This window comes from Bacillus rossius, chromosome 10, assembly GCF_032445375.1.
Source record: "Bacillus rossius redtenbacheri isolate Brsri chromosome 10, Brsri_v3, whole genome shotgun sequence".
NCBI classification, from domain to species: domain Eukaryota; kingdom Metazoa; phylum Arthropoda; class Insecta; order Phasmatodea; family Bacillidae; genus Bacillus; species Bacillus rossius.
This window is the reverse complement of record NC_086337.1, coordinates 13,782,153-14,935,585: the sequence shown is the minus strand read 5'-3', so window position 1 is coordinate 14,935,585 and position 1,153,433 is coordinate 13,782,153. Positions and strand designations below refer to the sequence as shown.

At 41.0% G+C, this 1,153,433-nt stretch overlaps 4 protein-coding genes across 8 annotated transcripts in view; 3 read left to right on the top strand and 1 right to left on the bottom strand.

Annotated features, from left to right (window-relative positions):
• LOC134536299 (guanine nucleotide-binding protein G(s) subunit alpha isoforms XLas-like) overlaps positions 1-370,587 on the bottom strand; it is a 375,501-nt gene extending 4,914 nt beyond the window's left edge. Inside the window, exon 1 of the mRNA XM_063376050.1 lies at positions 369,974-370,587. Within this exon, the coding sequence (XP_063232120.1) occupies positions 369,974-370,502 (529 nt within the window). The 5' untranslated portion in view covers positions 370,503-370,587. The remainder of the gene's footprint in view (positions 1-369,973) is intronic.
• Positions 370,588-461,251: 90,664 nt separating this feature from the next.
• LOC134535794 (mitochondrial intermembrane space import and assembly protein 40) lies at positions 461,252-497,267 on the top strand. 4 transcript variants are annotated; one of them, XM_063375074.1, is made up of 3 exons: positions 461,252-461,492; positions 475,698-475,782; positions 496,445-497,267. In XM_063375074.1, exon 3 carries the CDS (start codon positions 496,678-496,680, stop codon positions 497,089-497,091), a length of 414 nt encoding a protein of 137 aa, XP_063231144.1. In that variant the 5' UTR covers positions 461,252-461,492; positions 475,698-475,782; positions 496,445-496,677; the 3' UTR covers positions 497,092-497,267. The 4 variants fall into 4 exon arrangements, with proteins under 4 accessions (XP_063231144.1, XP_063231141.1, XP_063231143.1 ...); XM_063375071.1 differs by having other exon boundaries at positions 461,252-461,560; XM_063375073.1 differs by having other exon boundaries at positions 461,466-461,560; positions 475,698-475,799.
• Positions 497,268-545,815: 48,548 nt separating this feature from the next.
• Positions 545,816-1,100,247, top strand: LOC134535793 (hypoxia-inducible factor 1-alpha). 2 transcript variants are annotated; one of them, XM_063375069.1, is made up of 13 exons: positions 545,816-546,065; positions 761,302-761,489; positions 801,457-801,632; positions 802,907-803,089; positions 805,876-806,138; positions 825,872-825,978; positions 932,732-932,879; positions 1,056,740-1,057,023; positions 1,061,219-1,061,517; positions 1,062,174-1,062,430; positions 1,065,454-1,065,617; positions 1,070,600-1,070,886; positions 1,097,807-1,100,247. In XM_063375069.1, the coding sequence occupies exons 1-13, from the start codon at positions 546,028-546,030 to the stop codon at positions 1,098,071-1,098,073; spliced, it is 2,661 nt and encodes an 886-aa protein (XP_063231139.1). In that variant the 5' UTR covers positions 545,816-546,027; the 3' UTR covers positions 1,098,074-1,100,247. The 2 variants fall into 2 exon arrangements, with proteins under 2 accessions (XP_063231139.1, XP_063231140.1); XM_063375070.1 differs by having other exon boundaries at positions 545,825-546,065; positions 1,070,621-1,070,886.
• On the top strand, positions 554,416-568,072 carry LOC134535792 (uncharacterized). Its single transcript, XM_063375068.1, has 2 exons — positions 554,416-555,619; positions 555,946-568,072. The coding sequence occupies exons 1-2, from the start codon at positions 555,457-555,459 to the stop codon at positions 557,304-557,306; spliced, it is 1,524 nt and encodes a 507-aa protein (XP_063231138.1). The 5' UTR covers positions 554,416-555,456; the 3' UTR covers positions 557,307-568,072.
• Positions 1,100,248-1,153,433: the final 53,186 nt, after the last annotated feature.

The window sequence follows — 1,153,433 nt, the reverse complement described above, 5'->3', positions numbered from 1 at the left end:
CAAATTGGTTACGTGTCCGTAACTTGACACAAATTAATGCACTAGAACGATAAAAGCAAATATGCAATAATTCCCTTGCAGGAACACAAAACACGACATAGTGTATAATTAGAGATACGGAAGTTTCGCGCATTCATTTAGTAGCAAGTTAGAATGCAAACCTTCACTCTCTCGCACTGTGTTCCTGATTGGACCGCAGTTATTTGGACACGCCCAACTACGACTCAGCTAGGAGAGAAGTAAGTGAATCAAGTAGTACCAATTAACAAGGATACACCTGTTCTCGCTAGTAAATCAACCAATGGGAAAGCAAACATGGGTTGAGCACGCCTATGACTTGGAAAACTACCCTGAGGCCAGACGAATTCGCGAAATTTCCGGGTCACTATGTATAAAGCCTGAGTTCTTGTCACCGCGTCTCCAGCGGGCTGTGTCCACGAGCAGCAGCACTGCAGGAGTGGGGCGCTAGATGTTCCCGCGCCCTCCAAGCTATGGAGAAGTTTCACTCGGAAAGTCCAGCGTGGAAGCGCGCGTGCTCACGAGGCGGGCGAGTGGGGCGGCAACATTCCTCCGCGTTGCTGGGAGCACGAAGGAATTCGGGAGTGTGAAGTCACGAACCAGGCGGGGGGAGTTTCGATCGAGTGTAACCAATCCTTTAGGCGGCGAGCGATAAGCAACAACAAGCGCCTCGGCACGTTTGGCGCGTTCACGCGCGCCACCAACACACTGGACACCACCTCTGACGCTATTGCCTACACTGGCCACCCATGCTCAGAACTCGGACGGTTTAGTGAGGAACGTCCTACGTTGAACTCTATCCAACACCACCCCACATACCGAGTGCTTCCACATCAGTGGTACACGCGTTATGCTCGGAGCTCAACTCGTAAGTACCGTTTTTCAGTGACACGGAAACGGAGATGGATCAGCTAGAGACATGCAAAATTCGCGGTTTCGATGGCCTTCAGGATAGACTGCACATACCCCCGTACACTCGGGCAAATAACGCAGGTTCATTGGCTGCCGACTTGTAAGTCGTCTCAGCTGGTTTGTCTGTGATTCGATCCTTCTTTGGTTGAGGGTTTATAACTGGTTGAGATTCGTCCAGATGAACAGTAAGCCAATAGCAAAATTACCTAAGAGGTATATGTGTTTGAATTCTAGGCTATCACCGAATGAATCCGCGAATTTTGCAGGTCTCTATGGATCACGTAAACGGAGACGGATCTTCCGGAACAGATTTTATACATCAGCACGCAGGCGGAGACGAACCCGTACGTATTAGCTCGGAAATGCTGAGCTCTTGCGTATACTTTGCTCCGTGTAACAAACAGAAGCCGAGTACTTTGCTGCGGCGGTAGCCATGTTTGTTTATGTTATAAACGCGTTAAAAAAGTTGAATCGCGTACAAGAATATCTAGTGTTCTATTATTACTTTGCCGTTTATTTTTATTATATATTTAAATTCAACCCGTGCTATGATCTCGAAGCATAACCTTTAATTGCAATATAATTGGTTGCCATTTGTTACGTTTCCGTGCGTTGTGGAAGCAGGAGACGCGATAATTAAATGTTCCGAGAGTTACCGTCTCCGTTTACATGTCATTGTATAACGGGTCTAACTATCTGCTGACATTTTGACCGCCTCTATTGGAAAGTGTTGTAAAGGCACTGTAACACTATGAAAATTTCGCTTCCAACACCTTCCAATATGTTGTATCGAGAAGCCTAAGATGTCCATCAAGTTCTGTCCCTGCCCGAACACGCCCGAATATTCACCTTCGGCCAACCTCGGGATTTGTTTTATTTTTGCGCTGGAAAAATGAATTCAAATATTAAAAGTGGTCGGTTAGGTTAGCTACATTAAAACACTTTAAAACACTATGGACGGTTAGTTAGGTTAGTATAGCTACATTAAAATAAACAGAGAAATATAAATATATATATATAAATAAACCCGAGGTTGGCCGAAGGTAAATATTCGGGCGTGTTCGGGCAGGGACAAAACTTGATGTACATCTTAGGCTTCCCTGTTGTATCATATAACGTTGAAGGGTTATGACGTCATCTCAAACGTCACTATCGCAGCCATGTTTGTTTGACAAGTCGGATGACTTGTTTTTCAACCAAATTTTTTGCATATAGGAAGGGTTCTAAAATATGTTGGATGCAATAGGCCAATAAAAAAAAGCGTAGCTAAAACGGAAATGATATCCGTTTCCGTCACAACGAATTTTTTGAATGATGTAGAACACACAGATAATCTAACTAAATACACTCTTGAAAAACGAATCCACTCAACATAAATTTTTTTATATATCAATAAGGCGAAGGGCTACGCCGGGTTTTGCTGCCAAAAGTAAATAGACCTTTTATAGCAAACAAGCTGTGGGCAATTGTTCGTGGAATGTGTGTTCTAATAGTGGCCACTTCTACTCAACATACTTGCAGTGATGTTTTCAGGGCGATTCAAGAGCTTTTTTTTCCTTCAAAGAAAATAGGTCTGAAATCATCTGGTTTTCGCACGAGTCCATGAATTTAACCACGTATTTGGTTACGAAAGGAATTTTATTGAATAGGCCAAACAATCTCTTCTCCGGAAAAAAAAGGTTTTTTGGAGTAACGTGATCTTCAACCAATAAACAAATTCTGCAAAACCATTTATGCAATCTAGCGCACACATTCCGGCCACCATAGCTATATTGCAAAAAAAATGTTTTGTGGTTTAGATAAACAACACAAACAATGAGGGAATTTGCCGTTTCGTTCAAGATTGCTCTTTGTAAACACTCGCTCTAGAACAGACCTCGAAAGATCTAAAGAATGTTAGCTACACAAATTTCAACTGAACACGCTAGTGAATCACTGAAGACGTGTCAACATTCTCTGCCTTTTGGGCAATCCCCAACACTTTATAAGGGATCTTACTTCCCGACGACTTCGTGTTTTACGTTTGAATTAGCAAATTAAAATATCTTAGCCTTCTTAAAAACATAATTAATTATTTACAACAGACCGATGCGCAGTGTCCTTTTCGTTACACGACTTGGCAACGCTGCACCGCCGCCTGTACCGAATGGCCGACCATTCAACTCAAATATGCCCCAACCTAGCTTTTAATCACCTAAAACACCCTTCATTATTATTACAATCTCAACGACATTAATCAGGAAGAGGAGGTGGGAGAGAGAAGGAGAAACTAAGGCGACGGAAGTAGCAATTTGAGCGCAACCTTCCTTACCCTTGCACGTAATCCCGGCAATTTGCCAGGAAGAAGGCGAAGTATAATTACACGACAATTTATCGCGCGCCGCGCTACTCGGGTAGGGTGTGCAGGGTTAGGGTGGTGGTATGGAAAGGGGTAGTGCGGGCGAGGGGTAGTAGTTAAGGTGGCTAACACGCAGCGGCGAGCAGGCGACCAGCTGCGCGCGCACGAAGGCCAGACGGCCACCGAGAGGCATCGCTCGGGGTGGTGCAGGGTACATGGTACAGGGTACAGGGTACAGGGTACAGGGTACATGGTACAGGGTACAGGGTACATGGTACAGGGTACATGGTACAGGGTACATGGTACAGGGTACAGGGTACATGGTACAGGGTACAGGGTACAGGGTACAGGGTACATGGTACAGGGTACAGGGTACATGGTACAGGGTACAGGGTACATGGTACAGGGTACAGGGTACATGGTACAGGGTACATGGTACAGGGTACAGGGTACATGGTACAGGGTACAGGGTACAGGGTACAGGGTACAGGGTACATGGTACAGGGTACATGGTACAGGGTACAGGGTACAGGGTACAGGGTACAGGGTACATGGTACAGGGTACATGGTACAGGGTACAGGGTACAGGGTACATGGTACAGGGTACAGGGTACATGGTACAGGGTACATGGTACATGGTACAGGGTACATGGTACAGGGTACAGGGTACAGGGTACATGGTACAGGGTACAGGGTACAGGGTACAGGGTACAGGGTACAGGGTACATGGTACAGGGTACAGGGTACATGGTACAGGGTACATGGTACAGGGTACAGGGTACAGGGTACAGGGTACAGGGTACAGGGTACATGGTACAGGGTACAGGGTACAGGGTACAGGGTACATGGTACAGGGTACAGGGTACAGGGTACAGGGTACATGGTACATGGTACAGGGTACAGGGTACAGGGTACATGGTACATGGTACAGGGTACAGGGTACAGGGTACAGGGTACAGGGTACAGGGTACATGGTACAGGGTACAGGGTACAGGGTACAGGGTACAGGGTACAGGGTACAGGGTACATGGTACAGGGTACAGGGTACAGGGTACAGGGTACAGGGTACAGGGTACAGGGTACAGGGTACAGGGTACAGGGTACATGGTACAGGGTACAGGGTACAGGGTACAAGGTACAAGGGTACAGGATACGAGGTACAGGGTACAGGGTACGAGGTACATGGTACAGGGCAATGTGGCGGCGTCACATATCCCGAGACCTACTGAGCCGCGAGTACACAGTCACTGTTGCTGCGCTGGCAACCCTGCAGCCACTCGCAGCAGCAGGCGCAGCGTGGCGTCACGAACCTCAGAATCATCCAAGCAACATATGTAATATACATATAGATAGTCCACGAAATAAAGACCAAATGAGGCACAAAACTCCAAAAGATTTATCCAAAGCTGAGACGAGACCGAGAGTTTGGACAGAGACGACGCGAAGGCACGGGCTAGGCCATGGCTGATGTACGTGCCATTATCTCGGTGCCATTGCAATGCCATTATTTTGGCACCTACACCATTATCTCGGTACACGTACCATTATTTCGGTACTTCTAGACTTCGTGTACCATTATCTCGGTTATTATACCATAATCTTGGCAATTCCATCATTATATCGCACTTGTACCATTATGTTGATACTAGTACTATTATCAAACAAAAAATATTGCATTACATAGTTAAAATATATTAATTTCCCATCAGTTTCAAGGGAAAGCACCATAGCCTTTCGCAATTAGGTAGATTTCGAAGACAAGACTTCTGTACTTGTATTTTATGTCAGTGATGAATAGTTCACTATAAAATATATTATTTGAATTTATAAATTTATGTATTATGCAATTGTGGTATTTCTATTTTAGTACCTAATCAAAATTGTAACACATTCAGGATCAAGATAAAGTAACTACAAAAATGAAACTGTAAAATTTTACTGACAGAATAAAAAAAATTATAAACAAAGTTAAGAACATTTAAATACTTCATTTAAATTGTATTTTAATTCATGTAGCTCTTGTTAACTACAATGTGTACTTTAAGAAACCGTTTGGAGTTTCATCACTATAAAATGAACAATATTTATAATGTACTGAATAACTTGGCGGATTATTGGATTAACATATTGACCTGTTGGGTTAAGTGCACACTAAAGACTTTGAAGCTATAGTAATACTACTTGCATAGCTAAGTGTTTAATAAGTAAAATTTAAACAGTAATTTTATGTGAATTTAATGAGTTTTGTTCAATATGCGTATTCGCTTTTGCAGATATCAGACATTTTAAAGACAAAGCTTGTTTATAAAACAAGCAGAGTATAAAACAAATTTCGGCACAGCCTATATGTGCAGATAGATTTCAAAATACCGATTTCTTCTGGAACGTTGTGGATACTTCTGAAACTTTCTAGAAACTTCTGAAACGTTTTGAGAGATTAATGTAAATGAAAGTATGTATGTTTTCCATAATTCTAATATAAATGTTCTTATATGCAGCAAAAATGTTTTGAATGTTTATTGAATGCGTTCAGCATTGAATATCATAGAATTTCATACTAAGGTAGTTATGAAATTTTTAACCTACAAACGCTATATTTTATACCTTGCACTAATAAGTGGTGATAAGAAAATGGTTTTTGACCAACGTTTAAGATAATATTTATGAAGTTTAGAATAATTTCCAAATTATAATTGTTAGTGTAGATACTTATTAAGAAAGTTATGAATTTTTTTGTCCTTTAACCCCTCTTCTTAACTCTTTGCAGCAATGGATGGCTGTATCAAAATTGTTTTATATTAAATGTTTTAGATAATATATAAGGTTTAGAAACAATTTGAACGGATTTGCAGGTGTCCCTTACTAAGGGAGTTTTCAATTGTAAATCCTCTAACCCTGTTTTTTTTTTTCACTCCTTGCAGTCATGTTTAATAATAAAACATTTATCTGGGCCAAAGTTACTCGTATTATTCTCAAAAATACGTTAATTTCATAGGGATGCGATATTTGTCATATTAGGATGTTATAGCGATGCATCTGTTTTTTTTTTAAACCTTCCACATTTCTACCCCTTTGGTTTAATTATAGTTTGGAAGTGCTTAAGTTACGGCAGTTATTGTGTCTATTTTATGGAGTATGGACCATGAAACGAATAACAATTTTCCTGAAGTCGCACCATGATAATGGTTATAAATTAATTTAACACTTACTCTATATGTATCGTCAAGTATACATCCAAACGTGTTATTTAAAACGTTATTGTTATTAGCTAATTTAATATATAGCCCATATTTGTATATTTTAACCCTGGCCTGTAGTACAATTAGGTTTTTATTAACATTTCTGTAAAATAATACAAACTGAAGTAATTTTGAAAAATGACGGGACACGAATGTATAATTACATACTGAAAGTTTGTATCTTTAATGTTACGGAATTTTTTACCGTAGATGTAGCACGTAACGTCTTCATAGTAACATTGAGACGCATAAAATTTCTTGAAAACATGTTATATACGGTGGTTTAATAACTGAATGAATGTTAGATGATTTTACGTTAATTTTGTTAAACATTTTTCTTCTCCAAACAAGCACTTCTTCAAAAATGCTCGAGTAACTGACAGGCCACTAGGCTAAACACAAAGCCATTAGCTGTTACTGTCTATACTCTTTTTTCACCCAAACATTGGAGAAAATATTTATATTAATTCAATAAATACATTTTAAACATACATTTTGTGACTCGTAATATTCAACTACTTTCTGCCGGGTCCCACATCCTATTTTTTATTTAGGCAATTGACTGAGATCCATGTATTCGCGATAAAATTTGACTGTGTGCTAAACTTCGACACATTAAGTATTAAAATTGTATTCACAATTTACATAATTCTTTTTGAACATTATGCACCATAGTAGGGATACTACGTGTAAAATATCTTCCATTACGCCTAGTATCAAAATTCTAATTTTTGCATCGAGACTTGCCATCGTTAACTTCTAGTACAGAGTACAAAATATTTTTTTCCCTCATAATCGATTATAAGTTAGGTATTCGAATATCTGAACGAATTTTTACTAATTTCATGTTAATTTTGCTAAACAATTTTTACTGCTCCGACAATGCATTTCTTCTTTCTGGTTCGAGTGTGGACACACGCCGCTAAGTCAAACAAAAACTGTTTCCTGTCGCGACGACTGCCCAGCGTTCTTGGAAAGAGAAGGCAGGAGGAGTGCGTGCACGGCGTCTGGCGTGGGCGTGGCTGGCGTGACGGCAGGGGCGTCTCTGATTGGCCGACGCGTCACGATCTCTCGCTCCGCGCGCACGCGTGGTGGTCCCGCGCACCGATGTTTTTTTTTTTTTCCTAACCTAAGTTAAAACTATGTGTGTAAGGGAGGGGTCTAGGTAGGGAAGACTCTAAGTGCGTCTCAGGGCTAGCCCTATACGCTCTAAGCATGCGGGTTTTTAACCATGCTGAGAAGGTCACGTGCATCATGTGCTAGGAGGGGATTGGCCAGCCATGGCAGACGTTTTCGCCATGACTAACTCCCCTCACTCTTAATTCTAGACTAAAACTAGATAAGTTGGGCCCAGGTAAAACCTCCATAGACAGAGGGAAAACCCTGGGCACATACATGCGGGATGCAAAGGTCATGCATTATTACAAGCAGGTGGATTACAGGAATAGAAGGATGGTCCTGGAAGAAGAGTGGGGCGTGGTAGAAGTTCTACTATGCAAGGGTGGGGCACTTGGACTTTTAGTCCGCATTGGTTTGGTCAGGTCTGGTTTTTTTGGGGGCGGCTTATGCCGTTTCCCGTCGTGCTGCCAGTTAGCACTCATTGTGGCTGTGTAATATGATCGTGTAAGTGGGGCGGTCGCGAACTGTGGCATCGGACTAGACTCCAGAGTGGTGACATAGCTTCAGGTCGACCTGTCGCCAGCAAAAGGCAGTCGGTCAGTTAGAGAAATTGCCACCTTCTGTCATTGAAAGACTCTAGCCTAGCATCTACGCTGTTAATCTTCGAAGGATAATTTACTTATTCCATTAGAGCCCCGCTGGGCCAAAGCACGACTATTTGATTCGCCTGATAGTTTGTGTTGTGCAGTGTGTAGTGGGATGATGTGTGCTTATATATAATTGGGGCCTAATATTAACTTAACTTAATATTAACTTAATGTACGTGAGCTGCCAGCTTGTGTGCGTACGCTCCGCGCGCGTGTTCTCGCGCACGGAGCAGGGGGAGGGGGCGCGCTGATTGGTCCGCGGGCTGCCGGCCAATCAGAGAGCAGTCCCGCCGCGTCCGCGTCTACGGCGGGCGGTGTGACAGGATAGATTTTGGGCGTTTATATTTCTCATTAATGTCTGGATCATAATTTCATAATGTAGAAATATGTGGATTTAAACTATTTGCGCATTTATCGTAAAAAGTTTGTGTAGTTCTGATGTAGAAGTCTTGTAAGGTTTCCGACTTCGTTTCACGATGCAAGGCTGCTACAGCACAATACACTGGGGCGTCTGTAACTGCCCGAATACATTTGTTTTGTACTCGTTGTAGCTTTATTAAGTGCGATTTCGCAGCAGTTGCCCATACTGGGGCTGCGCACCGATGCCTGGAGCCGGGGTCGCGGAACGGCCTAGAGTGCCGGAGTGTTGCGTGGGGTGGTGAGTGGGGGTGGGGTGGGGTGGGGTGGGGTGGGGTGGGGTGGGGCGGGGTGGGGTGGAGTGAGGTGGGTGGGGTGAAGGGCGGAGGGAGGCGGCGCGGAGCTAGCAGTTCCAGGCCACAATAAGGGCCGCCGACTCCCCAGACAACAAGGGCCGCCCTGCCGAGCCAGCTGCGAGGGCCGCGCGAAACAACCCGACTATCTGCACTTTACACTTCATGAACCTACTCTAAATAGTGGTCACGCCGATGATTTGCTTCTTGTGACAGGTGTTTAAGGGCCCGTCCCACCCGGGCACACATACGATTAACAGAGCTTCAGAAAAACTACGCGATTTGAAAACAACTCAAAATATCCGGGTGAAGTCTGTCCACGAAAAGCATTTAATAGTTCACTGAGGGCGATAAGTAGTTTGGTTTCCAGATTATGTTATGAAACTGTACACTTAAAATGGCTGAAAGGCGTGTTTTCAGAGTAATTTTTAGGTATAAAACAACCGGTGCAGATTCTTTAAAAGCACTTAAGGGACTTGCAGTGCACCTTTATCTTCATTTCTCCGCAATATCATGTTACGGTCATCACTCAAATTTCACAGTTGTTCTCTGGACGACTAGAAGACTACAGAGCCTTGCGCTTAGAGGCGATACCGCACTAGAAGCACCAGCGAACGTCGCTCTTGTCATCTCGCCTCACTAACACACATGCGGGTGGGCCCCTTAATGCCATGCTCACAGGTATACTTTCGCGGTATAGGATGCTAGATAACCAGAAAATTATAATTGAGTTAGTTTCGAGAATCGAAGATTGGCCGGAAAAAAATTTAGATGGGTAGGAGTTAAAAACATAGCCGAGTTGAGGGCGAGTTTAACACGAATATATTAGCAATCGGCATTAGTATGCAGAACATAAACACTGCTACAAATTAAAAATTATTATTCTTTTTTTACACCTTGTTTGTTCCCTGTCCCCCAAATAAAGATATTTCGTCATCACATAAGTGAGTCTGTCTCTACTTGCTCTGTGGGTAAGCCATCATTAATCAGTAGTCACACCACCATGTATTCAAATGCTCATCAAAACCCATGAGAGCCACAATCGCTCACTAGCCCACAACCTGTTCATTAATGTATGTTTTAATTGCGTGTTCCTGTGCGTCTCAAGTTATCAAGTTGTCACCCCCCCCCCCCCCCTTTCCACCTCGGGCGCACGAAGTCCGTAATTAAGACAACGATAATTTCACTAAATCCGTGCCAGTAAAACAAACTCCAGCCCAAGTTTTAATTAAGCTATCCAGTGAGTTTTTCGTTCCTAATCAAGACATCAGCAATCACGAACTGAAGGTGCCCAAGGAGACGCCAGCACGCAATTTAAACAATCTATAAAAATAATTACTTCAATAAGCTGAAAAACATTTCTAAAAGCTCGCTCTAGTACGCAAAAAAAAAAAATCCTCCAGAAACCAAAACAGAAAGCCTCAGTATACGTGGAAGTATTACCAACTTGTCTACTTACTTAATAAGCCATTATAAATATCGACAAATTTCAATAAAATGCTAAATTCTTAATTCGTCAAACTGAACTACAACTCAGCCAAATAAGCACTGAATAATTATCCCGTGCTCCACGGAAAAAGTAGTTTGTTGTTTGTCTATAGCCACACAAAGTACTTTACTCGCGGGTTGAGCAGCACTCGAAGAGAAAAAACTAGCTGCCTTGAAAGTACAAAATCTAAGAAAATGTAGTAAAAAAAACATCAACGAAAGCAAAAACCACCAACGTGATGGAAAACTCTTTTTGCAGGCAAGACTAAAAGTTATTTCTCTAAAAGAGAAAGCTAAGGAAAACGTGTTGGGCAGACAGAAAGAAAGAGAGAGAGAGAGAGAGAGAAACTGCAGCTAATCCCTCGCAGGCGAAACCAAGTCTACAACAGAACCACGAAAAAAAAAAAAAAAAAAAAAAAATTGTATTTGAAAAGTAACCAGGTGACGGTAACTTTTTCACTTTACGTACTCGTGTAAACAATTTCCACTGAACACGCAGATTAGCACCGTTTCTGTTTCTAAAGGCATGAACTGAGCATCTAGGCTTCTACTTACATCAACCTTTTAAGAAAACATAGAAGTGGCGCCCTAAGTGCGAGGAGTGCAATCACGAATATGTCTGTGTGCCTCGGCGGTACACGCACAAAGTTACAAATGTCATACCTACAAAAAATTAGTGTTTTTGCTTGAGAAAAAAAAAAGATCCATCAGGAATCAGCTTGAAGACAGATAAACACTTTCGCAGTACATAATCACTGAATTGCATAAGATTAGCAGAGTTTAATATTTTATGGTTTTACTTAGTGATGGGTCGAATCCCAATTCTCTCAAAACCAAATCTCGAATTCAAAACCCAAAGAGTACCTCGAATATATCTTGCTAATCTGAATCTTAGTCTCAAGGGTCAATAATAAAATAATTTCCAAGAAATTAAAGATATTAACTAAGGTGCTGAAACATTCAACCCTTTAAATGTTTGTTTCACCAACTAAGTTACAAAAAATCAATACATACATCAATTATGTTTATATATATTACATGTTAAAAGTACAATATCTTGGGGAATGTTAACAGATAGAAGTGAAGGAAAAATGAATAAGTAAACTTTAGACGTTATCCGTGTTGAATTTTTTAATTTACTTTATTTCTTGTGATATTTTTCTTAGAATCTTTCGAGTACTAAGGATTTGATGGTATCTGAGGATTCGAGAATTTTATTGGTTCATCCCTAGTTTTAATTTTTATGAAATGACTCTAACAAATATTTGGTAGAATAAAAATGGCATATGTAACAGTCTAAAAATGTACGTAAAAAATCTGTTCAAACAAATGTTTGGAGTTTTCCTCTTGCAAAATCAAAACTAATCAAAAGACACAATTTCATGTAAGAATGTTATTATTTATAAACAATAATTTAAGTAGGTGAGTAGCGTGGGAAGAGAAAGCGCAGGTGTTTAATGTGCACGATAGGACACGGCCTTGCCGATCTGTCGCCCAAATCCCGCGCATGCGCAGACTTGTGAGCAGTCTCAACTGGGTTGGCTGCAAATGGATACTTGTTAGGTCGAGTGTTTCTCATTGGACCAGAGGCCCCCTTTCCCCCCCCCCCCCTTTCAGGTAAACAGTGAGCCAATAGCGAAAGCAGCTAAAGGTATATGTATTTGAATACTAGCCTATCGTGAAATGAATCCGCGATTTCTTCCAATCCTAAACTACAGTACAATCTTCATCATGAAAGAGACCTAAACGTGCTGCAAGTAAACTACACTGTTTGAAATTACAGTAAATTTATGGACTTTTTAACAAAGAAGTCATCGAAATAAACGAACAGTTCTTCGGAATTTCTTCAAATACGTACCTGAATCTTCGTAGAAACTAAGTCGTCATTCGACTTCAGAGCTGTGTGTTTCGTCCTAAACGAAGGAAACTCACACCTAGGCAAAAGAAGACCGTTCTTGCTGTACACTTAACCGGTTTTTGGAATATTTTGTTAATATATCGAGATAATGATTTAGGATTCGTGTTCTAGATAAGCGAGCTCGGGTCCGCGAACTGACCGAAGATACCCGGATGAATTGTAGCCGGCGGTGTACGTAAACTGAAGGCGAACACTTTGAAGAGTGTGCGCTGGGTCGTGTAATGAGCGCCGGGTGGAACGAGCTGTGACGAGGTTTCTGCGGGGCAACTGCGGCGGCGACAACCTCGCGCCGTCCCGTCCTCCAGGAGAGGAGCAACTCCTGCGCCACCACCCGCGGGGCGACTGAATTGTTGCCCCTTGGAAGGGCAGCCCTTCAGGAGGTTTCTGCGGGGCAACTGCGGCGGCGACAACCTCGCGCCGTCCCGTCCTCCAGGAGAGGAGCAACTCCTGCGCCACCACCCGCGGGGCGACTGAATTGTTGCCCCTTGGAAGGGCAGCCCTTCAGGAGGTTTCTGCGGGGCAACTGCGGCGGCGACAACCTCGCGCCGTCCCGTCCTCCAGGAGAGGAGCAACTCCTGCGCCACCACCCGCGGGGCGACTGAATTGTTGCCCCTTGGAAGGGCAGCCCTTCAGGAGGTTTCTGCGGGGCAACTGCGGCGGCGACAACCTCGCGCCGTCCCGTCCTCCAGGAGAGGAGCAACTCCTGCGCCACCACCCGCGGGGCGACTGAATTGTTGCCCCTTGGAAGGGCAGCCCTTCAGGAGGTTTCTGCGGGGCAACTGCGGCGGCGACAACCTCGCGCCGTCCCGTCCTCCAGAAGAGGAGCAACTCCTGCGCCACCACCCGCGGGGCGACTGAATTGTTGCCCCTTGGAAGGGCAGCCCTTCAGGAGGTTTCTGCGGGGCAACTGCGGCGGCGACAACCTCGCGCCGTCCCGTCCTCCAGGAGAGGAGCAACTCCTGCGCCACCACCCGCGGGGCGACTGAATTGTTGCCCCTTGGAAGGGCAGCCCTTCAGGAGGTTTCTGCGGGGCAACTGCGGCGGCGACAACCTCGCGCCGTCCCGTCCTCCAGGAGAGGAGCAACTCCTGCGCCACCACCCGCGGGGCGACTGAATTGTTGCCCCTTGGAAGGGCAGCCCTTCAGGAGGTTTCTGCGGGGCAACTGCGGCGGCGACAACCTCGCGCCGTCCCGTCCTCCAGGAGAGGAGCAACTCCTGCGCCACCACCCGCGGGGCGACTGAATTGTTGCCCCTTGGAAGGGCAGCCCTTCAGGAGGTTTCTGCGGGGCAACTGCGGCGGCGACAACCTCGCGCCGTCCCGTCCTCCAGGAGAGGAGCAACTCCTGCGCCACCACCCGCGGGGCGACTGAATTGTTGCCCCTTGGAAGGGCAGCCCTTCAGGATTTTTCTGACAGTGGTAAGTTTGTAAAGTGACCTAACCTAACCTAACCTAATCTAACCTATCCTAACCTAAACTAACCACTGTCAGAAAAATCATGAAGGGCTGCCCATCCAAGGGGCAAAAATTCAGACAATCTTTCAAAAACACTACTGTCAGAAAAAATCCTGATGGGCTGCCCTTCCAAGGGGCAAGTTTTCAGGAATATTTAAACACTTAAAGAAACATGTTTTCAGAAATTGGATGGGCTGCCCTTCCAGTCGGTGTACGAACAAACCATTGCCAGAAAAATCCTGAAGGGCTGCCCTTCCAAGGGGCAACAATTCAGCTCCCCCCCCCACACCCAACCCTGCCGGATGGTGCTTCACCGCGCGAAGTCACGATGCTTAATGAGCAAGATTAATAATCTCCGTCGTCATACACAGTCACTTCCACACAGTGTTTCGGGCCTCCTGCAGGCCTGTGCCTGCCACACACGGCTGCGTGTGCCCTACGACGAGGTGCTGCTGTAGGGTTGCAACAGCAGTGCTCAAGATATCCGAGTACTGATGTCTGCTCAGCTAAAAACATTTGAGAGTGCGATCAAGGACGGATGAGTATAGTACACTCCCGATTATCCGCGAAATTAAGTGGTAGGGCCACCGCGGATAGTGAAAATTGCGGATAATCCGCAAAAGAGCCGAAAATGGGAAACAAAAAAGGAAACAATTTCAACTCAAAAATATAGACCTTTATGTACAATAAAAGTTACAATTAACAGCAAAAAATTTTAAATGATGCTAACATTTTAGTATTGGAATTGAATAAGAATAAGTATCATACAATACATTTCAGTAATGTAGCATAAAAGTGCTCAACCATAAGAGACTTGAAACAAAGTGCGACAGAGACAAAAATAGCAACGCATGCCAGCCTATACTGCGTGAGTTCCGAGAAGGCCTGTGGCGTTTTACTGTATACTGCACACGATACACTCGACAATAGAGTTCAAATTTGCTCACTTGTAATAAAATACAGATTTACATATGTGCTGTATTTTTTCGTAGCATGCGCGGATGATAGGGAGTTTACTGTAGTTCCGTTTCCGTATTTAGTTTTTTGACTGTATTTGATAAGCGTGAAAAAATGAATTAAAATGCGTGTTTTTATAATAGTTTTCAGGCATGAAACATCGGGTACAGCTTCTTGAAAGCCCTCGAGGGACTCGCACTGCGCCTTATCTTCATTTCCCCGCAGTACGGTGTTATGGTTGCCACTCGAAGCTCAGCCCCTGAGGCACGCCAAATGCACGAGTGAGGACCGACCCGGCCTCGGGCTGTTCCCTGAATCGCCTCGCGCCGCGCGTGCGGTGTCACGTCACGTCGGCCAGTGCTGGGGTCGAAGCTGCATTTCGGCTCAAATACTGACACAGAAGAACCACAGAACTAAGATCGAAGTAATGACCCTGTTTCATTTGCTAGAATGTTGGCGTAACAATACCGCCAAACCTACCAATCCCAAATAAAGACGTTCCAGACGACAAGCGAAACCAAGACAAAGAAAAAGCCCAATTACAATGACCAGCTACTAGTCCACTAAGACAAAAAAACCGCACATATATTCGCCAAAATATATTTTTACAGATATGCATTTTGAATTTACAACAGCGCGACAGAAGCGATGCGATAGCAAAATATTGCGTAATTGTAATATGCATGCAGTTTTTTACCCGTGCGACCTTACATATGCCCCATATAAACGACAGCCATCAATGTTTAGCTTTATTTTTTAATCCTCGTGTTTTTGAGAGGAACGGGTTTAATCCAAATGTAACGATTATTCAATAACACCCGTGTGCGTGAACACATTCCAATGTTGATACAGATAAATTTAGAAAACAAAACTATTACATGTATACGAAACATAATAGTATTACTATCTCACCAGTCTAACCAACAGTTGAAAACTTAATGTTGCGACGGATATCTTTCTAATAGGGAATCTCGCCCGTTCATCGGCATCAGTGACCAACTCGCGTACATTCGTTTGGCAAAACTTGAGGGAAAAACCTAGCCATTGATCAGACAAACCTGTTTGTTGCCCATCTTTCTGGTAGGTTTATTTTCTCTGTTCTGAGAACCCGCCCGTCTGTCAGCTACACTGCGACGACCTTGTTTACTGCCTGTATTCCTGAGAACAATGTGCATGGCCACAAAGGCGCTGCCGCATTTCTTAGAAGAACCACGTCAAAGAAAACTACGTGAAAAGACTACCACGACTGTACTGTAAATTATAAATGGAAAGGAGACGGAGAAGAAACGAGTCTTTGAATTCCCCAAAGGCCATGCGGACTGCAATAAAATGAACAGCGCGTTTGCCTCGGTAATTCACACAATTGAATCCAACATTTATCCACCATGAAAAAAAATTATAACTAAAAAAATTGCGTATTCATATTACACGAAGATATTTCACAGGTATATTTCCTGGAATGAAGAGTAATAACGAAGTAAACGGAAAGTAAAGGCTCTATTCAATGGTAGCTAATCTACTTCTGGTATGACACAAACGTTCACTTAACACTTCGTACTCCTGCTAAATTATCTCTGAGTAATAATGTTTGCAGGTTTTCACAGCCATTGTCTGAAGTAGCTTGGCTTCTGGGTTTTAGCCGTGTCCTTGGCCGACATTTCGGTCGACATTGCAGTCGCCATCATCAGGGAGCAGTTACCTACTCAATTACTACTTTAACTCTTATAAATACTTATCTTTGAGTACCTTACTGCGAAAAAGCTCAATTGAAACTACGAAAACTCTTTATTTTCTCAACGAAGTAGTTTGCAGCGAAACATGTATAATTATCTAATAAAAATGTTTGACAGAATTCAACGATTGAATACACATAAATTACAGAATAATTATTAAATTAAATGATTACAAAATATGAATAGTATTATAATTATAAATTGGAAAACCCTACTTGCTAATTATTTTTCGAGTTAAGCTTCACACACTGTGTGTGTGTGTGTGTGTGTGTAGGTGTGTGTGAGAGAGAGACAGAGAGACAGAGAGAGAGTCTGAATTCGACCGACAAACTTTGGCTGTACGTTCATCACGACCAAATAAGTTGAAAACATTTTTACGACTTATGTACTACAATGGTTCCCAAGGCTCTAGGTCCTTGAAGTTAAAGCTGAACAACATTTCATTAAATAACAGAGAAAGTACCAATTAAAGATGGAACACAGGACGTTCAAATTATGTTAATTTAATGAAGCTCTACAACCACCGCAAAGTTTGTCGTTTTAGGAAAAACATTTCATTGAAATAACTTGAGGTAGTAACACGCCACAAATATATGTGAGAAACAGATGTATTACGACCTACTATTTCCATGAATTAATTTTTCTACAGCTATAAAATTCGCGGTGGTTGTAGAACTGCAGTCAATTAAAATAATGCAGACTATCAGTGCTCCATCTTAAATACTTTTATTTACATTGAATATGTTGTTCAGCCCTAACTTCAAAGACGTATACGTTGATCTTTAGACCGTAGGGTATATCTGGTTTCAATTAATTTTGCCTCGATGAGCCTGCAGCCTAACTTTGTCCGTCCAATTCAGACTCACGCAGTATATACGCACAAAAAGTTCAATGTGAATACTCTCATAGCGCCTTTCTAAAGTTATAGCTACGTATTCCTATGACACACCGTAGAAACACGGTGTTTAAGATACGTGCAAGCCTGCACAGACATATACAGAGTCCGTAACGTTGAGTGTCAAGTATGTTCTTCGATGTGTGTGTAGCCATATTACACTCCCTAGATCCCCACTGTCACTTTAGCCTATACCGCGGATCTAAGACTGACGGCTATGTGCAAATCTACTGACGGATGCTGTTGGCAATGTCTCCTGTGACAAATGAACAAAGTGTCAAACTGTCGAGCTTTTTTTTTATAACGGCTCTGACTGCAACAGGCCGCGAGGTCACGCACGTCATGCCAACTGAACAGTAAAAAACAAATTACCAGAAAGGATTTTTTTGTTCTAAACCAAGGGCATTTTACTTTTTTCGACTCAGCTGCAACATGAAATTGACGATTTTGGAGCGCTGCAGCATTTTTAACGCGTTTAACACTTTTTTACTGTCAGGATTTACTTATAATACACGAATTGAAATAATATAAACTGAGGACAGGCCATTATAAATCCTCTGTTATGTGGTTATTGATCGATGAAAACAAGGAGAAGTGTCCGCGGTACACAGAAGTGCGAACGCCGCTCAAATAAGACAAATATCACAACTGTCCCTAATCTCTTTGCTACGAAAACAGGAGGGCTTTGACCCCCTACCCCTCCTTCGAAAGGGTCAGACGTTGCCCAAAAGCCGCGGGCATAAGTCAAATTCAATGTACAGACATTTTTTCGTAGCCTCAAACTTCGGAGAACGACGCACAAAAAAATGCTAAAAATATTCAAAATCCGTATACACCAGCTGCAAAAATTATTCAAAGTACAGTTTTTACATTTGGCGGAGGGGTTATCCCCCCCACCCACCCTCACCCCCAATTGCAGTGGGCTTCCACATAGCTATAATACAATATAGTATTTAGTAGCTTTAATACAATATAGTCCATTAGTACTTTACATTGAGGGGGGGGGGGGGAGGTTTCCCCCTCCCATTTCCTGGGACCATTTCGAACTACGATCGAAACTTTCGTTACTGAATGAGTATGATCCACGCGTCTCCGCGCCAAAGCGACTGTAAGTGAACTGAGGTTCGGTCCCAAATGCGAGTTGATAATGTATTTAACTGTTTGCCATTGCAATCAAATAAAGGATTTTTCTGTAAATTTATTCCGATAACTATCTTGTATACGTTTCTTAATCATTATTATTCTCACCAGATATCAACTAAAAGATGTTTTGGAGCTGTAAAAGGTCACGAAAATAATGAAAGCTATGAGCCACAATTACATAATTAATTAGAGGAACGGAAATTTCGCGCATGCATTCATTCATTTAGTCGCAAGTTAGAACGCAGACCTTCACACTCTCGCACTGTGTACATGATTGGACCGCAGTTATTTGGACACGCCCCTCTACGACCGTGAACCAACGATGTCCAGCTAGGAGAGAAGTAAGCTAATCAGGTAGTGCCAATTAACAAGGCTAAAAATGTTCTCACTAAGAAATCAACCAATGGTAAAGCAAACATAAGTTTGAGCACACGTGAGATCTACTCTGAGGCCAGACGAATCAGCGAAATTTCTGGTCTCTATCCAAATTATTAGTAAATACATAAGGAGAAAATTGAGACGACACGTATAATGCAAGAGAGCTATCGAGATGTATTTACAGGAAAAAAAACCTTGATTTGAGCGATAACACGAAAATGAGATAAGCAATATGTAGACTCAGGAAAAATTCGCGGATTCATTTCTCATGTTTAACTTCATGCTGCTGCGGTGATTTGACCATAGCTTATCAGGAGGAATCTGAGCCAAGTGTCAAATCACAGGCATCCCCTGTTTAACAGAGCTAAGTAAACAGTGTCCAATGAGCAGGTGGCATTTGCCAGGGCACGTAGATCCCGGAGGTCAATGCAAGATGGCGGAAGCGCGCCGGTTGACAAGAGAAATGACGCGGGAGGAACGTGCTCCCCCCCACCACACCGCCTCACCTTCAAGCAATCAGCTGGGCCATCGCAAGGCCACTTGACGTCACGCCATCAGCTGGCGGCGGCGAGGATAAAAAAACAACACACACTCACTCCCGGAGGTGGGGCGAGACAGACAGAGAGAGAGAGAGAGAGAGAGATAAAAACGGAACGCGGCGCCTCGCCAGTGTGCCAGTGGGGTAGTGGGGGTAGTGGGGGAAGTGGGGGAAGTTCAAATAAAAGAGGCGGCTTCGGCGAGACGGAATTAACGCGAGTGGAGCGAGCAGTGTTGCCAACTCGCCGCTACCCGCGGTGATCCCATACATTACAGCGATGCCTACGCTTTGTTCACGACTAGCCACGACAGGAGGGGAGAACAGCGAGGTTTATCTCTGGTGCGTGGGCAGATGAATGCAGTTTATGGCGCAAGAAGTGGTTTATCGGCCCCCCTCTACAGGCGACGCAATAAATGAAGAAGAAGAAAGGCCGATATCACTAACTTGCGACAATGTCGCATACATTTTCAAGCTTTTATCGAGAAGAACATTTCCACACCAGCAAGATTAAAACTTTGTACAGTGCAGCTTATTCTTGCGTACCGAATGCTTCATCTAAACAACAGCTGGATAAAGAGGCGTGGTTTGTCAGCTTGCGTTATTACATACGACATTCTTCCACGACGTGGGGAAGAATAGTGACAAGGCAACATTAAAAAAAAATCACACAATTCCCCGCTACATCTCATAAGTCACAAAAATTGTGGAAGGTTGTTTCTGCTAAGTTTTCCCATTTTTAGTACGTTGTCACTCAATGGGAAGTTGAAATGCTAAGTTATTATTCAATTCGTTCAGGATTTCTTTAGACTTCTGAAAAAATAAAGCCTGATGTTAATATTTTAATTACATTTTAATGGCTTACAGAGAATGGCCAAAATTTAAAACTTCATAAGGCAACGCATTTCATATAGTAAACATAGTTCGCAGAAGTGAATATAGAGAAGTATAAAAAAAAATAGGGAAAATATTATGTGAAACTATGTTTTTTCCCCAATTAATACATTTCTAAAAAAAAAAAAGTTCATAATGAACCAATTACTGACCAATAAACGCCATACTGGTTTAAACAGTTTTATACTATATCTACTATTATGCATCGTTTAATTTTGAAATAATGCCTTCGTTGAAGAAATAACACAATGCGAGATCTTCAAATGCCATAGCATAAAATCTTTTGACTGCATTATTACAATTGTAGTCATTCTCAAGACTGAGTTCAATACTAAACGCAAATGACTTCACGGGGGAAGACATATTATGCTTTAACGATGCCATATTTAAAATATTAAACTACCGAAAAAGTTATGGCCTTAAAACTAGTCAAGCATCAAGATAACCAGTACTTTCTGAACTTTCACAACGAGAGAAGTTATACGGCACAGACACACTCGAATACTCAACGCTGACTATTTAACAGCAGAGAAGCTCAGAGAACATTCGGATGTAAATAACGCTATTAAATGCCAGAGACAGCGGCATTTGTACCAAAGACCTCTGAATCAAGTCAGGCAGTAATGTACAATCTCATAAATAACTCCCTCTCCCCTTGAAAGCCGGGTGCGTGAAATGATTCGCAAGTATGCCAGTAGGAAGTTAAATTTTATCCAAAAGGGGAAGGCAGTAACGGACGAAAAAGCGATGTCATTCCCAGGTTGAATAATTCATGAAATAATATCCATTTCCCTCGTTTATGCGGCGCAGGGCGCACAGCCGCGGGAGCGGGGAGTAAACACAGTGAATAAGGAAAAGCGGGCGGAAATGGAATATCCGGGCAGTGACCAGACCCGTGTGAAGATGGCGAGCGAGGATATCGCTACATCGTTAATAAATGAATATGTTCGCGCAACGAACACTACTGCTTCAACTTTCTCTCAAGTTAAAAGAAAGGCGAGTGTACATAACTTACGTTACGCGCGTTAGAAGTTATACTCACTTGGCGTTATAAACAACTAACTGCAATTTTGCATGCAAATAATTAACAGAAATAAAATAATAATAAAGACTGGAGTAATAGCATATCATTGTTAAAATTAATTATTTTATTTATTAAAATAATTGAGATGAATTAATTCATAATAATAATAAATTTTTATGCCGAATGTTTATTTTAATTATTACACAATACAATAAATTATAAATGAAAAGAAATTATAACATTACTTACATAAATACATTTGAAAATGTTAATAATCACAATTTGTGTCATTAATATTCACATTAAATAAATGTTTTGGGTATATGGACCAGTATTCAATACCAATCACTAAAGTATATACTTTAAAAACACATATATAATATTTATTTGTATGTAGCCTTCTTTTCATCCTGTTAAAACTTCGTTGAGTAGTGCGCGTGCATCGCAAAAATTCACTAGCCTATCATTTTTTTCATAACGTGCCTAAATAAGTATAACTTAAAAAAAAACACTGGCCTGTGTATTTTACGACGTCGCGCATGTACGTATTTACGTAAATCTTCACAGTGCACTGTTTGAACAAGCCGAAAGATAAACATAACTAGTCAAATTTGTTTCAAACAAATTACAACTGCGGTTCGTTTGGGTGTAAATACCACTAACACGTCAGCTCACGGGCAAGGGTTGTGAGTTTGCTTCCAGCTCCATGACATGACTCAGTTATGAGCACTGACTCAGTGTTATGAGCGCCGAGTCAGAATTCCCGAGAGCATACTGACAACAGGATTCATCCTTCAACAAGAACCAGTACTAGTCCAGGTTAGTACTTCCCGCTCAGCCATGAAGAACCAGGCATTTTCAAAATAAATATTTGTAAAGAAAGACGGGAAGGGGGGGGGGGGCGTTCCGTTGGGCTCCTGACCACTCCCTTCCAGGATTAAAAAAACAACACAATATACCACAGCATAATAAAATTAATTATAGCAAATTAGCTAGATAAAGTAACATATATATAATTTTCTTTTGTAATCCTTAGTAGTGAGCTTATGTATTTCCACCCCATTATAGCCCGACGTTTTCATACCAAGTAGTCCATATTTTAATGCCTGTTTTAACACATGTTACTGTAAGTATGTCTTTCATATAAACTTGACATGTGTTTTATGTATTCGATAACATTTATATATATACATATATATATTACTTGTTTTAACGAGATCAAACAAATGACTTCAAAAACAAATATAAACCCAAAATATAACATGTAATGCATGTGTAAATGTTAGGTTTTTAGGAGTCTATTATTCCGTGTAAAATAAAATAAAAAATAAATTCACTCCTCATGAAGATGATATAAAGATTATACTGGACCCTACAGCTCTGAGAAAGCGTTTTGTACAGTTGTAATAATACAGTCAATAGACACTGGCGTGGCATTTGAAAGTCAAACAAGATGTTATTTCTTTCAACGAAGGCAAAATTTCAAAAAATAAATAATGCAAAAAATATATATGTATATTTATGGCATACGGACCGGGCGTTTATCGGGTCTCATCTCTGTACGGATATCTCGCTGTACGCCGCTGCTCCCGTGACGTCTAGCGAACACGAGCTGGCGCGAGGCTGCGGACGTGACCTACATACCGCGCGTTACGTCAACTGCACCCTCCTCCCCCCTCCCACTATACCCCTCCACTCCCCCGCACAGGGGCAGGGGAAACCCGGTATTTTTTAATGAGAACCCCGCCTTCCAGCGGCGACTGGCGGCGAGTCAAGTTCAAGGCGCGGGTCTCCCGGCGAACCGGTCTGCCCCCCCCCCCCCTTCCCCGCACAGGGTGGCCGTCAACTGGCGCGCCACTGCCGACTCCTCTGCACTCTTCGCCCAGCAGTTATCACCTCACATTTGCGAAGAACGCTCGTAACTAACTATCCAGGGATCTTCCTAGATCTATTGCATTCGTCGTATACTTACGGGTACTAAGTACATTGAAATAAAAGAATCCAAAAGAATGTTCCTCGTATACAAAGGAAAAAAAATTCAAAACCTGATTAAGACTACTAAAAAAACCACAATTATTTATTCTACGTGTTTTCTCCGTTTATATATACAAAAAAAGAACTCGCAAGTCGAAACACGGCGTTGTTCCTACGAATATCCAGTTACCTGAAATTACGAATTTCGTTTACTTCGCGTGGCTTCTTGGTTGAAATGTCTGAAAATCTATTGTCATCTCTAACAGTGTGCGCACTCGCTCTCTGGCAGTCGTCCAGCGCAGTATTAATACTTGATGCGCATGATGCACTCGGTGGGATACGCCTATTGCACTATAGCAAGCAGCTAAGAAGAAACAACGAAGGAAGGTAATGAAAGCTCCGCAGAAAACAAAATATTAAGATACAAGGGACCGTTATGAAATCAAAAAGAATTAATTAAAAAACCAAATTTAACCCTTAGCATACATTAAATTGGAAATGGATCTAAACGGTGAAGATTGAAAGAAAAAATAATAAAAATAATGCTTTTACTATATTGGAAACTTCGGTTCTCGATAGTAAAACAATACACATAATACTGATTAAATTGCTAAAAATCTTGGAATTAATTTAATCATTTGAATTATTAAGTATGCAGTGGACATTTAAATTACATATTTTGGCTTACAGAAAATTATCGAAAATAAAAAATGTAATAAGCCTACAACTTTTAGATCCTTCTGTCATAAATTACGTAAAATATATCAAACACCGTTAAAATGTCAAAAAATTAAATAAAGCCTATTGAATAAACCGCTCTGCCAGCAGTTAATTAAGGATTCAAAATTAAAATATGCGAGTTGGAATACAATGAACCTATTGGCATTTTATCTTTTTTTTTTACGTTTGACATCGTGACAACACATTTTAACGTAGTAAGAAACTATAATGATGGCAGCTTGTGCACGAAAATACACGAATCAGATAAACTCTGTTGTTATCATCGAAGGAAAGTGAAACGAGTCTATAAGGAACTCAGTAAATACGTTCATTATTTAGAACCTTGGAGTCTTGGTAAATACCAATGCTTGTGACAAATTTAATCTCAGAAATGCAGTTGTCGTACGCATAATACAGCTCACGATTAACTACATAAAATGGTTTCAAAAAAGGCAAAAGTAATACATTCATATGTTTTACACAATTAAAAATTTACAGTATGGACAAAGACAAAGTAAAGAGAGAATAACGAATCTCGCACCTTTAACATTTAGGCCCTCCTGGTCACATCTGCCGGTTCTGCCAAGCGAATGAGATGGTACAAACAGCAGCGGAGCTTTCGGATGCCAACAGCAGTAGTTGCAGCACTGGTCGATGTTTCAGCATGTCAAATAACATTTGACTCCAGTTCGTCTCAACGGGTGACCTCTTTTATGAGCCGTCTGTACTCTCGTCATTCCCTGAACGTCATACGTCGTTTACATCACTTCATGTCTACCTAGAGTTTCATATTATAATTCTGGTCATTAATCGTTTGCTTTTTTAGGTTTACTATTTATTTTATGACTTGCAGTGGGTTCTTATAACATGTTGACATCTGAAAGCAGAAAACGTGAATGCTTTTAAAGTTCTGAAAACAAAAGCGGAGAATAAAACTTTGTTAATTTGCTTTAACACTGATTCAACAAGGGTTATGTCGGATAAATTAATTGAGTATTCTTTGATCAGTGAATATGGCTCAAATAAATTAAAAAAAAAAAAAACGAAAACCGGGTGTTGAACAATGAACGCCTGAATCGTCCGAAATCAACTACACGCCGTCGCATTAAACACAGCTGTCACAAGGCGCAATATGCAACAAGCAATGTACCTCGACACGCACTTTCAACGACAAATGATTTATGCGCCCATATTTCAACATATAATATAAATAATTACAACGAGCATCTGAAATGAACAATTTAAACCGCTAAAAAAATATATGTATGACTCCAACCCACTTTGTTACCTATAGATTATCACATATTTAATTCTTCTGGTAACGCAACCAAAACGTTACACGTTAAGCTTATCCAAAATATATTACTCAAGAAACTGTATTCTCCAGGTTTTGCCTCTTCTCATTTCGAAATGTAATTAAAAATGAAAAAATAACTTGTCAACGGTCATTCCTCCCTTGAGAAGTTGCTAATTTTTTTTTAAAGCTACGTCAACATTGCGGTTTTTATGATAACGGACGAATATATGCACAACACTATAAGTTTGTCCACTAAATTCGAAGCAAAATGAATAATAATAGAATGTGATCCGACGTATATTAAAAGTATCGCGCTCTATTACTCGTGGAGCGTGCGGTGACTCATTTCCGAGCCACCGTGCGGCGCTACTGTCTGCTCCCCTTTCTTTCCGACCAGTCAGCTGTTTCCCCTCCCTCCCTCACTATTCCCCCCTCACTCCCACCCACAAGCAGGGGCTGTTACATCACAATGCCGCCCACACGCGAGTGGGCGGCGGCGAAAGAGAAGAAGGGAAGAGAAGGGGAATGGGAGTCGGGGAAGTGGGGGAGGGAGATAGATTAGCGGAACAAGAGGCAAAGCCGACATTTCCGTCCCCCGCGCTGGCAGACGCGATAGCTAAGAACACCCCCTTCCCCCTTCCCATCCTTCAAATAACTTTCCTTCATGTTCAGGGCAGACGAACCCAGCACCCAAACACATCCCTGCTGTTCGTTCATCATCGAGGTCGCACTTTGCTCACCAAGTAGTACTCCGACGGCCTACAAACACGAATGGCAATACATTAATTTTTATTATTACTGTATTAATTTCATCAACTACATCACAGCCTGTCAGGAAAATAAATTTAAAAAAGGTAGGGTTGAGGGAGGCGGCACTCTTAAACTTAAACCAGTGTCTACAGTTCAACCGAGTTTCGAGCTCGTAATCTCTTTTTAATCCGAGTCTAGGTGCGAAATATATTGAAATGCGCGCGACTAAATTCACAGCTTATAATTTCTGAAACAAAAATTATTATAAAATATTCAATTACACGCCACTGAATTTGCCTGTTATTTTACGTTCGTCGTCAACATTCTTTGAAATACGCAAAATAATTTAGGTTGGCGAATGTTTAGAATGCACGTTTCATAGTAAATTATTTTTAAAAATAAAAATAAAAAAATTCCGCGAGTCTTTCATTGCTCGCTAGTGAGGTGATTCATGTCTTCTCGTGTTTGTGTATAAACTTTGAATACGAAACTCGGACACGAAATTTAACGAAGCATTCTTGAAAATAATTCTGAGCGTCATAAATATACGCATATTGTGTATTCAACTACAATTCCGGACGCGTATCACACGTAGTTCCGCACTCGCCACTAGAATTCGTTGTCTGAGCAACTACGTCAACAAACGGATCATTCGATTTGCGAAAGGTTAAACTATATAATTAATAAAAAGGCTCCGATGTAAGCGGAAGAAAAAAACTTGAAAAAATACCAAACCCGGGCTTTGGGCCTGATTTTCGACAAAGAATGTTATCGAAATACTCATCTTGTTAAAATCCCCATAACAGTTAATACTACAACGTTTTATTTTTTAATACCTATGAAAATTCATGAACATTCATTTCCTAATAAACTTAATTAATTGTATTTTAAGTAAAATAATGCATATAGGTCTATTTAGTGTGAAATAATCAATCCAATGGACTGAACTATGCATAAATAATATTATAGCAATACGCTATTCAATAAAATGTATTCATATATAATTGTTTAAAGCACAGTTTGTATAATCTATTAATATGTTATTTAAAATATTTAAAAATAAGGTGTTCCCAGTGACGAGGTTTGAAGAACCAGTGTCAAAAATTGCGCCTTGATCTTACCAACCGCGCGTTCTATCATTGCGCTATCGGGACGATTGGAAGAAGACTATTTATTACAAACATTGTAACTTAGGATTACTTTTTACTGCGACCTTTTTGGTTTAACAAATATATTCCAGGTTAGTTTTACTATCAAAAAATTTTAATTTGGCACGCCAATACGTTTTGCATGTACCCTAAATTTACGACAGTGACTACATACGGATTTGTGGATTTAATAATATGTCTGCCATCTTTGTGTCACATTTCCGTTCATCGGCCTCCGTTTCATTTTCACAAAGTTACTCCTAAAAAAATACAGTATTCCAAGAGCTGAGATTTAAAATAAAAAAAAATAAAAACATGTGACTTACGATTTCCGTCAAACGCAAAGCCTGTAAAAACTTACGATACCACGCACTCCCTTCTGGGAATAAATGATAAATTACCGCGGCAACCGGAATGGAAATGTCCCCGTGTAGCAAAGGTCAGAAGGCAACTTCGAGGAAGCACGCGAGGCAAGTGACGCCAGCCTTCCCAGAACTCATAAATGAGTCTCGGGTTGTTTCCATGTTTCTGGCCGCAGTCACAAGGTGTTCCCCGTGTCGGGAGCACATACAGTTGTGTGCTGCCAAGTCAGCATACTTACTCTCGGCTCTGCAATCCCGAGTTTTCAAGTTCCGCTTGGCTGTGGCTGCGTTCCGGGTCAACTTGTGCGGGGACTTGATTCAAAACTAAGACAGCACATAAATAGTAGGTACCTGCTTGACGGTAGCGACACGGACTTCCAAGTTCAAATGCGAATGAATGAGCAGAGTTGAACGTCTCGGCAGAGACGGCAAGAGGAGAGGAGCTACTAGCTACAAGCTACTAGTCGGTAATAGCGCTACTCCGCGGCGCCACAGGGGTGGGTGTGGGTTCCATAGCGGCCAGTGTTGCCAGACGTACCCTAAATACTGTGTCTGTACCCGGTATACCGGAGAAGATCCGCTCGGGTATGCGAATGTAAACTAAATCAGGAAAATTAAAAAATATATAAGGTAAAAATCATTGAACAATATTCACTTGGAATGGAAAACCAATTAGGGCGTAAAAAGGTATTTACCCTGGCCGTAAAGCACTGACATTAACCATCCCTGCCCTTTTGAAAAAAAATGACGTCTGGAAAACAACAGGATCAAGTTGCAGCTAGTATCAAGTAAACAGTATGGCGATGACAACAGGATATGTATCTCACTGAAAAAAAAAGTTTCGGCTACAATGTTAAAGCACAACACGAATTTACGTCGCAGTATTTATATTACAGGTAATATTTACAATAATTTTAAACCAAGCTTTAACCTGAAAATAGCATTTTTCACATGCACCAGGACTAGTGGTATTCAACGATTACATAATTCCCCCCCCCCCCCAACCAACCCTTTCCTCCCTCTCAAAGACGCATTTTAAAATCCTGCGCACGTTCAATATATCACTTAAACTACAAAATTTATGTTGTCAAATTATTATGAAATTTAACTGAACTGTGTATACGATATTTGTATTAAAGAAGACAGCAATATTCTGTTTTCATACTTTTTTTGTGTATGTCCTATCTGAATGACAATCAAACCGTGAACTTGCACCCGACAGTCCCCGAATGTAAACGCGAAATGTGTATGCTACGGCTGGCAACACTGTGTAGGCTTCCCAATGGCAAGATGGCGTGGCTGCTGTAGAGCGTCTATGGAGCCACTTCCACTCTGAGGAGCACAACTGTGAAGTGACGTCAGCGGCGCCAGCACTGCCTCCCGTCCATCTCACTCTTACACCGCTTACACTGTTGCCACATTCACACCCAGCTCCACAACATTGACACAGGAAAAACTGAAACTTTTGGCGAAACAGACAAAAATAGAATACACGAAACAACACAAAATTTTATTGACCGTAATTGAACCATTACAATTTGCATTTTAAGGAACAACAATACGAACTATCAATTATGACAATGGAAATTACGTCATGCAGATGGAGTCTTTGTCTACGTATACGTTATTCTAATCTATTGTTCAAGTTCGCCATTAATAGCTGCTACATCTCAGCTGGGATGCCACGAATTTCGTCTTCAATTTATTCTTTGTTTCCATTCATCCAGTGATCTTGGGGAGTCGTGTGGACCCGAATCTTGAGGCAGCCCAACAAGAAAAAAAATCACAAACCGGTAAATCAAATTAATAATTTGGATTGCTGTTCCTTAAAGGGCAAGTTGTAATGGTTCAATTAATGTCAGTCCAATTTTGGTTTCGTTCAATGTATTCTATTTACTTCATCGCATTCACAACTAACAAGTAATAGTATTATCACAAAATCCATCAAGAAAATTACAATGTTAAATAGATAATACAATAAAATAATGTCATTTGTTAGTTAAAATCTTACACACAAGCCACAATTGTCCATGATTATTTCTGGACTACATATCTATACCAAACATTTTGGCTGAAATGTTTAGTCCTAAAATTTAAATTGATCACTAATTTCATTTACTTTATAAGTTCAAGGTAAGACAGTAAAACACATAATTTAGTTTGAAGGTAAGATTTTAATTATTTAAAACGTTTATTATATAAAAAATATAATCATGTGGCCCAAAAATTTGGCATTTGTACCGCACATACGCAAAGTATTGTTTGCTGACAAGTCGGAAACAAAATAACATTGAAACACCTGCATTTATTCATTACTTGCACACTATAAGTATTTATTAAGGAGTTTTTAATGATACGTAGTAAGACAATTCAATACTTAACTGACTTTAAGTGAAGACGCAAATTAAGCATGCATTTCCACAGTATCGCGCTCTGACTGCTCTAGAAACGCTGGTAATGGTTTTAAAGCTTCCCGCCACTTGAAAGGTTTATGACTCTCCGCCTTCGACGCGAAAACACACATAGTTTGTTCTTACACGAGATTCTGTGTACTAACTGAAAACATGGTTGTTAAGGCTGCAATCCGTCGACTAGTTTCACAAGCTCAGCTGTGCCACTGCAATCGTGTATAGTAAAAACTTTCTTGTTGGTTGCGACAAAAAAAGGTTTCAAGTAATCAGGACACGTTTTTAGTTGGCTAGTCTTGAACTGTACTGATGTAACATTTTGGTTGAAATCCTGTCAATAATCAACAGGTGCTAAGTAGTCTGTGTCATATCTGGAGGAAAGCGTCTTGAATTTGGCAACCCTGGTCGCGGTGTAACGAGGTGCAGATGCTACAGCCAATCACGCGCCTTGATCCCCCCTCCCCCCTAAATGAGTGTGTGCTGACGTCATCCTGCAGCACTCCCTGGCGCATGGAGAGGCATTCATTTAGGCGTAGTAGATGTTGTGCTTCATTTGGCTGCATTTCATGGTTTATTTTAGTCTAGTAAATATATACTATGACAATAGACACGCGCATTTAAATACCATTACTGGTATATAACCTACACAAGATTCATATATATATATATATGTATGTGTGTGTGTGTATATATATATATATGTGTGTGTGTGTGTGTGTGATACAGGACTTGGATTCCCCCCCTCCCTTAGCCTTATAGTGGACTCACCCATATCGGGAGAAAAGGGCGTATTCTTTTGTTACCACGCCACTCACATTTCAATTCAAATGTTGCCTTACCTAACTCGAAATCAATGTTCATGAATCTTCCTGCAACGTCACAGAAATGAACCATCTAGCACAACAAGTTGGCCAACAAACCCCAGCAACAGAATTCTCTCACTTCTCCTGACTTTGAGTATCTTTTGCAATATTTCACTGAGCAAAAACATTTACTATTTCCATCTTAAACAACCAACATAAATTATTGCGTTACATGTTAGCTAGCACATTACGAACTACGACTTGTTTAATGCCGTAACAAAAATTATATTAACTACGCAAAGAGTGATTTTTAACATCACACTCCCAGGCACTAGGGTATGCAGCCTTAAGTGCAGAAAAAAATTTCTTGCTCAAAAACTACTTGGCAAACCAGTTTTAACAAACAAGACTGAACCCAAAAACAACATGCGTTACACAGTTATAATGGATCAACGACACAGGATGGGCCTTAGTCTTACCATACCGTTTCAATTCCCTGGCGTAACATGTATTTTTCTGACCACTCCCCGAAGTACAAAGTTGCCTGACAACCCCGCGTGTCCGCCGTTCAGCTCGATGCACAGCACCATCGGACCGGCCTGCTCGCCATAACCCGCGTGCAGATAAGGGCGGTTATTCGGTAAGCCTACGATTCACGCCGAGTATTCTGCACGCCCGAACATTACCGAATACTTGCCTTCGGGTGTCTTCGGAATACTTTTTTTTTAATGTGAAAAAAAACGTCTGTTTTAAATGCCGGAAATGTCAATGCTAACTTCTCCAATGCTACCAATGAGAAAATCTAGTCAATGTGAGTGTTACATATACTGGAAAGTTAGGTATGAATGTAAAAAGAAATAAAACACCATTTATGTTTGTTCTTCTGAAATAATAAATTTGTAATTTTAAGGTGAGTAATTTTTATAAAAGGGAAATAAATAATAATAATAAAAACAACTACTTTTTGACAAGCTTTTTCTGACATTGTGATATAATAGTTCACCATTTTAACAAGTAATTAGGTTAGGTTTATGTATTACAAATCTGTGATATAGAGAATGAAAATGGTCAGTTGGGTTAGGTTGCGTGGACAGTGAGTTATGATAGGTTAGGTCCATTTAATATTCTTTAAAATTAGGATGATTGGTTAGGATGGGTTAGCTACATAGCTAAACAAAAGAATTCCGAAGTCACCCGAAGGCAGGTATTCGGTAATGTTCGGGCATGTCGAATACTCGGCGTGAATCGCAGGCTTCCCCGGATATTCACACAGGGGCTTCATGCAATGGGACCTTCAAGATTTATTGGCCTACAAACCACTTGGGACCGAATCGGTGGTCGTCATGAATTTCAGTTACGACATGGATTTCGACTCAAACCGTGATACGCAGGACCGTTAACATTTTTACAATTCTAATTTTTTTAAGGAATGTAAATGGAAATAAATTATAGAATTTTAAGTTGTGCATCAGTAAATATACGTTATCACGCAAATAGTCTTGAAATTACTAAATATTTATGCATTGTAACATTTCAGCCTTATTTCCTTACGACATCAACGTGGATGTTAATGAGCATGGAAAAATGAAAAAGCAACCCACTTTTCATTAATTAGCTGGCACGAAAAAATTAATAATTGCTGGTAAAGACCGCGCGTCAGCCTCAAGCTAAATGCCACGTCATTATCAAGAAAGATATTCTTAAATACACGCAACTCCCTTATCAGTAATATCAAGCCATAAAAAGCTTTGTTTGTAGTTAAGCCAGACCCTCCCAGCCGCGCACTAATTACCCTCTCTCGCATCGAACTCACGTACATCCTTAAAAGAGCGCGGCGAAAGAGGAGTGATGCGTCTCCTAATTATGAAGAGACAGTCCTAATAACAGGTAGAGGCAGGAACGACCGCCGCTCGGCGGAATTAATTGAGGCAGTCTCTACGCCTGCAATTACAAAGCTTCCAGCCGAAGACAAGAGGACGACGGATGGTATAACAAATAGTGCGGCGTTTAATTGCAAGCAAGCACTATTACAGCGGCACAGCAGGGAAGAACAGCGATGGTGGGGTGTAACAAGACATACTGTGCTCTCAACTCGTGTCACGGAATGAAACTGTACAGGGCCTAAATGGTCTCGGAACCAATATCCATCACGGAGCAGCAGGTTTCCACTTGTGGTTCGTTGCAGTCACACCATATACAGCGATGCTCGTTACAAGCTAGGACAACGGAGACCAGCCCGTTCAGCGTCAACAAACTCAACGCAGGGAAAACAGGCAAAGAATCGTCAACTCTGACATTCTCCTAGAGTGGATCATGGGAGCGATTCTAACCCGTGTCCTGCTGAATCAGTTACCCTTTTCTCACTTATGTTGAATTAAAAACATGAATGAAACGTTGAGTACTCTTTGTTGAAAATTTATTTTAACGAAATCAGGCCACAAAACGGCAAACACCAACCGCATTGAAACTGGGGCATATGAGACGATATGGCATACCCTGAAAAATTTGCCGACATATTTACAGCCGGTAGGTTAAGTCCCGGCGATGACGTCATCGGGGTGTAACGAAAGTGTGTGACACTAAAAAAAAAAGGGGAAAAAAAAGGGGGGGGTGTGTGTGTGTGTGCTCGCTGTCGTAGAGAGTTTCACTTCTAACGGGCGTGGCGGCTACAGAGATTAGGGAAATATACAGATGGAGCATAAGTTCCGATTCTAGGCATGGGGGGGGGGAGAGAGGTGAAGCCAAAAGGGGTGGGGATTTCAGTGTACTCACGTACCAATATGGCGGCCATTTTTGTTTACAAATGTATCAGCTGTGCCTGTATTGGAGGTTATATTAGAGAAAAATGTTAACTCATATCACTACATTTGTATTATGAAAATTCGTTTTGGATTTTTAAAAAATATATAAACATATTAAAAAGTAACATTTTGATATAATTTTCGTCCGAACAACTTATATACAGTCGTTAATAAAAGCAGGCTGTAACAGCTGATACAAATATAAACTAACGTCCCCCATATTATTAGGTGAAAATCACAACAACAAAAAGGGTGGAGGAATGGCTTCACGTTTGACGGCTATGCACACATGTGATTTTTTTTTTTCGTAGTGAAATTTCTTTGGGCGTGATGAGAGTAAAGTTTCAAGGCCAAATTTTAATGCAAAGTTTTTGTGAAGCATTGTTGTGAAACGTTTCTGACGCGGAAAAGGACAAAGAATAGAATAGGTACTTGGCCAAAGAGTACTTGGCCAAAGAGATATAAAGATAGCACTATGTTATATACGTTGCTGTTTTTTTTTCTTTCGTTCTGCTCTTTGTGCAACGATTTGTCCCCAGCAAAAAAAAACAAACGAAAGAGACAGATGAACAAATGAATAAGACAGAGATTGTCCACATGCGTTTGTTTCAGAAAATAGCCCTAGGTATCCTATAGAGTCACCTTTGAGAGCCTTGAATTTAATATTTTCTTCTCGCGCGCTCGCGTTCGTCCTTGTTTAACTAGCAGCGTAGAGAGCGCTGTTAAGAAAGTCCCTGCATTTAGCTGTTATGAATTCCACATTTCGTTCAGACATTTGGCGTGTTCCAAGTGGCAGAACTGTTTGAAGAAACAGTAACACGCACTGTTTTTCTTGAATGTACGAGTATTTCAACAGTGAATAATATTTATTTAGAAAGTCGTCTTATCTCTATCTATCTATCTATCTCTGCCGTTTTACCACATTATGATATAGTTACGAGTCGAGCTTAATTTCTATCGCGTGTAAAGAGTTACACGCAGTTCTACTGGCAGACCAACAACTCAGCTTCCATGACACCACCAGCCCGTGTCGCCGGCAGGACACAGGAGACGAGCAGCAGAGAGACAGTCGCTGAGCGGAATAACGCCGTGTTCCGTCCACCATTAAGCCCAGCGCGGCGTGCAAGCAGGCTGCCAACTCTCGAGCACTACAGGCAGCAGGAGTAGGGGGAGGGGGGGGGGCGTGAGAGACGAGCAGGTGGCGCGGCTTTGCGCGGCGGCGCAGGCGTGCCAACCCACGGCACACTCCACCAGGGAGGCTTAGCACGACAGTCACTCTTATTAGCTGCAGAGCCCACTCGTGGACACCGACGGGCCCGCGAGAATGTTAGTCGTGGGCTACTGACGTGCAAACATCTAACCTCGATAACGAGCAAATTCATGTTGCAAATACATTTGTAATGCGAAAATTGGACACGAAATGTAACATAGTTTTTTTTTAGAAGCTGGAAAGTGACTTTTTTACTATTGATTTAACTGCAACAGACGAATGAATATTCTTAATTTACATTAATATGTAAATATGTTTCTGCTTGCATATTTTCAACATTTAATTTTTTATATATTTCACCGGCACTTTATAATTACCTATTTTATTGTCAACTCTATGTGTGTTGTGTTAATTTATTTCAGTTGACTTACAAACGTGGTTGTGCGAGAGAAGGCGTGCCACCTGCAGACGTAAAGCAAAAGCCCGTGCATGTCGGCTGGATGCGCACAAGCCGTCGAGGCGCAGAGGCGCTGTTCCTGCCGAAAGCTGTCGGAGCGCATGCGCCTGGAAGCGCGGCCATAAAGATACGTGTAAACCGGGCCGTAAACCTGCGCGCGAGGTGAAACAATGCGCGGCTGTGAGTTGCTGCGGGATCGACCCCCTCCCACCCTCCCTCACCACCCCACCACGCGACCAGGAAGCGGCCCTCAGTTCTCTTCTCTTCTTCCGCCCCCCGTTTTATCGTCGTCTCCTTGCCTCGCCCATCTCCCGGCATGCTTTACGGCGCCCGCACGCAACGTAACTGACGCACGCGTTGTGCCGGCGCTGTTACGTCCCTCGTACCCCGTGCCGTGCCGTGACGTGTGGGGATTACGAGTTTTATCGACGCGACGCCGCGCGCAAAGGGCCATCAGGGAGAGGTTACGTAATTCTTGCCTTCGACTGAACTTCATACAATTTTTATAAATGTTTTATCACTTTAAAGTTTTTAAGAACCGCAAAGGCCAATTTATATTTCAATACTATGGCGTGTCTCAGCAGATGCATTTTAATGGATATTTATTCTCTCTCTCTTTCCAATGCACGATACATGTTAGTAGCACTGTTCTTGTTTCAGTGCGCCAGATACACCCAAAGAATACAAAAGTTTTAAATACGACTTTATAATGTAATAAATTTTTTTTAAATAAACTCATTTTTGAAACGAAATTTTGGAATGCGAACTGAGAAAATGTATTTTCTTTGTTTCAATCGTTTATGCCAAATATGATATAATTTAATATTAAAAGCGTTTGTTCTGTTCGACCATAGTGCATACGTAATGAAATACTTTGTCGTTAGTAAAGTGACTGATGCTACAAACAGTTTCTTCTGTGAGTTTGTTCACACAGAATTCTAATGAAATAATACTATACTAGTTTATAGAATTAGAAAACCCAGTAAACTTGAAAATTAAAGTATTAGAAAACCCAGCCAATAGTTAACTTGAAAAAAAAAATTAACAAGCCGGGTAGCATCATGTGACAACAGTGGACGTATTTGGCCCTGTACTGTAATCTAGTGTGAGACAGGCCATACCTAGGGCCATGCAGATTTCGCGAAAAGATTTCGAGACTAGATGAAAGTTAAAACACTGTAGCACCGTCTGTGTTTCGTGATTGGGTGAGTTTCTCCCAGGTACATATCGATTGTAACAACACCAATCACAGTAATTCAGTGCGGAATTAAACGCGTTCTGAGTGGCTCGGTCAAATAAGGCCGCCAATCACAAGGAAGAAACCACAGGTGCGGGTGTACCTTGTTGCAGTCTAATAAGTACAGATCTTTTCGCGAAAAATGCCTGCCCCTAGCCATACCTTGAAGTGCTACACAGTTTCTGATGAACCCGCACGAGGCCTCTGTCGCAAGGAGACGCCGCGAGACAGCTCCTGTTGAGACGCCGCGAGACGTCATAACCACGTCTCACGTCTGGCCAGACGACCGCGACGAGGAAAGAGGAAAGAAGCCGGCGCGATGGTTCACGGCGCAAGTAGGACCGGCACGCGATCGCCGAGACAACAAAAAATGGCCGCCCCAGTTTCCGGCTCGCCGCGTTTACTCCATTAGTGTCGGGCGGCGAGGTCGCGCTGATGTAATGAATCAATTTATTAAAAAAATAAATAAATAAAAAGAGCGACCGATGTCGACCCCTTACAAAGAAATTCCGTTAAACATACCGACGGCAGGTAAACGAAAAAAAAAAAAAAAAAAAAACATTCCTCCGCTCAACAATTTTGAAATCCGCTGATTGTGACATGTGACATCAGCCAGCTGCGCTGAAACAGGTTGGGTGCGGATTGTACGAGCCACGGAACACAGAACCAACTAACTGACAAGAGGCGAAATGGCCAGGGCGGATCGTAAGAAGCGAACCCGGTCCTTGATTGGCTGCGAGATACTGCGTCTGACTGGCCACGCTACATTCTATAATTACACTAGCAAATTGTAATTAACCAGCAAACCAGTGATTTTCACACCATGAATCGGTGCTTAAAGAAGTAGAATTCACTAAATAACGATTATATTTAATTACTAGAGAACTGCAAAATTCGCGGATTCATTCTGTGATAGGCTAGAATTCAAACACATATACCTCTTAGATAATTTTGCTATTGGCTTACTGTTCATCAGGACGAATCTCAACCAGTTATAAACCCTCAACCAAAGAAGGATCGAATCACAGACAAACCAGCTGAGACGACTTACAAGTCGGCAGCCAATTAACTTGCGTTATTTTCCCGAGTGTACAGGGGTATGTGCAGTCTATCCTGAAGGCCATCGAAACCGCGAATTTTGCAGGTCACTATTAATTACTGAAATAAACTAATAAGAAAGCACGGATTCAAGTAGACTTTTAAAAACTTTGGAATTATATTTGACTGTTATTGAGCGATTTGAAAATGACGTCGCACGCTGCGGAAATTCTGCCGTCAGTTGTTGATGGCACGTGGCCAGTTACGCCCCAGGCGTGGCGTGTATCCGGTAGCATCGCCGCTGGGACGGGACGCCACCTGCCGTCAGCGCGTGTGCAGTGATGTGGCCCTCTCTTCTGGGATGTAGAGAATAACACATGCGAAAACAGAATTAGGAAATAACAGCGATTCAGATACATAAGGTTTACAAAGATATCCGTTTGGAAACATTATCGTTATCCTTAGTGGGCAACATTAGTGTATTTACTCCATATTTACAGCCCTCATACACAGAAACAGCAGGAGTTGTTTCCAAAGTACAGTCTACATTTCATACCAGTTTGCACATGCGTATGTCTTTCATGCAAACTTCACATGTGTGTTTCATGTATTTATTAACATTAATATATAATGTATTTATTACTTGTTTTAACGTAATCAAACAATTGACTTAAAATCGTTACTAAAAAATTCTGTTTACTTTGGAGTACTAAAAGTCTACTATTCCCTTTAAAAATGCAAAAAAATCCGTTATAAAAAATATATACTCGTAAAAACTGATATATATGGGAATTCATATTTCGCGAAAAGATTCCGCGACTAGCTGAAAGTTAAAACACTGTATCATTATCTGAGTTTCGTGGTTTGGTGAGTTTATTTCAGTTTCACGTCGATTGTTACAACACCAATAATAGTTGTTCAGTGCGGAAGCAAATGCGTTCTGAGTGGCTCGGTGAAATAAGGCAAAGCCTTCTTCCGCAGACAGCCGCCAATCACAAGGCTGAAACCGCTGGTGCGGGTATACATTGGTGCAGTCTAACAGTTGTTCAGATTTATTCGCGAAAAATGCCTGCCCCTACTGATATACTGATATCACGGAATCCTGGCTACGGTCCTGTGTTCCTGGTTGCGGAGTGGCCACATCAGACGCCCGTGCTGCGTAGCCAATTAGCCACCGGGCGAGGTTATCTGCTCTGTGGTTCCGGAGTGCACTTCAAACCAAATACAGCACACACGCTATACATGTAATCTAGAACTGGAATACTGCGGCCCATGTGGACTGGTGTGTATCTCAGGGTTGCCCAGAAGAGCGTGCGGAAGTAGAGGCGGGTTCCAGCTGGTCGGGAGAAGTCGTCATCAATCAGGTGGGGGCTCCCCTCCCTCCAACCCTCCCACCCCTCCCGTGAAGGTAGCGGGGGAGGGGGGGGAGGGGAGGGCGCGACTGAGCATGTCACAAGCCCAGCTGGGTAGAACTCCTCCCTCCTCAACACTCTTCGCGATGGAACACAGGATGGTTCACAATTTACCCGACTGACTACTTTCACACCAGCCGACTTATCGCTTCTAGCATTTATTCTGTTGTTATTTTTGTAACTCCTCCGTTTCCAACCCTTCTCGCTTTATTTATTCTGCCAGGGTTTGAGCCACCGCCAATTTTCTGGTGTTACACTTTCTTCCCTGGTGTGTTTCACTCCGCGGAATTCAAGAGGCGAGCTACGCACGATCACCTTCCAATCCTACGCTGGGGTCTTTCGCGGCGTTGTACACAGCACCAGCCGGCCTTCGTCGTCAAAGATTACAGAAAAGTTCGCAGGGATTGCGTAACTGGACTCCGCCAACTGGTGGTGCGTCTCCAGCCACACGCCAGGAGTTGGCTTCGAACCCACGACCCCGTCACTCACGTCTCAGCGATCATGGCGACGCACAACCATCGAGTGGAAAAAATTTTTTTTGCAGTATTTAACGTATCTTACACTTAGCAAATCTCATTTAAAGGGACCCACCAGTGGTGTACTTTTGTGAGTGAGGCGGAATCATAAGTGCGAAGCTCGCTGATGCTTCTAGCGTGGTATCGTCTCTAAGTGCAAGTCTCTGAACCGGCGCGCAGTCTTCTCGTCGTGTAGTGAGCGACTATGAGATTTGAGCGGTAACTACGACATATTGCATGGATATAAACATAAAGATGTATTGCGAGTCCATTGATTGCATTCGAGAATATGTACCGGGTGTTTCATGACTAAACATTATTCTGAAAACATACTTCTAGCCATTTTCACTCGTCTTAAAAAAAAAATGAAAATACGGAAACAGAACTACTATTCTGCCCTCGGCATTTTATTTAATACTTTCGTACACCACTCGGATATCTTCAGCAGTTTTTTATATCACGTGGTTTGTTCTGAAGCCCAGGAAGTCAGGACTTTTAACTACGTACCATTACATTAGCTACGCAAAATACTGGAAAACAAACATAAGCACTAGTTACTCTAAATCATGTTCCGATATGCACTTGTAATTAAATACGGGGAAAATTCACACGTTGCCAATTTAAGAGGGGGAATAAAGGAAATGCAGTAGGTAAGCCGCGAAGTGATAATGGTAAGTACGTATTCAGCCTGGTGGTTGTGGGACTGCTCATGACCGTCGGTATTTGTTCCCCACGATGACCCAGTGATCTCTCCCAGGGCATCGTCACGTTGAGCGAGCACTCTAGACGCCAGGGGTCACGTGGCAGAGGTCAGCCTATCAGCGGCCGGACATGCCAGGACGAGGCGGCGCCTACTCGGCGACATTTTGCGCTGAGGTCAACAGAGGTCATCCATCTGCCTCATGCCGCAGTCGCTGGTGCGCAGTTAGTGCCGACAAACTACACATGAACTCGACCGACAAGGTTCTTCACGAAAAAAATAAGTAGAAGACGTTTATACGGCTTGCGTTCAAAAGTGCTTCCCAAGTTCTGAGGTGGTGGTTGTGACGATCATGTGGTGATCGCCACATTTGTTTCGTGTCGCGAGGCAGTGGGTGGATCTGTTTTCGGAACACGCCTGGTCTCGTGCAGGCCTGGTAGTTGAGCTGACTTCTTCTGGTAGTATTCCTGTCGGTCGCTGGGGCCCCTGATGTGCTTTGACGCGGCCAGCAGCGCGGGGAGCCTTCGAATGAGCTTCGGTGGAAGCTTTAGCGCAGATGGCTACGACTCGCCGAGTGTGGATGTGTCCGCTCAAAATAACGGAAAGCCTTCTTTTCGCTGACGAGATAGCCAAAACCCGAAGTTCCCCGAAGTTCATGTTTTTTTTTCCGTATCTTTAATGTAGCTATCCTAACCAAATCAACCGTCCACATTGTTTTAAAGTATTTATAATGTACAGCTAACCTAACCTAATTGACCATTAGTATCCTTTTATCAACACCACCATATTTATTTACAATGAACAAAAAAAAACCGAAGATGCACGATCGAGCGTTTGGCTCTCTCGTCTGTGAAAAGAAGGCTTCCCGAAAAAAACAGCGTGATATTGCAATTTTACTAGAAGTTGTGCGTGAAAGCTGTGGACGCTTGTGAAGCTGTACAAAGGCGTGTCGTGTGGTAAAACATGTAAGTTGGGCGTGGGACCGATATTCGTGATTCAACAATAATGGTGACAGAATGGGCTGTATTAATATCGTCCACCAATTATTTGTCGCTGTGATTTTACATCGACATCTTGGAGTTTTTGTCAAAAGGGAATGTTGCGTTGTGGTATGCGACAGCTGGCCATGTTGGTGCTGGAACAAAATGGCATGATATGATGCAGTGTCCACCATTTTATGTTCATTAGCGACAGCTGATGAATAATTATGCGGGTAAGACTTTATTTCATGCGACATTTTTCGTCCAGCGATTAAAACTGTTAGTTTCCCACCCCAAGTGTTTATGTGGGTTTCGCAAAACTGTTTTGGTGGTTAGTACCTACTTAAAGTTTTACAATCAAAAGAAACCATGGCATTTTGTTTGCAAAAATCTGTCTGCCATGGCTGTCAAACAAAGCCAAATGCCTCCTGTCACTAATATTTAAATCTGCGTTATCACGGAAAGTTTGGTTATAAAATAAAAGATAATGAGAAGGTTCTTGTAAACAGTTCAAAAGTGAAGTCGTAGTAAAGAATACATTTTCTGAGTGGAAATTATCCAGTATTAGGTGCTCACAAGCAAGAATTTAGGCTTTTAAATTATTTGTTTGAAAGACATTAAAGTGATAATTTCTAATTTATTGAGGCCATTAATATTTATTGTAATAAAATATTAATTTGTTTGAAAGACAGTATTATGAGAACGTCTTATATTTTGGGCTCTAATATTTCTTAAGATGACATTATACTGAAGTTTTGTTATATCATGAGCTCATTAACATTTATGATAATATACAAAAAAAGGCTAAGAGAGAATTATGTTGTGTGTTATTTATTTTAATATTCTTTTTAAGTCCATTTTTAAATGTATTTATATTTATACATGAGATTATTTATATTTACATTATTTTATATGGTTAACGCATGAATTGGCCAAGTAATAGCGTTTCATTCAGAGTGTATAATTATTTTATATTCTCTTTAATCTGTGCTAATGATTGGCTTGCTGCTTCGAGTAAATTTTGTCAGCATATATAAATTACTTGCAAGTTATGGTTAGTGAGGGGTTTTATTAAACTTTGCACAGTATTATGTGTGTTGCACAGTGACGCAAATTAATTACCTTTGTAGGTACGTCAGCGCTTTTAGAGTTCCCCATTTTAATGATAAACTATCTGAGATATTTAATAGCACATTTGAATTTTTGAGAGTACAGCTTTTGCTTGAAAGTAAATATTAATTATTCCATGAAGTGCTTTCATTTTTTTGAGTTAAGAGATTGTAAGATTTTGAGAAAAACCCCAATAAAGCTAACTGATCTTTACACTAACTTTTGTATTTGGTATTACTATTTTACCCACTATCTATGTTTGAAATTATGAGAAAGTCGAAAGCAAGGTAGTGCACTTTGTAGAACTTTGTTCAATTAAACATAAATCAGACGCTCAATGTTCCACGTTAAATACTTTCTCTGTTATTTGCAATACACTAGTTGTTCAACACCAACTTCACAGATGTATACAATTCTTGGGAAACATACAAGACTATAAGTCAGTCCTATATAATATATGTTTCAGAATAATGGTTAGTAATGAATCTGCGGCTGAAGGTTGTCGGCAGAATTCTGACTCGCACTGTAGAAACTTAAATAAGCAATGTCATGGAGAGGAACAGTGCTATACCGTGGATATGTTCGACTCTTTGCTGCTAGAAAACTTACTGGCTCAGTTATACGAAAGAGACTTGAGTGGCCAATTAGAACGAGCTACTTCATACATAACGTTTCCTTGATTCTTCTGAACATTACTAAGTCTTCTCAAAAATATTTGTTGCAAACCTATATGAAAGGAAGGAATCGCGGTTTTTTTTACTATAGTTCCCCAGAACCTTTTCACAATAAATCATTTCATTTTTAATTTATATTGTTAGTTTATTAATTAATTCAAACATTAAAGTGTGGTGACATTAACGTCTTGAGTCTGGTCGAGTAGCGTGGTACATCCGACAGACTAACTAATGCTAATTGGTGATTCCACAGCAAATCAGGTATGCCCACGCCAAGAACCGAGCCAATAAAATAACTAGAGTTTCTAAAAATTTCACAATTTTTAAAGTGAACATACGAAGACGTGCACCATTTAAATGAGAGTAAATAAGTTTAATCTTCCCCGCCTTACTCATGTGCTGTTGGTGAAGTGCTTAAAGCTATGCGCCAGCCTACCAGAACGCAGGGGCCCATGCTGTATTTTGGCTTGAGGTAAGCATGCCAAGTTACTTGGATTAAACTTTCTAAGCACGCCTACAGTGTCTGGCTTGTTTCAAGCTTAGATTTGAAATTCATGACACATACCTACATGCAATGCCTTGATGAGATCAACTATTTTAAGTTTTCAATGCAACCGTAATTCTCGCCTTGTGCCAGCTCGTCATAGCATCTTGAAGCACGCCAGACGCGCGGGTGCTTGGAAGCTTGATTCAAGCGCACTGCAAGCTTGATATTCTATCGGAGACACCGGCCGAAACAAGAGGGGGGAGGAGGGGGGACGCGCTTGTAATCTCGGGTTCTCATTGGGCGAGGTCCTCTCCCCCTAGCCCCTACCCCACAAAGTTACGGCTCCGCTCGTAACGGATATTTTCCTGCCTCCAAATTGCAGCCCTCGGGGCGGAGAAAAAACAATTTGGTGAGATTTTGCGGCGAGGCGAGCAGGCACGCGGCGCGGAATTAGATAACTCTCCGGCAGATCGTGTTTCCAGCCTGGTCCGCGGTCACGTGTCTCGCCGATCGCACCAATCACGGTCCCTCTGAGCATCACCGCCAGGCAGACACCGGCTCGCAGATACAATACAACTGTGAGCCGAGTCTTCCAGTACTCGACAGGGATTTGTAACATCTAACTTCGGTAACGAGCACATTCGTGTGTTCTCGTGTTGCAAATACGACATGAATTTCACGTAAAAAAATCTTTTAAAAAAATGCCGATCGTGATAAGTAAATGCAAACTGTGTTTCCATCTGCATTTATAGACGCGACTCAGACAGTTCCCGCAGACGCCGCTAGAATTCTATGTTCTATGTTGAATCATTTGATTAGCAGACAGAAATTTTAAACTATATACCTAATGAAACGGCCACAATAAAAGCGAAACAGATTTGAAAAAAATACTAAGCATCGACTTTGAACCTAATTTCCGACAAGGAATTTTATTGAAATACTGCCACTCTTGTTAAAATTCACTAAACAGTTAATACTGTGATGTTTCCCTTTGGCTTTGTGAACTTTGGTTTGCGCCAACCGCCACAGTTCGCAGCAACGTGGTTACACATTTCCGTTCCATGCGACTTCCGTTCAATTCACGAAATCATTCCAACCAAATGCCATACACCGCGAGATATGATGTTACACATCAAAAACTAATTAATCAGTGTGCATTCGTTAGGGTTTTTAAAATTAACCTTCTGTTAATTTTTTTAAAAAATATTTTTTGCGTTGGTTATAAGTAGCCGTGATGGCTGAGACACTACGATGATGACTGACTTAAAAAAAAGAGAACAGTTCATTACAACTCCCCGGCACTACTGGTATTAAGGTACGAACACCACGACAGTAGACTGCAGGCTCACTGCAATATTACACTCTAAAAATCAAACTTAAATCTACAGTAGATCAGTTAAATTTTGCGGACTTGCAGAAGTGTTAACACTTCCATACTTGGATTGTAAGTCCCGTCGGATAAGCTTGTCTCTATACTGAAGGGAAAAAAAGCGTCGAGGATACCACAAATTAAAATGAGAGTATTCACTTTATCGCATTATTTGGGGTCAAAGAAAAAAAAAATTAGTAGAAAGAAACATTACCACTGGTCCAATATATTAACAGAAAGTGTAGTAACAACTGCAAATTACAAGTGATAATGAAACTATATGTGAATACTACTTAAGACTATCCATACTCATTTATATCTATATATTTAACTACATATATGATACAAAACTGTACTAAGGTCTCAATAAACTTAAGTTTAAATATGAAAATTACACTAGGAATGATTAAATAATTCCAAAATTACCACACTACCACACAGTTTAATTATGCTTTCTCATTTAGGTACACTTCGACTCGGACGAAAGCATACATAAGACAATGTTGATAACTGCTAATGTCCCGCCTTAATGAATGCCTTGCTGGCTAATGAAAGGTAGGCGTGAAACCCTTGGATAATTACTAACTTACAAAATAATTGAGCGAGTCTAGAAGTCAGGTTTTGGGTTCCCTTTTCCCTTCCTCGCGTGGAGCGTGGCAGGTACAGTGCGTCCCAGCTATCTTTGGCTTTCCAGGTGTGTTTTTTCTCAGCACCTGCGGGCTGATTATGCACACACATTTTGCGATGCAAGACACGGTAACATCTAAGGTCGCGGAGATTACCGCAGGAAGAAGCTGCGTGATTACAAACAAAACATTTTCCTTAAACTCCGACCATTCATGACGTTCTGACGGTAGCTATATACTTTGAGCATGAACACACATTTCGGACGGTATTTGTAGCATTGGAGCTGCGTTATATACCACGTGTTTAACAGTTGGTTCTGTAAAACGAAGAGGTTAGCGATGTAATTTTACTATAATAAGTATTAAATTATGTGAAAATTTAGTGCCACCATTTTCTTTTTGTCGGGGACTGTTACGGTAGTAATTTTATCTATGGTTTAAAATTTGCTATGGCAATGTACAGGTATTGCAATATTGACGACACAATTTATTTTACTCCATCTTTAAAATAAATAATTATTATACCTATCACCCATAGTTTAAATGCCCGAAATAAAAATAAAAAAACTAAACAAAGAAGTATATTTAAATCATCAGTGAAACAAATATTCCATATTTAACTGACACAACAGTTTATTTAACGCACACGTTAATTGTTCAGTTGTTGCTTGCCTTTGACGTCACTGATTTACACCTTAGCTCACAAGTCTCGCGGATCATAAAGAAACACACAGACCGCTGTAGGTGATTACGAACCAACATACGATGTGTTTCGACAGAGCATGGAGTAACTTCCAGTCTCCGCGAGTTGATATTGTGCAGCTTATTGTGATGCGTGGTCAGCCGGCACACTTGTACGACAGGCTAAGTGTTGAGCAACTGTTGACGGCACAGGTGATAGGAAGCCAGACTAGGTGGAACGCGCTATAGAGTGCCACGCAGACTAGGTGGAACCCGCTATAGAGTGCCACGCAGACTAGGTGGAACGCGCTATAGAGTGCCGGACAGACTAGGTGGAACGCGCTATAGAGTGCCAGGCAGACTAGGTGGAACGCGCTATAGAGTGCCGGACAGACTAGGTGGAACGAGCTATAGAGTGCCACGCAGACTAGGTGGAACGCGCTATAGAGTGCCGGACAGACTAGGTGGAACGCGCTATAGAGTGCCAGGCAGACGAGGTGGAACGCGCTATAGAGTGCCGGGCAGACGAGGTGGAACGCGCTATAGAGTGCCAGGCAGACTAGGTAGAACGCGCTATAGAGTGCCAGGCAGACTAGGTAGAACGCGCTATGGAATGCCACGCAGACTAGATGTAACGCGCTATAGAGTGCCAGGCAGACGAGGTGGAAAGCGCTATAGAGTGCCGGGAAGACGAGGTGGAAAGCGCTATAGAGTGCCGGGCAGACGAGGTGGAACGCGCTATAGAGTGCCAGGCAGACGAGGTGGAACGCGCTATAGAGTGCCGGGCAAACTAGGTGGAACGCGCTATAGAGTGCCGGGCAGACTAGGTGGAACGCGCTATAGAGTGCCACGCAGACTAGATGTAACGCGCTATGGAGTGCCGGGCAGACTAGCTGGAACGCGCTATAGAGTGCCGGGCAGACGAGGTGGAACGCGCTATGGAGTGCTTCCCACGGACGCCGTGGCGGCGATGTTGCTCGGTCAGCAATCGTCCCGCGCGACGGAGGGATAAATTCTGCGAGCGTATCCGACCGTTGCGGACGGCCTGGGACATAAATGGCCGCCAAGCTGCGGTCCGTTGTTCCGAATGCCCTTGCAGAGCAGAACACCGTTACAGCCTCGCTGGACGCTGCGCGCGGTCCGAAATGCTTTTAACGATCGCCGACGGCCGACATTACAGCAGGCGCTAAACTCTTTCCGTCCCAAGTTTTGTTAAATGTAGAAACGAGCTCAGGTTTACTATTAGAGTTATCTACTTTGCACTATTTATCCCAACTTGGGGCACAATTGATATTTAAAAAAAAAAGCGTCTCACCTTTCCGAAATTGTTACTGTTGATGTATATTACTGTACCTCAGATTCAAGCAAGTACGAATTTTATGATTATTGTTTTATTGAAGATTATTACTCATAAGTTCGTATCATATGGAACTACACTTTTTATGACATTAAGCGAGAGTTTTGTGGCCTTAAATCTAAATTACGCATCTGCGGCTGTTGTATAAAGTCCCTCATTTGGAAGAAATTAATCATAAATTCCATTTCGCAGGCCACACGTACCCTATATGGAGGTTCGAGAAAAAGTATAATTGAAAGGACAGTTTTTTTTAAACTCTTCTGTTAATTTGCCCAATAGTGACTTGGGTTCGTTTAGCACTGTGGTACAGATTAGTGGACAGTTCGTTTGTTTGAGATGCAGATAAGTGAACAGTTGGTTTGGTTCTGAGAAAGAAATGAGTGAACAATTCGATTGGCTCTGAGGAACAGATCAGAGGCCGGCGGGGAGAAAGGCAACCACTTCATTCCTCGGCGCTGCAGATATTCACTCTCAGGCCGCGACCAAGAGATGGCGCTGTATCGAGCTGGAATGTCCCCAGGAACATTACCCTGACACGATACGTAGCTGTCTATATATTGTTACGAACTAGAGCAAGGCCGGGACACTTGCAGGTGCAGAGCTGGCTGGCGACTGCCGCAACATGATATGCGCCGCGCGTGTCTGGAAGATAACAAGGATTGTCGCTTTCCCCCCTCCTTCCCACCACTCCCCGCGCGGCGCCCTGCCATTGACACGTAACTGAAACCGGACAGTTGTGGAGTTACGCGAGCCGCCGACACGTGTTTTCGAGAGATTTCTGCCGTCGTGTCGGTGCGAAATGACGCGACTGGCCCCGGCCGCTCTCGTGAGTTCTGGAATTGCGCCGGGGCCTATATATATGCCCGAGGACGTCAGGGCAGGGAGTCAGTGGAGTTCAGAAAGTTCAAGCGGCAGCCTTCCGGCGGCGGAGCTTCCGGGGCGATAGTGCCGCGGGTGCGGCAGAGTGGCGAAGTCCTTGGACGAAGGTTCCAGGACAGGGAGCGAGTGAGTGAGTGGAGTCGGGAGTTTTCCCGCGGCGACGTTTCTAGGCGATAGTGCCGCGGGTGCGGCGGAGTCCCGAGCGAGGCGTCGAGTGGGATCTCGGCGAACGGGAAGTGCGACGGCGGCGACGGAGTCCCGCGGCGGAGGAGCACGAGGGGTGCTGCGGCGAGAGTTGCGCCAGAGGTGCGGCCCAGCGAGGCGTGTGGATTGTAAGAAACGAGAGACTGGAGAAGCAACATTTTTAAGTTTAATTGATTATTTGCCATTTTAGATTATTTGTAAGTGACATAAGTAGTGGCAATAAATAAAACTGTGTGTGTGATAAAAATCTTTATTTGGGCTATCCTTTACGAACCCGCGGTAAATCGTATATACACACACACACATACATACCAGTGGAAAAATCTTTCCGAATAAACGACCGTCTTACATGACTGATTTCGAAATAAAATAAAAACATCCTAGATGCTGGACATTAACTCCCTTTCAACCCCATGTCTCTGTGCTTGGTTTAGTTCTGAATGAATATTTACTTATTCAACACAGATATATTATAATCAAAAGCACTGTCAAGAAGAGGGGGAAAAAATATATAACACAATTTGACGCCACACCACAGGATAAAGTTTTAAAATTATAGTAACATAAAATATTTAAACTATTATTTCACGTGTATGCGAACAGAACTAAAATGACTCGTGTACACTGATGAGTAAAGATATTGAAAAAACTCGTTATTCTAATTAACAATCCAAACCAAGAACTTGTCTCTAGAAACGACACTCCAACAGACGTTGCTGCCTGGCCTGGCTGAATGTGGCAGCGCTATGCAGTGAGGCCAGGAACATCCGAGATGTTCCAAGCAATGGTAATCCCGCAGCAAAACGAAATCAATCTTTAGCGTGCGCCCAGTCCGGCCTGTCGCGACCCGCCCGCGCACATCCATCCAGCCACCGAACAAACACCGGAGCCCCGCACTCGGAAACAAGCGGAACATTTCTTACGGGAACCGGCCTGTCACGTGGGCGACGCATCGATCAATCTCGCGCTCCGGGAGTCGACGCGACAAAAAACACACACCACCCCTCCCCCGCGCGAGATACCCCTGCAGATGGCAAACAGAACATGATAAATTACGGAATAAGGCGGCTAATGAACGACCCGTCTGGACGGCTTGCCCCGCCTGCTCCGGAGACGCGCACACAGAAGAGGAATTAAAAATGTGAGGAACGACGGGTGGGAAATGCCCTTTGATCAACTCGTTTATGAACACCTGGGAGCTGAGACAGACGGCGCTAGGAGGCTCTCTATCACGGGGACACACCACAACGCCGAAATACCACAACGCCGAACGTACAATAACGCCGAAAACCATAACTCCGAATGCCAAATTGACTACAACGCCGACAGCTGAGTACCACTACGCCGAATTACCACAACGCCGAAATACATTAACGCCGAAAAATGTAATTGCAGGACTGCCACAAGGGTTAGGTTAGGTAAGGTTAGCACACAAATTCATTCAGTTGTTTTTCATTTTGCTCCTGTGGCCCCCCCTCCCCGCAGCAACATTTTTCGGCGTTACTGAATTTCGGCGTTGTGGTACACAGCAGTTTTCTAGCTGTCAGCGTTGCGGTCAATTTGGCATTTGGCGTTATGGTATTCGGCATTATTGTACGTTCGGCGTTGCGGTATTTCGGCGTTGTGGTAACGATCCCTCTAGCACTGATGGAACTCACAGTCAACTGACGGACCTTTCAGCTGAGAACGCTCCCTAAGATAATATAAGAGTTCTTCGCAGTTACAGATAGTTTCTCTGAACACTTGCAGAATTCCGACTCACGCGTTTTGTGTTCAGTTGTGAACAGGATGGCCAAGACACACACGTGGAGGACAAATAAAATAGTGCTTTTGCTTTAGACGTATAACTTTTTTGAATATATTTTTAAATAAAGACAATACTAATCTCACTGGATTCAAGTTAAAAGTAAATTAAACTAAGAGCCCGTAGATTTACGAAGATCCACGGGTAATTAATTATTAACTAGAATTACAGGTACATTTTTAAAAGTGAGAGAAACAAGGGTACAGTAGGCCGGGGGAATATAAAGCAATGAAATCGCACAAAACTGTTGGAAAAAAAAAAAAACAATTAATTGAACAGCCAATTCTCGAGTAAGGTGGATCGATTACTTCACAACATTAAATAGAATCACACTTTTGTGCAACATACGTAGTTTAAGTAATGCTAACGGATTTCTCATATATACATACATTTATACAGAAAAGATTTTATGATTATTTTAATGGAATTCATTTATTATTTATTCTGCTGGAAGGGTAACGGTAATGTAATAAATTACTAAGTTAAATTGCCGTAGTAAATGAACTGCGGTATAAACTAAAACTAACACACTGACAGACTGCGGTCAATATTTCCACTCCTCGTTTCCAAACTTTTAATGCAGACAGCGGAATGGTAAGCATTCTGTGCTATTCCAGGACTCCAGAGCCCTCTTACGGCCAGTTCACGAACTAAACCCACACCAATAATGTTCTTAGGCTTTCACGGCCATTGTCTGAAGTAGCTTGGCTTCTAGGTTGTAGCCGCGTCCTTGGCGAATAATTCACCGACGTTTCGGTCGAAATTGCAGTCGCCATCATCAGGGAGCAGTTACCTACTTAGGTACTTACTGCTCCCTGATGATTGCGACTGCAATGTCGACCTAAGCGCCGGTAAAATATTCGCAAAGGAACACGGCTACAACCCAGAAGCCAAGCTACTTCAAACCCACACCAGCTGTCATTAACAGTTGCTGACGCCGGTCAAATCGCAGCGCTCCTAGCAGTCGGTGGCGGCCACGCGAATCACAGGACCTCACCTCAGGAGATATTATATATATATATATATATATATATATATATATAACACGTTTTCTCTTTCCGTGATGTACAAATGTCAGGGTAATGTCCAGATGTATACGTTTTTAAAAACCTGGAGTTATATTTAAGGACCGAAAAAAAAAGTTTTATTACAGGGGAAGGTATGAAAAAAGAGAGGTACGTGAACTGTCGCGTGTAGTTACTATTTATGGCGTCACGGGAAATGAAACAGGAATCACGCCCGCAGTTTTACACAAAGCTTTAAACGAGCAGGAAAGAAAAAAAACAGTGAAATGGAACAATGATTTGTTACACGGCGACACGTCACTGGCAAACGAATATTGCTTAATTCTTTAGCAAGAGTGAGTGATGACAATAAAACGTACACAAGTCATAGTTTTAGAGACAATGCTCCTTTAATGAATGATGAAGGTAATGGAACGTATAAACAATACCACTAAAATAAATAACCGACAGTGCAATTGAAATTTTATTTTTCAAAGGGGTGTGGAAACCACCACTTTAGAAAATAATTGCATTAATCTCCCCATATTGCCAGAAGAAAAAATTCAATTTCCCCCCCAAAAAAAAAATGTTGCACAATGTTACACAAAAAAAAATTCAAATTCTAGTATTAGTTTTAATTTGAAACAGTTTTATTTTGGCTACAATAAAATATGGTTTTCAGGACGTAATAAAAAATAACCTGTTATGAAGTAAGATTTGAATACAGAACAGTCGAACCGTGTTCATGAAACACGTCTACTAGAAACAAGCATGGCAGCCCGCACCTACATCCCTGGTCTCTTTCGGGGCCTGTGAGATTTTTTTTTTCGGGCCCCCTCCCTACTGCTTAATGTACATTTTTTCAAACCCCAAAAAAACTGAAAGAAAAAAATTGTCATACTAAACGTTAGCGTACCATAACTGAAACGTGATATGTATCACATAACTTGTAAGGTTTCCAATTGATATGTATGTTCCACCGTCAGAGTAAATATAGTTTTAAAGCAATTCTGTGTGGTAGAGGCCAGACGCCCCGGGCAGTGCTTGTATCGGACCTGACGACCCACTGAGAGCCCGAGGTCAACTGTTTCCTAACCTAAATAACAACTAAGTGTATTTGAGATGGGTCTGGTTTAGGGATATACTTTAAGTGCGTCTCAGGCCGAAGCCTATACGCTCTAAACATGCAGGGTTTAAGCCATGCGGGAGAGGGAGCATGCATCATGTGCTGGGAGGGGGATTGGCCAGCCATGGCAGCGATTGGCGCCATGACTAACTCCCCTCGCTGACTATTCTAGACTATAAACTAGATGAGTTAGGCCCAGGTAAAACCTGCATAGACACAGGGAAAAACCCTGGGCACTTACATGCGGGATGCAAAAATGTCCATGCATTAATAACAAGCAGGTTGGTTACAGGAAACAGAAGGATGGTTCCGGAAGAAGAGTTGGACAGAGTAGAAATAAACTACTACGAAAAGGGCGGGAAGTTGGACATTGCTGTCCGCATGTCATTGGGTGGCACTGGTTGTTTCGGGGGCGACCAGGCTGCCAGCCAGCCTATGGCGGGTTCGCGTGGCTTGGAGGCGGAGCGAGGGAACAGCAGCGCCACGGACATGACGTGCGCGGGAAGAGCAACACACGAGCACGCAGGAGCGAGTAGTGGCTCCAGTTCGCCGACCCCGGCGCGGCCGAGCTGGCCGGCAACACTTAACAGCTCGCGTGTCAACTCGCCAGGCAGCAGGTGGATCTGTCAGGTAGACGACGAACACACGGCATAGCAATGTGATGATCAAACTGAGATATTTTCTGTGTTTCGTGATTGAGTGTCTTGCAGGCACACGTCACTGTCGGCACACACGTCACAACAGCCTGTGCGTCCTGAACGGCTCCGCCAAATAAGACGGCCGCCAACGACAAGGAAGAAACCACTACCACGGGCATAAATTAGTGTAATTATAATGAGCGTTCACATGTTTTTCGTCAATACAGTATGCCCATAAAAGAATGTCCCCGTTATACATTTTAATAGTATCAACTGTAAGCGTTGTAGTGTGTTAGTTGAAGGTCACAATTACAGAGTAACACAAGGAGTTTTAGATAAGCGCATGTACGAATACTGCTTTGTTGTTTTCTCGCTTGCAGCGCCACCTATGTTGAAAGAATGGATCTTTCCCCAATTAGTAGAGGGTGAACCTGTAAACTTTATCTGGCAACAGGATGTATCCCCTCCCCAAGGAATCTCTTTGCACGAGAGTAGTTGAACGTCCAAGTCTCTGACCGTTGGATTGGTCGTAATGGTCGAGACGACATATCTTTTTTTCGCTGGCTTCAACGTTCACCTGACATTTTTCTTTGGGGCTTTATAAAAGATCGTGTCTACGTTCCGCCGTTACCTAATGATTTGCCACAGTTGAGAAACAGAATTGAAAAGGCTATTGCTTCCATTACTCCGTCGTGTTAACAAATGTGGGAAGAATTGGACTTTAAGGTTGGATGTGTCCTATAAGTAAAGTCCACATATTGGACATTTGTAAATTAATCCACGTTAGTTTATCTTCTATTTGATGTATGATTTGTTGTAAATGGTATAAAACTCTTATAATACACCATTTCAATGGGGACAATCTTTTACGTAAAACCTCTACTTGAACTTAAAATATTACATAATTCCGTCACACCATTTTTTTAAATTTTCTTTCCGAACGTGTATTTGATTGACTTTCTTCCAAGTAACACAAAATACTTGAATATTACTGTAGTAATAGCATGGATAAAGAAAACATGAACATAGTACAGTAAAGCCCTCCTCATTAACGCACTGTGGAGTCCAGCGCGGCCTCACACACGCGTCCTTCAACGACTCGGCCGCGAGCCATTTGTAAGGGGCCCTTCCCCGCCGAGTGGAGGAGAGGACAAAGGGACGCGGGAAGTATCGATTATTATCGAACAGTCGCAGTCTCCCAGCGCCCCGCAACTACACTGGAACTAATTAAGTCTCTCTGCGAGGCGCCTTTTCTTCCCGCAGCGCTCTTGTAATTACGTCACCGGGAGGGCCCCGGGGGAAATGAAAAGGTACGGAATAGAATCTTAAATCCCTGAGAACTCTTACGGGCGCCAATGGACGGGAAGATAGTGGTGTACAAGGTGGGAGCGAAGAGAGGGGGGGGGGGGGGGGGGGGGTTGGAGAATGGAGCTCCGGCGAGCAGTAAAAGGGAAGCGGACGAAAAGAATGGAACAGACCAGCAAACCTTTTCTTCGCTGCCTCTACTTCTTCCTTTATATAATTTTTTTTCCTTCCTCGCGCGGAAAGGGAGCACGCCGGTGGAAGATGCAGTTGCGAGAGAGGCGGACCCGCCGGGAATGCGAGGGGCTGGGAGAGATGGAGAGTGGGGGGTGGGGGTGGGGTTTCTGCCGGATGCTACTGGCCGCGTGTCACGCCCCGCCCACGACCCGGCCTCCGGGTCTGACTCCGTACCAACAGCGTCCACGACAAGGAGACGGCACACTCGCTGGCCCACCATCGTCCACGACAAGGAGACGGCATACTCGCTGGCCCACCATCGTCCACGACAAGGAGACGGCACACTCGCTGGCCCACCATCGTCCACGACAAGGAGACGGCACACTCGCTGGCCCACCATCGTCCACGACAAGGAGACGGCACACTCGCTGGCCCACCATCGTCCACGACAAGGAGACGGCACACTCGCTGGCCCACCATCGTCCACGACAAGGAGACGGCATACTCGCTGGCCCACCATCGTCCACGACAAGGAGACGGCACACTCGCTGGCCCACCATCGTCCACGACAAGGAGAAGGCACACTCGCTGGCCCGCCATCGTCCACGACAAGGAGACGGCACACTCGCTGGCCCACCATCGTCCACGACAAGGAGACGGCACACTCGCTGGCCCACCATCGTCCACGGCAAGGAGACGGCACACTCGCTGGCCCACCATCGTCCACGACAAGGAGACGGCACACTCGCTGGCCCACCATGGTCCACGACAAGGAGACGGCACACTCGCTGGCCCACCATCGTCCACGACAAGGAGACGGCACACTCGCTGGCCCACCATCGTCCACGGCAAGGAGACGGCACACTCACTGGCCCACCATCACACCCAGAGCACTGCTTCACCACGACTGATTGGTAGAGACCGGAAAAATTCGCGGATTAATTTCGTGTCATGCTACAATTCAAATAATTATACCTTAGTGCTGCTTCTGCCATTGGTTCACTGTTAATCTGGAGTAATGAGTGCAAATACATTAGAGACCCTCACTCGTGGAAGTGTCGAATAACAGGCTGCCCAGTCGAGACGATTCACAAGTGTCAACAGTCAATGAACAGTTGGTATTTGCCCGAGTGTGTAGAGGATAGTGGAGTCTATCCTGGAGGTCATTGAACGCAGTCTCTACTGATTGGTTCATGAGTAGGGACCGGGGAATTTTGCGGATTCATTCCGCGATAGGATATAATTCAAATTTGAATGCCTCTAAGATAATTCTCCGCTACTGACCCGTAGTTTAAGGGCAGTAGGTAGGTACTCCCAGCCAATAAGAAATCAAAGAACTGCCGCAACACAGACTACCAACTTGAGACTTCTCACCCGTCGGCAGCTAATGAGCAGGTGATATTTGCCCCGAGTATACACAACAGGACTGTGGAATATATCCTACAGGTATTTGAAAACGCGAATTTTTCCTGTTCGATCGATTAATGACAAAAAATTAAAATTCCCGTCGTCATACTATAGTCACTTCCATATAACACGGTCAATAAAAAAAACATTCCACGATGCGTCCTGCAGACGGCTCGCACCACCAGATAGACAGAAAACTGCGCAGTACACACGTAGTACTGCGTGCATGGCCGCCCCGAATTCACGAGTTGGTACCGAGTTTGTCACGACTGCTTCGGAGGACACTATAACTAGGGACCGGAAAAATTCGCGGTTTCGATGGCCTTCAGGATAAACTGCACATTCCCCTGTACACTCGGGCAAATAACGCAAGTTCAAAGGCTGCTGACTTGTAAGTCGTCTCAGCTGGTTTGTCCGTGATTCGTTCCTTCTTTGGTTGAGGGTTTATAACTGGTTGAGATTCGTCCAGATGAACAGTGAACCAATAGCAAAATCATTATAAAGGTATATGTATTTGAATTTGAGCCTATCGCCGAATGAATCCGTGAATTTTTCCGGTCTCTAACTATAACATTTTAAGATTTCGGCGTCTTAACACTTTGCCCTAGCAAAAGTCAGACAATGCACCGAAAAAGGAAGAAAAAATGTTTGTAGGAAACAAATATCGAAACCCACATCCGTTTAGTTTATATATTGATATAATAAGATCTTAATATAATATAGATAATTATTTAAATATATTATTACAGATTAGGTAAATATATTATACTAATATATAATTAATAATAGCCACTTTAATAATAACATAGTAATTTACATTATAATAATATCTTAATATATTATGGAATAATTACATATAATATACCAAGACAAGTTGTATAGCAGAAACAAATTGAAGCCCGAATATGAACAGCTTATTTGTGAATACAGCAGTCCAAAAATGCTTAGGCCTCGGTGCGCGACGGACGAGCCAGCCGAGCCAGCCGAGCCAGCCGAGCCAGCCGAGCCAGCCGAGCCAGCCGAGCCAGCCGAGCCAGCCGAGCCAGCCGAGCCAGCCGAGCCAGCCGAGCCAGCCGAGCCAGCCGAGCCAGCCGAGCCAGCCGAGCCAGCCGAGCCAGCCGAGCCAGCCGAGCCAGCCGAGCCAGCCGAGCCAGCCGAGCCAGCCGAGCCAGCCGAGCCAGCCGAGCCAGCCGAGCCAGCCGAGCCAGCCGAGCCAGCCGAGCCAGCCGAGCCAGCCGAGCCAGCCGAGCCAGCCGAGCCAGCCGAGCCAGCCGAGCCAGCCGAGCCAGCCGAGCCAGCCGAGCCAGCCGAGCCAGCCGAGCCAGCCGAGCCAGCCGAGCCAGCCGAGCCAGCCGAGCCAGCCGAGCCAGCCGAGCCAGCCGAGCCAGCCGAGCCAGCCGAGCCAGCCGAGCCAGCCGAGCCAGCCGAGCCAGCCGAGCCAGCCGAGCCAGCCGAGCCAGCCGAGCCAGCCGAGCCAGCCGAGCCAGCCGAGCCAGCCGAGCCAGCCGAGCCAGCCGAGCCAGCCGAGCCAGCCGAGCCAGCCGAGCCAGCCGAGCCAGCCGAGCCAGCCGAGCCAGCCGAGCCAGCCGAGCCAGCCGAGCCAGCCGAGCCGGTGGGTGGGGCTTCAGGCCGGCGCGTGCTCGCGGCTCACGTGACGTCACATGCCACCTTCCTCACCCCACCAAGCAAGTCATACTCTCACAAACTTGCACTGCCATCAATAATGTTAAAGGCGAAGATAGTTACTACTGTCCTAAAGTAATGTTCGTGTTACGAGCCAAATAAAAAACATTATTAATGTCACAATTAACAAAATATATAAGTACATCTAAGAACAATTATTTGTAGGCACAAAAATATTATTTGAACGTTGTATTAATTAAAACACGAGCGACCGGTAACGACGGGACTAACAGCCTCCCATGTACTCGGGAACACAAAGCAATGAAGATGAAGAGTGGCAACTCAATACTATAACTAATTCACTTATTGTCTTTGGAAATCCAGGAACTCTGACAACCTAACAACCTAAAAAAAGTTAACTTTTCAAAACTAAATGTTGGCAACTATGATTTTTTGTGGTCGATCGTTGATGGGAATATTAACTATACTAGCTATGATACCCGGCTTCGCTCGGGAGTTGATATGAGATTACGTGGTAGTTGAAATAAAAAAATAAACTATGACGTAAAAAGTAAAAAAAAAATTATTGAAAACATTTTCTCATTATTTACACTACCTGTTTATAAACAACATTTTTCATTTATTGTCCGGGGCATATATATATATAAATTTTTCGAATTTCCTACTCTTGAGCAAGCTACATATAGCTGACCGTGAGAGAAGCAGGATTCTTTGAGGTTGATGCCACAATATTTTAAAGTTTGCCCTTGCGCTTTGTTAATTGTAAAACTAAAGGCTAATTTAATTGGAAACTGCAATCTTTTAAATTGAAATGGCAATTCACGAAGAGATCAGTGGTATTCTAGGTATAAATACTGTGTGTCCTTTGTTATTTCCAGAAATAAGTTCAGCTTCAATTATATTATTCGATAGCTGTTTTACAATCATCCTCGTTCCATTACATAGTTTTGGGGAGTTGAGATTTCTGAGTAGTATGATTGGAGATCCAATTTTCAGACGAAGGCAGTGTAATGGCATTCCTGGTACTTGTAAAGAGTTTAGAAATTCAGTAGGGAAGTTGACACTTTCTTCAATGGATACCATCGTGTCGATCGATTTATATATTTTCTCTTCACCAGGTATTTTCTTTAGAATATTAAAATTGATATCGTCAACAATATTATTTTTAGTGGCCAAAATTGCTCTTTGAAATAACCACTCTACGTTGGTATAGTTCTGAATAATATTTGGATAAATTTTGTCGATTAGTTCGTTTTCAGTAGTGACTATGTTACAGAAATCACTATTGAGTTCAATGTGGCCGGTCGTTTGGTCAGTCGCAGCGCCTTTCGAAATGCAACCCAAATAATCGTTCTGAATGAAGTTCAAATACTCGACAACAGATGGCGCCACTACACTTAATTTCCACGTTGAAGGGTTGGAAAAGCCCTTATATCTTTAGGTTAAAACGGGAACTTTCTTGTTCGAGGGGGGATAAAGGGCTATCACACTATATAAGTACCTTTATCGTGCCGGGACTCCTTTTTAAGTTTTATCGACACGCACATTTTATCAACTTAGTTTTATTATATATAATGATTATTCTTAAGATAATTTATTTTGTAATACGAGACAACAGAAACACTATACTATCTATCCCTTGTTTCAAAAAAATTTAAAAAAAGGTCAGAAAATTAGTTTCTATTGCAAAAAAATAGAAAAGTGCAAACGTATGTTAACCTTACATTTTACACAGAATAAATATTTATAGTATGAAAAAAATATTCAAATACAAAAAAATTGGAAATGTATTAATTTCATTTAAAGCATCATTTAACAGTTTTCGTGTCTAACAAACATATAAGCGATTTTGTTTTATCAGCCATGCTTATTTAATTACTACCAAAAACAATTCAATATCGACAATAATTAATCCAAATCATATAATATTTTGACAGTGTACTTAATACGCCAATCCGTTAATACAATAATTCCATAAATTTTGGACCAATGATGTTTTATTTAGGGGACGCACCACAACGCCGAAATACATTAACGCCGAAAAATGTCATTGCAGGACTGCCACAAAGGTTAGGTTAGGTAAGGTTAGGTTAGGTTAGGCCAGCCTAGGTTAGGTTGTGGTACATTTTTTCGGCGTTACTGTATTTCGGCGTTGTGGTACACAGCAGTTTTCTAGCTGTCGGCGTTGCGGTCAATTTGGCATTCGGCGTTATTGTACATTCGGCGTTGTATTTCGGCGTTGTGGTAACGACCCTTTTATTTATCGTATTACATTTAACAAATGTTTATAAATTGTATTGAATTTAAAAATTAATTTCTGATGTTGGCATTACTCAACCGCGCAGTTTGTTAGCTGAACATCGGGCTCTAAGCTTCTGCCGCCTGAGCGACCACGTGACCCTGCAGTGACCCCCGACTGCCGAGGCGAGGGCCAGGCCTGCTGCCTTGTTGTCGCGCGCACAGCGCTATCAGGTCGCCAGCAGACGCCGCCACCCGCCCTGCCCCCAGCCACTCCCCTGCTCGCCCGCGCACAATGCAGCCAACTGCCCCCGCACGCAACCACCATCTAGCCCGGGTGCCCCGCCCTCTAATGGACCAATTTAAATGTATTATTTATTGTCCCGACAAACATCCAAGTCCATTTGCGCTATCCCCCGCGAACGCGGCGCGCTCTATATTTACATTTTCCAATTATCACCGCGCGGCGGCACAACCGCGCAAGTCCCATCCAACACGGCTTCACTCCAGCTAGGCCCTTCCCCGCGTGCAATCGCCCGCCATGTTCTCCAAACACCTACTTATTAAAGGTGCGACCGGCGACCGGCGACTGCGACCAGACTGCTCCAGGAGCAGCGTGGTTGGTCGCAGGTCGCAGGTCGCAGGTCGCAGTCACCGCCGCTGCGCCAGAAGCCAACGAGGGACCCGACACCACGCACTAAGCCCGAGGACGCCGGGGATTGTGCGGCTTGAGGCTTCCAGCGCTAACAGGATGGCAGTCCTCGCTGGCCTCGACCCCACACACACCATCAGTTCGCAACCCTGGGCTGGTCACTAGGAGCTGATGGACTGTGAGCTCGAGGGCCCTCAGTCCGAACTGCCGTGTGTGGGAACAGTCTCGTCAGTCCATCAGCTGAGTGCCGTGGCAGACACCTTTGTTGATCCTCTTTGGTTACTTGCTATCCCTCCCCCCCCCCTTTTTTTTAAACTAAAAGTGAAACATACAAAGTTTCTTCCATAATCTAAGCTGAAACGATGCATCCAACAGCAACAGCAAGCACAAGACCTATCATGCGTGGGAAAGGTATCAGTCGGTTCGGGCTGAGCGAGGAATGAGCTCACTGGTATTGATTCCACATTCCTACCTCGTGCGTGTTTGCCCTGTTCAGGACACAACTGAGCACAACTTGGAGGTCATCATCCGCCGTAGTTTATACGAACATCCAGCTGTCTGGAAATACGAGGTCATGCTTCGGTGAAACCACCCCCCTCCCTCCTCGCACAAAGGTATATTTGATGCAATTTCTAACAATGACAGTCGCGAAGCTAGCGGCTGTAATTTCGGACTAAAAATAAAACATTCTTACATTTGGATCATCTTTATTTTTTACAAGCTCTGCTTTGAATCTACTTTCACTATCCCTCCACCAACTGGCTGTCACATGAGTCGATCACGTGACCTGTCAAATGACACAAAAATGAATCATTTAAGTTAATTTCAAACTAAGTTTATAATTTTAAATTAATTGCGTTACAAATATTGTAGATATCCGTTTTAAAAGTTGCTAGTATTTATGTATTAATTTAACTTGTATTATTTTCAGTTTTTGACGTGACAATGTCGAATAAATCGCTGAACGCCGGCTGCACGCACGAAAAAGTGTCCCGTTACGCTTTGTCCCGTTACGCTCATTGTACGCTTGCGCCGCATCTATCTCTCTTCCACTTGATTGGAATAACAATCGATTTGACTTTTTTTGTGTTTATTTTCTCGCTTCTGATACTCCCGTATTAATAAGACAGTAACTCGGTGGTCGGCTCCCAGTCGTGTATCGGCCGGAGCTGAGACGCAGCGCCTGCACCAGGCCGGCGGTCGCCGTGACGTCAGCAGCCGACGAGGGTTTCATTACGCGGCGACAGCGACACGGGCCACTCATCGCGTGATCCGGCGGCGCAGTGCTGTGTCCCAGTCGGGGCAGTGAGCGCTAGGAACTTAACATGGCAAGTTTTTATAAGTAGATTCCAACTGGCCGCTAGATGATAATACCCTAGGTATGTTCGACGCTATCCAAGCTATAAAACATCTTTCTCAACTAATAAATATCAAATTCGACATGAAGAAAACCAAATTGCAAAACATGTGTTCGCTGGTTTCGCAAAAAAAAATCACTAGTAGTTGCAGTTATTAGTTACAACATTGAAAATAAATTCAAGCATATGTTTGATTAGTTAGATAAATTAACTTACATTCGTTTAAAATAGAACATCTCTTGCATTTGTACACAACTAAATGAAACGCGCATGCGCATTGGAATTCATCGCGTTAACTTTCCATAGCACGGCGTGCGAGCATTTAGTCGCATACTAAAATTTTCACCCTCAACGCAGCAAAATAAGTATAACTTCTAAAACGTGCGATTTTATGGCGCGCCATTAACCCTGGGCGTAGAGATCTGCAGCAACATTCGCATGGACCCGATACAACCCCCATCCCCTGTTCTCACAAACAGTGACACGTGCACAAAGGACATGTGCCTATCTGTGAGTCGTAGACACTATTACTCTATCTGTGTTAGTGAGGCGGGGCGATTGAGAGTTACGCTCTTCGGTGCTAGCATTGAATATATATAATGTATAGAAGTCGCGAGGCCAGGTTAAATTTTCTGTCCGGTTTCTTAGAAGAATTGTTGTAGTTCCAAGCTCCGCCGCTGCGATCGCTTTCATCGCTGTGTATCGGCCGTATACGCCCCTGGCGGTATTTGGCAGAACTAGGTTAACCAGCCCAGTCGTGACATCATCCTTCACCCCCCCCCCCCCCCCTCGAAAATCCCAGACCAACGATTCAAATTACCCGGCAGGTCTTATCAGCATCGTTAGGCGACCTTGAAGAGGAGCTTCCCTTACCGTCGTTTGAGAATGATGAAATCCCAAAAGAAGCTAGCCACGGAAATCACTGAATGATGGGATTCTGTACCCGAGTGAAGTGAAAATTAGCTATTAAAACGTTGTATTGGGCCAATAGTCAGTGTTACGTTCAAAATATGGTTTTATTTTAAAAGTAAAATACTTATTTAAACTATTTTTCGCGTTTGTAAAAATTTACTTTTAGATATTGGCAAGGAAAATCAACATACTTTAAACAATCTTTTCTTATTCAACGTTATCTATTAAGTAGTAAAAGGGGTAGATATTATTTTTAAAAATAAAAAAAAATGTAACCCACTAAATCAGTATTGGCAAGATATATATATATATATATATATATATAAATTCAATATTAAAATACGCACATTAAAATTTTTTATTAACTTTTTTCGGTAATAAAAATTCAGGATGATTTTAGTTTAATTGGTTTACGTATATTGCTATATTTTCTAAATCACATAGAAAAGGGAAAACAGTGCATCAGTGAAAATTCAAAAATTTAGTTTAAGTAATACTAGCCATACCAAAAGATCAATATGCGAGATAAGAAATTTGGTAACTGCTCTACATTTCAAATAAAAATGCATTGGTTTCATGAATACTGAAATGTATGCGTAATAAGGCATATTATGTTATTATACTAAGCATGACTATAACTAAAAAAATTAAAGTAATTTAAAACGATGGCAGTCTTAACATACAATAAGTGCGTGGGGGTCTTAGTTTATTTTTTAATTGGCTTCTTCGTCGGATGGAAAAGAGTTAAGATTTCATTAAGGAAAAATATATTCTCAAAGTCACTAAACCGGGAGATAGAAAATAAGGTAGGTACTTAATTTTAAATAAAAGTTAAAATAGACTTACGCTAAACCAATTAAAAATAAGTCGTAAAAATATTTTTATTTATTAAATATGTTCTATACTTGACAGTTCTTTGTGTATAATTCTTCAAAAATCTTTGAAATTTAATACATATTTTCTTAAAATGGTAGAATATCAGCAATACCCGGAAATTACGTGAGCAAAGCCACGGGTTATTAGATACACTTTTATTATAAAATAAAAACAATTATGCATTTTTAGTTCACGAATGTGATATTTTGTTTATTGCTTCACAACATTCATTTACCAGTTTCAAATTTCATCGTACCACTTGTCAGAAATGTCACCAAAAATGAGAGATAGTTTTTTTTGACGAATTTCAATTACGAGGAAACCTTTCGCAAGACTTTTTTCTTCGCAGTAGTCACTGGGACACCATTAATTTAAATCCACTAAGATAATAAAATTGTATGTATAATGATTTGTATTTGTATATTTATATAACTTCCCAACCAATTTTTAATGATTTTCATGTGAATAAAAACTTGTAAAGCAATTTAATTAACTGTGTCATAATACTTCTGATTAGATGGAAATACAAACTTTTCATCAGTAATATACGATGATAAAAATATTTATTATTGCAAAATAATATTCACTGTTCAAATGCAAATTTAAATAGATTATTCATACATGTTTCCTGCTAATTAATGGTTTAAAATAATAATTTTTTAGTATAAAATCATTTTTCTCTTGTGTTAAAATGGGTTGCTAAAATGAGGAATTATAAATATGTCACTTACTAAGTCCGTGCACAGATTTACACAAAACAGCAATGTAAATAATCTTTTTTGGTAGTTTCTAATTTTGTGCCCTGGATAACATGAATTTGGTTTAATTCATACCAAAGTGAATTTTTTGAACAATTTAAATTGATGTCATAAATAAATATTTATTTTATATTAAAAATCCACAAACAGTTTTTAAAATTTAATATTTATCACGCCAGATGGAATAATAAACAAAAAATAGCTCTTATATGTTGTCTGTGTTTAAAGAATTGTATTATATTTCATGGAAATAATATTTACCTTTCGGTTATTAAAAGAAAATATATTTGTATTCAAAATACTTGCGCATCGTTTTTACGAGCATAAAGGCCGGGATACATTCGCAATAGCACGCAAACAGCACACAGATAGCACACACGCACAGAGATAGCAGAGAGCTTGATGCTACATTCACGCACAACACAACACAAAATAATACCGGAAGCATTCAAAAAAGTTTTTTAAATATAAAACTCCCGTTCACAATTTTGGTCACTGAAGTTGGCATACGTGACGTTTGTTTAGATTCGTGTGTTGTTATTGTGGTACGGTTTTCGTTAAAGCCAGAAATATTTTAAATATTTCAAAGTTTACGTACAAAACACAATGAGCATTCAAAAATATATATCACTGTTTATTTCAAATCCGGCTTCCTTAACACATTCAGACACAGACTTCCAAGCATTTAATTTAGCTTCTTCATTTTTGTATCCTGCGGATCCCCTGTCATACAAAATATTTTTACTTTCTATTACAGCTATCAAAAAGCTATCAAATGTGCCTTCCATTTTTATGTTATCGCGTGTTTGAAAACAATAACAAACTACTCAAGTCAAGAGCACCAATACTTTCGTGACAATTGTTCTTTTATAAGCCCACTCGAGTAGTACTTAAAACTGTTTGCTGATTGGCTACCACCATGGTCGCGCACAGAAAATAACCTAAAAGTTAAAAGTTAATGAACTTTCTGTGCGCCGATCCTGTGCTATTTTTCTGTGCGCGTGCTATTTGCCAATGTGGCAGCTCATATCTAATAGTTAGAGACAGGAAAAATTCGCGGATTCATTTCGTGATAGGCTGAAATTCAAACGCGTATAATTCTGCTGGTTCTGCTATTGGCTCGCGGTTTAACTGGAGCTCTCTGGGCCAATGAGGGACTATCGACCAAAGAAGCGTCGAATCACAAGCTACCCAGTGGAGACGACTCACAATTTAGTAACCAATGAACACGCGTGTTTACTTGAGAAGTGCAGAGGATAATGGAGGCTATCCTAGAGGTCATTGAATTCGCGAATTTTTCCTGTCCCTACTAATAGTGTATGTTGAACTTCTGTGCGTCTGTGCTGTTTGCTTGCTATTGCGAATGTAGCCCGGGCTTAACTTGTGCATCTAACCTCAAAGCAAGGAATGTAAAGAGTGGGAACTCAATGCTATAACAAACACTTATTTTCTTTGGAGATCCGGGAAATGTGCGTTATTTATAAGCAACTTAACATAGTAAATCGTTAACTTTTCAGATCTATGTTGGCAAAATTGATTTTTTTTTGTGGTCATTCGCTACTGGGAATATTCACCATATAACGTTTAAGATTATTTATTTTGAATTACGAAACAACCAAAACATTATGTAAAAATGCTTCATTTTATGTTAAAAAAATTATAAACTGCATAGCCACAAAGTATGACATCATACCATTAGTTTCAGTTACTAATAACAACACGTGCACGCGTTTGAACAGTCATCGCAGCCATAGTTGTTTCATAGCTACCAAAATCATTCAACGTTGTCAAGAATTATTCCAAATTATGTTTTGCCATTTTACTCAATGCGCCACTCCGTTAACACAACATTTTATAAATTCTGAACTACGAATGTCAGTGGGAATGTACACTATACTGTACATTCCAATCTAATACGCTTTAAGAAATTTCTGTAGTTTTCTTATTATTAAAACTTAATTTTTGATGTTGGCATCTTTTAACCGCACTTTTTTTTTTTTTTTTCGGTGGCCGTACTCCTCCAATACAGTTGCGCCCGCCGGTATCTAAGCGCTCGGATTTCAACAAAAGGCACCGCCTCTCGATAGAGTGAAACAGAGAATTACGCGCACGACCTTGAAAAAAGCGACGCTACAGCGCTCTGGCGTGGAAGCTGGTAACTACGAGTACCCTCTTGTGGAAAGAAGAGCTGTCTAGCGGCGGAGCTAACAACTACCTCAGTTTTGGATCCGAAAATTGGAATAATAAATCCTATCCCCTCGCGACTTCTATAAGTTATATATATTCAATGGTGCTAGCGAGGTGTCGCCTCCAGCGCTCTGGACTGGCACGCAGACTTCTCGTCATGCATAGGAAAACTATGAAATCTGAGAGGTTACTTTAACGTTATATGGCGAAGAAATCAAGATAATGTGTAATGAAATCTGTACCGGATGTTTCATGTAAAAAAATATATATATATTCTGAATACACGCGTTTTAGCCATTTTCACTCTCATAAAAAAATACGTTTTCAAAACTAATAATACAGCCTCAGCGTATTCTTAAATGATTTTCGTAAACTGGCCCTACTGGGATATATTACGTAGTATTCAAATCGGGTGGATACCTCCTGAAGTCCCATGAGTGCCCGGGTAGGCGGAGGCATTGCAGGTTTAAGATTAGGAACGACAAGTTCTAGTGCGTGCAAAACGTTCATGTGAGCTGTCAGTGGGAGACAGGCGTCACGGAAGAGGCAGCGGGTAAAGGGAATACGTAGTGAGGCGAGGCCACGGAGGTAGAGAAGTATCTGGGCGCGGCATTTTTCTTAGTGCTACACCAGTTCCAAATACGTTAAGGCCTATCCGGACACACATACGGTGCGCAGAGCTTCAGGAAAAACAACGCCATTTCAAAACTACTCAAGATATCCGAGTGGGTTCTGTTTACGAAAAGCAATTAAGAGTTCGCTGAGGGCCTTAAAGTACTTTCGATTTCGGATTAAGTTTTTAAAGTGTATATTTAGAAGGGTTAAAATAGCTAAAAGGTATGTTTTCAGAGTAATTTTAGGCGTAAAACAACCAGTATACATTCTTGAAAGCACTTCAGGGACTTGCATTACACCTTTATCTTCATTTCTCAGCAATATAATATTTCGGTCACCGCTCAAATTTCACAGTTATCATGTGACGACGAGAAGACTGCGCGCCAGTTCAGAGCCTTGTGCTTAGAGGCGACACCGCGCTAGAAGCACCATCAAAAGTCGCGCTTATAATCTCGTCTCACTAACATAGATACACCCCTGACGAGGCGGGCCCCTTAACCCTGCGGTGAATAACGAGCAAAGTGCAGATACACGCATCAGCATGATTACGATGATTGATGTTTTGTAACATTTGATGTGTAGTCAGCACTATTCTTTCCGCGGGGTTCGCCCACTAATGTTTTCATACTACGGACAATTATCGCGACATCATCCGAACGCTTACTACACTGCAGCAAAGTATGCCTGCGACAGCAATTTCTTCCTTGTAATTGGCGGCCGTCGGCATGAGAAGCCACTTCCTTATTTGGCCGGGCCATTCAGGACGCGTTTGCTTCTGCACTGAATGATTGTGGTTGGTGTGCCGACGAAAAGACAAGTGTTTTAGAGACACACAACCAATCACGAAACACAGACGATGCTACAGTGTTTTATCACGCAGCTACTCTAGTACACGTCTGGGCACTACACTGTAATCATTTTTTTTAATTGGAACAGAAAGAAACATGCATCTGTAAATTTGTACATTTACATGAAAACAACTGCATCACTACAAAATAGTGTTCGCCGTAATACTGGATTCGGATTCTTACCCGAGAATTTATGCTTTGATTTGTCCCAGTACCTCCAATAGTTAAAAGTTATTTGTAAACCGTTCCCTGAATAGCATTTCAGTTCTTTGTGCGGACATTATAAATATGTATACGAAAATTAATTCAAACGATATAATACTCAATTATGTTTTCCACGGGTTCAAAAAAAAATACTTGAATGAAACATTACCTAATAAATCTCAGTATTATCACATAGCGATGTGTTGCACAAAGTTCTGTAAGGATAGAAGACTGTGGTTGTGCGCGCTCAGAGGCCCGCGCCGAGTGGCCAGGAGGCCGCCGTCATGGCCCGGGGGTCAGGGGTCGCCGGCCAAGACTCGGCCTGCTCCTCCAGCAGTGCCAGGGTCGCTCCGCGGCTCGTGTTCCGTCCCACACTCCCACACGCTTGTGAGTCAGCTGTTTCCACCCGGCGCGGGTACTGAGGGGGCCCGCTTGCAATGTCGTGACTGCGATACGGGGTGGACAAACGTACACGTCAAAGCTAAGTTTCATGGAACACTTGCTTTATATTTTAAAGCTTTCTGCTTAATGCATGCATGTATGCCAACATATCAGAGCACTAGATTAGAGCCAAGATTTTATGGTTTTATATTCTGTCCAATTAGTTATTTTTTTTTTGTATGAACGTTGAACATTAGGCTAATATCATTCTCAAATATATGTAAAATTACATTAAATTTGACACTTATATCACATTTAATGTATTAAAACATTTAATCAGTGGCCCAGTGGGGAAAATCATTAGAATAAAATAAGCTTTGATTGTGTGGCTTTAATTTCTTTCTAATCCTGCAAAATATTAAAATTTGAATTTTACCATTGACTGCATTTTATACCACATTACCATTAATAGGAATTTAAAAAAATTGTATGCCATTTTGGAAATCGTATTCCTTCCAGTTTAAATAAAAAAAATTTAATTAATACATCTTAAATATACTTAACAAAACATACAACCGAAACTAAATAAATTTTTGTACACACTATATAATTCTTTAAATATTCTATAAATAATTCCTACATCAAAGGTTTACTGATATAATTTATTTTTATAGACAAAATTAGGTCATTCAGGCGAATTTACTTGCAATTAATGTTTTTCCTTGCATTTAGGTGCTACCCAGTGCATTAGCTTGAGATTCGGTGTTTTTGATATTCGTTGCTATTCGCCATGTAACCTTGCCTCGTCTTATGATTAGAGACCAGTAAAATTCGCGATTTCAAATCCCTAAAGGATAGACTCCATGATCCTCTACGCACTGGTGCAAATTACATCTGCTGATTGGTTACCGACTCGTAACACCTGTTGACTGGAATGATCGTGATTCGCTAATTCTTCTGTTAAAGATTTTTCATTGGCACAGAGTCCTTCAGATAAACTGTGGCCCAATCACTAAAGCAAAATAATGTCAAAAGTATTTGGACTCTATCCTATCGCGAAATGAATCCGCGAATTTTACAGGTCTCTACTTATGATTAATTGCAGGTGCTTCCTAGATGGGTAATTCCGAGTCATTAAAAAAACTGAAACTGGTGATCTGTGTGTTAGCTAATGTTTACTGAATACTGACTGCCGGCGGAGCAACCCCCACCCCTGGCCCCGGGGCGACCACGTGGTCGCAGTCCCGAGACAAGCAAGCGGGGTCGCAGTCCTAAATACTGCACCCCGACAAACAGAATAAACTAGTGCCGGCGGCAAAGTGGAGCGGCGATCAAATATTAACCTCGACTTCCCCTTTGATACGCCCGCACGCCCAGAATACTCGCCGCACGAATAAGGGATTAATTCCACGACTCGTCCTGAGCACCGAACAAGCAACACGCCATCGACTGGGCACCAAAACTTTCCGATCCATGGCAAATATGGCCGTCGATTTGCCAAGGCAGTGACTGATAGAAACTTAGACTTGGTTTGTGAACTCTAATGACTCTTGTCATTCAATCACGAATCATTAGAGACCGGAAAAATTCGCGGATTCATTTCGCGGTAGGCTACACTCCAAACTCGTTCACCTTCAATCTGAGTCAGTGATTGGACCACCGTTTACTTGAAGGACTCTAAGCCAGTGAAAAACCTTCAACAAAAGAAGTATCAAATCACAAGCATCTCACGTAACACGTGTCACGAGTCATTATCCAATGAGCAGGCGCAATTTGTCCTAGTACATAGAACCCGCGAATTTTTCCGGTCTCTACGAATTATTATTAGGGGAATGTATTTTTCGCGGAAAGAATTTCAGACCAGCCGTGGGCTAAAACTTTATAGCATTGTCTATGTTTGGTGGTTGGCCGGGTTTATTTCAGGCACATGTCTACTGTTGGCACACCAATCACAGCCATCCAGTGCGGAAGCAAACACGTCCTGACTGGCCCGGCCAAACAGGGCAATGACTTCTCTCGCAGACGGTCGCCAATCACAAGGGAACATTCGCTAGCACGGGTATACTTCATTGCAGTATAATGAGCGAACTGATTTTTTTACTCGTGAAAATACACGCCCCTGGATATTCGACACGTCCTGAAGGACTGGAATTCAATGACAAAACACCTTTGTAAAACAAAAAACCAAAACCTGACCGAAATGCGGCAACGGATAATGTACACTTAACATGGACTTTATTATGCACATATTTGTGAAGTCTAACCCGAAGACATAAAATAACGAAAATGTTTCAGATTTTTAGTAATTTAGCATTCTTGTGAAAACGACTTTCGGAACACGGTCATTCTATATTACTAAGTTCGAATAGGATCTTAAAGGAAACCTTTCATTATCTAATAATAATCAAACGTATATGTTTAACAATGCCGATTTAGGTATATATGAAGAAAGTTTATACAATATGTAGGTATAGGTATACGTTATCTCATATCAATAAAGTTCACCTAACAAAAGCTTCAACTGCTGATAATTATTTTAATAACAAAATGTACACTACTGCATGAACATATTCCATAACTATAGTCAAATGTTTGGAATATTAGTAGCGTATTAAAGTGTTTCATTTATTGAGAAATTTATAATTTCGGTTATGCGTCACACACAAAAACTAAGACATATTGTGTGTTTTATGGGTTTGATTAGTATAATTAAAACACAGTAGGCCTGCGATTATTCCACCTTTTTTGGTGAAAATATTTCGAAACTAAGTTTTGAGTGAAAACACTGCAGTTATCGTCTGTGCTCCATGAGTGGCCGAGTTTCATTTCATTTACATGTCTACTTTTGGCACACAAATCGCAGCAATTCCGCGCAGGAGCAAATGCGTTCCGAATGGCCGTTCACTCTCGCACAATGCCGCCAATAACAAGAAAGAAACCGCTGGGGCCGGCATATACCTGGTTGTAATCTAATAAGCGTTAAGATTTTGTAGCGTGTACATGTTTGTGGATCCTAACAGGCGTGTATTTACGAGTGGGGGCTGGAAAAATTCGCAAATTCAATTACTTCAAGAATAGACTCCACGATCCTCTGCATAGTCGGGAAAACGTCGCATGTTCATTGGCTGCTGACTTGTGAGGCGTCTCAACTGGGTGACGTGTGATTGCATACTTATTTCACCGAGGATCTGTAACAGACCAAGAGTCCTTCAGATTTAACGGTGAACATATAAAAGAAGCAGCACGAAGGTATAATTATTTGAATCTGAGCTTATGACGAAATAGAGTACGCGATTAGTAGGGACAAGAAAAATTCGCGGGTTCAATAACCTCTAGGATGAACTCCATAGTTCTACGTACACTCGGTTAAATGCCACCCACTCATTGGCTGCTTTCTTGTGAGACGTCCCAACGTAGCAGCCTGTGATTCGATAAAGCTTTGGTCGGGTGTTTCTCATTGGCCCAGAGTCATCCATGTGAGTTGTGAGCCAATGGCAGAGGCAGCACTGAGGTATAACTATTTGTATTTTAGCCTATCGCGGAATGAATTCGCAAATTTTTCACGGTCTCTAGCGATTAGTTAGGAGACATGCAACTGTGTCTGCCGCCGACAGCGAGGTGCCCGTAAGGCAAGAGGTGGAGCTCCCACAGACGACAGCCCAGCGGCTACTGACGCACGCTACTGGCTGAGGTCGGGCGAGGTCGACCCACGGCCCGACGATGCAGACGCCGAGCAGTAAACAACTCGTGGCCCCAGCTTCGACCGAGAGTCCATCAACACGTGACACGCCGCGGAGGACATCACAACCCGTATCATTCCGCACGTCTCAGTTCCAAAACTGGTGCTCCGCATTTCATGACTAGCGCGATAAAACATATCTTGCGATTTGCGTGGGATAATTCTCATCGAAACAGTGCGTATATATTGGAATTCCGTTTTGTAAACAAAGCGCACACACTGCACTGTGTACATCAGCGAGTGACGGAGTCGCGAACTACGGGGCCGACCAAGCTGCAGACTTGCGCGCGGCATCACGCAGTTACTGCGCCGTGGATGGCGGCGGTATCTGCAGCGCGCACCTACTGCCGCCGCCGGTTGGCCTGCGCCCTGCGCGACGTGACCGAACTACCTTCCAGCCCGGACACGACGACAACACGTACCGACAGGTTGTCCACGCCCGTGCCTCAAGTCATTCCGCAACCACACACATCGTGCGAATTGCGAGAAATTGGTTGTATCAATCTTAATGAAGTGTAGTATAATAAAGTTATTCAAACGCAAGACGCTTTGAGAAAAAAAACAATTAGCCGGCCACGTCACATGGACCACAAAACCATTCTGCTTTTCTTCACCTAACATAACCCCATCGCCACTACAACAGTGGTTAAATGATTGCTGTATGCCACTGGATACGTCACACCTATGAAGAGAATTAATGTATAAGTGTAACGTCAAAGTAGGCATTACTTAGCAAGATATAACACGAGCATGAACGATAAATAGGACCAAATGTTTCATAGAAATTAATGTCCACATGTATAATCCCACCCCCATCACGTCCTTTTGTGTAATTGCGACTCCCCAACGAAATAAATTCGTAAAATTCCATTAAATCAAATTATTAAAGTCTTTGAGGACCAATATATTTTTATTTAAATACAAGTTTTACATTTAAACTCAACAAAAATATCAATTAAGACAATAAAAAAAACCATGCTCCATTTTTTTTAAGATTTATATTTTTACCGATAACTAACAAGAATACTGAACAGTATCAATTTGAAAAAATCGTAGAAAATAACCGTGTCACAAAGTGACGGTATGACCAGGCTATGGTAGTCCAAGGAAAGCGCACGCCTGCAGTACAGGACCTCTGCTTCGTGCCTAGTGCCATCGCATGGCCCCAGCTCCAGAGCGCCGAGAGCACTGGAAGCTCGGTCAGGGGTGACCAGGCTATGGTAGTCCAAGGAGAGCGCACGCCTGCAGTACAGGACCTCTGCTTCGTGCCTAGTGCCATCGCATGGCCCCAGCTCCAGGGCGCCGAGAGCACTGGAAGCTCAGTGAGGGGTGACCAGGCTATGGTAGTCCAAGGAGAGCGCACGCCTGCAGTACAGGACCTCTGCTTCGTGCCTAGTGCCATCGCATGGCCCCAGCTCCAGAGCGCCGAGAGCACTGGAAGCTCGGTCAGGGGTGACCAGGCTATGGTAGTCCAAGGAGAGCGCACGCCTGCAGTACAGGACCTCTGCTTCGTGCCTAGTGCCATCGCATGGCCCCAGCTCCAGAGCGCCGAAAGCACTGGAAGCTCGGTGAGGGGTGACCAGGCTATGGTAGTCCAAGGAGAGCGCACGCCTGCAGTACAGGACCTCTGCTTCGTGCCTAGTGCCATCGCATGGCCCCAGCTCCAGAGCGCCGAGAGCACTGGAAGCTCGGTGAGGGGTGACCAGGCTATGGTAGTCCAAGGAGAGCGCACGCCTGCAGTACAGGACCTCTGCTTCGTGCCTAGTGCCATCGCATGGCCCCAGCTCCAGAGCGCCGAGAGCACTGGAAGCTCGGTGAGGGGTGACCAGGCTATGGTAGTCCAAGGAGAGCGCACGCCTGCAGTACAGGACCTCTGCTTCGTGCCTAGTGCCATCGCATGGCCCCAGCTCCAGAGCGCCGAGAGCACTGGAAGCTCAGTGAGGGGTGACCAGGCTATGGTAGTCCAAGGAGAGCGCACGCCTGCAGTACAGGACCTCTGCTTCGTGCCTAGTGCCATCGCATGGCCCCAGCTCCAGGGCGCCGAGAGCACTGGAAGCTCAGTGAGGGGTGACCAGGCTATGGTAGTCCAAGGAGAGCGCACGCCTGCAGTACAGGACCTCTGCTTCGTGCCTAGTGCCATCGCATGGCCCCAGCTCCAGAGCGCCGAGAGCACTGGAAGCTCGGTGAGGGGTGACCAGGCTAAGGTAGTCCAAGGAGAGCGCACGCCTGCAGTACAGGACCTCTGCTTCGTGCCTAGTGCCATCGCATGGCCCCAGCTCCAGAGCGCCGAGAGCACTGGAAGCTCGGTGAGGGGTGACCAGGCTATGGTAGTCCAAGGAGAGCGCACGCCTGCAGTACAGGACCTCTGCTTCGTGCCTAGTGCCATCGCATGGCCCCAGCTCCAGAGCGCCGAGAGCACTGGAAGCTCGGTGAGGGGTGACCAGGCTAAAGTAGTCCAAGGAGAGCGCACGCCTGCAGTACAGGACCTCTGCTTCGTGCCTAGTGCCATCGCATGGCCCCAGCTCCAGAGCGCCGAGAGCACTGGAAGCTCGGTGAGGGGTGACCAGGCTATGGTAGTCCAAGGAGAGCGCACGCCTGCAGTACAGGACCTCTGCTTCGTGCCTAGTGCCATCGCATGGCCCCAGCTCCAGAGCGCCGAGAGCACTGGAAGCTCGGTGAGGGGTGACCAGGCTAAGGTAGTCCAAGGAGAGCGCACGCCTGCAGTACAGGACCTCTGCTTCGTGCCTAGTGCCATCGCATGGCCCCAGCTCCAGGGCGCCGAGAGCACTGGAAGCTCGGTGAGGGGTGACCAGGCTATGGTAGTCCAAGGAGAGCGCACGCCTGCAGTACAGGACCTCTGCTTCGTGCCTAGTGCCATCGCATGGCCCCAGCTCCAGAGCGCCGAGAGCACTGGAAGCTCGGTGAGGGGTGACCAGGCTATGGTAGTCCAAGGAGAGCGCACGCCTGCAGTACAGGACCTCTGCTTCGTGCCTAGTGCCATCGCATGGCCCCAGCTCCAGGGCGCCGAGAGCACTGGAAGCTCAGTGAGGGGTGACCAGGCTATGGTAGTCCAAGGAGAGCGCACGCCTGCAGTACAGGACCTCTGCTTCGTGCCTAGTGCCATCGCATGGCCCCAGCTCCAGAGCGCCGAGAGCACTGGAAGCTCGGTGAGGGGTGACCAGGCTAAGGTAGTCCAAGGAGAGCGCACGCCTGCAGTACAGGACCTCTGCTTCGTGCCTAGTGCCATCGCATGGCCCCAGCTCCAGAGCGCCGAGAGCACTGGAAGCTCGGTGAGGGGTGACCAGGCTATGGTAGTCCAAGGAGAGCGCACGCCTGCAGTACAGGACCTCTGCTTCGTGCCTAGTGCCATCGCATGGCCCCAGCTCCAGAGCGCCGAGAGCACTGGAAGCTCGGTGAGGGGTGACCAGGCTAAGGTAGTCCAAGGAGAGCGCACGCCTGCAGTACAGGACCTCTGCTTCGTGCCTAGTGCCATCGCATGGCCCCAGCTCCAGAGCGCCGAGAGCACTGGAAGCTCGGTGAGGGGTGACCAGGCTATGGTAGTCCAAGGAGAGCGCACGCCTGCAGTACAGGACCTCTGCTTCGTGCCTAGTGCCATCGCATGGCCCCAGCTCCAGGGCGCCGAGAGCACTGGAAGCTCAGTGAGGGATGACCAGGCTATGGTAGTCCAAGGAGAGCGCACGCCTGCAGTACAGGACCTCTGCTTCGTGCCTAGTGCCATCGCATGGCCCCAGCTCCAGGGCGCCGAGAGCACTGGAAGCTCGGTGAGGGGTGACCAGGCTATGGTAGTCCAAGGAGAGCGCACGCCTGCAGTACAGGACCTCTGCTTCGTGCCTAGTGCCATCGCATGGCCCCAGCTCCAGGGCGCCGAGAGCACTGGAAGCTCGGTGAGGGGTGACCAGGCTATGGTAGTCCAAGGAGAGCGCACGCCTGCAGTACAGGACCTCTGCTTCGTGCCTAGTGCCATCGCATGGCCCCAGCTCCAGAGCGCCGAGAGCACTGGAAGCTCGGTGAGGGGTGACCAGGCTAAGGTAGTCCAAGGAGAGCGCACGCCTGCAGTACAGGACCTCTGCTTCGTGCCTAGTGCCATCGCATGGCCCCAGCTCCAGGGCGCCGAGAGCACTGGAAGCTCGGTGAGGGGTGACCAGGCTATGGTAGTCCAAGGAGAGCGCACGCCTGCAGTACAGGACCTCTGCTTCGTGCCTAGTGCCATCGCATGGCCCCAGCTCCAGAGCGCCGAGAGCACTGGAAGCTCGGTGAGGGGTGACCAGGCTAAGGTAGTCCAAGGAGAGCGCACGCCTGCAGTACAGGACCTCTGCTTCGTGCCTAGTGCCATCGCATGGCCCCAGCTCCAGGGCGCCGAGAGCACTGGAAGCTCGGTGAGGGGTGACCAGGCTATGGTAGTCCAAGGAGAGCGCACGCCTGCAGTACAGGACCTCTGCTTCGTGCCTAGTGCCATCGCATGGCCCCAGCTCCAGGGCGCCGAGAGCACTGGAAGCTCGGTGAGGGGTGACCAGGCTATGGTAGTCCAAGGAGAGCGCACGCCTGCAGTACAGGACCTCTGCTTCGTGCCTAGTGCCATCGCATGGCCCCAGCTCCAGAGCGCCGAGAGCACTGGAAGCTCGGTGAGGGGTGACCAGGCTAAGGTAGTCCAAGGAGAGCGCACGCCTGCAGTACAGGACCTCTGCTTCGTGCCTAGTGCCATCGCATGGCCCCAGCTCCAGGGCGCCGAGAGCACTGGAAGCTCGGTGAGGGGTGACCAGGCTATGGTAGTCCAAGGAGAGCGCACGCCTGCAGTACAGGACCTCTGCTTCGTGCCTAGTGCCATCGCATGGCCCCAGCTCCAGAGCGCCGAGAGCACTGGAAGCTCGGTGAGGGGTGACCAGGCTATGGTAGTCCAAGGAGAGCGCACGCCTGCAGTACAGGACCTCTGCTTCGTGCCTAGTGCCATCGCATGGCCCCAGCTCCAGGGCGCCGAGAGCACTGGAAGCTCGGTGAGGGGTGACCAGGCTATGGTAGTCCAAGGAGAGCGCACGCCTGCAGTACAGGACCTCTGCTTCGTGCCTAGTGCCATCGCATGGCCCCAGCTCCAGAGCGCCGAGAGCACTGGAAGCTCGGTGAGGGGTGACCAGGCTAAGGTAGTCCAAGGAGAGCGCACGCCTGCAGTACAGGACCTCTGCTTCGTGCCTAGTGCCATCGCATGGCCCCAGCTCCAGGGCGCCGAGAGCACTGGAAGCTCGGTGAGGGGTGACCAGGCTAAGGTAGTCCAAGGAGAGCGCACGCCTGCAGTACAGGACCTCTGCTTCGTGCCTAGTGCCATCGCATGGCCCCAGCTCCAGGGCGCCGAGAGCACTGGAAGCTCGGTGAGGGGTGACCAGGCTATGGTAGTCCAAGGAGAGCGCACGCCTGCAGTACAGGACCTCTGCTTCGTGCCTAGTGCCATCGCATGGCCCCAGATCCAGGGCGCCGAGAGCACTGGAAGCTCGGTGAGGAGTGGCTAGGAGGTTGAAGCAGGGCCCCGAACAATGCTCACACATACTGCAGCTATTTATGGCGCATGTTAGAGCCCCAGCCCTCGCCTCTGACGTCAGCGAGTGCCCGTGAATACGTGTTTGTCGAGTACCTCCCACTCTCCGCTCCACCACTTGCCTCCCTTCTTCCCCTCCCCTCACTCGCTCGGGGCCGTGAAGCCCTCGCCCGCTAGGGCTAAACTACCCTGTCGCGGGGTGAGAGGCAACACTGAAGAAACGGGAGTGACGCACATTTTCCTTCTTTGAAAACACCGCGCCTCGCTCGTGAAAGAACGCAGCGACGCCTGGACTCAGTTCGTGTCCCTTCGTGCTTGTCTCGGTTTCGAGTACGAGCGTAGATATTCCACAGAAACTTTATCTCGATTTGGGCTGTCTCTCGGAGTACTGTACTGGTCACGTGCTATGGAATTGGTGTCACAGGGAAAAATAATTACGTAATAATTATTTATTTCAGCCACATCTCTAGCTGCAGCATGGTTTTGCGTGTGTTAAGTGTGTGTGTCACACACACATACACGGTAGTACACATTTATAGATTGAATGAAAATATAAAATCTAGACAAGTAATTAATTTGAAACCAAAACTTTGGGTGTAAATATTTAAAAAATATATATATATATACATTTGATAAACAAATATATGTTCTGTCTTTAAGTACACAATTAATTTTACAGATGAGTTTAAGAACCTCGTTAACTTTATTATATTAGCTAAATGCTTGAGAAGCGATTTACGCTTAAAGGTCATGCATTTTAGTACGGTCAGAAGGTCGAGTAAGCAACTGTTATATAACTGCAGTTATGGCACAGAATTAACATATTTTAAGAAGCTATTCAATACTTTTTTTACTGACAACACTCATTCTAAATGATATATAAATTGAGCAGTTTTTTTTTATTCACACACTAAAAGTATTACAAACAAAATTTTGTTTGCGAAGAAACTAATTCTCTGACAGTTGAAAGACTGATGGCGATGAATTACGATCGCACATAAATCCTAGCAACGGGCGATGCATAAGGGGAACTGAAACCATTCAAATGTAAACAAAATCTTAACTGCGAGGGTGTTCCCAAACAGACAGTTAGGGAAGATTAAACAAAAGAAAATCATCAGATGTAAACCATGTCCCTGCCAGAATTTATGTGCACAACATTAAAAAAATAAAATAAGTAACGGGTTGAAGTCAAAACAACTTTTAACGACTCGTTTTGTGTGTTTACCGGCGTTGTGAGGACGTAGACACTCCGCGGGCTGAAATACGCGTCCTGCACTACGCCACCTCTCTCGGGCACTGCTTCTGTATCAAGAGCAACCAGACACGAAGTGTAAAGTAGACGGCGGAGAAATCCAATAATGCTACGCTGAGGCAGAAGGGGAAAAAAAATGTGGGCGGTTCAGGCAAAGAGCAACAGGAAGCTTTCCTGTACTTTACCCTCGATCATAGCGTCGCTCACGAGTCGGTCGCCAGTGGAGAGTTCGCGAGTTCAACTGGGCGTGAACCGCCAACATGTTTACCTGAGGGCAGTAATTATACCACTTCAGCCACGCCAAACACTCAACGACTAATGAGAGGTGTTAGCGAAACAAATGGCGTTACGGTCGTGGACGCGCTACGCTAATGTACACCTTCTTGTCGATTCCAACTTCAAAACGTACTTATTTTAAGTCTTAAAATGGAACGCCAATTTCACACCAACTGAAATCTACCGAAATATAGATCAGGGATAAATTTCGAACCATTCCAAATTGTTTCATGAAGCTGTCTGCTTTTGGTTCAGCTCCGGAGATAGCGTTATATCTCAACAGCGGCTGTGCACTCTGCGATTTGCTTCTCCTCTAGCATTATGGTTTTACTCTAGGTGGTGCTTATGAGATAATGACTTCTGCAAGGTCTCTTTAGACGATAGTAATACCGCTAATTTGTTATAGTAGAGCCAGTAAACTCGGCGGGCCATAGCTCTTCCTTGCACCGGGAATGAGGGCGCAGGGCATCTTCAAGCATGTATGTGTACTAATAAGGGACAAAATTTTAAGATTTATTTTTAATCCAATTTGGTTTTCAAAAAGACGATTTTGGTGTTATTTTTCTTGATTTATATATTGTTTTGCAATACTTGTTTCACCAAAATTGTGTAAAGTTGAGATACCGCATTTTTACAATAAAATTAATCGTAAGAATTTTTTTCTAAAATAGATACATTAAGAACAAGAAAAATTAAATGGTGGGTGAATTTTTGTAGTTTTTATACAAATTCAATATAGAAACTATAACATTCCTTGAATTTTAAATTTAATGATTAAGTTTTTGTAATTTGAATTAATTTTCGGTTAAATGCTGCTTAATGTCACGATTTAGTTTGAATTATGGCGTGATATGGTTTATTTACTTGCTTTTCTGTGTCATTTAGGCTTTATCGCAACTCGGCATAGAATCATGTCCCTAGGAATTAAGCGAGCAAGTATGCAAGTGCGCAATCAATAAAGTGTGCATAACGCAAACATGTCCCCGAGCGCTCCAATCACGATCGTGGCACATTTGTCCTCTAAGCGTTACGAATTCGTTTCACTCTGATTACGTCACCGCCTTGACCTACCCTGCCAGCTGTAAAGAAGTTTCACTTTGATAAAAAAAATTGTCTCAAACCGAGATCGAAGGAAAATATCAAAAAGAACACGGAGAGAACCTCAAGATCATCGACGTTGTGAGAAGCGACCGGCTGGAGTGAGCCGCTCGTGAGGCAACTATTCCCCAGGCACGCCGGCGAAAGCAGTGATGAATGGAGAACCAATAAAAACTTGCCATCCTTCACCCCCACCGCCTCTTGGAGAAAGTGTAGGACGACACTCGAGGACGAGGGTCAGAACCAATCACCGTGCAGCGGGAACCGCAGGGAAATGGCTCGAACTAGGAGCATGGTCGATCTCGGGGCAGACACCCCCCGACTACCCCCTCCACAAGGCTGTCAGAAGTACGAGTGATGGATGCTGGTTTGAATAAAGGCCACCCCCTCGCTGCGGCGCTCATTAGGCACTCCCGTCGCGCCGGGGTCCACACGGCCAAGGGAGGAGATATCTTCTTCATCTCCTCTCGCTATCCGCCGTCACGTGTTAGCGCGGGGTATCTCTGGCCGCAAGGAAGAATGAAGAAACCCAACTCACGCTGCCACAAAAAAAAACCTCCGACGGTCATCAGTTAATTTCCAAATGAACCGCGCAAGAAAATCTTCCTTGACAAATGGGAGACTTTCTGCGGTATTTCAAAACGTTAAGCCAAAAATTATTTACAGACGATGGTGGTCGTCGTCACAATACATGTCCATAAATCTCACGAATTGATGCTTTAAATATTTGCTCGAAATAATTACAATCACCCATGTAAGATCTTAAGTAATCGCAGCTATTAGAAAACAAGCTACAGGCAAATAATGTTCGCAGGCTTTCACGGCCATTGTCTGAAGAAGCCAAGATACTTCAAGCTACAGGTAAATTGCTGTAAGGTTTTTATATAAAGTTAAATTAATTTAAAACGTTGCCTTAATAAACGCCAATGATTTCATCTTAAATATGATCGATTTCTCGAAAACTCTCCAAGATACCGGTTATGTTGAAAGTTTCGATGCACAGAAACTAGTTGAATTGTTTCCCCGGTAACATCCTGAGCTGCGTAGAAAACAACACCGTCCCAAGAGTCGTCTCAGAACGTCACGGCAAGTGTGCACGTGAAAGCTGCCACAGGTGAAACCAGTGGAGGCTTGCTTGGCAAGAACAAGCGCGCGGACGGCCAAGTCGCAAGCAAGCAACGAGGCAAGTCGGCAACACCGCCAGACGCGTGCTTGCAAACACAGCTCGCAAGACAAACAACATCCCAGCCCGCCAGTCCACAAGGGGGCACGTGTAAGAGTAGAACAACTTCCTTCGCGCGATACGCGAGCAGGCGCCAACTGCGCAGGTGTACATTTCACAAGACGTGTGCGCAGTTTGCATGGCACTTGTGTGCTGCGCGATGCCTTTCACACCTTGTTCCCCGCTGTGAGACGTGGAGGTGAGGCAGCGAGTAAGCACTGCCGTGTCGGGACACAACTCGCTCACAACGTGTCCACACCGAAGCCCAGTAGGCAGCAGTTTCAATAAACAGTGCCCTGTGCGAGGCTATACGTTTCGTATCCACTGATACAATTTGCACGACTTAAATCCTGGATATCAGCACCACTGCACAAAAATGGAACAACAAAAAAACACAAATCATACACTGCAGTGGGCTACATGATGATGCGGTTGGTTACCGTTGCTTTAGAATATTAAAAAATTCAAAACGATTAAAATAAAAATAACATTACATTAAATACACACTATAAGTACTTGAAAATAAGAATTTTTTTTATCCTGCTGTAAAATTACTGAAATGTTGATAGGGCGGTATTGTAAGCTCAGAGACGATACGTATTAGAAGTTATTAAAGCATTACTCAAACAAATAATATTTAATTTATTTACACGAATTATGGTGTTCATAATACAATTATATATCTTATAATAAGTTTAAAAAAGGTTCCATCTGTTCACGTACAGCATACCTACTCAACACCTACGCCCTTATTTTTGTGTCTTGTAATACCAGCCTGAGTCTCGAACAGTGCTCGAGAACGCGACAAAGATCGCAAGAAAACAAGAGATTAATGAACATGCGAAGAACGTGTGGGACAATGTGCGCAATGAAATGTTCAAGTGCTGGAACTAGGGGAGGATAAGGATCGCAAGATATTGTCTGAAGTGACTGACCGCTACCCTGAAGATGGCGACCACGAGGTCGACCGAAGTGTCGGTGAAGTCTTCGCCTTCGACACGGCTAGAACCCAGGAGCCAAGCAACTTCGATCAACGAAAATAAGTTAATTTTTTCCGCAATGCAATGCAGATAGCGAATTCTCTTTGTGAAATGCAAAAAAAAAAAAAAATTCAAAAAATTATATCTTTCTACTGCCACTGGTTCACTGTTAATCTGGAGCATGTGGGCAATTAGAGACCCTCCATCATAGACGTAGCGAACCATTGGCTCACACATTCGAAACGACTCACGAGTCAGTAAGTTTTATTTATTTGTCCGAATGTCGAAACTATCCTGGGGGTCACTGAGCCTGGGTTTTTTTTTTCCGGTCGCTCAAATAATTCGTTGACGTGTACGAGTAATATAATAATAATAATTATTATTTATTTCCCCTTTTTTACACTTTGTTAACAATGTTTACTTAATTAACCAGGAAATTTAGCACTCACGAGAGCAAGCTTGTATGTGAGTGCATCTAGTCACTTCAAATTACATGCGGTATTTTGACGTTCGTGAACATTTGTAAATGTATAATAACTGAGAAATAAATATATTAAATATAACCTAAGAAACCTGACATTTTGTTTTATAAAGATGAAAGTTAAAAAGAGCAATTTATCAAAATTCAATATAAAGAATAAACAAAAAGACGAAGTTGGAAGTCCTCGCGCGGAAACCGAAAGGGAAAGCGGGCTGAGAAGACACGCGGGACAGAGAGGGAAGGAGACAGCGGCAACCCCGCGAGGGACACGTCTGGCTCGAGTGTTGGTTCCAGGGGGGCAGGGGGGCATGGGGGGCTCACAGCTCGCGCCACTCGGGGCCTGGCCTGGCGGGTGTGTAATTTCAGCCGGGACCCTCCCTCCTCTAGCCATCCAATACAGCCGGCTCCCCTGCGCTGCGGTTTGGCGTCGAGAGCCCTCTGCCGCCACAGCGTTGCCACGTCTACTCGCCACGCTGGCTAGGTACACTGCACGCTTTCAAACTACATACTGTACATCATTACATACATTACATTATAATAATATTATTATATATTATATTAATTATTATATTATTATATATTAATATTATATTTATAATATTATAATATCATACATTACAAAATAACGCTCGTTTCAATTAGTTTCTCCAAGGCTAAACATAAAAACAAATATTAATCTGGATAGACGTGTAGAGATTGTATAATTATTTTATTTTAAACTAAACACATACGAACAAAAGATATAAAAAAATCCTAATTACTTCAAAAAAATGAACTCAGTTGTTTAATCGAAATGAAGTACGTTATGTTTTGCAACACACGCGCAGGCAAACTGGGTCGAAGTACGGTCCGGCAGACCTGGCAACACTGTCTCAGAGTCTGATCGATCGGTCCTCGGACGTCATAACCGCGCTCCTCATTCGTCGCGGTGTGAACACAGAGCCGAGCCTCGTGTTAAGTCCTCATGACGCGTTTCATAACGAGACGACCAGGGAGACGCAATATGGCCACTAAATAAACTGTGCGGTTGAGAAATGCCAACATTAAAAATTAAGTATTAAACATGAGGAACACTAGAAATTTGATAAACATACTTAACATAAATAAAAAATAATATTTACGGACATTCTTAGTGCAGAATTTATGGAATGGTGTATTAACGAGGTGGATTTTCGATTATAATGGCAAAATTTAATATCATACTTTAGAATAATTTTTGTCAGTGTTAAATTATTTTGGTATCAATGAAATAAACATGGCTGAAAAACAAAACAGAGAGTGTTCTTTAAATGTGCTCGTGCTTTTTTTAAAAAAAATAGAAACCGAGGTTATAATTTTCAGCACTCAAACTTTGCGGTTTGCAGATTTTAATTTTCGAAACAAAACAAAAAGCATTTTAACATAGTGTTGAACATTAAATAATCTTAAACGTGATGCGGTTAATATTCCCAGTAAAAAAAAATTCAAGGTAGCCAACATTTTCGATAAATTGCATCCACGGAGTGACGAGACGGTAACATGGGGAGGTCAGGGCAGCAGTATCTGGGAGGGGGTAACGTCCGCTGCGTTTCCCACTTGCGGTAAATCCTGGCTCGTCCCCGGCGGGAATCGAACCCGGGTCGTATTGGCGCCAGGCGGACGATCCCACAAGCCAACCACAGAGCCGCTCTGTAGCGTCTCTCGCCTTAGCAGCAGTGCGCGGCTCAAGACGTTTTTTTTTTTTTTCCCCTAACCTAACTTAAAGCTATGAATGTTCGGGAGAGGTCTGGGTAGGGAAGACTAAGTGCGTTTCAGGCCGAAGCATATACGCTCTAATCATGCAGGGTTTAAACCATGCAGGAGAGGTAGCATGCATCATGTGCTAGGAGGGGATTGGCCAGCCATGGCAGCGATTGGGCCATGACTAACTCCCCTCACTGACTATCCTACAGTACAGGTCGTATAGTACATTAATGACGCGGATATAAACAAACAATGAAACAATCTGAACGCGGGTCCGCCGTCGGGACGAAACACGAAGTGAGCTCATCTGGAACTCGTGAGATCAACTGCGGAGCAAGCAGTCCATCTGCTAGCAGCCAGCCCGAGTTGATAACCAATAAATAAAGGCATAGTTCCACACAGCTGCCAGTTGAACCCCGGCGCCGAGCACGCGACTGCAGCTAGGCCACAGCTGAGGCCACGAGCAGCTCGCAGCTAAGACTGGCGCGTGGCGGGAAGGGCATAGCGAGAAAATGAAACACTCAGCTATACCAAGGACTACAAATAGCAATAATACATACACACAAAAATAAAGGGGTTGTCTGTAAAGCCGGTTTACTGATGATAATTTTACGTGATAACGTCATATCAAAATTTTTTAAATTACTGCTTTCAAAAAGCCCGCCTTAACCTGTTTGATATTATAGAAGATTTTTTCGCACGGTGGTTGGCCTGTTCTTGCACGCTCGGCTCAGGCGGAACGTGACAATGAGTCATATTTTTTCGTGCAAGCAGCCGGCTTTCATCGATTTATAAGACGTTATCACGTCAAAAAGAATGTTTTCAAGTTTTAAGGGCAATGCCATAACTATTTTCCATCGTTTAATATACATAATGTGTCTTCGTTAAAGCACAGTATATAATTTAGTGGAATTCCTAAATCATTAGTAACTGGCTTCTACAATTAATTTCCCCTGCGAAGTGATTGGCGTTTAGAATAGCATTCAATTTTGGGAATGACTACAACCGTAATAACATTGTCAACAGACACAAATTCAAACGATACAACATTGTTATGATGTAAAAAACTTGAAACCAATATGGAGTTTTTCCGGTTCCAGTCTCTACCCTTCAAGACTCTGCCTCGCACATCAGACGTACACACGAGCCCACGCCCGCACTTCGCCTCACGCTACAGCGAGCAGACGGCAATCATTAACAGTGCGTGTATGTGTGTATATAGGTATATATGTGTGTGTATATATATATATAAACAAACAGAGAGCGAGCAAACGGCAATCATTAACAGTGCGTGTATGTGTGTATATAGGTATATATGTGTGTGTATATATATATATAAACAGAGAGCGAGCAAACGGCAATCATTAACAGTGCGTGTATGTGTGTATATAGGTATATATGTGTGTGTATATATATATATAAACAAACAGAGAGCGAGCAGACGGCAATCATTAACAGTGCGTGTATGTGTGTATATAGGTATATATATGTGTGTGTATATATATATATAAACAAACAGAGAGCGAGCAAACGGCAATCATTAACAGTGCGTGTATGTGTGTATATAGGTATATATGTGTGTGTATATATATATAAACAGAGAGCGAGCAAACGGCAATCATTAACAGTGCGTGTATGTGTGTATATAGGTATATATGTGTGTGTATATATATATATAAACAAACAGAGAGCGAGCAGACGGCAATCATTAACAGTGCGTGTATGTGTGTATATAGGTATATATGTGTGTGTATATATATATATAAACAAACAGAGAGCGAGCAAACGGCAATCATTAACAGTGCGTGTATGTGTGTATATAGGTATATATGTGTGTGTATATATATATATAAACAGAGAGCGAGCAAACGGCAATCATTAACAGTGCGTGTATGTGTGTATATAGGTATATATGTGTGTGTATATATATATATATATATTAAACAAACAGAGAGCGAGCAGACGGCAATCATTAACAGTGCGTGTATGTGTGTATATAGGTATATATATGTGTGTGTATATATATATATATAAACAAACAGAGAGCGAGCAAACGGCAATCATTAACAGTGCGTGTATGTGTGTATATAGGTATATATGTGTGTGTATATATATATAAACAGAGAGCGAGCAAACGGCAATCATTAACAGTGCGTGTATGTGTGTATATAGGTATATATGTGTGTGTATATATATATATAAACAAACAGAGAGCGAGCAGACGGCAATCATTAACAGTGCGTGTATGTGTGTATATAGGTATATATGTGTGTGTATATATATATAAACAGAGAGCGAGCAAACGGCAATCATTAACAGTGCGTGTATGTGTGTATATAGGTATATATGTGTGTGTATATATATATATAAACAAACAGAGAGCGAGCATACGGCAATCATTAACAGTGCGTGTATGTGTGTATATAGGTATATATGTGTGTGTATATATATATAAACAGAGAGCGAGCAAACGGCAATCATTAACAGTGCGTGTATGTGTGTATATAGGTATATATGTGTGTGTATATATATATATATAAACAAACAGAGAGCGAGCAGACGGCAATCATTAACAGTGCGTGTATGTGTGTATATAGGTATATATGTGTGTGTATATATATATATATAAACAGAGAGCGAGCAAACGGCAATCATTAACAGTGCGTGTATGTGTGTATATAGGTATATATGTGTGTGTATATATATATATAAACAAACAGAGAGCGAGCAGACGGCAATCATTAACAGTGCGTGTATGTGTGTATATAGGTATATATGTGTGTGTATATATATATAAACAGAGAGCGAGCAAACGGCAATCATTAACAGTGCGTGTATGTGTGTATATAGGTATATATGTGTGTGTATATATATATATAAACAAACAGAGAGCGAGCATACGGCAATCATTAACAGTGCGTGTATGTGTGTATATAGGTATATATGTGTGTGTATATATATATAAACAGAGAGCGAGCAAACGGCAATCATTAACAGTGCGTGTATGTGTGTATATAGGTATATATGTGTGTGTATATATATATATATAAACAAACAGAGAGCGAGCAGACGGCAATCATTAACAGTGCGTGTATGTGTGTATATAGGTATATATGTGTGTGTATATATATATATAAACAGAGAGCGAGCAAACGGCAATCATTAACAGTGCGTGTATGTGTGTATATAGGTATATATGTGTGTGTATATATATATATAAACAAACAGAGAGCGAGCAGACGGCAATCATTAACAGTGCGTGTATGTGTGTATATAGGTATATATGTGTGTGTATATATATATAAACAGAGAGCGAGCAAACGGCAATCATTAACAGTGCGTGTATGTGTGTATATAGGTATATATGTGTGTGTATATATATATAAAAACAAACAGAGAGCGAGCAGACGGCAATCATTAACAGTGCGTGTATGTGTGTATATAGGTATATATGTGTGTGTATATATATATATAAACAAACAGAGAGCGAGCAGACGGCAATCATTAACAGTGCGTGTATGTGTGTATATAGGTATATATGTGTGTATATATATATATAAACAGAGAGCGAGCAAACGGCAATCATTAACAGTGCGTGTATGTGTGTATATAGGTATATATGTGTGTGTATATATATATATAAACAAACAGAGAGCGAGCAGACGGCAATCATTAACAGTGCGTGTATGTGTGTATATAGGTATATATGTGTGTGTATATATATATAAACAGAGAGCGAGCAAACGGCAATCATTAACAGTGCGTGTATGTGTGTATATAGGTACATATGTGTGTGTATATATATATATAAACAAACAGAGAGCGAGCAGACGGCAATCATTAACAGTGCGTGTATGTGTGTATATAGGTATATATGTGTGTATATATATATATATAAACAAACAGAGAGCGAGCAAACGGCAATCATTAACAGTGCGTGTATGTGTGTATATAGGTATATATGTGTGTGTATATATATATATATATAAACAGAGAGCGAGCAAACGGCAATCATTAACAGTGCGTGTATGTGTGTATATAGGTATATATGTGTGTGTATATATATATAAACAAACAGAGAGCGAGCAGACGGCAATCATTAACAGTGCGTGTATGTGTGTATATAGGTATATATGTGTGTGTATATATATATAAACAGAGAGCGAGCAAACGGCAATCATTAACAGTGCGTGTATGTGTGTATATAGGTATATATGTGTGTGTATATATATATATATAAACAAACAGAGAGCGAGCAAACGGCAATCATTAACAGTGCGTGTATGTGTGTATATAGGTATATATGTGTGTGTATATATATATAAACAGAGAGCGAGCAAACGGCAATCATTAACAGTGCGTGTATGTGTGTATATAGGTATATATGTGTGTGTATATATATATAAACAGAGAGCGAGCAAACGGCAATCATTAACAGTGCGTGTATGTGTGTATATAGGTATATATGTGTGTGTATATATATATATAAACAAACAGAGAGCGAGCAGACGGCAATCATTAACAGTGCGTGTATGTGTGTATATAGGTATATATGTGTGTGTATATATATATAAACAGAGAGCGAGCAAACGGCAATCATTAACAGTGCGTGTATGTGTGTATATAGGTATATATGTGTGTGTATATATATATATAAACAAACAGAGAGCGAGCATACGGCAATCATTAACAGTGCGTGTATGTGTGTATATAGGTATATATGTGTGTGTATATATATATAAACAGAGAGCGAGCAAACGGCAATCATTAACAGTGCGTGTATGTGTGTATATAGGTATATATGTGTGTGTATATATATATATATATAAACAAACAGAGAGCGAGCAGACGGCAATCATTAACAGTGCGTGTATGTGTGTATATAGGTATATATGTGTGTATATATATATATATAAACAGAGAGCGAGCAAACGGCAATCATTAACAGTGCGTGTATGTGTGTATATAGGTATATATGTGTGTGTATATATATATATAAACAAACAGAGAGCGAGCAGACGGCAATCATTAACAGTGCGTGTATGTGTGTATATAGGTATATATGTGTGTGTATATATATATAAACAGAGAGCGAGCAAACGGCAATCATTAACAGTGCGTGTATGTGTGTATATAGGTATATATGTGTGTGTATATATATATAAAAACAAACAGAGAGCGAGCAGACGGCAATCATTAACAGTGCGTGTATGTGTGTATATAGGTATATATGTGTGTGTATATATATATATAAACAAACAGAGAGCGAGCAGACGGCAATCATTAACAGTGCGTGTATGTGTGTATATAGGTATATATGTGTGTATATATATATATAAACAGAGAGCGAGCAAACGGCAATCATTAACAGTGCGTGTATGTGTGTATATAGGTATATATGTGTGTGTATATATATATATAAACAAACAGAGAGCGAGCAGACGGCAATCATTAACAGTGCGTGTATGTGTGTATATAGGTATATATGTGTGTGTATATATATATAAACAGAGAGCGAGCAAACAGCAATCATTAACAGTGCGTGTATGTGTGTATATAGGTACATATGTGTGTGTATATATATATAAACAAACAGAGAGCGAGCAGACGGCAATCATTAACAGTGCGTGTATGTGTGTATATAGGTATATATGTGTGTATATATATATATATAAACAAACAGAGAGCGAGCAAACGGCAATCATTAACAGTGCGTGTATGTGTGTATATAGGTATATATGTGTGTGTATATATATATATATATAAACAGAGAGCGAGCAAACGGCAATCATTAACAGTGCGTGTATGTGTGTATATAGGTATATATGTGTGTGTATATATATATAAACAAACAGAGAGCGAGCAGACGGCAATCATTAACAGTGCGTGTATGTGTGTATATAGGTATATATGTGTGTGTATATATATATAAACAGAGAGCGAGCAAACGGCAATCATTAACAGTGCGTGTATGTGTGTATATAGGTATATATGTGTGTGTATATATATATAAACAAACAGAGAGCGAGCAGACGGCAATCATTAACAGTGCGTGTATGTGTGTATATAGGTATATATGTGTGTGTATATATATATATATAAACAAACAGAGAGCGAGCAGACGGCAATCATTAACAGTGCGTGTATGTGTGTATATAGGTATATATGTGTGTGTATATATATATAAACAGAGAGCGAGCAAACGGCAATCATTAACAGTGCGTGTATGTGTGTATATAGGTATATATGTGTGTGTATATATATATATAAACAAACAGAGAGCGAGCAGACGGCAATCATTAACAGTGCGTGTATGTGTGTATATAGGTATATATGTGTGTGTATATATATAAACAGAGAGCGAGCAAACGGCAATCATTAACAGTGCGTGTATGTGTGTATATAGGTATATATGTGTGTGTATATATATATAAACAAACAGAGAGCGAGCAGACGGCAATCATTAACAGTGCGTGTATGTGTGTATATAGGTATATATGTGTGTGTATATATATATATAAACAAACAGAGAGCGAGCAGACGGCAATCATTAACAGTGCGTGTATGTGTGTATATAGGTATATATGTGTGTGTATATATATATATAAACAGAGAGCGAGCAAACGGCAATCATTAACAGTGCGTGTATGTGTGTATATAGGTATGTGTGTGTGTATATATATATATATATATATATATATATATATATATATATATATATATATATAAACAGAGAGACAGATAGACACGAACGAAATTCAGCATTAGGCTGGTTTACAATTTGTTCGTGTTTTTTTTACATATATTACCAAAAGTATAATATCATGTTAACACTAAATATTAAACCACACTATATAAAACCATTAAATAAACTTAATAACTAACGTAGTAAAAAAACTAATGCAAGTCCTTCCATAAATACCATCAATCAGTTCACATTCGTAAAAAAAACCCTACTTAAGTGTTTATTTCTATATATTATACCGCATCTTATGAGTAGTGTTTGGTAATATTGATTGGGTGGGGTCCTATCCTCTACTTGGACGGACATTTGTGGCTTGTCTTCGTGATTCACTTGGCCCGGCCACAAGACGTCTTGCTGACGTCACACTCTCATGTCGCCAGTCATTGCGGTTCGGCTTCACCCTCCATGTTATTACTCTTGTTTTTTGCTCATTGCAGATTTTCGTAACGAAACGGATAAACAATTAGATTATAGAAGCTTTTAAGTGCGTGTTAACGTGTTATGGAAACTCAGAAAAGGAACTCCTAGATTTGTTACAAAAAAAAAATTTAAACGTTTGTTTGATTTTTTAACAAACATCAGATCAGATAACAAGTAGTTCTTACATGGGGGAAACATTCGATGCGCGACACAAGATGTGGAACATCTGGAGGATGAAGGATGAAGGCGAGCGTCGCGCCATGCGCACACGGAATCCACTCCACAGAGAGGACGGGAGAAGAAGGGGGGAAGAGAGAAGAGAGAAGAGAGAGAGGCGAGGAGAGGAGCGAGTAGGCGCAGCCGGAAATCCGCTCCACGAGGCGGCACGTCGCAGTTTCAAAGAAGGAAAACAAGAAATGAAAGAACAGGCTGTGGAGCGGACGCTACCATACAGCCACCAATTACAGCCTCGCAACTCCAAAGATATACGTTCAATGACGTTTCCGTCTCAACCACAAAAACATGCTCTTTCCGTCGGAAATGCTAACATTTTTAATAGCCACCGGTTGTTTCGAATGAAAACAAAAGAAATTAACATTTGCCAGCGGCCCTGTGAATAGCACAGACAGTTCAAAAAAATGTACGCGTTTTCTAATAAATGTTTAGTTAACTTGGTATTCAACGGTTCAAAACATTTTAAATAAACTATGGCCCATTTAAACCCCACAATAACGTATGTTTAGAGATCCTAAGCGTAACTTCAATAGCGTTTCTGAGTCATTTTAGAGCGTAGTCACCCGGTAGGGTTAACATAGTGCCAGGACAAAATGCATAACTATTTTGGATTGTGCATCTCCGCGTTTTGCGCACACAGCTCAAATATTCACGCTGTGGCGTGCTGTACGATTGAACGACCGCCAATAGCAAATATTTCATTTAATCTTCTCATTATCAGCTGTTTAATGTTAGCATTAATCAGTGATGTAGAAATTATTGGCAAATAGTAATCTACAAATCCTCCTGCTGACATGAACGAGATATATAATTATTTTTATGCACACGCAACACAATACTGAAATACGTTTTTTTAAACAGATATGCTGCATATGCTTGAATTACTAAATTAATAGTTATATATTGTGAGAAATAAAATCTTAAAATTTAAAACAGTAGCAGTTGGTATCAAACCCGGCGGATTGCCAATCAATTCAATTCAATAGGTTCTAATTCATATATTTACATTTGGTGCACATTAATCTGGTAATTTTATATTACAGTACTCGGTGCTCTTTTGTCGTGACACATATTTCAATATGTATAGTATTTACAGAAGCAAATTAAAAAAAAAAATCTTTAGCAATATATTTTTTTCTTTTTTTTCGGAACTTGGCTCACTGTCTTTTCAGCGATGTACACTTTAAAAATGTAAAGTTTTACTTAATAATGTTACATTTATAATATTTGTTTTACATAATATACTATTTGTCAGCATGTCGCTCTCAGCTGTTGACGCTGACCTCAAAGGCCCAGACGAAATCGGATCTATGGTATCGTGTTGTGTTAATATTGACGAGACAGAAGCAACCACCACACTCGCCACAGCAAAGAGGGCCATGAAAGGGAGAAAATAAATAAGGAAACTTCCGCAGAAGCATATAACGCAGTTGGAGAAGCATGGTTTCATATATGTCGTGGCCTCGGTTAAGTTCATCGATGTCTGTGAACCTTGAACCGTCTCGCTCATGTGGCAGGGTCGGTAGTTCGATGCCCACTCTATGCATGGATCAAATAATGGTCAACTGGCCGTTAACCAAGTGGTGCTGATCCAGCCATCATTTCTGTACAAGGCCGTGTGACGTAAATCCTTTCATCCGCCTTTCATAATCGACTTACACCTCACGTATTCCTCGGACTGGCCTTCGCAAAACATCCCACCGCTGTCACAAATCTTATTGTCCTAATTTGCTGGAATAACGCCTCGCTCTTATACCAAAAAGACAAAATTAATATACTAATACAATTAAACAAGCCTAGTTGTAATTCGAACCCAGACCCCTCGCTACACCAAATCAATTACACCTCAAAGGTCGGCTTTTGTTAATGAAATCTATAAGTACTTCAAACCAAAGGAGCTTAAGCCATAACTCTGAAAATTTACAGGATAATAAAAAAACAGCTATTTCAATGATACTGCGTCACATTCAGTATGCGTGTGGCCTGAAGGAAATGAAGAGTTTTCCAAAAGTCACAGGTAGGCCTACATTATACGTTTGTTAGCCTCAAATAAATATTTAGACTACCTCTCATCAGTAGCTCTAAATTCTTTAGAAAAACATTTGATTCAGTTACGATGTTTTTATTCGGTAGAAGACTAACATATATGATGTGAAATTTTCAATGAAACAAAAATAGCCAAATTTGGACTTATTTATTGTGCACACCGAGGCACTGGCACTGACAGCGATGCCGCGGCTAGCAGGCGAGGAGGAAGGAAATCAATGTCTCCCCGCGGCTGTGACGTCAGCAGCGCCGACTCGTAAAACTGGAGCGGCAATAAAACGCGCGCGCCGCGCCGGGGGGAACAAGAGAGGAGCCTAATGATGGCACTTAGGGGCGAGAGCGCCGTCTGCTCTGCCGGCGCCGCCGCCCTTACGAGCGCTGCTACGGCCGTCACGCGCGTGTCCACGTCTGGAGCCTGACACACCCGCAGCTGTGCGCCTTATAGGGGCGTGACTGCGTCACTGCGTGACTGTGTAGCTGCTGGTGCTTTGGCGCGCAGTCTTCCAGATGTGAGCGATATTCATAACTTATATAGTGGAAAATTAAAATAAAGATGAAATTATTTTCCTTGAGTGCTGAAAACTTATTCAATTTAAATCTCGGATACCTTGCTTAAGAATGTCATGGCATTCTTGGTAGAAATGAAGAGTAATCAGGAGAAAATGGAGAATAGGCTGGACGAGATTAAGAATAGCCAGGAAGAAATTAAGAAAGAAATGAAGATGGAAATGAAGAGTGGGCAGGAAGAAACGAAGAATAAAATGCGCAGTTAAAAAATTGATTTTTTTTTTTCGTAGCTCTGATGTGTACCGGAGCGCCGGCCGGTCTAAATGTCTACATCATCAGATACGGAGCAGCATTTTCATAAGATTTAACCTACACGCTTATGCGCCACTAAATAACGTACACATTTATTTGATATTGCTTCTAATAACGTATTATCGAGTGAACTTATATTAGTTACTCGTTATTTGCGCAGTACCGAACTCTAGGTAGTGCCTACAGTTTCTCGATATGAAAGAACAGATTCAAGACAACGCGTTCATGGCAATGTGAGAGATAAATGCACGATGGGGTTTATGATGTTAGGTGATCAGCTATTCGCCCATGCTTTCAGCGGCGCTTTCATTGGACGAGTTTACTCGCGGCCCTTGGAAAGACACGTGGCAGTGGGAATGTGGTCACTAGCTCGGCGAGTTTAATGTACTCGCTAGCAAAACAGTCTTATTGTGCGTGGTTTACAATTGATTGTCGTTGGCGAGAGTACGTGACGTGTGGTATGTTTGACAAGTTAGCGCACGGGCGCAAGAGGCGGACAGCGCGGCGGAGTGGCTGCTAACGTGGGCGGAGGTCAGAGCTGTTAGGCCGGCCTAACGGCCCAGCGCCGGTGCGCGGCGCTAACCGCGGTCCGAGGCCGGCGCGCCGCGTCCATTAGCGAGCCTCCAGTCGGCCCTGCACGCCTCTCCTAGGCGCTGGCTCGCAAGCAAGCAAGCGCCTGCTCCGGCACCGCGAGTGTCGCAGGTCTGTGTGCTTGGGTTCAGCATCTGTGCAGGGTCAGCGGGGAGAGAGTCGAACCGACACGTCATCTCTAGGTAATACGGTGCAAGCATGTTGTATTCTGCCCACATGTTGGCCTGCATGCATGCAATAAGCAGAAAACTTTAAAAAATATACAGACAGTTTCCCACGACACGTAGTTCTGACATCAACTCTGTTTCACAGTCTCGCTATTGCCAAGTGCAGGCAGTGAGTAGTTCCAACCCCCCCGGGCTGAAGTCGGGCCGCTAGTGCGGAGGGAGGGAGGTATCGACCGCAGGAGAGAGGGCGAGATATGCAGGAAGGCATGCCTGCCTCGCCGGGCATCAACAAGGCATTAGCGGCGGCTGGCAACAAGAAAATGCGGGGTCGGCTCGCGCTGTGGGCGGAGCCAGGAGTGGTTTACTGCCCTGGGGAGCAACATGGCGGCAGGCAGGGCTTAGCGCGGGCTCAAGGCGGGACTTGCGCGGCTACGCCAACCCCCCTAGCCCTGGGGCTCAAGTCGCTGACGAGTCAAGTCACACACCCCTCTTGTTCGCGCCCGGAGACCTGTGCTGTCCCCACGGCTTATTCGCAATTAACTGTTTGTATCAACTGGTCACTCCAACATAACATGATGGCAAACAGAATAAGAAATTTGTTTGGTCAAAAGTCCAATTTATTTTACTTAAATTTTGAAAAAATAAATGATTTTGAGGTAACTGGTTGTAAAACCGACCATACATAAAATTTATATGTGATTGCTAGAAATGTGCATTTTATGACGTTATTTAAGTGGATTTAAATTTATACAAAAACGTACTTTTAATTTAAATTAGAATAATGAAAATGCTAGTCAAGTTACAGCATCATGGCTGAAAAAAACCAAGACTGAGATTTAAGTTAGATTATGTACAGGTTATTCAATATTAACGTTAATAATCGTGTGTTATTATTATATTACTTTGTCACGTCATTAATACATAAGATATACTGTTTTATAAATAATATAATCCTCGCAAAAGCTAGCTTTCATGTATGTCTATGTTCTGTACTTTTTACGATTACAGGAAATATTATTTCAATGTTATAAGGCCATGCCTAAAATATTATTTACATGTAATCTAACCATCATACAAAAAATACAAAAAAAAATATTACTTTAAAAGCTACATTATACGAAAAACTTGCAAAAAGTTATTGACTATTTTAAATACTATATGTATGAAAAACGCAATGAAGTAATACACATTTTAAAAATTTATGAATATTTAAAATGATGATTAAAATCAATAAATCTACATAAGCTGACAGAGGAAAATCCAACATCGCAGTTAATTATCCAGACATATACTGATAGATTTTTATTTTAAATTGTTTTTAGTTTTGAGTTATTACTTTTTACCAGGGAGAATAGCTACAATTTTTGGAAGAAAATTTATTAAAGTCTCTATGAAATAGTTTTGTGCATTAAAGGGATTGGTAATTTTATATATAATTTATTCTGACTATAGTAAAATATAGGCCGACTATTATAAATATAATTTTTATTTCTATACATAATAGTAGGCTACATACTATAGTAACTGAAATTTACTTCTATACATACTGGTTACTGTAGCTTGCAATAAACTGCTAATGCTATCTTCGTCGTTCTTCTGTTATCTTCGCCTTCGTGCGGTTTTTTTCCAGTTCAGAGTCTTCCTTCCCCTCTCCCCTTCCCATCCTTTTCCTTGTCCCACTGCTGTTCGCTCTTTCCCTTTGTCCCGATTTGCGCATGCGTCCCTCTCCCATTCCTAGGTACTAATTTTTGTATGCGGAGGTATACCCCTCCGTGTTTGTGTAATCCCTGGTTTGTTATAAATTCCTTCTTACGCCCTTATTCTCTTCGAGCACACACACGAAAATGTGTAGCGGAGCCGCGGATACGGTCATGTTTAGACCTGCTTTTGTAGATTTAATATAGTGACACTTACAGTAACGTAAGAAGTATCTCTCTCATCTTAACTCTTTTAAGGCCTGCCACACACTAAATTATATTTGCTTTTAACATTTGTTCATGTAAGTGTGCGTTTGTAAAATACCGCCCATGATCAGATCCAATTCCGACAAGTTCTTAAATGCTTTTGTTAAAGTCTTCAACCTTAATATAAATGTGCGTGTATCGACGTAGTTTTTGCATTTGATCATAAACCATTCTTACGTTGCGTTACTCATGATCCTTATGAATTTACGCGATGTAATATATTCGTGTTCTAGTAATCAATATTTGTATTGAACACATTAGACTAACGTTTGTAATTGCTTTCATCTTAATGGTTCACATATAACGCGCTTTTTGCGTAATATACTTAACCAAGAGCAATTCCTTTGAAATAACGTTATTGTAAATGATTATAATCATCTATAATTTGTTATTATGTTTTTTGTCATTCCTATAAATGTTTGTTATCAGACTCACTACTTGCCCTTGATGCGTATTCTTACGGTTACGTGCTATCTGTTAAATCACATTTGTATAACTAAATGTTTCTAGTCTTTTGTCCTTTCGAAAAAGGTTTATATTCATGTTTACATAATTTTCTGGTTATTGTACCAGTTTGAATACATAATTTTATAATAAACATTAATTGTAAAGCACTTGCACTTAAAAAAAAAAAAAACAGGAATTAATAACTGACAAGTGTTCATACTATAAAGGGAAAAACATCCGCTCTTGAATAAATTATCTTATATATATTTAAATACTATTTATCTCCGCAGCGGGTTGAAGCCTCCCCTGACGGAGATATGTTCACTACATGCTTAGAACTATAATGTAAAGTATATTAATTTAGTACAACTTTAATTGCAAGAGGGAGTTTTAAAAAGTTTTAGTTGTACATTAGCTATTTTTTATTGCCATTAACTGGTTAGATTAACGTTTTTCTCAATCATCATGCTTGGTAAAATACCGTTCTAAATGTTGCAGATAGTAACGAACATGTGCGCCGCCAGTAGCCGCGCGTGTCGCAGGCCGGCGCGTGCCGCCAGTAGCCGCGCGTGTCGCAGGCCGGCGCGTGCCGCCAGTAGCCGCGCGTGTGGCAGGCCGGCGCGCGCCGCCAGTAGCCGCGCGTGTCGCAGGCCGGCGCGCGCCGCCAGTAGCCGCGCGTGTCGCAGGCCGGCGCGCGCCGCCAGTAGCCGCGCGTGTCGCAGGCCGGCGCGCGCCGCCAGTAGCCGCGCGTGTGGCAGGCCGGCGCGCGCCGCCAGTAGCCGCGCGTGTCGCAGCCCCGGGTGGCGGCGCGCGCCGGCAGGTAACGGTGGCCCGCGACGGGAAGTGGGCGGGGCCCGAGTCTTCGTGACCGCACGCCGGCGTTTCCGCCATGCTTTATGGCGACCAGACAATCGGATATCGTAAATGCGCCAGCACGCCCACGCCAACCCCACACGAGGATGTGCCTGCATGCCTCGCGCGCTACACGGCTGCCAACAGAATACCTCCCAGTGCGACCGGCGCGGAAACACACCACCAAACATGGAGCTCCCTCCAGGTGTTCGAGTTCGAGCGGGTTTCCTACTCACAAATTTTGGCAGAAATGGAAGAAACATATCGCGAATTTATCTGCCAACAAGTCGAACTCCAAAGTTTTTACTTTGTTCGCCACTGGACCAGAGTTTACAAGCCCATGTGGACAGTTTACACGAAAGATCAAATCGCATCAAACAGTCAAAACTTGGCCACGACTCCGCATCTAACGAACATATACTCGTGAAATTTTGCAGCCCCAGTTCATTATTGACAAGTTTTACATGTCTTGCTAGATCTAATTAATTATATTGAATATGCCAACCAATAAAGAGGCCTGCTAGGTCGAGTAGTGAGAAGTCTAACATAATGGTGACAAGAAACGCGCAATTGCAGGTTCTAACTATAGCGTAACCACATATGGCTATTGATGTCTCTATTTGAACGCTTGTCTATAAGCCAGTGGCACACAGCATATGTCTGTTTACAACTCTCATAAGTGAAATTCCTTAGAAGAATGTCCAGGTGCGTGCAAATTTGGCGCCTTCTGGCGACACGCTAGATTTCAAACATTTGTCCTAACATTTGTCATTGGCTAACGATAATCCGACATGCGCTGGAGAGATTTCGGTCTGTTAAATACAATAGACAAATATTATACACAGAATCACAAGAAACTTAAAAACCAGGGGCAGTAGCCGGTACAGTATCGTGGATTCTAGCATGACATTCTGAAACTAAAGAGGCTTGTAGGGCCTATTCATAAGAATGGATTCTTTGTTTCGATTGGCAATTTATATAGAGTGCCTTCTGTCCGGGTAGTTCATTGGTTTACAGTTTTTCCACGCAAGACAAATTATTAATGATATAATTATAATTAAAACGTTCAAGGGGTTGCAATCTAGCTTGTAGTGAAAAAATAACGCTAGTTTTGCAAGCCAGTACTGACAACAATTATTTGAATCAAGATAATTAACGGCGGAAGAAAACACAGTCACGGAAGACAATCAAGCGCGGAGAAAGTATAATAAAAAAAGAAAAGTTGGAATAAACTCCTGCCCACCTTGAATCACGCGAATGAATAAAACCCGGCCCGATGTCGACGGCTGGAGCGCGGCTTGGAAGGAGTTCAAAGACAGCATCCTTTCCCCACCTTCCTCTTCCTCGCGACATCCAACCCCTCCCCTCTAACCGCTCGCGATCTGCGGGAAAACTTCCAACCAATTTCGCCGGCCGGGAGGAGCCCTCAAAGCGCCGGCTAAGGAAGTTCTAATTTTAACTGAAGTGTTATCTCCGACTACAGCCTGCCTGCGGAACTGTGGCCCCGCCCCTCGTCCCTGCTCCGCCAACCACGACACCCCGCGACGCGACGAGTGCCGCTACTCGCGCTGCAGGGAGGGGAGGCAGATGTCCCCGCTGCATTTCCCTGCGTCGCCAATCCCTCATCAGCACTCCGCCTGGTACTCCACGGTAACACCTGTCAAACTCAGAGGCGTCAAGGCAGCATTTGTGTTGCCCACAGCCTGCATTGTTATAACATCCCTCTTTTGAATCGAAGTGTGATAGGACTAATGAAAGACGAATTGAAAAGTTATTTTATGAGCACATTTTATAGATTAGGAGCAAAGATATTTCCTTACAAATACAAAGATGGAAAAAAAAAGTGTGAATAAAGCTAAAGGAGTGCATGCTTCCGCACTAAATGCTTTCACAGTAGGTATATGATAAACGCAAATTTTAACTAGAGAAAAAAAATTAATTGGGTACCCGGTACCACATAAGATCGGAAATGCAAAATAAAAATAAATAAATACACACATTTATGCCAGTCATGAGGGTCCGTAAAATTTAATTTAGATTGTTGGAAAAAAAGGGGGGGAGGAAGATTTCTTTGCTTGTTGCTTGTTTTCCAATTATTTCCTTTTGTCGGTGGGAATAACAGATTTCTTAGGGTATTGAGAAGGGGAGGGGAGGTGATATATCGTCTTCCCCATCTCCTCCTCTGCGTATACGCCCCTGAGAAATGCTGCAAATCACGTAAAACCAAACTAATCCGTTTAACTGAAACAGATAATTTATATTGCAACGCACTCGTCATTAGAAATGTGTTGTGTTATAATAATAATAATAATAATAAGTTCCTCTGTCAGTGGCTCAAATTAAGTTATTGATGTAGGGCTGTCAACATGCATTTCACAAAAAATGTTACTGTTCAATAACATTTAGTACACAGAAACGTTAAGATATTAGAAACAAAAAAAAAATAGGCTTACACATACATTTTTGGTTGTGTATTACGGTACTGTCAAGCCATTTCGCAAAGCAACAAAAAAAATATGCTGAAATGTGTGCAGCTGCATTACGAAATGCATGTTTGCATGCGTCATCAAAACACTGCAGCTATAATGCTTAGCTTTTCTTTTGAATCAAGAAAACATAGGGTTTAGTTCATCCAAAATGAGTTCCCCTTATGTTGCCACCAAAAATGACTTGGAAAAAAATTATAACTGTATTTTTTTTTTTTTGTAATTTCCCTGCAATCATTATTTGAACAAGCAATTACTGTGGGAAACAAACTATATATTCAAATAAATATTTGTAATTAATTTTTAAAGATTTTTCTCTATTTGCGCATATTTTGTTATACAGTATTTCTATAAATAAGGTCCCAGTTATATCAACTATACGCGTTGTAGAGTTTTGGTTCGTCACAATTAAAGAGTAACTCATTACTCGCTTGCGGCGCCACCTATGCAAAATGGCGATTAGTAGAGGGCGAACCTGTAAACATTATTTGGCAAACAGGATAGAGCCCCTCCCCATTGGAATCTCTTCGTACGAGAGTGGTTGCACGACAAAGTCCCTGACAGTTGGATTGGCCGTAATGGTCGAGACGACAGAGCTCTTTTTCGCTGGCCTCCACGTTCATCTGATATAACGTCATGCGATTATTTTCTTTTTGGGGTTTTATAAAAGTTCGTGTCTACGTTCCGACGCTACCTAATGATTTGCCAGAGTTGAGACACAGATTTGAAGAGGCTATTGCTTCCATTACTCCGGAATTGGACTTTAGGTTGGATGCTTGCCGTCTAATTAAATATATATATTTAACCTTTGTAAAAAAAAACAGGTTAGTTTACCTTCAATGTGATGTATTATATGTTGACAATAGTCTAAATTAAACTGTTGTAACATACCATTGTAACTGGGACATTCACTTATGGACAGCCTGTACTCCAATAATTCCACTGCCAGTTCTGCAGTTCGGAGAACCCACGTGCCCACGGGGCAGGACCAGCCCGGAGGAGGGGCCAGTACAGCCATGACGTCATTGACTACCAACGATGTTTCTTCATAACCGAATCTTACATATCGTCACACTAAAATCTCGGGGAATTGTAAATTTTTAGAACTCCAAGGTTTACCCTCAGAAATATAAGTAAGAAATTTTTTTTCAGGAAAATAAAACTGAAAATAAAATATTTTCGTTTTAATTATTATTTTTTAAAATAATTTGTTATTAAGTTAATTGTTAGACGATTTCATTAAAGCCAGTAATATATACATATTGACGTCATTAAATATACGAATTACGCATGTGAAGTTAGCACGAAAGATATGCTTACTGCAACACCTATGCAAACCAGCATTAATTATAGACTACTTGAAAATACAATTCTTGCCGCGTGTCGGCTACAATGGGGAGGAAATGCATCATAGTATCGACTATGGATTACAATAATCCTAAAATAATCTCTGCAACCTTAAGTAGCTACGTTGCTGTAATTTTCTGTGTTTACTCATCAGTTTTTAAATCCTTGAAAAAAACGAGGGAGGGGTTGTCTGCACCCCACGGGCCTTCCCCTGGCCACGTCCCCGCCGTGGGACAAGGCTACCACGGGAGCACGCTAGCAGCCGTGGGACAAGGTTACCGCGGGAGCACGCTAGCAGCCGTGGGACAAGGCTACCACGGGAGCACGCTAGCTGTCGCCGTGGGACAAGGCTACCGAGGGAGCACGCTAGGAGCCGTGGGACAAGGCTACCGCGGGAGCACGCTAGGAGCCGTGGGACAAGGCTACCACGGGAGCACGCTAGGAGCCGTGGGAAAAGGCTACCACGGGAGCACGCTAGGAGCCGTGGGACAAGGCTACCGAGGGAGCACGCTAGGAGCCGTGGGACAAGGCTACCGCGGGAGCAAGCTAGGAGCCGTGGGACAAGGCTACCACGGGAGCACGCTAGGAGCCGTGGGACAAGGCTACCGAGGGAGCACGCTAGGAGCCGTGGGACAAGGCTACCACGGGAGCACGCTAGGAGCCGTGGGACAAGGCTACCGAGGGAGCACGCTAGGAGCCGTGGGACAAGGCTACCGCGGGAGCACGCTAGCAGCCGTGGGACAAGGCTACCACGGGAGCACGCTAGGAGCCGTGGGACAAGGCTACCGCGGGAGCACGCTAGCAGCCGTGGGACAAGGCTACCACGGGAGCACGCTAGCTGTCGCCGTGGGACAAGGCTACCGAGGGAGCACGCTAGGAGCCGTGGGACAAGGCTACCACGGGAGCACGCTAGCAGCCGTGGGACAAGGCTACCACGGGAGCACGCTAGCAGCCGTGGGACAAGGCTACCACGGGAGCACGCTAGGAGCCGTGGGACAAGGCTACCGCGGGAGCACGCTAGCAGCCGTGGGACAAGGCTACCACGGGAGCACGCTAGCTGTCGCCGTGGGACAAGGCTACCGAGGGAGCACGCTAGGAGCCGTGGGACAAGGCTACCACGGGAGCACGCTAGCAGCCGTGGGACAAGGCTACCACGGGAGCACGCTAGCAGCCGTGGGACAAGGCTACCGCGGGAGCACGCTAGCAGCCGTGGGACAAGGCTACCACGGGAGCACGCTAGCAGCCGTGGGACAAGGCTACCGCGGGAGCACGCTAGCAGCCGTGGGACAAGGCTACCACGGGAGCACGCTAGGAGCCGTGGGACAAGGCTACCGCGGGAGCACGCTAGCAGCCGTGGGACAAGGCTACCGAGGGAGCACGCTAGGAGCCGTGGGACAAGGCTACCACGGGAGCACGCTAGCTGTCGCCGTGGGACAAGGCTACCGAGAGAGCACGCTAGCAGCCGTGGGACAAGGCTACCGCGGGAGCACGCTAGGAGCCGTGGGACAAGGCTACCGCGGGAGCACGCTAGCTGTCGCCGTGGGACAAGGCTACCGAGGGAGCACGCTAGCAGCCGTGGGACAAGGCTACCGCGGGAGCAAGCTAGGAGCCGTGGGACAAGGCTACCACGGGAGCACGCTAGGAGCCGTGGGACAAGGCTACCGAGGGAGCACGCTAGGAGCCGTGGGACAAGGCTACCACGGGAGCACGCTAGGAGCCGTGGGACAAGGCTACCGAGGGAGCACGCTAGGAGCCGTGGGACAAGGCTACCGCGGGAGCACGCTAGCAGCCGTGGGACAAGGCTACCACGGGAGCACGCTAGGAGCCGTGGGACAAGGCTACCGCGGGAGCACGCTAGCAGCCGTGGGACAAGGCTACCACGGGAGCACGCTAGCTGTCGCCGTGGGACAAGGCTACCGAGGGAGCACGCTAGGAGCCGTGGGACAAGGCTACCACGGGAGCACGCTAGCAGCCGTGGGACAAGGCTACCACGGGAGCACGCTAGCAGCCGTGGGACAAGGCTACCACGGGAGCACGCTAGGAGCCGTGGGACAAGGCTACCGCGGGAGCACGCTAGCAGCCGTGGGACAAGGCTACCGCGGGAGCACGCTAGCTGTCGCCGTGGGACAAGGCTACCGCGGGAGCACGCTAGGAGCCGTGGGACAAGGCTACCGCGGGAGCACGCTAGCTGTCGCCGTGGGACAAGGCTACCGAGGGAGCACGCTAGCAGCCGTGGGACAAGGCTACCGCGGGAGCACGCTAGCAGCCGTGGGACAAGGCTACCGTGGGAGCACGCTAGCAGCCGTGGGACAAGGCTACCACGGGAGCACGCTAGGAGCCGTGGGACAAGGCTACCACGGGAGCACGCTAGGAGCCGTGGGACAAGGCTATCGAGGGAGCACGCTAGGAGCCGTGGGACAAGGCTACCGCGGGAGCACGCTAGCAGCCGTGGGACAAGGCTACCACGGGAGCACGCTAGCAGCCGTGGGACAAGGCTACCGCGGGAGCACGCTAGGAGCCGTGGGACAAGGCTACCACGGGAGCACGCTAGCGGCCGTGGGACAAGGCTACCGAGGGAGCACGCTAGGAGCCGTGGGACAAGGCTACCGCGGGAGCACGCTAGGAGCCGTGGGACAAGGCTACCACGGGAGCACGCTAGCGGCCGTGGGACAAGGCTACCACGGGAGCACGCTAGCAGCCGTGGGACAAGGCTACCGAGGGAGCACGCTAGGAGCCGTGGGACAAGGCTACCACGGGAGCACGCTAGCGGCCGTGGGACAAGGCTACCACGGGAGCACGCTAGGAGCCGTGGGACAAGGCTACCACGGGAGCACGCTAGCGGCCGTGGGACAAGGCTACCACGGGAGCACGCTAGGAGCCGTGGGACAAGGCTACCACGGGAGCACGCTAGCGGCCGTGGGACAAGGCTACCACGGGAGCACGCTAGCAGCCGTGGGACAAGGCTACCGCGGGAGCACGCTAGGAGCCGTGGGACAAGGCTACCGAGGGAGCACGCTAGGAGCCGTGGGACAAGGCTACCACGGGAGCACGCTAGGAGCCGTGGGACAAGGCTACCACGGGAGCACGCTAGCGGCCGTGGGACAAGGCTACCACGGGAGCACGCTAGCAGCCGTGGGACAAGGCTACCGCGGGAGCACGCTAGGAGCCGTGGGACAAGGCTACCACGGGAGCACGCTAGCGGCCGTGGGACAAGGCTACCGAGGGAGCACGCTAGGAGCCGTGGGACAAGGCTACCACGGGAGCACGCTAGGAGCCGTGGGACAAGGCTACCGCGGGAGCACGCTAGGAGCCGTGGGACAAGGCTACCACGGGAGCACGCTAGCGGCCGTGGGACAAGGCTACCGAGGGAGCACGCTAGGAGCCGTGGGACAAGGCTACCACGGGAGCACGCTAGCAGCCGTGGGACAAGGCTACCACGGGAGCACGCTAGCAGCCGTGGGACAAGGCTACCGCGGGAGCACGCTAGCAGCCGTGGGACAAGGCTACCACGGGAGCACGCTAGGAGCCGTGGGACAAGGCTACCGCGGGAGCACGCTAGCGGCCGTGGGACAAGGCTACCACGGGAGCACGCTAGCAGCATCACCAAACAGCCCAGCGACGCAGGCGGCGTGACGGCTGCAGCTCTGCGATTGCCCCGGGCGTGTAGTTCCTGCCGGACCTTATCTGCAGCGGCACAGCCGCGCTGCACGGAGGGGTCTGGTCCCCACGTGACGCACTCCCTGGCATCGCCAGCGCTCCAGTCGGTGGCGAACAAGCTGCGGCCCTGAGCCACGTTCATGCTCCTTCAAGCTGTCTCGCTATTGGCTCTGGGCTAGTGAGAAACCCTCAAACCAAACAAGTAACCCCGTTCAGACTGCTCACAAGTCAGACCAACGAACTGGCGTCACTTGCCCGACTATACAGAGGACTGTGCAGTCTACCCTGAAGGTCATTGAATCCAATATTTCCATTCCCTAAGCATTACTTGTTTACCCCTTTTAATTTATCTAGAACATAAATCCTTACGTGCACACTGATCTTTGAAACGTTTTGTCTTTTTAAAAACAAATGAATCAACATAAGTATGATTTCATCCTGATTCTTTGTTAAAGCTAGTCCGGCCTTTTTTATTTGTTGGTTTTGTCTGTGAGTGTTTCCAGTCATTTTTCCCCGCCAGTAAAGTTTGCTTCCCAGGGCGCCGGCCAGTCGAAATCGGAATATGGCCGTAATGTACTGTTTTCTTGTTTTCCAACAACCCTAGTTCCTTTTTCATAACAAACGACCGGCAGTTGCTTCCATAAGGTTGAAAATTTGTCCTCATCGTATGTCGTGGAAAACAGTGACGTCTCTCCCTCGCGCACAAAAGAAATGTGGAGAGTTGGAATGTCCAAGGGCGAAATGTCCATCACTCTGGACCCCCGTGGGACACGAAACAGCAGCAGCCCGGACGCCATGCCGCGTCCGCCCGCGGTGCAAGAACCAGGACGGTGTGTCCACAACCACGCCGCGCCGCTCGAAAGGGAATCCCACGCAGACCAAATGACAAGGAAGAAACCGTAAAAAAAAAAAAAAGAAACCGAATAAAAAAAGGTCGAGCTCTCAAAGCGACGAGTGAAATCTCCGAATCGTGACAGCGCACAGCGTGTCGGGAGGGGATTAGTTGCAGAGAGGCGGCCTGGAAAACGGCCAACCCAATTAGCACACTGCTAGGCGCGGTTCAAATTAAAAGAACGAAAGTTTTTGCCAGCAATTCTGCCGACTGGAGAGCGGGAAAAAAAAGAAACACAGTTATTTCACAAAATAAATTCTCTCGACCATCAAAAAGAAATAAATGAGACTTTATCTGAAACTGTTTCAATAAACGTAACTATCGTAGGTAAAAATATACAATGTATTTTCGTTTGTACTTTTACAAGGATAGTTCTTATAAACTCAATGGCCAACGATATCACTGGAAAATTGCAAGGAAGACTTGTACATTTGCAATTTTACTATCTGATTTTCCAAGAATTTTCCTTGCACAAGTGCAAAAATGTTTACAGTGAACAAACACACATACAATGGATCCTCAGCATAAACACAGTTCCTCTGTTGCACGCAAAAAAAAAAAGTCTTCTACATACACTTTGGCAAATTCCCCTTAGAAACGGATTTTCACAATTCAGTACAAACCGAACATGACTCGCTGGTTCTTGTATCAAGGGCCACGCTGTTACATGCAGTCGTGTGTGAATGCAAGACAAGCTGCAAGGAGAATAAAAAAAGGAGAAGAGCCAGATAAAAAAAAGAGGTTGCGGAGGGAAAGGAAAAGTACAGGGGAGCTTTGGAACCGGGAAGGCAAAAGAAATAGGAAATGTTGAAAAGAATAGCAAACGAACTGCCAATTCAGTTGTCTCTCTCTCCACGCTCCGCACTAGAGAAGACTTCCTTCGCAGATTCCCGTAGGCCGTGGAGCACTGTAGCGGTCAGAAACAACCCTCCCGGCTCCCGTGACGTCATTATGACGTACGAGCTGTCTGGGGGAAAGAGGAAACTGGAGATTCAAGAGCCGGAATGGCAGAACACTTCAAGCAGGGGCAGCATGATAAACGAGCTCTACATCTCCATTAAAAAAAAAAAAAACACAGTTCTCAACTCTCGACTTCCCACTTCGCACGGAGAAAATATCCGTGATTTGCATCTACAGTTTCCAACACAAGAGCAAGAGAACTTACTCATTACAAGTCGACGAACATTAATTCCCGGTATTTATTCCCAGTACGCAAAAAATTAAAACATGATTGGGACACTCCGAAGAACTTGCTGAACCACGTCGCTATCAACATACATGAGTCATAACTCTGCATGCCGGCCGAGTCAAGGTGAACTGCCATACCATCTGTGATGCATACGAGAGAGAAGTTAACACTTTTCAATGTGTAACATCTTAGCACTCGGTTTACGGCATTTTGGTAAGAGTAAATTCGTGAATGGGAAGAACATCGTATGGAACGGAAATGTGTAACCGCGGTGCTGCAATCTGTGGCGGATGGCGCCAACCAATGTTCACAAAGACAAACATTGTGGAATTAAATTGTTTAATGAATTTTAAAAAGATGAGCAGTACTTTAATTAAAAACCTTGTCGAAAGTTAGGTCCAAAGTCGAGTTTTTTTTTTTTTTGCTTTTATCGGAGCAGTTGCATTATATAGTTTAACATTACCTTCCGCAAATCGAATGATTCGATAGTCGACGTAGTTGCTACGGCAAAATAATTCTAGCGGCGGGTGCGGAAACTACGTTTGTTTCGTGTCCAGAAATTTAGTTGGAAAAAAAAATTGTATTTTTATCACGCTCGGCATTATCCGATTTTTCGTATTATAAGTGTATTTGCAACATGAGAACACATCTAATATGAAAGAACATCTAACCTCGTTACCGAGATTAGATGTTACCCATCTCTGACGAGTGCTGAAAGACTCACCCAATTTTTTTTTTTTTGTGGAAGATGTTATTTTTTAAATTGTAAATAAAATTTACATACAAGTTGAAAAAAAAATCAAAACTTTCTTGCTCCAGCCTCCAACTCGACATGTTTATGAACGCCCGCCGAAAGCTTGGCAGTAAAGACACCTGGCCTCGTGGCCGGCATGCTTGTACAGTCGTCTCACACGACACAACCACAAGCGCATTAAAACCGGAAGTTGTCTTGTTTCACATAACGAAAGTTTTTTTTTTTTCCACCACCAAACCAATTTCACAAGAGCTGAGCGCGGAACGGCGCGCCAAGGAGGCGGACAGTTTCACGGCAGGGTAAGGCGCTTACTGGCGAGTTTCGAAACAGAACCAGTTGCTGCGACATTACAAACACGTCGACTCCTTGACAAGATACTCCGGAGTATCAGCCCGCGTCGGAGCAGGTTATAGTTGAAATAATTTTCCGGGTGAGAGGAAACAGGAAATATTAATTCAAGGCGAGGCCTGCGCCAAAGTGTGTAATAGGGGAATGAGAAAGAGGGAAGGGGTTATAATTAGAGACCGGAAAAATTCACGGGTTCAGTGACCTCTAGGATAAACTCCACGATCATCTTTGTACTAGGACACATTGCCTGCTAATTGGATAATGACTCGTGACACGTGTTACGTGAGATGCTTGTGATTTGATACTTCTTTTTTTGAAGGTTTTTCACTGGCTTAGAGTCCTTCAAGTAAACGGTGGTCCAATCACTGACTCAGAATGCAGGTGAACGAGTTTGGAGTGTAGCCTACCGCGAAATGAAGCCGCGAATTTTTCCGGTCTCTAGTTATAATGAACGAGTCCAATAATAAACCGTTATTTTTCCATCAGATTAATGGGGTTTACATAATTGTTGTATGTGTATATGTGTGTATGTGTGTGTGTGTTTTAAAGACGAGATCAGCTCGCTGTTTCGTGCCTCCGGGTTACTGATTTCACCGGTCGTCCAGTCATGTGGAAACTAGTCTCGGTTCAACAGACGCGATTCACTGCCACGGCTGAACGTGAACATTCACCTGAAGGTCAACTCACCGCATGAGCACCACAGCATTCGCCTGCCTTCAAAATGTTAGAACAGCGATCCTGAAACGTAATATTCGTTCTTAATTTATTTACTTTACTTCGATAGCGAGGCAACAACGCTTTGCGACTCTTGACAGAAGCCTGTGATACCGAGTTCACCCGACAACTCCTTAAGACTAGCCGGGAACTTTCCTTCACAGACGCGCGGTCACATTCACGCCTCTTGTAAAGGAAACGTTATTCTGCGTCATGTGAAAGGAGAATTTACGACACTGTAACGTTAAGTCCACACACGTGACAGTGAAATACAGCGAACACGTACACTCTGTTCAAGATAAGGTGACACTTTTAGGACAGGAGCTCCGGCGAACATTCAGATATTATATTGAAAAAGAAAGAAAGATAGCATACTGGCGTCTTAGGCAAGACGATCAATAACAGCATTTCACACGGTTTTATGAACTTATATTCCGTCGATAAATAAGTAAACGGCCTTTGGAAATGAAGATATGGTGGATTAGTTTTCCATTTACATTCAGTATTTTTACATTTAAATGAAAGAACTATTCCCTCACACATTACATACTGAATATCCAGCTTGTAATGTTGCCACGTAAATGTTTTAAAAATTTGTACTTTAATAACCCCTACCAATACGTATGACATGCTTCCCTTTTATAAGTACGGTAATTTTAAGTCTTAATGTTATTACAATGTACCACGATAAAATACTTTAGCAAACTTACTGCAACGGTACTGCTCATGGTGAAAACATCGACCGAACAACTGCAACTCACCTGAAAAGAAAAGAAAGAGGAAAAAAAATTAATTACAGTGATCAAGAATTTTTATAGCATTTTATAATATATAATGTAAAACATGTGTAATATATATATATTATATAACTCTACTTATTTGCTCGCACTGCACACACTGCCTTATTACGATTATATGAAATATCACATTAATCTGAAAATTTATATTATTTTTATGCAATATATAAAGGTGAGACATTATAAAAAAAACACAGTTTTAATAAAACAAAAATTAATATTCGCCAATATGCGAGACAAAGGAATGTAACAAATATATGAGAATTGCCATCGCACGATGCGGACGATTTTTTACAAAAACTTCAAAAAAAATTGTACTACAAATTTGAAAAGCAGTACACAATAACACTTGCATAACCTTCACGAAACCATTATAACTGCCTTAAAAAGATAATTAGCCATTTTGTAAAAAAATAAATATTGACATCGGTAGGCAACTCCACCCTACGAGGAAATCAGATTTTACCTAGCCATTCAGAATTTTAAAATTCGCGTGTATCTCTATAACTAAGTATAAACAAATATATATAAATATAATTTATTATATATAAATTACTGGAGAATCTAAAAGCATAGCCTTTAAATCCTTTATTCGGTTTTGTTTTCCAAGTAAATCTCATTATCTGTGCATCCCAGAAACTATAATAATGTAACTTTTACAACTAATAATAAAAATATGTATGGAATAGATATGTAATATGTATCTCATTCTCAAAACGTCTACAAGTTTAACAGTGCTTAAGTGAATATAAAATGAGAACATGAAACAGGACGCAATCTTAAATTCATAAATATTCTACCGGCGTGCTACTGGCGAGCTGACAGCTGGGTCCATTAGTTAGAGATAACTTACACCGCGTTCAAAATAGGACTTTCTTGAAATATAGTTACAGCTGCGTTAATTAAAATGCATAAAGGCCAGTATACTTTTTTTTTTACTTTGAAAGCATTCCATACATATGTTAGTACTTTTACTCAAGTTATAAAGAGTTATGTGGATATAAACACTGTAGTAATGTTATTCGACCATGAGAATGGTAGGGGAACGTTGCTCAAGATGGGACAAACACAGCTGCAGCCAAAATAAATCTTCATTTGTGTTTGTTTTTTTTTTTGCTAGCCACAGTTTCGCTTTGTCATTTGTTACGTGTTTTTAACGTCCATCATCATACCTGCGACTGGCAATCTTTTATTTTTAGACAGACATTGTTTCCTAAGTTGGACGCAGATGTCCCATCTTACATCACGGAGTATTTCAAATAAGTATTATTTTTAATGCACCATTCTTATTCTTCTTTGTAACAGCTTACGTCAGGTTTGAAAAGATTTTTCAGAAATTCATGAACAATAATATATATTGCAGCTGACAAATCGTCTGAAACCTACAATATTAGGTCAGACGTAGTTTCCGTGCAGATGGATGTTTCAACTTCTACAGACATCACCGACACTACAATGTCCACTTCCTGTTGCCATGGCTGCAAGACAAGGAACAAGAAAATCTTTGGAAACGACAGTAAGTTACCGAGTTAACAGAACAATTGGCAACATAAGAGAAACTAAAACGAACTGTAAAATGCAAGATCAAGCAACCTTCTCGTCGGTTTTCCGTGCCCCTCGCAGCATGGGTTGGTAGTATCAAAAGATTTTATCAGACAAAAGTTTCAGATAATAGTCTAATTTTAACAATATACTGAAAGAATTTGACATTCTGCTTGATAAGGATATTATTTTTTTTGTTATTTTAAACCCCTATTATTTTCCCACTTTCTTGCAGTAATGGTCGGTCGTATATGCATACTTTCGATGTGTTAACATCATAGTTCTCGGTATATGGCATTTGTTAGGAGTTAATCTCGTGAATGGAACGGAAATGAATAACACACGGTGGTGTGGCGGATGGCGCAGAACAAAGTTGGCAAAGCCAAAGAGGAAACTTCAATAGTAAGTATTAACTGTTTGATGAATTTCAAAGATGGGGCAGTGCGTCGACCAGGAATCAGGTCCCGAGGAGGCCGGCTCAAGGTCGTGCCTTGCTGCAAGGAGGGGAGCTCATTAGCATAAACCATGCAGCACGTGAACCTAGTGGAGTGGGGGAGGGGGACGATCCTCCTCCCCCCCCCCTCCCCGCGCACGGAGACGGGGGAGTAAACAAGCAGCCTTGTTCGCAACACACCTCCAGGAGTCCGCCCGCTCCCAGCTCCCGACATACACGCCTTACTGGAGCGTCACGAGCTTTAGTAAGGGGGTAGGGGGGGGGGGGGAATAATCAAGGCGTTCATGTAGGGGACGCACCACAACGCCGAAATACCACAACGCCGACAGCTAGAAAACTGCTGTGTACCACAACGCCGAAATACACTAACGCCGAAAACTGTCATTGCTGGACTGCCACAACGGTTAGGTTAGGTTAGGTTAGGTTAGACTAGGTTAGACTAGGTTAGGTTAGGCTAGGCTAGTATAGGCTAGGTTAAGTTAGGTTAGGTTATATTACGCTAGGTTAGGTTAGGTAAGGTTAGGTTTGATTGTGGTATTTCGGCGTTAAGGTACATTTAAGAAACACACACAAATTCATTCAGTTGTTATTTCGGCATTCTGGTGCACAGCAGTTTTCTAGCTGTCGGCGTTATGGTATTTCGGCGTTGTGGTAACGACCCGTTCATGTTCTGTACTCTTAGAATAGATTTCTTTCGAAACCAGATTCCAAGAACGATACTGTGACTTTGTTCAACACATGGCATATATTGTGATAATACTGAGTAGTTTTTAACGAAAATTTACGCACAATTGTATTTTTAATTCCTTATTCATCTGAGCATAAGTTTTTTTTTTTAACCACGGAGAAGATAATAGAACAATTTGACTTTATTTTGTTTTATCATGTTTATTGTATGCGCAGCTGTTACCGGAGAAGCTATTCAGGGAATTGTTTACAAATAAATTTAACTATTGGAGGTACTGGGACAACTCAAAGCATATATGCCTGGGTAAGAATCCGAACCCAGTATTACTGCGAACGCTATTTTGTAGTGATATAGTTGTTTTCATGCAAATGAACAAACTTACAAATATCTGTAATTTTACATTGACATTTCAGTTCCATTAAAGTGCAATGACAACTGTGACAAAGTGTTTTATATATATATATATATATATATATATATATATATATTGCATCTCTCAGGCTCACAGATACGATACGGCACGCAGATTAAACTGTTATTTGCGAATAGCGCACGCAGGTAGTACACAATTGAGGTTATCAAGTTTTTGAAAGATATCAAGTCGTACACTAAAAGCCGTGTGTTGCGTTTGATCGCAGCTTAATGTTTAGTATGTAATTTTAACACAAACAATGTTTTAATACAAAATGCAAGACACACGAGTCATTATGTACATCGGTTGATTTTGACCGTTCTATCAGCAATGACATTGTCATTCGCACTATACGAAAATCAATCTACTCCATCTTTAAAGTCTGCCAGTGACGTGAATGTACAAAGTGTCGAGTTCACCGAACTTCTTCCTGGCAGTAACGAAACTGCTGCGCTGGAAAAGGAAGGACAGTAAAATGCCTCGTTCCTAGGAATAATGTCGTCTTCTCTGGGGATTATCAGAATGGTGCCCGTTCTCCTGTCGTTTGGAAACTAGAAAAAAAAAGCCACATTTGTTAAAATTAAGTCCTTAAAACTTTTCAGCCATGCGCCTTCCCGCGGTTTTTTTTCTTTTTATCTCCACCATTCGCCCCTCTTCTTTACGTCCTCCACTTGTTCCGGTCCGGCGGAGAGCGGGAGAGACGCCAAACGCAAACAACTCTGGGGAAGGTCCTCGATCAAAATCGTTATCCAAGCTTAATGAAGTTCAGAAGTATTTAGGAGGGCCGTCTCGAGGCGGAGCAAAGAAATGGGGGGAGTCATGATGGGGGAGAGGGGGTGGCGAGAGACGTCCGGAGTCGTCAGAGTAGACGTCGTTCTGAAGAACCCGCCTTAACGGAGACTGGAGAGGACGCACAAGGTCCATCGAGAGCAGAAAAACAAGAGCAGGAAACTCGGTCCTTCCACGACCTCGCCGCTTGGAAACACGCCCCGATAAGGAGCTCGGCCTTACAAGCTGTTGTTTGACGAGTCCTGCCCGGCGGTCCTGAGGCAAACTCTCGAGGTGAGGGTCCTGGGTTCGAGCCAGGATACAGCGATGATACATGAAGGGGTAGGCCTGAAGGCCGGGAGACAAACAGCCAGTGAGTGGCACGCCTCTGAACTGGGGACTGGCAGGTGACTGTCATCCTCCGAAGAGCGACCACGAATGAGGCCTAACGAAGGAGAAACTACGGAGTCATGAGTACGCGAGGGAAGAAAAAGCACAACACTAAAAAATATAAACCTAAGCAACGATCACCACGTTTCTCACGGTACATACACTTGTATCGGTGGCGGACTGTACATGCAGTCATTGTTATTTCAGAAGTTTTAAACAGTTCAATGTATGATGAAGGATGTGTACCCAGTGGATCAAAGGCTGTGGTTTGGATTTCCGGTCAGGTGGAGTATTTCCCACCGCAGGAAAATGTTATCCGGCCAAGGATTAGCAATTTTTTTTTTCAGTTTATTATGGTCTGCGTCATGTTGGCTTAAGTTAGTTTTTTTACATTGTGGAAACAGTTTTAAATTACTGTATTCCATGGAAGAAATTGTTTAACAACGGAGATTCTAATTCATATTTACTAACCATCGTCAGATGTAGTCAAGCACCATTTCCACAATGTTTTGGGCGTGACAATATGGCGATGGCGAAGTAAAAATGTTAATTCAACTATGTTACAGCATTTAGTCTCTATGAGTTTAATATTTTGAACTGTATTTGTAATATATTTACATTCTAGTTTTCCATGCACAAAATTTTTTTTTCTGTATTTTTACAAAACATTCATTTGGAAACCAGTAGCCAAGATATAGTTTGTAATACTAAAATAAATATATTGTAACTTTGTAACACACATAGCTATGGTAATTTTATCCATGAGTATATATAAAATGTTTTTCGAGATAAGTTAGTATTTCTTACAAAAATTGGCACATATATTTTTATTTTTATTGATTTTCACCCACGAAATTTTTTTCCGTCCAAAAAATAATCTAATATAAAAAGTTTTACTTTATTTGGTTTTACTGTTCTTATTGATATTCGCAGGTAATACTGAAAAGCTATTCAAATAACAAATAACTTCAACTATTGACGGTACTAAGGCAACATAAGTCATAAATGGTCGGGTAATAATTCCAACCCATTACTACTGCGAACACTATTTTGCAGTGGTAACATAGTTTTCATGTAAATTCACAATTTTACCCATGTTTAGTTTTACATGAATATTTACAAAAAATCATTGAAGCGTGTACTTAAGTACGCGCGTTAGAAGTTATACTTACTGGGCGTCAAGAAACCTAAGTTTAACTATGAATGAAAATAATAAATGTAAATAAAATAAAAGGACTGGAGTGATATTATAAATATAGTTGGTAAAGAATAAATTCAATCAATTAAAAAGAAATACATAATGTTCAATATTAATACAAACACATTATTTAATTTAGTAAAATAATTGTGGTGAACTAAAAAATAAAAATAACCCATAAATATGCCAAAAATTTATTATAATTTATTATTTAAATTATTTATTGAATAATAATAAAATAATATTTATGTAAATAAATTATACATACGGGAAAATAACCTACAAACACTCCATTGAATCGGCCACGAAATAATCGGGGCTCTATCAATGAAGCATCTCATGCTGTAAATGAGGTAAAACGATAACATGATTTCTAATCGCATGTCGGTGGGAGCCTTGATTTCAAGATCCCATTAAGAATTGTACATTATAACTATTTTTAATCTGCAAAGCCAATCCTTGTTTTTAAATTACCATATAATTTATATTTTACAGTTGCACAGCAAAGGTTTAAGGTAGGTTAAGAGATAAGTATACGATAACACTAGATCTTGAAACCTACCCTTATTACGCCATTAATAGGGGCGAGAAAAATTCGCGGGTTCTATGGCCTACAGGATCGACTGCATTCTCGGTCTAACTTCACCTGTTCATTGGCTGCTGACTTGTGTCTCATGTCACCTGGGTTACTTGTGATTGGTCTAATTGTTCCACCGTCCTCCTGATTAAGCGAGAACTAATAGCAAATGCAGCAAAAATGTATAATTATTGATCTTAGCATATTACGAAATGAATCTGCGATTTTTTTTCCGGTCTCTAGCCATTACTGTTTTTAACAGACTTTCTGTCGGAGTTCTGTGGATCGGCAGATAACGTCGGCTTTATATGCACGACGTAAAAAAAGAACGAATACCCACCACCAATTACAGATGCTGGACGCGACACGACGCAGCACTCTAGCGCGGGTTTATTTCCCTCGAGCGGCGCGCAGGGAAAGCCACGGCTCTCGGGTTGCCACACCTGACGCTCGCCGCGCAGATAGGACACGACTGTGGTCGTCCTGTTTCGCGTAAGAAGCAGTGGAACCGCGGTCGGGCGAAGAGGAGGGTAGTGGGGGGCAGAAAGAGGTCGGGGCACGGAAGATAAATTCTCCTTTACGGCCACTTCGGATGGCAGATAAGGAGAGAGGAGCACACCGCGTGGAGGAAGACCTGCTGTGATGCACGCCTATCTCATGCGAGAGGCAGTTGGATACACGACTAAAGGCTACAAAGAGCGACTGTGGGAGCGCGTTTGCGAAACTGGGGGAAAAGTCACTTCCGCAGCAAGACGCGCCAACCAGCACTACGAGTGCAAGTCTTTTAAGTTTCGGCAACTGACAATAAAAACCATCTTGAAAACTGTTATATTTGACATTCAGAATGAGTCAGAATTCGACGGAAATATTTCGACTGCAGGTTCGTGACCAAATAATAAGCTGAAATACGAGTGTCAGGTACCCCCAATAATTTCAAATGAAAACGGCGACAAGTTTTGCTGTGCCTGTATAACGTTAACTAGACACTATTCAGACTCTCAATGTTCCATCTTTTTCAACTTTTTTTTTTTCGTAGGCCTAATGAACCTGAAGCCATAGTTTGTCTGTCGAATCATGACTTAATCTGTTTATATTACTTGCAATAAATATGAACAAACAAACACACACACACACATAGAGAGAGAGAGAGAGAGAGAGAGAGAGAGAGAGAGAGAAATACAGAAAACTATTGTTGGTAGCCTGTAGAGGGTTTCTCATTGGCCAGGAGTATTCCCTGTAAACTACGTGCCAATAGCGGAATTAGCTTACATGTATACATGCATGTTTGAATGTTATCCTATCGCGAAATAAATCCGCGATGGATGTAAACAGTAAAGAATCGCGTATTCATTAAGCGATAGGATAAACTCCAAATACCTATACCCTTGTGCTAGTTCTGCTATTGGCTCACTGTTTGTCTGGAGAACTCTGGATCAACGAGCAGCGCTCAACCAAAGAAGTGTCGAATAACAGGCTACCCTGTTGAGCCGTCTCACTAGTCTGCAGCCAATGAAGAGGTACCTTTTTTTCAGTAAGCAGGCAACTGTGGAATCCATCCCAGAGGTCAACCAAACCGTGAATTTTCCCGGTGCCTAACTATGACTTTTATTTGACACGTGATGCATGAAATTAGTCTAATGGCCTGTTGCACTATTAGAGTTCGAGATCTACGGTCATAAGCCGGTTTAATCGTTGTTCGACAACCGTTTCTGTTGCACCGTTGTGTTTTGAAAGCTGAAACAAAATCATCGGGAACTTCTATATGAATCGACACACGTGGTTCATGGACAATGAATGATCTCGGGATCATCGACACTGCATGAACAGACATGTACGGAATTTTTACTGACTATGCCGGTTAATTTAATCATACATTCATATTAAAGCGGTTTTTTATTTTACAAAATTTCAGATAATTCATACGACAGGTATCATAACTGCTTCTTATTCTAATGTTAATGTTCTCACGTGAAATACCCTATTTTAAGTTCTTAAAATACTTGCTATGTTATCTAAAGTTTTTATAATGCTTTTCATTTCCGTCATTATTATAATATTAAAAAGAGCTTATGAATAATTCAGGCTACTTTGCTTTATATTGACTTTTGAACACCAGTACGTGTTTTCCGTCATTAGAATTGAGTCAGCGGCCGCATCTGCTGCTGCTATCTCGTGTGAACATCATTAATAACTGGCTAGTCACGTCACAATCGATTGTAGCGACTCCATGTCGTTGCAGCCCGCCAACAGGAACGCACCCAACATTGCCTGTTGCCGCAGGTTCGCGGCGTGTAGTCTCGGCACGTGCTGGCACCGGCCACGAGCGAGTGTTGCTGGGGCGGGCACGGGGAGCGCGCGTGCGGCGATAAGGGCCAGCCAGGGGGAGCTCCCCTATCTGGCGGCAGGAGAGCGCCGCCATTGTGGAAGGTCGTTCACACGGACGAGATAGCGAGGAGCAGGTCGTCGCCGGGCGAGGCAGCCGCTTTGACGACCCGCCCAGTGCAGTCGCTCCGCTCGCTTTGTCCTGGTCCCCCCCTCCTCCTCGGCCGAGCACCGGAGTACTCTGTGGTCGCTTCCTTGTTTTATAGCCGTTCTTAGAGCTTTATAAACTCTCATATTTACTACATATGTTTACTGTTTAATACCTTATGTATATTCATATGTTATGAAATCAAGGCGCTGATCGCCTTAACTTACACTTTAACACAGAAAAGTACTTTAAATGACTTGCACACGTACTAATAAAATCAAGCCTTATATATAAAAACAAAATTAGTAAAATGTTTTTCAAAAATTATAAGAAAAGATGTCTGAGTAAATAAAAAGTGTGTGTGTACATGCGCACCATTCACCGGCTTACTCATCACGAATTCTCCTGAACCATAAAACCTAAAGACTTTAAATTTGGCACGTATATTTATTTTACTACATAGGCATCAGCTATAAACGTAGATTACGAAAAATCAGCACCCAATTGAGGTTGCAGGGGCGTAAAAACATAGTTATTTCACGTTTTTCAACAAAACGTTCCATAAAAATTTATGTTTATGCTATCTTCTTCTCCATGGCAACTGCTATTGCATCGACGTATTTGTAAATGTTTTCTTGACTAAAATAATCCCCTTCACTATGTGTTTAGCCCGAGAAACGCGCCCGGTCCTTCAACTAGTGTTTTGTAATAAGAACACTGGTCCTGATTGGCCAGACCCTCCTCCAATCATGACCACCCACAGGAAAAAAATCTCATCTTCCTGTGGTTGGCCCTATACACACACTGGGCTACGACACAGGGGTCTTCAATTGTTGATCGCTCCTGAAGATGCCTGCAACTTGGTCCGCCGAAACGTCGGGAAATCCATCATCTCAACCCAAAATTCAGTATTTATTTGTTAGTTAAGTACTAGTATATTAAAAAAGTATTACCGGGGTCTCTCGTACACTTGAACGGTCGGTCCACGGTCCAGACGCAGACCAGAGTACCAGAGTACCAGGGTTTCAGGGTACCAGGGTAGCTGGAGCACGCAGCGGACTGCGAGAGTGCCTGCACGTGGTGTGTCGCCCTGCGCACGGGCAGACAGCCGTAACTCGAGACGACGGCCATCCACGAGGGCTCGGCAAACAAGGCGCGCCTGCCAGGGGTGTCCCGACCGCCGGGGTACAGTCTGTGCACTGTGCACTGTGCACTGTGCACTGTGCAGTGTGCTGCCACTGCCCGCCCCGCCAGGTGGTGGGTTCGTCGGTCTCCAACGACCCCGACTGCGACGAGTTCACTCCGAGCAGCCAACTAACTTCTTGGCGCGGCGGGGACTCGACCTGTAGTTGTCTGCTCGTTGGTGAAGCGGAAAGGAGATATAAAAATGTCGGTCAAGATCAACCCAAACACTGTTAGCAAGCAGGGCAATATTTTCTAGACAGACATGATTGTTTGTGCGAAAACTGAGCTACGTACTGAGTGGCCGGATGGCTTTTGTAAAGGTTGTCGCAGCAGAAGTGTTGGTGCGTCGAGGCGAGTGCTGGCCAGCGCCTGAAGGAGCGGCGCGGCAGAGGTGAGTCGCCCCAGGTCCTGCGAGACGCGATCAGCGCCGAGACAACCCGCGGCGAGAAGTCGCGACCCGGCGCGACAATGGCGCCGCCTGCTTTCTCATGCAAATCGCACCGGCGGATAATGCGCGGCTCGGGAGCTGAAACTTTAATCTGTTCGCGCGGCGCTGAAAAGCGGAGTGGCCGAGAAAAGAAACGGCGCGGAGGAGGGGAGAGAGAGAGAGAGAGAGAGAGAGAGAGGAGAAATGGCATCCTTTCAGAACGTCATAAATATTCAGGGGCCGGGCGCGTAGCTTCAGCTGGCGACTGGGAAGCCGGGTCTCGAGGAACCGAGTTGGAACAACCTCTCTCTGTGTCGCCCGCAGTCGAGGCCCCGGGCGTTCCACGTTCCACGTGGCTGCGACACCGGGGGCTGGGTTTCCACAACAAGCACCGCAGAGTATTAACAAACCCTTGGCGAAAATCACTTCATCCCTCCACGTCTGCTCATCTGAGTCCAAAGGAACACAAATACGGAAAGTCGGGAACCAGGACAGTTCGAGCGAAGAACCCTCAAGCCGGAATCACAGTAGCCCGTCGCGCCTGTCCGTTCAGCCGCCGAGCGATTTACAAAACTCCGGTCTTCCGTCATGAGGGTGGCCCGTCAAGACAACACACCTGCGTCTCTCCGCAACTTAACATTGGATGTCCTGCAGGAAATCAGCGTGTGTTGTTAGAAGTACCAGGATGTCCTGACCCACATAAACAATCTTGGAAATGAAACAAGTACCGTAAAGAGACTGACTGGATCATTTTACACGCAGACTATGAAATCTAGCACTTCTTTCAGCTAACAAGCTGAACGAGTGTACAAAACAGAAATTGACAAATATTTACGACAAGCTCCGTCCCTCACCCCAAGTTGAGAAACAAGTCGTGTTTGACGGCGCCTAAAACAACAACAAAAACAACAACGACAAAAAATTATGTCCCTGCCCGCGGTATCCATCATAATATTTTTCCTTACACGTGCTGCCAAATGTTGAGAAAACTAAAATGTTGGAGAAAATTTATCTTGTATATTTATATACGTTTGAAAATTATGTAAACTACGACTTATAACAACTCATTAAAGTCAATAATTTTTTTTTTAACTCTGGTAGGTATATTTCAACGGTTTCAGTGTTTCCATGCGTAATTATTTACACGTCTGTGAATCAGGCGATTTTTGTTTCAAAAAACAAACGCAATTTAAAAAAAATATTATGCAAGCATATAAAAAATTCAACTTCTGAGACTTGTAATATAATAAAATTTGACAAGCAAAACGCTTGCAACCATTCGGAGGTTACGTTTTCCATCCGTTCATCAAAAGTTATGAAGTTGCCAAGCTTTTTGACAGACGGAGGACGGATGGAATTTTTCGGGCCATTTCATTGGCTGCAGGTCATGTGATCGAGGGACGGACGGAAGCGATGGAACTATTGCGATTCCGGCTCAAGTTTATTCGAGGTTATCAGTTTTCGTTTTAAAAGTCCCGTCAAATGACCGCTGCACGTGACAGCAAAGCAAGGCAGCGGGCTGCTCGACAACCATGACAGCTGTGCAGTCCTGCCCCCTCCACCCCGCAGGCCACCGTCCCTCTGCGTCACAGTCCCGTGCCACTTGACCCCCCCCCCCCAACTCCTCAGAGAGCTGACCTCGTTCCCAAGATGGCCGCCCGGCGCGACGGGCCGAACAATTCGTCTCAATTCGTGACGTCAGCGAGCCCGACGGCCCGTCGCCTCGACTCAGCCCGGGCCGGCCCCCGGGGAACCAGCGAGGACCTCCGAGGCCTCAGTCCCCGTCGTCACAGGACGACTGTGGAACCGCGTGGCACGGTGTTACGCCAGTCCCTCACGTGCTTTCAATAATCTGCACCGGTTGTTCTATGCAAAAAGGGGGTTGTCTGTAAAGTCGGTTTGCGGACGATAATTTTACGTGATAACGTCATAAGAAAACATTGATGAAAAATTGCATACTTTTTTTAATTTTCAAATATTATGTACAGTTTTTGCAAATATATTTTAAATAATTTGTTTAAATATAATCACGAACAATTAGTTTAAAAGCCTGCCTTAACCTGTTTGATATTATAGAAGATTTTCTCTCACGGTGGTTGGCCGGTTCTTGCACGCTTGGCTCAGGCGGAACGTGACAATTTTTCGTGCGTGCAGCCGGCGTTCGTCGATTTATAAGACGTTTATCACGTCAAAAAAAAAAAGGTACTATGAAACACGCATTTTTTTACCATTTTAACTCTTTAGACATTTAATCCGAAACAAAACTAGTTTTCCGCTCTCAGCGAACTCTTAAATGCTTTTCGTAAACGGACCATACTCGAATATCTTGAATAGCTTTGCAATCGCGTTGTGTTTCCTGAAGCTCTGCGCACCGTATGTGCCTGGGCAGGGCTTGAGCACACGTCACCGCCAGCAAAGCAACATTTATAAGCACATATGAGACGGAATTTTTAAAATAACAAAAAGATTGTTACGTTCACCGATACAAATGCACGAATATTACATAAATGATTAAAAAAATATATGCTATAATAATTAAAATTTCAGAATTATAATTGAAATATTAAAAATAAAAAATCTTGATGGTAAGGATTCGTGATTCTTGCGCACCGTTGATTCAAAGTAACTTATGTAAAAGTATAATTTAAAAATGTATTATTATAAATGTATTATTTAGTACTTATTCAAAGTAACTTATTTCACAGCAGTCCATATTAGTACACGAAATTGTGTCTCCGAAGGGAACGATCGTTTTCTAATGGTACAATGCAACTCATTGCCCTATCATTACTCATGGAACTTCTGCTAACAAAGTCATTCAGGAATTGCTGCTTGTAATTTCACTGTTCTTTTTATACGTCAAGGTTGACCAGTCGAGAAACGCTCGGTCATAAAGTTGAAGAGTGATGAATGACTTACAAACAACCTTCAGAAGTAGTATACCAAAAAAAAAATTATTTTATTAATCTTTCGTGAACATATGAGTTCTGTGAATTTATAACTGATACCTTTAATTAGGTATAGCTCCTACTACGAATAACGATTGTGAAACAATATATATTAACTTATACTGACGTCAAGAACCAAATACGCAGAAAAAAAAAGTGTGTTACCTTGTCTGTAAGATTAATCACCTTGTTTTTGAGTCGTGAAAAATTACTTGCAGCTTACGTTAATCATTATTTCGGTACGATAAGAAGAGGATGGTGTGGATAAAACATTTTTTTTTTTTTGTTTTAATTGAATGCCAACATGTTTACGACGATAATTCTAAGACCTATTTAAAAACGTGACAACAATGTAAAACGAATTTTACAAAATAATAAAACTTTGAAAGCTATAAAATCATACAATAAAAGTTTCTTATATTGTAAGTCTTCTGTGAATTGCATTGTCATTCACTTTCAGTAAGTAATTGAATATTTTTAATCAAAAGATAGTGAATATTAATTACTATCCAGTTTTGGTTGCTAACTGTTCCGCGCGGTCGCACTGACGCTCGTTTGTTGGAAGAAACACAGCGACGAAACTTCTGAACAATCACAACAGAGCATCGAGGCCGTAGCATTATGCCATGGGAAAGATTTTAACCACAGGAATGAAAACTAATCACAAGAACGATTATTTCAAATTTATAAGTCGCTTCGTTTGGTATCATTAGAATATATAAAGACATCTGTAAAATATTAACTGTCTGATAGTTATTTCACAGCAGTTGGTAACTGACAATTATTTAGTGGGAGGCATTAAGGGCACAAATCAACAAAGTTTCCTGTTATACCGCCCACTGTACAATTATTTTAAATATGAAGGGGGGAAAAAAAGATGCAAACCCTGCCTGCGCAGAAAACCCTTTTACCGTCACGTAACTTAAATTTTAAAAAATTAATTGCATCCTCGAAATGAAATTCATCGTCTAGTTTCTTAAATCAATACATGGGTATACAGTTGGTTAGTTTAAGTTGTTTCTTGTTCGTAAGAGTGAAAGAGTTGTGTTGATCGGGGGGGGGGGGGGGGGAAGGGGAGGAGGGGAAGGGGTTCGAGCAACAGGACACAGGAGCAGCACACAGCAGGCCCCGCCGGGCCGCGAGCAGATGTGGTCGGCACAGCCGCGGCACGCAGCCCTTCCCGACCTCCACCCGGGCTCATTAATAATCTATTTATCCGGCCCCAACCTTTCCGTTCCAATTCCCCTTGAAGCGGAGGGCGCCCGTACTTCCCTGGAATATCGGCGGCGGCGAACGTGAATCACGAGGCAGGACCTATCTCCAGTTTTAATGATCGGTCGCCCTGCCTTGCTCAGGGAGGAGGGGGGAAGGGGGGAGGCACGACCTCGCAACGCCCTCGCTTGGCACGACTTTCTGCCCCCCCCCCCCCCCCCCACCACCATTTACCAGCCGCCCAAGCTTATCCGCGCAGTTATTGGAGAAGTTGGCTCGAACGCCGCGCAGGCTACACTGCGAACTGCGCTCTCTGTCTCTCTCGCTCTCGCACGCAAGATTGGGCGCGAGTCCCTGAGGCTTATTCGCGCCATGTAATTACGACAACAACGTGCCATTTCCCACTTCTCGCCCCCTCCCCCCACCACTTCCTCACCGTTCAACGGGCGTGCCAGGCGAGGCAGAAACTGTCACCGCGCCAACGCGTCGCAGTAAAACATTTTTTACCTTCAGCTTACCAATCCATAAGACCAACACAGATAACGTGTTACATTTACAAGCACCGGTGGTTACTTTCATCCAAACGAGAGCTCAAAATAATATTGGAGGGCTAACCAAAACTTCAAAATTACTTCATTTCCACCCTCAGATGACTTCTTCCATGATTTGAATACTGAACTTCCCGAAGATTTGCGACTAACGTTGGAAACAGTAGTTCTTAAAGACAAACGATACTGCCCAGACACACATGGAAAGAAGTGTGTTGCTCTCGCGCATGCAGTAATAGCAGCAGTGAGGCCTTAGTCATTCGTTTCCTCATCATTGCACGGAGTCAGCGTTTATATTAATCACACTTGTCGATGAAAACATCTGATTTGATGTCCATCCTTGGAATTGCAGCGTCCTACTTTAATACCTCAATTCCCGAAACCAAAACCGTCCTGCGTCGAGACAAAACTCTGCTTGGAGCCACCGTCCTTCCTGAAATTTGCATGCGATAATGCCGATTCTAATTTTAAAAAAAACACACACACATTGGTTGGGTTCGTAGCGTTCCACACACTGGGAGGTTTGACGGCTGTGCAGTCGCTGCGAGGAGCCTCGTGTGACGTTACTGCGTTCGCATCTCAGGCGACCTGACACACGAGGACGAACTACATGAAGAATTGTCATCTCAGAAGACGTCTTGGACCTCCCAGGTCCATCAAAGAGGGCAAAATTCCATTGAAATGAACACATATGGCAAATTATTTAATATGTTAGATTTTCAGATATTAAAAAAAAATAGATTTTCAAATATTATCCATCAGCGTATTTCACTTTAATATCTCTTTTTATATAATTATAATGACAATTCCAAGAATTAAAATATTTCGTAAGTAATTGTCAGTGCTTCTATTTTTTGACATTCCCACACCTGTAAATAAAAATACAAATATATAATTTTTTTGTTCAAGTGGCTAGGGGTTGGGGTCACTTTGGGGTCTACCGAGAACCCAGCATAATCCATTGAGAGGGTGGGAGGGGGTTTCCGAACAATAAACTAGGCCTTCAGAAACATAGATCTACTGAAAATGATGAAATTTTAATACAAATCATGTAACCCGAAAAATAGGCCAAACTTTGAAAAGCTGTATCTCCGAAACTATTGGTCTTATTATAATAGTTCTGCTCTCAAATTTGTGCCAATTTAATCTACTTCAAAAGAAAATAGAACAGTTGTTGCCGAAAAACCAGTTCTTCCAGGCCAAAATTTACAAAAACTGAAAAAAGTCGAACATTTCGAGGTTTTCTTGATTTTTTTATAATGACGCGGTCGTTTGACGAGGTCAAAAACTTGGATTTAACATTCCCTTTGCCTCATAAACAACTATCAAAAAAATAAAAAATACCTGATTTTATGCACCATTTGATGTCTAATCTGATTGTACTGTCAACTCGCAGGCCCGTTTCGCCTCGCTTCGGTTCCGGGGAAAGCGAAATGGCATTCGTCCCTCGATACGCACAAACGCCTGCGAGGTGGGAAGTAGAGCGCGCCCGGCCGATCCAACACAGGCGCACAATCTGAACACTAATTCAATCCGGCCATTATCACCGGCGACGTCTTTCAACGAGTGAAACAGAACTAAAACCAGAAATATATTATATATTACCATCTTCTTTTACATTACAACAACATCGCTGCCAACTTTCACGCACACACATTAAGTATTCAAATTCATGGATACAATAAAACTCGCGGTAGAGTAGTGCTATTAAGTTTATGCCCAAAACTAGACTACACAATAATTAACACTTACTCATGTACAGTAATAAACTTATTCACCCATACGATAATTTTAAAATAACACAGTTATTCGAACAGGTTTATTTTGGGAAAGCTGAAATAAATTTCGCGAATTATAATCATACGAAGTCTCTACAAAATTTTTACCTTATAATAATATGAGCTAGCGATACTTGTAGTACGTAAGGCTGATAACATATTTGCGTTTATGTTTCTCTGTTTACGTAATAAATAAAACCACTCCGTAGTTCCGTAACGGACGGAATATCATTATTATGGGCATGTGAAATTCACTTTTATGTTTTGGAGAGATGCTGGGATGCGCTTGAACTGTGTTATCATTGGACAACAGGTAGTTATGACACGCCCTGAGTTACAAGATAGCACCAACACCATTACACAATTCAAATGACCCGATCACATGCAATCCTGGCGGGAGGTAAGTGTGGAAGCAGACAACAGACAACAGACATCGACTTATCCTTGTGTGTGGAGTACACTACTACAGGAGGAAAAAAAGGACTAACTTGGATTCGCGGTCGAGTACCAACAATCAGGAAACAAACATACACATATGTGGAATGCCTCGTAGTTCGGGTGATGACCAAACAGAGGCAAGAGAAGCTGAGGTCCTGCGGACAGGACTCTCTCGCAGACTGTGTTTTATCTCCTCGTCACTGGGACCGGTCTCCGCCTTTATGCTCGTCACGTCCGTCTCAACCCCTGCTGTGCTATCTCTCTCTCTCTCTCTCTCTCTCTCTCTTCACGCCAGACCAGACCAGACCAGACCAGACCAGACCAGACCAGGACACCGCCACAGTGCACCAGCTCCAACCTCGCAGTCCGACAGCACCCTGGCGCACGAGCAGTAGCGATAGTCCTCCACGGAGAACCTTAGGGACACGGAATATTCCTCACAAAAAATAAATGTTGGGGCACCTTCCCGGAGAATTTGAAACATTAACTCGTGATAAAAAACGTTATAAAACCAACTTGGAACTTTAAATTTCGTCATTTTGTTTTGCTAGTCAATTGTAAGAAATTGTTTATGTTATTAACATTCGAATAAACCACTTTCACTTTATAAAATGAACTAGCCGATGTGGTCGTGCTTCGCAACGGACGTCTACAGACAGAAAAGTCTCGTACTGCTCAATATGTTCACATTGTGGCCTACGATATGTCAGATAATCAAAACTTAAAAATTTTATTTAAACATTACTGATATTACTTGAACAACGATTGTACAGGCTGTTTTGCAAGGAATATTGTGGTAGCGAAAAGAATCTAGATCTTTGATTCAAGCGTGGCCAGAAGGAAATGCTTCCCAGCATCAGGCACTGCACTCGGCTCAGCTTTGGGGTCGTTGAGTGAGTGGGCTGGTTGGCCTACACTATGACTATAGCCGAGTAACAAACACTTCAGTCACTGGTGCTAGTCGGTAGGCGGAGTGGACTGCGCACAGCAAGGAACAAACAGTTGCAACTCAAGGCTATAACCAACGCTCTCATTCTCTTTGGAAATCAGCTAACTGTGCGGTATTTATAAGCAACCTAACAACTTTAAAGTCGTTAAATTTTCGAAAGTAAATGCAACCTTGATTTTTTTTGTGGTCGTTCGTTGCTGAGAATATTCACCATATAAGTTTGCGATTACATATCTATTTTGGAATATGGAACCACCAAAACACTATGTTAAAAAGCTTTATCTTTTGATTCAACAATTAAAAAAACTGCATAGCCGCAAAGTAATTTTAATATTGAAAATCACAAACTCAGTTTTAACTGCAAAAAAAAAACACACGTGCACACACGTACTCAAGGCAGCCATGCTTATTTAATTGCTACCAAGATAATTCATCACTGTAGAAAATTATTCCAAATTAAATATTTTGCAATTATACTCAATACGCCTCTTCTTTAATGCAGCATTTCATAGTATCTCAATTAAATGTGTTTATAAAAACGATATTTTATTTAAATTAGGTTTTAGGAAATTATATATTTCCTTTATATTTATAAATTAACTTTTGAAGTTGGCTTTTCTTAACCACGCTTCCTTTTTAGTGGCCATATCGACAATTCAGTTGCGCCCGCCTGGGACTGCGCTGTTGCGCGGGTCGTGCCTAGAGAAGCCTGCTGCTAGGCCCCTGCTGCTAGGCCCCTCCCAGGGGCCTGCTGCTAGGCCCCGCCTCTCCTGCCACCTTCTCCACCCTTACCTGGCTTCCTGCTGACAAGTACGAGGTGCCTTCACTCACAAGCCACGTGTGGAGGCGTGGCCTTGCCGCTGGCTCGTGATTGGCCGTTACGAGTCCGGTGCCACGAGCTAGCTCGCCGCCCTTCGCTGGCCGCCGCGGTTTGCAACGTGTGACCTTCGGGAGGAACTACTTCGTCCATTCATCTGGGAAGGAAATGCTGATGAAGGCGATTGTTAAACCAGCGACGCAAACATCCGGTATTCAGAAAGAGCCAGTGAATCGTTGAAATACGAAAAAAGCAATTCACGCATTAATTCACTGTATTTTTTTTTGTAAATGGAACAAAAATATTTATGTTAAAATACATGTATTTGTAAAGTTGTGCATTTGCATTAAAACAACTGAATCACTGCCAAAAAGAAGTGTTGGCTCCGATTCTTAACAGGGCTTTTTGCTTTGTGTTTCCCAATGCCTCTAATAGTTCAAATCATTTGTAAACTGTTCTGTGAACAGCTATCCAGTATTAACTGCGAGCATTAATAAGCACAATAAAACTAAATAAAGTCTAATTATTGAATATTCAATTTTATTTTCCATGGCTTAAAAAAAATATACGTGCTTAACGAAACATCAATTAAAATAGAAAACTATCCGAAATTTTTATAAGAAATACTCAGTATTATCTCGGGAAAAAAAAGTAATTCATGTATGCAAAATAACCATAACTATGTGTTGTACAAAGTTTCAATATAATTCTTGTAGTACTACAATCTATTTCTTGGCAACTGGTTTCCAATGCAATATTTCGTAAAAGAGCATGTAATGTGTGTGTATGTGTGCATGTGTGCGTATGTGCGTTTGTGTGTGCGTACGTGTGTGTGCGTATGTGTATGTGTGTGTGCGTGTGTGCATATGTGTATGTGTGTGCGTATGTGTATGTGTGTACGCGTGTGTGCGTGTATAGGTGAGTGTATGTGTGTGTAGGCCCGGGATGACCCAGGTGGTCCGGGATTCAGGGGCCGCGAGTGCTGGATGGACGGGCTCACATCTGCGCCGCAGCTGCGCTCGGCGTCTCGCGCGACAAGCTGCCGTCGCGACGACCAGGCGACGCCTGCTGTTGCCCGCTCAGTGGCGGACCCACAGGGGAGGGCTCTAGCCTCCTCTCTCACCTCCGGACCGCAGCTCGCACGGGACTAAACGACTTCTTCTGGGGGGGGGGGGGGGGGAAACTTTAGTTGGACGTTTTCCAAACTTCCTGAACCGCCACTGTCCCTGATGCTCGGCCGCGGAACGAAATGTCACGTGCAAACTCTTCGAGAACTCACCGCCACCGTTCAAAACACCGCTATAATACAGCGTGTGTGTGGAACTCAGGTTCCTCAGTGGAACAACACGTCCATCCACCAGCCGGGTTCCGTGTCCGGTGGCTGGGAGCTCGCCACACTCGACAAGTAATAGGAATACTTTGTTACATAACATAATTATACAAGTAGGTGGTTATGACAGATAAAAAAAAAACACATTTTAGAGACTGCTAATGTGAGAAGGTAAGATATAAACTATATGCTCAAATATAAGATAAGACAGGAAGAAGAAAGTACGTGAAAAGGAATATTAAAACAATTTAAGACAAATACGATGTATATCAACGATGAAAAATAATTAAAATTGAAGAGACGGCTTAGAATAGAATGAATAAAATTTAAAAAAAACACTGAAGCCAATAAAGTTGATTCATTATGACCTCAGCTGTGGCCCTGGAAAAAACGAAAATATATCAAAAAAAGAATATAGGAGAAAATGAAAATAAATACATAAAATTTACATAAGTTGGAAAAAAAACAGTATGCCATCACCAGGGTTCAGACCAAGGAGCAGATATGAGGTGAATGCCTACTGTTAAAGTTGGATTAATAGCAATGTTGCAGGGCGCGACGTATTCAATCTCTCTGCACACCCGTGTGACGTTGCAGCCTACCTTCATCTTTGAGCTGTAAACCGCGTCATGAGTGTGTTACAAAAAGACATCCGCAACTGCCTTTGAAAAGATGAGCTTGTTCGTAGCCACCATTTGGCAGCAAATTTCGATCATTTTCTAGCAGTTTGCTGTTTGGAACGGTTTTTGAAAATCTTAAGTTTGCAAACTAGATTGAGGGTTCAATATTCTGGAACGCCTCCAGCATCTCTGGCCGGGATACCCCTGGTCCGCGGGCTGCACTCCCTAACAGCGGCGGTCGAGCCTCGAGGGGAGTATAAGGGGGGGGGGCTGTAGCATCTCGACCCCCCCCCCCCCCCCTCGTGGCTGTAGAGACCACGTCACGAGCCCGGTGCGCGCGACGCCCGAAGATGGATCCCTGCGAATTATCCCCGAGCCCGCCCGCACCTTGTAATTGCAAATTCTCGTCGCGACGCCGACATGAATAATTGCAGAGCGCGTGTCGGCGGAAGGGTCGGGGTGGTGGTTGGGGAAGGACGGGGGAAGGGGGGGAGACAGGACACCAGCGCGCATGCGCGGGCCTGCTCGCTCTGCCTCCAGGAGGCACGTGGTAGCCCCAGCAGAGGCCTGGCGCTGGGACCAGTGTGGCGGGCAACGTACACAGCAAGAGCTGAACAATACAGCACATACTTAGTCAAATTGGAAATATGTATTTTAGCAACATTTCACCTGCAATCTGTTTCTTCAAAACATCTGCTTCGCTTTATGCTGCAGAGCGAGATTCATAATAACAAAAAATGTAAACAAAATTAGTTTAAATTAATTTCCATTTTTACTATATTCTCGCTTTTAAAACCCTAAGTAATGCAACTATAATTCTTCACAAGTACTTGCTTCTAATGCACTCTTATTAAACACCACATCCACAGAATAGTCTCACAAAATGAAATGGCCATCGAGAACAAACTCTTTAAAAACCTTGTTATCTTCTTAAGAAGAAACATCGCAGATTTTTACATCTTAGTAATTTATCATTTATTATTTTTTCTAACGCTTTAATTAAATAAATATTTTTTCTTCCCTAGTGACTTAAAATGACGTTTAAACGCCAAAACTTCCAAGACCACGACTATATGTATTATCATCCATAGAAATTACCGAAGACTCATATCTACTATATTAGGAACGCATACATCGTGAGCAATTATTGTACACATATAAACACTGTACAGAGCTCGCGTCTTAGGTGAACATGAAGCTGGACGCAAATAAAAAGGATTATGGGATGTTCCTGGTGTCTAAGAGTTATAACTATTGGGCACTCTACACAGTCTTCTGCAAACTGACGTTAAGTGTCACCTGTTCATTGACTGCCTACATATGAGACATCACAGCTGGATAGCCTGCGAGTCGATACTTCTTAGATATATGGGTTTCTCTTTGTCCCAGAGACCTAGAGTTAAAACGTGAATCATTAGCTGAAGCAGCACAAATTAAACATATTTCAATTTAAACCCATTGAGAAATGAAAACACGAATTTTTCTGGTCTCCACTTATAAACTCGGTATAAACTATTGATGATTTCTGTTTACTCACTAACGTACACCTACCGAGTTTCAAAATTTCTCCAAAACAAAAATTCTGTGTACAAATGTTCTGCGAAGCATTAATGCACTCTAGGTGTTTTATTCTCTCTTCGGCCAACGAAAAGTTCATCAAAAAGCTTTGTTTAAAGACAGCGAAGTATTATTGCATAATATGCTGGTTCATTAGCGAAACTATTTATATAAGTTTTTTTTAAATTATTTTCTCCCGTAGCATCATTCGATCGTAGTAAAGAAAACCCATGGTTCGCAGATGTTTGATCTCACAGGAATGAACGCAGTGTCTAATGAAATGGTTTAATGGCAACTAATCTGACTCGACTCGCTCCCGCCCGCACACTCAGACATGCCCCAATGCCCGGGTGCAGAAGGGGGGGGGGGGGGGTGTCGTGAAGCAAGAGAGGGCAGCAGGAGAGAGTGAAACACCCCCCCCCCCCCCTCCCCGGCTGTTAGAAGAACCAGTCCCTGGCGATGGCACCGTATCCGCCGCTCGCAGTGCGATTAATAACAGCGCGTCCCTCGCAGATACCGCCGCGGACAAATCAACACCACTTTGTTTTTGCGGCGGCATTGTTAATTGGCGCACTGCAGGCGGGCAGAGTGGGGGTGGACACAATGGCGCAACGAGGGGAGACGCTCAGGCCTCGCGCCGTACACTAATCATCTCATTGTTCCGGCGGCGGTCCCGCAGACAAATCAGAGGATCTAAATATCGTTATTTCAATGATCCATTGTGGCCGAGCGCGGGGAACAATCCTGCAGTGCCCCCCCCCCCCCCAGGCGGGGGAACGCAGAGAAGGGGGTGGAAGAAGGGGATGAGGGGAAAGAGAGAAAAAAATACCACGTGACTGATGCGGTTGCAACGTAAGCGGATCTCCCGAAACACGATTGCTCGCCTGCGCGCGATGTTTCTTTGTTGCCGGCGACGTGATGAATGGAAGCGAGCGGTTCAAGGTTTTCTTCCCCTCCGGCCATGCTTTTGTCGATGGTCACCGATTTCCTAGATGGCTAGTGCAATAACAGTGCTACTATTTAGTTGATTTTTATGGTCCATCGGTTTTCAAAATAGGAAAAAGCTGGCTACGAAGCAAAACCTAACTTGTAATGAAAAGATTTCACCGAGCAAAGCCATTCCTCTGATGCCCTTTAAAAACGGAGAAAGAAATAGCACTTTTATATCGGCAAAGAGGACGTAGCAGGGAGAGGGGACAAGGGTGAATTTCAGTCGATACCAAACCAGTCTGGCGCGAAGCCTGGCCCATGTTATTCTGAAATAACCAATCCCGTTTTTCCCGAACACGCTTTCGTACCCAAGAGGCGATAAATTTTACTTTCCGCTTGATGTTTTTAACACGGGAGATATACAGCTGCCAATTAAATTATCCTCGCTAGTTCGCCACGCCGCCCGACAGATGACAGCACAGCTATAAATACAGCCCGGCCTCTCGAGACCGTGTTTGCATTCAGATTTGGCACATCGCGCTCTGCCGAAGCGCGATGCAGTCACATCACAGAGCAGAGCTGATTACACACGGGACCCCACTGATGCCTGCCGCTGAAGCGCGATGCAGTCACATCACAGAGCAGAGCTGATTACACACGGGACCCCACTGATGCCTGCCGCTGAAGCGCTCAACACTATTCCCTGTCGCATCTGCAGCGACAGTGAAACACACTGTCCGTTCTCTGTTTTCGTCACGTGTTAAACTGATTACACACAGAAAACCATTTCCTGTTCATGTACAAAAGATTCCTTTGAAAACTAGTATCCAATAAAAAAAGTTTGTAATACCACAAGACATACTGTAACTTTATACGACACATTGCTATAGTTGTTTTTTTAGCATATATGAAATACGTTTTTTCGAGATAATACTGAGTATGTCTTACGAAATTTGGCGCATAATTGTATATTTTAATTGATGATTTGTTGAAACATAATTATCTTAAACCACGGAAGGTAGCCTAATAATTAACAATCTAACTTTATTTTAGTTGTACAGTGTTTATTACGTGCGCAGTTAATACTGGAAAGCTCTTCAGGGAAACGGTTTACAAATAACTAACTAGGCTATTGGAGGTACTGGGATAACACAAAGCATAAAGAGCTCGAGCCCAGTATTACTGCGAACACTATACAGTCGCTGATACAGGTACAAAGATGTAAAATGCCTGTCATGTTCCATGGACACGGCTAGCAAAGAGCACAGAGGCGCTACGCTGGCGCGAGGCACTAGGCGAGGCGCCACACGACACCACGGCATGTTGTCCGCCAGCAGCTGACCTCCGTGCGGCTATGAACAAGCACTGCACACAGCGGCGCCACAGACTGCCACAGACTGCCTGATGGCCGCAGTGCTGTGCTCACGCGCGGGCCAACAAAGGCATGCTGTAGTGTGTGTGTTTACAACCGTTTATCACTGTTACATTGATTTGAGTAAATATTTCCTTGTAAAGTATTTTAAATGATTTTTTTCCACAGTATGGAGCTGCATGCATATCTATTAGTATATGTTTAGTGAAGGAAATACATATTTTATATAATCCATCTTTGAAGGAGTATCTCGACAGCAATGTGATTACAAGAATTCGGGAAGAAATGCCGTAGCGGAAATATGGCGTTAAGCTGTCTCGCCGTGTCGCGTCATGTCTGGTTCTGTACGCGCCCAGGCTAAAACCGAATTCATTGACATTTCCCATTCCTGATCCCTGCAACTTTGGAATGAATCCAGGTATATTTTACTTATCAACATATATGGTAAGACTGTTTTTTTTTTTAAATAAAAATCTGAAACCATACGACACTTCCCCGGTCTGTCGCAAATGAAATGCGAGCCTAAATATCGCCATCACAAATCGCTTTTGAAAGTTGTTCTGTCAGGCCGTGCGTCTGCGCTCATCAGCCATAAGGGCGAAGATGGGCTCAGTTGAAGGGAGCATGTCGACCTTACAGTCACTCTCGCCGGTAGACGGTCAAGTGGGACTCTCACAAGCGAGCACTTGTGATCCCGTGTAATGCTAGAGATGCGCCTAGCACGAGCCACTAAACCTGATCACATGGAGTAACTACAATTCTAGTGATTTTTTTTTTTAGCCAGGTAATGTTCACTTTGACAGTAGGTATCAGTAACATCTACTCACCCCTGATCGAAAGTTAATCCCAGTTTAAGTCAGTAGCATTCCACTCACCTTCTCATTCACGGATATGAGAATAAAAAAGCAGTAATGAGGCCGTCAAAAATAATTCGTTAATGACCTACAAAATTGTTATTAATGACTATACCGAATTGTAATATCACACTCAGTTTTGAGGGACACTACTCTGATATACTGCAGTCACTATTAAAACCTCAGAATTCTCCTAAAATACTTAGTGTCGGCTGGTACAGATACGTGCGATATGGGCATATCCAGAACGTCTACGTAAGTACATAGAAATGTATTAATTATTTGACGGATTAAGAGTGGATTTTGCGCAAGAAAACGGTTTTCGCGGATGTTTATCTTTGAACAGCAAGCCAGAGGAGCGACGTAGCGCCGGGGTGGGGGGGGGGGGGGGAAGAATGGGGAACCGCCTATCTCCATCTGGAGCACGAGCGGTAGAAAGTCCGAGCCTTGTACTCCATTGTGTGAGCCGCTACGAGAGTTTTCCCCCGACACAGCGTCGCGCCGACTATCAAGATCAGTTTCCACGAGCCAGCCCGCAGGAACACTCGACATGGACAACGGCGATGAACCACCCATTACGTAAAAGATTATGTCACGTGGGGAAAAAATATATATCACGCAACCGAGAACCTTGCTTGCGATATCACAGCGGTGCCAACATTTCAAACTAAACTCGCCCAGAGTAATGAGATAAGTAATGGAAATTCTAAAAAATACCAATTGTATCAACAGGGAAGCGAATACTTATACAGCAAGCAACACCTGGGACAATATAAACAGACTCATACCCCAATGACGGCCATAAACGACCAACCGGGATTACTGGACCTGTATTAATTAATAAGTTCGAGCTTTTTGAAGCTCCAATTCATGGAAGGAAAAAACATCACTAACTTACCCACAAAAAGAAACACACATTCAATACATACCCGTACTTGCCCAGGGTTTATTATTCCAAGAAGTCAATTCCTCTAGCAACGACAGATATGTTACTTCACGGATGTGATAAGAAATTCATTACTCGCTATTTTTAAGATTTCTCTAGCTGATATCGCCAATGTAAAACCTGATATATTTTCCAAACTCGAAAACTGCAAACGTGCCATCATGATATTGTTCAATAGGAATCTTATTCTCGCGATTTTTGTTTGTCAGTACGATTCACCCTGTAACGGATGTTTTATGAATCATTTTAATTGCCGGCATAGTAGATAGTAAATGTTTCCGGGTGCTACTGGAAACCGATGCGCCACTTGACGTGCGAAATATGCGCGCCAAGAAGAACACAGTCTGACGCAATACTTTCTGACGGGTTCCTGACGGATTGTCCAATCAGCGAGAGGCGAAAGCTGCACGTTCCGGAAGCCATTTCGAATCCGTTACCACGCAGACGCCAGGACGAGTTAAATCCGCCGGATTTATACCTTCGCGGGGACAATGAAGGAAATTTATCTCAGAATTAAAACGTGCTCCGACTTTTATGGCTAAGCATTTATCACCTTGGGATTTATTAAAAACAAAGCTATCCATCACAGGTTTAACTGGTTTACGTCGCACAAACAACGCAGATTATTATGACACGCTTTATATTGTGTAATGGATTTTTTACCCACGTAGTTAACTTTCTAGCTAACTCTCACGATACTTAATTATTAGTCATGGCTGGAGAAGGTTATTTTTTGCAAAAATGTTTACCGCCAAAGAATTATGCAATTCACTGTGGCTTTATGTGATTTTTATGGTTCGAAGAAATATTTTATTGCATAGCGATGTTGACTTAGAACATGCCATGAATGTTTTGTATTGCAGTACGTGTTTCCACATTAACCAGGCAAAGTGCCAACAGGAAAAGAAGCTTGACTCGGTCCTTGAGGAAACTACGCACTGCAATACAGTGCCACTAATTCACGGCTTCTGGCTTAGTCCCCAAATGAACGAGTACGCTGGACTTCATCCAACTACATGTTTCATCATCTGCGTGAGTTAAGAACGTCAATAGTTTTCACGGCCCGCGCGACTGGGAGGCAACACTGAGCAGCTACGCACACCACGAGGGAGCTGGTGAACAAGCCTGGTGGTGACATCGATGACAGGCAGTCACTACCACAGGCTACGATGACAGGCAGTCACTACCACAGGCTACGATGACCGACTGTCACTGCCACAGGCTACGATGACAATCACTACCACAGGCTACGATGACAGGCAGTCACTACCACAGGCTACGATAACAGGCTATCACTACCACAGGCTACGATGACAGGCAGTCACTACCACAGGCTACGATAACAGGCTATCACTACCACAGGCTACGATGACCGACTGTCACTGCCACAGGCTACGATGACAGGCAATCACTACCACAGGCTATGATGACAGGCTATCACTACCACAGGCTACGATGACAGGCAGTCACTACCACAGGCTACGATAACAGGCTATCACTACCACAGGCTACGATGACCGACTGTCACTGCCACAGGCTACGATGACAGGCAATCACTACCACAGGCTATGATGACAGGCTATCACTACCACAGGCTACGATGACAGGCAGTCACTACCACAGGCTACGATAACAGGCTATCACTACCACAGGCTACGATGACAGGCAGTCACTACCACAGGCTACGATGACAGGCTATGACTACCACAGGCTACGATGACAGGCAGTCACTACCACAGGCTACGATAACAGGCTATCACTACCACAGGCTACAGCGGCATACAGTTAAAAATTTTCACCTTAAATTTTCGAGGAACACTGCTGGTTACAAATCATCGAGGGATCTTCGTAAATTAAAAAAAAAAAAAACATGTTAAGTCTACACTCTTATTTTGGCAACGTGTGTGTTTATCTTTGTTTAGAACGAAACGTACATCTCGGGGATCGAAATGCGTCACATTTTCTACAAAGATTCACTTATTTGAAATTACGAATAACTATTCGTTTATATGATTTAGATTTTTTCGTTGAAACATCCGTACGTTTACTGTAACTTGTATGAGAGCAGGGCGAGAGGGGAAGCCTTCTTTTCACAGACGAGAGAGCCAAACGGACGATTATGCATCTGAGTTTTTTTGTTCATTGTAAATAAATATGGCGGTGTTGAGAAAAGGATACTAATGGTCAATTACGTTAGGTTAGCTACATTATAAATACTTTAAAAAATTGTGGGCGGTTGATTTGGTTAGGATAGCTACATTAAAGATACGGAAAAAAACCTGAAAACTTCCGGGAACTTCGGGTTTTGGCTCTCTCGTCTGTGAAAAGAAGGCTTCCTGGGCGAGAGCCTCGGGCCAATGCTGGCATGGCGGCCCCCGGCAGCATGCATGCCCAGCTGGGCGGCCCAAGGCGGCGCTCGGGAAATGTTTCATTTGGCAGGAAACCAAGGGGAAAACTGGCCGTGGGAGGATGTGCCATGGCGGGGTTGCAATAATTCCCCAGTCGGGGCGAGGAGACACGCCGCGCTCTCCCGGAGGGGGGGGGGGGTATAAAAGTTTGATCGCGGCGGCTAATTTCCGGCGAAGGCCGCGGATTACCGGGCCGACACGCCCCGGGGGAGGGGGGGGGAGGGGGTGTTTGCCCAGCGCCGCCATGCAATATCCACCCGGCCCCGCCCTCCGCGAGGCCGCGCCAATATTTGCCACGTGCTCGTCGCGCGGATTGCCGCCCTGGTCAGGAGGGGGGGGGGGGGCCACCCCAGGGTAGTTCGGGACAATCAGTGTACGTAACTGTACGTGATTGTTCGCAAACTTACCACGTAATAAGGAAAAAATCATTGGCAATGTTATGTCCCATAAATGCAAAGTAACAAATTAGTACAAAAATCACAAAATTTAAAAAAAAAACACATACCGTAATTGTATTGTTAAATTCATTAACAATCTGTGCCGGTAGCAGGTCGGAAGACGGATGTTTCCAAATAGCGCGCCGAGACATTGAGATTGGAGAGATCGAGGTGTGTGCTTCCTCTCCTGCAGTGAGACCTCCATGGAGCAGGGTTCTGTTTCTTAGACGTGTCGGCGCATGCGCGGACTGGCCAGTGCGGCCCCGAGCTGGGTCGTACTGCGCGCCCGGGCAGGTCCACAGCTGCTGGTGTGGGTCGCGACCGGCTTGTTTGGCCCCGCTCTTGAAACTGTGCGTGGCTATTGGGATTCGCGCGCCTTTGAGAAGCTGCCTCACGCAGTTTGGGCTCGTAGACCCGGTGGGACACGGCTTTAGGCAAGATCTTAGCTTCTGAGTGAAACGTTTTGCATCTTGGCATAACGCCTTGCGAGGCGGAACGTTATTGAAGTTGGCATTGCTTCTGTGTATACTCGCGAAAACTGTTGTTCCGTACTTTGGACCTTTCTGTACCGAGACGAGGGCAGCGACATGCTTAATGCTAAACATTGACATGTCGAGAACAGTTCTCACGCTTTCCTGTGCTTCAAGCTTAGAGGACGGTTGATACTCTGTGTAAGGAACAGTAGGTAGCGGGGGGCGGGCGCCTTCACCTCCTTCGTTAGGGTTCAGTACACTCCATTTCAGGTTCAGGGTCCAATGGTCAGCGATACTAGCGGTTGAGCCAGTATCTGGTAGTCCATGGTCCTACCCTCACCCCAGGACTCCAGCACGCAAATACACAAAACAGGAAATCCTCACTTCCGGCATGACACTTGTGTGTCTGTGAACGCCAGAACTACAAGTCGGTGACTGTGTTGTTCGTAGCGGAAGTTGTTGATTCAGTGAGCAGCTCTTGGTGATTAATCGCGGACAAGCGAGCGACGGAAGCGAAGAAAATAAGCCAAAAACTGTAAATACGCTCTCTCCGGGGTGGTGTATTAACTACGGTAACACGAGTCTTCCCTGGGAGGGGTGTCATAAGGGCGAGCCCGCTGAAGCAGCGCCCTCTGGACACGCCTCTCCGGCCCGGCGGGCCGCTAATGGACGAGGCGCGCGCAAACAACCTCACTCCATCGATCCCGGCCGCCGAGGGCGCGGGTGTTTGCGAGGCGGCGTGATGAGGACTCGACCCTTCCTGCCTCCCCCCCCCCCAGGCCGCAGCCCCGCCAAACACGCTGCGTGGGACAGCCTGAAGGCGCTGCCCTAACCTGGTGCTAGGCTGCAGCTGGGCCGACCCAGCTCTCGAACTGTGATTCATCCACGTCGTATCATATATACGTACAAAGGGACTAGTTTAACTGGCTTCGTTTTAAAGTGCTACCAACAGATAAATATGTTTTTTCAAGTCATCTTCTGGCGTGAGACAGGTATGATTTGTGTTAGTCACAAACACATATGTAATAGTCAATGTAGTATGATAAAAAAAATGTTCGCAGGCTTTCACGGCCATTGTCTGAAGTAGCTTGGCTTCTGGGTTGTAGCCGCGTCCTTGGCAAATAATTCACCGACGTTTCAGTCGACATTGCAGTCGCCATCATCAGGGAGCCAAGTACACGACTACAACCCAGAAGCCAAGCTACTGTAGTATGATAAAAACAACGGAACTAATTTCACTAGCTGCACATGCTATAACTTAACATGTTTGGGTAACTAATCCGCTATTTTGTTTTCTTAGGTCACATAGTTAAAGAATTATTTTTTTTGGAAACGCAGCAATATCTCTCATAGTTGACCGACACTAAATGGGTATAAACTACGGCCGCGAACTTCGACCATCACTATCTTCAGCAGGCCGGACCACCGCCCGGCACAAAAGAGTCCACCGAGTAGAAGTCGCACCCAGGCTCCAGGGGCCTCGCCTCAGGCCCACGTGCTGGGAGGAGGGGGGGGGGGGGGAGACTCGAGGTAAAAGCGGATCAGGAAAGGGAACTCCACGGAATGAACCTCCCCTGCGCCGCACGAGAACTACAAAGCGCAGTTTCGCTGAATTATTACGGACGGTTTTCGTGACCCCGCCATTTAATAAAAGAAGAAGGGAGGAGATTAAAAGAAGGCCGGGCCGAGACGCTCCCTCCTGCAGGCACGGGGGATGGCCTCCGCGGCCATCAGGCATGATCGATGGCGCCGCCTCTCCAACGGCGCAGATAGCGGCGGGGAACACGACCAGGCATTGCGCCGACCCTCCCAGATCAGGGATGATGAGCGGGGCAGGACTTGCCGAGTCCTGGAACAGCGCGGACCCACACCCTCGCCCATGCTGCGCGCTACCGGTACACTTCCACCGGTCAGGCACGGGAATACTCACACACTCCGCGGGAGCGAGGGAGCGACTACACTAGCCCGCGCGTCAAGCTGCACATCGCCTCTATCAGGACGTAGCTAAGAATAACAATTATAGCAACCGAGCTACAGAGATATTATAATGGATATTTTTTTTTCATATTCTGAGTAGGCTACAATAATTTATATATTCTCCATTACAGCCCGACATACCTCATACACAGATGCGGCAGAAAATGTGCTTCCAAACAGTCTGTATTTAATTCCGATTTGCACGGGTGTTGTCGTAAGCATTTCTTTCAAACAAACTTGTCATGAGCGTTTCATATTTTTATAATATGTTTATGATTTCTTTTAACTAACTATTCACTAAATAATGTACTTAAGAACAAAGTAGTAAAACCATTATATCCAAAATATAAAATGTTCAACTTTCTTTTCTGAAGACAAATAATTGCTTAAATTCCTGTGTGTAAAGGTTGCAGTTCTAACAGTCCGCTACTCACCGAGAGTTTATCGTTTTTAAAATTCAATTAAAAAGAAAATTTACTCATAAATAACGATGCAATGGTAATACCGGACTCCCCTCCACAGACACCTGGCTACGGCCCTACCTCTATGCGCATGCGCTCAACTGGCGTCGACACTAAGTAGGAAACCCTCAACCATAATTACAGACACTCCAAGCTGGCAACCCAAGACATCGTTCGAAACAACAATCCACCTATGACAAGGTGACATTTTCCCGCGTGTTTACAGCATCAATAATGTTCGCAGGCTTTCACGGCCATTGTCTGAAGTAGCTTGGCTTCTGGGTTGTAGCCGCGTCCTCAGCGAATAATTCACCGACGTTTCGGTCGACATTGCAGTCGCCATCGTCAGGGAGCAGCTACCTACCGAAACGTCGGTGAACTATTCGACAGGGACGCGGCTAAAACCTGGAAGCCAAGCTACTTTGCAGCACTGTTAGGTATCAAACCTGAGAGGTTTTTCCAGCCCCAGCCGTCGAGCAGAACCTTACTAACGGACGCGCATAAGTAGGAGCAGGCATTTTTCGCGAATAAAACTGAACGCCTATTAGAACGCAACAAGGCATACCCACACCGGCGTTGTCTTCCTTGTGATTGGCGGCCGTTTGCAAGAGAAGTCGTTGCCATTTTTTGACTGAGCCACTCAGGACGCGTTTGCTTTCGCACTGAATTACTCTGATTGGTTTTGTAACAATCGACATGTACCTGAAAAAAATTCACCCAATCACGAAACACAGACGGTGCCACAGTGTTTTAACTTATAACTAGTCTCAGAATCTTTTCGCGAAATATGCATGGCCCTACGTGTAAGTCACCGGCAGTACAGAGGCCCCGCGCAGCCGCTTCTGTGTGGTTGCCTGCTCTGTGCTGGAAGTCACGCCGCTCTGACGTCACTGCGATGGGGTCGCCGGGGGCAAATGGGAAACTCCTGTTCCACGACGCGACCGATAACACTACTCGCTCGCTTATCCCCCCCCCCCCCTCCATATCCCTGCATGGCTCCAAGGTCGCAGTTCAGCTGGAGGATCGATACCGCCATCTTGCCACATCAGCTACTCGACAAGGCGCAAGTCTTCTTCAGAGGTGACAGTTTCAACAACTTATAACAAATAGTTTCCGACTTTCAGGCGTCCAAAATAAACTATTCACTAGCCTACAGTACTAGGGCAATCTCCCAGCTTCAAGATCGAGGTCACATTACATGGTCACTAATTGCATTTCATTGACATTGGTTTTAAGTCTGGTGGCAATTCTTACGGATGACTCACTATAGGAGCATCGCATATTTTATTTTGTTACGAATTTGCGTGTGCGATCAAACCACCTGAGTATTAATGAATTCTATATTCAAAGAAGAAGAAAAATATCTCTGCCCGTGAGATTCAAAAAAAAATGCAAAAAAAAAAAAATCAACAATTTAAAAAAAAACTTAACGATTGAAGTTACTGTCGTTATAAATTATAAGTGCCCTCACATAAGCTATAAACCATTCCCTTTACAAGCAAGGGCTACGGGTTTGTTCAGCAGCACATGAAGTGAAGGGACGGGAGAGGCATGAAGGTACGAAGGGAAAGGCTCGGAGTTATGGAGGGTGCGGCCGGCACCGCAGAATATAACCCAGCGTTTCCGATAAACGGCCCGTAATTTCCAGTGGCTAATGGCGAAGGGGTTAGGGGCCCGCCGTATTTCTAACGAGGCGGGCAGGCCGGGGCGCGTCGCACCCCTTCCACCCCTTCCACCCCTTCCACCCCTTCCAACCCTTCCAACCCCCTGGCCGCGCGGTCCGTCATGCGCCGCCGGTCGTCCGATTTATTGCATGGCTGACGCCCGACTTTCCAGCTGCCAGAGGCATTTTCCAATTTCCATACTTTCCTTCCTTCCGCCTCGCGCACTCCTCTTTTATTATTTTTTTGTTTAGGCATTTTCTTCCTTCGTGCGGCGGCAAAGCAGCCAGGCAGAGAAGAGAACAGAGAAGGAGGGGAACCGCCTGGGGAAATAACCATTACTGGGTCACGTGATGCGCGTCCGAGTCCGCGGAACAGCCATTTATAATCCCGCGAAGGGAAAAAAATTACGACATCGACACGCCCCTTCCATAAAATAAAAAAAAAACGAAACGTGCTGAGCTTTCCCGATTGCCGCAATCCAAGCACTGGGTACCAACCAGCCCAGGGAAACCAGCTTTCTTCCACAGCTGAAGTAACTGATATTTTGAAAGCTCGTGTTAGAAATGTACAAATACTTATTTCTTATCTGATACTCTATTTACTCTGGGGAAGTGTAAATACCGCGCGTTCTAACATATTTTGTAACAATGTGTCAGATCTGCTGCATAAGTCAGTGCAAAAAAAAAATTTCTACTGAATTAATTGATTATAATCGCTGCTCCAAATTAGACATATGAAGTTGAACTTCTAAAAAACAGTTCTTTGAATGCAAGAGGTTCTGAGTGTGACAATAGCCTGAGCTGCGGTTAGCTCGCCAGCATTACCACAAGCGTACTGGCCCCTTCCTTATGCCTTTCATTTGCCAGTTTTTGTAATATTTTTAAAAAAATTATATGCATACTAAACCTATAGTTTTCAGCAGACATGATTACATTATCATTTCAAAGAGACTTGGTTTTTTTTTTGTTGTTTATTATTATTGCTTACATACCGAATCCGTGTTGTTAAATCAAAACACGGCTTATGACAACCAAAGACATTAGAGATAAGAAGTTTTTTAGTTTCATTTAAAAAAAATGCTACCATAAAATTTATAAATTAAGGGATAAGGTTTCACTGCGTAACTTTCAAAAAGCGTGTTCAAAATAAACTTATTTAAAATTTCTGAAAACTGATTCCCTCAAATGAGAATAAAATTACTGATGTAGAGTTTAATAAATTTAAGAAGTTTAAAAATAAATAGAAAATATTACATAGTTTGCCAACACCTCGACGTCACAAACAAGAGACCGCGCGACAACGACGACAAAGAGCTTCGCAACTGGCGCAGGAAACCAGAAACTAGAAAGTTGCAGAGGAACGCCGCCAACTCACGGGCTCGATGCTGGGAAGCAGTTGACTCTCGGCACTCGGTGGATGCCAGCTCGTCGCGCCGGTGAGCGAGCGAACACCGCGCAAAGAAAGAAAGCGTGTCTCCAGCTTCGCGGAGCGCGCTAATTAAACCAGCAAGCCCGGGGGGAGGGGGGTACTAGCATGTCTCCAGATTCTCGCCAGTGCAACATCTAACCTCGGTAACGAGCAAGATCTTGTGCTCTTGTGTTGCAAATACACTTAGAATGCGAAACTCGGACACGACATTTAATGTGGAATTCTTTAAAATAATACCAAGCGTAATTAATATACGAATAATGTTTTTTTTTTCAACTACATTTTCGACGCGAATCTCACGTAGTTTCCGCACTCGCCACTAGAATTCGTTGCCGGAGTAGCTAAGTCGACTATAGAATCATTCCATTTGCAGAGCAAAAGGTTAAAATATATAAAGTAAAGGTTCTGATAAAAGCGAAAAATACATGAAAAAAATACTAACCCCGGCTTGAACCTGATTTTCGACAAGGAAATTTTTTATTTAAAATGCTGCCCATCTTGTTAAAATTCAATAAACAGTTAAACATTATAAAGTTTCCCTTTGAATTTGTGTGCTTTGGTTCGTGCCATCCGCCACAGATGCCAGCGCCGTGGTTACACACTTCCGTTCCAAGCGACTTCCGCCGCATTCACCGCGAGCTGAGATGTGACACGCGAGAGGTTGGCAGTGCTGGACAGGCGCTCGCTGACACCTGAGGCACTCCGCGCTGCTCGAGGATGCCACATAACCACGAGCTGTGCTAACCAAACTTGTGATCACGCACACAACAATTCTCGAATGCAAGAAAAAGTTAGGTCCACGATTATAAAATATGTGTATACTTTTCCTGAAAGGCCATGCAACTTGGATAACTTTTCAATGCATGAACCACATAAATTTCTTGTCAATACAATTTGTTAATGAATAAAAGCTCTTCAAATTGGTTTGCTGTGCATAACAATTTTCAAACGATAACACTTTCTATTTTCGGCGGGAACGTCAATTTTATACGTGACGGAAAAATATGCGGATGCATTACGTATTTTGATTCGTGACCATCTGAAGATCGTCGTTGTCAATAAATGTTTATCGTAGGTTTTATTTGGATCTAACTCGCTGCTGTTTGGGTGGATGAAAATACATATCTTTCGGCCGAAACAAAAGATTGTTTCTAAAGACAAACAACTGTGTAAAAGAGAATCTAGAGTGTAACAGACAGTATATGCCTACACATTATAAAACTAAACTAAACCGTGAACATTAACGCTCTAAAGATGATATGCGAAGTCACTTTCCTATGGGTGATATTCTAGGGCAAAAAAAGTGAATCGATAGGTAGCAATCCTTTGGGTTACTTCAATAGTGCCATTTAAACTGGGACATATCCAGAGACACAGCTGAAAGGGAAGTATGTATATTACTCCGATTCCTTTTTATTTTTTCACCAGTAAAAGAAACATCCAAGCATCACAATTGGACAAAAATTCATGGATTGCCTTCCTTCTCGAGGAGACTGCGACTGCTAGAACACTACCTCTCACTGATCACAGCCCCGATGTTCAGGAGCAGGTAGTGACAGCCAGGTCTCAACCAGGTGCTCGGCAGCGACTGCTAGAACACTACCTCTCACTGATCACAGCCCCGATGTTCAGGAGCAGGTAGTGACAGCCAGGTCTCGGCAGCGACTGCTAGAACACTACCTCTCACTGATCACAGCCCCGATGTTCAGGAGCAGGTAGTGACAGCCAGGTCTCAACCAGGTGCTCGGCAGCGACTGCTAGAACACTACCTCTCACTGATCACAGCCCCGATGTTCAGGAGCAGGTAGTGACAGCCAGGTCTCGGCAGCGACTGCTGGTTCCCGAACTCGTCACAACTGCAGCGACGCTGAGGCGCGGGGCGCGCGCCAATTAACAACGAGGTTGGAGGCGGACAGCTGCGTCAGTTTCTGGGTTAACGAGCATCGGTATTTGCGAGGTGGTTGCAGGGCGAGGCAGGGGATGACAGGGCGAGGCAGGGCGAGGCAGGGCGAGGCAGGGCGAGGCAGGGCGAGGCCGTTAGGGGTTGGAAACTCCTTCCGCGAGGGTCGTGCGGAGAACGTCATAAAAATTACCGGCACGCTGAGAAGGGGTGGGGGGAGGGGGGAGGAGGCGATAAAACACGGAACGAGAAAATGGTCCAGACGGAGCTTGGCGCAGGGGTAAGGGGGGAGAATAACGCGGTGAGATTTATTCGCCCTTTACGGCCGCTGGGCCGCCATGCCTCCGGCGCTCAGCCTCAGAACAGCCAGGCGCCAGAAGCGAAGCTGGGCCTCTCTCAGCGTGCCACAGTTTCATTTCGCCTCTGTCGAGTTGTTTACTCTGCGTCCTGGCATCACTCGAAACACGCATTTACCTTGCAGCTTTTTGAAGAGTGTAATTTTTCAGCTGCGGGCTTCGTTGAACTTCTTCGAATCTCTAAACGAACGAGTGCTACATCAGAAACAACTTTCTTGTAACACTCTGTAAGTCTCGGCTACATTGATATTTTTCAAATGTTTTACGTTGCCTTCGTTGCCCAATTCAATTTATTACGTAGCATTTTTGTAAAGGCAGCTCAAATGAATAATTTTATGTTGAAAAATGCATGTTGGATTTGGTGAGAAAGGTAATTTATTTAATTGTTGCAAAGATATAATGGGTAACGAGGATTTGTATACTGAGTTTTAGACAGATTTTCCAGTGTGCAATCAAATTATTGTCATATTTATAGCAATCGTGATAGAATCGGCACATGCTTAAAGGGCCTTAGTCCAAGCAACCCAGTTTTGAGAAAAACTAATAATCTGTCGCTAAGCAACCCTTTTAGCGTACGTTAATAATTTCCCTAGCTAATATTAGCTAACCCGCGCGTGCGACTCAATCCATTTTAGCATATAGGCCTATAGTTGAAGATATCCTAAAACATGCGATTTTCATGCTTAACTTACTTTGCCATTTTTTTATGACTGAGGCCCTTTTTGCATGTGCCGATTCAATTTAAAATTCAACTTTGCTAAAGTAATAAGTTTTTGGTTTGACATTTGTTTGAAAACTTTACAGATTCTTTGGAAACGATCTCGTGCGCGGCGCGGTGATTGGTAGGAATTTTACGAATACCATTTTACATATTTAATATTTTTTTTTTGTATTTTGCAATTGTGTGTCCTCCAGGTGGTTGGTATTTCTCCCAGGCTGGGGGGATATCGCAGCTATTATTGCCCAACACTGTCCAGTGATGGTCGGGCAGCACTGGGCTCTGGCGCTCCAGACGCGGGGGTCCTCGTCGACTGGCCGTCTCTCTGGTCGCTCGGCCAGGTCTCGGCGAGTGCACACTCACCAGCATCTGGGGCGCTCCAGACGCGGGGGTCCTCGCCGACTGGCCGTCTCTCTGGGTCGCTCGGCCGCCAGGTCTCGGCGAGTGCACACTCACCAGCATCTGGGGCGCTCCAGACGCGGGGGTCCTCGCCGACTGGCCGTCTCTCTGGGTAGCTCGGCCGCCAGGTCTCGGCGAGTGCACACTCACCAGCATCTGGGGCGCTCCAGACGCGGGGGTCCTCGCCGACTGGCCGTCTCTCTGGGTCGCTCGGCCGCCAGGTCTCGGCGAGTGCACACTCACCAGCATCTGGGGCGCTCCAGACGCGGGGGTCCTCGCCGACTGGCCGTCTCTCTGGGTAGCTCGGCCGCCAGGTCTCGGCGAGTGCACACTCACCAGCATCTGGGGCGCTCCAGACGCGGGGGTCCTCGCCGACTGGCCGTCTCTCTGGTCGCTCGGCCAGGTCTCGGCGAGTGCACACTCACCAGCATCTGGGGCGCTCCAGACGCGGGGGTCCTCGCCGACTGGCCGTCTCTCTGGGTAGCTCGGCCGCCAGGTCTCGGCGAGTGCACACTCACCAGCATCTGGGGCGCTCCAGACGCGGGGGTCCTCGCCGACTGGCCGTCTCTCTGGTCGCTCGGCCAGGTCTCGGCGAGTGCACACTCACCAGCATCTGGGGCGCTCCAGACGCGGGGGTCCTCGCCGACTGGCCGTCTCTCTGGGTCGCTCGGCCGCCAGGTCTCGGCGAGTGCACACTCACCAGCATCTGGGGCGCTCCAGACGCGGGGGTCCTCGCCGACTGGCCGTCTCTCTGGTCGCTCGGCCAGGTCTCGGCGAGTGCACACTCACCAGCATCTGGGGCGCTCCAGACGCGGGGGTCCTCGCCGACTGGCCGTCTCTCTGGTCGCTCGGCCAGGTCTCGGCGAGTGCACACTCACCAGCATCTGGGGCGCTCCAGACGCGGGGGTCCTCGCCGACTGGCCGTCTCTCTGGTCGCTCGGCCAGGTCTCGGCGAGTGCACACTCACCAGCATCTGGGGCGCTCCAGACGCGGGGGTCCTCGCCGACTGGCCGTCTCTCTGGTCGCTCGGCCGCCAGGTCTCGGCGAGTGCGCACTCACCAGCATCTGGGGCGCTCCAGACGCGGGGGTCCTCGCCGACTGGCCGTCTCTCTGGTCGCTCGGCCGCCAGGTCTCGGCGAGTGCGCACTCACCAGCATCTGGGGCGCTCCAGACGCGGGGGTCCTCGCCGACTGGCCGTCTCTCTGGTCGCTCGGCCAGGTCTCGGCGAGTGCACACTCACCAGCATCTGGGGCGCTCCAGACGCGGGGGTCCTCGCCGACTGGCCGTCTCTCTGGTCGCTCGGCCAGGTCTCGGCGAGTGCGCACTCACCAGCATCTGGGGCGCTCCAGACGCGGGGGTCCTCGCCGACTGGCCGTCTCTCTGGTCGCTCGGCCGCCAGGTCTCGGCGAGTGCACACTCACCAGCATCTGGGGCGCTCCAGACGCGGGGGTCCTCGCCGACTGGCCGTCTCTCTGGTCGCTCGGCCGCCAGGTCTCGGCGAGTGCACACTCACCAGCATCTGGGGCGCTCCAGACGCGGGGGTCCTCGCCGACTGGCCGTCTCTCTGGTCGCTCGGCCAGGTCTCGGCGAGTGCGCACTCACCAGCATCTGGGGCGCTCCAGACGCGGGGGTCCTCGCCGACTGGCCGTCTCTCTGGTCGCTCGGCCGCCAGGTCTCGGCGAGTGCACACTCACCAGCATCTGGGGCGCTCCAGACGCGGGGGTCCTCGCCGACTGGCCGTCTCTCTGGTCGCTCGGCCAGGTCTCGGCGAGTGCACACTCACCAGCATCTGGGGCGCTCCAGACGCGGGGGTCCTCGCCGACTGGCCGTCTCTCTGGTCGCTCGGCCAGGTCTCGGCGAGTGCACACTCACCAGCATCTGGGGCGCTCCAGACGCGGGGGTCCTCGCCGACTGGCCGTCTCTCTGGTCGCTCGGCCAGGTCTCGGCGAGTGCACACTCACCAGCATCTGGGGCGCTCCAGACGCGGGGGTCCTCGCTGACTGGCCGTCTCTCTGGTCGCTCGGCCGCCAGGTCTCGGCGAGTGCACACTCACCAGCATCTGGGGCGCTCCAGACGCGGGGGTCCTCGCCGACTGGCCGTCTCTCTGGTCGCTCGGCCGCCAGGTCTCGGCGAGTGCACACTCACCAGCATCTGGGGCGCTCCAGACGCGGGGGTCCTCGCCGACTGGCCGTCTCTCTGGTCGCTCGGCCAGGTCTCGGCGAGTGCACACTCACCAGCATCTGGGGCGCTCCAGACGCGGGGGTCCTCGCCGACTGGCCGTCTCTCTGGTCGCTCGGCCAGGTCTCGGCGAGTGCACACTCACCAGCATCTGGGGCGCTCCAGACGCGGGGGTCCTCGCCGACTGGCCGTCTCTCTGGTCGCTCGGCCAGGTCTCGGCGAGTGCACACTCACCAGCATCTGGGGCGCTCCAGACGCGGGGGTCCTCGCCGACTGGCCGTCTCTCTGGTCGCTCGGCCAGGTCTCGGCGAGTGCACACTCACCAGCATCTGGGGCGCTCCAGACGCGGGGGTCCTCGCCGACTGGCCGTCTCTCTGGTCGCTCGGCCAGGTCTCGGCGAGTGCACACTCACCAGCATCTGGGGCGCTCCAGACGCGGGGGTCCTCGCCGACTGGCCGTCTCTCTGGTCGCTCGGCCGCCAGGTCTCGGCGAGTGCACACTCACCAGCATCTGGGGCGCTCCAGACGCGGGGGTCCTCGCCGACTGGCCGTCTCTCTGGTCGCTCGGCCAGGTCTCGGCGAGTGCACACTCACCAGCATCTGGGGCGCTCCAGACGCGGGGGTCCTCGCCGACTGGCCGTCTCTCTGGTCGCTCGGCCGCCAGGTCTCGGCGAGTGCACACTCACCAGCATCTGGGGCGCTCCAGACGCGGGGGTCCTCGCCGACTGGCCGTCTCTCTGGTCGCTCGGCCGCCAGGTCTCGGCGAGTGCACACTCACCAGCATCTGGGGCGCTCCAGACGCGGGGGTCCTCGCCGACTGGCCGTCTCTCTGGTCGCTCGGCCAGGTCTCGGCGAGTGCGCACTCACCAGCATCTGGGGCGCTCCAGACGCGGGGGTCCTCGCCGACTGGCCGTCTCTCTGGTCGCTCGGCCGCCAGGTCTCGGCGAGTGCACACTCACCAGCATCTGGGGCGCTCCAGACGCGGGGGTCCTCGCCGACTGGCCGTCTCTCTGGTCGCTCGGCCGCCAGGTCTCGGCGAGTGCACACTCACCAGCATCTGGGGCGCTCCAGACGCGGGGGTCCTCGCCGACTGGCCGTCTCTCTGGTCGCTCGGCCAGGTCTCGGCGAGTGCACACTCACCAGCATCTGGGGCGCTCCAGACGCGGGGGTCCTCGCCGACTGGCCGTCTCTCTGGTCGCTCGGCCAGGTCTCGGCGAGTGCACACTCACCAGCATCTGGGGCGCTCCAGACGCGGGGGTCCTCGCCGACTGGCCGTCTCTCTGGTCGCTCGGCCGCCAGGTCTCGGCGAGTGCACACTCACCAGCATCTGGGGCGCTCCAGACGCGGGGGTCCTCGCCGACTGGCCGTCTCTCTGGTCGCTCGGCCGCCAGGTCTCGGCGAGTGCACACTCACCAGCATCTGGGGCGCTCCAGACGCGGGGGTCCTCGCCGACTGGCCGTCTCTCTGGTCGCTCGGCCAGGTCTCGGCGAGTGCGCACTCACCAGCATCTGGGGCGCTCCAGACGCGGGGGTCCTCGCCGACTGGCCGTCTCTCTGGTCGCTCGGCCGCCAGGTCTCGGCGAGTGCACACTCACCAGCATCTGGGGCGCTCCAGACGCGGGGGTCCTCGCCGACTGGCCGTCTCTCTGGTCGCTCGGCCAGGTCTCGGCGAGTGCACACTCACCAGCATCTGGGGCACTCCAGACGCGGGGGTCCTCGCCGACTGGCCGTCTCTCTGGTCGCTCGGCCAGGTCTCGGCGAGTGCGCACTCACCAGCATCTGGGGCGCTCCAGACGCGGGGGTCCTCGCCGACTGGCCGTCTCTCTGGTCGCTCGGCCAGGTCTCGGCGAGTGCGCACTCACCAGCATCTGGGGCGCTCCAGACGCGGGGGTCCTCGCCGACTGGCCGTCTCTCTGGTCGCTCGGCCGCCAGGTCTCGGCGAGTGCACACTCACCAGCATCTGGGGCGCTCCAGACGCGGGGGTCCTCGCCGACTGGCCGTCTCTCTGGTCGCTCGGCCAGGTCTCGGCGAGTGCACACTCACCAGCATCTGGGGCGCTCCAGACGCGGGGGTCCTCGCCGACTGGCCGTCTCTCTGGTCGCTCGGCCGCCAGGTCTCGGCGAGTGCACACTCACCAGCATCTGGGGCGCTCCAGACGCGGGGGTCCTCGCCGACTGGCCGTCTCTCTGGGTAGCTCGGCCGCCAGGTCTCGGCGAGTGCGCACTCACCAGCATCTGGGGCGCTCCAGACGCGGGGGTCCTCGCCGACTGGCCGTCTCTCTGGTCGCTCGGCCGCCAGGTCTCGGCGAGTGCACACTCACCAGCATCTGGGGCGCTCCAGACGCGGGGGTCCTCGCCGACTGGCCGTCTCTCTGGTCGCTCGGCCAGGTCTCGGCGAGTGCACACTCACCAGCATCTGGGGCGCTCCAGACGCGGGGGTCCTCGCCGACTGGCCGTCTCTCTGGTCGCTCGGCCAGGTCTCGGCGAGTGCACACTCACCAGCATCTGGGGCGCTCCAGACGCGGGGGTCCTCGCCGACTGGCCGTCTCTCTGGTCGCTCGGCCAGGTCTCGGCGAGTGCACACTCACCAGCATCTGGGGCGCTCCAGACGCGGGGGTCCTCGCCGACTGGCCGTCTCTCTGGTCGCTCGGCCAGGTCTCGGCGAGTGCACACTCACCAGCATCTGGGGCGCTCCAGACGCGGGGGTCCTCGCCGACTGGCCGTCTCTCTGGTCGCTCGGCCAGGTCTCGGCGAGTGCACACTCACCAGCATCTGGGGCGCTCCAGACGCGGGGGTCCTCGCCGACTGGCCGTCTCTCTGGGTAGCTCGGCCGCCAGGTCTCGGCGAGTGCACACTCACCAGCATCTGGGGCGCTCCAGACGCGGGGGTCCTCGCCGACTGGCCGTCTCTCTGGTTGCTCGGCCAGGTCTCGGCGAGTGCACACTCACCAGCATCTGGGGCGCTCCAGACGCGGGGGTCCTCGCCGACTGGCCGTCTCTCTGGTCGCTCGGCCGCCAGGTCTCGGCGAGTGCACACTCACCAGCATCTGGGGCGCTCCAGACGCGGGGGTCCTCGCCGACTGGCCGTCTCTCTGGTCGCTCGGCCGCCAGGTCTCGGCGAGTGCACACTCACCAGCATCTGGGGCGCTCCAGACGCGGGGGTCCTCGCCGACTGGCCGTCTCTCTGGTCGCTCGGCCAGGTCTCGGCGAGTGCACACTCACCAGCATCTGGGGCGCTCCAGACGCGGGGGTCCTCGCCGACTGGCCGTCTCTCTGGTCGCTCGGCCAGGTCTCGGCGAGTGCACACTCACCAGCATCTGGGGCGCTCCAGACGCGGGGGTCCTCGCCGACTGGCCGTCTCTCTGGTCGCTCGGCCAGGTCTCGGCGAGTGCACACTCACCAGCATCTGGGGCGCTCCAGACGCGGGGGTCCTCGCCGACTGGCCGTCTCTCTGGTCGCTCGGCCAGGTCTCGGCGAGTGCACACTCACCAGCATCTGGGGCGCTCCAGACGCGGGGGTCCTCGCCGACTGGCCGTCTCTCTGGTCGCTCGGCCAGGTCTCGGCGAGTGCACACTCACCAGCATCTGGGGCGCTCCAGACGCGGGGGTCCTCGCCGACTGGCCGTCTCTCTGGTCGCTCGGCCGCCAGGTCTCGGCGAGTGCACACTCACCAGCATCTGGGGCGCTCCAGACGCGGGGGTCCTCGCCGACTGGCCGTCTCTCTGGTCGCTCGGCCGCCAGGTCTCGGCGAGTGCACACTCACCAGCATCTGGGGCGCTCCAGACGCGGGGGTCCTCGCCGACTGGCCGTCTCTCTGGTCGCTCGGCCAGGTCTCGGCGAGTGCACACTCACCAGCATCTGGGGCGCTCCAGACGCGGGGGTCCTCGCCGACTGGCCGTCTCTCTGGTCGCTCGGCCGCCAGGTCTCGGCGAGTGCACACTCACCAGCATCTGGGGCGCTCCAGACGCGGGGGTCCTCGCCGACTGGCCGTCTCTCTGGTCGCTCGGCCGCCAGGTCTCGGCGAGTGCACACTCACCAGCATCTGGGGCGCTCCAGACGCGGGGGTCCTCGCCGACTGGCCGTCTCTCTGGTCGCTCGGCCAGGTCTCGGCGAGTGCACACTCACCAGCATCTGGGGCGCTCCAGACGCGGGGGTCCTCGCCGACTGGCCGTCTCTCTGGTCGCTCGGCCGCCAGGTCTCGGCGAGTGCACACTCACCAGCATCTGGGGCGCTCCAGACGCGGGGGTCCTCGCCGACTGGCCGTCTCTCTGGTCGCTCGGCCAGGTCTCGGCGAGTGCACACTCACCAGCATCTGGGGCGCTCCAGACGCGGGGGTCCTCGCCGACTGGCCGTCTCTCTGGTCGCTCGGCCGCCAGGTCTCGGCGAGTGCACACTCACCAGCATCTGGGGCGCTCCAGACGCGGGGGTCCTCGCCGACTGGCCGTCTCTCTGGTCGCTCGGCCAGGTCTCGGCGAGTGCACACTCACCAGCATCTGGGGCGCTCCAGACGCGGGGGTCCTCGCCGACTGGCCGTCTCTCTGGTCGCTCGGCCGCCAGGTCTCGGCGAGTGCACACTCACCAGCATCTGGGGCGCTCCAGACGCGGGGGTCCTCGCCGACTGGCCGTCTCTCTGGTCGCTCGGCCAGGTCTCGGCGAGTGCACACTCACCAGCATCTGGGGCGCTCCAGACGCGGGGGTCCTCGCCGACTGGCCGTCTCTCTGGTCGCTCGGCCAGGTCTCGGCGAGTGCACACTCACCAGCATCTGGGGCGCTCCAGACGCGGGGGTCCTCGCCGACTGGCCGTCTCTCTGGTCGCTCGGCCGCCAGGTCTCGGCGAGTGCACACTCACCAGCATCTGGGGCGCTCCAGACGCGGGGGTCCTCGCCGACTGGCCGTCTCTCTGGTCGCTCGGCCGCCAGGTCTCGGCGAGTGCACACTCACCAGCATCTGGGGCGCTCCAGACGCGGGGGTCCTCGCCGACTGGCCGTCTCTCTGGTCGCTCGGCCGCCAGGTCTCGGCGAGTGCACACTCACCAGCATCTGGCCGCGGTTTTCGAACAGTGCAGGCAGCCTGACCTCCCGAATGTGACCCAGACATGCCAGTGCACTGTAAGGTAAGTACCTCCCATAAAACAATGAATAGGCAAATGCAAACATCTACAACGCGTAAAAAAAACTAATCGGAAAAATTACGGGACATACTTGCACGTAAAAAAAAATAACATGCTGCGTAATGTTAAGGTATTTCACGTTAGCATACAAATATAAACAAACTGCTTCTAAAAAATATGTATTAGATGTTATATCGTATGATCAATCAATAAACATGACTGAAGACCAACTGAAAAAAAAACATGTTCGTGATCGCCACTTATATTTTGAGGTGAATGCAAAATAATTTAAGAGCCTCAAAATGAATTTCTATATGACAAGGACGTTTTGATGTAGGTGTTAAGCCACAACACGCAGGTTGGCAGGCCTGCAGCCCGCGGCACGTGCACGTGCTAGCACACGTGCCACTAACCCGGGTAACGACGCGGCAGTCGTAAAGGCGCGCGGGCCAGCGCGGAGCGAGGGTGATAACACGGCTCCCTCCCTCCCTCCTGCCTCGCAGTGCCCGCCTTATCCCAGCCTTCACACCAGCCAAAACACGTACCGATGCTGCTTCACAATATTACAGGAATGAATTCTCCAGATCGTTCAACTTATGTAAATGAAACACTGTGGTTTCAATTACGTACGTGTAGCTTCAACGTAGTTAAAGCCAATCATAGAACTAGGTATTTTGTAGGCAGCCTTGCATTAACGTTTCACATAGATTTGTATTGTAAGCAGGAACCCGAACCTCAAATAGCGTATTTCAATTAATAAAGAACATTTTAAACATAAGCTCATACCCAAACGCGTGCCATCTACATTCAATACTTCAAAATACGTTCCGAAAAAAAAATGTTATGTACCGTAATTAGGGTTAATATATTATTAAGAAACACATACATCACATATCTGGGTTTCCACACTCGTACATCTACACGTTTTCTTTATTTCATTGTCCACCCAAAACAAAAATGCTGTTTCAATCAACCTTGCAACACGTATCAACCATGCATGACATGTCCAATCGACTAGAAAATGTTTGCTGAAACGTAAAAAAGATAATTATTTGATTGTGACCAGACGAATGACTATCGACGTATCAACGGACTTTAAAATCATTAAACCGGTACACATTTGGTTGGTTGATTTGATTCTGTCATACTTAATGAATGAAGAAAACAAATGGGTAACGGGTTTTCAACTAGGCACGAAGTAGTGATTAAAATACAGACTCGTTTAAAGGCACAAGTGACCACAATGTTATTAAATGTACTAATTCAGTTCGGTATCTATCATACTGTTACTTTCCAAGTTTTTAAGATACATATTCACTCCCGTGAGTATTCCCTGTTTTTTTTTTGGAACTCTGGATATTTATACTCTGGTACTTTGACACTAAATACCCAATCAGTCGAGGCAAGATTAGATGGTGAATAGCGATGATACCGAAATAACAACGAGATTAAGTCAATACACCGCCAACACGGAAATGCAAGTCAATAACTCCATACAACACGTAAATACAGTGAAATTCACCTCACTTACCTCATTATAGCTATTAAAATATACTATTCATTTTATAATTCTTAATTTAGGTTTTTATTTAAAAACTTAAAATGTTATGTACGAAGTAAAAAAGAAACATTATTTAGTTTCTATATATAGGTTTTTCAAAGTAAAGTGATTAAAAGCGGTCTATAGCGGATACCATACATATCACAAGATAACGATTTTGGGCTTTAACATCGCATTTTTATTATTATTCATGTTTTAGTTGCTGATTTTGTTTCAACATACTTTCATCAATATATGTAGTACTATTGTTTAATGTACACATTTGAAGTTTCTTACCAAGAATTGTTGAAGTTGTTTATCAATGTAATTGTTCTTTACATGTACTTATTATTACATGTGTTGTAATTTTTAATGACGATGTATACGTAATTTCTTTTATATAACACGATAAAATCTTGGCTCTACCGATCACCAAACTGCCAGGCTCTGGCGTGCACACGGCCCAAACACCGACTGCCTCAAAGCAGGAGGTGAGGTCGCTCCCTGTGAAGCAAGGCGAAAGGCTCGCTTCACTGCACGGGCGCGTTGCGTGTGGCCGAAGTGTCAGGCGCACGATAGCTTTATCACCCAACTAGGGATGGGCGAGTTAACCTTTTTTTATATCTCCTAGTTCTCACTCCACCGAGCTTCGTGCCTCGGGCCAATCAATTACTTCCGCCTCGCCCTCTCTCTTTCAACCCAGCGTCCTTCCCCCCCCCCCTTCAGTAATCCAGGGCGGAGCGATTTGCATCAGTCTTCCGGCTCCGCTGCACTCCGCCAGACTGCACTCCGCACACAGTTTAATATTCCGGAGATCCACTCGGCGCCGGCTGATAGCTGTGCGAGCGCAGGGATTGCGGGGTTCTCCTGAAGCGTACGTCTTCCGCGATCGCAATGATCTTTTATTCGAGGGGGGGAAAATCTCTCTTCCATTACTTTGAACTAGAAGGACCAAGTCACAAGTGAAGAGGGAAAGAGAAGATAAAAAAAATCCGCACTAGAATAAAAGAGCTATTTCCTGGTCACGGAAATAACGGACTCGCGGGAAGAAAGGAGCAAGGGGAAAGAACATGGAAAGAAAATACTACAATAAAGTAATTACAAGAGAGAGAGAAAAAAAATGTTAATAAAGAGAGAGCACCTCGCCGCATATCTTCAAACAATGAGATAGAAAAAAGATTACTTTGGAAACGTTTAACTTAAATCTATATAACTTAATTTATGTGCACGTTTAACGATATCCGGCAACAGGAACGTTTAATGTGAAATTAATAGTGCAGCACTTTTTCACGTTCGAAGTTTTATTTTGTATGAATCAATTATATTTTAGTTCACATACCACGACGAGTTACTCAAACGAAAGAAAGCCAAATAGTCTTAAGTTTTATATATATATATATATATATATATATATATATATATATATATATATATATATATATTTTAAGCAAGTTTTTTTTATGAGTGAAATCAATAGCGAAATGCCATTTCGACTTAAGTGTATATTTGTTTTATTATTCTGTTGGTTTGCAAACTCTTTTTAATAATTTTTTTTCAATCTTAAATGAAATAATTATATTAAATGATCCTTTTTAATCTGTACGCATAGTAGTATGTTTGTGGAATTTCATTCCGCAAAGTCTGTGACAGAACCATTTCCTGGAAATGGCGTACTGAAATTGAGGCAGTACCAGAAAAGTAATAGCATTCGTAATAGGGTATTCGGAACCGTAAAAGATTTTCAGAACCGGGAATTTGTTACTAGTCTGCAATGGAACCGAGAACTTCCGGTACTTTCGGCACTAGGTAGTTCTTTTTATAAATGTGCAGCAGTTGGTAATAGCTTTGAACGATAAAACAAATTTTGGTGACAAAAGGTAGCTAAAACGATAAACATTTGTGTCACAATTTTTTTTATTGCAAAAACTATCTACTAAAGTGAATAAATAACTTAATTATCAGTTTAACTCTCATTCTTTAACTTAGCAAGAAAATTTAAACATATACTCGTTTTAACGCATGAAAACCACAGAATTATCAACTTGAAATAACATTTCTCATATTCATAACAAACTTGAAAGATAAATACATAGTTACACGAGGAACACTGGCGCGACAGCCACAGGCACTGCACTCACTCCCCTCACTCCCCTCACCCTGCAGGGTCGCCGCCAGAGAGCAGCTCATGCAAGCTGCCTTAGCGCGCAGCAAAAACTAAATATTATGCTGTCGATGTATAGTCCTGAAAGTACCGAAATCGATATTAAATTCCTGGTTCTTTTACTACCGCGAAATCCCAGTACTTTCGGGACCGTGATTTTTCCTGTTATGAACCATAATTCGTGATATATGTAACACGCAGATGAATTATAGTACATCTAGTTAAGAGATACACTCACGGCCATCTCCCGCCGCGCATCAATCTCCCATGCGGCGTGACGCAGCCGCGAACATTCGCATCAAAACGTTTTGTCGGTCCCGTCTCCGCCAGGTGCTGCGCCCGGTGGCAAGACTAATGGTCGCCTCGCAGTCACAGGTAAAAACCTGGCGCTGCGGGCGGCGACTACACCACAGTTACTTGAATAATAAATATGCATGGCTTATTTCTCAAGGATATTTCGCTCAGTCCGGCACGATGCACGCATTGCAAATAAGGGTAAACCAAGGTTTGGTTTCTTTCTCACAAGCAATTGCTTCATCAAATAATGACAATCTGCAGATTCTTTTGTTGTTATATTAAATTCATGAACTCATTCCTTTTTATGTCTACATACTGCGCGAGAGCTAGCAAAATATTATCATCGTCGGAATCATCACTCGAATCCCACGGCATGCGTCTCCGACTTCGCGAACTAGACTTCACTGTCCAGCCGCCTGGCGCAGCGAATATAGCGAACATCGCGATGCTTTCTGTGTGGCCTCGGCTTTACGCCGGTTGTCTAAAGCGGGGGAAAGTGAAGGTGCATTAAGGCCTGATCTACACCTGATATTACATTTAGAAACAACACTCACAATTCTTACACTAAGTTCGAATCCAGTACCCCTCGCTCCTAAATGGTGCTACAAACTATGTCACGTAGGTCCGTGTCATGTTCAGCTGCCGCAACATCATGGCATTAAATCTGTTCTGAGACTTTTTTTTTTACCTATTCACCATTGTGTTCACCATTATGTGTTTTATATTTAGTTATATCGCCTCATACATATGTTAAACATTACCTGCTATTCATAAAAAGGCAAGCCAGTATTTAAAACTAAACCTTTGGTTTAATTCATTGCGCCCTCATTACTCACTTGAAGTTAATTTCTGTGTGTTCATAGCTAGGTAATCATTCAAATTTATTTATATAGTCCCATTACGAATTATTTCTTAGCAAAAAAAACTGCAATTAGCAATAAAGCGAAAATTCAACTAGGCGGCGAAGCCTTGGTTCTGTTGTAACAGAAACGTCAGCTATCCAAAGCCAGCAGTTCGTGTAACAAAGCTGTCTTGACTACCGCACACGGTACATGTTCCCGGGTTTAAAAGCTGACTTATCAGCGCATCAGTTCGCCATCAGCTCGCAAGTGCGAGTCTCAGACCAGAAACTACATTCAGGGACGGCCAATCCTAGAACAACAGGCCACGCCTAGACCAGCGAGAGATTCTCCCGTGCCAGTTGTGAACTCGCATCGCATTAAATAAAACTTTCCAAGAACTTTTCGACATCTCTCACACCTGAAAAAACTTTTCCCTCTCACCTCGGGATCCGCAGGGAAGGGAAAATGAAAAATACTCCTGCAAGGAGTTTTGCTAGGAGCAGGCTGATGCTTTAAGGAAGACGGAGCACTGCTCCCAAGATTCATGTTGATACAAAGAATACGCCGACTTATCCGTGTGCAGAAGCAACATGCGTGCAGGACCGATATTGCTTTGTTTGCAGAAACTATACATGCGCGTAATCCAGCAGACAGCGCGAATTGTAGGGTCTTGGATATTCAAACGAACGAATAATTTTCAAGTTATTCGTTAGATACTTTCGCCAAGATCTTTCCAAAAAAATAACAAAAACCCACACACCGAAAGAACCATTGTGTTATTTTTTAGACATGTACGTGAAAAACCAGTCGGGTAAGCTACCAACGTTGTCAATGTCTCCACACTGGACATCACATCCCACGATAACTACCACAACGAAGTACTGGGCAACACTTACGGCAGAAGTAGAGCTCCGGGTGAAAACATTGATCAACCAACTGCAACTCACCTGAAAAGAAAGAGAAAAAGTTCATGTTAGTTTTTGTTACTAAAACAACCGACGATTAACTGAGAACAACATTTGTGTAAATCTCTACCCCTGTTAAATTTAATGAATATTTAGATTTAAAATTCTGGCATGTCTTTAAAGTGTATATATATCTGTGTATCAAAAAATATTAACATTGTAACTGCAACAAGAAACTTTTTCAAAAAAATTTTAATAAGAAACAATTGTGTCAATATCACAAGTCTCGCATAATAATGCCACTGGTCACAAGCGTTAAAATTTACTTACAAAACTGTGAATGTTAGACAGTATATTTGAAGGTACAACTATAACAAATAATATTCTGCATAAACTATAAATTTACAAGCAAATTAAAATACACTTAACAATACTATAAACTAATTAGAATACTCGGATAACATGAACAACTTTGTTTGTGACTAAGATCAATATCTCAGCAAAATTTTCATGCTAGCAATCCTTATGTTTGTGTTTCATACCTGGACGTAAGTGCCTATTCAAAATTAGGCTTGTGTTCAGGTTGCAAATTTGACGGAAAAAGAGCATCACTAACAAACATTTTTACATTATGCTTTATAAATTTAGCAGGCTTTTTTTTTACAAACACCAATTCCAACATCTCAGTATACGGTACAGACAAAGGATCTGTTAAAAAATTTTAAGTGACGGAAGTTGCAATACAGATAAGCATATTAAAAACGCATATTCCATGTAGAATAAATAAATTTCCACATATTTTTTCGAAAAAACGTTAAACAAGAGGCAGGTGGGCCAACATTTTTGAAATGCCGAGAAGATTGAAAGCATGTAGGTGCGTGCTGGAAACGCGGTTTAATTAATTCGCTGCAAATAAGAGCTGGAGAGGAGATGGGTAGAGGGGAGGGGAGGGAAACACGGAAGAGGCGCCGTGATGTGTACCCTCCCTCCGCGCAATGCTGCGGCCTGGCGCGGGATCCAGCCAATCAGAGCGGGGCTCTCTGCCGGCACCCGCTCATTCACTGCAGCTCTTGGGCACGAGTTCTTTCGCGCCAGATTCATAACCGCATACACAGTCTGTCCATTAAGGAATGTCCCAGTTTCAATGGTATACCAAGTGGCGCTTCCGCCACAGTACTTGCCCTAATTACGTGTTTAAGACGTCCATTTTTTAAATTGATTTATTTAGTTACAGACTATTTTACGGTATTTTTTATTTATTTTTATTAATTTTAGTTTAGTGATTTCTTGCCGTTTTTATTTCCCGTTGGCCAAAAGGCTCTGGCCGAAGGCCACCGCTTCAAGGTTTTCGCTGTCCCTAGTAATTGAGTCAAGTGTAAGGCTTTTGATATATAAAATGTTGGCAATAATTATTAAGTTTTTTTTGGTAACGTTTTAGTTGTATATATTGTGCCACGTATTTATATGGACCTAAAACGTATGGACTGTTGCGAGTAAAAAATTGGAGAACAGAACTCTGAGTTGAGCGATGGTCGTTAGAGGGCCGTGCCGTTAGCGGCGGTTGACCGCGGAAGCAGCGAGAGAGATGGCTGGGCGTGTTTCGGGCACCGGGTTTCAAACAGTGGTGCATAAACTAAAATACTTTTTACGCGGTGTGCTGCGTGATAAATAATCCCGTGAACTAACGAGTGAAACTTTTGCGCGGGTATCTGCGCACAATACTGCGGACAGCCTTACGACCGAGCACGTAAGATGCAGCCATGTTGGCGAGGTGCTCAGGTAAGAGGCAGAGCCGAGGACAAGTCCGTGGAAATTTTTTAACGGTTCTTTGGATCCCGGGGCCGCTTGTACTGTGATAAAACACACACTGGATAAGTTGCGGTGCTATAAATGCGTGTCTGGACGTTGTCTAAGCCTCGCAGTCGAAGCTAGTAAACATATTTTAAAGACGTAGAAGACTTGGCACCAGAGTTTTGCGTGCATTGGGAACGCGGCGGTAAGGTTGCGGAGTTACTGACATCACGGCCCTTTCAAACTGGTCGGCGGTGCGCACGACGAACGATATCTGCTCGGGCGCACGACTGTTAACGGGCAGGTTTTTTTAGAGAGTAATTTTTGTAATTTTTTTAGTGTTATAAATTACGTAAGTATCAAGACGTCTTGTGGTAATCGATAAGGAAGCCCCCAAATTTTTGTTAAATGGTCATCAGTAGAGACCGGAAAAATTAGCGGATTCATTCGGCGATAGGCTAGAAGTCAAATACATATACATTTTAAATGATTTTGCTATTGGCTTACTGTTCATCTGTACGAAACTCAACCAATCATAAACTCTCAACCAAAGACGGGGCGAATCACAGACAAACCAGCTGAGAAGACTCACAAGTCAGCAGCCAATGAACTGACGTTATTTGCACAAGTGTACAGGGTAATGTGGAGTCTATCCTGAAGGCTATTGAAAAGGCGAATTTTTCCGGTCCCTAGTCATCAGTATTGTTTTTCATGCATATTTATAAATATGTATTATTGTATTTTAACGTAATATTTTAATATGAAATGGAAGCGTGGCCAGGCAGTTGTGATAGAAATCAAGTGAAAATAGGCGATAATAATTAATAATACGGAGAGCCTTTGTAATTATAGCCGTATTTTTATATACATCTCATAATTTTTATTACTGATTATTTACATATATAGTTTTGTCGGAACCTATCTCACGGTCTGTTTGACTGCATTTGAAAATAATTTTAAATGAGTTTGAAGTTTGTGAAAAAGAAAAATATCAGCCCAAAAATAAAGTTGCAAAAAAAGTTAGTTAATAGTTTTGAATTTCTGCTTAAAAAAACCTACATTGCATATTTATACAGTGCTTGGATGGTACTAATCACATACTTCTGCTTGTTTATTACTGGCTGGCTGAATATCGTCCAGAGCGAGCGAACGGCCAATCACAAGAGCGAGAAGAGTGTGCTTGAAGTAGGTATGACACGGAATGAGTTAGAGCATCAGAGCGTGACGTTGCCGACGACCGAAACCAAGAGAGCGTGTTTCAGTAACATGACCCGGCACGACATCTAACAGTGGACGAGTACAAGTGTGGTTAGTACGGTGGTTGGGTGCGTCACCGAGACACGTACAAACCAATCGACACAGCATTCCCGCGCCTACATCTTCAGGTCGGTCTGCCCGGACAGCCAAGGAATGTTCACGGGCAGCATCTACTGACGCCGTCTTGAGTCTTGCGACGGGCTTGTCCGGCATTAGACAGCTCTAGGCTGCAGTGGTGCAGAGCCGAGGGAACCGTTTAACGAATAAACACAACATTCGGACAAAAAAATATATTTAAATAAAAAAAAATTTTATACAGTCAAACAATCAGGTATAGATAGAAGCTGGATGGTATCACTTGATTAACGATTCGAGCTGATGTTTTTTCGTTAGCTACTGACAGACGAATTTTTATTGGATTGGCAGTAGTCTGGAAGCCAGCAAGAGAGTGTTTTGCAAAAGAGGTAAATCAGAGGACTCACACCAGGTATGGTATAGGTCAGACCAGAAATCGTTAGTATTGATTTTCCAAGTTTTTATTTTTTTTTTTTGCGAATAACTGTGGGAAAATTTAGTGAACCAAAAAATAAAATGCTTGAAAAACAATGTTTTCAGATTTTTTTATTTTATTTACAGCTTAACGTCCCTCCGCAAGAGAGGTGATTAACGGATGAACCGTGACCACAGTTTAAGAAACTGGGGAAGGCATCAGCCATTGCCTACTGTCAGGGAGACTCTGGAATACGGGACTACGTGATCCAGGGGGACTCTGGAATACAGGACTAAGTGATCCAGGAGAGACTATGGAATACAAGGGGAATATGGAATACAGGACTAAGAGATCTAGGAAGAGTATACGGAACACAGGACTAAATGATTCAGGAAGACTACGGAAATAGAACAGAGTGATTTAAGAGTGACTATGGAACACATGACTGAGTGACACAGGAAGACTCTGGAACACAGGACTAAGGATGGCTGAGCCGGGATACCAGCAGGGGTTCTCGCCTCCTCGCCGCAGACCGGTGACGTACCGCTGGCTGAGTCAGGCGGGTGAATGAATCGCTACAAACCAGATAAGTACCATCGTGATTTCACTGTTTCAGTTCTCCACCACTCCTCGTGAACTCGAGAACCTAGATATCCAGCCATAACACTAATACACTCCCACCTGCTGAGTGTGTTTCCAACTCATTTCGAAAAAAAAACAACATTGCCGCGGTGACAACGATCGGCCAGTCCATGCACAACTGTACGATTTTCATCTCACTTCCGACTTTGATGGGCTTAAAATAAAAACTAACGAACTTCAGCCGTCACTGTTTCAGTTCCAATCATAGCACCTACAACCGAACGAGACTCATAATTGCTCTACGGCCGAGCACGTGACAATACGTGTGTCACTGAATGTCTGGATTATATTCGTCGTGCAGTATGTGCAAGGTACCTAACAGCCCAAGGGTTTATTCGCGAATTCAATACTTACGAAGTCTCAGAGGAACGGATAAAGAAAGGGAAATTTTTTGCAGTTGGCAGAAGTGCAGAGGCCGGCCTCCAATCACGGCGCGAGTGGGCGGTTGAGGACCGGGACCCCCGCCCTGCAGGTATCCGGTGACGCGGGTCGCGCCCTAGGGCACTAATGAACTGCGCTGTGCCGGGCAGACCCCCCCCCCCCCTCCCCACCAGGGGGTTGCAGGGGGCAGACGCCCCTCCCCCTGGAGCAGCGATCGATCTTGACGGCCCCGCCCACCGGCGCGTCCTGACGAGGGCTCTCTTCTCTTCTCTTCTCTTCTCTTCTCTTCTCTTCTCTTCCGCATGTTAACCAAGTGAATGCCTCCTTCATAGCGGCTGACAGGCCGACACGGCGGCCCAGACTCCGCCCAGATGGAGCCGCGGATAGCGCATCTCCGCCTGGAACCTCGTCCCGCGTTCTTCATTTGTCTTTCCTTTCATCTCGGATTGTGGCCATTACCGCCCCTGCCCCCGCGCCGGCAGGCTCCTGCAGCCTGGACTCGGAAACAACCCTCGTCCTAGCATTACAGTTCAAGCATAGTCTGTTGCACCACAGCGCGAGCAGTCGTTACAACCGCTTGACACGTGTGAGTGTTCCAAGTGCTCGTTGTTCAAGTTAAATGCTCTAATAAGGCTTTTTATTTCATCGTCATTACTGACCATAATAAAAAAAGGTTTATTTTATAAAAACCTCATGATATTTCATACTTAATCATATTTGCAATATATATTTAAAATACCATGTGTATTTTCAAGTCGTTACTGAAAATCAACAGAGTCGAGGCAGCGATCGCATGAGCTGCTATCTTGCGGCAGCCGCTTCAACCATTAGCGAATATAACCACAAAGGAAAAAAAAAAACAGAAAAATGATATCGGGTCAAGTTATTCTAGCCAATAGAAATGAGCCTAAATTTTCGTCAACACTGTTGCCGCATTTTCCCCCCTTTGCACTAAAACATCTGTGCATAGGGAATCAAGGACACTAGATCGCTGACGTTACCCAAACTTGAGGTAACGCCCGAGTCCGGGCGACTGAGAGTATTCACTAATTCGATTTCACTTTGAAAAATGAATCCCGAGAACACTTGGCATGCCGGCGCTGCGTGCGCTGCCATCTGCCATCGTTTGTTACCCGAGCACAAGGGGGGGGGAGTGGGGGGGAGTGGGGTGGAGCGGGCGGGGGCGGGTAGCGTCTCCCCGCATGGAAAGTGAAAAGCACGGCAAATTGAAAATGCTGGACGTCATGTATTATTAATGACCGTCAGTTTAGGTTCTAAATTAACTTGCAAGTCACGGAGCACGACGTAAGACTTTTTTCTCTCCCCCCGGCCCGCGAAGAAGGTAAACAACGCCCCGACGTCCTTCAGACACCAAACATTCCCACATTCATGTTCATGTACAAGACCTGGCTTCATCCACCATGTTGGATTGTTGCGTTTTCGTGTTACCACTTTTTTTATGCGCGACAATATCTACGGATGTGCCAATATACGATACACCGATATTCGATGAGTTGCAGTAAGCAACATGTTATATGCAGCGCAACGTATCTGAACCTCTAATCCACCAAATATGTTTTTGAGTACACCAAAACCATTTTGTCGAGCCAACATGACTAAAGTCTATTTATTGATCTTTATTTTGCCAGATGGGTTTAAGTTGTAGTTGCAGCAAACCAGCCCTTGTATCGGTGTGCGATGTGAAACCTAGGCCATTAAGTCTCCAAACAAATTGTGAAATCAGTGGTTCGTACGAATGGTATATCTATACTAATATTATAAAGCTTCTATACTAATATTATAAAGCTGAAGAGTTTGTTTGTTTGTTTGTTTGAACTCGCTAATCTCAGGAAACACTGGTCCGATTTGAAAAAATTTTTCAGTGTTGGATATAGCATTTATCTAGGAAGGCTATAGGCTATATTATATTATCAATAACATTAGGGATCCTTACTAAAAGTCCAATTTAGAATCAAATGCGTTGGAGGGGGTTAGATACAACATGCAGTACACGTACGAAGTGTGTGTTGACAATGCCGCAGGCGCTAGAAGGCACTAGATGACTTATCATTCTTAATTTTCCCATACAAGTAAAAAACACCCGTGAGATATTAACAACGAAGCAATCAGTACCCTCATAAGAGTTCAATTAGTATTTAAATACTTATTATCTCTTTAAATCGCAAACCTAAACTATTGTTTTTTTTCCTCTCTCTGTGTTTAATTTGTTTTTTATTGCCCTTTTTTTCAAGTATATATATATTTTACAGACTTGAAACTTCACAGTAATGTTCCTTATGTTACGCAGGATGACATTTTCCGAAAATTAGATCCCATGGGTGGTTAAAACCAGGCAACAGTGGGTACTTTGTCTGCATGAGAACAGGATTTTGCATTGTTCATGCCTTCTGCGTCTCCATGGCAACGGGCATCGCGTGGCAGTGGCGTACCCACAAGGAGGGGCATGTATAATGAGCGGCGCAAGAGTGATCTGCCTGTAGACTGCCGTAGCGAAGTACGGGTATATCAGTTGTACGTTGCGTGCACGAGTCGGGAAACCATCGGTGCTATTCATTTTCTCTCCGGTACATTATACAGCATTGTAATAAATTTTCACTGAATTTTTTTTATTTACCATTACTGTAAATGGAAGATGTGGCTTAATTTTTTTCCCATTAGTATAGCCGTGCGAAGCCGGGTCAGGCAGCTAGTTACAAGATGCTACAGTTAGAGGGAGTGTTCCACAAGTATCCCTTTCATGTCGACACCCAGGGGTCGAAAGACTTTCAAGTATGAAATAATTAAATAATGGTCTGAGCTGTGTATTTAATATTATAATTTAATTTTAAATGTATTAATAAATAGAATCTTAACGTACAATATGTATAACATAATTTTATTTTGATAAAAGTAAAAAAAAAGTATTTTCAGAAGTGACGAGGTTTTGAACCACATCAGAAATTACCCCTAAAACCCCCTCAACCGCGCGCGATACCACAACACTACCGCAACTTACAGAAGTGAAGGTGCATTTCCATTACGTATTTTAAAACTTGCTATAAATTATTTCTACGATTATTTTAGTTGACCAAATATATTCCAGGGTAGTTTTACTATCATAAAGTTTCATTTGGAATACCATTGCGTTTGTTACGTCCTCTGAGGTTTATAAAAAGAACTATATAATGGTATATATTGCTACACGTGGGTCCGCCAACTTGACTTCCGCTCGTGGGTACAGCAGAAAAATATAACACGTTCTATTGTCAGCTAAAACTTCGGGTATAATAAATTTTATACCCTTCGAAGAGTGCTGCATTAAGGGCTCCGCCTACCCGGGCACACACGCGGTGCGCAGAGCTTCAGGAAAAACAACGCGATTTGAAAACTACACAAGATATCCGAGTGGGGTCTGATTGCGAAAAGCATTTAAGAGTTCGCCGAGGATCGAAAAGTACTTTTGATTTCGGATTAAGTTTTTAAACCGTATTTTTAGAAGAGTGAAAATGGCTAAAACGCATGTTTTCAGAGTAGTTTATAGACGTAAAAACAACCGGTACAGATTCTTAAAAGCACTTAAGGGACTTGCATTACACCTTTATCTTCATTACTCGGCCATATAATTTAACGGTCACCGCTCAAATTGCACAGTTCTCCTGTGACGACGAGAAGACTGCGCGCCAGTCCAGAGGCGACACCGCGCTAGTAGCACCAGCATCCCGCCTCACTGACACACACACCCCTGCAGACGGGCCCCGAACTGCACGAAGACAGAGGACTGGAGGACTGACCTCGGCTCCCCTGGGTCACCTGGTGCCGCAGTGCCTGCTCGACGCCGGCTCTGGCAGGGCGGGCCCTCGTTCCTCGCCGCCAACACCTAGGCCCGTGCAACGTGTTCTTCATTCGTCCAGTGTAAAACCACACTTCTTTTCACCCCGCCTACGAACTAAACGTGCGATTATTTTGCGCCGCTGCGTCTTGGAATCCCGATCTGTCCTCACACAGACTCGCGAGATCGCTAGAGATAGCGCTGTGATTGTTCCTCGCCTCAAGCCGTGGCTCTTCTGTTCGTCAAGGTCGTCGTATGTCCGCCCCTGGTAACTCGCTGCAGATGGGGTGGCAAGCTCATTGCTAGTTTGGGGGGGGGGGGGGGAGAGAGACTGTCGCTGCTCGCCATCCGCCAATGTTATATCGCTTGATGCCCGGCAACCGAGCGACTTGCAGTCTTACGAACATACCTAGGTTACAAGTACGCCAGTCTCTGCAACCCTACCTCAATTTTTTAGTCAATAATTATTTGTTGTCTGTAAAGTCGGTTTACGGCCGATAATTTTACGTGATAACGTCATATCAATTTTTTTTTTAAAAATTGCTGCTTTTAAAAAGCCCGCTTATACCTGTTTGATATCATAGAAGATTTTCTCGCACGATGGTTGGCCGGTTCTTGCACACTCGGCTCAGGCGGAACGTGACAATGAGTCATGCTTTTCCGTGCGTGCAGCCGGCGTTCATCGATTTATAAGACGTTATCAGTTCAAAAATTAGTTGGGCGGTGTTGCAGGCGAATGTTGACGATAGCAGAACGCAATGAAACGTGACGTGGCTGCCAGCAGAAATGGGGAGAGCGGGGAAGCGGGCAGAGGACAGGAAGTTGACGGTGACATGTGGCGGGGCGGCCAGATGTTGCCAGTGTTGGCACACCTGCGACTGTCGCAGTGTCGATAAACTGCACTGGCGTCACGCCGCACACCTGCCGCCTCCCGGGGCACGCAAGCTGCGCAGCAACCAGCGAGCACACGTCTCGCCAACACTGCAGACTAACACCCCACAGCTCTATGCTAACTACACAGGCTAACATAGCAGTAATATATCGTTCAATTATACACATTTTCTTGTGTTTATCCCCCACCTAATAAATATGTATAATTTTTAAGCAATAAGAAAGTTATTTTCGTTGTCATAATGTTGGTACCATGTGCATCAAACAGCTACATTGTTCATACAGTGCATACCGTCTGTCATGTATCGGACTGTGACGTGAAAACAACGCCAGGTTTTAACCATGGTTTTAACTCAAAAATCTTGGAGCTGTATTCGGTCTCGCTGCGCTCGTAGTTGGCACCTCATTCCTGTTACACTCTTGGTTTACATACCTACTTCACGACTAGCATACGCAGGTCAACAAGAACCCGTGTCATTGTTTACACAGCTGACGTCAGCAGTTCGTAAGCCAACACACCACTTGCAGGAGACAAGAATATCTCCGAAGAGACATCCCTCTGCCACGCTCATCAGCGAGATGGACCCGCGTGAGAAGCGGAGGGCAGCTGCCTTCACGAGGGGCGCGCACAGCGACCCCGGCACTTGTGGAGGGGGAGGCAACTTGGTCCGCGCCCAACACAACCAGTCGCTCGCATTGTACTTACCTGCAGTCCGCCCGCAACGAGTGACAAGGAATACATTAAGCACGACAGAGAGAATGCAGCTGGTATTAAGTAGCCTACGGAAGCGTTCAAACAAGTTTTAAATTTTATTTTATTTTATTTTTGAATTTTAAAAACAATAGCATTGAGAAACAGCAATATTAGTTTTCATATTCTCATTTAAATATTGTAAAATTTCGAACATTTAAGTTACATAAAGCTGTTTTAATTTTATAATGCAGTACATATACACATTCGCGTGTTAAAAGTTTTTTTAAGTTGTTAAGCAAGCGTCGCCTACGAGGCGATTGCAGACGGCACACACGCCTCAATAAGGAATACCGGGGAACGACACAGTAAAGTGGCGACCAGCATGTGGTGACTGGGGGAAACAAAACACATGGGAAACAGAAATCAGGTTGTCTGAACCGAAGTTAAAATACCAAGTTTTCCGAAAGGCGAATGCAGTGTTGAGTTAATGCTTTAGGTCCCGCCACCTTGGAATTTTTTCATCTTTTGGTTATAATCCTAATTTTTAACTATTTATCCCAATTTGTTTGCGTGTAAGCGTGGCTCTACAGTTATATGTGTAAGCATGAATATTTCGCGAAACGATTGAGAGACCAGTTGTTTGTTAAAACACTGTATAATCGTCTGTGTTTCGTGAAGGTTCTAATCCACTGTTGGTACACGAATCACAGCAACGGCCCAACCAAATTAAGGCAATCGATTCTCTTGCATATGGTCGCCACTTACAGCGATGAAATCGCTGGCGCGCATATAACGTATTGCAGTGTTAAGGTCTGTTCGCGGAAATACACGCTCCTAGTTGTAAGTGACGAGCTCAGTAAATGCAGAATGCGGCTCGGCGGAAGGCGAAACCGGATCACACGACGCGCTATTCGTCTGCCGATCGCTAGGAGTGGCCATCTTGACGACGGTTTTTACGAACTCGGGATTTCGGCGGCGATGAACTGCGGGGCTCATAACGCCGGAAAGAGTCGTCTTGTGTCGACCATCCACTCTCCTCCTTTCTTTCTTCCGTCTGACCTCCCTCCCCCTCCCCCGCCCACATCCCGACGCGCGGTCTATCGATCTCGCGCGAGCGACAATTGGCACGTAATTTGCGCACGTCTGGCGTCTCGAGGCCCCCCCGGGGGGCGACAGGCACCGGATTGGTCGGTCGCTGCCTCGCCCCGCCCACCCACGCCGGTTCCCTTTCCCCCCGCCTGCTCCGCAGTCGGCACACAATCACCATCAGGTGTTGGCAGCCGTGGAAGGGTCGCCCAGCCCGCAGACTGCTGCCAGCTAATGCCAACCCAATGTCCACAAAAAAAACCTCTCACTGACCAACGTCAGGTAAAATATCACACATGTGACTTTTTCCCAGAGTTGTTACAGTGAGCAGCATAGATAGATGGAAAAGGCATTGTGATATCTCACAGCCCTATTAAGTATTCGGAAATGTGTAGGATTCGCCGGGGGGAGGGGGTTCTAACCGACAGTGGCAAGCGGGCCCCCTCAGTGGTAGAGCAGCACCAGTGCCTGCTGGGAGCGCAAGGAGACACCAGGCGGACGGGAGGACCACTCTGCGGGATTAAGCCCCGGGTCCCGGGCACTAAAGGTCACACAGCGCCACGAGGATGAGGCACAAGGGCTGTTGCACAGAGGGGGGGAGGGGGACATTAAAGAATTGCCACCTGAGCCATCACATCAGACCCATAAACACGGCGCGGCGGGAGAGGCGCGCTTTGATACGAGCCCGCCGCCTTTCACCGCCCCAGCAAGAAACATGAGCGCCGAGAGGGCAGCCCCGCCTGCCTCCCTTCCCGCCGATGCGCCATCTTACACAGGGCCTGCTCGTGGCCGCAATCCGAGCAAGCACGTCCATGCATCGATTTCTGCTCTGTGACAAACGCGTCGATTCTCTAGAGAGAGAGAAAAAAAGGTGAGCTATTCTATCAAAACTTGCTCGATAACGAGCTAATTTATTTGTTCTCATTCGCAATTTAAAGCAGACTTCTTTAAAAATATTGCCGAGCCGTGACAAATATATACGCAAATTGCGTCTTAACCTACATTTCTTGACGTAAATAGCACTTATTTTTCGCACCCGCCGGTATAATTCGCTGCCGGAGCAGCTACGTCTATTATCGAATCATTCGAATTGCAGAGATAAATTTTAAACTACAGCTATAATTAAAGCTATAATAAGCGTAAAAGACTTGAAAAATTACTAAAAACCCGTATTTGGATGATTATACTACAAAATTACCCGTTGGCTTTGTGAACTTCGGTTCGCACCATAGATGGCAGCACCATGATTACCCATTCGCGAAATTACTTCTAGCAAATGCCGTACACCGAGAGCTTATATGTTACACAAAAAAAAAATTCTCAGTTGCCTTTCTCTCGCTTCTATTCTCAGTATCCCAATCACAACATATTTTTAGTCTTTGCTGTTCCACACAGTTTTGCATAGTGTACTTGTTTCTCGAATACACAGCGGTGAATAAAGAAATCCCAATTCCCAGATGTTCACACCGTCATACGATTTCTTTCCTGGGAATCGAATACAACCCATTATGTCATTTTATTTTTTCCCATCGCTATACAATAGGAAATGCAATTTTAAAACTTGCCAAAATATTTTCTTTCAGTTAATAACACTAAATATAAAAGTCTTGTTTTACCCAAAACCTTTAAGAACAGGAGTTTTTCAGCGATAATGGAAAACTAAATTTTCTTTGATTCAAAAATGAAGTGGTAATGAAAATCCGTATACCACTCGAATCGTGCTCTTAGACAAAAATATAAATCTCTCTGTGAGGGTCTAGCAGTGCAACACGCCAGAGCCAAAATCGTCTGTGGCAGGATTCGTAGTGTTCAAGGCGAACCTGTACGTCATGGATCACCAGCAAATCCGCGGGAAATCTTTGGCTCGGAGTGACTCACGCACTAATTCGAGTCGCTGTTAATCTGTTTTTGTAAAAGGAAATGCGTTATCTGTCGACCTTCACTGCGCAGATAACTCTCCAGCCAGCAGCAAGGGGATTTCTGGCAGAAAGCTATTTTCAGAAAGGTTTAAGGATGATATGATTAAAGTCAGCCGAAAAAAAAACAGTCGCTTCAATTGAGAAATGAAAACGTAGCTGCACGAACATTTCATCATACTATAATTAATTAAGCACGACAGAGAGAACGCAGCTGGTATTAGGTAGCCTACGGAAGCGTTCAAACAAGTTTTAATTTTAATTTTATTTTTGAAATTTAAAAACAATAGCATTGAGAAAGAGCAATATTAATGTTCATATTCTCATTTAAATATTGTAAAATTTCAACCATTTAAGTTACATAAAGTTTTTTTTTAATTTTATATTGTAGTACATATACACATTCGCGTGATAAGATTTTTTTAAGTTGGTTAGCAAGCGTCGCCTATAACAAGGCGATTGCAGACGGCACACACGCTTCAATAAGGAATATGGGGGAACGATACAGTAAAGTACCTACTAACCAGCACGTGGTGACTGGGGCAAACAAAACATATGGGAAACAGAAATCAGGATTTCAGAACCGGAGTTACAATGCCAAGTTTTCCGAAAGGCGAATGCAGTGTTGAGTTAATGCTTTAGGTCCCGCCACCTTGGATTTTTCCATCTTTTGGTTATAATCCTATTATAAGTCTTATTAGAGGCATATGTAGCGAAGATACATTTAGCCTCGCCCCATTGTACGTTATTGCATTTTCGTAGCATTATTTAATTTGTTTTAGAGAAATTTAAATGATGTTTCACTAATAAATTATAGCCAATAATGTTTTTCTGAAGTTTTTTCGGCCAGTAAGCTGATTAGTTAAAATCTGCACATCACTGGACTTATCGTGTCTTGGTCACTTAATAGAAGAGTGTCTGATGCGTTTTTACAGCTGGATAATGCTTCGAGTACAATTTGACGTACACAAGTAGTCACGAATTCTGGTCCACCCCACCCCCTTCTCTTCGATAGTCCCTCCGGGTTACTATTAGTTTCCCTCCTTCCTTCTGTTAGTTTCCTTGGATATATTTCTGATGTTGGGCTAGAACTAGTCCTAGTGCCTCTTAAATTATAGTGCAAATGATTTTCCTCTTGTCAGCACTCATGAAGCTCATCATTGCAGGCGAGGTCGAGGTGTTCCAAGAGCTGTTGACTGCCTTCACTCCAGCGCAGAACAGACCGCCTGGCTTGCATGTCAAGTTTACAACCCTGGGAACAATTACTCGTTCAGTTCCTTAAATACATTTCCATAAACAAATTAAATAAAACATACCTACTGAAAAAATAATTGACACTGAAAATTATCTAATGAGCTAATATCGTCAATCAAAGAAACTACCAGTGCAGTTTCGTGAAACTTGTTTGTACGCCCATAAAGGAATGTTTAAAAAAAAATTACGAAATTATCAAGCAACGTGCGTTCTGGAACAAATGCACTGCGTCCTTTTCTTATCAAACCTAAATAAGTTTACAATACGTGACTGAAAACAATTTAGTAATTAATTAATTATCATAACTAAACCACTTATGCTAACGTACTTTTGTGTTGTTCTTGCGCGATATTTAGATATGAATAACTTGATATTTTCATTTAAGTGCAAGATAAACTGAAATTTAATATTTTTATGGCGCAACAAATTCTTTATCCAAGCCATAAGTACTGTCAATACAGCTCATTCATACAGTGAAACGACTGCAGATATTCTTTGCCATGAATGTAAATGAACATGGACACGTAGTTTCCCGCCTGAGACAGGTCTACATGGGTGGAATGAGACTAAGAAATGAGCCTGTCGTTCCGGCGTGTGATGAGAGGGGTGGGGGTGGAGCAGCTACGGAATGTATGTGTGAAAGAAAACCGCACAGACTACGGAAACATCCGCCACGTTTACCCACTTACGACCTCGCCGAGAATCAATGGCCACTACTTCGCCACGAGTAATAAGTTCAATTTATCACACCGTTTGGAGTTTTCGCTACAAGCACCGATTTACATATTTTTCAAATAATGTCCGTGATGAAATACGTATAGCTGTGATTCTGAAGAAAAAAAAAGTACCAGCAAAACTTTAATCAGCACTTCATAACACCCAGGCCCTGTGCAAAAAAAAATTAAAACGATTCTTGAGTTACTTAAAAAAAACACAGCGTGTTCAAAATACAATGAACCATTGTTCCGGTGCCAAGAATGCTTATAATGTCTTATGGATTCCAGTTACAGTGCCTTCTTTGTCAGTTGCTGAGTGAACAGAATTACTGAGCACCTGAATTTTTTTTAAAAAATTGTACATAATAGATAGGACACCCAGGTTTTGAAGACTTTATCATGTAAAGTTTTAAGCAATACTAAGTAACATATTTAACGACTTGAAAAACGTTCTGTTGTCTAAAATCCCTATATTAATGATGTAATAACGAATTATTCTGCACGATAGTTACGACATGACCAAATCAAATTAATGTCATTTCCATCTTATTAGTATAAATTTTCAATAATATATATTACAATTTTATTCCCAATTAAAAATGTAGCCAGGACAAATTACACAGAATATGATATAAACTATTACCCTTCGCTACTACTGAATCATAAATTGCTTTTTTCTCATTTGTTTTAAATTATTATACATATAATTATCAGCTTCTACTTTGAAATCACCTGAGGAAACAACTTATTACTCTACGCTATTGATTATAAAAATTATAGTGTTTACGCCTGTCTTCGAAAGTTGAAGTCAATAATAATGTAAAAATATGTATCATTCCCTCCGATTTGTCAATCTCAAAAATGTGACGAAATAATGCTGCAGTTTGTTAGAATACATAAAAAATATCAAATATCAAGGATCACGAAGCCACATCTGTGAGTCACATACGCACAACCCCCGCTGTATATGAAGAGCGGTAGGTGAGTTTACTAGCTATATTATGCAGCTTCGGGAAACGAAATTTTCAGGTTTCCACCTAAACAATAAGCTTTTTTTAATTTCCAGGTTCAGTTTAGTCAAAATCTAGGTACATTACGACAGAGAATACGAATAGCATTCATTATTTAATTACTCATGTGAAATAATAAAGATTTATCTATGTGAGTAACGGTAAGTAGAGAATATCCATAAAATAATGTTCCAGTTTCAATTATATATTATAACGGTTAAATTAAGACTATTTAAAACCAATCATACATTAAATTGAAGGCAAACTTAGATTTTCTTTTTCAAAAAATTTCAATATGTGCACCTTTAGTCATACTGCACACATCCAACCTAAAGCCCAATTCTCCCCATACTTTGGTTAACTTGTCCGGAGTAATAGAAGCAATTATGTCTTAACTCTGGCAAAACATTAGGTAGGGGCGGAACGTAGACACGATATTTTATAAAGCCTCAAAAAAAATCGCATGGCGTCATGTCAGGTGAACATGAAGGCCAGCGGAAAAAAGATGTCGTCTCGACCATTACGACCAATCCAACGGTAAGGGACTTGGACTTTCAACCACTCTCGTACAAAGAGATTCCAATAGGGAGGGGCTCTATCCTGTGAGGCAAATAAAGTTTAAAGGTTCGCCCTCTACTAATTGGGGAAAGATCCATTCATTCAATATAGGTGGCGCTGCAAGCGAGATAACAACAAAGCAGTACTCGTGCATGCGCTACTTTAAAACTGTTTGAGTTAGTCTTTGTGACCACGAACCAGCACTCGAAAAAGCTTACAGTTGATACCATTAAATTGTATAACTGGGTCATTAGTTTATGGGCATTCTGTATTTTATGTATATCGTGTCATATATTTGATTAAATTAAAGACAAATTCAATGACTTTTTTTAAAAATAATTTAGTCGCGGGGGTGTTTAAAAACAAACCCGGGCGCCCAATGGCGCGGCGATTGGGGCCGGTCGCCGCCGGCGAGGGCAGGCCGCATCTGGCGCGCGGCGGACAATGCCGGGAACACGTCAGCCCGCCATTAGGCGCGGCGGCCGGGCAGGGCAGCCGAGATCACGTGGCGAGATACAGCGGCCTCCGCTGATCCCCGGGAGAATTGATAGTCCCGCCCGGCCGTGAGGACGCGGTATGAATGCCGCGGCTCGTCGGGGAATTGGAAACTCTCCAGCGCCAGACAATATCCGAGGCCCGCCCGCCCCCCGGGGGGTTGTTCCAGGGAGGGACCCGGTCACGCGGGAAAAAGACGCTCCGCTGGGCGGCTGGATATTGCATCGGCCCTGTGAGGGCGCGCAGCTAGCGTGCAGCCACCCGGGGCGTCACAGCAGCGGCCAATAGGGATCTCGCGCGTCTCCACGCACGGCTGGTAAGTGTCCACACAAGACTGGTACGTCTCCACGCACGGCTGGCACGGCGTCATTCGCGCGGTGATCACGTCTCTCGTTTCAAGTTTTACAATATTCACTTCGAGATAACACACTCAATAAGAGTCATCGAAATTCAAGAAGGTAGCCCAACACAAGACTGCCACACTGGTTTTCATGTAAACTTCTTGTACTTCTAATGTATGTATATATATATAACGTATATAAGAAGGAACTGTCCATGAGACAAACAAGTATAACATTAAAACTCGTCTGTGCTATTATTATTTTTATCGTAACTAAATTCTTCCCACGGAATTCTTGTGCTGTCTGATATTTAGCTTGAATGTGTTCGCCTGTACTGTCGTTCGCTGTGATGTCCATTATATCATTTTAGGTTCATCGTTGGATTCATTTGTTTGACATCAGCTGGTTAAGGATTGATCTCTGTGGGTTTATGTTTTCATTTTTGATTCTTGTTTTGCATTCCATGAATTTTTCCCCATGACAAAGTGTGCAAAACTGCAATGGTGTTAGTAAAAATATTTGTATTAAATCAAAATTGCCCCATGCACGAATCATTTAAACAACGTACTGAATGGGCGTCTCAAAATAACTGAGGTCCATTCATTCCCCAATGGAAAAGTATGTCAATTTTCTAGAGACTAGCTTGCGAACAAACAAAACTACAACATTTCAAAGTCTACAAATGTTAATTAACAATACATAACCATATAAAATAAGAATATAGAAACGTAACATATTTCCACACAAAAACCAATTCACTAAAATATGAGTTCATGAAATGAACAATGGTTAGAACAACCAAAAATTAAATGTATCCGGAGCTAATACATATCTACTTGTCTTATATACCTATGTTCTACCTACAGACTATATCGGAAGTGAGCAGTTGAGCAAAGTAGCCTAAGGATTCTGAAACGAAAATCAGTAAAAAAATTAGTATTTATTTCAGCAAAAAAATTAAAAAATACACTTGCCAGAAACAAAAAAAGTGTACATATAAAAATATATGTAAAAAGAATAAATGTGTGCATATAAAAATATATGTGAAAATTGTAAAACTAATGTCATATCTGGACCTAGAATAAGTGTTCAGATTAAAAATAAACATAATAGATACAGAAGTAGTTTCGAACCTTACACAGCAGCGTGTTGTAAAATTTACCTGCAGTAGCCGTTTTACAAATATGTTTAGTAACTGGTTTAAAATAATGTTGAAGTAGAACTTACAAACGGGTTTACTGCGTGTCCTAAATGTGCAGTTAGCAGCAGGCTAAAGGCTTCAGCCAGAAACAATGTTTGCATTAATTATCGCGGAGTTAAAGGCGATAAAGGCGACCAGACCAGCACAAAATACCGCAGCATATCTCAAAGCAATTACTGGCAGAGAACTGGTAACCTCACATGCAACATTGTTACGATATGGCCTTAATTAGTTCACAGCAGTCATTTATTTACATTATTATCAGCTGAATAACCGCCACTCATTTATTTTTTGAAATATAATGATAAAATAATAAACAAAAATTCAATTCAAGGCTGGAGATGTTGAAATAGTTATTTTTTTTTATGTTACCGTCTTCAATGCATTCAGTCACACACTAATCCTATTCTTAATAGGCGTTTATTTAAACTTTTATCTTCTTGATATAAACCCCGAGGGGTAGGTATGCAAGAAGGAATTTATTTTCTAATTTTGATTCTGTATAAAGAGTATAACATTATTAGCCACTACATTCTCTTAATAATTTTATTTTATTTTGGTTTAAGGGCATAATTCCTTTATATATATATTTTATAATTATTTATATAGATTACATTATTATATACGATTAAATGCGATTATATATATGTATATATATACATTTTAGCAACATATATTTGCTTATATAATGCATTCCATCAATGCTCCATGCGCACATAACCACCTCTATAAACGTATCTAATGGCCTAGAAGTCCAAAAGACATTATCCCCTTGTTCATAATCATAGCCATGCACGTCATCATCCTCGCACGTGACAATGTGTAAATCGAGAGAAATGCAGAGCTCGCCGCACAACTCTGGGGTCACAACCCCGCCTGGAACCGAATCAAGATGTCCGCGGTGGGACTTCCACCACTAAACCACCGCGGCACTCCCTCAGCCAATGAAAGACCGAGCGTGTTGTGCTGTTCTGCGAGAGTGGCTGCTCTGTGCGGAGCGGCGAAGGGCGCCCCGTCTGGCGTGGCTATTGGCCGGGACCCACAGAGGGGGCGGGGACATGGGGGACGTCAGCCACTGCCTCTTGAAGTGCTGGCCTCCAGGGCTTAACGACCCCTCCAGGGGTCGTGCCGCTGGAGCGACTGACTACCCGATATGCAAAGTGACGCAGTGACGCAGCGACGTAGCCTCGGTAGAGGTGACTGCACAGCTTGCTTTGCCACAGTGTTGGCTCGTGGTTAGCCGGGCACTGTCGAAGCTCTGAGAGTTTCTTTTCTTCGCGGAAAGGCAAGGTTTCTCACGCCATTTCATTTCATTTTCTTGCTATTAATATTATGGCAGAGCTTTATGGATAGTCAACACGAAAGCTCTGTATTTTATATTTTTTTTCTAAACTATTTTTAATATATATCTATTTTTTATCTAATAGCGATAAAAATTCACTGAAGTATTCATAGTTATCATCACTTGCGTTACCTATTACATCTAAAAAAAATAACGCTTAGTAAACATCTGGTAATAAAATATGAGACTCAACAACTTACGCAAGGTAGCTCTCGCAATAAATTTACAGGAAAGTAAAGTCCTTTAGTTAAAAGTAATGACTAGAAAAAAAACAACAGTGTATTTCACATGAATTAAATATAACTACTCGGTTAACTTAACAACAAATTTTAGATATTAAAATGCTGAATCATTACTCCTAATAAGTTCGCCGCCAGAGTCTATTTGCAATTAAGGACAGTGTATTTTTTTTTACAAAACTAATCTCAAAACGTTTCTATGTTTTTTTTAACAAAGTGAATGTGTCTTTCTCATTAAGAGAAAGTAGTAGTTTAGTATGCAAAATGCTTGTTTAAATACTTAGTACCAACCATGTGCTAAGAAAAACAAACTTAACTAAATTCAACAAAATAAAATTTTATGTAAAATAATGACATGAGCTGATCAAACATTTTTTGATGAAAAAAACTTTTGATTAAAGAAAAATTTTGTCTCGCCAATCTATGATTTGATTGGTAATTTAAACAGATTGTTACAGAGACTCCGCGCCTCAGTATGGTTGTCATGTGCCGTGCGCCTGAGCGCGCGGAGAACGCAACCCGCCCTGCGGAGAGCGAGTGGCCGCTAGGGAAAGCCTCGGCTATGTTCGGAGCCGCCCGGGCAGCCTCGGGTTTGGCGGGGAATTGAGGGGGAACTCCGCCCCGCTGTGCCGGTGCCACGAGCCTAGGGAAGCTTCAGTGTAATATTACAAACTCCGTGTAAGAATATGTAATATTTTATGTTTAAAATAGCATAATAGTTTTAAATATTAAGGAACAAGCGTGTATTTCCTGCATTCCAGTCTATCATGAATTACTAGCATTAGAGAGCTCACTGTTGTGATACCGTTCTCCTGATTTACACGATGTGATTTACTGCCCTTTCAATTAAACCTCAACCCTCAATTCCCAATACGTTGAATGAAATTATTGTCACGCAATTGGCTGTGTGCGGTGGAGGGGGGGGGGGACACTTTGAGCATTAGTACGAGCGCGGCTACGACGGTGAGTCTATTTAGATCTAGACCAGGAGTTCCAATAACGCGCTCCTTCAAGCAAAACTAATTCAAAGAGCACCTTAAAACGACAAAAATGAGAGGTACCAAACAGTTTGTATACGCTGGCCAATTAAGAACGTGGCAGTTTCAATTCGGGCCAGAAACAAAATGCTGCAAGGCCAGCGGAACGTTTCGAAAGAGAGGAAAATAATAACAATTCGGCCGCGTCGCTCCCAACAAGAACTGGCGGATAAAGAGAGGAGAGTTGCGAAGTCACCCTCGCCGCGATAACAATGCATTACGGCAGTGTTTTGTTTGCACGCACGCAGGTCGTAGCGCGGCGTTTCTGGCGCGACACAGCGTTGCCAATTACGAAAACTGTGTCCCCTCTCCTTTCCCCGGGGCTTACACCGAAGTTTGCTTACTCGGTACCGCGGGCTAAAAAAAAAATAGTCCCTCCCGCGCGGAACAATGCGATAGGGGAGACAATGGCCGCGCCCCCACCCCCCGCGAGGCGTAAGTCGTTTGGCAAACATTCCCGGCGCGTCCTTTTACGTTAAACCGTTCCGTTGGATTCGCGCCGGCCGTTCTCATTGTCACAGAGGCCGCGCCGTCAGCTCCGTCAGCTCCGTCAGCTCTGTCAGCTCCGTCAGCTCTGAAGCCGCGGACAACGGCGCGGCGGTCTCGCCGCACAGACGTAAAAACTTCTGTATGTTTACAAAATATTACTTTGAAAACCTGTTGCCATGAAATAGGCTGCAATACTACAAGAAAGATATTTCGACTTTTTACTACACATGGCTATGGTTATTTCTGCATATATGAATACGCTTTTTTTTTTCTTCAGATAATACTATTTCTTACGAAAAAAAATGGCGCATAATTTTTATATTTTAATTGATGTTTCATTCGAGCATATATATATTTTTTTCAAACTATGGAAAAGATAATCGAATATTCAACAACTGGGTGAAACACAACCAATCACGAAACACAGGCAACGCAGTAATGTTTGACCACACAGTTTGTCCTTGTTTTTCCCGAAAAAATGCATGCCCCTAATTATACATTAACTACACATTAGCTGTACTCTAGTTACACACTAGCTGTACACTATAGTGCACGACACTACTGGAGAAATTCACGTAACAAATTTCTACAGACCAGCCATCAATCAAAAAGGGAATAAAATATTATCTAGGAATGCATTCCGCACTTTTTAAATTGCAATTGCAGCCAAACATAAGTATCGAAAGGCATATCTGCACGAAAATGCAAATGACTCAATCAAGCGGCGATAATTTCTAACATGAGTATAAAAATTGTTTGACGATGAATGTCTAGGTATTTAAACGCGTTTTATAAATAATTACAATTAAAACAGAATACCTCAATCCAACAGAAAAACATCACAACTCTCTGCCGAGCGCCGTAAATCGGCAGCGATTCACTGCCTGAGAAAATGATTATTAATAAGCATGGGAACTGTGGTCAGTTCTATACACCAAACAAATGTAATTCTCCAGAGCTAATCTCAAAACAGAAACCATGGTAAATAAAATGTCATGTAAAAAAATTGGTTGTCTGTAAAGACGGTTTACGGACGATAGTTTAACGTGACAACGTCATAACAAAACATTGATGAAATGATTGCATACTTTTATAAATAAAATTGAATCACTTTTATTTTAATAATAAAAGAATAAAAACTTGAAATTAACTTTTCACTTCACTTTACAAACAGTCGACGAAACAGTTCACGTAGATGACTTGTAATTAATTTTAAAAACTGGCGTTTAGATATAAAGTTTAAATATAATTATGAACAAGTTTTCATATAAATAAACTGTAATCAAATATATATCATCAATTATATGAACACCATAATTTTTTAGTCAATTGTAACTTAACCTATTATTACTGCACTCGCCGACAGATGCTACTTTTTTTTTAATAATAAAGAATAAATACTTGAAATTATACTAGTAATCATATTCATTTTCTTACGTACATTTGACGTAGAAATTATTTCATATTACACATTTATAAACAAAGTTTTAAGTTTTCACTTCTGTCGGTGCGGCTCAAGCGTACAATGAACGTAACGGAACAATGTGCGTAACGGGACACTTTTTAGTGCGTGAAGCCGGCGTTCATCAATTTATTAGACGTTGTCACGTCAAAAAGCAAGTGGTATTTCGTTCGTAGAGACAGTAGCGCCTGTAAGCTATGAAAAGGTAAAGTCATGCAGTGGCGCCTCAGTGAACACGGCTACACACAGAAGACCCTAGAGGTCGGAGGTCAGACTGCCGCCAGGAGGTGGGAGGTCATCCTAGCCACTGTGTGTGGCCGCAACAAACTCGTGAAGCCAGCGACATTACGGATGGCAGGTGTTGCAACGAGCGCAGGGCAGCTCGTACGTGCGTGCGCGCCGCCATTGCGCGGTTACGCCCCTGAGCCCGGGTTTCCGGGCCGCGCCGCGGGATCATGGGAAAAAACACAGCGCGCGCTCCGAATCTGTTATGACGATCGCCATTCGCGCTATCTGCTTCCACCGGGGCGAGGGGGAGAACAAAGGAGGAAACAGAAGGGGGGGGGGGAGAGAGAGGCGGGGGCGGCCATTTCATGACCGGGACAATCGTATCCCCGGGCACGCTTCGACCGCCCGCCCACGCACTCCCCACACATGCCACACAACCACCGGCCAAACCACTCTGGCTTGGCTCTGCTGTGCGAGAAAAACACTTGATGCTGTTTTTTTAATAAAAAAAGAGGCATATTCTATATACTAAATGATTAGGAGACGCAAACTTTCTGGTATGCCACACCACAAAATATGTGCCTACCGAAATAAAGTGAACTAATTTTCAATGGCCTGTTTGCCACTTCTTACACACAATCAACGTAGGTGTGATTAAAATATAATGTATTATTAAAGCTACTATCTAGCGGGTGGACCCGCAAATACTTCAAAAACCTAGGTCTCAGATTTTCTCCCTCGGGATTTGCACGCCATACATAGAGCATTCTTCACGAACCCGGCGTTTCCAATCATACTTTTAATCGACGGCTGCTCTTAAAGTGCACCGGAGACGAAGGAAAACCAAAAACAGGCTTGCCTGGCAATTCCTGTAATTCTGGTCCTTTCCGAGTGCGCTCTCAGCGTGTTACCACTGCAACACCAAGCTCAGCGCCCAGACTGGCGCTCATATTGCCGCCCAACTGAACTGCGTACTTCATAATAATTATTGTTTAGTATTTTTATTTCAGTCGTGAAGGCGTGCTAATAGGAACAGATGCAAATATAACCTGGATGCACTATACATACAAGTGATTAGCTAGAGACCTGTAAAATTCGCGATATCAAATCCCTAAAGGATAGACTCCATGATCCTCTATGCACTCGTGCAAATTACATCTGCAGATTGGTTACCGACTGGTAACACCTGTTGACTGGAATGATCGTGATTCGCTAATTCTTCTGTTAAAGATTTTTCATTGGCCCAGAGTCCTTCAGATAAACTGTGGCCCCTGAAGCAAAATAATGTCAAAAGTATTTGGACTCTATCCTATCACGAAATGAATCCGCGAATTTCACAGGTCTCTAGTGATTACACTACGGAGCAGTAGTAGTTTTTAAACCACCTCAAACAACACGAAGTGCATTTAGCTGCCTGCGATCGCAAGACAGGACTCATTGGACTAATGACATCCGCGTCCTGCCTTGCGCTGAAAGGTACCGGAAGACATAATGCTGGAATCACAACGGCGCGACGCAGGACACCACCGACTGTTTCCTTTATACCAGCTGCAACTTGATCCTGTGGTTCTCCAGAAATCCTTAGGAATGTAGGATAGCGGAGGCCGTCTTCAAAAAGGCAGTGCGAAGCGGCCAGGGCAAAGACTTTCTTCCAACCTAAGTGGTTTTCCTTTCCATATTGTTAATATTTTTTGACTTTTTTTTTTCCTAAATTCGGATGAATTTGTGTACCCGAGCTGATCTTGTCGGGTACCGGGTTGAGACATAATCTTGGTCCACGGTACCAGAATTCGGATACGTCTGGCGACAAGGTCGCGACTATTCCCATCAACAGCTGGTTGAACACCCGGAGGCACACGGCCTCGTTGTGTTGCTCGGGTATGGAGTACGACTGCGCGATGTATTCACATATCGGTTCCGATACATGTTTATTTTTTTTTAACATTACAAATTCGATACGTGTTTCACATCAAGATATTTTCGGACACAAGTATTTGCGATACCAAACCTGCTATTTTAATATCGCGATAGGGTTTATCTCCGATTAATCAAAATCGATGTGTGTTATCTTCGATATCGACAAGGCTTGTGCGTATCGGCGCTCGAGGGAACATCTGGGGGGATGGGGAGGGGGGAGGGGGGGAGGTCTGGGGCTGACGTCACGCCTACCCGACTGCTGCTGGCCTGCGCCAGTCTCACAGTCTCGCAGTCTCGCAGTCTCGCAGTCTGGCAGTCTCGCAGTCTCGCAGTCTCACGGTCTCACGGTCTCGCAGTCTCACAGTCTCACATACTCTCTCAGGACACTTGGGGCCTGACCCCTCCCTTCCGGGATAAAGAAAAATCATAATTTACCTACATAGTTACATAAATATTTGTTCTGGAAGGATTATTGTAAACCATAGTGGGCTACAATAAAGTAAGTAGTACCTTCTCATTACACATAGAAGCATGCGTGATGCTGTGAGAATGTATTTCATACAAACTTGATGTGTGTTATCCAAGCATTTTTAACAATAACATTAAAAACTGAACGAAGAAAGAAGTATTAAAACAACGATATAAAAGAAGAAAACAAAATCTTTTTTTTTAATTGCTATGTGTAAATGTTGGAGTTTTAAAAGTCTACTGTTCCATGAGAGTTTAAAGTGACACACAAATTTATTTTAAAATTTTATTATAAATTTACTCAAAAAAAGTGTGTGTGTGTGTGTGGAGTACATGAGCGAAAGAAGTGAAACTTCTTGCTTATTAGGTATAGACAAAAATTAGTAATTTTTTACTGAACAAAAGATAATAATTGAAAATAGTAAGGATGCGGGTAGGTCTCAAATTTAAAAAAAAAAAAAATCTATTTCCGCGTCCTGAACTCTTGCATCCGTTCACTTGAAATTTTTTTTCCGCCTCTTTTTGGAAGTTTACTTCCATCTTGCCTTTGATAACACATCTTATGTGCTTCTGCCTTTTTATTATTTTTAGGCATCATGATAACTCACGATCTTCAGCTGAATAAAGTAAAAGAACAAAAAAACACTCCAACTGTACATAATTTACATTTATAAATTCTATCTCAAAGTCTAAAAGTCCTTTTGACATTTCCAAACACAGTGTTCACATACCAAAAATTAATTAACTTACTAAGCAAACCTCTTAAGTCTATAAGTCTTTTTTACATTTTTAAATCATACTATTCACAAAAAAATTGCAAGAGACTTATAAAGTTAATTGCACAAATCAACAACTAGTTTCTACACGAATAAAAAAAATTGTAGTTACTTTAAATTAAATAAAAGAAATATAGTAGCGTCAATCGTTAGCAGTGATGAAAACTGATGAGAAGACAAACACAATCAGCGTTACGAGAATTCCGTAGCATCACTGCTGCGTCATGTCTACCACTCCCCTGGCGACTCCCCTTCCGCCCGCAACAACTAGCATACAGCATGCTACGCTACGTACCTATCTCCTCCCCCCTCCCACCCCGGGCAGGCATCTTACCTTTCTACCACTATACCACTAGCGCATGCGTTTGAGCGTCGTCGCCGCTGACGGACTCCCCTCCTCTACCGCTTCCCTCTCCACTTATATAACTGTTCCCCTCATGCGATCCGAATTTTCACAACGCCCGAAAATTGTAGCCCTTTCAAAAAAAGAAGTTTCACTTCACAAATTATATAATTGCCATAGTAGAACCGCTCATTCACACAACCATGGCTCCAGGTCTGGAACACTGCCAGCGGTCCGAAGCAGAGACTCGTGCGTCAGTCAGCACGAGGAAAGCTGGCCGACTGCAGTATCGAGAGAGGCGTGCTGCACGTCACAGCGGGCCGGACCGAGTAGCTCGTGTGCCTCGACACTCGCGCTACCCCGCGGGCCGACTGCAGTGTCGGGAGAGGCGTGCTGCACGTCACAGCGGGCCGGACCGAGTAGCTCGTATGCCTCGACGCTCGCGCTACCCCGCGGGCCGACTGCAGTGTCGGGAGAGGCGTGCTGCACGTCACAGCGGGCCGGACCGAGTAGCTCGTGTGCCTCGACGCTCGCGCTACCCCGCGGGCCGACTGCAGTGTCGAGAGAGGCGTGCTGCACGTCTCAGCGGGCCGGACCGAGTAGCTCGTGTGCCTCGACACTCGCGCTACCCCGCGGGCCGACTGCAGTGTCGGGAGAGGCGTGCTGCACGTCACAGCGGGCCGGACCGAGTAGCTCGTGTGCCTCGACGCTCGCGCTACCCCGCGGGCCGACTGCAGTGTCGGGAGAGGCGTGCTGCACGTCACAGCGGGCCGGACCGAGTAGCTCGTGTGCCTCGACGCTCGCGCTACCCCGCGGGCCGACTGCAGTGTCGGGAGAGGCGTGCTGCACGTCACAGCGGGCCGGACCGAGTAGCTCGTGTGCCTCGACGCTCGCGCTACCCCGCGGGCCGACTGCAGTGTCGAGAGAGGCGTGCTGCACGTCACAGCGGGCCGGACCGAGTAGCTCGTATGCCTCGACGCTCGCGCTACCCCGCGGGCCGACTGCAGTGTCGGGAGAGGCGTGCTGCACGTCGCAGCAGGCCGGACCGAGTAGCTCGTGTGCCTCGACGCTCGCGCTACCCCGCGGGCCGACTGCAGTGTCGGGAGAGGCGTGCTGCACGTCACAGCGGGCCGGACCGAGTAGCTCGTGTGCCTCGACGCTCGCGCTACCCCGCGGGCCGACTGCAGTGTCGGGAGAGGCGTGCTGCACGTCACAGCGGGCCAGACCGAGTAGCTCGTGTGCCTCGACACTCGCGCTACCCCGCTGGCCGACTGCAGTGTCGGGAGAGGCGTGCTGCACGTCACAGCGGGCCGGACCGAGTAGCTCGTGTGCCTCGACACTCGCGCTACCCCGCGGGCCGACTGCAGTGTCGAGAGAGGCGTGCTGCACGTCACAGCGGGCCGGACCGAGTAGCTCGTGTGCCTCGACACTCGCGCTACCCCGCGGGCCGACTGCAGTGTCGGGAGAGGCGTGCTGCACGTCGCAGCAGGCCGGACCGAGTAGCTCGTGTGCCTCGACGCTCGCGCTACCCCGCGGGCCGACTGCAGTGTCGGGAGAGGCGTGCTGCACGTCACAGCGGGCCGGACCGAGTAGCTCGTGTGCCTCGACACTCGCGCTACCCCGCGGGCCGACTGCAGTGTCGGGAGAGGCGTGCTGCACGTCACAGCGGGCCGGACCGAGTAGCTCGTGTGCCTCGACACTCGCGCTACCCCGCGGGCCGACTGCAGTGTCGAGAGAGGCGTGCTGCACGTCACAGCGGGCCGGACCGAGTAGCTCGTGTGCCTCGACACTCGCGCTACCCCGCGGGCCGACTGCAGTGTCGGGAGAGGCGTGCTGCACGTCACAGCGGGCCGGACCGAGTAGCTCGTGTGCCTCGACACTCGCGCTACCCCGCGGGCCGACTGCAGTGTCGAGAGAGGCGTGCTGCACGTCACAGCAGGCCGGACCGAGTAGCTCGTGTGCCTCGACGCTCACGCTACCCCGCGGGCTGACTGCAGTGTCGAGAGAGGCGTGCTGCACGTCACAGCGGGCCGGACCGAGTAGCTCGTGTGCCTCGACACTCGCGCTACCCCGCGGGCGGGCGCTTGGACGGTTCTGCCGCCCCACCGCGCGCAATTAGAATACCAAAACTTCCCGCCGCCCCGCAACAGGAAAACAATTTAACGCCGCTATGACCTCTGCCGGTGCCGCGCGCGGGCCTCCGCCGCGGAGGGGGTAAAAAATTAATTTATCCCGACGTCTCGCGGTGGAAGCGGCGACTCTGCAGGGCTGCCAAGCTGCCGGAAACAAAAAGAAAAACACGATATGCAATTACGTCTTTTTCCCCATTTTCCGCGGTTTTAAATCCCGACAGTGCTGCGCCGCACATTACAAAACACATTTATTCTAATTTTACTGTGGCTTGCGGACTGAGTTCGTGCGACGAGGAAATACGTCCATGCAAGAATAATCTAGAAATATTTTAGTCTGCGACTCCCGAGACGGCATGACGGTTCTCAAGTTGGCAACACTTTTTATAAAGGCATTATGACAGTACAAACTCAATGCAGGTCTCATCCATAGACGAACACCTATAATATACATATTTTATTTTATTCAACTTCTGATTTACATTTATGAAAAAAAAAAACTTTTATATAACAGCTGTAATTGAATAAGGTTAGCTTAAAATTACAGTCACAGAATTACATTTTTACGATTAAAAATGTACTTCCCTAGCAATTGCCAATCCTGCTACAAGCAATAAGCCCGCTTTAATAAACCAGCTCATTTATCGCATCATTGTTTTAGCGTCATAATGTATAAAATATTTAATTCTACCCGAAACCATATGTAGCTTATTCACACACGTGAAAACACTACTCGTAGCAAACACAAGCAGAAATACACCCTCTGATATATATAAGTATATATAAGTACCATAATGATTTGAATGCACTGAGTGTACCAGCGAACCCAGCTACGTAGTGGTCATCACACGTGTCGGAAAAGATGAGTACGTCACCGAGAAAGGACACAACAAACCAGAAGGTAATTCAACGAGAAACCTAAGATGTATATCAAGTTCTGTCCCTGCCCGAACACGCCAGAATATTCACCTTCGGCTAACCTCGAAATTTATTTTATTTTTGCGCAGGAAAAATGTATTCAGATATTAAAATGGTCGGTTAGGTTAGCTACATTAAAACACTTTAAAACACTATGGACGGTTAGTTAGGTTAGTATATAGCTACATTAAAATAAACAGAGAAATATAAATATATATAAATAAACCCGAGGTTGTCCGAAGGTGAATATTCGGTCGTGTTCGGGCAGGGACAGAACGTGATGTACATCTTAGGCTTCCCGTAATTCAACACTCGCGAAGAAGCTCACACGGAATGTGATGCGCTGCCACTGGCAGGGTCGCCACCACAGCGGCAGCACGAAGCAGAGCAAGTCTTGCTGCTCTCGTCCACAGCACGGACTGTAAAGTACTTGCCCTGAGCGAGGTACTGAAAAAAGTATTTCTCTGCTCGGCAAGGGGAAATGTTCAAAATGACACGAGACGGAACATCCCTCGCCACTGCGGGCGGATGCGGTACAAAGCATCGACGGCCGTGCATCTGAAGAACTGGAAACTGAACGTTTGTTTTTTCTGTACCCGCATACAATCAGACTACACTGCCATCTTTGAATATACAAATGAAGTAACGTGATCGAAAGTGCTTGAAGATACACTGTATTTAAAAAATCGATTAATTTTTTTTTAACTCTAACGGAGGAACTAGGTAAATGTAAGTCTCACAAAGAAGAGTAATAATAATAACAATAATAATAAACGCCTCAAGACTTGTATAATGCCCGGATGCTCGATACAATTTCAGAACGCTTATATTCTTTTTTTTCGTTATAAAACACTATGGACCATGTTATACTTGCCAGTTTCATTTTCTTCTTTTATCATAGAAGCAATCAGGTGGTAACCCATTAACGTAAAAAAAAACACCTTCAAAAAACAATAATATTCTATAAGTATTTTTGTTTTTACTAAAATTTATTATTTCCTACATAACTGCGTCATAAACATTTCAAAACAATATTCAATAATAAGTACAGGCACACTATGAAGTTACTATCGGGCTATTGGCCGAGCACGACTGGACTCGAACCAGGGGAGACACGAGCACCAGTCACGGGCTCCGGGGAGACACGGTCACGGTCGTGCGTGCAGGGGGAGAGGAGGGGCAGTAATGAGCGGGCAAAGGCACGTGACGCCGGCTCGTGATTGGCGGAGAGGCGCTACGTGCCCAGACCGGCGCGCCTCTGGCGACAGGCCGCAGCAACTCCCCACACTCATGTTCACCATGCAACACTTCACAATTAGTGCGCTCGAGTGATTGAGCGGGACTTCTCAAAATATGTATCTTCTAACATAATACGGCAATTACTAGAGACCGGAAAAATTAGCGGATTCATTCCGCGTTAGGCTACACTCCAAATTCGTTCACCTTCATTCTGAATCAGTGATTGGACCACCGTTTACTTGAAGGACTCTAAGCCAGTGAAAAACCTTCAAACAAAAGAAGCATCAAATCACAAGCATCTCACGTATCACGTGTCACGAGTCATTATCCAATGAGCAGGCGCAATTTGTCCTAGTACATAGAGGATCGTGGAGTTTATCCTAGAGGTCACTGAAACCGCAAATTTTTCCAGTCTATAGCAATTATATTCCATCGATACTTTTTTTTTTGTAATATTTCTTAACTTACTTAAAATATAAGCCGTATATTAAATCCATTCTCGAAATGGCACAAATAACTGTCTAATATGTTGTTTTTTTTTCCTGAAAATGGTTCAGATTATGTGGTCAAGGGTTTGTTTTGACTACGCTCACGTGTGCGTCAAATGACTAGTTTTTAAACACGTAGCTCGCAGAGAGTTATTCTTGGTTTTGGCGGGTCGCGCCCACAGCTGGTGCCCGGGCGTCAGTCACTGTCTGGCTGTCTCTCTGCTCGTGGCAGGCTGGTGCGGCTGAGCTACGACGAGGAACAACTTGCTAAGGGACGACGATGTTGGCTATGACGAAGGATCATAGATATGAAGATAGAGATGACAACGTTGTATTAGATTTAGTTGGAAATTTGTATTATATATTTCCATGATTATTACGCTTATAATATAGTTTGTAATCGTGCGTGTATAGCTATGATTACCTCATATTTGTATAATTTATAATATAAGAAGATAATATTGTAATACAACCAAACTACCTCGCACCCCCAAGCCCTAGTATATTGCCAACGTTATTATTCATAACTAAATGGCAGCATGGGGCAGAAGAATAATAAGAAAATACACAACTCCTCGTATGCCCCTACAAAGGATACAATATAGGAGACAAGAGAGCTAAGCCGATATGCTGTGGCGAGCATGGAGCGCAATAGTCACCACGAACCACAAATACTCGGCAACTCATCCCTGCAAAGACGGGCATTGAGGACAGCGCAGCTGGGATCCGAGCACACATGCCCACATCTCGTCCACCTGTCTCCTCTCAGCATAGCGCGGGTTCAAGTCTGTCAGTTGGCTCAACTGAGCACTCAGCTCCACTGTCAGCCCGCGACTACCGCACCTCATACACACCTCGAGGCCTGCGGTTCGATGCCTAATGCGCTAGAGACCTGCAAATTTCGCGGATTCATTCGGTGATAGGCTAGAATTCAAACACATATACCTCTTAGATGATTTTGCTATTGGCTTACTGTTCATCTGGACGAATCTCAACCAGTTATAAACCCTCAACCAAAGAAGGATCGAATCACAGACAAACCAGCTGAGACGACTTACAAGCCGGCAGCCAATGAACTTGCGTTATTTGCCCGAGCGTACAGGGGTATGTGCAGTCTATCCTGAAAACCATCGAAACCGCGAATTTTGCAGGTCTCTAAATGCCTGGTTCGGTCCGATGCCACTATGATGACTATACCGTTTGCGGCATATCCTGCTGCGGTGTTGACTGGATAAGCATCTGGTCTAAGTAAAGATGGAGTATAATTAACATTTTGCCAAACAGACAGTCACTTGAGCACACGCCTACGTATTTTCAAAACTTCACACTTCCTTCGTTACACAAAAAAAAAATTCTGTTACTTTTTACAAAAGATTCATTTGGAAACCAGTTGCCAAGAAATAGTTTGTAATACAACAAGAAAGATATTGTAACTTTGTACTTCACATGACTTATCATTTTAGCATTTGTATGAAATACATTTTTTTTCGACTTAATACTGAGTATTACGTATGAAAATTGGCTCATGCTTGTATATTTTAATTGATTTTTTGCAGCATATTTTTTTTAAACCTTAGCAAAAAGTATAATCGGAAATTCAATGATCTGACATTTTGTTTTATTATGCTTATTAATGTGCGCAGTTAATACCGGAAAGCTATTCAGGCAACAGTTCACTAATAACTTTTAACTATTGGAGGTACTGGGCCAACACAAAGCATAAATCCTCGGGTAAGAATCCAAACCCAGTATTACTGCGAACACTATTTTGTAGTGATACAGTTGTTAAACATGTAAATGTACAAATTTATACGAATATATCTGTTCCATTTATATAAAAAAAAATTACATTGTAGACTGAGACGATGTACAGGCTTATCGTTTTGTTTGTTTGTTTGTTTGTTTGTTTGGGAGGCTATGCAGAGCGCGTGAATCTACGTCACGGCGGTAAGTTGGAATCGAACCAGCGACCCTAGCCCAGCTAGTGCAGTGCTGACGTCACAGCTGCGCTCCCATTAGAGTTGGGGGGGCCGCCAACCCCCTTCCCTTTCAGCAGATACCGCGTTCGCAAACAACCCCCTCCCCCTTTTACCAGCTTCTTTTAATTCCAGTTATTGATCACCGTCCCCGGACTAAAGCTGTTGCCGCCGGCTCTAAACAACTGTGAATAATGACGTTTGTTCGTGCGCGCACACAACTTTAGTCGTCAACAGGAACACGATTCTGCGATATTGGGGGGTGGGGGGAGGGGGGAATCTGAAGCGTGGAACGAGGGAGAAGAGAGTTGGGAGAGGACTGAGGTGGGAAAACACCCGACACAAAGGCACGCCGCGCGACAATGATGGAAAAAAGAGGAAGAAGAGGAAAAGAGGAGACATGGAGGCAGGCTCTTTGTGGCGATAAAAAAAGATATAAAAAAATAATGATAACCCGTTTGGATGCTTTTCCTCTCTGTGATGAATTGCAAAACAAATATTCCCTGTTAAACACGTCGTGTTCAACCGTACTTCCGGCCGGCGATATATATATATATATATATATATATATATATATATATATATATATGCAGCTGCGTAAATAAAACACGTATCTCGCCAAACAAATGTAATCGCGTTAATCACATTCCCTGACACTGCGATATTTTACAATTCCAGCTACCTTTTTAGATAATATTTTCAAATTATCATTAGTTATGATATATTTATCATGAAATAATTTTAATTATTTGATTTTTTGAGCGCTGGGCTTTTAAGCACTAACCTCTAATTCTATTTATCTATCAAACGTTATTGTTGAAGACTTATCGCGTATGATATGCACAGTTAACGGCTAATTGTATTGCGTCAAAACGTAATTTGTGTGTGTGTGTGTGTGTGTGTATTGTAGCCACGGTCAGTCCCTACCAGAGATCTAGCTGGGTTTGATTCCCAGCAGAGATAGAACGCCGACTTTTTACAATTAATAGCGACCTGCAAAATTCGAGGTTTCGATGGCCTTCAGGATAGACTGCACATACCCCTGTACACTCGGGCAAATAACGCAAGTTCATTGGCTGCCGACTTCTAAGTCGTCTCAGATGGTTTGTCTGTGATTCAATCCTTCTTTGGTTGAGGGTTTATAACTGGTTGAGATTCGTCCAGATGAACAGTAAGCCAATAGCAAAATCATCTAAGAGGTATATGTGTTTGAATTCTAGCCTATCACCGAATGAATCCGCGAAATTTGCAGGTCTCTAGCATTTAAAAAGCGTGGCGTCGTTGCTGTAAGCAGGTGGGTTTCCTCGTGGTACTTCAGTTTGCCCCACCCGTTCATTCCAACAACGCTCCATCAGCTTTTTATCTTTTCTAGTCCAAGAGACAGTGAAACACAGTTTATTTATTTATTCACTATATTACGTATATATAACATGCGGGAAAACCCGTTGTGTTGCACATAGCTTGACTTTAATACAAACAGGTCACTCCGCATAAATTATGAATGTCACCACACACAAGAAGAAGCTAAATAAAACTCCCGAACAGAGAATTTCAATTCGAAAACAAACAACCTGCCACTATCGCCTGTGTGGTTTTTTGCTGTGTTGTTTGCGCGTGGCCATGCCTTTGTTTCGCACAGCGCTGTTTGCATATTTCTGTGTAAACTGTCCTTGCTCCTCCATTTGTTTTCGCGTACTTTTGTTCTTGTCTTATTTTTTTTAAAGTTTTGACTTAATTTTTCCCTCTGTAGAGTTTTGTTATGTGTTATGAACACGAATCAATGACAACCGTTATCTTCGCTGGTTTCCTGTGTTTGTGCGATTTTATAAAAAATAAACCTTACATTTTCACCATCTTACCGAATACTCCCACGGTATTTATTGTAGCTTTTAAATTTTGATTTCTTCACTTGCCCTTTACCCCCATTACAAGAAAAAGGTTCTAATAACCATGATTTCCTGATTTTCCTGTTAACAACTGCTGGCTCTTTATGTCCCTTCGTTACTGATTCAATTTTATCAATTTATTTTTGTATGTTCTTCACAATAACCTTTACACATAAAACATGGAACAATAAAGTATCTGAGAATGAAAATGGTCATGGATTGTAACTTTCTCCAACTGAATGTTTAAAACGACAAGTGTTTACGTATGTTGGCCACGTAAAACTTTTGCACTGGTGTTGGCATAAACACATTCGTTTTCTTGCGAATCCTATTCGTGAATCTCATTTTAAAAAAAACCTATTTCTACCCGCCCTATCATTAAATTTGAAAAGAATACGTAAGGCTTATTTCTGTTAACTCACCGGTGAACATTTCACCGGCCCGACAGGAAACGAACCCACGCTCACTGCTTCTACCACACGCCTTGCGCTCAGAGCACCAGCACAGCACGGCTAGGCAAGTGGTTGGTTAGCAGATCCCTAGCTCACTGCCCAGTCCTTGCAGACTGCGGTAAGGGCGACTTTCTGTCGCAGCGACTGAGCGTCACTTCTGTCGCAGTATCAGAACGGACTTCAGTTGTTCCGAGCACACGTGCAAAAAAAAATTAAACAAACGAAGACAGCAATAGGTGCATCCGCTAATATGTCTGCAACATATAAAATCTTTTGCTAATTGTTTCTTTTATGCCTTTCTCTTTCTTTTCTTCTACACCCAGGTCATTCCAGTTTATGAAAACAATCATGCATATATCTGCCCAAAACTATACGTTTTCAAATTTTCGATCACTAATTTTCAATGCAGAATAATAGAGTTCATGTCGTTTTTCTGCCTCTGAAATTGTAAGTTCTGATTCTACATTCATTTTTGAATGCCGTGTCGATGCACCACGAGCCACGAGGCTCTAGTGTCGGCTCGCGACAGTCGCTGCTACAGCCGTGTCGCCCGTGCGAAGAGACAGGTCTAACAACGCGTGTTTCATTGTCCTCGGCTGTCGCTCGGCGACTGTGTGGACGCGGCGACTCGCGACACAAATGGGACCAATCGCTCGTATGCATGGATCCAATTACAAAGCATTGGTTCCATCGAGAGCGACTTGTAAGTCGCAGCGACAGAGCGACAAGGGCCTAGCCCGAGCGCTCGACACTTGAGCGACCAGCGAGCACGTCTCAACAACCACACCGCCAGGGCTGCCACCCCTACACAATGACTCGACTGTCACGTCTAGTGTCCCAGCGATGCTCAAGTATCCCATGTGCTGACGAGCGATAGAGACTAATGGCTGACAAGACAACCGTCTTGTAGGACTCGCGCGTGTAACGTGAAAAGGAAGAATAGTGGCAGCTGCGCTTATCGCGACACAGCCCTGAAGCAATACCAACAGCCTGTTTCCCAACACCTGAACAAACCACGAACATATATTCCACGTCACGTCGAGCCCACAAGGGACGAATGGAAACGTCGAGATAGCGCAGCGACGGGTTGGTTGGCCAAGGGCGCGGAAACACCGGGTTGGTGCCCGTGGTTTTCGGAGGCGAGCGCTCTTACCGCAGTGCACAATGTGCCACGTCTCAAGGACTGGCGCGTATTGAGGTTAAACAAACACGTGGTGCTACTTAGGCCTACACTGATGTGCGTTACACAACCGAAACAAAAGCCTTTCTTCCCCCCCCCCCCAACCTGATTTTACCAGTCGTATTGGCAGATCTTTAGTCAATGGGGACCATGGAGGTAAGAAATTGGGGGGTTGCATGTGCTATCTTTATCATGTAAATAATATAAGTCAAATGATATCGGCCACCAACTCCTCTTTCCTTTCTGAAAAAAAAATGATTATAATGGAGTTTAATGATATTCGTAGCTAGTTCCTTTCTATAGATAGTTTCAATCTTAGATTGCAGTTTGGAAGTTTATTTCCCTCTCTAATATACGCCGACTGCCATAAGCTTTGTCCTTGGTTCGGGGCGCGTTATTACCAAATATAATAAGTATTTAAAATATAAGGAAATGCATATTGTTTATTTAGTTATCAATTGAACATTACAATTTCCTTACGAATTCGCATCAATGAGTGCGTGTGAAGCGTTTATTGTTTGAAGTTAAAATCAGATGATTCTTTACAGATTTATGAGCGCGATAGTAGGTATAGCCTAAAAAAATTATTTTAAAAAATTGATTTTTAAAATGCTTCCCATGCATTCATGATTCCAAAGGAGTACAGTCTCCTGAGATTCTTCGTGACGATTTAGAGATCTGGCAACAGCGCGCCACGAGCCGTGGGGACGATAGAATTGTATCCCCTTGGAAAGGGTACGTACTGGTCATTACCACAACGCCGAAATACCATAACGCCGAATTTCAAAATTGACCACAACGCCGACAGCTAGAAAACTGCTTTGTACCAATACGTCGAAATAACAACTAAATGAATTTGTGTGTGTTTCTTAAATGTACCTTAACGCCGAAATACCACAATCATACCTAACCTTACCTAACCTTACCTAACCTAACCTAACGTAACCTAGCGTAATATAACCTAACCTAACTTAACCTAGCCTAACATAACCTTTGTGGCAGTCCTGCAATGACATTTTTCGGCGTTAGTGTATTTCGGCGTTGTGGTGCGTCCCCGTGACGTGACGAGAGAGGGAGGCGCTGAGTTTCGACAGGAGCGCCGTGCACGCAGCCACAAACAACAGCATCATCTGCCGGGCGAGAAGCTGCGACACTCCTCTCTCGGCGCAGCAACTTGCTCGCCCGTGCAGCATGACGGCAACCACTGCTGACTGCCGCGAGCGACCATCTTGCCCAACCGCGCCAAATAAACACGGCCTTCCGTTCTTCTCCACTCTACAGCCGGAGATATGAGAGAATTTTATGAAATACTATGTTGATATTATCTAAAAAAAATATTCATAAAAATACACATGCATATGTTATTTTATATCTAAATAGTTTATATGATAGAGAGTAAATAATATCATCTTAGGATTTTTTTACGTTGCAACAATCTGATATTATTAGCATTCATCATATTCAAACGCGGGCGACTGCAAATGTCGTGGTAGACATTGACTGTACTGTCGGCTCAACACCCCCATGCAAAGGCCAGCATGCATCGGCATGCCCGAGGCAAACAGGTATTTACGCGTTTCAAACAAATTCGTCCATTAGCTGTATAAACAACTTTAATAAAATAGAGGAGTTAGGTTGCTGTTGAGCTTAAAAATAAATTTAAGTTAGTTTTTTTCACACCACGTTAAAACTTTTCATTAAAAATCCCAATAATAAGCTGTTTGACCTTAACATTAGAACGGCAGTTTAAAAATTGCTGTCAAATCATGGTAAATAAGCCTCACGTGAAACACAAAATTATGTGAATTTAACTGTTGTTGCATTTGAAGGCATGGGTTACTCATTACTGAACTATTGTATCAAAAGCGTCTGCTGAATACTCTTGTGATATATTACAATCGCCTGTTTTTTGACGTTGACCTCAATACGCAGTGCTGGTCACTGTAAGAACCACGCCAAGGCAATCAACCGTGAAATCAGACACGTAATTGCAGGGGAGACCTAAGATGCACATAAAGTTCTGCCATTCCCGATTACAACCGAACAATTCACCTTCGGCCATCTTCGGGATTTGTTTTATTTTTGCGCAGGAAAAATGAATTCAAATATTAAAAGTGGTCGGTTAGGTTAGCTACTTTAAAACACTTTAAAACACTATGGACGGTTAGTTAGGTTAGTATAGTTACATTTAAATAAACAGAGAAATATAAATATATATAAATAAACCCGAGGTTGGCCGAAGGTGAATTGTTCGGGTGTAATCGGGAATGGCAGAACTTTATGTGCATCTTGGCCTTCCCTAATTGCAGTGTTTATCCACGAAAAGGGCACACACTTGGCTCGACACAAGAACGTTACAACACGCTACAACACGCTACTACACGCTACAACACGCTACTGCACGCTACTACACGCTACTACACGCTACTACGCGCTAATGGGACGGCTGCGGGGCTAGGACAGGCGGCTGACTTGTTCACGGGCACTCACCTCGCCGACTGTTACGACTCTTGCACGGTGTCGCGAACACAGTGCGCCAGTTCGGTGGTATGCGCTTATGGGCGAGACCTCGTTAGCGGCGCGTGTGACCATCGCCTTGTGCGTTACACCCAACTTCCGTTTTCATTCCGAACATCTTCAAACCGGCGAGTGAAAACAAGGCGCGCTCTACGGTCAGGGTGTAACCGAGGACGGATGTTACTGATTAAAAAAAAAATGTGTGAGAATCTTTCAACACTCGCCAGTGACACGTAAACATCGGTAACAAGCAAATTCATGTCCTCGTGTTGTAAATTTACGAAACTCGGACACGAAATTTAACGTAGAATCATTTCAAATAATGTCATCGTGAAAAATATACGCTTAACGTATTTCCAAGTACATTAAACGTAGTTTCCTCGCCCACTGATTGAATTCGCTGCCGGAGCAGCTACGTAGGCTAGCGAATCATTCGATTTGCAGAGAGAATTTTTAAACTGTGTGAAAACGTCTCCGATAAAAGTGAAAAAATACTTGAGAAAATACTATCCCGGCTTTGGACCTGATTTTCAAGGAATTTAATTAAAATTCTACCCATTTTTTTTAATCCATCAAACAGTTAGTACCATAAAGTTTACATATGTTTTTGAAAACTTTGATTCGCGCCATCCGTCACAGATGGCAGCACCGTGGTTAACACATTTCCGTTCCATGCCTACTTTCGTTCCATTCACGAAATTACTCCTACTATATTATGTTGTATACCGAGATTTATAAATATAAATGCAATTAAAAAGTGTTTAACGGCTGTATAGCACAGAGCACGGCGCTCTCTTCAGCGAGCAGTTGAACTCTGGGTAATACTGACTGCGATCTCGCACTGGAGAGTTCCCGGCGCGGCAACTGCAGTTGCCATGTCTCGGCAACTCGAGGGCTCCAACAGTGTGCTGCAGTGCTGGCCGCCACCAGGAGGGGGTAAACAAGTGGGGGTAGGAAGAGTGTGTCCAGGGGGGTGGGAGAGAGTGTGTCAGGGGGGTGGGAAGAGTGTGTCAGGGGGTGGGAAGAGAGTGTCAGGGGGTGGGAAGAGAGTGTCAGGGGGTGGGAAGAGAGTGTCAGGGGGGTGGGAAGAGGGTGTCAGGGGGGTGGGAAGAGTGTGTCAGGGGGTGGGAAGAGAGTGTCAGGGGGGTGGGAAGAGGGTGTCAGGGGGGTGGGAAGAGTGTGTCAGGGGGTGGAGGAAGCAGAGGACGCGGACGTCTCGGGCACGTCCCCGCAGGAAGCGATAATTAATCTCCCGCGCCGCCAGCAGCTCTCCAAACAACGCGGGCGCAGCGGCCATGCCGTGACGTCACTGGCCGTGGCCACGCCCACCGTGCCCTCACCAACCCGGACAACATGCTGCAATACCGGCGTGATGTCATTACTTTTTATCGTTTCGTATTGAAATTTTTCCATCGTCAGAGTATCGATCAGACATTAAGAGATATACAAAGACCACATTATGGTGTATACTAATAGTATTATTGCAGTTATCAAGGACGCAAATCTGTACGATTAGCCAGGAGAGGGAGGGAGGAGACTTTAGCAGGTGCGGTTAACCGACACGACAGCCCTGGATACGGTGCTTGCAAGTTGTACACTGTCCATATGTTGCCCTACATGCATGCAATAGTCGGAAAACTTTCAATTATACAGAACGTTTTCCACAAGACACAGTTTTCAGACCTGTTTCACAGTCACGCTTTTGCAATTGCAGGCAGCCCCCCCCCCCCCCTTCAGTGAGGGGCTTCTTAATTTCAGGAGGGAAGGGGGTGGCATTTTCACCTCGGGATCTACGCCCATGCATTCCCAAAAATATGTTGAATACTAAACACAAATGACTTTACAGGGTTAACTATCTGACGTAGCCAGTCATGATAAACTTCAGTAATTCCAGTCAAATTTGAACCATGCGTTATCGAAGCCAAATTAATACATTCAAACGATTGTTATTTGTTATGGTCTAACAACTGCTGAAACTAAGAAGCAGAAAAGAAATTAATTACTTAGGGTGTTCAGACAAGATGAGAATGGAGTACACGTACAAAATATATTGAAGGGGGGGGGGGGGGAGAGTGTACGAATAAAAAACCCATCAGCACGCGACAACGTCCGCTGCGTTTCCCCACTTGCGAGAAACCCGGGATCGACTCAGGTGTGAAATGAATGAAAATATAACGTCCGGCAAAGTAATATAGAGACGATATAATATTCCCATGATTGTAATGGGTTAGTTAATAAGATACACGCCCTAAAACATTTTGCCATTTTCTAATATTAATGTTCACCTCACTTAGTGATTGAACTTTTTATTGTAGTAAGAGGGCTAGCAGGATGCTAAAACGCTGACTTAAAGTCCCATAATTTTTTTTTGTAAGCTACTAACTGAGACATTGCGAACGAAACATTGTGTGTGCTAATAGTGAAAGCAGTGTTAAAAAATCATACGCGACCAACATACAAGCCTCTGACTGTTAGGCCCTGTCATACTGTCAAACTTTCGGTTTCATTGCCTGGTTTATGAAGACACCCAAAACACCACTAGCGCATCCAATTTGTATCACAAGTTGGATTATTTGAGTTTTCTTCCCATATTTCTTTATGAGAGGGGTTCTAAAATTTGTTAAATGGTTGACGGAACCAATCGATCAGAATTGTGCCCAGCGAAAAAAATTAATGGCGTATGTTTCCGTCGCAACTAATCTTTAAAATGGCAAAGGAAACATGAATAATTAATATGCGCCATGAATGCCGTGTGTAAAGTACTTTATCTGCAAAAAAACGGATAATTTGTTTTTACCTGTTTAAGAATGGAGAACATTAATTTTATTATGAAAAATTATCAATAATACGTTTAAATTAACATTTACTAAATGCAAATTATCAATCTAAGTTCAAAGTTGACCATTCAGCAGTGCGATTCATTAATTTAATTTCAAAATTCGGTTTCAAAAACGTTGAGCTAGCTCAGTCCAAGGAAAAACATTGTAAACTTTGATAGCGTTGCAAGATAAAAAAAAGTTTTAGGTTATCTGTCCAACTTAATTCGTTGCAGTTAATTGGACGCCATATTCAGGAGCGTACGTAGAATTTCATTTTGGTTAGGGGGTGAAAAGGGGACGAGGGAAACCACTTTGACCGCTGTTTGCTTTCAATTTTTTTCCATTGATTGGTTTCGGGGGAGGGAAGAAATACCCCCCCCCCCTTTTCCACTAAGACCTCCGTCCATATTTCGTACATTATCTCACAAACTTTGTAGTCAAATTTAGTTGTGTGTGTGTGTGTGCGTGTGTGTGTGTATGTATATATATATATATATATATATATATATTATATATATATGTATGTGTATATATATATATAAAACATTAATGCTATAAATGCGAAAGTTTTTGTTTGTTAATAACGCCCGAACCGCTGAACGGATTATTTGGATGAGATTTGGCATACAGCTACACCATAAACTGGATTAACACACAGGCCACTTATTACTATGAAATTCCATCCCTAATTGAGTGAAAAAAAAAGGTAAATTCATTTTTATAACAAAAAATCATAGGTCACAGATAGACAATTAGCGAGTTTGTGTCATTTCTCTATGTCCGACACACGATCATTATAGGCAGAGACCGAAAAAATTCGCGAGTTTAAGGACCTCCAGGAAAGACTCCACGATCCTCTACACACTCGGGCAAATGCCAACTGTTCATTGGCTGCTGACTTGTGAGAGGTCTCGACTGGGTTGCCTTTGACTCGACACTTCTATGAGTGATGGATCTCTAATTGGCCCTCAGTCCTCCAGATTAACACTGAACCAATGGCAGAAGCAGCACTAAGGTATAATTATTTGAATTTTAGCATAACACGAAATGAATCCGCGAATTTGTCAGGTCCCTAATTATAGGTAAATGAATAAATGAACACGGGCAGGACAAAGCCAGCCGGATGACTGGCCGACAAGGGCTGCTGCGAGTACCGCGGCGGGTGAAAGCGCGGCCCTAGAGGTTCCTCCCCCTCCACCGCCCCTCCCCCCCCCCCTCAGAAGCCCCGTGGGAACAGCTCCGATCAACGGAAATGCACGAGCGCCCCGCGGAGAAACACGATTTCCGCCAGCACACCTCCGCGCGTTCCATATCCTTCCGCCAGACGCCCAGACAGCACGGTCACGAGCCTAGTGACTTGTAGGCTTGCGTCCAGCCAGTGTTTAACACGCTTCATTATTTTTTATAGCTATCTAAGAACGATCTCTAAATCAAACACGTAACTGCATACAAACAAATTACAGCAATTACTGATTTCTCTAACATAAACCATATTTGGTCATAATGGAAAATAAACATTTTGAAGCCATATATTTCAAACATTAAAACTTTTCATGAAACTTTAAGTCGTGAAACTACCTGTATTGACATGCTGCCAACTGAATAAATTGTTTCTGAAGCAGTTTTTGGCCCATCCGCTAGATAGTAGTTTTCATAATTTATTATTAGCATAGTTACATTGATTGTGAGAATCTATTACTGCGCAAACAAACCAGAGAAAATAAATTCACTTGATTTTGGGAGCTACATATTTTGCGGTGTGACATACCAACAATCCTGCATCTCCTACTCATTTATATATAGAAAATTTATAACAAAACAGTATTAAATTATTTTTTGCACAGACACTCACCCCCTACAGGAGAGGCACAAACCTCGAAAAAAAAATTGGTTCTCTGTAAAGTCGGTTTACGGATGATAGTTTAACGTGACAGCGTCATAATAAAACATTGATGAAATGATTGCATACTTTTATGAATAAAATTGAATCATTTTTATTGAATTATCACTATTTTGTATGGATACAAAGAAGGAGTGAAATTAAATCTACAATTTAATCGATAAATTTACTTTTATTTGCACTCATTAATTCAAATATGTTTATTACTTTAACGAACAGATTAATTTAACTACAACTTTTATACATGTTTGCTATTTAACTTCTTCCAATCTGTGTTATTCTGTTAAGGATAGGACGATGATAGGAAAAGTAGGAAACGAATGGGAGTGTTTCAAGTTTAATGTGCCTCGAAAAAGTAAAATCGATGGTTGTTCCAATCCAGTGGAAGAGAGATAGATGCAGGGCATGCGTACAATGAGCGTAACGGGACACAATGTGCGTAACGGGAAACTTTTCCGTGCGTGCAGCCGGCGTTCATCGATTTATTAGACGTTTTCACGTCAAAAATCTGTCTAAAGCTGTATTTTTGTACAGTGTTAGAGTCGACTATACTAAATAACATCCCCCCAAAAGTTTTCCACCGTACGTACACCTTGTGCGTCACACCGAAAACATGCAATGAAGTACTTTATGACAGCGTCTTACAGTCATTCGTTAAAATGTTTCCCATAATCCAAGTTTATACTGTAGACTCTCGATAAGGCCATCAAAATAATATAGGAACGTTAATCTACAGAACCGTGTAAAAAATATTTTCAATGCCGAATACTCAAGATGAAATAAAAATTGATGGTTATTAATGATTATTTTAATAGGTTCTTGAAATAAAATTATTTTTACATACAAATTATAAAGGCCCAAGCTTGAAGGCGGTATAATTTGAAAGAGTCTAGCACAGTTAGTTGACTCGCTGGAGCAGCCAAGGCGCCGGGGAGTGTAGTCCCGTGGCGGTGCTCCAGCCATTGATAATGGGTAGGGGCATGCGTTCTTCGCGAAATGATCTGAACGCTTAATAGAACGCAACAAGGTATACCCGAACCTGTGGTTTATTCCTCGCGATTGGCGGCCGTCTGCGAGAGAAGTCGTTGCCGTATTTAATCGAGCCATTCAGGACGCGTTTGATTCCGCACTGAATCACTGTGATTGGTGTTGTTACAATCGATATGTATCTGGGAGAAACTCACCCAATCACGAAACACAGACGATGCTAAAGTGTTTTAACTTTTATCTAGTCTCGAAATCTTTTCGCGAAATCTGCCTGCCCCTAATAACGGGCTGAGGCGGGACGGTGCGATGGGTGAGGAAGGAGGGGGGGGGGGGGGGGAAGAATATCGAGCAGCCTTTGCAATCCGGCCAGGCACGCGTGGCATGCCTTACGTCAGTGGGCGTGCAGTACCGCCAGCCAGCTCGAGGCTGCCAAAAGTCCCGCGCTACACTACCGACCATAAGTTTGTGGATTCGATATTTCGCTTAGCCACTCAGATTGTTAGAAGTGTTTACTTAAACATCGCTCTGAAGTACGCATTGTTCATTACCAGCTTATATACGCACACATACACACATACATATATATATATATATATATATATATATATATATATATATATATATAACACACACACACACACATACACACACACCAAGTACAAATTAACATTTTTGCAGAGTGCATACGCCGTGTAGTTGGCAACACAGACAGATTCCAATTGTTGGGCCGTCGACGACACTGTACGGCAGAGCTCTGTAAAATTTGTATTATTTTCTAGCTACAGGTTAGACTCCAGACGTCAGAGCCGTCTGTTCATTGACTACTGCCTTCATTTTGCCGTCTATCAGAGTTGCATATGATTTGGTAGGCCTGTTTTTAGGAGGTTTTTTTCCCTTCAATGGATTCTAGTCCTTCAGGGCGTGGCAAATAATAATAACACATGATTTAATTTATGTCATTAAGGCATAAAGACCTATGTCGCCAAATAATGTAAATTTTCAATGTGCCAAGTAATGAATGATTTCAGACTAGGCAGTGCCGACCACGTGCTCGCAAATGGAACCTTGAGACGGTAAACACCACGGGGATGGTGTTGGAGCTGTGGAAGTATCTGAGAGACCGCGACTCCTCGCAGGCGCGGGCGAGCCGACGGAAATGACTCAGGGCGAGAGCCGGCCCGACTTGGCGGCGCACTCACCCGGGGACCGCGAAGAAGGACTATTTTCGCGAACTGGACAGCGCAGCTGCGTGGAGCTGCCGTCAGCGCGGCGTCTCCCCCCTCCCTCGCAGATCGCCCGTTCCACGTCGTCATTTCACACTGCTCGCATCATCAGCTGGCAAAGATGAACTTAACATTTTTGAGCAGTATGGATAAGCGTAACCAAATGAAATAAATGTAATCTAAAGGCAATGCTGGTGGCAGCTACTGCGTGATACGGTTTAAAATTCCTTTTAGAAAAAAAATCATTTAGCCTTTTAAAATTAAAAAAATTCTGATCAATTTAAACATTTTTTTTTCCTGATACTTGGTGTTCCTCGAAGCTGGAACGGAACATCAGCTTGACAAAGGTGGCTTCACGTATTGCGCATGTGATGATGCCAGTAGTGTGTGATGCCTCGCTCATAGAGGTGCCGCGGCACTTGAGGCGCGGACACAAGTAACCCTTGTCATTCCCTCGTTTCCTCGGCTCTCAGCGCTGCATTAATTCCGGTAAATTGACAGATTACTTCAAGAAAGACAAGAAAGATGTTATCAATTTGTACAACACATGACTATAGTTATTTGTGCATATAGTATTGTTACGATTTTCCGCGAGGGTTCGTAAAGGATAGCCCAATTAATAGATTTTATTTCACACACACAGTTTTATTTACTACCACTACTTGACACTTACAAATAATCTTCTAAATTAGCAAATAATTAATTACACTTAAAGAAATGTCAATTCCCCAGTCACTCGTTTCACACACCTCACTGGGCCGCACTTCCGGCGCAACTCTCGTCGCAGCACCCCTCGTGGGTCTCCGCCGCGGGACTCGTCGCCGCACTCCGCCGCCGCCGTCACACCCTTCGCCGAGATCCCACTCGACGCCTCGCTCGCCTCTTCACTCGGGACTCCACCGCGCCCGCGACTCTATCGCCCGGAAACTCCCGACTCCACTGAACTCACTCACTCCCTGCCCTGGAACCTTCGTCCAAGGACTTCGCCACTCTGCCGCACCTGCGGCACTATCGCCCGGAAACTCCGCCGCGGGAGAACTCACTCAGTCACCGACTGACTGACTCGAAGGTCGGCCCAACCTCCTTAAATAGCCCTTGGGTTCCCATCCAGAACAATCGGGCATGTCTCCGAGATATCTCGCGACCTTCGCCGTCGAAATGCCCAGAAACGCGTCGTGAGTCCTCGAAGGACGCGGTGGCTGCTCTAAGAACGCCGATAAAGGCGTCTGAGTCATTTTATTCCGCAGTGCGGCCTCTTTTAAGTAACCCGATCTGAGGCAGGTGCGCGCTGCGACGGTCAGGATGTAGCGAGATAGTACGACACGAGATACCAGGGAGAGGATGCAGGTGGAAGGGGGCGCAGACAGGCCGAACGAGCGCGGCGACGCCAGCACTGCAGCCAAGCGCGATCGTAACATTGCCCCCTCCTTAAACCTGTTCGTCCCGAACAGGTAATGCATCTCCTCCTGGAGGTCCCCATGCTACTCGAAGTTTAGGCCTCCTGCCTTTTCTCCATCGCGGGCTGTACAGTCTCACCAGGTAACCCTCTCTCGCAGTAGATGTTGCTTCTCTCGTCACCCAGTGACACTTCTGCGTTGCTGATGACCAATGTCGTTCAGTCAGCTGCCCGAGACGGGCCGACCGTTGCCTTGGACGGACCCGATTCTCTTGAGAGCATTGCTCGTTGCCTCCCAATGGTTCGCTTGTTTCTTCCCTTTTTCTCTCTGTTTGTTCTCTCGTAGCTACTTGTTCACAAAGCATTTCTTCCCAGCTCTTCTTCGTCTCTTCTTGGTTCCTCATTCCCTCTTTGTTCTTATGAATATCGTCTGGACTGCTTTCAGTTACTCCTTACACCATCTTCTTCACACTTTGTGTTCTCATTTTCTCTTCTCGGTCTTTATTCCCCTGTTCTTGGTCCTTCTTCACCTCTTCTTGGTCTTCCTGTGTTTCTTCTTGGTCTTCCTTCGTTTCTTCTTTGCACTTCTCTATCTCTTCTTGACTCATGTACATCTCTTCTCGGCTTTTCTTCAGCTCTTTTGTGAATTTTTCCCTCTCTCTTTGGTTTATCTTCATTTCTTCTTGTTCAATATTCTTTACTTTGTAACTCATCTTCACTACTTCTATGCTATTCTTCAGCTCTTCTTTCATCTTCATGTCCTGGCTGTTCTCCTCTCCTTGGCTAATGTCCTCTTCGCAGTGTTCTTCGCTGTTCTCTTCACTGTTCTCTTGACTGGTCTCCTCTTGGCAGGTCTCCTCTTCGCTGGTCTTCTCTTCGCTAGTCTTCTCTTCGCTAGTCTTCTCTTTGTGGTTCTTCTCATTGTTGTTCTTCTCTTCGCTGTTATTCTCCTGGCCGGTCTTCTGTTCGCTGTTCTTCTCTTCTATGCTTATCTTCAATTCGGTCTTCATTTCATTATTTACTTCTTCCTGGCCATTCTTCATTTCATCCTGACCCTTTATTTCCTCCTGTCCCTTCTTCATTTCCTCTAGGCTATTATTTGACCCGCTCTTCTTTTCTTCATGGTGGTTCTTACTCTCCTTCCTTCCACTCTCCATTTCTTCCGTAGAGTTCTTCATACTGGTTATCCATGCCCTCATGTCATTCACCATTTCTTCCACGATAACCCTTATCTTCCTGATATCTTCTACATTTAACTCTTCAGCAGCCATCTCTTTCTAAAGCATTTACTAATTAATCAACCTAAATAATTTTTTTCTAATACTGTTCTTAATTTTAAATGACTTAGACGAACCTTCTAATTAAAATAACAATAACTCTATTACATTCAAGACTATCACTGACTACAGTAAACTCAAACTAGCTCTAGAAAATTACAAATTCACTGAAGTTCTAAATGCTAACTTTACTCTCAAATAACTAAATCCTATTTCTTAACTTTATTCTAATAAAACTGAATCCTAAATCTATTAATTAGGGCTATCCCACTTCTGACACCAAAATGTTACGATTTTCCGCGAGGGTTCGTAAAGGATAGCCCAATTAATAGATTTTATTTCACACACACAGTTTTATTTACTACCACTACTTGACACTTACAAATAATCTTCTAAATTAGCAAATAATTAATTACACTTAAAGAAATGTCAATTCCCCAGTCACTCGTTCCACACACCTCGCTGGGCCGCACCTCTGGCGCAACTCTCGTCGCAGCACCCCTCGTGGGTCTCCGCCGCGGGACTCCGTCGCCGCACTCCGCCGCCGCCGTCACACCCTTCGCCGAGATCCCACACGACGCCTCACTCGCAACTTCACTCGGGACTCCGCCGCGCCCGCGACTCTATCGCCCGGAAACTCCCGACTCCACTGAACTCACTCACTCCCTGCCCTGGAACCTTCGTCCAAGGACTTCGCCCGGAAACTCCCGACTCCACTGATCTCACTCACTCCCTGCCCTGGAACCTTCGTCCAAGGACTTCGCCCGGAAACTCCCGACTCCACTGATCTCACTCACTCCCTGCCCTGGAACCTTCGTCCAAGGACTTCGCCACTCTGCCGCACCTGCGGCACTATCGCCCGGAAACTCCGCCGCGGGAGAACTCACTCAGTCACCGACTGACTGACTCGAAGGTCGGCCCAACCTCCTTAAATAGCCCTTGGGTTCCCATCCAGAACAATCGGGCATGTCTCCGAGATATCTCGCGACCTTCGCCGTCGAAATGCCCAGAAACGCGTCGTGAGTCCTCGAAGGACGCGGTGGCTGCTCTAAGAACGCCGATAAAGGCGTCTGAGTCATTTTATTCCGCAGTGCGGCCTCTTTTAAGTAACCCGATCTGAGGCAGGTGCGCGCTGCGACGGTCAGGATGTAGCGAGATAGTACGACACGAGATACCAGGGAGAGGATGCAGGTGGAAGGGGGCGCAGACAGGCCGAACGAGCGCGGCGACGCCAGCACTGCAGCCAAGCGCGATCGTAACAGTATGAAATACGTAATTTTTTTTTTTTTTTTTTTTTTTTTTAGAAAATACTGAGTATTTCTTAACCATGGAAAAGATAATAGAATATACAACAATTTGTGCTTGCTTGTTTTATTACGTTTATTAATGTGCGCACTTAATGATAAAAAGCTATTTAGGGAACTAATGTGGGTACTGGAACATCACAAAGCATAAATGCAAAGGTGAGAATCCATTCCAATGGCTATTTTCATTTAAATGTTCAAATTTACAAATATCTGAAAGTTTAGATTAGATTTATATTTCTGTCCAGGGGTGGAGTGTTTAGTACCACGTCGGGCATGGGTGTAGAGGTAATAGTAATAGTAACAATATGTAGTTACTCACTAATATATCTTGTGAATAGTGTTTAAACCTTCTAAGTATATTTTATATAAAATAGTTTCAAAGTAGTAACTATAAATATTCACATCATGAAATTACGGTGTATGGAAGAAAAAAAAACTGTTGTAATACCTGCAGGATACAGTCCACAGTACTATAAATTGGCCTTATGCGGATAAATGTTACAATGTTCATTGCTCGCTTGAGATATGTCTGAGAGTTTCTGACTGGCTAAGGGTTCTCTGCGTGAACTGCGGACCAAGCAGAAACAGCACGAGAAGTGAGCGGACCAAGCAGAAACATCACGAGAAGTGAAAGAGTTTGGAACAGGGTGTCCACAAGGAAAAAATATTTCGTACCAACTTAGGCGAGAAAAAAGTACTAGATTTGAAAAAAAAAAGTACTAAATATAATTTATTATGGTTTTTAACAATTTAGGAAGTTATTATGACATTTCAATGCTTGAACTTAAATATCACACCACAGACACATACATTTCATAGTTTTTAATAATAATTACGCTTAATAATAAAACATATTGGAGTTACTATAATATTATTATATTATAGAAAAAAGTACTAGATCTGAGCGTAAATGTACTAGACCACTAAAAATACCTAACCTACCAGTGGCGGCATATATAGACTACATACACACGTTACGAATGTATGTAACATAATCATTGTGCCCTGGGAGACTTGGGAGACTTACAGACTAAGTCCATAAACACTCATTCCGACTGGGTCAGGATAAATAAATAATAACTATTAGCATGTGCGTGCAATCCGTCCTCACCTTTACGAACACGCATTTCAGACCGTATTTATTTCACCGATGCTACGTTTTATACCGCGTGTGTATCAGATGGTGGTGTGAAACGAATAATATGTTAGCGATGTGATTTAACCATGATAAATAGGTATTGATAATGTGAAATTTTAGTGGCATAAACTATATATTTTTTTTAAATAGCTGGAACCATTAAGGAGCCAAACCAATTTACAATGAAGTTTAACATAAAAATTCTTTAAGATTAGGAACTGTTAAGGTAGTATTTTGAACTATGGTTTATATTCGCTATGGCAATATAAAGATATAGCAAAATAGACGACACAATTTTTTTTTTACTGCAGTGTTAAATAAAATAACTATCAAACAAACAATTTAACAACAGTTCAAATGCCTGGGATCAAAAATAAAATCTAAGAAAGTATATTTAATTATTCAGTGGAACGACATGTTTGATAAATGGCCGACACAATGGTATTGAGTGTTCAGTGGTCTGTGCAGCGGCAGAGCGGGTGTCTGGTCAGCGTGCGGCCACTGGCTTGACCACTAGCGCTCGTGGGAGAGTGTGGAGTCGTGCAGCCCGCTTACCGACTCGCCCACTGACAAATGTAGGTCGCAACTAATAGTGGAACAGACACGCACCTTCAGAAATGGCGCTCACGTGGCTTTACCACCCCCATTAACCTTCATTCCTCCAGATTAATGCTGCTCGTATATCATTCTATCTAATGGCGAACATGCAATGCTGTGAAGGTATAAAGCTTTCAAGCTTAACTTTTCAGACACGAAATGTACCTCGATCACTCTTGTCATTGCCAGCGAACACATTTTTATCGCACTAGATAACAAATTAAGTTGCACAATGCTTTTAAAACTCCTGTAAGTAGGACGTAATACACATGGACAGTATTTTTTTAAGTACTTAAAGCAATGTGGAACAACCGCATACATTATTACAAACCGCAGCTGACTTACCATGATAATAGCCATCTCTCTTTTTTTATATTTGAAGTACATTTGAGTACAGCAGGAAGGTATGCATTATTAACCTCGTAATTTTTCAAATTTCTATTCAATTCTAAATAATTCACTCTAACCTAATATACGATACACGATACTTCCAACTATGTTTAAATACACAATGAAGAAAAGGCTTCGTTATGATTCACAGTATAATTGCAGGCAAAATGTCATGCGCAAGTTGAAAGCAATAAAGTCTATAGCATTTACGTAGTCAATTGTGTTTTCCATTCGTTTGTAATTTCAGTTGACATGTTGGCAACGGAAGTCCATTAGGTTATGCAGCAGTAAAACATAACTGCAGAAACTTCAAAGATTAAAACAAAGCAATTCATTCAAACATTATTATTTTTGAACATACTTTTAGAGAAATTTTTCGATACAGTGCAGTAAAAAGTCACTGCAAACTCTTTAATTATTTCAGTTAATATTTTCTTGTTTCCCGCTGTGGCAAATATAAGAAGTTACAGTTGACACGTTTGAAGACGTAGCTGTAGCTAGTTAAAATTGTACGTGTATAATTAACAAAACATGACGCCAGTTTAAAAACAATGAAAACGTAATGCTTCACCGACCACTCGGACAGCAGTACGTGCCTAAGTAGCGCATGACGTCAGGCGTAACACACAAAGCACCCAGGGAGATACAGATAGGTGGGAACGACACAATGACAACGAGGCGTGCTCCACAAAGTGCGAGATAGGCGCTTTGTGCACGCGGCGAGTCCGTCCCGAGCCATCCACGTTGCATAGAATTCAATTTCAATTTATTTGCGCCGCTTTAATAAACGATTCAGACGACGCAGGGAGGGGTCTGCCTCCCTAATTACCGCCCCCCCCCCCCCCCTCCGCAAGCGACAGGCAGTCACTGGCTGAATTATTCCCGGCCAGCCAGCCGCGACGCCATTCTGTATTAATACACACGCGAATGGCCGAATGGCCGAATGGTCGAATGGGGAGAAAACACGACCGAATGCATTTCCGGCGAGATTAGTTTGAAACACGGCAATAACGCAGCCGCGATAAAAATGGTGATGCATGTGCCGCGGTAACGACATCAATAACTGCGTCCGCGAGGGGACTGTGTTGCTGACGCACTTGGCGCTATAACTTAGCACTGCGCTCGCTCGAGTGCTTGATGGCCCGTCCTGCCCGACTGTACTGCGTCCACGCTTATCTCGATACTACTGACATCGAATTGCGAGCTTATCAACAAACAGTCCAATGACTTGGCGTTTCACGAACGTGTCATTTACTTTAAATAAGCGGCCACTCAGAACCGAACTTTTTTTTAGATTTTTTTGCATTATATCAAACTCTAATTGGCGAAAATAAAATGCACTGGGTCCAAGACAAGCGGAAGTAGCAGCGAAGAAATTACTAGTAAAGTGTTGACGTTATTTTATTAATATACTAGCCGAGTATCGGATGGTGAAATATTTGATACTTATTTTTTAAGAATTACCACCAAAAAAAGCTGAAACAAATTAATTTTATTTAAAAACGAAGCCTGAACATCAATTTCCATATTTCTAACATAAAAAATTAGAAACTTCCATACAAACTTTCATCCTCTATAACTGAATTTCCAAAATTCCTTTTTTGGTGCTCATATACGTTATGTAAGGAAAACCTATGCCAAATTTCATGCTTCTAAACCCACCAGTTTAAGCTGTGCGTAATCTTGTCAGTCAGTGTTCAGAATTTGAGTAGATTTTAGTAATATTTCCAGTTTTGTGTAGTTTCTAAACATGACATGTGTTACTTGACATATAATCGTGAGACTGCTACCCTGACTGCAATGTCGACTGAAACGTCGCTGAGGTCCTCGAACGCGGCCAAAAGCCAGATGCCACTAGGCAAGTCACCTCAGACAACGGCGAAGGCCTGCGATCCTGACTAGAGATGTTATCAATGCGCAGGCCGAGACATGCGGGTTCATTACGAACACACACTTTGCGGTATAAGGTGCGGTAAACAACGAAGGTTGTGGAGGATACCGCAGGAAGAAGCAACGCGATTCCGAACACACCATGTTTCGTTAAAAAGCAAATGTTGATGACGTTGTGACAGTATATATCGCAACAAATGAGTTCGAGCACACTATCGCACCGGACCTACGTTATATTCAACGAGTACCTATATCAGTTCGTGGTACGAAGCGAATTTAAGGTAAGTGATCAAATTATCCTTCAAAACAGTACTCTGTAACTACCTATCTGAAAACGAAATTATAGTGGCAACATTTTGTTTTCAAACACCGAGTATGATACAAAGCTAAACCTAAACATTTGAGGTTAGTGTAACCGTTTTATTAGTTTTTAACACATAAATATTATTCTTGAAATCCGCAGTCATTTAAAATTAATATTATGTGGTCTTAATACCGTCAAAATAAGAAAAAATAGATATGTTCGTTCTAAATAAGTATACACATGCTTTTCGTTTGATTTTTATGTTGACATGGCAACACAGTAGCTACAACGACGACGCGAAATACTGAACTGCATTTTTAATTCATGGCATTATAAAAAACAAGGCAGCCAAAACACCTTTAAAGGCTTTATTTAAGAATGTAGTGTATCACAAATTATAATTTAGTTTACAGTGGTTAAAATAGTCATGTTACACTGTCTAGATTAGTCAATTTAACACATTAATCGTTCAATTGTAGCTTGCTCCCTGGCGTACAGCAGTTTAGCGATAACACGGGAAATAACGAAATGCATACCTCAAGGTGGTTCGTACTCATCGAATGCAGTGCGTGTTTCAGAAGGGAAGCCTAAGATGTACATCAAGTTCTGTCCCTGCCCGAACACGCCCGAATATTCACCTTCGGCCAATCTCGGGTTTATTTATGTATATTTATATTTCTCTGTTTATTTTATTGTAGCTATACTAACCTAACTAACCGTCCATAGTGTTTTAAAGTGTTTTTAACGTAGCTGACCTAACCGACCATTTTTAATATTTGAATTCATTTTGCCTGCGCAAAAATAAAACACATCCCGAGGTTGGCCGAAGGTGAATATTCGGGCGTGTTCGGGCAGGGACAGAACTTGATGTAAATCTTAGGCTTCTCGTTTCAGAAGCACTGGCAACACGGCGCGAGCGTGGCGGACCGCAAGCCCTGACGTCTGCTCCTGCTGCGCCGTGGAGATGTGACAGCCCCATCGCAGACTACCTGCCGGCGCTTCTGCTGCTTCCAAAATAAATTAATAAATAAATGACGAGTCGAAGGATTCTTTTGAAGGAAAAAAAAAATCTACTGCGATTCTCTCTCAGACGTTCTTCTCTCGTTTTTGACGTGATAACGTCTTATAAATCGATGAACTCCGGCCGCACGCACGAAAAAGCATGACTCATTGTGACGTTCCACCTGAGCCGAGAGTGCAAGAACCGGCCAACCACCGTGCGAGAAAATCTATAATATCAAACAGGTAAAGGCGGGCTTTTTAAAAGCAGCAATTTAAAAAATTTGATTTATTTGTCTAATTTCGTAATTTCAAATTAACACTTTATTGACATTGATTTGATTTCAGTTTATTTCTATAACTAATTGTTCGTGATTATATTTAAACAAATTATTTAAATTAAATTTACAAAAAAACTGTAAATAATATTTTAAAATTAAAAAGTATGCAATTTTTCATCAATGTTTTCTTATGACGTTATCACGTTAAATTATCGTCCGTAAACCGACTTTACAGACAACCCCCTTTTTTTTTCTTCTTTCCCTGGTGATAAAAAAAATGGTTGAAGAGCGCTGCAGGATGTGTCGCCACTGCAAACAAATCGCGGTCAGCAGCCGTGAGAGGCAGCCCCATCTCTGGGCAAGGAGGGGAGAGGGGGAGTGAAGATAAACTGGCGACCGCCTTATCAACAAGCCGCGGGCGAGGGCTCCCCTAGAAGGGCCACGCGCAGGGATCAACACGAGTTATCTAGGGCCGCGTCGGAGCAGAGCACCCAGGTACTCCTGGCACAGGTCGCGCGGTACCGCAGCACGCACCGATACTCTGGGTTTCACATTAACTGTAGTCATGATAGCACGCTCGTAAAAACTTAATTGCTAAACTGCCCTGGTTTATACCAACGGTCTGACGATAATTTATACGTTTGCCATTCTCGTTCAACGGCAATGGAGATTTATAATATCAAACAGATGTTCTCCATCACCAAACACGAATAAAAATAATAAAAGGCAATAGAGGCTGATTTTTTTTGTGTGCTAGTTGGCAATGTTAACCATCTATACATCGAACAATCCTAAGAGAATTGGAATATCAAGGACAGTAATTTCCCAGTCGTTATCAGCTTATCGTACCAATTTTCACATGCAGAACTGTACGGGTTTTGTGAACTATTTAAGATATCCGAGTGACGCCTGTTTACGAAAATCATTTAAGAATTCTCAGAGGGCGGGTGAGTATTTCTGTTTCCGTAATTCGTTTTTAAACTGTATTTTTATGAGTAAAGATGGTTAAAACGCGTATTTTCAGAAAACAATTTTGGCTTTCAACACCGGTACCAATTTTTGATAGGGACTTACACATCTATCTTTCTCATTTCTCCGCTATATAATGCTATGGTCACCGTTCAAATCTCATAGTTGATCTATGCACGATGAGAAGTGCGCCCAAGTGGTAAGAGATACCGCGCTGAGTTCCCGCCAAACATAAATACACCCTGACTAGGCGGGTCCATTTGACAATACAATGGTGCTATGCCAAGTAACTGATCTGAAATTTTTATCCACGTAAAAATTCTTACAACCATGCATGCACAGATGTACTTGAACTTACGTCAAGTTCTATCTAAGCGTCCCATATATAAAGTTCCTTTCGTCTTTTACTCGACTCGCGGCCCTGAACTAGTCCATCTGCAATTCACTCAAATCAAAAATGGATCTACCGTCTCGCATCTTCTTGTTCCGTAAACGATACTTCATTACATTTTCATTCCTGAGTTGCATGCGGCTCTGCTTCCGCTACCGTCACTCGGCTACCGTCAGAATCTGACATCGTGTTAGTAACTAGTGTCATCAGTTTCCTTCTAGCTGGTGCCTCGCGACTTTGTGCAATCATATTCCAGTTCCCCAATGGACCGATAGACACAGATCTGTAATCTGTTATCCTCTATGGAACAGAAATATTCACGTGAACTTACAGGTACCTATTTGTAATTTGTGTATTTACATAAAAACGACTGCATCACTAAAAAAAAATAGTGTTCGCAGTAATACTACATTCGGATGCTTGTGTTGTTCCAGTATCGTCAGTAGTTAAAGTATTTGCAAACCGTTCCCCGAATAGCTTTCCAATATTAACTGCGCAAATTAAGAAGCATCATAATGTATAATAAATTCCAAATACATAGTTTAATATAACATATATTAAATGAAAAAAGCCAAATATACAGTATTATCTCGAAAAACGTATTTCATGATATATGCAAAAATAACCATAGCCATGTGTTGTACAAAGTTACATTTCTTTCAGTATTTCTTGACAACTGGTTTCCAAAGGAAATTTTTGTAAAAGTAAAAATGTTCTCTTGTATGGTGCTAATAAACAGTTTGCAAGAAACAACATATGACAGACGCAAGAAACCACAGATGACCGGACACAAGAAACAACACATGACCGGACACGAGAAACGTAAGTTTTTCCAAGCACCTACGGTTACGTTCGCGTGCTTTTTTTATGTAAATCATGCTCTCTGTGACGTATCCGAGTGGGATGCACACAGGGAATTTTGCGAGACGTAACATTTTCTTTTACAATGTTAGCAGCGCGAGTGGGGAAGAGTAGATCGAGCTGACACGTGTGAGAATGGGAACGCCAGATGTTGGAGTCCGCGAGGTCCTGTGGTTACTTTGACGGCGATGAAGCACCGGGACACGGCTGACAGACGGCGGCAGGTTACGATCAGATCACACAGTTCTGGTCGCGTCAAAACAACCCAAGGCGTGCGACTGCTGAGGACGAGATCAGGACTCTTCGCCCGGGAGTTATCATGTCCGAGGCCAGTAACATTTGCGTTCAAGCCGCGCCGGTCGTAACCTGTAACGACGCACGACAGAAGGAACCCACGCACCGCGCGGGAGGAAATGCGAGGATTGCGTGCTGCGAAAGCAGGCCATGCCGAGGGGTCGCTCCGGCTGAAGGGCGGAGTCTGTGGCTGGGAGGGCCTCCTCCCTTCACGTGCGGTCGACTGCGTGGGTACGAGCGACGTCCGCGCGCAACAACGACCCTTCTGCTGCCGGCGGGGACCCACCGCACAGCTGCCACACGGCTGAACGTTCAAATACCTAAGGTTCTGAGAATTAGCGGCACACCTTGGTAGAAAACTCTCAAATGTTTCTATTACGTTCACCTTATCGTTTCCGTATTTGATTTTCAATTTTAAACTTTTATTAAATCTATTACATTACCTCCCGCGGCTTATCTCGCGCAAATTTCAGGATGGTGCTAGTATTTCAACATTGTGAAATAAGTATGTGAACAACTTTAAACATCCTAATCTAAAGCAACACCCTCTATCTTGTATGCATGAAAGTTCATTCATAACAAAACCATTCAATGCAGGAATGCAGAAAAATTTTATTATAAATATAAGCTTATTTATTTATAGTGTCGATTACGTGTGAGAGGTGCTAGACGCCAATTAAGTTATAAAATGCATATGAATACTTCACACACTTTCGCCGGAGGGTTCACATCACGGCTTTAAATAAGCATCCTTACAGTATACAGTCACGCCCATGATTTTTGGGACAATACACATTTACAATGCAAACTTTCGACTACAGTCCGTACAAAGATAGTTCTCAGGCCAGCTTGAATCTAGCGGCTCATATTACTTACATGTGTATCACGATAGCCAAAATTACGATTACTTAAAATATAAAAGGCTATAATATAGATATAGCTTTAAATATATGTAGTTATTTTTTGTACCGATACGACCATTCGTTGAGGAAAGTCCACGCAACACAAAAACACCCTCGCTCGATTTCTTCCCGCCCATTTGCAACGCCAGATGTGCGTCCGCAATAAATAACAGTTCTCTCGCCCAGCTGCCTACACTTCATTTCTCTGTGGCCTCGGCGGCGCTGTGTCGAAGCCTGTGAGCGCAGCTCGATACGTATTCACGTTCCCGTAACACACCCGTGGTGCTGCGTGGTGCTGCGGGGTGCTGCGCGGTGCTGCGTGGTGCTGCGTGGTGCTGCGCGGTGCTGCGTGGTGCTGCGTGGTGATGCGTGGTGCTGCGTGGTGCTGCGCGGTGCTGCGCAGTGCTGCAGGGCCACTACGACACTGTCGTGCTCGCAAACAAAACGCGTACCTTCACGACATTTCATAGCAACCACCTAGTTCACTAAATGATCCAAACAGTAGGCCTAATGCAACTAGTGATGTCAAATCTTAATTAAACTAGTTCAGTAATGAATGTGTTACTATGTTCTAGATTGCTAAATTAAATTGTTTCCAGTTAATTAAAAAAAACACTAACATTAGGAGTTTTACAAACGTGGCAAATACATAAAATAAATTATTATAAAACTTAACTTAAAAATTAAACCGAACATTTATCGACGCGAATCACTTATTAGCAGACATAATAAATGTTTAACTTCACAATGAACCAGCTCCGATAAAAGCAAAAAACACTTTAAAAAATTACTAAACACCGGCTTTGGGCCTGTTTGCGACAAAGAGTTTTAATAAAATAGCTTTAAAATTCATTAAACTTTGTGTTTGTGAACTTTGCTTCGCGAAACCCGTCACAGATGGCAGCAACGTGGTTGTTACATAGTTCCGTTCCTTGATTTCCGTCGCATTCACGAACTTACTCTCGCAAAATATCCGTATACCGAAAGCTAACATGTTACACATTTAAAAAAAAAAAGTGTTCGTGTTGTCCACGCGCAGCAGAATTGAAACTACTTGGTCATTAGGTATGGATAGAGCTACATTATTGGTATTTTACTTGGATAAGAGATAATAATTGAGAATAGTGATGATGCGAGTATGATCTCAAATTAAATATATTGAGGAGTAGACGAACACAAGCAGCGTTACGAGAATACCGTAACATCACTGTTGCATTATTTATTTCTACATCTCCCCTGCCGTCTCCCCTTCCGACTGTAACAACTAGCATACAGCATGCTACGCTACGTACCTATCTCCTCCCCCTTTTTTATGTGCCATATTCCCATTCTATCACTGGTGCATGCGTTGGAGTGGCTTCGTCGCTTTCCCCACCACGTATCTGACTACTCCCCCTCATGCGATCGGAATTTCCGTAACGCTCGAAAACTGTAGCCCCATCAGCAAAGAAGTTCCACTTCAAAATCTTAATACTGAGTTCCTGCGGCCACGACTGCAAAAGTGGTATAGCTTGTAAGTTTGTGGCAGGGGTCGCTACGGTCCTGCATGCCCGAGTGCAGATCTCGCAGTCGCCCGGCGCCGGGCTGCTGCGGTGTTCAGGCCAGGCCTCGTCGTGGAAGTACTGACCCCCAGTCTCCCAGGACACGGCAGACCGCAGTTCTTACCCTCCTCCCTGACTCGTGACCGACCACCATTCTCTACGGCGAGCACGGAGGACGGAGAGAATGGAGTCGGGGCAAAAAGCCTCCCGACTGGCCGTGTTTCTTCCCCGCCGGCGGTTGCTGGCGCTGGGGGCTAATTCACGCCGCTCATCGGCGGCAGGACGCGACGCCCGAACAACGAAATTTAAATCGTGGCGTTCTTTCACGGCAGGAAAGGAAAAAAAATCACCGCTCACGAGGGACGAAAGGGGTAGACATTCCGTTTCATGCACCGGCGGGCATCGGCGGCGGCAGCTGCCGGGGGGCGGAGCGTGTCGAGCCAGTGCTGCCAACCATTTCGCGCGCTGACGAACCCCGAGTTTCCCCCCAGCCAGCGGGGAGCGGGAACCGCGCCTGGGCTGCGCGAGCGGCGCTGGAAAACATCACGAGCCGGGTGCGCGCGAACAAAGACGCCCTGTCCCCTTGTGAACCCGCGCCTGATTGGCGTAATGGGTCTAAACAATATACCTTTCGCTAACTTGCTAATCCGCACTCCCTTCGGAAAACCTACAAAGTCCCTGCCCCATAGCTGCGCCTGGCTCATCTCGGTCACTGTCTAAACACATTATTAATGAGGAACGTCGAAATTAACGGCATCTGACTGCAGTTAGTATTTTCGAAGTTTGTTCACTACCACTGGAACTGGTGTCAAAATAAAACTAAAAATCTACAGCTTCGTATTCGAACGAAAGCTCTATAAATGTCGATAATTTTTTGAAGTGTATTTCAATGTAACTTCATTTTAGACCATCATAAATGTAAATTTTGAACATTTGTAACCTTAATCAATATAGCTTATAATATACTGGTTTCGCACCAGAAATAATGTATGTCACTCAATGACATAAAACATGCAAAAGGATTCCATCTGTATTGAAAAAAAAATTGATTTTTAATACATTTTTATATTTTTAAAAGTACTTACGAAAGAGTACGAAAATATCCATAACGGAGAGTTACGGCTCCCAGTTTGTTTGGAATAAACAAATGAGGTGTCGGACCTCCCACCGCTCGGGAGAGGTAATGAATGGAGGGTGAGCAGTAATGAGCGGCGGACATAACAGAGATGGATGGCGCCACTAGCGCCGCGCGGCCGAGGGCGGAACCTCGAGTCTCTCTTCTCCCCCGCCGTGTGTGTGTGTGGGGGGAGCCGGCAGCTGCCGAGGACCTGAAAGGAAACTGGCCGGCAAGCAGCCGGTGGCTGTTTGTGACGCGCTTTGTGGCCGCGGATACTTGAGTCATGGCGACACTGCGTCACGCAACGAATAGCTGCGCCATCCGCGTCTTTCCTCTACCACCTCATCCTTGCCCGCTCTCTTTACCCTCCCACAACGTTTACTCGCTGAATGATTCCTGGAGCGAATAGCCTAAGCAGGTGACTTTCTCGATCTGAATGCTTACTTCATTTGAAGGGGGAAAAAAAGGACATTTGAGTCATATTTCGAATGGCATCAATACCAACTAACCAAACTGTTAAAAAAAAAAAAAAAAAAAATGATTTCATGTAATTGTCGAACAAAATTTTTGCCAACAGCGAGTGCTTCAAACATCGAAATCTTTGCCCGCTGCTGTGGCTCATAGGGGCGGGAAGCCTTCTTTTCACAGACGAGAGAGCCACACCCGAAGTTCCCCGAAGTTCATGCTCGCTTTTTTTCCCCCGTTCTATCTCATTGTATAAACCGGGGTGGCATTAAATTTTGCATTCGATTAGGATAGGTTAGCTACATTAAAAATACTGTAAAATCATTTTATGGTTGCTTAGCAAATAACTTTTTAATATGTAGCTATCCAGGGCTAGGAAACCGTTTACATGATTTCACAGTATCTTTAATGTAGCTATCCTAACCAAATCAACCGTCCACAATGTTTTAAAGTATATATAATGTAGCTAACCTAACCTAATTGACCATTAGTTATCATGAGTTACAATGAACAAAAAAAAACCGAAGATGCACGATCGTGCGTTTGGCTCTCTCGTCTGTTAAAGAAGGCTTCCCCATAGGGGCTCGTCCCGGCACGCCTGTGCTGTATTGTCGGTGAATGAACAACTGCGCGCGTCTCTGCTGGCGCCTGGTACACAGCACGTCTCGCTACAACCGGGCGCATCAATCTCAGCCTTGTCTCTACGCGCTGTGTAATCTCCGGACGAAGAAATAATTTAGCGGGACAGGATTTCGTTTACCATGGAGAGGGGGAAAAAAACATTTCTTAAGCGTTATTCCGGTCTTTTTATCCGAAAGAGCGAGCCCGTCCGGAGATACCATCAACAAATTAAAAAACGAGCCGGAATTAACGAAGATTACCGTTGTCACGGCGGATCAGTTACCGCGCGCGATGTAATCTACGGCGATGATACGAGGGAACCCGCCGTGGTCCTTAATTTTCCCGTTTTTTTTTTTAATACGGTTTCATAAACCCGTCGTGCAAGCTGCGCGCATTTCTTCTGCTCCGAGACGTGCAATTACGGTGCTACACTCCGCGAGGAAAATAATTTTCTTGGCAAATGATGATTTCGCACGCGCAGCTCCGAGAATACCAAGTCACGGAGCTTAGAAACTGAGGGTCTAAACCAGTCGTGCCAAATTGAGCTGCCGAGGAGAGTTCGCTCAGCGCGATTGTCGTCGTGATCCATCCACGCGTGAAGAGCAACACAGAACTGGTGTCCGACGGCAGTGACGTCACTCACATACCAGAGCCAGCCCGCATGAACAAATACCAGCTCCCCCGCATGTAGTCCCGCTGGACTGAACAAGTGACCGTCACCACGAAACAAACACCCGTCTGGCATTCTCGCTCATGTGACAAGGCGCAGGTTCGACGCCATCGCCTGTCCTTATGAGCACCCAGTTGATATCAGAGTTGGAAGTACCATCGTCTTGGGGCTACCATGCATGCTACAAAATCAAACATTATGATTAGACTGTTTTTTTGACGTGATAACGTCTAATAAATCGATGAACGCCGGCTGCACGCGCGAAAAAGTGTCCCGTTACGCACATTGTTCCGTTACGCTGTGCCCCGTTACGCACATTGTTCCGTTACGCTGTGTCCCGTTACGCTCATTGTTCCGTTACGCTGTGTCCCGTTACGCTCATTGTACGCTTGCGTCGCATCTATCTCTCTTCCACTCGACTGTTTATAAGGTGAAGTGAAAAGTTAATGTGGTTTTCATTACTTATTACAAAAATTTCGGCAATAAAGGTTAATTATTCTTGCATTTTAAAAATCTGATTACTAGTATAATTTCAAGTATTTATTATTTTATTGTTAAAATAAAAATGATTTAATTTTATTCATAAAGTATGCAATCATTTCATCAATGTTTTGTTACGACGTCACGTTAAACAATCGTCCGTAAATCGACTTTACAGACAACCAATTTTTTTTAAATTACGAAATGTACGATGAAACATATTTATTGAAAACTGGCGAGAAATTGGGGAATTATTTTATTTTCCCCGTGTGACGAGGAGAGTACCTTTAATGAAAAGTGCTCCGTGCCTAGACGGAGCGGTAGACCAGGCCAGCACAAGGGGCGCTACACACGCGAGTATCGTTGAAAAGTTCCGCGAGACGCGAGACGCGAGACGGGCCGGAAGCGAGCGCCGGGAACACGGGCGCGGCAAGACGGCGCTAATTCAGCTCGTCTGCGGCGCAATTAGCGCGGCGCTGCTCGCCGACACACGCAGCGTGGGAGCTGGGACTGCCGCGTCTGGGCCGACATGGCGGCTGATCATTACACTTACTTCTTTACATTATACAGAACAACAAACTTTTATATTTATTATTACTACTATCACTAATGTCGAGAAGGAACATGTGCTATTGTGTTAATAATAATTAAATCAAGAAAGTAAGACAGGATACGGTATGGATTTTCTATCATTTAGAAGAAATGTAAGCCCCAGAAAACTACATTTTAAGTCAAGCAGGCCCAAGAACTTACAGTTAATAAGATATAACAAGAAGCTGATACTAATGTTCGCAGGCTTTCGCGGCCATTGTCTGAAGTAGCTTGGCTTCTGGGTTGTAGCAGTGTCCTTGGCGAATCATTCACCGACGTTTCGGTCGACATTGCAGTCAGTAGGTAACTGCTCCCTGATGATGGTGACTGCAATGTCGATCGAAACGTCGGTGAATTATTCGCCAAGGACACAGCTACAACCCAAAAGCCAAGCTACTTCAAGAAGCTAATACCCCTAAGCATAACCTATATTGGTTGTATCTAGGTGGTTGAAAGAAATATGAATGCTCCGGCACCACCTGCTGGGATGTACTCTGCCGTCCAGAGATGAGGCACCAGAGTGGTACAGAAGGCCTCCAACGAGCCGCGCCCTAGGCCCGGTTTACAAACTACGCAGTAACGCAACACGCAAAATGTTCAGCAAACGCAATTTTTTTTCTAACCTAACTAAATCTAAGTGTATTTGGGAGGGGTCCGGGTTAGGGGAGGAGTCCGAAGCCTATACGCCTAGTCCTGGTGGGATTTACCACGCAGGCAGAGGGTCGCATGCATCGTGTGCTAGGAGGGGATTGGCCAGCCATGGCAGCGATTGATGCCATGACTAACTCCCCTCTCTCATAAATCTAGACTAAGTATAACTAGAGATAGGTTGGGCCCAGGTGAAACCTGCACAGTCACAGGGAAAACCCTGGGCATTGTCATGTGGGGTGCAAATTTGCATGCATTAAGTGTAGGAGAATACAGGAGACAGAGGATGGTCTGGATGAAGCGATCGCATTGCAGAGCACCGGTTTATAAACAACGCAAGGTGCAGTAACGCAATGCAAGTATTGTTCTACTTCCAACTTTCTTGCGTTTTGCCTTTTTTTCTTTTCGACGGCAATATTTACCAGAAGACAAGTGTTCCGAAAACTGTTAAAAACGCAGACGTTATGTGCACAGTAGTCCACAATGTTCTTTTTATTATATACCACGTGTTTATACTTGTGAACCTTTCTCTAGTGAAAGAAAATAATACTTTTAAATCCAATTACTTAACAATAAGTTGTATCATGTTAAATATGAATTATCACAAAAGAGGCCTGGGGGAAGAAATTTTGTTTTCGTCTGTTCTACAATTTCATGTTGTGGGGTTGGTGATGTTTGGCGACTTCCGTGCATTGGCTGCGTCCCTTGAGTAGTTAATAAACCTGGCCTTACATCTCGCTCTGACCTCGACCACGTTCACACTCACGTTCCATAGCTGGATCGAAGTAAATAACGGTGTGCATCGACGTGTTAGGGTCTCTATCACAAGCACATCTATCCCTTAGTCGATCCCCACACACACTTCTCTGCTACGTTAGATGCAATTATCTAAAAGACCTTCACGCCGGTAAAGTAGGAATCAGCAATGCGGTAGTGATTACACAACTAGTAGCATTATTTTATCATCCGTATTCAAATAAATTCAACACACTGGCATACGTGAGCAGTTGGTTATTACAGTGGTTCGCCGCGTCGACGAATCAAGTCCCAGACTCAAGAATATGCCAGAAGTGTTCCCGACCTGGCACTATGATGACGTCACAGTTCCGTGACACCAGACACTCGTCGTGGTCACAAGGACATGACCAAGCGGTAGGCAGCATACGGCCGTCGCATACACCGCAGACTGCCTACCTGGCAGGCGTGAGTGGACTGTACGATAGTGACCTGTTTCCTCAAGAATCGAGTCTCCCAGCAAAAACTGTTTCTCATGACACGACGTAAAATGGCTTTATGTTTGGCTCTTTGGTTCGGCAGCATCCGGTGTGGGTAGCGCGCTGAGGACCCTCACTCAGTAGCTATTTTACGACTAATTTAACTTCGCATACTCACATGTGACACAGAAGTAGACTATAATGTTTGAAGATGACTAAACAAAATGTACGTCTTTTAATTAGTGTCAATGGAAAACCAATTTTATTTTTTATAAGTAGGTAAAGATTTTAGACTTATTTATTTACTCTACATAAATGATACCTCAGTAGATACTCAGGTAAAATCTAGGATCGTGTAAGTAGGCTACTTACCAAACATACACCCCCCCCCCCCTTTTTTTTTCTCACCTTTTCGAGTGGTTAGAAATCGCTCTGTACTTATTCAACTCTGAAGAATTGTCAGAGCTAATTTTACTTTTTTGTATGTATCACAACACGATTGGCTGATTTGAACCACGGTTTAAACCATCGTTTGGGCCAAGTGGTTTTTTCCAAATAACCAAATGGTTTTTTTGATAATGTATTTTTAAATAGAATATTTTAATAATTTTTAATGAAAGGTCTAATTCCACTCTAATAACAATATGTTTCTCAATAATGTTTTTTGTGATTTACACGAACAAAAAATTATATAGTAATCAAGACATTAAAATTTAAATTATCTGACTAAGTTGTAAATTTTGACCAGCCAAATACACTTCTAAAATTAAATCCATTAGTGAATTGTGGCCAAAGTGTAAAAAAAGAGGAAATAAATCAATATTAATTTAAAAAATTCTTATTTTGTGGGAAATCCCCCGACTGTATTGTAAATTCCCATTCTGTGGGAAACGCCCATTAAATGGAGAATCCTCTTTTGTGAGGAAATATCCTTTCTGTGATTAAATCCCAGTCAGATTTGCAGATTTTCTGAACTTCAGTTCTTTGCTATTATAACTCGTTTGTTTCAACAAGAGTGGCAGAAATAGGGATGTTGTATGTCTTCCGTTTAATCATGCTGAGAACTAAACTAACTAAAGTAATAAAAAAAGCTGGTTTAAATAAAACAATCAGATTGTTTTGTTATTATTTTAAAAAAAAATACTTTTCTCAATCCTGTATCACAGACTTTATTATATAATGCGCAATGGTGATCAAAACTGTCTCGTGTATAATTTCTCATGTTTGACAATATTCTAGAAAGTAGTACCACTGGTCTACGTATTGTCGAAGTGTTCATAAACAACTTCATGTGGTGCTTGCAGGTGACATTTGGGAAGTGAGGTGCCACTGACACTATTGAGCAGTAGCTACTGTGTGAGGGACCACTGTACCCTCCCCCTCCCCCCGCTTCAACCCTTCATTAACAGAAAAAAAATGTACGGATAGCTAAAAATGACTTACTCCAGTCCAAACATGACTTTCTGAAGTTAAATTGTTTTCTGAAAAAATTAATTGTTTTAAATTTGTGCATATCCGAATATGTAGGTATGTGATTTTTATTAAACTTAGTTTCAATAACGACTTTTCAATACGTCAGAAATGCGTAAAATTGCCATTTAAAGCACTGTTATTATTTTAAAATTTCGAGCTCCCCTAAACAAGGAAGTATTCCATACCGCATTAAACCGATCGGTCATTCGCCCCTGGCTGGGTCCGCTACTACTTCTGAGATTTAAGGCAAGTTATGTGACACAAGCTATAAGTGGGACTATAAATACAGTAATTTTCAGTTTCAGTCTCTTCATTATTTTTGCGTTTGGCACACAGGGAGAGTATTGGGATATTAAAATACGAATAATCGCGGAAGCATCACACCGACTGGGAATGCCGTTGCAGTTTCGACTAACATCGATCACGGCGCCCGCGACGCGCAGCCGGAAATTTACTTCGATTTTGTGTCCGTCAGTGCTGCCAACTCTCCCTCCTTGCCGCCCCGCCGGCCGTCGCTTCGAAGCGAGACGGGAGACGCACCCTTTCACGCAGATTCTTTGTGAGCGCTTCAACAGAGGAGGGGTGGGGAACACGGCTGCTTGAAAGCACAGACGGCGCTGTTTGCGTCTTCTCTCTCCCCCCCCCCCCCCCCTTCCCCAACCCGCCCCTCTCTCCCCCTTTCCACCGCCAAAGACATTAAACATTCGTGAATGGAGGGTATTAGAGCGGGTATACATCCGCTTTAAATATACAGCGCGGTGGTTGCAATGCCCAGACTGCGCGAGAGTAGAAAAAAAGAAAACCTTCAGCAGCGGGATTACGACCTTCTATCGACGTAAACCTAACGAAGGGAGCGGCTTCCACACTCCAGCAAGGCAGAGCTGATAACACTTCTTGGCTCCAACTATTCCACACATAACTAGTCACGTCTAACGGGTCAACCAAGCCTGCCGGCCGAATTCCTTCTCCTGGGAGGAATCCATTAATTCCTGTTTCAACGCGATCTCTCTTTTTTTTCCCTTCCCCAGACCAGCGGAAAACCGCAGCGTGGAGGAAAAAAAATAGAGAAAGAGAAAGAAATTCAGGAAATGGTGATGTTATAGATCCTGCATTTAGATCGGCCGGGAGGGGGGTAAAAAAAGGGGCAGGATCGTAAAAATTCTAACCACGAGAGTGGAGATAAAAACGAGAGCGTGAGTAAAAGCCGTCGGGAGGTCGTGCAGAGCGCCTCGGGGTAAGAGGGTCTGACGAAGCGCGCGTGGGTCGCTCAGCCCGCCATTAGTTCTCCAGACGTGATGGCAATAGCAGCACTCGCCCGGGAAGGGGACCCGCCTGGTTGTTTCATCCTCCGTGGCGGGCCGCAGTTTGGCCGCACTCGAGCCTCCGAGCAACCACTCCCGCCCCGAGACCTCCTTGGTCACCAGCCTTCTTCTTCGATTCTTGCAGTGGCCGCCAACTTGACACAATTACTGCTTCGTGAGTTTCCAAAAGGGAGGTTTGCATCAAACAACATGATATGAACAGCAAACTTTGATGGCACTTTGTCAAATACATAATTTTTCTTCAAAACGACTAAAACAATACTTCACTTACCTTTACAGGAAATAACTTTAATTTATAGTTAATTTTATATTAAAATGTTGCCACTGATTGAGTATAGTATGCCTGAAATTAATTATGACAAGCTGCGACAAATAGTTTATTGTTAAATACTTGGAAGTTAGTATTGAAATAATCATATGTAATTACTACGCCCAGAAAGCGCACTCTAGCGGTGGATACGCAATATTCTGAAAAGTCATCCGAGGGAAATTGTAACTGTCGCGAAAAGGCCAGTTGCAGCGACTATTATCACGGGAAGTTTCAGTTCCGCCACCCGTTCCCATAATGTGTGAAACGTCAGTTTTTACAGCTAATTATTCAAGAAACTTATTTGTTGAAGTGAAACGTCTTAACAGAGTAGAAAACTTAGGGGCGATACATCGCCGGCGCGTCATAACAGTCTTAACGCACAGAGGACGGCGAGAAAGGCAAATATCAGGAGTGGGGCTTTCGATGGCGTGTTAGCATTAGTTGCATATTTGCAGACTTGCATTCTTCTGCAACGGAAGGAATCAAGACTTACCAAAATCACGTTTCGTACCATAATTTATCGCTCATGTATCTCTTCTAATAAGGAGTAATTTGTAAAATTGAACCCTGACAATAATAATTATTTTTTTTTAATTGTTATGTGGGTGGCAAATCTGGTTGAATTTTTAAATGACTTAATGGATGGATATTCTGGTTAAAGTATATGAGCAGTGTTAATTATTCTGTAGAGTTTAGTATCGCAGCGATTGCAGACCGGTGGTTGGACTGCATGTGTGACAGGTGCTGGACGCTGAGTGGGCGTGGAGGGTTGGAGGGTTGGAGGGTTGGAGGATGGAGAGTAGGAGGGTGGAGGGGAGGAAGAGAGGCGCCCGACGACGCCCCGCACGGACGCGGCCGGCGGCGTCGCGACGCCCCCTGCCACTGGTTTATTCACTCGCCGGCCGCGCATGCCTCCGTGCGGGCTGGCGGCCATGTTTAATTCACAGCCGCTCCGCCCTGCGAGGTCACGCCGGCCGAGGGCAACGTCCGCCACGTTCCCCCGCGGAACCCGAGCGACTGCACTTCTGGACAGCTGCTACAACCCGAGGCCTTGTTCTACTTAGGTTGAGCTGCGCGTCTCACTCGTGTACGGTGCACACAACTCCAGATGAAACCACGAGATATGAAGACTGAGAACACTCTGTTTACGAAAAGCATTCAAGAATACGCTCTAAGGGCGTACGAGTAGTTCCTTTTTCCTATTTCGTTTTCAAACTGCATTTTTAGAAGAGTAATAACGGCTTAAAACACGCGTGTTTTCAGAGTAATTTTTAGACATGAAAAGCCCAGGTACAGATACTCGAAATCACTCAAGGGCCTTGCATTAACCTTTATCTTCATTCCTCCGCCATATCGTGTTATGGTTACGTCACGAATTTCATAGCTGCCCTATGCTTACAGCCTCGCGCTTAGAGGCGATACCGCGCTAGAAGCACCAGCGAGCGCCGACATTATAATCCCGCCTCACTAACACATATTTACCCATAACTAGCAGGGCCACTTAATACTTATTCTTAACACATTACAACAATTTTTAATGGCTACTAACTCTAAAACAATGACACTTTAAAAACTATAGATGTGAATGTCTTAAACGTTACAAGATTATGCACATACTGAGCTAAAAAAAGTAATTAATTTTAGAATTATAATAGGCTGGAAAATACACAGTTACTGTTAGCGAGGCTTGCAGATCGAGTAGTTACGAGTTATGCCACGGTTCTAAGTTAAGCCGAAGACCTCTTACTTCACCACGCAGTTAATGTGTGTACATAAATATTTATCGTGACATCGAGAGTGATACAGCAATATGTATGTATAATGGCCGGCCGAGCGACACGGCGCGGCATGCAGATGTGCCCAGGGGCGTAGCCAGGGGGGGGGGGTGTTTAGGGGTTCAACCCCCCCCCCCCTTAGCACCAAATCTTTAATTAATTTCTTATTCATCACTCAAACAAATTTCATATTAAAATTAATAAAATTTTTAGCATTACAATGTTTAAATTTAAGAACCGAAAACTGCTAAAATAGCACTATTTTTACACCTTAAAATCCAAATTTTCCCGGGGGAGGACCCCCGGACCACCCGCTTTAATACGGGGGGGGGGGGGAGCCATGCACCCCCCATACACAAATCCTGGCTACGCCACTGGATGTGCCCCGAGCAGGCGGCGCGAAGGACACACAGGCGCTCAGTTCTTGGTTTTTTTTGTTTTTTTTAAATGAAACTGCAGGCGGCGGTTGACGGGGGAAGAGTCTACAGGGGCGCTGCTCCTAATTGGTCGGCGCGCGGGGTGGCGGCAGGGCGGAGGCAGCATCTAATTGGCGAGGAGGAGTCGCACAGCCAATAGGAACCAGCAGCGACTGCCGCGCCGGTCGTGAAGGCGAGGTCTTTGTCCGCAGGCCGCGGCTCCGCGTGACGGCAGCTCCGCCGGGACGCGACTCTGGGCCTAACGAGCAGCCAGCGGCCGCGCACAAAGGGCCTTGATGGCGCGGCGTGGGTGACAACACGTGTTGATGAGAGGACGAGGAGCACTCGTGCGCTGCGCCGACGACCGCCTCCGCCGGTACTCTCTCTCTCTCTCTCTCTCTCTCTCTCGCCCTCTCTCGCTCTCTCCGGGATGCTATGGTTATTTCTTGCCCCAGCCGCTGGTCATTGCCGAAGCTCCAATACCCTCCCGATCAACAAAACTGAGCGGTCCCTAACAGTTCTGTTTTTTTTTTTTTTAAAGCTCTGGAATGTATATTAAAAGCGAACTGAAATGTTACTCCCACCCTACCCTATTAGGGCGCACATGTGGGAGGGGAACGTGAGAATGCCGGCCGTAAGGTCGGAATAATCTATTGTTTATTTCTGTGTTCGTTACACATTTAAATTAAGAAGTTATTTAGAAACTGTGAGTTCGGTTACGGGTGTATCCCAACAGGACAATTGCTCATTCGCTGGCTTACCCGAACGTCTTGCAATACCACCCTTAGTCATTCCCAAAATTGAATCCAATACTAAATGACAATGACTTCACAGGGAAAATAAATTGTCGCATCCAGGTATTCCACTAAAATGTATAATATTCTTCAATGATAAGACATTGTTGGAACCAAGATGGCGTCCCACCCCCTCCTCCAAGGGGGGAGGGGGGAGGGAGTGAAGCAGAGAGAAGAGGAACAAGGGCTGTGGAGGGGCGTGCCACTCTCATACGCACACGCACTGGCTTCCCAGCGCTACATTCACGTGCGTGCGGCCATCTTGACTCATCCCCTTTCCGAGCCCTTCTCTGTCTCTTACACAAACACACGACACAACATGCATGCTCGCAAATTTCGTCACCAAGCATAAAGGAGGGCATTACTCATGATTAGAGACCTGTAAAATTCGCGATTCCAAATCCCTAAAGGATAGACTCCATGATCCTCTACGCACTCGTGCAAATTACATCTGCTGATTGGTTACCGACTCGTAACACCTGTTGACTGGAATTATAGTGATTCGCGAATTCTTCTGGTAAAGATTTTTCATTGGCCCAGAGTCCTTCAGATAAACTGTGGCCCAATCACTGAAGCAAAATAATGTCAAAATTATTTGGACTCTATCCTATCGCGAAATGAATCCGCGAATTTTACTGGTCTCTACTCATGATCAAATATAAAGTTGCCGTAGTACAAATGTTTTGTTTTATTGTAAAGTAACTGAACCGGGGCCTTAAAAAATCAGACGAATTTTAACCTTTCTGAAATCCAGTGCTACCCTAGTAATTTTTTCCAATTTCAAGAACACAAACGTATACCTAATGTTCTAATGTTGCAACATCCTGTGTTTTAAACACACACGCTTGTTTTAGATGTACCATCGACACCAAAGATATTCTATCGAGAATACTAGCACGTCACAAAGGGTTCCGTCAGTCATAAGAGTCGAGACATCAATTGAATGACTATCACCATACTTGTGTTTAATTCAAAGTATTTTATGTATTGGTGGAATAACTTCTTCCCCCCTTCCCTTAATCATTAATTCAATAATCATTCACAATTCCGTAATGCAGCAAGATTCCTTCTCATATATGTACTTAATTGAGAAACACAAATGAAATAATAATAGGATATGTATAGCATTAAAACACGTTAAAATAAAGCGATATATCTGCTAGATCTCACACGCGGAGTTGATTATTTAATGTTTTAGTCATTAGCATTACTATTATTTAGTAGATTTTCTTGTAAATTGATGCCGATAGCTCTGTTGCAGTTTCAGTTAGCAAATTTGCCAAACTTACGGTTTAACAACCGTCCCCAGATTTAGTTCAAACCTACAACTTACATTTCATGTCGTGGTCGTAAACAACTTGTTAACTCTCCTGGAACTGTGAGCTTTGCTGAGTTCCCGGTGTCGATGAAGAGGAGAAGCCTAAGATGTCCATCTAGTTCTGTCCCTGCCCGAACACGCCCGAATATTCACCTTCGGCCAACCTAGGGATTTGTTTTATTTTTACGCAGGAAGAATGAATTCAAATATTAAAAGTGGTCGGTTAGGTTAGCTACATTAAAACACTTTAAAACACTATGGACGGTTAGTTAGGTTAGTATAGCTACATTAAAATAAACAGAGAAATATAAATATATATATAAATAAACCCGAGGTTTGCCGAAGGTGAATATTCGGGAGTGTTCGGGCAGGGACAGAACGTGATGTACATCTCAGGCTTCCCCGATGAAGAGAGCGCTTCTCTCCGGCTCGGCTCAGCTCCGCCCTTGTCCGCGGTCACGTGGCCGCACCTCGCTATGGCGTGCCGTCTAATCCTCCAGGAGCATTCTGACACACACGCGTGTTTAAAAACAAGTCCCAGGGCGGCCATATTGGCGGGCGAGCTAATGACCGCGGGCCCTGGAGGGAACAGTGTGTGGCCTGACGGACGAACACGGCCGTGCTGGGCGGCGGGTAAACACGCTGTGCACACGTCCAGAGCGGGGGTACCTGGTACAGTCGCGTCGACGTAAAGTGGCTCCTGCCTCAGGGCACACCGCGCTGTCTACCGGTTATTCGTTCGCACGTCGTGAAAGCTTACCTCAGGATTCTGTAATCCTTTTGGAAATGGAACAGAAATATAAAATGTAATTTTACATATATTTGTAAATGTGTACATCAACTATCATTACAAAATAGTATTCGCAGTAGTACTGGGTTTGGATTCTTACCCGGCCATTTATGCTTTGTGTTGTCCCAGTAACTCCAATAGTTTTAAGTTTCCTGAACAGCTTTTCATTACGAACTGCGCACATTAACATAAAACGAAATAATGTCAAATTATTTAATATTATATTATCTTTCCCGTGGTTTAAAAAATAGTATGCTTGAATGAAACATCAATTAAAATATAAAATTATGCGCCAATTTTCATAGAAATTATCAGCATTATCTCGAAAAATATGTTTCATATATGCACAAATAACCATAGTCATATAGTGCACAAAGTTACAATATATTTCTTGTAGTATTAAAAACTATTTTTTTAACAAACTGGTTTAAAGAGGAAATATTTGTAAAAGCAGAGATTTTTTTTCTTCTATGTTTCTATGAACTTCAAAGCAATTGTGGTTGTTTCATTTGCTGTGAATTTTATCACTACAGCTCTGTTGCTTTTTAAGTTTACCTATAAAAATTTGTCCCCTAAAATTTACAAGTGCTAGCTAATGTCAGCAAAAAAAGTTTCTCAAGGGACCGTAATTATGCATGACAATTACCAGCTCGCAAATAACGTTGCAGTAGGTAAATAACCAGCCGAATATTGCTCAGAAGGGCTTGGCAATAGACTCGTATGGATAACACTAACCTAACCGCGGAATAACTCGGTTAAATAACAAGTGCGGACCAGGACACTATGCGGCATGAGGGAGACTTGTAACTGTTTCCTGTGAGCGAGCGGTCAAATGCTCCCGCCAAGGAACAAAATGGCAGCACATTGGCGCGTACCTTCACAGGGGCGGATACGGGAGGTTATGTTCAAAAAATAATATTCTTCCCAAAAAAACGTAGTTTTGTCCAATGTGGCTTACTATCAGAAGTAGGGGGAACCTGCGTGCTTAGTCATAACTAGGGACCGGAAAAATTCGAGGGTTCAATGACCTGCAGGATGAACTCCATAGTTCTACGAACACTCGGTCAAATGCCACCCACTCATTGGCTGCTATCTTGTGAGACGTGATTCGATAAAGCTTTGGTTGGGCGTTTCTCATTGGCCCAGGATCATCCAGGTGAGTTGTGAGCCAATGGCAGAGGCAGCACTGAGGTGTAACTATTTGTAATTTAGCCTATCGCGAAATGAATTCGCGAATTTTTCCGGTCTCTAGTCATAACCAATTATTAAAAATACCGATAAACATAACTTTAACGTGGATGCCTTAATTACGACGGGATGTTACGTGTAACACGTGACCTTGAACCAGCCAGGCGCACTACATAGAGACATCGGTCAAGGCGGTCAGCACCACCGACCATCGCAGCACGTACCACAACCTGACGGCCGCATGAAGCCTCCTACAAAACATGTCTCATTTACACTCAAAACCGCGCTTGGGACTAACTATACATATTTTCATGCAAAAACAGGGACGTTAATTACATAAACCCCGCTAACTAAAGAAGAAATTCATTAATTGACGCTAAATCTAAAATAAATAAAAAGTTCAATTAAAATGCATTTAATTTTTTTTATCGAGAACTCCTTACGGAGAACGAATGATTTACCAACTGTGACTAAAGCTACTATGTACTGTTGCAAGGCGAAGAAACTTTATCATCCAGCCCAACTCAATTAAAACTTTCTAACAGTAATTAACAGCAAGGAAAAGTACCCAACTTCCTGCGATCGTGCTACTTCTATTAATTTAAGGAAAGGACTAGCAAATGTCGGCGTTTTCATGGTAATTAATTTTATTTTATTTTATTTTATAACACGTACATAAGCAAAAAAAATGCTGCTGCTGGTAGGAACGTAGGCTATGCTTGAGCGAGATTAAAAAAATAGTCTCGACTTGTATCAAAAGAAAACCAGGCATGACTCGCTCTGTACGATAAAACATGTAGAAATTTTAACTACTTGTGATTAGAGCAACGGCAGTAAAATTGTATCTCTACAATTTGCTAACTCAAAATAACTCTTTAACTTTCAACTTATCTTTATTACCCCGAGTACGTAGTTAATATATATATACTTCCGGGCAGGTTGAACTGAGGTTAAGGATATATTTGGAACAGCAACAATAATTCATACAGGTTAAACTTTTAATCTCGTTCGAAATTTGTAAGAACAAAGGATGCACACAAATAAGATAGAGCTTAAATTTACTAATAGTAAATTTAGGTTTATTGGCATCTTGAATATTTCCAAAAAGCTTTTGCAAAGCAACTATGTAATAAGATTGAATAGAAATATAACCAACAAATTTTTAATGATATGTCGGCCCTATGTCAGTAATACTCAATGCGTACTTTATAAAGGAAATCGCCGTATAAAATAGGAATACCTAACATTGCGCGATTTCCTAGGCAAAATTTTTTTTCTCCATAAATTCAGATTAAAAAATAGGAGAACAATGACGACATGAACAACATGATACACGTTCACGCAACATGCATAGATAGGCCAGCCAGCCCGGCCGTGCTGATTCCTGTTTTCCCTGGTTCACGAACTGCGGGCCTGTTTCTCCTTGAGTGTCCCAGATGTGTGGTGAGTGAGAGACCATGATGTGTGGTGAGTGAGTGTCCCTGATGTGTGGTGAGTGAGAGACCATGATGTGTGGTGAGTGTCCCTGATGTGTGGTGAGTGAAAGACCATGATGTGTGGTGAGTGAGTGGCCCTGATGTGTGGTGAGTGAGTGAGTGGCCCTGATGTGTGGTGAGTGAGTGTCCCTGATGTGTGGTGAGTGAGTGTCCCTGATGTGTGGTGAGTGAGTGTCCCTGATGTGTGGTGAGTGAGTAAGTGGCCCTTATGTGTGGTGAGTGAGTGTCCCTGATGTGTGGTGAGTGAGTGAGTGGCCCTGATGTGTGGTGAGTGAGTGTCCCTGATGTGTGGTGAGTGAGTGTCCCTGATGTGTGGTGAGTGAGTGAGTGTCCCTGATGTGTGGTGAGTGAGTAAGTGGCCCTTATGTGTGGTGAGTGAGTGTCCCTGATGTGTGGTGAGTGAGTGAGTGTCCCTGATGTGTGGTGAGTGAGTGAGTGGCCCTGATGTGTGGTGAGTGAGTGTCCCTGATGTGTGGTGAGTGAGTGTCCCTGATGTGTGGTGAGTGAGTGAGTGGCCCTGATGTGTGGTGAGTGAGTGTCCCTGATGTGTGGTGAGTGAGTGTCCCTGATGTGTGGTGAGTGAGTGTCCCTGATGTGTGGTGAGTGAGTGAGTGGCCCTGATGTGTGGTGAGTGAGTGTCCCTGATGTGTGGTGAGTGAGTGTCCCTGATGTGTGGTGAGTGAGTAAGTGGCCCTTATGTGTGGTGAGTGAGTGTCCCTGGTGTGTGGTGAGTGAGTGTCCCTGATGTGTGGTGAGTGAGTGAGTGGCCCTGATGTGTGGTGAGTGAGTGTCCCTGATGTGTGGTGAGTGAGTGTCCCTGATGTGTGGTGAGTGAGTGGCCCTGATGTGTGGTGAGTGAGTGTCCCTGATGTGTGGTGAGTGAGTGTCCCTGATGTGTGGTGAGTGAGTGTCCCTGATGTGTGGTGAGTGAGTAAGTGGCCCTTATGTGTGGTGAGTGAGTGTCCCTGATGTGTGGTGAGTGAGTGTCCCTGATGTGTGGTGAGTGAGTGAGTGGCCCTGATGTGTGGTGAGTGAGTGTCCCTGATGTGTGGTGAGTGAGTGTCCCTGATGTGTGGTGAGTGAGTGGCCCTGATGTGTGGTGAGTAAGTGGCCCTTATGTGTGGTGAGTGAGTGTCCCTGATGTGTGGTGAGTGAAAGACCATGATGTGTGGTGAGTGAGTAGCCCTGATGTGTGGTGAGTGAGTATCACCGATGTGTGGTGAGTGAGTATCCCCGATGTGTGGTGAGTGAGTATCCCCGATGTGTGGTGAGTGAGTATCCCCGATGTGTGGTGAGTGAGTGAGTGAGTGGCCCTGATGTGTGGTGAGTGAGAGACCATGATGTGTAGTGAGTGAGTGGCCCTGATGCGTGGTGAGTGAGTATCCCTGATGTGTGGTGAGTGAGCGACCATGATGTGTGGTGAGTGAGTATCCCTGATGTGTGGTGAGTGAGCGACCATGATGTGTGGTGAGTGAGTGAGTGACCCTGGTGTGTGGTGAGTGAGTATCCCCGATGTGTGGCGAGTGAGAGACCAGAGAGAACATGATGTGTAGTGAGTGAGTGGCTCTGATGTGTGGTGAGTATCCCTGATGTGTGGTGAGTGAGAGACCATGATGTGTGGTGAGTGAGAGACCATGATGTGTAGTGAGTGAGTGAGTGCCTAATGTGTGACGAGCTGCCCCAGCGACATAGCTGTCGACGAGAAGCGAGACGCAATGTGCGCAGTCGTGGTTGCTTCTAGGCCGGGTTGATGACAAACTTACGCAAGGACGACGTAACACGCAACTAACGAAAGTAAACTTCGGTCGTTCTTACAGCTCGACAGTCGCAATACGTCCCCAACACTACCACTTGAGATTGTAAAACCGTAGAAAACCAATTTCAACTCTGGGATTCATTTCATAACCTTTTTTTATCATGAAAACGTGTGAAATTATCAATAATATGATATGAAAGTGTTTTTTGCTTTTACTGTGCGAAATATTAACACGCGAAAACGTAACGCTATGGACAATATATGGTGGATTACGATAATCTGAAATAGGACAGAAAAAGCATGTCAATACAAAACGGAACACATTACACAGCAATGCAAGTTAATAAACCAAAAATCACAAAAATCAATAAATTAAGCAGTATTTAACAAATATAAAAACTATATATTAATCAATTTAACCAATTTATTATCTTTGAAAGATTTGTGCAATGGGAGTGCATGACTTGATTTAGGCTTTTGGACATACGCCATTGTTAGTACATGTATGTCTGTAGAAGAAAACTACAAAAAAAACACACATGACAAAAAACACAAATTAAGCAAAAAATTGCTGTAGTCAGGAATATTTTGCTTAATTTGTGTTTTTTGTCATTTGTGTTTTTTTGTAGTTTTCGTCTACAGACATACATGTGCTAAGCAATGGCGTATCTCTAAAAGCCTGCATCAAGTTAACCAATTTAATATCCTTTAATGTTTAAGATTCAAGGAATGAGTTTATTTTTGTACAAAGTTTGTACCAAAGCGCTTAGGACATAATAATTGTTTTTGCATGTATTATAATAATTATTGAATCCTTTATAAACTACAAATGTCCGCCGATTTTTGGTCTAAATGATTCTGTTTTAGACAAACTTAATACAAATTATGGTATCGAAAACAATGCAGCATATCAGGATTATACTATTTCGACGGAATAAGTAATAAAAAAATAGAATATACATATAGAATATAAAAAACTTATTTTTCAAAAACGAAAAATTAACTAAAAATAACACAAAAAATATTGCCTCTACGTAATGCATATAATGAAGTTAGATCGTTAGCCATGTTCACACATCGGCCGCGTCTGTAAAGGTTTTCAAACATGGAAGGTGGGATGGCCTCCCCGGGTGGAATGCTGGCTCCATGGTCCAGGGGACCGCCGCAGAGCGCATTGTGGACGGCTGTAAATTACGTCAGCACAATGACGCGGGGGAAAACATCCCTCGGCCGTGATTTATGTCGCCCGGTACCTGCGCCCGGCGGCGGTCTTCAATCACACACCCGCGTCGCTGCCCGCTGTCCGACAGGCCGCGCCTCGCTGACGTTTGGCTCTGCGCTGCAGCACGCATCTTCAGGGATCAGCCGGTACAACTGTCGTGACCGGCAACCTGAACACTAACTACACTGCCTTCCCAACTCCCGAGTCACCGAGTTTTTTTTTTTCCCCAACATGCAACAATGTCGAGCGAAACGTCCGTACCAACCTCGAAAACACAAGTTGTAATATTTAAAAATATATGTATATATAGTTAAATAGCGTTTCGAAAGTAAAAAAATAAATTATTAAAATTGCAGCGAAACTATAAAGCTTTGTCCCAGCTATCTTTGCTTGTTCACAGGAACGACAAACATCAAACATCTGTATAATAAAGCGGCGATTGCGATTTACTATATGTCAGGTTTACATTTAATAAATTCTGAAACCATACTTGAGTTATAATACTTTATGTATGCGATATAATATGTAAGTAAATGCCAGTTATTTTATTTGTTTTCTAAATCCTGCTGATATGTAAGCGGTATAACATAGAGAGTTGGCAGCAGTGCTTAGGACGGCGGATGTGCAGCGCGGAGCGTGGCCTGGCGCGGCGGCCGGATGCGCAGACACAGAGCCGCGCAGCAGGCAGGCGCGACTGTATCTCCTCTCCCCGCCGACACGGCCACATAATTGCAGCGCTGTGCGCCCGCGGGCGCAGATAGTACGTGACAAATGTGCCGCGATGTTGGCTCGCCTGCAACGCGCGCGTCGGTGCCAACTTGCCGGGGCAAATCCCCCCCCCCCCCCCCATCCCACCACAACCACTCGCCATTTAAAAAAAAAAGTCCATCTGTAGTTCCGAAACACGCTCCTGGCAAACCACTACAAAATGGAAAAAATAATAATAATACTAACCCCTCTAAAGAACTTGAGCTCCTAAAAATGCCGGGAAAATAAATTCCGAGCCAGCCAAGTGTAAAATGTTGATGAGCAACCATCGAGATATAAAACTATAACATTAGGAATCACTTCCCCTCAAGCGTCGGCAGGCCGATAGAAGCTTATTTTACGGAGATATTGTCTATTGAGTTTTGTTCGAAACAAAACACTCGGATAAAGAAAAGGCTTCTTCGTTAATGGTTGCGTCCGCCCCATCGACCAGACTGTCTACTAGTGTTTTCCATTTTAAATCCATTGGTAAAAGGCAGCATCCACAGACTTTTTTTATATCAGTTTGCACGTTTCTCGATTTCACGAATAAATATTTTCTACGTCAAAAATAGCAGTGAGAATATGTACGAAACTCGTAACTCGTAAACCGCTAGTATATTGTACCTAGTTGCAGGTAGGGATGGCAAAACATTTCAACACATCGATAGCTCGGTATTCCGATATATCGCTTGGATTATATCGATACCGATAAAATATCACCAATGAAATATCGATGTTTTCGATATACGGTCTATTATAATACGCAAACCTTGACTCATGTTTTACTTATTTTAAAATTAATATTTAAGTATAGGTTGTATTGAGTTTTTGATGCATATAGGCTAATAAAAAGTAATTATCAAACACTTTACAACACTGAAAAGACTGAATACGAATATAAAAACAGTTTCTAAACATACTACACGATTCTGCTTAAGCGTCACCGATCACTGACCTTGACCAAACAGTCAACATGTCACTGCACTGCAATACTTCAACTTATGTACCAACCTAAAAGATTCTGTTCTGCCTACTCCAATATTTCCCCTTTTTTTCCTTTCTTTTATACAATAATTTGCTCTCCCGGAAGCCTACGGTCCACCATTTTATTATATTTTTTCTGTCAAATTTATTTAAAGATTACTTTAAAAAAATAGTTTTTTTTTACTTTAAAAGTATTATTTTATTTAAATTCGTTCCCATCGGAACAAAATATCGATATAAAAAAATATTGGCACTAGTACCAATATATTGATACCAAAATATCGATATTTTGAACCTTAAATATCGATATTCCCGATATACAGATCACATCGTTGCCATCTCTAGCTGCAAGTTGTGACGCGCGAGTTCCCCCCTGACTGCGCTGGCCTCGCACCCACGACCATCACCACACGAAACAGAGAGCCTCAATTCACGGGGATGATAGCCACAACCCGAACAGTTCCGAAGTTTACCGAAGTAAAATGTTAGTTTAAGTTAGGTTCGGTCAGTGTAATAAATATATATATTTTTTTAATTTTCTTCTATCTATTGTAGTTACAGGTAGGGATGGCAAAACATTTCAAAACATCGATAAATCGGCATTTCGATATGTCACTTGAAATACATCGATATCGATAAAATATCGGTATGAAACTATCGATATTTTCGATATATGTTTAGAAAGTTATCTTAACTGAAATGAAAGTTGATTTGGTTAGGTTAGCGTTATTAAAAATAGGCTACGACCGTCAAATATATAAATCCTTGCAATATGTTTTTTTTCCTCCACGAGCGATCGGCAAACTTCGGAACTGTTCGGGCGTGGCTTCCCACACGAAGGGGCGAGTATTGCCGCACCAGCTCTCAGGAGCGGTGATGACACGCCCTGGCTGACGCTGCCAGCGCACGCAATGTAAACTGCCGCGAACAATCGTGCCGGAGGAGTCAGGGGCGGGCGGGCCACGCCTGATAGCGCCGTAAAGGCTGTGGGGCGCCCGCATGCCTGCATCTCCCGGCACACTGCACACACGCTGCACACTGCTGCGGTCTGGCATCGACCTGAGGCCCGGAGGCACGGCGAGCAGCCATGTTCCGAGGTGCGTGGCGTCGGGATACCCACATAGCTTAGATAACCCACTTAAGTTACAACTAAGAAACTACCGCGACTTAGAAACACCGCGACTTAGAAACACCGCAACTTAGAAACACCGCAACTTAGAAACACCGCAACAGAAACACCGCAACTTAGAAACACCGCAACTTATAAACACCACAACTTAGAAACACCACAACTTAGATCCCCCACGACTTATAACCACCACAACTTAGAAAGTCATAACTTTGAAAGTTATATCTTATGAGTCTAAGTTGTGTGTTTTTCAGTCGAAGGACAGTTGTTCCCCGACGTTTCGGTCAACACCGCAGTCAATGTATTCTGGCTACCCTTCAAATACATTTGTTCTGAGAGCGCTACTATATACTGGGCGAGTTTGGATCGGCAACAACAGTCAAGGACGTATGAAGGTGTTGTAACTAGGTACGTGAGTGTCAATTACTCAAGGTAATTAAAGTGTGCTTATTTACACACAGTATGTTCCTGTTCCCTTGAGGTTACGTCTTTGTTATTCAATCGCGTTGTTTTCTATTACAATTTAAATTTTGTTTATTGATGTGAAACATCTTTTATTGCGGTACGCGGCATTTGGTGGGAGTAATTTAGTAAATGCGACGGAAACGTGTAACAGGAAGTAGAGAGAAGCACGCGCGGCTTCAATTGGCGCTCGTCAGCGAGCGCAAACATTCCCGTGGCGTTTGAAAGAGAGAGAGAGAGAGAGAGAGAGAGAAAGGAAAATAAGTCAGAGCTGAACGACAGAGCTGTTTACCGTTCGTTTCGCCAACATTAGTATTGAACAACGAGACTAATTGCCATTTGGCTTTTCAAATACGTTATAAATACTTTGCGAAATAATAATGTATAATACAGCTTCAGTAATTTTAAAAGTGTTGTATTCAAGTACGTGTTTTGTAGATACATAGTTTGTGATACGAATTTATTCCTGAAAGTTATTTGTATAAAGAGAGTATTAATAAATAATTTATGTGATTGATATTAAGTAGTTTTAAAATTTGAGGTTCGTTACTTTAAGTGCGTGTTGATTAATAATTTTAAAATTGGATAGATAAGAAATTAACAAATTAATTACTAAACAAATAATATCCTTAGTAATTTCCCGAATTTATAAGAATTGGTTTATTTTCTCATTTTCAGGGATGGGTAAATCAACATGCGAGAATACCGGCAGCGTATGTGAGTAAAAATAGCAAACTGGCGAAGTAGGGACAAAGACTCGTAACTTTACTCTACGTAACCGGGATTTGTACGTTACCGAGGTTTGATGCTACACTTCAATGACGAGTACTGAAATACACTTTCACTTTTTTTTTAAATCTATTTCGTCAAACTATTTTACCATCTACTATGACAACTAACAAACATATAACAGTTGCAACTGAGTAGCGAATAGAGTAGAGCAGTAAAGTTTAGCTTTGCTCGTGGAGCAAAGCGAATGACAAATATAGCTAACTAATCGACTTGATTACATTGGGTTTCACACCAACGAATGCATTTCAAGGCGAAAAGCTAACCAACTGGCTCCTGTGAACATGCTACATATACCGTTATCATAAAACATTACATTTTTTCTGAAATATATGTTTAAGAGAAAAAAACGTATTGGAATTCAAGATAGAACATTATAAACAATACATATAATCGATAACATGGTACCTAGGTTGCAGAAAATATTCTTGAAAATTACTTGTTTATTAGATATGTCCAGTAGAATTTTAACTAAAATTATATCTTTGACGAATTGTTATACTGTAAAAAAACTGTTTTGGATCAATCCACCATAAATAAATCTTTACAATTCGTTGTTCCCGGCGCCTGAGGGTGTTATCTGTCGGGATCTCTATCGTCATCTACCGATAGACCAGCCGAGGTTAAGGTCTACCGCTATGCGTGACACCGGCTTCATGACATATGCCGTCTGTCTTGCCAAGTCTTTAGAGGGCAGTGAAACAGCACGCATCCTTTTGACGAATAATGACCCGTCTTTAGAGTCGGTTTGATAGGCACTGTGGAATAGCATTTTAATGCCATCGATTTGTTCCTTTATCGTGTACGACGGATAAAGGCAGCTGTTGCCGGTCATTATTAAATAGCGAATGGTATATAATACATGGATGACAAATGGCTTTACGGTCGCATTATATCCAGAGCCAAAGAAAGCACTCACCGAAATAACCGTGTTGCTAAATATGGAAGAAGGAACGCCGCCATTCAGATGCCTCATTACTACAGGAAGTAATCAGAAACATAACGGCAGGTCGCCACCCTGGCGTCGCTGTGTTATGCTGATTAGTCGCGGGTGAATGCAACGAGAATGTTAAGACTGAGCGATGGAGACCCGGAAATTTCGCGAATTCGTTTGGCGTCAGACTAAAATTCAAAAGCCTTGTGCTTGCTCTACCAAAGTTTGCTTTTTTATTGTCTGACTTCTAAATGAGGACCTTTTTACTCTCATCAATCAGCACCAAGGGTATATTCAGAATGAGGGTAAGAGAGGGCCAAATTAAATTTTCTAATACAATTCTAGTACACTTAGAATTGAAACATTTAGTACATTTTGTTTGTGGTTCAAAAACGTACCGTTTGCAGCAAAATAATACTTAAGTAAGATTGGTAAACTATGATAAGGAATTAGGAGAAAATTTAAAAATTATTCACGGCTCAGGGGGGATGGGCATGGCGTTATGACATCCCCCCCCCCCTCACGGTTCCGCCAGTGATCAGCAATACCAGATTCTTTTACTTCTCTCCTAGCAGGACATCGCTGGCTCACGGTCGTCCACATCACTGAGGGCCAATCACGAACACAGTGCACGAGTATGAAGGATTGTATTCCAACAGCACCTCTACTGATCGTGCTGCATGTTCGACCGCAGTTACGTCACGGCGCTTGTCCACTGATGCGAGCAGACTTCCCGTGCCTCTAGGGAAAAAAAAGGGAAATATTGGAGTTGGCAGTACGGAATCTCTTAGGTTGGTACATAAGTTGAAGTAATGCAGTGACATGTTGACTGTTTGGTCAAGGTCAGTGATCGGTGACGCTTAAGCAGAATCGTGCAGTATGTTTAGAAACTGTTTTTATATTCGTATTCAGTCTTTTCAGTGTTGTAAAGTGTTAGGTAATTACTTTTTATTAGCCGTTTGGAAGCCGCGCTCGCGCGTTATTCTGTGCGTACTTTCCACGCATTTTTCACGAGACTTTCCAGACCAGCTCCCTGTTAAGGTGTGTGTGTGTTAGTGAGGCGGGATTATAAGCGCGACACTAGCTGGTGCTTCGAGCTCTGAACTGACGCGCAGTCTTTTCGTCGTCCATAGAACTGTGACATTTGAGCGGTAACCGTAACATAGATGACATGGATATGAAGGTAAAGGTGTAATGCAAGTAAACACGTATTTTTAGCCATTTTAATTAACTTGTCCAAAAAATACAGTTTAAAAAACTTAATCCGAAATCAAAGTACTTTTCGGCCCCCAGATAATTCTTAAATGCTTTTAGTAAACAGGCCCCACTCGGATATCTTGAGTTATTTTTAAAATCGCGTTGTTTTTCTTGAAGCTCTTGTCTGCCTGAGCAGTCGGCGCCATAAAACTTTGTAGTATTGTGTTTCTTGGTTGGCTGTGTTTAGTTCAGGCACATGTCTACTGTTGGCACACCAATCACAGCCATCCAGTGCGGAAGCAAACACGTCCTGACTGGCCCGACCAAACAGGGCAATGACTTCTCTCGCAGACGGTCGCCAATCACAAGGGAACATTCGCTAGCACGGGTATACTTCAGTGCAGTCTAATGAGCGAACTGAATTGTTTGCACGAATAATAATTGCCTTAGCCCCTAGGTATATACTTTTTTCATTTGCTGGTCCTGGAGTCATCGTTTGGGAATGGAAATTGTCAGTGTGTTCAATGGACTTCAAGATAGACTCCACGATCATGTGCATACTCGGGCAAAATTCACCAGTTCATTGGTTGCTGGCTTGTGAGACATCTCAACTTCTCTTTGGTTGAGGGTCTTTAATTGGCTCACAGTTCTCTACCTTAACAGTGAACCAATAGCAATATAATTATTTTAATCTGCAAATTTTTCCGGTCCCCAGTCATCGAGCCTGGCAGCCATGAAGGCTAAAACAACTCAGTAGACCGAGGGTTCTGCACGGTGGACATGCGCCCTAAGCCACGACACTCTCATACGTAGAGAGCGGAAAAATTCGCAGATTCATTTCGCGATAGTCTGAAATTCATACACATATACCTTTAAGCTGCTTTTTGCAATTGGCTCACTGTTCGTCTGGGCGACTCTGGGCCAATGAGAAACCCTCAACCAAAGAAGTAACGAATCACGGCCAAACCAGTTGAGACTGCTCACAAGTCACACCAACGAACTGGCGTTATTTGCCCGAGTATACAGAGGACTGTGCAGACTATCCTGGAGGTCATCGAAACCGCGAATTTTTCAGGTCTCTACTCATACGTACAGCCTACATTAGACTTCGCGATAGTCGCATCTGTACGGTTTTCTAAAGCCAACACAAGACATTTCTGAAAATATAACATCCAAATTTCAAATAAAAGTAAACATATTTCACTTTTCCCGCCAGTAAAATGACAATGACAATTGCGACGGTCTGACGCAGCGCGGCGGAAAGACGGCAAGCCAGGCCTGCGAAGTCCTTGAGACACTTGGTGAGTGTGTCGGCGTCAGCCTCGCCGCCGCCTGGCCCATCACCAGCAGTCGGGATCTCTCTCCAAGAACGTGATTCTGGGGCTTCGTGGCAAAAGTCCCAACCTCCTGTTTCCGACAGTCGCCATCCTGCCCCTCAGTCCCGCGCTGCGTCTCCGGGTATCCACACTCAGTTGGAGACATTCCACGTGCCGTTCGATATATTTAATGAAACTGAAAAGTAAATGACAAAAAAAAAGGCGAAAAAAAACAGCAAACATAGTAGGCTGCAATATACTTGAGAACTCACTGCCCAAATTGAATTATTAATAGGTGTTTATAATCTGTTTTAAATACTGAAAGCCAATTAATATTCATAAGAAAAGACGTATGAGTTTTAAGTCGATATTACACAATTAATTTATATAGATGAGAAACAATGTTGGGCATTATATAAGATCTGGCGGAAAACCTGTAATACTGTTGCATGCGCAAACAAACAACAGTAGTCACTCGCTTAGCGTCCAGTTGAGTAGTTGAGATGGCTGGAAAATTGATTTAGTTTCACTTGCGTGAATTATAATACGAATTCGTGATATTTTAATGTTTAAAAGACTGTTTGTTCGCATGCCCACGGCACTGTTGTTTGGGCGCGTGGTGCCAGCACGCCGGGACAGGGGCTTAAAGCAGGGCTTCCGGCCCCGCGCATTTCGGAACGTACCCCGCGAGAACACGCAGCACCGCAGCCGCAACAAGCCGGTGCTTTGTGGGACTACCCCCCGCCCCACCCACCACCACCCGAGCAACGACTGCCTAATCCAATCTCCCCCGCATTTCATTTTTAATGCGATTACAGTCATTTTTGTTTCCCTTTTTTTGCGCGGGCTGCGCGCAGGGGGAAGTGGAGGAGACTTGGGGTCTGGCCACTTCCCTTTCTGTCCTGCGCTCGCGGCGCAGTCCTTGCGACTGCCTCTGAGACCCCCGTGCGCCGGGCCTTGTAGACTCTGCAGTCCGTCGGGCTTCTCAGTGACAACAGGCAGGGTAAGTCATTATGACTTAATTGAAATTTAAACATATATATTTAGTACGAAATGGAGGCCTCCATTGCTACAGGCCGCTAAAAAAAACCTTCCGTCAACCAAAATAAAAAGTTCAGATCCCTGTTAAAAAGACCTCTGATTAACAGGATATAACGTGCAGAGTTTGTGTGTCACGTCTCGACAGACGGGTTTGAAGCCGGCCACGGCCCACGGGGTCGCGTCTCGACCGACGGGCTGTACCTACCCACGCCTCACACCAGCAGTCCTCCCCGGGGGTTCGCGCCGCGCCCTGTTATCGAGTTCCCGTCGCTCTCCCGTCGATAAAAATGAAAACCTGCAGCGAGCGGCCTTTGCGCGGGCTGACAGCCACCCTTTCTCCAACTCTGACGTGTACTTACGAAACGTAACGCTTACCTACGTCATCAGAGATCTTCGTAAGATTACGGTCTCATAAATTTTCTTTGCGTATTAACAAAACCTTATGTCCAAATCAAAATTAACTTCTTCGTTTCATGTGCTTCTTATCCTGATTACAACGCAACACATAACACAGAAGTCGGAATACGGTGCAGTTTATGCAAATAACTTTAATTGCGGAGCGTTTTTCCTTGTAAAATCCGTAAATTTACTGCAATTTCTATTTCTATGCACTCTCTTCCACGATCACTACAAAAAGCATTAAAACTAAATATTTTGTAGTTGCTTTATGCTTGAACTAACAAAAATTAAGCACTTTTTTCGGACGGCAATTCTTGTGATGCACTTCAAACTAACATTGCTGTTGGACACTTCAGTTATCGTAGCCACTGCAGTGATTACAATGGAAACACAAAAACTGGTCTTAAAGGTATTTATGTCATTATAGCAAGAGCTCTCTTTACTCGATTACAAAGTTATATGAAACTTTCAACACCTCAGTCTTTCACACTGTGTTAAGTGTCGGCTTGCACATTTTATCGAAATAGCCCTTTACGCGTATTTCTTACCTACTTTGAATTGGTAAGCAAACGCGAAAGGGTAGTTTAGACGAAATGACAATTTTGAGATATTGTTTGGTGTTTGTGAAAATTGTTTTTAAATATGTAATGCAATCAAATGTGTTTCAGCACTGTTTCTCCGCACAGATTCGTCTGATCCATTTTCAACACTTAATTGTAATTTCTAACCTGTAAACACTTAACATTTATTTAATCAGATCAACAGTGAGATGATGTACTTATCTTTTGTCTCATGTTGCAAGGAAGTCACGTGCATACATTTATTGTAGTTTCAGCTTACCTGCAAAGAAAAGAGGACAAGATATTAGCACAGTAACAGTCGATTAGTTATAGACACAGGTATTTGCAGGTACATAGAAACAATTTTTCTGTAATTTTACAAAATATTACGTTGCATAGCAGTTGCCACAAAATAGTATGTAATACTACGAAAAAACTGTAGCTTTGTGCAACACATTGCTGTGGTTATTTTTGCATATATGAAATACGTTGTTCGAGATTATGAGTATTTCTTACGAACATTGGCGCATAATTTTATATTTTAATTAGTGTTTCATTCAAGCACATATTTTTTTTAAACCATGGAAGAGACAATTTTTATTATGCTTATTATTGTGCGCAGTTAATACTTGAAAGCTAATCAGAGAACGGTATACAAATAACTGTAACTATTGGAGGTACTGGGACAACACAAAGCATAAATGCCCAGTACTACTGCGAATACTATTTTGTAGTGATACAGTTGTTTTCATGTAAATGTACAAATTAACACATATTTGTTTTTACATAAATAATTTTTTTTTCATCTGTAAAAAAATTAGTGTACTAAATGTTTCTACGCAACTGCTATAGTATACAGAAACAAAGTTTGATTTTAAGGATGTTTATCACAGATGCACATGCCAAAGTGAAATAAACTACGCAACTTCTCGGAACTAATAAGTTAACGCATGCAACATCAAAATACAAGTAGGCCTAAACCTAGTGTCATCAATGACAGTTGGTCTACAATATTTTTCAAAACAGTTTATTTCAATTGTGGGTCCATGGAATGCGCTGAACACATACACAAATGCACACACACACTAAGTACATGGTCCTGTCTATCCTGACACACACACAGCATGGAGAGCTTCAGAAGAAACCACACTATTTGAAAACTTCACAAGATATCCGAGTGCTGTCTGTTTGCGAAAAGCATTTAAGAATGTGCTGAGGGTGGATAGGTAGATCTGTTTTCGTATTTCATTTTTAATTTTGTTTAGGACAGTGAATAGAACTAAAACGCGTATTTTCAAAGTATTTTTTAGACATGAAACACTCGGCACAGATTCTTGAAAGCACCCAAGGGCTTTTGCATACACCTTTATCTTCATTTCTCCGCCATATGATGCTATGGTTACCGCTCAAATGTCATAGTTCTCCTCTGCACGACGAGAAGACTGCGCGTCAGTTTAGAGCTAGAGGCGACACCTCGCTGGAAGCACCAGCGAGCGTCGCACTTATCGACCCGCCTCACTGACGCAGATGCACCGCTGACTAGGCTTGTACAATTTCTGCACGCAAGATGTGCAAGACGCACTAGATAGTGGCACTGAAGTTGAAGTTACGGGAAACCCACGGGCTGGAAACAAGGACTCGTATCAAATGGGCATGAAAGGGGAAGATATAACTCAAGTCCTATATCCTGCAGAATTCTAGATAACGGCTATGCAAACTGTAGTCCAGACGAGTAGGAAACAGATGAACACGCACAGACATGTGGTATTTGTTTAGATAAGATAAACAGCATAACGTAACCATTACACTGCAAATATTCGTCGAACATCGTTTCAGGGAGGCAAAGGCAGATTTAAACCAACAAAAATGAAGAAATGGAGAAACAAATATCCATTAGCTGAACCAAAATACATTCTTGGCTAAAACAATATTTACTATAAAATACATTGCAGTCGCCATCATCAGTAGGCAGAGATGCCCCCCCCCCCCCAACACTATGACTCACCCCACCCCCCCTAACCTTATGATGCGCCCCCCCCCCCCCCCCCGAAATTTTATATGCCATTTTCTCAATGATTTACTCAATTATTTTATAATATTATACTTTTTTAGTATTATATTTTATCACATTTTGCATGAATTAAAACTGATTTTCTAATAATAATTTTGGTCATATCAGGTAATATTCCATCCTGAACCGACAGATGCCAAACTGCTTGTGTTGAGGAAAGTGCGGGGTTGCCAATTTGATTTACAAGATCCCTTTCAATTATCAAAGCACCAGAAACGTATTTTCACATTAGAAGCTATAATTATGTAAATAATATATATATTTTTCTCGTCGTTTAACCACCCCCCCCCCCCCTGAAATTTTAATAACGCAGTTTGCGTCGTTACCCACCTTGTGGGCACCCCTGCAGTAGGTAACTGCTCCCTGATGATGTCGACCGAAACGTAGGTGAATGTATCGCCAAGGAACACGGCTACAACCCAGAAGCCAAGCTACTTCAGTAAATGAGCTCGCCGAAGCGAGACGGCCAGGCGCTGAGCGGCGAGTGTCCCGGTCCAGCCCACCTCCGCGACTCCAGGCACTCGGTGCTCCGGGCAGCCTACAGGCCAGCGTCCCCGTTTACAGCGCACACGTCCACGATTACACTGTTTGTGTGTTAGTGCTGATAAAGTCTTAGGGCTCAGGACACAGCCAACTGTCTGGTCAGCTGAGCGAGGCGGCGACTATGCTGGGTTGGTGGCCCCAGCCGCTGGTCATTGCCGAAGCTCTCATTCCCTCCCGATCAACAATCAGGGAGCGATCCCTAACAGGTCTGTTTTTTAAAAAGCTCTGGAATGTTTATGAAAAGTGAACTGGAATGCTACTCCCACCCGACGCTATTAGGGCGCACATGTGGGAGGGGAACGCGAGAATGCCGGCCGTAAGGTCGGAATAATCTGTTTTGTGTGTTAGCCGCGTCGCACATTCGTCCGTCCAGCTGCAGCGAGTCGGCCAAGGACGCACTCGTCCGAGGTCTAATAACCTCCAATAGGCAAGCTTTACTTCAGAGGGCCCGCATAAAGATGTTACGGCGAAATCTACTTATTATAAGACACCGGAAAATTTCACGGATCCATTTAGCGATAGGACGAAAATTCAAATTTGTGCACCTCTAAGCTAATCCCGCTATTGGCACGTAGTTTACAGGGAATACTCCTGGCCAATGAGAAACCCTCTACAGGCTAACAACTTGAGACCTCTCACCAGTCGGCAGTCAACTAACAGCTGATATTTGCCTGAGTGTATTTAGGATTGTGTAATATATCCTAGAGGTATTTAAATACACGAATTTTTCCGGTCCCTACTTATAATGAATCGGTGGAGCGTTGATTGCAAAACCACGCTGGCCCTATTCCGTCACTGCAGTCCCCATTGCGAGTATTTCTACACAACAAAATTATTATATTTATTTACTTTTATATTTTCCCATTAGTTAAGAACGGCTGAGCCAATATTAAATCGAACGCGAATGCGGTTACTGAATCAAAATATACCGGCAAGTGGATTTAAAAGCGGTTTAATTTTTTTAACTTGGTCCACACAGCTCGGTGAGGCACTCCGCACTCGGCGCGTGCCAACAGTGCCTCAACAGGGCGTATGTGAGTCAGCCGGACCGCGCGTGCAGAGCAGCCGCGGCTGAAGTGAGCGTCCGTCTTCCTCCGGCGCGCCAACACTGCACGTGGTGTGGTCCTCACAAGGCCGCCGAACACTGTCTTACAAGCTGAACCACCGCGAACAAAATGTTTCTACAACAGTCAAGTATGTGGACTATATCCAATCTAGGTTTTATCTCAACAAGCAGTTATCTTTAAAAGATTTGTGCAATGGGAGTGCATGACTTGATGTAGGTTTTTGGACATACGCCATTGCTAAGAACTTTTTCTGTTGAAGAAAAACTAATAAATAAAATAAATAAATAAAAATAAAAATAAAAATACTCAAAAAAAGATACAAAAAACACACAAAATTAAGCAAACAATTGCTGTTGTCAACAAGGATATGAACACCACAAAATATTCCGAAACAGGAATATGGTCAGCAAACAAAGAAAAAACAAAGAAAAATGTACTAAGAGAACGAAAAAATCCCCACAAATGATGACAACACAAAAATATTGAAACCCAAAATAATTCAGCACAACAGTTGAAGCGAGACAAAAAACATGACAAAACGAAAAAACAAACAAATACAATAGTTTTACCTAAACAGAAACAAGCGGCGTTTCGGGAACTGCTATCTGCTCCCGTCCTCAGGCAGAGACGCACATGGTACGGAAACACAGGTGCGACCATATTCCTGTTTCGGAATATTTTGTGGTGTTCATATCCTTGTTGACAACAGCAATTGTTTGCTTAATTTTGTGTGTTTTTTGTATCTTTTTTTGAGTATTTTTATTTTTATTTTTATTTATTTATTTTATTTATTAGTTTTTCTTCAACAGAAAAAGTTCTTAGCAATGGCGTATGTCCAAAAACCTACATCAACTCAACAAGCAGGTTCTGTAGAGTATAGGTTTCATATAATCATGGAACTTCAGCAACTTTTAAAATGCGCAAGCTTCTTAGCAATATCTTTACAGTCGAATATTTCAGAAGTCATTTCCCAAGTCATGTTAATTTATAACGATGACAAACAAAACGTCAGCTATGATTTACATGGCATAGCCATGTCCCCCTGAGAGAAAAAAAATCAAAACATCTACGAAAAACTAACAACTTCTATGGCGTTACCAAAAAGATAAATAAGCTATTACAAGCCACAATACGTCCCAAAAAAATTCCCTTACAAACAATTGCAAAAAAAAAAAAAACCAATCTAATCTGGCAAGTTTGAGGTGATGTTTGTCAGATGATGAATATATATCAAAAGCGTGAGTGCAAACTAGGCTCGCCGTTGAACACAAACTTCCTATATCCATTTAAAAGAAACTATAACTTGGTATCTTGATGTCCGTCATCGCGAAATGAAACAATGTACCTTCCGGCGTGCAAAACGACTCTGAAAAATATACTGGCAGCAGTATACTGGCAGCAGGCTGCCACCTGAAGACTGCCAGCATGTGATGCTGCTCGCTGGGGCTGCTGCAAGGTGAGTGCCTACTCGACACAGCGGCCGCTGCTGAATCATTTGCTATCACGGGGGCCTCACGGTGTGTGTGTGTGTGTGTGTGTGTGTATGTTTTACCTCCCAGGCCCTCCCTCAGAAAATTTAAAAATAAACTCATCGAAAACAATTTTTTTTCCAAGCTAGGCTGGAACTTAAATTTTCAATGATTCTTTCGGTCATTAAACATGAGACATTTTTGTATTCTTTCCTGATATATTGTTCTCGGTTTGGCAAAAAAATTCCGGTGAAATCGCGCTAGAATGTGAAGCAATAAATGCTGAGAAATATTTTCTCGTACGAAATCATGAACTGGGAAATGAATTGGCCAGCACTTTGAAGAGCGTGGAGCCGCCGGAGTGATCGCCCGGTGCGCACGGAGCGCGTAACGGAATGGCCTCGGCTCTCGGACATGGTTACAGGGAAGCCTAAGATGTACATTAGTTTTCTGTCCCTGCCCGAACACGCCCGAATATTCACCTTCGGCCAACCTCAGGTTTTATTTATATATATTTATATTTCTCTGTTTATTTTAATGTAGCTAGACTAACCTAACTAACCGTCCATAGTGTTTTAAAGTGTTTTGATTTAGCTAACCTAACTGACCAAATTTAATATTTGAATTCATCTTTCCTGCGCCAAAATAAAACAAACCCGAGGTTGGCCGAAGGTGAATATCCGGGCGTGTTCGGGCAGGGACAGGACTTGATGGACATGGTATACAGGGGGGAAGGAGAGGAGAGGAGAGGAGAGGGTAACAATGCAGCAGTTGTCCGCCGGCGCCCAGGGAGCTCCGCGGGGCTCGAAGGAAGCAGCGCCGCCACAAAGGCCGACGCTGAGCCGGGGGGAGCAAGCAGAGACGCGGGCGGACAAGGCGCGACTGCCCCGCGGGAAGAATAGCGTCCTGTAATTTACAACCGGGACCCAGGGATCAAGCTCCGTCCCTTCCAGGAACCTTCCCCTTCAGCGGCACAACACTGCATCGCGACAAGGAATGTCCATTTGAGCGTGAGGGCCGCTCCGACAAACTAACGGTTTCATTTGTTGGTCTTCGAGGCTTTTGTCACCATGAAATATAATTCTCGGCAGTCTTACAGCCAACAGGGGAGAAAGTAGGTTCATCTGAATTGTCGATTTTCTCAAACCATCGATAACTAAAGCAAAGATTTATTCCGTCGATCCATATCACTCGACTTGTTCATACATAATCAAGTTTTTTTTTTGCACTGCTCATTGGTCGATAACAAAGTCGTATCCTCATGCCGGGTGATGACACGTGATGGGGTCCACACTACTTCTCGTTGTTTAAAACTTAAGCATGTTAAGTGCATATAGTCCAATCATCAATACATGCTCCAAGCCTACATTGCTACCCAAAACGACGCGTGTTCAGATAACGGCGCTATTCATACAAACCTTATCGTATTTTCGAGCAATTTAATGAAGGTAAATTGCTGGCAATGTAAGTTTTTATGTTGCACAGTTGTGCACTGAATGTTCAAAACGTAACACTTGATCGCGAGAATGCGCTGGGCCCTTCGTTCACAGGACAGCTTGTTTCGCGGGGGGGGGGGGGGGGGGAGGAGGAGGAGGGGGGGGTAACATACTTGCGCAACCAAGCCAAGCTGATTACTAATGGCTCAGGTCAGAGAGCCCATAGTTCTCTTATCGGTGTACTTTGGCTTTCTGCGACGAAAATAATAAAAGCCTGAATTGAATTAAGACACGATTACGTGGGTACACAGTCGGGTTATCTTAGGCTCATGTCGAGTTTTAAAACTTTGTGCAGACGAAACATTAATGCTGGCGAGAGGCGTATAATCCAAAAAGCCTCATTTCAAAGCTGTTTTGTTTCGTTTATTAAGTACCACCTAACGTTTACAAATCTGTTCGCGTTTACAACAGCACCGCGAAAACCAATATTTCTAAATTGTGCAGGTACTAACAACTGTCATAAAATTATAGAGCACTAGCGCGTGTCCCCGTGCAAATAATTGCAAAGTGATTTTTTTCTTTAAATATTGCATCATGTAATAAAAAGGTTATCATCAATCGAGTAATAGTTATTGATTGTGATAGAATAAATAAATTAGACTATGTATCTGGTACATAGTAGTATTGGTAGAAGAATTTGCTGGTAGAATTGGAAGCTCACCTTATACTGGTTGCACTTTGTTGTTGTTATGTCTCCGCAGCGAGATAAAATATTACATTTTTTTTTTTCAATTCTGATCATAAGATTTTAAACACAAAAAAAGGTTTCGTCAAAATCGGCCCGGTAGTTTCTTTGCGCGATACTCGAACAAACAGACCAATATTCAATAATAATGTAGAAATTCAATAAAAAAAATAATTCAATAGCAGACTATTTTTAAATCAATAATAAAAATTATCTATGTGATAGCAAATTTAAATGGATTGACTTAGTGGTTTTTCTCTGGAAGGGATATATATATATATATATATATATATATATATATATATATGCGTTGTAATTGTATTAATATCCTATGTATGTATGTATTTATTGACACTGCCCTGAGACAGATACCGTGCCACCGCCGCGCCAATTACCCGTCGCTACCTTAAACAAGCCATCTCGTCGAGCTGCCGCAGCTGTATGCAAATTATTCAATCTGCAGAAGTGTCTCCCAGCCCGGTTCAGAGTGAGTGGGCGGTCCGCGACACGCCAGTAACTCGCAAAACTGACGGAATAATTCCGTAAGGGGCCGCGGCGAACCCGCTTCCAAAGCAGCGGATCATAGCGTCCACTCCGCCATCTTCGCGAACAACGCGTCTGATGAAAAATACGTACTCCCGCGCGTCTGGGATGTCTGGCGATAAACACTATTTCTCAAGACAGAAAACTAACTGAACAACAGCACACCAATCAAGTTAAGGAAAGCCCAGCCTTCTCCTGATTCGTGTGCGTATCCACCTCGTTTGGAGATGCACAGCGCAATTGACGATGGATATCGGAGACCACCCCCGTTTACGCCGTTCGATGGAAAGCGCCCCTGGCGCTTCACCGGTTTAGCTCCAAGCATAAGTTGGATGATGAACTGAATTCGTCTACTAATTATGTTTTATAACTAGGGACTGGGAAAATACGCGGTTTCGATTACCTTCAGGACAGACTACACAGTTATCTGTACACTCGGGTAAATAAACGCCTGTTCGTTGGCTGCTGCTTTTGCGAGCAGTCTCAACTGGTTTGCCTGTAGTTCGATACTTCTTTGGTTGAGGGGTTTTTCATTGGCCCAGAGTTGTCCAGAAGAACAGTCAAGCCAACAGCAAAAACTGTGTGTATTCAAATGTTTGCCCATCGCAAAATGAATTCGCGAATTTTACGTAAAGAATTATGATACAGCCACACATGCGTTATTCAATACGAAAATACTTTTCTTGTAGTTTAATGTAGTATCATAATATAATGGAAAATAAACATAAATAACAATGCAACGTTACGCAAGAGAAACAGGGAAACAGAACTACTTCCCTGACACACGAACTGCTGTGACATTCCAGCCGCGGCAACACGGGTCGTGCGTGGCAGGCGATAGTGAGCGCGCTTCTGCGCATGCGCGGTGATGGCACGCCGCGCTGGCACGCACAGCTGTGCAGCAGGCCGGAGGGGAAGGGGGAAGGGGCGAATAACTGGGCAATGGAACACTTGTACCCGCCCTCTGACGTAGTAGCAGTGTCACGTGACACACGAGGAGAGGGGAGGAACGGCGAAGACACAAAGCACCAGAGCAGCCTGCTGCCTAACTCTGCATATAGGGATGGCAAGGCTTTTCAACACATCGATGTATCAGTCTTTCGAGATATCCCCTGAAGAATATCGATACAGATTGGCCTGAAAATATCGATATTTTCGATGTATCAGTCTATTATAATATACAAATATTATTACATTTGCTTCGTATTATAACATTATTAATTAAGTATATGTTATATTGAGCTTGATATATCTAAGCTAATATAAATTAATTACTTCATGTAAGTTTTTGGACATACGCCATTGCTAATAACTTTTTTTGTTGAAGAAAAACTAATAAATAAAATTAATAAATAAAAATAAAAAACCCAAAAAAGACAAAAAACATACAAAATTAAGCAAACAATTGCTGTTGTCAACACGGATATGAACACTACAAAATATTCCGAAACAGGAATATGGTCAACAAACAAAGAAAAACAAAGAAAGATGTACTAAGAGAACGAAAAAAAAATAAAACACAAATGATGACAACACAAAAATATTGAACCCAAAATAATTCAGCACAACAGTTGAAACGAGACAAAAAAACACGACAAAACGAAAAGGCAAACAAATACAATAGTTTTACCAAAACAGAAACAAGCTACGTTTCGGGAACTGCTATCTGCTCCCGTCCTCAGGCAGAGACGCACATGGTACGGAAACACAGGTGTTTCGGAATATTTTGTGGTGTTCATATCCGTGTTGACAACAGCAATTGTTTGCTTAATTTTGTGTGTTTTTTGTCTTTTTTGGGTTTTTTATTTTTATTTATTTATTTTATTTATTAGTTTTTCTTCAACAAAAAAAGTTATTAGCAATGGCGTATGTCCAAAAACTTACATCAAGTCATGCACTCCCATTGCACAAATCTTTTAAAGATAACATAAAGTAATTACCTAATATAAGTATAACTCTTTCTAGCAAAGGTAAATACAACTAATTTTTATTCTTTTTATTGTTTAATATCGTCTCTATATGTTTCCATAGTTTTTTCAACAACAATTATTTAAATTTCAAGTAATTTTTTATGTATTGTTATTTTATAGACTTCTGAAATGTTAAGCTAACAAACATGCTGTAACATTTACACACAAGACGTAAGCCATGCTTTAACATTTACACACAAGACGTAAGCCATGCTTTAACGCATAGTATGCGTGAGGGATTCCAAAACCATTAGGGTTTTCCTCTCCACGAAAATAATTAAAGATAACATTTTCGATTTATTTACTACGGAGAGCAATAGGCTTTCACAAACACTTCCTTACCACGTGTCGCTATCCAAAGCCTCTTGTTACGAACGTCCGTAACAAACTTGGAATAAATCCAAAGTAATATTTTTTTTTTCTTTTATGTCCGACAACTGTTTCAAACATAGCTTGTATCATTAAAAGTCACTGTATACACTCTGTAACCCAAAGTTGACAGTGGCGCTTCGAGCGGCCGTTACTTGAACTGTTTGCCTCCACCCCCTTTCCAGCCGTCCATTACTCCGTGTGGGAGCGCGGAAACGTTTTCTGGGTCAAAAGCTGAGCTGCTCGTGGAAAAAGGGAGGGGGGGGACAGTAAGAGTGGAACAGGGTGAGAACATGCGAGGGGAGTGGAAGTTGCAAATACAGCAAAGGGGGAGGGGGAAGGCTAGGAGTGCGAGAAGCGACCTTCTTGTCCGTCCGGCCCTCTCGTATCGCCCAGCGCCGCGCCTGACTCAGTGCTGCCAGAAGTACCCAAACCCGGGTACACATACACACATTACTATATCCGTATTCGGTACCCGAGAACATCAGCTCGGGTTTACAAATGCACCCGCATTTAAGGGAATAAAATAATAATAAAAAAACATTGAACAATATTCACTTGTAATGGACAACCAATTAGGGTGGAAAGCCGTCTTCGCCCTGACCATAACGCAGCCCTGCCTCGGAGACGCTAGCTATATTCCTAAGGAACCCTGGATAACCACAGCATCAAGTTGCAGCTAGTATCAAGTAAGCAGTAGAGCGGAGACGACAATATGGGCAATCTCGTTGAAAAGCAAGTCTCGCAGCACTAATAAAACACGAAACAAATTTTTTAAGTCACCATACTTATATTTACAATAATTTTACACCAAACCCTTCGCATAATCGCATAATCCGTTGCAATGGATACGCATAAGGCATCGACAACGCAAAAGGCCTTTGCCATGGTGACGAAGAAAGCTTCGACAATGCAATTGGCGAAATTTCTATACGAATAATTAAATTCTTTAATGGGTGGTTTTCGTCGAAATCTCACCTGCAGAGTGACCTTCCTCGCGTTTCGAAGGTGAAGTGTGCGAAATTTCATCGAGATCAGAGCAGAATGTAGATTTGATAAGACAAACGGAAACTTTTAAATAAATTTTTTATGAACTGCAACAGCAAGTACGTCTAAATCACATGATAAATTAATTGAGAAAAACTATGTCATTTTTTGACGTTACAACGTCTAACAAATCAATGAACGCCGGCTGCACGCACGAAAAAGGATGACTCATTGTCCCGTTACGCTCATTGTACGCTTACGCCGCATCTATCTCTCTTCCACTCGACTGGAACAACCATCGATTTGACTTTTTCGAGGCACATTAAACTTGAAACACTCCCATTCGTTTCCTACTTTTCCTATCATCGTCCTATCCTTAACAGAATAACACAGATTGGAAGAAGTTAAATAGCAAACATGTATAAAAGTTATAGTTAAAATAATCTCTTCGTTAAAGTAATAAACATATTTGAATTAATGAGTGCAAACAAAAGTAAATTTATCAATTAAATTGTAGATTTCATTTCACTCCTTTGTATCCATACAAAATAGTGATAATTCAATAAAAATGATTCAATTTTATTCATAAAAGTATGCAATAATTTCATCAATGTTTTGTTATGACGTTGTCACGTTAAACTATCGTCCGTAAACCGACTTTACAGACAAACAATAAACTTGAATCTTTGCCGCTAAAACATTTGTTTGCGTTGCACGCGGAAACGGTGCGTCCTAGACAGTTTACAAAAAGAGGGGTGTTTGTGTTCGTTATTTTAAAGATCAATAAAACAGCAACAAATATCCATAATGCAATCAGTGTGTGCCACCACCTATATTTTAGGTGAAATTTATTATTTAAGAGAAGAATTCTGTAGCATTAAACTATATTATCAGAATAGAAGTTAAATCAAAAAATCTTTCAATGAAATGAAAATACCTGTTTGGCATTTTTGCGCTAGGCTGTTAAGACGCTTCTAACATGTGAATTATTTTTCTGTTTGGCGTTTATCTTTGAACATTTAGTTAGCATTCAAGTTTGTTTTATATCGTGTTACCTACTTTTCATTAAATCTATATTTGTTATGGATTTTTTTTAATATGTAATGTAATAGTAGAGAATCTTTCAATGTGATTAAGTGTCAGGAAATTAGTATCGCCTTAATTTCGCCACCAATATAGACGAATATAAAGCTAGGTACAGCCCTAGACCAGGCTGTGGACGGTGACCTCCGAGTGGGCGAACAGGCGCTACACAGTAAGCGCTGTCGCCGCGCCACAATAACAATAAACAAGTCCGCGCCATTCTCGTGGCGAGGCGGCACTCCCGCGCTAAGCCAAAACACGCGCGTCCCTGGCCCACTTCCACGGCGTGCGGCCGCGACACGGCTTCAACCAGTGCACGTTTGGCGCAAAACAAGGATTATTGTTAGGGGCAGGCATTTCTCGCGAAAAAAATATGAACACCTTTTAGACTGCAACAAGGTATACCCACACCAGCGGTTTCTTCCTCCTGATTGGCGGCCGTTGTTTGCGAGAGAAGTCGTTGCCTTATTTGACCGAGCCACTCAGCACGCGTTTGCTTCCGCGCTGAATTACTGTGGTTGGTGTTGTAACAATCGACATGTACTTGAAAGAAACCCACCCAATCACGAAACACGGACGATGCTACAGTTTTTTTTTCACTTTCAGCTAGTCCCGGAATCTTTTCGCGAAATGTGCATGCCCCTGATTATTGTCAACAGATCTGGCGGCTCAAAAAACATTAAATTTGGACATTTCTATTAGCATGGATATTGTATTGCATTTTGTGGTACAACTTGTACCAGCAAGAGGTTGTGTATACGTAGGAGCGTCTATATTCCGTGAAAATATTTCGACACAAGCATTGTGTTGGAACATTGTAGCATCGTCCTTCGCTTCGTGATTGGCCGAGTTTCTCTCAGGCACACGTCTAATGTCGACACGCGATTCGCAGCATTTTTTTTTTTTTTTTTTTTTTGCGGAAGCGTCCCCGAGTGTCTCGGTTAAATAAAGCAATCGCTTCTCTCGCAAACGGCCGCCAATCACAACGTAAGAAACTCGTGGCGCGGGTGTATTTCACTGCCGTATAACGATCGCTCAGATTGTTTCGCGAAAAGAACATGCCCCTACGCATAGGCTGTGGCAGGCATTTTTACAGGGAAAAAAAATTCTGGAACGTCCACTAGACTGCAACAAGTCATACCCAGCCAGCGTTTTCTTTCTTGTAATGGCGGCCGTCTGCGAGAGAAACAATTGCCTTGTTTGAGCGCTGAGTAACTGTGATTGGTAGAGACCGGAAACATTCGCGGATTCATTTCGCGGTAGGCTACACTCCAAACTCGTTCCCCTTCATTCTGAGTCAGTGATTGGACCACCGTTTACTTGAAGGACTCTAAGCCAGTGAAAAAAACCTTCAACAAAAGAAGTATCAAATCACAAGCATCCCACGTAACACGTGTCACGAATCATTATCCAATGAGCAGGCGCAATTTGTCCTAGTACATAGAGGATCGTGGAGTTTATCCTAGAGATCACCGAACCCGCGAATTTTTCCGGTCTCTAACAATTGCTATTACATTATATCGAACAACGACGCGCACCGCTTGTCCAAACTACAACGCAGATAACGTCACGGAACGGCACTTCGCGCGGGTCCGCGTGTTTACGCGTCGATGCGGAGAACGGAGCACGGCCGCGACTGTGTCTGCTTGGCGGATGGGGACACGTCCGGGTCGTGGTTCGGCGATTGGCACGCCGCTGACGCCTGGGTGTGCACACGGACCTGCGTTTACCGAAGTCGCTCAAACACCCAAGTGTGTAATGTTAGCCTTCAAACAAAACGAGCGGAACGTGACACCGGCCACGAGGCGTGCAACTGTGCCAAAGCAAATATCCGCGCAAACATGTATACACGCCATCTTCTCGTAGAGTAGACCTTTATTCTCTCTCCCGAAGTTTATACTACTGTTTACAGCGACTGGTTACCACCAGCTTTACTTTAACGTTATTCTGATGGCTCTACAGTATGTCGCTAATACCTGCGGCTTTGACTTCAACTACGTGATAGCATCCCAGCGCGTCAATAATTTACAAGCAGATGAAAATTGCATGACTAATGGTATCGATAAGAAAGTCACACGAAATACGTGCACACTTTCTGTTCTTGGGGGGGGAGGGGGGTCCCCTTGCTTGTCAAGTGTCCTGCTAAGCATGGACATAATAACAAAGGGAGAATTAAGATTTTATTAGCACGTGATCTAAAGTTATGGTCAAAACGAATTTCAATTCATTGTATTAAAAAAACTTGGAAAGTGTTTATTGCCACGTGTAATTACACCATAATTTGATTGTAAGCAATTATAAAACTGAGCCGAGGATAATTTATAAGGAAATAAAAATTTCTAAAGTTAAATTGGCAAAACCATGGTCGAAATTTAAGTCTGGCTTAAAATTTTACTTGAAAGTGTTTAATTTTCATATTTTTTTGTGAGTGGGTCTCCATAAAAGTAAACAGCCCAATGCTTTTTTTTTAGCAAATTAAAGTTGAAGATACGAACATAGTTTCACACATTCGAAACAGATAACAAAAGGTACCCCAATTAAAAATAAATTAAAAAATAAAAACTGGGCAGCCATAGCAATCGACGCTGGGACTTAAGTTTGAAACGGTCTGTACACACGTAGCCAGGCCTGGTGCTCGAGTAGCTAAATGTTCACTACTGCTTGGAATTATTTTTTTTCCCCCCCGTCCAGGACGCAAGCTTGCTAAGTAGGGATACGGTCTGCACACCGCAGCATTCCCGGACTCGGCTTAGGCGCGCGCACCGCGGGGAACAAAACCACGGAGGAGTTGGAGTACTATGGGGGGGGGGGGGAGCTCTTAGCGCAGGGATTAGCCAAACGTGCGAACCGAGCGAGGGAAGCGGCGGGAACTGTAACGGCGGAACAACCGGTTTGTGCGCGGAGTCAGCGGCGGTCTGCAGACACACAGTCGCTTCTTTTTGTGTGAGTGGAACTGGAATACTAATGTAAACCAACCAAGTATAATTTTCCATAGTTTGCTAAAATAATCCTTGCATCGAACATCAATTAAAATACAAAATTATGCAGTAATTATCGTAATGAATACTCAAAGCAAAAAAAGTATTTTATACATGCAAAAATAACCATAGCCATGCAAGGGTGTCGCCAGCCGATGGCCTGGGGGGAGGGGGCAAGTTGTGGGAAAAGTATGTATTTTTTTTGCATTTAGCTACACTTTTTTTTAATCTCTAGGGCTCTAAGGGGGTGGGGGGCAACTTACCCCCTACCCCACCCCCCTGGCGACGCCCTTGTAGCCATGCGATGCACAAAGTTACAATATATTTCTTGTAATATTACAAACTATTTCTTGGATACAAGTTTTCAAAGGAATCTTTTTTTGTAAAAGTCATAGCTTAAAACACGAAACTCAGAATCATAATTTAGAAACCTGCAAGTTTGGAACCATCACAAGCTAGGACCACAACTTAGAAACTATCTTATGATGTTCTAAGTCGCGGGTATGGAAGTGGGGTGCTTCTAGGTCGAGACAGCAGCCACCAGACCCTGCAGCCGTGGTGGTCGAGCAATAAGTGTTGCTGGGCCGGAACTAATGGCAAAATGGCGACGCGCCAACACGCTTCATAAAGGCCTCCTTCTCGCAAAGTAACGATAAATAAACGCCTTTCTTCAGTTTATACAAAAAAAACTGCTGGTTTTGTGTGCGCGTGGTACTCCAGAAATGCTGGTTGTAAGTAATACGTGCTAAGTGGCGATATCTATTTTAAGTAATACGGTAATTCAAAGATAAATAAAATTTAAAAGAAAAATTAATTTGATTAGTTTGAAGAAATATACAAAATATATATTTAAAACCCAGAGAAATATTTCCATTAGCTAATTTTTTAAAATAATAATGGCAACAGTTTTTGACTTAATCATGCTAAAGATATCTTAAATTCCCTAATCAAGTAGAGCAACACGTAACATGAATATATCAGGCGGAAGTAGCGTCTGGTTCACGAGACAATGGTATCAGGCGGCTCATAAAAACTAATGCAAATAGCTACAAAAACTTAATTCATAAATAAGTAGACGAGCGTGGCAGTAACAGTGCGAACTTTGGTGTTGTGTCTCTACGATTCACGCCGCTACGATCCGTCTTTCAAACAACGTACACACGCCACACAGATCATTCGAACAAACAGCCACGTGACATCACGAGGGTCGATCACGTGACTGCGCGGAACACAGCAAACAACTGCTAGGTATTTGATATCGTTTCTCCGATCTCGCGATTGCGTCAACGCCGAACAAACGTGCCACTCGACGTAAAAAAAATATCGGTATTTGTCAAAGCCGATTTTTGTTTTGACACATCAGTAGGATTATAATGATTGATAAGATACGCCATCATTGAGTAGCTATTTATAACTTTTAAATAAAGTAAATCTATATTTTTCAGGCACAGAGAGAAAAAAACACAAACTAACCAAGTAAACAGCTGCCAAAGAAGAAAACTGTAAATGTACTCAGGCGCCCGCGTGTGGGTACTAACCGACTCACGTCATCTCTGGACGCGGTGCTTTTATGCATGATGCACACTGCCCACATTCTGGCCTACATGCATGCAATAAGCAGAAAACTTTAAAATATACAGAAAAATTTCCATTAAGCACAGTTTGACATTCACGTTTATCAACCACGTTTCACAGTCACCATTTTGCATATATATAAATTTCACAGACCTGTGTATACTCGGGAACATGGCACCTGTTCATTGGCTGCTGATTGGTGAACCGTCTCCGCCTATGTTGCGGTAGTTCTTCAATTTGTGGGGTTTATCATTGGCCAGAAGTAATCCCTGTTAACTACGTGCCAATAGCGTAATTAGCTCAGATGCACACTTATTTGAATACATGGCGGAATCTGAACCTAAGTACGACGTTTAGAAAAAAAAAGTTTAAGTCTTAGTCTGTCACCAACAAACAATAACGCGAAGATAGCGCCGCCCTAAATATCCCCGGCCATGACCGATCTCTTGCCCGAAAGCTATTATCTGTGATGTTTGATGTTTGTGTGTGTCTATGGTGACCCCGCCGGCGGCGAGACGTTGGGTTTTGTATTCGAAAATGAAAGGAACCCGCGGCCTGGCGTCACGGCGCCGAAGGCTGCGAGGAGCGTGGGAGGGAGGGAGGACCGGGAAGCGGGCCGCGCGCCCAACTGGGTCGCCGCCGAGAGCGGAGATGAACGGCGCGCCGCGGGAGCTTCTGTTGGCCCGAGAGGCAGCCACCCCCCTCCCTCCTCCTTTTTGACGGGATAACGTCTTATAAATCGATGAACGCCGGCTGCACGCACGAAAAATTGTCACGTTCCGCCTGAGCCGAGCGTGCAAGAACCGGCCAACGACCGTGCGAGAAAATCTTCCCTGATATCAAACAGGTTAAGGCGGGCTTTTTAACTAATTGTTCGTGATTATATTTAAACAAATAATTTAATTTAAATTTGCAAAAAAAACTGTAAATAATATTTGAAAATTAAAAAGTATGCAATTTTTCATCAATGTTTTCTTATGACGTTTATCACGTAAAATTATCGTTCGTAAACCGACTTTCCAGACAACCCCCATTTTTTCTCAATCATTACCGACCAAATTCTCTACCACGCGGCCGTCCGAATTGTAATTGCAATGTTCGCAGCGAACTTTCCTATCTCGGGTCCATTCAGCAACAGTGCGTTGTCAGGACGATTAGTTACTATCGCTTCACAGAATGGATTTTTTTTTTTTTTCGTCTTCAGAACTAGACCCTTCAAAAAAAAAAACTTAAACGTAGCCTGGCCCACAGGTAGTAATTCAGACGAACACTTTGACTTGGTGGCTGGGAGAAACACCAAGGAAGGATTCTGAAGTGCACTCAGCTAGCTACACTTTCTAGCGGCTCCAGAAGCATTCATTGACCGAGTGTTCACTGCATGCATGAGTGGATGTGTAGCGACAAAGGACCAAAATACTACTATCCCACGTTCAACTCCACCACAGGGGGAGCTAGGCTAAATATATTTAATTGCTCATTCTCGCTATTATAGTGGAAACGAACTCCACTAAATATTAATAATGACCACTTTTACTGAAATTTCTTTGAAATATACTATGCATAGGAATTTTTTTAAATATGCAAGGATGAAATAAATGCTCATTTACGAGTTTTTTTTTTGTTTGTCTCGCAAATGCGTGTACCTTAGACAACTGCCCATTAACATCCAGGTTTTGGAAAACTGGACAGGGGAAAACATGTCCTCAGCTGATTACGAGCAAGTAATTGTCTCGTTTCACAATTAATATCAGTGGCCCGGTAAACACTCCGCCAGGCCAGCTGATAGTGCAGATAGTCAAATGATAAAAAAAATATTAGGGGTATAACAATGGGATGGAAGCGAGACAATAATAAAACAGAGAGAGTGACGTGAGTTGCCGGGCAGGCGACGCCACAGACGTGAAGCAACCCGTGATTACTGTCATTACTGCGCGGAGCGGCATTCTGTACACTGCGCTACACTCCCGCCCGCCAGAACTCCCGTCAGGTCGCCTCCACGATGGTGTTGGTGATAATCATCGAGTTGATGGTGACGACTGATAGCTGCGATTCAGTTACGATGATGATGGATCTGATGATCGTTCACCATGATGGTAGCAACTGCGCCGACTATCATGATTTAAATGGTAGTAATGAAGGTGACTGTAACGATTGTAAGCTAATATTGTGGTGATGGCTATAGTTGTGAGGGTGATGATTGTGATGGTAACAGTCATAGAGTTGATGGTGGTGATTGTGATGGTAACAGTCATAGAGTTGATGGTGGTGATTGTGAGGGAGTGTATCGGATGAGATGTCCACGAGAACCCCCAAGTCACTGCCGCTGCAAGATGACTGGTGGAGTATCAGCATAATGATCCTAGCTAGGCATGTGTTTGTGCGGTGGTTTGCAATTGCTGTACACGTTTATAGCCTTGCGCCGCAGTTTTTGATTGGTCAGACCACTTGCCTGTCCCAAGGCGATCCATGATCCGGACGATGTCCCAAAAAAACGAGCTCTAACCCCCTCCCACACATCCGTCAACATCGCCCACACCCGTCTCTATTCAGCAACGATGTTGACGAGACACCAGGCCCTAACTCAACCATTCAAACACAACACCCAGTCTTAAAAGGGACGTTTGGCTACTCCACAAACGAACAATCCTCAAAACGGTCGATAATCGAGCCCCAAACCTTTTACTCTAGTCATTAGTCCTACAAATTACTGAACCTACCTGAAGGACGCCTCTAGCATTCAGAACCCTATTGCTGTATACGGTAAGAGGAGGAATTTTATCAGGGAAGGAGTAAGAGGGAATGCACATAATTATAATAGAAAGGAATATTTTTTATGTGTAACATATTAGCCCTCGGTATACGGCATTTGGTGGAAGTAATTTAGTGAATTCGACGGATGGCGCGAACCAAAGTTCAAAAACTCAAAGGGAAACTTTACAATAGTAATAATTTAATTATTTTAACGATATGGTCAGTATTTTAATAAAATTCCTTGCCTAAAATCAGGTCCAAAGCCGGGGTTAATTTTTTTTTCAAGTCCTTTTCGCTTTTATCCGAACAGTTTCATTATATAGTTTAAATATTTGTTCTGCAAATTGAATGATTCGATAGTCGACGTGGCTGCTACGGCAACGAATATCGAGACGGGTCCGGAAACTACGTGAGATTCGCATCCACAAATGTAGCTGAAAGCACAAATTGCGTATATTTATCACGCTCGGCATTATTTTGAACAATTGTACATTACACTTCGAGTCCGAGTTTCGCATTATAAGTGTATTTGAAACATGAGGACACATGAATTTGCTCGGAACCGATGTTAGATGTCACACATCAGTGGCGAGTATTGGAAGACTAGCACACATTTTTTTATTCATGCTTAAAGAACAAATACCTTTATTTGTTGCATGCAAAATAAGTTATAAGATTTTTTAAATTTATATGATGTATTAACTATAAAATTGAACTTTTTATAACATCTTTACAACCCAAAATTTCGATGCTACACAAGAAGAGACCACGATGCGTGTCACTTCTTTATTTAATATACCAACCCACGCGTTTGCCTGTGGCTATATTTTTTGCATGCTTTTGCAATCCCGTATCAGCGCAAATTATGGTAAGTTATGCATCACAGTCAGAAACCTCGCTTCATATCTCACAGCTTTTGAATGCCTGGTGGCTAAACACTTTACTGGCAAAATTTATTCGGGCGTTAACGCCGCAGTAAAAATTAGCATTACTGAATACACGGGCGGTTGCTATTCACGCTTAGAACTCATTATGCACCATGAAAAACAGAAATAAGCTTGCATAATGTTCGAAGTTCCCGTACCCTGGAGCTAAGTATTATTTTTATAAAAAAATATATATAATTACGTATAACTATTTTGTACGAGAAGTGATGGTGCAAATAGAGGTCCTGCATAATGGCAATGATGATTATTGGCCTTATCATAGTTTTGAAACGAAGAAGTGTTCTTATGTAACACAAGCTAATGCCCGACATGCGTTGCAATGCCAATTTCATTTTTTTTGTAGTTTGTTTGAAGTAGGTACACATATAGATACAAAGCATCTATCTCTCTACAGTTTCCTAACTCTATATCTGTGTATGTCTACCTATCTATAATTTTTATAACTCTTTACATATATACCCACCTCTCTATCTCTCTTTACCTCTCTATATCTCTCTATTCAAGTATCTATATCTCCTTCTTATCACTGTTATCTCTATACCTATATTTATATCATATATCTATATATCCCTATATTTGTCTATACATATATAAAACACGCGCGTATTCGAATGCAACGTTGTGTCAAAAAATTTACATTTTTTTTTTTATTTATATAGATAGTGAAAGTTTCATTCAAGTTAAAACATACCAATAGACCCAAACATATAACTCTGAAATAGTAACTCTCACCCACAACATTTGATTGCTATACAGCAACATATTATTTAATTTTTAACTTTCCGTGTGTGACGGTTCATTTCGAAGGCAGGCAGGCAGCGCCGCATAGCAGCGGACGGCGGAACTAGGCTAGCCAGGCAGAAGCCTGGGGAACAGTTGTAGTCATGTAAATATTAGTAATTAATAAAACTTAATTGGGCTATTCCCTACGAACCCAGTTCCCCCACGTTATACTCGTAACAATACACACACACACACACACACACACACACACACACACACCTGTTTATCCATTATGTTTAGAGACCGGAAAAATTTGCGGGTTCAAAGACCTCCAGGATAGACTCCAATATCCTCTACACACTCGGGAAAATGCCAACTGTTCATTGGCTGCTAACTTGTGAGTCGTCTCGACTGGGTGGCCTATGATTCGACACTTCTATGAGTGAGGGTCTCTGAATGACCGTCAGTCATCCAGATTAACAGTGAACCAATGACAGAAGCAGCACTAAGGTATAATTATTTGAATTTTAGCATAACACGAAATGAACCCGCGAATTTTTCAGGTCTCTAATTATGTTGCAGTCTGTAAAATATTACACGAACTTGTGCCAGGAATATTCTCCATCTTGCGTTTTCCGCAAAGGACTGTCTATAATCTCCACACTCAACAGCCAATCAGAGGCTTGTGCAGGAAGAGATGTCGTTCTGCAATTCTTTGCCAACCTGATTGGGTTAAATGAGAAATGATCTCGAACGAAGCATGTCCAGACTGTGCGTATCCGTACGCAAAAGTTGAACATGTTTACCTGAAATAGTAGTTCAGAGTCCACTGCGCCCTTAGTTTCTGTCGCAGCTACTCGCTGTTCTGGAGGGCACATCATATCAATCATTTTGGTTCTTGGTGACATCGTCCAATACCCGATGAATCTTCTTTTTTAAATCACCTGACATTTTTACGTAACTATTAATTAATCGGCATTGCCATTCCATTATAATTTACCAAAAATTTAAAGTAATTCTTTCTATTTTTTAGTATTTAAATTAAAAAATAATAATTTCACACAGATAATGAACGAATCAACACAACCGCTTACTTTAGCGAGCGTTATATTGCCTATACCAAAAAAAGTTTTAGTAGGATAATGAATCTAAAAGGATAAATAAAAAAAGGGGGTTGTCTGTAAAATCGGTTTACGGACGATAATTTTACGTGATAAGGTCATAAGAAAACATTGATGAAAAATGGCATACTTTTTAATTTTCAAATATTATTTACAGGTTTTGCAAATTTAATTTAGTTAACTTGTTTAAATATAATCACGAACAATTAGTTAAAAAAAGCCCGCCTTAACCTGTTTGATGTTATAGAAGATTTTCTCGCATGATCGTTGGCCGGTTCTTGCACGCACGACTCGGGCGGAACGTGACACTTTTTCGTGCGTGCAGCCGGCGTTCATCGATTTATAAAACGTTATCACGTCAAAAAGAAAATTACGTGTGAGACGTACGCGGGTCTCGGCACAGTTCTGACAACCCGGCCAGCACGCCACAGGAACGAGCTCAGCCCGTCAACTTCTTACTGCTGCCTGTCGCTCGCTCGTGGCTGACCAGTCCATAAACCAACTCCAATACCGAGACAGCGTCAGATTAGCATCAGGGTCCTTGAATGCATGAACTCAGTGGCAGATATACACTCACCCCCCCCCCCCCCCAAACCCAGTGTTATGAAAAAATTTTGCAAAGTAGTGAAGACAGTCAGTCGCCCGAAGTTTCAACTGACTGAGACGCCACGTCGTCTGCAGTTACTGTAGGTTGATGTCAGTATACTAGTGTCAAATTATTATTTTTTTTCTGAGCTTCTCCTTTGAAAAACCTCCTGTGTCCGCCCCTGCATGAAATAACGAGCCGGGGTCCAGCAACTAACTAGAGTCGTTGGTTGCAGACGGATGAAAGGTCGGAGGTGATGTAAGTGAGTGTTTGGGGGGGGGGGGGGAACCCCACAAGCGACAGTAACGTCCACCACGTTTCCCACGCGTGGAACAGCCAGGTTCGTCCGCCCTGGTGGGAAGTGAGTGTTGTGAGGCCCCTGAGGACGAGGAAGCAAGGGAGAGAATCGCCCAGCTGGGCGCCGGTGGTTGGAGACCAATGTTCTAACGAGGTCCCGTCACGGGGTTCCGGCTCGAGACCCACACAATGCCCGGCGGAGAGACAAAGGAACAGCGTTCGAGCGTCGCATGTCGCCGGACGACAGACGTCCTTATCCCCTCTCCCCTCCCGGTCCCGCCGCTCCGCGCATGCGCGCACGCATCCCAGCTGCGGCCGAGCCGCCCCGCGTCCTGACGTGACGTCACCAGCTCGGGCGAGAGAGCAGGCTCTGAATAAAACATTCGCCGCATTTTGAACTTAATGAATAGCCTGGAAATTCAAATTAAGTTCTCGGGCAAAGACGGCAGGAGTGGCGGGATTGGACGGGGGATTCCGCATGCATGAGTTGGGAGCAGGAAGGGGAAGAAATGAGATTGGCTCAAAACAGAGGGGGGGAAAGAATTCCGTTGGTAAGACAGGCCGTCCGTGGGTGATGGGGGGGAGGGGGGTGGCTGACAATTTCCGAACAGCGGGGCAGGGCCCGGCTGGATTGAGGCTGCAGTATTCATGCGTGGTCGCGCCGGACTCGAGCAGGCGACCAGCGAGCGTGCACTATGAATGCAGTTGGTGCTGTGGCTCCACCGCCAGCCAAGGAGCAGCGGCGAGGCTGGGCTGCGGGAACAGCGCAGTGGTTTCCCGTCGCCTCCCTCCCGCCGTGTACCTCCTGTGCCACGACACCGGTACCCAGCCATCTCCACAGTCGTACCCCAGCAAGCTCAACATCCTCTGTTGCAAGATAACCCCCTTCCAAAAACTAAACCCTCAAGGTTATAATTCCTTACTTTTCATGACTGAGAATCGGATTATTCCTGACTGAGGGCAGAATAAGTAATTATTAGAGACCGGAAAAATTCGCGGGTTCAATGACCTCCAGGATAGACTCCAATATCCTCTACACACTCGGACAAATGCCAACTGTTCATTGGCTGTTGACTTGTGAGTCGTCTCGACTGGGTTGCCTTTGACTCGACACTTCTATGAGTGATGGTCTCTAATTGGCCCTCATTACTCCAGATTAACAGTGAACCAATGGCAGAAGCAGCACTAAGGTATAATTATTTGCATTTTAGCAAAACACGAAATGAACCCGCGAATTTTTAAGGTCTCTAGTAATTATCTATTTAAAAGCAACTGGGTTGTGAGAGCACCGTGTTTCTCAAATTTTTATTTTACACACAAAAACATTTTAAAGTTGCATTCAGACACTTATCGACCACTGTCGAAGTACTTGACAATGGAAACCCTGCAATAAAAAATAAACCCAATAACTAGAGACCGGAAAAATTCGCGGGTTCAATGACCTCCAGGATAGACTCCAATATCCTCTACACATTCGGGCAAATGCCAACTGTTCATTGGCTGCTGACTTGTGAGTTGTCTCGACCGGGTGGCCTGTGATTCGACACTTCTATGAGTGATGGGTAGAGACCTGCAAAATTCGCGGATTCATTGACATCTAGGATAGACTCCACAGTCCTTTAAATACTCGCGGAAATGACACCTGTTCATTGGCTACTGACGCGCGAAACGTCTCAACTAGGCTGTCCGTAATTCGACACTTTCTTGGTTTAGTGTTTCCCATTGGCTCACAGTTCCCCGGATAAAATGTGGGCCAATCGCAGAAGCGGTACGAAGGTATAGTTGTTTTCATGCTAACCTATCGCGAAATGAATCCGCGAATTTTGCATGTCTCTAGTGATGGGTCTCTAATTGCCCCTCAGTCCTCCAGATTAACAGTGAACCAATGGCAGAAGCAGCACTAAGGTATAATAATTTTAATTTTATCATAACACGAAATGAACTCGCGAATTTTTCAGGTCTCTACCAATAACATTCGTCGATTATTCAAGCAACCCATCTCTTGAGTTACTCAGGGTTAAATGGCCGGGCACATTCAACCAATCAGTCGTGATTTCCGCCGTCAGCTCCGTGAATGCTTCTTCTGTCGTCGCCTGCCTTATCACCGCCACTTCACAACAGCCGTCGGTGAATGCCGTAGGCGAACTGAGCTATACTGACTACTGCCTTGTCGCCGTCACTCACAACTGCCGTCGGTGAAGTGAGCTATACTACTGCCTTATCGCCGCCACTTCACAACAGCCGTCGGCGAATGCCGTTGGCGAATGCCGTAGGCGAACTGAGCTATACTGACTACTGCCTTGTCGCCGCCACTTCACAAATGCCGTCGGCAAAGTGAGCTATACTGACAGCCTTACCGCCGTCACTCACATCTGCCGTTAACATTTTATGTTAACTACTACACAAGCCTTGATATTACATTGTTTCAATATTTGTGATTTGTTCAAGTGTTCACCGTTGTGCAATCATAAGGTCCGCACTATTACTCCCGCCAATTTCCCCGAGTTTTCCTGGTTATTCCTGTCTTACCTCAAAATTTCCCCCTGTTCCGCCGGCCTACATATCTATGTATTACAATACACTGTTCAACAAGTTTGCATAACATTCAGAATTGACAATACATTGTTATTTTCCACAATTCTCAGTTTGCACTGTTATCATTTCCATCAAAACTATGTAAACAACACTGCAAGGCTGAAAATGAATATGTTTGTTTGATAGAACTTTGAAACGATACAATATTCTATGTATGTGTACAGGACAAAGAATTAACAGTTGTTTGCATCCTTCACACTCAATTAATGTTAGTTAAAATAAAATAAGAACTTTTAACGATGTACGAATTTATGATTAAAATTAATTCAAATATTTAGAAACTATGATTAGCATGAAAAATTACTGAAACTGCTTTGCACCTAAGATATTGTAAATTCCCTTTGGTGTTAAAAAGTTTTAAGAACTTTTTTTTTCAACTTCATGTGATTTCTTTGTCTGAATGTACCTGTGTTCTGTTGCACTTCTTTTACTTTGGTTTACACATGTCTGGTAACCACTACAAATTTTCTCCAACGAAGCGACTACAAACCTCAGTAACTTGGTGCTCTGCACGTAGCGCAGGACTGGAACAAAGTAACCAACAAGCTGTTCCGGACTAAATGGCGAACAAACGAGCGAGCGAAGATGTGCACCTTAACGCGGGTAATGGCCACCCTTATCCGCGCTCCCAACTCCCTCGCCGCACGAGCGCGCTGCAGTCTCGCAGCCGGCCATTAGGGCCGGAGGCGTCTCCAGTCGCGGCCGGCAGATAAACGCTGGCAACCTTTTCGGGCACTTTCCGCGGCGCGTCATTACCGTAACAGCCAACCACCGCAGAGATCGGCCCGCGGCCAGGCGGCGAGCAGGCCTGGGAGTGGTGGACGAGCAGGGAGTCGCGACCACGGGGCTTCGGGCACTACGTTCAGGCCTGCTTCGTACCAGACAGGCTCCGACCTGCTAGCCGATCCGCCGTGGCAGCAGGTGTGGAAGAAACTATTGTCTGGCGTAGGCCTACTTTGGGCGAATGGTTTCGTTACGACAGTTATAAAGTAGCTTGGCTTCTGGGTATTAGCCGTGTCCTTGGCGAATAATTCACCGACGTTTCGGTCGACATTACAGTCGCCATCATCAGGGAGCAGTTACCTACTGATGATGGCGACTGCAATGTCGACCGAAACGTTTGTGAATTATTCACCCAAGGACACGGCTACAACCCAGAAGCCAAGCTACTTGAGACAATGGCCGTGCAAGCCTGCGAAGATTATGATAGTTACAGTTTTTTTTTTTGTATATTGTATAAACATTGATGTTTCTCAGAATTGTCGCATAATGCTGCTGTAACTGCTTCACCAACCCACAAGTTCACCGCGTTTCCAATCAGAAATCAAGGAAACTTCAATCTCTTCAAAATAAGTTACCATTAAGACTAGGTGCACACACACTACCACTTCATTCTGATTGGATCATTTTTTTTTTTTTTTACCTTTTAAGAAACCTTCCAAAGAAATTCATACACGAAACTTCCGTGAAAACAGCCAGCGCTTTACTTATTCTTGCACAGAAGCATCGAAACAGGTTTGCCATGAACGAACGACCTTCCGAGGAAACTTTAATCGTGTGAAACCGTCTTAAAGCAAGGAACACGACGACGTAACAGCGCAACACGCATCCGACGCAAGAAAATCCCAGTCCTTTGTAGAGCACGCAAGGCGCAAGACGTTACTAGCTCTGTAACATAAAATTGTGACACGGAAGACAATTTTCAATCCCGGGCTAGCTCTATGCATAATTAAAACAAAAAAAGTATTATTTTCTTTCACTGTGTAAAAGTTTAAGGAGTGTAAACATGATGTTTGGGTATGTAAAAAAAAAGAAAATCGTGGGCTTATATGCACTTAAAGTCTGCGTCTTTAAATGTTTTCGAAATACTTTACTTCAAATACGGGCGTCAAAAACGCAACCTGAAACGGAAATAAGTTGGAAGATGAATAATTCTTGCGTAGTTACTAACACGTGGTTGCAGAACATTTTACATATTGCGTTCTTGCGTAATTTATCAGCCAGGCCTTGGCCTACGAACTCGGTAACGGCGTTTTCAAATACCCGTTCACAAATTACGCAAGACGAAAAAGTTCAAACCAAGTACTGTCACTTTTTCTTATTTACTGAGTTTCAGCTTGCATTTCCTCCTATATTTGCAGTGATGTTCACAAAAACTTAAAAAAAATACATACATAATGTTTATAATATATTTTTTTTCATCAAACACATCACGTTTTAACTATGGCACACTAAAACCAAACGAGCCCTTACAAAAAAAATTACTAGGGCCGGTATTCCAAGACACAAAATAAGGGTTTTGGTGTTGAATATGCTACATCTGCACCCTAGCCGTATTCATAGTGCGCAATATGACACGGCCAGTCCCTTATTTTTAGGGAACAGAATTTAGTGTCCTATCCGTTGCCGATTTGTCGCCCAAATTCCGCGCATGCGCAGATAGTAGTACGTAAATGTATGTCCAGGTGCTGGGTCCCGGGTGTGGTGCTTGGTGCGGGTCAACGACCGATTGCTCTGACGTAACGGCGGCCATTTTGGACTCAAAAATTACTTAAAACTCCTGAAACTTTCCCATTTTCGCGGGAAAAATTCCCGTTTTGAGGGAAATTTCCCGTTTCAGTCCTCAAAAATGCCATCGGCCAGAAATTCCTTTTAAAAAAAGGGCTTAAATTCCACATCTTCAAGCCTCAACGACATTTGGATTATGACGTCATCGTAGCAATTTTCGTTACGCCCACCATCTGGCCGGCCACCTGGGACGCAATGTTCCAAGTCGCGATGGGTCCTCGGTAATTGACGTGTTCCAACGTGCGGACGGGAGGGCAGTGGACGCCCCGGGCCAGGACGGCAAGAGGCGGCGTTGCTCCGGAGATAGAGCCGCTGCTCTGGAGATATAACCGCCGCTCTGGAGATAGAGCCGCGTCGCGCGGCGCGCTCGCTGCCTTCCGCGGCGACGAGGCGACACTACGGGGCCAAAGAAAACCCCCAACCAGGGCCTTAGGCTTAGGGAGCCTAGGGCCACTTACTTTTGAGATACCCTAGCATCTTTCCAAGGGGTGCGTTACCTGAACCTGTGAAAGGGGAAGGAATAGCCCTCAGAAAAAGGGCGTTCGAAAGCTCCAGGGAAAAATCCAAAAATATACTCTTTGAAGCAACATTTGTAAGCCAAGCTGGAACTTTAATTTCGATTGTTGGTTTGCTTATTTTTCTTAACAAATTTAAAAATGCTTTCCTGATAAATTATACTCGGGTAACTATTTTTTTTTTAATGCTAACGTTCAAACTCTGTCGAAATCGCGTCATTACATGAGACAATAAAAGCCTTTTGAAAGTTTTTTTTTCTAGTACGCAATCATGAAAACCCAGTAATTGACCTGCACTTTGTACACACAAGATTCTAATGAACCCCGCCAAGAGAGAGTCGTACTGAAAAAGGCCTAGCGCAGTCGGCAGGATCACACGGCTTCGAAGGCACTGGCCAGCGAGGAACACATTCCATTGTGTTTTCAAACAAACTTTTTAACCAATAAAAAAAATAGTGCGCGGATTCCCTTCGTAATGTGGAAATGAAAATAGGAAGGGGTAGAAATCGATTTTTAGTGAAATCATATTGTATCAAATCAAACTAAAAAAAAATAAATCATGAAATCATTCAACGATAAAAGCTGTTTATTTAAATAAACGGACGGGTTCGCCCCAAGGAGAAAATTGACGCGGCGAGACCTCGTGGACATAGAGAAATGACACACACTCATTATTTATGTGTATAATTATGAAACGATTTTTTCCTGCAATTTAAATTGTAATATACAAAAAGTGTATTGAAAATTGAAACAAATATGGCGACACTACAAACTGTCAGGATCTTTATTTTTTTCTTACTCTCTACTTAGTTCGTTTCAATAGCAAAACTTAATGGCTACCCCCTGAATGGTAGCGTTAAACGTTTAACGCAACCTTGTTGGAAGTCGATTAGAAGTTTCACTTCAAAAAGACTTTCTTCTGTAAGTTACGCATGTCTCACGTGTTACTGGTGCTGAGAGAAAAGGGGTATTTGGACGCTCAGGAAGCACACGTGAACAGTGGAAAGCTGATGAAATGAACGCGAGCAGACTGCAGACCCGAGCGGCGAAGTGAGGACGGGAGAGCAGCGACACGTGACAGGGTTCCACTCGCGGGCGCCCATAATGCATCAGCGCCCCGACCAGCGCTGGGAAGTTGCAACCCCCCAACCCCCTTTTCCTTTTTCCTGGCATAAATTCCGCATGAGCGAGTCGGGTAGAGCGAGGGGCTGGAACTTTTCCTTCCCAACCGCCGTATAATGGAGGTGCAGGCAATTTTCGTCGCCTTCCACGTCTAACCTCGCCCCTCTCCAGGGGAAGGGGGGGGGGGGGGCGAAGACAAATCGCCGAAATCAGGGCAATTCCCCCGGCGTGCCTTGCGGCCGCTCCCACCCGCTCGACCCATCGATATATTCCACTTCCTGCCGACCTGCGACCCCCCTTCCACCCGCCGCGCTTCCGGCGGAAGAGTGTTCCGTGGCCGCGACCCTGGTCGGCGCTGATAGCGTCATCTCCCCTGGAGCCTGGCTCCGGCCTGCACTCGCTGTACATCTGTACATCTGTACAGAACTGTTCGCAGTAATACTGTGTTCGGATTCCTGCCCGGGCATTTGTGCTGTGTGTCGTCCCAGGGAAGTTATTTCGTAAACCGTTCCCTGAATAGCCTTCCATTATGAACTGCGCATAGTAACAACTTTGAATATATATACTGTATAGAAGTCGCGAGTGGACAGGATTTACTCTACGTCTTTCACAAGCGTATGATGAGCAGCTTGGGAACTTCACCGCTGCAGTGCGCTGCCGTAACGCCCTGTATCGTCTTAGTTGTTATTTACACGTTAGAGCGCAGCGCTGTCGCCCGCTGTCATTCCCCGCACCCCTCATCCATCATTCACTGCAGCTCAAGGTCGTTCCACAGGAGGGGGAAGGGGTTTTTGAAGAGTTCGAAACTTGTCCGCTAGGGACCACCACAAGTCGATGCCCTAGAGATGGTGGCGATTGCGGCGGTGAATTAACCAACTACCTCAAAACCGTATTAGAAATTTTAACCTGGGCTGGCGACTTCTATACAGTATATATATTCAAAGGTAACAAGCACGTTAGAACAAAACAAAGTCAAGCTGTTGAATATTCGATTAAAATTATGCCCGAATGAAGCACCCATTAAAATATAAAATAATGCATCAATTTTCGTAAGAAATACACTGTGTTATCTCAAAAAAACGTATTTATTTTTATACACGCAAAAATAACTATAGCCATGTGCCGTACAAAACTACAATATTTATTGGCAACTGGTTTCCAAAGGAAATTTTTGTTAAAATACAGAAAAACATTTTCTGTGTAGTATCATTCTCGGCGTTTTCTTATTTTTTTCCACCCGAAGTTTTCGCCTAGTTTTTACTAATCGGAACAGTGAATCACTGGAATAAACCTATCTTACCGTGAGAATTATTTTCTGGCAGATAAAACTGTAACGTCTCCACCTTGAAAATGGAGGCCATTCGTGGCGCCGAGTCATAAGGCCGATTGTGCGCGCTGCAGCAACGGCCGCGTGGCCCTAGCGAGGCACTCGCAAGCCAGACGATTCATGCAATCGGAAATATTTCTCATGAATACACATGACCGATGCTAAAATACCAGTATTCATGTGCGTGTATCCCGGTGAGGAGGGGGTGGAAGCCCCTGGAACCAAGAAACCCCTCTCACGGAGGGGGCCCGCTTGCGCTTGCAACATCGTGAATGTGAAACGGATTTTATATCAAAACTATGCCTTACGAAAAAAAAAATGTATATTTTAAAGTTTCCTTCTTATTATGTAGGCCAAATATGGACAGTATACAACATACAATCGTCCTATCGAGACGACTTGTGTCGGTTAAAAACAACGCACTAAACTCTCGCAACACCCCCCCCCCCCCCTCAACCAGTAAATTTCCGCGTGCCACCCCTACGAATCATACAGATTTGCGCCACTGCCATTAGTCAAGCCAATTATAACGATATTTCTATTACTTTCATGGGGAAAGATACAAAGCGTTTCGGCGGAAGGCGTTTGAAAATCAGAGCTTTCGAAAAGTAAGTGTTCATTTCACCGTGAACCGAGGTGCGAACATAAGAGTTGCAAGTGCAGGGTAAATTATTGGGAAAGGGGGGGGGGGGGGGGTCCGGTCCAGTAGGTAACTGTAAGGCCGGCTCTAAACTCCATCTGAGACAACCCGTTACGTTCGTAATGTACTGAAATGGTTAGCTATTAATTCTATACTTCGGACAATCCATGGACAGAACAGAAAAGCAAATATTCATACAAGCGTATTACCTTCAGATGAACTAGCCGCATCGTTATGATTAATAATCAAATACCAGATATTGGGAATATGCCTTGTAACTAACCCAGCACCAGTGTAATTAGAATCAAAAAGAAACGCATTTATTATTTTCAATTAATTACTTTGCTCTTTTGAAGATGAATACTACACCTGGCTTTTTTGTTGGCCTGTTATAATGAGTAGGTAAAGAAGGCGAGAAATGTATTAGAAAAAAAAAACAGGAATATTGTTGGTTCAGGCGTTAGCTCAGGAGAGAGTAGTAAAAGTACAGCTAATTTAATGTACGAAACCTTCTTTCAAAATTTTCGTGGGCACTTAACCGTGAAATCAACTAATTAACGTGGAACAAGTGAGGTTGAGGAAACACCATCTTTGCAATTTTAAGCCTTCAGTTTTAATTCGCAGTTGAGTAATAAAATGTTAAATTTACGACACGTAGTTTTACAGATACGAAACGGCCTCATAACTAGAGACCGGAAAAATTCGCGGATTCATTTCACAATATGATAGAATCCAAGCAACTGTTCCTTTATGTTGATTCTCTGATTGGCTCACAGTTTATCTGAAGGACTTTGAGCCAATGAGAAACCTCCAACCAAAAAAAGTATCGAATCGCAAGCGTCCCAGTCGACAGGTGCCACGAGTCAGTAGCCAATGAGCAGGTGGCGTTTACCCGAGTGTGTAGGGGGTGGTGGAGTCTATCCTAGAGGTCATCCAAAGCGCGAATTTTTCCAGTCTCTACTCATAACTCATAGTTGTACCTACACGCCACTCTTTATCACAAGAGCAAACAAAGCAGACATACATTTTTAATGGAAGATTTTTGGCGTTCGTCATTTATATTTATTCTACGGGCACGAATTCGCAGCTATAAGTCACAAAAACAGTCATGATAAAAGATGGCAACGGACTTGTGAAGAGTCCTCTTGCTGGAATCATTTCTTTAAAGGATTCATGCAATTGGGAAATTAGATTTAATACAATTTCTTGGACATCCGCGACTGCAGAATCGCATTGTTTGTCATGTAAAAAATACAAGATCGCACATTAAGAAATTATTGAAAACATAAACACACAGAGAAAAATCCTAAATTAGCTTATGCCACAGATAAAACCAATGATGAACTTAAACAGGTATTATAGACAACACAATGACAACACAGACGAACACATTCAAACATAAATATCAGACAGCAGAAGAATTCCGTGGGAGGAATTTAGTTCCCGAAACGTCGCAACTATAGTTTTTTTTTTCATATGAAACCTACTGTGTTTTTGGTGTTGTCCATAACACCTGTTTATCTTCATCGTTTTGTTCTAATATTTCCTTTGTTGACCAGATTTTGTTATCTGCCTGCATTTACTGTTATTACTGAAACAGTCTCCTCGTTGTTAGCGCACTGCGTTCATCTGTGCTGTTATTATTCTTTTATGACTAAATTCCTCCCACGGAATTCTTGTGCTGTCTTATATTTATGTTTGAATGTGTTGGTCGGTGCTGTCGTCCTTCATAACACCTGTTGAGGTTCATCGTTAGGTTTATCTGTTTTATGTGGCTGATTTTGACTTGTTCTCTTGTGAGTTTATTTTCAATTTTCATTTCGTATTTTGCGTTCTTGAAATTTTTCCGTGACGAACAGTGCAGATCTGCAATGGCGCATGTGCGAGAAACGGAACACGGGACGCACCCGAGCCTGCCGTGGTTAACCACTGACTTCCGCAGCAAGGAGGTGAGCGACAACACCCGACACGGCACGGAGTCGAAGCTGGGAGCGTGGACGCAGCGACGACTAGGCCAGCGTCGAGCAAACTAGTAGTTGTCAGAATTATATTTTATAAATAGCTCATCCCTAGCTGTATTCCCAGCAATTAAGGGGCCCGCCTCGACAGGGGTGTATCTGTGCTAGTGAGGCGGGGTGATAAGCGCGACGCTCGCTGGTGCTTCTAGCGCGGTGTCTCCTCTGGACTGGCGCGCAGTCTTCTCGTCGTCACGGAATAACTGCGAGATCTGAGCGGTGACCGTAACATTATATTGCGGGGAAATTAAGATAATGGTGTAATGCAAGTCCCTTAAGTGCTTTCAATATTCTGTACCGGTGGTTCTTCATCTAAAAATTACTCTGAAAACATGCGTTTTAGCCATTTTAACTCTTATAAAACTACAGTTTAAAAACTTTATCCAAAATCAAAAGTTCTTTTCGGCACTCAGCGAACTCTTAAATCCCTTTTGTAAGCAGACCCCACTCGGATATCTTGAGTAGTTTTGAAAACGCATCTTTCCTGGAGCTCTGAACACCGTATGTGTGCCCGTATAGGCGGAGCACTTAATGCATATCTGCAATCGATTAATGTTGTTCGACCACCCGTCAAAGTAAACCCTGACATAGCAACTTGTTATACCCAACACTTGGATAGCGACTAACTGTCGGGCAATTCAATAATTTGGTATGCCACTAGCAAAATGCCCTCATTTTGTACAAATAAATCAAGCATATTCAAGCGGCTGAGACGCTGAAATACTTCCCTGCCTTATATTTTAAGTTGATTGTGTGCAGTTATTCCAGACAATTTTCAAGTAAAATTTTAAAAAAAAATTGTTCCATACGATTGTTTCTTTTTTTATTTCTGTAAAAGCAAACATCAGAGGTGCTGACGTGATCTAGTCATTCAAATTAAATTTTTCTCTATCGCGCAATCTTTTTTTCTCTTCCCCGTGTGTCAACAGTAATGACGGCCCAATACAATTACCCGGCGCGGTCGCGTACAAGGGACAGGCGAGTCGCTGGCAACCACGGGAGAATGACGTCACTCCGCGCGATCGACTGATACGGACAACCCTTGATAAGGGGGGGAGGGGCAAGAAACACGCCGCCGGCGCCCCTGTTGCCAATTTTAATTACGTGCCTCCCTCCCCCTGCCACAATCACCACCCCGCCGATGATCGCGAACCAACCAGCCTTCCCTTTTAATAACTTCGGTCCCTCCGCATCATTTCCGACTGAAGCGCCCGCGTCACGGCCCGAACTGGCTCTAGTTGCCGCGCGCGCCGCCGGGGGCAGTGCTGTAGGCGTGGCTAGCCGGGCCCTCAGTGTGCACCGCGTCACGAGAACACCACGCTATTGTAGGGACCTTCAGGATAGTCTACACATTCATCTGTACACTCGGGAAAATAACGCCAATTCGTTGGCTGCTGACTTGTGACTCGTCTCAACTGGTTTGCCTGTGATTTGTTACTTCTTTGGTTGAGGATTTCTAATTGGCCCAGAGTCGCCCAGATGAACAGTGAGCCAATAGTAAGAGCAGCTTAAAGGTATATGTGTATGAATTTCAGACTATCGCGAAATGAATCTGCGAATTTTCCCGGTCTCTAACTATTGGGAAACTGCTCCCGCTACCAGAGTAAGAATAGTTTTTAAGAAAGAGCTGATGGCTGATGAGTAGTTTCCGTATTTATTTATTAAACTGTATTTTAAGGACAGTAAAAATGGCGAACATGCGTGTTTCTCTGAATAAACCCCCGGTACAGATTCTTGAAATCACCCAACGGCCTTGCATTACACCTTTAGCTACATTTCCACGCCATATAATGTTAATGGTCACCGCCCTATGTACGACTAGAAAACTGCGCGCTAGTTCACAGCCTTGCTATTGAAGGCGATAGATACCACGCTAGAAGCAGCCTAACCCTAGTGCACCCATGAATAGGCAGGTCCCTTAACGACAAGTACTACGAGGTTCACGCCTTTACAACCTCGCGACATTGTGGGTCCGTGTGTTCTGACGTGTTGGAGGAATGCTTCGAATAGAACATGCAACTATAGTGCTTCAACTGTACACATAGCTCATGTGTGAAAAATACAGAGAACTATCGCGGGACCTTGGCAGCTAAGATAGTCTAATTGCGAACAAGTCCCGGCCATTTGGAGTTTTCTTGTGAAGCCGTAAATTAGAATGTATAATACTGTATTATGTGTGTTGCTATAACGGCATTTATTCTTCTGGATAGGTTTTATTTACAGCGCCTTCGTGGGTAGCGAAGTAAAAGACAACGCGCATTTTACACTGACCAATTTTTCAGATTTGGTAGGCCTACCGGAAAGTTCGTTCAAAATAGAGTTGTCATAAATATTTGAAAAACAAATGTGATGGTTAGTTAAAAATAAACTATTTTTTTAATGTTTGACGGTTAGGCGTGATGTATGTTCAGGTACGGCAAGGCAGAGTCGACGCCAGAGTGAGAACTCCGTTATCGACGTATAAGAACAGCGCCGTAAAGCAGCCAACATTTCCGAGGTTGGCAACAGCGGGGAGCCAGCAGTTCCGAACTCTTCCCACGACACGACTTCAGCCAATAACACCCGCCACAAATCACGCCGCCCTCCCCCGCCAATGACGAGGGGTTATAGGGGCGGGAGAGGGATAGTCGGTTACTCTCTTTTAATTACACCCCCCGCTGTTCCCGGGCTGGGCCACAGACCCTCGGCGCCCCGGCACCGCGCAGAGTTGCCAACATTTGCAATCGACTTGCGACAAGTCATTCCCGTCCACTGCCCACATAACCTCACTTTACACATTCCAAACGACAACACATTAGGACAAGTCGTTTCATAATAGAAACCCATTCTCCAAAACTTCTGGCATAGTAGATACAATTGTAAGTATTTTGTAAGCGAAAATGAAACATTCTAGGTGCTATTTAAACGATGCAAAGAATTGTTTAATACTATTAGAAAATATTATGGTGGACTTCCAACAACTCTAAAACCTACACAATGGCGCATCAATTAATGAGCAAGGCCACCGTATTTTGCCTCGCCACGTGAGGTCGCGCGACCCTGACTCTAGAGCTCATCACCGAAGTGATTATGAACACACATTGTGCTGCACGAGACACGGTAAGCATCAAAGGTCGTGGAGATTACCCCAGAACGACGCTGCGTGATTACGAACACATTTTTCGTTAAACTCCAGCCCTTAATAACGTTCTGACGGTATTTACCACAATCTTTTGGGCATGAACACAAATTTCGGATGGTATTTATCGCATAGGTGCTGCGTTACATACCACGTGTGTAGCAGTTGGTGGTGTGAAACGAATAAGAGGTTAGCAATTTCATTTTAATATAATAATTGAATATTACTTAAATAATTTTAAATTTTAGTGACACGATTTTCTTTTCATCATAGCTAGGACTGTCGAGGAGACAAATATATTTACAATGAAGTTTAACGTAAACCATATTAGAGGTTAGCAACAGTTACGGTAGAATTTTATACATGGTTTTATGTTCGCTATGAAAATGCACAGGTAATGCGACATTGACGACAAAATTTTTCATTACTTCCATCTTTTAAATTAAATCATTATCAAACTCGGATAATGTTAACTGCCTGAAATAAAAACCAAAATCTTCAATAAGTATAGTTAATTTATCAGTGGAACAAAATGGTCATATTTCACTGGCAAAATAATAGTTGAACGCGCAGTGGTTGCTTGCCTCTGACGTCACGCGGATCGCAACGACACACACGCCGCATGTTGGTTCGTGATCCTGTGCAGCGAGCGGTCCGTGTTGCGCAAGTCTCGGCGAGTGTTCGCAATCAGCCCGCTGGCGACAGCTGAAGGCACTCTGGCGTTACTCCGCCTGGCGGCGAGTAGAGGAACAAGCAGCGTGCGAGAGGGGTGAGACGGTAAAGGAGGAGGGAAGAGGAAGGGCGAGAGCCATGAAGAGGGAGGAAACTTCAGAGTCAACCGCCATCTCTACTCACGATCGCTTTCCAACTGCACGCATGGGTAACCAAACAAACACAAATACACATTGTGCGTTTTTCAACGCGAGTATTAAGTAGTTTAGTTTAGCTCTGGTCTTAATTTTATTACGAATATTTTTATTTTATTTTACCGGTAGCACTGTTGCATTCTATATATTTTGATGCAATTTGCGACACTATATAAGCTTTAATATACTGTGAAAAAAATAATAAACGAGCCTTAAAAAAAATGTAATGTGAGGTTAGATTACGTCACAGCCATATTATGAAAGTTAGCTTTCTATATTTCGACAGTAAAGTTAGTAACGGCTTGAAAAAATCTCTTTGTATAAATCACTTAAATAAAAATATATCCAAAATGGAGTGTTACACGGAGTGTTAGGACGATTTAGTTTATGTTATAAAATTGTTACGTTTCATCTCTTTGATTATTTGACGAACAACAAGCCAGAGGACGAGGTGGCACGGCGGTAAGACACAGAACTCGGGTTCGAATCCCGGCCTCCACATGGTTTCCTAACGAGTACTGGGACGGTTGGTTCCTTGCTGAAGACCATGAAGACTTTCCCAATATTCTTGTTCGGTGAAGTATGTTTCTGTCTCTAATGGCCACGCTGGCAACAAGCTTTAATCTCTTACTCAAACATAACTAAGAATATATCAGCAAGCAAAAAAGAAAATGAATCTTTCATTACTCGCCAGAGTTGTGTAACATCTAACCTCGGTAACGAGCAAATTCGCGTGTTCTCGTGTTGCAAACACACTTACAATACGAAACTCTTGACAATAACGTGATAAATATAAGCAAATTATGTTTTCAACTACACTTCATGACGCAAATCACACATAGCAGTTTCCGTACCCGCCGCTAGAATTCGCTGCCTTAGAAGCTACGTCGAATATCGAATCATTCCAATTGTAGACAGAAATTTTAAACTATATAAAGAAACGACTTCGATAAACGCGAAAAAGTATTGAAAACAATACTAAACCCCAGCTTTGAACTTGATATCCGACAAGGAATTGTATTAAAATACTACCTACCTTGTTAAAATTAATTAAGCAGTCAATACTATAAAGTTTCCCTTTGGCTTTGTGAACATCGGTTCGTGCTATCCGCCACAGATGGCAGCACCGTGTTTACACATTTCCGTTCCAGTCACTAAATGACTCGCACCAAATGCCGTATACATCAGCCGAGTTGCGCAGCGCCGGGCTACGAAGCCAGGTCAGGACACAGCGGAAGACGGGGGAGGGGAGAGCGACCCCGCCCTTGCCGAGTCGTGGAGGTCTGCCAGGGGGAGGGGCCGCGCAGCGGGGCGTATCTGTCGGGCGCGGCGGAATCAGGGCGGCAGCCTGCCCATTATCCATTATCCAGGGCCCCATGGGCGCTCGCCCCGCTCCGCCATTTGCAATTCAAGCGAGGACGAGGTCCGGGCGCGCCCGCTGGCCGCGCTCGGCTTCCCACGGCCGCCGCCAGAATGCGCCTGCGAGGAGCGCCGCATCTCCGCAGACACCACAGACCGGCCAGCTTCATCTCTGGTAGTTCTATGGTCCCAACCTGAGGGACAATGTCATCACTTTTCTTCGCACAGGGAAAACCTAGTGTTTTTATAACTATAGTTTAATTTTTTTAATTACAGATATACTTAATCTTGAAATCAGCTTCCTACAAATCGGAACCTCGGAAAAGTTTTTAATAACACTATAAAACTCTCGTATCGAATGTGGCCATCTTAACATTTGCTCCAAGTTTTTTTTTCTCTTCTAGCCTTTCTATGAATTATGTTTTTTCGAATTATACCAAGGTGAAACTATATCATGACCCATACTTACACCCTATAGAACGCACAGACCTTTTAACACTTTGTTTTACCATATTTTGATTATAATTTTTTATATGTGGAACGTCACACAGAAAAATTTCAAATCAGTTTCAAAAAGTTAAAATAAATATTATGAGGAAGATTACTCTTAAAACGACCGAAAAGTTTCCACTAATTTGCAAAATAACATTTATGTGAGTTAATGCAATAGGCAAGACTTTAAAGCATCTGGAAGGACTTAACACCGCGCCAGTTGCGATCGCACTCGTGATTTGCTAGAGCAAGTCACGTAGGTCGATAACACTGAAACTGTCCTTGTCCTTCAAAAACAAGAACAGTAACGTCCCCGACACTCTGTGGACGGTCTTAAAACCATTGCCAAAAATTAGACAAATATTTACTTCCAACAAAACACTGGCAAACGGCCTGAGCAATTTATTGGATAGAGATAGGCTACTTTATATACAAAATTATGCCACACATTAAAAATACTATAAAGAATAAAATATAATTTTTTTTCACAAACCAATATGCATAAATAACCTTAACATACTATTATAAAAATTATTGGCCATACTGAAATTCACTCACTACTGCAGTCTATAAAGTTTGTATTGGCATGCGAACTTATTATTTCAACAATACTACAGTTCCAAAAAAAAAAGTCATCCGTTTATTCGTAGAAAGCATCTACGCAGATATTTGTTCGAACGAGTGTTTGCAGCACAAACAATGACGCGCAAAATGACACACTTAAATGGGAACGGTTGCTCGTACGCCTCGGCGTAACGTTTTTTGCCACGTCTTCAAGTAGAAACTTGTTAAACAAACCATGTTCTCCAGCTCCATTATGGAACATGCCTTCTATGGATGGCATCTATACATATATGAATAAAAGAAATCGCCGACATGACGAATCGAAAAATGGGCCTGATGTAGGCATTTAAGTTTATCACTGATTGTATTCTGGGAAATGTCGCAATTCAGTATTGGGTCTTACTGGCCAAAGTTCCTCCGATGTTTTCTTTGCCTTTGCCTTTGCTTTGTTCGCGAGTCGCCGGCCCAAACTTTGCAATGCGTCCGTCAGTTTCTCTCTCTCTCTCTTTCTTTTTCTCTCTCTCTCTCGTGTCACGTCTCGCTCAGTCCGCACCCCAACCGACCACTAGCAGCAGTTTCACCAAACAACGAACTCGCAAACGTTAAATATAAAACATAAAAGTAAACTTACAGTAAACCAAAATATAAAATAATTATTTTAAATAAACTTTCAGAAAACAAATATATTACAAAAAAGTGCATTAAAGAACAAACTAACGGCAAATAAACTTGTGTAAGTTAACAGCCACAAATAAATTGCACCAAAAATGGCCGCATTGCCACAACACGTGGCATCCAAACACGTGTGGCGCCGATTGAAAAAAAAAATATCGCGAACCCGTGAATTTAAAGCGATGGCCTACATCCTAAATCAACATTTGCAATATATTTACAATTGAAATGAAAATTGCTGAAATTTTCAGCGCGTTTAAGGACTGGGAGGAAAATAGAAACAACACTCTGCATACACATATTTTGGTTTGCATTAACATTACGTGATTCTAGAATGCGGCGTGTATTTAATTTTAACTTTGCAAAGTTCCAAATACCGTTTTCATTGTAGGCAATGCATTTATTTTTTTTTCTGTTCAACTGAAGCTGTCGTCGATCGATAGAAACGAAGTACAGTTGGCCTACACAAAAATAGTTATGCATAGAGACCTGCAAAATTCGCGGATTCATTTCGTGATATGCTACAATTCAAATAATTATAATTATACTGGTTCTGCAATTAGTTCACTGTTAATCTGGAGTAATGAGGGCCAATTAGAGACCCTCGCTCAAAGAAGTGTCGAATCACAGACACTCTGTCGAGACGACTCACAAGTTATGCTTAACCGTACGACGTAATACACTACACGACGTCCGCGCACAGACAGCTCGCGCAGTGACTGGCCAGAGGTCGCGAAGAGAATCGTCCGCGCAGGTAACGGCACAGGCAGCCGAGCGAGAAGGCACTTGGCAGCAGGCGCGCGGCAGATTCCTGCAGGTGTGTGGTACGACTACTGCTGGCCTGGGGGACTCACAATGCTTGTTCTAATCCGACCTGTCACCTCCTCGCCGTGTCCAGACGCCAGGTGTTTCCGGGAAGTGCCTCCAAGGCGGGCTGTGCAGGTAGGAGAGACCAGCGCCGGGCCTAACGGGACGTGCGGTCTGACGTCAGTGAACGACAGGCGACTGTCTCGTCCGTCAGGTCGCGGGCTGCTCGCGAAACAGAAACAACGGCACGACGTGGACGGACAAAATTTAAATTTAAAGTATTTTTATTGTACACGATAACACTTTACAACTTAGAGTGGTTACATTGACACTCCAGCAATTTTTGCTCTTTTTTTTCAATTACACAATCGGTTACATTATTAGAATTACACATCAGAATATACATTACACTAGCATAAAAGGAAAGTTTAAAAAACACAAACGGAATGTCACACGCAGCCTTCTTATTACATGCCTAGTTCTCCAAGGTGCACACCATGACCGTTGAAATGAATAAAAAGATTTCAAGAGGCAACGTTCATCAACGGGTTATCATCTTCATGGCTGAGAATACGTGGTCCTGTGGCCTAGTTGCATATTCTGACTGTGATACTCCAGTTGGGGCGATATTCCGCTTATCTGAGAGAAATCTGCAGGGCTTTATTTTTGAAAAAAAAAAAATTAATACGGTTCAAACATCTACTTGATATTCTACCTACGGATAGCCTTCCGATCAGTTTTTATGGACAACTAGTTTCTACGGGATACACTGTTAAAAATATCCACCCAAAATTTACGAAGAGCGAAGGTTGCAAATGATCCAGGCATCTTCCTTAATTTATTGTTAACTACGACATGTAGTGAGTTTACCTACTTTAAAAATGAAACCACAAGAACGAAACTAACAAAACACTCAAAAACTTGTTTAGCAAAAAAAAATTCTCTTCTTTCTCCCATTTGTGTGTTTACCTTGTTTACAATGACACACATAATTCGGCAGCATTGATCGTAGTTTCTACGAAGATCCAGTACCCGAATTTATGAAAAATTCTTACAGTGTACTTCTCTCCAGCGTTAGAATTTGTATAATCATCTTTGTCGCAATAAACTCTTAGTAAATAATTGTTTGGCTGTGTTTACATGGACACCAGCATGTTAGCAGAAAACACAATCAACGTTACATGCTGTTGACTCGGCGAGTGGAACACGTGACGACCCAAGACGCCCTGCGCCGCCGCGGGCTGCCTGCGCGCCAGCCGGGAGCTCCCAGCGAGGCGGTCGCTTTCACGCCGCATTCTGACGTGAAACCTCTTCACAGCCGGTACGCGAGTCAGGGCGACGACCCGTCAGAGCGAGGGGACGGGCAACATCTAGCGCCCCACTCCCTGCTTCCCGCCACTCCTCGAGGACACAGCCGTGCCAGCTGCTATTTCAACACACACTGTGGTGTTTAGTGTGTACTTCATTGTGTACTTTATTTATGTTCAAGCATCTTAGCTCTCGGTATTCGGCATTCGTGAACGGAACGGAAGTCAAACGAACGCAAGCGTGTAACCACGGGGATTCTATTTGTGTCTCAAAAATCTCGAAAAGAAGGCCGTCTTGCGTGATCCATCCGTATATATTTGTTTTCGCAAACATCGCTAAATTTACACAACGCGTAGGTATTACAAAAATTATGATAGGACAACTATCCTTTAATACTTAATTATGACATATAGCCCTAAAAATAAATATTAACAACGTTCTGTTTTGGTAGTTATTACAACTCTTGATTAACATTTAAATGAAGAGATGGCGCAGCGTTCATCATACTTTAGGGAAGCTATGAAAAACAAAAGAATCTCGTGATGAAATTATTATTGTTAAATCTTAAATTTTAATTAGCTCAAGAAGGTTAAGGTTTCTTTGTAGGAAGTATTTAAGACTTATTTCTGTCATTTACGCTATGTGTGTGTGTGTTTCATGTTAATATTTTAGTAATGCCATAAAAGTATAACTTCTAACGAGTGTACCTAAATACGCACTCCCTTCTTTGTTTGGTTGCATTGTTCAAGTGTGAAGTTGCGGCCATTTTTAAAATCTTCCTCCCGCGTTCACCGCGCGGAGTACAGAAGACTCTCGCCGCCCTAGAGGACCTGGAGCACCTGGAGACATCGGCGAGGCGCGACCTGGCAGCTTGTCTCGGGGCAGAGAGGAGCAGCCAGCCGTGAGAGTGAATCACCTCGTCTGGAACTGCGCGCGGCTGCCCGAGCCGGCAAGGCACAGCGCGGCCCTCCCACGGCGCTTGTGAGCGGCAGGGCGATATTCTCATGGGAGAGAGTGACACAGCCGCTCCCCCCTCCCAATTACCCCGTAGTCCATCCTCTTTAGAACACAAATAAGCAAGGGCGTCGCCAGCCGATGGCCCGGGGGGGGGGGGGGGGAACTGTGGGAAAAGTATGTATTTTTTTTGCATTTGGCTACATTATTTTATATCTCTAAGGCTCTAGTGGAGGAGGGGGGGGCAACTGCCCCCCCTACCCCCTCAATTATAAATATTGTAACGGCTACAAATCAGGGAATTTGTGTCCGAAAAGCTGTAAGAAATGCTCCTGTTGAATCTGTGAATAATTACAGATTATTACAGTAGCCGATTTTCTGTGATTATCGGTGATTTCTAATTTTTTTTTTTTGCCAGTGAGTTAATTTCACGTATCGACCAGTTCGTACCACAATACCTTCCCAGAATCACCAGGTACCACAATATCAGTGATTCACACAGTGTGTGCTCAGAGACGGCGGATAGCCAGTCAGCTCATCAGATGCAATCGAATCTGTCACAACCTAAATAACACGGCAGTGATCAGAGCAAGACAGGAGGCGAGGCGCAAATGTTCCTCGGTTGTGCTCTGATGCCGTTGCCGTCGACCAACACGACCGGAGGCCCGCTATCGGCGACACGACAGCCATTTGGAGCGTGCGCGCTATCGCGGCTTTTACCGCGCCGCAGATAACCGCTAACGACACTCCCTCCGTGCTCTGTCGCTCCCCGGGAAGGAGGGGGGGGGGGGGGGGTTGCAGTGCCGCGCAGTGTACACTCGCCCTCCGACCTCCCACTCGTGTTCTGCGTCAACATCCGCGAGCCCCCTCCCCCCTCCCATCAAGCACCCCGCCTCCTCGGAAACACCAGCGCTGCCAGAGACAAGCAGTCCTCGTTCAGAAACACAACACAGGTTCACAGATTCATCTATTTCGAAACTGGTGTCCGAACTACCTTGACTCTGAGACTACACGACCCTCATGATAAAACCAAGAGCTGCATGTCTGCGCTCACGAGTCATGATGGCCTCAGTGAGAGCGACAGATATCCTCGCCGGGTGCTAGGTCAGTCCGGCATCTAGAAGAACAGCTTATTTCTATTAACGTGGTGTTTCTACTGTTGGGTGTTTCATGATGATGTTCACGGGTGTCCGAAAAAACCGAAGTTAAGTAACGAAATAATAAATAAACCAGCACGTACAAGATCAGGAAATAGGTACACGTGTAAGTAATAACTGAAACAAAAAAAAAGGCAAATGGTCCCAATTGTAGTTTTTGCATTTGTTTAAATTCAATAATTATTTTATGCATTACAGCAGCGTTGTGTTTGAACGTTTTATCCGATAAATTTTTTAGAAGGGACAGGATGTTGATAATCCATATATTTGAAAGATAAACCCCTGTCACATGGGCTTGTTTTATAAACGTGTAGGAAGAATGAAACTCAAAGCGTCTCACACAACATGACTACTTACAACATTCCGTTTCTAGTGTTGTTGCCACGCGATAGGCGAGTCAAATTGGATAACTTTGAATCAGAGGCTATGATGACAGAACACGTTAAAGAAAAACCATTTTAAAAAATTGGGTAAATTAGATGTAACCCAAATACATATTAATTTATCTGTGACGTCCCTCGAATAAAAAAAATATGATAAGAATCAAAACATGCTTAAACGAAGCCGTAACTGTGCGTTATACCTATAAGGGTATATTAGTCTATGAGTTGGCCTACCAGTAATGATATATTTTGACACATAGGTATAACATGAGAAACTTTAAAGGCTAACAGTGAAATTAAATTTGGAGAAAATGTCGATTAAGGGGGCCTTTTCCGATGCGAGAGTTCGGAAGAGACATTAAAAAGTGCGAATATCCGGGAAGAAAAGGACTTTGGTAACGGCAAATTTGGACCCTGCGGAGGTGTTTCGCCCAGCAGAAGAAGGACTCATGTCACAACCCAGTCTCCCACCATACAGCAGCTGCCATATAGGATCGGAAGTATAGAACCGGCGCAATAAGAGTGCACTCGAACCATGTCCCGAAAATAACCAGCATTACGACAGCTCGCACTTTCTCTCGCAGTCTCCCTATAACCCAGTGCACGCTCTACGCGCACAATAAATAATAAAGCCACACTACAACATGAGTCTTTAATAATTAAATTTTCTACGAGCAAAAACGCTATATATATATATATATATATATATATATATGCAAAGACTAAATATTAACCGTTTATTTTATTTTTTATTCAACGTCTGCATAAAGCCACACTCGTTAAGCTGGGTGTACAAGATTTGACAGCCATGTTTTCAAACCTACTGATTCACAACAGCGCATAAGCGTGCGTATAGAAGGGCAATGGATATATTTTATTTCTGTTACGGACGCATGGCGCAACAACCAATGAGAGTAGAGTAGGAAGCCATTTTGGCGGGACTACAGAACTGTTTATATTTATCACAATCACATTGTGGCAAGAAATTGTTGAGATATTTAAAAAATAATTAAAACTAATACTTAAAAGTCACTGGCAAAAATTGTAAATAAATTAAATAAATGTGCCGTGGTTAAAATGGTTTAACTACAAATTTTATGTGACACTTATTTGTATGTTGAAAAGGTATGCTCACAAATCGCTGGTCAGATGTCACGGGATAATAATTTGGTAGTTAATCTACTTACTTACTAACACCGCCAACAGATGTCGGATACTACATCGCGACATTTCATTGGTTGAAATGAACATATGTCAATTGTGAGCCGATGGCCTGCTACTGGGAACCCAGCCTCCCTCTCCTCGTGTCGCATGGACCACTGGGCGCGAGCGAGCAGGAAGCAGATATCGCGGCGCCATCTTTCAACCGAGCCCGCGGTGCAAATGTTCGTCCCCCGACGAACCAACCGAGTGGAATTTCCATTCCGCCATCCGTTTGCGCATTTTTTTGTTGTTTATCGGGAATGCGCTATCTACTGGAAATGAAATTATTCGCATGTCCCCTCCCTTTTTTTTTTATTCTGCGGCAGTGACCGCGATAGCCGGTGTGTCGACCGGGCTCAGGGTCGATAGTCGAACGCGCAGGTCGAGCGAGAGCGACTGATCCATCAGGCTGGTTATCGGCGCCCGGCCACGTCTGGGAACACGGGTGGAGGGGGGATGTTATCGGCCCGCCCCTCGTGCCGTCGCGATACGCCCCGCCGCCCGCCCACGACAGGGGCCTAACTGCAGCCCGACAGCCGCTGCGCCGTCACTACCCCCGCGCTTCGGGCACAGTACCTAATGTGCACTTTCTCAAATTCCACAGTATCATCCCGTGAACGTTACCGCCGCCACATTTTAAATGTGACCTGCTCGCATTACTTAAAATATGACGTTTCCGATTAATTCCATTGACAACACACTTGTAATTTTGTCCAACTATCTGGTTAAACTCATGCGCACAGACAATTTCTTGGTGAATCAGAGGGGGAACCACACATAACTTAGAAACACACAACTTAGAACTGTCGTAACATAGAAACACGTAACTTAGAAACACACAACTCAGAACCACACAACTTAGAAACGTCGTAAAGTAGAAAGTCACAACTTAGAACATGCATAACTTAGAAGATTCTATCTTGTGTCTTTCTAAATTATGTGTTTCTAAGTTGTGTGTTTCTAAGTTGTGACAGCACCCCAATCAGAGGGAACGGGAGACGAGACAGGCTCGACATGTCTCGTGGAGACCCGGCGCTCGTCCAGGTTCTGCTCGGCCAGGTGCTTGATGGAGGGGGGGGGACCCCCCTTGAGTGATGACGTCATTTCCGGGAAGTGCGCGCACGAATTGTGTTTCAGAAGACAGTCAAGTCCAAGTACCCGAGAGCTTCGTTCTTTTGTTGGGTTCACTTTCTTTCAACAGAGCTGCTCATTTTGAAGTTGTTCACTTGTGGCCAGTCGCTCTTCGATCCGCGACCCAATGATCTCAGCCCAAGAACAATCAAAGGATCATTCCTCCAAACATCGCGCCAACACGTACTGGGACTACACGATCTTAGTTCGAACATTTCCAATCTGCGACAACAGGCAGCAGCAGTGTCGAAGAAATGTTAGGTGCATTCATGTTGGTGGGCTGGAACGATGTGAAGTCGCTACAATAATCGATTGTGACACGGCGAGCAAATGATTGATGCGATTGCCACAAGATAGCAGCACGTACAGTCGCTGCCTTATCTTTTGAAACACATACTGGTATTTAGAAGTTATTACAGAACGATGCGGTAGGAAATATGAATAGGTCTTAACTAAATAAAACGCTTCTATTTAGTATGAAAAGTAGTTATGACAAAATAAAATATTAAAAACTTAAAATAAAATAATAAGTATTTCAAACATTTAAAATATGAATATTTCGCGTGAGAGGAGGTTGTGACACTAAAATGAGTAAAGGTTTTGATACGTTTATTATATATTACCTGAAATTTCGTAAATAAATCACCAATATTTGAATTTAACTTTAATTTAGTAAAATTTAATTTACATTTAAATCACCAAAATTTTAATTGATTTAATAAACATGCATATAGTCCGTGAAAATGCCGGGCATGTCTGCTGGGGCATTGTCGATCCGAGAACATTGCTATGAACCGGCAAGAGTCGGTTCACATCAAAGATACCGATCACGCCTGACTTCCCATGATGCAACCAACTGCACACACGGAGCAGGAATCATCAGGAGATGGCGTGCCTGTGACGTAGTTGCAACACCCAACACATTTTGAAGATGGTGCCTGACCACGTCTGATGATTAGGGACCAGAAAAATTCGTGGGTTCAATGACCTGCAGGATGAACTCCATAGTTCTACGTACACTCTGTCAAATGCCACCCACTCATTGACTGCTGTCTTGTGAGACGTTCCAGCGTAGCAGCCTGTGATTCGATAAAGCTTTGGTTGGGTGTTTCTCATTGGCCCAGAGTCATCCAGATGAGTTGTGAACCAATAGCAGAGGCAGCACTGAGGTATAACGATTTGTATTTTAGCCTATCGCGAAATGAATTCGCGAATTTTTCCGGTCTCTACTGATGATTGTTAATGTGTAGGGGGCATGTATTTTTCGCGAAAATATCGGAACTTTCATTGGGCTGCAAGAATGTATGCTTGCGTCAGTTTACGAGAGAAGCCATCGCCTTATTTGGCAGGTCATATAGGACGCGTCTGAATGGCTGTGATTCGTGTGCCTGCAGTATGCATGCACCTGGGTGAAACACAACCAATCACGAAACACAGGCATTGCAAAAATATTTTTGACCACACAGTCCGTCTTTAAATTTTTTTTCGCGAAAAAAAAAGAATAACCCCATTAATGAGTCAGAATTTACGTTGTTCACTCAAAACAATTTCTGTACTTTTACAAATAGACCGTTGAAAACCTATTGCCAAGAAATAGATAGTTAATACTACAAGAATAATAGTGAACTTTGCACAACAAATGGCTATGGTTATTTTTGCATATATGAAATAAGTGTTTCGAGATAATACTGAGTATTTCTTACAACAATTTACGCATAATTTTTAATTTTAATTAATGTTTCATTCAAGCATAAAAATTGCAAACAATGGAAAAGATGATGGAATATTTAATAATTCGACTGATTTTTATAATGCTTATTGCTAGAGACCCGGAAATTTCGCGAATTCGTCTGGCCTCAGGGTAGAATTCAAAGTCATAGGTGTATTAAACCGATGTTTGCTTATCCATTGGTTGATTTCTTAGTGAGAACAGTTTTATACTTGTTAATTGGCACTAGCTGATTCGCTTACTTCTCTCCTAGCTGGGCCTCGTGTGCTCACGGTCGTAGAGGGGCGTGTCCAAACAACTGCTGGCCAATCATGGACACAGTGCAAGAGTGTGAAGGTTTGCATTCGAACTTGCGACTAAATGAATGAGCGAAATTTCCGTATCTCTAATTGCTGTGCGCAATTAACACTAGAAAGCTATCCAGGGTATGGTTTACAAATAACTGTAACTCTTGGAGATGCTGGGACAACACACAGCACAAATTCCCGGGTAAGAAAACCAAATCCAATTCCTATTACTGCGAAAACTATTTTGTAGTGATAAAATTGTCTTCATGTAAATGTACAAATTTCTGTCATTTAACTTGAATATTACTGTTTCATTCAGAAAAAAATTACTTCCATAAACACACAGGTGTTTAAAAAAAAAATTGAAAAACTTCCGCGCCAATGTTTCGGGTGTTTCGCAAACACTGCGCAGCCATTAGGAGCCGCAGGCATTTTTCGCGAAAAAAAAAAACTTAATACCTATAAGACTGCAACAATGTGTATCCAAATCAGGTGTTTCTTCCTTGTGATTGGCGGTCGTCTGCGAGAGAAGTCGTTGCCTTATTTGACCGAGCCACTCAGGACGCGTTTACTTCCTCACTGAATCACTGTGATTGGTGTTTTTACAGTCGATTTGTACCTCGGAGAAACTCCACCCAGTCACGAAACACAGACAATGCTACAGTGTTTTAACTTTCAGCTAGTCTCGGAATCTTTTCGCGAAATATGCATGCCCCTGGCCATCAGCTATCAACACAGTGTCCACGCGTGATCACCGCCTGGTCATACACGCGTGACGCGCGGTGTATTATGTAACCGCTGCGTGGAACACGTTATGAAGCTAATGTCTACTGTGGTAAGTGTAAGAGTGTTGCCGGCGGGAAGCCATTACCGGGACATCGGCGAGGGCCGCTGCTGGCCTCGGGCCGCGATCAGCCTGCGAGGCGGCGCACGGCAAGTAATCAAATACCCATTATCCCCGGCGAGCGTTCCTCCCTTCCTCCAGCATCGAGCTATCGGCGGCCATGACACTGCGGTGGAGCTCCCCGCAATACGACCCGCACTGCCCGGCCAAAACGAGCGCACCGCAATCAAGTCACGCTTGGGAAAACAACCACATCATCTTGACACCGCCTCGCGCAAACAACGCCAAGAAGGTCTCGCAGTGTAAACACTATGGCCTGATTCAAAGACACAAAAATATTAATGCTACGCCTGTTCCCTAATCGTATTCCTGGTGCACGATAGGACACGGCCAGTCCCGGATTTCGGGGTCCTGTCCGTTGCCGATTTGCTGCTCAAATTCCGCGCGTGCACAGAGCTCACTTCTTCGTTGATTTCGCCAAGATGGCGGACCCGGGTCGTACAGAGTCACACTTGTGATCATCCAGGCCGTGTCGGGGCTGGAGCCGAGGCTCTGGTACTGCCATGCTGCCACGGCGGGCTCTCCGCGTGACAGCCGGCTGTCACGCACGCCGACAGTCGCTCCGGAGGATCGCGGGCAGCTTCCCTCAGCTTCACAGCCTCCCATTCACAATACCACACAGTTATCTACATCAGCTAGCCCATGTGATATTGTCAATTGGTTTTAATTATACACAAATAAGAGTCACAATAATATTTATACTATAATCCCAAGTAGGAGTAGCACTGTAATTGCAGAGCAACAGCTATAAACACACACACGCCTACGTCAATACTAACTTCTTGGATTTTTTAAAATTATATTTCTTTATCTCAAAGATAAATTACCATTTGCATTTACAGTATTAAATTAGACCATAATATTTCATACCCACAACTAAGCCTTTAGAAACGTTAGATTTTCAACAGTTTCATATATAACACGTTTAGTTTTAAGAATATTATTTTTAAAAATACATGTTTACTATCAATAAATATATTCATTCTATTTTATTTTTTTACTTTGAAAGTCAAAGTTAAATGTACGACATACCTAAGTTTATTTTTACTACAGGCGTGACAGGAAACCGCTTTAAAGTATAATTTCGTGGCATTCTTAAAAGCAACTAAGTTGGGACTGTGATTCTTGGGTAAAAAAACAGATTTAAAAAAAAGAAATGATAACACGTGGAAAAACGATTTGTTGTTAAGTAATTTAATTAAAAGAAGTTGGCATAGTGTACGTTATTAAATGGTCACGTAACTGCGGGTTATTAGACTATAATCTGGATCGATGTCTGTCTGGAAGCACACTGTCTTCCCGGAAGCCCGGGTATTGCGAGGCGGCTGAGAGTTCACAACAGGTCGAGCCGAGCTCGATCACCAGCGGGGTCATGCCTGGATGTGTTTGGCGGGTGCGTCGCTGCTCCACCTAACCCCTCGCCGGGAGGGCTGCATTGTATCCTCTTGGAAATGGTAACTTTTTATACTTTTGGTGGCGGTAGTGTAGCTGGGTAGAAACTGGAAAGGTACCCTTTCCGATTTCTTAAAATGAATATTATTTTCTGCTTTAATATCCTGAAAGTTATCCCCTTGGAAAGCTAACCTTTCCAGTTGCGACATGGTTAGGTTAGGTTAGGTACCTTTCCAGTTTATTTTATGCTGTGTCATTGTACAGAAAATCCTAAAAGGTGACCTTTCCGAGGGGATACAATTCTATCGTCCCCCCCTCGCCGTGTCGACTCGACCTTCAAGGGGGGCAGGGGTAGCAACAGAAAGACGCCATATTGGTTTCAATTGTTTATGCTTACAAACAGTGTGCAGAACTTCAGAATAAGCAACGCGATTGGAAAACTGCTCCAGACATCCGAGTCTGTTTACGATAGGCATTTGAGGATACGCTCAGTCGGATGAGTAGTTCTGTTTTTTTACTTCGTTGTAAAACAGTAATTTTAGAAGAGAGAAACTGACCAAAAACGCATTTTTTTTCAGAGTAATATTTTCAGCATAAAACAACCTGGTACAGATTCTTGAAAGAACCCAAGGAACTTTCATTACACCTTTATCTTCATTTCTCCGCCATATAATGTTATAGTTTTCACTAAAATCTCATAGCACGACGAGAAATCTGCGCGCCAGTCAAACAGACTTAGGTTTGGAGGGGATACCGAGCTAGAATCATCAGCGAGAGCCACACTTATTAATTCCGACTCACCAACACAAATATACCCCTAACCAGACAGACCTTCGTTTAGGCATAGATTATACACTACAAGATCTTCCAAGATCTTTATAGATCTTTTTCAAAGATCTTTATAGCCTACGATCTGATGGATTATATACTATGAGATTTTCAAAAATCACTGCATAATGCTTGGCAGTATTATTACAGTTGTATATCCCCAAAAATGAATTCAATACCAAACACCAGTGACTTCACAGAGTAAACTATCTATAGCAGCCAGTTCAGTCATATCACTGAATTATATATTATGCCTTAAAGAAGCCGAATAAAAACAAATTAAACGATAGTTGATTGGAAGGTGTCATGCAAAAGTGAGTTAACCAACAAAAGTCATACAAATGAGTTACTGACGTAGCTGTGTAGGTAAAATGCCAGTACATTAAGCAAAAATTATTCAAACGATGTTCAACCAACTGCCAAAAAACTTTGAGCTCAATTTACTAATTTCTAAATATTTTTAACACAGCATCGTTCAATTGTTATAGCCTGAGAACTGTCGGAACACGGTGACTCCTGTCCTGTGTGTCCGCCGCACTCGGAGAGATGCGGAGATGCGGAGATGCGGGCGCGGGGCGAGGCAGTGCGTGTCGCGAGGGCACGCCCTTCATCACGCAGCTACGCCCTCCCGCCCGCCGCTATCTCGCGATAATAAAACAGGACGGGCGACTGTTCGCCGCCCAGCCTGCGGGACACACTGGTGCTACACAACACCCCCACTACCAGCCCGGGGCCACGGCGCATGCGCAGCTCGGCACCTCTGCCACACCAGCACTGGACACCCGGATCACCACCACACTGTACCACAGCAGTCGCGACTGCAGGTTATCAATCTGTACATGACGTCTGTACGAAACACAGTTCCATCGTTGTTTTAAGCTACCATCAGCGGCGCAGTCTCCGGATTACTGAGCTAAACTGTCTTACAACCACTTGATGCTTTACGTGTGTTTACTGGGCGCCGCTAGATATTAATGAAAATAACAAAAAAAAAAAATGCACGCAAAGAATTCAAAAAACACTATTCTGTTAAGACAACTGACACAATATGGCTTCAACTACGGGAACATTTTCTTTAATTTTAATATTTGCCAACTTCACCGCAATGACGCTCACCGGAAAATTATTCTACACCATTAAGTAATTTCCGTTATATATATTTCCAAATGGACGAATAGTTTCCGCGAGTGAAAGGAAAGTGTCTGCGCCTGCCCAGACACGGGCTGGTTGCCATGGCGATCAGATCTCGACTGGCGCATGTGTTAACGTCCGGCAGCTGTCACTCGCGGCAAGGCCGACTCGCCAGGGCACCAGCCAGGCGCGGCAACGACATATCGATACACAGCAAATATCGATTTGTAGTGTTCAAAACACCGATATTTTAGTGCCGATTTGTTTGGTTTCAATGACACCGAATCTCAATAAAATAGACTAATATGTTTCAAGCAAAGAAAATATTAAGATTATCTGTAAAACATTTTGATAGAAAAAAAATAATAAATTGGTAGACCGAAGGCTTCATAAAGAACTAATTATTATTTAAAAGGAGGGAAGAAAGGGAAATATCGGAGTACACAATAGGGAATTTTTTTTTAGGTTAGTTGAAGCATGGCAGTGCAGTGAAAGGTCGACTGTTGGTAGAGGGCAGTAGCCGGTGACGTAGAAGTAGAAGTACTGTAGATAAGTGGACGTATGTATAGTAATTGATTTAATATTCTAGGCAATTCCTCTATATTAGCCTGGATGTATGAAGAAACTCAATACAACCTATACTTAAATAATAATTCAATATAAAGTAAAGATTGGTTAAAAGTTTTATCGGTGTCGATTTAATTCAAGCGATATATCTAAAGACCGAAATATGGATGTGTTGAAAAGTTTTGCCATCGCGAGTTCACCCGCTGGGCCAAGTCTGTCGAACTGCAAACTCTGCAGAGGCATGTCAAAAAATTTTGTTGGATGAGATTTTCAATATCAATGGTTTAATGTTTTCGCGGCAACAGTTCCCGAAAAAAAAACCTAATAATGAGGAATAAAAGAAAATATTAACCTATAATAAATAAGTATAACACATATGTCTGCAATGGCAGTAATAACGTTCTAATGCAAATCATAAATAAAAAATCTTCTCAGAGAAAATTAATGTTAATTTAATATCACGTACTATTTGAATCAGTCCAAGCAGTAGAAGTGTGTGAAATGCATTTAAAAAAAAAACCTTTCAATTTCCATTGAATCGAATCTTTGAACAGTGTTCACAGGTGCCAATAGATTGACGTGAATAAATATCTGATCGTCAAACATAATTGTCTAACGGTTACTTTTCTGTCACAAGCACAGATTGATAGCAAGCCATACGTTCTCGTGTAAAATAAACCGATGGTTAATAAATGATGCTGAATAAGAAGGCGACGTGGGTTCGACTCCCGGCGGGGAGGAAGCTCGGGTGTACTCGCCAGAGGGGAACGTGGCGGACGTCGCCATGAGCTACTCGCGTGTGATGGTCTCGACGACCTCCGAGAGAACAGTAGCGATTTTTTTTACCTAACCTAAATTAAAAATAAGTGTGTTTGGGAAGGGTCTGGGTTAGGGGAAGACTTTAAGTGCGTCTCAGGCCGAAGCCTATACGCTCTAACCATGCAGGGTTTAAGCCATACGGGAGAGGGAGCATGCATCATGTGCTAGGAGGGGGATTGGCCAGCCATGGCAGCGATTGGCGCCATGACTAAATCCCCTCGGTGACTATTCTAGACTATAAACTAACTAGATAGGTTGGGCCCAGGTAAAACCTGCATAGACACAGGGAAAACCCTGGGCACTTACATGCGGGATGCCAAATTTCATGCATTATTTACATTACGGGTTGGCTACGGGAATAGAAGGATGTCTCAGAAAGAAGAGTTGGGAGAGTAGAAAATATCTACTAAGCAAGGGCGGGCACTTGGACATGTTGGGCATGACTGGTTCGCGGTGTCGCCCAGACAACTGCACGGGCGGTCGTCTCCAGCACTGCAGCGCTGTCTGCCGCGGCGTATGACCGCGTCCCGGCTCGGAGCGCGGGGAGTTAATGGAAAAACAGCACGGGGGGTGGGGGGGACGGGAACCAATCTGGAATGACGTAACTGCAGGGGAAGGGGGAGGTGAGGCCACCGCGGCGGGGCTGATGAGGAAGAGGATGAGTGGATGAGAGAGGAGGGGGAGACTAGAGGACCAGAAACTGATCGCTCAGCATCCCCCCCGCCGGGGTGGGACATACAATATCCCGTGTCTGCCCCCCCCCCCTCCTAGAGGGGCATCCTGCCCCACGGCAGAGCGCGCATGGCTGCACCGAGGCACACAGCCCCGTGTTCCGAAACTGAACTGCAGGTTTGGGCGATATAGCTGTCAGACCCACCCAGCAACAAACCCACTTCGTCTGCGCGAATGCGGGCGGTATTGTTCCCCTAACAGGTGATAGCACTTTGAACTTACACTGCCAAAAATACGAAAATGTAAACTGAAACACACAAATGTATTGGAATTAGTTTCTAGGAAAACAAAGGGCTCGTAAGAATTTAAAAAAAAAGTACAAAATGCGCAGCGCTAGTGATCCAAAGAATCCGGAAATCAGTCTACCTCAAACATAGAGTATGGCTTACGTTGAGCTTGGCGCGACAAGAAGTCGCGTGCTCCACGTCATTTGGCACTTTTAAAAAAGACCAACAACCCCCGAAATTCTTCAAGACGTTAGTCTAACTGTACAGTCTGTGTCTGAATTGACCGACAAACTTCATTACAACAAAATAAGTTGAAAACCTATTTACGACTCAAGATGTAAATTGCATCCCAATGTTGATAATACACAAGAGACACAGAAATTTCGCGGATTCGTCTGACCTGCAGGGTAGAATTCAAACTCATGGGTGTCTCAACCCCTGTTTACTTTTCAATTGGTTGATTTCTTAGCGAACACATTTTCATCCTTGTTGAATGACACTACCTGATTCGCTTATTTCTCTCCTAGCTGGGCATCGTTGGCTCAAGGTAGTATCCAATAATGCAGTGTAATTAGAGACCGGACTAATTCAAGAGTTCATTTCGCGATAGGCTAAAATACAAATAGTTATACCTCAATGCAGCCTCAGTTATTGGCTCACAACTCACCTAGATGACTCTGGGCCAATGAGAAACACCCAACCAAAGCTGTATCGAATCACAGGCTGCTACGTTGGGACGTCTCACAAGACAGCAGCCAATGAGTGGGTCACATCTGACCGAGTGTGCGTAGAACTATGAAGTTCATCCAACAGGTCATTGAAGCCGCGAATTTTTCCGGTCCCTAAGTATAATCGTGAACACAGTGTGAGAGTGTGAAGGTTTGCATTCTAACTTCCGACTAAATGAATGCGTGAAATAATAACAGAGAGCACTGAGTGTGTGGATGAAGTGAATTCTGTGAATACAGCCACCAACGCGACATCCCCGGGTGCTGGACGCCAGGCGGACGAGCGACGCCCAGTCACGTGTCGCAGGCGTCGCGTCGTGAGCGCCCCATTGTCGCGACCGAGCACACGCCCGCACAATGGCCGCCCCCAGCACCTGTCGCCGTGTGCTCCGCGGCAGTCGCCACGCGGGGGAGGGGCCTCCGCCATCTTGCCTCCCGCTGGCGACAACTGTTCCCAGGCCACGCCCACTACCTGCTTCACTCGTGACCACGTGTGTGTGGCACGTGGTGACGTGAAACTCCACAGGTAAGAGGAGCAGGACATTTTTTTAGGGTACTCTAATATTTGCAACACGCGTAATCCTGCCTTGAAAATACACCTTCATTTACTGGTGTCTGGTACCATGTCGTCAATAGAATCTAAGAATGAATTAATTGGTTTATGATAGTTAAAATATGATACATAACCATATTGGGAATGGCTACATAAATTTTTTTTACAATTATAAAGCTAACACTTGAAGAGTATCCAACCTGAAGAGTCCAGAGTTGCGAATTACGAGTTGCAAAAGTAGGCACAAGTATGGCAAATTTTAAGAACGTATGAGAAAATGTGTAAACGCGTACGAAAGTACTGGAAAGTATACGAAATCATGCCATGTAGCTGTCATCTTTACAAACGTTTCAATTTCTTTTTAAACCTGTGCCATCGAGCAATATTCGTTATTTACGGTACATAAGTTACACACGTTAACTCCGTTACCTACTCACTTCCATCACCCTGTGATTCTGATATTACTCTACCGACTTAAAAAAAGTTTAACTTAAAAAATAAGACTTTAAACATTGGTATTTACAAATAATAAGAATATCTAAAAATTATCATGAAATAAAATTTTTGAATATAACTTTGCTGAAAGATTGTTCAGGTGCACCGCTCTGGCTAGTGCGTCTGTAAGTGATATCATTAATCGTCCGTCTCAAGTAACTTATAGTTGTTTCTCGGAGGTAGAAAGCCGCTGTTATCAAATAATATTAAACTACCAAATTCATAATTAGTAGCAAACCTGTTACCTTAAAATGTTTAGTTAACAATGCAAAACAAACAATAACAACAGCGAAGTCAAGACCCATTTAGGATGAAATGATTAGGAACATTTATTAAGAGCAAGTTTGGGAATGTTGCGACTTAAGAGCAGCGCCTATACTTCTCGTCACTTTAGGAACATTCCCTGGAATTTATAAGAGAGGTAAACAACACTATTCTAAAGCCGACGCAGAAAGAAAATCAACGCGAGGATTAAGTCATAACCTTTAAGTGCAAGTTTAGCTGTATTTCCCATTCGAATGTATTCGCGTAATGGTGAACAGCACGGACAACCGTAACTTGGTCGGGAGGTTGTAGTCACACATGGGCACATGTTCAAAATGCGCAAAAGGGACAAAGTTGCTCGTTTACGCGGCAAATGTTAGACAACAACTTCTCGTTAACTACAGCGCAGCGCTCCGAGTTGCTCGCGCGAACGACTTCCGAGCTCATAAATCACGGACTCGCGCCAGTTGTTGGGAGTGAGCCGTCACGAGAGAGAGAGAGCCTTCGATACTTCTGGCGACGCGCGCTCATAAGGGCCAGTTTCCTCAACACAAGTTGCTTTAGCTAGATGAGTCTCAAATCAACTTGACAATCTGACCTAATTCACCACGAAAATCTCGAATTTCTGAGGCTATCGAGTGAAAATGTTCAAACCCTGCCACGTTGTCGAATAAAGTATTAATTTAAAACATTTTACGGACTTATACCATTAATGGTTTTCACTGTACGTCGTAGAGAAACCACAAGCATGAATAAGAAAAAGATGAATACACACAATACACATAAATCAAGCTCAAATTAGTTGATGTCCGACTACATTCTTCCACTTATTTCTATGTGGTGACTATGTGTTTAACATTTGGAATCAGCTGGTTTTGACTTGCTATGTTATTACTAGAGACCGGAAAAATTCGTGGATTCATTTCGCGATAGGCTGAAATTCAAACATGTGAACAATTCTGCTGGTTCTGCTATTAGCTCGCAGTTTAACTGGAGCTCTCTTGGGCCAATGACAGACTATTGACCAAAGAAGTTTCTAATCACAAGCTACCCAGTGGAGCTGCCTCACAAGTTGGCACCCAATGAACACGCGTGTTTGCTTGAGAAATGCAGAGGATAATGGAAGCTATACTAGAGGTCATTGAATCCGCGAATTTCTCAGGTCTCCAGTTATTACTATCGTTTCTCTATGACGTACAGTGAGCACCAGCAATGGAGCGTCCCCACTAAAAGACTGATCCAAAGACAGTATTATCTATCGAGGCAGTGACGCCACACGTGAAGTAACGACGGGGAAAGGTTGGGAACGGTATAGCTGTAGAGGACGGGGGGGGGGGGGGGGGTCAATGCCGCCGTCTCCCCCCCCCCCCCCTCAGGACCAAGGGGGTCGATGCTAATGCCGCGGCCCAGGTGCTTGACACGGCGCGCCGGACACGCCAAAGTCAACGAATGTGCGAAACAAAAGAGCGCGGCTCCGAGGTCACGACGCATGTCAGGCGCGGGACAATGACGAATAGCGCAGACCGAGCAGCCCGACTCTCGCGGCCAGTTGCGATACCGAGTCGCGGGCTGATTTCATCATGGTTCGACCACTCTTTCTGTTGCACCATTGAGCTGCGACCATTGGGAACCGAGTTCAACCAACACAGCAATGATCACTGCGCGAGCAGACACAGCCGCCATTCTCACGGACTTTATTCAGGTTTACGTAAAAATATTACAGTATAATTTACAACACCAGATCATATGCAATACACGTATCGAAACTTATTTATATCAATTTATACTCTTCTTAAACGAAATACCCATAAGTTAAATGTTTGAAATGATTTTTTTTTATTTTTGTTTAATGTTCTAAAATATTATTCCGTCACGATTGCTATCCATATTTCCGACTGCTTCGTTCTGCAATAACTTCTAAATATCAGTATGTGTTTCAAAAGATGAGGCAGCGACTGTATGTGCTGCTATCTTGTGGCAATCGCATCAACCATTTGCTCGCCGTGTCACAATAGATTATTGTAGCGACTTCACATCTTACGAGCACACCAACAGGAATGCACCTAACATTTCTTCCGACAATGCTGCTGCCTGTTGTCGCAGATTGGAAATGTACGAACTATATTCCACGCGAACTAAGATCGTGTAGTCAACAGTTCTTGTTGGTGCAACATTTAGAGGAATTATCCTTGTGTATAAAACATTCTTTTTTTTTTTATGCTTATTAGTGAACTTGATACTTTTTGTGAATTTTGAATTACGTTATTTTGAAGAGAAAAAACGTTTATTTACCAATTTTTAGTGATGGGTATACCTTGTAAAGACACGTATCGAATGAGAAAACGACGGCTAGTTAAAACTGAAGATGAAAGACGGAAAAACTCAGAAAAAATAGAAACAGTAATATTAAAAATATATAATAAAAGTACACAGGAGCGAGAAAATAGATCGTCTGGTGTGAGAGTTTATGTTTTAAAATAAATTAAGAAACTAAAGTCAAGAAGATCGAGACCATCGCTTTACCATGAAACGTGATGATTTAACAAATGCAGATGTTGAACACCGTGCTCATCGACTTAGTTTAATTCGCAGGCGACTGGCCAGCGAAACAGAGGAAACGTGTGCTTATCGGCTTAATTAAACTTCAATGGTCCCCTACGATCATTTGAGAATCATCAATTTCGTCTACAGGAATTTCAAAATAACGAGAAATTATTTGGCGGAGATAACATCGTATTCTTTGGTGAAACTATGGAACTACCTCCTATCAAATGTCACTGGTGTTTTTACAACCTTATTGTTTTGCAACAGAAATTATTAATTTCTGGCATTAGTTTTCATTTTCTGAGCTCACAATAAATATGCGTCAACGAAACGATAGTGAATTCATCGATATGTTAATTAATTTGCGAGTTGGTTAATTAACTAGCAATCAGATGCCACTGCTATGTGAACGTCGCAGAATATATTTATCAAGGGAGTTTTCTTACGGAGTTGCAGTTCGAATCTATCCCATCCAAGTAAAAACTTACAACGATACCATGACAGCAGCAAATGCAAAAACACGTATAGTTTACACCATGAACGCTGTAGACGAGTCTCGTGAAATAGCCACTTATGGAAAGACGCCACCAAACATTGTAGTTCCAAAATATGTCAATAACTGCGGAGGTTTATTATGAAAGGTGAATTTAGCTGAAGAATTTCAGGTCATGCTAGGGCGAAATATATAGGTCTCAGACCGGCTTGTAAATGTAGGAATAGGGATTGTCAAGTAATTAGTGTCATGCTCTTCGGAGAGAACAAATGGAAGGCGAATTACCTGAATGTGCATTAATAAAATTTTAGGATGATACGATTGGAACCACAATTAAAGATGAAGATGGCTTGGTTGCGATAATTCATGATATTGCAACATTTAAGGCGACTAAAGGATACAGCGACGTCGAGCGCCGAATGTAACCTTTGAGTCTAAGCTGGGCAGTCACGTGCACAAGTTACAGAGCACTACACTTGATAAAACTGTAAAACGGTTATAGACCTAGGAAACAAAGATTTCGCTAAAGGCCAGGTGTATGTAGCTCTCAGTCGCGTGAAAACATTAGAAGAAATAGCATTGTCTGTTTTAGAATCAAATAAATTATTGAGCAGGACACACGACGAAAGAGCATTGTCAGAAATGATACGATTGCGAAGTCTAACTTCATCCTTTAATTGGCATTATAAAATAACAAATTATCCTTTTTAACTGTAACAAATATTAAATTGCAAAATTCACACCCAATCCAAATTCACCGTATTTATGGTGTTATTTTTTTTCTATAGAGTTCCGATGTGGTTCTGCTTAGTTTTATAGTAAGGTAGGTACCTAGCTACAGTACTAACGTAATATCCATAATAACTCAATATACAGATGTGTGCTGTTTGTCGTTAACCATCCTAGTCCAAGTCCAGTAAACTCCAGCACTATTGTTACGTACCCACCTTGTTTTGGGATTGTCACAAGCCTAGAAAACCTCAATCACTATACATTTCAACTTTGATTTTGAGAAATTCCCTGGTGTATCTTCGAAGTACAAGGTTACAATAACAATTAAATTAAAATGGGACCACCTTGGAGCTATATTGAACCCAACGCAAAAATGAATTTTATTGTAGGTTCATAAACAAATAAGTTATGCTCGGACATACATAAATAAAACATATACAGACGAATTGAGAACCTCCTCCTTTTTTTCTTTTATTTGGTTAATAATAATTGGAAAATGTCCTTGCACTAAGAGCCGCTCATTGTTTCGTACACTTGTGTGCGCTGTGTCACAAAGACTCATTATGGGCTGCTGTGGAGCTACGTATGTCCCTCCCCCCTCACACACACGAATGCACACATGTGAAGTGGGGGGGGAGAGAGAGAGAGAGAGAGAGAGAGAGAGAGAGAGAGAGAGAGAGAGAGCAGATAATATAGCGTTCTCAAGCACCATCTGGCAGACAACTAACTCACGACAACAATCCACGGCAAATATTACTTTCAAATGTTATCAGCGCGATGCATCGCGAGAGAGACAGCCGATTGCTATCAGTGTTTAATGCCCCCGCGCCCCAAAATCATTCCATTATTTGATCAGCACAGCAAGGCACTCCTTCGCGCACGTAAACGCCTTATCTGATTGAATGTTCCTCGTAAAAAAAAAAAAAAAAACAAGGAATGTAATTTTTTTCAACCGAATTTAGAAGGCGTGACATCAAGCGAAGGACGAAAGGAAGTCAAAACTGTTATGAAACAAGGAATTACAAATTCAGATTGAGTGTAGTTGGTAATATTCTAATGTCACTGTTTGGATCGCAAACGAATGAATTATGTAGTTACGTCAGATAATGTGCAATAAAAGCAACGTGCCATAATAGAACCTTCAGCAGTACGCCTTGAAAAATCCTACTATCATTTGTTAATATCATTGAATTGTTTCGATATAGCTAATTCAAATAAAGAATAGTGTAGATACCGTTATCGTTTCACTTCGAAAATTCCAAAGAAATGCCATTTCTATAACCACTACGCAATTGAAGCTGATGATTATATTTAGAAAAGGTTGTGTAATACCTTGAAACTTTTTTGCGACAGTGGCATCTTGCAAGTTACCGTATGGTAGCCAAATACAATTCACAATGTTGGTGGGGAAAAGGTTATGTTCCTACAAGCTTGGTAATGAAGAACTTGATTGTGATCCTCCTGTAGTTCAGTTTAGGAACTACGTTTGGTCACTGGCCTACCTCGGTGTCTGGGAGCTGCGGACTGCCAACCCTGGATCGTGGATTCCAATCCTGCCACCGGCAAGGGTCTTTTATATGGTTATTCAGGTACCTTTCATTTATAACTAGTTATCAAACAGTCGCAATGCGGATACACTAATATACCTGTATGCATCAACATATATAAACTTTAAAAAAGGTTTATACACATAATTTATATCACTAATATTCACAATAAATTAATGTTTTCAATTATAAGTTAGGTATTCAATGTCAATTAATAAAGTATAAGATTTACAAGAACGTATATAATTTTTATTTATATGTATGTAGTCGTTTTTCATCCTGTTCAATTTTTGTTGGATTCTGCGCGCGCATTGTAAAAAAATCATTCTCTTTTTTTTTTCACAACGCGTCTAAAGAAGTATAACCTAACCTCAATTACACTTGAAAAAGTTTATAAACACAATTCCTATCACTAATATCACAATAAACAAAAATGTTTTTGGTGGTATGGACCAGTATTCAATATAATGCACTAAAGTATACGATTTAAAAGCACATACATAATTTTTATTTGAATGTAGCCTTTTTTCATCTTGTAAAAATTTCGTTGCATGGTGCGCGCGCATCGTAAAAATTCACTCTCCTCACGTTTTCATAACGCGCCTGAGTTATAATATGGTGACTGCCAAGCGGCGTGAATGGTGCTAAAAGAAAATGTTCGGTGAAGTTCCGTTCTGACCAACTTATCGCCGCTAACAACAGCCCCCCCCCCCCCCCCTTCTTTTTCAAGAGTCCTGATCCAAGGTGAAAGCTGCCCTCTCTCCCCTCTACAGCAGTCTGGCGCGGTGCATTCTCCGCGGACGAAAAAGAGGCTGGCGAAACCCGTCATTCGAGAAGCCTCGCTCAAAAACTGCCACTTCTCCGATACTCCCACTGCCGGGGAGAGCAAGAAGGTAGAGAGAGTACTGTTACTTTGAGATTTTTTTTTTAAATAATATATTTAATGGATGACTAAACTACTCTGCTGTAAACATGTACTTAAGACTGCAATTATCCTGGCAAAACTGGACTGTACAAAAAAAAACACAACTAGGGAGTACGGTTGGAATGCAGTCTGAAAAAAAAATCAACTCATTTTCCAGATGTGCGCTAAAACATGGTGTGCTTTCGAGTTGCTGCAGTAAAGTAGTTGTAATTAACTAACGTTGGACGGACGGAAGGCGCCGCAGTTTGGAGAGGAGTGGTCTGAACAGAAGACAGCGGCCAGGCGGGAAGGGGCAGGAGGGGGGGGGGGGGTTGCCTCCTGCCTTATCGCGCCCTCCCATCGACGAATAAAACAACCCCCGACCCGACCGCGTAACCGACGCACGTGAGCGAACCCTGGCGCAGCTCGCTTTATTTACCGCGCAGATAAGCCGGCCCGCACGGGGGCGGGAGAGGCAGGCCGCCATCCAGTGTTGCCAGACGTACCCGCATTACCATGTCTGCACCTGGCAACCGAGAAAATCTGCTCGGGTACGCAAATGTACTCAAATTGAGAAAAACGGAAAAAAAATATATGTATATATATCGAACAATATTCACTTGGAATGGAAAACTAATTAGGGTGGAAAACTGTCTTTGTCCTGGCTGTAACACACTGACAAACATCCCTGCCTTTTTAAAAGCACCCTCGGACACGCTGATTTCCTAATGATCTCTGGGGAACCACATGATCAAGTTGCAGTCAGTATCAAGGTAACAGCAGGGCGGTGACATTAGGATCAGGGATATCGCCTTACGCTATTAAAACACAGAACAAATTAAAGTTGCTATGTTCATATTACCATTTTCCACATGTGGCTGCAATTGTAGTATTCGACGTTTAAATTTTCCCGCACCCAACGTCGCATTTTAAAATCCTACGCAAGGGCCTTAGCAGTAGGGCCAATATAGCATTTGAATTATAAAATGTTATGTTGTGCTATTATAAGATTTAAAAAAAACTTTCGGAGTAGTATATGATAGCCGGTCCGGAAACAGGATTCAGGTTGTGGTGTGTGTGTCCTATCCGCCATCTTGGATTGTGACGTCACGGCGGCCATCTTGGACGAGCATAACGTGACACTTTTTCGTGCGTGCAGCCGTCGTAACGGGACACAGCGTAACGGGACACAGCGTAACGGGACACAGCGTAACGGGACACAGCGTAACGGGACAAGTAGATCACGGCGGCCATCTTGGATCCTCCATTTTGGGTGACGTCATTTTGTTTTCTAGAAAATTCCGACATTGTGTTGTCCGCCATTTTGAATTATGACTTCATCGTTGCAATTTTCGTTATGGTCGCCATCTTGAAATTTAGACGCCATCTTGAAAATCTGCAATTTTTATGTTAGAAAATCGTGAAAAATTTTAAAAATCATTAAAAAATTTAAATAATCGAATTAAATAAAAATCTTAAAAACCACTGTTGCAGTTATCGTTATGGTCGCCATCTTGGTTTATATAAATGTTGCATATTTCGTTACACCCGCCATCTTGGTTGAGTACTATACCATTCTTACACTTTACGTTACGACCACCATATTGGATCCTATTAATGTTGCAATTATCGTTATGGTCGCCATCTTGAAATTTAGTCACCATCTTGAAATTTAGACGCCATCTTGGAAATCCGTAATTTTTATGTTAGAAAATCGGGATAAATTCCAAAATTCATCAAGAAATTAACTTAATAGAATTCCGATTGATTATATCGATTACCGTCCTCGGTTCGAACCCGGTGAGGGCAAAAAATAAAAAAATCAGATCCTTCCACCACAGAAGCCACCTACAGATTGACCTACCTCCACCAATAACAAGGTATTTACCATCAGCTGGTATGACATCATGTCCGCCATCTTGTCTTCGTCCGCTGGAGTCCACCATCTTGTTTTCGTCTGCTAGAGTGTGCTGACATCATGTTAATATATTGTTCTGTTCTCCATACCTTTAACCTTGTATATTAACATTAAACTTTGACATTGACATTGAACTTTGACCTTGACCTTGAACTTTGACCTTGACCTTTGACCTTGACCTTGAACTTTGACCTTGAACTTTGACCTTGACCTTTGACCTTGAAATTTGACCTTTACCTTGAAATTTGACTTTGTCCCTGAAATTTGACTTTGTCCTTGTCGGCCATCATGGATCCGACATTTTATGTTCATTACATGATACCAGGAGCCACCACCTGCCGGAGTACGCCATCTTGTGTGTGTACTTGTATTATAGAGGACATTCCCATCTGGATAGTTTTATTCTAACCCGCTACAGTGCAGTAATCATTTATTATGGAGGTGCTCCCCGCCATCTTGAAATTTGACCACCATCTTGAAATCATGTAATAATGTAGCTAGAAAAGCGGGAAAAAAATCCAAAATTAATTAAATAAATTTGTAATCCATATAATGATTGATTGGATCGACTAAGGTCCTTGGTTCGAACCCTGACCGATACAAAACATCTTTAATTTAAAAAAAATACTAAAAAAGTGTTGGTTTAAGAAAATAAAAACACCGCAAGTTCTTTTTAAAAAAATGTTATTACATAAATTCAATAGGAAACGAAACGTATACACACATTACACACAGGAAACGGAACGTACACACAGTACACACAGGAAACGAAACGTACACACAGTACACACAGGAAACGGAACGTACACACAGTACACACAGGAAACGGAACGTACTCACAGTACACACAGGAAACGGAACGTACACACAGGAAACGAAACGTATACACACAGTACACACAGGAAACGGAACGGACACACAGTACACACAGGAAACGGAACGTACACACAGTACACACAGGAAACGAAACGTATACACACATTACACACAGGAAACGGAACGTACACACAGTACACACAGGAAACGGAACGTACACACAGTACACACAGGAAACGAAATGTATACACACATTACACACAGGAAACGGAACGTACACACAGTACACACAGGAAACGGAACGTACACACAGTACACACAGGAAACGGAACGTACACACAGGAAACGGAACGTACACACAGTACACACAGGAAACGGAACGTACACACAGTACACACAGGAAACGGAACGTACACACAGTACACACAGGAAACGGAACGTACACACAGGAAACGAAACGTATACACACAGTACACACAGGAAACGGAACGTACACACAGTACACACAGGAAACGGAACGTACACACAGTACACACAGGAAACGAAACGTACACACAGTACACACAGGAAACGAAATGTATACACACATTACACACAGGAAACGGAACGTACACACAGTACACACAGGAAACGAAACGTATACACACATTACACACAGGAAACGGAACGTACACACAGTACACACAGGAAACGAAACGTATACACGCAGTACACACAGGAAACGGAATGATCACACATACAGTAGCGGAAACACACACGCTTAGTTGGAAATCAGAATACAAGAAATAAAACATACTTTAAAATATATAATAATTTATTTATTTTTAAATAGTACACACATGAAAGTTAAACAATTTATTAGTCCATCATTTTTACAAAGTATTGTGGATCTACTGAATATCGGCTTGGTTGTATTCTCACTTTTCACGGTGTTGTTACTTCCATTAGTTTCAGTCTTCACGAAGCCATCAGCATCATTCAATTTATGTTCTTCAACATGATCGATCGATCTAATACCATCTCGCTCAGGTCAAGGAAAAATTATTGTTGTATTCTTTAGTCTAGTGGATCCATCGATGTGATCTATGACGTAAGTAGGCTTGGCTTTACATGTTCTACCATGTCTTTTTAATCCCTCAATTCGTGTTAACAACCTGATACACCGATTACAGCTTAACATTTTACGTAGTGGGTTTTTAACACAATCATTCTTCTCATACCGTTCAGCATTCTTTATCAAGGTAAACACCTTGCTACAGTATCTGCAGTGATGTTGTTTTGATACAGCTGCATACATCGAAGGCTCCAAAAGGCTCCAATTGCTCCAACAGCTTTTTGTTTCATCAGAGCCAATGATATTTGGCTAGAATGCTACGAGTCTAAGAGACTATGAGGTCTCAAGGCTACGAGTTAAAAATGATCTAGCTGGTTATGACTTATACATGGCTGCGGCGAGTCTGCATGGCTAAAATACCGCGTGGCTACGTAAAAACATGACTATGAAGCTACAAGGATACAAGTCTACTCGGCTCCAAATAAATGCAAGACGACATGGCTACAAGAAAACTTGGATACAAAGCTTCAATTCTACGAGTCTACAAGACTCCACCAACTACCTTCGAGTGTTTAAAGCTCCAACTGCTCCATCAGCATTATGTTATAAGATTACAAGGCTACTTGCTTACGTAGATACACAGTGGCGGATTTACCAGTAGGCTGAGTAGGCTTGAGCCTAGGGCGGCAGATTTTTGGGGCGGCAAATTTGGGGACCGATTTTTTTTTTTGCTACCTCATAGAAATCAAAAATATTTCTGCATGACGGTTTTCTGTTTTCTGATGTTTTACAAATAGAAGTCTGCAACAAATTTTGCCGATGACTTTCCCCTCTCCCTTGTCATTGTACGTTCCGTGAATCCGTGTAGCAAACTTCCATATTCCAGAGTAAAACAGCTAGTTCGCTAGTCAGTAAATGCGAATTTTAATGGACAAGGCCTCGGTTGGCACTACACGCCCAAGACAACTATGGTCCCGGGAAAAATGTGACTACCCAAGGTCAGAAGGGCCCCTCCGCCCTCCCTCCACCCCTATCCCTTCCGCCAGACTGTCCCCTCCCTTCTCCTAGTCCGCCTCAAGGGTCGAACCGCGTCATGTCGCGGATGGGGCGGCAATTAGAGCTGTTACCTCGGGAGTCGGGACCACAGTTGTCTTACGCGTGTATTGCATAACGAATTGATATTTCTACGTAGGTGTGTCGTGTGGACTGTTATTTTTCGAAGTGTTTCGTGAATTGTATCATTGTATGAATATTTTCACAGCACCGGTAAGTAAAAACTTTTTATAATCATAATACATTATAATAAAGCATCTGTAACGATAACGAATAAATTTATTGAAAAAGCCCTGCAATAATATTTTTCATTTTGAAGCTTGGAACATGGTCACGTTAAATTTAGAACATTTTCATATTAACTATAAATAGTATTCTAAAAGATTGCTCATGGTTATCTTGTCATTTTGTCTTTTTCAGTGAAGCAAACATCAAAAAAATAGAAATAATAATTCACAATAAACAATTCATCGGAAACCATGCAAAGAAATTTTAATTTTTTCGTGATAGCATTAAAAAAATACGTTTTTACGTTAACTATTTATTATGTGAATTCTGAATGAAGGATAGGGGTGAGCAGGGTAACGTGGCCATCCTAAGATAAAACGATACATAAATTGTATATTGTAATTAAAATCAAAATATAAAATAACCCTTCAATAATATAGTTTTCGTACAATCAAAACACCATTAAAATGTAAATATTGGAGCGACTCATGTTTGTTTTTTGTTTGCCCGTCGCACTAATCGGGTAAATGATATGACAATTTTTTTTTTTCATTTTTCTTTTATCTTAAGGAAACTAAATCACGGGATACCATTTCCGGCCACCTGCACTTGTTTGTGAAATATGAGCCGTCCTTGAGATACTGCCACCTTATCTGCCAAGCCTCTCCTGCTGGCAAATTTTTGTGTAAGGTCGTTCCCCACACGAAAACAACACACACATTGCAAAACACGTTAGAAATTTACAGTGTAGATTAAAAAAAAATGTAAAATGTTCAATAGTTTGTTTTATTATTTAGTAATACATAAATAGAGCTAAGTATATACAGTTCGGGCAAAGTGAACATGCGGTGGTGGCTGGCCACTTTGCCCTCTGAGACGCCATTACAAAAAAACTAGCAAAAAAAAAAAGACATCTTCTACAGTTATTAATATGTGGTATTAAAGTTTAAAACATGCTAATTTGGATAGGCTATATTAAATAATTATGGCATTACTGTGTATTTAATAATGATCAACAGTAATTATTACTTACCTTACATGTTACATCAGAAATAGTAAAACCAGTAAAACCTTAATAAAACAAATAACTTTCACTGCAAACAGACCGGGTGCTCTCAGAACACTAATGGCGTCTCTTACAAATGTTTCACATCCTCGCTACCAAACTTCATCACTCTCCAGCTGAGTAACAGCCAATGGCTACTTTGCTCGCTCTGGCTACGTTACCCTGCCCTCCCCTATCGCTGCTTGTGTACGAAAAATAAACTTGTTAATTTAATCCTTTCCATTTCAGTTCCTGAAGAAAAAATTGTGAAAATGAGTGATGGGAGAAAGCGACTTAGTGGAGCGGAGTACAAAAAGAAGGCCAAAATAAAAAAAGAAGAACAAGAGCAAATTATACGAAAAACCACAAAAATTGACAGTTTTTTTTAAAAATGAAAATTGGGTCGAAAAAACGGGAACTTCAACAATGCAATCTGGAAAGGATGAAACGGACTTTAATTCTGCTGCCCAACTGTCATCTGTTGAACTATCGACTAAAGAAAAAACTGATGATTATGTTCTTGACGACGAGTGCTCCAAAATTGAAGATGCCTCTCAGACCGAATCGTTAAATGATGACCAAAAGCAAACAACTGTAGATCAAAACAAAGATCCAGCTTTATGGGAAATTAACGATACTTTAAGGGAAATTATTGCAAGATGCGGCTTTTATCAAAACAAGTCTTCTGACTTCTCTAAAAGTGGAAAACTATATGCTGATCAACGTCGTTTCTTGCCAGTGAGTATCTTTCAAAGAAAAATGAAAAACAATGAAGTGAAGGACCGAAATTGGCTGGTTTACTCTGAAAGTAAGAGTTCCGTATATTGCGGACCATGTTTAGCATTCGGTCCATTGGAGAATAAAACTCAGTTCGAGAACGAAGGATTTAATGACTGGAAAAATGCAGAACACCGAGTAGCTCAGCATGAAAACTCTGCGCGTCATAAATCCAGTATCCTTAGTCTGAAAGCTAGAAGTGCGATTGATGGTCGAATCGACAATTTACTGCATTTGCAAATTGATGAAGAAATTACTTATTGGAGAAATGTTCTGAAAAGGGTTGTTGCTGTAGTGAAGCGGCTGTGTTCAAGAGGTCTCGCTTTTAGAGGAAAAAGTGAAAAGTTCGGTGATCCACACAACGGAAATTATTTTATGATTCTGGAACTGTTAGCTGAGTTTGATCCTTTCTTAGCCAGTCATATTGAACGATTTGGGAATCAAGGATCCGGAAGTACCAGTTACTTATCGAAGACCGTTTGTGATGAATTTATACTTTTGATGTGCCATTAAGTCTTGAAGCAAATTGGAGACGAGATAAGAAGGGAGAAATATTTTTCCTTAATCATCGATTCAACACCGGATATAGCACATGTGGACCAGCTCACCTTCGTGATTCGGTATGTTTTAGAAACAGGAGAACCCTGTGAAAGATTCCTCAAGTTTTTGCCCTCAGTGGGACATAAAGCTGAAGAAATGTTTGCTGCCATTAGGTACTTCGGAACTAAAAACCTTGGGTTTGAACATTGAAGACTGCCGTGGACAATCGTATGACAATGCCGCAAATATGTCTGGCATATACAATGGCTTACAGGCTAAAATTCAAAGTCAAGCACCGTTTGCTTTTTTCGTTCCTTGCTCTGCCCATTCTTTAAATTTAGTGGCAACTGCGACTGCTGAATCTTGCACAGAAGCTTGTCGATTCTTCATGTTGCTCCAAGAAATATACGTTTTTTTTTCAAGTTCAACACAACGCTGGAAGATATTGATGACTGAAGTCGGAGAAGGCAAAACAGTCAAGAGAGTAAACCTCACACGTTGGTCAGCTAGAGAGGATGCATGCAGAAGTTTGAGAGATTCGTGGCACGAAGTCATTAAAGCTTTGGAAACAATCAGGAATGACTGCACCGAAAAGCCTGTCACAAGAAATGAAGCAAAAGACAACTGAAAAGAAAAAAATTTGCTGATGAAACACCCGATGAAGAAATGAGTATGACAGCGAGTGATACTAGCGATACTTTCAGGGTTAATACTGTTACGATTTACCTGCGGGGGTTCGTAAAGGATAGCCCAATTGATAGATTTTTATTACACACACACAGTTTTATTTATTACCACTACTTGTCACTTACAAATAATCTTCTAAATTGGTAGATAATTAATTACACGTAAAAAAGGTCAATTCCCCAGTCACTCGTTTCACACACCTCGCTGGACCGCACTTCCGGCGCAACTCACGCCGCAGCACCCCTCGTGGGTCTCCGCCGCGGGACTCCGTCGCCGCACTCCGACGCCGCCGTCACACCCTTCGCCGAGATCCCACTCGACGCCTCGCTCGCCTCTTCACTCGGGACTCCGCCGCGCCCGCGACTCTATCGCCCGGAAACTCCCGACTCCACTGAACTCACTCACTCCCTGCCCTGGAACCTTCGTCCAAGGACTTCGCCACTCTGCCGCACCCGCGGCACTATCGCCCGGATACTCCGCCGCGGGAGAACTCACTCAGTCACCGACTGACTGCCCTGGAACCCTCGTCCAAGGACTTCGCCACTCTGCCGCACCTGCGGCACTATCGCCCGGAAACTCCGCCGCGGGAGAACTCCCCACTGAACTCCTTACTGACTCGAAGGTCGGCCCAACCTCCTTAAATATCCCTTGGGTTCTCGTCCAGAACAATCGGGCATGTCTCCGAGATATCGCGCGACCTTCGTCGTCGAAATGCCCAGAAACGCGTCGTGAGTCCTCGAAGGACGCGGCGGCTGCTCAAAGAACGCCGATAAACTCAACAAGCATCGGGTTCCCACAAAACACACCGATAAACATGTCTGAATCCCTCCATTCCGCAGTGCGGCCTCCCTTAAGTAACTCGATCTGAGGCAGGTGCGCGCCGCGACAGTCAGGATGTCGCGAGATAGTATGGCACGAGATACCAGGGAGAGGATGCAGGTGGAAGGGGGCGCAGACAGGCCGAACGAGCGCGGCGACGCCAAGCACTGCAGCCAAGCGCGATCGTAACATTGCCCCCTCCTTAAACCTGTTCGTCCCGAACAGGTAATGCATCTCCTCCTGGAGGTCCCCATGCTACTCGAAGTTTAGGCCTCCTGCCTTTTCTCCATCGCGGGCTGTACAGTCTCACCAGGTAACCCTCTCTCGCAGTAGATGTTGCTTCTCTCGTCACCCAGTGACACTTCTGCGTTGCTGATGACCAATGTCGTTCAGTCAGCTGCCCGAGACGGGCCGACCGTTGCCTTGGACGGACCCGATTCTCTTGAGAGCATTGCTCGTTGCCTCCCAATGGTTTGCTTGTTTCTTCCCTTTTTCTCTCTGTTTGTTCTCTCGTAGCTACTTGTTCACAAAGCATTTCTTCCCAGCTCTTCTTCGTCTCTTCTTGGTTCCTCATTCCCTCTTTGTTCTTATGAATATCGTCTGGACTGCTTTCAGTTACTCCTTGCACCATCTTCTTCACTCTTTGTGTTCTCATTTTCTCTTCTCGGTCTTTATTCCCCTGTTCTTGGTCCTTCTTCACCTCTTCTTGGTCTTCCTGTGTTTCTTCTTGGTCTTCCTTCGTTTCTTCTTTGCACTTCTCTATCTCTTCTTGACTCATGTACATCTCTTCTCGGCTTTTCTTCAGCTCTTTTGTGAATTTTTCCCTCTCTCTTTGGTTTATCTTCATTTCTTCTTGTTCAATATTCTTTACTTTGTAACTCATCTTCACTACTTCTATGCTTTTCTTCAGCTCTTCTTTCATCTTCATGTCCTGGCTGTTCTCCTCTCCTTGGCTAATGTCCTCTTCGCAGTGTTCTTCGCTGTTCTCTTCGCTGTTCTCTTCACTGTTCTCTTGGCAGGTCTCCTCTTCGCTGGTCTTCTCTTCGCTAGTCTTCTCTTCGCTAGTCTTCTCTTTGTGGTTCTTCTCTTCACTGTTATTCTCTTCACTGTTCTCTTCTTGGCTGGTCTTCATTTCTCTGTTCTTCTCTTCGCCGTGTTTCTCCTGACCGGTCTTCTGTTCGCCGTTCTTCTCTTCGCTGTTTTTCTCTTGGCTGTTCTTCCCTTCTATGCTTAACTTCACTTCGGTCTTCATTTCATTCCTCATTTCTTCTTGGCCATGCTTCAGTTCTTCCTGACCCTTCTTCATTTCCTCTAGGCTATTATTTGACCCGCTCTTCTTTTCTTCATGGTGGTTCTTACTCTCCTTCCTTCCACTCTTCATTTCTTCCGTAAATTTCTTTATACTGGTTACCATTTCTTCCTTAAAGTTCTTTGTACTAGATACCATTTCTTCCTTAAAGTTCTTCATACTAGCTAACATTTCTTCCTGACCCTTATTTATACTGGCTAACATTTCTTCCTGACCCTTCTTCATACTGGCTAACATTTCTTCCTGACCCTTCTTCATCTCGTCCAGCCTATTCTCCATTTTCTCCTGGCTACTCTTCATCTCGTCCAGCCTATTCTCCATTTTCTCCTGGCCATTCTTCATTTCTTCCCTGTTACTCTTCATTTCATTCTTCATTTCTTCCCTGTTACTCTTCATTTCATTCTTCATTTCTTCCTGGCCACTCTTCAGTTCGGCCAAGAATGCCAGGACATTCTTAAGCTCATCGGCAGCCATCTTTCTTGTCTACAAGCCTAAATATTTTTTTTTTCTAATACTGTTATTAATTTTAAATGACCTAGCCGAACCTTCTAATTTAACTAACAATAACTCTATTACATTCAAAACTAACACTGACTACAGTATACTCAAACTAACTGTAGAAAATTTCAAATTCACTGAAGTTCTAAACACTAACTATATTCTCGTAAACTAAATTCTATCCTTAACTTTTAATCTAATACTGTAACTGAATCCTAAATCTATTAATTAGGGCTATCCCACTTCTGACACCAAAATGTTACGATTTACCTGCGGGGGTTCGTAAAGGATAGCCCAATTGATAGATTTTTATTACACACACACAGTTTTATTTATTACCACTACTTGTCACTTACAAATAATCTTCTAAATTGGTAGATAATTAATTACACGTAAAAAAGGTCAATTCCCCAGTCACTCGTTTCACACACCTCGCTGGACCGCACTTCCGGCGCAACTCACGCCGCAGCACCCCTCGTGGGTCTCCGCCGCGGGACTCCGTCGCCGCACTCCGACGCCGCCGTCACACCCTTCGCCGAGATCCCACTCGACGCCTCGCTCGCCTCTTCACTCGGGACTCCGCCGCGCCCGCGACTCTATCGCCCGGAAACTCCCGACTCCACTGAACTCACTCACTCCCTGCCCTGGAACCTTCGTCCAAGGACTTCGCCACTCTGCCGCACCCGCGGCACTATCGCCCGGATACTCCGCCGCGGGAGAACTCACTCAGTCACCGACTGACTGCCCTGGAACCCTCGTCCAAGGACTTCGCCACTCTGCCGCACCCGCGGCACTATCGCCCGGATACTCCGCCGCGGGAGAACTCACTCAGTCACCGACTGACTGCCCTGGAACCCTCGTCCAAGGACTTCGCCACTCTGCCGCACCTGCGGCACTATCGCCCGGAAACTCCGCCGCGGGAGAACTCCCCACTGAACTCCTTACTGACTCGAAGGTCGGCCCAACCTCCTTAAATATCCCTTGGGTTCCCGTCCAGAACAATCGGGCATGTCTCCGAGATATCGCGCGACCTTCGTCGTCGAAATGCCCAGAAACGCGTCGTGAGTCCTCGAAGGACGCGGCGGCTGCTCAAAGAACGCCGATAAACTCAACAAGCATCGGGTTCCCACAAAACACACCGATAAACATGTCTGAGTCCCTCCATTCCGCAGTGCGGCCTCCCTTAAGTAACTCGATCTGAGGCAGGTGCGCGCCGCGACAGTCAGGATGTCGCGAGATAGTATGGCACGAGATACCAGGGAGAGGATGCAGGTGGAAGGGGGCGCAGACAGGCCGAACGAGCGCGGCGACGCCAAGCACTGCAGCCAAGCGCGATCGTAACAATACATTTCTCGTCATCATTGATAGACTCGTATCCGAATTAGAAAAAAGGAAGAAGGCATACGACAATTTCAATGAAAAATTTTCATTTCTGACCAAAATGAGCGAGTTATCATTATCAACCCTTACGAAAAAGGCTCTGTCCTTAGAAAAAATGTATCCTAATGATTTAGAGACTGAGTTGGTTCAAGAATGCATACATTTTCAAAGCCACATATCTTCGCAAAGCATTCTGGTAAAACCAGATTTTACATCATTACAGAGTCTATCTTCGTTTCTGCGAAAACAAAGTTTGCAGAACGTTTATCCGAACTTGGACATAGCCCTTCGTATGGCCTTATGTACACCAGCGACAAATTGTTCGGGTGAGAGAAGTTTTTCTTGTCTAAAAAGGGTAAAAAATTATCTGAGATCGACCTTGAGCCAAGAAAAATTAAACGCTTTAGCACTTTTGTGCATAGAGTCGGAATTAATGAACAATATTACTTACGACGATATAATCGATGATTTTGCCAACAAAAAATCGCGCAAAAAGGGATTGTAACGAACTTAATCTAGGACATGAAAATTGTAGAGGCAAGGGCGGCAAAAACTTTGCAGCCTATACCTGGAAAATTTGTAAATCCGCCACTGTAGCTACAATTCTATGAGGTCCCAAGACATCATGACTACACGACTACGAGCCATGAGGTTACGAGACTACACGCCTACGAATCTTAAAGTTTACGAGACTGCAAGGCTACAGAGCTACGAAGCTTCTAGAACACAAGTTTATGTGACTGCGAGGATACAGGACTTCAAGTCTGCATGAGTTCTTGACTACGAAGCTACTCGTCTACAAGGCTCCAATTACCGTATCTTTCTTCGACGGAATTTTCTCTTTTGCTCCAACTGCACCATCAGCTTTATGTTATAAGATTACAAGGCTACTTGCTTACGTAGCTTCAAGTCTACGAGGCTCCAATGCATCTTGACTGCGAGACTACGAGACTATACGATTGAAAATCCTCAAGGTTACGTGATCTCGAGGCTATAGGTCTATGAAGCTTACAGAACGCATGGTTACGAGACTGCCTGACTAATTGGCCATGGCTACGAAACTTCATGTCTCTAACTGACTAAAATAGCACCATTCAGTGGTGAGAGTTAATTTATCTCATGCAAAGGTACTTGTTGCAAGTAGTTCCGCTTTTCAACAACAGATATCGCCACATGTTGCTTACAGATAAATAAAATTTATTTCTTTTATGTAGGATGCAGGATGCTCACTAACGCCCGCAAAAGAAGCACGGCTTCGGAAGTCACCAAGGAGAAGGAAATTCGTCTTGTACGTTAGTGCTTCACAGATGTCTCATGGTATATTACTAGACTGAGTAATAATTTTTTTTTTATTTCCACCTCATTAAAAAATATTGCAAGTGACGATTTAGTAGCCGAAAATCACTAATTAAATGTAACTTTGAATAAAATGACATGTCTCATTAAGAGTAAAACTCCTTCATGGAGAGATCGGTTTCTCAGAAATAACCAGAAGCACTTGGAGAAACCACAAGAATAATCAGGAGCACACGGAGAAAAACCATCATAATATTGACAAGAATTATCGGTAGCACACGGAGAAAAACAATCATAATATTGACAAGAATTATCGGGAGCACACGGAGAAAAACCATCATTATTTTGATAAGAATAATCAGGAGCACACGGAGAAAAACCATCATTATTTTGATAAGAATAATCAGGAGCACACGGAGAAAAACCATCATAATATTGACAAGTATAATTAGGAGCACACGGAGAAAACCGACATAATATTGACAAGAATTATCGGGCGCACACGGAGAAAACCACCACACATTTTCTTTGATATCATAAAATTAAAAATAAATTAATAAAAAATTTAAAACAAAAAAAAATCTACAAAAAAATACATAAAATTCTGGCTTGTACTAAAACTCTATCTTTGCTCAACAATGATAAGTTTACTAGCTAGCAGAATCTATTTATGTATTTTTTTGTAGATTTTTTTTTTGTATTAAATTTTTTATTAATTTATTTTTATTTTTAATTTATTTTTAATTTTATGATATCAAAGAAAATGTGTGGTGGTTTTCTCCGTGTGCGCCCGATAATTCTTGTCAATATTATGTCGGTTTTCTCCGTGTGCTCCTAATTATACTTGTCAATATTATGATGGTTTTTCTCCGTGTGCTCCTGATTATTCTTATCAAAATAATGATGGTTTTTCTCCGTGTGCTCCTGATTATTCTTATCAAAATAATGATGGTTTTTCTCCGTGTGCTCCCGATAATTCTTGTCAATATTATGATTGTTTTTCTCCGTGTGCTACCGATAATTCTTGTCAATATTATGATGGTTTTTCTCCGTGTGCTCCTGATTATTCTTGTCAATATTATGAAGGTTTTCTCCGTGTGCTCCTGATTATTCTTGTGGTTTCTCCAAGTGCTTCTGGTTATTTCTGAGAAACCGATCTCTCCATGAAGGAGTTTTACTCTTAATGAGACATGTCATTTTATTCAAAGTTACATTTAATTAGTGATTTTCGGCTACTAAATCGTCACTTGCAATATTTTTTAATGAGGTGGAAATAAAAAAAAAATTATTACTCAGTCTAGTAATATACCATGAGACATCTGTGAAGCACTAACGTACAAGACGAATTTCCTTCTCCTTGGTGACTTCCGAAGCCGTGCTTCTTTTGCGGGCGTTAGTGAGCATCCTGCATCCTACATAAAAGAAATAAATTTTATTTATCTGTAAGCAACATGTGGCGATATCTGTTGTTGAAAAGCGGAACTACTTGCAACAAGTACCTTTGCATGAGATAAATTAACTCTCACCACTGAATGGTGCTATTTTAGTCAGTTAGAGACATGAAGTTTCGTAGCCATGGCCAATTAGTCAGGCAGTCTCGTAACCATGCGTTCTGTAAGCTTCATAGACCTATAGCCTCGAGATCACGTAACCTTGAGGATTTGCAATCGTATAGTCTCGTAGTCTCGCAGTCAAGATGCATTGGAGCCTCGTAGACTTGAAGCTACGTAAGCAAGTAGCCTTGTAATCTTATAACATAAAGCTGATGGTGCAGTTGGAGCAAAAGAGAAAATTCCGTCGAAGAAAGATACGGTAGTTGGAGCCTTGTAGACGAGTAGCTTCGTAGTCAAGAACTCATGCAGACTTGAAGTCCTGTATCCTCGCAGTCACATAAACTTGTGTTCTAGAAGCTTCGTAGCTCTGTAGCCTTGCAGTCTCGTAAACTTTAAGATTCGTAGGCGTGTAGTCTCGTAACCTCATGGCTCGTAGTCGTGTAGTCATGATGTCTTGGGACCTCATAGAATTGTAGCTACGTAAGCAAGTAGCCTTGTAATCTTATAACATAATGCTGATGGAGCAGTTGGAGCTTTAAACACTCGAAGGTAGTTGGTGGAGTCTTGTAGATTCGTAGAATTGAAGCTTTGTATCCAAGTTTTCTTGTAGCCATGTCGTCTTGCATTTATTTGGAGCCGAGTAGACTTGTATCCTTGTAGCTTCATAGTCATGTTTTTACGTAGCCACGCGGTATTTTAGCCATGCAGACTCGCCGCAGCCATGTATAAGTCATAACCAGCTAGATCATTTTAGACTCGTAGCCTTGAGACCTCATAGTCTCTTAGACTCGTAGCATTCTAGCCAAATATCATTGGCGCTGATGAAACAAAAAGCTGTTGGAGCAATTGGAGCCTTTTGGAGCCTTCGATGTATGTAGCTGTATCAAAACAACATCACTGCAGATACTGTAGCAAGGTGTTTACCTTGATAAAGAATGCTGAACGGTATGAGAAGAATGATTGTGTTAAAAACCCACTACGTAAAATGTTAAGCTGTAATCGGTGTATCAGGTTGTTAACACGAATTGAGGGATTAAAAAGACATGGTAGAACATGTAAAGCCAAGCCTACTTACGTCATAGATCACATCGATGGATCCACTAGACTAAAGAATACAACAATAATTTTTCCTTGACCTGAGCGAGATGGTATTAGATCGATCGATCATGTTGAAGAACATAAATTGAATGATGCTGATGGCTTCGTGAAGACTGAAACTAATGGAAGTAACAACACCGTGAAAAGTGAGAATACAACCAAGCCGATATTCAGTAGATCCACAATACTTTGTAAAAATGATGGACTAATAAATTGTTTAACTTTCATGTGTGTACTATTTAAAAATAAATAAATTATTATATATTTTAAAGTATGTTTTATTTCTTGTATTCTGATTTCCAACTAAGCGTGTGTGTTTCCGCTACTGTATGTGTGATCATTCCGTTTCCTGTGTGTACTGCGTGTATACGTTTCGTTTCCTGTGTGTACTGTGTGTACGTTCCGTTTCCTGTGTGTAATGTGTGTATACGTTTCGTTTCCTGTGTGTACTGTGTGTACGTTCCGTTTCCTGTGTGTAATGTGTGTATACATTTCGTTTCCTGTGTGTACTGTGTGTACGTTTCGTTTCCTGTGTGTACTGTGTGTACGTTCCGTTTCCTGTGTGTACTGTGTGTACGTTCCGTTTCCTGTGTGTACTGTGTGTATACGTTTCGTTTCCTGTGTGTACGTTCCGTTTCCTGTGTGTACGTTCCGTTTCCTGTGTGTACTGTGTGTACGTTCCGTTTCCTGTGTGTACTGTGTGTACGTTCCGTTTCCTGTGTGTACTGTGTGTACGTTCCGTTTCCTGTGTGTACTGTGTGTACGTTCCGTTTCCTGTGTGTACTGTGTGTACGTTCCGTTTCCTGTGTGTACTGTGTGTACGTTCCGTTTCCTGTGTGTAATGTGTGTATACATTTCGTTTCCTGTGTGTACTGTGTGTACGTTCCGTTTTTCTGTGTGTACTGCGTGTACGTTCCGTTTCCTGTGTGTAATGTGTGTATACGTTTCGTTTCCTGTGTGTACTGTGTGTACGTTCCGTTTCCTGTGTGTACTGTGTGTCCGTTCCGTTTCCTGTGTGTACTGTGTGTATACGTTTCGTTTCCTGTGTGTATGTTCCGTTTCCTGTGTGTACTGTGTGTACGTTCCGTTTCCTGTGTGTACTGTGTGTACATTCCGTTTCCTGTGTGTACTGTGTGTACGTTTCGTTTCCTGTGTGTACTGTGTGTACGTTCCGTTTCCTGTGTGTAATGTGTGTATACGTTTCGTTTCCTATTGAATTTATGTAATAACATTTTTTTAAAAAGAACTTGTGGTGTTTTTATTTTCTTAAACCAACACTTTTTTAGTATTTTTTTTTAAATTAAAGATGTTTTGTATCGGTCAGGGTTCGAACCAAGGACCTTAGTCGATCCAATCAATCATTATATGGATTACAAATTTATTTAATTAATTTTGGATTTTTTTCCCGCTTTTCTAGCTACATTATTACATGATTTCAAGATGGTGGTCAAATTTCAAGATGGCGGGGAGCACCTCCATAATAAATGATTACTGCACTGTAGCGGGTTAGAATAAAACTATCCAGATGGGAATGTCCTCTATAATACAAGTACACACACAAGATGGCGTACTCCGGCAGGTGGTGGCTCCTGGTATCATGTAATGAACATAAAATGTCGGATCCATGATGGCCGACAAGGACAAAGTCAAATTTCAGGGACAAAGTCAAATTTCAAGGTCAAGGTCAAATTTCAAGGTCAAGGTAAAGGTCAAGGTCAAAGGTCAAGGTCAAAGTTCATGGTCAAAGTTCAAGGTCAAGGTCAAAGTTCAAGGTCAAGGTGTAAGTTTAATGTTAATATACAAGGTTAAAGGTATGGAGAACAGAACAATATATTAACATGATGTCAGCACACTCTAGCAGATGAAAACAAGATGGTGGACTCCAGCGGACGAAGACAAGATGGCGGACATGATGTCATACCAGCTGATGGTAAATACCTTGTTATTGGTGGAGGTAGGTCAATCTGTAGGTGGCTTCTGTGGTGGAAGGATCTGATTTTTTTATTTTTTGCCCTCACCGGGTTCGAACCGAGGACGGTAATCGATATAATCAATCGGAATTCTATTAAGTTAATTTCTTGATGAATTTTGGAATTTATCCCGATTTTCTAACATAAAAATTACGGATTTCCAAGATGGCGTCTAAATTTCAAGATGGTGACTAAATTTCAAGATGGCGACCATAACGATAATTGCAACATTAATAGGATCCAATATGGTGGTCGTAACGTAAAGTGTAAGAATGGTATAGTACTCAACCAAGATGGCGGGTGTAACGAAATATGCAACATTTATATAAACCAAGATGGCGACCATAACGATAACTGCAACAGTGGTTTTTAAGATTTTTATTTAATTCGATTATTTAAATTTTTTAATGATTTTTAAAATTTTTCACGATTTTCTAACATAAAAATTGCAGATTTTCAAGATGGCGTCTAAATTTCAAGATGGCAACCATAACGAAAATTGCAACGATGACGTCATAATTCAAAATGGCGGACAACACAATGTCGGAATTTTCTAGAAAACAAAATGACGTCATCCAAAATGGAGGATCCAAGATGGCCGCCGTGATCTACTTGTCCCGTTACGCTGTGTCCCGTTACGCTGTGTCCCGTTACGACGGCTGCACGCACGAAAAAGTGTCACGTTATGCTCGTCCAAGATGGCCGCCGTGACGTCACAATCCAAGATGGCGGATAGGACACACACACCACAACCTGAATCCTGTTTCCGGACCGGCTATCATATACTTTTCGGCAAAGCCTAAATGCTTAGGTATTTCGAAGTACATATTTCTTCTGGAAATATTTTGACAACATCCATAAACTTCTGGAACATTTTAATAACTTGGTGTAGTCTACATAACATCCCATATGTTCGCCAATATTCATAAAAGATCAAATCAACATTTTCTCATATTACATGTAGCGAAAATATTTTGAATTGGTAGTCTTAACGAATTTCATATTACGCCTACTAAGGTAGTTATGCAATTATTTTTGACCTCCAAAAACTATTTTTCTTTCATCCCTTGCACTAAAACGAGATTGTAAAAAAATTTTTGGATCAAAGTTTAAGGTAATATTAAGATGATTATTAATAAATTCCGACAAATATATGAAGACATTTTTAATTTTTTAATTTTCAAACTGGTTTTACGGTAATAAATTGTTCGTTTCAACAAAAAATGTTTCCGCTAAATGTTTCAAGTTTAGGACTTAAATAATAAATTCTAATGGATATGATAGTATATCTATTAAAAAAAGTAATGAATTTTTGTCATTCTGCCCTTATTTCCATCCCTTGCAGTAATGATTTGAGATATGAAATTTACTTTAGACAAAACTTTTCAACAATATTTAAAGAGTTAAACAAAACAAAATTAATTCGCTAAAGTACATGGTAGGGAAGTTTTATTTATTTTTTTATTTCAAACCAACGTTTTTTCAAACCCCTGCAGTAATAATTTGTACTATTAAAAATTTTTCAGACAAACGTTTTATGTAAAAATTATAAGATTTATAAACAATCCGAACGAATTTGATGGTGTGCTTACGAAGGGAATTATGATTTTATTTTTCCACCGACCATTGTTTTTTCAACCCCTTGCAGTTATGGTTGGTCATATTAACAACTTATTCAAACAAAAGATCTTGATATTTCTTCTACGAGTTCTAACGTATGTGAGATTTTCCATATTATGGGAGTTACAGCGTTTTATCTGTTTTTCAATAAAACCTTCCCCATTTCTACCTCTTTGGTCGGATATTGTCCACTAACGAACTCGACCCAGATTTTTCACTACTAGATTTTATATCTGCTTGGAAGTGATTTGCTAAAAATTGCGGAAGTTATCGTGTCCACTATAAATTTGGGGTTGGCGATAGTTTTGGGGTCTATGGACGATGAAACTAAAAACAATACAACAATTTTCCGGAAATAGCACCATGGTAATGGATACAATAGGTAGTATTTCTTTGAAATCTACCTAATAACAGAACAGTGCATATCATATTTGTATCAAAGAATTATTATAGCAATGTTTTGGTTTCATGCTTTGTGTGTGTACCTGAATGTCAGCCGTGTTGAGAACTTATAGTAGCCTGAAGTACCCGAATGTAGAGGCGAGTGTACCCAAAGTGTGTGTGCTAAGGCTGGCAACACTGCGCCATACGGCCAGTGCCCAGCCAGCTGCGGGCCTGATGTGTAGGTCCCTTGTCGCAGTCATAGCGCGGGAGGTTCCTGCCTGCCTACACCTACACCACAGCGCACATATAGCACATGTCGTATGGATATCATTACATAATTTTGCACGAATTACTTTCACCGACACATGAAACAGCTGGAATTACTGAAAAAAAATTCATGAAACCAAGGGCGCAAATTTGTTGGATTGATGGAGGGGGGGGGGGGGCAGAGAGAGTTGCGCGTAGGTTTTAACCGACACACGTCATCTATGGATAGGATGCTTGTATTTTGTATACTACCAATATTTTTACCTATATATATATATATATAATATGCAGAAAACTTACTTTGCAACCCCACCCCCCCTCATTGAGAGGTTTCTTAAGTTCAGCCCCTCCCCCCCCCCCTCCCAAGGATTTACGCCCATGCCTGAAAATACATAAATATTAAAACTTTTCCACTCGTTTCAGGTTATTTTATTATACTTCCTAAGCGGACAACCAAGAGCATTAAAAAAAAGTTTTTGATACAACCAACTATTGGCTCGAGAAGTGATAAAATTATAGATTGAGGACAAAGAACTTTAACTCCCTCAGAAGACAGTATAACATCCGTTCCCCCAGTTATTGTAAACTCACAAAATATTATACAAAAGATTTATGTGAAATAATTTTTAATACGACCATCCCTTACCTCAAAAGTTATCAAAATGAGGACACAGAAAAATAAAAACTCCCTTAGTTGACACACTATCGAGCCCGTTCTAAATTATGGTAAATCTTCTAAATATTACGGCTGAATGAATGTGCGAAAATGTCAGATCGATAATTTTGTGCACTAAGTTTGCACAACGTTCTAGAAGGGACCAGAATGTTATACACGGCCACATAAAGCTGCATTTTAGCGGGCTTCTCTTCAGAACAGAAAGAAATACGCTACTTGCGCATGCGGGCCGAACCGAAAGGGATTTTTCATTTTGCCATGTTTATTCCTGCGGCAAACGCAGGACCACCGTTCCACGGAAAGACGCCGCGGTAAACCACATTATTGATTTTTAAAAACGTAATCGATCGACCTTCTGTCCCAGCACAATTGAACAAACGCCGTTAAAGTACGGGTAACGTGATAAGTTACGCCGGGTGACCACGGGAACTGATGGGAAGTATGGCACAGGACTCGCAACAGGCGGGTGAGTGGGGGTCTGAGGAGGGGGCGAAGGGCAGAAGACGCCCGAAGGAACAGCAGGCCAGGACGGCGGTATTGATTCACCGCGCCCGGCCTCTACGTCCGCACTTGACATTCCGGGGGCGTCATGGCCGCCGCCTGGGTCCGAGCCGCACACACACCTCCGCGAGCTGCCTCAGCCGCCGCGGTCGACGAGTAGAGACAGGATGAACTCGCGGATTCATTTCGCGGTAGGCTACACTCCAAACTCGTTCACCTTCATTCTGAGTCAGCGATTGGACCACCGTTTACTTGAAAAGCCAGTGAAAAACCTTCAACAAAAGAAGTTATCAAATCGCAAGCATCTCACGTAACACGTGTCAAGAGTCATTATCCAATGAGCAGGCGCAATTTGTCCTAGTACATAGAGGATCGTGGAGTTTATCCTAGAGGTCACTGAACCCGCGAATTTTTCCGGTCTATCGACGAGCCGACACGCTGCACTTGGTGGGAAAACTTGACTGCTGATCCTGGACACACTGGCGCTAACTGCTTCATCATTGGCTGATGTCCGCGGGAGGCGCTCCTTCGCACTTAACCGGGCCAATGGGAACTAAAAAAGCTTGTTTGTAATATTAGCTGAGTAACTCTGTAGGTAACTGCTCCCTGATGATAACGACTGCAAATTCGACCGAAACGTGGATGAATTATTCGCCAAGGACACGGCTACAACCCAGAAGCCGAGCTACTTCAGACAATGGCCGTGAAAGCCTGCGGACATTACCAGTGGGAACTACTTCGCCCGAAAGTAGCTACGCCAGCCGTAACTGTGCGAAAAGCTGCAATGTTTTGAAATATCTTCATGAGACAAATCTTCGCGAAATACAGGTGTGTCTAACGACCTTTCCATTTACGTTGTTCGCAAATAGTTTTCAAAGACATGCGCTCTTCTTGATAAATTAGTTAAACGTATAGTTTGATTTCAATTATAAATTTATTTTTCATGTAATAGTTAATAATTTAAAACACTTGCTGCGTTGCATTGTAAACACACAAAGTGCTGCGGGCTTTCAAAACTTCAAATACGTAAATGTATCATTCCGGTTTAATGTCTAGCCGACATGGGAATTGTTAAAGCTTGGTGCTGTTCAGACGAATGAATGGTAACACGGTGACATGAGCAATGGCGCAACGCAATGCGCAAATAGAAACATCTGCTCACGGCAAAGCACTTCGGAATACGCACTGGCCTTCACCCTACCGGGAATCGAACCCGAATGGCTTGTGTAGAGAGAGCGTGCTCTTTATCTCAGAATCTACCGTGGCCCCGTACATACGAATACGGATTATCTTATTTAATTTATAGTAATGCGCGCCATTTTGTATGCAAGTGCCTACATTCTTCTTAAATTATGTTTACGTATGTACCAGAAAGTTGTTTCCGTGATAACAACACATTACCTTCACGATGTAGTCCAACGGACGAGGGGAAAGGCGGTGCAGTGGACTCGCATTCCAGAGGGCGCTGGTTCGTCCATCTTTGGTGCTGTTTACACGGCTTTCCTGGATCGCTACATGCCATGGCCCATTCCTTCCCCGGCTTCCTAAAACTGTGTTGGTGGACTTATACACCTCTAATGACCTCGCTATAGCCCAAAACCGCTAAGGTCGAAAACGAACTATCACAAAGAAGTGCATTTTGTATTTGAGTACATACCTAAGATGGGCGCATGAGCCCTGAAAGCTCCGGGGCGCTAAGGGTGACACTGGCTCGCGCATCATACGCAGCACAGCCTCTACGCACCAGGCACAGAACTACTGGCGTGCAGTCTCCGAGTCGGTAACGCGCATCTACATTCGGGTGTTTTCGGGTAGCCGTGACCCTATCACATTATGATGGAATATTCACGTCCCTATATCACTTACAGCACTGTGTGTTGAATTTTTCATACCTAAAAATGTCCGTGGACACAGAGGAGCTCCGGGTGGGGAATTTTTGCACGGGGGAGGGGGGAGGGAGAGAGACATACGATTCACAAATCCTTTCGTACAAGCTCTTTTATGGTATATTTCCAGTATGGTACTTTTACCCGCCCCTTACACATCACACTGACCTAACATAACCTCTCACCTCGGTAAACTTCGGAACTGTTCGGGCTGTAATTGTGGCGTTCATCCCTGTGAAGTGAAAGGCTACGGCGATAGGCCCGCCCCTGGCCTATGAACCCCACAAGCACAGCCAGGCCCCGGCCAGGCTTGGTGTGTGCTTGCGCCAGTGAGGCGTAGCGACAAGGGCGTCGCTCGCAGGCGCATCTAATGCAGTGTCGCCACTATGCGCGAGGATATGAACCGGCGCACGGTCTACCCACGGCACAGAAGTGTAACCATGGAATTAGGAGTGCTCACTCTATCATTTAAGTGCAGACACCTAGCCTAGTTTAGTTTTTCACGTAACAGGCTAATATGTTAAAAAAAATGGACTGAAGGGGGGAAAACTCTTTTTATCAATTTAAAGACTTATCATCTAGTATTGTGGGAGTGAAGTACAGGAACAGATCGCAAATACGTGTGGGCGCGGAACGAGCGGAACGACAGACTACGGTCGACAAACCACCTCGTCCTGCAGCGCAGCGGGGTCACGACCAGTACTCGGGGTGCGAGAACAGTAAATACTCAAGTATTCCAATAATAAAATTCTAGTGAAATACGTGATCGACGAACGAACAAAATCTACAAATATAAAAACTAAACTCTTACTTCCTGGACCAGCAGATTATTCCGACCTTACGGCCGGCGTTCTCACGTTCCCCTCCCACATATGCGCCCTAATAGGGCAGGGAGTAATACTCCAGTTCTCTTTGAAAAACATTCCAGAGCTTTTAAGAAAACAGAACTGTTAGGGACCACTCCCTGTTGTTGATCGGGAGGGTATTAGAGCTTCGGCACCGACCAGCGGCTGGGACCACCAACCCAGCAGTCGCCGCCTTGGCCCCTTCACCGCACTCAGCTGGACTAGCAATGAAAAAAATATATATAAAGTAAGTACTTGGGCCCTCCAGTCTAACTTCTTAGCTACGCCACTGACTCTGGCAATGCTGCGGTCCCGCCGAGAAACTGCAGAACAGGAACTACAATTCTACATTTCTAATGAACTGTTTTGCAGCTACAAGCAAGCAGTTCTAAAACTCGGCCTTGGACGTGTTGAGGCGAAGGGAAGTTTATTATTTCAACCACTCTACTTCCTGCTCCACCACGAGCCGGGTGGCTGCGTGTTTATGGCCCGACCGGACTTGTTCTGGGACTCGGAGAGCAGGTCGGCTCTGGCTGGCGGGCTTATCCCCGAGAGCCATCACAGGCAGCGGCCTGATTCCAGGATTCATTTCGCGATGGGATCGAATCCAAATAATTATGTCTCTAAGCTGATTACGATTTTGACGCGCAGTTTATAGGGGGATGAGAAACCCTCCCATAAAGAATTACCGCAACACAGACCACCAACTTGACACGTCTCACCAATGAACAGATGAAATTAGCCCGAGTATAGGACTGCGGAGTCTACCGCAGAGGCGATTGAAAACGCGAACTTTTCCGATCCCGACCAATCACTATTCCCGTCCGAGGACCACTTCAGTCTTCCTGTGTTCATCCCCGCGTGCGTGACGAAAAAAAAAACTATGCAACATCTGCATGCATAGAGAATCTCGCGAAGTGTGTAATAAATTAAGTATCTACCCTTGTTGGAGCATGTTACACGAACTGCTAACATCGCTGTTATTTATGAGCTATCATACCACATATCACTAAACGCAAAGTAAACAGTGATCAAAGTTGCACACGAATGAACGCAATTTTTTTTTCTACTTGCCAATATAAATTGTACAGAGGACTGACGGCTCCACTTCAGCACCAAGTGTCTCATCGTACCTGCTACCTTATTTCTAAATTTTAGCAAAATACTTTTAACAGTTTTTTTGTAATAAATTTAACATTTGAGACATTAAATTTTAAAAATCTATACATCTTATCACCGAAATCACAATTATTTCGTAAATATATATTTAATGTACAAACACGACTCCGTTACAGATTAAAAATTATAATTATAGATTATATGACTAATTTTATATCTTAATTGTAACAGATTTTGGACGTTTTTTTTTTCCGACGCTCGGCAGTCTGTCCAGCGATCTGGACAAACATGTCCGCACGTGGACCCAGTCAGTTTCTAAAACAAGCACTTGGGTGTCGAGAACACGCCACTGAGGAGTTTTATACGAACTGGCTGTGCTTTCCCGAGGTTTCGTCTAGCCGGGAGAAACTCTGGACTCGACCGGATCTTTCAAGCGTTGTTCTCAACCACGGTAGCTGTCAAAGCCCCCTGGAAGTTTTTCTTCTCTTCCAGACGCGAAGCGGAACAAAACGCAAGTTTTTTTTTACCGAATGTACTGTGGGCTTGTAACGAAGGGTGGCGGCTGAGAAAAGAGGAATTTTTCCATGCCCGACAAGGTTGCGGTCAGATAACAAACCGCCTCACCGCTCTTCCTGTTAGGGAAACAAAATGGCGCCGCCCTGAAAGGAAGTCGAGTAGTTCAGTTCCTGTGGACTCTGTATACTTCAAAACACAGCCACTCCCTCAGGGCCTATAAGGCCCAAATCAATAGGGCTGCACCGCCAGAAACAGGTATATGTATGTATGTATGAGAACATTCTCGAAAACTGAAGCATATGCAGTAATCGCACATCATTGTAGCGTCAGCGTCACGGTCTAACTATAGCTCCAATACTGCCACTAAGTGGCGCATTTAAGGGGATCATGGCTCGCCATGTTGTCATTTGCCTTCCTTTTTGCCGTCATATTTTGAACTAATTGTTCCAATTTTTGGCATATCAAAGCTATCTCATACCCCCCAAAACTTACGTAGCTACCTTGTTGCAACTACATACTAACAGCGAGATAATATATTACTAATTAAAGCGAGCGACTATAAATGTGATGATGATCACACCAGTTCACAAGTGCTGACTTCTACACGTAGCCGAAGTTAAGTCCTTTGCCATGACAAACCATAATATTTTAGCACGGAAGCTTTCTTGCAAGCGGAATCGAAATATTTGAAATTGCAAAATGGAGAGGCCTAATCCCCCTTAAGACCGTTATTATCAATCAGTAGATAGAAACTGGTGACACTAACGACACTTACGTCGTTACACGCTTTTCTGATAAAAAAGAAATGAAACACTCTATGATGTTAAACTGTGCCTAATGAATTCCAAAAACAATTTGCATCAACACCCATGAATTTTGTATTCGCTCTCAGTAAAAATATATATAAATGGTACGTAATGATTTATATTACCTTCAGATGCACAAAATGGACAGATAAGCATGGCGTTATGATGGCCTGTCAAATGTCAAAGATCTCGGGCTTGACGGGATGACGAGTAACTATTTCTTTTTTTTCATTTTGTAATAGTCGAGGCCAAGCGAGGACATAACTTCAAGTCAACGGCCAGCATTTTGAGTGACTTGAATTGTGTCCCGTGTCCCGGACACAAATGAGTGAGGAATCGCAAATGTACTCCGGTTTTTTTTAAGGGGATACAACAGCCGATGCACGATATTTTAAATCCGATATTGTCTTCTAGCCGTGACCGATAAGTATCTATCGTTTATTATTTTAATTTTAATTCTGTTCAGGCATCGCACACAATTTAGATGAATGTGATGAGTTAAATAATTGAAATAAATAAGTGTCCCTGTAAAAAATCACCGAGGTTCGACTGTAAGAGTGTGGTCTATGCCCTAACGAATGTCGAATTTGAAATGATGGTGGTGATACAATTAGCTTGCTACTCTATTGAACAGTGGGTTGGAAGCTGAATAATAATATTTTTATAGTTCTTATTTAGTCGTGTGTATTAGATTTCTGGTTCACAAACGTCCTATTATATATATATATATATATATATATATATATATATATAGCACTGCAGTAAAATAATACTGTAGTAATTTTGGAAAAACTATGATTAGGAAAATCATAAATTATTCAGTGCTCAGGGGGGAGGTGGGGGCATGCCGCTATGCCCCCCCCCCCTTCTTGCACAGATGTAATCAATGGCCGACCTCGTCTCGTCGCAGGGCGGGTTCCGGCGCGAAAATAACCGCCACCCCCTCACCCCTGGCCAGGGTGACGGCCGGCGTGCGTCAACATCGTTATCAGCCGCGGCGACGGCGGGGCGCGATAAACAAGCCCTTCACCGCCGTGTGGGGCATCGGGGGCGGGCGACCTTCCAGCTGGAGGCCGGAGGCCCCGTGCACTGTCCCTACCCCTATATGTATATATATAATCGCATTTAATCATACATAATCATATAATATATATAAATAGTTACAAAAATATATATATAAAGGAATTATGGCCTTAAACCATAATAAAATAATTAAAGAGAATGTAGTGGCTAATAATGTCATACTCTTATACAGAATAAAATCTGGAAAAGAAAATTCCTTCCCTCATACCCCTCGGGGTTTATATCAAGAGGATAAAAGTTTAAATAAATGCCTATTAAGAATAGGATTTGTGTGTGTGTGTGTGTGTCCCTACCCGTCAGTAACACTGGACGATAGAGTTGGGAGGGGTAGTACTAGACGCCAAAAACAAAAAACAAAAATCAAATTTTTCTTCATCAAATAGTACCTCTAATTTTTTATGAACAACGTGAAGGCCTTAGATTTAAATTCAGTTAAATTTTTAATCATATAAGTTTTTTCTTTAATCTGAGTGACCTAGCGGAGGATCGAAACCACAACCGATTAATTAATTATTAGTCAAGCACCTTAACCTTTCAACCATAGTGCATAATAACAATCAATAAGAAATTGTAACACGACTTTCGTAACCTGATGTAAATGTAATCGACTTTTGTCAGCATGAACAGTGAAATAAATTGTATTCTCATAGTTCATTGGCCGTTAATTTACGTAAGACACATTTTATGAACTTTTACAACGCTATATGTCACAACTACAGTATACTGACAAAACATTATTATTTTTTGTATCTGTAATTTCACATATACATCCAAATGTGTTATTTAAACATACGTTATTGAGATAAAAATATTTACTTTTGTGTAATTTTACCGAAGCCTGTAGCACATTTTAGTTGTATAGAAACAGTTGTGTACAATTTTACAAACTGTACTTGTTTTTAAAAAATTACGCTAAAAAAACTGTCAAATTACTTAACATTTAAATGTGTATTTTTACAAAATATTTTTACTATGTGGGTAAAAACTTTCAAAAGAATCGTTAATTTACACACAAACTGTGTCTTTACACCAATTTTGAGATTTTGGGATACCAACCGACATTTGGTGTGAAATTACACGAGGTTGTGGTATTTTTACACAGAGAATGTTGCCTGATGGGTACACATGGTTAAAAGTGAGTAAATTTTCACTTGCTAACAGTGTTTTAAAATGCACACTGTTTGTATTACACACATCCTGTAGATATTATCACCACATAACGTGTTATTTTACTCTATGTTAATGAAATTTTATTAGAAGATTGTGGGTGTACAACTATCAGAATAATATTTAATCATACTATTTAGTAGTAATTTTACACAAGTAATATGTAAAAATACACATAATGTATGTGTCCTTCCGAATTACACTACAACAAGGTAAAAATACACATACACCGAAAGTATAAATTTACAAAATATTTTTTACCGTGTTCACGATACTGCAGATAAAACTAAAGGAAGATATTACACGTTTATGTTGTTAAAACGAAATGTTTATTAACATGAAAATATACAAAATATTGCAATTTAGTGATCCAGCAATGTAAAAAAAAAATATCAAAATTGTGAAAACCTTATTCAGCCAAATAGTAAAACGAGACCTTGTACATGATTTTCAACGAAAAGCCGTCTCAGCTGTCATGTTATCTTACCCGCCCTCATGAAAAGCCGCTGTGGTAACTTCTGCGAGAGCGTAAGAAACTCGTCCGTCCAGGCGTCATATGTGATGTGATGCTTACCTCTCCCATCCCCTGCTAATTCTTCAAGAGCCACAAGCCATTTAAAAACACCCCCCTCCCCCCTTTCCAACTAACATTTCAACACATTCTCTCCCTTATTTCAACCTTCTGCGTGAGAAACTGCCAGCATCCTCCTCCCCTCCCACACCGCATGCGGCAAAAGCCAGGTTGTATAGTCCATTCTCGGTAAAATAAATATTTTTATGGGCTTATACGAATCTCCTTCGCCGTTAATAAGTGGTTTTTTTTTTTTACGCTGTGAAGGGTCGTGGAAAAGATAATTCGTGTATTTCTGAACGACAATCGCAAAGACGTCACGAATCAGTTTAATCGAAAACATGTAGATCGAGACAAAACCAACGTTGAGTTTTACTTCAGCTTTCACGCCCCATTTTTTTCCCCTAAGATTTCCATCAATTAAATCGTTTTCCTCCTCTCGGCCGAGAACCAGGGGAACGAATTAGCCGGAGAAAACTGCTCGAGTGACTGGGCTGGCCACGAAGCACTCCGGAGACAGCCGGAAGCGCCCGAACCGCCTCGCCCGCCATCTTGGGGCGTTGCGCTCACGTGCTGACTGAGGGATATTGCCATAAATATGAATGGATATTGAAATTAGGAGCTAAGCTCTACGATTAACCACGTCTGAAAGAAAGGAAAAAAAAACCTTGGGCAAGAGACGGAAAATTACAACAAACCCCATTAAAGGAAACTGAAGGAATAAACAAATCGGCCACGGCATTCTCCACTGCGGTGCCTTGGAGGAGCAGGTTGGCAAGACCGGGACTCGCTGATGTTTTTGTTTTTGCGACGGTGCGGAAACAGAGACGGATCACGTAAACCGAGATGATCTCCCGGAACATTTCACTATTGCGTCTGCCGATATGGCACCCAACAAGATTTAATTTCACGGTTAAGAAAAATTTAACTAATATATATATATATATATATATATATATATATATATATATATATATATATATATATATTCTTCGAGATCAAAACATGGGCAGGATTTACATTTAAAATAACAAAACAAACCATTAATTAATAATAGAACACTATATATTCTTTACATGAAACACTTGTTAACGTATTCAGAACATACTGCCGCAGCTTCTACTGGTCACACTGAGAGCTCAGCACCGCCGAGCTACTCCGCACGCGAGGCGCTGATGTGCGGGCGGAAGTGATTGCACTGGTCCGCGCATCTGCCTCGGCCCCCACGCCACCAGCACTTCCTGCCTCCCCCCCCCCCCCTCCATGACTCTCAGGAAGAACCGGTTCGCAGCGCCAGCACGTACACACATACGTACTCCCTCCCTCCCTCCCTCAGAGACTGCTCGCGTACCTTCTTCTCTCGCCCTTTCCCCGGCTCGGCAACACACTCGCCACCCGCTGACGCGTTCCCCCTCCTCCCCCCTCGCGGGCCCGACAAGCGGGCGAAATTAATTACCGCGTCACCCTGACCTGACTTCCTCGCCGTCGTACCCACCGCGCGTCACTTCCTGCTAGCACGGCTGCCAACACACGTGACCCCAGTACGCACCGTCGGGAGAGGCCATGCCGTCACTACTACACGTATGGGTGGCAACATTTGAATGGAAAAAATATAACCCAGTATTCGTTTCGGGGAATTATTATTTTTTTTCCATTACTAACTTACACGTACACAATACAAAAATCTATTTTCTGCAGATTTGGTACATACTGTTTACCCAACAATGTTTTGTAGAAGGTATAATGGATCCTTCCCAACTCTCAAATGTTAAGCGAGCCATTACTTGGTAAAGAAAGACAAAATTTATGTATTATTTGGATCTGTTTGTGTATAAATATTGATTATACTTTTTCGCGTGATTCTGTGAAAAGTATGACTAGTTGGAAAATTTTCCTGTTCTGCAGGAAAAATATCATGTGCTCTAGCTGTAGTCACTTCACTTTGGTTTTACATTAATGTGATTGTGAAACGCGGTAAAATGGAAGGACGTTTTAAACTAACGTCTCTCGTGAAACAAAGAACTCGCTGGCGTGCCTCGAGACTGTCTCCCAACGGTCCGGGAGCGTCACAGCGTCAGCAGTATACCACGAGCAGACACGAGAAAGGCCGCAGGCTGACGTGACGCACGATTCATAAAAAAGAACTCGGTCCCTCTCCGCTTGCGAACAACTGCTCGCTACACCATGGAAGGTCAGCAGTGCGTGACACAGGACGCCCTGCAAGGATACGAGGGGGCTGCAAGAACCACTTTCGTGACGAAACCGCGGCACTCACTTTTGTAGTAATTTTGAAAAAATAAAAAAAGGAGGGGGGCCGCGAAAGAGGGGAGCTCGCGGAGGGGGAGATAATTGCCGCGCGCGAAGGGAAGGAGCGACTAGGGGCCGCAAGGCGCTCGTTACAACTGGATGCGCGGCGGTCCTGGGAGACCCGCCACTTCCCCTCTGCAGCACAGTCGACTCCAGCCCGGCGCAAACTGACGAGATGCCTAAGATGTACATCAAGTTCTGTCCCTGCCCGAACACGCCCGAATATTCACCTTCGGCCAACCTCGGGATTTGTTTTATTTTTGCGCAGGCAAAATGAATTCAAATATTAAGTGGTCGGTTAGGTTAGCTACATTAAAACACTTTAAAACACTATGGACGGTTAGTTAGGTTAGTATAGCTACAATAAAATAAACAGAGAAATATAAATATATATATAAATAAACCCGAGGTTGGCCGAAGGTGAATATTCGGGCGTGTTCGGGCAGGGACAGAACTTGATGTGTACATCTTAGGTTCCCCCAAACTGACAGTCACGTCGCCGGGTTACAGGGAAGATACAGGCACAAGTGTTTTACTGTTGACAACGACTCAATATTTTATTTGCCAACTTTTTTTTTCAAGTTCTGAAGCATCGATAGTAAATAAAAAATTGAAAATTGAAATTTTTAAAAAATTATGACATGTACAGGGTGCAAAATGGTAGTGCCAACGGCACGTGGTGTTCCCACGCGGTCATACATATAAGTATTAACCACGCTCGACTAAGCTTAACTTCGATGATCGGACGAGAACCGGTGTATTCATTAATATGTTTTGCGCTGGACTTACCAGCGTTGTCCCAAAAAACCAAACGATATTTATAACAAGCAGTTGGTAAAACAGATTACTTATAACTTGCACAAAAATAAAAACTTTAAAAATCCTACACAACGTTCATTTCTCAAAAAAAAAAAAAAGTCTGAAATAAAAAACAGAAATAAATTGTAACAAATTGTAAAAAAACACACCGCCGTCACCGCACGCCGGTCCTTGGGGATAGGGGGTCTATGTATGTTCCCATCTCCTGCTGAGATGGCTGTAAGGGCGAGAGTTGTGCACGCATCAACTACCCAGTCGCACTTACGAGCAACGAACTGCCACAAGAAGGTTTACCGTCACTTTACAAACTACCCAGGAGGAGAGGAGATCTATATCCTGGACATGAACTCACAGGAAAGTTCCTGGCGTGTTGGCAAAACTGTTCCAATCCGTGTGCGTGTTTATTATATTCTGTTTGCAACGGAACACACAACTCGGAAGTCGCGTAGTTTCTAGCAGATCCAGTTACCTGGAACTATGAACAACTATCCGCTGTTCTTCGTACACAAGTCCGTAAAACTGCAGCTCCGGGTACTCTCAGCGGTAAAGCACGGCACTAACGCCACCTCCGAAAAAGGTTTGGCCAACGTGATTCAAACGACGTGAAGTTTTCAAGTTAACGGCCTGATTTATAATCTCTGCACATGCAATCATTAAACCACAACAAAACTATCATCTTCTCATTCCACTGTAAATATAATTTTGCAACTGACATTTTTTTCTCCCAATTTAAGCGCCTTCTATGTTAGCGAGCGAAATGAGTTAGTCATCACACTAAATAGACCATTTGTTCAATAATTGATACAAATATGTCTGGGCAAAAAGCGAAAGCAATGAACTCGGCAGCTGCCTGTGCGACGGACCTGACAGGCGACTCGGCGACGACAAGACGACTCTGCGACGGACAGTCGACTATGCGACGGACAGTCGACTCTGCGACGGACAGACGACTCTGCGACGGACAGTCGACTCTGCGACGGACAGTCGACTATGCGACGGACAGACGACTCTGCGACGGACAGACGACTCTGCGACGGACAGTCGACTCTGCGACGTACAGTCGACTCTGCGACGGACAGACGCCTCGGCGACGGACAGACGACTCTGCGACGGACAGACGACTCTGCGACGGACAGTCGACTCTGCGACGTACAGACGACTCTGCGACGGACAGTCGACTCTGCGACGTACAGACGACTCGGCGACGGACAGACGACTCTGCAACGGACAGTCGACTCTGCGACGGACAGTCGACTCTGCGACGGACAGACGACTCTGCGACGGACAGACGACTCTGCGACGGACAGACGACTCTGCGACGGACAGTCGACGCCGCTCCGAGCCACCTCGCGCAGTCGGCGACGTGACGCACGAGGCAACCTCAACACTGGAACATGCAGACACTCGACGACGACTTCCGGCGCGCCATTGTCTCTGTCTGCTGTGTTCACTCGCGATCACACTTCACGCCCTGCGGTGAACCTCACGCCGAAAATCAAATAACCAACAATTCTTCAGTTTCCATTTTGAACGTAATTGGAATTATGACGGGAAAACTACCGGTGACACCACCAACATGTGAAAACTAATCTTTTTTTTTAAATTTTGTTTATGCCAACGCATTAAGCAGATGACGACATGGGCTTAAACTAACCGTAGCCTACATCATCATGTGTCCTTTGCTTACACTATAACTCACGTTATAGCCAAAATTAGCAAAGCAGTTTGGGCCCAAAGTCTGGTTGTTTGGGGGTATTCTGGAGAGACCAATACCGCCTCACCGTCCTTCCTGATCGTTACATTTTTCCGTACTTCAAAAACAAGGACATGATAATGCCCGCAAGGCCGGTCTGAAGACTGATGACTGATGAGATGCGGCAGCCGCTAGTTGCGAGACTCGGCGCAAGAGCGCGCCACCTGCGGCACTCCAGCGGGGGAGGGGAAGCCACGAGCTGTAATTAACAGCCGGTGTCACCCCCTCCTTACCACCACCAACACCCCCCCTCCCCCGCCATCGTCCGTGCCGTCAAACACACCCGCGCGCCCCTCGCTTAGGCTGACGTCAGGGCCGGCGTACAAGTTCCCTGTCAAATCACGTCCTTTACGGTTCATTTTCATTGATTTATTGTCTATCAGACAATATACACGTCTCTCTACGACATACAGATTATTAAACAAATCCCTTTCGACACAACCTAAAAGCGCATTTAGATTTCAATGTTTCTGTTTCTTCTGGAACATTCTGAAAACCAAAACATCCTGTGTGTTCTACAAAATAACAAAAGGATGTAAGAAACATTTTCACATATTCCGTGCGGCGAAAATGTTTCGAATCTTTCTAGTCGATGCTTCCAGCACGTCCGTAGAACTTCAGCAATGCTCTTGATAAGAATAAGATGACATGGCCATGAGATTTAGAATGGCCAGGTGCGTGTAAGAATGTTCTGTACTCTGTTGCGTCACGATACACACTCATCCAGTTCCCATACGCTAAGCACTAAACAAACTTATTCGCCCCTTGCGTTAAGGTTCAAAAGTATCACAATCTTTACAGACAAAATATTATGGTAATATTTTGAAGATATTATTTTGAACGGATTTGATACTGTGCCTACTAAAGAAGTTGAAAACATTTTTGTCCTTCAACCCTTGTTTTTACCACCACTTTCAGGATGGCTAATCATATCAAAAGTTTTTGGCATACTAGTGGTATAATAACTTCGTACGGATGCAAATATTTTTTCACATATAAGGATATAGCTGATATACCTGCCCACTTCTAGCATAACAAGAAATAATAGCAACTTTAAAAATACTTGAGAAAATTAGGAAAACTGTTCTATTTCTGCGCAATAGTATTTTTGCGAGTAACAATCGAATCGATGGTTGCGAATCGTCCGTTAGAATGCGTTGAAACCAGTTCCTAGCCTCGAGCAGGGCTACCGTTTATCAAAACGGGTTGCCGATCTCTTCCCAAAACTGGGATTCGGTTTGGACACGTTTTGGGATACGGTTTGCGAGTTAGGTCACAGTCGTGTCCCAACAAGGCAGTGCTTATTCGCTAGCTCACCCTAACGTCTTGGAACACCGCCGACAAGGACTCGCTTTGCTTCTGGAGTAGACGAGCTGGCCACCTGGCGAGGCTGTCTCCCACCCCCCCCATCCACCCCAAACAGGTCGCGTCCCACTGACGTTGAGAATTATTCGTTCTGCCCCCCCCCCCCCCCCCCGGCCAGGTCCAGAGAGAGATAATGCGAGCGTGGTGGATCCAGGTGGCAGCAGACACTCTACACTCCACAGGGCTGACTGGCCAAATTTTCACCAGTTACTGGCCGCTAATCATCACCATGGAGTAAAAATAATACACATGTAAAACACTGTAATTTAAGTCTATTTTGGAATCTATGTCCTACTTATGTGCATTTTTATTGACTTTAAATATTCTTTAGAAAAATATAATAATTTTAATTATTTTCATATGTTAACAACGCCATTGCAAGTACTGATTCATGGAAAATACTAGCCTACATACCGCGATGGTGATTGAAATTTTGCTTACTCCGAAGCGATGTTTTGTTATTAATGTGAAATAACTGTGTTTCCCCGCAAAAAAAAAAAAAGTTTTAATTTCCCTCTATTGCACAGCTACACAGAATGCGTGAATTTATACATATTTTTTTAGCAATAATAAACCACAGGTCGTATATAAATAGTTGTACACCTTCACTTTGTTAATATATAGGTGCAGACAGTTTAATTTCAATATAATTAGATATTGCCTTTGATGATCTAATCATTGTGATAACAGCTGTTTGCAGGTGTGTGCTGGAGGTGTAGAAATAAAACAAATTACTTTTATGAACACAAAATGTACTGCAAAACTTTTAATGGAAAAAATGCCTAAAAGCCCCTCGTACCTGGGCACTATAAACGGTGTGGAGACCTTCACTAGAAACCACACGATTTGAAAACTGCAAGATATCCGAGTGGTGTCTGTTGACCCCTGAGGGCGGATCTGTTTCTGTATTTGTTTTAACTGTACTTTTAGAACAACTAAACTGGCTAAAACGCGAGTTTTCAGAATTTTTTGTCATGAAACATCCGGCATGGATTCTTGAAAAGCACTCATGGGCCACACATTACACCTTTATTTCATTTCTCCACCACATATTGGCCTACTTGACACACATTAAAGGTTTGAATTCTCATAACAAAATTGGGTTCCGTTTCTCAAAGCAAGTAGTTTGAAGTAGTAGGGCTACATTTAAATATGTATTGCATAAAATTACAACTTATAAGTCATAAGCTACCTGAATGCCGAATGTAAACAGGCAAGTGTGTCATTATTTATTTTTAGTCACACTGACAGAACGCAAGAAATTGAATTTGGTATTATATCACTAGCATGTCGGTGACGCGAATCCATACGTTTTGCCCCTACCAATAATAACTTTAAAACTAGAAGAAATGGAGTTTTTTCATTGAAAGAATAAAAAAGTATTAACTTAAATCTACAAATAATCAACATTATCGCTAATAAATCAATAACCTGACATTTAAAGAAATTCACACCGTAAATGAATAAACAAAAGAAAAAACATAACCTCAACTTAACTACCTACTAAAAAATATCCAATACTCGCAATATGTACCACACAATAACGTTAAAATTTCCTTGGAAAATAAAGATAAAATTAAAAACTTGTATCTTTAAAAATAGAATAAATTAAGTTTTATCCTTGAAATATAAAAAAATTAACACGTCACGTGACCATTTACTCCCTATTAAAACCTTCATATAGACGTTTTCACTTCAAAAAAGTAGAATGATAACGAGTAAATATGTTATACTAATGTAGAGGAGCCGGGGAGTGAGAGTGGCGACTCCGGACTGCCTGCAGTGTAAGCAGTGCACGCCCGGCCTGGGTCGCAGAGCCGTGCAGTGTTGTAACCGAGTCCTTTATCCGCGCGCGGGACGAACCGGGGGATGAATGCCTCGACACCCGAGGAAACCCGGCACAAAGAGCTGCGGGCCGGGGGGAACCCGTCTGCCCGAGTCGGCAGTAATTTGTTACTCCCAGCGCATGCGCAGTCAATGCTCGGTGCGGGGCCTTCCCCCTTCCTCCTCAGCCATTGAGCGGGATCACGAGTTGTAACGGCCGGCAGTTTCTCACGGCGCGGCACAATGCCAGGACTGGCAACCTGGCGGCACCTCCAGCTGCCTGCCCGAGTCAGCCTGGGCTCCCGGGCCGTTGGGAGTGGCAGTGCATCCAGTCAGGGGCGTAGCCAGGGGGGGGGGGGTTTAGGGGTTAACCCCCCCCCCCCCTTAGCACCAAATATTTACTTAATTTCCTATTCATCACTTAACAAATTTCATATTAAAATTAATAAAATTTTTACCATTACAAGTTTTAAATTTAAGAACCGAAAACTGCTAAAATAGCACTATTTTACACCTTAAAATCCAAATTTTTCCGGGGGAGGATCCCCGGACCCCCCACTTTAATACAGGGGGAGGGGGGGGGGGTGGCATGCTTCTTAACACCCCCCCATACACAAATCCTGTCTACGCCACTGCATCCAGTACATGTTCCAATACGTGGGCCCTGCGCCTTATCTAGACGCTCGTGAGTTTTAGTTTTTGTCTGTTCATGCTCTTCTCTCCACAGCCCTGGGGCAGATAATTTTATCGAGCCCCATATTCATTACTTGGTGTAATGAAAAAAACCTTACGACTTTTACACTTTACAGTGATCATAGCTGTAAAATGTGACCTGAGCGTATTCAATGAATCGTGTTAGCAGAAGACTTGTAATGTCGGGGACTCGGGGGAACAGCTCCGGCGGCGTCACGCAGTGTCCCGGGGGATGTAATCAGGGATCCGCGCGCACGTCCCGCGCCGAGGCGAGACGGCCAATCACGGCGCCGGCGGCGGAAGGGAAGACCCTCCATTTCGCCCGCCCCCCGCCTCCACCGCGGCGGACAATGGCGGCGGCGGACAATAAAGCCGGCCAGGGAAGAGGCCTCGTCGGCGGGAGGCACGTCGCGCAGTGCACCTCCGGGCTGCAGACTACAAGGGCGCCCGCGCCATGCCTCGGGGCATGTAGGACTGTGCCGCTGCACGCGTGTTGTGCATATCCACTGTTTTCAACAACGCAGTTATAAATAACCCTTATACTTTTTTTTTTATAGAGTATGAGTAGAGACCACAAAATTCGCGAATTCATTTCGCGATAGGCTAAAATACAAATAGTTATACCTCGGTGCTGCCTCTGCTATTGGCTCGCAACTCACCTGGATGACTCTGGGCCAATTAGAAACACCAAACCAAAGCTTTATCGAATCTCAGGCTGCTACGTTGGGACGTCTCACAAGACAGCAGCCAATGAGTGGGTGACATTTGACCGAGTGTACGTATAACTATGTAGTTCATCCTACAGGGCATTGAACCCGCGAATTTTTCCGGTCCCTAAGTATGAGTATCGTGGCCTAGTATGTTAATAAAAGGGCAAACTTTTTAACAGGGTTTAAACTAGAACTTTTTTTTATGGCTACTTACAAGTCGCCATAGGTCTTCCAGGTCTAGCCCTCCCCACTCCCCCCAACAAACTATCATATGGGCGCCATTGTCTGATTATGAACTTTGCGTTACAAGACATGGTGAACATCGAACGTTTCTGTTTACAAATAAAAAATTGCAGCGCAGTCATGTATACTGGTCAAGCGCCACCAGGCGGGCCTACCGCGCTACCAGATGCACGGCAAATGTATTGCTGAACAAAGTATGAGGTGTCCATTTTTGTAAACTAAAGCATGGCAGTCTTTCTGTTACACGTGCGCATTGGGTAAACTCTCCGCCAGTTTTCGTGTTATTGTCGTGCTGCAGTGAAGGAAACACGGGTCTTGTTTGTCTTACAACGAAGCACATTTCAGAATGCATCATCGCAATGCGAATGTGACACTTCACTGTATTGGTATGAAATAGTAACCACGCGGTAGTGCGCAACCAACATGAACTTGCTAATTTTTCCTATGCCCCAAAGTTGTAATTCAAAGTATTTGTCAAGACAGCTATCGTGATAAAACTTACAGTGTTGGCCTTCAAGTAAAAAAAAGAATGTTACAAAAATGAAATAACGAACATGGCGAGCGAGACTGGATCTTAGAGAACAAGAGCAATTTCTACTTGTTATAAAACACTGCAACTGAAGTGTTAAGATTGTATTCACCCATTAATACAACTCATGTTCATTCAATTGCAATGAAAATCCACATATTAAAAAGTATATGGTCTATCAAATTAGTTAAATACAAACCAATTTTACGGGAAAAATTTCTCACAAGTTTGTTTTGTTCTGCTGCTGTGTTAATTGCGAATTAACTCAAAGAGCTGCTTTATTTTTAAAATGTTAAAACTATTACTCTTGTTTCTAGGAGGTGACTACAGTCTAATCAAAGCGGATTAACAGAAGAATTTTTTTTAAACTCCTGGAATTAGACCTAAGACTCATCGTTAAAATAAAGATCGAGAGTAAAAAAAAAAGTAACCTGCAAAGACAATGTCTTACATAGTTTATTCTAATCTATAGAGAAAAAAATAAATGTTTAACAGCGAGAAAGGCAAGATCTATTTCAAATAACTTTAGTTCCAAAACTAAAACACTTTTTGTTTCAATAAATGAGGTTGTTGGACGTGAAGAACAAACGCTTATAAAACAGCCTCGGGCCGGAATCGAAGCTCAGACTGATACTACACAAGGTCTTGGTTCACATATGATGTACCTGAGCGGTCTAGAAGTTACTCCACCCCCACTCCCCTTGTTTCGTCACGTGATATAGGTCACATGATAATGCCATAGACCTGGAAGCAGCCTACAAATCACTAATATCCCCGAATAAGGTCTTCTATTCAAAAACTTGTACACTGAAATTTGCGTAAATTACTACGATCTGGCAGAACCAATTTACATACCGACTTAACACGAGGATGCCCTGAAACAGCCAGCCACGTCCTGTATTTTGAAAACCAGTTAACGGATTCTTTATGGCTAAGAGAGGCCGTTTACGCTTCTTTTAGACTTCGTCATATGCAGTTTGACTAAGTAGGTGTGAGCACTAAGAACATCAATGCGAATTATTTTTTTAACTGCCGTAAAACGGGGTTAATGAGATAAAAGTCTGTAACATTATATTTTGAAACATAACATAGCAAAAAAATATTATGCATAGAACTATGTATTAGAACTATAAGTACAATGTGGAATTCCCTATCACTAACTCTCTCATACAGACACGCACACTAGCCAACCGGTATTAAGCGAGGACAAGAACAATCCAATAAAGAGAGAAACACCAAATATTGCGCTAATCGACTTAACGTAAGAACGTAAATTCTACAGATCCTCGTCATTTGGATTCAGTAATTTCCTTGTTTAATTTTATTTTTTTGGATAATGAAATCAAAATTCTAAGGTTTATTTAAATAAATGTCTGATAAGTCGTAACAACTGGAAGGAACAACGACTGTCAGCGTCTCAAAGCTGATAATAGTCGTACAAGTTAAACCAGGTCAGCAATGCTACAACCAAATAAACTAAAATCTTGAGAGTTAATCTAGCCTTTAAAAAAGTAGTCGTATAACACTACGATAAAAATAAATTAAATCATGCACAATTCAATTTAACGAAACAATTAAAGTGTAGCGACTATTATCTCTATAACCCAAACACGATAAAAGGGTTTGTCACATGTTCGACAATACTATGTGTATTAAACAGTTACACCACAGATAATCAGACTGGAAAATTGTGTGCTATCATTAGAAATGGATGATTATGAGCGACGCTGGAACTTTTATATAAAAAAAACATGTAATACGGACATCTTTAGGCTTTTAAAATCACAAGTGGCGCTGACCAACAAACTGAACGAATACTTCCACGATGTTTTCCAATACGCCCGCTTTAAAATCTATCATCTTTAAAGATACTAATCATGGAATAGCGATTACAAAGAACCATTTTTAAATTATAAGAGATTATTACATGAAACTAGCATCTGTATTCACCATGAACTTCTTACTATACATGTACTATGACTAGCTGATGTGCTCGTGCTTTGCTACGGAAAACTACAGGCAGAACACTGACCATTACTAGAGACCTGCAAAATTCGAGGATTCATTCGGCGATAGGCAAGAATTCAAACACATACCTCTTAGATAATTTTGCTATTGGCTTAATGTTAATCTGGACGAATCTTAACCAGTTATAAACCCTTAACCAAAGAAGGATCGAATCACAGACAAACCAGCTGAAACGACTTACAAGTCGGCAGCCAATGAACTTGCGTTATTTGCCCGAGTGTACAGGGGTATGTGCAGTATATCCTGAAGGCCATCGAAACCGCGAATTTTGCAGGTCTCTAACCATTACATATGTTATATACGATTAAAATGTATATAATTCTTAAAATCCACTACCCCACCCCCCGTTCGCCCCTTTGGGAGAGGATTTCAACAAAATCCGTTCTTAGTGGGTGTTCATGTAACATACTTGCTGGATTTAGAGTTGGTAGGTCTTACAGTTCCGGATAATTCGTGGTGAGTGAGTCAAAGAGAGGTATTTCGCTTTCGTCTACAGATTTATATTATTATAAAATATTAAGATTCTAGTATTGTAATACTATGTGACTGATATGAAATTTGTCTTGCAGAAACAGCGTTAGAAACGTCCACAACTAGCACGTTGTTTACACTGCAGCAACTGCAGTTGTTCACACACAAGCCTATAGATATTTCTTCTTCTGCACTTTTTGTTCCCCACGTAAGAACACGAGAGCGACGTCAGCGAACAGCTATTGTCCGCGTCGCTTGCGGAAGGGAAAATTACGGAGTTGTGTTTACAGCACTGCATTGTCGTGAGGGGCGGAGCGCCAGTCGTTCGCAACACAACATTTGCTTGCGGTTTACCTGCGTGTGGCGGCTGGGGTTTACAAACGCGACGTACAAGCGACGCTCGATCCTTAGCGAGCAGAAAGAACAAGCAGCCATCCAAGACCGCAACTGTCTTTTGTGGCACGACCGCAAAGTCTGTGGCCACACGAGCGACTCCAATCCAAGGACAGAGCAGGGATATTATCCGTATTTCTTTTATTCCATTCGAGTATCTGATAACTGGTAAGATCACGGCGCAATCATTTCCATTTACATGCGAAAAGGACCTGAGAAAAACGCATCTAAAGAGTTTGTTTGTAGCCGTGACATCACAGGACTTGTTTACACTTAGGTATAGCTAGTTGTTTGGCCAGTGTAAGTGGTACGAATGGTGTACTGTAGTGGAAAATTGTTTTAAAAATATAATTTGTTGTATACTTAACAAGTTATTAATTTTTTTTTACTTTTGTTAACTCACCTTGGAAGCCGATTAACTCGGTACCCGGAAATATACGAAGATAACGGTAATTTCCAAAGATCTTGAAATGATCTGTAACCAGTTTAAGGAGATTTTGTAACAATAAAAGAGATGCCGATTTTGTGTAAGCCAATTTGCAATATTTATTGAAATAAATGATGGAGCGGAAGATAGCGGGGCATTTGGCTACACAGGTCCGCAGTACCGCCAACCGGCCAGACGTGCGTCAGCGAGCACTGCATCGCAATATGGCCGACACGAAACACGCTGAGCATGCAATGTATGCCTGAACAGACCACTCATAGTTATCTATCATGTGGCGGGCTGAACTTACAAGGGTTATTTGATGTCTGATAATTAAAGCCATGCTATGCATATTTCGCGAAAAGATACCGGGACAAGCTGAAATTTAAAACACTGTAGCGTCGTCTGTGTTTCGTGATTGGATGAGTTTCTTTCAGGTACATGACGATTATTAAAACAGTAATTCATTGCTAGGGGCATGCAGATTTCGCGAAAAGATTTCGAAACTAGATGAAAGTTAAAACACTGTAGAACCATCTGTGTTTTGTGATTGGGTGAGATTCTCCCAGGTACATATCGATTGTAACAACACCAATCACAGTGATTCGGTGCGGAAGCAAACGCGGCCTGAGTGGCTCGGTCAAATAAGGCAACGACTTCTCCCGCAGAAGTCCGCCAATAACAATGAAGAAACCGCTGGTGCGCGTACCTATACCTTGTTGCAGTCTAATAGGCGTTCAGTTTTATTCGCGAAAAATGCCTGCCCCTACTGATAATTAACCTAAATAAATACATGTTTCTCATCCCTACTAACGTTAAGAATCATTAAGCTACGATTTTAATTTTAATACTGATGTCAGAAAATTGTTATTACTGAAATAACGAAGCCTAGTTTCATCAAGGATGCATTCGGCGTTCAATTGTTTTGAAATTCCTTCAGTTAATACTCAAATAATAACCATAATTTCATAGGAAGGCTATTTAAGAACGAAAATGTGTTAACTACGGGTTATTTGTATAGAATACGTTTCCGAAATGCCCCACAACTAAAGGCCTAAAAAATCTTTCAAAACATAATTTATTTAATTGTAAATAATTTAAAATATCAGCTTTCATTTAATTTATTTTGCAAAAAGTTTTAATTTTTTAGTTGCGAAACCAGTACCTAAAATAGTCGTACGCATATGCGTAGCAAGACGAATTCATAATTTTGTGCGTTTCGTTCCAAATATGAACAACGGATTTACGAAATGCACCATTTCGTTAGCAAAATCCGGTAACGTAAGCATTTTGCCAACAAAACCTGGCAACTCGAACTGGTGTGGAAAATTTTCAACAAAAGCGTGTGACTGTCGGCGCACCAATATTAAACAAAAGGTAGTGCATTGCTTTGATTTCGGTCCTGTTGTTGGCAAGTAGTACGTGCGCAGGAGACAAGAATGCGTCTGCATAGTGGTTAGTCTATGGTCGGAACACGTCCTGGCCTGGCTGGCGACATAGTTTCACCGGCGTCCGCGCAGATAGCGACACGCGCGCTTTCACCGCGCCCGAACACAGGACCTGCGCGGCGGGAATGCCAACTGCGAGCCGCTTTCTGTCCCTCGCCTCTGCGTGCTCAGGGGCGGTGGTGGATCTACCACAGTCCACGACTCTATGACCGTGCGCTCCCAAACACACCTCAACCTTTGAATATATATACTGTATAGAAGTCGCCAGCCCAGGTTAAAATTTCTAATACGGTTTTGAGGTAGTTGGTTAATTCACCGCCGCAATCGCCACCATCTCTAGGGCATCGACTTGTGGTGGTCCCTAGCGGACAAGTGTCGAACTCTTCAAACACCCCTTCCCCCTCCCGTTGAACGAACTTGAGCTGCAGTGAATTATAGATGGGGGGTGCGGGGAATGACAGCGGGCGACAGGGCTGCGCTCTAACGTGTAAATAACAACTAAGACGATACAGGGCGTTACGGCAGCGCACTGCAGCGGTGAAGTTCCCAAGCTGCTCATCATACGCTTCTGAAAAACGTAGAGTAAATCCTATCCACTCGCGACTTCTATACAGTATATATATTCAAAGCCTCAACTCACAACTGGCATGTTGCCTGGCTTGTAAATCCTCCAACTTACACGTAGTTCCATGTGACAAACTCATCAACCTCAAAAAAATTTTCAACTAGTTCACTTCAGCTAGCTACAACGTCACATATTAACCGCATATTTAATTAATAAAATATGGATAGATTTGTTTCCAAATCCTTGTGATAACAACCGTTTTAGCCTATAACTGTTATAAAACATTACAATAAACATATGACGATGACTAGGGACCGGAAAAATTCACGGGTTCAATGACCGCTAGAATGAACTCCACAGCTCTATGTATACTCGGGAAAATGTCACCCACTCATTGGCTGCTGTCGTGTGAGATGTCCCAACGTAGTAGCCTGTGATTCATTACAGATTTGGTTATGTGTTTCTTATTGGCCCAGAGTCCTGAAGATGAGTTGTGAGCCAATGGCAGAAGCAGCATTGGTGTATAACTATTTCAATTTTAGGATATCGCGAATTGAATCCGCGATTTTTTCGGGTCTCTAACGATGACACTAGGTTGTTAGGTGTAAAAGTGATTAAGGGGCACAAAATATGTGTTATCTTGTTAGTTACACCTAATTCTATTATTTCACAAAAGGAAACGTAAATAACAAGTTCCCCCGCACGTGTTTTCATAAAACAAAAAAAAATTATTCTTAATAGCACACAAGATTTCAAATGCAAATTGCACCGCACAGCTTCCGCAAAGTTCTGCCATTCACACTTGGCCCTTCTGGAAATTACAATCGGCAGGCCTACATTTAGGCAAAAACGGGAACCTCATTGCAAATACGGTGTCAGAGACCTCAAAACACTGTCACTACTTTTCACAGGTAGCATCATTTACAACAAGGCGTAAGTTCTTTTTTTTTTCCTTCGGGCTACCACAGGAATGCTCTCACTGTCCAGTTAGTAAAAAAGGAACTTTGTAAACATTAACACAGTGTGTGTTCAAGGCCAACAGATAGTCAAAGTGTTCCGCGAATTGAAAGGTCCGCACAGACTAACATTTCTGAAGGTGAAAATCCTAAACGAAACAGGTTCAAAATGTAAACATTGATATTTGAATCGAACTTTAGATACAACTATGAGGATAAGAAGCGCTTAAGCATTTTGCGTGGAAATATCACGTGGGACGTATTCAATATATAATTGATGCACGGATAGTTCATGTAAGTCACAATTTTATTACACTACAAATGATATGAACTCTTGTGTGAGTTTTCTCAACGAAAGCTACGCCCTAAACTCCTTAGTAAGTATTATCTATTACATGCGCCTCACGTTTTCCCTTTTAAATCTTACAAGTTTTTTTATACGTATTAAAAATTCACAATCACAAATTTTCAGGACAATCTGTATGGGGCTAGCAAGAAATTATTTTATAATTTTTAGTCAGTTTTAAAAGTGTAGTCTATTTTTTTTTATTTTAATAATTGTTTTCTGCGTTCTTAGTCTTGTGTGTGCCTGGTCATCCAGTTCTGAGCTGTGTTTAAATTTTCAAGTCTATAGCTCATCGGGAAGTTAGTTCAAAATCGATTGCAAAATTGGTACCGAACAGACAAAAAAAAGAGAGAGGAAAGCGAGTTAATAATAAAAAAAGATGTAAAATGCAGTTTACAGAGAGAATAACGGTGTTGCTGGTATTGCTAATCGAAACTTAATAATGGGTAATAATAGATTTCACATTCTTTCCATCAAGTGTAAACTGCGAGCTATACATAATTAATATATGACCACGGGCATTTTTTAGTGTAGTCATTGTACACAACTTGATTTAATTATTTTGTTTTAATGATTATTTGGCAAATACTTCGTAGAAGGAACTATGACCCTATACTACACTACTTCCGGGGCGAAACTATTTCACGGAATCACGTACACACGCGGGCATGAACAAGAGGACTGTAAATTAGTTATAACAAAGTTACGAGGGGGAAAGGGGGAGGAAAATGGAAGGGGGGGGAAAATGGAAGGGGAAGGAAAATGGAAGGGGGAAGGACACTCGCAGCACGAGGAAACACGACTCCCAGTTATACATAAAACAAGGCGCGCTCCTAACGAATAGGTGGCTCGCTACAATGAACGGAAAAGAGAACCATTGTTGCGACCGGAGGGGCATTGTTGCGGCGGGCAGGGCGACCCGACCGAGGCATTTACAAACAATGAAACAGTTTTTGGGCGACGGCGCCCAGAGCCGGGGTCGTACGCTCGGGCGCAAGTAGGCGCGCGGGCTCCGCTGTCTGTTCCATCAAACTGCCATTCAGCCCCGTCACGCCGCTCGAGTGTACATGTTCCCTTTCATTTCCTTATGCTGCACCTTTCCGAACGAAACCCACTATATTAAGATATTTGCCTTGATGGTTTTAATATTACAATAAAAAGTGTATTACTGATTCTCTTTTTTAATGTTAGTTTCAAATATTGTAGGGATGGAAATATTGTGAATTGCAGTTTCTTGGTTTGAAATTTCCATTAAAACTATTAGCTGCGAAATAAAGTAATTTGTTAGATATAGGTATATAACTCTAAAATATTTTAAAGTTTATTATCTAAAAATAAAACAAGCATTTTAAAACTTTGAAACGGTTTAAATATATCTGGAAACATTTTATATTAATCAAACCGGTGTGTTATGAGTGTAAACCAAATTAATGCAGAACGATTCTGAATTTAAACCTTAAAAAATATAAGATTAGGTGTCTATTAGTTAGTTAAACCACGAATTATTGAAAATTTAAAATGTATCACGTGCAAACTTTCCCGCGGTTTACCAAAAAGGGTTAAAAAAATCCTTAAATTATAAACTGTATAATAATAGCTCATATCATTCGCTTGGCTAATATTAATAACCTACATTAATATCTAAATCATAAATATATATCTAAAAACGGATTAAATTAGTTTACCTTAATACATAAAACATTAGGTTGTAAATATGAATGGAAAGTTGGAAAGTTGCGCTGCGAATCAACCTATTAAATTACTTATAATATAACGACGCAAAAAAAAAAGGTTCATTAAATTGTTTTGCAAAACGCTGACGTTGAAATTGCTATATTACCAATTCAAACTTTCCTAAAGAGAAATAGGCTAATCCCGTGCTGCGTAAAACTCGTTAATTATTGTTTAACGCGCCGCAAACGAGGACAGTCACTGCATGGAAAGAGACCGTAGCTGCGCTCCTGGGGTTGAGTCGCTATCACTCTAGAGTGATCGCGTCCCTTCCCGTAGCGTCTCTCATTCTTCGATTGCAGTGTGCCAGTGTGCATTTACCCTGTCTTTCCAATGCACGATACCTGCTATTAGCGCTGTCATTGCCCCGGCGTGCTCTGTTGCCAGATGTACGAAAAGAGCACAAAACTTTTGGGGCACAACTTAAAAATTTATTGAAAAATTTTTAAAAATGTACTTAAAAATTATATTCTTAAGAGGAAATTTGGAATGAGAATTTTGGAAATACATGTTCTAGTAATTCATCAGAAGCATCTATCTTCTAAGGAAACGTAACATTTATACGTCATCTTGGTTTCAACCATTTTTGTCGTAATTTTTTTTCATATCTTTTAATATTAACAATTTTGGCTCTGTTTGATCATAGTAAATTATTATTGGAATGTATTTGTTAATAAGTGACCGACGTTTTGTAAATATGTAGTTCCTTTTGTAACAAAAATAATTTGTGTTTACCTATACACCTGTAACCAAACTATTAAAAGACGCTATTTTATTGTCTTAGAAAAATTAACTCTCGTAGGTAAACTTAAAAACATACTGAAACTTATTAGAACCACGACAGTAAACGGAATAAGAGTTTAAATGTTATGAAGCCGGGTAGTAAAGACCTGGCCACAGGGGTGCCATCTGCCCTGCACTGCAGTCTAGCGTGGCTGGAAGTCGCTTTGCCCCGGGGGTGTCCGCCCCTACCACGAGTCGTCGGCACCATTCACCACCCGCACAAAAAATAAACAACTCGGGTCAACACAAACAAAAAAAAGAACGTATTTCCGCAGTAACGGTGCGCGCCCGACGATCATTCCTGCCGAACGCAATTTCTCGTGTAAACACTGTAGCAGGGAAGAAAAAACACCGCGTAATGACGTAGGCCTATTGAAATAAAAAAAGCAGTTGTTACGACATACACCAACGCCGCAATCAAATTGCCAACTTCACATTTCACATATGTCTTATTGCGAAAAAAAAAAAAAATGCTGCAGTTAACTCTCTCACACTTGTAGAATGCTGTTTTGGCAGTGTTTATAAAATATTTATCTACATAATGTATATCCTTGAACGTGGGAGTAGTAATGAACAAGTATTATTCAAAATTGTATGTATGTGCATTACAGAAGATTTTTTTAATGGTGGAAATAAAATAAGCAAAATGTATCAGTATGACGTCATTAAATTGATAAATGATAAACTAGAATGGAGAAACGAACTGGTAACATTAAAAGACTGAATAAGGTCGCGTTGATAGTGTGTTTTTCAGCGAAAAAACGAGCAGGAGTGAAGTAATAAATGGAAAGATATAATATTGATGATAGGAAAGTGATTAAAATAAGTATACAATAAGTATTAAGTAGGTAGTACGAAACATTTTGTAGTGGTACTAAGTGCAGTAATCACCAGAGAAATGAAAGGTGTTTATAGAGAATAAATTTAATGGTGCGGAGTGGAGGATGAACGTGTGGATATGTTTGTAGCAGTGACGAAAGAAGTGACAATTCGTGTTTCGCGATATTGACTGTATTTAAATGAGAAATTGCTAATTTTTTGGCGTAAATTTTTTGTACACAAGAGATACATTGACAGAAAATGATAACTGCCATAAAGCTAGAAAAGATAAATGGCTTTTTTTTATGTTTTTTTTAAATAGTGGTTTATGTGCGTGTGATATGATGTTAGGTGACATGTGTTGTGTTGGTTTCATTTGCGATAGGTGAAAAATTAGCTTTCTTTTGTTAGGTGAATCACGAACATTTATTATGTTAGTATTATTGCACTCGTTGAAGAAATAACAAAGCGAAGGGTTTGGCGAGGTTCGTTCTGCTACATTAAAAACGGTTTTATAAGTTTGCATCGCCACATGGTAGCGATATTGATGAAGTCATCAACATGACGGTGCTGAAGTAATTAGACGAGTATGTTTTTACGGTAACAGGACATTTTGGACGGCAATGTTTCAAATACTTAGTTTGCAGATTATTTGTTTGAGGAAATTATATTATAATACACAAAATAATATACCCTCTGAATCGTGTCTATAACTAGAATAGGTACGGCTGTAGTATATAATGAAATAGGCCTACCCAAACAATTAAAATAATAAAAACTATTTTGCGCAAAAAATCATATAAATGGTAATGACGCGAGCTTCGTCAGGTTACTGACGTCATTAATAGTTATAGTATCGCTATCGCTATAGTATCGTTATAGTATTATAGTATATATACTCGCAATTTCAATCACGTTCAATGACTACTCCCAATTTCGTAATTTGAATTACGTTCAATCACGACATTATGGGTGTTCGAAGATTAAATTTATACCATTCAGTTACTGCTAAATTCTGGTCGTTTCTAAACTATTCAGGCACAAAAAATCCAAATTACAAAATAAATCTTAACTGCCGCACACGAAATGACATTTCATGACATGTAACGAAGTGCATAAGACAAGACTGCGCTAAACCAAACAAATTTTGTATCTAAGCTCGAAATACAGTCATTGTCAATTCTTCTATCAAGTATAAAAATACTAATCGCCACGGGGTTAATTAAAGTTCATTGCGTCGATGCAGTAAAACTATAAAATCGCTGCAAACACTAATTTTAACACGATAATGAATTTATTTTTTAAATAACACCCATCTCTTGCCTAGTTTTTTTGATACTATTTGCTGTATGTTTAATCACTTTCCTTTTTATGTATGTCTATGCTTAATTTTTAATTACTTTAAATTATTTATGGTTGAATCTTTTGTAATAGTAAATATTTGAACATTAAGTTAAAATTTTAATTTGTTCTCTTAATATTTAGTCAACATCTGCTTATATCATGCTTAATTTTTAATATTCCACTATTTGATGTAATTGCAGAAAAGTGGTTAAGTGTAAGAAAAGGCGTACCACCTTAACTTCGCCACCAATAAAGACGATAAATAAATAAATAAATAAATAAATAGAGCATGAGCAAGGCACTACATGAAACATGAGGCAACTACACGCGTGAGCAGGAGGTAATTTTTTTTTTCCCACCAAAGGTTCCATATGAAAATTGGTTATGATATTAAATTTTTGTGCCATGTCATTGTTGCATTTAACGTCAAGTCGGCAAAGGAAAACAAACCACACGAGTGAACTTGTAAAGGATGAGAGTGACAGCGACGGTGTACCTGACAGCACGGCCTTGTCGTCCACGGGGCTGGCCACGCCGCTGTCGGGCCCGCGCGCCGGCGGGGCGGCGGGGGCGGCGGGGGCGGCGGGGGCCGCGGGGGCGGCGGGGCTGCGCTCCGAGTCGGTCCACTGGCCGGCGCTCACGCCGCTGTCCGAGCCCGAGCTGAAGTCCGCGCCGCAGAGCAGCGGGTCGCGCTGCTGGGCCCAGGCGGCGGGCGGCAGCTGCCGGGCGTGGGGGTCCACGTAGCGCACGGCGTGCAGCTGGTACTGCGGCAGCTGCACCGCGCGCCGCGAGCTCGCCGACGGCAGGTTGTTGATGAAGGGGCTGCGGCGCTGGCTCTCGGCGCGCCGGTAGTAGCACGGGTGGATCATGAGCAGCGGCTCGCTGCGCGCGCCCTCTGGCGGCTTGGCCTGGTTCGGCAGCTCGTACTCCACGCTGCAGTCCACGTGCAGCGGCCGGCTGTAGTCCTTGTGGCGCGCCGCGGGGGCCAGCTCGAAGCCCGGGTAGCACGACGCCATCGCCGCCATCGCACACACGCACGCACAAACACACGCACCTGCTCGTGCACCGCGCTCGTCCCAACCTCACGGCAAGGCCGACTCGCCTCGACTGAGCGGCCCGTCGCGCCCCCCACTCCTCGCGAGCACCGCGCCGCCATCTCTCGGCGCGCGGCCGAACTACGGCACGGCGCGATCGATGTGGCCGTCCGGCGCGCCGCTATCAGCTGTCTTTGTTTACCTCGGCCCGTGGTTAATGACATGACGTGACTGCCGCCGGAAACGGCCCGTCCTCCGGCCAAATGAGTTTCCCGAAGTATCGCTTTCATGCGCAAACGACCGGAATAACTTTTTAAAAAGTATAGTGAGCACGTAGCGACCGGACAGATAAAAGCTATAATTTGTACACGTCTGACATCTGATATATAACTACGCTATTTTATAAATATTACTTTAAACTTTGTCCGAATGGACACTAGCAAACATGGGCAATGTGTAATTATTGTTTTCACTCAACGTAGCCTTTTTAGTTAGCGATTCGCGTATGTAAGAATTTAAAAGCCAGTAATTCCTTTATTCTGAGAACTTAAAAATATTTTACTAAAAACTTAAAAATCATAGTCATTATTTTTGTGAACCTGATTGATTTGTTTGTTTCCTTTATAAATACAGCCAATGACTCCAGTAACCAATAAAATATCATTGTTGGTCCATTACAAATGTCAGCGGGGTAAATATATATATATATATATATATATATATATATATATATATATATATAAAGTTTTACCAAAAGGTCTCCTAACTGAAATGCTGAGATATTTTTTAAATAAGTTTAGTTTATTTTATGCGTGTGCATTTTCTCCATGAACGTAAATGCGTATACATAAATTATGTTTAAAAATATACTGATCAACACAGTCGAATCAAATTCGTAACTTCTCAAATGCGAGTCATGTATGCTCAATCAGTAGAGACAGTGACTTTTCACGAAGCAAAGCGAACGCTTACTAGATTTTTGCGTCAGTAATTTCCGCTTTGTGATTGGCGGCCGTTTTCAAGAGAAGCCATTGCTTTATTTATCCAGGCTATTCAGAACGCGTTTGCTTCTGCACTGAACTGCTGTGATTCGTGTGTCAACAGTCGGCATGCACCGGTAAAAACCCAACCAATCAAGAAACACGTGGGATGCTTCAGTATTTTAAAACACAGCTCGTCTCGAAATATTTTCGCAGAAATTCACTGGCCCTATTAATCAGTAACCAAACAATCTCAAAAGTTTGTAAAATATTATGGAAAGTTATAAATTTTTTTTTTTAATGTCTAAACTGCTAATAAAAATGTTCGAGGAAAAATACTGTCCATTGGATCAAAACATAAAAAAATACTGGAAACGATACAAACATTATTTGAAACTAAAAATTATAATTTTTTTGGCTTATGCTACTTGTCGGTTAGTCTGTTCCGACATCAAACAAAAAGTACTTAAATGGTTTTGATTATTTTTTTTTAATTGTAAAGTATTTTGCTAACTTAAACAGTAAGCTATAAACAGATTGTCCCATAACTCAACGTCAAACCGAGAACAGTTAATATGCCAGTAAATTACGGTTCTGAATCAAAAAACCAAAATTAAAAAAAAAAAAAAGTGTTGATTTTCTAGTTTTTGGCAATTGTTCAAATGTTTTTAAATCTTTACCCTGAACCAAACTATTAGATACCGTGACAATTATTTTATCTACGAATTCATAAATAACCCTACGATTGATAACAACTCCAAATAAAATCAAACATTTAAGGAAAAATTATTTGGAAGATTTCAGCTGAAAAAAAATATATATTAATCGGTTAAATTTGACTAATCATACAATAAAAAATATTATTTTGCTAACTTAGTAAGTTATTTGAAAAGAGGGCTTTAAAAAGCAAATAATTAAAAAATAAGTTAATTGGTTGTTTCAGAAATTATAACAACAAATTACTTTTCAACCGTAGTATGAACTAGGAGTATATTTTTGTTTAATACATAATTTTAAATCAATTTTTTGGAGTTTTTTAAATATCATGTATAGCCAAATATTGTTTTAATGGTTTTATTAAAAAAATATTTATGGTGGGTTTTTAGAAAACTATGAAAATTCCATTTTTCAGGCATTCATGAACGTAGCCATTGCTAACCATTGGAATGGAAGATAAAAAAAAGTTAAAGTTAAGTGGGAAACATTTTAGAATTTGCTAAAAAAATATATATATATTAAAAAAGAGTGCGTGTAACTCAGTACTGGTGATAGAAATGACTTTCTTTGGAAATTCAAAACTCGATTAGTAATCATATCGTAAGCGTTAAACGGTAAAGAGAGAGAGAGAGAAAGAGAGAGAGAAAGAGAGAGAGGAAATACAATTTTTTTAAAAATAACACAGCGCGGGATTTATTGGCTTTCATTTGATTTTTAAGTATTTAAGAATCCTTTTTTATATTTATTAAAATTTTTATTAAAATAAAAATAATTTAATAAACATGAACTCAAAAATAACTTTTCAATAAATAATAACTATTAATAAATCAATAATGATTAATTAACAATTAATATTACTAACTGATGAAATAATCACACCATAAAATGTTATATTATGATTTTTAGGACCCCCAACTATAGCACGAAACCATTCTAACTACAATTTCTACACATTTAAATAAATAACTCAACTTCGACAAATATTATTCTCAATAAGATTACACAGCGCGGGAATTCTGGCTTTCATTTCTTTTTCAAGTATTTGAGAATCCTAACTCTTTTGTGATTATTATTAATTTGTTTCAAATGTTAATGCATAAAAAAGAACATGAATAACAAAATTATACTCACTTCAAAATAACAGGTCGGGATATCAATAATAATTAATCAATCAATATTGATTAATAAACAATACTCAAACCACCAAGAAATTCTTTTAGTAAATATCAAAGCTAGGATTGATTATAATAAATTAATTTTTAATTTATTTCTATATTATGTTTAGGTTAGATGTGATTAAGTATTCTAATAGACTGATTTTGTAGTTATGCAAATACTAGCTTCAGTACCCGGCGTTGCCCGGGCTGAACACAGGGTGAGGGGGACATTTTTCGAAATCAGATTTAGTTAGTAATTGTCTTCTTAATTTGAATGTCAAGTGTTCAAAATAATTTATTCCACTTTCATATCCCGACAGACGTTGTTCTGCCAGTGTATAGTTATTTACCTGTATATATCTAAAAATTGTTGGTCTGTATGTAATCTAGACTCTATAAAGCACTATAAAAAAAAGGCTTGAAAATAAGAGATTACTAATATTGAAAAGATTCCATTATCTAGCTAATGCTCGGCATGCATTGCAATGCCTAATTCAGTTTTGTTTTGTAATATGTTTGAAGTACCTAGTTACAAATATACAAATCATCTATCCATATCTCTAAATATATATATATATATATATATATATATATCTACATCTATATATACATATATATCTATATATCTCTCTATCTCTATTTATCTCTTTATCTACATATATACATATATACCTCTTCTATATATAAATCTCTATATAGCTCTATACATATATATCTCTTTATCTAACCCATTTCATTCTCTATACCTCGCTCTATATCAACTTATCTCTCTATCTCACTATATATATATATATATATATATACATATATATATATATATATATCTGTCTCTCTTTTATATTTAAATAGATTTTGTCATGTGTGCGCACTTATACAACAAAAACAGACGAAGTGCCGCTATACAATATGAAATAAACATATTTTTTGAAACAATTCGTGCTCCAACTATTGCAAAATAGTTATACCATCTCAGAAACCTTCACGGGCATGCGCATAACAACTCACCAAAATTTCATCGCAATCGCATACGGCACAACAAACGAAAATTAAAGACATGACAAACGCATCAAAAGATGTTACGTTTAAAATTCAAGGCAACTCTATCTATTGACGAAGTTAAGAATAAAACTGTTATTAGCGCCTTTATTTTGCTAGCCGCTGCGAGCTCCACTTAGTGGGCTGGTCTCACCAAGGAGAAAAATATGAATTTGCCAGACCTTACTATGTGTATGATCGTGTGGCAGACATAGAGAAATGACACTCACTACTGTTTGTATGTCTATGACCTATGATTTTTTCTGTTATAAAATGAAATTATCACTTTTTCACTCCCTTAGGGATGGAATTTCATATGAATATGTGGTCTATGTGTGAATCCAGGTTATGAGCTCGCTGTAGGCCAAATTTCATCCAGATCCGTTCAGCCGTTCTGGCGTGATTGAGTAACAAACATTCATCCATCCATTCAAACTTTCACATTTATAATATTAGTGGGATCACCTTATTATTGAGTTATAGTGCCACAAATTTTGCCATTAGGCTATACAGACATACTGCAATGTATTCATAGGCATATCTATATATATAAAAATTTAGCTTCCGTATGTATTTGGCCGCAAAACTCGGAAAGTATACGATGGTTTGGATTGAAATTTTTACAGAACATTGCATCTTAACAGAAGAGTGTTTATATGAAATAAAAGTGTGGGAAAATCCACCGGAAAAGTCGGAAAAAAAAGTTTCTATAACTAAATATCATGGTCACCCATCTTAGTTGTGACCACGCTCGACGATGCTGTACCATATTGTCGAAGTTCAATTTCAATTCAATTCAATTCAAAAGATTTTTATTTTGCATTGACACAATTTTTACATTTTCATGATTGTGTGGCATGCCAGCACCAGGTGCTCCTTTGCCAAAAAAATATACATTTATTATTTACGGTTAGACTTTACAAACACAAACACAACAATATTTACAGAAAAATTACATATGTTTTGCAGCGGTTATTTAAAGGAAAGTTTAAAAACCTTTGTCTTTTTTCTGGGGCTATCAGCCCTATTTTCGTGGCGAGTTTTTGCACACAACATAAACACTTTAGTATCATATTGATATTTACAAAGAATGTCATTTGATGGGGTGGGGACATTACATAAATTTAGGACAACTCACATAATATACATTATATACACATTACAATTCAGCCAATGGCACTGTGGTGGGCGTCCATTGGTTTTTCACGTCGCACTGGCACTGTGGGGGGGTGTCCGGTGCACTACACTGGGATTCATGGCTTTGGGTGGTATGTTTTTACATGCCACCCTTTCAGGGTGGTCTGCCGGGATGGTAATCGGTGATGAGTGTGTGTGGGTATGGTCTGTTGATGTCGTGTTTTCCAATGTTTCGGACAAGTGTAGACGGGTGTTGTGCTGCTTTCTTGAAGAATTTGTCTGCGTATTGTATAACAAGTGATCTGGGCGATTGTGTGTCTGCGAGGGCATGTAGCTGTATATTAGTGACGTATTTGTATTTGCCGAGTGTTGCTCTGAGTAGTTTATTGAAACATGTTTTTAGTTGGTGGAAGCGGATGTCGGGTACATGTGCAAATATTACTGAGGAGTAAAGCAAAATAGGTACAATGTACGCCTTGAAGAGGCGCACTCTGTCCATGTCTGGTAAGGGGCTGTGGGGGCGGAGAATGGAGGACAACGAGTTATATGCACGGTAGGCCTGAGCAGTGGCAGATGAGAAGTGCGGTGAGAAGCGCAGGGAGCGATCCAGTGTCACACCAAGGTATTTCACTGTATCGCTCCACTTGATGACTGCGCCTCCCACATACAGTGCTGGGGGAAGACGGGGGCGTCGAAGTTCAAGCACATCAGGCTACTCGACCATTGTGCCTTGACAACTATAATTTACACAAATATGTATATATATATATATATATATATATATATATATATATATCAAGAAAGAATAAAAAACTTTATTTAATTTGAAAGTATATTCTTTCGACTCTATTGATAAAAATACGTTTAAATTAAAAAATACATTTCGTACAATACATTTGAAAATTAAATAATTCTTATCTTATAGCTTATATCTTATATATTGCTATTATAATTTGTTATAATCACGTACGTTGTTATGATAATTGTTGATATATCAAACCGGTTGTCATATCAACCCTGTTGTCATAGCAAAATGTGTTTGTTGATTTTTCCAACAATAATCTTTTAACACTTTTGTTTTGTTTTCTAATAAGCCAAATATTGATTAAGCACAAAATGTGTCACTGTGACCAGTTTATGTGTATGGTATCAATACTAATATTATAAATGCGAAAGTAACTCTGTCTGTCTGTCTGTCTGTCTGTTTGTTACCTTTTCCCGGCTGAACGGCTGAACGGATCGTAATGAAATTTGGCAAGGAGCTAGATTATATCCTGGGGATGGACATAGGCTATCTTTTGTCTAAAAAAATAATCTTTAAACGGGTTAAAAAAATATATCTTAATTTTATGTAATGTGTGTCATAGATATACAAACTGTTAGTGTCATTTCTCTATGCCTGCCGAGCAATAGCTTTCAAGCCATTACATTACGTTTTTCTATTGTAAGCAACTAAGTAGAGAGTAAGAAAAAATAAAGATCTTGACAGTTTGTAGTGTCGCCATATTTGTTTCAATTTTCAATACTGTTTTTGTATATTACAATTTAAATTGCAGAAAAAAATCATTATTCATATGTAGGTAATAATTTTTTCTATTTGTCAATATTGTTATTATGGTAGATAGGAGTACAGTAAATGCCTACATTCTTATTTCCTTTATATCTCTTTCGATTTGGAGTGTTTCCATGCCATTCGCCTCCCCCCCCCCCCCCCCCCCCCCCCCAGGTGGTTAAAGCCCCAAAATTTCGAAAGTTTAAAAAATTTTAAAAATATTTCTCTTTCGATTTAAAGTGTTTTCGAGCCATTCAGGGTCCTCGAACCTCCCGCCCCCCTCTGGGAAAAAGCCCCAAAATCTCGAAAATTTCAGGAATTTCAAATATCATTTCTTTCGAGATGGAGAGTTCCAAACCATTCGAGGTCCTGAACATCCACTTTCCGCAAAAGTGAAAGCCCCAAAATTTCGAAATATAAGAATATATATAAATGGATGTTGGCATGTATGACGTCGATAAACTCTTACACCGTTTGACCGATCGCCATGAAAGTTGGCACATCGAAGTGTTTTTATCATGAAGAAGGTTTTTATGCTATCCATTTTTTTTTGTAACTCGCCGCTAGATGGCGCTGTAGCGCATCAACTTCTAAACCTTTCAACCGATCGCCATGGGTAAACAGAAAATCATAGGTCACAGATACACAAACACTAATTATGTGTCATTTCTTAATGTCCAACACACTGGACATATCGCGATCCATTTTGCTGTAACTCGCGGACAATATATCACCTGGTGTTCAGCCCGGGCAAAGCCGGGTACTGCAGCTAGTAGGTATATAAAAGAGGCTCCGAGCAATGGGTGGTGGGTGTGGATGTGGATGGGGTCAATGTCCGACCGACCCTGACTTCAAGGCGGCCATCTTGCTAGACCTTGAATTTGACCTTTACCTTCGACCTTGACCTTGTACTTGACACTTAACCTCAGTAGCTATCTTGGATTCCGCCATATTGTCATCGAATTTCCCAATCCCTAAATGTTGCAATTTTTGTTTAGGTCACCATATTGAATTCTAATAACATGTCCGCCATCTTGGATCTAATGTTTAAGCCACTTTTTAGATTCTGAAGTTATGTATGCCATCTTGTTTTCGTCTGCTGGAGGCCATCATCGTGGATGATGTCATGACCACAATTTTTTTTTTTCTGTTCTGCTGGAGGCCGCTAGCTTGAATTCCATCATATTTGTTTCTGCTGTTTGTTCCTAGAGAGCGCCAGTATCGCTCGGTTTCATGCACATAAGGTCGATGTTCCATTACCTGCCAATATTGTTGTGGTCCTTATCGGCACAAAAATTAATTTTTTTTTAAAAACAACACATTGGAAACGCTGTGATTCAAACCATGACAGCTCAGACACGTGGGAAGGAAAACATACACCTTTGACCGCATGGTATACAAAAAAAATTACACACATATTCGGGCTTGTATTTGTTTTCGTTATAAGGAATAATATCATCACCTGCTAAAGGACGTTGAAACCATCTTTATTTTCAATACATGTTACCAAGAGTGCTAGTTAACACACTTTACCTGCTAGATACCAGGAGTGACTGCATACACAAAGTATTCCAGAGCGCGCTCCCGCCATATTAGTTAATTTTTACCGGCTAGAGTATATGAATATATCATTAACAGACAGTCAACTGTCACGGTATCCATCTTGATATTTGGGTGCAATATTGGAAATTTGTAATTATTAAGCTATAAATTTAAAAAAAATCTAAAAAAAAAATTAAAAATAACTTGTAAAATTGATTATTATTTCTATCGATTCCTGCCCTTTGTTCGATTCCTCGATGCAAAACGGGTAATTTTAGGGGGAAAAAACTTTTAATCGATAAAATATGGCGAAAAATCCTAAAAGCAGTTTAATTTCCTAATCTACCAGCCTCCAGTCAGCCGATACGGCCACTATCTTGAAAATTCGTATTTATTGAACTAGTAATATGGAAAACACTCAAAAATCAGTAAAAAGAAGTAGTAAATGAATGTATGAACGAGGACAGGCTTTTAGCTGAAGAGCTGAACGACTTCTTGAATTGTGACATCACGGCGGCCATCTTGGACTCAGAAATTACTCAAAAGTGACTCAAAATAACTCAAAATTTCTAAAAATGTCCCTATTTCAAGGGAAAAAATTCTTTTCTTGATGAAAAATTTCCCGTTTTATTCCTCAAAAATTCAAAAATTAGGAATTCGAAAACCATCAAAACACTTTTGCCTTAGAAAGAACAAAAAATCCCTAGAGAGGCTTCAATTCCCCAACGACAATCCGCTCTAAGCCTCTGACGCCCATATTTGATGACATTGACCATAAAATACTAATTCTTTAATTTTTGACCAAAAAATAAAAAAAATAACAAATTGCTTACTTCAAATGTTTAGTTACTTAATCGATATCCGTCCTTGATTCGATACCCGACGAGAATAAAAATGTATTTACTAACAAAAAAAAACTAAAAAAATTTCTTAATAAAAATTCATATAAATTTATCACGTCACAACTGACATTTGGAATTAATACGTAACCGCTGCAATTTTCGTTACTGCCACCATCTTGAAAATCCGTATTTTTTATGCTAGAAAATCGGGAAAAATGTTAAAATTTATTTAAAAAAATTAATTACCTACTCAAATTTTAATAAAATATGTTTTAAAAAATCACTTACGTTATGGAGTTCTCTGTTCGAACCCTGTGAGGACCAAAAAAAATTGTGACCGATCCTTCCTCCACAGAAGCCGACGGCAGACTGACCTCCCACCACCAATGTCAAGGTATATATATCAACAGCTAGTATGACGTCATTTCCACCATCTTGTTTTCGTCTGCTGAAATACTCCATCTTATTTTCGTTTGCTAGAGTGCACTGTCGCCATTTTAGTTTAATTTTTACCCGCTAGAGTGCAGTAATAATTTATTATTACTGTGGCACCCACCATCTTGTCATTTTGGCACCATCTTTAAATTCGTAAATATTTAGCTAGGAATTCGGGAAAAATTCCAAATTAATTAAATTTAAATTTAAATGAATATACTGATTGATTCGATTAATTCCTGCCATTGGTTCGAGCCCTAGGCGATGCAAGAATTTCTAATTTTATGTAAAAATACTCTTATTCAATAAACCATGTTCAAAATCTTAAAAGGGGCTTACGTTCCACATATACCAGCCTCCTAAAAGCCGTTGTGACCACCATCTTGTAAATTTGTATTTATTTACGTAGAAATTCGGAAAAAAAATTTCTTACGTTATTTATTCCCACATTTTTGAAATTAAATTATTGTCATGTTACTCCTTAAAATATAGATTATATAAAATAGCTCTTTCCTGTACTTAATATACTTATCCATCTGCACAGATGTCTGCATTGCGGAAAATTAAATTAAATACTTCCTAGTGAATATATTCTCATATAAAATTAACAATGTTAAACAATCTGTATCTAGTCAGCGATAAACACACACTACGGCATGCCTTTGTTGTCAAAATTTTAAGTGAAAACTTCTATAGGAAGGTTTGGATAGGGAGATGTAAGTCGTCATGAACATAGTCACGTGACGTGATTTTTTTATATTTAAAGGATGAAACTTAATTTATTATATTTTTAAAGATACAAGTTTTTAATTTTATCTTTATTTTCCAAGGAAATTTTAACGTTATAGTATTGGATATTTTTAGCAGGTATTTAAGTTGAGGTTATGTTTTTTTTTCCTTTTGTTTATTTATTTACGATGTGAATTTCTTCAAATGTCAGGTTATTGATTTATTAGAGATAATGTTGATTATTTGTAGATGTAAGTTAATAATTTTTTATTCTTTCAATGAAAAAACTTCATTTCTTTTAGTTTTAAAGTTATTATTGGTAGGGGCCAAACTTATGGATTCGCGTCACCGACATGCTAGTGATATAATTCCAAAATCAATTTCTTGCGTACATTTGACGTAGAAATGATTTCATCTTACACATTTAAAAACAAAAAATTTAAGTTTTCACTTCTGTCGACAGTCCCCATGACTCTTACTTCTTTATATATATATATATATATATATATATATATATATATATATATACACGCGCATGCGCAGAACACTGCAACCCTCAGGCAGTTTGCTCGCAACAAGTTTGAGCAGTCAGTGGCATCGCCTCGAGTCTGTTAGCTGCAGTTTGGTTGCACCGCGTCGTACCGCGACTGACATTATGTGCATTGCTCGTATATAAACTACATATAAGTTACATGTTGATTCCTCAGCAGTTGTTAATCAGATCAAGTTGTTCTGCGCTTGCGCGAGGGGAGAATGGTCGCTAGGCAACTCGAGGAGGGGAAAGTACACAAACAACCAAGGGAAGGGGAAAGTCTCGAATCGGGTGTGACGTCATGGCCCGGCGGACTATCCAAAAGTTCGATAGGCTCCCAGTACCGCCAGCTCATCAGATATGAACGAAATATTATATATAGGTATCTGATATTTTATTGTGTCCATTTCTAAAGTAAAATCGTTTAAATTATTCACACATTTTTCTAACAATGGTAGAATATCAGCAATAATCAGATCCAGACAATTGCACGCGGAAAGACGCCGGTTATTAGCTAGTACCACCAAGTACTGTAGAACTCAGGTTACTATGGGTTCAAGGAAAAAAATATTTTTTTATTTATTTAATGAATGATATAAAACATTTTGAAACGATGGCTACATACGAATGCCTTATTCAAAACTGTATATCACATGATTTCATGCTCTCAGTAGATGCTAGGACTGACATAAAATTTTGCCTTTAAGTTCATCAAACACCCATTAAATAAATAAACAATTCAAATTTGTTAAATTATGAATTGATTTAAAATCATATTCAAAATCATGACAGAAAAAAATAATTAAGGATATTACTGCCTAAAGCATAATTCACACATACATCTGTCTCGGCGAGCAAGCAGTTCCTAAAGGACCGAATAAGCAATGTCATGTTGGCCAAAGCCGGGACCAACTCGTGGTTCACATTCCAGTAAGAGTCCAACTGAAACCCCAGCAAGGTGACAGATTGGCAGCGGTTATTGTAAACGTTGCGTTGTGCGAGGCTAAATGCAGATGCACATCGCGAAACGATAACGGCCCTCGGTGCACTAATGACGGTGAATAATAGCCCTCCACCTGCGCAGCATTTGCTTGTTTACATTTACATCAGAATAACAGGAAGCTATAAATAGCAGCGTGTTTTGTTTACACACTACCAAAAGTTAACTATTGGCATACGGCATTTGGTAGGAGTAATTTCTTGAATGGAACGGAAGTAGAATGGAACGGAAATGTGTTAATACGGTGCTACCATCTGTGTAAGTCTCTGAAATATCTAAAAAAAAAAAAATGGCGGGCCCAAATGATTCATCCGTATATATGGCTTTCGCAAACATCGCAGAATTTACACCGCTTGTAGGTATTAAAAATTAAACATTTGAATATTACAACTATATTTTAATACTTTATGTTAAAATTTATAGTCATAAAATTAAATAATGACAACTTAACAAATACGTTAACATGCTGGCATTACAATTGTGACAATCCTTAGTTAAAATTGAAATATAGAGCTAGCTCAACTTTTATCATAATGTAGAGACACAACTAATTGTTAGCCTTCATGTATTCGATATATGTATTTTTAATAAAATAATTTTCTGATTGAATTTTTTCTGTTTAATTTTAAATGTTGAATCAGCTAATAATGTTAATGTTTGTTTGATGGAAATTTTTACAGACTGATTTCTGTTGTTTAAGCAAAAAAACATTTATACATACATACGTATATTTAGAGCTATGATACGTGTTTAAAATGATTGGGTTGATATTGTTTTGATGCATTTATTGGACTGTAACTTTTAGTTTGAAAAATTCTAAAAAGATAGTGCCGCGATCATAATACTTATAAAACCAACAAAAAGTCAAAATATGTTTGTTTCAAAAGAATTTTTCCTGGTTAATAAATTGTAAGTATTATAGGCATTAATTTAAAGAATTCTACGTTAAATTCCGTGCCCGAGTTTCGTATTATAAGTTTATTTGCTACATGAGAACACACGAATTTGCTCATTATCGAGGTTATATGTTTACCTATCACTGGCGGGAGCCGAAAGACTAGCTCAAATTTTTTTCATTATGAAGTTGACCGTTAGTAAATATAACTGAATACAAAAAGACCGACGCTGTTTCAAATTGCACTTACATACGTTCCTCGGGTGGAAATCTTTAAATTTTTATTCATACTAGCGAGACACATGATTCAGCAAACGTGCATACATACAGCTTAAGCAGAAACGAAAACTGATATGTGCCAATCATTCATTGTCACATTAAATAAATAAACAATTTTTTATTGTGAGGGGTATTTAAATTATTAAATTCATAAGTAAAATTTATTTTTGGAACAAAATCATAATGACTACTGCTGCGTGGTTGTGTTTTGTGCCGCTTAAATCATAGTATTGTGTTTAGCCCAAGTTTACAAGTAATAACATTCAATTTGCTCCAGAAATCACATTCTTTTGACGTGATAACGTCTAATAAATCGATGAACGTCGGCTGCACGCACGAAAACGTGTCCCGTTACGCACATTGTCCCGTTACGTGGTGTACCGTTACGCTGTGTCCCGTTACGTGGTGTACCGTTACGCTGTGTCCCGTTACGCTCATTGTACGCTTGCGCCGCATCTATCTCTCTTACACTGGATTGGAACAACCATCGATTTTACTTTTCCGAGGCACATTAAACTTGAAACACTCCCATTCGTTTCCTACTTTTCCTATCATCGTCCTATCCTTAACAGAATAACACAGATTGGAAGAAGTTAAATAGCAAACATGTATAAAAGTTATAGTTAAAATAATCTCTTCGTTAAAGTAATAAACATATTTGAATTAATGAGTGCAAATAAAAGTAAATTTATCAATTAAATTGTAAGTTTCATTTCACTCCTTCTTTGTATCCATACAAAATAGTGATGATTCAATAAAAATGATTCAATTTTATTAATAAAATTATGCAATAATTTCATCAGTGTTTTGCTATGACGTTTTCACGTTAAACTATCGCCCGTAAACCGACTTTACAGACAACCAATTTTTTTACAAATAATCATAGATCGAAGTGAAAACATTAGATTAAAAATAAACTTAACTCATTCATTTGAGAAAAAAATTATTTTTAATAATAAATTGAGCTGTATCACAAAATTTACCTACCAAGTAGGCAGTCATTAATATGAAGAATTATTAAGTTTACTTATTTTATAATAATTTATGTTTCGCATTGACAGATGCGAGCGAGTCTTCTACAGTTTCTTAGTAGAGTTATAGAGTACTGAACTGTGATTTTTTTTTTGTAAATGGAACAATTTTTTCATGTGAAATTACATATATTTGTAAATTTGCACATTAACATGAAAACAACTGTATCACTATAAAATAGTGTTCACAGTAATACTGGGTTCAGATGCTTTGTGTTGTCCAGTTGCCTCCAATAGTTAAAGTTATTTGTAAACCGTTCCCTGAAGAGCTTACCAGCATTAACTGCGCACATTATAAGCATCATCATATATAATAAATTTCAAATATCGAATATTTGAATAACTTTGACGTGGTTTAGAAAAACTATGCTTGAATGAAATATCAGTTAAAATATAAAATTAGGCGCCAATTTTCTTAACAAATACTTATTATAAGTTCGAAAAAAATGTATTTCATAACCACAGGCATGTTTTGTACAAAGTTACAATATATTTATTGTAATATCACAAACTATTTCTTGGGCAACTGGATGTCGTTGTAATATCTTGTAAAAGCATACAGAAAGTTGTGTTCTGTGCGCCGCTCAGAGCCTCCGACACGTTGCTGGCTGACCGCTCTGCGCAGACACCCTGCTTGCGCCCCGCGGGACCAGCCAGAGAGAGAGAAAGAGAGAGATCGAGAGAGAAAGAGAGAGATCGAGAGAGAAAGAAAAATAAAGCGATAGAAAGAAAGAGAAAGAGAGAGAAAGAAAGAGAGAAAGAGAGAGAAAGTAAAAGAGAAAGAAAGAGAGAGAGGAAGAGAGAGATCGAGAGAGAAAGAAAGAGAAAGAGAGAAAGAGAGAGAAAGAAAAAGAGAAAGAAAGAGAGAAAGAGAGAGAGAAGAGAGAGATACTTGTCCGAGGGAACGAGCGGGCCTTGCGAACCGCGACGGACCGCCTGGCAGCCACGAGCGGGGCTCTGAAGGGCACAGCGCTGTGGTCGATGGGAGTTTGCGATGAGGAGGGGAGGGGGAGAGACGTGGCACAAGGTAGGGTCCGCACTGCAAGGCATTATGGGAGCGCAGGATTAATGTCAAGTAGCTGGGTCCTGGCCAGAAGCCGACAAACAGGGGTGTCCAAAGCGCGCGCCGCTTCCGAATGGCGTTATCATTAACACGCGAAGTAGCCAGTTAGTTTCATGTTTTGTGTTCTATTCGAACACCCGTTTGAAATTTTGGCAAGGCAGCCAAATTATTAAATTTTCATTGATTTCATGTTTAGGGCTGTTGTTCGTTATTTACGTATCACGGACTGATTTAATAAAGCTTCCTTCAGATGTTGCATTATCTTATTAATTATTAAGTTTATATCCTTTCTTCTTAAAAGAATATATGATTAAATATTTATTACAAACACCAGAACCAGATTAAAATGACATATTTCGCACAAAAATATCCAAAAGGTTTTTTTTGTTGCTTTTTTTGCATATTTAAAATTATTTTTATCTTCTATTTGAGTTAAGAATAACTTATTATATTCAAAATATTATATTGGCAATATTTGCACAAATAATTGTTCAAAACGTAGGCCTGCATTTAATCGTTTCCATACCTGTTTGGTACATAGTAGTTTTTTATAAATTGCATAAATGAAAATTTTTTGGCAATCTGTGATAAACAGTGTGAATTGACATAAAGAAAAATATCACGTTATTCGCAAAATTTTTGTAAAAAATTATTAATTATAAATTAGTTTTACGTAATATATTTTTAGATACTCTACAACAATACCTTAAAACATTGATCTAGGGCTTGAAACATTTACTCTATTTTGGTACACTTGATTTAAAATTTTAATATTCCAAAATCAAATAATTTTTTAAAGTAAATTTGAAATATTTTCTTAATAAATAAAATGTTATGAATACAGGTTGTTAACATTGAATGTACAAGCTATAGGCTTTTATGAAGTGAGATGTGAAATAAATTCCATCCGCTGAATTTATTAAATAATTTAAATAGACCAGTGAAGAAAAATAATCTAATTGGATATATGATGTTGATCTCTTGTTGCTGTTCTCCAGCGCGGAGTCTAATTATTAAACAAGACTGATGCGACACAAACTACATTAATGTTATAACTGACAAATGTGTCACTATGTCTTTATAGGTTCAATGCTCCATAAACAAGTTCCCCATACACGACGCCAAATATGGTAAGTTTTCAGATTCAGAATAACCGTTTCATAAAAGCGATGATTTATTTCAACGATTTAACAACAATATTTATTAAATTTTAGATGGCTCTGAAGTGTACATTCAAGCAATGTAATGCTCCAACTTGCATTAATGACCGCAAAGAACCTGCTTGCACACCAGGTCGAAGCAGACTCCTTACCCGTGATGCTCAAGAAATTAACTGCATGAAAGTAATGTGTCACTTGTGCAGAAGACATGAATGCTCATTCTATTAAAAGCACAGAGCGGTTTATGAGTGTTAGCAAAAAACAAACCAAACAGTGTAGCAAGGGTGCTATGCATTTAATCTATCCAAGGGAAAAGTTATTACTTTTAAGTATGATCAACAATAATCTTAGTTTTACTCCCAACAAATTTAACATACATTTTTTCTAGCACCATCAATATAAATTTGTATTTAGAGGCATTTAATAATTCTCAAAACGCGAAAATACAAACGTTCGCCAGTAGTGTAGCTTGGCCGGTCCGGAAACTGGGTCCTAGGTCCTGATGGTGTGATGGGGTTAAAGACCATTGTTTCACGTCACAGCGGGCAACTTGAATTACCTAAGCATGACTTCACAGTGCACATTTTTCGTTACACTGACAAGACGACCTTAAATCCACGCCCTACATAATGAACTCTGATGTCAACTCACTATTATGAATTGTGATGTCACGATGGCCATATTGTATGACCTTGACCTTTGACAACATCAGTCGCCATCTCGTAATATGCCATATAGAATTTACTCATAAGAACATCGAATGCCCCACTCCCAGAATGTTGCAAATTTTCGTTATGGTAGAATCATCCACCATTTTGATTCCACCATTATGACATCACATTGGTCATCTTGGATCTGACATCACAGACACGTTTTAAGAATATGACATGTCTGCAATATTGTTTTCGTCTGATGAAGGTCACCATATTGGATTACGTCATCGCCACCATCTTGTTTATTGTTCTTCTGGAGTCACCATTTTGGATACCGCCATCTTTGTTTCTGCTGTTTGTTCCTAGAGACTACCAGCATCGCCCTGTCTTATTTACATAAAGTCGATGTTCCATTACTTACCAATATTGTTATGACCCTTATCGACATAAAAAATTAAATTTTATTAATTATTATATGTTATTAAAAATACATCGGAAACATGGTGATTATAACCAACACAGCTTAGACCTTTGGATTGGAAAAAATACGCCTTTGACACACGGCCATCGAGATATTCACCAGACCGAGAATTAAATAAGGTAAATAAAAATAACACATATTCGGAATTGTATGTTTTTAATTCAACGGAATAATAGTATCACCTGTTTGAGGCTGAACAACCATTATTTTTTTTCAATACTCGACACAAGAAGCTCTAGTGAACACATCGTCTGCTAGAGGGAGCTGTTGCAATCTGGTTTTCAATATTCAGAACCAGTATCGTTAGTGTTACGTAGTGCACACATAATCTGCTAGAGAGCGCTGCACTATGCAACTGATAGAGTGCATAAATACTTATTACTATGGCATCCACCATCTTCTCGACCATCTTGGCGCCATCTTGAAAATCTGTAACTTTAACATAGAAATTCGGTAAAAATGTCTAAAATTATCAAAAAATATTATTAAATTAGTGATTGATTCGTACGATCTTAGTCCTTGGTTCGATCCTTGATCGACAAAAATATTATTTTTAGGTAAAAAAAAACTTAAATTTACAATAAAAGTGAATGGTTCCTAGAATTAAAAAAATTACACAAGGCATTTCAAAATTTCTACAAGTATAAATTAAATAGATTACTAACGTTTCTCGATTTATACATTCTCTTTAGAGTATGAAGCGGGTCCTTTGCATGCCTTGGCATGTGTTTTCTGGGCAGTTCCACATAATAGTCGATTAATCAGGCACGTCCAGTCAGTGGCTTTCAAAGCCAAATTTTGGCCTCGCATGTCCAGTGGGTGGCCAGGCATGTCCAGTAAATGGCCAGGCATGTAATCGGTGGCCAAACCCATTCCATTTTTGGTGAGGCATGTCCAAATGTTAACTAGTCATGTTCAGTCGGCTGGCCAGGTCCAACCAGTCGATTGGCCAGGCAAATTCAGTCGGTTGGTCAGGCAAACTTGAACATAACAGTTGGTGGCAAGGCACGCCCAATCTGCCGCCAAGTACTGCTATTCAGTGGTCAGGCAAGTAATCGGTGGCCAGGCCCATTCAGTTTGCTGCCAGGCATGTCCAGTCAGAGGCCAGGCACACCCAGGCTTTGGCAAGGCAATAGGTTGGCCAGACACAGCTAGCAGGTTGGCCAGGCACAACTAGTAGACTGGCTAAGTATGTCCATTTGGTGGTCAGGCACATACACCCAGTAGCCAAGCGACCTTATTTTCGATACTTCGCGGACATTTTGAACAGGTTATATACAATGTCAGACGTGTAAGCTAAGCATCTCCTAACCAAGAGGTCTAATTTGTCAATACTTCAGGATAACTTTCAATAAAGTTACGTAGAACGTCAGGCATGTAGGACAAACGACTTCGAACCAAGAGACCTTCTTCGTCAATACTCGGCGTACGTTTCAACAAGAACATGTACAATGTCAGGTGTATAAACCAACCATCTCCCAACCACAAGGCCATCTTTCTTTGAAAATTGTTATTTATTTCAATAATATGTCATATTTTAAACAGACAAGACACGAGTCTTCGACCTGTCGGACCTACATTATCAACAGATTCTATTACAAAAAAATATAGCAAATAACTAAGTTTTTTACGCCTATTATAACCAAGAATCCCTGAAAAATGCTTTACGCTTACAACAGTACCAAGAGATGCTGAACCATTAAGTCATCAGTCTGAAGTACAAACTTGTTGATGCACAAGAAATATAAAGGACACACAATGGACACAAAATCATCGATAAGGACACACGCTGGTCACACTTCGACAGAAAGGACACTCATTCGACATAAAAGACACACACTGGACACATATTCGACAAAAAGGACACAAGTTAGACAAAAATAACTCACACTGGACACACATTCGAGATAAAGGACACACATTTGGACATACATTCGTCAAAGTGGCACACAACGGACGCAAATCACACAGCACAACAGATCACATAATTAGAGTGCGGTACAGTACGAAAAACGAAGGATGTAATAAATTCGAGCCAAGCACTAAAATGATTACCAAATTTAAATCAGAATATGTATATAATAATTATAATAGTGTCAATTTCATGTCGCTTCTGTCATGATAAATATAGTTGTATTGATTTTATTGTTGTTTTATTCCAGTTAACAGTGTTGGTATTAGTACAATGATTCTAGTAAACGTCACATAATTTTATTTTAACTTATGGGCCAGGTCATGTACAATGCCAGGCGTATAGATCAAGTCTATACGAAACAAGATGACTTATTTTTTCGATACTTGGCATCCCTCAAAAAAAGTAATGACCTATTTCAAGCAGACACGAATCTTCGAGCTGTCATACCCCTTTGTATGGATATAATATAATGCAAGACCAAGAGGTTTTGATTAATTAAATATTCAGTCCTACGTGCATTTAACGGAAAGGATGCAGCTTCAGACGAAAATTCAACTCTGTACGATACGATCTTATCAGATGGATAAGATCTTATTACAGGAATATGGCACAAGGATACGGCACACGGATAAGATCTCATCACAGGGATTCGATCTTGCCACAGGGATACGACTGGTAGGATACTATAGGATACTACGAGAACTCAGTCTTAGTAAGAAATCAGATTAAAAGAAATAAAAAATATATATTTTTCAATTTTATACATAGGCAGGTAAAAAAGGTCATTATTGTATGTAGTCTGCATTTCTTAGTGCTTTGAATATGGTAACTACTTCGTTGAGGTGAAAATAATTTCCTTCACTAATCAAATCAAATAGAAGTTTTAACCTTACGACTAATATGTTAGAATCATCCCTTGTCTTGTAATCAATCTCTTCTGCTGCTTTCATCTTCCTTGTATGTTTATTATTAATATTTTTAAGATCCCAGAAGTCTTCCGTTTTACCACAATCCTCAAAGTCACTGTCGTCATCGTCCCAGTGACCATCATAAGTTTGAACTGCGAACTGCTAGCAAACACGTATACACGGGAACTGCTAGCAAGCATATAGACACGCGAACTGCTAGAAAGCACGTAGACAAGCGAACATGGACATCTGTGACGCTAGAATATTCGTTGAACTTCTTTTTTTCTCTGTCGTTTTGTTCTGTGGTTTTATTCATGTGTAGAGTATGTTTTGTTTGTTGTCTCAAGCTTGTCGATAAGAAAACTTTTCTCTAACTTGACATTGTGACTGTATTATTGACACACAAAGTGGGCTGGAGACACAGAGTACCAAGACGTAGACATGCAGTGCAGTTATATGTTAGCCGAGCGAGGAGTGCATCGACTCGCCACCTGGAGGACAAGGTTCTTATGTCGGTTCAACCGTGTCGAGTCTTTTTGGGTTACCAGTGTCTGGGGTATTCAGAATCGTAAACGATTTTCAGAACCGGTAATTTTGGCACTAGTCTTCAACGGAACCGAGAATTCCCGGTACTTTCGGAAATAGGTGGTTTATTTTTATTAATGGTGCAGCAATCGGTGATTGAAGTAGTAATACTCATAGTTAGTTTTGAACGATTGCACAATTTTTAGTGACCAAAAGTAGATATACATCTGTGCTGTAATTTTTTATTGCAAAATGTATCTACTAACGTGAACAAATCACTTTATTCTCAGCCTTACTCTCAATCTTTAACATTGTAAGAAAAACTTTTAAACAAATAATAGTTTAACGTATGCAAAACCACAGAATTACTGACTTGATGTAAGTTTTTGGACATACGCCATTGCTAAGAACTTTTTCTGTTGAAGAAAAACTAATAAATAAAATAAATAAATAAAAATAAAATAAAAATACTCAAAAAAAGATACAAAAAACACACAAAATTAAGCAAACAATTGCTGTTGTCAACAAGGATATGAACACCACAAAATATTCCGAAACAGGAATATTTTGTGGTGTTCATATCCTTGTTGACAACAGCAATTGTTTGCTTAATTTTGTGTGTTTTTTGTATCTTTTTTTGAGTATTTTTATTTTATTTTTATTTATTTATTTTATTTATTAGTTTTTCTTCAACAGAAAAAGTTCTTAGCAATGGCGTATGTCCAAAAACTTACATCAAGTCATGCACTCCCATTGCACAAATCTTTTAAACACAGAATTACTGACTTAAATAACATTTCTTCTCTTCATAACAAACTTAAAAGAAAGTGATCGTTACACCAGGAACACTGGGTGACAGCCACAGGCACATCACTCACTCCCCTCACTCCCCTCACCAGCATGGTCGCCGCCAGAGGAGAGCAGCTCATGCAAGTAGCGAAAACTAAATATTATGCTGTCGATGGCGAGCCAAAAGTACCGAAAAAACAAGGAATCTATTCTGAATTCCTGGTTCTTTTACTATATAAAAAGTACCGGGATTTCCCTTTACTTTCGGGACCGGGATTTCTTGGTTATGAACATTGGAACTCCACCGACTTATTGCCACATATTCATTGAACTGTCGTGGATATAAGGTAGCTAATGACTGGATTGGCGTGGTTAGCTGATTAAAGTCTACAGATTTCACACACGATTTCCCTTGTCACTCTGGAAAAACGAGTAATTGTCACGTCTCGGAGGACTCGAAGCCAGTGACAAACAACTGAAGTGCAGCTGACCAACTCCTGACTGACCCGGAGAGGTGAAGTTTTCGTACAATGAACTTTCAAATATCGTCTGATAACTTCTACGACTAATTTTTATAATTTTGATTTAATATCAGAATAACACTAAATCACTATAAAATCTTTTTTGAGCCATTTACTTATGTATATACAGGATGTATCAAAATTCATGTTACAACGCTTGTGGGTAGAAAGCTCTTATTATTTGCAACCATTTTTGTCAATAAACATGTTGCAGGAAACGCGTAGCCCCTGTAGCCCCAGAAAGAGTCAGCGTAGGCAACCCGTTAGGCTTTGTGCGAGACAGACGATGTTGTGGTGAATTACGTGTTTACGATGCCGGGCAGCACTCGAGAGGACTGTAAGATGTCGAATGCTGACCCCCGCCCCTTTTTACTTCCGTTGGTGGCGCCCTCACCTCTTTTCTTCCGTTCGTGCCGTGCCATAGCACTGCGCAGCGTGACATCGCAGTGTCGCAGTGTGTTTTGATATCACTGGTGGTCTGTCGTTGACTGTTCTGTCGTACAAGCAAACTCGTGGTGTCGTTTCTTTCGCTGTGGTTCTGAAAAGGGCGACGTTTTAGTGGAGCTCAATGGAGTACACGTTTAGTGAGTACACGGACATGCTGCTTGTTTACGGGGAAGCTAGACAAAATGGACGAGCCGCCCGTCGTCTGTACGAAGAACGATATCCGTGTCGAAGGATTCCAGCTCACACCATGTTTGCAAGACTTACTCAGCGAATGCGTGATACTGGTACATGTGCCGTCACAAGACCAAATGCTGGTGCTCCACGCAGGGTTCGTACTCCCAGTTTTGAAGAAGACTACTCAATATATATGTATAATCAATCATAAAATGTTTTGGTAATATTTTATTGACAAACCCAAACATTTAGTTTAAGAATTAATTTATAACATTTGAAATATGCATGAAATATTTATTGACTCAAAAAATTTGAATATAAAATACTTTTAGATTTTACGTAGTCGTTAAAAAAACCTAATTAACTTACCAATCTATTGAAAAATTTGGTATAAATTGATAATAATTGAAACTTAGCCTTTAAACTTAACCAATTAAATTAAATTAATCCTCAGTAACTTTTATTTTGTTTTCATTGAAAAATAATTTCATTGAAGCAAATATGACTAGTACTTGCACTTTAGTTTAAATATAAATTTCATAATTATCAACATTCCAAAAAATAAGCGTAGCATAAAAAATACATAGAAAAAAGAAACTAAAAGGTCTTAAACATTAAAAACTTTTTTTGGTTTCAAAACAAGAACACTTGGCTGATTTTAGTTTGATTTTATATTGTATTTTTCAAATATTCTTTTTGATATAAAACGTTTTTTCTGAATGTTTGCTGAGCTGTAGTATTTGTGTTTATAGTGAGCGAATCATTGCTCATATAAGTGTATTTAGGGGCCAAGTTGTATTTTAATAAAAAACTAAACCTGTTGACGAAAAACATATATTTAAGAAATTATATATATAACACACCTTTGAAATCGTAACTACAAAATTCTAGTCAGAGAAAAATAAGTGATGTAATTTAATCACAGTTTGGTCCAACGGAGCTGTAAGAACCAATCTAAATAAACCAAAAAGTGGCTCTACAGTCCCCAAGTGCATCGCACCACTAAAATACTGCAACACCTATACCATAACGCCGGATCACTCAATTTTTGTCTTAATGCCGAAGCCAGAAATTACCACAACGCCGAATCCTGAGTTGAAAAATGAACGTAATATAAAACAGATGGAGGGCTTGTGGCTTATCCAGTCAGTTTTAAAACGCTGTTAGTGATACAGTCAAAGATATTCAAATGTGGCAATTACATTTGAAAAGAAAGTCAAGAAGATATAATGTGCTTAGCCAAGATTTGTAGAAAACTGAGTGGGTTGGGGATAATATAAGATACTTTGAAACACCAATTTTTAGACTATCTGATGACCCTTAAATGCTTTACCGGAACCTTAAGAACATTGTCACTATGGAAGGTTGATCCCTGCCCCGCTACTGCTCACGATAATGTCCTAACACGTGTTTAAAGGTAAGGCCGCTATCAATTTTTGGAATTCAGCGGCAAAAATTTGAGTCATGGATTAGTCATTTGAAGTTAGTCAAGGAGGAGAATACAGGAATCCAGCCCGCCACGCTGATCACTGGAACGCAGGCCCACTAGTCATGCAAGGACCACGGCGCGGTCTCTGAAGACGGGACTGCACAGCCCTGGAGGTCTGCTCTCTGCACTGTGCACCCCTCGTGACGTCGGAGCTCTATTCATGCCGCACGAGAAGTGAAACTGTTACGTGACGGGCCTCGGCCATCATCTCCCAACGGGCTCCGGAGACGTCGGTATAAAGAGGCCCCTAATTTAGTCGGTCACTCCCCGCAGCGCAGCTGTGGCCCCCTCCCCCATCAGGCCCGCGGGGCTTGATTGAACACACTTGTGAAGGCTCCGCCGTGCTTGGACAAGAGATCAAGGTCTCGGGGGTGGGGTCTCCCTGCTCGACGCCCCCACCCCCCTCCCCCCGCGAGGCCCCGCCAATTAGAAATACTTTCAGGGCGAGCACTACTGTGGCTTTATCTCTTATTGAGTTTTAAATAGAGCCGGGAAGCGCTACAACGCCACACGCCCCTTTCCACGATAATTAAAAGAGGGTGGAGTAACATTTCCCCGAAGAAGAAAAGGGAAACTTGCTAGAGTTTTTGGCTCTGAGAAACATAGAGCGTGATCTGCCTTCAACTCCAGGAAAAGTTGGAGAACTTCTTGATTTATTTTCTTTTCACGGATGTTAACTTTTATATTTCGTACAGTTATTTTTTAATTGATAATTCTCTGCAGCCGGTAGGGCAAGTCAAAGTGACGACTTCATCGGAGCATAACAAAACTGTGGTGTTCAGAAAGCAACGGAAAGTGCACCAATCATAAGTGGGCACTCAATAAAGTGTTTGCATTTTATAAAACTTGCATACTTGCGCACTTGCACTCTTGCAACCTTGCATACTTGCGCACTTGTATACTTGGGCAACTTTATACTTTAGCAGTTATATACTTGTGTAATTTCTCACTCGCATAATTGTACACATTATTATACTTTTTTCTTTTAACCGAGTATTCTATCTTTTGTTTTGACAAGTGTCAGTGCAGCCAAGTACAGTAGTATAGACAAGGGGCTCCGGGCGACGGTTCCATGTCGAGGAGTCAACCGACTTCACACGTCACGGCCTCCATATTGGATTGTGATGTCACGGCGGCCATATTGTATGACCTTGACCCAAACCTGAACTACGGCGGCCATTTTGGATCCTCTATATTGGATATTCCCATTTTGTTTTCCACCACTTTATTTTTAGAAAAAATAATACATGCAGAGATTGTTTTCTCAGAAATAATCAGGAGCACACGAAGAACACCAACAGCATTCTTGTCAGTTGTAATCAGGAACACACGGAGAAAACCAAAATAAGTCTTGAAAGTCCAGCCCAGTGAATGAATTTTGACGATTAATATATACAGTATGCCTTGCATAATAATATGCTTAGCATATATCTGTTAAAATATGCATATGCATAAAATGTATATACCTATTCTAGGAATATTATTATATCAAATATGTAAGCATCATTTGGACGAAGTTATTTCATGAATTAACATAGTAAGATCTGTACAACTAAGCCGACTAAGGAAGCCATGGACGGGTGTACAACACCAAGAAAGTAGAATGACACCAAATTTTAGACGACGACTATAATGATCACGATGAATGTGAAAACCTAATGCAAACAATACTATCCCAGCGCTCGCAAATGATTAAAAATTGAAAATTAGCGAAGAAAGTAGCATCTTCATGGGAAATGAAAATATATTTACACCAAATTCTAGTCGCCTCCATGAAATCGTGAACAATAGTAAAAGACCTGAAGATGACAAGATCGAAGTCTGCGATGAAGCGCTGAGACCGGAACGAAGGAAACGGCGTGTTAAAATAAATTATTCTGATCATGCTTGTAATGGTCACTGAACAATTACGATAGTGACTTTGAGGCTGGTGTTAAAACGGAAGATATCAGAGATCTTAACACTATTTATAATAAGCACGCAATGAAGATGGCAGCAGCAGAAGAGATTGATTACAAGACATGGGAGATTCTAAAATATTATTAGTCGACAGGTTAATACTACTAATTGCTTTGCTTAGTGGAGAAAACTATTCGAACCTCAACAAAGTAGTCACCATACTCAAAGAACTGAGGGAATTGCTTGTTTTACTTGCATGTTTATAAAAATTTAGTGATACATTATATTTTGGATTTAAAAGTGATTGTTTATTTCTGAAATATGATTTATAACTAAGACTGAGATCTCGTAATACAATTTCTAGCTTAAAGCTGTAAAAATCGCGGTCAATGACTAACAACATGGAGAATAATAATAAAGTAATTCGACCACTCGGGGTAAGTTCGAGCAAATTGTGATTGAAATAAGTGGGAGCTAATAAAATGTACTTGATGCACTTGGAGCAGTTGGAGCTGTTGGAGAATTGGAGCACTTGGAGCAATTGAAGCATTGGAGCACTTACAGAAATTGGAACCGTTGGAGCTGTTAGAGCTTTGGAGCAGTTGGAGCACTTGGGAATTTGGAGCATTTGGATAAATTTAAACATTGGATGAACATAGGAACTCTTTATTTATATGGTTCTAATAGATATAATGCATAAATTTTCATTCACATGTTACAGTATACATTTATCCAGTGAACATGATTTGAACTACCTGCTGACCGCTTCTTTAGAATAGCCACATTTGTGTACGAGTACATGATAAGTTGCGAATAAAAACGTTCTGTTGACTTAATCAGTCACCGTGCAATAGTTTATTACCTATCCCAGTGGTAACGCACAGAGATTAAGATCCTCTGCCTTTTAGTTACCAGTAGAATATACATGTTCCTCCGAGTGTAGGGTTTAGGGTGTGGTGTCGGTGGTGTCGGCCGCCATCTTGGATTGTAACGAAACAGTGGCCATCTTGTATGACGACCTAGGACCATGACCTTCAAAATTCCTCAAAATTGGCCAAACATTCGCCAAAATCCACCAAAATATCTTGTTTAAAAAACATCTAAAAAATCAGAAAATCAAAGGTAACCCTATTTCAAGGGAAAAATTCCATGTATGAGGTAAAATTTCCCGTTTAGTCCCCAAAAATGCCAGTGGCATTAAATGTCCTAAAAAGGCTTAAAAATAACTATATTAGACACAAAAACCTTTAATGTAGGTATGTAAGAATGTTATTAAATAAAAGTCATAATTATTTATCTCAAATTGTTTAAGTTTTAACATACATATATACACATACATCAGCTCAAAAGAAATGAATGTTTTAATTTTATGATTCCTGCTTTTCTCAAGACTTTAAGTATGGAGGATATCTGATCTGCGCTAGTGTAACCTTTAAGCCTTCACTACAAATGTAACATTGTAGCCAGGCTAAATTTTTAACCAAGCTACATTTGTAGCCCGATTGCAAGACTAAATTGGTAGCCAGAATGCAAGGCTAAATTTGTAACCAGGCTATAAGGCTACGTTTATAGTCAGGCTACAAGACTACATTTGTAGCCAGATGGAGCGATACATTTGTAGGTACATTTGTAGACAAGCTACAAGGCTACATTGTAGCCAGATGAAGCAATTGGCTACATTTGTAGCCAGGTTATACTTGAAGCAAGATTATAAGGTTAAAAGGCTACATTTGTAGCTAATTTACAAGGCTACATTTGTAGCCAGGTTATACTTGCAGCAAGATTATAAGGTTAAAAGGCTAAATTTTTAGCTAAGTTACAAGGCTATATTTGTAGTCAAGTCTACAAAGCTATGTTTGTAGCCAGGGTCTCGATTCTGGAATGCACACTGCCGGGATTCCCACCTGTGAAGCGTGTCGTGGTATTAACAAATACGAAAGCCACAGGCGCTCAGTACAAGCAAAGCTTCATTTTACAAGCTTGCCAGTTGCGAGGCTATGTCCATTTGTAGCCTCTCGTGTTAAACACTAAACACTCGAGGGGAACAAGGAGTAGGAATGGAACAGAGTGCGGCGAAGTGTCATCAAATAGTATTACAACTCTATGGTAACAACACATTTATTATCGCTTATACATTAAATTATTCATTACAACTTCATTAATGAGAAAAATGTAAACAGTTGATATTTGCGGCGTGGCTCTGATGCAAAAGTCTGCGAACAGAAACGTTTAGGAATTATTGCAACGTGAGACACGTGAATGCAGCTTAGCAAATTGACTTCACAATTGCCCGTGCTCTCATACTTGGCACCGCGCTTGGCGCTGGGAACACCGTCAAAACAAAAGCTAAGTTACAAGCAATTAACGTACATAAATTTCCAGAGTGCTAATGAAAGTATATAACAAGACCCCTCGACTTATCGAATATTATGTGACACACATCTGTCAATGTGCAAGTTAGCAAACATCACCATAATCATTAATATCATTTAACTAAAATGCTATTTATACACAACATGACTAATACAAAAAGGACCACTATACATGTTTACACGAGGGTACGCAGACCTCTAATTATTAATATAACAGGTCGTCAACTTAGATTACTCTTGTCGACGCGTATTTCTGCGGGCAAGTTCTTATTCGTCGATGCAGGGGTTACCATTGACTATCTCCCCAAACTATCGTAGCGGGAGAAATGCTCGTCGATGTGGGGACTGGCATTATTATTCACGTGTCGCTGACGGGATTCGCACCTAAGTGTTGTGTGTCCAGTCAGGTGTAAAGTCTTTCATCGGGACTCACAAGCTCACACCGCCGTCTCCAAGCCTTGCTTCCGTCACCACTGCCCCTCTTCTCACTCTAAGTTTTCTACCCACTCGGTCTATAGGTGTCTACGACGAAACAGTACTTTACCAAGTGGTAGCTTCTTCCGACGGGCAGCGTGACGGCAGACCGGCGAGACGTGTTGACAGTGTTGCTTCCTTCGGCAGGGAAGGCCAGCAGGGCCTCCGGCTGGTGTCGCTGGTGGTCGCGACGAGTCTCCTCTCTCAGCGGAAAATGGGACGCCTTTTATACTCTGTGAACTGCTAGTATCGAACATGGCAGATTGTTCTCGGTCGGGGCAACCGGAACCGGCGCCTGCGGCGATGTCCGGTTGGCAGCCCGCCAAAACGAGCCTCACGAGGACTCCCGAGCGGCTCCGAACGTCATGCGCGCAGCGCGCGAACACTTGTCTTGTGCTGGTTGTATCGCCGCGCGGTTAGGCGCCGCGCGACACATCTTGATGTGCGTATGCGGAGCACACGCAACACATTAATTACAGTGCCATTGACCAGTTCATTCATGTGGCCAGTGATTGTAGCCTCGTGCACAGGAGCTTGGAAATTGACGATATGTTGTTATGAGCAAAGAGGTGCGATAAAACTCCCGCTTGCGGCTTTTAGTGAGTATTCGAGGACACCACAATGAGGCCCAAGGGCGGTAGAACCCGTCATCGCCACCGCCGAACCGAAGCCGTCAACATGGCGGACCCAAGTGTTGCATCGTAAACTTGGGGAAACACACCAATCGTATTGGTTTGTCATATAAAAATTTTGAGTATCTAAATTGTTCTCGAATACAACTTGTAAACTTGAAAAGTCATAAAAAGGAGTGATCAAAATTTTTAAAATACGTTAGAAATCTGACATTATTTTATGAATTACCAATTTCTTCCAATGTTACATAGTGCTTTCATAGTACAGTGAGGAAGTGTGGGCCTTCTACATAATGAAAGTAATTTTTGAATAGATTCAAATCCTATCACCGGAAGAAAAAAAATTTATATAAAGGAATATTACAGTATACAATTTCTATATTAAGCAAATGTGATTTATTAATTGTTTTTCTCGATACAACTTCTGCAATAACTTTTCATACATAGCTCAGACTCTTAGCATAGTTATTTCATACTACGAAGCCTTTACTTTTTACTTATAGTAAAAATAAATAATATAAGCACAACAACCTTGAACTCTAGACATGAACTCCATAATTGAAAACATCTAAGTTTGTAAGTAAATAAGTTTCTATATTGTCACGACCTGTAACGTGGGGAGAACTGGGTTCGTAAGGGATAGCCCAATTAAGTTTTCCAATTACAGTTTTATCGATTACTAATATTTACATTAATAATAAATAATTGTACTTAAAAATGTCCGATCACAACTCACTGACACTTAAAAATATGTATTCCCAAGTCACTCAATGTCTGAAAACGTTCCACAGTTCGCACTCCTCACTGGAGCTAGGCTCAACAGTGGTTCGCACCTTACCTCGCGGCTGTCCGCACACACAGTCTCGCGCCAACTCATTAGCCGCACTCTCTCGATACAGTCGTACTCCGCGTCGCGCCACTCTCAGGGGGAGTCTCTCACCCTCTTCGCCGATGTTGCACTTCCCTTCACTCTCGGAACTCTTGGAACTGTCGTGGGACTCGCTCGGAACTCACCGGTCCTCGCCGTCGCAGGACTCCCTCGCCGAACCCACGCGAATTCCGTCGCTGAACTCGTCGCAGAACTCAGCACTCGCGCGGCACTCGCGGCCTACCGTGGAGGCCGGCGTCGTGGCGTAAATACTCAGGGGCGCCCTTCTCGAATCTACGAGAGTGGCTGTGACGAGTCGCGTCATCCCGCCCGAACAGTCGAGAAGGGCGTCGCTTGCTCACGTCACTTCAAGCAGCGGCCTGTGGAATTCCCAAGGCCGCTCAGCGATAGATAACGGCACCGGGAACCACACATAACTTAGAAAGTCACAACTTAGAACTGTCATAACTTAGAAAACTAGGAAAAATCCAAGTAACTTAGAAACACACAACTTAGAAAGATCATAACTTAGAAACACGCAACTTAGAAACACGCAACGCAGAACCACACAACTTAGAAACGTCATAACGTAGAAAGTCACAACTTAGAACTATCACAACTTAGAAACACACAACTTAGAACTGTCATAACTTAGAAACATATAACTTAGAAACACGCAACGCAGAACCACACAACTTAGAAACGTCGTAACGTAGAAAGTCACAACTTAGAACTATCACAACTTAGAAACACACAACTTAGAACGATCATAACTTAGAAACACGTAACTTAGAAACACGCAACGCAGAACCACACAACTTAGAAACGTCGTAACGTAGAAAGTCACAACTTAGAACTATCACAACTTAGAAACACACAACTTAGAACTGTCATAGCTTAGAAACACGTAACTTAGAAACACGCAACGCAGAACCACATAACTTAGAAACGTCATAACGTAGAAAGTCACAACTTAGAACTATCACAACTTAGAAACACACAACTTAGAACTGTCATAACGTAGAAACACGTAACTTAGAAACACGCAACGCAGAATCACACAACTTAGAAACGTCGTAACGTAGAAAGTCACAACTTAGAACTATCACAACTTAGAAACACACAACTTAGAACTATCATAACTTAGAAACACATAACTTAGAAACACGCAACACAGAACCACACAACTTAGAAACGTCGTAACGTAGAAAATCACAACTTAGAACTATCACAAGTTAGAAACACACAACTTAGAACGATCATAACTTAGAAAAACGTAACTTAGAAACACATAACGCCGAATCACGTTACTTAGAATTTGAATGAGAAGGCGTAAATATTTTGAAAGGACTGTAGTGAGAAATATTTTTGTTTGCACTCCCCGCATTCAGAGCTGCACTCTTGTGGCTAAATAGTTACTTTCGGGTTCAGTTTGGTTCTCTCTGTATAGATGGTGCTGTTAGTTCCACACATAGCTATATTGACTTCAGCTAATGGTTTGCTCGCCACATCTGAACGACACGTTTATTTTATTCCTGTTTTCAATGATTAAGATTTAATTTGTGTTAGAAAAACAGTTTGTTTTGTTTGTATAGCTATAATAAATTCGCTGTTGGACATTTAAAACGAAATAAAAAAAATAAAATATATATATATATATATATTAAACTTGTATTATTCATTTACTTTCGTTGTAGCGTCATTAGGTATTCTTCTCTCGAAGGTTACATTAGTGTCATTTATTTAATATAAATTTTTTACAATTTTTTAAATGTAGTGATAAACATAATCTTGAGAATATAAATACAGAATGTATGTAAAATAATCGTTAAAACTTTAATAAGTGAGAAATCACGTAATGTAGAGAAAGCAGAAACATTAATGTTCAGACGCAGGGTAGTTATTAAATCTTTTTTAAACATTTTTAGATAAAAAGCGTTGAAAATTTTATATATGAGGAACATAAAAATTTAATTTGTCCATTTCATAAAATTTATACCAAGGTACTATTTTCCTGTTGATTTCCGGGTCAATACTGCACAAGCAATGTTTACTGGGGATGCAGAAAACGTTTGGCCAGACAGCTAGTTCCAACATGACGGCAAGGTCATAGGAGAGGTGTTAAATAATAAAGATTCATGAAATGACTTCGAACCTGAGCTTTCGAGTTTGCGCTACCTCGTTGTATTATACGTAGTGCATTTCCGAGTAACTCTCATTACTTGATGTGAGATAATGAAGTATTTTTACAGGAATTAGGTTTTAAATTTAAATGTATATATTTTTTTACAATTTTGTTCTTTGTTACTTTAATTAATTTATTGTTTGCGTAACCTATTTTCATAGTTCTAAAATAAAAATCGTTAACTATTTTCCTTTAATATACCTATTCATATTTTTGAATGAGTTACCCGTAGTTAATTATAACTATTTTTGACTAATATTATAAAAAAATTTCAAGGGTTTTTTCCGTTTATATATTTATCATTACTTTGAATTAGTAACAGTTTAGGAAAAATTGCTGTTTCTTTTCATCGGCTCGTAGGAGTTTCAATCGAGTTCATATTTCAGCGTGACTCATGTAGCTGAAAATGCGGGTCGATCTGCTCGGTGTGACCTGCGTTATGCCCTACGTCTAAATCAGAAATTTTACTATCTCTCGCGGTCTTTCTCTTCCATCACGTAAGATTGCAGAGTATTTTGTCTACAGACTTTTAAGTTTCCAATGTCTTAGTAAATAAGTTGAAATGTATGTACTATGGCAGCTCCCCCCCCCCCCCCCCCCCCCATTTTTTATGGTAAAGTGTTAACAATATAAGTACGGTTTTTCATCAATTAATGATTACATTATTTTTGATTTCGTATTTCGCACAATAAACTTAAAAATTTAATGTTATGTATTTTAATGGTTCTATGGGAAAAAAATTCCCTTTTATTATTTACTTTACTCTAAAAGTAAGAACTGTGTAAGGTGATTTGGACGAAAATTTTAAGCTCTATTGCTTGCAACAAGATAACTATTTACTGTACTCGACTTTGAATTAACACTTTCACTAATTCATTGCCATGTGCGAGTAGGTGAGTGGAGAGGCATTATTCACAAATGAGTTAACTAATTTGTTTTCTTGAGAAAAATGCTGTGACACAATTACTTAATTGAATGTCTGTGGTTGGTTATGTTATGTGTAGACCTACATTATATTAGTCTGTGGCTTTTTGCCTCATAGTGCTACACTCCATTAACTAGTAATTTGAACATATTCACTTGTGTTGTTTTGTCATATTTTGACTCTTTTTTTTCCAGCTGAAATTAACAGCAGGTCCTTTCCCTTGAAACACACAAAACTCCTTTTGATATATTTTTAAAGAATTCTTAACAAAAAAGTATTTATAATTATTAAGAAGTTCACGCCAGTATGCATTCAAAATAAACTTTTTTTCTAACATTCCGTATGAGAAGTGTATAAATGTATGTCCGGAAACTGAAGTCGGTGCGTGGTGTGTTTGGAGTCCGCCATCTTGGATTGTGACATTACGGTGGCCATATTGAATGACCTGGACTATGATCTCGCCGCCATATTGGAATCCGCCATTTTGTTTCTGAAACTTTCCACCATCTTAAAATCGAATGCCCCAATTCGTTACGGCCGCAATCTGGTTTTTCCATCATCTTGTTTTTATCTGCCGGAAGTTGTCATCTTGCTTTTCTTTCTTCTACTGGAGGTCACCATCTTGGATTATGTAATGTCTACCATTTTTGTTTCTGCTATTTTTTCCTAGTGTGTGTCAGCTACTCTCTGTCTCATGTACATAAGTTCGATGTTCCATTACCTACTAATGAGGTTATGACCCTTATCGACATATTAAATTTAATTTTTTATACTGTATACATTGGCAGTTAGGTGATTCGAACCATGGCAGTTCGGAACTCTGGATTAGAAACATACGCCTTTTACCACATGACCATCGAGACATTTAACAGACTGAGAATTATATAAGGTATATATAAAAAATGTCGCAAATTCGGACTTGTAATCTTTTTCAATATGATGAAATAAAAATATCAGAATTTGTTAGAGGGAACTGCCGCCATACTTGTTTTCAATTCACAATAATAGGAGCGCGAGTGTCACGTAGTACACCAACCATATGCTAGAGGGCGCTGCCACCATCTTTGTTTTCAGTTCTTGCTACCAGGCATGTTAGTGTCCAGCCGTATGCTATAGAGCGCTACCGCTATGTTGGCAAGAGTGCAGGAGTATTTATTGCAAGAATGTTGTCACTTCCGCCATATTTTCGGACATCATAGCCATCATATTGTAATTCTGTAATTATTAACCTATATATCCGGAAATGATTCCAAAAATTATGAAAAAATCGTTCAATAATGTAATGATTGACCCGATTGATTTAAGTCTTTGGTTCAATCCTTGACCAATACAAATAAAGTTTATGTTTAAAATTTAATTTAATTAAATTCATTTAAAAATACAAAAAATATATATATTTACTTTCCTAATCGATCAGCTCCTAGTGAGCCGCATATGTAGGTTTGATCGCCTTCTTGAAATTCTGTACTTATTAAATTAATAATAGAGAAAAAATCGACAAAATATTAGGAAATTAGCCAAATAATATAGCGATTGAATCAATTGATTTCAGTCCTCGGTTCGATCCTTGGTCGATGCAAAAAAAGGGGATTTTAGACTAAAAAAATATATTTTTTATTTCTCTCTTTACCTTCTGACAATTGGATAGTTGGCCTTACAACAAAACGTCACTCTAGACAGGCCGTATGACAAGCGTCTCCACACCAAGAGGTTTGGAAACCCCTTCAGCTTACTCATGTACCATTTCAGGTATAGACAATGTATCCCGAACCAAAAGATCTAATTCATCGGTTCTCAGCATACTGTTCGAACAGATCATTTACAATGTCAGCCTTGTAGGCCAAGCATATCCGAACCACGATGTATTCATTTTCGATACTTGTTATGTTTTTACTGCTGATAAAGACACTGCACACGTTAAAGTCTCCTCTAGTATGTAAACGACGATGGTAGACCTTCCACAATGATCTCTACTGACGATAGTCAGCATTACTGTTGTTATAGGTGATAGGTCAGACTGAACTGAAGAACCTTCAATTGCTGATGGTACATACCTCATCAAGGTCTTCGTCTTTGTTGCGACTGCTACTGTCCAGTCCGAGTAAAGATTAAAATCAACAACTCCAAATTGCTCTGGCTTCCACAGCTCCAACTGGCTACGACGGCTACAATCGCTACATCAGCTCCAACTGGCTACAACGGCTACAATGTCTCCAACTCTCTACAACAGCTACAACTGAATTTAGCTCCTATTGGTTTCAGTAATATTTAGCCCGAAATTGTCTCGATTGCTGAGAAGGCGTTTTTGTTACTTATTATTTTGTTTGGTGATGATTTTTGTATATTTTAGTTAGAAATTGTAGTGTGAGAAAAATATCTTAGGCGATAAATTAAAATACAAGAAATAAAACATTTTTTTCCAAAATACAAAATATAATTTATTTTTCAATAAAACACAGTTGCAGGTAAAACAAGGCATTATTGTACTATCCCGTACATCTTAGTGCATGAAGTATAGTACCTTTTTCTTTAGTAATGGATATATTTTTAACATTTTGAGAAGCAAGTAGAAGTCTTAACCTATCGACCAATATTTTAGGATCTTCTCATGTTGTGTAATCAATCCCTTCTGCTGCTGCCTCCATCTTCTTTACGCTTTTACTGCCAATTTTCTGGGAAACTCGATAGTCTTCTGTTTTAAAACCAGCCTCATAGTTATTATAATCATAATCGTCCCATTGATCATCACGGAAATGATCAGAATTGATAATTTTAACATGTCGCTTCCATCGTTTAGGTCTCAGTGCTTCATCACAATTGTCGATCTTGTAAGATTCAGGTGCTACAGCTTGGTCTTCGATATTGAAAGGTTCAAGTGCGTCATCACGTTATTCGAACTTGTCAACTTCAGATGCTTTTATATTGTTTTCATTTATGCAAAGATGACTTGAATTTGGTATTGATAATTTTTTTTTTTTCATTTCCATTAAAGATGCTACTTTCTACGTTAGCATTTAATTTCAAATCATTAACGAAATCTAGGATAGTGTTGTCTTTATTTCACTTTCTGGATGTTGAAGCACCGTTCATTTATCATCAGTTAGCTTGGTTGTACAGATCTTGTGATGTTTATTCAAGATATTTCGTCAACTCAATTACGATGAGTGCAACTAAATCATTTTTGGTAATGACCCAAAATACACTCGCTTCTCTCATGACGTTTAACATTTATTGCAAGGCAAATTTCTTGCTGCAATAACTACACTTGTGTCCGTTCGATAACGGCTACAGACATCGCTACGGAATCCATACTAGCTTCTGTGAATGTGGTCAGAAGCATACTGAGTGTTCCAAACTAAAACAGACATTCAATTAGGAATATCAGTAAACCATCAGCTAGAGTTAATTTTACATTTGTTGAAAAATTAATCTACATGTAGATCTGCTTTTCACCAAAAGATGTCTCCTCATGTAATTGCTCACAGTGTTCTTGCTTTAAACAATATATCTGAATCCATATAGTACAATTTACCTTGTATAATAATGCAAGTATAAAACATTCGTTATTTGTTATGTTGTAAAAGCGGTCACTGATTTAGGCGAGATGCGGGATGCTCACTCACGATCGGAATACAAGGAAAGCTTTGCTAGACCTCAAGCAGAAGGAGAATAGTCTTGCATGCTGTGGTTCTCAGCTGTTTTAATACATAGAAATCGACTCAGTGATAAATCTAATTTATGTATGAGTTTCACCTGATTTAATTTGTAGTTGTAATTTGGTAACAGGAATTCACTAACTAAACGTAAAACTTAATACAATTGCATTTCTCATATCGAAAGTAATTTGGTAACAGTAATTCACTAAATAAACGCAAAACTGAATACATTTGCATGTCTCATATCGAAAAAATGCTTGAAATGATTACCTACTTTCTAATGATTAACCAGAAGTACAATAAGAAATTCAACAAAAGTTTTGACAAGAATAACCAGGAGCACAGGGAGAACACCAACAAAATGTTGTCAGGAATATCAAGCAGCCGAGGTCAAAGTCAAGGACATGCAAAGTGGCCGCCGTGAAGTCACAATCCAAGATGATGGACCTCAACCACACATAATTTACTGGCACCAGATGCTGGACATACATTTATTTATTACTCGTATGCCACATCAGAAAGTTTTAGGGGAAAATTACAGAGTAGCGGCTCCTGGAAAACAAGTTGAATAGTAACTACAGTTAAAGGTTAGTTAGGTTGCCTTTATTAATTACGTATAAAGTTTTACTTACGTACCAAATTAATATTACTACTTCTGAATTTACGCAACGAATCTTCCACTTCACGGTTTTGTATTAGCCTTATTTACAAGAAGCTGCTATTTTATAAAATTACCATATTAAGAACATATCCTAATTTTTTGTGTTACAATATAGATTTTATACTCCTTATATACGAATTCTAACCAAATGAAGTGCCCACAGCGTCATATAAGAATAATTAGTTCTTGAGTTTGGCTATGTTAATTTTAGTTCTCAGTATATGTTCTTTAGTACTAAGTGGGTTGAGTGTTGGAAAAACAAGTATGTTTTAACTGTGCGTAGCCTTGCATTTGTGAATAAACGATTGTTTTGCAAACAGCCTTTCCGTTTTATTTATACAAAACATTTATTTTAAGAGATTTTCGTATGTAAGCTTTCACTTGATTCGTTGTGAGGATGATTTTGACTTTACACCAGAATCTATAGAATTGGTTGTAGGGAAAGTGGAAAATAAGTACATATCATCGTAAACAATTTAAGTAATTCGGTTGCTCTTGTATTATGTACTAGCCAGGCCCCGATTTCAGGAGCCAGCGCTCTGGGAAGATAATTTTTAGCCGCCCCCCTTTCTTTCCAGTTCCCCGCAAAAGTAATTAAACTTCTCAAAGTCAAGCTCATTTATAATAAGTTTTAAAACAGCATATTATGCAACTAAATACTAAGGTTTTTCAAAGACAAAGGCTGTGTGTATTTTTTTTATTTCATAAATGCTTGTAGCATTTTTATACGGCTGTTACAGGTACCGTAATAAAATATGAGTTACAATATACTGTTAAACGAATTTTAAATCTTTTTCTAAATTATTTTGTTTAGTAATTTATATTTTTAGGCATTATTTCTCGTTCCTCAAACCTTTTTGTCCCATTTTTTTCGTACCTCGAATTCTTTCGCCGCTCAAAAACTGGAAATCTGGGCGAATGCCCGGTTGATCCATATTTAAATTGGGCCTAGTACTAGTACATTTTGTGGATCTACAGTGACGAAATTACTAGGATATGAAGCGTAATACGAATTTAGGTCATGAGATGTAAACATATTAATGCCTGATTATTAACTATTAATGTATACTTGGTTTATAAACACTTATCATTTTTTCCTATTATCATCGAGTTCTAAGGTAAAGCTGCCATGAAGTGAACAATTTTGATAAGAAATTGGAGTTTATTTTTTTATTTTCATTATCACTGATAGAATAATATCTTTGAAAATATTATTTTTTTTTACATCCGGTCATTCATATATGCTAATCCTGTATGTAACCTTTGGGTTGTTTCTACACTGATTTTTTTTGCAAGTTCTCGTAAAGGAAATGCAGTTGTGAATCATGGTAGTTGAAAGTGTAGACGTCCAATAGCGCTGGATTTCAGTAATTAATAAACAGAGTACTATGGGGTTGTTTTCAACGAGTTCATTTGAGAACTTTTAATATGCAGTTCGCTATTATAAGATATTATTTTCAATTTTCCTCCAGAATCATTACTTTGTTTTTTAATTATATTTAATTATATAATTATGTTTATATACATGTGTGCGTGCGTGTAGGCATGTGTGTGTAAATCATGACCGTGGTTTTTTATCGTAACTCAAAAAAATTTCAGTTAATTTATTTTTTTCATTACCTTGAAATTCAATCACTTCATTACCATTTGTTAAGTTTTTACACACTGTGGAAGCAGCGAACGCATATTGAAACCTAAATTTCTTGAAGTTCCATTACTAGAGACAGGAAAAATTCGCGGGTTCAATGACCTCCAGGATAGACTCCAATATCCTCTACACACTCGGGCATATGCCAAATGTTCACTGGCTGCTGACTTGTGAGTCGTCTCGACTGGGTGGCCTGTGATTCGACACTTGTATGAGTGAGGGTCTCTAATTGGCCCTCAGTCCTCCAGATTAACAGTGAACCAATGGCAGAAGCAGCACTAAGGTATAATTATTTGAATTTTAGCATAACACGAAATGAACCCGCGAATTTTTCAGGTCTCTATCCATTACACATGTGGGGCGGGCTTGAGCGGTAGAGACGTGGCACTTTTCACGTGAAAGAAGTGTGAAATACATGACAATTTAACAGTTGGATGTAACTGTAGTAAATTATGTTTAAGAAGTGACCACGGGCGTCTGAAATTAAATAAAATCAACAAGTAGGTATAATTTTGCTACACCTTAAGGTGTTCACTAGTTGGCTACTAGGATAATGTTATAAACTTCGCAAGAAAAGCAAACGCACAGGACGCTACATGAAACAAGTGCAATAAAACTGCGGCAATTTATAGGTAAAATACGCCCGACGCTACACATCGCCGACCCTGCAACTTGAAACAAACAAATGTCGAAACAATTTACATTTGGCTTATTTCTATAAGTAATGTTAATTTTTATGTCAAAGTAAGCAGTTCTCTATAATTTCATTAAAAAATCTCATGTGCTTTCACTGTTTGGTAGTTTCATAAGTGAAAACGTGAAACGTGTAATAAAAATAAAGTCGTTGGCTTCCATACAAAATAACTTCAGTGTTTTCGGAACACGTTACATTAAATATGGAGGACAGAATTGCAAGATGTTTTGTGTGATTTTTAAAGGTTATTTGAAAACATTGTTATTTACCTTTACTTGAGTTTCTTGTCTGAAACTGATAAGACTCTTGTCTCATTGGGGGCCATCCCTAAATAACGCCACGCGTTAAGGGGAGGGGAGGTGGTCGACGAAGTGTGACATTGTGTGACAAGGGGTAGGAGGCGTCATAAGCTTCGTGATGTCACATGTCCAAATATAAAATATTTAAATGCGAAACTTTAAATGTAAGCAAAAAACTTAGAAATATTACCAACATATCAATACACCTATACGATTTAAGGTAATCAACTCATGAATGCGAAATTCAAAGAAGTTTTCGAGATTTGAAATTAGAGCGAATTATAGTATCAGCTGTGTAATATTTTAAAGATTTTGACTTGGATGCTATTTACATTGCCACAAATGCTCCGGGAAGAAGTGCTTTCAACAGAGTTGAACGATAAATGGCCTCTGTGTTCCTGACATTAACAACCAAAATGAGAACGAAATGCCTGCTATGCCAGTGATAAGTAATATAGAGGAGGGGGTTCAGAGTCCATGGACACAAGATGATTGAGTTTTGTATCTTTCATTTTGATATAATTATTAGTTTATCATTCTTTAAGTAGTTTCTTGTTTTGTCAATTTTAAAAAATGTTTGATTTAATGTTATTTTGTTTTAAACATATTTTTAATGAGAGTAAAAATAATTTTAAAACTGCTGTTTTAATACAATTAGTTCAATATATAAAGTTGTCCCTTGTAAGTGTACACGTGCGTCTCTCAAAGGTCGTTGTTGTACTATCTGAACGGGTGAAAAAATTTTATGTGTTAGAATACGATTGTAAAAAGTGAAAAACTGCAAAATTTGATAACATTATTTAATGTGAAGATTTAATTTTGGAAGTAACTTGGAACACTTAAACAAAACAAAAATTTATTTCCCCATATAACTCAAGGAGACTGTATTGCGTTTTTTTTTTAAATATTTTGTGTTTGTGAATACTCGAACTATATTTTATACAAACCAGCACGAAAATCTGCTTAAGTTTCATTCTGTCCTTTGTCTTGAGAATCCGTTTGCCCGTAAATTGTTCCCCCACCACGTGGCAACTTCTCTCTCCTTCCCCAGTGACGCACGGGTTTCCTGCCACTCCCCACCCCAGCACATTTCAGGTATTCTTCACCAAAGGCCCTACGACCTTGAGTCCGGGATCTCAGGCGCCCCGCTGAGGGATCACAATGACAAGCCATACAGTACAACCTGCAAACATTTCCGTCGACAACAAGCAGTCGCTGTGCTCGTATAAACAAGCATAAATATTCGTTCAACCTATTCATAAACAAAACTAAATTAACATTTTTTATTTTAGTATCTGATTTCGGGAGGCACATATCTAATTTCATTGAAAGGAATGTCAATGACTTAGCAAATATAGGTACACGACTATGAAAAATAAACACCGGCCTGTTCCGTTCAATTAGCACTTTTATTCATTCATCCTACTAATATTATAAATGCGAATTGATTGTTTGTTTGTTACGCTTTCACGCCTTAACTACTCAACCGTTCATCATTAAATTTTGCATACACGTTGTCAGGGGTACAGAAAGGACATAGGATATATTTCATCAAAAAATAAATTATAGTTTAATAAACTAAAAGAAAACTTTAACAGCAAATCTAACTAATATATCGCTGGGTGTAGTTATTTTTCGTTGCTATGAGCAATCCGTTAGCACGGAGAAATGTTTCCATAACATAAATTGTATGTATATTTTTTTACTGGCAAAAAATCTTATCAAATTTAAAATCTAAAAAAAAAAAAAAAATGGTGAAAGGGTCTAAGGAATTCAAAAAATGAATAACCTAGAACCACCTACATGCTATCCCGCTTCGAATGGTGATGGTCCCATACCGGTACGTTTAGTCGTGTTTACGTGATTGCACCTCAAAGCAGAAGAAATTTCATCATTTATATATATACTAGCTGCCCGACCCGGCTTCACACGGCTATACTACAGGAAAAAGAAGACCAAATATCCCATTTACAGTAATAATAAATTAAATACCATTGCAATTAATTTATTACAATGTTTTTTTTAATGTATCGGAAAGAAAACGAATAGCACCGATGGTTTCCCGACTCTCGAGCACGCAACGTACAACTGGTGTACCCGTACTTCGCTTCGGCAGTCTGCAGGCTGAATACTATTGCGCCGTTCATTTTATATGCCACTCTTTGTGGGTATACCACTGCAGCGTCTCGAATGGAAAAAGAAATCAAAGCGATGCCCGTTGCCATGGAGACGAAGTAACCACTGTTGCACGGACTTAACCACCCTTGGGAGCTGATTTTCGGAAAACGTCATCCTGCGTAACATAAGGAACATTACTATCAAATTTCAAGTCTGTAGGATATATACTTGAAAAAAAAAGAGCATTTTTTTATATTTTAATTCCCCGAAAAATTTCAACGGTGATGAGGACTGCACTAACAATGAAATAGGCTAGTCTTTGCCATAGATACGAATTAAGCATCAACAATGCTACAGCCGTTGCCATGGTGATTTTCTACCAATTCATCCCAACATACACCTCTAAACCTCTAAAATTGTCAATGTTTCTCTACTATATTGTGCATGTTTTATACATATAAACCTTTCTCTTCAATCAATCTATCCATTAAAAAAAACCGCATCAAAATCCGTTGCGTAGTTTTAAAGATCTAAGCATACATAATGACAGTCAGACAGCGGGAAGCGACTTTGTTTTATACTATGTAAGATATAGATTACAAGAAGAGTTAATAAGGGATGTTAATTAACTGCAGGTAAAATTTAATATGGAGTGGGATCTTAAATTCGCGACAAGTCCGAACCTATTACTCTACTAACACAAACTCCGCTATTACTTTTCTTCTCCAACACTTAACCCTGATTTACATTGTGTAGTTTTTTTTATTTTATAAATATTTAACCTCTACACGTATTGAACAACAACCTGAATTAAATGAGTTAATTATGTTATTAATTAATTGAATTTAATAGTTTTTCTTCCTGTGTCGACCGACAACCTGAATTGAATGACAAAATCTACTTAAACGCGAGCGAAGCCGTGGGATAAGACTAGGAAGTAATAAATGTGATGGATATTATTATATTTGGAATATTATATATGGAATGTATTATATTTTAAGAAATGAATGTATTATGCATCATTTATTCATTTCTTGTTCTACAAACTGCTGAAAATGTTTTATATACACACAAACACACATATTAGGTGTGTGTATATGTTTGTATATATATGTATATATACTTTCCTTGCGCGCTTGAAGTTGTTAGGCTAATATTATACTATGCTTTTCTGACGCTGCGGCTAAAACTTACACTGAATATATATTACTTTTGACACGAGTAACTAAGAAATTTACTTTATCTTAAGTGAAGTATAAACATACTGACTACTTGTAAAACATTTATTTTATAAAATTATTTGTATAATTCTTTATTTTTTTAATTTTTAGACCAGATTTTTCTAATGAAAAAGGTGTGGGACTAAGTAAGTTGTATGGTTGGTTTATATTTAGCATGTTTTCTTTAAAGATGCAGTACAAATAACTAGACACCGGAAAAATTCGCCGATTCTTTCAGCGATAGGCTAAAATAAAAATAAACATACCTTTGAGATGATTTTGCTATTGGCTTATTGTTCATCTGGACAAATCTCAACCAATTATAAACCCTCAACCAAAGAAGGATCGAATCACAGACAAACCAGCTGAGACGACTTACAAGTCAGCAGCCAATGAACTTGCGTTATTTGCCCGAGCGTACAAGGGAATGTGCAGTCTATCCTAAAGGCCATTGAAACAGCGAATTTTTCCGGTCCCTACAAATAACTGATATCAAAATGAATGTAAAATTCGAACAATTTCTTATATTTAGTTTTTAAATTCAAATTTATTTAATTATAGCTGTAGAAATGTGGTAATAGACAGAATTGATAAAAAAAAATGCATAGCGAAACATGGTTTAAAATATATGCATTGCTCTTAAAAGTAGAGAAACTTAAAAATATATTTATTGTAAAGATAGATGGTTTGATTAGTTAGCAAAACGTAGTTAGGTACACACTGATGGCTAGCGTCTCCCTTCTGAGCTCCGTGTGCGTGGCTGACAGCAAATAAAGACGAGACTACAATCGCATTACTTAATAAGGTACATATAAATGAAAGACTGTAACGCTATAGGCGTATAAGCTTGACAGGAGCAAGGCACTGAGACTAGGGATTGCAATACAGCTAAGTGGAATCCCGCAATTCCGCGGGATGCAGCATCATCTGAAGGCCTGGGGGATCGCGCACTGGCTTGTGGATCCACATCGTGAATTTGTTGACAAATCGCGTAAAATTCAGTCAAATTTGCCGCTCTTTGAATCGCCTAGCACGACGTTGCCACTCCGTCGCTCTGCATCTCGTTAAAAAATGAAGATATTGAAGAAGAAATACCCAAAAAGAAAAGTAATACATCGGACGGATATTTGGTAAAATAATATTCGATGTGGCTTCTTACTACAATATTAAAACATAAACACAATTTTTCATACAAATGTTTTCTGAACAAAACATTACCGCAAACCGTTATTTTCAAAGCCTTGTTTTCACCAAACGAAAACTAAGCACAGAGTGTCTCACAACATTTAAAGTAATTTTCCCGCGAAGTAAATCAAATCGGAGGCTTCCAACGATAAAGTTAAAATCACGTCTAGTGAAAGAGGAATTAATTTCTTACATATGTAAGGTTTAATTCAATACAATAAAAGAATAACTAAGCCTATTTGTATTTGTATTTGTAAACATTAAGTGGTGCTCACCCGTCATGACGAATAAAACAAGTGTGAAATGGACGGCGTATGCATTTTACGCCTTTAAATCTAATAAAATGCACGCACTTTTGTATGTTGTAAGTGAATCCAATTAAATGTACAAATATGGCGTTTATAAATTATTGATTTGTATAAACAAAAAATTGTGTCTTCTTGGTTAGAACGTTTGCAATTTATTTTAATGATGTTACATTACATGATACTTGTGTTGCCTTCTTTAAGCAACAACTAAATCTGATTTCTTTTTGGTAAATGTATATTTCTGTATTCACTTAAATATACGACAAGAAAACAATGACGTTAAATTTTTTTTGCTACCTTCAAATATTTAAAATTACTCATTATGTATATACCATAAGTTGCCAAAAATTTCTAAAAATAATTATTTGCATTAAAAGTTATGATATAATTTCATCATATGAGATTAATTGTCATTAATTGTTTTTAATTGTATCAAGTTTTACATACCAGAATTCTGTATATTTTTATGACATGATCAGTGAGATTGAAAAGTTAAAGAATAGAAATAGTAAAGTATATTGCTTGCTGCGGAGGAGATCAGTCACCTAATAGGCTTGGAAGTGTAATGACAGCGGTGGATTTTTTGTTGTCTTTCCGAGGTTCAAACACCGTAATTGAATTAATTGACACTAATATTTTTTTCCCCATGTGACTGGTTTCAAATACGTCTTAATATAAGTTATATTTATAAATAGTTGTCTGAATGAAAGAGAATTAAAAAAGAATTCATAATTTTTGTAATTTATTTCAATTTTTTTATTTGAATCTTTCAGTTTCTAGGTAAAATTGGAATCTAGTATTCAAATTTCACTCTAAGCATCATATTCTACCTGAGTTATGAAACTTTATTAGATCTTTTATTTTTCTGTAAAAGTAATACGTCAAAGTCGGGTAGAACCCAACTTTAACAACAATAACAACTCTAAATTATGTTTTCGATCGCCAGACCTTACTACTTGCAAGAATTCAGAAATTTGTTAGTCCATGAAAATTTTATGTAATTTTGTTCTCTTTTAATGTTAAAATATTCAAGTTAACCAACATGAAAATATTTGTTAAAATGCTACTTTCCTTATTCATTTAATTTTAAAGGAATTTTGTAACTGGTAACAATAACGACACAATGTTGTGACTGCAGAAGTTACACTAATTATTTTGGCAACCAAAGCCAAGTACACTTAAAAAATACAGCAGTAGGAATCATTCCACCGAGAAATATATTCAGGCAATATTTTGTATGGTTACGAAAAAAAATTACTTAAATTTGTTTTCAGGCTAATTTTCTCATATAAAATTTAAAACAAAGTTTTTAATTTTTGATGAGGCTAGAGAAATCGTTTAAAAATAAAATTCTGAAGTAGGGGTCTATTAAGCGTTAACACAAATAAATTATGGATAGTAAAAGTAAACTCAGGAACAGTATAATTAATGTACGGTTATAAAATTAGTTCTTAAAATAACGAATCTCTTAAACAATGAACGTTATTGAGTTAAAATAAGATAGGATGGCTGGTCGCTACAGCAGTATCGAATATAATTTCGAAACACAACTCATAAACTTTGTACGTGTTTTTGGCATTGTTTTCTTGATAATCCAATACACGATCAAACTCTATTCGACAATCCGTTTGAAGGGTATAAAACTATGTCGCTAAGATTTTTTCTTTCTCATTTCCATTGGCATACATCACAAACTCTAGATGATTTACTTACAAATAACAAATGGTTGAAGTAATATCTTGTAACGTGTAATGAAACCATTGAACTATCAAGTATATATTATAAATTTGCATGATTATAAAGCCCTGTATGTAGTACCTAAATAATAAATTTACATATACAAAAAAAACATATGAAATATGTAGATTTCAAACTTTTGTCAAAAGATAGACCCGTAAGTCTGCTAAGTATGTATTTATTCGACCAATTTTTAAACTAAAATAATATTATTTAACTGTGAATTGCACATATATATGAAAACTTAAAAAAATGTCTCACTGTAAATTTATTGGCTAACTTTCTGTGTTGTATGGGATGATTATGCATTTTATATAAGACGTCGACTAGCTGTAATCATTAATGCATTTTATTACACGTAATATTTCAGCAAACAAACATTATTATTGAACATTAGACTGTGAATTAATTTTTCCGTTTCTCAAATGACCAATAAAGCGGAGCTTTATCAAGAAAACGAAATAACATATAAATTTAAAATATTTGTTTAAATTACGCAGTTTAAAAACACGAAGAGTTATTTGGTGTTCAATATTACAAAGAATAAACCAATCGTATTGTTCCCAGTTTTAAAACCATGCAATCAAAACTACCCATCGAGTTTTAGGTATTACTAGCTAATTTAAATGGCCGTTATTTCCATCATATTGGTAATTCGATGTTAACTTTATTTTTTAATTCAGTTGAAGTAATTTTTTGTTAGATTGCGCTTCAAATAATTTAGGATATTTTTTTACATCATAGTTCAACTTTGTGTTTCAATTGGAGATAAGCTAATTTTTTTACTATTCTACAATTAATAATACATAATATTTATTTCTCACAAATCTTCTTTGTTAAATGTAAGTACTGTGTAAAAATGCCATATTTAATAAAAAAAAACGTTTATAAAAATGTAGTACTTAAAGTAACCAATAGAAAGCACTCGTGGTAAAGATGGTTAGGTATTCATCTCCATCTAGCGGGCAAAGTGACTGTGTAGGGACTGCATGAAAGACCGTATGAAAACCTTCGCCACAAACACACAACCGAATGTTAACAATTCAAGATCCACACAACTTAGAAACGTCATAACGTAGAAAATCATAACTTAGAACTATCACAACTTAGAAACACACAACTTAGAACTGTCATAACTTAGAAACACGCAACGCAGAACCACACAACTTAGAAACGTCGTAACGTAGAAAGTCACAACTTAGAACTATAACAACTTATAAACACACAACTTAGAACGATCATAACTTAGAAACACGTAACTTAGAAACACGCAACGCAAAACCACACAACTTAGAAACGTCGTAACGTAGAAAGTCACAACTTAGAACTATCACAACTTAGAAACACACAACTTAGAACGATCATAACTTAGAAACACGTAACTTAGAAACACGCAACGCAGAACCACACAACTTAGACACGTCATAACGTAGAAAGTCACAACTTAGAACTATCACAACTTAGAAACACACAACTTAGAACGGTCATAACTTAGAAACATATAACTTAGAAACACGCAACGCAGAACCACACAACTTAGAAACGTCGTAACGTAGAAAGTCACAACTTAGAACTATCACAACTTAGAAACACACAACTTAGAACTGGCATAACTTAGAAACACGCAACTTAGAAACACGCAACGCAGAACCACACTACTTAGAAACGTCGTAACGTAGAAAGTTACAACTTAGAACTATCACAAGTTAGAAACACACAACTTAGAACGATAATAACTTAGAAACACGTAACTTAGAAACACGCAACGCAGAACCACACAACTTAGACACGTCGTAACGTAGAAAGTCATAACTTAGAACTGTCATAACTTATTCTAAGTTATGTGTTTCTAAGTTGTGTGTTTCTAAGTTGTGTGTTTCTAAGTTATGACAGCACCCCAACGGCACCGAGGCAGAACAACGCTTGGGGAGCGAAGGGGGGAAGGGGGGTAGTGATGACTCTTGTAATCCGGCCAGGCACGCGTGGCATGCCTTACGTCAGTGGACAGCGCGTGACGTCAGTGGCCGTGCGGGGCCGCCAGCCAGCTCCGAACCTGGCGCGCGTCGCGGTCCTGTCTGCGTTCGTAACAATATATTATTCATGAATGAACGAATTATTTATAGGAACTGCACCCCTGTTAAATAGAAAAGCGAGTTAGTTTTATTTCCCTAAGTATTTAAGAATGAGGGGCATTAATGCTACGTTAAAATGTGGTTGTTTCTTTGTCTCAGTTGGTTATATATATATATATATATATATATATATATATATATATATATATATAACAATTTCGCAAACTAGTTTAAGTAAGTAAATAGGATAGTCAAAATTTAAAAAGAATAATTTGGTAGCATTTTGAACTCATAATGTTAAATGAGCGCAAATATTGCTGTGAATTATCTCCATGAAGTGACTAATTTCATGTAATGTTATAGTTATGTAATAAAAAACCTACATTAAATCAGACCCCATGACCATATTCGTCTTTACATAATATTACTGGATTTTCTCAATAGCATAACAGGAAATTTCTTAGTCATTAGGTCGAAAATTGCTCAGAATATTTTTTATTTACTTTGTAGCATTTTTTAGGCAAGTGAGGTAATAGAAGAAATAATAAATATCCATTACCCAGGTTAAATAATTTTAAATTCCACTGCTGAAATGTTTGTGTCCTTTCAGTATTTGGTTGAATAACAGCAATAAGTTCATTTCTACTAATATGTAAGGAGGTTACGAACAAAAAGCGTTTAGTCACATGTGCCTATAGCAATTTTCGGTATTAAAAGAAAAACTGCCACGCAATAATCTGAAATATTTGAACTGTTATTTCATTTTATACAGTTGTATTAAACGTTGTTAGTTATGAAAACGTTCACTTACGTACACTTTCCTCAGAAATAAGTTTAAATTACTGGAGTAAACACTTTTCAATGATTATTTATGGATTAAATTTTTTTATTGAACTTTGTATTATTAAACATTTTTTGAATGTTCATTTTCAGGAATAAATATCTTTTGTTTGAACATTTTAATACTGACAACACTAGACAAGAATATACAGTCAGATAAGCAGATTCCTTAGGCCTTTGTCAACGTTTGTTGTCTGGGTTTTTTAAAAATGTTTTCATACATGAAATCCACAGTTTTCATCCATACAGTTGCACATAACTTCTTGATCATCAACTTCAAGACCTTCGTTATTTGCAGTAGGTAAATTGTAAATTATATCTAAATCCCACTTCAGCTTTAATTCGTTTCTCGAATCTTCTCCAAACTTCAGCTCCAAAAGATTTTTCACATCCTTTTTTCTTAGCTTCTTTGATATTGTGCATCAAAGGTAGCATGGCTAGCTCGAAGCTTTTGCATCTTGTAACATTCCAATTTTTCTTTCTAAGAGTTTCCCAAAATTTTTACCTCAGATTCAAACTGGAAGTATTTTAGGACTTTTACTTTAAGAAAATGTACTATTCTTCCTTTAAACTCTTTGTTGCCCTCATTGATTAAGATTCTTTTCATTTCTGATATTCCTTCCATGCGCTTGAAGCAACCATCTTTGGAGGAAAATGCTTTTGTGTCATATAAGAACCAGCCTACTTCTAAAATGTTTACAAATCCAACATACTTGTAGTTATCGATGTAATCGTCTTTTCCAACAATAACAGGTTTCTTCATAAGTAACATTTCAACACGGCCAAAAACTCTGTCCGCTGGAAGGAAGCTGTGTTCTCGCACCAGGTATGTGTTCTGGATTGCTTCTAAACCAGATTCGGATTTCAGTGAGTAATGTATTAAAGTGTGCAAAATATAGTTGTTTGGGTTTTGAGACTCACACCCATCACAAAACAGCTTCATCGTTTTCGTATTTTCATGTAGCTGCAAGTTCTGAAAGTGATGGAACAATGCTGAACTTACTTCCACAGCGTATTTTCCTTCCTGTTATTCTGACCACACATAAAAAGTTGGTTTTGATTCAGGTATTTCACCAACACCCAAGGCGTAAAACCCAAACTGACGGGAGTACTATGTACGATAACATTGGTTTTCGTTTAGATTTTGTTTATTTATTATTGTCAAATTAATTATTAGAGTTTAATATTTTATTATTGTATTGTAAGATTTATTTTATATTGTTAAATAAGTGTCTACGAGCTACAGCCACGAACAATATAAACTCTTATTTATATTTCATCAACAATAGACATTACGGCACTTATATCATATAAGTTTCCAATCTATCCTGAACTGGATTTATTTTAAATTGTTTTATGTTATTTTGTTATTTAACTGTAATTTATTGTTAGTTTATTTATTATTATCACTTACCTGTATCTTGCTGCGTACATGTGTACGAAGGCCTCCTGTTATGTTTTTACAGCAGCCAATCAGCAATCTGATTTTAAGCTTACAATAAGACTTTTGTTCAACAGAGAGGAATTAAGAGAATAGAAAAAAAGAAATGTCTGAGGCGTACATCGTAAGGCTTATCCCGACGCGACGCCGTCGTGTAGAATTTTTGATATTATTTAACATATTTATTACATGTGGTGATAATAAATAGTGCATCAGAATCTACACGATACCAAGGCGTGCCGTGAGTAAATGTGACAGGAAATAACTACGTTGTACTTAATTATTTCCATATTTAAAGGGAAGCCTAAGCCATCGACATTAAAGCCACGCTTATATTAGTAATGCCACATAACAATCCTGTAACTTCGTGGAAATTTTGTTTTGGATTACTAGCTGTGCTACATATCGAAGATAATTGTAATTAATTCCATTATAGCACTTCGTAATTAACATTTTCGAGGACATAGTAAGTTGGAATAATATACCAGAGGTCTGTTTGTCAAGTTATCGTTGATCTCCCTGAACTATCTAGCCATGGTACATTTTCATAATTCATTGTGATACAGCTGCATAAAACTAAAGTAATAAACATTTAAAGCTGAGTTAATCGTTTTCAGACCTATTTTAATTTGAATGCAAGTAAAGAACTTTTGAATGATCTATCACATCCTATATCCCGTAAGTTTGATCCAGTTATACCTCACCAGGTCTGCCTTAATCATACTAAACAACAACCATAGTTTTTATTTTAACTCTTTCAATCCAACGCCAATTACATCAATGAGTGTGTTCTTTTGTATACTTTAGTTATTAGTTCATTGTAAGGGTATATGTATGTGTAATTGCAGTGTTAGTATTATATTAAATGTGTTTTGTGTCCTGTGCCCCAAACCATTAATATATTTTACTACCGTTTTTACATATTTACCTTATACATTTCTACAACCTTCACACATTTTACAATATTCTCAGCTAATCTCAGTTTTATTTGTGTTTATTTGAAATTTATGTCAGTTTCATCCATCTTCTGGATGTTATCTCCTGGTTATATTAATACTATCACAATACGAAACCATAAGTAACTCTGTACTGATAGGAAAGAAGAAAAGGCGCCCAACTATAGTAATAACAGTAATATCGTTTCCAGTGAGAATAACAGTACAGAAGAAAAGTGATGCAGCAACGTGTGGTGCTGTACACACAAGCTGTGTATCTCTACAACTATGACTCTTGAATAGGCGATTTTGGCAGAAACTGGAATTGCTGAATATCAAAACAAAGTTTTTCTCCATCATGCACATCTACTTTCATGATTTTATAAAAAGCATCAGCATGAAGTTTGTGAATTCTTTTTTGTCATATATTCAACCTTGGTTTGTGCATCCTGGACAGTTTTTATTAGATGTTATAACTTTTGACAATAACTGCAGACATCAGACGCAGGTGACCAAAATCCAATGTTGAATTTTGAAACTCTCTTTGAGACACTTCGGGTGTCTCATGTGATTATGTTTAGTGTTTATTATGTTTAATTATAATTTTAACGTAATTTTTTTTAAGTAATGTTTTCATATTTATTTTTATATAAGTCTTTACTAGTTTTAGTTAATATTTAATCAAGTACTGTGGTTTACCGTGCGGCCATTGACCCCTGCTGAATGGACTTGTCCATGCATGAGAGAGGGGGAAATTAGCGGTGGGAGGTGGATGACGTCACGGGAGTGTGACGTATGCGGCAAGCGGACAGTTTGGACTGTGGGCAGTCTAGTCGAGAGAAGCTTGCGGGCGTTGACCCACGGCGGGTCAGTTGTGAATATGGTTTCCCAGGGTAACCCTCAGTGGCGAGGCGTGAGGTTTATATGAGGGGAAGCAACAACTCCGTTCACATCAAAACATGGTGGGGGGGGGGGGCCGGGGGCCCTCCCCCGGGAAAATATGATTTCAAGGTACAAAATGGTGCTATTTAAGTAGTTTTCTTAACTGAACATTGACTATTCCACAGGTAGAAAAATTGACATTTTTTTTAAATAAATTATTTTTAAAAAATAATGTTTGACTTACATTTTCTGATAGTAAAATACCTACTCTACATTACTTATATACTAAGTGGGAGTGTAGTATCATCGTTATCTGGTACAAAATATATAAACAGACAACACATGGCAAAGTAAGTACTTAAAATAAAGAGAAGAACCTCATAAAAATGTACTAGAATAGTAAAAATTAAATCTTGGTATTTTTCGTACCAACACAAAAGAAATTATCTTCATACGTGATCAGAAACTCTGTTAACTGGTACGTGTACCAAGAAACTGGCACGTCAATCATTCCTGAAACGCCACGATTTTTTTCCTAGCCTAAATTATTCTAAGTGTGCAAGGGGAGGGTCCAGGTTAGGGGAGGACCTAAGTGTGTCTCAGGCCGAAGCCTATACACACTACCATGCGGGTTTTTAACCATGCGGGACAAGGGCGCGTGCATCGTGTGCTATTGGGGTTTACTGGCCAGCCATGGCTGCGATTGGCGCCATGACTGACGCCCCATTGGTCGCCTAGCTTAAAAGCTAGCTAATGCGACCCAGGTAAAACCTGCATAGACACAGGGAAAACCCTGGGCCGGGTCATGCGGGGATCAATTAACATGCATTAAGCAAGCAGGTAACTACTGGACAAGAGGGAAGAAGGGTCCAGGTAAGAAGAGTTGGAGGGGCTGAAAAATCAACCATGCTGGAGTTGGGTGATTGGGCCTTGCGGCCCGCATTTAAATGTTGGGTACTCCTGGGTTATTATTAACCAGGGGCGCATGCGCCCCCAGGGGCGGGCGACTTCACTCGTCAGCCCAGCCCAGCTGCCCAGGCAGCCACAGTTAAACCATATGTGGGCAGACTAGCCAGTAAACCGGCTCGAACTGCGGGCGTACGGGGCGAAAGGCAGCCTGAAATTGCGCCATCTTCATCTTCCTTCTTCCAGTCAACAGCCAACAACCTTTCAAGCCAGGGTGGGGGTAAGTCGTTCAGGCGAATTAAGTATCTTGCGAGTCGGACCCTCTTGTCCTCCAAAATCCTGGGATGGTTGAAGGTCGCGCCGCCCAGGCTACCACTGGCTCCAACAGGGCCCCAACTTAAAGGCTCCGCCATCTCTTCCTTCAGAGTTACGACGCTGTTCAGTTCTGTTGCGCGCGCGGCAGTTCACAGCTCCGCAATTTCCAGCCCGCAGTTCGTATACATTTCGCATCTAGGGCACATCGAGCTCCCCTGCGGTGCCTTCACCGACGGAACTGCTTTCTGCCACGCGCCGAGCTGCATTCAGGCTACCTTTCACCCCGATAGCCGTAATAACGACTCCACAGGCCGGCCATTGGTCCGCGGACTGCTATTGGTTATTCACAGTCACCCCAGCGAGATTGCAACTCTCGAGCTGGGCTCCCGTATCCGCCACCCGCGGGACGCGGTCGGTATCAGTTGGCACTGCTAGGCCGCCTCCCGTACGCCCACAAATCCCCCACGCACTGCCAGCCAACAGCCCGCGAGAGAGATGCGCGCGCCCCGAGAGACGACCGCCGACTGAAACGCGACCTCGCCACCTGCCCTGCCGAACTGTGGCGGACATAGCCGAAGCAGTCGGCGGAAGAATTCCACCGTCTGCTTCGGCCATGTTCGCTTCAGTTCGGCAAGAAAGCGCTACCTTCGTAGCTTCTACCACGTGTTTTTACAGCCAATCCCCTCCCTGAACCTTTGTACCATGCCACCCCCCCTTCCGAAAGGAAACTACTGCGGCAGCGTTCCTGCTGAAAGCGGTCCTACCAGCGCTTCTAAACCTAGCAACGCTTCTAAAACAGCATGTTTTGTGTGTCAACGAGTTCATTTCTTATAGCGCACAGCGCACAGTACTAGGTCCCAAGAAGATAGTGTAAAAAATACATACACCTAACGTCACGAGCCAAAGTAAAACACTATTCTGAATAAAATATTTATTTAAAAAATACAATGTCTGGAAACTGCCTGGGCAAGCACTGCTTGCCTTGCTTGCCCTGACGAGACGCCACTGGTAACCCTGTGCGTGGGAGTTGGGACTCGACCCACTTTTCGGTATGAACGGTTAACCATGGACACTGCTACGCCGAGTTATCGTTGCTGCGGCCCGCATCAGCTGCATTATATTTTTGATAATTTGGAATGTACGGCAACGTATTTCGCACCAACGATTTTAAACTTTTTCGCAAGTCGCGAGTGTTAATCAACCACGCCCCGAAGTGCGTCGACCGGGGCCATTTGACTGTGCAACAGGTGTCGTCTACGCCCAGTCTACAGCCCGGGTACCAGAGGCGCTACAGTTTGGTAAATTTCTACTGCACGGCGAGCACCAATGTAAGTAAAACTTTAATTTATTAATGGTGGAAGAAGAGGTTGTTTTGGGACGATAGCCAAGATTTCGTGTGGATTCTCCCCCCCCCCCTCCCTCGCGAGGCGATGAAGGACAGACTTAGACTTATGCAATGGCAAGGTTTTTGTGCCGCAGGTAACGTGTTCGCTACGGCCGGGCGTCACGTATAGCATTTGTAAATTTTATGTCTTTTTTTATGTATTTTATTCTACTTGTCTGTAGTTCATGTATTCTTATTTATCCGGAATAAATTTAAATGTTTGTATATAAAGTAATTGGTCTGAACGCTGCAATAACCTACTGCATACACAATCAAACTTGTAATTTAGTTTTGCGTCTCTACTGCGTTTACGCATCTAGCCTTGGCGAAGTCAAGGTTAGCGGGGTTGAAAAACAATGATTGTAACTGGCAGTGCAGGTAGAGATGGACGTGGGCTGTTTGCCCCCGCACGGGGTGATTTTTTACACCCCTCAAGTGCGCCACTCTGCTTTTAGAATTGCATTGGTTATTGCAGTTGCAGTAGTTTTACATTTGTCTTTGATTCGCTCCACCTCAGACATGGTGGTTAGTTGGTTGTATAAGTTGAATAAGAAAGATTTAATGTCTAATATTCATGCGGCGGATTTGAGCTGTACAGAGGAACAAGACATAGACGAGTTGCGAAAAATATTTTCCACTCATTTGAAAAATAAGTTGGGCTTAGAATTGAGTGAGTGCCGGGAGTCAGCGGGTGTTAGTGACACGAGTATGAGGAAGCGTGGTGTTGGGTGGATGGATAAAATCGAGGAAAATCAGCTAGTTGAGTATGTTCAAAACATTCCGAAAATCTTGAAGGGGGACGTTGAAGAGCTGATACATTTTTGTGTTGAAGTAGATAAGGTAAAAGAATTGGGGATTTTTGAACAAGACAAGGATTTGTTGAGGTGTTTGATAGGTAAAGGTAGTGGTGTTGCCCGACAAGTAATGGTTAGATGTCAGGAAAATGGTTTAGATTGGGAAGCCACCAAGACGCGTCTATGGGAAAATTTGATCCCGCGACGGTTGAAGGAAAGGGTGATGAAAGAAAGGGTCTTTCGTTTTCAAGATGAATTTGAAAATACAGGGAGTTTTGTAGAGAGCATTTTGTCTATGAATAAGGTATTAAGGGCCCGTTTGAATGAGCAAGAATTAATTGATGTAATTTTGGAAAAAATGTGGGCGGCTAAAAGAAGGGAGTGCTCTTTTGTTCAGAGGCCAGCTAGGTTGTCAGAGGTGTTTGTTTGGGCAATGGAAGTGGAAAATGTGTGGCAAGCCAGGCGTGATGTTCTAATGTCAGATCCGGGTAGCAAAGAAGCCGTAGTGGGTAGGAAGAATAGTCATGTGGAAAACAAGGTCGTTTGTTTTAAATGTGGGCAGGAGGGCCATTACAAAGTCAATTGTACAAAATTGAATAAAAATACATACAAGTGTGAGTTTTGTGGAAAATATGGGCACCTGAAAAAGTTTTGTTTTAAGGCCAAAGCCAATCAGGATAGAGGAGGATCGGTGGAGGTATAATGTTCTATGCTTATAGTTTAGGTTTTACGTTGTTATAATTAAAAGACTTGAGGACTGTGTTTCAAAGAAGTTGTTGGCGGAGAAAAATATTAGCTTTTTTCACCCGAAAATGGTTTCTAATTGATATAAAAGAGTTGTGATGTAAATTAGTGAGAAAATTTATATAGCCTACATTCATATCTATATTTATATTTAAATTATGATTGTAATAATATATTTCGTGATTTTTGAAAGTGTTTTAGCGAGTCTTTTATATTTACATATTGTAATGTTTGCCGTAATTTTGGCAGGTAGCTGGATTTTTGGACTATAATAAATTTAGTATGTATTAGACGTTTATCTAAGTTACCTATAGCCATTTGTGGAAAATTTGTTTTGGAAAGAAAGTTTCATGGCCGTTGTACTTTTTTTAAATGGTTAAATTTACATCCAGGATTAAAATATTTTAGTTTAGTTTAATTTTTTTTTGTAAAACCTTTGGAGAGTATAGCTATGGGTCGCGATTTACAGTTAGTGTTTGGTGCTATTTCGAGTTTGCTATCTGTGTCTTAGTTTTGTGTTTTTCTCTTTCGCGGCTCTTTTGAGTCTTTCTTACTTCGTCTTCTACGTGTTGCTTTTAGTGTTACTTACTTTACGCGGACCTAATAGTTAGATAAATCAAAGGGGTATTATATTTTTATTTTTATTTTTTTTTGTCGGGGAGGTTGAGACACTTCGGGTGTCTCATGTGATTATGTTTAGTGTTTATTATGTTTAATTATAATTTTAACGTAATTTTTTTTAAGTAATGTTTTCATATTTATTTTTATATAAGTCTTTACTAGTTTTAGTTAATATTTAATCAAGTACTGTGGTTTACCGTGTGGCCATTGACCCCTGCTGAATGGACTTGTCCATGCATGAGAGAGGGGGAAATTAGCGGTGGGAGGTGGATGACGTCACGGGAGTATGACGTATGCGGCGAGCGGACAGTTTGGACTTATCTCGACTGTTTCCTTGGTGATTCCGCACTGCGTCGCGGACCACACAATTTACGGCACTGCCCGACTCCAGCCAACTCGTTTTCGTTAAGATCGTCACGCATACGCCTGCTGGCTACAACCTCACATAAGTGTAGAATAGAATTTATGATCATGCTCATTAAGCCCTCCTAAGACAAATAACTTTCGTTGCTGGCCGTCTTCGGCGAACTAGTAATAACGTCCCCGCGAGACTGCTGTGGCAAATTCACAGTCTTATGTTAGTGTCGTGTATTGATTTGTAATCAGCGTGTGTTAGTGTAATTGTACAACGGCCCAGACGCCGCATAGCGCATTATCATAGGTTTTGTAGCGGTTCTGCCACCGCGTAGTGTATGTGTAGGGAGTACAGCGTACCCATGCGTACCACTGGAGAAGTCCGTGGATTAAAGTGAGCCGTTATTTACTTTTGGTTCGGTTTACCAAACCTCACCAAGGTAAATCGCGACGGAAGACTCCAGGACCTTAGGCTCAATGGCACGGCACTTTGTTGTATTAAATAAATAAAAACGAGTAGAGAGGAAATATGCCGACTGGGAAAACTACCGAACAAAAGTTGATAACCTGTTAAGAATTTATATAGATAAGAAATTAAATAAAAAGGTTAGGTAATTGCAACATAAAATACACAGATATCGGGTCAGCCATAACAAAACATATTTATTTAAAACACAATAAAGAGTATTAATTGAGTATTCGTACAGTCAAAACAAAAATGGGGCCCCAAAAAAAATTATTATTACTTAGTTACATCTTCACAATAATTATTACTTAGTTACATTTTCAAAATAATTAACGTAAATTTAAGATACAGAAAGAATTAAAATATTGCTCAGGAATTAAATGTTGATTACGATGCCAAAGGGGTAGTTTGATGAAATAGTCGATGAAATTGCAAGAAGATACGCGTGGCCGAAACAGGTTAACTACCCATGCTGCATGCTTAGGATTTAGTCGTCGAAAACTTTCCTGGGATTTTTGTTGGCGGCTCCCATCGCCGTAGAACCACGGGACAAGCCCTGGGGTGCCCAGATGTTATGGGCGAAGCTTATGGATCACGCCTCAGGCATGGGGCAGCGAGAGGTCGCCAACACCCGGACCGCTAAACAAGTTTTAACAACAAAAAAATAAAACTATCCCATAAATAATTATAAAACAATGATTCCCGGAGAAAAGGCGGTAAAACTCACCTAATGCGGTAGTAAATACACAACTTTCGACATGGATGTCGATGGATACGTAACGAGCACAAAAATTTTGAAGTCTGCATTATGGCTGACAAAAACAGAAAGGAAGGTATTACCTTTTCCTTTTCAATATGAAGATGACCATAGATATGACAATACGTAGAGATGAGAAACTTAAAACGTTACACTTTCCTGCACTTAAGTGCAATAATTCAATAATTAATCTTAACCACAATATTAATATAAACAAAAGGAAAAATTAATTTATGATGTTTAATGTCTTTTGAAGTCCATATGTTTTTCTTTTAAATACACAAAGCTTAACAAAGACATAAATATATTTTAACAAAAAAAAAAGATTTTTATACAAAAACAATTATTTCTTACAAATTGATACTTAAGATAATAATAATTTCATTATGCTTCAAATAAACAAAAAGTTTAAAAAAACAATTAGGTATTGCAAAAAGATATAATAAAAAGTAGCCTCCCAGTTTGCATTTAATTAAACAACATATATAAGCAATAATGGGCGCATGCCCACACAACAAGTGCACAACGGCACACACTCCCCCCCTCAAAGCACACCACAGCTGGCAGATGGCAATAGTGCACTAACTAAAACTATAATACCCATGACAAAGGTAACACCCAAAAATAAAGCAAAATTAACATTATACAAGATACAATTACTCCACGGTGGAGGATGATGCTAAGGGAATCAAGATAGTACCTGCAGGTATAGGAGAGGAAGAGACAGGAGGGTTGGTCGTTTGAGACCGAAACTTGAACCAAAGAGTAAGACTGAGAATAAAAATGGGAAAGCCAACTAGAGCAGATAAGGATACAGCAACAATGTTAAGGTAGGAACTGGATTCGACTTGCTGGTGAGGTCGTAGAAGAATAATCACATCATGAAAGGAGGCACCACTGGGTTGCGATATTAAAAGATTACTGATATCTTTAACAATGGAGTTATTTAAGGTTAAATTAGGGAATGGTGCAAAAGTCAACTTACTTACATTAAAATATACTTTAGGAATATGTATAGTAGGCAATGTTAAATTGAAAGTCAAGGATGAATTAACAGAACCAAAAGTTCTAAAAAAAGGGCTTACAATATCACAATGTGAGGCGTTACTGATAAAACCACTACCGATTATTGGTATGGTAAACGGTGAAAGAGATTTGGTGGTCGTTCGACATAAAAAGGTAACATCAATGGATGTGTTGCTTGCAAAAATCCACAAAGAATTTGTCTTCAGGAAGAAAGGTAGTTGCAGGGAAACAATAGATTTATCACAAAATTCAAAGAAAGGTTTGCCAAGAAAAAGGTTAAATTCACAACTATTGACATGGGAATCAAAAAAAGGAAAAACAGAGGGACATAAAGTTATGCCATGTTTTTTACAACCAGACAGAACATTAGTGTCCACAGTAGCAAAAAGTTTTCTGTCAGGACTAACTAACAGGATATCGTGAACCTTAAGAAACCGGTAATGGTTAAGTTTGTGAAAGAAAAATGGAAAAGCAAAAACATGGTATGACTCAAAACTGCTGTCCTTATTGGCAAGAGGTATGTTAATAACAACATTCAATGAACCATTAAAAATTACTGCTTGGACTGAACTAAGACCATAAAACATATATAGATTATCAAAAGAAACTGGAGCAAATATGTGTAAGGGTAAAGAGATTAAATGTTGAACCTTTTCTAGAATGTTGATAAAAACCTTTGGTTGCAACAAAACAGAGCTTAATTTGCCATGTACACTACTTTCAATGGCTTGCCTCAAATCAGAAAGTTCAACACGTGCAGTGGATAGGGCTTCACTAATTCTAAATAAAAGGGTATCCAAATCAACTCGCCAATTCACCAACATGATTTTATCCCAAATCTCATGAATTGTATTATTAAAAAGTTTAAAAAATGCATTGTGGCTATCAAGATAATGTTCAGCTAGATTTCTCACAAGTCTCGTGTTATTAATCACTCTTTCTTCTAAATGTTGCACAACAAACATATGGTTCACAACACTGGCCGAAATTTCATCCTGACTAAGTGATAATTCCTTGAGACGTTCTTCCAAACTAATTAAGTCATCATTGTCAAGAGTTCCAAAGACAGTTTTCAAAATTTTTCCTCCGAAATTAAGCAAACCGCGTTTAGTGCGCAAATGTTTTCGAGGCAACAAAGAAGTCATTGCACTGGTCTCTGATTTATATGCATTAAAATTATCTTCAAGTTGGTAGATCACAAAAGCAAAGTTTTCATTCCATGAATCGTTTTCCATAAGGTGCACATTGTTTACTTTAATTATGTCATTTAACGCCACCTCCAATTGATTACTTTAATTTTCCAATTGTATCAAGTCAAAATTCAACACGACGGAATAGAAATTGTTTGAGAACAACAGTGGATCTTCCTTTTCAAAAATAATACCAGAGTTGAGAGGGTTTACCGTAACATCGCTGAGAACCAAATAGAAGAGACACGAAAGAAGACTCCCCGCCCCGAACATGGCGAAGGTGCCCAACATCCCGGAGCAGACGGAAAAAATACACTAAAACACATAACCAAAAAAATATGTGGTCACAAACATATCCACCCGAGATCCCACATAACAACTGGAAAATATTAACCCAAGAAACAAACAAACAAAAAATTTACCCTTACTCTTACATGTAAATACAATAACACACTACATTATGCACCCAAACTTGTTCCCACGAAATGACATTAAAAAGAGAATATAAAAAAAAATGTTGCAACAACTTAAAAAACTAGTACCATGGTTTTTTATTTACTTATTTTTATGACTCGAGTACAAAAGTTACAAGGGACTCAAAGACTAGGACACGTGGGTGATCAGTCCACGATCAACTGAGTCAAAGACACAAATAACAAAACAATGCCAACAGTTGGACACAAAGTTAGGCTGCAACTCCTATACAATGCACACTTAAACTGAAGGCTGGGAATAATACCTTTTTAAATGGGAAATGTGAGCTCTCGTCACATAAACTCCCGTTTCAGGATTTACTAGACTAGCTGTAACAGGGGTAAGAAAGCGCTGGATCTGGTATGGACCTGACCAACGAAAAGACAATTTAGCCATTCTCTTATCAACTGCTTTGATGGTAGGGTGTGCTTTGCACAAAACCAGATCACTTGGCCGAAAGGGATTTGCAATACGATTCTTGTTATACTTAATAAGACTTTTATCATGAGACCGCTTCAAATTCTTGAGGGCAGCTGCCCAAACTTCTTTAACACCTTGTGGATCCTGTGGTAACAAATCATTTAGGCACCAAAGATTTGACAAAGGGTTATTTGGAGCAAAAGTAAACATTAAATTAAAGGGTGTAGATTTATGAGATTCATGGCGGGCATAATTGAAAGCCATTTGTAGCCAAACTAAATTCTTGTCCCAACTAGACTGGTCTTTCGCATGGAAAGCAATTAATGCTGAACGGAGATTACGATTGAATCTTTCCGCATGCGAAGGCGGAGGATAGTATGGAGACAATGTAATGCGGCGTATGCCGTGGGTGAAACACATATTCTTAAATAATTTTGATGTAAACTGAGATCCGTTGTCAGAAACAATAGTAGATGGAATACCAAAATTTTGAAAAATCTGAGTTTGAAGAGCTTTGATAGTGGAAGGTGCATCAGCTTTTCGAAGTGGAATAAGCCAAACAAATTTGGAAAAGGCGTCAACACAAACTAACAACATATTATGCCCTTGCTTACTCCTTGGCAAAGGGCCAACAAAATCTATGAATAATTTCTGCATTGGCCGTTCAGCGACCTCTGATGCCAATAAACCCAAATGGGTATTTTGAGCAGGTTTGCTAAAAGCACACAAGTAACATTTCTTAACTTGTTCTGAAATTTCACTGTGCATACCTTTCCACACAAAATGTTTCCTTATAGCCTATATAGTTTTATAAATGCCAAGGTGTCCGCCAATAGGTGAGGAATGAAAATATTCAAATACAACTGGTTTCAGAATTTTAGGTAGCACGATACGTTTCTGGTTATTTCGAATTCTTGAATACAAGATACCTTTAGATAAAAAATATGGGCCCTGGGAAATGCCGGATCTTAAACTCGTTACAATTTTCTGCAGCTCTTCATCCTCTTCCTGATGAGCCTGAATATTTTTGAAAGCTAAGGGAAAATCGGTTAAGAGTACTTTACAAGCAGCTTCATCTAGAGGTTTATCAACCTGAGTATCATTAAACATGCGTGAAAGGGTATCCGCAACTACATTATGTGTTCCACGGATATGTTGAACTCAGGGGTTAATTTCAGTGGGAACGCAAGGGAACGGCGTTCCCTTACCTCCCAAGAGTGCCGGAACGCAAGGGAACGCACTTAAAACTAAAAGTTTAAAAAACAATTACGTTGGATCAATATTATGCTTTGTTTGCGAGTCCCGATCATTAAAAAAGTAATATTGGTAAGCTTCATTGCTTCAAACAAAATGGTCAGTGAAAGTAGTCAACAAGATGTTAATGGAGCAAAGGGTGAACTCAATTTAAATTCATGTTTTTATTTTCTTACATCATAATCAAGCACTTTAAAAAGTAATCACCATTAAAATATCAATTTTTTATAAAAATAATTGTAGTATTATGTCTGGATGGCCTAAAAACGCGGGTTTACAGTTATAATTTTCAAAACTTTTTCCCGGGGGAGGGCCCCCGGACCCTCCTCCTTCCTGGGGGGTATTCCAGACCCCCCGGTCTGAGCATCCCGCTTTAGAGTTCCCACACCTAAAACTTTAGAAATTAAGCACTGGTTGAACTTTAAACTTTAATGAAGAAATTCTCATAACCCAACGACCAATTTTGCCTAGTTGACGTGGGTGAGCCAAAAGCCACGATAATGCTTGGTTATCGGTTTCCAACAAAAATTCTGCATGCTCTAAATAAGGTCTGAATTTATCGATACCAAAAACAACAGCCAAACATTCTAATTCATAAATTGATGATTTCATCTCCTGAAAAGTGAGTGTTCTGGATGCAAATGCAATAGGGTGTCTAACACCATCGAACTCTTGTGCCAAAACTGCGCCTATGGCTGAACTAGAAGCATCAGTTTGTAAAATAAAGGGTTTTGAAAAATCCGCCATGCGGAGAACAGGTGGACTCATAATATACTGTTTCAAAGTTTCAAATGCCTTTTGTTGTTCCTCTCTCCATTCAAATTTCACATTCTTTTTTCGTAAGTGATTTAAAGGGACTGCCTTTTCCGCTAAATTAGGGATAAATTTTCCAAAGAACTGAATCATACCGATGAATCTGACTATACCCTTGACATCACGGGGTGGTGGAAAATCTCTAATTGCTTTGGTACGTTCAGGGTCGATGGAAATGCCTTGAGAAGAAATTTTGTGACCTAGAAATGAAATTTCCTGAACTGCAAATTTAACCTTTTGGGGATTAACTGTTAAACCTGCCTTTTCCAAACGAGACAGTACTTCTTTCAGGTGTTGGTAATGTTCCTCGAAACTTTCGGAATATACCACCAGATCATCCAAATAGTTGTAAACAAACTTAAATTTGATGTCATGAAAAATCTGATCCAATAATCGTGTGAGAACCTGTGCGCCTGTCGCAAGACCGAAAGGAACACGAGTAAATTGGTATAAATTCCATGGTACGCAAAAACTAGTAATTGGTTTTGACTCCTGTTTCAACGGAATTTGATGGTATGCTGAATTTAGATCAATGGTGGTAAAATATTTTGCTTTAGAAAACCAATGAAATGCCGAATGCAAATCAGGCAAAGGGACAGACTCAATTTCAATTTTTTGGTTAAGCTTACGAAAATCTACAACCATACGTTGTTTGCCATTAGGTTTAGGGACCAAAAATGCGGGACTCGCATACTGTGAAGTAGATTGTTCAATGACCCCTTTATCCAATAATTGTTGTACTTGCTGTCTCCAAAGATTCATTTGGGGAGGTGCAAGACGGTAAGGTTGACTTTTGACATAACTTTTATCATTAAGTTTGATTTCGTATTCCAACAGTTTGGTAAGCCCTAATTCTGAGGTTAGAACCTTAGGAAATTGTTCACACAAATTTTTTATAGCGATACGCTGTTGATGAGGTAAATGATCCAATGGGTCATGTTCTTTATTACTGTAGCTCTCTGTACTAATTTCTGGAAGGTTATCATGTTGCTGCTTGGTGCCCACAAAACTAATTTTAAGGTTAGGTTGAAACTTAAAAAAAACACTCTTTTCTTGCATATCTAGAACAAGTCCAGATTTGGACATAAAATCCGCTCCTAGAATAAAATCTAAAATCACCTCTTTAGAAACCAAACATGGAAACATCCAAGTAAAATGTGCAATTTTCAACTTGATAGTCGCACGACAAAATATGGGTAACACATCATTAGATGCAGAGTAACACTTGAAATCACCTTTCTCCACAAACTTGACTAGGTTAGCTGCTTTTAACTTAGAAAACAAATCATATGAAATAATGGAACGTGTGGATCCTGAATCTACAAGAGCTTCTTCCTCAAAATTATTGAAACTTACTGGTATACGAGGAACAGGTGCAGGACTTAAACCCACAAAATTAGGAAGACCAAGACTATCAATATGATCTGGGTTTCGCTTATAAGGAATTTGGATTCCAAAGTTTCTTTGAAAATGCCGGGCAGATTTGATTTGACGAAATAGGTGAGCATTGTATTGAGAATTATTGGCTTGTTTAGTTTTGCAGTGGAAGCCGCTCACTTTACTTCCCTGCTTTAAGCATTTTTTTGTTTTAGTTCCCTACACTCTTTTATTTCATGCCCAGGCTTCTTACAAAAATGGCAGATAGGCCCATGATAAGTTTGATTCTGATTTCTTGGTGTATTATTCTGAAATCGTGAGTTTGAGGTCCTAAATACTGTATTATGGCTGGGATACATTTCAGTACGCGGGCTAGAATAATACTTGAATTGTTTATTTCCAGGATACTGAGAAAACGACCCGTTTCTTTGATGATCCGCAAAGCGGACATTTTGGGAGTGAATGCATATCCTATCCAATTCAGAAAATGTACAAGGCTTAGATAGAAAAACTAATCTGGACCGTTCATCAGGTGTGAGCCCATCTAGAATGGTGTTAATCACCTCCTGTTCACTAACTTGCAAACGAAAAATAGCAGCCGCCTCTTTTACCTCATTAACATAGGCTGCAAGATGTTCACCTGGCTTTTGTAATCTGTTGTAATTATTCAACTGTAGTTGGGTCAGTAGCCTAGATGGGATGAAGAAACTAAGTATGTCTTCATGATACTGATCGAACGAAAACATTTGTGTAATGGCCAACTGTATCCTTTCAGCCAACGGACCAAGCATAAAAGGATATATAACCTCTAAAATCTGAGTTTCATGTATACTATTACTTTGTTTCAGTTTGACGATAAGCTTAAGAAAATTCAAAAAGGTAGGAATATGCAGACCATCAGTGGTCGGAAAATCCTTTAACATTTTTTCTAGCGGGTGAGTCAATTTACCAAAAACATTGGGCAATGAAGTGTTATGTGTTGTCACTGGGTGTGGTACACATGATGCGTTACTAAACGTGACACAAGAATTTGAACTCGTGGGCGGTGTCACCGTGGTGTAGATTAGGTTAGGTAGATCAACCACAGGAGGATCGGAATTCACATGAGAAGGACCTGGAATAGGTGGAGTAGTCGGATGCTGCTTAGAGGCAGAGGGCAATGCTAGCCCAGCAAGACGGTCACAGACTTGTGTCATAGATGACACAGGATTCAGGTCTCTTAAAAGGGAAAAATCTAATTCTGATTTACTGACAAGTTCAAGTAGTTTCTTAACTTTGCAAAAACATTTTTTAATGAGGCAACCTGGACCTCAGACAAAACAAGAGAATGTAACTCTAACAGGGATTGAACGCGTCGTTCCAAATGTCTCAACCTATTTCTCACTCTAGGCAAAGTAAGCGCAAAATTCTCATCATCAACAAGATTTGTCACTAACTCTTGTAACACAAGGATTTTACTTGAGACCAAATTAAATTCCTCATTAGGGTCAATGTCCTTTAAATTATCACTAACAACAGGCACATTATTCTGAAGGGCAGTGCGCAGAGATTTACGCAAAACGGCAGTTGTGGTGTTTTCACATGGTAGACCACGTGAAAGACACTCAAAAGTAAGTTTATCTTTTAACAAGAACTCAGGCACAATAGTAGACGTCATGATAAACAAATAACTTACAAAACTTATACCAAGACCAAATTAACAAAACAAACTATTGCCATCCCCAAGCCATGCAAAACTCTGAGGCAGGGACACATGCAAGGAAAATAAAATATCCTACACATGCACAAGAAACACAACAAAGCAACATGCCAGAACCATGCTCTGCTACCATCTTTTTGAGCCGTTATTTACTCTTGGTTCGGTTTACCAAACCTCACCAAGGTAAATCGCGACGGAAGACTCCAGGACCTTAGGCTCAATGGCACGGCACTTTGTTGTATTAAATAAATAAAAACGAGTAGAGAGGAAATATGCCGACTGGGAAAACTACCGAACAAAAGTTGATAACCTGTTAAGAATTTATATAGATAAGAAATTAAATAAAAAGGTTAGGTAATTGCAACATAAAATACACAGATATCGGGTCAGCCATAACAAAACATATTTATTTAAAACACAATAAAGAGTATTAATTGAGTATTCGTACAGTCAAAACAAAAATGGGGCCCCAAAAAAAATTATTATTACTTAGTTACATCTTCACAATAATTATTACTTAGTTACATTTTCAAAATAATTAACGTAAATTTAAGATACAGAAAGAATTAAAATATTGCTCAGGAATTAAATGTTGATTACGATGCCAAAGGGGTAGTTTGATGAAATAGTCGATGAAATTGCAAGAAGATACGCGTGGCCGAAACAGGTTAACTACCCATGCTGCATGCTTAGGATTTAGTCGTCGAAAACTTTCCTGGGATTTTTGTTGGCGGTTCCCATCGCCGTAGAACCACGGGACAAGCCCTGGGGTGCCCAGATGTTATGGGCGAAGCTTATGGATCACGCCTCAGGCATGGGGCAGCGAGAGGTCGCCAACACCCGGACCGCTAAACAAGTTTTAACAACAAAAAAATAAAACTATCCCATAAATAATTATAAAACAATGATTCCCGGGGAAAAGGCGGTAAAACTCACCTAATGCGGTAGTAAATACACAACTTTCGACATGGATGTCGATGGATACGTAACGAGCACAAAAATTTTGAAGTCTGCATTATGGCTGACAAAAACAGAAAGGAAGGTATTACCTTTTCCTTTTCAATATGAAGATGACCATAGATATGACAATACGTAGAGATGAGAAACTTAAAACATTACACTTTCCTGCACTTAAGTGCAATAACTCAATAATTAATCTTAACCACAATATTAATATAAACAAAAGGAAAAATTAATTTATGATGTTTAATGTCTTTTGAAGTCCATATGTTTTTCTTTTAAATACACAAAGCTTAACAAAGACATAAATATATTTTAACAAAAAAAAAAGATTTTTATACAAAAACAATTATTTCTTACAAATTGATACTTAAGATAATAATAATTTCATTATGCTTCAAATAAACAAAAAGTTTAAAAAAACAATTAGGTATTGCAAAAAGATATAATAAAAAGTAGCCTCCCAGTTTGCATTTAATTAAACAACATATATAAGCAATAATGGGCGCATGCCCACACAACAAGTGCACAACGGCACACACTCCCCCCCTCAAAGCACACCACAGCTGGCAAATGGCAATAGTGCACTAACTAAAACTATAATACCCATGACAAAGGTAACACCCAAAAATAAAGCAAAATTAACATTATACAAGATACAATTACTCCACGGTGGAGGATGATGCTAAGGGTGACGTCGTCTGGCCGACGACCACCCCAGAGCCCGACCTGCACCCGCCAGTATACGCTCCCGCTAACGGAACACACCCCTGGCCATGGCCCACCCGAGTCAGGCGACCCGAACAGCAATTAAAGACAAAGCCGCGGAAACCTGAGTAGACAAGAGAAGAACCGTACCCATTCCTCCTGAAACATTAAATTAGTATTTTAGCGACAATAAAATCTCTTCCAGACACACCCGTTTGGAGTCTAGCGTAATGAGGTCACGCCTGGCGCGAGAGAGGCCGAGACTCCCTCGGACGCCATGCCAGTTCGGCAGTTCAACGCAGCTCACGGGCCGGGGCGGACCTATGTCCCACGGAGAGGCAACATCCTTTGTCTACATTGAAAGTAACGTCCGGTAAATATAGTCACTAATTAACAAAACCCCTTTTATTACTTAACCTCTCCGTGAGTACCCGGTCCCCTTTTTCGGTCCAGGACCTAATCCGGCCGCATCAACTTAAGGACACCCCGCACCACACTTGGTCAACGGGGCTGCTCTTCAGCATACGGCACGGGCCGTCTCCCGCAACGTACAGAACTTTATTTAAGGTCACGCGCACGGCGCTGACCACAAACCCGCAAGGGAACTTGGACAAACTTAATTGCGGTGCGTGTTTCACCACAGTGGGCACAACACCCGCGCCGAGACATTTGCATACGGTATTGGCCGTCCCCAATCGCCCGCCCCCTTACTTCAGTGTATTTTGTATCCCGTATTTTGTACTGCTAACTTACGTTACCCGAGTAACGAGTGCCACGTAACGTGTGCGCGCCCCCTTAATCCAGTGTATTTTTGTATCCTGTGTTTTGTATTGCTAACTTACATTACCCGAGTAGCGAGTGCCACGTAACTTGTGCGCACCCCCTTAATTCAGTGTATTTTTGTATCCCGTATTTTGTATTGCTAACTTACGTTACCCGAGTAACGAGTGCCACGTAACTTGTGCGCACCCCCTTAATTCAGTGTATTTTGTGTCCCGCCTTTGTGTTACGAAATTACGTTACCTGCGTACCGAGTGAGACGTCTGAAACATAACAGCATCCGAGGCCACGTAACGCGGAACACAAACAATACGGCGCCACGGAATAACAATTTAAAACCCCCCGGGGACCTCTGTAGAGTGTTGTACTGTGTACGACTCGCTCCTCTGAATAAAAGGTACGACACCGCCACCTTAACTCCACGTCTCTTATTTAAAATCATCTCACGCAACACCGCCGCCGGCCCTAGTGGGCCACGCAGGGGAACATACATCCACGACCCCAAATTCACGACTAGAAACGAGCTAGTCTGGCGCCCACCCGGACAACACAGATCAAGAACCGCCTTTTCCCACTAGGAGCCACACCGGGACTCGAGCCCGAGACCCCGGACGACGGCAAGGGAATCAAGATAGTACCTGCAGGTATAGGAGAGGAAGAGACAGGAGGGTTGGTCGTTTGAGACCGAAACTTGAACCAAAGAGTAAGACTGAGAATAAAAATGGGAAAGCCAACTAGAGCAGATAAGGATACAGCAACAATGTTAAGGTAGGAACTGGATTCGACTTGCTGGTGAGGTCGTAGAAGAATAATCACAACATGAAAGGAGGCACCACTGGGTTGCGATATTAAAAGATTACTGATATCTTTAACAATGGAGTTATTTAAGGTTAAATTAGGGAATGGTGCAAAAGTCAACTTACTTACATTAAAATATACTTTAGGAATATGTATAGTAGGCAATGTTAAATTGAAAGTCAAGGATGAATTAACAGAACCAAAAGTTCTAAAAAAAGGGCTTACAATATCACAATGTGAGGCGTTACTGATAAAACCACTACCGATTATTGGTATGGTAAACGGTGAAAGAGATTTGGTGGTCGTTCGACATAAAAAGGTAACATCAATGGATGTGTTGCTTGCAAAAATCCACAAAGAATTTGTCTTCAGGAAGAAAGGTAGTTGCAGGGAAACAATAGATTTATCACAAAACAATTAGGTATTGCAAAAAGATATAATAAAAAGTAGCCTCCCAGTTTGCATTTAATTAAACAACATATATAAGCAATAATGGGCGCATGCCCACACAACAAGTGCACAACGTCACAAAAGCCAATTATTTATAAACAGTGTCGTCTACGATTATTCCGCACCATTCCATTCTCCACATGGCCGAGTGGCCTCACAGCCAAGTCAGGAGTTTCAGAGTAGATTTCCAGCCGCGTACCTGGTGGGGCATGCGGGGGCAGAGTACCCGCGACCCATCACCAACAGCCTAGTGTGCCACTAGCCTGGCGCCCCTTCCCCCGGACAACAGCAGCACTGTGACGCCCGTAGCGCCTTTCACGTACTTTCCGGGCCCTCTGAAGAGGCCGGGTGATGGCAAACGGTTTTCTTCTCATTCAATTTAAGTACAGTATCATCGCATCTAATATTCACTCAGTTTGCACACAACCTCGCATAGGCATAGTGCCGTAGTAGATGTCTGTAGATTGGTAGCATGGCGATTTGGAGTACAATGCATGTGGCTGAGCTGGCGCCGGGGTCGCCAAGGGAAGACATCAATGGCGTGCCGAAAATGCTTTAGAAATATGCTTCGACTGAGATGTTTCCCCTCCTTATTTCCTTACCTTGTTTCCCCTCCTTGTTCCCCCTTCCCCTGGTGTAGTATAGATGCAAAATAAGACTTTCTGGGGGGTTCGACTGCTGAGCCCTGGTGGTGAGGCCCAAAAAGGCCAGTCTCCGTCGAGAGACATTGCCTAATGGATTGGCTCTGTCTGCCACTGTGGACTAGGATCATAACCAGGCCATGCGGCTGTAAATTCGCCTAGCACATGGATCGGTGGAAAAACCCATGAGGGGGGTTCCCCCATTCCCTAGAATTCCCTCATGAGGTTATCCCATGTTTCTAGTCCATACTGGTTAGTCGTTGGTGCTCAGTTGCAACCGGGCTGAAATGCTGTAAATCTCCAGAGGTCATAGGGAGATCGGTGGAGAGACCGAGGTGTGCGCTCCCTGAGGTCCTCCCATAGCTGATCATCACGTAAGACAGCATCACCGAAATTGGTGGTAGTACGGGGTGGTCCCTTTTATTGGTAAGGACCCCGTTGAGGTTTCCTTTTCGGCCCTGGACCACGAATGGTGTCTGAGACAGGTCGTGGCAGGGAGATGCAAAATGGCTCCGGTGGTAAGCTGGTGAGTTACCAGAGGTTGGGTAGGCCTCGACCGGACCGCGAGTATTCTGGGTGTTTTGAGGGGTCCCAGAATGAGGCGGGAGGTTGGTATGACGTGCCAATAGCACTGAGCTTTAGGGCTTTGGGGCTCAGTCAACTGTTTGGTGAGCTGATTACTGACTGCGTGTGCAGCGTGATCCGCACCCAAGCCCATGGGGGCCCCGGGGCTTGAGTGACACGGCACTCAGGCGCCGGGTCAACAAAGAAAAAATCCCGTTAATTATTATTTGAAACTCATATTAACAAGTAACATTAAATAAAAAAAGACATGAAACATCCCAGGGGGCCACCGCTATGAGGGGTAAAGGATTCACTTCTTTCTTTCTTCTATCTTTCCCCCTGGTGTAGTGTTTTGGTTGCGTGGCAACATTTCCCCTCCACTCCTGCACTGTTAGTTCGCCGAGCTGTGAACGTGAAGCTTGAGAGGTATAGGGGGCTTCTTGAGAAAGAGGGGAATGGACAAACATGTGGAGGTAGCAGCAGTGGCGTAGCGTGGGTGGGGAGGAGGGGGCGGCCCGCCCCGGGCGGCAGCCTGCGGGGGCGGGTTGCCGGTGAAGCGGGTTGAGATCTGATCTATGATTCATTCATTACATGTGTCAGACACACTATAATGTTCCATTTTTATCTAAAATTTTGCGCACCAACTATTTTTTAATATTTATTTAAAAGAAAAACTGCGAAATCACTGACAGTTCTTTATAACGTTTGTTTGTTTACATACGAATGGCAACATCGCATCACGCCGCGCCGCCCGGCGCGCGCGAGCCGAGTTGAGCGGCACTCCTTATTATGTTAATTACTCATACAAAATCTTTTGTTTCACGCGTCGGCCCGTGTCGATGCCTCTCTTTCGCACTCATTGAATTTAGTACTACGCATTGTACAGTAAAGTTTGACCTTAACCCAGGGCAAACCAAACAACTTCCGCAAACCGGGACACAGTAAAACTCCTATATTGCCCCGTACCGCGAGCGCAGGTAAACCCAAAAAAATATTAAAACCCAAACTAAGAGCAGGCCTTAAAAATATACTAATAAGGTTGCGAACAGTGAGAGGAGGCAGCAAGTTAAAAGGACGCAAAATTTATATGACAACATTTAATAAATATATATATATATATATCATAAAATCGTTTCATCACAAATTGGCGCATCCATCATAAAATACATACCCTATTACTACTTATAAAAAATAGGTATATAATAATACTAAAAAAATACTTTAACGATTCCCCCAAAAAATTATAATTTGATCATATACTTCGGAGCTCCGAAAATTAAATATAATTACCAAAAAGGCATTAAAAATATATAAGAACATACTAATACAAATACAAATACAAATATAGATACGCACCGGGCGTATCACCGCTGTAAATACCAATTAACATAGGCGAAATCTAGCAAAAAATTGACACACCTTAACATGCAAATAAATATACCAAAAATTTAGCAAATTACAAATTATGGGTTTACAAGCCCTTCTCAGTTAAGTCATTTTCTAACGGTCGACGCCTTTTTTCTTCTAGGTTCTGGCAGGGATTGGGTGAAACATGCTGAACGTAAAATCCCAGTTTCAGTTTTATTAGTCCGTTAATTTAAATCCCAAAAATCCACAAATTATAGTTTCGCACCAGGGGTCAAAGGGGTCAACGGGGCAGTGGCACGGCTGGCACTTACTTGCTTTTTGGCGTCGTGATGTCCGGTCACCAAATACACTCGTTTGCTCACGAGTGTTTTTAATGGCAAACCCTTGCCATTATACGTTACCGCAGCTGCAGGTAATTGTACGGATATGACGAATCCTTCGCCATACCGTCTTGGAGTTTATTTCGGCGCACATAATTCATCCTTGGAAAATCCTCGCGTTCATCGTACCAAAGCGTTCTAAATTATATAAATGAACCCCGTTCATATTCAAAAAGGAACACTCGTATACAGTTACTTCGATGTGGAACCATCACCATGGCCAACCCGCGTTTTACTTCACGTGCGCGCCCGCCTGGGCCTACCAGGTGACTCCGCTCGCCCGTCTCACCTGACGTCACACAATCAGCTGTTCTGCTCGCGCGCCGTCTAGCGCAGCGATTACCAACATATTCGGTAGTGTCCTCGAACTTTCCAGACCAATTTAATAACTTAAAATCTTAAACTTAAAAATAATAAGACTAAGCAAGAATTACAAATTTCTTTTTTTAAAACAAAATATAACAAACTTAAATCCAAAATAACTCGTATTACCAGGGTATCCGAAAGATTAATAAAATACGTTAACCATTTCTGCCAACATAAACATTATCAAAGGTAGCAGCTGTAGCACACATGCTACAGTACTGATCTTTGTTTGTTTTAGTGCATCGTGAAGTACCGTTATGCAATCACGCTTTACTCATATGTTTGTTTCGCGAGAGTTTCGGATACGGAACGAAAGTCATTTTGATTGTGTTTTAAATACTGTTGAATCTTCTAAAACTAAACATTTAGAACTTTACCCAATTTTTGAACTAGTTTATGAAAATGAAAAGAGTCAAAGAAAGGGGTGCGGAGTTCCGCAAAAAAAAAAGGCTAAGAAAGAAGCAGATGCGAAGAAGTCTCAAGGTGCATTACTGAAATATTTTAGTTCCAGTTCTGGTTCGAAAGCCACGTTAACGTCTGCGGTGGCATCCTGCAGCAGCGGAAGTGATTCCAGTGTAAGTAGGTATATGATTCCTCCATCTAGAATCATGCATGGCCTAGAATTACTCCAGGTATTTATTATTATTATTTATTTATTGTTTACAAAAGTTACAATATTTCTTACATTAATCTCGCAAAACCTATTCACCTAGGTTTGTCTGCGAGTACGGAGTCACACTCGTTCATTAAATCTTATTTTATAATACACTTAAAATTGCTCTAATAGCTGTTTGATTATTGATTATTGTTTAAAAAGTATGGAGTATATTAACATAAATTACATTGAGTTAAGGTACATCTTTTTAAGTTTACGACTGAATTTTGTCCTGCTACTTGAATTTAAAACTTCAATAGGGGATGTTTTGTAAATCTAGTAGTAGTCTAGGAATATTTTTGTTTTTTTTGTTTTTGGATAACTTGATTATTTATGGTACCTGTCATACAAAGAAAACATAATTTTTCATTTAGCTCAAAAATGGCGCCAACGATTTTTCTCAAATTTCTCGTCATTTTATCTTTTAATAACATCTATAACATGGCTTACTTAGTCAGTTTTTACCGGGAAACTCTCAAAAAGGTAGCTCCCATACAAAATCAATTTTGTTTGTAAATTTTCCTATAAGCGCGGCAAACCGCGTCACCAAAACCACTTTTGTTTTGTGATAGATAAAATACTTATTTGAAATTCGAACGTGTCCTCCGGCCAATATTCATGGGAATAAATAACTTATTTTACAGGTACAAGAAAAAGACGTACCTACCGTCGCAGTTGGAAGTATTTCTGGTCCCACCACAGAGCAGGGTCAAGACGAAGTCGACTCATCAAAAGTACCTCAAGCATCTAGTTATAAGCCTGCAGAAAAAGTGTATATAGCCAAAGAAGACATAATTGAAATCGTGCCTTCTGCTCCTGCCGAAATCAAAGATGTGAATCTCGACGATGTAGGTTGCTGGCCTTCTCCTATGACCGACGAAGTAAGAACGCTTCTAGTACGTCGCGGATCTGACTCAGTACAGCACATCGATTCCAAATTTGCCGATGTTGTTCGCTCAGGGACTTCAACGAAAGGCGGTACCCGAAAACTAACCAAAGAGTGGTTCTACAAACCATTATCTAACGGCGAAAAGGTTCTCTGAACATGGATGGTGTACTCGCCTTTGAAGCAATCCTTGTATTGTTTTTCTTGCAAGCTGTTTGGCAATTCCGGCTCTAACTTAGCATCTGAAGAAGGATTCAACAAATGGTGGAAGCTAAATCCAAGAATAGGAGACCATGAAAATAGCCTGGGCCATGAACAGAGCTTCTTGAAATGGAAGGAGTTGGAAGTTCGCCTGAACTGTAAAGCAACCATCGATCAGAAACAACAAGAAGTTTTCGAAAGTGAGGAGAAGAAGTGGAGGGATGTACTGTACAGGTTGCTGAATATTATCCAGTTCTTAGCCAAACAGAATCTGGCCTTCAGAGGACATCGAGAAGACATTCGAGGAGATGATAGTGGCAATCGCGGGAACTTTCTGGAGTTAGTGCACCTCCTAGCTAAATACGACCCTCTTCTAATGGAACACCTGACAAAGATAAAGCTGGGAGCAAGAGTCTCAGTTTCGTATCTATCTCCAGAAACCCAGAATGAATTTATAAACTTACTGGGACAGCAAGTTCGATCCACCATCATCCGTCGTATTCAAGAAGCTAAATATTATTGCGTAATCTTCGACAGTACACCAGACATCTCCCACAATGAACAAATGAGCCAAGTTCTGCGATACGTACATATCGAAGGAGAAAAAGTCGCCGTGGTAGAATCTTTCATTGACTTCTTCGAACCAAAAGAAAAAAAAATGCAGAAGATCTCAACAACGATATAATCGCGAAGATAACATCAGACGGACTGGACATACAGAATCTGAGAGGACAGGCTTATGACAATGCTGCCACAATGTAAGGGATCCACAATGGAGTTCAAGCCCGGATGAAAGCACTGAATCCGAAAGCTATATTCGTTGCATGCAAAAACCACTCACTAAACTTGGCTGGGGTACACGTTGCTTCTGAATCAGTGGATTCCGTGATGTTTTTTGGAACTCTGGAGAAGCTGTTTGCCTTCTTTTCCGCATCAACTGTTCGATGGAACGCTTTGGTTGCCGTCACAGGTCAAGCAGTAAAACGAGTCACTGAAACACGCTGGAGCGCTAGAAATGTAGCTGTCAAGATGCTTAAAAATAAGTTTGAGGTAGTTATTGAGGTACTGGAACAATTAACAGATTCATCTCAAACTTCCGAAACAAGATCGGGAGTCAGTCTTCTTCTGACAGCCATGCAGTCATTTAACTTCCTAACTTTTCTTGGCTTTTCGGCTGCAGTGCTACCTGAATTAGATGACGCACAGATTTACCTGCAGCAACGAGGACTAAGTGTGGATAAGTGTGCTCAGAAACTCTGCGCTTTGAAAACCCTCTTAGTGGAAAGTAGAGACCGTTTCGTGCAAGAAGCAATTAACTTTGCTAAGACTCTCTGCGAAAAACTCGGAATCGAACTCAAAACGAGAAGAATTCGCAGGAAAAAATGCATGGCGATGAATCTTCTGAAGATGCAGCTTTGTCTCACGAACTGGAAATCCGTCGAGAGATTATCGCATCATTCGACAAGATCATTCAAGAAATGACGACTCGATTCCAGTAAATTCAAGAAATATCGGACAAGTTCGGATTTTTGATGCCAGCGAAACTTTTGGACAGCAAGTTCGAGTGTGATATTTCCCATGTATTAGAAGACATCGACAAGGACGAGTTTCAGATGGAGCGGAAGCGTCTTCAGCAGTTTGTTGTTGTTGCCTGTTCTGAATCAGAGGAAGATATAAGTGGTAAAGGACCACTGGAGCTCCTCCAGTTCATTCAAAAACTGAATCTCGGAATTTCGGTTCCAAATATAGTCATCTTGATTCGTCAATATTTGACTTTGGCGATTAATGTTGCAAGTTGTGAAAGAAGTTTTTCGAAGTTGAAGATAATAATAAATTACCTTAGATCTACTATGAGCTCCGCTAGACTATCAAACTTGGCTATATTGTCGATTGAACAAGAATTGGCTGCTAATATTGATTTTGACGAAGTTATTTCTGACTTCGCTGCTCATAAGGCCCGTAGAATTCGCTTGTAAAACCGCTAATCCTATTTTAACTTCAATAAAAGGTACCTCATTGCATGTGAAATTTAATTTTAATTAAGCACCTATAGAATGGGGGCGGCAAAATGGGTCTCCCGCCCCAGGCGCCGAGATGGCACGCTACGCCACTGGGTAGCAGCAGGGGATCCCTTTTGGACTGTGGTCACGAGGACGGTGTGCCATGTAAGTTGACTTAATAGACTGCGGGATTATTCCAAATTTTCGTCATACTAAATTCCATTTCCATATTCTTGTTTCGTGAAATCACTGTCATACTAAATTCCATTTCAAATTAATGTCTGTCTGGGCCATGTTTCTTCAGTTTTCGGTTAGTCATGCAAAAACCTACACCTGCTCAGTTGTCCGTTGGCGGAAAGGCTAGCTTTCATTTTGACTTAGTTGCTGCGAGATCTTAGAGGCCTGTCACTTTAAATTGTTCGGTGGGAATCGACATGGGTTATTTTGTCTGCTTAGGTCTCTTCTTGTAAGAGCCCGCGCTGTCTAAAGGGGACCTGTAAATTATCTGTGTGGGTCATTGACGCTAGGCGCGGGCTTAGCGTGAATCATTAATGTTTGTATTATTTTTATTCTATATTTATGATTTGTATTACCTGTAATTAATGAGACCTCATGGTTTAGTAATCATTACTGTAATTTTTGAAACTAATGATTTTTGCTTATTAATCATTTGTAATGTCTGCAGCTTTTAATATTGTTTATTAGTCACATTCGTAATATCCAGGACTAAGATTTGAATTGTTCATACGATTTGCGTTGTGTCTGCTGTGCAGATGTGCTCTATGTGCTGCAGCATGTGTTATGACCTGTTATTAGAAAATATAAAGCTATTTGCATGGAACCCTCTTTGTTTCTTTACAAGCAACTATAAAACTATCTTGAGTCCTTTGAGGCTCTTTACTATGATTGTATGTGAATCATGAAGGACGTAAGACTGTGTTTATTCTTGTTTTGTCCATTAATCCCTTCGCTGGTTCATGGCAGTGTTCATACTGGTGTCTTCACAGTGCCTGACCTGTAGAGTGCTCGGTGTTGCTCGGCTAAGTTCGGAACGAATCGGGCGCTACTATTTTCGTTTCGTCTGTTTTTAAGGTCAGTGTAGTTCGGGCAGTCACGTAGTCAATGTAAAGTCACCTCTGCGGCTGTGTGTCTGATTTATGTTTCTATAGGTTTACTTTTTTGTTAGTGTTTTTTGGACATTTTTGATCGTTACAATGGCAAGTGAATAACATAAAGTTGATTCAGATGTCATGTTTTTTAAAAGATAAACCTGTGTGTCTCATTTGCAATGAAGTTGTAGCCATATTAAAGGAATTCAACCTCTCACGACACTTTGTCGACGTTAGGGCCGTTCCCATGGTTCGGATTCGCTGCCCAGCTGCTCCGGCAGAGAAGGTTCGTGCCACGTGGCAACGGAACTAGCCTAACTCGGGTGAAATAAAAGAGTTTATGACGTTAAGTTGTGTTTACTGCACACATCACACACTGTACATGGGCTGTCACGGCTCCCATCTGTGACAGTCCATCAGGGCGAGGCCCGGCTCCACGCACTTTGAGCGCGACACGACACTACCAGTGACCTGACTGGCAGTGACACAACAGTGACGCGACAGACAGTGATGTGAATGATGGTGATGTGACTGGCAGTGACATGAATGATGATGACACGAAAGACTGTGACTTAACTGCCGACGCGAACGACGGTGATGTGACTGACAGTGACGTGACTGACAACGTGAATGATGGTGATGTGACCGACGAAGACGCGAATGACGTGGACATTACAACGGTGACACAACTGACAGTGTCCGTTTGACTCTCACTCACAACTTCGCAACCGCACTCTCTCATCCCACTCAGGCGACTAACTCGAACCACGCTCCGCGACGTCTCAGCGGCCTCCCCCCTTGCCGCGCACACATGAATCCCCCCTCTTCCTTTCGTGTGCGAGTGCGTGGAGCCCACATGGTCACAGGCGGGGAGACGCGACTCAGTCACCCGGGAAACACATCTACAGGTACACAACAACACAAATAGATATTTACACACTCACATAATTACATAAACAAAACCCTTATGAAAAGACAAATCACTGTTATGGTGGCGCCTCTGCAGGGCGTTCCCCTCTCAGCCAAGGCCGTTTGTTACACTTTCGCGCACAGGCGCCGGCGCACATGCAAGCCTGAAGCAGCAACGGGCAATAATGGCCTCAGCGAGCCGGAGGAGCACTTGGGACGACGTCAAATGCCTCCCCTCCCCGAGGCTATTTTGCCCGTTGATGCTACGATCACACGTACTTCACCATTAACACTCGGGCACTCGGGCGTTCATATTGGTGTCCCATGGGCGAAGTAGGAGTAACCCACTGGGTGGGTACCCATGGCCAATAGTCTAGCAGGTAGGAGGGAGGCCTGCGGTGACGAGTGGAACTGCGGGCTATTTCCGGAATCCGGAAATTCGGGGTGATGTCTGGGTGCATAGGTGGGGATCTGTCCCCTTCCTTCACATATTCAAGGAGTTCAATGATGACCCCTTCCTCGGGGTCACAGGGCCAATCAGGGGGTTAACCTATGTGGTTGTGGCACCCATCCCCGTTTAAGCCTTCCATTACTTCCTCGGGGAGTACGATTTTAGGGATGGTGTCAATGGTTGGTAACTCAGGATCCTCTCCGTTAGGGATTGGGGTAAGGGATGAGTTAACGACGGAGTTTTGGGCATCCCTAGAGTCCAGCCTGTCAGCGAGCTCGTCCAGGTGGTCTATGGTGAAACCGTTGGGCTCGTACCCATATGCTTGTTGGGTGGGCGTAACTTCTCGGGAAAATACTGGAGTTTTGGGGTTTAAAGAAACCTCGCAACCCGCTGGGTTGGTTTTGCCAGTGACCATTTCGTCGCCTAAGTTCGTCGGCACCTGAAGTGAGTCTGATCTCTTTCCTTCCCTACTGCAGTGGTCAGAATTGGCACAACGGCCTCTCCGCGGTGTCTCTGGTTGGTCACTGGGGCTGTCCTGGTCTGTAAAACCATCCGCGGCTCCTGCGGTTGACGGCTGCTGCAACATCTGGACCGTGGCTAGCCGCAAGGCATCATGGTGTATTCTAGCCGTTCGGCCATTCGTCTGCCGCACCAGGTAAGTGGTCATCCCCAAGTGAGCCACCACCTCCCTGGGCTCGGACCACTTGGGCGCGAGACCCGCGTAAAACCCACGGCCCCTGGAACTGGCCTGGAATGATCTGCAGGTGTGGATTTAAGGACTGGAGCATTCGACGATCCAGAAATTGGCCTGATGCCTGCGTGCCCCAGCCTGTAGCTCCTCTACCAGGAAAGGTTCTTCTGTGTGAATGATGCCCAGTTTGGCTGGCAATGCCAAGTTGTGACCGTGGAGCAGCTCAGCTGGAGAATATCCCATGACCTCGTTCGTGCGCCGGCAGAGGCAGTACAAGAGGGTGGGGAGGTGATTGTCGCACTTAGTGTGGTACTCATCAAGGCGGATATGGAGCTGGATCTTAATGTCTTGGTTTCGGCGTTCAGTGGGATTTGATCTGGGATGATAGGTACGGGTGGTGTGATGATGGACCCCCCACCGCCCACATGCCTTCCACCAGCTGTGACCTGTAAACTGGACTCCATTATCCGTGAGCAGCACTCGTGGATACCCATACCGTGGGAACACCTCTCGGTCCAGTAGGGCGATGATTGATCCGCCTTGACATTGGCGACAGCAAACACCTCGGTCCATCGCGTGAACACATCAGTGACTACAATGATGAACCGCTTTCCCCGGGAGGTGTGTGGGTAGGGGCCCATAATATCAAGGGCCACCTCATGGAATGGGTGGTCAGGGCATCGGGGAACCTGCTGCTCCACACCATCAGGTCTATGTGCATTACACTGTTGGTGGCGTTGGCACTCACGCACGAACCGCTTGACATCGGCAGTGACCTCCGGCCAGTGGAATGTCCTGCGGATTTCTCGCAGGGCCTGTTCAGCCCCAGGGTGCCCCTCCAGCTCATGACTGTGGAAGAACAGTAGGATGGCTGGCCGTATAGCAGGGGGTGCATGAATGCTCCAGCAGCTTCCTCTGCGAACACCACGGGTCTGAAGCATGCCATCGAGACTATGCAAATGGGGAAATGCTTGGTCGCCACACTCAGCCAGTCAGACTCGCGTTTGTGGGTCGTCCTGCTGGGTGTCACACACGTGAGCCACCATCTCTGCCATGGTGGCAAATGGGGTGGCCGGCTCCGGTGTGCTTGGCCCAGGCAGCGTGTACAGTAGGACCTCATCGGGGGCCGGGTCCGAATAGTTGGTAATCGGAACCTGGGGCAGGAGGTCCCACCCCTGGTCATCGTAGACTATTGTTCTGGGGTCCGGGTGCCGGGAAAGCTCGTCAGCGAGCTCATTTTCCTGGCCGGGAACATGTTCCACTGTGAAGTGGAAGCTCTGGAGGAGAAGGGCCCACAGGGTGAACTTGGACTTGCCCTCCTGCACGGAATCCAGCCATTTGAGGCACTGGCTGTGCGGAGAATGAAGGGGCGCCCCTCGAGGTACTGTGGGTATCTTTTTAGTGCCCACACCACAGTGAGGCACTCTTGCTCATTGATATGCTATTGTCTTTCCGCTGGGCCAATCTTGGCACTCGCTTACTCGACGATATGTCTCTGGCCTTGGACGTCCAGCTGGTACAGCACCACCCCCATGCTTTCCTGGCTGGCATCGGTCTGCACAAACAGTGGTTCATCCGGCACCTGCCGCGACAGGGTGTGGCAGTTGCGGAGCTGTTGTTTTACCATGACCAGGGCCTGGTCAGTGGCCTGAGTCCACCCGAATTTGTGATTTGGTGAAAGCAGGTCAGTCATGGGCGCGGTTATCGAGGCGAAGTGGGGAACAAATGACCTCAACCAATTCAACAGCCCCATGAGTTTCTGGAGCTGCTTCCGTGTCTTGGGTGCCTGCTTGCCCTCAATAATGGACAGCTGTTTGGGCAAAGGGTGGCAACCATTCACGTCTACAATATGGTCCAGAAACTCGATCTTCTCCACCCCAATGTGGCACTTCCTCGGGGCGCATGTGAGCCCGTGTCTGGCGAGCTGCTCAAACACCAAGGCCAGATGGTGTGCGTGTTCCCCCCACGAACATGACCAGATGATCACATCATCCAGGTATGCTTGGGCAAACTTGCCGATGTAGCCATCCAGGACACGGACCATCATGGTCTGGAAGGTCGCAGGAGCATCCATCGGGCCGAACTGCATCGCGCAGAACTGGAAGCGCCTGCCATCTGGGGCAGTAAATGCCATTTTGGGGCGGTTGGCGGGGCATACTGGCACTTCCCAGTTCCCCGACTTGAGGTCAAGCTTTGAAAATATGGTGGCATTCCCCAAGCCAGCAAGGGCATCCGTGATGTTGATTAATGGTGGTGGTGCCAGAATGGTGACTTGATTTATTGCTTTGAAATTTACGCAAAATCTTAGCATTCCATATTTCATGGTGGCCATTATGATACGACTATTATAAGGTGAATTACTAGGTTCTATGATGCTTCTCGCCAGCATGTCCTCTATTTGCGCCTGTATGGCATCCTGTTCATGGGGTCCGAACCCGAACACTTTCTGGAACGGAGGGGTATGGGGGACCAGGGGTATGCAATGCACTGTAATTATAGTCCTCTGTAACTGGTCCGCAGCTGCAAAAACTTGCGAATGAGCCCTTATCACCTCATCGATGTCGACGTGGTGATTGGTGGGACTTCGTGGTACAGCTCATGCAAACCAACAACTGTGCTAGGTGGGGATGGAATAGGCCGGTGGATACCGCAGACAGTCCACCGGCCGTGGGTACCAAGGTGCAAGCGCCCGGCACTGACTTCGATTATAGCATCGACCTGTGCCAGCCAGGGGGCTCCCAGGATCAGCTCCTCTCGTAGCTCATGCAGCACTATGGCATCCGTTTGGCTAACATGGTCCTTTATGTGGATTTTTACCTGGGCGTGCCTAGAAGTGGGTGTGCAAGCTCCCCTGGTGGACCGCAGGACTGTCCTTGCCTCAGCCATCACATCAGCACCAGCGACGAGGTGGGAGGCAATATAGCTGTGGCTGGCGGCTGTGTCCACCAAAGACTCCAGTTCCCGGCCGTCCACCCGGACTGGTATGCGCAGCAGACTGCCTTCCTCGGGACAGCATATCCTCTAGCCCCGCATATACTGTTGAGGCTCCCAGCGATGTAGGGCGAGCGGCAGAGTTCGCCGAAGACTCGGGGCAGGACCCGTCGGGCCGGCGCAAACTGCCCCGTCGACGTCAGGTGGGCGGGGCGGTAGATCACTGACGCCCGCAGCTGCTGGCAGGGAAGCCGACGACATGGGGCGAGCAGCAGAGCTCGTCGGAGACTCGGTGCACGGCCCATCGGGCCAGCGCCAACCGCTCCTCCCGACGTTAGGTAGGCGGGGCGGCGGGGCTGGTTGGAGTTTTGGAAAGCGGGGCCCAGCTGTCTCATCGCCCTCACCTAGGCATTTCCGGATGGTGTTTGGTCATCTCTGTTTCCCCTTGCTCCAGGGGCCTTGAAGGGGCATTCGCGGTGGGTGCCAGTGGTACATTTCTGTTGGACAGTACCTGCAGAGAGGAGGCCGCTCTTCATGGGCTGTCGGGCCTCCGCGTCGCTCCCCTCGGTCTGCCTGCTGCCAGGTCAGCCGTGATTGGCTCTGTGGCTCAAGGTTGTGTTCCCGCGACCCCGACGACTGGGCGGATCTGTCCGGAGGTGCTGGCTGGCCAGTGTACCGCACCACTGCTCCAGCATCTTCTGGTAACAGCACCGCCTGGGTGGGGTTGGGCCTCCACTGCATCATGGTCTTCGTTGCACTCTGTATGGCCTGGATGTTTCTCTCTGTTTCTCTCGCCACGGCTAGGAAATCGTCCACACTTCTCCCCACGGCGTTACGCATGAAAGGTCGTAATTCCGGTGACAGTAGCTCCACAATCACTGGCAGTATCTCGGCGACTGAGCCACTTGTCATCAGACGTCGGTGGAGGCGTAGCTTATGATAAATAAAGCCTTCCACGCTTTCCCCGGCCCGCTGTGTTTGACAGTACAGCTGGTACTGACAGCTGGCACGGGAATGCGCGTCATTAAAATGGGATTCGAATCGGATATCGAATTCGGTCCAAGAGATCCGGTATTCGCCTGCCATCGCCCACCAGGCTTGGGCACTGTTCCGGAGCTGTCCATTAACTCTCTCCGTGAACTCGTCCTCGGGCACCGCGTGTCTTGATAGTCTGTCCCAGCATGGTGGCAGAAATGCATGCGGATCTTCATGTTATCGCCCCGTGAATACAGGCGGTGACACCGTCATGCTTGCATTTCGCGGTACCAGTTCCGGTTGTGCCTCCCCATAGCGTCGCAGACCGTCGTTACAGGCTGCGCATAGAAATAGTCCGTCCCTGAAATTACCTAATTCGCGTGCAGTCGTGCGAATCCGGTGTCTGACAGTGCCGCACAATAGCACCGCGCCGTCTCGCCTGGTCACCCGGGACAGCCTACCATCGTGTACGTCACGTGCTCCCTTATCATGGCCCACTCTGTGTCATGGTTATATATTTCCTTTTTTACAGTTTATTCCTTAGGGGTACTTGAGCACCATAGCGTAGTGCCCTACACTCGCAAGCTGCCCGCCCCATGTGGCTTTGACACACCAGGCAGACCCCGTCCATATTCACGCGCACAGGTGTGTAACTTTCTACGTCCTGGGCAGCTGACTGGCCCGATGGCAGACCGGGGTGTCAAGTGGCAGGGAACAGACAGGCAGGGGGGCCCGCCTCCCCCCTCCACGGCCGAAGGTCCCGTTTCCGCTTGTTCTTCGTCCCGCGGAAGTTGACCCGGCGGCGCGGTGATCTTGAATGGTCCGACTCGGCTGTACTCGTCGTCGCTCGGCTGGGCTCGGCTCCCACTCGACCCGAAGGGCGCAATTTGCCTGCGCTCATCCAGCACGATCCCTTGAAGGGGAATAGGGGGAAGAGCGAACTCACTCGCGCGGCCGAATGAAACGCGATACCTGTGTGACGCGCTCTTATCGCTTGACGGTGCAATCTCACACCATTTTGGCACATCGGCTTCCGCTCCCGCGCACTCTTGTCCCTGCTCGAATCCCTGCAGCATCCTCGCAGCTCCCGAAAGTCTTGAAAATCCGCACTTTTTATGTCCATTTATATGTAATAGCTCATGGTCAGCCACACTAGTTGGGCGCCATTTTGACGACATTAGGGCCGTTCCCGTGGTTCGGATTCACTGCCCAGCTGCTCCAGCAGAGAAGGTTCGTGCCACGTGGCAAGGGAACTAGCCTAACTCGGGTGAAATAAAAGAGTTTATGACATTAAGTTGTGTTTACTGCACACGTCACACACTGTACATGGGTCTGTAACAGTCCATCAGGGCGAGGCCTGGCTCCACGCACTTTGAGCGCGACACGACACTACCAGTGACCTGACTGGCAGTGACACGACAGTGATGCGACAGACAGATGGTTCGATGCTCGCGAAACCTGTAGCTGCGAGGCGGGTCGAACACTGGGTCATCAGTCAGGGTGGGGATGCAATGTTCGGTGACGGTGGTCCGCCTCAAGGTTACATCCACGGCAAACACTTCGGGTCGGGTGGCGAGGACCTTGTTAACCTCAGCCTGGTAGGAGGGAGGACATCGTTGTGCTAGTCCACCAGGGTCAGCACCGTGTGCTGACGGGGGGGAGTCTGTCCTAGGGCGTACACCATGTACCTCTCGGCTCTTCCCAGGTTGGGGCGGGGGGGGGGGGGGGGGGGGGTCCTAGCTCCAAGACAGTATCTGTCTGGACTAACCAGGGGAGTCCTAGCACCACCTCCTCACACAAATCTTGCACTACTACTGCGGACACACTACTATTTAATTCTTGTGTACTCACCATGATCTCAGCATGCCCCAGCATCCGCCCGGTGTCCGTGGTGGTAGCCAGGCGTAGCTCGCCACTGCCTGGATGCAATGCGCCTGCGGGCATGAACGAGGGGCGTACGAACATGTAGCTCTCTCCCTAGTCGACGAGCACGGGAGCTGGCCGTCCGTTGACCTCCACGGGGATGCGGAACAGGTTGTTTCGCGGGCGGCCCAGCTGTCCCAAGGTCGGGAGGGCGCGCACTCACCTGGCGCAGGTTTGATGGTCTGTGCGGTCGGGGGGAGCCTTAATCCCAGTCCCCCTGGGGGGCGTTTCCCGACTGGGCCGGAATCCCCGCGGGCACTCATTGTGCCAGTAGTAATTGCCACGCTGGCATCCCAAGCGACACAGGGGGACTTGTTCTCGTGCTCCGGCATCCCGCGGTGGTCGCTCCGCTCGCCAAGCCGGCGGCGCCTCGATGGCTCGTAGTCCTCTGTGTTGTTGTGAGGGTGAGTCCCGTAGTGCGGTGTTCTGCCGGGCTTCTGGTGGGCTGTCACTCCCTCGGGTGCTCGTGGTCGGGCCGCGCTGTCAGGCTCGCTGGAAGTTGTGTTCCGTCTCGCGTGCTTCCTGCATGTATTCCGCTACACCGCCGGTGTAAAGTAAAGTAAAAAAACTGTCAGATCAGCAACTTATTTTTAATAACCAATGCTGTTCTCAAAAGCTGGCTACACATGCCACTTACATTGTATCATATAATATAAGTTGTGTGTAATGTAAAAATCAAAAATAAAGTTTATCACTTATAAAAATGTGTTTTGTTCAATTTTTTTCGGCCTGCCTAGATATTATTTTATTTTAACCTCCCCTTAAAATGTTTGCCCATGTCTGTTCTAGACTAAAGACCAGGGAGACTTTAATCATCTACCGTGAAATCCAGCCATACTTACGACCACTTGAGCATCAAGCATGTCGCATCGAGTCCCGGCTCTAACAGATTTATCGACGGCCATGTCAGCAGTAGTGCAGTGTGTGTGGGTACTGTGCCAATTAAGACAACCTTAACAGTGCATCAGGGCTCTTATTAAGTTACTAGTTAGTCAATGGGCTGTAACAGCCAGAGTATTTCTGTTGCAAACTTTTCCTGGCGTTCGCCAGCCACGTGGCTATTTAACGCCTAGAACCAGCATTCTTATCCACATGTGCAGGCTCCGCATAAATTGCTAATCGGCGCCTACAGCAATATATATCAGATTTACCAAAGACGGATGGTCAAAAGACGTCAATATAAACAGTTCTCTAGTCTCGCCAAATTGGCTTCCTACTCCACTCCCATTGGTGTAGTGTGCGGCTGGACAAGCAAACCACAAAAGAATTTGTAACTTCTGCATGCCCGCAGCACACCGCCCCTCCCCCGTGTCCCAATTGCTTGGTTATGCTAACTGCGCCAGACGTGAACAGAGAAGCTAGCGCAGGGCCCTATCTGTAAAGTCTCAAATTTGATTTAAAAAACCCTGAGAAAATTCTGCCACCCGACAATATAATTGCGGCAAACTTAGAAGTTATAACTGTTCATTAACACCTACAAAGTTCTCAAATAAATTAAAAATCTTAAGCTTTACCCGACTTTTAAAACGAAACAGAGTTTTAATAAATATGCTTTTTTTCTTATTAAAAACTATCATTAAACCTTGATGTCGTCCAACTGAAGGCCACCCTAAAGCCCGACCAGCAACGGCCAGTATCCGACCCCTCTAACGGAACGCGCCCCTAGCCATGGCCCACCCGAGTCAGGCGAGCGCCGCGGAGCTAAGGTAGAATCAACACCCATGACTTAATCGACCAGACAACCCGAATCCTGTACATCGTAAATTCAACACACATTAATGATCACATCACTTTTAATTAACAACGCCGTGCAAGGGAAGTGCGACGTAGGAGTGCCCGGGTCACTCACGTGAGGTTTTTTAGTAATACAGTTGTGAGTGCTGCCCTTGCGGCCTCCAGCCTAATTTCAATAACGTAGTGTGTAACTTAATTAAAACTGCCCCAAATTTCCGTTTATCATTCGCCACTGGAGCAGTCATCAAGCGACAAACAGTCTCCAGTGTAACTCAGATTATTCATACTTATTTCATATAAATTGTTAAATCTAATTTCCAAAACATATATATGTATTAGGTTAATTGTTAATTTTTAATGTGTGAATTTAGAGCCGCTTACATTTTCTTTTTAATATAATATTTTACGAATAACGGAACTTAAGAAACCTTGGCGCGAGAGGATGCTCACCCCTCCCCTCGCGCCAGGGCCAGACGCCAGTACCGAGCGACTCGCGGACCGGGACGGACGCGCGTCCCACGGGGAACCATCAACCATAGTCGACACTGAATTCACTCTGGTAAATATAGTCACGCACCAAAACATTTTTTTAATCAACTCCCCGTGTGCGCCCGGTCCTTTTATGGTGTAGTGCCTATCCCAGCCGCGTAAACATAACACTCCCCGCACAACGCATTACGCGGGGCAGTGTAATATACGGCACGGGCCGACTCCCGCAATAACAGATTTTCAGTTAACTGCCGAAGTGCACAGGCTTTGGCCACATCAAATTGAGAACTTTAATTAATTTCATAGCGAGCCGCGGTCCACATAGGTGGGCTCGCTCATCACCGTTCGCAAATTACGGTATTGGCCGACTTCAATCAAACTCTCCCCCTCAACCTCGACTGGCGTGAGGGCTTAATTTTAGTGATGGCACGTCAGAGCGCCCAGTGTAATCATAGTGTACTTTGTGTAGGGAAATAGTGTGACTTCAACTGCAAGTGTAATTGACAACGTTAATTAAACGTCCACTCCGCACACTCTGTGCGCGATTTGTATATGACAGTGCAAAACAGACTCGTGTACGTTATTTGTGGAACCTCCCCAATCCAGTTAGGGATCAGCGTGCTATGCTGTGTAGGGCCAGTAGTTCATCATTAATTAGGGGTCCCTAACATCACGACCACTGCCGCCGTTCCTAGTGGACCATGCAGGGGCATTCGTACCCAACGACCCACCTCGTGGTTAACCACCGAGTTAGCCTGGCGCCCTCCCGGACACGTTTCACGTACCTAATAAAACAGCCTTTCCGCTAGGAACCCCGCCGGATCTCGAACACGAGAACCCGGGAGATGGCAACCTAATATTAAGACTGGTTTTCATTACTACTAGCACAATTAGTACTCAGGCCGCCGCCGAAGTTAATAAATGTGAGATAAATTGCATATTTTCATTAGCTAAAATTATCATTCAAGAATTTAAAATATAAACTGTATTAGTACGTCTGCTTAGATCGTGTACGAAACCTTATATGAATTTACTTGTTATTTAATTTATATATTTTTTTAATTCGAACTAAGTTTAACTATAAATTTTAGTTAAATGATTTAGTTTTATACCTCATCTTTAACATGATCAAATCATCAGTTAGACAAAAAGTGATGCGACATAATATACAAACTGTTGATATAAACATGGTCACTTCCAGGCCCTTTTTGTAAATCGGTTTTAAAATTATCGTTTTATGGACTTTGAGTTACGTATCTTATACGTCTTTTTTATTTTGTTTTCTTTAATTCATCATTTAAATTACTTAAAGTAGAGAAATTTGTCAATCATTAGTTGGCATTTTTTAAACTTTTTGCATCTTTTAGTTGAGCATGGAGGTAGAGAACAGTTAAATCATTTATCATAACCTAACTCTGCTTACGATTTTTTGTGTTTTTATGGTGTGGTATGTGAGTTAGTGATTTAATTAATGTAATAACTTCGTTGTTTTTGTGTGAATATTTTACATAATTATGACCGAGTTTTACTACTTAGACGTTTCATTGTTAGTAGATTACGTAACATTTTGAGAATAATTATAATAATTTTAGTTTCATTAGATGTAAATTTGGTTAACCGTCGAGTGTTTTAATACGTTTGGATTATTGATTATGGTGTGTCAATTTTCCAGATTTTGTTCTGTTGTAATTGGACCAGTTTTTATACATATCTGTCATTTGCCGGTTCATGAATCTTTTTTTTTTTTTTTTTGCTAGAATAGTTGCATTTATGAAAATATGAAGATTATTAAAATTGTAATTTTTTTGGTAAATATGTAGTTATGCGGTATTTGCGGAAAAAAAATGTTAAAAATCCGAAAATACATTTATTATATGCTCTTCAACTTCCTCTTTTCATTAAAAGCGGCGGAGATAAGAAATTCTAAATACTTTAGGAGATATCGAATTTTTTAATTTTGCAATACAAGACCTGTGGAACCATTCGAGCGTCGCCATTTTTGTTATTTTGCAGTGTGTTCATGAATTGTGAATGCGTAATTAATAAAATGGGGTAAATATGTATTGTACGGATTAGCGCCAAAAAAAATCGTACAAATATGAAATAACTTTCATTATATGCTATCTTACGTCCTCTTTTCAGAACCGCCTGCGGAGATAAAAAATTCCAATTACTTTTGGAGATATCAAATTTTTTAATATTCATTTTTTGGCGATTTTTTTAAAAAAATTTTTTAAAAATCCGAAAATACCTTTATTCTGTGCTCTTTAACTTCCTCTTTTCATTGAACCCGGCGGAGATCAGAAATTCCAAATACTTTAGGAGATATGGAATTTTTTAATTTTCATGTTGTGCACTGATGCGGCGTTCAGCGGGAAGCCTACGATTCTTTCTGGACATACCCGAATACTCACGTTGGCAAGCCTTCTTTTCTTAAAATTAGCAAGAAGTAATTAAAAATACTTTAAAACATTGTAGATGGTAGGTTATATTAGGTAAGTATAGCTACATTATAAAAACTGTAAAATCATTTTATGGTTGCTTAGCAAATAACATTTTAATATGTAGCTATCCAGCGCTAGGAAACCGTTAACATGATTTCACAGTATTTTTAATGTAGCTATCCTAACCAAATCAACCATCCACAATGTTTTGAAGTATTTATAATGTAGCTAACATAACCTAATTGACCATTAGTTTTCATGAGTTGCATATTTATTTACAATAAACAAAAAAAAACCGAAGATAAACGATCGGGCGTTTGCCTCTCGTCTGTTGAAAGAAGGCTTGCCAACGTGAGTATTCGGGTATGTCCAGAAGGATGAGTGAATCGTAGGCTTCCCGCGTTCACCATTGTTGCTTGTTTACAAGTATTATTATTTATTTTTTTCGCGAAGTAGTTGAACGACTACATCACGTAAAAAGAAAATTACGTGAGTTCCTACTGTTCATCCTTTTTCCCGGTTTGTTAGGTCAGGTCAGCTACATTATAAATACTTTAAAACTAAACAACCATTAAAATTAATTTTTATTACTTTAATGTCCTTTCAGTTTCAAAGTATTTATACTGCAGCTGACCTGACCTAATCTACCTTTGTCCCGTTTTGTTAGGTCAGGTCAGTTACATTATAAATACTTAAAACTATACAAGTAAAATTAATTGATATTATTTTTAATTTCCGTTTATTTTGAAGTATTTATCATGTAACTAACCTTACCTAATGGAAAATTTCTGTTATTTAGGCATTCACGCGCACACGGCAAAATATAAAATGGCGTCTGTTGAATGATTACATAGGTCTTGTATTGCAAAATAAGAACGGCGATATCTCCAAAAGTAATAGGAATTTTTAATCTCCGCAGGCGGTTTTGAAAAGAGGACGTAAAAGAGCATATAATGAAAGTTATTTCATATTTGTACAATTTTTTTTGGCGCTAATCCGTACAATACATATTTACCTAAAATGGTTGATTAGGTCAGGTCAGTTACATTATTATTACTTTCAAACTAAGGTGATATTAAAAATAATGTGAATTAATTTTAATTATTCTTTAGTTTTAAATTATTTATAATGTAACTGACCTTACCTAACAAACCCGTAACAAAGGATGCACAGTAACAACTCACGTAAATTTTTTTGTTACTTATTACTTGCGCAACAATATCAAAATAACAAATAAGACTTTAAAATTATAAACGTTAAAAACTCACCTAAGTTGGAGGCGGTGACTGTTTTACACAATAATTGAACTAAATAATCACGTATTAGTTCATTTGAATTCTGGCCTATCACGAACAATCACGTGACATCATTATCCAATAAAAAAATAGATACTCGTACGTAAACAAGAAACAATGATGCACGCACGCCACAGGAATGCGCTGGTATTGTGCTGAAATTTAAAAATTCTATATCTCCTAAAGTTTTTGGAATTTCAAATCTCCGCAGCTTTTAATGAAAAGAGGACGTTGAAGAGCATATAATAAAGGTATTTTCGGATTTTTAACATTTTTTTTTGCAAATACCGCTCAACTACATTGAAGAAATTTAAAAATTCGATATCTCCTTACCTCTGCCACTTTTAATGAAAAGAGGAAGTTGAAGAGCATATAATAAAGGTATTTTCGGATTTTTAAAAATTTTTTTTCGCAAATACCGCCCAACTACATATTTACCATTTTTTTTACTTCTTGTCTTGAATAACTCAGTACAGTATTTTAAATATCACTAACCAAAAGTTTACATCATTTACTGTTTTGTTAATTGTAGCTAACCCAACCTGACCAGCCGTTAACACGAATTAAGGCCCGTCTACAATAGTCCGAACCTGTGCGTGGTCCGTGTCCTTATCCGAATGTGAGTGACGTCACATTGTCTCACCGAAAACTGCCCTGTCCACAATTGCGATGTCCGATGTCCGAATGTATTGATTTCTAAAGTAGCTACCAGAGCGCAGAAAATGTGCCAACCAAATTGTTTTTGTTTATTGTTTTGATGCTTTGTAGTTTGAAATTGAACTTTTAAAAGTTGTGGGAGTTCAATTTTATATATTTATTTAGTAAGGCAAAGTGGCAAATGTAAATGCTAAAAAATGAAGTCATATCACAGTAATCGAACAGCACTAATTTAAATGTCGTCTTGCTCTTCTTGAATTACAACACCTTCCATTTCCTTCAATAACAAAAACAAACACCACGTTTTCAAACGGGAACTGGAAATTCAAATATTGTGAGTGTTCTGTTCTTTTTCTGTGTCCGAAGCACACAGGTTGGGACAAAAAGTTCAAATTGACGAATGTCATTGACCAGGTAGGTTCGGACCTTCGCCCACTTGACGCATGACATCAGAGTGTCACATGGACCAATCAGCAATGAGTGTCCTTCGACACAGTTTAGGACATTGCTATTGTAGACGGGCCTTTAATAGCATTTTAAATGTAGGTAACATAACCTAATGAACTATTGAAAATATTTTACAGTATTTTTAATGTAGCTAATCAAACTAACTGTTTAAAATGGTATACTGCTTGAAATATGGCAATGCTGTTCAACAGAATCTTTAAAGTGAACCAGATGATTACAAAAAAAAATATTTCTATAAAAGCACGTACTTAAAAAAACTACTGCTAGCACCATCTCTTGACGATTGGTCATACTAATGTGCACATAGGCAATTTGAGTTGTGAATTCTACAAATATTCAGCAAAATGTAAATAACAATGTCCAATTTAAAAAAAAAATTAGTGCAGTGTTTTTAAATGTTAGTGATCAAAATACAATGTTTATTATGAATGTCAAATAATTAAAAATACTTAAAATGAACATTAAATACATCTATAATTTTTAAGTTCACCTTTCGATAATTTTTATTAACATTTTCATTTGTCCGTATTTCAGTTATCACTTACGCTTGTAACATCGTAAACATATGTTGCCAAAAAACTTAACTAATATTATATACAAACAAAATAAAACACGATTCCGGAGCTAATGAATGTAGGGACGCGTTAGTGGATGTGAGTGTCACATCCCTAGAAATCTTGATTTAGTGGACAGATGAAGGGACAAATGGGCATCCCTTGTGAGAATTCGGAAACAATGCAAAAATGGCCGTATCCACTACAATGCACATTTAGTGGATCCCTTAGCTAAGGGATCCTTTAGGCTAATATTCGGATACAGCTTATGTCTAGTCCGGTATACATCTACATTTGCCAATGTGAGAAGAGGGTGCAGGGGAAAACAAATAAATAAATTGAAAAATTATAAGAAAATAAACCATTAATTGTAGACTACTAATGACAGAATTTTAAGTTGAGAAAATAAAATGTAGTTCACCAACTTGGTGCCACTGATGACATTACCACTCCTTCATTCTTACAGGAGAGTGGGAATATGGGGGTTTTGGGCAGGGAACATCCACATTCTTCGTTTGCATAAAATACATTTCTTTATGAAACTTATGTTCGGGTATAGTATTATATACAGGGTGCGGCGCAGAAACTTTCTGATTTTGTATTTCGCGTCAAGAGGTGAGATGGGGTGGGTCTCGTTCGAAAGGGCAGTCCATGACGTGTTGTCACCCGCCTAGTCAGTTGCTGCCATGCGTTGGACCAACGAGCAGCGCACGTTTGCCATCGAGGCTTACTTTTCTAATTGCCGTTCCATTATCGCCACTCAACGAGCGTTCCGTATTCGGTTCAATATTCGTCTTGCATGTCCAGTTCCTGGTCGGCAATCAAATGTTACGTGGGTGGACACATTTAGGACGGGTGGAAGTGTGATGAAAAGTGGGACAGGAGGTCCGCGGACTGTCACTACCGCCAAAAACATTGAGAGAGTGAGGCAGTCATTTTTGCGCTCTCCACGGCGTTCCGCACGTAAACACGCCGCTGCTCTGGGGATTTCGGACCGCAGTGTGAGATAAATTCTTCATAATGAACTGAACTTTCATCCGTAGGCCTACAAAATGGTTGTGACACAAGTGCTTAGTGAACGCGATTTTATTGCTCGCCGAAATGCATGTGAAGTGCTTCGTGAAAACTTGGCACATGACGCACTCGTGTTCTTCAGTGATGAGGCTTACTTTCACATTTCGGGCAGTGAAAACAAGCAAAACATGCGTTATTGGAGTGATAAAAATCCGCCTGAACTTCATCAGCGGCCACTTCACTGTGAACGAGTAACTGTGTGGTGTGCAGTGTCAAGAGTGGGAATAATTGGTCGTTATTTTTTTGAGGAAAATGAATTTGCAGTCACGGTGACTGCGGCTTGTTACACAAATGATTGAAGGATTTTGTCTGCCTTCACTCGCAGAAATGAATGTTGGGGATTCTGGTTTCAACAGGATGGAGCCACGGCACACACCGCGCGATGTTCAATGGATGTTTTGAATCAACATTTCGCAGAGTGCCTTATCTCAACAAGAGGAGACCTTGTTTGGCCCGCCCGTTCCCCTGATTTGGCTCCGTGTGACTTATTTTTATGGGGTTATCTGAAATAAGTTGTATACAATGACCGTCCAAGGACCATACCTCATCTGAAAAACAACATACGCCAGGCTATTGCCAACATGCCCTTCGATATGCTTGAAAGAGTTGCACAGAACTTCAGAAATTGGGATGCATTGACTATGGGGGCCATCATTTGATGGATGTCATCTTTAAAACTATATAATGGAAAAATTTCAGGTGATATATATTGCAAGAAAAATTAAATTATAATGATATCTTTACTACTTTAATTTTTATTGGCCTTTCAAATTAGCAAGTTTCCGCGCCGCACCCTGTATTACAGCCCTATGTATTATAGTATAAAACAAGATTCTATTCATATAATATCTATGGTATTATATTCTATACTACAATCCCACCCAGTCTAGTATATTTTGCGATTCCACGTGGATAATTTAAATTTTTGTTTATTGTGTTTTACTATTGTTTAAACTTCTCAGGTATCATTAAGTAAACCTACTTTAGTCTGTATCAAGATAGCAAAAATATATTCAGTACGCTAATGTAAGTACCTCAAGAAATGTATTTTGTGCTAAACAGGCATGAATATTCCCTGTCAAAAAATAACTCTTCCCGCGCTTGTAACATAAGAACTTACAGGTTGTAATGACTTCAGCAACGCCTTGTTGGCAACTTCATCAATACTGCAACCTCTCCAAACATTTCGCTTTGTTTATATTCTTCAACGAGTTCAAAACCAACCTCCACTACAAAAACATAATGTTTTTATTTTATCTAATCAATTATGTTATTCACCTAACATAATAAAATAAATATTTAACATAACATCCTAATTAAACACACATAATCCCCGTCTCACCTAACACAGCATACAAAATGCACACAAAACCCTATTACTGAAACATTTAAACCTTTAAAAACCATAAGAATACTCAGGCTGGTATTGAAGACCCAAAAAAAGGGTTTGAGTGTTGAATATGCTACATCTGTAACCTAGGCCTATACGTATTTCTGGTAACTTTACCACTTCCAAAAACTTAGATACGTCACCAGTGCCTTAATTGTAGGGAATGGGTTTTGGTGTCCTACCCGTGACCTATCTGTAGCCCAAACTTTTGCGTATGCACAGAGGTCACTATTTCAGTGGTTTCATCCAGATGGCGGGCTACGTCTGGCCCCATGAACTCCTATACATTCACTTTCGTGAACATTGTGAGACATACCAACCAATTTGGTGTACCAAATGAAACTTTATGATAGCGAAACTCTTCTGAAATACATTTTGTACACTTTAATAACAAAAATTAATTGCATTGCAACTTAAAAAGACTTGAGAAAATTAGAATAACATTTTTTGAATATCTGTAGTGTCTTCTCCATTTCTGTTCTCTCTCTGTAGCAGAGGAGGGTGAGACTATGAATAGTAGCAAGTCCAAAACCAGTCTGCGGGGAGTAATTTTCATCTTTTTATAAAAGTATTTTTACATAATGAACACAATAATTCATGTCAAATATATTAAATAATATTTATTTAAGTAATTGCTATAATAATTTATAATACGTAGCTCAGTCCTTTGGTTTTATTTTATGTAGCGTAGCTCTAAGGCCCTTAGTTGTTATTTTATATAAAAATAAAACATAATAACACATTAGAAGTGATTGGTATGTGTGCATATATATAATTATTTTTCTATCCTCTATGCAGTGAAAAAATCTTTGGTACAAAAATTGTTGCCAAATATTTATAAAAATTAAAGGACTATTCATCAGGTGGAAACCATACATGCTGATTTTTGTTGTCTTCAATTATTCTCAAGTATACTTTAACAAATAATTGATGTGTAGAGACAAATCATGTAGTGTGTTGTTCTGCGCTGTGCAACTGTTTCTAGTCTCGCGCAGGACACCATTTGTTAAAACGGCTGCTTATCTGTTCCCTTACTGGTATTCGGTTTAGGCACACTCAAGTTAGGTTACCTTTATTTCCCAACACTGCACTGCTTATTCGTTACCTTACCCAAATGTCTTGGAATACAACCCTTATGTTTCCTAGCTATGGTTATGATCACTTAAGTACTTACTAAGAATAATACTCTTACATGTATTTTATTCATGCCAAAAATATTTGTCTTTTCACCATTAATTCATACAATATCGCAAAATACAAACTTATCATTTTCCTCATTAATACACAATAACAACCACACATTCTATCTTTAGATCCTGACATTAAATTATTTCAGCATAATGAAACACAAACTTTTATTTTTTCATGGATACTACATTAATTACTAAACATGTTCTGTATTTCCTACTTTTGTAACATTATGGGTTCTCAAAAACCTTTTTTTAACCATTCACTTGAACAAAGTATGACTATCATCTCTCAATTAACTACCAATGTTAATAACAAACAAACATTGTTATTCTGAATTCCATTGATAGCAATGTACCTAACTTTACGTTACTTCCATGGTTTCACTTTTCATTGGCTTTATTTACCTATTTATTATTATTTTTTTTTCACTTTATAATAAACATTTGTGATATCTGGTATTAAAGATGTAAACTTTATCCATCTGTTCTACATCAAATGCTTATTTACTGACTACTTACGTAAAACATATAAGAAAATTATTAAAAAATATTATGTTGTGCATTCATGCAAAACAAGTGTCAACAAGACACGATTAGGTAAATAGGAATACTTTATAAATAATTACAATTTAAAATGTGTTGCCGCACCTCAGATACTATTCTGAACAAGTTCATTAATTAATTTACTATCAGTATTCATCATAACAAACAGGCTAGAGTAACCACCTTATGCTGCCATGACCAAGTTTGGAACAAGTCACACTTACACTACACATGCTTGTTTACTTATCATGAAATTTTATGTTTCAATAATTAACATAGACAAAATTGTCATGAAATGTTGATAAATGTTGAAAGTCTTGGTTTATTTGAAATAAGCGGGATAAATTAACGAAATAACTTTGTACGTTTCAATAATTTTCATAGTTACAAAATTGTTATGCAATTTTGGTAAATGTTGAAAGTTATAGCTTATTTGAAATAAGTGAAATAAATTAATGAAATAAATTTTTACGTTTCGATAATTAACATAGACACAATATTTTGGTAAATGTTCTTATTTGAAATAATTGGGATAAATTAGTGAACTAAATTTTATTGGCATGTAGTTGTTTTTACATTGATGTTTCACTTGTGGTTTTGTACTCAGGAAGGTTGTAGAGTAGCAGCTTCCTGGAAATAAGTTTAACAATAACACAATAAGTCTTGGTAAAATGGTTATTTACATGTTGTTAACGTAGCTGAGCTCACCTAAACAACCTTCATTTTCCTCAAGTTGTGACTGCAACTGTTACAAGTAAAAGACCACTTACTATATATTAATACAGGGTTGCTACGGTCAGGGAAAACATGGAAAAGTCAGGGAATTTCATGTATCCTGAAAAGTCAGGGAAATCAGAAAGACTTTGGAATTTACTATGCATACTGTGAACTAACACACTTTCCCCCACATTGTTAAAATGTAAGTTTTTTACATTTTTTAAAAAAAACATATTTTTGTCTCCTTTAATTTTTAATTCTGTCACGTCGCAAACACGACAGACAAGACGGCATTTAACAAACCACTCCAGAACTTATTGTACACATTTATAAAAAAAAAAATGTTCTCTGTATGAGGCTAAGATGATTTATTGAGAAATTGAGGTTTGTACTGTTTTATATTTTAAAAATAATCATCATGATTAAAATTATTAATATTATTCTATTTTGTATATGTAACCAGATCAACAAAACAACTTTCAAACTTAAAATTTATGGGTTTAAGAAAATGCATTACCAGGTTTTTTTAATTGCCTTTATTTTACACATATTTGTAATGGTTCCATATATATTACTCTCTTTATCATCTTACTTTTTTTTTATCAATTTTTCAAAACCACCTATGCTATGAAAAAAAAACTTCTCAAAAGCCTAATCACAAGTTTTTTTTTAATGTTGTGTGGGTTAATGTGAATAGACTTATCAGCATTTTGAAATGTTAGTAATATTCTACATTCTACGAACATTTTATATATTCAACCGTCATTTTAAATTTGCAAAATAGCAGCTTTACCATTACCTCTGGGAAATTTGTAAATACTTTTTAATTTTAATCTTTTTAAAATTGTGTGTTAGTTCATTTGTGAGACTACAAATTTGGATATTAAAAATTCATGTTTTGGTACATTTTTGACAATTCTTGAAGTATAATTGTACATAGTACTGCTCATTAAAGACAGTTCTTAAACCAAGTTAAACTGCTCGTTAAAGACAGTTCTTTAACCAACTAATACTAAGAGATGAACTTTCAGAAAGAACATTTCTTATACCAATTACACAGGTCTGTGATGAAAAAGTTGTTAAAAAAATTTATCACAAACATGTAGATGTTGGTCTGTATATAGCAAATATAAACTTTGTTCTAACGTATCACGTAACATTCTTTTTGCATATAGATAAATATATAATAGTTTGTTAGATCGGTAAGTTTTTTTTTTTTTTTTACAATAACGATTCCATGATCTATATTTCTTTTATATACTCTATGACAGACCATTCTATAGTCTATTGTTACTAACCTGCCTTTCCCCTGTGAGAAAAAGTATCAAAAAAAAGTTTTATGTAGTCTATGATTAATCATATTGGTTTAAACTGCAAAAAAAAATTTGTAATAAAAGATTGTTTTATTAAATCTGTAACTATGGCTCCTTGGAGTTGCAAAAACAATCCAAATGTATTTTGCTATATTTGCGGACAATATACAATAGTTAAGCAAAGATTAAAAATAACAGACTTTGTAAAAAATGCTTATTATGCTTACTTCGGAATGAGGTTATGTTACCAAGAGAAACAGTGGGTTCCGCATACAGTATACCGGCTATGTGTTGATGTGTTAAGACAGTGGACTTACGGTAAATCAAAATCAGTCATTCGGTATTCCTATGTTGTGGCGGGAACAAAAAAATAATACAGATGATTGTTATTTTTGTTTGACCATTGTAACAGGATATAATTCTAAAAACTGCGCCAAAATTGTGTATCCTGATGTTTCGTCTGTAACAAAGCCAGTTCCACATGGACCCGAATTACCCATACCAGTTCCTACTAACACTAACAGCTTCGAAACGCCTTTATCACAAAACTCAGAACAAGTGGTGAAATTTTTCACCCTACAAATGACCCTCGACCTTTAAAACAGCAAGAACTGAATGATTTGGTACGGGATCTTGGATTACCTAAGGACGCTGCAGAACTTCTCGGTTCTCGACTAAAAGAAAACAATTTTTTAGATGCTGCAACTACATTTTACTGGTATCGAAGCAGAGAACAAGAATTTGTGGAGTATTTTCAGAAAGAGGATAAGTATTTTGCTGTGATATTGGCGGTTTAATACAAAAATTCAATATCGAATACAATACACAAGAATGGTGACTCTTTATAGATTCTTCAAAAAGAAGCTTAAAGGCTGTCCTTTTGCATATCGGCAATAAATTTTCATCGATACCTGTAGCTCATTCAGTTTATCTTAAAGAAATTTACGAAAACTTGAAAAATGTTTTGGAGAAAATAAAATACACCGAACACAAATGGTTAGTTTGCGGTGACTTAAAAATCATATGCATGCTTCTTGGTCAACAGCAAGGCTACACAAAATTCCCCTGTTATATTTGTGAATGGGACAGTAGAGCAAGAAATTTACATTGGAAAAAAACTGATTGGAAAATTAGAATGGAAATGAAAGTTGGAGTAAAAAATGTCATCAATCCGAGCTTGATGGATCCCGAAAAAAATATTGCTTCCACCACTTCACATCAAACTTGGTTTGATCAAACAGTTCGTAAAGGCATTACCGCAAGATGGAAATACTTTCAAGTATCTTTGTTCATGTTTCCCTAGCTTATCTGATGCGAAGTTGAAAGAGGGAATATTTGCGGGACCTGATATCAGGAAACTGATTAGGGATACAGAATTTGAAAAAGTGATGACAACCTTGGAACGAAATGCCTGTCATGGCTTTAAAAATGTTGTATCAGAGTTTCTAGGCAACACAAATGATCCTGCTTATAAAAATATTGTCCAGGAAATGTTAAACGCCTATAAAAATTTAGGCTATAATATAAATCAGAAAATTCATTTTTTGAAGTCTCACATTGATTGTTTCCCAAAAAAATCTAGGCGACTACAGTGAAGAACAAGGTGAACGGTTAAATCAGGACATAAAAGAGATGGAAAGAAGATATCAAGGCCGTTGGGACGTTAATATGATGGCGGACTATTGTTGTATGATACACAGAGATGAAATAAAAAAATCATAAACGAAAACCAACAAAACACAGCTTTTTTTCAAAAAGAAAATATTATTGTTTTCTTCATGTATACCTTAATGTTGTATTTTAATAGCTATAGCCTCAATAAAACTTTATAAAATATTCTAAAATGATTCTCATTCATTTTATTAATTTTTTTTTTCGTATTCAAATACTTTATCATCTGAATCTGATAAATGTGACGTGGTATATATCATATGAAAACCGTTTTCTATTACTTTAAAGACAATTAAAACAAATATTAACCATTTAACAAAAAAAATTTAAAAAATTTTTTTTGCAGACCTGTGTTATTATATGGTCGTGCTGCTAATTGGCTGGATAAAAATTGTAGTTTACGAACTTTCCAAAATAAGGTGCCAAGTACGACAACGATCATATGTAATGGTCTGGAAAATTTTCTATATGGACTAGAAAACCTGGAAAATTCAGGGAAATCATATTCAAAAAATATGTAGCAACCATGTTATACCTTCTTCAACAAAAAAAAATTATGTTAAGCCTGAATACCAATAAAATTTATTTAAATAATTATTTTGGACATACACCTTTGCTAGTTTGTGCTGTTTATCATAGAGAAAACTCAAAGAACGAAAAAAAAGAAAATATGAATACACAAGCACACTGAAAACATGCCAAAATAAGCCAGTGATAAAAGTACAGAGAATTCTGAAGAAGAATTAGTCAAAACATCACAGCACAGATGAACATGGTGGGCTGACAATGACAAAACAGTTTCAACAAAAACAGTAAGTACAGATAAATCACTAATTCGGACCACACAGCAACAGAGGACCCCAAAGATGATACTAAACAGATAATCTGGACCACACACGGACAATAAGTGATGCACATTCGTACTCAGCGATGAATATAAACAGGTATTCTAAAAACTCAATGACGACAGTACTGATACACACGGCAGTCTTCCCAAGACAGAAAAGTAGCAACGTACACTAGAAAACAGGTGGTTTACATACCTTCGAACCACACTTCCAGTGCTGATATTTTAAATTCACAAAACTAATACACAAAAGTTTACATAAACTTAAAACATTTACACAGTAGGAGGCCAAAAAAGGATAATTATAATTAAACATTTACATATTATCACGTACTATGATTCACTTGCACAACAGACAGTGTACTTACAAATCTTAGCCATGGCTTCCTCTTAGACCATTGTTTTTTGTTGTTTTTTTTTTTTCACCTATAGTTATATGGTTGGTTGTACAAAAAATTACTTCAAACGAAAGGTGTGAATAATATTTTAAAGTTTTGCAATTTTAAAAAAATGAACGGATTTGATAGTGTTCTTGGTACGGAAATTAAAATTTTTATCCCTTTTTTTTTTCATTCACTTGATGCAGTGGTACGTTTTATCAAAAATAGTTTAAGATAAAAATTATTCTATTTACAAACAATTTGAACAGAGTCATTAATGTGACTACTAATGGAGCTATAAAATTTTTTGTCCTTCAATCCTTGTTTTTTCAACCCCATGCAGTTATTGCTGGTTGTATAAAAAATATATTTAGACTAAAGTTTTTGGTATTACTCCTACGAGTTCTAGTACGTTCAAACGGATGTGATATTTGTCATATAATAGGAATTACAGCAATTTTTCTGTTTTTCGAAAACCATTCCTATTTCTACCCCTTTGATGGAATTTTGCCCATTTACTAACTCGACCGAGATTTTCAGTTATTTAATTTTATATATCAGTTTGGAAGTGATTTGTGCAAAATTACAATGAGATGTGTGTGTGTGTGTGTGTGTGTGTATATATACATTAAACAGTAACTGGTACAATAGGTAGTCTTTCTTCGAAATCTACCTAAAAAGAATATACTAGTTACAGTGTTAAACTGCTGCAGGTATTTGGGCATATTGTTCTGTGACTTTTCATTTGCAAATGTAGGTGACTGTTCAGAAGTACCTCGCCTAACATTTTAGACTAGCAATTATGCAGGGTTAAAAGTGGCAAACACTTCTCACTATTTAAAAATAATAATTTCTTAGTTAATTTATTTACATTCTTATATACTACATAGTACAATTGCTTGAAATTTGTTATTTTTAGTTGTATAGGTATTACTAAATACATGTCAGAACAGCTGGCAATGTTATGCAATGTAAGCAAATGTATTTAAGACACTATGGCTGTCATGGATACTGTATTTATATTTGGATTTTGTGTTTCAGAGTATTTCAACGTGACCCTGGTGTTATTACTAAATATTACTTCAAGAATCATGTTATACAGGCATTGAGGACTTTATTTGGTGAGGTATGTGGAGTAAAAAGGTATAATAATATAAATGTAAATATATATGTATAAATAAGTCTGTCTACAAGCATAATTCTTGTATTGAGGGCTATGGCTAATTTTAAAAAATGGGTGTGTGTACTTATGTATGCATGTTAGAAGTTATACTTACTCGGTGTAATGAATTAATTATTTATGGAAATAATAATAGAAATAGAACATAAAAGGACTGGAGTAATATCATAAATATAATTGGTAAAGTATAAATTCAATCAAATTAAATATTTAAATAATACTCAGTATTCAATATTAATATTAACATATCCCTATGTAAAATAAAATATTTAATTTAGTAAAATAATAAAAATAAATTTTGATAATGATGATCTATAAATATGCTGAATGTTTCTTTTTTATTCATATCAATTATTTATTAAATAATGTATTTATTTATAATTAAAATAAATTATACATTCGGGAACATAACCTCACTTATATAAATACAGTTGAAAGTTTATAAATACAATTTTTGTCACTAATATTCACACTAAAATATTTTTAATGATATGGACCAGTATTAAACATAATATTCAGTATAAGATTTAAAGGCACCTACATAATATTTATTTTTATGTAGTTTTTTTTTTTTTTTTTTTCGTCCTGTGGAAATTTCATTGCATGGTGCGCATGCATCGTCAAAATTCACTATAATTTTTTTTTCATAATGCATTGTCAAACAATTTTACACTTGTAAAGATTATGATTCAAAAGTATTTAATCACTTTAATCAGTTGACAGCAGGATTCAGGCCAGAACAACATCAAGTTAATTGACTTAAGGGTTCTGCTTAGCAGGGGGGGGGGGGGGGGGGGGGGGGGGGGTTGTGCTGGTGATGCAGAATATTAAATTTAACTGGTTTTTATAGTGTGATAACATCTGAGTGCTAGGCAGCAGTGAACTAGCTCTCAATCTTTACATCATGAGTATGGTAACCATAACATTTTTTTGACGTGATAACGTCTTATAAATCGATGAACGCCGGCTGAAAGCTCGAAAAAGCATGACTCATTGTCACGTTCCGCCTGAGCAGAGCATGCAAGAACCGGCCAACCACCGTGCGAGGAAATCTTCTATAATATCGAACAGGTTAAGGCGGGCTTTTTAAAAGCAGCAATTGAAAAATTTTTGTTTATTTGTCCAATTTCATCATTTCAAATTAACACTTTATTGACATTGATTTGATTTCAGTTTATTTCTATAACTAATTGTTCATGATTATATTTAAACAAATTATTTAAATTATATTTGCAAAAACTGTAAATAATATTTGAAAATTAAAAAGTATGCAATTTTTCTTCAATTTTTTCTTATGACGTTATCACGTAAAATTATCGTCTGTAAACCGACTTTACAGACAACCCCCCTTTTTAATTGAATATATAAAATAAGGACCATTTGCATTGAATTGATTTGACAATATTTTTTTTCCAAGTCCCTTAGTGCTTTCAAGAATCTTTATCCAGAGTTTTATACCTAAATGTTGTTCTGAGGAACTCTTATTTATACATCTTCACTCTCCAGAAAATACATTTTGAAAACAAAATATGGAAACAGTAGTGTCATTCTGATATCAAACTATTCTTATGTGCTTATTGTCACCAGACACCATTTATAGGTCTTGATCAGTTGTTTAATGACTTAGGTTCTTCTGAAGCTGTGCACACCGGCTGGGCAGGACCGTTAACAACATGTGTGCACTGCCATATTGATTGCAAAAAGTTCTTAAAATTCTTACATTACCGTGTTTTATCGCATAATGGTCGCACACACGTAATCGTCGCAACCATATTTTAGGCTGTCAAAATTGGGATAAAAAAACTTCTCGCGTAAACGTCGCATGATGTTTTTGGTCCCGCTAGTAGATGCCGAGCGCTTTGTGTAGGTATCTTTTCCGTATAAAACTATGTATTTTAAAGTAGAAATCTAATATTTATTCGGTCATTATCACTTCCTACTAATATTATAAACGCAAAAGTTTGTAAGGATGGATGGATGTTTGTTACTCTTTCACGTAAAAACTACTAAATGGATTTGAATGAAATTTGGCCTACAGCTAGCTTATAACCTGGATTAATACATAGACCCCATATTAATATGAAATTCCATCCCTAGGGGAGTGAAAAAGTGATAAATTCATTTTATAATAGAAAAAATCATAGGTCATAGACATACAAATAGTGAGTGAGTGTCATTTCTCTATGTCTGACACACGATCATACACATAGTAAGGTCGGGCAAATTAATATTTTTCTCCTTGGTGAGACCAGTCCGCTTAGTGGAGCTTGCAGCGGCTAGCAAAATAAAGGTGCTAATAACAGTTTTGTTCTTAACTTCGTCAATAGATAGAGTTGCCTTGAATTTTAAATGCACCATAGTTTTATGCGTTTGTCATGTCTTTAATTTTCGTTTGTTTGTGCCGTATGCGTTCCTATACCATTCATCCGATTTCGATGAAATTTTGGTGATTTGTTATGCGCATGCCCATGAAGGTTGCTGAGCTGATATAACTATGTTTCAATAGTTGGAGCACGAATCATGTCAAAAAATGTGTTTATTTCATTTTATATAGCGGCACTTAGTCCGTTTTTGTTGTATAAGTGTGCACGCATGACACAATTTATTTAAATATAAAAGAGAGACACAGATAGTTATATATATATATATATATAGAGTGAGATAGAGACAGAGGGATAAGTTGAGATAGAGCGAGGTATAGAGAATGAAATGGGTTAGATAAAAAGATATACCTATAGATGTAGGCTATAGATCTATATAGAGACTTATATATTGAAGATATAGAGATAGTGGGAAGTATATATGTAGATATAAAGAGATAAATAGAGATAGAGAGATACATAGATGTATATAGATGTAGATAGAGCTAAATATATATAGAGAGATGGATAGATGATTTGTATATGTGGAACTACTTCAAACATATTACAAAACAAAACTGAATGATGCATTGCAATGCAGGCCGAGCATTAGCTAGATAATGGTATCTTTTCAATATTAGTAATCTCTTATTTTTCAGCTTTTTTCTATATTGCTTTATAAAGTCTAAATTACATACAGACCAGGTAAATAACTATAAACGGGCAGAACGTCTGTCGGGATCTGAAAGTGATATAAATTAATTTTCACACTTGACATTCAAATTAAAAAGACAATTACTAACTACACCCTGTGTTCAGCCCGGGCAACCCCGGGTATTGCAGCTAGTAGTTGAATCAACACACCCATTTTACATGACCACTTTGGAATCTCCTCAAATTTTGTATAGTGGTAGTAGGTACTAAAAATAAGAAAAATATTTAATTTTAATTTTTTATCTCTAACGGTTTCCAAAATACAGCTATGTAAAGTTTTCAAAAAAGCGCCCAAAAACGCTGGACGAGCGTTTTTCAAGTTGCTCTAGAACCTGTTCTAATTAAGCTAGAAAGGTGGGAGTGGTGTCATTTTACTCCATTTTTTATGGGCTTTCTTTTGACATATAACACACCATAGGTTGTAATAAAGTTTTTTTTTTCTAAACTCAAAATCAAAATTTTGATTTTGAATATATCAAAAAGTGCATCCCAAAAAATTTTGAAAAAATTCCTACAAGTAGGCTATATTAATGGTAAGCATAAGTTAAAATTTAAAAATGGGCAGATTATGGCTTCATGGTTAAATATTATCTGCAAAAAGGTGAGATTTTGGGAATTTTAATTTGGTAAAGATATTTTACTATGTTCTATTTTACCAACATCAGTAATGCTAATAATTTTACTATCTATAATAAATCTACACAAACATAGGTGTTGGTAGTTATGGCTATGGTTATGGTCATAAAACGTTTCAGAAGTTTTCTTTCACTTCGCACAGTTTGCAGAGTCTCTTCTTGAAAAATAACTACATGAAAACTGTAAACTGGAAACTAGAATTAGTTTAAAAATTAATAAACTTTGTTTACGCGGAAATGTAGCGATAATCGAGGGTCGCCATGATGGAATGGTCCAGTATGGTCGTATTTATCCCGCCAACAACATCGTGTACCTTCGGGAAAGTTCGTATTGATATTAATTTATTATTGAGGTGACTGTTTATTAGTTAATTTTGGATGGATTTTTAATGGATTTTAAAATATGTAGGTATCATTCAAGTAATTTTTAAAAAACAGTAAAGAATAAGCTAGAAAGTTTTAAGACTAACATTCAGACTGTAATCAATCTGCTCCAGCAGGCAGGAAGGAGAGGGCCTGAGGGGGGAGGGGGCAAGCTTTGCTGACAAGTTGAGACCTGCACCTCACAAGAATAGCTCACATAGCAGTTCGTCTGAGTCTGGTGCTCTTGTCAGTAGAATCAGTAGTTATGCTGAGAACAGTGATGTGATAAAGTATTAGTGAGTGTAACTACTAGTAATGTGTGACAGTAGTGAGTACTAATGATAATACAGTTATGTAATGTACATTATACATGTCAATATTTTTATTCAATTAATTATTATTTAAAGACAATTTTTTGTTGAAACTTGTAAATTGCAAAACGGTTTTAATCAATTTTAAATTTTAGACTTTAAAAAATGGAGAAAAAAGTTGTGTTTATTAGATTACAATGTTTTAATCCCTTAAAATAAGAAAATCATACAGTCAGGGATAAAAAGACATTAAGAAATGTCACATCATGGATGTGCAGTTTATATCCTGAAATTCCAAAGGAAGCTAAAATTTGCAATAAATGTAGGAAATAAATTACAGCTTTGAAGACAAACTTAAATGCCAATCAACCTGGCCCTTCAGCTAAGCCTTGCTTAGTGGCATTGAATGATGAAATGTCCAGTTTGGATTCAGACAGGGACCCTAACTTTTCTATTTCGAAAATAACAGTAGATCAAATGAATACTTCTCTTTTGGAGCTAGAAGAGTCTCCTATTGACAAAAGGAAAATCCAATCCAAGCAGTATGCAACAACCAAAGCAAGAAAAATTCACTCTGCAATGAAACGAAAACTTTTTGTAGCAGCAGATCCATCATCGTCCAGTCAAGAGGACGATCTTGACCAATCAGTTTTACAAAACCTCAAAGATCAATTTTCCGTTTCAAACAATCGTGTTAAGAAATTAATGATACTTACTTGCCTCCCAGAGGGTTGGGGGATAAGGAAGATTATGAGGGAATTTAATGCGCCAAACTATATGGTAAGACAAGCAAAAAAAATTTTAAAAGAGAAAGGTATATTAGAGACTCCCAATCCCAAGCCTGGTAAGACGCTCTCAGAAGATGTTGTAAATACTATTCATTCCTTTTATCTAAATGATGAAATCAGCAGAGCAATGCCCGGCATAAAAGATTGTGTATCAGTTGTTGAGGCAAATGGAAATAAAACCAAAATATCAAAACGTCTTATCTTGTGTAATCTGAAGGAAGCTTATACTCTGTTCAAGGAGAAATCCCCCCACATTAAAGTAGGATTCTCTAAATTTGCTGAACTAAGACCAAAACAATGTATTTTAGCAGGCAAAAGTGGCACGCCTGCAGTGTGCGTATGTACTATCCACCAAAATGTGAAGTTAATTATAGAAAATGCCCGATTAGGAACTCTAACTAATGGTGAATTGAAGTCGTACAAGCAGTGTATGGTCAAAATGCAATGCAATCCACCAGCAATAACATGTGTCATGGGTGAATGTGCTGATTGTCCTGGGGTTACACCTATACAAACAATTCTTGAAGATGCCTTTGAAGAAAATTTGATAGAAAATGTCACCTTTCGTCAATGGGTGTCTGTAGATCGTTGCACTCTTGAGACTTTAAACAAATCTTCAGAAGACTTTATCACTTTCTTTTTGGAAAAACTTTCACCTCTAATAAAACATGATTTTATTGCTAAAATGCAGGCTGCTTTCATCAATGATAAAAAAGAAAATTTAAATGAATCAGAGTTTGTGATAAACCTAGACTTTTCCGAAAACTACACAATTGTGGTACAAGACGAGGCTCAGAGCTACCACTGGGCTAATGAACATGTAACTCTTCACCCTTTTGTAATTTATTACAAAAGTGAAGACAAACTCAAACATGTCAGTTTTGTTGTGGTATCAGATTGCTTGGAGCACAATACCGTGTCTGTTTATACGTTTCAAAAGAAACTTATTGAATTCTTGACAAAACATTTCCAGGCATTACCGAAGAAGATTTTCTATTACTCTGACGGGTGTGCTGGGCAATATAAAAACAAAAAAAACTTCATAAACTTGTGCTACCATAAAGAGGATTTTGATGTTGAAGCTGAATGGCATTTCTCAGCTACGGCTCATGGAAAGGGCCCTTGTGATGGGATTGGTGGCACGGTCAAGAGACTAGCCGCTAAAGCTAGTCCACAGCGGCCATATGACAGTCAAATCCTGACAGCCATTCAACTTTATGAATGGGCAAAACAAAATATCAATGGAATACATTTTACTTTTTCAACCCAAGAAGATCATATTGAATCTGAAAAGTTTCTCGAGGAGCGTTTCAACCAGGCTTTTACTATTAAGGGTACTCAAAAATTCCACTGTTTTATACCTGAACCATTGAGTCTCTCAAAACTAAGAGTTAAAGTTTTTTCGGAAAGTCAAACTGAAGACACTGTAGCTGTTCAAAAATCACCAGATAAATTGCAAATAAGTGATGTAAATGGCTACATAACGGCAGTGTATGATGAAAAGTGGTGGGTTGCTTATGTTTTGGAGAAGAAGGAAGAAGATGATGAATTAAAAGTACACTAGGGTCTCGATAATCCGAGCTCCGATAATCCGAGTTCCCAATAATCCGAGTCAGTTTCGGGGGTTATGAGAAAGAAAAAAATATGAATTTTGCAAACACACATACACGTAGGGACGGCCAGGGCTACGTTGAGGAGGAAGGCCTGATGGGGTGAGTTGGGTAAGTGACTGTACATAGCAGGTAGCCGCCCACCCCTGCAGAAGTCGCAAGCATCTATTTTTAGAACATTGGGGGAAACCCCTTTTCTCCGTCGGCCTAGATCCTCCGCCCCCTCGTCACTTCCCCGCGTTCCCTCCAATTTTTAGTTCCCATAAGTTCTTCGCCGTGAGCACATCTATGTAGTTACGTCCCAGTTCTATTACGAACCAGTATGAGTAAAAGAAAACATACTGAAATATCATTAAGTGATAAATTAGAAGCGCTGACGCGGGTTGATAAAGGTGAGCCGCTAAAAACAATTGCGCGTGATTTAGGAGTGAGTGCTGTTACTGTGGGTGACTGGAGGCGCAACAGACAGAAATTGGAGTTATGGCAAACTCAAAAAAATCTTTCTCAGGCTACAACATCCAGATCTCGTATGAAAAAAAGTGAGTACGAAAAAACAAGTGAAGCTTTGTTTTCATGGTTTTTAGCACAGCGGCAAAAAGGTGTCCCTCTTTCTGGGCCTATATTACAAGAAAAAGCGCAGTATTTTCGTAATAAATTACAAGAAGGTGAAAGCAATTTTAATGCCAGTAAAGGATGGCTGGATAAATGGAAAAAAAGATACGGTGTGCGGCAATTGCATATCACAGGAGAAAAGCTTTCAGCTGATGCTGCTGGTGCTGAAAACTATGTTCAAAAATTTCAAAGCATGATCGAAGAAGGGGGCTACACACATGATCAATTATATAACTGTGACGAGAATGGGTTAAATTTTAAAATGCTACCTGACAAGAGTCTAGCATCCAAAGACGAGATTTCCGCTCCTGGGCATAAAAAGAGCAAGGAACGAATTACTGTTATGCCATGTTCCAATGCCTCTGGGACACATAAGCTTCGTCCCTTGGTGATAGGAAAATCAAAAAAACCTAGAGCTTTTAAAAATGTAAATATGAACGCACTACCCGTCGCATACAAAAATCAAAAGAACTCGTGGATGAATACGACCATTTTTAAAAATTGGTTCTTCGAGGAATTTGTTCCTTCAGTAGAAACTTTTTTAAAAGAACGACAATTACCGAGAAAAGCACTGTTGGTTATTGACAACGCTCCATACCATCCAAACGTAGAAGAGCTTTCAAGTGATGAAATTAAAACTGTTTTCCTGCCCCCAAATGTGACTAGCCTCATTCAACCTATGGACCAAGGCGTCATTGCGACAATAAAGAAAAAGTACAGACGCATGCTTCTGACATATATTTTGCAAGAAGAAGAAATTTCATTAGTAGATATGCTAAAAACAGTTAATATAAAAGACGTTATGTATTGGTTAGTTGATGCGTGGTCAGAAATTAAACAGGAAACTATACAGAAATCCTGGTCAAAACTTATAAAACCGAGAGTTTCACAAAGTGAAGAAGAAGAAACAGTTGAAGATGACTGTGATAATATGACTCTATTGAATTTAATGGTGGCAATCCCTGGCTGCGAAATGGAATCCAGTGCTGAAGAGGTTAAGAAGTGGTTAGACAGTGATGAAATTGAAGAATTGACAGATGAGAAAATTATTGAAATGGTCAACAACCGGGATGAGGACACCGAAAAAGACGAACAAGGGGAAGAAGAAACCAACAAAAAAATTAGCCATGCAGATGGGTTTCTACGTTTAGAAAAGGCACTCGAATACGTGGAGCAGCAAGATGACGTCACGCCAAATGACGTAATGTTTTTTAAGAAGTGGAGCACACGAGCAGCTGAGAAGCGAGGAGCATTAAAAAAACAAAAAACAATAATATATTATTTTAAAAAATAATAATTATGTATATATTTCTAATCTGCCTTTCAATATGTTTGTATTTTATTTTTATTAAAACATCGACATATGTATTAGAAATTGATTTTGCGTGTTTTTATTCGTATTTCCAATAATCCGAGGTTCTGATAATCCGAGTTGGCCCCGGTCCCATCCAGCTCGGATTATCGAGGTTCTAGTGTAACATTTTTACACCCTCCTGGACCGGCAGCTTCATTTTCATATCCAAGGAAGCCTGATGTGTTGTGGATATCAGTAACGGACGTCCTCTGCAAAGTTGATCCTACAACTCCTACTGGAAGGATTTATACACTTACAGCTGAAGAGACACTAAAAATAACTCAGGCAATGTCAAGTAACAAGTGAATTTGTACTCAGTAAGTAAATGGAATGCCTATTTGTTCATGTACAAACAATTAATACTACCATACACTACATAAACCGTACTGATTTTAGAAATCAACTCTCATTTCAAATATTTTTTACCTATTGAACCCATTGCATGCCCATTTTGAAATTTTGACACATGCTTCCCATAAGTACAACCTACTTTTAAGAATTTTTTCAAAATTTTTTGGGACGCACTTTTTGTTTTATTCAAAATCAAAATTTTTATTTTAAGTTTAGAAAAAAATTTTTTATGACAACCTATGGTGTGTTATATTTCATAAGAAAACCCATTAAAAATGGAGTAAAATGACACCACTCCCACCTTTCTAGCTTAATTAGAACAGCTTCTAGAGCAATTTCAAAAACGCTCGTCCAGCGTTTTTGAGCGCTTTTTTGAAAACTTTACATAGCTGTATTTTGGAAACCGTTAGAGATAAAAAATTAAAATTTAATATTTTTCTTATTCTTAGTACATACTACCACTATACAAAATTTGAAGAAGTTCTAAAATGGTGAGGTAAAATTTTAATTCAAAGTGTGTTGATCTGACATGGAATGTCCCCCTTTTCTGATTGCGTTACCGCTTATAAAAATGTAGCCAGCGCATCATTCATGTTTGGTTTTTTTGCTTCCCGTATAGAGCGCACGCACGTAGTCGAATATCGATATCTTGCCGATTGGATACAACGCGCACACTCTGTCAGGTGCCGAGTTAACTACATTTGATAGCCCGCATTCTTTCGTGGCAAGTGTGTACTACAACATGTTAGTTTACGTCAGATTCAAGTGGCTTGCATTCGCATTAGAGTTTTGGTTTTTCTATTTAAAGTTGAAGAAAAGTTTTTGTTTAGTGAATTATTAATATAGATTATTTGGCATGCTATTGTATACTCCACCTTTTTTTAAATAAACGTACTTTCCATGAACTGGTTTGGTTTTTATGAATAACTTTACCTAACAAAATTTTTTTTCCCTATAATCGTTGCACCCCTACTTTTCAAACTTGATTTTAGAATAAAATGTGCGACAATTATACGAGAAAACACGGTATATTTACGAGAAACTCTAATTTTATACAACACATGAAAAATATATGTATTCAGACATTCATTGGATTACATATTAAGAATATTTTATATTTTAAGATACACAGTTGTGAACTTACAACCCAGGAAATCATTTAAAAACTTTGCATACGCCTCTTGTGATAACAGAATTTTTAATCAGGGTCTAGACATAAAATTATCTAAAGTTTGATAAAATTAGTTTTAAAACAAAAAAAAAGATTGGTTTTAAATTAAAAAAAATTATTACAAACCACTTGTTGAAAGGAATTGCAATTCCAAAAATTGGGAAGGGGGGGGGGGGGGGGAAGAAATAACTGAATCAAAAAAACAGTGCTGGAACCAATCAAATAATTAATCAAACAAGGAAAAATTAGTTTTAAAGCCTATCAGTAATTTTTATGAAGATTTAAGTAAACTTTTTATTTCTTAAAGTAAGTACATATTATTCTGTTGCATTTTTTTTATATAGTTTACCAAGCATAAGGGTAAGTAATTGATAAACTAAAATATACATTTGCAGCAGAATAATATATACTTTATTTTAGAAATAACAAGTTTATTTAGATCTTCATCATCAATATTATTGAAGGCTTTAAACTTTTTTTTTTATAGTCATTTTCAAGCATTGTTTTTAATGCCATGCTTCTTCTCAGCTCTTATTTGCTTGATTGACGTGTTCTTTGGATTTAGCTATTTATTTCTCCTTCTCTTCCCCCATCCACCCCAACCCAAAATTGGGATTTAAATTCCTGTTCACCAAAATGGTTTATAATAATTTTTGATATGTAAACTGTAAATATTACAATGATTCCATGAGCATAGGACTTGTTCCATAGCCTTATGGTACCTCCCATAATCAAAGGCTCATTGGAATAAATTAATAAACTTTATCAATAAAACAAGTTTTTGTTTAGTCAGAAGGACCAAAGAGAAAACACAAGTATGTTGGATAGGGGAAGCAATGAAATTGGTAATTGATTCACCCTGCAATGCTTTGTGGCAATCTTGATGAGTCTGGTGGCACTTGTTCAGTGCTAAATATTAAAACATACTTATAATCTTACCTCAATTGTTTTGATATATTCTTGAGTTGAGGTTGTTTTTACCCATTGACCTACCCAACGGCCAATAATTAAATTAATACCTGTATCCGAATACATAGAGATTCATCCATAGCACACACATCCTTATATACCTTAGTAAATGCAGCCAAAATATAAAGTACACATTTCTAAGGGATGGATTATATCTGAATACTTTTACTGCTACCACCACCTGTTATCAGTTGTTTGTAATAATGTGACGTCGTCCGGGCCTGCGGCCCCTTTGAGCCCGATACGACACCGCCCAACCACCATCTATATTCAAACCTCCCGCTCGTGCGTGCGTGTGTGCGTGTGTGTCTAGCCCGGCAAGAGGGCGCTTAGCTGCAGTGCGCCGCACCCCTAATTTGCTACGTTTTAATATTATTTGTAAACCCTTTTTGTTTTCATCCATCTTCGCCCCAGTGCTGTGTAGTTTACTTGTGTTTCTTTAATTTAAATAAGTTACCTTAAATAACTATAGACGTTGCCCGGGCGGACCCGAACAGGCACGGACTTGGACGAGGATAGGAATGCTTTTATATGAATTATCATTAAATAAGTAAATAGTAACAAACTTTCCATTGTCAGTAATTTTTATATATTTTTAATGTTTATCTGTAATTTACTCAACTTTCGCCGGGGCACGGAGTCGTAGAATACAGTAACGGTAATTGTGTTGGCGCGAAGGGCGCCATGTTGCCACCTGCGAGCGATGAGCTCAGCCCAGTCGATCTTCATCACTGACCGAGAGCAGACGCGCCAGCACCCCGGGGACTTCAACCTTTGTTCTGCACTGACCAAGTAATTCTGTCTCGTTAAGTATTTCTGAATCTCTTTCGCTCGTCATCCTCGGGGCAGCTCTCGGCCAGCGGGCTGTTTAATTAATTAATTGTCTCAGTCGAGTTTTTTCATCACCGTGTAATAAGTATACTTTGCAGCATGGCCACGTGTGTGGACCATGCCTTCACCTAAACCGATTCGTGCCTCAGGCTTTTTAACCGTGTAATGTGTAACGTGTAACGGGCGTGTAGAGAGACGTGTTAGTGAAATTAAATCTGGAGAATAAATATAAAGTGAGTACTTATTTAATCACGTGGTGAGTGAGTCTAGGAGTGTGGCGTGCCCGACGCCTAGAGCGGGCCAGGTCTGGGTAGCTAGGATAGAAAGGGCTGGTAACTCGTCCCCACTTGGGCTACGTCACGCCCTGAGTGAGAGACTCCGCCGGGTCCACGTGCCCTTCCACGTGGTGGCGCCCATAGTTAACATCTCGAAATCACCGGCAATGCGCGATCAGCCCTCAAATGGCGCCCAAGAGCGTGGGGCGAGTTACATCTTCCGCGAAAACCAGACCTGTACGAGCGTGTGAGATAGGCGGTTGTTACGCGGAGCGCGCGGAACTAAAGTTCGCGCTGGAACTATTGTTCGCGCGGAGCGCATAGCGGGACTCTGGCGCGCCAGCCACGTGATCAGCCAAGCGCACGCTTCCAGGAATCCGCGCACAAACAACGGACTCCGAGCGCAGTAAGTAACACAGTGCTGATGTGTTCGTGAGGACTGTTCGTGTGCAGAGTACCACGTGCGTAGACATGTATCCGTATCCGGACGAGTGTATCGGGTGTTACTTTCCCCGCCCGAGTTGGGACTTGCATGGCAGGACCGCCGCCGGATACGAGTGTGGCTACTGTACGGAGTACCGCATACACGGCGTGACGAAATGTGGAGCTAGGTCGTGTCCCGGAGGTAGTAGCGAGGGATACCGCTGCCAGGAATGTGCCGGCCTGTGGCATCGTGGCTGTATCGGCGAACGTGAATGGACCGTACTGCGCAAGTTTTTTACCTTCACGTGCGCACGGTGCACTGCCTACCTAGCCACCCAGGCGCAGTACGAGGCAGAGACGCTGGAAAATCCTCCACGACACGCCTCGACGCTTCCCGAAACGCCGACGCCGCTCACGCCGACACCGACTCCGATCACGCCGACACCACTCACGCCGAAAAAGACGCCGCTCACGCCGACGCCAACCACGCCGAAAACGACTCCGCTCACGCCGACGCCAACCACGCCGGAAAAGACGCTGCTCGACTCGCCGACGCAGCCCGTGCCAAGGACGCCGCCCGTTGCCGGAACGTCACCGCCGCACCAAGCCGACTCCTCACGCACGACGCCGACCCCAGCACCACGAAGGTACGTCCTGACGTCACCCGCACCGCCACGTGTTACGTTACCGACGCCTACCGCTCTGACAAAGACGCCCGTCGTCCTGACGCCCACGCCCGTCGTCCCGACGCCGACGGCCGCCGTCCCGACGCCCGCCGTGCCGACGCTCATCGACTTGACGTCTCCCGACACAAGTCCGATCCCGCCGCCGCCTGCCACACTGCGTTTCGTCGACCCGACGCCACTTATCCCGACGCCGACGCTCGCCGTCCCGACGCCGACAATTCCGCTTCCGCCACCTCCTGTCCTGGAGCCGCCAACCTCGGCACCTCTCGTCGACCTGACGTCTCCCGACGCTGGTCCAAACGCATCATCGCCAGCAAGACCTCGTTTCGCCGACCTGACGCCACTCATCCCGACTATGATGACGCTTGACTCGCCGAAGCCAACCGAGCGACGCCCGACAACGACCGTCCCACCGCAGTCTGCCACGCCGTCCAGCACCCGCCTCGTGTCGGAGACACCTCCCGACGCCGGAATGACCTCGCCACCGCACCGAACCGCCGTCCCGACGCCACCAAGGTCATTTCCGGCGAAACCCGCATCGTCTCCGCCACACGACTCGCCACGGACGCCACCAGACTCGACGCCGACGCTTCGTGTCACCTTGTCGCCACCACCTGGCTTCGACGTCATCCGGCCGTCGTCACCGCTACCAAAGTGCGCAGTCGCAAACAGGACGCTTTGCGACACGATGTCCAGGGCCATGACGCCGAGACGCCTGAGCGCCGCCCCGCCGCCTGGATTTGCTCCTCTGTGCCCGCCTGGCTTCGAGGCACAGACGGATGAACCGGACCGAAAGAGACGGACGCGCGCGACGCCGACGCTGACGCCGCCTACATGCCCACCTGACACGACGCCAGAATCGACCGAGGCGCCACGACGCCCGATTCCGACGCCGATCGCCGCAGTACCGGAACACCGGTCAAGTGCCCTGCCGCACGAGACGCCACCCAAATGTCGCAAGTTGGCAACATTGGGACGCCGCACCGTGAAGAGTCGCCTGAGCTCCCTACATCCGCCTGTCGCGATGCAGGTCGACGCCACGACGCCGGGACGCCCGACCGTCCCACCGCCGAACGTGACCGTCACCCGGACTTCGACACCTGTCACCCGTCTGTCACGACGGGCCGCGAAGCGCCCGCCTGTCGGCGAGGCTGAGCCGGGTCGTGCCGAGCGCCGCCCGCGCTTGCTGCCCGCCTGCCACGAGCCGCCTGACCTTGGCCGCCGCCGCCCCTGCCGGCCGGCGCCCTGGCCACCGCCACGCTATCACACGCAGCAGCCGCCGCAGCCGCAGCTGACGCAGATTTGGGGCTCGGGACAACTGGTGGGTCACCACCCACAAGGTTAGTCAGCCAGCGCCCATTCTGTCCGTGTGTATCGTCCTCCATAGTGTAAATATTGCTCAACTGTCATTTTGTAAACATTGCTCGCCGCCATCATGTAAACATTGCTCGCCCTTCCATCGTGTAAACATTGCTTGTCCGTCCGTCATGTCAACATTGCCACCTGCCCGCACAAACATAAACATCAACATTGCCACGTGGGAGTGCGCGACGTAAACACCACAGGCAACGCCCCCCAACCATCTGTCAAACGGCGCTGTCATATCGGCCTACTTTCGGAGGGGGCAATTGACGTCGTCCGGGCCTGCGGCCCCTTTGAGCCCGATACGACACCGCCCAACCACCATCTATATTCAAACCTCCCGCTCGTGCGTGCGTGTGTGCGTGTGTGTCTAGCCCGGCAAGAGGGCGCTTAGCTGCAGTGCGCCGCACCCCTAATTTGCTACGTTTTAATATTATTTGTAAACCCTTTTTGTTTTCATCCATCTTCGCCCCAGTGCTGTGTAGTTTACTTGTGTTTCTTTAATTTAAATAAGTTACCTTAAATAACTATAGACGTTGCCCGGGCGGACCCGAACAGGCACGGACTTGGACGAGGATAGGAATGCTTTTATATGAATTATCATTAAATAAGTAAATAGTAACAAACTTTCCATTGTCAGTAATTTTTATATATTTTTAATGTTTATCTGTAATTTACTCAACTTTCGCCGGGGCACGGAGTCGTAGAATACAGTAACGGTAATTGTGTTGGCGCGAAGGGCGCCATGTTGCCACCTGCGAGCGATGAGCTCAGCCCAGTCGATCTTCATCACTGACCGAGAGCAGACGCGCCAGCACCCCGGGGACTTCAACCTTTGTTCTGCACTGACCAAGTAATTCTGTCTCGTTAAGTATTTCTGAATCTCTTTCGCTCGTCATCCTCGGGGCAGCTCTCGGCCAGCGGGCTGTTTAATTAATTAATTGTCTCAGTCGAGTTTTTTCATCACCGTGTAATAAGTATACTTTGCAGCATGGCCACGTGTGTGGACCATGCCTTCACCTAAACCGATTCGTGCCTCAGGCTTTTTAACCGTGTAATGTGTAACGTGTAACGGGCGTGTAGAGAGACGTGTTAGTGAAATTAAATCTGGAGAATAAATATAAAGTGAGTACTTATTTAATCACGTGGTGAGTGAGTCTAGGAGTGTGGCGTGCCCGACGCCTAGAGCGGGCCAGGTCTGGGTAGCTAGGATAGAAAGGGCTGGTAACTCGTCCCCACTTGGGCTACGTCACGCCCTGAGTGAGAGACTCCGCCGGGTCCACGTGCCCTTCCACGTGGTGGCGCCCATAGTTAACATCTCGAAATCACCGGCAATGCGCGATCAGCCCTCAAATGTATATGTAGCCATTTGGAGTCGTGATATCGACTATTCAGCAAAACGTAAATAAAAACCAATTAAAAATATAATGTAGTGATAATGTTATAAATGTTAGCGATTAAAATAAAAACCTTGTTATGAATTTAAAAAATTTTGTAATACTTAAAATGAGCATTAACTACCACTGTTAAGTATTTTGCCTTCCTGTAATTTTTATCAATGTTTTTATTTGTATCATTTTAAACAAATCTTATTACAAAAAAATTAAGTAATATTATATTCAAACAAAAAAAACAGTTCCAGAGCTAACTTATATGGGGCGCATCTGAGGTTGCGAGTTTTGCCTTCCTAGTAACCTCGATTTTAATGGACGCATATAGGGATGCATTGGCATCCCTTGTGAGAATTCGGAAGCAGTGCAAAGATGGCCGTGTCCACTATGATGCACTTCTAGTGGTTCCCTTAGCTAAGGGATCCTTTAGGCTAGTGTTCGGATGCAATTAATATGAAAATTTTATTGTAACCTTATTCAAACTTTATAGGTATATTTCAAAGAAATACTACCTATTGTAGCTGTTACCATGTTGCAACTTTCAGAAAATTTTTATCTGGTTTTTTGTTTTATGGTCCGTAGACCCTAAACCCTTCGTCAACGTAAACGTGTGTCTCTATATATACACACACACACACACACACACACAAATATATCACAATTTTGTTGACACGATAACTGTCACAAGTTTTCACAAATCACTTCCAAACTGATACATATAATCTAGTAATGGAAAATCTCGGTCGAGTTCGTTAATGGGTAATATCGGGTATAAATGGTGAAAATTTTTTGAAAAATAGAAAAATCGCAGTAACTGACATAATATGGAAAATATCACATCCCTTTGAATGTATTAAAACTCATAGGAGTATACAAAAATCTTTTGTCTGAATTAGTTTTAGATATGACCTACCGTAATTACAAGGAGTTGAAAATTCAAGGGTTGGAGGACAAAAAAAATCATAACTCCCTTCGTAGGCACAACATCAAATTCATACAAATTATGTATTAATCTTATAATTTTTACATAAAACTTTTGTCTGAAACAATTTTTGATTCAACAAACTATTGCTGCAAAGGTTTGTAAAACTAATGGGTAGAATTTTAAAAAATCATATCTCCCTTATTAGGCACACTATCAAATCCATTCAAATTGTTTGTAAATCTTATGATTTTTATCTAAAACTTCTGTCGGAAAAAAATTTCGATAAGACAAATCATTGTCAGGAGGTTGAAAAAATAAAGGGGTAGAATTTTCAAAAATTCATAATCTCTGAACCATGTGCACTATTAAATCCGTTCCATTTTTTTTTTGTAAATACTGAAATTATTTTCTATAACATTCTTCTTAAAAAAATAACTTCTTATATGACCAACCATTACCCAAGGAATGGAATAAACTGGGGTTGAATAACAAAACAATTCATAACTCCCTTTGTAGGCACACCATCAAATTTGTTTAGATTTTTTTTAAATATAATTTTAAATAAAACTTATGTCTAATACAATTTTTGATTAGACGAACAAATTAGAATTTTAAAAAATCCATACCTCCCTTATTTGGTACACTATCAAATCCATTCAAATTCTTCGTAAAAAATAATATTTATCGAAATCTTTTTTCTGAAACAATTTCTGATATTAAAACCATTATTGTAAGCGGTTGAAAAAACCTGGGCTTGTACCTACCATGTACTCTATTAAATTAATGTTTATTTTTGTTTAACTTTTTAAATATTGTTGAAAACTTTTATCGGAAGTAAATAATATGAAACAAATCATTACTGCAAGGGGTGGAAATAACAAGGGTAGAAAGACAAAATGTTTTAAGGTTTTTAATAGATATAGTATCAAATCCATTATAATTTATTGTAAAACTCCTAAACGTTATCTAAAACCTTCGGCTGAAAAGATTTTTGTTGAAACAAACAATTACCATAAAACCAGGGGTTGAAATTAAAAAAAATTACAACTTTCTTAGTATCATATTCGTCAAAATTTATTAGTAACCATCTTAATTTTACCTTAAACCTTTGACCAAAACTTTTTTTTTATGATCAAGTATTAGTGCAAGGATAAAAAAAAATAGTGTTTGGAGGTCAAAAATAATTGCATAACTAAACTACCTTGGTTGGCATAATATGAAATTTGTTAAGACATTCAATGCTGGATGCATTAAGTTAAAAGCATTCAAAATATTTTTGTTTCATGGAATACAAGAAAATGTTAAATATATCTTGTTTTGAATACTGGTGAACATATAGGTTGTTATGTACATTAAGTTCTTAAAATGTTTCAGGAGTTCATAAAAGTTTCCAAAACATTTCCAGAAGAAAAATATGTACTTTAAAATCTACCTACGCTTGTAGGCTGTGCCAAAAGGGATTTTTTTTACTCCAGATAGTTGTATATATGAATATGATTATTAATGTGAATATCTGGACTGTAATCTGTGTAGTATTTGCAGCAATGTGTAAAACAATTTTTTTTAATTTATGGTGAAATTTTTGCAGCTTTAATATATAATTTTTTTTCATGTACTTTTTATTCACTCTGAATAATATTGCAAAATTATTTGATGACATCTCTACAGGACTGCCTTGATACTGTGGACAGCTATTTTGTATATCGTCAGTCACCACTCTCACTCTTTTCAGTCTGATTTCCTCTATCAGTTGGGGGTCAGTGGGCATTCTCAGAGAATGGCATTGACAAGGATGGGTTTTCTTGTAATTTTAGTTCAGTTTCTAGAGCATGTAAAGTTTTGTTTGATGTTTGTTTAGAAGTTGAGACAAGGATTGGTAAAGCAGTCTGTTTGAAAACAATGGTGTGTGTTTCATGGAAATAGATGCATTGAGAATGAAGTGAATCAATTAACAGTCGTGAGTGACTTCCTGGCTGAAGGTATTGTGTGTGTTCAAGGTCTAAAAGCTAAGAGATGGATTTGGCAATACAGGTTCATGCATAAAATGCTTCTAAGCTTTCTTTTAATTGGTTGTATTTTCTATTCACCTTAAACGTGGTCTGCCTTTTCATAGCAAAGTAATGAAATTGATATTACACTTAATTCTTTTATAGTACTTCTAAAATTGATGTTGCTAAAAATGTAACATGGAACAACATAGAACCAAAATTTAATTGTAGATCTCATTAGATATATCATGATGTAATCCATGTACATCCACCCCTCGAAGTAACGCCCTAATTGGTTCCACAAAAACAGAGTGCTAATCAAATACATTTTTTTCCTTAAGAGTGTATATTAATCAAAATGTTTTGTCTTCCAATCAGGTAAGTGTGCTAGCTGACAGACATTTTAATCAACACACTACTGCTGTTAAAATCAATTTACAGTTCTTACGTGTGTCTAAATACATTCAAAGTACATTTAAATAAATGTTGAGTAACATTTTGAGATTAAACAACCTAAAATTAAATTCAAAAAATTCACGGACTGCATTGTTGACATGATAGGGCTTGGGAAAAACATTTCTGAGAAGCTCTAACAAAATTTCTGAGTTACAAAATAATGTGAGTAATATAGGAGCTATATTTAAGTTCTAATAAGATGTAAAGGCTGCTGTTACTTATGGCATGGTGTAATATAAACGTTGGCTAAACACTTTGGCCACCGTCTAAGATAAATACAAAATGAAGGATTCGAATAAATAGCTGATAAGGAAAGAACCAAATATTGTTTGTTGATTCATCACATTATTTTGTAGTTTTGCATTTAATGCTGTTGTCATTGTGCATGCGTGGAAATAAAAGTTCACGTAAAAAAAATATTTCGAATCTATTACAATGGTCCTTAAAATCATGTCGTAATTTTATGGTGTTGTTACTTCAAAGCAGCACAAATTAAACAGCGTCACTTCAAGGGCGGATGTATATGTATTACTGCTCAGCCACAGTGTACCTCTGAAGAAAGGTCTGCAACAGCTTTCTAGGTGCATCAGATTTTTTTTTTTTTTTTGGTGTTAAAGATATTAACTTTTGAAATTGTTCCATCGGTAACTGTTTTTCATTTATTAGCTGGCCCAATTGAAAGCTTCTAGCTCATTTGAAAAGTGGGTAAGAATTTTATGGATCTGTGAGTGAGTGAGTTGTACATGGTGTATATATTTTTAGAAACAATGTAAACAGCATTAACTGGTTTTCAGACCACTGTGACTTTTGTGCCTTGTTTCTGTAAGTCCTGTGTATAAATCATCTGTAAACCTTGGAAACCTAAATTAAATGTCACTGACAGTAATTCTGCAATTTTACATGGAAACATATTTTTTTCAGGAGCCAATTTTTGATTTAATATATTTTTTTTCAATTTACTGTTTTAATTATATTTAAATAAGTACTAATAAATAAACAAAACCTTTTTATATTTTGGTTTTTTTGATTTCAGATAGGAGCTACTCCTGACATAGATGTCATCAAGTACGATGAAAAGACCTGTAGAGCCATTATAAGGTGTCCAGCATCTTCTTACATAAAGCTGCGCTCTTCTCTCGCGCTTTGTGGGACGTATTCCGGCGTGGATTGCGCATACAGGGTCCACAACGCATCTGCATGTCTTCTGTCACTGACCGGGAATAGTAGAACCTACTCTCACCACTGTTGAATCGCGGCTGCTCCAGCATGTCGTATTGTCGAAAAGAAGGCAAGGACACGATCATCTTCGCCACGGCGGAAGACCACAAGATCCCGAGCTCCGTGTCGTTGCCCGAGCCCGAGCCGCAGCCGGGGCTGATCCTGCCGAGCGGGGAGATAAACTGGGGCTGCCCGTGCCTGGGGGGGATGGCCACGGGGCCGTGCGGGGTGCAGTTCCGGGAAGCCTTCTCCTGCTTCCACTACAGCGAGGCGGAGCCCAAGGGCAGCGACTGCTACGAGGTGTTCAAGACGATGCAGGAGTGCATGTCCAAGTATCCCTCGCTCTACAACAAGGACGACGACGGTGACCTGCCCGGCGAGGGGAAGGGGGACAGTGCCGCGGGGGAGGAGACTTCGGTGCCCGCCCTGGGGAAGAGCGAGACGGACCTCAAACCAATGTAGAAGTGCTAGTGGTAACAACTGACTTCGATGCAACTAGTCATAATAAGAGGTAGTTAGTAACTTATAAGAACAGTACATCTGCTGTTTGTATTGAGCTGCAATACAAAATTTTAATGGCTCCAGGCATTCGCTTTGTGTACTAATGATTTATTAAAAAGCAATTGATATTTTCTTTATGAATTTTTTTTTTGCATAAATATCAGTCATTGCCATTTTTCCTTACAGTACTTAACTTCACGTGCAAATAGGGAAATGATTGAAAATATGGAAAAGCAAGGACATTTCAAAATTACAGGAGAAACATGGAATTATCAGGAAAATGTTGATATGATTTTATACTGAATGGAACATTGTGATAGCTAATGCCAACATACGTACTGGAGACTATTGTTGTACAATTTTGAACCACCTACACCAGTGTTGCTTAGATCAAGACCTACATAGTCTCATTGGTTTGCTTATAGACCTGTACGAATATTTTTTTTTTTATGCAAAGCGAATATTCAATGAAATGTTTAAGTGTATGCGAAGTTGAATTGCATATATATTTTCTCAGACTATATTAATTTTTTTTTTATAAAACACTGAATTTAAGTAAAAACAAAATATTTTAATGGTTGTAAAGTTTGAACTGATTAAGTCATTAAACAGTTGGCCTCTATATTTTACACAATTCAATAAAAATTATTAAATAACAGTGTATAATATTAATATTGAGCATTCATAAAAGCAGACCTGTGTGCCACCCTTGTTAACTAACTAACTTTATTCATGCAAAACATTTGTAACATATTATATCATAAAAAACTAAATATACCATAAAAAAAATTTTACCCCAAAACTGTATCATGTTATGATTTTTTGTGACTTTTTGAAATGTCATGTCAAGTACTTAAATATATAATAAAATCAGTTATGAAATTTATATTAACATTTGTATTTTTAAAAAGTGATCCCATTTTTAAATTTATAGAAATACAACGGTTAATTATTTTCTTATTGTTAGATACAGCACAATAAACATTATCACGTTGACCCCATACATTGATAACTGGTTTTCAAAATTTAATTGCTGTGTTACAAATGTATCTAAAAATGTTGATTGACTTCAAATGTTTGGAAACATAAATGTTTTCTCTGAAGTGTAGTTTAGGGAATGTTTAGGATTGATTTAAATTTAAAATAAATTGTACCTTAAAAATAACTACATAATTTGCTGGAAAAGTTAAAAATCAGTAATGTTAATAGGTTTCTTTGCAATCTATCTCTTGACTTTGGTTATGATCTCTGCACTTGTGAAATTTTGTAGCACAATTTGAAAATTGGAAAAACTGAGGAGCTGAGAATCTTAGGCTTCCAATTTTTTAAAGCTTCGCAACAAACGCAAAGCTTCAAATCAGACTTAAAGCTTTGCATAATATTCAAAGCTTCAAATAAAATTAATAGCAAACTTCCTGGCATAACCAAATTAAATACAGTAGAGTCTCGCTAATTCGGACCCCGCTAGTCCGGACATCCGGTTAATCCGGACGGATATAAAAAATACGTAAATGATGAATAAGAATATTGTGACAAAGGGAAATAAGAAAATATATTTGTAAGAGAGGGTCCTCTTACCCTCAGTAGCCGGGAGTATTACCGCTAGTTTTCCGCTCATCGTCTTTTCCAAGAAGTGACTCACTCTATCTATACCTGCGAGTTGTTTTGTTTTGTTCCCTTCAGTCGATGGTTACTCGTGCTGGTGACAAGTGTTTGTGACAGTTTAATTTTATTCAGTGCGAGCATTGTATTGTGTACACTTATTAAGAGCAACGTAATGGCTACTAAACGTAAGAAAGTGACTGTAACTATGGAGCAAAAACTCCAAGCCTTATTTCGTATTGATGCGGGTGAATCATTAACTAGAATCGCGCAAGATCTAGGAGTGGGAAAACAAACTGTTTCTGATTGGAAAAAAAATCGGAAAGAAATTGAAGATTTTTGTGCTAAAATGGTGAGTAAGGACAGTCTGGGTAACAGAAGCACGTTAAAAAAACCAAAAAATGAAACTTTAGACGAGGCTTTGTACATTTGGTTTTGCCAACAACGTGAACAAGGCGTTCCGCTGTCGGGCGTAACATTACAAGCGTTCGCGCTCAAACTCAATGAAAAATTAAAAGGTGACCCTGCTTTTACTGCCAGTGTGGGATGGTTATCTCGTTGGAAAGATCAACACGGTATTCGTGAACTTAGTGTAAGTGGTGAAATGTTGTCAGGTGACAATAGTGCAAGTGAAGACTTTAAAGTAAAATTTGAAAAGTTTGTTAAAGATGAAAACTTAGAGCCTTGCCAAGTGTTTAACGCTGATGAAACGGGATTAAATTACAAAATGCTTCCAAAAAAAACATTAGCATCAAAATTGGATTCTGTAGCCAAAGGTCATAAGGTAAAAAAAGAAAGAGTAACTTTGCTTCTTTGTAGTAATGCTTCTGGCAACTTGAAAATTCCACTATTGGTTATAGGCAAATCGGCTAAGCCTAGGGCCCTTAAAAATCTTAATAGAAATGCTCTTCCAGCCCAGTACACTTCACAAAAATCAGCATGGATGGACAGCAAAATTTTTAAAGCTTGGTTTTTTTAAACATTTGTTCCTAAAACAAAAAAGTTTTTGAGAGACGAAAACCGCCCAGAAAAAGCTGTGTTGTTAATTGATAATGCACCATGCCACTCGAGTGAAGAAGAATTGCGAGACGGTGAAATTTTCGTAAAATTTCTGCCACCAAACGTGACTGCTTTGATACAACCAATGGATCAAGGGGTGATTGAAGCAATAAAACGGCGATATAGGAAAAAAATGATCATGTTTCTTTTAGAGCAACAAGAAGCAGACCCGTCAGCTAACTTAATGGATCATATTAAGAAAGTGACAATGAAGACTGTCATTTACTTGGTCGCAGAAGCATGGGAAGAAATTAAGCCGTCAACTCTTCAAAAAAGCTGGAAAAATTTGTGGCCAAGCTTTTCACAGGAAAAACAGGGACAAGACGAAACTCAACCAACTTCAACTAGCTTTGATTTTGTACATGTTTTTCAACAGTTGGAGGGTTGTGCCAACATAGAGGAGAATGACATATCAGAATGGATTAACGATGACAACGGTATTGGTCATCAAATGTTAAGTGAAGATGAAATCGTGGAGGCATGCATTGCAAACACAGCAATTGAAATAGACAGTTCGGAAGATGACGATGGAGGTACGGAGGAATCAGCTGGCCCAACTCATGGCGAAGCGACTACAATGCTGGAGGGGTTGCTGAGTTACTTTGAGAAGCAAAGCGACACGTCTGCTGAGCTACTGACATTGAGGCGCCTACGAGATTGCACGGCAAAACGACGGCAATCTTCTTTAAAACAAAAGAATATTACAGACTTTTTCGAGTAAATTAATTGTTTTTAAACTTTAATTGTTTTATACTTTTTAATTACATGTAGGTATGTACAATACATATTATTGTTTTATATATGTTACATACATATGTATATAGTTTCTTAAGTACCTTATAATAAAACGCAGTTGATTTTTAAGCATAAAGATTTTTTATTTAGCCTATAAAACTTGTTTTTGATACATTTTAAAGTTGATTACGGATTATCCGGACTTTCGGTGATCCGGACAGGGTCCGGTCCGGACAAGTCCGGATTAGTGAGACTCTACTGTATTATAAAGAGCTTTGATTGATTTGCTTAGTCAAATCTTCGCACAGGCCTAGTTTGACATAGGTTTGACTAACAGTATTACAAAGACTGTGCAATTGCCTGACACAAGCGCAAACAACTGACCAAATTTACAATTGGTTATTATTAAATTTTTACTTATTGCAGTTTCCTGTTTACAAGTACATTGTCTTGAAAATAGTTAATGGTACATTGCCTGTTATTTTATTTTTGAATACAAATTGAGACAAATCTTGCATATGTAAGGGATACTATAATTAAGAGATTCAACTTACACTTGTACAAACTGTTTGCCACTTACTAGAGCTAAAACTTATTTTTGTAACCATAAGGTACTTTTTCATGGGAATGCAACATTGGACAGTTTTCTTTTGGCTAGTTGCACCATTCTGTTCTTCAATCCATGGTCCATTGATCTTCGCTCAAAAATGATCTATCTATCATTCCGCTGTACGTTGTGCCAACATATTCTGGGACTAAACAAACTGCACCTGTAAACTGAAGTTCATGTGTTTTCAATTTGCGGCAACAGGCGGCAGCAGTGTCAAAGGCATGCCAGGTGCATTTCTATTGGTGAGTTAGAATAATTAAGAATTTGATACAGGATTTTTGTGTAACTTTATTATATATGATCTGAAATTTTGTAATTATTCTCTAATTTTTATGGCTGATCAAAAAATAACCTTCATAAAGTCCGTACAAATTCTAGATATGTCTGTGTCAATCTGAGATCATTTTCCATGAAACAACCTGACAGTTAGTTAAAACTCGAAGTTCCCAATGATCTTTTCTCTATGCTCAAAACACAATGGTGCAACAGAAAATGTGGTTGAACCATGAAAAAACCAGTTATTGAAACGAGCTCACGCCTAAACTTTAATGGTGCAACTGGCCATTAGTCAAGCAAGTGGGAGATCAACATGCATGTGTTTTTGTTTTGTCATACTGCTTGTTAATTTTTTTTTACATCTTTCTCTCACATTTTGATATAAATTTTTCTTGGTTGATGTTCCTGAATTTAAGTGTTTGTTGAAACAGAGTGATTCTGATTTTGTGAGAACATCACAAATTTTGTGGTTGATGTAAATTAAAAAAAAAAAATGACATGAGAAAATCTTAAAATTGTCTGAAAAACATCAAAGGGACAGGTAATTTTATTATTTAAAAATTTTAATTATGTAGCAACCAATTATTACCAATCTTGAAGCTCACTAATTTTGGATTTTTAAAACCATTATTATTTGATTCTGGCCTTTTTATTACTAAATATAGTGTCAATATAATGGTTAGTCATTAGTGAAAACATAGCAAAATAAATATATTCAAAATTAGTGTTGTTTACTATTTTATTGAGGTTTTAACAGAGATATTAAATGCATTTGTCAAAAGAATAACTAAAACTTTGTTATTCTAGTGCTTTTGTTTGTACAGCTCCTTTGTTTGAGCAACCTCTGATAACTAAAATAAAGAGGGCTATCCAGAAAGTAACTTACGGTTTGGAATAAAAACAAAGTGAGTGTCAGAAAACATAATTCACATTTGATAGCCTAACTATTAAGCTACATTTTAACCTAATCCTGTTCAAATTGCACTTATCGTGCAATTATCATAGCGGTGCACGTGTTGATGCCATCGTCATAGAATTCTGCTGCCTGAGACTTGAACCACCCATTGTTGCCTTCCTACAGTTTCACATCGTCGTCGCAGCGCTGTGTTGCTAGCCAGGTTTTTGTATGCGAAAACAAGTGGTAGTGGCTTGGTGCCAGATTGGGACTATACAGATGATTGTTGAACACTTCCCAACCAAAACATCCCTGAGTTTGATTGTCTGAGTGCAGGTGTGCATAACCTTTGAACTCGGAATTCCCCGATGCTTGTGTAACCTTTCATGTTAAACACGAGGGACACAAGAGGTGAAATGTAATACAGAGGTGTGCAATGTGTTACACTTTTATTCATCACAAACACATACTCTTAATGACATACAATTATTCAACATAGGACAATATATCGAGGTACATTCGTTTTCAGAGGCTTAGCTCTTAACAGAATTGGACAGTAACTGCAAACAGACAAAACAAATTATTAGCACAATCCTTTGGTTTAGTGACACCGCCTTAACAAAAAGCACTGGGCTTGCGGCTCGCCAACTGCCGCGTTACCTCGACGAGCATGTGTCGAGTTACACTGTCAAATCAAAAATAAATTGTACTGAACTGCTCCAAGCAGCACTTTTAAATTAGGTACATTAATCTTTAATACATTATACTGCAAAGATATTAGCTGTAATTCTATTACACAAAAGAATATTACATATGTTATCTGTTTTGAAATTTGGTTAAGACTCACACATATGAACTTTACGTTAATCAATTTACTCTTAACAACTTGATTATTACATATTAATCAACACCTAAACTAGTGATTTGTACATTAACAGTTATGCCCTCAATTGGCAAAACTTTCGTTTACGTTTCAAGTTCAAGTTACATCCTAACACGTAATTCAAAACACGTAGTCACATGCTGTAGTACCGTGACTATTGCTGTTAAGTCTTTGTTAGTGTGTCTATAAATCTTGGTTTGATTACAGGAACGGCTTAAACAGTTTATTGACAATATTGGACTTCATATGTTTCTTCAAAATGCTGTCTGGATTTACTGTAGAATCAATATAAAAAAAGAAGTCTCTTGTCGGTGGGTTTTTTGCTCAAACACCGTCAGCTACAAACCTGCCCCCATCACCGCTAGCCCCTCTTCTTTACGTTTTACTCTGACTGGTAAAGCTTCCTTAACTGTGTCGTTCCCTCGGCAAACAGTTTTATGAAGTGTCTTACCAAGCTGGTCGGAGTTTCTTCGGGCAGCGTGACGGCAGGCAGGTGAGGTTCTGACGGTGTAGCTTCGGGCGGCAGCGACTCCCCGCCTCAGTGGTCGACTCGGAGCTGTCTCTAATCCCCTCGACAAATTGAGGACCTTATATACGCTGAAACTTGAGGAATAAACCATAGGTGACTGTTCTGGGCCTACATGACCGGAAACGCCGCACAGGCGATGTCCGGTTCAAAGCCCGCCACACGAAGTCCGCCGAGCACTTCCGAGCGGCTCCGATGTTCGATGCACAGCGCGCGGCAATCCCTGTTCAGCGTATAGCATCGGGCGCGCGCTTAGGCGCCGCGTAGACGTCATCATGTACGTAGTGCGGGAGCACACGTAACACTTGTTTTGGATTGCTCTACTCAATTTTTTTAATGGGTTCACAATACATTTCAGAGTTTATATGTTGAGCCACGTTCAAGGAAATCAACAAGAAGCACACCTTTCCTGTCCCAAAAAATGGTTGCCATTGATTTTTCATGATTACAATCTCTGGAAACACTTCCTTGGTTTTCTGGGGGAACTTGTGTCTCCACTCCGTTGACCGTTTTTTTTTTTTTTTTGCTCTAAAAATGTCAACGATGCCACCATGCATTGTTTTTTACAGTCTTTTGACAGTAATTTTGGTACCAATATGGTACGGAATTTATGGTAGCCTAATTTGTCTTTAATGACTACATGCAAAAAAACTTTGTTAAATTTTGAGGAAACTTTATGTAAAAATTGCTCTGAAATCATAGAGCGGCGGTTTTCAAAAAAAATTTCACTTCACTTTCGACACCAGTTTATCAGTCATATTGCTTAGTCAGCAGCTTTGCTCTTAATTGTGAACATTGGTGTGGTCATTTTTAAACATAATGCAACACTGTCTCACTCCACCTTCACTCATTACGTTGTTTCCATACACTTTTCAAAGTTTCTGATGAATTTCAGTTGGCTTGTTATTTTACACTAACAAAAACCTGATAATATATTGTACTTCACAGCTGGAGATTGCAGCACACACACAGAAACACACAGTTCACTAATCAGAAGCAACACAAACCTCACGCCACCACAGCGGGATACACTCTGAGAGAACGTCCAAACATCAATATGGCAGCGGTCGTTGAAACGTAAGTTACGTAGTTCCTGGATAGCCTGCGTAATACAAGGAATTTTTGATATAGGCTGAAATATGTGCATGAGCTACATCATGGCATTGTTATATTGGCATATTATCAGTGTAATATATATATATATATATTTTTTCGTAATACCTAATCAGTGTTAAGTCAACTAATGGTAGCAATTTAATTTACATGTTATCAAAGAAGTAATTCCTACAATTCAAAAATTTGTAATTTTTACTTGTAAGCTACTTATAAAGTTCAATAATTAATAGTTACAGTTTGGTAATTTTTACAGTTTTCTTTGTCATTAGTTTTGCAATATGTCTATAACTGATGTGAGAGAGTATATATTGTCATGTTTTTGTAACAATATGTGCAAATCCCCATAAATCTATGATATATTTATGTAAATTCTATGATTATTCTTGTATTGTTTCAAGTGCAAATTTTCAGGTCTCGTTCATCTTGCTCAGTATACATTAAATTGGATAAAAACATGGTGGGGGTGACCATAGAAAAGAAAAGAAAGAGTGTATTTAATATGGTGCTACGTTATTGAAAGAATTATTGTTTCCATTTATGTACTTAACTAATGCCATGCATTGCACCAGGGAATCCAGTGACCAAAACATGACAGTGAAATAAATGAATGCCTGTTTGCACGACAGTAATCGAGATACTGGTTGGTGTGTCTTCAACCACTTAATTTCCCAATTCTCAAAAAGTAATTGTCAAATCCAACTCTGTTAAGTATTATTTAGTGCTGGAAAAGTACATACCTCTTTTTGTTAAAAAAAAAAGGTTTCCTAAGTGACAAAGCTTTAAACGTCACAGCTATTTTGGAAATAAATGAAATTTTGTTTTGAAGTATCTCTGTACATATAGATTATAAAAATGAGGCAAATATCTTTACAATAACCATGAAGAAACTCAGATATACAATGTATTGTTTGATAAAATGAGATAAAGGTAGCATTAAATGAAGTGGAGTATAATATATGAAACCAATACCTATATTTGTATGGATATTTTGAGAACACAAGTGCTAAACATATTAACAAAAAATATTTAATTTTCAATCTGATAATATATTGAAAGCTTATAATTATGACTGATTAATTGTAATCTACTTGTGATTATAATCAGTTAATTACAAAACTTAGCCCAGTTACAATTTATCTGTACTTTTCTCAACATTGATAACAATTCAGACATTTTTTAAATGTATGTTCTAGAAAACCTTAAAGCATTTTAATTAAATGGAACCTAAAATGTTCAAAGCAATATAAATTGTTGTATTAATATTCACTATTTTCTTATATTGTTCCACTTGTGACAACAGAGGCAACCTTTTAGCGATACATTACAGTCCCTTTAACTATTAATTTATGTAGTTTGATAACTGGGTGCACACTATTTCACTCTGGCATGGGATCTCGTCACTGCTCTTGTCGTGAGAACTGAGCATAAATTTTGTATAGAATTTATTATTAGCCTGTTATACACATGATGCTTACAAGTAATTACGGAACTTGAGAAGTACATTAAATTTATACTATTGTCAATTTGAATTATTGTTTGCACAGGACTTTCATTGTTAGTAGTTTGTAACATTGGCTTAATACTGAGATTCAGGTGCTTGTTAATTGACACTGGTGATAAACAAAAACCACATGAATATTTAAATTATGCTAAACTACATTAATAATTTTAATGTGTTTCATTTACGGAGTCGCTAGCAGGCTTTCTTTCAGACATTTTCCCCCGGGGGGGCAGTTAAAAGTTTCGGGGGGGGGGGGGGGGGAGATGGGAAGGAATGAGAAGAAAAATTTTGTCTGTTAGGTCAAGCAATTATTATTAGACCTTTAAACTTCAATTTCATGTAAAAAAATTACCATATTACAAAATAATGAACATTAATAAACAAACTAAATATTTAAATGCTAAAGCCTACTTTGATTGTTTTTTTACAGAAATCGTATCCGACGACCTTTTTTCCTTGCATACAAATCAACTGTTTTTTTCAAGAAACTCCTCAGTCGGAATCTCAGGAGCCTCGATACTTATCATCATGCAATGAAATAGGGTTCCCGGTAGCATTCTAGATCTTGTCTTATTCAAAATTCTGTTCATTGTACTGAAAGATCTTTCCACCGAAGCTGTAGTCACAGGAATGGTAAGAATAATTTCGCAAAGTTTTTGTAACTCGCAGTAGCCTACATCAGCCTCAAGGAGTTTTATCACTGGACTCTCGTCCAATTTGAATTGCCCGCTATGAATCATGGATCGTATAAAAAATTGGAAGGATTTCAAGTCTGCAAGTACACCTTCGACATCGAGCATAGGAAAGTGTGCGCAAAACTTACTTGCATCATTGTCTTTTAATTCTAATAATGATTTAAATGTGTCAAAGTGGCTTGAAAATACCAGGATATCTATCGATTTGTCGTTGAACCTGTCTTCAATTTCTTGGGGGACACTTTCACTGTATTCTTTCATACCCTTGAATGTTTTTTTTGAATCTTCATCAGCAACTAGGCACACCTCAGATCCAAACTTCTCTGTTATTTCGCTTCGGACATTTTTTTGCAAGTCGCTGTTGATGTCTCCACACTGGTCTGCAATATCTCATAAGTGAAGTTTTGTTGTAGTAATTAGAGGAATGACTTTGGTCAAACTCAAATCCTTTCTCTGCAAAGCATTACTCAGGTAAGAGAGTGCACTGAGGAGTTCATTCATCACATGACAAGTTATGAGAAAACTCTCATTTCTGATTTCCAGCAAAATTCCCCCAGCTAATGACGCGAGGTCTGCTCCTTCTTTATGAATGTGCTCACAAGCCATCAAAATAGACTTCAAGCATCTTAAGACAGTATTCACTACCTTGTAGTGGGACAACCATCTCACTTCAATACATTCTGGAATCTTGAGAACTGGATCATTTACTACTGCTTGAATTTCATGCAAAATGTTTTCTTTTTTTGGTGACTTACTAAACAGCTTATAAATGTCTTTCAAAACATGGAAAAACCTTTTGACTTTCTGATTTTTATTCCTGCAGGAAGCTGCTGCCAGGGACAAGATGTGTGCTCTACAGTGTATGTAAATAACTTCCTTGTTCGCTTTCTCTGAAAGCTTCCTTCTTACACCTCCAATGTTTCCAGCCATATTAGAAGCACCATCAAATCCAAAGGCAATAATATTTTCATAATTTAAATCAAGAGCAGCAAGTTCCTTGTCAATTGCATCTGCAATAGTTTCTGCCTTTCCATTTGGGATTTTGACTATTGCTAAGAACTTTTCCACTGGTACTTTATCTTCCACAACTCTAAACATAATGCTGAGCTCCATTTCATTTCGTAGTGAAGTACTTTCATCAGCTAGAACAAAGAATTTCTTGTGTTTTAATGTTGCCTTTAATTCTTCTCTCAAAATTTCGCCCATACAGACCAAAAGCTCGCAGGCGGTGTCAGTGGCGTAGCGTGGGTGGGGCGGAGGGGGCGGCAGCCCGCGGGGGCGGGTCGCCGGTGAAGCGGGTTGAGATCTCATCTATGATTCATTCATTACATGTGTCAGACACACTATAATGTTCAATTTTTATCTAAAATTTTGCGCACCAACTATTTTTTGATATTTATTTAAAAGAAAAACTGCGAAATCACTGACAGCTCTTTATAACATTTGTTTGTTTACATACGAACGGCAACATCGTATCACGCCGCGCCGCCCGGCGCGCGCGAGCCGAGTTGAGCGGCACTCATTATGTTAATTACTCATACAAAATCTTTTGTTTCACGCGTCGGCCCGTGTCGATGCCTCTCTTTCGCACTCATTGAATTTAGTACTACGCATTGTACTGTAAAGTTTGACCTTAACCCAGGGCAAACCAAACAACTTCCGCAAACCGGGACACAGTAAAACTCCTATATTGCCCCGTACCGCGAGCGCAGGTAAACCCAAAAAAATATTAAAACCCAAACTAATAGCAGGCTTAAAAAATACTAATAAGGTTGCGAACAGTGAGAGGAGGCAGCAAGTTAAAAAGACGCAAAATTTATATGACAACATTTAATAAATATATATATATATATATATATATATATATATATATATATATATATCATAAAATCGTTTCATCACAAATCGACGCATTTATCATAAAATACATACCCTATTACTACTTATAAAAATATAGCTATATAATAATACTAAAAAAATACTTTAACAATTCCCCCAAAAAATTATAATTTGATCATATATTTCGGAGCTCCGAAAATTAAATATAATTACCAAAAAGGCATTAAAAATATATAAGAACATATTAATACAAATACAAATATAGATACGCACCGGGCGTATCACCGCTGTAAATATCAATTAACATAGGCGAAACCTAGCAAAAAATTGACACACCTTAACATGCAAATAAACATACCAAAAATTTACCAAATTACAAATTATGAGTTTACAAGCCTTCTCAGTTAAGTCATTTTCTAACGGTCGACGCCTTTTTTCTTCTAGGTCTGGCAGGGATTGGGTGAAACACGCTGAACGTAAAATCCCAGTTTCAGTTTTATTAGTTGTTCGCTCAGGGACTTCAACGAAAGGCGGTACCCGAAAACTAACCAAAGAGTGGTTCTACAAACCATTATCTAACGGCGAAAAGGTTCTCCGAACATGGATGGTGTACTCGCCTTTGAAGCAATCCTTGTATTGTTTTTCTTGCAAGCTGTTTGGCAATTCCGGCTCTAACTTAGCATCTGAAGAAGGATTCAACAAATGGTGGAAGCTAAATCCAAGAATAGGAGACCATGAAAATAGCCTGGGCCATGAACAGAGCTTCTTGAAATGGAAGGAGTTGGAAGTTCGCCTGAACTGTAAAGCAACCATCGATCAGAAACAACAAGAAGTTTTCGAAAGTGAGGAGAAGAAGTGGAGGGATGTACTGTACAGGTTGCTGAATATTATCCAGTTCTTAGCCAAACAGAATCTGGCCTTCAGAGGACATCGAGAAGACATTCGAGGAGATGATAGTGTCAATCGTGGGAACTTTCTGGAGTTAGTGCACCTCCTAGCTAAATACGACCCTCTTCTAATGGAACACCTGACAAAGATAAAGCTGGGAGCAAGAGTCTCAGTTTCGTATCTATCTCCAGAAACCCAGAATGAATTTATAAACTTACTGGGACAGCAAGATCGATCCACCATCATCCGTCGTATTCAAGAAGCTAAATATTATTGCGTAATCTTCGACAGTACACCAGACATCTCCCACAATGACCAAATGAGCCAAGTTCTGCGATACGTACATATCGAAGGAGAAAAAGTCGCCGTGGTAGAATCTTTCATTGAATTCTTCGAACCAAAAGGAAAAAATGCAGAAGATCTCAGCAACGCTATAATCGCGAAGATAACATCAGACGGACTGGACATACAGAATCTGAGAGGACAGGCTTATGACAATGCTGCCACAATGTCAGGGATCCACAATGGAGTTCAAGCCCGGATTAAAGCACTGAATCCGAAAGCTATATTCGTTGCATGCACAAACCACTCACTAAACTTGGCTGGGGTACACGCTGCTTCTGAATCAGTGGATTCCGTGACGTTTTTTGGAACTCTGGAGAAGCTGTTTGCCTTCTTTTCCGCATCAACTGTTCGATGGAACGCTTTGGTTGCCGTCACAGGTCAAGCAGTAAAACGAGTCACTGAAACGCGCTGGAGCGCTAGACATGTAGCTGTCAAGATGCTTAAAAATAAGTTTGAGGTAGTTCTTGAGGTACTGAAACAATTAACAGATTCATCTCAAACTTCCGAAACAAGATTGGGAGCCAGTCTTCTCCTAACAGCCATGCAGTCATTTAACTTCCTAACTTTTCTTGGCTTTTGGGCTGCAGTGCTACCTGAAGTAGATGACGCACAGATTTACCTGCAGCAACGAGGACTAAGTGCGGATAAGTGTGCTCAGAAACTCTGCGCTTGAAAACCCTCTTAGTGCAAAGTAGAGACCGTTTCGTGCAAGAAGCAATTGACTTTGCTAAGGCTCTCTGCGAAAAACTCGGAATCGAACTCAAAACGAGAAGAATTCGCAGGAAAAAACGCATGCATGGCGATGAATCTTCTGAAGATGCAGCTTTGTCTCACTAACAGGAAATCCGTCGAGAGATTATCGCATCATTCGACAAGATCATTCAAGAAATGACGACTCGATTCCAGCAAATTCAAGAAATATCGGACAGTTCGGATTTTTGATGCCAGCGAAACTTTTGGACAACAAGTTCGAGTGTGATCTTTCCCATGTATTAGAAGACATCGACAAGGACGAGTTTCAGATGGAGCGGAAGCGTCTTCAGTAGTTTGTTGTTGTTGCCTGTTCTGAATCAGAGGAAGATATAAGTGGTAAAGGACCACTGGTGCTCCTCCAGTTCATTCAAAAACTGAATCTCGGAATTTCGGTTCCAAATATAGTCATCTTGATTCGTATATATTTGACTTTGGCGATTAGTGTTGCAAGTTGTGAGAGAAGATTTTCGAAGTTGAAGCTAATAAAAATCACCTCAGATCTACTATGAGCTCCGCTAGACTATCAAACTTGGCTATATTGTCGATTGAACAAGAATTGGCTGCTAATATTGATTTTGACAAAGTTATTTCTGACTTCGCTGCTCATAAGGCCCGTAGAATCCGCTTGTAAAACCGCTCATCCTATTTTAACTTCAATAAAAGGTACCTCATTGCATGTGAAATTTAATTTTAATTAAGCACCTATAGAATGGGGGCGGCAAAATGGGTCTCCCGCCCCAGGCGCCAAGATGGCACGCTACGCCACTGGGCGGTGTCCTTGCTGCTATAATTCGATCTGTCACTTAGAGAATTTCTCCATTTACTAAAATCTTCATTCAGTTTGTCGAGAAGACCTTCAATCAAGCTGTTATATGTAGTAGTGTGAGCTATTTCTTTCTTTACTAAAAAGTACAAGCCGCGCAAGAGAGTTTTTAAGCCTTTTCTATTTATGTCTCTTTCATTTTCACTCTGTTGAATCATTTGAGTATGAATAGGTTTCCTCGTAGCATGTCTTCTGAGGTTCTCCATTTCTACACTTATTGAGTGAGCTGCAGAATGTTCATGCTTCTCTAATTTTCCATTCTTTCCTAAAGCTTTTCTGAAAGATGTAAATGGAGTAGTAATAAACACTCCACCTGTTTTTTGCAGAACCTTTGCATCATTTTTCATGAAGTTTTCACATAGTTTACAAAATGCACCTCCTTTTTCTTCATTGTAGATCAGCCAACTGTATTTCTGTTCCCAATTTTTGTTGTAGTGACGTTCTACTTTTTCGGATGATTTCGCTGGATACGGACTGGATAATTCTGCACTTTCATTTTCAAAGAATTTCTGTTCAGTCAGCTGGACTGATGGTGATGGGCCTGCTTCAGTTCGCGGTTTTTGACTGGGCCCTGCTGCGACATTAAAATAGGAGTCTATTGTTCTTTTCATGTCGAAGTCACTAAAACAAAAGAGGTAACTCTTAATGGAGATAGTCTGGTACTGACTGGCAGTATAAACTATTAATTAAAACAGCATTATGTGAAGAATATCAATCTAACACGCACAGCATCCACACACATTTTGACTGATTTTTACTTTTCAGAAAGAAGTGGATAAATGAGCAGGGTGGCAAAATTTTGGGGGTGACAAAACTTAAGAAGTAGCTAAAAGAGAGAAAACACTTTTCTACAAAAAAAAATAAAACACTCTTTTAGGCTGTCAAAATATCACCATGTACTACCTAAAAACACTAAATATGAACAGCACATATAAAAAACATAATTCATAGTATCACTATCTATTGTTAAACGATTTGGTTGTAATCAGGGGCATTAATAGTCATCATTTTAATTCCGGCAATTTATAATTGCGCGAAACACTTTTGTTTGACCAAGCCCAAGTTGGTAGTACTTGTGCAATGCCAAACTGAATGTTTTAAAATTCTAAACTCCTAACAATACATTTGTTTCACTGTGCCAAATGTTATTTTATAAATGCGTAACCTGGGCTTAGTCCATCGTAACCGTGAACCACCTACTGACCTACTTCTAGATTTCTTGGCATCAGAATTCATTAAGTACTTTACATACAGTTTACTAACATGCATTATAAAGAAATTACTTGATAATGTTAAGATGATACTCAAAACGTTAAAGCGATGATTTATAACAGAATAATTTAATTAGTATCCAAAAGTTTTTGTTGCGGCCATATTTTTACATTGGATTGGTTAATTATTGTGTTTATATACTTACATGTTTACAGAAAAGTACGCAGAAAGCCATATGCACTACACACTTGTAAACGAAAACTACACTAGCACGCCAACAATGAGTAGCCTACACGTCGAGGTCTGCCGTTACCAACAGCCGTCTGACGCACCACCAGCTCAACGCACACGCACGACGCACAGGGAGGAAATGACCCGCGTCTACTGGAAAAAGAATGTTAAGAACTTGTGAAAGAATATATCCCTCTTCTGGCCCCCGTGGAAAATCGAAAGATAAAGAAATGCTTATGCATCCACATCTCTGTACATTGTTACCTTCGGAACGAGTTTCTCCAAAAGATAACCAGGTCCGATGCCGAAACGATTTTTTTCCCCGTATGATAGCAGAATGCCGAGACAAGTCGAGCCGACCCGATAAAGCGCGCAGCCTTTCATTTGATAACATGGGTTCATATTACTGCCGTCTGGTCCGGGCCGAGCCGATCCGAATGATAAGCGGTGGAAACGTAATAAGGTGATTCACAAGAAAGAAAGAAATAACTATTAAAGTAATATAAAGCTGTGATCAAGAAGCATGCGAAAATGCCTTTCGATTCCATTTCACAAAGCAAAGGAATTTAAAAAAATTGCTATTCGAATAGGTTATCCCAAACTTTCTGCACATCTTCTGTAGTCATGAGTAATGTGACAATTAATGCATGGCTAAAACGCGGATGTGTAGAGTTCGATGAAAAAAATATTGAAATGTCTGGTGACGGAACTAGTTCACAGTACTTAAAAAAATTTACATGTCATTGTATTCCCACCATACATGTGTGAGTTAAAGGGCAAAGATAAAGAGGTGCGTTCGGGAACATAATACCGTGGGGGCGAGTACTTGAGACACACATGCTGGACTCTGCTAACTGCATCTATAACAAAGGATGCCTGGCAAACCTATTGCAATCATTTATAAAAACTTAACATACTGAAAGAGGGACTGCATAATAGACATGGCCATGAACCAGTTTTTAATCAATTTACATGAAGATTGTGACTGTAACGAATTTCTTTCCTTAACAAGTAACATTAAAATGGATTCCAATTTTATTTTTTGAATATTCCCCGGGGGGGGGGGGCTCTGGGAAAACTCCGGGGGGGCAAAGCCCCCCCGGAGAAGTGCCTGAAAGAAACACTGGTCGCTAGGCTTTCTGTTGTGTGATACTTCAGTCTTTTTTCTTTGCCTGAATGAAAAGATTGTATTGAATAAAAGTGTTCATAAATCTTTTTAGTTTCTCTTTGGTAAATTTTTTTCATTGAGTGTACAAAACCAGTAGAACAATACCACCAAGATTTAGTGATCACCTTTCAAATAATTTCAGTTGATTGATTAAATCCTATTCAGGTGTGAAACGAAACACATTGTGTTTTACCAAGCATTTCTTTAATGAATTCATATTTTATTATCAGTCAACGCTACCTGATATCTCGTTCATTTTGGCCTGGCTAAACATGACATTACTTGATTACAATAAAATTCCCATACATATGAGCACTGCAGCAGGAGAAAATCATTCCAAATTTTGTGGTTAGGTTCTTCATTTGAATTTTAGTTGGAAGTATTGATGCAAGAAAATAGTTTAAAATTAGTAGAAAATTATTCTTCCATAAAAGCAATTGCAAGAATACATTCCAATACACTGTTGCCCAAACTAATAAATTACAGAAGAAAATTTGGTGGGAATGATTTTAGGTAAAAACTTCCACAGTTATTTAATAACTGGATACCACCAGGTATTGCCAGTCCCTGCGAGCCATTGCCATAAGCAGAAAACACTTATGCCTGTGGTAAAAATATTTATAGTTATATAAAAAGCTGCAAGAGGTTAACACTGCAGTCTGGCCTGCATAAAAAATTATTCACATTGCATAAGCTGGGTTACATCTACATGTGACCTTCCTAATTAGCAGCTGAGTGATGACTAAATCTCAAAATAGGTATCATAAAAATTGAGAGGAAAAAATAAGTACTATTACCGTTCCAGAATATTAATATCAAATGAAAATAATATAAGTGTTAAAATAAGATCAACATTTCAAGAAAGAAAGAGTAAAATAGGTTGATTGTACATATGTAGCAGTGTTAGAAGTTACACTTCTTTGCCATGATTAAATAGATCATAATGTTCATATTACTATTAGTTTTGAGATAAATATAATATTTAAAATATTAAAGATGTTTTAAAATCACATTTTGTTAATGAGCCAGGAAAAAAAAATTAGGGGGGGGGGGGAGAGAAATTCCAAAACACAATTTTTATGATTGAAAATAATCTACAACTCTGCAAAGATACAGTAGGTGCAAATCGTAGTGTGCTCATTTGAAATTTGCATACGAAAGAGTATCTTGGAATGTGGATATCTCACTGTGTGTAGAATTTGTTAAACCTTAGCCTCGTTTTGATCCTAAGGGCGGTGTTCAAGACATTTGGGTAAGGTAGCGAATAAGCACCTTTTTGTTGGGATACGACCATAACCTAACTCTCAAACCATATTCCAATCCTAGGTAGGTAACGAAAAAACAAGCATTTCAATAAACTTGATGCTAGAAACTAATTTCAATGTATTCTAGAGGTGGGTCGAAAAGTATCAACCTGATACTTTGTCACTGATACGCGCCCGTATCAGGAACGGCAAACGAGTACACTTGAAAAGTAACAGAGACTTTAGTATAAGTTCAGAATTCACCTGGAACAACACCACGGCCAATGAGCGCAGTACCCGATCGCAGATGACGATCACTTGGGCGGAGCTTGTGGAAGGGGAGGGAGCAGGAACGACGAATAAGGGATAAAGAAGGGAAAGAATGTAGGGAGGAAGCGCAGGGGAAGGCGTCGAAGCCTTGAAGGAGAGGCGCAAAGCGATATTGTTACAAGCAGGGCTGCCACTCTTGGGTTTTTCCACCCAGATCTGGGTTTTTCCAATGGTGTTTGGGTTTCTGGGTTTTTAAATAATGAATTCCAACAATTTTAGATTTTTTATAATTTTAATTATTTTTATACCTAAAACAATTGACGCCGTTCCCGTTGCCTGATCTGATTCTACGTGAATTTTAACTGTTTGGTTAATTTTCGAATCTCAAGGGTGGGGTTCCTGGCCTCGTGGCTGCAGGCAGGGACGTGGCGACAAAGGGCTCCCCGAGCTGTTATGGCCTCCCAGGACGCCTTATTAATGAAACACACACGTACTTGTAGCTGATTTATTGCGTAGCACAGTCTACACGTCACACGTTCACGTAACTGGCCGCTTCATCGTCGACCTAAGCTCCGCGCACGATGAACCTGTTCTGGCTTATGCGAGAGTACTCGGACGCGACGTGAAGTGTGTGGGCGATCGGTCCCGCAAATTACTTATGAAAACACATTACACTATAAGGACGGCAGGTCCCGCGAATTTACTTATGAAAACACATTACACTATAAGGACGGCAGGTCCCGCGAATTTACTTATGAAAACACATTACACTAAATCACTGTGATAAGTCCCGCACAGGAGGATATGCACAGGCGGCTAGTCCGCGTGGTGGCGAGGGCCACGTTAAGCTGGGCACAGACACGGTGGAATCTGGTATGATATCGCACACGTGGCCGTGGCACGTCCCAGTTGATGACTCGTCCGAATGTTTGTGGTCGCGTTTGGCGCAGTGCCGACCTGCGTGGGCAAAGAACTATGTCCCGAGGTGGGGCGTTATAGCGTGAGGCGCAGGTGCCACGAAGGATCACCTAATTGATTACGTAAGATATAAAAATCCCTGGATGGGATACACATTTTATTAATAGACAGCGCGAGGTTGCTAACGGCCGATTGGGCCGGCCGGGGAGCTGATATAAAACGGTTTGGCTAAAATTACCTATTGCAGTTACAGGATGTTGGCGCGAAAGTTGAAGGCTCCCCGTGCGTGGGCTGCCGGCCCGGGCGAGTGCTGGATGGCGACTGACTGACCTCCCTGGCCGCCGGGGCCAGGGAGGGGGGAAATTCCGCGGGAAAACTGCGGAGCGCGGGAAGATGACTTCGGCCAGTTTTGTGAATTATAACCCTTTATAAGATGATTATTGCATTAACATTGATTATTGATGGTTTTAGATTTATTAGTTTCTGTTTATATTATCAAATGCATGAATAAACAATACCCTTGCGCAGTGCCACACCCGGCCGGGCGCTTTGCACACGTAGGAGGCCGTGACTGACGTCACGCCGTTCGGGGCACTGCACTACGTTGCGCGCACGGGCGCGTTCGGGGCGCGGCACTTATCAGGTGTTGAGGACACATAACGGCCTGTGCTCTCAGAGGGAGCACTGACGGCGGCGTCAAATGCCCCCCCCTCGACAAGGCCGCTATGTGCCTCAACACCTTTACACACGGCGGGTCGCAGCACTCTGACGTTGCACTGGTTCGCACACGGGTCTGGCTAAGCTATGAGTATGACACTGGGGCAAGGTGTGATCCCTCCAGATGAATAGGGGCCCCCCCCTGTGGAGGCTGGGTGTCCCTGGCTGTGTGCCCCCGGTGAGTGCTGACATTGTCCCCAGGAAGTAGTCCCGGAGGTGGGTAGGGGCATGGCGAATGCGGCCTAGGCGGCCACGGGGGCCCGGGGGCTCAGTTTCGGGCCGGTGGGTGCGAGTGGGGGCCCCGGCCCCCCCGGTTGCTATTTGCCTCCCTGTCGGCCTGGTCGCCGGTGACGTAGTCACCTAGGTGGAAAGGGGCCCGTCGGTCCCTCTGGGGCCGGGCCGTCCCTGTGTCGGCCTGTCCGTCTAGGTCCCTCGTGTCTCTGTCTGCCCTAGCTTGCGGGCCAGCTGCCCCGTCTCCTTCTCCCCCTGACGGCGGCTCTCCTGTACAGCACGTGGGCCGCACCAGACGCCGCCTCCGGCGTGGATACCTCCTCTCCACTATCTCCTTGTCCCCTGCCTCGGCCGCCGGTTCCTCAATCACTACTCGGAATGTCGACGTGCTCAGGTTTAGGTCTAGCGGCCACCACGGCTCGTCCTCGTCCGTTTCCGGTATGTAGGCCTCGTCGTCCGGGTGACTCACGACGGGTGCGGTCTCGCCCGTGTCGGTGGGGTCAGTAGCGGGGTGGTTACGGTAGTACGTCGTCGCCCCTGCCCCGTCCGGTTGGACGTCAGTGGGTACGGCGACTGGACTCGTCGGGAGGTTGACGTCAGTGGGTACGGCGACTGGACTCGTCGGGATGTTAATGTCAGTGGGTACGGCGACTGGACTCGTCGGGATGTTGACGTCCGTGGGTGCGGTGACTGGGATCGTCGGGAGGTTGACGTCAGTGGGTACGGCGACTGGACTCGTCGGGATGTTGACGTCAGTGGGTACGGTGACTGGACTCGTCGGGATGTTGACGTCTGTGGGTGCGGTGACTGGGATCGTCGGGAGGTTGACGTCAGTGGGTACGGCGACTGGACTCGTCGGGATGTTGACGTCAGTGGGTACGGCGACTGGACTCGTCGGGATGTTGACGTCCGTTGGTGCGGTGGAATCGGGGCCCCCCGTGTGTCGCCTCCTTGCCCCGTCGGTCGGTGTGTCGGGGAGGGTGGTCACTAGTCTTAAATCGTCCCGATGTACCTTGGCCGGACGTCCGCTCGGGGTGCGCACGGCGTAGGTGGACGGCCCCGTCTTCCACAGCACCTGCCGCGGCGGGGACCACTTCGGGGCCAGCCCGGCGCAGAAGTTTTTTGCCCCCGCCGAAAGGTGTGTTGGCGAACGTAGACCCACTGTCCGGGTGTGAGGGGGACAGGGGCGTGCGTGGTGGCTGGTGTTTTGCGGGCGAGGAACTGGGCCTGTCTCTCCCGCGCCTGCTCTCGCATGGCCTCGATCTGGGGCCGCAGCACCTCTCCCCACCAGTCCTCGGTGGCTGTGTTGGCTACTCGGCACTCTCCCGGGAGTGCCAGGTTTTGCCCCTGTACGAGCTCCGCGGGAGAGTGGCCGGTAACGGCGTTGACGCGCCGCCTCAGGCAATACAAGATCTTCGGCAAGTGAACGTCCCATTTAGTGTGGTCATCCCCCAGGCGTAGCCGGAGCTGGGCCTTGATGTCCTGATTTCTCCTCTCCGTAGGGTTGGCGCGGGGATGGTACGTGGGGGTAGTATGGTGGGTGATGCCCCAACGGCGACAGTCCGCCCGCCGTTGCTTGCCCATGAACTGGCTGCCGTTGTCCGTCAGGAGGACCTTCGGGAAGCCGTACCGGGAGTAGACCTCTCCCTCCAACAGGTTGGTGATCGTCCAAGCCCGGACGTTAGACGCCGGAAACGCCTCCACCCATCGCGTGAAGAGGTCGGTGACCACCACGAGGAAGCGTTTCCCCCTGGGTGTCCTTGGGTACGGGCCCATGACGTCCAACGCCAGTGTGTGGAAGGGTGCCTGTGGCCGGCGGGGCTGTTGTTGTTCTACCCCGTCGGCCCTCCGGGCCTTGCGTTGTTGGCATGGCTGACAGCCCCTGACGTACTCCCGTACATCCCGCGCTACGCCGGGCCAGTGAAAAGTATGCCGCAGCGCCTCCTGGGTCTGTTCCGCCCCGGGATGCCCCGCCAAGTCATGATCGTGATAGAAGTGCATTACCGCTGGACGGGCGGCGGCGGGCACGTACGTGCGCCAGCTCTCCATGTCGCCGGGGGCGCGTGTCTGTAGCTCGCCGTCCAGACACCGCTGGAAGGAGCGGTGCCCGGCCGCGCACGCGGCCACATCGGTGCGCGCCGTCGCGTCCGTCAGCCGTGCGTGACGCACGACCTGAACGAGGCTGGCCAGATTGTCGGGCCAGGGGGCTTCCGGTGTAGCGGTGTTGTGGGTGGCGTACAGGGTGGCTGTCTCCCCCCCCTCGGGCTGGTCATGGGAAGTTCCAGGTGGCGGCAACAACTCATCCCACGTCCCCTCGTCCTCGAACTCTGTGCCCGGGTCGGGGTGGCGTGACAACTCGTCGGCCAGTTGATTCTCCCGACCCGGCACGTGCTCTACATGGAAGTCGAAAGTCTGTAAGGTGAGTGCCCACCGGGTGAACTTGGATTTCCGTCCCTGCACCGAATCCAGCCACTTCAGGCACTGGCTGTCAGTCCGGAGAGTAAAAGGTCGCCCCTCGAGGTGGTGCCGGTAGCGTCCCACGGCCCACACGACCGCCAGACACTCCTGCTCGTTTACATGGTAGCGGCACGCCGCTGGCCCAAATTTGGAACTGGCGTATTCCACGACGCGCTGCTCCCCGTCGGGACCCAGCTGATACAGGACCGCGCCCATGCCTTCCTGGCTGGCGTCGGTCTGCAGGTATATGTGCTCCGCTGGTTGTAGGCGAGCAAGGGTGTGACATTCCCGAAACAGGCGTTTGACGGCGTTCAGGGCGTGGTCGGCCTCCGGGGTTCACCGGAACCGGTACTTTGGCGACAGAAGGTCGGTCAGGGGGGCGGTGACGACGGCGAAGTCGGGTATGAAGCTCCTGAGTCAGTTGAGCAGCCCCACCAGCTCTTGCAACTGCTTCCGGGTACGTGGGGGAGACTTGGACTCGATCAGATCGAGCTGGGCTGGCAGAGGCCGGCTCCCGTCCGCGCTCACCATGTGCCCCAGGTAGGCTAGCTCTACCGCGCCGACATGGCACTTGCGGGGCGCGCAGGTCAGGCCATGGCAGGCCAGCCGTTCGAGGATAATGGCGAGGTGGTGCGCATGGTCCTCCCACGTCCGCGACCAGATGATGACGTCATCCAGGTAGGCCGCGGCAAACTTGCCCACGAACCCGTCCAGGACGCGCACCATCATGGTCTGAAAAGTCGCGGGGGCGTCCATCAGCCCGAACGGCATGGCGCAGAACTGGAACCTGCGGCCGTCGGGCGCGGTAAAGGCTATCTTCGGCCGGTCCTCGGGGCGGACGGGTACCTGCCAGTACCCTGACTTGAGGTCCAGTGAGGTGAATATGCCTGCTTCCCCCAGTCCTGCTAGTGCGTCAGTGATGTTGATGATCGGTGGAGGGGCGGGGATGGTGACTGCGTTAATGGGCTTGAAGTTTACGCAGAACCGGAGTGAGCCGTCCTTCTTCTTGGCCATCACCACCAAGCAATTGTACGGCGACTCACTCGGTTTGATTATCCCGTCCCGCAACATCTCCGCGATCTGGGTCTGAATCGCCTCTTGCTCCCTGGGTCCGAACCCGAAGGGCTTGACAAAGCGGGGTTCGTGTGGTCGTGTCGGGATGGCGTGTTGGGTGACTGTGGTCCGCCGCAGCATGTCCGCGGCGGCGAACACCTGCGCCTGTTGGGCCAGTACCTCGTTGAACATGTCCCTGTACTCTGGGGGCACCTCATTCTGCAGGTCCGCTAGGGTGACGACGGGGGTTGGCGGGGCTGTCCCCCTCTGGTTGACACTGTACAGCATCCTCCTCCCCTGATGCCCGACGTGAATCCTACCCTCACCTACATCGATGGCGGCGTCCTCCTGCACGAGCCACGGTAGTCCCAGGATCAGGTCGTCCCTCAGCTCTGGCACCACCAGGGCTGTTGTCCGACTGCACATGTCCCTGATGTCGATCCTTACCTGGGCGCGCCCCGTCGTGAGCGCGCTAGCTCCCCAGGTGGCCAGCTGGACGCCTCCCTCCTGCTGCTCCAGGTCCGCCTCGGACACCAGGTGGGCCGCGACGTAGGTGTGGCTCACCGCGGTGTCCACCAGGGCGTGGACGGGCTGGCCATTCAGCAGGACGGGCACCCGCATCAGCTTGTCCGTGGTGTTCCCCGCTCGCCCCAGCCGCGGCGATGGTGCCCGGTCAGGTCCCGCAGGCAGTGCTGGGTGCGTCGGGGGCGCCAGTGACGCGGCGCCGCTCGCCAACGACCCGGGGCGGGACGTCGACGGGTGCTGGGGCACACCGCCGCCTGGTCTGGCGGGCGGCGATGGTGCCCGGTCAGGTCCCGCAGGTGGTGCCGGGTGCGTCGGGGGCGCCCGTGACACGGCGCCGCTCGCCGACGACCCGGGGCGGGACGTTGACGGGTGCTGGGGCACACCACCGCCTGGTCTGACGGGCGGCGATGGTGCCCGGTCAGGTCCCGCAGGCGGTGCTGGGTGCGTCGGGGGCGCCAGTGACGCGGCGGCGCTCGCCGATGACCCGGGGCGGGACGTTGACGGGTGCTGGGGCACACCACCGCCTGGTCTGACGGGCGGCGATGGTGCCTTGTCAGGTCCCGCAGGTGGTGCCGGGTGTGTCGGGGGCGCCCGTGACACGGCGCCGCTCGCCGACGGCCCGGGGCGGGACGTTTACGGGTGCTGGGGCACCCCACCGCCTGGTCTGACGGGCGGCGATGGTGCTTGGTCAGGTCCCGCAGGTGGCGCCGGGTGTGTCGGGGGCGCCTGTGGCACGGCGCCGCTCGCCGAGGACCCGGGATTGGAACTTGGACGGGTGCTGGGGCACACCACCGCCTGGTCTGACGGGCGGCGATGTTGTTATGCGGACTGGCCTCGTGGTTGGTGCGTTGGCCGTGATCCAGGAACAGTAGCCCGCCGGTATCCTGTTCCCTAGCGGGCGTTTCCCGACTGCGTTGCGCCGGGCCGGCGATCCTGCCATAGCGTGGCCTGTGTGGGGCACACCTCGTGCCAGTGGTAGGCCTCCTCCCTGCAGTAGCGGCACCGTGGGGGCCGGTCTCGCTGTCCCTCGGCCCGCGGGTTAGCGCGCCAGGCCCGTGGCGTGGTGGTGTTGGCCGCGGGCGCGGCGGGTTGCGTCGTGGTCCCTCTCTCCCTCACCTCGCCCCCCCGACGGGTGGCGCCGGAAGGGGGAGGGGTGTTCACGTACGGTACTACCGCCCACTCGTCCTCCGGGGCCGTTGTGGGTGACGGGGACGCCCCTCGGCGGCGAGCTGCTGTGTCCCGCGGGCGCGGTGACAGGCGTAGGTCCCGCTCTATTTCCTTCGCCAGCTGGACGAAGTCCTCGAGCTCCCTGTCCACGGCCCCCCGCAGGTGCGGGCGCAGCTCCCTCTTCATCAGCTCTACCGTCACGTCGAGCGCCGCGTTGACTGGCCCGCCGGCGCCCAGACGTCGGTGTAGTCTCATCTTTGACCGGATAAAGGTTTCCACATCCTCGTCCGCCCTTTGCGGTTCGCAGAACAGGGCGCGCTGGCACTGGGCGCGTGCGCGGGCGGCATTGAATCGGGCCTCCAGGCGTGGCGCGAAGTCCTCCCATTCCACGCCGTATTCGCCCGTCATGGACCACCAGTCCGTCGCTGGCCCCCTAAGCTGCTCCGTGACGCGTTCCATCCACTCCTCTTTCTGTACGCCGTACCTGGCCAGGCGGTCCTGGCACGCCCGTGTGAATTTCTCCGGGTCTTCGTAAGGGTGTCCGGAGAATTCGGGCAGCTTGACCCGGATGTTGTCCCGTCGGGTTTCGCTTATGACGGTCACGGGTGCGGGCGAGTTAACTTTGCTCTCGCAAGCCGCGCACATGAATAGGCCGTCGCGAAAGTTTAGGAATTCCCTAGCCTCCGTGCACGTGCGGCAGTATGCTATTTCTTCGAGCTGGCGGTAGCACTCCGCGGCGTGGCAGCGTCGCGCCGACGCGACCCTGACCTCCCTCTTGACCTGGGCCATCGCTTCCCGCGCGCCGCCTTCCCGTGTGGTCTGCGTTTCTGTCCTCATGGTTCTTTCCGCCCCGCCTGTCAAGAAGTCCGTATTCCACCACTCCCCCATGTCGATCGTGACGTCGGTCTGCATCGCGCCGCGGCAGGACGGCCCGGGCGGCGGGTTGTGACGTCGCTGTCCCGACTCCATGGTGGCGCGGCCGTGTGACGTCACCCCTCACAGCTGGTCTGGGGTGGAGCGTGGTGTGGAGGGGTGGTGAGCGGAGCGATGCGCGGGCTGAGGGTTGGTATCGGGCGTAGGAGGGAAGGGGTGGTGAGTGGAGTGATGTGCGGGCTGTGGGGTGGTCTCGGGCGGAGGAGGGGAGGGGTACTGAGCGGGCAGGAATGCGGGGGCGAGGTTGTCCGGCTGGCGCGGCACCGCTCCGTCGCGCGGTGTTGCCACGCTGCGCGCTGTTGCACTGTCCCTACTCGAGCCCTTTGTCCACTAAATTCTCCCGTTTCGTTTTCTTGGCTTGATTGTCGAAAGAGTTTGGTGATGTTCTAGCCACACTAGTTGGGCGCCATTTTGACGCCGTCCCCATTGCCTGATCTGATTCTACGTGAATTTTAACTGTTTGATTAATTTTCGGATCTCAAGGGTGGGGTTCCTGGCCTCGTGGCTGCAGGCAGGGACGTGGCGACAAAGGGCTCCCCGAGCTGTTATGGCCTCCCAGGACGCCTTATTAATGAAACACACACGTACTTGTAGCTGATTTATTGCGTAGCACAGTCTACACGTCACACGTTCACGTAACTGGCCGCTTCATCGTCGACCTAAGTTCCGCGCACGATGAACCTGTTCTGGCTTATGCGAGAGTACTCGGACGCGACGTGAAGTGTGTGGGCGATCGGTCCCGCAAATTACTTATGAAAACACATTACACTATAAGGACGGCAGGTCCCGCGAATTTACTTATGAAAACACATTACACTATAAGGACGGCAGGTCCCGCGAATTTACTTATGAAAACACATTACACTAAATCACTGTGATAAGTCCCGCACAGGAGGATATGCACAGGCGGCTAGTCCGCGTGGTGGCGAGGGCCACGTTAAGCTGGGCACAGACACGGTGGAATCTGGTATGATATCGCACACGTGGCCGTGGCACGTCCCAGTTGATGACTCGTCCGAATGTTTGTGGTCGCGTTTGGCGCAGTGCCGCCCTGCGTGGGCAAAGAACTATGTCCCGAGGTGGGGCGTTATAGCGTGAGGCGCAGGTGCCACGAAGGATCACCTAATTGATTACGTAAGATATAAAAATCCCTGGATGGGATACACATTTTATTAATAGACAGCGCGAGGTTGCTAACGGCCGATTGGGCCGGCCGGGGAGCTGATATAAAACGGTTTGGCTATAATTACCTATTGCAGTTACAGGATGTTGGCGCGAAAGTTGAAGGCTCCCCGTGCGTGGGCTGCCGGCCCAGGCGAGTGCTGGATGGCGACTGACTGACCTCCCTGGCCGCCGGGGCCAGGGAGGGGGGAAATTCCGCGGGAAAACTGCGGAGCGCGGGAAGATGACTTCGGCCAGTTTTGTGAATTATAACCCTTTATAAGATGATTATTGCATTAACATTGATTATTGATGGTTTTAGATTTATTAGTTTCTGTTTATATTATCAAATGCATGAATAAACAATACCCTTGCGCAGTGCCACACCCGGCCGGGCGCTTTGCAAAACGTAGGAGGCCGTGACTGACGTCACGCCGTTCGGGGCACTGCACTACGTTGCGCGCACGGGCGCGTTCGGGGCGCGGCACTTATCAGGTGTTGAGGACACATAACGGCCTGTGCTCTCAGAGGGAGCACTGACGGCGGCGTCAAATGCCCCCCCCTCGACGAGGCCGCTATGTGCCTCAACACCCTTACACACGGCGGGTCGCAGCACTCTGACGTTGCACTGGTTCGCACACGGGTCTGGCTAAGCTATGAGTATGACACTGGGGCAAGGTGTGATCCCTCCAGATGAATAGGGGCCCCCCCCTGTGGAGGCTGGGTGTCCCTGGCTGTGTGCCCCCGGTGAGTGCTGACATTGTCCCCAGGAAGTAGTCCCGGAGGTGGGTAGGGGCATGGCGAGTGCGGCCTAGGCGGCCACGGGGGCCCGGGGGCTCAGTTTCGGGCCGGTGGGTGCGAGTGGGGGCCCTGGCCCCCCGGTTGCTATTTGCCTCCCTGTCGGCCTGGTCGCCGGTGACGTAGTCACCTAGGTGGGAAGGGGCCCGTCGGTCCCTCTGGGGCCGGGCCGTCCCTGTGTCGGCCTGTCCGTCTAGGTCCCTCGTGTCTCTGTCTGCCCTAGCTTGCGGGCCAGCTGCCCCGTCTCCTTCTCCCCCTGCCGGCGGTTCTCCTGTACAGCACGTGGGCCGCACCAGACGCCGCCTCCGGCGTGGATACCTCCTCTCCACTGTCTCCTTGTCCCCTGCCTCGGCCGCCGGTTCCTCAATCACTACTCGGAATGTCGACGTGCTCAGGTTTAGGTCTAGCGGCCACCACGGCTCGTCCTCGTCCGTTTCCGGTATGTAGGCCTCGTCGTCCGGGTGACTCACGACGGGTGCGGTCTCGCCCGTGTCGGTGGGGTCAGTAGCGGGGTGGTTACGGTAGTACGTCGTCGCCCCTGCCCCGTCCGGTTGGACGTCCGTGGGTACGGCGTCTGGACTCGTCGGGATGTTGACGTCCGTGGGTGCGGTGACTGGGATCGTCGGGAGGTTGACGTCAGTGGGTACGGCGACTGGACTCGTCGGGATGTTGACGTCCGTTGGTGCGGTGGAATCGGGGCCCCCCGTGTGTCGCCTCCTTGCCCCGTCGGTCGGTGTGTCGAGGGTGGTCACTAGTCTTAAATCGTCCCGATGTACCTTGGCCGGACGTCCGCTCGGGGTGCGCACGGCGTAGGTGGACGGCCCCGTCTTCCACAGCACCTGCCGCGGCGGGGACCACTTCGGGGCCAGCCCGGCGCAGAAGTTTTTTGCCCCCGCCGAAAGGTGGTGTTGGTGAACGTAGACCCACTGTCCGGGTGTGAGGGGGACAGGGGCGTGCGTGGTGGCTGGTGTTTTGCGGGCGAGGAACTGGGCCTGTCTCTCCCGCGCCTGCTCTCGCATGGCCTCGATCTGGGGCCGCAGCTCCTCTCCCCACCAGTCCTCGGTGGCTGTGTTGGCTACTCGGCACTCTCCCGGGAGTGCCAGGTTTTGCCCCTGTACGAGCTCCGCGGGAGAGTGGCCGGTAACGGCGTTGACGCGCCGCCTCAGGCAATACAAGATCTTCGGCAAGTGAACGTCCCATTTAGTGTGGTCATCCCCCAGGCGTAGCCGGAGCTGGGCCTTGATGTCCTGATTTCTCCTCTCCGTAGGGTTGGCGCGGGGATGGTACGTGGGGGTAGTATGGTGGGTGATGCCCCAACGGCGACAGTCCGCCCGCCGTTGCTTGCCCATGAACTGGCTGCCGTTGTCCGTCAGGAGGACCTTCGGGAAGCCGTACCGGGAGTAGACCTCTCCCTCCAACAGGTTGGTGATCGTCCGAGCCCGGACGTTAGACGCCGGAAACGCCTCCACCCATCGCGTGAAGAGGTCGGTGACCACCACGAGGAAGCGTTTCCCCCTGGGTGTCCTTGGGTACGGGCCCATGACGTCCAACGCCAGTGTGTGGAAGGGTGCCTGTGGCCGGCGGGGCTGTTGTTGTTCTACCCCGTCGGCCCTCCGGGCCTTGCGTTGTTGGCATGGCTGACAGCCCCTGACGTACTCCCGTACATCCCGCGCTACTCCGGGCCAGTGAAAAGTATGCCGCAGCGCCTCCTGGGTCTGTTCCGCCCCGGGATGCCCCGCCAAGTCATGATCGTGATAGAAGTGCATTACCGCTGGACGGGCGGCGGCGGGCACGTACGTGCGCCAGCTCTCCATGTCGCCGGGGGCGCGTGTCTGTAGCTCGCCGTCCAGACACCGCTGGAAGGAGCGGTGCCTGGCCGCGCACGCGGCCACATCGGCGCGCGCCGTCGCGTCCGTCAGCCGTGCGTGACGCACGACCTGAACGAGGCTGGCCAGATTGTCGGGCCAGGGGGCTTCCGGTGTAGCGGTGTTGTGGGTGGCGTACAGGGTGGCTGTCTCCCCCCCCTCGGGCTGGTCATGGGAAGTTCCAGGTGGCGGCAACAACTCATCCCACGTCCCCTCGTCCTCGAACTTTGTGCCCGGGTCGGGGTGGCGTGACAACTCGTCGGCCAGTTGATTCTCCCGACCCGGCACGTGCTCTACATGGAAATCGAAAGTCTGTAAGGTACGCTCAGTGCGCAGTGCATGCACCGTCTCGTTCAATAATAAAACTAATGAAATTTTAATATTAAAAAGTACATTAATACAAGATATAATATTTATATTTGTGCACCTAACAGCTATGAAAATGCAAATAAATTCTCAGTTGACACTAATAACAGATGTAATCAACATATGGACTTTCTTTTTTCGAAAACAATTAGTAACTAGTGTTTTTATACATTAAAAATTCACGATTTTATCAAAAATAAAAAATAAAAAAACAGATAGGTATATTAGTGAGCATACTATATCAATGTTTACGTTTCAAATGTTTCTTCAGATTAGTCGATGATTTATAACTCAGTTTTTGTTTACACAAATTACAATTAGCAAACTCATTATTTTCCGTGAAAAAATTCCACACAAATGAAGTTTTTTCGTGCACTTATCAATTCCTTATTTCAATATAATGATACTAACTACAAAGCATGACAGCCCGCAACATGGTGATACACGGCCAGGACAAACTGCAGAGAATGTTTAACTGATTGATACTGGCTGTATCAGGCGGGCATGAGAGTATCAGAGGTAGAGAATTACCAGGCGTGATAAATAATGTATCAGATTCTCCTTCCGGTCGCACGGTCTGCGTACGCGGAACTTTGTTGTCTCCTGGGACCGTCTGATACAGAAATATCAGAGACTTGTAACATGGTACAATGCGGTATCAGTATCAGGTTGGAACAGATACCGAAAATTGCTGTAACAACCCACCTCTAATGTATTCTAGCGGCCTTTTTTTTGGCAACCATCGATTACATTTGTTATGCCAAAAATCGTACAGATAGCAGCACTGCAGTATACTGTGACCAATAAAAGCAACATAGAACAATCTCCATCATAGAGGGTGCTGAGGAGATAATAAGTTACGATCATGAATATGTTTTTAAAAAAAAGTGCCAAAGAACATTTTGCATCTACATTAAGGTAGGAGACTCCTGCAATTGGTTAGTTCCTGTGTGAAAGGAGATAAGATAAACAAGAAATTTAAATATTTATTCAAGTAGAAACAAATAATTAATTCATAGGTTACCTAAACATGCAACAAGATGCACCTATTAACTAGAATGTGAACAAGGCAATGTGCCATACGTTGGTTCTCAAAACCATGGGCGTCGCAAGGATATATATTTTTTTTTGTGGGGGGGGGGGGTTTCAATTGTTTTAGTTGTTGAGGAATATGAATATCCATCCCCTGGAATAAAAGTGGGGGATCCGGGGGTTCTCCCCCGGGAAAATTTGGGGTTTGAAGGTGCAAAGAGGTGGTTTTTAGACATTTTTCTTTCCTAAATATTCTAATTATAGTTGGTTGCAATATTTAATTTATTTTTTATAAAAAATATTTTCAGAGAACAAATTTGTATAAACACTGTTAACATATCTGATGGTGCTATATCCACACAAAATCATTAATTTAAACATCAGGAGAAACCTGAATGTTACACTTAAATGCCGCAACAGTATTAAGAATATTTTGCACATGTACACAAACATAAGTAATAAAGTGATTATATTCACTATTATTATAGTATCTCTCCTGATTTATTTTACACGAAGATATAATTAAAAAGTGCTCACATTATTACGATTGGACTAAATGCACCAAGCGCAACATATGGGTTATATCACAGAAATCATATTTTTAATATAACTACGGGAGGGGACGAAATTGATGACTTTTATTATTGGGGGGGACATGTCCCCCCATTCCCCCCTGGTTGCGACGCCAATGTTCAAAACCAAATTTAAGCAAATATGGACAATGATACATTAAACATTGAGGTAGACACGTATACGTTAAGTATAACATAAGGTATTTAAGAATGTGCCGCGGTGGAACTGATAATAGGTTGAGTAGCGACGTAGCAAAGAAAGAAGTAAACTAATTTTTGAGCATAGCTGACCAAACGGGATTTAAATATGGAGAGTTATGAAACACATTACATACTAAGCTACTTAAGAAAGACAACAAACATACAACTCCAAAGAAATATACTTACACGCCCATGACCGATTCTGACACCGTCACAAAGTATCTGCTCAAGAGATCTAAACGAACAAAAAAGATTTTAAAGCTGACACGACCTTATATTAAATAGAATATGTATACATCCACGAAAGTAGATCTATAGATAAAGGGAAGCCTACAATGTACAAAAGTTGAGGAACATCCCGATGAAGCCCGAAGGGTTAACCTTCGGCCATCTTAGGAAGTTGGTTTTCTTTTGAAAAACGCGCGGCAATGTTAAATAGATTGTAAATATTGCGCACGATCACAATGAAATAGAGAATTTGTTTAAAGAATGTGTAAGAAATGTGTCTCAGCAGGTAACGACGGCGAGGTCAAGAGCCGAGAATTTTTTTAATTTTTTTATTTTTTTGACCAGTTATTCCCAACAAACTTTAATGTAATGGCATTGCATTGTTGGTGCCTTCTTTATCTACTGGCAACAACTGTTACATTGCCGGTACTTTCTTTATGTTTGTATCTTAATCCAGTCTTTCTTAATTTATTACATTTGCTGTCATATTGACAAATTATTGTCGACTTAAAAATTAGTTTGAAGGCCCTTAAAAACTATTGACTGCAAGACATTGGTTAATATTACATTAAATCACAGCACTCAATCAATCAATCAATCAATCAATCAATCCATTTCTTCCCGTTTATTGCTGTTATATTTATTTCTGGAAGTTGATTTTAAAACATCTAATTTTTTTTTCCCCGCTCGATATGCGACAGTGGGGTTCACACTAGGAGGGGATTGTGAAATGAGCAGTGCGAGAGTGTTCTGCTTGTAGACTGCCACAGGTGCATTTAATAATTAATTTAATACAATGATATTTCTCTTTGTGTCTATAGCATGTTACCTTAATGTTTCATTTTCCTGTGGTGGCAAATACAAAATCAGCTACATGCATTTACACCTGCTGTCACCAGGTCCTCTGTGGAAGGCCCGGGGAACACCTGACGGGCGGTACGGGTGTTGTAATGATGATGATGATGATGTCCGGAGGGCGCCAGGATAGCTTGGAAAGCTAGGCCGTTGTTGGTCGTGGGTCCATTGCCCCAGCGTGCCCCGTCTAAATCTTAATTGTAACATTTTAAACTTTCTATGTAATCAATATGGGATTTATAATGTTTGTAGGCCTATCAATTCCTAACTCAATGAAAAATGTATGTACATACTTATAAAATTGTGATATAATAATTTGGTTAGCATTTTTAATTAATTTTTATGTATTTACTGGTTATAATAAAAAACTTTAAAATGTTCTCCTGTAAACTTAGATAAATGGACATAGTACCCTTTCCCTATGGGGTACAGAATTGTTTAAATTGAAGAAAGTTATTTTAGCCCAATTTTAAAGTTAAAACTAATAACTTTGAATTGTATTTGTGTGTGTACATATTCTAATGTTTAATGGCTGATTCATGTATGTTACGCAGGAACTGTTTTGTTTGTTATTGAGTATATGTACTTACTGTCATTATTCTGAGCATTTTCCTGCTTAAGTTTTGTTCGAGGAATAACTAATAGAATATTACCAGATTACATTTACAGGAATCAAGTACATTTAAAGAGAATAGGAGTTACTAGCCATATAGCATTTAAAGCAGAAAATTTTAATGTATCAGCTGATATTTGGGTTGCTGGGAAAGAATTGGATACATGTATGCATGTTATTGCATCTAACAGTTTATTTCAGAGATACCAGAACGTACTATACTTCAACTAACTATGTTTAACATCTAGGCACACTGAAGTTATATAACTTGTGATAACACAAATTCTGTTGGTCAAAATAACAAATAATTATTTTATTTAATTTTTTTTGCACAAATTACAAGATTCTGTTTCTCACCATAAAAGTAATTTTTCACATAGATGGATACTGAGGTTCAACACAATTGTGTGCTTTAGTGTATGTTGACTTGCAGTGTCATCTGGTCGTAGAATGTAAAGAGGAAATATTACTCTGTAATCTCTGTTTTGGTAATGCTCAGTACAGAAATAATACATTTATTTATGTGAAAGAGTTAGAGACCACAGTTTCATCACAAATATATTAATGGAAATAAACATAAATATTGAGTAATTTTTAAAGTTGTCGTATTTTTTTATTCATAACAGCCCTGCTCAAAAGAACCCTATCCATGTCCATTTCTTTCAGCCTATACCGGTACCTCATAAAAGTTACATTAAAATATATATGTGCAGTTCATATAGAAATTTTTTTATGTACTGTGCATGAATAGAATAATGAAATATTGAATATTTTAAGCCCAGGGGCGTAACCGGGGGGGGGTTAAGGGTCCCCCCCCCCCTTAGCACCAAATCTTTAATTAATTTCTTATTCATCACTCAAACAAATTTCATATTAAAATTAATAAAATTTTTACCACTAAAATATTTAAATTTAAGAACCGAAAACTGCTAAAATAGCACTATTTTACACCTTAAAATCCAAATTTTTCCGGGGGAGGACCCCCAGACACCCACTTTAATACAGGGGGGCCATGCTTCTTAACACCCCCCCATACACAAATCCTGGCTACGGCACTGGTTAAGCCTAAATCTTTTTTTATGATTCAAATATTACACTTTCTTTCTTGTAACTTACCTACCAATAACTATCAATGTGTTTGAAAATATACCTATCATGTTATTATTATTATTATTATTATTATTATTATTTCTGCAAGTGGGCACAGAAGTACCCAGTGGCAAGCATTCACTCTACTTTCCCCGCACTCTTCTTCTGAACTGGTCCACACTCTTCCTCCAGCCTATTCCATTCCCCTACCGTCCTCACTGTACAATCATTTATTATGAATATGTGGCAAAAAAATCTTAATATTATTTTTCTCTCCATCCAAATTTCATAAGTTTTTTTCATTGAAATATAAGGTTGTAAAAACATACTCTTTGATTTTTAAATAATACCTACAACCAGTTTTATTTCAACTTTCTAAGTTACTATCCTTAAGTGGCAATGAAATAACATTCTAAATCCAGTAAAAAAGGCACAGTTATGAGGATTGATAAAAATGATTCCTAATTTTCATGTGGTGTCCAAGGAATCGCATGTATAAGCAGATGTTCTAATTTTTTCTCATGCCTGCAACAAACGGAAAATAATTCTTCATTTCCATGGCGCGTCCAAGGAATTTAACGTTTAAGCTAATATTGTAGTTTCTTCACATGCTTGCAACAAACAGAAGCAATTTACAAGTAGGTACTGAGGATGTAGTGAATTGCTCAATTAAAGGGCACTCTGGAGACCAAGTGTTAAAGAGAAACTGAATAAAAAAGATATTATTTACAGCAACATAATACACCCAATGGTCAACATATTTCACACGTTAAAAATTTGTATTCTTTGATAATCTCGATAATTTTGGTATCTTATATAAATATACATTTATCTTTTATCTATTCACACATTTCATTATGAAGTCATCAACACAGCAGCGTTCAAGTATTTACGACTACATTCTTAGTTAGGTCGAAAATATGGTCTCAGGGCGGGTTCTACCACGTGGCTGCAGGCAGGAGTGCGTAGTTAATTTAACTTACCTGGGCTGTTCAGGCCACCCAGGACGCCTTGTATGAATTATGAATTAATTTGTACTCTTGCAATTGGGCTTCCACCCGGTGGCAAGGATAACTCCCTTTCAACTTAAACTTCTAAACTCCCTGAGCCTCCTCCTTAAGTTCCTCCCTCCCTTCCCCTTTAATACTCACTCCTCAAGCTCACTCCTCTCTTCCCGTTCTCACCAGCAATGAAAAGGAAACAAACTGAGTAAAAACTATGGCACTTTATTGACGTATCATACACACGCTTGTCCAACCAATGGCCGAGTCTGTTGTCGAACCGTCGTTTCACGTTAAGTCTATCACTCTGACGTTATGCACAGACAGGCTAGAGATAAATTCATCTTCACCTGCTGAGGCACCTAGTATGAATAACCTAACTGTTGCAATCCATTCGTGAATGTTTCACAGACAACTTCCATCTCCACATACCCAACGATGTTTTCCATTTTATTTTCTATACATTCCTTAAATTAATTCTCTATCTTACTGTTCTTATATGCCATGTTTACAATCTATTTCTAAATACCACGCGTTTTGCCAAAATAAAAACAAACTTCCGAAGATGGCCGAAGGTTAACTCTTCGGGCTTCATCGGGATGTTCCTCAACTTTTGTACATTATAGGCTTCCCATAGATAAAGGACAGCCTAAGTTTCACCCCCATAGATCGACATGCCCTTCGGGCTGGTTCGTACATGTTCGGTTTTTTTTTTGTTTTTTTTTATCTGTACGTTCAAAACAAACATTGCAATATTGATAAAAAAATTGTTGACTAATGTTATTTTATATTTTTTTAAGAGTAAAACACATGTACACAAATATTTCCTTGTTACTAATTATGAGATTTTCAGGTAAGTTATTGAGCTATTTCTGTTTGATTTGTTAGGAGATTAGTTTTGTCCGTTTACAAGTTAACATTGCTTGTGTTATTCTTGGCAAGTAATCATTTCTTATATAAATTTTTGTACACTATAGGCTTATATTTTTAAATTTTAGGTAGCGTGTGGAGATTTCATCTTATGTTCATGAGTGCACAACGTATAAAATCATAAGAAATGTTTTCCGGTGGTGTGTAGCAGTTAAACGCATTTAAGTAAAAATATTTTAAAATAATTGTTACCAGAGCTGAATTACATTGAGGTGAGTGCACTTAATATAATTTGGGGTATTGCAGGAAAAATTATAAATTCCTAAAGTGTTTTTTACTTCCTGACATGTTTAAAATTATTATTCTCTATGAGGGTTGTTTGATACCGCAAGTAGTTTATCATGTTTAACATGTGGATAGGTTAGGATTATTTATTACAAATCTGTAATATTGAGATACTGCCCTTGGGTTAGCTGGATTAAAAATACAGTGAAATTTGTTAGGTTAGTAACATTATACGTACAGTGATTCTAAGTACAGTGGAATTTACATTTGGTTAGCTTGGGATAGCACCAATTAAAAATTCTGTAAAATCAATTGAACGGTTGGATGTTACTAACCTAATCTAACCAACCAATATACATTTTACAGTGATTTTTTAGGTTATTATCTCACGTTGCTGCTTTTTGTATGCAAAATAAACTTTGGACACTTTTTTTTTAACTTTAAATATGTACCTGTATTTACTCTGAAAAAAGTTTTTTCTAAATTCAGACTGGTTTTTGAGAAATCACTTTTAATAGGTTACATTACATTACCTGTGCAGTAAAGGGCCTGTCACCATGTTGTTCTTTAATTGAGTTGCAGATCTTGTTGTTTTTCATACACAAATTGTCTATTTTTTATTTGGATATTGCAATGCAGTAACGTAAATTAACACATTAAAAAAGTTATGTGACTCCTTATTGTGCATTCCAAACCCAAAGCATCAGTCCTTGAGAGCAATATTTTTTAGCAGTTTATAGGTGCAAAATTCTGATTTTTTACGTGAGACAACACATAACCTGACATATAAAATAAATTTTCATTTTGTAACAAATGATTCCTTTTATACGTCAGGTTACGTGCTATTGCAGGTAACAAATCTGCGCTTTGCGCCTCCATACTGCTATAAAAAATCCCTGTCAAGGGTTGGCGTTTTGGTTTGGATACACATTAGAGACTCGTAACTTTTTTAAAACTATTATTTACGTTTCATTAGGTTATAATATTCAAATAAAAAATATATACATTCTTATATATATGGAAAACCACAGGATCTGCTATGCAATTAGAGGGGAAAATGGTAACAGCTGCTTCACTGCATAAGCTATCTAGCGTGACCTGCAAAATGTGATTTCTTGAAAACCAGTAGGAATTAAGAAAAGCTGTTTACAGTTTTAATAGAGGAAGGTTTTTAGTGTCTGAAACGGTATTTTCAAAATTTTATAATTTAATTTATGGATAAGCAGCAACAAAAGAAAATTACTTTTTTTAAGTTTAGCTAACCAACCATTCACATGATTTTACAAATTTTGTATTGTTTATACTTACCTACTTTAACATTAAACTACTGTTAAACAATTTATTTCAATTTTTTAAAAATATATTTGGGAATTAGCGCAGTATAATCGAAGACGTTTACTGTATTGATGATTGATTTACTTTATTGATGCACAACGAAGTTGTATAATTGTTGGATTGGTTAAGCAAATTCAAGCATCAAGGGTACTGATCAATGGTTTTTAACATTATATTTTCTTAATGAATCCATTGGTAAAACGTTAAAACACTGGAATGGCTAAATTTCCATCGACTGCTTATGTTTTTTTCCGCATGCTCACTTGAAAACAATTACAGGGTTATACTGTAGTTCACAGTTGCAATACTTGGTTAGGTTAGTTACATAAGTGCTGTTAAATCATGAAAATGGTTAGGGAAAGGTAACTTCTTCATAACTACTGTAAAATGGTGTAAGCAATTATTCTTTAGGTAAGTTTACCTAGACTTTAAAAATAATTTATTTGGCGAAGTACATAGTACTAAGAATTACTATTTATCAAATTTGGTTTGTGTGGAAAAGTTGTTACTCTAGGAAATTTCTGAATCCATCTTTGTAGGAATATAAACTAATATTATTAGAAACAAAAAAAGAACAATGTGTGGTATATTTTAATTTTCTAACACCCTCTGAACTCTGCAGTTATGCGATTACCGATAATAATTGTAAATCATTGCAATATACATCCGACACATTTTGTAGTGATTTCACAACTGTACTATGAAGTAATGCCATCGACTGCTGCAAAATAACATGCTGACATCTATTCTTGTGTAGGCATTTTGTTGATACGACTAAAATATGAACATATAGGATATATATAGAATCTTACAAATTTTGGTAACCTACTCTCCCCGAAGACTTTGGTTAGATACTTAAAAAAAAAAAAAAAAAAATTAACTGCTTATGTGACATGCATTACGTGAAATTAATTCAACTTGTAAACATTTTGCTTGAGTCAAAGCCTAGATTTGCTTAAGCTAATAACAAGCAATTACATCACTTGAGGCCCTGAGAAACAAACTTCTAAAATTTTGTAGTTACTTGGATTGTTAAATACCTAGTTTTTCTGCAATAATGGGCACAAGAGCAATAGAATTATGTTTTTCATATATTTTTTTTTCACATAAATGAGTTTTTGTCAAAAAGTATTTGGAAAAAATATCTATTTGAAAGGACAAAGAAAAATGTTAATTGTAGTACATAAATGAGAATTTACCAAAATATTTAATGTATCAAATTTCTAACTAAAATGGTTTTGAAATTAATTTATCATTCTGGTATGCATAACTTTTTTCTTTGATACATTTATTTATCAGTTTCATTTCTCTTTAGTACAATATAAATCATTTAACTTTGATTTCTTTTTTGTTTCAGGCTTGTGGAGAACAGCTTTTTTTTATCTACTCTTTGGCTGGCCAATGTAAATAAGCAATGATTTCGTGAATGCAGCGAGAGAGTTTATTTATGTATTTTAAAATCACTGATAATATTTATTGATGTATTTTAAAATCACTGATAATATTTTTTTTGTGGCTGGAAGATGGTAACCATGGTGACTTGTGAATTTTTATGAAGATTAATAAAAAGCAGTAAAAATTATTAATGGTTGTCAGAAGGAATTTTTTTTTCAATAATCAATCAAACATCTACACTCTACAGTAACAATTTTCCTTAACTCAAATAATATTTCAATACATATCTTATAAAGTATTCATATATGTACAATACAGACCAATTTTGAGCTAGTCTGATATCAGTATATTAGTTATTATGAACATATACTATCAGAACTACCATTTGCATATAGTGCACATACATACATAACACTAGCCAACAACCATTAAAAAAAAAACACTACTATATACACTTACATAAAAAACAAACAAATCATAGACAAGTACAGATTACGTTCTAGAGCCAATTCCAATAAGTGTATTATCAATAAAAGAAAATAATTTTTTTTAAATAACAATATTTCAATATGAAGGAAAATCTGTATTCTGAAGTTCTTGTATATGTTTGGTATCAATCAGTGTAAATTAATCAATCTTTGATAAAAAAAAAATCCGAAAATGATTAATAAATTAAAAAAATTATTGCCTACCAGCTCTGGGTTTTGCATGAAGGTTCAACTTCTCTGACTTCTGAGATTACAGACAAGATTTTAATTAATAATACTATTGGCTTCATTACTAGATTATCTTTCAACCTATAATTTTTTATTTGAATCAGTTCATTGAACTGAAATATTTGCAGCAATTTCTTTAAATGTTTATGAACTTGGATTATTTAAAATACAAATGTAGGTAGGCTTACTAGACCTTTAATGCCATGAGATTGTAATCACATAGGCCTAATTTCACATTTACAACTTAAGTCTTGGAGCTGATTTACATTAATATTTGTGCTAGACTTTGTAATTCTTAAAATTTTATTTTCTGCAATGTTCCAAAGAGCATTGCTCTATTTTGGAACAAAACAATTTAATCTGACAGTTTGTTACAACACTATTCTTCATAAAACAATGCACGTTAGCCTGTATAATATGAATTAGATCTAACATAAGAACTACAAACTGCACATTTGCACTTCAAATATTCATCAAACAGTTAGGGAAAGAGATTAAACATAACATTTAACTCTTAAATCGTCATACTTCATTTTAGTTATCACACTTATGCCTGTATGTGAACGGGATCAGAAATTAGCACTACAAATGCACTTTTAACACTAATAATTAATTATATCATGACGTCGTCCGACCGACGACCATCCCTAAGCCCGACCTGCACCCGCCAGTATACTCTCCCGCTAACGGAACGCACCCCTGGCCGTGGCCCACCCGAGTCGAGCGAGCCACCGAGCCGAACGGTCAAACCAGACATTATTATTATAAAGCACACTAAATCCGAGTGGACTAGAGACGAACCACACCCATTCCCCCTCAAACAATTAATTACGAATTTTGCGACCTTAAAGTCTCTTCCAGACGCAGTCATTTAGTTTTTAACGTAATGAGGTCAAGCTTGGCGCGGCAGGGGCCGACGCACCACCGGACGCCATGCCAGTTCCGCAGTTCTACTCGACTCGCGGACCGGGACGGACCTACGTCCCACGGAGAGACCACAACCATTGTCTTCATCGCAAGTAACGTCCGGTAAATATAGTCATTTAGCATAAACCAAACCTTTATCTATTCACCTCTCCGTGCGTGCCCGGTCCGTTTTTTACGGTTCAGGACCTAATCCGACCGCGTAAACGTAAAGACGCCCCGCACCACACCTGGTGCGCAGGGTCGTTCTTCAGCATACGGCACGGGCCGTCTCCCGCAAACCACAGAACTTTCTTAAGGCCACGCGCCTTCGCGCGGACCACAAACCCGCAAGGGAAACTTCGCCAAGTTTAGTGGCGGTGCGTGTACCACCCAGTGGGCACGGCACCCGCGTAGAAACAATCGCTTACGGGACTGGCCGACTCCAGTCACCCACAAACTCTGTGTGCCACGTCAATTGTGCGCGCCTAATTTTCATTAAGGGTACTTTGTTAACGTAATTTTGCGCCACGTCATTTGTGCGCGCTTAATTTTCATTAAGTGTACTTTGTTAACGTAACTTTGCGCCACGTCATTTGTGCGCGCCTAATTTTCATTAAGTTTACTTTGTTAACGTAACTTTGCGCCACGTCATTTGTGCGCGCCTAATTTTCATTAAGTGTACTTTGTTAACGTAACTTTGCGCCACGTCATTTGTGCGCGCCTAATTTTCATTAAGTGTACTTTGTTAATGTAACTTTGCGCCACGTCATCTGTGCGCGCCTCTCTTGCATCAAGTGTACTTGGCCTGCATACTGTTACCCGAGAAACCAGTGCCACGAAACATTGAACATATACCGGCCTGCACCCCGCAACGGACAAGTAGCCCTCAGGGGCATATCTGTGCTCAGTAATTGTATGGTGTGACGTCAACCCCTTGAATAAAGGCACGTCGCTACTACGGCAATCCCACGCATTCTTCTTTAACGTAAATTCCCAAGCAATACCGCCGACGGTTCTAGCGGACCACGCTGGGGCAACGAACCACGAACCCCCATTGGTTAGACACCGAGCTAGCCTGGCGCCCTCCCGGAACATAAAACGTTAACCAGACCAGCCACCCCGCTAGAACTCGCGCCCGGACTCGAACACGAGACCGCGGCTGACGGCAATCAAACACAAATGATATCAGTAACATCATACTTCATTTTTGGTGTTACAGTAAGCTTCCATAAATGTTTCTTTTTCTCAGAACATACATCAGAAAACTTTTTTTGAATTTAAAAATTACAATAAATTTTTAAATACCTAATGATTTGTTAGATAGCAAACCTTCAAAATATGATTTACTTTCAATTTTTGGATTAACGGCATTGAAGTTTTGTATTGTTTGCCATGGAAAACAATGGAAATAAATAAACAAATAAATAATTAAAAATATAAAGACACAACTGAATCAGCTGTAGTTGAACATACAGAACCAGCGAGGAGAATAAAAATATAATAAAATATAATATGTTATTATGTTCACTAAAGGTATGCAATGGATGGAGGATGCCCTACATTAATAATAATTAGTAACAGAGAACAAAGGAAATTTGTAGAGAAGAGACTTTTAACAGTAGTAGAATAATAAAATTCCGAAAAGGGCTGTTTCAAAAATTGCAAACATTCCTACACATAAGAAGCCCTTAATCTCAAAGACTTCATTCAGTACACTGGTCATTACCTGCTGCTCACGATCTGTAAAGGTAAGGTAATTAAATTAATGGTGGAAAAGGTAATAAGCATTAGGTTTGTGGTCTTATAAATGTGGTCATTAGAGGCAAACATTAGGTCTCTGTGTTTAAGTGCTCTGGGTTTGATTCTCAGCAGGGTCATTAATGGATCTTTTGATAGTGGGGAACATAGCAAACATTGCAGTGGTTAGTTGGTTTTCTCAGAGTTCTTACGTTACTTCACCCACCCATTTTGTCATATCATTAGCATTTTATAGCCCTTCATTTTTTTGTAATGATCTAGAGGTCACCAAGCTGAAAGCTAAATTAATTTCCTTCATTGACAGATATAAGGGTTGAGGATTTGAAGCAAGCAAGATAAACATTTTAATGTTGCTTGCTTCGTCTTCTACAGAAAATTGAATCTAATATTTTGAATTGCTCCTGTGCTGCACTACTTCTGACTGAGAACGAGTAACCTGCACTTTTTAAGGCATCAAAGAAATTGTTATAACCGATTTCACTGTCTACATATCCCGGAATAGTGTTATCTTTATCACTTTTGGTACAATTTTGCAATTTATCTCTTGCTAGATCAAAAAACGATATCATTGTTCACGTTCAAAAGCTGTAGCTATAACCCGCGCTTTTCTACTACCGAAGTTACCCGATCGAGCGACGTACTTCGGAACTGTTCGTGCATGTCGATCTATGGGGGTGAAACTTAGGCTGTCCATAGATAAAGGAATGGGGGAAAGATACTACCAAGAGAAAGAAGGGGAGTGGGTCTGCAAGGGGAAGGGAGACACAATGGTGGAAGTGGGAGGGGAGATGACACTCAGAACTAAATGACAGAAAATTGGAGATAGCAGAAGCATGGAAAATATGTAACAAATGCAGTTCACTGCAACTCCCCCCTCATTTAAGAAAACTAAACCCCCCAAAAAATGTATAGAATAATCAAGAGTGGCAATCTTCAGCGCTGATGAGTAGAAGGCAGGAGCATTTTCTTCTGAACTTGAGGGAAGCGAGTAGTGTTCCAGGAGGAATAGAAATTTCAGATCCCTAGGCAGATGAGTCAGCAGCAGACACATAAACATCTCAGGTGCCACCAGGCAGGTCGAGGCACCGTGTCTGTGCCACCGGAACAGCGCGGCAGGAGCGCCACCAAGCAGGTTGAGGCACCGCATCAATGACGCCAGGGGCGCCACCCAGCAGGGCGTGAACACCTGAGGTGAAGAGTGACAGCAGGTGTTGACGCCGTCCCCACTACCTCCATTCAGGGGCGTAGCCAGGGGGGGGTTTTAGGGGTTCAAACCCCCCCCTTAGCACCAAATCTTTAATTAATTTCTTATTCATCACTCAAACAAATTTCATATTAAAATTAATAAAATTTTTACCATTACAATATTTAAATTTAAGTACCGAAAACTGCTAAAATAGCACTATTTTACACCTTAAAATCCAAATTTTCCCGGGGGGGGGCCCCCGGACCCCCCGCTCTAATACGGGGGGGGGGGGGGGGCCGCATGCTTCTTAACACCCCCCATACACAAATCCTGGCTACGCCACTGCCTCCATTGAATTTTACGTGATTTTAATGTTGTTCGGGATCTCAGGGTAGGTTCGGCCTTGTGGCTAGAGGTAGCGGTTCAACGCAGTAGGGCCCCCCGAGCTGTTATGGCCACTCGGGACGCCTGAAAGAGCACACTAAAATACTGATAGATGTCTGATGAATTTACTACGGCACAGCCCTATACATAGTGCTGCCCATCCTGGCCGTAACGGTTGTCCCGAATTAAATAGTCACACGTGCGACCACTTTCTCAGAGGTGGCTCACGATTTTATTCCCCGGTAAGGTCAGGCCCGGTGCAAGGTAAATTGGCGCCCTAGGCTAAAAACCTTAATGCCTACCCCCCCTTCCCCAAGCCGGACACCCCAAAAAAATTTTCCTTGCCTCAAAATACATCATGTAAGCCTAAGATTTTGTCAACAATCAAATGTAAGCAGGCTTGTGTTTTTTTTTTACTTTTTACTTATTACAAATTATAAACAGGTCACCATGGACTTTAAATAATTACTTATATCAATATAAATATTCTAAACTGTTACAAAAATCCATTTTCATCTAGTTTCAATAATCGTTAAACATATTATATCAGCTGTTACCTATGTGTCGTGCTGCGCCGCCCCCAGCTACTTGGCACCCTAGGCGGTTGCCTAGTTCGCCTATATGGACGCGCCGGCCCTGGGTAAGGTCATACACTTGAACACAATGCGGTGATTATCAAACAAACCCTAACACGAGATATTAAAACCTGACAAATAAAACACTTCACCATTACACCTTACGTATTACGTAGGCCCGTAACTCCGGCGACTCTACCTGACTCTTAGACTTGTCCCAGACATTGACTCGTTAGTAAGTTTGAGTGCACGTGTGGCCTACTGGCTGCCCCGTGCGGGCTGAAACTAGTAGTCGGTTGGCTAAGTTATCGCGTGAAGCGCCGACGTAACGTCTCGTAGATCACCCACAGTACTTTAAGTCGCTGTGGCCGGTGCCTGTGCACTTCGGCGATTAACCAAACGTCTGTGATTGCGGGAGTCGGCCCGCGCCGTATGCTGCACTTCCGCGTAATGCGTTGTGCGGGGAGTTTACGTTTAAGCGGCTGGGATAGGCCCTACACTGTAAAAGGACCGGGCGCATACGGGGAGTTAATTACAAAAAGGTTTTGGAGAGTGACTATAATTACCAGGAATGAAATCTGTGAAGACAATGGTTGAAGGCTCCCCGTGGGACGCACGTCCGTCCCGGTCCGCGAGTCGCTCGGTACTGGCGTCTGGCCCTTACGCGAGGGGAGGGTTCAGCATCCTCTCGCGCCAAAGTTTCTAAAGTTACGTTATTCGGAAATTATTATATTAATAAGAGATTGAAAGTGGCTCTAAATTCACACATTAAATAATAAACATTAACCTAATACATAGATACGTTTTGGAAATTGAATTTAACAAGTTTACATTAATTAAATTTGAATAATGTGAGTCACATTGGAGACTGTTCGTCACTTGTTGACTGCTCCAGTGGCGAATGATACACAAAAATTGGGCGGTTATAATTAAGTCACACACTACTTTATTTAATTTAGGTGAACGCCGCAAGGAGAGCACTCACAAATGTATTAATAAAAATCCACACGTGAGTGACCCGGGCACTCCTACGTTGCACTTCCTTTGCACGTTTTTTTTAAAAATAAAAGTGATGTTATCATTAATTTACGTTGAATTTATAATGTACAGGAATCGTGGTGTCTGGTTGATTAGGGTATGCTTCGCGGTGCTCGCCTGACTTGGGTGGGCCATGGCTAGGGGTGCGTTCCGTTAGCGGGGTCGGATACTGGCGGTTGCAGGTCGGACTTTAGGGTGGCCTTTGGTCGGACGACGTCAACCTTTATCTTCATAAATCAATTGTAATTTAGTGAAATCCATATATAACTGGACTTATTTCGAGTGCATTTCAGTTCCGGAATAGTTGTAGTATTTTGTACGAATAAATTAATAATTGTTCATATCGTAGATAAGCTTATTACCAGTCTATTTCTGATCCGATTAAAATATAACACTTTTTTTTTAAATATTTAACGTTAAAAAACTATTTATGTTCTTCGGAAACTATTTAGTAGTACTTATCAATAAATGCAACAAAAACATATCAAATTTCTACACGCAAAAATTTCCACATTTTTCAAGTCTGTAGGTAAAATTTAAAGTAATGAAAATTACAAATATAACTTTCGATAATATTTATGATACTTTAGACATTCCCAATCCCGGAAATCAATTTAATATACTTAGACATTAAATTACAATTACAAGCTATTTGTCACGAACATACGAAATTTAAAGGTTGAAATGGTACTCGTGATGTAATTTTTAAATGTTGTAATTGTACATATTTTTAAAGACATCACATATGAGTCTATATAAATGATGTTTTTGTTTCGTTTAGGATTAAATTCAATTTTATTAAAATAACCGACGACTTGGTGATATGCCTACGTACAGTATCACCCGGTGTATATTTTCTGAAAATACATCACATAGGTACCTAATATTAACAAGGTGAATAAGTTATTCCTGGTTTATTTTGTATTTAATGTAATATAACTAGTCATCCGAAATAATTTACATAATTTAAACGTATCTAACCTAACTTAACTAATCATCACACGATTTTAATGTATTTCAGAACCACAACAGCCTTCATTTTCTACAAACCAAAATTCCGAATAACAGAAAACTCAAAACTCCCACTAGTAAAGTAGGCGACAAAATAATTCCGTCAGTTTGTGACGTAAATCCAACACATAATTCCGCTATTGAGTGTTTAAGAATAGGTTTTAGCAAATTTATATCGGATTTCAGTCATGCTTAATGGTAAGTATTCTCAAGAATAGGTTCCCTGCCAAATTTATTTGTTGGAGAAAATTGTGAGCTATTTTCCATCTAATACTGCCCCTCCAACTCTATGTCAAATATGACAAATATTTGAATGTGTTACAGGGTCTTTAGAAATTGTCAGGAGATGGTATGCTGTGACATAGTAAAAGCGAATTTTTAACTTCGTTATCGCTATATTATTAAGCCCCAAATATTGATAACGTCATATTATTGTTAGAAAGAATGTACTGGTATCTCCTGCGTCAAAAAAAGTTGACAAAAACAGTCTATTTCATGAAGAAATATCATTTAAATCTGATTCAACAAAAAACTTCACTTCAGCCAAAGTTTTGGGCGTCCTACCAATATGGCGTATCAATAAGGTCAAGAAAAACTGCTGTACACACTTACTACATAATCATATATATGTGGCCATCCCTTTGATTTATTTAACGTTAAGTTTATTTGTGTAATAATCGCTTGGCAATACCCAAAATAAGTAAATTGTTTTTTCGAAATAATATTGGTCGCCATGATACCTTGTGAGTTGTTTACTATCCTGACTATAGAGTGCATTGAAGTCGTCGACGTCTCAGCACCCTTCACTTGTCGTGAGTTATCGTGCGAGATTTGTGATTGGAAGTGTTTTTATTAGCGAGGAGGAAGTTTTGATTTGTAATAATAATATTATTTGTGATGGTGAAAAATTTCTTCAGACGTGTGTGACTACAGATGCTTATTTTATATTTCGTGTTAGTGAATTAAAGTGTCTGCGTTAAATAACATGGATACAAAAACAAAACCAGTGAAGGAGAAACGGAGGTGAGTAAAACTACCCTACATGTGCCCGACAAGTGTTTATTCTGTTTTAGAATTAGGTCATGCCAGTTTATTGAACTTCCTGCGTGGAGATCCTGTACATTAAATACGCGTTACTTAATTTTTGTATTTAATTATTGCACTATACGTAATTGACCTACATAATACGTTTTACGAGCATTACACATATTTGGATAGCTGTAGGCTTTTGAATTTAACAAAAAAAAAAAAAATTGTTATGTTTAAACGGATATTCACTTTTAATGTTTACGAGATATATTTGTCGAAACCGCAGTGTAAAACGAATACGAAACACTAGTAATTCAAGGTTTCCTTTCGTTTGTGCAATCTAGAATAATTTTTAAATCTCTTTCAATGTTTCGCGCACGATTCATGATGTAATCGGAAAATGTATTAATATTTTTAATTAATTTGGTAGCCTACGTCAAATGGCGTGTCTTCTTTATAATTGCAGTATGTGTTCAGGAAATTTAACACGCACTATAACAAGCTTGTGTGTGTTACCAGTTACCTGTTTATATATGCTGCATGCGGTATTTTTTACTTTATAAATCATATTATGGTAAATAAAGAGTAAGTAAAAAGGATTTTCAAAAAGTTAAATACTATTATCTATTTTCAACAGTTCTAATGATCTGAAGTTAATTACGTTTCCCCCCTTCTTTTAGTAATTTATACAAACCATTTTAAAACCCGCTAAAACTCACATTTTTCTGAGTTGATGGAAATTATTTCCATCCCTAGGAAGACATACGTGTAGTTATCAAACTATTTTAATTATATTAGGTGGTATGATTATTTTATTGGTGGTTGTATATTGAGATTAATGTTTCCTTTTGTTTATTTAATTTTGATACCTTTATCTTTTAAAATAATGGTTCTTATTAGTTTATATATAGGTATGTTACTAGATTTATTAATGTTAATACTTAAACTACTACATACCTAATATAATTAATACTAGAGGAATGCAGGAATCAAAATCACGAGGCTACACTTTTTTTCCCCTCAAAATAAGCATGTATCAACGGTCCTGAATGGCACAATATGGATGTTTTCAGGAATAGTTTGCTGTCGACGAAGGCTGTGTTCAAGTAGTACATATTCACAGTCGCACACCCGCACTTCGAAGCGGTTCCATATGATGGAGCGCGTGTGCTTATTTCTAGAATATTTTTTTTTTTTTACATTATATGTAGCCTCCAGCTTGACGCTAAACGGCCAAAGGGTCAATTAGTTTCAGTGTAATTATCAATTTCAATTCGTAGGTAATCAAATATCGGCATTTAATTTTACAGCCATGGTTTACTCGGGACTTGAACCCAGGACCCCTCGCACCGTAAGCCGGTGTGCATCCGACTACGCTACGGAGGTCGGCATCTAGAAGAATGTATGCTTATTTCTAGAGGAATGTATGCTAGTGTTATTCATTGCGGACCCACCTTCGAATTTCAGGGAGGGCGCATGCCCGGAGGATTTCGGATGGGGTTAAGTGGGGAGTTAGCAGTTTAAAAAGAGAGAGAATTTTACACATTATCGACGTCTTGAAAAATTGGTTTTATCTTTTTTTTAGATTGTACTTTTTTTTAAAATACATAGTACAGTAGCACTAATAATTTAAAACAGTATACATTTACAAAAAAACTTGAACCGATTAGGGGTGGTTCGCCCCCATAACCCTTGCCATAGGACTGCTACTGGTGTTATTGTTTATTTTCATCTGTCCTATTCAGAACTTACAGAAAGAAACCAAGTGATTAAACTATTATATACACTGTAAGTAATATTTAAAATAATAACTTTTGCAAAAAATAATTAGAACTACTTGAAAAATGTTTTTTTAGGACTTTATTTTGTACCTCAATAACCGCAGTGCAGCCAGTAGGTGAGTTACATACCCCTAGAGTGCGTGGAATTGTGGTACATAGTCTCAGTACCAAAGCCTTCCGAAAAATTAAGTAATGAAGTTATGTGCAAACTTAATTTTTATTTTATTTTAAAGAAGATGGTACTATAAGAGAGAACTCAGAAGCAGATTTTTGAAATTAGTTAAAACGAAAGTAAGTTATTTTTGTAACAAACTAGTATGCAAGCTAACAAATAACGCTCAAAATAATTATTCGCACTGGTTAATGTATATCTAGAAGAGTTAAAACATATGCGAAATATGTAGGGACCGGTAAAATTCGCGGGTTCAATGACCTCCAGGATGAACTCCATAGTTCTACGTACACTCGGTCAAATGTCACCCACTCATTGGCTGGCTGTCTTGTGAGGCGTCCCAACGTAGCAGCCTGTGATTCGATAAAGCTTTGGTCGGGCGTTTCTCATTGGCCCAGAGTCATCCAGGTGAGTTGTGAGCCAATAGCAGAGGCAGGACTGAGTTATAACTATTTATAATTTAGCTTATCGCGAAATGAATTCGCAAATTTTTCCGGTCTCTAGAAATATGTCATCAAATACGAATATTAATTTAAAAATTTAATAAATTGTTTCCAACTTCTTCGTCATGTCAAATGAAAACTTGATAACATAGCTGATACTAACACTAAAAAATTGGTTGTCTGTAAAGTCGGTTTAAGGACGATAGTTTAACGTGACGTAATAACAAAACATTGATGAAATGATTGGTCCAGAAGAAAATGAAATATCTTATTCGGCCTGAGACTGAGCCGTAATAGGTTTTTGCAACCAAACCATTGAGGTATTAAAAATATTATATTCTTTGAGGAATAATTTTTTTTTAATTTTTCTATTTTTTGTATGATAAAATCTACCTCTGCATACTTTTATGAATAAAATTGAATCATTTTTTATTGAATTATCACTACTTTGTATGGATACAAAGGAGTGAAATGAAATCTACTTTTTAATTGAAAAATTTACTTTTATTTGCATTCATTAATTCAAATATATTTATTACTTTTGTAGTATCGCGCGCGCCGTATATTACAATTTTTAAATGTAGTACTTAAAATAATTCATAAGTTTTGGCTGTATTTACTTTAACAGCAGTTTAAACGAGAATGGAAATTTGATCAAGTTCCATTGAGCCAAGTGTTGTCATTGGAATTACCGCGGTTTTTTGGTCTAGTACTCACGTCACACGCATTTATCCATTGAAGGTATGAAACGATTGGTATATATCATATGGATGTAGCCTTGTGGTGTACAAGAGCAATACGAACATGGGAAAATGAAGCGGCTTTGTTTTTGAATATTCTACTGATGCTTCTGGATAATTATATATATTTTTTAAATTTTAAATTTTGATTGGGTTTTGGAAATCTCGGCAGTGTTGAGGACAACGACGTTCGGTGAAATTAAATAAAAAAAATCCTTTTAATTGATAATTAAAAAAAAATATTAAAATTAAATGAAAGCGATGGCTTGGTTATTTTCCTTCAATATTTATTAAGTTTTACAAATAACTAAAATTGTATTATACTTATGTTATCTAGAGGTGCGGAACCCAACTATACCGGGAAAAATATTAAGAACACAATTTTTAAATTTAAATATTTTACGATTGATAATTTGGGGAGAACTGGGTTCATAAGGGATAGCCGAATTAATTTTTTTCACAGTTTTATTAATTACTAATATTTACGTTAATAATAAATAACTGTACTTAAAAATGTCCGATCACAAATCACTGGATTTAAAAATGTTTATTCTCAAGTCACTCAATGTCTGTCAAGTTCCACAGTTCGCACTCCTCTCTGGAACTAGGCTCAACAGTGGTTCGCCCCTCACCTCGCGCCTGTCCACACACACAGCCTCGCGCCACTCAGTCGCACTCACGATCCCGTCGCTCCGCGTCGCGCTACTCTCGCGGAACTCTCGGAACTCCAGAACTGTCGTGGAACTGTCGCTGAACTCGTCGCGGGACTCACGCGGCGCCCGTCGCGGAACTCTGTCGCCATAAACTGTCGCAGAGGACGGCGTCGCTGCGTAAGTACCTGAGCGCCTTTCTCGAACCGACGAGTGCGACTGTGACGAGTCGGGTCATCCCGGGCCGACCCGACGCCCGAACAGTCGAGAAGGGTGGTGCTCATTCACTCCACTCCGCGCGGCGGCCCGCGGAATTCCCAAGGCCGCTCAGCGATAGATAACGGCGCCGAGGCAGGACGATGCGCGGGGAGCTTATTTACTTATTGAGCTGATTCAAAATTTAAGATTTATCAGTAAATTCTAATAAAGAAATTTATTTATTCAGTATGGCGTCGAATATAAGTATTATTTCAATTTGTTGTGATTATGCAATATGACGAACTCTACATTTCAATGGTAACTAAGGATTGTTAAAATTGTAATGATTTGTTTTTTTAAGTTGTCATTTATTCTTTTAACGACTCTGAATTATGACATGAAGTGTCTAAGGTTAGTTGTATTAGAAGTAATTTTGTGAATGGATCGGAAATCTATCGAAACGGAAATGTCTAATACTTGGTGCTGCCATCTATGGAAGTCTCAGAAATCTTGAAAGTATGGATGATCCGCGTGATTCATCCGTATAAACTGCTTTCGTGAACCACGCAGAATTTACACCACGCATTGGTATTAAACAACAGAACTTTATAATAAAAAACAATTCTTTAGTACTTTCTTATAATTTAAAGTAATTAAAAGAAATAATAAAAACTTTAAAAAAATATGCATTACAATTTTAACAACCCTTAGTTAAAACTGAAATGTAGAGATAATGTAGCGTTCGTCATACTGTAGACACACAAGAAATTGTTAGCCTGCAATCATTAAACGCCACGTTGAATAAAATAATTTTGTGATAAAATTTAGCTCTGTTAAAATTAAATGTTGAATCAGCTCAGCAAGGTTAGTTTTTTTTGTAGGAAGTATTTAAGTCTGATTTATGTCGTTTAAACAAAAACATACACTAAGTGTTATAATATGTGGTATAAAATGTTTAATGTTAATTTTTTAATGAATCTATTGGACTGTAACTTTTAGTTTAAATAATACTTCAAATATAGCGTCACGTTTGTATTGCTATAGAAAACAAAAAAATCTTAAATATTTTTGACGCCATGTTTGTTCCAACACAATTTTCCTTTCAAGATTATAAAATGTATTCTAGGATGGTTTCACTACCATTAAGTTTACTAAAACACACATACAAGCTTAGTACATCCCCCGGTGTTCGCAAAAGTCAATATATACGAATGCATGTTGCTACACTTGGGTCCGACATTAACGACTGCAGCCCTTTGCTGTAGCAGTTTCTGCGTGTATTTTCAACTTGTTAAATTTCCGCTGTGTAATGCGCGCTTATTTCGTTGCATTTCTGGTGCATACTAATATTTCACCCTCAACGAATCTAAGAAGTACAACCTCAAAAACGCAGGTGATGATAATTCCGCTCTATTCAACGTTGATGCATTTACATGCAACGCGTTCGGTACCTCTGTTGTTCAGCTTGCCGTGAGAAATTAATAAAAACATCTTATTTAACAGAATTATAGTTAGGTTTTAAAAGGGGGAAAAGGTTTAAATTTTTTTTCTTAAAACGAATTATTTGCGTACATTTATCACGCTCGGCATTATTCTAAATAACTCTACGTTAAATTTCGTGTCCGAGTATCGTATAATCAGTTCATTTGCAACATGAGAACACATGCATTGGCTCGTTACAGATATTAGATGTTTACACATCACTGGCGAGTACTGATATACTCGTTCAGATTTCCCCTCTTCCCAATTGTTTTAGCCTATGTCGAACGTAGGGCAAGATAATGAGTTCACAATTTATTTATAGAAGTGAAACTTAATTACAGGCGGTAAGGCAAGTCGAGGAGAGGATTCATCAGAGCATAACGGAAAGCGGTAACTATTACGGGCAGGAGGGAGGCGTGCCCTGTGTTGCGGTAGCGGGAATAAAGAATAGTGTCTCAGACAACTGTAAGACTCTTTACAGGTTTCTCGTCGCTATGTTTGTTACAATTGTGAACAGAATTGTGAACCTCCAGTGTGTTCTGTATTGAAGGCATTTCATTAATGATGTTTAATCTATCAAATTACTTGCCGTAAATCAGATTGCAGAAACTGAACGTGATAACATGTTTGCATTGTATATCATTTGAGCACTTGCGCACTAGCTTACCCGCTCACAGTCATACTTCCCCTCTCGGATACTGGCATATTCGCTCGTATTCTCGCATACATGTTCACTCGCCTGTACGCTTGTATACTGCACATTTGCACATGTCTATAGTATATAGGGACTATGCATATTTCAAGTTTTCCACCCCCCTACCCCCTGTGAAGTTTCACTTCTAACGCACGTGTTGGCCTCGCAACCATAAAAAAAATAATAATTCGTGGAATTCTGTGAAGAAGAAGAAAGCCTACTTGCAGCAGACAACTTACGAGGATATTATAAAGGGTCCGGTTACATGGGACTGAACTACTTCCTGTGAACAGGTTTAAGTAAACATGTTTACAAACGCGAAAGTGTACGGTTATACGGCAGTTGGTATAAGCTTTGAATATATATACTGTATAGAAGTCGCCAGCCCAGGTTAAAATTTCTAATACGGTTTTGAGGTAGTTGGTTAATTCACCGCTGCAATCGCCACCATCGCTAGGGCATCGACTTGTGGTGGTCCCTAGCGGTCAAGTTTCGAACTCTTCAAACACCCCTTCCCCCTCCTGTTGAACGACGTTGAGCTGCAGTGAATGCTGGATGAGGGGTGCGGGGAATGACAGCGGGCGACAGCGCTGCGCTCTAACGTGTAAATAACAACTAAGACGATACAGGGCGTTACGGCAGCGCACTGCAGCGGTGAAGTTCCCAAGCTGCTCATCATACGCTTTTGAAAAACGTAGAGTAAATCCTATCCACTCGCGACTTCTATACAGTATATATATTCAAAGGTATAAGGTGTGTTCAACTCCAAAACAGATTACTATCATCGAATGAATGTGTCGTGGATTCTATTTATTTGAGCATATGTACTTCTGCTAGAGAATTACCGTCAGAATCACTTTAAAAATAATACAATATTTACGTGTTGATCTTTTTTGTTGTAATCGGCAAACTATTACACGAACTTGTACCAGTAACATTCTCCATCTATCGCTTTTTGCAAAGGACTGTTTATACTCTCAACACTCAACAGCCAATCAGAGGCTTGTGTTGAAGATATGTCGTTCGGAACTACTTTGCCAACCTGTTTGTTTAAATGAGAGATGGCCTCGTACGAAACATGTTCAGACTGCGTGTAAGGGCATGCAAAAGTTGATCATGTTTACCTGAACTATTTCAGAGTTCCGTGTGTGTTAGTGAGGCGTGATGATAAGCGCGACGCTCGCTGGTGCTTCTAGCGCGGTATCGCCTCTAAGCGCAAGGCTCTGAACTATCGCGCAGTCTTCTCGTTGTCACATGATAACTGTGAAATTCGAGTGGTGACCGTAACATTATATTGCGGAGAAATGAAGATAAAGGTGTAATGAAAGTCCCGTAAGTGCTTTCAAGAATCTGTACCGTTTGTTTTACGCCTAACAATTACTCTGAAAACATGCGTTTTAGCCATTTTAACTCTTCTAAAATTACAGTTTATAAACTTAATCCAAAATCAAAAGAATTTTTCGGCCCTCAGCGAACTTTTAAATGCTTTTCGTAAGCCGACCCCACTCGGATATATTGAGTAGTTTTGAAATCGCGTTCTTTTTCCTGAAGTTAACCCTTAAGGCGATTGGTGCATGGAAAATATTACGACAAAACTAATTTAACTGTACATATTTATTTTTGATGCTTCTTTTTAAGACATAATATACCTAGGATATTTTTAATAAACTTTTTTTTACTGAGTTATGTCATTTTAAATGCATTAATTTTTATTCCAAGCCAGAATTATTTAGAAAACACATAATTATGTTAAACTTAAGTATAGTTCAAGAAATGAGTGTACGAATAGGTTTCTGCACATATAAAAGAAAGAAGAAAAAATTTTCATAGTCAAAATTACAGTTTAATATTAACAATTTCCATTGATCACTGCTAGACTACTTCAGGAGCGATTTAAAGAATAAATTTAAATGTAAATGAAAACATAATTGGCAGAACACTATTGAGTTATGTATATATTTTCATATCCTTTTGTTTTTGATACGATCCGACTCAAAACACGCCCTCTGGAGTGACAGTTCTAGTGCTTCGTGTAAAACTCTCGCCGCCGGTAAGAATGTCCCCGCGACGTGGCGCTGAGGGCAGCGCTTGTCGCAACCAGGTAGTCCGGCGGAGCTCCGGCCGGCTGGCCGCAGCCTGCGGGTGGGGAGGGGGACGAATGGGGTGTAGAGGGATGACGAGAGAGGAGGCCGAAGAAACGAAGGGTCTGTCAAGGTCGCGCTCATGGAGCTAATATACAGTAATACATCTGGAGAGGACAAGGGAAGGCCAGCAGAGGATGCGAGGTGAAGTCCGGGTATCGGCTTCCTACGCTGGAAGAAAATGAAAAAGAGCCAAACTCGGCTCGCGCGGCCGAAAAATCCTCCAAAATAAACTCGCAACAGCTCCGAAACTATCAAAACAATCAAACAGAAAATTTTACTGGAGTATCTGTAAACATTTTTCCCCACATCGCTTTAATATTTTTTTTCGAAACATGAATACTTTCATTTTTAAAAATTAAATACTTATTTACTGCCAAAAATTTTTGTCAATACGCAGAGTAAATTACAACATCGAGGAAAAATTTTTGTTTGCAATTGAGGCGCTGGGTGCAATAACAGCTTAAACCAACTTAAGTCGTTTTTCCGGCCAATGCATATTTGCAATCCTAGATATGTCCTTTATGTGGCACATAAATATTAGTTCGCTCCAGAATATACAGATGGCAGGAGAATGAAGAATGTAGCGCTGCGCGCTAAGTCGTTCTTCCGGCGAATGGCTAACACACCCGAGAAAACAACATGTGTCTCGACCCATTTTGTCGAACGCAGGCTCGTTATTGGTATAGGCCTAATACCTTTATTGTAATACTGCTACGTATGAGTTAAGGGTATATTTGTTTTGAAAATTGGACGTTATTAACATGGAGACAAGTGAAAGTGAGAGTGAAAATATGGAAGTAAGTGTAAAAATAAGAAACAAAGGAAAGAAGAGATTGCTTCAAAGAGACTCTTGGCGACGTGTGGAAAATAAAGTCAAACGAAACAGTGGAGCTACAAGGGTTGTTCTGGTAAGACAGTTCCTAAAAATTTTTTCAAATTTATCAATGAATGCTGTAGGAAAAAGTGTTTTTCGTTATTCCCAGATGAACAGCAAGAATGGTTGTTTAGTTCGTTTTGGAAACTAGGAGACAAAATAGTTCAAGATACTTATCTTTATGGTTGCATTGAGAAAAAAGAAATAATGTTAAAGAAGAGTAATCCCATTGGAAAGAACAGAGGGTATTCATGGCGGTATCACCTACAAAATGGCATTGATAGGAAAGATGTCTGCAAAGCTTTTGTTCTTAAAGTGCTACAGGTGTCCGAATCACGAATGAAAACTGTTCTACGTGCTTGTTCTTCAGGTAGGTGGTTGTGTTTTTAATCCTTGTGCATTTTAAATTATTTTTTATATGTTTAGTTATTGTGCGATATGGAAGATTGCCGCAAAGAGTAAATAATTTGCTTAGTGACATAGCTAATATTGTTATTTTTTTGGAAATATTATTCAAAAATTATTAGTATTTTAGGTGAGTGTTTACATCATTTCACATTAAAAATTTTGGACAGTATTGTTCTAGTTTCTTAAAATATAATGAAAACAAAATATTTATATAGCAGTTTCCTTTTGAATGAAGTGTGCATTGGCTGATGTGCAATGTCAACAAAATCTGTGCTTTATTTTCAACAGGGAATCCGGTATTTAAGGAAAATAGAGGAAAGCATACTGAACATCCAAACAAATTATCTCGTGATGTGTGGACTAAAGTAGAAGAACATTGGGCCAAATTTCCAAGCAAGCAATCACATTATAGCAGGGGCCACACAGAACGCAAGTATTTTGAGAATCCTGATTTAAATGTGAAGAAAATGTTCATTGCCTTCCAGCAATACTATTTTGATAGTACAGGTAAGACACTTACTATGAAATACTCCACATATCACAGATACTTCAGAGAAAATAGTCCATATTGTTTTAAACAGCCAAGGACCGACGTGTGTGACTTTTGTACTGAATCTAAAACTCTGTTGGATATTAATCCGAATGATCCGCGTAAAACCACATATAGGTTACATTTAGCCAAGGTTGAAAAATACAAAACCTTAAAACAAGAGTACTTAGCAAAAGTAAAAGGCAATACAATGCAAGATGACACATTAGTAATAGAGTTTGACTATGGACAAAATCTACCAATCCCTAAACTTAATGTTGCATCCCAATTCTACAAAAGGTTATTGTGGTTGAATGTGTTCAACGTTCACTGCCATAATGATTCAGCCAGTACCTTTTATTGTTTTCCAGAGTGTGACGCAAAGAAAAATGCCAACTCAGTTTGTAGCTTTGTCTACCACTTCAACTGTGAAAAAATGAAATCTTACAAAAATATTAAGAATATAATATTTTTATCGGATGCTGCAGGAGGCCAGAATAAAAATATTACTGTTTTGAGATTTTGTTCTTGGTTGTCCCAAATAACCAAAGTGAAAGTAACTCACATGTTTCCTGTACGCGGACACTCGTATTGCCAGTGCGATCGGAATTTTGGACTTTATGGCACACTTTTAAAGAGACTGGAAAGTATTGAAACAGTAGAGGATTATCTAACGATCATAAAGTCTGCTCGAAATAGCCCGTCACCTTTTCAGGTTCTCATGGCTGCTCATCTTGTTGAAGACTGGTCGACAGCGTTAGAGCCTTTGTTTCACAAAGTTCCGAAATCAAAACGTAGCAAATTTTCAATACAGAAATATGTGATCCTTACCTTTCCTACTGCAGGGGCACTGGCAGTATCGGCTTCCTACAATGCTATTTTTGAGCCGTTCATTTTCTCAGTCGGTTTTGGTATGAAGTCAAAAGAAGAGCTTTACCTCAAAAAACCGGCCCGCCCTGGTTTGAAGGAGTCCAAGAAAAATGATGTTCTTTCTCTCTTGAAATTCTTGAAACCAGAAAATGCTGAAAGCCTCAAAGGTCTACTAGAGTACACGACTGTGCCGGAAGAAGACATAGGAAGTGAAAGTGAAAAAAGTGGTGAAAGTGAGAATGATGTTTGACATTCATCACTAATATATAAGAACAGCTAGTTTATATGTTATTTAGCTACGATATATTTAATCAGTGCAAAAACCCAATCTCAAAATTTTTTTTTGTTTTTAATTCTAAAACCCATATATTATATCATTTGTATGTTATGGATTTATTACATAAAATATTTATGTAGATGTTACAACTACGTTTATGACCATTTAAATATTAAATGTTCTTATTTTAATTAATTATTAGCAAAATGACACACACATAATGCAAGTATTTAGTGTTATATGCAATAAAGACTTAACTTACCTGTCTTTTATTTAATTATATTAAATTATTACTTAAATTAAAAACTGCAATTATGCTGGAGGGAGATAAGATATAATACCTGGAATGCCCACAAGAATTTGGATGGTTGTAATGTTTGTTTGTTTCATTCTACAATGTTTCAAATCTTTGAGCCTATTTTACTCAAAACTATTATTTCTGACTTAAGCTGTTACTGCACCCAGCGCCTCAATTATAAGTGGGGGACACCAGCGTATGAAATAAGGAAGAAGCCTCAAATTTTATTTATATACCCCTTTTGACGCATTCAACCCCATACTTTTATTTTTACAGAGAGTTGAAGTGGGAATAATGTTTCAGTGGGTAACACTACCGACATATGTCTTCGGAACGCACTTCTTTTTGTTATTATACATCTCAAAATTTATAATTTCATACACAACGTTTATAAAAACGAATTCTTACTTACCTCATTTAATCTATTACAAACCTCTTGTAATATACGTGTATTAGTAGAAGAACCAACGTAACATGCAAACCTTAGGTAAACACTGGTAGAGAATTGTTTGGAATAACTGTAATGCTATGCATATACTTACAATGTACGAAACTTCCAATTTTATTAATTGTTTGCATAAGAACTAATAATTTTAAAAAAATCATAGAATAGGCCTTTATAGACTGAAAACCTTTCACGTAGTTTCAAGTCGCGTACATAAAAGTTTTTTAATATATATAATTACCAAATATTGTTGAATATATTTAACATTTTTATACATGTTACAACACACATATAATAACAAAGCTATATCTATATATATAAAAATTTAGCTTCCGTATGTATTTGGCCGCAAAACTCGGAAAGTATACGATGGTTTGGATTGAAATTTTTACAGAACATTGCATCTTAACAGAAGAGTGTTTATATGAAATAAAAGTTTGGGAAAATCCACCGGAAAAGTCGGAAAAAAAAGTTTCTATAACTAAATATCACGGTCACCCAACTTAGTTGTGACCACGCTCGACGATGCTGTACCATATTGTCGAAGTTCAAGCACATCAGGCTACTCGACCATTGTGCCTTGACGACTGTAATTTACACAAATATGTATATATATATATTTCAAGAAAGAATAAAAAACTTTATTTAATTTGAAAGTATATTCTTTCGACTCTATTGATAAAAATACGTTTAAATTAAAAAATATTCTAATTTTTGGAGCACAGTAAAAAAAATGCATTTAACCACGAATATGCGAGTTAAACTTCAGAACGATCCAACAGCAGTCATATTTTCAAGACAATTAATTGAAGTTGGTAACGGCACTGTACCTACAAATCCAGAAACAGGAAAAATCAGCTTATCATCTGATTTATGCAACATCGTAGATTCAAAAGAGGAATTAGTAGACAAGGTATTCCAAAACATCGAAACAAAATTCAAAAATCATGCATGGTTGAGCGAAAGAGCCATTCTAGCGGCTAAAAATGTTGACGTACACGATATGAACAATAGTATTATAAACAGAATCGAAGGTGAAACAATGACATACAAATCTATTGATTCAGTAGTGCACCAAAATGAAGCAGTGAACTTTCCAACGGAATTTCTCAATTCACTCGATGTTCCAGGATTACCACCACATATTTTGAATTTGAAAATTGGTGTGCCAATTATATTGCTTCGAAATATCTGTCAGCCTAAATTATGTAATGGTACACGATTAGTAGTTAAAAAATTAATGGATAATCTTATTGAAGCAACAATTTTGATTGGACTTCATAAAGGTGATGACGTATTACTTCCACGAATGCCACTTATTCCGACAGATATGGCGTTCGAGTTCAAACGACTTCAATTTCCAATACGCCTTGCGTTCGCAATGACCATCAATAAAGCACAAGGACAATCTTTGCAAGTGTGCGGTTTGAATTTAGAAAATGAATGCTTCTCTCATGGACAGTTATATGTCGGGTGCTCCAGAGTCGGTAAACCATCTGATCTATATGTTTATGCAAAAAATGGGAAAACAAGGAATGTAGTCCTTCCATTAGCTTTACAATAAAAATATTTAAGCTAAACACATTTTTATTTCTTCTATTACATTCCACAGCCGTGCACAGTAAAATATTAAATTAAACAATGAATTAATATTAAACTGTGCCACAGCAAAGCGTGGCCGGGTTTAGCTAGTAGTATATAAAAAGACAAACGCCAAATTTTAGCATTTTGTATTTCTTTTCTCTGTGTGAATAAAATAACAGTTCTTAACGTAGTTGCTAATACTGTACTATATTTCTAAAAAAAAATTACGAAAACCCCTGACATCGTCACCATAACAATGATAAATTTGCAAAATAGTTAAGGCACATTTTTTAATGCTACGAAGCACACTCTTAAGAGAAATGTTTTAAACTTATGTTGGGATGTAACTAATATCTTAAAAGCATTCTGAAACCGTTACTTTGAGGGAAACCTTAATATACCGAACACCATACCATCCTTTAATCGAGTACGATTTTCGCTTCTTAAGACCCATTTGTCTTCAAAATGCACTGTACTGTGTAAGTAATAAATCAGTCTTAAAATCAGTTAATTATTTTATCTTCCTATTTCGTATTCTAATTGAAATAAATATCAGATAAGCATGTGTTACTTGTATCACGACATCAAGGTATTATTTATCAGTAATTAATATTTCATTTTATTTTTTTGTTAACTAATGTGCATAGGGCAGTGCACTAGACATCACTACCTGTGTGTAGTGTTGCTTTACACTTTTTAACGCATTAGAGTTTACATAAAATGATAAATCCAAAATTTCGTTTAAAAGTATAAATATCAGCGATCAATTTAATTAATGTCCAGTATAACTCAGTCAGTAAAACATTCGGAAATATGTATAGGACCTGTTAACCTAAATATTTGTTAACAGTTAAACTGAACTAAGATGTGTTAGAGTGGTTTTTTCTCTGTCCGTATATTAGAGGTATGGAACATCAAAATACGCATCTGTCGCCCATTTACTTTAAATACAGGAATTTAAACTACATATTGTGAAAACATTCTGCAGCAGTTTTTGCTGAACGGAAAAACACGGATGAGAAGACAGACGAAATGTGTTTGGTAAGTGATTTTTCGTCAAATGAAATGGAACAGGACAGTGCTTATCAGAATGAAACTACAGAACTACTTTTGTGCAAGGAAATGTATTTTACAAAGACATTTCAAGAGAAATCACCTTTAAATGAAATAGATCTTGCTGACATGGAAGAAATAGACTTAGATTTAGAGGCCAGGCCCCTTTCAAGTGACGAAATTTCTCTTGAAGGGCTGAAATATGTTTCTGGCTATATAGCTCACCGTTTCAGAAATAAATATCCTGACCTTGGCACTACGGATTTCAATTCGGAGGACGATAGCTGGATACATGTACAATCAAAGGGTAACTTAAAATGTCCCACTAATGAATTTTTGGAATTAATAAAGATCGCTGAAATGTGTTTTGATAATGTTCATGGCAACAATTTGTGCAAAAAAGAGCGGATTTTTGAATCACTGACTAAAATTATTTGCGGAACTACTGAAAATAAATATCCAGAAGAAGTTATATACTGTTTTGTCAGGACAAGAACGTATATGCGTATTAAGTATTTGAACATGAAATATTTTAACGAACAAGACCAAAAATGCAAAGAAAGAAATAAGATGAGGAAAACTACCCTCTAAGATTTTTAGTGTGATAGTGTCCACTTTCCTTCACCATAATATGTATGTTCATAATTTATTTACGATGTTTTTTAATTACTATATTTAAGAAAAGCATTTATTGTGAATATCGCAGCAATTATGTAGGGCTTAAGGTATTTATTGTATTCCAAATATTGAGTATGTCATTTTTATTGCCTTTATTAAAAATCTTATATATAAAATTCTCGTGTCACAGTTTTCGTTGCCATACTCCTCCGAAACGGCTTGACCGATTTTGATGAAATTTTTTGTGCTTATCCGGTATCTATGAGAATCGGCCAACATCTATTTTTCATCCCCCTAAATGTTAGGGGTAGTCCACCCCTAATTTTTATTTTTTATTTTTTAGACAAAATTTTTAATTTCTATTTTTTTATGATACAACATACAAAAATACATACAATCCTAAATTTTCACCCTTATATCACCAACCCATAATTTTTAATATAATTTTATATTTTTCAACCCCGGTCGATAGCTGATCAATTAACACTTGATCAACCTTCCCCGCCTACAGCGAGCTCATTACCTGGATTAACACATAGACCACATATTTATATGAAATTCCACCCCTTAGGGAGTGAAAAAGTGATAATTTCATTTTATAACAGAAAAAATTATAGGTCATAGACATACAAATAGTGAGTGAGTGTCAGTTCTTTATGTCTGCCACACGATCATACACATAGAAAGGTCTGGAAAATTCATATTTTTCTCCTTGGTGAGACCAGCCCGCTTAGTGGAGCTAGCAGCGGCTAGCAAAATAAAGGCGCTCATAACAGTTTTGTTCTTAACTTCGTCAATAAATAGAGTTAGTTGCCTTGAATTTTAAACGCACCATCGTTTGATGCGTTTGTCATGTCTTTAATTTTCGTTTGTTTGTGCCGTATGTGTTCATATACCATTCATCCGATTGCGATGAAATTTTGGTGAGTTATTACGCGCATGCCCGTGAAGGTTTCTGAGACGGTATAACTATTTTGCAATAGTTGGAGCACATATCGTTTCAAAAAATGTGTTTTTTTTTTTCATATTATTAGCAGCACTTCGTCTGTTTTTGTTGTATAAGTGCGCACGCATGACACAATTTATTTAAATATAAAAGAGAGACAGAGATATAGTGATATATATATAGAGTGAGATAGAGACGGAGAGATAAGTTGAGATAGAGCGAGGTAAAGAGAATGAAATGGGTTAGATAAAGAGATATATAGATGAGCTATATAGAGTTTTATATATAGAAGATATAGTGGGAGGTATATATGTATATATGTAGATATAAAGAGATAAATATAGATAGAGAGATACATTGATATATATATATATATATATGTAGATAGAGATAAATATATTTATTTATAGAGATGGATAGATGATTTGTATATGTGTAACTACTTCAAACATATTACAAAGCAAAACTGAATGAGGCATTGCAATGCATGCCGAGCATTAGCTAGATAATGGAATCTTTTCAATATTAGTAATCTCTTATTTTCAAGCTTTTTTTCTATAGTGCTTTATAGAGTCTAGACTACATACAGACTACCAATTTTTAGATATATATGGGTAAATAACTATACACTGGCAGAACGTCTGTCGGGATCTAAAAGTGATATAAATTATTTTGCACAGTTGACATTCAAATTAAGAAGACAATTACTAACTACATCTTATTTCGAAAAAGGTACCCTTCACCCTGTGTTCAGCCCAGGCAACGCCGGGTACAGCAGCTAGAAATTCCCTAAAAATAATTTATATGGCAAAACAACGTTTGCCGGGTCAGCTAGTAACATATATATATAAACAATGTAACAAAATTGCGATATTTTTGTATTGCTATTGCAATTTCGTTTCTTGTAAACATTATTGTAGACTTTTTCATATTGAAATTAAATTTGCTATAGGGTTGTTTGTATTTTAATTTTACAGTTATAAGATTTTTTATATGTTGTTTACTGTTTACAAACATTTGAAAAATATTTCCTTAACCATATTTCCATTTCCATGGCAATAGTCTTGTTAGCTTTTCGGGTAACTCTTCTACATGGATGATAAGATGGTGCGACTTCTAAAACATATCACACCACCTTTACATAACTATAAAACTAAGAGGTGTTTTCTTTACATAATATTAAAGCACAATGTTTCCTTGTGGCGTAGGTGATTTAGAATTTCCATTTATCTAGAAAAATGGGCTTTCAGAATTTTTTTTAACACACAGTGTTTGGGAAGGTTTTTGAAGAAAAAAATTGACTACGTGTTTTATTTTTTTGCAGCTGAATTCGGGCACTTGCATGAAATTTAATTAATCCGTAGGAAGCGCAATGGTTTAAAGTATTGATGTTGAAGATTTGAAAAGATTTATTGAAATAGTGTGAGAGAATGAGCGAGTTGAGTGAGAAGAGTGCGGGAGTGGCCACATGACGTCTGCGCAGTTGCGGACAAAAAATAATCCATTCCGCCTCCCCATGGCGAAGGATGAGTGAAAGAGAAACCTGATAAACCTTCCCCTCCTCCGGGCACGATAGAACCTTATCGGCTGTGTGTTAGAGGGAGAGCGAGATACAACCTTCGAGGTTTTGTTAGTTCCTGCTAGATGGCAGGCCGCAGAGCGACCACCAGCGACACCCTTCCCGTATGAAGGCCATCTCGCCACTGACGAGCTGGAACTAAGCTCCTGACCTCCCTACATAGTAACGGTCACCCACATAGGCATCTAGACTCTTTAGTGGTCATATGATACAAAATTCATTGTTTTCGGGCCTGTGACCGTTTTTTACCGTGCACCAATCGCCTTAAGTACAGCTTTGTATGGTATCATGAGATTACTGTCACGAGAGCGTGATAGTAACTACCGCGTGGCCTAATGAGAGACCAGTGTGAAGTAGCTGTTGTGTGGTAGCAACTGTCGAGAGAGTCTCTCGTCTGAAAGAGGCTAGATACAAGGTGTCTAGGCTGTGACAAGTTGATACATTGCAGACGCTAAACTTGTGTCGCTGATAAGATTTGCCAGGCACTCGAGATACTGTCTTGTCCGCCTGGACGGGGTCGGATAACTGTGTGAAATGCATCGTTGCACTTTGCAGCAGTTTCGGTCGTTATCGCTATCTCACCTATTCATTTCCCTTCCTGTTCTCGACGTTTACATGGAACATAGAGATGGAAAATCTCGGCGAAATCGGACCATGTGGTGTTGAATAACTGATAAAGCAATATAACAACATTAATATGAAAAAAAAATATTTAATCCGTTTTGGTTTAAAGTTATCATACTCCTAAACATGGGAAAACATCTGTAGGATTCCCAGGTAGAGCCTGCTTGATAACATTTATCATTCCCATTTCACAGTTACGATCTGCAAGCTCAAGTGGACCCTCTGAGACTTTTTGATTAGGGAGAGGGGGGTTGCTACCCCCACAGGTTCTACGCCCATAACTCTAAACATTAGTCTAAAAACTTTTATTAGAAAAGTTTCTTTGATAACACCTGTTATTAACTCAACATATTAGCTGCGAAATTATTAATTTGTGCTGTAAAAACTGAAGGAGCCAGTGCTGCAAACTCATTATCAGTAGTAAGTACCTTATCTGGTATGTAATGTCATTGAATGAGTATGATAGAGTCTTCGCTTATATAATGAGCTTATTTTTAACACGATTTTATTAGCTTCACTATGCATTAACATTAAAATTAAGCTTATACTTAAATTAAAAGATTATTTTTTACTTTTTAGTTCATACAGCATGAAAAACCTATTTTTTTTTTTATATTTTGAAACATATAATTTTATTTACTAACAGTGGTTTTAAATACTCTGGTAAAGCCAAATACAGTGAAAAAATAGTAAATGTCTTTGTTAAACTTATGGAAGTAATTTAAAACATACATTAGAGACGTGATTTAAACATCTCTTTCGTAAATAACATATTTATATTTGACGAGTTGTTTATACATAACCTGAAATTTGAAATTTATTGAAATTATGTTATTTTGCTGTACATTTCGGAGGCATTTAAAAGCTTCATAACTTCACATGGCTAAATGATTTTGGAGCATTTTACGTGAAAGTCACGTGACATGTTACGCATACATTTTCGTAAATTTATGCAGAGTAGTTTTTTTTATAGAGTTTATGAACTCGTAGGTTTGAATTACGGACAGTTATTGGCAATTAATTGGAAAAGTGGGAACATTTAGAGGAATAACGTCTCAACGTGGTGTGAAATCGAATCATACTCATCTCCCCAGACAGCGCAGTGTGTCTTATTACCTCTTCACCAAGCAGTCGTGGAATCACGATTGAGGATAGTGGTTGGTTACTGCCGTGCCATAACTGCCCTAACAAATTGCGGTCTTCCTGCACCATATAAGGATTTTTTTCTCGTTATCTCTCTCCCGTTTTCCACAGCATTTTTCACACTTTCATGTGATTTATTTAATTAGTAGTTTGTATTCAATCTTATGAATTTGGAAATGCCATTGTCATACGGGGACGATTGTTGCTTGAATTATAAATCGTGATGTGCAGTACCTTTAGGCACTCGTACAGAGCTAAAATTGTGCAGGTTAATAAATGGACAAGTACTTTACTTAGTTTCAAGTCACGACTGTTGAAGTCGGTCTTAGGACGGTATTCCAAGACGTTCGGGGAAGGTAGAGATTAAGCACAGTTTCCCTCTGCTGTGTTTTGAACTTAGTACTACCCATACTCTTGCTTTTGCACCATGCATTTTTTATTCTGCTACGGAGCCACAGCTAACAATGAAAGGAAACTATGTGAATTCAATGGTGTTACCCTAATTTTCTCAAGTAATTTTTAATTTGCGATTATTTATTGTTATAGCATTAAAGTGATACATATGTATTCCAGGATAGTTTAGCTATCATAAAGTTTAATTTGGCACACCAATACGCTAGGTACCTGATGTTAACGAAAATGAATATATACTAGTTAATTCCAGACGCAAGTCCGCCATTTGGACTAAATCACCGAAGAAGTGAGCTCTGCACATGCGCGGAAGTTTGGGCAACAGATAGGTCACGGATAGTAGGGGCAGGCATTTTTCGTTAAATGATACTGCAACAAGGTATACCCGCACCAGCGGTTTCTTCCTTGTGATTGGCGGCCGTCTGCGAGAGAAGTCGTTCCTTATTTGACCGAGCCACTCAGAAAGCATTTACTTCCGCACTGAATCACTGTGATTGGTGTTGTTACAATCGAAATGTACCTGGGAGAAACTCACCCAATCACGAAACACAGACGATGCTATAGTGTTTTAACTTTCATCTATTCTCGAAATCTTTTCGCGAAATCTGCATGCCCCTACGGATAGGGCACCGAAATCCGTTCCTTAAAAATAAGGGACTGGCCGTGTCCAATCTAAGGGTGTGGGAGCGGTTTTGTGCACTTGTAATACGGTTATGGTACAGGTGTAGCTTAGTGAACACCTAAACCCTTATTTTTGTGTCGTGGAATACCGGCCTTAGTGGGTGACACCTCGGGGTTTTGTGCAGAAGCAGGCAGACGATAAGCAGCGTTCGTGACGCTGCGTCATCAGAGATTGTGCTCACGTCCTTGCCTCGGACGTTGTACCTCCCAGCCCTCGAACTTGGCGTTATCTAGCCTGAGCGGGCGATAACGGTTAGCCGTATCGCAACCATCAGCTCGCCAGGTGCGAGCTCTGGTCGGGAGGCGAGAAGCTACTACCGGAGGGTGGTCATGCGCGCATTCCTGCCTGGACGCTACGCTTGCGGGACACCCAAAACAGTGGGCGAAGACCGGTATTCCGAGGATTTAGGTGTTAGGATGTTTAGTACTTCGCTACAATGGACGAATTTCCAAAGCTGTTGCACGTACCCGTTCGAACACAGAAGCGGCAGATTTCACTGGCCCGCTATGGCCCGTTCTACAATGGCACGGAAACTGAGACGGATCACGTAAACGGGGACGGATCATACGGAACATTTCACTATCGCGTCTGCTCCACAATGCACGGAAACGTAACAAAAAAACGACCAATGAGATTGCATTTTAAGATTACGAAATATTAATTTATTAAATTATGCTTCGAGATCATAGCACGGGCAGATTTTACGTAGCCTATATAACAAAAATAAACGACAAATTAATAACAGGCACTAGATATTCTTGTACTTAAAGCAATTTTCAGCTTAATTAGAACCTAGACTTACATGGCTACCACCGCAGCTAACGTAAACGTAAGAGCTCAGCATTGCCGAGCTAATGCGTACGGGTTCGTCTCCGCCTGCGTGCTGTTGTAGAATCTCTGTTCCGGGAGATCCGTCTCTGTTTACGTGCCGTTGTAGAAGGCCTAAGTTAAACATTGCAGTTGTCAGGAGACTACGACCGCCACACCGAGCGAAGAGAAGTTGTGGAGCAGCGATTTAACATTGAGCTGGCCTTCGGTACGATCCTGGTTGGAATCCTGACTTCCATTACTGGAAACCACTCCATGGCCGAGTACTTACCTCGCTCCCTTTGCGCTGTTGCGGGTCGTCCAGACTGTCAGAATAATTGCGTCGTTGAATATTGTCGCCAACTTCACTGGGCGAATACTATACGTTGTTCAATTGATTTATGACAGTGATTAAAAAAATATATATTAGTTATACTGAGGATGGAGGGATGGAGGGGCGAGAGGAAGACGCATCCGGTACAGTCGTGGCCGTCTGCGAGGTCCATTGTTGACGTGTGCGTGGCGGTCTGCGAATGTGAAGCGCTCTGCTGATAACCTCTGCAGCGGCCCTGTCTAGCAGCAGGCTACACAATGCGCTTTCGTTGTTGCTGGTGCACCGATACATCTTTGGATGTCTTTGGAGGCAGGGCTGCCACTCCTTATGTTTTAAATTTTTTATATATATATACGTATGCTCTTGGAATTTTACTGGTCAACCATGTCATAGTAATATGTGTCATAACTGCGCAATATTCGCGGTTTACCTACTGTGTGAATATGCGAGTGAATGGTATTAATGTAATATATATTTATCTCATTTTATATTTGAAAGTAAAGCTTAATTTCGAGTTACATATGATATAGTTTTATGTTTTTTTTTATATTTTTTCTTAGAACATTTAGTTATCATTTAAGCATTTATATCATAGTTAATACTTTATCAAGTGTTTTCGTGATGCTAAATTGCTTCCTTTTTTCCTTCCTTAACATGCAGTGTCTTTCAATGCGGTTAGTGTAAGAAAATATGTATTGCCGTAACTTTGCACCAATAAACAATTAAAAGAGCGTGATTATTATTTTGTCATTCACAACACTCAGAACGAGAAAACCCTTCACTTAAGTTCGTAAAAGAGCGAGGAAGTCTTTTCTTGTCTTGGGAGCTTAATTTAAGTGAAGAGAGCGCTGCCTTCCGCCGTGGAGCTCAGTTTGTCGTGTAACCGGTACCGACTAGATGCAGGGGCTGTCTCATTGTGAAAAAAAAGGGGGGGGGGGGAGGTCTAGGAGGGATATTTGCCCCGTGATCTCGGTGAAGCAGGGACTTAGCCAGAGGGAAGTCCTTTCGGAATTTAAAAGAAAAAAAATGGTGAAAACAGAATTAGAAAATAAAAATTCAGCTGTATAAGGTTACAAAGATTATCATTTTGGAAAAAATATTGTAATCCTTAGTGGGCAACATTAGTGTATTTCCTCCATATTACATCCCTCATACACAGAAACTGCTGGAATTTCCCTTTTCAAGTACAGTCTTTTCATGCCAGTTTGCACATGTTTGAGTATGTCGTTCATACAAACTAAACATGTGTGTTTCATGCATTTATTAACATTAATATGTAATGTAATTATGAATTGTCCAAACGAAATGTAACAATTGACTTAAAATCATTACTTTAAAATTATCTGTGTAAACATTGGAGTATGTACTAAGGTTCTACTTTTCCATGAGATTTCAGTGTGCCAAACAATTTTCATTTTAAAATTAAAAATATTCAATTATAAAGAATAAAGTATAAAACATATTTTATGATTATACTGGGTCCCAGCCATCTCAAAATCCTTGCTATGGCTTTGGGTGAAGGCAATTTGTTATTTTTAATGAGTCAAGGTGAGCTGATGTAACACCTGGAATCACAAACCACAAGGGTAGTGATACATCTGCATGTCGAAAATGACAATTTAACTGTACAAATCTCTTGATATATATATATATATATATATATATATTTATAAAAGTTCTCTCCCGAAATAAATTTGTAACACTGACTTAAAGCTCATACAATGAGCGATGCAGGAACTCGGTGACTTCCAAGTGGACACACATGACGCATGCGTGTAGGTCCGGTGATGAGGGGGGGGGGGTGAGTGGGGCAGGGCGTAAATACCATTCCAGCCATTCGGATTTTCGTTTCCCATGGTTTCCGGAAATAGCTACAGGCGAAAGCTTGTGGTTCCAATTGCCTAGCGCTGTGTTACGGGTAGTTCTTCTTTAAAGCCCACCCCACACGATGCCCGTTTTCTGCTATGACTTCTGTTATACCCATGCGTAAACAAATTTGCATACTATTTTGTATAGCAGATGAGAAGAAAGAATTCTTAACTCCACACACATGATCCTAGAATGTTAATAGAAAACCAGCCAACGCAGTTGCCGACCGAAGCAAGCATATCGGGGAAGGATAAACATGTTGTCAATTTAACAAAATACTGAAAGGAAAAATAAAGATAATTGCAGCTGTTTATATTTATAATGATGTAACTGGTGAAAGATTGAACAATTTTTTAATTTAAAAAATATTACAAAGTTGGTTTAATAGTTAAAAACACATAAAGAGAAATTAACGAGATTGTATTTTTTATTGATATGTTAGTTTTAAAATCTAGTAATATATAATTTAAAGTATACAATGAAAATTGGGTTTGCCTTACTGTATAATATTTCATTAATGAGTTCATATAGCTAATTCACAGTATAAATTGTGTTAATTACATTACAATAGTACATAAAAATTTCACATATTTTGTATACGTCACTTAATTACTAATTTATTTTAATACTTTGAGAAATTGTAACCAACAGTTTTTGTAACGCAGTTAGACAAAGAAACTCGCATAGTTTGCGTAATAGACTTAAGAGGCCACTCCAGTGTTTCAGGGGCACTACGCAACCCGCGTTAACATCATAAGATTCAATGATATTTTCATTTTGCTTATAACTTATAAACTAATATAGATTTCGAAATGATGCTTGCATGATATGTAAGACAACGATGCTCTTATCAATGCCCCTTTCTTCAAAAATGTGCAAAAAATTATGGTTCAAACCTAGACAATACACTTATGCATATTCGTAAAGATTAGTATAAAACCATAACACATATTTTTTTAAAGTACAATATGTACTTATATTGCAATAATCTGTTATTTAAAAAAGGTAATTTTTTTTTGCATTGACTAGGCTTTCAACCACCACAGAAGACTATCACTACAGCACCACAACCGCGCGCCATATCACTATGATACCGAGTCTCACATATTTTGGGGTGGAAACTATGGGTTATTAATAAGACTGTAATATATTTTTACTAAATTTTTTTAATCTTGCTATTATTTCTTTCTACGATTGTTTGGGTTTACCAAATATACTGCACGATAGTTTTACTATCATCATGTTTCATTTGGCATACCATTACGTTTGTTATGTCCCCTAATGTTTACAAAAGGGACTATATAAGGGTTTATATTACTACACGTGGGTCCGCCATCTTGATTACTTCGGCTCGTGGGTATAGCAGAAAAATAGACCACGTTATATCACGGGTTTAGCTAAGACTTCGGGTATGGAAACATTTATACCCAGAGCCAGACCCCTTGGAAGGGTGCTGAAATGTTACCTAAACGAAACAGGCGCGCTAATAGAAAATAGGTACGGAAACTGCTAAGGAAATGGGCGTCGCGTGGGACTGGCTTAAGGACCTTTCTTCGACGAGAAGTAGCCCCTGAATTAAATATCTAGTATTCACCACAAACGGTCTCTCGTGAGTAGAACACGACATTTCATTCGGCATTTCTTTTAACCGTTGGGAATTGCGTCCTCTCCTTACTCAGCTCTCAGAGCTGAGGCCAAGGAGCTTACACAGTTCTCAACCTCGAGTAGGAATTTGCTTTTCTTTCTCTCTCGTTTTGCGGTTCCCACTCTCGCAACTTCCAGCAGCAGGGAACTCCTCGGTGGGTTCTCCAATGTCGCGGTTACGTAAGGACTCGGATTGCGGAAACATGATTCACGTTTCGCAGTCCGTCTGCTTGTTTCACAACGCACGGAAATGTATTCAATGGCGACCAGTGAGAACATTTGAAATTTTTTAATGAACGAAACCGTAAACCGTAGAGGAGTGTGTTGGCGTAAAATTTTATTTACTACCGTAGTAATGCATTGTAAGATGACATAACATACATTAAAGTCCTTGTTTATCTATCTATATATATATATATAATTATATATATATATATTATTGACCACGTAATTTTAATATACACATTAGAAATATTTTGATGGACGACAAAATAAGAGACAGAATATACACAGGATAAGTTATGAAATCAAACCACAACATTTTCCGAATCAAAATTTTTACGTAATCTCTGAATAGTATAAAACAAAATCGCTATTCGTGTCTGTCTGTCCGCTTACTTCTAAACTACACAATGTATTTTGGTGCGGTTTTCACAGTCATTTAGATAATTTCTCACGGAACTTTTACGTGCTTAATACATTCGTATTAAATTGAAAGCTATGTTTTGTAATCAAGTCGTAAAAATACGCTTTTAGAGAGTTTACATTACTTATGCCGACTTATGCATGACTAATACATCAATTTAATGTACTATTTTAGGTCTTAAAAAGGTTTACAGAAGAGTTTGCGATATCATATGTCTATCTTCTAAGGATGACCCACAGTAACCATGAATATATTTGAGCTTTGAGTGCTTTTTACATGGACAGCTGTATGTAGCACTTTCGCTTGTGACTACTAAACAAATTATGTTTGTGTTGTTTAAAGAAAAGAAAAATATGTCTACATTATTTACAAAGAAATTCTTTATTTATGGGCCATACGTATTAGTAGGTATATGATTACTGAACACACAAGGCACTTACGGGAATTTGATACAAGTACTTACTGAACAAATATAAATGACGTCACATTAGTAGATCGAATCCGTGCAAAGCCGGGGCGGTTCTCTTGTAAAAATTTAAACAAACAAACAAACAAACAAACATGGCTACTACTGCGGCCAAGTACTGATCCTCTATTACACACACGGACTCACGTACACACGATAAAGCTAAAAGCTATCTTCGTTGTGTTCCATTGTCGCATTGTGTTACAATTTGATTTACATTGTTACGATTTTCCTATTTGTTACTAATTTTTATTTGTATTCAATGCTAGTAGCAACTTCGGCCACGGAGTTCACTTTACCAAGATTGCTTAGCTCAAAGATTGTTGTAATAGTTATGGTTTGTTTACTTCACTGCACTATCCGACGGTGTACTCGTGAAGGCGCGATCACGGGAGACGACGGAGGATGACGAGACGAGACTGGAGCATTGGAGGATTGCGGGTGCCATCGGCTAACGGCAACGTCCGCCACGCTTTGCGTCGACTGCGGGCATCGAACCCGGACGGCCTGGTTGATCACCGGGCGAACTGTAGCCATCATTGCCTCAGTGGTTTTCCTGCAGTCTCTGATTGGTGAGGAGGACGGATTGTGGTGGTGCTTGTATTTATTTTAACCTCTCTCTTGGTCTGCGGTTCCCGTCCCGGTGTTCCCCCTTCTTTGTGCCCGTCGTCCGGGCTTCGTCAGACCTCTTGCTCTGTCCGCGGTTTGTTTGTTCTGTGCGGCAGTGATTCCTCCCCGCTTCGTCGAACCTCTCGTCTTCCTCCGAGACGTCCCGGCCTTCCTCCCGTCACTAACCAACCGTCTGATTTCTGATTTCACACCGAGCTCTTCCCATCTCGTTACACTGGTCTTCGGGATGCCCGATCATCAACACGTCTTAAAACTTTTAACATATAACTCAATAATGTGTCTTTGACAACCACATTAGCAGAGACTGGAAACATTCGCGATTTCGTTGACCTCTAGGATAGACTCCACAATCCCCCACACACTCCGGCAAATGCCACCTGCTCACTGGCTATTGACTCGTGACACCTGTCAACTGGGACGCTTGCGATTCGATATTGTTTTGGTTGAATTTTTTTCATTGTCTCAAAGACTTTCAGATAAACTGTGAGTCAATCACAAAGGCAATATAAAGATACAGTTGTTTGGATTATAGCATATCATGAAATGAACCCGCGAATTTTTCCTGTCTCTACACATTAGTTAGGGGGATAAAATTTTCGAAAATAATCTGATCGCTCATTAGACTCCAATTAAGTTATGGCCGTGCCAGCGATTGTTCCCTTTTGATTGGCGGCCGTCTGCGAGAGAAGTCATTGCCCTGTTCGACCGGGCCAGTCAGGACGCGTTTGCTTCCTCACTGGATGGCTGTGATTGGTGCGCTGTCTGTAGACATGTGCCTGAACTAAACCCGGCCGTTCACGAAACACAGACAATGCTACAGTTAGTCTGTAAATCTTTTTACCGAAAAGTACACGACCCTATATAATCTTAACAGTTTGAAATTGAAATGGGTCTGTAACTCTGTTTATCTTTTATTGTTCATCCTTTTCACCTGCGTAATTGTAAATTTCTGCCGATAGTATTGAGGATCTAATTCAAAGGGAAGGAGGATAATATTTCAGACCATCGTTCAACTTCATAACGCAACGCCACGCACAAGCAAATCTTCATGTTAGTGAAAGAAGTCTTTAACTAGGATAAAATACTCTAAAAGTCTATAAAGCTCTGCATTGAAAGTTAATTCAGTGGCACATACATAACATGGGCACATCAATCCAGTGCTACAGCGATGGTCAGATGAACTCAAAAGCCCAGTCGTTAAAAAAAAAAAACTCTATAAAAGAAGTTTTATAACCTAAACATTTCGTAAATTTCCGGATAATTTCATGGAAATTTAAAGTAATTTTACGGGAATCTTTACCGTAATCCCTAAAAACGGATCTGCTCTCACGGAACTCTCCGTTAGGTACACAGCGAGCCAGCCGTGGGTCGAGGGGACTTGACCCCTCCGCCGGTCTAGCCCCTACTCCCGCTAGAGGGAGGGGGTCAGCGGCCCACGGTCTTGGGTACCTCGCCTGACACACAACACCTAGCTAAACACATAAAATTAGTCCAGCCTTTGCCCACACGCAAAATAATTTCAAAACACCAAAGCAAATGCTAGTAAATAATATCACCAAGATTACCTGAGCAGCTAAGGCCAGCTGCTCAGCTAAAGCTAAACTCCCCCCCCCCTACTTTTTATTTGAAGGGAGGGCTGGACAAAACTACGATCTTAAAGTAAAGATAAATTCATCCCACGAAATTAAACTTAATTTTATTGGCCATTTACAATCCCCATTGTTTCACAGCAATATCTTCGGAAACACTGTAAACAAAAACGCCAAAACGCAACACTTTCAGAAACCAAATCAGGAGGTTAGGGGTATGGTACTCCTACATGGGCCTCGGGGTTCGATGCCAAGTCGCGGCACTCGGCCCCTAGGCCCGCACTGGCGATGATGATATCCCTGTTAGTAGGACGAGAGTCTGGAGGGGGGGGGGGGGGCTGCTTCGTTAAGCAATAATTTTGAGCCCCCACGGAACTCTCCGTAATTCCTATAGCTTCGGTGATCGAAGATAAACATTGCCGAAGGTACACGAAACGTTCGTATGCCGGCGAAGCCTCAAAATGTCCCTAATGCAGTCTAGACACTCACTATATTTATCTATATATAGATATTAAAAATGTTGCACAAACCACCAGAAATAAATGCATGCACTTAAACAGTCATCATAGATAATAACAGAAGCCTGCTACTGTTAGGATTTACAGTTATATAAGTGCTGAGATTTCACACTTTGTGTAAGCTATGCGGGAGACATATGGTAAGAGTGACTCACTAGTAATATTTTTGTTCAAGTTCACATTCAAATGACTTGAAAAAAAATTTACTTATTTTCATACACGCCACTTGCCTGACACGAAAACAAGATTTATTTTCAAAATTCTATTTCCTAACTTACAAAAACCACGAAACAGTAGTGAAACATCCATCGGAAAGCTCCGTAAATATTCCGTTAACCTACAGAATTAATGCCACATTTTAAAATTAAGTGTTCATGATTTTATGAGGAATCCAAAAGATTTTTTACCAATACCGTTTCCGTTTTATTTTCTACAAAATTTCTTTTATTAATGAAATAGATTACATATGGCGATGAAGCCAAGAAATACAACATTATGTACATATCAAAACCATTTACACACAGTTGCTGCAATTCCAGACGGTCATTGTCTCTTCCTGCAGTTCATGACACGAATAAAATACAAAGTGATAATATAGCATACATGACAAACAATACATGACAAAAATATACATAGTGGTATACCGTCTCCGTGATACCACATAAATGTCCCCGGCATGTGTGCGCGGGGTGTTGGCTCGCTGCTACGGGGCTGCGATCAGTCAGGGGCTCCACTGCTGGTAGTTCGTGCTAGATCTAGTACATTCTAGTGCGTTTACCCTAGATATAGTATTTTTTAAAATTAAAAATGCTGTAGGAGAGAAATGTTTCCCCTTTTAACAACCTTTTTAAAAGCTGTTCTGTATTTTTTTTTTCAATAGTAGCAACTAGAAGAACATTTTCAGCTATGACATTAAATAAAAGTAAATTAAGAAACACATTAAAAACTACTTTAGTTAAATTGATTACTTATAATATTGAAATATTTGTCAGCTACAGATTCTAATATTTCAGATGAACACATTTATTTAGCAAGCTGTGATGGAAAATGTATTAAACTTTGTGTTTTTTTCCTCATGAGTTAGAACCCTGTGAGTGAGAATACAATTTATATAATTAACAGTTAAATGTAAAATTATTTTAACTTCAATTAAAACATTATTTTTAATACATATGCACTAACTAAATGTGTAAAGTGAAACACAATTCTGATATTTCTTGTCTTAGAGACTATAAGCAGAGAACTAAAAATCATAGACGTTTACAACACCTAAGTAGAGTTTGCTTTTTTTCTTTTAATATTTGTTGTTTGTTTAGTGACTTTACATTTTGAGTTCATTTATAAGAGCGCATTACAATCGCATGACTGTCTAAATAAGTGTAAAAAAAACAGTCTAGTACCTTTTCTTCAGAGCTTGTACCTTCTTCCTGCCAGTTGGTAGGACGTATGTTTACATGGGGAGACCTTGTTTAGACCCACAAATCACGGTACATAAAGAATCGCAACTCAGTGCTATAACAAACTCTCTTTTTTCATTTGGAAATCAACGAAATGTGCGGTATTTATAAGCAACCTAACAACCTTAAAGTCGTTAAGTTTTCGAAAGTAAATGTGGGCAACCTTGATATTTTGTGGTCGTTCGTTGCTGGGAACACTCACCATAAATGTTTAAGATAATCTGTTTTGCGATCCGGAACTAATACACTATGTTAAAATGCTTTATATTTTGTTTCAACAATTTGAATAGCTGCGAAGTATGAATATTGAAAAATCATAACTTCAATTTTATTTTTTTAAATACACCCGTGCACACTATAGTATATACGTGCATACGTCTGCATATGTGCACATGGCGGCCATGCTTATTTCATTGCTACCAAGATAATTCAAAATTGGCAAGTATTATTCCAAAGTATATTTTGCAACTATACTCAATACGCAACACTGTAAAAACACTATTCCATAAATACTGAAGTAAGAATGTTTGTAAAATTTTTTTTTACAAGTTATAATGTTAAAGAAATTTCCATGTTTTCTTTATATTTGAAAATTAATTTTTGATGTTGGCATTTCTCAACCGCACAGCTTTTTCAGTGACTATATTCCGCCTGTTCATTTGCGCCCCCTGGAGCCATATTCCTCACTCTGTCGGAATAATTCTGCTAGTTTCATTCCGACAGACAGCTAACTGTCTGTTCTTGAAACTGCTGTAGCGGCTATCGGAATCAACATTGTCGGGTTGACGAAAAGTTTCAATGGAAGTGTGACAACGTTGCTTTTAGTGTTGACGTCACTGGTGGAAGGCCAATCACAATGCGGAAAGCAGCGTTTCTCATGAAAGTGTGTTATTTTTGTTTTCTATTCATCTCTGTAATTTCTTTTACTGTTTACAACACAATTTTCTCGGTTATTCATTTCTCTCTCTTTTTGATGGCTTTGGAAGTAATTTGTATGAATATATAAGTAATAATTAAAAATGAGTTGTAACATTACGCCCGAGAAACGGAAAATTCTATGACTTATATGAAAAAAAAATGTTTTAAGCAGGAAAAAATATTGTGTAATGCAAATGTCAACTTTATTTCTTGTGGACCAAAGTACTACAACACAAACATTTACGAAAATATTTACATATTCACGTGTTTTTTTAGTAGTTAAAAAATATCTAACACTTAAAAAAACACATCTTTTAGTTTATAGTTTCTGCTAATTTGGCTCCACCTCGTATCATATTTTTGTTTATACTTTGAGGTGAAAATAAATTTTAGGTAGTGTTTGTTGGTTCAGAAAATCAATTATGAATGTGTACATGAAAATTTTTATCATCACTGCAAGTCATTACAAAATATAATCTTTCATGGACAATTCCTTTGCACTTTTTTGGAGAAAATTTTTGTAATTGTTTGGAGTAGAAACGTCTTAGAAACAATCTATGTAATTATCAGAAAATTTGTCAGCAACTATATTTTTGTAATTTTTTATTTAATAATACTTGTGTGGGTTTTTATTGGTGTATGTTTTCAACGATATTTTCTGCATGTGTACCTGCACAGTAGGCATGTTGGCTAGGTTTGCAAAATAGGGAGGGGTAAAAAGGATAACCATTATTTTCACAAACAATTGTAACTGAGCGAAATTAATATATAAATGGACTCATTGCTAGTGCTTTTCGATTCCGGAATATATGTACTTTTTTACGAATACAGTGAGCATAGCCTATATAAGGGTACCAGTTCTGGTCCAATCAAAACATGACAAATTCATGTAATATTTAGTGTGAATAACGAATTACGTTATACGGAAAATATGTAATATTACTTATCACAAAACAAATACGTATCAAATCTTTACGCAGTGAAAATTTTCATATTTGTCATCTACATTAGGTAAAAGGTTAAGTAACGAACAGTTATAAATATAACTTTCGATGATATTTATGACACTGATATTGCCAATCAAAGATACGAATGTAATATTCGTGAACTTTAAATTGTAGTTCAATTACAAGCTATTTCTCAGAACACACGCATTTTAAAAGTTGGAATGGCACTCGTGTTGCAATTTTTAATTGCAGTAAATTGTACATGTTCTTAAAGACATCGCACATGAGTCATATAAAGAATGTTTTTGTTTCCTTTAGGAATAAATTAAATTTCAATCAAATAACCTACGACTCGGTGAGAGGCCTCCCTACAGTATCATGTCACGTATTTTTACATCACATAATATAACGGAGTGAATAAGTTATTCTTGGTTTTAAATGTAGCTAACCTAATATAACTAACCATACGAACTATTTTACAAAATTTAAACGTAGATAATCTTAACTCAACCAACCGTCCACGCGATTTTAAAGTATTTCAGAACCACAACAGAGATTTCCATTTTGAACAAATCTAAGTTCCAAAGAACAAAAAACTGTCAAATCTGTATCGGAATTGTGATTCCACCAGCGGGGAGGTGGCGGAATAGTAGCGCCAGCGAGTGTTCAGGAACAGGGTTTGGCAAGTCTCTGTGCGTGCGTCGCTACTGGGCTGACCCGGCGAGCAGACGGGGAGAAAGCGGCGAGGCGTCACCTCGCGACAGCCGGCGGCCATGACAGTCTGGGGCGTCGGGGCGGTGCGAGGCTTGTCTGACATACATGTATCAGGGCGGTATATTCCAAGACGTTCGGGTAAGGTAGCGAATAAGCACTGCCTTGTTGGGATACAACCGTAAACTAACTAGCGGACCTTTGTTCCAGAACGTGTCCAAACAGAATCCCAGTAAGGAATCAAATCGGCAACCGTTTTAATAAACTGTGCCCTGCGCGAGGCTAGAAATTAGTTTGAACGCATTCTAGCGGACGTTTCGCAACCATCGATACAATTGTTACGCAAAAAAAAAATAGTGATAGCAGCACCGTCGAACGAATTAAATGGTGTTATTTTTATGTTCTGAAGTACATTCTAAGTTGCGAGTATTTCTTGGATGACCATTTAAGTGTACAAGATGTATTCCAGGAAAGTTTCGCTACCATAAAGTTTCACTTGGCACACCAACACGCTTGGTATGTCCCCCGATATTCACGAAGCTGAATTTATACGAGAGAATGGCGCCAGACGCGGGTCCGCCATCTGGATAGACCAACGAAGAAGTGAGCGCTGCGCCTGCGCGGAATTTGGGCAACAAATAAGAGACTGGCCGTGTCCTATCGTGCACTAGGAATATGGTTAAGGTACGGGAGTAGCATATTCAACACCTGAACCCTTATTTTAGTGTGTGGAATCCCGGCTTTAAACGCAGAAGTTGAAGCGCATCATACGTCCACAGACTGGTTTAATAACGCTTTCCGTGCTCTTGTATATTTTTACTACACGCCCTTCTTCAAGCGCGGGACGTTGGCCAATCCGCAGTTCTCTCCTCACAGTTCAACCGTTTGAATTATCTGATATCAAAGTCAGTTATTCCCCTGGATGTCGCTAAACTAATACTTAGGGGCATGCAGATTTCGCAAAATGATTTCGAGACTAGATGAAAGTTAAATTACTATAGCACCGTCTGTGTTTCGTGATTGGGTGAGTTCTCCCCAGGTACATAGCGATTGTAACAACACCAATCACAGTGATTCAGTGCGGAAGTAAACGCGTCCTGAGTGGCTTGGTCAAATAAGGCAACGACTTCTCTCGCAGACGGCCGCCAATCACAAGGAAGAAACCACAGGTGCGGGTATACCTTGTTGCAGTCTATAGCCCGTCCCACTCTTAGATTGCAGTACACGGCTTATGGCGCGCGCTGTTGCCAAATCTTTAACACATTACGAATTTCAGGAGATGTGTGTCATTGTAATTCGGATCGAACAAGAAGCATTTTAAGAAATCATATCGTAATTTATAATATCTTATACTATTACACATATAAATGTGTAATAATGCTACTTTTATGTAAATTTCAAATAAAAACTACCTATTGTAGACGAAAATTTCTTATAGTTTTCTTTTATGTTCTAAAAATCCCATATATATATATATATATATATATATAATCATATTTTCATGGGCCCGATAAATGCCTTATTTTTGGACAAGTCATATCCAAAATGATAAATAAAATACGGTAATGGAAATTCACGGTCGAGTAGTTATGGGAAAAATCCGAACAATTGGGTAGAAATGGGGAAGATTTTTTGAAAAACAGAAAAATCGCAACAACTCCCATAATATGAATAATATCGCTTCCGTTTTAACGTATGATAACTCGGAGTACCTAATGCCAAAAAATGTTTTCTAAATAAATTTTTGATACGACCAGCCATAATTGCATGGGTTCGAAAAATATTTTCACCGGACAAAAAAAATCGTAACTGCCTTAGTAGACACGTTATCAAATCAGTTTAAATTGTTTGTAAATATCATTATTATTTTCCAAAACTTTGTCAAAAACAATGTTTGATAAGATGCCTGGTGTTGAGAAGGATAGAAAAATAATTGAAAATTTTGTACCATCATGGCTATTAAATTCCTTCGAATTTATTTGATACATTTTACATATTATGTTCAAGATTCGATTAAAATATATTTTGTATCAACCATTACTTCAAGGGGAAGAAAAAAATATGGGTTTAAGGATATAAAAATCCCTTTTTGTTCTAATGTAAAGAAATATAATCATCAAAATCTTCCTGCGCCATTAGGCTGTGCCGATAAGGAATTTTTTTAAACTTTAACTTACAACAATAATCTGTTCACACACATTTCATTCATAGGAATTTATACGATAAATGTAACGTTAACTTGATTAAGAAATTAATAACATCGCATACCTTTTAATCACTATCGCTACCGCTGACCAATGTTGATACCCCTTCCATAAGAGTAGCACAGAGCTGACCAGAAGAATGGTAAGCTTCCTTAATTGCATTGCACACACTCATATTTTTTTGAAAAATACTCAAATACATTCAACACAATCTTGCGCTCCCTCCCGCGTAGCCTACCGATATAATTTCTTTTCGGTGTTCTAACTTCCATATTTTATATGTACGTAATAAAAATAAATGTAGAAAATAAAATCACGTATGTTAATATATAATTTGTTTGTCAAAATTATAACTGTAACGAGTCACCGGACACAACGCGTTGCTTCGTCGCGAGACGCGATACTAACTGGCAGGCTGTTTTTCAGAAATGCGTGTCTAAGGAAATACATGGTTGACTAAGGAAGCCATGTATTTGAAATTGCTTGCAGGACAGAACCCCACATATCTAAACACACGACCCTGTTTCCTCTTACAACGGCAGCTTGTGAGAGAAACCTCTATTGCAGCGCGCTCTTGTACTGATAAGACACATCTTTAAGAGCTATTTCCACGGAAACTATAGAAGCAATTGAGATGGAGCTGCTTTTAAAAACTAACTCAATTCATTGTGAACATTTTTCACGCTTTCGTCCCCCATCTATCTTTAATAGAAAAAAAGTTTTCCGCTGGTCAACTTTTTGATGTGTCAGTTTGTGAGAAAATGCATTTCAATATATTAAAAAAAAATATTTAAGTGAAACCTGTATAGTTTTTGTCTTAACATTTGTTGGGTGGCGTCCTAAGGCATTAATTTATTAATAAAAAAAATCTGAATGAAATACACATGTAGGTTATTTTTTTTGATGTGAAACATATCGGAATACTTCAAAATAGTTCGCAGTGAATAAGTTATGTTTTTTAATTTTTTTCAGACACTTAAAATATTGTTAAGTATTCAAAATAAGCATTGACTGATGCGTATTTCGATGCTATACAATATGAAAAAAAGCTTGGTCCAAAAATTAAAATAATTAATTTCGTTTGATATTTGGCAACAACGCACGAAGAAACAAGGACAGTGCTAACGGCAATCGGCGTGTGTTAGAGAGAGAGAGAGAGAGAGAGAGAGAGAGAGAGAGAATGCACCCATTTACTTCCACACTGCAATCTAAGAGTGGGATACTCTATAGTAGACGTTCAGATCTTTTCGCGAAAAATGCCTGCCCCTACTAATACTCTTTTCATATGCTTTTAGCTTATATTCGTACTACTCGTGTTAGCTGTTAGTCTATGTCGTACTATAGCCTGTATCTTATAACTCGTGTTAGCTTATAGCCTATATCGTATAACGTGTGTCAGCTTTTAGCTGATATCATATATTCAGATAATGACGAAATTGCTAAACGCGTGTTTTCGTTCACTTTATTCGTCAACTTTCTGCACCTAATCTGCAGATACGAGGTCACCGACTTCGTTCCTCATCATGATCATTCGTGCGGCTATTTTTTAAAAGTTCTAACCCAAGTATTCCTGACCTTTCCAGTAGTCATAACGTTTTCTTCGTACACTTAACTGATCTGAAGATGAATTTCAGCCGCTGACACGTCTTTAGCACTAATGAAAACGAATCACAGCGCGCATATCACTGTCGGCGGGATTTTATATCGGCGAGGGCATTTTTAAATACTCACAAACAAACGTAAATACAGTCAAATGTTTCCATAATGGCATCCGTGGCTTGCCAACAAATGTTGGTTACACGGCCCGCATGCGCATAAGGACGACCGCAGCGCTGCAGCGGCCTGATTTCAAAACTGAACATACTTAAAAAACACACTTCGTACGTACCGTAACCGTGCGATGCCAAGTACGTCCTGGAAGGTTGTCAAGTCCCGAGACGAACCATTCACATAGTGAACCAAATACTCAGGCTGCCGTTGTCCGACAGGTGCTGGTATCACCGCTAGAGCCGCGGCTATTTCTTGTATTTGTTCGATGGCATAGGGTGTACGTTAAGCTCTTGGATATACATCCGTTTTGCTTTTGTGTGTTGGCAAGTAGTTCCTTACTCATGTTTCGACCACCTGCGTTGTAAACCTAAAGAAAGTTCTTATTAACAGTCAAATTTAACGACTTATCTGTGAAAATGGTACCCTGAATCAGTGAAAATACTTTGATTACTTTAGGGGATAAATTCACTTACTCAAATAAATAATTTTTAATTTTTTAACTTACCGATTCCGATAGTACGGACATATTTGATTAATTTAAAATTACTGAAGGATCAGTAATATTACTAAAATATATTTCAGAGTGTTTTACTAGTCCGGAGGTACCATAATATTTAAAAATAATTTTGAAGTGTTTTTCCTTTACTTAACGAGGATTTGAGCTTGATAACAATTATTTAAAGAATGCCACCAGCACCTACCAACTGAGCTAACCAGCCATAGTCTTGACCGAACAAACTTTCAGAATTATCATAATAAACGCCGCATTTTTTAAATTTTTAAGTCCCCATATAAAATGTTTTAGCCATGTTACAAATAAAACTCTCACAAAATTTATATAAATCGTATCAAATGCACTTATGCTGTTCCAAACGTTAATTGTTCGTTTGCGAGATAATAACACCGTAGATCAAAAACACACTACGCTTTAAGAATTTGGTAAATGTTGACATTCTAAAATACTTAATACTTATCACATTGATTTTAATGGATTTCCTATTTCTTTATCGGTACATGCATTTAAATTTTTTATTTTATTTTATCGCGGTTTTCGTAAAAAATGTTTTAGAGAATCATTAATCAAGATAAAATCATTGAATAAATGAAATATGTTAATTTAGTGACATATATTAAGGTCATTGGTTTTTTCAGTAATTTTTATGTTATAGCTATTTTTTCAACATAAATATTTAAAAATTTCCTTCTTTATTCCAGAGATTACAAGAGATTTTCAAAGAACTTAACATAGAGTCTATTGAAAGTATATTACAGTTGTAGTAGTTCCAGTAATTCTCATAAATGAATTCAGTATTTAACGCCAATCACTTTTCAGGGGAAACTACGTCTTTTAACAACAATTCACTGTTATCTTCAAGCATTCCATTAATAATATACTAAGCTTAAACAAAACGAAGATTGAAAAATTAAACTATAGGAAATCCTTATGGCCTAAAAATTGTTACGACGAAAATAGTCTTTTGATTCCTATCTTTTACTCGCAATGATACAATAATTAAAAGAAAACGGTCATATTTTCACTTATTCGTCGAATAATGTGTGCGAGTAGACATCGAAATTACACGCAGTTTATCTGAAAGCGATTTGCGTAGTTGCGTTCTACTACTTGGTTGTCCCTAACTGCGTTTTGCTTAAGTATGCTCCTAAAATGCAGTTTTTCTGAGTTAGACCAAGAAAACTGCGTTTTATCTCATTTCGTGTTGCCTAGCTGCAATTTGTTACGCACTGTACGTATCAAAACAATCGATATCTCACTAGAACTCTGACCACTTCGTAACTGAGATTCCTTGTAGCGAACACATGAAAACTTGTTAATGAACTTATATTGTTCATAGTGGAAATAATATATACACGTAGGAAAAAAAAAACAGAAAAAAAGTGAGTGCACAAGTATGTTAAGTGTGCGCGTGTGTTGCGTCATTTCTACCTCTCCCCTGCCGTCTCCAATACCGGTTCCCGCACCACGTACCTAACAATACTACTAATGCGATCGGAATTTTCTTAACATTCTAAAATAATAGCCTGCTCAGCAGAGAAGATTCACTTCAATAGAGCCACATTTTTGTTTCCGAGGTGAGATAAAAACAACTCAGGAAACTGGGCTGCTCTCTCTCTCTCTCTCTCTCTCTCTCTCTCTCCATCTCTCCCTCTCTCTCTCTCTCTCTCCCTCCCTCCCCCTCCCTCCCTCCCCCTCTTTTACGCCTCAAAGTAACCCCCCGCCAATACCACCATCTCAGACTACAGCACGTTAGGCAGGGCTATAAATCCCACTAAGAGTTAAACTCGGCATTCTGAAGCCTTGTGTGTAATGCGATTAGGGGCGCGGACAAGGGAAGCGTAGAGGCGGCTGGAAGGCTGGCTAGCGCTCAGCTGCGGGTTGGGTTACTGCCTCGTGGCCACTTTCTCCGGCGAGCTTCAGTCGTCTCTAGTCTAGTGTCGAGTGTCGAGTGTCTAGTGTCTGTTCTAGAGTCCCCGCGCTCCTCCTGGTATGCCAACTAGGATCCCCAGTTCCACGCAGCTAAGCCAGTTAGTTGCACCAATAGAGTTCAAGCGTTATCTCGTTCCACGCGTTTTTTCAGTTATTAGAAATCAACAAAAGACGAGATAATAAGCGCATGCTTGCCAGCTCACAATCGATCCCAGCCCAAATCGTTTCAGCCCACCAATAGAAATGCACCTAACGTGTATTCGATACTGTGAGCTCAGATCGTGTTATTAGCCCCAGAACGTGTTGGTGCGACGTTTAGCGGGTTGATCCGTGTATCATTGTTGAGTGAGATGAGTGTATAATGCACCGAAGAGCGGAGCCATCACTCCTCAACACGTAGCTGTCCTGGTTCGAGTCCCGGCGGCTGAGATTGCCCGGCTTTTCATGTTGTACACCATCCTTATTTATTATAAGTTTTATTATTTTTAAATTTACTACTTATTTTTCTAGACCACCACTGTCATTTCACAGTATTATTACTGTTAAAGTCATTCTGATGAAAAAATTAATTCAATGCTAAACACCAACTATTATTTAACAGGTGAAACTATTTGTAAGAGTCGGTCACTATTATTAACAAGGCATTCCAGTAAATTATTTGCTACTCTCAAACGAGCAAAAATGTTTAATCATATAAGATTTGAAAGAAAAAAATTGTTGACAAAAACAGTTGAAATTTTGATGCGCTTGATGAACTAGAACAGGGAAATGTATTTATCAAATTATCGTTCCAAATTTACTTTACACATCTGTTTCATATATGTACATTACAAAGTAGTGTCTAAAACGTTTGTACTCTATGGTCTATATCTGGCTGGTAACAGAGCACACAGAAACAAGGGCAGTGCTAACGGCAGAAATCCTGTATTGGCAAGAGATAGTAAACGAACTTGAGAACCCTCTGTAGGGGAGTGACGGGGCGGACGTTGCCGAGATACGGCGGGTTGTATTAAGGCACTTTCGTTTTCCCACCCAACTTATTCTGTCATTTTCAATTCCCTGCATCGTCTTTAATGACCCCTATTTCGAAGTCACATTAAGCCTGAATATGTTAATTAATTCACGCTTCACTGTTGAAGTTAAATAAGTACTTTTTGGATATCGTGGCATTGCTTCCGTATGATATAGTCCTCAACAAATAAAACTTTTGCTCGATCAAACAGAATATTTTTGCTTCGAACTTAACAATTTCTCGGGCGATGCTAGAATATGAAACGCTGCTTCACACGGTAGGATTGGGGGGGGGGGGGGGGGGGGGGGGAGGAAAGTGGTAAAAAAAAGTGACTATCAGAGTTACTAGATACTCCATGTGATTTCACTCATTGCTGCCAAACTAGCCCAACGTAAGCACGAGCACTGTATAATGCGCAGCCATCTTTCCTCCAACGAGTGAAGATGAATAACTGGCTTCGCTTGTCTGTCATTGATGTTACAGGATAGTACCTATGAAACATCGTAATTTTTTTTTCCAAGTAATATGGACAATTAAAACAGTGCGATGTAATAATAAACGCACAGCCTATACCGTGAACCTGTACTGAGCGACTAGGCGAGTGTTGCAGGCTCTGCTGAGCTAGCTGTGTCTGACTTCCGTGACGAGTTAGCCTGCTATTCCGTCTCTACGCGTCACAAGTCAGCGCAGCAGGCACCTCTGTGGCTCAGTGCAGACTAGCTTGTAACCGCCCGCCACACACATTACTCCTAGTGAGTGCTGCTCATTCCTTACACTGCTGGCAACACTTCCATGTTCTCACCATGACGTAGGCGTAAATTTGAGCTGCGGGTTGAATATAGCGTATTGTTTATTGTTCTAGGTCCATACTTAAATTAATGACGAATATGTTATGTGTATTTGTGCATAAGTATATTATGGTTTTTATAAGACTTAATTAAATAAGTGATACATTATCCTCGTTTCTTAAGTATATTTTTCTTTTACACGAGACGCAGATAATTTCAGTTTTAAAAACACCACGTGTTTATAGTTTCGCATAGCATTGCGACCCCTCTTCAATATCGTGACTGTGATTTGGGAATGAAAACCGTCATTACCCCCTCCCCCTCCGGGGAATCCTACAGATTTGCGTCCATGTCCTTGATAATGAGGTTAAAAATTCAATCAGTTTCGCTGTTTTCGAGACGGACCGTGGGTTGTGTACAAATCTAGAACAACTCATGAGACTCATCAAAGACGTTTCAATGGGCAGATGATAAATGCCATTCTAAACTTAATAAATTTAATAAGTTAATTCGTAGTGTGACTGTGCACTGTCGATACTAAAATTATTTGTCTAATCAAAACTTATATCACCAGATGTTAAAGTCACAAAAAATTACATTTTTGAAGTTATACTTCTTTAGGTGCGTTATGAAAAAAAATGATAAGAGTGAATTTTTACGATGCGCGCATACCATGCAACGAAATTTCCACGGGATTAAAAAAAGGCCACATACAAAAAAATAGGTACTTACAAATAAATTTTTTATATGTTTTATATCTTATACTTCATTGATTGATATTTGACTACTGGTCCATATCATTAACATTTATTTATTGTCAATATAGGTGAGAGGAATAGTGTTAATAAACTTTTTCAAGTGTTTTTATATAAGTGAGGTTATGTGCCCCTAATGTATAATTCATTGGCATTATAAACTTTTACATCATTTAATAAATATTATCGATTTTAATTATTAATTAAAATTTATCTCGATTAGTTTACTAAATTAAATTAATTTTACCCACGTGTTAATTTTAATATTGAATACTGAGTATTTATAAAAAAATTATTTGATTGAATAAATGTTATTTTTTAATATCGCATTTATAAATTATTTGCATTAAAATTAAAGTTAGTTTTTTTTTATTTCGCCAAGTAAGTACAACTTCTAACGTGCGTACAAAAGTACACGCATCCTTTTTTTTTTAAAGACTCGGTCTCTCACGCCGCGAAGAAGAGGAAACACGTCGTGTGACGCCGAGCCTTAAATGTGAGGAACGTGTTGCCTTGAAGCGATCTTGATTGGACCGCCTGCCCGGTCTCTCATCGGCATTCCCGTCGCCGGGCGGGCAGCCTCGGTGGAGCCTCGGTGGAGCCTCGGTGGAGCCTCGGTGGAGCCTCGGTGGAGCCAGGCCCGCGCTTGGTATTCACCGGGCGGGCGGCGAAGTCCGTGCCTGTTGCTTCTCCCCCCCTACCCCTCGCCATTCGACCACCGCGGCTCGCCCCACGATCTATTGCGAGCCCGGTCTCCATTGCCTCGAGTTCCGTTGTAAACGCGCCGTGTGTTTCATGTTGCCGCCTGGAAGAAGTTTCCAGATAGCCCAGGAAAAGAAGATTTTATGTCGGGAAAAATTAGAGACAAGCTGATATTTTCGCAAGTGTTAGGACCTTACTAGAGGTTTATTTTCCCAAAAGTCCCCTCCCCTCCCCTCTGTGCTTCCCCCCTACCCAACCTTAAACATCCGATTTGCAAGCATTTGGATTACCCTTCGTATCTCCGTTGTTATTTATTGCAGTCAAATTTTCTATATATCGTTTTATTCCTTATATTGTTGTCTACAATATAGTTAAATATAGTTTTGTTCTAAGATTAGCAGTTAATTAGATATTAGCTGAGGAATGTCAAGTTTTACAATTTTATGTTAAGTTTGTTAAGAATATTTAAGTTTAAAATTTTAATTTGGGCAATTTCACGAAATACTTCAGATAAAAAGTGTAGAATGATTCTTTAGCTTTCCAACGGTATTAATTTTACATAGTTTGGATGACGATAACATGTGTATAACACTTGATTATGCGAGGAAGGCGCTGCATTTTGTTCTTCCCTTGGTGCGTGCTGCAGTGGGTGGCCTCAGGAGGCTAAACAACAGGCTTACTATCAAGAGCATTGAATATATATAACGTATATATATATATATATATTCAATGTCAAGAGCGAGGGAGCTGGTGTGTTGAGTCATGGAAATGTCCCTAACCACCCCCGACCATAAATTTCTTAAGACATGTTTACTGGCTTGAGTAGCCCGTCTTCCAGAGACTAGTTCTTGGAGTGGTTTTGAAGCGTGCGGTAACGTTCTAGCGTGTATGTGCGTGATTTTCTAAAACTTCCGCTTACTCTACGTCACATAATAACGTGAAGTACTAGAAAGTATGGTGTTAATTTTTGATAACTGAAGAAATTTTGCAACAGCTTCTCGCAAATCTAAGAATGTTTTCAATAATAAAAGCTAAGTATTATTGTAATAATAAAAAAACACTTCTTCCCTCTCGGCTGTTGCTATTCAGTGGTTATATTGCTGTTCTCCTACCAAGACGATTTGGGTTTGGTTCCCGGATAGGACCACTCCTTTTTTTTCTTTTTTTTTTTCATTTGTACCACTGCATGGTCGGCTGTCGATTATTTTTCCTTTTTCGGAGCCTTGTGCTATCCCCCACCCTAGCACTCCGGCCCTGCTTCATTCGCATATTAGCATCGATTGTAGATGCTTCACGTCTTAAGATCCACCAGGACATCGTATAAAATATTTTTACACAGAAGACTATATGTCGGCTTTATTGCAGTTATCTTACTTTTTAAATTTGTTTCACGTAAATGTGATTTCTATTGCAACACAAATATCAAACACCTTTAGGCATATTTATGTGTGTGTCAATACACTGTTTTTGAAGTTCAGGAAATTAATAGATCATATAACTTAGATATTTTTACATATTTGTGTGAGATTTGTAGTAAAATCTTTTTAAAAATGTAATTATAAACTGATTCAATTCAACATCGTAATGTTTTTATGGTTCTTCAGAATACCAAACTTTCATTTTAAGTACCTAAGTATACTATTGTTACGATCGCGCTTGGCTGCAGTGCATGGCATCGCCGCACTCGTTCGGCCTGTCTGCGCCCCCTTCCACCCGCATCCTCTCCCTGGTATCTCGTGTCATACTATCTCGCTACATTCTGACCGTCGCAGCGCGCACCTGCCTCAGATCGGGTTACTTAAAAGAGGCCGCACTGCGGAATAAAATGACTCAGACGCCTTTATCGGCGTTCTTAGAGCAGCCACCGCGTCCTTCGAGGACTCACGATGCGTTTCTGGGCATTTCGACGGCGAAGGTCGCGCGATATCTCGGAGACATGCCCGATTGTTCTGGATGGGAACCCAAGGGCTATTTAAGGAGGTTGGGCCGACCTTCGAGTCAGAGTCAGAGAGAGAGTCTGAGTGGGGAGTTCTCCCGCGGCGGAGTTTCCGGGCGATAGTGCCGCAGGTGCGGCAGAGTGGCGAAGTCCTTGGACGAAGGTTCCAGGGCAGGGAGTGAGTGAGATCAGTGGAGTCGGGAGTTTCCGGGCGAAGTCCTTGGACGAAGGTTCCAGGGCAGGGAGTGAGTGAGTTCAGTGGAGTCGGGAGTTTCCGGGCGATAGAGTCGCGGGCGCGGCGGAGTCCCGAGTGAAGTGGCGAGCGAGTCGTCGAGTGGGATCTCGGCGAAGGGTGTGACGGCGGCGGCGGAGTGCGGCGGCGGAGTGCGGCGACGGAGTCCCGCGGCGGAGACCCACGAGGGGTGCTGCGACGAGAGTTGCGCCGGAAGTGCGGCCCAGCGAGGTGTGTGAAACGAGTGACTGGGGAATTGACATTTCTTTAAGTGTAATTAATTATTTGCTAATTTAGAAGATTATTTGTAAGTGTCAAGTAGTGGTAGTAAATAAAACTGTGTGTGTGAAATAAAATCTATTAATTGGGCTATCCTTACGAACCCGCAGGTAAATCGTAACATTTTGGTGTCAGAAGTGGGATAGCCCTATTTATTAGATTTAGGATTAGATTTAAGAAATTTAAAATTAAAATAATAATAGAATTACCTTTTTCTAGAATAAAGTTAGTATTAGGAATTGTAGGTAGTTAAGCACATAGGTGATAAATAGTGTAGTGATAGAACAATAGTGACAGCGAAAGACTAATAGTGTATGTTGACAAGAAAGATGGCTGGTGACAAGTTGGAAAACATAGTGGCTTTCTTGGCCGAAATGAATAATAAAATTGATAAAGGTCAGGAAGAACTGAAGAATGAAATGAAGAGTAACAGGGAAGAAATGAAGAATGGCCAGGAGAAAATGGAGAATAGGCTGGACGAGATGAAGAGTAGCCAGGAAGAAATGAAGAATGAAATGAAGAGTAACAGGGAAGAAATAAAGAATGGCCAGGAGAAAATGGAGAATAGGCTGGACGAGATGAAGAGTAGCCAGGAAGAAATGAAGAATGAAATGAAGAATAGCCAGGAGAAAATGGAGAATAGGCTGGACGAGATGAAGAGTAGCCAGGAAGAAATTAAGAATGAAATGAAGAGTGGCCAGGAAGAAATGAAGAATAAAATTGATAATTGCCAAGAAGAGATGAAAAAGAAGATCGATGAAACCAGCAACCAGTTGGAAGGCAAAGTACAGTGTTTAGAGCAACATGTGGCAGAACATGAAGAACTAGTAGCACAACAGCTGGCCCAACTCGAGCACACCACAGAACAGCGAATATCAGCGGTAACCGAAGAATGGCGTCGGATGCTAAAGGATGCTACATGTGCTACGAAACGAAGCAGTTATTCTGGAGATGTGAAGGTGGAAGCCGCAACCTGTCATTCAAAGTTCAAGCCACCCACCTTCGATGGCCAAACCTCGTGGGCTGTCTACAGAAGACAGTTTGAAGCAGCTTCTGAGGTAAATGGCTGGGACGAGGAGGAGAAGGCTACAGCACTCATCCTGGCCCTGCGAGGACCTCCACTCGAGCTGCTTCAGACCATACCAGTACCAGAGCAGAAGAACTATGCGGTACTGGTGGAAGCTCTCGAGCTAAGGTATGGCGACCGACACATGGGCGAGGTATACAGAACAGCCCTGAAGACACGTCAGCAGCGGCCCTCAGAAACATTCCAGGAATTCGAGGCAGACATCGAGCGTCTTGTGTACCTCGCTTACCCAGATGCACCAACAGAATTTCGACAACAGCTGGCAACCAGTGCATTTATAGACGGGATCAGAGATGCAGAAGTACAGCAGACTCTTTGTTTGGCCCGGCACAAGAAGAGCTGCGATGCCTTGGTCCATGCCTTAGAAATTGAAGCGGCACGCAGTGCTTCAAGAAACACCAGCATTAGGACAAGGAGAACTGGACTGGAGCCATATACTGAAGGAAATGCCAGAAACAACACTAATGAAGGAGATATCATCAGGGCATTGAAGAAGTTGCTAAATGATTCTCCGGGTACCCAGGCCCGAAGAGTAGGACGCCCACGGTGCTTTGTCTGCCAAGAATTAGGACACATCCAGCGGGAATGCCCGACACACAAGAAGACATCACAGAAAGAAGACAAGCGAGAAGAACAGGGAAACGGGCAGTAGCTGGTGTGAGGGGGCACACGCCAGCTCTACGGGAAATGGTAGCCCCTAGGGTTTTCCCAGTATCCTTACTTCGCAGAGGTCAGGACAGTTTGTTGCTTAATGGATGGATCAATGGTAGACAGTTTTTACTCACTGTTGACACAGGGGCATCAGTGTCTATCATCCGCTCAGACCTTGTGAGTAGGGACAAACTGAAGAGAACACCCATTCCATACAGGCTTAAAACAGCCACTGGGGACACTGCACCAGTGCATGGATGGTTGGAATCGGAAGTAAGGATTGGGACTTGGACATTACCACAGAAATTTCTTGTTGCCGATATCACTGATGAAGTAATTCTAGGAGTGGACATAATGAATCAGTATGGATTTGTTATTGACATGGAGGGACAGGTACTGCGTATAAAAGGGGAAGAGGTGGCTTTGTTTACCCCTGATCAATTGGAAGTTCCTGTAATGCAGGTAGTAGTTAGCGAATCTGTGTCAATTCCAGCAAACCATGAGCAGATTGTAGCTGCTAGAATAATGGGAGACCCTAGGGGCAACATGAGCTACCTGATTGAGCCGGATATGACTTTAGGATTGGAGAAGCTCCTGATTGCTCGAAGCATTGCTAAGGTCGGCGAGGTTGTACCAGTCAGGGTAGCCAACCTTGATTCGCGAACGAGGGTTCTGAAACAGGGAGACCCAATAGCTAGCTGTGAACCAGTCTCTTGGGTAGGCCTGAGTGAGTCTTCTTCACCTAGCATACATACCGAGCAGAGACTTAATCCTAATTTAGAACAGTTATTGGAGCGAAGCCAAGATAATCTGACAAGTGAAGAGATGGAAGAAGTTACTTCTTTCCTGTTGAGAAATCAAGATGTTTTTTTCCTTAGGGGACACTGACCTTGGAAGAACCAGCATCGTGTATCACCGCATTAACACTGGCGATACCGAACCAATCCGACAAGCACCACGGCGACTTCCTCAAGCGAAACAGGAAGAGGCAGAGAAGATGATTGCAAGTATGATGGAGGGTGGTGTCATAGAGCCTTCTGCAAGTCCTTGGGCTTCCCCAGTCGTTCTGGTAGCGAAGAAGGATGGCCAACTGAGGTTCTGTGTGGATTACCGGAAGCTGAATGATGTCACCAAAAAGGACAGCTACCCCCTCCCACGTATCGATGACACACTTGACACACTCTCTGGCACCAGATGGTTCTCTACGCTGGACCTAAAGAGTGGTTACTGGCAAGTGGAGCTGCACCCCGAGGATAAAGAGAAGACTGCTTTCTCAACAGGAAGTGGGCTGTTTCAGTTTACTGTGTTACCATTCGGATTATGTAATGCACCCGCAACCTTTGAGAGATTGATGGAACTTGTGCTGCATGGCTTGACTTGGAAAACATGTCTAGTGTACCTGGACGACATTATTGTGGTGGGAAATACTGTAAAGGAGCATTTAAAGAACCTCCAGGACGTATTTGACAAGCTTCTCCATGCACAGCTCAAGTTAAGTCCTAAGAAGTGCTTCTTGTTTCAACATGAGGTAACATTCCTCGGACATATTGTATCACAGGTTGGGGTCCGAACAGACCCTGAGAAGATCCGGTCTGTAAAGGAGTGGCCACGGCCTGAAAACAAGCATGATGTAAGGAGCTTCTTGGGTCTCTGTACCTACTATAGGAGGTTTGTACCTGGGTTCGCAGCCATTGCAAAGCCTCTGCATGAGCTGACCGAGGAAAGGAGGCAATTTCTGTGGATGCCAACATGCGAGACTTCCTTTCAAGACCTCAAGAAAGCCCTGTGTACAAGCCCTATTCTCGCCTATCCCCGTCAACATGGAGACTATATCCTTGACACAGATGCAAGTGGAAGGGGGTTGGGAGCTGTACTTTCCCAAGTCCAGGATGGGAATGAAAGAGTCATAGCATACTACAGTAAAGTTTTGTCTAAGCCTGAAAGTAACTATTGTGTCACAAGAAGAGAACTTCTGACTGTAGTAAAATCCTTCCGACATTTCCACAAATATCTGTATGGTAGGAGATTCCTTTTACGAACTGACCATGCTGCACTTAAGTGGCTGTTACAGTTCAAGAATCCAGAGGGACAACTTGCTAGGTGGATTGAACAGATACAGCAATATGATTGTAAGATTGAACACAGGAAGGGCCGAATTCATAGCAATGCCGATGCTCTTTCTCGAAGACCTTGCAAGGTAGACTGCAACCACTGCAAAAGAGCAGAGGAAAATGAGGGAATCGAAGATATTCGGCGAACTACTATAACCAACGGTGAAGACAAATGGGACAATGCCAGCTTGAAATCGGCTCAGCATCAAGACCCTGACCTGGGACCCATTATAAGCTGGATGGAAAAGGGTACTGGACGTCCATCATGGCAGGAGGTATCTAGTGACCGAAAGGAAGTGAAGGCTTATTGGGCACAATGGGATTCTTTAAGGCTTGTGGATGGGCTGCTGATGAGGGCATGGGAAAGTCCAAATGGAAAAGTAGTTAAGATGCAACTATTACTTCCAAAGAGTCTAGTAGCAGAGGTGTTGAAAGAAATCCACGATGGTACTTCTGGCGGACACCTAGGAATTAACAAAACTCTGGGTAAGACCCGCCTACGCTACTATTGGTTGAAATGTCGCCAGGACGTGGAGGCATGGTGTAGAAAATGCGAAACATGCTCGGCTAGGAAAAGTCCACAACATTGTAGTCGCGGAAAAATGCAAGCCTATAATGTGGGAGCTCCATTTGAAAGGATAGCAATCGACATCGCTGGGCCATTCCCCAAGACTAAAGATGGTAACCGGTATATTCTGGTAGTGATGGATTACTTCAGTAAGTGGCCAGAGGCGTATGCACTTCCCAACCAGGAGGCTACCACCATTGCAGATACACTAGTCAACAACTTCATTTGTAGATTTGGGGTACCAATGGAGCTTCACTCAGACCAAGGCCGCAACTTTGAGTCCACAGTGTTTCAGGAGGTGTGCCGGTTACTAGGCATAAATAAAACCAGGACTACAGCCCTACATCCTCAGTCGGATGGCATGGTGGAAAGGTTCAACCGAACTCTAGAGGAACACCTTGCCAAGGTCGTGGCCGAACATCAGCAAGATTGGGATCAACATATTCAGTTATTCCTAATGGCTTATAGGGCTGCCATTCATGACTCGACAGGGCAGACTCCTGCAAGTATTGTATTTGGACAGGAGTTGAGGCTACCCTGTGACATCAAGTTCGGTCATCCTCACCAAGAGTCGACCAGCACTACCGACTATGTCAATCGCTTGGAGGAACGAATGACATTTATACATGACGAAGCCCGTAGGAACCTCCGAATAGCGACAAACCGAATGAAGACAAGGTACGACATGAAGGCTAACTCGGCAGGATATCACGAAGGCGATTTAGTGTGGCTGTATAACCCTCAGCGAAGGAAGGGCAGGTGTCCTAAGCTTCAGAAAGCATGGGAAGGCCCGTATGAAGTATTGAAACGGCTAAATGATGTGGTGTACCGTATCCAGAGGGGGAAAAGAGGACGAATGAAAGTGGTGCATCTAGACCGATTGAAGGGATATGCGGGAAGAAATGAATTACCTGTTCGGGACGAACAGGTTTAAGGAGGGGGCAATGTTACGATCGCGCTTGGCTGCAGTGCATGGCATCGCCGCACTCGTTCGGCCTGTCTGCGCCCCCTTCCACCCGCATCCTCTCCCTGGTATCTCGTGTCATACTATCTCGCTACATTCTGACCGTCGCAGCGCGCACCTGCCTCAGATCGGGTTACTTAAAAGAGGCCGCACCGCGGAATAAAATGACTCAGACGCCTTTATCGGCGTTCTTAGAGCAGCCACCGCGTCCTTCGAGGACTCACGATGCATTTCTGGGCATTTCGACGGCGAAGGTCGCGCGATATCTCGGAGACATGCCCGATTGTTCTGGATGGGAACCCAAGGGCTATTTAAGGAGGTTGGGCCGACCTTCGAGTCAGAGTCAGAGAGAGAGTCTGAGTGGGGAGTTCTCCCGCGGCGGAGTTTCCGGGCGATAGTGCCGCAGGTGCGGCAGAGTGGCGAAGTCCTTGGACGAAGGTTCCAGGGCAGGGAGTGAGTGAGTTCAGTGGAGTCGGGAGTTTCCGGGCGATAGAGTCGCGGGCGCGGCGGAGTCCCGAGTGAAGTGGCGAGCGAGTCGTCGAGTGGGATCTCGGCGAAGGGTGTGACGGCGGCGGCGGAGTGCGGCGGCGGAGTGCGGCGACGGAGTCCCGCGGCGGAGACCCACGAGGGGTGCTGCGACGAGAGTTGCGCCGGAAGTGCGGCCCAGCGAGGTGTGTGAAACGAGTGACTGGGGAATTGACATTTCTTTAAGTGTAATTAATTATTTGCTAATTTAGAAGATTATTTGTAAGTGTCAAGTAGTGGTAGTAAATAAAACTGTGTGTGTGAAATAAAATCTATTAATTGGGCTATCCTTACGAACCCGCAGGTAAATCGTAACACTATTAAAATGCGCATTTAACAGTCTATGGTAACTTTTTTACTATTCGACAATTGCAAATCAACAACTTTCTACATTTTTTGTGGGGAAGAGGCAATTGTCGATTCTAAGATTGCTTTGTATCGTAGGAAAAAAGTTCGTATGGTAGCAACATTAGAAATTAAAGATAGTTTGTTGCAGAGATGTGAAGATCGGAGCGATGAATGGGGAGATCAAGTGAAAGCACGCATTTTAAATGTAAGTGACCTTGTAGCCCTAGAAGCACGATACCATAAAAACTGTCATGACACTTTTTCAAAGACAAACCCAAGTGAAGGATTTGTAGGCAGACCGATGACGGATAAAGAATCTTTTTTTAATGTTGTGCAGTTACATTGAACAAAGCGATGACTGCCAATATTCAATTCAAGAGTTGCAAGATATAATGGCATGCATTTCAGGGAAAAAATATACATATTCCGACAAACACCTGAAAAATCTTCTTCTAGAACACTTTAAAGAACGCATTATGGTATATAATGTTTCAGGTACAAAGAACATTGTGTGTTTGTCTGATACTGTCCATAAAATTATTGAGACGTGGTACAAAGAAAGAGATAGGAACCTAGAAACGGAAAAACTTAGGTTGTATTGGCTGCAGCTGACATCATTAAAGAAGATATTCAAAAGAAGGCATATGATTATGAAACATATCCAGGTACCAATGATGTGGAAGAGAACATTAAATACAAAATACATTAGCAGCTTTCACACAAAGAGTTACGAAAAAGGAAAACGTTTCAGAGTTTGAAATGGTAGATAGAAAATGTGTAGTCATAAACCATGCTATTATATCAGCTGTAAGACCCAGATCATTTTTGTCACCACTTCACATTAGCTTAGCTCTGACACTACATCGTTTATATGGATCTAATCATCTTATCAAAATGCTATCTTCTATGGGTATTTGTGCATCCTATTACGAAGCTTCCGTGTACATTAATGCTCTCATAAATTCAGAATCACCAAATGTCAATGAAGATGCTTTCATACAGCATGATTTGGATAATGCTGATGTCAATGTTCGAACACTGGATGGCGTGAACACGTTTCATGCAATGGGCGGGGTCCAAATTAACTACAACACCTTACATTATAAAAATTGTATTTTAAAATAAATTTGCTTGAAACACAACAGTTACTTTTGCTGACTTTACAGTGTTGAAACTCAAGTAAAGGTTGCAAGGAAATCTTCTGGAACATTTAATCCAGAATGCATTAGGATACGATCTTACCCGAAGAAAAAAGCCCACAACGGACTTAGTAGCATTACTGTGAAAGAGTACAACGAATTAAAAGCTGAGCTGAAAAATTCAGACTTCACAGTAGCAACCATGTTTCCTCTAAACTTTATTCGGCTTTCTGGAATGAATGTCCAACCAGGATGGAATGGTTTCATGAACCTCATTAACAGCAGAAGGGGAAAATGTGACTCAACATATGTCATGGCTCTTCCATTTATTAATTTGGATAAGTGTGTAAGAGAAGCTGGAGGCGAGAGAAACGTACTTAAGCCAATTACCACATCTAAGCCTTTTGCACCAAACGATATGTTGCACTTAGTGTCATGTTCATGTAAATCTGCATGTGGGAACTATTGTGGATGTCGAAAGACAGATTTACATTGCTCAGCTATGTGTGAACACTGCAATGGTCTTTCGTGTAACAATGCAGCAGCCATATATGAAGATGAAGATGCAATTGATGATGAATAATTATGTATGTAGGCGTTGAGTCGAAAACGTTATGAATAGATCTGTTTGTAAAATACATTGAAGTACTTTTGTTGTAAATAGAAATAGTCTATACAAATTAAATAGCATGATGTGTAAATAATAGCAAAGTTTGTAAATGAAAAATGCACATAAAGAAGGAAATAATTCAGTAAATGTCACAACAGCTTGAAGTTGGTGGGTGGGTGGTCCGTGATGCTGTGGATGATACTGATTGCTCTTTATCACATACTGTGAATAAGCAGTCATGTATTTTAGTTCACAGCTGCCGGTTGTTGCCAGTCCGGGACACGGCGGGTCCATAGGTGGTGGATAATTGAACGATCCTATGTGGGTTAGGGTTGAAGGCCCCCCCCCCCCCCCCAAACCAAAACTGGCAAAAATAATATAAAAATTAAACCAACTTTGTTTTTGTATTCTGAACTAAAATTGTATATATAATTTATTTAGAATAATTAGGAAGATTTACAAGTAACGTTTAAGGCCAGCGGAGCGAGCTTGAATAGGATGCAGCAGATTGCTTTGAAGTCCGGGTTGCGAGAGGTGAGTTCTTAGTTTACTTACGGCCCTCTACTTCATGTTATCGTCATCCAAACTATGAAAAATTAATACCGTTGGAAAGCTAAAGAATCATTCTACACTTTTTATCTTAAGTATTTCGTGAAATTGTCCCAAATTAAAATTTTAAACTTAAATATTCTTAACAAACTTAACATAAAATTGTAAAAATTGACATTCCTCAGCTAATATCTAGTTAACTGCTAATCTTATAACAAAACTATAAATAACTTTATTGTAGATAATAATATAAGGAATAAAACGATATATAGAAAATTTGACTGCGATAAATAACAACGGAGATATGAAGGGTAATCCAAATGCTTGCAAATCGGATGTTTAAAGAAGGGGTGGTTAGGGGGGGAAGCACAGAGGGGAGGGGTGGGGACTTTTAGGAAAATAAACCTCTAGTTAGGTCCTAACACTTTCGAAAATATCAGCTTGTCTCTAATTTTTCCCGACATAAAACCTTCTTTTCCTGGGCTACATTGCGAGCCCGGTCTCCATTGCCTCGAGTTCCGTTGTAAACGCGCCGCGTGTTTGATGTTGCCGCCTGGAAGAAGTTTCCAGAGACGTCCAGTCCGCGCGGCGCCGGCAGTCTTTTGACATTCAGGCCGGTATTTCAGACACACCAATAAGGGTTCAGGCTTTGAATATGCTACGCCTGTACCCTAACCGTATTCCTAGTGCACGATAGGACAGTCCCTTATTTGTGGGGAACGGATTTCGGTGTCCTGTCCGGTACCGATGGGTTGTCCGAATTACGCGCATGCGCAGAGCTCACGTTTTCGTTGATCTCGTCCAGGTGGCGGACCCGCGCCTGGCGCCATCAACTCGTGTATAGTTCATTTTCCTCGTGGGAGGGCCCGCCCAACAAGCCAGTGCTTGGAATGCCGCCCCAGTAGCCTCAGCGACACCTCCCTCCAGAGTGTGACTGCGCAGAGGCCCGTGTCCCGCCCTGGCATCCCGCTGTCCAGACTCGAGAGCGCTCGTCCGGCAGCTTCCACGAGGACCACAGTCGGGGAGATTCGAGCTCCTTTCTTAGCTTCTCCTGCAGATTACATACTGGAGCTCCGTCATTGTTCTGTAGCGCTACACAAAATGGTCTGAACCCTTTGTGATTTATGGTATAAGTTCTGCCAACGGTTCGTGCCGAAACGAGGAAACTGCAAATGACAGAGTTCGTATATTGATAACTGCAACGAAATGCCTTAATAATGCTTTATTTTGGATCCAATCCATATTATTAATAAACCTGTTCAAGGCAAAAAGTCCGTACATTGGATGAAAAGACTATTTACATTATTGAGGATTAAAAAAATATATTTTTTAAATTTTTTTGCATGTTTGTCTGCTCGAGCATCGATCGAAATCTACTTGACGGTTTTTTATGAATTTTTTTTATTAGAAAGGTCTTTAGCTAACTTAGAACTAGGCTATAAATAATTACAGAATTCCACCTCTAAGAGGGTAAAAAAGTGGCAAATATGGTTTTAAGATAATGAATCATATCTCTGAAATTAATCAAGCTAATGAAAATATATTCGGTACCAATAATTAACATACAAAACCTCCCAACCAAAAAAAAATATTTTGTAATAAACAACCCCTAAGGGATGAAAAGGGGTAAGAACTTTTTAAAGATATTTAATAATATTTTCGAATTTAATTAAGCGTAATAAATGATATTGAGTACCAATATTAAACATACGACTATAAACAACTGAAAATTTTTATTTTGTGAAATTCAACCCCTAAGGGGTCATAAAGGGGTAGAAATGTTTATAAGATTAATGATTACATCACCAAATATCATTAAGTTGAATAAATATTGCTTACCAATAAAATGTTTTTGAAATTCAACACCTAAGGAGTGAAAAATAGGTAAATATGGATCGAAGATAATTAATTATATCTCCTAAGCTAACCATGCATATCAAAAACACAAGGGACCAATAATAAACGGACGAAATCTACCAACCATAATTTTGCCATTTTGCGAAATGCAACCCCTAGTTGGGTAAGTATGATTTTAAGAATAATAATTATATTTCTGAAATAAAATAAGCATAATAATTTTTTTTGAATACCAATAATACAAATACGAAAATTACCAACCACAATTTTATCAGTTTACAAAATTCAAACACTAAGGTTGGTAAAAGTGGTAGGTGTGTTTGTCAAAAACAAAAACCAACACTTCTAATTCATTTAGAATAAGAAATTATAAACTTAAAAAACTTACATCTAGAGTTTGTATTGCTTATTTTTTGCATTTGTTAAAATTCTGCTTTTAATGGGTGTGAAATTATATTATAAATAATTTGTCTCCAAAACTAATTACGTAAGCCGTAAATTAATGGTAAAAGTAATAAACTGTTAAATTATTATTGAACTTATTTGCAAGATTCCGCCCCAATAGGTGTAAATATGTTAATTTTGGTTTAAAGAAGAAAATGCAACTTCCTAAAATAATAATTATAAAGGTTGGAAATTAAGAATGAACATTAAGCGTATGGATTTAAAAATTTTTTTTTTATTAGTTTTCCGGATTTGTTCTTTTAAGGCTGTGAAAAGTAAATAAGTTATGTTTTATCATAAAAAATTTATACATCCATATAAAACAAAGCTTGATGTAAGAACATTAGCCTAAATAATGTAAATAATTAATTACGTAGAGTAGTTTTATCATTTTTCGATATTTAACACAAAAGCAGTGAAACGTGGGCACGTTAGTTAGTATAGTAATAAATCATTTATTCAAGCAAATTAAGTTGATGGTAAGAAACTTAGCAAGAATAACATACAAAATTATGATTAACTATCTTTTACCCGCGGCTTCGCTCGCGTTGATGTCCTTAAATAAGTATCAAAGATATTTGCAAAAAAATTAAATAATGTGGTATTTGTTTTTTTATTGCGTGACTGGGATCTTCAGTATTTAAAAATTCTAACATACAATTTAGCTCAAAATCGAAAACTTGTTTTATTGAAATATGTTTCACTATTACAAAAACAAATAATTTTAAATACTAACATTTTAAAAAGTTCAAAGTATTAACGTATAATTAATTAATTATTCTTTAAAAGAGCTTAAATCAGAGTATTCTAGGATGCTTCTGTATACTATGTTATATGTTTAGATTTCGGGCATTGGACACACGCGAACAGGCTACATATAGTTGGCCATGGGAAAAGCATGGCTTTTCCAAATGCACCCCTGCTACCTGCAATGTTTGCCCTTGTGCTTTGTTGATGGTAACAGCAAAACTAAGCCTAACGGGAAAGTGAACTCTTGAGTTCTGTATATCAGTGGGGATAATTGGAATACGAGGTATGATAACACTTTTCCTGTTACCGACACTTGTTAAAATAGTGGCACCAAGTATATTCTGCCCCAATTTTGTGATCCGAAGCCTCGTTGCATTACATAGTCGAAAATCATCTAGATTTCGCAGAATCATAACTTGTACATTTAGGTTTATTTGAAGTTTATGTGAGGGTACACCCGAAATTTCAAGTGAATTAAAAAAACTCCGCAGGATATGAAGAGCTTTGTTTTGTATCCATAACTGTATCTATTGACAAATACTCCTTCATTTCCCCTTGCACCTCTTTTAAAATATAAGTGTTGATTTTATTTTATTATTATATTATTTTTGGCGCCAATATTGCTATTGCGCACAACCACGAATCACAATTCAAATAGTGTTGCAAGTCCGGGAAAACTTGTGTAATAAAATGCACATCATTTTCTACTAAATTACACAAGATAGTTTTATAAACATGCAAAATCTACCAACTTTTTTTTATAATTTGCTGAAGTTCTACTTTTTAGAAGGTAAAATATTGTAAATGTACTTTAAACATTAAAAATAATATCTTATCAAATTCGAACTTAATTTAAGATATTGAAAATGATAAACATACTTTCAGCGAGCTTCTCTTATTCAACCTTCTCCGAAATATCACCTCTTATTTAACAGGTTTTAAAATTTTATTTTTAAAAAATAAGTCATGTAATATATTTAATCAGTGTTGTCAATAAGTATTTAAACTTATTATGAATATAAATTTATTATAATTGTTTTGGGATTCAATCTGCTGTAAAAAAGGGGTAAGTTTGGTTTTTGTTTGGTTAAGTGATATTGCCATATTTATTTAGTTTTTAAATTTAACATGGTCATTCGTGTGGGAAAAGAGGAGAGGGGTAAAAAAATTAGTATTTTATTTAAGTAATACTGAGAAAACTAAGAATCAACTAATACGGTGAATAATAAATTTGAAATCGTACTCTTTATTTCAAATAAAGATGCGATTGTATCAAATAACCTTAAATAATGGGAGGTATTTGTAATAGGTGAAATTATTAAATAATTTTAAGCATAGGTTTAACAATAGTAAATAAAATTTAGTGTAAACTATGGCATACACACAGTTAAAATGAAATAGATGAGGGATTAACAGTTTTTTTTTAAATTGTCTACCTCGTGATATAAAAAGGAGTGTGATTTCATCAAGGTAAAAAATATACTCACTCGAACGCTCTAAAACAAAAGTTTTAAAATCAGATACTTGATCTATACTAAAAATGAAAAAGACCTACGAATACCCACTTTAAAAAATATCATTCAAACGGTTTTGTTATAAATTAAATCTTTTTTGCATCTGACAAATTTATTTTGTCTGTTTATTGAGTAAACATGTTTGTAATTAATCACATAGGTACTTTACTTCCAGTGGTAAGATTGTAGAACTACTCTGAAATAGCGCGAGCGAAGTCGCGGGTGGTGAGCTAGTCGGCTGTATAACAATTTTTTAATATGCATTACTGCATGTTACACTCAAGACACCAAGGCTTTACATGCACGTTTAGATTTTTGGCTTTTCGCTAATTGCAGATATCTATGAAGAAATATTCAGAAACTGAGATTATACAATCACTTATGCATGTGTTACTCAGGTGTGGAAACCCAGAAATGAAATAGTTTTGAGTGACCAAGGTGCAATTAGGCAAAAAAAGTATAATTATGAACATTATGTTTTGGAACATTAGACTAAATTGCCATGAATAAGTATAGTGGCATGAAAATGCAATAATCCAAGATGGCAGGTGGAGTCTTAATATTCTCAGTCGATGAAAACCACATTTTTTTCACTAATTGCAGATTGCAATCAGTATTTATCTGCTATCCGACCTAATGATCAAACATGTTCAGCAGCAGTAAGGTCTGGTAGAGAGCCAAGTTTGCGTATGTAATTTTGTGGCGTAATAAACCTAATGACTCAGTTTAACTCGGTCCCCTTTCAAGTAGACTTCGAAGAAAGAGTACATATTTAAGTCGTTGCCATGCCATTGTGCGACTTTATAATATTTCTACGTATTTTGTAGTTTGATGGTTCCTTTTTAGAAATTACCCGTAACTGGGTTGTTCTCTGTTCATGAGAATGGTAAGATATCAATGATTTTAAATATTATTTCATGACTTAGTTTTGTGTTATCAAAAATTGTTTCAGAGAAAAGTTTTAGGTAAAAGTTATAAAATTTACAAACAATTTGAACGGATTTGATAGTGAACCTACAAAGTGAGTTAAGAATTTTTTTTTAAATTCTACCCCTCATTTTTTCAACACCTTGCAACAATAGTTCGTCTATTAAAAAATTGTTTCAGACAAAAGTTTTAGATAAGAATTATAAGATTAATCCACAATTATTTGTTTGATTTCGATGTTGTGCCTTCGAAGAGTGTTATGTTTTTTTTTTTGAATTCTACCCTTTATTTTTTCATCCCCCTGCAAAAATTGTTTGTCTTATCAAAATTTGTTTCAGACAAAAGTTTTAGGTAAAAATTATTAGATTTACAAACAATCTGAATGGATTTGATAGTGTAGCTACTAATGGAGTTATTATTATTTTTTAATTTTAAACCCTTATTTTTTCAACCCGTTGCAGCAATGGTTCGTCTTATCTGAATTGTTTCAGACAAAAGTTTTAGATAAAAATTATAAGATTAATACGTAATTTGTACAATCTAGATTTTTGCCTATGAACAGAGTTATGATTTTTTTTGTCCGTTAACCCTTGTTTTTTTCCCAACCCCTTGCAGTTATGGTTGGTCGTATCAAAAACTTATTCAGACAAAAGATTTTGGGATTACACCTACGATTTATAAAACGTTCCAACGGAAGTGATATTTTCTATATTATGGGAGTTACAACGGTTTTTCTGTTTTGCTTTAAAAAACCCCTATTCATACCCCTTTGGTTGGATATTGCCCATTAACGAACTCGACCGAAATTTTCCACTACTAGTTTTCATGTAACAGTTTTGGAAGTGATTGTAGAAAAATTGCGACGGTTTATGTGTCCACACAGTTGTGATATATTTATGTATATATAAATATATAAATATCTATCAACTTTCAAGTTGACGATGGGTTTGGGGTCTATGGACCATGAAACAAAAAAACAGATAAAATTTTTTCTGAAAGTCGCAACATGGTAACGGCTACAATGGGTAGTATTTCTTTGAAACCTGAAACCTACCTAAATGTGTGCCTAGAGTCACGCGCGATAGGAGTGAAACTTCTTTCTTATTATATTATTAGCTATTAGGTATAGGAAACATAATTCTCTTTGGCTGAGGTCGCAGATAAAAAAGTATGCAAGTGTGAAAGTATGCCAGTGTGAAAGTGTGCAGCGTCATTTCTACCTTTCCCCTGCCGTCTCCTCTCTCGGTCCTCCCACTACGTACCTAACTAACCATTTCCCTCGTGCGATCGGCATTTTCTAACGCTCGAAAACTGTAGCCCCCTCAGCAAAGAAGATTCACTTCAATATTGAAACTGTGGTTATGATTTTCAATACTCATACTGTGCGGCCATGCAGTATTTTTAGTTTTGAAAAAAAAAAAGAAGATAAAACACTTTAAAATAGTTTTTTTGGTTGTTCGTATTGGAAAATTGTAAACTGGACAATTTGTGGTGATTATTCTCAACAACTGTTACGCAGTTTCGCGCTGCGTAACTGTACAACTACCAGACAGCGCCCCTGGCTATCTGATGGATACCACCCGCAGCACAGGGGCGCGCAATGTTCGATTTCTGCGCGCCGGACGGCACTACATCGGGGCCGCTCGGGCCGCTTCGACTCCGCCCGGCTTCGCGGGCTTCGTCCAGAACAACCAGGTTCGCTTCGAGCCTTGGCCGAGGACGGACGCGTCAAGCGGAGCTGCGAGATTCCAGGAACAGCCTGTTTACTCGCGCACAGGCCAGGTGGTATTCCCAGGTTTTTCTAAGAAGTGTAAGCGTGCAAAACAACCCGGGTTGTAGCTAACCCTACAGCCTAGCCACAACCCGGCTTAATACCGGGTGCGTGGTCAGTGGGTGTTAGTACGTTGTAGGGTGTAACTAGCGACATGACTGAACAGTTAAGCGACGAGCAGGTGATGCAGGAGTGCAACGATGTGCCCCTGCCGAGCGACGACGAAACTGAAATGTCTAGCGACGACGGCTTTACAACAGTCGTCTCAAAAAAAACAAAAAACGGGAGGAAAGGACGAAAGACTGCGCCCCCCACTGACGAACCCCGCGATCGCCAGGCAGCAGGCCGAGCGACTTCGCAAGCAGCCCGTCAGAAGGGCAAACAACTCGGCCAGTCAAACGGCCGCCAACACGTCCGCAGGTTCGAGCCCTGCCCCGCCAAACCCTGCCCCTCGGGCAAAGAAAATGCAGGTGAAACCCCTGTACGTATTCGTAGATTCTGGCCACAGCTACCCGGCCATTAAAACAGTGCTGGATGCAGCACTGCAGGAGCGCTGGTCGTGCGTCAGTCGCGGCCATGACCAGCTCATGATTCACACTGCCACTGTGGAGGAGTACCACAGGGCAGTGCGTGCACTGGAGCAGGCCGGAGTGCAACACTCTGTGCTGCTGCAACGGGACGAGATCCCGAACAAGTTTGTGTTTTGTCGAGTGCATAGCAGCACCGACAAACAATTCATTCAGGCCGAGTTCACCGCAATGGGGCTTCCAGTGCAGAACTTCTGGTTTCTGTACAACAGGCAGACCAGGCAGCCTATAAATAAGTTAGTCGTAGAGCTCCCGAAGGCCGTAAATCCAGAAAGGATTTACGACCTGAAGTCATTCGGAGGCCTCAGCATTCGTGTTGAGGACTATCGACACCCCAAAGGCCCCCTCCAATGTGGCAACTGTCAGAGGTTTGGCCACCCCGCAAAAGGCTGCAGAGCCTCCCCTGTGTGCCGATGGTGCAGCCAAGGGCACAAAACCGAGGTTTGCCCCCAGGGAGGTGACAGGACGAAGGCAAAGTGCGCGCGATGTGAAGGCCCGCATTGCGCCAATTACAGAGGCTGCATGGCCTACAAGAGGGAGAACTGGCGTCACCTCCCGCAACAGGAGCGGAAAGACAGAGAGCTGCAGTCCAAACGCGCAGTGCGTGAAAACAAGCGAGCAGCTGCCGCAGCTCAAGTCCGCCCGCCCCCACAACAAGCCGGCCCCTCAGGCTACTGCCCCCAGCCCCCAAGGCAGCCGTGGCTAGCCCCGAGCTTCCCCGCCCCCCCACAATGGCAGAGCCCTAACCAATATTCAGTGTTGAGCGATAGACATGAACTGGAGTATCCTGTCTTGGCAAACCTACCCAGGCCTAGAGGCCAGCCCCTGCCCCAGAGGCCCCCGAAGAAACACCATTCGGGGCACAAAAACGGTAAAGGCCGGGTGCAAGGTCAGGTGACGGATCAGCTTAGTACTAAGGCGCCACCCAACTCCACCCCTCCCCCCAGTGATTCCAAGAAAGTCGCGCCTGGGAAACAAGCCAGCCCGGTGCAGACTGACTCACCAACAGAATTGCCAACTGCTTCACCGCAGCTAAAACCCTTGGAGAATCCAGCGATGGGCGCGAGTGACTTTCTGAAGCTCGTAGGCCAATCGGATGCCATTGCACAGGACCCTAACCTTGCACACGTCCTGGAACCAATGTGCATTTTAATGGCTATTTGGTGTAATCCGTCCAAGTCAATAGAGGACAAAATAAAAGCCACCACGGGCTTCGTGACAGCATTAGCGGCCAGCTTTAATGCCGCACACCCTTAATTTAGGTTCTGCCATTAATACTACCCCCGTAGACAGTAGATTAAGTACCATCCTTTACTGGAATGCACGAGGAATTAGAAATAAAATAATCGAATTTACCGATCATTTAATTAAACATAATATTAGAATCGCGGCGATAAACGAAACACACTTAATTCCAACAGATCGTCTAACTATCTTAAATTACACTATTTATAGGCGCGACCGCGATACCAGAAGTGGAGGGGTTGCCCTACTAATCCACAGAAGTATACAACATAGTGAATTTCATTTACCTGAATTTAATAAATTAGAAGCTGTTGCAATTACTTTTAAAGTCAATAAACAACAAATAGTTCTTATTTCGATGTATGCACCACCGGGCAGGTCACTAACTGAAAACGAGCTGGACATCTTATATGGCTCAGCTCCCACATTCCTAGCAGTCGGCGATATTAATGCCAAGCATAAAGACTGGAACTGTCGGAGCAATACAGCCAATGGCCTACTGCTGCAAAGGCACGAGTCTAACAAAAATTATCAAGTGCATGCTCCCTCAGAGCCCACTCACGATAGCGGAGTACTAAGGCACAACCCCGATATTTTAGATATTGCATTAAATAAAAGAGTTCAAACGGGATTCGAATTCAGAGTCTTTCACGAAATGTCGTCTGACCACTTTCCAGTACATATACTATTCGATGACGTGGACACTGACATCAGTCCTCCGAGAAAAATTAAAGACTACAAGAAAGCCGACTGGAGAGGCTTTCAGACGTATTTAGTCGATAATTTGCCTGCAGCCGATGCTGCCAACTTCGAAACGAAAGATAACATCGAATCAGCAGTCACTGAACTTACAGTTAAAATTCAAACTGCAATTAACTCGTGCATCCCAGAAAAGGTGGTTAGATTTAAGCAAGATGAACTGCCGGTGTATATTAGGGATTTAATTTCTCAGAAAAATAGATTAAGGCGCGAATATACTCGACGTAGGCAGCGCGACATTAAAGCGAGAATTAATGAATTACAGAAAATAATTTCCGATGAAATAACTCTTTGGAGGAACAGCCAATGGGAGACGAAAGTCTCTCAGCTACAGGTGCAAGATGGTAGCACCTGGAGTATGACAAAGCGATTCCTTCATAAGATAGATAAAATACCTCCGCTACAAACTCGCACTGGGTTCGCTTTTACACCGACAGACAAGGCACAAGCCTTCGCGAATACCCTTGAATTAGCCTTTCAACCTAATATCGAACCCTGTGACCCACAATTTAATGCCGGAATATACAGAGACCTTACAATTAAACTTAATCAGCCTTTAACTTCAAAACCTTACTTAACTCAATCTCAGGAAGTTAAACAGGCTATCAGGCGTATGAAACCACGTAAGGCACCGGGAAACGATGGCATTCAGGCAGTAGTCCTTAAGAAACTGCCCGACGAAATTTTGGAATACCTAGCTCAATTAATAAATGGAATACTTAAACTACAGTATTTTCCATTGCAGTGGAAAGAAGCGAATGTGATAGTCTTTCACAAATCCGGAAAAGATAAGACACTGCCCCAAAATTATAGGCCCATTAGTCTGCTGAGTACATTGTCAAAAGTAGCCGAATGCATAATTCTGCAGCGACTAAATGCTCACATTAAAGAAAATAACGTACTGCCGGACGAACAATTTGGTTTTCGCAGCGCGCATTCAACAACGCATCAACTGGTCCGTATGACAGAACATATAATAACTGCGTTCAATCAGAATAGCTATAATCTCGCAGCGTTTTTGGACATAGAAAAAGCCTTTGATAGAGTACTTCATGAAGGCTTAATTTATAAATTATATAAAACTGGCTTCCCCGATTGTTATATTAAATTACTGGCCTCGTATTTAGAAAATCGATCGTTTAGAGTCACGACAGAAGGAGCACAGTCCGATTTAAAAATAATTAAAGCAGGAGTCCCACAAGGCAGCATTTTGGGGCCGGTTTTATTCAATATTTATATCCATGATATGCCTAAGCCCGCACACCGATCAGTTCAGTTTGGCTGCTACGCGGACGATACGGTGTTGTTTAGCAGATCTAGTATTCTAGAACTCGCAGCAGACAGATTGCAAACCGCGTTAAATTCAATAGAACAGTGGTGCACAAAATGGCGAATTAAGGTAAACCCTACTAAATCAGAAGCTATAGTTTTTACGCGTAAACATCTCCCGCCACTCGAAGATAGACCACGACTAACACTTTTCAATGAGCAAATTCCCCACAAAAATGTTGTTAAATATTTAGGCGTGCACATGGATAGGAAACTACTATGGCGCGATCACATAGAGGCGAAAAGAAAAACAGCTTTCACTAGGCTCATGGCCCTCTACCCCGTCATGAGCAGACGTTTAGGTAGCTCTGTTAAAAACGGAATAATAATTTATAACGCACTAATAAAACCAATAATCACGTATGCAGCGCCGGTGTGGGCAACAGCAGCGGAATCTCACCTAATCAAGCTGCAGAGAATTCAGAATAAGAGTATTCGTATTGCGACAGATGCGCCTGTGTATTGCCCCGTAAGGGCTATGCACAGAGAGCTCAAACTCGAACTTTTAAAACATTATTATTTCCGAACTGCGCAAAAATTCTATGATAAATGTGCCATAAGCAGAAACCCATATATTTCATCACTGGGCGAACAAGATCCAGAGTTGCATGGAAAATATAAAATGCCAAATTCAATCTTGGCTCACAGACCTCCGTAGTGTGCTGTGGCTGGCTGAGCGACCGGCCAATCAGTCTCCCGCGAGTTGAAACTTTAATTATAGACATTAATGAAATAATTAGCTAATTCAAAATGGTCCGAAGCACGCAGGTGTAGGTTTGACTCCCTGGAGTTCACTGCCTGTGCTGTTAGGGCTGACTCCCTATGTCCGATGGGCATGGCCCGCCTGGCAGGCTTCACCTCCAGTGCCGGTTGTGTTTCTGAAAGGCATGGGATTTTGAATTGCAAGCTTCTAACAAATACCAAAATGCGAATAGGTCTTGACTTAATTCACCTGTAACTTTATACACCGACAGTTCCTCTATATTTAACTAGTAGTATAGTAGTAGATATTAGAGATTTGTAAATTAGTAATAAGTCCTAGATACTAAGTAATAGTCATAAAAAATATATATTTCGAAATTAATAATTTAAAAAAATAAAAAAAAATTAAAAAAAATAAAATTAAAATAATAAAAAATAATACTTATAGTTATTATTGTAGTTTTATCTTAAGCACTGCAATTCCATCCATGAGTTGGGTGTTTGCATATTTCGTAACGAAATGCCTAGTTTGTAAGTCATTTATCTGTTTTCTGTCTTAGTTTCTTAGTTTTTTAGGTGCTGACTGGCGGCGGAGTGAGTGGTCAGTGCAACCACTCACCACCAGGGGCGCTTGCGTCCCTGGTCACTAAATCCAGTGCTGGAAAATTAGTAAAGCGGACCACGAGTCCAAGTGCCCAACCCCCGCATGGTAGACTCTTTTCTACTCTGTCCAACACTTCATCCTGACCATCCTCTGTCTCCTGTAAATTCCTACACGTAATGCATGCCAATTTGCATCCCGCATGAATGTGCCCAGGGTTTTCCCTGTGTCTATGCAGGTTTTACCTGGGCCCAACCTATCTCTAGTTATAGTCTAGATTTAAGAGTGAGGGGAGTTAGTCATGGCGCCAATCGCTGCCATGGCTGGCCAATCCCCTCCTAGCACATGATGCATGCGACCCTCTCCCTGCATGGCTAATCCCAGCATGACTAGGCGTATAGGCTTCGGCCTGAGACGCACCTAGGTCCCTCCCTAACCCGGACCCCTCCAAAATACACTTAGTTTTAGTTAGGTTAGGCAAAAAAAAAAAAAAAAAAAAAAAATCAGAACAACCAACGATGACGTACTTCCGCCGGCGGGTATCCAGACTGTTCCTCGGTCGGGCCCCGGCGGACTATATAAACCGGCCCAGCCAACGCTTCTACAGGACCGTGAGCCACCTTTAATCTTAAAATCGCACACTCCGCGCCCCGCCGTCGTTTCCAATGATTCGAACAAAGTGACGGGGTCGCAATATTTATATTGGCAACCACATAGCGAGTTATGGGAACGTAAGAGTTCCTGGTATCGCTGTCACACGCTCCCGGCCGGGCATATGAGGAAACGGCGGCGGCGGCTTCTGCAGGCAGTCTCCGACTGGCCCAGCAGCATGAACCTGCAGTGACTACGATCTACACCACCGGCCTCCTCCGTCACGCTGCCCGACGACGTGGCGACCGCTTCAGCAAGAAAACGGTAAGAGCCGTCGTCAGAATCTAAGTCCGTAAGGGACTCTGAAGATTTTTCAACCCAGTAGAAATATTACAAGTCCACGAGGGACTTAGAGTAAATTCAAGTCGCAGTTGTTTGGACTTAGAATTTTCACAGAGTGAGGAAATAGAAATTTGCCTCGTCTGTAGAATGAAGGGAACTGTCTCGTAAAGGTTACGGGATAAGTAAAGTAAATGTTTAACTGGTGTTGAAAGTAGAACGGCAGTGGGGCAGCGTGGCAAGAGACGGAGGAGAGGTCGAATACCGTAAAATGTACCAACTTGCAATACGTTGAAGCATTACCGTAACGTAACCAACGTAGTTTTACGTAACGGATTCGACTGAACTGTAATAGTTCCCGGACTACACGATCAACATAACGAGAACTCCTGATAGAACTTCAAAATGCAGCAACTTCGTTGAACGGCTGACGAGCCGAGTAATGATAAAGACTGTTCGCCGCTATATTGGTTGGGCGTCATGGGATACCGCTGTCAGTTACCAGGAGACTTTTTGAAAACGACTCGCTGAGTGTAAGAACGTGTGTGAAGAACGTGCACATTTTAAGTATCATCAGTTAGGCATTGATACTTACACCAGAAACACAGTTGAACTTTAAAGAACCAGACCACGATAAATGAGAATGTAAACTAGTTACGTATATATAACTGTATTATAAGAGAATTCATGTCAGTTATTTTCTTTCATATTTTCTAATTCTCTAATTGTATTTGATTTGTTTGGCAACGTTAAATTCATGTTAGTTAGTTAACGTAATATTGAATGTGCCCAAAAGCCAATTGATTTAATGTTCATATTTTTCTGCTAATATAATTTGCTGTTTGCCTAATAATGTGGCGTTAACTTAATGTGTGTGACATATATTTGTGATCCGATATTGTTAATTATATTTTTCTGTTCACAGACATCTTGGGCACTTGCTGTAATCTTCAAAATAAGAAATCAGAAGGTTATCATATATGAAAATGCGTGTATTGAAGGATGTGATGTTGTCATTACAAGTTTTGTTAATAAAAGCACTTTTGTTTCTGGAACTTTAGAACCTCTTTCTGAGATTTCACCCCTTGTCCTCCCGTCCTCCCGGACTGGAGGTAACACAACTAACGACAAAAAAAAATCTAGGTAGCTATCATTCTCTTTCCAAATGTTAACGACTTTTAGGTTGTTGGTTGTCGACAAATACTGCACGGTTCGCTTATTTCCGAAAAAAAAAGAGTGTTTTTTATTTGTATATTCAGTTGCGACTCTTCATCTTTATTGCTATGTTAGTCCAGTCAAATTAGCTATCAACCTCGGAATGAGAAATAATAAGCTGAATTTTCGTATATACCTTCATTTTGGCGTTATAAAAGTTGTCTTAAAAGTCTCATAAAATCTCGTGTCTGTGTCGTAAGTTATTCAAGGTCAAAGATAAAACAAACAAGTTTTTCGCGATTATCTCGGTTTCGCTCCAATGATAACATTTATTATAAAAATTGTAGAGCATAAAATTTGCGACAAATGTTATTTGAAACATTTTTTCATGTGTTCAACCGTTTTTGCGATAGAGGGCGGTGAGCACGCAGCGCTCTACCATAAAAGTAGACTACTATAATGCAAGGTCAACTGTGAATATCTGTGAGTATTACCTTGAATTTTGAATTATTTATATTATTTATCAGTTAATACATTGTGTTTAATAACATTTATATATTGTAAATATATTCATTTAATAATACGTACCTACTTTGTATAATTAAAAACTCATTAAATGAAATACTTATTGTATATCTTGAAAGTAGATTTTAAGTAGAAAAATAATTAAGTAGTTTATCTTTAAAATGTGTAAGTTTTTAAATACTTATTTTTCTATCATGATTATAACTGGGAAGACGGAACCCTGTAATACGACCTTTTTCTATGACTTTTTACCTGAAATGAGAATTCAGACCCCTATATAATACGACATTCTTCATTCATTATATAGTTAGTTCTTGAGATAGATGTTCCGTTGTTAAAACTGTTTTTTTTTTTCGGAGTGGCCGCTTTATATTTTTACTGCAATTAAATTTAAATATTAAGATGTACAGATGCTGAATATAGATAAAATTAAATTATATTAACTAATTTTACTTCTACTTAACATTTACTGTGAATAAATTAATATAACTTTAAGATATATATAATATAATAAGTATAATATTTTTTTTTTTACCTTTGACCTTGAATAACTTACGACGCAGACACGAAATTTTATGAGACTTTTGAGACAACGTTTAGACCGTCAAAATAAAGGTATATACGAAAATTAAGCTTATTATATCTCATTCCGAGGTTGGTCGTAACTTAAAAAAAAAATCCCGTATGCTATAATGAAAATATAAATTGTAATAAAACTTGGTCATTATGAAATAAATTATAACAGGCACTGTGTTGAATTAAAAAAAATTCTTGTATATGACTAAAATGTCATATCTCTTGCATCATAAACAGTGTACTGTAGGCCACCATTGTAATGACAAAATTACATAATTTAAAAGTTCATTACGTATATATACTTTTAGCTGGAAAAAATACTGTTATTTTGCGTACCAGGAGGAAAAGGTAGCGACACCTCTTAACAGGGGTAATTTCTGGCACCGCACCATATATCTGGTACGTGAAACCACGTGTGGTAGCCGCCAGGGGCGCCGCGGGAATAGCGGTGAAGGTTGTAGGCCTCTCGCGGCCTTGGCGAGGGATCGCTCCTGCCGCGGAAACTGGCGGAGAGGTCGTCGACCCGGCGTCACGAGTCGCGGTCCGCTCGTCCCCCGAGACGAGCACGGGTCGTCCCCCGAGACGAGCACGGGTCGTCCCCCTAGACGAGCACGGGTCGTCCCCCTAGACGAGCACGGGTCGTCCCCCGAGACGAGCACGGGTCGTCCCCCGAGACGAGCACGGGTCGTCCCCCTAGACGAGCACGGGTCGTCCCCCGAGACGAGCACGGGTCGTCCCCCTAGACGAGCACGGGTCGTCCCCCTAGACGAGCAGGGGTCGTCCCCCGAGACGAGCACGGGTCGTCCCCCGAGACGAACACGGGTCGTCCCCCGAGACGAGCACGGGTCGTCCCCCGAGACGAGCACGGGTCGTCCCCCGAGACGAGTACGGGTCGTCCCCCGAGACGAGCACGGGTCGTCCCCCGAGACGAGCACGGGTCGTCCCCCTAGACGAGCACGGGTCGTCCCCCGAGACGAGCACGGGTCGTCCCCCTAGACGAGCACGGGTCGTCCCCCTAGACGAGCACGGGTCGTCCCCCGAGACGAGCACGGGTCGTCCCCCGAGACGAGCACGGGTCGTCCCCCGAGACGAGCACGGGTCGTCCCCCGAGACGAGCACGGGTCGTCCCCCGAGACGAGCACGGGTCGTCCCCCGAGACGAGCACGGGTCGTCCCCCTAGACGAGCACGGGTCGTCCCCCTAGACGAGCACGGGTCGTCCCCCTAGACGAGCACGGGTCGTCCCCCGAGACGAGCACGGGTCGTCCCTCGAGACGAGCACGGGTCGTCCCCCGAGACGAGCACGGGTCGTCCCCCTAGACGAGCACGGGTCGTCCCCCTAGACGAGCACAGGTCGTCCCCCGAGACGAGCACGGGTCGTCCCCCGAGACGAGCACGGGTCGTCCCCCGAGACGAGCACGGATCGTCCCCCTAGACGAGCACGGGTCGTCCCCCGAGACGAGCACGGGTCGTCCCCCTAGACGAGCACGGGTCGTCCCCCTAGACGAGCACGGGTCGTCCCCCGAGACGAGCACGGGTCGTCCCCCGAGACGAGCACGGGTCGTCCCCCGAGACGAGCACGGATCGTCCCCCGAGACGAGCACGGGTCGTCCCCCGAGACGAGCACGGGTCGTCCCCCTAGACGAGCACGGGTCGTCCCCCGAGACGAGCACGGGTCGTCCCCCGAGACGAGCACGGGTCGTCCCCCTAGACGAGCACGGGTCGCCCCCGAGACGAGCACGGGTCGTCCCCCGAGACGAGCACGGGTCGTCCCCCTAGACGAGCACGGGTCGTCCCCCGAGACGAGCACGGGTCGTCCCCCGAGACGAGCACGGGTCGTCCCCCTAGACGAGCACGGGTCGTCCCCCGAGACGAGCACGGGTCGTCCCCCTAGACGAGCACGGGTCGTCCCCCGAGACGAGCACGGGTCGTCCCCCGAGACGAGCACGGGTCGTCCCCCTAGACGAGCACGGGTCGTCCCCCGAGACGAGCACGGGTCGTCCCCCTAGACGAGCACGGGTCGTCCCCCTAGACGAGCACGGGTCGTCCCCCGAGACGAGCACGGGTCGTCCCCCTAGACGAGCACGGGTCGTCCCCCGAGACGAGCACGGGTCGTCCCCCTAGACGAGCACGGGTCGTCCCCCGAGACGAGCACGGGTCGTCCCCCTAGACGAGCACGGGTCGTCCCCCGAGACGAGCACGGGTCGTCCCCCGAGACGAGCACGGGTCGTCCCCCGAGACGAGCACGGGTCGTCCCCCTAGACGAGCACGGGTCGTCCCCCGAGACGAGCACGGGTCGTCCCCCGAGACGAGCACGGGTCGTCCCCCGAGACGAGCACGGGTCGTCCCCCGAGACGAGCACGGGTCGTCCCCCTAGACGAGCACGGGTCGTCCCCCGAGACGAGCACGGGTCGTCCCCCGAGACGAGCACGGGTCGTCCCCCGAGACGAGCACGGGTCGTCCCCCTAGACGAGCACGGGTCGTCCCCCTAGACGAGCACGGGTCGTCCCACGAGACGAGCACGGGTCGTCCCCCTAGACGAGCACGGGTCGTCCCCCGAGACGAGTACGGGTCGTCCCCCGAGACGAGCACGGGTCGTCCCCCTAGACGAGCACGGGTCGTCCCCCTAGACGAGCACGGGTCGTCCCCCGAGACGAGCACGGGTCGTCCCCCTAGACGAGCACGGGTCGTCCCCCTAGACGAGCACGGGTCGTCCCCCGAGACGAGCACGGGTCGTCCCCCGAGACGAGCACGGGTCGTCCCCCGAGACGAGCACGGGTCGTCCCCCGAGACGAGCACGGGTCGTCCCCCGAGACGAGCACGGGTCGTCCCCCGAGACGAGCACGGGTCGTCCCCCTAGACGAGCACGGGTCGTCCCACGAGACGAGCACGGGTCGTCCCCCTAGACGAGCACGGGTCGTCCCCCGAGACGAGCACGGGTCGTCCCCCTAGACGAGCACGGGTCGTCCCCCGAGACGAGCACGGGTCGTCCCACGAGACGAGCGCGGGTCGTCCCCCGAGACGAGCACGGGTCGTCCCCCGAGACGAGCCCGAGTCTGCTGTATAAACGTCAGTCTTGTCGCCTAGTTCGGCCTGACTAGCGGCCGGTCAAGAGCTTTCGGTTTGCCGCGACGAAAAATTGTTAGTCACCAGGCACGCGATTCCCAATTGTGCTCCGCGAGTAGGCTGTAGGCGTGGGTGTTGTCGGGCTACCCGCCTGCAGAGCGTTTCTTCGTATCTTCTAATACTAGCGACAATCCGCGGGCGCTCTCCAGTTGCGAGGCTATGCCGATTAGTGACAGTGCCTGCGCTTTGACCAGTTCATTCAAGTGGCCAGTGACTGTAGCCTCGAGCACGGGATCTTGGAAATTGACGATATGTGTCATGAGCGACGAGCTGCTTGCATTTCGCTAACAAACTGTATACCGTGTTTTTAACACAAACATGTCTCAATAAGATTTATATATTTTATAAATTTTATAGTAAAATGACAGTGTTATTAATTCATAATGAGATACACATTTATAAACTTTGAACTGCAAAAATTAACTGAATAGCTCAGTAATAACGTAATTTTGACGTGACTACGTCTAATAAATCGATGAACTCCGGCTGGCTACACGCACGAAAAAGTGTCCCGTAACGCACATTGTCCCACTACGATGTGTCCCGTTACGCTCATTGTACGCTTGCGCCGCATCTATCTCTCTTCCGCTCGATTGGAACAACCATCGATTTGACTTTTCAATCATGTTTTCGCCGTTTGAATTATTAATATTATGTAATTTTACGATCGTCCACCGATTTTCAGCACAATCGGCACGGTTATTTAAAAGTAATGTTGTATTTTCAAATACGTTTTTGTACGAACAATGGTGTTTTACAGTTACACATAATAATTCAAATTACACCCGGGATCTTTTGCACAATGTTTTAAAAAATATTGTAACACATTATAAATAAGTTTGGTGTATTTGGGATGCGTATTTGTTATAAAATCTTATTACAAAAACGAAATAATATTATTCCCTTACGGTGCTGTCATCTACGGTGACAGACGCGAACCGAACGAATCGCGCTATCTATCTGCTTCTGCGGCAACCAGGCACTCGTTAATACATATTTTCCTTTGTTTATCGCGAGGGGCGTTATTATTAATGCATTAAAAATTTCGTGCCCGGGGCCACAATTGCATATCATTATGAGCACTGGAAGACATAAAAACGTAAAATATTCTCGACGAATTTTAATCTCGGCCCCAGCGCACCACGAGCGTCTGGGTTGGAGATTAAAGCCGAAATTCTTTCTTAAACTTACTAATACTTATTTTATTAACTGCAAGGGCATTTTTATTAAATTCTACGATTAATTTCAAGACGAACAAACTTCGTCGTTAAATGTGTAATTGCGAAAAAGCGTAAAACATTCTTGACGATCTTGAAGTTAAATAGCACATGTATAAAAGTTATAGTTAAAATTATCTCTTCGTTAAAGTAATAAACATATTTGAATTAATGAGTGTAAATAAAAGTAAATTTACCAATTAAATTGTAGATATCATTTCACTCCTTCTTCGTATCCATACAAAATAGTGATAATTCAATAAAAATGATTAAATTTTATTCATAAAAGTATGCAATCATTTCATCAATTTTTTGTTATGACGTTGTCACGTTAAACTATCGTCCGTAAACCGACTTTACAGACAACCAATTTTTTCGTTTAAAAAAAGCTAAATTTTGAAGGATTAATGTATCTTGAAATCCAAAATGGTGGCTAATCATTCCCCACTCCTGCTCACGCTGAAACCTGTAACAGATTCGGCTATTATATACCCAACTGTTAACGCATCTGCATTGAGCTATGAAAATTCTGGCGACTTTCTTGTGATTTGCAAATTTTAATGACTCAAATTTTTTGATGTTTGTGAGTATACTTTTTGTGTTATTTGCAGGTAAAGGTGATATTTTCAAGGAAAGATAGATAGTTATTGAATTGAAAGTTTTTATATAGTTAAAAGTGCATTTATGTATTAGTAATGCGAATATGCGTCCGTGTCCTTTCTCAACGTCTGAGGCCTGAACGGAAATGAACAAACTGTGTTTTTTTACAGGTGAGTCCACCATACCGACACTCTTCTATGGATGTGTGTTTCTCACCGACGTTTGGTGAGTCTTTGAAAGTGTGTTACTGACTTTTTTATTTAACACATAGGTAATAACTCATTATGCAAAGAAAAATTGAAGTTTTACGGAAGCCTCAATTTCTCAACTGCCATGATCTCTGTGTATTTAATTATTTTTTATTTTACATTTATATTAAAGTCTTTAATTATAATAGTCTTATTTATTCAATACAATTGGCACATCACGTTATGAAATGGATTTCTTCAATTTGATGCTTATTTAATTGTTATGAATTAACATATATATTAATTTTAATAATGTCCGTATTGCAAGTATGTAAACATGTTATAGCCAGGGTTTCGGCACCTTACACTCCTAACACTGCACCCACTTGAAATGGGCTCTGGATAGCGAGGGTGGCATGCACAGTCTCACGGCCGGGAGTCGAATCCAGTACCTCTTGACCAGCAGCCCGAGTTTCTAACCACTGAGCAAACAGGTCGGACCCAGTCAAGTTTGTCGAGTAAACGAGGCGTTACTTGGAACACAACAAGTGAGCTCTGAGCACGTGCTGATGTTTAGAAACTATTGGCCACGAGGGAAAGCTCCTCTGACGATTCTTGGAACACGCGTCTGGGCGAAAAGTGGGAGGGGGAAGGATTGAGCGACTCCGTAAATAATGGACTGCTCATTGATGGCGAGCAGGGGCGCAAATCTGGGTCGTTACCACAACGCCGAAATACCACAACGCCGAACGTACAATAACGCCGAATACCATAACGCTGAATGCCAAATTGACCATAACGCCGACAGCTAGAAAACTGATGTGTACCACAACGCCGAAATACAGTAACACCGAAAAATGTACCACAATCTAACCTAACCTAGGCTAGCCTAACCTAGCCTAACATAACCTAAACCTAACCTTACCTTACCTTACCTAACCTAACCTTACCTTACCTTACCTTACATAACCTAACCTTTGTGGCAGCCCTGCAATGACATTTTTCGGCGTTAATGTATTTCGGCGTTGTGGTACACAGCAGTTTTCTAGAGCTGTCGGCGTTGTAGTCAATTTGGCATTCGGCGTTATTGTACGTTCGGCGTTGTGGTATTTCGGCGTTGTGGTGCGTCCCCTGCAAATCTGTAGGATTCGCTTGGTTGGGGGGGGGGGGGGGGACTTGAGAGTATTGCGCGTGGGTTTTAACCGACACAAGTCATCTCTGGATAGGTAGCTTGCATGTTGTATACTGCATCAATAAGCAGAAATCTTTAAAATATACAGAATATTTTCCTTAAAACATAGTTTTGACGTTTACGTTTGTCATTCCCGTTTCACAGTCACGATTTTGCAAGCTTCTTAGTTCCTAGCCCTCCCTCCCTTCCCCCAAGGATGGTGAGTTTCTAAACACCAAGCTCTTTACTACCGATGACGAAGTTCTATCTCCGTTGCAGGTTTGACTTTCAAAACCTTTGTTCCATGTGAAAGTAAGAATTTTTTTCTATTGAGGTGTTAAGTCCCGTCGACAAGAAGTTCATCAGGGACGGAGAGACACTATCCAAGTCAGGAACCGGGCATGCATTACGGTCGGGAACCGCCAGCGCTTGCCTGGCGTGGTCCAGGGAAACCGTGGGGAAACCGGGCTCATTCGAAGGAGGTTCCTCGAACCACCTCGATGGACGAAAGTGAAACGATTTTGTTACTAGCGACCCGCCCCTGTTTCGCACGGATGCGATCTTCTAGTGTGGCGTCATTTAGATTTGATGAACACTACGGTAACTTTGATAACGATTTATACTATGTCTGTAAAAATAGCTGCGCAAATGACTCATTATTTTCGAACCAATTTTTGAAAAAGACAAAAATCGTCATTGTGAGTCATTCTTAGGAGATAGACATATGCTATCGCTGACTTTTCTGCAGGCTTTTTTAAGACCTACAATTCTGTAGTACATTAATTTGATCTGTCAGCCATGTATAAGTTATCATAAGCCGTGTTAGCGCCCTAAAAGCGTCATTTAACGGCTTGGTTACAAAATATAGATATATCTAATGTATATTTAAATTAATATGAATGTATTGTGCACATGAATCTTCCGCTGAAAACGCTGAAAGCCGCATCAAAATCAATTGTGTAGTTTATAAGAAGTAAGCGAACAGACTGATGCGGATAGTGACATTGTTTTATACAATTTAAAGATTATTTGTATATATATATATATATTAGTTTTCTTTACTTTTCCGCACAGTGTTTCATTCTGTCGTCACTCGTGTGCTGTCTGTCCACCCCCGTCCGTCGCTCGCCGAGCTCTTGTCGGCGAGATGCCCGCTACCGCTGCTTGCTCTCGAGGGGTTTATGTAACATGTACTGTCTTCCGGACAATTCATTCTAGTTTTGAGATTAGTGCATGTGGAACCAAAAGTTGAGTTATTAGTAATTTATATAGTTAGTACCTAAAAATTAAAATAAAAAAATGTGTGCGTGGAGTCCATATATAGAGATAAATTATTAATATTTTTTTATCGAACAAGATATAATAATTAAGAATAGTGAAAATTCGGGTACAATCTCAAATAAAAAGAGATGAGTAGACAATTACAAGCAGCATTACGAGAGTTCCGTAGCATTACTGCTGCGTAATTTCTACCTCTCCCCTGCCGACTCCTCTTCCGGCAGTTACAACTAGCATATAGCATGCCACGCTATGCATTGATCCCCCCCCCCACCCTAATTGCCGGCGCATGCGTTGGAGTGGCGTCGCCGCTGACGCTCTTCCCTCCTGTACCGGTTCCCCCACCACGTACCTAACTATGCCCTTCATGAGATCGGAATTTTCGTAACGCTCGAGAATTGTAGCGCCTCAGCAAAGAAGTTTCACTTCAAAAGTGTTTATATGTGTCTATATATATTCTTAAAGAGGGAGGAAATTTCCTGAAATGAGTCTCGACTCGGTAGCAAGTACTGTGCCAGAACACTGTGCCTTCAGTTGTTACTCGCCCTGGATGATGGCTGCAGCAAGGCTTTCCGTATCCCAGAAGACAGGGAGTAGTTTTAGTGACTGTGGGCACAAGGGTGGAGTAGAGCACAGCATGTTTATTTACTACTGCGTTGCTGTGGCTCAGTTTGCTTAAATGGAAAATAAAGAAAAGTGAAAGCACCAATTTATAATATGTTTAATTTCACAATGCTTGTGGGTAACAATATATGTAATTACCGGCATGCGTTGCAACGCCTCTTTAATTTTTTTTTAAAATTTCTTTGAAGTAGGTAAACTTATACAAAACACATCTCTTTTATCTCCCTATATATCTCTATACAGCTCTACATCTCTGTACCTCTCAATCTCTACATATCTATCTATATCTCGCATGCATATATCTCTATCTATATCTTAATCAATCTCTCTGTATATCTGTTACCACTCTGTCTATATCTGAGTTGTGGGGTTAAAGTGGCACGCACTGAAAAACCACCCTTACTATTATTGTATATTGTATATAAAAACACGCGCGTATCAGAATGCAACGTTGTGTCAAAACAATCGGTGAAGAACTTTCGGAGATTTAAGATATTGAACGAACGAACATTTACTTTTTTTTATATATAGATATACTAACTGAAGTACCCGGCTTTGAACGGGCTTTTGCAAGGCGAAGGGGATCTTTTTTTTTTGGGAACTGGTTAGACAACGTCTAACGTCAAGTGTGCAAAATTACTTCAAGCAGTGTCAAAATTATAATTCAAGGTTTGGGAAAAGGGTTATACTTAGTTCTTTTTTCCTGAATCACATGAAGTTAGATAAAGTACATGATTCACCCCCCCCCCCCCCCCCCCCGCTTTTTTCTTTCGAATTATGAGTATTTACAAACAAACTTCACAGTGTAGTGTACACCACAAAGCTGCGGACAGGAAGTTAGAATTTAATAAAGAACATTTTTGTATAACTGTTTGTGTTTATTAAATCCTAAGCTGCTGTCGGAGCTCACTGACGGACAGGCCTCGCAGAACTGCCCGAGTGAATGTTACTCCTGTCTTAGGTCGATGTCTGTCACCTTTAACGACTGGCCTTGTCATGCAGTCTAGTTCCGTTACAAAGCTGAGACGCGCGGCATTTCTTTCCCGCCGAGTTACTACCATCGAGACGAAAAGCAAGGACGAAAGTAACTTATTGTCTCTAGAAGCTGTTATGCATATTCAAGTCACTGGGACGCGATATTTTTCCCGTAAAATCTTTGCCACTCACTTTCGTTTAGGGGTTTAGTTAAAAAAAAAAAAAACACGCTTATATACATATTTAATTAATTGTATTGAATAGCTTTAATATTATTTTTCTCATAAATCCGAACATTTTGTTTTATATTCCCATAAACATTTTTCCATCCCTTTTTCATCTCTTAGGGGTTGAATTTTTAAAACGCTAAAAATATTTATTAATGTTTAATTAATTGTGTAAAGAAGTCCATACAATTTTCCATACAAATTAGTCACTGTCTTTCTGCCATTATGGATTGGATTTCGACAAATTCCATTCTAAATTATACTTACATAATAAAATCAACATGCCATCAAAACTTCACCTTTCTACCTTAAACGGTTTAGCCTACAGTGGAATGAGTTAGTCAGGACTTGGCGTTTCATGTAGTTACTAGCTAATGCTCGGCATGCGTTGCAATGTCTCAATCAATTTTTTTTTGTAATTTGTTTGAAGTACGTACACATATACAAAGCATCTCTCTATCTTGATCTCTAATTCTCTATGTATATCTCTCTATATCTCTATCTGTATCTCTCTCCAATTCTATATCCCTATCTCTCTATGTATATCTGTTTACCTCTATATTTATATCTCTATATCTGTACACACATATTATATCTATATAGAAATGAAAATATTAAATATCTATGTTTCACCTATCTATATTTTAATTTATCCTTTTACGTGTCACAGGTGTGATATCTATACTAATATTATAAAGCTGAAGAGTTTGTTTGTTTGCACGCGCTAATCTCAGGAACCACTGGTCCTTTTTGAAAAATTATTTCAGTGTTGGATAGTACATTTATCGAGGAAGGCTATAGGCTATAATATATTATCAATAACATTAGGGATCCTTACTGAAAGTCCAATTTAGAATCAAATGCGTTAGAGGAGGTTAGATACAACATGCAGTACACGTACGAAGTGTGTGTTGACAATGCCGCAGGCGCTAGAAGTTTATTTCCTATTGCCTATTAACATTGTTGCCACGCACTAGATGCCTTATCAATCTTAATTTTCCCATACAAGTAAAAATCACTCGTGTGATATGAACAATGAAGCAATCAGTACCCTCATAAGAGTTAAATTAGTATTTAAATACTTTTTATCACTTTAAATCGCAAACCTAAACTATTGTTTTTTTTCCTCTCTCTGTGTTTAATTTGTTTTTATTGCCCTTTTTTCAAGTATATATATATTACAGACTTGAAACTTCACAGTAATGTTCCTTATGTTACGCAGGATGACATTTTCCTAAAATTAGATCCCATGGGACCAGGCAACAGTGGGTACTTTGTCTGCATGAGAACAGGATTTTGCATTGTTCATGCCTTCTGCGTCTCCATGGCAACGGGCATCGCGCGGCAGTGGCGTACCCAAAAGGAGGGGCATGTATAATGAGCGGCGCAAGAGTGATCTGCCTGTAGACTGCCGTAGCGAAGTACGGGTACATCAGTTGTACGTTGCGTGCACGAGTCGGGAAACCATCGGTGCTATTCATTTTCTCTCCGGTACATTATACAGCATTGTAATAAATTTTCACTGAATTTTTTTATTTACCATTACTGTAAATGGGAGATGTGGCTTAATTTTTTCCATTAGTATAGCCGTGCGAAGCCGGGTCGGGCAGCTAGTAGGTTTATAAAAACACGCCCGTATTCGAATGCAACGTTGTGTCAAAATTTCAAAGCTATCGGTGAAGAATTTTTGGAGATTTATTATTTTGTACGAACATTTACTTTATATATATATATATATATATATATATATATATACATCGCACTATCCAATAACAAGTGTATGCCACACGCCAGGCTGCGGGGACATTCACGATGTTAGCCACGAGGACAAGAACTGTGTGTGAGCCGGAGTGCAGCTCGAGGTGTTCGCGAGTAGTCTGGAGGAACCAGCCCCATCGGCGCGCACACTTCCCTCTGCCTAGTCGCAGAGGCGCGCACACTTCCCTCTGCCTAGTCGCAGAGGCGCGCACACTTCCCTCTGCCTAGTCGCAGAGGCGCGCACACTTCCCTCGGCCTAGTCGCAGAGGCGCGCACACTTCCCTCTGCCTAGTCGCAGAGGCGCGCACACTTCCCTCTGCCTAGTCGCAGAGGCGCGCACACTTCCCTCTGCCTAGTCGCAGAGGCGCGCACACTTCCCTCGGCCTAGTCGCAGAGGCGCGCACACTTCCCTCTGCCTAGTCGCAGAGGCGCGCACACTTCCCTCTGCCTAGTCGCAGAGGCGCGCACACTTCCCTCTGCCTAGTCGCAGAGGCGCACACTTCCCTCTGCCTAGTCGCAGAGGCGCGCACACTTCCCTCTGCCTAGTCGCAGAGGCGCGCACACTTCCCTCTGCCTAGTCGCAGAGGCGCGCACACTTCCCTCGGCCTAGTCGCAGAGGTGCGTCGGAGACAGCTTAGATTGCAGTGCGGAGTAACTGGCGACCAGTGTTGCCAGATTCACACCACTCGGCGTGTTGACATTGTATACCATCCTTAACTATAATAAGTTTTAATATTTTTTTATATTTACTATTTGTTGAATTTTCAAAGACCACTAATTTATTAGTGTCTTGTGACAGTATTATTACAAATTAACACCAATTATTATTCAACCGAAGAAACTATTTGTGGCAGTTGTTCACTGTTAAGAACAAGGAATTCCATACAATTATGTGCTGTGCTCAAAAGACTAAAAATAATTAATATTAATTTATATTAAATATTGTTCACCAAAACAGTTTAAACCTAGATGGTGTATTTCAATTACCATTGTTTAAAAATAACATTTGAATATTATCAGCTGATGTTTTTAATGAAATACAACAGAACAATTTATTTTCAATATTCTCATCCTAAATTTTACTTCTAAAACATACAATGGTTCAGATACACTAAAAAAAAAAATTCATTACATTACAAAGGTATGTCTAAAACTTTTGTGCTCTATGGTGTATAACTGGCAACAGAGTACACTGAAACAAGGATAGCGATAATGGCAAAAATCGTGGATTGTAATGTAGATGTCCATTTAAATGCACACTGCAGTCTTAAGGATGCTACGTGCTATAGTGAGTCATCTCCCCCGAACGGCTTGAAAGAAAAGCGTTCTGTGCTTTAGGACGTACCGCTTCTTTACTTCAGACTGATCCAAAATCTCGTGTGTGCTACGTGATATTCAGACGCTGAAATGATTAGGCTCTCGTTTTAAAATAAATTAAGTAGAGTAGTTATCGAGGATTTTCATATTCCACTATTTTTCTGTTTAAATGTGGATAGTTCGTTTATCTTGCCCAGGATACCGAACCTACGTATGATTGATGTAAAGCTCCAAATACTCGTAATAAAAACACTTATCGCAATCTTATCTTATTAGTAGCTTTCGGTAGTAAGGAAAAAAAATAGGTGGAAGGGATTAGAAGTAGGAGAATATTTGCGACTCTTTTATCAGTTCCGTTTTCGTGGTAACTGGATTATCGGGAGGATGAACTTTATGTCGCTTATATGGCACTGTGGACCGCAGGTTTTTGAACGTCGTCGCTGCTGTAAAAAAAAAAATGTTAGGTACCTGATGTTACTAGTCATGTAATTGAAGTTATTATTCATAACTACTTGCAAAATTAGTGTTATTTTTTATTGTATCCAGGTGAGCCAACACTAACTTGTGCATAATGAACTCGATGTCATGTTGAGACGTGCGCTGACCACGATTAGTCAACAGAGACGCCATTCCTGCCAGATATGACAGGAGTACCAGCCAACTACGATGGGATCCCGTCTGTTCGGGATATTGGAAGCAGCACTGAACAACACGGGATATAACGAATTTACTGGCATGTTGAAACAACATTAAATCAATGACCGAAGCATACAAAAATTATTTAAAATATTAACATATTGAGCACAGCAACTACGCGATAAACGCGTACAACCAGGTGCGCGCGAGGGAATGTAAAGACGGCACATCATGTAAAAATAAATTGCGCGACTTCAAAAGACAGAATATTACTCAGGATTAAGTTTATCAACTTACGTTTGTTGGGGGTTATGCGATTATACAAAGGCATGAATAAATAGTAAGTTAGAATATCATAATGCAATGACTAAAGGAAGGAAAAATACAATAAATACGATCACATGGGAGCCAAGGAAGTTGAAGATTACGACCCAAAATAGGATAAAGAGGTACTCGTTCAGGTAGAATAGCATTATTTAAGATACTTAGTTATAGTTAAAAGACCAGTGAGCGCGGCATTGCTCGCGAACTCTATACACAGAGTAATGAAGCCGTTAAGGCTGGTTCAAGGACAAATCTCGACGAGTCTGGCAAAGGATCTGATCACGGTGCTGTGGCAGGTTCAAACAATTAAAGAAAAACATTAGAAATCCAAACAAGAATTTTGAAGGTAGCAGTCAGTAAAAAATTCAGACTAACCAAACTAACCAATTGACGGAACTGGTATACGGCGTGCCAGTGCAAGTTAAGGCACTGACATGCCCCCACGACCAGTTCTCGCGCACTGGCGCCACTGCTGATACTCAGCAACCTCAAGCGCCGCGCCCTGTTGAGTAGCGCGAGGCTATCCCTATCCGGGGGAGGGGCAGTTGCAAACACTACACTCACGGGGGGGGGGGGGGGGGGGGAATAAGAGGGACAAGGGAACACGAGCACCGATACGAAGAGGTCCTATCTGTGATCGTACCGGCGCTCAGAGACTTCTTAAATGCTTTTCGTAAACAGACCCCAGTAGTTTTGAAATTGCGTTGTATTTCCTGAAGCTCTGCGCACCGTGTGTGTGCCCGGGCAGACGACGCCCTTAAGGGATGGAAAAAAGAGGTTGGGGTGGTTTTTAAAAATATCATTTTGGCAGTGACCTTCCATATATTCCTAAATTATAAGTTGAACAGTATTTTTCTTCTTATTTTGAATGTCTTATGTGCAAATTTTCATCCAGTACCAAATTTCTGACTTAAATTTTTGGAAAGAGGTTATGAGGGGGGGGGGGGTGGTCAGAATTCCCCCCCTTTTTATATATATATATCAGCTGAAGACAGTAATTTCCCTCTTCATTTAAACAAAAATTGTGCTAAATATAAAAAAGTAAAAATATTTGTTTTTAGGGTGTGTTGTTTTATAATGTAGAAAGTGAAATGCCACTTTTTTATAAATCAATTATAGACAGTAATTTAACCCTTATTTTGAATGAAAAGTGAAGTTTCAACTTAATCGGATGAACGATGCACGAACGAATAGAAAACGAACACACATTCATTTTTATATTTAAGATTAAAAAAATTAATTCTTTTATCTTGTTGTAGAATGCATCACCGGACTGTAAGGTTCCCGTATTCTCTTGTTTTCAGGCGCACAACTCACACCTGAGAGTACCTTTTTATTATTAAAGAAGTACACTCCAGATGTATCTCACAGGAGATGTGCATTTTTCCGGGGCCAAATTCAGCCTATGTCATTCTCTGGCTCAAACTATCTCTATGCCTAAAATCATGCTGACCCATTGCTTCGTTGCTTGATGAAAGGAGGTCAAACCAACAAACACGCTTTCGCATTTATAATATTACTATCTGAAGTACCCAGCGTTTCCCGGGCTAAACACTTGATATAATGAACCGTGTTTCAAGCCTGAAGGACATACACTAGAAAAACGGAAAATTCTGATCTCAAAGTCCAACTGGTTGCACAATCTCGATGCATCAAGGCTACGCATCAGCAAAACGCGGGAGCCAATCGTCAGCTTCATTTTGTGAGAAGGCACGTGACAGTTGAAATTGATAATTTTTGTTAGCAGCATTTGACTGGAGATTAGCTAAACTTGCTCTCATGGGTCGGTGGGATCATACTGGTATCAGTAACTGGAAACGATTGAATCCATAGTGACCTTATTAACTTTAGGGGCGCTGCTGCCTCAAGCAGATTATTTTTGATGTTCTGTGCGCCAATAAAAATCATGACTTTGCAGTTGTTGAGTTGTGGAGTGTGGGCACATTTAGCATGTTTGGATGGTTGCACGCAACGTTTGAAACCAGCTGATTACCTCGCATGTTGCCCTACTCCATTTCTGTTTGATGGGGAAAAAGTTTACCACGAGCATTTGTTGTGTACGTTCAATAGCCAAAGCCCTTTAGCTAATTGTACATATTTGGAACTAAATTGCTGTAAAGAAACACGTATTCAACTCTTATTTGTGTTCATTTCTCGATGTCTGCGTTTGATACCAGGTTTGTTCCTTCCTGCCGCAGACAGCACTTAACCCCTATCGCATGGGAAAGTTCAGTCGAGTTGTGTGTGTAGGGTGTGGGAGTTTAGCGAGTAAATGTTATGCATGGTTAGAGACCCGGAAATTTCGTGAATTCTTTTGGCGTCAGGCTAAATTTAATATCCTCTATCCACATTTTTTTCTAATGATTGATTTATTAGTAGAGACCTGAAAAATACGCGAATTCATTTCATGTTATGCTAAATTTCAAATAATTATACCTTAGTGCTGCTTCTGCCATTGGTTCACTGTTTAATCTAGAAGAATGAGGGCCAATTAGAGACCCTCACTCATAGAAGTGTCGAATCACAGGCCACCCAGGCAAGACGACTGACAAGTCAGCAGCCAATGTACAGGTGGCATTTTCCCGAGTGTGCAAAGGATTGTGGAGTCTTATCCTGGAGGTCATTGAACCCGCGAATTTTTTCCAGTCTCTATTAGTGAGAACTTTTTTGTTCTTGTTGGTTAAATGTGTACCTGATTATATTATTTCTCTCCTAGCTGGACATCATTGGTTCGCGGTCGTTTAGGGGCGTGTCCAAGTAACTGCGGGCCAATCATGAACACAGTACGAGAGTATTCTAGCTTGCGACCAAATGAATCCGCGAAATTTCCGCCGTACTTCTGTGCTTGGCCCATACATTCTACATTCGCCAGGAGTGCACACTGCCTGCATTTTATGTATACGCGCGCGTGTCTGTGTGTTTGGGGGGGGGGGGGGGGTTCTAGGCCAGTCCACACTGCTTTTGCGCGCCGAGATACGTCACGTGTGTGTCGCCAAGAGAGCGAGTCGTGACGATAAGACGTGTTTGTGTTTGGTCTCTGGGTAACGAGCTGCTGTGAATTACTGCACGGAACTCGAACCATTAAAAGCTTCATTCTCGCTACGTTAGCACGACTGCACTTGCAGCATTTGTCTGAAGTATAATCACATAATATGTACTTAATAATAATAATATACGCGCTGGTACAATTTCGGAAGTACACAGTACAATTCAATTATTTCCCGGTCAACACAGCGCCTCCGTTGTTACATATATATCCTCTATAAACAATTATGATTGAAAACTGGATACTGCGAAGAGGGAATGATCAGTATTGATCAAATAAGTAAACTGCAAATGATCGTAGTTCGTATATGAAGTAACCCAATTCCTTAAACCAAAAAACTTTCATGGAACATTTATAAAGTGGCCTCGTCGTCGAATTAAATAAATCAGCTTCAAAATATTTACACACTTTTTGATTTGCAAGGGACAGTATCGTGTCACACATTTCTAATATTCACTTGGACCACTGTTGCACGGAGGACACACAGTCTGCTCTGTAGTTGTTCGCTGGCGCTGATCTGGACAGTTTCCAAGTCACGTTGCCAGTAAATAATACATAGTTCCACGTATCTTATTTTTACGTGAAGTAGTTTTTGAAGTGAAACTTACCTACAGCCGGTGGGGTAAGTGGAGGCAGTGACTCACCAGAATACACTCTCAGGAGTGGGGATATCGATGCCGGAGGGGAAGGGGAATATTGAGCGAGCGTTATCGAAGTGACGCCACAGTTGTACATTTTTTTACGCTGAAAACTGAAAAGATTTTTCTGCCCAAAAATTCAATTAGATTGGTATATTCATTTACGATAGTGTTTGGTCTTTTTTTTAAAGTAATTTATTGTGTGATTTATTGTTTATTTTCATTGTCATTGAATTATTTAATATTTTTTTATAGTTCAGGTGGATTATTGAAGTGTAAGTTTCACTTTTATCGCGCGTGGCGACCACGAGCCATATATTTTTTTAAAAACTTTATAGTAATAAATAATATACATGTAATGTTAATGTTATGTGTTTGTCTCCGAAAATCCCGCGGTGGTCGGTGACATGTGGCGATATCACACGAGGCTGCACATGCGCAGAAAACGAAGCAAGACCCAGTAGACGATGTCAGTAAACTACTGTAGCTATAGCACGTCTCATCTTTAGATTGTAGTGTGCAGTCAAATGGGCATTTACTCTCCCTTTTGATTTCACACATTAACGCTGTCCTTGTTTCGGTTTGCTCTATTGCCAGATACACACTTAGAGCAAAAAAGGTTTTGGACACATCTTTGTAATACTATAATTTTTTTTAAAACCTATCTGAAACATTACATTTTGTAAAGTAAAATTTGGAATGAGAATTTCAGAAATACTTTTTTTTTCTGTTGCAGTTCATCAAGACATCATCAGTTATATTATTTTATTTTATCTCTAAGAAGTAGCTCTAATTGAAAGACGCCATATTGTTTTCAACTATTTTTCAAAAAACATTTTTTATATAATTTATAAATTGAAATTATTTGTTCTTGTGAGCATAGCACGTACTTTCATGAAGTGCCTTGTAATTAAAAGTGACTGACAGACTGCTTCAAATAGATTCTCCTGTGGAATAATAAATGGTGTTCATCATTGAAATATTTGTGATAGTACTGCCAATATACACTAATATATAGTATTAAAAAAATCAACAAACTATAAAATTTTAAAATATTTAAACTTATTATGAAATACGGAGAACGATATATATATAAAGTTGAGCCGGGTAATATTGATATGGCAACAGTGGTAGCCATTTGCTGTGTACTGAGATCTAAGCGTGAGACAGACTGTAGCCTCCCACGAGCCGCCGTGCAGTCTTCGGGCTGGGTATTCACGGCGGACAGCGGGGAAGGGCAGGTGCTGTCGTGTTGAGCAGCACTGGATCGCTCGGGGGCTGATGTAGAGACCTGTAAAATTCGCGGATTCATTTCGCGATAGGATAAAGTCCAAATACTTTTGACATTATTTTGCTTCAGTGATTGGGCCACAGTTTATCTGAAGGACTCTAGGCCAATGAAAAATCTTTAACAGAAGAATTATCGAATCACGATCATTTCAGTCAATCGGGGGTTACGAGTCGGTAACCAATCATCAGATGTAATTTGCACGAGTGCATAGAGGATCATGGAGTCTATCCTTTTAGGGATTTGAAATCGCGAATTTTACAGGTCTCTACAGTGATGCGTCTCTACACGCTCCTCACCGCGTATAATCTCTCTCTCTCTCTCTCTCTTTCTGTCTCCCTCTCTCTCTCTCTCTCTCTCTCTCTCTCTCTCTCTCTCTCCAACTCTATAATAAATAATTAATGTCTGCGTAGCCGCCACGCACTTGAAATATCTAAACAACAAACTCCACGATGGAGGTTCATAATTATTGTAACAAACATGCGACGAAAACCTGATAGAATCCTACAGTTGTCCGACTGTTCTTTAATCATTATTTATGTTCCCCCCTTCCTCACGCGGTCATCGATCGCACGCAGTTTAGGTTTCTTTTTTGTTAAGGTTCAAGATGGACTTAATGATCCGTCACGTCCGTCCGCCATTCGTCCGACCGTCAACAGGCCTAGCGTTTTGCAATGATCCGCACGTCCGTCAAATACTTTTTCATTGTGATGCTGCCAACTGAAAAGAACGCTTGGAACAGTGGTGAAAAATTTTCTTTTACATGTAGCCTATATTAGATAGACGATCATGAAAGTTAAGCACTTAATCATTCAACTCAATAATTTCGCTCTGATATTTATTTACATAGGTTGTTAAAAACGTGTTCAAATTTAAGTTAACATTTAATGGAAGTAACCAAACAAATTAACATACGCGTACTTAAAAACCTTTTCATATAGCAAAGGTGGTCGGCAGTGGGTATCGTACTAACATTTTGGGATTATTTCATCCGCCCGTTCGCCAAAAGTTATACTTTAGTAAGGTTTTGATGGACGGACGGATGGAATTTTCCGGTCAATCTGATTGGCTGTTAGTGCTTTGATTGGCGGGCGGGCGGGTGACGTGCGGATGAGTCAAGCTTTAAGCTGGGATGAGTCATCGCCACCACTCGCCCTACTGGCTGGCTGTAAACAAGTTTCACTTCAAATATTTAATTTTGCTGCAATCTTTTAGATAGTTGAATAGTTATACTCTCAATGCAGGGCACAACGTTCAGTTTAGTAAAAGTTACTAGCTAACTACGGACTATTCAATTTAATTTTTATTTGTAATTTATAGCTTATGTTTGATTGTCATAGCAGAAACCCGATTCCTTCAGTTTAATTTGTGTCAAAGTTTTTTGACGTGACAACGTCTAACAAATCGATGAAAGCCGGCTGCACGTATGAAAAAGTGTCCCGTTACGCACATTGTCCCGTTACGCTGTGTCCCGTTACGCTCATTGTACGCTTGTGCCGCATCTATCTCTCTTCCACTCGATTGGAACAACCATCGATTTGACTTTTTCGAGGCACATTCAACTTCAAACACTCCCATTCGTTTCCTACTTTTCCTATCATCGTCCTATCATTAACAGAATAACACAGATTGGAAGAAGTTAAATAGCAAACATGTATAAAAGTTATAGTTAAAATAATCTCTTCGTTAAAGTAATAAACATATTTGATTTAATGAGTGCAAATAAAAGTAAATTTATCAATTAAATTGTAGATTTCATTTCACTCCTTCTTTGTATCCATACAAAATAGTGATAATTTAATAAAAATGATTTAATTTTATTTTTAAAAGTATGCAATCATTTCATCAATGTTTTGTTATGACGTTGTCACGTTAAACTATCGTCCGTAAACCGACTTTACAGACAACCAATTTTTTTGCTGTTCTGGGGTATTTAAACCCACGTGGTGGGAATTTTTATTTTCTACATTGCAATACCGCCTCAAGCACTGGAGCCTGGCGAACTGTATCAGGTGAACGCTTTCCTATTTAATTCGCGACCTCTAACGAGCCGTTTGCATTATAACGCTTTTCCTTGTGTTTGGCCACCCGAGGCGATCGTGCAGGAAGGTAGCTGCGCGTTTACCGTCCGCAGCATAAAACCTTAGTTGGAGAGAGCCTAATGCTTGGGACATTTATCGGTAAATAGCTTTCCCTTAGGGCATTGAACTGCTCCCTCCTGCAGAACAAGAAGTAATTCAATCCTCATATGCGTTGCTCTAAACCACATACACGATATGAAGCATTATAATGGGTAGAGTTATAATCAAGTTGTTTTTTATTGTTGTGAAATATATCATAGCTTTTCTCCGCTAGAAAGCTCTAGAGTGAAAACAGTTATCAAACTCATGATTAGATCATTCGGATTACATCCATGCGTACCTTATAAATTTCATGTAAAATTTTTGTCTGAATAATTTGTATACAACCAACCATTACTGCAAGGTTTGAAAAAATTAGGGGTCGCATTACATTAAAAATTCGTAACTCCATTAGTTGCTCAATAATAATGTACCATATCCGTACTAAGTTATTGCAAAAAGTTTAAAAGATAATATATTAAACTTTTGCCTGAAAAAAAATTATATGACAAACCCTACGGCGGACCAAAATGAAGGGGCAGAACAAAAAAAAAACCGTTCTACTTTAGTAGACACAATATTGAGCCTTTTCACAAATGTAAACTTTTTTAATAGCTGCAACCCTTAAGGGATCAATCGGCACATCTGTGACGCTAGCGCGACAAAATTGGCGGTTGCGACAGACTTCCCGATTAGAAAAATTTTCTATTTCTGTCGCGTGGCAGGCTGCGATGATTGCTGAAATGACCATAATATGTTTTCAAATGATGGCAGAACTAAAGCGTTGGTAATACAATTATTTATATTTCATATAAGTACCATGATTTTTTTTGGAAAAAATTATTAAATTTGGATTAAATAGATTCTTCTCAATCAGATCAATTAAAATAACTTGCCTTTCCTATATGTGGTGTGGATGTAATGGGAATAAACAATTTATATCTAGTTGTTTGTTTCTGTTTGTCGCGCAGTTAAAACTACTATTTAACAATAATGCGCTATTTTGCTGTCGCATCGTGGTTCTTTGCATCGCAGCAGTTGCACCATTGTGATGTGGTAACATGTTGTCCCCCCACTGTGTGTTATTCCCCCACCATTTGTTGTTACCACCACGCGTTGTTTCCCCGCCCCACGTTGTTCCTCCGCCATGTGTTGTTACCCGCTATACGTTGTTACCCGCCATGCGTTGTTACCCACCACATGTTGTTTCCTCGCTACACGTTGTTCCCCAATATACATTGTTCCGCCGCCACGCATGTTTCACTCACATTGTGCTGTTCACCCACCTCGTGTTGTTATCTGTGCATTGTTGTTCGCCCGCGTAGCGTTGTTTACCCACATCGTGTTGTGCGTGCTATAAGTGTCTGTGCGAGACAACTGCTGATGCATGCATGTCCATGAGAGCATACGCGCATCCAATTATTTGTATTTTAAATACCAGGTAACCGCTCGGAAAAAAAAAGTTTTTTTACATGCGAAATGCAATAAGATTGCGCTGAGAATATAGTAGGCAATGCTTTAGTGTACTATTAATACGTCATGCTAGACCTCACATTGTAATCCCGTATAAAGTACCTCAGTTTAAAGGATTAGTTCAATTTTATATATATACCTATATTTATAAATATTCAGAGCTCTACATGATGTTTTACATTTACTAACAGTTCAGTATAAGTACTGTCGTTATTAATTACCAAATGTTATGGTTTTTTTTCCAGATACTTTCTAATTATATATCACTGACCATATTAGTTTATTTTGAAAAAAAAAATTTAATTAAAAACCTCGTGTTCAGTTCTCGAGACTTTGTACAAGGATGAGTGAACCAATTTAGTTCGAATTCAAATGTTTTAAAACTTGTTGTTTAAAGCATGTTGTTGTTCTTTTTGTTGTAAAAATTAATGTCTTATAGTCGAAAACTCATAAGAGAGAACTAGGCCATAGTGTCACATCAGTCATTGTTTGAGCCAAGGGTAAGTAATAATTCACCATTCACTTAACCTGCAAAGTTTTTGCTTGGATTTTCCGTACCTGACTGTGCAATCCAGCTGTTATGTTGTTATTGATTGGACAACGAATTGACCGTAATTAAATATTTTTTTCGGCTGGATAAAGATCTCTTCTACGTTTGTCCTTCATGAAGTGAGAAGGGAAAGGAAGTCCCTATGAGCTGGAGTGGCGGCAACTATTCATCGGTCGTATGCATCTTTAAAACGAATCGCATATTTTCAATTCTCTGTTCATCAACGTCGTGGATATGAGTATACCTTTCTCAAATAAATTCATTGACGATCTGTGCAAGGAAGTTATAAACCCAGAGTTGCCTTTGTAAAAATATTTTTTAAAAATAAAACTCTTCTTTGATAAAAAAAACAGTTTAATGTTACTGTGTTTGGGTGTACTTCCATAATTGTGATGGTACCTTACTGACATTAAGTGCGTAAAAAAGGGTGATGATTTTTAGCTTCTATCAGTCATTTTTGTTGCTAGTCAAGATGCTGTGATTTTGAATGTGTGTCGTTAGATTTGTAGATCAGCGTGAATCCTGCGCTGCCAGGTTCTAGGAAACGGTTCATCCATGTTTCAAGGCCAGACAGCTTCCACGGCCCAGTGCATGGACCCCGACTTCTTGGAAATTTGTCTGCTCGTATAATTGCTGGTCACGTAATGAACCTCTTGGGGGCGTGAGGTCGTTGCACTTGGGTTCCACTCGGACAGTGTAGTCTTCCCGGAAGAAGGTTTGGCAATGTTAATTAGAATCCTTCCCGTAATTGCGTTCGTGCAGCTCTAAGCTAGCAGCACGTGTATTGCTCGGATTTCAGACGTACACTTGATAATCAGAACTTGTATTTTTACATTCATGTTAATCACAATTTTGTATTTAATCGATGCTATTATTTGGCCTCACACGGCAATGCCTACGAAGTCGTAAAATGAGGGCTTCACGTCTCGTAGGCAACGATTTCGTCAGAGAGGTCGTGTTGCACGACACTAATCAAGGATATTGGAGAGGGATCGGCCATGGCATGTAGCAAGGAACCGTTCCAGCATTTGCCTGGAGTGATCAAGGGCAGTGATGGCTCGCGACATTTAGTACGGTCGGCCTGAAGAATATTCCGACTGTACGTGTAAGGATTTCTATTATCTTTCTTGGACCCTTACACTGTAAAGTTTTTGTACTCTTACAATGATAGTCCTTGGAAACTAGGTTGCCAAGATATCACTTGTAATATTGCAAAGTAAAGCTTCTTACCATTGAAAGTTTTACAAAGCTGTAAAATGTAGTTTTACAAGTGATATAGTTGGTAAATGGGTTTACAAAGATTTTACTTGTAAAAGGTATAAATAAGTTTTACAGTTCATGTAATGGTCCGAGGTTCTGACACCACCAGGAAGGTATTGAGAAGAAGGGGTATTAGGTAGGGGGAAGTTAAGAGACCGCATTGGTCGGGTTTCTGGACCTCTGGATCTTAAAGATATTAAATAAAGTAATAAATTCTCAAACTTTACCTGAACTAATCTTTTTACTCTATATAAATACGGCCACGTGCGCAGATCTCATAAACAGACTCAACAAAGATACCGATCATGACCGAGTGGCACCGAAGGCACCCGAAGGTGGTGTCAGCCCAAAATTTCCTCCGTCTGCCACCGCACATTGTAGCAGAAATATTCCGCTCCGAATTCTCCCGAGAGTTCCGGCGCCGGAACAATTCCGCGGCGGACAGGGCCATAGTGGGCGCATCCTGGTTTAAATACGTGCAAACTGTTGATCCGGAATTCTTTCCAGGGCTGCGCGGCGCGGCGCATCGTCAGAGCTGACGATGAGAGTACACACTCTCGCACGCCCAGAATACCTTACAATTAAATTCAACATTAAGCTCCCTCACACGACTAAGAGATATCACATGTACTGTAGTTTTTTTTAGCGTTTTTGTTTTGTTTGCATATGCAGAATTAAGTTTTCTACAAACACTGTTATGAAGCAATGATATTCACTCACACACACACACACACACACACACACATTGAAAAATATTTTGTATGGGTTTGGAAATTATGTCTTGTCTCATGGTTATTCTTCTTAGTTTTGATTGATTTATTTTATTGTTTGTAAATATTGCTATTAATTTTTTTGAGGTGTAACATCTTAGCTCTTGGTACACGGTATTTGGTAGGAGTAATTTCGTAAATGTAATAGACGTCTATTGGAACGGAAATGTGTAAATATGGTGCTGCCATCTGTGGAAGTTACGAAAATATTTAAAAGATGGCGGACCCGCGTGATTCATCCGTATATATTGCTGTAAACATCGCAGGATGTACAAGGCTCATATGTATTAAAATAAATCTTTTCCGTAATTTATTTTATAATGAAAAGTCATAAAAATAATTGACAACTACAAAATATCTTAAAGCTTTGGCATTAAAATTTGTACAACCTTCATTTAACGTTGAAATGTAGAGATAGCGCAGCGTTCATCATAATGTAGGGACACCACTAATTGTTAACCTTCATATATGTGACTCCGTGAAAAATAAAATAAATTTGTGATGAAATGTTTACTGTTGAATCTTAAATGTTGAATCAGCTCAGTAAAGGCTATGGTCTGTTTGTAGGAAGTACTTACAGACTGATTTAGTCGTTTAGGAAAACACAAATATACAAATATATACTTAGTGTTATAATATGTGTTTTAAAATGTTCCAGGTTAATGTTTAGTAAAACCGTAGAAGTATAACTTCTAACGTGTGCACCTACACACTCCCTCTTTGTTTCTTCACTACATACCAACATAGGTAGGCACAGTTAATCCAAAAGTTAACTTAGATAATCGTTAAAGCATTATAATTTCGAAAATTTAACGCAAGTTGAAGTTAACAGTTAAAATGTTAACCATCCAAAACATGTAGCCTACTGTTTTGGGTTGGGATAGTTAAGTAAATAAAATAAAAACAGGTAGGTAAATTAATTGTTATTGGTAATGTGAAATGAATTAAATACGAATTTATTTAACTCTAAGATATATAACATTAACGTAGTATAAATAAAAGGCTATTTATTATTGATCATAATTTTGCGTTAGGTGCATATTGCCCTTCATAAACATTATCATATTAAAATTGTCATCCGACAGCGATGATCGTGTAACCCGTAAAATATCTTTGCCCGATGAAAAAATACGTTCTACTGCAGCACTCGACGGGATAGCAGTGTTGTATTTGATGAAAAGATTTATTAAAACTGGTTATCTATAAAGGTAGTATCCATAAAAGATTCTTTTGATTTTGAGTCCAGCAAAGTTTTCACCAAATTCATCGAATCTGAATTGGGAAGGAAAATGGTTCTACCACGAGTTGATCCTGCTTTTACTTTTTTTTTTGTAAACTGTACATATTTTAATGCATGCGTCCTATTAATTTGTTGTTGAGCATTTACTGTACAAACTTTAGGAAAACACCATTTGCATTCATAAATCAACTTCTTTTCTCCGAATCTTGATTGGAATACGAAGTGATCGCTTAAGCCTGGCCAAGGATTTGATTCAGTTTCAGTACTTCCAGTAGAAGTAGTAGCGTTCATGATGTAAAAGTAATGAATGTGAACGTCAATTTGAGCAATTTAACACCACCAACCAACACAAACGAAAAACTATAAAAAAGGCACTGTTAGCAGTACATGGAAAGATAGGTTATAATGGTCGTATTCGCTGGCACTGGGCAGAGCAAGCAATCAACAGCGCCTAGCCACGCCGGTCTTGACAGGGAAACTCAGGACACTCCAGCGCTCCTGCTCGTAACCCACGCCATATAGCTAGGGACCGGTAAAATTCGCGGGTTCAATGACCTCCAGGATGAACTCCACAGTTCTACGTACACTCGGTAAAATGTCACCCACTCATTGGCTGCTGTCTTGTGAGACGTCCCAACGTAACAGCTTGTGATTGGATAAAGCTTTGGTCGGGTGTTTCTCATTGGCCCAGAGTCATCCAGGTGAGTTGTGAGCCAATAGCAGAGGCAACACTGAGGTATAACTATTTGTATTTTAGCCTATCGCGAGATGAATTCGCGAATTTTTCCGGTCTCTACATATAGCGTGACAGTTACATACATGCATCACATCCGCACGCGCACTTCGCATATATCGTTCACCACGCGACTCGCCGAGCAAACAAAACGACAACATGCCAACTAACAACCAATGTAAAACGGAATGAAGTTAACGGAAGTTCTATTTAACGAAAGTTAACAAGAGCGTTAACATTTTTTTGAAGTTAACTTAAAAGTTATTCCGTTCCGCAGATTGTGAACTTCTTTAATCAACGAGTTAATGCCCACCTTTACATACTAGATGTATTGCATTTATAGGTATAACGTAACAGAATAACAACAAATTTAAATAATTGTAGAAGAAAGTCTGACATTTTCCTAACGTTTGAACGAGGATTGTCCGATTATCAGAACAATGTGAGTTTTTTTTTGTAAAAATAAGTGATATGTTTATTATATCGGCTAACAAATTTTTAAGATGCTTGATAGAATACAAGTGAAGTGCATGTGTACCGGAGCGTGTATTGGAGCGTAATTTGCATGGCAGGAACATGGGACTGTGTGGCCTGTGTTCTCGGTCTACTTCCTTGCCTCTGTTATCACTACAGAGGCTGAACCAGAGATGAATGGAATAAAGGGAGGGTTAGTGGCCGGGCTGAGGACAGCTGTGGGACGGGGTCCAGCGCAGCGCAGGGGGTGGTGGTCGGCGCGAGCTGCGGCGCAAGGAGTATAGAAGTAGAGAGAGATTTCACTCCCTGGTTGAACCTCTTTCCTTATTTGTTTCTCGGATAACCACCATTATGTAATGTAATAATACCAACAACCAGCGTGAAATAAACCATGCAAAAATGTATTTTAAATACGTATTTTACTAATGCATAATGTTAAATTATGGTTTTAAAATAGTTTTCGAACGGTTTTTTATTTATTAAATGTATGTACAAAAATTTAATTCAATGTTAGTGTTTAAGAAGGTAATTGTGTTTGTCCCAATACCGCAGGATGTAGGACTCCATATTTTTATAGGATCTAGGGTGTTATTTTTATTCCAGATTAATGGAAATATTTTTAATTCCGCCCCCCACAATTTTTTTGAATTATAATCGTTCGGAGAATAACTTAGGTTATCATCTATCCATCAAATTAATAACCTATTCTGAAGTCCAACAAATACACATTACCTAACAACCCCATGTTTACTCGTTTCAAATTCAAACTATAACAGATTGAAATTTTTAAACGAACAGTGACACCAACACCTACATTCAAAATATCAAAGAAATAATGTATTTAGCATGAATGATTTTAAACAAGTAAACTAAAGTAAATTTCGAAAATAAAATCAGAATCCTTCATCAAAGTCAAATTATTCAACATAAAATTATAAAATTATTTAGTTTAAAATAGGTTTCTGACGTTGGCACAAGTGTTTTGCACAGCCTTCAATAAGCCATCGCAGGCCTGGTGCGGCGCACGCGAGGAGCGGCCGGCTGGCGGACCACGCGGCAGGCCCGCCCGTGAAGGTAAGGCCACTCCGAGGCGCGCGAGCGGCTGTCCTTGGCCGCTGTCGTTCACTCCGGCGCCGGCGGCCGGCGGCCGGAAGCTGCTTCCTGGAACACGGCGAGGCCGCGTGCCTATTCGGCTCATTGCGTTTCATGTACTCATCATATAACTGTATTCAAACGTTTGTAAAAGGCTTCTTTCTTATAATAAATTCATTATTTAATAGCTTTTATGAATTTAAAGGTAGTTTTTTTTTATGTCAGCCCTAGAATGTTCTGAAAGCATGAAATAGTGTGTTGCACATTTTTGGATTCACCTTTTGTATGTAGCCTTCGTCTTGAAAAATTATTTTTAAAATATCATCATTAAATCAATAAAAAAAATTATGTTTTCCCTAAACTATAGACACATGATTTTTTAAAAATTGTTTTGGGAAAACGTATTTTTTATATATTAATGATAAACTAAAAAATAAGAGTTTCATGGCGAATGCTATCTACTAACGCTTAATAAAAAACTGTATACCACACACATTATTTCATGCTTCCAGTAAGTGCTAGGACTGACACAAAAACGTGGCTTTAAGTTCATGAAAATCATTAAATAAGGACTTCCTGAGTAGAAAATGCCTTTTATAAACAATTAAATGTTTTTAATGTAATAATTAAAACATGTGCAAAATCATGAAATATTAAGATAAAAATAACTAACGGGAATGATAAATTGGGTTTAAAGGACCCTCGTAGCCAGGAGTGTATCTGTGTCAGTGAGGTGGGATGATAAGTGTGACGCTCGCTGGTGCTTCCAGCGCGGTGTCGCCTCTAAGCGCATGCCTCTGAACTGCTGCCCAGTATTCTGTCGTGCAGAGGCCAACTATGACATTTCAGTGGTAACCATGACATTAGACGACGGAGAAATAAAGATAGTGGTGTAATGCAAGTCCCTAGAGTGTTTTTCAAGAAACTGTACCGGATGTTTCATGGCTAAACGTTATTCTGAAAACACACGTTTTAGCCATTTTCACTCTCCTAAAAATACAGTTGAAAGAAAACCGGAAACAGAACCACTCATCCGTCCGCCCTCAGCCTATTCATAATGATGTTCGTAAACAAAGACCACTCGGATATCTTCATTAATTTTAAAATCGCGTGGTTACTTCTGAAGCGTGGTACACCGTATGTGTTCCCGGGTAAGCGGACCCCTTAACTACTTGTCGACTTCGGGTTGGAGGTGAGGGATGGAGCATTGACGGAATGGATGGGCTACAGAAACGGGAGTGCCGCCCCTGGGAATGGAACCCGTGTCGCCCTGCTAGGAGAGTGGTCTCACTCCACCCCGTGCAGGGCGACTCCGGCACACGTCGTGGCCCGTGTTAGGCGCGATGTCGCGGACACAAGGGCGAGTCGGGAGTGTAAGCACTCGTCTGATGTCGTCCTTCCGTGCGGCGACGATACCCGAGAGAACACTCGAGGTTGTCATTAAAGACTTAATCTATTCCAGACACTTACAAAATGTGTAAACACTTCAAATTAGACTTTTTTTTTCGTTTACGGAATGTAGCAAGACAAGAAAGAATTATTATTAGCAAAGTAAAAAAAAATATAGCGCTTTATAGTGTTTCAAGCACAAATTTCACGTTAATACATTGCCCATGTCATGAAAATACAATACATGTCCTGTAGCTATTTATATGTTCGTTGTGTTTTAAAACTGCGTCGCAGGATGTCCGGAATCTTCAGTACGCATCCTGGCAGCCTGCATCTCGGGCTGTGCCGAGTTGGCAGAGTAGACGTGTCAGTGTCGGACTCGGCGTGTTAATGCGCGATGGGTCGCCTTTTTTCTTTATAAATATGTTTTTTTTTTTTTTTTTGGTTTTGTCGGAAGTCGTCATACCAAGTGCGATTCATCTATGTTTGCACGTCGATTGTGATGTCTCGCCGCGAGACCCCTGCGCCAAAGAGTCTAGTTATTCAGATGAGACTTCATGCATGTGTAATTGTAATATTGTTGTAATTTAGACTTAATAAGGGTAAAGTAACTACCATTGATTGCAAATGGAACCGCATGGAGACGCCGGGGGTCGTCGCGCAGGACGCAGCCTCGCCGGGCCGTGTTGGCACGGACGAGAGCGTCGTGACGCGCGCCGCGCCCAAGGACGCGCGTGTCCGCAGGCGTCGCTTCCTGTCGCCGAGCGAGTGACGCGCGAGTCCTGCCCGCCGCGCCTGCGCACAGAGCCCAGTCTTATTTGCTACTGATATTCACTTTACCAATTAAATCACCAGCACTTAATGTCTGTTGTAAAATCACTAAGTACCTGTCCAGTCCACAGTACGCACTCCTCACTGGAGCTGGGCTCGACAGTGGTTCGCCCCTCGCCTCGCACCAGGGTCGCACTCGCACGGGCCCGTCGCTCCGTCACTCAACTCGCCTGTCGGGACTCCCGCGGCGGCCGGCCCCACTCTTCCACCCGCGGGCCGTCTCCCTGGGACTCGCTCGAGTGATTGTGACGTGCCGCGTCATCCCGGGCCGACCCGACCTCCGAAGTATCCAGAACAGCGGCGCTTCGTTCACGCCATTCCTCGCGCCGGCCTCTTCCCACGCCGCTCAGGGATGGATGGCAGCGCCGAGGAAGGAGAGTGCGTTGGCAAGGGCCGCTCTAATCGTCGAAGGTATGCGCGCGTGACGTCAGTGGCCGTGAGGGGTCGCTGGCCTGGCTGAGTGACCAGCAGGCACCTGGCTAGCGTCGCGCCCTTGCCCCCCACGTTCGTGACAATATATAGTATACTATAGGAATATAAGAAATATTTGAAATGCATGTGTGCCACACATGCCGGTGCGTCTTGGGCGTATGCCAATAGAGTAGAATATATATTTTTTTATAGTTTGGTTAGAAACAATGATATATGGAATCATAATTTAATATAAACATAACTTTCGCCTATGACCATGTAATAATGTAGCTGTATAACAGTAACTTTTTTTTGAAACGGTCTAGGATTTTTCTGTTTTAAATCTGACAAACAAACTCACACTCTTCTATAGATGTTTCACGACATAAGCATTGCTTGATATATTGGGCTGTAAATTTTATATTAAGACATGTTATGTATTATTTCTCAAAAGTGCAAGAAAAGTTTTAAATTAAAACTGCTTATTCACTTACTGCTTCAGATCGAAAACAAAAAGTTTGAAGTTTCCGCGCCTACTGAGCGAGGAGGTAACTTGCTCATAATTAATACCAACTGTGTATCGTGGAGTAATACATTTATGATGAATCGTTATTGATCACGGAGTTGCGAAGTTTTGAAAATCACGACGAGATAAGATAACCACTCAATCCCACAGTTCATAGCCAGTGAAGAATTCGATACTTTCTTCTTTGCTAACAAAGTTTCGTTAACATGAAAGTAACGCAAAATCAATACCAAAATATCGTTAAGTCTGTGTGAATTTAACCGTGAAATAAAATTTACATGGGATAAATAACTGTATTTATAATTACAGAATACATTAACTTTTAGGTAATTTCAAAGAAATACTACATATTGTAGCAACTTTCGGATATATATATATAATATTTCGTTTCATGGTCCATAGACCCCAAAACCATTGTCAACTCAAAAGTGTGTGTGTATGTATGTATGTATGTGAGTATATATATAATCACAATTATGTGGCCACGACACCCGCCGCAATTTTTCACAAATCTCTTCAATACTGATACTTAAAATCTAATATCTCAGTCCAGTTCGTTAATGGGCAATATCCGATCAAAAGGGAAGAAATGGGGAAATTGGAATACCTAAAAATCGCTGTAGTTCCCATAATATGGAAAATATCACATCCGTTTGAACGTATTATAACTCGTAGGAGTGAGTGATACCAAAATATTTTGTCTGAAAAAGGTTTTGATATGACCAACCATAACTGCAAGGGGTTGAAAAAACAAGGATAGGAGGACAAAAAAATCACAAATCCCTTCGTAAACACATCGATTTTGTACCAATTATGAATAAATCTTATAATTTTTATCTGAAACTTTTATCTGGAAAATATTTTTGTTTAGACGAACCATTGCTGCAAAGGTAATAAAAAAAATAGGGGGTTGAATTAAAAAAAATTCATAACGCCATTAGTAGATACATTTTCAAATCCGTTCCTTTTTTTTTTTTTTTTTAAATATCTTATAATGTGTCTCTAAACCTTTTGTCTGAAACAATTTGTGATAACTCTAGCCATTATTGCAAGAGGTTGAAAAACCTGGGTTGGAATGAGAAAATAAATTATACTTCGTTACGCGGCACACTATCGATCCATTCTTATTTTTCTTTAACTATCTAAATATTGAATAAAACTATTGTTAAGATAAAATTTTGTTTACACAACCATTACTGAAAGGGGTGGAAATAACAAGGTTTGAAAGTTAAAAATAATCACTTTTTAAAATAGATATACTATCATATCCGTTATAAATTATTGTATGAATCATAAACTTCATCTAAAACTTTGACTGAAACAATTGTTGATGAAACGAATTATTACCGTAAAAACGTGGTTTGAAATTCAAAAATATTCAAAACTTTCTTAATATGAAATTCGTTTGAATTTATTTTAAACCACCTTAATATTATCTGAAATCATGGTGCAAAGAAAAAAAAATGCTGCGTCAATTTTCGTAAGAAATATTCAGTGTTATCTATAAAAAAAAATGGTTGTCTGTAAAGTCGTTTTACGGACGATAGTATAACGTGACAAAGTCATAACAAAACATTGATGAAATGATTGCATACGTTTATGAATAAAATTGAATCATTTTTATTGAATTATCACTATTTTGTATGGATACAAAGTTGGAGTGAAATGAAATCTTCAATCTAATTGATAAATTTACTTTTATTTGCACTCATTAATTCAAATATGTTTATTACTTTAACGAAGAGATTATTTTAACTATAACTTTTATACATGTTTGCTATTTAACTTCTTCCAATCTGTGTTATTCTGTTAAGGATAGGACGATGATAGGAAAAGTAGGAAACGAATGGGAGTATTTCTAGTTTAATGTGCCTCGAGAAAGTCAAATCGATGGTGGTTCCAATCGAGTGGAAGAGAGATAGATGCGGCGCAAGCGTACAATGAACGTAACGGGACAAAGCTTAACGGGACAATGTGCGTAACGGGATACTTTTTCGTGTTTGCAGCCGGCGTTCATCGATTTATTAGACTTGGTCACGTCAAAAACAGTTTTGAGTACCGTTTTGACGAAAAGAGCGTGAAGAACGCAACGCCAAGTTATTTAATGCGTGCGGAGCAAGGTGGCGCCGTGGTTGCACTAGGCTCGCACTCCGAGGACTTCGCGAATTCTGGTTCGGCCAGCCTTATATCGGTTATCAAACACCTCTGTCAACGACTCCAGGCAATACAGGCACAATTCCTCGCGGCATTCCTCACACTGTATTGTTCAGTATCTAATACATCGCTGTTGACGATACACAGCACAGTAGGCTACATGCATACAAGTAGTATAGTTTGGGGGCTACTAGATCAGGATGCAGGTAGTGGAGCCGAGAGCCGATCCACATCTCTGACGTCACATCCATCTCTGACGTCACGGCGGCCATCTTGGCCAAGCGTAACGTGACAATGTGCGCAACGTGAAACTTTTTCGTGCGTGCAGCCGGCGTAACGGGACACAGCGTAACGGGACAAGTAGATCACGGCGGCCATTTTGGATTCGCCATCTTGGATCCGCCATCTTGGATGACGTCATTGTGTGTTCTCGAAAATTCCGGTGATGTGTTTTCCGCCATTTTGAATGATGACGTTACCGTTGCAATTTTCGTTACGGCCGCCATCTTTAACTTTTTTATTTATTATCCGATTTTAATGAAAAAAATTCCAAAATTCATCAAAAAATTAACTTATTCGAATTCTGATTGATTATATCGATCACCGTCCTCGGTTCGAACCCGACGAGTGCAAAAAAAATTAAAAATGGCGACCGATCCTTCCCTCACAGTGGACGCAGGCAGACTGACTCCCACCACTTTTTTTCAAAGCATATATATCGTCAGCTGGTATGACGACATGTCCGCCATCTTGTCTTCGTCCGCTGGAGATCACCATCTTGTTTTCGTCCGCTAGAGTGTGCTGATACCATGTTAGTATAATTATCTAGTCACCACACCATTGACCTTGACCTTGAAATTTTACCTTGACCTTGAACTTTGACTTTGACCTTGAAATTTGACCTTGACCTTGAACTTTGACCTTGACCTTGAAATTTGACCTTGACCTTGAAACTTGACCTTGAACCTTGACCTTGAACTTTGACCTTGACCTTGAAAATTGACCTTGACCTTGAAATTTGACCTTGACCTTGAAATTTGACCTTGACCTTGAAATTGGACTTTGTCCTTGAAATTTGACTTGGTCCTTGTCGACCATCAAGGATCCGACATTTTATGTTCAGTACATGCTACCAGGAGATACCACCTGCTGGAGTACGCCATCTTGTGTGTGTACTTGTATTATAGAGTACATTTCCATCTGGATAATTTTATTCTAACCCGCTACAGTGCAGTAATCATTTATTACGGAGGTGCCCCCCGCCATCTTGAAATTCGGCCGCCATCTTGAAATCATGTAATAATGTAGCTAGAAAAGCGGGAAAAAATCCAAAATTCATTAAATAAATCACTCATTAACTTACAGATTGATACGATCGATTCCTGTCCTCGGTTCGATACCCGATCGATGCAATAATGTTTAATTTTATGTAAAAAGAAATAATAATTACAATAAACCATGTTAAACTTTCGAAAAGAGACTCTTAATTCTCTACGACCACCATCCTATCAGACATCAAGACCACCATATTGGAAATGCGTAATATTAATGCTAGAGATCCGGGAAAAAGTTCAGAAATCATTAAATAAATTTCCGATCAATATACTGATTAATTAGATCGACTAAGGTCCTTGGTACGATCTAGGATGATGCAAAAAAATTAAATATAACATCAATTTAACATAATAGTAACAGGTTCGAGGAATTAAACACCGCAAGTTCTTTCACAAACATAATATTTATTACATAATTTCTATTCTACTACAGGATCACTTACGAAAGCCAGCAATCTTATAATCATTTAGTTCCGCAGCGATGTGAAATGACTAATTCTTAGCTCCAATCGGTTTATACTAGACAGAGTCCAGCCAGAACCTTTACAGACATAGTCCACCTCTTCTTGACAGAGTTTCTGGATACCGTTTTTAACAGTTTGCTTCACATCGTTAGAACTGTAAATTACTGCAGCCGATGTCTTGAATGCACACTTCTTCACTTTCTCATCGAACGGATATGGCTTTCCATATATACAGTCCAACCACAAGTTATATTTCAAAGGTCCGTTTGTTGCTACATCATCAGTAAGCTGATTGATTATCTTCTGTCTGATATCGTCAAGAAAATTACAAATGTCCTTCGACTCACCAAACATATTTAGATAATAGTAGTCTTTCAACTTTCCACGAAATGCAGACTGCGCCAAGTAGAAGCCATTATCGTTCACTTGTAATGCTCCGAACACAGTCTTAGGTTTAGTTCCATGTTCAGACGTCATAACAATCGGTTGCTGGGCATCTGTTTTTTTTTTGTTGTACGCTTTCGTGTCTCCAATCTAAAGCGACGAGTCGAAATGTCGGCAGGTAGTTCAGCAGTAGGAGCACAGACTCCACCTTTACATTTTTTCGCATGATGTCGCAAACTGTCAATTCGAGTAAACCATTTAAGGCACTCATCACATCGAAACTTCATGCGAGAAGGATTCTTCGTGCATTTGCTCCGCTCATGTCTTCGTGCATCATGGGAAAATGTGAACGACGTATCACAGTAGCTGCAAGGATACCATGGTGATGAAGACGATCCTTTCAGACCCGATCCAGATACAGGCGTTGCAACAGTAGTACCATTTCCAGGCATTCTCTTATGCACATCGATGCATCGTTGTTGCGCCGAAACCTTTACTTTCTACCGCACAGCAGGACCTTTGCATGCCTTCATGTGCGTTTTCATATTATCTTTTCTGGCAAACTGCTTATGACATTTCTCACAAACAAACATTTTACGATATAGGTTCTTGGCACATTCGCTCCTCTCGTGTCGCCGAGCATTGCTGTTGTTTGAGAAAATCTTGTCGCAGTAACAGCACCGATGTTCGCTAGTTGTCAAATCAGCATCCATTGAAGTCTCCATCGAGGTCGTATCGTCGATCGTCGTGGTTTCCTGCACATCCAGCTCAGTAGTCATTAAGCTATCTTCTGCTGGTGGTATCACATCTGTTGAAATCTCCTCCAATGTTGACGTCGTCGTCGTTGCCAACGGGATCTGCTCCACCATTGTCGTCGCTGTCGTCAAGGTTCCCGTACACGATGGTACAACGTCCATCGAGTTCGGCGTTAAAGTCGGTAAAGATGCCATCGAGTCTTCAAGAACAGGTTATTTCGCGACTTATGCACCAGATGAAATAATCTAGGTGATCCTTACACCGTCGACGACAGTAACAAACTGAGCGACCTGCTGTCTAGGACTCGCTTATATACATGCACCGGATGGAATAATACGCAAGTCAAATCAAGAACCATTTACTATAATACTAGAGTCAAAACAACATTAAAAATAGAAGGACCATCAACGAAAAGGCAGCACATTTGGAAGCACTGACAACGAAAAGGCAGCACATTTGGAAGCACCGACAACGAAAATGCAGCACATTTGGAAGCACCGACAACGAAAAGGCAGCACCGACAACGAAAAGGCAGCACATTTGGAAGCACCGACAAAGAAAAGGCAGCACCGCCAACGAAAAGGAAGCACATTTGGAAATACCGACAAAGAAAAGGCAGCACCGCCAACGAAAAGGCAGCACCGCCAAAGAAAAGACAGCACATTTGGAAGCACCGACAACGAAAAGGCAGCACCGCCAACGAAAAGGCAGCACATTTGGAAGCACCGTCAACGAAAAGGAAGCACCATCAACGAAAAGGCCGCACCGCCAACGAAAAGGAAGCACATTTGGAAGCACCGACAAAGAAAAGACAGCACCGCCAACGAAAAGGCAGCACCGCCAAAGAAAAGACAGCACATTTGGAAGCACCGACAACGAAAAGGCAGCACCGCCAACGAAAAGGCAGCACATTTGGAAGCACCGTCAACGAAAAGGAAGCACCATCAACGAAAAGGCCGCACCGCCAACGAAAAGGAAGCACATTTGGAAGCACTGACAGAGAAAAGGCAGCACCGTCAACGAAAAGGAAGCACATTTGGAAGCACCGACAAATAAAAGGCAGCACCGCCAACGAAAAGGAAGCACATTTGGAAGCACCGACAACGAAAAGGCAGCACCATCGACGAAAAGGAAGCACATTAATTTGTCATTGACTCCAATATTCATTGGCTCCATCAGTCATTGACACCTACAGTCTTTTGGTTCCAAAAGTCTTTTGGCTCCAAATATATTAGGCTAGAATTCTTCGAGTCTAAGAGACTATGAGACCACATGGCTACGAGTCTAAAATGATCTAGCTGGTTACGAGTTATACATGGCTTGCGAGGCTACAGAGCTACGAAGTTTCTAGTACACAGGTTTACATGACTGCGAGGATACAGGACTACAAGTCTGCAAGAGTACTTGACTACGAAGGTACTCGTCTACATGACTCCAGTTACCGCATCTGTCTTCGACAGAATTTTCTCTATTGCTCCAACTGCTCCATCAGCATTATGTTATAAGATTACAAGACCTCTTGCTTACGTAGCTTCAAGTCTACGAGCCTCCAATGCATCATGACTACGAGACTACGAGCCATGAGGTTATGAGTCTATGCGATTGCGAGTCTTCTAGGTTACGTGATCGCGAGGCTATAGGACTACGAAGCTTCCAGAACGCATGGTTACGAGACTGCGAGGCTACAATTCTACGAGGTCCCAAGACATCCTGGCTACGCGACTACGAGCCATGAGGTTACGAGACTACGTGACTACGAATCTTCAAGTTTACGAGACTGCGAGGCTACAGAGCTACGAAGCCTCTAGTACACAGGTTTACGTGACTGCGAGAATACAGGACTACCAGTCTGCATGAGTACTTGACTACGAAGCTACTCGTCTACAAGGCTACAATTACAGCATCTGTTTTCGTCAGAATTTTCTCTTTTGCTCCAACTGCACCACCAGCATTATGTTATAAGATTACAAGGCCGCTTGCTTACGTAGCTTCAAGTCTACGAGGATACTTGGATACGTAGCTTCAATTCTACGAGGTCCTAAGACTTCATGACTACGCGACTTCGAGCCATAAGGTTACGAGATTACGTGACTACGAGTCTTCATGTTTACGAGACTGCGAGGCTACAGAGCTACGAAGTCTCTAAAAAACGAGTTTACGTGACTGCGTGGATACAGGAATACAAGTCTGCATGAGTTCTTGACTACGAAGCTACTCGTCTACAAGGCTCCAATTGACACATCTGTCTTCGATGGAATTTTCTCTTTTGCTACATCAACACCATCAGCATTATGTTATAAGATTACAAAGTTACTTGCTTACGTAGCTTCAAGTCTACGAGGCTCCAATACATCATGACTACGAGACTACGAGCCATGAGGTTACGAGACTATGCGATTGCAAGTCTTCAAGGTTACGTCATCGCGAGGCTATAGGACTACGAAGCTTCCAGAACGCATGGTTACGAGAATGCATGACTAATTGGCCGCATGGCTACGAAACTTTATGTCTCTAACTGACTACAATAGCACTATTCAGTGGTGAGAGTTAATTTATTTCATGCAAAGGTACTTGCTGCAAGCAGTTCCGCTTTTCAACATCAGATGACGTCACGTTTTGCTTGCAGGTAAAATAATATTTATTTATTTTATGCGGGATGCGGGTTGTTCACTATCGATCGCATAAGAAGAATGGCATCGATAGTCTTCAAGGAGAAGGAAGTTCGTCCTTCCTGCTAGTGCTTCTCAGATTTCTCACGGTCCGCCATCTTGGATTGCGACGTCACGGCTGCCATCTTGGATGGGTGTGACTTTGACCTTTGACCGAAACCGCAGGAATGATCGCAAGCACACGGATTAACCATCAAAATATTGATAAGAATAATCAGGAGCACACGGAGAAAACCATCATAATATTGGCAAGAATAATCAGGAGCACACGGAGAAAAACGACACATGTTTTCTTCGATATCATAAAATTACAGAAAAAAAATATTTAAAAATAAAAATAAATTAATAAAAAAAATTAAAATAAAAACAAAAAATACATAAACAGATTCTGCTAGCTTGTAAATTTATCATGTTGAGCAAAGATAGAGTTCTAGTACAAGCCACAATCTGTTTATGTATTTTTTGTTTTTATTTGAAATTTTTTTATTAATTTATTTTTATTTTTAAATATTTTTTTTCTGTAATTTTATGATATCAAAGAAAACATGTGTCGTTTTTCTCCGTGTGCTCCCGATTATTCTTGCCAATATTATGATGGTTTTCTCCGTGTGCTCCTGATTATTCTTATCAATATTTTGATGGTTAATCCGTGTGCTTGCGATCATTCCTGCGGTTTCGGTCAAAGATCAAAGTCACACCCATCCAAGATGGCAGCCGTGACGTCGCAATCCAAGATGGCGGACCGTGAGAAATCTGAGAAGCACTAGCAGGAAGGACGAACTTCCTTCTCCTTGAAGACTATCGATGCCATTCTTCTTATGCGATCGATAGTGAACAACCCGCATCCCGCATAAAATAAATAAATATTATTTTACCTGCAAGCAAAACGTGACGTCATCTGATGTTGAAAAGCGGAACTGCTTGCAGCAAGTACCTTTGCATGAAATAAATTAACTCTCACCACTGAATAGTGCTATTGTAGTCAGTTAGAGACATAAAGTTTCGTAGCCATGCGGCCAATTAGTCATGCATTCTCGTAACCATGCGTTCTGGAAGCTTCGTAGTCCTATAGCCTCGCGATGACGTAACCTTGAAGACTTGCAATCGCATAGTCTCGTAACCTCATGGCTCGTAGTCTCGTAGTCATGATGTATTGGAGCCTCGTAGACTTGAAGCTACGTAAGCAAGTAGCTTTGTAATCTTATAACATAATGCTGATGGTGTTGATGTAGCAAAAGAGAAAATTCCATCGAAGACAGATGTGTCAATTGGAGCCTTGTAGACGAGTAGCTTCGTAGTCAAGAACTCATGCAGACTTGTATTCCTGTATCCACGCAGTCACGTAAACTCGTTTTTTAGAGACTTCGTAGCTCTGTAGCCTCGCAGTCTCGTAAACATGAAGACTCGTAGTCACGTAATCTCGTAACCTTATGGCTCGAAGTCGCGTAGTCATGAAGTCTTAGGACCTCGTAGAATTGAAGCTACGTATCCAAGTATCCTCGTAGACTTGAAGCTACGTAAGCAAGCGGCCTTGTAATCTTATAACATAGTGCTGGTGGTGCAGTTGGAGCAAAAGAGAAAATTCTGACGAAAACAGATGCTGTAATTGTAGCCTTGTAGACGAGTAGCTTCGTAGTCAAGTACTCATGCAGACTGGTAGTCCTGTATTCTCGCAGTCACGTAAACCTGTGTACTAGAGGTTTCGTAGCTCTGTAGCCTCGCAGTCTCGTAAACTTGAAGATTCGTAGTCACGTAGTCTCGTAACCTCATGGCTCGTAGTCGCGTAGCCAGGATGTCTTGGGACCTCGTAGAATTGTAGCCTCGCAGTCTCGTAACCATGCGTTCTGGAAGCTTCGTAGTCCTATAGCCTCGCGATCACGTAACCTAGAAGACTCGCAATCGCATAGACTCATAACCTCATGGCTCGTAGTCTCGTAGTCATGATGCATTGGAGGCTCGTAGACTTGAAGCTACGTAAGCAAGAGGTCTTGTAATCTTATAACATAATGCTGATGGAGCAGTTGGAGCAAAAGAGAAAATTCTGTCGAAGACAGATGCGGTAACTGGAGTCATGTAGACGAGTACCTTCGTAGTCAAGTACTCTTGCAGACTTGTAGTCCTGTATCCTCGCAGTCATGTAAACCTGTGTACTAGAAACTTCGTAGCTCTGTAGCCTCGCAAGCCATGTATAACTCGTAACCAGCTAGATCATTTTAGACTCGTAGCCATGTGGTCTCATAGTCTCTTAGACTCGAAGAATTCTAGCCTAATATATTTGGAGCCAAAAGACTTTTGGAACCAAAAGACTGTAGGTGTCAATGACTGATGGAGCCAATGAATATTGGAGTCAATGACAAATTAATGTGCTTCCTTTTCGTCGATGGTGCTGCCTTTTCGTTGTCGGTGCTTCCAAATGTGCTTCCTTTTCGTTGGCGGTGCTGCCTTTTCTTTGTCGGTGCTTCCAAATGTGCTTCCTTTTCGTTGACGGTGCTGCCTTTTCTCTGTCAGTGCTTCCAAATGTGCTTCCTTTTCGTTGGCGGTGCGGCCTTTTCGTTGATGGTGCTTCCTTTTCGTTGACGGTGCTTCCAAATGTGCTGCCTTTTCGTTGGCGGTGCTGCCTTTTCGTTGTCGGTGCTTCAAATGTGCTGTCTTTTCTTTGGCGGTGCTGCCTTTTCGTTGGCGGTGCTGCCTTTTCTTTGTCGGTGCTTCCAAATGTGCTTCCTTTTCGTTGGCGGTGCTGCCTTTTCTTTGTCGGTGCTTCCAAATGTGCTGCCTTTTCGTTGTCGGTGCTGCCTTTTCGTTGTCGGTGCTTCCAAATGTGCTGCATTTTCGTTGTCGGTGCTTCCAAATGTGCTGCCTTTTCGTTGTCAGTGCTTCCAAATGTGCTGCCTTTTCGTTGATGGTCCTTCTATTTTTAATGTTGTTTTGACTCTAGTATTATAGTAAATGGTTCTTGATTTGACTGGCGTATTATTCCATCCGGTGCATGTATATAAGCGAGTCCTAGACAGCAGGTCGCTCAGTTTGTTACTGTCGTCGACGGTGTAAGGATCATCTAGATTATTTCATCTGGTGCATAAGTCGCGAAATAACCTGTTCTTGAGAACTCGATGGCATCTTTACCGACTTTAACGCCGAACTCGATGGACGTTGTACCATCGTGTACGGGAACCTTGACGACAGCGACGACAATGGTGGAGCAGATCCCGTTGGCAACGACGACGACGTCAACATTGGAGGAGATTTCAACAGATGTGATACCACCAGCAGAAGATAGCTTAATGACTACTGAGCTGGATGTGCAGGAAACCACGACGATCGACGATACGACCTCGATGGAGACTTCAATGGATGCTGATTTGACAACTAGCGAACATCGGTGCTGTTACTGCGACAAGATTTTCTCAAACAACAGCAATGCTCGGCGACACGAGAGGAGCGAATGTGCCAAGAACCTATATCGTAAAATGTTTGTTTGTGAGAAATGTCATAAGCAGTTTGCCAGAAAAGATAATATGAAAACGCACATGAAGGCATGCAAAGGTCCTGCTGTGCGGTAGAAAGTAAAGGTTTCGGCGCAACAACGATGCATCGATGTGCATAAGAGAATGCCTGGAAATGGTACTACTGTTGCAACGCCTGTATCTGGATCGGGTCTGAAAGGATCGTCTTCATCACCATGGTATCCTTGCAGCTACTGTGATACGTCGTTCACATTTTCCCATGATGCACGAAGACATGAGCGGAGCAAATGCACGAAGAATCCTTCTCGCATGAAGTTTCGATGTGATGAGTGCCTTAAATGGTTTACTCGAATTGACAGTTTGCGACATCATGCGAAAAAATGTAAAGGTGGAGTCTGTGCTCCTACTGCTGAACTACCTGCCGACATTTCGACTCGTCGCTTTAGATTGGAGACACGAAAGCGTACAACAAAAAAAAAACAGATGCCCAGCAACCGATTGTTATGACGTCTGAACATGGAACTAAACCTAAGACTGTGTTCGGAGCATTACAAGTGAACGATAATGGCTTCTACTTGGCGCAGTCTGCATTTCGTGGAAAGTTGAAAGACTACTATTATCTAAATATGTTTGGTGAGTCGAAGGACATTTGTAATTTTCTTGACGATATCAGACAGAAGATAATCAATCAGCTTACTGATGATGTAGCAACAAACGGACCTTTGAAATATAACTTGTGGTTGGACTGTATATATGGAAAGCCATATCCGTTCGATGAGAAAGTGAAGAAGTGTGCATTCAAGACATCGGCTGCAGTAATTTACAGTTCTAACGATGTGAAGCAAACTGTTAAAAACGGTATCCAGAAACTCTGTCAAGAAGAGGTGGACTATGTCTGTAAAGGTTCTGGCTGGACTCTGTCTAGTATAAACCGATTGGAGCTAAGAATTAGTCATTTCACATCGCTGCGGAACTAAATGATTATAAGATTGCTGGCTTTCGTAAGTGATCCTGTAGTAGAATAGAAATTATGTAATAAATATTATGTTTGTGAAAGAACTTGCGGTGTTTAATTCCTCGAACCTGTTACTATTATGTTAAATTGATGTTATATTTAATTTTTTTGCATCATCCTAGATCGTACCAAGGACCTTAGTCGATCTAATTAATCAGTATATTGATCGGAAATTTATTTAATGATTTCTGAACTTTTTCCCGGATCTCTAGCATTAATATTACGCATTTCCAATATGGTGGTCTTGATGTCTGATAGGATGGTGGTCGTAGAGAATTAAGAGTCTCTTTTCGAAAGTTTAACATGGTTTATTGTAATTATTATTTCTTTTTACATAAAATTAAACATTATTGCATCGATCGGGTATCGAACCGAGGACAGGAATCGATCGTATCAATCTGTAAGTTAATGAGTGATTTATTTAATGAATTTTGGATTTTTTCCCGCTTTTCTAGCTACATTATTACATGATTTCAAGATGGCGGCCGAATTTCAAGATGGCGGGGGGCACCTCCGTAATAAATGATTACTGCACTGTAGCGGGTTAGAATAAAATTATCCAGATGGAAATGTACTCTATAATACAAGTACACACACAAGATGGCGTACTCCAGCAGGTGGTATCTCCTGGTAGCATGTACTGAACATAAAATGTCGGATCCTTGATGGTCGACAAGGACCAAGTCAAATTTCAAGGACAAAGTCCAATTTCAAGGTCAAGGTCAAATTTCAAGGTCAAGGTCAAATTTCAAGGTCAAGGTCAATTTTCAAGGTCAAGGTCAAAGTTCAAGGTCAAAGTTCAAGGTTAAGTTTCAAGGTCAAGGTCAAATTTCAAGGTCAAGGTCAAAGTTCAAGGTCAAGGTCAAAGTTCAAGGTCAAGGTAAAAGTTCAAGGTCAATGGTGTGGTGACTAGATAATTATACTAACATGGTATCAGCACACTCTAGCGGACGAAAACAAGATGGTGATCTCCAGCGGACGAAGACAAGATGGCGGACATGTCGTCATACCAGCTGACGATATATATGCTTTGAAAAAAAGTGGTGGGAGTCAGTCTGCCTGCGTCCACTGTGAGGGAAGGATCGGTCGCCATTTTTAATTTTTTTTTGCACTCGTCGGGTTCGAACCGAGGACGGTGATCGATATAATCAATCAGAATTCGAATAAGTTAATTTTTTGATGAATTTTGGAATTTTTTTCATTAAAATCGGATAATAAATAAAAAAGTTAAAGATGGCGGCCGTAACGAAAATTGCAACGGTAACGTCATCATTCAAAATGGCGGAAAACACATCACCGGAATTTTCGAGAACACACAATGACGTCATCCAAGATGGCGGATCCAAGATGGCGAATCCAAAATGGCCGCCGAGATCTACTTGTCCCGTTACGCTGTGTCCCGTTACGCCGGCTGCACGCACGAAAAAGTGTCACGTTGCGCACATTGTCACGTTACGCTTGGCCAAGATGGCCGCCGTGACGTCAGAGATGGATGTGACGTCAGAGATGTGGATCGGCTCTCGGCTCCACTACCTGCATCCTGATCTAGTAGCCCCCAAACTATACTACTCATACATATAGTTTCCCTCTTTAACTGGGTGACAGTTAATTTATTGACTTGTGGATTGTTTCTCTTACCTGTTAGAAGTCTACTACAGGATGTCGATAAAAGAATGTTTCAATTTCAATGGTACCGATATTATAATCTGTACTGTTTACAACAAATGCATCAAATAGAAGGTAAACTCATATATATAGTACAGGTGTTCGATATGTGCACCTTTAGCTATACGGCACAAATCCAACCTAAAACCCAATTCTTCCCACACTTTGGTTAACCAGTTCGGAGTAATGGAAGTAATAGTGTCTTCGATTCTGTGTCTCAACTCTGCAAATCAATGTAGACACGGTCTTTTATAAAGCTCCGAAACAAAAAAAAAACCGCAGGGCGTTATGTCAGATGAACATGTAGGCCAGCGAAAAAGAGCTCTGTCATCTCGACCGTTATGACTAATCCAATGGTAAGGGAATTTGATGTTCAACCACTCTCGTACAAAGAGATTTTAATGAGGGGCTCCATACTGTTGCCAAAGAAAGTCTACAGGTTCACCCTCCACTAATTGGGAAAAGAGCCATTATTCGCGCTGCAAGCGAGAAAGCAATATTTGCCAATGCGCTTTCTAAAACTGTTTGAGTTACTCGTTGTGACCTTGAACAAAACACTACAACGCTTACAGTTGATACTATTAAAATTTATATGGGACATTCTTTTATAGACATAACTGTATTATATTGGCACCCACAAACACAAGTGTCACCAGCGTATCGATTCACTGCGTAAGGAACATTTTGTTTTCGTGGGGGCGGTTAGTATTTATAAACTTTCCATTGGATGGTCAAATGAGTTAACACGTCGCGTGACTGGGGTACCTGCGATCGTCACCAATCACGTGTCCGCCTGGCATCTTGTTGTGCAACAGTGGCTATTAACCAAACGTCATGACGTCTTCACCCGAGTAAAGTCAAGGTCACCTGCTCGGCGTCGACCTAGCAAGGTCATTAGTATTGTAATCCGTGGTTGCATCATAGGCCGTCTTCTGCCATCTTTCACAGATGCCGCTACAAGGCAGGCGTGTACTGCCGTGTAACTGATCATACTTACTCATCTCTTTTGTTTGCGTTTAATTCTTGTGCCGCGTGTGGTCAACAACTTGGGCATGCAACTTCATTTAAGATATTTATTAGCAGTTCTGTCTTATTGTATTGCATGGAAAGTTTATAGCACTAGGCAGCTAGTGGCGTGTTAACTAAAGGTACATCTTCCCCATGTTGTTTTGAAACTTATTTATTGTGCATGAAAACATTTAAAATTTGATACATGATTTGCTCAAATCTGTTGAATGCATTTGATGATGCAAAACGTTTTGAAATACGCCAGTGAATTGTCTTTGATGTCGCTGAAGAATATTTGAAACAACCGCTGAGACTGTTGCCCACATTTACTTTAGTTGCGAGGAATTTACTCACAAACTCAACCACGTGGTCGTAAACCAGACTTGAAACGTTGAACCAGACAACTCTTCTTGAACTGTGGGTTAGTCGAAAAAGAAGAGAAAGCCAGAAGTTATGCAAAACAGAGGAAAGCTTTAATGACGAGCCTGTGAATTGTGCGTTTCATTAACCTTACCAGTTGGCTTTTCATTAGTGAGCCGGGAATGCAAGTATTAGTTGCGCCAGATGTTTCGCTGAGTTGGTTGTCGGTCAATTGAAATAGGTGATTAATTTGTGACTGCTCAACATTTCGTATTTCAGAAAGTTTCAAATTTATTATTTCGTTTATGCCCAAGCTTTATGACAATATGCTTATCGGTCTGCGACATAGTGTATAATTACATGGCTCCCAGTTTAAAATCCATTATTCAAAATGAATGCCGTATTTTAACGTGAACTAAAATTGGCGACTTAATAGTTTCTGGATACATTCAGCGCGGACTTGTTTGGTTACTTACAGCTTTACATGTCTATCAGGTATTAACTGAGAAAGCAAATCTACGTGTAGTAAATAGAAATGGAAATTCACGAATCTTAGTTCACTTTTGAAAAGAGAAGTTAATTACAACTTTTATATTGAGTTCGAATGTTATCACCTAATTTATATATGCGTAGTGAATGGCCAGTAAACGGAATAGTTTATTTGTGAGTGTTTTGTTAAGTCTGGCTTCATTATATCACTTGCATATTCATGTTTTGAGTTTTCAGAACTGCGAAACACTTAGAAACCGAAATACTTTACTGCAGAGTAGTAACCTAGCCAGGATATCCAAATATCAATGGTTATTTGGTCGATACTCTATACCAATTTATATCTAGGTACGTGTTTTGTTAGTCACAGATTTATCCGATGTTTTTGTTTTGATTAAAAAAAAAGAGTTAAAGATTGTTTGGGTTTCGTACCAGTAAAAATTATCGTACGTTATACAAAGGATGTTTTTTTGGAAACTAACCGCCATACTTTTTCTTGCGAAACTACATAAAAAGCCTTGTACAGTTTACAATATCTCGTGTTGAGCATAACACGTAAACTACAGTTGATCATTGTTTAAATTGAGCTTAAGTTAAAAATAATTCACAGATTGTGGTAAGAAGTTGGGGAAATGGTGTTTGCAATTTTTGTCAGTAATAATTCAAGTCAAAACGAGAACGACCTGATCTGGATGGCAAATATTATTTGGTTATAGTGAGATTTAACGGTTATTTCTTGCTGATGTGTTGTTCATATCTTTGTTGACAACTGTGCCAAATAGTATGAAGTGTATTTGCGGTGTATTGTGCTAACCAGAGTGGCTTCGACTTTAGAACAGACACCCACACCATAGATTACAGAGACAACATTTTCAGTGTTACAGAAGAACAATTTGACAACTACTTGCAGTTACCATGTACTTTTTACAATAGAACAAAAAAGGTGTTTACTGTATATGGAATCAGACCGTTTTTCAATAAATCTAACTTGAAGATATTTTAAAGATAAATCTTAATATTTACTTGTTCAAATCTTTTATATTTTTATTGACTTTTTTTATGTGGCAAAGTTAATGTGATGCCTTGTCTTCCACTTTAACCTCGTGTTTGAAAATTAGGCCTACATGTAAATTGAATGTAAAACAAAAATATTAACTTAGTTAACTTAAATAAAAACAACAAAGAAAATGGAAACAAACTTACAAATACAATGCAAAAAAATAGTCAGAACAAAAAAATTTAAATAAATATAGATGCTAAAAGTGATTTACTTATACTGTAAATAAAACTTTCAAAAATATACTTAATTTGTGAATTTTCACCTCGCTGTACTGGTGTACAATGCAGTATTTGCAATTTGCTGGACGGGTGTACCAGGCAGTATTTGCACCTCGCTGGACTGGTGTACCAGGCAGTATTTGCACCTCGCTGGACTGGTGTACCAGGCAGTATTTGCAACTCGCTGGACTGGTGTATCAGGCAGTATTTGCACCTCGCTGGACTGGTGTACCAGGCAGTATTTGCAACTCGCTGGACTGGTGTACCAGGCAGTATTTGCACCTCGCTGGACTGGTGTACCAGGCAGTATTTGCACCTCACTGGACTGGTGTACCAGGCAGTATTTAAGGTAACATTTTTTGTCGGCGCGGAAGCGGTGCTTATCCTTAGTGCGGCGTGATCTTTCGTCCTTGAGCGTAACTAGACCACTGCTGTGTGCACTCGGCATCCGGGTGTGTTCGAACGACATGTCCATGTGCTCTGTGCCTGCAAGGCGATCCGGTGGACAGGAACCTGAATTATCCGCTACGTGGGAAAGTTAGTGATCGCTGTCGTAAGCCGGTGGGGTTTCTCATAGGACTCCTGGATTACCTCATCTATTTATACCGTTAGTGGCCCGTCCTTACCTTATCTCAACCTCCCCCCAACCCCGTTGTGTTGTTTCTAATTACTTCAGTGTCAATGAAATGTTAACCCAATTCCCTCATTCCCTCATTCATACCTCTGTACGCTGATCTGCTTATGCAACTTATGAAAACAAGATGGTGTGTTTCTAAGAATTGCGAGGATAATGTAAGTCCGGGCAGGTGTGTCGGTAGTAATAATTTGTCTTGTGTAAACTATTTGTGAAATTAGGTAGGATGTGTTGGAAACGTTTTGTCGAGTACAATAAAATTTGTTACCTTTTTAACGTATCTTTTTTTGCAATCAAACTGAATCACGTAACAGTTCAGTAGAACTGTGCCAGTTCACGTGAAGTAGTGTAGTCCCAGTCAGACCACGTGGTCCATCTGGTAGCATATTAGGGGTACATTACCTTTCGGCGTTCATTGATTCCTTCCAGAATTGGAGCACTTCTGTTTCACTTAATTTAATTTTTCACACCATCGTATTGCCGGTCAGGCGGTGGATGAGGATGTTTCGATGTTCTCTTGTACGGATGAGTAGATAGGTGCGACTGTGTGACTGTTTTTATTTGGTTTCAGGGCCTTCAATATTGTGTGTTTTCAGACAAATATTGCTTATTGCATCATTTTCAAGTCATTTTGTGTTAGCTTGAGCTAGGTCATGATTTTATATTTACGTTGGACACAAGTAAAACCTTTGAGTGGTGAACCTCTCTCAAAACAAAAAACACTTCCTGAAATTAAAGAAGCAAACTTGAGTTTGTCTGTTTATTCTTTCTCGCAGTAACGGAGCAACGGATTTACATGAGTTTTTGCATATAAATAGTTAATGGGCCAGAGAGTGTCATAGACTACACATAATTATGAAGTTCCATTCCTAAGGGAGTAAAAAAAGGGATATATTCAGTTTTATAATACAAAATCATAGGAGGTAGGTAATAAACACACAAACAGTGAGTTTGTGTCATTTCTCTATGTCCGCCACACGGTCATATAGTAAGGTCTGACAACTTCCTATCCTTCTCCTTGGTGAAACCCAACCGCTTAGTGAAGCTCGCGGCTGCTAGCGAACTAAAGGCGCTAATAACAGTTCAGTTTAGAGCTTTGTCTACATATGGCGTTACCTTTATTTAGTAATGCGCTATCGTTTGGTGCGTCCGTCACGTCTTGCCATGGGTCACCTGCCTTCCCACAAAATGAAGCTGACGATTGGCGTCCCGGTGTTGCTGATGCGTAGTTTTGATGCGCCGAGATTGTGCAATAAATGGGATTTTAAAAATCAGAATTTTCCGTTTTTCTAGTGTATGTCCTATATACTTGATGTGTGTCAGCTTAATGTTTTTGTTCTGTGTGTTAAGGGAGAATAAAATTGAATAAATTACAAACTTTTTAGGTGTAAAAGAAATGCTACTGGCTACTTGGTGATATAGTTAAATAATTTATTTCAAATAAATTTATTCAAAGTAACCTAGCCGTTTGGAATTCTCGTAATTTTGATAATTACAAGGCTAGGTAAAAGTAAATATTAAAAAAAAGAACTATACATATTACGAAGTAGCCAATATCATTTAAACCTGTAAAGTTTCAATTATTTATTCAATTTTGTGAAAGCTTATCCACTAGAAAAGACTACAAGTTTAACAGTAACGAACGTAAATCTAGGTGTGTGTGTGTGTGTGTGTGTGTGTAGAACGTTTTAGAATATTTTAGGATGCTAGAGGATGCTTGAAGATGCCCTGGACCTCCTGAATGTTAGTCTAAGCAAAGCTAGGGTAACTCCGGCTAGTATAAAGTAATGACCTGGAACGTAAATATCCCGTTAACAAACATTCTGATTAGGGAGGGGGGGGGGGGGCTGGACTATCTCCTTCCCCCCTCCCCAGATGTGAAAAGCCCCTTACGGTGACTAGTGAACATTAACCTCACGCGCAAAGCCCTTGGACTGCAGATTCGGCGGGCCCTGTCATGGAATTTTACAATATTGCACCCTTGTTTATAAGCATCAGAGTGCGCAGCTAAAGCATTACCAGATATATATATGTTCCGCGAGTCACCTACAGCAATAATAAATGAATTAATTTTAAATTTAAATTGGTTCACGTGGCATTTAAAGAAAGGAACTAAAACTTAACTACCATAATGCTTGTTCTGTTTTTGTTGATCTATATGTAGCCCTCATAGGCTGCTGTTTTTTTTTTAATTCTACAATATATTTTTAATTTCTGATTTCCACTGAAAAGAATAAATTCCTTTCATTTGCAGAGGTTTGTCTGCCTTATTGTAGACTTCAAACCGCTGCGAGGCCGCGAATTTGCCTTCAGGAATACAGCGAGAGGCACTTTCAAGACTTTCACGCGGGTTATAGTGGACTCTTGCGACGACATGAAAGGCAAAGAGCCTTCCTGAATCTAATCAGGAATTTAGATTCCGTCAATTGTAGACGATCCGAACCAACTTTAAATTCCGCCCACCTTTCCTTTGTTCTTTATTTGACGTTGCCATTTACGTGTTCAAAATTCTCTCAGCCAGGGGCGCAAATCTGCGGGATTCTCACAGGTGGGGGGGGGGGGGGGGTGTCGAGAGTTTTGCACGTGGGTTTTAACCGACATAATTCATCGCTGGATGGATGCGTGTATGCTGTATACTATCCATATCGTATTGCGTGAAACGTAGTCTAAACGTTCATGTTAATGAAACCCGTTTCACAGTCACGATTTAGCCAGTGAGGGGATTCGTGGTTCGTGGAGAGGGGACCATGCTCTCGGCCGAAGGTAATCGGGAATGAAGAATAGGGAAGAGTGTCGAAGTGGGTGATGCACGGCTATGGAGAACTGGCGCCGCTGACGGTTGGGAGGTTGTGGTGGCCGTGTGTCGACACGAGCCGCAGTGTCGCTGAACCCCGCAAGTGGCCTGATGGAGACAGACAGCTGGCAGGAGCGCGCCTCCGCGCCGGAGCTCAGCCGGGCAACAACACGTTAGAACTGCGGAACTGTGCTTGTCTGTTTGTCCTTCACGCAGCAACGAAGCAACAGATCGACATGCATATAGGTAGTTTATGAGTCGGAGAGTGACATAGACTACACATAATTATAAAATTATATCTCTAAGGGCGCGAAATAGGGGTTAAGTCTCTTTTATAATAGATAGTCATAGGAGGTAGGTCGGAGTGTGTGTCGTTTATATATGTCCGCCACACGGTCGTAAGGTAAGGACTGGTAACGTCCTATCCTTAGAGACCGGAAAAATTCGCGAATTCATCTCGCGATAGGCTAAAATACAAATAGTTGTACCTCAGTGTTGCCTCTGCCATTGGCTCACAACTCACCTGGATGACTCTGGGCCAATGAGAAACACCCGACCAAAGCTTTATCCAATCACAAGCTGTTACGTTGGGACGTCTACCAAGACAGCAGCCAATGAGTGGGTGACATTTTACCGAGTGTACGTAGAACTGTGGAGTTCATCCTGGAGGTCATTGAACCCGCGAATTTTACCGGTCCCTACCTATCCTTCACCTTGGCGAAACCCAAAATCTTAGTGAAGCTCGCGGCTTCTAGCGAAATAAAGGCGCTAATAACAGTTCAGTTTAGAACTTCGTCAATATAGATGGCGTTGTCTTGAATTTGTAACTCGCTGTCGTTTGGTGCGTCCGTCACGTCTTGCCAGGGGTAACCTGCCTTCCCAGATAATGAAGCTGAAGATTGGGGTCCCGGCTTTGTTGAAGTGTAGCCTTGATGCACCGAGATCGTGAAATCAATTGTACTTTAAAAACAAAATTTCCCGTTTTTCAAGTATATGTTCGGCAGACCTGATGTTTTTTATATTATGATGTGTTTAGCCCGGACAACGCCGGGTACTCTAGCTAGTATGCTAGAAATGCTTTTAATAGCCTGAAAAGAACTCGCTAGTAATAATCGTAAAGAAGCCATCATTTAGTGAGTATTACTAAACAAACATAATACCAACACAGCTGCAATAAATTAGCTTTAAACTTAATTATAAACAATCATTGTTTTGCTCTGTAGATAGGAAATGTGGGATGAAACGTCGTTCTCATTTTTACTTCAACCATCAACATGTTAAAATATTACACATATCCACTACCTTACTTCTTACCTCCATGACTCTTTTGGCATGACGAATATGATCGTGTCAGATAATATAATGTGTAATTTCTCGTAAATATGAACGACTTGTTCTAACATATTGTTAGCGCAGTTACATGAAGCTTTGTGGTGTGGAATGGATTTTACATAATTACATAAAATAAAAGGACGCGCGGTGGCTGAGTTGTAACATCACTCGCCTCGCACCACGGCAGTCCGGGCTTCGATTACCGGCGGGATCCAATCAGAATTTATCGCAAGTGGGTAAACGTGGCGGACGATGTCGTGGCCAGTGGGTTTTCTCCCACACATAGGTTCCGTCGCTGCTCCATACACCCTCACCTCACCTCACGCATGCTTCAGGCTGGTCGGAACGACAGACCTGTGTCTCGGGTAGGGTGGCTCCAAGGAGTGTTAGCCTCATTCCACCCATGTAGACCCGGCCTGGGCGGGAAACTTCATGTCGATTGACACAAAAGTATTTCAAATGTAGTGCTGACGTGACTATAAGCTATTTTAAAGTGACTCGTAACTCCAGTGCGACCCTCGGACCGAGCGAGGCAGGGAAGGCAAGTAGTTGAGCTGCTCGCAGTGCGGGCAGGAAGCTTGTCTCCACAGGCCGTGCGCGAGCTGTGTGACGGTTTGCGATGCTGCTGAGACACGCCGTGACTTCCCATCACGCTCCGTCAAGGGCGGATCCGAATTTAGTACATTTTAGAATTGAAGTATTTAATACATTTTATTTGTTGTTCAAAAAAGTTTTGTCATCAATAGCACCGCAGTAAAATAATACTTAAGTAAGTTTGGTAAACTATGATAAGGCATTAGAGGAAATTTGAAAACTACCCCCTCCCACCCCCGGGATTCGCCAGTGCGCTCCGGACACGGACAGTCGTCACTGGAGACGATGGAAGCATGCGAATGTCTTCAGTGTCCAGTTTTACACTTTCACTCAGTATCTATATCGCCCCACGTATCTTGTTGCTCGTCACACGAGTTCTGTACTAGCTGTACTGTCGATGAATGAAACGGCAGAACTATTTACACTCTAAATATTAATACATAATTCCATTGAATTCGACGCGTTTCTCTCAAACGGCCAGTTCACAAGGTTCTGCCGACTGATTAATAAATAAATGGTCCTTTAAAAATTCCAGTGATTGGAGTTATATTAACTGCTAAATAGGGGTAAATAACTTAATTCAGTTAACTTTTGTCGTTTATAGAATTATAAATACTTCAGTAATTCCCGTGGGAGTTTGACTAGATTTAAGGGAAGATTTATGTGACTTGACACAATTACACAAAGTGGCTCCGTCGCAAAACTTGCTCAGCATTTCTTCTGCTCAAGTCCGGCGACGTAAATGATGCCACGTGGATTCTGCAATAGTAAATCGTCAAGAGTGTTTTTCACTTGGTGGTACGGAATTTTACCTTTGTCCCACCCCGGCCATGGTAATATTTGATTAGCCAATCATGGACCGTTTACTTTTTTTGTCCAGTAGTTTCCAAGGATACGGAGGCCGGAAGGTGCGGGTTCGAGTCCTGCCGGCGTCTTCGTACGTGACAGCAATTTCCTTGAGTACGAATCCATTTTGGCTCTGGAAAACTTGCAGGTTGCAGTACATCTTGACGCTACCAATTCTCGATCGTAACTAATTTGAACTCGAAACGTTCCAGTATTTATGAGAGAATTTTAACATGTAAGTCGATTGCTAAGTACATATCAGACAAAAAGCCTAAGTGTTTGGTGGAATATTTCCGCTCGTCGATATCTCAATCCTACAGTCGATACTTAGGGCCATGTACTTTTCGCGAAAAGATTCCAGATAATCTCCGTGTTAAAACATTATAGTCTATGTCTACAGCGGAAGCAAATGCATCTTGAATGTCCCGGCCAAACAGGGCAATGACTTCTCTTGCAGACGACCGCCAATTACAAGGAAACAATCGCTAGCGTAGGCATACCTCATTGCGACCAGATTATTTCGCAAAAAAAGTACATTCCCATATCGATGATGTTTATTCGATCGTTCTGTTCGGAAACGTGAAACACCATTAACGAGACTTGTTCTTGAAACAGTCCGCGAATATAGTACACTTATATGCTAGAAGGAATCTTCCATTTTCAAATTCCATGTTGATGTACATATACAGGCAGTTTTCGCTGTATAAATATTTTTTTATGTTACGTATTTGGCAGTTATCGAACACCGAGCGGCTCACTCCTGCATTGAGCTGTCTTCCAGTCTGAAGACTGAATATGATATAGCTTGGTTTTTCCATAGCGAATCTTGTACGTCTCTATCCAGTTCATACGTTGGCTTTGAGGTAACCAAGGATACGTTTAGTCATTTACAACACTCGTCAGCATCTTGATACGTTCAGCCGTGCTCACTTGGACATGATGCAACATCCTGTCGGATAGACTGTAATGATAGTGAGACCTTCTGAGGATTATCTGCAGCAGCGACTATCGCATTAATTTGCGTGTTGGCTAAGAAGTAGTACGAGCTCTTGTTTCGAATGAATGATAATATGCTTGTAGTTTTCATTAATCCGAGAAACATGGATAGAGGAACGCATGAGCTTTCCTTCGGCTAAACAGGAAGCTTGTAATCATCTTCGAGGGCCCAACCGGCCATCTTTGCAGCAGACACTTCATTCGGTGTGAGCGAAAAGATAGTTTTTCATCGCGTATGTTATGCCAACATCTCTTGTCTGGTCTACCTCGAAACCATTGCGTACATTTGTAATGCGATCGATTAGGTGAAGAATACCATTGCAAAACATTTTCGTCTGGGTCGGGTGACCTCCATCTGTCTTTTAGGTAGATTGCAAATAAATACTACCTATTGTAGCTGTTACCATTCTGCGCATTGCAGAAATTTTTGATAGTTTTTTCGTTTCATAGTCCATAGACCCCAAAATCATCGTCACAACTCAAAAGTTTATATATAATCACGGTTTTGTGGACACGATAACTGTCGCAATACTTTATAAATTACTTCCAAATTGATACATAAAAAATAGTAGTGGAAAATCTCGGTCGAGTTCGTTAATGGGCAATATCCGACCAAAGGGGTAGAAATGGGGAAGGTTTTTTGGAAAGCAAAAAAAAATCGCTGTAACTCTTACAAGATGTAAAATATCACATCCGTTTGAACGTGTTATAACTCGTAGGAGTAATACCAAAAGCTTTGTCCAAGTAAGTTTTTGATACGACCAACCATAACTGTAAGGGGTTGAAAAAATAAATGTTGGAGGACAAAAAAAATCATAACTAACTTCATGTGCACAACATCGAATGCGAGCAAATTATGAATTAGTCTTATAATTTTTATCTAAAACTTTTGACTGAAACATTTTTTGATAAGACGAACCATTGTTGCAGGGGGTTAGAAAAATAAAAGGGTAGAATTAAAAAGAACCATAATTTACTTACCATGTACACTACTAAATCCATTCTGTTTTATTGTAAAACCTTAAATTATTATCTACTTCTTTCGTCTGAAAAAAATTTTTATACGACCAACCATTAATGCAAAAGGTAGATTAAACAAGGGTTGGAGTAAAAAAAAAAATTAACTCCCTTCGTAGGCACAGCATTGAATTCGTTAATAATATTTTGTAAATCTTATTATTTTACCTAAAACCTTTATGACAATTTTTGATTATACTAACCTTTGCTTCAAGGGGTTGAAAAAATAAGGGATATAATTTAAAAAGAAAATCATAAAATCCGTTCCTTTTACCCTATTGAATCCATCCCTTTTTATTGTAAACCCTAAAAAAAATTATCCACAACTTTCGTCCGAAATAATTTTTTATATGACCAACCATTACTGCAAAGGGTGAAAAATAACAGAGAATGAAAGAGAAAAATATTCATAACTCTCTTAATGTGCACACTATTAAATCAGTTCGAATTGTTTATAAACCATATAAATAAAATCTAAAACTTTCCACTGAAATAATCTTCCATACGACCAACCATAACTGCAAGGGCTGGAAAAAACCAAGGGTTGGAAGTCCAAAATATTGATAACTCCCTTAGTAAGAACAAATCTAATCCGTTCAAATTGTTTGTAAATCTTATAATTTTTATCTAAAACTTTCGTCTGAAAGAATTTTTGATAATATATATCATTATTGCAAGGTGTTGAAAATCCTGAGGTTTGAATTAGAAAATAAATGAAACTTCCCTACCATGCACACTATCGAATCCGTTTTTATTTTTGTTCAACTTTCTAAATATTGTCTAAAATTATTTTTTATTTAACCAATTATTAATGCAAGGGGTGGAAATAACAAGGTTTGTAAGTAAAAAATAACAATTTTTAAAATAGATTACCAACAAATCCGTTTTGTAATATTGCATGAAAGTTAATTAAATTAACTGCAAATGATTCGTTGTATCTTCTCTCGTTTCTCCATAAAACTGCTCACTCAAGGCTTTGTGCCCCTGGCCGCGAGTGTGTCGAGCCTCAGAAGAACCACGCAATTAAAAATACCGTTAAGATGTCCGAGTGATGTATTCTTGCGGAAAGCAGGAAAACAATATATACATCCAGGTAATAATGGTAGCTTTTAAATTGGATTTCGTTTTTAAACTTTATTGGAAAGTGAGAATGGCCAAAAAAAAAAAAGTGTTTTTTCAGAATAATTTTAAGGTATATGAAATTCCCGGTGCATGTTCTTGAAAACTCCTCTGGTACCTGCATCGCAACTTGCTCTTCTTCTCTACTCTATGAACTATTAGGTCACATCTCAGTTCCTCGTAGTTGTCCAATAAGACGGCGCGCCATGCCATAACCATGCGCGTAAAGGCGATGCTGCACTATAAGCACCAGCAAACGTCGCACTTACATCATTCCGCCTCACTGACACAATAAGTTATTTTTCTACGTCGGGAGGAGGGGGAAAGAGGAAATATGGTATGTCGTGCGTGCACTTATTAGAGTGGGCCAAGTAACATTTGTCGTTATAAATCCAACTAAGATTTATTATTCTATATTTTTTGATAATATGTAACTGGAATATTTTTACGTTCCAAGTGTGCATTCTAATTACACGCATACGCCAAGGATGGGTCTGATAGGACATACCGGCGATGGTTCACTTGCAGATGTGTGTCGGGAGAGGGACTCTGGGCTGACATGTTCGGCGTGATGCACACACAGAAGCGAGCGTGTCTCCGAGTGTGAGCTTCTCAGTGTGCCGCCAGACGTCAGCACTGGTGCCTCTGCGCTTATCACGGCCGCCGATAAGATACTCGCTGTGCCCACTGACCTCCCGACTCCCGCGAGTTGCCCTGTGGCCCGGGGCAGTTTGGGTTTGTGGCCTCCTCCCCTAAAAAAAAAAAATAGTTTTTGTACTCCATTGGCCCAAATTTGCCATTTACACACTATTCACCTGAAACGGAAGAAGAGAAACCTGGGGCCTGGTTTCTACACATTATATATATATATATATATATATATATATATATATATATATATATATATAGTTACGAGCGCGCTTGGCTGCAGTGCTTGGCGTCGCCGCACTCGTTCGGCCTGTCTGCGCCCCCTTCCACCCGCATCCTCTCCCTGGTATCTCGTGTCATACTATCTCGCTACATCCTGACCGTCGCAGCGCGCACCTGCCTCAGATCGGGTTACTTAAAAGAGGCCGCACTGCGGAATAAAAGGACTCAGACGCCTTTATCGGCGTTCTTAGAGCAGCCACCGCGTCCTTCGAGGACTCACGACGCGTTTCTGGGCATTTCGACGGCGAAGGTCGCGAGATATCTCGGAGACATGCCCGATTGTTCTGGATGGGAACCCAAGGGCTATTTAAGGAGGTTGGGCCGACCTTCGAGTCAGTCAGAGAGGGAGACTGAGTGAGTTCTCCCGCGGCGGAGATCCGGGCGATAGTGCCGCGGGTGCGGCAGAGTGGCGAAGTCCTTGGACGAAGGTTCCAGGGCAGTCAGTCAGTCAGTCGGTGACTGAGTGAGTTCTCCCGCGGCGGAGTTTCCGGGCGATAGTGCCGCAGGTGCGGCAGAGTGGCGAAGTCCTTGGACGAAGGTTCCAGGGCAGGGAGTGAGTAAGTTCAGTGGAGTCGGGAGTTTTCCCGCGGCGGAGTTTCCGGGCGATAGAGTCGCGGGCGCGGCGGAGCCGAGTGAAGTTCCGAGTGAGGCGTCGTGTGGGATCTCGGCGAAGGGTGTGACGGCGGCGGCGGAGTGCGGCGACGGAGTCCCGCGGCGTAGACCCACGAGGGGTGCTGCGGTCAGAGTTGCGCCGGAAGTGCGGCCCAGCGAGGTGTGTGAAACGAGTGACTGGGGAATTGGCATTTCTTTAAGTGTAGTTAATTATTTGCCAATTTAGAAGATTATTTGTAAGTGACAAGTAGTGGTAATAAATAAAACTGTGTGTGAAATAAAATCTATTAATTGGGCTATCCTTTACTAACCCCCGCAGGTAAATCGTAACATTTTGGTGTCAGAAGTGGGATAGCCCTAATTAATAGATTTATGATTCAGTTACATTATTAGAATAAAAGTTAAGGATATAGTTTAGTTTACGAGAATATAGTTAGTGTTTAGAACTTTAGTGAATTTGAAATTTTCTAGAGTTAGTTTGAGTATACTGTAGTCAGTGTTAGTTTTGAATGTAATAGAGTTATCGTTAGTTTAATTAGAAGGTTCGGCTAGACCATTTAAAATTAAGAACAGTATTAGAAAAAAATTTATTTAGGCTTGTAGTATATGTGGACAAGAAAGATGGCTGCCGATGAGCTTAAGAATGTCCTGGCATTCTTGGCCGAACTGAAGAGTGGCCAGGAAGAAATGAAGAATGTAATGAAGAGTAACAGGGAAGAAATGAAGTATGAAATGAAGAGTAACAGGGAAGAAATAAAGAATGGCCAGGAGAAAATGGAGAATAGGCTGGAGGAGATGAAGAGTAGCCAGGAGAAAATGGAGAATAGGCTGGACGAGATGAAGAAGGGTCAGGAAGAAATGTTAGCCAGTATGAAGAAGGGTCAGGAAGAAATGTTAGCCAGTATAAAGAACTTTAAGGAAGAAATGGTATCTAGTACAAAGAACTTTAAGGAAGAAATGGTAACTAGTATAAAGAAATTTACGGAAGAAATGAAGAGTGGAAGGAAGGAGAGTAAGAACCACCATGAAGAAAAGAAGAGCGGGTCAAATTATAGCCTAGAGGAAATGAAGAAGGGTCAGGAAGAACTGAAGCATGGCCAAGAAGAAATGAGGAATGAAATGAAGACCGAAGTGAAGATAAGCATAGAAGGGAAGAACAGCCAAGAGAAAAACAGCGAAGAGAAGAACGGCGAACAGAAGACCGGTCAGGAGAAGCACAGCGAAGAGAAGAACAGAGAAATGAAGACCAGCCAAGAGGATACCAGCCAAGAGGAGACCAGCCAAGAAGAGACCAGCCAAGAAGAGAACAGTGAAGAGAATAACAGTGAAGAGAAGAACTACAAAGAGAAGACTAGCGAAGAGAAGATTAGCGAAGAGAAGACCAGCGAAGAGGAGACCTGCCGAGAGGAGACCAGTCAAGAGAACAGTGAAGAGAACAGTGAAGAGAACAGCGAAGAGAACAGCGAAGAGAACAGCGAAGAACACTGCGAAGAGGACATTAGCCAAGGAGAGGAGAACAGTCAGGACATGAAGATGAAAGAAGAGCTGAAGAAAAGCCGAGAAGAGATGTACATGAGTCAAGAAGAGATAGAGAAGTGCAAAGAAGAAACGAAGGAAGACCAAGAAGAAACACAGGAAGACCAAGAAGAGGTGAAGAAGAACCAAGAACAGGGGAATAAAGACCGAGAAGAGAAAATGAGAACACAAAGAGTGAAGAAGATGGTGCAAGGAGTAACTGAAAGCAGTCCAGACGATATTCATAAGAACAAAGAGGGAATGAGGAACCAAGAAGAGACGAAGAAGAGCTGGGAAGAAATGCTTTGTGAACAAGTAGCTACGAGAGAACAAACAGAGAGAAAAAGGGAAGAAACAAGCGAACCATTGGGAGGCAACGAGCAATGCTCTCAAGAGTATCGAGTCCTTCCAAGGCAATGGTCGGTCCGTCTCGGGCAGCTGACTGAACGACATGGGGAATCTGCGACCCAGAAGTGTCGCCGGGCGACAAGAGAAGCTACATCTAATGAGAGAGAGGGTTACCTGGTGAGACTGTATAGCTCGCGATGGAGGAACGGCAGGAGACCTAAACTTCGAGTAGCATGGGGACCTCCAGGAGGAGATGCATTACCTGTTCGGGACGAACAGGTTTAAGGAGGGGGCAATGTTACGAGCGCGCTTGGCTGCAGTGCTTGGCGTCGCCGCACTCGTTCGGCCTGTCTGCGCCCCCTTCCACCCGCATCCTCTCCCTGGTATCTCGTGTCATACTATCTCGCTACATCCTGACCGTCGCAGCGCGCACCTGCCTCAGATCGGGTTACTTAAAAGAGGCCGCACTGCGGAATAAAAGGACTCAGACGCCTTTATCGGCGTTCTTAGAGCAGCCACCGCGTCCTTCGAGGACTCACGACGCGTTTCTGGGCATTTCGACGGCGAAGGTCGCGAGATATCTCGGAGACATGCCCGATTGTTCTGGATGGGAACCCAAGGGCTATTTAAGGAGGTTGGGCCGACCTTCGAGTCAGTCAGTCAGTCGGTGACTGAGTGAGTTCTCCCGCGGCGGAGTTTCCGGGCGATAGTGCCGCAGGTGCGGCAGAGTGGCGAAGTCCTTGGACGAAGGTTCCAGGGCAGGGAGTGAGTAAGTTCAGTGGAGTCAGGAGTTTTCCCGCGGCGGAGTTTCCGGGCGATAGAGTCGCGGGCGCGGCGGAGCCGAGTGAAGTTCCGAGTGAGGCGTCGTGTGGGATCTCGGCGAAGGGTGTGACGGCGGCGGCGGAGTGCGGCGACGGAGTCCCGCGGCGTAGACCCACGAGGGGTGCTGCGGTCAGAGTTGCGCCGGAAGTGCGGCCCAGCGAGGTGTGTGAAACGAGTGACTGGGGAATTGGCATTTCTTTAAGTGTAGTTAATTATTTGCCAATTTAGAAGATTATTTGTAAGTGACAAGTAGTGGTAATAAATAAAACTGTGTGTGAAATAAAATATATTAATTGGGCTATCCTTTACGAACCCCCGCAGGTAAATCGTAACAATATATATATATATACACACACACACATATATATATACATATATATATATATGTACCACTAACTTTATGGTTGAAAACTTCTTTTAAAACAAAATAATTATATTCAAATTTTTGTTTGATAGCTCTTAAAATTAAATTATAACGTAACACTATAGTGTTAGTTTCAGTTAATCAACAGTTTGTTGTCCCATTTTTTTTTTTATTTCGCTTTAGATGTGTCCACCTTTACAGTTGAGTATTTTGTGGCCCGGAGCAATCTGCCTCTTCTGTCCCCCCCCCCCCCCCCCTCCGTGGGCGGCCATGCCTGAGGGTGTGTGCCGTTACTACTGGCCCTAAGTAAATCGTCACAGTTAAGGGGCCCGCCTCGTCAGGGGTGTATGTGTGTTAGTGAGGCGGAATGATAAGCGCGACGCTCGCTGGTGCTTCCAGCGCGGTATAGCCTCTAAGCGCAAGTCTCTGAACTGGCGCGCATTCGTCTCGTCGTCACAGGATAACTGTGAAATTTGAGCGGTGACCGTAACATTATATGGCGGAGAAATGAAGATAAAGGTGTTATGCAAGCCCCTTAAGTGCTTTCAAAAACCTGTACTGATTGTTTTATGCCTAAAAATTACTCTGAAAACACGCGTTTTAGGCATTTTAACGCTTCTAAAAATACAGTTTAAAAACTAAATCCGAAATTAAAAGTACTTTTCGGGCCTCAGCGAACTCTTAAATGCTATTCGTAAATAGGCCCCACTCGGATATATTGAGTAGTTTTGAAATCGCGTTGTTTTTCCTGAAGCTCTGCACACCGTGTGTGTGCCCGGGTAGGCGGAGCCCTTAAGGGGCCCGCCTCGTGGCCGATTTTTTCACCGCTCGGGCTCAAGAGTTGTAGTTTTTCCTCCAAGCAGGGTGGCGAGTCGAAGAAACACTGAGCAGGGAGGAGGGCAGCTGGTGAGTGGGGGGGACACAGCTCCGGCCACCTTCCTCTTCCCTTCTTCCTTGACGCGACCTTGAACGCAACGCGGGAGGAGGGGAAAAGACAGACGCAGAGAATGAGAGAATGATAGCAGGCCGTGGTGATAAGGAACGTGTAGCTGGCGACCGCTCGCTTCCCTGTCCACAGCAATGCATATTTGTGTCCTGAATAATCCACACGCTAGGCTATCCCGTACAAGACGCACAGTATAAGCCTATATTACGCCAACAGTTTCCCAAATTATAATGCTCTATCTGCTTATTATAGAAACACAAGTCTTGCAATTTTTAAGATCGATATAACATTACCTAAAAGTACAGACCTATTAAATTACTGGTAACTGAATGATAACATTTTCTAGCTCTGCTTGAACCAATAAACATGCCCAGTTTAATACATTTTCCTGTCATTAAACTTTAGCGTAGATTTAACTTATATCGGTTTAAAAAAAACCTTGTTCTAAAGGGGAGTATGTGCAAGTAAAAAAGGTAAACATAATTAGTAGTATATAATAGCCGGAGCTGCGCCAGGATGCAGGATGTGGATGGTGCGGATTGTGATTGTCTGTCCGCCATCTTGGATTGTGACGTCACGGCGGCCATCTTGGACGAGCGTAACGTGACACTTTTTCGTGCGTGCAGCCGTCGTAACGGGACACAGCGTAACGGGACACCGCGTAACGGGACACATCGTAACGGGACAAGTAGATCACGGCGGCCATCTTGGATCCTCCATTTTGGATGACGTCATTTTGTTTTCTAGAAAATTCCGACATTGTGTTGTCCGCCATTTTGAATTATGACGTCATCGTTGCAATTTTCGTTATGGTCGCCATCTTGAAATTTAGACGCCATCTTGAAAATCTGCAATTTTTATGTTAGAAAATCGTGAAAATTTTTAAAAATCATTAAAAAATTTAAATAATCGAATTAAATAAAAATCTAAAAAACCACTGTTGAAGTTATCGTTATGGTCGCCATCTTGGTTTATATAAATGTTGCATATTTCGTTACACCCGCCATCTTGGTTGAGTACTATACCATTCTTACACTTTACGTTACGACCACCATATTGGATCCTATTAATGTTGCAATTTTCGTTATGGTCGCCATCTTGAAATTTAGACGCCATCTTGAAAATCTGCAATTTTTATGTTAGAAAATCGTGAAAATTTTTAAAAATCATTAAAAAATTTAAATAATCGAATTAAATAAAAATCTTAAAAACCACTGTTGCAGTTATCGTTATGGTCGCCATCTTGGTTTATATAAATGTTGCATATTTCGTTACACCCGCCATCTTGGTTGAGTACTATACCATTCTTACACTTTACGTTACGACCACCATATTGGATCCTATTAATGTTGCAATTATCGTTATGGTCGCCATCTTGAAATTTAGTCACCATCTTGAAATTTAGACGCCATCTTGGAAATCCGTAATTTTTATGTTAGAAAATCGGGAAAAATTCCAAAATTCATCAAGAAATTAACTTAATAGAATTCCGATTGATTATATCGATTACCGTCCTCGGTTCGAACCCGGTGAGGGCAAAAAATAAAAAAATCAGATCCTTCCACCACAGAAGCCACCTACAGATTGACCTACCTCCACCAATAACAAGGTATTTACCATCAGCTGGTATGACATCATGTCCGCCATCTTGTCTTCGTCCGCTGGAGTCCACCATCTTGTTTTCGTCTGCTAGAGTGTGCTGACATCATGTTAATATATTGTTCTGTTCTCCATACCTTTAACCTTGTATATTAACATTAAACTTTGACCTTGACCTTGACCTTTGACCTTGACCTTGAACTTTGACCTTGACCTTGAACTTTGACCTTGACCTTGAACTTTGACCTTGACCTTGAACTTTGACCTTGACCCTTGACCTTGACCTTTGACCTTGACCTTGAAAATTGACCTTGACCTTGAAATTTGACTTTGTCCCTGAAATTTGACTTTGTCCTTGTCGGCCATCATGGATCCGACATTTTATGTTCATTACATGATACCAGGAGCCACCACCTGCCGGAGTACGCCATCTTGTGTGTGTACTTGTATTATAGAGGACATTCCCATCTGGATAGTTTTATTCTAACCCGCTACAGTGCAGTAATCATTTATTATGGAGGTGCTCCCCGTCATATTGAAATCCGACCACCATCTTGAAATTATGTAATAATGTAGCTAGAAAAGCGGGAAAAAAATCCAAAATTAATTAAATAAATTTGTAATCCATATAATGATTGATTGGATCGACTAAGGTCCTTGGTTCGATCCCTGACCGATACAAAACATCTTTAATTTAAAAAAAAATACTAAAAAAGTGTTGGTTTAAGAAAATAAAAACACCACAAGTTCTTTTTTAAAAAATATTATTACATAAATTCAATAGGAAACGAAACGTATACACACATTACACACAGGAAACGGAACATACACACAGTACACACAGGAAACGAAACGTACACACAGTACACACAGGAAACGAAACGTATACACACATTACACACAGGAAACGGAACGTACACACAGTACACACAGGAAACGGAACGTACACACAGTACACACAGGAAACGAAACGTATACACACATTACACACAGGAAACGGAACGTACACACAGTACACACAGGAAACGGAACGTACACACAGTACACACAGGAAACGGAACGTACACACAGTACACACAGGAAACGGAACGTACACACAGTACACACAGGAAACGGAACGTACACACAGTACACACAGGAAACGGAACGTACACACAGGAAACGAAACGTATACACACAGTACACACAGGAAACGGAACGTACACACAGTACACACAGGAAACGGAACGTACACACAGTACACACAGGAAACGAAACGTACACACAGTACACACAGGAAACGAAATGTATACACACATTACACACAGGAAACGGAACGTTCACACAGTACACACAGGAAACGAAACGTATACACACATTACACACAGGAAACGGAACGTACACACAGTACACACAGGAAACGAAACGTATACACGCAGTACACACAGGAAACGGAATGATCACACATACAGTAGCGGAAACACACACGCTTAGTTGGAAATCAGAATACAAGAAATAAAACATACTTTAAAATATATAATAATTTATTTATTTTTCAATAGTACACACATGAAAGTTAAACAATTTATTAGTCCATCATTTTTACAAAGTATTGTGGATCTACTGAATATCGGCTTGGTTGTATTCTCACTTTTCACGGTGTTGTTACTTCCATTAGTTTCAGTCTTCACGAAGCCATCAGCATCCTTCAATTTATGTTCTTCAACATGATCGATCGATCTAATACCATCTCGCTCAGGTCAAGGAAAAATTATTGTTGTATTCTTTAGTCTAGTGGATCCATCGATGTGTTCTATGACGTAAGTAGGCTTGGCTTTACATGTTCTACCATGTCTTTTTAATCCCTCAATTCGTGTTAACAACCTGATACACCGATTACAGCTTAACATTTTACGTAGTGGGTTTTTAACACAATCATTCTTCTCATACCGTTCAGCATTCTTTATCAAGGTAAACACCTTGCTACAGTATCTGCAGTGATGTTGTTTTGATACAGCTACATACATCGAAGGCTCCAAAAGGCTCCAATTGCTCCAACAGCTTTTTGTTTCATCAGCGCCAATGATATTTGGCTAGAATGCTACGAGTCTAAGAGACTATGAGGTCTCAAGGCTACGAGTCTAAAATGATCTAGCTGGTTATGACTTATACATGGCTGCGGCGAGTCTGCATGGCTGCGTGGCTACGTAAAAACATGACTATGAAGCTACAAGGATACAAGTCTACTCGGCTCCAAATAAATGCAAGACGACATGGCTACAAGAAAACTTGGATACAAAGCTTCAATTCTACGAGTCTACAAGACTCCACCAACTACCTTCGAGTGTTTAAAGCTCCAACTGCTCCATCAGCATTATGTTATAAGATTACAAGGCTACTTGCTTACGTAGCTACAATTCTATGAGGTCCCAAGACATCATGACTACACGACTACGAGCCATGAGGTTACGAGACTACACGCCTACGAATCTTAAAGTTTACGAGACTGCAAGGCTACAGAGCTACGAAGCTTCTAGAACACAAGTTTATGTGACTGCGAGGATACAGGACTTCAAGTCTGCATGAGTTCTTGACTACGAAGCTACTCGTCTACAAGGCTCCAATTACCGTATCTTTCTTCGACGGAATTTTCTCTTTTGCTCCAACTGCACCATCAGCTTTATGTTATAAGATTACAAGGCTACTTGCTTACGTAGCTTCAAGTCTACGAGGCTCCAATGCATCTTGACTGCGAGACTACGAGACTATACGATTGCATATCCTCAAGGTTACGTGATCTCGAGGCTATAGGTCTATGAAGCTTACAGAACGCATGGTTACGAGACTGCCTGACTAATTGGTCATGGCTACGAAACTTCATGTCTCTAACTGACTAAAATAGCACCATTCAGTGGTGAGAGTTAATTTATCTCATGCAAAGGTACTTGTTGCAAGTAGTTCCGCTTTTCAACAACAGATATCGCCACATGTTGCTTACAGATAAATAAAATTTATTTCTTTTATGTAGGATGCAGGATGCTCACTAACGCCCGCAAAAGAAGCACGGCTTCGGAAGTCACCAAGGAGAAGGAAATTCGTCTTGTACGTTAGTGCTTCACAGATGTCTCATGGTATATTACTAGACTGAGTAATAATTTTTTTTTTATTTCCACCTCATTAAAAAATATTGCATGTGACGATTTAGTAGCCGAAAATCACTAATTAAATGTAACTTTGAATAAAATGACATGTCTCATTAAGAGTAAAACTCCTTCATGGAGAGATCGGTTTCTCAGAAATAACCAGAAGCACTTGGAGAAACCACAGGAATGATCGCAAGCACACGGAAAAAACCTTCATAATATTGACAAGAATAATCAGGAGCACACGGAGAAAAACCATCATAATATTGACAAGAATTATCGGTAGCACACGGAGAAAAACAATCATAATATTGACAAGAATTATCAGGAGCACACGGAGAAAAACCATCATTATTTTGATAAGAATAATCAGGAGCACACGGAGAAAAACCATCATTATTTTGATAAGAATAATCAGGAGCACACGGAGAAAAACCATCATAATATTGACAAGTATAATTAGGAGCACACGGAGAAAACCGACATAATATTGACAAGAATTATCGGGCGCACACGGAGAAAACCACCACACATTTTCTATGATATCATAAAATTAAAAAAAAAATTAAAAATAAAAATAAATTAATAAAAAATTTAAAACAAAAAAAAATCTACAAAAAAATACATAAAATTCTGGCTTGTACTAAAACTCTATCTTTGCTCAACAATGATAAGTTTACAAGCTAGCAGAATCTATTTATGTATTTTTTTGTAGATTTTTTTTTGTTTTAAATTTTTTATTAATTTATTTTTATTTTTAATTTTTTTTTAATTTTATGATATCATAGAAAATGTGTGGTGGTTTTCTCCGTGTGCGCCCGATAATTCTTGTCAATATTATGTCGGTTTTCTCCGTGTGCTCCTAATTATACTTGTCAATATTATGATGGTTTTTCTCCGTGTGCTCCTGATTATTCTTATCAAAATAATGATGGTTTTTCTCCGTGTGCTCCTGATTATTCTTATCAAAATAATGATGGTTTTTCTCCGTGTGCTCCTGATAATTCTTGTCAATATTATGATTGTTTTTCTCCGTGTGCTACCGATAATTCTTGTCAATATTATGATGGTTTTTCTCCGTGTGCTCCTGATTATTCTTGTCAATATTATGAAGGTTTTTTCCGTGTGCTTGCGATCATTCCTGTGGTTTCTCCAAGTGCTTCTGGTTATTTCTGAGAAACCGATCTCTCCATGAAGGAGTTTTACTCTTAATGAGACATGTCATTTTATTCAAAGTTACATTTAATTAGTGATTTTCGGCTACTAAATCGTCACATGCAATATTTTTTAATGAGGTGGAAATAAAAAAAAAATTATTACTCAGTCTAGTAATATACCATGAGACATCTGTGAAGCACTAACGTACAAGACGAATTTCCTTCTCCTTGGTGACTTCCGAAGCCGTGCTTCTTTTGCGGGCGTTAGTGAGCATCCTGCATCCTACATAAAAGAAATAAATTTTATTTATCTGTAAGCAACATGTGGCGATATCTGTTGTTGAAAAGCGGAACTACTTGCAACAAGTACCTTTGCATGAGATAAATTAACTCTCACCACTGAATGGTGCTATTTTAGTCAGTTAGAGACATGAAGTTTCGTAGCCATGACCAATTAGTCAGGCAGTCTCGTAACCATGCGTTCTGTAAGCTTCATAGACCTATAGCCTCGAGATCACGTAACCTTGAGGATATGCAATCGTATAGTCTCGTAGTCTCGCAGTCAAGATGCATTGGAGCCTCGTAGACTTGAAGCTACGTAAGCAAGTAGCCTTGTAATCTTATAACATAAAGCTGATGGTGCAGTTGGAGCAAAAGAGAAAATTCCGTCGAAGAAAGATACGGTAATTGGAGCCTTGTAGACGAGTAGCTTCGTAGTCAAGAACTCATGCAGACTTGAAGTCCTGTATCCTCGCAGTCACATAAACTTGTGTTCTAGAAGCTTCGTAGCTCTGTAGCCTTGCAGTCTCGTAAACTTTAAGATTCGTAGGCGTGTAGTCTCGTAACCTCATGGCTCGTAGTCGTGTAGTCATGATGTCTTGGGACCTCATAGAATTGTAGCTACGTAAGCAAGTAGCCTTGTAATCTTATAACATAATGCTGATGGAGCAGTTGGAGCTTTAAACACTCGAAGGTAGTTGGTGGAGTCTTGTAGACTCGTAGAATTGAAGCTTTGTATCCAAGTTTTCTTGTAGCCATGTCGTCTTGCATTTATTTGGAGCCGAGTAGACTTGTATCCTTGTAGCTTCATAGTCATGTTTTTACGTAGCCACGCAGCCATGCAGACTCGCCGCAGCCATGTATAAGTCATAACCAGCTAGATCATTTTAGACTCGTAGCCTTGAGACCTCATAGTCTCTTAGACTCGTAGCATTCTAGCCAAATATCATTGGCGCTGATGAAACAAAAAGCTGTTGGAGCAATTGGAGCCTTTTGGAGCCTTCGATGTATGTAGCTGTATCAAAACAACATCACTGCAGATACTGTAGCAAGGTGTTTACCTTGATAAAGAATGCTGAACGGTATGAGAAGAATGATTGTGTTAAAAACCCACTACGTAAAATGTTAAGCTGTAATCGGTGTATCAGGTTGTTAACACGAATTGAGGGATTAAAAAGACATGGTAGAACATGTAAAGCCAAGCCTACTTACGTCATAGAACACATCGATGGATCCACTAGACTAAAGAATACAACAATAATTTTTCCTTGACCTGAGCGAGATGGTATTAGATCGATCGATCATGTTGAAGAACATAAATTGAAGGATGCTGATGGCTTCGTGAAGACTGAAACTAATGGAAGTAACAACACCGTGAAAAGTGAGAATACAACCAAGCCGATATTCAGTAGATCCACAATACTTTGTAAAAATGATGGACTAATAAATTGTTTAACTTTCATGTGTGTACTATTGAAAAATAAATAAATTATTATATATTTTAAAGTATGTTTTATTTCTTGTATTCTGATTTCCAACTAAGCGTGTGTGTTTCCGCTACTGTATGTGTGATCATTCCGTTTCCTGTGTGTACTGCGTGTATACGTTTCGTTTCCTGTGTGTACTGTGTGTACGTTCCGTTTCCTGTGTGTAATGTGTGTATACGTTTCGTTTCCTGTGTGTACTGTGTGAACGTTCCGTTTCCTGTGTGTAATGTGTGTATACATTTCGTTTCCTGTGTGTACTGTGTGTACGTTTCGTTTCCTGTGTGTACTGTGTGTACGTTCCGTTTCCTGTGTGTACTGTGTGTACGTTCCGTTTCCTGTGTGTACTGTGTGTATACGTTTCGTTTCCTGTGTGTACGTTCCGTTTCCTGTGTGTACTGTGTGTACGTTCCGTTTCCTGTGTGTACTGTGTGTACGTTCCGTTTCCTGTGTGTACTGTGTGTACGTTCCGTTTCCTGTGTGTACTGTGTGTACGTTCCGTTTCCTGTGTGTACTGTGTGTACGTTCCGTTTCCTGTGTGTACTGTGTGTACGTTCCGTTTCCTGTGTGTAATGTGTGTATACGTTTCGTTTCCTGTGTGTACTGTGTGTACGTTCCGTTTCCTGTGTGTACTGTGTGTACGTTCCGTTTCCTGTGTGTAATGTGTGTATACGTTTCGTTTCCTGTGTGTACTGTGTGTACGTTTCGTTTCCGGTGTGTACTGTGTGTATGTTCCGTTTCCTGTGTGTAATGTGTGTATACGTTTCGTTTCCTATTGAATTTATGTAATAACATTTTTTTAAAAAGAACTTGTGGTGTTTTTATTTTCTTAAACCAACACTTTTTTAGTATTTTTTTTTAAATTAAAGATGTTTTGTATCGGTCAGGGATCGAACCAAGGACCTTAGTCGATCCAATCAATCATTATATGGATTACAAATTTATTTAATTAATTTTGGATTTTTTTCCCGCTTTTCTAGCTACATTATTACATAATTTCAAGATGGTGGTCGGATTTCAATATGACGGGGAGCACCTCCATAATAAATGATTACTGCACTGTAGCGGGTTAGAATAAAACTATCCAGATGGGAATGTCCTCTATAATACAAGTACACACACAAGATGGCGTACTCCGGCAGGTGGTGGCTCCTGGTATCATGTAATGAACATAAAATGTCGGATCCATGATGGCCGACAAGGACAAAGTCAAATTTCAGGGACAAAGTCAAATTTCAAGGTCAAGGTCAAATTTCAAGGTCAAGGTCAAAGGTCAAGGTCAAGGTCAAAGGTCAAGGTCAAAGTTCAAGGTCAAGGTCAAAGTTCAAGGTCAAGGTCAAAGTTCAAGGTCAAGGTCAAAGTTCAAGGTCAAGGTCAAAGTTCAAGGTCAAGGTCAAAGTTTAATGTTAATATACAAGGTTAAAGGTATGGAGAACAGAACAATATATTAACATGATGTCAGCACACTCTAGCAGACGAAAACAAGATGGTGGACTCCAGCGGACGAAGACAAGATGGCGGACATGATGTCATACCAGCTGATGGTAAATACCTTGTTATTGGTGGAGGTAGGTCAATCTGTAGGTGGCTTCTGTGGTGGAAGGATCTGATTTTTTTATTTTTTGCCCTCACCGGGTTCGAACCGAGGACGGTAATCGATATAATCAATCGGAATTCTATTAAGTTAATTTCTTGATGAATTTTGGAATTTTTCCCGATTTTCTAACATAAAAATTACGGATTTCCAAGATGGCGTCTAAATTTCAAGATGGTGACTAAATTTCAAGATGGCGACCATAACGATAATTGCAACATTAATAGGATCCAATATGGTGGTCGTAACGTAAAGTGTAAGAATGGTATAGTACTCAACTAAGATGGCGGGTGTAACGAAATATGCAACATTTATATAAACCAAGATGGCGACCATAACGATAACTGCAACAGTGGTTTTTAAGATTTTTATTTAATTCGATTATTTAAATTTTTTAATGATTTTTAAAAATTTTCACGATTTTCTAACATAAAAATTGCAGATTTTCAAGATGGCGTCTAAATTTCAAGATGGCGACCATAACGAAAATTGCAACGATGACGTCATAATTCAAAATGGCGGACAACACAATGTCGGAATTTTCTAGAAAACAAAATGACGTCATCCAAAATGGAGGATCCAAGATGGCCGCCGTGATCTACTTGTTCCGTTACGATGTGTCCCGTTACGCGGTGTCCCGTTACGCTGTGTCCCGTTACGACGGCTGCACGCACGAAAAAGTGTCACGTTACGCTCGTCCAAGATGGCCGCCGTGACGTCACAATCCAAGATGGCGGACAGACAATCACAATCCGCACCATCCACATCCTGCATCCTGGCGCAGCTCCGGCTATTATATACTACTATAATTTCTGATGAAAAAGAATTTTTGGAATTGGTTTTTAAATGACTTTGAAGAAAGCATATTTTTTTTAAATTTAGTTGATAACCTAATCTGGAACATATGTTTCGTACGTTGGCGTTTCAACTTCTTACACTTCAGAATTTAATCCTCCAGTTATTGTTTGTGAAGGTTAGGACCGCATATTCTTCATTTAAATTAAGCCCATTACACAGCTGCCAAATTTATGCTATACCTTCAATTATACCCATGGGGATAAAAATGAGCAAAAGTTTATCTAGCAGAAGAGAATAAATAATTAGTTACTCCATTCACACGATACCTAGAATACTAACAGAAAACCTAACAACGCATTTGCCGACAAATCATGCTTTTTGGGCTAGGATAGACATGTTATTGTCCATTCAACCAATTACTGAAAATATATAAAAAATCTCACGGTGTATTTAAAAATAATGTAACCTGGTGGATGAACTTGGTATTTAATCTTCCTGACTTCACTTGCAAAAAATAAAACAAATTTGTGCGGTATTAAAAAAAACCGAGCAATTGTAAAATTAATGAAGTTTGCTCAAATGTAGTTTATTTATTATATATTCATAAGATAACATAAATAAGACAGCTCATTCAACTAATTCACAATATTAAATGTGCTATTTGTATTGTACTAATTCCAAATGGTCCCGATTCACATATTTTATACGTACGTACATACTGATTGGTTACTAACTTATTCTACTACTTAAAAGAAATTGTAATTAACAATTTTCGTTAACAAGTGAGACAAATAAACACGCTCAGTTTAATGTAGTAGTTCGCATAGTAAACTGAAATCTGAAGTGAAGGAAAACCATCGCATTTTCGTTTAGACTAACAGGTGTGGGGTTTCTATGATTTGCTAAGTTTATTCAGTAATAATATATGGAGAATAATTTACTAATAAATTTAGATAATTAATTATTTGTTAAAACTACTTGTATTAAACAATCAAACCAAATGACTAAGCTATAAATTTAATGTTATTATAACAATAGGATAAACAAATAAAATGTTTTAGTAGGTATTTGCTGTAAGCATATTTTTTGAATCAGTAATATTTTATCGAAAAAAAATTATATTCCATTACCTAAGTTGAAAAATAGCGCGCTTTATAGACGCACAACAAAGTCAATGGGAACTTTTGTAGGAGATTATGTATTATCAGTAGAGCAATGCTGTAACTATTTTAGTTTACCAAATATATTTCAGAATACTCCAATACCATAAAATTTAATTTGGGAAACTAATACGTTTCCTAATGTTTGCATAAGTTAATATATACAGGTTTATGTTCTTACACGCGGGTCAATCATCTTGGCAACATTGGCTCGTGGGTAAAGCAGAAAAAATCGAACACGTTCTAGTACGGTTTTAGCTAATATTTTCGGTATGAAAACCTTTATTCCCAGTTACAAACCCCTTGAAAGGTTGCTGAAATGCTACCCACACGGGAGCAGGCGCGCTAACAGAAAATTTTTATGGAAACTGCTAAGGGAATGGGCATCGTAGTGGTCGCAATCATAAATGTATATATATACATTTGATATGTAAATATGTGTATGCATTTACATATATACATATAAAGTGTGTGTGCATATAAAACTAGATTTCTTATTGTTAATTTTTTTTTCACATGTATTGTACAACCGTGGAGTTGGTTAAAAACCAGTGATTTTAAACAAGGGACCTTACAGTACAATAAGTTCAAATTAAATTTAAATCTACCAAATTTAGACCAAAGTATCACTCACTTAGATTTACTACACCTCTAATTTACGTCATAAACAGTAGGAAATCAGTCATGGCATATCTCATTTTTATGATTCATGCTTTGCCCAAATTTATGTTTCATAATGTATGTGGCAGTATTGTTTTGTTGTTTACTACATATTTGACACTCTACAGGTCCCATTTCTGTATGGTTCTAACTGCTACAACGACAAATATAATATGTGGTTACGCTAGATAAATTGTAATTATTTCGTATGCTTTAGCCCGAATCAAAAGGAAAGGAACTTGTGTGTCACTGTCATATTAAAACTTACTTAAGCTTTTCCTATTCAGAATTAAAGTAGTTCAATATTGCTGTATGCAAAGTTACTTGCTTACGCAATCCTCCAACATACACTGACTGAATTTCTTCATGGTACTTACAGGCATAGTTTTTTACTGTAACAATATGTAAAGCAATTTCGGTTGCGGACAATCCATTTATACAGAGAGCCAAGATGTTAAACATCAAAAATTACAACTCGATCACAAAACATACCACTCAGTCACACACTTCTTGATAGAGGTGCCTCACGACAGAGGTGTAAGATAGCATAGTTCGAGATTCTCAGCCTGTACCTAATTATTAAGAGCACATCAAACTCGGCATATAGACAGATTTACTTGGAAACAATAAAATAATAATTCAGAATCTAAATTACAAAACATTTCACAGTATTAACTTACGTGACATAGCGTTAGCCTAATAAACACTCTCCCCGAGCGACTGGCTCGGCTCGCCGGGCGCAGAGATGCACGACACAGGGCAAAGCTCAAGGTCAAAATATCTAACGCGCATTATCTGTTTTGTAAAATGGCTGGCAGAAGATAAAAACAAAAATAATATACAGAATGAAGCACCCAGTGAAATACATTTTTTTAAATATAAACATTAATGTTTATTTTCTTATGAATAAAGTACGATTTTTACGATTTTTAGAAGTTGAATAAATGCTCTTAAGTTAGATGAAGTCATTATATTATTTTCAGCGAGAGCATTTTGAAACATTAGGCAGCGCAAGGAGCCCCGATATATTTGTATGCAACTTCGTCATATTTTTTGAATAGCCTACTATGTCACAATAAGTGAAAAAAATAATGGAAATAAGAATGCAATTCGACGATATTATAAGGGTTATATATTTACTAGCTGCAGTACCCGGCTTTGCCCGGGCTGAACACCGGGTGATATATTGTCCGCGAGTTACAGCAAAATGGATAGCGATATGTCCAGTGTGTTGGACATTAAGAAATGATACATAATTACTGTTTGTGTATCTGTGACCTATGATTTTCTGTTTACCCATGGCGATCGGTTGAAAGGTTTAGAAGTTGATGCGCTACAGCGCCATCTAGCGGCGAGTTACAAAAAAAATGGATAGCATAAAAACCTTCTTCATGATAAAAACACTTCGATGTGCCAAATTTCATGGCGATCGGTCAAACGGTGTAAGAGTTTATCGACGTCATACATGCCAACATCCAATTATATATATTCTTATATTTCGAAATTTTAGGGCTTTCACTTTTGCGGAAAGTGGATGTTCAGGACCTCGAATGGTTTGGAACACTCCATCTCGAAAGAAATGATATTTGAAATTCCTGAAATTTTCGAAATTTTGGGGCTTTGTCCCCAGATGGGGAGTGGTGATTTTGAGGACCCTGAATGGCTGAGAAACAATAAAAATCGAAAGAGAATGATATTTGAATTTTTTTAAATTTTGGGGTTTTGACCCCTGAGGGGGGTGGGTGTGTTGTTGAGGACCACGAATGGCTCGTAAACACTCCAAATCGAAAGAGAATAGGCTTTTGGAAATTTTCCGAAATTTTTTAATTATTGGGTCTTTGACTCCTTGTGGGGGGAGGGTAGTTTGAGGACCCCGAATGGCTTGGAAACACTCCAAATAGTAAAAAAGTATTCTTAAATTTAAGAAATATTTCGAAATTTTGGGGTTTTGCATCCCCCCCCCCCTCCCTCAAAATTGGGTGGGAAGTCGACTTTGGGTAAAAGTTCCACCATGCCCCGGACACTTTAGTTCGTAATGACTTAATTTTAATACAATTTCCTCCAATTTTTCGAAATTTTGTGGCTTTCACTTTTGTGGAAGGGAGAGAGGGGGGGGGGGTGGAGGTTCAAGACCTCGAATGTTTTGAAGCACTCCATCTCGAAAGAATAGATATTTGAAATTCCTAAAATTATCGAAATTTTGGGGCTTTTTCCTAGAGGGGGGGGGGGGGGGGGTGTTCGAGGACCCTGAATGACTCGAAAACACTTAAAATCTAAAAAAAAAAGATTTTTTAAAAAATTTAAACTTTCGAAATTTTGGGGCTTTAACCACCTGGGGGGGGGGGGGGGGGTGATGTTGAGGACCCCGAATGGCTCGGGAACACTCCAAAACGAAAGAGATATAAAGGAATATAAGAATGTAGGCATTTACTGTACTCCTATCTACCATAATAACAATATTGACAAATAGAAAAACTTATTACCTACCTATTAATAATTTTCTAAATAAATTAATAAATAACTCTATGTTTAAGAATTTACGTACATACATAATATTAAACTTCAAACTATACAAATATAAATATTAGTAGGCCCTACCAACCTATGAATAAATTTCGAAGAAATTTATAAGTTTACGAATTTATATACCTACTTAATATTAAACTTCAACCTATCCACACAATAAAAACCTAAGAATATTAGTGTAATTATTTTTTTTATTTGTCATAATACCTAAAATACGTATGTTTCCAAAATAAAACAAAGTATAAATAATGACCAATTTGACAAAAAAAATTGTACAACTCGAATGACATTGAAAACATACACGTGAAATTTAAAAGAATTATGAGTGCCCTAGGTAGGGAGAAAAAATATAGAAGAAATTAAATTTAATAAATGGGTGCGTGTACTTAGGTACGCGCATGAGAAGTTATACTTCTTTGGCATCATTAAAAAATAGTTTTTAATTGCATGCAAAAATATTGCGTGGAGTCCCTCCGCGCGGAAGAAGTGAAACTTCGTAATGTGGAAATGAAAATAGGAAGGGGTAGAAATAGATTTTTAGTGAAATCATATTGTATCAAATCAAAATAAAAAAAATAAAGGAAATAAATGTGTAACGATTCATAGATTGATCTTCAGAGAGAGAGAGAGAGAGAAAGAGAGAGAGAGAGAGAGAGAGAAAGAGATACATATTGAATGACTATAAAACTTACTTTTTTATGAGAGCAGATTTTCATGAAATAAATCATGAAATCATTCAACGATAAAAGCTGTTTATTTAACTAAGCGGACGGGTTCGCCCGAAGGAGAAAATTGACGCGGCAAGACCTCGTGGACATAGAGAAATGACACACACTATTTATGTTTTTATGAAACATGATTTTTTTCTGCAATTTAAATTGTAATATACAAAAACGGTATTGAAAATTGAAACAAATATGGTGACACTACAAACTGTCAAGATCTTTATTTTTTTCTTACTCTCTACTTAGTTCCTTACAATAGAAAAACGTAACGTAATGGCTTGAAAGCTATTGCACGGCAGGCATAGAGGAATGACACTAACAGTTTGTATATCTATGACACACATTACATAAAATTAAGATATTTTTTTTTTTTTTTTTTTTTTTTTTTTTTTAGACAAAATATAGCCTATGTCCATCCCCAGGATATAATCTATCTCCTTGCCAAATTTCATTACGATCCGTTCAGCCGTTCAGCCGGGAAAAGGTAACAAACAAACAGACAGACAGACAGACAGACAGACAGACAGACAGACAGAGTTACTTTCGCATTTATAATATTAGTATTGATGAGAATATTTTAAGGAAAAAATATTAACTAAATATTTTTGACAAAAATATTTTTTTTTTGTGAAGACGCGTCGTTGTAGATGGAAAAGAAAGGTCCATTTACAGTTCAAAAATTTTCATTACAAAATTTTAAGTTTTCCGTACCATGAAACAACTAGGGTCGGCGTTACATTCTACATCAGCATACAGTGTGTGCGAAAGATTCATCCTTGGATCGTCTTTCATCAGATACACATTCCTAAAATAATTTCATTTCTAATGATGCATTATTTTTAATTGCACGTTTCCTTTGAATAAGCACAGCAAGTTTAAAAGGAATGTTGCCTCAAATTTACATATATACGTATTACAAAAATTTAACGAACGATTGTTTCGTCAATAGGCCCTACACGTGTTATTATTACATTATAGGAAAGTTTCACAACAAATGCTGATAATCCTTCGATTGTTTAATATTAGTTATATAGAATACGTTATACATAAAACATGTAAAAACGACAGTGTTCATGAATTTCGTAAATAGAAAAAACCTGATATACGACAACGGGCCGGTTTTATTAAAGCTTTAAAATTGGTATTATCATTAATATCGATATTAAAGAAGGTAACATAAAAAAATCAATTTTAAAATTTGAGATATTTGCTAAATATTTTCATTGCAGGGTTTTAGGTGGTAAATGTTTTTTTGTATAATTCCAAAGCAAAATTTAGGATTGCAGTTAGCGTAGCATCGGTAGGCAACACGTAGTTCATAGTCAGCAGTCCGGAGTCGCCAGTCAAAATTACATAACATGACCAAGGGAGTATTTGATTAAACCACATCATCGCGAAAGATTTTCTGATAGGTGAAAATATTTTGGCAGCTGGCGGTCTGACAAGTTGTTTCGGGCCGAAGCCCGGCCTAGCCTCACCACCTCCACCTCCTAGGACTGAACCCGTGAGGGTATTCCAGGAGCACTAACTTTTCTTCTTTCATCCTGATGTCACCTGGTCTTAATGGCATCAGGATGTTTGGCCTCGGATGTTCATATGCCATGTTTTTGAATGGTTAAACACCATTCGTTTGCCTCAACCAGAAACAACTTATCCATTCTGTTTGAGCCGCCGTGCCTGCAGCCAGAATATAGCTTTGTCAATTTTATAAAATACTTTGTCAGTTGCATCCATGCAGATTTTAAACACGACGGCTGATGTTAAAACTCTTCAGTCATTCCGCGTGGGATCTCTTGTATGCCATTGCTCCGGGACGGTCTGGCAGTCCGAAATGAAGTTAGATGATATCCCACTGCTCGACTGGCGACTGCTGGACTGCTGTCTGTGGAACAGTTTATCTCCGACTGCCGCCTGCCGGTTGCAAGTTGTCAAACTGCGGACTGCGCATTGTGAATAAGGTCCTAGATGCCGAAACGTCCGGCGTCGCCTCTTCGTAAGCAAAAGAAACTAAAAATTGAACATTTATATCCAAATGGTTTTATTCTGCGGGCTATAATGTCAGGCATGCAGTCCGACTGCCGGGCTCGGGTGCTTGATGAGAATGTGACGTGAGACGAGTGGAACGGTATGTGCACAGACGATAACTTTTTTCCGCAATGCGTAACACGCCAGCGCACAGAGAGGTTTAAGTGACACGAGATATTAGTATAAACACAGCGTCGTTTTTTTCTTATTTTAGCGGCGGCTACACATTACACGTCTCTTAGTAACCTGTGGAATTCGTCAAGGTTTTACAATTAGCAGCGGCGATAATGCAATATGATACTTTTTTTGAACCGCTCTCACGGAGTTCCGTTTGTCAACTGTGAGTCTGAGCTTAGCGAGATTGACACGTGTACGTCTCCGAACGCATACACTTCCAACTTCCAGAACCGCACGTATGTTGCTAGACTCCGACGTTTATGGTTTGAATCACCGGAAAAAAACATAGAAGTGTGTACTAATCGTACGGCCATTAATAACATGCAACAAATGCTATTTATGACTTATTATTCTTGTTTTCTGTATAAAAATTTTCAAATGTGTAGAGGTGTTCCCACTACAAACTATCACAGTCAGCCATGGACAGCCAGCAAAATACTATTTGTTTTAATTGTGACTATAATGACAAGCTTCTATGTCCAAATTAAACTTACACTGTCTGAAATACTGCAATATTTATGCATGTTTGCACACACCGAACAGTTTGTAGCTAATTGCTTTGGGCACCAAATTCTGCTTACCAAATAAGAACCCCCACCCCCTCCAAAAAAAAAGGCTCTTCTTATTCTTACGTTCATTCACAATTGAAGTTAAAAAAAATACTTTTTTAAATGTTACGTGAAATTATTTATTTCAACTTGGCGTTTTTAAAATGGTTAAATGCATATTTTGGTTAAAAGTGTTGATTGCATATAAATTTATACCATTAAAAATATTAATGGCCACATATAAAATAAAATTAATAAATACGTAACTAACAAAGCCATATAAAATCGATTTGAATATATCACTTGTATAATGAAATATTACTTATGCCCAACGATTTGGCGTTTACTTCCTTTAATGGTTTTGTTCTTCTTCCGAGGTGCATTCTGTCGTAACCTTGACCCCGCCTGCAGTCACGCTGAATTCTAATGTCGTTCGGCCTCAACACAACTAACTGTGGAATACGCGTGTACTCAGCCCGGTCTGGTGTCCACAGGCCCGCCCTAGCCGGGGTGAGTATTCAGTCCGGGCAAGCGAAGCACAACTGAAAGAGGACAGGAAGAAAGGCAGCGCGGAGACCCCCCTTCCTCCTGCCTCGTCATCCAAGGTCAAGCGGCCGTGGCGGCGCCACATACCGGGAAGAACATTCGCGCAGCACACGTCGTAGAAATCACGGTTTTTCTCAAAATTTTCCGTTGTGACCTAGTGCAAATTATATACGCAGCGAAAGAGAAAGGATTGGTGCACGATCCAAAAGTGGTTTTACGCAATAGTAATGAAAACTGTGAGCTTGGCGTGCCTCTGAAAATACGCTAATTAGGCTTATTCAGCATGCATTTACTAATCGACTATATGTCTGAGACATCTTAAACAACTTTAGGATCATGCCCGGTACCTTAATCTCTTTTATATCCGAAATCGGTAATCGCATGTCAAATAGTTTCGATAAAAACAACTGATTGTTAAACCTCTGCAGCTCACTTTGCACTGCATGTAGGCGGGCCCCTTAAGTTGTGGGTGGCTCATCAGTGTCAGTGCATGTGAGTTAGCAAAACTGTCAACTCCTTTTAGTGCAGCAATCCACAATTATTGTGCAGGAGTAAAGTGTGTTGCGTATCATTGCAGCTTCATAACACTGCGGGTCGGAATTCATATTTGGTGACTCGGGGAAAACTCTCACTGATCCGTCGCGTTCGTCCGTCAGCTGTCCGTCAGCTGTCCGTCCGTCAACAGGCCGAGCGATTCACAACGATCCGCACGTCTGTAGAATATTTTTCTATTTTGATGCTACTAACAGACTAGAAGGCTTCAATAGTGGTGAAAATTCTCTTGTGTAGGTAGTTTAGATTGACGATCATGGAAGTTAAGCACTTAATAAATCATTAATATAATTTTTTCCTCGCTCTGATACACATTAAAATATTTTAATTTGTTGAAAATGTGTTCAAACATAAGTTAAAAAACATTTAATGGAAGCCTCTAAACAAATAAACATACACGTACTTAAAAATTTAAAAACATTTTAAGATAGTAAAGGCTGCCGGCAGTGGGTATGTTGCTGACATTTTGGAGGTTATTTCATCCGTCCGTCGAAAGTAAAAAAGACGGACGGAATGAATTTTCCGAAAAATCCGATGGGTCGCTGGTCACGTGATTGACCGACGGACGGATGAGATGAATCATTAAATGTCCAGCTTTACTCTGGCAAACAAGCACTACTTGGTTGGGTTGTGGTTATTCTATAAGCCTTGATTAATGAATGATGTTGAAAAAGTACTACGTGATAGTGGTGGTTGACGAAGCACTGCTCGTACTTGATAAAGTAAAGATGTGAGGACGTCCTAAACCCCGTTGTTAATCCCGCCGATGGGAGCAGTATGTCCAGCTATGCTGTCGCGTGTGATCCCAGGCGCGCTACCGTGATGCTAGCAGTAGCTGTAACCTCGTGTGTTCGCAACTGTAGCGAACATACACGAGTTCATACTAGTGTCAACTTGGTGCATATCTTCTCTTTAGTCGAAGCAAAATTTTCACTATTATAACTACTGCAAACATACATAATGTTTGGTATTGAGTACGGTACCATTGTCGGTATCGTGTTGTCAATGTAATTTGTTTTTTTATGTTAAATCTGTTAAAAAAACTAATAACCAATTAAAAAAGGAAATGGTAGTAACGTTTTAGTTAATTTCATAGCACTGTTCAATTTTAAAGTTTGCTTTTTACTTAAACTTTTGATAATTTTTCTCAGCGAATTATGTTTTACGATTTTCGAGATTGGTTTCTCTGTATTACTAATTGGTTATTGATGCAAAATAAATATAAATTTTTTTAAACTATTGACATTTTGTTTGTAATATTTTATACAGTTTTTTTAGTTATAGCTTAACGAAAAAACAAAAAAATATATATAACCATTCCAGTCAGTTTATTCACCGTTTTGCTAATAATTCACACTTGATTGAATTAGTAAACGCACATTTTCTGCAGTGTATGAAAATCATAGTAAATTACTTCCTCATAACTCTTCTCAAAATTACTCAAGGTATACAAAAAACCACTGTAAAATTTAGTAAAATTTATATTCACTTAAAAAACACAACACAGTATGCTATCTTAGTACCTATATTTTTTCTCAATTTTCATGATTAAGCCCGTTTCTGCCCAAATTCCATTTATTTGAAACAAAGATTGTTGCTCATACTTAAATATATTCTATGCTGTAACTGTAATATAACAATATTAATGCTTAAGTAAACAACTTATGTCGACGATTAAGCACTGTTTTATTGACTGAATTCTTGAGCGATATGTAATATCTATTTTGCGAGTATAAGTTATTGGAGACCAGGATTTACTCTTTTTGACAATGAATTCATAAAAAAAGCAATGTTTGAGCGATAATTACTCGATGAAACAGTACTTCAAGCTTCGCAAACAAGTAATATTTTTTTCAGGTACATAACAGTGGAAATATTTCTTGAGTACGACCACAAGCAAAACTTGTTTTAATAAATGCTTACACTGTACGTTGACTATGGATTCCACACTTAAATGTTGTTTTGTAGTGCGTACTGTGATGCCGTTAGAAATTGTTCGCGTGTGTCTAGCGCATTCAGAATGCGTAGTAGTATGACTGCGAGGCAAGATAGGCCTATGGTAGTGTTACGACCTTTTGTGGGGAGAACTGGTTTCGTAAGGGATAGCCCAATTAAGTTTTATTACACTTTTAAAATCACTGGCACCTAAAAATGTTTATTCTCAAGTCACTCTATGTCTGTCAAGATCCACAGTTCGCACTCCTCACTGGAGCTAGGCTCAACAGTGATTTGCTCCTTACCTCGCGCCTGTCCACACACACAGTCTCGCGCCACTCAGTCGCACTCTCTCGATCCCGTCGAACCCCGCGTCGCGCCACTCGCGGGGGGGAGGGGGGGTTGTTTGTTTGTCTCTGACCTCCTTCGCCGATGTCGCACTTCCCTTCACTCGCGGAACTCTCGGAACTCTCCGAACTCTCGGAACTCGCCACACTCGTCGTGGCACCCGCGGAACTCACGGGGCACCCGTCGCGGGACTCCGTCGCCGAACTGCCGCGGAGGCTTGCGTCACTGCTGAAGTACCTCAGGGGTGCCTCTCGAACCGACGAGAGCAGCTGTGAAGAGTCGCGTCATCCCGGGCCGACCCGACGCCCGAAACATCGAGAAAGGCGATGTTTATTCACGCCACTCCGCGCGGTGGCCAGCGGAAATCCCAAGGCCGCTCAGCCGAGGCAGGACGATACTTGGGTAGCGGAGGGGGGTAGGGGTGTAGCGACTACTGTTGTAATCCGGTCAGGCGCGCGTGGCATGCCTGACGTCAGTGGACTGTACGTGACACGGCGCATGACGTCAGTGGCCGTGCGGGGCCGCCAGCCAGCTCCGAACCTGGCATCGTGGTATGGTCTCTCGCGTTCGTAACATTAGGAAAGTAGGTACGTCATTGCCGCTAGGGTCATCGGTGGCTGATCTCTAATAGAGCTCACACTGAACTCATAATGACGAGGGTCGAAGATTTTATTTATTTATGCATTTATTTATTCGTCTATCTCCACCCCATCTCTCAGATCAATGAACCCTGAGTAGGTGATCTAGTCAAGTAGTTCGGAGCTGGCTATTATCTTAAATGCCACTTCAGTAAGCCTCGAAGTTTAACAGTGAGATGTAAAACCTTAGCTATACTATTTTTCTATTGCCTCTTGTGGTGGACATATTTCCACATGTTAACTATTTGTTAGTTTGTTACTTATTTATGACTGAGGTGTTTATTAAGCAATAAACACGTTTATTAACTATGAATTTATTAACAGTATTTTACTACTCCAAGATCTATCAAGTGTCTAGAGCTCAGTGAAGACGCAATAACGTTTGAATTGGTAGCTAATGAAATATTTACTCGCTATGTTTGACACATGTTAGCAATGATTGACGAGCTTATGTGCTTGTTTTTTCCTTGAAGTTTACAGCTTTATGTGAAGAGCACACAGGGCACAAGTCATTAGTGCCACAGCCGTGTCAATGTTTACCTTCGGCGGAAGGATACACGAATGGACGGATGCGAAATGGACCACAGCTGTTGTAGCGAGTCGCCGCGGCTTGGTGGAGACCATAGACTAGTGATCACGTAGACAGATATTTTCTTCTGCGCTTGGGCCATCTTGCAACTTCCTGATATAAATGTAAAAAAAAAACTGTTGATGTCAACCGTAAAATGCACATTTGTTTACTAATTGCACTGTTTGAAATTACAGTAAATTTATGGACTTTTCAACGATTAATGGAACTCAGATAAACGAAGAATTCTTGGTAGTTTCAAATAACAGAATCTTCGTAGAAACTACGCCGTATTTCGACTTCAGAGTTGTTATGTTTCGTTCTAAACAAGTAAACACACACTTGGACAAAATAGATTTTTTTTCCGGAGTGATAACATGGTTTTTGAATGTTTTTTGACGTGACAACGTCTATTTAATCGATGAACGCCGGCTGCACGCACGAAAAAGGATGACTCATTGTCCCGTTACGCTCATTGTACGCTTGCGCCGCATCTATCTCTCTTCCACTCGATTGGAACAACCATCGATTTGACTTTTTCGAGGCACATTCAACTTCAAACACTCCCATTCGTTTCCTACTTTTCCTATAATCGTCCTATCCTTAACAGAATACCACAGATTGGAAGAAGTTAAATAGAAAACATGTATAAAAGTTATAGTTAAAATAAGCTCTTCGTTAAAGTAATAAACATATTTGAATTAATAAGTGCAAATAAAAGTAAATTGATCAATTAAATTGTAGATTTCATTTCACTCCTTCTTTGTATCCATACAAAATAGTGATAATTCAATAAAAATGATTCAATTTTATCCATAAAAGGATGCAATCATTTCATCAATGTTTTGTTATGATGTTGTCACGTTAAACTATCGTCCGTAAACCGACTTTACAGACAACCAATTTTTTTAACATACTAATAATATTCTTTTAGATTTATGTTCAAAGTAAGTAAACTATGTCCGTAAATTTACGAAGATAGCCGAAAATTTAAGAAGATCCCTGGATAATTTGCAACCAGCGTTCTTCATAAATTAAAGGTGAAAATTTTTAACAGTGTACGCTCCAACATTATACACTTTTGTTTAGTTTGTTAAGTGTATTTGGGCGAAGTACATCTTCTGAAGTAGGCTGCTGGGCACGTGGGCAGACAAGACGCGAATGTCGCGACACTACTCCACGGCTGGAGAGAGCCGGGCAGGGCGAGCGTGAACATGCCTGCAGTGCGCACATAGCGCGTGCCTCGCTAACCCAGGCCGCTGTTTGTTTTTGCGCTCCGCGGATAAATCGCGCAGTTTGCGGCCCAGCGCTATTTTCGGCCGAGTGTTTCAGTTTGTTGGCTTGTCGATGCGTCGCTGTCTACTCTGTGCCGCCGTGTTAGTCTTTCAGGTGTTTGCACAAGCTTGCAGGCGTGGAAGAACGGCAAACAAGTGCATGCACTTGGTACTTTCATGTCTCTGATTGACGATGTACAGCAGGGAATGGCCATGGATCCATTACCACATGAGTAGCGTGAAGTCACTTCTTGTCCAACTGATGGTTTACGCCATGTTTGTGGGACACCCCACAACATTGGTTGCAGTGTAGTGTTTGCTTTGTGGTTAATTTTAGAGGACTCTATTTTATGAAAGTGACTGTTCATCAATGGATATTCTAATTAGCACTTTTTAAACATCATTAGTCCTGGTCAGTCGCAATTTCCGCAATGTTTTGGATGTAGCAAAAAGGTGATGGTGAGGTAAGAAAGTGACTTCAAACACATCACAACACGCCATCTCCTATTTATTTTTCCGCGAAAATACTTTGAGGACAGTTGGGTGTTAAAATACTGTAGCGTTGACTGTGTTTCGTGAATAGTTGAGTTTATTTTAGGCACATGCCTGCTGTCGGCACACGGATCACAGCAATGCCGTGCGGAAGCAAACGCGTCCTAATTGTGTCTCTTGTCGACGGCCGTCAATAACAAGGAAGAAAGCGCTGTCGCGGGCATGACCTTATTGTTGTCGAAGTGCGTTACGATGCATAAGTTTAACGAAAGAACACACATCCTGTCACATACAAATACGGAACAGATCAATACTGATTGATAGTACAGGATTAATTTGTAATCCGTTCTAGCATCTGAATTACATTGGTGCTTGCGTATCCATCTTATCTTATTCTTACGTGTCTGTATAAACATTGGATCGTCGGGTTGTTATTTTGAATTACTCTTTTTTGCTAATGTTTCTTTGAAGATTTTAGCCTTTAAGTTCAGAAACTAAAAATTAATGCCTTTAGCCTAACAAGTGTTTACCTTATACTAAACCGTAATTGCTTTTTGAAACTGTACTTATGTTAAAACCTTTAATTTTGACGTTTTTTTTACTGTATTAACCTTAATGTTTACATTATTTTTGCAACTACATAATTCAATTATTTTTTATTTAATATTTTTTATTGATGTATAAACATCTTAGCTCTCGGTATACGGCATTTAGTAGGAGTAATGTGAATGTAACGGAAGTCGCAAGAAACGGAAATGAGTAACCATGTTGCTGCCATTTGTGGCGGATGGTGTGAACCAAAGTTCATTACAGACGAAGGGAAACGTTATAGTATTAAATGCTTCATGGATTTTTAACAAGATGGGCAGTATTTTAATAACATTCCTTGTCAAAAATCATGTCCAAAGTTGTGATTTAGTATATTTTTTCCAGTTTTTTGTGCTTTTTTGGCGTCGTTTCAATTTATATATATATAAATAAACCTTTCGCACTGCAAACTGAATGATATGATAGTAAACGTAGATGTTCCGACAGCGAATTCTAGCGGCGGGTGATTCGCATCAAGGAATCACAATTTTCGTATATTTTTCACGCTCGTGATTCAACGTTAAATTTCGTGTCCGAATTCCGAATAAGTGTATTTGCAACATTAAAATACATTAATTTTCTCGTTACCAGGTTAGTTGTATTTTATTTCAGTAAAGTAGATATTTGTTTGTTGCCTGCGTGTTGTGTCTGTTCCCCCGTAGTCTGGAGGCGGGGAGCTCGCTCAGCACACAGTCTGTGTCCAAGTGGTTTGGAACTGAAAATGATATTGCAGTTTTAAACCGTAGCTTAAGGGGAATAAGATGACACCATTTTGGTTTTTTTAAATATAAACCCACAGTTTCCAGTGCAGCTTCTGTACCACAATACCTCCAGGCACGTGTTGATGTCAACAGCGTGAACGTGTCAGTAACCACGGCATTTGCAGTTGCTCTCTGGAAATCAGTTTTTTTTATCCCGCTTTTACATACCCTTTACCTATTAATAACCATCAGGGAAGACATTAGTAGGTACATGCAAAATTCTTATTATTTGGTGCCAGTCTGGATTGCAAGTACCTGTACACTTGAATGTGCCTCGTCGTTTGGATGACGGGTTGTTCGACCTGCCCTGTAGGACTGTAAACCAATGACAAACACCTAAACGTCACCTGGCAATCAAGTGCAGCCCGGAGAGAAGGGTCGAATGTGGCAGTAGTCAACGAGCACGTGGCATCGACTTAATTGTACTCACGTTTGTGGAGTCTACCCTGGAACAAAAAAAATATTTTTTCCGTAGACATTAGCTATGCCCTGACATGCCAGAAATTATTATAAAAACTAAAAATTTAAATCATAGAAAATATTGGATAATCCTAAATTAAAGGCATTTAAAAATGAAACGTGTGTCATGAAGCATTACATTAACATTTTTTTTCTCATTTATTTGTTTGTTGTTTCTTCGCCTAACAGTTGTAACACTCGCCCCTTTGTAGTATACAGGTTTTTTTTTTCCTGTGTGCTGGGTGAGTGGCGACATAGTGCCGTTAGTTGATAGAAATACACAAAGGGCGGCTCCTTTCCTTTTCTGGCTGACTCCGCACCATGGGCCCCACATTCGATTATGGTCCCTGGACCATTGAATATATATAACGTTATATATATATATATATATATATATATATATATATATATATATATTCAATGCCTGGACCCAGGATCGGAGACGATGGGCGGGGAGGTGGGGGGGGGGGGGGGGGTGGGGCAATTGTACATTCACGTACTACATTATAATTTCATGGCTATTTCTTACCTATACTCGATTTAGAATGTTATTTAACCTGGAAAAAATACATGGTTAAAATTATGGTTACTGTTTTATAAGTCCAAACTAAGCTTCATTTATAGAATCATTTAAATTTATTATAACCTCAGCGACATATGTATATTTATTTTACATGCTGAGATGAAAATGAAAATAGTTACAGAGAAATGAAATGAGGCAGGGCCCGGACCTGGAGGGGACCCAGGGATCCACCCAGACCCAACCTGGGGGGGGGGGGGGGGCATGCCCCGCACTTCCCTGCCGGCTGAAGGCTGAGCAGTGCGGGCTGGGTGGCTTGCCCCGGGCAACATCCTTGTCATCATTCTCCTCGGAGACCAACCCTCTCTTTGCGTATTCCTCATATTATATATTTTTAAATACATTCACGTATATTATTGTTAATGTGTTTGTTTTGTAACGAGTGTTACAATAAATATTTTTTCATCGTGAAACATTGTCTGTGGAAAAGGCTCCTTGTAATAATAAAAACATCATTTATTTCTAATAATAAAATATAATTTATTTGTTATAAGATTACGATATCCCGGAGTTTATACACCAATAGAGTTCGAAATTGTGTTTGTTTCATTTCATGAAAAAATTTCAAATTACAAATTAAAAATTACACGAATATTTTATTGGTTATTTAAATGAATAAACATTTATTTAGAAAGTGAACATTAATTATTTTTTTGGTTTTCTATGCCAATTAGACGCTGAGGCTTCTGGTTATTTCTATCATCTCCCCTCCCCCAGCCACACACCTGTTTATTCTTTATGATTGTCCCGCAAACTGTCTTGGCTTACTAACCTGAACTATGAATAGAGACATCCTGCAGATTTAACAGTAGCGATTGTACACACCCAGAGAGCTCAGTCCATCCATGACGGCACAGTGTCGGGTGACAGTTGGGGAGAGCTTACATCGCCTACAGAACACAGCTGGTAGGCCCCGGGCCAGGGGAGCGAGGCCTCACTCGCTCTTCAGCGCGAGCGTGCTCTCGGCCACTCGGGCTTATGTAACCTTCCTTTTTCCGCGAATTCCCCCCCTCCCCCTCCCACAGGCTTCATCAACGACCTCCCGACGTTTTGTAGCGACCTTGTTGCCGATGCAATCAGAAGCCATGTGCGTGACACGCCAGTAGAGTGTCATGGCTGCCGCGGACACACGGACGCCACTCTAGTTTGCCATCACCTGTTCACTTCATAAACGGGCATGATTTAATACAGTCTCCTGGCCATACGCCATTGCAGGTTTGCACGCCATGGAAAAAAAATTCAATAATTCAAAATAATAAATGAAAATTGAAAACATAAACCCGCAGAAGAACACGCCTAAGTCAGCTGATGTTTAAAAGATAAACCCAACAATGAACCTGAACAGGTATTATGGACAGCACAACGACCACAGCACAGGCGAACACATTCAAACTTAAATATCAGACAGTACAAGAATTCCGTGTGAAGAATGTAGTCATGAAAAAATAATAACAGCACAGATGAACACAGTGAGTGGACTAACAAAGCGCGAGACTGTTTAAAAAATAATAGTAAATGCAGACAGTTTTCAAAACCTGGACAACGCAGCAAAAATACGAACACAACGATTAAAATAAAAATATATTATGGACAGCACAACGACGACAACACCGACGAACACAGTAGGTTTCCTATGACAAAACTACTGCGATGTTTCGGGAACTGGCGTCTACTTCCGTCATCAGGCACAAACAAACTGATATCGGACCCTGGACACTTTGGATTACAGTCATGAAGGAATCTTATATACGTTGAAATTAGCATTTTTCCAACACTTACATTAATGCACGATTTTTATTTGTAAGGTCAGTAGTATATAAAAGGGGCTCCGAGCGCTGGCTTCAGGCTGTGGAGGTGGAGCTGACCGCCATCTTGGATTTGTGAAGGCACGGTGGCCATTTTGGACACAAAAATTCCTCACAAATTCCTAAAAATTCCTCAAAAATGACTCAAAATTTCCCGTTCCGAGGGAAAAATTCCCGTTTCGAGGGAATATTTACCGTTTTTAGTCCTTAAAAATACCAGCGGTTAGAAATGTCCATATAGAGGCTTAAGCATCCATTTCTACAGCCTCAGATAAGCCTCTGATGTCATCATGGAATATATACATAATCATGGAATATGTCACAGTTGCAATTTACGTTACGGCCGCCGTCTTGAAAATCTTTATTTATTATCAGATTGTAATGAAAAGTATTCTAAAATTTATAAAAAATTCAATTAATAAAATTTTAATAAAACTATTTAAAAAACATACACCTACGACATGGAGCACGGAGTGCTCGGTTCAAACCCAGTGAGGACAAAACAAAAAAAAATGAACGATCCTTCCTCCACGGAAGCCGCTGGCAGACTGACCTCCCACCTAGTATGACTGACCGTCACCTAGTATGACGTCATGTCCGCCATCTTGAAAATCCGTAATTTTAATGCTAGAAAATCGGAAATTTTTAAAAATTAATAAATAAATTATTAATTAAATTTTAATAAAAATTATTTAAAAACCCCGTTGCACTTTTTGTTACGACCGCCATTTTGGAAAACCGTATTTATTATGGTAGAAATTAATTTATAAAAATTTCAATTTATAAAATTTTAATACTCACATTTTAATCAAATACTATTTAAAAAGGCACTTACGCCTTAGTCCTTGGTTCGAACCTGGTAAGAGCAAAAAAACACGTCGACAGATCCTTCTTCCATGGAAGACACCTGTCGACTGGCCTCCCACCACCAATTCCTAGGTATATATCATCAGCTGGTATGTCGTCATTACCACCATCTTGTCTTCGTCTGCTGGAGGCCACCATCTTGTTTTCATCTGCTAGAGTGCGCTGACGCCATGTTAATATAATTTTTTGTTCACCATACCTTCGACCTCGACTGTTGGCATTGTACTTTAACCTTGAACTTTGACCTTGACCTTGAAATTTGACTGTGACCTTTGACAACTATCTTAGATGCGCCATTTTGTGTTCAGTACTTGCTACCAGGAACGTTAGTTAACATATATTACCTGCTAGAGGACATTGCCACCATCTTTTTTCATCTGCTGGAGGACTCCATCTTGTGTATGTGTACTTGTCTGATAGAGTGCATTACCATCAAACTTGTTTCAGTTTTACCCGCTAGAGTGCAGTAATAATTTATTATTACTGTGACACCCGCCATCTATTCATTTGGGCGCCATCTTGGTAATTTGTAATTATTTAGCTAAAAAGTGGGGAAAAATTCCCAAATTCATTAAATAAATGTGCAAATAATATACTTACTGATTCGTTCGAATCCTGTTCTTGGTTCGATCCCTGGTCGTTACAAAAAAATAATTGTATGTAAAAAATTAATAACTTCAATAAATCATGTTCAAAATCCTAAAACAGGCTTAAAATACTCTACTACCTGCCTCCAGTAAGCCATTATGACCATCTTGAAAATTTGTATTTATTAACCTATAAATTCGGGAAAACATTCCAAAATCCACCGAAAAATTCACTCATTAATTTACATATTGAATCGATGGGTTCCTGTCCTCGGTTTGATTCTTGACCAGTGTCAAGTGTAACTATATATTAAAGAAATTTTATATTCTGTTTTCCATTACCTTTCCCGGAGTTTAACAATCATTCACTCTACGAAAAACAACTTAAGACAATATACGACAATGTCAGACGAATTAAATACGTTGCCGATAAGCCTAACATGAAAGTCTAGTTTTTCGATACTTAGAATAACCTCTAAAACGTTCATGTACAAAGCCATACATACCTACATATAGACCAAACGTCTTCGGACCACGAGACCGGGCCATAAACAACGTCAGACGTATAGACCAGTCATATATATATATATATATATATATATATATATATATATATATATATATATATATATAGTCTTTTAAGTAAATATTCTGCTAACCTCTTCCAGCCGCTTATACAGTATATCTATAAAATAATGTACATCAAAGAATGCCCTAGTTATGCATTTTAATAGTCTCAACTGTAAGAGTTAATAGAGTTTTGGTTCAAGGTCACAATTAAAAAGTAACACTAACAGTTTTAGATAAGCGCATGTGCGAATACTGCTTTGTTGTTTTCTCGCTTGCAGCGCAAAAGGGCGACTCCTTATTGTAAGGTGTTTTATGTTCTGCAATTTGCTAAGAGTGAATCTGTAATGTCAGCCCTCCCCATTTGAATCTCTTGTACGTCGAAGTTCCTGACGGTTGGATTGGTCGTAAAGGTCGAGACGACAGAGCTCTTTCTCGCTGGCCTCCACGTTCACATGACATAACGCCATGCGGGTTTTTCCTTTGGGGCTTTATAAAAGATCGTGTCTACGTTCCGCCGCTACCTAATGATTTGCCAGAGTTGAGACACAGAATTGAAAAGCTTTTGCTTCCATTACTTTTGAACAGAAATGTGGGAACTGGGAAGAATTGGACTTTCGGTTGGATGTGTGCCGTATAACATTGAACATTTGTAAGAAAAAAAACTTCGTTAGTTTACCTTCAATTTGATGTGCGATTGGTTGTAAATAGTCTAAATTAAACCGCTATATTATTTTATGGACATCTTGTATTTCTCCGACAAAGCGTAGTTCCTATTATTCCCCACACTATGCGGTGGGCGCATATAAACAGTTTGCTAGATGAATAAATATAAATGAGTGGTAGAATTTTCTCCGTGATAGTTATATACACTTGGCCGACGACATTACGTTACTTTTTATCGAGAATAATTAAAGTTGCAAGATGTGTTTAGTAATATTACCAGCTGTTAAGTGATTGCTTTAAGAGGCCACTCCAGTGTTTCAGGGGCACTACGCAACCCGCGTTAACCTCATAAGATTCAATGCTATTTTCATTTTGCTTATAACTAATTAACTAATATAGATTTCGAAATGATGCTTGCTTGATATGTAAGACAACGATGCTATTATCAAAGCCCTTTTCTTCAAAAACGTGCATAGATTGTGGTTTTATACTAATCTTTATTAATATGCATAAGTGTATTGTCTAGGTTTGAACCATAATTTATGCACGTTTTTGAAGAAAGGGGCTTTGATAAGAGCATCATTGTCTTACATATCAAGCAAACATCATTTCAAAATCTATATTAGTTAATAAGTTAAAAGCAAAATGAAAATAGCATTGAATCTTATGAGGTTAACGCGGGTTGCGTAGTGCCCCTGAAACACTGGAGTGGCCTCTTAAGCGCGGAATGAACTGGCGCGATACCTACTCGCCGGCTCTCTCCATGTACCCTTCTTGCGTGGAGGCGGGTGACTCGCGCGAGTAGCTGCGAGAAGCTTCCTCACTGAGTGCAGTTCGCTTGAAGCGCTTGTTTGTTTTGTTACACGAATGAAATATCCTGGTTACGGCCGGGGAAAAGTTGCTGGACAGTTATTCCTGAACTTTTGGTAACCATCAGTCTACCATCGTTTTCAGACGTCATTACACACAACTCCATAGTACAGCGTAACCCCAGAATTCCATAACCTCACACCCGGTTTTCAGACTACAGTCGTCATTATCCTCCACGATTTTGACCTCCATCCTTAACGCAGGAAATAATTATCTGAAAATGAAACAGTACAGGAAAATATAAAACGCCGGAAATGTACTTCCAAATCTACATTCTAACAGAATACTAATATACATTATATACAATATACGACGTCTTAACCAATAATTACTTGCAAACCAATGTAACTTCATAATATAATTTAAATATAATGTTTCTGTCTTCTTTTTTTTTGTAAAATATTAGTGTTCTGATAATGAATTTAAAACTTTCTATAAAATATATTCAAAAAGACAAACCTTCATAGAAAACATTATAACATTCATAAACTGGTCTGGAATAGTGTTAATGACAAAAATTCCATCGTATTGTATATCCCTAATATAATATAATATAATAAGAACAATAATAATCCCTACTAATATTATAAATGCGCAAATATGTTTGTGTGTTTGTCCTTCTTTCTCGCAGCAACGGAGCAACGGAACATTATATTTTTTTGCATATAGATAGATTATGGGCTGGAGAGTGACATAGACTACATATAATTATAAAATTCCATCTCTAAGGGAGTGAAAAAAGAGTAAATTATTTTTATATTAGAAACTAATAGGAAGTAGGTCAGACACACAAACCCTTTGTGTCATTTCTCTATATCCGCCACACGGTCTGGTAAGGTCTGGAAACTTTCTATCCTTCTCCTTGACGAGACCCATCCGCTTAGTGAAGCTCGCGGCTGCTAGCGAACTGAAGGCGCTAATAACAGTGTAGTTTAGTACTTGGTTAATAGATGTCGTTGCCTTGAATTTGTAATTCGCCATCGTTTGGTGCGTCCGTCATGTCTTGCCAGGGGTCACCTGCCTTCCCACAAAATGAAGCTGTAGATTGGCTCCCCGGTTTAGCTGATGCGTAGCCTTAATACATTGAGAATGTGCAATGAATTGGATTAAGGTTTTCCGTTTTTCAAGTGTATGTCCTAATGACTTGAAACTCGTTAGTGATGTTCCTTATATTATGTGTTTAGCGCGAGCAACGCCGGGTACTTAGGCTATTATGATACGTGTACAAGTTAAACAGTGTTAAATATCATACGAACCAAGCATTATTACTCTGCTTGATCGTGAGATTTTTGGTTTTGTTTTGCAGTTGTGACATTTATTATTTTGTTACTTTTATAATGGTACTAGCTGTGCCCGCGACTTCGTCCGCGTGAAATAGTGTCTTTGGGTAGCATTTTTAATTACTTAGGCTAGTTATTTTACAAATAAGACATATACGTATAACTACTTTAATGAGGTATTTGCAATGTTTCACTGCAAAGAGCTTATTAAATTATTTAAGTATATAAGTACATAAGGTGTTAAGTATTAATACGAGTTTATTTAAGTACATTTTTATAAACTACGTTTTTTGTTTTCCCATCTTTTGCCAAAACATAAATATTTTGCGGATTTGATACACGTGTGCATGTCACATAGAGTTTCTCACGGGAAAAACATTTTTTTTTTTCTAAATGAACTCCTGCAACTTAAGCGTATCTCCTTGAGCTTTATTAGTTGTTATTGAAAATGCTGCTTTCAGGGGAAACTGCACTCTTTTAAATTGAAATGGCAAATCAGTCGGAATGATTGGAATACGGGGTATCAAAACATTTTCTCCTTTTGCCATTCTAGTCATGATTGTAGCTTTTATAATTTTGTGCCCCAGATGTGTAATTTGTAGCCGTGTACCACTACATAGCCTTGGCGCGTCAAGATTTCTCATTAATAGGACTGTAACATCAACTTTCAGCCTCAACTTATGGGAAGGCACTCCTGATAATTCTAAAGAGTTGAGAAACTTTATAGGGTATGATGTGAATTTGTACAAAATCAACAAAAGGAGTTATCGTTCTCAGGTACCTAGCTAATATCCAAATGTACAAGAAATAATAATCACGTAATAACATCTAACTAAATTCGAAAGTAATCTACTTTTGACGAATGAAATAAACAAAAAAATGACCCAACTAAAGAAAAAAAATATTTAATAACCTAACCCAAAAACTTAAAATTATTTGTACTTCACGAAGAACATTAATTAAATAAACAAAATATCGTGTAAGCAAATCGAATTGAAATTAATTTGCAGTGAATAATAATGAATTTGCAGCGGAAAAAATTAGTATTCGCATGCGTGTGGCACAGTCGTCTGCCCGTTCGGGTAAGCACACTTAGGCATATTTCCCCACCTACACCGCGCCATACCACGCCGCGCTTTCCCCCCCCCCCCCCCCTCCCCACACACACACGTGCGGCTGTACAGCGCCCATTGTGTAGTGCGCGGTGCTTGGCAAGTTTCTTACTCGCGTTAACTTCAGTTTCACATTTTGTAATGACTCCGTAAATGTTACAACGGAATAGCTCTAGTATTTTCTCTCTTGTCGCAAACTTATAAAACATTGACTTAAACCTTACATATTTCCATATAAACTTTCCTTGCCTATTCCCTTTTGTTATTTTACACTCTTGAGGGTAAAACTTTTACAAACTTTGAATGTCATATTTATTTATATTGAATCAACAGCCTAAAACATTAGTTTCAAGCTTCTAGCTCTAAATATTACGATACTTCCATACAACTTTTCATCCCCCTCTTTCAACCCCTTACAACCATTTTTTCGCTTTAAAAAGTAGCCTATGTCCTTTCTCAGGCTCTAGACTATCTGTGTACCAAATTTAATTTAAATCGGTTCAGTAGTTTTGGCGTGAAAGCGCGACAGAAAGACAGACAGAGTTACTTTCGCATTTATAATATTAAGTAAGGATTTACTAAACACTCACATTTATATAAATCACATTAACGCATTGTGCTTTCACACATGAAATCAGAATACATCCTTCCGGTACAGATGGCTTTTATCATCCACTTAACCGATATCAGTCATTGGGCACTGAATTTGGAGTAAGTTTATTTCGTCACCAGAAAGTATTGTTCAACCTGGTAAAGTTTTTGTCGTATCTTTTAATGTAAAGTGGCAGCTTCTGAAGTATGTTTGTTATTAAAATCAATATCCAGAAAGAAAAGCTTTTTATGCTATCAGGTAACAAGTAAAAAAAAAGCAATCATCTCGTCATTTTGTTCGGAATATAAAAGGGGGAAGGTGAGATGACAGATGAAATTAAAAATTACGTGGTACTTTTACTTTATTTTATTGAATTGTTAGTTGGTTGCCATTTGTTCTAGTGTTTTAGCAACGTTTGAGTCTCTTAGTGGTAGCTGCTAATATCGCTAAAAGGCACGCAAGTGTTCCTTATAACAATTACTTACACATTATATTTTACAGCTCGCAAAATAAAATTGAACACATATCTGCTGATAAAATCCTCGACAAAATCCAAAAATGCAAGAGCGTTGTTAAGGTATATTTTCATAACTGACTATTAAACAATAGTTACGACTTAATAGTTACGATAAAAAAATAACGTAACCAACGTTGTGTGCAAGAAACATTTTTCTGTAACATTAAAGTCAACTCGTTCTGCCTGAAACAAAACGTCTTCTTGTACGAGTACACCTGACGATGATTTGTAAACATTATTTGCATGAAATAGAAATATTTTATAACCAACTGCTTGCGGAAAAAAAAAGAATTGCCAGAAGTAACTGTTTGTATAAAAATGCTCTCGGTGTAAATTATTAACATTTCCATCTTCAGTAGGTAAAACCACACTAACATTGAGACACAGATTAATAATACCAACGTTTTGAACTTTTTGAAACAATCATAAAGTGTTAATATGTAAATTATTGTTTCACTAACTTTTGAAAAGGTCATTTGGGAGCGTAGACAGTGTTATAAGGTAAGGTTTATAATTTAACTTAAAACAACCAGTGTTACGCATTGCATACACGGATGATAATTTTCTTATTTTATCAAGAACGTCATTACTTGTGCATGTATCTGCATATATGTAGGCCATTGTGTAATTTTGAAAGTTCAAAATCATGTTCTTGAACATATGCTCATCTCCAATCACACATAGATTAAATTAACAATGTACTAGTTTTCTTTGTTTCCTTAACCACGTAGATTGCCCCATAACTCAACTTCAAGCCTAAAATAGTTTAAAGGTCAAATAATGACTGTTTCCAGTAATAAAAAAAGTGCCGTAGTTTTCTAGTAAGATGTGTTTTTGTTTTCATAAGTTTTAAACAGTGTCGAGTTGCGTTAAAGGATCGCTGAAGATGTCGAAAAAATTAATTCCAGCAGATGTGCACGACTCGTGAAGCTGTTCTTCATAAGGCGACGTAGAGCGTGCATGGAGGCCAATGGGAAACATTTTGAACGTTTTAGATAATTAAATGAAATCATTATAATAAATGCTTATTTTTTTTATGAATTTCACACAATGTCTCAATCTAACGTCGAATGATCTTACTGTCTGTCTCACAAAAACTGATTGAATTCGAGCTTTGAATAGTATTCGTTTTATTATCTGTCACAGTACACGAATTAGTTGACGAACTCTGTACTTTTGCAAAAAATAATAATAATTTTTTTAAAAGAAGTGGTTAGTTGTACCATTTTGAATTCTTGCTTAAAACAACCATATTTTAAAATAACTTTACAAGTTAACCAATTATTTTGACGTTATAACGTCTTATAAATCGATGAACTCCGGCTGCACGCACGAAAAAGCATGACACATTGTCACGTCCCGCCTGAGCCGAGCGTGCAAGCGAGAGCGCGGAACAAGCGATAGAGAGGCACGATCGGCTTGTGACGCATCTATCTCTCTTCCACTCCATCGGCCGATGCGTCCGAGTAGAAGAGAGACAGCGGCAGCACACAACCTACACGTGAACTGTTTTCTTAACTGTTTATAAAGTGAAGTGTAAAGTTAATGTGGTTTCCATTGTTTATTACAACAATTGCGGCAAAAAGGTAATTAATTCTTGCATTTTAAGAATTTGATTGTCGATATAATCTCATATATTTGTTCTTTGAAAAAAAAAATAACATCGGTCGGCGAGTGCAGTAATAATAGGTCATGTTACAATTTTGACAAAAAAAAATATCTCATATAAACGATCGTATAAAAACTCAACTGCTTTTATTTAGTATTCAATGAAAAAAAAGCGTAATTTTCAATTAACCCCTGCTTTGTATTATACAAAATAATTATAATTCAGTGATAATAATTCAATTCACAAAAGTATGCAATTTTTCATCAATGTTTTCTTATGATGTTATAACTTAAAATAATCGTCCGTAAACCGACTTTACAGAGAACCCTCTCTTTTTTATTACAGTATGAATACTCAAAAGTTACATGATAAAAATATTGCTCCGCAAGTCGTGCAAATAACTCCCCCCCCCCCCCCCCCCCCCCCCTCCTCAAAAGTATACCATGATGTTTGTAATTTTAATTGTTTTCAATAGTATGGTTACTCAGGATCTCAAGATTATGTATCAAAAATGTGGAAAAAATGTAAAACAACAGTTCAATATAGAATTTTGTAGTCACAGTGTCTAGTAGTTTGGTGCAGTTAGTGTTTTTAAAACTTTTGAAAAAAAAGCATGCAACTTGGAAAAAAAAACAATTTTTTTTTTGTTATTTAGAAACTTTATTATTAATCGGCCAGGGAACTGTTGTCCGCTTGACGTCTTGGGCTTCCTGTACAAATAAAAAGTAGTTTTAGAAATTTGGGTCTACCTACATATTATAGTCTTTTAAATGCCTTACAAATTATAAATAATCAGCATTACACCTCTATATTTGTTGATTTGCGCTGTTTGGATCGATGTAGTTGCGAGAGAAGCGACCGCAATTGCGATGCAAGGATTCAGCCACGTGAGCGTACGAGGCTTCTGCAGATATGCAAGGTCACAGCCACGAGAGCGTACGAGGCTTCTGCAGATATGCAAGGTCACAGCCACGAGAGCGTACGAGGCTTCTGCAGATATGCAAGGTCACAGCCACGAGAGCGTACGAGGCTTCTGCAGACATGCAAGGTCACAGCCACGAGAGCGTACGAGGCTTCTGCAGACATGCAAGGTCACAGCCACGAGAGCGTACGAGGCTTCTGCAGACATGCAAGGTCACAGCCACGAGAGCGTACGAGGCTTCTGCAGATATGCAAGGTCACAGCCACGAGAGAGTACGAGGCTTCTGCAGACATGCAAGGTCACAGCCACGAGAGCTTACGAAGCTTCTGCAGATATGCAAGGTCACAGCCACGAGAGCGTACTAGGCTTCTGCAGATATGCAAGGTCACAGCCACGAGAGCGTACGAGGCTTCTGCAGATATGCAAGGTCACAGCCACGAGAGCGTACGAGGCTTCTGCAGACATGCAAGGTCACAGCCACGAGAGCGTACGAGGCTTCTGAAGATATGCAAGGTCACAGCCACGAGAGCGTACGAGGCTTCTGCAGATATGCAAGGTCACAGCCACGAGAGCGTACGAGGCTTCTGCAGATATGCAAGGTCACAGCCACGAGAGCGTACGAGGCTTCTGCAGATATGCAAGGTCACAGCCACGAGAGCGTACGAGGCTTCTGCAGACATGCAAGGTCACAGCCACGAGAGCGTACGAGGCTTCTGCAGACATGCAAGGTCACAGCCACGAGAGCGTACGAGGCTTCTGCAGACATGCAAGGTCACAGCCACGAGAGCGTACGAGGCTTCTGCAGACATGCAAGGTCACAGCCACGAGAGCGTACGAGGCTTCTGAAGACATGCAAGGTCACAGCCACGAGAGCGTACGAGGCTTCTGCAGACATGCAAGGTCACAGCCACGAGAGCGTACGAGGCTTCTGCAGATATGCAAGGTCACAGCCACGAGAGCGTACGAGGCTTCTGCAGATATGCAAGGTCACAGCCACGAGAGCGTACGAGGCTTCTGCAGATATGCAAGGTCACAGCCACGAGAGCTTACGAGGCTTCTGCAGATATGCAAGGTCACAGCCACGAGAGCGTACGAGGCTCTGCAGACATGCAAGGTCACAGCCACGAGAGCGTACGAGGCTTCTGCAGACATGCAAGGTCACAGCCACGAGAGCGTACGAGGCTTCTGCAGATATGCAAGGTCACAGCCACGAGAGCGTACGAGGCTTCTGCAGATATGCAAGGTCACAGCCACGAGAGCGTGCGAGGCTTCTGCAGATATGCAAGGTCACAGCCACGAGAGCGTGCGAGGCTTCTGCAGACATGCAAGGTCACAGCCACGAGAGCGTGCGAGGCTTCTGCAGACATGCAAGGTCACAGCCACGAGAGCGTGCGAGGCTTCTGCAGACATGCAAGGTCACAGCCACGAGAGCGTGCGAGGCTTCTGCAGACATGCAAGGTCACAGCCACGAGAGCGTACGAGGCTTCTGCAGACATGCAAGGTCACAGCCACGAGAGCGTTCGAGGCTTCTGCAGACATGCAAGGTCACAGCCACTAGAGCGTACGAGGCTTCTGCAGATATGCAAGGTCACAGCCACGAGAGCGTTCGAGGCTTTTGCAGACATGCAAGGTCACAGCCACGGGAGAACATACGTGGCTTATGCAGACATGCAAGGTCGCAGTAGTATGGTAGACCGAGGTTGATTTAATTAACTTTTGCTTTTTTTCTGTAACCGGCGAAATATGTTAAAGGCCGTTAAAAATCGTTACGTTAATGTTTGGTTTACTGTGTGAATTATTGTTTCAGATAAACTCAGCTCGAGCATAAAATATATTTTAAGAGTTTATATCACTTGGCGTTTTTATTTCCTTCATGTTTAACCACTATAAAATGTAGAGCTATATCATTTGAGGTGGCACCTAGTCTGGTGTATCTGTGGTAGTGAGGTGGAATGATAAGTGAGACTCTGGCTGGTGCTTCTAGTGCGGAATAACTCTGAACTGGCGCACAGTTTTCTTATAGTACATAGGTCAAGTTTGAAATTTGAGCGGTTACCATAGCACTAGATGGGTAGAACTTGAGATAAAGGTGTGAAGCAAGGCCCTTGGGTACTTTAAAAAAATCTTTACTTTCATTACTAAAAAGTGTTCTGAAATTACGTGTCGTTGGTATTTTCACTCTTCTACAAATACAGTTTGAAAAAGAAACACGGAAACAGAACTATACTTCGGCCTTAGCATATTCTTAAATACATTTCGGAAACAGACACCACTCGGTTATCTTAAGCAGTTTTCAAATAGCTTGGTTTGTTCTGAAGCTCTGCGCACAGTATTTGCGATTGTGTCTGGCTTCGAATATCATCTAAGAAACCTTACAGGCACCTATGTTTGCCAGTTTCTTTAAAGCTGAAAGTGTGATTGTAAAATGAATAATATGAGTATTTCCGATTTTTTTAAAATCAAATAAATTAGAATTCTATTACACTATAATATAGTTGGTACAAAAACAACTGTAGTTTTTTTTTCGAGTGCACTAAATCACAGGGTTACATGTTCAAGTCCCATAGTGCCACGCGACACATCGACCCTCTTTGCTTGGTGGGAACTATGTCAACTTGAACTGTCGCCCCTACGTCTCCCTCGGGCGGAGTTGTGACGCCATGCGGTTACTCTGTGGCCGTGATCCCTGAGGCGGTACGCTCGTGGGGAAGCCTTCTTTCCACAGACGAGAGAGCCAAACTCCCGATCGTGCATCTTCGGTTTTTTTGGTTCATTGTAAATAAATATGGCGGTGTTGATAAAAGGATACTAATGGTCAATTAGGTTAGGTTAGCTACATTATAAATACTTTAACACATTGTGGACGGTTGATTTGTTAGGATAGCTACATTAAAGATACGGAAAAAAAAGCATGAACTTCGGGTAACTTCGGGTTTTGGCTCTCTCGTCTGTGAAAAGAAGGCTTCCCACGCTCGTGTGGTTCTAGCTCCACTCCTGGCATCACACATACACACACTCATGTGAGCCTCTGTCTGGCGTCCTGCTCTGCGTGACCCCTTGTGCGTCGTGCGTCCCCCCCCCCCCCACGACTTCGGGGATTCAGTCATGGGGACTGTCAACAGAAGTGAAAACTTAAAACTTTGTTTTTAAATGTGTAATATGACATCATTTCTACGTTAAATGTACGTAAGAAAATGATTTTGGTATCATATCAGTACGATGCCAGCATATCATTTATCCTTACATAATTTTTTAGTCACAACAGACGTCAGTGGTATGTAAAAATTACGTAAAAATTAATTACCTAGCTATGACTTACCAGTGCTGTCAGACCTAGGTCATGTATTCACGTAGTCAAATTAACTTCACTTACTTGCTACTACAGCATGTCGGTGATGCGAACCTCAAATATTTTACCCATCCAAAAAAGAGTCCAACACGCACATGATACAGTCGAGTATATACAATGTATTAGTGTATATATGCGTATACATGTACACTGGCCGCTGCGATTCGCCAGTCTGGCGCAACACGTCATTAGCATGTCGGTGAGGCGAACCCATAAGTTTTGCCCCTACCAAAAATCGCTCAACGCGGCTAAAGAATTTTTTACTTAAAAAAGCAACGACAGACTAAAAAAAAATAGCAACTTAACAACCCAATGAATTATTATAATCCTTGCTGGACTAAAATGATCTAAGTATTTCCTCCTCAGCATATCCAGACATGCCTCACGCAGAAGCGGCAGGAACTGTGTTTCCAAGTGGTCTGCCGGTTTGCACATGTGTTACTGTAAGCATTTTGTTCATGCAAACTTGACATGTGCCTTTCATGTGGTTAATAACATTATTATACATGTTTTTATGACTTTTTTATTTAATAATCAAATAGTTGACTTATGGACAGATTAATTAAACATGAACAAAACTACTAAATGATAGGTTTTCTTTTATCAAGCGAAATTATTACTTAAATTCCTATGTTTAAACGTTGGAGGTTTGAACATCTTAAATTCCTTGATAATTAAGTGTGAAGATAAATTTTATTTCAAAACTCAGTCATAAAATACTTATTAAAATTGTATAAAAGCTTATACCAGACCCACCTCCTTCACAAAATCGCGACTACGACCCTGGGTCGGTCACAGTAACGGACAAGTGGTTCCAGACAGGGCTGCCAATTTACCCGCCCCACATTTTGCAAGGCCGCTGCTGACGTCCGCGTCACACGAGCGAGTCATGATTTGAAGTCGGCGACCGAGTGATCCTTGCCTCCTGTGAGTTAGGATTTTGAACTTCTATAAATATTAACTCAAACATTCAACAGCTGTTTGCCTTACTTTAATGCAATCCTTTTGATCGTCTACCAAACGATTTGAAATAAATTTTATGTTCAGTTATTATACGATATTGTCCCTATAAATGCAAAACTTTGGTGAATATTATGTTAAAAAGAAATGTAAATGAATGATTTTAGTCTTGAATGTAATATTCGGCAATAAGTCAAAAAAAGTACGGCTTAAAAAAATTTTGCCAAAAATATTTTCGTCAAAATTCAATCATCTTTAGTTAAAAACTAAAACATTCATGATTTGAACCAACTACCCTTTAGTTAAATATTGCATGTATATAAAATATTCAAACTGTTAAAAAAATTAATATTTGGTAAATTTCTAATAATTTATCAAATTTTTTCGGAGAATTTGTTAACAACCACTAAAACTTCTTTGGCAATAACATACAATTTTATCATTAAAGAATGGAAATGCTGATTGATTTGTACCATATAAATTATAATATTGGACGTTTTTCACTGCTTACCATGTGCCAGAAAAAAAAAATACAACAGGCAGGACGATACAGTGATTATAAACACACAGTACAAAACAAAAACAACCCAGACCTTGGAAACAGTGGATATCTTAGCAGTCAAATAGTCATCGTGGAAATGGCAAAAACTAAGACAAAAATTACACACACGCACACAAAAGAAACATTAACAGTAACTAACCAAGGAGTAGATCGATAAATCCGTCAGTAATACGAATGCGAATGAATAAAAATTATACCCATTAAATAAAACAAACTATGGCCTAACAAACTATAAACAGAGTGTAAACAAAAACGGACGACAGAGACGACAACACATTTCACGACGTTCGGGACTGGACAGTGTCCCCTTCTTCAGGTGCAACAATGGATGCACGAAACATTGGCAGTTGGTTACACGACCTGCAGTTATCTGAAGTATATAGATACTCTTCTATCTTCTTATAATCTATCTTCTAAACACTATAAATTATATTCGCTATCTGCATATGTCGGTTTGTTTCCTTACTTCGCTTAAACAATACAATGGATTTTTATGCGGTTTTCATCATTAATGGAATTTCTCCTGGAAGGTTTGCTATGTGTAAGACATTAATATTAAATCTAAAGATAGTAGAGAAATCTCTGGTAATCAAGTCTAAAAAGACACTCTTAGGCAGCTTACATGGATTACACTTATACTTTGAGTGCGATAGTAAATTAATGTACTACAGAATTTGAGGTCTTGAAAAGGCTTACAGAAAAGTCCGTGATAGCATATGTATATCTTCTGAAGATGAACCTCAGTAACTAGGAATGTATTTTACCGTTGAGTGCTTTTCACATGAATGTTAAATTTTAGATGATAATATATAGTATGCATAGCATAATATGCTTAACATATGTATGTCACAGATATTAAAAGGCATAACATATCTATACAGCTATTCTAAGCATATTATTATATTGAATATGCAAGCATACAACTAAGTTTATTTACTTAATTGGGTTTCCAAGACTTAATGTTGGTTTTCTCAGTTTGCTCCTGATTACACGTGACTATATATATATATATGTATATATATATATATATATATATATATAATTTCTCCGTGTGTTTCTGTTTATTTATAGCGAGACTGCTTTTCGTGCTCTCCGCATGCGTCATATTATTGCTGAGAAAACAATAGCTATATTCTTTTTTAATATATATATATATATATATATATATATATATATATATTTGGGATGTGCAATCAAATTCAGAGTTTCGTTAATCAGAGAATTTCTATACTGAATTAAAACTAATAATATTTTATTCAGGTGAAAGTAAAAATAAAAGAGTTCATTACCCACACTCGATTACTATACCTTGAGACAGCTGAGAAAAACTTACTATCATGCAAGGCCATTTCCCTTCCCCTTGAGGTTTAGCGAAGCCCTCCTCTTGCGATCGCGAGTGAGCATCCTGGATCCCACACAAATAATATAATATTTACCTCAACGGAACAATTGGTGACATCTGTTGGTGAAACAATTCTAAATGTCATGAGAGGACTGAGTGTATTTTAGGCCCTTGTCAAACACTATTTAGTTGCATTCAGTGTCAGAAATACTTTGGTAGAATATATTTTTTGAATAAACATCGTAAGATCTGTACAACTAAGCTGACTACTGATAAAAAGGACGGGACTAAAACACCAAGAAAGAGGTTATTACAATCTCGAAGCATGTGAAAATTATAATTCTAACAACACTATCCGAGATCTCGCTAATGATTTCAAATTAAAACTAAAGAAGCATCTTCATGGACAATGAAAAAATATATATTTACACCAAACTAAAGTCGCTTTCGCTGAAGCTGATAAATCGAAGACTGTTTTGAAGCATCTGAGGCTGACAAGATCGAAGAGTGTGATGAAGCACTGAGATCAAAACGTTGTAAACGTCGCGCTAAAATCAATTATTCTGATCAAGCCGGTAATGATCACTGGGACGATGTTGATGGTGACTTTGAGATTGGTATTAAAATAGAACTTAAAAGATCTTAAAAATATTAATCATAAACATGCCAGGAATATGGCCAGCAGAAAAATATTGATTATACATAATGGAAAGACCCTAACATATTGGTCGATCGTCTGAGACTGCTGCTAGCTTCGCTTAGGACAGGAATCTACACGCACCTCAACTGAGGGAAGCTGGCTACATATAATAATGACTTGTTTCACCTGCATGTGAATAAAATTTAAAAATAAATAATTTTGATTAAAACACATTGTTTTATTTCTCGATATCTAATATCTAAGACCGATCTCTCATAATACAACTTCCACCTTGATGATGTAAGAACCTTCACCAATTGGTAACAAAATGTATAGTAATAATAAAGTCTATCCATCAATCGGGGCCAGTTCAAGCAAAATGTAATTGAAATCAATTGGGGCCAAATGCAGCTGGAACAATTGGAACATTTGTGGACGAGTAAAGTAGGAGCCAAGTGCAGTTGTATCTATTGGAGCCAAAAACAGTTAGAGCTATTATAGCCATTTGGAGCAATAGAATCAGTTGGAGCTATTGTAGTCGGATTACCTGTATACCATATCTTGCGATCGTATCCTACTGAGTTGAATGTTTGTGTGTATGTATGTTTTTATTCGTTAAATGACTTAGTCAAGATTTTAGTCAGAATGGAATATTTAATGGATCAAAACCTCTTGGTTTAGTAGTAAGCATAAATCATGTCTCAATGATTCTTAGTCATATAGTAAGCATAAAACACAGTTATATGGCCTATTTTCTTGTCATAGACTATATCCATAATGTAGGTCTGACAGTTCGGAGACTCTTGTCTTGTATGCTTGAAATGTCATATTTGTTTGGAATATATAACAGGTATCGTCAAAGAATGTCTTATGGTTTGGATACTCTCGTTCTAAACGACTGACATTGGACATGACCTGGTCTCGTGGTTCAGAGACTCTGGTATATACCTACCCCTGGCATTAATCATGACCTGGTCTCGTGGTTCAGAGACTCTGGTATATACCCCTGGCATTGGACATGACTTGGTCTCGTTGTTCAGAGATTCTGGTATATACCCTTGGCATTGGACATGACCTGGTCTAGTGTTTCAGAGACTCTGGTATATACCCCTGGCATTGGACATGACCTGGTCTCGTGGTTCAGAGACTCTGGTATTTACTCCTGGCATTGGACATGACCTGGTCTCGTGGTTCAGAGACTCTGGTATATACCCCTGGCATTGGACATGACCTGGTCTCGTCGTTCAGAGACTCTGGTATATATCCCTGGCATTGGACATGACCTGGTCTCGTGGTTCAGAGACTCTGGTATATACCCCTGGCATTGGACATGACCTGGTCTCGTGGTTCAGAGACTCTGGTATATACTCCTGGCATTGGACATGACCTGGTCTCGTGGTTCAGAGACTCTGGTATATACCTCTGGCATTGTACATGAGCTGGTCTCGTGGTTCAGAGACTATGGTATATACTTCTGGCATTGGACATGACCTGGTCTCGTGGTTCAGAGACTCTGGTATATACCTCTGGCATTATACATGAGCTGGTCTCGTGGTTCAGAGACTCTGGTATATACCCCTGGCATTGGACATGACCTGGTCTAGTGGTTCAGAGACTCTGGTATATACCTCTGGCATTGGACATGACCTGGTCTCGTGGTTCAGAGACTCTGGTATATACCCCTGGCATTGGACATGACCTGGTCTCGTCGTTCAGACACTCTGGTATATATCCCTGGCATTGGACATGACCTAGTCTCGTGGTTCAGAGACTCTGGTATATACCCCTGGCATTGGACATGACCTGGTCTCGTGGTTCAGAGACTCTGGTATATACCCCTGACATTGGACATGACCTGGTATCGTGTTTCAGAGACTCTGGTATATACTCCTGGCATTGGACATGACCTGGTCTCGTGGTTCAGAGACTCTGGTATATACCCCTGGCATTGGACATGACCTGGTCTCGTGGTTCAGAGACTCTGGTATATACCTCTGGCATTGTACATGAGCTGGTCTCGTGGTTTAGAGACTCTGGTATATACCCCTGGCATTGGACATGACCTGGTCTCGTGGTTCAGAGACTCTGGTATATACCCCTGGCATTGGACATGACCTGGTCTCGTAGTTCAGAGACTCTGGTATATACCTCTGGCATTGGACATGAGCTGGTCTCGTGGTTTAGAGACTCTGGTATATACCCCTGGCATTGGACATGACCTGGTCTCGTAGTTCAGAGACTCTGGTATATACCCCTGGCATTGGACATGACCTGGTCTCGTCGTTCAGAGACTCTGGTATATATCCCTGGCATTGGACATGACCTGGTCTCGTGGTTCAGAGACTCTGGTATACACCCTTGGCATTGGACATGACCTGGTCTCGTGGTTCAGAGACTCTGGTATATACCTCTGGCATTGTACATGAGCTGGTCTCGTGGTTCAGAGACTCTGGTATATACCCCTGGCATTGGACATGACCTGGTCTCGTGATTCAGAGACTCTGGTATATACCCCTGGCATTGGACATGACCTGGTCTCGTGGTTCAGAGACTCTGGTATATACCCCTGACATTGGACATGACCTGGTATCGTGTTTCAGAGACTCTGATATATACTCCTGGCATTGGACATGACCTGGTCTCGTGGTTCAGAGACTCTGGTATATACCCCTGGCATTGGACATGACCTGGTCTCGTGGTTCAGAGACTCTGGTATATACCTCTGGCATTGTACATGAGCTGGTCTCGTGGTTTAGAGACTCTGGTATATACCCCTGGCATTGGACATGACCTGGTCTCGTGCTTCAGAGACTCTGGTATATACCCCTGGCAATGGACATGACCTGGTCTCGTGTTTCAGAGACTCTGGTATATACCTCTGGCATTGTACATGAGCTGGTCTCGTGGTTTAGAGACTCTGGTATATACCCCTGGCATTGGACATGACCTGGTCTCGTGGTTCAGAGACTCTGGTATATACCCCTGGCATTGGACATGACCTGGTCTCGTCGTTCAGAGACTCTGGTATATATCCCTGGCATTGGACATGACCTGGTCTCGTGGTTCAGAGACTCTGGTATATACTCCTGGCATTGGACATGACCTGGTCTCGTGGTTCAGAGACTCTGGTATATACCTCTGGCATTGTACATGAGCTGGTCTCGTGGTTCAGAGCCTCTGGTATATACCCCTGGCATTGGACATGACCTGGTATCGTGGTTCAGAGACTCTGGTATATACTCCTGGCATTGGACATGACCTGGTATCGTGTTTCAGAGACTCTGGTATATACCCCTGGCATTGGACATGACCTGGTCTCGTGGTTCAGAGACTCTGGTATATACCTCTGGCATTGTACATGAGCTGGTCTCGTGGTTCAGAGACTCTGGTATATACCCCTAGCATTGGACATGAGCTGGTCTCGTGGTTCAGAGACTCTGGTATATACCCCTGGCATTGGACATGACCTGGTCTCGTGGTTCAGAGACTCTGGTATATACCCCTGGCATTGGACATGACCTGGTCTCGTCGTTCAGAGACTCTGGTATATACCCCTGGCATTGGACATGACCTGGTCTCGTCGTTCAGACACTCTGGTATATATCCCTGGCATTGGACATGACCTGGTATTGTGGTTCAGAGACTCTGGTATATACCCTTGGCATTGGACATGACCTGGTCTCGTGGTTCAGAGACTCTGGTATATACTCCTGGCATTGGACATGACCTGGTCTCGTGGTTCAGAGACTCTGGTATATACCTCTGGCATTGTACATGAGTTGGTCTCGTGGTTCAGAGACTCTGGTATATACCCCTGGCATTGGACATGACCTTGTCTCGTGGTTCAGAGACTCTGGTATATACTCCTGGCATTGGACATGACCTGGTCTCGTGGTTCAGAGACTCTGGTATATACTCCTGGCATTGGACATGACCTGGTCTCGTGGTTCAGAGACTCTGGTATATACCCCTGGCATTGGACATGACCTGGTCTCGTGGTTCAGAGACTCTGGTATATACCTCTGGCATTGTACATGAGCTGGTCTCGTGGTTCAGAGACTCTGGTATATACCTCTGGCATTGTACATGAGCTGGTCTCGTGGTTCAGAGACTCTGGTATATACCCCTGGCATTGGACATGACCTGGTCTCGTGGTTCAGAGACTCTGGTATATACCCCTGGCATTGGACATGACCTGGTCTCGTGGTTCAGAGACTCTGGTATATACCTCTGGCATTGGACATGACCTGGTCTCGTGGTTCAGAGACTCTGGTATATACCCCTGGCATTGGACATGACCTGGTCTCGTGTTTCAGAGACTCTGGTATATACCCCTGACATTGGACATGACCTGGTATCGTGTTTCAGAGACTCTGGTATATACTCCTGGCATTGGACATGACCTGGTCTCGTGGTTCAGAGACTCTGGTATATACCTCTGGCATTGTACATGAGCTGGTCTCGTGGTTCAGAGACTCTGGTATATACCCCTGGCATTGTACATGACCTGGTATCGTGTTTCAGAGACTCTGGTATATACTCCTGGCATTGGACATGACCTGGTCTCGTGGTTCAGAGACTCTGGTATATACCCCTGGCATTGGACATGACCTGGTCTTTTGGTTCAGAGACTCTGGTATTTACTCCTGGCATTGGACATGACCTGGTCTTTTGGTTCAGAGACTCTGGTATTTACTCCTGGCATTGGACATGACCTGGTCTCGTGGTTCAGAGACTCTGGTATATACCCCTGGCATTGGACATGACCTGGTCTCGTGGTTCAGTGACTCTGGTATATACCCCTGGCATTGGACATGACCTGGTCTCGTGGTTCAGAGACTCTGGTATATACCCCTGGCATTGGACATGACCTGGTCTCGTGGTTCAGAGACTCTGGTATATATCCCTGGCATTGGACATGACCTGGTCTCGTGGTTCAAAGACTCTGGTATATATCCCTGGCATTGGACATGACCTGGTCTCGTGGTTCAGAGACTCTGGTGTATATCCCTGGCATTGGACATGACCTGGTCTCGTGGTTCAGAGACTCTGGTATATACCCCTGGCATTGGACATGACCTGGTCTCGTGGTTCAGAGACTCTGGTATATACCTCTGGCATTGTACATGAGCTGGTCTCGTGGTTCAGAGACTCTGGTATATACCTCTGGCATTGGACATGACCTGGTCTCGTGGTTCAGAGACTCTGGTATTTACTCCTGGCATTGGACATGACCTGGTCTCGTGGTTCAGAGACTCTGGTATATACCCCTGGCATTGGAAATGACCTGGTCTCGTGGTTCAGAGACTCTGGTATATACCCCTGGCATTGGACATGACCTGGTCTCGTGGTTCAGAGACTCTGGTATTTACTCCTGGCATTGGACTTGACCTGGTCTCGTGGTTCAGAGACTCTGGTATATACCCCTGGCATTGTACATGAGCTGGTCTCGTGGTTCAGAGACTCTGGTATTTACTCCTGGCATTGGACATGACCTGGTCTCGTGGTTCAGAGACTCTGGTATATACCCCTGACATTGGACATGACCATCGTGGTGTGAAAACATCTGGTCTATACGCCTGACATTGGACGTTGCTTGGTTAAAAAGTGTGCTGACTTCTGCAGCAACGATGGCGACAGAGATCCCGATGGCAACGATGGTGACATCTTCAGAGATCTCAATTGCAGGTGTACTGTCACCGATAGCACTAGAGGAGACTTTAATAAGTGTAGTGTTATCAGCAGCATTTGGTGGTGTTTTATCACCCAATTGTGCCTATTCTGACATCATCAAAAACTTGAAAATTCGCTAGTACATGATAAATATAAATTGTTAAATATCAGTGCAACAGGTGTTGTAATCAGTTTATACACTATGGAAAATTGAAAAGGCACATCAGGAACAGTGACGGACTGGTTGCGCATTCATCAGGACCTACATGTGTCTTCTCCGTCAAGATGTTTGTAAGCACTTTCAGTGCAAGACGTCATGAAATATATCACTGTCCCTTTACGAAACTGAGAACTCTATGCTGTGTGAAAAATTTCATGTAGAGCTGGCCTGAAATTACACGCTAAGACGTGTAAAAGACTTGCTTCGCACTCTAGGACGACTGTAAACTCGACACACGCTAGTAATTTGTTTTTCTTATACATGTAGAAATTACGTGATTAATTTTCGTTTTTGTAAATGTTTTGTTTTATTTCTTGAATGTTAAATTAAAATAAATATTTTTTACCTAAATATATATTTTTGCTTTGATAAAGTATCGAATCAAAGACAAAACTCGATATATTCAATCAGTAGATTAATAGGCGATTTTTGACGAATTATAAATTTTTCTGAATTTCTAGCTTAAAATTACAAATTTTGAAGGTGGCCAAGAATATGGCGGATGCCAAGGTAGTAAATACTGCTGCACTCTTGCAGGTAAAAAATTTAATAATATGGAGGCCGCGTACTTTAGCAGATGTGTGCACCACGTGACACTAGCGCTCCTAGTAGCAAGTACTGTAAATAAAAATGGCGACAATGCCCTCTAGCAGGTGATGCTATTACTCATTCAAATTAAAAAATAATTACAAGACCGAATTTTGTGTGTTATTTGTGTACATGCCTTATTTAATTCTCAGTTCGGTAAAAGTCACGATGGCCGTGCGGTCAAAGGCAAATGTTTTCCAAGCCAGAGGTCCAAGCTCTCATGGTTCGAATCACCTAGATTCGAATGTATTTTTTTTAAAGATTAAATTTAATATGTCGACAAGGACCATAACAGTATTGGTAGGTAATGTAAAGTCGACCTTAGGTGCATGAAACAGAGCAATGCTGACGCTCTCTAGGAACAAACAGTGGAAATAAAGATAACTGTATCCAAGATGGTGACCTCCAGCAGAATAAAAAGCAAGATGGCGGCCTCCAGCAGAAGAAAACAACATGGCGGCTATTTCGTCGGAATAAAAAAAAGTGACTGATGTCAAGTCAAAGATGGTGAACGTGATGTCAGAATACAATATGGCGGAAGGTTCTACCATAACGAAAACTGCAATGTTAAGAAGTAGGGCACTCGATTTCAAGATTGCGGAATTTAAGATGGCGACTGAAGTCAAGGTCAATTTTAAATGTCAAGGTCAGTGTCAAGGTCATCCAAGTTAGCCGCCGTCACGTCATGGCGGACGGTCATTGACCCCTTCCCCAATCCTCACTCTGACTCAAGTAGGCGGCCCGATCAAAATACACTACTTACAGTTTATATAATGCAGTAATAAAGTAACAACATAAACAATAAAATATGAAATGCAATGGCACGGTTTTGAACCATATCTTAAGTATTGACACCTCGTACTTAACCGTTGTGCTACAGACACACACATGAGACGTGAGACGTTACCTCATAAATGTATTAAAGCTAGTTTAATCACAAATTTTTAAAGTTGCCGTTATATCATAGTTGAATTGTTTAAGATGACATGCATGCTTCCATAAGCGCGAGTCCGCCATCTTGACTGCTTCGGCTCGTGTGTAGATCAGAGAAGAAGAACGCTAGCCCGCAGAGCTGGGAGTCTAGGGGTGGTATTAATTTCACGTCTTGAGCAATTCCTTCGTCAAGAAATTCTTATATGCATTCTTATTTAACATTTGTGTGCCATAGAGGTTGCTTGAGATGATCTCAAGTGATCGCAAAAAAGACAATCTTGATGAAGACCGTCTTATGATAGTCCCATATTTCTTATTTCTGAGAGGGCATTCTCCTGTCTCATAGTCGTTGTTTGCGAACACCATCGTAGAAGCATGTTTCATAGTCGCTGAGGCCGTGCTTAATAACACGAATAAGATCGTCTTTGCCAAGACCACTGCAGGCATGTCTCAAACAATTGCTTGTTCTGATCGTAATGTAGAAAATGGCGGATTCTCGTGAACCTCGTATTTTTAAACTTAAATAAATCCTGTATGAAGTGCTGAAGCAATTTTATATGCATTTTAAATGAGTTTCGTGTTTGTTTGTGGCCAGTGGTTACATTTTCAAGTGCTAAACAGCCACGTTTATTTACATATCGATCACAGAACGAGTACAATGGATGTGGGAAACGATGCGTTTAATGATGGTTGATGGTACATATCACAATCAGAAAATTTAATTCTACATTCGTGACACCCAGAATACATTAAAAATAATTTAAGCAAAAGTGGCATTACACTTTTGATATAACATAATTCTCCACAAATTTTCGTCAGAGGTTTGGTAGTATAATGGTTAGGGAGTTGGATTTCAAGTCCATGAATAGAGAAAACAATACTAATGTGGTTCAAATCCTGGCACTGACAGTACTTTTTTTATAGTTACAGTTAATGAAAAATGCAAATATAGCTTTAAGAGAAATTGTATTATATTAACTTTTTAAAAATCTAATTGTTATAATATATCTAAATACATAGCTCAGTTTATTGATTTGGTTATTTCATACGCAGTAGGCTTTGATACATACTGTAGTCTATATATTTTTACTTATAATACGATTAAATTATAGAATCACAAGTAACTTGAACAAGAAAAATTAACCTATTATATGAGGAAATTATGTCTTATATTATTGATCAACAAACAAACACTTTATAAAGGATTTTACAAAATTTTAAGTTCCTTACTATGGACCCTTATCAGATTCGTTCAAACTTATTGTTATAATTATAAAAATGCATTTTTCTTACTTAAATTAAAAATTTTCTTTTACTGTGTAGTTAAATATTATAAGTACCTTATCCTGAAGCTGAAGCAGAGTGGCATTTTCAAAAAAAAAAAAAAAAAAAAAAAGAGGTTTTCCACTATCCTACCTGAAATATTTTTTGATAATTCTGTAAAGAATAGTAGCTTTTAAACAAGTAGTAATTCAGTATTCAATCGTTCAATCAAAGTTCGTGTATGCACGTGTCTTTTCGGCTGTCTCAAGTAAGTGCTTCGTCAAGCCTTAAGTACGGCAAACAAGCTCTTGCTTGAGCATGCAGTCTTCATGAAGCTCGTCTTGTTCGCGGACTATGAAACATGGAGATTGAAATCGCTGCATTGAGAAACAAGACCGTCTTCGTCAAGACGGTCTCAAGACATTGCTCAAGATGCGACTATAAATACCAGCCTAGGACAAGCAGGCGGGAGCCGGCACATGAGTATATAGAGATACTGCAGGAAGGCGAGGCGAGTGCAGTTGGAGCAGCGCCGCGCAGTTGCTGGTGACTGGCAGCTGAGGCTGGGCTCGTCTGCGCGTGTGCGTGTGTGCGTGTGACCCACATCGCTGCCTGCTCGCTCCCTCGGGATGCCCGCCCTAGCCACGTTATGACTGTTATTAGTGAAATAGCTTTGGTTTCAGGCAAGGGCGTCCATGCCCATGGGGAGGGGGGGGGGCTTCCTTCCCTCCCTCCCTAGATCTCAGGTAAGAAAAATATATGGTGTAGTCAGGTGTTTTTCTTTTCCAGAAAAAAAATGAGTTAAAAATCGATATTACGTACAAGTGGTTCAACACTAAAATATTTATATATAATGTTTTTTTACATACAAACTTCATTTTTTATACACGTTGTCATTAAAAAAAAAATCCATACGCCCAGGTCGTGGCGGCCTCCCCCCTTCCCTTTTAAACTATCTCATGGACGCTCGTGGTTTTAAGGGCTCCGCACACTTGCGGATATGCATGATTGTTGGTGAAGGTAAGTATTTTTGGTTGATGAACTGCAGTGCGACGGAACCTATGTTTTGTTGTTTTGAACGGCTGTATGCGTAGAGACATTTATCCCGACGCACGCGTGAAACGCATTTGCGGCCAGGCTATGATGGATCAGTTGTCGCCCTCACATGGTCGAAGTCTTGCTGTTGTCCAGGCCCGGACGCTCCGTAGCAGCCGGCGAGTGAGTTTCGCCAGCCTCTAGACGCTGAATAGGACCTAATATTATAATAATATTAATACATCTTTACAAAGCTACTCTATGTTACTTATATTGTGACTTGAAGTATTTGTCGTATTTTCAAAATAATAAAACTCTTAAGTTTTTATCCCTTTTTGCACATGCTGGATATTGGCAAAACTATTAAGACAACATTTCGTGGTGACAGTTGAACGCGTGCTAGCTGCAAGGTATCTCATTCAGTGGTCGCAGTTTTTATGAAATGTGCGTTAATGTAGATTTGGTACACTTTTTAACTGTTTATCTCATACTTACCTTTGAATATATATACTGTATAGAAGTCGCGAGTGGATAGGATTTACTCTACGTTTTTCAGAAGCGTATGATGAGCAGCTTGGGAACTTGACCGCTGCAGTGCGCTGCCGTAGCGCCCTGTATCGTCTTAGTTGTTATTTACCCGTTAGGGCGCAGCACTGTCGCCCGCTGTCATTCCCCGCACCCCCCACCTATCATTCACTGCAGCTCAAGGTCGTTCAACGGGAGGGGGAAGGGGTGTTTGAAGAGTTCGACACTTGTTTGCTAGGGACCACCACAAGTCGATGCCCTAGAGATGGTGGCGATTGCGGCGGTGAATTAACCAACTACCTCAAAACCGTATTAGAAATTTTAACCTGGGCTGGCGACTTCTATACAGTATATATATTCAAAGTACTTACACAAAGGCTGGCACTTATTAATGAGATACCTAAGTTATTGATGCGAGATGTGTCGGGCGTATCCTAGGAGGATGCGGGTTGCGGGGAGGATAGGCACCATCCCAGACGGCTGCCCCTGCTGGTCGCACCCAAGGTCACACTGGTTTGGTGGCACGTCCACGAGTCGCCCCTCTGATCCTTCTTTATGAAGGCCTGCTTTCTTTCTTTCGTTTTGTGATGTTTTAAGCGGACCGGACCGACTGGTAGGATAGCGATGATGGTATGTGAGAGAGCCTGCTAACACACTCAGGAACGAAGCTGTCCTAGCTGTATTTCTCATTTTGTAAGTTCGCGCAGCGACTTACTAATGCAGGGAGTATTATTGAAGAAAGCCTGCTTAGTTGTTGCCCTCACCTTACTGTCTGGGAGGTCATTAGGGCCGGTACGTAATTAAGGCGTTAATCCTATCTGACGCCTTTTGGTTTACCATTTAATCGTTGTCAAATAGGTTTTTGGGCCGGGATCGTAAACGATTCTTAAGGGGCCCGCCTAGTCTGGGGTGTATCTGTGTTCGTGGGGCGAGATAAGGGCGACGCTCGCTGGTGCTGCTAGCGCGGTATCGCCTCTAAGTGCAAGGCCCTGAGCTGGCGCGCAGTCTTCTCGTCGTGCATGGGGCAACTGTGAGGTTAGAGCGGTGACTATAATATTATATAATGGAAAACAATGGAAATAAAGACGTAATGTAAGACCCGTGGGTGCTTTCGAGAATATCTACTGGGATTTTCATGCCTAAAAATTTATTCTAAAAACACGCGTTTTAGCCATTTTAACTCTACGTTAAATAAATTTTGAAAATGAAATACCGAAACAACTACTTACCTACCCTCAACATATTCTTAAATGCTTTTCTAACATATACACCTCACGGATACCTCGAGCAGTGGTTTCTTCTGAAGCGTTGCACACCGTATGTGCGCCCAGGCTATTTCAAGTCCTATTGTTGCAGGTGTTAACGTTGTCTTGTTTCTATATAGTATTTTTTTTTGCTTTTTTATTACGTTTACGGTGGATACTGGCAATGAGAGTTCAATATGGTCAGTTGGGAAAATTTGGAAGTAATTGTGAACAGATGAATAAAAGAATGGGATGTAATATTGCAGGACGTCTATCGATAGGTTGGATAAATTTTAGACCTTATGCCTGTATGAACATTTGTTCTTTGCATGCTGATTGGTGAAGTTCTCCGGCTTCGTGGCACCCGTTTACCATTGGAATACATCGCACATTAAATTCTTTCTTAGAGAATTTATTCATTTTAATATAAATCAATCTTAAACTCTTTAAAACACTACAGTTATAAATTTTAAAAGCATTGTAATATTTGGTCCATACATGGATGGGGAATTACCAGAATGATAATGGGGAAAGAGTTGTTGACTGAAGACTGGCCAAGATTATTTCCTCATTATTTACGCAGGATCGGTGAAAGTTTCAGAGAGGACACTTCGCATCAGGAAATGTGTCAGACTCTTCTCGGGTGTTATTAAACTGTGGCCCTTTATTTATTTTCTAAGATTTCCGATTAGCATATACCTACTGAAAGGTTTATTAACGTCGTTATTGAGTTACTTGCGGAGTAATTTGTAATCCGCAAATGATCGGGACGTCTGATTGGTGGACCAAAAATTTCCGTTTTGATACTAAGAGGCGTCGAGCTGTATTGTGCCCTCGCCACATTACTGTGAAAGGCAGGGTGAAACCACCGCAGGTAACTTCGGCCCGGAAACCTTGGAAATATACGGATTCCAACCCTCCGGGGTCATGGCACTGGTATGATGCGGTCTCTATAGACAGAAAACTGTACGTCAGTGGGTGGTGGTGCAACACCATTCATATCAGAAGTGCGTGTGGAACTGCAGTGAATGATCCAGTCCGAGGCCAGCAATTATCGTTAGTCGTGTTCTTGAATACAGCTGCCTAACACAATCTGTGCCACGCACAGTTTTTTTCTCTCGATAGTATCCAGGGTTCTAGTGTTGTTGTACACAAAATGATTGACGTGAAGGCTTTAACGATGGTGGTTTGTACCCAACCTTTTGCATGGTAAGTAATTATGTCCATGAGAGGCTGTGTGGTGTAAATCCAAAATTTAAAATTTTCATTTCCCCCACAGCTTTCTAAGCCACCGCACCCACATGCAAACTTGAAACTGCTTCAGAAGGAGCCAGCCAACCGTGCAACAGTCCACTTGCTTCTAGAGTTGGATAAATTATATTTTTTATGATTTGAAACTTTGCAAAACTGGTATAAATATATTTGCTAGCCAATATCTTCTTTATTACTGTGTTCGGGGCGATTAACTGTCAGTCATTTTGGATAAATTATATTTTTTATGATTTGAAACTTCGCAAAACTGGTATAAATATATTTGCTAGCCAATATCTTCTTTACTACTGTGTTCGGGGCGATTAACTGTCAGTCATTTTGTTACAATCATTATACAGTGATGACGTCTGTAATCTTAGCTATTGGAGCAGATCATTTAGGTAGCCAGTACTAGTCTTTACTGCGAAAGGAGGTTATTCGATGTTTACTATGAGAAACAGTTATCATGCACTGTCTCCATCTGCATCTGTTTATCTTAAATGGCTCAGAATATTTTAGATCATCATCACCATTAGAGATGTGGTGGGAAAATTGTAATTTTTTTCAATATTATCACTGATTTACATAATTAAAATATGTTAATAATATGATAATTGTTCAATTTTATATTCTGTAGTCTGTATCCATGTATAGTATTTTTGTATCATGAAAATTTTTACGCTACCATTACATTACAGTGCACGCAAAAAATAATACTTTATGCCAGGGGTTCCCAAAGTGTGCGCCGCGGCGCCCTGGTGCGCCGCAGAAAGTTAAGAAGGGCGCCGTGAAGCGATTCTCTTTACCATTCTCCGAAACCTCAACTTAAGTGTTCGCGGGTACAAAATAAACAATTTAATTTCTAGCGCTCGCGTAGTGCTACGCTTATTTGCGCACTCGCCGATACTGATCTACTACACGCCCGAGACCATAGAGTAAATAAAGTACTAGTACAGAGTGGACACTCAATGCTATTGCAGTTCTACGTTTTTTTTTATTCAGAAATGCTCTTGTTGCTATACAAAAACGCAAACTTGACAAACATTAAAACGAAGTTGCAATGGCTTAAAACCGAGATAAAGTACCTTCTGGAGTAAGACTTACGTTTCAAATTATAAGTAAATTTTAATTTAAATACAACATTGATCGTAGAAAGTACAATTTGCAGTTAATATGCTTAAAACACTAATTTTAATAGTAGGGAAATTTGCAGCTTCAACTGAATGTTGGCGAGCTTGGGACTTTTTTCGTGCATGCATTAATATTTATAAAAATATTGATTTTTTTTTCCCGTTATAAGCAAATCATTTAACTAAATATCGGTAAACGTAACATAAAATGATTTAGGAGAGCAATATTTTTAAAACAATAAGTAAATTTCTTACCTTCGGGACAGTGTTTGCCTTAACCTCATTTCGGTTAAAAATGTTTTGTTTACGTATCATAACATTTGTTAAAATGCATAACATGTAACATATTTTTGGATTATATTAAATTTCTGCATTATTTTATGTCCAAGGAACAATTTCTGTTCTAGTAGAATCACGTTGATTGAAGTTAAGGTTAGGATTTTCGTAGGTAACTACCGAATTGCATTACAAATCGCAAACAAAACTAATGCATAAAAAAACGTGCAGAAGTATTTAATCATTAACACAGGCAATGTGTATTTCTGGCAAATTTAACTGCTTAAGTTGTACAATTTTCCCACAAAAACTGAAATGAAGCTGTTACCAATGGCATCAATTCTTTATGGATTAGGTGAAAGTACAAATCATTCTCGTATCTTCACATCTTGAAGACAGGTGTATAGCATTTGTTAAGGAAAAAAAAAGCTTAATTTCAACATAAAAATTTAAAAGACACTTCATTTTATCGCAACCCTCACCTCGGTAATTGTTCCATATCACGTATCCAAGTTTATCCCTTGATCCTGTTGGCATGATCATGTATGATTTATCCGGTGGCACATGATGCTTGCTGTTTTAATTAATGTTAAAACAGCAAGAATCATTACCACAGGATAATGCCATTAGTATCAAGGGATAGACTTGGATACGCAATACAAAATTTTTACCCACACCTCCCTCTCGACCTAAAAATTAAATTCATACAAAACATTTAGACTAAATTAAAGTACATAAGTAGCAAGTTTGAGCAGAATTTGAGACTCATTGACATTTAGAACAGTACCTAGGTATTATTGTATTGTGTGCTTGTCCTCAACGTGCGACTACACACAGCCTAAAAAGAGGAAATTCTGTAGGGCATGAAAACAAAATGCTCATCACTATTTTAATTACACAAAACTTTTATTTCGTTTCATTTTAATATTTTACACATACCTAGTTTCGTCAAGCGGAAACTTAAAGTAAAGTTAATTATTATTATCTCTTCTCTTGTACCAGTAGTTAACACAACACGTAGCCGAATCGTAGTTCATGAAATCATTGATATTATTTAACGAGATTACTATTTCAACATTTTTGAAACAAAATTTCCTTAGAAAGTTTTTTATTAAACCTAATATTGCTTAATTCAACGCCGACGCCATTAATTATGGTGTTGTTGGATAAACAAGTGGTTCAACATGCCAACGAAAATTTGTTTATTTTCTTTTAAGTAAATATATTATTTTCATTTCAACAATACCAATTTATGCCATAAATTTGATAAAATGTTAAAACAAATGTAATATTTATTTAATCAACGTGGTATTTTGATTATAATTTTCGTGCTCAGATGTTGGATAAAACTGTATAGCAACTAGAAAAATGCGATTGCCTTGCCCTATGAAGTGTCCCCCGCTTGCCCGAGACAATACTGTGGTCCCAGTTAAAATGTGATCTACCCAAGGTCAGACGGACCCCTCCCTCCGCAACACTATCCCCTCCCTTCTCCTAGTCCACCTCAAGGGTCGGAACGCATTTCGCGGGCGGGACGGCAAGTAGAGCTCACCCATCACATTGACTAGCTAGGTAGCTATTGTATTTTATTTTTGTTTTTCTTAAATCTCCCTTGAATATTTTTGTGTAAGTATTATATTCTTATAAATATAAATATACAGTTAAGATTCATAATGTGGATATTTTAATTTTTGTGCATATCTACCTAACTAGTATCATTGTACCTATCTATTTCGACGAGCAAAATAGGTTAGGGCGCCGAGACAAAATAGTAAACATGTATGTGCGCCGTGGGCTGAAAAAGATTGGGAAACCCTGCTTTATGCTAAAAAAAATAGATATATAAGTGTGGAATATGTCCGTATGTATAGTACATTTTGTCTTTCTTGACCAACCAATGGGTATTTTCTTGTATTTAGTCATGTTTTCATAAAACAGTTGATACCATTTATTTGTGTGTTTCTGTGAAAGCATGACCCATTTGTAAATTGCCGGAAAATTTCCCCAAAATACTTTCCCGGAAAACTGACACCTCTGTTCATATGATGATCGCCCCTTCCTTGTTCCGTGCCCTGGTCCCCGCAGTGGCGGCGCGGGTCTCAGCCCGAGAAGCGCTGGGCCGGAGCTGTTGACGCGCGGCCGTAGCCGGCGGTAAACACCGCGCCGTCCGCCGCGCCGGTTGGGAAACCTCCTCCAGCATTGCCCGGCAACACCTGTGCACACCCGGGCTGATTCGCGACTCCGTGTCGGTACATGCTAGAATCCTGCTGCTTCTGCCATTGGTTCACTGTTCATACTGAAAGGACTGCGGGCCAGTCAGAGACCCCTCGGCCAAAGAAGCATCGAATCACGAGTCACCCAGTAGAGACGCCTCGCGAGTCAGCAGCCAGTGAACAGGTGAAGTTTGCCCGAGTATGCAGAGGATCGTGGAGCACCGACAACCACCACGAGCGGACAAAAGAGGCTGTATGTACCTCGAGAACCGCTCGGCGGGCGAGGCTGCGGAAATTACGTTCTATTTTTTTTAAAACAATAAACATTTAAAAAAAAAAAATCGTCCAAGTTTCTAGACTCTCAGACGAAAATTCTTCTTCGAGAAATTGCATAGTTTGGCCAGAAATTGCGTATATGTGAATTTTTTTGTACATAAATCCGAGGTTTCGATTCCATCAGGCGCAGCTTACAATTTTAAGACGAAAGTCCCTCTTAGTTAAAAGTGCGTTATATTTATAGATTTGGTAGGAAATCACGTTTATGAAAACGTTTATGCATTTTCAAAACGATGAAATTAAGACTTTGCAACGTTTGTAGATCGTGCGGAAAATTATAAGACGAAAATGCCCTCTGGGTGAAAGTGCGTTAAACGCATTGTTTGGCCATAAATTTATTTTGGTATGAATTTTCTTTGAAACAAAAAAAAATCAGAGGTTTCGACAGCAGCAGATGCAGCTTACTATTTTAAGACAAAAATCCCTCTTAGTGAAAATTGCATCTTAATTCGCGGAGTTCGACTGGATCGTGAGAGTGCGGCGACTGAGTTGCGCGAGACTGTGTGTGTGGACAGGCGCGAGGTAAGGGGCGAACCACTGTTGAGCCTAGCTCCAGTGAGGAGTGCGAACTGTGGAACTTGACAGACATTGGGTGACTTGAGAATAGTGTCAGTGATTTGTGATCGGACGTTCTTAATTACAATTATTTATTATCAATGTAAATATTAGTAATCAATAAAACTGTCATAAAACTTAATTGGGCTATCCCTAACGATCCAAGTTCTCCCCACATTATAATTCGTAACATTAATATTTAATACTGTGTATTTAATTAAAAAAATTAATTTGATTAAATTTAAATTCTACCAACCGTATTTATAATATTACTCCAGTCATTTTTGTTATTTTATTTATATTAATTATTTGTATTCATAATTAAAGTTTGTTTTTTTATTATGTTTTATTCGGAGCGTAAAAGCAATGAATCATGGAATAGCGTACCCTCATGGAGGATTAGAGAATAAGCGTAGCAGTCATACACTGACTTTTCATACACAGTAAATTAGAATAAACACTCAGAATTTTTATTTTACTAAATTAATAATTAATTTTATATATGTGTTTATATTAATCCCATGTATGGTTACGCTCATCACTGACTCTGTAACGCCAAAGAGATATGTTACTTTGGAAACAAGCGTATCACGAGGCACAAATATGAGCTTAATTCATATATATATATAAACATATATATACATACATATATTGACACATATATATTCACACACACACACACACACACACACACACACACACACATATATATATATACATACATATGTGTGCGTGAAACAGAAAATGGAAGAGTAACAATAGAGTAACGTTTGCAATAGAGATACATACGTGGACCACGCTTTAGTTATTAAATTAAAAGTGACGCCTTACGAATAACTATATGCTTATAACTGCTAAAAGTCTTATATCTCTGAAAGTTAAACTCTAATCTAAAAACGGTTACAATTTTTCCCTTCTTGGAAATCTAGGTTTGTGACACTGGAAATCTTTTGATTATATTTAAAATTTCGTAGTAATGTCCTTTAGAAAATATCTGTTCTTATTTTTTAATAATGCTTATATCTTTGAAGTTTATAATTTTACTAAAAATCCGTGGGAATGTATGTTTTATATAAATTTTGTCATTTTGTTTTCAATTTTATGTATATATTTAAGAAACAGTTTTCATTTGCACAATATTAAAAGAAGTTGAATTTTTAATAAACATTATGTGTGAATTAAATTAAAGTGTTTGTTATATATATTCATAATTTTTCAACGGGTGCCTTACAACTTCCTAGTTTCAAATATTATTCCTTTCACGGAATTCTATGTGCCGTCTACTCATTTAACATTTGACATTGGCTGATTTTAAGATTTTGGCTAGTTTTTTTATGTGTTTGTGTATTTGTGTTGAGCCATTCGTCAGGTGCAGTGACGAGCGGAAAGTGCCTGAAAAGCTGTGTGTCCAGTCTTATCGCCTCAGCGAGTTTGTCGCACTTGATGCGCGTGCCCGCACGAACTCTCGTTTTATCGGCATCTCCGAAAGATCGGGGTTATCAGTAGTTTACGTGTTTGTCCGTTATACCACGCGTGACCGCCAGCTGCTATCTCGAGACATGTATATTGCCGTCAAAACAAATCTTCTATGTTACAATGTATATGCAGTGCGTGCACTGGACACCACTCTTATTCCCACCATTGGTTACTGAAGTACACAGTTCATTTCATTCTTAGAAAAACAAAGCTATTCATTATTACAGAACACAGGTTACGGGCCATAGTTTATCACATGAGGATAACTGATTGGCAAATTCGATGTTTTTTTTGCTCTTATCAAAGCGGATATTATGCACTACTGCGCTACACTGAGCTCGGGTCGTTCTACTGTTTGGGAATCAAGCCTAGATTAAAATGAACTAAGCGTGTAGTCATTCCAGGTAGTGCTACCACCATTAAAACAATATATTGGCACCTTTCGAAGGTTAGGCTATATTTATATCTTAATAAAAAATATTTTGTGGCGCAGTTTACAGGTGTAGGTAGATTTCGAAGAATCCATGTCTTCTGGAAAATTTTAGGAAAGTAACGTACATAACATCCTATATGTTCTCCAATGTTCCAAATTGATGGATTAAACATTTTCTCATATTCAATGCAGCCAAAATGTTTCGAATGTTTTTAACTCAATGCAGTTGATATTATGCCTACTAAGGTAGTTACGAATTTTTTGATTTTCAAACATTTTTTATTCCTTGCACTAACAAATGGTCGTATAAAATTTTTCTTTCGACCAAGGTTTAAGAGGTTAAGGTGGTTTAAAATAAATTTGAACGATAAGCTAGTTAAAAAAGTTTGATATTTTAAAATGTAAACCTCTGTTTTTTTTACGGAAATATGTAGTCTCATTGCATTTATTTAGCCAAAGGTTTTAAATAATGTTAAGAATTTTAGCAATACATATACGCGTATTATAACCGATTTAATATTATACCTACTAAAAGTTATATATATATATATATATTTTTTGCAACCCTTGTTAGTTTCATCTCTTGCAGTAATTGTTGGTGTTATAAAAGATTATTATTTCAGACGAAAGTTGTGGATACAATTAGATGGTTTAACAATAAATAAGAACGGAATTAAGTATGGAAATTATGTTTTTTTTATTTTTACCAATTTTTTTCGGACATAAGTTTTAGACAAGAATTGTAATATTTAAAAGCAATTTGAACGGATTTTATGATGGACTTACTGAGAAATTTATAATTGTATTGTCCTTTAAACCCTGTTTGCAGCAATTGGTGTATCAAAATTTGTTTAGGACAAACGTTTTATATACTATTTATAAGGTTTACAAATAGTTTGAATGGATTTAGTATTGTATTTAGTAAGGGAGTTATTAGTTTTTTCCCCCTTCAAATCCTGTTATTTTTCACCCCTTACAGTAATGATATATCGTATAAAAATTATTTGCAAATTACAATAAAGAATAACGAATTTAATAGTGTACATGGTACTGAAATTATGAATTTTTAAAATTTTTGAAATTCGACTCCTGTTTTTTAAATCCCATGCACGACTTATCTAAATTGTTATATAAAAATTATAATATTTACAAACAATTTGAAGGGATTCGATGGTATGCCTGCTAAGGTAGATGATTTTATTTTTGCCCTCCAACCCTGGTATTTTCCATCCCTTGCAGTTATGGTTGGTCTTATACATTTTTTTATAAACGTTTTTGGCATTACTGCTACGAATTAAAAAACTTTCAAATGGATGTGATATTTTTTTCAAAAAACCTATATCATTTCTACTCCTTGGGTAGGACAACTATGATCATTAACGAACTTGACTGACATTTTCCATTATCATATTTTATGTATTGGTTTGGAAGTGATTTGTGCAAAATTATGGCAGTTGTTATGTCCATAAAATGTAATATAGGTGTGGATGAGTATGTATGTATATGCTTGTGCATGTGTGTACGGAAACTTTACTGTTAACCCAAATGCATCTATCCTCTTAACTTTTACACATGATCTATTTAAAAAGAGCCGTATCATATTGAAATTCTGTGCTTGGCCCATAGTGATCACGTGGTTTCTAGTTCAAACGGAAGTAGTTGATCCGTGAGAATAATACTGTGACAAAACATTTGCCAACCTGTTAATAGTAACAACATTTATTGATTATAACAGTAATATTAACACTCACATATAAAATCACACGATAACTGCTACATTAAGTAGTCTTTCTTCGAATTCTACCTTAAACTGAAGAATACTTGAACGGTTATGCACTCCTAAAAATAATTATGGTATCTGTCACACATAGTTAGGGGATCAGACTAGAATTAGGGAATCAGACAATATGTTTTCAACAGCAGTATGAGCTACAAGCTTGGCTAGACTTAATGCATTAGGACGAGGCATTGAAGCTAGAACGGCACCTCCCACAGCTCCTGGCAAATGCCTATATGGCAAAGTGGCAACATAGCCCTCAACAGCTCACTGACCAACTTAAAAAGTACCTGAGAAAATTAGAAAACGGTTATATTTTGATACGATGGTGCTGCTATCTCTAGGATTTTTGCAGTAACAATTGTGCTCTAGAATGCGTTGGAACCAGTTTCTAGCCCCGCGCAGGGGGTGGTTTATTAAAACGTTTGCCGTTATGTTCCTTTACTGGGATTCGGTGTGGACCCTATTTGGAATATGGCCTTGCGAGTTAGGTTAAGGTCGTATCCCAACAAGGCTTTGGAATACCGCCTTTACAAATAGCTGATAATAACACGTAGTGTTTGTCTGCTGGCAAAATTTACGACAGAACATAATGTGCAGTACTTACATGGGGAAACAACCTTTTGTTTAGATGTCGGGTTAATGTGTGTCAACAATTTACTGCGGGAAATCATAAACATACCTGCAGCTGGCAGGCGAGACTTAAGGCGGACTTTTAAGTCAGCATTCTCTGCGTCTCACAAAGTATTGAAAGTGCGTTGATCTAGAATATGCTCCAAGTGCTTGTCTCACTTGGGTATCGAGTCGGTCACACGCCAGTAGTTACAATACCGGGAGAGAAAGAGAGGGAGAGAGAAAGAGAGAGAGAAAGAAAGAGAGAGAGCGACGCCTCAGCTCTCGTGGCCTCGCAGGATCCGGTCCGGAGAAGACTTGGGTGTGTCTAATGACGACTAACTATCGATTAATGAACCTATTATGTAATGTGTAGTGTTCTAAGCAGGGAACTGTTTATTGTTATGGGTCATAATTGAACTGAGTCAAGTGACACTAGTAGGTGGTTGTTTTATTGTGCTGGATTCGATTTTTTTAATTGACTCTAATATAAATCTATATCGATACCTCTATAAACTTTATCTAATTGAAGACCATGCTTCTCCAAGCTTGAAGTAAGAGAGTCCATGCAGAATCTTCTCGGTGAACAGTGTTTTAACTGTTGACCAAAATACCTCACTCCTCTTTTAACCTTTACACATGATCGATTTTGAAAGAGCGGTATGATATCAAAAATTCACTGTCTTATAAAAAGGAATCTTAAGTACTAACAAATATATTTGTTTGATATACAAATTGTTGTTTGAAATTAATTTTGGTAAATCAAATACTGGATTTTTGAAGTAATTGAACAGAAATTATTTGTTAATTATAACTATAGTTTGGTTTGAAAATATTTTTTTTTTTCAATGTAACATTATATTCAACCAGTCGCGAAAATGTGGAAATAGTTTGGTTAGATTTAATAATAATGCATATTTTCCTTTAAATAAACTACAAAGTCAAGCCAAACAATACATTTCGTAGAGTCAAATAAATATTACTATTTGTACGTGATGGAGTAAATGTGACCATTTGGTACATTTGTGTTGAGGCCGGTCCCATTTGGTCACAAACACTCACATATCACAAGGTAAACACTTGCTTGTCCAGATGGGACCTAATCTGCATATTAAATGAAAATCAGAGGAAAACCTAAATACTGATAACTTTAGAAGGTGGCAGAAAATCAACAAGACACTACAAGTAAGTTTGGACAACACTATTAAAATTTTCAATCTATACTTAATATTATAAAGCTAAAGAGTTTGTTTGTTTGTTTTAACGCGCTAATCTCAGGAACCACTAGTCCGATTTGAACAATTCTTTCAGTGTTGGATAGTACATTTATCGAGGAAGGCTATAGGCTATATTATATTATCAATAACATTAGGGATCCTTACTAAAAGTCCAATTTAGAATCAAATGCGTTAGAGGGGTTAGATACAACATGCAGTACACGTACGAAGTGTGTGTTGACAACGCCGCAGGCGCTAGAAGTTTATTTCCTATTGCCTATTAACATTGTTGCCACGCACTAGATGCCTTATCATTCTTAATTTTCCCATACAAGTAAAAATCACCCGTGTGATATTAACAATGAAGCAATCAGTACCCTCATAAGAGTTAAATTAGTATTTAAATACTTTTTATCACTTTAAATCGCAAACATAAACTATTGTTTTTTTTCCTCTCTCTGTGTTTAATTTGTTTTTATTGCCCTTTTTTCAAGTATATATATTTTACAGACTTGAAACTTCACAGTAATATTCCTTATGTTACGCAGGATGACATTCTCCGAAAATTAGATCCCATGGGTGGTTAAAACCAGGCAACAGTGGGAACTTTGTCTGCATGAGAACATTATTTTGCATTGTTCATGCCTTCTGCGTCTCCATGGCAACGGGCATCGCGCGGCAGTGGTGTACTCACAAGGAGGGGCATGTATAATGAGCGGCGCAAGAGTGATCTGCCTGTAGACTGCCGCAGGGAAGTACGGGTACATCAGTTGTACGTTGCGTGCACGAGTCGGGAAGCCATCGGTGCTATTCATTTTCTCTCCGGTACATTATACAGCATTGTAATAAATTTTCACTGAATTTTTTTTATTTACCATTACTGTAAATGGTAGATGTGGCTTAATTTTTTTCCATTAGTATAGCCGTGCGAAGCCGGGTCGGGCAGCTAGTGTAATAATAAACATATACATCGGAAAACCTTTCCATAAACGAAATACAAATAAATAATCGGATGAACATAAAAAGTTCAGGTACAATGAAGGTTTTTTATAACAGTAAATTTATCTCATAGTTTCCTTTATAACATATGTTTTGAGGTTAAAGTGATAATGTTTCAAAACTCGGAAAATTATCACAATATAAATTTTCACATTACAGGTGATTTAAAGGTTTTGGAGAGCTAAGTCATTTTCCATATTCTAAAATAAATATTGCCATCAGAATTACCAATTTTAGCACAGGAGGTGCAGAAGGTGGAAAAAAGAGCAGAGTAAAGTCAAACTTAACATCAAGAGCATCTTTAACCAAAAAACTAACTTTAACTTTACCAGGTGCATCATACACAAAACAAATGCAAAAAGGGTGTCAGATATATTTGCGAATTTTACAAATATCGTTGTACAAGAGGATAAACTTAAGACATAAAAAAAAATTACTGGCGACGAAAGAAAATAACAAACCCAAAACTTATACTTAGCTCTCCAATTACCTCCAAACTCCTGTGCTCCCTACCATCGATTCATGGTGTTTTTTTCTTGATGGTCCTTGCTGCTCCATCCTGAACTGCCTAAAACCCCGAGTATTTATAACATAAATTCTCTCCTCTCTCCCTCCTATTGCCTCTCAAGGATGAAATAGAAAATTTGGGGACGGTTACATAAAGAGCTAGAAGGTTATTCACTGTAGTCCAAACAATCGATACACAGGCGAGTCTTCCGGGTATATTTTTCTTCTTGCTAAAATCTCGGTTGGTACCACTGAGTTTAAAGTTGTTTTGGAAGAAACCCTCTACTTACTCTATGGTTTTTGCTTGAAGTTTACAGTCTTTTACAGCGCACAGTAGTAGCCTAACTATGACTTGTAATGTCAAGGTGTGATGATTCCACATGGCAAACAGGTAAGGTTATATGTTTTTCTCATGCCCTTAAATGTTTTTAATGTAGAATATTAAAACGAACAATCTCATGACCAAACACACGTCACATTGTCAACTAACCAGATGGCTAAATGTAACTTCCCAACCATCTTTGAACACACTTCTTTATCGAAAAAGCACTACATTGACAAGAACTGTCCTATTGAAACCAAACAAAAAATACATTCAGTATAAATATGCGACATTTATGATTTTAAGAAAACCACAAAAAATAATCATGTAGCTAGCCCCACACTGATTTCATGGTCTGTAGTTTAAACGGAAATAGTTGTTCTATGAGAATATTACTGCGACAAAACATTTTTCAACTTGTTACAGTAACAACTTTTAATGCATACTAGCTAATGCTCGGCACGCTTTGCAATTCCTCTTTCAGTTTTTTTTTTTTTTTTGTAATTTGTTTAAAGTAGGTACACATACCTATACAAAGCATCTCTATATTTCTCTTTAACTTCTTCTATATCCCCATAAATCTCCCCTATATCTTTCCCTATCTCTATACATATCTCTCTCTATATATATAAGTATATATATATATATATACACACACATATATAAAACCACGCACAACCATTATTATTCCGACCATAGAAAAGAGGAACTGTTATAAAATACTTACTGGCAATTATCCGATAATACTCGCGAATCCGATAATACCACCTTAAATTTTGCTTTAAAGGTTGGTTTTATCAAAATTTCACCTAGGTGCAAAATTTCATCGCAATTGGATGAATAATTTAGAAACAAATACTGAACAAACAAACTAAAAACATTAATTTTTATATATAGATAACAGCAATTTTAATTAATACGTCAAAACTTTAAAATTGTCTTACGTTCGTGGTGATAGTTTGCGGATTCGAGAACACCTTGCATCATATTAAGCCAAGCAGTAAATGGAAACACCTAGCTGAAATTAGCTGGAATGTGCTATAGATGCTTCGTAGTTAACTGAACACTATTATTTGAAACATCATTTAAATCAGTTAGGCCCTACTACTTGTGTGAATTCTCTTTGTCACGTGTCGTGGGACTGTTGACTTATTCAAGTTTTGATTAAGTGTAGCTATTGCGTTATTCTTACTCATTTGTGAATGGAACAGAGATTAGCAACTTCATATTATAGTACGACTTCTAACCTGGATTCTGTTGGATGATTGCTGGTATCCTTAGTGCGTAGGTATATACCCGGCAATGCTTAACGGCGTATGTCCTGTTCCAGGTCATTATTTTATATTGACGTGCCAAACGGTTAAACATCCCGACTTATTGAGTGGTTGAAAATTTTTCAAGATGGAAAAATATACATCGCATACTTATTGCATTTTTAACATTTTTGTGCATCATGGATAAGGAGAATGAAATGGAATAAAACTGAAACATTTCAGATTTAAAGTAAAATCATTGGCTGCTATGTAATGCAGTTTAATTTATTTTAGAAAAAAGTTATCTAATTTTATCCAGCCGTTTAACATTCTCAGAATTTTTATGATTTTAAAATGCTAAATAAAATTAAATACATTTTTCTGAAATAAATTAAACCATAGCACGCAGTAGTCACCAGCATTGCCTCAAAACCATGAAATTGCTAATTATATATTCAATTTGGTTCTATTTATTAATACTGCAAAAAAAATGTTACAAATTCAACTTTTCCAGATAATTATGCAAAAAGTGTGCACCATATATATTTTTTTCATTTTGTTGAAGTTCGGCCACTCAAAAAGCGTACAAGTTAAACCGTAAATATAAAATAAAAATACCTTGAACGGGAAATACCCTTAACTAAGGAGAATTCACAACACGAAACATTAAATAATACTTATTTCATAAAAACTGTTGAAACCAGTAGTAGTACGTCTGTTGGTTCCTATCCCTCCACTTAATCAGTAAGATGCGATGGCTATATCTATCTGGTTATGACAGATGTCGACGAATCTCCACCAGGCGACGATATTCGAGTGTCTGCACAGGTGCTGCGGGTCGTTAACACAACGCCGAAATACCATAACGCCGAATGTCAAAATTGACCACAAAGTCGACAGCTAGAAAACTGCTGTGTACCACAACGCTGAAATAACAACTGAATGAATTTGTGTGTGTTTCTTAAATGTACCTTAACGCCGAAATACCACAATCAAACCTAACCTTACCTAACCTAACCCAGCGTAATATAACCTAACCTAACTTAACCTAGCCTAACTTAACCTAGCCTATCCTAGCCTAGCCTAACCTAGCCTAACCTAGCCTAACCTAACCTAGCCTAACCTAACTTAACTTAGTCTAACCTGACCTAGTCTAACCTAACCTAACATTTGTGGCAGTCCTGCAATGACATTTTTCGGCGTTAGTGTATTTCGGCGTTGTGGTAATTCGGCGTTGTGGTACACAGCAGTTTTATAGCTGTCGGCGTTGTGGTATTTCGGCGTTGTGGTGCGTCCCCGGTGCTGCTAGTCGTGTTCGAGTGAGTGATGCAGCAGAGAAGCCTTCCAGCTGCACCTTCATTGCACACCATGATTCACCTCGTCACTGTCGAAGTATCAGTGCCTGGCTGGGTGCACGAGCTCTAGAAGCACGGGGGGCGCTAAGGGCGATACTGGCTGGCACATCACACGCCTCTTCGCCTCTACGCGCCAGGCACAGAACCGGCGTGCAGTCATGTTTTACAAGGGAGAAAGGGGTATGGAGTATTTTTAATATTTTGGAAGACGAATGGCGACTGGTAAGTAGCCATAAAAAAATCCCCAGTTTTTCTATGTAAGAAATATTTTACTGCTAGAACCACTTCTACGCAATACCGTTTTTTTTAAATAATTTTCTTGAAAGAAAAAAACACCTGACTATACCCCCTTTTTCCCTTTCCCTGAGAGCATGGTTGGGGGGGGGGGGGGGCGCTTGACGTGGAGCATGTGCGCCCTTGCCTCTGTGGGACATAAAGAGGTAACCCTAAGAGTTTTATGGTGGAATATAAGATTTAGGTTCCCCGCACTTCTCTATGCCATTTACAAAACACCGCGTATATAACTTTTCATATCTAAAAATGTCAGTAAAAACACACATTTTAGTCTTTTTACTGTTAAAAAAAAAATAAAACGTTGTAGACGAAATCATCGAGCGAAACTTGTATAGGCAAGTGCAATGGCTCTTTAACCAGACTCTATCAGTGAATGTGGAGTGGTTTGCAAACGGCGCGTCAACACCTGGAGCTCTGCACGACCAGCCAGACGGCCCCCCACCGAGCTGTCGTTCCGGGGGACTCGGGCTGTGACACCGGTGACACATGTGACACTGGTCCAGCGGGCTGTACCCGAGATCACGCCAGACACACGCCTGATGCAGGCTCGCGTACCGGCAGCCAGCACGCTGGGAGGAGATGCCCCAGGTTGTGTGTGGGGCGCTGGGCGTAACTCCGCCGGCCCGAACATACCGTCGTCCTGCGAGTTCTACGTGCACTCACGGTCGCCCGAGCCACAAAGCAAGCTTATCGTGGTAACAAAGACGGTCGTGTTAAATATGCAGCGAGCGTTCTCGGAGAAATTATCTAACTGGTAGCTCTCACACATATGCATATATACATACACAAACTCGTATCGGATTCATAATTGAAAAAAAAGAGTAACATAGAACATGGGTCGTTTGCACAAGCTTTGACCGCCACGTTTTCGAGCCCACTGATTCACAACCACGCATTTGCGGTCTTGCGTCTGTTACGGAAGCATTAGCAAATGAGAGCAAGGCAGGGGCAGCATTTTGGTGGAAGTAGGGAACTTTTTATATTTATCTTATATGGAGGTAAGAATAGCGGGGATGTTACATTGCTCATGTAGTGTCTGCTTTTACAATCATCATAATTAACTATCTAGATAAGTGACTCGCGATAAATGTACACAAAAAATTCTAAACACATTTTAGGTTTCTTCAATATTGTTCAGAAAATGTCATATATTTTAGGAGTTCTAAAGTAGTGATTATAGGCTGTTGATCAGTTGTCACACGATAATCGTATTAAAAATAATTACACTATCAACAGATTTTAGTTTCATCTTCAAGTGTTATTGATTATAATCAACGCACAAGAATTCATTTGTGAACCAGTTTCGCATAGATGGCGTGCACAGTCGTGTTAATGGCTTCCTATGCGTTATCTTATTATTTTTTTAATTGTCTTCTCGTGTTGATTTTGAAACTAAGCTATGACCGTCATCAAATGTGTGTATCGTCAACTTCAAATGCTTATTGATTCAGGCTTATTCTATTACGCGCAGTGGACGTAGGAGCGATATCCGTTGACCGTCCTAGAGACGGAAACATAACCTCTGGAGCTAAGGGGTCTGGAGAAGGCACCGGCTGGGCCTGTGCTGAGGAGTCACCCCAGTGGAGTGGCGTGCTGAAGGAGAAGGAACCGCGGATACAGCTTGCACTACCTCGCTCATCGTGTGCCGTCGGCGGCGACATACTGCCTCGTCGGACAGCGTTCCATTGCGTGAACAACTGGACACGTGTTTCCACGTCTGAATACTAGAATAGGCCTTATGGGCTTAGCATATGGTCTCGAAAGTGCAGTAACAAAATGAAATATTACTATTAGTGATGTGTATGTTTTAACTATCTTTTGCAGGTATACAATTTTGTGTGAAATATTTAAAGTGGCATACAGTGACATGGAAAATTCTTTAATCTACATCGCTACGCTCCAAGTTCCTTATACGCAGCGTTCTGAGCTTCTGAAGCATTATGTAGCCGCACCTTGCTCTCTGACGTGTGGAATTTCCTAGGTTTCCGAGTTTGTCGGTCTGCAGTGGTGGAACCTCGGGGTTTTGGAAATACGGCTTGCGCATACGAAATAAGGGTTTCCAGTGGCTGTGCAAGAAGAACCCGCAACATGATTCATAAATAGACGAGAAACGAGTGGTTCGATTAATCCCTGGAAATCGTTCTAAACTTCTTACTCGTGGTTTGCGCTATCTTATCTCTGTAGGCTATAGAAAGAGAAAATGGCAACGAAATGTCGTATACTCATGAGATAATACTGTTGCACAAAATCCATTGCAAGTCAGAGGCTTTGCGCCATGCTGATTACCAAGATATGACTCGGCGATTTGATTCAGGGAGTCATCGTGAAATAAGGCATCCACCTGGTTGTTTTAAAAAAAAATGGTATTCCTGACCCGGCGGGATTCGAACGAGGACTGTGCATCGCCGACCAGACACACCACGAACCTCTCAAACCCCCCTCCCCCTTTTCACCTTATCCTTCCCAACAGCAATAAGACTACAGTGTGTAATTTCTTTTCCATACGTGTACATGATATGTAAGATATTTAATTTGTTTTCAAAGCCCGTTACTTTACTACCATTTTTTAAGTGTACAATTGCAAGTACTATATTCATAGAAATAATATAGTGTTCAGGGTTCAATGGATAAAACACAATACCTATCTTTAACAGTGTTAAATTTTAAATTTCAATATTGAAAATTTATATGACAAAGTACAGAAACTAAACATATTTTAAATGTATTACCTAAGTCATATATCCAAGGTCCTAAAAAAAATTATTAGAACATAAAACACATAAAATTAGGTCATTGGGACATACGCACCCCCCTGTTATGAATTTTATTTTCGTTATCTTTTCATTTGCACTAATTTTTCCATGAAGGTAAAAAAATTGACATCAGCTATGTTTTATTTTAGATCTTATGATTCTTTAATACGTAGCAACATATTTGTTACTAAAAACAGAGCTCTGCAAGCTTACGCTGAGTAAAATGTTAGATGTAATGTAGTTTAAAAATATTAGGCAATAATGCAAACAAACATTTTATTGAAACTTTAAACATTAGCAGTTGCAATCGATATTGTGGCCAGTATGGTCATTGTTAATGGATTTTAATATACACTCACCAAGTAACATTTTATAACAAAAAAGAATTTAACAATTCATTCAACACATCAGGCCTAAAAATAAAAGTTGGGAATGTAATGGGACAATATTGCAAGATAAAGCAATAGGTACAAAATAATCTAAACCATATTCTCACATGACCGGAGCTGGATAAATGGTGCACTTAATTCGATTCCCCATTATCAACCTTTTACCTTTTCAATTTAAGCGAAAACACTTCCTAGTTAAAATTACAATTGCGATTATCGTCAACAAATATCAGGTTGACACATACAAATAAGTTGATGTTAAAATTAGAGAAAAAAAATACATATCTTATGGACAACTGTATGTTGGTCTATCTAGAACAGGGATTTAGGAGAATCAGTATAATTTAAATGCGTTCACAAATATTACAAAAAAAAGTTTTATACTCAGAAAAATTGAAATATATCAGTTTTGGTAATATTAAACACGCCATTAATCCATTTCATACACATTGAGTACATATCCCTACTAATTTATGAAAAGATACAGTTTTTAGTCTCTTAATTGATATTTAGTACACACACACATACACACAAACATATATGTTATACATATTGTTGCGATATACCGCGGGTTCGTAAAGGATAGCCCAATAGAAAGATTTTATTACACTACACAGTTTTATTTATTGCCACTACTTATGTCACTTACAAAAATCTTCTAAAATGGCAAATAATTAATTACACTTAAAGAAAGATCTTCCCCAGTCACTCGTTCCACACACCTCGCTGGGCCGCACCTCTGGCGCAACTCTCGCCGCAGCACCCCTCGTGGGTCTCCGCCGCAGGACTCCGTCGCCGCACTCCGCCGCCGCCGACGCACTTCCCCTTCGCCGAGGATCCGCTCGACTCCTCGCTCGCAACTTCGCTCGGGACTCCGCCGCGCCCGCGACTCTATCGCCCGGAAACTCCGCCGCGGGAAAACTCCCGACTGAACACTCCGAACTGACACTGCCTCTCTCTCGAGGCCGCCGTCCTCGTTTTATCTATCAGCCGCAATTTCCAGAACTCGCGAGCGCGGCCGGGGCCTGTCGCGTCACTCCGCGCCGACCCGACGGCAGAAATCTCTCGAAAACACGTGTCGGCGGCTCGCGTAACTCCACAGCTGTCCGGTGTCAGTTACGTGTCAGAGGCAGGGCTACGCGCGGGGAGTGGGGAGAAGGAGGGGGGAAAGCGACAATCCTTGTAATCTTCCAGGCGCGCGCGGCGCATATCATACTGCGGCAGTCGCCAGCCAGCTCTGCACCTGCACGTGTCCCGGCCAATGTCACGTTTTTAACAATATATAAGCTTTTAATTACACATTTTCAGTAGACTCCATAAAAATGATTGGCCCATTCTGTGCCCCCTGAAAGCAAACCCCCCCAGCCGCCATAAACGTATCTGTCATTGACTGTGCAAGCAGCCCGGACACATGCATCAATATGCGCGTGCAGTTGGAGGCGAGTTGCTGGAGAGTGCCCGGTGGTGCTCTGTGGGTGGGGGAGGGGGGGGGGGGGGTAGCCGCGGCGTGACGGGTGCGGAGGACAGCGGGCCACGCTCACCCTGTGCTCGACAAAGTCGACCTGCGCGAGTCCACCGGCCGTGTCTTCGCCCTTGTGAGCCTGCAGCTCGCACGTACACGTGTCACGTTGGGGTTTTTACTGCAGCAGTGTACAAGAGCGCCGTGTCTTTTGCTATTACTACAGGATGTATAGCAAACATTTAAAACAACCTTTACTAAAAATAATTTAAGGTCTGAAGTGATTATATGAATACAGTTGGTAAAGAATAAATTCAATTATATTAATAAATAGTAACTTTACTATTTAATGTAGTAAAACAATCGAGATATATTTTAATTAACTATTAAATAATAATTTAATATTTTATAATTTGTAATGCAAATAAATTATAAATACGGAAACACAACCTTTTATATAAATACACTTGAAAATACGCCTGAAAAAGTTTATAAGCACAACGTCTATTTCTAATATTCACATTAGATAAATGTTTGTTTTTAGTGATATTGACATATCACTAAAGTATAAGATTTAAAACACATGTATACTTTTTATTTTAATAAAGCTTTTTTTGTATGAGTCTGTTGTTTTTTTTAATTGCTGGTTTTAAAAATGTTGTACATTAAGTAATAGGGAGGTAGCCCAGATCTTTGGGCCTGTCACAACACAAGACATAAATGCCCGGCTAAGAGTCTGAACAATATGTTGTATAGATGTAGTTGTTTTCATGTAAATGGACAGATTAAAAATATCTGAAATTTTACAGGAATAAATATGTTCCATTGAAAAAAAATTACAACGTAGGAAATTTTAACAAGTATAGTGTGTATTGAGAAGGTTAAATGTTGTATTCTATTGTATTGATATCAAGCAGCTCATTATAATAAATCACATACTTCCACTTTTGTAGTTTTGTTTATTCCTAAGTAAGTCTAGTTCAGGGTCTTGTAAGTCTTCGCAAGTGAAGCTAAGTAGGCTGATTCACCGTGGAACTGCAGTACCTCGGCTAGTGGACACTCCGGATTGGCGGAGTAGTGCCAAGTGCAGTTAACTGGCGGGTCGTGCGTGACGTGTGGTCCTTATTGGTCGGTAGTTGAGGTAGTTCCAGGGCTGGGCGGCTGGCGCAGTCTGCGCGACGTAGCCAGCATCAAGGCGTAACCAGCGTTGTGTAGCCATTATGTCAGTTCTTACGAGTAGGTATTCTTCGTAACGGCATTTTTGGAATTCTAAAAAGAAAATTGTCGCACTATGATCTCAGGTAATAATAGTACGCTTTTACTACTCCAACGTTCACACATTAAATTTGTAAGTAATGATTTTGTTCGAGAAAAGAAAACTAGGCATTTTATATTGTTTTAATGTTCTTAGGTAATGTGTTTGATTTCGTTAAGACAAGTCATAAATACATATATATTATTGTTAATAAATACATGAAACACATATGTCAAGTTTGTATGAAAGACATACTTCTACACGTGCAAACTGGCATGGAATATAGACTGTACTTGGAAACACAATTCATGCAGTTTCTGTGTATGAGGACTGTAATATGTAGAACATTTATATTGCCCACCATGGATTACAAAAATATTTCCAAAATAATAGGTATACTTGTAACTTTATATTGTGGCTGTTATTTTATATTTCTGTTGTCGCGTGGTGTTTTTTTTAATTTTAAATTCCGGAAGAGATCCCAGGACCTCCTCTGGCTACATCCCTGACAAAACTTCAGGAGGAACCACGCGACTGGAAAAATGCTCCCGCTACCAGAGTGGTGTCTGTTTACGAAAAGCATCTAAGAAAACGTTGATGGCGGATGGGTAGTTCCCTTCAGTTTTTTTAAACTGTATTTTTAAATGAATGAAAACTGCTAAAACGCTTGTTTTTAGAATAATTTTTAGGCATGAAACTTAGATGGGAGATTTTTGAAAGCACTCAAGGGACTTGTATTACATATTTATATTCATTTGTCAGCATTTCATGTAATGGTTACCGCACAGCCTTCATAGTTGCTGTGCACGACGAGAAGACTGAGCGCCGGTACACAGCCTTGCACCTTTGAATATATATACTGTATAGAAGTCGCCAGCCCAGGTTAAAATTTCTAATACGGTTTTGAGGTAGTTGGTTAATTCACCGCCGCAATCGCCACCATCTCTAGGGCATCGACTTGTGGTGGTCCCTAGCAAACAAGTGTCGAACTCTTCAAACACCCCTTCCCCCTCCCGTTGAACGACGTTGAGCTGCAGTGAATGATGGGTGAGGGGAGCGGGGAATGACAGCGGGCGACAGCGCTGCGCTCTGACGTGTAAATAACAACTAAGACGATACAGGGCGTTACGGCAGCGCACTGCAGCGGTGAAGTTCCCAAGCTGCTCATCATAAGCTTCTGAAAAACGTAGAGTAAATCCTATCCACTCGCGACTTCTATACAGTATATATATTCAAAGCTTGCACGTAGAGGCTAAACCGCGCTTGGAAGTACCAGCGAGCGTCGCTCTTATCACCCCGCGTGCTCGCGACAGCGAGGGTCGTCTCGAAGACTTGTCGCCGTTTCCAAACCCCAGCTCCAGTTTGCATCTGTTATTGCCACGCACATGCGTCATTATTGCGACATAACTATATTAATTCTGTGTGAAATTTTATTACAAAAATTAAGATTTACCCAATATTCTCATGCGTGTAAGAACCGTAAGTAAAATTACTTATGAAAAGCACACCAGGTTGTGATATTATACTTAAAAGTTTACTAATCGTTATCTTTAGAGACTAAGGTATTAGTTTGACACCTTAGTTGACACTTGCCTGCTTAATTTTATTTTATCAGAAGGAACTTGTTATGTTTAATGCAGTCGTATATATTAAGTTAGTGCGGTTTAAAAAAAATCATCTGTGTCGGAGGGTGTTTTATTTTTCTAATTAAGGCGACAGGTTAAGAGTACCATTACTTAGTCAACTGAAGTGTATGTGTCTTTCGTAGATAAACATTTTGGAATACATACAGACAGTAGTTTGCATGACAGCATAGTTAACAGGACAATGTAGATAAGCGAAGTTCACAAAAATAGTCCCTCGGGCACAAAACGCACTTGCTAACCACTCTCTAGGATTGTTAGTCTCTCTTGTTCTCTTCCTCGCCCTACTTTTCTTCCAGTTTGTCTGCCCCTCGCCATCATAAAGGCTGCTACGTGTCTCTTCCTCGTCCTCTCATTGGTCGGACATCTCGACGCGCGCCAAGAGCGGGTTGTTGGCCCCGAGTTGCGCAACGACCACAGAAGTGGCTCAAGGTCACTCGTGTTTACGTTACGCCGCGCTCTAGCGGACACAAGAGTTACGGAGTGTAATAATTTGAGCTGTAGGTTTGGAACTCCCCAGCCACGCTTTCAATCCACACGAATTAAATACAAGCTTGTTTGAAGTTCAATAAGTTATCAAGACGAATAACGCTGTTAACTCTCAATGGCATGTTAAATATCTACATCCACAAACAAACCGAGGAAGTACTGAGGAATAACATAAATAATTTACAAAGCACAATGTTTTTTTATTTGCCCACTGTATGGCCTTCCCTTTCGGTTCTAAATTTTGGTTTACTTAAGATATATTTGTTCCCTTGAAATCAAATTTGTTGTTTATTCCTATGGTACACACTTGTTTATTTTTAAATAGGAACCATTCACGATAGTTTAAATTGGCGAATTGAAAAAGCTGTAAAGGAAAGTACGTAACGAAAAGTGTAACTTGGCTCACTTAATGTTGTCTGTGATACTTAAAATAATAGCATAGCCATTTTTCGGCAGTTACAAAAAAATATTAATAAAACCTTATTGTATACAAATAAACGTTTACTGGCACACAAGTTTTCATTTGGAAATTTTTTTAGAAGCAAGAAATTTTTTTTTGCTAGATCATTAAATATAAAATATGCAAAAATGTTTTAGACGTAGTCAATTTTATGAATCCGTTTTTGATGATAAAAAATAAGGGAAAATTATTCAATATATTATCTTATTCATATATTAATATCTTGAAAATATTTTAGATGTAGTTAGCGATGTGACTTTTTGATGTTCTTTTGTTATAAAATGACGTCTGCAGTGCATAACTCGAATCATGTCCGCCAGCTACATTCCATCTAAGTTGCAACCATGTATTGATATTTCTTAAGGATTTGGAGTTCACAGCGAGACGGCAACAAGTAGTTCGGAGCCTCTATGTAATCTTGGCAGTCGCCTTATGCATCCATATTATAGTCGTGCGACGAAATCTCTTCCTAAGGAATCATTATCTTTGCATGTCCGTCTTACTATAGCCTTACTATGGTCTTCTTTCGGCCTGTCAGAAGTGTTTCCTTTCCTATTCCATACGCTTTCTTTCAGCCGTCTCCTTCAAAACTTCAATTAACTTATTTCCCTCTTGGACAATGTTCAGTTCAGTCTCTCTCTCCCTCCCTCCCTCCCTCCCTCCCCCACCAAGTGATACACTGCATTCAAGTTTAATATCTCAATTACTTCATCTGACGTAATCTTTGTTTGCATTGTTTTCCGTAGCCACAGTTAAAACGCTTTAGCTTTCATTTCAGCAAATACACGATAGCAAAAAGTGCTATTGAGGTACTAATTTCTACTTCGATTCGTTGCCAAGGAAGTCACGTATCTAAGAAATATTTTTTCTTTATTTTTGTTTTGGGATATATCTCACATATTTGTTCATGCGATGACAAATGTAATAGCTTTCAGTTTTTTTTTTTTCATGTTTGATGTGGTTTGGTATTAATTGAACGCTTGGAGCTCATAATTTTTAAAGTGAATTAATTTCGGTGTGTGGACAATTTAACAATAGCTATATTTATTATCAAACGACGTATTTAACAGATTATCACAGTTTTTAAGCAAAGCAATATTGTTTTAACGATTGAATTTCTGGCTGTGAAAATTTGCATTGCTTTAATTTTAACATGCACGACCGAATCGACATGTTTCCAATTTATTTTTCAACCCTGTGACATTTTTTATTACGTGTAAGATACTGTTCTAACGTGAGTTAGTTTTTGATTGATGACTCTGACAGTGTAAGCAGATCCCGAAGTGTGGTGATCTAGGCTGTGGTGATGCCGAGACGCTAACACGGGCACAGTGTGCGGTGACAAGGTGTGACAGCGTGACAGTGACAAGGTGTGACAAGTTGATTCGGGCCGAAGCCCAGCCGAGCCTCACCTCCTTCTCCTCCAGGGACTGAACCCGTTCGGGTGTACCAGGAGCACTACCTTGTTTGTTCGTCCAGATGTCAACCGGTGGTTTGCTGGCATCTGGACGATTGGCCTCAGTTGTACCATATGCCAATTTTAAAATGGCGTGTACCATTCTTTTGCCTCAACCAGAAACAACTTATCCATTCTGTTTTAGCCGCCGTGCCTGCAGCCAGAATATAGCTTTGTCAGATTATAAGATTTTCTTTGTCCATTTTGCATCCATGCATAAAATGTACACTGTACTTACTTACAAGGTGTGACAGTGGCGGGGGCGTGTGCGGTGCGCAGGAACTCGGAGAAGCGCAAGGAGAAGTCGCGCGACGCGGCGCGCTGTCGCCGCAGCAGGGAGACGGAGATCTTCATGGACCTGGCGCGCGCCCTGCCGCTGCCGCCCTCCAGCCTGGGCCAGCTGGACAAGGCGTCCGTCATGCGCCTCGCCATCTCCTACCTCAAAGTGCGCAGCCTGCTGCACCCGGGTGAGTCCCTGCCCATAACCCATGTCGTCATAACCCATAACTAGGGGCATGCAGATTTCGCGAAAAGATTTCGAGAATAGATCAAAGTTAAAACACTATAGCATCGTCTGTGTTTCGTGATTGGGCGAGTTTCTCCCAGGTACATATCGATTGTAACAACACCAATCACAGTGATTCAGTGCGGAAGTAAACGCTTCCTGAGTGGCTCGGTCAGATAAGGCAACGACTTCTCTCGCAAACGGCCCCCAATCACAAGGAAGAAACCGCTGGTGCGTGTATACCTTGTTGCAGTCTAATAGGTGTTCAGATGTTTTCGCGAAAAATGCCTGCCCCTACCCATAACCACACGGCACAATTATAAACAGTGAACGCCAAACCACACGACTTTGAAACACACGAGCTCATACATTCGGGAATAGTTTCTATTTCTGATTTTGTTGTGTTGTGCTGCCCTGGCTGAAACCTTACAGAACTAAACTTCAAACATATTCACCTACTTGGTATATGTTTATGCCGAAAAATTGAAATTTCGTTTAACGTGTGGGTACACTTTGATATTTGTAGCTTGCCTCCATCTGTTTATATAAACGTGTATCATCGTGTTTATGGTCAATGTTGTTGTTGCAGATTGGTAAAGATCTAATTTAAGAATGGACGAGTTCAGCGGAGAATTTTTTATTAATACAGTTCAGGCTCATGGTGTTCTTTCGTAAGACATTGGCTTGAAGGAGTACAGAAATCAACAAAAAAAAAAAAGCTTGGGCTGTTTTACACTGTTTTTAGCGCATTCTGTACTGCAGTTTATGGAAGCGTTTGGCTTGGGACGATTTGCCGACAGTCAAATCAGAAACAGTTGGGTTAATGTCGTCGTGGCATTGTGACTCAGCCAGGGATGGTTGAGTGGTCAAGCCACCCACCAACCACCGACCCCGCCGGGTGAAGTGGCGAATTCTGCCGTGAGCTGGTGTGTTTTCTCGTGGTACTCCCGTCCACCCACCCGTACATTCCGCCAATGCTGCATCCCCACTTCAATACCATTTATCGTCCTGAATGTGGACGAGACGTGGAGCGCGTTCTTTCTTTCATTCCAGGAACTTCCTTGGAGACAGTTAATTTTTATGGAATGTTTGTAGGTTGGTTTAGGACTTCCTTTAGTACACAAGTCTGTAATGTCTCGTGAGGAAAATCTGTGAAAGTAGACTCCTTGAATGACAATATTTTCACCCGCGTGTTTTCATGACTTGACGGTGCCGAAGTTGCTCGAGGCGTGTGGCCGATGGAGGGGATCTTTCAGGGGCGGGCTGGGCTGGTTTCTGGACGTGAGCGGCGGTCCGTCAGCTGTCCGTCACACACGGGCTGGACGCTGGCCATATATCAGTGCGTAGTAGTGGCAATAAGAGTCGATGAAACGTACCTAATGTTTCACATTCGAATTCTGTAAACGTAAATCACGGCCTTTATTCAAATAGTTGGCGACAGCTAATTCAGTTGTAAGTGAAGGAGCGGCCACCGTATTGGCTAGGCACTCGAGTAGCGGCTTCCTTTCAGACAGCTGATCCTCCATCTTGTCCTCACCAGCCTGTTCCATTGGGGGGGGGGGGGGGGGATGTGTTTGCAACTGACAGCCAGGATATGGCCACCAAAAAAGCTGTGCGGTTGAGAAATGACATCAAAAATTAAATTTTAAATACGAAGAAAACTTAGAATTTTCTTAAACATAATAAACTGAAAAAAGTAATTTTACTAACATTATCGGTTCAGAATTTATGGAATGCTGTATTAGCGTAGTGGCGTATTAAGTATAATGGCAAAATATTATACTTCGAAATAATTTTTTTTCATAGTGTTAAATTATCTTGGTAGCAATGAAATAAGCATGGCTGGCATGTGCACATGTGCACAAGTATGCACGTGTGTGTATTTTTGCAATTGAATCCGAGGTTATGATTTTCAACACTCATACTTTGCGGCTATGCATTTTTTTTATTTTTGGAACTAAATATAAAGCATTTTAACGTAGTGTATGCTACCACATACAGTTATTCTAAAACTTTTATCAATTAATTAAAAAATACATATGATAAATACAGAGTTATAATTTATAGGTATTGTTATTGTGTAATTTTGATCTTCCAAACGGAACATTTTTCACATGTTAAATTTATGTATTTTTACAGTTGTTTAAAAATATATTTTATTGCAGTTTTAACCCACTAATAACATTAAATGTTGGTGTCTGGGTATTTTTTTGTGTGGTGAAGCTGAGAAAAATACTAGCAGTGTATCAACAGTGCCTATGGAATTTTTAACCACTCGAATGTTTTTAATTAAAAAGAGAGGTAAAGGCGTTAAATACTATTAGTAATTTTTCCTTCCTGCGAGATTCTCATTTATTAAAAAAAAGTTTAATTTAAGAAAAAAAAATACGTATGACCAATTTATCCTACTCCGTTACAAGTGAGCTACGTTTAAAATAGTTTTTTCTTCACAGGATTATAAAATAGTCATGCTCCCAATATTAATGTCACTCACTTTTGATATCAAAATAACGGCGCATACAGTTCCATCCAAGACTGTAGATGTATTAGTGCTTAAATGAAACACCTGAGTTATTCATTTTGACCGACATGGTGGACGGAAAACCACGAAATGTAACGCCTTTTTCCCCCTCGAAATATCTAATAAATGATTAACTTTAGCGATACTTTCACTATGTAATGTTTTCAAGAGGGTTACACGTCATCCACGTCTCACAGCAGCATGAATATAATTTTACGCTTTCACAGAAAATAAACACCAACCAATGCCTGAACATACGCCTAAAAGTAAAGACGTAATGGGAACTAGGTCATCTTATGGGTTCGCCGTTATAATACAAATAAAGTATAATTGTATCTTTCTACGTACGTATTATGAGACAATTTCTTCGTTAAAAAAGGAAAGTCTTTCTTTGAGTAGTTCTTGTATGTAATGAGGAAGAATAATTTAAGATGTTCTTTTTTTAGATGCGCCTTTTCTGGTTATACTGTATAACAAACCCCAATAACGAACAAAAAATATTAATATACAAAAAATATGAATATGTAAACACACAGAGAAAAAGCCATAATTAGTCACTGTACAAAAAAAACCCACAGAGAGCACAAGAATTCCATGGAAAGAATTAGTAAAAACAAACTAATACAGCGCAGACGGACACAGTGGGCTAACAAAGACGAGACAGTATCAACAAGGACAGTAAATAAGGACAATAAACGACCTGGGCAACACAAGACCACACAGAAATGCGCATGCGAACCCAGCGATGTGACAAAACAGGTACTCTTTAAGACACCACAACGATGACAGCACAAACAAAGACAACAGTTGCGACGTTTCGGGAACTCAGATCTGTTCCCGTCCTCAGGCGCACACATCAGTCTGTTTGTCTGTTTTGTTACTGATATTTCTTACGACATAAGTGTAACCAGTCATGACGTATGTACAAAAAAAATCACCATAAAAGGAAATGTTGATCGCTATATATTATTTTCTTTGGTGCTGACTGGAAGTGCAGAGTCTAAAATACTGAGTCGGGGCCGGGTCGTAAGAAGAATTCAAACCTCGCGCCGACGCCTCAGATTGCTCCGCCCGATAGACTGATGTTCCCTCCTCTTTTCCCGTCCTTTTTGTTTGATATCGTTGCTTGGCAACGCCCTCCCCTCCGCGTCTGCGCAGTTAGTGGCCTAGCCGACGTTATGCTTGCAGGGGGTATAACACTTCTTCGACTGAGCGCTAGCACTTGTGGTTTCGGGACTTACACTCCGGGTCGTGAGGACGGCGTGGCAAATGTAAGCGAATAGGGGAGAGTTTCATTATTTTTTGTCAAACATGTTTCATACCGTCTATATAAATTAATTTTTGAATTAACATGAATTGCTCTCCATGCTACATATACCTTGTTTTTGCGTCCGTTCACTACGGGAGCCTTCGGGATATTTCCTCCATTAGGGATATTACAGTATGGCGTGATGTTCGAGGGGTTGTCCGCTTTCTGGCAATTAAGGGTCGTCAAGGCTTGGTGGGTTTACAGGAGGGAGCCCTTTGTAAGTTAATATAGTGTATTTTTACTTTCTTACACTTTATGTTACGGTCTGATTTTGTATTGTGCTGTATCGACTGCCTAGTAATGTAGGTGTTGACTTGTCCTGTGCGACTGCAACGAGGTTTCCGTCACGCATACATGACGCAGGAAGTCGTGAGGTCCTTTTGAACGCTTATGTTGTAAAGTAATGTGCGTACTCATTGAATTACATGATCAGTTTGTATTACGTCATATGCTCTTAGCAGTCCAGTATTGTGTGACATTGTGGCTTCACCTTGGAGACTTTGTGGCTCCGGTTATTACCTATGTGAATTTGCAATTACTATCATTACACCAATGGCTTTGTAATCTTATTTAAACTTATATCCATTCTAGTGCTGTTGGATCCGCAACTGTGACGTCATGGCTTTGTAAACGCCTTGTTGAAGTTTAGATTAAGGGCCGAGGTATATGTTACTCATGTTCAAATAGTCAGGCGGCTCACTAATTGTTACGCCTATTTATGTTATGCTCAATAATTTGTTAATTTACGCGTTAATTGTAATCATGAGTGTTAAACAGCTTGTAGAGTTGCTCTGGGTTGCTAACATGTTGCCAATCTATTGTATTGAAAGAACGTTTATAAATGTTTTCGTTTCTGTTTTTTTCTTCATTTAAGTACTTACAAAAAACAACATTCTCGGATTGATCCTAATTGCAGGCTCTACTCTCTAACCAATAGAAAGAATCTGGAGGGTCTTAATTGGGTCGAGCCGGAACCCGCTCGTGTTTTCATTTTGTGAAATTTCCCCCCACCGCATGTTCAGTAAAAACAAGGCTGTTGAACATTGAATAGAATGATTTAATCATGAGAAGTCGAGGCATCATGGCCATTGCTTCCTTGCTCGTGGAGCTGACGGACGAAAAGAAGCGAGCCTCAGTGCAGCGGAACCAGCTGTGGCCCCGGCAGCTCGTAGGGAAAGTAGAAAGGAGACACACAGGAAATATCACCGTGGGTGCCGTGGTCCTTGGCCCTAAAAAAAGCGCGCTCTCAAAAAAAAAACTGCAACGTAATTGGAACTGGAGCCTCGTAACTAGATCTAGAAGTTTGGCCGCAGAGACCTCTGCTCAGTGAACTTCAACACGCTGCCTCGTGGCCAGCCAACAATGTTTCAAAGAGCGTTATTTTGCTTACAACCGCCACCACACGAGGCGGGTGAAGTCTATAACAAAGACATGCGATATTAGGCTATGTTGGTGAATTCTCTCTGCCTGTTGGATGCATTTTTTTTAAAATCATGCAAGTAATGTCTTCCAAGTTCGTTTCATTAATCAAAAAAGCGTTATAATTCTACATGTAAGAAATAAAATGATTTTTCCTTCTTAAACATGAACTTTATTTAAATGTTGAATTTTAATAATTCTTTCGTATGTTTGAAAATAATTTTGTACCACACAATTTTTTAAAGTCGTACTTTAGGTGCGTTGTAAAAAAAAAATGATAAGGATGAATTTTTACGATGCGCGCGCAGCATGTAACAAAAATCGACAGGATGAAAAAACGGTTACATACAAATAAAGATTATATATATGCTTTTAATTCATATACTTTAATTTTTTTCATATATTGAATACTGGACATTATAGCTTATATATATATATATATATATATATATATATATATTAATATTAGTGATATAAATTGTGTTCATAATATATTTCAAACATATATCCCAGTGTTTTTTATGTAAGTGAGGTTATGTTCCCGTAAGTATAATTTAATTGTAATATAAATAATATATTATTACAGAATAAATTTAAAATAATTAAAATTAATAAATTAGAATACCCATTGGGAAGATTTATTGATGTTAATTACTATTTAAAATTCATCGCGATTGTTTTATTAAATAATTATTTTTATACACGTGTTTACATTAACCTTTAATATTTTGTATTTATTCAAAACATTTTTTATTTATCTTTTACCAATTATATTTTTAATATCACTTAAATCATTTTATCATTTTATTTCTATTAATTATTTGCATGCAGAATTGAAGTTGGGTTTTTTATTACGCCAAGTACGTATAACTTCTAACGCGCGTACAATAAGTACACGCATCCATTTTTTAATCTATGAAACTTATTTAAGAAATTTTGAATAATACTGTTTAACAGATAAAGTAAGTAATAAAGTTTTTTAAAATTAAATTCTCATTTATTAAATATGTGTTACATTTGTCATCTTGCAAAATAACGACATCGTATTGTTATGGTGGTAGCCTATGGCAGAAAATACGACTGTGCCATTTAACTGCAGTATGCCACGCCGCTCCCCTCGCAGTCCTTAGCCCCGCCAAGGTGAGCGAGTTCCCCCCCCCCCCCCCCCCCAAACTTGCTGAGTCCTGAGTGGAAGCGAGCCCGTGAGACTGCCAGAGTCAGCACCTTTGTGTGAAGTGGTTGTCGGGGGTGTTCGCGAATCTAATCACACTCGTTCGCGAACATGACCTTCCTCTCCACCGCCTGGTCGCTGCCATTTGCTCACCCGCGTATCATTGCATTTATCGGAACCAGCATCGTCAAGAAATGATCGAAATTGTAAGGAGCGTCCAGAATAAAGAACATCATGTGGCGATCCCAAGGCCAGACGCACATTGAGCTCCAGGGCGAAGCATGGATGCAGCAACTGCGTGTCTGTGTTCATCCTTAAGGACGATTTTTATAATGAAAATATAAGAACTATTACCGTAACCCGTAACACGTGAAAAGTTTTCTTATTGCATGGATTCATCAACAAGTCAATAATATATGCTGTAAGGTGCAATGCGCCAAGGCCCTATTGGAACTGAAGAAAAACTAGTAGTATTGTTAAGGTAAGATCTATTAATTTACTGCAGATCAACGCAGTGTTCTAATGAACACAAAAATAAAAACAAGAGAAAAAAAGGGGTTGTCTGTAAAGTCGGTATACGGACGATAATTTTACGTGATAACATAAGAAAACATTGATGAATAATTGCTAGGGACAGGTACTTTTCGCGATCGCGAATCACCGTCGTTATTTCGCGAATTTGGCCCTTTTTTTTTTTTTACGAAAATGCGAATTTTGCGGTTTTAGACTTTTTCGTCGCGAATTTGGTCAAAATTTTGTTATTTGAAGCTTAAATTGCCACAAACACACATAATTTAGATATAATTCATCTTCCGTTCGTAACACCAGCGCACCAATAAAAAAGAAAACAATAAAACACTACATAAAATTACATTCACCGTGCCGACAACATTACTAGGCAAAACTAGGTAAACAATTTATTTTCTCCAGCCATAACCACAAAAACCACATTCTGTGGCAATAAAATCACGGCGAAGTTAACGACCACAGATGACGGTAATCCAGGACCGTTTATATTTTGCATTTTAACATTACAAGCTTCAACATTTGTTTCTCGTGCCATAAAGTTATCAAAACAAAACGCGTTACTCAATAAACGTGTTACCAACGTAGCAGTACGAGAATGCGAGAAAGAACACGAACGTTTACGAACAATCGATTGTTGTTCAATCATACGATCAATCGTGTTCGGTAGATAAAAACGATACCGCGTTCGAAACGCGTAATCAACGCGTTTGATATCAACGAAAATTACAAGTGTGTTTTTTCTTCATAATTTACTTAACCATAAAATACTTCAGGCAATTTTAAACTGCCACAAACAAACTGATGGATGGATGTTTTTTTTTCTTCGGTTGTGTTAGGTTACTGCACATGCGTGCATTTATTAATATTCGGTGGCTATTCGTTGCGGTAACTGAACGAATATTGTGTTGACAGTTTTCTCGCTGCTTCGGGATGCCGAAGTATGACTTAAACGCACTAGATAGGGCCAAAGAATTTTCTTCTGATGGTCTCTATTCGACAGATAAGGCAGTTTTATTTTGTAAATTCTGTAATTGAAGGGTCAGTTGGGACCTTAGAGACTCAATTGTTAAGCACATAAGCAGTGAAAAGCACAAAAAGTCACGCATTTCTACCACTGTTACTTTAGCACTGCAGCATACTACTTCATAAATTTCAGGACCCCACTATTTTAAGCTGAATGAAGAAATAGGTTGAAGGTTTGTATTTATGCCTACATCAATATCTGTAATCATGGAGTGGCTTAAATTTAGAAGCTCTCAAAACCAAACCCAACTTAAGCTAGTTGGAAATGGGCATTTTAAAACTAACCTAAGTTAAACTTACCAAATATAAAATAAGAATTACCTAAACCAACCAAACCTAAAACTAAACCAACCTAACTTTTCTGTCCTAGCATACCACTTGAGTTAGGAATATATTTTATTTACAAACCTTCCCTCTAAACCTAAAAGTTTTGACATTCTGGAAGAGTAGCTAATCTCCTTGTCTTTAATAAGTTTTAAGGGTTTTTCACTTCTAAATGTTATTTTAAACATTTTTATCAATCTTAATTGAGTTCATTTAACTTTTTCTTAAAAAAGGTATGCTTGGATACATTTCACAGCTTTTTTTCGTCACCGCTTTTGGCAATTTTCCTCACCGCTTTTGGCATTTTTGCTCACTGCTTTTCACTAATTTTATTCACCGAAAAGTTCCTGTCCCTAATAATTGCATACTTTTTATTTTCAATTATTATTTACAGTTTTTGAAAATATAATTTAAATAATTTGTAGAGCACCGACCACAATCTTAGGTTTAGTTCCATGTCCAGATGCCATAGCAATCGGTTGCTGCGCATCTGTTTTTTTGCCTGTACGCTCACGAGCCTTCAACCTAAACCGAGGAGTCGAAATTTCTGCAGGTAGTTCTGCAGTAGGCGCACGGACTTCACCTTTACATTTTTTCGCATGTCGTCGCAAATTATCAATTCGAATAAACCATTCATGACACTCATCACAGCGAAACTTTATACGAGAAGGATTCTCCATGCATTTGCTTCGCTCATGTCTTCGTGCATCATGGGAAAATGCGAACGACGTATCACAGTAGCTGCAAGGATACCGTGGTGATGAAGACGAACCTTTCAGACCTGATCCAGATGTCGATGTTACTGCGATTTTACCATCTCCAGGCATACTCTTATGAACATCAATGCATCGTTGTTGCACCGAAACCTTTACTTTCTGCCGCACAGCAGGACCTTTGCATGTCTTCATGTGCGTTTTCATATTATCTTTTCTAGCAAACTGCTTATGAAATTTCTCACAACAAATCATTTTACGATAAAGGTTCTTAGCACATTCGCTCTTCTCGTGTCGTCGAGCATTGCTGTTGTTTGAGAAAATCTTGTCGCAGTAACAGCACCGATGTTCGTTAGTTGTCAAATCAGCATCCATTGAAGTCTCCATCGAGGTCGAATCGTCGTTCGTCGTGGTTTCCTGCACAGCCAGCTCTGTAGTCATTAAGCTCTCTTCTGCTGGTGGTACCACGACTGATGAAGTCTCCTCCAATGTTGACGTCGTCGTTGCCAACGGGATCTGCACCTTCTTCGTTGTCGCTGACGTCAGGGTTCCCGTAGACGATGGTACAACGTCCATCAAGTTCGTCGTTAAAGTCGGTAAAGATGCCATCGAGTTCGCAAGATCAAGTAATTACGCGACTTATGCACCAGATGAAACAAATTAGGTGATCCTTACACCGTCGACGTCAGTAACAGACTGAGCGACCCGATGTCTAGGACTCGCTTATATACATGCACCGGGTGGAATAATACGTTAGTCAAATCAAGAACAATTTACTATAATACAAGAGTCAAATCAACATTTAAAATAGAAGCACCATCAAAAAGGCAGCACATTTTGGACGCAACGTCAATAAAAAGGAAGCACATTCTACAAAACGAAAGCTTATTTAACGAAAATGAGGTACATTCGCACTTACATTCAACTCGGTAGGATGCGATCGTCAGTGTTAAGTTAGGATATAATGTCTCCATCAGTCTATGAATCCACCAGTTAGTAGTTCCATAAGTCATTGGCTCCAATATTCATTGGCTCCAATAGTCATTGGCTCCAATGGTCACTGGCTCCATCAGTCATTGACTCCAACAGTCTTTTGGCTCCAATATTCATTGGCTCCAAAAGTCATTGGCTCCAATATTCATCGGCTCCAATATTCATCAGTTCCAATATTCATTGGCTCCATCATTCATTGGCTCCATCAGTCATTGACTCCAATATTCGTTGGTTCCAATATTCATTGGCTCCAAATTTCGTTGGCTCCAATATTCGTTGGCTCCAATATCCGTTGGCTCCAATAGTCATTGGCTCCACTATTCATTGACTCCAATATTATTTTGCTCCAATATTCGTTGCCTCCAATATTCGTTGGCTCCAATATTCGTTGGCTTCAATATTCGTTGGCTCCAATATTCATTGGCTCCAATATTCGTTGGCACCAATATTCGTTGGCTCCAATAGTCATTAACCCCAATATTCATTGGTTCCAATAGTCATTGGCTCCATTATTCATTGGCTCCAATATTCATTAGCTCCATTATTCATTGACTCCATTATTCATTGGCTCCAATAGTCATTGGCTCCAATATTCATTGACTCCAACAGTCTTTTGGCTCCAAAAGTCATTGGCTCCTACAGTCATTGGCTCCAACTGTTTTTTGTCTCGTCAGCTCCAAATATATTTGGCTAGAATGCTACGAGTCTAATAGTCTATGAGCCACAAGGCTACGAGTCTAAAATGATCTAGCTGGTTAAGAGTTATACATGCCGGCGAGGCTACAGAGCTACGAAGCTTCTAGAACACAAGTTTAAGTGACTGTGAGGATACAGGCTACAATTGCGGCATCTGTCTTCGTCGGAATTTTCTCTTTTGCTCCAACTGCTCCAACTGCATTATGTTATAATATTACAAGGCTACTTGCTTACGTAGCTTTAAGTCTACGAGGCTCCATTGCATCATGACTACGAGACTACGAACCATGAGGTTACGAGACTATACGATTGCGATTGCGAATCTTCAAGGTTACGTTTTCGCGAGGCTATAGGACTACGAAGCTTCCAGAACGCAAGGTTACGAGACTGCATGGCTAAAAGGCCGCGTGGCTACGAAACTTCATGAGTCTAACTGACTACAATAGCACCATTCAGTGGTGAGAGTTCATTTATCTCATGCAAAATAACCTGTTTAAAGTAGTGTCATTATTGTCAACAGATGTCACCACGTGTTGCTTACAGGTAAATATTATTTCTTTTATGCGGGATGCTCACTAACGATCGCAATAGAAGGATGGCTTCACTAGACTCCAAGGTAAAGGAAGTTTGTTCTTCCAGTCAGTGTTTCTCAGATTTCTCAGTGCATATTATTTGACTGAGTAATGATATTTTTTTAAATTCCACCTGATAAAAATATTGCAAGCGTTGATTTAGTAGCAGAAATTATCGAATTAAATGTAACTACATTAAAAATGTCATGACTCATTTTGGTAAAAAAAATCCTTCATGCAGAGAGCGGTTTCTCAGAATAGACAGAAGCAATTGAAGAAACCACAGGAATGATCGCAAGCACACGGAAAAATCCATCAAAATATTGACAAGAATAATCAGGAGCACACGGAGAAAACCACCATAATATTGACAAGAATAATCAGGAGCACACGGAGAAAACTACCATAATATTGTCATGAATAATCAGAAGCACACGGTGAAAACCGACACATGTTTTCTTTGTTATCATAAAATTACAAGAAAAAAAATATTTTAAAATAAAAATAAATTAATAAAAAATTTAAAAATAAAATACATAAACAGATTCTGCTAGCTTGTACTAGAACTCTAACTTTGCTCAACAATAATATGTTTATTTTATTTAGGAGTGAATGATTAATAAACTCCGCGAAAGGTAATGGAAAACAGAATCTAAAATTTATTTAATAATTAGTTACAACTGTCACTGGTCAAGAATCGAACCGTAGACAGGAATCCATCGATTCACTTTGTATATTAATAATTGATTTTTTCGGAGACTTTTGGAATTTTTACCGCATTTCTAGCTAAATAATTACATGATTTCAAGATGTCGACCAAATTTAAAGATGGCGGGCACCTCAGTAGTAATAAATGATTACTGCACTGTAGCGGGTTAGAATAAAACTAGCATGATGGTAAGACTAGTACACACAAGATGGTGTCATATAGCAGACGAAAACAAGATGGTGGCAATGACCACTAGCAGTCGGTACCTCCTGGTAGCATGTACTGATCATAAAATGTCGGATCCATGATGGTCGTCAAGGTCAAAGTCAACGATCAAGGTCAAGGTCAAATTTCAAGGTCAAGGTCAAAGTTCAATGCCAACAGTCGAAGTTAAAGTTATGGTGAACAGAAAATTAAACTAACATGACACCAGCACACTCTAGCAGACGAAAACAAGATGGTGGCCTCCAGCGGACGAAGACAAGATGGTGGGCATGACGTCATAACAGTTGACGTTATATATACCTTGGTATTGATGGTAGGTCAGTCTGTAGGTGGCTTCTGTGGAGGAAGGATCTGTTGATTTCTTTTTGCTCTTAGCGGATTTGAACCAAGGACGGAAATCGATCTAATGAAACATAATTCTAAGAAGTTAATTTTTTTGATGAATTTTGGAATTTTTTTCATTAAAATCGGATAGAAAATAAAGATTTTCTAGATGGCGGCCGTAACGAAACATGCAACATTAATAGGATCCAATATGACGGTCGTAACATAAAGTGTAACGATGACATAGTACTCAACCAAGATGGCGGGCGTAACTAAACATGCAACATTTATATAATCGAAGATGGCGACCGTAACGATAAGTGCAACAGTGTTTTTTTAATATTTTTTATATTTAATTCGATTAAATGATTTTTTTAAATTTTCCCGATTTTCTAACATAAAAATTACAGATTTTCAAGATGGCGACCGTAACGGAAATTGTAACGGTGACGTCATAATCCTAAGATTCTTATCGGAGGCTGTAGACAAGGATTCTTAAGCCTCTTTTAGGAATTTCGTGGTTTCTAAGGCAAAACGACTTTTGTGGTTTTTCGAAATCCTAATTTTCCCTCGAAACGGGAATTTGTCCCTCGAAAACGGGAAATTTTTCCTCAAAACGGGAATTTTGAGTCATTTTGAGCCATTTTTGATGAATTTTGGAGGAATTTTTGAGTAAAAAATGGCAGCCGTGACGTCACAATCCAAGATGGTGGACCGGCACCAGGCACTACCGCCTGACGCCTGGCACCGGAGCCCCATTTACATACTACTTATTAGTTAAAAATCCCGCCTTAACCTGTTTGATATTCTAGAAGATTTTTTCGCACGGTGGTTGGCCGGTTCTTGCACACTCGGCTCAGGCGGAACGTGCCAATTATTCGTGCGTGAAGCCGACTTTCATCGATTTATAAGATAATCATCACGCCAAAAATTAAAGTAATAGAGATTTACAGATCCCAAACAGATTAATTTAAAATTGATGTTCGTATACATAGTCATAATGTGAGGTGTGACGTATACGTATTCTCCCTGGAACTGACTCGATTGGTTTCTTCTCCGCCGTGGACTTGACTTCTGCGAACAGCCGCTGGTGGAAGCTCGGCGCGAGCTGAGACCTCGAGACCTCTGCAGCTGACGGGCCCGCCACTCCGCTGCTGCGAACACTGGCTGTTTCACAGGAACTCGCGGCCGAGCGGGCCATTACTGCGCATGTCGCACCGAGTGGCAGTGCGGGCGTCACGTCACTCACTGATTTGGTTTCTTATGGTCGCATGAGATTATCATTATTATAATATTGAAATCACCGTTATCATAGAAATAATGAAAATATATCCCAAGACTACAATACCTAGTAATGTCACAATGAATGAATCCACAGTAAAACTTAAGTTACAAGTAGGTGTGTGTGACTTGAGCCAGCCCAGGGAATCACTACTGTATATTAGTCGGCTACACTCGTGAATGAGCGCAGACGAGCGCTGTGACCTTGCCGATGCAGTGCTCGCAAGACACGGTCATCCACATGCACATGCACTCGGCCCGTGGCGAGACGACGCTGGTCGTTGCTCCGTGCTCGGCTCGGCTATTTATAAGCGGGGCGTACCGCGAGGCTGTGGCGGCGGTTCCGTCGCACGAGGAGCAATTGTCTTAGCGCTGTTTTAACGGCGAGGCGGCCAGCGGATGAAGGCGCCAAGCGCCACGACCATGCGACCAGCATGCTGCACTGACGTGTTGAAGTCCGTGTGTCTCAGGCCTGATCCACGCTTCGTGAGAGAATGGGCCAGCGGTGGCAGCAGTCGGCGCCATAGCCACGTGGGCCTAGGGCAAAGATCCAGGCTGAGTCGTGCAGGGTGCAATATGTGCAGCACTGAGCGAGAAAGAGAGTTGGCCGTGTGTGCAACTCCCATGACGAGTGTGTTGTCGCCTGGATTGTGCGGCCGCCCAGTCAGCACCGGCGACTACTGTCGGCCAAGGATCTCCTAGCTTCGGCGAGTCCGCTCGCGCGCCGTGGGCGGTTTGTGCCCGGACTGCCGGCTAGAGCAGGTCAGTGCTGAGTCGGCGACCTCGGCCGGGCCTGGCTTGGTCGCCTAGCGGCTCAGCCCCGAGTCCTGGTCGCTGCTTGTCCTCATCACAGTGTGCCCGGCCGCCACGTACATACGAATAGCACAACAGAACTTTGTCATGTAAAGACACTTTTTTTTTCTAAATGTACAAAAATTATTTTTCAAAAGAAAATTTAGGATGAAAATTATGGAAATATTTTCTTGTTGTTTTTCATCGAGAGCATCATGTGGTGATATGCCATTCTTACTTTTAAGAAAACGTAACAGAAAGACGTTTTTGGCATAAAATTTTTCATATTATTCATATTAAAAAAATGTTGGTTCCGTTTGAGCACAGTATATAACAAATTGAATGTCTTGTGATTAATAGTTATCGGCTGCTGCAAATAGTTTAACGTATGGAATAATATGTTTTCAGTATATAAAATTATCGTTCATATACTAAATTATAATTTTAATTTCAATAAGCCGGGTAGTATGTATATTGTGACGGAGCCTTGCGGGTACAATATAAAATAATAAACTACATATTCATGGAAGGGAGGTAGAGACGTGTAATACCCCAAGTGTCTTACAGAATAATTCAGTAATTAGATAAAAAGATTTGGAAACTCTGAATACTGGGGCCCTCAATTGATAGCTATAAAAGTCAACAACAGAGGCGACACTAGGAGTAAACAAAGAAAATTTAGAGACTCCCTACGAACACTTGGGAGAAAAAGGATCGTTATTATATATTAAACAAATAAAAAAACAACTGTTACGTCTATAGACTTCCTTATTTTATTAATCATTGTTCTTTCTTTTTTATATATTAAATTTTCCTTAATAACATCTGTTTTTCATTGATAAGTGATCTTATTAAAATGACTCACAATTACACTTATTTACTAATTGAATTTTTTTTATCGGGCCGGCCCTGAATGTTTAACAAAAATAACAATACTTAAAAACATGAATGAAATCAACATTGGTAACTTGTTGTACATATAGTCCTTGCAAAACATAAAATACATTTCTCCTCCTCGAACTGCTTTTACTGTCCGCTGTCTTAACTGGGTTACACTATTTCTTTTTGTTGAGTTCGTGAATAGAATAATAGAATAATGCGGGTATCACCCGGGGCTGTAGGTAGACGGTGAGCGAGGTAGTAGGCCTAAAGATGGTGGATTCTGCTCAGGAACCGACTCCAGAGGTTCTGGCAGAGGATTTTGGCTGCCCCAAACTTGGAACCCTGTCTGAAACAGAAGTCCAAATTCCAAAGAATTAGACCTGTTTCCAGACAGTATGCTTAAATGGCGCAAAAGGCCAATAGAAGGAAAATTAAAGGGGGGGATGACGTCAAGACTTACCAAAACAGGGTGTTGGTCCTGGCGCTCAGGAGAGGGCGTCTCGTCTCCGAAAACTCGAACCACGATTCGCGGTAGCCACGGAAGTCATCATGATTAATTAAAAAAAAAAAAATTAAAAAAAAATACTAAATTTCTCTAGGTACTTTCAACTAAACTACTGACTGGTTAATAATAATAATTTTAGATAGGGACTCCATCCCTCTAGTCTGAGCAGACTACATAATATACGGTGCGATGTCGATGATTCGCCGAAGATCGCAATTACAAACGGTACCAGTCAGTCAGGAGGCGCGCACCGAAGTAAGTTCAGAGCGGGATATCACCAGGATATCATAAGCGCGGGGTCTCTAGAGAATGGGAGGGGGGTAGGCTCTGAGCCGAAAATGACCGAGTCCACCCGAAGGTGTCCGGCATAAAAAAAATAGATCTTACTGGAGTGACTGCGCGACTGAGGCGCTATCTTTTGGTGGCGAGAAGAAGTACTAATAAATCGACTTGTGACCGACGAGAGTGTCAAGCTAGGGGGTAATGGAGTAACCAGTAATGCCACCTAGCGGCCTGAGACATAAGGAGGGGAGAGAGGTTGTCGTTACCTCCGCGCGAGCGCTGGTGTCGGCGCTGCCGACGCCCACAAGTGGCTTTAGTGACGACAGCCGTCACTAGATGTCGTTAAGGTGCAGAATCGTAACTGCGGCTGTCAAGCCTGAGATGGCCTTGACTCCGGTTAACGTCCCCGTGCGGTCGTCGCTCCTAGCCACACTTCTGAGAAGAAAGTGGTGGGTGAGCAGGAGGGGGATGGCTTCAAAAAACGCATGGTCTGTGGGACGCAAGGCCCACGGGATCCTCCTGTCGTGTCTTGCTGCTAGTGAACCTTATACCGATTCGTGACAGAGTTAGCAGGGCTCAGCACTGCTTCACAAGCTGCTGTAGGCAAAAGGTAGTCCCGCGAAGAAATAAAGTTACCGGCCCCCACGTGCCTGGAGGCGGGAGAAATATTAGCCAGAATGCTAGCCTAGCATGAGGCTGGGAAAGAAAATCAGCTCGCCTCTGAGAACAGAGGCTGAGGGCCTGGACGTAAAGAAAATAAGATGAGAAAAAATAATAATATTTCCAAAAATATTTAAGATTACAAAATTTTTAAATAAAACGTGCCTAAATCCCTAATACACGGCACATACTCCCCCGCGTTAAAGCGGAGCTTAGGGGAAAGCAAAAACAAAAACCAAAAACTTCAGTAGGACGAGTTACCAGGTTCGCCTGTATCCTACTACTTACATGCTAACACACAAAAAATATTAAACACTCTTATGAACTAATCTGCACATTCTTAATGACTAACATGATTAAATTCATTATCTTAAATAAAATTATTAACTTAAGTGGCCACTTAAACTAACACCTTATATTAGGTTTCTTACAAACTAGTACCATGGATTTTTATTGTTACTTAATGTTACTACCTAGGTTTTGTATTCTTCAGTTAAACTCCTTATTGAGTCTTACATACATATATTTATATCTGGCATGCCAAGGCTTAGAGAAAGTAATCGCTCCTATATTAAATTCGGATGCGCTTTCTTAAGGTGGGAGATGTGCGCTCGTGTCACATACTCTCCGGAACTGGGGTCGGCTAGACTCACAGTCACTGGGGTTAGAAACCGTTGGATCTGTAATGGTCCAGTCCAGCGATACGATAACTTGGCCGATCGCTTATCGATGGCCTTACTCTGCGGATGTGCTTTGCACATTACCGTGTCACCTACCCTGTAGGGGTTAGGGGAGCGGTACTTATTGTACCTTCTCTGACTTGTTTGGTGAGCCAAATTTAAATTCCTACGCGCCTTTCTCCAAATCTCCGCGATGTCCTTGGGATCATCCGGCAGTAGGTCTTCGAGAGACCAAAGATTGGAAAGGGGTGTGTTGGGCTTATAAGTAAACATAATCTCAAATGGGGTGGATTTGTGTCCTTCATGTCGGGCATAATTAAATGCCATCTGTAACCACACCAAATTACTGTCCCATTTTTCCTGCGCATTCGCGTGGAACGCTATGAGCGCCGAACGAAGATTTATATTAAATCTCTCCGCGTGCGAGGGTTTAGGGTAGTATGGCGATGTCGTCACATGCTGTATACCATGCGAGAAACACATGTTCTTGAAAGTTCTGGATGTAAACTGTGTTCCGTTGTCGGATACAATTATGTTCGGTAATCCTGAAGTTTTAAAAATGTGATTTTGTAATGCACGCACAGTGGTGTCAGCTGTAGCCTTACGGAGTGGAATAAGCCAAACAAACTTCGAAAAAGCATCTATGCCCACAAGAAGCCGACGCCCACAAGTGGCTTTAGTGACGACAGCCGTCACTAGATGTCGTTAAGGTGCAGAATCGTAACTGCGGCTGTCAAGCCTGAGATGGCCTTGACTCCCGTTAACGTCCCCGTGCGGTCGTCGCTCCTAGCCACACTTCTGAGAAGAAAGTGGTGGGTGAGCAGGAGGGGGATGGCTTCAAAAAACGCATGGTCTGTGGGACACAAGGCCCACGGGATCCTCCTGTCGTGTCTTGCTGCTAGTGAACCTTATACCGATTCGTGACAGAGTTAGCAGGGCTCAGCACTGCTTCACAAGCTGCTGTAGGCAAAAGGTAGTCCCGCGAAGAAATAAAGTTACCGGCCCCCACGTGCCTGGAGGCGGGAGAAATATTAGCCAGAATGCTAGCCTAGCATGAGGCTGGGAAAGAAAATCAGCTCGCCTCTGAGAACAGAGGCTGAGGGCCTGGACGTAAAGAAAATAAGATGAGAAAAAATAATATTTCCAAAAATATTTAAGATTACAAAATTTTTAAATAAAACGTGCCTAAATCCCTAATACACGGCACAGACGGAAAATCGAGTCGTGTCACTACGGTCTAGGGAAAAAAACAACGCAACTCACAACTAAAAATACTGAAAGAAAAAATATACTACTGTGAGAGTTATTTTAACATGTAGCCCTATAATTAAATCCATACCGGGAATCGTGTAGTTTCACTTCCATACAGAAGGTGCCGATGGTATGACTCAGTACTTATTCTAAGGACTTACAGATTAGTTTTAAAAAAAACTTAAAACTATGTTCCATAAAAATAAACATTTATTTAAAAAAACGCAGTATTTCGTACATTTAATGTCAGTACCGACGGGTCATTAAATAAAATAATCTTACAAGTTCTGAAATGAAATAACATGAAACTTACTTACATCAGGACCTTATTTATCGCAGGAGAGTCAGAAACTTGGAGACATTGCAGCATTTAGACTTAATCGAATTACGAACACTTAAGCTTAAATTACCTTTGTCTCAGTGACTACTGTTGTTATGCTGTACCATGTTATACTTTCATGAAGACAAGAGATTACTTACATTTTTGTTCCCCTCCCTCTGGTATGGCCGCCGGCCCTGCACATCTTCTCACACTACGCGTGACCACCCAGAGTGGACCACACCTCACACACCGACTCCCGCCGGAGTGAGCCTCGAGCGCCGGGCTCCCTCCTACGTTCCGGGATGTTCTGGCCCCAGTGCCCCCAGGGCACAGGCCAGCTGACTGGCCCCATGTCCAGACCCCTTGTTTGGCCACGAGGCGTCCCAGACACGTGAGCGTGTGGCCTCAACGGCCAGCGACACACGAGGAATGTGCGGCGCTCGCACAACCTCCGCCCGCGCCGGCCACTGCAGCTGTGGCAACCCACTCCTCGCCTGCACCAAGAGAGGCCAGCTAGATCGGACCAGACAATATGACAAACTTGGGTGCCACTTGCTCTGTACAGTACAGCACTCTTAATACTGTAGGGGGATACAATTTACTGCCGCTTTCATCTTTTGCCATAGATACTAGTTTTAGGTTATGCATCTTATGCCGATTTCGAATGATAGTTGACCGTTTCGGTGAGGGTTGTGTTGGATACTTGTGGTTATTGACTTGATGTAAGTTTTTGGACATACGCCATTGCTTAGCAATGGCGTATGTCCAAAAACTTACATCAAGTCATGCACTCCCATTGCACAAATCTTTTAAAGATAACATCAATGCCCGGTATGGACCCGGTATGCATATTTCTCTGAGGAAGTTGGAAAAGAAATCTTAGCAATGGCGTATGTCCAAAAACTTACATCAAGTCATGCACTCCCATTGCACAAATCTTTTAAAGATAACACTTGTGGTTATTACCTGAAGTCTATTAGTATTGGACAAAAGAGGAGGGAGGATAAAAATACACTAATGCTTCTTCCCTGAGGTATTTTGGTATCGGACAACAGAAAAAGTTCTTTTGATATGGGACAACAGAGAAGAGAATATGAGAATTTAGGTGATTTAGTGGTATTGGAATATGCATAACCTTAGGTATTTACTTTTTAGAAACTTCATTTAAACATAATTATAACAGTTAAAGGTTCGTGGGTGTGTGAGTGCTCGCCAGCTCTTTTGAGCCCCGCGATATGTCCTGAACTGTGAATTTTCTAATCTTATAAAATGGCAGATGTTGGTAGTTAAGTATCGGAAAAAAACCGACATTCAACGTAACACACACACGTTCAACAAACCAGTGTTAGCTGGCTATCGAAATATGTTGTATAATAACAACATACAAAATTTCCAAGAATACTGAGTTTTCTGCAGGGATGTGCAACAGTACGTTTTAATTCAATTTCCTGACCCCATTGCAAGTATAAAATATCGTTCAAATAACACACTGCAGTTTATAACAATTAAGTCCCGTGAAACCAATTGAAACTGAGCTGTAAAGCGGCCTACAAGGTCATCTCGCTTCGTTCAGTAAATAAACAAAAATGTCAAGCAACCAGTTTCTCAACTTGCCATCTGGAACAAACGGAACGCGGTCTCGGTGGCAGAGTGTATTTTCTGGGTTTGTCTTATAACCGCATACCATACCTGATGTTTATATGTGTGATACATCAGTTTCCCTTGGATAAATATAATTTTAATGTAGAATACAGTTTTTAAATATTTACATGCGTAGGTCTTACACCTGCTGGCAGTTATTCAGGGAGCGTTATTTTTCTCACAAATCTTACAACTACGAGGCGAACTAGTTATAAAAAAAATTCCTTTGGTCATAGCCTACAGGTGAGAGACTTTTTTCTTATGGAAATGTTCTTTAAATTTTTATAAACACCTGGAACATTTTGTGAATTTAATGTTCATGATATTCTGTACGTCCAGTATTCCAAAATGATCTATAAAACGTTTTCTCATATTCCATGCAGCGAAAATATTTCTAATGTTTTTAACTTAACGGATCGAGCGTTGAATAGCTTACAATGAATTTTATTTTATGCCTACCAAGGTATTTGTGCATTTTTTTGACCTTCAGACACTATTTTTCATTCCTCGTCGTATAAACATTTGGTTTGCGCCAAGTTCCTCCCGACGCGACGTGTCACATAGCGAGTGTTCGCAGGCACGTGTCCGGTCCCCCTCCCCGGGATCTCAAACAATAAACAACTAGCGAAAACAGGAGGAGAAAATAACAACTTGGCCACACAAGTTCACAGAGAGATTACTGTAATCCCACTGAGCTATCATAATGTATCTCCTCCCCCTTGAGAGTTCGACTTGCCTCATACATAGAAGCGGTAGGAATTTAGTTTCCGAGTAGTCTTTTTTTAAAAAAATGTATGTATGTATATGCGTTACTGTAAGCATGTCTTTCATACAAACTTGACACGCGTGTTTAATGTATTTAACAACATTATTTAATATGTACTTGTGACTTGTGTTAACGAATTAATCAAAACTTTTGATTTATATACAAAGTACAAAATGTTCAGTTAACCATTATAAAGCAAAATCATTACTTAAATATCTCTATGTCTAAATGTCAGAGTTTTAAAAGTCTACTATTTCCTGAGATTTTAATTTAATAATCAGTTTTCTTTTAAAATACAATTGTAAAGAAAACTTTTTCATAAAAAATATAAAAGGTATACTGGCCCCCTCCTTCACAACACCCTGGTTACGACCTTGGTGTTCTAGACGCGACGTGTGTTAGCCAGGCGCAGTAGCGGGGATGTTGTTGCCAGCTTCGACACTGCTTGAAAATACGTGACACGTTCGCTTGAACAATCAGCATCTAGGATACACACCGAGAAAGAAAACTCATATTTTACACACTTAAGCAGAGAACGTAGCTTTGTTTGGCCTGATTTTAATAACGTTTATTGCTTGTATCACTGATTTTAACGTGTCGTTCAATTCATTACTAAAAGTTCATGCGGCCGATTCCGTTCTGTAGCCGAGTCCAAACAGGTCTAGCAGGCCTTATATCTGGATATGCCTGTATTGTTAAAGCAGTGAGAGCTTACGCTCTCTGGCGTTGCTAGTTCAGTTGTTCACTCTGGCCAGTCACTCGAGCGAGTGATCGCGTGACACAGAAGGCCGCGGTGCCTTCTGTGCTGCTTCGCGGCGCCCACTTTTGGCACCCCTGAGATAAAATACTGCTGAAGTAGTTTTAGTGCTACTTGTGAAATGTTACAATGAAAGCTTAAGCATGTGGCACATTTACTAGTTGTACTGCAAGATGTTGTTTATGAACATTAAATCTATTATTACGGCAACCACTCGTTTTTTACTTGAAAACTAATGTGAAATTTATTATTTAATCTTATATTCACATTTAGTCAACCTGAAAATATGTTTGCAAACACTTAGCATAATATAACTCGTGTCATAAACTTATAAAAATTCAATTATGGGCTGGAATTTACCATTGCCATAAAGTGAAAGCCAAATGATGGCGACGGGTGTATTGACAAGGAGCGCAGAAGCTTTCACTCGCTCTCTCTGTATACAGTTAGTCCAAAAGTATTCATCCAATGACCGTCAAAAATGAAAGGAACCATGGATACAGCGAATGCTGCAAGGTGATACACATTATCTGGTTTATTTTACATTGTACAGTTAAAAAAGTCTCTCAATCCAATAGCTCTGAAAATAAACAAATAAAAGGAACCCGTGCAAAAATGGAGGATTTTAAAGTATGCGTCTAGTGTACAATAACGCAAACAATTCAGTCACTCAAAACAATTAAGTAATTGGTGAATTTCCCTTTGAAGCTATCTGTGCTTTTAGTCTTCTTGTAATTGAGTCAACAAGTTTTTATGAGATGTTTAGGTCAATTTCGCTCCATCTTTTAGCGATTAAGATTTTCTTAGCTTGTAATCCGCTTTTTTTTTCTCAGTATATGTTTTATAGCCATTTAGTGCTTACTGGGGTTTAAGTATGGTGACTGGGGTAATGTTTGCAGTAGGCCTACTTGAGGTGTATTGTACAACAGGCATTCCTAGGCGACCCCAGCAGTATATTTCCGATAATTATCTAGCTGTAAAGCGATATGCGCTATCGATGTCCAGCTTTTGTACGCTAGGCCTCAGGTCCTGCTTTAATACATTCAGACACACCATCTTATCCATAGTTGCAGGTATTACGTGCTACTTGCCTCTCCGAGCTGCCTGCATACCTCTCCACACCATGATGCTTCCGCCGCCATACTTCACTGTAGGATGCAGGTTCTCACACCGAAGCTCTTTTCTTCTTTCTTTACGTTTTTAAAGCAAGTGTCTTTTTTATAAGTTTTTAAAAGCAAGTGTCTTTTTTATACGTTTTTAAAAGTAAGTGTCTTTTTTATACGTTTTTAAAAGCAAGTGTCTTTTTTATACGTTTTTAAAAGCAAGTGTCTTTTTTATTTGGTTATTAAGGGCTTCTTCCTGTGTGTGCCTCCCACTAGTCCTGCTGTGTGTAACACTCGTCTCACGTGTCGATGCTGATCTTCCCCGTAGCAGCCTGCATCAGGTCGAAGAGCAGGACAGAAGCACGAGACCGCACAGTGCTTCTCTCTTCCCGTCTCTCTTCCCAGCTTCCTCGGTCGTCCGCTTCGTGCTATTCCTGTTGTTTCAGCTATCTCTCGTTGTGACTTTCTGTCCGCACGTAGTTGGATAGTGCGTTCCCTTTCAACAACATTCATTATCTTGTCTCGCTTCAGGTGGTTGCATACTCGCAGACACTCGGTTAACACTGAGTGACTGCACCCGATAAGTTTCTTTCTCGATTCCACGTACGTGATTCAGCACAGTCGACGTAGTGGACAAATACTTTTGCGTTACTGTGTCCGACGGATTTTACGAACACTTGTCTTATTTAGTTTTATTCCACTACAGTAAAACATATGTTGCGTTTATGTTCACATTCAAAGACAGTTTGATAGACTACTTGTATGGAACAAAATAGAAGCGATTATATAATATTTTTTAATGAATTCCCATCTCGACCTAGCTATTGGACTAATACTGTATGTATGTAACTTCGTTTCTTTTCAACCATCACACTCGTAGCCACTGTAGTCTAGCACTGTCTACACCAGCCAGTGTAAGCACACCAGCGATTTTGAGTTAAAAGTATTTTGGGCACACTTATATGTAACATTTATTTTGAGAGGAAAATCATCGAGATAATTTACTACCATAGAGATCTACAAATAATGTTTCCAAGGATATTTTGGTGCTAATCCATAGTTTTCTTCAATTGATTAATATATGCCTATTTTTGAGAGAACATTACATGGTATTTTTTGGGGTTACAAGAGAGACAAAAATAGTTTGCTGCTTGAGAAAATAAGTTATTTTATATTTTTTCCTTAATTTACAATATTTTAGAATATAGTTAACATTCATATTTACTTTGGTAGCTTATAAATTGTTGCATATTAAGGTTATATCACACAAAAAACATTTTCACAACCACAGAAAATACATTTTAGAAATTTTCGATGTTTTCGATTAGTTTCACTCTTTAGTCACAATTTTCATGAATATTGTTTACATGATCGTAACTTTAAATTCATATTTATTATTTAACAACCGATAAGCACATGTGAAACTAAATTAATTTCTCCCTCAATATTCTTACACTTAATCAGTTACACCACCTCGAAAGCAGGCGTGGCTTTTACTACATGTTTAGCTAACTCCAGGTTTAAATTAGCGACCGTTTTGATGCAGTTCGATGTCATATCCGGTTGAATGAAACAGCATTTATGTAATTTATTTTGACAGAGCAGCCGGCGTAGTTGAATGAAACGAAGATCTTATTCACGCTACAATACCAGCATTGTCGATGTTCCGTGTGAAGTTGCTTCATGTTTAAATAGAGATGTTTCGAAAGACCTACTTGTTTTTTTTTCTTCTGATCATCGCGTATCCTTCCACAACCCATCACTGTTACAGGAGCCACAGTGAGTGATCGGATCACTTGATGAACTCGTTGAACCATTTCGCTTCCAAATGTAGTCACTGTGACGCGCAGCGGGTGTGAACGCTTCCTTAAAGATAAGGGCGTATCCAAGAGTCGAAAAGGGGGAGAGGGAAGTTGACTCCCTATCGAAGTGAAAAATAAATAAAAAATGGGGTTGTCTGTAAAGTCGGTTTACGGACGATAATTTACGTCATAACGTCATAAGAAAACATAGATGAAAAATTGCATACTTTTTAATTTTCAAATATTATTTGCAATTTTTGCAAATTTAATTTAAATATTTTTTAAAATTATAATCACTAAAAATTAGTTAAAAAGCCCGCCTTAACCTGTTTGATATTATAGAAGATTTTCTCGCACGGTGGTTGGCCGGTTCTTGCACACTCGGCTGAGGCGGAACGTGACAATGAGTCATGCTTTTTCGTGGTTGCAGCCGGCGTTCATCGATTTATGACACTATCACGTCAAAAAAAAATTAGCAAGAGAAAATCCTCATAATCTGTTCAAAAAAATCTTTTTAATAATAAAATTTTTGTTCTTAGTTTTGTTATTGTTTATTATTGTATGGCACCATGGACCCTTCTCTCCCATGAAAGAGGTCGGATTCCCAATTTATTTCTCTCTACCCACCCCTTCTGTTTTGAGGTAGATACGCCCTTGATTGACGATTTGGCCTTCGCAACAAAGGCGTGATATGTAACGCAGGGACGGCATCTGCATGTGTGCACGTTCCTGTTTCATGCTTCACCTTTCACTCTCCATAAGTTAGGGTATTTCACATAGAAATTTAGGTTTTTATAGTGATACCGGCTTGCACAATTGTAACTTCAGGCAAAGGTAAAAAGTCTCCATTTATTTTACTTACCTTTCTGCGCAAGCGGCTCTGAGTGTTGTCAGGATCCTACAAGCCTGATCTATGAACCAATACAATAAGACTGACATCATTTGGAATTAAAAATAAAATGCACTCCCTTGAACTGAGAGGAGTCTAACGGGAGAAGATAGGGAAGTAATTAAGATGGTAAGAACATATTTGAGTACTGGCGTGCATAAAAAAAAGAGCATGAAATCTATGAAACACACTGCAATTGGAGTTGGAATGTCCTGTTTTGTAAAGATACGAGATTAGAGATACGATACAGAAAGAGGTCACGTCACATTGCAGTGTATTGGTACGTTAAGTGAAAACCCAACAGTTGTGTACTTTGAGTGAAGAAACATAGTCTCCCAATTTTTTTTTTTTTTTTTTTTTTTAACGTGACACTTTATATAGGCGAGAGAAACGGATACGACATCTCCCCCATACGAACTTGGCAAACCAGTCAGTGGACCCTGCCACACTCACCCCGCGGGACTCCTCCGTACACCCAGACCACGATCTAACTCAAGTTCTCCTAATCACACACACAAACACACACTGACACACAGACACACATACCTGCACTGTAGGCGGCCGCGTCAGTGCACACGCATTGTAAGGCAAGTGAGTTATGAACGGTGATTTCTCACAGGAACATGTTCTGGTTTTAAAAAAAAAAAAGTATTTTCTGAATTGTACTATTACATGAAGGAAAAGCCACGCGGTAATAAGTTACGGTAACATACTGTCTTCACTGATATTTTGCAACTGTGGGGGTTACATCTCCCCTCTGCCCTCTGCCCCTGCGCACGCCAGTCAGCTGGGCAGCGGCCAGCCGGCTCCTTGCTTGTTTGCTCGCCTGCCGCCTCTCGCCGGGACACTGTCCCTCGTCTCGTCGTCTCGGCCGAGGAAGTGGCTTGTCTTCGCCGCCACAGAAAATACTCTTCTGGGAAAAGGTCGCAGCCTGTGCGAGGAAGGAGTATTCCGTGGCGTGCCAAGTGGCGTGGATTTGTTTTCTGTGGCTTATTTGAGTTTTCTAATCAGTAGTTTCCCGTTCCATCGTCAGAAACATTCCTCATTAGCAGTGCTGCTGCTTTCTGCAGCACAGCGCGATGAGTTATCGGATTACATTCAAACGCGAAGTCGTAATCGTTCAGTTAAATGTAACCCTGTAGCAACGAATCAACACTTCTGTTTATAGTGATGGCGGCCTTCAGCAGACAAAAACAAGATGGTGGACATGATGTCAGAATCGAAAAAAATGGCTGTGAAATTAGATCCAAGATGACGGAGATGTTATTAGAATTCAATATGGCGACCTTAACGAAAATTGCAACGTTCTCTAATCCAACATGGCGGCCTTAGCGAAAAATGAAACGATGATGTTATACACATCCAAGATGTTGTGCATTTCGAAAAGTTCAGCATTAGCGAGTGGGGCCCTCTATTTAAAGATGACGGATCTAAGATGGCCGCCGGGTCAAGGTCCAAGTTCAAGGTCATCCAAGATGACCGCCGTGATGTTACAATCCAAGATGGTGGTCGGCTCCACGGCTCCACAGCCTGAAGTCTGTCCCAGGACATACTGTTATACACTACTCATATACATTAAGTTCTTAAAATGTTCCAGGAGTTTATAGAAGTTTCCAAAATATTTCCAGAACAAATAGGTACTTCTAAATCTACCTACGCCTGTAAGCTGTGCCGAAAGGGATTTTTTACTTACATTCTCTTGGAAACAAAACAACCGTATCTGAGATTATTTTTTTACTAATAGCTTTGTAAAACTTTCAACATGGTATTATAATATATGAAATATTTTGAATGTCAAAACTATTTATCTTGTGAGAGAGTGGTCTCGTATTAAAAAGTATACACATAAAGTTTTTTTTTACAATACAAATCGGGTTCTTATGACTATTCTGGCCGTAACTTTTGTATTATCAGCACGTACTTTTATTCATGTTGCAGATATGTAAGGTAAACCATCCTGCTTCTAGCCTAAGTAATTACATTATTTGTTTTTACGTATAAAAAAAACTTTATTTACTCCACGAACCGTCGATTTCAGCTTTACCTTGATACGTTAGCAATTCAAATCAGTTTTATTTATTATTTTTACGTTTCCAAAAATTCATTCATAATCGTCTGACGCATGTTATGCTTGACATCCTAGAGCAGACGTTTGGGATTTCTTAGCGACTGATGTTAATTCCTAGACCTAATAAACATAGCATTTGAATAGTGAGTTCACCCGAACCCAGTACGTGGAATTGCGGGGGGGGGGGGGGTTTGTTGTTGTTGTTGTTGTTGTTGTTGTTGTTGTGGGCAAGAACTTATGAAACGAGTCGCATTTGAAACATTTTTCTGTAAATGCAAAATCAGTTTATTTTTATTTTTATTGTCATGATTTGAATTTGAAATGACTTATTTAGTTGTCAGACATGAAATATTATCACGTTCAAATCTGTGCAGATGCATTCAGTCAATATCCACTAGCCCACTGTGCTAAACACTATATACTTTACGGAGCCACATTGAAAGTGCCCATATATGAAAGAATGAAAAAACAAGTTTGCCTACGTAGTAAATGTAGACTAGCGTGAGTGTTCGGTCACTGCACCCAGCATACCTACTTGATTGTGCGGTACCGAGCATACCTACTTGGTTGTGCGGTACCGAGCATACCTACTTGGTTGTGCGGTACCGAGCATACCTACTTGGTTGTGCGGTACCGAGCATACCTATTTGGTTGTGCGGTACCGAGCGTACCTACTTGGTTGTGCGGTACCGAGCATACCTACTTGGTTGTGCGGTACCGAGCATACCTACTTGGCTGTGCGGTACCGAGCATACCTACTTGGTTGTGCGGTACCGAGCATACCTACTTGGTTGTGCGGTATCGAGCATACCTACTTGGTTGTGCGGTACCGAGCATACCTATTTGGTTGTGCGGTACCGAGCTTGTTCATAACGGAACAGTATACCTGAATCGCATGACAAGCTAGAACATCACTTTAAGCAAGGTCAGTGATTCAAGACAGGACCATAAAGAGTTACCAAATAGATAAAGAACTATGAGACGAGCATTGCATAACGTAATTTTTTTGTGTGACGTCTCTTCTTATTGCCTCCCCGTTATCTTCAACTCGCTGATGTAATGTCGGCACCTCCTGAGTGCATGCGAGAAGGTCGCTGCAGTTGTTTGTAGATTGCGTTGCCTGAAAGAGGCACTGCTGAGAGACATACAAATATTTCCTATTTCATGCCATTTCGTGATCCGATTTACATTCATGTGTTCTTGTTTTCTAGCTGGCACAACGCATGGGCATTATAAAAAAATATTCAAACTTAATTTCTTATGCGGTCTTAGTTTAGACTATTAACGAGGTTTCTCGTTCATTATAGCGACTGGAACAAATTGAACATTTTGTATGTATTTTTCGGTTGCTAAATGTTTTCGAAATTAAAATTTTTGTTCGAAATTTTATAATCATAATTCTATTTATTTCTAGGAAAACTCGGTAACAGAAGTGCCAATATAAAACCATTACTTTGATGACACAGTATTTATTGTTTAATGTTTCAATCGCCATAGTGTTTCGCGTCTACCACTTCCAGACACTACCTAATAGGTGGTGGGGAAGTGTCAATAATTAATTAATAACAATATTGCATTATCAACAATTAAAAAGATTATCATAAAAATATAACAAGATGATTAAAAATTATGGCAAATCATTAATATTTATATATATATTTATGTATAATTATGAATACTGAAGAATAGTATTCGTTTCACAGCGCTGTAAAACCTTAACTAATAAATAAATTTAAAAATGTTTATAATAAAAAGTGTTCCTTAAAACACCATCTATAAATATCATTTTTTTTGTTAAATGATTAGAAAAAAGGTTTAATCGACAAATGCATCTTTTTTCTCAAATGTTTATGGATTTTAGCTTATAACTTTTTATTTATGGTTCTACGACTAAACGTTACTGGACAAAAGTTGTAGATAATTTTATTTGCAACAACAAATGTTAAATACTTTTTTTTTGTGAGACCCATAGTTTGGCAGATAAATCGTAAAAACCATTTGAACCTCTTTTTCTAAGATGGCGGCCGTGGAACAAGGTTTGCAACCCCACAAACTTGGATTTAACTTTACACTAACCCCCCTTCATATCTAAAAAATAAAATTGCGTCCTCTGAGAAACGCGCGCTAAGCCCAACAAAAATGTAACATTTCAATGGACTAAAACACGTGTATCAAGCACTGCTTCGTAACACGAATGTATGTAGGTACATTTTACGCACTGGGTATGTAAACAAGTTTAGTGGCACATTAATTGAAATTCATCGTTTAAAGCTTTTACCTGCAAAACAATGCAGAGCAAAGCTTCTATTTCCGATATTTAAGGATCGATCACACAAGCCTAGTTAATTATTTCAGTTTCTTGCCATTAACTACTATTAATTCGGGATTTGCATGAAAATTTGTTTCAATAGATCTCTTGCATTTGTTGTTGGGTCATAATGCCAATCGTTTATGTCGTAATGTCACGCTTGACAGTCGGTTTTGTCGCCGTCCAAATTATTTTGTGTGTAGGCTGCAACTGAGCGAGTCGAACTTGACAGTATCCGTTGTTCTGGAGTCATAATGGATCGCGCTCGAGAAATTCTTACTCGATTTTCCTCCAAACGATGTCTACGCGCTTCGTCAGTCTCATTGACTCGACGATCATGTAGTTGGCTTTGCTTTGCGCGTACGCCGACCGATATTTCGATGCCTCACTGGTGGCATTTATGTTAATTAACTACTAACTGAAATCAGTTGTATGTTCCAATTTGATAATTTTAACGGTTGTTATGCTATGAAAATATGTTACGGTTTTGAATGCACCAAATATATGATAACCACTGATAAAACACAAATATTTCATGTGGAATTTTTTTGTGGTTATGACGACGTGTGACAGCATTACTCTCAATCTGAACGAATTTTTCAGAATTTTCCAAATATTTTCTTTTGTTACGAACAAAAAAAAAATGGTCGAGCAGTTCTCAAGTGACGATCTTTCATACATGCGGCAATTGATTTATATATATATAATATATATAATATATTATATACATATATATTATATATATATATACACACACAACATGAGAACACATGATGTACTAGTTATCGATATTAGTTGTTTCACATCTCTGGCGGGTACTGAAAGACTCACTCACGTGTTTTTTTCACGGCTATTTCACCAAAGTGCTCTTGCACAGTGTTTAGACTCTTTCTCATCATATATTTACTAAAGAATATCTTATGGCTATTGGAAGTCATGCAATTGTTTATAATTATGGTCACTCGCGTACCTTTTTCAGCTCGGAAATAATTTTTAGTAAATATCTGCTCAGGAAAGTTATGACCCAACAACAAATGCAAGAGATCTTTTTGAAATAAATTTTCAGGAAAACCCCCTAATTAATAGTAATGACAATGAAATGAAATATTTAATTCGGCGTGTGTGATCGATCCTTAACTATCGGAAATAGAAGCTTCGCTTTGCATGGTTTTGCAGATAAAAGCTTTAGGCTAAGGACAAACTTGCGACCAGGACGCTGCGACCAGGTCGCTTTAATGCATTACATACTTTCTTACGAGACTGGCCAGACATGGCGACAGGCGACAGCGACACGTCGGAAAACGCCCGAGTGAGCGTTTTCGGGTCGCGGCGACAAATACGCTCGCCTGTATTTCTTATGAAGGTGGCCACATTGGCGCTCAGGTCGCGGACTGTCGCGCGGACAGTGTAATGTATCTATTTGATACAATTTCTAAAAAATGACATATGCAACAATACAAAGGACAGTAAAAAAACACATAAACGCCCTTAAAAAAAGGCATGTAGGCACAGGTTGTGCTACGAATAGCATTTAGTTAAATCGTTTGTTGTGCTTAACAATGGTTGGTTGATTGTCATTTATTGGAACTAAACCAAAGCCTCGGTTCGTCTTGTAACAAACTAAACTTTATAAAACCTGTGGAAAACACTTATTAGCTATACATTACTAGTATGCAAATTTCTGTCTAGAGTGAATCCCCAGTAATTTTCACACTATATTCTAATCATACAAAATCAACCCTCTAGCGAGATCATATTATATCATATTATACTGCCATGAAACACTGCCACCAGGGCTGACAAAATAATCTGCGTATGCATTTCGGACATTTTGTGCACTAACAGCAGAACCACCTGTACCAACACCGGCAGATCTTCCATATCACATGTTAATGTGTCCTCAAACTTGAAGCCATCTTTTAATCTCACAAAGTTGTGAAGTACACATGCGGCTTCAACCAACATATCTACAAAATGTGGGCTTACTTGTATAGCAGTGAAAGATCCTCCATTTATTTGATAAAATACCAAATGCACACTCACCAAATCTACGTGCTCTACACAACCTAAAGTTTAATACTCTTTTCTTTTTATCAAGATGTTTTCTTGAATAGGGCCTTAGAACATGATTACCCATTGCAAAGGCCTCGTCAGCGACAAATACTTGGGGAACTGGGGTGCTGTGTTCAAATTTGGGCAATATTTTGTTCGGTGGCAAGTTCAGTGAGCCAGATGTTAATCTCTTGTACATGGTAGACTGTTTGAAAATGTTTGAGTCCGATGATTTGCCATAAGCACCCACGTCAATGACTGTGAAGCAGTAATTTGCATCTACCACTGCTAGCAATACTAAAGAAAAGAATGCATTATAATTGAAAAACTGTGATCCAGATTGTCCTAGCTTCACAAGTCGAATATGCTTTCCATCCACTGCCCCAATGCCGTTGGGAAAGTTGGCACGTTTTTCGAATTCCGATACAATTCTGGCCCAATCGTCTGTAGTCGGCTCCGGCATTAAAGTGTCCTTCATTGTTGTCCAAATTGCACAGCATGTTTCTTTCACAATACCAGATAAAGTACTCCTCCCCATCCGGAACTCAAAAGCAAGTGATCGAAACGTATGTCCTGTTGCAAGAAATCTGAAAACACAATTACATTTCTAATTATTTATTTCCATCATAAATATTAACTGTATACCAAATGTATGCCATAGTAAGTGCGTGTGTGGGAATATTTAAAGTCATAATGATTTAGTTGTGTTGCTTGGTGTATAGTTGCATGTGTAGCTTGCAAATCCTTTTCAAGACTGTTGCTATAGGCCTACCGATAACACAATTAAATATGCTGAGGGCTTGCATCTGAGGTCCTCCTCGCGGCATGAACGAGGGAGACCCGCGCTTCTAATGACTTTCTTGCCGACAGGTCGTGGCCGGGTAAAATAACCGCGACCTGGTCGCAAGTGTGGCCCTAGCCTTAGACGATGAATTTTAATTAATGTGCCACTAAACTTGTTTCCATACCTAGTGCGTAAAATGTACCTACATGCATTCATGTTACGAAGCAGTGATACACGCGTTTTTAACAATAAAAACATATTTGGGTTATTAATGCCCAATGGTAATTGGGCTGGCGATAGAAGTGTTTTAAAAGCTATATTATACATATTCCTACATTAAAGTGTAAACACCACTCTCACTCCTGCCTTGCCCGAAATTCGAACCCAGACCCACGACACTTGAACCAACTGCATGTCGCAGGCCGGCTTAATACCGCACACAACCATGCACAGTTTCTTATATTCTGTGATAAAAACTACCACCAGGGCTGCTGACAGTCTGTAAGCAGCAGCTATGGACGTTTCCTTGAGATAAACTCACCGCAAGCTGCAGATAAGAGTTGCGGGAAAAATATATAAGTATTTACGACAGTTTTAACATAAGGACGCTGTATGTATTTAAAACAAGTCACAGTCATTCGTCGATATTAAAAAAAAATTAAAATTATTATCACCACGATCGTCTGACTGGCTAAATTTTCTACCTTGCATAAGAAGCCTCTCAAATATATTTGAACGCGATCGGATACCAACATTTCACGAATACGGCCAGCTGACATCTGAATCTTCCATAGAACATACCATGCCAACGGTCATGGAAGCTCTTGGAGTTTTTTTTAAGGAAACTTCCATCGTAGATTACCCGCTTTAGTGTTTATATTAGAAGAACATATGCAATACAGTGTCAAGTTTTCCATCCTAAGCAGTGACCATAAACTTGAGATAAGTAGGTACATTCACAGTAATAATTTATTTAGAGCTTGCCATTGTTGCTGCAACTTGAAATATTAACAACCGAATGCCTCGTATCTTGCATAGTGATATAAGTTAAACGTACCTTCTGAAATTCCATTATTAAAAACACAGGGACTTCGCCTAAAGCTAGTAGTTAGTACCTTGCCTGTAAGGGCGATGTCGCACTTGCTGCGTGAGTAGGTGTCGCCATTGTCGCTGCGGCTGGAAAGCGAAAAAAAGCTACAGGAAGTCATGAATACGGGTAACTTGGTTAAAAGTTAAGTTACGCCGTACGTTACATCCCCGATAGTAGAAACATTTTCGAAATCAACCTTTGAAAATACACTTTTCGAACTGCAAATCGTTTAAAGGCAACAGCATTGTTGATATACACCCTGTCCCGCGTATAGCAAGGCATATAAAGATGTAGTCTATCTTAGAGCCATCGATTTTTGGTCATACTTTGTATATGAAAATGTTTATCCAAATTTTTGGCATGACAAGGAATACACAATATTTTTTTAGAAACTTCTAGAATTTTTTTTTATTGTGTGGTATTAAAATTTTCTGTAATTGTCTCCTCCCATTGGCTGACAAGGGAGAATCACTTGCTGGCTATATAAAAGCCACCTCCGTCTGTGAGATCCTGAAGCGGAACCTTGGTTAGCTTCAACTCGAAAGCCAAGACTGCTATTTTGTTTGAAATACGGAACTGCTCATGCGCAGTAACGACTATCGCGGCCAGTCTATTGACGCTCGTTGGAAAATTCCAAAGTCAAGAGATAAAGACCACAACGGCGCTCACTAAGTAGTAGCGATCAACTGTCGACTGCTTGATTGCTCTTCTACTGTGGGGCCGTTCGCTCCATAGAATGAATTTATTTATTTCGAAGTTAAAATCGGAATTACGTCAATTGAATATATATTACTGATAATGAGGTACTAAGTGTTATGCAAACTTCTTTTTTTTTTATATAGTCATAAAACATGGAAACGTAGCTGAAAACTACGTGACAATTATTTTACGGTTTAAAAGGGTGGAATTGAATCATTGTATTTTAGCTGTTGTTAGGGATGCACTCTCTCTCTCTCTTTCTCTCTTTCTCTCTCTCCCCTTCCCCCAACCCTAAAAAATCCCTCATCCCCTCCAACACAAGGCAAAAATTTGAAAGCAAACAGCGGGGAAATATGTTCTATTTCCCCACCTCAAATTGAAATCTACATACGCTTCTGGCTGTTAGGACGAAAATATAAGTCAAATTATTGGAAAGTACAAGTGACTGCAAACTCAATATTAGTTCACGGCAGTTAATAATTCTGCGATACAAGCGAATGAGTATTGTGTTCGCAGTAAATACTGTTTACATTTTTTTATTTGTTAGTGACTAATACTTGTCCAGTATCATTATTCAAACTTGTACACACAAACATATCTAATGGATTCAATAAACTGAACTAAAACTAAACTAAAAGGTGTAAATTTCGAAAACGAATACTTTGCTGTTTGAAGTTAATACTTCTTTAGGTGCGCTATGAAAAAACGAAGAGAGGGCAACGTTAAAAAAAAAAACTGCATACAAATAATTATATATGTGCGTTTTAAATCATATACTTTTGTGCTATTGAATACTGGTCCATATCATTAAAACATTTATTTATGGTGAATATTAGTGATATAAATTGTGACTTTTCAAGTGTGTGTAATACGTGAGGTTAGGTTCTCGGAATTATGATTTATTTGCAATATAAATCATAAATTATTACATTATTAATAAATTATTAGAAGTAATTTTCAGCATATTTATTGATTTTAATTGGTAATTTAAATTTATCTGGAATATTTTACTAAATAAAATAATTAATTTTAGACACATGTATATATACATATCGAATACTAAGTTTTATTAACATCATGTTTTAGTTTGATTTAATTCATACGTTACCAACCGTATTTGTAATACCACTCCAATCTTTTTATTATTTTATTTCTGTTAATTATTGGTTTGCGAAACTAAAGTTAGTTTTTATTACGCCAAGTATGCGAATGCGTCCATTATTTGACATAATCAGTTAAAATGCAAACCGCCCACATGCAGGTATTCCGTATATTCGGTAGAGAGGCTGCAGGGGCTTATTGCTTAGTGCTTATTGCGCGCCTGGTTGTGCGGCCATAGCAGGTCCGTGTTAGCTCCGGCACCAGAGCGGAATGATCTCTATCGTGGCTGTGACATTTTGACCTGTTGTCGAGTTCCCCTGTTGCCCGCGCGGTCGCTCCACTAACGACTCCTGCCATTAGCAGCTCCCCGGCTTCTTGGCGCATTTCAGGAAAACAGGACAGTGGTCAGAGGTTTATTGATGTGAGGGGGATGGGTTGGGGGAGGTTATCTGGGTTCGAATCCCGGCGGGGTTCGAACCCGGATTATTCGCAAGTGGGAAGCACAGCGCGCATGTCCGTGAGCTGGTGGTTTTTTTCCCCGGGTGTTCCCGTTTCCCCTCACCCTGTCATTCCGCCAATGCTCCATTCTCGTCTCTTCAGGCCTTATCGTTAGAGACCTGCAAAATTCGCGGATTCATTGACCTCTAGGGTAGACTCCACAGTCCTTTAAATACTCGCGGAAATGACACCTGTTCATTGGCTACTGACGCGTGAGACGTCTCAACTAGGCTGTCCGTAATTCGGCACTTTCTTGGTTTAGTGTTTCCCATTGGCTCACAGTTCCCCGGATAAAATGTGGGCCAATCGCAGAAGCGGTACGAAGGTATAGTTGTTTTGATGCTAGCCTATCGCGAAATGAATCCGCGAATTTTGCATGTCTACTTATCGTCTGTGATGACCCCTCATATAAACAAAGCATTAAGCCTTAATTCAGTCATTCATACATATTACCCATCTATTATTTCGCGAAAAGATTTGCAGCCTAGTTGTGGGTTAAAACATTGTAGCATTTTCTGTGTCGGCACACCAATCACAGCCATCCAGCACGGAAGCAAACGCGGCCTGAATGGCCCGGCCAAACAGGGCGACGGCTTCTCTTATGAGCGTAAGAGCGACTTTGAAACCAGCACATTCTTGTACCACGGGTGCTCCGATGTGCGTGCAAGTGACTTTTGTCACTGCTGAAGATGCCCCGGGCCTCGTCTCATCGTAATACAGTATGTCCATAAAAGACTGTCCCATTTTCAATGGTATATTATAACAGTTTAATTATACTATTTACAACAAATCATACATCAAATTTAAGGTAAACTAACCTAGTTTTTACAAATGTTCAATATGTGCACCTTTAGTAATAAGGCACACATCCAACCTAAAGTCCAATTCTTCCTACACTTTGGTTTACAAGTCCGGAGTAATGGAAGCGTGTTCTGTGTCTCAAATCTGGCAGATCATAAGTTAGCGGCGGAACGTAGACACGAACTTTTATAAATCCTCAAAGAGAAAAAATCGCAGGCCGTTATGTCAAGTGGACATGGAGGCCAGCGAAAAAGAGCTCTGACCATTACGACCAATCCAAAGGCCAGCGACTTTAACGTTAAACCCCTCTCTTACGAAGAGATCCCAATGCGGAGGGGCTCCATCCTGTTGCCAAATAAATTTTACAGATTCAGCCTGTATTAATTGGGAAAAGAGCCATTCATGAGTCGCCAATTTATGTAGGGGGGCGCTGCAAGCGAGAAAACAACGAAGCAGTACTCGCGCATGCGTTTATCTATAACTGTTTGAATTACTCTTCAATTGTGACTTTGGACCAACACACTTCAACGCTTACAGTTGATACTATTCAGATTTGTAACTGGGACATTCTTTTATAGACATGCTGTACAACAGCGGGAAATTCTAGGATAGCGATTGGTCGCCACCACCTGACAACTCTTCTTGTACTGAGACACGTCATGTTAATGTTTTGCTCATATTGACGTGAAACCGTCTATTTGGTCGTTACAGTGATGGTCGTTCGACCTTTCTTGTGTGACAGAATACATTCAGATTTGAATCGCTAGTAACTACGAGACGAATAATGCGTAAACAATGGCTGAGCCCACATTGGATAAATCATTTCTTTAAGTGTCGCGCATTGTCAGTGTAGGCGCATGCGCGTGTTTGTTAGAATTACCTTCGTGCAAAGTTATCGGTGCAGCGTGGAAACGCGTGTAGCCAGAACACTTGACTCGGGTGTCGTCGTGAAGAACTTGTGGAGCACTACTATGTACCAGAATAAGACATCAAAAACATTCACAGGAATATAAATGAAAGTTACAAAATAATTGAAGATATCGTCTCATATTACTCGTCAATATGCTCGAGATTGTAGAAAATGAAAGTCAGATGAAAGCTTGCGTCGAAAGGAATCCAAAAAACAAAAGAAAAAGTACCGTGCCTGATTGCGAAAGCTACGGCAGCGTCGAAAAGGAAATAAAATACCGACGCGACTTTTTCACAAAAAAATCTACGATTTGCCGCATTCAACTGTGCCAGTGTGAATGCTGTTACTGTACAACTGAATGTCTGTTTCGCCTGAAAATAAATTATAAACATTATGCTACCTACTATAGTCGTAGGAAACTACAGTATTTTGTGAAGTAGCTGGGCATGAATGGTTTTGTAGGATAAATGTGTCTTTCGCTCAAATTTATGAGCAGTGCAATGATTTATAAATCATTCACATTGTCAAAAAAATACTTTATTTTTGTTCAAGTTTGGGTAGTGAATATCGTTTTAAATTGGCGTGTTTTTATTACTATTCTTGGTTAAACTTTTTTTGGCGTGAAAATGACAATAATGGGCTGTTTTTAATATTTATTGAAGTGATAGGAATTTTGCCGGATAATTTTTAAGCAACGTGGACCATTTCTAAATCATCTTGTAAAATGAAATAACTGCAAAATTGGAATTATTCTATGTTTTCTGTGATTTGCAATCAACAACCTTGTGGGGAAATAATGGCAAAGTTATTATTGAGTTTCATTCAAGAAACGAGAGCTTGTAAGACAACTTTGTTTCTTGACTTGATGTAAGTTTTTGGACATACGCCATTGCTTAGCAATGGCGTATGTCCAAAAACTTACATCAAGTCATGCACTCCCATTGCACAAATCTTTTAAAGATAACAACTTTGTTTCTTCGTGCACACACTAACCTTGCATTGTGATGTACATAGAAACCCAAGGAAATTTAATGCAATTTCGTGGACATACGCCATTGCAGTTTTGCACTGTTTGTCATGGAAAAACAATTTCAAGAACGCAAGTCAAGAAATAAAAATAGAAACTTAAACCCACAAAGAACAAGCCTAAATCAATCAGTTTAGTTATCTGCCTGCGTTTACTGTTATTGTTCAAACTGTTTCGTCGTGTTTAGCTGTTTGGGGCTGTTATTATTATTTTTTCATGACTAAATTCCTTACACGAAATTTTTGTGCTATTATTTAAGTTTGAATGTGTTCGTCTGTGCAGTCGTTGTGCAGGCACATTGTTGGGTTTGTCTGTTTGCCATGGCTGATTTAGGCTTGTTATCTGTGGGTTTATGTTTGAGTTTTTGCAGAACTGCAATAGCGTGTGTCTATAACAATTCCCCCTTGCACGAGTGACGTGTGGTGTGACGGTGGAGTGCTGCTGCCCGCAGTTCCCGACGAGAAGCGGCCCAAGGAGAAGGCCGCGGTCAGGATCATCCCGAAGTTCAAGTGCGGCGGCGACCAGCTCTTCCTGCGCGCGCTGGAGGGCTTCCTGCTGGTCGTGTCGGCCGAGGGCGACATGGTGTTCCTCTCGGAGAACATCCACGAGTACTTGGGGATCACCCAGGTACCGCTCTGCAGTTGCTACCCTCGTCTTCCCATATTCACTCCAGTCTGCAAATGTAAATGTGGACTTCTGCTCTTTCACAAATCTGCTCCTTCAACTATCGTATTACACAAGGCTTGATTGAAAAGTAATGCCTCCACGGCTATAACGTTTTTTTTTGCTGAACTAGTCACGCCTTGGCGTGGAAACAGATGGGACTATGTCGGAAAGTTAATAGTATAGCCTTAAAGTTTAGCAAGAATCGTGAAAATTGGGTTACAAATAAAAAATTATGGCCATTGAAACATTATTTTTTCAATCTAACCTCAATATTATAAGCATAATAATTGTCCTAGTTTCGATTTTGGATCCATGATTGTCTATAATAATAAATATGGATCCAGCCATGGGTGCCACATTTATTTCACCCTTTTGCCATTGTTCACATGTCCTTAAAAAAAATGGTTTCTGAAAGTGTCTTACAATTCCTGGAATTAGCTGTAAATTAAATTGGGATTTTAATTGACCGACGACCACTCAGGCATCTTACCTTTGGACCAATTAATCAGATTTCTGCCCAATATTTGTGTCACCAAGAAAAAAATTGTTTAATTGTGGTTTTGATTGTATTTTCAACTACAGACCCGCCCCGGCTTCGCACGGATGCGATCTACGAATGTGGCGTCTTTTAGATTTCATTATTGAGTACTTACAAGTATCAAGTTCCCGGAAGTCTCAGTGTTTTAAAAAAATATATAAACATACTAACACGCACTGCCCATTAATAAATGAAAGATGTTGATAGTTTTTTTTCTTCTCTTGAGACAACACACACAGAATTGATTTAGAAGTCACAAGCGAAAGGGCTACATACAGAAGTTCATGTGAAAAGCACTCAACGTTCAATTATATTCAAGGTTACTGTGGGTCATACTTACAAGATAGACATATGCTATCGCGGACATTTCTGTAGGCCATTTTAAGACATACAATTAAATTTACACATCAGTAATGTATAAGTCAGCATAAGCCATGTAAGCTTCATTTTACGACTTGATAACAAAACATCGAGATTTCTCTACTATATTAAAATTTTATATGAACATGTTATGTATATAAACCTAACTGAAGAAATTCTCTAAGTGATGGTGAAAACCGTATCAGGATCCATTATGTAGTTTAGAAGTAGTAAGTGAACAGACAGATAATCTCGAATAGCGATTCCGTTTCATACGGTTTACAGATATTTGTTTTTGGCGTGAACTTGTAACCATTGTGGACATGTTGTGTTACAGTTTGACCTGATGGGACACAGCATATACGAGTTCAGCCACCCGTGCGACCACGACGAGATCAAAGACATCCTGTCGATCAAGGCTCCCATCCCACACATCCTGTCCCGCTCGTTCTTCCTGCGCATGAAGTGCACCCTCACCAGCAAGGGGAGGAACGTCAACCTCAAGTCCGCCTCCTACAAGGTAACAGTCAGCGTGATCTGCTGGTCGCAAACCGGTTCGATCGTGGTTGGACCGCAGTTTCTGTTGCCCGCACCAGTGTTTTTTTTTTTGAGCCTGGAACGAAGATCGTTGGGAGCTTCGTAACCAACCGACAAGTTGGGGTAGCTCATTGCAGGGGCGCAGATCTGTAGGATCCGCCAAGGGGCCCGCAGGTTTTATCAGACACAAGTCACCTCTGAATATGGGTGCTCGTATGTTGTATTACTGCCCATATTTTGGTCGATATGCATAAAACTTTAAACTATACGGAACATTTTCTATAAAACATAGTTTTTTTGACGTGACAACGTCTAATAAATCGATGAACGCCGGCTGCACGCACGAAAAAGTGTCCCGTTACGCACATTGTCCCATTACGCTGTGTCCCGTTACGCTCATTGTACGCTTGCGCCGCATCTATCTCTCTTCCACTCTATTGGCCTATGAATCTACTATTATATTAAATAGGTTAAGGCGGGATTTTCAAAAGTAGCTTTTAAATTTAGTACTTTAACTAAACTATCGTCCGTAAACCGACTTTACAGACAACCATTTTTCATTTACATTTATCCACCCCGTTTCACAAATCACTATCTTGAAAGCACAAGCGGGCCTCCCTCAGTGAGGGGCTTCTTATTTCCCCTTCCTTCCCCCCCCCCCCCCCCCCGGGATGTAACCCATGGTTCATAGGAGTGATCTCTGATCGACACTGCGCGAAAATATTAGAGCGTTATTTTCATAATTTCAGATCATTGGTATTACACGTATCTGCTACTTACTGTAATGTTACAATCACTTCTCACGTGAAATACACGTATTTTAATTATTTGAAACGCTTGTTATTTTGTTCAATGTTTAAATGAGGCTTTTTTCTTCTTAATTACTTCCCATTTTAAATAGAGAGTTTTTTTTATTCAAAACTTATTAATATTTCAGACAGATTTGATTTATAATAACTTTTAAAACCAGTATATGTTTTCAGTCCTGATTAAAGTTCAGCGGAGGTGATATAGCAGCCACATGTGCTGCTATATTGTGGCAACTGCCTCGCCGTGTCACAAATATTGTAGTGGCATATTGTTACAGCCCTCAAATGGAAATGCACGTAACATTTCTTAAACACTGATGCTGCCTGTTGTCGCAGATTGGAAATTTATGAAGTTCGGTCATGCGAGCGAAGATCGTCCCAGAATGTGTTGGCGCAACGTTTAGAGGAATGATCCAAATATCATTCTTGGGCGAAGATCTTTGGTTCGCGGATCGAAGTGCAGAATGGTGCAATTGGCCATTACATAAACAGTCCATTAAAATTTGTGTGATCATTATTTTGTATGTTGTGCATAGCTGCATACTAGATTACCTGTTAATGTGGTAATAATATATGAGGTGCATTATAAAGTTTCCGAGCGTATTTAAGTTCAAAAACAATAACTGTTTCTTCCATCAATTAGAAGGAATCATATTGCAGTTTTAACATTGTCAGGACTCTTCTGCTTCAATCACTCGTCGTTGCATCTTGTAAATACATTACTTATCTGCAGCATTTAATGCATTCACATTATATGGTTAGTTTATGTTTAAATTAAATTGATTTCCAGTCTAGTTGATTAAAGGCCTAGTTTGGATATAATTTCAGGACATTATTGACTTTTATCTGTGCATCAAAGTACTGGTCATGTTTAGGCTCAGTTAGACAATACGGACATAGATTTTTCTATTTTAAAAGGTTAATTTCAAAAATATTTTGATCATTGTGACACTTCAGCATATTATACACCTTTCACCTTAGCATATTATGTTGATCAAAGTGTTTTGAAAAGGGGAATGTAATATATACGTAAAATTTGTTTTTTTAAAAATAAAAATAATAAAAATAATAATATTTTATTGCCATAGCCTGTCTTACGCCAGTAAGCATCTGCTTCCAGCACTCTCATTTTAACATGGTTTCTCATTCATTTTCATTATTTTTGTTGACAATACCCATTTAGCCTGAGCAATTGGGATTGTAAACCAGTAGGACATAGATCACAAGAAGAATCATGTTCTCTTGCTTCTTCTGCCATTGACTGAGTGTTCATAGCTTTGGAGTTTAAGATAAGGCAGTGTAATATTGTACAGTAATGATATGACCGTTGCCTCCTGCTCTTTACTGTAGAAATCTTTTACCCAGATATCTAATAGACACTGCAAAGCCAGCAGAAACATCAGTTTTCTGTGAAGACTAAAACACAGAGAACATTTGCACTGCAAATTGTGCATGATGATGAAGTTGGTGTATGTTTAATGAACATTTTTTAAGTTGTTTTTTACAATTTGGTTGATTGTATTTTATTCTGCTGCAACTAAAAAGTTAATATTGTAATTTGCCCCTTGAAATATTTTCAGCAAGAAATATAAGTATCTGAGTGTCACAAGTCTTCCTCCATTTTATGTACCACATTCAAATCTAAATGCATCAGTTTGAACATAACACTCTTGGAAAAAAAAAAGTCAAAGACAAGGAACTTCTTTCACTGGGAACAAGCAAGTTTGTTTGAGTGCAGAGCAAGCTGCAACCAAGTTAATTATTCTGATAATGTTTTATGTGAGAGTGCATTGTAAATAACATATGTATGGATAGTTGATGTGGGGCAGCATATTAATTACATGTGCGTTTAATGCGGGAGTGAATAGTTTATTCTCGAGGAGAATGTGTAGAGTGTAATGTGATGTAGTGTAAGTGAGTGGGAGTGCTCTGGTGTGTTTGACGAAGCAGGTTGTTGCAGGTGATCCACTGCACGGGCCACCTGCTTGCAGCGCCCCAAGTGAAGGAGGAGTCCAAGTCAGAGTGTAAAGACGAGGGCGACGCAAACAACAACAACAAGAAGGACAGTGGCAGCGGCGGTGGCTGTGGGGGCTACCCCCAGCACTGCCTGGTGGCCATCGGCGAGCCCATACCGCACCCTTCCAACATCGAGATACCTCTGGACAAGCAGACCTTCCTCAGCAAGCACAGCCTGGACATGAAGTTCACGTACGCTGATGACAAGTGAGTGTCTGCCAGGTGGCGCGGGCATTGTTCCACTGTCACCTTCTATTCATCAGCATCTCCGCTGAGTTGAAACCACAATCCAAGGGAGTGGTTCAATATGACAAAAGGCCCAAAGAGATATTCTCATTCTTCTTCAGTAAACTCTTAGCAATCTTCATAGTGCCTCAACACAGCCATTGGACTGAAGGTAATGTGGAGAATATGTAATCACTTGGAACTTGTAGGTCTTTGCAAATCTTTGAAAACTACTCGAAACAAATTGTGTACCTACCATCATCACACCGTACTATTTCCAATATGCCAAAATGTGCAAAAATGACCTTTAATCCAACTATGACTGCAACATCTGTCAAACGAGACAAAGGATATTATTTCAAAATATCTGGAGTAATAGTCCATGACAATTAGGTACCATGCGCCACATTTAAACTGATGTACTGTGACGACTTTCCATGGGCAGATGGCATTTCTGCTGACATTTTGTCTCTTCTGCACACTACTTGAGCAGTTTCTAATCAAGTTTTCCAGTTGTGAGGATAATCAATAATACCATACCGACAGTTTCTCTCTTTCTCTTCAGCTCACTCTGCCCAAATGACCAGCATGGATACATTCCAGACAGTGGAGTTCTAGGGACGCGGGTTGACCAATCTAGTACCTTTGAGCAAGAAAGATTCTGCATAGGTTGTCATTTTTATATTTCCAGTAAGACAGCATACACTGTGGGACCTCATTTTTCTCGGGTTAACCGTGCACGTAATAGGACTGCAGTTGTCTGCATACCTTGTCTTTCTCTTGCTCTGGCTGAATAGTAAGCAAGAACTTATCACTTATAGTTATAGTTAGATAGTTAGAGATGATCTGGTGTACAAAAGCTCTCACTTCTCTCTCCAGATCGACCTATATTCCAACTTGGTTGTCCACTCCCAGAGGACCCCTTGATAAAATAATCTGCCACTGCAAGCTGTTTGCTTGGACTGTATTGAACTGTGTAAGAAATCTCATCAATATTGGACGAAATCTCTGTAAACTAGGTTTAACTCATCTATTTGTTTTGTCTGCTGGATTTTAATCCATGGTTTGTGGTCAGTTTCGAGTGCCATTGGTAGTCCCAAAATGTACTGCTTAAACCATTCTGCATACCATGTGAGAGCTAATTCTTCTTTCTCCACTTGGGAATAACGCTGCTCTGTTTAAGAAAATGTACGAGATGCAAATCCTACAACTTCTGGTTTTCCCTCTTGGTCTTGCATGAGGTATACTCTCCTAAGCCCCTAGAGCTAACATCTGCACTGACAATGATCGAAGCTGTGTCTGTACTGTTATCTTATGCTAGGAAAGGAAATAACACAGATCAGTAGTACTTCACTAGGCCGTTCAGCGATCTTGTTTATTTACTGGCTTTCCCGCCTTTACATCCTTCCTCTCAAGCAGTCCCTTATATGACACAATACTCTTTACAATCAACCTGATACATTACTTAGCTGTCCAGACTGTTCTCTCCTTCCCAATGAAAATTACTCAACCAACTGGGTGGCTTCCTCTGTCTTTTTGATGTCCTTGCATCCGTCTCCCTTAACTCTATCCCTCCAGTCCTTGCATCCGTCTCCCTTAACTCTATCCCTCCAGAATTATCCTCTATTAACCCCCTTGCATGATACTGTGAATTTCTGGGTGGCCCATATTTCTCACCCTGTAGCCCCTGCAAGTCATCCTCCCCAAATCCTCTAAACTCCTCTTCTCCTTCCCTCTCGTCTCTCCTGCTGGATTTATCTTGCTCTTGTACTACGTCCCTATGATTTTCCTTGAACTCTATGTTCGACCCCCCTTCTCGTCCCTTCTCTGCCTGTGTAATTTTCCCTGGAAATGGTGCTGGCACTAAAAACCTTCTGTTTCGCCTATACTTTCGCTGTCCTAATTTCACTATGTAAGACCTGGGTTCCTGCCCCACTGCTTCAATTTCCCCATACTCTCTACGATCCGAAACCCAAACCCTCTCTCCTACTACTAGGTATAGTAATTTTATAGCCTTGTGCCTGTGGTTATAACTGTCTGCCTGTTGGATTTGTCTCTGTTTTTCCTTCTGTAACACCTGCTCATGGTTGATCTGCCTAGATAGCTTAGATGGCATCATCGGAAGGGTAGATCGCAAGCACCGTCCCATGAGTAATTCGCCTGGGCTAAATCCATTAGCTAACGGCGTTGTACGGTACGCCAACAGTGCCAAAATAAGATCCTCATTCTTCTTTATTAATTGCTTGGCCACTTTCACCGCCGACTCCACTTCCCCATTAGACTGGTGATAGTGTGGAGATGAGGTGATGATACTAAAGTTATATGAGGAGCTGAATTTTCTGAATTTCTCTGAGAGAAACTGTGATCCACTTTCCACTTTAACGACATTCGGGATACCAAACCTTGCAAAGTCTTCCGCGAGACTCTTGATGACCAATTCATCCTCCAATGAAGACATAGGTATGATTTAAAAGTAACGCGAGTAGTAGTCAGTAACTATCATGTACCCTTGCTGCTGCTTAAAGAAGTCAATCCCCACTTTCTCCCATGCCCTGGATGGAAACTGCTCCTGCAATAATGGTTCCCTTGGGTTCACCCTTTCCTCTATGCATCTAGGGCAACTTCTTATCAGTTCCTCTAGCTGCGTGGACAATCCTATCCACCACACCGACATTTTGGCCCTTTTCCGACATTTTGTTATTCCCTGATGTCCTGCATGTATGAATTGTAAACATTTCTGCTGAAGAGGGAGTGGTATAACCAGACAGGTACCTTTCACTAATAACTCCTCTTCTACCGTAATCTCGTGCCTGAACTGATAATATGATCTCATTTCTTCCGATACTTACATCATCTTTTCCGGCCATCCTGTCTCAGCATATAGCCGTAGTTTTCTACAGGTGGGATCCCTTCCTTGTTCTTGTCTGATAACCTGCAAAAATTTGTCCTTTACCGGACACGCCTCTATCATGTACCTTACAAAAGCCTCTACCTCATGTGTCAGTTCTTGCTCTTGTTCCCTCTGGGATGAATTCCCTGGATTATGGGATAAGGAGTCAGCTACAACTAAATTTTTTCCTGGCACATACTGGACTGTGTAGTCATACCGCATTAAGCGTATCCGAAAACGCTGCAATCTAAGTGACAACTCATCTAAGGGTTTCATATGCAAGATTTGTAATAACGGCTTGTGGTCAGTTTCCAAAATAATGGGTATGCCTGTCAGGTACTGCCTGAACTTTTCCACCCGCCAAGTCAAAGCTAGAGCCTCCTTTTCTATCTGCGAGTACCATTTTTCTGTTGCTGTGAGGGTACACGAACCATACGCTATAACCTGGCGTAAATCTCCCGATTGCTGAAGAACACAGCACCCCAGCCCAAAAGAGCTGGCATCTGCGCCCAAGATGATCTGCATGTTGGGATTAAAAAAGGCCAAGGTGGGTGCATTGGAAAGCATTTGCTTGATTTTGCTAAATGACGTTTTCTGGGCTTCTTCCCACACAAAATCCACATCTTTTATAAAGAAGTACGAACAATGGCTCTAACACCTGCAATTTGTTTGAAAGAAACTGCGCTGAAAAATTTACTAGCCCTAAAAACTGCTGAAGTTTGCTCTTTGTAGTAGGTTGAGGGAAGTTACTTATGCCCTCGACTCATTCCGAGCCTATTTGAATACCCTCCGCCGACAACAGAAATCCTAAATACTTTACCATAGTGACCCCGAAACAACTCTTGCTGGTATTTAGTGTGATTCCTTCTGTCTCCAGCCTCCCCAAAATCTGTCTCAAAATGTTATCGTGTTCCCTTATAGTTGCCGCGAATACCAATATGTCATCCATGTTAAAGACCACCCCAGCTATACCCTCTAACACCTGAGCAATTTTTAGAGAAAAGTTTTCCGGTGCACTTGTAAGCCCGAATGGGAGCCTCTTGAACATATACCTTCCGAATGGCGTGATGAAAGTTGTTAAAGGCTGACTTGCTTTGTCTAGCGCCATTTGGTAGAACCCGGAGTTGCAATCAATTTTTGAGAAAAACCTTGCCCCTTTGAGTTGTGCTAGCTTGATTTCTACCCCTGTTATTGGAAAATGAGGACGACTGACATATTTATTTAATTCTGAATAATCACTGCAAATGCACACTGAGTCACCCTTGGGAAATACCACAATAGGAGCCACCCAATCAGTTGGCTCAGTTAGTTGTTCTATGATGTCTAATTTAATCAGTCTGTCCAGCTCCTTTTTGAGTTTATCAAATAGGGGCAAAGCCACCACCCTTAGTAGTGACTGTACAAAAGGTTGAGCATTCTTTTTTACTGCTAACTTCACTTCCCCCTTCATTTTCCCCAGTCCCTTGATCACTCCTGGAAACTCCCTAGACACCTGTACTTCAGTGTATACTGCTTTATCGGGTGCCGATATTTGTGATAACATGCATTGCTCACCTGTGAACTGAACAATTTCAAGACTTATCAAAGATCTTCTTCCTAAGATAGGTGTTTTTAACCCCTCTATTACGTAAACCTCTTACATACATTTTTTACTGCTACATTGTAGTTCCAGAACCAACCACCCCAGAACCGACAACATACTGCCATCCGGTCCTGAAAGAGTTTTCGTGCACTGTTTCAACTGTTTTCCGAACTCTTCTGGAACTGTTTCTGGAGGAACACAGGTTATGTCTGCCCCAGTGTCAATTAGGAATTCTACTGTGGACTTAAAATTAGTGATGCTAACCGAGGCAGTCCACTTGTTGGTGCCCCCAGACTCAAGTACTAAACTACCCAAGAAACATTCTTTCTCCATTTCCGGTACTGTGCCTCTCTCTGACACCAGACGCACTTGAGAACTGCCACCTGGCTTGCTTGATTTACATACCACCGCCCAGTGACCGCCTTTATCACACTTAAAGCACTTGACATATCTTGCTGGACACTTTGAACGCTCGTGGTCTTTCAAACCGCAAAACTGGCACTGACCTGAGGGCCGGATCTCACCCCTGGCTGTTGACTGACGCTTAAAGGAAATGGGCTGTTGATGTCTATTGTCCACTTGGTGATGTCTATTGTCCACTTGAACTCGGTGAACCTCCCCACGACGATTCTGCTGTTCCTTGTATAACACCTCAGAATGGCTACTCTGCGGTTCCGCTTGCTTTGCTGCTAGAATCGCTTGCTCCAGTGTTAAATCTGGCCTCAGCTGTAACTGCTCACTTGTTTTGGTATCCGCCATACCCACGACTATTCTGTCCCTTATTAATTCTGGTTTCATCTGGCCATAGTTACAATAGTTTTCCAACTTGTGTAATGCGGTGATGAAATCTGCTACTGTCTCTCCTGGCATTTGTGACCTCGAATTGAACCGAAAACGCTCAAAGATAATGTTTCTCCTGGGATTAAAATACATTTCAAATGCCTTTAACGCCTGATCATATGTTGTAGGTTGAGGTTGGAACTGCGCCCATATTTCCTCTGCTCGGTCACCCATGATGTAAAGAAACAGATCAATTTTTTCGTTATCCTTTTTTTGACTATGGCCTGCCACCGACATATATCTAGAAAATCTTCTCTCACAAGCTTCCCACGCCGCAGGCACTGCAAAATCCAACGCTGGGGGTGGATGGAGGTTAGGTGCTCGCCCAGCCTGCTGGTCTCCCCCTTCTCTTTCCATTCTTTAAGTGTTCTCCACGATTCTGGTTGCTACAACGACGTGTTCCTTACTCGTCTTTAGGTCCGAAGAACTACCGCTGCCACCATGTACTGTTTTCTTATGCTAGGAAATAACACAGATCAGTAGTACTTCACTAGGCCGTTCAGCCATCTTGTTTATTTACTGGCTTTCCCGCCTTTACAGTGTCATCAAAATATGTCAGTGTTTGTTGCCCCCCAAGAGGGGAAATAAAAGATTGAGTTAGAGAAAACATTAAAAACCGTGTTGTGTGAGTGTCATATTTTTTTTATTAACAAAAAATAAATATTGAACAATTGCAAACATGTACAACTCGAGCACTCAAATGGTCTTGTACACATGGTCATTCTTTCTTGATATATATAACCTCGCCTACAGCATGAAGCTGTCAACAAACAAATTTCAAAAATTAAGTTATATCCTAACCCTAACATAACACAAGCAAAGCGTTTAAAAAACACCATTTCTAGTGTAAATTACAAAAAGAATATTTAATGTAAAAAAAAAATTAATGTATGTTAATTTCACAATGCATAAGCCTCAAAAAATACTGACCTCCCTTGAAAATTAAGAAGAGTTATGGCGAGAAAGTAATACAATAAGATAATTTATCGGCAAGAAACTAATATTAACATAGCCTACCTTGCTCGTTAACAAAATATTTAAACCAACAAATTATTTACAATTTTAAAATTGACTTAAATATTTATATTGTATATAATACACCTCAAGAGTGAACATGGTTTCATGGGCCAACATCATAAATGCCTAACCAATTTAAAACAAAACCCCTTGTGTCTGCGAGTCAATGCCAACTGAACATTGACCTTATATAGTTTCTGCAGGCAGTCCTGTACTGAGCTTGCTCCGCAAGTCGTCTCTTCATAACAGCATGCCCGTCGACTAGCGCTCTCCTGCCCCAACAGCGCTCGAGCCGAACTTTGTTGGCACACTCCAATACAGGAACACCAAATTCCCCCGACGACTGCGACTCCGTAGTGAAAAAGATAGGCCACAGCTCTCTTCATCAACTGCCAGCATGTACGCCCCTGTTACACTTAGTCCAGTTGGTGTGAACAAGTATTTTGTAGTATTCTCACTCAAGTACCAGCAAAACACAACAGCTGCTCAAAGGTGAAGTCCATAGTCAGGAAAAAAAGTTTCACTATCAGTTGCACATATACACTGCCTCAAACCAACCACCTCCCATTAAATGACCTCTGCATTCCTTTCTTACTTTCTACTCGCAACTTCCTACTCGCCCAGCAAGTAAAATTTGACACATCGACAGCGAGAATTATACGACCTCTGGTGCTACTGGCTGCCTCCCGCAGGGCCCAAAACTGCAGAGCGACCTTTTACAAAAAAAAGTAGTCCAACGAGTCTCCAACTTGCAACATGAGTTGACGCTTCAAGTCGCTGACGATTACCTTCTCTCTGCCAGTCTCCATAGCACAACATTCCAGGATCCCTCTTCGACGACTGGGCTAAGTCCAATTCCAGACTAAGTTAAAGTTCCTCTTACCAGTCACAGAGACTAAGTCCAACTCCGGCGATTGGTATGTAGTCGAGCATAGTGACGTTCTTCAGGTGGTCTGGCAGGACGGTGGAAGGATGACGGTCTTGAAGGCGTGGTACTCCCACTCCTTCACTGTGGCTTCTGCTTGCTCTGCCCAGGTCGATGGTCCCCTACCACTCCGCTGCCTCAGCCGAGGTGTGCTGTCGCCCTTAGCCTTGGCTACTGGCCCTACTAGAGGCGACAACTCCCACCCCTGGCCTTGGGCCACTTTCAAAATGCACACTATAACGGGAACTTTGCATCAAAAGCCCTAACTTCATGTAAAATGCAATCCATGCTAAAGGGGACAGGTAAATGCATTATATTAAATAAAAACAGCAATGTAAAACGAAATCAGGATAGTGTCCTGAAGTAGCAGCATAAATTAATCAAAATACCAAAATAAAAATAGCAGCATGAATTAATAAAAATACCAAAATAAAATTAATATATATGTCTTATAATCCATTTATTTACTCATTTCCAAAAAACACAATAATTGCAAAATGGCAAATTATAATCATACTGACTTTCGCATGACCATGAATTTAAACTAAAAATAAATTCAAATAAAAATACATTAAAAACTATACACAAATAATTTATCCCAAAAAGCGGCATACATGATTTTAAAAGCACATAATAATACCGTACATATTTCTCGCTTCTGTCCTTTACCAAATTGTAGTCCAAAAATACATTTGCTTAAAACTATTTAAAAAACTTTAACAAAACATATATTCGTGCTTGCTTTATATTAAAAGAGCTTCACTTATTTATCATTAAAAATAATGACTAAATCTGATATAAAATCTTAAATACTGCAATATAAAAAATTATTACAATAAAATATTAATATTAAATTGGCCATTAAGAAAAGTGTATAGCCTGGGCAGTCTTCGCCGCATACTCAAGTTGATAGACAAATGCGGGGGTGACGTCAGCAACTATACACTGGGTATTTAAACAGTGTAATTATATGTCGCTAGCTTTTGTTATATGTATTCTCTGCACTAACCTTGCGTAAAATAAAGTTATACTCTGCAACATTATTTTAAATATTAATTGAAGCAAAATCCTTCGTGACTAATGTAGTCATTTCACACATCTACGCACCATGGAAAATCTCCCATCACCCAAATATAGTTGTAAGTGGCCACTTACTTATTTTCTGCAAGGCATCCAGACGTGATTACGACTAGCTACTCATATAATGCCAAAGGTGTCTCTTCTTATAACGTCACATCTTAATACACACATGCACAACGGCATGCCGACGAAACACACATGACAGACAGTTAAGAGGATAGTTGCTTCCTCGTTTTCCATTGCACACACACTCGTGTAGATTATACGCACCCAGTATTACTTTCAACGCTTGTAAAACCTTATTAGCTTAAATATAAAATTCCGCGGCGTAAAAATTAGGGGCGGGAGTTCACTGAGGTGCACCGTCTCGTTGCCCATGCAGAACTACTCACAGCCCATCAGCTGGAATGTCTGACGTGACACCTCTCTCTCTGACATCACGACCACACGCCCGTGCTTCAGTGGCACAAAAATAGTTCTGGCCATATATTCAGTCTTATATAGTTTATACATTATATTTAGGCCAAATAAAATACTTTAAAAATAACACCATAAATCAAAAATATTAATTTTCATGGAAATTATGGAATTCAGCCTGTGATAAAGGGCCATTTCTTCTGAACCTAAATATAAAATAATTAACGAACTTAATAAAATGTACTAAATAATTAACATAAAATTAAGTTAAAAAAGGAAATTTTAAATATAAAATTAAATATAATTCTGTCCTAACTCTAAAATGGTGGAGATGTAACACAAATGTTACAGTGCGAAACTTGTTGAGAAGCCTTGCCGGGAGGACAGGCCACCCACAAAATGAAGATGTTCGACGGGAGTAAGACCATCCGGGGCAAACAAAGTCCAGTCCAGGAAAAAAACTTTGTGGGCTGCAAAAGCAACCACAACTACTTAACCATCTCTTAGCTTCTGAAAATGCTTCCTGCTGTGGTGGCCCCCACGCAAATGCCACGTCCTCCTTCAGAAGAGCGAACAAAGGTGTAAGCAATCCCGACTTCTCAGGGAGAAATCTGGAAGAAAAATGGACAAGGCACCAGAAACCTGTAAATCTCTGTTTTGGTTGTGGGCACTGAAAATCATAAAATAGCCTCTATCTAGTCAGGGTGAACTAAAACCCCCTCTGCACTAATGACGTGATGCAGATATTTCACTTTAGTTACTCCAAAAACATAATTACTAGTGTGAATGGAAATACCTGGAGTTTGTGTTTGTGTTTGTGAATTACCTTTCTCGAGATATTATTATGTTCTTCCATACTTGATGTAAAAACCAATATGTCATCCACATGGAATGTTGTACCCTCTATACCTTCCAGCAACATGGCTATTCTGCTTGAAAAATATTCTGGTGCACAGGATATGCCGAAGGATAGCCTCTTCAAATAAAACCTTCCAAATGGAGTTATAAATGTTGTAACTGACTTGGCTTATCCAGTGGAACTTGGTAAAAACCAGAGTTTGTATCCAACTTTGAAAAGTACTTTCCCCCTGCTAACTGCGACAATATAACTTCCACTCTGAGAATGGGGAAATGTGACCTCTGAACACACCTGTGCAGCTCAGTGTTCACCACAAATATTGACGGTGTCTCCTGTAGGAATAACCACAATAGGTGCAAGCCATTCTGTGGTTACTGTAACACACTCTGTGTCAACTTCAGCATGCGATCTAACTCAGCCTTCAGTTTACGCAAAAATGGTATAGCCACAACCCGAGGGGTTGGTTGCCAAGGGAGTGCAGTTATGCTTCAGGGCTATTTTAATATCACCCACGAATCTTCCCAACTGTTTAAAAAGACCTGGAAATTCTTTTTGTGAGTCTATATGTGACTTTGAGGGAGAGGGTATGGTTACAATGATTGTTGCTCCCTTCCACGGAACACTTGTTCTCTAGCTCTTGCGTGGATGCGAAATGAATACTGATTGTTACCGAACAATCTAATGGTATATTATCATGATTGTGTTTAGATACAATAGCCTAATTTATGATGGTAATCTCTTATAGGTTGGCATAGTTGGACATGATTGCTGGTGAAGTGTAAATATTATCTCCTGTGATTTTGTAATCAGATTGATTTCCAGTAGAAAAAATAGTCTTCATATTAAATTCAGAAAATCTCTCCATCGTGCTTTATTTATGTAAATGTGTTAGAATCTGCCATTCTTTGTGGAAAATGGAAACCTCGTTACGGACGTGTATGCCTGACAATTGGAGCGCTACTGCAAACTTAACAAGTCTACAAAACTTACATCAACCTTTGCCCTATTCGACAGTCTGTTGTGAAACTGCAAATAATGCCTTTGGGGTTTTTGTCATGGTATGCTAACACTCTAGTGTAATTTGTTGTTTATCTTGCTGCAATGGAACAGCGCTGGTCTCCTTTCACTTCTGATCATGTGCACCCGATACCTGATCATGGTCAAACCCACTGCACACAGCAGTGACAGACACACATGTCTTCGATACCATATTCACCTTCTCCTGGTCTGTTGGATGAGACCCAGACACTTACGTACTACAGATTGGTTTGACATAATCTGCAAGTGAGCACTACGTGGTTGATATTTTAATGGTATCTGTTTTGATCCTGTGTGTGGTGGTAAGTCTGAGGGGGCTGCTTGCTCACTGTCTCTATTACACACATGGAAGATAGTCAAGATTAAGGAATAATGTGTGCAATTTTTTAGTTACAAAACTAAGTTGTTTTATATCCCTCCCTCTGCTAGCATAAAACACATGAGTTAGTATGAAACCATTAAAAAAAAAAAATACATGTATGATGGAATATTGCTGACCTTGGAACATATTTCACAATACTTAGCAAGAATATTGTTGAGTTGTGTATTCGTATGTTTTGAAGGCTTCTGTATCAATAGCCACTCATGATGTTATGGCAGTGAAGTGTATGTTGTTTATGATGTGTAGCTCAACGCCCAGGTACTTGAACTCTCAGACCCTCTTGTATGTTTGCCGCCTCATCACGGCACGAGGCTGGAGGTTATCTGTCCTCGCCTCGTTGAGTGTGTTGCCCCCCTCCCCATGAAGGGTTGATTAGAGCGAACACTAAATCAGGGTTGTGAGGAAAAGACAAAATGTTTATTGAAATTTTTGCAAAGTCAAATGATCGCCCATGTATTCTTGAAGATAAGTACAGCTGAGTGTGATTACCAGGAGTACTCCACAAACCCAAACTATAAAAAAAGAAATTTCAAAGCTAACATAGAATCTAACTTTATCATGAATAAAAACAAATTATCAAACCAATTCCAAAATCAAAACATCTATTGGCTCCTCATCGTAAAAGTTAGACAATTGTTATTACAACAGTGAAGTGAAAAAGTTCAATTAATACAATAGTAAAAAATTACAAGTAACCTCCAGAAAGTCTTAATGGAGGCTTAAACCAACTTGGTGAATATGGCTCTGAGACAACAAAATATTTCCACTATAAGATTGTTCATAAGACAGATACAATTAACATAACTCCTAAATGAATAATTACTGATACATTAAAATTCTGTAAGTTCATTACACCTAACACTTGATATGATTAGGGCCCTACTTTCATGGTAAATAAAATTAACAGATTTCGTTTTAAAAATATCTTGATTTCGTCACAAAAATAGTCTCATTTTGTCATAAAAAATTGCTCTCTAAAATCATGGGGAAAAATGTAAAAATACAAAACCAATACATAAAAATATAAACCATACTACAATCATAATCCTTAAATCATACTAGTGATTTTGAGTTCCGTAAAAGTAATTTTAACACTATCAGAGTTTAAAAATCATTAAAAGAATAGGCCTATGTACATGAATAAAAAAAGCATGTGTTTCCAGAATTGACAATTCAGTCCAAGTCCATTTGTTCACCATTTTATATTTTACTGCCAAAATATAATGACACCATTAGTTCAGAATTTTCAGGTTTCAAACTTCGTCTTTTATCAGAGAAAATGTCGGAGTATGCAGAAAAACATCTTTCAGAGTCAAAATTAGATGCAGGTATCCATAAAGCTTTCAATGCATTGCTTGCAAAAACTGGACGGTCAATTTTCAAAGCGAGAAGAATTAGAATAATGTCAACACTGCCTTCACAATTTTTTACTTTCTCAGCCACTATTTCTTTGAATACTAATTATCCTTCCAAACATTCTCTGTCTGGGATGGTTGAAACAAATGGAAGAAAATTTCCTGCCTTGGCCAAATCTTTATTCACTTCATTTAACATTACATCACATGGGTTAAACAGCTGCCCTAATTTTTTGAAAAATAGTTTGGAAGGATCTTCAGCAATCAATTTCAACAATTTGGTTTGTGATTTCAACCCCATGCCCTTGTTTCACATCTGACAATGACTTAATACATGTGGCTGTTTTCGAACCAAACTGAAAACCTTCCAACAGTTGAAAGCTTTTTGATAAATTGGCAAGCTTTCCATCGATCAAGTGAGCCATGGTGTAGTTTGATCCCTCCAGCTGTTTGGTCAGTTCAACCAAAGCACATCCATGTTCTACAAGAAACTGAGCTTGGCACTGAATAACACTGATCTCTTCCCTTGAGAAGTCTGCAAAACACTTCAAAGCTTCAGACTCTACTTCTAGTGATTTCAGGTAGGTCACCAAGTCACCAATGTATGTGTTTACATATCCCACAGCTTCGAACCATGAGCCCCACCTGGTAAGAACTGGAGTTGGAAACAAAACATGTGGTTTTTCTTGGCTAGGATACTGCTCTTTCAGAAAACATAAATATCTGTATTTCCTTTTGCGTGTGTTCAGAAATGCAGTTTTTGTTTTGCTTACAAAAGTGTTCAACTCTGGCAGGGACTGGGGCCAAATATTTTGTACAATGTTAAGTTTGTGACTCCAACACTGTATGTGAAGGACATCCTTATCCTCGGATGAAAGAATAACTTGCAAAGAATTTACACACTTTGTCATGTAACGTGCACTGTCAGACACTATTGTAATTACTCTTGTATGTTCAACCTGGTATTTTGTCAGTTCTTCCAGAATTGCTCGTGAGCACTCACTCACATTTGCATTCTCCAGAACGTTTACTCCACCCACAAGAAGAGTTTGCTTGTCTGTTGATTGCAATGTTTTTATAAGGACCACAAAAACACACTGTCCCTTTTTATCAGTGGTCTCGTCACATAGAATCGCTACATCCTGATCTTTGATAGATTCCCACCACTCTTCTGCAGCCACTGCTTCGATTTTAGGTACATAGGTCTCACGCAAGGTTTTTACGCATGGTAACTGTAAACAAATATGTTTTAAAACAATAAAATATGGCCAGGGAGGGTGAAAGAACAGAACCAAAACTAAACAATCAAAATATATATTTGTACAGCAAAACAGCCTTACCAGGAACAAATGTTTCCAAGAAACTTTTTATTGCAGGATTGCCTAGTTTCCCCAAAGGAATGTTTGCTTCCATGAAGGCCTTTGTCAAAGAAGTGACAAATATGTATTTGTCAACCTTGGTCTTCTTGGCCAACTGAAAGCTGTCTCATACAGATATTTGTCTCTTGCTCGTGCTAACTTGAGATGCCAAGGATGCTTTTTTTTGTTTGTGCACTAAACTATCACAGACATGCTTGATGCAAGTGTCTCTGCGAGCCCATTCAATTTTGACGTTACAAAACTTGCACATCAATATTTTATTAAGTTTATCAAAAACGTAGAATCCTTCACTTTCAAATTCGAGTGCACGATCGAAAACTGTCACTACTTTAGGCATTTTGAGCATACAAGGCTTACATTTACACAAAATCTCTTTCATACGAAAGCGTCACGATCTATGTAAACAATAACATAGACACATTTGTCTTTGTTCTTATTCTCCTCGTTAAATGGCCGTAGTAGTAATCTGTGAGCCAGAGATTAACTCACACGTTTTACAAAAGGTTTTTCGCAGGCGGTAATTTCATTTTAAGTAAACCGTAAATGGGACCAAGTCGTATGGAAATGTTAAACTGATGAAATACAGGAAGAAAACTATGATTTTAAGCATAAACGTGATAGGGAAGTATACAACTCGATTCTTGAATCGATACTTTCGAACTCAAAACGTCTCGCAAAAGTCATATTCATACAGTTGCTACCGAAGCCATTATGTTTGTTTTGATACATGTATGAAGACGAAAAGTGGTTAATAAAGTAGTATTTAAGTGGGAAATTTGTGTTTAGGAATCTGTACTGATTTTAAAATGTTGTCTATGTTGTTATTAATTTAATTGACCTTTCCAGTCAAAAAATCGTGTACAAGTAAGCAGATTTCGGGTCAATTTCGCGAAAAGGTTTTTTTGTGTGGAATTTCGTGTTTTAATTAAAATTGCTAACATTTCAAGTTATTTCGCTTTATTTCGCGGTTCGCGAAAATTTCAGTGCCCTAGATATGATGTATCCATTATCAAACTAGCTCGTATTAGATCTTTGTGACGTGAAAATGAAAATGACACGAAGGTAAACCCTTCGGTTAAGCGGGTAATGACTTATTGGACACTAGCCTTAAAGATTATTCAAAGTGAGGGTCCACTCCAGGACCCCACTGCAGTGAGTTGTCTGGTAGTCGTGGTGCCTGCCGTGTAGCGCACTCCTCTCTAACAATACTCAATGCGGACTTAGGTGGCACGGACCAAGTGCGGATTACCAAGTACCGAAGATAGAAGATGACTTCCACAGCCGGGCGAAGAGCAGCCACAACTCGCTCTCCGCGACTCATCGGCACTCCTGACCTCTCACACTCGTAATGGAGAATTACAATAATGCAAATACCTTCATACTATTCCCATTCCGAAGCTCTCGCAGTGACACAAACTCTAGCACTTCTCAAGAGTTCAACTTCATCGAACACCCAAGTCCACAGCTTTGTTTAAAAGTCAAAGTCGGGTTATTATTGCACTGCCCTTTTACCTCAGCCACTAACCCAGTCACACACTAAGTCCTCTTTTTATCCTCCGGCGACATGTGCCCTTCTAGCATAATAAACTCTTCCATTCGCCCACTCGCACTCGCTCGATGAGTAAAAAAAAGTGGTCGGAGAATATTTTCCTACCATGACGACAACTTGCCCTTACCCAATGGTTGTAATTCCACAGAGTAGTTTTTCAGTTATTACTCGTTCAGCGAGTAGCGTCTATGTGTCTCTGAACGAGTGAAAGGTTACCTCACTAGTAACCACACATGATTAATTAAAAATTATGATGATCATTAAATTATATAGTTTAACCTCAATTGAAGGTTTACCAAAAACACTATAACCTATGAATGTCCCAGACATGTTAAATCATTTAAATTTACTGTACTATGTCATTATGTTAAAGTATTATGTATATTTTAATGTAATAAAGATTAGTAGATAAAAAACAGAGTATTTTCTGTAGCACAGTGATAAATAAGAATTAATTAACAAATGGAAATCCACAGAAGGTGAGCTAGATGTTACAAAACTACTTAGTGAATCTGAGTATTTATAATGACCAAAATGTAAGTTTAAAAAAAAATACGAACAATTTATATGTTATACTACTATGTATTTTTGCTGTTCTTTTATCTTAGAGTATTTTTGATAAGCATTTTAGGTATTACATTGAATTTTCAACATTATCAAGCAATTAATAGAAAGGAAGGGCCCTTTGTACATAATGTACTTAATTATAAGAAATAGTTTTATAATAAATTATTGATTTTAAATAATTAGTAGTCCCAAATTTTTGTGCTTCTCTGATATATTAATAAAATATTAAGTATGTGCTTTTCTTAACACAGGAGTTCAGGAGATGTCCCGGAAGCTGCACATTGAGAGGACCTCCTCAGGACCGCAGTAGAAAAGAGTTGTAAAACTTGAAAATCGTGAACATCTTGAAACTTGTAAAAATCGCAAACCCACTGCAAAACAAAAATAATAATGCAGCGTATTAACATCAATCATAAAAGGCACAGAAACAGTAGAAGGTTGTTAGGTCACAAAAAAGGGGGTGATATAGACGTTAAGAAATGTCAAGTTCCACTTATTAATTATGTGGGTTGAAAACATGTCGTCAAGACATGACGATAGGAAGTTAGAACATTAGTGTTCATGTTTATAAGCGTGGTTTTACACACTTGAAGATTAAAAAAGTAAATGAAAGATGCCGGTAAAATAACTACATGATGATAAGAAATAAAATTGGGAAACTATCCCATCTTGGAATGACTACATCTTAATTCACATCCGGCTCTCACACTTGTACAACAAGAGAACTCAGATGTGCATGGTGGTTGCATCTGGCACGAAGGATTCACTCTGTAGCATCACAGCGAGAGCTGAGGGACGCGGGAAACCTCGTCTATCAGTGTGCAGCGAGTCGAAAGTAGTGCAATAGGTCGAGTCAGGTCAAATGTGGGAGTATTAGGGCCAGAGGGGGGAGAAACACAACTTCACAAGACGTAGTTCGCAGAAGGTTAAAAGTGGGCAGGCCAGGACACTGCCGAGTTGCGAAAAGGATTTAGGTGTGGGGCACGCCGAACAATTTTTGCGCGAGCGAAGCACCACGCTAGAAGGAAAGAGGGGAGAGGGTGTTAGAGTGGCGTGATGCACTTTTGCAGGGGATACAGAAACTGCTGTGAACAACACTAAAAGAAACAAAACAAACTCACAACAAAAAAAAACAAAAAAGAACACTGCCGCTTGGCGTCAGGTTGCTGTAGATGCCTGGTATAAAGGCTAGAGAACACTATAAATATCTTAATATAAATATTCCCTTTAATAATTCTAAAATATTAATTTAAACATCCGAAAAAAAAATTAAATTTTAAAAACATGTCATGAATTACGCAAAAGTGGCACAACTTGCAAAAAAGTTAAAGTCCAGCTTAATCACTTCTGAGACTAAGTCCAACATGCAACTTGATATAGTGTCGGGCAGAGTGATGTTCCTTGGTGACGTGGTGACGAGCAGCCTGATAGCAGGGTGACGTAGTCGGGTGTGAAAGCTTCCTCTTCCGCCTCTGAGGACTCTGAGCACTGCAGGCCAAACCTGGCCTCTATTTACTCCGTTGTATAACCATCCAGAAGCATTGAGTTACCATTTTATATGAACACTAGTAACCACACATGATAAATTAAAAATTATGATTATCATTATATAGTTTGGATAATGAAGTTGGGCCCTCGATATAAAAAGTATGTTCTATGTTATAACTTCTCTTAACACTATTTAATGATACTTGAATAAATTTTGTGACATTCTTCACCCCAGGTTGGTATATTATGATGTGCCTCATTTGACGGGGCCAAATGATGCAGACGGGTAGACAACTCACAGCAGTTTATATTAAAAGGTCATAAATAAAAAAAATTTCAGACAAGCCTTGTTAATTATGATGTAAATGTCTTGTTTTATGTTATTATTGTAAGTTACATCTATTGTTTATTTTTTTATCAATTTGTTACATGCCTACCAACGGCATAAGGCCATGGGTGGTAGGCACGATAAACATAAAAAAATACATAGACAAAACAAATACATGAAACAAAATGAATAACATTGAGGACAATACTATAACAACACATACACAAGACAATACAGGAAGCAACTAACAGATAAACAAGAACAAGTTTCATAATTCTATAACAACAGTAATGATAATCCAGAACCTGATTATAAAAAAAAATTAAATATGGTAGCATCATTAACCTTAAACATATTCAAATTAAATATTAACCAAATTGTCAAAAAAATAATAATAGTTTTTAATATTAATTTTTGTTTTTAATCTTTAACTTATTTCTTTATTGATATAAAAATTTAAATGTATGAATTTTATGTTTTTGGTGCATTATCTGTCGATATTTACAATTGTACATAATGTCTCTTCTTGTCTGAATAATTATATTGTTCTTTGTGTTTGTCGTTTGTGCTGTAGCCACTGCAGGTATTGGGTGCCTGCTAGTGTCAGTTGGCTATCTGCAGGTAGTGCCTACCTGTTCGAGTTTTCTCCCTGCAGATGGTGCCTACCTTCACTTAGTGCCTATCTGGGATCGCAATGTGCATGCCTGTAGGGTCTTAACTGTCTTTTGTACTGTTTTGTATGTTGTGAGCACCCAAAACAAATGGTTGGTGGGCATGTTAAAAATTTAAATTTAAAAAAAGTTGATTCCTTTTCTGTGTCACAAAACAATGGTGCAATAATAAATTGCAGAAATTCAGTTGTTCACTACAGCAACAAAGAGATAACACGGCTGCGATTAAGGTGTGTCGCAAATTGACCTTTACTATGACTTTAGACTGATGTTAAGGTCCGTCGTGAATTGACCTTCAATACGACACTCTCCCTTGTAGAGGTGCACGGTGCAGGACAACAAAGAACAAAGACACGTACTCGACACGTCACCCGTCGTCCCACGGTGTTCTGCAGTGCAGGTAGGGGGTTGTCCAGTCCTGTGTTCCAGAGGCACCAAGTTGAAGCCGGCTCGCGATCACGGTCCCGTCGCGAAGCCCTCGAAGACGTGGTCGTGTCCAACGGTGTCACTACACTTTGCAACACGTAGTCATTAGTTGTGACTAGCCAGTTCAAAGGCTTGCAGCTGACACACTTATACACTGGTCCTTTCGACCACACTGGCATCATACTTCTCGTCTTTGACCACCAACGCCATTCCTCTATCACAGCATCTTGGTAAACTAATTATCCATCACCGACTATTTTAAAAAGGCTAATTTACACTACCAACATCGAGGCACATGCTGCACAACTAGTTAATTGAGTCCATATAATGAAGTTATGAATTAAGTAACTATGATAAAGATAATTTATGAAAACATTTACTTAAGTCTATCCTAGAGTAACCTATTAATAGAGAAAACTAGGTAAAAAAGCCTCAAGGCAGGGCCTCAGTTATACATAACAAATAAAAAAAAGTTTAATAATCATTTGTGCTTTTGATGTAATAATTGTAATACAAATAGGTACCTTATAATTAATTTTTATGTGTCAAATGATTTACAGATTTTATTTTAAATAAATGCCCACTGTTAGTATTACAAGTATGTATGGAATTAACAAGTAGAATTTTTTTAATGGTACCAGGGTTCATTATAAAAATTATTATTTTAACTATGTGATGTACAATGAATTTCAATCATTTTTTTTTATAGTGAAACTCTAAATTTTAAACTATTATGGAACGAAACAAAAAAGATACTGTGTAAAATGAGAAAAGATGGTACAATAATCCATAATTTTAATTTTTGAACTATGATAAAAAAAATAATTTGTTACCTGTGTTTGTAAGTATACACGTAATGATTCATCAAAGTTAATTTTTCTAGTTTTTTAAAATACGTATGTCATATTTATTTTTGTTCTAGAATTGGCGATTTCCTCGGCTACTGTCCGGAAGACTTGGTGGGCAAGTCAATGTACGACTACCATCATGCCATGGACAACGTTACTGTGGAGAAAGGTTTCAAATGCCGTGAGTACATTACCCACTGTTTCCAGGATTACAGTTATGCTTTAACAGATAGTTGTTGTACATGGCATATTGGAAGTAAATTCAAGAGAGGTTCAGATGCTACAATCTGCATTGTACTATCAAGCAAGAGAATGTGAACTTATAGCAGCATTTTTTATTAGAAAAGTATTTAATTGACTTACTATAATTTTCTGCGGCAAAGATGTCCCCAATTTCTGTGTAACCTCACTTTGCTTTGAGTGTAAGTGCTGACACAATTATTATCCATTAAATTCAATGTTCATATTTGTCATTTGAAAAAAAAAGTTTGGATATAGGTACAAATTGTGTAAAACTGAAGCAACATAAAGTAACAACATTAAGTTACTAAGGGTTAGAGCAGACATTTTTTTTAATCTTGTGGATAAAAAAATACATATATCACATGAAACTGTTTTATTTTACAAACACCATCTTCTGTTTCATAAATTACAAACATATTATTGGTTGGTTTACTTGTATCAAAATTAGCAAACAAAGCAAACTGGAATGCATCACACTTAGGCCGGGTTTATAGAAAACGCAAGAACGCAGAAACGCAAGCAACGCAACTACGGTAAAAGTCCAACCTTAACTCTTCTACCAGCACGTTTATAAAAAAACGCAAGACACGCAATAATGCAAGAATGCAACGCAGAAGTTGTTCAACTTTCTACTTCTTGCGTTTTCTCCTTGCGTTTTGGCCTTCTATACTGGTTGCTTAGTATGTGGAAACTGAAACTGTCATGTAATGCTTATAGAAGGCTCTGCGATTGTAATTAATCGTTACGCTTGTGTTTATTTATGTTTTGGGCTGGCATTCTTCTAGTGAATACAGCGCAATGGAGGAAGCTGATGAATTTCTTGTTCAGCTTATCCAAAATTTTCCCTGCCTGTACGATAAGTACAACAAAGATTTAAAAAATAATCATGACTTATTCCTGAAAATTTATTTTTTGACGTTGGCGATGGCCGGCGTCCTTGCGTTTTTTATAAACGACTGTGAATTTCTTACGGTTGTCGCGTCCTGCGTTCTTGCGTTTCTGCGTTCTTGCGTTTTCTATAAACCCAGCCTTAGATTACTCCCTTACTTTTTTTAATGCATCATAGTGATACCTAACCTTTTTTTTATAGGTTAAACACCAATTTATCAATAACACATTTCAAAGCTGGTTGAGTATTATTGGATGACAATTAATATTAGGTGTGTTCAAGCACCAGTAATACTTGTGAGAATGTAGAACTAGGTAGAACCCATATACAGTCAAACCTCATTATTACAAACTTGAAGGGACCATAATTTTAGCACTTTGTAATAACGAGGGTTTGTATTAACCAAACTATTGGGATATCATGACAAAAAAAATTGATTGAACTTTAAATGCCTATATTTACAACCATAAAGAAAATTATATACACTTTTGGTAGTATAAACTGGTTTCACTACATGCATAACAATTTGTAAACACTGAAGAAAACAAACACAATGCAACACTTACAGAACAAATCATAATGCAAACTTCAATTTCAGTTTTCATTCTCTCTCCATTGTCTACTTCTTCGATAATTTGAACTTTAACTTGCAATGTAAGGTCGATGTGTTTACGTTTTGCAGTCATATTACAAAACAACTCATACCCAAAATTGAGGTTAAGACACACGTGCGTGAACAATGGAAAATATCAGAATTTTTATTCCATAGATTGTTTAAACTTCTACGTATGTACACTTCCGACGACTAATATTAATAATGTATAGAGTACTTTCCTTTTTCGTTTTCCGTTTACAACATGGCATCTTTTCTAGTTTAGTTACTAACATCGCCACTAGAGTTGAACTTTTCATCTTGTTTTTCGACCATTTTGCGCTATAGGATACATACATATATCTATGGAGAAACGTTTGTTTACATGACTGTTATGAAGACGTGATTTACTTTAGACTTCGGCGGTGAAATTCGTATTAACCGTTTACTTATACACGTTAACAGCTACTTGAGGGATCAAAACAACTTCGTAATTCATATTAACCGTATTTCGTATTAAAAGTACTGAATAACTTAGGAAAGCATACTTTATTTTCTGGGACTGTGAAAGTCCTTCGCATAAACGGGAATTTCGTACTAAGCGGATTCGCATTAATGAGGTTTGACTGTACACAAACTCATTGTCCTAATAGTCGTAGCTAACATAAAGTCACCAGCCTGGCGGGATGGGAGGTCTCGCTGATTAGTAGGGGCTGGAAAAAATAGCATGTAGCTACAAGTTTTTTTGTTTTTTTTTTGGCCAATTTACAACATAAATGCTATTTTAGCAAATTTTCTAATCAAATACTCTTTTCAGCTCATTTAGTTTGAAATATCATGCACTTGTAAAATATCAATTATAAAATACCACATAAATGTTACACATTTTTCTTCAGTTTTCAAAATTTCTATACAAAATGTATTGTTTTACACTTAGAAAGAAACAACCTGGTCTTGTAGACTTTCTGTGACCTGGCTCATCTTATACTTGTATTGTGCATTTTGTTTGGGACACACATGTATGTATATTTTTTTTTTAGCATAGGTTGGTCTCTTAAAACTTTTCAGCACTTCAGTTAATACACAGGCACAACCCGTCCACCATCTTTGCCGCAGATTTTCTCTTCTCTCATGGGCGACAGGTGTATGGTTGGCTAATACACAACAGGAACTCTCTTGCAGTTTGCTTTCACGGGAGTGTGAAGTAAGCCACAGCAAAACAACAGAACTTCCCCAAATGTTACACTTGACCCATGTGGTGATTATGTGGTTCTCGTTCTCTACGCTATTTTTTGTGACCAACATGCTTCCTGATACGGCCATTTCTCTGTAATGGAGCCACGTTAAATGCATACAGGATTACTTCAAATTACAATTCCAACCTTAAACTCCAGTTGATTTGTGAAATACTATGAATTTATTTGTGACTTAATGTTTAGTAGTATGTTGTCCTACACATTTTTTAAGTAAAACAAGCATCTTAATATATATATTTTTTTTTAGAAAGCCATGAACATATTTTTGTATGTCATTTATTTATGACATAATTATTTATGACATATTTTATTCTCATCTTAGCTCTCAGAATACAGAATGAGTATGGGGTAATTTTGTAAATGTAATGGACGTAGATTAGAGCGGAAATGTGTAAACACGGTGCCGTCATCTGTGGAAGTGTCTGAAATCTCGACAAGATGGTAAGGTAGACCTACATGATTCATCTGTATATGTATTAACTTTCACAAACATCGAGGGATTTACTAAGCATATTGGTGTGCCAAACTAAACTTATAATAGTGCAACTATCCTTTAATATTTATGTTAGAATTTATTGTCATAAACAGAAATAATGGAATCAAATATAAACATTAATATTTTAACAATCCTTAGGTAACATTGTAATGTAGAGATAGTGCAGTGTTCGTCATACTGTAGAGAGAAAATAAATTGTTAGCCTACATATATTTGATACCATGTTGAAAAAATGAAATTTGAGGATTACATTTTCACTGTTAAATCTTAAATGATGAATCAGCTCGTTTAGGTTAATGTTTGTTTGTAGGAAGTATGTACAGACTGATTTCAGTTGTTTAATCAAAAACAAATATACTTAAGGTTATAGTATGTGTTTTAAAATGTTTCAGGTTAATTTTGTTTTAATGTATCTATTGGACTGGAACTTTTAGTTTGAAAAATAGTTAAAACATAGCCTGGCATTAATAATGCTTTAGAGAACCAACAAACTGATAAATATTTTTGATGCCATGTTTGTTCCAACACAATTTTCCTGGTTAACAAATTATAGGCCTATTTCAAGTTATAATTATATCATATATTATGACTATTCAAGTTTACAAAATGTATTCCAAGATATTTTCACTGCCATAAAATTTACTTTGGCACGCCAACGTGCTTAGTACATTCCTCGATGTTTGCAGAAGATAATAAATATGGGTTCATGTTGCCACACATGGGTCTGCCATCTTGATGATTTTGGCTCGTTGTTATAGCAGTTTCTGCATGCATGCCCTTATTTCATTGCATTTATGGTGCGTATCAAAATTCCACCCTTAGCGCACCTAAAGAAGTATAATCCCATAAATGCTGGTGATGATAATTCCGGTGTAGAGGGAGATGTCACAGGTTCAGAGTTGAGGCATTTACATGCGACGCGTTCGGTACTCCTGTTGTTTGGCTAGCACTGAAAAAAAAAATAGTACCATCTTGTTCAACAGAATTATAGCTAAGTTTTAAAACGGGAAAATATTTTTACAGTTTTTTTCTAAAAACAAATAATTTTTGTATATTTTTCACGCTCAGCATTATTTTAAAGAATTATATGTTAAATTTTGGGTACAAGTTTAATATAATAAGATTATTTGCAACATGAATGACATGAGAACTTATGAATTTGCTCATTACCGAGGTTAGATGTTGACGTCAACCGGGCCTGGTCAGCCTCCGCCACCTTTCCCCTCACCCCCCGTCACACTTCCCGCACTGGCAGCCGCTCCGTAGTCGGGTGGTTGTGTTTGAGTAGCGCGCCACGGGCGTCAAGAGGGCGCTGTAGCAGCAGTGCACACACCCCTCTAACTAGAGATGAACATTGTAATTCTTTTTTGCTTATTTTTCCCCAAGTGGCGTGTGACGGCAGATCGGCCGGCAGTGTTTTATGTACTTTAAGTAATTAATATTTAGTTAAGGCATAAACAACGAAAAGACGTACCGAACATTGCCGAGCCGGACTGGTTATCATTAATAATAAATTGTTGTAATTTTAGTTAATAGTTTTTATCATGGATTAGGTGTAATCTAATTTTTAAGAGTGTTTCATGTTTTACCTGAAGCTTCCTGTGGCATGTAATCATAAATAGGTATAACGGTAATTAGGCTAGCGGAGCCCTGAGCTCAGCCCAGTCCTTCGCCAGCACCGACCGAGAGCAGACGCATCAGCACCCCGGGGACCTCACCGCTTGCCAGCACTGCTAAGTAATTCTGTTAAATCTTAATCATCTTAAATCTTTTGTTCGTAATTCCTCGGGGCTTCTCTCGGTCGGGGGGACTGTTTAAATAATTGTACGAGTGACCACTATGGTCCTTTTTATGCTAATTACCTAATTGTAGAGTGTGACCACGTGGTCAGGTTGCACCACCTGAACGGATTCGTACCGCAGGCGTTGTGTGATATAATGAAAGGTGTAGGCGAAGTAGCAACTGATAAACCAGGGCATACGATTTTATTTGTATTTGTTTATTTCAACATCCTGAGTGTGACGGCGTAGGTAAAAAGCGTACCCAATGCTGAGAGCGGACCAGTGGCGATTTCTAGGATTAGCTTTAGGGGGGTTAAAATCATGCCTCACATGAGCAACGTCACGGCCCTGAAAAAGAGTTTCTCCCGGGTCCGTGCCCCTTGCACGGTGGCGCCCACAAATTAATCTCAGTACATGTATCAACGCGAATCCCCGCTTAGCATAAGGACAGTTAGGCCGCGGCCATGTCAATGTTTACACATCACTGGCGACTACTGAAAGACTTGCTACAATTTTTTTGTACATAACTGTACTGTTTGCAGGCATTTGTGTACGGCAATTCTTAGTTTGCAAAACTCCAGCCTCTACTGATTAGTCACGTACCCGGTGGCGGATGGAACATCGCTGTCCTAGGAACATTTCCATCCTGGGAACACCTCAAATAGGAGAAAAAATCGGTGCAAGATAAATCAATAAACATAAAGTTTTATTTTCTGCTTCCTTAAAATGATTTTGTGTTTAAAAGAATGAACTTCAAAAAACAAATATTATTATTATGATGACTGCTGAAAATTCCCTGGCGTGAGGTCCAGACAAGTACAAATAGTCTGTAATGTGTCTGCAATACGCTACAAAGCACATGCTTTGCTGTTTAGCAACATTCTTAAACTCTAGCCATTTTCTTTCCTCTGCTGGGAAACACGAGCAAACTACTTTATGCTGGAGGCACAAAGTACCTGAGCAGTCAACTTACCTTCAGTCTGGAACTATGCAAGACAGTGCTTGCAAATCCATGTTGTCGTTGCAGTTGTTGTAATAATTGAGACAATGATAATTTTTTTCCTTTTTAAATGATTATAACCAATAAATTCCTTAATTAATATGTCTGTACCTAATAATAATAGCAAAAAATCGTACAAATACAGTATATTGTGCAATTGTTTGGTTAATACGATGCTCGTTACTACAAGGTAACCAAGTTATGATTCCTTTATCTTTATATTAATGAGGATTATCTTTTTTCTTGTGTGATGGATGTACACATTTAAACAGAATTTTGATTAATATATTTGACTTTCATATCTTTGGTAGCCTATAAACTGTGCCACATTGAGTTTATACAGAAAATGAAACATTTTTATAATTAAGTAAAAATATTCTGTTTTCATTACCTTTGCTATTTAATTACAATTTTTTCCTCTAATTTACATTTATCTTTTAACAAGCAATAAACACATACAAAATTGAATTGTGGGAAATATTTTATGACACTATACAAGCTAAAACTTTTCAAAAGCAGGTTTTTAGTATGCTGTGCTTGTCGCTACACTGGTTGAAAGAAATGATTATCTTGGTGCAGTATGATATCACAGTCTGGTTGAATGAAACAACATTGGTGAAATTTTGTTTACCAGTGCAGCTGAAAGTAAGCCTTTAATCTTTAGCTCTTACACCTACCTGAAAGTAACACTGCTAAAGTAAAGTGGCAGTAAATCCTTGTTAAGCAGTTTCTCAGGGTATTAGAAATTTAGGTTTATTAACAGGAAAAAATTGATTAAAATGGTAAAATTGTATGTATTATTATATCAGTTGCAAATTTTTTTTTACTTATTAAGTAAATTTTATTATGTGGGATTTTCTTAAGAGGATTTTACTGTATTCTGATAGTTTTTTTTTTAAATATGTACAACAAAAAATTTTTTTTTTAAATATAAGCTATTCATATATTTTATGCACATAATAATTTAATTATCCTGAGTGAAGCATCGGTATGCAGATATAATAATTGATATACAATATTGTTTCACTTTGTACAGTGCTTGAGTACATGCTATTTACGTGAAACATTCATAAGACATTCTAAGCTCTTTTATTTTTGCAAGACATTGTTCTTATTTTCTTCCCAGAGGCTTTTTGCTCACTTTGTTTACTTTTTACCTGCCCAGGTGAAAAATTTAACTTATTACTCAACAAACAGCAGAAATTGATAGGAAGATGAAAATATTTTCGGAAGTTTCACTGTATCAATATTTTCTGCGACAATTCCAGACCTTCAGGCTATCAAGATTAACATGAAAAGACAGATGCCCGTAAGGTGTGGTATTGCAGCACATGTTTAATGTACAAATATATAAATTATGGTTCAAATAGTTCAGTTGTACAGATCGAAGTAATGAAGATTATGTGGTTACATGACGTGAGCACTATCTTGCCTTTGCATTCGGTTGAATGTCAACATTAAAGGTAAATCCTTCTTCAAGTTTTATTTCATTTGTCTTGGTCATTTAGACATTACAAAAACAAGCACACTTTTCAATGACATGTACGCTGTAAAATTACAAATAATTTTTACAATTTCAAGTACATGTTCAAAACACAAAGAAAAACAAAATGTATCATGACAAAACTCTTTGTGTTATTTAAAGACCCACTTTTAAGTCAACTATATTAGCTGATATTTGTCATAAAAAATAAAATTATGCTAATTGCAAAAAAAATACGACAGCTCATGTTTTTAAGTTATTAGGTAAAATATATTATGCTTAATCATACAGGAAAATAATAATGTAATTTAAATTTTTATTTGATGATATGAATCAAAAACATTTTATTTGAAAGTTTTTTAATTTAATTTGTTTCTGTCTATGCATGAATCAATGACTTCATTGCTGGAAATTTACAGGGGAAATATATATATATATATACACACGCACACGCGCACACACACACACACACCTACATACACAAATATGATTTATAAGTTCAAAAACATGAACTCTGCATTTTAAATGTACAACTCGTATAGTCAAAGTTTTTTTTTTTTAAATTTTGTATCATGAAACTGTAGCAGAAAAACTGGGTACACGTCGTTTGTCCTAAAATCGTTTGTCCTAAAGCGTTTATCCTAATTTCGTTAGTCCTAAAAATTAGGACAAACGACTTTAGGACAAACGACGTTAGGACAAACGACTTTAGGACAAACGACTTTAGGACAAACGAATTTTAGGACAAACGACGGAACAGCTTCAAAATATTTTTACCCTGAGTTTTAGGACAAACGACTTTAGGACAAACGACTTTTAGGACAAACGACGGTTCCAGTATCGATAAATCCTTACTCTGAGTTTTAGGACAAACGACTTTAGGACAAACGACATTAGGACAAACGACTTTAGGACAAACGACTTTTAGGACAAATGATTTTAGGACAAACGACATTATGAAAAACCAAGTTAGGACAAATGAATTTAGGACAAAAAACTTTGAGTCAAACTATTTTATTTAAAAACCACAGAGCATGTGAGAACTTACAGTAAAAGAAAACGTTTGAAAAAATAATGTTATATACTGGGGAAATACTTTACATTCTATGTAAAAAAAAAATTCAGCGTTTACGATCGTTACAATTTTTAGACATCTAGGAATAAAGACTACGGTTTCAACGACCTAAATCTGTTTTTTTTTTTTTTTGGCCATCTTGGATCCGCCATATTTAAATAGAGCGCCCCACTCATTATGATGAAATTTTCGTCATGACCGCCATATTGAATTTTTCTGTTCCACTGGAGGCCGCCATCTTGGATGCCGTCGACTTTGTTTCTGTTCTTTGTTCCTAGATAGCGCCAGCAACGCTCTTGATTTTTTTTGTTCTTCTGGAGGCCGCCATCTTGGATACCGTTGACTTTATTTCTGCAGTTTGTTCATAGAGAGCGCCAGCATCGCTCTGATTCATCACATAAGGTCGATGTTCCATTACCTACCATAGCTATTATGGTCCTTATCGACATATTAAATTTAAATTTTTTAACAAAATACATTGGAAGCGCTGTGATTCGAACCATTGCAGTTCTGATCTCTAGGTTGAAAAACATACACCTTTAACCATAAGGCCATCAAGACATTTACCAAACTGAGAATAAAATAAGGTATATATAAAAATAACATGCATATTCGGACTTGTAATTTTTTTGATTTGAAGTAATAATAGCACCACCTGTATTAAGACGTAACTGTAACAATTATCGTTACGGTCACAATCTTGAATATCCGTAATTGTTTTGTTAGAAAAACGGGAAAAAATTTAAAAATCATTAAAAAATTAATCAATCGAATTAAATAATAAAAATCTTAAAAAACACCGTTGCACTTTTCGATACGGTCGCCATCTTGAAAATACATAATTTTAATGCTAGAGATTCAAGAAAAAAAATTACTTATTAGAATACTGATTAATTAGTTCGATTCCTGTCCTTGATTCGAAACTATTAGAGCAAAAAAAAAACAGATCCTTCCTCCACAGAAACCACCTACAGATTGATCTCCGCCACCAATAGCAAGGTATATATATATCGTCAGCTAGTATGACGACATGTCCGCCATGTTGTCTTCATCCGCTGGAGAAAACCATCTTGTTATCGTCTGCTAAAGTGTGCTGATACTATGTTAGTATAATATTATGTTCACCATAACTTTGTCCTCAACTGTTGGCATTGAACATTAACCTTAACCTTGAAATTTGACAATAACCTTGAACTTTGACCTTGACCTTGAAATTTGACCTTTACCTTGAAATTTGACCTTGAACCTTGAAATTTGATTTTACCTTAACGACCATCATGGAAACACCATTTTGCGTTCAGTACATGCTACCAGGAGCTACCACCTGCTAGAGGTCATTGCCACCATCTTGTTTTCGTCTGCTGGAGGACACCATCTTGTGCGTGTACTCGTCTTATAGAGCACATTACCATCATACTTGTCTAAGTTTTACCTGCTAGAGTGCAGTAATAATTTATTATTACTGAAGTGCCTGCCATCTTGAAATTTGGGTGCCATCTTGGAATCGTGTAATTATTTAGCTAGAAATTCTGGAAAAAATTCCAAAATTCAACAAAAAATTCACTTATTAAAGTAATGAGTGATTATATCAATTCCTGTTCTTGGTTCGATCCTTGGATGATGCAAAAAAATAATTTTATGGAAAAAATAATTATTATAATACATTATTATCAAAGTCCTAAAAGAGACTTAAAATCATCTATTACCATCATCCTTTAAACCATTACGACCGCCATTTTAGATATTTGTATTTATTGACTTATTAGTTCGGGAAAAATTCCAAAATTCACCGAAAAAATCACACATTATTTTACATATTGAATCGAAACTTTCTTTGATCTATGAACGAAGCTGAAAATAAATTTAATTTAAATACCAGAAAATTGTCAGGTTCGAGAAATAAAACACCGCAAGTTCTTTTACAAACATAATATTTATTACATAATTTCTATCCTACTAAAGGATCACTTGCGAAAGCCAGCAATCTTATAAACATTTAGCCCTGCATAGACGCGAAAAAAACTAATTCTTAGCTCCAACAGCTCCAACTCCTCCAAATGCTCTAAAGCTCCAACTGCTCCAACAGCTCCAAATGCTCCAAATGCTCCAACAGCTCCAAATGTTACAAAGGCTCCAATGCACCAAATGCTCCAAATGCTCCAACAGCTCCAAATGCTCCAACAGCTCAAAATGCTCCATATGCTCGAAATGCTCCAACAGCTCCAAATGCTCCAAATGCTCCAACAGCTCCATCATCTCCAAATGCTCTAAAGGCTCCAAATGCTCCAACAGCTCCAAATGCTTCAAATGCTCCAACAGCTCCAATTACACCAACAGCTCCAAATGCTCCAAATGCTCCAACTGATTTCAATTACTTTTTTTATCGAACATGACATGATTACATGCATGACTTTATTAGTATACATTTTGGATGTCAGTGGTGACATTTTTACAACTTTTAGTTATAAATTTATTTAGAAATGAGCTTTCGAGAAATGATAAAGTACATTTTTAAAAAATCTTAATTTTCTTCAAGTTTATACACATGCAATTAATGGAAACCATTATTTTATGTAGCTAGCTTCCCTCAGTTCTTTAAGTATGAAGGATATTTCTTTGATGCTCGAATAGTTTCCTGCACAAAGCGAACCATGTAGAAGTCATAGCCTGTCAACCAATATGTTAGGATCTTCCCATGAGGTATAATCAATCTCTCTGCTACGTTCATCTTCCTTGTATGTTTATAATAAAAATGATTATCCCTGGTGTCTTCTGTTTCAACACCAACCACAAGGTCACTTTCGTCATCGAACTAGTGATTATCACAAGCTTGATTAGGATAATTTATTTTGTGCCGGAAAGTAGGCATTTCGTCACCTTTTTTTAATTTTTCTAAAATTTTAAATTTTTTTCTGGAAATCTTATTTTTTTTAATTTATCTGGTTGTTAAGGGGGTGATTTACTCTTTGCTAGACCGCTGTATGCCACGTGTATAAACTTTGTGCCAGTGGACCGAAGACCCTTTTCCCAGGGGGCCTATCTGATATTTTGCTGTCAAATGTGGACGTGGGCAGCCCAGTTGAAATTTCTCTCGCCTGCAGTCACGTCCCGAGTTTGTAATTTTATTTCTCTTCATGACCAAAATTGCATAGAGTGGCTTCTGGGCTGCAAGCTGCTTCTTCTTAGAGGCCTGCTGAGAATAGCAAGTCTCGTCACGAATGGGTCTCCAGTGGACCTGTGTTCACACCTTAGTGGCTATTTCTGTCCCCCCTTCCTCTCACTCCACCTCACATTTGTTCTGAGAAATCAAGTCGGGAGCAGTGACCTGACGTAAACTTAGCCAAGACGGTGGGTTAATTCAAGGACTTTCTCCCTGGTCTTACAGAGACGTCCACGACATCTAGCGGCAGTAAAAGTAACCACGGGCCTGTTCGCCAGCATGTAGAGCACACCCTCGTGACACCTGGTGGCAAGTCAGCTCACCGCCTCAATTAGTTCCACTTTACGCCGCTAGAAAGCAGCACCGCAGCGCCATAAGGCACTATGTTTCTTCTCGCGGCCAGTAGAAGTCGATTGTTTGTTGCCTTCTGTACTTGCCGGTAGAGAGTGCACATGTCTGTGTTCTTGTCACGTCCGCCTCGGACTCCTTCGCATGTTTGCGGCCATGAGCCGAAACTTCCCCCTCTTTTTTCCTAGGGCCGACCACCCGATTTAATTAGTAGCTTTGACCGTCATCGCCAGGACTCAGTACTCTGACCACGGCTGCTGACCACATCTTCTCAGCGTCCTCTGCGCTAAGAGGCTTTTCGCGGGAACGGCGATTTTCGGTTGCATAAAAGATGTAGTCAGTTGCTTAAGGGATGTGATCCCATTTGTACAGTAGCCAGGCAGATGTAGTTTTTAGAAAAACTCATGTGTAGATAAATTTTTTTTTTTATTCTTTAAAAATTAGTATTCCTAACGCGCATCAGCGATTTCTCGGTGCACGTCATCCTGATGTCGGCGCGAGACATTTCGGAGGCCCTGTTTCCACACCCTGTTTGGTGAGTAATCAGTTTTTTCCCCCTCCCCATATTCCCATTTGTTGGCCTTTCGCGCCGACTGTGTATGACTGTCTGGAAGCAGGTCTAATTCGTTTTGAATTTGACTTGTGTTTCAGACAGGGTCCAAGTTTCTGGGGAGAGAAATTGCTCCCCGCATGATCTTCGGGACCTCCAGCTGATTTCCCCCTTTAGAAGAGTTTTCCTCTCAGTCCGACGTCATCCTGGGAAGACCCGGGTGATATGAGCTATATATATTTTCCGCTTGCATGGAAGGAACTAAATTCATTAAAAATATACCAGCGAGCAGTGCTTTAAGAACGTAATCCTCAAGAACATGTAAAATCAAGGAAACTAATATATATGTAATCGTTGGGAGAATCAAATATTGGTGCTATACTTGAAATTTTGTTAATGTAATAATTTGTTTGTTAAGGTGTAATATGTATTGTTTTAAATAATGTAGGGACTCCTCCTTAACTTTGTTAATTACCAAGGTCTTTATTATCATGTCGAAATAATGCTAAAACAAAACCTCTTAATGATAAACCAGGAAAACCTATAGACCAAATTATTTATATAGTGTATTTATTTATCATATACCTTCTTCTACATAACGATCCACGAACTCCCAAGTTACTAGAGTGCAGGGAGTGTAAATTTTGTCTTGTTCACCGCCTCGTGTCCCCTCTGGTAATTAACTTTAATTTTCTTAATATTTTGCCCAGCAGTTTCCAAGGTGTTTTTAATTAATTAAAAATATAATATTTTTTTGGGCACGAGGGGCGTTACAATTTTATTACGTCATTTCCATCGTTTTGATCTCAAGCCACCATCACAGTCTTCGCTCTTGACCGCTTTAGGTGTTTCAGCACAGTACTCAATTATGTCAGCATCAAAAGCTTGATCAGGAAATTAATTTTATTACGTCGTTTCCATCGTTTTGGTTTCAAGCCACCATCACAGTCTTCGCTCTTGCATGATTTAGGTGCTTCAGCACAGTACTCATTCATGTCAGCCTTAGATTTGTCAGCAGAGTCATCGATCATGTCAGCCTCAGATGTGTGACCACAATCTTCAATAATGTCAGCTTCAGATGTTTCATCACAGTCTACGGTCTTGTCAGCTGTGGTTCTCCATATTTCACATTTTCATGGAGACGACTAAATATTAATGTAAATATATTTTCATTTCTAATGAGGTACCTACTTTCTTAGTTTTTTGTTGTTGAAATTATTGTCTTGATCTATATCAGTGTTTTTAGCATTAACTTTTTTACATTCTTCATAATCATTATTGTCGTCTAATATTCTGCCTTCGTTCCTCTTCCACGATGTTGAAGCACAGTCTTCGTTATCTTTATTCATCTTAGTTATACAGTTCTTGCAATGTCTATCCAAGTAATATCTTCAACCAAAGGATTTATGACACTGACTGCAATTATATGGTTTTTGACAAGGACCTAAATTAAACTCCTTCTCTCATGTCGTTTAGCATTCTTTCTCAAGGTAAACACCTTGCTGCAGTATCTACAGTAGTTTTGATACAGCTACAGGCAACGAACCAGGATACATGTTAGATTCTGCGACTAATGGCAGATGCAAATTAAGAGTTTTAAATTAAAACCATTACTTAAATAGAATTTTTTAAATATTTCGTCGGCGAGAGTTAAAATATCTCATGCAAAAGTACTGGTTGTAAGTAGTTATGCTTTCCAACAACAGATGATGCCACATGTTGCTGCAGGTAAATAATATTTATTTCTTTTATGCGGGTTGCGGATGTTCACTAACGATCGCAAAAGAAGGATGGCTTTGCTAGACTCAAAGGAGAAGGAAGTTTGTTCATCAATTTAGTGTTTCTCAGATTTCTCAGGGCATATTATTATTTGACTGAATAATGATTTTTTTTTTCAATTCCACCTGATAAAAATATTGCAAGTGGTGTTTTAGTAGCAGAAATTCACTAATTAAATTTAACCTTGAATATAATGACATGTCTCATTAAGAGTAAAACTAATTCATGGAAAGATCGGTTTCTCATAAATAACCAGAATCCCTTTGAGAAACCACAGGAATGATCGCAAGCACACGGAAAAAACCATCACAATATTGACAAGAATAATTAGGAGCACACGGAGAACACCATCAAAATATTGACAACGATAATCTGGAGCACACAGAGAAAACCACCACACATTTTCTTCCATAAATTACAAAAAAAAATTAATAAAATTAAACAAAAATTACAAAATATACAAAAACTGATTCTGGCTTGGACTAGAACTCTATCTTTGCTCAATAATGAGAATTTCATAAGCTAGCAGAATCAGTTTTTTTATATTTTGTAATTTTTGTTTAATTTTTTTTTGTAATTTATCAAAGAAAATGTGTGATGGTTTTCTCCGTGTGCTCCCGATTATCCATGTCAATATTATGATGGTTTTCTCCATGTGCTCCTAATTATTATTGTCAATATTTTGATGGTTTTTTTTTCCGTGTGCTTGTGATCATTCCTATGGTTTCTCCAAGTGCTTCTGGTTATTTCTGAGGAACCGATCTCTCCATGAAGGAGTTTTACTTTTAATGAGACATGTCATTATATTCAAGGTTAAATTTAATTAGTGAATTTCTGCTACTAAATCACCACTTGAAATATTTTTATCAGGTGGAATTTAAAAAAAAATCATTATTCAGTCAAAGAATAATATGCCCTGAGAAATCTGAGAAACACTAACTGGATGAACAAACTTCCTTCTCCTTGGGAGTCTAGCAAAGCCATCCTTCTTTTGCGATCGTTAGTGAACATCCGCAACCCGCATAAAAGAAATAAATATTATTTACCTGCAGCAACACGTGGCATCATCTGTTGTTGAAAACCATAACTACTTACAACCAGTACTTTTGCATGAGATAATTTAACTCTCGCTGACGAAATATTTAAAAAATTCTATTTAAGTAATGGTTTTAATTTAAAACTCTTAGTTTGCATCTGCCATTAGTCGCAGAATCTAACATGTACCCTGATTCGTTGCCTGTAGCTGTATCAAAACGACATCACTGTAGATACTGCAGCAAGATGTTTACCTTGAGAAAGAATGCTAAACGACATGAGGGAAGGAGTATAATTTGGGTCCTTGTCAAAAACCATATAATTGCAGTCAGTGTCATAAATCCTTTAGTTGAAGATATTACTTGGATAGACATTGCAAGAACTGTACAACTAAGATGAATAAAGATAACGAAGACTGTGCTCCAACATCGTGGAAGAGGAACGAAGGCAGAATATTAGACGACAATAATGATTATGAAGAATGTAAAAAAGCTAATGCTAAAAATACTGATATATATCAAGACAATAATTTCAAAAAAAAAAAAAACGAAGAAAGTAGAAACCTCATTAGAAATGAAAATATATTTACATCAATATTTAGTCATCTCCATGAAAATGTGAAAGATGGAGAACCACCTGAAGCTGACAAGACCGTAGACTGTGATGAAACATCTGAAGCTGACATTATTGAAGATTGTGGTGACACATCTGAGGCTGACATGATCGATGACTGTGCTGAGAAATCTAAGGCTGACATGAATGAGTACTGTGCTGAAGCACCTAAATCATGCAAGAGCGAAGACTGTGATGGTGGCTTGAGACCAAAACGATGGAAACGACGTAATAAAATTAATTTCCTGATCAAGCTTTTGATGCTGACATAATTGAGTACTGTGCTGAAGCACCTAAAGCGGTCAAGAGCGAAGACAGTGATGGTGGCTTGAGATCAAAACGATGGAAATGACGTAATAAAATTGTAACGCCCCTTGTGCCCAAAAAATATATTATTTTAAATTAATTAAAAACACCTTGGAAACTGCTGGGCAAAATATTAAGAAAATTAAAGTTAATTACCAGAGGGGACACGAGGCGGTGAACAAGACAAAATTTACACTCCCTGCACTCTAGTTACTTGGGAGTTCGTGGATCGTTATGTAGAAGAAGGTATATGATAAATAAATACACTATATAAATAATTTGGTCTATAGGTTTTCCTGGTTTATCATTAAGAGGTTTAGTTTTAGCATTATTTCGACATGATAATAAAGATCTTAGTAATTAACAAAGTTAAGGGGGAGCCCCTACATTATTTAAAACAATACATATTACACCTTAACAAACAAATTATTACATTAACAAAATTTCAAGTATAGCACCAAAATTTGATTCTCCCAACGATTACGTATATATTAGTTTCCTTGATTTTACATGTTCTTGAGGATTACGTTCTTAAAGCACTGCTCGCTGGTATATTTTTAATGAATTTAGTTCCTTCCATGCAAGCGGAAAATATATATAGCTCATATCACCCGGGTCTTCCCAGGATGACGTCGGACCGAGAGGAAAACTCTTCTAAAGGGGGAAATCAGCTGGAGGTCCCGAAGATCATGCGGGGAGCAATTTCTCTCCCCAGAAACTTGGACCCTGTCTGAAACACAAGTCAAATTCAAAACGAATTAGACCTGCTTCCAGACAGTCATACACATTCGGTGCGAAAGGCCAACAAATGGGAATATGGGGAGGGGGAAAAAACTGATTACTCACCAAACAGGGTGTGGAAACAGGGCCTCCGAGGTGTCTCGCGCCGACATCAGGATGACGCGCACCGAGAAATCGCGGATGTGCGTTAGGAAATTTTTTTTTTAAAGAATAAAAAAAAAATAAAAATTTTAACTAAACATGATTTTTTCTAAAAACTACGTCAGCCTGGCTACTGTACAAATGGGATCACATCCCTTAAGCAACTGACTACATCTTTTATACAACCGAAAATCGCCATTCCCGCGAAAAGCCTCTTAGCGCAGAGGACACCGAGAAGACGTGGTCAGCAGCCGAGGTCAGATTACTGAGTCCTGGCGTTGACGGTCAAAGCAACTAATTAAATCGGGTGGTCGGCCCTAGGAAAAAAGAAGGGGAAGGTTCGGCTCATGGCCGCAAACATGCAGAGGAGTCCGAGGCGGACGTGACAAGAACACAGACATGCGCACTCTATACTGTCAAGTACAGAAGGCAACAAACAATCGACTTCTACTGGCCGCGAGAAGAAACATAGTGCCTTATGGCGCTGCGGTGCTGCTTTCTAGCGGCGTAAAGTGGAACTAATTGAGGCGGTGTGCTGACTTGCCACCAGGTGTCAAGAGGGTGTGCTATACACGCTGGCGACCAGGCTCGCGGTTACTTTTTCTGCCGCTAGATGTCGTGGACGTCTCTGTAAGACCAGGGAGAAAGTCCTTGAATTAACCCATCGTCTTGGCTAAGTTCACGTCAGGTCACTGCTCCCGACTTGATTTCTCAGAACAAATGTGAGGTGGAGTGAGAGGAAGGGGGGACAGAAATAGCCACTAAGGTGGGAACACAGGTCCACTGGAGACTCATTCGTGACGAGACTTGCTATTCTCAGCAGGCCTCTAAGAAGAAGAAGCTTGCAGCCCTGAAGCCACTCTATGCAATTTTTGTCATGAAGAGAAATAAAATTACAAACTCGGGATGTGACTGCAGGCGAGAGAAATTTCAACTGGGCTGCCCACGTCCACATTTGACAGCAAAATATCAGATAGGCCCCCTGGGAAAGGGGTCTTCGGTCCACTGGCACAAAGTTTAAACACGTGGCGTACACCGGCCTAACAAAGAGTAAATCACCCCCTTAACAACCAGATAAATTAAAAAAAAATAAGATTTTCAAAAAAAAATTAAATTATAGAAAAATAAAAAAAGGTGACGAAATGCCAACTTTCCGGCACCAAATAAATTATTCTAATCAAGCTTGTGATAATCACTGGTCCATGACGAAAGTGACCTTGTGGTTGGTGTTGAAACAGAAGACACCAGGGATAATCATTTTTATTATAAACATACACGGAAGATGAACGTATCAGAGAGATTGATTATACCTCATGGGAAGATCCTAACATATTGGTTGACAGGCTGACTTCTACATGGTCGCTTTGTGCAGGAAACTATTCGAGCATCAAAGAAATATCCTTCATACTTAAAGAACTGAGGGAAGCTGGCTACATAAAATAATGGTTTCCATTAATTGCATGTGTACATGAAGAAAAATTAAGATTTTTTAAAAATGTACTTTATCATTTCTCGAAAGCTCATATCTAAATAAATTTATAACTAAAAGGTGTAAAAAAGTCACCACTGACATCCAAAATGTATATTAATAAAGTCATGCATGTAATCATGCCAAGTTCGATAAAAAAAAGTAATTGAAATCAGTTGGAGCATTTGCAGCTGTTGGAGCAGTTGGAGCATTTGTAGCATTTGGAGAATTTGGGAATTTGGAGCATTTGGAGCTGTTGGAGCATTTGGAACATGTGGAGCATTTGGAGCTGTTGGTGCATTTGGAGCATTTGGTGCATTTGGAGCCTTTGTAGCATTTGAAGCTTTGGAGCATTTGGAGCATTTGGAGCCTCTGGAGCTGTTGGAGCTGTTGGAGCTGTTAGAGCATTTGGAGCAGTTGGAGCTGTTGGAGCTAAGAATTTGTCGTTTCACGTCTATGCAGGGCTAAATGTTTATAAGATTGCTGGCTTTCGCAAGTGATCCTTTAGTAGGATAGAAATTATGTAATAAATATTATGATTGTAAAAGAACTTGCGGTGTTTTATTTCACGAAGCTGGCATTTTTCTGGTATTTAAATTAAATTTATTTTCAGCTTCGTTCATAGATCGAAGAAAGTTTCGATTCAATATGTAAAATAATGTGTGATTTTTTCGGTGAATTTTGGAATTTTTCCCGAACTAATAAGTCAATAAATACAAATATCTAAAATGTCGGTAGTAATGGTTTAAAGAATGATGGTAATAGATGATTTTAAGTCTCTTTTAGGACTTTGATAATAATGTATTATAATAATTATTTTTTCCATAAAATTATTTTTTTGCATCATCCAAGGATCGAACCAAGAACAGGAATTGATATAATCAATCATTACTTTAATGAGTGAATTTTTTGATGAATTTTGTAATTTTAACCAGAATTTCTAGCTAAATAATTACACGATTCCAAGATGGCGCCCAAATTTCAAGATGGCAGGCACTTCAGGAATAATAAATGATTACTGCACTCTAGTGGGTAAAACTTAGACAAGTATGATGGTAATGTACTCTATAAGACGAGTACACGCACAAGATGGTGTCCTCCAGCAGACGAAAACAAGATGGTGGCAATGACCTCTAGCATATTGTAGCTCCTGGTAGCATGTACTGAACGAGAAATGGCGGATCCATGATGGTCGTCAAGGTAAAATCATATTTCAAGGTCAAAGTAAAATTTCACTGTCAAGGTCATATTTTAAGGTCAAAGTCAAAGTTCAATGCCGACAGTTGAGGACAAAGTTATGGTGAACAGAATATTATACTATAATGGTATCAGCACACTCTAGCAGACGAAAACAAGATGGTGGTCTCCAGCGGATGAAGACAAGATGGCGGACATGTCATACCAGATGAAGATATATCGCACACCTAAAACAAGACTGCCACATCTCAAAAAATACAGTTTTGAGATAATCACTTTTGAAAATTTTAATTTGCTCTATTAAGTACATTTTTGTATGCAATTGCTCAATATTTTCACCACGTATATAATATGGCAATGGCTATAAGTACAATAAAAATGGTTTGTGGTGCATTATTGAGTGGATTTATTTTATTGTTGTGGCAGTTAAAGGTATCACAATGCAAGAGCTAAACTACCACATTTGTGATTATGGCACTATTACATTAACATTTTCAAAGTAAGTGTGCCACAATTATAAATATGGCTTTATTGCATTAATACTACATGTCAAGTTTTAATGAAAAGGTGCCATTATTCAAAATAAGGCTGTATTGTTTTGGCACTATTGATGGCGGAGAAGTGCCACAATTTAAAATACGGCCATACGGCCATACTGCTGTAGTGTAACATTAAATTTATTTCTAACTTCTAAACAATTAAAAATATTGATATATTGTCTTTGTATTGTTCAAGATTGAAAAAGCAATGTCCAATTAACATAATGGAAGTTTTACTGCAACAATAAGAACCAGTAATTGGAACTAACAACAGCAACAAATCAAATGAACGAGACAAAAAACATTTACACCAGACAAAGTAAAATTACATTATGAATTATTATGGAATTACATCCATAATTATTATGGAAACAAATTAACAATATTAATGCATATCAAATGTTTTGAAGTATGAAGTCCAACTTTCACTGGTACACAACCAAATTAATCAGTTTATGCTATTAAAGCAAAATAAAAGTCCAAAATAACATTTTAAAAATAAGTTTTAAAAAAATTAGAAAACTCATCAGTAACAATTTACTAACATCACAAAGCATATTATAGTCACACGCAAATACATAAAACATTCTCATATTGAATAATAGTTCAGAGTTTAACAAGTTACAATGATAAATTACTCAGAATCATAAGGCACAGTAGCATTCTTCCTGGTTTTCAGATGTTCGTAAAACATGTGATAACTCTTTGGAATGAGGTTTGATTTGCACAGTTGCACCAGGTCCTTTTTTTTAGCTTCCAGTATCCCAGGACTTTCTGAGAAAGATTTTTCCAACGTGAGTGCTGATCTTTGCTTGTTCTTGCTCCTTGTTTTTGATGACAGGTTTATTTTCAAGAAATGCTCTTGTTCAAAGGAAGTTTTGTACTGTAGCAAATTGGGTAAGTGTTTAGTCACTTTAATTATTTTAATGTCATGCCACAAAGCTTTGCAGCCATCAGTGTTTACTGTGAAGTTGTCTCCCATATTTTGTGCAAGCTTCTTCACATCTATGAAATCCTCTGATACAAGCTCATTAACCACATAAGATTTTTCAATTATTTTTGGCATTCTGAATTACTGTCACCCATTGTTGCGCACAGTAAATAGAACCACCCTTCAAAATTCTTTTTTTTTTTGTTTTGTTTTTCTATTAGAGAATGCATGGCATCGCCTTCATTCTGTGTATGGCCTACAATTAAGAATTTATGTGTAATAGAAGGAATATCTAGGTTAGAAACTGCATAAAGATACAGGCAAGCTATGTACTTATTCTTCTGTTGTTCAATACAATTATCACTGTAGAAAATGGTTTATTTTCTAATGCAATTAGATTTTAAAAACAAGTAAACACACGTACCAATTTCGTTAGGTCCTCTGTAGGCTTGATCTTCATTCCACAAATAGCAATGTCCTTCAGAAGTACCCATATTATAAATTGTTAAATTATATGTCGCCAATTTGCGACTTCAGTAAAAATTGGAAACCTGTGCTGAAGGTGTAGTCAAGCCAGCCTGTAGGTCATAGGTGGCCACACATGTTGAATCTTTGTTATTCTTAGCTATGTCTTTATCATGCTGCTTTTCTTGCCTGGAAAGTTCAGTTTCACGTTTATGAGAATTAAACTCATTTTGCATTGCCGATTTCTCGTCCTCAGTGCAGTTTTTATATCATTCGCACAATGTGCACTGGTCCTTCTTCGGAACAAAGAAGCCAATATTAAACTTTTGATTAAAAATGTTTGTGTATGTGCTTAGTTTGCATGGCTTGGTATTGTGGTCTGAACAAGCTTTCAGAAACATTCTGTACATTTCTGCAATGGTGAGTTCTCCAGATAAGAATTCCCTTTGGGTATTCTTTCTCAAGTAGTGGAACTCTACCTTTGGGAATGAGTTAATATGATCGCACACTCGTTGAACTAAAACTGGATCCAAACATTTATGTTTTCCATTAGGGTTGTGCGATTCCATGATTTTCAGTTCGATTCGATTCCGATTCGATTCTCACCACAAGAGTTGAAATTCGATTCCGATTCTGATTCTTTGGGTAACTTTATCTGCATAGTCATTAGTCTGGTAGGACTAACTAAAAAAAAATTGCATTTATTTTGAACCATATGTATTTAACTTAAATGAATAAGAAATACAATTCTGGAAGATGACTGCGGCCCTTAAACTTGCCACAATTTTCATCCATTACTTATTTAATCACTTCACCATTGTTTAAAGATGTCAAATGTTACCAACGGTAAAGTCAGCTGCCTCACTGGAGTCACCGAGATAGTGTGATGCGTGCTGCGCTAAGAAGTATAATTTATTAATTAACCTACATTTGCACATATGACGTACGCAGCATGGCCTAGCCAGTAGGTTAATTTAAATTAAAACCAATAAGTAACATATAGTTCTTTGTTTTTTTCAACAAGATCTGTTCCCCTAAAAACGGAAAAAATACGTAAATATTATTAATTTATTAACTTCACGAAGTTAAACCACATAACAATGATCAGCTTTAATTAAGTTTTGTAAAAGGCAAAAGCATAAACAGTAAACAGTACTTCGATACTGACAGAATGTTACGATTCAGTGATTCGATTCCTTTGTGTCTCGGCACGAGCGATCTATGATAAATGGTGGCCTGTCACGGTAGCCTACAACTCACGTAGTTTCGGTTCCCTACCACGTTCGTGCAACTTCGGATTTCTCTCAAAAATTGAAATTAAAAAAAATCGAAGGGTTAGGTTAGGTTAGGTCAGTCACAACATGCTTTTTTTCATTGGAAACTTCTGATTTAGCGGCTGAAGTGGCGTTAAACCCAAAATGCAAAACTTCGGAAATCTTCGGAAATTCTTGCAGGGAACCGAAACTATGTGAATTGTAGGCTTCCCGGCGTGTCAACTGGTCTATACGTCCGGCACCGCTAAAATATTTTTATGTCGTGAATGTTTTAATGTTGGTTATTCTGCTAACAGAAGACTGTCACAGAATGGCGATCTTTGTAAATGTATGGTTGAACAAGGAACTATTTTAACTGTTAACAGAAAATTGTGCGTTGATGGTTGTAAAATTCATTTTTAATATGTGTTATTTATTTTTCAAAACAAATAAACCAACAATATTTTTTTCCCGTGCAACGTGAGAAATGGTCATGAGTAATATGCCGTAAGTAGGCAGAAATAAAAATGTTTGAGCAGATTGTTAAACTATTTCATAAACAAGCAGTTTTAGTAAGGTATTTATCTTTGCAAGCCTAAACAGTTAGTGGTTCTGAACGTGTAAATTATATCATACACGATCTTTGAAAATAATTTAATGTTCGGCCTAACCTATATTTCATAACGTTATGAAATTTGCTGGAGTGAAAGTGCGCGGCAATTTTACGAGTTACATTAATGATAATTGACGAATAAATTTATTTCTAGCAATCAGTTAAACGGTAACCGTCAATTTCTTTCTTCGATTTTTTTACTTTTGAAAAAATTGCCAGAATTTTTCGATTCCATATTTTAGTTTCGGTTCCGGGTTCAAATAGTTGAGGAATCGAATCGAAGTTGAAATTATCGAGTTCCCGCACATCTCTATTTTCCATGCTTTCCTCTTAGAACTCCCTCAACAGACGGAAGATCTCTGTTTCCTTTTAACAAAGCAGTTCTGATGGTCCGGTCACCAATGTTTAATGTTGCCATGAAGAATTTTTTACATACTCTCTTCCTAGCCCCACGAATAATGAGGTAATAGGCATTATTGTCTTTTCGAGATGAACCTTCCCGAACATATTTATACCTGGGTGTGATGGCAGTAGTACAATTTACTATGAAAGCACGCTGTAGAGTAATGTCACCCATATTCCAGTAGCTATGAAGTGCTTCTTTGCGTTCTTCTTCGGCTATATCTGAAGAGCAATGTTGCTTACATTTGGGACCACATGCTGGCTGTAATTTCTTCCCTTGGACTTCATTTCCTTTAGGAGTGATGTATGCTTCTCCAGTATTATGTTTTCTTTTTAGTATGTTTCTCTTCCAGGAATCGTAACATATTTTCCTTTTTCTAGACATTTGTTTGACGTCTCCCCTCTCGTGTGTGCCAGCCTCTTTATTTTGTGTTTCTTCTGAATGTTCCTTAGTTGTACGTGCCTTTGCTTTCAAGACATTATGTATTTTTTCCTATAACTGTGTTCTCTTCGCTGTCACAGTCATCAGGTTCTGGGATCCAGTCCTTGTCTGCATCCGAATCATCAAAATCACTTTCTCAGAAATCAATTACTTTCTTGAAAACATTTATTCCAGCTACTGAAGTGCTTGGCCCATCATCTATAACTCCACAGCGTATGTTGAGAGTTGTCACCATCTTGTCTTCTTTCACTGAGTCCGTGTTCTGGATATGATCTTGCTGTACTACATTGGAATTGTCAGTCGGAATCAGCCCCTGTTCTTTTCTAACATTACAGTTATCAAGCTCACGAGGTATCTGCCCCGAGACGTCATATTATTCCTATTATTACGTGAAAAAATCTATTTTCATAACATTCACAACAATACAACGATGTACCAAAATAATATACCTACACAATAACATAATAAACAGAAACAGAAAACTGTTATTAAGTCACAATACCAACTTCTGAAAAAAGTCATTCTGAGTATGAAAACACTGATTCAAATAACTGAGTGCTATCTAGCAACTGTGGTAATAACTACTACAAACCGTACTATAATTATCTCAACTGCTTTGCCAAAGATAAGTAAATAATTGAATATAAAATGACATATGACATCCAGACAGCAATATTATCTGCAGCAATGCGAAACTGCCACAAGTAGATATGTGGCTTATGATAAAATGTGCACTACAGTGTTAAACTGACGTAACATCAAATGTGGCATGTAGTGAAATTCTCTTTACAGATTAAAACTGCCATATTTAGACATATGGCACACATTTAAATATTTCTACATTGTTAAACTGCCACATAACTAGTTGAGGCATGCTACGATTATAGGAAAAAAAATTAAAACTGCCACATTTCAAATGTGGCGGTATTGAAGTGTTGAGCAACCGTACTATTTCAAATAGTGTATGTACAATATAACCATAAAACAAAATGTGGCAGTGTTGGTTAGCAGAACCTACAAAAACACAAGAATTCTAAACTGACACATCTCATTAAACGATGAAATTTGAGCAGATACAGATGTGGCAGTTTTTCACCGGGAAATAGGCCACTTTTCGACACGGAAAACAGGTATAACTCGAAATTGACCATTTTTGAGTTGTGGCGGTATTGTTTTGGGTGTGCGATATATACCTTGCTATTGGTGGCGGAGATCAGTCTGTAGGTGGCTTCGTGGAGGAATGATCTGTTTTTTTCTTTCTTGCTCTAATAGTTTCGAAGCAAGGACAGGAATCGAACTAATTAATCAGTATTCTAATAAGTAATTTTTTTTTTCGAATCTCTAGCATTAAAATTATGTATTTTCAAGATAGCGACCGTAACGAAAAGTGCAACGGTGTTTTTTAAGATTTTTATTATTTAATTCGATTGATTAATTTTTTAATGATTTTTAAATTTTTTCCCGTTTTTCTAACAAAACAATTACGGATATTCAAGATTGTGACCGTAACGATAATTGTTACAGTTACGTCTTAATACAGGTGGTGCTATTATTACTTCAAATCAAAAAAATTACAAGTCCGAATATGCATGTTATTTTTATATATACCTTATTTTATTCTCAGTTTGGTAAATGTCTCGATGGCCGTGCGGTTAAAGGCGTATGTTTTTCAACCTAGAGATCAGAGCTGAAATGGTTCGAATCACAGCGCTTCCAATGTATTTTGTTAAATAATTTAAATTTAATATGTCGATAAGGACCATAATAGCTATGGTAGGTAATGGAACATCGACCTTATGTGATGAATCAGAGCGACGCTGGCGCTCTCTATGAACAAACAGCAGAAATAAAGTCCTTGGTATCCAAGATGGTGACCTCCAGAAGAACAAAAAAAATAAAATAAAGAGCTAGGCTGGCGCTCTCTAGGAACAAACAGCAGAAACAAAGTCAACGGTATCCAAGATGGCGGCCTCCAGAAGAACAAAAAAATCAAGAGCGTTGCTGGCGCTATCTAGGAACAAAGAACAGAAACAAAGTCAACGGCATCCAAGATGGCGGCCTCCAGTGGAACAGAAAAATTAAATATGGCGGTCATGACGAAAATTTTTATCATAATGAGTGGGGCGCTCTATTTAAATATGGCGGATCCAAGATGGCAAAAAAAAAAAAACAGATTTAGGTCGTTGAAACCGTAGTCTTTATTCCTAGCTGTCTAAAAATTGTAACGATCGTAAAGGCTGAATTTTTTTTACATAGAATGTAAAGTATTTCCCCAGTATATAACATTATTTTTTCAAACGTTTTCTTTTACTGTGAGTTCTCACATGCTCTGTGGTTTTTAAATAAAATATTTTGACTCAAAGTTTTTTGTCCTAAAGTCATTTGTCCTAACTTGGTTTTTCATAATGTCGTTTGTCCTAAAATCATTTGTCCTAAAAGTCGTTTGTCCTAAAGTCGTTTGTCCTAATGTCGTTTGTCCTAAAGTCGTTTGTTCTAATGTCGTTTGTCCTAAAGTCGTTTATCCTAATGTCGTTTGTCCTAAAGTCGTTTGTCCTAATGTCGTTTGTCCTAAAGTCGTTTGTCCTAAAACTCAGAGTAAGGATTTATCGATACTGGAACCGTCGTTTGTCCTAAAAGTCGTTTGTCCTAAAGTCGTTTGTCCTAATGTCGTTTGTCCTAAAGTCGTTTGTCCTAAAACTCAGAGTAAAAATATTTTGAAGCTGTTCCGTCGTTTGTCCTAAAATTCGTTTGTCTTAAAGTTGTTTGTCCTAAAGTCGTTTGTCCTAACGTCGTTTGTCCTAAAGTCGTTTGTCCTAATTTTTAGGACAAACGAAATTAGGATAAACGCTTTAGGACAAACGATTTTAGGACAAACGCCGCACCCCCGAAAAAGAAAAAACTCACGTGGATGATTGAAAACTCAGACTGTTTATGAAAATTTAAAACTTGAGAAAAAAAACATTATTTACTTATTGGAATTTTTTCTTCAGACATACCAGATATAGGAAAATATTAGAGAAAAAAAACTATTATTTACTTATTGGAATTTTTTCTTCAGACATGCCAGATGTAGGAAAACATTAGTATGGATTGAATCCCAATTTTCTCAAATCCAAATCTCAAAGAGTGTCTCTAATCCACCCCGTGTATCTGAAATCTAGGTCTCAAGGGTCAAGAATGAAATAATGTTCTAGAATAAAAAAATTTAACTTACATTGAATGCTTCTTCATAGTATTTGTTGATTGCGGAGGTAGTTAGCTATATTTTAATTTTGTAATTACTAATGATTTTACAGTATTTTAAATGTAGAAAACCTCTACCTACCAACCAACCAACCCATTTCACAATATAAATGTACTATTATATTTATAAATTATACATAACTTAACCACTTGATAAAATGATAAACTTCTTGAAGTATTACAAAGTCCTCTTACAGAATATTTAGCAAACATGTTAGGAAACTAAGAAAAACCCTTTTCAAGTTTTCCTCCCTTCAGAAACAAGGCTTTGCTTCAGAATTGCAGATTGTTTTTATTTGGCATAAAACAGTTTTGCGTTTCAGAAACTATATCAAAACATATACTTCAGATCATTTCTATAACTTTCATAAATTCAACCAAAAAATCAAAATAAATACTGTTGATTTATTAAGACACGTTGTAGGTACTAAATAAAGCAGTACACCAACTCTTTTTCATTCGTCATAAACAGGGCAGAACCTACACAGTGTGTACATTTCTTGATGTTCTAATATGTAAATGAAACTAAATAAAGTAAATGTAAAGTAAATTAAGTAAATGAAAACATACTAATGGTGATAAACGTGCATTAAAACACATTGTAACATGTCTTTGCATACAATTAACAACTATTTCTTTGCCTAACTTATAAAATTTGTTAAACATTAAGTGTAAAAAATCTAAGAAGATAAGTTATTGCAGTATTATTTTTTCACATTTGTTCAGACGTTTACCGAGAAACAAAGTTTTTCTCCACTTGAAAAATGAAATTTTGTGTCACGTCAAGTAATAAAAGAAAAGTTACATAAAACTTGGTATAAATGTAAAATGTGTAGCAGCTTCTCTTGTAAACAAAGGCATCTTGCTTTTACAATAATAACCAAAGATATTAAGATAAAATATGTATATCAGTGTGACATTTACAGAAATGGCTTCGATCAATTGTTATAAATAACTGTGTTTGGCACCAAACTTAGTGTTTCCTCAAAAATGTTGTTAAATTTTGTGAGAAACTTTAAAAAGAAGGTGAATTTAATATTTTTCTGAAAATTTTACACTTCACTATATTTTGGTGTCCCTAAATATTGCAACTATACATCTATATTCATTTCATGAAGTAAGTTTATCAGATCTGTTTATGATATGTATTGTAATTTTATTTACTTAATACAAATGTATATTAAAAGCAGAATATTTTGAGTAATGATAAGACAATAAGTATAAAGATAAACATAAATAAGCCTGGTAATCTTAAGAGTTGCTGTTGTTGAATTTTTGAATTTACTATATTTACTCCGGTATTTTTCTTTAAACCTTTTTCTTCTAATCTGAAATCTCTCTAATACTAGAGATTCAGTGGGATTTAAGGAATTTCTGGCCCATCCCTATAAAAAAATAAATAAATTTTAATGACCTTGGACTGCAAAAGAAAACATGGGATCTCTTTTTGAACAAGGTGGTTGCAACAGAGTATAAATCAGTAGTCACAATTAATTCTATTTAACACCAAGTGAGACAGTAGCAGCTGACTTGCTTCGTTAATCTATGATGTAAAAAAAAATGCAAACATAAATGTATGTTCCGGTTTTGAGAGTAAATTTGCAAAAAAAAATATCTTCATGAAATTGCAGTACTAAAATAATTTTACTTGGCAGCCATTAAAAATGTAATTTTGAATTCAATTCATCACAATTTTTCTAATAAAATGATTTTCCAAAAGCATTTCTCGTTTTAATGAAATAGTAGATTGAATTTCAAGTCATTATTGGCTTAATCTACCTGCTTATTTACGCAGGACAGTTTTCCTGTTTACCCTCATTTTCTGAAGTCTGAACTTAATTAATAAACATTTTTGACGGAGTTTCTCAATGTACCTCCTCATTCCTGTCCTGTCCCCATGTGTAGACCACTCCCTTTCTCTCCTATCTTTTCTCATAGCTACTGTCGTATCGTTAACAGCATTCCCGGGGGGGGGGGGGGGGGGGGGGGGGGGGGGGGGGGGGGGGGGGGGGGGGCGCTTGGCGTGGTAGCCGCAAAGGCGCTTTGTTGATATGTTGAGGGTCATGGGTTCGAAACCACCCAACTCCACTCTAATTATTTTTTAACTTTTTAAAAACCGCAAGGAACTGTCATAAGGACTAACATAAAGCGATTTTTACGATAGTATTAGCCAATACCGAAACAGAATTAAAGTATGGTGGCTGGCAACACTAGTACAACTGTGGACCATTGGGCAGGATTGTGGATGAAAAAGACGAAAGTGTCCGAAATTTGTCGATGAGGTCCCGATCATAGGAACCGAGCGGCGGAAAGGACCGAACATGACCGAATCGTGACGATTGGCAAGCCACCACAAAATCGTAGTCCCATAAGAACAACATTGCACCATACTAGGCTATTAGACACTACTTAAATGTTTTATGGAAAACTTATTGTATATTTTAAAGTTTTCTGCTCATTGCATGCATCAACATATGGGCAGTATACAACATACAAGCATCCATCCAGAGATGACTTGTGTCCGTTAAAACCTGCGCGCTCAACTCTCGGGCCGTGCTGCAGATCTGCGCTCCGTTTTTATTCATACTGGCTCTCTTTCTTCTTCATTCTCAATAATCCCCTGAAACTCGCCTGTGATAAGGTAAGCACTTCATGTGTCCATCTTCGTCCTGCTTCTTTACAGATAACACGGAATTACGCGATAGAATCTGCAACAGTCAACTCTTTTACTGGGACATTCTGAACAGAATTGTCATACCTCAATAATTGAATATAGAATCGCGATAAACTGGGCTTTAACTTTTCCGTGGGTTCATGGGCAAGATTTATAATTAAGTTTAGTCTGTTTCTAGAATGATATATACCCAGTGAATACTTTTAAACTTGTCTACTCCCTATGCAAGAACCACAGTCTCATTTTATCGGTTTTTGAGAAAAGTGTCTCAACTGCCGAAAGCTATAATTTGCCTTGCATTTCCTGATAGCTGCGTGACGCATCATCCTTTCCCAAACAAACTTGCATCTGCAATTATAATTACTTGGTGACGTGGGTCGATAAGTGAGTAGACAAGTGCTTCTGAGAGCTTCAACATAATTCAAATGCCATCAAATAAGAATATTGTTGCATGTAAAATTCACTTACATTTACAGCTGTGTTCTTTCATGATTTTTAATTGGATTTCAATGCATAAAATGTGGAAATAAATTATTGAATTTGTGTGATTTATTACCTTGAAGTAGATTTTTTTCGAACACTAATAAAATCTCTTATTACAACTATTTAAATAATTTTTTTTTGCAAATACTGATGTTGAAAGACCTTTACATTCCTAAACGTGATAAAATAATTAAACTTATTAGTATGTTGTGGCTTTTTCGCACTCAGTAAGCTCTCAAATAAGCATCTAAAGAATAAAAAATAAACTAATAAATTAAAATATTTTATTAGTGTCTGTATTAATTTACGCGACAAATTTATAAAAATTATAGCCCTTTTGACTGACACTTTTTAAGGGATCAATATTTAATACTCCTTAATTCTGTGTTGATAGTCTGGGGTCCCCTTCACATTTTTACTTTTTTTATGCTACTAGTTTGAAAGGTCATTTTTTTAATTTTTTTTTGTTATAGAGGACTTGACACACTTTCTCCAAGACAAAAGGCTATCATGTGTGAGCTAATTATTTAATTATAGGTTGTTTACACACAGTTCGCAGTCAGTCCGTGAGCTGGTTCAACTTTCACTTGTCGCTGACCTCCTTCCCTCACTGCTGTGTGCGGGTTTGCTCCTGCAAGGCCCGGCCTACCCAACTGGCAAATAAGACTTCTTATATACATACACTATTCATATTAAACGTTAGGTTTATTTTGAAAACTATAGTAAACGTAAATTTTATTTTCATTTAAATTTTAATCAACTGCCCTTCTGAGAAGGGTAATTAAATGAAACTATACATTAGCCATTAACGTACAAATTGTGTTGTAATATTCACCTTATATTAATACAAGTTTAATCTTAACAATTAATATTGTGACCTTTATATGTATTAGAGTGTATTTTGGTGACATAATTATAATATTTAATTTAATATTTAATAATTGTTATGATTATTGTGTTATACATATTATATTTCAGAAATGAAAAAATGACCCTCAGAAAGCCACAAAACTTACCATTTGGACTCTGAATATTAGAAATTCCCCGAACTACCCCCCCCCCTCCCTTGATAGGGGTCAGACCCCCCAGTGGAGCCTGGAATGCCAAAACTGCATACCCCCCTGCGGTGCAGTCCAGGCCTACCTAGAGCCGCCCCTGGCTTTGTGATTGTTGCTTTTCATGAACTCTTCTGAAGTGTTTTTCATAGCTATAAAACTGCAGCTCATATTATTTGATGGTTAATATTTTCTTTGATTGACAAATTTTTACTATTCGAAATTTCTCTTTCAAAAGTTAATCATTATAATATGGTGACATTGTTAGTTATTTTCATCATGTTACACATAAATATTTGTAATCTCAGTGAATATAACAATTTATGTTACATCATTTTGAAATCAAACACTTCCCATTGCATTTAGTTGTTATACGAAGTTTAAAATATCTGCAGGTCATCAAGGTGCTATTATTGTATCTTGTTCAAAGTGTACGCTCAGACTAACAACATGGTTTCCCAGACTGTACAAGTCTATTTAATTAGCATTGTTAGCAAAAAAAAAAACAGTGCTTGCAGTAATCAAAGGAAAAGCTCCCGGGTCTTTAAATGAACTCTTGTAACGTTTGCCAAGGAAGTTGGCTCTTAACTAGTGGAGAAGTTGTTTACGAAACTGCATGTTGAGAACATGCTTTCATTGCCTTGCAAATACCTACCACCTTTGTTTGTGTTATTATTTTTAACATGAACATGAAAGAAATTCAGCTAAAAGTGCTTATTTTGTATTTGCTAAGTGGATGGTTGGTTTTGGTAGGTTTACAGATTTATCTTTAGGCCATTTACGCAGTGTGGACTGTTAGTGAGTACGGCGCTGCGATTACGGATTCGACAAAAAGAAAATTAATAAACATACTTTACGTTCGCGGAGATGTTCAGTACGCACAGAGTCACGGGGAGACGTGAGTGATTACATGAACAGTGCCGCCCATTTACCAAAGGCGCTTCCACTAACAGAACTGTAGTGAATAGGAAGACCTTCAAGTAGTTTAGCCAGCGACTTCCTCAGGCTGGTAGTTGGGAATCCTGCTTTTCACAGACGAGAGAGCCAAACGCCCGATCGTGCATCTTCGGGTTTAATTTTGTTCATTGTAAATAAATATGGCGGTGTTGATAAAAGGATACTAATGGTCAATTAGGTTAGGTTAGCTACATTATAAATACTTTAAAACATTGTGGTCGGTTGATTTGGTTAGGATAGCTACGTAAAAGATACGGAAAAAAAGCATGAACTTCGGGGAACTTCGGGTTTTGGCTCTCTCATCTGTGAAAAGAAGGCTTCCCTGGTAGTTTGATACCACGAAGGGTGCTGTACGCCAGACCAGTGGCTAGTGCGTGTTGCTGATCCTAAATGGTTGCGCACCAGAGTTTAGGAAAACATACAGATGGAGCATACGGTCCGATTTTAGAAGAGGGGTGAAGCCAAAAGGGGAGGGGATTTTCAGTGTACTGCACGTACCAACATGGTGGCCGTCTGTTTACTAGTGAATCAGCCGTACCTGTATTGGAGAAAAATGTCAACTCATATCATCACATTCGTTTTATGAAGATTTGGTTTGTATGTATGTATATATATAAACCAGTAATATTTTGATATAATTCTTCCGATAATCTTAACTACAGTCGGTAATAAAATCAGGCTAGAACAGCTGATACAAATATGATCAAATGTAAATAAGAATAAAGAAAGGCTTCACGTCTGATGGCTAATGCTCCATCTGTAGCCTTCCTAACCTCTGCTGCGCAATGCTCGCCTCATTTCCGCGAGCGCCTGACTCCACAGCGCTGCGTCCTCTCAGCCAATGGAGCGGTGCCCTGGTACGCGCCAAATTCAAATGTGCACGTTGCTGTTCTCAGGGTTCCTTGTTTGCCGTCTCCTACCACCCGTTAAACTTATGCCCAGCAATTACCGAACATCTTTCATATAAGAAGACATTAAAACTATTTTTATAGTTATCCCTACTTTCAACGTTGCCATATCAATTTTAAAACAAAATGTTTGGTTATTTTGTGCAAAAATAATTAACTTTCAGTTTGAAATTAAATTGAGCAAAGCTACTTCTTTGGCTAGGTGTAAGATTGTTAGTGATTTTTGTGAAGCACCTGCAGTCTGCAGTCCAGGCAATAAAACTTATTAAATAAAATTAAAAATAAATGGTTTGTCGAATTGAGCTGACGAAACCTTTGAACAGCAATAAATACTATTTCCGTGCAATTAAATCTGGGCTATATTTTCACAATATACGTGTGATATGCTGAAAACTTTAGTTTTAAAACACCTCGCTCAATGATACTTCAGGTTGAAAGCTCAGTTACCCGAATTATATGGAGAAATATTAAGTTCATAATTCAAAAGTGCAATATCGACCCATCAGCTAGAACAGCCGGAGGTGTCCAAACCAATCCCTAGGGAACACTGCTCATCCCCACGCTGCTTCACGCGCACACACAACACACAATCCACACACACATATACGCACATCCTGTCACAAATCCCATAGTTATGCTTAAGAAGCTACGCAGTAACCCACGAACGCATTTTAAAATCATCATACAAAGAACGGTACTCAAATTACCTTCCCCTCGTACACCCCGCCCCGTCTCGGCTTCATGGGGCAGCCCACCATTGTTGGATACGGACTTCTTTATTGGGAGAGGTTGGGTGATGGTTAAAAAAATTAATTTTGAACATTTATATTGAAAAAAATTTGTTGTCTGTAAAGTCGGTTTACGGACGATAGTTTAACATGACGTCATAACAAAACATTGATGAAATGATTGCATACTTTTATGAATAAAATTGAATCATTTTTATTTAATTATCACTATTTTATATGGATACAAAGAAGGAGTGAAATGAAATCTACAATTTAATTGATAAATTTACTTTTATTTGCACTCATAAAATCATATATGTTTATTACTTTAAAGAAGAGATTATTTTAACTATAACTTTTATACATGTTTGCTATTTAACTTCTTCCAATCTGTGTTATCTGTTAAGCATAGGACGATGATAGGAAAAGTAGGAAACGAATGGGAGTGTTTCAAGAATGATGTGAAGGAAAATGGCTTACCCAACACCAAGATGCAGTCAAAAATAATATTTTTGCGCCACGGACTCTGCAGCAATGCTAGGAGGAACGGGTTAGCAAAGAGCTATGAAATGTTACTTTGAAATGCATGAAAACAGAATTACGCCACGGACTCGGTCGCAATGCTAGGAGGTTCAGGTTAGCAAAGAGCAATATAAAATGAGCGAAACGGGACAATGTGCGTAACGGGACACTTTTTTGTGCGTGTAGCCGGCGTTCATCGATTTCTTAGACGGTGTCACGTCAAAAAATATTAATTTTTAGTTTTATATTTGGCAAGAAATTACAAATTGTGATTGACGTAATCTAGTTTTCGAGTTAATATTTTAATGAAATAATGTTTGATTAAGTTGTAACGTATTATTTGTTAGAATGAATTAAATTATTATAGACGTTCCAAGATGTGATGAATTTTTTTTACTGTCGCAGTTCTAGCACTGAGATTCTTGGTAAAGCGCTGGTATTGCTTCTTGTTTGGTTATATTTGCGAAGGACCCATATGCTGTAGGCAGGGGCGCAAGCTGTAGGATCCGCAACCATTGCAGCCCGAGAGTTATGGGCGTGGGTTTTTTCAGACAAAGTCATCGCTGGATGTGATGCTTGTAGTCTGTACACTGCCCATATGTTAGCCTACATGCATGCAATAAGCAGAAAACTTTTTAATATACAGAAAGTTTTCCATAAAACATTGTTTGACGTTTACGTTTATCCACCCCGTTTTACAGTCACGATATTGCAAGAACAAGCGGGCTCCCTCAGTGAGGGACTTCTTTATTCCGGGGGGTGGCTCCCGTCCCGGGATTTGCGCCCTTGAATGTAGAGATTCATTTTATTTACACATCATAGCTCACGCTCCTGGCTAAATTCATAGTACATTTTTACGTTGCTTCTCAAAATAACTTTGGCATGTTTTCGTGAGAGAACTAGCATGTTCTGTTGGATGGGTTTTCTTGTCTAGTTCTTTGAACCCATTAAAGAATCTCAGTATATTTTAAGTCTTTTAGATGAACGGGAGGAGTGTTGGAGCGTAACCGGCAATTAGGTCTCTTTTATTTGTTGATTTATGATTGTAGCATTTGTCGGCCACCGGCCCCCACTTCTACGAATCAGCAGATAAACCTGTTGCGTGAATGTCTGCGGAAAGGTAATAAATTGTAGTACTTAAACATTTCTTTCTTTCGCTTCCCCACATACTTAAGAATAGTGATTTAAGGTACTTGAGAAGCGTGTATATTTGTTTTCTGTGTTAATTTTATGGTGTTTACTTAAATTTCTATGTTATGCTTTCTTTGAAGTTTAGGGAAAGAAAAATGTAAGTGCGTAGAATGAGGTCACGGGAAGTGTCCAGAAACATAATATGTTGACAGATACTTAAACATTTAACAGATCGGTTGCTGACCCTGTTCGTTGCAAAAATAGTTACAGTTAAATGTAGTATTCTTGGCAGCTGGAGCAGTCTATATTTCTGTCCATTTAGCATAAACTAATTTTTGCGTGTTACATATAACCGTGGAATACAGGGCGGACCTAGCTTCGAATTTCGGGAGAGGTGTTTTGAGGGGAGAGAGAAAGAAGATAACTAGATTTTTTTTTTGGGGGGGGGGGGAGGGGGTAGATATGGTATTACTCCTAGTTAAATGGAAAGGCACAATTTTGTAAAAAAAAAAAAAAAATGCATAGTTATGTTGTAATGTATTTATGACGTCTTGAAAAATATTTTATTAGTAATATAGTGCTCATAGTGATATGATTGCAAATATAATTTTCTTCAATTTTGGTAACCCAAGTAGTTGGTTTTTCATTGTCATTTCCTATATTTTATTTTGTTTTTGGTGGTAATGGTATTTAATAAGGCTCCAAGTACTAAATAAATGTAGATGTTTATTTTTCATTTTATTCAGAGAAACTTAGGGAAACTGAACCTCCCAAAGTCACATTGGGTCAGATAACATGGCCATCAACTCGTAATTGGTAAGTTATGGGATTGTAATCAGGTTGGTGAGAGCTATTACGTCTGGCCTCTTCATTGGGTCTGGCAACTTAGAATTTTCACACAAACAGTGTTTTGATATTGTAACGAACACGAGAGACCAGCTGGCTGGCGGCCCTGTACGACCACTGACGTCACGCGCCGGGCCACGTGTTGTCCACGCGCGCCTGGACGGATTACAAGGGTCGTCGCTTCCCCTCTTCCCCCTCCGTTCCCTCCGCATCCTTCTTCCTCGGCGCTGTTATCTATCGCTGAGTGGCCTTGGGAATTCCGCGCGGAATGGACGCGAATGGACACCGCCTTTCTGGACTTATCGGGCGTCGGGGCGTCCCGGGATGACGCGACTCGTCACAGCCGCTCTCGTCGGTTCGAGAAGGACGTTCCAGGTACTTAAGCAGCGACGCCGGCCTCCACAGGGGTCCCGCGAAAAGTTCCGCGAGAGTTTCGCGAGTGAAGGGAAGTGCGTCGTCGGCGAAGAGGGTGAGATACCCGATGAAAAATGGAGCAACGCGAAGCGACGGGATCAGCGTGCGACTGAGTGGCGCGAGACTGTGTGTGCGGACAGGCGCGATGTAAGGGGCGAACCACTGTTGAGCCTAGCTCCAGCGAGGAGTGCGAACTGTGGAACTTGACAGACATTGACTTCAGAATTAACATTTTTAAGTGCCAGTGATTTGTGATCGGACATTTTAAAGTACAATTATTTATCACTAATGTGAATATTAGTAATCAATAAAACTTAATTGGGCTATCCCTTACGCACCCAGTTCTCCCCACATATGTCGTAACAATACATTACATTCATCTACTATCAGATTTGTTTGATTAGCCAAATGCTTAGGCCTATTGGTTTGATCTTAGTTAATGACCAAATGATACCAAAGTTTTATTACATTGATTGCTGACAGTTAAGTAAGATATGTTTTCATGAAAGTGTCGGCGCTGATAGTTGTCAGTAGCACTAGGCTACCGAGACACCCTGGTCCCTGGAGTGCGTACTTGTAATCGGATTATTAATTTAAATTAAATTTCATTGCACTGATTTAATACAACTTCGTGGATACACGCCATTGCAGTTTAGACTGTTTTTCACGGGAAAAAAATTCATAAATTCAAAATAAATATAAAAAAAATAAACCTTCAGAAAGCAAGTCTAAACCAGCTGATGTCAAACTGATAGAACCAGCGATGAACCTAAACCGGTATTAGAGACAATCCAACGAAGACATCACTGACAGAACACATTCAATTTTTTTTTTTAGTTGTAATGTTTTTGTCGGGAATGCTACTGCTGGAACACTGCGGTGTTGTCGCCGGGACGCTCGTAAAGCGAGTCGGTGGCCGTATACCCGCCCGCCGTCGAGCTCTTCCTCCGAGACAGCGCGCCCGCACCCTCCCCCGCCGCAGCTCGCAGCCGGCTCCTGATTGGCCGGCCGCGGGGATCGCCTCGCCAAATGAAGTCAGATAAGAAGGAAGAACTTTATGGTGGGCGTGCTTGAGGGGAAGGAAGGGGGAACTGGGGGCATCGCCCTCGGTGTCCTCCTACTGTGGGGGTCCGTGGGGGGGGGGGGGGGGAGGAGATACTGCACGACTTTGCGAATCACCCTGATCCCCCGACGCGCGGCGCCATTGTCGCCGTAAGGGCGTCCTGCTCACTCACCCCCCCCCCCTCCCCGGCGGATTGCGGGTCTTATGGTCTTAGTCCGTAGCAGTAGCAAGTAGGTCGTGCGCACGAGATTTCACTGCCGTGCTATCCAACATGCTGATTCACAACAGCGCCCAGGACGGTCTCGTGTGCGCAGGAGATAAATTGATATATTTTATTTCTGTTTACGGACGCATGGCGCAACAGACAATGGGAGTAGAGTAGGAAGCCGTTTTGGCGGGACTAGAGAACTGTTCTTATGTATCAGTCAAATTGCGGCAAGAAATTGTCTAGATATTAGAATGTTCATGTGTAATCCCTGCTTTAAAATTTAAATATTGCTATTACTTATAAATAGTCACTAGTAGGTAATTAATAATAAAAATGTTTCGTGAGTATAATGATAAACTATAAATTTTACATAAATCAAATTAATTTTTATGTTGAAAAACTGTGATCACAAATTGCTGGTCAGATGTCGTGAGATAAGCATTTGATAGCTAGCACTACCAGTACCAACAGATGTCGGATACAAGGCGTGATTTCATTGGCTGAAAATAACAGTAAGATTAAAGTTGTGAACCGATTTGGCACAGGTAGTGTGGACAGCAGTGCGCGTGGGCTGCTATGCACTCGCTTATGTTTATTTCATTTGTGCACCCAGCCTTAGGTGGCACTCTCGCGAGCCTTTGTACCGTGGTGGCATGTACTCCACAAGGTTCACCTGCGCGCTGTCACAGAGCGCATCTTCGCCCTTGTGACTGGCGAGCGCAGACACTCGGCTGTTACGCGACAGATCCTGAAAACTAATCCGTGACAGTGAAGCTTTGAGTGGCGCTTTTTTCATTGAAACAGAGACAGGAAAGTCTTGTCGCGTCAGATCTCGGTCGAGGCTTACTTCCAGTGCGTGATGCTTTGAAAACTTTAAGACACTAGTTTATAAATAATCAGCCCACAAACGAAATAACATCCCTTTCCATATTTTTTGACGTTATAACGTCTTATAAATCGACGAACGCCGGCTGCACGCACGAAAAAGCATGACACATTATCACGTTCCGCCTGAGCCGAGCGTGCAAGAACCGGCCAACCACCGTGCGAGAAAATCTTCCATGATATCAAACGAGTTAAGGCGGGCTTTTTAACTAATTGTTCGTGTTTATATTTAAACAAATTATTTAAATTAATTTCGCAAAAACTGTAAATAATATTTGAAAATTAAAAACTATGCAATTTTTCAACAATGTTTTCTTATGACGTTATCACGTAAAATAATCGTCCGTAAACCGACTTAGCAGACAACCCCCTTTATTTATTGTAAAACAGGGCCTGGATATCTGAGTGTCCGTGCGAAGCGAGGAGGTGGTCACCCCCCACCAGCACACGGCTTGTGATTGGCCTGTCGCCGTGGCGCTACTGAAGAGCCGTGGCACCCGGTTGCGGTCCGCGTAGTAGAGTTCAGCCCGGCGCTATCCACACAGCGGGCAATACCTTACACGAACTTACATCCAGGTATCTTCTGCCTACATTTCACCGTACATTTACAGTTTGGGCTTGTTAATCTTGCCGACCTAGTTACTTATGAACAAGGACCAGGATGTTTGTTTTGATAGCTTTCGGCCCGGCTGGTAACGTGAACGCGAGGCCTGCAGAGACGGAAGGGGCGGTCAGAGAGAGTGCAGATTGTCGGAATGTATTTGGGGGGGGGGGGGGGGACCCTGATAAATCTCACCAATCCGCAGCACGTGCTCTGAGTTTTACACTTTTAAACTATGTTTGTTATCTTATATATATAAAAAAACGAATTGTTTGGCAGCAATGTGCTTAGAACTGCTGAACTAGTTATTAACATGGTTGGCAGTCATGTACCCAACCCGCGGGTTTTAGGGTGGGGTTTGTCAATAAAACACAGCTGATAAACCCAATACAAAAATTTAAAAAATAAAAATTAAATTTAAAACGTTTACGTGTTTCACAGTTTAATAAATATTAATTACTATATACGTGTATACATTACAGATGCACCAAAAGCACAAAACACAGGCTGAATTAATATAGAAAAACTAAAAGAGTAGACAACTTTCCAGAAGATTTTAGATATGCGTGATATATTTTTTTTGTTAAAAAAAAAAAATTTCCAGAAAACTCACCAAATTGAATACTTTTTGAAGGAATAAAAAATGGTCAAAAATCTCTGGATTTATCGAAAACCTCCCATAAAACCCACATGGATTGGATTTTTTCTCCTTGAAATAAGTCCCCAAGTGTTTTCCAACCCTGGTTATACATATTGTGTTTGGCTGTGTTGTGCGGGGCAAGTGGCTGGAGGGTAGACAGCGACCACGGGCAGCAGACGGCGACCCGGCCTCAATTGGCGGCGGAGCGGAGGGGCGACAAGTGTGCAATTGAGCGCTGTGTGTCATGGGAGCGAGGTCGCGCCTGCCGCGTGCTCGTGCCGCGTGCAGCTCACGTGCAGCTCACGTGCAGCTCACGTGCAGCTCACTGCGGGCCGCGGCCTTCACTGTGCGGGAGTTGGGCGTCCTCCACTGCGGGAACTTTCAAAAATAAAAATTTTCAAAACAAAAGTTTTTACGCTAACTTGGAACTTAAATATTTCAGCGATGGGTTTGCTGGTTTTAAATTTAAAGTATAAGTAGTATAGAAAAGGGGATACTGGCACAGGGTCCAGGGTGTGGTGCCTGTGGTGCCGACCGCCATTTTGGATTGTGACGTCACGGCAGCCATCATGGTTGACATTGACCTTGACCCCGGCGGCCATTTTGGATCCGCTATCTTTAAATCGAGTGCCCCACTCACTCATGATGAAATTTTCATCATGGCCGCCATATTGATTTTTTCTGTTCTGCTGGAGGCCGCCATCTTGGATACAGTCGACTTTGTTTCTGCTGTTTGTTCCTAAAGAGCGCCAGCATCGCTCTTGATTTTTTTTCTGTTCCACTGGAGGCTGCCATCTTGGATACCTTCGACTTTGTTTCTGCTGTTTGTTTCTAGAGAGAGCCAGCTTCGCTCTGTCACATCACATAAGGTCGATGTTCCATTACCTACCAGGGCTATTATGGTCCTTATCGACATATTAAATTTAATTTTTTATGCAAAATACATTGGAAGCGCTGTGATTCGAACCATCGCAGCTCTGATCTCTAGGTTGGGAAACATACGCCTTTAACCGCACGGCCATCGAGAGATTTACCAGACTGAGAATTAAATAAGGTAGGCCCTGTATATAAAAATAACATGCATATTCGGCCTTGTAATTTTTTTTTTTAATTTGAAGTAATAATTTCATTACCCGTTCGAGACAGAACCAACATCTTGTATTACAACGTAACTGTTGCAATTATCGTTACGGTCGCCATCTTGAAAATCTGTATTTTTTATGCTAGAAATTCCGAAAAAAATTCAAAAAAAATATTCTAAGAATCGCCTACTTCAAATGTTTAGTTATTCAAATGTTTTCGGTCCTCGGTTCGATTTCCGTCGAATGTAAACCAGTATTTTATTAATGTATTTAAAAAAATTCTCAATAAAAAGTAATAAAAACATCCTACACCGCACCCGACATTTTGAAATGTCTCCACTGTATCAATTATCGTTATGGACGCCATCTTGAAAATCTTTATTTATTATCCGATTTTAATGAAAAGTTCAAAATTCATCAAAAAAATAACCTATTAGAACACTGATTAGATCGATTCCCGTCAATGGTTCGAAACCGGTAAGAACAAAAAAATAAAGTAACAACATATCCTTCACAGAAGCTACCTAGACTGACCTCACACCACCAATACCAAGGTGTATATATATACAGAATGTATCAAAATTCATGTTACAACGCTTGAGGGTAGAAAGCTCTTATTATTTGCAACCATTTTTGCCAATAAACATGTTGCCGGAAACGCGTTGTTAAACCCCTGTAGCCCCAGAAAGAGTCAGCGTAGGTAACCCGTTGTAGAGTGTTATGTTGTGGATGTGCGGGCGTTCAAGTACAGAAATAACTTTTTAATCGTGGCACAGATTTTAATTTCACTCTGAAATCAATCACAGCTTCGGCTTTGTATCACAACATTGAAATTGTTGCATACGTTTTAACAACGTGACAGCCTAAAGCAACGGCTCAAAAACACGCCCACCTTGAGCGACACAGAGGTGGCAACGGCGAATCATGTTTTCACGGATACGCTGGAGCATGTGTGGAGTCGACCTTATGATTTCGAACGCTTCAATGATTCGCTGTGTAAGCTCTTCTACCGTTTCTACTGGCGTAGCGTAGATAAGCCCTTTTACGTAACCCCACAGAAAGAAATCTAACGGGGTTAGGTCCGATGACCTTGGCGGCCATGCGACAGGGCCCGCTCGTCCAATACATCGGTTTGGAAATGTTTGGTTTAAATACTCTCGCACTTGCAGGGAAAAATGAGGTGGTGCCCCGTCGGACATGCAATGGAACCTCTTCATGAAGACCTGGTAGTTCGTTCTGAAGGAAGTGGAGGTATCCGGCGCCGGTAAGTCGTGGCGGAAGAAAAAAAGGCCCGATGAGTACGCCGTCAACAATACCGGCCCACACATTAACTGAAAAACGTTCCTGGCGAGCTGTAACACACGTTGCATACGGATTGACATCATTCCAAACATGACTGTTGTGCGAATTGAGAATAGCGTCTTGAGTGAACTTGGCTTCATCGCTGAATAAAACCGCTAACTCGGGGTTCCTCAATACTCTACGAATGTACCAACGAGAAAAGGTCATGCGAAGAGAATAGTCCGCCGGACCCATGTGTTGCACTTTTTGAAGGTGGTACGGGTACAAGAGTTGCTCATGAAGAACTCGCCTAACAGCCATTTTGTCAGCGTCCATATCGGAACCTTCTGCCCTTGTGCTTGTATCCGGACTCTCCTCAAATATCTGAAGTACATCTTCTTCAAAACTGGGAGTACGAACCCTGCGTGGAGCACCAGCATTTGGTCTTGTGACGGCACATGTACCAGTATCACGCATTCGCTGAGTAAGTCTTGCAAACATGGTGTGAGCTGGAATCCTACGACCCGGATATCGTTCTTCGTACAGACGACGGGCGGCTCGTCCATTTTGTCTAGCTTCCCCGTAAACAAGCAGCATGTCCGTGTACTCACTAAACGTGTACTCCATTGAGCTCCACTAAAACGTCGCCCTTTTTAGAACCACAGCGAAAGAAATGACACCACGAGTTTGCTTGTACGACAGAACAGTCAACGACAGACCACCAGTGATATCAAAAAACACTGCGACACTGCGATGTCACGCTGCGCAGTGCTATGGCACGGCACGAACGGAAGAAAAGAGGTTAGGGCGCCACCAACGGAAGTAAAAAGGGGCGGGGGTCAGCATTCGACATCTTACAGTCCTCTCGAGTGCTGCCCGGCATCGTAAACCCGTAATTCACCACAACATCGTCTGTCTCGCACAAAGCCCAACGCTGACTCTTTCTGGGGCTACAGGGGCTTAACTACGCGTTTCCGGCAACATGTTTATTGGCAACAATGGTTGCAAATAATAAGATCTTTCTACCATCAAGCGTTGTAACATGAATTTTGATACAGCCTGTATATATATATATATATCGTCAACTGGTACGATGTCATGTCCGCCACCTTGTCTTCGTCCGCTGGAGGCCGCCATCTTGTTTTCGTTTGCTAGTGTGTGCTAGCGCCATGTTAGTATAATTTTCTGTTCACCATACCTTTGACCTCGACCTCGCCTGAGACGCACCTAGGTCCCTACCCTAACCCAGACTCCTCCCAAATACACTTAGTTTTAGTTAGGTTAGGGAAAAAAAAATATTGGTTTGTTTGCGGATGGTAGCCGTGTAGCTGTGCTAGTAATACATAGCGGGTGGGTTACTGTAAAAGCGCGGTGTCGGTGGGCCTCGCTGGGGGCACGTGACTGCAGACATGCGCACGCGCCTCGCGGCCTGGGGCCGTGCCAGGGGCGCGGCGGTCTGAGTCACTCCAGCAATCAGCATTCTCGAGGAATCACAGCGATCCGGCCACTTGTGTTCCGCGGCGCGCCGCCATGGCCGCTGTCCCACACCTCTCAGCCTCTCAGCCTCACAGCCTCACAGCCTCACAGCCTCACAGCCTCTCAACCTCAAACTCAAAGTCTCGTGTGAGTTTGTCCGCGCCCCATCAGTTCACGCAGTATCCCACGACATTCATCAGTCACGTGAGCCGACCTCCGTAGCGTAGTCGGATGCATACCGGCTTATGGTGCGAGGGGTCCTGGGTTCGAATCCCAGGTAAGGCATGGGTGTTAGGTATACATGCTGATATTTGATAACGAATTGAAAATGGTGTTTGAACTGGAACTAAGTGATGTTTTGGCCGTTGGCGTAGAGCTGTAGGCCATATAATTAAAAAAAAAAAAAAAAAAAACAGTCACGTGCGCTTATCTGATACCGCGTGAACACCAAACAGTACTTACCACCTGTAGAAATGCAACATGGTTCGTAACGGTGCGACTTGTGCCAGTGTGGCGGAAATATAGTTTATTTTGTTGGTAATATTGGCACGTTGTGTGTTTTCAGCATTGAATTGTGCACTGTGTCGAAACCTATAACTGCGTGGCCATTTGTTAATTTAATATGTACTGTAATATCGCACTTAGTTGATTTTCATTAGCAATAAGTCTTATCACAGTTCAGTTAATCTCTGTACAGCGAATCAATAATTTGCGTTCCAATAAAATATCGGTCAAACCTTTATGCAAGGCCGCACGCACTTCCGAATGAATTAGGTTTATTAAATAACCCATTTTATGTCTAAAAACTACCACATTAGTTCTCGTAAATGACAATACAGTCTATTCTCACGTGGCCTTGGAAGCAGGTTCAAGCGTTTATTTTATTGAAACGTAAATTAAATTATTTCGAGGAACACCAGCTTGGAGCCTGGTCGTCGCAGTCAAGTAACAAATTGTTGAGTAGTTTTGGGTCGTGTTTATTGGGGGCTACACCTTTTTGGCAAACTGCGCGCTAGCGTCGGGTCGTTCAACCGACTCGCCGCGCGGATGCCACGACGTAGCTCGTAGCGGAGCTCGTAATTTCGCCCCCCAAGCGCCCGTCGCTCCATAACTCGCCTGCTTGGCGCAGGATCCGTGCGTCACGCGGTTCTGTTCGGCGAGTCCGCGGCGCCCGCTGGCAGCTGGGGCTGTAGGGGGGCCTCATACCTGCATCTCTGCCATCTCCAACCCTCGCCCTCGTGTGACACGGACTTCTCAACGAAGCATTCACCTAAACAAAACGAAGAGTTATCCGTCATTTCGAATAACTTACCTTCGTAGAAAATACGCCGTGTTTCGACTTCCAAGAGTAGTAGATATGTTTCGTTCTAAAAAAAAAAGATAGATAACACACACTTAGACAGAAGAGTGTTCTTACTGTAGACCTAACAATTTTTTTTTTAATGTTTGTTTAATATACCAAGAACATTCTTTTGGATTCCTGTTCAAAGTAAGTGAACTCAGTATCCGTACATTTTCGAAGATCCCTGGATACGTTTCAACCAGCGTTCTTCGTAAATTTAAGGTGAAAATTTTTAACAGAGTGTATAGCTAAAGTAACCTCTCAAGTTTGTGTAAGGAATTTCAAATCAGTCTTTTATAAGAACTAGGGAGCTGGAACAAGTTACTAATTGTTTCACAGGATAGCTACAAAACACTTTTACACTAGCTGATGTATGTTTTTTCTCAGTTAAATTCTAGTGCTTATAATGCAAGGCCTTTCTAAATATGTAGCTGTTTGTTTAAATTTATGCTTTCCTATAGTCATTTCGTAAAGTACAGTGTATATTACGCAAGATAAACTAGGTTTATTTTGTTGCATTTCGCAATTGGCTAAACAAAATATCTTCCAACAGTCACTATATTATATATATCAACAATTTATGGACCTCCTGTATTCAAAAATAATCATACGATATTCTACAATACACAAGTGTACTTTTCTGTTTTCCTTTTCCCCAAGTACAGTAAAACTTTATTCAGCGTGTATTAGTAATATTTTTCTGGATAAATAGTTGAAATAAGTCTTTGTGGCTCATATTTGCCTCTGTAGACTGTCTGCTCTTTTACTCTTTGGAATTTATTGTTTGTAAACGTACATCACAGATTCTCAAACACAGGGGAAAGTTCTAACGAGCTAAAGATAAACTAGAGGTCATAGTTCAAAGTCCAGCTTTATGGATACTGTTAACGATAATTTGTAGGGGGATATAAGTTAGTTAACGTTTAGCGAATTCTTTAAGTGTTAGATACAGTATGCATAAGTAAAACAGGATATGTAGATAATAATCTGAAGACGTGCGCGCAGTTTTCGGCTCGTGTCTGGAGCAAGGCGAGAAGTATAAATGCGAGCTGGCTCGTACTTGCTCTAAGGAGCTCTAAGTGCATTTCTCACAGTGAACCAGGGAAAATATAGGCCGCAAGAGCATGTATTTGTTGCAAATAATACAGTTATAAACTTGGAACTGGATGAAGGGGAAATGACTGCGCTTGAATGAAGCCATACACTACCTGTTGGGAATATAGTTTAGTTAGCAGTGAACATTGATGCGGTTTACATCATAATGAGGAAGAGTAGTAAGTGCTGTGAATGCAGTGTTATTGTACTTACGGCGCAGGAGAGATGGGAAACCAGACGGGCTCTCGATGAACCCTCAGGCAGCCTGATCTCTGTTACACTGGTACAGACAGAGAGAAGCCTTGTGGCAGGCCCCTGCCTGAATCCTACTGTGGGAGAAGAATTTACAAGGGGTACACTCTTTTATTCACGAAAACTTTAGCAGGGCGCAGTCACAGTACAATGTTACCATAAAAAAAGGGTGATAAGGGATAAGCTTTGTTTTAATAATGACTCTCAAAAAAGTTGACACAAAAGTCAGTTAACATTTTTTCTTAAACGCTAAAGGACGTGGCAGTGTACGTAATAGACATGAAACAAAAAAAAAATTGAAAATTAAAAAAAAAAAACAGGCATATGCATGCACGCAAATGGTTAGGCATTAATCACAAAAATATATTTTCAATACAAACATTAGTTACGTACATGCGCGAAGTCAATAACTATATCAAAAGCAGGAGCAACATTGTGGCAAGACATACAAACTCCAAAATAAACCACACGTAAGTTATCATCTGTTTTGAGCGAACACAGAAATAGCATTACGAAAGAGTGCTCGAACGAGTAATCCTGAACTATCCATAGGCTTATGAGCGAGAAACATGCCACAACTTAATTCCTCTTAACAAAACCCAACTAACAAACAATTCTCGACTACGTCCTCGTGAATGTCCAGTTTACAAGCTTGGACCGCATGTACAGAGTAGACAGAATCAAACACATTAACATGTTAAGAAACATGAACCATCGGTTATGTTAATGTCTACCAACATCGTGTAGCATGCAATATGCATGTCTTACCCGCATCCTTCAAGCAGGCTCACATTTGCGGTAGCTCCACAAGGCAGATGGAACCTGACTGACATGACGCCCACTCGAGCAGTACGATTAAGGAGTAGTCTCACGTACGTGCACAAAATAGCATCACTCAAATTCATTAAGCCCAACACCTAAGCTTGCATTATCTCTTTAAAATGTTTGTTCGCTCCCGCGTGCCAACAGCTTTAGCGTCTTATCAAACACAATCTAGAGCGTTCACAGCTACTCGAGACGAGAACAAAGAAAGCACCTTAAACGTACCAAATCGCGCAAAAAGCCTCGAAAGCCATTATCATCGGAAAAGGTAGACCGAAAGATAATTCCCAATGGAGCAGTTCCGAAAGGTAAGTGTGAGGCTACCAGAAACACACATAAGACTAACTGTGTACACCGCTCTTGTGCTGGATACTAGCCTCAGCTCGGTGACTTGTCACTGCGGGGCCAACACGCAGCTACTACTTGCGATATATATATGTATATATGTATATATGTATATATATATACATATATATATATTAGCTGACCCGGCAAACGTTGTTTTGCCATATGAATTATTTCTAGGGAATTTCTAGCTGCAGTACCCGGCGTTGCCCGGGCTGAACACAGGGTGAAGGGGACCTTTTTAGAAATCAGATGTAGTTAGTAATTGTCTTCTTCATTTGAATGTCAAGTGTGCAAAATAATTTACATCACTTTCAGATCCCGACAGACGTTCTGCCAGTGTATAGTTATTTAACTGTATACATCTTAAAATTGGTGGTCTGTATGTAGTCTAGACTCTATAAAGCACTATAGAAAAAAGCTTAAAAATAAGATATTACTAATATTGAAAAGATTCCATTATCTAGCTAATGCTCGGCATGCATTGCAATGCCTCATTCAGTTTTGTTTTGTAATATGTTTGAAGTAGTTACACATATACAAATCATCTATCCATCTCTCTAAACATATATTTATCTCTATCTACATCTTTATATATCTATGTATCTCTCTATCGCTATTTATCTCTTTATATCTACATATTAACATATATACCTCACACTATCTTTATCTCTTCTATATATAAATCTCTGTATGGCTCTATACATCTATATATCTCTTTATCTAACCCATTTCATTCTCTATACCTCGCTCTATCTCAACTTATCTCTGACTCTCTTTTATATTTAATTAAATTGTGCCATGCGTGCGCACTTATACAACAAAAACATACGAAGTGCCGCTATATAATATGAAATAAACACATTTTTTGAAACTAATCGTGCTCCAACTATTGGAAAATAGTTATACCAGTCTCATAAACCTTCACGGGCATGCGCATAACAACTCACCAAAATTTCATCGCAATTGGATGAATGGTATAGGAACGCATAAGGCACAAACAAACGAAAATTAAAAACATGACAAAGGCATCAAACGATGGTGCGTTTAAAATTCAAGGCAACTAACTCTTTCTATTGACGAAGTTAAGAACAAAACTGTTATGAGCGCTTTTATTTTGCTAGCCGCTGCGAGCTCCACTAAGCAGACTTGTCTCACCAAGGAGAAAAAATGAATTTGCCAGACCTTACTATGTGTATGATCGTGTGGCAGACATAAAGAAATGAATGACACTCACTCACTATTTGCATGTCTATGACCTATGTTTTTTTCTGTTATAAATTGAAATTATCACTTTTTCACTCCCTTAGGGATGGAATTTCATATTAATATGTGGTCTATGTGTTAATCCAGGTAATGAGCTCGCTGTAGGCGGGGAAGGTTGATCAAGTGTTATTTGATCAGCTATCGACCGGGGTTGAAAAATATAAAATTCTATTAAAAATTAGGGGTTGATGATAGAAGGGTGAAAATTGAGGTTTGTATGTATTTTTTAATGCCACATTATATATAAAAAAAATAATTTTGTCCAAAAAATTTTAAAAAAATGTTTGGGGTGGACAACCCTTATCACTTAGGGGTATGAAAAATAGATAGTAGCCGATTCTCAGACCTACTGAATATGCATACAAAATTTGATAAAAATCGGTCCAGCCGTTTCGGAGGAGTATAATAACTAACACTGTGACACGAGAATATATATATATATATATATATATATTCATTCTAATGTGGACCGCCGGCTGATGTGGAAACGATGGACGACTGTATTAAATGTATATTCTGATGGGTTTCTTAACTTTATAGTAATGGAAAATGATCGTTGAAAACATGAATAATGATAACTGCTAAAGAAGCCCATAATGTTGTGCCGATTCAAGTACTTTTAATGCCGCATAATTGTCTGCTTCTATTTAAAATTATAGTTACATATTTATATTTTATATTTATTATCACTAATTGAATAATCGATAAAAAGTACAGATATCAATTATGTGTATATTCCTGTATTGTGAGTAATTAGTGGAAATAAATTTATTTGTACATCATCATACTCTAGTTTCCTCTCAAAAATCTGATATCCAATATTGTCTTAAACCAATATTTTACTGGCAGACCAAAATCAATTTAATTTGGTGTTCGACTTATTTAAGCTAAAAGCGTGTGTTAAACTCGTAAGTTTCGTTTTGAATGTTAAGTAACTTCCATAAAATGTATTATATTATTAAGTTGTATATTATTTTCCCTAATTATCGTTCAGATGCAAAATTAATTTTTTTTGGAACATTCAAAAAATGAAAAATATATATTGTCACGGACGCAGACACGACCGTGACACGCGCCAGGTTCGGAGCTGGCTGGCGGCCCCGCACGGCCACTGACGTCATGCGCTGTCCACTGACGTAAGGCATGCCACGCGTGCCTGGCCGGTTTACAAGGGTCGTCGCTACCTCCTCTACCTACAGTACGTTCCCCGCGCATCGTCCCGCCTCGGCGCTGTTATCTATCGCTGAGCGGCCTTGAGAGTTCCGCCGATCGCCTCGCGGTGTGGCGTGAATGGACGCCACCCTTCTGGACTTTTCGGGCGTCCGGTCGGCCCGGGATCACGCGGCTCGTCACAACCGCTCTCGTCGGTTCTGGAAAGACGACCCACCAGTACTTCAGCATCGACGCCTTCTTCCGCAACAGTTCGGAGAGTTCGGAGAGTTCCGCGAGAGAAGGGAAGTGCGACATCGGCGAAGAAAGTGGCGCGACGGGACCGTGAGAGTGCGGCGACTGAGTGGCGCGAGACTGTGTGTGTGGACAGGCGCGAGGTAAGGGGCTAACCACTGTTGAGCCTAGCTCCAGTGAGGAGTGTGAACTGCGGAACTAGACACACATTGAGTGACTGGCGAATAAACATTTTTAAGTGCCTTTAATTGGTGATCGGAATTTTTAAGTGAAATTATATATTATTAATGTAAATATTAGCAATCAATAAGACAGTAATAAAACATTGGGTTATCCTTTACGTACCCAGTTCTCCCCACATAGGTTGTAACAATCGTAACAATATATTGCAGATAATCAAATTTTGCGGTTTAAATTTTTGCTTCTCGCGCTTCATGATACATGTGTAGTTTATTTAAGAGAAATTTATTTAACTTATGTGTCAAACAGGTTAGTCTGTTGACAATCTGACAAGACGTCCGGGACTTAGTTTATGAAATATGCTTAAATGAAAATATTTTGGCAGAAAATGCAGTTTTGTATGTGGGAAACCTGTTTTCACTTCGTTAGAAATATCGGCTCTGATTGCAATTACTTCCAGACGAACATACCGGAAGTAGCTTAATTAATTCTAAAGAAACATTATTTAACCGAAAGCGTTATCGTGATGGAAAACGGATTCCTTTAAGGCAAGCTTTTGTACTAAACGTCATCATTCTGTGGTAAAAAGATTAATGAAACAATGTAAACACTCTGTTAAGGCTGGGCCTTACGCACCACGTTAGGTTGTTTATTTATGGATTCCAGATTTGTGTGAAAAAAAGTCTAAAGCTTAACTGTAAAGTTTATGTTTTCGCTAGTTTGACCCAGTTACGAAAATTCAGAAAAAATAACTTCTTGTTTGTGAACATGATACAAGCGTACAGACACAAAATTCGAATTATGAACACGTTGTGACTTTTACAAGTAGCGATATCGTGTAGAGCGTCTGAGGTCAGAGTTTGCGCTGAAACAAAAGAATAACAAAATTAATCCAATGTAACGCAGCATATCGGAACGGACAGCTGTTTCGTGATCTAATAACTCTGGTCTGCAGAAAAATTTTTTTTCTCCTCATTGTTTTCATGCATGATTACATCATATTTGGTGCTCTTACCACGGAATTTAACATGCAAAAAATTACAGCACATAGATTTTAAATATAATGTCAATTTAATTAAAAAAACGATATTATTTTAGTAACAACAATTACAAAAATGTGGAAAAAGACTACGGTCTAAGTTTCACAACGAAAAATGCTAATTTAACAGTTACAAGTTATAGAAATATCAGTATATTTATCCCATTATGGTAATATAATTCAAGTTATTTTGTAGTTTTTTTTCTTTTCATCGTTTCCATCGAAGTTTCTCGGCGAATTGACCAACAAAAATCAGCAAGCATTGCTGCTGACCATTTTCCATTGTAGCGTCTTTCAATATGCATAATATCCTGATGAAACTTTTCACCATGCTCATCTGATACGGCACCGAGATTTTCCGGAAAGAAATCTAAATGCGAGTCCAAAAAATTAATTTTGAGTGACATATTGCATCCTAAAGCTTTATAAGCAGAAAGAAGCTCTCGAATGATTTGTCGGTAGTAGTCAGCTTTTGTATTACCTAGAAAATTATGACACACTTTTACAAAAGCCACCCAAGCTTTTTTTTTTTCTCAGCTTTGCTCAACTTCGAATTGAAAACTTCATCCCTCATAAGCTCTCGTATTTGCGGACCTACAAAAATCCCTTCTTTCAATTTCGCGTCACTGATTCGAGGAAATTTTTTTTGAGATATTGAAAGCCTGCACCATCCTTGTTAATAGCTTTCACTAAGTTTTTCATGAGCTCCAACTTTATATGAAGTGGTGGCAAAAAAATTTTGTCACTTGGCACTAGAGGTTCTTGAGATACATTTTTAAGTCCAGGTGTCAAGCTTTTTCTTTGCGGCCAAGTTTTCACTTTGTAATGTTTGTCTCTTGCGCGACTGTCCCACTCACATAAAAAACAGCAAAACTTGGTGTATCCTCCTTGCAATCCAGTAAGTATAGCGACAACTTTTAAGTCAGCACAAATATTCCATAGGTATTGAGAATATTTTATTTTTTTAAGTAATACCTCCAGATTTGCATACTTTTCTTTCATGTTTATTGCATGTGCTAAAGGCACTGATGGGTATTTATTTCCATTATGAAGTAAAACGGCTTTCAAACTAATCTTCGACGCATCAATAAAAAGTCTCCATTCGTCAGAATTTTCTGGGAAACTCAGTTCTTAAAGAAGCCCTGCAGCATCATTACAATATACTAAATAATTTTCTTTGGAAAAGTAACTCGTAAAATCTTCTAGTCTTGTGCGAAAATATGAGACTCTTGTACTTTTATCCAACAAATTCCACTGTTTCAATCTTGATCCGAGTAATTGAGCCTTAGATTTTGATAGCCCGAAGTCTCTAACGAGATCATTTAAATCAGGTTATTTAAGAAAATAAGGTTCTTTCGATGGGCTTAAAGATCCAGATAAAGCGTATGACAGAGATGCCAAGTACTACGGATTTTCCGTAGTTTCTACGATTTTCGTTACTTGACTACGGCAATACGGATGGTAGGTTTAAACTACGGATTTAATGCATTTTATGGTTTTTCTGTTTGTTTACATCACGTCGCAGCAATATGCTGTATGTTGTGTTCGTGGTTCCATATATATATGCATGTGTGATGTCACACTTGTGAAACAACATGCCCTAGACTCACGTTTCGTAACATTTTATTTTCAAGTGTCCAGTAATGACTCAATATATCTATGCAGTTTCGTTTTGCTTTGTTATTTTCTGGTGTGTCGGTTATGTGTGTATTGATCCCGTGTGTATACTACACTACATTTGGCGTGTTATTTGCGATATGACAGAAAATGTCGAAACGTAAAAGTTCTATCACTGAAAATATGTGCGAGCCTTCAAGTTCGAAGAAAACTAGCGGGCTACCGAATCAGCAGTATCGGAGATCTTACACGGATTTAAGGCCGTGTTTTGATTGTTTTATGTGTTTAGCAGACATTATTTGTTCAAATACGGTATCAACCCTCCCAAGTCTCCTATTTCAGAAAATGTTTCTTAAAATAATATTGGTATTTCTACCAGGAAAATGGTTTAAATAGCACCATTTTGTACTAACTAAACAAAATGTTCCCGGGGGAGGGCCCCCGAACCCTCCCCCCCCCTTCTCTCATTATTCAAAATGTTGCTCACTACTGTCAGGCACTCCACAAGGTTGGCATCTCTGATGATGAAGATGTACAGGTAGAAATAAAACTCGATTGAGGCTGTAGACCAGAAGAATTTTTATTTTCCATCTTCTCGCTATTTTTTGGAGGTACTTGAGGTGAACTGCCTTCACCACGAGCAAGTGGTCTCTTTGCAGATGCGATGTTTGGATATACAACATTGTTTTTTTTGTTTGTTCCCCCCCCCCCCCCCCCCGAGAAATGCAGAAATAACAGTTATTTTCATGATTCTGAGGTTCACTCCAAAGCATTGGCATCGTAAACGGCATAGATTTGTAACTTCCTTCAAGCCAACCTCTCACCGTTCTTGAACAACTTTTAGGGCCCACAGCAAATTTTTGGGAACCTTTTTTCCCTCTCATCGATAGAGAATCCAAAATAAAGCTGATAAGCTTTTTTAACAAGATCTGTTATCGCATTTTGCTGTGTTTTTAGAGTAAACTCACCACAAATGTAACAAAAACAGTCGGTAGAATTCTTGCAAGTGCGCGGCATTTTATAACAAAAAATTGAATGGAATTTATTTAAAAAATTTTTTAAATTTCTATTTTATATTTATTATCTCTGTTCATAAAAAAATGGATAACCTACACATAAAATACTTAAAATATATGTATAACATGAATTTTGTGCAAAACTTACTAAAGTAATTGATATAGAACGTAAACAATTAAAAGACAAGGTTTCAACTAACAGTTGTAAAGTCACAGTGTAGGTATACTGCGCAGGCGCATATGTACTACCATAGAAATCACTTTCGGCACTTTCCTTCTTTCTCTTATAACTAGCAAAAACCTATTTCGTATGTATATACATTGTTAATAATGTTAACGCATAAAACGAATTAAAAAAAAAACGAAATTTATGATATTTTGGAAAAAAATTCATATTGAAAAATCTAGACGTGATATAAAAAATTGGCCATAGGGAACAGATTCAGAGCATCAAAATCTTAATATTCATGACATAATTTTTTGAAGGAGTATTTTGTTGCAGACCAGTGTAATTTAATTTTTAATATTTTTTTTTCGTTTATTAATGTCTCTGCTTTTGTACCAGCAGACTTAGGAGTAATTACAAAGAACACAATATTACATAAAAAAACACCACGCACATCGATGCCTTTCCCATATTCTAAACCAGAAGCCTTTGCATATAATCTGGCGCTTCCACCAACGGCTGAGATGTGAGGATTGTTTTGGAATTATAGTGTGGTGAGCTGTATTCGCACGTGTTTCCAAACAAGCTAGACTGTTTTCCTCGTGGGGGGGGGGGGGGGGGGGGGTTCCCCGGGCGTCGACAAGCGTCGCGACGCTGCGAGACGCCACTGGCCAGTGTCGTGGCTTGCGGCGACCTCTGACCCCAGCCTCTGGCGTGGCTTCGCCTCCTGGAATCTCTTGCACAGGAGCACACGTTACAAGTACATTACCCTACAAGTTGTCAAACATCAGAGAAATTGTGTTAAACAAATAATAATAATATAATGTTTTAATAATAATAATATATTTATTTCCCCCTTTTTTTACACTTTGTTAATAATATTCACTTAATTAACCAGGAAATTTAGCACTCACGAAAGCAAGCTTGTATGTGAGTGCATCTAGTCACTTTAAATTACATGCGGTATTTTGACAAATGTAAACATTTATAAATTTATAACTGATAAATAAATATAAATTATAACCTAAGAAACCTTACATTAGTTTTATAAAGATGAAAGTTAAAAAGAGCTATTTATTGAAATTCAATAAAATGTATGAATACATGAGTAAACGCTTGTAAACCCAAGTGAATTTGTATAAGCTACAAGTGTTTTTTCTACAACTGTACACACATGTTTGGAAGGAAAAGTACAAAACTCTAAAATAAATTTGGTAAAATGCATTTACATTTTAAGCTAGCTCTTGAAGTTGGTTAAAGCGGGTTAGTAGTTAATTATTTTGTGGTTATCAGTTACTTGAGGATTTTGGTACACATCTTTCTGATAAAGGAAATTGATATATTTATTTAATAAATAGACGGAAGATAATCAAGAACACGCGTGAATTCGAAGTTTTAAAGAATTTTTAACTTTTATAAGCGTTTTGGAATGAATGTAGTCAAACTGGAATCATTACTTACGAACAAACTTCATCGCGGTACAAATAAAAGGGAACCTTTACCAGAAAAACTAGCTGTATACTGGCTGGGAACTTATGGGAAGTACTGTTCTGTCATCGATATACGTGTTTGTAATAATGAGGTTAGGGTTTTTATGTAAAACATAGGTTTATTTAAATTTAAAAATGCCTTTTAAAATTATAGGCAAATAGTCAGTTGTAATTTTACTTAAAGTTGTGTAAAATAGAACATTAAGTTAAAAATATAACTTTAAATAATAAATTTTATAGTAATGTTAACGTTGTGTTTTTTCTTAAAATTCTGCCGAATTGTGTTCGTCGTGTAACGGACGCATTTGCTTGCCCGCATTAATCCCAAGCCACAGGCCTTTTCGGCTATTGCTAACAAAGCTTTTGATTTATATTCTTTGGTGCATTTATCGGAGAAAATTCCTAAAAGAATGCCCTTCTTGTCCCTAATATTTTAATCAACAACTTGTTCGTATATCAAAGACATATCAAACAAAACAACCAAAAATTCCGGATACACCGTGTTTAGATTATGTGTACAAAACAGATATGAATATTGCCAGTATCGTACTCGTAGCATGTACACATGTAACCTGTACGTACGTGGCCTTGTGCGTGTGGAATAGGCCCCTGGTCTTTCGGCGTGGACAGCGAGGTTTTTGCAGCTGGCGTCTCGTACCCTCCGATGCACTCCGCGCTGTAGGTTCGTACAATACTGGGTGTCCATGAAACAAGTTCCCAGTTATACATTTATAGAGAGTAGGTTCAAGGTCGCGATTGAAGAGTAACTCGTAACAGTTTTAGCTAAGCGCACGTGCGAGTAATGCTTTGTTGTTTTCTCGCTTGCAGCGCCACCTGCGCAAAACGGCGACTATTGAGCGTATATTTGTGTTCTGCAGATTGCTAAGAGTCAATATGTTATCTCAGTTTAACGTGCGTTTCTTTTATAATTTAATTGTGATCCCCCTTGTGGCAAAAACATCCGCCGATGGTCGCGAAGAACTCTTTTTCTCTAGCCTCCACGTTCACCTGTCACAAGGCCATGCGATTTTTTTTCCTTTAGGGCTTTATAAGAGATCGTGTCTGCGTTTCGTCGCTATCTAATGATTTGCCAGAGTTGAGATATAGAATTGAAGAAGCTGTTGCTTCCATTACTCCCGACGTGTTAACTAAAATGTGGGAAGAATTGGACTTTAGGTTGAATGTGTGCCGTATAACTTAAGGTGCACATATTGAACATTTGTAAGAAAAACTATGTTAGTTTACGTTCAATTTTATGTATGATTTGTTGTTAATTGTCTAAACTAAACTGTTATAGTAGGGGAGAGTCTTACAGTACCGACCGTCTTACAGTACCGACCATTCCTAGTTCTCACTTCTGACACTAGATAGCGGCACTTTGCAGGCGTTCGTGAATAACTTTTATCTTCATTGATTATATTCTTTGGCGACTACCGTCTTTGTTCATAGTTTTGGGAACCGTGAGCCAGAGAAGGTGTTCGTTTATATTTCGTGCGCGATAAGTTGATTTGACGAAGGCGTATCTCCTTTCTGGGGTAAGTTATTATTTCTTTTTTAGCATCCACTTAATCTCTTGAGTATAAGGTCAAATTACATGGTATTATATTCGTGATATTTCACGAGATAAATGTGCAGCTTGCATTAATGTTACCACCTTGCTGTCGTACAGTACCGACCAAGAAATATATCAACAAAATAAAATCATTTAAGCTTTTTTTTTTCTCTTTTCAGAGAAAAATGGCTGTAAATGAAGGAAGAAAGAAAGGAAAATGGAAAGAATACGATATGAGATCGGCAATACAAGGAGTTGTTTCGCACAATATGACACAACCTCAAGCATCTGAGATGTTTTCTGTTCCCAAAACCACATTAGGAGATAGACTGAGAGCCATTTAAACTGGCAAAACCGTAAATTTAACCCCTCAGATGGGCAGATTTCAAATAAATTATGATGGAGAAATGGAAAAACAACTTTTTTTTTTATATGCAAGACCAAGATGACAGATTCATGCCTTTCAGCAGGAGAGAATTTATGAAATTAGCATTCGATTTGGCTGAGTATCTAAAGTTACCTCACCAATTTAATAAGGAACACAAAATAGGCGGGAAGCAGTTTTATTATGACTTTATGGCTCGTCATCCCGAGCTTTCTTTGAGAACTCCAGAGTCCACAAGCCTTCAGAGAGCTTTAGGATTTACCAAACATCAAGTAGATCGCTTCTTTAATAAGTATTCCGAGCTACTTTCTAAACACAATTTCCCAGCCAATAGAAATCACAATTGTGATGAAACTGGGGTCTCAATTGTTCATGACAATGATGTCAAGGTGATCTCACAAAAAGGTAAAAGGCAAGTAAGCAAGATTACATCAGGAGAAAGAGGGAAAAATGTTACAGTTTTACTGTGCATAAATGCTGCTGGGGACATTTTTGTTCCCCCCCCCCCCCCTCTTTGTTTTCCCTAATAAACAACGAGTAGATGCTGTTCTGAAAAAAAGATGCTCCTTCAGGAAGTATTTTTGCAGCTGAGGAAAGTGTCTGGATCACTGCTAAAGCATTCTTAAAATGGTTGGAATTATTTGTGGAGAGGACTCATCCCACTAAGGAAGAACCAGTCCTCCTCATTCTTGATGGGCACAGCAGCCATAAAGATCTCGATGTTATCATGTTTGCTAAGAAAAATAACGTTCACATGATAAGCCTACCTTCACACACTACACATCAGTTGCAACCATTGGATCGGGCGGTTATGCGGCCTTTCAAAGGAGCATTCAATCAAGCTTGTAGTGCCTGGATGAGGAAGTATCGACCTTTACAAATTGCTCAGAGGGATGTTGCTGGTCTGGTTAACACTGCCTACACTTCAATCTGTAGAATGAATTTGGCACAGTCAGCTTTTGCATGTACAGGACTTTGGCCTTTGAACCCAGGTGTGTTCTCAGATTTAGATTTCATTCCTTCTGAGCACTTTCGAGAGTCAAAGATTACTGATGATGAAGATATTCCAGTAACTTCGGAGGATCAATGCCAGTCTGCAACATCGATGCCAACTACAAATTTGAATGTTTTCAACTGTATAGTTTCCAAATTGGGACCTGCATTACCTCTTCCTCCAGCTGATCTTACTGAACTGCAGCCAGGTCCTTCTTTGCTCTCTCCAAACAATCGATCAGAACTGGGAATTTTATCGGCTCTCACACCGACCATTAGAACTGAACCACAACCAAAATATTCTACAGTTCTCACTCCAACTAATCTCATTGAACACCAACCAGAGACTTAATTATCAGCTCCCGATTAAATCTCAAATATAAATATTTTACTACCTTGTTCTTCGTCTTCTTCTTCAGAAACTGTTGATTTCAATAAAATAATTGAAAAAAATATCTCCTTCCAACAAACCTTCAGAGGTCAAAGTGAAAAAAAGAGTCCAACGAACACAACAATCGGAGATCCTTACCTCAACACCTTATAAAGATCTACTTGTGGAGAAAAGAAAAATTACTGAAGAGAAAAGAATAAAAGCAGAGAAGAGAAGGGCTGAAAGAAATGAAAAGAGATGAAAAAATCAAGACGATAAAGTTCGGCGCCACTGGAGAAATGGAAAGGAAGAAAGGCGAGAAGATCACTAGAAAATATATGAAGAAACTAGACTTTTGTAAATATTCTGATTGGAAAAAGCATACAGAAGACAAAACAGAGTGTATCATTTGTCGTGAATCATTTGAAGAAGACTGTGTGCAGTGTGTCCAATGTAAAGGTTGGGCACACATTGAATGTACAGCTCAAGAAATTTTAAATGTGACCTTTGCAAAAAGTGAACTCATCCTTAAGCAAGTGTAGTGAATTTTTTCATTTTTTTGTTGGATTAAAATGTTATTATTATTAAAATATTAGTATATAAGACCTTAAAACTTTTAAAATAATTGTTGGTCGGTACTGGACGACAATTTTTTGCACTCTACAAAAATAAGCTTTTTTATATTTGGAAATAAAACGATTTTTAATATAATTCAAGAAACATTATAAACGTGTTTTTATAAAGTACTAGTTAAGGTAACAGATTAATGTTTTAAAATGCAATATTTATTTACACAACCTAAATTAGTGTTAAAAAATTTAAGGTGGTCGGTACTGTAAGACTCTCCCCTATACCATTGAAACTGGGACTATTTTATGGACTTCCTGTAAAATAAGTTGCTTCTAGATTCTAGTGTATTAATATAATTCCGGAAACTAACCGAAAACAATAAAATTAATTTTGAAAAAAAAAATTGTTTAGAATTTTTGCGTTAATTTTAAGCCAAATAGGAAATCGCATTGTACACACGAAGCAATTACCGCTCTTATTTGAATATTTGTAGCTCGGTTAGCGATAATGGAGCCCTAGTTGGTGTGGTTAGTTTAAAGTTATTACTAGGAACAGTTACGAAAGCATTTAATTTAATTTATTTTAGTAATTTATTTTAGATTATGTTTTTATTCTTTGTTTTATCACACTACCTAATGTGTTTTGTTGGTAATATGCTTATATTAGTGAGGCGATTACTTGAATAAACCTTTTCTAAAAATTATAAAGTTACGAAATATTCATGTAAAAAAAACTATGATTTCAATATTTAAACATTTATTTTTTATTTTTTAAGGCGTTGACATCAAAATTTTCAAAACTTGTACACATTTATCAAGCATGAATAAATTTATATAAGTGAAGTATTAATTTTTGCAGTGGAAAGTAGCATTACCTTTTAATCTATAATGTTTGTAAATGTTGTAATGCAGTATGTTTATGGATGGGTGACAAAAACAAATAAATATGAAACAGTATTTAGCTAACGATCAGATAAGAATGCAAAGATTATTTCACAAGCTGATGAATGTGTAGTTATGCGGGTAAATGTCAAGTAATGAGTGGATGGGTGCAAGGTAGGTGACATGGAACAGTTGCGAGACAGATGCCACCCGCCAGTCAGACGCGATGGAAGTGTGGCCTGCCCGCCAGGCAAACGCGCCTAGAGTGTGGCCTACCCGCCGCGCAGGCGCGTCTAGAGTGTAGGCTACCCGCTAGACAGGCGCGCCTATAGTTTAGGCCTAACCGCCAGGCATGCACGCCTAGAGTGTGGCCTACTCGACAGGCGATAAGATACAGCTGCCCCCGCATCAAGGTCGTATTGCGCAGGGTCGCCAGTTGGGGCCGTGCCACGCCCTACAGCGAGACACTTAAGACACTGTAGCGATTCTAGTGTATAATTATATCCTGGCACTTCGCGCTGCCTGTGCACTGCTGAGCGAGTGACTCGCATACTTACGGCCGTGGATGTACTCCAATTAAACGCGGTGGCAAGCTGTGTTCTCAAAGTGAAACTTAATTAGGTCCGGTAGCTTACTTTTGCACGATCACGACGTAACGTGAGACGCTTTTCAACGAAAGACTTCTAATTTGTGGGAAAGGGAAACGTTCAGTTCGCGTAACTAATGTGCAAGGGACATTAGCTGCATATTATTCGATTACTAATGGCCCTACGTTATTAAAATGCATTTTTGTGATAGCTGATGCAAGAATTAGCGCACAACGTACTTGTACTGTCCATACCAATCGGGAAAACGTCAAGGCGATTTTCAGTTGTTATTTTTGTACTAACAATTTGTATACATCCGGGACATTACGAATGGCGACTTTAACATCATTTCTGTTTGAGGATAAATGAGAGGCAGCAAATACGTTTGTCGCTGAGAGCAATTGTTTTAAGTTCATGTTTATGGTGCTGTAATAACTCAAAAGCAAAAAGTAAAATATAAGATTTCATCACGAGAAGAATCTCAGTATTTATATCCAGTAAATATGATTCAGTTTGATCGCAGTTCGCGGCGGTTGCAGTCACCCACAAGGCCCTGGACTCGCACTCCCGCGCTGATCTCTGTTCCCGGGACTTACCTGGGTCTCCAGCCTCCTTGCCTTGCTCTCGTAATACCCCTCGTACTAACCTGACTGAACCTCAGTGTATTTGTTTGCGAGGGGTCTGGGTTGGGGGAGACAAGTGCGTCTCAGTCCGAAGCCTGTACGCCCAGTCATGCTGGGTTTCAGCCATGCGGAAAGGGTAGTATGCATCGTGTGCTTTGTTTGGAGATTAGCCAGCCGTGGCAGCAATCTAGACTACAACTGGGTACCTTGTGCCAAGGTATATCCTGCTCAGACACAGGGAATGCCGTGCGGGGTTAGACAGCACCGGACATGAAGGATGGTCTGGAGGAAGAGTTGGTCGGGGCGGGAAGTGTCAGCCATGCGGGGGTTGGAACTCGGGCCTGGCGGTCCGCAGTGGTGCTTGTGCGCTGATAAGAGTCTCCAGTGAGCTCGCCGTCCTCCCTGAAGGCTTCAAGCTGACTTGGCGACTCTGCGGGCCTGCGGCGGCGAGCAGAGCGCGAGGCCAGTGTGTACCGGCGGGGGTGCGGAGGGCAGCCGGTCTCCCTCCGGAGGGCGCGCCGTCATCTCGCACGACTCCCTGGCGACACTGCCCGGGGGGGGGGGGGGGGGATAACGACCACCACGGCGTACAGCCATGGATGCATCTGTGTCTGCCCTGGAGTTGAAGCACCGTAGCTGCACACAAGACTAGTGCTACAATTTTGTGTAATGGCTTAAAACGAACTCGCTAGGAACAATAGTAAATATGCCATCATGATGTGAGCGTTGTTAAACAAAGATATGCCGGTGTAATAGTGTGTGAGGAATCAAATGTCCTGAAATTGAGACAAAAAATTAAAGTTATTAGGCCTACATTTATAAAAAAAATTACAACTTCTACAAGTACGTGATTTTCTTTTAAATTCTCTATTGGGGTACCGGTTGGAGAGACAACCAACTAAACAAAGTTTGAAAACTTAGCAAAATACTGTTTAAAAATATGTTAAGTATAAAAAAATCTAAGCTACATCTACATAAATGTAAGGATGTCAGGCAGCTGAGTCCGCATAATAAGAGACAAAGCAACCTGTTATTGATGCACGCGTTGCGATATTCGCCATCAGCGGCATCGAATTGCTAAGGCTTTTTATTCGAAGTGAATCCAGTTTCCTGAAAGCAGTGACTGTCTCGCGGGCAACTGGATACCGCGGCTAGACCCTGCAGTGCGGTAACGAATGTAACACGGTGCTGGTGAGACGAACAACATCCTCGGAGGGAAGCTAAAGGAAGCGAAGACAGGAGGGCGGATTGCTGAAGCTGATGGGTCTGACAAGTCACCACGGTGCGCAGGGACTGCCGATTGGATGCACGAATGACTCCTGATTGCAGAGAGAGCACGCCTCCAACGTTTCTAATAATAATGCACCTATTTTTGTAATGCTTGTTAAATTTAAATAGCTACTAAACTTTTCAAGAGGAAATATATTGGTATTGCAAATATGATCATCAAAAATTAATGGCACGTTATTGTTAATGTAAGATTTTTCTTGAGTTGCTTCTTTATTACATCAGTAGCCCATATTTAGTGTGATACAGCTTTGCTTAGCATTTCTTAATCTGGGGTGAGCCATTTTTGAAGGGGCAGCCTTAGACTTCGCGGGGGCTGCTATCGTAGAGAGGAGCCTTGCCGAGGGGCTGGGTTCCAACGTTTTTAATCCAACTAGGAACTTAGATTTTGATTATGGTTTTACTAATTTATTTATTTGTTAAAAAGTATAAAAAATTATTAATAACAAAATATGAATTTAAATTTTACTAAAATTATAATAAATTATTGTTACGTATTTTAATGAATGGTGGTCGACAATATGTCAAATATTTTACCCGAAAGATTTGTTTCTAATAAAGGAATAGGCGCGAATGTTAGAACTGAAACCTTAACGACCGTTAGCAAGAGCTATATCGACTAAAAATAAATTACTGGAAAAAAAAATTATAAAAAATCTTGACGAACGAAAGATGAAACGGCGAGACAAAAAAAGACGTTAGGAGATCCCTTGTGCGTCCTTTCAGTTTTCGACGATTCAGTTTCGCACTTCTTCATGAGCCATCTGCGTCCGTTTTTGTCAGGTCTTTTTGTCATCACACCCCGACCTTTTCGTTGCCCCTTTGTTCGGCGTCCCAGTCATCACAGCGTGTTTTTTTTTTCTGAGTGTCCGTAATTGTTGCACCACCGGCCGCTTGGCTCTGGGCAAACGGGCTGCCCCATCTAGCCCTGTAGTCGTCAGAGTGCCGCCAGGCTCCTGTTTCGCATTCTTCTCGGACACTCGTGTGAACCGCGCGCAGCCTCCCTCGCCGTGACGTCTCGAGGGTATCGATTGGGGGTTCGATGGTATCGCCGGCCGAGTTCGGCGACCCGCGTGAAGGCTGGTTCGCGCCATCTCGCGGCCCTGGCGGGGTCGTCGCCCCGTCTACACGCCCCACTCGGGCCCTTAGAGCCGCTTGCGTTTTACGACCGCGCGCGCTACGGCTCGATGCCCCGGGCTGTAAGGCCCTTCCTCCACCCCGTGCTGCAGTTGCCTGGCCTAGTTACCAGTGTCTGTGGTAACAATAGTTGCAAAACAATCATAGCATGCAATAATTTTATGGTTATAGACTAAAAAACAAAATAATGGCATCATATGGCAATAATCTAATTTGTCGGATACACACGCCGTGTTATTTCGTATATTAGTAAGTGTTATCTAATAGCATTATGTTAATATCCGACACTGAACTACTAAGTGACAACTCTTAAGTATAAGTATAAGTAATGCCAAGAAAATAAAATAACCAGCGTGGCTTCTGTAAGACCGAGCCTTAAGGCTGTTGCCAACAACAAGGTATGCGTTACTTGTCCGGGGAACAGGCGCTAGGGCGTGGTTCGAATTAGTGTCAAGCGTGCTATCGCTTTTACCTGCAAGACGTGCTGCGTTTGCATTGTTACGCTTACGACTATCGGACTCCTGCAGCTACCCACACGCGTTGTAGATATTTAGTTGGAATATTGTTCAATTTAAGGAGCTTGAAAGCACTTAAATCTCCCAAGATTTTAAGTAAAATGGCTGATCAGGGTGGCTTGCGTGCTATGCTTATTATAATCCAACTATTATCACATACTATGCAACTAATATTGGCAGGTTGAAGGACTTGTCTTTGAAGTTGTAATCGAGAGGTGATAGTGTGATCCGTGTTCGGTTCTAAGCTATAGCAAGTCTTCTGGGGGGGGGGGGGGGAGTCCGTTGGATGGGCAGCCATTCAGGATTTTTCTGGCAATGGTTTGTTTGTACAGCGACTGGAAGGGCAGCACATCCTTTTCTTACAGTAGTGTTTTTGAAAGGTTGTCTGAATTGTTGCCCTTTGGATGGGCAGCCCATCAGGATTTTTCTGACAGTGGTGTTTTTGAAAGGTTGTCTAATTGTTGCCCGTTGGATGGGCAGCCCATCAGGATTTTTCTGACAGTGGTGTTTTTGAAAGGTTGTCTGAATTGTTGCCCCTTGGATGGGCAGCCCTTCAGGATTTTTCTGACAGTGGTTAGTTTAGGTTAGTTTAGGTTATGTTAGGTTAGATTAGGTTAGGTTAGGTTAGGTTAGGTTAGGTTAGGTCACTTTTCAAACTAACCACTGTCAGAAAAATCCTGAAGGGCTGCCCATCCAAGGGGCAACAATTCAGACAAGCTTTCAAAAACACCACTGTCAGAAAAAACCTGATGGGCTGCCCATCCAACGGGCAACAATTCAGACAACCTTTCAAAAACACCACTGTCAGAAAAATCCTGATGGGCTGCCCTTCCAAGGGGCAACAATTCAGACAACCTTTCAAAAACATAACTGTTAGAAAAATCCTGATGGGCTGCCCATCCAAGGGGCAAGTTTTCAGGATTATTTAAACTCTTACTTGAAGGAGCGTGTTTTCAGAAATTGGATGGGCTGCCCTTCCAATGGGCAACAATTCAGTCGCCCCCTTCTGGGTACGTGCTTTTAGGCGAAGTGTAACGCCAGCCTCGTGACAAGTAAGCTGTCTTAACGTGCAGGATCACGTCCGAGCCTGTGGCTCAGTTTACCGGGTGTCGATGAAGGGGAAGTGTCACAAAGTCTCGCGCCTCAGAGCCTCTTCAGCATAGCCAAGTAGGAGTGCCCTGTGTTCCAGCGACTAGCGCCGTTAGAAAACATTCATCTTGTCGACGTATCCAGGGCAGCTCTTTGGTGCCTAAGTTGACGGCAAACTCGCATACAAGACCACTCTCTGTACAGTTGGTATGCTGAAACGAACATTTCTTGCATACACGTTACCACTCGTTTTCGGGATAAAGATGTCACATGCGGCTTGTGTTCGCAACGGAAAATGTGGTTTTCATGTTCTGACTAAGCTGGTTTTCCTGAAGGCGACCAATGAGAATCCATGAACTTTTAAATTTTCCGCAAGTTGCATCATAATGTTACCGAGAACAAAGCATTTTTCTTTGCTACCACCCCGTTTCAAACTGGGACTGTAATTACATTATACAAATTATTCAACCTTTGAAGTTTTCGAGGCCAGATTTAATATACATTATGAAAAGCGATGAAATCCTTCCGTAGCGACAGTAAGCATTTACGCTCCTAACAGCATTTAGTGTCTTCCTTTGCAGGTTGGATCAGGAACATTAAATAATCTCGTGACTTTTATAATAATTACTTTATGTAGATTTTAGAAAATTCACGGGCATGAGTTTCAACATGCAGTTGATACTAACAGTCAGGCGATAAGATATTCTCTAACATCGTATTAAATTATTGAAATTAACTGCTTGTTTGAAAAATATGTGACTTTTTTGAGTACCTCTAATATTGCTTGATTATCCTGCAAACTCGTAAGTCGGAAGGGTGATGTAATCCAGGAAAATTGTGAGGTACAAATAGTTAAAAACAGGAAAATAGAATTTGCTATTTTTTTAATTATTGCAATAAAATGTCAGCGGTATTTAATAATTTTCTGTCTATATTTGTTCGTATTCAATTTACTTAATTACACAATTTTCCTCGAATTTAAATCTCTTTGCAACTACCGAGTATTTCAGAACCCATTAGAATAAAAATTACACTGTACAAGAATTAAGACATGTTAAGATTTAATTTTTTTAAAAAGTATCTCACATACTCCACTTAACCAACCACACTCTTAAGTTATGGTCACCTAGACTTGAAAAAATCTCCCTTCCCGTGAGAAAGCAATAAATAACGTATTTTTGTGAAAAATTTAATTCTGACAATTTAACCTATTGATAGGCCTAATTTAACTGACCCAACATAATTATTTCACTGTAGTTACCATTACCTAGAATTGCAAACACCTAGCTTCCCCGCTAAAATAATAATAAAAAAACAGCATCCTTGAAAGAAAAATAAACGTTACTAGGACTTACAACAATGCGCGTAACATAAACATATGTCAAAATACACATAATACATAAAACGCACCCGTTTTCGGAGTCACTATTAATACTAAACATGCTCGCGAGATATTGACATTCGACGAGACGATTATGCAGTGCACCATGCATTCGGTGAATTTTCACACAGTTCTGTAAAATAATTATAAAATTCACCTTTGCATACTTCAACCACTCTAACTGGCATCACCAGGCTAAATAAATATTCATTTTTCTAGCACGGTATCAATTTGACGGTCTTTTCTCCAACAGTTCAACTTCAAACAACCACTAACGAAACCAATAAAATACATTAAATATAATTGTAACCTTTTAAAAATAAAGCTGTTACTATTTCGAACGAATGTTATGGAAAATTGAAAATCAAAAATAATAAATAAAAAACAAGAATTTGTAATTTAAAAATATATGTTTTAAACCATTAAAAAAAGCACACGTTACTCATAAATCAAACAGGGAATTAATGCTTTCATTAAAACAGTTGTGATATCTTTTATTTATTTTTGTAGAATTTGTATGGATCAAGAATCAAATGAAGTGAAACTGTCATTCATTACTACCCAACATGAATAAATTAATCAGAAATAAAACAATTAAAATATATTTCTACTCATTTGAAAGAGATTTTATTAATACATTGTTTATGAAATTAAAGTAAATTATTCGAATCTTAGTTTGTTAATTAAGGATATGCTTTAAAGACTGAAAATTTGAACTTTTAGTATAGAATTTTTTTTAACGTAAGCCGTAATATTTTTGAAGATATTTCAGAGTAATTATAAGGCCTTAAGTTCAACGGGTGTTTAACAAACAATTACACCAAAAGTAGTTTTCATACAGAGCACAATAAAAATATTATTAAATACAAATATTTAAAAGGTTTAGTAGAAAATCCAAATATATTTATTTAATAAGAACAGACGTTTAAATGATTATTTTAATCTTTACAATTACAATATGTTTTGATATATCAAAAGAGTAAGATTTTTTTGTCTTTAACTTTTTTGATGTGTGGCATTGTACGGTTACGTTGTACGGCGTACAGATAAAATAAACTATTTATTAAGTTTATTAATATTTATGCATATGTTATTATTACTACTGTGATTATTTAACAAAACTGTATAAGTTACGTCCCGAGTGAACTGCTTTACGATAGAACTACAGAACTGTCATGCTACAGCCTAGCATATATGAACATTGGTCTGCACATAATACCTTCAAACCTAACCTGATTTCCTATTTCTGTGATTGTTGTAATTTTATTTCTGTTATTTCTAATATTTTTCACCGCAGATATTTTTATGTACAATATTTTCACATTTTGTTTTTGATTGTTAATTACTTTCATAACTTACCTGTTCTTTGCTGTGGTGATAACAGCCGTAGGCTGTATTGATATCTGCATCCAGCCGCTAGGCGGAAGTGCCGCCGTGCAACCGGTAGTGTGACCAGAAGTATGTAGAGGTTTTTAAAAAAAAAAATGCGTCTCTTCGTTTGAGATTATCCCGACGCCGGCCTCAGGAAAATAACTTAAATTTAATTAAAAGTTGTAAAATCAGGAAAATAAATATATTAAGATAATCGGCATCGTTGAAACTCCAGGTGCGAGTGTTTGCAGCGTGTTCCGGCGCCGATGAGATAAGTTATTTTCAGCTTCAATTTGAGGCCTATTTTTGGAAGCTAAAGTTTAGCCATCTTGCCATAGTAGCGTCCCTTATAACGGACTTTTGCAAAAACGCCCTTGGTGACATTTTGAACCATTATAAAGCCATTCCAGTATCCTGTTGGCAGTTTAAAATACGTTTGAACATTGGATTTAATTAAATTGGAATTTCTACAGTAATTACATTATTATTCTACTCAGAGGTATGATGATGGAACTTATGTAAACCCTGAGTTATAGCCGAGGCATAAGTAAGAAAGACTTGAGAAAACTGAGTTAATAATTATTTTTCCTAGATTCTTACCGCAACTGATAAACCGTAATTTGAGTGAATTTTGAATTGTCCCCACTTAAACTACTTTTCGTCAACGGACCTTTTACGAACCATATTTTGAATTTAATAAACTTTTGTATTTAATTTACATCCGTGCCGCCCTATATCCGGTATTTTAAAGCTGCTATACATAACCAGGAAAGCCACAATAAACAATAGTAATTTTTTTTTCTCAATCTGCACTGCCATATCCCAGCACACAATAAAGTTTCAATCCATAGTGTTTCGCAACTGAACTTGTTATTGTATTGTGTTTTTTTGTGTGTATTAATATTCTTCAGGGTATTGGTTTAAGTGTGTTGTTTTATTATTTAATAAATATTGTTGTGTCTCAGTTGCAAGCTACACACACTCATCTGATTTCAATCATTCTATCTAACCATTATTTTATCTATTCCAGCCATAGTGATTTACAACCTATTCTGTCTTCTCAATCCTGTTTAAAACAATATTAAATCACCTGGAATTTACTTGCCATCTACAACAACAATTAAACTTCTATATAATTTTTTTATACAGTTTCTGTCCACCACCTTTTGGTATTCACTTAAATCAGTTGTGTGTAAGCTAAGGGAAATAACACAGGTAGTGTTACAAGAATACTACCACCTGCAAGTGAACCTACAGTCTACAAGCAAGTGTGTAATTGTTAGTGGGATAATACACTGTTCTGCTGCATACATACAGCATAGCCTCCCACACACTAGAGACAAGAGAAGTAGACCGCACCAACACATAGTTACTACACTCTACTACAACTACTAGTAGAGCATACTTTAAAATTATTTTGGAGAGTTTTATCTAGGCCCTAAGTTCAGTGCTGCTGTTTAGAAATTAATCTTGAACATTAATAAAAAAAGTCAAATCTGGTAGAAAAAATAAGTCCAGAAATGAAATTTCATCACAGTCGGTCTAATAAAAGAGTTAAAAGATCATTCATAATAAAAAATGAGTGAATAATTCATATCCTCGCTAAACATTCATTCTTATTCTCAGTAAAGAAAAATTAATTCAAAATACTTTTGCATACTTTTTATACTTCCGCAACTCTCAACTCTTAACTCTTAACTCTCAACTCTGAGATTGGATCCGTGGTTAGTATTAATAATGGTGAAGATTTGTATAGACATTTCCAATAGGGTTATTTATCATATTTTAGCTATCATAAACACATTAATTCATTCTTATATTACTTTGAAGACAAGGACAGACACTAGTAAATACAGATTACGCGTGTTTCAAATATTAGATTACGTAAGAAAAATTTCATATGCCTCTTACCTGTGAAGTTTCACTTCTAGTGCGCATGGCGGTTACGCTCTCGAGTTTTTTTTTTTTCAATTCCGCGTTAACGAGTAATATACTTTACTAGACTTTAGTTATTAGCCTTAGGCGCCTTACAAGAATATGTGCCGGGTATTTTATTCTTGAATATTACCCTGAAAACACGCGTTTTAACCGTTTTTCGTGTTATAAAAATACTAAAAACTAAAAACGCAAACAGGACTACTTGTCCGCGCTCAGAGTATTTTTTAAAGGTTTTCGTAAACATACTCCGCTCTGATATGTTAAGCATTTTTCAATTCGCGTTGGTTTGTTCTGAAACTCTGCACATCGCATGATGTGTGTCAGGTAGGCGGGGCCCTTAACTTGAGTCTATGCCAGTTCCTCCTATCACATCTCTTGTGTTTCAGCTCTCACTGCTGCAGAAGAAAACTCGCGTGAGATGAATGGACGCGGGGAATTTTTTATTCCCCAACGTTATTGTTTTGTAGCAAAGGTCAATTTCCTTCAATTGGCATTGCTTGCGGTGACGTAACTGAGGGTTCGGACTGGCCCGGGAAGTGCAGCGAGGCCCGTGCAGAGTCCTCTAGCCCTGGGAGCTCTGAGGCGCGCCTGGCTCGTGCACGTGTGCGCGCCTGGCTCGTGCACGTGTGCGCGCCTGGCTCGTGCACGTGTGCGCGCCTGGCTCGTGCACGTGTGCGCGTGAGGCGCGCCTGGCTCGTGCATGCTCCCCACCGCCCCGCCTCTTGCAACCACCGCGTCTCAGCCAATATCATGTACTTAAAAACATTATGTAACACGCCAGTTAGTACCTGTTACTTTATTTCACTTTCAAACAAAACTTAAATAATTTAAACAGTAGGTACACACACACTATGCAAATTGCCTGCCGGTTTTTATCTTTTAACATTATTTTTTAAGATGACATAACATGACCTGAAACTGTTATCCATGAAAATAACTTAAATTTTTTTATATAAATCTATCAACATGTTTTAAATATGGTATAAAACATGTAACAAACAACAACACAGGAAGTCACAAATTAGAACTGTCAAATATTTCCCCTCCAAAAAATAAGCGTTTATGATATTGATATAATGTTGTTTGCGATGTTTTAGTAAAATTGTGTTTGCGATGTTGTAGTAAAATTTTGTTTTGTGACAAAAAGTTTTTACCGACACGACAGAAAATTAAAAAAAAATTAAATAACGCGTGAATATACTAACTAGGCCTATAACTCAAATAAAAAAAAACTTAACTGATTTTATTTTCTGTTATAAAATGTGTAAAGTAATCAAGTAATTTTATTTAAAAAATGTTACTTACAAATCTCTTTTCCAAACATTTAGAAAACTTTTTTCACTTGTTTTCAGATACTTAAGAAACAAACAAAAAATAAGAAATAAGTTAATCGGGTTTCCATTTACACCATAGCAAAAATTTAACTGTACTTTAAATCTAGCACATTAATTTTAGTTTCATAACCAATAATCTAAAGTAATAACATACAATGCCAGGCACTTCCTGATAGTTGGCTGATAAATACAGAGGTTGTGCTACGAGAGACATGCAGTTATCTGGTCGGAGATATGAAGCAGCTGTCAGTGACTTTCATTTGGCGGTGACAACGCTGGCAAGTAGAGTGGCTCGGTATTTAAAAAGAAATGAAACTAGAGAGCAGCATTCAATTGACGTAAGGAAGTAGGTCCTTGTAATATCAGTCGCGAAGCAAATAAGGATAAGCAGTTGAAGACCTCGGTGTGAATAGTGATAACACCCAAAATAATGACATTCCCGGTTTAAGTGTTGATCGTGAGATATACTCTTTTCTGAAGTAAAATTTAGGGTATATACTCGTTGTCAGAAAAATCACGTAGAACAAAGCTTCACAGAATATTATTGCTCGCTGATCACCAAACGTAAACGTCATCGAAGTGTTCAGTTGCGTGCAGCGCCACTGGTGTGTCGGCGGGGTTGTCAGTCTCACTTGAGCGAGGCCCAGCGAGTAATGCATCATCGTTACTGGAGACAGCGCGCCTCGCAGCCTCTCCGAGTGCTGACCGCCGCACAACTCTCTGCTGAGACATCAGCCGTAATTGTTTCAATCACTCCGTGACTACCCCGTGTTGTCCGAGCCACATTTCATTACCCCGTGTTGTCCGAGCCCTATTTAACTACCCCGTGTCAGAGCCACCTTTAATTACTTCGTGTGAGAGCTACCTTGAATTACCCCATGTCCGAGCCACATTTAATTACCCCATGTCCGAGCCACATTTAATTACCCCATGTCCGAGCCACATTTAATTACCCCATGTCTGAGCCACATTTAATTACCCCATGTCTGAGCCACATTTAATTACCCCATGTCTGAGCCACATTTAATTACCCCATGTCTGAGCCACATTTAATTACCGCGTGTCTGAGCCACATTTAATTACCCCATGTCTGAGCCACATTTAATTACCCCATGTCTGAGCCACATTTAATTACCCCATGTCTGAGCCACATTTAATTACCGCGTGTCTGAGCCACATTTAATTACCCCATGTCTGAGCCACATTTAATTACCCCATGTCTGAGCCACATTTAATTACCGCGTGTCTGAGCCACATTTAATTACCCCATGTCCGAGCCACATTTAATTACCCCATGTCTGAGCCACATTTAATTACCCCATGTCCGAGCCACATTTAATTACCGCGTGTCTGAGCCACATTTAATTACCCCATGTCCGAGCCACATTTAATTACCCCATGTCCGAGCCACATTTAACTACCCCATGTCTGAGCCACATTTAATTACCCCATGTCTGAGCCACATTTAATTACCGCGTGTCTGAGCCACATTTAATTACCCCATGTCCGAGCCACATTTAATTACCCCATGTCTGAGCCACATTTAATTACCCCATGTCTGAGCCACATTTAATTACCCCATGTCTGAGCCACATTTAATTACCCCATGTCCGAGCCACATTTAATTACCCCATGTCCGAGCCACATTTAATTACCCCATGTCCGAGCCACATTTAATTACCCCATGTCCGAGCCACATTTAATTACCCCATGTCCGAGCCACATTTAATTACCCCATGTCTGAGCCACATTTAATTACCCCATGTCCGAGCCACATTTAATTACCGCGTGTCTGAGCCACATTTAATTACCCCATGTCCGAGCCACATTTAATTACCCCATGTCCGAGCCACATTTAATTACCCCATGTCTGAGCCACATTTAATTACCCCATGTCTGAGCCACATTTAATTACCGCGTGTCTGAGCCACATTTAATTACCCCATGTCCGAGCCACATTTAATTACCCCATTTCTGAGCCACATTTAATTACCCCATGTCTGAGCCACATTTAATTACCCCATGTCTGAGCCACATTTAATTACCCCATGTCTGAGCCACATTTAATTACCGCGTGTCTGAGCCACATTTAATTACCCCATGTCCGAGCCACATTTAATTACCCCATGTCCGAGCCACATTTAATTACCCCATGTCCGAGCCACATTTAATTACCCCATGTCCGAGCCACATTTAATTACCCCATGTCTGAGCCACATTTAATTACCCCATGTCCGAGCCACATTTAATTACCCCATGTCTGAGCCACATTTAATTACCCCATGTCTGAGCCACATTTAATTACCGCGTGTCTGAGCCACATTTAATTACCCCATGTCCGAGCCACATTTAATTACCCCATGTCCGAGCCACATTTAATTACCCCATGTCTGAGCCACATTTAATTACCCCATGTCTGAGCCACATTTAATTACCGCGTGTCTGAGCCACATTTAATTACCCCATGTCCGAGCCACATTTAATTACCCCATGTCTGAGCCACATTTAATTACCCCATGTCTGAGCCACATTTAATTACCCCATGTCTGAGCCACATTTAATTACCCCATGTCTGAGCCACATTTAATTACCGCGTGTCTGAGCCACATTTAATTACCCCATGTCCGAGCCACATTTAATTACCCCATGTCCGAGCCACATTTAATTACCCCATGTCCGAGCCACATTTAATTACCCCATGTCCGAGCCACATTTAATTACCCCATGTCTGAGCCACATTTAATTACCCCATGTCTGAGCCACATTTAATTACCGCGTGTCTGAGCCACATTTAATTACTTCGTATCCGAACCACATTTAATCACCCCGTGTCACAGCTACCTTTAATTACACCGTTTCAGTGCCACATTTAATTACCCTGTGTCAAGAGCCACACTTAATTACCTCGTGTCCGCGCCACATTTAACTACCCCGTATCCAAACCACATGTAATTACCCCGTGTTGTCCGAGCCACATTTAATTACCCCGTGTCCGAACCACATTTAATCACCCCGTGTTGCCCGGGCCACATTTACCCCGTGTCCAGAGCCACATTTAATTAGTCCGTGTCAGTGCCACATTTAATTGACTTCAAGCCAGGAGTGTACGCAGAATTTAATTTCAGTTTTCTTTTAGAGGAATTTAACATATTTGTCTGTAGTTTGCTTTCAAATTATTTCTTTTTTTTCTAGTAATGATAAATATTTTAGGTTTTCTTAGGATTTAGGTGAGGGGGTATATATCGTCTCTCCATCTCCCCCCGCGTTCGCCTTTAATTTTAACATTTTCTTCTTTTTAGTTCAGATATGAATGTACTATTCAGACACAAGCACTTGCACGTAGTGTTTCAAGCGACTGAATCACAAATGAATTAGAAACATATCAATCACATTTGTATTCTAAGTGAACTTTCTACTGCTACTGCTAATGTAGAGTACCGCTTTCTTGATGAATCTCACTTCGCTGTTTCTATTGCCTATTGTGTTGTTTATGATTGTGTAGAGAAAATGAAAAGAATAGAATGTAAGAAAATGTTATTACAATACACATTTATAATAAGTCGTTTAGGATAAAAATACTGAACAATAGGTTGCAGGCTTCGCACCTCAAGAGTAGTGGGAGGGGGGTGGAGGTCTCGGTTCAAAACAAAAAATCCCGTGGTTCCCAGCAATAAGCTGTGATAGATTCTTGGCCCGATTTCCCAGCATTTTGAATTTTCCTTTGTTAGGTTTTAAATACTTAGTTAAGAGTTTAAAAAAAAGTTATCCGTGCTTTATTTCATCTCAATTTCCGATAACCTTCTCGAAAGCCCGGTAGTTTGTTGCTACTTAATTTTGCATTACATCTGCTTTTTAATTACTCAAAATTTTTCTTTGAATTTTATTTTATTTTTATTTAAATCCGAACCTGCTGTCTAACTTTGACTTCATCATTTTACTAGCGCTTCCCAGGCCTGGAATGATTGTTAGTCAACCATTCTGCATTAAGGCTCGGTCCACGTGTCGTATCGGTTATTTATTTATGCAGTCATCATTGTGTGAGGGCTGTTCCTGTTATCTGTCGCTGTAGTAATTTTGCATTTATGTTTTGTCTTTCATTTAGTCGCTAGATGTCCACTAAACATTATCTAATAGCGGCGAAATATCACGCAAGTGTTAAGATCACTTGCCAGATATTTTATCTCTCGAAAATAACGTTTGGTAAATATCTGGCGCTCGAAATTTGTGTTGAGATATAAAATTCAAGAGAGCTGTAATAAATTCAGACGTGTAGCCCCTGAATAACAGCAGTGGCAAGAAAATTAAATACTCAACATGGCGGAAGAGACCGAGCGTTAGTAATGAAAAAAGAGAAATTGGATTGCCGAGAGAGCGGGGCATTGAACGCGTTAAATTCCTTCTTTCGTATTATCTAATATTCTCTTTTACTTTGTTTCTAATTTTCGAAATAGCTTGCGTGTTTTTTCTGGAATGTGTAGTTGGAACCGAGAAAACATTAAGAAAATTAACTTCGACTTTAATTTTCTGACCAAGATGTCCACGAAGAACACAGTTTTTTTTAATCGGTTACGTAAATATACAACATGGACAAATAAATAATTTTCATGGTTGAATTTTGGTGTTAGTAAAACTCTCCGCCGTGACTTTTTTTTATTATTGTAAATTTAATTATTTTGTTTGCCTTTACTCGTCTGTAACAATTTATTTTATACATAAAATTAATAAAAATATTAAGACTTTTGAATGTTGAGTTTTGCATGTCGCCGGTTTTCTGTCAAGATCTGCTCGTCGCTTTTAGACATTGTTAATGGAACTATAGAGGAAGTAGAGATTTAAAACAGTTATATGGACTTTACGTCATTGCTGGTTCACACTGGCATGCCAACAATTTCAAGAATGATTCAAAAAACGTAAGTAAGTAGAAATAATACATTCTTAAAGACGCAAACTAATTTTCGTTTGTCACAATTTCCTATAGTTCCTTTTTTTACGTGAGAGCGTCTAATAAATAGATGAACGCCGGCTGCACGCACGAAAAAGTGTCCCGTTACGTACATTGTTCCGTTACGCTGTGTCCCGTTACGCTCATTGTACGCTTGCGCCGCATCTATCTCTCTTCCACTCGATTGGCCTATGCGTCCGAGGAGAAGAAAGAAGCGGCAGCACACAACTTACATCTACACGTGAACTGTTTCGTCGACTGGTTATAAAGTGAAGTGAAAAGTTAATGTGGTTTTCATTGCTTATTACAACAACAATTTCGGCAGTAAAGGTTAATTATTCTTGCATTTTAAAAATCTGATTATTAGTATAATTTCAAGTTTTTATTCTTTTATTATTAAAATAAAAATGTTTCAATTTTATTCATAAAAGTATGCAATCATTTCATCAATCTTTTGTTATGACGTTGTCACGTTAAACTATCGTCCGTAAACCGACTTTACAGACACCCAAATTTTTTTTCTTGACGTTCCCTACAGCACAACATCGTCGTCATCGTCATCATCACTAAAAACGAAACCAACCAATTCCATTATTTATTTATCGATTTTGGGTTACGACCAAACACACAGTGATGTTACCAGCAATAATGTGAACCACCAATGTAACGTGATAAATAGTCCAGTGTCGAGTATCACTGGGTGGGGGGAAGCGAGGGTATGTTAAAACTGGGCACTACTTGGTATAGCGACAAGCGAGTTTTGTGGCAGTTTTTTGAACTTAAACACGCGTGTTGTTCCCGAGTGCTCCAGGCTCACATGGACACAACATCAAATATGATTTGCGATGCGAAAACCAAGACGTGCGCTAATGTGACGACCATCTTCGAACGGATGCAAATGTCTTTCGGGGCTCTCTCCCTGCGAGGCCACAAGGCGCAAGTCTTTTTTCCTGGTTTTGGCAACCAGGAATTTTTCGTCTGTAATATTATTTTAATTTTAGCTGAGAAATGTTTATTTTTGTAATTAACGGAAACATGTCTACTCTCGGAATCACGTGTGTAATTATAAGAGCCTGCCTTTCTGTGGGCGCTGGAGGCGAGGTCTTGTGCTGCTCCGCGTGCTCCGTGTCTGTAGCGACGTGGCATAGTGGTGACACACTGGACTGCGTGCCAGGCGACCCTCCTGGGAATCCCGATCCATTTCTCAGTTGGTACGTCTTGCTTAATATCGTTTCGGAGATTATATATATATATTTAATAAATCAAAACTTAACCAAATTTAATTTTCTAGAAACATAAATTTTGTAACTCTTCATGTAAGTTGTTGTTTCATAGTTTATATCTCCTAGTTCTAACAGGATCGGAAGTGTTCATTTTTCGATTTAAAACTGTTCACAGTTTTCTCTCGACAGTAAAGCTATCTCGAGGCGTGTTTTATCGAGAGCACGTCTTACTGTTGACTTATTCTGGCGTACCACGTGCATTTCAGACCTTATAAACGGTGACATAACATAACCCACGGCCGGCGCGTGCATATAGGCAAACTAGGCAACCGCCTAGGGCGCCAAGTAGCTGGGGGCGGCGCAGCACGACACATAACAGCTGATATAATATGTTTAACGGATATTGAAACTAGATGAAAATGGATTTTTGTAACAGTTTGGAATGTTTATATTGATTTAAGTAATTATTTCAAGTCCACGGTGACCTATTTATGATTTGTAATAAGTAAAAAGGTAAAAAAAAAAAAACACAAGCCTGCTTACATTTGATTGTTGACAAAATCTTAGGCTTACGTGATGTATTTTGAGGCAAGGAATTTTTTTTTTAATGTCCGGCGGGGGGTGGGGGGGAGGGGGTGACATTAAAGTTTTTTCGCCTAGGACGCCAATTTACCTTGCACCGGCCCTGACATAACCATCAGTAAGACGCTTATTTGGGCGCTTTCGCCGGCCAGTCTTTTAATAAACTTTTAACATGGCGAACGCCTATAAACATATGATATGAACACGCTAAATATGAAACTGTTAAACCACTGTTTTAAATTTGAATCTATCAATAAATTCTTAAACTATGGACGCCATTAAAATCGTTTAAACGATTTGCAGTCATTGTCACGTAATGAAGTAGTTTGAATTGTGAATGTGTTCGCCAGACGGAACAAATAGTTGCAGCCGAAGCTTGGAACGTGAAGGTCAACCTGTGCTCGACTGCGTGGCCCTGGTATCATTTCCCTGATTACCGCCGTGATTCAAGGAGATAAGCAACCCTATAGGCATCTCTCCGCGCCAGGAGGGAGGGGAAGAGGTTAGGTGTTGCGAGAACACGACGACGTCATAAGACTGCGTGTTTCAATTACAGATTTTATAATTTCGCTAAATGCCGACAGCCTTTTAACTGGCGAGAGGCGACCTGCCGCTAAGCCCTCCTGGAGTGGCAAATAACTAGAGGTGGGTTATTACAGCAATTTTCGGTATCTGTTCCAACCTGTTACTGATACAGTAATGTACTGGTTAGAAGTAGCTGATACTTCTGTATCAGCTAAGCGGTAGCATTCTCGTTACAGGTTACACATCCTCCGTGCCGTCATCACCAGCGTAAAAAGGTATCAGTTTTCTCATTCTACATTCTTCGTAGTCGAAAAAAGGTATCGGTGTTCTCTTTCCACGCCTTTCGTAATCGGAGTCTTCAATCTTTGCAAGGAGCACGCACTGCGCACTGAGCGTACTTTGATGAGAAGCCTAAGATGTACATCAAGCTCTGTCCCTGCCCGAACACGCCCGAATATTCACCTTCAGCCAACCTCGGGATTTGTTTTATTTTTGCGCAGGAAAAATGAATTCAAATATTAAAAGTGGTCGGTTAGGTTAGCTACATTAAAACACTTTAGAACACGATGGATGGTTAGTTAGGCTAGTATAGCTACATTAAAATAAACAGAGATATATAAATATATATATATAAATAAACTCGAGGTTGGCCGAAAATGAAAATTCGGGCGTGTTCGGGCCTGGACAGAACTTGATGTACATCTTAGGCTTCCCTTCCCCTACATTCTTTCCCTTCTTTATCCCTTATTCGTCGTGCCGCTCCCTCCCCTTTCACAAGCTCCGCCCAAGTGACCGTCATCTGCGATCGGGTTCTGCGCACATTGGCCGAAGTGTTGTTCCAGGTGAATTCTAAACTGATACTAAAGTACTTGATACTTGAATAGTGTACTCGTTTGCAGTACTTGATATAGGTGTGTATCAGTTACAAAGTAGCTGATTGATACTCTGCAACCCACCTCTACAAATAACTAACTTAACTTACAGTATGTAGTGTTGATATGCGCTCAACATATTCTTCCTTTCCGTAGTTATAAAGCACATGTGTGGACTGGCAGCTGTAGGGGCGCATGCTTCACTGGTACCAACCCACAAGCGAACAAAAACCAATAGCTCCCGACCAAAGCATGGCTGACACGTCATGCCCCTACCAACTCTTTCTCTGGACCATCCTTCTTGTCCTGCACTGAGCCTACCTGCTTACTTAACGTCGAAAGAATGTGCCCACGGTATTCCATGTGTCAATGCAGGTTTTACCTAGGCACAACTTAGCTAGTTACAACCTATATCTAATATAGGGGAGTTAGTCATGGCATCAGTTTCTGCCATGGCTGGCCAATCCCCAAACAAATCACACGGCGCGTGCTTCCTTTCTACGTGGCTGAAACACAATAGGCTTATAGGTTTCGGCCTGAGACACATTTAGTCTCTTCCTTAACCCAGACCACTCCCAAACAAATACACTTGGTTTTAGTTAGTAAGGTTTGGGTGGGGGGGAAATAGTGCCTGTTTGTTTGACGGTTTGGAGAACTGTTGTGCTGGCAGTGCTACCAACAGCTTTTCGCTACGTACTGATATTGCAAAGAACATCAAAAACTGGCATGAAAATCTGAGAAAACCTGAGGTCTGTTTGTATTGGAAGTTGTAATTGTTTTTGTCTGTCACTATATTTACTCTGTCTTGTAGGTAACCTTAGTCTGAAACTCTGTCCTGTACAGTCTTTGATATTTCTTTTACTCTCGCCCCATCATCATCTCATGTTTTTGGTTAACCTCGCCTTCGCTGTATCACTAATTTCAATTACTAAGTAATTTTGTTAGTTAAGTTGGAGGTTTTACACACACAAACGTCGTTTATGCTAAGAATTAAAACAAAATGGGAGTTTGGAAAAACAGAGTAAATTCTCAATAAAATAATGGGGCGCGCTGTAAAATACATTTATTCCCTTTCTAGTAGTTATTTTCTCAACTTTCACTGTTTTTGGTGATACTGTGTCTAGAAGTCACTCTAACAATAATTAATTGATAACTTTTACGAAAAGTATCATGTTGGTGTGCTTCATACTTTATATTTTATTATTTCATTTTCGTATAATAATTATCTTTGCTTGACAGATGTTCAAACTAATGTTTTACTATAAAGACAATTCGTACTATGATTTGTTGTGAATGTTTTCGTAAAATATAGGCTATAGTATTCTTCGGTTTATACACATCCATAGATTTTTCATAAATAAAACTATTTGACTAATTACGTGGTGATCAGGTGCATTTTTTTATGGTCTCTTTAAGTGAGTAATGCATATAACTTAAATGTCACAGTCGCATAAAATATGGCTTTATAAAAATCTTGAATTAAAAATAAATATTTAGTGGGATTTTTGCTGTAATTTAAATTTAAGTTGAGTTATATAACCCAAAGTTAAGCGTAACAAAGAATAAACAATATTTCCCAAGCGTTTATAACCCGTAGCACTACACAGCAGTATGCCTACAACAGCTGGGGGTGACTAATACAAATTCTATCACAATAATTACAACAGTAGTTAATTTCTGAAGCCAGACCCTGTATTGCGAGCCGTGGCTTAGTAACATGGAGGTAAGGAGCTAGGTAGTGGGTATGTGAAATTTTTGTCATGTTAATGATCGAAGTCTTAATGATAACGTCCCCCCCCCCCTCCTTTTACCAACTGGATAGCAAAACATTTTTCTTTTGTTATAAAGTTTGACAGTAATTCCTTGCTTACGAGTTGTTAATATGTTTATTTAACTAAACTCACTTCATGGCATTTTTTTTACGATTATTGCTATCAAGTGCGTACGCAAAAATCCCGAAAGGGGGGGAGGAGGTAGTTATAGAACCACTGTGCCTGCTATTTGGTTTCAAATTCTTTCTTTTTGTTGATGGGATATATATATATATATATATATATATAAGGGTTTCAGAGGGGTGATGTATACCCACATATCCCTCCCCGCTGTGTACTCCCCTGATTGCAGGTGATTTCCTTTCAGACTTCTAGCCTTAGGTACGTCGTATGCAGCTACGGTTTGTTATCCTAACCAGGAACCAGAGTGACGTGAGTTTAGAGCAGACACCTGCTCCATGTACTTATACCTCCCTGTCAGGAGACTAGTCCTCGCTCAGTGCTCATCTCCGTCGCGCGAGCAGCTGCGAGCAGCTGTGAGCAGCGGTGAGCAGCCGTGAGATCGTCGGTGACGTCAGGTGTGGTCTCGTCTGCTTGACGGGCGAAGCCCGTAGTTTCTTCAGCTGGTTGTTGCGCCATGTTCCTTAGGCTCCCAAACCGTTGGCTCAAGTGAAGGGTTTGCACTGTGGAAACAGTTTTAAATCATTTTTTTCCCCTTATGAAAGTGACAGTGTTTATGGACGGATATTCGAATTCGTACTTACTGATCGTCAGACGTCATCGAGCACTATTCGCGCAGTGTTTCGGGCAAGTGACTTGGATCACGTCGCATCACGCCTGACCCCCGGGGGTAATGTATTCTCCCCGTTGTCTGGGCGCGACCTCCGGGGTCGACGACACCATCCGGCTCGCCGACTCAGCACGAGCCAACCCTCTCCCGCCCTCTCCCACCCTCTCCCACCCTCTCCCACCCTCTCCCACCCTCCCACGAGACGCGCAAGTGGTTTTACGGCGGCTCCTGATGTCCCGTCGCGGCGCGCGTCCCCGCCTTCCAATCTCGCGCGATGCTCGCTTCCATCCATTACAGCGCGCCGTGCCTCTTCCTCTCTCTTTCTCCCTCTTACTCTCTCCTTTATCTCTCCTCGCTTTCTCTCCCAGTGGAATCATTTTCTAAATACATTTAGATTTCTTACTACTAAAAATTTATCTTTTAACTTGACAAAGAGGTTTCGCTATCACAAAATTTTGAGACAATGTTTCACATAAATGGCGTTTTCGATACGGACTCATATTGTGGCGAGGTCTGATTTTGTGAACTTCCAATTGGGCACTGTTCAGTAATATTTCCAACTTGTAATCCACCGCAATAAACTGTTTAGCAGAATTATTGATTTGGATGAGTAAATTTCTTACAAAGAATCGGTTACCGGTACAGAACCATCAAATTCGTTAAACGCGCTTACAGTGAGCGAAATTCACTGAAATTATTAAGAATTAGGTTATTAATATTACTTGGCTTATTCTAGAGTAGAAGCGTGTGAAGCTATTATGTGACAACTAGGAATGTGCAATTGGCTGTAGTCGAATCACAGTCGTGGGCACTTCCGTGCCTCAGCGCTCATTACCCGGTCTGGCAGCGAGCAGTCGGACGACTCTGGCAGGCCGCGCACCCTCCCTTGGCAGGGCCGGTGCAAGGTAAGTTGGCGCCCTAGGCGAAAAACCTTAATGCCCCCCCCCCCCCCCCGGACACCCCAAAAAATTTTTTTCCTGGCCTCAAAATACATCACGTAAGCCTAGGATTTTGTCAAAAATCAAATGTAAGCAGGCTTGTGTTTTTTTTAATTTTTTAATTATTACAAATCATAAACAGGTCACCGTGGACTTGAAATAATTACTTATATCAATATAAACATTCCAAACTGTTACAAAAATCCTTTTTCATCTAGTTTCAATAATCGTTAAACATATTACATCAGCTGTTATGTGTCGTGCTGCGCCGCCCCCAGGTACTTGGTGCCCTAGGCGGTTGCCTAGTTCGCCTGCATGGACGCGCCGGCCCTGTCCCTTGGTTGGTGCCTGTGGCAATCGGCCTATTCTGATTGGCTAATTTCGTGTTGTGTCAAGGTATGAACTTCTAGAAGCTGTCTTTGCAATTTCAATACATTCATGTTTTGATAGTAAGTATTTGCACGTGGTTTATCTACTTAAAATATCAAGATCTATTCCATTAACAAAATTTCTTAAAACACACTGACCAACCACAAAGAAGGAAGATCAACCGAATGTCTATATTTCTCCAAAGATATCACACACCCTTAAAGCGCATACCAGCAAAATCTACTAGACACCATAACTATGAATTATTCTTTAACATTTTTCTCATTTGGAATATTTCCATATGTCCATATTTTGCATGCAAGCGTTGTAAACTTTCCTTGTTAATAAATAATAACAACTTAGCCTAAATTAAAATTCAAACACTAAACGAATGGCCATAAACAATGTGTGTGACGCAATTGGAAACTAAGGGCCTCACGGACCCAAGTGGCACCACTGATATCGATTATTTGTAAACATAAACTACGCGCGCAAAAATGAGCTTGCAAAAGAGAGTTCATGATTTAACAAGGTATTCTATTTACCACAGCGGTAACTTTGATAGTCAAAGTTGCTTCAAAAGACGACTTATTCGACGTGCCCACTCTACAGTTATACAGTTAAAGGTCTTTAATTTTACATTCAGTGGTTTGGCACCAATCCAGCCCCTGTGCACTTATGGCGGTATTCCAAGACGTTCTGGTGAGGTAGCGAATAAGCACTGCCTTCTTGGGTTACAACTGTAACCTAACTCGCGAGCCGTATTCCAGAACGTGTCCGAACAGAATCCCATTAAGGTAACAAATCGACAACAGTTTTAATAAATAATGCCCTGCGCGAGGCTAACTAGTTCCAACGCATTCTAGCGGACGTTTCGCATACTACGATAATATTATACCATTTTTATGGCAAAAATACTAGAGATAGCAGAACGATCGTACGAAAATTGAACCGCCTTTCTAATTTTCTGAAGTACTTTTTAAGTTGCGATGATTTCTTGTTATGGTCATTTAAGTGTCCAAAATGTATTCCAGGATAGTTTCGCTACCATAAAGTTTCATTTGCCACATTAAAAGGCTTGGAACATTCCCCGATGTTCATGAAAGTGACTATACAAGAGTTAATGGCACCAGACGGGGCCCGCCATCTGGACGAAATCACTGAAAAAGTGAGCTCTGCACATGCGCGGAAGTTTGGGCAACAGATAGGTCGTGGATAGGGCACTAAAATCCGTTCTATAAAAATAAAGGACTGGCCATGTCCTATCCATGGGTTTGGGAGCGGTTTTGTGTACTTGGAATATGGTTGGTGTACAGGTGTAGCATATTCAACACCTAAACCCTTATTTTTGTGTCTTGGAATACCGGCCTTGGACTTTCTCGGGTGGATTCCCTTGTTGACCCGCCAGGTTGCAGCACTTCGATGCCGGCGTTGCTGTCTTTTTTTCTATCGGGTTACATTTCAATTTCACGTTTACATTCTTTCGATAGAGCAAGTTTTTACAACATTTTTTTTTAAATACGACTGGACTTTATGTTAGTTTTTCGTCGGTATTCGCGCTTTTCGTAAATCTGAAAAAAAGAAACCGACTTGGCCGTTGTTAAAACATGCCGAATTAAAGACTTTTAACTATGTATGTTAATTTCAGCATTTTATCACCTAAGTGGTTTTACTACTTAGAAAAAGTATATGTGTATCATTTTTTAGTTTACGTTGGTCTATGGACCATGAAACGAAGAACTTGACAAAATATTTTCTGGAAGGCACGCCATGGTAACGATTGCAGTAAGTCATATCTGATAGAAAGCCATCTAAAAAATATAATACCTAAAAATGTTTTCTAGTACGTGAGTGAAGCTGTAAACCGAGAACGTGCTCATGTTACCAGTCTTGAGAGCCATTGTTCTGGCTGCTCAGTGATGACAGGCTCCCGGTGGACCGCCTCGGCGTGCGTGGCCTCTATATCTCTCCCAGCTTGACCTCGACCCACCCCTAGTGATACCGCTGCAGGATGTTTTCATCGTGTTTCCTCCACGATGGTGCCCTTCTGGTCACATGACCACGCACGTTGAAGCTGGGTACACAACAGGCCTAGCGCACGGCCTGTGCAAGTCGGTTCACATTTTTAAATCTTACTGGTAATTTCTGTCTTTGAAATCTCAAAATGTATCCGATAACTACTGTTGGCAGTGTTAGTAAATAATCAAATGATTATCCCTTGACATCTGACCAGCAATTTGTGAGCACAGTTTTTCTAGTTATAAATTAATTTGAGTTATGTAAAAAAAAATTAGTTAACCATTATAACCAAGAAACATTTTATTTTTATTTTATTAATTTTAAAGTAGTATTATTGCACTTGAGAATTTCAATATCTCTACATTTTCTTTCCTTGATTTGATTGATATATATGAACAGTTCTTTAATATCGCCAAGAGGGCATCTTACTCTACTTCCATTAGCTGTTACGCCATGCGTCCGTAACAGAAATAAAATATGTTAATTTTCCTCCTTTGAGCACGACCTCTCTCTCTCTCATTCACACGGCCGTCCTATGCGCTGTTGTGAATCAACGGGTTCGAAAACATGGCGGTAATATCTTGTGCGCACGATCCACTGTTATTTGTTTGAACTATGAGGCAGTGAATACCGAGGTCGCAGTTGACGTGGAGCTAAAGCCCCGTGCGCGGCTGCCTGTCGGTGCGTGCTTCTGCGAGGGAACCGGCCAGTCTGCAGTCTCTCGTGAATGTAGAATAGGCCGTGCTTCTGCAAGGGAACCGGCCAGTCTGCAGTCTCTCGTGAATGTAGAATAGGCCGTGCTTCTGCAAGGGAACCGGCCAGTCTGCAGTCTCTCGTGAATGTAGAATAGGCCGAGCTTCTGCCAGGGAACCGGCCAGTCTGCAGTCTCACGTGAATGTAGAATAGGCCGTGCTTCTGCAAGGGAACCGGCCAGTCTGCAGTCTCTCGTGAATGTAGAATAGGCCGTGCTTCTGCAAGGGAACCGGCCAGTCTGCAGTCTCTCGTGAATGTAGAATAGGCCGTGCTTCTGCAAGGGAACCGGCCAGTTTGCAGTCTCTCGTGAATGTAGAATAGGCCGAGCTCGTGAATGTAGAATAGGCCGAGCTTCTGCGAGGGAACCGGCCAGTCTGCAGTCTCTCGTGAATGTAGAATAGGCCGAGCTTCTGCAAGGGAACCGGCCAGTTTGCAGTCTCACGTGAATGTAGAATAGGCCTTGCTTCTCCGAGGGAACCGGCCAGTCTGCAGTCTCTCGTGAATGTAGAATAGGCCGAGCTTCTGCGAGGGAACCGGCCAGTCTGCAGTCTCTCGTGAATTTAGAATAGGCCTTGCTCCTCCGAGGGAACCGGCCAGTCTGCAGTCTCTCGTGAATGTAGAATAGGCCGTGCTTCTGCAAGGGAACCGGCCAGTCTGCAGTCTCTCGTGAATGTAGAATAGGCCGAGCTTCTGCAAGGGAACCGGCCAGTTTGCAGTCTCACGTGAATGTAGAATAGGCCTTGCTTCTCCGAGGGAACCGGCCATTCTGCAGTCTCTCGTGAATGTAGAATAGGCCTTGCTTCTGCAAGGGAACCGGCTAGTCTGCAGTCTCTCGTGAATGTAGAATAGGCCGTGCTTCTGCAAGGGAACCGGCCAGTCTGCAGTCTCTCATGAATGTAGAATAGGCTGCGCTTCTCCGAGGGAACTGGCCAGTCTGCAGTCTCTCGTTAATGTAGAATAGGCCGTGCTTCTGCAAGGGAACCGGCCAGTCTGCAGTCTCTCGTGAATGTAGAATAGGCCGAGCTTCTGCAAGGGAACCGGCCAGTTTGCAGTCTCTCGTGAATGTAGAATAGGCCGAGCTTCTGCGAGGGAACCGGCCAGTCTGCAGTCTCTCGTGAATGTAGAATAGGCCGTGCTTCTGCAAGGGAACCGGCCAGTCTGCAGTCTCTCGTGAATGTAGAATAGGCCGTGCTTCTGCAAGGGAACCGGCCAGTCTGCAGTCTCTCGTGAATGTAGAATAGGCCGTGCTTCTGCAAGGGAACCGGCCAGTCTGCAGTCTCTCGTGAATGTAGAATAGGCCAAGCTTCTGTGAGGGAACCGGCCAGTCTGCAGTCTCTCGTGAATGTAGAATAGGCCGAGCTTCTGCGAGGGAACCGGCCAGTTTGCAGTCTCTCGTGAATGTAGAATAGGCCGTGCTTCTGCAAGGGAACCGGCCAGTCTGCAGTCTCTCCTGAATGTAGAATAGGCCGTGCTTCTGCAAGGGAACCGGCCAGTCTGCAGTCTCTCGTGAATGTAGAATAGGCCGAGCTTCTGCGAGGGAACCGGCCAGTCTGCAGTCTCTCGTGAATGTAGAATAGGCCGTGCTTCTGCAAGGGAACCGGCCAGTCTGCAGTCTCTCGTGAATGTAGAATAGGCCGAGCTTCTGCGAGGGAACCGGCCAGTCTGCAGTCTCTCGTGAATGTAGAATAGGCCGTGCTTCTGCAAGGGAACCGGCCAGTCTGCAGTCTCTCGTGAATGTAGAATAGGCCGTGCTTCTGCAAGGGAACCGGCCAGTCTGCAGTCTCTCGTGAATGTAGAATAGGCCGTGCTTCTGCAAGGGAACCGGCCAGTCTGCAGTCTCTCGTGAATTTAGAATAGGCCTTGCTTCTCCGAGGGAACCGGCCAGTCTGCAGTCTCTCGTGAATGTAGAATAGGCCGTGCTTCTGCAAGGGAACCGGCCAGTCTGCAGTCTCTCGTGAATGTAGAATAGGCCGTGCTTCTGCAAGGGAACCGGCCAGTCTGCAGTCTCTCGTGAATGTAGAATAGGCCTTGCTTCTCCGAGGGAACCGGCCAGTCTGCAGTCTCTCGTGAATGTAGAATAGGCCGAGCTTCTGCGAGGGAACCGGCCAGTCTGCATTCTCTCGTGAATGTAGAATAGGCCGAGCTTCTGCGAGGGAACCGGCCAGTATGCAGTCTCTCGTGAATGTAGAATAGGCCGAGCTTCTGCGAGGGAACCGGCCAGTCTGCAGTCTCTCGTGAATGTAGAATAGGCCGAGCTTCTGCGAGGGAACCGGCCAGTCTGCAGTCTCTCGTGAATGTAGAATAGGCCGTGCTTCTGCAAGGGAACCGGCCAGTCTGCAGTCTCTCGTGAATGTAGAATAGGCCGTGCTTCTGCAAGGGAACCGGCCAGTCTGCAGTCTATCGTGAATGTAAAATAGGCCGTGCTTCTGCAAGGGAACCGGCCAGTCTGCAGTCTCTCGTGAATGTAGAATAGGCCGTGCTTCTGCAAGGGAACCGGCCAGTCTGCAGTCTCTCGTGAATGTAGAATAGGCCGTGCTTCTGCAAGGGAACCGGCCAGTCTGCAGTCTCTCGTGAATGTAGAATAGGCCGTGCTTCATCAAGGGAACCGGCCAGTCTGCAGTCTCTCGTGACTGTAGAATAGGATGTGCTTCTGCAAGGGAACCGGCCAGTCTGCAGTCTCACGTGAATGTAGAATAGGCCTTGCTTCTCCGAGGGAACCGGCCAGTCTGCAGTCTCTCGTGAATGTAGAATAGGCCGAGCTTCTGCGAGGGAACCGGCCAGTCTGCAGTCTCTCGTGAATGTAGAATAGGCCGAGCTTCTGCGAGGGAACCGGCCAGTCTGCAGTCTCTCATGAATGTAGAATAGGCCGAGCTTCTGCGAGGGAACCGGCCAGTCTGCAGTCTCTCGTGAATGTAGAATAGGCCGAGCTTCTGCGAGGGAACCGGCCAGTCTGCAGTCTCTCGTGAATGTAGAATAGGCCGTGCTTCTGCAAGGGAACCGGCCAGTCTGCAGTCTCTCGTGAATGTAGAATAGGCCGTGCTTCTGCAAGGGAACCGGCCAGTCTGCAGTCTCTCGTGAATGTAGAATAGGCCAAGCTTCTGCGAGGGAACCGGCCAGTCTGCAGTCTCTCGTGAATGTAGAATAGGCCGTGCTTCTGCAAGGGAACCGGCCAGTCTGCAGTCTCTCGTGAATGTAGAATAGGCCGTGCTTCTGCAAGGGAACCGGCCAGTCTGCAGTCTCTCCTGAATGTAGAATAGGCCGTGCTTCTGCAAGGGAAGCGGCCAGTCTGCAGTCTCTCGTGAATGTAGAATAGGCCGTGCTTCTGCGAGCACGCCCCTCACTCTTACTGTCGCCACGTGCTGAGCACACATACACGCTCTCACTGTGACCGGTGGCCAGAGGGGCGGGGTTGCCGGGTCACAGAGAACGTCGACCCCTCCACGCGTTTCTGTTTCCGGGGCTCGGGGGCCGCGAAGTGTGTCGCCGTAAAGGGGTGGCCTGACGTGCCATCTACTTGAGCCCTTATCGCAGCGATCCGCCCCGCTTCTCGGTGCGCGCTGCCATGTTGTTTTCTTCATTTCCTTGGCATGTAACCTTATCATTCATTATACATCTCTTGCATTTGTTGTTCTGTCGCACATATTTACTTACTGTTATACTTATAATAGCTGTAGAAAGTTGCGAAAATGTTTCGAATTGTTATTACTTGCGCGTCTTTTGTCAGCAATCATAGAGATACAGTGTTAAATCTACAGAAATTGTCTTTAACTAATAGTGATGACGAGAAAATTATAAAAAATAATTAAAAATGTCGTGTGATACCCCACCTTGAAGGCTTTTATTGTACATTTATCATGGTAGTTGTCTTGCACTTTGTGTTACGTCACAAATTTGTTAAACAGACTTTTACTACGTATTATCTAACAGCGGTTCTTGCATATAAGTTCGCACAGCTTGAGCACTTGCGTGAGTGACCTGCAGATCAAGAATAACGTTGAACAAATATCTGGTGTAGGAATTTGTGATGTAACAACAAATGCAACAGAACTGTGGGATGAAATTTACACGAAAGTTCCATAATCATTATTTATCACCGGAAAATGAAGTGACGATGTCGGAGTGAGAGACCATGCCTTGAATCCCGAAGTGACGTCAAATAAGTCATCCAATCATAGCGTGCTTTTACCAAGAAAGTTGTGGTGTTTTTGACGTGACGTCTAATAAATCGATGAACGCCGGCTGCACGCACGAAAAAGTGTCCCGTAACGCACATTGTTCCGTTACGCTGTGTCCCGTTACGCTCATTGTACGCTTGCGCCGCATCTATCTCTCTTCCACTCGATTGGAACAACTATCGATTTGACTTTTTCGAGGCACATTAAACTTGAAACACTCCCATTCGTTTCCTACTTTTCCTATCATCGTCCTAAAATTGATTCAATTTTATTCATAACAGTATGCAGTCATTTCATCAATGTTTTGTTATGACGCTGTCATGTTAAACTATCGTCCGTAAACCGACTTTACAGACAACCATTTTTTTATTTATTTAATTATGTATTTTTTTGGGTTACTTAATTCGAATCTGATGTTTGCTAACAAACTTTCGTGATGCAACGTTGAAAAAAAAAATGAAATGAAAAAACAAATTTCATTTTTTTTTATTTGCCTTCAACTCTAAAACTATCAACTTTTATGAAACGGTATTTCTATTGAAAATGAAAGAACATAAAATTTCTTACAAAGTTCGCCCTTTAGGTTTTTTCCCCCCACCGTTGAACCATTCAGACTCAAGCGCTAGTGGAAAAATGGCATATTTTGGCTGTCTCTGAGAAACGCACTTTATCCACTCCAAAACGTTAATTTATTATTAAAATGTTTCAAAGAAAATCCTCCCAGTTCTCGGCACGTACCTTATTTAGATCGTATGTGTGGTTATTTTTTTCAAAAATTACATAGTTTTCAAGTTATTTAATGAAATCCAAAATTGTACATATTCAGTTACAAAAAGTTAGATAAACTGAAACTATTTTTAAAAATTATTATATATTATTATATAACATGAGACTGTATATTACATTATTTTATGAGCAAAATTGTTTGAGCCGTTGTCGTTTAGAGGGTCCTGGCTGAGTTTCGGGTTTTTCTGTCGTCAGCGTCTGGACTTGTTTATCTGTAAAATGAAAAGAAACAGACTTTTACTACATATTATGGTACAGCGGTCATGGCACACAAGTTTTCACAGCTTGAGCACTTGCTTGAGTGACCTGCAGATCCAACAACAAATGACATTTTACAGCCATTATATGTATAACACTACGCGAAAATGTTATTACTTACCCGTATTTTAACAGAAATCATAGAGATACTGTGTTAAATGTACATAAATTGTCCTTAACTGAGAGTGATGCCGATAAAATTGGAAAAAATAAATAAAAATTAGGTGTGAGACCCCACATTAAAGACTTTTTTATTTTACACTTATCATGGTAGCTGTCTTGCATTTTGTGTTTCGTCACAAATCGAGCATAAAGTTGTTATAAGCAACAAAAAAAAAGCCATAATTTTTTTTTCATTGTTGCGTCACGAAATTTTGTTAGCAAACCTTATATTCGGATTCAGCACAAAAAAAAAACATAATATTGAATTGAAATCAAAACTACCCCAAAACTTTCCCGCTGGCGTCCTTTTGAGCACAAATTGGCTTTACGTATTTAAGACCGCGCTGTCGATAGTGCGCGGTAAACAACACACAATTTTATTTTTAAATGTTTTTTTTTTTTTTTTTTTACTTGACGGTAAATTTCGCAGCGATTTATTACTTTCATATTTTTGGATGAAACTGCTGAAAGTTCTTGGAATCCGTTGTCGCAAAAAAAAAATAAAAAAAAATAACTTCAAACTTCGCGGGATGCATTCGTTCCAAACGTGTGTTCTCACATTGCTCTATCGAGAAATCTTCCAGCTGAATACCTACTAATCGACTCAAGGCGTATAATTCGACTTTCCTACACAGTTTCCAATTAAAAAAAAAGAAATGGTCTTTGCTGAAAGTCGCATATCACACGCTTCGTTACAAATAACTGCACGCCCGCTCTCTGGCTTGTGCGGAGAGACGACTGGGTACTTGGTTCTTGTGCCGCTGTCGCCCTTAGCGTCCAATCCAAGTGAACAAGCCCCTTCAAAGTACATTATGCATTGTGGAATCACGGTCTTCTTTCTTTACGTGTTATAACACCAACATTTTACGAACAAGCAATTACATCACTAACATTCTGCTTCAGTATTCAAGAGATAACCCTTACTTTCTTTTCGTCTGTTAATTTTAAGAACCTATAGGTATGTGTTGTGAAGGCATCTGCGAACCTATTTATAGGTATTCCGCGTGAGATGCTCCAGTCGTTGCAGTTGCCAAGTTAGCCACAAGAGCGCTCCACCGTTCAGTCCATAGCAACAGTCTATGTGGGGAAAAAAAACAACAACAAAACAAACATAAAGTTTCCTTGGTTAGAATTCCGTTTAAAAACTATAAAAAATGTTTAACAGATTTACTAACGAGTTGTTACTCATTATTTGTCCTTCCTTAAAAATTGCAATCTGAACAACATTTCTTACATTAAACTTAAATTTTTTAACCGTTTGTTAAACAAAATTTTTTTTTTGTGAAATTTAATGAGTTTAATTTATTTTCACAATTTTAATTTTTGAACATTTAAAATGATTAATTGATATTGGCAAATTTTTTTTTCTCAATCTTACTCTGAAGATTGAAAATGAGATTTACTGAGAAGAAATCTAGGGCTCCTTCGAACTGTGTAATCTGATTTGTTGTAGTCTCAGTATGTCTGGAGAAACACAGACAGTGAAATATCTCCTAAAGGAAATATTTTTTCAAAACTTAAATTTGAAGACTTTTTATTTATTTTTCATAATTTTATAACTTGCACTGTGCTCAAGAATAATACTTGCACTATGCTCAATAATATTACTTGCACTGTGCTCAAGAATAATACTTGCGTTATGTTTAAGGGTTTCTTAGTTTCAAAGGTTTTTAGGCCATAACAATTATTTGATTTTCATAATTTGGATTCTTTAGAGTAAAGTGTAAATATAGTGGAATGTCTGTAGCAGTAATGGATGCTACAAATAGTTAATCATATAAATATACTGGCGTATAGTTTTGTATATAATTTTGGGAAAGTCAACAACTGTAATAATATTATCAATTAGACCTTATAATATGGTCTTATTAAATTTGTTAATTCCTGAGCCCTGCCTTGACGAAAGCAAAGTTTCAATATTAAATGTTATAAATTTGTAATGGCATAACCCTTTTGAAACCAACGTGGCGTATTCCTGTTCCTATCTACACCGTCAAAAAGGCTCACCTTAAAAATACTATGAACGCTGGTTAGAAATTACCCAGGGTTCTTCGTCAATTTGCGTTTATCTTCGTAAATTAACAGGTATTGTTTTCACTTTCCTTGAATATGAATCCACAGCAATAACTTGGAATACTACAAAACCATTCAACATTAAGAACACCCCTCTACTTTGCACTTGCGTGTTTACGGTTTTTTTTTCTGTTTACAACGGAACTCAGAAATTGGAAGTCAGAATCCGGAGTAGTTTTTACTTAAGATTCAGTTATCTGAAGTTACGAATAATTCCTCGTTTATTCCAGGTAAATTTTCCGTTGAATAGTTTGTAAAATCAACGTAATTTCTAACAATGTATCTCCCTTAAGTTTAATTTGCATATCGATTAGGTCTTGTGTGATTTGATGTGGAAAAAGCCCACGTCTTACCTGGTGTCTGATCTGGAGACAGCCTGATGTCGCGTATTGCTGGTACGGCAGAATACGAAACAATACGCGCTGTGCGTCTCGCTGATTGGCTGTAGGCCAGCGGTCGTCTTATTTTGTGTCGACAGCAGGGAGGAAGATATTTATTTTTAAGCAGAGTGCTGTCTCGTGCATCCAAGGAAGCAGTCCATGTGTAAAAGCCTGGTGCTTGTTCAGACCTGTTAGGATAACACAACAGATCTTGTTTCTTTGTTTGTTTGGGCTAATTTCCGCGCTGCCCTACATCTTCGAGACAGCTACGTATATATAGGAGTCGGGCGTGATACAACACACACTCGGTAGAATAACTGATATGCTGTTGTGTTTATGACTATAGAGGAGTTATTTCAAATCATGACACATCGTGTAACCAAAGAATCGACTGAACAATCCAAAGAGTTTATTTAACTTATGACGTCATGTTTTTATTCTGAGTTACAAACTTTCTGCGGTAAATGATTTGGCAACTACTGTTTGTTTAATGTATGATTTTTGCAAACTACTTTCGAATATTTTTACGACCTTCGTTGAACTAACTACTATTCAGGAATTTGTTGTTTTATCTCAATAGTTTCTGATATTTTTACAAAAATTCATTTTTTAATTTGATTACCATAATGCATTATTTCTTATTTATTTCTTATTCATTTCCTGTTGTTATTTTTATAGTGCAGTGGATTTAATACATCTCATACTTACACATATCTTAGTGTTACGACCATTGTTAAGCTATGTACTATATGAAGAAACGCGACTGAAATGTAGACAATAAATTTATCGTTTTATCATCAGTAAAATGCGCTTAGAAATGAGAAATTTAAAACACAACTCAAAAATTTTAAAACTAAATATATGAAATCAAAATAATCTAGACACGGTTTTAAAAGAAATGATAACGAACGAAACATTTAACTGCCAGTAACATATTTATACATTGTAGTTATTATTTGATATTAAATCTTTAAAAGATGTAAAGTAAAGTTTTTTTCCTTCAATTTTTTAAAAGGAGGTTCGTATCCACGGAAAAAATTACAAATTAAATACTTTTTCATTAACACTTGAAACTCATTAATCGCTATCCAAGGTAGGCAACGTGCGATGCTGGCGTGTTGAACTTGTTGCTTGCTGAGCTGCAGGCGAGGTGGCAGTTGTCAGGCAGGAAGCTGTCCCGCTCAGAGGGTGACATAGCTGTTTGGGTCATGCACGAGTGTCAGCACACGCCATCTAGCACCTGAGCCACACGGAGGCCTGCATCGAGGTGCGGGGAAGACGAACCTCCCACCTCATCACAGCTACGACCTCACCTGCCGGAACCCCTGCAGTCGCACGAGATGTCAGTCACAGAATACAGAGAGTTCGCATCTCTGGCCAGTCATCCTGGTTATTTGGTGGGATTCAAGTTCTCGTTTGCAGGAAGATTCTGAAATGTTTCTTTTTCCAAATGCCATAGCCGATTTCCTTTCCTTACATCCCAGTTTGGTTTCCTTGAGCTCATCAGACTCCCGTGCCTCCCCCCCCCCCCCTCCAGCACACGGGACGTAACAGTCAGTCCAACTGAAGCTGAGTAAGTTGTGTTCTACGTTATTTAAATTATTTACTCAACGGGGAATTTTGATTTAATACCTTTTCCTGGACATGCCCCATTGCAGTTTTGCACTGTTTGTCATGGGAACAATTGAAGAACGCAAGATAAGAAAAAAATAACAAAGAACAAGCTTAAATCAGCTGTGTCAAACAGATAAACACAACGATGAACCAAACCAGGTATTATGGACGACACAACGAAGAGCACAGACAAACACATTCAAACTTAAATATCAGACAGCCAAGAATTCCGTCCAAGGAATTTAGTCTTGAAATAAATAATAGCAGCACAGACTAACACAGTGGGCTAACAACGACGAGACAGTTCCAACAATAACAGTAAATGCAGGCAGACAACAAAACCTGGGCAACGCAGCAAATATGCCGAACACAACGATTAAGATAAACCCATATTATGGACAACACAACGACGAAAACACCAACGAACTCAGTAGGTTTCGTATGGCAAACCAGTTGCGACGTTTCGGGAACCGGCATCTGTGTCTGTCTTCAGGCACAGACAGACAGTAAGCTGTGTTGGACGAGCCTAGGCTGGAATAGTCGGGGACGGCTGCTGTGTGTGCAGCTGTAACTGGAACAGCAGCTACCAGAGTGCCGTCCCTAGCGGCAGCACGACAGTGCTCGAGGTGTCTCCAGGGAGATGTGCTCAGCCTGGGACGGGTGGCCGACAGTTGTCGCGTCTGTGCAGGACTGCAGTTGGCTGTAACAACGGCGTGGATGTCGCGCCGTGGCTTGAGAAGGGCAGAAGGGGCGTGGCTATTCCCGTGAGCGGGCGGCGGGGGTGGAGGCTGCCAGCCGCCCCCGGGCCCGCGGCCCCTCGCGGCAATTACCGGCGCCGGTGGGGCGTGAGGACTGTCTCCGCTGCGCCGCCAGCGGCCGGCGTATTTCCGTACCGAGACTCCGCCCCGGAGTGCTGCGCTGTGCGAGCTGCCCTAGGCACGGCCACGGCTACGGCCACAGCCACGGCCACAACCACAGTCACGACCACGGCCACAGTCACAATCACCGCCAAGGCCAAGGCCACAGCCAAGGCCACGTCCACCGCCACCGCAACAACCACAGCCACAGCCACGGCCACAGCCACGGCCACGGCCACAGCCACGGCCACGACCACGGCCACGGCCACGGCTACGGTCACGGCCACGGTCACAGTCACGACCACGGCCAAAGCCACAGCCACGGCTACGGTCACGGACACGTTCACAGCCACAGTCACGACCACAGCCACAGCCAAGGCCACAGCCACGGCCACAGCCACAGCCACAGCCAAGGCCACGGTCACAGCCACGGCCACGGTCACAGCCACAGCCACAGCCACGGCCATGGCCACGTCCACAGCCACGGCCACGGTTCTAGCCACAGCCACGGCTCGGCATCACGTGCCATACAGCGCCTACGTGTTGTCCGATCTCGTCTCATTTCCCAGAGCCAGTCAACTACATATCTGAACTGGTTGAAATTAACCGGAAAGTTGTAAAACTTCTGTATTTATGCAATAGTCTCATACAGTTTTCATCCGTGAATAAATATAATTTGAATTATGAGTGCTCTTGGCTAATCTCACAGCGAATACACTCTTTAAGTACATATTAATATTAAAACTCACTAATTCACCAGTCGTAAAAACTTGTTAGCAGAGCTGTCAGGCTTTTCGCTCGTTCAAGCCACTGACTTAAGGTTGTAACTTATAGGTTTGAGCACGTAGTTGTAAGTGAAGTATTTATAGTATCAAGCTCTGAAATCTGTTTAATTTTTCCACAGAAATAAAAATAATAAAGGCTTTAGTAATTATTGTCATATTATGCCTTTTAGGACCCCACCCTGTCTCGCGGTCAGCTCATGTATGCAAGTAACTCTGCCCGCGTCGACGTTAATTTGACAAGTGGCATTGATTATACGCAGTAAGCCACGCATTTTAAACGATATACACATAAATAACAATTTAAGCTGAAACAAATGTTTGTAGGTTTCCTCTCCTTTTCCCCTTCGGCCACGGACTGGTGTCGGCAGCTTTTAAATATCACTTTATAATCCGAGCTGTTGTTACATTGTGTAAGTGATCGCTAGTAGCCAGATAGTACATTCCCTCTGGCAGACATACGCACTAACACTATAAGTAGTAACAAAATGTAAAGTGTGGATTTATAACACGGAGAGAGGTTTGTGAGTACAACATTGCAGTTACCCTCACATTACACTAGTTTTTTGGTAATATAATCGCGCCTCTGCCTATTTTTCGAGTTTGAGAAACTATTTATATTTTTGACAGTCCTAACTAATCCCTTTCTACGTTGGAAGGAAGATTCCACTCGTGGCTTGGCCGACTGCCTAGACGTCAGGCGCGATACGTGAACCATCAAGGAAGTTGGAAGCCCGCGTTATTTCGTTGTGGACAGTATGTGCTAGTTGTTGATAAAAATAACTGCACTCCTCGTTGGTCGTTGGCGTTTCACTTATTAGTTTTGCTAACGAGTGCGGCCTACAGAATAAAACTGATGTCTTCGGGCTTTCCTGTGTTTTGGTCTGTGCCACGTGGTGCGCTAGTATGTATGCTACATCGGTCATGAATGCCCTTCTGCATCATTAGCTGGACCAACCCTTGCATAGGATATGGAAACGGCAAAGGTTTTTCTGGCCGGAAATAATTTGTTTCTTTTTTTTTATTTTATATTAAAGAGAACTTTTTTTTACAGCCGATGGAGTAATATCATAATTACAGGGTAACGGAAGAGAGATGGTAACGGAGTTAAAGTAGTATATAAAGAGTATAGCTCAATGGCGCGTGGTAAGAAAAAGGTATTCAATTGAAACATATTTACAACCAATTATAGATGTCAGCAGCAGCGCGTGAATTCATATACGTTCCAATACTTTTGTAAACGTGTACATAATATCTCATACTTTCACATACATAAGTTTGCATACATTTTTTGTATACATAAGTTTGCATACGTTCGCATACGTTGCATACTTTTGCGTTGCATATGTTAGCATACTTTTGCTTTGCATAAGTTGCACATGTTCGCATACTGTTGCACATTTTCGCCTACTGTTGCATATGTTCGCATACTACCGCATACTCGTTCGTACTTTTGCATACGTTCGCATACTACTGCACACGTTTGCATACTACTGCACACGTTTGCATACTACTGCATACGTTTGCATACTACTGCATACATTTATACTACTGCATACTCGTTCATACTTATGTTCATACTGTTACTTATATTCGCATACTTTTACATATGTTTCGCATACTATTGCATAGTATCGCATACTATCGCATACTATCGCATAATATTACATAATATCGCATACTATTGCATACTATCGCATACTATTGCATACTATCGCATACTATTAAATACTATTTAATATTATTTGTGCATACTATTGTATTATTACATACTATTGTATATTATTACATATTTTGCATACTATTGTATTGCATAATTTCATACTATTATATTATTGAATAATTATGCATTATTGCAAACTATTGCATTATTGAATAATATTGCGTTATTGAATAATATTGCGTTATTGAATAATATTGCGTTATTGCATACTATTCCATATGACTGCATACTATTCCATACGACTTTAATAATAATAATTTATTTCCAATTTTTTACACTTTGTTAACAATATTCACTTAATTAACCAGGAAATTTAGCACTCACGAAAGCAAGCTTGTATGTGAGTGCATCTAGTCACTTTAAATTACATGCGGTATTTTGACGATTGTAAACATTTGTAAATGTATAATAACTGAGAAATAAATATATAAAATATAACCTAAGAAACTTTACAATAGTTATATAAAGATGAAATTTAAAGGAAACAATTTATTACAAATCAATATTATGTTTAAACAAATAAAGTATAAATTATAACATTGTTACATGAATAAATGAAAATATAATTAAATAAAAATTAGTATTCAAGTAAAGTACAGGTACAAAGTTATAACAACATATAATGCTTACTTAAATACTAAATCCATATCTTCATCAGTTAAATTATCTAGCCAAATATTAACACATCTTTTTATTTGAAAATAATTTTTAGTTTTCAGTTTTCCAGGAAGAATAACAACAATTTTTGGAAGCAAAAATTATAAAGATCTCCGAGATATCTTTTATGAAATAGAGGGATTGGTAAATTTATGTTCTGTCTATGCCGTGTAGGATAGCTATGGTCTATATTATTTAACTGATCGCAGTATCGTTCTTACTGACAGTCAGCACTGCGCCACCTGCCCAAAGCTGAACGTGTGAACGCAGCACAACCAAGCACCCACTGCAGTGTGCTCCAGACTAGTTGCGTCCAGCTCTGAACTGCGCCCGGTTCGTAGCCTGCTCCCCGCCAAGCGCTTGAACGGGAACAGCGAGCGGGATAACGGGGAAGCTGAATTGTTGCCCCTTGGAAGGGCAACACTTCAGGAGTTTTCTGGGAATGGTTTGTTTGTACAGCAACTGGAAGGGCAGCCCATCCAATTTCTGAAAACATGTTTCTTTAAGTGTTTAAATAATCCTGAAAGCAAAAATTCTAAAGATCTCTGAGATAATGTTTTATGAAATAGAGGGATTTGTAAATTTATATTCTGTCTATGCCGTGGATAGTTACGATCTATATAATTTAACTGATTATCCCTTTGATACATATTAATTATTGCAGCTCTAATAAACAATCTTTTAATATCAAATACATTTAATAGTTTAAAAAGTTCCTTGATTGGTACATGTGTTTTTTTTAATTACTCGTATAATAAGTTTTTGAATTGTTATAAGTGGCTTAATTGATCTTTTGCTCATCCCTCCCCAAGCCAGAATGACATACTGCATAACAAACTGAAAAATAGCAAAGTAAACCATTCTCATACCTTCAATAGATAATATTGATCTTAGTTCAACGAATTTATACACCATTTTTCTAATCTTGTTCGTAAGATAAGAAACATGTTTATCCCATTTTGAAAAGAGTCGAGCACTATACCTAAGTACTTTATATCCTGTACTCTTTCTATGACACTGCATACTATTCCATACTACTGCATACTATTTCATACTACTGCATACTATTTCATACTGCTGTATACTATTCCATACTATTGCATATTATTGGATATGTTTCGTACGTTCGCATTTGTTCGCAAACTTTTTAACCTTCTTAATCTTTATTCCATAAGATTGCATACATTTTAACACCTTTGTATACCTTCGCATATTACTTCATACATTTGCAAACATTTGCAAACTTTTGCAATCGTTTTCATACGTTCGCATACGTCTGCATACTCTCACAACTCGTAATTGAACTGTCACAATTTGTATAGACATTTTCAACACGATGTTTCATATTTTAGCTATCATGACCCATTTATTCATTCTTGAATTTCAGTGAAGATATAAACAGACACTTGTAAATAAAGTTTATTTTCAACGCATTATTACGTGTGTTTCAAATATTAGAGCACCCTCAAAATATTCCATTCCTCTTATCTGTAAAGTATCACTTCCAGTGGTTGTGGTGGCTATTTACCCATGTTTTTTTTTTTTTTAAATATATTAACCTTAAAAGTGATAGGAATGCAAATTATTGAATTTATATATATATATATATATATATATATATATAACAACAGTTTTGCATTAAGTTTTTATTTAATTTAAAAATCATCCCCAATTTATTTTTATTTTGTTTTTGTTTTAATGGTTATTGCTATTATTAATAATTATAGCTTTGTTCCATTTGAAGTATTGTTTAAAATGTGGTCACAGTATTTTACTACTTTCTGTCAAGTCAAGACTATTCATATTTAAAATACAATGTTGATTGCATTAGCCTATATGATCATGAGCTTTCCACATAAAATATTATATTTTATAACCTTTGGTTTCGATCTCGATTCTCCAGACTTTCTGCACACTTATCGGTAGATATTGAATGGCAGCAGTGCATGTAAAAATTTTAACATAACATAGCGATATGTCATTTTTATAAAAAAAAAGTGTTAGGGTGATAGAATTCTCAGATCTCTCACCTCCCAGTAAGCCGGCCTGAGTTCGATAACGGGAGGTGTCGAATCCAGATCGTTAGGTAGTGGGAAACACGACGGAAGCTGTCCAAAATCGGTGCGGTATTTCTGGGTACACGAGTTCCCCCACCAAATGTATTCCATGCCTGCTCCATTGACATCGCTCAAACCTTCTACATGTATAATAAGTCTGATGTCAGTAAGGCGTTAAACGTCGATATACTCACTTATTCACGTGAGGTGAATTTCGAGCGCGAGTGTGGATTGTTTATTCGTAGGTTCCGCATTATGCCCTGAGGCTACATGCGACATTACCTCCCAAGTTATAGCGGTCCTCGGAACCACTGGGTGCCGAATGAAATGGAACCGCGCGAGGTTGTTGATTCTCATGCTACACTCGTTAGCAAACACGGCCGTCGAGGAATGCGAGTTGTGAAGACCGCTGGTGGGACACGGTCAGTTGCAAACACTTGTCGCACACTCGTGACTGTCCCCACGAGGCACGGAGACAGCAGATAGCCTGTGCAGCTGTGAGAACACCAAGACTGCCACCGCAGTGGGGCCCTGGGCCCTTGTGTCCCTGGGACCCTCCACTCGGACAGTCCCTGGTGTACCCCTGAGCTGTTGCCGGAATGCAGGACGGAATGCCACACGCGAGCCGCCCGCCGGCAGATAAAAGGCCCGCTCCGCGTCTCGGACAGGTTTTGGCGGCCAGTGCTCTGTTATTTTAGGCCCTGAAGCAGGCGGGCGCCTGGACCACGCGCCGCGTCCAGCTGCTTTCTGAGCAGCCGCGCTGTTCACTGCTGCCCCGCCTGCCGTGTCGGCTCTCCGGCGGTCGAGAAGTGTCTTCAACACTCAGCCGTCGCAACATAGCGCCTGGCACAATCAGTACAACATCTGAAATTTAATAAATGCCTATAACTTTTACTAATAGCGAATAAAATGCAACCGATATCTGGTGATAAAATTTGAAACGAAACGTAAAATTCAATGTGTGCGTATTGAAACATCCGTAAGAAATGCAATAAAACAAACGCAATGACCACCGATACTTGGGTCGAAATCAAGACTAAACAATTTTCTGAAATTATAGTTTCTACATTTAACTACTGGATGTATTTGAAGTATGTTTTCGCAACAGAACCTATCACGTGTTCTTTCACTATTATCTCATGAGTTATAGCTTTGCAAAGTAAATTTTAACAATCACAGTTGTAAGATATCTCGAGAGCTTGGCACGTCTTGGTTCTTTGCATGAATATTTCATCGTATGAATCCAGCTTAGCTTGGACATATTAGCTATTGCCGTGTTCTTGCTTGAAAACGACACCCACAGAGTTGACAGATGTTGCTGGTCCGCTGCCAAGACTACTGCGCGGACAGAACCTCCTAGTTATTAAAGCAACGCGGCAGTGTTTTGGTTTTAACGCTTAGTTTGTGTTGTATTTTTGATAGGCCTACTATTCACACAGTGTGATTTAAATTCCCTATAAGAACTAAAATTAACACACGTAAAAGAGTTCACTTCAGTGTGATAGTTACGTGTTTTTGAAATAAATAAGTTACGATTTCATAAGCCGCCGCAAAAAGCACTGCTAATAATTGCTGGATTTTCGCCACCTGAAACAAGAAAACTATTTAATTTATGATAAAACGTAATGTAGGCACAGTACCGTTTCACAATTCCGTATTATTTCAGCAAATGTTGCGTTTCGAACCCGCATGAAGGCATATCGTTTTATCCGAAAATTATACCAACATGAACCGTTCTAATCTCTGGCCCGCATTCGCGCAGACCCTGCGTGATATTGACGTCACAGTACGACACATTAGCATGGGCTAGACCCAGTTACGTCACAGATGATGTATGTGGAGTGGAGAGCTCTAACCGTGTGCCATCGATATCTTGTGTTTTCACCGGCGTTAAAGGTGGCATGTCGGTGGCCAAAGTGCAGAGCTCCAGGTGTTCACTCGCTATTTGCAAACCGCTCAAAATTTATTTTATCTATACAAGTTTTGTTCCATGTTTTCGTATTTAACATGTGTTGTTTGGACAGTGAAAAAGGTTAAAATTAAAAACGGACATTTTTAGCCTTGGAAAGCATTACATACAGTATTTTAAATGGTATAGGAAAATGCAGGGAGCCTCTATCTTTAAGGGTCACCGCTTGAAGTCCCATAAATGCGTGTAATCGACGCGAAGACTGCACGCTAGCTCAGCGCCTGGCGCGTAGAGGCGAGGAGGCGTGTGTAGCACGAGCCAGTGTCGCCCTTAGTAGCGCCCTCGCGTGTTCAGAGCTCGTGCGTCCAGCCTTTAGAGGCGCCGTCTCTGCGAGATGCTTTGCGTGTTTAAATACACATCTTCACTAGACGGACTTGCTGATACAGAACATACCATTTTCAGACTTAGAAACAAACTTTGCGTCCATTACAGTCCTGCTCACTCAAAAACTTTAATTCTTGCTGATATCATGTGATTGAGATAATTATTTGCTTGATCCTGATATGTTGTCAGTTTGAACATGTGTGGTAATAATTAAATGTAATTTCTCGCCACTTTTGACAGGAATGACAATTCCAAAAATCCTCATATTTTCTAGATTTCTCTTTAAGAATTTTTTTAAGCTATAGAAACTTTTTAACCGTGATAATTAACACACCCGCTTTTATGACGAAACGGTTAAAATTTTTTATGATTTTACAATTTAAAACGTCACATACAAAACCATGTTTTATTTGGAATTGTAACCTAGAACTTTTCGTGCCAGACAATTGCTTTCGTGTGCATAATAATAATCTACTGGCGAAAGTCTACGAAAATTGATTATGCTCAGAATTTGTTTCACTTTCCACCAATGAAACTAATGGATGGGCGCACAAAGTCTAGTAGTTGCACAAACAGTCAATCGTTTGTTAATGAATCAGTGTTTGATTTAAGTGAGTGCCTTTTACGATGTTTTGGCTCAATGACAGAATATTTTTTTCCCGGGAGGGCATTTAAAAAAAATATAAATTTTGTTTACAAAAAGGCCAACAAGGGGTTTAGACAGTTACATAATAATTCTCAACCTGCATCACTGCCTGTGTGGTCTGTAGTTGGAGGTGTTGTAACAGCCTCCTTGCACGACCCAAAATAACATTCAGATAGTTCAGCTACAACTGCATATAGTATTTAACGTGCTGGATTGATTGAAACTGCTCCTTTCGAGCCACAGGGAAATGAATACGCCGTTTCAATGCATCTTGGAGGTGTTAGAGGAGGAGCTACAGAGAGAGGCTAGGGAAATCCATCCCAGCATCACTGCCACCAATTCCCCCTTAACCATTCAACTAACCTGTGGTTTAGTCATAAGAAACACCATCATGAGAGTATCACAATGCGCTTCAACAACGTCTGTCACATCTCTGGGACCTCTCAGCCACCTTAAGAGCCTGTAACAGCATTCTCCGAGATATCGCATGTTTTTGTATCACTTCGCCCGGAGGTTGTGTATCCCTATATCCCCCCTCCAAGCTCGTGCGGGGTTTCTGCTGGAATGCAGACGAGGTCACGCTGGGGCTCCTCCGCGCCTGAGAGCGGCAGTGCAGGTCGCTGACGGCGAGTGTCGGTGTTGCAGTGTTCTCCAAGGGCCAGTGCGAGACGGGCTGCTACCGCTTCCTGGCCAAGAACGGCGGCTACGTGTGGGTGCTGACCCAGGCCACGCTCATCTACGGCAGCAAGGGTCACAAGCCCAACAGCGTGGTCTGCGTCAACTTCGTCATCAGGTAAGGTCCCCTTTCTCACTCTGCCGGCTGCTGGCCCCCGCTCACCAGGGGAAAACTGCGCGATTTAAAAAAAAACTACTCAAGATATCAGCGTAGGGTCTGTTTACGGAAATCATCTAAGAATACGCTGGGGACGGATGAGTAGGTTTGTTTCCGTATTTCGTTTCCAAACTGTATTGCATGGCTTCAACGCGTGTACTCAGGCCACGAAACACCGGGTAAAGATTCTTGAAAGCACTCACGGGACTTTCTTTACACATTTATCTTCATATATTCGTCATATAATGTCATGGTTGCCGCGTGCATGACGCACCTGTCATCCCGCCTCGCCATGACCAGGCGGGCTCCTTAACCAGTCGTCAATTGTAGGTTTTGGTCTAATTACAAATGTCCTATCGCAACATTTAATGAACTTTCCTCGCCGGTGAAGCTTGCCGACAGTCTCGACCCCTCCAAGCCTGTCTCGCGGATTACAACTGGCCGTTCCGCCGCCGAGCTCCTTCGAGCGCAGCAGGGCTTCTCCCAGAGATGGTGGAGCACATGCAGGTGGAGCACAAGTTCCCATTCTAAACGAGGGGGGTTTCAGTGTACTGCAGTACCAACATGGCGGCCATTTGTTTACAAACGTATCAGCTCTGCCTGTATTGGAGGTTATACTAGAGAAAAAATTTCAACTCATATCATTGCATGTGTATTATAAAGGTTCGTTTTGGACTTCTAGTAGATATAAACATATTAACCAGTAATATTTTGATATAATTCTCTTCAGAACAGCTTAACTGCAGTCGTTAATAGAAACCGAATAGAACAGTACATACAAATATAAACAAACGTTCGCCATATTGTAAAGTGAAAATCAGAAAAGAAGTGGGGGGGAAAAAGGCTTTACGTCGGACGGCTAATGCTCCAGCTATATCTTTCCTCTTGAACCATGGACCGAAGTTTGGGTTGGTGGCTGCTCGCTGTTCTAGTTCCAGCGAAGGCTGTGCGTGTTGCCTCGAGGCAGTCGCAGCCACGACAGGAGGGCGAGTCTTAGCTAATCCATTACCCGCCATGTCGATACTGCTCGTTCTTATTATTGCAGCGTTGCTCTGTTTGGGAGAGCGAGCGAAGGTAGGGTTTCATGTGCTTAGTAGCCTACCTACTGCTAGGCGGCGAGATTATCATCATCATCATCGACGAACCACCTCGTATCCGACTAGTTGGGACACATGCTCCATTTTTTAGAAGTTTTTGAAGAATTCTCCGTGAAATTACAGAGAAGTGCTGATGTAAAATTCTCGATGAATTTACGAAATTTTCGTATATTTCGAAATCACTAATAAATATACATTAATAATTTTGAATGACTTCGATTTAAATATATTCAACAAATTTAGCAGCATGTCACTCTAATTTAGAAAGTAGTGGAATTTTCTGTATGTCCGTTAGATTTTTTTAAAATTTCTGTTTGTATTTAATTGTGTTTTGATTTTATCGTTAATGACATCTCCTATATTGTTTTGCGTATTTTATTAGATCAAATGTTTTCTTCGGCATTCCCCCATTTACCCAGTTCTTTTGAGCCTATTTATTTATGGATTATTTTCTAATAGTCAATTTTGAGCATCGTAAACACTGTGATAACATTTACACAATATTTCAATCGAAATAACTCTTATGTGGTATCACATGAAGTAGGGCGATAATTTTTCGACACAAAAAAAATGTAAACCATGTATTTACACGTTTGTGCTGTCTTGTGACAACATATTCAGTTACTGTAAATGTATATGCCCGCATTTCCAGGCATGAAATGCACTTAAACCTGTTTTAAGTAAACATTTACACAAGAAAATGATAAACCGTTTTTTTTTTCAAGAACATGGTATAAATTTAAGACTAGTGTTTAATAAACATTTGAAAACTTTCGAGATTGTATTGTTTTGAAGTCTCAAAAAAACTTCATATTATCGTCAATTATCATCAATTACTCTGTCATATCTTAAAAATGTTACTATGGAACCTTTGATAAATTTGTTTGTATCGCTTCACGACATTCTGCTACAATCAAAACTCTATCCTTTTACAAAATTGATATAACGTCATTTATTTGGACGGAGTATTAACAAAATGCACGGTCTCGTGTCTGGCGCTGTGTGCTGTTCATTTTACGTTTTCTTCCACGCAACCTAAACATACCGAGAAGTGTCGCAGTGTGCATGTACAAAATGAAGAAGCGACAGAAGACCCGCCTGCCTGGGCACCCGCATAGTGTGAAGAGCTTCAGAACAACTGCTCAAGATATCCGAGTGATGCCTGTGTAAGAAAAAACATTTAAAAGTACGCTCAAGGCGCGTGAGTAGATCGTTTTACGTATTTTGTTTCCAAATTGTATTTTTAGGAGAGTGCAAATGACTTAAACGTGCATTTTAAGAATAATGTTTGGGCATTATTAAACACCAAGTTATTTTCATCGATCCGCCATGTATTGTGACCGCTCTGATAGAATAGTTGCTTTATTTATAGGATGAGAGGACTGCGCGCAAGTTCAGAGCCTTGCGCTTAGAGGCGATACCGCGCTAGAAACACCAGCGAGCGTCGTACTTATCATCTCTGACTAGGCGGGTCGCCATATGCCATGCAGATTTCCACAAACCGCTCAAGATTTCGTGGAAGTGTATGATGACGAAAAGCACTCAAGAAACATAAAAATTTTGGTTCCGTGGTTTTGATTTACCATGTACTATTTTGAACAGCGAAAAAGGCTGAAACGGTCGTTTGACGGGTACTTTTAGGTATGAAATATTCTAAACACAGTATGGTAAGTTGTATAGGGAAGTGCAGGAAGACGTTATCTTAAATATCATGGCTTAAAGTTGTAGGGCGTCGGCTTGAAAGTCCCACAGGGGCGCGTTACCGCTGCAAAGCCTGCAAGCTAGTTCGGTGCCTGGATCTCGGTCGCTTCTAGCGCTCAAAGCTCTGAGCTGTGGCGCGCAGTCTTCTGGTCGTGCGGGCAGCTGTGAGGTTATAGCGGTGGCCATAACTTTATTTGACGGGGAAATGAAGATAAAGATGTGGTGCAAATACTCTCCGGCGCTTTTGAGAATCTCTACCGGGATTTTCCAACCTAAAATTTGTTCTTGATAGGCGTGTTTTAGTTATTTACACTCGCCTAAAAATATATTCAAAATGAAATCCGGAAATAAAACAACTCATTCACCCTCAGAGTATTTTTGAATTCTTTCGTAAACAGACAGGCACCACTCGGATATCTCTAGAAGTTCAGGAATTAGAAGTTTCCAGAACATTTCCAGATGGAAAATGTACTTGGAAATGTACCTACGCCTGTAGGCTATGCTGAAAGGGATTTTTTTTTTTATTGTATGGGTTGTCACGACTTCGTCTCGTTCATTTTCAGCTGTGTTCTTCTGTTCTGGCGGTGTCGGTAATGCTGCCAGAAGTCGTTACTCTGCAGTCTGGAGCGTCGTGCTCTAAATGTTTAGCTCCATTTATCTTCTACCCTTGCCTTTCTCGGGGTGACAAGTCAAATGGGTGCGAGGACTTTCCTTTCCCCCTCCCACTTCCACACAGAACACACGCCGAATTTTAACTCGGCAAGTTATGCGGGAGAGAGATGTATCTATTCTGTTCTCTTTTAGTTTCCTGTTTCAGTACCTGCATGCTTTGTGCTTATTCTTTCGTGTTAAACTTGTCATGTGCTCATTCACTGGCTCCTCAAATAGAACCCCGCTTCGAGCCGAGCTTCTGGGGGGGGGGGGGGGGGGGCTGAGGGTCGCGGACCCCGAGTTACACCCCGGCGGGGTTAAACCCACTGTACTCGTTAGCTGGAAACGTGGCGGACGTTGCCATGATTCATTGTATTTTTTTAGGTACCCCTGTTTTTGCCATAAATAATCCTGCCAATCGTCCTTTCTCAGCTTATAGTGTCTCCCGTGATCCTGAGGTCGAGGAGATGTTATTCCATAGTTTATTCCGCACGTTATGTATTGCCGGTATTCATTCACTTGGTTGATGCCATGCGCATTATATCTCGAAGGTATATGTGTTTTCTTTCGCCTGAAAATAGTTTCAGTTGAACGTGAAAATTAATTTGGGGTGTGGTTGAGATTTTAATCAAGTGTAAGTTTGTTTGCGAATGGGTATATAGTTTTTTTTTTAAGTTCACTGCAGTGCAGGAATATAAATTTATTATAATTATTCATTGTGTGTAGGTTTTTTTTAAAGAAAAAACAACAATATGTAATAACAAAAAAGATGACGCAGAATATGTAACTGAAGCTGGTTATAAATTTCTAGTTTTTAATTTTCTGCAATATTTTATTAGAGTGATTGGACAAAAAAAAATACATAGAACGAAGGTTTGTTCTAAAATAAAAAACCTTCGTTCAATGATTAATAACGCACTCGAGGATAAAGAAGTTTTTTATTGTATATAATTTAAAACTACTACTGTTGTTTACTGCTACTTGAAAAAATTACCACACACCTTATGACGTTCAAAACGTTTTGAAATACTTTCTTGAAATAAATCTGCCGCCTGGGAATGAAGCCACTCCGTAACAGCTTGAGGGCATTGTTCCGGGCGCGGCGGTGTGACGCAAGCCACTGCTTCGTGGAGCCTGAAAGGCAAGGGCGCCCATACCCGGGGGCAGGGGGGGGGCCGTGGCCCCCCCCTAGCTTTCAGAAAAGGAAAAATATATAGTGTAGTCAGGTGTTTTACTTTAAAGAAAATTATTTAAATTCGGTATTATGTAGAAATGTTTCAACACGAAGATATTATTGTATATCGTTTTTTACACGTCTACTTCATTTTTAATGTTAGTTCAAGCATTAGTTTCTGCTGCTGCGATATAAGGTGTTGTGAACAGGGAGAAAACGCTGTTCAAGCGCAACGCCCATGGCGAGTCATTCCCCTTCGTAATCCCGCCCAAGCTCACGCGATAACACAACACAACAGATTTAGACAAGTCAGAGTTAGACGACGCGACAGTTGACATGTACTTGTAGACGGCGAAATGTTTTGCTACTTTTTCGTCATAATAATGTGAATGTTCACAAATAACATCTCAAAACAGAGATTTTTCAATAGTCTTTAGGTCTACATTTTTATGCATCTGGTATAGATTTAGTTTAGTGTATTCAGTCAGTATAAATAACTTAAGTGTAAATAAATCAGTGAAAAGTGTAAAGATAAAAACGATTGTTATTATGTAGTGTTTCTTAGTTTTCCTCATTCGTCACATCCGCTCAAAATATTCACAATTTTTAAGGTAAGCTAACACCTTTAAAGTTACTCAAATAAGAATTATTTTTCAGAAAAGTCTACAACGTAAAATTTATTTTGGAATTTTGAATTTAGAGGAAAACCACTTTTTCCCTTCAAAAGTGTTTAAAGGAATAAGGATTCCGCTACCTTCAGTAGACTCGGAAGCAATTTACACTGGAATCTCGATTTTACGTACGCTCACGGTCGTTTGGATTGCATTCGTAAAATCGTTATCTTCATAAAATTTTAAACACCCCATCCCGTGAAGATAGATGTTATAATTTATTGAACGGAATATATATAATATTAAATGGTAAAAACAATGACTGCCGTCTGCCCTCTGCCCTCCCCTGCGTTCCCTTATTTTTTTTAACATTCCACAACTTGCCTCATTGCACGAGTGATATAAAAGTGACATCACAGCGACTAAACACAGTTGCACCACGCATTGCATCATGTTAACTTTTGTGTGGTGACAGTAGGTTGTCCGACATGCCTTTCTTGGATATCTTTCCTTTTCGTAAGACGCGTGCTACTAAAATAAATTTATATTTGAGTTTGCAAACTTGTCCACTCCTTGCCAGAGACGACTGAACACAGACGAGACTATCCAGGGTAGGGTTGATGAGCTGGAAGAATTCCCTGCCTTGCATTTTTATGGACTTTACCTTATCATATTTATCAGTTAATCTTTAACAGATCGGCTTGAAAAATATTAATGAACGCACTTTTAGTAACATAATCGAGGAGAACAAGCACACAGTTCAGTGTACACCTGTACTGTTTCATAAAAGTGATCATAGGTAGGGATTGGAAAAATTCGCGGTTTCAATGACCACTAGGATAGACTCCACGATTCTCTATGTACTCGGGCAAATATCACCTGGCTATTGGCTACCGACTCGGGACACCTGTTTATTGCGATTCTTATGATTCGATACTTCTTTTGTTGAGTGTTTGCCATTGGCTCAGAGTCCTTCAGGTAAATTGCGGTCCAATCACTGACGCAGCATTAAGCTAAACGAGTTTGGATTCCAGCCTGTCTCGAAAGGAATCCGCGAATTTTTACGGTCTCTAATCATAGGCTTATTTGGTGAAGAAAAACGCTGCTCTGTAACGACAGACATTCATTAAAAACACAGTACATTTTAGTGCGAGCATCCCTTGAATTTGTGATAGCCATAGGGAATTATTTGTTTGTATAGTAAGTTAAAAAATGCTTAGTTAAAAAACCGCTCGTCACGTCTACTTGCTGCGTCACTTATACCATTTTTGAGCGTTTTTTACTGGCAAACCGATGCAGCGAAGGTAATGAATGCGACACATGTCAAGATAATGCCTAATGGCATGGGTTGCTGGATATTAGCGGAAAGGAGAGGAAGTAGCTACTCAATATCGTTTCTTTCTCTCACGCTTCACAAGGTTTCAAGCTCAGTTGCTATGCTCACGAGCTGGAAATGTTGGAATGGGTAAGGAATGTTGAGTATAGTTCATTTGCGGTAAAATAAATATTTTTACGGCCTTGACATAATTTTTCAATCGAAGAAATTTCGAACTATGCGACAAATAGTGTACCTAGTCCATTTTTTCTTTTCGATTTTGAGTTTGATGACGCAATAACGTATACAATATTCACTAACGGTAAATGGATGTTGTATTAGCTTAAAAATATGAATACGCTGTGCATTAAAATTAATATTTTTATATGTTTTCATAGTGTCTATTAATTTTTTATTAAATAAATTTTGGTGTCAAATTTTCCGAATTTTAGATGGTTCCTGAAAAATGTATTCGTAAAATCGCGGCTTCGTTGAGTCCGGGCTCCGTAAAATCAGGCTATCTAGGCTGTAGCCTATGGGCCCGCACCACAAATGGGGGCCCGCACCACACGACACGAAAAAAAAAAAATATACTGTGACGTGGATCTTCTTATATCCTTAAAATACGCGTCGACATAGTGTCCAGTTGTTTTGTGTGGATTAATTGCGCTGAACTAAACTCTTCTGTGGAAAGCTGACATGAGTTATGTCAGCATTTAGAAATTTTCGATTATTTTCATTGGTTTTGTTGTCACTTAATTCCTTAACCTCTAAATACTGTTTGGTTAAATTGTCTAGTTAAATAATAAACTAATTTTTTCTGCGCTTTTCTATCACTAAATAAACTTATAGTCCTCGACAACTGAATCCATCTGTGCTAATTCTAAATGATAAGCAATTATGATTCATATCGAAACATAGTAATATTCATTTAATTGTGAAACAATTATTGACTATAATTATAAGCGTAGTACAGGTGTTACATTTAAAAACAACTGTTTTCTGACTGTGATAACATATTTAAATCGTTTCTCTCCCAAAGTTGAATCTTTTGACCAACACGTTTTAAACTTTATAATTATTTTAATTTAATTTGTACGCGATATTTATTTATGGGCAAAGAGAGCAATTAGTTGAAGAACTGCATTCTTAATATCCGTGTACCCAAGACGCGGTAAAAGTATAAGGACTGTATTCCTGCATTTTTGTTGCTAAAAATTCATTTGTTTCAATAAAATAGTTAATAATTAATTAATAAAGTAGCTAATATAGATTTTTTTATGGCAAATGAGTACTGTGGTCTAGTATTTTAGTAACTGGACAAAAAATTTTAATAGGGTCAGAACTGGAACTATTTTATGGCTAGTAACAAGCCGCAGTTAAGTCCTCCAAAATATTAAAAATACTTCATACCCCTAAGGGGTCGTCCATTAATCACGTGATGTTTTTTTTTAAGCAAATTTTTAACCCCCCCTCACCCTTAGTGATTTGTGGCGAGGTTTTAGACTACCCCCCCCCCCCCTCACAATAAATCACGTGTATTTTTTTGGTACAAAATATTTTTCAAAAATTCAGAATATTATCTTCTTCCTAGTATGTTAAAATTAAGCACAGTGATAAAAATGTCCAGACACACATTAAGGTTGCAGGTTTATTCTCACTAGCATAAAAATAATAAAGGAAAGGCTTATATGTGATTTACCCATGTATTCGGCGCCACATTCACAGTCTTACTGGCGACTGGCAAGCCGAGCCGGGTGGTTCATGTTGCGGCGGGCGGGGATATTGTTGCCTGGCTAGGGCGAGTCAAGGTCACGCGTCGCTTTTCGGTTTAGTAGAAATCGGGCGAAAAAATAAATACACGTGATATCTCTATACACCCCCCCCCCCCCCCCCCCCCCTCCAACATTGTGATATTTCGTGATTTTTCCCGACACCCCCCCCCCCCCCCTTTTCGAGCCTCACGTGATTAATGGACGATCCCTAAGTCTGGCCCCCCCCTACAAATTATCATATGGGCGCCCTTGCTGAAAGGGGGGGGGGGGTTTATGATATAAAACATCCCAACGGGGCGCAGAGGTTCAACGCTGAGCGGTCGAGAATTATCGCGATACCCCGGAACTAAACAAGCTTCTACTCTTTGTTGTTCCGGGTGTTTGTTTTGAGTTCTCCTAATGTTCGTAATGTTAAGCAGGGTTTTCTGTGACAGCGTTCATTTTCAACTGAAGTAGCGGACGAGTCAACAACACAATCTTACAATTCCGCTCATCAATACCTATACTGAACACCTGGTTGTTGCTATCTCCGTCTGGTTCTCGCGCATGTGCTAACGGAAGTATTTTAATTTTAACAATCCTCATATGGAGATTTTTTAATAGACCCTAAAGACGTTGGAACGCATGTCTGCCAGTATTGTATTGAAGCAAAATTACTGTTTACACTTGCAGTTTGCCCTGGGCACATTCAAGCTTGGACGTATTATTTGGTTTAAGAATGAGTGAGAGGAAGATAGAGTGAGAGAGAGAGAGAGAGAGAGAGAGCATTCTCTGGAATTGATACACGTCCTAAGTAGCTGGGCTTGATGTGGAAGTATTGTCAATACATCAACTTGAGAGCGTATCTGTTTTACTGCCAATAAAGCTGTATATTCTAGTACCAATCGCCGGATCTTTGTAGACTACCCGAACACTAGCGGATATGTATAGGTTCTCTGTATTCAGTGGTTGGTCTTGTTGTGTGTGTATATCTTGCAGCATCACAAACTATCTACTTTGCTTTAAGATTATACTGTGCCTTAAGAAGCTAGTGAGAGGCCCCGTAGAACACAAACACACAATACTTCAGTCCATTCAGGCTCATATACACACTTTTGATTACAATCGTTGAAACAATCCCTGCTTGGGGAATGGGGATGGAATGAGCGTGCAAACTCTCGTATAAACCTAGATAAACTGACAGAATATTAAAAAAAAATTGTTGACTTTTTTATATAAAATATTATCTTTTTTGAAATTTTTGGCTGCTTATTTTGATTTACTTTCTTTTATGGATATCAGAATATGATTAAGCATCATTGTAACTTTAATTTTATGAGATTTCAAGGAATACTACATATAGTAGCCGTTACCATAGTGCGACTTTTGGAAAATTATTATATAGTTTTTCGTTTCATGGTCCATATATAAAATTAATCACAATTTTGTAGCCATTATAACTGTCGCAATTTTTAACAAATCGCTTCTAAACATATACATAAAATCTAGTAGTGGAAAATGTCGGTCGAGTTCGTTAATGGGCAAGATTTGACCAAATGGGTAAAAATGAGGAAGTTTTTTTGAAAAATTTAAAAATCGCTGTAATTCCCGTAATATGGTATGTATCACATATGTTTAAACGTATTATAACTGTAGGACGAATGCCAAAATATTTGTTTGAAAAAGCTTTTGATACGACTAACCATAACTGAAAGGAGTTGAAAAAGCAAGGGCTGGAAGACAAAAAAAAATCATAACTTCCTTCGTAGGCACAACATCGAATTAGTAAAAGTTTTGTATTAATTTTATAACTTTTACATAAAACTTTTGTCTGAAACATTTTCTGATGACGAACCATTGCTGCAAGGGGTAGGAAAATTAAGGTGCAGAATTAAAATAAAATTATTCAAATCCGTTCAAATTGTTCGTAAATCTTATAATTTTTTTTTGAAATCTTTGACTGAAACAATTTTTGATAATACAAACCATTACTGCAAGGGGTTTAAAACCCTTGAATTTGAAGTAAGAAAATAAATAAAACTTCCCTACTATGTACTCTATGGAATTAATGTTTATATATTTTTTTAACTTTTTAAGTATTGTTGAAAATTTTCATCAGCATTAAGTTATATGTAACAAATCATTACTGCAACGGTTGGAAATACGGGTACAAAGACAAAAATGTTTTTAATTTTTAAAAAAATATATTTACGATCAAATACCTACATTATAATTTATTGTAAAACACCTAAACTTTATCTGAATCTTTTGACTCAAACAATTTTTAATGAAACAGAACCTCCACCGTAAAAACAGGGGTTTAATTAAATAAAACAAGCATATAGTCCTTCCTTAATAACATTTTCGTCAGAATTTATTAATAACCATCTTAATATTAGCTTAAATTTTGTAAAAAAAATTTATACGACTGTGTATTAGTGCAAGGGATGAAAAAATTCAGCACAACAGTTGAAACGATACAAAAACACGACAAAACGAAAAGACGAAACAAACACAATAGTTTTCCAAAACAGAAGAGAATGAAAAAAAAAACACAAATGATGACAGCACAAAAATATGGAAACCAAAAAAAATTCAGCACAACAGTTGAAACGAGACAAAAACACGACACATTTTTTTGGGTTCAATAATTTTGTGCTGTCATCATTTTTGGGTGGTTTTTCGTTTTCTTAGTCCATTTTTCTTTGTTTTTCTTTGTTTGTTGACCATATTCCTGTTATGGAATATTATGTCGTGTTTATATCCTGTTGATAACAGCAATTTTTTGCTTAATTTGTGTTTTTGTCTTTTGGGTATTTTTTAGTTTTCTTTTACAGACATACATGTGCTTAGCAATGGCGTATGACCAAAAGCTTACATCAAGTCATGCACTCCCATTGCACAAATCTTTCAAAGATAATACATTCAATGCTGGATGCATTAAGTTAAAAAAAAATTCAAAATATTTTTTCTGCATGGAATATGAGAAAATGTTAAATCAGCATTTTGTTTTTAATATTGACGATCATATAGGTTGTTATGCACATTAAGTTATTGTGGAAGAGCGGCATAGTGGAAGAGTGGCAGAGCGGCACAGTGGCATAGCGGTCATAGTGGCTGGCTGAAGTAAGGCGGGCGCAGAAGGCAGAGGGGAGCGGGGCTTGGACGGCGCACAGAGCGTGTTTGTTTTTAGCGAGGTCCCGGGGGCCGCCCCCTGCAGTGCAGCGCCGGCATGCCGAGTGCACCCCTCCCCCCTCCCCGTGGCAGGTTCCACGAGGGAACCAGGGGGTGGCCACGGCTGCATGGTCACACGGCTACCTCATGGGTAAAGAGCTGGTGTTTGTAGCAGTCATTTCGTGAAAATGGAACGGGAGTCGATGGACTGAAATGTGACACAAAGATGGTGGACCTTTAGTAACCACATAAACACGGTTATAGTCATTTTTTGTGAACATTAGGGGACATACCAAATGTATTGGTTTGCCAAATGTAACTTTATGGTAGTGAAACTACTGTGGAATATATTTGGTAAATATTCGTAGTAAAAAGTAATTTCACGTTTCAAAATATGTATGAAAGAAAACTGACATTAAAATGATTATGATACATATTTTCCTTCTTAATTACTAATAGGCGTCATAGTGCAGCGATAGAGCAAGCGCTCGATTTCACAAAGGGACGTGGGTTAAACAATGGATACAAGTTTATTTTTATTACTTTTTAATACAATTATAATGCAATAATTTTATTAAATAATGTTAAATCAGTTCAACAGTTTTTAGGAATTATTTTTAGACTGATTACAGTCGTTTAAGCAAAAACAAATGTACAAACATGTGCATAGTGTTATAATATGTGTTTTAAAATGTTCCAGGTTAGTATTTTTGCAATGCCGTAGAAATATAACTTCTAATTTGTGCAGAAACTTTATAGGACGCATGAATTTGCTCGTTACCGAGGTTAGATGTTAACGCATCACTGGCGACTACTGAAAGACTCACATTTATTTGCTCCAGATAGTGATTGCCATGTTGGGTAGACGCCCAAAACATTGACTGAAGTGCAGTGTTTAACTTTTTTTATGGAAGTGACTGAGTTTAACGATATCAGACGTGGGCAGGCACAATTTCCGTAATGTTTTGGTTGGAACAGTATGATGATGGCGAGTAAATGAATGGACTTTTAACTACGTCGCAACGTCCCGTCCTGGAAAACTCCTAACTTCCATGGGGATAACATGTTGGTTTGATGGACAGAGGTAGGGACCGAAGGACGCCATTACATTTTCTGTCGGCAATGATCAAAATGTGGCTTCATTAAAGCACAGTACATGGCTTAGATGAGTTCCTGAAGTAAATAATACTGGAAGTTAACAATAGTTTTCCCCGATGAGGTCATTGGCTTTTGGGTGTTGGATTTATTTTCATGAATGTCTACAACTTCCAAAAAAGTAAAGGTCTTTAAAAATATCTTAGTTTTAATCTGTGTCTTTATGACATATTTACAGTATTAAACGTTATAAAATTTGATATGGCATAAATTAACGTAATTAATTAGTAGTGGTACGGGAAGCTGTTAGTGATATTAAAACTTATTAGTGTCTGGAATGAGTAATTTCGGCGGGTCTTCGTTTCGGGCCCCCCCATTACTTACATGACCTTTGCGTGCCGACTTAAGTAAGGGTACGAGGCAATGCATATTGTAATTTGTACTTTGAAACCCTGTAATGTTTAAGAAAAGTTTCCAACGTAGTTGGACTTACTTTGAAAACATTGTTTCCATCGTAGTTTCACATAGCCATTTTATATTCTTTTCCCAATAAAGTTGTTTACCGCTGATGAAAAATGGAGAGGAGAATAAAAAGTGCGGTTTTATTTTTGTTTTTTATCTGGTAAATTGCATTGGGTAATATAATGCGGGAATTTCTTCAGTTTAATAAAGATAATGACGGGTGGGCGGATGGCCCGCAGGGTGAAGGGGTGTTGGGGGGGGGGGAGGAAATGGCGAACTTTTACTGCCGCGCGCTGTTGGGTCGCCGCCAGCAAATACCCGGGCCGCTCGTATCGCATTCATTAAAACGTTCCTCCTGTATTCCTGTTCCCTTTGCTCTCCTGTCATGTTAGTTTACTGGTTCACGTGTTCCAGATCGAAGCTATTCGTGAGCACTAGTGTGATAGGTGGTATCTACTTGCGGTGGCGTGTGCTTTATAACGCCAGACGTTGAAGCAGTATGGATGTATCTACCAAATCAACACAAATGAAAAGTTTTTATTTTCTCTGTAATCTCTCTTACATATCCTGTAGGCATTTGTGAGGCCCAAGTCGTTAAAGGTGTTTGAAAAATCTTTGAAAATGTATTGACTGCGAAATTGGTCAGTGAAATGGTGGTAGAAAGGTAGTGTAGGATAGAAGCACGTGGCCACCGAAGTCTGTCTTCAGAAGAGCGGACAGTCCACCCGAGAGACGGAGGCTCGGGTAGAAGGCGGAGGCTGCGGTCTGGGTTGGAGGAGAGGGCGAACCCGAGTCTATTCGGTGTTGCTGCACCACGTAAAGAATAACGTTCAACATTGACAACGGGAGCAAGGTGTTACCTTTTGTAGTTCTCATACTCACGCGGGGCCGCAAATCTGTGGGATTCGCTGTTGGGCCTCGTATATTTCCTGAAAAATAAGGGGGGGGGGGGCAAGAGTTTTGCGCGTGGGGTTAACCGACACGTCATCTCTGGATTCGGTGTGTTCATTTTGTACACTGCCCATACATATGTTGGCCTACATGCATGCAGTAAGAAGAAAACTTTAAAATATACAAGAAGTTTTCCATGACACGTAGTTTTGACATCAAACCCGTTTCCCAGTCACGCTCTTGCAAGTGCAAGCAGTGAGGGGCTTCTTCGATTCCAGCCCCCCTCCGACCCCTCGGGATCTACGCCATGGGCTCACGGATGAGACTGCTGTTTACTGCTTCTAAGCATTGCTCCGTCTGTACTCTTGATGTGCCAACTTTTAAGTGTCAAAATTCGCTTTGGCAAACAACTACACATGTGCTTGTTTATTTGCAATTAGTATTGTAATGGACACAGCGTCTAAGCATTTTCACCTAATGCTTACAAAGAAAAGTGGAAAATGATCGAGCACTTATCTTAATTTCTCGAAGATTGTGATAACTTTGCGGGTACTGAGCTCACTCACGTTGAACACAAACTCACGAGGATGGGCTTGTTAAGCCCACAGCAAAAATGTTCTTTTTCTTTAATTATTCTGTAAACTGTCATGCATTTAATATTATATTCACACCATCTGGGTTTTTAACTCGCCAGATAAAAAAAATACTCATTTGTTTTCCGTACTTTCTAAATTAATTGTTTCTTCTGAAACAAAGAAACTTGCAGGTAGCTGATGAATGTTTACATTTTTTTGCTAGCGTAGTCCATATAAATAATTTGGTTTTACTGTCATTGCTGAAAATATTCGTTTAGTTGTTGCTAATGAAAGAGGCAACGAGGGGAGCACATAACAACTTGATAAAAAAAAAAGGGGGTTGTCTGTAATGTCGGTTTACGGACGATAATTTTACGTGATAACGTCATAAGAAAACATTGATGAAAAATTGCATACTTTTTAATTTTCAAATATTATTTACAGTTTTTAAAATTTAATTTAAATAATTTGTTTAAATATAATCACGAACAATTAAGCCCGCCTTAACCTGTTTGATATCATAGAAGATTTTCTCGCACGATGGTTGGCCGGTTCTTGCACGCTCGGCTCAGGCGGAACGTGACAATGAGTCATGATTTTTCATGCGTGCAGTCGGCGTTCATCGATTTATAATAGTACGTTATCATGTCAAAAATTTACCATATATTTGTTTGCTCTCCTACAGCGTTTTGGACGTTAAGAACTGCTATATTTGTGGGTAAAGTACTGAAACAGCAAACATGTATGAAAAGCACCAGCAGTGGAGAGACCCCGTGGTGGCGACCAGCCTGTCGCCGCGGGGCTGGTAGCTGGGCGCGCCGCCGGCCGATGGTGGTTCTCGCCGTGAACAGAGATGGCCTTAGCCCGAGGCCGGCTGCAGCGAGCGACCCCGTGGTCCAGGCCCGGTGGTGGATTGCCGTAGCGTCACCTAGCTCGGTCAGTGTGCCGATGACAACCAAGGCTTGCGACATCTGTGGTGGAAACCCTGTTACCGTACACTTCCCCCTACCAAAAAAAAAACGTTGTCAGTCAGTGACCAACCGAGAAACTTTTCTTCCAAAAGTACAACAAATTAGTTGAGCAACAATAATTAAAATAAAGACACCAATAGAATAAATTTAATATACCGTAAAACGGGGTGAATAGAAACGGCGAGGAAAAAAGGAAAAAGTCCGCTCAAAAATAGTCATGAATAAAATATTTAATCAATTTTTTTTAAAAATATTTTCAATTTTTTTGCCAAAATTATTAAAAGTGAGTTATGTTGAAGAAATTGGTTTTATGGCTGTTTCTATTTACGTCGCTGTTTTTACTCACTCCGTTTTACGGTGTCTACACTGCTATAATATACTAACATTACATTATTTACAGTTGCATTTAACTTGATTTTTTGAACCAACTCTATAACGGAGGATTCTAATTTTCCTATTTGCGCACTACCATCCTGGAAATACCACAATCTCTGTAGTGGTACACAATCCCTAAAAAATAAGAAATCTTCAAAGCTTTGGACAGTAACGACCGTATTAACCGCGCAAGAACCGCACACATTCCTCTATCCTCTACTACAGCGTGGTCTGAGAGGGGTTGGCAGCACTGATGACGATGAAGCTGAAGACAGCCCCAGTGTCCCTGGCTGTGTCGCCAGGAGAGACGGTACGCGGCGTGAAGGAGACAGGATTAGAACGGGGTCCTGTTCCCCGTTGATACAGACAATAATAGTTATATAACAGTTTGGGAAACCGACCATAAAATAATCAGGGCAACGCAGTCCGAATGTGGCTGGCCGAGAGACGACGCGAGCGGGGTCAGAGTATCAAGAAGGGATCAAAAGTCGCTTGTTAGTTCTGTTCGCCTCCAGTCACCCACAGGGTCGGTTATCGCTCGTGTTCCATCTGTGTCGGTTCAGCGACGGCTTGGCCTGCCGACGAGTAGCTCCAGGTAGCGATGCTTGTATCCGTGTTTCATTGCCTCCGTGTCCATGCACCGTTGTTCATCTTTATCACCATTAATGAAGTATTTCGTTTCTGCGCTCCTGATGACGTGGATTCGAAATCTCGGTAAACCGAGAGCTGTGCCGGCACAGCCCCGATATACCGACTGTCTTTTAAAAGTAGACCTTTCTTTGATATTTAAGGGCGCGTGTCCTGTCACAGGCCATTATTTTATTTTTACTTTTAACACTGTTAAACGCGTAGACTTTTTGGGTGGCCGAACTTCAACAGGAAAAAAATATATAAGTATATAGTGCATACGTATTGCATAATTAGCTGCCAGAGTTGAATTTTTAACATTTGTTTTTGCTGTATGGATAAGGAGAACCAAATGGAATGATTAACTGAAATTTTTTGGGTTTAAAAGCAATGCTGGTGGCTACTGCGTGGTATAGATTCAATTTCTTTCAGGAAGAAAAATGTTTTATTTTATTTAACCTTATAAAATTATAAAAAATTCTGATATTAAAAGGACAGATGTAATTAATTCTTTTAAAGAGTTTAAACCATATCACATAGCAGCCTGTAAAATAGACTTTAAACCTTAAAAAATTCCAATTTTATATTCTAATTCGTTCTCCTAATGCGTATTGCGCAAAAACGTTTAAAATGCAACTTTGCCTGTTAATTATGCAAAATGTGAAAGTTCAGCCACTCAAAATGCCTGCAAGTCTAACCGCGTGGAAAGTAAATATAAAATAATGACTTTGAACCAGACTAACACCTTTAAGTGTGAGAGGCGACCTAGAAGATCGCCGTCTCCTGGTTGACATCTTTGCCGCGTGAGCCAGAAACACGAGCCGGACGTAACTGTTTTGGTTTGAGACAGGGCAAGATGATTCTGTCGCTAAACGAAGTCCTTTGGAATAAGAATGCGATGTAAAAATCATCTATCCGTGCGGTGAGTTCTTGTATTTGATTTTTAATTTTGACGTTTTTAGAGAGAATGAATTTACATTTACAAAATAAATAAATTTAAAACTGTCAAACTACTGCCGATGAACGACATTTGACTGAGAATCTGTCCACCCGGCACTAGGTGCATCTTTGGGTTGGAGAATGGACCAACGCCTATCCTTTGCTGTTACGCCGTGTCTTCGATGGGCGCGTTTGCTTTGCAGCGGATTGCAGGAGGGGTGTGTTGTTTCAGAATAAGCATTGAATACTTAGTTTTCTTCACGTTTAGTGTTTTTGTTGTAATTTTTTTAATCAACTAAAAACATCCGACAAACAACCGTAATGACGAACTCCTTTCTTTTCCTGACACAGCAGGTACTGTATATCTTGGCGAGTACAGAGCGGCTTGTAGCGAGGAAGCTAGCACACGAGGGACCGCAGGGCGCTGCGGACGGGCGGTGCTCCTTCAGTGGCGCGACCTGCCGGAGCGGAACTGGAGTCCGGCGGCGACCTCCGGCTGCCCGGAGCGCGTTCCGGAGGCACAGCCACCCCTCACGTCGCCGCAGTGCTGACCCAGCGGGGAAGCCTTCTTTTCACAGACGAGAGAGTCAAACGCCCGATCGTGCATCTATGGTTTTTTTTTTTGTTCATTGTAACTCATGATAACTAATGGTCAATTAGGTTAGGTTAGCTACATTATAAATACTTTAAAACATTGTGGACGGTTGATTTGGTAAGGATAGCTACATTAAAGATACTGTGAAATAATGTAAACGGTTTCCTAGCCCTGGATAGCTACATATTAAAAAGTTATTTGCTAAGCAACCATAAAATGATTTTACAGTATTTTTTATGTAGCTATACTTACCTAATATAACCAACCATATACAATATTTTAAAGTAGCTATTTATAATGTAGCTAACCTATCCTAATCGACCGCAAAATTTAATGCCACACCGGTTTATACAAAGAGATAGAACGGAAAAAAAAAAGCTAGCATGAACTTCGGGTGTGGCTCTCTCGTCTGTGAAATGAAGACTTCCCGACCCAGCGCTGTGCTTCCCTGTGGGCTCACGACTGAGAGTCAGTGAGCCTGATGGTGGATGAGTAGTCCCGTTTCCGTATTTAGTTCTAAAACTGTAATTTAAGGAGAAAAACCAATGGCTAAAATGCGTGTTATTCAGAATAAGCTTTAGGTATGAAAGACCAGCTACAGATTCTTGTAGCACTCAAGGGACTTACATCAAAGCTCTATCTTCACTTATACGTCATATGATGTTAGGCTTTACGCCCATGACTACGCGCCAGATCAGAGCATTGCACTTAGAGGCGATACTGCGCTAGAAGCACCAGCAGCGTTGCGCTTTATCATCCCGCGTGTCGCTAACACATATACACCCTGAACCAGGCGGGTCGACTTCAAGGTCATTACAGATGGATAATGCATGGACGAAGTAGATCAACGACAAAATGCCGGGGGGGGGGGCGGGGGCAGGAGTACCACCTGACGGCAACGTCCGCCGCGTTTCTCACATGTCCATGTTCATCTCTGCCAAGAATCGAACCTGGGTCGCCGGGAGAAGCAAGGCAGGATAGCTGTGTGTGGGGCTCATCCGTCCTACACGGTGGCTCGACCCTGCCTTGTCCCCACGGCCGCCCCGCGTGACGCTGCTCTGGCCCTGCGGCTGTGTCGTGCTTCTCAGGCGAGCTCTCACCGGGATTACATCGCGTTTGCGTCGTAGTTTCCGACCGACCTATCCTCGGTAGTGGGAGGATGAGCATAGTCTTACAGCCCGCTGATATTCAACATGTCCGCAGCCTGGAGATGCTAAGAATAGCGGGAGAGGAAGGCTACGCCATTGTTTAGTGAAGGTCACAGCCTTGTAGGAACTCCCATCACTTGCAGGAAGTGAATGGTGTAGCGGTAACTCCTGACTACTTGAGCTAGCTAACAAAACTTAGAACTTCGATCGGGAGCAGCAGCAGTAAATTTCAATAAATCCAAAATGAAATTAACATGACTACGTAACTTACACGCAATCCTACACTTCGCTGTTCCAATCGAAAATTGTTCGCAAAACCAAATAAATAAGAAATTCCGGGAGGTGTTAATGAATGAGGCAGGTCTTAGAAAGCTTACTTAAATTCAAACGGGAAGTTTTAATACATCAGTAATTTTCATGACAGCCACATAACCACAAATTAAACACGACAGCAATGCGGTTACATAAAGTAAATCTCAAATAAAATGATTTAAAATGAAAACTAATAATTCTTCGGTTTTAGCTTGCAAGCCTACACAATTTCTTATGCTGGTTTAAAATGATATTAACATTTTACTCGTGAAACAAACTTACGTTACGTAAACCTTTACCTTTTTTAAAACAGAATTTTAATGTTATCGACATTTTCTAAATAGACTTGGAAAAATTCGCTGTGTTAATTACTTCAGGCATATATTCCACAGTATCATACATACTCGGGAAAATGTTACTGGCTCATTGACACTAGAAAATATCATGAGTAGGTTGTCCTAATTTGAAACGTCGTTAAGTTTTTCTCGTTGGCTTTGGGCCAGTTGGGCCAGGCAGCCCTTAGGTCCTAGATCCAGCGATATCGTCCCAGGAATGATACAAGGATCTGCCATCCACCGCTTGCGTCAGGACATTCTGAGGTTACGCTATAAGAACCAGGGATCGCACCTTTGAAAATTGCGACGACAGTTTCGCAGAACTGTTAGGTGGATTTCTATTTGATGGACTGGAACAGTAATTTGAATTCGCTTCAATTATTGTGACTCGGCTAGCAAATAGTGATACAGTTTCCATTAGGTAGCAGTAGCTCATTATGACGATGCCACGTCTCTGCTAAGGCCCGCCTACCTGGGAACACCTGCGGTGTGCAGAACGTAAGAAGAACCCAAGCTATTTGAAAACTGCTCAAGGTATAGGAGTGGTGTCTGTTTGCGAAAAGCACTTAAAAATTTGACGGACGTCCGATGGTTAATTCTGTTTTTGTATTTAGTTTTTGATGTGTAACATTCTTACCCTCGGTATATGGCATTTGGTAGTAGAAATTTCGTAAATGGAACAGAAATCGTATGGATCGGAAATGTGTAACCATGGTGCTGCCATCTTTAGCAGATGGCGCGAAATTAAATTCACAGATATAAAGGGAAACATTATAGTGTTAATTGTTTAATGAAATTGAACAACATTGGCGGTAATTTAATAAAATTCGCTGTCAAAATCAGGACCAAGGCCGGGGTTTAGTATTTTTCCAAGTTTTTTTACGTTTTTATTGGAGCCATTTCATTATATAGTTTAAAATTTCGCTCCGAAAATCGAATGATTCGATAGTCGACGTAGTTGCTCCGGCAGCGAATTCTAGTGGCGGATGCGAAAACTAGAATTCTACGTCTAAGTTCGTGTCCGAGTTCCGTATTATAAGTGTATTTGCAACATGAGAAGACATGAATTTGCTCGGAACCGATGTTAGATGTTACACATCACTGGCGAGTACTGAAACACTCGCTCACATTTTTAAACTGTGTTTAAAAAAAATAGAAAATGGGTAGAACGTTGCTTTCACAATCATTTTTAGACATGAAGTACCAGGTACATATTCCTGAAAACACTCGAGGGCCTTGCGGTACACCTTTATCTTCAATTGTCCACCATATAACGTAATGGTTACCGCTCATATCTCACAGTTGCCCCATGCTTAACGTGCAGACTGCGTGCCAGTAGCCTAGTGCTTAAAGCACCAGCGAGCGTCGTACCTATCATTCCTGCTTAGGAACACAAATACCCCCCTGACCAGGCGGGCACTTCAAGTTGTTTGTCGAGTAAACCACACGCAATCACGGTTAGTTGCTGTTCGGTAATTACTTAACACCGTTAGTGAAAAATAAATGAAATCCACAGTTTTCATAATATTGTTACGAACGCGAGAGACCAGACAGCGATGCCAGGTTCGGATCTGGCTGGCGACCCTGACGTAAGGCATACCACGCGTGCCTGGCCGGATTACAAGGGTCGTCACTACCCCCTCCCCCTCCTCATCCGCCGCATCGTCCTTCCTCGGCGCTGTTATCTATCGCTGAGCGGCCTTGGGGATTCCGCGGGCCGCCGCGCGGAGTGGCGTGAATGAACACCGCCCTTCTGGACTGTTCGGGCGTCGGATCGACCCGGGATGACGTGATTCGTCTCAGCCGCGCTCGTCGGTTCTGGAAAGACCACCCTCAGGTACTTACGCAGCGACGCCGGCCTCCGAGCGAGTTCCGAGTGAGTGAAGGGAAGTGCGATATCGACGAAGAGGGTGAGAGACCTCATCGAGAGTGGCGCGATGCGGAGCGACGAGATCGAGAGAGTGCGACTGAGTGGTGCGAGACTGTGTGTGTGTGGACAGGCGCGAGGTGAGGGGCGAACCAATGCTGAGCCCAGCTCCAGTGTGAATTGTGGATCTTGACAGACATTTAGTGACTTGCGAAAACAAAAAACTTAATTGGGCTATCCCTTACGAACCCAGTTCTCTCTACATAGGTCGTAACAACATGTTCTTACTTTTGGCGTGATGTTTGATTTGCAAACAGCGCGAGTAAAGACAATATTGAACTCTTTTTCTAATAATTGTGTAACAACTTTGTTATACTGTACTCAATCTTAGTGCTACAAATAACTTTTTTTTAAGTGTTAGCGCAACTTTAGTTTTGATTTTAACAATTTATGAATCGTTTCAGAAGGTTTATTTATAGTGTTTTAAACTTTTTTTTACAATTCTGTCTCACATGGATTGAAAATATTATGTAACTTTTTCAGTGTCAACTAAATATCTGAATATTCTAAAGCAGTAGATAATAAATTTACTTATATATCAACACATTGTAAATTATTACACTGAATGATTTGTTATAAAATAAACCTTATACATACATCTAATTTTCATTTATATTATGATTCACATAAGAATGTTTGTAATGAATCCCCCGCTTTACTTAACACGATACTATATTAGCAATATCCTGAAATTTGTTCGAAGCCGCGGGTGTTAAGTTTAAATACTATTTAAAAAGAATAATAACTTTTATCGCTGAGGTTTATGGAGCGGTAAGTAAGATATTGGATATACAGTATTACCACATCGTATCTATTTTAATGTGAAAATATTAATATATGTTCTTTTATTACTTAGTGACACTTTATAATGAACTAATTATAATGACTTTTCGAACAGATGTAGCTAATATTATTCATTAAATAAAGAGTACTTTAAATACTGTGAAAATTCCCGGTTTATTAGGGATAGCTATTACAATAAAATTAAGTACAATAAAACGTTTGACAACACTGGTCACAATAGTGATAGTAATAGTGATTAACACATCTTGCCTGCGTATAAAGGTTTAATATATAATTTGTTTCCATTATTACTTAGTTTAAGTTGTATTGTAAAAATGACAAAAACATTTTATTTTCCCCTTTTATTATATTGTAATAATTCGTTGAGTATCTGTTATTTTAATAGCGATTTAGTTGAACATTGATCCTAGTGCATCCGAATACTTTGCGATGGAATGGAATCAAACTTGCAACGACAGCTATCACAGCTAGTACTGTATGCATAATGTCCCAGAACGCCACGTCAGTCCGCGAACATTTGATAGGTCAATTAATTACGGTTATGAAAAACAAAACAATAAAGGTATCTTAGTTTTTGAGTTACATATAAGCGATTTTTAAAATTTTTAAAAAAACTCCATCCTGTACCAAATTTTTAGATACTCTACAAAGTTTTGTTACGCAATTCTCAAATAACCTTTCTACTTATAACGTAAATATATATAAAAAAATGTTAGCAAGTGTTTCATTACTCACCAGTGGCGTGTAAACATGTAACCTCGTGACGTGCAAATTCATGTGTTCTCATGTTGTTCATGTTGCAACTAAACTTATGATACTCGGGTACGAAATTTAACGTAGAATTCTTTAAATAATGCCTATCGTGCTAAATAAACTGGTAAATAAAATATTCAATTTTCAAATACCGACATTTATGGATGCAAATCACACACATTCTCTCTGCGCCCGCCGCCAGAATTCGCTGCCTGATTCGTAAACTTTGCTTGCGATCATAAAATCCAGGTAGAAAAGCAGCAGGAAACAACAGGAAATTTAAAACTATTAGAAACTGCTCCGATAAAACCCTGGCTTTGGAACTGTTTTTTTGACAATAATTTTTTTTATATATTTCTAGTTTTGTTAAAATTCAGTGAACAGTTAATACTATAAAGTTGATGCACACGTTAAAGAGTTATACTTATGGCATTACTAAAATATTAACTTGAAAACTTTTTAATAAAATATATTTTATATTTGTTTTTGCTTAAACGACTGAAATATGTCTTTAATACTTCCTAAAAACAAACATTAACTTTATTGAGCTGATTCTAAATTTTAATATTTCATAATATTATGTTATTAAAAAATAAAATTAGATACCAGTGACGAGATTTGAACCTTGCTAACAGTGCGCGTTCTACAGCTGCTCTACCGAGCCTGTTGAGGAATTAGAAGTTTTATATTTTTCTTACTTTTTTAAAACTTGAGATTACTCTTTATTATGACTATTTTAGTTTACCAGGTGTATTCCAGGGTAGTTTCGCTATCATAAAGTTTTATTTTGCATACCAATACTTTTGGTGTGTACCCTAACGTTTACGAAAGTGAGTATATACGGGTTTATGTTGCTAAACGTGTTTCATCGACTTCCGTTTCATTTTCACGAAATACTTCTACTAAATGCTATATACCGAGAACTATGATGGTTACACGTCAATACAATTGGCAATGCTTATGGGAAAAATAATTATTTCCACTACTTGTGCGGCAATAATTTTTAATCGCGTAATTTTGATTATTCATTCGGTAAAAAAATTAATATGCTAACTTAGCAAGTTATTTGCTCAAGTTAGTTTTTTTATTAAATAATTCTCCGGAAAGAAACAAGTGATTTTTTTTTCTACCGAACGAAAAGTGTGAAGTTTGAGTCTGCTTCATTGCTCAAAGTAAATATACAAAAATATATAGACATATATACATAAGTCAAACTTCTACGATATGTGATCCCCCTCTGACACCAGGGACATTTAAGGTGATCACTGGCCTCAATGTTCTCGAGGAGACGTCCGATCCCGGGTCTGCGGCGAGTAATTCCCCTGCGTCCACTCGCCCGCCGAGTAGCGCTCGCCCGGAGCTCCTCAAGAAGTCTCTGGAAGGCTCGACCACTGACCACGCTTCCCTCTTCGTGCATTCACTCCACCTTGGGGAACTCATTCAAATTCGTCTTACTTCCACGACGCAGCATGAAAACCCACGGTGCTTCAATATTATGGTACAACATGACAAGTCCTCCTTATTAATCAACACACCAGTCTATAATAATGACAGGTACTCAATGTTTCATAATACAGTCCTTAACCGATCTGCCCTTGACCAGCCTGCCTTATCACCAACTTAACGCTGGCATTATAGTACATATGCCCTTTGTACACCAACTTTCTTTCGCTCAGCGAGTAAAATATGTTACATCGTTGGCGAGTCTTTTCAGTTACCAGGTGGTACTTAAGGCACATGACACTACTCAGTTCCGGTGGGCGAGTTCCTACAGTGTACTCGCTCAGAGTGTAGCAACTCTTCGGGTTTGTTGAATATACCAGGCGTCGTCGTTCACTGCTGCGCTGACTCTGCGTTGGCTGCCGCTCTCTTCCTCGTCGGCATTTGGCCTGCACCAAGTCCCTCACCCAAAACTGCGGCCAGGTCCAACTTCGCATACAGTCGTGGATTCCGGCAGCATGACGGCATGCACACCGACCGCGGCGTGGCGACACTCTTCTTGGGCTTCTCTCAGCTTCTCTCTGCTTCTCTCAGCTTCTCTCTGCTTCTCCCTGCGTCTCTCTGCGTCGCTCTGCGTCTCTTTGCTTCTCACAGCTTCTCCCTGCTTCTCTCAGCTTCTCTCTGCTTCTCTCTGCTTCTCTCTGCTTCTCTCAGCTTCTCTCTGCTTCTCCCTGCTTCTCTCAGCTTCTCTCTGCTTCTCTCTGCTTCTCTCTGCTTCTCTCAGCTTCTCTCTGCTTCTCTCTGCTTCTCTCAGCTTCTCTCTGCTTCTCCCTGCTTCTCTCAGCTTCTCTCTGCTTCTCTCTGCTTCTCCCTGCTTCTCTCTGCGCCGCTCTGCGTCGCTTTGCTTCTCACAGCTTCTCCCTGCTTCTCTCAGCTTCTCTCTGCTTCTCTCAGCTTCTCTCAGCTTCTCTCTGCTTCTATCAGCTTTTATCTGCTTCTCTCTGCGTCTCTCTGCGTCGCTCTGCGTCGCTTTGCTTCTCACAGCTTCTCCCTGCTTCTCTCAGCTTCTCTCTGCTTCTCTCAGCTTCTCTCTGCTTCTCTCAGCTTCTCTCTGCTTCTCCCTGCTTCTCTCTGCGTCGCTCTGCGTCGCTTTGCTTCTCACAGCTTCTCCCTGCTTCTCTCAGCTTCTCTCTGCTTCTCTCAGCTTCTCTCAGCTTCTCTCTGCTTCTATCAGCTTTTATCTGCTTCTCTCTGCGTCTCTCTGCGTCGCTCTGCGTCTCTTTGCTTCTCACAGCTTCTCCCTGCTTCTCTCAGCTTCTCTCTGCTTCTCTCAGCTTCTCTCTGCTTCTCTCTGCGTCTCGCTGCGTCTCGCTGCGTCTCTCTGCTTCTCTCTGCGTCTCTCTGCTTCTCTCTGCTTTGCGTGTGCCCGCAGAGGGAGCTCCGGCCGACTTCGGCGCCCCGAACTGACCAGAAGGATCGCCGATAGTCTCGCGCCGGAAACAGCTCCAGATCACGTGACAAGCCCGTTGTCTCCCTCCAGGCAGGCAACCGGCGAAGCTTCTGAGAATGACGGGCGGTATGCCATCGGGGGTTAACTAGACACTATGGTGGGAGGAAGAAAGAACATTGGGGTGGAGGGGGGGGGGGGGTGGCAAAATTATACCCGCCACAAAGTTATCATAAAAACTTTTTTTTAATATTATGATTACTATAAGCTACCCGAATAAAATGTTTTGCCTTTTGAGTCGAGCAAATAATTTTTTTCCCCACTAAAATTATGATTTCGTAGCAAAAAAAAATTGATTCATAACCATAATTAATTGTCCTATTAACTGTTCTCGCCTTAACGTTGAGTTATGGAACATCCGCCGTGTGTGTGTGCGCCTGTGTGTGTACATATATAAATATGTAAAAAGGAGCCGGAACAGTATTCTAGTAGAATACATTCTTAAAAAATAAATATAGTTTAAAACACTAAAAAACATGCTTTTAAAGAATATCAAACTAAAAAGTTAAAAATAAATATAGTTTAAAAAACTAAAGAAACATGCTTTTAAAGATTATCAAACTAAAAAGTAAAAAATAATTTTAAAATTAAATTTATGACAATAGTATATAAGCAATACTAGTATAAATGAGAAAAAAGCTTGAGGCGCTTTGTGCCATATTTTTTGAATATTAAGCGCCCCATTTTTTTTTCTCATTTATACTAGTATTGCTTATATACTATTGTCATAAATTTAATTTTAAAATTATTTTTTACTTTTTAGTTTGATAATCTTTAAAAGCATGTTTCTTTAGTTTTTTAAACTATATTTATTTTTAAATTTTTAGTTTGATATTCTTTAAAAGCATGTTTTTTAGTTTTTTAAACTATATTTATTTTTAACTTTTTAGTTTGATATTCTTTAAAAGCATGTTTTTTTAGTTTTTTAAACTATATTTATGTATAATTATCATAGGCAAATGAGTTACCGACACTACCTATTACCATCTGAGATAACTATTTGGAGTTGCAACGTCACAAAGAAATGGTAAAGTCTCTACGAATCATTTGCAGTTAGATGTATGGATATAATATTAGAATTTACCGGGGAAAAAAAAAACATTTTTTTGTTCGGCGTGGCCGGGAGTAGAACCCACGATCTTTGAATCCATAAGCTGACGTCACAGAATTCGCGCGCCTTAGACCGCTCGGCTAACGAACGTAATGAAATGGGTGGGACATTTTACTGTGATGAGTCACTCACTCTTAGTCGAAAGAGTTACAGACGGACAGACAGAGTTACAGACGGACAGACAAACATACAGGTGAAGCTAATATAAAGCATGTAAAAAGAAGAAGAGCATGCGTTTAGAGGTAGCATCTTCATGATGAGGCAACCGTGTAGTGTTGGCCATGTACTTAACGCTGCACTTGGACGTGATGAACGGCGGGAATTGCGGCGCCCCCCCCCCCTTTCCCCCTTCCCCCTTCGCTCTCGCGACATTCTTCTAGCTGACTCCGCGTTCCCGCTGGCTTTCCTGGGGTCTGCCCGTCCCTAGACCCCAGGAACTTTCAACGAAGCCACCGTTGCAATTGATGGCGCCGCTGTATTTTGTTATTCATTTTGTTTCTGTACATTAAGGCTGTTTCACGAACCTTGTCATAAGGTGTATTCCAGTAAATTTGATCACGAAAGCTCTCTTGCAATTTATGTTTTGTCACTAGATGTGGAAGAACTACTGCAGTTATTTCGACGAATTTGTTTTTAATCGTAAACGTAATACCCATTTGTAAACACGAATAAAATTTTTGTTAAAGACGTATAAAAGTTTGGCACGCCTCGTCATTTAATATCAGCTGAGAGACAATTTAATATTGTCATTTGACAACTGTAATTCGTTTTGCTTATTGCAGTTTCTTTAGCAATGTGTTAAAATAAATAAAAAAAAGTGTTATACGAAAAATCTGAATGCTTTAAAATTATTTATTATGAAATTGAAATTTTTGAGCGGTCGTTGTTTGTTGCTATTCTCGCAATGTTTGCGCATGATTTGTTATCATGTCGAATTTTGATTTTATAGTTATAATTTGGTCAATCAGTAAGCCGTTGTTCTCGTCAGTTACGTTTCATCTGTATAGCTTCGGCGTGTTATCGCTGGCAGGTGCGCATTCCGCGGTTTTGCGTGATGACCCAGTGGCGTGCTTGTCTTATGGAAAGGGGGGGGGGGGGGGGGGGTCAGCCGCGCGCACCTGGCCAGTGGAGTGGGACCGTGCTAGTAAGCGACGATAAAATAAATTACTTCCCTTTGTAAGTATACCAAATTATAATAATATCATAATATATTAATAATAATCTTATTTCTCATTTTTTTACACTTCGTTAACAATATTCACTTAATTAACCAGGAAATCTTGCACTCACGAAAACAAGCTTGTATGTGAGTGCATCTAGTCACTTTAAATTACATGCGGTATTTTGACGATTTTAAACATTTATAAATGTATAATAACTGAGAAATAAATATGTATAATATAACCTAAGAAACTTTACATTAGTTATATAAGGATGAAAGTTAAAAAGAGCAATTTATTAAAATTCAATATTATGTATAAACTAAAAACATATAAATTATTATAAATTATAACATTGTTACATGAATAAATGAAAATATAGGTAAATAAAAATTAGTATATAAGTAAAGCACAGGTACAAAGTATAACAATATATAAAACTTACTTAAATACTAAAGCCATCTCTTCATCAATTCATACGGATACATTGCTTTTGTTTTTAATTTTATGTGACATGTAGTCAAATTTATACCTCAATTTTGACATGATTTGGATTGGTTGACGGTGAAATGGACATTTAAGTGTTTCCTCCCCCCCCCCCCCCCTCCCTCTGTTGTGCGTGCTTCCACATCATGTTGAAATCGAAACGTCGAGGGATTGAGTTTTTGTTTGTTTATGCGTTGATTACGTGAAAATATATAATTTATTATAAATAGCTTACTTTGTTACGCCATATTATGCTTTCAAACATATTTTGATGGTCTCCGCAGTTAGAATGGCACTTCCCGAGTCCCACTGCCGTGTGCCAGTTCGTGTGAATGTTAAGTTAAATACAAATTTTTACTACGTTGAGTAATAAAGCTTTCAGATTAGTGTTAATGCGTTGGTTCTGGATTATTCCTTTTCTTCATTACAGCTATTATTCCTTTTCTTCATTACAGCTTACAACCCACACTAGGGTTGAAAAAGGGATTAGATACTTGCGCTATATTGACATACTTTAACTTAAGCCCAAACGATCCTTAAATCTGGCAACAGCTCTAATAATGTGCAACATGTCTGCCATACACATGGCATACTAAAGTAAAATTTTTGTTTGCAGTTGAGCACACTTTTATAATATGTAACAATTTGTTTCTTCAGACTACTTAGTACAGCAGTTCTTTTCCACCAAGTATGTCATATTCGATTGACGCGTAACTTCATCTTTTCTCCTGCAAAAAAAAAAATTGCCACTGCATTCACTAGATTCGTGAAACTTAGAAGAAAAAAAAGGCTAAGTCAGTGGAATTTCACTGAAAAAAAAAAGTTAATAACTGAGCTGTTAAAAGCGACAATTCATTGGGATTTCACTGATCTGCTGTAGTTCTTACAGTTCCATACTTAGGCTGGCTTGCACAGTCATGTCTTGAGGCAAAGTAAAGTATTTCTCCATTTCATTAACCTGGAATGTTTTTGCTTGGATTTTACTTACCTGACTCTGCAAACGGCCCTTAGTGTGTTGAGTTGTGTGGAACGAACAAAGCCGCGTGGTACCGTGTGCGTTGTAAGACGTGACATTATTGTGTTCGAGTCGGCTGCCATTTGCTCGTTGCGATGTTCCTGCCCTTTAGAGTCGGCGGGGAGACGGCTGTCAATAAAACAAACCGCCCGTGTCTGTCGCGACCCGCGCCCAAGTAGCTCCTCCTTGTGGCTAGAGAGAGACAGCGCTTGAGGGGTCCCAGCGTGATGTGGGAGATCGGGGTAGGCGCCAGCAGTGCTGAGAATGTCTTAGGGCACAGGACACAGCCAACTGTCTGGTTAGCTGAGTGCGGTGAAGGGACTGAGGCGGCGACTCTGCTGGGTTGGTGGTCCCAGCCGCTGGTCGGTGCCGAAGCTCTAATATCCTCCCGATCAACAACAGGGAGTGGTCCCTCACAGTTATGTTATCTTAAAAGCTCTGGAATGTTTATCAAAGAGAACTGGAAGATACTCCCACCCTACCCTACTAGGGCGCATATGTGGGAGGGGAACGTGAGAACGCCGGCCGTAAGGTCGGAATAATCTGTAAGTATAGTTCGCTGAAACTACCATTTGTCCGTGCACATCAGAGTTAAGCTTCGTACTCGTAGACGTGGTATTCGGAAGGAGTATACTGCGTAATATTCCTTGACCAGTGTTTACTGGAAAATTCGATCCGACACCTCGTTTGAGAAGGATGTTCTGTCACTAAATCTAAGTCCACCTACAACGGAAACGATTTTTTTTCTTTCAAGTTAAGATTTTTTTAGCATGACGATAGCTTTTGAAGAAACACACGAACATAAGCAAGAAGTTCGGTTCTCATGTGCAGCGGAACACACGTTTTTGTGGTATTGAAAAATTGGCCAGTGACTATATGGTGCATGATATGTGAAGGTGGACAAAAACGTGGTTCGACAGAACATATGGGCTGCCAGAACGAAGTACCGCCTTTCGTGTGATTTTTCCCCCCGTAAACCTGTGCCTGTAGCACGCAGCTGGGAAGGGATGGGTGTAAACCACTGCTTACTTACTGTTGTTTCATTGGTTCCACATTGTTAGTGGTTTACGACGACAGTATTTACAAAATCTGTGTAACTAGAAATGTATTGTATTAGGGTACTAGTAAATATAAGCACTGCGCCTCTGCCATTCGTGCGACAGGTTTCTTTGTTACCTTGTCTCGGAGATACTGCTGTGCTTACGTCATGCAGCCGAGGTGCTCATGGTATCTGCAGCACACAAGTGCTGTTAGCGTGTTGTGTGGTTGTCAGTAGTTGATGCGTGGAAAGTTGGTAACGACAAACAAAGAACTTGCGGGCGGCTCGTAGTAGGATCTACCTATTGCACTGTGACACTTTTAGGTTATTTTATAGCTCTTTTAAATTTTGTAATATTTATCGAATTAAGGTTTATTGATTTGAGATTTGATATGAGAAGTTTTATATTTTTAAGTAGGTTTTGGTTTCTTCAAGCCTTTCGGCCTTAAAGTTTCTATCCTTAACCATTTCATCGTCGCTAGGTGTCAGTAGCTCATATTTTATTTAGCCAGTTCTGTGCTTCGCTTGTGCTGTTTTTTTTCCTCAACCCCAGCGTCACGCCACTTTACGCCAAACCTTTTCGCCACTCAGCTCGAGACTCTTTCGCTCCAATCTTTCCTCCCTCCCCCCAGCTAAATCCTCTTCTGCAAGCCTCAAGTCTCCTACCAGTTCACTTGAAACGTCCGTTAATGGTTTAAGCAATATCAGATGCAGTGTGTCGGTAAAACACGGCAGGCGTAGAAAAACAAACTTATAAGATGGCGTGATGTTGAAGTAAAGGAAGTAAATGAATAAAAACTATTCTTTACTAAAATCTTTAAAAGGGATATTAGATACATAATTTTAGTTTGACACATGCTTACTTACACTGGCAAATTTAGAGTTAGTCTTAAATCCTGTGGTGCACCACACTACCAGTAAACTTAGCCCTACTAAAATATTTGCCACAAAAATTGAACACATATTGGGATTGCAATATGCAAAACGCTATACGTAACTAAAAAATATGTAAATAAGAATATATGTAAATAATATAAATTATTTAAAGTTTGAAAAAAAGATAGTTCGTTACACCAAAATGCGTACTTCCGCAAAATAGAAAAATAAAGTTCTTTTCGACAAAAAAGTATGTTTAAGTAATTTAATTTACAAAAATAACTTAAAAATTAATTTTATTAAGTTTTCAGTGAAGTTCTTTCCACCGATGCGCGCTTATAAAGACACGATAAATTCTCTTGCAATTTGCTACTAGTCTCGGAGGCGGATGTCTGCTTGAATAAACCTCCAGCAGTAGAGTGTCAACTATAGTTTGTCAAAACATCCCTATACCGCAAGTGCAAAATTCAGTTACTTCAAAAACCACAAGCCTGCCGCCTACAACCAGCATAGCTCTAAATAAAATGGGACTTTGCTTAACTTCCCTAAGATATAAAGTTTGCTACACAGGAGTTCGAATTGCTCATGAAAACTTCCAACACTTGAGAAATGTTGCCTGACTCATAGATTTCAACGAGAGTTCTGTACGTGTAAGCGGTGTTTCCACGCGAGTAGAATAGGCACAATTTCATGGTACATATGTTCAGTTCCAACGTCGAGTGATCATACTAGCCCCAGGAAGTAGTGAGACTTTTAAGTCGTACATATATATATAGCCTTTTTTCTCGGGAACACCCTGCAGCCTAAGTTTGACGGTGTGGGCACAATTCAGGGTCAGTGCCAAGGGTTATGCAAAGGCCTCCACACACGATCAGTCCAGCTCCCAGTCAGAACTGACAGCTGAAGCCTGACAATTGAACCGAAGTCTCCCCACACACGATTAGTCTTGTGGTTGCTGTTGCTGTTGGATGTATCGTTTCATCGTAGAATATGGAAGAAACTTTGATGTTGCAAATGCATTTGAACTTTTAGTTTTTTAAAAAAAAAGGTGGGAGGGGAAATAGCAAGTAACCAGATAGTATAAACAAAGATGTCTGATACTCAGCTGATGGACTGATTGTTTGGACTGGCGAGACGCTGTTCCCACACGCGGCAGTTCGGACTGAGTGCTCTCGGGCCCACAGTCCGATTTGATGGGAAGCCATCAGTTCGTCAGTCCAAATGATCCGACTGACCAGTCTGACCTGACAATTCGGACTGATCGTGTGTGGGGGCCTTAAGGGCACGGAGCCGCTATCAGCAACATCCTCCATCATGCAGCAGCGGCGGTTGTTACGACCGTAACGAACAACGGGCCGTATAATGCGTCGCGATCGATGTGGGAGCCCGGAATGCCCTGCACAATCGCAGTAGGTCGTTCGAAACGGTCACATCTCGCTTCGAAAGGATGGGACCGAATATTGGAGTTGCCAGAGCGCACGGACGGGCCTCCCTGGAAACAGTTATCCCAACTGAAATGGACGAACAAATGTAATTAGGTACGCGCGCAGTAGCCTGAAAAATATTCCAAGTTCGCACGAATGGTGAAGCCGTGTCCTACAAAACTTTGGTTTTCAGAAGCGCTGTTGCCGTCTACTGTAAATGCCGTGTTGCGATTAGAGTTGTTTTGATTCGTATTAAAAAAAAGTATTTTAATTTTTAATTGATGCTCATATCAATAAATGATTTTTGATTATTGTATTTAAAACCATGATCAATGTCTCTCTTCTTTGGTGGTTGGGGGAGGATGGATTTGAGTTTTATAATATTTATCTAAAGTAGTTATTGTAGTAAAGAATATGCACTTTGAAGACTACTTATAATAAATATACTAAAAATATAAAAATATAAAAATCATTGCTCATACTTGTCATACTGAAAACCAAGGTCTGTAAAGTTTAGTTTTCAACTCATTGTAAAGAGTGACTTCAACTGTATGTAATACTGTTCATATGTATGTGTGTGTGTGTTTTCTTTGAATGATTCCTGCACTAGGGAATATTAATTTCAAACATTATTTTGGACAAGTAATTGCTGGTCTACCCTGCCTTTCATGGCTGGTCTACCATGTCATGGCTGGTCTACACTGCATGCTATTGATGGTCTTCACTGCATGTCATAGAGAAAACCTAAAGAATGGACAAAGAAAAAAGAATATACAAACACACATAAAACAAGCCAATACCAGTCGAGTCAATGTTTATTGTATAGATAGCACAGCGAATTTTTTGGAAGGAATTAGTAAGAACATTAGCACAGCACAGACGAACACAAATGTCCTGACAACGACGAGACAGTTGCAACAAAAACGGTAAGTACAGATACACAACTGTTCTGATTTTGGCTTCTTTTCTGTGTGTTTGGTTATTCCTTTTTATCTGTCCATTGTTTTCTCTATGGCATACAGTGGAAACCAGCATTGGCGAATTTTCAGACCATTGTTTTAAATCTGTTAATACATACTATGTTAAGGTCTTTTTAAGTGTCTGGATCTGTGATATGTGCTTTAACGAAGCCAATTGTGTAAATATTAAATACTAAACAATGAAAAAAATACTTAAGGGGCCCGCTTCGTCAGGTGTGCGTGTGTGTTAGTGAGGCGGGATGTTAAGCGCGACGCTCGCTGGTATTTCTAGCGCGGTGTCTTCTCTAAGCGGAAGGCTCTGAACTGACGCGCAGTATTCTCGTCGTCACAGGATAACTGTGGAATTTGAGCGGTGACCGTAACGTTATATGGCGGCGAAATGAAAATAAAGATGTAATGCAAGTCCCTTAAGTGCTTTCAAGAATCTGTACTGGTTGTTTTACGCATAAAAATTACTCTGAAAAACATGCGTTTTAGCCATTTTAACTCTTCTTAAAATGCGGTTTAAAAACTTAATCTGAGATCAAAAGTACTTTTCGGCCCTCAGCGAACTCTTAAATGCTTTTCGTAAGTAGACCCCACTCGGATATCTCGAGTAGTTTTGATATCGCGTTGTTTTTCCTGAAGTGGAATGAGAAAAGGGGGGTGGGGGTCGCCCCTCGTCGCCGAGGGTCCGAGCGCGCCGTGGTGCCTGCCGGCGGCCCAGTCATTCCCGTCACACCAGCAGTGGGGACTATGTAGCATGATGCGACTTGCAAGCACTTTGCTTATAACTAGGGACTGGAAAAATTCGCGGGTTCAATGACCTCCAGGATGAACTCCATAGTTCTACGCACACTCGGTCAAATGTCACCCACTCAATGGCTGCTGTCTTGTGAGACGTCCCAACGTAGCAGCCTGTGATTCGATAAAGCTTTGGTCGGGTGTTTCTTTTTGGCCTAGAGTCCTCCAGGTGATTTGTGAGCCAATAGCAGAGGCAGCACTGAGGTATAACTATTTGTATTTTAGCCTATCGCGAAATGAATTCGCGAATTTTTCCGGGCTCTACTTATAACACTTCAGGTCTTTGTCTACTGTCAGCGCACCGATCACATCCAACCAGTGCGGAAGCAAACACGTCCTGAATGGCCAGGCCAAACAGGTCAATGGCTTCTCTTGCGGACGGCCGCCAATGAGAAGGGAATAATCGCTAGCGCAGGCATATCTTATTTCAGTCTAATGAGGAATCAGTTTATTTCGCGACAAATACACGCCCGTATCCAGGTAACGGCCATCAAGATCAAGTTAGCAAATCCTGGTTATTTAAAATTAATATTCGAAGTACTGTGCCATGAGCTGAACCATACCGATTTATTTTCAAATGTTATATTTCAATGAAGGTAGAAACTAACAAGTGCTACACCGTCTGTTTGGTGCATGTGAACGTTAATGTTTGAATACAAATATTTGCCGATGTTAATTTTTTGAGTCCCTGTGAGTTTTTGAATGCATCAGTTTATTCTTTAACGACACTGCTTAGTTAAAAACTGGAACATACATGTTACCACTTTTAAAACAAGCCAGTTTGTGTGTATTATATTATTTAAGCATTTATGCATATATATCGTGGTTTTAGGAGCCGGAGATTGCTTTCGTGAAACAAACAGGTTAACCTGACCAACATTTTAACATCATTAATGACGCATCCCTTAGGATATAACAAAAATCTTATATATATATATATATATATATATATATATAATGAATATCAAACCCGAATATACAGTTCTTTAATATTTTAGTAAGACGTATAAGTTCATTATGAAGAATTATATCCTGTCCCGTGGTATTATAAAACCTTTCTTAAAGCGTTGTATTGTGCAGGACAAAAATTAATTCATATTGTTTTAAACAGTTGGTATACAGATTTTGGATCATGTAAGTAATTTCTGCGTATGGAGTCGCGTCTTAAACACTTTCCTTTTTTTTTAATCGCCCAATGCGGTTAGCGTTTTCGCCACATAACAAAGTAGCATAGGTACAGCAAGAGCCTTCTATATTTTTTGGACAGAATGTATGTCCGTAATATGTCTATGTTTTTTGGTGTACTATGGAACAACTTGTGTAGCGTGATCGTGGCGTAGAACACCAAGACGCGGATGGAATGGGGAGATACTCTTCGTGCCGGCTGGGAGGGGTTAAAGGGTGATTTAGGCCAATGGCAGGGTCTAAGAGGGGCTGCAACTCCAGCCCACGGTTCTCCACTAAACTCAGTTTTCTTCGGGAATGTGAAGTTACGTCGTTTGAAGCTTGGAAATCCCAAAAAAGGGCCGTTTTGTCTGATTCCGTGTGTGATTTTTTTTAGACGCGGTGTTTTAGACTCTGAAATTTGCGTTTGGCTTTTTGTATCCAGCCAGTGTTACCAGTAGTATACATCCTGGGCTTACTCGTGCCCTCTACCCTGCATGTCATCTTATTTTAATAAAATCAGATGATACATTTTATAGACAAAAAAAATCTTTGAACTCGTTCAAAGGATCACCGATGTCTGAGCTAGTTGGTGCCTCCCGACACAAGGGAGGTTAGAGACAGAGGTGGCCTAACCCATCCAGGGTATTTCATGTATGTGTATCGAGTTTCTTTTCTCCGAGGCCATTATATAATCTGAGAGGTCCCGCCCACATACGCCTATACCTGTGCATTATTATGCGACGTTAACTCATATTTTCATCTTTTCATGTTTACTGGTTTTGTGAGGAGAATTTTTCCATTGATGATACGCAGGAATTTATCATGTCGAGCTCATTTGTTTATTATTATTATTATTGGCGGAGAACGTCAATTATTAAATAGTTTTTCAAGGTAGGAAATTGCAAAAAAAAAACATTTACTTTGTAAAATGTATTTACAGTTTTCTCTTATGTATATTAATATTTTTTTTTTCAACAATCTCACCACCATGGGTGATTTTTTTTTTTTAACATTCGAACACTCGTAAAAGTGTATTGGAAGATCACTTTTTAACGTGTTCTCTCACACATATAGGAAAATGTTGAAGCGTGATAAGCTTTACGTTTGCGTTTATTTTGCAAAATACGAAGGTTTAAATACTGCTCGAACATTAGTGTTGGACTCTCGTTATATGTTGAGAACATATTGTAAATGACACTTTCAGTTCGCCTGTCTGTGCCAGGCGATGAGCGCGGCGCGTCCTGGGCAGAGCGCACAGTCGCACTTCATTTAAATCGTGAAAGAATGTTTCGCACATATTGCAGTATTATTTGGAAAGTAGTTGATTCCATGAATTAGTTCACATGGATAGAACAATTCACACAGGTTTTTCCGATAGAAAACACTGAAATAATGTTTTTAGATCCACAACCTAACAATTCACAATGTCTCAAAGTATTGAATGGGATTTATCTATGCTATCGTATTTTATTACGTTCATGAATTTTACCTTAAAATCATAATAATAGTAATAATTTTGATACTTAGCAGAATATGTGAAGCTTTGGAGATTCGCCATTGTTGCTCCAAAGTTATACTAAATTATTTATGGTTTGTAAAGTTTTTTATATAAATTAAAATTTTATTTTTACACACACAGTAGATATTAAAATAAACTGCAGTAAAGTTATAACACCGCGTTGTAATTATTTACTGATATCAATTTTTTACATGTAATCATCATAAATTTGGAACCGTTTGAGAGTTCACAATAAAATAAAATAGTTTAAATTAATTCGTGCTTAGTATCGAAAACCTATCTGAATATCAGATTAATAGCTTCGGCAGTTTTTGAGTTTAGTCTTTTCGTACAAACACAGACAGAAAAAAAATGGTTTTAACGTTAGATTTTTGTTTAGATAGCTAATTTGCTAACAGGAATAAATTATTAATATTTAACATTTCGATAATCACAATCGGACACTTTATTTATTAGTTTAGATTTGTTTGAAATTTTACTAAATATCGTATTATATTTACCTAATTATAAACCACAGAAAATATGTATTCGTCACTAAAGTTTTGCTTTGTTTTAAATATCGCTGAAAGTAAAACTTTCGCCCATATCGCAGTCCATAGAGCTGTCTCTGCTATTTCAACATTTGAGGAAGGCCATGCTGGTGAGGTGTGCCAACATCTCGCAGTGCTACGGCCCGAGCTCTGGTCGACAGCAAGTCTCGCCAGGGGATAAGAATGTCGACCCGCAGTTCTAAAGTCGCTGGAATAAACAAGGACTAACTTTTTTTATTTCACCACAGTTGATTCTCCTTCAAGCGCCAAAGTGCAAGCTCCATGCCTTGTCGTTATTAGATTGCCGTCCCTCGAGAACAAGAAACCTAACTCGAACCAAAAAGAGTGGGAGACCCCAGTTGGAAAGTTTCGTGGACAACTTTACTCCGAGGCAAATAGATTTTTCCGTCGCTCGTGAACTCCCCTTTAAGAAATTCCTGAGTTTTCTTTTGAACTTAAATGTCGATGCGTGTAGTAAAAATGCACAGTTTCAAGTATAAAGAAGTTGTACACACAAATTGTCTCGAAGAATTTCTCTGTGAGCTAAATGTAACAATTAACTTAAAAAATGGTTACTCGTGTGATTATTGAAATTTCAGTTGCATCGTTTCGGACGAAAATAATTTTTAATCCCGTATTTAGAGTATTCTATATTTAATAATGGCCTTTCGTAATGATTGGTCAGTTTGTTTGTTAATTAATGATTTTAAATTATATTTACAACCTATTGTATAGACCTACTATTTCAGCTAACGTCAACAATTGGAATCAACGTAAATGTATTGACGAATAATAGACATTTTAAATCATGTTTCAAATTTTTTTTTTTTGCATTATTGTCATTGTCGTAAGGTACTTCTAACTTTCGCCTATTTATTTTTCACACAACTGGGTAATACATTCGTGTCTAGGAATGTGTATTTTACGCTGTGTCTTTTGCACACAAGTAGTTATTTTTATTGAACACGAAGTCTTAATCTGTGAGACACTGTAGGCTATAAATTTATAAATACTGTTTTTGACTGAGACAGAAACTGTAACAAATATGCACTAATATAAATTTTGTCTCAATAGAGGGACTTTATTTTACTAGAGATATGAAACTTTTTGCTTTTCCCCAATTGTAACGCTATTAAACATCGTGGCATATCGCAGGCGCGGGTATTAGTGCTTTATTATCTGCCATGAGATAGAAAATGTAAACCAGCTTAGTTTTCTTCACTCCACCTTTAGTGTGATCTACTGAGTTGTGTCTGACTGACGTGGTCTCCTAACAATATGATTGGTGTTTGATAATTAAGACCCAATTACAAACGGAAAAAAGGAAAATATTTGCTAACAGTTGTGTCCGCTCTGCCCAACTCCATCGTTACAAGAATAATCACCATCACAGAAGCGCAGTGGCGTGGCCGAACCTTTGATGTAGGTCTACTCGGTCGCGCCACTGCGAGAACGATCGAGCGTCTGATTCGCCACTCCTCGCTGTGTGCAGGCATGGCATTGGTTTGTTATGCCGCGTGGCAGGGTTGCTCGTGGACTCTGATTGGCTGGCTGTGTTTCGCCATGTCGCGGGTTAGTGGGGCCATCTTGGTGCCGTGCGCGACGGGGTACTGAGTGCGGTCGAGCGTGTGAAACAGGCTTGACAGCTGGGAGTGGCTGGGTACTGAGTGCGGTCGAGCGTGTGAAACAGGCTTGACAGCTGGGAGTGGCTGGGTACTGAGTGCGGTCGAGCGTGTGAAACAGGCTTAACAGCTGGGAGTGGCTGGGTACTGAGTGCGGTCGAGCGTGTGAAACAGGCTTGACAGCTGGGAGTGGCTGGGTACTGAGTGCGGTCGAGCGTGTGAAACAGGCTTGACAGCTGGGAGTGGCTGGGTACTGAGTGCGGTCGAGCATGTGAAACAGGCTTGACAGCTGGGAGTGGCTGGGTACTGAGTGCGGTCGAGCGTGTGAAACAGGCTTGACAGCTGGGAGTGGCTGGGTACTGAGTGCGGTCGAGCGTGTGAAACAGGCTTGACAGCTGGGAGTGGCTGGGTACTGAGTGCGGTCGAGCATGTGAAACAGGCTTGACAGCTGGGAGTGGCTGGGTACTGAGTGCGGTCGAGCGTGTGAAACAGGCTTGACAGCTGGGAGTGGCTGGGTACTGAGTGCGGTCGAGCGTGTGTAACAGGCTTGACAGCTGGGAGCGGCTGGATATTGTGTGAGGTCGAACATGTGAAACAGGTTTTACAGCTGGGAACGGCTGGATACTGTGTGCTGTCGAGCGTGTGAAACAGGCTTGGCAGCTGGAAGCGGTGTGAGCGTTGGAGGTGTGGCGTCAGGAACGTGTGTGTTAGATAAGTACGTTGTACGTTAGATAAAAGCATGGCCGTATAAAAGTGGCCTTGAAATTGTGTCGCGACTGATAGCGGGACAACGTATTAACGTCTTATCTTCTTTGTTTTGTCGCCTGCAGCGCAACTATGTTAGTCAGTGCAGTCCTAGTTACGCCGTCAAGGTTGGACGGAATATGTATTTAGAGCCACGATTTAGACCACTTCACCAAACGTCGGAGTGTGTGAATATATATATATTTATATATATATATACACACACACACAACACTAATAATATAATCCTAAAACTGTTTGAGGAAAAACGTCAGTACATTGGATGTAATTACGAGAAAAAAAAATTGGTGTTCTGTAAAGTCGGTTTACGGACGATAGTTTAACATGACAACGAAATAACAAAACATTGATGAAATGATTGCATACTTTTATGAATAAAATTGAATCATTTTTATTGAATTATCACTATTTTGTATGGATACAAAGAAGGAGTGAAATGAAATCTACAATTTAATCGATAAATTTACTTTTATTTGCACTCATTAATTCAAATATGTTTATTACTTTAACGAAGAGATTATTTTAACTTTAACTTTTATACATGTTTGCTATTTAACTTCTTCCAATCTGTGTTATTCTGTTAAGGATAGGACGATGATAGGAAAAGTAGGAAACGAATGGGAGTGTTTCAAGTTTAATGTGCCTCGAAAAAGTCAAATCGATGGTAGTTCCAATCGAGTGGAAGAGAGATAGATGCGGCGCAAGTGTACAATGAGCGAAACGGGACACAGCGTAACGGGACACAGCGTAACGGGACAATGTGCGTTACGGGACACTTTTTCTTGCGTGCAGCCGGCGTTCATAGATTTATTAGACGTTGTCACGTCAGAATGGGTGCGTGGACTTATGTACGCGCGTTTGAAGTTATTCTTTCTTGGCATAGTAAAAAAAAACTAACTTTAATTTTGCATGCTATTAATTCATAGAAATAAAATAACAAAAGGAATGTAATGATATTTTAAATACTGTTAATAAAATATCAATTCAATTATTGAATTAAAAGAATTTTAATCAATACATAGTATTAATATAGGATGCGTTTTGTTTTATTTAAAAACTAATATTTATACATCGGAAATTAATAAAGCAGGACGTAAAATATTTGTTACAAAAACAAAAATAAATATTACAAATTTTTCGTTTTTACCTTGTTGTGAAATTTCACAACTAAGAGGTGTAAAAAAGGGAAGGTTTGGTTTTAAAGGAGAATATTGCATACTTCCAAAACCACAAGAAGTAGAGTTAAGAAACTAAGATTGAACAACGTGTATATAGAACTAGGTATTGTATTTTTTTTTCTTTCAGTTTTTGAATTTGACCCTTAAAGGGTGGAAAAGGGTTTAGTTTTATCATAAAAATCAAATCTTCAAAGCAAGTCAAGTGGGATGTAAGAAACTGAACACTATTATCATTTATAATGCGCTACTTTGCATGTTTATATATTTCCTCAAGTTTCGACTTCATATGGGTGTGAAGGGGGTTAGCTTTTATACTTACAAGAAATATATCCTGAACAAATCAAGCTGGTAGTAAGAAAATAATCATGAATATATAGATAACATCACGCAAAATATATCTGTGAATACATGGGAACGGAAGTTATAAAATACGAATGCTTAATACAATTAAAAAAAATTAACAGGCTTGCGCATTACTACTTTTGGAATTTCAACTTTAATTGTTTTTTGACGTGACAACGTCTAATAAATCGATGAACGCCGGCTGCACGCACGAAAAAGTGTCCCACTACGGATGTCCCACTACGGATGTGTCCTGTTTGCTCATTGTACGCATGCGTGGCATCTCTCTTCCACTCGATTGGAACAACCATCGATTTGACTTTTCAATCATATTTTCGTCGTTTGAATTATTAATATTATGTAATTTAACGTTCGTCCACCGATTTTCAGCAAAATCGGTACGGTTATTTAAAAGTAATGTTGAATATTCAAATAGGACGTTTTTAACCAACAATGGAGTTTTACAGTTACACATAATAATTCAAATTACACCCGGAATCTTTTTGCACAATGTTTTAAAAACTATTGTAACACATTATAAATAAGTTTGGTGTATTTGAGATGCGTATTTGTTATCAAATCGTGTTAAAAAAACGAAATTATATTATTCCCCTACCCTGAAAAAAAATTATTATTCATGTGTGAGTGTGTATTTATATATCTATCATTTGAAACTTCTACTTGTATGGCCTCGTGGCCGCGCGGTCAGCGTCGCAAATTTCTATTCCAAAGGATGTCGGTTCGAATTCTGGCAGGTGCAAAAAATATTTTTGTACTTGTAAAAATAAATACGGCGCGCGCAAAATTTCAATAGTAATAAATATATTTGAATTAATGAATGCAAATAAAACTAAATTTATTAATTAAATTGTACATTTCATTTCACTCCTTTGTATCCATACAAAATAGTGATAATTCAATAAAAATGATTCATATTAAAAAAAATTTCTTCCTCAAAGAATATAATATTTTTAATGCCTAAATGGTTTGGTTGCAAAAGCCTATTACGTCTCAGTCTCAGGCCGAATATGATATTTCCTTTTCTTCTGGATCAATCATTTCATCAATGTTTTGTTATGACGTTGTCACGTTAAACTATCGTCCGTAAACCGACTTTACAGACAACCAATTTTTTGCTATGCATTAAATTATTAATGTTTGATTTTTTATAATTTTTTTATAAAAGTTTGAATTCATTACGTACTTTTCTTGCAATGTTACAATAATCAGCAATATCCTTAAGTCAGCTTAGACAAAGCCGCGGCTAGTTTAATGTAGAAAGTGAACCATTAAAAAAAATTAAAACTGAACGTAAAAAATATATTATATCGGTATCGAGTACTGATAGCAAATATAAATACTATTTTTTAACATTAACTATATGAACATAACAAATAACCCAAAAACGACAATCGTAATACAGGAATATAACCACGCTCAACAAAACAGTGAAAAATGCGTGTTTACATATAAAAATCAAAGAGAATGTCTAGAACAATAGCAATAGCATGCACTAATATGTATTTGTCGCAGGGTGTTACGCGAGTATGCGAGTTCTGTCTCCCGGCTGTGCGAACGTCGTAACTTCCGTTCCGCAGAGACCTGCAGTCTTTACACAGTATACGACAGCCCTACCTACATTCATCCGGTGGGTGGCATAGACGTGCATTGCAATTCCAGATGATGTGAAGTCTTATATATCGTATTTCGTAGGGGCAGGCATTTTTCGCGAATAAATCTGAACGCCTATTAGACTGCAAAAAGGTATACGCGCGCCAGCGGTTTCTTCCTTGTGATTGGCGGCCGTCTGGCGAGAGATGCCGTTGCCATATTTGACCGAGCCACTCAGACGTGTTTGCTACCGCACTGAATCACTGTAATTGGAGTTGTAAAAAATCGTCGTGTACCTGAAAGAAAGACACCCAATAACGAAACACTGACGATGTTACAGTGTTTTTTTTAAACTTTCAGCTAATAGAGGAATCTTTTCGCGAAATATGCATGCCCCTACGTATTTGGTACGAATAAATTGGCAGAATTGAATTTCGGAACAACCTTATAGTTTGAACTTTTCCGTGCTAGAAGGATTTGAGCGAGGAAGCGCACAGGATGATGTTCACACCTTCGGAGGCGAGACGTCACACTCGTGTGACGAGGGTCACTGGTTCGACCCACCTACCTTGGTCTGGGCCTACTGTAGTCTTGGATATCTCGCCGCCCTAAGCTTATGTGTTTATGGAGCGGTGTGACACCCTATTGGAATGTTATTCTAATAGAAGTGGAATTGTCTGAACGGCCTTTGTCTCCGTGTTTTAATTATAGTGCTACATAACCGGTGTTTATGTGCGTCTACCATTTTGCGCTCTAGGTTTTTCGCTAGTGTCAGTGTTCAGCAAAGAAATATTTAGAGACATTAGTGTACACTAACCACGTGAGGAACTCGAACAATGTTGTTACATGACGTGGCCTCGCAGCAGGTTCTGGAGGTAGTGGGTTCGAGTCTGGCCGTCTCCATTGGGGATCTCCCAGAGCGGCGCCCTGCCATCCCTCCAGGCCAGGGGTCGGCAGACTTTCGAGTCAGATATTCATTAAATTATTAAGGAAATTAATAAACTATTAAGTAAAAATATTCTTCATTTTTTTAACAGCCACAACATCTATTTTCTATGTATATAGATGGGTTTTTAAGACGATAAAACAAATATGATAAAATTAAAATGTTTATTTACAACTTCAACATAGTATTAAGAATAAATGCTACTTGGGGGGGGGGAGACACGTAAATGTAAACATATAGTAGTCATTAAGACAGGACGAGTGCGGCTAGGGCGGTGGTAGAGAGCCGCAGATGGAGAGACATGCTTGTTGCTTGGCAACGCACCAACGAAGATTGTAGAAGCCGTGAGTGAAGTATCCCGTTAATGGGTTACTATAGGGGCGTTGCTTTGCCTCATGGACATCCCAGGATACACCACAGAGGGCGGTATCAGCCGGCCAGAAACAAGTTCTCGTCCAAATGTTGCCCTTTTTCCCCCTTCATCTTGGGGCTTTAATTCGGGACAACCCGTTCAGTTTCGGAACTGCCGCGCAACGGTCATATTTGGTCCTCTGTTGAAGATGTAGAATTCACGGCATGCAGAGAGCGGTCCTCTGCCGGCTACACCGCTACACCGTCATGTCTGGAGACATCCTCGTATCGACCCGCGGGGGACACTGACCTGGGTGCGAACCCCAGCATAGCCGTGCTCTCATTGGTCCGAGGCCTGGCGAGTAACATTTCAATGTTGTCGAACGTGAAACGTCTGCGGCGGCGAGTCTCAGCGTGTTGAAGGAGACACGTGTCTGTGTGTTTCCGAATTTCATTTTTGAACTGTATGTGAAGAATAGCGTGTTTTCGGAATAAATTTTGGACATTAAACGCCCGGTAAAGTTTCTGAAAAGCACACAAGGGCTTTGAATTACAACAGTATCTTCATTTTTCCGCCATCTAATGTTGTGGTCACTACTTAAATCTCATAGTTGTCCCGTGCACGACGAGAAGACTGCGCGCCAGTTCACAGCATTGCGCTTAGAGGCGATACCGCGCTAGAAGCACCAGCGAACTTCACTCTTACCACCCTGCCTCACCGACACAGATACAGCCCTGACTAGGCGGCACCCTCAATATGTAGGCTACATTACACTCTTTGGTCTCGCGTGTTGTTTAATAGCTACTATGAAACCCTTTAAATAAGTTTTCACTAAGAAATTTTCTTGCTAAATGAGATCAAATAATTTTTTGCACTTGACCTTTTTAAACGTAAGGTTACTGAACTCTAGTTAGTAAGTTTACATGTTCAAGTCCGTGAGAAACTTCATAACAGAGTTTTACAGTGTGTTAATCTTAATATATATAAATCTCGTGTCACAATGTTTGTCCTCAATGGACTCCTAAACCACTTAACCGATTTCGATGAAAATTGGCATTTATGTGTAATTTTTTCCAACTTGAGAGATAGGATAGTTTTTATTTCGATTAATGGTCTTAATCTGATAATTTTAGAGTTTTCTAATGTGATGTATGTATGAGTTGGCAGAAAATCACCACGGCAACGGCTGTAGCATTGTTGATGCTTCATTCGTCTCCATGGCAACGACTATTTCATTGTTAGTGTAGTCCTCATCACTCATTAAATACAGACCATCCAATTTTTAGATATATACAGGTAAATAACTATACACTGGTAGAACAAAGTCGGTCGGGATTTGAAAGTGATATAAATTATTCAAATTAAGAAGACAATTACTAACTACATCTGATTTCTAAAAAGGTCCAGTGAACTCTTTACCAAGTCAACCGATTTCGATGAAAATTGGCATTTATGTGTAATTGTTTCCAACTTGAGAGATAGGGTAGTTTTTATTTCGATTAATAGTCTTAATAATTTATAATTAATAATAAACTGATTATCAATGTTGATTGGTGTTTAAGCCCGGGAAACAGTGGGTACTTCGTTTCCATGACAACGTTGCGTGCTCGAGAGTCGGGAAACCATCGGTGCTATTCGTTTTTTCTTCGGTACATTACAAAGCATTGTATTAAGTTTTTGTCAAAATTAATTAATTTTCATTTTATTTCATTTATTATAACTGTAAATAGGAGATTTGGTCTCATTTTCCCCCCCATAAATACAACCGTGCGAAGCCGGGTCGGGCAGCTAGTATAATATATATTGTTGTATCGCTGCAGAGGATAACTTCTCAGTTGAGAATAACAAAGGTGACGTAAGCTCGCGTCTCTGTTGTGAACGTCACGGAAGCTCTTAGGGGACAGTGTTTGGCTTGCTCTGCGGTGCACTGCTCTGGGTTGCGAGGTCCCGCAGCTTGCAGCGTGTGCAGTCCAGTCCAGTTCCCTCTCGGTGGGGGGGGGGGGGGGGGGGGGGCTACTCCACACAAGTACTGGACTCGTGTGCGTGAGTTCGTAGCGCTGCGACGTGAACCCGTCTGGCGCCAGATTGTGGTAGAACAAGTTGTGCCGAGTATTGAATGTACATGCTTCAACCCTAACAACACTCAGTGGTGGATTATATTTATGCCGAATTAAATACATTTTTTGTTGGATTTAATATACTTCAGTTAATGAATTGTTTAACTAAGGCAACGTCCATTATGATATATCATTGCGACATAATATGTCTAATCGATATGTTTATTATACACATGCACGCATATCAGCTACACATGTAAGCTACTTATATATATATGTTTATGATATAGTGACTAGATTAACCCCTGACGTCACTTGGTTCGCCCCTTGTTCAAGAGTTAAAAACTTTGCCAGTTGCATGGTTTGAGTTCATTTTTGTTTCAATTGACGTTATTTTTTTTAAATCAGTTGCCAGAAGGGAGGTTTTTTTTTTTAAAGTTATAAAACCGTCGTGGTAGAGAAAATTTTGCATTAACTATGGAATATGGAACGACGCGAATATTCTGTGCTCTGTCGCCTGGACGCAGTTGTCACGCGGTCAAAGGAACCGCGGCCAAATCTTGAAATCACATTGCAAGATGACTTTCCACGAGTGATGGAATGTAATCAGGCGAGTTCACACCTCGGCGGTGATAACCGTGTGGGTTATCACCAAGGATAACCCACTTAGTGCAGACTTGTTGCTTGAGCAGGGCGAAGGAGGACAGGGAAGGAAGCTTCCAGTTCGCCACCCAGCCACAGGTGACCTCGCGTCCAAGTGCCCAGGCTCCTGTATTCTCCTGCGATACGACTGCATGCACCTGCATCCCGCATGTCTGCGCCTGCGCAGTTTTGCCCGGGACCGACTCGACATAGACCATAGCACACGACGCACGGCTGATCCCAGCGCGACGAGGCGCACGGACTCCGGCCTGGCTCAGATCAGCTGCCAGTGCGGACAGCGCAGTCCACTGCCGGTAGCGAGCCGCCACTTCCACCTGCCTGTCTGTGCCTGTCTGTGGCCCGCGGGGTGCCGCCCATCACCTCTTGGCTTGTGTCTGTGTGCACGCTTGTGTTGTGGTGGGATGTGGTGGGATGTGGTGGAGGCACGAGGGCTAGCCAGTCTGCGCCCGGGTGTTGTCTTGTAGTCGGGCTGGCTAGGGCCCTCCAGGCAGAGGAGCAGGCGAGGAGGGGGTCAGGCCGGAGGCTGCGGCCTGAAGACGCGTCCAGGTCCCTCGCTGCTGATACACGCAGCTCCAGTCAGGTAGTGGTGCGTGCTGTGAAACGTGGCGGACGTTGCCGCCACCGGGTAGACGAGCCCCGGTGAATGAGCTGGTCCCTGGATGCACATTGTGGCCGGCGCCCTTGCGTGGCTTGGCCGTCAGCCTTGCTGGTGGTAGGGGGTGGGGCGGCGCGGTATTTATAAAGGCCGTGTCGGGACCGCTGCCAGCTGCCTCGTGCCTCGTGCCTCGTGCCTCGTGCCTCAGATGGCACCGCCTCCTCTCCGCCCCGCTCCCCCGACTCCCGGTCCTTGTGTACACTCGTCCACGTCACTCTCGAACAATCCCCTCGTTTACCATTCCCGATTGGCTGCACGGTTAGAAATAACAACAAATATGTCGAATTCTCACATAAACGAAGACTTCTTCTTTATTTCAGTAATTAAATCTTCGTGGAAACTTTGCCCCATTTTTGTGACGTGACAACGTCTAATAAATCTATGAACGCCGGCTGCACGCACGAAAAAGTGTCCCGTTACGCTGTGTCCCGTACGCTCATTGTACTCTTGCGCCGCATCTATCTTTCTTCCACTCGATTGGTACAACCATCGATTTGACGTTTTCGAGGCACATTAAACTTGAAACACTCCCAATCGTTTCCTACTTATCCTATCATCGTCCTATCCTTAACAGAATAACACAGATTGGAAGAAGTTAAATAGCAAACGTGTATAAAAGTTATAGTTAAAATAATCTGTTCGTTAAAGTAATAAACATATTTGAATTAATGAGTGCAAATAAAAGTAAATTTATTAATTAAATTGTAGATTTCATTTCACTCCTTCTTTGTATCCAACGTTAAACTATCGTCCGTAAACCGACTTTACAGTCAACCAATTTTTTTTTTTGTGTTTCATTGTTAAAACGTTTTAACACATGCGGAAGAAAGAAGAGTGATTTTGCTGTGGACTCAGCAAATTTTTTAACGTCTTGCTAGGACATCAAGATTATGCCTGGGGATTCTTGTTCGAAGGAAGTAACTTCAGCACTCGTATCTTTGCGAAGGCAACCGTACATTTAAAAAGATCCCATGATAATCGTAACCAACGTTCTTCGTAATTCAAGAGGATAGTGAAGGTCGTATCGTGATTGAATTATGAGCATATTATTATATATATAATCTAAACGACTTGACAGAATTCAGTCGGGCTTGTTTTGTCAGCTAGATATTTTTATGACGGAACACTGAATGTACAGGAATAGGCATACAGTGTATGTTTTTTTTTTAAATTCCGAACTGTTTTTTCATATAAGGCCACATTCAAATCTCCGTAATGAAAATATATAGCCGACAAACCAAACCCCACCTAATGAATATTATCTAAAATTTGGTCACAAACATTTTTTGATACAACTAACTATTGCTGCTAAGTGTGAAATAAAAAGGGATTAAAGGACAAAAAAGTCATAACTTCTTCATTAAGTAAACTATAAAATCTATAATAGTAATTGTAAATCTTCTAAAAATTATATAAAACTTTTATCTGAAGAATTTTTGATAAGACGAACTATTACTGAAAAGGATTGAAAACACCAAGGGTTGGAATATTAAAAAATAAAACTTTCGTACCATGTGCACTATCGAATACGTTATTATTTATTTAAACTTTCCAAATGCTGTCTAAGTAAAGTTTGTCTTAAGTAAAGTTTTATGTTATCAACCATTACTACAAGAAGTGGAAATAAGAAAGGTTGAAAGCTAATTTTTTTAGAAAAACTATTAAATCCTTGATAATTTAGTGTAAAAATGTCTAAACATAATTGACTGAAACTATTTTTTTATTCAATTATTACCGTAAAAACAGAGGCTGAAACAATAAAAAGAAACGGAAACTTTTTTACCGTCAAATTCGTTCGAATTTATTTTATACCATTTTAAAACTAATCTTAAACCTTGGCCCGATGCAAATTTTTACACGACCACGTATTGGTGCAGAGATGTATGTGTGTGTTGTCGACGCTCGTGGAACACAATACATGGCGTCTTTTAAGTGTCACGATAGCTAACAAGCCAAGGAAAATGGGTCCGATGATCGGGGAAGCAATACTACTGGGTCTCGTTAACAAAGCCAAGGTGCTTCTACTGCCTTAGAAGAGCTCACATCACGAAAATGCGCTCACATAGCATGCGACTGTATGCTTGGTTTCATATAAAAATAATCAACCACTTTTCTTCTAGTTGGGACTTGTGATTGCAGTGCAAATAAGCAAGTTTTTAAAGGTCTTCTAGATTGAATAATGCTTTCTGTTTCTTAGTTTAAAACGCGATCAAGTATTAAAATTGTTTTGGAATATGTGATAAAAATACATCTTTAAGTGGGTTTGTGAGTTACTGCGTGCATGCAGTGAACCGGACGAGTGTAAGGGAGTGCTGCAAGTCTCTGGACGACTGCTGTACGAGCCGGCCTCCCTGCTGCCGGGCATCGATCCCAGGACTCCAGCAGTGTAACTGGAGCACCCGCCCCCCCCCCCCCCCCCTCCTCGCTGGAGCCGGCCTTCCTGCGCCGCCGTGCTGACACAGCTGTAGTGCCTGTAGGTGCCTGTACGTAGCCTGTTTCCCAGAAAAGCCCCTGAAGTAATTTTGGGAACGTCAATGACATATAAAAGGTGGATAAAATAATCTGTCTGTCAGCAAACGTTAGATGCTATGTCGTTCAACGTTACTATTGAGACGCGTATGTAAAAAAAAAAAATACTTTGAGGCCGTGTTTCGTCCTTAAAAAAAGAGTTTTAAAAATGCAGGCGCCTAAAATAGGCAGTTTAAAAAATAAATTTTCAGTGTGAAAATGGCAGTGTTAAATCGTGAAGCTACACAGGGACTTGTATTACATACGCCACCACATTCTTAATGGTCAGCACTCAATCCCATGGTTGCAACTGCATCACAGCCCCACAGCCCCGCACCGCTTCAGAGAAGGCCGCTGTGATTCACCAACAAGGGCCTAGCCAGCTTCCGCGCCATGCTTGGCCGAGGGCAGTCGAGACGATACGCTTAGCAATTTGCTCGCTGTCCTCGGCCCTGGACTGTGGGCTTTGGGTTCCGGACTCTGGGCTCCAGGATCTGGGTTCTGGTTTCTGGCACAGCTGGGTTCCGTACTGTGGGCTCTGAGCTCTGGGTTCTGATTTCTGGACTAAGTTCTCTGTGCTAGGGGTTCTTGGCACTGGGTTCCTGGCTCTGGTTTCCGGGTTTCGGGCTTCTCTGGGTTCCGTGCTGGCTATGTACTCTAGGCTCCGGCCTTGGGCTCCGGGCCTGGGTTCACTACCCACGCATTTCACGCAATAAATCCAGAGGCGTGGTTTTTTTCCCCCTCAGTTAGCTGCAGTCCCTCGTTTCTTCGCAGTCAAAACCGTTCCTGTACCCGTAGGATGAGAGAATAAGCATTCGCACAGAAATGTGCAAATTATTTGTTAAAAATTGTTGTTGAACTATTCTTTACTTTATCCCCCAAATCGTGTATTGACACATTTTTTTTAAGCGTCGGTAATGTAATATTAATGCAATGTGCAGCACAACCGTTATGTACTCTTTAGATATGGAACTGCGCTTTTTTAGATTCCTTTGACAACGGTCGAGTTGAAGAACTGTCTGGTTTAGTAGCTACGGGTTTGCCCTGCGCTCTGTGAAAGCTCGCAGGTGTGCCTGGGTCGAAGCCCACGTGAGACACCCTCTGGCTCACCGCCGGGACCTTCTGGATAACTCGTGTCGCGCCGGGCACCTCGGCTGCTGGGCCTCTGGTCGGCAGGTCGGCGCGGGACGACCTTGCACAGGCCGCGCTGGTCGAGGCGAGGCTGCACACGGCTGTCCGTCCCGCCCCCGCGCCAAGGTCACTGCCCTCCTTCTCCCCGCCACAACACTTCATACTAGCATCTAGTCGCGAGGCATTGGCTTCGGAAGGAATACCAGGTTACATGAAAGCTGCAAGGGCTTAGCAATAATAAAAAAAAGGCACTTACGCCACCGCAGCTACAGATTTGGCGGTTTTTAAGTGCCGTCAATCTACACCTAAAATTTTTGCGACAAATCATAAAATAAAACTTTTTATTTAAAAACAAAGTAGTCAATCGGATTTCGGTGGAAAATGGGCCGATATAGAGTTTAACATAGATTCAAAACAGTCTCTATTTTATTTCACCTGATGCTGTCCCCATATGAACTCAGATAAATAAGATTCCAAATGATGTCTCGCTGTCCCCCAATGTCCCTTGTTCCTCCATTTAGCACTGCCCCACATTCTCTCAACTGTTTCTGCTGCGGTGGCGTTAATACTTAAGTACCATAAAAAAAACTATATATGGCTCATCACTTACTAACTCTGTATCGCCAAAGATATACGTATATCTTAGAGAAATGCATACTCCATAGAGATGTGTTAAAATAGAAGATGGAAGTGTAAAAAATAAGAGTAACATTTGAAATACAGCTACATAAGTGGAACACGCCTTAATTATTAAATTTTATTCTTTGAAGTTTTCACTGGCGCCTTAGGTGACTAAAAAAGGGCTTATATCTCCGAAAGTTTAGCTCTAGAAGAAAAACCGTGATTTTTTTTTTTTTTTTTTTTGGAACTCGAAGTTTGCGTCACTGGGAATGTTTTGATATATTTTGAATATTGTATGCCCTTTCGAAAATCTTTGTTTTTATTTTTCACATATGCTTATGTCTTTTTTGTAGTTTATAAATTTATTAAAATATAATTTGTATTTTTGTCTTTTATGTATATAATATGTTTGTATGCCTGAAAGTTTTTTTTTGCTGATATGCTTTTCTGTAGTTACGCTCTTTTGAATTTTTATATTATATTCTTCTTTTGTGGTCAACCTAATTTCTTGCTGCTAAAATTATCGGTATATAGCACAGGTGCGCTTTATATATAATATTTTGTCATTTTTTTATAATTTCATAAATTATTTGTATTTGCACAGTATTTAAAAAAAATATAAAATAATCGTGTTTATTAAATTAGAGTGGTTGTTATAATTATCATTTTTCAAAGGGTGCCTTTGGTTCCTGTAACCTCCTAGTTATTTAAAAATTTATTTACTTGCGATCCGCACATTTTTTTTAAAAGTCGCTGTTTTTTATAGCCCATAATGCTCTAATTCCGTTTCGACGAAGCTCCTGTACGAATACTTTCGCGAAGAACAGTATGCCCGCAGGGGCTTCTTATTAACGTGTTAGGTTACGTGGAAAAGGTCATGCTCACTTGGTCTTGTCTTTGATGACGTGGATAGCCTGCATGTGACCAAAAACCGTGTCGGTTTTTTTTTTTTTTTTTTTTTGCGGCTTAGTCACTTTTCCGTGTTCTGTTCAACTGTACGACCTTTCCACGTGGCATGCAGGCGTCAACAATCAATGTTTCTTAAATGTTGTCAGTACTATCTTATTCAAAATAAATAAATTTTACTTTGTAAGATTTCATTATGGAAATTATTAAGACATTTTGAATTTGGCAGTTGTCAGTTTTTAACCCTCCAGCCAATGCAACAACTTAATTTTTGGGTTGTTTCTTCTGAAAACATATTGACTATGATATTCATATGGATATATGACTTTAAAAAGAGAAAACAACTGAACTTTGCGTGTGTTTTTTCTCTCAATGGGTACGGCGAGCTCACCGAAACCTTCAAAACTACGCACCATACTTGAGATTTTCTTTGTGCGCTTTTCAAGCAATTCTTGCTATCAAGTTGATAAAAATGCGTTCCTACATCTGAAAGATGTATTGCATGTCTTGACACAACATTGCTGTGGAACATTACACGTTAAATAATAACTGTTGTCTGATGTACCTGGGTGCGTGGTGCTTAGAGACGAGAGTGTGTGTACCGCACGTGCTGTGTGGCCCTTATCGCTCCTGACGGATGGATGCCCGTGGAGGTCGCCGCGGCCGGGCTCCGCACAAGACGCTAACTTGTTTCCTGCCCCATTCGGCCGCAGCCGGGCCGCCTCGCTAATCGCATTAGCTTAATTACCCGTTAATTAACCCGTTCGGGATTCCAGCTGTCTCGGCGTGAGCCGGGAGAAGTCCTGAGTCCTGAGTCCTGAGTCCTGGCCGCCATCAGGCCGTGCGGCCCGTCGCACTCTGTGTTCCCCTCAGTCCACACCGGGACATATGCCGGTGCCAGGCACTGGTGTTTCCGTAGCGGCTCAGTGTGGGAGTGACCTGCCGCTTGCTGGATGCAGCAACGCACTTTAAATCACTTCCATCATTTCTTTATTCAAATACTTCTATAAATGTCAAGTATTGTTTAAAGTAATAATCGTTACTTTAAGTTATTGCGTTATTATCAGACCTCGAAAAAAAATATATAATTAAATAATAACTTTCCTGATATCATAAAAAATAATATATTTAAGTAGAATATATGTTCTGAGATTTTATTTTAAATTTAATTTTCTTAAATAACATTTATATATGTTTTATTTAGTTGCCATGTTGTGCATCCTATGTCTGTTCATCCTCAAATTGAATATTAATTTCTTGGTTAAATACCTTACCTGCAAATTTGAAGTTACAGAAATGTAAAGACGAACTGTATTACATACATCGTATGTACATCGACTATCACTGATAGAGCAAAAATTTGTTGTCTTTTTATATAAATATAAAATATAATATTGCATATTATATTTTGTGTTTTAACAGATTTTTTTTTGGCCAGCTGACACAGTGGTCGTACACGTTTATAAAAGCACTTGATCCAAGTGTGCCAGACGGACGCGGCTGCAAGCACAGCTTGAAAAGCGCCGAGTGAGGGCACAAGCACCGCCGGCTCACAGTTGTGGTCGACTGCCCACTTTCGATCGCTTGCGCATCGTTCTGCGCATCGCGTCACTTGCAGCCCCGGCTCGGCTTGCCAGCCCGTCCGCTCCTATCAGTTACTTAGTTTACAAGCACATCTGCTCGTAATAACGTGTCAAACTACAGCGTAATGCAGGGAGAGTTATTGTTGTGAGGAGTTTAATTGAGAGTGCGTGTGTTATAAAATGTTAGTGTTGCTTATATCATAAGTGCACAGGTGCTTCGTTAATTATAACTAGCAGGCAAAATGTTAAGAACACGAATTATTTAAAGTGAATTTGTTTTGTTAGACTAAACGCTGTTAAAAGTTGTATTTAACATTACAATGCCAGGTACGCGGTGTACAGTGGCTGAGTGTACAAATAGCTTGGTAAAAACAATCTTTACCTGAAACAAATCATATAAAATATCATAGATTCCCACGTGATTATCATCTGTTGAAAGTGTGGGTTCAGAAATGCCGACGTGATGGTGAGTGGAATCCAAAAACCACTTACATTTGTTCAGAGCACTTTACAGATGATGATTACGAGCCCGACTTGAAAGCTGAGTTGTTAAATACATGCGCTAAAAGACGTCTTAAACCAAATGCTGTACCTTCATTAAAACTTGGAATTACACCTGTAGAAACATTGGAAAGTCGTGTGCGCCGAGAAGACTGAGTTAAATGCAGGGAAAACAAAAAAAAAATGTTATGTAAATTAATCGTAGATTCAAATGAAAATGTAAGTGAGGAAGAAACATGTTCTTGTAGTCAGTTAAAGCATTCAAAGTCTTGTTCTAACAATGACTCGGTTGAAATGCTTAGGAAGGAAATCCAAATTCTTAAAGAAAATTTGTTTCTTGCCGAAAGAAAGTCAGTTTTAAATTTGGAAGTCATGAAAAAATTAAAAAAATAAAACGTAAATCTTAAAAACAAACAAAAAAACCGTTCTTCATTAGAGTTCCGTATGCGGAATATTCTTTCATAGTGTTTTTTTCAAAAAATCAAATTGACTTATTACTTTCGTTGAAAAAAAGTGTAAACTGGACCAATTATGAAATAGTTCTCGCTTTCACTTTGCGTTATTTCAGTAAGCGATGTTATTTATTTTTAAAACAGAAACTTAACTTCCCATTGCCTGGACTTTCAACTCTTCAACGAGGGGCATCTTCATTTGACATGAGAAAAGGTATCCTAGTAAAACATGTTTGAATTTTTGAATGTAGCACGTTCTTCGTTAATAGACTTCGAACGCATTGTTGTTCTTTGACGAAGTAAAAGTGAAGAAAACGCTCGAGTATGATGCAAAAGAGGATGAAACGATTGCACGAAATACTGGTCTATTCATGTTAGAAATTTATTTTTAAATCTAACTTCAGTTTATTTCTATTGCAAACATTCCCAAAACGTTTTAATGAGCTATGGCTACTTTTATTAAACACTAAGAAATTGATATGCAATTATTTTAAATATTATAATCTTGCTGAGAAATGAATACAAATAAACCATTTTGTTTACTAGTTACATATTAATTATATTAATTTTTAAAAATTCATGGATTCATCATTGATATTTTGAAAATTTTTACTGTCACTGAAAAAAATATGTTGAAGTAATAATTCATCCTTGTTTTCAGTCACAGCATGTTGTCATTTTAAAAGCATATCAAAGCGATTTTAATTAACAGTAATCTACAAACCATAAATGAAATACTATAAGTATTGCGTATCAGACATGTGAAACGAGCCGAGCTGATAAGAGAAAGCCGTCAGTCAGCAGGTGTAGTATTACGGCTGGGAACGGCGGGGCTGCAGATGACGTCAGAGCGGAGTGTCGGGCTGTCTACATTGTTCTTATGGGATCGAGACAACCTCTCTCTACTAACCTTGCTTCCGGCCGGCCTGATAGAGCGCGTCGCTGGCTCGCCAGCTCCAAGTGTCCTGCTGCCCGCCTAGCCTACACATCCCTACTCACAGTACTCTGATGAAGGAGGTAAGACGGCATGGCAAGTCGCAACAAGTCAGTATGCGAAAATAATCATGGTTGGTACGGTTCGGAGGGATAGCTTGGCTTCTGGGTTGTAGCCGCGACCTTGGCGAATAATTCACCGACTTTTCGGTCGACATTGCAGTCGCCATCATCAGGGAGCAGTTACCTACCGAGTCAGTAGATCCCATGCATAGCCTCGGGGTCTTGAGATAGTGCCCTTTACTAAAATATAAGGATGCCGCAAAAGTAAATGGCCTATGAGCGCCACTGGCATGAGCCCATGAACAGCGTAGCTCGGTACGTCACGTCACAGCCTTCACTATGCCGAATGACTACAGTGTTACATTGTACTACATTGTACTACATTGTACTACAGAGTGTTGTCTTGAAGGGACCCCGCGTGGGCTCAGTGCCGTGCTGGCGTGAGGTGCAGCTCATCTGGACACTGGAGCGTCCTTGCTGCACGTCCAACAAGTAGAGACCGGGAAAAAATTGGCTTTTTGCAGCTGCAGTGATTGGGGCCGCAGCTTATCTGGAGGACTGTACGCCTGTTCAGAAACCCTCCGCAAAAGAAGCATCGAATCAAAAAGCACCCCCCCCCCCCCCCCAGTTAAGGGGCCCGCCGCGACAGGGGCGTATGTGTGTTAGTGAGGCGGGATGATAAGTGCGACGCTCGCTGGTATTTCTAGCGCGGTTACAGCCTCTAAGCGCAATGCTCTGAACTGACGCGCAGTATTCTCATCGTCACAGGATAACTGTGAAATTTGAGCGGTGACCGTAACATTATATGGCCGAGAAATGAAGATTAATAGGTAATGCAGTCCCTTAAGTGCTTTCAAGAATCTGTACTCTGAAAACATACGTTTTAGCCATTTTAACACTTGTAAAACTACACTTTAAAAACTTAATCCGAAATCAAAAGTACTTTTCGGCTTTCAGGGAACTCTTAAATGCTTTTCGTAAGCAGATTCCACTCGAATATCTCGAGTAGTTTTGAAATCGCGTTGTTTTTCCTGAAGCTCTGCGCACCGTGTGTGAGTACGGTTAGGCGGAGACCTTAAGAGGTGTCACTTATCAGTAGCCAATGAGCAGGTGTAGTTGCCCGAGTACATATAATATAGTGGAGTATATCCTAGAGGTCATTGACTCTACGAATTTTTCCAGTCTCTACGAAAGAGACCTTAAAATATGAATGTCCGGATATGTTGTGTTAGGTCCTCGCTGGAGAAGGCCTCTCGCCTCAAGCGTCCACTGTCATTGCGAGCCAGGCTGTCGCAGAGTGTGGACAGAGATGATGGACGGGAGCTGGTACAAAGCGCCTAGGCTAGTAGAAACGCGCTGTTTATTGTGTGCGGTAGTTGTCTCGCCACGCGAGGTCGTGGAGGTCTATGGTGACGTCCGGAACGCAATGTCGTCGATCGTTGACGTTATTCACGTTCTCGAGATGACGGCGTCGACGGTATTGGGGATTATTCCATGAATGCCAACCTCGATGTATCGACCTTTAGATGCCAATGTCCATTTGCTGACATTTAGCATCGCTCTATAGTATAGCTCAGGCTTGTTTGAAACTATTGAAATCAGCCGTTGAAAAACACCACTGCTCACGCTTTTGTATGCTTTGAGTTAGGCTAGAAGCATATTAAGATAGATGGTCTGATGAGAAGTTCCACTTGTGATTTTAGTGCATTATCTATATAAATAAAAATGTAAATGTTCGTTCAAAATCTTAAATCTCTGAAAGTTCTTGGCCGATTGCTTTGAAATTTGGACATAGTTTTCATTCGAAAACGCGCGTGTTTTATATAAATATATCTCACCTGTGACAGGGGAAAAAATGGAATATAGATAGGTAAAACATAGATTTTATTATTTTAATTGCTTTAGAGGACATATATAGAGATATAGATAAAGGTATATAGAGTAGGGATATATAGATAGAGATATATAGATAGAGATATAGAGATATACATAGACGGATAGGACATATATAGTTAGCGAGATGGATAGAGAGATGCTTTGTATATGTGTACCTACTTAAAAAAATAACAAACAAAAATTGATCGAGGCATTGCAGCGAATGCCGGGCAGTAACTACTTATGACTAATATCTAACATGTGAACCAGGCCATGGGCGTGTGTGTGAGAGGGGGAGAGGGCTGGAGCGCCGAGGCTGATGGTCGGCCTTGAAGGCCCCGGGGCCTAGCCCCCCCCGGGGGGGGGGGGGGTTACGCAACCTGCCGCGAGATGCGCCTATGCGTCGCGCCCAGATGACTTCCCGCGCGTCATCCTCTCCCTCCGGCGCCGGCCACGCCAATCACTGCGTCACACACTAACTGCTGTTGTGGGTTCGTAATATATACCGTATACAGGCTGTTTGGAAACTGCGGGACATGAATTTAATAGGTGGTAGGCGGATGCCAAAATAAAAGAAGAAAAAGGTTTAGTGAACACAGTGTCCGGAAATGAAACCCCGCACAAGTCACAGGCGCGAACCCATCGCGCAAATTCCAATTGGCGGGCTTGAGGGGACTGCTCCACTGGCTGCGAAAACGCGTGATCAGGCCCCGCCTCCCCGGACACACACGCGGTGCGCACAGCTTCAGGGAAAACAGCGCGACCCGAGCAGAGTCTGTTTACGAAAAGCATTTAAGAGTTCGCTGAGGGCCAGTAAATAGTTTGGTTTCCGCATTAAATTTTGAAACATTATTTTTAGAAGAGTTTAAATAGATTTAAAAAAATGTTTTCACTGTAATTTTTAGGCATAAAACAACCCGTAAAGATTCTTGAAAGCACTTAAGGGACTTGCATTACACCTTTATATACATTTCTCCATCGATCAAATTCCACAGTTGTCCCATGCACGACGAGAAGACTGCGCGCCAGTTCACAGCCTTGCACTTAGAGGCGATACCGCGCTAGAAGCACCAGCGAGCGGCACTTACATCCCGCCTCACCAACACAGATACGCCCCTGACGCGGTGGGCCTTGCGAGGAAGAATGCTATTTCTCAATCTAGGTGAATTCTAATATTACAATATATCCATGCTAATTTGAACCAAACACATTGTGTTCTTGAAGGTTCAGGAGAAACTTCGAAGCTATGAAAGCAATACCTTTAAATGGGAGAGTTGATCCAGCTAATTCTATTTGTGGGTGCTGAGCAGACATATTTATTGTGTATAAAGAATTATGCATTTATTGCATGCTGCTGGGTACTCAGTTTGCCAGGTCCACCCATCCTTACTTACAGCAGTTGGCAGAACCATGCTCCAAATTGTAGACAGGAAAAAAATACTATTTGTCTGATTAATACTACACTGTATAACATACCAGTGATTATGGGTTCTGCTATATGGCTATCGAATAATTTTTGAGCTCCTCTTAAAAGTTTTTTGTTCTGATATGAGGCACTTGGCACCTGCCATGAACCCTATATGCAAAGTCTGACTGTTGGGCTCGGTACTTTTGTAGAACTGCAGGTCTAGCTTGCTCTTGAAGTGTGTCTGTTGCAAAGGCCGAAGCTTCTACAATAATTTTGAAGATAATGAAGAGGAGGATGGAAGTAATCCTAATGAATTATTTATTAGGCTGCACTATTTGACTTTAGAGCAAGAAAAAAAAATCTGAGAAAATTGCTTACCAAGATTCTTTTTGTTTGAAGTTATAATTGGGTCATCGTGGACCTGCGGCGCCTGTGCTGGTAGGAGCACGTGGGTTTCAGCGCTCAGGGTCGGCGTTATCAAGCAGTCTGCTGCTCGCGGGTCACGGTTCTGGGGTCGCAGGTCACACGCTGATAACTCATTCCCCGATAAATTATTCTCACTCTGCGGCTGCATGCTTCCAAGTTGCCCTTAGGTAGCCGTCTATCTGAACGCGTTCTTATCTTACCTGTGTTTCTTTGATTGAATATTCTTTACTCTCACCTTACGGCTGTTTAGTAAATAGTGAAGCGTGGTTTTATGTAATCGCGTGGTTATGGACGGAAGCCTAAGTCGTCAGGACATCCTTGTGTAGAGGGGGTCCGCACCACCTTCTGTCCGGTGCTCACGGTTGAGTCGTTTTGGTAGCTGGAATCAAACCATCGATCCCTTGACATATTTTCAGTATAGAGTCATGGGTAACTTTTTTTTTACGTTGATCGTTCAAATAACAGTTCTATGCATGCCTAAAATATGTCATAAATTGCCGTGTGGGTTTGTATTCAGATGTACAGTCAATATCTTATGACACTGGGGAATCACACAACGGAGTTTCTTGTCTTTCAAGACAGAAAATGAAGATTTCTGCAAAATTCTTTATGTGTGCAACTTGAAGTCGGTTATTAATTAACGTCACTACAGTATTCATCAATGGGAACCTGTATTAAATCATGGACCATTGTAATGTTCAGTCAGAGAGGACGTACGTGAAAGTGCAAGTAGCAGAATTATAATTGTTCGACTCGTAGTCGACTGTATGGCAGAGTTGACTCACAGTGGGCTGCACTTCCTCCCTTGTAGAAACGTTGGGTGTCGGTCTGAAGTCCAGCGATGGCAAACCGTGTGTTTGGCGACTACAAATCGCTGGCCACGGACTCTATGCGACCAGGCCGACTGCCCGGCAGTATAACCAGGGGGGTCGATCCGCTTACAATGCAAAACACTTTGGTCGTTATAGTGTTTGCGGACAGTCCTCGTGGCTCCGCAATCTGTCCTGCCGAGAGTAGAGTCATGGAGTTGGTGATGCTTGGTTTGGAGGTCCTGGTGGTGTTGCTCGGCTGGCTGTTCACCCGAGGTCCCTGCCGTGTCCACAGTGAGGCCACACCATGTCCACAGTGTTTTCACCCGAGCTTGACGCCACCGCTCCTGAGGGAGCCATACAGCCTCCATACCAGAGGTATTGCCCGCCGGAGATCTACCAACCACGGTCGGCCAGTTTGAAAATACCCAGGGCTCGCAAACACAACCGCAGTAAGGAACCAACCACCTGTGTTGTTTAGTCGCCAGTTCGACCGGCCCCCAGTTTTCACTTTCCTTACCACATGAAGGTCGGAGGTCTTTAGTAAGCGAGACTATAGAAATGCATCTTACGCCTTTTATTTGAAAGATGTGTCATGAAAAAGTGGGAGTTTACACGGGGATCATATCCCCAGTGGTAAAGAAAAAAACCATCCAGGGTAGAGGTAGTAAACTAGAGCGATGCCGCCCCTATTACCACTCCCACAGTACTACTGCGTTCGCCCATCACAATCCGGTTCCAGTTGCACTTCATATGACTAAAGCAATCTCTCCCTGTTTTAGGAAGTCTTACTGTGTTCGTCTGTGCTGTCTTGGTGTCCAGCATATCTGTTTTGTCACATCACAGGGTTCGCCTGTGCATCACATGTATTTTCGTTGTTTTTTTTCCAAATATATAAAAATTATATTAGTATCATCGTTAGGTTCGAATGTTGTCACAGTGTTGTGTAAAGTCGTTTTTGTTGTCTTTATTACTGTTCTTGATGCAACTGTCCCCTCGTCAGCCCACTATGTCGTCTGTGCTGTAATATTTTCTGGAATAATTCATTCCCTGAAAATTATGTGCTGTCTATATTTTTTTAACCTGTGACATTTGCTGATTATGACTTGTTTTCTATGTGTTTGCATATTCATCTTTTTTTTGTCAGTATAACCGCATTGGCTTATGTACAAAACAAGATGTTAAAACCAACTTCCTCGTTGCAAGAACCGTTCAAGGGACGAGAGTCTCCCTGGAGCTGCCCCTGGCCTGGTGGCGCAGCTTCGACCTCGCCCCTCGCCCCTCGCCCCTCGCCCCTCGCCCCCCGCCCCCCGCCCCCCGCCCCTCGCCCCTCGCCCCTCGCCCCTCGCCCCTCGCCCCTCGCCCCTCGCCCCCCGCCCCTCGCCCCCCGCCCCTCGCCCCCCGCCCCCCGCCCCCCGCCCCTCGCCCCTCGCCCCTCGCCCCTCGCCCCTCGCCCCTCGCCCCTCGCCCCTCGCCCCCCGCCCCTCGCCCCCCGCCCCCCGCCCCCCGCCCCTCGCCCCCCGCCCCTCGCCCCCCGCCCCCCGCCCCTCGCCCCCCGCCCCTCGCCACTCGCCCCTCGCCACTCGCCCCTCGCCCCTCGCCCCCCGCCCCCCGCCCCCGCCCCTCGCCCCCCGCCCCTCGCCCCCCGCCCCCCGCCCCTCGCCCCTCGCCCCTCGCCCCTCGCCACTCGCCCCTCGCCCCTCGCCCCCCGCCCCCCGCCCCCCGCCCCCCGCCCCTCGCCCCTCGCCCCTCGCCACTCGCCCCTCGCCCCTCGCCCCTCGCCCCTCGCCCCCCGCCCCTCGCCCCCCGCCCCTCGCCCCTCGCCCCCTGCCCCTCGCCCCTCGCCCCTCGCCCCTCGCCCCTCGCCCCTCGCCCCCCGCCCCTCGCCCCCCGCCCCTCGCCCCCCGCCCCCCGCCCCCCGCCCCTCGCCCCTCGCCCCTCGCCCCTCGCCCCTCGCCCCTCGCCCCCCGCCCCCCGCCCCTCGCCCCTCGCCCCTCGCCCCCCGCCCCCCGCCCCCCGCCCCTCGCCCCTCGCCACTCGCCCCTCGCCCCCCGCCCCTCGCCCCTCGCCACTCGCCCCTCGCCCCTCGCCACTCGCCCCTCGCCCCTCGCCCCCCGCCCCCCGCCCCTCGCCCCTCGCCCCCCGCCCCTCGCCCCTCGCCCCTCGCCCCTCGCCCCTCGCCCCCCGCCCCTCGCCCCCCGCCCCCCGCCCCTCGCCCCCCGCCCCTCGCCCCTCGCCCCCCGCCCCTCGCCCCTCGCCCCCCGCCCCCCGCCCCCCGCCCCTCGCCCCTCGCCCCCCGCCCCTCGCCACTCGCCCCTCGCCCCTCGCCACTCGCCCCTCGCCCCCCGCCCCCCGCCCCTCGCCCCCCGCCCCTCGCCCCCCGCCCCCCGCCCCTCGCCCCCCGCCCCTCGCCACTCGCCACTCGCCCCTCGCCCCCCGCCCCTCGCCCCCCGCCCCCGCCCCTCGCCCCCCGCCCCTCGCCCCCCGCCCCCCGCCCCTCGCCCCTCGCCCCTCGCCCCCCGCCCCCCGCCCCTCGCCCCTCGCCACTCGCCCCTCGCCACTCGCCCCTCGCCCCTCGCCCCCCGCCCCTCGCCCCTCGCCCCCCGCCCCTTGCCACTCGCCCCTCGCCCCCCGCCCCCCGCCCCTCGCCCCTCGCCACTCGCCCCTCGCCCCTCGCCACTCGCCCCTCGCCCCTCGCCACTCGCCACTCGCCCCTCGCCACTCGCCACTCGCCCCTCGCCACTCGCCACTCGCCACTCGCCCCTCGCCCCTCGCCACTCGCCCCTCGCCCCTCGCCACTCGCCACTCGCCCCTCGCCACTCGCCCCTCGCCCCTCGCCACTCGCCCCTCGCCACTCGCCACTCGCCCCTCGCCACTCGCCACTCGCCACTCGCCCCTCGCCACTCGCCCCTCGCCCCCCGCCCCCCGCCCCTCGCCCCTCGCCCCTCGCCACTCGCCCCTCGCTCCCCGCCCCCCGCCCCTCGCCACTCGCCACTCGCCACTCGCCCCTCGCCACTCGCCACTCGCCCCTCGCCACTCGCCACTCGCCCCTCGCCACTCGCCCCTCGCCCCCCGCCCCTCGCCCCTCGCCACTCGCCCCTCGCCCCCCGCCCCCCGCCCCTCGCCACTCGCCACTCGCCCCTCGCCACTCGCCCCTCGCCCCCCGCCCCTCGCCACTCGCCACTCGCCCCTCGCCACTCGCCCCTCGCCACTCGCCCCTCGCCACTCGCCACTCGCCCCTCGCCACTCGCCACTCCCCCCTCACCCATCGCCACTCCCCCCTCGCCCCTCCCCCTCCACTCGCCCCTCGCCCCTCGCCCGTTGCCACTCCCCACTCGCCCCTCCCCCTCGTCCATCCTCTCGCCCCCGCCCTTCACACTCGCAAATATATATCCTGTAAACATAGAGAAACTCAATTATTTCATATTTTAATGGCATGTTTGCTAAACTTTTTTGTTGCAAATAAGTCAATTTTATATTAATATATTTCTGAATATTATTAAATAAATTGTTTTTTATTTAAAAATTATATTATTCAGCATACTGAACACACGAAAACAGAACAGTACCCATCTTCACTGCAATGACTTTATGTTTGTTTGGCTTTTTTGTTTTGTTCGTCATTTCACGGTAGACGATAACATTTAGTTTATATTTACAAGTGGTTTTGAACAGAGTAACTGAACACACTAGTGTCGCATGCCGCGTCGAGAAAATACCTGTGTGTTGCTGCTCGAGCGGCGCTAGGCGTGTCGCGTGTCGCGTGTCGCTGCTCAGCAGATGGCGACTTGCCCGAGGCACGTCGCCAGCTATTCCATGGGCGCCGCGCCGTTACTCTTTGCGATACGCGACCTGCAACCTTTGATGTGACACGCGACCCGCGCAGTTACACGCGACCTGCGCAGCGACCCGCGACTTGCGACCCGCGACCCTCGCAGCGACACACCTACCGCAGTCGAGGAGAACCTTGCCTGAAGTAATTGTGGGTGTGAGAGATTTTAGAAACAAATTATTTAATTACGTGTTACCGTGCATGAAAATGGCAGAAATAAGCAATTTTAATATTTTTAATGAAGAAATTTTTTTATTACTTTATTTTTATCTCACTGTTAAAGTATTATTAATATTTACCGTGTGACGTTTAATATTAGAAATAAAATATTGAATTGATGTATGTTCAGATAAAAAAGTACCCCTTTTTTTTGCCATGATTTATCATGTATTTCTCTAAACAAGCAAAACATCTGTGGTATTTCAGACATTTTTAAAAATAAATTAGGTACCCTGGAATTTTTAAATATATTCTGCATATTAATATAATAATGTCGAACACACCTACTAATTAGGTAACTGCTCCCTGATTATGGCGACTGCAATTTTGACCGAAACGTCGGTGAATTATTTGCCAAGGACACGGCTACAACCCAGAAGCCAAGCTACTTCAGACAATGGCCGTGAAAGCCCGCGAACAATATTTATTCTTGTATGAAAAAAAAATGCATATTGTAAACCTATTGTGAATGTTTCTGAATGACGCGTATGAGTGAACACTCAACAGGACAAGTGCGAAGTCGTGGAGGCGCAGGGGGGCGGCAGGGTCCCGCTCCGGAACCTCAGTGTTTCTCAGTAGCAGTGCATCTCATTAGCCGCCTTTACACGAGTCAAGTATGGCTCTGTGTTTGCTAACTGAACCTATCAAATGCGAGAGTAGCCGTATCATTAAACACGTATTAGAACCTAAATAAACATAAGCAGTGACATAATATAAAGATATACCTTTCGTAAGTGGAATTGTTTTATCTAGGTATTGCAGGTTTCTAAGAACTAATGAAGTATAATCATATATAAAAAATAGTTTTCAAGCATCATTATGTTAAAATATTTCCGGGGCAGAACCATCGGCCACCCCACTGCAATTCCCCTGAAACATGTTTTACCGAAATATATTCTTACAACTTTCTCCGGCCCCCATTTTCACAAAACCTGGCTACGCCCATGAAACAGGGCAATATATAGCCGCAATGGAACACAATCTGAGGGCCAAATAATACAACAGGAACAAGTTATAAAGAGAATTTTACGGCAGGTGACCACTGTGTGTTCATCGCGGCAGGTATGCTAAGGTATGTCCACACTGGTGCTCTTTTACGTGCGTCAAAGGCATGCGTCTAGCGCACGGACGAACGTAACTGACGAATGTGTTGTTGCATGCGTCATCGGAGTTGAACGGGGTGAGTGAACGTAGCGCACACGGTGTTGAAAGCCGATCCGTACAACTCGGGTTTTTCGTGCGTCTTTTCCTTGCGCTTTCGATATTTTTGAAGTCATGTCGTCCGCGGTTAAGGTGACTTAAAATTTTATAGACGACTATAAAAAGTGTCCTGCTTTGTGAGATGTTTCCTCAAAGTTATATACAAACAAAACCTTTAGAAACGACGCGTCAAGTAACTTGGGAAAGAAATATAATCTTGATGTTCAGGGCGTAAAAAATTAAATAGAAATCTTGCACTTATAACTTTCGAAAGAACAACAAAAGGTTAGTAAGAAAAAGACGGGTTCTGGGGCTGATGAGAGGTACGAATACCATGGTTCGGCTACCAGCCTCCCCTTTTCGTTTTGGACATTACCCCAAGGAAAACTGAAGAGACCTAAGATACAACCAGGGGATTCAAGTGAGGTGAGTACCAATATAGAACCTTTATTGATGATTTAATATAGATATAGATAAGTATGCTTAGGTAATAATTAGAGACAGGGTTTCCATGTTAGAGCACATTTTATTTGCTTGTCTGTAATACCTTTAAAACTTATTATGTATACTATTCACAATCTATGGAATAATATATTAAAATTTAATATTGCACGAAATTGACTTTTGCTCATTTTGGGCTAAATTTCAAAATTATGATTTTTGTTGCATGAAATTAAATTCTGCTCTTTTTGGACTAAATTAGATTATTTATATTTAAAGTAACTGTTATTGTTTCTAACTTAATACTCGGCCTATAGCAATAGATACAATTTGTATCTACGTATACAATTTAAAATAAAATTAAACATCTAAATTCAATTAGTTTGGTCTATACCTATATGTTTTTAACCAATCCTTCAAACATTCAAAGTCCTTCTACATTGACTAATTACCTGTTAGTCTTTTTGCTAATGCTATTATTAGTGTGTAAATACACAATTATGAACAGAATTTAAGGATTTTAATCAATGCAGTTTGAATGTTTGAACAAATTTGTTAAGTAAGTTATTTAGCGGTTTCGTGCAAAAGAATACATTATTGCACGATTTGGGCACGTAACTGCATTTTTTTTTTGCATTTTTTAAGGTTTTAGCTGCACATTTTTTTATTTTTACTGTACGGAGATCCGGTCTCTAGTAATAATAAATAGTGTGAGTGATTTGATAAATTTATTTAGGTGAAAACAATTGGTGCGTCATGTGGTATTTTTTATTATTCAAAAGTATTTATCTTGAAATGTGACAGCATCCTGTGGTGAAATAAAGTAGTTCATAAATTCCTCTTGGATCTGAATTGCGGATCTCGGTGGATGTCTAGGAACGCTCCTTAGTTCACGCGTGCCATTGTCATTAGCAGTAACTTCCCCTCCATGTTCCTGGAATAATTTCACCAGTACTTGGATCTTCGTAATCAAAGCTTCCTGGAGGCGAATATCTTGCAGAGTCGGGTTGCGAACGTAGAAAATTGTGTTGGTACACACAAGCCAACACAATATCAACAACTGTACTTTCAACTTTAATTTCAACAGACCTTCGAAAAATTCTGAAAACAAATGCTAACAATCCGAAAGAATGTTCTACTATTCTTCTTGCTCTCGACAATCTGTAATTGTAAACTCTCTTTGGTGATCCCTTATTCAAATCGGTTGAAAATGGTTTCATAATATGCTTTTCCAAAGCGAAAGCATCGTCAGCAATTAAAACGTACGGCATTGGGAAGGTACGGCCAGGTAAGGGTTCCGGTTGTGGTAACTTTAATTCGCCGTTTTGAAGTTTTTTTTTTTTAAATGTAAATTCGTATTTTTTAATATCCCTCCATCAGAAATACGACCTTGACAAACAGCGTTAACCCGTATGAAACAGTTGTTTGCATCTGCGATGGCCAACAAAACAACACTGTGGTAGCCATGGTAATTGAAGTATTCAGACACTGCATTTTCTGGTTTATTTATTAAAATATGCTTCCTGTCAAGAGCACCTATGCAATGTGGAAAATTCCAACGCTGATTGAAACTTTATGCAACCCCTTTTCACTGTTGCTCATATCTTGGTATTTAAATTTAAAAAAATACCAATTGAATTGCAGTGGGACAAAAATGAGAATAGGTACCTTCATTGGTTTAGTACAAATGCACTTGAAATAACATGATTTGATCTCTTCTTTTTTTTAGAACACGCCTACTGAGGAAGTGATTGCAGAAACCCCACCTCGTACCTTCGCCTCTGAACAACAAGAGGAATGTCGATAAGAAAAACGAAGAAAACAGCAGAGAAGAATAGGCATATCACTTAATGAAATTATCTGTTTCTCAACTGACTGAAAAAGACGAAGCTGCTATTTTTGGCCAAATGATAGCGGCCAAAGTGAGGAACCTTAGCCCTCGAAACTAAACAGTAGCTCAAAATAAAATTGAAAATTTCCTATTCAAGCTGGAAATGCAAGAAATGGGCTCCCCTCAACCACCACAACATTCTTGTAGTAATTCCTACACTGTCGATTTCGACTGAGGAAACCAAGGAGTAGGCCTACATTCAGCTACAGAATACTTCACCACTTCAACTTGAGAATCTTGGTGATGATTTTGATATGGGGCGTTTTATTTCGTTTGATTTATTTTCTTAGTAGGCCTATTTTTACTACCTATGTACACTTTTTTTTTTACCTATATTTACTTTTTTTTACATATGTTTAATTTATATTCCTTTAAATATAATTATATATAATCAGCAAACTATGATACTGTTTTTATTTATCACTTACCTTGATGTAATCCTGAAGTGCTTCAATGATGGCCTTCAAAACGGCGGTTATCATTTCTGATATGCTTTGCTTGTATACTTTGAAAATATAAAAAAAGAGAGGTGAAGGAATCACCTGTGGCCAAATACCTAAGCGTGATTGCCAGTATAAATTCTGGAGGTATCGCCTCTTGGAAATGAATGTCTGGTTTTTCAATTTTCCGCTGAACTATACTCAACAAAGTTTAAAAGTTGGCTCATGACATTCATGAGAAATTTCTGAACAGGCCATTATCCAGACGTAATTCCTTTAAAATCACGTTATCCCGTTTATTCAAAAACTCCTTCATCCATATCGAGCATTGCCTGTGGTTTTTCTTCTTTTTCTCACCATTAATTACTAATTAAGCTGCACTTATCACAACAAGTGAACTCGCGTCCGCAACATCCATCGTGAGTGTTGAACAAAACTGTCGCACCAATTTGGACAGGTATAGCTTGCGTCAGAGGCATGCGTTAGATGCATGCAGTTGGATGAAAGTTAAAAAAGAAAGAGTAATTGCAAGTTGAAAGGAAAGAGGAAGATGAAAGCGCATAAGTGTGGTCATAGCTTATGTCGTTGGCTTTATCTGTTTCCTGGATCGCTGGAGATGCGCACTTGGTGCTCATGCGGACTTGCTAACATGCTCTGCAGCCACGGGCTCTCTCTCTCGAGAACAAACAGTTGACATATCGTGTTCGTGTGACTCCGCGTTCTGTGCGCTGCAGCCAGCATCTACCTCTTCCGTAGTCAGTAGGTCACACTATGGAGCTGAGTCATTGTTAGAAGGCCGCGCTTTGGAGCTGAGTAGTCATTGTCAGAAGGTCACGCTTTGGAGCTGAGTCATTGTTAGAAGGCCACGCTTTGGAGCTGAGTCATTTTCAGTAGGCCACGCTTTGGAGCTGAGTCATTGTCAGTAGGCCACGCTTTGGAGCTGAGTCATTGTCAGAAGGTCACGCTTTGGAGCTGAGTCATTGTTAGAAGGCCACGCTTTGGAGCTGAGTCATTTTCAGTTGGCCACGCTTTGGAGCTGAGTCATTGTCAGTAGGCCACGCTTTGAAGCTGAGTGGTCATTGTCAGTAGACCACGCTTTGGAGCTGAGTCATTGTCAGTAGGCCATGCTTTGGAGCCGAGTAGTCATTGTCAGAAGGCCACGCTTTGGAGCTGAGTCATTGTTAGAAGGCCACGCTTTGGAGCTGAGTCATTTTCAGTTGGCCACGCTTTGGAGCTGAGTCATTGTCAGTAGGCCACGCTTTGAAGCTGAGTGGTCATTGTCAGTAGACCACGCTTTGGAGCTGAGTCATTGTCAGTAGGCCATGCTTTGGAGCCGAGTAGTCATTGTCAGAAGGTCACGCTTTGGAGCTGAGTCATTGTCAGTAGGCCATGCTTTGGAGCTGAGTAGTCATTGTCAGAAAGCCACGCTTTGGAGCTGAGTCATTGTTAGAACGCCACGCTTTGGAGCTGAGTAGTCATTGTCAGTAGGCCACGCTTTGGAGCTGAGTAGTCATTGTCAGTAGGCCACGCTTTGGAGCTGAGTCATTGTCAGTAGGCCACGCTTTGGAGCTGAGTAGTCATTGTCAGTAGGCCACGCTTTGGAGCTGAGTCATTGTCAGTAGGCCATGCTTTGGAGCTGAGTAGTCATTGTCAGAAGGCCACGCTTTGGAGCTGAGTCATTGTTAGAACGCCACGCTTTGGAGCTGAGTCATTTTCAGTAGGCCATGCTTTGGAGCTGAGTCATTGTCAGTCGGCCATGCTTTGGAGCTGAGTAGTCATTGTCAGTAGGCCACGCTTTGGAGCTGAGTAGTCATTTTCAGTAGGCCACGCTTTGGAGCTAAGTAATTGTTTCAGCCAGTAAGGTTTTTATCACAGTTTTTGATGTGTAACATCTAAGCTCTCGGTACAAGGCATTTGGTAAGAGTAATTTCGCGAGTGGAACGGACATGTGTAACCACAATGTTGCCATCTGAGGCGGATAGCGCTAACCTAATTTCACAAAGCCAAAGTGAATCTTTATAGTATCAACTGTTTAATGAATTTTAACAATATTGGCAGTCGTTTAATAAAATTGCTTGTCGAAAATCAGGCCAAAGCCGGGATTGTATTGTTTCAAGTCTTTTTCGCTTTTATCGGAGCCGTTTCATTGTAAATATATTTTTAAATTTCAGTCTGCAAATTGAATGATTCAACAGTCGACATAGTTGCCCCGGCAGTGAATTCTAGCGGCGGGTGCGGAAACTACGTGTAATCCGCGTCCAGAAATTTACTTGAAAACTTAATCTGCGTATATTTAGCACGCTCGGCATTATTTTAAAGAAACTTCAATGCAATTTAGTGTCCGAGTTTCGTATTATGAGTTATTTTGCAGCATGAGAACACATGAATTTGCTCGTTACTGATGTGTAGGTGTTACACATCTCCGGCGAGCACTGGGGGGACTCGCTAAATTTCTTTTCTGTACTGGCAGCACCTGTTGTCAAAAGTGGTGTAGTTAGAGACGGGGACACACTGGCGAAGGCCCGTGCTAATGAATGATTTCAACATGAGCGTGGAGTGATGAGGCAAACCAAGGACAGCCAGGATGGCCGGACCGTGTCCCGCGAGAGACTGCTGGGGACTGCTGCACGCCTCGACGCGGCGTTCCTCGGAACTTGTGTCGTCTGCAGGGGCTTCAACCGAGAGAGAGGTTATCATTTGCGGCAGATATGACGCAGCCATGCTTGACAACCGTTCTGAACTCTACTGTACTGCTGCATGTGTATCGAACATAAAAGTATTGTTTATGTTTATAGTTAAATTCATAACATTGCGTAAAATAATGAAGACAACCTTACGTGTGAAATGCAAACTAGTAGTGCATGAGCAGGAGTGAACTCCCCCGATGGAAGAGGCGCCGTGACTGGCCAATCGGCGACGCCCTGTGAGGCGCGCGCGAGGAGGTGGTCTTCGTGGCGGGGCCCGCCAGGCGTCACTCGGGCATTGCACGGGCGAGTTGTCCCATCCATCTCCTTGCCATCACCACCAATTAGAGGGATACTCGCGTTTATTTGTTCCTTTTGTTGTTGGGGCACGAACTTTCTCACCAGATGTTTACCGAACGTTTATTTCGAACTGCCAGAAGTATCGCAGTGATCGTGGTTATGAACACTTTGGTGACTTTTTACCGCCGTTAGATAATCTGTAGTTGACATGTGTTGGAAAATTTGAGACTAGAAATTAAAATTCACGAGAGCTATGTTGATATGTTTTACAGGATAACACAAGAGTACAGTCAAGAAAACGAAATGACTAACATCGATAGTAATTGCTATTATTTGTTTGGTTTTTTATATTAAATGTTTTATGTATAGCCTACATATTGAATAAGCCTTACATCAGTAATTGCTACTTAAAGAAGCTTTAAACTATGAGCACAATATCAATGTTTAATTTTTTAAAAATCTTTGTTAAAATTCTTAATTTTGTTTTCCAGCTGACATCTTTATCCGATATACAAAAAAGTGCTGTTATTCAATTATAGTTAGTGTTATCTGCATGTTATTTGTTTAACCGGTACCTATCTTAGTCATCTCATTCTGTTCGTTATTCAAGGGTTTTCCCTCTCCAAGTGTCCGTGTAAGTTGTCTTTAGGAAAAGGGAAAACTTTTACATTAGATTCTTATACATATATTTAAAAAGTAATTATATAATTAATGTTTTAATCGGACCAATGGAACATAAATGCTGTTATAACTGTTCATCTAAAATTCAATGTAATTATCTGTAGTTAATATCTTTTTAGAATTGTAACCATAATGCCAAGTAGTTTATTAATGTTTTATCTTGTTTTTATTGCACAGGTTAATTAACGGATGTCACTCAGTCTGTACCAGGAATAGATAACTAGTTAATGTATTTTGTATGCAATGATGCTAGATTTCATTTGTAGGTAATTTATTTTATTTAAAATGTAATTACGGAACGATAATTTACATCCCAAATTTAAGTGATCTCTCCACCTTTAAAATGACTTTCGTCACAATTTACACACTGTTAAAAAAAACTCCACTTTAAATTTACGAAGGTCTGTTTTACAAATGATCCAGGGATCCTCGTAGCGTTTTGTATGTCTTTGTGAACTTAGGGTATTTAGAACATGAACTCAACGAGAATCATCGCGGCGTGTTAACAAAACCTTCGACATGTTAAGCCCACATCAGACTCACTCTTCTTCCTTCGCTCGTGTGTTTACCTTGTTCACAACATGGAAGTCCCGTATGTGTGGCCATCGTATACCATGATAATCACGCAGTGGTGCTGGTATATGTAACGAATGTTATATGTTTCAGGGTACATATATGTGCTAAATAGTGCGCGTACAGGAATCAAATAACAGTACGAAAGGGTAGATGTAAATGGTAATGGTTAACGGTGATGTTTATTTTGTAGTGGCGAAATTTTTAATTAATTCTAAGCGGATGCGATGATAGTGCAGTTGTAAACTATGTTGAAGTGCGAATTTTTTTTTACAAACGATCTAATTTACCTGGTTTCCAGTACAACGCATTAAAAAAGATACATTTATTTTATAATACCTGAGAAAACTTATATGTGCTGTACAATTGTCCAGTCTATCCAAAGGTAGCAATACCTTCATAAGCGCAGGTATCAGACTGTGGATTCGGCCTCCAGTGGCAGTGTTCAGGTCAGACAGCCCCGAGTCCCGTCTGCAGTAACTTCTCAGTTTGGTAACTGGAGTAATACTAGTCTCTCTCCCTCAGTCGTGCTGCGCCAGCCTGCTGCACAACTATCTGATCACTACTGACGAGGAGTACTAAGCCTGGGCTTTGATAGAGAGTTTACCATTTCCCCCCTTCCCCACCACCCTAATTCCAGTTCGTGATTTATGAAACATTCATCTGCCTCCGGTATCCATTATATAAAGTGGGAGTGGGGTATTTTAAAATTGCTACTAATGCAGTTTCAACTTTTTTTAAAATTTACTTCTGATTTTTTTCCGCGCCATGGTTCAAACTCGAGCCTCATCGCCAATCGCATGCATTTGTTAGTAACTGGCAAGCCCACGTGACAGTGGAGTGTGTGGTTGGCTGCGAGAGAGAGAGGAGCAGCAACAGAAACAGAGACAGAGAGGAAAAAAGAAAGAATGAAAGAGAGAAATAGAAAGATAGTAATAAAAAGAAAGAGAAACAAAGAGACACACTTTAAAATGAGAAAATTGGGAAGCGGGCAGAGGTGGCCTTGCTATTTTGTTTGCTACTAATTTAACTTGACATTAATGTCGATAAAGCTTTTTATTTTCATCTTGAACGCTGCATTATACCAAACGAAAGCATTTTTGCTCAGGTCTTAAATATTAAGTTTGGGCTATGTTTATTTTCGAAGCTGCCCGCGACTATCCTTCGGCATAGAAGCGAGGGCATTAATAATTAAGGGGTGTACTTCCGTGCACGCGGAGGAAGACAATGGGGGTTTTGGAAAGAGCTAATAAACGACGAGCGGACGTCCCGACGAGCTACGCCCCTGAGGTCGTTGAACACAGTGTTGGTGGACGGTATGTGCGAGGGGGTTGGCGAATATGATGGTTAATGTTCTCTGACATGCGGTTGATTGTCGCGAGAGGTAATCGGCCGTGCGCCTCTCCGGCTGCCAGAACGGGGCCAGTTCATCCACGCGACGACCAGCGTAGCGCGGCCCAGCGAGCAACAATGACAAATGTAGGAGTTCCAGGAAAGCATTCTAGTTCTTTGTGCTCTCTCGGCAGTCGCTCTCTGTCGTGCAGCCTTTTGCGCGCGCTCTCGTGTTCATTACGTCCGTCAGACTCGCGCCGTGGTCCAGTGGGTGCGGCGATCTGGCGCTCCGTGTTGTGCGATGTTACATTTACAACTGTGATTCTCGCTGCTGATGCTGCTTCGCAGATCACATCTTAACTTATCATCACAGCTAAAAACTTTGTGGACTTTTAGTCAATTAGTGTGATAATTATAACAAGCTTATTAACAAAATAAATAACAATGTAGTGAAAATAATATCAATGTACTAATATGGCTGTTTTGTAAAAGATTTAACACTTGAGGATGGTGATATTTAGTAACATTACATTGGATATGAATAATAACATGTACATTCAGTTACTACTCAGCTCGGAAATTTGCGAAAATTACAAAAATTCTTCATATTTTTTTTTCTTCATAGACGAGTCTCTTGAAAAATGTTAAATGTAATTGCCTGTTGAAACACAGCCAATGTTATATCTTCTTTAATATATATCACATTTAGTGGCTTGACGAATAACTTACTTTTGTTTTATATTGTTACGACGTATGTGGGGAAAACCGGGTTCGTAAGGGATAGCCCAATTAAGTTTTATTACAGTTTTATTGATTACTAATGTTTACATTAATGATAAATAATTGCACTTATAAATGTCCTATAACCAATCACTAGCACTTAAAAATGTTTATTCGCAAGTCACTCAATGTCTGTCCAGTTCCACAGTTCGCACTCCTCACTGGAGCTGGGCTCAACAGTGGTTCGCCCCTTACCTCGCGCCTGTCCACACACACACAATCTCGCGCCACTCAGTCGCACTCTCTCACTCTCTTCGCCGATGTTGCACTTCCCTTCAAGCGTGGAACTCTCCGTACTCTCTGAACTCGCTCGCAACTCGTGGAACTGTCGCGGCACTCCCGACGTAGGACTCCCGCGGAGGCCGGCAAGAGCGGCTGTGACGAGTCGCGTCATCCCTGGCGACCCGACGCCCGAAACATCGAGAAAGGTGGTGTTCATTCACGCCACACCGCGCGGAATTCCCAAGACCGCTCGGCGATAGATAACAGCGCGTGGAGCGGCCGGGTGGGGAAGGGGGGTAGCGAGGACCCTTGTAATCCGGCCAGGCACACGTGGCATGTCTTACATCAGTGGACGGCACGTGACACGGCGCGTGACGCCAGTGGTCGTGCAAGGCTGCCAGCCAGCTCCGAACCTGGCATAGCGGTCTGGTCTCTAGCATTCGTGACAATATTATCTTACTCAGAACGTATTCCTTGCAAGAAGTTCAATACTTTCTTGTATATGTAGCTATCTAATATGTTATGAAATACTTAAACCAAGTTAGTGGCTAGTGTAGAAGTACTTGGAAACACTAATATGATGTGGAGACGCCTACGTTTTATTATCTCTCATATACGAATGCGCTTTTTTAACGGCGTTGGGATAGACTTAATTTTCTGATTAATTCTTAAAATGCTCTTAGCCGCGGAAAACACTTTTTCAGTAGGTATATCTTTATGGAAGAAACTGAATTTAACATGATAAAATATTTGCTGAAAATAAAAACAACTAGCGATTTTATTTTAAACGTTGACACGCTTAATTTTTTATTGAAAAAATAATCATTGGACATTTATCAATATTTATTACATGTTTTATTTACGATCTTGAAGCCTATAATTGGTTTTTAGTTTTCTTTTAACCTAATATAGGTAATAATACTTTTTTATTGTATTATTTCAGTTATTATAAAACCAGTAATCTAATGTAAGACAGACTGGTTTTATTAAAACAATTAAGCACCAACGATATCTTATCTGTCCAATGACTAACGGTACTGATTTGTACTGATCCTTGGATGTTAAACTAAGCTTTAACATAACTTTTAAGGCAATTGCCGTCTACGTGTCGTTATCACACATTGCAGACAGATGGAAAAGTTCCTTTTCCTGAATACTGTGATTGGTATAGGGAACATGTTATTACATCAAGTAATAAAATGCTCGGTGTTATCCGGTGAGTGGTTGTGAAGACCAAGTGGGTAGTCGTGGCGGCCTACAGAGACGCTGCTGATGAGCAGGTTACGGTCAGCTGGAGCCGACCTTGTGCTGGTGGTCCGGCCCGAAGGCCGGCTCACCCGCCATGTCTGCGCCCTTTTAGGGTAGAATAGGAGTCGTCCTACAGATCTTACTGATCCAGAGCCCGACATCTGAACTAGACTTGGAAAACAGGTCCCCTCCTCTCTGTCCGACTAGCGGACCGCCAAGTCAGTGGCCAGAGTTTCACAGGAAGTTAGCCTTAGGTTTCCGCCGCCCAGCAGGCCAAGACCCCACCAGTACGTACCGACTTCGGGTACTGGTGACCACCTAGGTCTGCCACCAGACAGGCTTCAACCAACCAGCTTGTCGATCCGGGCAGGAAAACCAGGACCGAGCCCGAGAGATGGATGACACCACACACCTCCCTCCAAGTGCGCGGCTGTCCGAGCTGTGTCCTTCCGCCGACGTTACCGATTTTCAGAACTGGACTTTTGGTACTAGTCTTCGACGGCACCGAGAATTCCCGGTACTTTCGGTAATATGTAGGTTTTTTTCTTTCTTTGATGGTGCAGGAGTCGGTGATTGAATTAGTAATAGTTTTGAACGATTAAGCAACTTTATAGACCAAAAATAAAAATAAAACAAAGATTTTTATTACATTTTTAATTGCAAAAAATATCTACTAACGTGAAAAAATCACTTTATTCTCAGTCTTGCTCTCAATCTTTAACTTTGGAAGAAAAAAGCAAATAATCGTTTTAATGCTTGCAAAACCACAGAATTACTAGCTTAAATAAATTTTCTTCTTTTCACAACAAACTTGAAAGATAAATATGCAGTGAGACCAGGAACACTGGGCGACAGCCACAGACACAGCACTCACTCCCCTCACCCCCCTCACCCCCCTCCCCCATCATCCTCACCCTGCATGGTCGCCGCCAGAGGAGAACACACATGCAAGCAGCAAAAACTAAATATTATGCTGTCGATGGCGAGTCCCGAAAGTACCGAAAGAACCAGGAATCGATATTAAATTCGCGGGTCTTTTATATATCAAAAGTACCGGGATTTCCCGGTTCTAAACCCTACCAGCCATGCGCTCAGATAGGGCACCCCGTGTTCAGTGAGGCGATACTCAGTCGCCTGTCGCGATATCGCTGCCTGACAGTTGCTATATGTATTGCTATAGGAGTATCAGTACCGAAATTTTACCGGTATATTTGGTTTGCATTAAAACTTTTTAACAATTAAAGATTGGAGATAAACTTAGAAATACAACTTATAATTAGTAATTTTATTCTTTTATTTTCCCTTACATGGACATACTCTCCCCTTTTCAATACCCAGTACGATTTCTGTTTGAAAGCGATATTACAAAACAGGTTAAATAGAGTCTTAAAGCATTCAATGCGTGTAGAAAGAATCCTACAAGGCGAATGGCTGAGTGTCTACAGACTGAGACTTAAATCTGAAAACTTCGGCTGCAGGTCGATCACGGATTTATCAATTTTTTTTTGATATTTTGAGACCTTTAATTATTCCAAATTTTTTATGACGAGTTTTTTCGTTGGTTGTAGAACTTTGTAAAACTAAACATTATCCAGGCGCTTTGTGTACCATCTTGCCATAGTATTTGCATTATCTAGTTTTCCAGCTTCAAATTTAAGGTATCTACGACACTTGGAAAGGACGTCGGACCAGAAGTTAGGAAACAATAATTTAATGCATCATCCAAGACCTTGATGAAAATGTACGGCAGCATCAAGGCATCCATAGCCGAACATGAGATTCGAACTATTAAGAATAAACTGTATAGAAATTTTACAGCAAACGGGCAAGTGGTTAAATATCTTGCCGAAAATAGTAAGCGATTACAATTACGCTGTGCGTTTTACTATGAAAATGAATCCACAGAACGTGACCGACCAGCCTGCAGCCGGTGTTAGTCGGTGTATTCTGACTCCCCCTGTACATGGCGGTCTTGGCTTCTGGCGAAGGCCACGTCTGTTGGCAGTGTCGTCAGTGTCGTCAGACGTTACATGACTCGCTACAGGGTGCTCCAAGGGCAGTGGGGCAGTAATTGCCAACAGGCGTGGCCTCAGGCAGCACGGGCAGGCACGTGTGTTGACTCTGGCCCCTAGGACTACGATCCCTATTACCACGAGGCTAACGACTTGTGACTATGCGTCGATTATAAACCTGTGCCTTATTTGAAACAGCGCCAACATTATCATACAGTTAGTGAGTACCGTTTTTAAACATTTCATGTTATACTAGCGGGGTACCCGGCGCTCCCCGAGCTAAACCCCCCTTGGGAGCCAACTTAATACATCCGCAAAATTTTAACGGAGACTAGGAATGCTTCAACAATGCAACACTCGTTGTCGTGGGGATTTTTGATGAAAACGGGAATTTTGGATCTTCAACGCCTTCCACATAGGAGACGAATTTTCAAAAAAATAATAATAATGAAATACGTATTATTTTATTTGGTTTGAAGAGTGTATTTACAAAATTTTGTTATCGTAGCTTAAAAAAAAAACTTTTCTTCATACAAACTTTGCCACCCCTTTAGGGATGGAGTATCATAACATCCATCCTTAGTGAATCCCTAGGACACTCGACACATATTTCCTTGAAATTTCAAATCTTTAGGTGTACCTGTTTAGGCTATGCGTTGACTGTCAAACGGTCAGTGTATTAAGTCTATACAAATAACTTGTTGCTTATTCTAGCTGTTTTAACATACCTTCTATTTCCGTAAAAGTAAATAACTCATATAAACCTCCACCACTTCAAAAAAATTAAGACTGCAATTTTCTTCTTCACTTAATAATAAGATATTTTCCCACGCTTGAATAATTTTTTGTTATAATAAGTACTAGTTTAGTGGCGGGGCGTGAATCGCATAAATTTGCTTATCTTTTTAGTTACAGCTTCTTTTTATCTAGTACAAGCACAAGCTGTTGTTTTTTAAATGCCTGCTTTTAAACCAAACTATGAAAATTACAAGAAATACATGTTCTAGTAAATATTTAAACTTTTTTTTCAAGGAACGCCCTTTTGTAAGTTCAGACTGAAGGAAAGCGCATAGCGAACATAACGGCTGGTTGGTCGAGGCCAGTTGCTGAATCCACAGCTAATCCGCGAACCGTATTGCAGTATTGTGTATGCAGATATGCAGACTAACTTTTGAACACGAAATATTTATTTTTGCTACTGTATTTCAAAACTTTTAATCGTAGGGTTATAGTGGTGGAATGCAATATATCGTGGCTTCTTTCCAGCAGTAAGTAGTGTTTTATCTTATAAACATACTGTAATGTTAGAACTTGCTTGCTACAATATCCGTCGCAAATAACTGACCAGTTATTGACCATGTTAAAGTTCTAGTATTTTTATTAGTAATGTGCTCCGTTACTATTTATATATGTTTTTATTACATGATACTACAATGTCATTATGTACTTCACGAACAAATCTACATATTGCATTGACGTTTGTTGAATTAAGATTGTGCTCAAGCCAGTATAATGTTTGGCATCCATAAAGAAGCGAGCAAAATCATGGGCGTTGTAAGTTTGTTGTGTAATCGCGGTATTATTGTTGGTAAGGAAGATAAATAGATGGCTGGTGGGGGTTTCTCCGGATGGCACACTACTGTATGCCTGGCTGGACCAGTAATGGCACGATGGACGGAGCTGCCCAGGCAGAGAGCGCCACTGTATCTAACCCAGCTGGGGATACCTGGCGGAACAGGGAGCGCACGCGGGTTTGTTCTTGTCTGACGCTGCGGGTGGACCCGTGTGCCGAGAGAGAAGTGTTTTAGCGCGTGTTACATCTCCTGGTTGCGCAACTCCTCCTTGTGGCGGTGCCGCTAACTTCGCTAACACCCGCGAGTATCCACTGTAAACAAGCTGTGCTGCCACTGCTCTCGTCTCTACAGTGTTTACAATCGTGGTGCAGTGGCACCCATTCCCCAACTGTCACCTGCAGAGCGTCACGTGATGTCTGTTTACGAGCACATGTTGACTAAACTGCAGTTACAGGAGGGTGCTTAGACCTGTGGTGCTACTGTTGATAACAGTTACATTTGAGACAGGTGTCATGACTAGAGACCGGAAAAATTCGCGGATTCATTTCGTGATAGGCTGAAATTCAAACATGTGTACAATTCTGTTGGTTCTGCTATTGGCTCGCAGTTTAAATGGAGCCCTCTGGCAGGGTCTCCACAGTTAGTACTTTCGTACTAGATCTAGTACTTTTATAACTTTTTTAGTGGTTTAGTACAGATCTAGTACATTTTTCTTTAATATAATAATATTATTGTAACTCCAATATGTTTTATTATTAAGCGTAATTATTTTTAAAAAACTATGGAATGTATGTGTGTGTGGTGTGATATTTAAGTTGGAGCATTGCAATGTCATAATAACTTACTAAATTGTTAAAAAAAAAAATAACAAATTATAATTTAGTACTTTTTTTTATAATCTAGTGCTTTTTTCTCGCCTAAGTTGGTACGAAATATTTTTTCCTAGTGGACACCCTGCCCTCTGGGCCAATGAGAGACTATCGACCAAAGAAGCGTCGAATCACAAACTACCCAGTGGAGACGCCTCACAATTTAGTACCCAATGAACACGTGTGTTTACTTGAGAAATGCAGAGGATATTGGAGGCTATCCTAGAGGTCGTTGAATCCCCGAATTTTTCCGGTCCCTGGTCATGACGCATAATTATTAGAGACCGGAAAAATTCGCGGGTGTATTGAACTCTAGGATAGCTTTCCCAATCCTCTGTATACTCTGGCAAATGCCACCTCTTCATTGGCTGCTGACTTGTGAGTCGGCTCGACTGGGTAGTCTATGATTCGATACTTCTATGACTGAGAGTCTCTAATTGGCCCACGGTCCTCCAGATTAAAAGTGAACCAATGGCCGAATCTGCACAAAGGTATAGTTATTTGAATGTTAGCATATCAAGAAATAGATCTGCTATTTTTACCGGTCTCTGATAATTATATCACTTCATTTGTACAAGTTGGCAATTAGAAAGTTCACACTTTACTTTTCATTTTCATATTCCATTATTAATAACTCTTTTTATATAAGAAATTTTCTGTGGGAATATTAGTTGGTAAGGGCACGAACTTTACTGCACAGTGCGGTTGATGCTATTATGAAGTCGGGCTTATACACGCTGCAAAGCCAAAGTAAACAAGAAGTTCCAATGCCAGTGGTCGCCTAACACTGTTTAGCACACCTGGAAGTTTCACGTATAGCTATCGCGATTAAGTCGATGTTAAAAGACAAATCATTAATGTTTTAACCCAAAACCCCTATATATTTCAAGTGGAAGGATTATGAGATGTTTTGCTTAGGTCGTTACTTAAAAATTCACGTACAATCATAAACCTGAACTCACACACTTATAAGCCCGCAAGCAGAGCGGCGTGTCACTGGGGCGTGAGCGGACACAGGACGCAGCTAGCCGCCAAGGTCGCGGATATTACCGCAGGAAGAAGCTGCGTGATTACGAGCACAACATTTTTCCTTAAACTCCGACTTGGTGACTTTCTGACGGTATGTGCCGTAATCTTTGAGTGTAAACAAAAATTCCTTACGGTATTCATCTTACAGGTGTTACGTTATATACCACGTGTGTGTATCAGTTAGTGGAGTTGTTACCTAGTCGTTGGAAATTAGAATGGCAACAAGAGCTTAAGGAAACACAGAGCAATGTATAACACATATTTAGTACGGCATGTACAGAGATTTATTCACACATTATACAAACACATATAATCCTCATACATTAATATAAATTTTCTTATTATGTTGGCTGTTACACATTACTGCTACAATTCATGTTCCAGCGATTACCAACAAAACACCTGAAATAAACTTATACAAAATTACGTACCATTCACTACTTTTTAAACATTTTCTCATAACTACACGAATTATTCCTCAATAAATAATTCTAACTGGACCTTTTTTTTTTTAATTACAAATTCTTTTTAAAACAAAATACTTAAACCTTCAATTACAGATCAAAATTAGACATTGTTTTAACAGTACCAGAGACTTAGGAACGAGATATTTCTAACACAATTTAAATTTCAACACTTCTCTCCAAATAAAATTGGCTAAAATCTTCAGTGTCGTTTAAGTGATAGCGGCGAGTGTTTTTTATTTCCGTTGATCCTTGACCTGATCACCCCAGTCGGACCGGAAACATCGACGGAGCGAATTTCTTTATTCTACCTCTGCCGCCGTGCTGATTCCCTGATACTTGCACATTTTCGCCGGCTCTTAATTCACACTATTTGGTAATAAAACGAACACTATACTAGTGCAGAAAATTGGAGACAAATCACCTAACATGCTGTTGCTTGAAATTATTTTAAAACAGTTTTTCATTAAAAATTTACCTCCTTGTTTATGTTCATTGGTAGTCTTAAACGCCACGACTGGTAGTCCCGCTAATGCCACTGCACTACGCCCTTAATGTTTTAATCAAGTAGTAGCACCTTTTATTTTCACCGTATTAATAGAACGAGAAAATATATATATATTTTTTTAAAGTATTGCTGAGCAGAACTCTGTTATGCTCCTAGTCGCAAACCACCTCATGACCCTCGGCGGAATTTTCTATGTTCCCCTTGGTCATTTTACTGCAAAGTCCGACACATACTTTTTACTTCCGAAGTCCCGTGCCAACTTGCAAATTGTTTCTGGGCTACCACTGAATTATTACCAAGTCCGTAACTGACTTGTATAATTTGCGGCCTCTCTTACCGCCTTTTTCGGCATCCATGCGCAGCTTGAAGACCTCAGCGGGCAGCCTTTCGGCGTCGATGATCGCAGGTGCGGGTCGTGGTCACCGCATTATTCACGCAGCCGGTTGAGAGAAGACTCTGTGGAACTCGTGCTAGCAGCCTGCTTATATACTCGCTGCGCTCCATACTAAAACAGCGAGGAATATTCTGGACATCCTGAATCGGAAACGCGGCTCGGAAACTTCCGACCACGTCCACGTGCTCCGATCAAAGGCGATTCGGCACGAGTGGACCCGAGGATCTGCTATCCAACGCGCATCCATTGAAATTCGCGCGCCGAGTCCGTGCAGTGTATGGCGGGTGGTATCCCACTAGCCCGCAGGGGCGAGTTTCCTCGTTACGCAGTACCAACCTGCGTAACAGAGTGAAACTAAATTACTAACTAAAATAAGTATTAAACAGTGTGAAATTCTAGTGGTGTGGTTTCTATTAACGTAGCTGTGTGTTTTGAGGAGTCAAACCTATTTATAATAAAACTTAACGTAAACAATATTTGAAGTTAGCAACTGTTACCTCAGGTGTTCTAACATTTAACACAAATTTAATTTACTCCGTTTTTAAATAAAAAAAATTTATCAAAATACGTATAGTTTTAAAGATTATAACAAACAATAAAAATTAAAAAAATATATATTTACGTTATTAGTGAAATGAAAATTTTCATATTTTACCGACAAAATAGTTTATTTAACGCACACGTTAATTATTCAGTGGTTGGTTGCCTTTGACGTGACTGGCCCACGTGTCTCGCGGATCACACCGCCGGCTGCGCGGACGAGACGGCCAGTCTCCGCGAGTGTAGGTCAGCAACAGCGTGGCGGTTTCCCCCTGGCGCGGCGCAGCTGGCGCAGGAGCCGTGCATCGAGCGTCTCGCCAGGGGAGAACCTCTGTTGCCGAGACCGAGACATTGCTCTTTGAAGGAGTTCCGGGCCCACCCGCCAGATAGCAGCTTTCACTATATATTTATAACATAGCTGTATGATTGAGAGAAGTAATGCGTAACATATTATTAGGCAAATAAACCAACGAAAACTTTTTTTGTGTGACATACAGAAATTTAGCATCTCCTGCTAATTTATTTATAACTTTTTTATATAGCAAAACAGCATTACGTGTTTCTTGCACAGTTTAAATATCTGTTACAAAGAAATAAGCCATTAGCTAGTTAAATTAACATAATAAACATACCTCTTTGAATTTGAATCCTCCGTCCGATTTTTTTTATTTTGATAATAGTTATGGGCAAATATTATTTGTATACAATATATAATTAGATTGTTTTTTTTAATTATACTATTTGTTGATTTTTCTAAGTCTATAAATTGGCGTCTTTTGACAGTATTATTATAGTTGTGGTCAATGCTAAACATTAATTATTTCACAGCAGAAATATTTGTAGTAATCGGTCACTATTAATAACAATGTATTCCATAAAATAATGTGCTATGCTCAAAAGAACAATACATATTAATATTATATAACATAACATTGTTTTACATAAAATGTCTTCCACCAAGATTGCGTATTACAATTACAACAGTTACAGCAATCGTTCCTGCCAGTACCTCCCCAACCTCCAACACTACTAGTCTACACTACAGCAGCCATCCCTACAAGATGTAACAGAACCTTCACTACTACTTATCTATAATACTGCAGTCATCCCTACCAGTACCTCTCCAACCTCCAACACTACTAATCTATACTACTGCAACCATCCCTACCAGAACTTCCACAAACTCCACCACTGCTAGACTATATTACTATAACCATCCCTACCAGTACCTCCCCAACTTCCAACACTACTAGTCTACGTTCTTTAAATGATTTATGCAATGGGAAATTTTGATTTAATGCAGTTTTTTGGACATACGTCATTGCATTTTTTCATTGTTAGTTATGGAAAAATTCCAAAAATCAAAAATAAATTAAAATATGAAGATAAAAAATCCACAGAGAACATGACTTGTTTGGCAACGTGGCCCCGAAAAGTTAGAAGAGTTTTCCCAGTTCCTCAATTCTCTCAGGCCGTCTATACAGTTCACATATAAAATGGAAACCAAAGGGAACCTTCCTTTCCTAGATGTACTAGCTTCCAGGAAAAACTGCAAAATAGCCACTAAATTGTACAGGAAACCAACTCATATAGTCCAATACCTTTATTTCAATTCTTTTTTTTTTTTTAATAATCAATTGTCGATAGTATTTCCCGTTTTTGAATGCAAAGTGAACAAAATTTAGTCAGTTGTTGTGAAAGTTCATTTTTAGAGATGGGGGTGGTTTTTCGCAGTAGTTTAAATGATTATACATTCTTCAGCTTTGTCATATGGGTGAAGCTTAATAAATACGACTAGATTTAGAAAGTTACTCCTGCAGAATATTAACTGCATATATAAATATGTCACCAGAAGACTTTCGGTGCAGTAGGCTTGACAATATGGTGATGTAATTGGTCGGGTTAGAGAGCGTGTGGTGTCGCTGTGAACAGAGCATACCACACAGCAGCTGAAGTGTGCGCGGTGGTAGGTCTGTGGTTTGCGTAGTCCTAGCCATGCTCTGTTTGCTCCTGGCTCACTCAGCCTCGACCTACATTTGGACCAGTTTGTATCTTTACTCTGTTTTTCCTGCGATTCAATTAGGTTGATAAAAAACACAAGTAAAAATATTAATGCAAAAATAATACTATTTTCCTTTTTTTTTTTTTTTTTTAATGCTGCTACTGTTGTTTATTTCCTCGTTAATCCTTCGCTTTTAACGTGAAACTATTTCTGTGGAACAAAATGAAACATGCACGTGTTAGAACCATTTCCATCACATTGCAAATTAATAAATAGGCTTAACGTCTCGTCCGCGTCAATGGCGTCACAGTCGAATTATTTAAACGTTCTTTTCTCGTCGGAAGTTATTACAACGAATATTTTTAGATTTGAATAGAATGGGTTTTGTTCTGTATAAATAAAACAGGTTATTGTGTTTTTGATATTTCGGTAAACCTTTGACGCGTATTATTGCGTTCATATTTACCTACTTATTGGTTATGAAGGGAGTACGATGTCAGATACACTCAGGCAATGAGACTCCTTCTTACGACACGTGCTCTACTTCTGAATCCCTCACGTCCAAGGAATTGTTACGTTGACTTTCCAGGTTAGAGTTCAGGCGTAGTCGAATCCAGCTTCGCATGAGTGAAACGTAGCAGACTTTGCTATCAGCCAATGTGCTTTGTCCCTGCTCCACTCACATTGCTTCACCCCTCATTGCTTCTTATGACAATAATGACTTTGCCATCAGCCAATGTGCTTTGTCCCTGCTCCACTCACATTGCTTCACCCCTCATTGCTTCTTATGACAATAATGACTTTGCCATCAGCCAATGTGCTTTGTCCCTGCTCCACTCACATTGCTTCACCCCTCATTGCTTCTTATGACAATAATGACTTTGCCATCAGCCAATGTGCTTTGTCCCTGCTCCACTCACATTGCTTCACCCCTCATTGCTTCTTATGACAATAATGACTTTGCCATCAGCCAATGTGCTTTGTCCCTGCTCCACTCACATTGCTTCACCCCTCATTGCTTCTTATGACAATAATGACTTTGCCATCAGCCAATGTGCTTTGTCCCTGCTCCACTCACATTGCTTCACCCCTCATTGCTTCTTATGACAATAATGACTTTGCTATCAGCCAATGTGCTTTGTCCCTGCTCCACTCACATTGCTTCACCCCTCATTGCTTCTTATGACAATAATGACTTTGCCATCAGCCAATGTGCTTTGTCCCTGCTCCACTCACATTGCTTCACCCCTCATTGCTTCTTATGACAATAATGACTTTGCTATCAGCCAATGTGCTTTGTCCCTGCTCCACTCACATTGCTTCACCCCTCATTGCTTCTTATGACAATAATGACTTTGCCATCAGCCAGTGTGCTTTGTCCCTGCTCCACTCACATTGCTTCACCCCTCATTGCTTCTTATGACAATAATGACTTTGCCATCAGCCAATGTGCTTTGTCCCTGCTCCACTCACATTGCTTCACCCCTCATTGCTTCTTATGACAATAATGACTTTGCTATCAGCCAATGTGCTTTGTCCCTGCTCCACTCACATTGCTTCACCCCTCATTGCTTCTTATGACAATAATGACTTTGCCATCAGCCAGTGTGCTTTGTCCCTGCTCCATTCACATTGCTTCACCCCTCATTGCTTCTTATGACAATAATGACTTTGCCATCAGCCAGTGTGCTTTGTCCCTGCTCCATTCACATTGCTTCACCCCTCATTGCTTCTTATGACAATAATGACTTTGCCATCAGCCAATGTGCTTTGTCCCTGCTCCACTCACATTGCTTCACCCCTCATTGCTTCTTATGACAATAATGACTTTGCCATCAGCCAGTGTGCTTTGTCCCTGCTCCATTCACATTGCTTCACCCCTCATTGCTTCTTATGACCATGGACGATAAGCTTCATTCGTTTATACTCCGCAGTCAGTAGCAGCTCATCAGCTGAACTCATAGTGACTAGCATTTAACTAATTAGCCACTGAATTTACTTTAAAGTATTAACATCTCTTATGCGTCTCGTGTTTTACGTTACGTACAAACTCGGATTGTGCTATAACTCTATTGAGTTCAATTTACTGAAGTTTAGCTTTAGAAATAAATTAATGTTAAATTTTTCCCGACGATTTGTCGTGATGAAAATTTATCTTGTGCTGTAAAGTTTCCCTCCCCCCCCCCCCCCTCCTCTACAGGTGCAGACATTCCAGTCACTTAATGCACTATTTTAACGAGGTAGCGACATTTTAATGGCAGACCAGTACTAGTTCTTAACTAAACCAACTATACCAACTACTTTTATAATTGTTTCGAGAAATTGTCCGTAACTCTCTAGCTCGTGACATGTTTCACCGCTTTGTTTTATATTTCTGCCAAGTTAGTCAGTTTCTGCTTGAGTACCAATCACATTCGAAAAAATGTTGATTATTGTTATGTACATATCGCTTGAAGAAACACTTGCTAAACTGAAGGAAGCGGAAGTAAGGGAGAATGTGGACAGGCTCTTGTCTGATTTATGCTGCGAGTTTTCTGCGCCGTACGGAAGTGTTTCAATTCATTTTAAAACAAATCCCAATAGATTGTACATTAATTTTTCGGTATTTGTTTTTTAGAATGACTTGTGTTCTATAATCTAATTGAGTTTAGAATTCTTAATATTTCTGTTTACAGGTGTCTAACCACGCACTTTGACTTTCTAGGACATCGTTATAAACTCAAAAAAAAAAAATTGCACTTGAGTAAGCTATGACATATATTTTTTACATAACAAAAATGGGTTCTTGTCTTATAGTGATAAATATCACACCAGCATTTGGCTTTCAATGACGCCCAGTTATTAATTATGTTAACGCTCTATAATAAGTAACTAATTCATCCTACCGAGAAATATTAAAGAAAATACCCGTACCTTTTAATATCCAATAACATTTTTAAAATATCAACGTTTCAGTTTTGCAATTTTTGTTTTAGTTTTTTCTTATAATGTGAAAATACTTATAAACCGCGTGTCAGACAGCTAACAATGAAAAAGTTTCGCAATCTAGTAGAGTACTGCAGGCGGTAAAGGCGTGTGTGCAACCACTTAAACTCGACCTCTGAAGAGAGAGTCTATCCGAACCTGGAGGTAACCTTATAGAAGCGCAGCCAGACTCACAGCGGATCAAGAACCGCAAGTAAGACTGTGGCGGGATAGAGAATTTTGGGTTTCTTAGAAGAAAAAATATGTTTTTAGGGTCCCAAGTGCATGCGAATTAGGCATTGATGAATGGGATTGTAAATGTCAACATAAACGGAAATGCAGACAGTAATCCTAATCTAGATTTTAAGCTGGTTCTCTAAAACCTTAATATATTTTCAGTACGCATGGACTTTAAATAAAATTAAAAAAAAAAAAAAAAACCAGTTTTTAAACTCACTTATGGTTTACAAAGCAGCTGTTTGTCGCTTATGCAAGGCACGTCCAATAGTCCCACCAGCCGCTCGAGGCCGCGATTGTAAAGGGGATAGCAACCAGCAACCAGGGCAAGTGATGCTGCCCTGTCCACTCTACACGTGAGTGGGACAGGGCAAGGACGGGGAACTTCATTAATTCAGCCTCAGATCCAGGCGAGCCAGATATGTCCAATAATCAGTCCGAACTGTGTTGCTAGCAACAACACAGTAGTTTACCGACTTGACCTGCTTGGTCTCGCCGCGTGTCTGTTCACTGAGGTCTGTGCTTCAATCAGCGGAGTGTCGGCGCTGCACTGCCTGTCTGTCGGCCTGACGCCAGAGCCTCGGCGTAGTGCGAGACTCGAGATTTGCTTTTCCCATCACCTTGCGTGATTAAACCTAATATACGAACGGAAGCCAGCACAAGTGAATAAAAACTCACAAAACGAAAAAAGAAAGAATAGAGATACACACTTAGAAATCATCGTAAATACTGGGAGTCTGGTACTTATTGTAAAAGCTGTAGAATCCAACAATAGAAGCGTAAAAGCTGTAGAATCCAATATTAGAAGCGTAAAAGCTGTAGAATCCAGCATTAAAAGCGTAAAATCTGTAGAATCCAACATTAGAAGCAGCTGTAGAATCCAACATTAGAAGCGTAAAAGCTGTAGAATCCAATATTAGAAGCGTAAAAGTTGTAGAATCCAACATTATAACTGTAAAAGCTGTAGAATCCAACATTAGAAGCGTAAAAAATGTAGAATCTAACCTTAAAAATAACGTCTTGGTATTTGTTTGCCGCGACTGTACGGCACAAATATCCCATGACGTTAAAATCCGTGTCAGTAAAATAGCAATGAAGAAATGTAAATTGCTTATGAAATATGCACTGTACTGCCTTCTCACGTGGAAGTGCCGCAAACACTCGTGGTATCCACAGAACCTGATGCGCTTCTTGGGGAATACCAGGCATCGTCATTGCAGGCAGAACTGCGTGTTTGAAGAGCGTTGCGCGCGAGGTGCAGAGGAATGTTTGCAAGCCTGGAGCTCTGTGCGGGGCGCTAGAGAGGATGGGTTACCCAGCTCATGTGCCGTGCCTCACTTGCGGCAGCATTAAAAAAAACATGTCTACTTTTATTGAAGTTTAGGTTTACTTTGCGGAACTTCATGTGGTATTTATTATTTTGTTATTTGGTGTTTATAACCATCTTTTATTGTATCGTGCATTTTTTTTTTAATTCGTACGAAGTAAAAACTGCTTTTTAACGAAAAAGGTCAATGTTCACCCAAACATTTGTACTAAACAACGCCTAAGGCATAAAACGTAGATCACACCCACCGTGGCTTTTTTGGAACCGGAAACACGATACTAAATCAATCATACTTCAGAATAAGCATCGCACTTTTAATACTAAAGAAACTGGATCATTAGTTTCAGGCTTAATTGTTTCTTTAATTTGATTTCAAAAAGCGTTGAAACAATTGTCAACTGTCAACTGGTGGTCACGGGGTCTACTAGCGGGCACGGGGTATACTGGTGGGCACGGGGTCTACTAGCGAGCACGGGGTATACTGGCGGGCACGGGGTCTACTGGCGGGCACGGGGTCTACTGGCGGGCACGGGGTGTACTGGCGGGCACGGGGTATACTGGCGGGCACGGGGTCTACTGGTGGGCACGGGGTCTACTGGCGGGCACGGGGTCTACTGGTGGGCACGGGGTGTACTGGTGGGCACGGGGTCTACTGGTGGGCACGGGGTGTACTGACGGGCACGGGGTCTACTGGCGGGCACGGGGTCTACTGGTGGGCACGGGGTATACTGGCGGGCACGGGGTCTACTGGCGGGCACGGGGTGTACTGGTGGGCACGGGGTCTACTGGCGGGCATGGGGTCTACTGGTGGGCACGGGGTCTACTGCCGGGCACGGGGTATACTGGCGGGCACGGGGTCTACTGGCGGGCACGGGGTGTACTGGTGGGCACGGGGTCTACTGGCGGGCACGGGGTGTACTGGTGGGCACGGGGTCTACTGGCGGGCACGGGGTATACTGGCGGGCACGGGGTGTACTGGTGGGCACGGGGTCTACTGGCGAGCACGGGGTATACTGGCGGGCACGGGGTCTACTGGCGGGCACGGGGTCTACTGGCGGGCACGGGGTCTACTGGTGGGCACGGGGTGTACTGGCGGGCACGGGGTGTACTGGCGGGCACGGGGTCTACTGGTGGGCACGGGGTCTACTGGTGGGCACGGGGTCTACTGGTGGGCACGGGGTATACTGGCGGGCACGGGGTCTACTGGTGGGCACGGGGTGTACTGGTGGGCACGGGGTCTACTGGTGGGCACAGGGTGTACTGACGGGCACGGGGTCTACTGGCGGGCACGGGGTCTACTGTTGGGCACGGGGTATACTGGCGGGCACGGGGTCTACTGGCGGGCACGGGGTGTACTGGCGGGCACGGGGTCTACTGGCGGGCACGGGGTCTACTGGTGGGCACGGGGTATACTGGCGGGCACGGGGTGTACTGGCGGGCACGGGGTGTACTGGCGGGCACGGGGTATACTGGCGGGCACAGGGTCTACTGGCGGGCACGGGGTCTACTGGCGGGCACGGGGTGTACTGGCGGGCACGGGGTGTACTGGCGGGCACGGGGTCTACTGGTGGGCACGGGGTCTACTGGCGGGCACGGGGTTTACTGGTGGGCACGGGGTCTACTGACGGGCACGGGGTTTACTGGTGGGCATGGGGTCTACTGGTGGGCACGGGGTCTACTGCCGGGCACGGGGTATACTGGCGGGCACAGGGTCTACTGGCGGGCACGGGGTCTACTGGCGGGCACGGGGTATACTGGCGGGCACGGGGTGTACTGGCGGGCACGGGGTCTACTGGTGGGCACGGGGTCTACTGGCGGGCACGGGGTTTACTGGTGGGCACGGGGTGTACTGGCGGGCACGGGGTATACTGGCGGGCACGGGGTCTACTGGCGGGCACGGGGTCTACTGGTGGGCACGGGGTCTACTGCCGGGCACGGGGTATACTGGCGGACACGGGGTCTACTGGCAGTGCCGAGACGGCGGTGCTGATGTGCTGTGATGTGCTAGTGTATCTCCTGGTGTGTGCGTGAACCGTAGCGCGTACAGTAAATGGACTGATAAACTGCTTAACCTTGTCACGGCCAGTGACTTACAAAACATAATTGTGATGAGTCCGCCCTGGTTGTATGAACTGCACATGTCTTCATCGCGGCATATTAACTAACTTAATCATTCAATGGAATTTTTGTGGTACTTTGGTGTAAATCGATAGGTTTCGGGTTCTTATTCCACATAAACTGTGAGTCGTTGAAAAATAAAATAGGTGCGTGTACTTATGTACGCGCGTTAGAAGTTATACTTACTTGGCGTAGTAAAATATAACTTTAATTTTGCATGAAAATAATTAACACAAATAAAATAATAAAATGACTGGAGTGATAGTATAAATACGATTGGTTAAGTATAAATTCAGTTAAATTAAAAAGTTTAAATCAAAATTCAGTATTCAGTGTTAATATTAACACGTGTATGAAATTGATTATTTAATTTTGTGAATTGTAATTAGTAATATTTTATAATTCAAATAAATTATACATACGGTAACATAACTTCCCAAACACTTCCATGAAAACGGTCAGGAGACTACTAAACTTTTCAGACACTCCGTGCCAGCGACAGTAGAAGCTTACCTACAAGCAACCTGACAACGTTATACAAACTGGAACATAACCTCACTTACATAAATACACTCGAAAAGACGCTTGAAAAAGTTTATAAATACAATCACTAATATTCACAATAAATAAATGTTTTTTTAATGATGTGAACAAATATTTGATATCGGTGATTAAAGTATAAGATTTAAAAGCAGACACAATTTTTTTTGTATGTAGCCTTTTTCTATCCTGTGAAAATTTCGTTGCATGGTGCACGCGCATTGTTAAAAATCACTCTCATCATTTTTTTCATAACGCGCCTAAGTTATATAACTTCAAAACTAAAGATTATGAGGTGATTAAATTACCCGATGTATTAGTTTCCCGGAGTATAAGAACAAAGATATCTCCGCTGCTATGTGGTAGTTGAACATGCGTATAGGGGTTGCATATGTTCTGTGTAAGGTTGCAGTCGACTCGTAGCTTGCACGACCCGGGCTGCGGCAGGGCCTCGCTGGACCCGGATCAGTATTCCAGGGAGACACACTCGCCAGTCGGGTCACGTAGTGGCTCGCTTGTTCGCAGCACATTGCAACAGCGGGAAGAAGGACTGGAAAAATAAATAATCGCAGTACGATCTGTTGTAACAATTTCAACTGGCAGTCCTGCTCAATTCGTGTCTCGTTCATACGTAACTGGTACCCTAGTTTTAAAATAACACTTTGCGGAGTACTGTCTAGTATTTCAATTATATATTTTGTTGACAAACACAGTGCCTTGGTGTATTTAAGATAGCAACAGTACATATCTAGCCTAATTTTTAATTGATATAATTTTTAACGAAGGAAGCTTCGCACAGTACAACTAAATACAGTTAGTCGTATAAGTATTCGTACGCTGACGTCAGTGAAAGGAACAATAAATAACTTTAATGCTGCAAGGTAGTGCCTTTCGATACACTGTTACCTGATTAATTGCCATTGTAGACAAAGTTACTCTTTACGTTTTCAAAAGGAGGTGTCTTTTTTATTTGGTTATTAAGGGCTTCTTCCTGTGTGTGCCTCCCACTAGTCCTGCTGTGTGTAACACCCGTCTTACATGTCGACGCTGATCTTCCCCGTAGCAGCCTGCGTCAGGTCGAAGAGCAGGACAGAAGCACGAGACCGCACAGTGCTTCTCTCTTCCCGTCTCTCTTCCCAGCTTCCTCGGTCGTCCGCTTCGTGGTACTCCTGTTGTTTCAGCTATCTCTCGTTGTGACTTTCTGTCCGCACGTAGTTGGATAGTGCGTTCCCTTTCAACAACATTCATTATCTTGTCTCGCTTCAGGTGGTTGCATACTCGCAGACACTCAGGTTAACACTGAGTGACTGCACCCGATAAGTTTCTTTCTCGATTCCACGCACGTGATTCAGCACAGTCGACGTAGTGGACAAATACTTTTGCGTTACTGTTTCCGACGACTTGTTTACGAACACTTGTCTTATTTAGTTTTATTCCACGACAATAAAACATATGTTGCATTTATGTTCACATTCAAATGTAGTTTGATTGACTACTGGTATGAATCATAGTTTCAATCGTTCGTATTCCAATTATTAGGTTTTTTCGTTGGTCTGGGCTTGAACCAGTGTTTTTTTTGTCGTTTCTGTGACCTTTCATGTTAAGTTTTTTTTTAACTAATTTATGTCTGGTGTCTTCGGTGGTCGTTGCTGATGTGTCACATGTGGCAAGTGTCATGAGTTTCAGATTGAGATACAACCCCTCGACATGGCTTACATTCAGCTCCGAGTCTCTTAGCAAGTGTTCCTTGAAGGACATGCCACACGAGGCAGACAGAATCTTTATATAACGACAAATATTTTTCTTTGAAGCAGGATTTTTTTTTTTGTAAAATGATATGATGCAACCTAATAAGGTATGTTTGAGTTGGAATAATGGTTAAATATGAAACTAAGCATCGTCCAGGGTAATAGTTGCCATACTGTCTTAATGTTGATCGTTGACATAAATTGCAGGTCGATTTAAAGTTAAACACACAGGTATTTTCTGCTTTTGCGAGGCCCTAATGTTTTGGGTGGTGAGAGGGCCCCTTGAAGGTTAGACTAGCCCCCGAGAGAAAAAAAATAAACTCTTTAAATCAACAATTCCAAACCAACTTGTAACTTTTAAATTTCGACGATGGTTTTATTTATTTTTATCTTAAAAGTACAAACATGAATAACAATGTAACTATTAATTTTTAACGCTATTAAAACCCAAATAAATTATGTTTACGTAATATAGTGAACATGATTCTACAGTTTAAGACTAGCATTTTACTTTACAGGTATGTCGGTGTAATAAAATATAAAACAGCTGGCGCGGGGCCCCGGGCGGTTTTCCCCTGTGTCACGTGTCCTCATAGTCTAATGACATTCCATATTAATGCGCTATTAGTAGAGGCAGGCATTTTTCGCGAATAAATCTGAACGACTAAGAGATTGCAACAAGGTATACCCGTACCAGGGGTTTCTTCCTTGTGATTGGCGGCCTGTCTGCGAGAGAATTCGTTGCCTTTTTTGACCAAACCACTCAGGACGCGTTTGCTTCCGCACTGAATTACTGTGATTGGTGTTGTAACAATAGACATGCGCCTGAAAGAAACTCACCCAATCACAAAACACAGACGATGCTACAGTGTTTTAACTTATAACTAATCTCGGAATCTTTTCGCGAAATATGCATGGCCCTAGCTATTCGCCGTGTGTAACATGTGCTTTGACCACGCAGAAGAGGTAGGCGCACCAAATTCTCTACATCGTTTTTCCTTATAGAACAACGTTAGTGCACGAGTACTTTTGTAAAGCTATAACTCTTGGCTGTGAGATGAAATAAAGTATTTATTAATTTTGGCGAAGGAATGGCTGTGACAAGATTGTGGCCAGTCGTTTCAAATGTAAGAAGTAACATGTTTGTTTCTTTTGAAGAAACCACAGGAAACCACAGGAATGATTGCAAGAACACGGGAAAAACCATCAAATTAATATTACTCCATGAGACATCTGTGGAGCACCAACATGCAAGACGAACTTCCTTTTCCTTGGAGTCTAGCGAAGCCATCCTTCTTTTGCGATCGTTAGTGAGCATCCCGCATCCCGCATAAAAGAACTAAATATTATTTACCTGCAAGCAACATGTGGCGACATCTGTTGTTGAAAAGCAGAACTACATGCATAAAGTACTTTTGCATGAGATAACCTAACTCTCACCACTGAGTGGTGCTATTGTAATCAGTTAGAGTCATGTAGTCTCGTAGCCATGTAGCCTCGTGTCCTGGAAGCTTCGTAGTCCTGTAGCCTCGCAGTCTCGTAACCCTGTGTTCTGGAAGCTTCGTAAACATGATGCATTGGAACCTCGTAGACCTGTAGCTACGTAACAAAGTATCCATGGAATCATATAACATAATGCTGTTGGAGCAGTGGGAGCAAAAGAGAAAATGCTGACGAAGACAGATGTGATAATTGGAGCCTTGTAGATGTGTAGCTTCGTAGTCAAGTAGCCTTGTACTATTATAACATAATGCTGCTGTAGCAGTTGGAGCCAAAGAGAAAATTCAGCCGTAGACAGATGCCGTAATTGGAGCCATGTAGACTTGTAGCTTCGTAGTCAAGTAGCCTTGTACTATTATAACATAATCGAGGTGCAGATCGAAGAGATGCTGGCGGGCGGAGTTGGAGTCAAAGAGAAAATTCAGACGAAGACAGATGCCGCAATTGGAGCCATGTAGACTTGTAGCTTCGTAGTCAAGTAGCCTTGTACTATTATAACATAATGCTGCTGAAGTAGTTGGAGCTTTGTACGCTTGAAGGTAGTTGGAGGAGTCTTGTACACTCGTAGAATTGTAGTCTCATAGTCTCTTAGAGTCGTAGCATTCTAACCAAATATCATTGGAGCTGATGAACCAAAAGGACGTTGGAGACAATGACTGTTGGAGGCAATGACTGTTGGAACCAATGACTGTTGGAGTCAATGACTGTTGGAGTCGATGGCTAATGGAAATATAAACTGTTGGATTCATAGACTGATGGAGAGATTATATCCTAACTTATCATTGAAGATCGTATCCTACCAAGTTGAATGAACGAGAGAATGCGCCTCCTTTTCGTTAAATGAGCTTTCGTTTTATAGAATTTCCGTCCAAACGTGCTTCGTTTTCATTAAATGCTTGTCCTGCGCGAACGAAGCGTAGTCATTGTGTGTACATTACATATATATTGCGTACATTGCGTACATTGGGTGTACTTTGCGTAAATTGCGTGTACTCTGCGTGTACTGTGTGTCAATTGCGTGAATATTACGTGTTCGTTCCGTTTCCTGTGTGTACTGTGTGTACGTTCCGTTTCCTGTGTGTACTGTGTGTACGTTCCGTTTCCTGTGTGTACTGTGTGTACGTTCCGTTCCCTGTGTGTACTGTGTGTACGTTCCGTGTACTGTGTGTACGTTCCGTTCCCTGTGTGTGTACTGTGTGTACGTTCCGTTCCCTGTGTGTGTACTGTGTGTACGTTCCGTTTCCTGTGTGTACTGTGTGTACGTTCCGTTTCCTGTGTGTACTGTGTGTACGTTCCGTTTCCTGTGTGTACTGTGTGTACGTTCCGTTTCCTGTGTGTACTGTGTGTACGTTCCGTTTCCTGTGTGTACTGTGTGTACGTTCCGTTTCCTGTGTGTACTGTGTGTACGTTCCGTTTCCTGTGTGTACTGTGTGTACGTTCCGTTTCCTGTGTGTACTGTGTGTACGTTCCGTTTCCTGTGTGTGTGTACTGTGTAATCATTACATTTATTGTGTGTAAATTACATGTATTGCGCGTACATTGCGTGTTGGAGCTGTTGGAGCATTATAGCTTTATACACTTGAAGGTAGTTGGAGGAGTCTTGTACACTCGTAGAATTGTAGCCTCATGGACTCTTAGACTCGTAGCATTCTAGCCAAATATCATTGGAGCTGATGAAGAAAAAGGCCGTTTGTGTCAATGACTGTTGGAGTCACTAGACTGATAGAATCAATAGACTGATGGAACCAATGAATATTGGAGCCAATGACAAATGTGCGGTCTTTTCGATGATGGTGCTGCCTTTTTCGTTGTCGGTGCTTCCAAATGTGCTGCCTTTTCGTTGTCGGTGCTTCCAAGTGTGCTTCCTTTTTTTTTTTTTTGATGGAGCTTCTATTTTTTAAATGTTGTTTTGACTCTAGTATTATAATAAATTGTTCTTGATTTGACTAGCGTATTATTCCATACGGTGCATGTATATAAGCGAGTCCTAGACAGCAGGACGCTCAGTTTGTTTCTGACGACGGCGGTGTAAGGATCACCTAGATTGTTTAATCTGGTGCATAAATCGCGTAATTACCTGTTCTTGCGAACTCGATGGCATCTTTACCGTCTTTAACGTTGAACTCGGAGGTTGTACCATCGACTACGGGAACCTTATCGACAGCTACGACGGAGAAGGAGCAGATCCCGTTGGTAACGATGACGTCAACATTGGAGGGGATTTCGATATGTGCTGTTCCACCATCAGCTGAAGTTACATCAGCATTGAATACTTCAATTAATGAAGAGCGTACTTCGCATCAGTGCAAATACTGTGGTGCATCATTTACTATCACCTCAAATGCTCGCAGACATGAAAGAAGCGGTTGTTCTAATAATGTTCAAAGAATACAATTTCAGTGCAATAAGTGCAATAAACTATTTTCGCGTCTCGATAGTTTACATCGTCATTATAAAATATGCACCGAGACGTATAATGAACATGGTTATTGATTTGACTCATATGTTGTACCGGCTAATAAGACTATATATAAGTGCTATGAATTTCAGTCCGTCTCTGGCTGTGGTGATGAACGGATCGGATAGACATTTAAAGTCATGTAAAAGGCTTAGTCCGTACAATAAGAAGACTGTTTGAATCGAGGAATCCAAAAGGCTTTGGTAATTTGTCTGTGTTTTTTATGTACTTGTAGTAGTGTAGTATGTATGTAATAAAAGTATTTTTTAAAAGAACTTGCTGTGTTTTTATTATCTCAAACCTGTCGCTTTTGTGGTATTTTTTAAAATTAAAGTTGTTTGGTATCGGTCAGGGGTCGAACCAAGGACGGGAATCGATCTAATCAATCATTACTTTAATGAGTGAATTATTTAATGAATTTTGAACTTTTTCCCGAATTTCTAGCATTAGAATTACGGATTTTCAAGATGGCGTCCAAATTTCAAGATGGCGTGTGTCACAGTAATAAATGATTACTGCACTGTAGCGGGTTAGAATAAAATTATCCAGATGGAAATGTACTCTATAATACGAGTACACACACAAGATGGCATACTCCAGCAGGTGGTAGCTCCTGGTAGCATCTACTGAACGTAAAATGTCGGGTCCGTGATGGTCGACAAGGACAAAGTCAAATTTCAAGGTCAAGGGCAAATTTCAAGGTCAAGGCCAAATTTCAAGGTCAAGGTCAAATTTCAAGGTCAAGGTCAAATATCAAGGTCAAGGTCAAATTTCAAGGTCAAGGTCAACGTTCAAGGTCAAGGTCAAAGTTCAAGGTCAAGGTCAATGTTCAGTGTCAACAGTTGAGGACAATAGTATGGTGACCAGATAATTATACTACATGTTATCGGCACACTCTAGCAGACGAAAACAAGATGGTTGTCTCCAGCGGATGAAGACAAGATGGCGGACATGATGTCATACCAGTTGACGATATATACCTTGGTATTGTTGGTGGTAGATCAGTCTAGGTAGCTTTCATGGAGGAAGGATCGACCGTTTACTCTCGCCGGGAATCGAACCAAGGACGTACATCGATATAATCAAACAGAATTCAAATACGTTAATTTTTTGATGAATTTTGGAATTTTTTCATTAAAATCGGATAATAAATAAAGATTTTCAAGATGGCGTCCAAATTTCAAGATGGCGTACATGACGTCATACTAGGTGACGATATATATGCTTTAAAAAAAGTGGTGGGAGTCAGTCTGTCTGCAGTCACCATTGAGGAAGGATCGGTCGCCATTTTTTTTTGCACTCGTCGGGTTCGAACCGAGGACTCCGAGCTCCATGTCGTAAAAGTACATTTTTTATTAATAATTTATTAAAATTTTATTATTGGATTTTTTTATAAATTTTAAAAAAAATTTCGTTAAAATCGGATAATAAATAAAAAAGTTAAAGATGGCGGCCGTAACGGAAATTGCAACGGTGACGTCATCATCCAATATGGCGGAAAACACATCGCCGGAATGTTCGAGAACACAATGACGTCATCCAAAATGGCGGATCCAAGATGGCTGCCGTGATCTACTTGTCCCGTTACGTTATGTCCCGTTACGTGGTGTCCCGTTACGCTGTGTCCCGTTACGCTCATCAAAGATGGCCGCCGTGACGTCAGAGATGGGCGTGACATCAGAGATGTGGATCGGACACACAGCTCCACAGCCAGAAGCCAGTTTCAGGAAATACATTCCTATACTACTGAACGTCTATAGGCGCGTGTAATGGCCGTGGTAATAATGACATGTATCTCGGTGTTACGTCTCGTCAGGTTATCAGAGACGGACGGACACTGTCAGGGAAATCAGGGAAATCAGGGAAGGAACGCCAGCACTTGCCTGGCGCGACCCTGGAAGACATGTGTGGTCCGGGATGCGAACCCTGGTCCACGTGACATCGCTCAGTTCGTGTTCCTGGACTTGGCGGGACCCAATTTTTTTCTGATTAAAAAGCTTTTATTCAATAAATTGATACAATGTTACACTGGGTACCTAACTAGCGGGCACAAAATACATACACATACCCTTACCAGAGTTCCGAACTTTTCGTTTCTTCCTCTGCAATTGCACATGTAGTCCTATAGTCCAATCGGTGGACACCACCTTATGTTCAAAATCGGGTATGACAACATCAAAAAAAAATTAGACTAAAAACTCCTTAAAATGACGTGAGAGTGAAAACGATACAAACCAAATGAAAGCACACCAGCAAGAGAAGGAATTGAAACCAGAACACGGATCGCGACACCAATGAGTTGGAGAGAGGCATTACCTAAGGGTCTGGAGAGTACGGATTGGCTCCCAGAGGGGAAAAATAGCGTTCGGGGGCCCTCTCCTGCAAAACTTTTAAAATAACTACTTTAAAACTATGGTTTGAAACCAACCTGGAATTGGCTCTGCTAATTTATCTTAAGAAATTTTAATGTTCATAAAAGAATTCAAATATGTAAATGACGTCCAAGTTATACAATGAATAGAAGTGTACAAGTCGTAAGGAAGAAATCTACCATGCAGGTGCGTGGATAGTAGAACGACCTGGGCGGTTGCCCGGCGATGGAGCCTACTCTGCCCGCGAAGAGACCTTCCAGAAGAGTTCGCCATGTTCAGAGTGACGCTCCAACTCTTGGAAGCCATGGAGCGAGGTGGCGCAGACTCTCATTCCAGCGGACCCTGGCTGGATTCCCGCTCCATAGTCTCCCTGGATCACTCCAGACGATGCTGGAGCGGTTCCGATTACTTTGCCAGAATCCCTGGACTTGTTTCTCTGTCCCCGGTGACCGCTCTGTCGTCGTGGCGTTAAAAACCAAATAAACAAAAAAAAAATTGTATCATGGACATTTCCACAAAGTTCAGCGGCCTAGTCGGGCTGCCGCATTGAAGAGGTCCCACACACGCAGGTATGATCGCGATCACAGGCTATGTTAATACAGACCCATACCCTTCGCCTGTGCGGTGCGATATTCGAACAGAACTGGCAATATAACTGGTGCAAACAGTGGTTGCCTGTGTTTGTTTGCGAACGATACTCCGGTACACACGCACCTTTTGCCATGAAGTTGCTGATATTCAATTGTAATTTCATGTAATTCACATTACAATGTCCCGCGTCTGGAAACGTGAACCACTGACCTGCAAGCGACCGGGCTGTAGAAAGTGTTAGGTGTGGCGGTTCGGTCGGCAAATCCAGCCGGTGCTATACCCGAGCGCCGGAGTGTGGGCGAGTGGCGTGGAAGGGGGGGGGGGGGGGGGTTCGCTGCGCACGCCGGCGCCCGCACGTACCGCTGGCCTACCGCGCGGCCCGCACGTACCCCGCCGGCACTCCTCGTGCCGGCACGCCTCGTGGCACGTGCCGCCAGGGCAGCACAGGAGGGGGCAACGAATAAACCAGAGCGTCGGACGGGTGTTTCCCAGCCATGTTAGTTACAGTCATTCTGAACCTCCGTCGTGTTCTTTATTCCTATACTTCTTTAGGCGCGTTATGAAAAAAATGATGAGAGTGAAATTTTAAGATGCGCGCGCATCACTGTAACACAAAATTAACAGGTTGAAGCTGCCCGCTAAATCGCTCATTAAGCCTCTATTAGTCGCGCATGTTGGCACGCTCGTCGCCTCTGATCACTGTTTTCATATTTATAATATTTATCCAAATGTTTCTATTTTCTACATTCACAACACGTGTTTGAGTTTCATACAAGTGTGAATCATATATGTGCTAATAAATTATATTCAGTAGTGATTTAAATTGAATATTTTTATTAATATTATTTACTATTCGTAAATATTAGTAAAAAAAATTGTGATTATATACTTTTTCAAGTGCTCCAATATAATTGAGGTTAACTATTCGTATGTATTATTTATCTATATATATAAAAATGAAACCCGTTTTCCTTGGTCACGGCATCACGCGTGAACGGCTGGACCGATTTCACTAATTTTTTTTTGTTGTGTTTGCTATGGTCAGGAGAAGGTTCTTATGAAAGAAAAAATTAAGAAAATTGTGCGGAAAATTAGAAAATTTAAGAATAATGAATTCCTATTTCCCTTGGTCACGCCATCACGCGTAAATGACTGAACCGATTTCACTAATTCTTTTTTTGTTGTGTTTGTTATTGTCACGAGAAGGTTCTTATGAAAGAAAAAATTTCACGGAAAATTAGAAAATTTAAGAATACTGAACCACCATATATAAAATTATTTCCAAACTAACCCAACACTTTGTACAATATAAATATTTTTAAAGTAACCTTATGACGTTTGACATAGAATTGACAGAATGTTTGCTGCAAATATCTTCAAAGAGGATGTAAAGAAACTGTATCGTTTAGGAAATATTTATCAACATTAACGTTTTACTACATATTGTACCGGTACATTCGGTACAGAGCTGCTGGCGCAGGCTATTCTGGCTGTGTACATTCTGCCTAGGCCATTGTCATGCCATAATTCGTTATTACTGTGTTGCAGTTTAAAAATAGAAAAACAAATCAATACATTATGTAAACATTTTCTATGTTTGTTTTTGTGTGATATAGGTACTTGCTTATAAAGAAGAATACAACCGTTTTCTTTAATTTACAGTTAAATTTTCATTTTTGAACTTTTTTAATGTAACTTTATGTCGTTTGACATATAATTGTTTTAAAGACTAAGAAGATTTTTGTTTGCTAATAAGTGTTTGTTAATCATGGTAAGTTCACAGCTTCATATTGATTTTTAGAACTTTTTGGTGACTGCACAATACTATAATTAAGTATACATGGATATACAGAAAATGTATGAGAGCTTTTTATTTTCAGTTGGATTTTCGTTTTTAACAATGCCACCAACCAGACGTACAAGCTTAGGCCGCAGAACTCGAAATACGGCAAGTCAAAGAAATATACGAGCAAATCAAAGTGATGAGCAACGCGAAGCGCGAAATGAACTTGAACGGAATCGATATCAAGATAGGAATGTTGTGTTTAATCCCCACAGAGCTGCATTCAGTTATAATGTGGCAATTGATTACAGTTCAGAGCAAATTGAATAGGTACTCATACCTAAGATAGGTCAGCTATACAAAATAAAGTAGTGCATCATTGCTACGCTAAGGCGGTACGAAGTTCGCCGGGTCAGCTAGTTTATTGATATAAATTAAAATATTATTATTTGATATAATTAATACTAAACATTATTAAATTATTAATGTTTAATATTTATTATTGGTTATTTAGTATTTATAAAATAAAGAAATAAATTTAATAAAACATTTAATAAAAAATTTTTGATAAAAATTAAAATCGAACACCAAATTAAAATATTAATTTTTAATATGTATTATTAAATTGAATAAATAATAAATATTTATAAAAATAAATGAACAAATTTAAGGAAAACTTTTTGATAAAAATGAAAAGTGAATATTAAATTAAGAAATTAATAAATATTTAAAAAATGAATTAACTTAAATTAAATTTTTGAATTTATTATTAAATTTATTTATTTTTCTTTTAAAATATTAAATAATCAATAATAAATATTTAAAATTAAGAATCTTATAATATTTAGTACAAATTGTGTCATATATATTTATTATTCTCTAAATTTTATTTATTTAATTTTTCTAATTGACTATCTTTTTCCAGCCCTTTTATTATTTTATTGTAATTAATTATTTGCATGCAATTAAAACTATTTTTTAATGATGCCAATTAATTTAATATTTAGTTTAATAACGCGCGTACATAAGTACACTCACCCTTTTTTTTTAGTTCTATCGTTCCAGTGAACTAATTAATTATTTGTTTTACAGTTCAAGTAGATTATAGAAATGTGAAGTTTCACTTCTAATGTGCGTGATCATGTCAAACTGTAATAAATTGACGTGTTAGTGTAAACGATGGCATACACTTAATTAAAAAGAAATAGTTGAGTATTTAACTTTTTTTTTAAATTGTATACCTCATGAAATGAAATGAAGTAAGTTTGATTTCATCAAGGAAAAATATATCCTCAAACACGCTAAAAAGTTATAAAATCATATACTAAATCTACACTAAAAATTAAAAAGGCCTACGCATAACGATTTAAGAACTATCATTCTTAAACGGTTTTGTTACTAATTAAATAATTAAATCTTTTTTGCACGTGACGATTTGTGTATATTTCTTTAGTAAATATGTTTGGAATAATTCACATACCTACTTTTCTATTATTGGTAATATATTAGCAATACCCTGAAATAGCGTTCCGCGGGTTATTAGCTAGTATGCTATCAGTTTGTTTAAAACCTGAAAAAAATTTGCTATAAAGAATGAAAATGCCATAATGAAGTGAGTATTGTTAAACGAACATGATAATAACACGCGTGCAAGGAATTAGTAGAGACAGGAAAAATTCGCGGATTCCTTTCGAGACAGGCTGGAATCCAAACTCGTTTAGCTTAATGCTGCGTCAGTGATTGGACCACAATTTACCTGAAGGACTCTGAGCCAATGGCAAACACTCAACAAAAGAAGTATCGAATCATAAGAATCGCAGTAAACAGGTGTCCCGAGTCGGTAGCCAATGACCAGGTGATAGTTGCCCGAGTACATAGAGAATCGTGGAGTCTATCCTAGTGGTCGTTGAAACCGCAAATTTTTCCAGACCCTAGGAATTAGTGTTAAACTTCATTATAACCAAAGAAAATATTTTTCTATCCTGATAAAAAAATGGAGGGGTGGGGGGGTCGTTCTCGTTTTAACTTCAGTCATTATAGTGGGGGAAAAAAATTGCACACAACTCCCTTATTTCTTACTTCTTACCTCCATGTTTCGCTCCAATTTTCTTCCGTATAAATAAACAGTTCTGCCATCTAATGCAGTTACATATTCCAAGTTTTTGATCTGTAGGTGGCCTACAACATAAAAATGTGACGTGATTTATAAAAATATATATCATATAATCAATGGCCCAAGAATATGATTTTTCTTTGTTTTGTCAAAATCCTTTTAGCCGGTGGTATGAAAAGTGTTTGATGGTGTGCAGAGACTCGTGTTTCATCACTTGTCATCCTCCATCTTCGCAAAGAGACATGTTGTGAGCAGTAATGTGGGTTGAGTTCGTGCGTGGTAGGTTGAGGAATGTCGCCAGCACGTAACTCCGTGCATTGCCACTGCTCCATCCCCCCATTGCTCCATCCCCGAACATTGGCGCATTCTTCCACCGCTTCGCGATCGCATTAGCCTCGAGAACAAGGCCTTGCCACCCCCACCCCCTCCTTCTTGTGCGTGACTTCCAGCTAAACTTTCCTTACAATGTTTTTTTTTTTATCAAAGCTGGGTGGCTCCAAGCAAATCCAGCTATGCAGACAATACATTACAGTTTAGAAGATTCAGATATTTCCCCCACCCCCTCCCATTTTTTTTTCCGGCGTGGTATGTTGTCGGTTGTGACAGAACCGAATAATTATGCCCTTGCACTGTAGATATAAAACTATTAAAACTACTGCGTATCAGTGGAATTCCACTGGAAAAAAAAAACTAAAAAAACAAAATGCTTTTTATGAATGAAATTGAAGCCAAATTACTATATAATTGATTTAAATGCCAATTTGGATAACTTAAAAATATTTCGCGAAGTGAATAAATTGCGTTAAGACTTTCCAGTGAAATTCCACCTGATTTTCAGCAGTTTGAACATTTTGGTTTTTAGGATGTATCAAATAGCGGTAAAAAAAACTGACGCCATTAAACCAGTGGTGGGGCCAGGGATCGGGTAAGAGTCAGCGCTACCTCAGCAGCGAGCCGGCAGCTGAGCTCGGTCACCTCCTGGTGGACTCGTCCTCGTAAGCTCCTCGGGGCCAGCTGAGCACAGCGAGCTGACAGACCGTGCTGGCAACGAAGTGACATCAGACACGTCCGAGGGACGCTACATACCTGCCCAAGTTTTATTCCAATGTGTTTGGGAGCGGTCTTTCAGTGCGTCTCAGGTCGAAGCCTACACGCCTAATCAACCTGAGTTTTCAGCCATGCAGAAAGGATAGCATGCTTTGTTCGGGGATTGGCCAGCCATGGCAGCAATCAATGCCAAGACCAGCTCCCATGCATTAGATCTGGACTGTAAACAAGCGCCAGACAGGCGCATGCAGTCAGGCCTGGGTTCATCGGGAGAGCTGTCTGTGACGGACTGGTTACACGTGCCTGCTCGAGGGCGCTAAGGAAACAGTGCAGCTGATCTTGCTCCCGACACAGGAACAGCTAGTGTAGGGTAGCCTTGATGTACTGACAAGGTTGTATCCCCGCACTTATCATAGGTGGGCTCTGGATACATTTCCTTGACTCCCTGCTGGTTTGTCAGGGAATGATAAAAGTGTAGTTTTTGGACGAGTTGGTACACTCTTCGTCGCAGCCTGGCCCGGACATACATTTAACGCTCATTCGAAGACAATTTTGTAAATTATACTTCATAAACGTGTTAGTGCCTACCGACTGAACCCCCGCACGGATCATGCTCATTCACGGGCACCGAGTCGTCTTCATGTTGTTCGTATTCTTTGGGGTGGAATCAGCTTTGCATGGCAGGGCAGCGTAAGTACTTCGAAAGCCATGGTGTGATTTTTTATATAGTCAGTTAGACATTGCGATGACGTAACGCTGTTCACATGTCCCGTCAGCTGAAAGTCTGATGTGGGTGTGCGCGCCTGGTTGTGTCTGAAGTTGAATGTTTTCGTGTTGACGTCACATATGAATGGGAAAAAGGTTTTCTGAAGTGACTATACGTTTGTTTAGCTGCTGTGAGTAGCCCTGGCGGCAAGATGGACCCGTATCGACGTAGTAGGCCTGCAGGTTCCCTTCAGTGGACCAGTGCTGGTTGAAAAAAAGGCCCCCCTCCCCCAGGGGGGAGGGGGGGAGTCCCTGGAAAAGCCCTAGGCTGTGAGCGACGAGCTTTGATTCCCTACATTGTGAGAATAAACACTTTTGTAAACTTTTCTATTGATTTTCTGTGACTAACTCTGTGGGTTTTTAATTTTTCTCAGTAAAATTACAATCTCGTTTTACTCCGAATAGATGTAAAGTATACCTTCCTTAATAACTACTGTTTTACTGTGTATAGTTTGTCAAATATAAACAGTTTTATCTACATTATAATTATTGAAATATTTTAACTATCGTGATTTTAGTATACTTATATACTAACAAAATTTCTAGGACAAGTACATTTCTGATTCTTACATTTTAGATGATAACACAGAGATGTAGTTGGAAATTTTTTTCGTAGTTACAAGAGTAAATAGCGCACACACTGTTGGCGGGTTGTCGTTGCGATAGAACACTCGGGATGGAATGGAACATGTTGGTGTGCCGGAGCGGGATAGCTGCATAGCGGGATAGTGGCAACACTGGCTCGCCGGACGGGTCCGGGCGTCGAACCCGGAGTCCGGAGAGCCCCGTACAGGCTGCTTCCTGCTGGCGCCGCGCCAGTCTGCCCCGGGGGCTTCTGGCTTCCAGACGAGCAGCGCGCGGCCATCATGCTCGGTGCACTAGGTCAGCCCCACCCCCGGTTACACATCGGCACACAGACCCTGGTGGTAGGTCAGGGGAGTGTTGGACGAGCTGGTACACTCTTCGTCGCAGCCTGGCCCGGACATTTTGTGCGCATACATTTAATTCTCATTCGAAGACAGTTTTGTAAATAATACTTCATAAACGCGTTAGTGCCTACCGACTGAACCCCCGCACGAATCATGCTCATTCACGGGCACCGAGTTGCCTTCATATTTTTCGGGGTGGTATTTTGACTTTCAAAAATTTGCGTTCGTTTTAACTTAGTGGAACTTTGGAATTTAAATAGTGACTGTTACAAATTGTTACCCCTGTAAAGCCATGGGAGTTGAGTATTTAATTCTTATTTAGAAAAAAAAATACAAACGATAGTAGTACTGTTAATAGACGCTAAAAAATATCGTGTCGATTGATCTATGCTTTAACGAAGGAAAAATTTCAATATTAATCAAAAATTTTTGCTGAATAAAAACAGTTGAAACGCGGACCTTGCCAGCGACCCGGGAGCCAGTGTGTTGGGTATGTCCCGTTCCAGGCCATTCTTTTATATTTGTGTTCCACGCGGTTAAACTTGCTGACTTTTTGAGTGGCCGAATTTAAACGAAATGAAAAAAAAAATAAATACCTATATGTATATATAGTGCATACGTTTTGCATTATTAGCTGGCAAAGTTGAACTTTTAAAATTTTTGTGCAGTGTGGATAAGGAATACCGAATTGAATAAATCACAGACAATTTTTTTGTGTTTAAAGGCAATAATGTTGGCTACTGCGTAGTTGGTTTAGAATTAATATAAAAATTATTTAATTTTATTTAGCCTTTTAAAAACATGACAATTCTGATGATTTAAAAAGGCCAGGCAATGTTAAATATTTTCTTTTCCTGAATTAAATTAAATCATATCACGCAGCTGCTCTGTTCTGATCTGCTCTGCTCTGACCTGCTCTGTTACCTGCTTTGATCCGCTCTGTAGCGTTCTCTTTAGGCTGGATGATACATGCGAGCTTCAGAATACCAATAATCTCTTATCGATGTCGTAAACTTCACTCCGTTGATAAGGGTTCAGGCGAGATCTTAGGAGCCGACGTTTTGTTTTGTTTTTAAGTTTCTTATTCACTCTGTCGTGGTGACACGCATGCTCGCGACACGTGGCAGAGGCGTGTTGATTACGAGTATGATCAGCGACTGTTTTAAGTTCAGGGAAGGACGGCATAAATTATAATGTCCGTGAAGGGGCCCGTCTAGTCAGGAGTGTATTGGTGTCAGTGAGGATGATAAGAGTGACGCCGGCTGGTGCTTCTAGCGCAGTATCGCCTCAAAGCACAAGTCTCTGAACTGGCGCTCAGTCTTCTCTAAGTATTTGAGTGGTAATCATAACATTAGATGGCGGTGAAATGAAGATAAAGGTGCATTGCAAGTCTCTTGAGTGCTTTCAAGAATCTCTTCTAAAAACTCGCGTTTTAACCATTTTCACTCGTCTAAAAATACAGTTTATAAAGCGAAATACTGAAAAAGAACTACGCATTTGCCCTCAGCATTTTCTTAAATGCTTTTCTTAAACACAACCCACTCGGTTATGTTGAGCGGGTTTCATATCGCGAGGTTTTCTTGAAGCGCTGCACACCGTGTGTGTGCCGGGTCACACACACGGTGTGCAGAGCTTCAGGAAAAACAACGCGATTTCAAAACTACTCAAGATATCCGAGTGGGGTATGTTTACGAAAAGCATTTAAGAGTTCGCTCAGGCCCGAAAAGTACTTCTAATTTTGGATCATGTTTTTAAACTGTATTTGTAGAAGAGTTAAAATGGCTGAAACGCATGTTTTCAGAGTAATTTTTAGGTGTAAAACAAGTGGTAGAGATTATTGAAGGCACTTAAGGAACTTGCATTACACCTTTGTCTTCATTTCCCCGTAATATAAAAATACGGTCACCGCATAAATTTCACAGTTATCCTGTGACGACGAGAAGACTGCGTGCCAGTTCACAGCCTTGCGCTTAAAGGCGATACCGCGCTAGAAATACCATCGAGCATCGCGCTTATCATCCCGCCTCACTAACACACATACACCCCTGACGAGGCGGGCCCCTTAAGGTAGAACTAACTGTCACGGTGTTCACCTTAAATTATATTATAACCATACGTTTAACATTTATTTTTAGCTCTAACTCACGCGTGGTTAAAAATATCGATACATAATTTTATAAGGATTTTATTTTGTAACTGCGAAAAAAATAAAATGCTACTTCATTAATTTTCATTTAAATTCGAAAGCTTTCTACATTCTACTGTCATGTACAATCAAACTTTGCAATGTCCTCTTGCTCCATCAAGTACTTTGAATGTAGGGTATGTCCAGCCACGTTAAATATCCATGAGTTATGCAGGATTGTAGGTCTGTGGAGAAACTATATATGTGTGTATATATATATATATATATATATATGGAATCACATCATTTATTTTATGCATTTTTATTGGTGTAGAAGTAACTAAGGTATTTTTGGTCGCATGGGAAAATGCGTTCGCGAGTAAGAAAGTGTTCCAAGGTGTAAATATCAGGCGGCAAGCGCTTTCGACTGTGGTCGTGGCATTGGCGACGCGCCTCCTGCTAGCGGAGCGCCCATTGGCTGGGGGAAGACAGCTCCAGAGCGCTCGTGCTGACAGCTTGTAACCGGGACTGTCAGCACGGCACCCACTGTCAGTATCAGTGTCTCTGAGGGCTCAGGACACAGCCAACTGTCTGGTTAGCTGAGTGATGACTATGCTGGGTTGCCCTGGCCTGGTCGTGGCTGAAGCTCCAACACCTTCCTGATCAAAAAAGGGAGGGGGGGGGGAGTAATCCCTTGACATCTTTGTCTTAACATTACTTGTTCTGGAATGTATAAAAATAGATCTGTAAGCCGACTCCCAATCTACCCTAAAGGGCGCATATTTGGGAGGACAGGTGGAAGGTGCCAACCATAGATTGGAACACAGATGACATGTAACTTCTGTTCACACCTCAAAAATTTACCAATATTCCCCCAGGTATGTGATCCCGTAAGGGTGTGGTCCTGGTTAGGATAAAGATGGGTCTTTTACATGCCTGACACTGTTACCAGTGCCAAACATGGGTTCCGAGAACCGGGAAATAGATTCGCCATTTCCAATCGCGGCATGTTACTGGTGAGCGCACGGCTAGGTCGAGAGGTTGAGGAGACCCATCCCAACTTCGGCCCCACCGACCCGCCCCCAGCTCCGCCGTAAACCCCCAGACCACCTGCAGAGCTGGCCCCCTCTGTGGAATCTGAGCAGCACCGACACGGAACCATACCTCTCACATCCCTGGGACCCCTCGGTCAGCCAGTTGCTCAACACAGATGTCAGTGCGTTAAGCCTGAAGCACATCGGGAACCGATATAGGACGCACCCCGCCACGCGCTCTGGTGTCCGAGCCGTGGTCGCGAGCTCTTGTCTTCAGAGTTGCCCCGTTGTACGTCCACGGCTCTTATGCCCTTCGTCACAGTTGTTCTGGCGCCAAACGCTCGAGGGAACCTGGAGCCGCCCGTCGTCCTCGCGGCGTCTGGGCGTAACTCCGGGTTGCATATACCCCCGCGTGATCCTATCCAAGGACACTGCCAGGCGGGGAGTTTGACTGGGCGGTAGGTACATCTGTCAAATGATAACGCAGGTGTCCTAAGGCCAACTCAGTGAGGACAGAAACTTCGCGTGAAGCAAAAGGGCAAAAACTGGCTTGAGCCCGACACTTAGTAAGTGTAAGGACTGCGAAATCACGGCCTATCGATCCTTTTGGCTTGAAGAGTTTTCAGCAAGAAGTGTCAAAAAAGTTACAGATGTATTGATGTTACATTGTAACTAGCGCTGTTCTTGTTTCGGCGTGCACTGTTGCAATATATAGCACACCATAGAGCACGACAGTTTCAGACAGAACTTTGTAATGTATAAAAAAAATTAAGGTTCTGTAAGATCATGAAACATTAAAAAAAAAAAAAATCTGAATGATTGTATGCTGTACTTGGGTCGCTGCTCTGTGCTCGCGTTCGGGAAGACCCTGCCAGCCCGTCAGGACCGCTGAGATCGCCACACCGAGTAGTGAGTGCCTCGACACCTGCCGTGTGCCTCGTCTGTGCCAGCTGCGCACAGACGGCACAGCCGCAGTGTCTCCGGGCGCTCCGGCGCAGGCCGAGCCGCGCGACGCCACTGACATCACTGCATCTGCCATCAACGCCTTGGCGCACTTTTATCTTTGACTGTCCAACAACACAGAGCTTTCGGAATGACCTGGCAGAAATCCGGATACTTATACAGTCTGACCATAAAAGTCTGCCCCAGTTCCAATGGTATATTACAACATTTTAATTTATACTTTTTACAACAAATCATACATCAATTTAAAGCTAAACTAATCTAGTTTTTTTCTTACAAATGTTACAAATGTACTTTGATTAAGTTCGGAATAATCTTCAATTCTGTGCTTCAACTCTGGAAATCATTAGGTAACGGCGGAACGTAGACACGATCTTTTATAAAGCCCCCAAAGGGAAAGGAATCGCATGGCGTTATGTCAGGAGAACGTGGAGGCCAGCGAGAAAGAGCTCTGTCGTCTCGACCATTACGACCAGTCCGACGGTCAGGAATTCGACAGTTAAACTTTAAACGAAACGCACGTTGAACTGAAATTACCGATTCACTCTTAGCAAATTGCAGAACACAAAACGCTTCACGCTCAGGAGTCGCCATTTGGGGTAGGGGTGCGCTGCGAGCGAGAAAACACCAAGGCAGTACTCGCGCATGCGCTTAGCTAAAACTGTTACGAGTTATTCTTTAATTGTGACCTTGAACCAAAACTCTACAACGCTTACAGTTGATGCTATTAAAGTTTATAACTGGGGCATTCTTGTATGGACATATATTGCACATGGGCAAGTTCGGAGGCATGTCGTAATCCGAGGCCCGCTTGCAGAGTCGTGTGAGGAATGTCCGGACTGGAACTTTGTGGGTTAATTTTCTCGGAAGGACACTCCCCCCTGCGTGACGTCACAGCCGTGCGGGCCGGCGTAGACGCCGCGGGACACACGCGCTCTGTTCCCCGGGCTGACGCAACCTCGCGCCCTGCTGTCCGCCATCTCCTTGCCCGCAGACAGCACGCGCTGTCGCGACTCTGTGCTGTAACTATCGCTCTCATTGTCAACCGGCAACCTGTAACCCAACAACCTTACAGTCGTTAACTTTTCGAAAGAAAATGTTGGCTACCTTTTTTTTTTTTTTTTTGGCCGTTTGTTGCTGAGAATATTTACCATAAATGTTTCAAATTGTCGATTTTTCACTACAGAGCAACCATAACACTATGTTCAAGTGCTTTATCTTTTATTTTAAAATGTTAAACTTGCATAGCCGTGAATTATGAGTTTTGAAAATCATAACCTCAGTTTCAATTGCAAAAAAAAAAAAAAAATACATCCGGACACACGTGTGCACGTGTGCACATGGCAGCCATGAGGTCCCTGCAGGAAGATGTCACCAGCACTTGAAACCGCGGCCCGCGCCGATTGGGTTGGAGTGTTGGGGACTTCCTCCTGAGGGGTCGTCTCACGGAAAAGGTTTTCCAATAACGTCCTCACACCTTGGAAGAACTCAAGATGCACATTTGGGAGGAAATCACCGCTATACCCGTATGTGCCGAAAATCGGTCGAAGAGTTCCGAAATCACCTTAATCAATGCTTCGCTGCTGATAGCCACCATATTTCTGATGTGATCTTCAGAACATAATTTATAAAATGGGTATGTCTACTGATTCCAATAAAATAAATCTTATTTCTTAAAGTTGCTCCTTTTTTTTAATAGCCTTTCAAAACCGATACACATATTCCCCCCCCCCCCCCCTCAACCCTGTATTTTCCACGCATAATGCATTCTAAGGTGTATTATTCTGCTTGTAATTACAGTCTAGTTTTCGTGTCTACTATAGTTGTATACGAACTTTATCAAATGGCGATATATTACTACGTCTGTGTTTTTTTTTTACTTCTACCTTAAAAAATTTTTCTCATTAAAAAATTATTTCTTGGTTAATTCGGATGTAGAACTCGTGAGGATCTTCACAGTATTGTACTTTTTGGATGGATAAATCAATCAAAAAATACCCTTTTCTCCTAGAGCAGTCGGCCGGGGTTGAATACACGTGTATCTGGACGTGTGGCAGGCAAGACCTGTTTAAAGTCATTCGGAGGGCCTTATTCGCTTGATTTCACAATTATGCAGTGAATTTGTCTTGAAAACGATAGTTTTACTCACAAATAATACTTACTACATGCAGTATTTGGGTCTTGACGAAATATTATATTTTAGGCGTAGGTCCTAATTCCGTTATTATAAAAACATCGTTAGGTCATAACTTGGAGTTCATTCCAGATCGGTTGCATGGAACTATGTTGAACCTAGAAAAATTATAGTTTGAATTTACGCCATATGTATTGCAAATTATTTTCTTGTGTGTTCTCGATTATGTACAAAAGGAAATATGTGGTTTTGTTTCAAACAAATACTCCCTCTCTTACACAGGACGCTCAGTGTAGAATGAATAGTTGACGCGTCACCCTGATATCAGTGACCTATGGTGGCCTGCACTCTGCGGAACCATAATGCAGGGTAGAATGTCCATAAAATAATGTCCCAGTTTCAATGGTTTATTATAACAGTTTAATTTCGACTACTTACAACAAATCATACATTAAATTAAAGGTAAACTAACCTAGGTTTTACAAATGTTCAATATGTGCACCTTTAGGTATACGGCACACATCCAACCTAAAGTCCAATTCTTTCCACACTTTGATTAACACGTCCGGAGTAATGGAAGCAATAGTCTCTTCAATTCTGTGTCTCAACTCTGGCAAATCAATGTAGATACGATCTTTTAGAAAGCACCAAAGGAAAATAAAATCGCTTGGCGATATGTCAGGTGAGATTACAATGGGGAGGGGCTCCGTCCTGTTACCACATAAAGTTTACAGGTTCGCCCTCTACTAATTGGAGTAAGAGCAATTCTTTCAACATAGATGGCGCTGCAAGCTAGAAAACAACAACTATAGTAGCCGCGGGTAAGAGCCATTCTTTCGCGCTGCAAGCGAGAAAACAACTTCAGCAGTACCTGCGCATGCTCCTATTTAAAATCGAGTTACTCTTTAATTGTGATCTTGGACCAACACACTATAACGCTTACAGTTGATACTATTAAACGTTGTACCAGTGACATTATTTTATGGACGTGCTGTATTTCGGGAAGGCCTGGGGGTGTAGTCCCAGGAAATAAGGGTTCTGGGCCTCACCTGGAACAATAAACACTTTGAAACAACATTTTACATCCCACCTGAATTCTGAATTTCGGCCATGGTGTTTGCTAGATTGATGAATGTTCAGCCACGCACGTATACGTACAAAAGGGGGGGGGGGGGGTGGCGCTGACTGGCAGTATCAACCTGTTTCGTCATCCGCGGCTTCCAACTGTAGCCACGGTGTCGTCAGCCGGCGCCGGCGCAGACATTCGTGTGATTGATTGCTCACCCGTGCGCCGGACCCGCGACCCGAGTACCTGCGCTGCAGATCGCATGATGACGACACCTCGCGCTGTGTCGACCAACACTCGACACTGTTTCAACAGTTTCTTCCCCTCACTTGCTGGCGCGTCTGATGCCGACAGCCACTGAAGTCTTCCATTTTCGTAGTCGGACCGTGAGAGCATTTGTACTCCTGAGATACCTTGATCCAATCACAAGCCCACAACAGAGGTAACAGAAGAAAAAAACGCGTCCCGTATGTTTATTTGATCGTCTTGCGGAAGTCATTCAAAAGCAAGTTATGTTATTTTGATCATCACAAGCAGAGCCCTTGAAAATTCGCGGATTCATTTAACGACAGGTTGAAATCCGAATACATGTATGATATTTCAACGTCTTCTATTGGACCATGGTGGTTTGAACACGCCTTGAGGAAGGATAAACCAATAGCAAACCAATATCAGCGTATCTTCCCTCGAGAACAAGTCAGTGAACAAATAACTCAGGTTCGAGAAAACACGGCGCCATCAAGTCTAGCCTGTAGTTCATCGAATTTTCAACATTTACGGGTTTCTAATAAGGTTTGCTAGTTAATAAATTGAAACAAAAGCTCACTCGTATGCGAGGGCTAGGATTTGGAACACCGGGTGAACAGTTATCTTAAGGACAATGTGGCTTTTATATTTGTAATGATAATTTAGATGATTTCACAAATATTAAGCTTCTGTAAGATCATAAAACATTTTGAAGGGAAAAAAAAGAATTATTGTATGCTGAAAAAAGGGAAATTTTTAATTATATGATAGTTTGGGAAATATTGTATCTTTTTATTGTATTTCGTCAAAAGAGTAATTTAAATTTAACTTATAAGGAGACAATCGAAGGAGTTTGCATATAAAATAAAATTCTTAGTCTAAATAAGCAATATGATTAATTACTGGAAAGCAACTAATCTGTGTTCTGAGTAGTATCACTGAGACAACAGTGCGTGCAAACTATGAGTGAGAAGCTCAATAGCTGTAGGGCTGTAGGAATAAAGCGAAGTGCTTCGTGTAAACAATAAATAACACATTTATACTGTAGGCTTTCATGGCCAGTCACCAGCTACTACTTCCACGTCCTTGGACGTGATGGGGCACCCGCCGTTTCGACATGCATTGTCGCAGTTATGTGTTCTGGCTCATTACCTGTGAAGAGCTATTCACAACCCAGCTGTGATTGGTCCGTGTGGATAGTCGTGATTGGAGGTGGGACCGTAACCAATCAGTAGAGACCTGCAAAATTCGCGGATTCATTCGGTGATAGGCTAGAATTCAAACACATATACCTCTTAGATAATTTTGCTATTGACTTACTGTTCATCTGGACGAATCTCAACCAGTTATAAACCCTCAACCAAAGAAGGATCGAATCACTTACAAACCAGCTCAGACGACTTACAAGTCGGCAGCCAATGAACTTGCGTTATTTGCCCGAGTGTACAGTGGTATGTGCAGTCTATCCTGAAGGCCATCGAAACCGCGAATTTTGCAGGTCTCTACCAATCAGGAGTCTGCCTGGCAGGTGGTTGCAGCAAGACATCCCGAAATCATGGAAGTAACAGTGAGTTTTGGCACAATATTAATATAATGGGACTGCGATTTAGTGGCTTGCATTCCGCAAGGATTCGGCTATGTTCGAGCTTGTCCGTCGTTCGATGCCTATAATGTCTTCGGCTTCGGTAAAGTTCTGTTTCGGCATCCTCAATTCCTACTCGATATTTCGTTAGTTGTGAATTGGAGTGCACCGATGCAAATATGTTGGGATGACCAACGTTGGCGGCGGCCATATTTTTGTTTTTCTATGTTGGCTACTACTGTCTTGAAGATTGCTTACCCAGCCCAGAAGCCGTGAAGTAAACAGTAAACAATAAGCCGAAGAGCGGAGAGCGGTTCAAGCGTGAGGTAAACAAGCTTAATTAATAAAATAAAAAAGCACGTGTGTGTGTGTGTGTGGCCGCCACGCCCTTTAAAAGTGAAGCGGTATAAGATTGCGAGTATGCGAGAATGCGAGTGTAAAAATGCAAATGCGCTCTAATCGAGGGCCCCACTCGTGACCGTCGAGCCCTGATGTTGTCTCGACGAACCTTCCTCACTGTGGAGAAGTGTTACGGTACTCGGTGTGTCGGGACGAGCGCGTCGTGCGTGACGTCACGTCGCCGCGCGGTCTGGCGAGAGGAGTGGTGGTGGGGGTGTGGAGGGGAGGGCGAAGAAGGAGAGGGGAGTGGAGGGGTGGTCACGTGACGGCGGCGGGCCGCGGGCGCCGCCAGAGGCGGACCGCCAGTCGCGAGTGTGGCGTCGTCCCGGTAGGTGTGCGTGCCGCGCGTCCGCGTACAGTCCGTGTAGTCCGTGTAGTCCGTGCAGTCCGTGCAGTCCGCGCTCCGCCGGCGAGTGAGTGCCAGGAGTGGCAGCGCACGGACCTCCTCGCCGCGACACGTAAGTCTTGTATGCGGCGGGCTGCCCGCCACCCGGCTCCGTGTTCGGGGCTTCTGAATACCTCCCAGTCATATACATACACACACACACATATACCTTTTAAAGCTATCTTTAACACATTTATGATGTCTAAGAAACAATAATCAAACATTGGTTTTATCTGAACTTTATAGAGTATTAATTTAAAAAAAATTACTAACACCACAAACAATGTTTGCGAAGGGAAATAATAAAACAGTTCAATTCAAACTGGTTACCTTAAAACCATACAACAAAATTAACCGACTTTGAAGGTCATTTTTGTGGCCTGGATTTGTTTGTATTTTCCTCTCCGGTTATTGTTTTTAGATCTGAGAGGGTACGTAAACTGAAAAAGGAAATGGAAGAGCCCCCCCCCCCCCCCCCCAAAAAAAAAAAAAAAAAAAAAAAAAAAAAAAAGTACCGCCACAGGACAGTCTCACTGCTGGCTCAAACCTGCGCCCGGAGTGCTAACAACAAGGATGGTAAATGACGGAAGGCTAATATCGTGTGCTGCGTCCGGTCTCGTGGCGGTGTCCAGCGAGTGTTGCTACCTGCTTGTTCCTGGGCGAAGTGAAGGTGGTGTTGGTTGCACTGCACCAGGTCGGGCCGGGTGAAGGCTGTTAGCAGCGACTTGGCACCAGCACCACGGTCAAGCATTCTGCTACAAGATGGTTTCTATTTAAAGCTGCTTCTCCCAACGGGGGTAAAAAAAAATATCCAAAAAATTGTACTTTCCAATTCTATTCTTCGTCGTGTTGAACTCTTTATCTTTCACTGTTACCTACAATGCCAGTGACCTAGGTGATGCATAGTTGTTTTTTTCAGTTCAACATTAAACGTAAATCGAAACTGTGCATTTAAAATTTTTAATTTTGGTCCATCATGGTAATTAACGTTACGTAGTTTGTTCTTGCGGTAATTTGTCCGTATGATGTATCCAAGTTAAATTTACTTGATCCTGATGACCTTATAGCGTATACATTGATCCTGTGGTACATGATGCTTGCTGTTTTAATTTAGTATTATGTCGAAATAACCTGGCCATGCAAAAACTCTAATACCGCAATACAAAAAAAAATTGTATCAGGTCTAGGGATTTTTTTTTTTTTCGTGGTCAGCTATCATAATTAGTTGTACCACAAGTTTTTGTTATTTCCTGGATCTTTCGACGTAACAAATTTTAAACAACAAGCTTCATGTACCACACGATCAATGTATTCAGGATAATGCCATCAGTATCAATGGATTAATTTGTATACGTGATTTGAAACTTTTATGTACACAAATAAGCTATCTCAGTTAAGAGATTTTTCTTTTTAACTTCTGACATAAACCATGTGATGAATTAAACCATTTACTCTGCTTCTGAAATAATGTTACATGATCGTAATTAAAATATGTTTTGACTCAACATAATAAGAATGTAAATAGTTTTAGAAACAACAGTATACATTGCCCCCTGGAAAAAAAATGGTTAACGTACACGAACGATAATTGTTCAAACTTATAATAAGTACTTTCGGACAGTCTTATCATTTTCTGAAATAAAGTAACATAAATGTTTCTTTAACACGTCGTACTGACATTCTGAACATTTTTGACGAAACTAAACCCACTTCAAGTTAAGTGATCGATATGAGGTTTTCGTAGCATCGTGTCTGTTGTAGCCAACTGTTGTGGTTATTTGTGTTATGGAGTCTGAGAACAATGAAGACTTGCATATAGAACTGTCACGTAAAACAAGTCTTATGATCTAATCTAATATCTCTAATAGAACATGACACTAGATAAGTCGTTAGAAAAATGGTGGGTTCATTGAGCAGGACAAACTTTTGCTGTAGTTGTCACTAACCTCATAATATCGTAAAAGGCTGAACGGTCTGCCCAACGAAGTTGTTGACATGTTGCCAAGCAACCGTGTTTATGTACGATGTACCGTCGCCACGGTGTTGTCATGAGCATATAACCAACCATATGATTTATATGCTACGCATATATGTGTTACATTCTGGAAAACAAATATTGGATATTGAAATAACATTGCTTTTAATTACATTTATTTCGTCCATAGTGAATGGATATTTGCTCTTTTACTTAACATTAATTGATCCTATTTAATTTATGAATAACAGGTTGCGATATCGATACAAAATTAGTGTAGGAATGTTTTTTTTTTTTAATTTAGACGATTATTTCTGCTATACAGTGTTGCCTACTCATACATAAAATAAAAATATCTTTAGGCTCTGCTGCTAACCTTGGAATTACTCGGTTTCAGTGACCCGGAAGACAGATATGTTTGTAGAACCTTATAGTTTTGCTTTTTCTCCTATTTGAAATCTGTGTTCGTTATTTCCCATGGAGTTCAATATTTTTAGAGAGTTCGCAGTTGATCACTAATAGCAAACATACGAAACTTTTTAATAATAGTAATAATATCTGATCTAAGGGTCTCGAAGTGAAGAAATGTGACTAGTAGAGAAGCAGGGCTGCTCGGGTGGTAGACTGCAGTTTCTGGGGCGTGCGAGCCTCCCGCTGCAGACGACAGTAACTGCATCCCGTCGGTCCTTGCAGACAATAAACATCCCCCGGACTAGCAGACATCGAGTGAGAGTAGAGTTGTGTGTGATTGTTGTGTTGAAGTATTGCAAAGTTTTTTCTCTCTCTTGACTTTGTTCATAGAAAATCTGGTTTCTTCGACTGTGTCGGCAAACTGGGGTGTTACCGAGGACAAAGATTCTCAGAAATTTAAGTCCTTGTATGTCAAGGAACGCAATTATTATGATTAACTTCGTGGTCCAAGTTGTTAGTTTCGGCCTTCTGCAGGCTTGTGCCACATGCTATTCACCCCTGTGCCAATCCATGCCTAGCACACCACTAATAACACCGGCATCATTATTTCATCCCATGCAACTGGCATTAATCCCCCCCTCAAAAAAAATGAAGCAAATCTTTTGAAAAGTGTCTTTGAAACAAACGCTAAAATTTAATTGGACAGGTGGATGACAAACGAAAATGTTAGAACTTGCAGGGACCTATGAAAGGGGGAGGGGGGTATATATATAATACATAATTCCCACCAGCAAAAGGAAATAATTGGCACCCGCCCCTCTCCCCCCTGGTTGTTAAGGGCGTGAGTGTGTGGCAGTGTTTGACGAAAATAACACACAGATTGGCTGGACATATTTAAGGAGTTCAGTATGTATAGACGAAGGCTGAATTCCCATTTGTCCATTCGTAATTCTGTAACTTGTGATTCTATAGGTTTCAATGCAGATGCATTTAACGATCTCTTGTTTCATACTAACAGTAACTTTACTGTGTGGTTAGTAGCAAACTATTGACCTCTAGATACAATGAGTTTTTCAGTTAAAATATTGTGTTATATCTCTAAAGTGCTTTAAATTTAACCACGAAAAATAATTTTACTTCAATATTAGAAATTTTCATTCAAATAATTGCAAATTTATTCAAACAAAATATTGTTTAAAGTTGGTTTATTGATTGAGTGAGTGTTACACTTGCGATTTGGCTTCCGTCCGGTAGCAAGCAGAGAGTTCTTCCCCCCCCCCCTCCCCCCCCCATTCGTAATTCTCCCAATTTCTGAAGCCTCTTCCTCAGGTCCTTTCCTCGTCTCTTTAGTATCGGCCTTACTCACTGTACTGGAATTTTAATATTTTGCTAACTGCAATGTTTAGAAAAAATAGATTGAAGACGTTCAATAGTTTGAATTTCAAAAGATAAAAATGCAGAGATTGAACTTGTAATGAGTGACCACGGCGCTGTTGATCGAACTTAAGGTTTTCTCGTCAATACGTACCATAATTATACAGGCTAAGTCTGATGATCCTTGCACCAATTCGACCGACAAACTTCAGCTGCAGGTTGATCACGTAAACACAAGTCAGAAACCTAAATACGACTTATAGTCTAAAGTGCATGCCAAGGCAGGTATAAGTAGGGACTGGAAAAATTCGCGGTTTCGATGACTTTCAGGATAAACTACACAGTCCTCGGTATACTCGGGAAAATAACGTCTTTTCATTGGCTGCTGACTTGTGACTCGTCTCAACTAGTTTGCTTGTGATACGACTTCTTTGGTTGAGTATTTCCCTTTGGCCCAGAGTCGTCCAGATGAACAGTGAACCAATAACAAAGGCAGATTAAAGGTGTGTGTGTGTATATATATATGAATTTTAGCGTATCGCGAAATGAATCCGCGAATTTTTCCGGTCTCTAGGTATAAGTGTTTGAAGTCGAGGCGGAACAACACCGCAAGTGTTGCCGCCGTGTGCACCGGGTGTGTTGTGACGGCGGGGCCGGCCGGGTGTTGCAGCGGCCTCGAGCACCAGGGGGAGGTGTTCTCGAGCAGCCAGCTGGCGGGCGCCGCCCCCGCCGCCGCCCGCGTGTTCCGCCCCGCGCCGCCGCTCAGCGTCACCGCCGAGGTGTTCAGCGCGCGCGATGCGCCCCCGCGGCCCCCGCGGCCCCAGGCGGTGACGAGCGAGGTGTTCGCCCCCTGCCCCCTGCCGCAGGCCGCCACCGCCAAGATCTTCGCGCCGCGCACCGAGGACATGAACAAGGGCTTCCTCACCTTCTCCGACGACGAGCCGGGCCTCACCAGTGAGTGTGCCCCCTTCTTCCCCCCCTCCCCTTCTTACTTGCAACTTACTTGGCAACAAAATTTGTATTTTTTAACCCAATTTGAGAACTTTCTCCAATATAACAGATATGTAGCGTTCTTCGTACATGTATGTTCTATCGATAAAAATGAAATTTATAGTGCTAACTTTTGTACAGATTTAACCGGAATCGTATAGCCTCGAATGTGTGATTTTCATGGTCTCTGTCACAAAACTTATTTTCTTTTTTTTTTTACCCAACATGCGAACTTTTTCCAATATTGCAGGTTCGTAGCTTCCTTCATACATGTCTTTTATATCGATGAAATTAATTTTAGAGTGCGAGTTTTCGTATAGGTTTAACCATTCAAGTGACTGACAAATGTCAACAAGGCTGTCCAGAGAAACCAAGGGCCCAGGGGAAAAAACATTACCGGCCATTACTGTAAATGTGATCTGTGTGTATTGAACAACTCATAATGTTTCCAACAAATTTCGTTAGCATCAGATTTGTAGTTTTCGTCCTATCAGGGTACACCAGGGCATTAAAACAATCTCAAGATTCAACCAGGTCCCCTGGAATTTTGCCCCCCTTCCATCCCTGTCGATGGCTCTGGCTGTTACAAGCCTATAGTTTTCAATAACAGACAGATTTCTGCTGTAAATGCATCTGTTAGTGCCACTGGCTCTTGAGAATTAGTGGGAGTGCTGCATGACTTTGAACTGGCATGGACGATTACGAGTTCCCTCGGAGCATCATTTATTATGTTCTGTCCTTTTGTACCTGAGAGATTATTTGGAATGTGATGATTGTTAAATAGGTAGTGGCTTTTTTGAATTTTGGAAAATAGTTGAATGAAAACTGTGGTACAGTGCAGAATCTTAAAAGCACCATATGGTCATGTACTATTTGTTTATCTTTATTCCTTCACCATTAATGACGGTACTATCACTCCATATCCTACAGTGCCTACAGTGTCCTGCTGCTTTCTAGGTCAGAGCCTCACATTTATTTTATTTATTATTAATTTGTACCATGCCCACCAACAGTTGGGAAACTTTTAAGGTGGGCACAACATAAAAACAAACAAATACGTACAACAAAAACAAATAACACTACACTATAAGCCCCGGCGAGTGTCACTTACGATTCCGCCTCTTAACACACATCTTGATGGGAAGCCCCCTTACGACTGACCAAAAATATATGACATGACAATAAAATACAATATAATGTTCCAGCATTCTCCCACGAATAAAAGGCAATGATAGGATATTTCTTAGTTGATTAGTCAATTAATAAGTTTTTTAAATAATATAATTTTAAAAAATGCCTATGGTCAATTAATGCTTTAAAAAATGGCACTGCATGTATATTTCACTACGTTCCTATTATAATGCTACAGGTTTTTATTATCTTTTGTGCATCCATCAAGATGTAACTAATAATGTCAAAATACATTTCACCCACATTGCAATAAATATTTTGACTGCTTTTCATAACACATTAAATTGCTTAAGTTTTTTTCCTTGGCCTCTTAGTTTACCTAGGAAATCTTTTCAGCCTTGTTTCTTCCAACATGGGAAATAAAACAGATTTCATTAACTCCTTTAAATAGTCAATGTTCTATTTTTAGGTATGACATTGATTTACATAGGGTCATGTTTGCTTTGATTCTGTAATTTCCTGACACACCATTACACTTTTAAATCTGATATCATGTTGCTTAGAAAACAGTATTGAACTAATTTTAAATCGGTAAATGTTCTGTGAGGCACTCCTTAGCTACCTAGTTTCATGTAAATATGTTAACTGATTATGTTGGATGTGTGACTACTTTGTGAGACCTCGTTGGTTCAAACCATCATACAACATCAATTTAATATTATTAACTATACTATTTTAAAATGAAATTTTTGTTCTGGTAGTTAGAGCATTGTGACACACCCAATATGACTATTAATTTATTTACGTTAATATGTGTTTTGTACATATAAATACACTTAATAAAATAATTTAGACAATCTAGAGAAAATTATTTTATCATTTGTTAAATTATTTATCAATAATTATTAGTAGCTTTACAACTTCAAAATTAAGTAAAATACAGGTATCTTAATATTTCATAACAAACATTAGTTTTGAATTATTCTTACAGGCCTTTTATTTACTTCATTGAAATTTATTTTTAATAACCATTATGTTGGTTATGTGTGATTATGTATTAGACTCCTGTACTTGATCAAATAGAGAGGTGCAGTGGTAGAATGGTTAGAGCACTCGCCTCCCACCAAGGAGACCGGTGTTCGAATCTCGGCGGGGTTGTGGGGTTCTCTCGGGGTGCTCCCGTTTTCCCAACCGATTCATTCCGTCGCTGCTCCATACTCCATCTCATCTCACCTCGTGCATTCTCCAGGCTTCCCGGAACGACAGGTCCGTCCCTCGGGTAAGGCAGCCGGCCCCTGCGAGCCTTGTAGACCCTGCCCCAGGCGGGAAACTACATGTGGATTTTCATTTTCACTTGATAAAATAGTTCTTAAACTAGCAATTAAAAATGTTTAGTGGGAAATTTTATTTTCTTTCCAGTTGATGGAAATATAGTCTAAAATGCAAATAAATTTGTAAATTTGATTTTTTTTTTTTTTAATCTTTTGAATACCATCAAAATTATAAATTGTGAGAATAAATATTAGTTCAACTTTCAACTCTGCTGCAGAAATATATATTGATGTAAGTACTATCATGAGTTGCCAAGAAAACTCCTAATTTGGATAAATCTTTAATTTTATTACTAAGACCATGTTAATTTTTTAATTGTTTCATCATTACTCTTTCAGGGCTTGTATAAAATGTTACCTCGATACCTCCCTTGCATATGTTGTTCTGCCACAAATATATTCAACAGATATTCACTTGGTGTTAAAAGGTGAAATTATCATCACTTTAAAAAATATATTTGTGGTAGAACAAATGAAAAGGGAAGTATGTATCTAGCTAAAATTCTAGAAATAGCCCGTAACGAAGTAATAACAATAACATAGTGTGTGAGTGAGCCTTTAACGACAGGAAAGAAGAAACTAAATTGTGCATATTTTTATCTGCACGAAGCAAGTGAAATGGAAATTTTCTTCCCCTTCTTCAAGTTCCATCTTTCCCTCTGATCACCAGTGGAAAGGAGTAAACTACCTTCCTTACACATCCCACTCTTGACCTAGGAAGAGGACAATGGCATTAAGTAGCATGCCAGCCACGCTAAGCAATGGTTTTACACCTTAAAAATTCCCCTTCACTACCATGCAAGAAGAAACGGGGTCTTACAACCTAGGGGACTCTTTATTTTTGTTTTACATGGTTTACAATATTTTCATTCTTTAGGCAATTACTGGAATGTTTCTTTACCATTGACCAGTGATTGCTAACTACTCTAATTTCGAGAGCCAGATATCATTCTTGAAACTAATACAGGGTGGTTCACACATAAATTAATTACCATTAATTTATTTACAACAATTTTTATTAACTTATTTTCTTAAAATTAGTATTAACAAAAAATAAAAGTTTTAAAATATAATTTAATAATCATTAAGCTATATATATAGATTTTAAAAATTTAATTAAATTTTCTCAGTACTTCTGTGAGAATACTGTTACTTCTTGAACAGTGTTGCCTTACAACTTATTCTACGAAAGTGCAAAAAATAAACAAAAACGGCAGTATTTTTGCTAGTATTTCTTAGTTGAGATATTCTGTAAGTGGGCGTGCGGAAAGATGCTGCGGACTGTATCCAACACATGGCCCTCCAGCAGGCCATCACTGCCAGTTGCCTCAAATGACTCTTCTGTCAGCGAGACACAAAGAAATCTCAAATTAATAATAAATATAGGGCTCTACACCAAAACCTCAGTAATTTAAACTGGACACACTCTTCTCTGTCTCTGCTCCAGCCTTTTTTCCCATCCCTATCCACATATTGGCCAAATTCAACCGTAAACGTGAGCAGTGAAAGTTCAAGTGTGCATTTGTATGGTTTTTAAAAGAAAGTGTTCCAACATTTGAACACACACTTTCATGTTACCTCACAAGGCATCCATTACATCTCTCTTGACTATCATAATAGGTTTAAATACATAGTGTGTTCCTTGTAATTATCTTTGATGCAGCATTTTGGTAAGGGAGTATCGCTGTGTGTTCTAGTGTTGAAAGACGAGCCGGATGACCTCACCCACCTGGCGCCCACCGCCGGGGATGCCTGCATTCCCCTCGAAGCTACCGAGTTCATGTCCGAGATGTTCGACCAGATCATGTTCTCCGACAACTACTGTCCTCTGCTCGCCGACGACCAGGATCTGGCCTCGCTCAGCGACTCCCAGTCCAGCAGCGTCTCCAAGGGCAGCAACGACCCGTTCTTCTCGTACCGCGACGACACCTCTTCTTCCGAGCCGTCTCCGTCCGGAGACTTCGGCTCCTACCTCCATTCCCCCTCCCACTCGAAGGTGAGCCGAGAAGGCTGGTTTTGTTTTGTTGGCATTATTTGGCAATTATATTTAGGATATTTGGTGTTTTTCAGGGATAGATCCATGGTTCATACTATAGTGTTTCAATTAAATGAAATTTGTACATTATTTTTTATATTTTTATTTAATTACCTAATAATTTAACTACTTTGAAAGCTACATGCATACAAATTATGTTTCTTTCATTGAAAATAATTTGTTTTTATTACTATAGCTACGGTTTTAATGCCACCTAACCAGTTGTAAGACCAAAGCAGGCTAATACTCTACACAGGGGAAAAAAAAAAAGAAAAAACAACGTATCAATATGAAGATATACACATAAGTATTATTAAAAGTAAATACTGGTGGGGCAGGGAGACCTTTTGCCTTCCTTCCCCCTTGGGTATATGACTTAATATGATTACTTTAGTCGATAATTCAGTATTACATAAATGCAGTTTTTATTTCCTTATTATATTTTTTCTTGCAATTTTTTTTTTGTAATCACAAATTGTGTCCTTTAGGAAAGTAGATTTTTAATTTATTTCAGAACTAAAAAGAATTCTGGAGTTAATAGTTCAGACTAATTAGACATTAACATAGCGGTCATGGTCCTCACACCGGTAGTGGAGTGTCCGCGACCTGTCCCGCAGAGTCCCGGAGACAGCAGCGTGCCGTCGCTCTGCAGTCCTGGCAACGCGACGGAGGACACCAACATCCCCGCATTCACGTCCTTCAACATGGACGCCTCGTCGGACTGCGAGGAGGACCTCTGCACGCGGGCGCCGTACATCCCCATGGGCTTCGACGAGGACTTCCCGCTGCTGGTGTCCCCCGAGCTGATGTGGGGCGCGCTGCCCGAGAGCAGCGGCGGCAAGAGGAGCAGCGGTCTGGGCGAGGACGACCCCGCGTGAGTCCGCACTCTCGGCGCCGTTGCCGGCGTCTCTGGGGACCGTGCGACCACAGCAGAGTGGTGTTGGGAGCAGGAAAATATTTCAAAAAAGTTTTCTACCTGAAGTTATTAATAATATCCACAATAACAAAAAAATATATCCAGTCATGGGGACTGTCAACAGAAGTGAAAACTTAAAACTTTGTTTTTAAATGTGTAATATGACATCATTTCTACGTCAAATGTACGTAACAAATTATTTTGGTATTATATCAGTACGATGTCAGCATGATATCATTTATCCTTACATCATTTTTTAGTCACAACAGATGTCAAGTGGTATGTCAAAATTAAGTAAAAATTCATTACCTTGCTATGACCTACCAGTGATGTCAGACCTACGTCATATATTCACGTGGTCAATTTAACTTCACTTACTGCTACTCGCGAACTCACAAGATTTTACCCATCCAAAAAAGAGTCCAACACGCACATGATAAAGTCAAGTATATACAATGATTAGTGTACATATGCGTATACATGTAAACAAGCCGCTGCGTGTCGCCAGTCTGGCGCAACATGTCATTAGCATGTCGGTGACGCGAACCCATAAGTTTTGCTCCTACCAAAAATCGCTCAACGTGGCTAAAGAAGTTTTCGGTTTTAAAAACTCAATATTTAACAAAGTGGGATAACAAACTTGGGGTTCAGTGTGGCATCTATATTTTTGCTGGCTCAGTATTGGCATAAGCAGCCTCTACCTATGTCAGAAGTTATTTACTTTATTTGTTTGTTTGTATTGTTTATATGTTGTCCTTGTAAATATGTGTCGTGCCCACCGCTAAAGCCCTCAGCTGTTGGTAGGCATGTTACAATATAAATAAATAAATAAAATAAATAATGCCTTGGGGTTTTTTTTTGCTCTATTGAAAATTAACTTTTTTTTGACAAGGATTCAATAATTAACAAACATTAGTAATTAACTGACCATAGAACCATTCCCTTAAAGGGGTGAGACCTACCACCTGGAAGGGTTTTGACAGGTTGTTAAGGTTTGCAAAGATTTTAATAAACTTTTAAAAACATTTTGCAGACATTGTGATATACATGTTAAGTACTTTTGAATTGTGCAAATGACTTCAAATTGTTATTTGGAAATTTAACTTTGCATGTTCAAGGTTTTGCGACAGAATCCTAAAAGCTCGCACTGTTTTTACTTTCTACAACACATCTTTCTTTCCAGTGAAGTGCAGCCCTTAAAGAGGGCTGACATTTAATATATGGTGAAAAAAGAGGTTATTGCATCAAATCCTTTGACAAACATTCACTGCGTTAGTAATAATCTTAATATTTTGGCAAGTCTGTTAATATTTTATCACTTATAATGATCTCAGAAAAATATAAAACCATTAGGTTTTTTTTTAAGTGTTTTTGAAAACCCTGTGTTTTGCAAGAGCTACAATTACATTGAAATTACAGATATACAAAATTTGTACAAAATATGATTTTTAAGTGACTGTCACTTTGAAAGAAAATAAATCATTATTACAGGAATAATAACTATAAAGTTGAGTAGTCATTTTACTGTGTGACAGCTTCATAGTATTATTGGCTTTGCAGCTGTCTATTGCTGGAAGATACAGCTTTAGTGCCCATGAAATAGTCAGCAAAATTGTCCTGCACTTTCTCAAGCATACTAACATTTCCATACACAATGTAAGGTCTGGAAATGCTCTCAGTGGATTTGTGTTGTGGGAGTCTCATTTCCCACGACAACAAAGGGATGTTGTGTTTTCTTGTCCAGTGAACACAATTAAAATGAATTGTAATCTTCCAGTTATAAAAACTGGAACAGTGGCTGAGGTTTTTATTCATAAAAACCCCTTGAGAAAATATAGTTCGGCCTTAAATCCGAGTAGATTTTGACATAAATGCACCCTATATAAAAACAAGTTTGGTGAAATTGATTATGACTAATAGGAATTTTTTTTTTTCGGTTGAAGGTACATCCAAATGTAGGGTTTGACCTATGATCTAGGTTCGGCCTCTATTTTGGTTGATACTATTTTTTTTTTAATAATGAAACCAAAAAATAAAAATTCATTAAACAGTCAACTTTTGATTTTACCTGTATGAAATTTTTTCATGCTTTTAGTATGTTATAAAATTTTTAGTATCATTCATTGAAATGATTATGTACCCTTATTTAAAGATATTTTCTTGTCAGCAAGTTTTTTATCATACAAGCAATTTTAGGCATGCTGACTACTGCAGTTTTATTGCTATCACTCTACTAATAAAATTTCTCATACATGCACAGACACATGCACATACACACATTCAGTATGAACTCTGATGAATGTGTGAGATGTGGTGCATGTGGTTTGACGGAACAAACCATTTTTTTCATCGCATGATTGACAAAATCCAATCTTAAGTGCGTAAACCAGCAGTGGCTTATGCAAGAGGGGGAAGGGGGGGATATACCCCCTCCCCTGAAATCCTAAAAAAAATCTGAAAGCAAACAGTAGGCAAAGTAGTCCTCCCCCCCTCATGTATGCACCTGTACGCCAGGTGTCACACGCCCATGATTTGTGCTTAAAACATGTGATAGAGCTCAAACAGTTGGGCCTTTATGTAATCAAAACAAACGGACATGTGCAAGACAAACCAATTGGACGGTCTCCGGGTATAAGGTAACAAGTCACGAATTCACTTTTTACAGGAGAAACAAAAAACTCTTAGATAAAAATTGAATTTAAATACTTAAATTTTCCTTGTATTCTTCTTTTATTTACCAACATAGTTGCCAATGATTAAAAATGCATTACATATTCTAAGTATACTTAAGAGTTTATTGCTGGAATAAACTAAAAATCACCAAAATGTGACTTGTTACCTTTTACCCGGAGACCGTCCAATTAAGTGAACAGTCAGACATAAATATTGAAGTTAATTGAGTGAATTTGGGTCATTGCCATTTTTGAATGCTTGAGGTGGATGTGTGTGGACGTCACAGTGCAAGTGTTTATTGTTTTCAGGTTCCCTGCCAAGCCTAACCTGAACTCGAGTCTCGCGCAGTTGCTGCAGAAGGACTCTCCTGTGCCGTGCGCGTCGCACGGCCACACGGCTGCCAAGTGCAACGACCACGGCGGAGGACTCGTGAACCCCGCAGAGGTCCTCGGTCAGATCTTCACGAAGAAAAGTAAGTTCCTCAGACTGTTTTTAATGAGGAGACGTAACCATTTTCAGTTCTTTGCCAAGCAATTTCTTTTAAGTTGTATTTGTGTTGTTTCTAATCCTAAAACATAACATACCCGGTTTTATCTCATGATCGTCGCACGCGCAAAAACCTCTCGCGTAAATGTAGCGTGATGTTTTTGGTCCTGCTATTCGATTCAGAGCGCTTTGTGTAGGTATTTTTTCCATGTAAAATATGTAGTATTTTAAAGTAGAAAGCTAATATTTATTCGGACATTACCACTTACTTATTTAATTAATGGAAATACAAAGTGGTCTGTTGTGTAAATTTTTTTAAAAGACTTTTTAAACGTTATAATCTTTATCTGTTCGTCTGCGTCGCCGCGGTGTACAGCTTATATAAATGTAGCCAGCGCTAGTTGGCATCATTCATGTTTGGTTATGTTGCTTCCCGTATAGAGCGCGCACACGTAGTCTAATATCGATATTAATACAGTAGAACCTCTCATATCCGACAATGATGAGACCGGGCCATGGTCGGAACGGCCAAAAGGTCGGATATCCGTAGGAGCAAAAAGAGCCTTTCCCAGCTATACAGTATGTACAGTTATACAATTTTATTTGTAAAAATGTTGCTGCATACATTTCAAATATTTACTGTTGTTAAATTATAAATGAGAATATGAATACAATGTAAGCATACCTTATTTAATGAATTCAGTAATGGATTTTTGTTTCAGTTATGTCAATCTTGATTTTGCAGAAGTGTCCCTCCACTTTTTTGCCCACAATACATTATTTGGGGTTGCTTCTGGATGTTGCTCAATGTATTTCAGCGCAACTTCAAAGGCATCCTTAGCAGCAGAATGACTCACAACGTTGTCACTGGCTGTTTCGTCTTAATCAGAGTCGATTTCTTCCTCGGCTTTGTTCTTCACAAAAGCAATGATTTGGTCATTGAGATCTTCAATGGTAACTTCTGAAACATCAGCCTCATTAAGCCACTCTTCTACATCTGTCATCTGGAGATCAGACTAAAACACTTGTAGATTTTAATGTTTCTGTTGTGTCTGTCTCAACTTCTGTTTTTGTCAAGGTGGGCTCATGATCAATCTCAGGTTCTTCTTGTTTCAATGATGGCAAAATTTTTTTCCAAGCCTTCTGAAGGGTGGTTGGATTAATTTAGTCCCAAGCTTCAGCAACGGTGTAGATAGTGTCTTTGATGTTTAAACTTTCCAATGCCTTAAAAAGGTTACATCCTTCTTCTGTTTTGTCCAACAGAGAGCCGACATATTTTCTTCTGTATCTTCTTTTTAACCATTCAATGGCGCCCTGATCCATGGGTTGTGTTAAAGGTGTCACATGGGGCGGTAAAAATATAGCCTTGATGTTTCCTTCATTTAGTTCACATTCAGAGGGGTGACTGGGAGCATTATCTAAGAGCAAAACAGCACGAGCAGGTAAGTTTTTAGACTTTAAATGTTTTTTTACTCTAGTGACAAATTCATCGAAAAACCACTCCTTAAACAATGCAGCATCCATCCAGCAGATGACTGATTCCGATAGTAAACTGGAAGTGTTGCCATGTTTAGATTTTTAAATGCTCTTGGCCAGTGGCGTAGCCAGGATTTGTGTATGGGGGGTGTTAAGCATGCCCCCCCCCCCCCCCCCCTATTAAAGCGGGGGGTTGGGGGGTCCTCCCCCGGGAAAATTTGGATTTTAAGGTGTAAAATAGTGCTATTTTAGTAGTTTTCGGTACTTAAATTTAAATATTATAATGGTAAAATTGTTATTAATTTTAATATGAAATTTGTTTGAGTGATGAATAAGAAATTAATTAAAAATTTGGTGCTAAGGGGGGGGTTCGAACCCCTAAAACCCCCCCCCTGGCTACGCCCCTGCTCTTGGCTTCTTGGATTTTCCTGATGAACAACAGCATTTTGTGGCATCCATTGGCATTGCTTCAAGTTGCAATTTTGAGCCTGTCTTTAGCAAGCTTTGTTCCTAGCACAGGTTCATTTTTAGCAGAAATAGTGGTTTTTGGAAGCAGATTGTAATTTAGGCTCGTTTCGTCTATATTGTAGACTTTTTCAGGTACAAGATTGTGTTCTGTAACCAACTGCTCAAATTTTTGTACAAATTCTTCAGCAGCATAATCATCATCTGAGAGTTTTTCCCCCGAAATTATAACATGTCGTATGCCATGGCGCAACTTCCATTTATGAAGCCACCCTTCGCTAGCGCAAAACTTTTCTAGATCACCTCCCAACTTTTCATTTAATTTTATGGCTTTTTCCTTTACGATGGGGCCTGACAAAGGCGTTCCCTTGCGCCTTTCCTGACAAAACCAAACTCATAACGCTTCATCCATAAGTTCAAGTTTTGGTTTTTTCAATTTTTTTTTGTTTTACTTTTTAACGCATGATCTGTTTCATTTGTCATACAGTACGCTTCCAAATCTTTACGGTTCTTTTTCCAATCTTTTACCGTAGTCACCCCTACACCCAACTCAGAAGCTAGCTTAATGACAGACTCCACTTTGTCCAATCTTTGTAACACGTCAAGTTTTTGTTGCAGAGAAACACAAACACGTTTACATTTTTGAGTTGCCATTTTCACACACGTAACCCCACAATAAAGCTATGCGTAGTCGTGAATAAACACACAGTATTTATGTTAAAAAACATAGATACGAGCACATTCTACACCAACAATCACGGCTGAACTGACATGTAGATGCGTCACTTTTTCAAGTCTAAACAGGCTCGCCAACCACGGTGACTAGGTCGGATATCCGGAGGAGTCGGTTGTGGGAAGGTCGGATATGAGGGGTTCTACCTCGCCAATTGCATGCAACACATGCTCTCTGTCGAGTGCCGAGTTAACTACATTTGATGGTCCACACTCTTTCTTGGTAAGTGTGTTCTGCAACGATAGTTATGCGTTAGTTCAGGCTCACATTCAGGTCACAGGTTTTGTTTTTCTATTTAAAGTTAATTTTAACTGTTTGGCGTGCCTTTGTATATACTACATTTTAAATAAACATACTTTCCATGAATGGGTTTTGTTTTTGTGAATAACTTTACCTAACAAAAAAAAAAATTTAACATAATAATTGCACCCCTACTTTTCAAGCTTGATTTTAGTATAACATGTGCGGTGATTATGCGATAAAACACTGTATTTTTCAACTCAATGGTAGTTATAAATAAGTTCAGTTACATTTTATTCAAAGAAAGATTTATTCTAAATCTTATATACCTTTGAACCTTTTTGTCAGTCATATAAAAATCGACATTGTCAGTGCAAATGTTTTAACATTATTTATATTAATTTTGAGAGAAAAACTGGATATATTCCATGATTAAAGTTTTGTGTGGGCTAACCCGTATTACTTACTTCTGAAAAAATTGCGGAGGATTTGGATTTTCTGTAAGTGAAGTGAATGCTAATGCAAAGTGGAAAGTTTAAAAAAGATCTGTTTTATTTTTTATTTTTTGTGAGTGAAGTAAAACGAGTGAAGGTAAATTGTTAATGTGAGCTCTGACACCCTAGAAGTATTTGGGTCTCAGTTGTGTTTTAGGAAACCCATTAGCAAGTATTCTCTTATTGTCTTCGTCCCTCACTTTCTCTCTCTTTCTCCCTCATTTCTCCTCCACACGCCTTGCACCCTCTTTATCCCTTAGAGTCTATGAATCTTTGATTTGCATAGTAGCATAAACTTTCTCCCGGTATTGTCCTAAGTTTGTCCAGTTGTGCAGAAGTTATGTTGCCCACTATGCATTCTCCAACCAACTGTAACACTGACAAGTGACTGTCTGGTTCTATCAAATAACAGCACTATTCCATTTTGGTAGGCAGAGTAGTGTTTTTTTTTATCGCAGTCTAGTTAAGCTAACGCCAATAAATTAAATTCCTTGCCATGATGAAGATGTGTTCATCTGAAATGACAGAATGTTTCAATATTTTATGTTAGAGAAGTATAAAATATTATTTAGTTTTGACAGAAAATGACATGATGTGACGTGACATGTTTCCAGGTATGAAACTTCATATGCATGTTTTAATCAGACTCAACCACCACTTAAACTTTATCCCCACAAGTGATGTCAGATCCATTTTGAACTGGACCGACTGGTAATAATGTCCATATTATAATATTTTTACAGTCTCTTCCTTTCTTCGAAAAATATTCAAACTGCCCTGTCCGAGATCGTAACCAATCACCTGCTCCTGTGTGGGTGTTTGGGACTGTATGAAAGGTTGCTTGCATGCGTGGGCTGTATGTTTGTGGTTGTGCATAGTCATTTCCGTGTACACATGCGTCAGTGTGTGAGCGGACATGCATGTGCATCCGTGTGTGTGTTTCTTTTAGAACCATGCACCAGTTTTTCATTAACTCTGTCTCTCTGGTAACTGTTTGTGATGGGTGTTTTCTGTTTTCATGCCACTGTAACTGAAAAATCATCAGTAGAGACAAGATTTTATGAATTTATTTTAAGTAAAAATTTATTTTAAACAGAAGATTTCAGTGTTACTGCTTTTATTTTTATAAAAGCTGTTTGGTAATACTTACTCCACCAAAATAGTGGTCAAATTTACCTATTAGCTGTATTTTTAAGATAAATTAATATCAATGGTCTGAAACAGATACTTCAGAACAATAAAAATAAATTTGTGTGCATTTGTCTGTTTTGAAAAATTATTCAATAAGAGATGCCCAGTAAATCAAATTAAATAAAGTTTTCTGATCCGTCTACTTTATTATAAATTTTTGTCTGGAAATGACATGCCTTGAATTTCAAACATTAATAAAAGATTACTTTTTTTATGATTTAATTAAATGTTGGGGTAAATGCTTCTTAATTCCATGATATGACTTGCATTTCAGTGTTGTGGTGTATGTTGACATGCTATTCAGTGTTATTTCAGTTTCATCACAATTGTCCCTGATCACCAGATACAGACACTCGCAACTCTCTGCAGCGTGTGTGGGGCACTGTGCAGGAGCGAGCACGGCCGGGGCAGCGCGGGAACGGCTCCCGGAGCGGCCGGCGGTCGGGAAGGGAGCGGCCCCCCCGCCAGACCTCGCCAAGATCCCCCCGGGCACGGGCCCGCCCGACCGCTCGGCCAAGCGCCCCGCCGCTCGCCAGGACGGGGGTCCCGCCAAGCGCGGGCGCACCAAGCCCCGGGGGGGCGCGACCTGGCCCCCCAGCCCCGCGCAGCGCCAGAGCAACAGCGTGCTGATGAACCTGCTCGTCAGTGGCTGCGACGTGAGTGCCGGGTACATTTGCTTGGGGCCGGGCCGGGTCAGGAGTAAGTCTTAGTTCTGTCTCTCTTCTCTCCTCGTGACTCGGGGAAACACTCGTACCATGTACGGAAAATGCCGAGCGGTCCGAAACGCAGTTGGGCCGTACACCTTCCGAAGATGAGGTGGGACCTCATCGGGGCTTTTACGCTAGGGAATGTAATGCTTATAAACTCAAGAGTGGACACGTGAAAGTTTATTGTAAGAAGATGCCGCTATTTTAAGTCGGAGGTGGGACAGTTGTTACTGTTTCCTAAAAGAGGCAAAGTTAAAATAAATCGGTAACTCTTTTATGCTGGAAGATCTGATGGTGAAAATAATTTTAGGCTGTGAAAAACTTGGAACACTAATAGAGTATCATTAATTGATACTGCATCTGTTGGTGTGAAAGCAGGTATTCTGTGAGAATTTTGGTGAGTGTTTATTGCTCTTAATGAACATTCTTTACACCAACCATAAAAAAGAAAAATACACATTTTTTAAACTTTAACTGGAACTGTGAGATATTATCAAGGTTTAAATTATTTTAAATGTTTATTGTAAAAATATTGTGCAGCTTCAAAGCCAGACAGTTTTAAAAGATCACAATTTTTGCTACTTTTACACTATTTTGACAGCAAAAATAAGGATATATATTTTTACAACTAATGTTTCTGTGGGCTGAAACGAACTCAGTGCAGGTAAAAGGTTGTAGTTTGTTTTGAAAGTACTGTGGATGATAGTTTTCGTTAAAATGCTTTTTAGTAATTGGGTTAATTTCAAATTCTTTATTACCTTCTCTTGTCTTTTTTTCTAGCTTTAGGCTGGCCAACAGAATACTGGTAAGATAGGTAGCATGTTTCACTCACATATGCTTTTGTGAAAAATTGATTTTGAATATTTTCATCTTGCATCAAATGACCAAATAGGGACTCTTTTGGGTTTTCATATCTGCCTTCAACTTCTATTTTGGTGGTGTTTACAGTAATTTGGAACGACTCATCTGTCCTTAACGTACATGATTAGATTGAAAAAAAAATTGAAAAAGGATTTTTTTTAAATAAGTAATCAGAACTTCATAATGTTTCTGATTATAAATGATGCAGGAATGGTTTTTATAAGGTTCTTATTTGAATATAAAATTTTCACTTTTATTTATGGTAATTTTTCATACCAAATTGCATTTGAGTCATGCTGACTGCCAGGAGAACTGTTTTTTTTTTATTGAAAAAAGAAAGAATATTTTTGTATATTAAGACTTGAATTTTACAGTTACCGCAGTTATCTTTTAATACCTACATTCACTCATATTTGTAAACATTATAAATATTGTCTTGGTTGTGCTGGAAATGTTCATATTGATTATGGATGATATAATTCTTGTTAAATATGGTTTTAAAAATAGCAGGTAGGTTGCAATTAGCATTGTTTAGATTTTCAGTGGTATTAATTATAATAAATTTTATGTACGTAAACCATTTGAAATTTACTGCTAAAATTTGGGTTACAAAATAGATTTGTACTAAATTCTTTAATAATCAAGCGACAGTTTAATTTATTTGAACTTTATGGATGTGTAACAGTTTGTGAAAGATGGTTTGGTTTTTACAGTTTAGCCCAGATAAGTTGAGTTCATAAGATAGCTTGTTTCCTGAATGCAGTATCTCATGAGAAAAAGAAAACATAATTTGCTGGCTTGTACTGTTTTTAGAAATTACTGATTTTAGCTGATGTATGTATAGACTTCTTGTTATTAATGTTGCTGGACTTATAAATACTCTTAGTGTGTCTTGATGCAGTTTAGGTGTCCAGTGTGTGTTGACGTATTTTGGGAAATATCACCAACTATTGTTTATCAACGCAGTTCCTAACATGTCTTGTTACGCAGATTTTTTAGAACACTGGGTATATAGTGCATCTGCACTAAACTAAAAATATTTAATATAAAAAAAATTGAAATAATCACTTCATGCTAAGTGAATTAGTAAAAAATACAGTGTGTGTTATATTTGCAGTGAAGTTGACAACTACTTAAATTAGTTTCTCTTCTTAACAATTTATTCTAAGTCTGCAATCAAGCATGTTATTTACTGTTGTGCAGGCATGGAGAAAATTCTTTCCCTGAAAAATATTTAGGATTCCTCCAATGAAACTCTTTCATATTAAGCATATTTTGCATTTTATTCCTGTTCTTACAACTTAACATTTTTTTTTTCCTTTGAAGGGCTTCAATATGTTCAGACTTAAAATTTCATAAATGATACACTAAAAGTTTCAAAACATAATTTTTTATGTTTCTGAATAAAGAAACTTATGGGCAGCTTACACTGAGCATTATTACTTATAAGATTATTGTGATTTAAGAGTTTTCACATAAATCAATGAAGTTTGCATTGGTTTCATTGTCATATGATGCATCATTAAGAAGAATCTTCCTCTTGGCACAAAGTTGATGTTTCTCAGACAGTGTAAACTTAATGTAGTCATAATAAATGTTGTAATTTGTGGTTTAGTATGATTGGTGAATGATTACACATTCACTTGTTCGATATTCATGAGCTGATGTGGTATAATTAAAAGTATCAACCGGTCAAAATCTTAGTCATATTTTAATTTAAAAATCCCCTTACTGCACATAAAATAAATCACTAAATTATTCCATAAATTGCTGTTTTTATTGAAAATTAAAGTTTATTTTTTTATCACATCTCTCAGTTATTACGTTGAGATAGTGATATCTACTTATAAAACCTGCTAATTGGAGAACTGCAGCAGTATTTACTATATTTTCTGGTGCCAAGAACATAGGTAATTGTTTGAGAAGTCACAGTAGCATGCTACACTCTCCTGTGGGGTCAGACAAAGGTAAAGAATGGGGATGTCTTACCTGCACATGAACCTTTGTGAAGCAAGTCCCCACATGCTTCATTTAAACTGTAGTACAGCAGTTGAAATTGGTGATTTGTTTTGTACTAATAAAAGTTAGAATTTGCATAACATTTAATTTAAAAGCCTTACTTAGTTGCACATGGATATCTTAGGCCAATTCAATGGGTACTAGAATGATTCTCAAGTCATTTTAAATTGATTCTTAAGCAGATGTTCCAAAATGTTGATGTAAATGTGAACTGACTGTACCTTGGCAACAGTGGCGAGTGAGTTTAGTTAAGATGTTGGCCAGGCACCGACACTGTTGCCACCGTGCAGTGTTACGACCATCAATAAGTCTGACAAGGCGGGGAGAATGTTTCTCTGAACCATCTCTTGGGCCCGTTCTGCAATGACATCGAAGTTCCACAATGACGCTGAAGTGGATATGGAGCACGTAAACGGATTTGTAAATCACAGAAAAGAGTGTCTACAATGGCTGGCATGTGGATACAATGCCCATCACTTCCGTTTGCGTTACTCCGTGCGACCAATAGAAACTGAATATTCCTTTGGGTGCATTGGTAGCCATGTTTGTTGATGTTTTAAATATGCTAAAAATATTTTCAAGTACAAGGATATCTGTACACGACCAGTATTAAATTATTACTTTGGTGGTTATTTATATATATTTTTATATACATAAATCTGGACCGTGGTATGTCTCGTTTCTTGAATATTTTTTCAACAAAATTAATATTTAATGACTATTATACTCGATGATACTTATTTATAGCTTCAGTAAACATTCTGCGCCTTCAAACTTAAAATGTCTGGTACATTTTGTATTGCAGTACTAGGTTTACAAATAATCTTAATGTTTACTTGTCCAGGTAACTTTTTTTTTGATTGTGTTGGTCACAAAATTTCCATAGTCTAATTGCTTGCCAGTTTTTATATTTCCGTGCACTGTGGATTGGCATATGGTAGTAAAATTAAATGTGTGGTACACCTAGTACAATTTCCTCATTGGTCTTCGGTGGTAAGGTAAGTTACCTCATTGGGGTTGGCTGCAGTTTGTTCCAAGGAATCAACAACCTCCTCCTTGGACAGTGTAGTGTATGAGCATATGTGGTGTGATAGGGAACCATCATTCAGGTAAAGAAATGTAATAAATGTCTTACCCTTTGTAAATGGACAGTTCGAAATGGAATGCAGCCAAGAAGTTCAGCCAGCAGATGTGCCACTGTCAACTGTGGTACACAGAATGCAAAAATACTGTCTCTGATGATGGAATAAGCTGAGTTGAAAGAGTTCTGGAATGTATCCTTATTGAATTTGAGTTCATCTGGTTTATCTTTGTTTTGGATAGCAAGAGGCTTTAAAAAAATAGTTTACTTATTTGTGTTTAAACAACGTGTTGGTCAGCGACATGCGGGAAGAAAGACGTGTTTGTGAAGCGTTTTACTATTCACGGCAAAGGAAAAAATTGAAAAGGCCAGATTTATTTATTTTCCGTGGAGTGGAAAAACCTAATGGGTTTAAAATCACTCACGTATACTGTGCATTAAAACCGGGCACATAGTTATCATTATTTACATCTTTTGAAGTATTTTAATGTTTACGTGTAAATTGTATGACAACTGTTGGCTGATTACTAATAATTAGTTTACTGCAAAATAAATTGCCAGTAAATAATCCAGACAACCTGTATACCTATAATCTACCACATGAAGTTTTCATAGAAATAATTTTACATTTTACTATAATGTAAAGTATTTATAATTAAAGCCGAAATCAGGTTATGAATTGAACAACTCCTGTCCCACAAATTGAAATATAATTTTAACTCTCTTATTTTGGATATAGGTATTGCTTTCTGCAGTTCTGTTGAGATAACTTCTGCTAACTCGAAAAAATGTTGCCTGCTAAAACTTTGTTAACAGATAAGTGTATGTTATTACAAAATACAGATATTTTTACACCTTTTCAATTGTACATTTGCAGGCACACACTTAATTTGATAGTAAGGTAATTCAGGATAGTCGCGCCCTTTACATCTAATTAAATTTTTAAAAAAATGGGATTTTAATGCTTCTAATGTTTCTTGATTTCCCTCACATACAGCATTTTGAATTTACTACTGGATTCTGAAATACTTAATAGTGGGGAAAGCGATGTAGTTCAGGGAAATTGTGAGGTAAAAACATTAAAAACGAAGAAAATGTTAAAATTGCAGTGATAATTAAAATTTGATGTACGATTGACAACAGAAATACAATTTTCAGACATAGTTCCACCTTCATGGAAAAGCAGCTACTCTCCAAAGTTACTGCTTCTAGGCCGTGATGCAGGAGTTGACATGTACAGGTTTCATGATTTAGTTTTATTTTTATATGGCTTAAGCATTAAGTAATTTGGATCTAGGTAAATGAGTGTGTACAAACTTGGCAAACATATTTTCATCATTTGTTTTATCTATTACTGAATTTTTGTTTTTTAAGTATCTAATTATATTTTACCGGCATTTCTGATTATGTTACCCATAAAGATACAAGGTTTTAATCTTGCATGTAATGTTTAATTTTCCTTGACCTAAATGTTCATCAACTCTAGAAACATGAAACTATGTAGTTCTCAACATGAGCAATTTTCAGGTTCTAGGCATACTCACATTTTTATAACAAATTTTTCGGTGTGTTTGTTAGTTGAAAAGGGGTGGGGGTTAGCTTATTTGACGCTGTGTAAATAAAAGTACTGGGAACATTTTCTCCTTTAAAAATTTGCTGCCCCAGTCAAGTTTTCTGTAATCTGCAACTACAAAGAGATTTTACTTATGCTATTGTCTGTGTGAATTTTTATTTTCTATAATTTTGAACACTCAGGTTTTTTTTTTTTTTTGGGGGGGGGGGGGGGGGGGAAGCATGAAATGCTATTTCAGGTGTACAACATGAGCTCTTATAGAGGAACGGACAGTATTGCATCAATATTTAATATTGAAAAATATTTTTTAATGCTTCCTTACGGCTGTATGCAACGTTACGCAGCGACTGCTTTGCGGCCCGCTGTTCCTCCCCTCTCCTCGTGTATAATTGTTGATTATCTTTTGTTTTTAGTCAAACAAATAGTAAGTAAAATATTTTTTATTTAATTATCGAAAATCGTAAGGTATTTAATAACTTCAAAAAAGAACTGAATAGAATAGGTATCTTTTGTTGTTGATATTTGTTGATTATCTTTTGTTTTTAGTCGAACGAATAGTAAATAAAATATATAGTTGAGGTATTACAGGTGTATTGCATTGCACCCGTGCGAAGCCGGGGCGGGTCGCTAGTAAAATATAAAACAGAATTAACTCAAGGGATTCTCAGAAACCATTTCATCAACATTTCTTATAAAAAATATTTATAGGAGTAAACACCATGGACAAGTTTTGAAACTTCCCACTCAATAGTTATATTTCTGCTAACTCTCAATTTTATTTTGTGTTGTCGTTGCTAACAAACCGCCAATAAAATATAACTTTGCTCAATAAAATGAAATTAGTTTGTTTATAAATGGGGTAAAAATATGTTCACTGTTACAACTTAGTAACTATCAAATGCTGCAAGAAAAACTTGGTGTTGCCTGTTTTGGTACATAATTCAGTTTTTATTGCTAATTAACTTGTTAAATGTTCACAATATTATTTTTCTGCTGGAGTTGATAAGAATTTTGAGCATTACCTGTAGGATCAGAAGCAAGGAAACTGGATATTTGTATCCTCTGCATCTCCGTGTTGCTTCACAAGTTGCTACTCAAAGAGCTGCCATTGGAGAGATTGCTTAATCTTGCTGGTATTTATATTCTATTGAAAAACACTCTATTTTACCACCTTAGTGGAATGATATTGAAATATACAAGTTATAATACAATCAAATTCGTTCTTGTAATAGAAATTGTGGTTTTTGTTGAATCTTAAAAACATGCAAAAGGTAATGTAGATAATTTTTTTTTAATATGTCAGTAGCTAGAGTAATTTTTTTTGCACACATAGATATAAAAACTAAAAGTTATGTCTGTATAAAGCTATGGTTTAGTTTTGTTTTGTTACACCAATTTATCACAAACAGTTACCAGTACAATTACAATGCTACGAAAACAATATTGCAGAGCCATACTTAGCCCCCCTTAATTGCCTGTTCCTTGATCCAAGGAATTATACGAATCATTATAATTGACATTCAAGATGTCTCAGCCATATAAGAACTGTAACAAAAATAGTGAGTGAATATCACCTCAAAGGTTTTCCTTCTTTTTTCTCCCTTCATGTGGTAAAATAACATAGGACAAAATAGCAGGCAAATAATCACAAGAGTTAAAGAACATATCAGCAACTATAAACATGAAAACCTACTATCAGCTATAGCAGAACACACTTCGGAAACCAGGTACAAAATTGAATTCGACTAGTTCCACACCATAGACATACAAGAAAAGATTCATTTGAGAATCAGTAGAAATAATAAAACACCCATTGAACATAAATAGAGAGGATGGATGCAAATTAAGCAGAATATGGGGCTCACTCTTCAGAAATCCTCAAAACCTAGCTCTTCATCCAACAACAGACAGATCACCTCTGGATGGCCAAACAGCACAGCCAACCAGAAGAGAAATGGCCACTGATTGGCCAGCACTTCCAGCCAGTCACAGAAGCCCAGCTCCGATTGGCCAAACCAACAGGCCAACCAGAAGAAAGGAAGACTCTGATTGGCCCACAGCTGTAGCCAATCGGGAAACACTCCCCTCTCAGGCGAGAGTATTAAAAGGCAGGAGAACTTGCCTGATGATGTCGACTGCAGTGTCGACTGAAACGTCAGTGATATCTTCGCCTTCGATGCGGCCACAACCCAGAAGCCGAGCAACTCCGTTTTCCTTCTTTGTTTTACGCCCTCACACTATGGATTAGTAAGCAGATACCAGTTCATTATCTAAGTAACTGCAAAGTAAATATTTTCATAAATAGGAACCGCAATATACTTCATGTTTTTATGAAAAACATATTTTGAATACACCTCTCATCCATAATCGTTACTTTGGGAAAAAACATGATGGGATAAAATTAGCTTCCTTACAAATTGTATGGAGAAAGGAAGGAAAGAGTGGATAGTTTGTGTGGAGGTAAGCTAGAACATTTTAAATGGAAGGTTTCTTAAAATAAATTTTAGTGCATGAGAAATAAAATGTTGAGTTTTGATGACATATAATTAATCAGATTATTGACTATCTCTAGTAAGTAATTGTGATTATAAACATTTTTCAAGAATCACAATTATTAGTTGAAGTTGCTATCAGTATTTGTGCAATTTTACTGTAGTCTATAAAGAAAAGATTATGACCTTGAGGCTCAGATTAGTTTTATTTGAGAGTGATGGTCTACAAATATTGTGATAGAAAAGTTTGTCTTCAAAACAGTGCCAAGACTTATTGACAGACAGTATGTTTTAAATAGTAGTTGTTAATATAGGTACATAAATATTAATAATACCAATTGATTGGTAAATAAATGTTGTACCACATAAATTATATTTAATAGAATTTACCTATGCATTTCAAAAAGTTGCCTGGGTGTTTTAAATGATTTCAACATAAATAGACCTAACATTCCTGCAGATACAGTGCTTTAAGTAGCTAGATCTTTTTCGAAACTGTTGCTTGAATTTTGTATTGTTATCCATCAAATTATTGGTTTGAAAAAAATATATATTCTCTTCTTGTATTTCTTTGCATCATGTATATAATCCCTGCATAAGGTATAGTGTTACTGGCAAAGTTGGATTTGTAGATGAGTTTGTATAGTCGGAGAGTAATTTTAAGAATGAGTTTGCTTCTGAATTGATTTTACTTGAGCAAATTTCTTTGTAATCTTCATAGAGACTGCATGCTGCTTCAGTCTTTCTTCTTGTTTTGGGCTACACCTTCCGGGAATTGTAGAACTCATAACAACAGCGACACTCAGTTGTGATGTTGAGTAAGTTTTCAAGCAGACGAAGAAAGATATTTTTAGTTTCAGTTGTTTTGTTCAAAGAAATATTTGGATTATTTTATGTTCATAATTAATTGGCACAAATAACAAAGGAAGATAGGAAATTCAAACCTCTGAGATAAGTTTATAAATTGATAGCTAACACTTACTGATGTTGGATTAAAGTCAGCCATCTTGAATGATGTAAGGATGCAGAGAGTACTCACCCAATAACTTACACATGTACAATAAATTTAAAAAATATATATGAAGAGCTTGTATTTTATATTTTGTAGCTGAGAAAAAAATAATATTGTGAAATAATTATAAAATATTATACCACAGAGAATTCCATATGGGTACCTATACTTACTGTTGCATGATATGTGGTTGTTACTTAAGGTTTTATTTTATAAATTTATACATCTATTGTAAACATTATTGTTACAGGTTTTTTTTAAGGTAAATTGGCCACTAAGCTGCATCCAATTTTCTACAAGAAATCCTGAAGGGATATCGTTTTTTATTCATACAGAGAAATATTGATGCATCGGGGAATGTGCAGGAAAACTAGCCATTGTTAAGTCAGGTAAAGTTTGAAGGCATGATGCAGTAGGAGATTACAAGGCTAGCGAGGGCGTGTTACAGGCTGTGTTACTACACACCACGGAGCCAGACGTAGTGCAGTGGTAAGTCATCGGACTAGCATACTTCAGGAACTGGATTTGAAATCCCAATTCGTGCAGCCTGATTTATGTTATTGATTATTCTACAAAATCAATCCAGACAAATGTAATGGTTACTTACTGTTACGATAGACCAAACATTATTCTTAAATTTAAATCTTAATTTTGAATAATGACAGGTGTGAGATATAATTTATTTATTACCCAATTCCTGGAAATCTTGAGGCTTTCTAGTTACTTCTGTCGTCGGTGCAACATCTGCTGTGTGGAAGCACTCTACTCTCAGCTCTGCCGAAACATCGTTACTCATGTAATGGTACCTTCATACAACAGAAGTCCATGATGACTTGTTAATCTATAAATGTATTTTCATCAGGGAAAAGTTATTTATTGCTAGGTATCATAATCCATGTCCTCATGAATTTGAAGTAGATAAGGATATTTTGAAATTAAATGTTATAGTCTTGGAAAATAACTAATATTGATTTTAAAAATAAAGTGTTTTCGTATTGGCTTTGAAGACACATATTCTTGTGTTTGTATTGAATGATTTTTGTAAATACATAATACCTGAAATAAATGTTTTTGTTACACCTGTAATTGTTTTATTTGTCCTATTTATATTTTATATATAATTGTGTAAAATAATAGATGTAATAAAATACTTAAATATCTTGTTCTACTTCAAAATTATTTCAGACTATTGGATTGTATTTTTTAATTTTTTAATGCTAATTAATTTAATTTTTGGGTCTGGTGTACAGTTATAGTGTGCTCATACCTGGATCTGCATGAAAGTCTTGGAGGCAACGGTTAACCTTACACTGCCACAGCAAGAAAGTTAAATTTAAGGTCTCCTTTGGTTAAAAATAAATTATTGGCATCAAATTAGGTAAATATTTTTGTGTAAATCTACATCAGATCACTATGTGAATGTTGTAGTGATGTTTCCAATACTTGAACGGGGGTTGATGAATAGTATCTTGCATCACGCATTCACACTTACTTGAATCCTAAGTAATTTTTAATAATTTATAACTTTTAAATGCCCAAGATTTTGGTAAGAGCAAAATACAATAAAAGGTTGATGAAAAGCTGTTGTTCGGAAACATAACAAACTCTTGCGCCATCGGCCAAATGTGTTTTACGGGACAAGAACCAGTTAAGGCTTAATACATGTCTGTGAAACAGCACACAATGCAAGTGTGAAAATTAATAGTTTTGAACTTTTGAGTCCTCCTCAATCCAGATTGTTGGGAAATTTAAAAAATTTGTGAAATTTATTATTTGTTATTTTAATTAAATATTTTTAATTTTTTCTTGGTATGTTAATTCAATAATTAGAGTAGAAACACAGCATGGCGACTACCCGGTGATTATTTTAAATCAAAACATGGAGAAGAGAGGGCAATATGTGTAAAACTGCTGGAAACATTTGGCCAGGAACATACAGCAATCCTGATGCCACATTGTTTGGGTAGATGATACTCAGAGACTGACCTGTTGACTTTAACCCTCGTACTCCTCCTAGCGTAGGGACAATGTTTATCTTTGACAGCTCAGGCTTTTATCCTTCTTTCCCCCCCCCCCCCCCCTCCCTCCATCTTCTCTACCCTAAGTGACAAAAAAAAATTATCCTCACGTTGCAAGTAGGCAAAATATCATTGGCCCCTTTTACACAAGCATGGACACATTGGAAAGAAAAAGAAAGGAATGTGTTAAGCTTTTGATCTTCTGTTTTCTTCCACTTTAGTTAAATTAAATAAATAAATACCAGAAATTTGAGATACTGCACTCATTCGTAACCCCTGGAATATTTTTTAATACAGCAAAATATTGAAGTAATCTTTTACTTTATCTTTGGCGAAGACTTACATGTTCTCTTTTGACTTTAACACAAATTGAGAAAAAAATGTTTTTGCTCAAATCTAATAATAAATTAACAGGAAGGATAGCTGTTAATGTATTAGTTAATAAACATACATTTAGGTGTTGTTAGCAACAGAAATGAATTAAAACTAATTCAATAGTTTGCCAGTCCAGAAAATTTTGGTAACTTATGAGGTTAAGTAACTACTGTCAACTCTAATTGCTAAATATATTCATAAAATATTTTGGCCTGCATTTTATTGTGTTGCATGTTTTCTTCACTGAATACCAAAGCATTAAAAATATAGAAAAGCTATTCAAAAAATTTTCTGTGTTAGTGTACAGTGACATTTAATAGGTAACTCAATGCATAGTACACACATCATTAAACAGTAGATTAAGTAGGGCCTAATAAAAAAAAAGGCATTCTCAATATGCTAGGTATGTTGATTTTCTTGTTTATGAGAGTAACTACAGAAAGTAGTATGGTTAGGGTTTTTTGTCACATGATCAAACTCAGGACAGTTAAAGATGATGTGAATTAAAGGATGAAAAATAAGTACCACTTGGTTACTGTACATGTAACTTTTTTTTTTTTAACATGAAGCTCATACAAGAATGGTTTGATGAATAATTTGGTATGCATACTAATAAATAGCGTACATAGTCATCATATGTGTACATAGTCATGAATTTTAAATCCTATGAATAAATAATCTTGTAGCCTCTAGTCATTCTGACAGAAATCCATTGTTAAAAATATATTTACACAAAAGTGTTTTCTGTCGTTGAAAAATTGACAAAATTGGCGTTTGTGGTGAGATAATTTTTTTTTTGTGGAAGAGAATACTGCAATTGGAATTCATGTCCTCCCTACGAATTTGTTTGACTTTAGTTAAATGAATTTAAGCATCTCGTCCCAGAGCCCTGAAATCAGCTGTGATGCTCAAAAAGCATTGCTAAAGTTTATGATTTTTTTCAGCTAACAGGCGAGTGAAAGTTTAGAGATAGCAGTGACCATCGGCATCTTACACTCCATTTTTGAATAATGAATTGCACATTAAAAAATTTTGTGTGAGGTGGGTGTCACGTTCACTCACTCCAGAGAAAAAAAAAAAACAAATTTTTATGTAAACATCTATCGACAATTTTTAAGTGTTTAAGGAGAATCAAGAAGAGATTTTGCACCATTTTGTGACAATGGGCAAAACTTAGACACACCACGATATCCAGGAGACGAAACAGCAGTCAAGACAATGAATCACACATGGCCAACCAGCTGGAAAATTGATGACCAATAATGTTTTATTTTTGTAATAACAATCCGCTTATGTATTCAGCTGTGTCGCTTAGCAAAAATTGGTCGAGCTGTGATTTTAACTGCTTTCTCATCCTGCCTATTCACCAGATCTATTTCCCTCGGACTACCATCTGTTTCCGAAACTGAAAACATTCCTGGTATTTTAGTGAAATGAAGTGGTCTTACAGGAAGTGAAAGAGTATTTTGCAAGCCTCAAAGATACTCTGTCTGTGAAGGAATCCAAAAGAGCTGGCAAAATGTTGGGGCAAGTGCTATGAACTTCGAGGAGTTTATGTCGACATATAAAGTACATTAAGAAACTCATATTGTCTTCCTTAATATCAAATTAAGTAAATTATCAAACAACCCCCGCATAGACAATGAGAAGTGATGAGATTATAATTGAGCATTGTTGGAATGAATGGTTGCAGGAAACAAGCCATTGAGAACAAATGTGTGTGTTATTTACACAGCTTCTAAAAATGTTTAATCAAGACATCTGCGAAAAGTAGAGTTCATCCTTAATATGCCTTAAATTTAATTTTTCAGTTAAAACTAGTTCTATTAACTATTAACTTACGTTCTTTAAATGATTAACGCAATGGGGAATTTTGAGGGCCCCTTTTGTGCACCACCAATCAGGATAGCCCTCACCTGCCACTGGCCGTGCAAGGAGAGGAGTTCTAACATGTATAAACCCTTGGTTTTCCAGTGTACAATATCAGCCTGTTTGTGCCTCATGACGGGAACAGATGTCAGTGCCCGAAACGTCGCGACTGTTGTCACTGGAAACCTTCTGTGTTTATCAGTGCTATCATCATCGTGTTGTCCATAGTGCTTGTTTATCTTCATCGCTGTGTTTATATGTTGGCTGCGTTGTCCAGGTTTGTTGTCTGCCTGCATTTAATCTGTCTCATCGTTGTTAGCCCACTGTGTTCTTCTTTGTTGTTACATTAATTTTCATGACTAAGTTCCTTCAACGGAATTCTTGTGCTGTCTGATATTTAGAGGTTGAAAATTTTTTGTCCATGCTGTCATTGTTGTGTTGTCTATAACACTTGTTTATTTTTATTGTTGGTTCCGTTTGTCCGATATCAGCTGATTCAGTATGTTTGCTATGAATATTTATCTTCATATTTATTTTATTAAATTTTTTGGATGTTTGGAATTTTTCCATGACAAACAGTGCAAAAATGCAATGGTGTATGTCCAAAAAACTGCATTAAATCTCAAATCTTGCATATTATCATATATTATCCATTTAATACTTTTTATTTATAGTGTTAATATCATTGTCTATATCCATTTTTTGTTCTGTCCTATGCTGATTGTAATTCTATTTTATTTATTTCTATTGTTGTCTTTGTCTATTGTGCACATCATTGCGAAACCATTTTGAGTGTTGATGTGCATATTACAATGCATAACATAAAAAAATAAACAAAATAAATAGCATCACAAATAAAATATCAGGTAGTACTTTTCACAGGTAGGAAATGCTGGAGTTATCGATAACCATTTGTTACTTTCTTTTCACTATACAAAATGGTAACTGTTTATAAATCTAATAACATTGGTGCAGTTGATGCATGTTTACCATGGCTACACTTGAGATTGTGGCAGTCTGGCTGTGAGTAAGGCCAGGTATATTAGATTTGGGTTGCAACTTCATCTGTTTGGAATTGATCTTTTATTTGAAATATTTTTTGAAATAAGTATGTCTTTAAGATGTAAATGAAATGCACGTTTCCATAAATAAAGAGAATTCTGATTGTTGAGTTCAGACTTTATATTTGTCATGCACGTTGTCAGCATCAGCATATTGGTCACATTATTTTTATTATGTTTTTTTTATTTTAAAGGTTTTTAGTAATATCTACTCACAGAAGTGAGTGTTGGTAGTGGCTATACGAATAATGTACGAGGGTTGTCTGAAACATTTCCGACCTCAACATGAATTTGGCAGCACTCGTCAACGAAAATTGGGGAATGTGTTTAGTCATGTTTTGGAATATACTGTCTGAAATTTCAGCCATTTTGGACGAGCAGTTGTTTTTTAACAATTGTTTGCATGAGTCTCTGCATAATAGTTGTTTACGAACGTGATGGCCTCCTCATTCGACAAAAATGGTTGTCCTCTGAGTGCAACTTTTAGCCTAGAGAACAAAAAAAATGTCAATTGGGTTTAGATCTGGAGTTAGGAGGGTGGTCAAGCAGTTCAAACCGCAGTTCGTAGATTTTCACCATGGCAACTGCTGAGGTGTGAGCAGGTGCATTGTTCTGGTGAAACAAATTTTTTTTTGTTTCTGCAAATGTGACATTTGTCTGCAATTTCTGCCTTCAGCTTGTCAAGTAGTGATGCGTAGTTATGTTATTCTTTTTTTTTCAAAATAATTTATTAAGACAATTCCATGACTAGCCTAGAAAACCGAATCTCCGTTTTTTTTTCTCCGGCCAAAGGAACAGTCTTTGCATTTTTTGAAGCTGATTCTCCCTTCGCGGTTTTTGGTGTCACAGACGTTCATCATCACCCGAGCTGGTGTGGCCATGTTTGAATTGAGCTGCCCGAAATATCCCTGTGGTAAATAATGGCGCACAGTCGCCGTGCACACCGTCCAACTCGTCTTCAATTAGCGTAGGCGTATTGCCTTTCAAAAACAAATATTTAATGACACTTCAATACACATTTTTTTTCATTTTCACAAAAATATGTGCATCGACTCATGAAAACTATGGTTAAAAAATCAATTCACGTCCAAAATGGCTGAAATTTTAGACAGTTTATTCCAAAACATGACTAAACACATTCCCCAATTTTCGTTGACGAGTGCTGCCATCTTCTTGTTGAGGTCGGAAACTTTTCAGACAACCTTCGTACATACGTACATAGTGTTTCTGTTTAGTAAACTTTAAGTTATATTTAGGAGAAATAAGCAAATTAAACAGAAGCACAATTTAAAATGTACCTAGCACTATCTAGCGACAGTGTGAGGTAGGTTCTTTCAGCTCTCTAGTTCAGCTGGCCGGGATTCTTTCTTTGACTGACTTTGTGTGATTTATCATGATTTGTGGCTGTAGATGTAGTAGTTTACAAATTAATACCATCGTAACAATTATACAAAAGGGATATGAAAGTAAGAATAGCATACCTAATGCTCACTTAGAATCTTATTTTACTGGATATTCAAAGTTATTACACTCATCACTGAACATGATATACTATAAGCATAAGATATTATAATCTCAGAATATCGTAGGATATATTAGTATAGTTTATATATGTAAAACCATTAAATTTTCATATCTAATGTATTTTCTGATATCATAATAGGGCCCAGATTGAATACATATTTTATTTCCTTATAGTTTTAATGATAGTGTAAATGTTAAATTCCACTCATGCTACTTCAAATTTACATGGACTTTGAATTAGTTCACTTTAAGGAGGGTTGTTGGCGATGTAACTTATTTACACAAGTAGTTAAGAACACCACCCGATTACGACGGCCGCTCCTCAAACTGTAAGGTCCTCCGCGACGTAGAGATGTGAACCCAGCAGCCAGGTCTCCTCCTTGCTCCGCCGAGCTACAAGTGCCCGCTCTCGTTCTCCGCCACTGCTCGCGATGCCCTGAGTTCCGGTAGTTTCCCCTGTTTGAACAGTCCATGTGGATGCCCCATGCCTAGCGGCAGTTTCACTCTGAAGCACACCTGCGTAGCCCCCGGCAACACCACCTCTTCTGGGTGTCGTTCCTCACCAGACCTACACCAGCGCCCATCCCAGTTGTACTTGACTGTGTTGTCTCCTCGGCCGCTCACCAAGAAGTCTCTCAGCACTGTGTCACGTGACGACGTGCAAGAACCACACGGGCATGACTTAGAGCCTGTTAATCCAGTCCGTAACACCAATTAGTGGCTCAATACCTAATTATTTAAAACTTAGTGATTAGGTATTGCGTAAATTGCTTATGCATAACAAAAATAAAGCATTTCATCATAGAAATACCAAACAGAAAACTCAACCCATAGGTACATAATGCCTCAAATGATAAATTATAATATTAATAGAATAGGTGAAAATTTTTGCTATTATTTTATTTTACCTTTGAGAAGAAACTTTGCTATATTTTACCTTTCTAAACTTAATTGTTTCTTACAGAGTTTCAGTTTAATGGAATCATTTTACAATTTTACTCCATCAACTACTTTGCTCATTTCACCTTGTTTAATTCTTTGTTAATTTAACGGCACTTTTACAAAATTTTGATGTAATACTACAATTAAATATTTTTTCTTCATAAAAACTTTGAATCATATTTTAAGTCTTTCAAGAATTTAATTTTATTTTTTTTGCAGGGGGGGACCCCATTCTTTAGTGGATCTTACATTATCTAAGGAATTATTCCTCAAATTTTCTAAGACCAATAGTTTTGTCTTTGCATTTATGATCAAGTTAGTTTTTTTTTCTTTTACATGGGTGTGTAATAGTGTTTCATATTGTTTAATTTTTAAATAGTGCTATTTAACTGCATATTGCATCTAAATTGAAACATACCAAATAACAAATTGTGTAAATAAAGTCCTATCACTTCCGAATGTAACAAATGACTCCTGTCCAGTGTATAGACTGGGGGCCTTGAGAGAAAATGTTTATCTAAATTACAACAGAAAGTATAATTTTCTTGGGAAAAGTATTATAAACAATATTAGTAATATCAGTATTAGTATTTTAAACAATATTAATTTCTTTTAATCAACATGCTACAATTATAAAAGCTCCGCAAAATAATCATGACAATGACTAATGGCTCTTATTAAACTGGTTATTATTCTATGCCTTTAATTCCTCTATGGGATGCTCTGACCTGGAAATGATGTGACGAGAGCGTCCTGGGCATCCAATATTGTGTTCCCTTACCTTGTGGACAGTTGTTGCTTGTGTAGCCACACTACTGTTCTGGTTCGAGCCCTCCGTTGTGTCTCGAGTTCTGGAACGTTGCCGCGTCTGTTGTAGTTCCACCAACATTGATCCTCTCGATATGTAAAGCATAAACTTTGATGATTAGTACAAGCTGTTGGCTGAACTGGATTTCTTGCAGTACGTACTTGCAGTTGTCTCTTCCTCGGTAGTATGGCTCAGTCTTGACTTCGCTTCACGGCGTGACTTAATTATTTCTATCTTGCACCCAGAGACAATAACAGGACATAACTTTGTCTTGTGTGGCCATCATCCCTTAAGTCCTTAGTTCTCCCCGTCCGAGTCAAAACCCTGTCTTGTTACCACTGTCTCATTTCGACTCTGACCTGTTATTGCACCTTGCCGGCACTCCTTGTTACGCATGTGCAGCGACCATGTCCTGGGATGACGTACCAGCACAGCAGTGCCGTAACGTAGTCCCATTTCAAACTAAAGTTAATTACTATGTAGTACTTGGCTAAATGGTAATTGTGTTCAAAGAGTGCAGGTAGTTTAACTGATGAATGATTTTTTCATAATAATGACTTCATTAGACCATACATAAAATTAATATATTTCTTGTATAAAACTCTTCTGTTAGAACTACCCTATCAATAAAGGGATATTTTAAGCCATCCCTTATTTAAATTCCAGCTTAAAACAAACACAGTTATTAGAAACAGGAAAAAATATATTGTATTTAAAGAATTGTGCAATGAAAATTTGAATCATTGTAGTCTCTACATTTTAAATCATTAAAAAAAAGTAAAAAATGTGCATGCATTAAGCTTTTTTAAAAAAAAAAAAAAAAGAAATCTGCAGACCCCCATTATACAGGCTGTATCATAATTCATGTTACAACGCTTGAGGGTAGAAAGCTCTTATTATTTGCAACCATTTTTGCCAATAAACATGTTGCTGGAAACGCGTAGTTAAGCCCCTGTAGCCCCAGAAAGAGTCAGCGTAGGCAACCCGTTGTAGAGTGTTATGTTGTGGATGTGCGGGTGTTCGAGTAGAGAAATAACCTTTTTAATCGTGGCACAGATTTTAATTTCACTCTGAAATCAACCACAGCTTCGGCTTTGTTTCACAACATTGAAATTGTTGCATACGTTTTAACAACGTGACAGCCTAAAGCAACGGCTCAAAAACACGCCCACCTTGAGCGACACAGAGGTGGCAACGGCGAATCATGTTTTCTCGGATACGCTGGAGCATGTGTGGAGACGACCTTATAATTTCGAACGCTTCAATGATTCGCTGTGTAAGCTCTTCTACCGTTTCTACTGGCGTAGCATAGATAAGCCCTTTTACATAACCCCACAGAAAGAAATCTAACGGGGTTAGGTCCGGTGACCTTGGCAGCCATGCGACAGGGCCCGCTCGTCCAATCCATCGGTTTGGAAATGTTTGGTTTAAATACTCTCGCACTTGCAGGGAAAAATGAGGTGGTGCCCCGTCATGTTGGTACCACATCACACGTCGGCCATGCAATCGAACCTCTTCAAGAAGACCTGGTAGTTCGTTCTGAAGGAAGTGGAGGTATCCGGCGCCGGAAAGTCGTGGCGGAAGAAAAAAAGGCCCGATGAGTACGCCGTCAACAATACCGGCCCACACATTAACTGAAAAACGTTCCTGGTGAGCTGTAACACACGTTGCATGCGGATTGACATCATTCCAAATCATGACTGTTGTGCGAATTGAGAATAGCGTCTTGAGTGAACTTGGCTTCATTGCTGAATAAAACCGCTAACTCGGGGTTCCTCAATACTCTTCGAATGTACCAACGAGAAAAGGTCATGCGAAGAGGATAGTCCGCCGTACCCATGTGTTGCACTTTTTGAAGGTGGTACGGGTACAAGAGTTGCTCATGAAGAACTCACCAAACAGCTATTTTGTCAGCGTCCATATCGGAACCTTCTGCCCTTGTTCTTGTATCCGGACTCTCCTCAAATCTCTGAAGTACATCTTCTTCAAAACTGGGAGTACAAACCCTGCGTGGAGCACTAGCATTTGGTCTTGTGACGGCACATGTACCAGTATCATTCATTCGCTGAGTAAGTCTTGCAAACATGGTGTGAGCTGGAATCCTACGACCCGGATATCGTTCTTCGTACAGACGACGGGCGGCTCGTCCATTTTGTCTAGCTTCCCCATAAACAAGCAGCATGTCCGTGTACTCACTAAAGTGTACTCCATTGAGCTCCACTAAAACGTTGCCCTTTTGAGAACCACAGCGAAAGAAATGACACCACGAGTTTGCTTGTACGACAGAACAGTCAACGTCAGACCACCAGTGATATCAAAACACACTGCGACACTGCGATGTCACGCTGCGCAGTGCTATGGCACGGCACGATCGTAAGAAAAGAGGTGAGGGCGCCACCAACGGAAGTAAAACGGGGTGGGGGTCAGCATTCGACATCGTACAGTCCTCTCGAGCGCTGCCCGGCATCGTAAACACGTAATTCACCACAACATCGTCTGTCTCGCACAAAGCCCAACGGGTTGCCTACGCTGACTCTTTCTGGGGCTACAGGGGCTTAAGTACGCGTTTCCGGCAACATGTTTATTGACAAAAATGGTTGCAAATAATAAGAGCTTTCTACCCTCAAGCGTTGTAACATGAATTTTGATACACCCTGTATAATACAAACTTGCACAATTAGGCGTACCCATTTTAAAATATTACTTTACACTACCGATTGCAAGATTGAAAGGGTTAGAGGGTCTCAAACGTTTACTGCGAAAAAAAATCCTTTTGACACACTCAGCCATATCTGCAGTGTAATTTTAAACAGTATCATTATTATTTATTTTATTAAACTACACATCCAAAGTATTGTAATATTAAAAGAAAGTAGGTTTCAAGGTTTAACTGGCAGGTGAAATCAATTACAGGCATTTAATTTTCTACTTGTCTGTTGGACAGCTAATCTTGACTCTGTAAAATTTACCCTATCTGTGCCTGACAGAGGGGGTAAAATGTCTTATCTTGGGCGTAGATCCTGGGGGGGGGGGGGGGGGGACCCCCTGGGAACTAAGAAGCTTGCAAAATCCTGACTGTGAAACGAGGTTGATAAACGTAAACATGGAAAACTTTCTGTATATTTTAGTGTTTTCTGCTTATTGCATACATACAGGCCAACATATGGGCAGTGTACAGAATACAAGCTCCCTATCCAGAGATGACTTTGTCAGTTAAAACCCACACGCACAACTCTCGAGCCGTGCGGGCCCCCTTTGAGAATCCCACAATGCCCCTGTGCCGTGCTATAACGAGGTCAAAGTGTGTCTGTCAGCGGAGCAAGGTGGCGCGGCAATGATGCACTGGACTCGCATCCCACACGACCCAGGCTGGGATCCTGGTCCAGCCATCCTTGGTCTTCCTTTCCAGGGTTTCCTGAAGTCACGGTCCGTCCGCAGATCACTTCCCGTTGCTCCTGGTCTCACGACCTTGCTTTAACAACATATTAAAGCCAAGTAACAAATAAAATATATCTCTGCCTATGGTATATGATATAAATCCCTCGTATATTATGTATGTATTAATGTGTATATATGTGTATGTATGCATTTATATATGTCTGTGTGTACACTATACTCACTGACACTCACTCAACATGAATTCTCCGGAACTATAAAACCTAAAATCCTAAGAAGGGATTTTACAAAAATCAGCTCCCAAGTGGGTTGTAGGACGTGTTATAAATAATATAATTTTTATTGAAAATTGTCTTCTTTCTCTCTTTAATGTTTTACCTCCTACAATATGCTTACAAGGGGAGAATTTAAAAATACGCTGAGGGTAGAAGAGTAGTATACTGTTTCTGTATTTAGTTTTAAAACTGTATGTTTATAAGAGTGAAAATGGCTGAAATCTGGGTTCCCAGAATAAATTTCAGGCTTGATACATATTTTACTAGTTTTTGAAAGCACCCAAAGGGCTTACAATGTAACTTTATTTATATTTCTCCGCCAAATAAAGTTATGGTTGCCACTTAAATCTCATAGTTGCCCTATGCACGATGAGAAGACTGCGTGTCAGTTCACAGTCCTGCGCTTAGAGGAAACACTGTGCTAGAATCATGAGCGAGTGCCACACTTATCATGCCGCCTCACTAACACAAATGCACTCCTGACAAGGGCTGTTTCTATAAATATAGCATGGTAGCTATCTTGCTTTTGTTGTTTGATCAAAATTTTTTCCAACAGATACTAAATGTAATATCAATAGCTGCAGAAAGATGCGTATGTGTTTGTATTTATGATCACTTGTAAGGGATTTCGCAGCTCGCAAATAACACTTGGTAAATACTAGTGATGGGTCAAAACCATTTTTCTCGAATCCGAATCTGGAATTCGAATCCCAGAGAGTTTGAATGTAATCTTTGAATCTGAATCTAGGTTATTCAAGGGTCAAAAATAAAATAATGTAAAATAAATTAAAATATAAACTATTGTATTGAAACATTCTACCAATTAAATGGTTGTTTCAAAAACTAAGTTTCTATAATCAATACATGTAAATTAATTAACATAATTATGAGTTATAAATACAGTATCACGGGGAATGGTAACATAATATGTATGAAGAAAAAAATGTGACTTAGTAAACTTCAAAGGTTATCAGTGTTGAAATTTTTAATTTACTTTATTTCCTGTAATATTTTTCTCAGAATATTTTTCCTTGAATATTGGATCCTTCGAAAACTAAGGATATGATGATATTTGAGGGTTTGATTTGTCCATCCCTAGTAAATATGGATGAAAACATTAGCCACCAAACAACAATTGCCAGAGATAAATTTTACAGTAATACCTTAAGAGCAAAGTACATAATGGCATTGAAGTTACGTTATCAATATTCTGTACGAGACTGAGCCGTAAATTCACTAAGTAAATTTGTGTTGGAAAGGATTGTAACTGGAACTATAATGGTGCCACAAATTGCATATATAGGAACCAGTGTTAATTTTTGTAAACTCTGTGTTCTTGTGCTTTTCCATATATGTCGCTTGGGATAATCTCCACGTTAACTTCAGTGTAGTCCAGTCTTTAAGGGATTAAAATACCACTAAACATTTTTTTAATGAAAGTGAAATCAAGGCTGTATGCATACATTCTGAATTCTTCTTGGAGTAATACCCATCTGTGGAGTGTAGCTGGGATTGAACTCGTGACATCGCAAATGTAACCACATATTACAGTAATTTAAATAAATTAACTCTGTTAGGATGTAAAATTGTTTTCAAACATTAATTTGTAAACATCAATTTTTCAGAATCTCTGACTTACTTAAGAATTTTATGGAAGCTGGTTCACCAGTGATTGTCTTTATTATGGAAAGCCTTTCGAATTGTATTAGTGTAAACCTTAATTTTGAAATGTGTTCAGCAATGTGCTAAATAGTGAGGTACCAGTATATCAATATACATTTATTAATGTATGATTTGTCACTGTAAATTTTAATGGCCGATCACAGTGTCTGAAAACTTAGTGTTTTGTATTTTTCGTACGTGTAAAGATATTTACACTGTTGTATGCAAATTTTTCTTAACTTTTCTCACAATAAAAAAAAGTGGAAGCAGTATGCTTAGCTGTTACTTCCCACTTCTGTCTGTGTAATTCTTCTGTCTAAAGACAAGCAAGCCAATAGTGCAACTACTAACACTGTGTGTGCCTTCAGTCACAGTATTTTGTGTGTGTGTGTGTGTAAGTAGGGGAAAGTAATGGGGGGAGGAGTTCTATCCTGACCTCCTTTGTGACTGCCCTGTTACGCTGCAGTTTAAACAAGTTGTACTATAATTTTAAGATGAGTACAAATTACTTTAAGTTTAAAGTAAATAAACTGCAAACTTTAATTTATCTTCTGTTAATGGTTTTATTTACAAGTAGGCACAGCACTTATAAATCTTTTTTTTTCTATCACAGGGAAACAAAATATCACACATAAATACATATATATATATTTTTTTGCCACAAACATTTTGTAGCAACACAAAAAAATTATTCGGATTTGTAATACAGTAGAACCCTGCTATAATGTTTTTCTAGGGAGCACAAGAAAAAAACATTATAAGCAGGAAAACATTATAAGCAGGTAATCTCAATTTAGCTCTTAACAATGTTCGAGCTTTGTACCAATGGACTCACCAAGCTAAGTAAACAACTTTAATGTTAAAACCAAAGATAGTATACTTGATACATGAATTTTCTGAAACAAGCCAACAATTTTTCAACTTCATCTTGTTCCCTGGTTAAATTCTGTTTGTCTTTAAAGATACACTACCACATTTTTGTAAAATTGTCTCACATTTCATGATGACAACATTAAGAGTGAGAATGTCTACTCCTTCGCCACCTGAAAATGTTTAATTTTGGGATTCCTACTTATGAATGAAAAAAAAAAATTATTTCTAAGAAATAGAAAAAAATTTTAGTTATGCCCTCACTCAATGGTTGGCAACTTAAATATCGTAGGACTATGTACGTGCATCTGAATACCCACTGGAATGGCAAGGAAGAGAAGAGTTGACTAAGGGTGCCAACTGACACATAACTATGAACATTGTGTACCTTCAGTATATTGCATAAAATTGTATTTTAACAAACTTCATGTATTGTATGGCAGTGATTGTAAACATAAACATACATAAAGGAAACTTTTTATCGTAAGTGTTGGAATAATTTGGTTTTAAAACATTTTTTCCCCATTTATTGAATGTTAGAAAGCAAACATTATAAGCAGGAAATTACACTATTTATGAACGTTATATGCAGGAAGTAAATACATTGTCCTTATGGGGGAAATATTGGGACATTAAAAATATGACATTATAAGCAGGAAAACATTATATGCAGGAACATTATAACAGGGTTTTACTGTAGTTACTTAAATATGAGTAGTTTATGAAGTACTTTTTCTGCATTTATAATTTGTACCCTTTTTAATTTAATAATTCCCCGAAAATTATTTAAACTTTCTAAATATTGCAGATCAGACCCATTGTATAATTATTTTGCCTATGAAATTGGGGATGACAGCAGCAACTAGTTTTATGAACCACTATACAAAATTAATGAATGTAAATATATCTACCGTCAATCACAAAGATTCAGTACCTAGATGTGTCTGTGGCAGTTGTACTTGGTTCCGGCTAGATAACGAATAACTAGGGACTGAAAAAACTCATTCGTTTTGATGACCTTCAGGATAGATTACACAGTCCTCTGTTTACTCTGGCCAATAACGCCTATTTGTGGGCTGTTGACTTGTGAGTCGTCTGAACAGGTTTGCATGTAATGAAGAGTTTGTGGGATGGACAGTGTGTGAAGAACCATAGACCATACTGACTGGCGTGTGTTGAAATGTGCGTGGGATGTACAGTAAGTGCAGAACCATGGACCATACCAACTGGTGTGTGTTGAAGTGTGCGTGGGATGTACAGAGTGTGCAGAACCATGGACCATACCGACTGGCATGTGTTGAAGCTTGCATGGGATGTACAGTGTGTGCAGAACCATGGACCATAATGACTGGCTTGTGTTGAAGTGTGCGTGGGATGTACAGTGTGTGCAGAACCATGGACCATACTGACTGGCGTGTGTTGAAGCGTGCGTGGGATGTACAGAGTGTGCAGAACCATGGACCATACCGACTGGCGTGTGTTGAAGCGTGCGTGGGATGTACAGAGTGTGCAGAACCATGGACCATACCGACTGGCGTGTGTTGATGAGTGCGTGGGATGTACAGAGTGTACAGAACCATGGACCATACCAACGGGCATGTGTTGAAGAGTGCGTGGGATGTACAGAGAGTGCAGAACCATGGACCATACTGACGGGCATGTGTTGAAGCGTGCGTGGGATGTACAGTGTGTGTAGAACCATGAACCATACTGACTGGCATGTGTTGAAGTGTGCGTGGGATGTACAGTGTGTGCAGAACCATGGACCATACCAACTGGTGTGTGTTGAAGTGTGCGTGGGATGTACAGTGTGTGCAGAACCATGGACCATACCAACTGGCGTGTGTTGAAGAGTGCATGGGATGTACAGAGTGTACAGAACCATGGACCATACTGACGGGCGTGTGTTGAAGAGTGCGTGGGATGTACAGAGAGTGCAGAACCATGGACCATACTGATGGGCATGTGTTGAAGCGTGCGTGGGATGTACAGTGTGTGCAGAACCATGGACCATACTGCCTGGCGTGTGTTGAAGCGTGCGTGGGATGTACACAGTGTACAGAACCATGGAACATACTGCCTGGCGTGTGTTGAAGCGTGCGTGGGATGTACAGAGTGTGCAGAACCATGGACCATACCGACTGGCGTGTGTAGAAGAGTGCGTGGGATGTACGGAGTGTGCAGAACCATGGACCATACTGACGGGCGTGTGTTGAAGAGTGAGTGGGATGTACAGAGAGTGCAGAACCATGGACCATACTGACGGGCATGTGTTGAAGCGTGCGTGGGATGTACAGTGTGTGCAGAACCATGGACCATACTGCCTGGCGTGTGTTGAAGCGTGCGTGGGATGTACAGAGTGTACAGAACCATGGAACATACTGCCTGGCGTGTGTTGAAGCGTGCGTGGGATGTACAGAGTGTGCAGAACCATGGACCATACCAACTGGCGTGTGTTGAAGAGTGCGTGGGATGTACGGAGTGTGCAGAACCATGGACCATACTGACGGGCGTGTGTTGAAGAGTGCGTGGGATGTACAGAGTGTACAGAACCATGGAACATACTGCCTGGCGTGTGTTGAAGTGTGCGTGGGATGTACAGAGTGTGCAGAACCATGGGCCATACCGACGGGCGTGTGTTGAAGAGTGCGTGGGATGTACGGAGTGTGCAGAACCATGGACCATACCGACTGGCGTGTGTTGAAGAGTGCGTGGGATGTACAGAGTGTGCAGAACCATGGACCATACCGACTGGCGTGTGTTGAAGAGTGCGTGGGATGTACAGAGTGTGCAGAACCATGGACCATACCGACTGGCGTGTGTTGAAGTGTGCGTGGGATGTACAGAGTGTGCAGAACCATGAACCATACCGACTAGCGTGTGTTGAAGCGTACATGGAATGTACAGAGTGTGCAGAACCATGGACCATACTGACTGGCGTGTGTTGAAGTGTGCATGGGATGTACAGTGTGTGCAGAACCATGGACCATACTGCCTGGCATGTGTTGAAGCGTGCGTGGGGTGTCGGTAGGTGAAGAACATAGAGGACGTGGTGCGGTCCCTGAAGGCGCCCCCGGACCGCGCAGAGGCGGACGCGGAGGAGCGCAAGGCCAGCATACGCAAGAACTCGTTCTCGCTGCTGGAGCCGGACCCGGCCATGATCCCCTCGCTGGCGGACCTCAGCCAGCAGGACTACGAGGTGAACGCCCCCCTGTCGAGCAGCAGCAGCCTGCTGAAGGGACGTGACCTGCTGCTGGCCCTGGACGCCTCCAGCTGCGGCATGGAGCTGGCCCAGTAGCAGCGCTTCTCTGTCCGGAGAGTCTTGCAGTTGGACTAACTCATGTCAGTTTCATTGTTCCAGTTTCAATACCAGTAAGTGTTTGATATTTCAGTTACTTATGCATTTCCATATGTTCTGCATCAGATTACTACTTAAAACATTTCATAATTTTGTTTCGAGTACAATTCGTAAAAAAATGTACATGTTTACAAATGCTAATCGACGGTTCTTTTCACAAATCGTGATTTAACAATTGCTTTGTGCACAGAAGACAAGAATCTGTCATATTATCAGTAGAGTTTGGTAGCGGCTCCCCTAACCTGCAGTCTGGTGAAACAACAAACTATTCCATTTTTGCCGTTACAGTGTTTCTTGCAAAGTGCCAAAAAAAACTACATTTGTTCAAAGTATGTATGTTGTCACTGTAAGTATGTCAATTTTCAGTTTATTTTGTCATACAGCGATGGTTGTTTGGACAATTTCTCTGCTCAAGATTTTAGTGTGAGAGAATATGTTAAAATTTATTTTGTCACAAGAATACTTTCAAATAGTTCCAGCCTAAATATAAATATTATTTTTCTATTTAAATGAAGAACTAGATTTACTAGTTATGTGAACATTAAGTGTTTCCTTGCATTTTTAAAAAGAATATGACAGTTTTATAATCCTTCATAAATTTATTGAAGAACATACACAAAAACATGTTCATATCCATATAATGTTTGTGTGTTTTAAAGTTTTTATACAACATTTTTTAAGAAAGAATTATGTACATATTATAGAAGGATGTTGTAGTGTTCTCTAATACAAGGAAGTGAAAAACTTTTAAATACCATATAATACATGGGATAGTAGAAAAGATTGTTTATGAATGTGATCAGTGGGTGAAGGGGCTTGAAAAATATTAAATTATGTAATTATGTTAAAACTACTTTAATAAACTATAGTAGTGCATAGAGTAACATAAACTGTATCATAAAGTGAGGATAGATGTTGAAAATGGACACTTGCATTCACATTTAGAATCATAGTTGTTTATTACTTATTAAAACTTTGTACACAGAAAATTTTGTGAAACAGAAAAAAAATATATTTATATTTTTTTTTTCCAGTTGCTTAGTTGCCTGGCCAAACACAAATAATACTTGTAATCATTTAAAGTTATAATTTGTTTTTAATTTTAACTGTGATATTTATAAATGACGGGTCCATATTTTGTATGGTTCCAATCATAATTACATTTAACCAAATTAGGAGATTAAAAAAAAGTGTGAGCAAGTGTTTCAGTACTCACCAGAGATGTGTAACATCCATCATCGGTTCCGAGCAAATTCATGTCTTCTCATATTGAAAATACACTTATAATACAAAACTTGGACAGAAAATTTACCATAGAAATTTTTTAAAATTATGTTGAGAGTGATTAATATATGAAAATTATTTTTTCAACTTACGAAAATTTTGTTCTCAACTACATTTCTTGATGCAAATCACATGTAGTGTCCGTGCCCGCTGCTAGAATTCATTGATGAAGCAGTTACAAATAGTAATACATTTGATTAGCAGAAACAGTTAATACTATATCTTTTTCCATTTTGGCTCTGTAAACTTAGGTTCTTGCCATACGTCACAGGTGGCAGCACTGTGGTTACCTATTCTTGTCCACGCGACTTCCGTTCCATTCATGAAATCGCTCCTACCAAATGCTGTATACCGAGAGATATGATTTTACACATGAAATAATAATGTAGCACTTCGAGAGAGATAATCAACAGATGGCAAACCAGTGTCCAGTAGCTTCAACTTTCCACAGACAGTAATAGCTTATAGGCTTCAGTGAAGGCATTCACCCTACTTAACATCCGATGTGATTGTTGCCGGAAGCTAATTTTTGTGCGTGTTGACTGCAGAGTCAAGTAGATGTGTTTGTCTGTTGTCTTTTATTGTTTTAGTAGTTTGTGTTCTTGTTGTTTTGGCTTTTTTACATCATAGACCATCTCCACCTCTAAAATGCTTTGCCACTTGGCCGGTCCTTTCGAAGCTTTGGCTAGCATACTCTCAACACCCATTTGTTTCATCTCTGCACCTTAAAGTAAGTGGTGATTTAAAAAAAAAAAAAAAAAGGCTCATGATTCTTAATTAATGCAAAATATATGTTCTGTCAATAACTTATAACCATTGTAAATGCCATAGATACTAATTTAATACGTATAATGTTAATAAAGCAAGCACGTTCCCCCGTTGCCATTTGCCTCTGCCCGGGTTATTGCTTGATCACAGAAGTCACTAAAGTCCTAGAAAGTCATGGAACATAAAATGTCATGAAATATTATTCAGGTAATTGAATGGAAATTAAGTGTCGCTTATAGTTCACACTGTATTTGAAAATAAATTTTTTGACACAATCAATGAGTATTTTGGTCACATTACATATAAAAGATTTGGTATGTTTGCCAAAGTTTAGTTTGTTGTTATGTTAAATGTGTAGTGTAGTGGCTTCTGCAAAATAAGGTAGATGATTATTAAGTGAAAAGTTAGTTTGTTTAGCTACATTATTGATGGTAATTTACATATTATAAATAGATCTCACTTAACCTAATCAGTTTTTCACTGCAAATTATTTGCACTTTTTTTCCCAGCAACCACTCGTTTTGAGTTTCCAGCAAACAATTAGCATATCATGTGGTGTCTAAGGAAAACCATTTCATGTGGTCTGTGTTAATTATGCCAAGCTGTAAAATTTTTGAGATAGTTGTGTGATGTCTTTTGCACCACGTACATAATCAGTTATTAATTTCCGTTACCATTAATTCTCTGGAATTTTCTATAATATTGTGTGCAGAACCAGATTCCTAAACCAGTGAAATTTTAAGATGTGTTCAAATATGCAGATATTTTTTTGTCATAATTATTGCTCTACTACATCCAGATCTTTTTACCCTTAATTATGGCCAATAAAAATTCATACAGCCCTAGTAAACATGGGTTTGTTGTTTGCGTGGTAAAATATTAATTATGTTAGTGCAAGAACACACAATAATATCAAATGGAAGAAAACACATTGATTTTGATTTATTACTAATCTCAGTTATTTACTCATTTCAATAAAATGTTCAACATTGGGCGGGTAGCTCACCTAAAGTTTAGTATTTCAAAGAAAGCTTATTCTTGCTTGGATGTCTGGTCTGTAATATCTTAAACTCATTTATGCGGTTTTTATGTATTCATATTATTTGTGCTTCTTTGATTTATTGTCTACAAGTGGACTTCAAAGAAGTGGGTTGTTGGCCAAAATTGACTAATACCTGTTAACAAAAATATAACTTGTGAAATGCAAGCTAATTTTTTTTGTTCAGGAATGAAATCAAATTGTAATAATAATTACTAATTTTAGTTAGTAGTTAATAGTTTTCAACAGTTTTTCATGTGTAAAATATCCTTGTGTTTGGATAAAACCTACAAGATACATGAAAATATATTATGCATAATGGACTGATAATTTACTCTAGTGATTTGTTACCAAAGTATGATAATTATTATCCAGGACATTCATGTGAATGTTGTTTAGGTCCTTTTGTGAACACTTACTGTACTGTGTGTGGTGAGTTGAAGATCTCATTTTCCAGTTTCCACCTCATGTGTAATTCTTACATGGCATGTTATTTTTGACATTAAAAATTAGTGTTTTCCTTTCACTACTGTTAATTTTTTTTTTTTAATTTTTGGCAAAATCGTGGAAGAAATTTCATAGATTATTTGTGAAATATTGAGAATACAAACAATAATTTGAGATTTTTTGAGTACCTAGATAAATGGTTTACCTATTTGATTGTTTTTATTAAACCAATTTTTATATTTTGCTTTTCAATATCAGGTGCTGGCCTAATTTTATAAGTGTGTTTTCTAAAATGAATAAACAGTAAATATTGTATCAGTAACATAAAGCTAAAATATACCTTCTATGTGGAGGAATTTCAGTTACTGTTCAGCCTCTAGCTAGTCATTGTATACTATTTTGTTGCACAACTACTAGTAGTTTCATTTTCTTCTTCTGCATTTATTTTATATTTTTTGAAAAATTTTCTAATAACAGTATGAGTGTGTAGGGGATATAAAATTATAAAGCTTTTAAACTAACTTTAAAAGTGATAAGAAATGTAATCCATCATGTGATTGTCTGATGATTGTGACTTTGATTTTTGGTGCTTGCAAGAGATAAATAGTCTTGTGTTGATAATGTTTCAGTGTTTGTCATTAGTATTTTTTATTGTTTATTTATTTGTTTTGCAAATTAGTGAGACTTAAGCTCACTGGAAAATTAGATCTGTACTAGCAATGAGCTCACAGTGCCTTCCTAAATCTATCAGTGATAGTGATTTCTGTACGCACTTCAAAACAATACTTTATTTTTAATAAGTACAAACTTTTAATTTAAAATGAAATATGTATTGATTTTCATCTGCAAATGTGTGACTGCTATGTGTTTTTTTATTATTATGTCTAGGTCTTGATTGTTTATATGCTGCAGTATTTTAATTTTAATTTTGTTACATCTTTTTTTGGTTTCAAAACAGCTGCCATAGGGAAACAATTGCGGCACCCAGTTGGAATTACCAAAAAAATTAATAAACTTGTTAAGATTACCAAAAAGTCCAAATAGTTAGCAGAAAAAATTACCATAGTCCACACCTGAGTACCGCCCAATAGGTACATAAGCAAAACCAGAGTAAAGATGTCCGAAGAAAATGATTCAGTAATTTTAGATTCAAACTCAATTTCAAAGCTGAAATATATTTTCAAAATCAATAACACTTTACAAAAATTATTTTCAATATTTACTTGGCTTTTCTTGAATTTATCTTATTGCTATTCCTTACTACTGTAGAGAATAATTGTTAAAATTATTACACAAAAATTATAAATACAGTTGTCTTGGGCTAACCATCAAACTGTTAACAAGGTCACAAGGCTCAAAAGCTTCCAACAAATTTTGACCACCTAAGCTACAACTATAAACATGCATACATATTCATAAAGATGTAAAAATTTCATCCTTTTAACATTCTACATGGATACCAAAAAAATTATAAAGGAATCTTTTCTTATTATTTACAAATACATCTATTGAATAAAGCTTTTTCTGATGAGTTCAACAGTTGTTTTTTCCTAAGGAAAAGTTCACATATTGTGTAGTTGAAACTATTTGAAAATTTGCCAAAAATACTCTGAACAGTTGTCACATTAATAATATTTTACTATGTAAGCATTGGGTGTCCTCCAAAAATGTGGGTGTGCTCACATTCAAAAAAAGATACTGCTGGTATAGTCATGTGAGATCAGGCAAATTACTTGTTAGATCAGACAGTGAGTCAAAGATAGAAATTCATTTTATTAGTGTCGGTAATAGTTCTGAGATTAATGTCAGCATAGTTGGTACCTAATTGCAACACCATTCCAATTACGCTGTAAACAGTTATCAAAAAAAATTTGCAGTCAATTTTGTATGCCCATTATAGTGCATCTATAATGCAGTATATATATTTTAATGTTGAAGGTTTATGGACCCGAGTTGTTCAACTGTTTCAAAGTAGTTGTCATTTTGTAAGCACTGTGATGCAAATTTGCTCCTTGGATTTCTCTCTGATATGGAGAACTTTCAAAGAAGTTACAGTTCTGAATGTTCCAAGGTAAAAACTGTATTTTAAAATGTCTCATAATGTGCACTGACAAATCAGTGAAATGTATGTGTAAGAAATTTATGTTATTGTCCTACTGTATAGAATGATTAGCATTAGCCGTTAATAATTTTTTTTATGTTGGTGTTTACACTTCGTTCTTAATGGAATTTTTATGTTCATCTATATTGACAGTAGATGCACATTAGTGGTTAGATTTCAAGTAAGGTATATACTGTTTGTGGAATGCTAATGCTTTCTTTTATTATAATTTTTATAACCAAAACTATACTTGTATATAGAAGGTTGAAGATAGAATTGAGGTGATTTTGGAAAAAATTGTACGTGGTTTTGTTTCTGGACTGCTTTTGTGCGATTGCTGAATAAAGTTTAATTTTTACTCGTATCATATTCATTTGTTTTATTGGAATGGGAAACTGTTAACGTGATGCTCCTAATTACTGGGGCTGTATATTCTCTGGTTTAAGATTTAAACTATTTTTGGATAGGTTCTCTGCTGTGGTGATCGTAAAGGCATCATGCTCATGTAGTAAGAGACAAGTTTGACCATTCAATCCATGGTTTTTTTTCCTTCAGGTCCCTTTGGCTTATGCCTCTTTATAAGGGTGAGAAATAGGAACCATAAGAATGATTTTGTACCACAAGTTTTTGGCATTTATTATTAAAAATTTGCCTATGTTAAAGCATAGATCACTGATTAAGAGGTAGCATCTATTCACAGCATGAATGCAGTTTGTCATTCTTAAAAATAAATTATTGACTTCACGGTGTAAAGTTTTGTTTGCAGTCATTCATTACTGTGGCAACAAAATGATATGGGGAATTGCGATAAAACCGAAATAACACATTACATGACACCGAAATGCAAATTAATACAATGTTTAGCACCAAAATATAACTAAAAACATTAAATAAACCAACAGTTTGAGAAAATGTAACTCAAATTACAAAAAATTATTTTTTATCCTGGTTATTCTTTGAATGAAATTTATTTATCATGAATTTCTTACCAGCATGTATGACCTAAATGGATTGGCAAAAAATTTAATATTATAATACATTAGTAACATGTTTTTACATTAATAACAGCTTGTTTCAAACACACAAAAATTTGCAGTTTTATTTTTATTTTTCTGAGTAGTTCTATTCTATACATGTTTATTGCTATTGATTTTACTGTATAAGTACATCGGTTTTCAATCAAAATAAAAATATTTTGGTGAAATTAGTATTAAAAAATATTTTAGTTTCATATTTGTTGAATTTCACACTTTTCTTTTATAAATAAAGACAATACATAAAAATAAAAACAATAACACCAAAATCTCCTGTTTTAAAAACAAAATTATCATAAAATTAAAACCATTAAATCTTGTCCCTACAACGTATTCCATTTACCTATATATTATATGCTTTAAAAAAGACAAATTTTGAATATGAAACAATAAAAAAAATTGTTATTGCCTAAAACTGTTGAAACCAAGATTGCATGTTTCAGTTCCTCTCTCTCCCCCCACCACCCTCTTTTTAAAAAGTAGTTTTGTATTTTATTTTGCCCAGAGGTTGCTCACCTTTCTGCTGCCTTGTCTTCCCTTAAACCCGTCACACTCCCGTAGGTGAAGCACATAACTGCGACCCCGTGCACTAGGTAAAAAGTGCCTAAGCACCATCCTGAGTCTTCCCCTCCCCTCTTCAATACGTCCTCTGTGAGAAGGGTGAAGGCTGATGGTGATTGGCTGGTGGAGTAGGACCATGTGACTGGAGGGTTGTTGAAATCCCAATGTGCCTCAGAGGTTGAAAATATTGAAAATAGAGGCAGGTAGTAAGTGGGAAGGGTGGATGACATCACTGATGCAAACCTATCACTCTCTTGTTATAATCTTGCAGAAGACTGAAAATGAAGTTATATCTTCCTCTCACTTTTTCTCTCTCCACCCCCCCCCCCCCCCCCCCCCCTTACCATTTATTTTCAGGAGATGAAAGAAAAAAATTTTTTTTTCTTATTAAACAAATATGTTCATATTTTCTGGTTAAAAATGGCAAGTGTGTATTAGTCAGTTTACAAGTCACCTTGTAATTATATAATATTATAAATAGAAATGAAGAGGTTAAAAAAACCAGATTTAACCCTTTTAAAATATGAAAATTTATTTTCCTTTTAATGAAGAACATATCAAAACATACTATACCATGACAGGCGAGGTAGGTGCACAGTGTCCATAGTTTCCAGGTACTCAAAATTAAACAGATGCAGCGTTGGTTGAGCATGCCAGAATCAAATCACGATCAGTCTGTTTTTCTAAAGGTTATATAATTTTATATGATTACTCTTTATACTAATCCCAAACCCCCTTTGTTGGCAGCATTAAGGCATTAAGGTGTTACACGAGGATCATGAAATTGACGCGAGGCTGTCTGTGCAATCAAAATGATTACCTATATTAATAATATTGTCGAAAACCTTTGGTGAAAATAATAACGTAACTTTTTGGAATCTGTTGTTAATTCACTTCCCTACCTGTCCCTAAGTCTCATTGGGTTTAGTTCAGCCTAATGAGGTGCGCCACTTTGCCGGGCATGTGTGTGTGTGTTGTGCTAAAGGCACTGTAGGTTCCAGTACCCGTGTACTGTGGAGAATAGTGAATAAGTACAGACAAGATTATATGGTGAATTGCGATAAAACAAAAATAACACTGCAAATCATGTCAGCACAACTTAGAGCACTGATATGCAAGTTAACACACCATTGAGCACCAAAATGAAATCAAACAGCAATTCGACGAAACTTAAATCACAAAACTTTAATCTTTTATCATGGTAAATTCATATAATATCATTTATTTAGCATGAAGTTTTTACGAGAATGTATTACCTAAACGGAATTGGGAAAAAATAATATTATGTATTTTGTTTAATCTTTCATCTCTTACATTAGTGAAACATTTGTACATAAATTTTTTAGTTTGCTGATTTATCTTTATTTTTCTGAGTAGTTCTGTTCTAAACATAGGTACTTATTACTGATGATTATACTCCCTGTATTAAGCATTAGGTGTCAATCAAATTGAGAATATTTTGGTGAAATAAATATTAAGAAATATTTTATTTTAATGTTTGTTGAATAATACACTCTTTTTTTATGAAGAAATATTTATATTTGTGGAATAAAGCCCTTTTTTTTTTAAATAAAAAAAGACAGTATATAAAAATAAAAACAATAACAGAGATCTATTTTAAAAACAAAATTGTCCTAAAAATAAAACCATAAAATCTTGTCCCTATGAATAAGTAATGATTGTAACTATCTTGGTTAGTATTTGTTTTCTAGCATGTACTTTGCACTACTCTTACACCATGTCGCTTGCAGGTACCTCTTGGATCCAAGAACTACCGAAATTCACCCAACTCCAGTTGGTGAGTGATCTGTGCATAGGGGAGTTTGATGCGGAGTCGTCACATTAGAGCTGCTACGGCAGATAGCCTTAAGTGTGCAACAAAGTCAGACGTTAATATTCAATCAGCTGATTCTGATAGGGTTGTATTAATCCAGTAGTGAGTGAGCAGTTGCTCAAGCTTTTGTTTGGACAACTACCTCATTAAGTGATTCCGAACCAGAGCATTTGGTTCAATTTTGAAGTGAAACTTCTAATGCGACTTCCAACAAGGTTGCGTTAAACGTTCAACGCTCCTGGGGAGAGGGAATAGAAAGAGACAAAGCGAGAGTGAATGCGTGGCACTCGAACGCATGCGCGTAGTATACCCATTGTAAATGTTATAGATTTGGATATTTCTCCACTCGAAAATGATAATTAAAAGATGCAATCAATTGTGAATTGTAAGCAGTGTTAATAAAGTTTGTCTTAAAGAAACAATATGATTTCACTAAAAATCAATTTCTACCCCTTCCTATTTTCATTTCCACATTACGAAGTTTCACTTCTTCCGCGCGGAGGGACTCTCCACGCACTATTTTTTTTAGTGAACATTTAGGAAATTCTAGTTTTAAATTTGATTTCAGCCAATAATGTTTAATCAGTTTTGTTATTACATGTGCCTGCTGAGTAATACCAGCTGGGAGAATGTTAGAAAAATTTTTTGAAGCTTGCGAGTAATAATTTATGACAATTTATGCATCACAAGTTTTTGCAGCGAACAGCAACCGAACGAGTCTGCGGTTATGTATGTAGCTAACATACTAAAATACGTCAATGTGTTGGGTATGTCGTATTCCAAGCGATAATTTATCGAGATGCTAGTAGATTAAGTGCATGAGTTTACAGGGTCTGAGCGAGTTAGTAAGACAAATTAGTTGCTGGTTACAGCTTATGTGGGTGGTCATGGGACCAGTAGGGAGGCGAGGAACGTCACCGCTAGTGAACATGTGCAAAAGCGAGAGGGATGCCGCTAAACAATGTTATTTTAAGCGGATGCGGGGGGCGAGTGAGCAAGTCGTGGAAAATATGATTCGTACTGGCGTTAACGCAAGAGAGCGAAAAAGCGAGGAAAAGGAAAATAGTCTGTTTTCAGGGTGGTAAGGAAGGTCATGTCAGGAGGTCGTGCTCCACTAGTGTAGGGAAGGAAATAAGGAAGAGCCTGAGATGTTGCCTAGTGTGTTCGTGAGTTGAGAGCTCTTTTTGACAGTGGGTTGACAGCGAGTTTAATTATCAAGAGTGCTGTAATCGTTTGCTGCGGGAATGCCCGAAAGGTACGATTTGTATCTCTATAGTGACTAAGTATTCCCTTTAATTTAGCAAATGGAGTAATTGCTTGTGCTCAGGCTCGAGTAATTTCACTGGCAATTTCATACCCGAATTAACGTTCAACATCACACTGTGAATGTATGTTCTAAGGCATACCAGAGTGCATGTGTACGTGAGATCCCTCAGGCTAGAGTTTAGTTTCGCGAGCGAGCCGGTAAGCTGGAGTCTGGGGACAGCCGCCGAGTGTGGTGTGAAATACTAAGTGAAACCATTAAACAACTGTGAAAAGAATTTTCAGATTTAATAACTTCTCGGATAGGATTATGTAAGGACAAGTCTTATCTACTGCTTACAAGAATAACACACCTGTGCGTGAAAAGCTGTACAGGGTGATACCGCCCAAACAGAAAGTATGAGTCGAGGAAGGGTAAGTGTCCCTCTCGAAAAGCATGTATGCTAGCCTGGTGTTTTTGATACTTAAAGGGCGGACGCCAGGGAAATATTGTCTCATAGTGGACTACAGAAAACTCTATAAGCAGCATTATGCTAAATCAGTTTCCTGTTAGTCGGGTTGATACTGTTTTACAACAATTTGGTGAAGGCAAACATTTTTACTATTTCTGACCTGAATCATGCCTACCATCAAGTCAGGTTACATGAGGAAACCAAAAATGCACAGTGTTTTATCACCCATTACACAATTGTCGAGTGGAATGGAATATCATTCGGAGTTTATTTCAGGGCCCAAACTCTATGTCAAGTCTTGGAGAAAATTTTGCTACCTTTCCTGGGTAGGTTTGTCGTAAATTATCTAGATGACATCGTCATCTATAGCAAGACAGAGCAGGAACATTTTGAACGTATTAGGGCAGTGCTGGGGGCTTTCAGGGAAACCGAACTTACCATAAACCTGAAAAAGGTAGTCTGGGCTCAAGACCATGCCAAAACGTTAGGATGCTGTTGGATCTTGAGAAAATGTAACCCATCGTATCATATCCTGCACCTAAAAATTTTCTCAAGTTGAGAAGTTTCCTAGGTAAAATATGTTCTTAGCCAAATTTGTGCCGAAGTTGTCGGAGGTAGTGGCCCTACTCAATCAACTCAAGAAAAAAGAGGTAAAGTTTGTCTGGGAGGAAGACCAAACGCAGGTCTTCAACAAAGTCATAACATTTTTGACATCACCATCATTTTACAATGACCATGCATAAAACAGAGGTTTATATTACATGTGGATGCTAGTGGATCAGCCCTGGGGGCCATGCTGAGCCAACAGAAAGAGTAGGGTGTACTACCTGTGTCCTATGCTAGTAGGGTGCTAAGGCCTGTGGAGCAGAGGTATTCTGCTTATGTCTGCGGAACAGAAAAATTTGCCAATAACCGAGAAATGGCTGAATTTGTATATGTGCACTGAGGCTGTGCTGTTGGGTGGAACTCCTGAGTCTTTAAGGCTCATAATTAAAAATGTAAAAGGGTGCAAAAACTGTGTGGCAGATGCCTTGTCTCACTTGCATGACCCAGGGGAATTCGAAGTGGCAGATAATGAGAGCATGGAGGAGATAAAGAAAAAGAGTTTGCGTTTATAAGAATGCATCCCGGAAAAATATCTGAACCTGAGGCATTGGCAGGACTTGCATGGCGAGGGCCGGAAAATGAACTAGAAAGGAAAATTTCTGGTCTTCATGCCTGGTAACACTAGGGATATGATCTTTGAGAATTGCCACCATCTTATTTCGGAGCTCTCTTTGGACAAGAGAAGATGGTGAGGAGTATATGAATCCATTTCTTCTGGTCCAATATGCTACACGAAATACAGGAGAAGGTTAAACATTGTGTCATGTCAGAAATGCAAGTTGCGAAACTCGCCAAAGAACGTATGCCTTAGTAGCTAGCTATCCACCTATGAGTAGGAGAGAGTATACCTAATTTGCTTCGGACCATTACCAAGGTTAAAGAAAGGGAAGGGTAACCTTTTGGTTCTCGTTCTCCTAAATACTTAATAGCATTTCCAATGGTTAACCAAAAGTGAGTACCATCATAAAGACCCTAAGTGAATGTGTGTTTCCGTTCTTTGATCGCCAGTGTACTTAGTTACTGACAACGCTAAGAATTTCATTTCAAAAGAAATGTTTAACCTAGCCTTTAGGTGGGGAATACATTTATTATAAGTTAGCCCTTACCACCACAAAGGAAAAATGGTGGAAATATACGATTGCATACTTAAGGTAATTCTAACTGCATTTCATCATAATTGCCACCCTGATTGGGATAATAGCCTGCATGTTTTAATTCTTCTAATAAACACCAGTTCTGTCACCCAAACAACAACAGCATTTTTTTTGGACGGGATTTACTAGATTCTTTGATTAACTGATGGGATCGTCAGGTGGAGGATGCTCCGAGGAACCAATAGTAGCCGCCAGTCAATATTGGTTAGAGGCAAGTGAACATTTAAAGAAATATTGTGCACAAATATGGAAACAGGTAGGGAGATAAACTACTAATGAAAACACATTTGTTGAGTAGAGTGGTGGAAATTTACTAGTAAATAAGGGATAAATTACCAGGGGCCTTACAAAATCGTTAAATTCTTGACCCCCTGTAACCTTGATTTTGAATTAAAAAATTTATAATGAAAGTATGCAACTATTTTAACATAGTATTTTGATAATCTTTTGTATATAGTTTGTATGCGCAACCGTTACTGTTTCCCCCTACACTTTTGTATGAAACCTGACTGTGGGTTAGTGGACCTAAGAATGAAAGACACGCTCAGACCTGATTCGGTGTATGTGGGTCTGTCCACCGCCCAAAATAATAAAGAATATTCCTCGACAATCGACCAGCTATTGACAGGCTGAAGGCGAGGTATGAAGGGGGCCCGCATGAACTGTGCCGACACTCTACCACCATCGTCGTGTCAACGAAGTGCTACGGGTTGGAACGGAACTAGCTGTCACCCAAATTGTGAACTATACATCTACAAAATCTCGCAGGTCCGTACTACATTAGCCTTGAACTGAAGAGGTTGCAGATAGAGGGTGCGAGGAGTGAGGCTGTCGAGCATGTTACCAAGTCTTGCGGCGTGGAGCCGCGGCTAAGCATGACCGCCTGGAGGTCTCCAAGACGTGCGTGCCAGCGATGACGTACTGCTGGCACGGAGCGACGCCTGGGCTCCGGAACCAGTTGGAGACGTCCGTCGCTGCTGCCTGTGCCGAGCTGCATCGGCGAGGTCGGCGGTGTCCGCTGCGGGTGCAACCGTGCTAGCCAACATATCTGCACATTGTTCTGTTCCGTAGGTGCTACTGTGCTGTCCGAGCACACCAGCATCATCTCCATGGATATTATATATTTTACAAATATTTTACTACATGATATTAAGTATTTTCTATTCATTTATGTAGATGGCCGCATCAGAAAAAAAAACATAACAATTTCTGAAAATTAATTGTATTTTTTTATCTTGTAATTTATTTTTATCAGTCTCGAAAACACATTCCAGTGATTCAAGTAATTTACAGGTATAATTTCATTTTATATGGTTGTTAAGAAAGTTTGTTACATAGGTTAGATTACATCACATTAGGTTAAATAGTGTAAGCTGAATTTAAATTATATTAAATTCACATTAATTTTCACTTTATTTAGGTTAGTTACATTGTAAACACTTTTAAGGCTGCGTATATTGTTAAATAGGTTATGCTAACTACTAATTAGATATTTAAAAATTTCAATATCCTTACATTAATATTTTTTTTTGCCTTAAATCAACAAAATGTTCTTAAATAATAGCACTGGCTCGTATAATAAAATTATAAAACTACATTAATGGTTTAATAGAAATGTTAGATAAAATTTCAGTAATTATAATATAATATTTTTCATTATTTTTTGCCCCTATCCTAGATAGTTATAATTTCCTATATCACATGCTGTGATTTGAAATATCTAACATAAATATCAAGCTTCAAAAGTAGTTTTTGTAATATGAAAAATAAAGATTATATACATATGTAGTAGTAGCACCTTAATTATTTGAAAAGCTGATAAAGTTTTGAATCAAATAAAGAACGCTTCATAATGAAATCTAACCTGCCACCATTGCAGACTTGCCAACCTTTACGATTTTTTCGTAAAATGTACGAAAATCACGTCCGTTTTACGATTGTACGAGGATGTCTGCATTCTTTACGAATTTTAAGTACGAGACGTTTATTAAAACATGTATTTTCCATCCGCCTTAAATGTTTTATTGTATGGTTTGTGAAAGCTGTTGCCATGTGTTGTTGCTGTGGAAACGAGTGCGGTAATTGAGTTATATTATTTGTCGAAGGCCAGGGAACCACGTAATTTGTTGTTCTATTGTAGGGGAACATCGGGTATTGTGGACCCCCATTTTGTTTTTTTGTTGTATTTCAGTATCGATATAAGATAATTACATCTGTCTATTCAATATGACAGCGTGGTATGTAAGGGTAACGAAAATATGGAACCTACTAATTTCACTCAGGATGTTGGCTTTATATAGTGATATATAAAAAAGTATGCAAAGGTCCACTTTACCCGAACAGCGTGGGTAAAGTGAACCATGGGTCCACTTTACCCATCCCAAATTATTAAAACTTTTAAACAAAGATTACATTTTAATTTGTATAAGTAGGTATACAATGGGTAGACGTTTTGGAGACAAAAAAGTTATTAATAGTGAAGTTTAGCAGAATAATAGTGCACATATTTACTAAAATATTATAAATGTCTTATTTGCACACTGAAAACATTCTAGACTACATGATTGTAATAAGGATGCACTAACCACGTACGTGTAGCCCTATGTCAGTAGATAGGTATATGTGCTAAAGTGGTGGATTAGGTTTTGCAAATATCACATACGAAATGCGAAGTTTCATTGTCAGCACATTCTTCGTGACTCCAGTCCAAACACTACAAACATTGAACCCACTTTTCCCCAGCTCTGTCCTCAGAAAACTTTCCAGAGCAATAGATACAAGTAGCATCAGTTTCGTCAAATGTATTACGCTCAACTGATTGCTTTGTATCCATAGTCTTCCCAGATAGCTGTTTATTTATGTTATTCTTCTTTTATCCGGTAGGCCGAAATGGCAGGATTTTTTTGGCAGCTTGTTTACGACTTTCTTGAAGGCTGTTTTTGAAAGGAGATGATACACATGCCGCTCCTCTTGGCCTACCTCTTGTTGTTGCTGCTTTAACGATTACTGGAGATGGCGAAATTTCACTAGGGCCTACTGAAAATGCAGTTACTCCCGGTGGTGATTTGGGAAGCGGACACTGAAGAAGTGTTGAAGGCTCTTATATGACTGAAGAAGTGTTAGGGCTGACATTTCGAAGTAGTGGAAAAGCTTCATCTGCAGCAGAAAATGTGTTTGGTTGTATATTCTGAGCTTCAGATGAAGATGTGTCTGCTACATCTCGTAAAGGTGACTGATTACCCCCTGATATTTCTGGGCTCGCTGTAACTGTACCTTCCTGAACCGCCATGTAACCCCAATATTCCGAAGAAGCGAAATCAGCATCTGAAAATATGTTCCGGTTAATTGGGTATATTCCTGTCTTGCGGAAACCACTGACAGAATTTTCACCGGTTTGTGCTTTCAGATAAGCTTTCCCAAAGAGTTCAGTTACGTCGAAATGTGTCACAGCTCTGCCTGTTATCCTCAAGAACAAACACACTTCTTCACTATAATAATGTTTCATAACACCCATGAAAGTTTTATCAAGGGGTTGAAGTATGTGTGCTGTGTGGTGGCAAGCAAATTATGGTGACATGATTCGTTCTGGCTTTGTCTATAACTTCTAGATTCCTGGTATGGCTGAAATGTCCGTCCAAAATTAGAACAGGATCAGAGCAGGTAGGTTTGGTACTATACACAAAGTGATCAAACCATTCACTGAAAATGTCACTGTTGATCCATCCAGAAGGGTGGCAGGTAAATACACAACCTGGAGGAGCACCTTTTGTAAGCTGTTGACTGAAGATTTACTGTTGATCCATCCAGAAGGGTGGCAGGTAAATACACAACCTGGAGGAGCACCTTTTGTAAGCTGTTGACTGAAGATTTTTCTTGGGAACACTAACATAGGTGGTACATAACTCCCACCATCACTCATGCATACTATCACAGTGATAAGTGAACCTCGCTTGGCTGATGAAATTGATCCAATCTGGCGTTTACCTTTTAAAGAAATCACTTTAGGTATTTTGCTGGCTAGCACAGACAATCCACTTTCATCTACATTGTAGATTCTAATTGGAGGGAAGTTCGTTTTGTCACATTCGCTTTCCAAAATATCAAAAAAGTTTGCAACACTAGTTTTATTGAACCCCTTCGCTCTGGCTATTGATGTTCCTGAAGGAGTTCGCAATGCGATAATATTTTTACGTCGCCTTAGAAATCCATACAACCAGTCCTTTCCAGCAGTCCCCCTGAGTTCAGAAAACCTGTGTTCAATATTATTTTTTTCCGCTAACTGGTAGGCAAGCCTCCTTACGTCTTGCATAGTTAAACCAAATAATTTAGCTTCCATAAACAACAAATACTCAACTAACTGTTGTTCCATTCTGGGACTAAATATTGGTTTCCTACCTAATGTTGTAAGAATGGATTCTTCAGGTGACTTGTCAATGATATTGACATATCTTCTTAAAAATGTTTTAGGCACATTGAACATTTTTTGCGCTTTATTCAAGCCCATATAATTTTTTACGAACAGCACGAACAGCAGCAATCATGGACTGTTGACTCCATGATTCTGATCTTTCTTGACACACCCACTTTTTCTGCCTGTGTTGACATCTGCAACAAACCAAAAAACTTTTCTATATACGTTATAAAAAAATGAGTCAAGTGGTAGTCACGATACAGCGAATTTTCACATAGCGTTGCGTTGAAATTTAAATTAACCAATCAATGAGTAGCATTTAAAAAAAAGCTTCTCACTGATTGGATTTTACTAACTTCCGCCGCTACTCTAAGCGAAATTTGAAGTGTCGTGAATCCTACCTAAAGTAAAAAATTAATTTTAAAAAACCTGTATGTTACGTAAAATATGGCGGGTAAAGTGGACTGGTACATACCACTTTACCCGCACCTCGTAAGTCCAGTTTAGCCGACCTACGCCATTGTTATTAAAATGGAATTGTGATCGAAACTACTTACGTGCTGACCATTTTCAACACCTACCATTAACACAGACTCCTTTATCGTTACTTTTAAATATTATACATGATTTATTTACCTTAAGTATTTCAACACGTTACACAGACATACATACCTGGAAAAACTTTTATATCTTGGTTTTTCGTCTTCGTAACGTAACCTGCGGAGATCGATATGCGCGCACGTTTTCAACAGTCTAAGCAACTGAGCTTCTGTTGCAGATTACTTATTGTGATTCTTCCTAGGTTGCAGCACATACACCGAGTTTGACAGCGTGGGTCCACTTAACCGATGGGTCCACAATACCCGAAGTTCCTCTATATATTTCCTTATTGGCCGCCTGAGTTACATTTATGCGCTTACAACCAATCACGAACCAGTTTAAGGCTGTGTTCCAAATAGGTAAACATGCGTGCTCACGTACTCGCTCTCGGAAGTGACGTCACGAGAGTGTTGTTCCATATAGTCGAGTGCGAGCACGAGAACGAGTGCGCATATCGAGTGCGTTTGAATGCATGCTCGTTGCGTACTCTAGTAACCATTGTTTGTTTACGTTTACGTCTGGACTATTGATCTAAAACAATGGCAAATGAACAATGCACGTTTCATTTTAAGTACCTGTTCATAATTAAACAACACGCGATGTCTTCATGTGATCTATAAGACGTGGATAAATATGCAACAAAGATTAACAAGTATGATACCGGTAATAGCACGGAAATTGACCCGGAGGTACAGGTGATGGATAAACCAACGTACATGTCTTAATGAAGCTGTTAGCATTGTACATTGTTGTAGGAAACCTCATTCACATGGGTGTGTTTACTTTGGAGTATGGTTGTGTTCCAAATGGCGAGCAAGCATGGAGCATGCACTTTGCACGCAAGGAATTGTGGGTGTGAGTATGAGCACGAATGCAAGTGCGAGTGCAAGTGCGAGTGCGGATTATTTGGAACACAGCCTAAATAGCATTTTTAGTTTGGCAAGACGGTGTCGTGCATTAGCGTATGTTGTGATTCTTCAGTAGTTAAGCCAATTTTGAATTTGTTTATTACAGGTTAGGAAATAAATTTATTGCATGTTTTTAATAAAAATTTGTTATGTGCACAATTAACGGAAGTGGAATCAAGTGAAGAAGAAAATGCCCCCGAAACATAATACGCATTATTCTCAGGCATTTCGCGATACATACACGCAGGATTTTCGTGTATTATTAAATCAAGCAATGGAACACAGTTCACATTTTGTTCAGTGTGTAGATGCGACATCAACATTGGGCACGGTGGAAGATATGACATCAATATCCACGTGAACTGTTCAAAAAATCTCGCAAATGTTAAAAGTGTCGCAGTCAGTTCAAAGGTTAGTGATTATTTCGCTAAAAATAACAGCACAGACAATGCTGTAATACGCGCAGAATGTATGTTTACAAACTTTTTGGTTGAACATAATATTTCTTTAAATGTTTCGGATCACGCCGGCCCGTTATTCAGAAAAATGTTTTCAAATTATGAAGTAGCAAAAAAATTTGGTTGCGCAAGAACAAAGTCGACAGCTATCGTGAACGAAATGGCAACAGATGCAACTGATAAAATTGTTTGTAATTATTTTCAGTCGCAACCGACGGCAGCAATGACTCTGAATCCAAATTATATTCATTAGTAGTAACACTTTGTGATGCAAGTTTGAAAATGATAGTGTAAGGTTGCTTTCATTACCAGTACTCCAGGGAGATTCTACTGGAGTAAATATTGGGGGGTTAGTTATTTCAGAATTGCGACGTTTGAATATTCCGTTGGAAAATCTAATTGCGTTTTCTGCTGATAATGCCCCTGCAATGTTGGGACACAAAAAGTGTTGCAGCAGTTTTAAAAGAGAGTCGGGCAGAAGTTGTTGTAGGTTGTTCATGCCACCTTATCAATCTCGCCGCAGAGAAAGCAGCAGCTACTCTCCCGTGTCAAATTGAAGATGTTCTGGTTGATAGCTATTATTTTCTGGAAAAAAGTGTGAAAAGAAAAGAAAAATTGCAGAAGTTCCAAGTATTGCACGGCAAAGAAGCAAGAAAGATATTCAAACATATATGTACAAGATGGTTGTCACTGGCAAAAGCTTAGTTCGCTTACTTGAGCAATGAATGGGAGCCACTGTTGAGTTTTTTTAATGATGAAGTATCTGTCCAGAAACAGCAGTCATCACTGATGACTTACAAAATTCCAAGTTGTGATTCAGGAATGAGTACTTCTATATCGACACATTGTTCCAGTGAAATCTAAGTGTGCAACTTCTAGTGATTCATCTTGAGAGTGAAAAATCTGTATCATGTACTCAACTGTTTAAAAAAAAACGTGAAGTGAAGCAAGCAAGCTTTGGTAGCTCACAAGCTGTTGTAAAGAAGCAGAAACTGGATGGGACTGAACAAAAAAAAGTGTACTAACTTCAATAATAGTGTTTCATCAGCAAAATCAACATTAAAAAACAAATGCAGCACTCTTTCACGCGAGGAAAAATGGTTCATTTTTTTGTCTACACCATCAAATAAAGCATTCTGTTTGTTTTTAGTTCATGTTACACCTACTTTCGACAAAGTTAATGTATTGTTGCAGTCAGCATCACCATAAATATATATTTTGAGAAAGCTGCTTTGCGGCCTGTTGCAGGAATTGTATTCAAAATTTGTAAAACCGGTGGCAATCAAGAATAAGCCACTACTTGCAGTCAGGTATCATCAACTTAAAAATCAGAGACAAGATTCAGAGTTGGTTATTGGTTGCCCTACTTCCAGAATTGTTGACTCACTGTCTGATACTGAGAAGCTTGAATTTTACACTGCAGTAAGGAAGTATTTCACAACTGCCTGTGATTGCATCCATCACAAATTTCCGTTGAAGAATGAAGTTGTTGAAAAAGCAGAAATTGCAAATATTGATGATATTGAAAAAGCTGCCTTTGCTAATTTTAGGTATTTCATAGATATGTTTCCTTTTATATTGCCAGTGAAAGGGAATGATACGGTTGATGCTGCAATGGATGAGCTGCACAAACAGTTTACTGCTCTCCATCTAGAAGACATCTCTTCTCTTGTGAGTATAGATGAGCATGTTGATGTGAAATGGGCCACAATAGCTGGTATTGTGGGCTTGGATACACTCCCAAAGTTTGACAGAGTAGCCAAAGTAATGCTTTCAATACTGACTATCCCGCACAGCAATGTGGAGTGTGAGCGCGTGTTTAGTCTTGTGACAAAAAATTCAGGTCACAGCTTTCAGTCCAGTCCTTGGAAAGCATGCTTGTAATTAAGTGCAGCCAAACAAGAGTCTGTTATGAACAGCAGTTTTCTGAAGAATTCTTAAGAAAGGCCAAAAAAGCAACTGCAGCATCTTAAAAAAAATAATAATCTAGGTGATTGTGTGTGTGCAGACTTTTTTTTCTTCATTTTTTTGTGTTTTTTTTATATTTTTGTTTATTTGTGCTTACTTATACTGTAACACCCCTCGTGCCTCAAAATTGAATTATTTTGAATTAATTAAAAGGAGCCTTGGAAACTGCTGGGTAAGAAACATAAGTTAAATAAATTGAATTACCAGAGGCGACACGAGGTGGGGAACAAACAAAATTTAGGAACTTCCTGTAACAAGCAAGGAGGAAGTGGGTGGATCGTTAAAATCAATAAATAAAAACTACACGATTAACTTGATCTATAGTTTTCCTGTTTTATTTGCCCTGATGAATTATCTTGTTTCCATTATTTTACATACAAAAGGTTTTAACAAGTTTCAAAGATTAAAAAAAGAAAAACGAAACGGGGCCGGCCCGCGATTATTTAAAACAATTTAAATTCTTAGTTTGAAATATAAACATTTGCATTATGAGTTTCACACCCAAAATTGGATGGATCCGATGATTACATTGATAATTAGTTCTATTTGTTCTACATATTCTTGAGAAAAACACTGGTCGCTGGTGGGTTGGTCATCCGCTTAAGATAGTTCGTAGCTAGGTAAGGGGGAAATGTTGAATTTACATTACCACCCGGGGTCTTCAAACGATCACGTCGGGTAGTAGAAACATTTCTTCTAATGTGACCCACGGCACAGGAGGGGGGGGGGGGGGGGGGGGCCACGAGATGGGAGCAATCAGTCTCTCCCCGTCATCGACCCTGTCTGCAAAAGTCCAAATCAAAACTGATTAGAACTTGTATACAGGCAGTCTATGGGGCAGAAAATGCCCCAAAAAAAATTTAAGGGAAAAAAAAGGGGGTCGCGAATTATCACTCACCAAAACAGGGGAGTTGCCCAGCACGCTGCAGTCGTGGAGTCAGCCAGGGTCTGGAGCTCGCGAATTGCGCGGCAGGACGCGGATGATTTCTTCATAATAACATTTAAAAGAAAAAAAAATTTCGAAGGCAAATGATTAAACTATGCAGACAGACTAATCTACTAGGATTGACTTGAGGGATAGCATCCCTTATACAAAGCGACTACATAGTCGTTAGCGGTCGGATGAAGTCTTGCAGAGTCTGCCGATTCGCCGATACTCGCTGGAGATCTGTCTGCATACGCGACGCGAGTTGGTCTGTGTGTCGCGGCAAACCGCGTCTCGTAATTAAAAGAGTGCGCCGGCTCTTACAGGTGGAGGGAGGTCTGGGCCGCTGAAAGATTCCGAACTTGCCCGAATGCGGGCGGACAAAAACTTTGCCAGGAGTTTTGAAGTTGGCATCACTGGGCGACACTAGAGAACTCTGTCGGGGGGGGGTCTGAGTTGAAAACAATCGACTCGCCCCTGGCGTCCATATAACTCAAGGGAGAGCAGGTGCTGCTCTCTGGCGCCCTAGAGGGTAGGCTAGCGGAGAAGTTCGCGACTTGGTCGCTAGATAGCGCTTGCAATCAGTTTTGGCGCACTCGTTTTTGCGAAGAGACCTTGGGGACGGTCACTGTTGTCCAGGGGGTTACGACCGGTCATTGGTCTTACTTGGAACTGAGAAGGGGGGGGGGGGAGGGTAAAAGTGCAACGACGCTGAGAACAAGCGTCCCGTCGTGGCTGCAGAGGAGCGAACATAACACTAATACGTGATGAAAAAGGCCAATCTCAGCTCGTCTCTGAGAACTGGTCGCCTGCAAGCTACAGGCTTGTCTATGCAGTTAGGGTCACGGAGAGAAATGATATTACAGGCTTGAGGCGTGACTGAAGGCGGGGGAAACGGTAAGCTGTCTGCCAGTCAGAGATTAGGCCAGCAAAATATCCGATACGCCGATGGGAAAGGGGCTTCAGAGCACTGAGACAAAGTTTAACTCAGAGGAGTACACCCGACTAACAAATTAAAATTACACTATAGTAGAGCAAATAAAATTTCCACACAAAAAAAATTTAAAATCATAATAAAAATTTAAAATATGTCGTGTCGAAATTACTAATTAACGGCACAATACTTACTCAGTCATATCTGAAGAAAACATTCCTGACTCAATTGGTGAGTGTATTTATACATATTCACTCAGTTGATTTGTAGGGTAACCTACAAGGATCAAAGTTTTTTCTTTGATGTGATACTAAGCAAAAATGTTTCCATGATAGTAAATAATGAGCATGATTGTTGGTCTGCAATGTTAATGTATGTTCAAACGATTACATAATTTAGATTACTAGAAAAAAATGTGATACATTAAAGTTTATTAATTTTTCAATTGCCGAAAGCAGTTTACGTGTGTTATATTATTTTTTTATGTATTTTACTGTATGAGGTTTCAAAAGGTGGCAAGACTGCCATTCCTTTAAGATATTTAATCCATTATATATTTGTATAATACACCCATAGACCCAATATTTCTTATAAAACTATGTATTGTCCATTTAAAAAATTTGATATACACTCACATATTGCGCTTTGGTTAAATTATGGCATGATTCCATTTGCTTATAGGCAGGTTTCCAGATGTTACGGTTTGTGCTTGGACAGCACGGACATGGGAAGAAGCTGAAGACAATATTGGTACCAACTCAGTGCGTGTAACGGGATGTCAGGTGTCGGTGGGTGCGACCCGCTACCCCCACCACTTGAGAGAAGACACAGGTGAGTACAACACAGAGAGGGGAAGGTGCTGCCCACCGCAAGTGAAGGGCTAGATTGAGCAGCGAGTTGTTTCCTTAGGCTCAACGGAAGTACAGGTCACACAAAAAAAAAACCCTTATTTTCAGCCACACACAACTCGATAGTACCGAACATAATTTCAAACTGTCTGTTGCAAATTCTTCCGAACACATTTTTACATCAGAAACCTATTTAAGGTGATCACTGTTGACTGCAAACCGCAGGGTTGGCAGCAATGACAGAGCTCAGAATGTGGTACTCGTGTAGTTGGTCAATACATATGGACTTTATTAATTGCCCTAAATACTTCAACAGAAATATGCATGTAGAAATGGAAAATAAATCACGAGGCAAACAAGTGTGTATGAGATCTACGATTTCAGCAAAGAAAATGTTGTTCTAAAATGCATCAAACCATTGGTACAAGACCAGGTACATTCACAGATTTAAGAGTAAGTTATTTTCAAATAAAAATAACAAATATTTAGCGATAAAAACTAAATATTTAGATATAAAAACCAAATATTGAGAATGGCAAGAAACATTGATGCTTGTTGATTCAAGCGAAGAAAAGAAAATAGTTCATTTCATTTATAGCCACTTCTACAAATAATTAAAGATAAAAAAATACTTATTTCCACTGTGATCCCTTTTAGCGGATGAAAATTGGTTTGTTTATGTTGATTCGTATAGTATAATATTACAGGCTCCGAACCACTAGGCACCAACTCGGGGCTCATTAATGTCAGCCTTGCAGAGATGTAAGGATCAAACCCAAGACCCTCGTTACATGTGAAGTGTTAACTATTATGAGCAACGACAATGCTAACAACATGTAGTCAAGACATGTTAAATAATTATTGTTTCCCTATGCGTATACCAGTTTAAAAATAATTTTCATCCACGAAACATCAGCACATGTCAGTCTAAACTTTACGTAACAATTGTAACTTAAGTAAATAATCTCATTAGTACATAAATATTTGTTCCATTGTCATTTAGTTAAAGGTTTATTATTTTATATTACTTATTTACACACGGCCCCAACATTCTATTACGGGCCCTCAGGATCAGACATGGGCCCCCTATTTTACAGTCGCGTGTTACATTATAACTGTGTGGTAATTTCTTATCCATACTCTTTTTAGAATGTAATTCAACCTGAAAATACAGGTATTATTGTGACTATTTTGTAAGTTAAAACTAAACTTTATTTATAAAATTATTTTACTTAACAGTTGGCCACAGGGAGCATGCGTTGGAGTAGCGTCGCCGCTGACGAACTCAAATCCTCTACTGGTTCCCCCACTACGTACCCTCATTGGATCAGAATGATCTTAACGCTCAAAATTCGTATCCCCCTCAACAAAAAAGTCTCTCTTCAAAATTTAAAAAAAAAAAAAAAAAAAAAAAGGCATAGGGCTGGGCCCGGGTCCCCTCCAGACCCGGGCCCTGGACCCATGGGTCCACCCAACCCCACTCTTGTGGGGGCCATGTATTTACATGCAAAGAAAGAACTGTGTGATTTTTATGAGTGTACCTATTGATAAAAAAAAAACGTTCTCAGGTCTGGTAGATTGATTGTCCTTCATCTAGACGATATGAATTGATTCCGGGTGGGTTCAAACCTGGATATTCTTCGAAAATAAGATAAGTGTCTGATGTTGCCACGAGAAGTTTGGATTTTCCCGAGCCAACCCGTTTTTCCCTAACCAACCCGGTTTCCCCAACAGCTATTTCCGTCGTGACTTTAAAATTACTCATTTTCGTACTGATTTTTACGCCAAGTTCCATGATTCAATAATACTGGGGGGAAAAAATGGTTTACAAGACTGTACGTGTCGATTTTACGTTGATTTACAAAAATCGTTTAACAAATATTTTGCAAACGGAAAATTCTTATACTGTAATAAATTCATTTCATATCATGTTTCAGCTAAGAACACGGACGCAGGTAGCAATATTACATCACCGCAACATATGATGCCTCCTCGGTATAGTCTACCCACACTGTAGGGTCCACATGGTTTCCTCTGAAGGAGTGGGCCCGACAGACAAGCTCCTGGGATACAGAGTTTCATGTTCGTTGAAGCATCCTCACTGATGATATGTCATAGCGATTACAGGTCACTGTAAATAGTTACATGCAAATAGTCACTATCATAATAAATTAACTAAATTGATATTAATTATTATTGGTAAATAAATTTAGAGTTAAAGAATATCATATTAGCTTCTGTTTATTTTCGCATGAATAGAATCTTCTCATTTAAAAAAAAAAATTGTTTTATAATTTACCTTAAATCTTGACCTTAACCTTCACAATTTGCAAAAAAATCTCAAAATTCCTCAAAATTTGTTCAAAATCCGAGGTTTTTCACTGAATCGCTCCATTTGATCACTGCGCATCCCACAAACAGTGCTGGGGGAAGGCGGAGGCGTCGCCTGGTAAAGAAAATGGCTTCAGTTTTGGAGGGGTTTGGGAGTGTGCCCCAGGATGTAAAATAGGTTGTGACTGAGCGGATGGCCGAGGTCAGCCTGGCTTTGATTTGAATAGGGTCATGATGTGTTACCATCAGCGCGGTATCATCCGCGTACATGACAATCGTGCATTCAGGGGGCGTAGGGATGTCATGAGTGTAAAGGGAGAATAAGAGGGGAGAGAGCGTAGACCCTTGTGGGACCCCTGCCGTGATGATTCTACTAGATGAGATGGACCCTTCCACTCGCACATGGAATGCGCGGGCTTCTAGGAAAGAGTGAAGGATGCAACGAAGGGCAGGGTTGAATCCCAGAAAGGCTAGCTTGAGGATAAGGGCTTGGTGATGGACAGTATCGAATGCATGACTAAGGTCTAGCAACACCATCCGGTATGGGTTGAGGGTGATCTGGTCGGTGACATGAGCCAGGGCATGCTGCGTTGACAGTTTACGCCTGAAACCAAACTGGAATTCTGGCAGCGGTTGGAGACGGACCACCTCCGCCTCCAACCTGGCTAGGACTATGTGTTCCGATACCTTGGAGGTCACAGATAACAGTGATATGGGGCGGTACGATGCTGGCCGGGTGGCAGCGCCCTTCCCCTTGAATATGGGGACTACCGTGGCCTCACGCCATGATTGTGGGTAATGGCCTGTGATGAGGATGCTGTTGATGATGTTGGTGAGGTAAATTAAAGCTTTGCGTGAAATGGATTTGAGTAGGCAAGGGGTGACTTCATCTGGGCCAGGGGCAGCACAGCTGCGCACACGGTCTATTTCCTTCCTCACCTGCCTGGCCGTGGCTAACTTGAGGGAGCCTGGCAGGGGGGTTAGGGGAGGTTGATAGTGGGTGGGTAGCTTTGACAGATGAGGTGGTATGGGTGCAGGGGTGAATGAGTTGGAAAAGTGGTCAGCCAGGCACTCAGCCCTGTCAGTCGCCGACTCCACCACTCCATCGTCCACCTCTAGAGGCGGGATCGCTGGCCTAGTGGAGCGGAGACTGCGAGTAAGGCGCCACACCGAGCCATTTGCCAGTGACAGTGCCTGGAGCTTTTTGACCTCGCCTGCCGTCATCCATTCAGCGACGGCCACTCTGCACTATCGGAACAGTGCATTGTAGTCGTCCCTGTCCGGCTGCAGGCAGGTACGTTGCCATCGGCTCCTGGCCTTATTTCGGGTTGAAATGAGGTGCTTTATATGTTCGGGGAATGGGACCCCAAGGTGGTGAGGTCTGACCTTGGGGATGTGCAGTGCAGCTGAGGTGATGATGGTGTCAGCAAAGTGAAGGACATGTTGGTCAAGTTCTTCCTTTGTGCGGGCTTTGCGTTGCAGGTCGAGCTACTGGTCCATAGCTGTTCGGTACATTTTCCAGTCAGCTAATTTGTAGTTAAAAATGAGTTTGGTGGTCGTGGGGGTGACTGTAGTGTCTAGTGTCCCTATGATGGGGTAGTGATCGGATGTCAGATCGGTGCAGACTTTTAAATCACTGACTCTGGGAAGGCCTGTGCCTATCACCACATCTAAGACACTGGGGCTGCCAGTGTGGGAGTGGGGGTGGTACGTAAATGTGTCAGGAGCATGAAGGTTTAGTGGAGTTTGCATCAGGTACCTGCAGAGGGCAGTGCCTCTGTGGTTATTTTTGAGGCAGCCCCAGGAGGTGTGCCTGGCATTGAAGTCACCCGCCAGGATGACACTTGAGTCGAGGTGGCGGAGGCTGTTGAGGTCCTCCGTTGGAAATGGGGTGGTTGGTGGGATGTAAAGAGCCACGGCAGTGAAAGGCGTGGGGTTCGTGTGCAGCCGGACCGCCACTGCTTCCACGTGGTGTAGTTGCGGTGTTTGCCGTCGGTGATGCGACAGGGTTTGGCGCACAAGAAGCGCCACGCCTCCTTGGGCACCATCCATCCTGTCAGCTCGGTGCGCCACATATCCTGGCACTGTGAACGGAACGCCAGCCCTGAGCCAGTTCTCCGTCAGGAATACCAGGTCTGGTTTGTGAAATGAGATGATATGGTTAAACTCGGGAGCCTTGTTGGCGATGCTGTTGCTATTCCAGATAATAATTTTAAGAGAAGGCATTAGTCAGGGCTTCAAGCAGGGAGAAAATCACTGTTGACTTCTCGTCGTAATTCTGCGCTGTTTTGAACTTACGGACTGCGTCAAGGACAAAGGGAACCCATTTGAGTAGGTTTAATTCTTTAATCATTTTGATAAGTTCTGTAAATTCACTGAGGGGATTGGGTTCTCTGTTTACTTTTTGAGTATTAGGTTGTGGATTGTTCTCTCTTAGCGGGCGGGGGGTGAAGTTTAGGGGTACGCGGCTGTTGTGGTGCTTGGGTCTGGGCTGGGTGTAGAGGTGCTTGTGCTTGTGTTTGTGTCTGTGCTCTGAAGGATTTTAGTGTGCTGGCGAATGTGGTGTTTGGTGGTCGCAGTGGTGGAAAAGTGCCTATGCTATTTGTATGTGGTGTAGGTAGTTTGTTTTGGGTTGTCACCTTGTCATGCAGCAGGGCCATCCTGACTGGGCAGTCTCTTGCAGCCGCGATGTGGGTGGTGTCCTGCAGGTGGTGCTCGACGCAGTTGATACATGTGGGGGTATCCTGCTTGGTCCTGGGGCAGCTGGTGGAGGGGTGGTCGCCGGGGCAGCGCACACACCTGGTGTCGCAGCAGAAGCTGGAGTGCCCCCAGCGTTGGCAGTTGACACAGCGCTGGATCTCCTGCTGGCCCCAATATGCTTCGAACCGGACCTGCATGTGGTCCAGGTAGTGCGTGCCCAGGACTGATGACAGTTGAGTGGTGCCATTTAGTGACACCAGGTAGAGAGGCACTGGTATCATTTCACCTTCGGGCGATTTTCTGTCCATTCGCTTAACTGTGGCTAACTCCAGTCCCAGTGCACTGATGTGTTCCTTAATATCTTCAGTGTCGTAGTCCGCCCCAAGTCCTCTGATCACGAACCGGCTGTTTCGCTGGTCAGGTCTGGGGTGGGTGTAGCTTTCAAAGTTTTTCTGCTTTAGATATTGGCAGACTGCTTCGTGGTCTGCTGCTGTTTGTGTCCTTATTTTGATGTTGAATCTGGAGCACACGATGGCATATTCATTTTTAACCAGGCCTTTCAACGCCGTTTTATGCACGTTGAATGATTGGTTCATTGACGTTTTTACTGTAATTGGCGGCATTCGGAAGCTGGGTGTTGCGATGGTGGTCGTTGTTCGTTGTGGTGTGGTAGTCGGGTGTGTGGGGTTGTCAAATGTGGCCTGGGGATGTGCGATTTTCTTGTTTGTTTGCTGGTGGGATGTTGGTTTTTGTTGTGCGGTAGTCCTGGGTGTCAGAGTTCTGTTGCTTGTGGAGGGGCTGGGCTCCCCAGTCTAGGGAGTGGTACTCCATTCTTGTGTTGGTACTCGCGCATCAATTGTCGTAGCTAGTGTGTCGTCTTCAGTTCCTTCTTCCATATCACCGAACACTTGGAACCTGTTCTTGGTGCTGGGTGTCGTGTTTGGACTGTTGAGGAGGTGTGATGCATTTATCTTGCTTGTGGCTTGCGTGACACTTTCCCACTCATTGTTTGTGTCCATTTGGGTAGGTGGGGGTGGTGTCATTTGTCTGGGCATCGTTGTCACCGAGTCTCGTCTGTGGGATTTAGTGTAGCGGATAATATACTCCACAAATTCCTCCTCCCGGATAATTTGTGGAAGGGCTTCCTCCTCAAAATTAAATTTGTGAGGAATTAACTCATTTCTATTGCAGATTATATAGGGATGTGCCGGTGTTACTTCTTGTTCGATTGCTCGGAGGTGTACTCGGAGCATAATGTCTCTGTTTCCATCACTACCGACATAAAAAAGTTTACCAAAGTAGTCATATACCGAGTCACTATTTACTAAATCGCGTTTTGCAGGGCAGTACAGTTCGAACAGTTTTTGCACACTGTTGGGTGCCATTTCGCCTTTGTTTAGATCTGAGGTATTATTTGTAGTGGTATTTATATTATTAGACATAGTTTCTTTCGTGCTAAAATTAATACTGTTGCTGTCACCTAATAATTTTTCTCTGGGAATTATTTGCGACTTTATCTGAGAAGCCATGTTGGAGACGCCCAAAACATATTTATTTATTTTGTTAGTTTCTGCTGGGCATCGATTAGTATCGATCGCGATATCCCTGTTGTTACTATCTGCATTATGGTACATTTTCTGGCACATTTGATGGTACACACTGTTTGTTTACCTTCATACACGAGTCTTTATACACTGTTTTATAGAATAACTCGGCTAACCCGATGCTCACCTTTACTTGTGCGCATGCACAGATGTTATTTGCACACGATTTTCACTCGTTGAAGCGGCGAAGAACACTTTATTCACTAAATCGCGGTAAATTTGCGGCACACAATTTGGCGCGAACTACTCGGTGATCGGACGAGAACGGAGTAAAAACGAAGTAATATCCGAATGAAACCGAGTAAAAACGAAGGAATATTGGAGTGATTTTTTTTGTTAGGGAGGGACCTAGGTGCGTCTCAGGCCGAAGCCTATACGCCTAGTCATGCTGGGATTAGCCATGCAGGGAGAGGGTCGCATGCATCATGTGCTAGGAGGGGATTGGCCAGCCATGGCAGCGATTGGCGCCATGACTAACTCCCCTCACTCTTAAATCTAGACTATAACGAGAGATAGGTTGGGCCCAGGTAAAACCTGCATAGACACAGGGAAAACCCTGGGCACATTCATGCGGGATGCAAATTGGCATGCATTACGTGTAGGAATTTACAGGAGACAGAGGATGGTCTGGATGAAGTGTTGGACAGAGTAGAAAAGAGTCTACCATGCGGGGGTTGGGCACTTGGACTCGTGGTCCGCTTTACTAATTTTCCAGCACTGGATTTAGTGACCAGGGACGCAAGCGCCCCTGGTGGTGAGTGGTTGCACTGACCACTCACTCCGCCGCCAGTCAGCACCTAAAAAACTAAGAAACTAAAACAGAAAACAGATAAATGACTTACAAACTAGGCATTTCGTTACGAAATATGCAAACACCCAACTCATGGATGGACGTGCAGTGCTTAAGATAAAACTACAATAATAACTATAAATATTATTTTTATTATTATTTTTTTTAGTTTTTTTTTTAGTTTTTTAAATTATTAATTTCGAAATAAATATTTTTTATGACTAGTACTTAGTATCTAGGACTTATTACTAATTTACAAATCTCTAATATCTACTACTATACTACTAGTTAAATATAGAGGAATTGTCGGTGTATAAAGTTACAGGTGAATTAAGTCAAGACCTATTCGCATTTTAGTATTTGTTGCAAGCTTGCAATTCAAAATCCCATGTCTTTCAGAAACACAACCGGCACTGGAGGTGAAGCCTGCCAGGCGGGCCATGCCCATCGGACATAGGGAGTCAGCCCTAACACAACAGGCAGTGAACTCCCGGGAGTCAAACCTACACCTGCGTGCTTCGGACCATTTTGAATTAGCAAATTATTTCATTAATGTCTATCATTTAAGTTTCAACTCGCGGGAGACTGATTGGCCGGTCGCTCAGCCAGCCACAGCACACTACTGAGGTCTGTGAGCCAAGATTGAATTTGGCATTTTATATTTTCCATGCAACTCTGGATCTTGTTCGCCCAGTGATGAAATATATGGGTTTATGCTTATGGTACATTTATCATAGAATTTTTGCGCAGTTCGGAAATAATAATGTTTTAAAAGTTCGAGTTTGAGCTCTCTGTGCATAGCCCTTACGGGGCAATACACAGGCGCATCTGTCGCAATACGAATACTCTTATTCTGAATTCTCTGCAGCTTGATTAAGTGAGATTCCGCTGCTGTTGCCCACACCGGCGCTGCATACGTGATTATTGGTTTTATTAGTGCGTTATAAATTATTATTCCGAATTTAACAGAGCTACCTAAACGTCTGCTCATGACGGGGTAGAGGGCCATGAGCCTAGTGAAAGCTGTTTTTCTTTTCGCCTCTATGTGATCGCGCCATAGTAGTTTCCTATCCATGTGCACGCCTAAATATTTAACAACATTTTTGTGGGGAATTTGCTCATTGAAAAGTGTTAGTCGTGGTCTATCTTCGAGTGGCGGGAGATGTTTACGCGTAAAAACTATAGCTTCTGATTTAGTAGGGTTTACCTTAATTCGCCATTTTGTGCACCACTGTTCTATTGAATTTAACGCGGTTTGCAATCTGTCTGCTGCGAGTTCTAGAATACTAGATCTGCTAAACAACACCGTATCGTCCGCGTAGCAGCCAAACTGAACTGATCGGTGTGCGGGCTTAGGCATATCATGGATATAAATATTGAATAAAACCGGCCCCAAAATGCTGCCTTGTGGGACTCCTGCTTTAATTATTTTTAAATCGGACTGTGCTCCTTCTGTCGTGACTCTAAACGATCGATTTTCTAAATACGAGGCCAGTAATTTAATATAACAATCGGGGAAGCCAGTTTTATATAATTTATAAATTAAGCCTTCATGAAGTATTCTATCAAAGGCTTTTTCTATGTCCAAAAACGCTGCGAGATTATAGCTATTCTGATTGAACGCAGTTATTATATGTTCTGTCATACCGTCCAGTTGATGCGTTGTTGAATGCGCGCTGCGAAAACCAAATTGTTCGTCCGGCAGTACGTTATTTTCTTTAATGTGAGCATTTAGTCGCTGCAGAATTATGCATTCGGCTACTTTTGACAATGTATTCAGCAGACTAATGGGCCTATAATTTTGGGGCAGTGTCTTATCTTTTCCGGATTTGTGAAAGACTATCACATTCGCTTCTTTCCACTGCAATGGAAAATACTGTAGTTTAAGTATTCCATTTATTAATTGAGCTAGGTATTCCAAAATTTCGTCGGGCAGTTTCTTAAGAACTACTGCCTGAATGCCATCGTTTCCCGGTGCCTTACGTGGTTTCATACACCTGATAGCCTGTTTAACTTCCTGAGATTGAGTTAAGTAAGGTTTTGAAGTTAAAGGCTGATTAAGTTTAATTGTAAGGTCTCTGTATATTCCGGCATTAAATTGTGGGTCACAGGGTTCGATATTAGGTTGAAAGGCTAATTCAAGGGTATTCGCGAAGGCTTGTGCCTTGTCTGTCGGTGTAAAAGCGAACCCAGTGCGAGTTTGTAGCGGAGGTATTTTATCTATCTTATGAAGGAATCGCTTTGTCATACTCCAGGTGCTACCATCTTGCACCTGTAGCTGAGAGACTTTCGTCTGCCATTGGCTGTTCCTCCAAAGAGTTATTTCATCGGAAATTATTTTCTGTAATTCATTAATTCTAGCTTTAATGTCGCGCTGCCTACGTCGAGTATATTCGCGCCTTAATCTATTTTTCTGAGAAATTAAATCCCTAATATACACCGGCAGTTCATCTTGCTTAAATCTAACCACCTTTTCTGGGATGCACGAGTTAATTGCAGTTTGAATTTTAACTGTAAGTTCAGTGACTGCTGATTCGATGTTATCTTTCGTTTCGAAGTTGGCAGCATCGGCTGCAGGCAAATTATCGACTAAATACGTCTGAAAGCCACTCCAGTCGGCTTTCTTGTAGTCTTTAATTTTTCTCGGAGGACTGATGTCAGTGTCCACGTCATCGAATAGTATATGTACTGGAAAGTGGTCAGACGACATTTCGTGAAAGACTCTGAGTTCGAATCCCGTTTGAACTCTCTTATTTAATGCAATATCTAAAATATCGGGGTTGTGCCTTAGTACTCCGCTATCGTGAGTGGGCTCTGAGGGAGCATGCACTTGATAATTTTTGTTAGACTCGTGTCTTTGCAGCAGTAGGCCATTGGCTGTATTGCTCCGACAGTTCCAGTCTTTATGCTTGGCATTAATATCGCCGACTGCTAGGAATGTGGGAGCTGAGCCATATAAGATGTCCAGCTCGTTTTCAGTTAGTGACCTGCCCGGTGGTGCATACATCGAAATAAGCACTATTTGTTGTTTATTGACTTTAAAAGTAATTGCAACAGCTTCTAATTTATTAATTTCAGGTAAATGAAATTCACTATGTTGTATACTTCTGTGGATTAGTAGGGCAACCCCTCCACTTCTGGTATCGCGGTCGCGCCTATAAATAGTGTAATTTAAGATAGTTAGACGATCTGTTGGAATTAAGTGTGTTTCGTTTATCGCCGCGATTCTAATATTATGTTTAATTAAATGATCGGTAAATTCGATTATTTTATTTCTAATTCCTCGTGCATTCCAGTAAAGGATGGTACTTAATCTACTGTCTACGGGGATAGTATTAATGGCAGAACCTAAATTAAGGGTGTGCGGCATTAAAGCTGGCCGCTAATGCTGTCACGAAGCCCGTGGTGGCTTTTATTTTGTCCTCTATTGACTTGGACGGATTACACGAAATAGCCATTAAAATGCACATTGGTTCCAGGACGTGTGCAAGGTTAGGGTCCTGTGCAATGGCATCCGATTGGCCTACGAGCTTCAGAAAGTCACTCGCGCCCATCGCTGGATTCTCCAAGGGTTTTAGCTGCGGTGAAGCAGTTGGATATTCTGTTGGTGAGTCAGTCTGCACCGGGCTGGCTTGTTTCCCAGGCGCGACTTTCTTGGAATCGCTGGGGGGAGGGGTGGAGTTGGGTGGCGCCTTAGTACCTAGCTGATCCGTCACCTGACCTTGCACCCGGCCTTTACCGTTTTTGTGCCCCGAATGGTGTTTCTTCGGGGGCCTCTGGGGCAGGGGCTGGCCTCTAGGCCTGGGTGGGTTTGCCAAGACAGGATACTCCAGTTCATGCCTATCGCTCAACACTGAATATTTATTAGGGCTCTGCCATTGCGGGGGGGGGGGGGCGGGGTAGCTCGGGGCTCGCCACGGCTGCCTTGGGGGCTGGGGGCAGTAGCCTGAGGGGCCGGCTTGTTGTGGGGGCGGGCGGACTTGAGCTGCGGCAGCTGCTCGCTTGTTTTCACGCACTGCGCGTTTGGACTGCAGCTCTCTGTCTTTCCGCTCCTGTTGCGGGAGGTGACGCCAGTTCTCTCTCTTGTAGGCCATGCAGCCTCTGTAATTGGCGCAATGCGGGCCTTCACATCGCGCGCACTTTGCCTTCGTCCTGTCACCTCCCTGGGGGCAAACCTCGGTTTTGTGCCCTTGGCTGCACCATCGGCACACAGGGGAGGCTCTGCAGCCTTTTGCGGGGTGGCCAAACCTCTGACAGTTGCCACATTGTAGGGGGCCTTTGGGGTGTCGATAGTCCTCAACGCGAATGCTGAGGCCTCCGAATGACCAGGTCGTAAATCCTTTCTGGATTTACGGCCTTCGGGAGCTCTACGACTAACTTATTTATAGGCTGCCTGGTCTGCCTGTTGTACAGAAACCAGAAGTTCTGCACTGGAAGCCCCATTGCGGTGAACTCGGCCTGAATGAATTGTTTGTCGGTGCTGCTATGCACTCGACAAAACACAAACTTGTTCGGGATCTCGACCCGTTGCAGCAGCACAGAGTGTTGCACTCCGGCCTGCTCCAGTGCACGCACTGCCCTGTGGTACTCCTCCACGGTGGCAGTGTGAATCATGAGCTGGTCATGGCCGCGACTGACGCACGACCAGCGCTCCTGCAGTGCTGCATCCAGCACTGTTTTAATGGCCGCGTAGCTGTGGCCAGAATCTACGAATACGTACAGGGGTTTCACCTGCATTTTCTTTGCCTGAGGGGCAGGGTTTGGCGGGGCAGGGCTCGAACCTGCGGACGTGTTGGCGGCCGTTTGACTGGCCGAGTTGTTTGCCCTTCTGACGGGCTGCTTGCGAAGTCGCTCGGCCTGCTGCCTGGCGATCGCGGGGTTCGTCAGTGGGGGGCGCAGTCTTTCGTCCTTTCCTCCCATTTTTTGTTTTTTTGAGACGACTGTTGTAAAGCCGTCGTCGCTAGACATTTCAGTTTCGTCGTCGCTCGGCAGGGGCACATCGATGCACTCCTGCATCACCTGCTCGTCGCTTAACTGTTCAGTCATGTCGCTAGTTACACCCTACAACGTACTAACACCCACTGACCACGCACCCGGTATTAAGCCGGGTTGTGGCTAGGCTGTAGGGTTAGCTACAACCCGGGTTGTTTTGCACGCTTACACTTCTTAGAAAAACCTGGGAATACCACCTGGCCTGTGCGCGAGTAAACAGGCTGTTCCTGGAATCTCGCAGCTCCGCTTGACGCGTCCGTCCTCGGCCAAGGCTCGAAGCGAACTCCCTATTGGAGTGTACGCTCAGCCACACCCCGAGGGGAAGCCTACATTGCACAAAGGTATTGGGACATGCTCGAACACGCACGAAGTCGGCTTCGGTTAACTTCGGGATTTTAATTTTCCTTGACAAAACGCGCGGGAATTTAGAAATAGTGTGTAAACATAAGCAGTGAAATATTAAAATTGCTTAAGGAATGCCTTGAAAATAAACAAGAATACTTGGTTGGGTATGTGGACACAGAAAATGGCTTTAAAACATTTACAGATGGATTGCTACTTTTAGGATATTCATACTGTGTGCGGGGCAGTGTTAACTACCTATGCCACAGCAGGTAAACTTAATTTTTTTTTTATTAAACGAGAGTTGTATGTAGTTCGAGTTGTCGGTGACGGCGAGGCTTGGAGCCGTGAAATTTGATACTGCTATGCTCCACGAAGGGTCCGTTCGCACCTTCAATTTTTTTTTAAATTAAATGTTTTTTTTTTTTTAAATTGCGATTTCCGACCACAGTTTCCCACCAATCTATAAGGCAAGAGCTATTGCATTGTTGATAATTTTCTTCATCTCCTGGCAATGACTATTACTTTGTAAACAAGGGCTCTTTTCAACTGTGCTTAAATTAGCTCTATCTGCTGGCTCTATCCAGCTGCCCGGGAAGGTCATGGTTGGGACAACAACGGACTAAATTACTTTGTGATACTACTAAATATTGCATCACGGTTTTTCATTTTTTACATCAAAATAGGCAGGGATACCGATTTAGCTGATACTTAACAACCTTCCTACAGGCATCTTCTATCTATAAAATATTATTTTGTGAGCAAAAAACGGTCAAAGCTCCGTATTGCATATCCTGGTGTATCCAAATATACCTTTGATCCTGTTGGCATGATCCTGTACACCTGATCCTGTGGTACACAATGCTTATTTTTTTTGCAGTAGGGAGGCGCATAGCGCCGACACGTTTCGCGCGACAGCGCGAAACCTGATATAAAAACTTAATTACATATAACACCAGGATACGCAATACGGAACTTTTACCCAAAAACTATTGTAGAGTTTACACCAGGACAAAGTGAGTGAAAATAAAATAATTATTGTAGTAAATACCATAAATACCTCTCTTCTGAGACCCTCAGTCTCTGGTGATAGTATCAGCTCAATCGGTATCCTTGCACATTTTAATGTAAAAAATATTAAACTGGTATGCGATATCTATTAGTATCGTGTAATGACTTAGGTCGTTGTCCCAAGTACTTATCTCAATTATTAAAAATAGTATTTTTTAAAATTATATTTATACCATATTTTAAGTTTAGATCAATGACCTAGCTGTACATAATTCTTGGAGGTTATTATTTCTACTGGTTTCATTGACTTATAATAATTAAATATCATTATTTAAAACAACAACGTCTGCATTGATAAATCTGTAGTTTGATTTCCTGTGTTCCTGGAAAGTTTGCCTAGTTGTTATAGCCTATTTTACACTTCTACAAAAGAACTGTAAGCTCAACATGACTGCTAAACTCACTATTTCTCTTGTTGTGCAATTTATGATTTTATTTTGTTTCTTCTTATATTTATTACTTACCTCACTGAAAATTCGTGGGAACATTTTACAATGTATGTAACTGATATAAGTACATTTGTTTCAGATGGTGAAGAAATTGAAGGATGCTCTAAGAGAAAAAGTACCCATTACAAGCTACCTTCAATACTATGTTAAAATCAGTACAGATGAGAGCCACAACCACACACCAACAGCTGCTCATCTGTGCCAGCAGATCCATCCAGACCTTGTAGCAGAAATTAAGAGACTTGTGGACCAAGGTGTTACAGCCACAAGGGATGTGAAATTATTACTTGAACAGTATGTGCGAAGTAAATTTTCTGGTGATAAAACATCCAACAGGCTAAGCAAAGCCTTTTACCCAGAACAGTCAGTAATTTATGCACATGTTTACAGGGAAATATTTTCAAAGAAGGGAGACCAAATGGACCAAGAGGTACTGCAGCATACCATTAATGAATGGAAAATTGAAAATAGTGAGGACTGTTTTTTTTACAGACCGTATGAAGATGTTTCTGATTGTGAAGTTTCACCCTTATTGTTTTGTCACCAAACAAAGTGGCAACAGAAGTTGCTGTTGCGATATGGTAGTATGTGTTTATTAGACGCCACTTACAAGACTACAAAATACGCTTTGCCACTTTTTTTCTAGCTGTGAAGACCAATGTTGGCTACAGTGTTGTTGGTACCACGCCAAGCATCGGAGGACGCAGTCTCGCTGCTTATGAGAAGTATGACCTTTGTGCCATCGACCAGCTGGTACAGTACTTAGGACCATGTTTTTTTCTGTTATAACAAGTCAGTCTAGTTGTTTCGGTCAGTCGCCCACTCTCTATCTTCAGTCTTAGTGAGTTGCTTTATGTAGGCACAAGCATGTTTTCAGCATTGCTACGCCTTTGTGTTGTAAATATCTTCCAGGAATTGTAGTTTAGGATTATGTTATACGAAACAGTCAGTAACCTTCCTTGCTGAAACATTCTAAGGGTTGCACGGTGTATACCTAATGTCTAACTTCAGTCTTAGCTAGTTACGTATACGTAAGAGTGGACGTGTCACATCAGGGTCATGCACCAGTATTGTATATAGTTTTCACGTACTGCAGCTGGAGGGATACGCCACCATGGCCAGTCCATAGTTTGCCTTACTAGACCACTCTGCGGGTTATACGGTGGGTGCATAGGGATGTGTTTAGGCCTAACATTCCGGCTTTGAGCGCCTATCTTGTACATATTGTCAACGTGTGTTTCGTCACTAGTCTCCTCTGTTACCCGACTATAGTTTAATTGCCGCGATATGTCCTTGTGAGTTTACACCTTATGAGTTATGGACTTTACATCGCTACGTCTGGACAGAGTAGGGTCAACCTGACGTGCGTGGAGCTGGGCTTCACCCAAATGGACTGTCACAGGGGAAAGGCCCCACAACCTCATGCACAGGGATTGCGAAGAACATTAAAATGGCACTTGCTTTTTCATTTAAACCTGTGGTAAGCTAGATCCCTCTGCCTGAAGGCCCCAACCACTCTACTGAGCAGCTGGAGAATTCACAATTACTACGGGAGCAGCGCTCCGGTCAACAACTTTATGAATTCCAGTCTAAATGTGTAGAATAGGTATTTCTGTTACTTATCCAAAGTCCTTGATATTTGTAATTGCATTCATACAGACACATTATTTATAACAAGAATGATTGCCAAACTGTAAAAATGTATAATTACTTACTCTAGAACTAATTAATTAATTTGATTTATAAATTTAATACCTAAAAAAAAATTAATTGTAGTACATAATATTACACAAAGTTGAGACAAAGTATGTATTATGGTAGATTGATTTGTTACAAGTATTCCAGAAAATTGTTATTTAATTTCTCTACACAAATATTGTTTAGTTTATAAGTGTTTCACTATAATACATATATATACGTATCTATACATATCTATGTATCTATAGCATGTTATATTAGTGTGTTACCAGAATAGAAAAGATAACTTTGCAAACATACTAGATAAGAAAATTTTTAACATTTGAAGTAAATAGATTTGGTTCCCTACAATAAAAGTTATTGTACATATAGGTAGATACTGATGTTTTCGTAATAAAATAGTGTGATTTTAGACTATGTAAGGTAAACCGGGGTAAGTGTATTTTTGGGGCAAGTGTAACCCAACCCATTAAAATTCTTCAGAACTGTCTATAAAGGTAAGCTGGCTGTGGTTTCGGAAAGCATTACATTGCTACTTTCCATGTAAGTGAGAGTGGACACTCTTCCACGTCATGTTATCTATGGTTGTTAGTAAACACTAAAGTGCACCTTTTTCTCTATGTAATAAGTTGGTGAATGTCTTTGAATTTCGTTTGTTAAGAACACAATTTTAGTTACTTTTTACTGCTCTTACAGGTATGTAATTAATATATGATGGGAAAAGACACAAACTATGAGATTTAGTGTTATATTAATACGAATAAAAAAAACCATCATGGGTTACACTTACCTCAATAGAAGTTATGAACGGGGCAAGTGTAACCTAACTATTCTGCGTGGGTTACACTTGCCCCGTATCAGTTCTTGTATTGTGCCTAGTTGTCGAACAAACTATGTAGGGCTGTATTGCCATACTTACATTTTCCTTTAAAAATTGCCAGTACCTTTGTCAACTTCAGTGGGGCATGTTTCTTGTTTCTATTATTTGTTTCGAGCCCCATAAATTATATTAATATACATTTGATATTAAATATCACATAAGTTGAGTTAATGTAAAATGTGATGTCATTGCCAGGTAATTATTGTGAATCATTTCTAGGTTAGTTGGCACTGTTGTTTTGTTGCAGATAAAATGGTGCGCACATACGTTCGTAAAAAGGCGCCACCTTCGTATTCAAAGGCCACCTTAAACAAGGCTGTGGAGCTTGTGAAAAGTGGACAGATGACTGTATATAGAGCAGCAAAGGTTTTTAAAATACCTAAACCTACTGTATATAAACATGTCAGCGGACAGCGAGGTGTCAAAAGTCAATCTTTTGGTCGCCCAATTGCTCTTCCTGCAGAAGATGAAAAAGTAATTTCAGAATCGCTTAAGGTGATGGAGAAGTGGGGGTTTGGGCTTTCCAAAAAAGAAACACTGGAGATAATTGGTCGCTATGTAAATGAGAACAAAATAGTAGCACCTTTTAAGGATGGAATTCCTGGAGACAATTTCTTCTGTAGATTCCAAAAAACACATCACCTGAGTCTGAAAAAGCCTCAAAGTGTGGAAGTGTCGCGGAAAAAGTGTGTTGACCCGTTTATAATAAATGACTATTTTACTAAGTTTAAGGAAATCACAGAGAATGTCCCTCCAAACCAGATATGGAATCTGGATGAAACCAGCTTCTGTTTGGATCCCAGTAGGATCAGAGTTGTGGGTGAGACAGGTACTCCTTCACATCGGGTGACAAGCGGGCCAGGAAGGGAGAACATATCTGTTTTAATGGCGGCCAATGCAGTTGGAGAAAAACTACCTCCTCTAATCATTTTCAAAGGGAAAAATGTTTGGAATTCCTGGATTGCCCCAGATGGTCAAGAATATCCTGGAACGACATACACAGCAACAACCAATGGATGGATGGATTCAGAAACATTCACAAGTTACTTTTCGAAAAACTTCATTAGCAGCATTCATCCAGAAAGGCCAGCAGTGCTCATTTATGATGGCCATAGTTCCCATGTTGTCCTTGATCTTGTCCACATAGCAGTGGAGCAGAAAATCATAATTTTGAAATTACCCTCACACACGAGCCATCTCCTTCAACCAATGGATCTCAGTGTCTTCAGACCACTGAAACTGAAATGGGATGAAGCTGTGATTAAATGGCAGAGAAAAAATTATGGAAGAAAGTTGCCAAAATCACAATTTGTGTCAATATTGTCACAAATCTGGGGAGACTTAGATCCCATTATTATTATTAATGGTTTCAAAAAAGCAGGGATTTACCCTTTCTGTGACACTGTTATCGCCAAAGAATCCTTTGAACCAATACAACTGTGGCAAAGGACATATCCCTACCATCAGAATAAAATTTAAGGGAAAGATCTCACTAAAGTTGAGATACAAAGAGAAACATTGTTAGTAATATTGATAACAATGAACAGTAGGTACTGTTTATTGTGAAAATTATTGCAAATGATGGACAGCGTTTGTAACAATCCAGAACACTAACTAGATGACATCAGTCTAATTGCACATATACGTACACTTTAAGAATTTTTGCAGGGCATTTATAATATAGTTAGGTTCCAAAAAAAAGTTTCCTTCATTGATTTTTAAGTTAAATAAAGTGTCTTGAGGCTTCTAATGATTCCAAGTGGTTTTTATTTCTTACCAAAAATTGAACTAACACAATGACTTACATCTTTTGATCACAAAATATTTACAGCACAAAAGGAACATTTACAATAACCAACTGACCAATGCTACTGCCTTTGGTCGAAATCATGTAATTAAATATAAAAATATCAGAAAATGAATGTTCTGACACCACAGCCCGAACCACAGGCAAAATTCTGATGTAAATCATACTAAAATATTAGGGCTGAATGCCAGACTAGGGCACTGAACCTCAAAGCCCACAGGGAAGTATCAGGAAGTGAAACGTACCCCATAACCTCCAGTATTGAATTATTAAAGTTAGGGAGAGGTTGTTTTTTGAGAAAAGGAGAATATGAAATTGCTTTGTGACATTCTATATATTTATTAAATTCTTGGCAGAGGCGCTAGCCTATATTTTTCTGGGGGGGGGGGGGGGGGGAAAGGAATAAAATGGTTCGTGAACCAACTGCATTTCAATACAAGTAAATTAAGGTGGGTTCAAAACCTAAGTTATTTGCGCAGTTTTTTATTCAATTGAAGCTGATTTATTGAAAGGCTATGTGTTGTTTATGCAGAGAGTACTTTCCAACGTGACACACCAAACAATCAATCACACATCGGCCAATCACAAAGAATAAATTAAGGCCATGTGGAAAAAAAATCAGTCACATAACTGAGAATAAATTAAGGCCATGTGAAAAAGAAGCCAGTCACATAACTGACAGCTTTTGATGTAAACTGTTCCCACACTATTTAACATCGTTAATGCACCATCCTAATGTTCAAGAACTATATCAATCCACATAGGCGTAAGTAATAAAAAGGCAAACAATAAAAAATCTTGAATACACATGAACACTTCAATTAACAAGCAAAAATTGTTAAACATAACTTTCAATGGGTGTTAAAATAAGTATAAAATTGGTATTCAGTAGGTAGTAAATAATTGTTTAAATGTTCCAAATTAAATTAAGCAAATTGCTACCACGTACAAAAACTTTTCTAGCGATCCTGTAAGCTTTGCTAACGTGAGCCTACGTCAACCTTGCAACCTGAAAAATAAATAATTATGAACTACAAAATTAATAACCTCGTACAAGCCAGTTCTGCTGGGACAACAGGCATTATAGGACAGCCACGTATATCATGCAGCTAAAATATCCTCAAAAAATCCTCAAATATGATTTGAACGTAAATATGAACGTTATTGCTACAACTAAGTCTTCTACAGTACTTAACTTATTAACAAAATTATCATCAAACTCTTTCGACAAACAATCCAAGAAAAGAGACGGAAAAATTAGCAGACAAAGGGCTCGAGTAGGCATAGGGCAACAGCGCGCAGCGTGGCAACACCGCGCGACGGAGCGGTGCCGCCCCAGCCAGACAACCTCCCCTCCTCCGCTATCCACCCCGCGCAACACCCCTCCCCTCCTCCGCTCGGTACCACCCCTCAACCCGCACGTCACTCTGCTCACCACCCCTCCCCATCACGCTCCACCCCTAGGCCAGCTGTGAGGGGTGACGTCACACGGCCGCGCCACTACGGAATCGGGACAGCGACGTCACGACCCGTCGCCCGGGCCGTCCTGCCGCGGCGCGATGCAGACTGACGTCACGATTGACATGGGGGAGTGGTGGAATACGGACTTCTTGACAGGCGGGGCAGAAGGAACCGCGAGGACAGAAGCGCAGACCACACAGGAAGGTGGCGTGCGGGAAGCAATGGCCCAGGCCAAAAGGGAGGTCAGGGTCGCGTCGGCGCGACGCTGCCACGCTGTGGGGTGCCACCGCCAGCTCGACGAGATAGCCTACTGCCACCAGTGCGGCACCACTAGACACCGCACGTGCACGGAAGCTAAGGAATTCCTGAACTTTCGCGATGGCCTATTCATGTGCACGACTTGCGTGGGCAAAGTGAACTCGCCCGCACCCGTGACCGTCGTGAGCGAAACTCGACGGGACAACATCCGGGTCAAGCTGCCAAAATTCTCCGGGCACACATACGAAGACCCGGAGAATTTCACACGGGCATGCCAGGACCGCCTGGCCAGGTACGGCGTCTCTAAGGAAGAGTGGACGGAACGCGTCACGGAGCAGCTTAGGGGGCCAGCAATGGACTGGTGGTCCATGACGGGCGAATACGGTGTGGAGTGGGAGGACTTTGCGCCACGCCTGGAAGCCCGGTTCTATGCCGCCTGCGCACGCGCCCAGTGCCAGCGCGCCCTGAACTGTGAACCGCAAAGAGCAGACGAGGACGTGGAAACCTTCATCCGATCCAAAGTGAGGCTACACCGATGTCTAGACGCCGGCGGGCAGGTCAACGCGGTGCTTGACGTGGCGGTAGAGCTAATGAAGAGAGAGCTGCGCCCGCACCTGCGGGGGGCCGTGGACAGGGAGCTCGAGGACTTCGTCCAGCTGGCGAAAGAAATCGAGCGGGACCTACGCCTGTCGCCGCGCCCGCGGGACACCGCAGCCCGCTGTCGAGGGGCGTCCCTGTCACCCACGACGGCCCCAGAAGATGCTTGGGCAGTAGTACTGTACGTGAACCCCCCTTGCCCTTCCGGCACCACCCGCCGGGGGGACGAGACGAGGGAGAGAGGGGCCACGACGCAACCCGCCACGCTCTCGGCCAACACCGCCACACCACGGGCCGCGCGCGCTGACCCGCGGGCCGATGGACAGCGAGACCGGCCCCCACGGTGCCGTTACTGCAGAGAGGAGGCCTACCACTGGCACGAGGTGTGCCCTACCCGGGCCGCGCTATGGCAGGACCGCCGGTCCAGCGCAACGCAGTCGGGAAACGCCCGCTAGGGAACAGGATACCGGCGGGCTACTGTTCCTGGATCACAGCCAGCGCATCAACCACGAGGCCAGCCCGCACAGCAACATCGCCGCCTGTCAGACCAGGCAGTGGTGTCCCCCAGCACCCGTCAACGCCCCGCACCGGGTCGTTGGCGAGCGGCACCGCGTCACTGGCGCCCCCGACGCACCCAGCACCACCTGCGGGGCCTGACCGGGCACCATCGCCACCCGTCAGACCGGGCGGTGGTGTCCCCCAGCACCAGTCAACGCCCCGCACCGGGTCGTCGGCGAGCGGCGCCGCGTCACTGGCGCCCCCGACGCACCCAGCACCACCTGCGGGGCCTGACCGGGCACCATCGCCGCCCGTCAGACCAGGCGGTGGTGTCCCCCAGCACCCGTCAGCGCCCCACACCGGGTCGTCGGCGAGCGGCCCCGCGTCACTGGCGCCCCCGACGTACCCAGCACCACCTGCGGGGCCTGACCGGACACCATCGCCGCAGCTGGGGCGAGCGGGAAACAACACGGACAAGCTGATGCGGGTGCCCGTCCTGCTGAATGGCCAGCCCGTCCATGCCCTGGTGGACACCGCGGCGAGCCACACCTACGTCGCGGCCCACTTGGTGCCCGTGGCGGACCTGGAGCAGCAGGAGGGAGGTGTCCAGCTGGCCACCTGGGGAGCTAGCGCGCTCACGACGGGGCACGCCCAGGTAAGGATCGCCGTCAGGGATATGTGTAGTCGGACAACAGCCCTGGTGGTGCCGGAGCTGAGGGACGACCTGATCCTGGGACTACCGTGGCTCGTACAGAAGGACGCCGCCATCGATGTAGGTTAGGGTAGAATACACGTCGGGCGTCAGGGGCGGAGGACGCTCTACAGCTTCAACCAGAGGGGGACAACCCCGCCAACCCCCGCCATCACCCTAGCGGACCTGCAGAATGAGGTGCCCCCTGAGTACAGCAACATGTTCAACGAGGTACTGGCCCAACAAGCGCAGGTGTTCGCCGCCGCGGACATGCTGCGGCGGACCACAGTCACCCAACACACCATCCCGACACGACCCCACGAGCCCCGCTTTGTCAAGCCCTTTAGTTTTGGACCAAGGGAGCGAGAGGCGATTCAAACCCAGTTCGCGGAGATGTTGCGGGATGGGGTAATCGAACCGAGTGAGTCGCCGTACAATTGCTTGGTAGTGATGGCCAAGAAGAAGGACGGCTCACTCCGGTTCTGCGTAAACTTTAAGCCCATTAACGCAGTCACCATCCCCGCCCCACCACCGATCATCAACATCACAGATGCCCTAGCCGGGTTGGGGGAGACAGGCATATTCACCTCACTGGACCTCAAGTCAGGGTACTGGAAGGTACCCGTTTGCCCTGAGGATAGGCCGAAGACGGCCTTCACCGCGCCCGATGGCCGCAGGTTCCAGTTCTGCGCCATGCCGTTCGGGCTGATGGACGCCCCCGCGACCTTTCAGACCATGATGGTGCGCGTCCTGGACGGGTTCGTGGGCAAGTTTGCCGCGGCCTACCTGGATGACATCATCATCTGGTCGCGAACGTGGGAGGACCATGCGCACCACCTCGCCATGGTCCTCAAACAGCTGGCCCGCCACGGCCTGACTTGCGCACCCAAGTGCTATGTCGGCGCGGTGGAGCTAGCCTACCTGGGGCACAGGGTAAGCGTGGATGGTTGCCGGCCTCTGCCAGCCCAGCTCGATCTGATTGAGTCCAAGCCTCCCCCACGTACCCAGAAGCAGTTGCAACAGCTGGTGGGGCTGCTCAACTGGCTCAGGAGCTTCATACCCAATTTCGCCGTCGTCACTGCCCCCCTGACCGACCTTCTGTCACCAAAGTACCGGTTTCGGTGGACCCCGGAGGCCGACCACGCCTGTTCCGGGAGTGTCACACCCTTGCTCGTCTACAACCAGCAGAGCACATATACCTGCAGACCGACACCAGCCAGGAGGGCATGGGCGCGGTCCTGTATCAGCTGGGTCCCGACGGGGAGCGGCGCGTCGTAAAATACGCCAGTGCCAAGTTTGGGCCGGCGGCGCGCCGCTACCACGTGAACGAGCAGGAGTGTCTGGCGGTCATGTGGGCTGTGGGATACTACCGGCACCACCTCGAGGGTCGGCCCTTCACACTCCGGACTGACAGCCAGTGCCTGAAGTGGCTGGATTCGGTACAGGGGCAGAAATCAAAATTCACCCGGTGGGCGCTCACCTTACAGACCTTTGATTTCCACGTAGAGCACGTGCCGGGTCGGGAGAATCAGCTGGCCGACGAGTTGTCACGCCACCCCGACCCGGGCACCGAGTTCAAGGATGAGGGGACGTGGGATGAGTTGTTGCTGCCACCAGGAACTTCCCATGACCAGCCCGAGGGGGAGGAAACAGCCACCCTGCACGCCACCCAAAACCCCGCAACCCCGGAAGCACCCCGGCCCGACAATCTGGCCAGCCTCGTCCAGGTCGTGCGTCACGCACAACAGACGGACGCGATGGCGCTCGCCGATGTGGCCGCGTGCGCGGCCGGGCACCGCTCCTTCCAGCGGTGTCTGGATGGCGAGCTACAGACACGCGCCCCCGGCGATATGGAGAGCTGGCACACACACGTGCCCGCTGCCGCCCGTCCGGCGGTAATGCACTTCTATCACGACCACGACTTGGCGAGGCACCCAAGGGCGGAACAAACACAGGAGGCGCTGCGACACACCTTTCACTGGCCCGGGGTAGCGCGGGACGTATGGGAGTATGTCAGAGGCTGTCAGCTATGCCAACAACGCAAGGCCTGGAGGGCCGACGGGGTCGAACAGTAACAGCCCCGCAGGCCGCACACACCCTTCCACACTCTGGCGTTAGACATAATGGGCCCGTACCCGAGGACACCTAGGGGGAAACACTTCCTCATGGTCGTCACCGATCTCTTCACGCGATGGGTGGAGGCGTTTCCGGTGTCTAACGTCCGGGCTCGGACGATCACCAACCTGTTGGAGGGAGAGGTCTACTCCCGTTACGGCTTCCCGAAGGTCCTCCTGACGGACAATGGAAATCAGTTCATGGGCAAACAATGGCGGGCGGACTGTCGCCATTGGGGCATCGCCCACCACACTACACCCACGTACCATCCCCGCGACAACCCTACAGAGAGGAGGAATCAGGACATCAAGGCCCAGCTCCGGCTACGCCTGGGGGATGACCACACAAAATGGGACATTCACTTACCAAAGATTTTGTATTGCCTGAGGCGGCACGTCAACGCCGTAACCGGCCACTCTCCCGCGGAGCTCGTGCAGGGACAAAACCTGGCACTCCCGGGGGAGTGCTGCGTAGCCAACACTGCCACCGAGGACTGGTGGGGGGAGGAGTTGCGGCCCCAAATCGAGGCCATGCGGGAGCAGGCGAGGGAGAGACAGGCCCAGTTCCTCGCCCATAAAACGCCCACCACCACACACGCCCCTGTCCCCCTCACACCCGGACAGTGGGTCTACGTCCGCCAACACCACCTCTCGGCGGGGGCAAAGAACTTCTGCGCCGGGCTGGCAACCTAAGTGGTCCCCTCCGCGGCAGATACTGTGGAAGACGGGGCCGTCCAGTAACAGCTATGATTGCATTAAAGATTTTGAATCCTGCTCTTACATTGTTTGGTTTTAAAGCATCTAAATGAAAACGGGTACTATATTTTGTACTGTCACGTGTGGTGGGTTCGTGCCACCCGCGTGAATTTTGACCCTCCTTGGGGCACGAGTGTGAGGAAAGATTGTTGACCGCGGTGTTGCTGAAGTAAAGCAACAGGGCGGTTACTATTTACCTGCGCCACTCTGCTTTGTAAGAGCAGTCAAATGCGGTTAAGGCTAGTGATTTACTTGTGTGCTTTCATGGCTGTTAGCTGGATATATCATCTTAGTAAGGACGGCCTGCAGGTGAATTTGAATGCGGTCGGAATCCCGTTTCAAGATGAGGATACAGTGAATGAATTATGACGCAAGTTGTCTAAATACCTGAAAAAAGATTTAAGCGAGGCTGGTGCACAGTCTGGAGTAGGCACCATAGAGTTAGGAAGGCATAATATGATCGCGGATTTGGAAAGTAAGGTGGTGTATGACAGTTTTGGTAATATTCCCAGTATGCATAGCAGGCAACCCGAGGAATTAATAAAATTTTGCCTCGAAATAGATCGCATAGTGGAGTTAAAACATTTTGCGATGGATGTAGAATTATTACTTTGTATGATCAGTAAATGCCAAGGTGTGACACGTAATATAGTAAGTAGGTAGTTGTGTTGAAGAAAAATTAAGTTGGGAAAAATGTAAGGAGAAACTGTGGGAGAGCATTATGTTCTTGACGAGTGAAACAAAAATTACAGCGGGAAAAAAATTACCGTTTTCAGCGGGCAGATGAAAGCATGGTAACTTTCGTTATGGACATTTTGCATCATTCTAAAGCAATGGGAATAACAGTAGAGGGTGGTGATTTTATTTCTTTGTGCGTAGAAAACATGCGGCCAGAGTTAAGACGTGAAAGCACGTTTATTGAAAAACCTAGGTCGCTGAAGGCGATAATTAAAAGGGCCACGGAAATAGATAATATCTGGTTCACTCGGGGCGAGTATGAAATGGGTGAGGAAAATGTCTGCACAAAATGTATTAGTATCCCGTAGAGCCAAGGAATGTTATGCATGTGGGGAATGTGGACATTTAAAGAAAAGGTGCACTTATAAAACATTGTTTGCTGCGTGTACGCGGGAGGAAAAATCAACGAACTGTTAAGGAATACGGCCTTGATGGGAAGGCACGCTACCGTAGCAGGAAGAAAGATAATCCTGTGGACGGCGGTAAAGTATAGCGGAGTAATACACTCGTAAGTCAAGCACGGAACGCGGGAGTAGTTCAAAAATTTTTTAAAGGACATTGTTATTACTGCGGGGAGCAGGGACATTAAAAAATTAATTGCGATACAGCGCGCTGGTTTTCGCGCGAGGGAATAGTCTTTTTGTTTTTACTGTAGAGAGGTAGAACATGTAAAAAGATTTTGTAAAAAAAAAATAGAAAGAGCAAATATGTGGGTATTGTGGTACGCGCGGTCATGCGAGTAAAGTTTGTGGTTATAGAAAAAAGCAAATGAAGTTCCGATTTGGAAACAAACATCGTGTAGAGGTGATGCGTACGAAAAATAGTTTTTACTTAGACATCCTAATGTACGGTAAAAAGAGGACAGCACTCATAGACACCGGGGCGAGTAGCTGTTTTGCTAGTCAAGAGTTTGTTAGTAGTTTGGTAAAAGAAAGAAAAGATCTCCAGCATTTGCTTAAAACGGGAAATAGCGTGCAGGTTTATTTAGCAGACGGAAAAAAGCAAGAATTGCGAGTAAAAATATAGTTGCATCTCAAAATTGGAAAATTTGCAAGGAGTAATCCTAGAATTTAGGGATGTGATTACGGAAAGGGTAGGGAAATGCGAAATAATGCCCTACAAAATAAATTTAACTAGGTATAAGCCCATCAATTCGTACCTTGCCAGTGTGCCCCTCCCAAAATGCAGGCATTTAGAGAGATAATTAACAATCTGGAAAACGAAGGGATTATATGTAAATCTATATCGGTATTTGCCTCCCCAGCTTTCCTGGTAAAAAAGAAAAGGCCAGGAGAATTTAGGCTAGTTTTGAACTATCGATTTTTGAACCAACGTATCAAATTGGACCTCTTTCTGATGCCTAAAATTGAGGTAATATTGCAGTATTTAGGGGAATAGAAATATTTCACCATTTTAGATTTTAACACAGCATTCCATCAATGTGTGCTAGAACCTGAAATTCAGCAATTTACCGGATTTGTGACGCCATGGGGGCAAATTTTGGGGCTCAGTGCTTATCAAGAATTTTGAATAATTTATTACAGGATTTTCAATAATATAAATTTACAGTTAGCTTTTTGGACGACATCTGTATATATTCTAAAAGTTTTGAAGAGCATCTTGAACATGTAAAGGCGGTGTTAAACAAACTTCGTGAGGCCGGTTTAACGATTAACCCGAAAAAAGTTTGTTGGGCGCGAAGCCAAATAAAATTTTTAGGTTTCTTGATAGGTAAGGGTAGTTTTCAAATGGACCTGGACAAAAGCGCCCCAATTATAAACTTCCCAATCCCAAAAAATGTTAAAGGGGTAATGAGGTTTATTGGTATGCTGGGGTATTTTAGTAGTTTTATCCCAAATTATGCTGAAATTTGTGCCCCATTGAATTATTTGAAAAGAAAAATGTTAAGTTTGACTGGGGGGGGGAACAAAATGAAGCCTTTGTAACCCTAAAGAATGCCATTACCCACACCCCGGTGCTAGTATTACCTGATTTTACTAAGAAATTCATAGTACAATGTGATGCGAGTAGCCTAGAGCTAGGGGCGGTGTTGCTTCAAGCAGGTGAAAAGGGTCTACAGCCGGTTATGTATGCGAGAAGGATGCTTAATGCGAACGAGCAAAAATACAGCTCTTATGAAAAGGAGGCATTGGCATGCATCTTTGCAGTTGAAAGGTTTGAAACGTTTTTGAGTTTGATACTTTTGAATTGTGGACAGATAACCAGGCGTTGACATGGCTTTTTTCGCATCCTAAAAAACTAGGTAAAATAGGGCGTTGGGTTATGCGCCTTAGTAAATTCAGGTTTGATATCAATCACGTTAAGGGCAGCGAGAACACGGTAGCGGATTCTCTCTAGCGGATGTTTTATCCCGACGAGTATCTAGTGGAAAAGCATCCAGAAACATCGGAAAAGGTTGATGAGGGATCAGATGTTGAGGGGGAAGAGGCCAGGTTGCAGGGGGTAGAAGTTTGCAGTGTGTTAAAAAATTTCCCAGAAGTTTTTAGTAACATTAAGGAATGGCAAGATAAAGATTCTGAAGTAAGGGAAATTATAAATTACCTGAAGGATATGAATAAAACAGGATTTGCTAAACATAATGATGTGTTATATTTTATGAAAAATAATAAAGTAGCTTTTGCACCCTGCGCGATAAAGCCGATGATCTTGAGATATTATCATGATTCAGCGATAGGTTCACATGGGGGGATTGAGAAAACCTATGATAAGATTTCAAGTAGTTTCTATTGGCCCAAAATGCGAGATGACGTGGAGAAACTAGTTAGGGGATGTAAGGCATGCCAATTTGCGAAGCAACCTCATAATGCAAAAGTAGGGTTTTATTCGGTGCAGAAAATTAGCAGACCTTGGGAGAGAGTTTTTATTGATGTGTTTGGACCCTTACCGCGTAGTGTGTCCGGAAACAACTGTATTTTAGATGTAGTGGATTGTTTCACCAGATTTTTCTTTTTGATAGGGATGAGGGACATGAAAAGTACCCAAGTAGTAAAGGCTTTAGAAACTAGAGTATGGAGTATTTTTGGGGGAGCAGAAGAAATAGTGTCGGATAATGCTACATACTTTGTAAGTAAAGCATTTGAAACGATGTGTTTAGAATGGGGAATAAAACATTTCACGACCAGCCCATATTATCCGTGCCCCAATTTGGTGGAGCGACTAAATAAAAGTATTAAAGTGGCTTTTACAATATATAACCAGAAAGATCAACGTCGTTGGGATGCCCACCTGAGTTATTTAAACCTAGCATTAAACATGGGTAAGCATGAAGCTACAGACTTTGCGCCAGCCAAGCTGTTCTTAGGGCGTAATGTAAACCATCCGCTCCTAAATGTATCTGGCGTTCCTAAGGAATGTCTTGGTACTTCCAGTGTTAGTATGTTAGAGAAAAACTGGATTTTTGCAGGTGAGAATTTAGAAAATGTTAGAAAAAAAGCCATTGTACAGTATAAAAAAGGAAGGAGAGAAATGGCTGGCGAACTTGTGTTATGTAGGCAATTTTTACAAAGCCAGAAAGTGAATTTTAGGAGTTATAAGTTAGAGTATGCTTATTCTGGTCCATTTAAAATACTTTACTGAAGTTTTTAGGCCCAGTGACAGTGCTTTTATAGGAAACAGAAAATACTTTCAAAACAAGGAAGGCTCATGTGAGTCATTTCAAGAAGTTTGTTAAACCGACAGAGACTTAATTTGTGTTTGTAAGCCCAGATTTTATTGATGGTGCTAATTTTTTTTTAACTGGTTCCTAGTCTTAATTAATTTAATTTTTTAAAAGGCTTTTTGTGAACCTTTGTTTTTGGCTAGTTGAGTTATAGTTCAAGAAATTGATTGCCAGTGGATATCTTGTAGCGAGTGTTGATGTTAACTTTTAGTGTTGTGCTTTTGGAGTTCTCTTTTGGTGTCTTTTGTGTTTTTTTCTCTTTTTCTTAGCTTCTCTATCTCTTTCTTCTTGATCTGTTGGTGTTTTCGTTAGCGTCTGAGAGTTTGTTTGGATTTTGAATGAAATTATCGTGGAAACCAAAATCTTTTCTTTCTTTCTTTTTATTTAGTTATAACTTCGGGAAAATATCGAAAATTCATTAAGAATAGTCAGCAATTAATATACCAATTGATTCCATCGATTCCTGTCCTTGGTAAGATACTTAATCGACACAAAACATTTAAATTTATGTAAAAAATATTAATTTCAATAAATATGGTGGTAAGTCCTAAAATAATTTTAAATTTCTATACTACCAGCCCCTATTAAACCGATGATGACGTATTGGCCAATTTCTTGAAAATTCGTAATATTTTATCTAGAAATTCGGGAAAAAATCTCAAATATCATTTTAAAAAACGACTCATTAATTTACTGATTGAATCGATGGATTCCTGCCCTTGCTTCGATCCTTTGTCAATATACAAAAAAAAAAAAACTTAATGAAAAATATCACAAAAGTGACAAGTTAGAAAACAAAACGTTTTTACAAATATAATTTATTACATTATATCGTACACTAATACAGGAAAAATTACGAAAGTTATCAATCTAATACTAAACATTAAGTTCAGCATCGGCTTAAACTGACTAATTCTTAGCTCCAATTGGTTTACTGAAGACAGAGCCCAGCCAGATCCTTTTCCTACATAGTATTTTTCTTCCCGGCAGAGTTTCTCGATACTGTGTTTAACAGACTGCTTCACATCGTCGGAATTGTAAATAGAAGTATTCACTGTATTGAATACGCACTTCTTCACTTTGTCCTCGAATGGAAATGATTTGCCATATACACAGTCCATTAACAAGTTAGGTATATTTTAAGATCTGTTCGTTCTTACTTCATCTGTGATCTGATTATGTTCTGCTTGATATCATTAAGAAAAGTCTTTTGACTCACTAAAAGTATTTAGATAAAAGTCGTTCAACATTCCACAAAATTCAGATTTAGCCAAGTGGAATCCATTATCATTTACCTGTAATACACCAAGCACCGTCTTAAGCTTAGATAAGTGTCCAGAAGTCATCGCAATCGGTTGCTGAACATCTGTTTTTGTGCTTATATGCATACGAGTCTCCAACCTTTAGAGATGAGACCAAATGTCAGCAGGTAGTTCCACAGCAGGTGAAATTGACTTCACCTTTACAGTTTTTCGCACATCGTCTCAAATTGTCAATACGAGTAAACCTAACATGACAGTTATCGCAGTGAAACTTCATACCAGATGGATTCTTCATGCATTTACTCCGCTCATGTCTTCGTGCATCATGGACAAATTCAAACGACATATCCCAGATGCTGCAAGGATGTCTAGTCGACGAAGACGATCCTTTCAGACTCGTACTGGATCCTGATGTTGCTGCAGTTGTACTAATTTCCTATGTAGTCTTAAGCACATCAATCAATCTCTGTTGTAGCGAAATCTTTACTTTATGCCTCGCAACAGGACCTATGCATGTCTTCAAGTGTCTTTTCATAATATAATTTCTTGTAGATTGCTTGCGACACATTTTAAAGCTTTACATTTAACGCGGAAGATCCTTAGCACATTCTCTCTTCTCAAGTCGTCGAGCATTACTGTTGTTCGAGAATCTTGTCACAGTAAATAAATCGATGCTCGATAGTTGTTGACAAATCACCAGCCATTAAAGTTGTTAAATTCAAGGTTGTCCCGGCAATGCAACCCAAAAAAAAATGAGACACTTTAAAACTTGCTGTTATAGGTAGTTACTAAAATATTCTTTTTAAGGTTGCATCTCCTAATCAAAATGAGTTTTTTGGTAAAGTTGTTACTTTGAAAAAATAAAATGTTTTGAAAGTTTTTTGTTTAATATTTACTCAAAGAAAACACAACATGAAAATGCAGTCCGTTAGAGGGGGGAGTTCGTTGGTTGTCCTGGAGTCGGCCAGGTCCATAAAGTGACTGACC

Coding starts and splice junctions, on each gene's coding strand:
- LOC134535794 (XM_063375074.1), top strand. CDS start 496,678: ATGTCGTATTGTCGAAAAGAAGGCAAGGACACGATCATCTTCGCCACG.
- LOC134535793 (XM_063375069.1), top strand. CDS start 546,028: ATGGATACAAAAACAAAACCAGTGAAGGAGAAACGGAG. Junction 801,633..802,906: donor AGTACTTGGGGATCACCCAG/GTACCGCTCTGC, acceptor GTTGTGTTACAG/TTTGACCTGATGGGACACAG. Junction 803,090..805,875: donor TCAAGTCCGCCTCCTACAAG/GTAACAGTCAGC, acceptor AGGTTGTTGCAG/GTGATCCACTGCACGGGCCA.
- LOC134535792 (XM_063375068.1), top strand. CDS start 555,457: ATGTTAAAGAAGAGTAATCCCATTGGAAAGAACAGAGGGTATTCATGG. Junction 555,620..555,945: donor TCTACGTGCTTGTTCTTCAG/GTAGGTGGTTGT, acceptor TATTTTCAACAG/GGAATCCGGTATTTAAGGAA.